The following is a 1,153,433-nucleotide window of genomic DNA, read 5'->3' as shown; positions in this document are numbered from 1 at the left end:
AAAATTTCTTAAATACCATACAGTGAATAGCACCGATATTTTACCAGTTGCCAGAATGGGCAGCATGGCGACACATTGGTTAGCAGTACTGTCTCACAGTACCAGGGACCTGGGTTCGATTCCCAGCTTGGGTGACTGTGCGTATTCTGCATGTTCTCCCCGTGTCTGAGTGGGTTTCCTCTGGGTGCTCCGATTTCCTCCCACAGTCCCAAAGACGAGCTGGTTAGTTGCATTGGCCATGCTAAATTCTTTCTCAGTGTACCCGAACAGTGTGGCAACTTGAGGATTTTCACAGTAACTTCATTGCAGCGTCAATGTAAGCCTACTTGTGACGAATGAATAAACTTTACCACAGACAGCAATTCAAAAAGGTGCCATCTACAGGGTATAAAGTGGCACCAACACAAAAACAGAAAATGCTGGAATATCTCAACAGATCTGACAGCATCTGAGGAGAGAGAATCGAACCAATGTTTTGAGTTGGGTGGCTGAAGACATGGAAAATAGGATGAGATTTATACTGCGGGGGGATGGAGGGTGGTAACTGACAAAGACGTCATAACAAAAAGACAAAGGGAGTGTAAATGGGGATGATCGTGGCTAAGAAGTGTGCTGATAGTGGGATTATTTTATATTTCTGTTTCAGATTCCAGAATCCACAGTAATTTGCTTTTATTAAGTGCACCAGCTGTTTTGGACAGTTCAGTGGTTTGCTCTCACCTCATTAATCAATTGCCTGTCATAAAAAAACCTCTGCTTTTTCAAGCAAGGCTTAGATATCAGGACAAGTGACTACAATAATTGTAGAAATCAGTGGTTAAGGAATGGTGCTTTATTGCACAAAATTAAGTAAAGCAAAAACTATAAGCCTATGGTGAGCACAATAGGTCCCAACTGGGACAATGGAATAATGGACCCACTCAGGGGCCTGCTTTATGCAGAGCTCGGTATACGAGCTCCACCTGATGATTTAATTACCAATTACCAGGGAGATCATATTCAATGAGTCCTACGGGGAGGTCAATCAGTGATTCCCCAAGCAGAAGCTGTGGGGTATCAAAGTGAACAAAAGCCTGATCAAATGTTACCCCAAAATGAGTCCCCGAAATGAGGAGGGAGAGAGATAGTGAAATGGCGAAGTGCAGAGATGGAATTCGGAGTTTTGGTTAGGGCCTCAGCTACTGAAGGTATGGTTGTCAAGGGTGAGATGATGAAAACCTGAGACTGGCAAAATTTGTTTATTAATGTAAGTAGGCTTATGTTAACACTGTGGAAATGACCTAGTTGCCACAATCCAGTGCCTGTTCGGGTACGCTGAGGGAGAATTTAGCATGGCCAATGCACCTAACCAGCATGTTTTTTGGACTGTGGGAGGAAACCAGAGCACCCGGAGGAAACCCACACAGACATGGGAAGGATGTGCAAACTCCACAGATGGTGATCCAAGCCAGGAATTGAACTCAGGTCCCTTGCCCTGTGAAGCATCAGGGCTAGCTTTTGTGCCACCATGCTGCCCAGGAACGGAATGGAATTGGGGGAGATCTGAGGGTGGAGAGGGTTTTATTGATGGGGAAGATTGGAGAGATGGGGAAATGGATCCTGACAACAGGAGTACGCCATTCAGCTCTGCAGGCATGTTTTGACATTCTGTTTAATAGGACTGGTCTGAATATTTATCTCTCCTATCAAACATGGCTCCATGACCCTTGTCAAACAAAAATCCATCAGTCTCAGTTATGAAAACTTTTATTTGCTCCCTTTTCCAGTTTTCTAGATGCCCACTGCCCTCTGTGTGAAGAAGTGGTTCCCTGTCTCACCCCTGAAGGGCTTAACCCTAACCTTAACTTAACCTTAAAAAAGACAGGGATTTATATAACACTTTTCATGCCCATTTGATGCCCCAAAACATGTTACAGACAATTGCATGCTTTTGAAGTTCAGTCACTGCTGTAATACTGGGGGAGATGATGACCTGGTGGTATTATCGCTAGACTGTTAATCCAGAAACTCAGCTAATGTTCAGGAACCTGGGTTCGAATCCTACCATGGCAGATGGTGGAATTTGAGTTCAATATAAAAAAAATCTGGAATTAAGAGTCCATTGATGACCATGAAACCATTGTCCATTGTTGGAAAAACCCATCTGATTTACTAATGTCCTTTGGGGAAGGAAACCTGCCATCCTTACCTGTCTTACCTACTAATGGAAACATCTTCCCCATGTCCACTCTATCATGGCCTGTCAGTATTCTGTAAGTTTCAATGAGGTACCCCCTTATCCTTCTAAACTCCATCGAGCACAGACCCAGAGTCCTCAGACATTCTTCATACGTCAAACTTTTCATTCTCTGCATTATTGAATGCCTTCTGGAGAAGTCCATTTGGATAACATCCACAGACATTCCCCCTTATCTATATTTTTGTTACCTTCTTAAGCAATTTAATTATGTTTGTTAGACATGATTTGGTCTTTACAATTCCATGTTGGCTCTCTCTGATTGGCTAATATCTGTCCAAATGCTCAATCACTCTGTCCCCAGCATCAGGATTCTGGTCATTTGTCCACAACAGACAGTCAACGAATAGGTCCATTACTTCCTAGTTTATTCCCCCAAAATTTCTTAAATACCATACAGTGAATAGCACCGATATTTTACCAGTTGCCAGTATGGGCAGCATGGCAACACGTTGGTTAGCAGTACTGCCCCACAGCACCAGGGACCCGGGTTTGATTCCCAGCTTGGGTGACAGTGCATATTCTGCATGTTCTCCCCGTGTCTGAGTGGGTTTCCTCTGGGGGCTCCGATTTCCTCCCACAGTCCCAAAGACGAGCTGGTTAGTTGCATTGGCCATGCTAAATTCTTTCTCAGTGTACCCGAACAGTGTGGCAACTAGAGGATTTTCACAGTAACTTCATTGCAGTGTCAATGTAAGCCTACTTGTGACGAATGAATAAACTTTACCGCAGACAGCAACTCAAAAAGGTGCCATCCACAGGGTATAAAGTGGCACCAACACAAAAACAGAAAATGCTGGAATATCTCGACAGATCTGACAGCATCTGAGGAGAGAGAATCGAACCAATGTTTTGAGTTGGGTGGCTGAAGACATAGAACATAAGAACATAAGAAATAGGAGCAGGAGTAGGGAAAATAGGATGAGATTTATACTGCGGGGGGATGGAGGGTGGTAACTGACAAAGATGTCATAACAAAAAGACAAAGGGAGTGTAAATGGGGATGATCGTGGCTAAGAAGTGTGCTGATAGTGGGATTATTTTATATTTCTGTTTCAGATTCCAGAATCCACAGTAATTTGCTTTTATTAAGTGCACCAGCTGTTATGGACAGTTCAGTGGTTTGCTCGCACCTCATTAATCAATTGCCTGTCATTAAAAAAAACCTCTGCTTTTTCAAGCAAGGCTGGGTCTTCAGGAAGCCCCAATCAGCTGCTCACAACTTACCAACGTTCGATTTCCTCACTGATTGGAACATGTCTGTGTGTACATGGTCATCAAAACGCTCATTTTCCTCCCTCGTCTCTGCCACACTTTTAGAAGGTGGTGAAAACTCTTTATTCAATTGAAAAGTTGCTGAATTAACAGCAGTGTTAGATTCCCGGCTTGGGTCACTGCCTGTGCGGAGTGTGCACATTCTCCCTGTGTCTGCGTGGGTTTCCTCTGGATGCTCCGGTTTCCTCTCACAGTCTGAAAGACGCGCTGGTTAGGGTGCATTGGCCGTGCTAAATTCTCCCTCGGTGTTACCCGAACAGGTGGCGGAGTGTGACGACCAGGGGATTTTCACAGTAACCTCATTTAATTGTTAATGTAAGTCTATGTGTGACGTTAATAAATAAACTTTAACTTTATAGATGTGTAGGTTAGGAGGATTAGCGGGGTAAGCGTAGGGGTTGCAGGGACGGGGTAGTGGTCACTGAGGACAAATGATGCCAATTCTGCCCATTGCCAAGGAGGGGGTGGGTGTCCTCATGGGTTAAAGAGTGCCAGCAAAGGAGACCCCACAAGCCTCCCACCCTCCAGAACTTATTGGAAGCTTCCAAGGCTTCCCTGGCAGCCTTCCAGGTTGGCAGAGGGCATCACAGCCACACTGCCAGTAAAATGCTAGCAGAGATGGGAAGAGACCCTTAATTAGCCATTTAAGTGAGCTCAGGGTGGAAGGTGTCAGCAGCCACCTCTCTGACTGCTGGCAAAATGGCACCTGCGCCATGCTGTTTTGCCAGCATGGACTTTAACCAGCTCTGGGGTCCATTGATTATGGCTCCATGGACACAGGAATAAAATCAGAATGGAAAGAAGACTTAGGCTTGAGTCTTGCGCTCATTGGGTGCCCAGAAGTGGACACGAGACACACTTCGGGCCGCGATTGGATGTTGACTATGACCTCAGGCCGGTTGGTCAATTAACCAGTGGCCAGCCTGAAATATGCTCTGGGAAAGACTCAGTGCTGCCTGGTGTGGGGACGTGGGAAAATGCTGCGTGCTGAGCAAAGTGAGGGTGGGCAGGTCCACTGAACTCCCTGAAAGCTGACAGCTGTTATGGATTTGTGTCCGGGAGCAGCAGAACAGTATAGATGACACTCAGCTCCAAAAAGTACCGCAAACTGTGTCACTTTATAAAATAGGAACAGGGAGAGTGGGACTAATGGGGGCAGATGCAGGTACAATGGGCCGAATGGCCTCTTTTAGTGCCATATGATTCTATGGTTTCAACATTAGTTTAAAAGGATAACTTACTGCTGTCTCAGCAGTTTCTGTGTGTGCAAAGAGAAGGGCAGGATTTTAGTTCCAATATGGAGGCAGGGGAGGCATGAGTGTGCCTATATCAACCATGATCCCACCCAAGCCCTATCCCCATAACCCCATGTATTTACCCTGCCAATTCCCCTGATGCCAAGGGACAATTTATCAGGGCCAATCCACCTAACCCACACATCTTTGGAGCGTGGGAGGAAACCAGAGCACCCGGGGGAAACCCACGCAGACACGGGGAGAACATGTAGACTCCACACAAACAGTCACCTGAGGCTGGAATCGAACCCACATCCCTGGGACAGTGAGACAGCTAGCCACTGTGCCACCCATGACCTTCAAGATCCCTACCCACCTGCTTGAATTGGATGGTGAATGCATCCAATGGCCCCTATTTAGCAACTCCTGCAAAAGGTCACCATTGGGTTACTGTTCCTGACATGGCACAGGATCGAGACCCGCTTTGATCTGGACCGAATGAAAAATCCTAGCCAAGGCCAATTTCACAGTGGGGATAGCAAGCTGGTAGTATCAAGTTACACTGGATACAAGCAAATTACTGCGGATGCTGGAATCTGAAACCAAAAATGAAAATGCTGGAAAACCTCAGCAGGTCAAAGCTTTGACAAAGGGTCGTCTGGACTCGAAACATCAGCTCTTTTCTTTCTTTATAGATGCTGCCAGACATGCTGAGATTTTTCAGCATTTTCTGTTTTAGTATCAAGTTAGCAGCCTGCTATAAACCCCAATCTAGTAAAATAGTATCCAACTGTCAGTTGTCTATGCTTCATCCTTATTGAAACAGCAAATTAGCTTCAGGATTTCCACATTGCCAGTTGTCCCACCAAATCTGCTGTGCCGTGCTAATGGCACGTAACTCTGCACCCCTAGGATGAATATCTATGAAGTGTACTGAGGCAAGAGTGCTGAGATTCTGAATAATAAATCAATGGCACTGTACTCTGGTAAATGTAAAATGTAACAAGCATTTGGATCCAAGCGTGTGGTGAAAATTTGAATATTCCCAAAGCACAGAGTAAGTCTAGAGCTGTTAGTGTCCTCTACTTCTGTCTGCCCTATCATTCTATTACTGAATGCCAGAATTATGCCTGGAGTAAAATATGTCTATGGTTAATCAGCTTTCCCTAAATCTGGAGATGTTGGACGGGGGTAGGCACAGTAAGAAGTCTCAAGACACCAAATTAAAGTCCACCAGATTTGCTTGGTATCACGAGCTTTCGGAGCACTGCTCCTTCATCAGGTGAGGGATGGGTCGAAAAGGCTGATCTAATCGGCAACACTCACATTCCATAAATCACATATACCCACCTGATGAAGGGGCAGTGCTCAGGAAGCTCATTATACCAAATAAACCTGTTGGACTTCAACCTGGTGTTGTGACATTTCTCACTGTGCTTTTCCAAAGTTAGAAGGCGATGGGTTGAAGTTGCTGACCCCTTCATCAGTAAAGTAATGGAAGGTGTTATCATCAGTGTTATCAAGCTGAACCTGCTCAGCAATAACTTACTCACTGATGCTCAGTTTGGGTTTCACCAGGGCCACTCACCCCTTGACATCATTACAGCCTTATTACATCGACAAAAGAGTTCAACTTCAGAGGTGAGGTGAAAGTGACTGTCCTTGACATCAAGGCTGCGTTCGATCGAGTATGGCATCAAGGAGCCCTAGCAAAACTGGAGCCAGTGGGAATCAGGGGGCAATTTCTCTGCCGATTGGAGTCATATCAGTACAAAGGAAGATGGTTGTTATTGTTGGAGATCAATCATCTCAGCTCCATCACTGTAGTTTCTCAGGGTTGTCGGCTCAATCATCTTCTTCCTTCCATCAAAAATCAGAAGTGGGGATGTTTGATGATAATTGCATCATGCTCAGCATTCACGACTCTTCAGATACTGAAGCAGTCCATGTTCAAATGCAGCAATACCTGGACAATATCCAGGCTTGAGCTGATAAGTAATAAGTCGTGCCGCACAACTGACAGGCAATGACCATCACCAATAAGAGACACTCTAACCATCAGCCTTTGACATTCATTGAAATTACATCACCAAATCTCCCACTATCACAAACCTGAGTGGGACTGGCTGTATAAATACTGTGGTTACTAAAGCAGGTCAGAGGCTAGGAATCATGCAATGAGTAACTCACCTCCTGACTCCCCAGGGCCTGTCCACCATCTCCAAAGCACAAGTCAGGAGTATGATGGAATTCTCCCCATTTGCCCGGATGAGTGCGGCTCCAACAACACACAAAAAGCTTTACACCGTCCAGGACAAAGCGGCCTACTTGATTGGCACCTCTTCCACGAACATTCACTCTCTCCACTACTGACAAACAGTGGCAGCTATGTGCACCATCTACAAGATGCAATCCAGGAACTCACCAAGGCTCTTTGGATGCTCCTTCCAAACCTATGATACCTACAACGGCAACAGATGCCTGAGAACACTATCACTTGGAAGCTTCCCTCCAAATCACTCCCCATCTTTACCTGGAAATACATCGCTGTTCCTTCACTGTCACTGGATCAAAATCATGGAATGCCCTCCCTTCCTAACAGCACTGTGGGTGTACCTACACCTCAGGGATTGTAGCGGTTCAAGAAGGCAGCTCACCACCACCTTCTAAAGGACAATAGAATCTTATTGTTCTCAACAAAAAATGCTGATCCAGTCACATTCCATTAATTAATAAATAAAAACTTTATTCCAAGGATTTGAGTCGATTCCAGTGCAGTACTGGAGGAGTGTTACACTGTCAATGGTTTCAAAAAGAGTTGTTTAATCAAAGTTGTAAAAGAGCCCTTGTTTTTCAAAGCTACTGAAACTCTCATTCATGTCTTTCTTAACTCGAGACTTCACAATTGCACTCCTGGCTGTTCCACTCCCTGTAAACCTGCAGCTCTCTAAAACTCTGGACCTCTGTCTGAACTTGCAGCTTGTCTCATTCAGTCCTGACCAACAGTCATTCTGAGGCAAGGAATCCTTAGGGCGGGATTTTCCAGCACTTTCCACCGAGGCAATTTCCCTGGCAGGAGGGCGGGTGAGTTGTGCAAAATACTATGGACATTTTAAAGTTTATTTATTAGTGTCACAAGTAAGGCTGACGTTACCACTGCAATGAAGTTATTGTGAAATTCCCCTAGTCGCCACGGTCCGGTACCTGTTCGGGTACACTAAGGGAGAATGCAGCATGGCCAATGCACCTAACCAACACATCTTTTGGATTGTGGGAGGAAACCAGAGGAAACCCACGCAGGCACGGGAAGAACATGCAGACTCTACACAGGCAGTGACCCCAAGCTGTGAAGTGAACCAGGATCCTGGTGGTGTGAGGCAGCAGTGCTAACCACTGTGCCAGCCGCCCAAAGTTTCCTCCCTAAATCCCTGTCTCTCTCTCCTTCTCTTCCTCCTGTAAGATGCAGCTTAAAAACTTTGCCCTTTTGTCCCTGCGTTGGACACCTGCCCGGAATCTTATTACAGGTTTTCATGTCATATTTGACTTGATAATCCTTCTGTGAAGGATATTGGTGCATTATATAATGTTAAAGGTGCAATATGAATACATCGCCTCTCTCTACAGCCAATTTAGCTGCCTTTGCCCTATGTCCCTTGACAGCCTGAAATCTATTGACCTCAGTCCAATTTTACCCCCATTGCATCCAGAATTGCCTCCTCAATGGCTTGGCACTAAAAGCCCCTCATTCACCAGAAGGAATAGCTACTTGTATCTATCCTACTTCCTACCTAATTCTTCTTACATTTTGAACACCACTCTCTCATGTGCTTATCCTGTGTCTCTTGGTTACAGAGATTCTGATTCTGTTGAATAATGCAGTACATCCAATGGCGTGCCCCTAAAGGAATCGATTCCTTAGTAGGCAGAGTGGAATGCCACTCCATTGGCAGTAGATGCCCGCTGGCAGTTTGCCCAGGTACCAATTAACCGTGTGCGAGTGAAGGCTGGACTTTGTGAGCAAGGCTGAGCTGATGAATGTCACGATTTATGATGTTATTCGAAATGTTAATCTGATCTCATTCCGCCTTCCTTTGCAGTTACTGGGAGCATGGACTGAAGACAGGAAAATTGAATTTTGTAAATCTACCTCTGAAACGGGACCCACATTCATTGGCGGGGGGGGGGCAAAAGATAAACTGCATTTACATAGCACCTTTTACAATCCCAGGACATCCCAGAGTGCTTTGACATCTGCAAATTTTTACTTTTTTAAATTTGCACATGATTACATTCTCAATTATGGCTGGAATTTTACCAGCCCACCAGCCACGGAAATCGGAGTAGGTGAGGGACGGAGCATAGGAAGGTCCATTGACCTCGGGTGGGATTTTACGGTTTCAGGATGAGTGAGGCTGAAAAATCCCACCCCATATCTTATTTTCAAAATGTTTTGAATTCTTGTATTTAAAGTAAAAGTTCATTTATTTAGTAGTCACAAGTAAGGTTTACATGAACACTGCAATGAAGTTACTGTGAAATTCCCCTAGTCACCACAGTCCTGGCGCCTGTTCAATGCATCTAACCAGCTGTCTTTCAGACTGTGGGAGAAAATTGGAGCATACTGAGGAAACCCACACAGACATGGGGAGCACATGCAAACTCCACACATACAATGACCCAAGCCAGGAATCAAATCCGGGTCCCTGGGGTTGTAAAGCAGCAGTGCTAACCACAGTGCTACGTACACTTAAACATTAATTTGGACTTTTTTACACGGGGGCAGCACAGTGGTTAGCACTGCTGCCTCACAGCAGCAGGGACATGGGTTCAATTCCTGGCTTGGGCTACTGTCTGTGCAGAGTCTGCACGTTCTCCCCATGTCTGCATGGGTTTCCTTCAGCTGCTCCGGTTTCCTCCCATAGTCCAAAAGACGTGCTGGTTAGGTACATTGGCCATGCTAAATTCTCTCTCAGTGTCCCTGTACAGGTGCTGGAGTGTGGCGACTTGGGGATTTTCACAGTAACTTCACTGCAGTTTTAACATGAACCTACTTGTGACACTAATTAATAAACTTATAACAATAGTGCATCAGACTGGACCTTTACTTACTGGGTTCGTAGAATGATACAACGCAGAAAGAGGCCATTCAGCCCATTGTGCTGGTGCTGGCTTTATGAAACACTTCCCACTTCCCCGCTCTTGGCCGTTGTTTCCCTTCAGGACTTGATGACTCCATGACATAGATATCCAAAAAAGGAGGCAGTCTTTTCTTAATTCACGGGCATCGCTGGCTGGTCAGCATTTATTGCCCATCTCTACTTGCCATTGAGAAGATAGTGGTGCACTGCATTCTTGAATTGTTGCTGTGGATGAATCCACAATGCCGTTAAGGAGGGAGTTCCAGGATTTCGACTCAGCGACCGTGAAGGAATGGTAACATAGTTCAGGTCAGGATGCTGAGTGGCTTGGAGGGGAACCTACAGGTGTTGGTCTTCCCATGTATCTGCTGCCTTTGTCCTTCTAGATGGAAGTGGTCACGGATTTAGAAGGAGCTGTTTAAGGAGTCTTGGTGAAGTCAAGGACCCTTTTATTGTGGGTGTTCTTTCTTGTTTAGGGACAGACTGAGGTGAAAACCACAGCTTTGATCACCACGGAGCTGTGGCGGTTACAATGATAGCAACAGCAAGTGCCAACCTAGTTTACTGGCATCTGTTGCAAAATTAATTTTATCATTACTCTTAATGCTATAGACTGGAAAGGAGAGAACGCTGTGTCCCCTCGCTCACAAGCTCACCAATGTGTGACATGGGACAGATGAATCGTTTAGGATTATATTAATTGAACAATTAAATCTTAACACCTGTCAAGATTCACTTATTTGGAATTAGGCTCACATACTCCGTTTCTTTCCTCTGATTTTATCTGTCTCAGTTTCAAAATGATGCAACGTTCCATGTATTTGAAGGAGCTGGCCATCTCATCCAGTCCCCTTGTTGGCACGGTGGCACAGTGGTTAGCACTGCTACCTCACAGTGCCAGAGACCCGGGTCTAATTCCATTTTTGGTCACTGTCTGTGTGGTGTTTGCACATTCTCCCCATGTCTGTGTGGGTTTCCTCTGGGTGCTCTGGTTTTCTCCCACAGTCCAAAGATGTGCAGGTTAGGTGGATTGGCCATGATAAGTTGCCCCTTAGTGTCCCAATATGTGTAGGTTAGGAGGATTTGTGGGGTAAATACTTGACGTTACGAGGAACAGTTCAGGGTATGATTGTCCCTTTGTGTTGGGGGATTACGTGGGGTTAAAAGGATAGGGCCTGGGTAAGATTGTGGTCGGTGCAGACTTGATGGGCTGAATGGCCTCCTTCTGCACTGTGGGGATTCTATAACTTATTCAAAGTCTGAACTGAGGGCTATATTTTTTCCTCTTTAACCAGATTGACAAGAAAGTAAATGTTTATAAGGTAGGAGGTGATACCAGAAGGCTGCACTAATGGGCTGTTTGCCTAGATTTCATGCAGGTCATGATCTCCCCAGTGGATTGAAAGCATTATTGAAAATTAAGCAAAAGAGTCAATATGGGTTCAGTGAAGTTTTGTTAAAATCACAGATGAAGGAGCGGACATGGAATTGCAAAGTGAGTGTTTCCTTTCTCTTCCGACCTGGTCTGTTAATGGAAAGGAAGACTTCAGTTCATTGAAAGATGCAGCAGAGGAATTACTTCCTTGAGGCATAGGTGCAGTGAGCCCTGACTGCTACATCCTGGTGAATGAAGGTTGGAAGAGAATGAAGAATGCACAGCTAGAGCAGGAATGCACCCAAAATAATGAATGTACAATGACAGAGTGTGCTATCGGAGGAGGAAGGGTACCTGAGGAGGTACAGCCTTTCTGCTGAGTTGTAGCTGAGGTGTGCCACTTGAGGGCATAAAGATTTCAAAGGTTATTGTCAACCATCGGCCGAGTGTTTCTATTGGCAGCGAAAGTCACTGTGGAACAGTTTCACTTGTATAGTGTGGACGTCTGACGTTATCCATCTAAGGGAGTTGCATAAATGCTTTAAGTGCTGATCACATGATTTTGATGGTGATGTCAGTAGGGTGTTTACATTGGCAGCTGTCTTACTTTTATAAGGAGGCGATGGCCTAGTGGTACTATCGCTCGTCTATTAATCCAGAAACTCAGTTAATGTTCTGGGGATCTGAGTTCGAATCCCACCACAGCAGATGATGGAATTTGAATTTCGTAAAAAAAAAATCTGGAATTAAGAATCTACTGATGTCTATGAAACCAGTGTCAATTGTTGGAAAAACTCATCTGGTTCACTAATGTCCTTTAGGAAAGGAAATCTGCCATCCTTACCTGGTTTGGCCTACATGTGACTCCAGAGCCACAGCAATGTGGTTGACTCACAGCTGCCCTCCAAGGCACCAGAGATGGGCCATAAATGCTGGCCAGCCAGAGATGCTGATATCTCACAAATGAATAAAAAAAAAAGAATTTCAGTTAACACTCCATACAGAGAACATATGCTAGAATCAATCTGTTGTTGTTATTTTGAATCAATGCATGAAAACCACATTATTTTTCTTTTTATTAAAACCTACAACCACAAACATTGTTAGGGCATTACACTTTTTATGAAGTCCCTTCTGATTTGCATGTTCTTCTTGCATTCCTTTCCAACTCAGTCACATCTGAGATCAACTTCCCTGAAGTACAATAGAGACTTCAATGTCTCTGCTGTGTTTGAGCAACTAGGGGCAGATAATTTTGCCAGTTCGAGTTCAGCACCATATACAGATAGCATCAGTACAAGACTGTCAGATTTGTATCTTGTTCCTTTGGCAATATAGTTATGACTGTTGTGCAAAGATTAAACATTAAGTCTACTGTCTTTCAGCCTCCACTATATTGTTATGTGGTAATACCAAGCAATTTGTCCTCATGTATTTATCTGTCATCAGTCATAGCTCTGCTCATGTACAAATTTTGTAGAACTCCTTGAAATCAACAACTTAAAAGGAGCACTGATCCCCTTGAGTGCTCAAAGATGATGGAGTAATGGGTAAATTATTTCCATTTTGCATCATAGAAACCATAGAATTCCCACTCAATACGGAAGGAGGCCATTTGGCTGATTGGTCACTCTGCACTGACAGCAATCCTACTCAGGCCCTATTCCCAAAACCCCGCTTATTTACTCTGCTAATCCCTCTGACACTGGGGGGCAACTTAGCATGGGCAATCCACCTAACTCGCACACCTTTAGACTGTGAGAGGAAACTGGAGCACCCAGAGGTAACCCATGCAGACATGGGGCTAACTTGCAGACTCCGCACAGACAATGATCCGAGGCCGAATTGAACCGGGTCCCTGGAGCTGTGAGGCAGCAGTGCTAACCATTGTGTCACATTGCCGTCCCATCACCCTCTCACTTTCCTTGAAGACAGCTTCTGATGTACTCTTCCCTAATGGACTCAGATATATAATGTCACTTTAAGGAGTGATCCTTATGTCTCTACTCTGTGCATTGCCCCTTTAATTTCTGGAACTGGCTCTTTAGGTGGTTGGGTATGTTGACCATGCTGAATTCTTCCTCGGTGTACTCGAGTGTAGCGACTAGGGGATTTTCACAGTAACTTCATTGCAGTGTTAACGGAAGCCTTCTTGTGACACTAATAAAGAAATTTAAACTTTAGGCTCAGCCCCTGCCTATCTCAGGTTCCAGCTGTCAAGAACGTCAGATTATCAAGCGCAGAGGCAAATCTTCCCATTCCGCCCACCCTGGGAATCGGTGCCGGTGAGAGGCGGATCATTGAAAAATCCTTTGACACGGGGCAGGATTTTCTGGTTTCGGGGTGAATGAGTCTGGAAAATCTTGCCCAAAGGAAAACCTCCAAAGGAAACACAACTGTTTATCACTCACACTCTGCAGTCAAGAGAGTTCATGCAGTGAGTCAGGCAAGACACATCTAAGTCACCAATTTTGAATGGCAGGTATGGAGAACATGGGAGACTCGCGTTTCATCTGATTGAGGAGACGGTAATCCTAATGGATTACATTTAATTGCAAGCAAGTGTTTGACTTCGAATATTCCTGAGGTATCCACCAATAGCAGCCAAATTTCTCGCAGGTCTGGCTTCTGGCTAACAGAGATGTTCTCCGATCAGCGGGGTACTGACACTTGGCCTCTCCATGTGCTTCTCCCAGCTGACAAACCCAATTGTCCACCCCCAGCAAGTTCAGCAAAATCCAGCACCTTCCCATTTCAAACTCCTCCTTATCTTCCATCTACCCTGCCCTCCACTGAAACCATAGAAATGATACAGCATCGAAGGGGACCAAAATAAAAGCAAATTAGGGCAGATTTAGTTTTCTTCCTTTTCTCTCCTTTTGCTTCCCTTTTGCCCCTTTTTCTCAATGTTACCTCTCTCCCACCCATCTCCCCTCTCCCCCCACATCTTCATCTCTCACAGCTTTCCCTCTGATTTCAGCTTCTCTGCTGTTTGGTCATTCACACCTTCTATCCTTACTGTGGACTGCCATTAGCATTCTTTCCCCTTGTTTTTGGGCCATGACTCACTTTTCATTCCCTCATTCTGCAGTATAAATATCTCCCACTTTCTATGTCTTTCAGCTTTGACAAAGGGTTCATCTGTACTTGAAACGTCGGCTCTTTTCTCTCCTTACAAGTGCTGCCAGGCTTGCTGAGATTTTCCAGCATTTTCTTTCATAGAAGGGGGGCAATTGACCCATCTTGCCTGTGCCAACCCGAAGACACCCAGGTGCCCTTTCTAATACCCTTTTCCCTGCACATATATCCACAGCTCTGCGACTTACAGTACTTAATAGAACTTCACTTCCTAAAATTCCCTTATTCCCTCCTCTGCCTTATGGAGGCAGTACGATAGTGGCTAGATTTTGAAAATAATTCACTGGCTATAAAGTGCTTTGTGACATCCTGAGTTCATGGAAGGTGCCACATAAATGCAAGGCCTACTTTCTTTTTATTTATTTTTAAAGTGTGTCACAAAAGGAGCCTATTCGGTGTCAATGTGTTGGAGGAACCCATGGGAAATATTCCTTTACATGAGATGCTCCATTTAAATGGAAATTGCTACAACTTGCTGCATCCTTGCCTGTGCTGTGTTACACTCAGCCACCTTTTACAACTCCTACTATCCTTCCTATATCTTCCAGTCATCATTTTAAAATAATATTTATGCCCTACTGTTTGTGTTCCCCTTAAATCAAGCCACTTCCTAGCGCGCTTCTGTCTGATTTTCCAAATCCTTGGCATCACATTACATCTCTCCACAACACGCTGGGTGCAATTTCAACTTAACTCAAAGGGGGCTATGGGAACCCTATGGGATTGATAAGGCACAGATTCAATGATCCACCCAATATTATTCCCTTTTGATTTCAATACAGAGTAAAATCAGGCAGAGTATAACGATAAAGTTATGCTTAATTTCATCATTTTGTCAATGGGCAGGTTTGGTTAAAATTGTTCTGTCACTCCGGTTCCCGTTGATAAATTCACCCATTATTCACCATCAGAACTCTGCGTGCGGTTCTGGTCTTGAACAGCAGGTTAGGTGTAAGGATTCGCATTTTAATCAGTAATCTCTAAACTGTCTGCGCTTTATATGCTCTGTCTGAGGCCAGAACTCTCCATTCACCTGACGAAGGGGGTAACCCCGAAAGCTAGTGAGTATATTATCAAATAAATAGGTTGGACTAAAACCTGGTGTTGTCAGACTTTTTGCGGTTCTTCTGTACAGCAGGCCTCGAGTGTCTTATTGGTCAAATATATTACAACTCTAGAGCATCGAACAGAGTAATCAGAGGGGTCAGCTCAGATTGGGGGAGGTGATGGCCTAGTGGTATCATTGCTTCAAAAACTCAGCTAATGCTCTGGGGACCTGGGTTCGAGTCCCACCACAGCAGATGGTGGAATTTGAATTCAACACAAAATATCTGGAATTAAGAATCCTCTGATTAGCGTGAAACCACTGTCGATTTTCAGAAAAATCCATCTGGTTCACTAATGTCCTTCAAGGAAGGAAATCTGCCATCCTTACCTGGTCTGGCCTACATGTGACTCCAGATCCACATAGACAGCTTTCACAAAGGGTCATTGGGACTCGAAGCGTCAGCTCTTTTCTCTCCTTACAGATGCTGCCAGGTCTGCTGACATTTTCCAGCATTTTCTCTTTTGGTCTACAGCAATGTGGTTAACTCTCAACTGTCCTTGGGCAACTAAGGACGGACAGTGCTGGCCAGCCACTGATGCCCATGTCTCACAAATGAATAAAAAAAAGTTAATTGGGCAGCTGGTTAGTGATACAGAATGATACCAACAGGGTGGGTTCAATTCCTGTACCGGCTGAAGTTATTCATGAAGGTCCCATCTTGTCAACCTTGTCCCTTGTCCAAGGTGTGGTGATCCTCAGGTTAAATCACTACCAGTCAGCTCCCCACTTTGAGAGGAGAGCCTGTGGTCATCTGGGATTATGGTGACTTTATTATTTATAGAATCAAAGAATCCCTACAGTGCAGGAGGAGGCCATTCGGCCTATCAAACCTGCACGAACGCCAATCCCACCCAGGCCCTATCCCCATAATTCCATATATTTACTTTGCTAATCCCTGACACTAAGGGACAATTTAACATGTCCAATCAACCTAACCTGCACATCTTTGGAGTGTGGGAGGAAAGAGAAGCAGGAAACCACCCCCCCCCCCTCTTTTCAGTGATCTGAAGCTTAGTTTATTTAATAATGCCACGAGTATGCTGGCATTAACACTGCAATGAAGTTACTGTGAAAATCCCCAAGTTGCCTGTTCGGACACACTGCAGGAGAATGTAGCACAGCCTAATTTAGCACCTAACCAAGCACGTCTTTCGAACTGTGGGAGGAAACCGGAGGAAACCCACGCAGACACGGGGAGAATGTGCAACTCCACACAGACAGTGACCCAAGGCTGGAAATGAATCCGGGTCTCTGGTGCTATGAAGCAGCAATGCTAACCACTGTGCCACCGTAGTTATTTACTAAAAATACAAACAATTATTTCTAAGAGTACGATAACAAGGTGCCTTAATTGATTTTTATGCCTCATTCATTACTTAACATTACAAATAAATCTACTGATCACCATTTTTCCCAGTGCATTTGTCCGTGAATGTTTCTCGCACTGGTGCACATAATTAAAACTCAAATATCAGATTAAGAAAGTCTTGTTGCACTCCTGTTAGGTTTTACTGCACCTGCAGTATTGTATGCGTTTTTTGGTCTGCTTACCTCCTCCTGCTTGTAGCTGTACCCAGCAGAAGATCTGCTGTCATGGCGTGCACCACCCTCACACATCCACAGCCATACTCTGATGTACCTACTCCCTCCCCTCAGGAAAGGTAGATACATTGACCTTCAAGTGGGTGCAGCAAAGGTTCACCAGATAGATTCTTGGGGTGAGAGACTTGTTCTATGAAATGAAATGGAGTACAATCTGCTTACTGTCTCTAGAGTCACTCCGGATTGAGTCACCTATGGAGGAGTAGCGTTCCAAAAACTCATGATTCCAGATAAAGCGATTGGACTTTAATCTGATGCTGTGAGACTTCTTACTGTAAAATAGAGCCTGATGAACTGTTACGATGGTTGGCAAGATGGTCACGTGACCTTGTATAAACTTAATGGACGTAAAATGTTCTGGAAAGTACCAAATTGAAAGATCATAGAATAAATCATAGAATCCTAATCGTGCAGAAGGAGGCCATTCAGCCCATTGAGCCTGCACCGACCACAATCCCACCCAGGCCCTATCTCCATAACCCTGCATATTTACCCTGACACTAAGGGACTACTTAGCATGGTGGATTTGCTTAATCTGCCTTTGGAGTGTGGGAAAACCTGGAGCACCTGGAGGAAACCCATGCAGATATGGGGAAAACCTCACCCAGTCAGTGATCTGAGGCTGGAATTGAAGCCAGGTCTCTGGCACTGTGAGGCAGCAGTGTAACCACTGTATCATCACACTGCCCAAATAATAATGAACATGGGGAGGCAATGCCCATGCGATATTATTGCTAGACTATTAATCCAGAAAGTCAGCTAATGTTGTGGAGACCCAGTTGCGAATCCTACCATGACTGACGGTGGGATTTGAATTCAATAAAAAAAAGGAATTAAGAATCTACTGATGACCATGAAACCATTGTCAATTGTTGGAAAAACCCATGTGATTCACTAATGTCCTTTAGGGAAGGAAATCTGCCGTCCTTACCTGGTCTGGCCTACATGTGTCTCCAGAGCCACAGCAATGTGGTTGGCTCTCAACTGCCCCCTAAGGGCAACTAGGGATGGACAATAAATGCTGACCAGCCAGCGATGCCCATGTCCCACAAATAAATTTTAAAAAAATACTCTTATATGGAATTTCAAATCTACTATTGAGGTTTACCTCAAAAAAAAGGGGAATAGGCAACTGGACTCTATGATTCCAGGTTTGCAATGGAGCAAAGGAAGGTTGTTAAGACTAGTTATCCACAAGTGAGGTGTGAAAGGTCACAATTTGCCTCCTATTGAATATCAATAACCTCTGACCATGTAACTAAAACAAATTCATTATGGCTGCCAGACCACTATTTGCCTTCCATCATGTGTCAATGCCTGTTAATCATGTGATTGAAACTGTTCCCTGATGCTGAAAATTTTTCATTCTAAAACAGAACAGACCTGGTCAGTCTGCAGAACAATATCAACAACATGATAAAAGCTGCAGCAAAAGAATGTGCCATCTTGGCTTTTAATAATTGTAGGACTTAAATTTAAAAAAGCCTCCTCAAACCTGTTTCCAGGAAGCTCCATGTTTATCTGTAAAAGAAATTTGACTTCTTGTTCCAGTCGGCACCAATGCCTGTCTACATCACCGGTTAGCACCCTCCGTTAAACAAAACATTGCAGTTTTAACCCCAGCCTTGTGAACTTACCTGAACTACAATTCCTGAGTTGGAAAAGTTCCCTCCCTCACTAGACTCTCAAGGACATGTGAACTATCCTGTTTGATTTTAATACTTGCAGGAGTGCACTACCTTCTTTAATTGTATCTTCCTTTGGTGTGTGATATGTGATTGACATAGTATCGGAATTTGCGACTGAGTGTGGGAATAAACAAACGTTCTGTGTTTAAACCCATGGAAGTCTGCCACTGTCAACTTTTAAATTGACTACCCATTAGAACAAGGAATAAACAACAAAGAAAAGAATAGTGCAGAAACAGGCCCTTCAGCCCTCTAAGTCATGATACCCCAACTAAACAAAAAAACCTTCTGCCCTTACTTGGTCCATACCCCTTGATTCCCCCCCCCCATTTATTAACCATCCAAATGCCTCTTAAATGTTGCTAATGTGCCTGCTTCCACACATCCCCCCCACACATCTCTTAAACTTTCCCCCTCCCAGCTTGAACCTGTGCCCTCTTGTAATTGAGACTCCCACCCTGGGAAAAAGCATCTGGCTCTCTACCCTGTCTATGCCTCTCAGGATCAAAAACAATGGGCAGCAATGGGGAAATCAAAAGGGCATTCTGAAATTTCAAATCTCCTCAACTGCTCGGCAGGGGCGGCGTGGTAGCACAGTGGTTAGCACTGCTGCGTCACAGCTCCAGGGACCTGGATTTGATTCCCGGCTCGGATCACTGTCTGTGTGGAGTTTGCACATTCTCCTCATGTCTGTGTGGGTTTCCTCCAGGTGCTCCGGTTTTCTCCCACAGTCCAAAGATGTGCGGGTTAGGTTGATTGGCCATGCCTAAGAATTGCCCTTAGTGTCCTGAGACATGTAGGTTAGAAGGATTAATGGGAAAATATGTTGGGATATGGGATAGGGCCTGGGTGGGATTATGGTCGGAGCAGACTCGATGGGCCAAATTGTCTCTTTCTGTGCTGTAGGGTTTCTATGATCCTATGCTCGTTTTAATCATATATTGGTGCAGCCATTGCATGAGAGTCTTAGCACCTTCATTGATGAGTTTGTAGATTGTGCTGATGGATTGTTGCCTTTCATTCAGCTGATAACATATGTATTTATTCAGGTATTGCTCTGGCAGCACCCACCACTCTCTGCATGAAACGTTTGCCCTGCACACCTCCCTTAATCTTTCCCCCTCTCACCTTGAGCCTGTGCTGCTCGTAATTGGCACTTCCACCCTGGGAAAAAGCCTTTGACTATCCACTCCCACAATTTTGTAGACTTCTATCGGGTCTCCCCTCGGCTTCCATCTTTCCAGTGAAGACAATTTTAGTTTATTCAACCTCTCCTCAGTGCCAATACCCTCGAGACCAGGCAACATCCTGGTGAACCTTGTTGGCACTCTCTCCAAAGCTTACACATCCTTCTGGTAGTGTGGTGACCAGAACTGCACGCAATACTTCAAATGCAGCCTAACGAAGGTCTTATATAGCTTCAACATGATTTCTCAACTGTTTTACCCAGTGCCCTGGCTGATGAAGGCAAACATGCCAAATGCCTTCTTAATCACCTTGGCCACCTGTGTTGGCACTTTTAGAGAACTGTGGACCTGCATGCCCAGACCTCTCTGGATGTTAATATTCCTAAGGGTTCTGCCATTCACAGTATAGTTCACAGCTAAATTTGATTCTCCAAAATACGTCATCTCACACTTGTCTGGATTAAACTCCATCTGCCATTTTTGTGCCCAAGTTTCCAATCCGTCTACATCCTATTGTACCCTCTGACAATCCCTGGCACTTTCAACAACTCCATCAATCTTCGTGTCATCTGCAAACTTATTAATCAGAGCTCCCATATTTTCTTCCAGATCATTTATATATACTACAGGCAACAGAAGACCTCGCACTGATCCCTGCGGAACACCACTAGCTACAGATCTCCAATCTGAAGAGCATCCTTCCACTGCTACTCTCTGTCTTCTATAACCAACGTTCAGTAAGAAGACTCACAATGCCAGGTTAAAGTCCAACAGGTTTATTTGGTAGCACAAGCTTTCAGAGTGTTATTCCTTCTTCAGGTGAGTCTTCTATAACCAAGCCAGTTCTGTATTCATCCAGCCAGTCCACTCCAAATGCCAAGTGATCTTAACTTTTGTATCAGTCTGCCATGTGGGACCTTGTCAAAAGCTATACTTGAGTCCATATAAACTACATCCACAGCCCTTCCCCCATGAATTTTCTATGTCATATCTTCAGAATTAACCCTTTCAAAAATAAACCACACTGATTACAGACCGAGGGAAGGAGAATTGGGGCCTTCAGTTTATCTCTCTCCCCTGTCCATAACACAGGGAGAGTGCCTTTGAATGGAGAGTTTAGATCTAGGGAACTTGGCCTGAATTCTCCAGTCCTGAATGTCCCCTCCCGCTGTCAGTGTGAATGGAGGGTTTTGGCGCTCAGCCAAATCGCCATTCACAACAGATAATCCCAGCTACGGGTGAGATCGGAGAATCCTGGCCATAGTCTCAGGGTAAGGAGACAGCCATTTAGGGCCGGATGAAGTTAAAATTCTTCATTCAGATGGCTGTGACTCTTTGGAAATTTCTTCAAGTTTATTTATTAATGTCACAAGTCGATTCACATTAACACTGCAATGGAGTTACTGTAGAAATCCCCTCGTCGCCACACTCTGGCAACTGCCCAGAATGCCTGTAAATTCTGACACCGAGGGAGAATTTAGCATGGCCAGTTTACCTAAACTGCACGTCTTTCAGATGTGGGAGGAAACCAGAGGGGATCTACACAGACATGGGGAGAACATGCAGACTCCGCACAGACAGTGACCCAAGCCGGGAATCGAACCCGAGTCCCTGGCACTGTGAGGCAGCAGTGCTAACCATTGTGTTACCTGGATACTTGGTCATTAAATATGTACAAGACTGGAAGTGATAGAATTTTGTTATCTGAGGGGGAATCGCAAAGATATGTGGATAGTATGGGGAGGTGGCGTTTAGGTAGAACGTCAGATTTAATCTTTCTGAATGGTAGAGTGAGCTGGAGGAGATGTGCAGCCTTCTCCTGCTCCTATCTCCTCTGTCCTTGTCTTCAATCTTAAGTGATTTCTTCATCTTTCTAGAATATTCTTCTTTGGTGATTCACCCTCCCACCACTTTCCTCCCTTTACTCTATTTTCTCAGAAGACTAAGGAAATTTAGCATGTCAGCTACGACTCTCACCAACTTTTACAGGTGCACCATAGAAAGCATTCTTTCTGGTTGTATCACAGCTTGGTATGGGCTCCTGTTCTTCCCAAGACCGCAAGGAACTACAAAAGGTCGTGAATGTAGCCCAATCCATCACACAAACCACCCTCCCATCCATTGACTCTGTCTACACTTCCCACTGTCTCAGCAAAGCAACCAGTATAATTAAGGACCCTACGCACCCTTGACGTTCTCTCTTCCAACCTTCTTCCTTCGGGAAAAAGATACAAAAGTCTGAAGTCAGGTACCAACCCACTCAAGAACAGCTTCTTCCCTGCTGTCATTTTGAATGGACTTACCTTGCACTAAGTTGATCTTTTTCTACACCCTAGCTATGACTGTAACACTACATTCTGCACTCTCTTGTTTCCTTCCCTAAGAACGGCATGCTTTGTCTGTATAGCGCGCAAGAAACAATACTTTTCACTGTATGTTAATACGTGTGACAATAACAAATCAAATCAAATTAAATCTTTGGCATTCTGCTTTTGGCTGTTATATCTAAAAACCAGTACAAATGCATATGTTAGAAGATTATTATTAGTTGGGTGGAAATTATGTATTTTTAAATCCAGGATAAATGAATGAGTACCTGGTTTGAGAGGCTGGCGACAGGCCAGACGTAATTCCACATCAAAGGCCCACGTTATGTGAGAAAAACCATGTCGGGAGAAGTTAAACTTAATAATGGAAGCCTCATTAACTGTTTCTCTGGAGATTGTCTGTCTCCAGGCATCTCAAGAGATGGGTTTGGCAACTGGTCGACAAGGAAAGGTTTTAAAGTATTCTTTTCAGATCAAAGGAAAAGTTTAAAGTTAAAGGTAATTGATTTGCAACTCTATCTGAAAACAGACCTGTGTGTGGTGTTGCCATGGCATTGGGCTGAGAGAGAAAGGCTCCTTTTTTCTCTAATACCTTCTTCACAGCCGGTGGCGCAGTCAGCCAGGGAGGTGATGGCCTCGTGGTATTATCACTAGACTATTAATCCAGAAACTCAGCTCATGTTCTGGGGATCTGGGTTCGAATCCCACCACAGCAAATGGTGGAATTTGAATTCAATTCTCAAAAAAATCTGGAATTAAGAATCTGCCAATGATCATTAAACCATTGTCAATTGTTGGGAAAAAAAAAATCTAGTTCACTAATGTCCATCAGGGAAGAAAATCTGCTGTCTTACTTAGTCTGCCCTGCCTTTGACTCCAGAGCCACAGCAATATGGTTGACTCTCAGTTAAAGGGCAACTAGGGATGGGCAATAAATGCTAGCCCAGACGGCGATGCCCATGTCCCATGAATGAATACAAAAAAGATCCGTGAGGGAGCAGTCTGTAGCCAGAGCAGCTAGCATTGGGCAGTGAGAGAATCTACCAGGACTTGTGTAAAAATGCACTTTCACAAGCTCTATCCATGAACACAGGAGTTGTTCATTAATAAGAATTGTACAGCAGCTAAGTGGGCTGTAGTGAGAATCAAAATGTTCCTGCCTAGGAGCCTTTCTCGCCCTAGGGAGATTCCACACTCAACTTATAACAAGGTGCAGACAATAATGAACTTCATGACACAGGGTAATGATACACTTTCACAGACTTAATTAATGAACACAAAATGTACATAACAAGAATTGTACATCAGCCTCATGGCTGTAGCTAGCTCCCAAAATGTGTCTGCCTCAGAGGCTCTCTTACCATAGGGTAATTCTATAGTAATTCTACATCTCCGAGTCCCAGTTGATCACACAGGCCAAGTGACACTTACTCCACTGTGTTGCCCTTAAAGAGACAATCGCCACATGCCTCTCCCTTTAAGTCCTTCATACATTTTTTGATAACTAATTCACTCAGTCTTAAGTATTAAGTAAACATTATGTACACAATGAGATGGACAATTATAAATTGAGTTGGTGATGGTTTTTTGAGAGCAGTTTAATACTGTCGTTTGAGATGCTTCCACAGGATCGATATTAAAAGGAACTGTAATAATAGGTACTTCTTCTGGTACAGGTGGTTCACACTATCCCACGGCGACATCCATCATATCTACAACAGGTCAAGCAGTACTTTGGTGCTTATGTGTTTGAAAACATTTCCTGATGGCAGTGCTGACTGCTGGAGCATCTCTCTACCCCTCAAGTGGTCCGCATATTTACAAACAATCTGTCCCTCCATGCTAACTTGGTGTGACAGTGGTCTGGTCTTAGAGATAATGGCCAGAAGTCTCCAAACTTGCCTGTAGCTGTGATTCTCCGGTCCTGTTGGTAGTGGTGGCAGGATTGGAAAATTCCACCCAATAATTCTGGGGACCCAAAACCATCCACTGCCAAAATTTCTCACATATACGGCTTCATTTGCCATAAATTATCATGCTATACTATGCAAATCATGGCTTGTTTTCCAATAACTTTGGCTGGCTTCTAACATCCCTGGCAAATTCAGAAATATGAGTCTCAGTCTTGTTCTGAGATGACATCTCATTAGCAGTTCTGCTGGTGGAACTCCAATTTTTACATGTAGAGTGGTATAAAAGCTAAGGGGAAATCATGAAACGTTGGTGTCCAAGTTTCTTCCTACACCTCTTTAGGCCAGACTTGAAAGTTTGGAGACCTCTCTTGGCTAGTCCAATAACTTCATTCACAATCTTAAGCCCTAAATGTGCCTGACTCCAAATCATTCAGTGAGCTTGTGGATTTAATGAAGGTTCAATTGCCTCCCCAATCATCAATCATTCGCCAGAGGTTCCAATTTAACTTCAGAGTGTGAGCCCCAGGTGGATCAATCGCAAATTACATTGCTAAACCGATGCGATTTTCAAAGCAATATAATTTTGGAGCCACCCTAAATGACATGTTGCGGGATAGGTCAGTCTGTTGCATTAACAGTGATACAATTCCATGCAGATTGCTTGCAGAAGTCAACATAAATGTTAAGTGAGCAATGGAGATAGCGCTGGCCATGGAAAACACTGAAAAAAGGGTGCACAAGGGCTGCAGGCTGCACAAAATGACACTGTTCACCATTTAAGACGGGAGCTCAGAGCCTACTCAGGTGCCAAAACGACTGAAGCAGCTGAGAAGCAGGAAACAATTTCAGCCATTGAAAAATGAGTACTGAATGGGTAATCTGTCAATAATGCTCAAAGTGGAATGTTACCAATTTGGAATTAACCACATTCCTGAATCATGTTGATTTAAGGAGGCTGAGTGTTTTTATTGGACAATTGATAAAGCAGTGCAGAGCTAAATCAAGATTGGCAAGTGATCAATCATCCAAGTATACAATGTAGATTTTGTTATTCGCTCTCTGTTTAATCTAAAAACAGGCAAGATAGATCCAATTACTATAATGCTCTGGGTAAATGGGGAGCCTCTTCAGATGGAAGTGGATGCAAGGGCACCAGCCATTGCAATGGATGAGCATACATTACAGTCCCTAATACAGGGAGTCTGACCATTGAACTTGAAGAGCATGTCTGCCAACTTGAAGACTTTTACATGAGAAATGATGACTCAAAGGCATCACAATGTTACCTGTAAGTTATGGACAATGGTCAACCCAGCTCCCAGTGATAATGCTGACAGGTGAAAGACCAAGCCCTCTCGGCCACAATTGGCTTAAAGAAAGCAACTTGAATTGAGCCGAGATTTTACAAGTGTGGAAAGAAAACTGTACAAATTGATAAGAAAATACAAGAGCATCTATTGAGGAGAGTTAGGCAAAATCAAAATTTATGTGGATCTAGAGACAACTCCCCAGTTCTTTAGGGCAAGACCGATACCATATGCCTAATGAGAGAAAATAGTACAGAATTAAATAAGTTAGAAGATCTAGCCATTATGCAGCTCGTTCAGTTTTCAGAATGGGCAGCACTGGTAGTTCCCGTATTGAAACCAGATAAGATCATCCACATTTGTGGCAATTATAAGTTAACAGTTAATCAGGTCACCAAACTGGATAAGTGTCCAATCCCAAGATCTGAATGCAATGCGAGTAGGAGGTCAATCTTAAACAAAATTGGATATGAGGCATGTGTACCAGCAACTCGAATTAGATGATGCTTCCCGGGAGTTTGTTACGATAAGCGCATTGGACATTGTGGTCAGTTTCAATTCAAAATGAGAAAACACTTATCACTCAATGCAAAGTATAATTTTACTCTTAACAACATTCACTTCAGTGGACAGAAACAACACATTTTTGCAGGTGAATCAGTTGATTCTAATTTAATGAAAGGTTTTGCCATTCTTAGACTTGGATGTGAAACCAGAAATCATACATCAAAAGAACACTGTCCATAGGGAGTTTGCACGTTCTCCTCATGTCTGTGTGGTTTTCCTCCGGGTGCTCCGGTTTCCTCCCACGGTCCAAAGATGTGTGGGTTAGGTTGATTGGGCATTGCCCCATAGTATCAGCTAGGGTAAATGCATGGGGTTATGGGGATAGGGCCTGGGTAGGATTGTGGTCAGTGCAGACTTGATAGGCCAAATGGCCCCTTTTTGCACTGTAGAAATTCTATAAATTCTATGATTCTCTGAATATGTCAGCATTAATTTAGGATGTTTCCTTTATCCACAGGATTGTTGTTTGTGGTGCTTGTGAGACTCCAGTCTCTTGGAGGTTGCTGTCCTGATATTGTGTAGGGTCAGGCTGAAAGAAATGGTGCTGGTGGCACTGCCAAGTTGTATGCAATTATCTGACAAACTGTGGTTGTAAAGTGCTGAAACCTGAACTTACGATAGACTTTGTAATTAGAAGCACCGAGTTCAAAAGACAAGAAGCTTTACTAAACCTGTACAAAAGAATCTAAGCCCATTGTGACTATGGTTCCCCCAATTCTGGGCACCCAGAGGATGTGATGGGGTGGGTTGTTAAAGGGTACAGAGACAGGAGAACCACCAGAATCCATGATTTTTCTGCCTGCCCCAGGTTTAAAGTATAAATGCATATGAAACAGAGGGTGGAATTTTCCCATCCCACCCACATGGGAATCGCAGCGGGCGGGGTGGGGGTTGGTGGGGGGTGCAGACTATGCAAAGGTCCATTGACTTTGGGCAGGAATTTTCGGTTTTGGGACGGGTGCAGCTGGAAAATCCCACCCGGAATGTTAAGCTTGTAGTACTTGCTTCGTTTGACGTTTGTCACAGTAAGATCATAGAATCCCTACAGTTCAGAAGGAGGCCATTCGACCCATCGAGTCTGCATCAACCACAACCCCACCCAGCCCCTATCTACGTAACCCTATATATTTATCCTGCTAACCCCCCCTGACACCAAGGGTCAATTTAACATGGCCAATTTACCTAACCTGCATATTTTTGGAATGTGGGAGGAAACTGTAGCACCTGGAGGAAACCCATGTAGACACGAGGAGAATGTGCAAGCTCCACGCAGACAGTGACCCAAGGCAGGAATCGAACCAGGGCCCCTGGCGCTGTGAGGCGGCAGTGCTAACTACTGTGCCACCTTGCTGAAAGCTTTCATTTAAAATGTGAACCTTTGTTAAATGGCCCTTTCAGTTAGCAATTGGAATCACAGATTTATTCTTTCGAAGTTAGTGGTCTCTGCTGAGATTGCTTTCAAAGTAATTGTGGAATGATATACACATCCTGTGCCTTTCTCCTGGTGTTGCCTGACTCCCTGTGTTGTCTGTGGGGGAAGTAATAGAGGCACGGTGAATCATTTCCATCTCATTATCCCCTAATTTATATGTCACCCAGGATTGACAGGTGTCACTATACTGGCACCACTTGCATCAGGAGATGAGAACCATGATTGCTGAAAAATCACTGCCAGTAATTGCCTATTAAAATCCGATGGGGAAGTTGCACTGACCCACTGTTAGATGATCCTCCTGTCAATTCGAACCATCAATAAAAGGAATCATTTGATCAAACGAACATTAATTCTCCTTAAATAATAATAAAGGAAGTATTAACTTACATAGAATGCATGAACTGAGTCCACTGCTAGACAGCTTGGATCACTGCCTCTCACTCAGCTGTCCTTTCTAGGCTGGATTGACAGTCTAGCCGCAGTGTTGGAACTTTTGTCTCTGAGTTGGACAGGGTTTGAGTTCAAATCCCTTTCCGGAGAGTTGGTGAGTAGAATCATAGGGTAGGATTTTACTGGCACGTCTGCATGAGATTCCCTCCCAAGACCAACAGAGACTGCTGTTTTCCGAGCCTCGCTTGCCCTCAGAATTGGGGCAAGCATGCCGGTAAAATTCCAGCCATCGAATCATAGAATCCCTGCAGTGCAGAAAGGAGTCCATTCAGCCCATTGAGCCTGCACTGACCACAATCCCATCCAGGTCCTATCCCCATAACCCCATGTATTTATCCTGCTTACCCCCCCACCCGACACTAAGGGGCAATTTAGCATGGCCAATCAACCTAACTCGCGAGGGGAAACTGGAGTACCCAGAAGAAACCCACATAGACACAAGGAGAATGTGCAGACTCCACACAGACAGTGACCCGAGCTGGGAATCAGACCCGGGTCCCTGGTGCTGTGAGGCAGCAGTGCTAACCGCTGTGCCACCATGCCATCCTTATTTCCCCTCTGAGGACAAAGAGGAATCAACATCAATGTAGTTTGAAATGGATAGACTGATCAGGAGCGATACCAGGAAACACCTTTCTAAGAAAGAGGGAGGGAATTGTGAAATTCTCTTCACCTATCAGAAAAGCCATATGTTAACTGGAACTTTCAATCAGGGTGATTGGGGGATTGTCCCTTATTTTAACTGCTTGCCCCAAATCCTTTAAAAGGACGTCTTTTGTCCCATTGTTTAAGGACAGCCTGCGGAGGAATGAACCTCGGAAACTCAATTCAACGATGCAAGTTTTTTTATTCATTCGCAGGATTCGCAGAGAGCTGGGATGAGAACCTATGGTTACATGAGGAGATTTGAGGCACTTGGGACTATCTTCACTGCAAGGATGAGAGACGATTTCGCAGAGGTTTTTAAAATTATGAAGATTTGATGGGTGAAGACTTTTTCCTCTGCTTGGGAACTCAGTGACAAGGAGTCATTGGGGAAATTAGTAACAGAGAGAGTACAGACAGTCGATTGAACATGGAATGCTTTGCTACAGAGACAAGCTGTGATTATAAGAGGACAATAGATAAACATCTGAAACAGCCGGGTTGGTTTGAGATTGCTGCTGTAAGGAGATGGATACAACAGACTGAAAGGGATGGATCGCTCTCTGCTGTCAACTTCTCTCATTCCTCATTTGCGAACAAACAATTCGCTGAGCTGCGTCTGCGAAAAAGAAAAGAATTTACATTTATATAGTGCCTTTCACCAGCTCAGGCTCTCCCAACGCATTTTACTGCCAACCAAGTACTTTTGATTTACACACAATTTACAGACAGAAAGTTCCCACAGACAGCACTGGAATGTTAAGGAGTTCATTTGCTTTTTGAAGTGATGTTTATTGAGCAGTAAAGGTATATCCTGAGAAGGTGGTGGTGAGCTGCCTTCTTGAACCGCTGAAGTCCATCTGCTCTGAAAGGTGTTTAGTGCACCTCATAGAATCTCTACAATGCAGAGTGAGGCCATTCAGCCCATTGGGACTGCGCTGAACCTCTGACAGAGCATTATATTCAGGGCCAGACCAGGGTGAGGCAGCAGTGTTGACCACTGTGTCACCGTGCCTGTTAGCACTCTGCACCTCACATCTCTGAGGGCACCAACTCATGGCCACCCTCCAGAACATCTAAATGCAAGTTGTTACTTACATTTGCACTGTATATTTTATATCTATCTGTCTGGCAAGGGATGGAGATATTGCCACATTCATTTTAGAAGTGTTATGTGGTCTGGGATCTGGGTGTCCTCACACATGAATCACAAAAGGCTGATACGCAGGTACAGCAAGTAATTAGGAAAGCTAATAGTATGTTATCATTTTGTGACACTACTTTGCCTTTAAGAAACTTATTTTAATCATGTTTCTCTGCAGTTTTTTTCAAACAGGCCTGGCATTTTTAGTTTTAGCACCGTGCTGTCTGTGCCGATATCTGTTACTGTTGCTGAAGCAGGATAATTGAAGCAATGTTTATTTTCATTTAGACTAACGCAGCGTCCTGGAGTTTCATGATCCTTTTGGAGTTTTTGGGTGGAGCCTGATTGACAGGTTACACGGTACCTTGAAACAGTTTTTTTTACACAGGAGAAATCCAAAAGGTTTGTAGTTTCAGTTTGGTTAGAAGTCGTTTGGATGGCAGACTAAAAGTCTGCCTCTCTCCGGGATGAAGATTCTGCTGTCTGTGAAGTGCAGCGGGAATCTGGAGCCAAGGAATATCTCTGGGTCTCTCAATCTGCGCTGGAAGTTCCAGGGTTGGGAAGTCTCAGTTGTGATCCAAAAGACCAATTCACAGCAGGTCTTGCAAAGCTGCAAAATCCAGCATCACCTGGGCATTACTGCTTTCTGTGCTGAACCTAGAATGAAATTTATGTTAGTGGGGGTTATTTGGGTTGAACAGGATAATTAGCTGATAAGGTTTATACAATATCATGGTTGTTTTCTTTTGTTATGGTAAAAGTTATTGCTAATTTTCTTATTTATCATATACCACCTGTAATCTTTTAAGTAAACTTTGTTTGATAAGAGCTCCCTTGTGGGTCACTTGAACCATACCTGGAGTGAATCATCTTATGTTCACCAATGCCAAATTCAAAGTGCGAAGCTTATGGCCTAGGTTGACTTCAGGAAATATCTTGGAGTTTCTAACCTGGATTATAACAGTTTATTGTGAGGTTTGATTACAAAGGTAGAGAGGTTGTGCTTCAGTTGGTGAGGCTACATCTTGAATATTGTGTATATTATTGGTCTTCTTATCTAAGGAAAGATGTAAATGCATTCAAAACATTCAGAGAAGGTTTTCTAAACTAATTTCAGGAATGGGCAGATTGCCTTTTGAGGATAGGATGGAGAGTTTAGATTCGGATCCACTGGTGTTTAGAAGAATGAGAAGCAACATGATTGGAACCTTTAAGATCCTGTAGGGTCATGAAGGGTGGATGTGGGTAGGGTGTTTCCTCTTGTTGGAGAATCTAGAAATAAGTGTCACTGTTTAAAATAAGGGGTCAGGGAAGGTGATGACGTAATGGTATTATCATTAGACTTTTAATCCGGACACTAATGCTCTGGGGACCTGGGTTCAAATCCCATTATGGCAGATGGTGGAATTTGAATTCAATAAACAATATCTGAAATTAAGAATCTAATGATGACCATGGAATCATTGTCCATTGTTGGAAAAATCCATTTGGTTCGCAAATGCCCTTTAGGGAAAGAAATCTGCCATCCTTACCTGGTCTGGCCTACATGCGACTCCAGACCCACAACAATGTGGTTGACTCTCAACTGCCCTCGGGCAACTAACAATGAGTAATAAAGGTCAGCCAAAATAGCAACATCCATGTTCCACAAATGAATTTTTTAGCAATCATTTAAGACTGAGATGTGGAGAAATGTTTTTTTCTCAGAGGGTCGTGAGTCTCTGGAACACTCTTCCTCAAAAGGCAGTGGGATTTTCCGCTTCTGTTTTTGGTGGGCAAAAAAGCCGGAGAGGGTGGACGTTCCAATGGGAACCCAAAAAGGTAGTTACACTGGTGAGACTTCTCATTGAGATAGTCTCCACTGCCACACCACTTCCACCATCACCAATGACAACATGGGGTCCCTAGCATGAAAGATTGAGAACCCCATTACCAAACAGTTAAGGCAGCACGGTGGCACAGTGGTTAGTATTGCTGCCTCACTGAACCAGGGAAGAGGGTTCGATTCCTAGCTTGGGTGACTGTCTGTGTGGAGTTTGCATGTTCTCCCCGTGCCTGGGTGGGTTTCCTCCCAAAGTCCAAAGATGTGCAGGTTAGGTGGGTTGGCCATGCCAAATTGTCCCTTAGCGTCACAGGAATTAGCAGGGTAGATACGGGGATAGGGCCTGTTTGAGAATGTTGGCAGCATGGGCTGAATGGCCTCCTTCTGCACTCCAGGGATTTTATGATTGTATAACTCTATGATTTAATTGTATTAGTGGGCTTCCCTGCTGTATCATCTCCCCAAATGAGGAATTTCTACCCCCCCAACCCCCAACCCCACCCTGCCAACGTGGTTTCACATCAGCAGGGTTTACAGCAGATCTGGGCGCACAAGGAATCCTGGATTTCCTTTGACTATCCATCAAAAAATCTGGCTGGGAAAGCTGTCGGAGCAGCTGGTGAGTTAGACATCTGCTTTTCCTGCCTGCGGTGACACATGGCCAAAAAAAGTGATGCTTCCATTCATTGTCATCTCCTTACTCACTGGCTCACCAACTTGCAGACCCACTCAGCTGGAGGCAATGGCCTAATGGTATTGCCACTGAATTATTGATCCAGAAACTCAGCTGATGTTCTAAAGACCCAGGTTTGAATCCTGCCACAGCAGTTGGTGGAATTTGAAGCCAATAAAAAAATCTGGAATTAAGAATCTATTGATGACCATAAAACCATTGCCAATTGTCGTAAAAACCCATCTAGTTCACCAATGTCTTTTAGGGAGGGCACTCTGCCATCCTTACTTGGTCTGGCCTACATGTGACTCCAGAGCCAAAGTGATGTAATTGACTCTTAAATGCACTCCAAGGGTAACTAGGGATGGGCAATAAATGTTGACCAACTAACAACACCCAACCTGTTATCATCCATTTGATCCAGGGTGGTACGGTGGCACAGTGGTTAGCACTGCTGCCTCACAGCACCAGGGATTCGAGTTCTATTCCAGCCATGGGTAACTGTCTGCATGGAGTTTGTCTGTCCTCCCCATGTCTGTGTGGATTTCTTCTGGTTGCTCCAGTTTTCCCTCCACAGTCCAAAGATGTGCCGGTTAGGTGGATAGGCTGTGCTAAATTGCGGATTAAGGTTTATCATTAGTCACGAGTAGTCTTACATTAACACTGCAATGAAGTTACTGTGAAAATCCCCTGGTCACCATACTCCAGCGCCTGTTCAGGTACACTGAGGGAGAATTTAGCATGGCCAATGCATCTAACCAGCATGGAAGAAACCCACAGAGATACAGGAGAACGTCAAGCTCCGCACAGACAGTGACCCAAGCCAGGAATCAAACCCAGAACTCTGGCGCTATACAGCAGCAGTGCTAACCACTGCACGACCTGAGACTAACTGACACTTATGGATGAGATCAGCGCCTTGTAAAAGAAGGAAGGAGACAGCTTGATAGGGTGAAAGGAAAGGGAAAGTTTCATTTACTGCTGGTGCTGTTTCCATCAAGACGCTTTCATTTGGAAAGTGCTGTAGTTGGAGCTGCACTTCTTCCTGATCTACATTAGAAAAAGGACTGCACATAGATGCTTGGGAGTAATGTAAAATATTTACATTTCTAAATGTCAGGACACACACTCTAATCCACAGAACAGGTGCTAGGGATGGGGCTGAAGGCACCATTATCGTGCCTTACGTGAATTGTAGTGATCATGCACTGCAGTGGCTTCTGAACCTTCCTGTCGTTTTAAAGTTATTGTACGCAAATACAGCCTTCCTCAGAATTGTATCTGGGGATCTGCTTTCTGTTGCCTGCTACCTAATTCTCTGCTAGAATAGTGCAGGTGAGGACAAATCCAACGGGAATGTGATACGCTGCAGGCTTGAGTTTTTCAGTAAATCCGCTTATGGAGCTTTTCTACGTCATTGATAAAGAATCCCATGGTGGATGATTACATGGAGCGCAGATAATAAGGTGTTCACTTGATAGTGGCTGTCTCTTTCAACCGGCAGAGCAGAGTAATATTCAGGGTCAACGTCTTTGATAATGACTGCTTGGGGCCTGGGCAAGGCCACCAGAGCATCCCAACATTGCCGAGTAAGGGAGACAATAACTTTGAGACAGAGGGTGTGGTTAAATGGGGGAGGCAAAGGAAAGGTTTTTTGAAACACACCAAATGTCTCCATATTCAATTCCACATCATGGGTTCCTAAGTTTATGACCTATTAAAGTCTGTTTAATGCATGAGCTGGGGGTTTCACCAGGCATCAGCTGGACTGGTGGAGAACCCATTATTGCTCAACTTTCCCCTGCCGCTCCAGTCTGAACTTTTCTAAGATTGGAAGATCTGTTCCAGTGAGCATTACACTTCATGGTGAAGGTTTTGCTAGGCCAATGTGGGTAAACATTGTCTAGGTTGGCGAGTTTTCTCCTGTGAGCAGTGGAGGCCTTACACTTTGCAGGGTTCTGCTTCCATCTTCATTTCTGGCACCCCCATTACATCACATTACATTCCATGCCCAATGATATCACACTCTGTTCCCAATGATGTCATACCCCACCCCAGTGATGTCACATCCTGCCCCCAATGATGTCACACACTGCCCCTAATTATGTAACATCCTGCACCAGCGATGTCACATCCTGCCCCCAATGATGTCACATCCTGTCCCCAATGACTTTTGCATTTCCAATGCTCAAACTTTTGTTCGCCCCTCAAGAATTAATGGAAGTTGTCTACTCAGATCAGTATTTTATACTTCCAATTACTATTGCTGAATGTCATGGTGTAAAGCTTTATAAATAGTTTGACAAGCTTCCTAAAATGTACCTTGAATTGGTAAATACGCACTCATGTGTGTCAGTTCAAACTGGGCTACGATATAAGGTGCAAAAAATCAGGTTTTTGGAAATATTTAAAATCCATTTTAAATTGTGTTACAAATTTGAAATCTCTAAAATCAAATTCTGGTGTTTCCCACTTTAAATAGAATTATTTAAATGCACGTTCTGAAAGCAAAACTAATTTGAACATTAATATATTGGACAATGTTTTTATAGTAGAGAATCCAGTGGGGTGGGGGATGGGGTGGGGATTCTCCCAGCCCACTGCACGGCCAAAGACATTAGTGGAAGCCATTTGGCAGGTTCCTCCCTGGGTGCCACGGCCTCCGCGCGTCTCCCAGCCAAAGATTTCAGCATCATCAGCTCCGTGCTGGAAATCGGCATTTACATCCGGAAATCAGTGCGGAGCTGATTACAATATGGAAATTTTCATTTCCATTTCAGTAGTGGGCCAGGATTGAAGGCTCTGGGCTGGCTAGCATCCTCCCCCTGCCAGGAATGGTTCACTCCATCAGGGTTTACAACTGCTCCCCACTAATGGAGAATAGGCAGCTGACACCGCTGGAAGGAACAGAGGCCATTGAGGCCCTCCCAGGAGTTTGGGGGTAAGGAGATTTCCCTGAGGCAGTGGTAGCTTGGCAGTGTCAGTCTGGCCACCTGGCACTGCCGAAGGGGCAAAGTGGAACAGCCCAAGGGCACTTTGGCATCAGGCAGTGTCGTGGGAGCTTGGCCAGAAAGGGGACAATTGGTGGGTGGGCTCTGCCACTCTGCACTGGCAGAGTAAAGGAGGATGGAGGAAGGTGGGGGCTGTCAGGAAGTCGTGGAATAGGGAGATCAGGGCTGGCCCAGAGTGTGGGGTGGTGGGGGACATCGGGGCTTGGCCAGGGAGGTTCTGGAGACCAGCGATCGGGGGCTTGGGGGTTTGGCAAGGTTAACGATGGGGGAGCGCTGAGTTGGCCCAGCAATTATGCTGGCCACTGAACTGGAGGTCCGCAATGAGACAGGGAGGGGGGCACTGTGCATGTGCCGATTTTCACTATGACAGATCAGTACGTGCACAATGGCTCACTCAGCACTATGCTGCCGGTTTCTCGGGCAGGACTAGGCCCCACCCACTGATTTTCAGAACGAATCACTCGAGGGCACTCTGCAGTGCACAGAGTGTTGAAGATTCAATTTGGAAAACACACTGAAAAAAACAGCGGGAATTAATCCCATTTTCCCTCAAATTGGGGACTTAGAATTTTTTTGGAAGTAGGTGAGCCTAGTTGTGTGAAGACATTTTGGTGGCAACTCTCCCATCCTGCTACACTGATTTTGTAGCGCAGTGAGCCTGGAGATTTAGTTGGTAGCGGATTAGAATGATCCAAGCCAGGCATCCGGTCCCGAGCACCTCTCCTAGTGCCGGATTTCCAGCACCGTCAGCTCTGCGCTGGAAATAGGGTATATTGGACAGTAAGTGATGCACTGCTTATCCCTGGTTAGGTAAGGAGATATTTTGCTTTGATGGCTTATGTCAGTTTTATAAAGTGGGTTTCCTCAGTCTGACCCAGCCTATTCTAATGAAAAGTGGTACCAAAATATTAATTCTGCTGAGCAATTTCAGCTTGGATGTTACAAGACTGTTTGGATGTTCTATAATAGATAGGGTGGATTCTCGGAGGTTATTTCCCAGGGATGAAATGGTCACTACAAGAGGACACAGGTTTAAGGTGCTGGGAAGCAAGTACAGAGGAGATGTTAGGGGAAAGTTTTTCACTCAAAGGGTGGTGAGTGAGTGGAATCGGCTGCCGTCGGTGGTGGTAGAAGCGAACTCTCTGGGGTCTTTTAAAAGACTTCTGGATGAGTACATGGGATTTAATGGGATTGGGAGTTACAGATAGTTCTATGGCCTGGTGGGTATGGATGTGATCGGCGCAACTTGTGGGCTGAAGGGCCTGTTTGTGCTGTAGTGTTCTATGTTCTAAGACCAGCTTTTAAAACTTCCTTTTAAAGTCTGTGAGCTTTAGAGATGTCTTCCCGCAGCCAAAACCCAATCATTATGGCAACAGCCAAGATAAAAAGAAATCATTTTATTGTTGAAAATGACAAGAATTCAGATTCTTGCAGAACCTCTTAAGTAAATCACAGAATTGATTAATAGTTTCCTTAAGGCAGATAATAATGGAGTGACGCCAGTTTAGAATTTAACGCTGTTGTATTAAGATGCTGGCAAAATAATCAAACTTAAAGTTTATTTATTAGTCACAAGTAAGGCTTAACATTAACACTGCAATAAAGTTACTGTGAAGTTCCCCTAGTTGCCACACTCTGGAACCTGTGCAGGTCGATGCACCTAACCAGCGTGTCTTTCAGAATGTGTGAGGAAACCCATGCAGACACGGGGAGGGCATGCAAGCTCCACACAGACAATGACCCAAACCAGGAATTGAACCCAGGTCCCTGGCGCTGTGAGGCAACAGTGCTAACCACTGTGCCACCGTTCCTCCGCTCTCTGTCCATTTCTCTCTCAGATCTATTTTATATATTGCCTGATCTTTGATTTGATTTGATTTATTATTGCCACATGTATTAGTATACAGTGAAAAGTATTGTTTCTTGCATGCTATACAGACAAAGCATACTGTTCATAGAGAAAAAAACAAGAAAGTGCAGAATGTAGTGTTATAGTCATAGATAGGGTGTAGAGAAAGGTCAACTTAATGCAAGATAGATCCATTCAAAAGTCTGATAGCGGCAGGGAAGAAGCTTTCTTGAGTCAATTGGTACGTGATCTCAGACTTTTGTATCTTTTTCCCAACAGAAGTAGGTGGAAGAGAGAATGTCCGGGGTCATTGATTATGTTGGCTGCTTTTCCGAGGCAGCGGGAAGTGTAGAGAGAGTCAATGGATCGGAGGCTAATTTGATGATGGACTGAGCTTCATTCATGACCCTGCTAACGTTAAATGGATAAGTTTGATTCCTCTACTTATTTAATTGTCAATGAAACATCTGAACCCAAAGGCAAAGAAGGAAGAATTGCTCAGAGATAGTCTAATGACAGCTATCTGGCCTTTGGGTTTTCATGGACAGGAGACGTTGCTTACTCCTTGCCTAAATGTCTCATCTTCAGAGAGAAATTGGCAAACGTTGCGATGGCACCAAGTTAATGACATTTGCAGACAAAACATCTTGTGATCAAAGACGTTCAGTACTTCAAGCAGTTTGAAGCAGACCCAGTGTCTGATGGAATGTGTTCGCACAGTGGAGAAAGATCAAGAGGCTAGTTTCAAGGTGACTGATCCTGTAGAAAAATCAAAGACGCCCCATACCATTGCTGAAACTTTCATTATGCCCGCAGTTAAAAAAATGGTGGTGTTATGAGCTGATGCTGCAAAAGAGATCAACAAGATTCCATTCTTTTGATAATGCAGTTCAGCGGTGAATTGACGCCGTGTCAGCTGATATCGCAAGGTTAGCGACTATTTGGAAGTTTGCTTTGCAGATTGATGAGTCCATCAATGTAAGCAGACACTGCCAGCTGCTGGCCAACATTCTGTACGTAGATGGGGACTTCACTCTGAAGAATTGTTTTATTTTGCAAGGAGCTACCGAGTCTTGCGGCTGGTGAGGAATTATTTTGAGTAACAGGTACTTACTTGAAGGAGAAAAGACTTACCTGGGCCATGTAATACCGTAACCATAGTCAATATAAATAAATGTGATGCTTAGGAGCAATCACTTCATCTGAAAAAAGTGGATGTGCCTTGGAATTCTTTGTCTCATTGATGTGTGCTGTGTTACTATAAAGGTTGGAACCACTGATGTAGGGGAATAGGTGCAGCCATGCTTGTTGCTGTACAATCTTGCTTATTAATAATCCTTTTGTGTTTCTAATGAAGTCTGATGAATTGCATCATTACATCTGGCGATGAGGATAAAAGTATCCGGGCACTGCCTCTGGCCCAATGCCTGTGAGTATCCTATCTTAATTGAAATCTGGGAAAAAAAACCTCACACAAACTGCCTCTCTTTGGGTGAATAGACACATCTGAAATATTGAGATATTGCCAGATCCTGAGGGACAAATGCAGAAGAAATCTGAATTGGCTGTTGGTGTCAAAAGTTTAAAAGTGTATAGAGGAATGAAATAAGTGAAAATAACCCTGCAAAGAATGAGCTGTGGCTTTAAGTTAAAAAATAAAACTTAAGTTAAAAGAACAGCGTAAAGAACAGCGTTGCCCAAGTACCAGAAACAGAGCTCTACAACTATTCCTCGCACATGACCAGCAAAGATTGCGAAAGGACTGTCAAGACATAAGACTTTGTTGTACTGTGATGATATGTATCTGCATGCATTATAAAAAACTGTATTAAATACATAATATGACATGGTGTCATAATATGAAACTTCAGTAATGGATCAATTGGATGAAATTATTGCCACTGTGACCAGATCTCTGTCATACCAAGTAGACGTGAAGGAACAGATTGTTTGTAAATATGTGGACCACTTAAGGGGTAGAGAGATGCTTTAGCAGTCAGTGTTGTTATTGAAAAATGTTTTTGAGCCCCTAAGCAGCAAAATATCTGATGAACCTGTGATAGACATAACTGATGTTCCCCAGGGAGCAAGCTGCAATGAACTGTCTGTACCAGAATAGATACCAGTTACTGCAGTTCCTGTTAATGTCAATCCTGTGGAAGCATCTCCATCTACAGAATTACTCTGCTCTACAAGAAACATCAAGGACTCAATTTATAATTGCCCAACTCACGTAAGTGATGTTTAGTTAGAAATTAGGACCGAGTAACTTAATTATCTAGCTGATTTTAAAATAAAATACTTCATTCCAGAAATGTTTGTCTCGAATTGTTAGTTTTATGGCTCCAAACCCTGTAAACAGCTTGACAAGTGAACATCTTATACTAGTGTGTTTAAAGGTGATGTGGAGAAGCCGGCATTAGACTGGGGTGGATACATTAAGAAGTCTCACAACACCAGGTTAAAGTATCGTGAGCCTTCAGAATGCTGCTCTTTCAACCTGGTGTTGTGAGACTTCTAACTAATGTATTTAAAGAGAGGGCATTTAAGATGATTCTGACATTCTTAGACTGCACAGTGTATGGGGAAACACTGCATACTGTTTTGTCGAAGGAATAGCGGATGTTGTTGTCAGCTGAGGGAGTGGTTCTGGCCATCTCCCTGGAGGTGAGTGGAGTTTGAAGACCAGTCTGCAGAAAGCCTTCTGTCAGTCCTGGGGGAGAAGTGGGGGGCTACATTTGCAGTCCCTCTTGAGCTGCAGAACAACAGGGAAATGGAGCATAGAACGCAGAGAGGGGAAAGCTGTTCATAGAGGAATTCTTATTTTCCTTTTGTGAATAGTACAAGAGGAAGGAATTTATGGTAGGTATTTAGACAGCACTACTTTGGCCTATCCAGTTCTGGGCGTCACACTTTAGAAAGGATGTCAAGACCTTTGGTGCAGGTGAGATTTATTAGAAAAGAGTGAGGAGGAAGGACTTTATTCATTTGATTTGATTTATTATTGTCACATGTATTAGTATACAGTGAAAAGTATTGTTTCCTGCATGCTATACAGACAAAACATAACCATTCATAGAAAAAGAAAGGAGAGAGTACAGGATGTAGTGTTACAGTCATAGCTAGGGTGTGGAGAAAGGTCATGTTAGTGCGAAATAGGTCCATTCAAAAGTCTGATGACAACAGGGAAGAAGCTGTTCTTGAGTTGGTTGGTACACGTCCTCAGTCTTTTGAATCTTTTTCCCAACAAAGAAGATGGAAGAGAGAATGTCCAGAGTAAGTGGGGTCCTTGATTGTGCTGGCTGCTTTTCCGAGGCAGTGGGGAGTATGGACAGAGTCAATAGGTGGGAAGCTGGTTTGTGTGATGGACCAGGCTTCATTCATATAAATTCTTGTTCCGCTGATAGCTCCTTACAAATAAAAAAAATTTCCTATTTTGGCATATTGACCCCATCAACATACTGAACATTGGCCACCAGCTGACAGAGTCCACTTATATTGGTGAGCTTTCAATCAGCAAAGCAAACTTCCCGCTAACCTCTCTGGCAGTATCTCCTCGATATCAGCTGATTCGGCATTCATTTACCGTTTAACTGTTATCAGAGAATGGAATTTTGACAATCTCTTTTGCAGCATCAGCTCCGAACATCACACCTATGTTTTATTTTATCTGCAGGCATAATTAAAGTTCCGGGAATGGGGTGGGGATTCTTTGATTTTGCGACAAGATCAGTCACCTTGTAACTATCTCTTGATCTTTCTCCAATGTCCAAACACATTCCATTAGACGTAGGGTTTGCACAAAACTTCATCACAAACTTAGTCAGTTCCCATGGTACACCAGCATGCTGCGGCACATTAGTTGAAAAACCATGTCTCCTGCATAAATGAGGACTCCGACCCCTGGGGTGATTACCCACTGTGAGTCCAACTTGGTCACATAAGCTCTAACCTTACTGTGCTGCCCATAAAGGAAAAATCACCACATATATATATTCCATTTGACTGTGTTCTGAACATACCCCTTCCTTGCCCATCAAGTCCTGGGATGAGATTCAAACCCATAACTCAAGGAAAGTGACTGGACCAGATGGGATACCCGGATGAGAACTCAGATACTGCGCGGATCAGCTGGCAGGGGTATTCGCAGAACCTCTCTTAACAAAGTCGTGTCTGACAAATTTACTGGAGTTCTATGAGGATGTGTCTAGGGCGGTGGATAGAGGAGAGCCGGTGGATGTGGTCTTTCTGGATTTTCAGAAGGCGTTTGATAAGGTACCTCACAAGAGGTTACTGCAGAAGGTCAGAGGACATGGAGTTGGGGGTAGGGTGTTAGCGTGGATAGAGGATTGGTTGTCAAATAGGAGGCAGAGAGTGGGGGTCAATGGGTGCTATTCGGATTGGCGGTTGGTGACTAGTGGGGTGCCCCAGGGGTCGGTGCTGGGGCCTCAGCTATTTACCATTTATATAGATGATCTGGAGGAGGGAACCGAGTGTAGGGTGTCGAAATTTGCTGATGACACCAAGATTGGGGGAAAGGCAAATTGTGCGGAGGGTGTGGAGAGTCTGCAGAAGGATCTAGATAGGCTGGGCGAATGGGCCAGGAAATGGCAAATGGAATTTAATGTTGGCAAGTGTGAGGTGGTCCACTTTGGTAGGAAGAATGGTAGGAAGGACTATTACTTACGTGGCGAAAAACTGCAGCAGGCGACGGTGCAGAGGGACCTCGGGGTCCTTGTGCATGAGTCGCAAAAACCCAGCCTGCAAGTGCAGCAGGTGGTCAGGAAGGCGAATGGGATGCTGGCCTTCATAGCGAGGGGGATTGAATATAAAAGTAGGGAGGTCTTGCTGCAGCTGTATAGGGCATTGGTGAGGCCGCAGCTGGAGTACTGTGTGCAGTTTTGGGCGCCGCACCTGCGCAAGGATATTTTGGCCCTGGAGGGAGTGCAGAGGAGGTTTACTAGGCTGATACCGGAGTTGAGGGGGTTGAGCTATGAGGAGAGGCTGAATAAACTAGGCTTGTACTCGTTAGAGTTTAGAAGAATGAGGGGAGATCTCATTGAGACGTATAAGATGATGAATGGGATGGATAGGATAGAGGTGGAAAGACTCTTCCCGCTCAAAAAAGACAGTAGGACTAGGGGGCACAGCCTCAAGATAAAGGGGGGGCGGTTCAGAACGGAGTTGAGGAGGAACTTCTTCACTCAAAGGGTGGTGAATCTCTGGAATTCTCTGCCCGTTGAAGTGGTGGAGGCTGCCTCGCTAAATATTTTTAAGAAGCGGGTTGATGGGTTTTTGATAAGAGAGGGGATTAAGGGTTATGGGGAGAGGGCGGGAAAGTGGAACTGAGCCACGACAGATCAGCCATGATCTTATTGAATGGCGGGGCAGGCTCAAAGGGCCAGATGGCCTACTCCTGCTCCTATTTCTTATGTTCTTATGTTCTAACAATCTGACGTCTCTATCTGCTTTAAGAAGACAACCACCATCCCGGTACCTAAGAAAAACCAAGCATCCTGTCTCAATGGCTATCGTCTGGTGGCTCATTATGAGGTGCTGCAAAGGTTAGTCATGGAACAAATCAATTCCAGCCTCCCAGACTTCCTGGATCCATTAGAGTTTGCCTACCACTGCAATAAGTCCATAACAGATGCCATTCCCTGGCCCTGCACTTAACTATGGAATACCTAGATAACAAGGACAGCTATGTCAGACTCCTATTTATTGACTACAGCTCAGCCTTCAACACCATTATTCCCACGAAACTCATCTCCAGACTTCCTGACCCGAGCCTCGGCTCCTCTCTCTGCAACTGGGTCCTGAACTTTCTAACTCGCAATCAGTAAGGATAGGCAAAAATACTTCCTCCGTGATCATCTTCAACATTGGTGCCCAAAAAGGCTGTGTTCTCAGCCCCTTACTATATTCCTGGTCCCTCCCCTGTGCCAACACTATAGTTAGGAAAGCCCAGCAATGCCTCTACTTTTTCAGAAGACTAAGGAAATTTGGAATGTTAACTATGACTCTCACCAACCTTTACAGATGCACCATAGAAAGCATTCTTTCTGGTTGTATCGCAGCTTGGTACGGTTCCTGCTCTGCCCAAAACCACAAGAAACTACAAAATGTCATGAACGTAGCCCAATCCATCATGCAAACCAACAGCCCACCCCCCACCCCCCGCCCCATCCATTGACTCTGTCCACACTTCCTGCTGCCTCAGCAAAGCAGCCAGTAGAATTAAGGACCCCACACACCCAGGACATTCTCGCTTCCACCATCTTCCGTCAGGAAAAAGATACAAAAGTCTGAGGTCATTTACTAACCAACTCAAGATCTGCTTCTTCCGTGCTGCTGTTAGACTTTTCAATGGACCTATCTCGCATTAAGTTGATCTTTCACTACACCCTAGCTATGACTGTAACACTGCATGTTGCACTCTCTCGTTTCCTTCTCTATGAACGGTGTGCTTTGTCTGTATAGCGCACAAGAAAAAATACTTTTCAATATATATTAATACGTGACAATAATAAATCAAATCAAATCAAATCACAAGGCCTACTTTTATCCTACAAAGGTTCCCCTTCATACAAAATTCCAATTGAAATATTGAGATCATTATCTAAACCATGAGGTATTATCCCACTTTAATTTTATCCATCTGTTATGAGCTTTTAGAGCCTTTACATGTACTTTCTTGATCAATCAATTTCCCAAGATCAGTTCCACAACTCCTTTGAAATGTCCTATCTCTGGCCTGAGAACTCACGTTCAGGAACTTCATCTGTGCTTGTCTGTTAGCTGTTGCTTAAGGTTAGAGCTTAGAATCCTTGCAGTGCAGGAGGAGGCCATTCAGCCCATTGAGTCTGCACCAATCACAATCCCATCCTGGCCCTACTTCCATAACCCCACACATTTACCCTGCCAACCCCCTGACACTAAGGGGCAATTTAGCATGGCCGATTCACCTAACTGCACATCTTTGGATTGTGGGAGGAGCACCCAGGGGAAACCCACGCAGACACGGGGAGAATGTACAAACTCTGCACAGACAGTGACCCAAGTCGGGAATTGAACCCATGTCCCTAGCGCTGCGATGCAGCAATGCTACCCACTGTACCACCATACTGCTGTTTGTTGGGCCTCTTAATAAGCTGTTCATAATGGCTATCCGGTCCGACCATCCTTCTTTCTCATGCATACCAACTTTTACATTCCTTCAGGAATTGGTTCTATTTTCTCTTATCAGCATGTCCGTCACGGTCCAATGGCTCGTTCCTGCCTGGCCTCTTTCTTATCTGTGAGAAACAGCTTGCAGCATTCGGCATTTTATTTTACTTTGAAAAAGTCTTGTGGCTGTGTGAAACAAGGTGCTTTATGAAATTGGGTCTGTATTTGAGTCCGATGGAGCAGCAGCAGTCTGTGTTTTTACACCAGCGAGCCCCGACGGAAACTGCAAGGTTCAAAATGGCAAATCTGATAACGCAACAATGTTAGAAGTTGTGTGAGCTCGCGACCCACTCGCTCACTCTGCACGATTTCAGCGTGCGGATGGTACACCCAGGAGATGCCCTGACAAGCATGTTGCAACACAAGAGATAGGAGGAGGAAATCACACAGCTTATCATGCTAACTCTGCCATTCAGTATGATTGTGGCTGATCTCAGGCTTCAACTCCACCTGCCTGTTCACCCCCGCAATCCGTCTGATTTCCTGAGAGACCAAAAAATTAGCTCAGCCTTAAATGTAATTCACAATGGAACATCCGCAACCCTCTGGAGTAGAGAATTCTAAAGATTCCCAATCCTCTGAATGAAGCACAGAATGGTTAACACTGCTGCCTTAGGGTGCCAAGGACTCGGGTTCAATTCCAATCTCTGGTCACTGTCTGCGTAGAGTTTGCACATTCTCCCCGTGTCTGCATGGGTTTCCTTCGGGTGCTCCGGTTTCCTCCCACAGTACAAAGATATGCAAGTTAGGTGGATTGGCCACGATAAATTGCCCCTGAGTGTTAGTCGGGTAAATGCACGGGGCTACAAGGAAATGGCCTGGGTGGGATTTTTGTTGGTGCAGCTCACTGTGCTGAATAACCTCTTTCTGCACTGTAGAGATTCTCTGAGTCTATGAAATAATCTCACCTCATCTCCTCCCACCAACCCACTCCTTATCCTAAGACTGTGGCTCCATGTTTCCCTGACCAGCAGAAACAATCTCTCTGTCTACCTTATCAAGCCACTTTAGACTCTTGTGTGTTTCAATAAGTTCATTTCGTCCTTCAACTCCAGAGGGAGAAACTCAGTTTACTCAGTTTCTCATCATAGGACAAACTTTTCATTCCAGGGACTAATGTAGTGAATCTTTGCTGTACCTTCTCCAATGCACGTACATCTCTCCTTAAATATGGAGGTTTTTTCCCTCATTCGCGGGATATGGGCTTCGCTAGCTGGCCATCATTTATTGCCCATCCCTAGCTGCCTTTGAACTAAATTGCTTGGTAGGCCATTTCAGAGGGCATTTGAGAGCCAAACACATTGCTGTAGCTCTGGAGACACATGTAGGCCAGACCAGGTAAGAACGGCAGATTTCCTTCTCTAAGTGAACCAAATGAGTTTTTCTGACCATCGACAATGGTTTCATCAGTAGGTTCTTAATTCCAGATTTTTTTTATTGAATTCAAATTCCACCAGCTGCCGTGGCGAGATTCGAACCCCTGCCCCCAGAACATTGGTTGAGTTTCTGGATTAAGAATCTTGCAATAGCACCATTAGACCCCCCGCACTGAAACCGCGCACGCTGTTCTAGATACGGTCTGTTGCAAATTGTTGTTGTGGACACTGAAGATTGAGTATCGCCTGGAAACCGGAACTCTCCAACTTGTCCACGTGTAACAGAACCTTCCAGCACCTGGGAGAGGCCATTCAGCCCATCGATTCTGTTCGGCTATTGAATTAGATCATGGCTATGATCGGTCTATCCTTTCCTTTGTCAACAATGTTGCAATGTTAGTTATCATAGGATTATGGGAATAGGGGCTGGGTGGGATTGTGGTTGGTGCAGACTCAATGGGCCGAATGGCATCCTTCTGTACTGCAGGGATTCTGTCAACTATTGCTCTTTCACCCCCTTGTACGTGTGGCTGGAGAAGATTGAAAATTGATGATCCTTGGCAGGCACACTAAAGCTATCCCTGTGATCAATATGAAATAAAAATCTGACTGGAAACCTGTGAAGTTGGCTTCTTGGCTTCGAGTCACAAAGACTTATCCTCCTTCCCTCTTGCCCATCCCACCAAGCTCTACCCCCATCTTTAGGTTGTGCAGGGATTTCTAGCTGGGCGGGTGGTGGTTCAAAGTTGGTTGTTGGTTACAAAAGACAAGCGTGGAAATGAGATTGGAACAGGCTTTCTCTGGCCTCATGTCTCAATTTTCTGAAGGTTCATTGGACACTCAGATACAATATGGGCGGCACAGTGGCACAATGGTTAGCACTGCTGCCTCACTGCGCCAGGGACCCTGGTTCAATTCCCGGCTTGGGTGACTGTCTGCACAGAATTTGCACATTCTCCCAGTGTCTGCATGGGTTTCCTCTGGGTGATCTGATTTCCTCCCACAGTCCAAAGATATGCAGGTTAGGTGGGTCAGCCAGGCTAAATTTCCCCTTTGTATCCCAAGATATATAGATTAGGGGGATTAGCAGGGTGGATATGTAGGGTTACGGGATAAGCCTGGATAAGAGTCAATGCAGATCCAATGGGCTGAATGGCCTCCCCCTACATTGTGGAGATTCTATGATTCTATGATACAATATTAGTTGAAGAAGCTATTGATGTCTAAAAGCAAATTACTGCGAATGCTGGAATCTGAAACCAAAAGAGGAAATGCTGGAAAACCTCAGCAGGTCTGGCAGCATCTGTAAGGAGAGAAAAGAGCTGATGTTTTGAGGCCAGATGAACATAGAACATAGAACACTACAGCACAACAGGCCCTTCGGCCCACAAGTTGCGCCGATCATATCCACACCTGCCAGGCCTATCTATAACTCCCAATCCCACAAAATCCCACGTACTCATCCAGAAGTCTCTTAAAAGACCCCAGCGAGTTCGCCCCTACCACCACCGATGGCAGCCGATTCCACTCCCTCACCACCCTCTGAGTGAAAAACTTGCCCCTGACATCTCCATGACCTTTTGTCTGATGGTGCTGAGTCTCACATCCCCTAAGATCAAAAGATTGTGTGGATATTTGGGTGCGAACTGGTCAAACATGGGTCCCCAGGTCAGATAGATTGCTGGCACATCCATTCAAAGTAGGGGGTACATAGATGACTTCTCAGATGCTTGCAGTTGAAGAGACAGTGCCCTCGCGATGGGAGCGAAGGAAAGCACAGAGAGGAGAGAAAAACAAACCTAGAAACCAGCATTTCCTGTGACTGAGTGGCATGAAATTTCAATTTGGTTTCAAGGCTTGTATAATTAACCTCATTTCAGCAGTCTTAGCCTTTTATTGGCTAATTTCATAGATGAAATAAATGCCAGTGTACCAGAGACTGAACACTGGGTATTTGACTTGCAAAACTGCTGTGACTTCGCAAAGAAACGGTAGATAGTTTCAGCATCAGGCAGGAAACTAGGTGTTTTACTATTAATGGCCTGTTTTACGTGAGCAGCGAAGAAAGTAATGAGGGTTCCACAAGAGTGTGGCACATCTGTGAACTAGCTGGTGTTTTAACAGTACCTCATTACCACCACTGTTTAATTAGAGAAACGTTAGGACTGTTTACGTAGCAGAAGATGGAATAGCTGCTTCATGCTGAATCTTGCCTTTTCAACACACTTAATGTCCCACATTTAAAACAGCCACAAGGGATTACTCGACCGAGTTAAGCTTCAGCATTTCCTGCCTCCCTCTTTATATTCTTGGTTGTTTCTGTCACTTTTGCCATGGATTACCATGTATTTCCAAGTATTTCCACCTCGGTAGCATCACCTCATTGCACCCCGGCCTCAGCTCATCCACTGCTGAAACCATTATCCATGCCTTTTCACCCTTGAGGCCCCAACGCACTGAGGCACCTCTGGCTGGCCTCCCACATTCCACCAGCCAAAAGTGTGCTGTCCATGTCCTCACTCACATCACGCCTCACCCACCCGTCACACGTTCCAGTATCTGCATCACCCGAGGCTCCTGAGGGGTGGCACAGTGGCACACTGAGTAGCACTGCTGCCTCACAGCACCAGGAACCCAGGTTCAATTCCAGCCTTGGGTGACTGTTGGCATTTGCACATTCTCCCCATGTCTGCATGGATTTCCTCCCACAATCTAAAGATGTGCGGATTAGGTAGATTGGTCGTGCTAAATTAATCCAAGTGTCAGAGGGATTGGGAGGTAAATATGTGAGGTTATGGGAATGGGGCTTGGGTGAGAGTGTGGTCGGTGCAGGCTTGATGGGCCAACTGGCCTTCTTCTGCACTATAAAGATTCTATGATTTTATGACTATGGAGTTCGCACGTTCTCCCTACATCTGCATGGGTTTCCTCCAGGTGCTCCAATTTCCTCCCACAGCCTGAAAGATGTGTGAGTTACGTTGCTTGGTTGTGCTAAATTGTCCCTTAGTATCCTAAGCTGCATAGGTTAGGGGGATTAGAAGGGGAAATATGTGGGGTTACGGGATAAACCTAGGTAAGAGTCACGCAGACCCAATGGGCTGAATAGTCTTCTTCTACCATGGTAAATTGCCCCTTAGTGTCAGGGGGAATCAACAGGGTAAATACATGGGGTTATGGAGATGGGGTCGGGGTGGGATCATGGTTAGTGCAGACCCAATGGGCCAAATGGCCTCCTTCTGCACTGTGGCAATTCTATGATTAGATGACAATACTCCCAATCGCGTTTGAACAAACGTCAGTGAGGATGCGGACAAACATGTCCCTGGTTTTATGGCTGAATTCTTCCATGTAAAGTTGTTGCCAAGGCAGAAGGACTGCCCCGCTTCGAAAATGTCCTTAAATATTCATCTTGGTGTTGGTGCCTGGCGCTAAATAGGAATTAATGAGTCAGCAGCAACAGTGCAGCAGTAATGGTCGCTGATCTGCCCACAAAACATGTACATAATGGAGTGGAGAAGTTTGGAATTATACAATGTGGTTTATAAGGATTAATTGTTTGCGTGCAGTTCTTCGTTTTCCTCATTACCTTACATCATGGAGACAATTTACAGGGAAATCATTATGGGCAGACGCATAATCATCATTTTAATGGTGAATGCACTATTATTTCTGGACAGCAATAACCAGGCAATATATGTAGCCACTAAATGCTTTAGAGAAAAAAATTCTTATGCAATGCCGTTTTTTGAAAGTGCACTACACTTAATTCCCAAGTACTTGCGGAGTGCCGACACCACTGTAATGTCGGTAAACTCAGCAGGAAAGTGCAGAGGGGAAACAGTGGGATAAAGGAGCAGCTATTTGTGACCAGCTGGTTGAAGGATGAATATTGACCAGGACAGCGGGAGAAATCCCCAGCTCTCCTTTCGTGTTACGGAATCTTCTATGCCTATCTTAACAGGGCATTCGGTACCCCAGTTTAACAGCTGACAGGAATGTATTCCTGAACCAGCGAGAATGCAGTTAAGGCCGGCAGATGGATGTGTGAATTGGGGGTGTGATATTCCAAAATGATGCTGGTGCATCAAAGATCGGGAAAGGGAAGACCCCCAAGGATTCACTGTAGGGCCTTGAGGACAATTCCTGCTCTTCGCAGATCCCAAGGAATCCTCCCAAGGTATAAAGACCACAAGATGTAGGACCAGAAATAGGCCATTTGGCCCATTGAAACTGCTCTGCAGTTCTTGAGATCATGGCTGATCTGATTTAATCCTTAACTGCGCCTTCCCAATTTATCCCCATAACCCCTCATTCCCATGTTGATTAAAAATCCATCTCTAACTTGAACAAACTTAATGACTCAGCCTCTATAATCCTCTGTGGTAAAGAATTCCACAAATTCACACGCCTCTGAGAGAAGAAATTCATCCTTATCTTTGTCTTTAATGGGCGACCCTTACAGTGAGATTATGCCCTCTGGTCCTAAACTCTTACACAAGTCTGGGTCACTGTCTATGTGGAGTTTGCTCATTCTCTCTGTGTCTGCATATGTTTTCTCCAGGTACTCCAGTTTCCTTCCACAGTCCAAAGATATGCAGGTTAGGTGGATTGGCCATGGGAAATTGTCCCTTAGTGTCAGGGAACTAGCTAGAGTAAATGCATTGGGGTTGTAGGGATAGGCCCTGGGTGGTATTGTGGTCAGTGGAGCCTTGATGGGCTGAATGGCCTCCTTCTGCACTGTAGGATTATATGATTCTATGAGAATCTATGATTCTATGAAGAGGAATTCTCTGTAAATTCCCCAGAGTCCTAAATGTCTCAACAAGCTCACCTCCCATTCTTCTAAATTCCAACGAGTACAGACCAAACATACTCAACCTCTCCGCAGGAGAACATTCCTTCATTCCTGGGATGAACCCAGTGAATCTTCTCTGGACTGCCTCCAATGCCAGTATATCCTTCCTTAGATGGTTTCTCCAGAGGTTTTGACACAGAGTAAGCCTCCCCTAAGAGTTTACAGAGCAGCACATGTTTTCGATATAAATTTGGGCTGTTATTTGCCTGGAGTAGGAACTTTGACGATCCACAGAATCAGCAAAGATAAAAAATACCTCATGTCGAAAAGTGGGATAGGTTGATTTTAATTTCTTTGTGAAGAAGGTGGAGACGAGGGGGCTGGTATAAAAATGGGCCTTTAACCCATACGCTGACCCGGCATGGGAGGAGTAAATACAGCCACTGTCCTTGCTCACTGCCTCTCTCCATGTTTCAGTGTGTACGTGTGGAAATGATGTGTAGATGGAGCTGGACTAAGATCAGTATGATTTTTTTACTCATTCAGGAACTGTCAACATTACTGATAAGGCCAGCAATTTATCACCCATCCCTAAATGCCCTTACAAAGAACCATTTCCTTGAACACAACTGAGTGTCATGGCCATTTCAGAGTCAAATCGCATTGCTGGGGAGTTTGGAGTTGCAGGTAGGCCAGACCACATGAGGATGGCAGATTTCCATCCCAATAGAGTACAACAGATGACCTTTGTTGTAGTGCCTACATACCATGTAAAGGTGCCTGGCAGAACAAGGGTTAATGTCTGGCCAGAGAATAACACTGCCCAAAGTAAGATGTATGTCACATGGTAATAGACTCTGGAAGAGTAATGTAGAGAGAACACTGCAGAAGCATCCTGCCTGCATGATAGCAACCCCAGGCAAGACAGCAACCTTGGATTTGTAGACTCCTCGAGACTACCAATAAAAGGTTCTTGGTAAAACAAATCGCAAGAGTTCTTCAATGAAACATCTAAACAACTTCCATTACATCAGTCAACAGACATGCTTTTTAGTTCAGTTGTGTTTAATTTCCCAGTTGTTATAGTAGGATTTCAACTCACATTAGGGTGCTTAGCACTGCTGCCCCACAGTGTCAGGGACTTGGATTCAATTCTGGCCTCAAGTCATTGTCTGTGCAGAGTTTACACTTTCTCCCCATGTCTGCGTGGGTTTCCTCTGAGTGCTCCGATTTTCTCCCACACTCCATAGACGTGCAGGTTTGGTGGATTGGCCATGCTAAATTGCCCCCTCATGTCCAGGAATCTGTAGGTTGTGTGGATTAGCCATGGTAAATGTGCCTGAGTGGGGCCTCAGCTATTTACCATTTATATAGATGATCTGGAGGAGGGAGCTGAGTGTAAGGTGTCGAAATTTACTGATGACATAAAGATAAGTGGAAAAGCAAATTGTGCGGAGGGTGTAGAAAGTCTGCAGAGGGATCTAGATAGGCTGAGCGAGTGGCCGAGGACCTGGCAGATGGAATACAATGTTGGCAAGTGTGAGGTTATCCACTTTGGCAGGAATAATAGTAGGAAGGACTACTACTTAAAGGGCGAAAAGCTGCAGCATGCTACGGTGCAGAGGGACCTGGGGGTCCTTGTGCATGAGTCGCAAAAACCCAGCCTACAGGTGTAGCAGGTGTCAGGAAGGCGAATGGGATGCTGGCCTTCATAGCGAGGGAGTTTTGAATATAAAAGTAGGGAGGTCTTGCTGCAACTGTACAGGGCACTGGTGAGGCCGCAGCTGGAGTACTGTGTGCAGTTTTGGTCGCCACACTTGCGCAAGGATATTTTGGCCTTGGAGGGAGTGCAGAGGAGGTTCACTAGGCTGATACCGGAGTTGAGGGGGTTGAGCTATGAAGAGAGGCTGAATAGACTGGGCTTGTTGGAGTTTAGAAGGATGAGGGGGGATCTTATTGAGACATATAAGATGATGAAGGGGATGGATAGGGTAGAGGTGGAGAGGTTCTTCCTGCTCAGAAGGGACAGCAGGACTACAGGGCACAGCCTCAAGATAAGGGGGGGTGCAGTTTAGAACAGAGTTGATGAGGAACTTCTTCACTCAAAGGGTGGTGAATCTCTGGAATTCTCTGCCCGTTGAAGTGGTGGAGGCTGCCTCGCTAAATATATTTAAGACGCGGGTAGATAGGTTTTTGGTAGGCAAGGGAATTAAGGGTTATGGGGAGAAAGCGGGAAAGTGGAACTGAGCCACTTCAGATCAGCCATGATCTTATTGAATGGCGGGGCAGGCTCGAGGGGCTTGATGGCCTACTCCTGCCCCTATTTCTTATGTTCTTATGTTCTTATGAGTGGGATTCAGAGAGTCAGTGCAAACCCGATGTGCTTCCTTCTCTGTTGTAGGTGTTCTATGATTGTCTCTGGATCGTTATTCCAAATCCCTGGATTACTTAGTCAACACAGACATGTTAATCATGCCTGAATAACATTGAGCAGCACAGTGACACAGCGGTTGACACCGCTGCCTCCCAGATGCCTGGGTTCGATTCCTGGCTTGGGTCAGTGTCTGTACAGAGTCTGCATGTTCTCCTTGTGTCTGCGTGGGTTTCCTCTGGGTGCTCCAGTTTCCTCCCACAATCTGAAAGGCATACTGATTAGATGGATTGGCCATGTTAAATTTTCCTTCAGTCTACCCAAACAGGCGTAGGAGTGTGCTGACTAGGGGAAGTTCACAGCAACTTAATTGCAGTGTTAATGTGAGAATACTTGTGACACTAATAAATAAATAACAAAAATAAAAACATTGCTTGCTGATCTTTACAGCCTAGGCTCAGATCTGAAGAATGGCCAGTTGAGGGAATCAAATATTACAAAATTGCAGGGAAGCAGAAAGAAATTGGATGGCGTGAATTTTACTGCTATCTATAAGCCGAGGGCTGAGGTTGCTTTGTAGCGGTTGTTGTATTTATTAAGGTAAAGCTGGTTAAATATATAGTGCAGAGCAAGATGATAGGAAACAGAGAAGTGAAATAAGATCATTTTGCAACAAAAAGTCCACCTTATCAAATCCCTTCCTAATCTTAAAGACCTCGATCGGGTTACCTCACGGCCTTTGCTTTTCTAGAGAAAGGGATCCCCGAGCCTGTTCAATCTTTCCTGATAGGTATAACATCTTAGTCCTGGTATCATCCCCGTAAATCCCTTTTACACTTCATCTCTAGCTTCTACATCCATGAGACCAGAACTGCGCACAGCACTTTAAGTGTAGTCCCATTTCGACTTGCTCAGAGTGGCTTGAGCAGTGAAAAGGCTCCCATGCCTCGATTAATTGACTTGGTTATGGTCTCGGGATCAACAGAGAAGTCATTACTGCTTCAGACTCTCCTGACAAACAGAAGTTATTGCTTAATTTTAAGTTCGGAGCTGTATTCCTCTGAGCCTTCCGGAGGAACCAAGCCAATTTTTCCAGCACAGAGGATAAAGGTTAGCGTTTAAAATGTTAACATATAAACCACCAACCATTTCAGTAGCTGTGGCACCAGTGGTAGGGATGAGTAGAATCCTTTCTTTGTGTTAAAAATAACTCCCAGGAATTCTCTTGATACGACCAACATTCCCTCACTCAGTGAACTTGCAATAACAGCAGGAGGCCATTCAGCCCCTTAAACCCCTTTTGTCATTGACAGCTTATCTACACGTCAACCCCATTCACCATTCTTTGATCCAAAAGGGGGATAGAAGGGAGAACATAGCACTGCTGCCTCACAGCGCCAGCGACCAGGATTCAATTTCTGGTTTGGGTCACTGTCAGTGTGGAGCCTGCACATTCTCCCCGTGTCTTCATGTGCTCCCCCCAGGTGCTTTGGTTTGCTCCCATAGTCCAAAAGACGAACTGGTTAGATGCACATGCTAAATTCTCCCTCAATGTACTCAAAAAGGCGCCAGAGTGTGGCGATTTGGGGATTTTGATTTGATTTATTATGGTCACATGTATTAACATGCAGTGAAAAGTATTGTTTCTTGCGCATTATACAGACAAAGCATACCGTTCATAGAAAAGGAAATGAGAGAGTACAGAATGTAGTGTTACAGTCATAGCTAGGGTGTAGAGAAACATCAGCTTAATGCAAAGTAAGTCCATTCAAAAGTCTGATGGCAGCAGGGAAGAAGCTCTTCTTGAGTCGGTTGGTACATGACCTCAAACTTTTGTATCTTTTTCCAGACGGAAGAAGGTGGAAGAGAGAATGTCCGGGATGCGTGGGGTCCTTAATTATGCTGGTTGCTTTGCCGAGCCAGCAGGAAGTGGATTTTCAAGGTAACTTCATTGCAGTGTTAATGTAAGCCTACTCGTGATACTAATAAATAAACTTTAGAAAGAAGAACTTAGCACTGCTGCCTCATTACACCAGCAACCCGGGTTCAATTCCTGGCTTGCTTCACTGTCTGTGTGGAGTCTGCATGTTCTTCCCATGTCTGCGTGGGTTTCCTCCAGGTGCTCCTGTTTCCTCCCACAGTTGAAAGAGCTGCTGATCAGGTACATTGGCCATGCTAAATTCTCCCTCAGTGCACCCGAACAGGCACTGGAGTGTGGCGACTAGGGGATTTTCACAGTAACTTCATTGCAGTGTTAATGTAAGCCTACTTGTGACACTAATAAATAAGCTTAAACTTAACGTGGTTGAGGACGCCTCTGCCAACGGCAAAATGCCTCCTTGAAGTGGACAGCCAATCTGCCTCATAGCCTTCCACTGGCTACAGAAATTACCTGGGTGATGGGACTACATCAGCTGCCTGTCCTGACCCAGCTTGCCACTATTTTAGTGGCTGTCCCAACCCTCAATCCACCCCCTCTGCAGCCAGCAAAGTCACTTAATGCCTCCATCAAATACTCAATCAAATGGGCATCAGTTTTAAACAGAAAATACTTTCGTTGGCCAGTTTACATTTTAAAAAATTTTGTGTGTGCAGTGTCTGGACTTTTGACCCAATACCTTACTCCGGAGTACATTTCAATCTAGCAGAGAATTCCACCTTGATTTTTAAGAGCTATTACTTAAGTACAAGAGAGCCAACTCTAACTATTTTGGTTGGGTTATATATACCAACATGGTATGGGCAACATGGTAGCATTGCTACCTCACAGCTCCAGAGATCTGGGTTCGATTCCTAGCTTGGGTGACTGTATGGAGTTTGCACATTCTCCCTGTGTTTGTGTGGGTTTCCTCCACAATTTTCTCTGGTTTCCTTCCACAGTACAAAGATATGCAGGTTAGGTGCATTGGCCGTGCTAAATTGCCCCTTAGTGTCCTGGGATGTGTAGATTAGAGGGATTAGCGTGGTAAATTTGTGGGGTTGCGAGAAGAGGGCTGAAGTGGAATTGTTGTTGGTGCAGACTCGATGGTTCAAATGGCCTCCTTCTGCACAGTAGGGATTCTATCATGATCTATGGTCTATTGGATTAGTGTCTCCCCATGATTTGGCTAGGGTCTCTGCTCTTGGATGCTTTCCTGGATGCTCCATAGTGTGACATTTTACCAACAAACAGCACATCCACTGAAATAGGCCATTCCCCCCATCTCAGGTAATTTTGTAACATGGCAATGCCTTGGCCAATCAGAGTTGACTGGCAAACCAATCAGCAGCCTTCTCTCCTCTAGTACAACTGACCCTGATTGTTTGAAATTTGGTATTCTTGCATTTGTCCCAAAAAGTGCAAGATGAAATGGCAACACGTCTCTGGTTTCATTGAAATAAGTCAGTGTTTAAAAAAGAAGAATGAAATGTGCAAGGTTTTGTTAGCGCCCTTAGGTCTGCTCGTAGCAATGTGCAGGAGATTGATGTTCATTTCCTGCAGACTCCAAAGTAATCCTGAAAGGTAAGCAACTCTTCAATCCACTGCTTATTGGGTACATGCCACATGTATCGATGGCATTGTTTGGTTCATTGTGAGCTTGGGTTCTATATGATCCCAGGAGGATTAGTTAAGACAGCCACGTCCTTTTAGTTCCCAGACATTTCCAGATTGCATGTGTTTGTTTTGAGTGAGCAAGAAGAAATGTATTTGTACTTATTGTTAACCTACAGTGTTATATCTCACCCTGTAGCAATAAGATTGGCCTCTGTGTTGGCAGGTTCCTGGGTTATGGGGATCTCAACACTCCAAGCACTCACAGAAGCAGATGTAATTGCTTCGCTCCAGTCCTGAGGTATATTTTTTGTTTACAACCCTGTCAGTTGTTACTCGGGAGTTTTCCTATTAAGAAATCCGTGCCCATGTACAGCAACTCTGCACCAACTGCGGAAAAATAACAAGACGCTTCCATTAATCAGAACACAGGACGCACCAATAAAAATGGATCAGTCGGAAATAGTAACTGCATAACGCACGATAATGCACAAAATAAGCAAGAGACAACAATTATTCATTTGACAAAATGCCAAAAGGGGTCCCTACATTATAAAAGAATTCTGGCAAAAGGTCATCGATTTGAAACATTAACTTTGTTTTTCTCTCTCTACAGATGCTGTCAGACCCATTGGACAGAGTTTTCCCACTCCACTCGCCATGAGCAGGATTCTCCAGTCTTGGGGCGAGCACAGCTAGAAAATCCCGTCCATCGAGCATTTCCAAAAATCCCCTGTTTTTGTCTTAGATTTCCAGCAACTTCACAGTTTATATCTGGATCACTGAGGAAGTGCATGCCCATATGCAGTAAGATTTGGATACCACTCATGTTTGGGGCTGAAAAGGGACAAGTAACATTTGCACCACTCAAGTGCCAAGCAACAACCGTCTCCAAGAGACGATGTGACCATTGCCCACTGACATTCAATGGCATTGTCTTTGCTGAATCCCCCACTGTCAACATCCTGGAGTTTGCCATTGACCAGAAACTGAGCTGGACTGGAATTAGCCATATAAATATTCTGGCTACAGGAGCAGGTCAACATTTAGGAATACAATGGCAAATAACTCACCTCCCGACTCCCCAAAACTGTCAGGACTGCAATGGAACATTTTCCACTTGCCTGGATGAGTGCAGCTCCAACAACACTGAAGAAGCTCATCGCCATCAGGATCAAAACAGTCCACTTGATTGGTGCCTCATCAATAAACACTCACTCCCTTCAGTACCGATGCACAGAGTCAACACAGGTGCACCATATACAAGATGCACTGAAGGAACTCAACAAGTCTCCTATGACAGCACCTTGAAAACCCACAACCTCTACAACCTAGAAAGTCAGGAGCAGCGGATGCCTTGGGACACCACTTGCAAGTTCCCTTCCAAGTCTCACACCATCCTGATTTGGAACTTCACTTTTGACTGGGTCAAAATCCTGGAACTCCCTCCCTAACAGCACTGCTGGCGTAGCTACACCACGTGGGCTGCAGTGATTCGAGAAGGCAGCTCACCACCACCTTCTCAGGACAATTATGGATGGGTAATATTTGCTGGCCTAACCAGCGATGCCCAAATTGTATGAATAGGTAAGCAAAATAAAAGTTCACTAACATTCGCAGCACATTGTGTTATTTTATTGAGCAGGATTTTCTGACCATTGCCACCTGTGGTATTTCCCTATCCTGCCAACAGTGACGCTCCGTCATGGGTTCCCAGGTCACAAAGGCGGTGAATGGCTGGTAGATCACACCAGTGGAAAATCCCACCCAGTGCCTTGTCATTATCCCACTGCTGCTTGTGGAATCTTACTGTGCACAAATTGAACTCCTACATTACAAACAGTGATGCCATCTCAAAAAGCATTTCATTAGCTTTAAAGTGCGCTGGCACATTCTCAAGCCATGATCAGCACTTAAAGAATGCAAGATTTTCCTTGCTGCCTATTTCTACTTCTCCTCTTCACTGTTCCTCTCAGTTATCTTTGAATTGACATTCGCTCACCTCTCCTAATCTTTCCAATGTCTTTCTGTACTGCTTCCTCAATGAAGTGTCTTCGGATCTTATATGATGCTCGATGCAAGTCCAGGTTTTCTGTGTTCAGATACATAAAGCAGGCAGCCACTGCATTACAATGGCATGTAAAGAGATTTAACATAAAGTGCCTAAATAATATTCGACCAAAGAAATGTAACTTCTGTATGACTTATGGTGGACAGAACTAACAGCAGTTTTGCTTGTTTGCAGTCAGCGGAATATTTGGCTGTTTGGGTTGGGAGCCATTCCAATTTAAAAGGACTCTATAAATTCATATTCAAATTTATATACTTTTTTATCCATTCATGGGACATGGGCATCATTGGCTGGCCAGAACTTATTGCCCACTCCTGGTTGCCCTTGACTTTGTCACGATTGACACAACTGAATGGTTTGCTAGGCCATTTCAGAGGGCAGTTGAGAGTTGACCACATTGCTGTGGCTCTAGAGTCACATGTGGGCCATACAGAGTAAGGGCAGCAAATTTCCTTCCCTAAAGGACATCAGTGAACCAAATGGGTTTATCTGACAGTGGTTTCACTCTCATGAGTAGATTCTTAATTCCAGATATTTTTTACTGAATTCAAATCCCACCAGCTGCTATGGCTGGATTCGAACCCGGGTTTCCAGAGCATTAGCTGAGTTTCTAGATTAATAGTAACAATACCATTAGTCCATTACCTCCCCATGGCTATATCTTATTGTAAATCGTCTTGGTAGCTTTAGCTAATTATTATGACAAGGATTCAACAGCTGTCCAACAGTAATGGGTGGTCGATTCATGTCATGCTAAGGACAGGAGGATTGAAAGGTTGTAAGCTGGAATAATAGCTTCTCCTGAGAACCTTACTCCCCAGCTGGTGAATTTTGTATTTGTTATAAGACAGATTGTGACAGAGAGGAATGAGGAAAGGAAATGTCATTGAAAGACTGAGTGAACTTTAAAGAGGTGTCAAGATTTGACTGAAAAAGATCTCAAATATTTATTATGGTCTTTAACAGGCACATTGTACTGGTTTTTGAGTTTTAACATGCGTGTGGCTGATGAAAGCTTATTTATTATTATCACACGTAGACTTACGTTAACACTGCAATGAAGTTACTTTGAAAATCTCCCAGTTGCCACACTCTGGTATCTATTCGGGTACACTGAGGGAGAATTTAGCATGGCCAATGCACCTAGCCAGCATGTCTTGTGGACTGTGGAAGGAAACCGGAGCACCCGGAGGAAACCCATGCAGACGTGGGGAGAACGTGGAAACTCCACACAGACAGTGACCCGAGGCTGGAATCGAACCCGGATCCTTGACACTGTGAGGCAGCAGTGTTAACCACTGTGCTGCTCTGCTGCCCTATCGGTTTGCAAAACAGTGATGGGGGAGAGAGACTTTCTTGCTAACTTTCGACAAGCAGGGAGTAGGGATTTAACGTGGGTCCAATTGTAATAAGCAAGGCCACACAAAGCTTGTAAATTATCTGTACTTCTTTCATCACACTTTAATCCAGAGGCTGTAGGCTGATCTTTTCTTGATTCTGCTGATTAACTCATAGCTTGAGCTTTCATTGTGCGATTTGAAAAATCAGATAAACTTTAAAAATATTAATAAATCTTCTTCAGAAATCCGACCTGATCTTTATTAATTAATCAATATTTCAGCTGAAGAGCATTGGCCACCTCTGATTCCTGCATTCTGTTTACCCAAACAGGCGCCAGAGTGTGCAGTAACTTCATTGCAGTGTTAATGTAAGTCTTACCCGTGACTAATAAATGAACTTAAAACTTTCCCCGCTAAGCACAATGTGGAGAAGCAACTGTGCAAGAAAAAATACAAGGGTCTTTACATAGCTCTCACATTAAATAAATAGTAACATTAGACTGACAAAGCTGACAGGTTTAACTTACAGTATGTTTTCATGTAAAGCATCAATCTTTCCATTGGGAAAACAATGACAGCAAGTTTTGTTTCTGATTGGTAAAACAAATTCCATCTGAGGTGAATTGTGAGGCTTCTGGACGAGAGTTTGTGTTTATAAAATTCAGAGAACATTTTCATATCGTTCAAAAATCATTTTGGAAAGGAGCTCTCTGAATGTTACACTTTGTTATTGCAATGCTGTCACTAATGATGACATCCATTCCACCTATCTTAATATGCTCATCGAGAAACCAAATAGTATTAAAAAAGGGATCCATTGAAGATAAAGCTTTTATTGTGTGGGCACCGACATCAGTTGGCAGCAATATGAGGATGTTTGGTTGATGATCTAACATTAAGAAGTAAAACCTTGTGGGTAGCACTACTGCGTGGCACTGCCCCGGGCACCGGCGCTGTCCAGATTCACATCCCCTTTTCCCACCCGAGTTGACATTTAGCCAAAAGACTAGAAAATTCCACCTGATCATCGAATCCCTACAATCAGAATTATGTCATTTGACGTCATCGAGCCTGCACTGACCAGAATCCCACTCAGATCCTATCCCCATAATCCCACATATTTAGCCTGTTAATCCCCCTGACACTAAGGGGCAATTTAGCTTAGTCAATCAAACTAACCCGCACATCTCTGGAGGGTGGGGGAAAAACCAGAGTACACAGAGGAAACCCACGCAGACATGGAGAGAATGTGCAAACTCCACACAGACAGTGATCTGAGGCTGGAATTGATCCAGGGTCCCTAGCGCTGTGAGGTAGCAGAGCTAACCACTGTGCCATTGTGCCACGCAACCCAATGGGTTATGGTCTCGGTCATTCCAAAACCATACAATCCTGCCCAAGGTCAGCCCCACACCCGCTCCAATTCCTGTATGGGTAGGGCCAGTAAAATCTGGTCAATCTGGACACCACACTTTAGAAAAGCGCAAAATTGATTAGAAGATGGTGCAGACGAGATTTACAAGAATGTTTTCAGGGAATTACAGTTGTGTGGACACACAAGAGAATCTGGGATTGTTCCTCTTAGAACTGAGAAAGCTAATTTGATTTGACAGAGCTGCTTAAAATCATGATGGGTTTAGATCAAGTTCATGATAAAAAAAAACTGTTTCCAGTGGCTGTGGGGTCAATAACCAGAGAGCAGAGAGTTAAGATAATTTATCGAGATGACACGAGGTAAACCATCATTACATAATGAATCATATAAAATCCTGATGGAATTGGACAAGCTAGATATGGGAACAATGTTCCCAATGTTGGGGAAGTGCAGAACTAAGGATCACAGTCTAAGAATAAGGGGTAAGCCATTCAGGACTGAGACATGGAAGAACTTCTTCACTTAGAGAGTGTGAACCTCTGGAGTTCTTTACCACAGGAAGCTGCTGGGGCCAGTTCCAGAGGGAGCTGGATGTGGCCCTTGAGGCTAAAGAGATAAAGGGGTATGAAGAGAAAGCGGGAGTGGAAAATTGGAAGTGCATGATCAGCCATGATCATATTGAATGGTGGTACAGGCTTGAAGGGCCAAATGGCCTACTCCTGCACCTATTCTCTATGTTTCTATGTCTGTGGAGTACACTGCTCTGTGGAGTATTAAATACAGATTCAGTCATCGTCTCCAAAAAGGAATGTGAGGAAAAAAGACACAGGAGAAAAGATCATAAGGATGTGAGGGAAAGAATGGGAGAGTGGGACTAACTGGATTGCTCTTTCAAAGAACTGGCATGGGCTCAATGGGCTGAATGGCCTCTTTCCGTGCTGTTTCATTCAAAGGTATTGTGATATGGGGAAATCTCTCAGCAAATCTTCCTGTTGAAGAACAAAGCTTTGATTAAAAAGGCTTTATATATAAATGCCAGTTAAATTAAGCTGCTTAAGTCTTACTCAGTCAAGGGTGGCCTTGCAAGCACTCAAGCATTCTTTTTATCTGAGTTTCTACAGGATGATTTTGGGAAGGTCACACACAATGTTGGTTAACTCAGGCACAGGAACAGAACAGATTGCTTCTACAGAGGCAAAGAATATTATTTATGAAAAGCCTTTTCAGTGGTGTGGTTAACGTAGAAAAGCTGGATATAAGCCTAATTCAAATTGTTAGAAGCCTCGCATCACCAAGTTAAAATCCAACAGGTTTATTTGGTATCACAAGCTCTTGGAGTGCTGTTCCTTCATTAGGTGAGTCACCTGATGAAGGAGCAGCGCTCCAAAAGCTTGTGATTCCAAATGAACCTGATGGACTTCAACCTGGTATTGTGAGACTGCTTTTCGTGCAACACCAGCATCTCCACAACATAGTTCAAATAGAATTACATTCATTAGAGGTAAGGTTTCTTTAGAGCCTAATGTTTTAGTCAGGTTGTGTGCCATTCAGTGCCTAACAAGAACAGCGATGTATCTTATGAAGACAGACTAGACCTGAACAATTTTTTCTATTTTGATATAAATGTAAGGAAAGGATGCTTCAAGTCAGGAGTGATTCCAGTGGCACAGTGGTTAGCACTGCTGTCTCACAGTGCCAGGGACCCAGGTTTGATTTCGAGCTTGGGTCACTGTCTGTGTGGAGTTTGCATGTTCTCACTGCGTTTGCTTGGGTTTCCTCTGGGTGCTCCAGTTTACTTCCACAGTCTGAAAGGTATACTGATTAGATGCATTGGCCCAAATTTGCACTGAAATGTAGTGATTAGGGGAATTTCAGAGTAACTTCATTGCAGTGTTAATGTAAGCTTTACTTGTGACGAATGAATGAACTTTAACTTTAAAAATTAGAGAATTTTTTATCAAAACAAACTATAATCTGCATACAATTTAAGTATAACTCTAGAAAAATGAAACACTTTAACTTTTAACTATTGAACAATCTTTAAACATGAATAAGAACAATTCTTAATTTCTAACTTATCACTATTTCAGTTCCAATTAAGCAAACAATTTTCTTATAGACTTAAACCCCACTTTAAACATGGTTATCAAATTCTTATCTTACTTCAGACACAATCAATGATCCAGATACCAAGAGCGGTCAAAAAAGAAGCAATTGTTTTACCCCCAAGTTTCCATTTAAAATTCAGGTGCATATAGTTGAACATGCAGGGACCCATAACTTCCGCTTTCTGGATGGTTATGCCCTAGAGATATTCCAGTGAATGTTCAAGGGGGACCCTCCCCACTGCCCCCATTTCAAGAAGTCCACACACAAAGACTGCACAGGAATGGTTTGGGACATTCAAACTTCCAATGGGCAATTATCCTGCACTGGAAACCATCCAAAACTCTGATTTAACTTGGAGACTTCAGATAGTCCTGACTCTCAATCTGGTGATTGTCCCTTTAAGGATCAATCTGCAGAGTAAGGGTCATATAACCCAGGAAACCGATTGGGGAGCGGGGTAGGGGATAAACACAGGCTTCTGTGCTCAGAGTCATCTCGGGAGCTGAGTGCAGCCATGGGGCTGCGAGCCTCTGTATAGTTTCAACCTATAAATAAATTAATTGCATTTTCCACAAATGGGTGAGCGATCATCTTTACACTTGATGGCGAAGATAAAAAAAAATCAACTCTCAGACTGTGACATTTTATATGGAGGTTGAGTGAAAGCACCAAGATGCTACTCGATAGATGGACAGGTCCAGTTGATTCTTCCACAGAAGACTGGACACAAATGTAGAGCTCCTTGGATATCAGTTTCAAATGAATGAAATAGGGGAGGAGGCATGAGAAACCCAAAGATTTAAACTGATTCACCTTCTCACAGCCATGAGTGCACCTGACTTCAAATCGTTCAGTGAGCTGATGCAATCGATGACTACCGATGGTCAAATTCTCCGACCTCGCCCGTGGCCTGCATCCTCTGGTCCCAGTTTTGGCTGAGCGCCAAATTCTCCACTCTCGCTCACAGCGGCGACAGGATGTGATCGGCTGGAGAATTCCCTGAGTAAGATGATGTCGAGACTGTACAAGGGATTTAATTGTCCAATTTTGTTGTTTGGGGATGTTAACTTTGGAGAAAGGATGTGTAATTTCTCGCCTTAACTATCAATCATACTCCAGAGATTCAAAATCAATTCAAGGGGTTTGGGGGGTGGGGGGTGGTTTGTTGGGGGGAGGAGGGTGAACCCCAGACAGAATGGTTGTGATTTGCATCACATCAAGAAATTGAAACAGTTATCAGAATTTTGCAATTTTGGAGCCACCTTGAATGATACGTTACAGGACAGGTTAGTCTGTGGGGTGAATAACGAGGTGATTTAACAGAGATTACTTGCAGAGGTTGATATAAGTTTTAAGTGAGCAATGGAGAAAGCACAGGCAGTAGGAAGCATTGGGAATGGTACATAAGAATTACAGCGCCCGCAAAATGGCACTGCCCACCAGTTAGGGCAGGAGTCTGTAGTGATGCCAAAACTGTTGGGGCAAACTGTGCTGATAAAAGCTGCAAAACATAGAAGAAACATTGACAGAAGTAACTTACAGATGGGCGCAGTGATGTTACGAAGCGTTTGTTGCAAATATGCATGCATGAATTAAAGCCACTTCATTGAAGTAAGCCTGTCCTTTGCTTCTTGTGTTTCAAAGGATGTCAGCATCTCCTTAATAAGTGGGTGCCTCTTTAAACTGGCCTTTTTCTGAGGGAGCAGTGCAATCCTCAACCTTTGGTTATCTCTATTGTCCTGTTGTGTTGTTCTGTGTGCAAGTCTCTCATTCCTTTGCTGGCTCCCGGCTTGTTTCTATCACAAGAGCATATCCACTCCACTGTAAGGGCTCCATCACTGAAGGAAGAATTGCTGGGAGGCACATTCCTTTCTTAATTGTACAGATAACAATAAGTTCAGTCAAAGCTGATCTTTCAAAGCAAGATTGTACACATTCAAAGCTTGTGAAGTCAACCACTTCCTGATTTGACAAGTCATGCGGACAACTCACCAATCTTTTCCACAAGCTTAACTTAAATCAGGTGAAATTCTGGTATAAACGGCAGATTTTCTCTGCTTGCGCACTCATTATCCTGGAGGCAGGGCTCACCTGCTGCCAGTCCAGTGTGAGCTAACGTGCATTTTGGGACTGATGGCAATTTGTAGCCTGCGTTTCGATTCCCTGCACCGGAACCACGCTGCTTATCCGACAAAATCAAATTGGGAAAGCGGGGCCAGTTCGAGCTGTATACACGGACCGGAACAACGGAGGTAAAATGAGTGGCCGAATTCTCTGACCTCGCCCATGGCTGGCGGTCTCCGGTCCCAGTTTTGGCTGAGCGCCAAATTCTCCAATCTCACTCAGGCAGGGTTTGACCGGCTGGAAAATTCTTCAAGCGAGATGACGCCGAGACTGTACGAGGGATTTAATTGTCCAATTTTGTTGCTTGGGAATGTCAGCTTTGGAGAAAGGTTTAGTGCTTGCTTGCTGCTAATTATTTATTCCTTATTGGTGCTTTTAGCTGTTTTTAATTCATTGTCATTTAATAATTTAATATTTGATGTTAATAAAACAGATATGTTGATCCAACCGTGATTTTCAATCTTGCTTTGCCCCAAAGAGGTGAGGCTCTTTGGAGAGGTGATACCATGAGGCTTGATGGTTCTGAGGGCATTGTTTGAGGCTTTGGAAAGGTGCCCTGCAATGGATTACTTCCAAAATGCCAACCTTATAATTATCCAATTAAATCAGTTTTCACTTCAAATCGCCCGAGCAGAGGACTCAACCAAATGAAGGGCCTTGGGAGTTTGCAACCTTCCTGTGCCTGATATGCAAAGACTTTGCCTCATTGGGTTAACACTTACTTTCACCTGCAGATCTCAGCTCCTTTTCTGTGCCATTTCCCTGTACCCCTCTATTACTCGATCCATCAAATATTCATCCACCTTCAATTTAAATACTTCCAATGATCCAACCTCCACTACCCTTTGGGGCAGAGAATTCCAGAGATTCACCACCCTCTGCGAGAAGAAATTTCCACACATCTCAGTTTTAAATAACTGGTTCTTAATCTTGTAGCGATATCCTCTTGTTCAAGTCTCTCCCACTAGTGAAAACACCTCACCCTCTACCCCGTCAAGCCCTCTCAGGATCTTATATGTTTGAATAAGGGTAGCCCCCACTCTTCTAAACTCCAAGGAATACATTCTCAGGCTCCCTTTAATCTCTCTTGATAGGACAACCCTCTCATCCCAGGAAGTAGCCTGATGAATCTCCTTTGGTCTGCCTCCAATGTTACTGTATCCTTTTTAAGGTAAGGGGACCAAAACTGTACACAGTATTCCAGGTGAGGTCTCACTGATACCCTATGCAATTGCAACAAAACGTCCCTATTTTTAAACTCCAACCCCTTTGCAATAAAGGCCAAAATGTTGTTTGCCTTCTTAATTGCTTGTTGGACCTGCTTGCTAGCTTTTTGTGATTCATGCACTAGAACGCCCAAATCCCTCTGTACATCACTCACCTGCAGTCTCTCTCCATTTAGATAATAATCTGCCTTTTGCTTTCTCTTCCCAAAGTGCATGACCTCACATTTCCCCACATTAAACTCTATTTCCCAGGTTTTCACCCACCCACCTAATCTACCAATATCCCATTGCAAAATCACAATATCCGCATCACAACATGCTTTTCCACCTGCCTTTGTTTCATTGACAAATTTATAAACCTTACATTGTGTTCCTTCCTCCGGGTCATTAAAGGCCACGAATGAAGCCCAATTCATCACACAAACCAGTCTCCCACCCATTCACACTGCCTACACTTCCCACTGCCTCAGAAAAACAGCCAACATAATTCAGGACGCCACACAACCCCACCATACTCTCGTCTACCTTCTATTGGGAAAAGAATCAAAAGTCTGAGGATAAGTATCAACAACTCAAGAACAGCTTCTTCCCTGCTGCCGTCAGACTTTTGAATGGATTTACCTCGCATTAAGTTGATCTTTCTCTAGTCCCTAGCTATGACTATAACATTACATTCTGTGTCTTCTCATTCCCTTCTCTATGTACACTGTGCTTTGTCTAGTGCAAGAAACAATACTTTTCACTGTATACAAATACATGTGATAATAATAAATCAACTCAAAATCAAAAATCAGGCACTTTCACACTGAAAACTCTAAGCTCTGGAACACCCCTCCAAACATTTTCACCTCTCTCTCTTTCTTCAAAGGCGATCCTTATAACTTACCTCATTGATTGCACTGTTGGTCAAGAATTCCATTATTGCCTAATGAGGTTTGTGATGTCAAATTGAATTTTCTAACCCTCCTGAGGAAGTTTTACACTGCTCAGGGTGATGTATAAGTGCAAGGTGTTCTTGCTGTTAAATGTAAATCTGAAATAGCAGAGGACCAGCAGTATAACCACAAATTTAGTCCATTAGCTTCTGCGACAGATACCCTCACTTTCCTAAGGCCATGGCAGATCCTTGGTTTGATTTGATTTATTATTGTCACATGTATTAGCATACAGTGAAAAGTATTGATTCTTGCGCGCTATACAGAACAGACAAAGCATACCGTTTATAGAGGAGGAAAGGAGAATGTAGTGTTACAGTCATAGCTAGGATGTAGCGAAAGACCAACTTAATGTGAGGTAGGTCCATTCAAAAGTCTGGCAGCAGCAAGGAAGAAGCTGTTCTTGAATCGGTTGTTACGTGTCCGCAGAATTTTGTATCTTTTTCCTGATGGAAGAAAGTGGAAGAGAGAGTGTCCAGTGTGGGTGGGATCCTTAATTATGCTGGCTGCTTTGCCGAGGCAGTGTGGAGCGTAGACAGTGTCAATGGATGGGAGGCTGGTTCGGTGTTGGATTGGATTTACGTTCATGACCCTTTGTAGTTTCTTGCAGTGAAATGATTTGCTTCAATTAAACATGCGTAGAATTATAAGAAAGTTTGGTGAAATTCTAACCCTAACGCAGGTTGTTTTTACTCTCCATCGGTCAGTCTTGGCCTTCTGTGGTGCAAACCTAGTGAATGAAAGTATGCAGCAAATTCAATTTCTCTATAAGACGATAAGCAGTGACTTTTATTTGCATGCAGATTCTAAATGTGCATTTCTGTTTGATGCCTCAAAAAGGGAACAATTTAGCTGATTATCCAGGAGTTTAATTAATTTGAATTGAAGACATTTATTTGATGCTGGCTGCTGTGCCCATTTAGTCATCTTTTTTGAATTCATCAAATGCCTTGCTTCTTGGATGCTTTCCCACTTCTGAGCCAACTTGAGACTAATTATTCTCAACATTTCTTTTAGTGCATCCCGACAGGTTACTATAGAAATGGAATTTCTTTTCTATTCTTCACCTGTTCCCTGCAAACTCCCACCCCTCCGCCCCAGAACAAAACCCACACTGCTAGTTTCATAGTTAGCACAGGTTGCCATGAATTTGTCATTCAATAATCATGAGTTGCTCACCCTGTATCCCTTGGCTGCGTCTCCTAAATAAATAATTCACTGGTAATTGTACTGATACAGTGGTCCGGGACACAGCCAGGTAATGCAGGATTGGATGCAGATTTAATTCTGGCTTTGTGCAGACTGGGAGGCACACAGCTCGAACTGTCATCAGCACCGTGGGCCGATAGGGTACAGAATGAGCTGCAACAAGCTCACAGCCGAAGTTCTCCAGCCCTTCACAGCAGCAGGGTTCTCCAGTCCTGCCGGCAGCGCACCCCCGTCCCTGGCTCTCCCTCTGACGTGGGGTGATGTCAGTGGGAATTCCTATTGATAGTGGCAGAATCAGAGAATCCCGCCACTAGCAAACGACGCGCTACGGAAAATCCACCCACATGGCTCTCAGTAGAGCACAGATTGAATGCCAGAAGAAAGACTTTGTGTTTGTCCAGAACCTTTCACAACACCAGAAGACCCTTCACAGCCAAGGCAGTACACAGCCACACAGTAAAATCCCCATGAGTTTCCTCAGCGTGCTCTGGTTTCCACCCACAGTCCAAAAATGTGCGGGTTAGGTGTATTGGCCATGCTAAATTGACCCCAGTGTCAGGAGATTAGCAGGGTAAATATGAAGGGTTATGAGAATAGGGCCTGGATAGGATCGTGATCGGTGCAGGATTGATGGGCCGAATGGCCTCCTTCTGATTGTAGGGATTCTATGAAATAGCAATGTGCTGTATTGCTACATGGCAATGATAACTGATCAGATAACATATTTCAGTAAATTTTCATACAATCATACAGTACAGAAGAGGCTCTTCTGCCCATCGAGTCTGCACAGACATGTGAGAAACTCCTGACCTCCCACCTAATCCCATTTACCAGCACTTGGCCCATAGCCTCGAATCTTGGTGAGGGATAAATATTGGCTGAGATCCTGGGATACTATGGTCAGATTACCTATTGGCAATTCCTGTCAAACCTCAAATAATCCCTCTTTTCTACTCCTTGTCTCATCCCCCCTTTCATTGATCTCTCTCTCTCTTTCTCTCTTTCTTGTCACCTTCTCTCTATCCTTCTTTTGGATAAAGAAGGACAAACCCTTTCCAGTGGCAGGTGGGTCAGAACCAGATGGTGATTAACATTAGAACCAGAAGCAATAATGAGAAGACACATTCTAATCAAGGATTTGCTGTGATCTGGGAAGATGGAAGCATCAAAGTTCACAGCATGGAAGCAGGCCCTTCAGCCCAAGTTGTCCATGCTATCCAATTTTTACCACCAAGTTAGCCCCATGGGCATTTGGCCCATATCCCTCAATACCCATCTTACCATGTAACTGTCCAAATGCTTTTTAAAAGACAAAATTGCACCTGCCTCTACTCTGGCAGCTTGTTCCAGGGACTCTCTACCCTCTGTGTGGAAAAAAATTGCTCCTCTCTACTGTTCTGCTTCCAAAGAGGGCCGTGGGAATTTTACACCGATATGTAAAGACAGGCTGGGCTTAGCTCTGCTGAAAGAATGAACCTGCTCCAACAGGGCAGAACCTCCTCCATTCTGCACTGGAATGTCAACCTGAAGGTTTGTGCTCAAGTCATTAGGACTTAGCGCTTAGTGCCTTCTCCCCGGTTCCCCTCAAAGGGACAGAGCAATGTGGGGGTGCTTGTTCACAGATCCCTGAAGGCGATAAGACTGGTTAATAGAGTAGTTAAGAAGGCATACGGGATACTTGTCTTTATCAGTTGCAGCATAGATTATCAGGTTATGTTTGAACTGCATAAAACTTTGCTCAGGCCACAGCTGGAGTACTGTGCACAGTTCTGATCACCTCACTACAGGAAGGATGTGATTGCACTGGAGATGGTGCAGAGGAGATTTACCAGGGTGTTAGACCATAAGACATAGGAGCAGAATTAGGCCACTCGGCCCATGGAGTCTGCTCCACCATTCAATCATGGCTGATATTTTTCTCAGCCCCATTCTCCTGCCTTTTCCCCGTAACCCCTGATCCCCTTATTAATCAAGAGCCTATCTATTTCTGTCTTAAAGACATTCAATGACCTGGCCTCCACAGCCTTCTGCAGCAGAGTTCCACACATTCACCACTCTCTGGCTGAAGGAATTCCTCCCCATCTCTGTTCTAAAGGATCATCCCTTTCGCCTGAGGTTGTGCCCTCTGGTTCTAGATTTTCCTACTAACAGAAACATCCTCTCCACGTCCACTATATCCAGGCCTCGTATCCTGTAAGTTTTAATAAGATCCCCCCTTCATCTTCTAACCTCCAAAGAGCACAGGCCCAGAGTCCTCAACCATTCCTCATACAACATGTTGCCTGGGCTGGAGCATTTGAACTATGAAAAGGTGGATAGTCTGGATTGTTTTCCTCAGAGCGGGGGGGACCTGATTGAGATGTATCAGATCATGAGGAGTATGGACAGGGTGGATAGGAAGCAGCTGTTCCCCTTAGTTGAAAGGTCAAAATCAAGGAGGCATAATTTAGAGAGAGGCAGGAGGTTTTGAGGCAATCTGAGGAAAATGTTTCCATGGTGTGGAGATGCCAGTGTTGGACTGGGCTGGGCACAGTAAGAAGTCTCACAACACCAGATTAAAGTCCAACAGGTTTACTTGGCAGCACGAGCTTTTGGTGTCTCAAGCTCCTTCATCAGGTGAGTGGGAGTTGTGTTCACAAACAGGACACATACAGACACAAACTCAATTTACAAGATAATGGTTGGAATATGAGTCTTTACAGGTAATCAAGTCTTAAAGGTACAGATGATGTGAGTGGAGAGAGAATTTAGCACAGGTTAAAAGATGTGTGTTGTTTCCAGCAGGCCTGTTAATGAGATTTTGCAAGCCCAGGCAAGTTGTGGGGGTACAGATAGTGTGACATGAACCCAAGATCCTGGTTGAGGCCGTACACACATTTTTAACTTGCTCTGTCCACTGACATAGTCTGTACCTTTAAGACTTGATTACCTTTAAAGACTCACATTCCAACATTATCTTGTCAATTGAGTTTGTGTCTACATGTGACCTATTTGTGAACACAAGTCCTCACTCACCTGATGAAGTGAGACTCTGAAAGCTTGTGCTGCCAAATAAAACCTGTTGGACTTTAACCTGGTGTTGTGAAAAAATGTTTTCACCCAGAAGGTGCTGGGATCTGGAATGCACCACCTGGGAGGGTTCTAGAGGCAGGAAATCTCACAAACTTTGAAAAGTACGTGGATGAACACTTGAAATGTCACGATATTCAAGGTTATGGGTTAAGTGCTGGCAAGTTAGATTAGTACAGATTTAGTTTGGTTTTGTCAGTACAGATTCAAATGGGCAGAAGCATCACTTCTGTACTATATGACTCTATGAGTGGGATTTTTTGGCCTCATTCATCTGGAAATCGTAAAATCCCGCTCAAGGTCAACGACCTTTCCCTCATCAGTCCCTCGCTCACTCCGATTCCCGTGGCAGGCTGATGGTAAAATTTCGGCCTTAACTCCATTTCCCTACCTGTTCACATAATGCATGACTCCCCTGCAGATCACAAATCTGTCTAAACAGGCCTTGAATATATTGAATGATTCAATCTCCTCTGCTGTCCCTGTAAGAGAATTCCCAAAGACCCTCTGAGGAAAGAAATCCCCCTTCATGTCTGTCTGTCACCTATTGCAAAGATCCAGGCACCGCAGTCTGCAGCCCTTGGTCCTCTCCATGATACTTTGAGTTAGAAATACACAGGGCAGGATTCTCCAGCTGTTCGTGCCAGAGAGATTCTCTGTTCACAGTCGGCTCTATGCAGGGATTTGGACATCTGAACATGGCTCACATCCTGGCGTTGGACAATAATGGAATCATGTTGATGTCAGTGGGTGGAGTGGGAGAATTGCATGACAATTTTTAACTCTCTTTCATTGGAAACAGCTGTTGTGGTGACTAAATACAACTGCTCATGAGTCAAGGCCATTTACAATGTCTACATTGAAATCTCACCAAAGAAATATTTTGTCACATTTTGTTACACTTGTCAGTGTTGGTTAATTTCATCATAGAATCTCTCCCTTTGCTCTGCTTCATAGAACCATAGAAATGATACAGCACTGAAGGGGGCCACTCGATCCATCTTGTCCATGCCAGCCCGTGGACACCCAGATGCCCTTTCTAATCCTTGTAGCTTACAGCACTTAAGGGGCAGATCCAGATACTTTTAAAAAGAGTTTAGGGTCTCTGCCTCCATCACCAACTCGGGCAGTGAATTCCAGATGTCCACCATCCTCTGCATAAAAAATTTTTTCCTCATGTCTGCTCTAATCCTTCTGCCACTATCTATGAACCCTAGTTTTTGAGCAATCTGCCAAGGGAAACAGGCTCCTCCTGTCTATTTTCTCCCTTTCCCTCATAATTTTGCATACCTCAATCATGCCACCTCTCAGCCTTCTCTGTTCAAAGGAAAACCACTCCAACCTCTCCAATCACTCCTCGTTGCCAAAATTCTTCAGCTCTGGCAAGATTCTAGTAAATCTCCTCTGCACTTTCTCCAGAGCAGTTACATCCTTCCTGTAATGTGGTGACCAGAATTGCACACAATACCCCAGTTGCCTCACTAGTGTCTTATACAAATCCGTCATTGTTTCCCTAATTTTATATTCCATTCCTATGCCAATGAAGGGGATCATTCCATATGGTTTCTTTACAACCTTACCCACCTGTACTGCTACTTCTAAGGTCCGACGCACCTGCATTTCATCTACCCCTCTCAGTATATTCCCTTTTACTGTGCATTCCCTTTTACTGTTTGACCTCCCTAAATGCGTTGCCTCACACTTATCAGAGCTGAGCTCCGTCTGCCACTTTCCTGCCCACGCTGCCAACCATCGCTATCATTTTGGAGTTTACAGCCATCCTTTACACTAACCACGACATGGTCAATTTTTGTGTGATCTGCAAATTTCCCAATCGTACCCCCCACATTCAAGTCCAATTTGTTAATATATACAACAAACAGCAGTGTTCCCAGCCCTGAGCCCTGCAGGATACCATGTGCAACAGCTTTCCGCTCGCATAGGGCAATGTTCGAGCATTATCGCTGTTGAAGGTGCTAAATCTACTGGATTTATTGAGATATAAATTCAGGCATGAGCCCTTCTCAACGACGTTTCATTGCTGGTGGTGAAATCTGCCCCATGCTCATGCTCCCCAGAGCAATAGAATCTCTACAGTGCAGAAGGGGGCCATTTGGCCCATTGAATCCACACTGACTCTCTGACAGAACATTCCACCCAGGTCCTAACCCCGTACCCCCACGTATTTACACCACAAAGCCTTCTGATCAACACATCCTAGGACACTAAGGGGCAATGTAGCAAGGTCAATTCACCTAACCTGCACACCTTTGGACCATGGGAGGAAGCTGGAGCACCTGGAGGAAACCCATGCAGGCACAGGGAGAACATGCAAACTCCACACAGACATCACCTAAAGGCTGGAATCGAACCCGGATCCCTGGCGCTGAGGCAGTAGTACTGACCTGGTCATTTTCACAGAGTGGAGCAGTTCCTGGAAACTGTGTTTCATTTAGTGTGAAAATCTCAGCTCATAGTTGATGTGGGCTATTCGTAGAATCCCAACAGTACAAAGGACACCATTCAACACATCGCGTCTGTACCGACCACAGTCATATTCAGGCTCTATCCCATCACCCCATGCACTTACTTTTCTCCCCATGCCCCCCACAGCACTAAGGGGCAATTTAATATGGCCAATCCACCTAAATCACACATCTTTGGATACTAAGGGGCAATTTAGGATGACCAATCCACCTAACCTGCACATCTTTGGAGTGTGGGAGGAAACTGGAGCACCCGGAAGAAACCCACGCAGACACAGGGACAACGTGCAAACTCTGCACCGACAGTGACCCGAGCTGCAATTGAACATGGGTCTCTAATGCTGTGAGGCAGCTGTGCTAACCACTGTGTGGCGCCTATTGCAGGCTAAGAACTTGTCTGGTAGTGTCTGTGTATATTTGCATATTCCAACTACTGAATAAGGCATTTTTGCTCGGCACTGTTGGGGGTGAAGTGCGGCCATTGTTTCTGGCCCTCCTTTACATTGGACTACCCCCTGCCTTACGAATGTCCTCATCACCAAATAGAGCTGCTTGGCCTCCAGAGGTAGATCCGAGGGGCCCATGCAAACAGCCAGCAGACTCTGGCCAGCTGAGTTAACAACACCCGAGTGAGTCGTTCACAAATAATCCAGCTTCTTCACAAATTACAGGCAGATGAAACGAGCAAGGTATTTGCCTGTTGAGGTGAGATAAGAGCAATAAGGTTTGTGTGCGAGCCAAGCTGGTCTCTGTTGGCTAATGTGTCTTATCCAATGGCAAGGACTGGCTGAGATGATGGGCAATTCATCAACTGCATTACAATCATAAAACCCCTACAGTGCAAAAGGAGGCCATTCAGCCCATCGAGTCTGTACTGACAATAATCTCAACCAGGCCCTAATCCCTTAACCCCATACATTTGCCCTGCTAATCCCCCTGACATTAAGTGGCAATTCAGTTATGCCAATTAACCTAACCCGCACATCTTCGGACTGTGGGAGGAAACCAGAGCACCGGGAGGAAACCCGCGCAGACACGGGGAGAATCTGAAGACTCCGCACAGACAGTAACCCAAGCCAGGAATCGAACCCGGATCCCTGGCAATGTGAGAGACCAGTGCTAACCACTGCGCCACCATGTAGGCCATATGCTGAAGAAGGTGCTATGTGTTCCACTGCAGATCATGAGGTTCTGGATTATAAGGGGAGCAATAAAGATATTCAATCCCTTATCCTTCTGTGGAGGGTGTGCCCCTCAAGGCTATGCCCATGATACTTTTTAGGGAGCATGGCGTCTGATCTTAGCCGGGGGTCAATTTTACAAAAAGCAGTGGCACCACAAGGAGCCAGGAATGTGAGTTGCAGAGAAAGTATTTCCAGTTGTGCTGTGGACATGACTTCGCTTATCAGTGAGTCCAAAGTGCGTTTTTTTTTATTATTGTCACATACATTAGTATACAGTGAAATGTATTGTTTCTTAAGCGCTATACAGGCAAAGCACACCATTCATAGGCAAAGAAAGGAGAGGGTGCAGAATCTAGTGTTACAGTCGTAGTTGAGGTGTACATAAAGAGCAACTTTAATGCGAGGTAGGTCCATTCAAAAGTCTGGCGGCAGCAGGGAAGCAGCTGTTTTTGAATCAATTACTACTTGTCGTCAGACTTTTGACTGGTGAAAGAAGGTGGAAGAGAATGCCTGGTGTGCGTGGGATCCTTAATTATGCTGGTTGCTTCTCCGAGGCAGCAGGAAGTGTAGATGGAGTCAATAGATGACATGTTGGTTTAAGTGATGGACTGGGCTTCATTCACGATCCTTGTTGCTTGCGGTCTTGGGCAGAGCAGGAGCCATACCAAGCTGTGATACAACCAGAAAGAATGCTTTCTATGGTGCATCTGTAAAAGTTGGTGAGAGTTGTAGCTGACATGCCAAATTTCCTTAGTCTTCTGAGAAAGTAGAGGCAGGCGTTGGTGGGCTTTCTTAACTATAGTGTCAGCATGGGGGGACCCGGGCAGGTTCTTGGTGATTTGGACATCTAAAAACTTGAAGCTCTCGACCATTTCTGCTTGCCTCCGTTGATTTAAACAGGGGGCAGAGGCAAACCTGTGGTGAAAATGAGGCCCAATATTCCACCAATGCTTCTGCACTGATCTCCTTCAATAACCAACATTAAATCCCCCTCAGTTAAACTCACCTTTTACTGAATTAAATTACTTGTGTTTAAAATACCCTCTGCAGGAAGACAATTTCCCACTGCCCTATTGGTTCTCAGGGTTCTCCTCACACTGAACTCACACCAGCCAACCTCCCTCCTCCTCGAAATCAGGCACCCCTTTGCCAACAACCAACTAAGAAATCAACCCCCCTCTGTAAAGGCAGCAAGCGACAACATTGCTTTCAGCAATCGATCCTCGGGGGGAGTGCTGCACTGTCAGAGGGTTCGTACTGAGGGAGTGCTGTGCTATCAGAGAGCCAGTACTGAGAGAGTGCTGCACTGTCAGAGGGTCAGTACTGAGAGAGTGCTGCACCGTCAGAGGGTCAGTACTGAGGGAGTGCCACACTGTCAGAAGGTCTGTACTGAGAGAGTGCTGCACTGTCAGAGGGTCAGTACTGAAAGAGTGTTGCATTGTTGGAGGAATGGTGCTCAATAAGTACTGTACTATCGGAAGGTCAGTACTGAGATAGTTCTCAGACATGTGGTTGATGTCACAAGGCAGTAAATAAACAAGGGTGAGAAATTTCCAACTATTCACACTGACAGGATTTTCCAGTCCCGCAGAGGGTGCGCTCGTCACCTCCTGCACCCAATGGGAAACCCTATTGACAATGGTGGGACCAGAAGATCCAGTTACTGATCAATGTCGGGACGACTCCCACCACCACGAAATGCACAGCAGGATGCACGGAAAATCCTGTCCAAGGTGTTTAGAATTTTTATTCACTTAAGGTCATAATAAAGCTGGAATGAGGCTACCTATGATCAAGACTTAGACATATCAGGATGCATGAGGCAGAGGAAGCACAAATTTATATCTGTTTTCATAGCTTTGTTCTCCTGGAAAAGGTCATTTCATGAAGACAGAGACTATCGCCTGAGGACATCACCCTCCATCACCACTGACTAGGGAGCCTTTCCTGATCTTACCACCTGCCATAGGCATGTTGGAGAGACGTGCAGGTTGACATTCCTTTACACTTTACACAAGCGGGCGACATGGTGGCACAGTGGTTAGCACTGCTGCTTCACAGCGCCAGGGACCTGGTTTCGATTCCCGGCTTGGGTGACACGTCAGTGTGGAGTTTGCATGCTCTTTCCATATCTGCATGAGTTTCCTCCAGTTTCCTCCCAGTCCAAAAATGTGTGGGTTAGGTTGATTGGCCATGATAAATTGCTCCTTAGTGTTAGGGGGATGTCAAGGAGTATTAATAGGGTAAATTTGTGGGGTTGTGAGGGTGGGGCCAGAGTGGGATTGTTGTCAGTGCAGGCTCGATGGGCTGAATGGCCTCCTTCTGCACTGTAGGGATTCTATGATTCGAATCAACCTGTTTATCCATTTTGCAAACTCACTAACCTTTGCCAATTACATCTCGGAGTGGGAGTAAAATGTAGAGCTTGTAACTCAGAGGCAAGAATGAGACCCAGTACACCACAGGATTTTTTTTATAGTAAAATTTATTTATTAGTCACAAATACGGCTTACATTAACACTGCAATGAAGTTCCTGTGAAATTCCTCTATTCATCACACTCTGGCTCCTGTTCAGGTCAAAGCACTTGACCAGCCCCAGAGCATCTAGAGGGAACCCATGCAGACACGAGGAGAACATGCAAACTCTACACAAAAGCTGGATTCGAACCTGGGCTGTCTGGTGCTATGAGGCAGCAGTGCTAACCATTGTGCCACTGCACCGCCCATTTGATTTCCTACTTGTGTAAGTCTTCATGACAAAAAAAAAGACTGATTTGTACCACTTAATCCCAGTTTAGGTAATCATTCAACTTTCACCAAAGTTAATTAAGGTACTTTATTGTTCAGGAAGCTACGTGTTGGAAAAAGTTAGAAGTTGCTGCTCCTTAGCTTGACATCTCTATTTATTGCGTTGAATAATACTTGATGTTTTGTTCTAGAGTTATGCATTGTAGTGAGGTAATTATCTCTGGAGCTCTAGGTAATGGAATGTTTGATCCCTGGGACTCTGTCCTTAGACTAGGAAATATGCAGTTACACGCATTTCACAGAGTGATGTTCTACTTCTAAATGTGCCCCAGGTTCCTTGTGAAGGAAAGGTTGAACATCAAAGAGCAGCTGCTATGTCTAACTCCAAATATCCTACAAAGTTAAATTAAAGACAGAAATTCTAATTTCTCTCACATCACAATCCTGTTCTGCAGTCTTATTTAAGATACAATTCCAAATGCTTTTCATTCAAAGAATGTACTCATGAGTAATTAATGAGCAAACACTTGGCAGGAATCTATCTCACAGAATGTCTTCATTTAATGTTGCTTTTGAGGCGTCGAGAGTGGGAAAAGAATGCAGAGCATGAATTTCATGCTGTTGGGCGCGTGTTTGACGGGCTTGTAGAGGATATGGAATCTGCTCCCAGCGACATTGCGTTACAGACACAAATTCACACTGAATCCTTGAGTCATAGAGGTTTACAGCATGGGAACAGGCCCTTCAGCCCAACTTTTTCATGCCACCCTGTTTTTAAAAATCACTAGACTGGTACCAATTGCATTTGGTTCATGCCCCTCTATACCCATCTTACCCATGTAACTCTCTAAACACTTTTAAAAAAGACAAAATTGTACCTGCCTCTACTACTACTTGTGGCAGCTTGATACAGACACTCACTACCCTCTGTCTGAAAAAAATACCCCTCTGGACACTTTTGTATCTCTCCCCTCTCACCTTAAAGCTATACCCTCTAGTTTTAGACTCCCCTAACTTTGGGAAAAGATGTTGACTATCTATCTAATCTATGCCCCTCATTATTTTATAGACCTCTATAAGATCACCCTTTAGCCTTCTACGTTACAGGGAAAATAGTCCCAGTCTATCCAACCTCTCTTTATAACTCAAACTACCAAGTCCCGGTAGCATCCTAGTAAATCTTTTCTGCACTCTTTCTAGTTAATAATATCCTTCTATAATAGGGTGACCAGAACTATACACAGTAAGTGTGGCCTTACCAATGTCTTGTACAACTTCAACAAGACATTTCAACTCCGGTATTCAATGTTCTGACCGATGAAACCAAGCATGCTGAATGCCTTCTTCACCACTCTGTCCACATGTGACTCCACTTTCAAGGAGTTATGAACATGTATCTTTTTGTTCTGTAACTCTTCCAACATGCTACCATTAACTAAGAAAATCATGCCCTGGTTCAATCTACCAAAATGCATCACCCCGCATTTATTTAAATTAAACTCCATTTGCCATTCATCAGTCCACTGACCCAACTGATCAAGAACTAGAGAGTGGTGTTTACTCCTAAATGCACCCCAGGTTCTTTGTGAAGGAAAGCATCCAGTGAGCAGGGGAGGCGGGAGGACAAGTCAGGCGGGCATTCAGCCCCACCATCACTTGCGCAAGTGATTAGGTATGTTGGTCAAGGAGGTCACTGCCAGGCGTGACATCCTGATTCCAAGGGATGGCAGGAGGAGGCCACCACTTCTAACAAAAAGGCTTTGGCAGAGGTGGCCACACAACAACATAATGTTCCGGACTTGGATACAGTACCAACTGAGGAGTGCCCAGTCACGGTGCTGGATGTGCCCTCCAGGCAAGGTCCACTCAGGCTCCACTAGCCAGAGAATAACCACGAAGATCACCAGAGCCAATAGGACAGCAGAGTCAACAATCTAGGTCCAGTGCCGATGCCAGTGAGTGGGTGTGGGCACCAAGATGCAGCACCCAGAGACGTAAGTTTAAGGCACCTTGCACACAACAGGGGCTTCATTTCCAATCATATTCCAACACTGTCTTGATGGTGTGACCATTAACACCAGATAATGTTCAGCTTGTTTCTTGTGTCTTTGAACATGACGTAAACATTGATTTTGTTGTAATGGCCTGAATATGTGTGATGGTTCTTGTAGGTGTGGGGGGCAGCAGGGATTTTGAATTTTACTGTATTGAATATGACTAGAATTTGGGGTGCTGGATTTGTGGAATCACAAATGTCTTGTACGAAGGCAGTGTCCTTGGCATAAGGATTCAGGGTAGACCATTTAGGACGGAGTGAGGAGACATTTCTTCACCCAAAGAGTGGTGAGCCTGTGGAATTCATTACCACAGGAAGTAGTTGATGCCAAAACATTGAATGTATTCAAGAGGCGTCTGGATATAGCACTTGTGGTGAACAGGATCAAAGGTTATGGGGAGAAAGCAGGATTAGGCTACTCAGTTGGATGAGCTGCCATGATCGTGATGAATGGTGGTGCAGGCTCGAAGGGCCAAATGGCCTCTTCCTGCTCCTACCTTCTATGGTTCTATGAGCTGCAATCAATATTAAGGCAACCTTGCTGAAGGTGTGCATTATCAAGGCTTCCCTGTGTCCCTGCCTTACTGGAGGTTCCTGACATTTGCCATCATGTCCTCACCCTGTGCCTACCCAACCTCTGTGGCATCTGGAGCTGCCTCACTATCCTCAACCTCGAGTGAGTCCCCCCTCGCATTCCTCAGCCTCCAGTGGGTGCCCCCTCACATTCCTCAGCCTCCAGTGAGTCCTCCCTCACGTTCCTCAGCCTCCAGTTGGTCCCCCCTCACATACCTCGGCCTCCAGTGGATCCCCCTCATGTTTCTCAGTGACCAGTGGGTCCCTCTTACATTCCTCAGCCTCCAATAGGTCTCAATCACATTCCTCAGCCTCCATGGGTCCCCTTCATGTTCCTCAGCCTCCACTGGTCCCTCATATGCTCCTCAGCCTCCACTGGGTCTCCTGGCCAGAGACAGATTGTGCTGAGCGCAATATCCGAGAGACACACCCTCTATTGGATATCAGCCTGTTGCTCCTGATTGATCCAGCCATCTGAATCACATCCTCAGCAACCCAATGGTCCTCTCTCCCACTGCCCTTGTGGAGGTATGACTCCAGGTCTCCTCCAGTTCTGTTCTGGAGCCCTGGTGACCATTGGCCATCTTTTCAAAGGATAGCCTTTGTTACCCAAGCACCATCTATCCAAACGAGTAGGAGTGATGAACAGCCTTGGCAACTGGGAAGTGTTGCAGGATGTAGGCATCATGTGAACTGCTGGGGTGAGAGGCTCAGACTCGCAAAAGCTGTGTCTTGTGGTCACAGATGATCGTCACATTCATTGAGTCGAAAGTTCCTGGTCCACAAGCAGGCACCTTGATGGCCACATTGGTGTGTTTGCTGGCTCTCTGGATACAGGGGAAAGTCTCTGGCTCTCTCAGCCTGGCTGACCCCACCCATCTGATAATGAGAGGTCATCCCTCACGTGTCTGAAGTTTCATGTTGGCTACCACACTTCCTATCTTACAAAAGTGACTATGTTTCAAAAATACTTCATGGGCTTTGATACGTCTGATGATGAGTCACAGAATAGAATGAATCATAGAATCCCTACGGCACAGAAAGAGGCCATTCGGCCCATTGAGTCTGTACCGACCACAATGCCACCCAGGCCCTACTCCCATAACTCCACACATTTACCCTGCTGGTCCCCCTGACACTAAGAGTCAATTTAGCATGGTCGATCAACCTAACCCGCACATCTTTGGACTGTGGGAGGAAACGGGAGCACCCAGAGGAAACCCACGCAGGCATGTGGAGAACGCGCAAATCCCACACAGATAGTGACCAGAGATTGGAATTAACCCAGGGTCCCTGGTGCTGTGGGGCAACGGTGCTAACAACTGTGCCACCCACATAAGTGAAAGATGCTACATAAATGTAAGTCTTTTCCGTCAACATGGACTAAAACTAAAAAGAACACCGGACAACATGGATGCGAGTAGGTTAAAAGCTGAAGGGCTCTTTAAGAACACACACTTGTGTTATGGTTGATCGAGGATTGAGGACAGCTCTCCAATTAAACTGACCACAAGAGACCCTGGTATTGTGCACTGAAATGTCATCCCAACACGCCAGAATAGACAGCAAACGGAATGAATAGGGAGCAGCTATAATGAGAAGATTGATCAGTCTGCCCAATACTTAATTATTTCCCACTACTTCCCAGGAATGTTGGCTTGTATCTTGTAAGATATTTATATGAGCTTTGCTAAATGTAAGCACAAAGCAATGGCTGCGAGGAAATGAGTAAATAACAGAATTCAAAGAAAAGTGCAGCACGAGAACAGGGGTGGCACGGTGGCACAGTGGTTAGCACTGCTGCCGCACAGCTCCAGACACCCAGGTTCGATTTCCAGCTTGGGTTGCTGTCTGTGCGGAGTTTGCATGTTTTCCCCATGTCTGTGTGGGTTTCCTCCTGGTGCTCTGGTTTTCTCCCACACTCCAAATGTGTGGGTGAGGTTGATTGGCCATGTCAAATTGTCCCTCAGTGTCAGGGAATGTGTAGGTTAGAGGGGTTAGCAGGATAAGTTTGGGCGAATTGGACCTGGGGCGGGATTGTCGTTAGTGCAGACTCGATAGACTGAATGGCCTCCTTCTGCACTATAGGGATTGTATGATTCTCACAGGCCTTTCAGCCCTCCAAGCCTGTGCTGACCATGACGCCTGCCTAAATTAAAACCGTATGCACTTATAGAACATAGAACATTACAGCACAGTACAGGCCCTTCGTCCCTCAATGTTGTGCCGAGTTATGTCTAATCCCAAGATCAAGCTATCCCCTCCCTATAATTCTGGAGTGTTATGGAGTCCATATCCTTCCATTCCCATCCTATTCATGTATTCATCTAAATGCCCCTTCAATGCCACTATTACACCTGCTCCCACCACCTCCTTGGGCAACGTGTTCCAGACATTCACCATCCTCTGTGTAAAAACTTGCCTCACGCATCTCCTCTAAACTTTTCCCCATGCACCTTAAACCTATGTCCCCAAGTACTTGACTTTTCTACCCTAGGAAAGAACATTTGACTATCCATTTTGTCCATGTCACTCATAAGCTTGTAAACTTCTATTAGGCCACTCCTCAAGCTCTGTCATTCCGGTGAAAGCAAATCGAGTTTCTCCAACCTCTCTTCATAGCTAATACCCTCCAGAGCTGGCAACATCCTGGTAAACTTCTCCTGTACCCTCTTCAAAGCATCCACATCCCTCTGGCAGTGTGGTGACCAGAATTGTACACAATATTCTAAATGAGGCCTAACTAAGGTTCTGCACAGCTGCAGTATGAACTCTGAACTTTTATACTCAACGTCCCGACCAATGAAGGCAAGAATACTGCAAGCTGTCTTGACTACCTTATCCACCTGCATTGCCACTTTCAGTGATCGGTGGACATGTACACATAGACCTCTCTGCCTATCAATACTCTTAAAGGCTCACCACTGAATTCAGTTGAAAGTTTTATTCCTGAGGTGTTGCAATTACTCACAATGTGGAGATGCCGGTCTCGGACTGGGGTGGACACAGTAAGAAGTCTCACAACACCGGGTTAAATTCCAACAGGTTTATTTACTAGCTTTCAGAGCACTGCTTCTTCATCAGGTGATAACTCAGTATGTTTACCTGAGACACTCAGGCTGAGAAAATGCCTTGTCCACGAAGCCTGAGACCACAAGTGTGCCAATCCATGTAGAGGTTGCCCAAGAGTGCGTCAATATTTGTAGAGGTTCCCAGTTCAGTACCAGCCATGACTCAGTTGGTAGTATTCACATGTCTGAGCCACATGGTCTTGGGTTCAAGTTCCATCCAGGACCTGAGCTCAGAAATCAAGCCGGACTGAGGGAGCGCTGTACTGTTAGTGTACTGCCTTTCAGATGATGCACTAAACTGAGGCCATACTTGCCTGCTCAGCTAGGTATAAAATATCTCATGGTGCTCTTTGGAAGAAGGTGTTCCCAACTCAAAGTTTTATCAGATTGTTACATTTTGGGATTTAGGGTAAATGGAGGAATAATTGGGTCTTGTGGACTCTGCTGACAAAAACTGGGCTGGTTTAATGATTAAAGGTGTGAGTGAGTGAGTGAGTGAGTGAGTGAGTGAGTGAGTGAGTGCCCCTTTCTCCCTCTCTGGTGAACAGGGCTTGGGACCTGTCTGTCTTTATCTCTGCTCCTTAAGCAGAAAGTCAGAAAAAAGGTTTGAATATTTAGTTCTGCTGCTGGGCACCATTTAATGGGCATTTTTATTAATTACTCTTTTTAAAATGATCAATTTGACATTGATTTTTTTGCTCAGCAAGTTGTTAATGTTTTCCTCATGCCTGAACATTTATTTTTAATTTGTGTTTAATGTGCCACACCAGATCTCAGACAAGTGCTGCTGGGTTCCTGGGAATACAAGGCTGTCAGAGGGTCTGATTGCTTTGTGGAGGAAGGGCTGGAAAAAGGGGTTATTTTTAATCCAATCTAAACAGAAAGTGTTGGAAATGCTCATCGCGCCTGGTGGCATCTGTTCAGAGAGAAACAGAGGTCAGTGATTCTTCCCCAGCTTGCGGACCTGACACATCGGCTGGGATTTTCCAGCCCTTCCCGTCTGCAGGATCTTCCAGTCCCCTCGAAGACCATGGCAGGTTCCCTAGTGGCATAGCCAGTGATCAATGCAAATGGACACTGACTTCAGCCAGACCGCAAAACTAGGCAGGGTGGGCCAGAAATACAAGCCATTGGCTCTGTTTCTCTTTCTACAGATGGTGCCCAGTCTGCTGAGTATTTCCGGAATTTTCTGCTTGTATTTCAGACTCCCAGCTCCAATGTGGGCAATATGGTTAGTTTCAATTTAAAATGTGAAAATATTTATCAATCAATGCAAGGTGTAACTTGTTTTGTTCACAACGTTCACTTGTGTGGACAGAATAGCATATTATTGGAGGTGAAGTGAATGGTGCTTATTTACTAAAATGTTTTGTCGTTTTTAAACTTGGAAGTAAAATTAAAAGTCATACGCCAATAGAATATGTCACCCTAAGTTCAAGATATTCTTATTTGTACATGGGATTGTTGGCTGTGGCCCTTTTGAGTTTGAAGTCAAGTGTTGCTGTGCTAATATTGCATAGGATCAGGTTCAAAGAAGTGGGGCGACACGGTGGCCCAGTGGTTAGCACTGCTGCCTCACTGCGCCAGGGAGCCAGGTTCGATTCCCGGCTTGGGTCACTCTTTGTGCAGAGTCTGCACGTTCTCCCCGTGTCTGCGTGGGTTTCCTCCAGGTGCTCCAGTTTCCTCCCACAGTCTGAAAGACATGCTGGTTAGGGTGCATTGGCTGTGCTAAATTCTCCCTCAGTGTACCGGAGTGTGGCAACTAGGGGATTTTCACAGTATCTTCATTGCAGTATTAATGTAACCTGACTTGTGACACTAAGAAGTAAACTTAAAACTTTGATATGAATGGTCAAGTTATGTGTAATTATGTGACAAGCTGTGGTTGTAAAATGCATCATACTGAAACCTGATCTTTATAAATAGAGGTATAGACCAATATGAAACACTTTGACTATTGTTCCCATGTAGGGAGCCAGCAGGACACGACAGGCAGAGTTAAGGTCAGGATGTGAGATGGAGGGCTCAGGTCAGATCAGGCCATGGGTTAAAGGTTTGGGGGATGGACAATAAGTGCAATAAGGGGATCTGGAAACAGCAGAAACACCAAGGTCCATGATTTCTCCCCTCAGCACTGGACTTCTCACAATAGATGCTATCACGGCACAGATACAAAGGAGAACAGGGAAGTCTTGGCCAATGGTTATCCCTTGATCACCAGATCAATATCATTTCACTTCACCGAGGTTTGCTACATTCTAGAGCTGGCTACAATTGTACTTTAGTGGCACGATGATTAGCATTGCTGCCTCACAGCTCCAGGGATCCCTGTTCAATTCCAGCCTTGACTGTGTGTACGTAGAGATTGCACGTTCTCCTCCAGTGTTCCGGTTTCCTCCCACATTCCAACGATGCGCAGGTTAGGTGGATTGGCCATGCTAAATTGTCCCTTAGCGTCAGAGGGATTAGCAGGATAAATACATGTCGTTACAGGGATAAGGACTATTGTCAATGTAGACTCAGTGGGCCAGATGGCTTCTTTCTGCACTGTAGGGATTTGATGATTCAATGATCAAAGTGGTTTGTGATACCTTAAGATCACAAAAGACACAATTTAAATGCAAGTCTTTCTTTGTTTTCTCTTTTTCTCAAGCATGCTGTTAGTTGCTAAATTTTGATAGATCCTGTTAAGTATGTTAGGGAATGCATCTTTAAGGGAACCCTGGGTGGGGCCTGCCTTGCCAGTCTTGTACTGACAGTGCCAGAGACATGCCATGTTAATTAACTGTTCTGGTTAGATCCATTTACCTTGTGGTCTTTTATGAATACATATTGGACCTCACACATAATAAATCCAGCCAGTCCAACCAGAACATCCAGGATGATGTTCCGATGCTGGGGGAGGCCCAGAACCAGGGGTCACAGTCTAAGGAAACAGGGTAAACCTTTTAGGACTGAGGTGAAGAGGGATCTTGTCAACCGGAGAGTGGTCAGCCTGTGGAATTCAGTATCACTGGAAGCAATTGAGGCCAAAACATTGTATGTTTTCAAGACATAGCTCTTAGGGCGAAGGTATGGGGAGAAGGCAGGATCAAGTTATTGAGTTGGATGAGCAGCCATGATCATAAGTATGGTGGAGCAGGCTGGAAGGGCTAAATGGTCAACCCTTGCTCCCATATTTCTATATTTCTACGTCCAGCAGTGCCAGGTAATTTTTAGAACATTGCCACTGGTCACAGGGTATCACAATTCTAGCAAGAAAGGATGGTCAAAGAAGGTGCACAGCATACGAGATCCTCCCTGGGGTCGCACCTGCTGGGTGGAATTAAAATTCAATATCGCAAATAAAAGATGATTAATAAAGCACTCAATCTACATCATTTAAAAAAAACAATTATCTCATCACTAGCTCATTATTCTTAATGAGAGGTTGATGTGCTTGCTAAATAACATTTCCATTTGATAATCCACTCTGCACCGATTTCCAGCGCCGATGACGCCAAAAACTTACCTTCAGAGACCTGCGGAGGCCGTGAGGCCCCGCGGGAATCCTGTGAAACGGCCACTGCTGATATGTCCCGGCCCACTGCCCAGGCTAAATTGCCCCTTAGTGTCCCAAGATGTGTAAGTTTGGGGGATTAGCGGGGTAAATACTTGGATTTGCGGGGAACAGGCCTGGGTGGGATTTCCCCTTAGTGTCAGGGGGATTATGTGGGGTTACAAGGGTAGAACCGGGATGGGATTGTTATCAATGCAGACTTGATGGGCTGAATGGCCACCTTCTGCACTGTAAGTGTTCTATGATTCTATTATTCTACTCGAGCCGTGCAGTGGGCTGAGAGAATCATCCCCTATATTTCTGTTCCTTCGCAGTCACTGGGTCAAAATCCTAGAATTCCCTCCCTAATTGTGGGTCAACCCACCGCACATGGACTCCAAAGGTTCAAAAAGGCATTTAACAATTCCTTCCTCATCAGGGTATCACAGAACCCCTACAGTGCAGAAAGAGGCCTGAGGGATCCTGTGTAGTCATGATGTGGAGATGTCAGTATTGGACCGGGGTAAACACAGTAAGTAGGTGTTGTGAGATTCCTTACTGTGGATCCTGTGCATGCATTGCCTTGTTTATTTCAGCCTATGCAAAGACTCCAATTTAAGATATTACTGCCTATGCACAACTGCATTTAAATGCTAGACTGTAGAGTTTAATTAACTCTGCTAAGCTGACCAATTGTGGCTAGCTTGGCTACATGTAGAATCAGAAGGCATGATGGGTTAGTTAAAAATTGACTACATTCTTGAAGGGTACATAATGAAGGCAAACAACAAGGATTGTTTTTTTTAGATGGAGACAGCCTGCAAAAAATACTTCCAATAACGAGATAAGGGTTGGGGATAGCATACAAAAAATACTTCCAATAACGAGATAAGGGTTGGGGATAGCATACAAAAAATACTTCCAATAACGAGATAAGGGTTGGGGATAGCATACAAAAAATACTTCCAATAACGAGATAAGGGTTGGGGATAGCATACAAAAAATACTTCCAATAATGAGATAAGGGTTGGGGATAGCATGCAAAAAATACTTCCAATAATGAGATAAGGTTTCGGGACAGCATGCAAAAAACATTTCCAATAAGGGGATAAGAGTTGAAATATATTTTTGATTTCAGAGTTTTGCTTTCAGTTTTGTGCTCAAGTGCACGTTCAGTCAGTTCACTTTAAGTTATTTTCGATAAAAGAAAACCATTTTAAAACTTGTACCCAGCGCTGCCCTCTCATCTCTTCAAACAAATGTCACTCGGCTTATCAAGCCTGCACCAACAACAAGCCCACCCAAACTCCATACCCTTACCCTAGAGTCTCTGCTGATGTTAAGGGGTAGTTTGGCATGGCCAGTCCACCTAACCTGCACATCTTTGGATTGTGGGAAACTGAAGGACCCAGAGGAAATTCATGCAGACACAGGGTGAACGTGTAAAGTCCACACAGAGAGTGACCCAAAGCCAGAATTGAACCCGGATTCCTGGTGCTGTGAGGCAACAGTGCTCACCATTGTGCCTCTGTGCTGCCCAAGATGAACTAGACAGGGTTGAATTCAGGATTGAATGGCTTGCGTAGAGTCTGCTGTAGAATCAAGCTTGAAGGGCCAAATGGCCATTTCCAGTTCCCTAATTCTTATTCTGCTCTCCTATGTTTGTTTCCTATCCGGCTCATTGGTGCTACTATTTTTAATTAACTCTTGAGCCGTTTATTATGCTTCACAGCCTCATACAGAATAACTCACAGTCTGTGGTGTGCTACTGCAGAGAGTTGGCATGGTGCTTAAGATTCCAGACAATTCTCACTCTCCCTCTATTCAATATTGTAAAACACTTGTGATTTCTTTATAGGTTACATTTTACACTATTGTGTAAATATATGACAGCGTTTCTTTCCCCTGACATCAACAACTTACATTCATAGCGCCTTAAATATAGTAACATGCCCGAAAGAACTCACGTAAGCTTCATGAGACACAAATGTGACATTGAGCCTCATAAGGAGAGAAAAGAACAGGTGACTAACATGGTCAAAGAGGTGGATTTTGAGGAGCATTTTGAAAGAGGGAATTTCAGAGATGTGGGCCTCTGCTACTGAGGCCATCATTGTTAATGGAGGGAGATTGCAAATTGAGGATATCAAGGCCAGAATAAAAGGAATGCTGAAATCTCAGAAGATAGTAAGCTGGAAAAAGTTATAGCACTGGAGGGGGATGTTTGAGGGGGGGGTGTGTGGGGTGACCATGGAGGGGTTTGAAAACGTGGGATAAACATTACCATAATAATAAATAACCCTTACAATGCAGAATGAGACCATTCAGCCCATCGAGTCTGCACCGACTCTCCAAGACAGCCCACTCATTTCACGCCCATACCCCATAAGCTCATGTATTTACCATGGCCAATCCACCTGACCTGCATGTCTAGGGGTGCTAAAGGGCAATTTAGCATGGCCAATCAATCTAACCAGAATTAGGTCTGTGGGAGGAAACCAGAGAACCTGGAGGAAACCCACGCAGACACAGGGAGAATGTGCAAATTCCACACAGACAGTCACCCAAGGCCAGAATTGAACTTGGACGCACCTGGCAACTGTGAGGCAGCAGTGCCAACTACTGTGCCATCGTGCCACGCTGCCAGAGCAGTAAATTATTAATGCGAACCTTAATGTTATCAACATTACATGTGTAACTGCTTAAGGACACAGTTCAGTGTATTACTTTATCTAATAAAGAAAAACCTTGAGAATATTTCTCAGTCACAGCCAACAGATGGTAGTTATAATGGAAACAGGTGCCGCATCGATCAGTGTTATTGTAAGGCATGATTTAGCAAACAGTATTTATTTTACTGAATGAATGTCACAGATTCTCTGCCTTAAAAGAAAATAATAATAATAAAAGGACTCAAGTCCTTCACTGTGACAAGAAGATCCAGTGTTATCTGCCAATTTTAGCTCAGTTTTATCCTCTTAAGGATCAGAGTGCATTTACTCCATAATACATGGTACAAGGAAGACCCACAGGACTAATCCTCACGAGCTTACTGCAGACCTCAGCTCCATTATTCAATCAGTCTGCATTGAAGTGACCACAGTTCACTGAACCAAGAATCAGAACGAAATAATTAAGCACTGCTGGCCCTACACCTGGGAAGCAAACAAGAAAAGTTCCAATTTATCACATTACAGAACCGCATCAGTGTTTAATGTGGGCCATTGGTGGGATTGCCACCACAAACTAGCTTCAAAACGAGGTTGGAGCAGGTCCGGTAAACAGGGTATCTTTGCGAATAGCCAATCCCCCTTTCAATCGTAAAAAGAAATCCTGGAATGACACCAGGATAAAGTACTGAAGGGGGTGGCTTCATGGTAACTTCATTGCAGTGTTAATGCATGCCTACTTGTGACACAAATAAATAAACTTAAACACTTTAAGCATTTCTCTGAAGTTCCTTTCTTGTCCTCAGTTGGCCATGAGGTGGCACGGTGGCACAGTGGTTAGCACTGCTGCCTCACAGCGCTGGGGACATGGGTTCGGTTCCAGCCTTGAGTGACGGTGTGAAATTTGCACGTTCTCCCCGTGTCTGCGTGGGTTTCCTCTGGGTGCTCCGGTTTCCTCCCACAGTCCAAAGATGTGCGGGTCATGCTAAATTGACCCTCGTATCAGGGGGATGAGCAGGGTAAATATGTGGGGTTATGGGAAAAGGGCCTGGGTGGATTTGTGGTTGGTGCAGACTCGATGGGCCGAATGGCCTCCTTCTGCACTGTAGGAATTTATGATGTGCCTCCAAATGGGTTACTGTCTCATCTTAAATGGGGTTAACTGAGTTGAACGTGTTGGGTGGAATTTTCCACCTCCGCTCGCGGTGTGTTTTGAGGTGGAGGGGAGATGGCTGGCAACAGAACCTTCCGGTCCTGCCAATGTCAACAGGGTTCTCCGTTCACACCCTTGTGCAAACTATGCTGACAGTGACCGAGACTGGACTTGAACCCGGTTCCCTGGCACTTTGAGGCAGCAGTGCTAACCACTGTGCCAGCGTGCTGCCCTATTGTGCCACCCTATTGAATTCTAGAGCAGGCTTCAGGAGCAGTCTGGGTCTCCGGCTTCTCCTGTATGTCTGTGAGCTGAGCCACACGTAATTCAGTTAATTATTTGTTTGCAAGTTTTAGCTGAAGCAAGGTTAACTACAGGCGCATGTTTAAATATGTGATCATGTCTGCCACATCACAATTGCCACATTCCTAACCTTGGGCACCTTATTTAATTTACCAGGATTTATTGAAATAACTAACTGGGGTATATCGAGTACAAGGCAACAAAATGAAAACATTCATTATGAATTTATATTCTAGACTCTTTCCTTAAATTAAAATAATGTACATTTGAGGTGAAAAAAGAAACACATTTCACATGTTAATTCTGTATTTCAATATTAACTCCATTCCAGAGAATCCTGCTTAATTACAGTGCTCAAATTGGTCCCCACTTCAATTTTCATCTGATGAGTCACTCAACACCACGCTTTATTATTTAAAGCTCTTAACTCTTGCTTCCACCACTCTCCCCGGCAATCAGGGTCCAGTCGGAACAGCGAGAAGCAGGACAGTTTCGTGCAGCGAGCAGTCTTATCACTGAAGAAAATTAAACGGCACGCAACTCAACTGGAAGATTTCTGCCCACCCAGCTGAGCTGCAGACAAGTAAGTTCAAGAAAAAGCAGCATGTATTGTATGGCTGTATGATGTATCTGAAGAAAGAGCAGGAGATCAGTGTAACATTTTTGGGCTTTATTACAACATATTGTGCCCTCACCCCAATAATGTCCAGGCTTGGGCTGACAAGTGGCAAATAACATTTATAGAACATAGAACATAGAACATAGAACATTACAGCGCAGAACAGGCCCTTCGGCCCACGATGTTGCGCCGACCAGTTACAAAACAATGACCCACTAACCTAAACCAATCCCTTCTCGTCCATAAACCTATCCACGGATCTCTTAAACGCCCCCAAACTAGGCGCATTTACAACTGCAGCAGGCAGGGCATTCCAATCCCTCACCACCCTCTGGGTAAAGAACCTACCCCTGACATCCGTCCTATAACTACCACCCCTTAATTTAAAGCCATGCCCCCTCGTGCTAGATTTCTCCATCAGAGGAAAAAGGCTATTACTATCCACCCTATCTAAACCTCTAATCATCTTATATGTTTCAATAAGATCCCCTCTTAGCCGCCTTCTTTCCAGCGAAAACAACCCCAAATCCCTCAGCCTCTCCTCATAGGTCCCCTCCATACCAGGCAACATCCTGGTAAACCTCCTTTGCACCCTCTCCAAAGCCTCCACATCCTTCCTGTAATGTGGGGACCAGAACTGCACACAGTACTCCAAGTGCGGCCGCACCAGAGTTGTGTACAGTTGCAACATGACGCTGCGACTCCTAAATTCAATCCCCCTACCAATAAACGCCAAGACACCGTATGCCTTCTTAACAACCTTATCTACTTGACTCCCAACTTTCAGGGATCTATGTACACATACACCTAGATCCCTCTGCTCATCCACACTATTCAAAGTCCTCCCGTTAGCCCTATACTCAACACATCTGTTATTCCTACCAAAGTGAATTACCTCACACTTCTCCGCATTAAACTCCATCCGCCACCTCTCGGCCCAGCTCTGCAACCTGTCTAAGTCTTCCTGCAAACTATGACACTATGTTACACAAATATCAGGCAATGACCATCACCAATAAGAGACAGTCTAAAATAAAGTATATTTGTTAGTCACAAGTAAGGCTTATATTAACGCTGCAATGAAGTTATTGTGAAATTCCTCTAGTCGTCACACTCTGGCACTTGTTCGTCAATGTACCTAACCGGCACATCTTTCAGAATGTGGGAGGAAACCGGGGCATCCGGAAGAAACCCACACAAACATGGGGAGAATGTGCAAACTCCACAAACAGATAGTGACTCAAGCCGGGAATCAAACCCAGGTCCCTGGCACGGTGAAGCAGCAGTGCTAACCTCTGTGCCACCGTGCCGCAATGCCTCTTTGGTGTTACCATCACTGAATGCCCCACTGTCAACATCCTTGGAGTTATCATTGACCAGAAACTGAACTGGACTCATCACATAAACATAGTGGCTACTAGAGCAGGTCAGAGGCTAGGAATACTGCAGCGGTTATCTCACCTCCTGACCCCCAAAGCTTGTCCACCATGTATGTGGTAACACGGTGGCACAGTGTTTAGCACTGTTGCCTCACAGGGACCCAGGTCCGATTTCTGGCCAGAGTCATTGTCTGTGTGGAGTTTGCACATTCTTCCCATGTCTGCATGGGTTTCCTCCGGGTGCTCCAGTTTCCTCTCACAGTCTGAAAGATGTGTTAATTAGATGCATTGACCAGAACAGATGTTGGAGTGTGGTCACTAGGGGAATTTCATAGTAGCTTTATTGCAGTATTAGTATAAGCCTTACTTTTGACTAATAAATAAACTTTAACTTACAAGGCACAAGTCAGGAGTGTGATGGAATACTCTCCACTTGCCTGGAGGGCTGCAACTCCAAAAACATTCAAGAAGCTTGACAACATCCAGGATGAAGCAGCCCATTTGATTGGCACCACATCCATAAACATCCATTCCCTCCACCACCGATGCTCAGTAGCAGCAGTGTGTACTATCTACAAGATACTCTGCAGCAATTCACCAAAGATTCTTAGACAGCACCTTCCAAACCCACGGTCAGGGCAGCAGATACATAGGAACACCACCGCCTGCAAGTTCTCCTCCAAAGCACTCACCATCCTGACTTGGAAATATATCGCTGTTCCTTCCCAGTCAGTGGGTCAAAATCCTGGAATTCCGTCCCTAACAGCATTGTGTGTCAACACAAGGCATGTGGACTGCTGCGGTTCAAGAAGGTAACTAACCTTCAAGAAGGGTAAAACTAGTGAGGGATTTGAAAATAAGAATGAGAATTTTAAAAGTGAGCCTTCACTAGACTTCTGATGAAGAGAAAGAGAAAAAAGAAGGCTTACTTTACTAATATTGATTGGAATTGCTATAGCTCTAGCTCGTTAGAGGGGTCAGTTTTTGTTCAAAGTGTGCAGGAAGGTTTTTTGACTCAATATGTAGATAGGCCAACTAGAGGTGAGGCTATATTGGACTTGGTGCTGGGAAATGAGCCAGACCAGGTGCTAGACTTGGAAGTTGGTGTGCATTTTGGTGATAGTGACCACAATTCGGTTACGTTCACCTTAGTGATGGAAAGGGATAGGCATGAACCTCGGGTCAGTAGTTTTAGCTGGGGGAAGGGTAATTATGAGGCCATTAGGAGAGAATTAGGAAGCATTGGTTGGACTAGGAGATTACAGGGACTAGGAACGTCTGAAATGTGGAGTTTTTTCAAGGAGCAGCTACTGCGGGTCTGTGATAGGTATGTCCCTGTCAGGCAAGGAGGAATTGGTAGGGCTAGGGAACCGTGGTGCACAAAAAAAGTTGATTTGTTGGTTAGGAAGAAGAAGGAGGCTTATGTTCGGATGAGGCTTGAGGGCTCGGGTAGTGCAGTAGAAAGCTTTAGATTGGCTAGGAGGGAGTTGAAGAGGGAGTTAAGAAGGGCTAGAAGAGGGCATGAGATGACTTTGGCTGATAGGATTAAGGAGAATCCTAAGGCGTTCTATAGGTATGTCAAGAACAGAAGGTTGGTTAGGGCAAGATTAGGGCCAGTTACAGACAGTAGGGGGAAGTTGTGTGTGGAACCGGAAGAGATTGGAGAGGCATTGAACCATTATTTCTCTTCGGTGTTCACGCAGGACGATATGAATGTAGCTGAGGAGGTCACTGGGGTGAAGGGGTGTAAAATAGAAAGTATTGCAGTTGATACAGAGGATGTGTTGGATATTCTAGAAGGGTTGAAAATAGATAAGTCCCCTGGTCCAGACGGGATTTACCCTAGGATTCTATGGGAGGCAAGAGAGGTGATTGCAGAGCCACTAGCTCTGATCGTCAGGTCGTCGTTGGTCTCTGGTATAGTACCGGAAGATTGGAGGACAGCGAATGTTGTCCCATTGTTTAAGAAGGGGAACAGAGACTTCCCTGGGAATTATAGACCAGTGAGTCTTACTTCTGTAGTGGGCAAGGTTTTAGAAAGAATTATTAGGGATAGGATTTATAGTTATTTGGAAAGTAATGAATTGATTAGAGATAGTCAGCATGGTTTTGTAGCGGGAAGGTCGTGCCTTACTAACCTTATTGAGTTCTTTGAGAAGGTGACCAAAGAGGTGGATAGGGGTAAGGCAGTAGTCGTGGTATATATGGATTTTAGTAAGGCGTTTGATAAGGTTCACCATGGTATGCTTCTGCAGAAAATGCAGATGTATGGGATTGGTGGTAATTTAGGTACTTGGATCAGGAATTGGTTAGCAGATAGGAGACAGAGGGTGGTGGTTGATGGTAATTATTCATCATGGAGTTCGGTTACGAGTGGTGTGCCTCAGGGATCTGTTTTGGGGCCACTGCTGTTTGTAATCTTTATTAATGATCTGGATGAGGGTATAGTTGGGTGGATTAGTAAGTTTGCTGATGACACCAAAGTCGGAGGCGTGGTAGATTGTGAGGAAGGGTGTCGAAGTTTGCAGGGTGACTTGGACAGGTTGCAGAGCTGGGCCGCAAGGTGGCGGATGGAGTTTAATGCGGAGAAGTGTGAGGTAATCCATTTCGGTAGGAATAACAGATGTGTTGAGTATAGGGCTAACGGGAGGACTTTGAATAGAGTGGAGGAGCAGAGGGATCTAGGTGTATGTGTACATAGATCCCTGAAAGTTGGGAATCAAGTAGATAAGGTTGTTAAGAAGGCGTACGGAGTCTTGGCGTTTATTGGTAGGGGGATTGAATTTAGGAGCCGCAGCGTCATGTTGCAACTGTACACAACTCTGGTGCGGCCGCACTTGGAGTACTGTGTGCAGTTCTGGTCCCCACATTACAGGAAGGATGTGGAGGCTTTGGAGAGGGTGCAGAGGAGGTTTACCAGGATGTTGCCTGGTATGCAGGGGAGGTCCTATGAGGAGAGACTGAGGGATTTGGGGTTGTTTTCACTGGAAAGAAGGCGGCTAAGAGGGGATCTTATAGAAACATATAAGATGATTAGAGGTTTAGATAGGGTGGATGGTGATAGCCTGTTTCCTCGGATGGAGAAAGCTAGCACGAGGGGGCATGGCTTTAAATTAAGGGGGGGTAGTTATAGGACGGATGTCAGGGGCAGGTTCTTTACCCAGAGGGTGGTGAGGGACTGGAATGCCCTGCCTGCTGCAGTTGTAAATGCGCCTAGTTTGGGGGCGTTTAAGAGATTGGTGGATAGGTTTATGGACGAAAAGGGATTGGTTTAGATTAGTGGGTCAATGTTTTTTTTTAAAATAAGACTGGTCGGCGCAACATTGTGGGCCGAAGGGCCTGTTCCGCGCTGTAATGTTCTATGTTCTATGTTCTATGTACATTTATAAGGCACTTTTCAATTAAGAACTGTTGAATTGTGATCTTTGCTGTAATGTACGGAACATGGAAACCAAATCACAGGCAACAAACTGACCAAGGGTAATGTGAGCATGACCAGATAGACAGCTGTGTCTAAGGGCACCATGGTGGCACAGTGGTTAGCACTGCTCCCTCGCAGTGCCAGAGTCCCGGGTTCAATCCCTGGCTTGGGTCACTGTCTGTGTGGAGTCTGCATGTTCTCCCCACGTCAGCTCCCCATGACAGCTGTGTCTAAGGGCAGCACGGTGGCACAGTGGTTAGCACCGCTCCCTCACAGTGCCAGAGTCCCGGGTTCAATCCCTGACTTGGGTCACTGTCTGTGTGGAGTCTGCATGCTCCTGCTGTGTCTGTGTAGATTTCCTCCAGGTGCTCCGGTTTCCTCCCACAGTCCAAAAGACGCGCTGGTTCAGTGCATTGGCCGTGTTAAATTCTCCCTTAGTGTACCCGAACAGGTGCAGGAGTGTGGCGACTCGAAACTTTTCACATTAACTTCATTGCAGTGTTAATGTAAGCGTACTTGTGACACTAATAAATAAACTTAATCTGTGTTTTGGTGATGTTAATTGAGGGATAAATATTGGCAAAGACACTGGGGTGGATTTCTCACCACTTTCTTGAAAATAGTGTCAGTGAATCTTTCACATCTACACAAGCCAGCAGATGGGACCTTGCTTTAATATCTCATCTGAAAGACGGCGCTTCCATCAGTGCAGAACTCCCTTAGGTTCAGCCTTGATTTGGTGTTTAATTCCTGGAGAGTCACTTGAACCCAAAGTCTGACACGAAGAGGTGAGAATGCTGCCAACTGAACCACATCAGATACACACTGATGTGTGAACGCTGCTCGCCACTTTATTGCTTGCACATCCATCTACTCGGATGACCTTTAGCGAGCTGTGAGATCAAACCCAAATCCTTTGTTTTCAGTAGTTTGGCTTGCTGGTTACGTGATTGTCCTCTATTTCAGAAGGTGATGGAGTAAACATTCCACTGAACTGTGGCCCAGGCTGCAAAGTGCAACTAGATTGTATAAACAGCAAGGAGGCACAGGCACTGACACACTGTCAATCTACAACAGGCACAAGCACGCACATCACTCACTGGAAAAAGAATAACTCTTCTAATAACTCTTAAGAATCACCTCTTATTTTCAAACTGCAGACCCTAAAAGCGCTCCATATTGAAGCAGATCTTGGTTCTGTTCGCTCGGGTGAAGTAAACCACCCACATCTCTCACTAATCCTTTCGTGGATCCCTCCAGCAATGGAAAATGTTTCGCTCATGGCAGTTGCTGCCTGACAAGCTGAGGGGCGGCACGGTGGTTAGCACTGCTGCTTCACAGCTCCAGGGACCCGTGTTCGATTCCTGTCTCGGGTCACTGTCTGTGTGGAGTCTGCACGTTCTCTCCGTGTCTGCGTGGGATTCTTCCGGGCGCTCCGGTTTCCTCCCACAGTCCGAAGGTGTGCTGGTTAGTCCCCCTCAGCGTCAGGGGGACTAGCATGTAAATGGGCATACGGCCTGGGTGGGATTGTGGTCAGTGCAGGCTCGATGGGCCAAGTGGCCTCCTTCTGCACTGTAGGGATGCTATGATTCTATGAAAAATCTTTAAAGAAACAATGAGAGCAGCCACTAAGCTGGCTGGGGAATCCCTCCGCACAATGATCTTTGGCTAAACTCTCATACCCGCTCGACAGGGAAAGCTGCTAGGCCTGTCCAGAGTGCTGTTATCGCAGCCTGTCTCTGGATGTCCAACCCTAGGGCAGTTGACCCGCTCCCCATTGAGTTGGGAAAGCAGAGGTTGACTGCAAAATCCCAGTTGGACTCCTGGACTGATGATTAAAAGCCTAATGGCCAGCTTGTTTCGTGGCATGCCTGTCGATGCCAACATTTTAGGAGCTCCCATCTGCCTCTCTTCCCTCTACTTCAGTGTTTGGGAGGGGTGGGTGGGGGGGTCGTGTGTGAGTAAAAGCAGGAAAGCGGGGTGGGGAGGAGGGGAGGTGGGGGCATGATTATTCAGCCCAAAAACCTCCAGAGAAAGAGACTGGAGTGCCGGATCCTCTGACTCATTGTATGCAATGCTATAAACTCTGCCCTAAAGAGTGTTGTTTTGATCTGGTTCGCTCATTGAATTGTGTCACTCTGTAGTTTTAATGCACGGCCCAGCACAGGGCTTGCTGCACTGCTGACCTGAACACCATGGTTACTGAGGCAAATCAATTATATTCCCATAATTCTTCACTCCACTGATCATATTAAGTGGAAACTATCCCATTATAGCACACGATCAAACCACAGAACAGTGTCCACATTTCACCTCAATCAATTTGCTTTCTCATGAGGAAGATATCGGAAAGATGAACTCAACGTTCAGGGCTCAATTACTTGTTTACCATAATTCACGTTGAGGTGCCAACCCACATTCTCAGGCACCACAGCTAATTCAATCTCAACTTAATATCCAGAATTTTCCCTGGATTGTACACGTGGAGGACCTTTGATCCCGACATTGAAGGAAAACTTTCAGTATAGTCTCATCCCTTTTCTACCCACTTCCCCACCCGCCCCCATCCCCGCCCACCCCATCTGGCTTGTATAAGTTCCACTCCAGATATTAACACAAATGCACTTGCTATTTGTAGAAAAAAATACAGACTATCTGGTCTTTATCACGTTGCTATTAGTGGGAGCTTGCTGTGCACAGACTGTCTGCCCTGTTTCCTAAATTGCAATACTGGCCAGGCCTCAAAGCAAAACGCTTCAGTTTAAAGTTAAAGTTTACTCATTAGTCGCAACTAAGGCTTACATTAACACTGCAATAAAGTTGTTGTGAAATTCCCCTAGTCCCACACTCCTGCTCGGGTCAATGCACCTAACCAGCACATCTTCCAGACTGTGGGAGGAAATCGGAGCACCGGGAGGAAACCCACGCAGACACGGGGAGAATATGCAAACTTCACACAGACAGTGGCTCAAGCCAGGAACTTGGCGCTGTGAGGCAGCAGAGTTAACAACTGTGTTGTCCCTGCAAATTTGGTTAGGGTGCCCTGAAGACATAAACAGTGCTGTATTATTTATTTATTATTGTCACACGTACGCTTACATTAACACTGCAATTAAGTTATTGTGAAAACCACCTAGTTGCCACACTCCACTGCCTGTTTGGGTACACTGAGGGAGAATTTAACATGGTCAATGCACCTAACCAGCCCGTATTTCGCACCCGGAGAAAGCCCATGCAGACACAGGGTGAATGTGCAGACTCCGCACAGACAGTGACCCAAGGCGGGAATCGAACTTGGGTACCTGGCACTATGAGGCAGCAATGCTAACCCCTGTACTGCTCCATATAGACATGTAGGGCATGATCTTATTGGCCATTTGCAGCCCACTGCCGCTGTGAGCAAGGACGGAGAATTTGGTACTCAGCCACATCTCTGTTCACGACTGCAGGACCAGGAAGTTTGAGACTGCCAGTGTGAATGGCCAGAAGATTCCACCTGTAGTTCTTTCCTTACTTACATGTCAGTGCAAAAGCAACTTCACTTCACTCTGACATATCCTCCTCCCATAAATACATCCAGAAATGTACTTGGAGTGATGCCAGAGTGAATGAATCTCCCGGGGATGGACTCTCACAGGAGCTAATAACTCGCTCCGCTTCTGTTAGTACCTGACGTACACTTACATAGGTTGGGATCCTCTGATCCTTGTATGTTCCATCACCATTGCCAGCGAGAATGGAAAATTCAGCCAAAACTCTATTCACTGCAGCGGGACTGGAGAATCCCAGCGGTGGGCAAGGTTGGAGAATTCCAATCATAATCCTTGTCAGGACAAATCTGCAATTTCCAAACACACTGTGTAACCTGCAGCGTGAGTGTGCCTGATGATTTGACACAGTCAAGAGCTCCAGATTGTGGTGGAAATAAGTCCTCAAAAGTTTGGTGTCCCTTCACCAGGTTACCTTTTATCTGCAAACTCATTTTCACTCCTAAGAGTGCTTCAGGTATAGAGTGAGAATCCCCAGAGTGTCAATAGCCCTGACACTCCTCAGTATATATACAGGTGAGGCTCCCTGATTGAACATAAGAACATAAGAAATAGGAGCTATCTAGCCCTTCGAGCCTGCCCCGCCATTCAATAAGATCATGGCTGATTTGAAGTGGATCAGTTCCACTTTTCTGCTTTCTCCCCATAACCCTTAATTCCTTTGTCTATCAAAAACCTATCTACCCGTGACTTAAATATATTTAGCGAGGCAGCCTCCACCACTTCAACAGGAGAGAATTCCAGAGATTCACCACCCTTTGAGTGAAGAAGTTCCTCCTCAACTCTGATCTAAACTGCCGCCCCCATTATCTTGAGGCTATGCCCTCTAGTCCTGTGAGGCTATGCCCACTAGTCCTGATTGGTCAGACAATTACTAGCAATCTTTTTGGCCAACCAAATAGATTAAATCAAATTGTAAAGGGGGGGGTGAATTAAAATAGGCAGCTCCTAAAAGGTTGAAACAAAGGACAAAAGAAACTTAAAACATCAAATCATAAATGTGATTAAAGGGGTCGATAATGCACCCCAGTCCATGCAGTGCCCAGAGGACATGGAAAGCATTAACAGTACACTGGACACTGCATACTCCCTCTCCAGGAACAGCCGGTTGTGAATATAGCTGTGGTAGAGGGGCATTCAGTCCCTTGGTCGCCCGCTGCCTGGACCTGTTTATGGCAAGCTTTCAGGCAATCACTACCCTAATCAGGAAGCTCGTACTCCAAAAGGCCCATCCCACGGACCTTGCTGAGGTCATTACAGCAGCTAATTGAATTTCTTTCAGCTGTGTATTGTCTCCTGAACTGGCAATACTTCAACATTAAAATTGTTGTTTCTAAATACCTCCATGGCCTCAGCCCTCCCTGCAACCTCCTCCATCCCTACAACACTCCAAAATCTCTGCACTCCTTGAATTCTCTCTGATTTTCATCACTCCACCATTAGAAACCATGCCACTAGGCCCCAAATTCTTGCATTCACTGCCTATCTTGCCACATCGCCCTCCTGCTTTAAGACATTCTTTAAAGCTAATCTCCTTGATTTGGTCCCACATTCAAATATTTCTTTGTTCTGCTCATTGTTAAATATTCTTGATTAGTGTCCCTGTGAAGTACAGTAAGAGATTTTACTGTGTTTAAGGTGCTATATAAATGCAAGTTGTTGTTTCTTGTGATTTAATCCAAATCTACAGCTAACAATGATCACAATTGTAATTAATCAGCGTGGCTAATTAATTATTAATGATAATTCATAAAGAAACATTGCATTGCTTTAACGAGCTCAATGATCATGCAGGTTCAGTCTCCCACTCATACCTCCAAATCTACAACTTATTTTTAAATTAAAATTGAAGACTAGACGGTGACTGAAGGGAGACCTGACAGAGGCATAGGCAGGATAGATAATCAGGGGCTTTTTCCCAAGGTGGAAGTGTCAATTACAAGGGGACACAGGTTCAAGGTGAGAAGGGGAAAGTCTAACGGAGATGTGTGGGGGAGGTTTTTCATGCAGAGAGCGGTAGATGTTTGGAACACACTGGTATTGGAGGTGGTGGAAGCAGGCACATTAGCAACATTTAAGAGATATCCAGATGGGTACATGATAATGGAGGGAGTAGAGGGATACGGACTCTGTAAGTGCATACAGTTTTAGTTTAGGCAGGCACCATGATCAGTGCAGGCTTGGAGGGCCGAAGGGCCTGTTCCTGAGCTGTGCTTTGCTTTGTTCTTTTTGTTCTTTGTTCAGGGCAGGCCAGTTTCTGAGCTTGCAGCCTTGCACACTTCCAATTTGCAGCCAAGTATTGCTAACAGCCAGGGTGTCACGTCACGATGCGCAAAGGTGGAAGATCACCTTTGAAATTTCTTCCAAAGACTTTAAGTCAAATAAGGCACAGTTACTGACATCCAGGCTAATCATTACGGTTATTCCCAAGATTAAAACGGGGTTGCCACATTAGGAGGGAGACTGTAACATAAAAGGGGGGAGGGCCTTGCACCACAAGGAACAGGAGACATACGCTGACCGCAGAGATGAACCTTGCCATTTGACACTCACTGTACCTCTGTAAGATGTCAGACAAATGAACGCTGTCTGCTCTGTCACCAGCACAGCCTGCTGTTTTCTCAAATATTGACCTGTCTGCTGTGGTGTAGTCTCATGCTTTACAGTCGATGGCACACACTTATCTCTCAATGTTTCCAATCTGTGGGCGCGCACAGGAAAAGTAGGAACATGAAAGCCCAGGATGAATGATAGAATTGTTTTACAGTATAAAAGCGGGTTGCTGTTAAAGGATACAGGAAAGGTACAATTATTTTTTTCTAATCATCTAACGCAGTGGTCCGCACAAAACTATCTCTCCCTGTCTCTCTCTCTCTCTGACTCTCTTTACGTGTGAGATCACAAGCTTAGGTTAAAGTCTGACAACCCCACACCTGGTGCCCAAGAGAGAAACTTGACGGGATAGAGCGGCTGACATCTAAACCACAGAGAAGATTAGGTTTGGAAGGGAAAGCATTGTGGAAAGATGTGAGAGTAACCCTCTGAGGATTCAGAACCAACTCTCCGTCAAGCGCAACCAGGAGAGTTCCCAATTTATTTGAAGAACGCTGTCAATTAAAAAAAATACACAACAAGAACTAGGGATGACAAGGCAGCATTACAGACAAGCACAAGTCAGACCGCGAGGGTAAATAAATCCAAGGCTGTTATTTGGGTCAACACTGATAGCGTGGCCTGATCGGAGATTTTTGGGATAGATCAGAGTTCCTGACCAGGAATAAAAAGAAAACAGAACAATGTATGGCCGGATTAAGTCAGGGTGTTCGTGAATCAGATGGGCTTTCTTAACAATTAACGATCGTAGAATCTCCACATTGCAGAAGGAGGCCATTCAGCCCATCGAGTCTGCACCGACCACAATCCCACCAATCGCTGTAAACCCACCTATTTGCCCTGTTAATCCCTCTGGTACTAAGGGCCCAATTTTGCCACTGCGTGGTGCCTGTTTTCAGGAGTGAAAACTTGGCAAAGTTGGGTGTGAGGCCATTAACGCATCCATGCATATGCCCACTTTACCAAAGCCCGAAAATGGCCTTGCAGGCATGCATTTAAATTGAATTAATGGGCTGCCCGCCCAACTTTACCAGCATGTCCCCCTTTACCATCACGTTCGTGAGTCCAGATTCAGCGCTAAACAAACCTGCTCGGCAAAGGTCTGTTTCGGGCACTCCAGCTTCTGAAGAGATAAGTTCAGAGCTTCCAACAGCTCTCTGACTCAGGTCAGTGGTGGGGGAGGGAGGCAGGCCAGATCATTCTCTAGTGGGGGGGGGGTGGTAGGAGGAGGTGGGTCAGGCACATCTCTGGTGTGGGGGGGAAGGGAGGAGGGAAACATGATCATTCTCTTGTGTACCCTAGTCCCCCATGATTAGGCCTATGGTTTACTGGTCTATTGACATTCCCACTAGGCTACCTTCTCCCACCTCACCTTTGATTATGGTTGGGAAGCAGTCTTTTTGGTACACATCAGGAATCAGCCCTTTCAGCTCTCTCCCCAGGGGTCATACGAACCTTAAAGTGCTTCCAAGATTTCAAGCCAAATCAAACCAAGTACATCAAATCTCCCCCTGTGCCTCTTGGGAAATGAGTAAACAGGTTACACTTGAACAGTCAAAGCATCCAAAACCAAAAAAAACTACTGAGAATCCACAGAAAAAGAGAAATCCCCCTTCTCAGGTGGTCAGGAATGGAGATCCGTCTGTGGCAGCATTGTTAGATGTGGTGGCACAGTGGTTAGCGCTGCTGCCTCACAGCGCTACAGGTTGATTCCTGGCTGCCTGTGCGGAGTCTGCATGTTCTCCTTGTGTTTGCGTGGGTTTCCTTCCACAGTCCGAAAGACGTGCTGGTTAGGTGCATTGGCCATGCTAAATTCTCCCTCAGTGTACCCAAACAGGCGCCACAGTGTGGCAACAAGAGGATTTTCACAGTAACTTCATTGCAGTGTTAATGTAAGCCTACTTGTGTCACTAATTAGTAAACTAAACTTTAAAAAAATGACTGGAATTGAACTTGCGTCCCTGGTGTGGTGAGGTAGCAGTGTGCCACACATTAATACGAATTGTCCAGGCCAGGAAATGTAATTCGGCCTGTTATGTATCCCACCCCTGTCCTAGTTCAGCCCTTCACAGTTTCAATATGGAGAAGGGGCAGCCATGTTGAATAATTACTTTTAAAGGAGGAAATGCTAGAAAATCTCAGCAGGTCTGGCACCATTTGTAAGGAGAGAAAAGAGCTGACGTTTCGAATCCAGATGACCCTGTAGCAAATCCTTTGTCAAACCCTTTTACCCAGTGAATAATTACTTTGCTTCTGTACTTACAGTAGAAAAGGAGGACAGCTTGCTGGAAGTCCCAAGGAAACTAGATCAACGTCGGGGTCTAAATAAAATTAACCTAAGTTAATTTTTGGGGTGATTAATGGATCTAGAGAATGACAAATCCCCAGGATCAGATGGTTTCCGTTCCAGGGTGTTAAGGAAGTGGGGGGGAAACACATTATAGATGTCCCAAGTATAATTTTACAGAGATCCCTAGATCCAGGAGTCATCCCTCTGAATTGGAAAATTGCTCTCTCCGCTTTTTAAGAAGGGTGAAAGAGGATATCGAGGGAATTACAGGCAAGTTAGCTTAACATCTGTGGTGGAGAGATTATTGGAGTCTATAATCAAGAATGAGGTAACTGAACACCTTGTGATCGGCAAGGTGGCACGGTGGTTAGCACTGCTGCATCACAGCGCCAGAGACTGTGGGTTTGATTCCTGGCTTGGGTCAGTGTCTGTGTGGAGTTTGCACGTTCTCTCTATGTCTGCATGGGTTTCCCCTGGGTGCTCCAGTTTCCTCCCACCGTCCAAAGATGTGCGGGTTAGTTGGATTGGCCATGTTAAATTGCCCCTTAGTGCCAGGGAGACCAGCTAGTGATATGGGGATAGAGGCTGGCTGGGATTGCGGTTGGTACAGACTCGATGGGCCGAATGATCTCCTTCTGAACTGTGGGATTCTATGAAAATTTTCAGTTAGTCAGAGAGATCTGGCATGGACTCATGAATTTGTCCAACAAAGCTCATTGAATTTCTTGAAGAGGTGATCAATATAGTGACAAGGGTATGTCTATGGATGTTGTTCATATAGACTTTCAGAAGGCATTTGATAAAGTCCCACTTAAGAGACTCTTAACTCAGGTCAAAGCTGAAGGAACTGAGGACAAGTTCCTGACATACTTGGGAAATCAGTTGAATGGCAGGAAGCAGGGAGAATGGGTAGTTGTTCAAAATGATGAGATATGACTAGTTATGTCCCACAAGGGCTCGCGTTAGTGCCTCAATTATTCACATTGTTTATTAACGACTTGGGTAACAGCAGCAAAAGTCACATATCCAAATTTGCTGATGACACAGAGTTGGACAACATTGCAAACAGTACAAAGGGATGTGGACACACTCGGTGACTGGGCAAAACTGCGGCAGATGGATTTCAATCTAAGGAAGTGTGAGGTTATCCATTTCGGACTGTAAAAGGATAGATCAGGGTACTTTCTGGCTGGCATGAAGTTAGGATGTCCAAAGAGACTTGGGGGTTTCAAGTGCATAGATCTTTAAAATGCCACAAAAAGCTATAGAAAATAATCAAGAAGGCTAATAGAATGCTGGCCTTTGTTTCTGGAGGACTGGAGTATAAGAACACAGGAATTATGCTGCAGCTATACAAAACCCTGGTTAGACCCCACATGGAGTCACTGTGAGCAGATCTGGGTACCACAACTTAAGAAGGATATATTGGTCATGGAAGGAGTGCAGCGTAGGTTTACAAGAATGATACCTGAACATCAGGGGTTTAATTATGAGGACAGGATATACAAATTAGACCTTTTTTCTCTAAAATTTAAAAAGTTAAGAGGTGACCTGACGAAAGTCTTCAAGACATTAACAGGAAAAGACAGGGTAGATGAGGATAATCTATTTCTACTGCTTGGAGGTTCTAGAATTAGGGGGCAATAAGTTAAAAATTAGGGCCAGACCCTTCAGGAGAGATGTCAGGAAGCACTCCCACACACAAAGGGTGGTAGAGGTTTGGAACTCTCTTCCTCAAATGGCAATTGATGTTCGATCAGTTCCTATCTTTAAATCTGAGATAGATTTTTTTGTTTAACCAAGGGATTAAGGGATATGGGCCAAAGGCAGGTATATGGAGTTAGGCCACAGATCAGCCATGATTTAATTGAATGGCAGAAGCAGGCTTGAGGGGCAGATTGGCCTGCTCCTGTTCCTATGTTCCTAACAAGAATTAAGATAATTTTACTGTACGTGAGAAAGACTCTTGACAATAAGCCCATAATTTAGAGCATCTCCAAGCTTGACATTCTCAATGAGCTGATTTGATGGGTGAATCTCCCATCCTAACAAGAGCCATTTCCCATCACATTTTGCACTGGGTTTGTTGAAGCCCAGTTCTGTTGCCCAATTATGCTAATAATCTTTCAATGCCACAGCAAGGCTTGGGGCCGAGTCAGTTTCTGCACTATTTGCGTTTCCACCTGAAGCTCAGTGAGAATCCTCAGAAAAGTTTCAGGGATGCCTTATCTCGATAATCTTTTTCGAGATATCTGTACCCCGTCAAATCAGAGTTTTAATCTCTCCACCTTCTTACTTTCAGCTGCCTTGAGCCTAAGGTCTGGAATTCCCTCCATAAACTTTTCTGCTTGTATACTGCTTTCCTTCTTCAAGAGACTCTTAAGACATCCTTCTTTGACTAAGTATTCAGACACTTGCCCTTCCAGCTGTGGCTCAGTGCAATATATTGTTTAATACCATTCTTATAAAACACCTTGGAGCATTTTATCATGGCTCCTGCTTGTCCAAGATTGCCAAAAACTACCAAGTGTCTTGAATGAACCCAGCCCATCACTCAAACCAGCCTCCGTTCCACTGACTCTGTCTATACTTCCTGCTGCTTCGGAAAAGCAGCCAGCATAACCAAAGGCCCCATGCACCCCGGACATTCTCTCTTCCATCTTCTTTCGTTGGGAAAAAGATGCAAAAGTCTGAGCTCATGTACCAACTAACTCAAGAACAGATTCCTCCCTGCTGCTGTCACACTTTTGAATGGAACTACCTTATTAAGTGGATGTTTCTCTACACCCTAACTATGACTGTAACACTACATTCTGCACTCTCTCCTTTTCTTCTCCCCTATGAAATCTATGAACAGGTGGCACAGTGTTGCCTCACAGTGCCAGGGACTTGGGTTTGATTCTTGGCTTGGGTCACTCTCTGTGCAGACACATTCTCCCCGTATCTGCATAGGTTTCGCCCTGGCGCTCCAATCTCCTCCCACAGTCCGAAAAATGTAGGGGTTAGGTGCATTGGCCACGCTGAATTCTCCCTCAGCGCACCCGAACAGGTACCGGGATGTGGACACTAGGGGATTTTTACATCACTTCATTGCAGTGTTAATGTAAGCTTACTTGTGGTACTAATAAATAAGCATGTCTGTATAGTGCACAAGAAACAATACTTTTCACTTTTCACTGGGGAGGTGGGGAAGCGTAGGTGACATCTATATAACTCTCACAGGCTGAATCTGAATAGAGCCTGGACTGAGTTCCCTGCAGTACACTTTTTTAGTGCTGTTGCGAGTGGCTTTAAACAAACTCGGCACGGGTGTGGGAATGAGGAAAGAATATCGGAGAATAATATCAAGCATGGAGAGACAAAAATCACTCGAATAGAGAGTAGTAAGTGAAAGAGTAAAGGAGAAAGTAGTGAAGTGTAAGGTAGTACAATGGTTAGCACTGTTGCATCACAGCACCAGTGACTCGGGTTCAATTACAGCCTTGGGTGATTGTCTGTTTGGAGTTTGCACATTCTCCCCGTGTCTGTGTGGCTTTCCTTCCGGTGCTCCGATTTTCGCCTACTCTTCAAAGAATTTTTTCTTTTCGTGTCCCAAGATGTATGGGGTAAATATGTGGGGTTACAGGGACCGGGCTCTGTTGGCAAGTCAGCACAGACTTGATGGGCCAAATGGTCTCCTGTCGGGTTTCTAGGAATAGTTTTGAATAATTGTTGTGCATGTGTGTGAATGCACAGCAGTTAGTAAATAAGATTGGTGAGTTACAGGCACAGATTGCCATGTGGAATTGTGATGTTGGGGCTATGACAGCGACCTGGCTCAAAGAAAAGCATAACAAATATTCCTGGGTACAAGGTGCTCGGAAAAGATAGGAAAGGAAGAAAAGGAGGAGGAGTGTTGGTGTTGATTAAGGAGAGCACTGCAGTGCTGGAGAAAGAGGATGTCTCAGAGGGTGCAATGATAGAATCAATTTGGCTGGGGCTAAGGAACAAAAAGGATGCAATTACACTGTTCAGTGTAGTCTACCGACTGCCAACTAGTGAGGACAATGTAGATGAACAAATCTGCAGGAAAATTACAGAGAGGTGCAAACGTAGTTACATTTAGATTTTAATTACTTGAATATAGACTGGGACTGCGATAGTATAAAGGGCAGACAGGGGCAAGAGTTCCCAGAGTGAAATCAGGAGAACTTTCTACATCAGAATGTGTCCAGTCCCACAAGAAAGAAGGCATTGCTGGATCTGGTTCTTGGAAATGAGGTGGACCAAATAAATCAAGTGTCAGTGCAGGAACACAATGCTGGTTAGGTGCGTTGGCCATGCTAAATTCTCCCTCAGTATACCCGAACAGCGTCAGAGTGTGGTGACTGGGGATTTTCACAGTAGCTTCATTACATTGGTAATGTAAGCCGATTTGTGACGCTGATAAATAAAAAAAAACTTTAAATCGTTCTGCATTGTGGATCACTGAGACTGAAGCACTCCAATAATTAGTTCCAGAAACTCCACACACTGGCTGGAACACTATCACTTCGCCTGCCACAGAATTGGAGCAGGCAAGACAACAGAAATCTCCGTTAACCTCACTGGGGCAAGACCAGAAAGTCCTGCCTATTGTATTGGGTCATGCGAGGCTAAATCTAACCTCAATGGCAGGAAAGCCCATGATGTTGATATATTTTTCCAGTGTTAATGTAAACCTAAATGTGACACTAATAAATACATAAATAAATAAATAAATTGTGGAGACAATGAGCATTGTATCATAAGGTTTAGGATGTGATAGAAAAGGACAATGGGAAATTTAGAGTATGAATCATTAACTCGGAGAGAGTTGCCTTCACTGGAGCAACAACAGAGCTGGACCAAATAGACTGGGGCCAAAGGTGTGGTGGGAAAAGCTGTAGCTGAACCATGGGTTACCTTCAAAGAGATGGTTCAGGCACAGACGAGCTCTATTCCATTAAAGAAAGAGAAAGGCAGGGCAATCAAATTCACAGCTCCCTGGATGAAAAAGGAGACACAAATTAAGGTAAAGAAGAAAAAGTATGCTTGCGACAGGCGTCAGGGAAAAATGCAATTCAGAACCAAGAGGAATACAGAAGGTTCAGAGGGGAGGTGAAGGAACAAGTAAGAGAAGCGAAGAGGGTTTATGAGAAAAGGCTGGCAGCCAATATAAAGAGGGATCCTTAAGTTTTCTATAGGTATATAGTAAAACGATGGCGAAAGGAGGAATGGAGCCAAATAGGGACCATAAAAAGGGATCTACCTATGATGACAGGGGACATGGCTGAGATATTAAATGAATAATTTGTATCAAAAAGGTAATTGTTACCCAGGCCATGGCAACAGAAGAGGAAACTACTCCACTAGAAGAGTTCAAAATTGCTAAGTAGACAATTTTGAATAGAATGTCAAAAGTTGACAAAACACCGGGATCAGATGAGATGCATCCAAAGATATTGAAGGAAGTGAGAGTAGAAATTGTAGGAGCGTTGGGTATAACCTTTCAGACTTTCTTTTACTCAGGGGAGGTACCAGATGATTGGAGGATTGAAAACATTAAGTCCTTGTTCACAAAATGTAAGAATAAGCTCAGCAATTACAGACCAGTCAGTTTACTGTCAGTGGCCGGGAAGCTCCTAGAAGCAATTATTCAGGATGGAATTGGTAGTCACGTGGGAAAATGTGGGTTGATTAGGAAGAGCCAGCATAAGAACATAAGAAATGGGAGCAGGAGTAGGCCATCTGGCCCTTCGAGCCTGCCCCGCCATTCAATAAGATCATGGCTGATCTGTCGTGGCTCAGTTCCACTTTCCGGCCCTCTCCCCATAACCCTTAATCCCCTCGCTTATCAAAAACCCATCAACCCGCTTCTTGAAAATATTTAGCGAGGCAGCCTCCACCACTTCAACGGGCAGAGAATTCCAGAGATTCACCACCCTTTGAGTGAAGAAGTTCCTCCTCAACTCCGTTCTAAAACGCCCCCCCTTTATCTTGAGGCTGTGTCCCCTAGTCCTACTGTCCTTTTTGAGCGGGAAGAGTCTCTCCACCTCTATCCTATCCATCCCATTCATCATCTTATAAGTCTCAATGAGATCTCCCCTCATTCTTCTAAACTCCAACGAGTACAAGCCTAGTTTATTCAGCCTCTCCTCATAACTCAACCCCCTCAACTCCGGTATCAGCCTAGTAAACCTCCTCTGCACTCCCTCCAAGGCCAAAATATCTTTGTGCAGGTGCGGCGTCCAAAACTGCACACAGTACTCCAGCTGCGGCCTCACCAATGCCCTATACAGCTGCAGCAAGACCTCCCTACTTTTATATTCAATCCCCTTCGCTATGAAGGCCAGCATCCCATTCGCCTTCCTGACCACCTGCTGCACCTGCAGGCTGGGTTTTTGCGACTCATGCACAAGGACCCCGAGGTCCCTCTGCACCGTCGCCTGCTGCCGTTTTTCGCCCTGTAAGTAATAGTCCTTCCTACCATTCTTCCTACCAAAGTGGACCACCTCACACTTGCCAACATTAAATTCCATTTGCCATTTCCTGGCCCATTCGCCCAGCCTATCTAGATCCTTCTGCAGACTCTCCACACCCTCCGCACAATTTGCCGTTCCCCCAATCTTGGTGTCATCCGCAAATTTCGACACTCTACACTCGGTTCCCTCCTCCAGATCATCTATATAAATGGTAAAAAGCTGAGGCCCCAGCACCGACCCCTGGGGCACTCCACCAGTCACCATCCGCCAATCCGAATAGCACCCATTGACCCCCACTCTCTGCCTCCTATTTGACAACCAGTCCTCTATCCACGCTAACACCCTACCCCCAACTCCAAGTCCCCTGACCTTCTGCAATAACCTCTTGTGAGGTACTTTGTCAAACGCCTTCTGAAAATCCAGAAAGACCACATCCACCGGCTCTCCTCTATCGACCGCCCTAGACACATCCTCATAGAACTCCAGTAAATTTGTCAGACACGACTTCCCTTTAATGAAACCGTGCTGCGTCTGCTCTATCAAGCAATTGCCTTCAAGATGCCTCGCAATTTCCTCCTTAATGACGGATTCTAACATTTTACCTACCACAGACGTTAAACTAACCGGCCTATAATTCCCTGCCTTTTGCCTGGCACCCTTCTTAAACAACAGCGTAACATTAGCCGTTTTCCAATCTTCTGGCACTTCCCCGGAATCCAGCGACGTCTGGAAAATAACCACCAATGCTTCCACTATAACCTCCGCCATTTCTTTCAGAACCCTCGGATGCATTCCATCCGGTCCTGGGGACTTGTCCACAATCAGCCCCTCCAGTCTGTCGAGCACCGCCTCTCTAGTAACAGTAATGTCATTAAGACCCTCCAGTCCTACCACCTTTCCATCGCTAACACCCGGCAAATTATTCACGTCCTCCTCCGTGAAGACAGAAACAAAAAAGTTATTCAATACCTTAGCCATATCCCCATCCCCTACCACTAGGTCCCCTTTCTCATCCTCTAAAGGACCAACGTTCACCCTAGCCAGCCTCTTCCTTTTTATATATTTATAAAAACTCTTGCTATCCTTTTTTATATTAAGCGCTAGCCCAGCTTCATAGTTTCTCCTACCCTCCTTTATCAACTTCTTTGTCAATCTTTGTTGACATTTAAACCTCTCCCAATCCTCTTCTTGCCCACTACTCTTAGCTACTCTAAATTCCTCCGCTTTTAATTTAACACTTCCCTTCACCTCCTTCGTTATCCACGGCTTATTACCTCTCCTCCTACAGTCCTTTTTGACCATCGGAATAAATTTCCGCTGAGCACCAAGAAAGATCTCCTTAAAGATCCTCCACTGCTCCTCAGCAGGCCCTCCCTCCAATGCACTCCCCCAGTCCACATTCGCCAATTCTTCTCTCATCCTACCGTACTCCCCTCTATTCAAACAAAGGACGCGTGTCCGGGAACCCACTTTCTCCTCCTCCATCTGCACCAGAAACTCCACCATACAATGATCACTCTCTCCAAGAGGATCCTTCACCGCAAGGTCCCTAATTCTACCCGCCTCATTACATAGCACCAGATCCAAGATAGCTCGCTCCCTCGTCGGCTCCAACACACACTGTTCAAGGAAATTATCCCGGCAGCATTCCAAGAACTCCTCCTCGAGCCCACCGTGTCCAACATGGGTCGACCAATCAATATGCAGATTGAAATCCCCCATAACTATGGCCGTCCCATTCCTGCACGCCGCACTTATTTGCGCGTTAACAGCCCGCCCCACCTCCAGATCATTATTCGGGGGCCTATAGACGACACCCACCAGCGTCTTCCTCCCTTTGCTGTTCCTAATCTCCACCCACAACGATTCCACGTTCTGCTCCTTGGCTCCAATATCATCCCTTGCTACCACCTTGATGCTATCCTTAATCAGCAGAGCTACGCCCCCCCCCCTTTCCTCCTGCCTATCCTTCCTAAACACTTGATACCTTTGGACATTCAGCTCCCAGTCCCTGTCACCTTGCAGCCACGTCTCTGTAATGGCCACCAGATCATATCCATTTGTGTTGATCTGCGCCACCAGCTCATCCACTTTATTCCGAATGCTTCGTGCATTCAGATACAGCACTTTCATCCCAGCCTTCACCTGGACCCTATTTGCCGTAACGCCACCAACCATACTCACGCCCCCTACTCCCTCTATTATTGGGACATCCTCGGCCTCTTCCCTTACCTGTACCCTCTCCTTAACTTTAGACCTCGTAAGGTCACCTACCCTCGCACCCTCCCCCCCCCACAATTAGTTTAAAGCCCTGTCTACAGTCCTCTTTACTCAATTCGCCAGCACTCTGGTCCCAGCACGGTTCAGACCCACCCCATCCCGCCCGAACAGGTCCCACCTACCCCAATACTGGTGCCAATGCCCCATAAATTCAAACCCATTCCTCCCACACCAATCTCTGAGCCACCCATTCACTTCCTTAATCCTGTCAACCCTACGCCCGTCTGCACACTGTTCAGGCAGTAGCCCAGAGATGACCACCTTGTCGGTTCTATTTTTTAATTCCATTCCCAGCTTCTCATACTCCCTCCCCAGATCCTCAGTCCGCACTTTGCCTACGTCGTTGGCACCCACATGTACCACAACGACCGGATTCTCACCCTCCCACTCCAGGTTCCTCTGCAGCCCAGCTGCGACATCCCGGACCCGAGCACCAGGCAGACAACACACCCTTCTGTGCACTTTGTCATTGTGACAAAGGACAGTGTCAATACCCTTCACCCCACTGTCCCCAATTACTACTGCGTTCCTTTTCCCCTTCTTTTTGCCTACGTCCTGCTGCATCACTGTACCGTGTGCAGCTTGCTCACCAACCTCACCTGCCTCGTCCTCTTCCAGACTGGCAGCAAGAACCTCAAACCTGTTTTGCAGATTAAGAGGCTGAGGCCTCCGCTCCTCACCCCCCTTCCTCTTCCCAGCAGCCCCCTCTTGTTCCTGACCCTTAGAGTTAGCCAGTCTAGGGGGGGTGGATGTCACTTGCACCCCATTGACAATGGCACCCTCTCTCCCCCTGATGAGCCTCAGTGTCTGTAGCTCAGAGGCCAGCTCATCCACCTTGAGCTGGAGCTCCTCCAGCAACCTGCACTTACTACAGACATGGTCACAGGATTTCTTAATAGAAAATCATGTTTAACTAACTTACTGAGTATATTTATGAGGTAACAGAGAGGGTTTGATGAGGTAATGCTATTGATGTGGGGTACATAGATTTCCAAAGGGGATTTGATACAGTGCCATACAACAGACTTGTGAGAAAAGTTATAGCTGATAGAATAAAAGGCACAGTAGCGATGTGGCTGTGTGATAGGAAAAAGAGAGTAATGGTTAACGGTTATTTTTTGGGCCGAAGAAAAGTTTGAAGTGGAGATTCCCAGGGGTCATTATAGGGACTCTCGCTTTTCCTGATATTTATTAATGATTTAGATCTTGGTGTGTAGGGGGTAATTTCAAAATCTGTGGATGATACAAAAGTTGAAAGTATTGTAAATTATGAGGAGGACATTGTGAGAAGGATATTATTAAACGAGAAATATTTACTAGGACGCTGCTAGGACTTGATGGATTGAGGAGAGGCTGAATAGACTGGGACTTTTTTCTCTGGAGTGTGGGAGGCTGAGGGGTGATCTTATAGAGGCCTATACAATAATGAGGAGCACAGATCAGCTAGATAGTCAATATCTTTTCCCAAAGGTAGGGGAGTCTAAAACTAGAGCACATAAGTTTAAGGTGAGAGGAGAGAGACATAAAAGTGCCCAGAGGGGCAATTTTTTTGCACAGAGGGTGGTGAATGTCTGGAACAAGCTGCCAGAGGTAGTAGTAGAGGCGGGCACAGTTTTGTCCTTTAAAAAGCATTTAGATAGTTACATAGGAATGATGAGTATAGAGGGATATCAGCCAAATGCAGGCAATTGGGATTAGCTTAGGGGCTTTGAAAAAGAAAAGGCGGTATGGACAAGTTGGATAGAAGGGCCTGTTTCCATGCTGTAAACCTTTATGACTCTATGACAGTGCAGAACTTCAAATGGACATCAACAAATTGGTGGAGTGGGCGGATAGGTGGCAAATGAAGTTCAATGAAGAAAAGTAAGAGGTGGTTTAGGAAGAACATGGAGAGACATTATAAAATAAGAGGTACAAACCCTAAACAGGGTGCAGGAGCAGAGAGAGACCTGTCTGGTTATGTATATAAGTCATTAAAGGTGATACATAAATGTAGGAAATAAGAGCAGAAGTAGGTCCTTCAAACCTATTTTGCCTTACAACATGATCATGGCTGATATCAGCACCATAGTTTCAAGCTCTCCCCATACCCCTTGACTTTTAGAAAGCCATCTATTTCTTTCTTAAATGTATTCAGTGATTGGGACTCTACAGCCTTCTGTATTTGAGAATTCCACAGGTTCACCACCCTCTGAAAGAAGATATTTCTCACCTCTGTCCTAAACTTCCCTCTGTACCCTGAGACCCTTCATTCTAGGACAGAGGGAGAGATGCTAGGCTTTATTACTAGGGGTACAGAGTACAAAAGCAAGGAGGTTATGCTGAACTTGTATAAGACTCTAGTTATATCTCAGTTAGAGTATTGTGTACAGTTCTGGGCACCACACTATAAGAAGAATAGAAATGCATTGGAGAGAGTGCAGGAGTGATTTATAAAATGAGTCCAGGGATGAGAAACTTCAGCTATGAGGGTAATTGGAGAGGTTGGGACTGTTCTCCCCGGAGACAAGAAGGCTAAGAGGAGGTTTGATGGAGGTGTTCAAAATTGTGAGGGGGCTGGACAGAGGGGACAGGGCAAAACTGTTCCCACTCATAAAAGGATTGTGAATGAGAGGGTACAAGTTTAAACTGATCTGCAAAAGAGGTAAATGTGACGTGAGAAGAAATCTTTATATATACAATTATATAAAATATAATGCTTATACGGAGAGCCAGTACAGACACGATGGGCCAAATGGCCTCCTTCTGCACTGTAACAGTTCTGTGATTGGAGGAATGGGACATTCCGACTCTGAATTTCAGAAAATCAGCGTGCATCATTGTAGAAAAACAGCAGGCACAAGGAATGGAATATGGTAGCTGACCTGGTGTCAAAAACAATCAAGGTCAGCAGCAGAAGTCCCTGGGCATAGCATTGCAGAGGAACAAGGCATATCAAAGATATTACCTCCTGGATACCAGCCAGGCCGGGCTAATTGTAATTCTTCTTCAGAAAGAACTATCACATCTGGCACAATATCTTCAGATAAGCCATGTTTGGAATGGTGGAATTGGGTTAATCGGCTTGGACAGAACACAAAACACCAGGACTAAGCAGGAAGAGCAGCACAAACACTGATCATACTTTATCTGCTCAACAAGATAAATAGGTGGTGATGGGCTAGTGGTGTTATTGCTAGAAGGCTAATCCAGAAATTCAGCTAATGTTCTAGGGACCCAGGTTCGAATCCCACCACCTGGTGGAATTTGAATTCAACAAAAAATATCTGGAATTAAGAATCTACAGATGATCAAGAAACCATTGCTGATTGTCAGAAAAACCCATCTGGTTTAATAATGTCCTTCAGGGAAGGAAATCTGCCATCCCTACCTGGTTTGGCTTACATGTGACTCCAGAGGCACAGCAATATGGTTGACTTTCAACTACCCTTGGGCAACTAGGGATGGGCAATAAATGCTGGCCAGTCAGCGATGCCTGTGACTAATGAATAGATAAAATAAAACTTGACCATCCATTAATGACTGGCATGGGAGCAGTGTGGACAAATTGCTGGAAGCAACTTTTCAAACTTTTCTCAAACTTTCAGCTTTTCTCAAACTAGTGGGGTGGCACGGGGATACATTGGTTCACACTGCTGCCTCACAGCACCAGGGAGCCAGGTTCGATTCCTGGATTGGGTCACTGTCTGTCTGCAGTTTGCACGCTCTCCCCTTGTCTGTGTGGGTTTCCTCCCATAATCTGAAAGACATGCTGCTTAGGTGCATTGGCTAAATTCTTCCTCCAAACAGGTGCTGGAGTGTGGTGGCTCGGGGATTTTCACAGTAACTTCATTGCAGTGTTAATGTAAGACTACTTGTGACACTAATAAATAAACTTTAGCTGCCCATGCAACTCATAGAATCATGGATTCCCTGCAATGCAGAACAGGCCATTCAATCCATCGAGTCTACACTGACTCTCTGACAGAGTATCTTACCCAGGCCCTCTCCCTCCACCACATCCCTGAAACCCTGGACACTTACCATGGCTAATCCATCGAACCTACACATCTTGGTTCACTAAGGGGCAATTTAGCATGGCCAATCCACCTGCTCATCTTTGGACTGCGGGAGGAAACTGGAGCACTCGGAAGAAATCCAATATGCAGACTCCGCACAGTCACCCAAGGCAGGAATTGAACCCGGGTCCCTGACGCTGTGAGGCAGCAGTGCGAAGGACTAATTGTTATGTTAATTAGATAAAGATGTTAATGATAATACAAGCATGACTTCAGTAACAGCTGACGAACAGACTCCAAGGGAGAAAAACACAGAGCCATCTGTGTTCAGGGAATAATGTGCTTACCATCAAGTCTTGGATGTAAATAATTCTAAACAAATAGTGTGAAGTAACTTCACTACAGCGTTAATGTAAGCATACTTGTGACTAATAAAATAAACTTTAAAGAAAAACAAAACACTGACTCTCTCCAAATCACACATCGAGTGAGAGAAACTTCATCAAGCCGGAAGACCAAACAGGAGACAGTGGTGTAGTGGTATTGTCGCTAGACTAGTAATCCAGAGACACAGGGTAATGTACTGGAGACTCAGGTTTGTATCCTGCCACGGCAAGTAGTGCATTCTGAATTAAATTTAAAAAACTATGGAATTAGGGTAGCACGGTGGCAGAGTAATTAGCACTGCTGCCTCAAACACTACGGACCTGGTTTTGATTCCCGGCTTGTGTCACTGTCTCTGTGGAGCTTACACATTCTCCCTGTGTCTGTGTGGGTTTCCTGCGGATGGTCTGGTTTCCTCCCACAGTCTGAAAGATGTGCTGGTGAGGTGCAGCGGCCGTGCTTAAATTCTCCCCCTGTGTACCTGAAAAGGGTGTCGGAGTGTGGCGACTAGGGAATTATTACAGTAACTTCATTGCAGTTTTAATGTAAGCCTAATTGTGACACTGATAAGCAAACTTTAAAAAAATGTCCATGAAACCATTGTCACAAAAACCCATCTGGGTCACTAGTGTTCTTTAGGGAAGGAAGTTTGCCGTCCTTACCTGCTCTGGCTTACATGTGACTCCAGAGCCACAGCAATGTAGTTGACTCTCGAATGTTCAACGATGCCCACATTCTATGGAAAAAAATGGACAGAAAATAAATGAGCCCAACCTTACCAACTGCAGTCTTACTGAATGACTGATTCATGCTCTGAATTCACGGTGGGGATTTTATGGCTTTGCCGTACCCATGACCCGAGGTCATTGGAGCTTTCCATTGTCTGCCCGGTGCCCGCTCTGATTCCCGTGACGGGCAGGCCTGCAGAATTCCACCACACACCTATGTTCATATGTAAACCAACAGGCGCGAACACACGTGAGGCTATTGATGTGAGGGGAAGAGAGTGGGGGTGGACGGGGCAAATACTGAAAGCACTGATCCAGCTGTCAGCATTCATTTATCATCAGCAGAATCACTGTGGTCTCAGGAATGATGTGGAGATGGGGTAGGCACAGTAAAGAAGTCTCACAACACCAGGTTAAAGCCCAACAGGTTTATTTGGTAGCACAAACTTTCGGAGTACTGCTACTGAAGAAAGAGCGACACTCTGAAAGCTTGTGTTACCAAATAAACCTGCTGGAATTTAACCCGGTGTTGTCAGGTTTCTCACTGTCTCAGGAATCCTCAGTGGTCAAAGTGTTAAAGCAAACAAGCCGAATGAATGAGCGGCTCGGCTAAAGTTAGTAAGAATGACATGTGACAGAGTTATTTCATGTCACTGTCATTTTGTTGTCTGCAGGTATGTTTCCAGGCAGCTGAAACAGCACGTCTGATATCCTGCTGTCCTCATCCTGATAACACCGCGTCCTGCCAGGAATGAGCGAGTCAAATCTTGCATCACAATTTAGCCCCCAGGAACAGATACATACAAAAACATATTCTTTCAGGTTACTAATCTGTGTTGAAATAATTCACCTCGGAACGCTGAGTAATTACCTCAAGCATTTTCTGCTTCAAGGAATTGGGCAGCACAGTGGTTAGCATGGGAGCCGTATGGATAAAAGGCTGAAAGCAGCTTGCTCACCCTCTTTCTCAAACTGGTGGGCTGGCATGGTGGCACAGTGGTTAGCACGGGTGCCTCACTGTGCCAGGGTCCCAGGTTCGATTCCAGGCAGAGGTGGCTGTGTGTAGTTTGCATGTTCTCCCTGTGTCTGCGTGTGTTTCCTCCAAACATGCGCAGGTTAGGTGCATTGGCTGTGTTAAATTGTCCCTTACTGCCAAGGGGATTAGTAGGGTAAATAGGTGGGTTTACAGGGAAAGGGTTGTTGTCTGTGCAGACTCCACGGGCTCTTCCTGCACTGTAGGAATTCCATGATTCAATGAATTACCTTAGGTTTTGGGTTCAATTACTAGGGGGCACAGTTTGTCAGGTAATTCCTCCACAGAGGAATCCAAGGATCCACTTTCAGTTTTGATTCAGAATCAGAAGCTGTCCTGGCTTTCGAATTGCAGGCAGATTTTCTCTCTCCCTCCCTCTCCCAGTTATTGTAGATTCTGCTGGCAGTCTTCTTGCCTTACTGAAGTGAGAATTCCAACCCTTGCAGTGGTTTGCTGGTGAAGAACTAGAGGCTAACAATGACATTATCTCTACCTCGAAGTCTGCTGCAAGTTACAAGGCTGGGAAGTCAAGAGTTTCAATTCTCCAACCAAAGGACTAGGTTCCAACATCACATGGACATTCGTATTTTCTGTGCTAAAACTGTGGCATGGGTAAAGGAGATGTATAGGGCAGATTTTTTACATAGGTGGTGCATGCCTGGAGTTCATTGCCAAGGGATGTAGCAGAGGCAGATACGGTAGTGACTTTTAAGTGGCATCCTGACAGTACATGAATAGGATAAGGATAGAGGGATACGATCCCCGGAAGAGCAGGGGATTTTACTTAAGTCAGCAACATGGTCGATACAGGCTTGGAGGGCAGAAAGACCTGCGCTGTAATTTTCTTTATTCTTTGTTCTTGTTCTTTGGATCGAGTGTTATACCGTGGTGGATAGACTGTGCGTCTGGGAGAACGATAAACTAATAGTTCAATGTTGGCAACAGAGCTGCTTACCAATTAGAAAACAATTGAGGCAGCTCTCTCTTCCTTCAGTCACTTGTACCTTTGGGCAAAAAATTTTTTTACATGAATTACTATCATTTTAGCTTTTAAAACTGAAGCATTTAAATTATCTCGGAACAAAATGCAGGCATTTCAATTATCAGTGGCCTAAATTGTTCACTTAGTTTCACCCCTTGAAAAATTGTTGCACTTCCCAATATCTTGACCAATACTTATCCCTCAACCATTAGTAATGAAACTGATTTTTTAAAGCTCATTCACGGGATGTGTGTGTCGCAGCCTAGGCCAGCACTCATTCTTCATCCCCAATTCATCTTCAGAAGGTGGTGCTGAGTAGCCTTCTTGAAACGCTGCAGTCTATGTGTAGGTGCAGCCACAGTGCTGTTAGGGAGGGAGTTCTGGGATTTTGACCCAGTGACATTGAAGGAAAGGCCGATATGTTTCCAAGTCAGGAGTGTGAAGCTTGGAAGGGACTTCAAGATGATGGTTTTCCCAAACACCTGCTGCCTTTGTGTAATAACTCCATGGAGACGAAAGTCCCATCACCAAGTTACTTTATTTACACCATACATCTGAACACAGCCAGCTCCCCAGTTGCTCCCTGCAGAATGCAGGCTGGGAGCCTGACACACCTGCTTTAAATAGGGAGCATGAGGCTCCCTGATTTAATGTCAAATAGGACTCATTGTATACTTCATACTCAAGCAAGCCAACCTCATTAGCCTGGTTGAAGTCATCACACTTCGTTCTTCTAGATAGTAGCAGTCATATGTTTGGGGACACTGTCTAAGAAGTGAAGGTGTGTTTCTTCAGTGCATCTTGTGGATGATGCACATGGCTGCTATTGTGTGTCAGAGGTGGAGTGAGTGATGAATGTTGCTTATTTGGAACTGAAATAGTAATAAGTTAAAAATTAGTGTTGTTTCTTTCATGTTTAGAGATTGTTCAACTGTTAAGAGTTGAAAAATGTTACGCCGTTGTTTAAGAAGGGTGCCAGGCAAAAGGCGGGGAATTATAGGCCGGTTAGTTTAACGTCTGTGGTAGGTAAAATGTTAGAATCCATCATTAAGGAGGAAATTGCGAGGCATCTTGAAGGGAATTGCTTGATAGGGCAGACGCAACACGGTTTCATTAAAGGGAAGTCGTGTCTGACAAATTTACTGGAGTTCTATGAGGATGTGTCTAGGGCAGTGGATAGAGGAGAGCCGGTGGATGTGGTCTTTCTGGATTTTCAGAAGGCGTTTGACAAGGTACCTCACAAGAGGTTATTGCAGAAGGTCAGGGGACATGGAGTTGGGGGTAGGGTGTTAGCGTGGATAGAGGATTGGTTGTCAAATAGGAGGCAGAGAGTGGGGGTCAATGGGTGTTATTCGGATTGGCGGTTGGTGATTAGTGGGGTGCCCCAGGGGTCGGTGCTGGGGCCTCAGCTATTTACCATTTATATAGATGATCTGGAGGAGGGAACCAAGTGTAGGGTGTCAAAATTTGCTGATGACACCAAGATTGGGGGAAAGGCAAATTGTGCGGAGGGTGTGGAGAGTCTGCAGAAGGATCTAGATAGGCTGGGCGAATGGGCCAGGAAATGGCAAATGGAATTTAATGTTGGCAAGTGTGAGGTGGTCCACTTTGGTAGGAAGAATGGTAGGAAGGACTATTACTTACGTGGCGAAAAACTGCAGCAGGCGACGGTGCAGAGGGACCTCGGGGTCCTTGTGCATGAGTCGCAAAAACCCAGCTTGCAGGTGCAGCAGGTGGTCAGGAAGGCGAATGGGATGCTGGCCTTCATAGCGAGGGGGATTGAATATAAAAGTAGGGAGGTCTTGCTGCAGCTGTATAGGGCATTGGTGAGGCCGCAGCTGGAGTACTGTGTGCAGTTTTGGGCGCCGCACCTGCGCAAGGATATTTTGGCCTTGGAGGGAGTGCAGAGGAGGTTTACTAGGCTGATACCGGAGTTGAGGGGGTTGAGCTATGAGGAGAGGCTGAATAAACTAGGCTTGTACTCGTTAGAGTTTAGAAGAATGAGGGGAGATCTCATTGAGACGTATAAGATGATGAATGGGATGGATAGGATAGAGGTGGAGAGACTCTTCCCGCTCAAAAAAGACAGTAGGACTAGGGGGCACAGCCTCAAGATAAAGGGGAGGCGGTTTAGAACGGAGTTGAGGAGGAACTTCTTCACTCAAAGGGTGGTGAATCTCTGGAATTCTCTGCCCGTTGAAGTGGTGGAGGCTGCCTCGCTAAATATTTTTAAGAAGCGGGTTGATGGGTTCTTGATAAGAGAGGGGATTAAGGGTTATGGGGAGAGGGCGGGAAAGTGGAACTGAGCCACGACAGATCAGCCATGATCTTATTGAATGGCGGGGCAGGCTCGAAGGGCCAGATGGCCTACTCCTGCTCCTATTTCTTATGTTCTTATGTAACTACTTCATTTTGTTAGAGTTATACTTAAACTGTATCATGGATATTTTTGTTGTAACAGGTCCCTAATTTGTCAGTGGAATTACCCCTGGAGCAAAGTATCCTTTCCTCACATTCTGCCAAAATAGAAAACATTGTTGGGGTCTAGTCTGGCTTCAGACTTTGGACCCTTCCCACTGAACCCCTTTCCCTTCTTCACCCCGTAGCCCATCATAGCTGCACATACCCCACCCTTCCCTACACATACTGTTCCATGGTCCTTCCCATCCTCCTGCTCCACACCAGCTCATCCACTCCACAACTGATGCAGCATCAGTCTGTCCCTTATTGCCCCATCACCCACCTCCAGCCTCCACATCCATCCCAGTTTCAATACTATGCTCCCCATCTCCACCCTCCCTCATTCCCCCCCCAACCCCCGGCCACCCCCACAAGCACATACCTTTACCACCCAACAGCATCTCAAGCAGCCATCGACCTGTAGCAGAAAGATCCACCTCCTGGAATCTTCTGCAGCTCAAGGATGCATGTGGTAGATGCTCCACCCATCCACTGCTGCATGTGATGTCCCAGGATCCACTCGCTGGAGGCATCCTCTTTCCCCAGGCTGCCCCAAGCCTTCTTGCTAGTGGGTCCAGACATGTCCACACCACATTGTTCTCGACATGCGGGTATCACATTGGTCTGGTCATGTCTACATCACATTGGACTGGGCACATGTGTGCCACATTAGTCTGGATATGTCTATGGCACATTAGTCTGGACATGTCTATGGCACATTAGTCTGGACATGTGGAGGTCGCATTAGTCTGGGCATATGGAAGTTACATTTGTCTGGACATGTCCATGCCACATTGGTCTGGACATACGGAGGTCACATTGGTTTGGACATGTACAGGTCACATTGGTCTGGATATTTCCAGACAAGTGTGAAATCCCCCTGGTGGCGTGCATTATTAGGGGTGTAGGGGAAGGGGTGTTGGAGGTGGGAGTTGGGTAGTATGGGGGTCCAGTTGGGCCTTCATCCATGTCCCAACGATAGGATGAAAAATGGGTTCACACCAACCTCTGGTGGGAATGGTGACTTGCCATGATGAGTGGACATTTCCGCCTCATTGCACAGTGGTAGGGATCAGAATTTCCAACTCCTGCCACATTGCCCCCTTCCCACATGCCAATAAACCAATGGCAGGAAGTTGGGAGTGGGGGGCTGAAAAATTCCACCCATGGTCTTTTAACTTGCGTACAATTCTTGAAGAAAAGGAATTTTTTGTTTGGAAACTAATATCGGTGAGGAATTTCATTGACAAGGAATCATAGTAATTTGACACATAAACATTGAAACTGGTTATTATTAGCAAGCCTACATGGAAGATGCTCATTAATATGCCTACTAAATTCTGAAATGTTATAAAGCATTTCAATTTCTCTTGTGAGGCAATGACAAGGAAATTACAGTCTGATCAGGCCAACCCCTCCATTATCATTTGGCACTAATTGGCACTGGCATTGGCTATAGCACTCAAAACGGGTTAGAGGAAGGTCTGGTTGAGAGGTGGAGATGTCACACTGGTGGAACAGAAGTGGACTGGGGGAAGTTTACTTCCCAAGTCTACCTTGGCGAGCTTTATGCTGATGCTGGCTACCTTGATCGAGAGGAGTTTGTGGAGTCGAGGAATAAGCGTAAGAATAAAATCCATTGCATTAAGTCAAAGACCTAACAACCCATAAACAAACTGTACTTATGATACCTAATCCTTGGGAGTTCTGGTGCACTCAACATTTAGGCCAATTCCAACCTTGCAGCTCGACTCCCCAGTTATAAAATATCAGAGGCCTGAATTTTAGGATGGCGAGTGCTCAGCGCTCCACCTTTGGAAGGAAGTCGCACCATGAAGAGTTATTAGCCAATCTGATTGCCCAACAGCTCTCCAACCCATCCGGGCACAGTGCCACAGTGGTCAGAAGAGGTACTGCAGTGCTCTGTGGATGACTTCAACGAGGCCTATGTGGTTTGCCTCTTGGGGTATGAACTCCTTGATTGAGATCGTCTAAGTTAAGTTGATTTTGTTTATTTGGCTGGACACAAAAAAGATCTCCTTGATTGAGGTCATAATTGCCTGCCCAAACAGTTGGGGGGGGGGGGGGTGCACTCATCTGTATATAAATATGGGAGCGGCTGGTCTTCTGGCACTCTGGATTTTGAACAGACCCCAGAAGCATGCTAGGAGAGGATTAGAGTGAGTAGGCTGGAATGCTTGAGGGGGGAAAAAAAAAAGAAGTTTGTGACATCACCTGAAAGAGGTCTTTAAGATGAAGTAACAGGTTTGATAATGTAGCTGTACAGAAAGTGATTCAGATAAGGTCAGAACTAGGGTTCATCAATATATGGTAGTCACTAATTAATCCAACAGGGAATTCATGAGCAGAAGCTTTACATGGAGATTGATGAAAATGTGGGACTTAATGTTACAGGGAGTAGTTGAGATGAATAGCAAAGGAAGCCAGACAACTACATGAGGGAGAAAGGAACATAAGACAACAAGATGTTGGAGTAGAATTAGGCCACTTGGCTCATTGAGTTTGTTCTGTCATATAATCATGAGCAGGAAGTTATATTGTTTAAAGTTTATTTATTAGTGTCATAAGTAGGCTTACATTAATACCACAATGAAGATACTGTGAAAATCCCCCAGTTGCCATAAACTGGTGCCTGTTTGGAGGGAGAATTTAACATAGCTAATGCACCTAACCACCATGTCTTTTGGATTGTGGGAGGAAACTGGAGCACTTGGAGGAAACCTATGTGGATATGGGGAGAACACAGTCTCACTATGTAACTGTGGGATTCTTCTGTGTGCTCCTGTTTCTTCCTACACTCCAAAGATGTGTGGGTTAGGTTGATTGGTCATAATAAATTGCCCCTTGGTGTCAGGATGACTAGGAGGGTAAATATGAGGTTATGGGGACAGGACCTGGGTGGGATTGTTGTTGGTGTGGGGTTGATGGGCCAAATGGCCTCCTTCTGCACAGTAGATTCTATAAACATGCAAGATCCACACAGTGATCCAAGCTAGGAATGGAACCCTGGTCTCTGGTGCTGTGAGGCAGCTGTGCTAACCACTGTGGCATTTGGTGATGAGAGGGTTCATGTGGGGAATGGACACCAGGTGGATGGAATGGACTGTTAATGCATTTGTAACATTAGTAACAGCTAGAGGATAGGCTGTGCTGTTGGGGAGTCAGTTTACTTTATTGACCAGCATCTTTGGACCCAAACAACTCCATGCATGCACTGACAAGGTTAAACTGTCACCCTTCACTGGAGTTGCCAGCTTGGCTGTGAAGCTTGGTTTCCCAACATGCTCATTCCCCTTTAGGCTGTGACTGCTCCCTGTCACTTCCAATTCTAATCAAACCCCTGGAAAAAAAGCAGCTTCTGCTTTGTAAAGGACAATCCTCAGCTCATTAACAAGCCATGGCTGGAGGCTGCACTCACACTGACATGTGTCTGTAAATTAAAATTGACATCTGTAGTTAACACAGGGAAAACAAGTTGTATTGTGGACAAAATTAATTTCTGGCTTTTTTTAGTGTTTACATGCATTTTCTGATCCTTTCACTGAACCCCTAAATAAAATTTTACATTTGATTCTTCCTCATTTCCCCAAATGTTTATTCCTTTCACCTCCCAAAGGGCTGGAAAAATTGAGGACAGGAGGAGGTTATTACTCAAGCTTGTTCTGCCAGTTAAACTGCATCATCAATATGAGGTTATTCACTTTGAAAGCAAAAGCAAGGCAGCAGATTACTCCCTGAATGGCTGTGAATTGGGATAGGGGATTGTGCAGTGGGACCTGGGTGTCCTTGTGCACCAGTCACTGAAGGTAAGCATGTAGGTGCAGCAGGCAATAAAGAAGGCAAAAATGTATGTTGGCTTTCATTGCGAGCGGTTTTGAGTACAGGAGAAGGGATGTGTTGTTGCAATTATACAGGGCCTTGGTGAGGCTACACCTAAAATATTGTGTGCAGTTTTAGTCTCCTTTTTCTGAGGAAGAATGTTCTTGCCCTCAAGGGAGAGCAGTGCAGGTTTACCAGGCTGATTCCGGGGATGGGGGACTGATGTATGAGGAGGGATTGACTAGATTAGGATTGTTTTTGCTGGAATTCAGACGAATGAAGGGGGGATCTCATTGAGACTAATTAAAGTCTAACAGGACTAGACAGGGTAGATCCAGGGAGGATGTTCCCAATGGTGGATGAGCTCAGAACCAGGGGTCAAATAAAAGTAAAAGAAATTATTTATTAGCCACAAGTAGGCTTACATTTACACTGCAATGAAGTTACTGTTAAAAACCCCGATTCACCACACTCCGGTGCCTATTCAGCTACACTGAAGGAGAATTTAGCACAGCCAATGCACCTAACCAGCACGTTTTTGGACTGTGGGAGGAAACCAGAGATCTGGAGGAAACCAACGCAGAGATGGGGAGAATGTGCAAACGCCACAAAAACAGTGACCAAAGCTGGGAATCGAACCCATATCCCAGGTGCTGTGAGGTAGCAGTGCTAACCATTGTGCCACTGTGCACATTCTGAGGATTCAGCGTGGACCATTTAGGATGGAGATGAGGAGACATTTCACCCAAAGAGTGGCGAGCCTGTGGAATTCATTACCACAGGAAGTAGTTGATGCCAAAGTATTGCATGTATTCAGGAGGTGGCTGGGTATCGCACTTGGGATAAATGGGATCAAAGGTTATGGGGAGAAAGCAGGATTAGGCTATTGAGTTGGATGATCACCCATGGTCATGAAGAATGATGGAGCAGGCTCGAAGGGCCAAATGACCTCCTCAATGTTGGGGTTGATCTGCCCCTTAATGTCTGCCTCTGCTTCACATTGCTTACTCATTTTACCTAACAATAATCTGCTGATCTCAGTCTTAAAGACTCCCATTGATCCAGAGCTAAAAGCCTTTTTGGTGAGGGAAGGGAATTCCAGATTTGTCCTATCCTATAAGGAAAAAGTCCTTCCTGATTTTCCCTCTTAGTTAGTTCTCACGAGTCCTCCAGCAGCTTTTTCCATGCATTTTATTCATATCTGATTTGGTCTGACGCTAGATGGTGATGGCTGAGTGCTCCAGAAATCCAGATGACATTCAGTCACAATGGACTTTCCCACAGTCTGACTCCTGGCCCATATTTCACCACCATTTTATTTTATGATTTCATCTGATTTATTATTGTCACATTTCATGTATACAATGAAAAATACTGTTTCTTGACATTTTACTGACAAAACATACTGTTCATAGAGAAGGAAAGGAGTACAAAGAACAAAGAACAAAGAACAACCCAGCACGGGAAACAGGCCCTTCGGCCCAACGAGCCCGCGCCGCCGCATCGCCCTACACCTATTCTACCCTGCATGTCTATGAATGGGACCCTACTCAGTCAGATTCAGGGAAGAAATAGTGTCAATTTGGTGGAAACCAATTAGCCTAAGAGCACATCTTTGGGGTGTGGGAGGAAACCGGAGCGCCCGGAGAATGTAGCATTACAGTTATAGCTAGGGTGGAGAGGAAGATCAACTTAGTGCAAGGTAGATTCATTCAGAAGGCTGAAGGGAAGAAGCTGTTCTTGGTGTGCTCGGTATGTGACCTCAGACTTTTGTATCTTTTTCCTGACAGGAGAAGGTGGGAGAGAGTATGTCTGGGGTGTGTGGGGTCCTTGATTACGCTGGCTGCTTTTCCGAGGCAGTGGGAAGTGTAGACAGAGTCGATGGATGGGAGGCTGGTTTGAATGATGGATTGGACTTCATTCACGACCCTTTGTTCCCAGTCTGCTTCCCAATTGCCTCTTCCCACTTTCTGTTGCCATAGCAACCTGAAGTTTAAATTGTCCTCACCAATGAGCTGCTTTTGGATGCCCAACTCAACTTTATGAACCTCCTCCTGGGCCTGGCCAAACTTGCCATTAATAGGACCGGGCAGCGGGCTTTTGAGAGGGTAGTCCAACCCGACTACCTACCTCTCTACCACAGCTACATTCGTGGCTGGGTGCCCCTAGAGTGGGAGCATGCTCTGTCCATGAGTACCAATGAGGCCTTTAGTGCTCGTTGGGCACCACAGGAACTGGGGTGGGTAGCACAGTGGTTAGCACTGCTGCTTCATAGCGCCAGGGATCCGGGGTTCAATTCCCGGATGGTGTCACTGTCTGTCCAGAGTCTACACATTCTCCCTGTATCTGTGTGGGTTTTCCCAGGGTGCTCCAATTTTCTCCCACACTCCAAATATGTGCAGGTTAGGTTGATTGGCCATGCTAAATTAACCCTAGTGGTCAGTGGGATTAGCAGGGTAAATATGTTGGGTGACGGGGATAGGGTGGGATTCTTGTCGATGCAGGCTGTATACTGTAGGGATTCTATGATTCCATGAGTGCCTCATTGACCCCTTAATCACATTTTGATTTAATCTTCTAAGTTTAACTTGTTTTTCTTTGGGGCAGGTCCCTTTTTAAGTTTCTGCCCTCCTTGTTTTATCCCTCATTTTATTTAATTTAGTTCACTTGGTTAACTCAAAAGAGTTGGGATGTCCAACTCCCCAGTCTCATGCCAATAGGGTCCAGAATCAACTGAATGTCAGCCTTATCCAACCTACCGTGGGAATTATCCATCTCGCAGGGTGGTAAGCAAACAATTCCTTGGACAATTGGTCTCCCACTGGGAATTTCCTCGTAGTGATGAACTTGATGAGTGGGAGAGGGGTACAGCGGGCACTTTGCCACTTCCACCCGTGAGTCACAATAAACAGCCAGAGAAGTTGAGTTTATGGTTACCCAGGAAACCCTCACTGAGTGAGGGCATGTGGACCGACAACCCAACTCTGTCACAAGCACCATCTTACCTGAGACAGTTCAGGCCTTAGCAGCCCATAGCTTCTACATTATGGGCATTCCAGGCTGACAGTGGGGACTCTACTAACATGTGCACAGTTGCATTAATAAAATCGCAGATGTATTGTATGCTAGAACAAGCAATTTCCATCTCATTCCACATGGATAGTCAGTGGCAGCTTGACGAGGCACTCTGACTGAACAGAGGGATAGAGTTCCTGATGGTCCAGGGAGTCCAGGATCGCTCGCACACAGGATCACTCGCACATTGGATCACCCCCACATAGACCTGCTCAATGCTGCCACCAGTGACAAAAGGATTTTTTTCTGTTATACATTAAGTGGGAGGGGATGGCTTTGTGGTATTATTGCTAGACTATTGATCCAGAAACTCAGCTAACATTCTGGGGACCGGGTTCAAATCCCAGTTGCTGGAATTTGAATTCAATAAAAAATATCTGGAATTAAGATTCCACTGATGACCATGAAACCGTTGCCGATTGTTTCAAAAACCCTTCTGGTTCACTAATGTCCTTTTGGGAAGGAAATCTGCCATCCTCACCTGGTCTGCCCTACATGTGACTCCAGAGCCAGCAATGTAGTTGACTTTCAACTGCCCTTAGGCAATTAGGAATGGACAATTAATGCTGGTCTGCCAGCTATGCCTATGTCCCAGGGTTGAGTAAAAATAAATATTGACACTATAGACACAAGCCATTTAGCTCACCTGTGCCAGTGTTCATGCTCACTCAAGCATCTTCCCATTCTACTTACTTCATCTCAATCCATCAACATCTCTTCATCACTCTTTCCCTGTCATACACTGATTCAGCGGCAGTTTTCTGTCTCATAAGGTGCTCAGCTCTGTTAAGCTTGGAGTGTTGCGGCTCAGGGGTCACACTATATGTGGCAGCGTCTGCCACATTTGCTGCAGAGAAAGACACTAAGCTGAGAAGGTTCGCGAGTCGCTGTCTCTGGTTTTTCTGGACTCTCAGCCCGCTGTACTTTCTGCTCGCCTCTTGTACTGCCCTTTCAGACAGCCAGCCTCCTGAGGGCACGGCATCTGCAACTGTCCCACGGTTACCATTGTCCGCCACCTTCAGATCTCATGTACGAGTGCCCCTGTGGAGGAGGAATGGGTGCCCAGGAGGTTATGACCTAGTGCCCAGTTCACCAGTCTTTGTATTGCTGGCTGCCGACTGTCTGATAAATGTGGCCCCCTCGCATCCCTGCCCAGGCTGCCAGTCCCTCTCTGCCTAACACCCCTGACTGACCTGAGTCCTGTGGCCACGTCCTCGTGATCTCGGGACCAAAAGAGAAAATGCTGGAAAATCTCGGCAGGTCTGGCAGCATCTGTAAGGGGAGAAAAGATGTCTTGAGCCCAGGTGACCCTTTGTCAAAGCTAAAAGTCATTTCTTTTCTCTCAGTAAAGGGCGGGATGGTGGAACAGTGGTTACCACTGCTGTTTCACAGGGACCCGGGTTCAATTCTGACCTCGGATCACTGTCTGTGTGGAGTTTGCACAATGTCCCCGTGTCTGCATGGGTTTCCCCCGGGTACTCCAGTTTCCTCCCACACTCCAAAGATAAAAGAACAAAGAAAATTACAACACAGGAACAGGCCCTTTGACTCTCCGACCATACTGCCCACCTAAAGATGCGTGGGTTAAGTTGATTGGCCATGCTAAATTCTCTTAGTGGCAGGGGGATTAGCAGGGTAAACATATGGGGTTACAGGGATAGGGCCTGGTTGGGATTGTAGTCGGTGCAGCCTTGATGGGCCAAATGGCCTCCTATACTGTAGGGATTCTATGAATTTAAAGGGTCACCTGGACTCGAAACATCAGCTCTTTTCTCCCCTTTACAGATGCCACCAGACCTGCTGAGATTTTCCAGCATTTTCTCTTTTGGTTTCAGATTCCAGCATCTGCAGTAATTTGCTTTTGTCTCATGGTCCCGGGGGTCTGGTTGCAGTTCCCGCAGTGACCATTACGCTGCTCTGGCGCTGTCGCGACTGCTGGAGCTGCCGGCCAATCGGACTGGCACCGAGGGTGGGACTTCCTTTCGCTGAGGGGCAGAAGTCTGACCACCCAGAGTGTGTTAGGGCTGGGGCTGGTCTTGTGTAAAATTGGCCAGTTCGGTGCTGATTTTTCTTTAAGGCGGTGGGGTGAGCAGTACGCCCAGACGTAAAATTCAACATACATGGCTTGCTTCGCAGAATCGCTGGGGAATCCCACTTTGATGTTGAGAGTGTGGCCAAACTGGCCATCTAAAATGGCGATTAGCAAAGCACTCTGGGACAATTGGGCAAGAACTAAAACGACAGGCTGCAGTTTAAAAGACAGAGGCAAACAAGCTGCAACGTGGACGTGTGAATCCACAGGATATGGGTCATCTCTAGGACTTCCTGGTCACACTGAGGTTGTTTACCAGACATAAGAGCACCGTGACCCCTTATTTAGGAGGGAGATATGTGACCTATGTGCCTCCAGCACCTACAGACATGGCCGCTGGGGACACACCCAGAGATTGGCGTGGCAGCACCCAGTTGGGCTTTATCGATCAGGGTGATCAAGCCCTGATCGATTGATTGGCAGTGGCCAAAAGGGGTATGAAACCCAACGGGGTATAAAGGGTTCTGCGCAACCAACAATCGCTCTCTGACCCCACAAACGGGCTACAATAACGGTGACCATCGCCAGCAATGGCCAGCATGAGGAGAGCCACCATACCCGAGAAAGAAGGACGACCAGAGACAGAATGCCAGACCAGACAAAAGGACCAGACAACACAGAGGACCACCGAGACCAACCTACAGATAAAGGCCAATATCTGCTTGGGTACCAGCCAGTCACCCAAAGTTAAGGTTTTATTTTGGACTTGAACTCTAGTATTCTCTGTAGGATAGCTTATTGTTGGTTGGGTGGGTGATTATTGATTGTGTGTCTTAAATAAATATTGGTTGTACTAACAAGGTGTCTACTCGCAGTTATTTGTCCACCGTATAAGGATTAAAACAGACTGTGTGGCAGGCACAAGAGTCATTTAAATAAAGTTCCTATAGGGTTCGATTGTTCTGACCCTGATTTTGTGGGTCAATTTACTACTGATATTGACTATGTTAGTTGGATTAAACCTTGGTTCTTAAAGTTTATTTATTAGTGTCACAAGTAGGCTGTAAAGATGTTACTGTGAAAATTCCCTAGTTGCCACACTCCGGTGCCTGTTCGGGTACACTGAAGGAGAATTTAGCATGGCCAATCCAGTGAACCAGCATGTCTTTCAGACTGTGGGAGGAAACCAGAGCACCCGGAGGAGACCCATGCAGACTTTGCACCAGCCAGGAATCGAACCGGGGTTCCTGGCGCTGTGAGGCAGCAGTGCTAACCACTGTGCCACCCTGCTACCTGAGACCAATCTTGAGTTTTAAAAGCCCGGAGATTACGAGAGTGTGACAGAAAGAAAGAATTTGCATTGGCCACGCTAAATTGATCTAAGTGCTAATCAACCTAACTTGCACATCTTTGGACTCTAAGAGGAAACCGGAGCACCCGGAGGAAACCCATGCAGACACGGGGAGAAAGCACAAACTCCACACAGACGGTGAACCGAGGCTGGAATTGAACCCGGATCCCTGGAACTGATGAGGCAGCAGTGCTAACCACTATATCACCTTTCACATCCTAATTATGTCGCAGAATACTCTGCAGCTAGTGAAACTACTCCTGAATTGTCATCACTGTTGCCCTGTGGAGAAATGTAACAGTCAATTTGCACACAGCAAGCTCCCACAAACAACAGTGAGATAGAAATCAGTTTACCCGCTTTAGTGACATTGGCTGGTTTGGTGAGGTGGGGAGCTGTGGGGTTGGGGGGTGGTGGTGTTGGTGGTGTGGAGTGTCGGGGAGGGGTGGGGTGGAGACAAATATTGACCCAGTATTCTGAGGACAATGTGTCTGCTCTGTTACATAATATCGCCACAGGTTCCTTAATATCCCACTGAGGCAACAGGCACCGGTTTAGCCTCTCGTCCAAAAGACAGCACACGCGGCAGTGCAGCACTCCCTCAGTCCTGCATCGGAGTGTCAGCCTAGATTTAAAGAGATGAAATGGCATAATGAGAAAGTTACATCCTTGAAGAGGGAGCTCTGCACATTCCATGTGCTGCATTCCAGAACAAAAGGATCAGACCATGGAATTCCTTCTGTTTAGGCTCATCAATTTAACCTCCAGTTTCCAGTCATTCTGACCTGACAGGTTTTTAACAAACACGAGTGCAGAATATCTTCTCAAGAGTACAAAACGTCCTCTTGGTTAATGGGAAGCATGTGTTTTTTTTTCTCTCTCTCTTACATATCTGGGATGATAAAAATGACTTAATGTTGCTGTGTTAATATTGATGGACTGCGCTACTTACAATAAATATGGCTTGCTCAGAGGCAAGCATTTTCTCTCTAAAGTAGACTTTCCAATTCATCACCCGCCACTCTGTGCACAGAGGAGGTGTTTGTACTGCATCGTGCCGTGTGGCAGGCTGTGAGTGAAATGCAGTAAATCTGCCACCCTCAGCCATTTTATAGCAGAACAGCTACAATTACCACGGTCAACAGGAAATTAGAATACATATTTTAAAACAAATTGCCTTTTTATTGAGTCTGGGAGTTAAATATGTGGACGTATGGATGGCTGGGAGAATGAGGGCTGTAATTTACTCCAGAGTTTAAAGCCACAGGAACAAGGTTCAAGAGTTTGGTGGGTGTTACCCGAGATCTAGTGTTAAGATATCACCGTGTCTTCACGTTACGTCAGTTTGTGATAGTGAATGTTTTAAAGAATGATTTAGTTTGATTTAATTTATTTTTTCCATGTGTATTAGTTTACAGTGAAAAATATTGTTTCTTGCGTGCTATACAGACAAAGCATACCATTCATAGAGAAGGGAAGGAGACAGTGCAGAATGTAGTGTTACAGTCATAGCTAGGGTGTAAAGAAAGATTAACTTAATGCGAGGTAGGTCCACTCAGAACATACCCTTCATAGAGTACATGGGGAGAAGGAAAGGAGAGTGCAGACTGTGGTGCTACAGTCATGGCTAGGTGCAGAGAAAGAAGCGTTTAATATAAGGTAGAAAAGTTTGAGGACAGCAGGGAAGAAGCAGTTTTTGAGTCGGTTGGTACGTGATCTCGGACTGTTGTATCTTTTCCTGACAGAAGAAGGCGGAAGAGAGAATATCTAGGGTGCATGGGGGTCCTTAATTATGCTGGCTGCTTTTCCGAGATAGCGGGAAGTGTAGACGGAGCTAATGGATGGGCAGTTGGTTTGAGTGATAGACTGGGCTACACTCATGATCCTTTGTGGTTTCTTGCAATCTTGGATAGAGCAAGAGCCATACCAAGCTGTGATACAACCAGAAAGAATGCTTTCTATGGTGCATCTGGAAAAACTGTGCAGCAAAGGTGGCCATTCAGCCCACTGGTTGTGTGCTGCCCTTTGTACTCTGCCTGAGCCTCTTCCTCTTCATCCAACAATTTCAATTAAACCTTTGATTTCATTCGCCTTGTGCATTTATCCAGCTTCCCCTCAGACCTGTCGATAGCATCTTCCTCAGCCTGGCAGCCGATCAAGCAGGCTGACTTGGCTTTGATGATGCTGATTGCTGGAGTGTGGGGGTAGCTACATATACCCTTACAGAGAGACTTCCCCTCACACTGAAGGTGCTGTGAAGCCCCGGGAAAGAAGCAAGTGAATGAAGTTCATACGCTTAGGATAAAATAACATGCACCCTGCTGGCAGATCCACAGTAAGTGTGCAGCCCAGAAGGAATGAACAGTAAAACGGGGAAATAAGAGTACCGGTCCAAATTGTTTTTTTTTTCCTTCTGGGAATGAAAGGTTCTTTATCAATAGTATTGGTTCCCAAACTGAGTGAGGCAACTTCTTGCAAACTGTGCTTTCTAATTCTATCCTTTACTCTTGTTCTATGCTCCTAAAGCTTTATTCTAACTCTTTTAAACTTTGCATTAAGTTGCTCTACATCCTAGTTATGACTGTAACACTGCATTACAGTGTTAACACCTGGAACATCCGGCTGCACAGACCCATCTACCAACACAGGATCTGCAAACAAGGCAACAAATCCTTCATTCACACACCCACTAGAGCCAAGAACTTCACTGGACCCAGTGATATACTTAACACTGCAAACCACTCTCACCGTCTGCCAGGCTCGAAAAGCAGCATACACTCCAGGAAGAGAGTGCAGACCTGCCGGTGAAACGTGGTCCCAAACCCCGCCCTCCACAGTTTACTCCTTGCAAATGTCCAGCCTCTGGAAAACAAACTGGACAAACTTAGAGCCAGACTCACTTTCCAAAGAGAACTGATGGACTGCTGTGTATTCTGTTTCACAGAGACATGGCTCACTCCTGCTTCACCAGACTGTGCCCTACAACCAGAGGGCTTCTCAATCCACCGAATGGACCATACAGTGACCTCAGGCAAGGCTAAGGGAGGTGGGATCTGCCTCCTAATCAACACTTCTTGGTGCCTAGACATAGCAACACTGGCAACTTTCTGCTCCCCAGACCTAGAATACCTGACACTAAAATGCCACCGCCTTCTGTAGGAGTTCATTTCCGTTATCCTGACATTGTATCCCATACAGGTGGAAGATCACGCTGGACAAAATATACACCACTACGAATAGCCTTGAAGCGAAATATCTCAAGGCTTGTTCATCGTGGTCAAGGGCTTCAATCAGGCCAAGATCAAGAGCGTACGACAAAGTTATCACCAACATATTACCTCTTCTACCAGAGGCCCAAACATCCTAGACCACTGCTACACAGAGATCAAACATGCCTACTGCTCTATCACCCACCCACACTTTGGCAATTCAGGCCACAAGGCTATGCCCCTGCTCCCGGCTTACAAGCAAAAACTGAAACGGGAGAATCCATCAAAGAGAGCCGTGCAATGTTGTTCTGAGGAATCAGATGATCTCCTATGGGATTGCATGGAGTCAGGTAATAGGGGTGGCATTTTAGTGTCATTAGACAAATGTAGGTCCTCTACAGACAGAAACAGGGAATGTCTAATAAGGGACAAAGAAATGGCCAAGCAACTGAATACATACTTTGGTTCTGTCTTCACAAAGGAGGACATAAATCAAATGCCAGAAATGTTGGAGAATGCAAGATTTAATGAGAGAAAAGAATGGAGGGAGATCAATAATAGTAGCAAAATGGTGCTGGGAAAATTAATGGGAATGAAGGCAGATAAATCCCCAGGGCCTGATAATCCTCATTCCAGAGTACTGAAGGAAGTGGCTGTAGAAATAATGGATGCATTTATGGTTATCTTCCAGGATTCTATAGACTCCAGGACAGTTCCTGCAGATTGGAGCGAGCTAATGACTCTCCAATATTTAAAAAGGGAGATAGAGAAAACAAGGACTTATAGACCAGTAAGCTTAACACCAGCATGGCCAATCCACACAACCTGCACATCTTTGGACTGTGGGAGGAAACTGGAGAACCCAGAGGAAACTCATGCAGACACGGGGAGAATGTGCAGACTCCACACAGACGGAGATCCAAGGCCGGAATTGAACCTGGGCCCTGGAGATGTGAGGCAGCAATGCTAACCAGTGTGCCACCTTGCCACCTACTTACATTTATACAACACTTTCACCACAGTAAAACATCTTCCAAGAAGATTCATCAAACAAAAATCTGACACCCAGCAACAATAGCGACCGCTGGCAGAGTCAAAGAGCTAGGCCTTAAGGAATACTTAAGGCCTCACCACCAGAGGATGCACTCTGCCACTATAACTATATTAAGCAAGCCTTACAACACCAGGTTAAAGTCCAACAGGTTTATTTGTAATCATGAGATCATGAGCTTTCAGAGCGCTGCTCCTTCATCAGGTGAAGAAGGAGCAGTACTCCGAAAGCTCGTGATTCCCGATAAACATATTGGACTTTAACCTGGTGTTGTGAAACTTCTTACTGTGCCCATCCCAGTCCAGCACTAACATCTCCACATCATTACAGTAAACAACTCAGTATTGGACACCTTACCAATTTTAAATTGCAGTGGCTAGATGCAGACAATTGAAGGTACAGCTACGGATGATGGAGTAACAAATACCAGGGAAGTACCTCATTGGCTGTAAAGTGCTTCGAGTGCGCCTTGTGTTTGGGAAAGACGCTGCATAACTACAGAGCCTTTCTTTCACAAAGGAGCTTGGTGTACAGAGCAGATAAAGGAAGAAGTAGGGGGGAGTAGTTATAAACTTCTGCCTGTTTGTAAACCTAACATGGTGACGGTAAAACCGATGGTTCTTGTATAACCCCGTCGCTTCATTAAATGGTGCTCTTGCAGACTTACAGTTCATTCGCAGGGACCGACTGAAAAATATCGATCGGCCTTGTGGGTTGCTCAGTCCAAGCGATTGGGATAGGGATCATCACTGCGAGTGTCCTGATAGAAGGGGAGCAAGTAAACAAGCACTAGCTACATTATAAATCACTTCCAATCAATATGCAGCCTTTCAGAATCTCCCGAAAGCCTGATTAATAAAAAGCCATGTGGTGGGTTTTAACAATATAGGTCAAAAAAAAACCTCTGTGTTTCATTCAGTGAAAAGAGGGTGAAAAGTTTCAGTTAATTGCAATCGATGTTTCAGCGATTTGATTTCCAGGAAACAGATTCTCTGAACACGGGGAGGTGATGTTGTCAATTTCTCGATGCTCTGAGTCCTGCATCGAAATGGTTTCAAGTTTTGGAGTCTCTGCGATTGAGTTGGTAAATGTGTTGCACGCTGTGGTGTCTGTGGGACATGAAGATCCGACATCTGTGTTCAATCGGCAGCATTTGACCCGCAAGCACATCAAGCTTACTCAGCTATTCAGAAGCATCATGGCTGATGGGGCAGCACAGTGGTTAGCACTGCTGCCTCCCAGTGACAGGGACTCAGGTTCGATTCCAGCCTTGGCTGACTGTCTGTGTGGGGGTTTACATGTTCTCCCCGTGTTTGTGTGGGTTTCCTCTGGGTGCTCCAGTTTCCTCTCACAGTCTAAAGATGTGCAGGTTAGGTGGATTGGCCATGCTAAATTGCCCCTCAGTATCCAAAGATGTGAAGGTTAGGTGGGCAGGCCATGTTAAATTGCCCCTCAGATGTGTAGGTTAGGTGGGTAGGTCATGTTAAATTGCCCCTTAGTGCCCAAAGATGTTTAAGTTATGTGGATTGACCATGCTAAATTGCCCCTTAGTGTCCAAAGATGTGCAGGTTAGGTGAATCAGCCATGCTAAATTGCCCCTTAATGTCCAAAGATGTGGAGGTTAGGTTGATTGGCCAAGGTAAATGCATAGAGTTACAGGGGTGGGGGTGAGCCTGGCTAAGATGTTCTTTTGGAGAGTCTGTGCAGACTCAATGGGCCAAATGCCCTCTTTCTGCACTGTAGGGATCTGATGAAATTTTGTCTCAAACCCACTTTCCCACCTATTGCTTATATTCCTTGATTCGCAGAGACACAAAACACATGTTTATCCCAGCCTCATATTTATTCAACAATGGAGCATCTATAACCCTCTGGGATAGACAATTCCAAAGATTCACAAACCCTCTGAATGCAGTATTTCCTCCGTGTCTTAGTCCTAAATGATCACCCCCCTCATTATGAGACTGTGTCTCTGTGTTCCTCTAACCAGCAGGAAAACCTCCCAGAGTCTATTCCACCAAGCTCTTTCAGAATCCTCAATGAGATCATCTTTCATTCTTCCAAATCCTGAAGAACATGGGCCCAATTCACTGGGTCTCCCGCAGGAATAATCAACCATCTCCTTTTTCCTGAAATCTCGCGACGTTGCTGCAGAGTCACTTTGCCAGAGGAAGTGGCCATCTGATGCATGGTGGCTTGGGTAAGGTGATGAGGGGGTGACCTCCAGAAACCACGCAAGCGATAAACTCAGCAGTTGTGGCAGCATCAACGGGATGGCACAGTGGTTAGCATTGCTGCCTCACAGCATCAGGGACCTTGGTTCAATTCCAGCCTTGGGTCACTGCCTGTGTAAAGTGTGCACATTCTCCCCGTGTCTGCGGGGTTTTCTCTGAGCGCTCCGGTTTCCTCCCACAGTCCGAAAGATAAGCGAATTAGGTTGATTGGCTGTGCTAAATTGACCCTTAATGTCAGGGGGATAGGGAGGGTAAATATGAAGGGCTATGGGGCTAGGACAGGACCTGGATAGGATTAATTTGGTGCAGGCTCAATACACCAAATGGCCTCCTTCTGAATTGTAGGTTCTACACGAGAGAAAATAGAGTTAATGTTTCATGTCTGCCTAATTCTACTTCAGATTTCCAGCATCCGCAGTATTTTGCTTTTATTTTGGTCTTCACTCCTCAAAGCAGTTGAAAAATTATGTCAGGCATTGGCCTAGTAATCTAGTAATCCAGCCCCACAGTGCGCTGGGGACCTCAATTCGAATCCCACCACTGCAGATGGTGGAATTTGAATTAAATGAATACCTGGAAAGTCTAATGATGACAGTGAAACCATTGTTATAAACTTATAAAAACCAATCTGGTTCACCATTGTCCTTTAGGAAAGGAAATCTGCCACCCTTACCCGGTCTGGCCTATATGTGACTCCAGAGCCACAGCAGTGTTGTTCACTGGGCAATAGATGCTGGCGACACCCAGATCCCATGAATGGATTTAGGAACATAAATATTACAAACACAGAAACTAGAAGCAGGAGGAGGCTATTTGGCCCTTCGGCCCTGCTCCGCCATTCATTTTCATCATGGCTGATCATCAAATTCAACATCCTGATGCCCCCCCTCCCCTCATATCCCTTGATCCCTTTAGCCTCAAAAGCTATATCTAATTTCTTCTTGAAATCATGCAACATTTTGGCCTCAATTACATTCTGTGGTAGTGAATTCCACACATTCACCACCCTCTGAGTGAAAAAAATTTCTCCTCACCTCAGTTCTAAAAGATTTACCCCTTATCCTCAAACCATGACCCTTAGTTCTGAGTTTGGAAGATGCTGTCTAAGGACTTTTGGTGAATTGCCATGCTAAACTCTTCCTCAGTGTACCCAAACAGGTGCCGGAGTGTGGCGGCTAAGGGAATTTTCACAGTAACTTCAATGCAGTGTTAATGTAAGCCTACTTGTGATACCAATAAACAAACTTATAAAGCCTGAGCTGTGGGCATGAGGGCAGGCATTTTATGACTGCATGCATAATCTATAACATTGTTTATGTAGTTATTTATAATAAAATGTAGAAAATCGTGTCAACACTGCATTGCTGTGAGGAAGATCAAATATTTAGATTGTACAATAGCGTAGGAAACTATTATTAGCTGATGTGTTGCCAGAGTATCTAAAGCTCGGCTAATTACCAAAGATCCATTTGATTGCTTCCAGTTGTTAAGCTGTTAACTTCAATCAGATCATTGAAGTTTTTAATCGGATGGGTTAACTCACCATTTTGTGGTAAATAAGTGGAAAATTCTATCCATGTCCTGTGGCAGCAAGTTTCTGGATTTCTCCTAAAACCCTCCCAGAATCAGTGAATATTTTGTTTCCCCTCCAAAATGCACACGAAAAATCTAAGTGAATGGATGTTTTGGTTAACAATCAATAGCGCTAAACAGCAGGAAGAACTTTCTTCCATGTCTCTTTTTCTACACATGATGTGGAGATGCCGGCATTGGACTGGGGTAAACACACTACGTAGTCTCACAACACCAGGTTAAAGTCCAACAGGTTTATTTGGTACTACCACCACTAGCTTTCGGGGTCTGCCCCTTCATCAGGTGAGTGGGAGTTCTGATCACAAACTCCCACTCAGAGCTCCCATTCACCTGACAAAGGGGTAAGCCCCGAAAGCTAGTGGCATTGGACTTTAACCTGGTGTTGTGAGACTTCTTACTGTATTTCTGAATAACCAAGTCAGTGAGCAACAACTTCCAAATTTTATGTAGTGCTGGTCAAGATATTTTAGGGCAAATGTTTTCTCCATTAGTACTTGGGGGAGAGGGGATAAAGGGTCTTCTGCCTGAGGAGCATTGGATGGGAGAAGATTTCAAAGACAGCACAGATTATATCCGAAGGGTCATCTAGACTCGAAACATTGTCTCTATTCTCTACGTAAGAAGCCTCACAACATCAGGTTAAAGTCCAACAGGTTTATTTGGTAGCACGAACTTTCAGAGTATCACATCTTCATCAGATGAGTGAAGAGCGAAGATTCTTCACTCATCTGAAGAAGGAGTGATACTCCGAAAGCTCGTGTCAGACCTGCTGAGATTTTCCAGTATTTTCTATTTTTGCATCTCTTTCCGGACCTTCTTTGAAAGGAATGTTCCAGAAGCAGATGCAGTACGGTGCCTTCCTCACCACAGTCATCTTGAGGATGACATCTGGAGGGAGGGACTCTCCAGACATGAAGGAAGGATCTGATGGGGAGGTCCTTTCTCAGCACCAGCCATGCTATGCCTTGGTGCTTATTTGAAAGTTCTGGTGATGCGATGTTCTTCCAGATGACTCTGAAAGCCTGCTCAGGGAACCACCAGACAGGATCCAGTATTTCCGGATGCTCTGCTTTCCTCTCATAGTCCGAAAGGTGTGCTGCTTATGTTGGTCATGCCAAATTCTCCTTCAGTGTACCCAAACAGGCGCTGGAGTGTGGCAACCAGGGAGTTTTCATAGTAACTTCATTGCAGTGTTAATGTAAGCCTACTTGTGACTCTATCATATAACAAAAAAAAGGCAAATCCAATGGATGATTTGCCCTGTGGATAAGAGGGCACAATTTGTGTTCCCTTTCATTCAATTATTATTTCCTCCTTTCTTTAAAAAGAATAAATATTTCTCAAATTTTCAATTGGCAAGTTGTAATATCCTTGATGGTTTTCTTTCATTAATCAAGATATAATTTACAGCCTTGATACAATTACCAGAAATCATTCCATTAAAATATTCTTGTCCTTAACATTCTGCTGATAAGCAAAGCTTACTGATGGAGATCACCTTGAAGTGAATGATTGAATGTTTTTTTTGCTTGCTATTCTTGTGCGGTTGCAGATAACCTGGAATATAGACTCATACAAGAAGAGACTTGCTGTTGTTAAATCTATTTATAACCAAATAACGTATGACTTTCGCTTTGCGTCTTAAAGTTCAGCAGAATTATTATCGACTTCTGAATGAGGCAGCTGCAAATGTTAATTAACTGCTGGTTGGATTAAAGGTGGCACGGAGGACTGGCACAGGATGAATGAGTCATGACCAACGCCAGCATAGCTGAATCAGAGCTGCATGATGCACTGACTAGGGTCACTCAAACCAGTTTTATGCTGAGGCAGAGCAACCCAATGTGATTGGTGAAAAACGATGATCTTTTTTATTAATTCGTGGGACATGGGCATCACTGGTTGGCCAGCATTTATTGCCCATCCCTAGTTGCCCTTATTCAGAGGGCAGTTGAGAGTCACATGTAGGCCAGACCAGGTAAGGACAGCAGATTTTGGGGGTGGCACGGTGGCTGCCTCACAGCACCAGGGATCCGAGTTCAATTCCGGCCTCGGGTCACTGTCTGTGTAGAGTTTGCACATTCTCCCCGTGTCTGCGTGGGTTTCCTCCAGGTGTTCCTGTTTCCTCCCACAGTCCAAAGCTGTGCAACTTAGATGGATTGGCCATGATAAATTGACCAGAGTAGTAGGGTGATTAGCAGGGTAAATATGTGAGTTACAGGAATAGTGCTTTTGTGGGATTGTGGTCAGTGCAAACCCAATGGGCCAAATGGTCTCCTTCTGCACTGTAGAGATTCTATGATTTCCTTCCCTAAAGGAAATTAGTGAACCAAATGGGTTTCTCTGACAATTGACAATGATTTCATGGTCATCAGTAGATTCTTAATTCCAGTTATTTTTTATTGAATGCAAATTCTAGCAGCTGCCGTAGTAGGATTTGAACTCAGATCCTCAGAGCATTAGCTGAATTTTTGGATTGATATTCTCATGATAATATCAAATTGTGGATTATTGGGAAAATCCATCTGGTTCACTAATGTCCTTGTGGGAAGGAAATCTGCCATCTTTACCTGGTCTGGCCTACATGTGACTCCAGGGCCACATCAATGTGGTTGACTCTCAACTGTCCTCAGACAACTAGGGATGGGCAATAAATGCTGGCCCAGCCAGTGACTCCCATGTCCCACGAATGAATGAAAAGAAAAAGTAGTGGGATCAAGTTCCATAGGTGGGGATAACCTTTTTGGTGTCAGGAAAGTATCTCCAATATCATTCTGCTTAGTGAAGTTCACATCGAAGATGTAAGAACATAAGAACATAAGAAATAGGAGCAGGAGTAGGCCACCTAGCCCTTCGAGCCTGCCCCGCCATTCAATAAGATCATGGCTGATCTGTCGTGGCTCAGTTCCACTTTCCCGCCCTCTCCCCATAACCCTTAATCCCCTTGCCTATCAAAAACCTATCTACCCGTGTCTTAAATATATTTAGCGAGGCAGCCTCCACCACTTCAACGGGCAGAGAATTCCAGAGATTCACCACCCTTTGAGTGAAGAAGTTCCTCCTCAACTCCATTCTAAACTGCCCCCCCCCCCCTTATCTTGAGGCTGTGCCCTCTAGTCCTGTCCTTTCTGAGCGGGAAGAGCCTCTCCACCTCTATCCTATCCATCCCATTCATCATCTTATATGTCTCAATGAGATCGCCCCTCATTCTTCTAAACTCTAACGAGTACAAGCCTAGTTTATTCAGCCTCTCCTCATAGTTCAACCCCCTCAACTCCAGAATCAGCCTAGTAAACCTCCTCTGCACTCCCTCCAAGGCCAAAATATCCTTGCGTAAGTGCGGCGACCAAAACTGCACACAGTACTCCAGCTGCGGCCTCACCAGTGCCCTGTACAGTTGCAGCAAGACCTCCCTACTTTTATATTCAATCCCCCTCGCTATGAAGGCCAGCATCCCATTCGCCTTCCTGACCACCTGCTGCACCTGCAGGCTGGGTATGTGCTCTGTTAATGAAATGTCCTGCTGCTCCCCTCTCTCCCACCCCATCACAGTGCACCCCTCTTTTCATGTCCTGCTGCTCCCCATCCATCCCCCACCACCACATCCCCTTGTCCCCCAGGCCTGAAGTCAGCCTTACTCAACCATCCATGACTGTTGCCAAAAGGAAGCTAGTAAAATGCACAAAGATCAGCAAATTTCCCAGCTCAGCACTGAAGCACAAGTGGCTGGAGTTAGAAAATCACCGGAAAACATCACAGTGATCTGCCTGAAATTCCAAAAAGAAAGAATAACGACATCCCCCTTTGAAGAGCAGAATGAGATGAATCTTTCTTCCCTGTCAGAGGTTTGGCAGAAGACATTCGCTGCGACATACTAAACTCAGAGAAGGGTCCACAAAGATGTCCATTGCTTTACATTGTGTTTGCTGTGGCCAGAAAACCCCTCCCTTAGTGTCAGAGGGGATTAGCAAAGTAAATACGAGAGGTTATGGGGTTAACCTGGGTGGATTATTATTGTAAAATGTCTGACAACACCAGGTTTTAGTCCAACCTATTTATTTGATAATATACTCACAAGCTTTCGGGGTTAGCCCCTTGTGAGTATATTATCAAATAAATAGGTTGGACTAAAACCTGGTGTTGTCAGACTTTTTACTGTGTTTACGCCAGTCCAACGCCGGCATACCCACATCATGGATTATTATTGTCAGTTTAGGCTCGATGGGCTGAATGGCCTCCTCTTGTTCAATGAATTGACATCGTTCACCATGTCAGCTCCCCTCAGAGGCAGTGTATTCCAGGTCATTGAGACATTAAGGCTTTGCCAATTTCCTATTACATAATGAACAATCCAGTAACAAGTTTTGTGGAAGCCTTTCGTTGCAGTTCCACCAAAGGATTACTCATGTACGAGAGAAAGAGGCATTTTGTTGCTTTTCATTCAGAGAAGAATTTGATGTATGTCTGTGTGTATGTGTGTGTGTGTATGTGTGTGTCCTTGTATGTGTGAGTGTGTGTGTGTCTTTGTATGTGTGTGTATCTGTGCGTTTGTGCTTGCGCGCATATGCGTGTGTATGTGTCATGCATGCGTGTGTGTGCGTGTGCATGTGCGTGCACATGTATGTGCGTGTGTGTGTCCGTGTGTGTGTGTCCGTGTGTGAGTATGTGTGCATATGAGTGTGTGTGTGCGCTTGTGTGCGTGTGTATGTGTGTGTGTGAGTGTATGTGTGTGTGTGTGTTTGTGTGTGCATGTGTGAGTGTGTTTGTGTGTGTGTATGTATATGTGTGTGTGTATGTGTGTGTGTGTGTGTGTTTGTGTGTGTGTGTGTGTGTGTACATGTGTGTGTCTGTGTGTGTGTGTGTGTTTGTGTGTGTGTGTGTGTGTGTGTGTGTGTGTGTGTGTGTGTACATGTGTGTGTCTGTGTGTGTGTGTGTGTGTGTGTTTGTGTGTGTGTGTGTGTGTGTGTGTTCAGGCTGAGAGGGAATGCGAGAGATTGAATAATGTTGGCCAGACATTTGGAAATTACCTTAATACAAATGCAGTGAGAACAGATTTCCCTTTTCTGTTTTCCACTTACAGCCTGCTTACCCCCTACACTCACTCCTTCAACTGGAACAGCAAAAGGCTGCTTACCATTACCTCAAGTGGATGACTGAACCAAACAGAATAAATTGGATGAGTAATTTATCCAAACGGAAAATGAGTTCCAGTGGAAATTCCCAGCATGCTTTGGGCTTGATGGTGGATTTTAAAATGACGTAGGGAATGGACCTGTTCTTTTCTCCCCTTCCCACTCCCTCTTTCTAGAATACCCGCTTGCTGAAGGACATATGCAGGGATAATTGTTCCATGTGTGCAGGCAGAATCACAGAATTGTTATGGAGCAGAAGGAGGCCATTCAGCCCATCCTTTCTGCACTGGCTCCCCAAATGAGCATCATGGCTTAATGCTATTCCCCCGCCTTATCCCCGTACATTGTTTCTATTCAAATAATCATCCAATGCTCTCTGCAATGCCGCGATTGAAGCTGCCTCCACCACACTTCCAAGCATTGCATTCCAGACCCAAACCACTCACTGTTTTATCTCACATCACATTTGCTTATTTACCAAATCACTTTAAAACTGTGCTCCTCTCGTTCTTGATCCGTTATGCCCTGCTCTGATAGCATGATTCTCCCTGTCTACTCTGTCCAGCCTCCTCATAATTTGGAACATCTCTCAAATCTTCTCTCAACTTTCTTCTCTCCAAAGAGAACAGTCCCAATCTCTCCAATCAATCCGTATAACTGAAGATTCTCATCCCTGGAACCATTCTTAAAACCTCTTCTGCATTCTCTCCAATGCGTTCGCACTCCTCTTACATCATGGTCCCCAGAGCTGTACACAATACAATTAGGGGCAGTAAGGTGGCACAGTGGTTAGCACTGATGCCTCACAGCGCCAGGGACCCAGGTTCAATTCTGGCCTCGGGTCACAGTCTGTGTGGAGTTTGCACATTCTCCCCGTGTCTGCGTGGGCTTTCTCCGGGTGCTCCGGTTCCCCCTCAACAGTGCAAAAATGTGCAGGCTAGGTTGATTGGCCGTGCTAAATTGTTATTTAGTGCCGGGGGATTTGGCAGGCTAAATGAAGTTTACAGGAATTGGGACTGTGGTTGGCACAGACTTGATGGGCCAAATGGCCACCTTCTGTACTGTAGGGATTCTAATGTTCCAGCTGAGGTTTAACTATTGTTTGGGAATGGGTAATTCTTTGAGATGTGACTTAATGAGCACTGCAACTGAGAGTGGGCAGCTAATTTGGCGAGTTATTACATCTGACCACGATCCTCTGCAAGTTTGATGCCCATGTCTATGAATGTGGCCCCTCTCCAACTTATAGGGTGGGGGGGGAGGGTGGGTCACTGGATAAGCCTCTGCTTTCTCCTCCTTCCCCCGCATTCCTTTCCTCCCCTTCCCTTTTCAGGAACCCTTTCCACACTCCAATGCCCTGCTCTGATAATATGTTTCAAACCTGGGACAACTCGCTCAGCGCAGGCCAGCAAGTAAATCTGCAATTGTTATTGTTCTGCACTGAGCCTCCTTGGTCTGAACTAATTCTCCATTTCACCAACCCCAACCACAGCTCCCCCTCCTCCACCCCACCCCCCACCCATCTCCTCAAGTGCCAAAATAACATTGGAACTCACCTAAGACTGGCAGGCACCCCTTAACCTGCAGCACAAACTACTGGGGTGGAAAGCAAGGGCCTCAGGGCTGGATCACAGCAAGTACATAGTTATTATGCAATAATTCTCAATTGAGGTGAGATGGGCGGCACGGTGGCACAATGGTTAACACTGCTGCCTCACAGCTTCAGGGACCCAGGTTCAATTCCCGGTTTGGGTCACTGTCTGTGCGGAGTTTGCATGTTGCCTGTGTGGGTTTCCTCTGGGTGCTCTGGTTTCGTCCCACAGTCCAAAGATGTGCTGATTAGGTGCATTGGCCATGCTAAATTCTCCCCCAGTGTTCCCGAAGAGGCGCTGGAGTGTGGCGACGCGGGGATTTTCACAGTAACTTCATTGCAGTGTTAATGTAAGCCTACTTGTGACCAATAAATAAAACTTAGAAAAAAAATGCAGCAACAGCAGCATCCAATTTTCATTCTATGAAAGAATTTGCATTTGAATAGCACCTATCCTGCATTGAGAAAGTTCTAAAACACAATTAATTACTTTTGAAGTTTAAATAGTGTCAGATAGAAGAACAGAAAAGGCAGCAAATCTTTGTCCAGAGTTGGTCCCACGAACAATACGTAAGAACGAGCCATTAAAATGGTTTTGTTGGTGGCGTTGAGAGAAGGAATATTGATAAGAGACACTAGGTGCTCATCAAGCTCGTTCCTGGAAAACCTTGGAGTCTGATTTGAATGTGGGCAGCAGAGTGGTTAGCACTGCTGCCTCACAGTGCCGGGGACCTGGGTTCAATTCCCAGCTTGGGTCACTGTCATTGAATCATCGAATTCTCTCCAGAAGGAGGTCATTCGCCTATTGAGTCTGCAACCAACACAATCCCAACTAGGCCATATCCCTGTAACCCTCATTCACCTGCTAATCCCCCTGAGTCTAGGGCCAATTTAGCACGGTCAATCAATGTAACCCGCATATCTTTGTGTCTGTGTAGGTTTCCTCCGCGTGCTCCGGTTTCCTCCCACAATCCGAAAGATGTGCTGGTTAGGTGCATTGGCCGTGCTAAATTCTCCCTCAGTGTACCCAAACAGGCATTGGAGTGTGGCGACCGGGGACTTTCACAGTAACTTCATTACACTGTTAACGTAAGCCTACTTGTGACACAAATAAATAAACTTTAGATTGCGTGGTCCGAAATCTGAGCCAAAAAATGGATATCTATGCCAGTGCACCCCAGGGAAACTTTCAAACTCCCGTCCACTTCATTCCTCTCTTTCCCAAATTACCTTCTGTTTCCAACATTCGAAAGCAATTTCCTGTCTGATTTTTGTAACACATGGAGGCTGGAACCACGATATTACTAATAACAGTGATCTTTACTAGAAACACACATGGAGGTATTTACAGGTTCATTGTCATGTTGCTGAGGCCACACAGCATTGCCCCACCGCACCCCCCCCCCAACCCACACAGCTGATTGGCAGGAAGGAGTGGCAACCACTCCCATTAATATGGCGTTACAATGGGGATTGATTGATGTCTCTGTGCCGTCGTCCAATAATTGCCAGCACTGGAAAGCCACTCGGTATGAAGACTGTAGGATTTTGACTCGCTGAGAAAGGATCACCATCTCAGGGGTGGCAAGGTGGCACAGTGGTTAGCACTTCTGCCTCATGATGCCAGGGACCCAGGTTCAATTCTCCCCATGTCTACATGGATTTCCTCCGGGTGCTCCGGTTTCCTCCAAAGATGTGTGGATTGGCCTTGCTAAATTGCCCCTTAGTGTCCCAAAATGTAGGTTAGGTGGATCAGCCATGGTAAGTGCACAGGATACAGGGGAAGGACGGAGGAGAGTGCCTGAGTGGAAAGCTCTTTTGGAGACTCAATGGGCTGATTGGCCTCTTTCTGCACTGTAGGGATTCTATGGCTCTATGGTTTTGTGTATGAGTTAAGAAACAGGCAGCAGAATTTTGGATGACCTCAAGTTAATGGAGGGTAGAACGTGGGAGGACAGCCAGGAGTGTGTTGGAATAGTCAGGTTTAGAGGTGATGAAGGTCTGGATGAGAGTTATAGCTGCAAATGAGTTGAGACAGATGAAGTCAAACAATGTTACTGCTGTACAAATAGATGGTCTTTGTGATGGCATGAAGATGAACCAGATTTCTCACTCTTGTCTGATTCTACATTCCAAACATCAGATATTGTTGTGTATATTGGCTGCATGGTTTATCTTATCCTGAATAACTAGTCTGACTCAGGTATTTACATCAAATTGGTTTATTGACACCCAAACACCAGATTGATGATGAGCTATTACAAAGAACAAAGAACAACACAGCGCATGAACAGGCCCTTCGGCCCACCAAGTCTGCACTGATGTGCAATTTCTATCCCTCTGTTTGTCTCCATTCATGTGTCTATCAAGATACACCTTGAATGTTCCTAATGTAGCTGCTTCCCCACCTTAACTCGCAGTGCGTTCCAGGCACCCTTCACCCTCAGTGTGAAAAACTTTCCCTGTACATCTCTCCTAAACTTACCCTCCTCTCACCTTAAACCCGTGTCCTCTTGCATCGACCCTTCCACCCTGGGAAAAAGCTGAATATCTCTCACGATTGCGGACTATTCCATTTGCTGAGCCCATAACACATGTCATTGTTAAATCCTGATCTATGTCACTCCTTATCATAATTATTCTATTATATTACACCTCTCCCCAAGTAAACTAAAATCAGTAAAGGTTCACATCCTAACCATTATCTTACAACTGTAAATTTATCTATATATGGCATGTGTGTGAACCCAACTCTCCGCTCACCTGATGAAGGTGAAGTGCTCCAAAAGCTCATGATTCCAAATAAACCTGTTGGACTTTAACCTGGAGTTGTGAGACTTGTTATTGTGCTTTACAGTTGCATGCACACATGTCTGCAGAAATGAGATGCTTTGATTGTGAAAGATATAGCGCATTTCCATGATCCATCACCCCTTGCGAGCGAGACTGGTAGTTATCTAACCTTTCACCCGACAGATTCACTTCAGCTGGAACTTGGCCTCTGCATAGGAAACCTCCGATCTCGCCCGCAGCTGGAATTCTCTAGTATCGCTGCGGTGAATGGAGTTTTGGCCGGGTGGCAGAATTTACATTGTCGTTGGCTGCAGAGGCGAGGCAAATAAGATAGGAGAATCGCGCCCTTGATGTTTGATGTTTAGTGGTCAGGCCATTTCACACATCGGTGTGGACTCGATGGGCAGGAGGGCCTCTTCTGCACTGTCGTATCCTGTGATTCTGTGAATTGTGTTGAGTGATGCCAGATGATCAGAATTGAAATGCCAGCTCTGGTATCGAGCTTAAAGTCATTTTTAAACCTTATGCTTCCAAAATGACTGACCAAAATTCTTGATCATGTTCCTTTATCTCCCCAAGGAAAACTGTGGCGGCAGTTGTTTGTTTATGTGTGCGTGGCTGGATGAGAGGCCAATTTTGCTTTCTAAGTTAGACCTGGCTGACTTAGTGAAGCACTTGATCAAGCATCAGTTAATCTAGTACTCACAATGACTAATAACCTGTACCATTAAGTAAGGAGCAATTGGGTGGATTCCCCTGGTCTAAGTGGGGACTTGTGACTGGTACAGATTCGATGGGCCAAATGGCCTCCTTCTGTAGTGTAGGAATTCTACAATCTCTCTGATTTCCTCCCACAATCCAAATTTGTGTGGGTTAGGTTGATTGGCCGTGGTAAATTACTCCTTAATGTCAGGAAGATCAGCAGGGTAAATATGTGCAGTTACAGGGAAAGGGCCTGGATAGGATTGTTGTTGGTGCAGACTTGACGGACTGAATGTCCTCCCTCTTCACTGTAGTGAATCTACGATTCTAATCGTAGGATCTCTGATTGAATTGTGTTCACTCAACAACAGGGGGTTTCGTTTCAGAGTAAAATATGCATCAGTCTTTTAAGTAAGATTTGAAATCTACAGAGGTCACTTCTACTCCCCTTCTCAGGAGAATCTCGTGTTAGACCCTGCATTATGTATGGGCAGTAGTGGCATAGTGGTTAGCACTGCTGCCTCACAGTGCCAGGGACCCAGGTTTGACTCCTGGCTTGGGTCACTGTCTGTGTGGAGTTTGCACACTCTCCCTGTGTTGGCGTGGGTTTCCTTTGGGTGCTGCAGTTTCCACCCATAGTCTGAAAGATGTACTGGCTAGGTGCATGAGCCATGCTAAATTCTCCTTCAATGTACCTGAACAAGTGCCAGAGTGTGGCGACTAGGGAGATTTTCACAGTAACTTCATTGCAATGTTAATGTAATCCTACTTGGGACACTAATAAACTATTTTTTAATTGCAGTGTTGAGGAGTGAACCAACTGGGTGCTTCTGCTTTTCGTAAAGAGACCTGAGGCTTCTCGACACCTTAGGAAGTTCTCTCAACAGGACTCCCGACGTGAGGGCCCTCGAGATTTTCAAATGGGTGGGCTGGGGCAGTAACTGTGCTAGCATTCCTGATTTCCTGTAAAGGAGGCCATTTATCCCATTGTTCTGCTGTTCTAAAGAGCTGTTCGATTAGCCCCCGTTCCCTGATCTTCTCCACTACCTCTTCAGGACTTTCCCCTACAAATGTTTATCCAATTTCTATTTGAAAGTCGTGACTGAATCAGTAACCACTATTGATCTGTCAATTTAGAAAATAGCAGGGTAGGTTTTAACTTGAAATAATGTAGGCAAAGAAAGACTTGCATTTATAGATCAGCATTCTTGACAGTGCCAACCTGTGCCAAGGGGATATTGTCAGGGACTTTGCCAGGCCACTGCCTGCCCATGTCCTTCTCCCCTGGGGTCTATAATCACCTTTGTGGCCCAAGGGGAACCCCCATGACAAGTTCACATCTGGGTGAACCTGTCGTGAACCACACTGACCTGAAAATAGGTGGGGGCTCAATATCTAAAATCATAGAATCTCTACAGTGCAAAAGAGGCTATTCATCCCATCGAGTCTTCACCAAAAACAATCCCACCCAGGCCCTATCCCCGTACCTCCACACATTTACCCTGTTAATCTCCCTGACACTGAGGACAATTCAGCATGGCCAATCCATCTAACTCACGCGTCTTTTGTGAGGAAACCGGAGCACCTGGAGGAAGCCCATACAGATACGGGGAGAATGTGCAAACTCCACACAGACAGTGACCCGAGGTCGGAATTGAACCCGGGTCCCTGGTGCTATGAGGCAGCAGTGCTAACCACTGTGCCACCTGGCGGGGTGGGGGCCTGAGAAGGAGTGAGAGAAAAGGCAGTGTCCTTTCCTTCCTAATTCTCATCTCCATTGTAATTGTTTTTTAATTCATTCATGAGACATGGATGTCATTGGCTGGCCAGCATTTATTGTCCATCCCTAGTTGCCCTTGTTCAAAGTACACTTGAGAGTCAACCACATTCCTGTTTTCAGAGGCAAAAGTCCCTTCACAAAAATTCCTTTATTTACAATTCTAACAGCGGTACACCGAGTGCGAGCAGTCAGCAATCTACATTCAGGAGTGCCAGAGGAACTGGCAGTCCTGGTTAATTATAAGGAAAAGACTCCTGGATTGCCCTATCTATTTGAATCCTTAATCAGGGAGTTCATATTCCAATAGGACAACCTCAGTGAGCTGACTGAAGTCATTACAGTCTCCTTCTTTGGTACGTTTGTAGATTGTTGCTTCAATCAGGGCTTGTTCCAGTTTCATGCTGTGGGTGTTCCATTAATGGCCCCAACACTTCATTTGATTGGTGTCAGCACCTCTGCCTCCATGTTACAGATACTGGATGTAGGATCCATCTTATCCAGAGTAACTGTAGTCTGACTCTGGTAATTAGTTCAAATTGGTTTATTAAACTCAATATGCAATAGGTTCCTCAGAAGGCACGTCCTACTTGAGTGCAAACTGTTCCACCTGCTGGCTCGATCTCATGGTCTACATTATTCATTGCTATAACAATCTTATTAACCCAAAATATGACAGATAATGTCCCAAATGTGATGAAACAGCAGGTCTGGCAATGCCTTGAATTTGATTTTCTCATCCTTGTGCTCAAATTCCTTCATTGCCTCACATTTCCATATCTCTGTAACCCCCTCCATCCCGACAACCCTGCGGGATTTCTGCATTCCGCCAATTCTGGCCCCATGTGCATTGAAAGCCTATTCAGCTGCCAAGGTCTTAAGCTCTGAAAATCCCTCCCTAAACTTCTCCACTTTATCAAATTCCTTCTCCTCCTCCAGGATGTTCCTTCCAACTTTGTCCCAATAATGGGTGGCACAGTGGTTAGCACTGATGCCTCACAGCGCCAGGGACCTGGGTTCAAATCTGGTCTTGGGAATCCACACTATCTGTGTGGAGTTTGTACATTCTCCTTGCATGGATTTCCTCTGGGTGCTCCAGTTTCCTCCCACAGTCCAAAATTGGCCCTAGTGTCAGGGGAGATTAGCAGGGTAAATGTATGGGCTTACAGGAATAGGGTCCAAGTGGGGACTGTGATCAGTACAGATTCGATGGGCCAAATGGCCTCCTTCTGTAGTGTAGGAATTCTATGATCTCTCTGATTTTCTCCCACAATCCAAATTTGTGTGGGTTAGGTTGATTAGCCATGGTAAATTACTCCTTAATATCAGGAGGATCAGCAGGGTAAATATGTGGAGTTACAGGGAAAGGGTTTGGATAGGATTATTGTTGGTGCAGACTTGATGGACTGAATGTCCTCCCTCTGCGCTTTAGAGAATCTACAATTCTGATCTGCCCAAATATCTCATGTGAGTTGGCACCATTTATTTTAAATAATGCACCTATGAAGTGATGCACTATATTAAGGACAATCCATAGGCTATTGTCACTGCTAACCACATCACTATGAGCAACGCCATTGGAGATCCTCCAGTTGTAGACTGGTCAACGTTGGTCCTAATCCAGCCAGGGGTAAAATCGGCACTTTTGATACTCATTGGATTCCCATCCTGCCCACCACAGGAATCATAATGGACAGGACATGGACCATGCAAAGGCCCATTGTCCTCGGTGGGGTGGGGGGAGGGGGGAGGGGGGAGCGCGGCTGAAAAATCCCAACCATCATCCTAGTTCTTCGGTGCTGATATGCAGAATGACCCTTGCATTGGGGAAGGGTGAGAGGGGAGCGCAGTGTGCGGGCGTTATTATAAAAAGCTGACCACGACAAAGCCTCGCAAAATAATGTTTGTGCATATACATTATTGAAACATCTTCACATTTTAATAAAAAAGACATCTGTGGGTTTTATTCTCTCAAAATGCTGAGTTGTTAAGGCAGTCTATAAAAATGCAAACTCAAATCTCATTATTCCTGTCAAGCCTCAACCTCCAAGTTGATAGCTGCAGTGAGATAAGTCATTTTTATGTCCCACAGCTTTACAAGAGCCTCAATGCCTTGAAGGAGATGGCTTAAATGCGAACCACAATCACCTCTGCCTTACTGCGTGGTAGGAGCGAGAGTCCAGTCCCTGTCCATAACCCAGAGCTACTGCATGTCCATCCACTCTCTCTGTTTAATTTGAGTAATTATATTGCTCACTCAGTCAGAGATAGCAGGTGCAAGTGCTTTAACCTTGCCTAGGTAAAGGCCTGGTACTTGTTCTGACAGGCAAAATTACACTTGGCTTTTATTGGGTTACACTCGATTGTTGTGGGATGGATGTCCTTGACAAATCAGTAAATGTTCCAGTTACGATGAGTCATTAAAATACAGCCCACCTCGCCTTCTGAGTGCCTCAGCCACAGCTGGCTCGGTCCACAGCAATGGGCTTGCAGCAAATCCTTTCCATGTGACACTTGACTCCAATTGGTGGCACGGTAATTAGCACTGCTGCCTCACAGCTCCAGAGACCCGTGTTCGATTCCCCGCTTGAGTCATCGTTTGTCTGGGGTCTGCACATTCTCCCCATGTCTGCGGGGGTTTCTTTCAGATGCTCCGGTTTCTTCCCAAGTCCGGAAGATGTGCTGGTTCGGTGCATTGGCCATGCTAAATTCTCCCTCAGCGTACCCGAACAGACACTGGAGTATGGCGACAAAGGGGTTTTCATAGTAACTTCATTGCAGTGTTAATGTGACACCAACAATTAAACTAAACTAACGAAACTAACCAATAATTGAGGCAGGAAACATGGTCCTCAGATTCACTGAACTCGCTCCAGTGGGTGAAATGTTATTGTCAGCCACTGGACTCAGTCTGTAACAGATAGAGGGGAGAGGGGATGTAGGTAGAGGGACAAAGAGAGAATGGGATCTGGAGTCACATTTTCATCCACGGGATCCGCAGCGGGTCTCAATATCCAGTGAAATCCGGAAGTCGTGAATCTCACCAGCGAGATCGCAACTCCTGATTCTTGCCACCTCTCACCAGCGACATTATCAGATTCACTGCATTTCAATGTATTTCCATATAATTAAAGACCCCAACCCCCCTCTCAGGCCCCCACCCTGCCAGGTGGCACAGTGGTTAGCACCGCTGCCTCATAACGCCAGGGACCCAGGTTCAATTCCGACCTCGGGTCACTGTCTGTGTGGAGTTTGCACATTCTCCCCGTATCTGTATGGGCTTTCTCCGGGTGCTCCGGTTTCCTCACAAAAGACGCGTGGGTTAGATGGATTGGCCATGCTGAATTGTCCTCAGTGTCAGGGAGATTAACAGGGTAAATGTGTGGAGGTACGGGGATAGGGCCTGGGTGAGATTGTTTTTGGTGAAAACTCAATGGGCTGAATGGCCTCCTTCAGCACTGTAGAGATTCTATGATTTTAGATATTGAGCCCCCACCTATTTTCAGCTCAGTGTGGTTCACGACAGGTTCACCCAGATGTGAACTTGTCATGGGGATTCCCCTTGGGCCACAAAAGTGATTACAGACCTCAGGGGAGAAGGACATGGGCAGGCAGTGGCCTGGCAAAGTCCCTGGCAATATCCCCTAGACACAGGTTGGCAGGGTCATGAAAGCTGATCTATAAATGCATGTCTTTCTTTGCCTACATTATTTCAAGTTAAAACCTACCCTGCTATTTTCTAAATTGACAGATCAATAGCGGTTACAGATCCAGTCACAACTTTCAAATGGAAATGGGATAAATATTTGTAGGGGAAAGTCCTGAAGAGGTAGTGGAGAAGATCAGGGAACGGGGGCTAATCGAATAGCTAGAACAGCAGAACAATGGGGCAAATGGCCTCTTTCTGTGCTGCGTGATTTTATAGATAGAATTTTCCAGCCCTTTCCGTCGATGGGATTTTCCTGTCCTGCCGAAACGACCCCCTCCCCTCCAGCCCCACGGCCCCGGCGGAGTCATGGAAAATGCTGTTGACATTGGCGGGACTGGAAAATCTCATTGGAGGCCAATGATGAGCCATACCCACTGCTGGAAAACCTGCAGCAGGTGAGTTGTGGAAAGTCTCACTCAATGACTCTATGATCTTCAAACGTCAGACAGAATGATCAGGCCATTGGGAAAAAAGTACAATTTAGCACAGGTTAATCTTTATACCTTTGGGGAGATGTGCCATTCTTTGTCTTTTTAAACCTTCCAAAATACAATTGCAAGATAAAATGTGATGAGTTCATTTGTGACACGGTGGCACAGCTGTTAGCACTGCTGCCTCACAGCGCCAGGAACTCAGGTTCAATTCTGGCCTCGGGTGACTGTCTGTGTGGAGTTTGCACATTTTCCCAGTGTTTGCATGGGGTTCCTCTGCGTGCTCCGGTTTTCTCCCACAGTCCAAAGATGTGCGAGTTAGGTTGATTGGCCATGCTAAATTGTCACTTAGCATCAATGAGATGACACTATAGTGGGCGCAGGCTTGAAAGGCCTGTTCCTGTGCTGTAATTTTCTTTGTTCTTTGAGATGAGCAGGGTAGTATGTAGGGGTACGGGATAGGGCCTGGGTGGGATTGTTGTCGAAGCAGGCTTGATAGGCCCAATGGCCTCTTTTTGCACTGTACAGATTCTATGATTCTATAGTACAGGAGGGTGTAAGAGATTGGAGAATCCCGCCCTAGGATTCATATGAGATCAGATTTCAAACTGGCGCCCAGTAATAAAACTGTTCTTGTCAATGGAACGGCCATTGCAGAGATGAACCATTTTTGCTCAAAGCACATTGAGTGGTTTCTATGGCAACCGGCCAATCAGAATGCCAACCTCACTCCCAGAAGTTGAATATCTGTCTCACACTATTTGAAATATTGCAAACTCATCTCCTACAAGACATTGCTTTTGTCCTTCACTATCTAATCAATAAATCCACAACCAGTGGTAGCCCTGAGGTGGTAATCTCTGCCTCTTGCTGTTTTGGTTTCCTATATTTTTTGCTGGAATTTTGTAAATTACTGTATACAGTGAAGTTCTGTCATAACATCTTCAACCTGAAGAAACAGAATAGCAGAGTGTCCCAATTCAGTGCAATAACATCTCAGCTCTGCCTTCATGCTGTGAAGTTAGTTTGCCTTGTTGCTGCTTTCGGCTCAACATCAGTTTTCCAAAGTGTCCCCACGCAACCTCACGGCATTTTTATAAATTAGCTGAGTTTGAGGTGCTTTACGGATTGCAGAGGGTGGCAGAGGAGGCTGCCCTGTCCCATTTCACTTCAAACTCATCAAAAAAGACCCTTCAACAGCACCACGACCACTTCCACCTAGAAGGACAAGGGCAGCAGGTACATGGGATCACCACTACCTGCAAATTCCTCTCCAAGCCACTCACCATTCTGACTTGGAAATATATCCTTCCCTGGGTCAAAATTCTGGAATTCCCTCCCCAGTGGCATTGTGAACCAACCCACAGCACATAGACTGCAGCGATTCAAGAAGGCGGCACACCTCCACCTTCTCAAGGGCAACTAGGGCTGGCCTCACCAGCGATGCCCATGGCCGACAAATGAATTTTTAAAAAAAATGAAATTGGTGGGTGGTGTGGAGGTGGAGGCATATGGTGGGGGCCAGATCCAACTTGGTGGAAGAGCGTAAAATAGGAGTGAGAGAAAAGGCAGTGTCCTTTCCTTCCTAATTCTCATCTCCATTGTAATTGTTTTTTTATTCATTCATGGGACATGGACGTCATTGGTTGGCCAGCATTTATTGTCCATCCCTAGTTGCCCTTGTTCAGAGTACAGCTGAGAGTCAACCACATTGCTGTGGCTCTGGAGTCACATGTAGGCCAGGCCAGGTAAGATTTGGCAGATTCCCTTCCCTCAGAGGACTTTTGTGAACCAGATGGGTTTTGGGAGAGGGGACTGTGTAGTGGGACCTGGGTGTTTTGTGCATCAGTCACTGAAGGTAAGAATGCAGGTGCAGCAGACGGTAAAGAAGGCAAATGGCATGTTGGCCTTCATTGTGAGAAGTTTCGAGTACAGGAACAGGGATGTGTTGTTGCAATTATACAGGGCCTTGGTGAGGGCACATCTAGAATACTGTGTACAGCTTTGGTCTCCTTTTCTGAGGAAGGACGTTCTTGCTCTCGAGGGAGCACAGCGAAGGTTTACCAGGCTGATTCCGGGGATGGCAGGAACTGATGTATGAGAAGAGATTGACTAGGTTAGGATTTTCAGTGGAGTTCAGATGAATGAAGGGGGAATCTCATACACACTTCTAAAATTCTAACAGGACTAGACAGGGTAGTTGAAGGGAGGATGTTTCTGATAATGGGGGAGTCCAGAACGAGGGGTCACAGTCTGAGGATTCAGAGTAGACCATTGAGGACAGGGATGAGGAGACATTTCTTCACCCAAAGAGTGGTGAGGCTGTGGAATTCATTACCACAGGAAGTAGTTGATACCAAAACATTGAAGGTATTCAAGAGGTGGTTGGGAAAAGCACTTGGGCAAATGGGATCAAAGGCTATGGGGAGAAAGCAGGCTTAGGCAATTGAGTTGGATGATCAGCCATGATCATGATGAATGCCAGGGCAGACTTGAAGGACTGAATGGCCTCCTCCTGCTCTTATCTTCTGTATTTCAATGTTAAACAATGGAGAGACATTTGTGAATTGTCAGCCTCAAAACGGCTCACATTCAGAATCAGAATATTTTGACTATCGCGCCTGCAGTTCTCCTCAGTAATTGGTTCCAACACTTTGAAGTGGAAACCATCTGACCCTGGAAACCTGTCTGTCTTGATTCCCGTTATTTCCCCCCCTTACCTTTTTTTCCAGGTTCCGGTAAATCCAATAATTCCAATCCCCCCTTCCCCGCCAACCCCCCCACTGACTTGCTTTTAGGCTCCCTTGTCACCCTCCCCTCACTCCCTCTACGGTAAAAGAAGCAAGTCTGACATGTCCTCATTTCCTAGTGAAGTCACTGAACAATGTTCGGTATCTATAATAGGAACATGTCTGATCATGAATCATGAACCTGAATAGACATCACAATAAAACTTAGCATTCTCTAATATTCTCGCTCCTGGCGGATTGTGCAACTGTGAGAATAAATGCATCTAGTTCTTCAAATTCCTCCTTCCTATTCAAGCCACTGCCACATTGTAAACTCCAGGGACACGTTTATTTTGTGGAAGCAATGCAATTAGATATAGCCTGCAGTCTGTTTCTTAAAGGATTATTACAGGGATATGGCCAGGCCATTAACTGACTACACAGTCAAAGTAGTTACATTAGTTTGCATATGCTATCTGGAAAAAGCGCATGCATAATGTTAAAAATACTAATGCCACTTCCCTGATAGTCTGAAGGTCCCGGTCTTTGAACAGCTAGCCTTGGCTTGAAAGGAATGAAGTAATCCCAGAAGCTTTAGAAGCCGAGATATAGCAGTTGCTGAGCTGACTTTGGACAACTTGTAAATTGCAAAGAGGGAAAAAAAGATACAAATTCCACACCTCTTCCAAAAATGTTGCAGTGAGGGAGAAAGGGTTTGCAGTTGTTAGTCAGCAAGAAAGGTTATAACAACCTAGGCTTTTGCCCTGTTTGTTCAGGATATCATAAAATCCCTACAGTACAGAAGGAGGGCCATTCAGCCCATCGGGACTGCACCGACTACAATCGCATCCAGGCCCAAACTCCTTAACTCCATGTATTTACCCTGCTAATCTCCCTGACACAAAGGGGCAATTTACTATGGCCAATCAACCCGCAAATTGTTGGTCTGTGGGAGGAAGCCGGAGCACCCGGAGGAAACCCACGCAGACACGGGGAGAGCGTGCTAACTCCACACAGACAGTGACCCAAGCTGGGAATCGAACCCGGGCCCCTGACGCTGTGAGACAGCAGTGCTAACCACCGTGCCTCCGTGTCACTCCTGGACACCTGGATAACGCAGGCATTAAGATTTCCAAGCCTAAAGTCTGTCGTCTTCATTTTTTTAAAAGAATGGAAACTGGGTAACAAGGTTTTGCTACAGAATCACAGAATTGTTACAGTGCAGATGGAGGTTGTTTGGCCCGTCTTGTCTGCACTGACTCTCTAAATGAGAATCATGGCTTGGTGCCATTTTCCTGCCTTTTCCCCTGTACCCCTGCACTTTGTTTCTTTTCCTATGACTGCCAGCCCTTTTGCGATTGAGTCAGGGAGCTGAACAGACACTTGAAGTGGTTCAGAGGGTCGCATTTTCACCTCCAGGGTCATGAGGTTTGGGGGGCTCAAGTCCCACTTCAGACATCAAAGTCAGATTAAAGTGCAGTGCTAATGGGGTTCTCCATTGACAGAGGCGCCATCTTTCAGATAAGATATTGTGCGACAATTTTCCCAATGGTGGGAGAGTCCTAAAATAGGGTCATAGTTTGAGGACAAGGGGAGGGGCGGGGGGGGGGGGGGGGGGGGTAACCTTTTTAGAACTGAGGTGAGGAGAAATTTCTTCATCCAGAGGGTGGTAAATATGTGGAATTCACTACAACAGAAAGCAGTTAAGGCCAAAATGTTGTCTGATTTCAAGAAGAGATTAGATACAGCTCTTGGGGTTAAAGGGATTAAGAGATATGGGAGGAAGGGGGGATCCTTAATACCTGCAATATTGAATTTGATGATCAGCCATGATCAAAATGAATGGCAGAACAGCCTTGAAGGGCCGAATGGCCTACTCCTGGTTCTAGTTTCTATGTTGTAAGGCCGTTTCCTCTATCAGATGGATATGGTCCCTTTTCCAAGAACAAATAAGTTGTCCCCAGTGTCCTGGCCAACATTTATCACTCAATCAACTCTGCAAAAATGAAATTATAAGCTCATAAATTCATAAGATACAGGGGCAGAATTAGACCATTCAGCCCATCGAATCTGCTCTACTATTTGATCATGACTAATATGCTCCTCATCCCTGTTTTGCTGCCTTTTCCTATAACCCTTCAACACATTACCAATTAAAAATCTGTCTAAATCCTCCTTCAATTTACTCACTGTCCTAGCGTCCACCTCACTTTGGGATAATGAATTCCACAGATTCACAATCTTTTGGAAAAAGTAGTTTCTCCTCAACTCTGTTTTAGATTTGCTACCCCTTATCCTAAGACTGTGCCCTCTTGTCCTAGAATGCCCAACCAGAAGAAGCATCCACTCCACATCTACTTTATCTATATCTTTTATCATCTTGTAGGCCTCAATTTAATCTCACCTCATTCTTCTAAATTCCAGAAAGTATCAGCCTAAACTGTTCAATCTCTCTTCATACGACAAACCCGTCATCTCTGGAATCAATCTCGTGAACCTCCTCTGAACTGCCTCCAATGCCACTACATCTTTCCTCAGATAAGGGGACCAAAACTGTGCACAATATTCCAGGTGCGGCCTCACCAATGCCTTGTACGGTTGCAACAATACTTCCTTACTTTTGTATTCTATTCCTTTAGCTATAAATGCCAACATTCCATTCGCTTTCTTTATTATCTGCTGTATCTGCATGCTAGTTTTCTGTGACTCATGAATGAGAACACCCAGATCCCTCTGCAACAGAGCACCTCAAAGCCTCTCCTCATTTAGATAATAAGTCACCTTCCCGTTTTCCCAACCAAAATACTCACGCTTATTCATATTAAACTCCATCTGCCATAATTTGGCCCACACTCCTAACCTGTCCTTATCCATTCGTAAGGTTCTTATTTCCTCATTGCAACTTACTATCCTGCCTTTTTTTTGTGTCATCTGCAAATTTGGGCTATAGAGCCTTCTATGCCTGGATCTAAGTCATTAATATAGATTGTAAATAGCTGGGGCCCCAGGACAAAATACTGTAGCACCCCACTAGTTACTTCTTGCCACCCAGAAAAAAATCCTATTTATCCTGACTCTCTGTCTTCTGTCCATCAGACAGTCACCTATCCGAGTTAATAAATTACCCCTAACCCCATGCGATCTAACCTTGTGAATTAACCTTTTGTGTGACACCTTATCAAACTTCTTCCAGAAGTCCACATATACTACATCTACGGGATCCCCATTATCTACTTTGCTTGTTACATCCTCAAAGAACTCTAGCAAATTAGTCAAACATAGTTTGCCTTTCACAAAACCATGCTGGCTCTGATGGATAGCGTTTTGACTTTCCAAATGTCCTGATATTGCTTCCTTGATAATTGATTCTAACACTTTCCCAACAACAGATGTTAAAATTATTTGCTTTTTATGGGAGCTTGCTGTGCACAAATCAGCTGCCCATGTGTGGCAGCAGCCGCACTTCCAAAGTACTTCATTTGACTGTGTGATGCTTTGAGACATCCCGTGGTAACAGATACTGCAGAAGTACGACTCTGTTTTTTACACTTATCTCCTTGACCATCTGTCCTGATACCTCCTCATGTGACTTGGCATCAGAGTTTGTTTGGAACTGCTCCTGTGGTGTGCCTTCAGGTCTTTTCCAAAGCTAAAGGTGCTGTAAGAAGGCATGTTGTTGTAAACATTGGAAAATTCATTCCGAAAGGTCGATTCTGCAAATCCATCTCTGCACCTGAAGATGTGTCGTCCCAAGGAACTGCCAGTTCCCTTCAAAGGTTATCACACTTAGTCAGTGATGCTACAAGGTAACTTTAAGGTGGACACCTTCTGGAAGAGGCCACTTTGTGTGTTGCAAGCTGAAAGTGAATGCAAAAAAAAATGAAAAGACAAACACCTCAACACTCACTGTCTACTACACAACACCCGCAGCCTGACATTCACTTCCCAATGTACAACGTTCCACAGCCACGGGTCAGCACCCCCGTTCCAGTACACACTGCCCACTACCCAGTACCTAAGACCCACCAGCCAACATGCAATGCAAACAGCCTAACACTCCCGGTCCAGTAACTAACACACAATGCCCAGCAGTCACTGCCCATTACCTAAAACCCACGCAGTGCCGGATCCAGAGTGCACCAGTCAGAACAAACTGCCCAGCACCTACTGCCAACACTGACAGCTTAACACCCAGTACTTGACATCAGGACCATTGTATTAATTATAATTGTTTGTTATCAAAGAATAATTCATTTAAATTGCGACAAAAAAGTCCATTCTCTCTCCCTTCTTCCCTCCCTCTATTCCTCCTTTGCTCACTCCTTATTTCCTCCTCCCTCATTCCCTCCCTTCCTCCCTCCCTCCGTCATTTCCTCCCTTGCCCGTTCCTTCATCCCTTCCCTTCTTCTCTACCTCATTCTCCCCCCCAAGGCAACATGGTGGTGCAGTGGTTAGCACTGCTGCTTCACACTCCGAGGACCCGGGTTTGATTCGCGACTTGGGTCCCTGCCTGCGTGGAGTTTGCATGTTCTCCCCGTCTCTGCGTGGTTTTCACTCCAGGTGCTTGGGTTTCCTCCCACAGTCTGAAAGATGTGCTAGTTAGGTTCATTGGCCATGCTAAATTCTCCCTCTGTGTACCCAAACAGGTGCTGGAATGTGATGAATAGGGGATTTCCACAGTAACTTCAGCGCAGTGTTAATGTAAGTCTCCTTGTGACAATACTCTCACTCTCTTGCCTGTTTTCAAACTCACAAAGAAGCTTGAAGTCATTCTCTTTACCAAGAAAAAGGAATTAATAATAAATGTGAGATTGAACTTGAAAAAGCTTCTCCATAACTCATTCCCACATTCTTTTTGGAGAGATTCAGACATTCTTTAATATTGTGAGAAGTTGCCTTCCATTTGCACTGAAGCATGCTGGGAAATCATACACTGCACATGCTCCATCACTTATGTTTTTGCATCAGTTGTCAGATTGACAACTCTGGGAGCTAATACCAACTCCACACTCCTTTAGAAAGAAGCTAATCTCCTCAGGTAAGGACATTAAACAATGACAGAAAAAAAACAATTTTGTGATTAAGCTTAATCATGTTATTACAAAATATGTAAATTTGGTGCACCTTTAATATACTACAAATCTCATTTTTACTTACTGTGGAAGAACTTTGGCTAAGGAGAGATGTGTCTGATGACTTTTTTCAAGATGTCTTTTGAGTGACTTGATTGTTGTTGCCTTATTTCCCCATCTTCTGGCAATGAAATTTGCATTTACTGAACTCCAATTTGCATATCACTGTAGCAGGCTCTAACTTAGCCCCCCGTCAGGTGGAGACATCTGAGTTGTGGTGGGCCAAACTCAGCAAGCGTGAAGCAGAAACTTGTGTTAGTCTGTTTGTGACTGACATCTGAACTGTAAAGGACAGAGAATGACACACTGGCTTTGGCTGTTGACTTTTTGACAATTGTTGCAGCTTAAGCAGATAGGAAAATTTAATATAGGGTATGATGGTAGATTCAATACACACTGGCTTACGATTACAAGATCATCACTGGACGTTATGTGATTCTGCTTAAGATGAAGCTGTGTGCAACCTCGTCGATCCTCTACTCCCATAAAGCATGATGGCACTGTGATTAGCACTGCTGCTTCACAGTGCCAGGGACCTGGGTTTGAGTCCCAGCTTGGGTCACACTCTATGCGGAGTCTGCACCTTCTCCCCGTGCCTGTTTGGGTTTCTTCTGGGGGTGGCCCGGTTTCCTCCCACAGTCTGAAACGCATGCTGGTTAGATAAATTGGCCATGCAAAATTCACCCTCAGTGTACATGAATAGGTGCTGGAATGTGATGGCTAGGGGATTTTCACAGCAACTTCATTGCAGTGTTAATGTAAGCCTAATAAAGTTTAACTGCTGTATATAACATTTGTCAAGTCAAGCGAGCAAGACAATCTTGCAAACTGTTAAAAAAACATACTTTCCTTTAATAATGGACATTGTCAGACTCTTAAAATGACTGCCAGAGATCACCTGGCTCTTTTGGAGTGGTAAGTTGGATATGCTTTTACAGGATTACAATGGTCAGAACTTTTTATCTTCCATTGTCAAAACTCACTCCAAAACTAGAAAAGGCAATATGGCCTCCTGGAGATGTCCTGTCTCCAGAGTTGGCTACGAACAAAGGGGAGTTTCCCAAAACTAATTGAACACAAGGAATTGCCAAGAACTCCTATCTGTCTCCGATAGGTTTTGGCAGTTCTGAGGACTGGGGGGGGCAGGGGTGGGGGGGGTGGTGGGAGGTACTTCTTTAATTTGAATGGACTATTGATTGCTTCCCATCAGGTATCAGTGGCCAGTCATCACCTGACCCAAACTCCTCCTTCCCTGAAAGCTGCAATTATCAATGCCATTTGCATGCAGAAGGAAGGAAACACCACAGGGTGTACTCGTAACATCACTGCAGAAAGTTGGCTACAGATATCCAGCCTTTTTACCAAGCCACAAGGATTAAAGTTTAAAGCCTCCTCAAAACCTGTCTCCAAAAGATCCTGGGAAAGCAAATTGGTCCTCTGACGAGTATTATCAGGACTTCCTTTCCTAACTTGCTGCGTGTCTCTTATTCTGAAGAAAATTCCTGTCTTCAGTTCCCTGGACTTACCTAGATTGTATTTCCTGAGTCAAAGAGTGCATCTCACTGGCCTATTAAATATTCATTTTGTTTTTACTATTCACAGAAATGAAACTTCCTTCTCTCACTGTATCTTTTGTGTGAGTCATAGTCATAGAGACTGACAACATGGAAACAGGCCCTTTGACCCAACTTGTCTATGCCACCCTTATTTTTAACCACTAAGCTAGTCTCAATTGCCCGCGTTTGACCCATATCCCTCTGTACCCATCTTATCCATGTAACTGTCTAAATGTTTTTTAAAAGACAAAATTGTACTTGCCTCTAATAGCACCTCTGGTAGCTTGTTCCAGACCCTCACCACCCTCTGTGTGAAAAAAATGCCCTGTGGATCCGTTTATATCGCTTTCCTCTCACCTCAGACCAATGTCGTCTAGTTTTAGACTCCTCTACAATTGAGAAAAACTGTTGACTGTCTAGGTGATCTAAACCCGCGTTATTTTACAGACCTCTATAAGATCACCCAGTGTGTGTGCATTTTGTGTGTGTGTGTGCCTATGTGTGTGCATACGTATGTGTATGTGTACCTGTGTGTGTGTGTGTATGTGTGTGTGTGTGTGCCTATGTGTGTGCATACATATGTGTATGTGTACCTGTGTGTGTGTGTACATGCATGTGTGTGCATGTATGTGTGCGCGCACGCATTTGTGTGCAGGTGTGTGTGAATCCGCATGCATGTGTGCACGTAATAGCCACAAAGATCTTTTTCTGAGATAGCTGTGTGAGAATAAATAATGCTTCAGCTTTAAAAATACATGCAAATCTGCCGCTAGTGACTTTGTAAAACCTGATCGCACAGAAACAGGGTTTATATAAACCTCAGCCTTGGCAAAATTAAACCACTCTGATCATGGACAAAAGGTTAGAAGAATTAAGGAGTTCATGCTGTCTCATTCTCTCCACTGTTCATAACAATCTTAAGATCACACAACACAAATTGTTGTTGCTCGTCTAAATCTGTAGATTTTGATTTGATTTGATTCGATTCATGTGTTAGCATACAGTGAAAAGCATCGTTTCTTGTGCATTATACAGACAAAGCATACTGTTCACAGAGAAGGAAAGGAGAAATACAGAATGTAGCTTTACAGTCATGGCTAGGGTATAGAGAAAGATCAACTTAATGCGGGGTATGTCCATTCAAAAGTCTGACAGCAGCAGGCAAGAAGCTGTTCTTGAGTTGGTTGGTACATGACCTCAGAATTTTATATCACTTTCCAGGAAGAAGGTGGAGAAGGGAATGTCTGGGGGTCCTTAATAATGCTGGCTGCTTTTCCAAGGCAGTGGGAAGTGCAGATGGTGTCAATGGATGGGAGGCTGGTTTGAGCTTCATTCACGACCCTTTGTAGTTCCTTGCGGTCTTGGGCAAGGAGGAGCCATACCAACCCCTGATACAACCAGAAAGAATGCTTTCTATGGTACATCCTTACAGGATTGGCAATGGCAGACTAGTAGGAAATGATTATCTTTCTTCACTTAACTTGTTTTCTATTTGTTTAGCTGTTCTTAATTATTGTTGTTATTTTTTTAGAAAACCTTACATGAAAATTGGGTGCCCCTGTCAAAGCGAGTATATTTATTATCCATCCTAAGACAACTGTGTGGCTTGCCAGATTGTTTTAGAAGAAAACGTAGGGTCACCTCATTGCTATCGGTCTAGAGTCAGTTATAGGCCAGGCTGGGTCAGAATGGCAGATTTCCTTCCCAAATGGGCATTAATGAACCAGATGGGTTTTCATAAGAAGCTAACAGTTCCTTGGCCATCGTTACTAAAGCTGGCAGTTCTTTTTATTGCAAAAAGTTATACAATTAATTGAAATTAAATCCCCCAGCTCCCATGGTGGGATTTGAACTTGTATCTTTCAATCATTAGTCCAGGCCTCTGGATTATTAATCTAGCAGCATAAGCATTATTCTAATTTACCTTTAATGAACTATTTGCGCATCAATGTGACACACACTTTGTGATATGTTAGGTGCAAAAATCTAGGTAGGTTTATTTACAAATAGGTCTCCTTTGACATTAGATAGAAGCTTTGACAAAGGGTCATTTGGACTCGAAATGTCAGCTCTTTTCTCTCCTTACAGATGCTGCCAGACACGCTGACATTTTAGCATTTTCTCTTTTGGCTCTTTTGACATTGCTTGTGTTAATTCAGATTTTGCACTATTTTTACAAGGGTGTGTCATTTTATACAACGTACAATGAATTATTTTAACTATGTGGAATATCCGCTAAGGAAGGAAATCTGCCATCCTTACCTGGTCTGGCTGACATGTGATTCCAGGCCCACAGCAATGTGACTGACTCGTTATTGCCCCTCTGTAATTACCTAGACATTCTAAAAGAAATAAAGGACAGCTGGAACACTCAGTGTCAACCTAAGCACTGGAAACATTGACAGCAAACACCTGTCAAGCCTGCATGACCCTCCTTATCACCAGAATTAGGAGAGTTGTCCCACACACTGTTCAAGCGATAGCCTAATACAGTCATATTCACCTAATCATGGAATCTCTACAGTGCAAAGGAAGGCCATTTGGTCCATTGGGTCTGCACTGACTCTCCGGTAGAGCATCCTATTCAGACCTGATCCCCATAACCCCATGTATTTGTCTCGCAAATTCCCCTCCACATCTTGGGACACTAAGGGGTAAATTAGCATGGGCAATCTACACCTTTGGACTGTGGGAGGAAACCGGAGCACTCGGAGGAAGTCCACGCAGATATAGGGAGAACATGCAAAGTCCAGAATTGAATCTGGGTCCCTGGCACTAAGAGGCAGCAGTAATAACCACTGTGCCAACATGTCAAGCTAGGAATACACAGAACTCATACTGGCATTGAAATGATTTCATTTAAAACTTTAATGAAGACAAAAACAAAGATCTTGGGATAGATTTTGCTCAGAGCACTTGCTGCTTGTTCGATTGGTCATTCTCAGTGTCTTTCTATACGCTACTGGATGGTAAGTTACTGTCATTCATCCAATGAAATGCAATGTTTTCTACAGGGTTTCAGGGACCTGCATGAAAGGGCAAGCAATTGTGCCACTCCTTAACCAATCCAGCTGCAGACTTGTTAATAACTAGCACAGCCTGGGTGAGTTAGTGTTGAATTAGAACAATGTCATATCAGGTGAGGAAGTGAAATAACAGCAGGAATGGATTGACAGAACTTCATAGAACAGAATCCCTGCGGTGCAGAAGGAGGCCACTTGGCCCATTTAACCTGCACCAACAACAATCTCACCCAGGCCCTATCCCTGTCACCCCACGTCTTTACCCTGCTAATCCCCCGACACTAAGGGGCAATTTAGCATGGGCAATCCACCTAACCCGTACATCTATGGACTGTGGGAGGAAACCGGAGCACCCAGAGGAAACCCACACAGACATGGGGAGAACATGCAAACTCCACGCAGTCACCCAAGTCCGGAACTGAACCCGGGTCTCTGGCGCTGTGAGGCAGCAATGCCAGCCTTAGTGCTATTGTGCCACTCCAAAAGAAGAGAGAGCGATAAAGAGAGAGATAAAAGATGCAAAAGACAAGAACAATATTTTTTGCATTTTAAATAAAAAATCTCCAACAATAATTAAAATCGAAAGGAATGAGATTACATGCTAGTAATAATTAATTTTCAGTGCCGTGAGATTATTTGGCTGTAATTAAGAATTAGCATGTTGTCAAGTGGATAGTTGGGCTTAAAATGGATGAGCCCCAACTTTTTATGATAGGTCTAATCTGAATGTATCAGCAGTTTCGCAGCGCTCTGTCTATTGGGATGGTGAGCCAGATGGTGAGATTCTGGTTCTGCGTTGCACAGCACCGGGGAAGTGGCAGATCTCGGACAGGAGTGACCTCTGAATCATGGTGGAATTTTCACATAAGTCATAAAGCGAAGCAGAGTCAGCCTCAGCAATATTCCGACTGCAGAATCCGGCCCCTTACCAGAAGGACCTGGAGACATATCATTATCAAGAAAAACAACGCCCTTAATATAAACATACCAAATATGTTTGTCCTGGGACCTTGCCATCATTGGGAATATACACCAGAATATCTGATGTATAACATCTGCTTTTCTTTCTATTAATTTGCTTTATTTTCTACCTCTCATTGCTTATTTGGCACTAGCACAGGACTGGCAGTTGTTGTTGCAGTTCAATTATTAGTTACAGAGCTATTCCATGCTGTTTACACAGTCCTATTATGATTATCTCTGTTTTCATTCATTTTAACCACTAATGTATAGACGCTGCACTTGCAACCCTCCCCTGAGCAAACTGTCATCCCAGTGAGGAAGCGTGTGCTAAATAAAGTAACAAATAAATTGGGCTGCTCAGCCTTTGCTCTTATTCTTCAATTATCCAGCCTACATTGCACTCACCAAGGCCTGTCCATTAGCGCTTAAATTAATTCCCCAGAGAAGACAGCTGCCGGCTACCTCTCTCAACATGCCTGCAATCCCAGTCGGAGCAGGAATTCTGTCAGAATTCACCTCTGTTCCCTTTTCATCTCTGCCTCCCTTCAAAAAATTGACTTCCTGAACTTTTGGCAGGGGTCTTCATCCCTCAAAGCTCTAATAGGTTACGACACAGGCTTGGCATGAGTAGGTCTAAAGCAAACACAACTTGGGAGGAGGGAAGCAGGTGTTTTTCTTTTAAAGAAAGCAAGAGAAACAAGCCAGTACGGCTCTGCCAAATTAAATTCCAGAGAAACATATAGGCCGGGTTCTGAGGCAGGCATGGTGGTGGGGCTACCAGCATTCACTGTTACTAATGGGACCATAACAAAGCCTGCCGCTGGGGTGTCTGCACATGCGCAGTTAAAAATTGCACTGCTCCTCCCGACAGCCACACCCTCAGGTTAAGAAGGGCATAGAGTTGCAGCACTTACCCACTAGATAGACACCAATCCTGCCCTCAGATGTAGTGCTGTAAGGAGGTGGTGTCCTAGTGGTCTTGTTGCTAGACTATTAATCCAAAAACTCAACTAATGTTCTGGGCACCTGGGTTCGAATCCCGCCACGGCAGATGGTGAAATATGAATTCAATAAAAATAATCTGGATTTAAGAATCTATTAATGACCATGAAACCATTGTCAAATTTTTGGAAAAACCTATTTGGTTCACTCATGTCCTTTAGGGAAGGAAATCTGCCGTCCTTACTTGGTCTGGCCTACATGTGACTCCACAATGTGATTGACTCTCAATTGCCCTCTGGTAACTAGGGATGGGCAATAAGTATCAGCAAGCCAGCAACACCATGAATGATGAAAAAGAATTCAAGTATAAATGATTTTCTAATAATATGGAAAGTAATTATTCACAACAAACCTTTCTAGCACTAAAAGTCTAGTTGTACAAATGTGGAGTCTCATTCCTTCAGATTCTATTATTGGAGATTTTTAAAAAATAGGTATTTAAAACATTTCCTTTCTGTCTCCTTGATCCTGCTCTCTTCATTCCATCTCTCCTTATTTCACTTTCTACACATCATTTTATCTTGAATTTACCATTCTGATGACACTTCCTCTTTTAGACTCTTGTGCCTCAGTAAGGATTGTCCGATCTGATTGGTTGAAGGTTGTATCAGACTCCCAGTGGTCATACAAGATCCACAAATGGTCTGCGGGCAGCTTTTCTTTCATTTGTGGGACATGGACGCTGTTGGCTGGCCAAAATTTATTGCCCATCCCGAGTTGCTCAAGGGCAATTGAGATTCAACCACATTGCTGTGGCTCTGGAGTCTATTGTAGGCCAGACCAGTAAGGACGGCAGATTATAGAGTCCTACAGAGCAGAAGGAGCCCATTCAGCCCATCGAGCCTGCACCATCCCAGGCCCTATCCCCATAATCCTATGCATTTACCTAACAAGTTCCCCTGATACTGAGGGGCAATTTAGCATGGCCAATCCACCTAACCTGCGTATCTTTGATTTGTGGGAGGAAACCGGAGCATCTGGAGGAAACCCACGCAGATATGAGGAAAATGTGCAAATTCTGCACAGGCAATAATCCAAGGCGGGAATTGAATCTGGGTGGCTAGTGCTGTGAGGTAGCAGTGCTAACCACTGTGCCACCCATAAGGGATTTCCTTCCCTAAAGGACATTAGTGAACCAGATGGGTTTCTTCAACAATTGACAACGGTTTCTTGGTCACCAGTAGATTCTTAATTCCAGATTACTTTTTATTGAATTCAAATTCCACCATCTGCCATGGTGGGATTTGAACCTGGGTCCCCAGAACATTAGCTGATTCCTGGATTAATAGTCTAGCAATAATACCACCAGGCCATCGCTTCCCCGTAATAAACAGTGAGCCACGTTTGCTCACTGCTGGCAACAAAGGTGCGGTCGGAGACTCCCACATTAAAGTCCCAAACAGTGAGGTGGGAGATTATATATGGAAGGCAATAGTAGGTTGAAGTGGTAAAATTCAGGAGACTTCCTGAAAGATTCTGGGAGATGAGAAAGAACAATTCTCACCTACCACAGCCCCCAGTCGCACCCCCTGACCCTTCCCAAATGTCCTTGGTGGTTGGAGTTGGCGAGCTATTGTGTTGCCTGCGGCATCATAGCCAACACCATTCCCACTGACAATCCAACCTCGGCACACACTGCCTGCCAAACCTTTTGGAATGGGAATCCTGGCTAAATGTCCTCAGTCCCACTGGGACACCAATACCATTGACTGGGCTGATTCAGGCAACACAATGCAACTCTTCCCGGGATTCTCCCCACTATCGCTGCCAGCGAGAACAGAGTATTTGGCACTCAGCCAAAGCTTCATTTACTGCAGCGGGGCTGGAGAATCCCAGTGCTGCAACCAAGGTCGAGGAATTCCAGCCTTTGATTGCAATATTCTGTGCTTGTGAGATTGTGTGGAAGTTGATTGTTCAGGCATTCAAGCAGCATTACTTCATAGAATCCTACAGTGCAGAAGGAGGCCATTTGGCGGATCGATTCTGCACTAACCATAATCCCACCCAGGCCCTATCTCCATAACCTCACACACTTATCCGAGCTAGTCCCCATGACCATAAAGAGCAATTTAGCATGGCCAATCCACTTAACCTGCACATCTTTGGAGACTGGGGAGAAATGGAGCACCTGGAGGAAACCCATGCAGACATGGGGAGAATGTGCAAACTCCTCACAGACAGTGACCCAAGCCGGGATTGGAGCCTGGGACCCTGGCACTGGGAGGCAGCAATGCTAACCGCTGTGCCGCCCGTCAGGCACCTCTTCCAGAATCATAGCCTGAAATGAATCTCCCGTTCTGCGATCGAGCATGTTCGCAGTGCACTCATTCCATTGTTGATGCATCAACAATGACAGGTCAGCATGAGGCTAAAAAATACAGGTGAGGACATTGTCATTTTTGTAGCCTTGTTAAACTCGGGCTCCTCTGTGGCAGCAGCATCCCTTTTCCATCCCAATGATGTACGTGCCAGGTTAAGGTCAACTCCATTAATCTGGAACTGCCAGCCAGTAAGCTCTGCACACATCAGCTCTTTTGAAAATAAAGCCATTGGCATCAGGTTGTTTTAATAAAATTAAGTGAAAGCATTTGAATGGAAAGTGAGTGCCAAATGAAATAATGATAGGAATTAAGTGGAACGGTGGAGGATTTTTTTCCCTCTCCACTTTTTAATCTGGACCTGCAGAAGCTTGAGAATGTGGGATCCCAGCTTTAATCTCTTTATGTTCTAAATGCAGTGACATTGATGACACCCTTGTTGCTAAATATTATTGATATCCTCTGCGTAAGTCTGATGCTAATAATATGGGGATGTCTGTGCTAATGAAATCTTACTGATGTTTTCAAATCTTCTGATGACTATTAATCTTCTGCCCTTAAATCAATACAGCAGCCATGGATGGCAGTTTAGAGTGTAGCTATTTAGAAATCCATAATCTGATTGGCTACGAGCCATTTCATTACAGAGGATCACCCTTCAAATCACAAGATGCAACAATAGAACAACAGTACTTGGGTTACTGGAGGGCCAGGCTTCACCGTAACAGGCTACAGAACAGCACTCACCGTTGGTTAGATTTCTCTCAACACCTGTCAGCTCAAATCATTCTTTCTCCTGACTACAGTGGATGGCACGGTGACACAGTGGTTACAACTGCTGCCCCACAGCGCCGGGGACCTGGGTTCACTTCCAGCCTTGGGCAACTGTGTGGAGTCTGCACGTCCTCCCCGTGTCTGCGTGGGTTTCCCCTAGGTGCTCCAGTTTCCTTCCACAGTCCAACAGACGTGCTGGTTAGGTGCATTGGTCATGCTAAATTCTTCCTCAGTATACCCGAACAGGTGCCGAACTGTGGCAACAAGGGGATTTTCAATGTAACTTCATTGCAGTGTTAACATAAGCCTACTTGTGACACTAATCAATAAACTTTAAAACTTGTTTATCCTGTGGCCTTATAGCAATTCAACTTGTGGAATCCTCCTAACTAAATCTTACTAAACAGGGCAGCACGGTGGCACAGTGGTTAGCATTGCTGCCTCACAGTGCCAGGGACTTGGTTCAGTTCCAGCCTTGGGTGATCGCGCAGAGTTTGCACATTCTCCCCATGTCCATGTGGGTTTCCTCCAGGTGCTCCGGTTTCCTCCCACACTCCAAAGATGTGCAGGTTAGGTGGATTGGCCATGCAAAAATTTCCCTTAGTGTCCCAAGATATATGGGTTATGGTGATTAGAACTTAAGAAGTAGGAGCAGGAGTAGGCCATCTGGCCCCTTGATCCTGCTCCACCATTTAATAAGATCATGGCTGATCTTTTTGTGGACTCAGCTCCACTTACCCGCCCACTCACCATAACCCTTAATTCCTTTACTGTTCAAAAATGTATTTATCCTTGCCTTAAAAACATTCAATGAGGTGGCCTCAACTACTTCATTGGGCAGGGAATCCCACAGATTCACAACCCTTTGGGTGAAGAAGTTCCTCCTCAACTCAGTCCTAAATCTTCTCCCCCTTATTTTGAGGCTATGCCCTCTAGTTCTAGTTTCACCTGCCATTGGAAACAACTTCCCTGCTTCTATCTTATCTATTCCCTTCATAATCTTATACGTTTCTATAAGATCTCCCCTCATTCTTCAGAATTCCAATGAGTATAGCCCCAGTCTACTCAGTGTCTCCTTACAAGCCAACCCTCTCAACTCCGGAATCAACCTAGTGAATCTCCTCTGCACCCCCTCCAGTGCCAGTATCTCCTTTCTCAAGAAAGGAGACCAAAACTGTACACAGTACTCCAGGTGTGGCCTCACCAACACCTTATACAGCTGAACATAATCTATATGTGTTTAAACTCCAACCCTCTAGTAATGAAGGACAAAATTCCATTTGCCTTCTTAAATACCTACTGCACCTGCAAACCAACTTATTATGATTAGTGGGGTAAATATGTGGGGTTACAGGGTTAGGGCCTGGGTAAGCTTCAATGCAGTCTCGATGGATTGAATGTTCTCCTCCTGCACTGTAGAGATGCTATTCTATAATTCTAAATTGCTGAAAGCTGACAGCAGAGATGTCAAGGCAAGTGGGACTGAATGGGTGTTCTCAATCAATCAATTGAGAAACTGGGAGAAAAACCGGAATGAGAAGGAAAGGGAGTGAACTCAAAGTCAAAGTGGATGCTGGAAGGGAAATAAAGTGAGTGAAAGAAAGATTGGATCAACAAATGCGGCAATGCCAGTGAAGCTCACATCCCAGGAACTGGAATCATTGAATCCCTAAATGCAGAAGGAGGTCATTTGGCCCATTGAGCCTGACAACAATCATCCAAGTCCTATCCCTGTAACCCCTTATATTTACTCTCCTAATCCCCCTGATGTAACAAAATGCTTCTTCCCACAATTTAGATATTGGGAACTGACTGAATATCACATTTTGGAAAGTACTTGAAAATGAGAAACTTGCAGGTGGATAGAAAGAAGTAGGGATGTGGGATTCAGAACGACTGTTATTTCAAAGATGCAGCACAGGCACTGAAGACTGAATGGCTCCCTCAATACTATAAGTTCCATAAAGCAGGATTACCCATGAAATGTAGTTGCTTTGGCCAGGTAATAGAGGGTGCCTGACATCTCTCTAATTGCACTCTGCGCCATAGACCATTAACTCAGTGGACAGTGCTGCACGGTGGCACAGTGGTGCCTCACAGCACCAGGGACCTGGGTTCGCTTCCCGGCTTCTACACTGTGTGGAGTTTGCACGTTCCCCCCATTCTACATGTGTCCCCTCCGGGTGCTCCAGTTTCCTCCCACAGTCCAAAAGACATGCTGATTAGGTGCATTGGCTGTGCTAAATTCTCCCTCAGTGTACCCAAACAGGCACCGGAGCGTGGCGGCAACTAGGAGATTTTCACAGTAACTTCATTGCAGTGTTAATGCAAGCCAACTTGTGACTAATAAATAAACTTCTATGACCTTCACCTTAAAGCATGGGTCTGGCATGAATTCTAAGTCCCTTCTCTCAATATCCTGTTCCATTTCTGTTCAGTCCAGCCATTGATTACTGAAGGTAAAGAAGGAAGACATGAGAATGACATTGGCCCCTTAAGCTGCTCGATGAGTTTCATCTTGTGTCAGGCGAGCGTTATCGATACTGGAGGACAAACCTCAGGACTTGCTTTCCCTGCAGTTTTTACCTATCATCACTTTGATTTGATTTATTATTGTCACATATACTAGCACACGGTGTAAGGTATTGCTTCTTGCTTGCTATACAAAGAATACCGTTCATAGAGAAGGAAAGGAGAGAGTGCAGAATGTAGTGTTACAGTCATAGCTAGGGTGTAGAGAAAGATCAACTTAATGCGAGGCAAGTCCATTCAAAACTCTGATGACAGCAGGGAAGGAGCTGTTGTTGAATCAGTTGGTACATGATCTAAGGCTTTTGTAAGTTTTTCCCGACAGAAGAAGGTAGAAGAGAGTATGTCTGGGGTGCGTGGGATCCTTAATTATGTTGGCTGCTTTCCCAAGGCAGCAGGAAGTGTAGATAGAGTCAATGGATGGGAGGCTGGTTTGAGTGATGGACTGGGCTTTGCTCACAACCCTTTGCAGTTTTTTGCGCTCTTGGGCAGAGCAGGAGCCACACCCAGCTGAACACAGAATGAGTGACAACAGCAACATGTGCTTCGTAGAGGTTGCATTAACTACTCATTAAATAGCATTGGCAGTTTTCCTGCAGATTCTGGAACCACTAATCATGGATGTAGTGAAGCCCATTTGATGGACAGGTTTTCGTTCATAATCCGATGTTTTTTTGCGATCTTCGTCAGAGAAGGAGCCAAGCCAGACTGCGATACATCCATCATTTATCTTGTTGAGCAGATGAAATATCCAAATCAATCCTGTTGCTGGAATGTGGGACCTGGCTGGGCACACACTGGCTGCCACACTTATCCCCCTTACCTCAGCGACAGCAATTCGAAAGCACTTCAGCGGATGTGCAATCCACGGGACAACCACACCAACATCAGGATTGCTATACAAATACAAGGCCTTTGTTGAGTAAGATGAGTGTCAGCAGGGCAGCCTTGCCCCGCTCACCTTTTAAGAGGAATATGTTGAGTAGATTTTCTGCACACCCTTTGATCTGAGAACTGCAGAGCATAAAGCAGATGTTTCAGTTCTGATAGCCTCCAACCTCTCCAACAGCACAGTGTGAGGCACAACATTACAATGCAAAACATGACAACCTCTTTACAAGTGAATTTTAAGTGAATCTCTTCTCTGCCTTATGATGTTTGCCAATCCGTTATGGAGGCGGAACCTCCCTAGCTTTTCTCAATGATTGTAGAACCCAGTCCCTTTCTTTCTAACCACTCTCACGGTCTCCAAACTACCACATTCCATAAGAACCAAAAATACTACCTTAACATAAAAACACAAAAAATAGAAATAAGAGTAGGCCATTTGGCCCATCGAACCTGTTCCGCCATTCATTTTAATCGTGGCTGATTATCAAATTCGATATCCTGATCTCTCCCTTCACCCCCCCATATCCCTTGATCCCTTTAGCTCCAAGAGCGATATCTAATTTCTTCTTGAAATCCCACATCAGACATAGAAACATTGAAACTAGAAGCAGGAATAGGCCAATCGGGCCTTCGAGCCTGCTCCCCCATTCATCTTGATCATGGCTGATCATCGAATTCAATATCCTGATCCCCCCACTTCCCTCTCATATTCCTTGATCCCTTTAGCCCCAAGTGCTACATCTAATTTATTCTTGAAATCCCACAATGTCTTGGCCTCAATCACTTCCTGTGGCAGTGAATTCCACACATTCACCACCCGCTGGGTGAAGACATTTCTCCTCACCTCAATCCGAAAAGGTTTATCCCTTATCCTCAAACTATGACCCTCTGGACACCCCCACCATCAGGAACATCGGGGGCGATTCTCTCAAAAGTGTTGAACTGGTGGGAAAACTGTTCTAGATCTTGACTGTTTTGTCTTCGTCCTTTGTAGAGCAGGGTAATAACATGGGGGAGGGATGCATTATGTTGCTCCATATCAGTTATGTGAGCCCCTACACTGTATTATACAACTCTATAAGGGTACTGTCACTCTCAATAACTGTTAACCCGCTAGCTGTGCTGTGATTCTCCACATTTGCATTATAAAACCCCACAATTACTTCCACGGCTGCATTGTAAAACTAACACCATTCAAAATAACTCTGTAACTGTACTGTAAAACCTCCCAGAGAATTCAGAATCAGAAGCAAATTATCCCTTTCCCTTATCGGTCAAAATTCCTCATGAAGATGGAAATCACTATTTAGCTACGCTGGCAAAGGGACAATCTAACTGCTGTCAATACAGTATCAAAATTTACAATGTTTAAAGCAGGATTTAGCTCTCACTGTTGCCACTGTGTGGTATTAAAAGTCTGGCATAGGAATGGTTAACATGGGACTGGGTATAGCACCACCCACAGTGTGATATAAAGGAACACGTGACCACAAGCCTAGAGGGCAGTCTCGTATTGGATAGAGACGTGTGTAGAGGCAAGCATGGAGGCAGCTCCGAGCTCAGACCTCTATAGATGTACATAATTACAAGTAATTAATAAACACATTGTTAAACTATACAGGACTCAGAACCTCTTTGTGAGGCCTATTGAACTACGCACGTCTTACAACACAAACCAGTAACCTAAAGGGCGCATCTACTTCAGAGCATGGAACACATATACTAGGCTGCTACTTCCGGTACAGTTCTGAAGGAGTGCTGCACTGCTGGTGGTGCCACCTTTTTGATGAGATATTGAGTTGATGTCTTCTCTCTTAGGCAGAGATTAAAGATTCTATGCACAATTCAAGGAAGAGCAAGAAGGTTCTCCTTAGTGTTCTGACCAATAGCTCTTTCTCAACTAACAACAGTAAATAGTTTATCCAGTGGTTATCACCTTGATGCTGGTGGAAGTTAGCTGTGTATCACTCTGTTGGGTCAATGGGACAGGGCATACACAGGGACAGTGGTGACTAAGACATTTTCTGTAAGCTATGATTTTGTGAGTATGACAATAGGTGAGATTCTCTGCCTTACCAGTAGCCCCCGGTGCCCCCTCCCCACCCAGTGCCCCCAACATGAAGGGGCAATTTAGTATGGCCAATCCACCTAACCTGCACTTCTTTGGATTGTGGGAGGAAACTGGAGCATCTGGAGGAAACCCATGCAGACATGGGGAGAATGTGCAGATTCTGTGACCCAAGCCGGCAATCGAACCCCAGTCTCTGGCGTTGTGAGGCAGCAATGCTGTGCTACTGTGTCACCATTTGGTCTGTACCAGCTCTCAGTAACAGCAATTCAGCTAATCCCACCATCACTCCTTTTCCCATGAGCCTGCCAATGATTTTATTTCTGTACAGATATTTATCCAATTGTCTTTTGAAGATTTTATTTGAATCTGCCTCCGCCACATGCACTGGCAATGCGTTTCTAAATCTAACCACTTGCTGCATAAATATAACTCCTCCTGTCACTCTTTTCCCTTTACTTGGTGCTGTCTGCTTCTCAATTCTTTTATCAATAGGAAGAGTTTCTCCCTATCTACTCTGACCCGTTCCCTCATGAATTTGAAATTCCCTTGTGTTTGTTCTCTCACCACCTGCTGCAGACCCAGTCTCACAACAATATCCTTCAGGACTCAGCTAACCTGGCCAGTAGTAGTGCTACAGAGCCACCCTTGGTGCTGGATATTGAAGTCCTCATCCAGGGTACATTCTATGACCTTGCTACCTTCAGTGTTTCCTCTAAGTGGTGTTCAGCATCGAGGAGTGCCGATTCCTGGGCTTGGGTGGGGGTGTGGCATGTGGTAACTAACAAGAAGCTTCCAAGCCTATTTCTGGCCCAATGCTATGTCTCTTGATAAGGCTGTTGCTGGGGACTCCCTCACGACTGTTCATCACAGGGACAATTTAGCCTGGCCAATCCACCTAACCTGCACATCTTTGGACTGTGGGAAGAAACTGGAGCACCTGGTGGAAACCCATGCAGACACAGAGCCCATCAACCCTGCACCAACCACAATCCCACCCAGGCATTATCCCCATAACCCCATGCATTTACCCTAGCTAGTTCCCCTGATACTAAGAAGCAATTTAGCATGGCCAATCCACTGCAAATCTTCGGCTTGCGGAAGGAAACCCACGCAGACCCGGGGAGAATGTACTAACGCCACACAGACAGTGACCCAAGCCAGGAATCGAACTAGGGGTCCCTGGCAATGTGAGGCAGCAGTGCTAACTACTGTGCCACCATGCCCACCTTCCCCCCCTCCCCAATTTAATTGTTGTTTTAACACTGATTCACATTTGCTATTCAATCCCATTCATTGCAAAATATGTTTATTCCCTTTCAGCACCTTCTTTCAACCAACACAAAACATATTCCAGCAATCCCTCTTCAGTTGGAATGCTTTGCAGTTGTTTCTGGAAGGGGTTTGCCTCAGCCTAGTAAGGAAAGACTGTCCTGTATGGAGTCATTTATGTCTTTCCTGCCAGTGTTGTAGTTTTGAAGTTTAGCTGCTGGAAAGCAATAGGCTGAAATACTGCAGCCATTCACACTGGCAGGATATTCTCGCCTCACTAGCATGCAGGCTCAGCCATGGGTTTTCCGGTTCAGTGGGGTGACCTCAATGAGAATTCCCATTGACAGTGGCGGGACCAGGAGATTCCATTGCCAGAAAAACGGCACACCGCCTCTTGTCACCAAACAAAACAGAGTGGCATAGGGGGCACAGTGGTTAGCACTGCTGCCTCACAGTGCCAGGGACTGGGGTTCGATTCCCAGCTTGGGTCACTATCTGTGCGGAGTCTGCACATTCCCCCCTGTGTCTGCATGGTTTTCCTCCCCACAGTCTGAAAGGCGCGCAGGTTAGATGCATTGACCGTGCTAATTTCTCCCGAACAGGAGCCGGAGTGTGGCGACTAGGGGATGCTCACTGTAACTTCATTGCAGTGTTAATGTAAACCTACACGTGACAATAAAATAAATAAAACTAAAATCAAAAATAAAGGGTTGAATCACCTCCTGTGTTCGACCCATTATGTGAGCCTGAAACTGTGGAGCAGGGACTTTATTACCTCATAAAATTCCCTCAATATGTTTCAGGAAGAAGCAGATTCAGTGATGAACTCTAAAACTCTACAATAACTATCCGTGAAATGGTGTCCACATGGGGTAGAGGATCTCGGGCCATGAATACACATTCAAAATAGCAACGGAGATTAACAGGGCATAAAAATGCAAACAAAACACCAGGGTACAACTCTAGGGGAACGTAATTGAAAAGAGACAAAATTATCATTGTAAATTTGTATAGAACATGGGCAGCATGGTGGCCCAGTGGCTCACACTGCTGCCTCCCAGCATCTCTGATCCAGTTTTGATTCTGGCTTTACGTGGAGTTTGTATCCTTTCCTCATGCCGGTGTGGGTTTCTCCAGATGCTCCGGTTTCCTTCCTCCCACAGTCCAAAGATGCACAGGTCAGGTTGATTGGCCATGCTAAATTGACCCTAATGTGTGAGGAATTAGTAGGACAACTGTGTGGGGTTACGGGAATAGGGCCTGTGTGGGATGCGGTCAACACAGACACGATGGACTGAATGGCCTCCTTCTGCATTGTAGGGATTCTATGACTCTATGAACATTGGGTCATACAAGTACTGTGAGCAGTTCCGGTCTTCATTTTTTAGAAAGAAGGTGCAACAAGATTTATTTGGCAAATCCCAGAACAAGAAGTTAGCTTCCAGTAAAGATTTAACAAACTGGAGGATGGCACAGTGGTTAGCACTGCTGCCTCACAGCTCCAAGGTACCTGGGTTCAATTCCAGCCTTGAGTGACTGTCTGTGTATGGAGTTTGCATACTCTCCTCGTGTCTGCATGGGTTTTCTCCGGGTGCTCCAGTTTCCTCCCACAGTCCAAAGATATACAGATTTGATGGATGAGGCCATGCTAAATTGACCCTTCATGTCCAAAGATGTGTCGGGTAGGTGAATTAGCCATGGGAGATGCATAGGGTTATAGGTAGAAGGGAGGGCCTCTTTTGGAGAGTCAGTGCAGACTCAATGGGCTGAATGGGGTTCTATGATTCTATGAACTTGCTATGCAGACTGAATGGAGATGTTCCACAGTGCAATCACTCAATCTGTGCTCCCTATTGTAGAAGAAACCAGATTTTGAGTAGTGAATGCACTGTACAGAAGTGAAATGAATGCTCTTCTGTGGAATGTTTTTTTACTTGTCTCATTACCACCTTCTCCTGTCTTGCACCACCATGACTTTTATCATTTAATCTCTCTGCTGTCCACCCTGTTACAGACTTTCCATTTTGTCCTTTTTCTCTTTCCCCTATTTCCCTGCCTTGATCCTCATTTCTTGTTACCCATCCAGCTTTCTCCAGTCTCCCAAACTAACCTGAAACCTTAATTCAGTTTCTCTCGCCACAGAATTGCTGAGTGTTTTCCAGCATATCGGACGGGGGTTTCCAGCCGCGCTTGACCCAAGGCTGGAAACTCCTTTGCACAGTCCGTCCCCCGCCCTCTACGATTCCCTTGGTGGGCTGGACGGGAGGATTCTCCCTGTTGTGTTTTTATTACACAGAGAAATTCCTCACAATGTGCTGCGTAGCCAGAGAGAATTATTCTGTGCTTTGTGTAGTGAACGGCCACCTTCCAAACATCTGCAGTTCAGGGAAGTTGAAAGCTATCCCAAAGACTGAAGCCAATTCCAAATTCCACGATAGAAAAATAAATCCTACACGCCCAAGAAACCTGTTACTCTCATTGTCCCCATTGGCAGATATTCTGATCAGCCAAGCTATTGTGTGTGATCGCTGTTTAAAGGCTATTTCATTAGTGTCACAAGTAGGGTTACATTAACACTGCAATGAAGTTACTGTGAAAATCCCCTAGTCACCATACTTTGGCACCTGTTCGGGTGCACTGAGAGAGAATTTAGCATGGCTAATGCATCTAACCAGCACATCTTTCTAACTGTGGGAAAAAACCGGAGCACCCAGAGGAAACCCATGCAGACATGGGGAGAATGTGCAAGCTCCGCACAGACAGTGACCCAAGCCAGGAATCGAACCTGGGTTCCTGGCTCCGTGAGGCAGCTGTGCTAACCACTGTGCCACCACGTCAGCCGCCGTCATAGTCCCAGATGACCGTAGGCTGCTCTCCTCTCTGAGGGGGAGAGCTAATTGGTGGTGATTTAACCTGAGGATCGCCACACCTCAGGGTTGAGAAGGCAGGGCCTTCGTGAGTAACCTTGACCAGCACTGGAATTGAACCCCCGCTGTTGGCGTCGCTCTGCGTCACAAACCGGCCTTCTAGCCAATCAAGCTAACCGACTCCGGCAAAGCTTGACACCCACGAGGTCCTTCTTTGAGAGGATGGGAAGCCTTTTGAGCACCTCTCCCAGGGGACGACTACAGAGTCAGCCATGTAACTGGCTGACTTGGCATCAAACTCTGCTGGGTTGTATTTTTTTTTGCAGCTCACAGCGAATTAAATTACACTCAAGCATCAGTACACATTCTTGCCTGGCAGCCATCTTCACGGAATCATGTCAAGCTTGTCAACTGACAACTGGAATCTAGCGACCTTTCAGCGCTCTGAGCAAATTAAACAAGAGGAATGAGTATGCACTGGCTATCGGAGGGAGATCCTTGTTTTAACTTCAAGGCACAATGCTGTGGCCATCAGCTCAGTGAGTTAGTCGTGGCTTTCTCTCCCCCTCCGGGTTTACTTCCAGCCATGTTCGCTGCGGGGGTGCTAGCGTTCACGCACCTGGTTCAAGAGCTGCGGCTTCATGCCCGAGAGAGTTAACCACAAACTTCCGCGCTGGCGCAGAATCGGCTGAGTGGTCGCTGCACCGAGGGAGGTCTCTTTGGACGAAACTTTAAACTAACAGTCCTGCCTGCCCAATCAGAAGAATATAAAAATTCCACAGTACAATTTTGAGGTGGCGGGGAGCTGTTCTCTCCAATGTCCCAGTACATTGACTCAGTTGGGATTTATAACAAAGAACAATATAGCACAGGAACAGGGCCCTTCGGCCTTCCAAGCCTGTGCAGACCATGATGCCTGCCTAAACTAAAACCGTGTGCACTTATCCGGGTCCTTCCATTCCCATCCTATTCATGTATTTGTCTAGTTGTCCCTTAAGTGCAGCTAGCGTACCTGCTCCCACCGTACCACCTCTCCGGGCTGTGATGAACAGGAAAGTGTGAGGTGATGCATTTTGACAGAAGGGAAAGGAAGAGGCAATGTAAGCATAATGGCACGGTTCCAAAGAGTTGTGCAGGAAGTGAGGGATTGTCAGGGGGTGGGATAGGAGCCTGTCATGACTTTAAAAGTGTTGCATGTTTGCTTTGAGAGCTGATCACATGATTTGTTGGTGATGTCATTAGGGTGTTGCCACAGGCTGCTGTTTTGTTTGTACTCTACACAGTGCAGAGATTCTCTCTTTCAATAAAACCTGACATGTGTTAATTTGAATCTCCGTGTGCAAGCCATTTCTTTCCTTTTTGTTTAAAACCCACAACCCTGAACTTAGTTAGGACATTGCACAAAAATGATGGTGGAGCAGGTGCAGGGGTTGGTGGAAGGGTACACATTGTGGGGGGGGGATAGTTGTATGGCGTAGATGCTCGAGGGTGGCAGGGAATATTGAGAGAGTGAATGGCAAAGCACATGGAATCATGGGCTTCATCAATAGAGGTAATGAGTACAAAAACAGCAAAGCTATATTACTCTGGGTAGGCTGCAGTGAGGCTCCTGTGTCCCGTTCCAGTCACCACATTTTAGGAAAGGTAAGAGGGTCCTCAAGAGGAGGTATGGCAGGGTGTTAGCTTCTGGGTTAGGCTGGAGAAGCTGGGCTTGTTCTCCTTGGAATAGAGGAGGTGGAGGGGAGATTTGATAAAGGCATAATGAGATTATAGTTGGTATAGAATCCAACAGTGCAGAAGGTGGCCATTCAGCCCATCGAGTCTACACTGACCATAATCCCAAACAGGCTCTGTTCCCATAGCCCAAAAAATTTCTTGCCAATCCCCCTGACATAGATAAATTGAGTCTGGCCAATCTACCTAACCCGCACATCTTTAGACTGTGGGAGGAAACTGGAGCACCCGGAGGAAACCCACTCAGATACGGGGAGAATGTGACCCAAGACCAGAATTGAACCCGGGTCCCTGGTGCTGTGAGGCAACAGTGCTAACCACTGTGCCACCAGGCTGCTTGTGCTGTGTAATAAATACCTACGGACTAAAGAACTAACAATAGCAATTTGATAAATCATTAACATCCTCTTCTTACCCTTCACCTTTAGCTTAATGAACCAGATTATCTTGAGGTAAAATAACATTAGAACATGTCCTATTGACAGTCTCTTGTAAACTGTACCTACGTGCAGCTAAATCATTCTTGTCCTTTTTTTCCAGTCTGCCTTGTGTTGATTGATAATTACACATCAATAGCCACAGATCTGATAATAAGCATCCACACTCAGGACCTGTCAATAATCGTAACAAAGCAGATTAGTCTCTTGGTGCAGCCATGCTCAGTGACAGCCATGTATCGTTGGCCACGATAATGAAATCCATTCGTCAATCATGTACTTTTATTGACAAGTGCCCGCAATACTCCAGTTAGTCGTGGCAGGGAAAATAAGTATGTTCCAGCCCAGAGGCTCTGGTAATGGGATATACAAACCCTGGTCAGCCATTGGAAAACCGCACACAGGGCAGGACAGAGCTGCTGAACACAGTAAGTGTCATCTGTGGCACCATTTTCTCCACTGATCATCTGTGGCTGGCATGAAGTAAATGTCATCTTTTGGAGCACTGGAATTGTGGCTCAGCAGTCAGTGAGTCCAATTCCTGCATCTGGGCAATTTTCCATATGTTAATTCTAATAGACTCAGGAAGATAATAGCTACATGCAAATACCCCTTGAGTGTACTGCCTCCTATAGAATCATAGAACCCCACAGTGAGGAAAGAGGTCATTCGGCCCATCGAGTCTGCACCGAGCACAATCCCACCCAGGCCCTATCCCCATATCCCTACATATTATACCCACTAATCCCTCTAACCTACACATCCCTGGACACTAAGGGGCAATTTCTTAGCATGGCCAATCAACCTAACCTGCACATCTTTGGACTGTGGGAGGAAACCGGAGTACCCGGAGGAAACCCACGCAGTCACAAGGAGATGTGCAAACTCCACACAGACAGTGACCCGAGCCGGGAATCGAACCCAGGACTCTGGAGCTGTGAAGCAGCAGTGCTAACCATTGTGCTACCGTGCTGCCCAATACTTAATACCCTCGACTCAAGGGTTTTCAGGTCTTGTGTCAGTCTTAGCTGGGTGGGTTTTCATAGAATCATAGAATCCGTACAGTGCAGAAGGAGACCATTCAGCCCATCAAGTCTGCACTGACCACAATCCCACCCAGGCCCTATCTGCATAACCCCGTTCACTTACGCTAGCTAGCCCCCCTGACGCTAAGGGACAATTTAGCATGGTCAATCCAACTAACCGCTCATTTTCAGACTGTGGGAAGAAACCGGAGCACCCGGAGGAAACCCACGCCGACACAGTGAGAATGTGCAAACTCCACACAGACAGTGACCCAAGCCAGAATTGAACTCGGGTCCCTGGCGCTGTGAGGCAGCAATGCTAACCACCGTGCCACTGTGCCCCCATCTTATCTGATGAAGTGCTGAGGTAGGCAAATTTTCCTTCACTTCCTTTGAACACATTTGTTATTAGTTATTATCAATAGGTTATTATAAATCTCTTCCTGTTTTAGGTGTGGTGTCGATTGCGGGCATTTTCGGGCTTTGGTAAAGTGGGAATCTGCGCGGACACGGATCACACCATTTGCCTCACGCCCAACTTTACAAAGTTTTTGCACCAGAAAATGGGCGTGACGCAATGGTAAAATTGGGCCCTTAGTGTTGGGAGGGCGGTTAGCAGGGTAAATATGTGGGGTTATGGGGATAGGCTGGGATTGTTGTTGCAGGGTTGGAGGACCAAATGGCCTCCTTCTGCACTGTAGGGATTCTATGATTCTATCTTAGTGTTAAAACATGCAGAAGAACATTGCATTGAAGGGAAGGGATTTATAATAACCTATTGATAATAACTAATAACAAATGTGTTCAAAGGAAGTAAAGGGAAATGTGATTTTTTTAACTATGTTCCTTATGTTGTATTTTAATTCCAGTAGGTGTTGATTGCAGCTATGTAGGAAAATTACCTTCAACTCTTGGAAACTCCAGACCAATTTCGAAGGGTTGGGACCATACATAACAGAGTTGAGTGCAATGAAAATAGAAGTGTTTGCCTTTATTTTGTAAGAGCTGAGTTAAATGGAGACTACTTTCAGTTTGTTTGCTGCACAATGGCAGACAGAAGACATGATAAACTGATAAAAGGATTGCCTTTGTTGGCAGCAGTAATAGTTTGACAAACAGAGATGTAATTTCTTTAGAGCCCCACTGACTTCACATTAGCTGCTGGATGCAGACAGCCCCTTGTACCACGACTGAAGTAATTGGAGATCCATTGTGCTGTGTGTTTTGGAACGCTGCTCTATGTTAGGCTTGCGAGAGATGAACACGGTGGCTATCCCACATTTCATAGACTCCCCATAGTGCAGAAAGAAGCCATTCAGCCCATCAAGCCTGCACTGACTATAATCCCAACCAGGCCCTATTCCTGTAACCCCACGCATTTACCCTGCTCATCTCCCTGACTCTAGTATCAATTTAGCACGGCCAGTCCACCTAACCAGCACGACTTTGGAGTGTGGGAGGAAACTGGAGCAGCCGGAGGAAACCCATGCAGACACGGGGAGAATGTGCAAACTCCACACAGACAGTGACCCAAAGCAGGAATTGAACTGAGGTCCCCGGTGCTGTGAGGCAGCGATGCTAACTATTGTGCCACCCATATATTCTCCAGCAAGTAATTTAACATAGGGGTGGCATGGTGGCACCGTGGTTAGCACTGCTGCCCCACGGAGCCAAGCACCCGGGTTCAATTCCAGTCTCGGGTGAGCGTGTCTGCCTGGGTTTCCTCCAGGTGCTGCGGTTTCCTCCCACACTCCAAAGATGTGTGGGTTAGGTGGATTGGCCATGATAAATTGCCCCTTAGTGTCAGGAGGAATTAGCAGGGTAAATATGTGATGTTACAGGGATAGGATGGGATTGTTATTAGTGCAGGCTTGACAGACCGAATGGCCTCCTTCTGCACTGTAGGGATCCTATGATAACCTGAGGTTTTGTTCTCTGAGCTGCTTTTCCTTCCCTAATGTCAACAATAAATAAAGACCAACACTTTAGTGCATAGCAGAACACAATGTATAGTGGGAGAGCTGTGATCAGGCTGTATTTGATGAGTAGAGCTCTTACCCGTAAGCGAGGGTATTGTGAGTTCGAATTTCCTTCAGTGCCTTGAGCACAAAATCCGGGCTGATGATTTGGTGTCTTTCAGTTAAAATTCCCCTTAACGAGGACGTGACTCAATGAATGGAAGGATATCAGGAAGCCCAGAGGAGCAGAGCAATCTGGGGGGGTGCTTGTCCACAGATCCCTGAAGGGGGCAGGACAGGGTAATAGAGTAGTTAAGAAGGCATATGGAACACTTGCCTTTATTAATTGTGACATAGATTAAAAGAGCAAGGAGATTTTATTTGGAGCTGTACAAAACTTTTGCTTAGGCCACACTGTACACAGTTCTGGTCACCTCACTATAGGAAGGATGTGATTGCACTGGAGGGGGTACAGAGGAGAGTCACCAGGATGCTGCCTGGGATGGAGTGTTTGAGCGATGAAGAGAGGCTGGATAGGCTGGGGTTGTTTCCCTTAGAGCAGAGAAGGCCTGTGAGTAGACCTGATTGAGGTGTATAAGATTATGAGGGGAACGGACAAGGGTGAGTAGGAAGCAGCTGTCCCCCTTAGTTGAAAGGTCAATAATGAGGGAACGCAATTTTAAGGTGAGGGGCAAGAGGTTTCGAGGTGATTTTTAGCCAGAGGGTGCTGGGAGTCTGGAATGCGTTGCCTGGAAGGGTGATAGAGGCAGGAAACCTCACAACCTTTAAAAAGTATGTGGATGAACACTTGGAATGTCAAAATATTCAAGGCTATGGGTCAATTGCTGGCAAGTGGGATTAGTGTAAATTCGATGTTGTTTTGTAAGTGCAGACTCGATGGGCCGAAAGGCCTCTTCTGTACTGTATAACTTTATGACTTTCTCTCTAAGAGATCCCATGAAACAATTACAAAGAGTATAAAAGTTTTTCCTGGTGTCCTAGCCAATATTCATCCCTCAACCAACAGAAGTAAAGGAAGTGATTTATCTCGTTGTTGTTTGTGGGATCTTGCAGCCTGTCGTCAACTGCGATGCTTCCTACGTTACAACAGTGACTACACTTCAAAAATATTGCTCTGGCTGGAAAATGCTTTGGATGTTAAAGGTGCTGGCAGGAAGTTTCCCCCCCCATTCTAGCCAGCAGGAATGTCTGGTACTGTTTTATGCACCACCTCCGCTCCCCCCAAGCCCCAACCAGCCACCCACCCCCACCTGAACACCAGTGGAAGGACCATTCAGTCCTGCTGGCAGGAAGCAGATAACTCTGTTTCACTCACAGAATCCCGACAGTGCAGATAGAGGCCATTCAGCCCATCGAGTCTGCACTGACCACAATCCCACCCAGGGCCTTTCCCCATAACCCCCATGCATTTACCCTAATTAATCCCCCTGACCCTAAAGGTCAATTTATCATGGCCAATCCACCTAACCCGCACATCTTTGGACTGTGGGAGGAAACCCACACAGACACAGGGAGAATGTGCAAACTCCACACAGACAGTGACCCAAGCCGGGAATCGGACCTGGTCCCTGGAGCTGTGAGACAGCAATGCTAACCACTGTGCCACTGTCCAACTCTCTTTACAGATGCTACCAGACCTGCTGAGTTTTTCGGTTTTTATTTCGGAATCCCAGCATTTTGCTTTTTGAATATTGTGACAGAGAAGTATAGCTGAGAATAAAGTTACCTTCTTGAAAGGAATGTGAATCTGAGTCATGTGGAACCTATGCCCACTTTTTGATTCCTACATTCTTTCCATTAATTAAAAAGAAATCTATCTTCTCCACTTGCCGAGGTACGCTCCACATGTGTTGGCAACATTCCAGTAGCTTACTCAAGTGGCTAGTCTTCAAGGGCAAGTCTAGCCGGTGTGTCCTGGCAGCTTATGATGAGTGGGAGGAGACGCAGTTCACATTACAGCTGTTTGTTACTGATCTGGAACCGAATCTTTGGCTGAGTTCTCTTTTCCATCCACCCCCCTGCCCCCTCAGCCCCTTCAATCCAACAAGCACCCGGCACACAAAAGAAATATACTGTGATTCTGATCATCTAATATAAAAACAGAAAATGCTGGAAATACTCATTAGATCTGGAAAAGGCTAGCGGAGAGGGAGACAAATAGAGTTAACATTTCAGTTTAGAACTTGGTGAGAGTTCCAAATGATGAAACTTTCCTCTCGAACCTGAAACTTTAACCAGCAACTTATAGATGTAAAGATGGCAGATTCTTATCATGGAATCACTACAGTGCAGAAGGAGGCCATTCAGCCCATTAAGTCTGCACCGACCACAATCCCACCCAGGCTCTTTTCCGTACAACACCAACGCATTTACCCTAGCTAATCCCCTTGACATTGCCCCATGCTAAGGGGCAATTTAGCATGGCTAATCAGCCTAACCTGCACATCTTTGGACTGTGGGACGAAACCAGAGTACCCGGAGGAAACCCACGCAGACATGGGGAAAACGTACAAACTCCACCCAGGCAGTGACCCAAGCCGGGAATCGAACCCAGATCCCTGGCATTGTGAGGCAGCAATGCTAATCACTGGGCCACCGTGCCACACTCTGAGCTACAGTTCATACCTTGCTCAATTCTGGAGATTTCCATCATTCAAATGTAAAATGGATGGAGCTTTCCAGCTGTTCACGCCAACGAGATTCTCCAGTCCCACCGGCAACACAGCCCCGCCTGTGGGTTTCTCGCCGGTGTGAGGTGACGTCAATGGAAAACACATGGCTGGGAGTCACCAAAAATTACTGAGATGGATACAGTTTCACATTCCAGGACTCGAGCACAAGTTCTAGGCTGGCATTTCAGCGCAACGCGGAGGAGTGCTGCATTGTTGCAAGTGCTGTCTTACGGATAAGACATTGAATCAAGGCCCTGTCTGCCCTCTCAGGTCTCACGGCTCTCAGACCCCATGGCACTATTTTGAACAAGAGCAGGGGAGTCACTCCTGGTGTCCTGATCAATATTATTCCCTCAACCAACATCACAAAATTAGCACAGATTATTTCACCATCGAGTGGGGTTGTCTTGCCGTTCCACCAGGGGGATGCTCTGGCCCTGCCGCAAGGAATGAACATTTGGCTGAGCGCCAAATTCTCTGTCCTCTCTGACAGTGACGGTGGGCCGTGAATGGCCAGAAAATTCCAGCTATTGTCGCATTGTTTTTTTGATAGAACTCGCTGTGAACTAATTCGTAGCTGTATTTTTAAAATCCATTCATGGGATGTAGATGTCGCTGGCTCGGCCAACATTTAATGCCCATCCCTATCTGGCCTTCAGGAGGTGGGGGTGAACTGCCTTCTTGAAATGCTGCAGTCCATAAGACCATAAAATGTAGGAGCAGAATTCGGCCACTCGGCCCATCGACTCTGTCTGCCATTCAATCACGGCTGATCTTTTTTCTCATCCCCATTCTCCTGCCTTTTCCCTATAACCCTTGAACCCCTTATTAATTAAGAATCTATCTATCTCTGTCTTAAAGATACTCAATAACATGGCTTCCACAGCCTTCTGCGGCAAAGAGTTCCACAGATTCACCACTCTCTGGCTCAAGAAATTCCTCATCGTCTCTGTTTCAAAGGATTGTCCCTTTAGCCTGAGGTTGTGCCCTCTAGTTTTTCCTACTAGTGAAAACATCCTCTCCATGTCCACTCTATCCAGGCCTCGCAATCTCCTGTAAGTTCCAATAATACCCCCCCTCATCCTTTTAAACTCCAATGAGTACAGACCCAGAGTCCTCAACCGTTCCACATACATCAAGCTCTTCATTCCAGGGATCATTCTTGTGAACCTCCACTAGACCCTTTCCAAGACAGCACATCCTTCCTTCGATAGGGGGCTCAAAAGTGCTTGCAATACTCCAAATGGGGTCTGACCAGCGTCTTATACAGCCTCTGAAGTACATCCCTGCTCTTGTACTCTAGCCCTCTCGACATTGCATTTGCCTTCCATGTGGTGTAGATACCCACCATGTGGTGTAGGTACACCCACAATTCTATTAGGGAGAGAGTTACAGGATTTTGACCCAGCGATGGTGAAGGAATGATGATATACTTCCAAGTCAGTGAGTGATCTGGAGGGGAACTTGCAGGTGGTGGGGTTCCAATGTGTCTGCTGCCCTTGTCCTTCCTGGCGATAGCAATTGTGGGGTTTGGAAAGTATGACCTAAGGAACCCTAGTGAGTTCATCTTGTAGATAGTACACACTGCTGCCATATTTTCCACGTTACAACAGCAATAATACTTCAAAAAGTACTTTATTGGCTGTAAAGTGCCTTGGGATGCCTTGCGGTCATGGGAGGCACTATTTAAACATAAGTTTTTGCATCTTTTCTTTTGAAATTTCTCTGCTCAGAGCTTTGCAGTTTTCACCCTGGAACCATTTATCAGTTCATACACTGAGGGCCAACAAAAGTTGATACTTTGTCAAAATAATGAGTCACAGTTTCAATTTTAAAATATACACATGTATTCCTGCAGTGTATTATCCAATATGTTCAAAAATGCTTGTTTACTAAAGTGTAATAATAAAGTATCTTATAAACATTAAAAATATCCTTACTTAGCCGATTGCTGCTGCTTTAATTATTCAGTAATTCCACAGCCAGGAAAGTAAAAATTTTTTTAAAAGTTTATTTATTAGTCACAAGTAAGGCTTACATTAACACTGCAATGAAGTTACTGTGAAATTCCCCGAGAATGAAACCTATGTATTTGTATTTTATGTTGCACTTCCTATTTCTGTTTCTTCTTTGGCTGCCTATTTGTTTCAATGTCTCACTCTCCAAAAAGGGTGGCACAGTGGGGCACAAGTGAGGCACTGCTGCCTCACGGTGCCAGGGATCCACGTTCGATTCTCACCTTGGATCACTGTCTGTGTGGAGTGTGCATGTTCTCCTCGTGTCTGAATGGGTTCCCTCCAGGTGCTCCAGTTTCCTCCCACAGTCTGAAACTCATGCTGGTTAGGTGCATTGGCCAAGCCAAGTTCTCCCTCAATGTACCCAAACAGGCAGAGTGTGGCGTCTAGAGGATTTTTGCAGTAACTTCATTGCAGTGTTAATGTAAGCTACTTGTGACACTAATAAATAAACTTTAAACTTAAACTGATTGTCTTCTACCTCTCTTTCCCTGCCTTTTTCCCTCTTTTTCCTTAGTTTTTATACTTTTTCTTTATTTGTTCATGGGACATCGTCATTGCTGGCTGGCCACCCCTGGTTGCCTGAGGGCAGTTGAGAGTCAACCACATTGCTTTGGATTTGGAGTCACATGTAGGCCAGGCGAATAGCAGAGACACATTTAAGAGGAAGCTCATGTGCTCTGATACCACACCCGGTATGGGTGACATATTTCTTTCTCTAAAGGACATTAGTGAATTTTCTGACTGATTTTCTGATAATTGACAATGGTTTCATGGTCATCGGCAGACTTCTTATTCCAAATTTTCATTGAATTCAAATTTCACCATCTACCATGGTGGGATTCAAACTCCCATCCCCAGACATTACACCGGGTCTCTGGCTAACTAGCCCAGTGACAACACCACTACGGAAACTCCCTTTAAATAATTTAGGGAAAATGTGATCAAAAATCACTGCTCCCCATTCTTTGCCCACATCAACTATTCTGGGGTCAAGACTTTTGCAATTTGTCTTTCTCCGTAGCTCTCTCACTTTTTCAACGTCACTCTGCTCAAATATGTTTCTGTGTCTAATTCTCAGTCATCTCTTATCCATCCATTGGAGCACAGTGGTTAGCACTGCTGCCTCACAGTGCTAGTGACCCAGGTTCGATTCCTGGCTTGGGTCATTTTCTGTGCAGTGTCTGCACGGTCTCCCCATGTCTGCGTGGGTTTCCTCCCACAATCCACAGATGTGCAGGTTAGGTGAATTGGTCAAGGTAAGTAGCCCCTTAGTATCAGGGGGACTAACTAGGGTAAATTCATGAGATTGTGGGGTTAGGGTCTGAGTGGGATTGTGGTCAGTGCAGACTCAATGGGCTGAATGGCCTCCTTCTGCATTGTAAGGCAACGATGATTCTATCTCCTTCTTACTATATATATGTCTCCTTTCTTTCTCTTCATGTTGAGTCTACGGGACACTTTTGAGGCAAACATTCTGTATATGTGGGATCACCAGCGCAGGCACTTAAACCTTGATACTTGAATAGGACCGGGGGCGAAGACCATGGCAGCTAATGGGGTGGGAGCATGGGGATTGACTGAGGCAGGGTAGCGGTCTGGGGAGTTGGCCATGTGATAGGAGTTGGCAACCCACAAATGGCTGAGATGAACTTGGAGGTGCCAGGGGTGTGTGAGGGGGTGAGGCAGGTGCCAGGAACCTGCAGATTTACCCTAGCCACAAAAAGGAAATCATGCATCTTCTTGCGGCACTGCTGTCCCGTCCTCTTCTGTAGTGAGCTGGCACTGGACTAAGGCTGCCACAGCCTCCAAGGCAGGGGTGGTCACCTTATTGGAAGGACGTCTGCGTGACTGTGAGTAGGGGACACCCCACCTCTGCTGCAAACCAGCCAGGAGTTTGGTCATGGCTCCCTAGGAGAATCCTAGTGCTGTCTTCCTGGCAGGTAGCCCTGGAATGGATCTGGAATGAGTGCCGGGGTGGTATTTATATGGAGCCCCCCCCACCCCCAAAAAGTGCAAAGATGAAGTTGTCACAAGGTGAACGAATGAGAGAGAGGCCATCATGAGCAGAGAGCGATTCATGTGGGGAAGAAACATTCGCAAAAATTCTGTGAAAAATCTTGTATTTTTCTCACCGGAACTTACGCTTTGTCAAATTCTAGTAAGATTCCTACACCAACCTCTTTTTTGTCCCTCTTGTTTTCTCTCTCTTTCCTTCCAATATTCTTTCCTAAACTTTTATATCTCTCCCACCCTTGCTCCTATCTACCCTTCCATTTCCCAAACTCACTTTCCAACTCTCCTTCTCCCACTCTCCCCTCCATGCCCGCATACCCCCTCCTATCATCTCTCTTTTGCTTCTTTGATTTGATTTGATTTATTGTTGTCACATGTATTAGTATGTGGCGAAAAGTATTGTTTCTTGCACACACTATAGACAAAGCATACTGTTCATAGAGAAGGAAGAGGAGAGGGTACAGAGTGCAGTGTTACAATCATAGCTAGGGTGTAGAGAAAGATCAGCTTAATGTGAGGTAGGTCTATTCAAAAGTCTGATGGCAGCAGGGAAGAAGTTGTTTTCAAGTCAGTAAGTGTCCTCAGATTTTTGTATTTTTTCCCAATGGAAGAAGTTAGAAGAGAGAATATCCGGGGTGTATGGGGTCCTTATGATTATGCTGGCTGTTTTCTGAGACAGCAGGAAATGTAGACAGTGTCAATGGATGGGAGGGTTGGTTTGCGTGATGGACTGGGCTTCGTTCATGACCCTTTGTAGTTTATTGCGGTCTTGGGCAGAGCAGGAGACAAACCAACCTGTGACACAACCAGAAAGAATTTGTTCCATGGCGCATCTGTAAAGGTTGCTGAGAGTTGTAGCAGAATATCTTTATCTCCTCAGAAAGTTGAGGTAGTGGTGGGCTTCCTTAACTATAACTTCGGCATGAGAGGGACTGGAACAGATTGTTGGCGGTCTGGACACCTAAAAACTTGAAGCTACCGACCATTTCTACTTCAGCCCCATTGATGTAGATGGGGGCATGTCCTCTACTACACTTCCTGAAGTGGATCCAGGCAATCTGGGAGGCCGGAATTGATTCGTGCCTTGACTAACCTTCAAAGCGCTTCATAATGATGGATGTCAGGGCCACCGTATGATAGTCACTAAGACACGTTGCCTGGTTTTCCTTTGGTACGGGAATGACAATCATCTTCTTGAAGCAGACAAGGACCTCAGATTGTTGTAAAGAGAGGCTGAAGGTATCTGCAGCTGCCCCTGCCAGCTGGTCTGCGCAGGATCTAAGTGTTCATCTGAGTCCCCCATCCGGGTCAGTCACTTTCCGTGAGTTGACTTTCTCCTTCTGTCTCTCTTCTGCCCTCCTTTACCCTTCTCTCCCTCCTTTATAAAGCATCCCTCCTACTACACCAACCACCACTACAGCTTTACATCAAATTATAGAGCATGGAAACAGGCCATTCAGCCCAACTGGTCTCCCTCATCCCGCCATCACTTAACTCTATCACAGCATATCAGCTTTCCCTTAAACCTGCCTCTGCTATTTGCCTTAACCACTCCCCATAGTAACAAAACCCACATCCCAATTATTCTCTGACCAAAAGTGTTTTCCTTGAATTCCCTACTGGATTTATTAGTGACTGTTTCATGTTCATCGAATCCTACAGTCCAGAAGGAGCTATCCCTCCCATCGAGTCTGCATCGACCACAATCCCACCCAAGCCCTATCCCTATAACCACAAGCACTTACCCTAGCTAGTCACCCTTGCACTAAGGGGCAATTTAGCATGGCCAATCCACCTAACCCGCACATCTTTTGGACTGTGGGAGGAAACTGCAGCACCCAGGGAGAACATGCAAACTCCACACAGACAGTGACCCAAGCCGGGAATCGAACCCGGGTCCTTGGCGCTGTGGTGCTAATCACTGTGCCACCGCACCGCCTATAAATTGGAGACAATAGCCGGAATTTTACCAACACGCCTGCCCCGTTTCTGGGAGTGGGGGAGGCTCGGAGAACGACATTGTCCATTGGCCTCCGACGGGATCGGATGAACCTTGGGCAGACATGCCGGGAAAATCCCACCCTATATTTACATTGAGGTACGTCATCCATCAGGAGTGAAAGCCTTTCTCTGTATTACTATTTCAGGTTGTGGATCGCAATCCACAATGGTTTAGGTTGATCCCACTCGACCGGTCTCCAATAAAGATCCTCACCAATTCCCAGAAGGAGAAACCATTCTATTGCTATCAGTTGAGGCTGGCTACAATCCAAGGGATCAAAGGTGAAAGAGTAATGTTTTACCCCACCGTGCCACCCAGATCTCTGTAAATCAAGTCTTAATGGATTATTATTAGTGAGAATAGCAAGCTACAACAAATTCTTAGCTTGCAATGAATAATAACTGTCTTGCTTAATGAGCTGATTATATATTGTGCAACAGTTTTATACGTGCTTCCAATCTCAATTCCAAATAATAGCATTATAATGAGAATAAAAATGTAGGGGATAAAATATATTTTTCCTTAGACTGTTTGGCTCCAAATCATTTCATTATCTGCCTTTCAGCCTCTGTTTTGCATTCCTTGTACATAATGCTCCGGAAATGCCATGCCCACAATGCGGGGTCTCCCGTGCACATTTTCTGTGCCATTGGTAAAGGCTGGAATGGAGGCATCCCAGACTTGCTGGTGTTGTACTATCTCATTCCAGACAAATAACCAGGGTCAATGGAGAGAAACTATCTCCACCGGTTGGGGTTCTTAGAATGGGGGGCGTGGACCACAAAGTTCCATGCCTCTGAGTGGTGGAGTTACAAAATACTTCTACACACAAGGTGGCACAGTGGGCGGCACAGTGGCACAGTGGTCAGTGCTGCTGCCTCACAGTGGCAGGGACCTGGGTTCGATTCTGGCCTTGGGTGACTGCCTGTGTGATGGTAATGAGTCTCACAACTCACAGGTTAAAGTCCAACAGGTTTATTTGGAATCATGAGCTTTCAGAGTGCTGCTCCTTCATCAGGACTTGCCTGACATACTTTAACCTGGTGTTGTAAGACTTCTTACTCTGCCCAGCCCAGTCCAACACTGACATCTCCACATCATGCCTATCTGGAGTTTGTACATTCTCCCCATGTCCGCGTGAGTTTCCTATGGGTGCTCCGGTTTCCTCCCACAGTCCAAAGATGTGTGGGTGAGATGGATGGACCATATTAAATTGTCCCTTAGTGTCAGAGGGACTAGCAGGGCGATTACGGGATAGAACCTGGATGGAATTGTTGTCGGTGCAGACTTGGAGGGCCGAATGGCACTGTCAGGATTCTATGATTCTACAAAGGATAAGTTCAGAACTCCCCACTGCAAATGGGAATTGATGCTTGATCAACTATTATCTTTAAAACCGAGATTGGCAATTCTTCCAGGTCGAAGCGACGCGACATGGCTCAGAGTAACAAAGGATTTATTGCCAATCGTAAGAATTATTTACAATAAAGGGTCAGACAGAAAGGACAATGCGATTGCACAACTCTCCTTCCCGACTCCAACTGAGGGTCCGCCCCGACCCAAGATACGCACCCTCACACCTGATAGGCTTAGTTTTCCACCTCGACTCCTCAGAGGATCCAGTCCGATCATGTGGCCCTCGGGGAACGCCCCTTAAAAGGACCATGCTGTCACGATAATATTTTTTACTCAAAGTTATTAAAGGATACGGGACAGAGTTGGGAACATGGAGTTATCATTATCAGCCATAATCACATTGAATGACAATTCAGGTTTGTGGGGCTGAATGGCATCCTCCTAACCCTCTGCACTTTTGTTGTGTCTTAAGGCAACACTGTGGAACAGTGGTCAGCGCTGCTGCCTCACAGCATGCATTTAAATTGACTTAATGGGCTGTAAGCCCAACCTTACTGGCACTTCCCCCTTTACCTAAATGTTCACAGAAGTCCGATTTGGGCGCTCCAGTTAGTGAGGAGTTAAGTGCTGAGCGTCCAACGGCTCGCTGCTTGAGATTGGTGTGTGTGTGTGTGTGTGTGTGTGTGTGTGTGTGTGTGTGTGTGTGTGTGTGTGTGTGTGTGTGTGTGTGTGTGTTGTGGGCGAAGGTGAGTCTGACAACTCTCTGCTTGAAATCGGTGGGGAGGGGAAGGTGGGCTCCGCTGCCACTCTGCCTGAGATCAGTGAGGGAGAAGGGGGGGGAGGGCCCGCAATCAGTTTGGGTGGCGGAGGGGGTGCTGGGAGGATAAGGGGTCAGTAATACTAGGGGGGGGTGTCTGTCTGTAATGTCTGTGGGAGCCAGAGGGAGGCATTATCCAGCCCGGATATGGCAGGTGAGCCGCATTCTATCTTTTTCTTTCTGCACATGCGCAGTTGGAGGCATTAATCGGAACTGTAGGGGTTCGGGCACGTTAAACCCTGCCCACGGGCTTGTACAGTGTGATTCGGAATCGCTGATATTTTTTCAGGCAGACTGCATATGGAGGCGCCTGAGAATGGGTCTAAAAGCCGGATCTAAAACACTCCCAGTTTCAAGTCCGGCCAGCACTTAGAATGAAAATGGTAAGTTCACACTTCCTGGTAGATGTGAAAGATCACACCACATTACTTTGAGGAAGAGCAGAGGAGTTCGTCCTCCTAAACCATTTAATATTCATCCCTCAAGCACTGCCACAGAAGCATATGCTCTGGCCATCATCACATGGTTGCTTAACAGTACATAAATTGTCTGTTGACATTACAACAGGACTTCACGATTAAATCATGGTCTGTGAGATGCATTGGGATATCTTGAGGCTGAGAAAGGTGCTATATAAAGGCAGGTCTTTCTTTCAGCCACACAGATGTGCCAATAATCACTGTCGGTATTTAAAATGGGTTTCTTGAACTCCGGGTGTGAGCTTTTATTTGATTTTGAGCTGATTACAAACAGGGTAAATCCTTTAAGCCAGTGTGCTGCAGATTAGAATTTGTACAAAATGGATATTAATATTGTTGAGTGGGGGAAAAAAATCAGCATTATCTACTTATTTTTTCATTGCATCTCTGATTCACAGCCATCTTCTGCTGTTTGCCAGCTAGGCTTAATTACTCAGCTCACCAGGCCTCTTGAACCTTTTAGCTTGAATTTTGTTTTAAATTCTGAAGAGTCAATTCCCCTCCTCCTGGCACCCCCCCTCCCCCCCACCAATGTTCACTCAGATCATTAACATTCACTCTCCTCAACGGCTGTTCCTCTCTTCTTTAAATCTGCCCTCATCACCTTTCTCCTCAGAAACCAAACGTTGCCCCTCACCTCCTCGTAGTCTTTGGAAACCACCATAGAAGCCATAGAAACATAGAAGGTAGGAACAGGAAGAGGCCATTTGGCCCTTCAAGCCTGCTCCACCATTCATCACGATCATGGCTGATTATCCAACTCAATAGCCTAATCCTGCTTTCTCCCCATAACCTATGATCCCATTTGCCCCAAGACTACACTAAGCCATCTCTTGAATACATTCAATGTTTTGGCATCAACTACTTCCTGTGATAATGAGAATTCACTACTCTTTAGGTAAAGAAATGTCTCCTCACCTCCGTGCCACCCTATTTTCAAGCTGCCTTTCCTCTCCAAAGCATTGGAACACGTTGTCATTGCCAAATCCATTGCTAACTTTCTCGGAACCTCAGAACCCCTCCAATCAGGTTTCTTTCTCTGGTTTCTTTCTTCAGGTTTCCACAACTCTGAAACAGTTCTTACCAAGGTCACAAATGACGCCCTGTGCAACTGTGACAAAAATGCATTTTCCCTTATTATTATTGCTAATCTAATTTCTTCCACTGTTTCATTTGTTCACTTCTAAATTTCACTTCCCATCAGACAGTTACCTGAGGCCAGAATTGAACCCGGGTCCCTGGCACTGTGCTAACCATTATGCCACAGTGCTCTCCTACCTCTTTGACCAAGCTCCCAGTCACCTGATCTTAATTTATATTATAATGTTCCTGTTATAATGTATTTTACACTGTTAAAGTAGCTATACTGTGGTACTAGATTGGTATCCACAGGAAACAGAGGAGGCTATTTAGCCCCTCAAGCTCTCACTGTTTAATGAGATTACAATTGAACAGCATCCCAGGTTGATCTATCTGCCTTGTTTTCCCCTTTACCTCACACAATCTGAGAACCTTTACTTTAAAATTTTCAATTGACTCCCAAACTGAACAGCCTTTTGGAATGGAGAATCCTAGATTTCCAATGAGCATTTCCTATTAGAGCCGTAGTTCTAAATCAAAGCTTATGTCGCAGAATCATAGAATTCTACAGTGCAGAAGGAGGCCATTTGGCCCATCAAGTCTGCACCAACCCCAATTCCACACAGGCTCTACCCCAATAAGCTCATGTATTTGCCCTAGCTAATCCCCCTAACATTAAGGGACAATTAAGCATGGCCAATCCACCTAACTCACACATCTTTGGACTGTGGGAGGAAATTGGAGCATCTGAAGGAAACCCACACAGACGTGGGGAGAATGTACAAACCTCACACACAGTGACCCAAGCTGGGAATCGAACCTGGGTCCCTGGCACTGTGAGACAACAGGGCTAACCGCTGTGCCACCATGATGCCCGGTGACACTCTTCTTGTTCTAGAGTGCCCCACCAGAATTTCTCTCTAGCTACCTTATCATCACCCCTTACTGAATCCTGCCATCATCATCAGTACCTCAGTTCGGTCACCTCTCCTCTCCAACCAACCCACAAGACCAAAGGCAGAGAATGGCGGTAGATCAGTATCAACGTCAACTTATCAATTCCTTTCTTGATTATTTTACCATGTCTTGAGTCAGTTAGTCCATGATCTCAAACTTTTGTATCTTTTACTTAATGGAAGAAGGTGGAAGAGAGAATGCCTGGGAGTCCATGAGAGTGTTTGATTATACTGATTGTTTTCCCGAGACAGCAGGAAGTGTAGTCAGAGTCAATGGATGGGAGGTTGGATTGCATGATGGACTGGTCTTCATTCATGACCCTTTGTATTTTTTGCGGTCTTGGGCAAAGCAGGAAGCATACCGAGCTCTGATACATCCAGAAAGGATGCCTTAACATAAGAACATAAGAACATAAGAAATAGGAGCAGGAGTAGGCCATCTGGCCCTTCGAGCCTGCCCCACCATTCAATAAGATCATGGCTGATCTGTCGTGGCTCAGTTCCACTTTCCCGCCCTCTCCCCATAACCCTTAATCCCCTCTCTTATCAAAAACCCATCAACCCGCTTCTTAAAAATATTTAGCGAGGCAGCCTCCACCACTTCAACGGGCAGAGAATTCCAGAGATTCACCACCCTTTGAGTGAAGAAGTTCCTCCTCAACTCCGTTCTGAACCGCCCCCCCTTTATCTTGAGGCTGTGCCCCCTAGTCCTACTGTCTTTTTTGAGCGGGAAGAGTCTTTCCACCTCTATCCTATCCATCCCATTCATCATCTTATACGTCTCAATGAGATCTCCCCTCATTCTTCTAAACTCTAACGAGTACAAGCCTAGTTTATTCAGCCTCTCCTCATAGCTCAACCCCCTCAACTCCGGTATCAGCCTAGTAAACCTCCTCTGCACTCCCTCCAGGGCCAAAATATCCTTGCGCAGGTGCGGCGCCCAAAACTGCACACAGTACTCCAGCTGCGGCCTCACCAATGCCCTATACAGCTGCAGCAAGACCTCCCTACTTTTATATTCAATCCCCCTCGCTATGAAGGCCAGCATCCCATTCGCCTTCCTGACTTCCATGGTGTTATGTTGAAAATGCTCCCACTTTGACAGGGACAATATTGAGCGTGTTGTTTTATTGCCTTTCATTCTATCTCCTCACTGTTTGCTTTTCCTCCCATCTCTTCCATCTCTCCTGGTGGCTGTAGTTCCTTGCTGAGTACTGGTTGTATCTGCAGCTGTCGACAGTTTGGTAAATTTCATCCTCTGAAGGACATTGGTGAGCCAGATGGGTTTTTATGACAATCAGGTAGTTATATGGTCACTATTATTGATACTAACCTTTCCACACTTCATTGAATTTATAGTCCCCAGCTGGTGTGGTGGATTTCGAACTGGATCTCTGCATCAATATTCCAGGCCCCAAAAATAAGTTAATAAGTTAAATAATTGAGTTATAAGGAGAGGCTGGATAGACTGAGACTTTTTTCCCTGGAGCGAAGGAGACTTAGGGGTGATCTTATAGAGATCTATAAAATAATGAGGGGCATAGATCAGCTAGAAAGTCAACATCTTTTCCCAAAGGTAAGGGAGTCTAAAACTAGAAGGCATAGGTTTAACGTGAGAGGGAAAAGATACAAAAATGTCCAGGGGGGGCAATTCTTTCAGACGGACAGGGGTGAGTGTCCAGAACGAGCTGCCAAAGGGAGTAGTAGAGATAAATTAGTACAATTTTGTCTTTTAGAAAGCCTTTAGACAGTTACATGGGTAGGTTAGGTATAGAGGGATATAGGCCAAACACAGGCAAATGGGACTAGCTTAGTCATTAAAAAAACGGACGGCATAGATAAGTTGGGCCGAAGGGCTTGTTTCCATGTTGTAAGCCTCTACGACTCTAAATGACCAGTTCACTAACAGTACAACTGAGCCCTCAATTCATCATCACCCGTCCCACCTAATTGAGCCTCCACCTATCCATGGGTGGAAGCTCAATGAACTCTGATTTTACCTTAACCTAATATCCACAAATTTTAGCAGGGACGACTGGGTGGCGATCAGGAGTGGAAAACTTGGAGATGGGAGTGGGAATGTTGGAGTTTTACAGGGCGTTGGTTAGGCCACAGCTGGAGGACTGTGTGCAGTTCTGGTCACCTCACCCATAGGAAGGATGTGGTTGCACTAGAGGTGCTGTAGAGGAATTTCACCAGGATGCTGTCTGGGATGGATCATTTGAGCTACAAGAAGAGGCCTGGGTTTGTTTTCTTTAGAGTAGAGAAGGCTAAAGGGAGATATGATTGAGGTGTTTAAGATTATGAGGGGTATGCGCAGGGTGAGGAGGGAGCAGCTGTTCCCCTCGGTTGAGGGGTCAATCACAAGGGGGCATAGTTCTAGGGTGAGGGGCAGGAGATTCAGAGGGGATTTGAGAAAACATATTTTTATTCAGAAGACAATGGAAATCTGGACTACACTACCTGGGAAGGTAGTGAAGAGCGGAAGCCTTAAAACCTTTAAAAAGTATTTGGGTGAGCATTTGAACCCTCATGGCATTCAAGGATATGGGACAAGTGCTGGAAAATGGGATTAGTGCACCTTTACTGGGCATTATTGTCGGTGCAGACTTGATGGGCCGAAGGGCCTTTTCTGCACTGTATGACTCCATGACCCTGATGACCTTCTTTGTGTGAGGGGACCCGAAGCTCCTTCTAGCCTCCCAATTGTCAACATGAGCCGAGATAAGCTAGTAGCATAGATTAAAGATGAACCAGCCTCTTTGGTCTGTTAAAAGTAAAAAAGTAAAAAGTGAAACAAAAAAAACAGAAAACTGCTGGAAAATCTCAGCAGGTCTGACAGCATCTGTGGAGAGAGAATAGAGCCAACGTTTTGAGTCTGGATGACCGTTTGTCAGAGCTGAGGTCTAGCGCATCTTTCGGACTGTGGGGGGAAATTGGAGCACCCAGAGCAAACCCATGCATATGGAGACTATGCAAACTCCACACAGACAGTCGCCTGAGACTGGAATTGAACCCAAGTCCCTGGCACCGTGAGGCAGCAGTGCTAACCACTGTGCCACTGTGCCAACAACAGATTTTAAGCAACGTCCCACAAAGGCTTGTAGATATGTAACAAAGAACAAAGAAAAGTACAGCATCCAGCCCTCGAGCCTGTGCCAATCATGACGTCTGCCTAAACTAAAAACATATGCACTTAGGAGACCGTATCCTTCCATTCCCATCATATTCATTATTTATCTGGGTTCCCCTTAAATGCCTCTATCGTATCTGCTCCCACCACCTCCCCAGGTAAGACATTCCGGACATTCTCCGCCCTCTGTGTAAAAAACTTGCCTCTAAACTTTTCCCCACACACCTTAAGCCTATGTCCCCTAGTACTTGACTTTTCTACCAACAGGGAAGAGCATCTGACCAACCACTCTGTCCATGCCACTCATAATCTTGTAAACCTCCATCAGGTCACCCCTCAACCTCTGTCGTTCCGGTGAGAACAAACCGAGTTTATCCAACCTCTCCTCGTAGCTAATACCCTCCAGACCAGGCAACATGCTGGTAAAACCTCTCCTGTAACCTCTCCAAAGCATCCACATCCTTCTGGTAGTGCGGCGACCAGAATTGTACACAATATTCTCAATTCTAACTAAGGTTCTGTACAGCTGCAGCATGACCCACCAATTTTTAAACTCAAATGCCCAAACCATATGCCGTATGCTTTCCTGACTACAGTAGGCATTTTTAAACTAAATTTTTCAGGAAGGGAGTGCCCCTTTAACAAATAAGGAAGAGTTCAGCATCACCTTTCTTTATGGAGTTTGAAGGTTCGCTTGCAAATTAAGCATTCGAATCACAGTCAGATAGGAGTTGATTTCCACTCAGTGTGTAACATCATCCAGTCAGGTTATCATATCCGTGCATACGTCGTCCTGTATTGTGTGGCAAATTCATCACAGATCGTAATTAATTGAGTGCGGGTTATTATTGTATTGAACCCAGCACATTTTGATTAAAATGTTGCCACAGTAGAATAAATTTAGGTTTTAAAAAAATGTTTAATGTGATTGCAAGAGAAAAGGACTTTGCAGCGACTGCATTTGTAATTCTTGGGCTGTCAATTAAGCAATTAAATGGACATTTGATGGCATTATGCAAGCAAATGCGTGAGAAGATTATTGAATTAACCTGAAATGACATTGTGTTCCTATCATCCATCAATGGATAGGGGCCATCTGGACGTGTCATTGAAATATACTGTTTGAATAGAGTGATTACAGCACTATACAAAGTTCTCCAAAGACTTTGTGAGCAAATGTCTGGCCCAATGCGATATTGAATCCTGGGGTGGGATTTTAAGTTAAAGTTTATTTATTAGTCACAAGTAAGGTTTACATTAACACTGCAATGAATTTACTGTGAAATTCTCCTAGTCACCACACTCTGGTGCCTGTTCGGGACAATGCACCTAACCAGTACGTTTTTCAGACTGCGGGAGGAAACAGGAGCACCCAGAGGAAACCTGCACAGACACGGGGCGGGCGTGCACACAGACCCAAGCCAGGAATCGAACCCAAGCCCCTCGTGTTGTGAAGCAGCAGTGCTATCCACTATGCCACCATGCTCTAATCCCATGGGAATGTTAGAGGGTTCAGGAGGGGGATTGTAAAGGCGTGTTGAGTAGTATGTGAGAAAGTGGAAGGTGGGACAATGAGGGGTGACCTAATTAAGGTGTATAAGATCATGAGGATCATAGGTAGGCTGAACACACATAGGGAGGAATTTTCCAGCCGTGCCCATCCCGAAACCATAAAATCCCACCTGAGGTCAACGACCCTTTGTGTGTTCCATTCCCTTGCACCCTATAATTCCAGTGGTGGCCAGGATGGGAAAATACCACCCCACCACCCCCCCATAGTCATCTCCCCAGGGAAGGGGAATTGGAAACTGGAGGGCATAAGTTTAAGGTGAGAGGAGAAAGGTTTACGATGGAATTGAGGGGCAACTTCTCGCAGAGGGTGGTGCGAAATGGAGTGAGCTGCAAGAGAAAGCGGGTGACGCAGGTTCAATATAAACATTTAAAAAGCATTTGGGTAAGGACATAGATGGGAAAGTGAGGAAGCGATGGCCTAGTGGTATTATCACTAGACTAATAATCCAGAAAGTCAACGAATCATAGAACCCCACAGTGCAGAAAGAGGCCCTTCGACCCATCGAGTCTGCACCGAACACAATCCTACCCAGGCCCTGCCCCCATATCCCTACATATTACACCCACTAATCCCTCTAATCCACACATCCTTGGAAATTTCTTAGCATGGCCAATCAACTTAACATCTTTGGACTGTGGGAGGAAACCGGAGTACCCGGAGGAAACCCACACAGACACGAGGAGAACGTGCAAACTCCACACAGACAGTGACCCGAGCTGGGAATCGAACACAGGACTCTGGAGCTGTGAAGCAGCAGTGCTAACCACTGTGCTACCGTGCCACCCTGTGCTCTCCCCGTGTCTGCGCAGGTTTCCTCCGGGTGCTCCTGTTTCCTCCCACAGTCTGAAAAATGTTCTGGTTAGGTGCATTGTCCCGAACAGGAACCAGCGTGTGGTGACTAGGAGAATTTCACAGTAACTTCATTGCAGTGTTAATGTAAACCTTACTAATGTTCTGGGGACCCAGGTTCAAATCCTGCCACGGCAGCTGGTGGAATTTGAATTCAATAAAAAATATCTGGAATTAAGGATCTACTGATGGCCATGAAACCATTGTCAATTGTTGGAAAAACCCATCTGGTTCACTAATGCCCTTTAGGGAAGGAAATCTACTGTCCTTACCCAGTCTTGCCTACACATGAGTCCAGATCCACAGAAATATGGTTGACTCTCAACTGGGGCAGCTAAGGATGGGCAATAAATGCTGGCCAGCCAGCTATGCCCATGTCCCATAAATGAATAAAAGAGAAAGGGTGCAGAGAAGATTCACTAGGTTGATTCCGGAGTTAAGAGGATTGCCTTATGAGGAAAGGCTGAGTAGATTGCGACTATACACATTGGAATTCAGAAGAATGTAGCGAGATCTCATAGAATCATATAAGATTATGAAGGGAATAGATAAGATAGAAGCAGGGAAGTTATTTCCACTGGCGGGTGAAACTAAAACTGGGGGCGTGGCCTCAAAATAAGGGGGAGCAGATTTAGGACTGAGTTGAGGAGGAACTTCTTCACACAAAGGGTTGTGAATCTGTGGAATTCCCTGACCTGTGAAGCAGTTGAGGCTACCTCATTAAATGTTTTTAAGGCAAGGATAAATTTTTGAACAGTAAAGGAATTAAGGGTTATGGTGAGCGGGCGGGTAAGTGGAGCTGAAAAGATCCATGAGAAGATCAGCCATGATCTTATAGAATGGCAGAGCAGACTCGAGAGGCCAGAAGGCCTGCTCCTGCTCCTAGTTCTTATGTAAGTAAGTCAAAACCTTTAAAGTATCCAATTCTAACTGAGAGTTGGAAATTTTTCCAGAGGGCCCATTGGAAGTTGAACCTTCCTGAAATTTTCCCATGGAGCTGCAGTAGGAGTTCATAAAGGCCCCGTGGCACTTCCGCAGGGATGCTTCCAGTCTCCAATCATCCAGATACAAGAAGGCCCGTGTGTGTAGGAGATGCGGATATCCGGTTCAGCTAATAGCAATACATAAGAAAGAACTTGTATTTATGTAACATCTTTCATGGCTTCAGGGGATGTTCTAAATAGCTTTGTATGCCAATGAATTATTTTTTGAGTGGCATGGCAGCACTGCAGCCTCACAGTGCCAGAGGCCTGGGTTCGATTCCTGGCTTGGGTCACTGTCGTTGTCGAGTTTGCACATTCTCCCTGTGTCTGCGTGGGTTTCCTCCGGGTGCTCCAGTTTCCTCCCACAGTCTGAAAGACGTACTGGTTAAGTGCATTGGCTATACCATGTTCCCCCTCAGTGTATATGAACAGGTGTGGCAACTAGGGGATTTTCACAGTAATTTCATTGCAGTGTTAATTTAAGCTTACTTGTGATATGAATAAATAAACTCGTAGTGCAATTATTGTTGTGTAAAGTAGAAACTATAGTAACCACTTTGCGCTGAGCAAGATCGTAGAGTCATAAAGGTTTACAGCATGGAAACAGGCCCTTCGGCCCAACTTGTCCATGCTGTCCAGTTCTTTTTCACAGAAACAAACATTTAACAATGACTGTTACATTATTCTTTGACATGAACGTACCAATCATACAAATGAATTGCTGGGACAATCATGTGGCTTCTTTATTTGCAGTTAAGAGTGTACACACATGGAGATCACTGGGAGATTGTGAGGCACATGTCTGACCTCAATCACTTCTTCTTGTGGACTACCTGCATGTCATGGGATTCAGCCATCACTTCCTGTCACTGTATGTAATGATTGGCAACAGTTTAAGATATGTATCTTTAAAGATACATCACATCACGTCACAACAATGACTAGGTATCCTGCTGTGGTTGAGGGAGAAGTATTGGCTTCTTTGAGATGGTGCCAGAGGATCTTTTATGACCACCTGTGAGGGCAGAAAGGGCCTTTGTTAATCATTTCAGCATCGCTGGCAGTGTAGCCCTCCCTCAGTGCTGCACTGGAGCATCAGCCTAGGTTTTTACTCAACAGAAAGCCAGGAGAGAAAAAGCTGCCAAAAAAAAATTAGCCAAACTAACGGAGAGAGAAAAAACAGAAAGGAACAGCTAAAGAAATGATTTGTGAATGTACTGTGAGAGCAGTGGAGAGTAGGAACTTCAAAAAGGCAGAGAGTGCAGGAATATAAATACAGAACTGCTAGAATGAGCAGCAGACAAATCAACATTTCAAAGGAAAGTTGGTGATTTGAGCTCTTAGTCCAATTTATCTTGTCCGGTTCCCGTGCAGCTATGCACCTGACCCTTTTGCCTCTGCCATTTTGGCAATGTCGTGTTTTATCACAGGTTTGCAATGAACCCCAGCATCATCAGCCCTTAGCGAAACAGGGAGCAGACCTTTGCCTGTCAGTTGGCCCCTCTACCAACTTCCTCGACTTAACTGAACTTGCACTCACCCACAAAGGGCGGCACAGTGGTTAGCACTGCTACCTCACAGCCCCAGGGACCTGAGTTCAACTCCCGGCTTGGGTCACTGTCTGTGCAGGGTCTGCACGTTCTCCCCATGCCTGCATGTGCTTTCTCTGGGTGCCTCCGGTTTCCTTCCACAGTGCTGGTTAGGTGCATTGGCCATGCTAAATTCTCCGTCAGTGTACCCGAACAGGCGCCAGAGTGTGGCGACTGGGGGATTTTCACAGTAACTTCACCGCAGTGTTAATGTAAGCCTTCTTGTGACGTGAATAAATAAACTAAAAAAAAAAATCCTCCTTCAACTCCAGACGTTAGCTGGCCCCCAGTAGCTTGTGATATCTGCCAACACGTGGCAGTGTTGAGATAGCTGTGCAATTTCAAGAAGAAATTAGAGGGCGAAAGGGATATGGGGGAAAGTGGGGGATCAGGATATTGATTTTAATGGTCAGTCACGGTCAAAGTGAATGGCGGAGCAGGCTCAAAGGGTCAAATGGCCTATGCCTGCTTCTAGTTCCCATGTTTCTATGCTCCGAAGTATGGTTTGTAACTTGATAAGAACTGTTCTTTAAATGCCAATGTGGGTTTTCACATTACTATCGTATTCCTTTAGTAGCCAAGTGCTTTTACACATTATGAAACGGCCTTTTAAAACTCCTTCGCATTGCCGAAATGGTGAGAAAAAAATGAAATATTGTTTTCTGTCCAGATCTCCAGAAATGGAAGTGAAGTATCTCAAAAAGAGAGCAGAACTGACCTCCCTATTGATTCCCAGGTAATAAAACAGAATGGATCCTCCCCCCCCCCCCCACCCCACCCCTGCCCCCCAGTTACATACAAGTAATCAGGAAAGGATGTGTCTCCATTCCAATGATGGTGTATTTAAAATGCGCACTGGCGCTCAACTTGTGTTGGGTGAATTTGTAACTGAAATCTGACATGATTGTGAAGCAGAGAGGAGTGAATTGAAACCATTTTTGCCTCATGCGATATGTTCGGGTCAATCAAAGCCTTTCACCTTAATCTCACTTGAAAGGGATTCACAGTGGGAGCGCTCTCGAGAATCTCAATTCGCTTTCTGATTAAAAAAGTGTTCCAGGCCAGCTTTTTTTTTATAGTGAGCGCGTGAAGCGAGCAGCTTGTCAGTCGCTGCGCTGAAAATGTAAGGCCAAATTGAAAAATACAAGTTTCCAAGTGCAGCTTGGTCCCGTATCAATAGAATAACTCAACCGGTTATCGATCCGGTAATCTAACACCTGCGTGACTGTGCTTCTAGTTTACTGCACCCTCCGGTGGACGTGTACCATACTGCAAAAAATAAGACAGGGCGGCAGTCCCCTTCTGTTCAGCAGCTGCTGTGTATTCTTTTTTTATTCATTCGTGGGATATGGGTATCATTGACTGGCCAGCATTTATTGCCCATCCTTAGTTGCCCTTGGAGGGCAGTTGAGAATCAACCATACTGCTGTGGCTCTGGAGTCACCTGTAGGTCAGACCGGGTAAGGACAGTAAATTTCCTTCTCTAAATGACATTAGTGAACCAAATGGGATTTTCAGACAATGGACAATGGTTTCATGGTCATCAGTACATTGAACAGTTCAGCACAGGGAAAGGCCCACAATGTTGTGTCCAACATGAGACCAAATTAAAATAATCCCTTCTGTCTGCCCTTGGTCCACATCCCTCTATTCTTTGCATATTCATGCGCTCATCTAAACACCCTTATCAAATTTGCGTAGATTCCTAATTCCAGATTTTTTAAAATTGTGTTCAATTGAATTCCTAATTCAAATCCCTGCCATGGTCAGCACTACTGCCTCGCAGCGCTAGTGATCCAAGTTCAATTCCTGGCTCGGGTCACTGCCTGCGAGGAGTCCTACACAAGGTCTGTGTGAGTTTCCTCTGGGTGCTCTGGTTTCCTCCCACAATCCGAAAGATGTGCTGGTTAGCTGCATCGGCCAGGCTACGTTCTCCCTCAATGTACCCAAACAGGTGCTGGAATGTGGCGAGCAGCGGATTTTCACAGTAACTTCATTGCAGTGTTAACGTAAGCCTGCCTGTGACACAAATAAATTTTTGAACTTAAGCTTGAATTAAATCCTCAGTTCAGACTGGTTGGCAGACGATTCAAAGTAAGGGGGGAGGGGGAGCGGTGGGGGGCGGTGAGATGTGAGAAGGAACAAAAATTTAATCAAAAATAAATCCTTCTTTTATTGTCTGCTGATTCTTGGCTGAAAATAATTATTTTTGTCTTTGTGCTTTTGTTTTCCTTTAAGTTCCGACTGCAGTGGTTCACTCCAGGAAGCATTTCAGATATTACAGCCAGAAGGAAGTTTAGGTCTGTTTCAAAGAAAAAAGAATCTTAATACCAATACTTCAGGGTGAAAGGGGACCCAGCAAGACAATGTTTTGTATGTGACAGTGAAATTAAACAGATTTCTCCTTCTTATTCCCCTCACAATATCTCCAGATTAAATTTAACCTTTAAAATGTAACAGCTCTGGGAAATAAACGCCAGATTGTCTTGTTTGGGAGCACACTTACCTTTGAGTAAGACATTTCTGGGTTGAAGTATCACCTCACGTCTTGTAATATAAGTGTCTGGCACGTACAGGGTTAATGTGGGACTGAGTGCAGTACCGCCCACACTGTGGTGTCAAAAGGCACATGATCCAAAGCCAGAGAGAGTCTAAAGTTGAGTAAATACCATAGACTGGGGTCTACCCCACACCTGTAACCCGCTACTGTAAATATGTACACTGTTATGAGTTGGTAATGAAGACCTAATGTTAATATACTCAATATATGAGTGGCATGATGGCACAGCTCTTAGTACTGCTGCCTCACAGCTCCCGGGACCAAGATTCAATTCCGGCTTTGGGTGACCATCTGTGTGAACGTCCTCCCCATGTCTGCACGGGCTTTCTCCGGGTGCCCCAGTTTCATCCCACAGATAAAGATGTGCAGGTCACCGGGACTGGCCATGATTAACTCCCCCGTAATGTCCGAAGAAGTGCAGATTAGGTGGATTGGCAACAATAAATTGCCCCCTTAGTGTCCCAAGGTGGATCAGCCATGGTAAATGTGTGGGCCTTCAGGGCTAGGGCCGGCAAGAGGGCCTAGGTTAGATTCACTGCAGACTCGATGGGCCGAATGGCTTCTTCTGCACTACAGGAATTCCATGAATTTCTTTGAACTATAAAACCTACTTCATGGCACCCAAAGCAGGAGTCTTCAGATCTGAAGCTTATAATCTAGGCTGGCATTTCTGAGGGATACTTCCATTATTGCAGGTGCATATTGTGGATGAGGTAACCAGGGCTCTGTTTGCTTACTCAGGTCAATAGAAAAAAATCCATGCTAATATTGGCTACTCAACTCCATACTGCACAAATTTGCTGCCAAGCTTGGTAACAACCAACAATGCATTCATTACTTCCTGTGGGGTATGTGTGGACATGGTAAGGGCCAACATAAATGGAAGTTCCTTTTTTTAATAAATACTTTCTTAACATATTTAAGCACAAATTTGCTAGTTTCTGGGACAGCATTCGGGGGAGACCTTCCATTGGACAAATCTTCCATTTGCGCGAAGGGTAATGTCAGATCTGGGTGCATTTACACGTGGAGAGTGGGCACTTGATGGACTGAGGCGAGAGGGCCGAAACTCACAAAAGCACCGTATCAGAACATAAGTAGGCAAGCAATCCTGTGGGAACTCAAAGGATAATGGAACATTTACCCAGCTTCTGCCATTGCAGGCATTCAATAATGCCTGTTTCTCAGGAGGCAAAGGCATGTCAGCTTTGACACTCACCAGCTTTTACAGATGCACCAGAGAAAGCACTTCTTCTGGTTGTATCACAGCTTGGTACGGCTCCTGCTCTGCCCAAGGCTGCAAGAAACTGTAAAGGGTCCTGAACAAAGCCCTGTCCATCACGCAAACCAGCCTCGCAGTGCAGAATGTAGTGTTACAGCCATAGCTAGGGTGTCGAGAAAGATCAACTTAATGCAAGGTACGTCCATTCAAAAGTCTGACGGCAGCAGGGAAGAAGCTATTCTTGAGTCAGTTTGTACGTGACCTCAGACAGTTGTATCTTTTTCCCAACAGAAGAAGGTGGAATAGAGAACGTCCAGGGTGCGAGGGGTCCTTAATTATGCTGGCTGCTTTGCCGAGGCAGCGGTAAGTGTAGACAGAGTCAATGGATGGGAGGCTGGTTTGTGTGATGTATTGGGCTACGTTCACGACCTTTTGTAATTCCTTGCAGTCTTGGGCAGAGCAGGAGTCATACCTAGCTGTGATACAACCAGAAAGAATGCTAGCAAATGGGGAATAGAGGGATATAACCGGTTGCTTAGATAGGACAGGCTTGAAGGGCCTGTTCCTGTGCTGTACTGTTCTTTGTTCTGGATTCTTTGTACCTTTTAAAACAATGCTGTTTTCATGTTCCACTGCTCAGGACATTGAGTACAATAGTGCCATAATATGTTTCACAATTGATGGTGGTCCATGTTTATTGCACCTACCGAGGAATAAAATACACTTGATTTGCTTCAGTGGAATTTCATTTGATTATTTGATTATATTTTAGACAAATGGAATGGTCTATAGTTCTGCAATCATGATGCATTGAGAAGAGCGGGGGTGGCAAAGGAACACTGCTGACACTTAGCGAATCGTTCAAAAGGATGGTGCAGTGGTTAGCACAGCTACCTCACAATGCCAGGGGCAATCCTGCCTTGTGTCACTGTCCGTGTGGAGTTTGCACGTTCTTCCCAAGTCTGTGTGAGTTTCCTTCGGGTGCTCTGGTTCCCTTCCACAGTCCAAAAATGCGCGCATTAGGTTGATTGGCCATGCTATATCACCCCCTTAGTGTCCAAAGATGTGTAGGTTAGAGAGATTAGTGGGGCAAGTATGTGGGGTTATAGAGACAGGGTCTGGGTAAGATGATCTAGCAGAGAGTCGGTGCAGGATCAATGGGCTGAATGGCCTCCATCTACACTGTCGGGATTCTTTCAATCTATGACTCTAAGGATTCTGCAGTTTGGAACTAAATAGTGAGGTTGTGGTCTGACAAGATTCCACACATGTGAAACCCTCTCTGCCAATTCTGTGTCCCTGTGAGAGGGAGCAAGATGATGGGGCAGTTTGTGACAAGCACACACACACCTCCAGTGGTTTGCTCAAGGGAGATGTCAGAGATCAGCACAGAGGCAGGGAGCGAGGAGAGGCTGTGACATAAGGCGGAGGAAAAGTTTACCTCCAAGATCACAACATGAGAGAAGGAACATTAACATTTGTCTGACAAACATACCATCAGCTTGTCCTGCAGAAAAGACCCCCTGGTGCATGAGTGTGGTATTTCTGACATCAGCCATTCCTGCAGTAGCCTTGGGCGCAATTGACGGATCAGCGACATTTTCACCACGAGCTATGGGTCCTTTTCATCACTTTGGATTCCTGTTCAATTGAAAACACGTTCCCAGTATCCTTACAACTGGGACGTTGACGGAGCTGATTTCCGCTGGTTTAAAGGCACTAAATCATCAAGTCATAGAATCCCTACAGTGCCAAAGGAGGCCATTCAGCCCATCAAGTCTACACCAACAACAATCCCACCTGGGCCCTATCCCCTTAACCCTACATATTTACCCTGCTAATTCCTCTAAACTAAGCATCCCGGGGCACTAAGAGACAATTTAGCATGGAGTGAGAGGGGGAGGCCAATGCACTTAACCTGCACGTCTTTGGACTGTGGGACGAAACTGGAGCACCCAAAGGAAACCCATGCAGACATGGAGAGAACGTGCAAACTCCACACAGACAGTGTGGAGCCTGGAGCTGTGAGCCAGCAGTGCTAACCACTGTGCCAGCGTGCCGTCTGTGTCCTGGCACTGAGGCAGCAGTGCTAACCACTGTGCCACCGTGCCGCCTGGGTCCCTGGCACTGAGCCAGCAGTGCTAACCACTGTGCCAGCGTGCCGCCACTGGGCGGGATTTTCCCACTGCGTTCACCCCAAAATCGGAAAATCCCACCCAGGGTCAACGGACCTTTGCATGTTTGGCCCTCCACTCCATCCTGCCTCCCTCTACGATTCCCATGGTGGGCGGGAAGGTAAACCTCCCCCAACTGTCGCGTTTCAGAATTTTTCAGACTGGATGAAACATTGGGCTCAATCTTACTGGCCGTTCTCTATGCTGCTGCCAGAGAATTTGGTGGCCAGCCAAACCTCCGTTCACTCTGGCAGTATGGGAAAATCACTGGAGTGAGAACGGTGATAAGATGCACAATAAGTCCAAAGAGGTGCGGGTTAGTTGGCTAGGCCAGGCTACATTGCCCCTTAGTATCAGGGGGATTAGCCGAATAAATATGTGGGGATACGGGAATAGGGCCTGGGTGGGATTGTGGTCGGTGCAGACTCGATGGGCCAAATGGCCTCCTTCTGCAGTGTAGGGATTCTATGGCATCCTTAGTGCTGTCATAGAATGGGTTACAGGGAATGAATATAATTTATTGCATTGAATCAGGCCACTCCTCCACACAATCTTCCTCCCACACTACTCTATCTCACCCAGTTGGCATGACTTCCTAACCCTCACTCCATTATCTACATGTCAAGCTCCCTTTTAAGTGCATCAGATTAGCTCTGCTCACAGATGGATTCTTTCGGAATTACTCTCTCACAGCCTGTCACCACAAATGCCAGCAGATAAGTATCTCCAAGGGGAGAGCAGGAAGCTCCTGGTCCAGTACCTGTGGCTCTTTACATCAGGTTGCTGAAATTCTGTCAATTAGCCACACAGTTGAAGGGTCGGGTGGTGATCTGTGGACAAAGATAGACTGGAGAACCGCTTTAATGTTGTCAGAATCCATTCTGCCAGCGCCTCCGTGTTATCACTAGAAATAAGGTGAAGGCACGACTCTCCGGACAGCACCTGGGCGGCACGGTGACATAGTGGTTAGCACTGCTGCCTCACAGCACCAAGGACCCCGGTTTGAATCCCGGTTTGAGTGACTGTGCAGAGTCTGCACGTTCTCGTCGTGTTTGCTGGAGTTTCTTCTGGGTGCTCCAGCTTTCTCCCACACTCCAAAAGATGTGCCAGTTAAGTGCAATCATTGGCTGTGCTAAATTCTCCCCCAGTGTACCCGAACAGGATTGTGGAGACTAGGAGGTTTTCACAGTAACTTCATTGCGGTGTAAATGACTTCAATCATTGAGGTTGGCCTATTGGAATATGAAGTCCCTGATTAAGGAGTCAATTGATGAGCCAATCAGGGAGTCTTTCCTTTGCTTTTAACTGGGAGTGTCAGTTCCTCTGGCACTCCCGAAGATAGACTGCTGACTGCGAGCACTCTGTCCTGCTGTCGGAATTGTAAATAAAGAAATTTTGATGAAGGGACTTCTGTCTTCGAAGACTTATTACACAGTGTTATCGTAAGCCTACTTGTGATGCCAATAAATAAAAAAAATCACTTATTGTCACACTTGTGAAAGAGGCGTGCTTCCGTTCCATGAAAGAAATCTGGCAAGGTTCTTTTGAAAATGTTTTTCTTCCTTTTGGTCCACATTATCCCTATATTAGTGGGGTGAAATAAAAACTCATGCAAATATGCATGACACAGTGGTACTGTGGTTAACCCTGCTGCCTCACAGCACCAGGGACCCAGGTTTAATTCCGGTCTTGGGTCATGGTCTATATGGAGTTTGTATGTTCTCCCCATGTCTGCATGGGTTTCCTCTGGGTGTTCCGTATTCCTCCCACAGTTCAAAGATGTGCGGGTTACATGGATTGGCCATGCTAGATTGACCCAAGGAGGATTAGCAGGGTAAATATGTGATGTTACAGGGTTAAGGTCTGGGTAGGACTGTAATCGGTGCAGACTAGATGGGCTGAATGGGCTCTTTCTGCACGGCAGCGATTCTAGTAGCTTTGCCTCCTGATTTCGGCAGAGTTTACTCCAGCTTGTGCTGCTGCTTCTGATGGGGAAAAGGAAATGATTACAATGGCTCGCGCTGTGAATTTTTTTGATTTGCAGGGCAGGAAAAGCATTGCCATTGTTATAAATACGGTGCTGATTTCTTTTTGCATTGAGGCACATAATTCCTGCCTGTTGTAAATTGTCGTTACAAGATCAGGGAGGTCAGTAACTTCAAAACTGGAGACAAATCAAGCCTGTCTCATCTCTCCAAGGAGAAGGAAATAGGATGGGCTACAGCATTGGAAAGTAATAAAATTTAAAGTAAGGTTTGGTGTTTCATTTTTATAACTTTCGTAGCCTGACGGCTGAACTGCTTAAAAAAACTTACAAAGAGGCATTGCATATAATATTTAAGACAAGGAATTCATTTATTACAATTAAAACAAAACCAGTAAAACAAAAAGCAGTGAAGTGTCCTGTCAAAAACTGAATTAATTGCAGCTCCATTCACAATTATATATTAAAAACAATACATATTCCTCTGCTGGCTCGATAAAGTAAAAGGAAAGTTCCAAGTAAAGTATTTATTTATTGGTGTCACAAGCAAGTTTACATTAATACTGCAATGATGTTACTGTGAAAATCCCTTAGTCGCCACTCTCCGGCACCTGTTCGGACACAGTGAGGGAGAATTTAGCACAGCCAATGCACCTACTAGCACATCTTTCGGACTGTGAGAGGAAACCGGAGCACACGGAGGAAACCCACGCAGACACACGGAGAATTTGCAGACTCCGCACAGACAGTGACCCAAACCGGGGAATCGAACCCAGGCGCTGAGAGGCAGCACTGCTAATCATTGTGCCACTGTGCCATCTCCCCGTCTCGTATTTTGGCTCGTATTTTGTCCCAGCTGTGTGGTTCTGAAGCTGGAGGAGAGGGTGGGCAGCATGGTGGCATAGTGGTTAGCACTGATGTCTCACAGAACCAGGGGCCCGGGTTCAATCCCTGGCTTGGGTCACTGTGTGGAGTTTGCACATTCTCCCCGTGTCTGCGCGGGTTTCCTCCGGATGCCTAGGTTTCCTCCCACAGTCCAAAGATGTGCAGGTTAGGTGGATTGGCCATGCTAAATTGCCTCTCATTGTCAGGGGGACTAGCTAGGGTGAAGTTATGGGGATATGATCTGGGTGGGATTGTGATGGGTGCAGAGTCCATGGGCTGAACTCAATGATTCTAAATGAGGGAGGGGGTAGTGGTGGTGGGCGGCCAAGGCGGGGGAGTATGGAGGCCAAGAATTGGGACTGCTTGCACCCGCCAACCCTGTATTTTATTCAAACAAAAATGAATCGCTTGTGGCTCTTCCTTTGTGCAACTGCTCTGGTTCAATGGTTAGTGATCATGGTTGGTTTGTAATCAGGGTCAGGGAAAGTCTAGTCGATGCCTGAAGCAGAATAATTTGGAAAGTATGGTGCTTTATATTCCTGAACTGTAGTGAGGTACAGTTACAGATCTGAGGTAGATAAAGGCCTCTAACTGAGGAATTAGGCGTAGCTCACCAATTAAATATACTGGCGCATATATTTTTAAAAATGGTTTTGTCCTGTTCTTTGTGTGCTAATCAAAGAGGTGAAGATGGTTGAGGAATGAAACAATAGCCTAGGCGTCGGAATGGGCATCTCGCAATGTGACCTGTTCGGTTTCTGCTCCTCACTCACCCCTTTTGCTTGAAAACTATCTTTACCCCATAACTTGCTGCAAGGGCAAACTGTAAATAGCACAGTGAATCACAGAATTACTACAGTGCAGAAGGAGGCCAGTCGGCCCATTGAGTCTGCACTGACTCTCTGATAGAGTATCTTACCCAGGCCTTCTTCCTCGCCTAGTCCCATAGCACCACATGTCTACCATGGTCAAATGGATTTGCCATCGATGGCTGTGGAGGCCAGGTCATTGAATGTCTTTAAGGCAGAGATAGATAGGTTCTTGATCAATAAGGGGATCAAGGGTTATGGGGAGAAGGCAGAAGGGTGGGGTTGAGAAATGTATCAGCCATGATTGAATGGTAGAGTGGACTCGATGGGCTGAATGGCCTAATTCTGCTCCAATGTCTTATGATCTTAACCATCTAATCTACACATCTTGGGACACAAAGGGGCAATCCACCCAATATCTTTGGAGTGTGGGAGGAAACCAAAGCACCTGGAAGAAACCCATGCAGACACAGCAAGTACACGCAAACTCCGTACAGTCAGCCAAAGTTGGAACTTAACCAGGGTCCCCAGTGCTGTGAGGAAGCAGTTCTAACCACTCTGCCATCATGAAGGCAACAGAGTATGGGGGACCTTTTGATTTGATTTGATTCATTATTGTCACATGTATTGGGGTATAGTGAAAAGTATTGTTTCTTGCACGCTGTACAGGGAAAGCACACTGTTTGTAGTGTGCATAGGGGTGAAAAAGAAGAGGGTGCAGAATGTAGTGTTACCACAGGGAATGAAAGGACTGATTGTCCATTTTCTTAACCAGTGAGATTGAGGAATTGCAAAGCAAACTGTCAACAGTACATTTTCACAAAACATTACCAGATAGAAAGGGAAAGAAAGATCATAAAATCTCAAAATTCTACAGTGCAGAAAAAGGCCATTCAGCCCATCAAGTCTGCACCGACCACAATTCCACCTGGCCCAATTCCCATAACTTCATGCATTTACCCTACCTAGACCCCCCTGACATTTAGAATGGCCAACCACCTAACCCGCGCATCTTTGTGACAGATTAATAGAAAGATGTAAAAGAGAAAGAAAGGAAAAGTAAGAAAAAACATTTCAAAAGTTACAAAGTTTTCTTAAGAATAATATACAAGAAGCAGGAATGAGACTTCATCTTGATCCCTTTCCGAGCGGGAGAGGTTGTGTCACAACGATCTCACAAGACCCACAGGGAGTTTGACAGACACTAATGTAAAGTGTCCAGGAACCTGAGGTGATCTGCACTCACAGACATTCCTTCCCTTATCACAAGTTGCTGCACCATTCATAACAGTGCAAGCTGTGCCTCACAACCATTGCGATAACCAATCTTTCAACTCTTTTGAGTTTTACATTAATATCTTCTATTCTCGGGTAAGGCGCAGCTGAAAGGATGGAAGTCTTTGAACTAGTCTCCACCAATACCAAATCAGTGAAAGATTTCTTTTGGCGCACCATCTTGTGCCCTTGAGAACAAAAATGATTGCAGTGGAGGCAAGAAAGTTACTCAATTATTTCTTGGAGGATTATGACCAGCTGCTTCTGGTTTAAACTTAATCTTGCGTCATTCTGTTTATAACCTGGTGGGAAATGGCTTGAAACCACAGAACATAGAAAATTGTAGCAGGAGAAGGCCATTCAGCCCTTTAACTCTGCTCTATCATTGATTATGATCATGGCTGATCATCTAATTCAATATCCTGATCCCACCTTCCCCCCATATCGGTGGCACGGTGGTCAGCACTGCTCCCTCACAGCGCCAGGGACCTGGGTTCAATTCTAGCCTTGGGAGATGATTTGTATGGAGTTTGCACATTCTCCCTGTATCTGCGTGGGTTTTCTCTGGGAGCTCCAGTTTCCTCGCACAGTCCAAAGATGTGCAGGTTAGGTTGATTGGCCATGCTAAATTGACCCTAGTGTCAGGAAGATCAGCATGTGGGGTTATGGGAGTGGGGCCCTGGTGGGGTTGTGGTTGGTGTAGATTCAATGGGCCGAATGGCCCCTTTTGTATCGTAGAGATTCTATGATTTGATTTCATATCCTTTGATCTCCTTTACCTCAAGTGCTATATCTGACTGTTTCTTGAAAACATACAATATTTTGGCCTCAGCTATTTCCTCTAGTGGCTGACAACTCTCTAGGAGAAGAACTTTCTTCCCATCTCTGGTCTAAACGGTCTACCCTGTCTCCTCAGATAATGACCCATAGTTCTGGACTCCCCCACCATCAGGAACATCCTTCTTGCATCTACCCTGTCTAATTCTGTTAGAATTTTATAGGTTTGTATGAGATTCCATCAAACACCTCCCTCATCATTCTGCTGAACTCCAATGAATACAATCCAATCTCAATTTGGGCATCATCAGAGAGCCACTGATCCCAATAAGTCGTACCAGATTCAAATCCAAATCAATCAGAGGCTCAAACTCTCCATGAGCTTTCTATTCATAGAATCATAGAATTGCTACAGTGCAGAAAGAGGCCATTTGGCCCATTGAGCCTGCACCAACAATCCCAGTGTGGAGATGCCGGCGTTGGACTGGGGTAAACACAGTAAGAAGTCTCACAACACCAGGTTAAAGTCCAACAAGTTTATTTGATAGTAAACGCACACGCTTTCTGGGTTTGCCCCTTTGTCAGGTGAATGGAGGTGCGTGCAGTATTCTGTAAACTGTGTGTGCTATTATATGCTCTGTCAGAGACCAGAACCCTCCGCTCACCTGACGAAGGGGCAAACCCCGAAAGCTTGTGGGATTACTGTCAAATAAACCTGTTGGACTTTAACCTGGTGTTGTGAGACTTCTTACCAACAATCCCACCCTGGCCTTAACCCAATAATCCCATATATTTACCCTGCTAATCCATTGTGCTCTACACACGTGGGTTTTAGCTGGCATGGTGGCACAGTGGCTGGATTTCCGACCTCAGGTCACTGCCTGTGTGGAGTTTGTATATCTCCCCCATGCCTGCATCTAAATTGACCCCAGTGTCAGGATAAATATGTAGGGTTAAGGGAATAGGGCCTGGGTGGGATTGTGGTCAGTGCAGATGCGCTGGGTCGAATGGCCTCCATCTGCACTGTATAGATTCTATGATTCTACATCCCTCTGAACCTAAGGGACAATTTAGCATAGCTGATCAACCTGACCCGCATATCTTTGGACTGTGGGAAGAAACCGGAGGACCCGGAGGAAACCCATGCAAACATGGGGAGAATGTGCAGACTCCTTACAGTCACCTGAGGCTGGAATTAAACCCGGGTCCCTGGCGCTGTGAGGCAGCAGTGCTAACCAATGTGACATTGTGCCGTCCTCTCCATCCATTTGATTCCAATACTTCCTCCATTTCAATCGAATGCACAGATTAGTGGCTGGGTGTTTACACTGTTTAATTTTTTGAATGCCTTACTATTTAATCAAGATTAATTCCTCAGAAGAGTTGGAAGCTCTATCGGCTTTTTCAATGTGGGAGATGAGGGTGATACGCCAATTTTCACTAAACAATTGACACTTGACGCATCGGATTCAACTCTTATGCATTTTTAATTATCAGCATCTGTTCCTTCATTCCTTTCATCGCTTGCTTTTCTTCTTTCCTCTCACCAACCCCCCCTCCCTCCCTTGTAAATTAACTGAACACATTTCATATATGAAAGGTACGATATTAAGTCAGAGGCTAGGAATATTGCAGCGAGTAACTCACCTCCTGACTCCCCAAAGCCTCTTCACCATGGACAAGGCACAAGTCAGGAGTGTGATGGAATACTCCCCACTTGTCTGGATGGATACATCTCCAACAACACTCAAGAAACTCAACTCTATTCTGCACAAAGCAGCCCGCTTGATTTGCCCCACATCCACAAACATCCATTCCCTCCACCACCGACGCTCAGTAGCAGCAGTGTGTACCATCTACAAGATGCACTGCAGCAATTTGCCAATGATCTTTAGACAGGACCTTCCAAACCCACGACCACTTCCATCTAGAAGCACAAGAGCAGCAGATACATGGGAACACTATCAACTGCAAGTTCCCCTCCAAGCCATTCAACACCCTAACTTGGAAATATATCACCGCTCCTTCACAGTCACTGGGTCAAAATGCTGGAATACCCTTCCTAATGTTATTGTGGGTCAATCCATAGCACATAGACTGCAAGCATTCAAGAAGGCAGCTCACCACTATCTTCTCAGGGGAGACTAGGGATGTCCCACGAATGAATAAAAAATAACAGAAGTAGTAGATGAGGAGGAACTGAACAATTCACAGTGTGAAAGGTTAAGGGGTGATTTGGTGGAGATGTTCAAAATCATTGAAGGATTTTAGTACGAGTAAATTATAGAATTGTAGAATTCCTACAGTGCAGAAGGAGGCGATTTAGCACGTTCAGCCTGCACTGACAACAATCCCACCCAGCCCCTATCCCCGTAATCCCACGTACTTACCCTGCGCATCCCCTCAACCTACACATCTTGGGTTACTAAGGGACAATTTAGCATGGGCAACCAACTTAACCCACACATCTTTGAACTGTGGGAGGAAACCAGAGCACCCGGAGGAAACCCATGCAAATACAGGGAGAATGTGCAGACTTCACAGAGACAGTCATCAGAGACTGAAATCGAACCTGGGTTCCTGGGGCTGTGAGGCAGCGGCGCTAACCGCTGTGCCACCGTCTCGCTCGAAGGGCAGTAAAACAAAGGGCAGAAGTTCAGCAAGTTCAGAGGTCACAGATTTAAGGTCATTGACAAAGGAGCCAGAGTTGACAGCAAAATTACACTACGAGTTGTTACGAGCGGGAATAAATGCACCTAAAAAGACGGTGGAATCAGGTTCAATGATATCTGTTAAAAGGGAATTGGATGCATTCTTGAAAAGGAAGAATTTGCAGGATTATGGAGAAAAGCACAGGCGAATGGGGAGTGATGGGGCAGTTCTTCTGAGGAGCAGACGCATGCATGATGAGCCGAATGGCCTCTTTCTGTCCTGAATCATTTTACGCTTCTGTGAGAAAGGCATAAACAAAGTTGTGAATCAAGTCTGCCTGATGCTATTATAATGATTTTAATTGCCCCGTCCCCACCAGTTTCGTCAATAAGTTTCTATTTCAACTCTGGTGATAGACAAAACGCAAGCCAAAAGAATGGAAACAGAGAGAGAAAAAAAAATATGAGTTTGCAAAGCTTATACGTCTCTAAAGTTTATCTCAGCTGCTGAAATTGAAATAGATTAATAAGGGGTTTAGCGAGAGAGAACATTTCATTGAGGGATGAGGGTTTGCGTTCCCTCTTGACAGATAAACTGTGTTTTGAATATCAGTGACAGTGGGACACTGGAATTTGAAAACTCATCCACTCTTTTGGGATTATCACTGAGATTTCTCCGCAGGAGCATATCTTACAGCAGAAACAGTGCAGAGAGCCAGAATGTAACTCAAATGACAAATTGTTTTCCTTCATCTAATATTCTGGCTCAGTAGAATATCGATGGAAAAATATACTCCGGGAATGTTTGATCCCAACTAATCAACTTCGCTGGTGTTCTGTCTCATTATTTTGAAAACTGTCGAGGGCAAGAACATGTGTTTTCTTATTTAGTATGTAATAAACCTCAAGTTATTGCAGGCCAGAAGTGAACCCTTTGTCTATTATGGGGAAATTGGGTAATTCTCACATGTATTACAAGGCTATAATTCATTTTGAGCAGTCAGATGACACGTACAAATGCTTGTCATATTTTCAACCCCTCGATGGTTTATGGCACACTTAGAAACAGAAGAAAGAACAAGACTTAAGAATGAGCCCGCAGTCTATCTTGCTGATCCTAATGGCCCCAGTTGCCCATTCCTTCAAATCTCTCTTCAATTCTCCCCTCAACATTACCACACAATCTCTTCTCACCAGGTAGCTCATTGTACACTTCCGTCTTTCACCATCTAAAGTAGTTACTATGTCCAATATGTTTGACACAGTGCCCCCAGTACTAGAGGTTGTGACAAATGATTAAGGCTCAGTGCATCTGGGTCTCTTAAGACAATGGTTCCCAACCTTTAATACCATAGAATGTATGGCATGGAAATAGGCCTTTCAGCCCAAACTGGTCCCTGCTGACCAAAAAGCCCATCTAAGCTAACCCTATTTGCCTACATTTGGCCCATATCCCTCTAAACCTTTCCTATCCATCTATCTGTCCAAATACCTTTTAAATGTTGTTGATGTCCCTGTCTCAACCACTTCCTCCAGCAGCTCGTTCCACAATCGTTCCACCCTCTGTATTAAAAAAAGTCACAGCACACCTCAATACTATCAAAAGAATGGAGGCACACACCTTTCATTTGTGGGTAGCACAGTAGCACAGTGGTTCGCACTGCTGCCTCACTGAGCCAGGGTTGTGGGTTCGATTCCTGATTTGGGTCACTGTGTGTGTGGAGTTTGCACATTCCCCCTGTGTCTGCGTGGGTTTCCTCCGTGAACTCTGGTTTTCCTCCCACAATCCAAAAGACATGCTGGTTAGGTGCTAAATTCTCCCTCAGTGTACTTGAACAGACCCCGGAGTGTGATGACTAGGGGATTTTCATAGTAACTTCATTGCAGTGTTAATGTAAGCCTACTTGTGACACCGATAAATAAACTTTAAACTTATATACTGGGATCAGTACCTTCGCAGTTCTTTTGCTTTTACCACAGACCTTTAAAGTTTAAAAGTTTATTTATTAGTTGCAAGTAGACTTACATTAACACTGCAATGAAGCTACTGTAAAAGTTCCCCAGTCACCCACACTCCGGTGCCTATTCAGGTACACTGAGGGGAAATTTAGCATGGCCAATGCACCTAACCAGCTTGTCTTTTGGACTGTGGGAGGAAACCAGAGCACCCCGAGGAAACCCACGCAGACACGGAGAGAACATGCACACTCCACACAGACATTGACCCAAGCCAGGAATCGAACCTGGATCCCTGGTACTGTGAGGCAGCAGTGCTAACTACTGATATATTTATGCTCAGCATTGGCATTTAGAATCCTACAGTGCAGAAGGAGGCCATTCAGCCCATCGAGTCTGCACTGATCACAATCCCACCCAGGGCCTATCCCCTTAACCTCATGCATTTACCCTAGCTAGTCCCCCTAACACCAAGGGGCAATTTAGCATGACCAATTCACCTGACTTGCACATCTTTGTACTGTGGGAGAAAACTGGGGGGAAACCCAGGCAGACACAGGGATAATGTGCAGATTCCACATAGACAATGACCCAATTGAACCCAGGTCACAGGCGCTGTGAGGCAGCAGTGCTAGCCACTGTGCCACCGTTGCACCCATTGTTCTGCCCGCCACGCTCCTGGCCGTTGGTAATTGGGTAAAACGTAGCAAACCCGAGCCACGTGTCAAGTTGAAATTTGACTTTGATTCATCTGTATTTGAAAGTGATGCTTGGCAGCTGTAAAAAAATAGAATTGTCTGGAGCACAACACTGGCAAAGCAAGCACTGTCAGGGAACTTGGGGAATGCAAATCAGATGACAAAATTGGGAGGATAAACCAGTAGCTGAGGCAGAATGAATCAGGCAAGCACTTAATCTCACATTAACCTCACACACTGAGAGTCATTGCTATCGTCAGGTGATGTGCTGTAGACCAATGGAGAGAAAGGTCACAAGATGAGACTCAATATAAATATAATGGTTGGATCGTGATTCCTCAAATATTGCATTTGATATGAGGGCGTAGGTCATCGAACTCTGAAGAAATGAGGGCATCACAGGCAATGAGGAGAAAAACAGGGCCTCAGATGTTCTTGATAAATGAAAGTTAAGGTGAGCGTGTGTTAAAGGAATGACAAAGACGAACATAATTCAACTGAACATCAAACATCCTTGACCAACTCAATGACAAAAATTGCTCCAGTGTCAGCCAACCTATGTCAATAAAAATATTTTCCAATTATAAGAGGGGATTCTTTATATATATATATAAATATAAGCTATGTTTTATGCCCTTCAAAGTGAAGAATGTCAGCGCTGGGAAATGAAAAATTTTTTTTTCTCCACTTTGTGTACAAGGTGGCTTCATCAGGCACTCCCAGGCATAACATTATCTCAATGTGTTGTGAAACTCCTTCAGGTCTGCTCCAACAATGCGCATCAGCCCAAATCTCACAAGATGAGATCCATTCCCTGCACCCAGTATTCAAGCCATATTTCTGACTCAAAATACCAATCATTGGCAAACAAGGGCAGTTTTGTGTGAATCGTTTGGCCAAGATGTTCGCAGAATCCCTGAAGTGCGGAGAGGAGGCTCCATCTCCTCTCTCAGGTTAACCGAGAAGGTCCCGGGGGACTATGTTGAGGAAGAGCTGGGGAGTTCTCCTGCTGTCTCGGTCTATATTTATCTCGTAATCAACACCTAAAACACATTACCTGGCAATTTATTTCCCCCGTCGCTTGTGAGACCTCGCAGTGGGAAAATTAGCCGACACAACAGAGATGACATTTCATTGGCTGTGAAGCGCATTAGGACAGCCTGAGGTAGATAAATTCAACTTTTCTCTCCTGGGGCCTGAGTTGGGGCTACTGAGTAAAGCTTCTTTGACCCTGTCTTAAAAAATGTACCCTTATCCAGACAACAGCTCACTGGATGTTTTGATAACGGGCAGGAATTTTCACCTCCTTCCTGCCCCTCGTCCCCAGTCTGTTTTGTGGCAGCAGTGATGGCTGCCATTAGCCAGCGGCAGTGCCACTGTCAATGGGGTTTCCCATTGTTCATACCCTCGGAGAGACCCCTCCTCCACTCCCTCCCCTCCGCCCCCCTCCCCTCCCCCCCCCAACCCCCCCACTGTAAGGTTGTCATCTCTAGGACTGGATGATTCCGTCGGTGGGAAGAGCCGGAAAATCCAACCCAACATTTCCAGTTCCAGAAATAAGCTTCCTGGTTGTTATCCTAGAAACAAAGGTCATTCAGCCTCTCGAGCCTATTCTGCAATTCAATGGAATCATGAATGACCTGCGTTCCATCGCCATCAATCTGCTCAAAGAAGGAGCAGGAGGAAGGGGAGAAGAGCTTTCAACAAGAGGTCAGATTCATTCAAAGAAGCCTCACAACACCAGGTTAAAATCCAACAGGTTTATTTGGAGCTGTTCCTTTATCAGACGAATGGAGGTTAGTTCATACGCATGGCATAAAAAGGCAAAGACACAACTGCAAGACAATTACAGATTAGAATGTGAAGAATGGTTGGAATGTGAGTCTTTACAGGTAAACATGCCTTTACATCAAGCCCACCCAGTCCAACACCAGCATCTCCACCTCATACCCATTCAAGTTCTTCGGGAAGCAATGCTCCAAAGTCAACCTCAGCAAGGTTTTATGGTAATGCTCAGTCTGTGAGGCTGCGGTGAAGCCATCGATAAGCAGCTTGTAGGGTTGGTGGTTCACTTGGTGGGATACAACATTTGAAGATGCATTTTCAGACCTGATCACCCATGAAAAGTCATTGAGCTTAAGATATTGGATCCAGGACCATGTGGTTAGACTGCTGACTGTCTGCAATGGCTTTCTGCACCCATTTCCTTCCCTGTATCTGTCTACAGCATCTCAAGATCTAAGGCCTCCAGTGGTGTGTTGGAGAATCTTGGACTACTTCTGTCCCCATTGACCCATAGTCACTCTTCTTGTGGGTCAGATGAACACCCCCAGCCCCTTCCTGAACCTGTTCCAATCCAAATGCACCTAAAGTAAAAGTAAAGCAAAGTTTATTTATTAATCACAAGTAGGCTTACATTAACACTGCAATGAAGTTACTGCGGAAATCACTGATTTTCCACACCCTGGTGCCTCACTGAGGGAGAACTTAGCATGGCAAGTTCACCTACCCCGCAAGTCTTTTGGACTGTGGGAGGAAACCCTTGCAGACACAGGGAGAACATGCAGACTCTGCACAGAGGTTATGAACCCCTACAAGGTTTGAACCCCTACAAGTGCAGATGGCTGATACTGGAGATGAGGGGGTTAGTTTATGAGGAGAGATTAAATAGACTGGGCCTGTACTCGTTGGAGTTTAGAAGGCTGAGGGGGAATCTTATAGAGACTTACAAGATAATGAAGGGGCTAGATAGGGTAGAGATAGAGAGATTCTTTCCACTTTGAAAGGAAACCAGGGCTAGAGGGCACAACCTCAAAATAAGGGCGGGGAGGGCAGTTTAGAACGGAGTTGAGGAGGAACTTCTTCTCTCAGAGGGTGGTGTATCTCTGGAATCCTCTGCCCATTGAAGAGGTGGAGGCTACCTTGTTGAATATGTTTAAGTCACAGATAGATAGATTTCTGATGGATAAGGGAATTAAGAGTTATGGGGAGCAGGCAGGAAAGTGGAACTGATCCACCTCAGATCAGCCACGATCTTATTGAATGGCGGGGCAGGCTCGAAGGGCTAGACAGCCTACTCCTGCTCCTACTTCTTATGTTCTTATGTTCTTATAAAGGCTCTCGAGAACAGGTCATCCCTGAGTCTATCAACTGCTGGCCTGAGCGGAACCAAATCCCCGCTACTCCTTCCCTAGAGCAGCACGGTGGCACAGTCATTAGCACTGCTGCCTCACAGCACCAGGGCCCGAGTGCGATTCCCAGCTTGGGTCACCGTCTGTGCGGAGTCTGCACATTCTCCCCATGTCTGCATGGGTTTCCTCCGGGTGCTCTGGCCTCCTCCCACAATCCGAAAAAGGTGCTTTTATTTAATTCATTTGTGGGACATGGGCATTGCTGACTGGTCAGCATTTATTGCCTTATCTCTGGTTGTCCTAGCTCAGAGTTAGCCACATTGCCATGGCTCTGGAGTCACATGTAGGCCAGACCAGGTAAGGATGGCAGATTTCCTTCCCTAAAGGACATCAGTGAACCAGATGGGCTTTTCCAACATTCGACAATGTCTTTATGGTCATTGGTAGATTGTTAATTCCAGGTTAGGCGTGTTGGCCACGCTAAATTCTCCCCCAGTGTACCCGCACAGACGCCGGAGCGTGGCGACTAGGGGATTTTCACAGTAACTTCACTGCAGTGTTAATGTAAGCCCACTTGCGACAATAATAAGTAAACTTAAACCCTTGGCTGAGCTCCAATCGCTTAGTAGGGGGAGTCATATTCAGTGCAGCCCACAGGAGATCTAGTGAAGATCCTCCATGGTCATCATAACACTCCTGCTTCTATTCCTCAGTATATTTGTACTCTTAAAGCACTACCTGTCAATACTGAATGTGGCACCATAAGGATTAGCCTTGAAATAACATTCAGCAATGCTGGACGGTGGGATCTATGAGCATTGGTAGTTAGGCCTGAATGATCTAACTCTAATTTTCGACATGGACCTGCTCTGAAGGTTACTTCCTGCAGCAAGAATCGGTAACCTCGCTGCACAACTCTGAAATGGACTAACATTAGGACTGCATCACGGAGCTGCTGGGGGCATTTTGTCACTGCGCTCTTTGTCACAATGTTACTAAGAGAGAGAGGGCTCAAGAGCCGCTCGAGCTCATCTGTAGCATTTGACAAAAAGATATTTACAGAATCGGCACTCTGGGGTGGGTGGGGACTGGCTGTGGTTCACTTTAGTTGAATATAAACTGTGAGTTTCCAAAGATCGATGACAGTAGCATTTCTGTATGGCTGGAGGGAACTGAGTTCTAGATTTTTGGGTGTGAAGGGGCTTAAATCGAAATTTATTGGCAGTGTTAGTGAGGGCAGTGAAAGGGCCTTGACTTTGAAACTTGAGCGACCGTCAACGCCCTGGTACAGGACAAGTAAACATCCAATACAACTCCTTGACAGTACTCTACACAGCAATGTTCCTTCCCCATTTGCACTTGCTTTGAGGAACTGCTGCTCATGACGAATGCAGAAGCCATCCGTGTTTGATGGAAGAATTTCATTATGATTCAATCGGGCTGTTTCACCACAGCGCAGAGTTCACACACCAAGGGCTGCGCAAGACAAGGGAAAAAATAGGGGCTGCCATTCTCCCATAGAAAAATAGCGCAGTGGGCCAGGAGATTGTCATCTCAGCTGATTTGCAGGGTTCGAGGGAGTGTTTGCGCCCTGCTTACATCTCCCAGCGCCGGATATCCAATGGCACCTGCTCTGTGCCGGAAATTAGTGGGGAAGCACGAAGACCATTAGCATAGTCACTTTAATATAATTTAAATAGCAGTAGTGGGCTCAGGATTGAAGTCTCCAGGCCCTGGCATCTCCCCCCTCAACTCCCCGCCTGACTGTTTCACTCCAGCAGGGATTACAGCAGGTCCCCACTTTCGGGGAGCCAGTGGCCTGACCCACTGGAGTGAAGTGGGGGGGGGAAAAAAAAATCGGTGCCCCGCAGGGGGTCAGGTAGTGGGGGGCTGCCCTTTTGGCATGGGAACCCTGGCAGTGCCAGCCTGTGACCGCCTGGCACTACCCACGGGGTACAGTGCCAATGCCCAGGGGGCACATTGGCACTGCCCGTCAGGCATGGGGCAAAACAAAGGGCGCGGGACACATGGGGTCAGGGCCTAGGCGGCAATGGGTGAGGGGGTGGCTATCCCGCTGCCATTCTGCGTGGAGATAGGCGGGGGAAGCAAGGAGGGGTGGGCTGGGGGAGCCGGGTGGTCAGTCTGCCGGGGGGGTTTCGGCACTATGGGGAGTGGGTCAGGACTGCAGGGAGGGGGCTTACAATTCAGGGGGGTGATCGGGGGAGGAGGGGTGAAGTGGATTGTGGCAGGCCGGCAGTGGCAGGAGTTGGGGGGGGTCAGGACTGGACTCAGGGATTGTTGAGGGCTGAGGGAGGGTGGAGAGCAGGCATTGCAGGCTCGTGGGGTTGGCCAGCGATCGGGGGGTGGGGGGGGGGGTTGCGGCAGTGCGGGGCCACTGTGCGTACATCGACCATGGCACTGATAAATTGGTACGTGCGCAGTGGTCCATCAAACACGCTGATTTCAGCCTCTCCAGTGGGAATGGCACCCCCATTCACCCAGTGGGGGAGATTCTCTTTTAAACTCCCACTGAAAAAAAAGCATGAATTATTTCAATTTTCACGCAAATTTGACACTTTAAATTGTTGGGGCAGAGTTCCAGCCAGCTTATTTGGATGAACCTAGTTTACCCAAAGGATAATAAAACTATGGAACAAACTAGCAGGAAGCCATTGTAATGGTCAGAATTGCTGGCTTCAGAGATTATTGGATGTATTTTTCAGAAATAACCTGGAAGTTAAGTTTTGAAGTTACATTTTTTTAATTGGTGTCCCATTAACACTGCAATGAAGTTACTGTGAAAATCCCCGAGTTGCCTGTTTGGGTACACTGAGGGAGAATTTGGCACGGCCAATGCACCTAACCAGCATGACTTTCCGACTGTGAGAGGGAGCTAAAGCACTCGGAGGAAACCCACACAGACATGGGGAGAACGTACAGACTCCACACAGACAGTGATCCAAGCCGGGAATCGAACTGGATCCCTTGTGCTGTGAGGCAACAGCATTAACCATAGGACAATGAGACATAGGAGCAGAATTAGACCACTCGGCCCATCAAGTCTACTCCACCATTCAATCGTGGCTGATTTTTTTCCTCATCCCCATTCACCTGCCTTTTCCCCATAATTCCTGATCCCCTTATTAATCAAGGATCTATCTATCTCTGTCTTAAAGACACTCAACGACTTGGTCTCCATAGCCCTCTGCAGCAAAGAGTTCCAAAGATTCACCACTCTCTAGCTAAAGAAATTCAGTGTCTTTAAGACAGAGATAGATAGGTTCTTGATCTGCAGCTTGAAGGAAAAGGAACTGGGAATGGGTCATTGGCTATAAATAAAGCAGTCAAGTTGTTAGTTGGTAACATGACACAGGATGAGAAAACCCAAGATTTACAATGGCAGGGGAACAGAAACATGGGGCTGAATCTTACCTCCCAAAAAAGAGTGGGATAGAGTTTTGTCATGGGTTAAAATGCAGAGCTGAGAGGAACAGGAAATGAACCCAATTCAAACCTACCCACCTCCTGTATTAACAGAAACAGGGTGAAGGACAGGTGACCGATCTGCTGGCGGGAAATGGGTTGATTATTTAAATGTTTAATGATATTGTTGTGCCTTCATTTTAACAGTTGTCCTATTTTTAACCATAGATGGGAGGTGAAATAAAGTGAGAAGGACTGAAACTATCAAGTATGACTCTGAAGCACTGCTTATGGGCCAAGACAAGCAAGAATGTTTCTTCCAGATCCAACAAGCTACCCACAAATCACCTTCTGATCTATTTCCACGAACACCGCACCACCACCCCGCCCCCCCGATCTCTGTAACATAACCCCATCCCATGCCATCCCCAATCACTATTAGGGCTTTGCAATAACCCAGACTGGCGGGTACACCCGCCAGTCAGGAACCGCCGTATCTGCATCACTCAGCCAATACAGCTCTATGCTTTCAGCTTTGTAAAGCAGGCTTTCAACCTAAAAGGTCCTCCAGGTTGTTCATTCAGCTGCCTGTGGGCAGGAACTTCCACGGAAAAAGATTTAAAGAAACACCGGAGTTAAATCCTACTGGACTTTTAGGAAACTTTCTGCTTTTCGCAACAACAGAACCTCTGCCCGTTCCTCTCCACCCCGCACCTCTGCCACTCCCACACTATGTTCGTTGACTCTCCAGGATTGGCCTGGAGTCTACAGGAGTTGAAAGTCAAATGACAGAAAACTGCTGAATACAACTCCGGGGGTGGGGAGGCGGGGGGAGAAAAATCAATGGAACATTAATAAAGATTGTCTTCTTTCTATCATTCTCTTTGAACATTTCTCTTTACCATGGTGGAACAGTGGATAACACTGCTGCTTCACAATGCCAGGAACATGGGTTCAATTCCCAGCTTGGGCCACTGTCTGTGTGGAGTCTGCACATTCTCCCCATGTCTGCATGGGTTTGCTCCGGTTTTGTCTCGCAGTCTGAAAGACGTGAAGGTTAGGTGCATTGGCCATGCTAAATCAACCCTAGAGTCAGCCTATTTGTGTCACTAATAAATAAACTTATTTAGTTTAAAAATACAGCTTATTAGTATTGGCCATGCTAAATTCTCCCTCAGCATACCCAAACAGGAACCAGAGTGTGACGACTCAGGGATTTTTACAGTGACTTCATTGCAGTGAAGGGTCAACTACAAGAAACACAAGTTAAAAGTGAGGGGTGGGAGATTATAGGGGGATTTGAGGAAAGACTTTTTCACCCAGAGGGTGGTGAGGGTCTGGAAAGCGTTGCCTGGAAGAGTGGTGGAGGTGGGATGCCTCACATCCTTTAAAAAGTACCTGGATGAGTACTTGGCACACGCCACAACATTCAAGGCTATGGGCCAAGTGCTGGCAAGTGGGATTAGGTAGACAGGTCAGGGCCTTTCATGTGCAGGTGCAGAGTCAATGGGCTGAAGGGCCTCTTCTGCATTGTAACATTCTGTGATTCCATCTCAGGATAGCACACCGTGCAGCAAGGAGTCAAAGACAAGTCACAGGGGAAATCTGATATCTCCTATCAAATAGTCTTAACCAAGGTGTCACAAATCGATGGAGGGCTTGACCGTTCTTTAGCTTCGCATTCTAGTTTGGGGCCACCTGGCTCGTGATGAAGACTGGAAGACTAAACAGGACAATGTCAGTACCTCCGACACATATGTTAACATCAGGGGAAAAATAGAGAGGCTGGAATATAAAGAAACCGTCGCAGTCAAGATCGATTCTGTGTCACAAGACAGTTTGTTTCCATCAACAGTGGCATATCAAATACTTTGCCAGTGAGTGTGGCAAGCACTAATAAATTAGGCTGAGATGATTGAGAAGCCTCATATAAAATATTATAAGGACAGTGGGTGACTCATCTGTTATGCTGGTGTCATCTCTCATCTTTTCTCAATTATTACCTCCTGATGCACAGTACACCGCCATATGGTGCATGTGCAACTGAGGGGAATTAGAGTCTAGACAGGGAACTGCTGCGTTTCCTATGATAGATTTCCGAGTTAAGGATAATTGTGTAAGATGGGGACGGTTTAATCTATCATACTCAATGGCTGCGGTACGCATGTCAGAAGTCAGTTCTGCAGGATAGTTTGATGACTTTGAGAGCAGCGCTGTGCTTGCGTGGGAGAGCAACAGAAACCTGCCAGTGCCTTGGGTGGGATGTTCCGGAAGGCACTTTCGGCATAAGAGTAAAGAATAATAAGAAGAAGTAAGAAGAATAATTTTGTGGAGTGTGCTGCAAAGTGTTCGAGTCAGGTGGAATAGTTTTGAACAAGCTTGGGTGGATGTAAAAGTGTGGCATCGTATTGAAGACATGATGTGGGTATGCCGGCGTTGGACTGGTGTAAACACAGTAAAAAGTCTGACAACACCAGGTTTTAGTCCAACCTATTTATTTGATAATATACTCGCAAGCTTTCGAGGGGTTACCCTCTTCGTCAGGTGAATGGAGAGTTCTGGCCTCAGACAGAGCATATAAAGCACAGACAGTTTAGAGATTACTGATTAAAATGCGAATCCTTACACCTAACCTGCTGTTCAAGACCTGAAGTGGCTGATAATGTGAGTGGTAGGAGCACTGATCACAGTTTAAAGAGATGTGTATTGTCTCCAGACAGTACAGTAAGTGAGGTTTTGCAAACCCAGGCAAGTCACGGGGGTTACAGATAGTGCGACATGAACCCAAGATCCCTGTTGAGACCGTCCTCATGTGTGCGGAACTTGGCTATCAGTCTCTGCTCAGCGACTCTGCGCTGTCGTGTGTTGTGAAGGCCGCCTTGGAGAATGCTTACCCGAAGGTCAGAGGCTGAATGCCCGTGACCACTGAAGTGTTCGCCAACAGGAAGGGAACAGTCTTGCCTGGTGACTGTCGAGCGATGTTCATTCATCCGTTGTCGTAGCGTCTGCATGGTCTCCCCAATGTACCATGCTTCGGGACATCCTTTCTTGCAACGTATCAGGTAGACAATGTTGGCCGAGTTGCAAGAGTATTTACCATGTACCTGGTGGATGGTATTCTCACGTGTGATGATGGTATCCATGTCGATGATCCGGCATGTCTTGCAGAGGTTGCTGTGACAGGGTTGTGTGGTATTGTGGTCACTGTTCTCCTGAAGGCTGGGTAGTTTGCTGCGAACAATGGTCTGTTTGAGGTTGTGTGGTTGTCTGAAAGCAAGAAGTGGGGGTGTGGGGATGGCCCTGGCGAGATGTTCGTCTTCATCAATGATATGTTGAAGACTCCGGAGAAGATGTCGTAGCTTCTCCGCTCCGGGGAAGTACTGGACGACGAAGGGAACTCTGTCCACTGTGTCCCGTGTTTGTCTTCTGAGGAGATCGGTGCGGTTTTTCGCTGTGGCGCATCGAAACTGTCGATCTATGAGTCGAGCACCATATCCTGTTCTTACGAGGGCATCTTTCAGGGTCTGGAGGTGTCTGTCACGATCCTCCTCATCTGAGCAAATCCTGTGTATACGGAGGGCTTGTCCATAGGGAATGGCTTCTTTAACATGTTTAGGGTGGAAACTGGAGAAGTGGAGCATTGTGAGATTGTCTGTGGGCTTGCGGTACAGTGAGGTGCTGAGGTGACCGTCCTTAATGGAGATGCGTGTGTCCAAGAATGCAACTGATTCTGGGGAATAGTCCATGGTGAGTCTGATGGTGGGGTGGAATTTGTTGATATCATCATATAGTTGTTTCAGTGATTGTTCACAGAGGAAGAAAATGTCATCGATGTATCTAGTGTACAGCATCGGTTGAAGATTCTGTGCAGTGAAGAAGTCTTGTTCGAACCTGTGCATGAAGATGTTGGCATATTGAGGAGCAAATTTGGTCCCCATGGCTGTTCCATGTGTCTGGATGAAAAACTGGTCGTTGAAGGTGAAGACATTGTGGTCCAGGATAAAGCGGATGAGTTGTAAAATTGCATCTGGAAACTGGCAGTTGTCAGCATTGAGTACTGATGCAGTCGCAGCAATGCCATCGTCGTGGGGGATGTTGGTGTAGAGCGCTGAGACATCCATTGTGACGAGGAGTGTCCCTGGTTCAACTGCTCCATGTGTGCTGAGTTTCAGTAGGAAGTCCGTAGTGTCGCGACAAAAGCTGGGGGTTCTTTGTACAATGGGTTTCAGGATGCCCTCGACGTAGCCGGAGAGGTTCTCACACAGAGTCCCATTGCCCGATACGATGGGACGGCCAGGTGTGTTTGCCTTGTGAATCTTTGGGAGGCAGTAGAGATCTCCAATGCGGGGAGTACGTGGAATGAGAGCACGGAGGGTGCTCTGAAGGTCCGGATCAAAGGTCTTGATCAGATTGTTGAGTTGACGAGCGTGTTCTTTGGTCGGATCTGTGGGTAATTGTCTGTAGTGTTCCTCATTGTTTAGTTGTCGGTACACTTCTTTACAGTAATCCGTTCTGTTCAGTATGACGATGGCCCCTCCTTTGTCTGCTGGTTTGATGAAGAACAGATATCCCCGATGTTCTGGACAATATTCATCCCTCAATCAGTGTCACACAAAAATAAAAACCAAATGATCTGGCCATTATCATATTGGTGTTGTGGGAATTTGTTGAGTGCGATTGGCTATGGGTTTTTCTTACATTTTAAGAGAGGTGACACCACAAAAAGTACCTCATTGGCTAGAAAGCACTTTGAGACATCCAGTGGTTGCAAGAACTGGTGCACAGATGTGTCCTCCCTTTTTTTCTCTTCTTTCATATTTTCTTTTCTTCCAATTCTTTGCCCCTCCCCACCTTGGAATGGTAGTTATCACCCTTGTGTTGTAATTGGGCTAAGCAGAATGGCTTAGCTTCGATTGCTAGCAATGGTGGAATTCAAACTTCGGATGCCTGGGTTGGGATTTAAATGCTTCTGTCGCCATACCTCCTGACATTACCACCTTTACAAGGCGGCAGGTCAACAATTTGTAAACTCTGATCGGTGGCACAGTGGTTGGCACTGCTGTCTCACAGCGCCAGGGACCCAGGTTCGATTCTGGCCTTGGGTCACTGTCAGTGTGCAGTCTGCACATTCTTCCCGTGTCTGCGTGGGTTTCCTCTGGGTGCTCCTGTTCCCTGCCACACTCCGAAGATGTGCGGGTTAGGCGGATTGGCCATGATAAATTGTCCCTTAGTATCAGGGGCATTAGTAGGGCGATATGTGGGGTTACAGGAATAGGGCTAGGGTGGGTTTGTTGTTGGTGCAGGCTTAATGGGCCAAATGGAGTCCTTCTGCACTGTAGGGATTCTCATGATTCTATCTAACAAACTAGAGACCAAGGGGGAGGAATTAAAATGGAGTGGTGGCCATATATCTGTTGCCACCCCAATTCAGGGAGTAAAGACAGCTGCTGGAAAACAGTGGGGTGCTTCTTTGAGTTGGCCTATTGGATTACACTGTGACATCATTGGAAAAATGACTGCTATATTTATCCATGGCAACACTGCCTTGCCAAAGTTGCATCCAGGGGATGGAAGAGATCCAACATGGTTAGTTTTTAGGAACATATTTTAATCTTGTTTTGTGGGCCAGAGGAGCGGGGACACTATCGTACATCCCAAGGGGACACCAAGTGGCTCTCCTGTCCAGTCTGCAGTTTGGGGAGGCAGGGTGACATGTGGTTATCACTGCGGCCTCACAGCGCCAAGGACCCGGGTTCAATTCCAGCTTTGGGTCACTGTCTGAGTAGAGTTTGCACATTCTCGCCGTGTCTGTGTGGGTTTCCTTTGGGTGCTCCAGTTTCCTCCCACACTCCAAAAATGTGCAGGTTAGGTGGATTGGCCATGCTAAGTTACCCGTTAGTGTCAGGGGGACTAGCTAGCTAAAGATGTGGGGTGGCAGGGATGGGGCCTGGGTGGAATTGTTATTGGTGCAGACTCGATGGGCTGAATGGCCTCCTGCAATCTGCAGTGCAGGGATTTTATAAGTTTGATGATTTCCCCTGCCTAGCCACTTGGGTGCATTTATGGGTCCAGATAAAAAAAGCAGCCTTATTTTCACAGCTGAATCCTAGTGTCTGCTGGTGTGAGCCACATTCCTGTCTGGGACTGAAAGCCCAGCATGCGAAAACTCACCAAAGTTACAGTGTAAGAAAGGGGTCGTGAGAGAAGCTACTCCAGCCTCCTCAAGCTTGCCCACCAGCCCAGTCCGAGCTCCCTCCATCATTCCCACCCCGTTTAGGGAACGAGCTTCGCCTCAGTCATCACCAGATGCACCGGTCTGGCCTGCCCCCGCTGAGTTTTCAGTAATTCTGAGGCAGACAGATGGTGGAAAGTTACACATGGAAACAATTTGTTCTTTCCTCGCCACTGAATTATTCTCTGAGAGGGGCCGTAGATTCAGTCCATATGCGAGATGGACTGATTAAACCTTCAATTTAAGATGCTCATTAGAAACGCATGGAAAGTAAATCAGTTGGTTCAGAGCCTTCTATTAAATCAATTCATCCTCAGGATGTGAATGCCACTGGCACATCATATTATAGAATCATTGAATCCCTACAGTGCAAAAGAAGGCCATTCGGCCCCTTGAGTCTGCATCGATAACCATCCCATCTGGACTCCATCGCCGCAACCCCACACATTTACCCCACTAATCCCTCTAATTTATGCATCCTGAGATACTCAGGGGCAAGTTAACATCGCCAATGCATCTAACGCGCACATTTTTGGACTGTCGGAGGAAACCGGAGCACCCAGAGGAAACCCACGCAGAAATGGGAAGGATGAGTAAAATTCACACAGAGAGTGACCCAAGCTGGGAATCAAACCCAGGTCTCTGGAGTTATGAGGTAGCAGTGCTAACCACTGTGCCGCTGTGCTGCACTCAAGGCTATGAGCCAAGTGCTTGTAGATGGGATGAGGTGGAAATTCATATGTTTTTCATGTGTCAGTGCAGACTCGATGGGCCGAAGGGCCTCTTCTGCATTGTATGATTGTATGATTCTAAGGCCAGTGTTTGTTGCCCATCTCGAATTGTCCTTGAGAAGGTGGTGGTGAGCCACCTCTGGAGATACTGCAGTCGATGTGGGTGTGGGTACACCCATGGTGCTGTGAGGTGAGGAGAGTTCCAGAATTTTGACCCAGTGGCAGTGAAGGTTAGCCAATATATTTCCAAATCAGAATGGTGTGTGATTTGGAGGGGGACTTGCAAGTGGCAGCGTTCCCAGGTACCTGCTGTCCTTGCAGGTCATGGATTTCAAAGGGGTTGTTGAAAGAACCTTGACAAGTCTGAACGGTACACACAAGCTGGTACTCTGCATCGATGGTGGAGGAAATGAAGGTTTAAGATGGCAAGTGGGGTGCTGTTCAAGCTGACTGCTTTGTTCTGGATGGTGTCAAGCTTCTTGAGTGTTGTTGGAGCTGCACCCATCCAGGCAAGTGGGGAGTATTCCATCACACTCCTGACTTGTGCCTTGTAAATGGTGGATAGACTTTGGAGGAGTCTGGAGGTTCGTTACCTGCAGCAGAATTCTCAGCCTCTGGCCTGTTGAACTTACAGAGCACAAGGACCCCAGGTAGGAGACGTGGTTTTTGCTGGGTCAGCTGATTTGAACCAGGGCAGCAGTGGGCAAGGCCACAGATAGCCTGGAGTGAAAAATGAATAAGATGGACCTCATTTACATCTATGTATGTGTGTGTGTGTGTAAGTGTGTGTGTGCGCACGTGTGTGTGTGTTTGTGTGTGTGTGTGTAGGGCGGCACAGTGGTTAGAATTGCTGTTTCAGAACACTAGAGCCCCGGGTTCCATTCTGGCCTTGGGTCGCTGTCTGTGTAGAGTTTACACATTCTCCCCATGTCTACCTGGGTTTCCCCTGGGTGCTCCAGTTTCCTCCCACAATCCAAAGATGTGCAGGTTAGGTTGATTGGCCATGCTAAGTTGACCCTAATGTCAGAGGGATTAGCAGGGAGAATATGTGGGGTTACGGGAATAGTGCCTGGGTGGAATTGTGGTTGGTGCAGACTCAATGTGCCAAATGGCCTCCTTCTGCACTGTTGGTATTCTATGTTGCTATGGCTGTGCATGTGTGTGTGTGTGTGTGTGTGTGTGTGTGTGTGTGTGTGTGTGTGTGTGTGTGTGTGTGTGTGTGTGTGTGTGTGTGTGTGTGTCTGTAGATGTGTAGTGTGTGTGTGTGGTGTGTGAGTGGTGTGTGTGTGTACGTATGTGTGTACGTATGGGTGGTGAGGGAGAGGGGTTGGGTGAGGAAATGGTAATGAAAGGGAGGAGGAAAGATTGCAGGGAGGGAAGATATTTCTTTTGGGAGTGAGAGGTGGGGTTAGATCCCACCCAGCCATGTTTACTATATGTGTCACAGGGACCAAACAGAATCAATCAAGGCACCAGCAGGCAAGAACACAACAAAATTCTCACTAGATCCCACTTAAATCAGTGAACCAGGGAATAATGCAACATTAAGTGAAGCCATTCAGTCCGTCTTGTCTGCTCTTTGAGAGAACTGATTTGATTTGATTGATTTTTGTCACATGTATTAACATACAGTTAAAAGTATTGTTTCTTGTGCACTATACAGACAAAGCATAATGTACATAGAGAAGGAGAGGAGACAGTGCAGAGTGTAGTGTTCCAGTCATAGCTAGGGTGTAGAGAAAGATCAACTTAATGCAAGGTAGGTCCATTCAAAAACCTGATGGCAGCAGGAAAGAAGCTGTTCTTGAATCGGTTGGTATGTGACCTCAGGCTTTTGTATCTTTTTCCCAACAGAAGCAGGTGGAAGAAAGTATGTCCAGGGTGCGATGGGATCTGAATTATGCTGGCTGCTTTTCTGAGGCAGCGGGAAGTGTAGATGGAATCAATGGGTGGGGGACTGGTTTGAGTTCATGACCCTTTGCACTTTCTTGCCATCTTGGACAGAATAGAAGCCATATCAAACTGTGATACAACCAAAAGAATACTTTCTATGGTGCATCTGTAACATTTGGTGAGAGTTGTAATGGACATGCCAAATGTCTTAGTCTTCTGAGAAAGTAGAGGCTTTGGCTGACTTTCTTAACTATAGTGTTGGCACAGAGGGACAAGACAGGTTGTTGTAGACCTGGACACCTAAAAATGTGAAGGTCTCAATCATTTCTACTTCATCCCCATTGATGTAGACAGGGGATATTCTCCACTATGCTTCCTGAAATCAATGACTATCTCCTTCGTTTTGTTGACATTGAGGGAGACATTATTGTTGTTCCGCCAATTCACCACATTCTCTATCTCATTCCTGTACTCCATCTCGTCATTGTTTGAGATCTGACCCACTACGGTGGTGTCATCAGCAAACTTGAAAATCGAATTGGAGGGGAATTTGGCTACACAGTCATATGTGCATAAGGAGTACAGGAGGGGGCGGAGGACACAGTCTTGTGGGACACCATTGTTGAGTATGATGGAGGAGGTGTTGTTGCCTATCCTCACTGATTGTGGTCTGTGTGTTAGGAAGTTCAAGATCCAGTCACAGAGGGAGGACATGAGTCACAGGTTATGGAGTTTGGAGATGAGTTTCATAGGAATAATGGTGTTGAAGTCTGAGTGTAGTCAATAAACAGGAGTCTGACATAGGTGTCCTTTTATCCAGGTGCTCAAGGGTTGAGTGCAGGACCTGGGATATTGTGTCTGCTGTGGACCTGTTGCAGCGGTAGGCAACCTGCAGGGGAACCAGGCAGTCTGGGAGGCTGGAACTGATTCGCGCCATGATTAACATTTCAAAACACTTTGTAATGATGGATGTCAGAGTCACTGAACAACTGTTATTGAGGCACACTGCTTGCTTTTTTTTTGGTACCAGAATAATGGTCGTCTTCTTGAAGCAGATAGGGACCTCAGATTGTTGCAAAGAGAGTTTGAAGATGTCTGCAATGTCTTGGTGGAGAGCAGTGGTATCATGGTACTGTCATTGGATTAGTAATCCAGAGATGCAGGGTAGAGCGCTAGGGATCTGGATTCGAATTCCATCACGGCAGATGGCGAAATCTGAATTCAATAAATATCTGGAATACAAAGAAGACAAAGAACAATACAACACAGGAACAGGCCCTTCGACCCTCACTGCTCATGAGCCCAACTAAACCATTCATTTGTATCCCTCTATCCCCAGTCTGTCCATGTGGCTATCTAGATATGATCCACTGATGACCATGAAACCATTGTCGATTGTCAGAAAAGCTCATCTGGTTCACTAACGTCCTTTAGGGAAGGAAATTTGCTGCCCTTACCTGGTCTGGCCTACATGTGACTCCAGGGCCACAACAATGTGGTTAGCACTTAAATGCCCCTCTGAAATGGCCTAGCAAACCATCTAGTTCAAGTGCAATTAGGGATGGGCAATGAATACTGGCCAAATCAGTGACACACACATCCCATGAATGAATAAAAAACCCATGAATTCCAACCTCTTGTCCATTCCCGTATCCCTGCAACCATTACTCCCTGGAATACTTACCAAATTCCCTCTTGAAAGTAATCATTGACACTCAGCACCTTCTTCTATACACACAATATCTGCGCATACGTATAAGATGCTTCGGAATAGGAACAGGCCATTCAGCTCCTCGAGGTTGTTTTTTCATGGGATGGTGGGGCATTGCTGGCTGGGCTAACATTTGTTGCCCATCCCTAATTGCCCTTGAACTGGGTGGCACACTCTATCATTTCAGATGGAGTGTAGGCCTAAGTAAGATGCTCTGTCAGAGAGGTGGTGCAGACTTGATGGGCTAAATGGCCTCCTGCTGTACTGTATGAATTCTATCATTCTACTTCAGATGGCATTTAAGAGTCAACTGTAGTTGCTGTGGGTCTGGAGTCACATGTAAGCCAGATCAGATAAGGATGGCAGATTTCCTTTCCTAAACCAGGTGAGGTTTTACAACAATTAATGATATAGATTGGTTTTCCAATCCTTATTTTATAATTCGTGGCATCGTGGACAGTGAATAAACTTATCTCCAATTGCAACAGGATCTTGATCAATTGGGCCAGTGGGCTGACGAATGGCAGATGGAGTTTAATTTAGACAAATGCAAGGTGATGCATTTCGGTAGATTGAACTAGGGCAGGACTTACTCAGTTAATGGTAGGGTGTTAGGGAGAGTTACAGAACAAAGAGATCAAGGGGCACATGTTCATAACTTCTTGAAAGTGGAGTCACAGGTGGACAGAATGGTGAAGAAGGCATTCGGCATGCTTGGTTTCATCGGTCAGAACATTAAATAAAGGAGTTGGGACATCTTGTTGAAGTTGTATGAGACATTGGTAAGGCCACACTTGGAATACTATGTGCGGTTCTGGTTACCCTATTGTAGAAAGGATATTATTAAAGTAGAAAGAGTGCAGAAAAGATTTACTAGGATGCTACTGAGACTTGACAGTTTGAGTTATAAGGAGAGGATGGATAGACTGGGACCTTTTTCTCTGGAGCGTAGGAGGCTGAGGGGTGATCTTATGGAGGTCTATAAAATAATGAGGGACACAGTTCAGCTAGATAGTCAATATCTTTTCCCAAAGGTAAAGGAGTCTAAAACGAGAGGGCATAGGTTTAAGGTGACAGGGGAGAGATACAAAAGTGTCCAGAGGGGCAATTTCTTCATACTGAGGGTGGTAAGTGTCTGGAACAAGCTGCCAGAGGTGGTAGTAGTAGAGATGGGTGCAATTTTGTCTTTTAAAAACCATTTAGATAGTTACATGGGTAAGATGGGTATAGAGAGCTATGGGCCAAACACAGGCAATTGGGATTAGCTTAGGGGTTTTAAAAAAAAAGGGTGGCATGGGCCGAAGAGCCTGTTTCCATGCTGTAAACCTCAATGACTCAATGACACTCATGGGATTTGAAGCCATATCCCCAAAGTATTAAGCCCGGACATCTGGGTTACTAGTCTGGTGACAATACCTCTTAAATCACCTTCCTCCCACCCACATACTTCATGGATGATCTATATTTTAACTCTAATCACTTTAGTTCCCTAGCCTTAATACTCTGGCCTGACAAAAAAAAATCTATCAATCTCACTATGGCATTTGCACTTAACCCTGCCAACCCTCTCCCCACTCCCGACTCCCATCACCATAACCCCTGCAGACCCTCAACTCCCACCACCCTGGCCTTGCAGCCTTAACATCTGGAGAGAATTTGAAATTTCCACTGGAATCATTGAATGGTCACAGTGTAATGGAGGCCATTTGGCCCACTGAGCTTGTACTAGCTCTCCACAAGACTAACTGAACTAGTCCCAATCCCCAGCCCCTTTTCACACAGTCCTGAATATATATCTTGCTATCTCTTTCTCTTTATTCTGCCCCATTGGACAGTCCAGATCTAAGCAAGATTATGGCCTATTTCGCCCCCCTCCCTAGATTGCCCTCACCAGAAGGATAGACAGAGAAAGAAAGAGAGATGGAGGGAGAGACAGATGCTGTGGGGGTGGGTGCAGAGAGACAGAAAGATGGTGGGGAGAAACAGGTGATGGAGGGAGATGGTGGGAAGAGAGAAAGAGATATGGAGGGAGAGAGAGATTGTGGGGGTGAGAGAAATGGTGGGGAGAGAGAGAGATGATGGAGAGATGGAGATGATGGGGTGAGAAAGAGAGATGTTGGAGGGAGAGAGAGATGGTGTGGGGGGGAAGAGAGAGAGGTAGAGAAAGAGCGAGCTGATGGGGTGAGAGAGATGGGGAGTCAGAGATGGTGGGTGAGAGAGAAAATGGGGTGAGAGAGAAAATGGGGTGAGAGAGAAGATGGGGTGAGAGAGATGGTGAGGGAGAGGGAGATGGTGAGGGAGAGGGAGATGGTGAGGGAGAGAGAGGGAGAGATGGTGCAGAGAGAGAGAAAGATGGCGTGGGGCGAAGAGAGAGAGATGGTGCAGAGAGAGAGAAAGATGGTGTGGGGCGAAGAGAGAGAGGTAGAGAAAGAGGGAGATGATGGGGTGAGAGAGATGGGGAGACAGAAATAGTGGGAAAGAGAGAGATGGGGTGAGAGAGATGGTGAGGGAGAGGGAGATGGTGAGAGAGGGAGAGATGATGCCGAGAGAGGTAGAGAAAGAGGGAGATGATGGGGTGAGAGAGATGGGGAGACAGAAATGGTGGGAGAGAGAGAGATGTGATGAGAGAGATGATGGGGAGAGAGATGGTGTGGGAGAGGGAGATGGTGAGAAAGAGAGGGAGTGATGGTGCAGAGAGAGAGAGAGAAAGATGGTGGGGGGAGAAGGAGGGAAAATTGGAGGAGTGAAGGGGTGGATGGGAGAGAGGATAAAAGTCAGGCAGTGCTTGCTTTAAGTGCTGTGACTGGGGTTTCACGTCCTGCGTGTGCAGAGCGCTGCTGCTGTCAGTGCTGTGTGGAGCTGCCGGTTTAAATCCTAACACACAGGCGGGGGGGTGGGGGGGGGTGCTGCTTTGCCCAGGACATAGAGGGAGAGAGATGGCACAGACAGAAAGGGTGGTGGTGGGGGAGAATTAGGGAGGGAAAGGAGAGGGAGTAAAAGGAGAAACTCCCGGAGCAGAGCTGCCTTGTCATCTCTCCAGTGTGACTGTCAGCCGAGCCACAGACATACAGAACTGAGGCTGGGTCTCTCTCCCTGCGTTACAATCGGAGCCTGATTCACTAAGTCCAGGAACTGCTGCGGTGTCGGAGTTGGGGGGAATTGAACAAACGGTGTGGAGTTGTGCAGATTTCTCTCTCTCTCTCTGGCCAGTGGGATTGGAGAGATTTATAAAGAAACCCCGGGGAGAGGAGCTGCTGTTTTATTGCCTGAACTCTGAGGCTGCAGTTGCTGCGGGATTTTCCAGGAGAGACTCCGTCAGAAGCAGGTGAGAGATACGCACTTATTTATCCTCTTAAAAGCCCGGGTCCGGTGTTGGTACAGTGTGAGGGGCTGGACAATGTATGTGATATTGAGCAAGCAATCTGTCTGTAGTTTGATATACAACTTCATATGTGATAGAGGATTGATACACACACACATACACTGACACTTTGCTACCTGAAACCCACATGTTAACTACCCTTCCACTTAATCTGCCCTCCCATCTATCTTTAATCAGGGAGAGATTTCCCGTCTGATCTTTCCACCCATGGAAGGGGTTGGGGGTTTGATTATATTGTCAGCAGCTCCTAACTTTGCCCCCTCACACACACACACCAGACTCAAAGTTCGCCTTGGTTGCAGAGGCGATGGGGGGTGGGTTATCTCTGAATGATACATCACAGTGTCCTGCCTGTGTATGGGGTGAGAATTGCTGCAATCGGATTGATGGGGTCAGTCTCTCTTTCTCCCTCTGTCTCTCCCCTGGCAAAGGGGTGCGTGCAGACAGAGGGGTAAGTGGTGTTGGACAGGGGGAGAAAAGGGTGAGATGTCTGAAGGAAAGAGGTGGGAGTGGGCAGGGAATGAGAGTTTTGTGTGTGAGAGAAGAAGTGCTGGGGGGAAAGAGAGACGGAGAAAGGGGGGAGTGTAAGGGGTAAGAGAGGAGTGTTTGTTGGGGATGCGTAGGTCGGAGGTGATTTCTTAATGTTTCTGCATAGACCCAGTCAACTCTCTGCCCTCAACATTGCGATCAAGTGAGAAAAACGTTTTTTTTATTTAAAAACTAGGGTTAATTTTAAATAAAAAGCTTTTAAACAGGCGTAAAACGGATTTTTGCAATTAAACAGAATGGAACAAAATGGGTTAGCTGTTGGATAAACTCATTTTAGAAAGAGAGAGAGGGGGGACTCAAGGGTTAAAGCAAGAAGTTGAAACATAATGGGGAAATCTCACATTTTTGCTTTCTCTCACACAGACTGGTACAGACACAGATTGACACAGATAGATTGAGATATACAGTCTGACACGGGTAGATTAACACATACACACACAACATGCACAATTGAGCACAGATATACACAGATAAACGTACACACGCTGGCACACACAACATACACAATTAAATACAGATATACAGAGATAAACAAACAACATATACAATTAAACATAGATGATCACAGATAAGCACAGATGCTGACACACAACATGCACAATTAAACATATATACAGATAAATACAATGTACAATTAAACTCATAAACACACAACATATAGAATTGAACAGACATACACAGATAAACACACACAACATACACAATTAAACAGATATTCACAGATACACACGCAATGTATAATTAAACACAGATAAACACACACAACAGACACAATTAAAAATGTATACACTGAGGTAAACATGCACATACATACTGACATATTTAAACACACGCACTCTGACCCGCAGTTTGACCAGGTCAGTGTTGTGCTGTGGAGATGTATTTCCCAGTAGTGTGTGTGTGTGTCAGATAAAGAGGGTGTGTGTGAGAGAGGGAGAGAATGTGTGTGTGTGTATGAGGGAGAGAGGGGGAGACTGTGTGATAGGGGACGTGTGTGTATGTGAGTGTCTGTGTGAGAGCGAGAGGGGGTGTGTATGAGGGAGAGAGTGTATGTGAGAGAGGGAGTGTGTGTGTGACAGAGATGGAGTGCGCGTGTGCCTGAGAGAGAGGGAGAGTGTGAGAGAGAGGGAGTGTGTGCGTATAGAGAGAGGGAGATTGTGTGTGAGAAAGAGAAGTGTGAGAGTGAGTGTGTGAGAGATAGTGTGTGTGTAAGAGAGAGGGACGGTGTGTGTGAGTGTGTGCGTGGGAGAGAGGGAGGGAGTATGTGTGTGAGTGTGTGTGTGTGTGTGTCAGAGAGAAAGCGAGTGTGTGTGGGAGAGAGAGCGAGTGTGTGTGTGGGAGAGAGGGGGAGTGTGTGTGAGAGAGTAAGAGAGCACGATTGCACCTTGCTATACTTAGGAGGAAGGAGCGTCCTATAAAAATGAATGGCGTTACTGTGCCTGCCGATAACGATCAGAGAGAGAGAGAGAGAGACATTATCCTCTCTCTCACACACACACATACCATCAAATGCAACATTTTCAACCCACTGCGTGTTGGGGAACCCGGTTGTTTGCTATTGTCCGGGAAATTGCGGGTCTAAATGTCTTCCCCAGCCAGTTTGCCTCGCACACACTGACCATTGGAAGGTTGCCATTTTCACTGCTGGCCTGTGTTAAAAGTTGTGTCGGGGGGAGGGTGTGTTAAAATGATTCACCGGGAGCTAGGGCGAAAGGGTTAAAAGTTACAGCCTGCCCGGGACAAGGACTCTTGACTCCTGCCCTCACAGCAGTGTTCAGTGCTTCTTTCCAAAGCTGTAAATAGGCTCTTTCACAAATACACCCTGCATCCCCACGTTGAGGAATCTTTTATTTCCCACAAACGTCGATCCCAATTAAAACATCAAGTTGAAGTGATTTTGTGCAACTTGTCTTGATTACTCCCTCCGATCACTCCCTCTCTACCACCTACCCACCCTCCCCAAACAGGCAGCCCTGTCCTGCTGCATTCAACCGTTTCCAAGTCACGGAAAACACTCCAAAACACTTTTGGGAATTAAAACAAAGACTGAGAGAAGGCCACTCGGCCCATTCCGTCAGTGCTAGCGCATCGAGTCATCCATCTCTTCTCCTCCCCCCACCCACCCCATAGCCCTGCAAATCTTTTCAAGCATTTATCGAATTTCCTTTTGAAAGCTTTCATTACATTTGCCCCCCCCACCACCACTTGCTCCCCCCATCACTTTTTTCTAGATCGTTGGCTCAGTTTCAAACTAAATTTCATCTCCTGTGCTTCCTAATCCAAGTCAGTTCTGTTTTGAGGTTGTATTTATTCCGGGTAATTAAGACCATAAGATATAAGAGCTTAGGCCATTTGGCCCATCGGCATGGTGGCACAGTGGTTAGCATTGCTGCTTCACAGCGCCAGGGACTTGGGTTCAATTCCTGGCTTGGTTCACTGTCTGTGTGGAGTTTGTACATTCTTCCCATGTCTGCATGGGTTTCCTCCGGGTGCTCTGGTTTCCTCCCACACTCCAAAGATGAGCAAGTTAGGTGAATTGGCCATGCTAAATTCTCCCTCAGTGTACCCGAACAGGTGCCAGAGTGTGGCAACTAGGAGATTTTCACAGTAACTTCATTGCAATGTGAATGTAAGCCTTCTTGTGACTAATAAATAAATAAAAGTCTGCTCCACCCATTCAATCATGGCTAATAAGTTTCTCAACCCCTTTTCCCCATAACTTTTGATCGCCTTACCAATCAAGAACCTATTTCCAGCAAAATGCTGGAAAATCTCAGCTGGTCTGGCAACATCTGTGCAGAGAGAATAGGATTAGCTCAGAGCTCTGACAAAGGGTCATCCAGACTCAAAATGTTGGCTCTGTTCTCACTCCACAGATGCTGTCAGATCTGCTGAGATTTTCCAGCATTTTCTGTTTTTGTTTCAGATTCCAGCATCTTCAGTACTTTCCTTTTATCTTAAGGACCTGTCCCTCTCTGTCTTAAATCGCTGGGCTCTTTGTATTTGATGTACTTAGGTTGGGTATCACCTTGATGCTAAATGCACCCAAAACCAAATGGTAAGATCTGAATCTGGACACAAAGGTATTTTTTTCTTGCTGGTTGGTTTATTTACAACAGTATATGCATCTGTCTCCTAACTGTGAACCCAGTGTTCAGCAATCTCCATTTATACTCTTGTAAAAAGAACAGAGATATCAATAAATGAAACAAAAATGGTGGGGAAGGGGAGTCAGGTGTTGACACCCCCTGGTGGGACGCTATGACTAATACAATACATCAAAGGGAAACTTATATAACTAAACCAAAATACCATTCCCGGGGTGATGATGGATCCTAGACTCCACTGTGCCCATTGGTACGGAAGGCCTGAAGTGTGCAAGTGGACACCACATTCTCCCTCTCCAAGGCTACCTTGCCATGAATGTAGCTGTGGTAGAGGGGCAAACAGTCGGACCAGATGACCCCCTTGACCACTCGCTGCCTGGACCTGTCAGTGACTACATTCGGTCTCTCTTTATACATACTCAAAGTTCTTGATTAAACAATGTGCTTTACTTGTGTAACTTAGTAATATAATGTACCATGAATACCTGGTAAGGCTGGCATTTATTGCCCTGAGCAAATGCTGTTCTAAATGAACATCTTGCAAGGCAATTAAAAGGAGTAATTAAGAGTAACATGGTCAGTGCGGACTCTGCACATTCTCCCCGCATCTGTGTGGGTTTCCTCTGGGTGCTTCGGTTTTGTGCCATACTCCAGAGATGTGCAGATTAGGTTGATTGGCCATGCTAAATTGACCCATAGTGTCCGGGATGCGTAGGTTAGCAGGGTAAATATGTGAGGGCCCGGGTAGGATTGTTGTCAGTGCAGGCTCGATGGGCCAAATGGCCTTTTTTTTGCACTGCAGGGTTTCTATGATTCTATGAAGACTGAGCCACATGGATCTGGAGTCACATATGGGCCAGAGTGGGACAGGAAGACAAGTTGCCTTTTCTAGAGTGTTGGGTGTTTATGGAACTTCATAGTTTTATGGCTGCTTTTGCTGAATCTTTGGCTTCGGATTTTCAAACTGATGGGATGCAAACTCCTGTTATCTGAATTCTTAATCCAAAGCCTCTAGATTAATTAGTCCAAAGGCATAACTACTATTCCGAATCAAAATCCCTGAAACTCCCTTCTTAACAGTACCATTCTTGAGCCACTGCAGGCACATCAAGGTGACACACTATCGCTTTCTCATGGGCAATTACAGATGGGCAGTAAATGCTGGTCTCGCCAGTGATGGCCACATCCCTGAAAGAATGAAATAAATAAACATTACCATCACACTATTCCCTTCCTGTACTTCCTGCATGACAACACTGACTTCACTTCCAAAGTACTTCATGGGCTGTAAAGTGCTTTGAAAATCATAGAATCCCTATAGTGCGAAAGAGGCCATTCAGCCCATGGTATTGGCACTGACTCTGACAGAGGGTCTTACCCAGGCTGTCTACCCCGCCCATCTCCATAGCCTCACACATTTATCATGGCTAATTCCCCCAACCTACGCATTTTTGGACAGTAAGGGGCAATTTACTGTGGCCAATCCCCCACCCAAACGGCATATGATTGGGCACTAAGGAGCAATTTAGCATGGCCAATCCATCCAACCCGCACATCTTGGGATACGAAGAGGCAATTTATCATGGCCAATCCACCTAACCTACACATCTTCAGATCAATGGTCCAAAACCTGAGGGCAGTGAAGAGTGCTATAAAAATGCACCTTTTCTTTTTAGTTGGACAGTGGGTTTATGTATGATTTAAAAAGGATGATATGTTTGAAAAGAAAGACATTATGAGATTGATTCCACGTTGCAGTTTTGTCAGTTTTGCATACTGTGCAAGACCTCCTGCGGGGATGGGGATGGAGGAGAGCAGGGCTGTGTGTGTGTGTGTGTGTGTGTGTGTGTGTGTGTGTGTGTGTGTGTGTGTGTGTGTGTGTGTGTGTGTGTGTGTGTGTGTGTGTGTGTGTGTGTGTGTGTGAGCAGATTCTGACAATGGCTTGTGGCCTTTCCGACTCAGAAAACAACAGTTGAGGAAAAGCCTTGGTTGGTTTGCTCGTTAGCTCTTAAGATTCTAATGTTAGAAAAGAGGCCAGTGCCTCATCATCTCTTTTTTATGTATAACATTACAAATTCTCACTGACAGCTGAAGGCCAGCGAGCACAGTGTAGGTACTTGCATTTCATCCTAGATACAGCAAGCTGTGCTTTCCCTGGTTAGTCAGCAGCACGGACAGTATTCCCGTGGCCAGCTCTGACTGTGTGAGGCTTTGGTCACACAAACTCCCCCAACCAATCACTCCACTATTGGACTCTGCCCCAGGGAGTGAGAGTGGGAGCATTTACTTAGGCAGGAAGTGTGCGGGGAGAATTCGCCTTCTCCCACTCCCCTACTTATGGCGTTGGTGTGGAAGGTTGCAATTGACCTTCCTGTCCCAAAGCCAATTGAGGCCCTTGCTTCATCTTGCCATCACTGCTATTTTCACAGCAGCATAGTGGTGGGGGACTGCCAGGTATGAATTAACAGGCTGGGAAGGTGGGCTGTCCTGTTCAGGCACGCTGCCCTTCAAACTGATATTATCCCACCCATCCCTGCAACTGAGTCCTGGTGAGGGTGCCCCGCTTTTTTGACTTGATTTATTATTGTCACACATGCATTGGGATACAGTGAAAAGTATTGTTTCTTGTGCACTATACAGACAAAGCATACCATTGATAGACTACACAGGAGAGAAGGGTGCAAAATGTAGTATAGAGGAAGATCAACTTAATATAATGTGGGTCCATTCAAAAGTCTGATGGCAGCAAGAAAGAAGCTGTTCTTGAGTCGGTTGGTATGTGACCTCAGGCTTTTGTATCTTTTTCCCAACAGAAGAAAGTGGAAGAGAGAATGCCCGGGGTGTGTGGGATCCTTTATTATGCTGGCTGCTTCCCGGGGCACTGGGAAGTGTAGGTAGAGTCAATGGATGGGAGGCTGGTTTGCATGATGGGCTGGGCTATGTTCACAACCCTTTGCAGTTTTTTTTGTAGTCTTGGTTAGAGCAGGAGCCATACCAAGCTGTGATACATCTAGATAGAATGCTTTCTATGGTGCATCTGTAAAAATTGGTGAGAGTCATAGTGGACATGCCAAATTTCATTTGCCTCCTGAGAAAGGAGAGTTACCTGCAACTCTAGTTCCCCGTGACTATTCCTCTTTCCCAGTCTCCCACAGTCCCAATGATGGGCACCACTCCCGGTGGCGCTGCCAGATCTGGGGAGCTGCCAGTGCTCTGATGGGCTCGGAGACTGCATCCTTGCTCTGAAGACCTTGGGAACCCTGACGGCAGGCGAGCGAGTGCCTGACTGAGATAAATTGCAATTGGGATTCCCAAAAATGGCCAGGATTCCACCCACTCTTCAGCCAATTAAGGTGCCCATTGCTGCGGCCATTAATTCCTGTCCATGCTCCACTTTCTCGTCCCCAAATGGAAAGTGAAAGTCTTTGCTCCCCGACTGAATCATCACATTAATCAAACAGCTTTTCTCCCTATCGCCCATGTCTCTAAACTAAAGTGCTCAAAGGAAATGAAAAAATACAGACACCCCTAAGATTATCCTTCTGGATTGTTGCTCCCTAAAGTGTCCTGGAGGTAACAGCATAAGAACAAGGATCAAGAATAGGGCATCTGGCCCCTCGAGCCTGCTCTGCCATTCAATAAGATCATGGCTGATCTTTTCGTGGACTCAGCTCCACTCACCAGCCCGCTCACCATAACCCTTAATTCCTTTACTGTTCAAAAATCTATCTATCCTTGCCTTAAAAAAACATTCAATGAGGTAGCCTCAACTGCTTAGCTCAGCAGGGAATTCCACAGATTCACAACCCTTTGGGTGAAGAAGTTCCTCGTCAACTCAGTCCTAAATCTACTCCCCCTTATTTTGAGGCCCTGCCTCCTAGTTCTAGTTTCATCTGGCAGTGGAAACAACCTCCCTGCTTCTATTTTATCTATAAAGCTTCAATTCCTGGATTTTGCAGTTCGGTGCTGTGTCCCAGTATATATAAGCAATATCTATATATACAGTTGTGTCACTCTAAAACCGGGATATAGTGTCAAATCCCATAGCCTCTGTTACAACAATGTGCAATCAACATATAAAGTAAGGATGCTTTTGTATCTCAACTTCTTTTCAAGGTTCCATAATCATGATATGCAGCCAACAAAAAGATACTTGATAACATTGATTTATTAAATACAAAGTGGACATTTACTTGACATTTAGTTGAATGTACACCGCTACACAAATTGACAATACTATTGAGAATACAGAGTGTACTCTTGCAAAATAAGACAGCGTATTGCGATCAGACTAATCGCCCCTTCCAGAATATCCTTTTCTTTCACAGTTCCCATTGGGTTGCTTTTGTGAAGTTGTTTTTGGAATAGAGCCCATTAGCCTTACAGATTTTTACTGTCTTATCCCATTGGGAAGCAGAAAGTTGTAGGCTCCATGGGTTTCTTTTTCCAAGTCTGGCTTCGAAACACGCAGCACTGCAGAGATTCAGGGGAAAAGTCTTTCAGTCTCACCTTTGAAACGCAAAGAGGAACTGGGATTGATACCCTTCCGTTCTAAAATCGATGTGGCATGCCTGAGTAGTCAGCACGGAATGTGGAGCGGTACGAGACCCTACAGGTTAACAATGTACGGTCAGAACCTACTCCCTAGTGCCACTGCAGTTGATTAGTTGGATGATAATTGCTTTCGGTCTCCTTAGGTTGGAGCAGTGGAAGAGTCGTCCATGGCCCCCTTTCTGATTGCAGTACCACAGCCTCTGACAGAAAATGAATGTCTGTATGAATGCCGGAGGAGAACAGGATCAGGCTCATTCTTTCCTCTTCCCTTCCAGCAGTCAGATAGCAGAGACAGGGTGGCTGATTAATTAACATTACATTTGGCCTGTGTGGCACACTACCTCCAAGCAGTGTGGATTTTGGGTGCCTACAGACTGGGGAGGGTACATTTTGTTTCCTTCCAAATAATTTCCAATGATTACCATAGAACGATCTTCTTATTATTCATTCATGGGTGGCACAATGGTTAGCACTGCTGCCTCACGGCTCCAGGGACCCGGGTTCGATTCCCAGCTTGGGTCACTCTCCGGGTGGAGTTTGCATGTTCTCCCTGTGTCTGCGTGGGTTTCCACCGGATGCTCTGGTTTCCTCCCACAATCCAAAGATGTGCGGGTTAGGTTGATTGGCCACGCTAAATTGTCCCTTGGTGTCCCAGGATGCATAGCTTAGAGGGATTAGCCAGTAAATATGTGGGATTACGGGGATAGGGCCTTGGTGGGATTGTTGTTGGTGTAGATTTGATGGGCCAAATGGCCTCCTTCTGCACTGTAGGGATTCTATGATTCATAGGACATGGGCATCGCTGGCTGGCCAGCATTTATTGCCCATCTCGACCGAGGTCAGCCCCTCACCTTCTCCGATTCCCGTAGCAGCAGGATGGTAAAATTCCGACTGATATACCTCAACGCGCACCAGAGTGTGATGACTGGGGGATTTTCACAGTAACTTCATTGCTGTGTTAAGGTGAGCCTACTTGTGACACTAATAAATAAATAAAGTTTTCAGAGGCAGGATTTTCTGTCCCTGTCTCCTTTGGCTGATTGAACGGCAACCCTCCCACTCCCCCTTTCACAGACATTCTGCCAGGGTGTTGGAGGGTTTGGGAGAGTAGGAATGGTGAGAACCATGGCACCTTGCATCATTCAGCCTGACCTCTCTGCTTCTCCTAAAATCACGTTATGTGGCTTTGTGTTAAACTTTGTCTGTTGCAAAGCATTGTGGGAGGTTTTGGTGACGGTAAAGGCGCTATACAAATGCAACTGGAATATATAGGTACATGGAAGCCTGTTTAACACAGGTAGGAATCAAAGCATTTAAAGTTTATAGCTATCTGTCTGGGGAGAGGATTGTCATGTTAGCACAATGTAATTTGACCTGAATGGTGTATTTTGAAGAGTTTATCAATACCTAAGCCTCCGTCTCTCTCACTCCCTCTCTCAGCAAGGACTTGCTGCAAATTATCTTTCCTTTAAGAAGTGCACTGACCTCACATTTCCACCAGATGCTTTTTGATAGTGTTCAGAACGTGGTTACAATATAGAACTTAATACCACGTGAAGAAGTTGAAGTGAATAGGGGAAAACGGCCCTCAGGGGAAGCCAGATAAACACGTGGGGGAAAGGGTCATCAGGAAAAAGGAACTTGTGCAGACTGGGTCAGAGAAACTGGGATGGGATGCGGAGCATCAACACTGACATCAGGAGTAGACTTGCATTTGTATAGCACCAGGCATGCCCTCAGGCTGTTCCAAAGTGTTTCACAGCCAATCCCTTTTTGCTTTGAAAATCCCTTTCAAAGTGTAGTCATAGCTGAGACGTAGGAATGGGTTGAGCCAAATGGTGTCTCTCCGTGCTCCACATTCTACCTCATTTATTCAGTTCAGTTTACGGGATGTGAGTGGCACTGGCTGGGCCCAGCTTTTAATGCCCATCTCTAGCTGCCCTCCATTTCAGAGATCAGTTGGGAGTCGGCCACATGGCTGTGGCTCTGGAGTCACATGTAGGCCAGACCGGGGTAAGGACGGCAGATTTCCTTCCCTAAAGGACATTAGTGAACCAAATGGGTTTCTCTGACAATCAGCAATGGTTTCATAGTCATCAGTAGATTCTTAATTCCAGATATTTTTTACTGAATTCAAATTCCACCAGCTGCAATGGCCGGATTTGAACCCGGGTCTTCAGGGTACCCCGGATTACTAGTCCAGTGACAATACCACTACAACACAGTCTCCCTGCCACCTCGTTTGGAGATGATTCTGTTGGATGTTCGATTTGCAATCTCAAAATTCCTCAGGACTGTAATGTCATGACCAAGCGGTGCTAACAATGCCAGTCATCCCTCTCGGTTGGTAGCCCCCTCATCTCTGGGTCTGGGTAAAACAGCCCATGCCCTCCCATCCAGAGAATTGAGCACAAAGCCTAGTATGGTGCTCCAGTGCAGTACCGAGGGAGTGCTGCACTGTCAGAAGATGCGATGCTAGACTGAGGTTCCATCTATCTGTTCAGGTGGGCATAAAAGATGCCATCCTATTGTCCAGAGCTAGAGGGCACAGCCTCAAAATAAGGGGTGGGGGGGGGGGGTTGCAGTTTAGAACAGAGTTGAGGAGGAACGCCTTCACTCAAAGGGTGGTGAATCTCTGGAGTTCTCTGCCCATTGAAGTGGTGGAGGCTACCTCGCTGAATATATTTAAGTCACGGGTAGATAGATTTCTGACAGACAAGGGAATTAAGGGTTATGGGGAGCAGGCGGGAAAGTGGAACTGATCCACTTCAGATCAGCCATGATCTTATTGAATGGCGGGGCAGGCTCGAAGGGCTAGATGGCCTACTCCTGCTCATATTTCTTATTTATGGTGGCACACTGGTTAGCACTGCTGCCTGGGATCTGGGCTCAATTTCGGCCTTGGGTGACTGTCTGTGTGGAGTTTGCATGTTCTCCCCGTGTCTGCATGGGTTTCCTCCCAGTGCTCCGGTTTCCTCCCACAGTCCACAGATGTGCAGCGTAGGTTGATTGGCCGTGCTAAATTTCCCCTTAGCATCATAAGATGTGTAGGTTAGGGGGATTAATCATGGTAAATGCACGGGGGTACAGAGATAGCAGAGATAGGTCAGGGTAAGGTACTCTTTCGGAGAATCGAAGCTGACCCCGATGGGCTGAATGGCCTCCTTCTGCACTGTCGGAATTCTACAGACAAGAAAGTTTCTATGGACAATCAACATCATTAAAAAAAAAAATCCTCTGAACCTTTTCTCATGTCTGTTTTTGGGATCTTGCTGTGCAGAGATTTTCTGCCATGTTCCCTACATCACAACAGTGACTGCGCTTCAAAAAAGTGCTTATCGGTGGCACGATGGCACAGTGCTTAGCACTGCTGCTTCACAGCGCCAGCGACCAGGGTTTAATTCCTGGCTTAGGTCACTGTCTGTGCAGAGTTTGCACATTCTCCCCGTGTCTGCATGGGTTTCCTCCAGGTGCTCTGGATTCCTCCCACATCCAAAGATATGCGGGTTAGGTAGATTGGCCTTGATCAATTGCCCCTTAATATCAGGGTTCCTCGTTAGGGTAAATGGAGACGATGGGGATAGGCCCTGGGTGGGATTGTGATCAGTGCAAAAGCGATGGGCTGAATGGCCTCCTTTGGCAGCGTAGGATTCTATGAATTGACTGTAAAGCAATTTGGATTGTCCTGTGGTTGTGAAAGGTGCTGTATAAATGCAGGCTTTTTCCTGTGCGTTTGGTTCAGAAGTGCTCATCACTGCGGTTCTCCTTTCAATGTGCTTGAATGATCACCCACCACCACCAAGCCCCCTAGCTCCTGTCCAGCCGTCCGGTGACACGTCCCTTTCTCCCTCGCAATGCACCGTCTAACCTCCAACAGAGGGATTGCTAAATCTGTACTAATTAATGCCAGGCTTGACGGGAGTGTCACGCTGTCTACTCTTGGGGCCCCCACTGGGGAATGGATTGAACTGTCCAGGTCCACTGTTTTTAAACAGGGCTGTGAGTAATCATTAGTGATTTCAGGCGGTAAGGCTGGATTGAGGCCTCAGTCAGCCCCTGTGTCATGTGCTGCAACGAACAAATAATAGAAACACTGGCTTAGGTAAGGAATGATGTGGAGATGCCGGCGTTGGACTGGGGTTAAACACAGTTAGAAATCTCATAACACCAGGTTAGAATCCAACAGGTTTATTTGGTAGCAAACGCCAGTGTTAATGTTAATGTGACGCTTACTCTCAGCAGCATGGGACAATAGATCTTTTATCCAATAGACCCGAAGCCTCGTCTCAAAGCAGAAGTACAATTAAGTGTAGTGCAGTTGACACCCGAGGGCGGATGAGATGTTAAACCAAGGCTCAGTTGTTTCCTCTTATCGATCCCATGATCAAAGGGGAAGGGTTCTCCCAATGCCCTTGTCAATATTTCCCCCTCAAACAACATCAATCGTTAAAGATTTGAAGTTTATTTGTTTTGTCACAACTGGCTTACATTAACGCTGCAATGAGGTTACTATGAAAATCCCCTAGTCGCCACACTCTGGTGCCTGTTCGGGTACACTGAGGGAGAATTTAGCATGGCCAGTGCTCCCTAACCAGCACATCTTTCAGACTGTGGGAGGAAATTGGAGCACCCAGAGGAAACCCATGCAGACCAGGGGAGAACATGCAAACTCTGCACAGTTAGTGACCCAAGCCAGGAATTGAACCTGGGTCCCTGGCACTGTGAGGCAGCAGTGCTAACAACTGTGCCGCCCAAATACCGATTACCTTGTCATCAAGATGCTGTTTGTGGGATCTTGCTTTGTAAAAATTGGCTGCTGCATTTCTCACATTACAACAGTGATTACACTTCAAAAATACTTCACTGGTTTTAAAGCACTTTTGGATACAGGTTGTTGAAGGGGCTATATAGATGTTTAGAAAGTACAGGATGTGTCCCATGGTACTAAAGACCTCGGGCTGAATTGAAAAACCTCAGATCATCAGCATTTGATGTGTGCGTGTGTGTGTGTGTGTGTGTGTGTGTGTGTGTGTGTGTGTGTGCGTGCGCGCGCGCACGTCTGTATATGTATGTATGTGTGTGCATCTGTGCGTGTGTGTGTGCGCATCTGTGTGCACACATCTGTGTATGTGTGTGTGTATGTCTATGTGTGTGTGTGCGTGTGAATAAAGTAAAATACAGCACAGGAACAGGCCTTTCAATCCTCCAAATGCGTATGTATGTTTGAATGCATGTGTGTGTATGAATATGTGTATGCATGTGTGTGCGCATGTATGAATCTGTGTATGCATGTGTGTGTGTATGTGTGCGTGTATGTGTATGCGTGTGTCTGAATGTGAGTATACGTGTGTGTGCACGCACATTTCTGTGTGTGCATGTGTGGAGGGATGGGTAAGCAGTGTTGGGGGAGCTGGGTAGAAGGGCAGTCGAAGGTTTTGCGAGTCAGATAATCCTACCACAAATCCTGTGCTGCTGTTTTTGCTCGGTTAGGGGATTCTAACACCGCCATTCGCTTGCCTGAGACATTCAGCAGTAATTCAGTTCACTATTAAATCTGCTCTCTTCTGCTATTCAGCTGTAGATTATCGCTTGATAATTCTACTGTGATTACATCCCTATTGTTCATCCCTCCACTGCAATGTTGTGCTTGGAAAAGTCTTAATATAAAGTGCCGTAAACAGCAGGAGTGAAAGTGCAATGGTTAAATCATTTCTGATTCAGGCAATAGCTCTATCACTGAGAGAAAAATAGGATGAGACTATTCTAAGGGAGATGATGAAGAGGTACTTGTGCATTGATATCCAAAGGAGCAGTTATGATAAGACTATAGGAGCAGGAGTAGACCCTTTAGCCCTTCCAGCCTGCTCTGCCTTCAATAAGGTCGGGTAGATCCTGATTGTGTCTTGACTCCGGGTTTGTGACTGACTCCCATAACCTTTAACTTCCTTGTCAATCAAAAACCTGTCAAAAGCAGCACTAAATCCACTAGATCCAGTTACTGGGGGAGAGATTTACCAAAAGTAACCACCCCCTGAGGAAAGAAATTCCTGCTCATCTTCACATTTATTTTAAACTGTGCCCCTTCAATCTGGATTCCTTCAGAAAAGGTTAAAGTTTATTCATCAGGGCAGAATTTTCCTGAATCCCTTCCACCGGAATCCCTTCCACCAAAATGTGAACGACCTGGTCAGAAAGTTGTGGGGTAGCTGGACCCACCCCTCCCCCCCTCCCCCCCACCCCCACCATCTCCTGTGTGCCACATTCTACCGACAAAAATTCTCAGTGAAAAGGTTTTGAATCGGAGCGGGTGGGACACAGACCATGCGAAGTTCGTTGAGCTCGGGTGGGATTTCCCAGTCTTGGGGGCGAGAGTGGCCAGATAATCCCACCCAACTGTTTCACAAGTAGGCTTATATTAACACTGCAATGAAGTTACTATGAAAATCTCTTAGTTGCCACACTCTGGCGTCTGTTCGGGTACACTGAGGGAGAATTTAGCACGGCCAGTGCACCCAACCAGTCGTTCGGACTGTTGGTGGAAACCCGAAGGGAATCCACGTGGATATGGGGAGAACGTACAGACTCCACACAGGCAGTGATCCAAGCTGGGAATTGAACCCGGGTCCCAGGTGCTGGGAGGCAGCAATGCTAACCGCTGTGCCACTGTGCTGAAAGGAAGCATCCTCTCTAACCTATTAAGCCCCTCCGAATCTTAGATTTTTCAATAAGGTCGCCTCTCATTCTTCTAAACTCCAATGAGTATGAGCCCAACCTGCTTATCCTTTCCTCAGAAGGCAACTCCTTCATTCCATGAGTCAGTCGAGTAAACTCTCTCTCTGAACTGTTTCCAATGTGCAAGTACATCCCTCCTCAGTAACAAGACCAAAGTTGTACACCACACTTCAGGTGGAGGGTATCCAATGCCCTCTTCAGCTGTAACAAGGATTTCTGTATGTTTATATGCAGATTTAGGATTTGGTGATCTTGTCTGGCTAAATTTGTGTGAGGAAGCTATAAATAGAGACTCCGCACTGTATGGATTCAGAGCTTGCTGTCAGAACGAAGAGAAATCCCCGCAATGATTTAACAAGCTTGATGACATGGAATTCCCCTTTCCTGCTGTCTCCCTTAAAGTCAAGACGATGAAAGCTAGAAGGAGCCTCTCAGTGCTTTGAACACTGGGTTTGTACGTGAGAGAAGGAAGAAGGTCTCCTGACAAATACGATCCCACCTTTGACGCTGATGACTTCACCTTGAGATGGACTTCAGCATGCTGCCATCATTACCACCGGTAAAAACGCCACAGAATCCCTACAGTGCAGAAAGAGGCCATTCGGCCCATCAAGCCTGCATCGACAACAGTCCCATCCCGGCCCTATTCCCATAACTCTACATATTTACGTTGCTAATCCACCTGACACTAAGGGACAATTTAGTGTGGCCAATCTACTGAACCCTCACATCTTTGGACTGTGGGAGGAAACCAGAGCATCTGGAGGAAACCCACGTAGACACGGGGTGAGCGTGCAAACTCCACACAGACAGTGACCCGAGGCCGGAGTGAACCCGGGTCCCTGGCACTGTGAGGCAGCAGTGCTAACCATTGTGCACTGTTGTTACCATTCCATTAGGAGTTCTGTGGTACACAAACACAAACCGAGCGATCTACAAGTGCATGTAACTATATTCAAGAAGTTCTCAAATGTGAACAGTGTAAGTACAGTGAACCCACTGGTGCTCAGTATCTCAGCACCATGTTTTGTGCATACACTCATGAAGTGCCCCACATGTATCCGAGGACAGGCTGCTCACATCTTGGTCTATACATCAATAAGGAGCGCGGTGGGATCTCCTTGGGACTGCAGCCTCTGTATGGATGAGCCAAGCTTCTCATCCTGCTGGAACTCAGCAGGCCATTGAACCCTTTCCTGACACTGTATCCATGAGCACTAACTGTCTCCAGCTGCTCTCACTGCAGCCATGATTTAAGCTCTTGGTTTTGCTGCTTGGAATATGCCAGCTGCCTGTGTAGAGGACTGCTCTGCTATCCTGAATATCTTCTACCAAAGTGTGGAAGCCCTGATCAGAAACTCATAGGGCAGCTGGACCCAAGCCTCCCCCACCCCCCTGTGTCTCCTGTGTGTGACATTCTATCAACTAAAATGTACGGAAGAAGCCATTCAGAGTACAAAGCTTGCGTGTGCTTACATGCATTAACCATTTCTCCACATTGTCAATGATTAACAGTTTGATTTATTATTGTCACATGTATTAGTATACAGTGAAAAGTATTGTTCTTTGCGCGCAATACAGACAAAGTATACTGTTCATAGAGAAGGAAAGGAGAGAGTGCAGAATGTAGTGTTACAGTCATAGCTAGGGTATAGAGAAAAATCAACTTAATGCAAGGTAAGTCTATTCAAAAGTCTGATGGCAGCAGGGAAGAAGATGTTCTTGAATCGGTTGATACGTGACCTCAGATATGTATCTTTTTCCCAAAGGAAGAAAGTGGAAGAGAGAATGTCCGAGGTATGTGGGGTCCTTGATTATGCCAGCTATTTTTCCGAGGCAGCGGAAAGTGTAGACAGAGTCGATGGATGGGAAGCTGGTTTGAATTTGGACTGGGATTCATTCACAACCTTTTGTAGTTTCTTCTGGTTTTGGTCCGAGCAGGAGCCATACCAAGCTGTGATACAACCAGAAAGACCAGAGATGGTAAAGTTTGGTAGAGAAAGTAGCTCTGCACAGATGTGTGGCACCATATATGTTGCAGCTGTGGTTCCAAGGAAGCATGTTGATTTTCACGATTACTGCCAGCCCTACTGCTTACTTCCCTTTTAGTCACACTTCAGGGGTGGCACAGTGGTTAGCATTGCAGCCTCACGGCGCCAGGGACCTGGGTTCGATTCCCGGTTTGGGTTACTGTGTGTGCGGAGTCTGCCCGTTCTCCCTGTAACTGCATGGGTTTCCTCTGGGTGCTCTGGTTTTCTCCCATAGTCCAAAAGAGGCCAGGTGCATTGGTCACGTTAAATTCTCCCTCAGTGTACCTGAACAGACACTGGAGTGTGGCAACTAGAGGATTTTGCAGTGTTAATGAAAGCCTACTTGTGACACTAATGCATTTTTTATGCCTATACAAGGAGAAAGAGCTAATGACAGGATAGGTCCACTCAAGGTCAGTGGAGGGAATTTGTGTGTGGAGCCAGATGAGGTGGGTGAGGTCTGGAAGGAGCACTTTGCATCAGTATTCACATAGGAGAAGGATGTGATGGGTGGTGAGTGTAGAAAGGAGGATGTTGACATTCCAGGACATGTTGAGAGAAAAAAGGACAAGGTATTGGAGATTTTGCAAACATTAAGGTGAACAAGTCCCCAGCGCCAAATAGGGTCTATTCCAGAACACTGAGAGGCAAGGGAAGAAATTGCTGAGGCCTTGGCCAAAATCTTTTTATCCTCTTTAGCCACGGGCAAGGTACCAGAGGATTGGAGAGCAGCTAACATTGCTCCTCTGTTTAAGAAAGGCAGAAGAGACAATCCAGGAAATTACTGGACTATGAGCCAAGGTGATCAAGAAGGCATATGGCATGCTGGTTTTCATCAGTTGGGGTGTTGAGTATAGGAATTGGAAAATCAGGTTGCAGCTGTATAAGACTTTGGTTAGGCCGCATTTGGAATATTGTGTACAATTCTGGTCACCACACTACAGGAAGGATGTTGATGCATTGGAAAGGGTGCAGAAGAGATTTACCAGGATGTTGCCTGGTTTGGAGGATATGGACTGTGAAGAAAGGTTGAACAACTTGGATTGTTTCCATTGGAGTGTCGGAACGTGGGGGGGGGCGGCTAGCCTGATCAAGGTTTACAAGATTAGGACAGGCTTGGATGGAGTGGATAGTCAGAGTCTTTCTCCCAGGGTCAAAGGGTCAATTACTCGGGGGCATAGCTTGAAAGTGAGAGGGGGAAACTTTAAAAGGGGGCAAGATTTTCACACACAGGGTGGTGAATGCCTGAAACGTGCTGCCGGAGGAGGTGCTGAAAGCAGATTCTAGAACAACATTTAAGAGGCATCTAGATAGATGAGTAGGCAGGGAATAGAGGGATATGGACCATGTCCTAATGTAGCCCGATCCCAGTTGACACCCACGCCCCCCCACCCCCCCACCCCCCCAACCTTTAGTGGCAGTTATTGTTGGTGCAAACTTGATGGGCCAAAGGGCCTTTTCTGAACTGTACAACTCTATGGACCGGAAATCTGACTCGTGGTCAGACATTTATACAAGTTGGAGCCAGGAATTCTTCCGACTCTGCGCACCCAATGTATGGACAGAAATGTAAGTGCTGCCATCGTTACTCCAGCAAAATTTGTATCATAAAATCATACACCGATCAAGGGGGCTAATTCTCCCCAGTGGGGCAAAGGTGACCCTTTGCCCAGTCCCACTCCCCTGTCCCCATAGCTCTGCAAATGGTTCTTTCTTTAAGATCAAATTCCCGCTTGAAAATAATTATTGAATCTGTTTCCATCATTCTTTCTGGTAGCGCCTTCCAGATCATAAGAACTCACCGAGTTTTTAGTAAAACATTCCCCTCATTACTCCCCCTGCCCCCCATTTTTTTTTGCCATTCTATTCTAACTCCATGTCCCATAGTTATTTACTCCCCCGCTTCAGAAAATTTTTGGCAGAGCTTTCTAAGTAAACTTAAACCTGGGGCAACTGGGGGTAGATCCTAAATCCAGATAGGAAGTTGCTTTTGAAAATATGACACATGGAGGTGCAACATGACTGGGAGGTGTCACTGTGCAGGGTTCTGTAGGTGCAGTGCTTAGGAGACTCATATTTCTAGCTAACATCAATATTTTGACTGTTAAAGTCCTCTGTCCAATTTCCAGGTAATGTTAAACAACAAGAACTTTCATTTATATATTGTTTTAAACAGTAAAAGATCCCAAGTTGCACCATAGGAACATTATCAAACAAAATTTGACACCGAGCAACTTAAGGAGATATTAGAATGAATAAGCAAAAGATTGATCAAAGATTTGGCCTGTTTTAAGATTTGATTCGATTTATTATTGTCACATGTATTAGTATACAGTGAAAAGTGTTGTTTCTTGCACATTATACAGACAAAGCATACCGTGCATAGAGAAGGAAAAGAGTGCACAAAGTAGTGTTACAGTCATAGCTTGGCTGCAGAGAAGGATCAACTTAATACGAGTTAGGTCCATTCAAAAGTCTGATGGCAGCAGGGAAGAAGCTGTTCTTGAGTTGGTTGTCAGTGATCTCAGACTTTTATATTTTTTTTCCCGATGGAGAAAGGTAGAAGAGAGTACGTCCGGGGCAGCCAGGTGGCACAGATGTTAGCACTGCTGCCTCACAGCGTCAGGGACTCAGGTTCAAATCTGGCCTCGAGTCACTGTCTGTGGAATTTGCACACTCTCCCAGTGCCTGCATATGTTTCTTCCGGGTGCTCTGGTTCCATCCTACACTGCAAAGATGTGCGAGTTAGGTTGATTCGCCATGCTAAATTGACCCTAGTGTCAGGGAGATTAGCGGGGTAAATATGTGGGATCATAGGATAGGGCCTGGGTGGGATTATTGTTAGTTCAGGCTCGGTGGGTCGAATCGTCCCTTTCTGCACTGTAGGGAATCTATGATTCTATGATTATGCTGGCTGCTTTTCTGAGGCAGTGGGAAGTGTGGGCAGTCAGTGGATGGGAGGTGTAATGGACTGGGCTACATTCACAACTCTTTATATGAATGTAAGAGTGTGAGAAATAGGAGCCAGTGTCAGTCAAGTGTCTGCTCAAGCCTGCTGTGTTGTTCACTGAGATCAAGGGTGATCTTATACTTCAACTCTATCTTCCCATACTATCCCCCAAATCCTTAATTCGATTCAGGCTCTGAAATCCCCGCTGGTTCAAGTATATATCCTCCCTTAGGTAAGGAGACCAAACCTTCACACATTATTTCAGCTGTCATCTTTCCAATGCCCCTTTATAATTACAGCAAGACTTCTTTATCCTTGCACTCAAATTCCCTTGTAATGAAAGCTAAGTTGCAACTTGCCTTCCTCATTACTTGCTGCAGTGGCACGGTGGTTGCATTGCTGCCTCACAGCGCCAGGGACCTGGGCTCGATTCCTGTCTTGGGTCACTGTGTGTGTGGAGTCTGCATGTTCTACTCATGCCTGCGTGGGTTTCCTCCAGGTGCTCTGGTTTCCTTCCACATTCCAAAGATGTGCAGGTTAGGTGGATGGACCATGTTAAATTCTCCCTCAATGTACCCGAACAGGCGCCAGAGTGTGGCGACAGGGGTAGTTTCACAGTTATTTCAATGAAGTGTTAATGTAAGCCTACTTTTGTGACACTAATGAATAAACTTTAAAACTTGCACCTGACCTTTCTGCAATCCATGTCTAAGGTCACCTAGCTTTCGATGACTATAAACATGTCCTAGACCTCGCCAGTTACAAAATATTCTGTTTGTTATATTTTGCCTGCCAACGTGGATAATCTCACTGCCTTGCACCCCATCTGCTGTGTTCTTGCCCACTCATGCACTCCATTTGCTCTACCACCTAACTTTGTAAATTGTCTGTGAATTTGGGATCCATTGCTCCTTCATTAATACTGAACGCAAGAGATTGAAAGCAATGTTCTCTGTAAACTGTGCAGCTGCAGGACTGCACAGCAATCTGGAATGTTCCATGCTGTTCGACAAATACACTGCGCACAAGAAACAAAATACAACGGAGACATCGACCGAGAGGCACGGAGGTTTAAGGAGAGAATTCCAGTGTCTATAGCCTTGGCTGTGAAATGGGATATTGACCAATGGTGGAGCTTTGATAATCGAGAACGCTTAAGACAGCAAAGTGTGGAGAGAGCAGAGATCGCGGAGGATCACAGCAGCTGAGGAGGTTGCGGAGCAACACAATTATAGGGGGGAGTTGGAAACAAGGGGCTGGATTCTCCGACCTCATCTGCGCCGAGATTCTCCAGTCCCACTGCAGGGAGTGAAGATTTGGCTGAGCGCCAAATTCTCTATTCTTGCTGGCAGTGGAAGCGGTGCCAAGAGAATCCAGACCGAGGATGAAAATTTTAAATGGAATGGACAGAGGGTGCAAAGATGCTTTCAGTTGGGGGGCTGGGTGGCACAGTGGCTAGCACTGCTGTCTTTATAGCACCAGGGACCCGAGTTCAGTTCCCAGCATGGGTCACTGTGTGGAGTTTGCATTCTCCCCGTGTCTGTGTGGGTTTCCTCCGGGTGCTTCAGTTTCCTCCCACAGCCCAAAAGATGTGCTGGTTCGGTGCATTGGCCATGCTAAATTCTCCCTCAGTGTACCCGAAGAGGCACTGGAGTGTGGCGGCTAGGGGATTTTCACAGTAATTCCATTGCAGTGTTAATGTAAGCCTACTTGTGACACTAATAAACAAACTTTAATTTGAATGGATCAAATAAGCAATTATGAGCTAAAAGGGGACTCCTGTCTTGTTAATAAGCAGGGAAGGTTTACAAATAGAATCATGAATCAGCAAGGAAGAAAGTGAGCGCAACCTGAATTCCATGGATAAGTGAAGAGACTGGTTTTAGGATTTTCCATCCCCTTTTAGCCTATTTTGCGATGGCCTGTCATTGGCCGCTGGAAAGATTTTCCAGACCTGTCGTTGTCAACAGGTTTTCCTGAGTGTGCGCTCTCCAGTAGACCAGAACCTGTGGCAGGGGGAGAGATGGGGCAGTGGGTGGGGGTGGGGGGGGTCACTGTCCGTGTGAATGGAAGACCCCATCGAGAACGGATGGAGCATTTCAACTGAGATCGAATTCCACTCAGGATCCGTCACTTTTCCTTCACTGTCACTGGATTAAAAACCAGGAACTCTCTTCCAACCAGTACTGTGGGCGTCTCCATGGCACACGGACCACAACGAAGGTGGTTCACCACCGCCTCTTCAAGGAATACTGAGCGATGGGCAGCAAATGTAGTCATGCTCACACCCCAAGAGTGAATTAGCAGTGTCATATGTTATGAAGCGGAGGTGGAACCCTCCCCCTCTGAGGGCTAACATCTAACCACTCAAAGAGGAGTACCTCACCTCTTAACCTGTTAAAGGTGGTTTTAGTGGTTAAATCAAAATAACCAGCAGTCACTCTCTCTGAAGACAACAAGTAACAATTTATTTATCTAACTAATAGTGAACAGGTTAGATAACAATTTTTGATAAATACAATTTCTGCTTATGGACCACAAAAATCAAATTTTAGTCACTCTCTAAGTTACAACCAGACTTTGTGTCTTCTGGAATATTCTGGGCTTTCCCTGTTGATCCTTCTGTCTGGAGTTTCTGTTTTCTTTGATACCATCCCCCTCAAGATTGAGTTTTCTCTAGATATTACTCTGGTAGGTGGCAATTGCTCACTCTGCTTATTGTTCCACTGCCTCCTTCCTTTATACCTGTGATGACAAAGCAATTTCCCCACAATTTGACAGGTCCCTGATTGCCAAAACCATCAAATTCAAATTCAATAGGTTGCTGGTATCCAAGTGCCTGATTTAGACTGGTTAAATTCAAAAGCCTGTTCTGTTTCAATTTGATTGGATAATTAAAAAAAATTCAAAAGCTTGCAAGTCTGTTACCAAGGCAACCCTGCTGCTTAGCCTACGATATAAACGTTTCAGTCTGGGACCCCATTTGTACCTGCATTTGTTAACTTTCTAAGCACAGAAAAGATAGACCTTTTTAACAGAACCAGGCAATGCTTTCTCCTCTTAGTATTTTACAAACATCAAATTCTAACATTCTACTTTTCAATCTACAATACTCTATTCAACTTCGCAATGCATAAAACTTAAATAATAAAACAAATGCTGTTTACAGGGCTAAAAGTAAATAAAAACCATGAAACAAATATAGAGGATATAGGAACATTACAAGGAGAGGAAATAGAAAGGCTCAGAGGCATATGAGAAAAAAAGTCCAAGGTATAAAGGACAATAAGAATACTTTCTGTAAATACAGAAAAACACAAAGAGTAGAAGCAGGAGTAGGCCACTCACCCCTTCGAGTCTGCTCTGCCATTCATTTTGATCATGACTGATTGTCAAATTCAATATCCTGATCCCCCCCCTTGATCCCTTTAGCATCAAAACCTAGATCTAATTTCTTCCTGAAATCGCACATTTTAGCCTCAAACATTTTCTGTTTTGGCAAGTTCTGCACATTCACCACTCTCTGGATGAAGAAACTTTTTTTTACCTTAGTCCTAAAAGGTTTGCCACTTATCCTCAAACTATGATCTCGAGTTCTGGGCTCCCCCACCATTGGGAACATTCTTTCTGAATCTACTCTGCCCAACCTTATTAGAATTGTATAAATTTCCATTAGATCCTCGCTCATTCTTCTAAACTTCACTGAATACAAACCTGACTGACTTGATTTCTCCTCATATGACAAATCGCCATCCTAGGAATCTGCCTGGTAAACCTTTGTTGTACTCCCTCTATAGCAAGGACATTCTCCCTCAGATAAGGACACCAAAACTGCACACAATAGTGTGGCATCACCAAAGCCCTGTTCAATTGCATACACAAACTTTCTCGCTATGAAGGTACATTAGAAGAAAGAGGATAGTCAAGGGTAGGATTGCGTTGAGATAGAAATGGACATTCTGGCAATGGGTGCAAAGGAATGGCTGATACTAATAAAGCTTTGTCTTCACTGAGGAGATGGGCATTGAGATTGTTGTATTGCCAGATATGGGTACAGATATTGAATTGCCAGAGGAGGGCAGCACGGTGGCACAGTGGTTAGCAGTGCTGCCTCACAGCACCAGGGTTCAATTCCCGGCTTGGGTCACTGTCTGCGCAAAGTCTGCATGTTCTCCCTGTGTCTGCGTGAATTTCCTCTGGGTGCTCCGGTTCCCTCCCACAATCTAAAAGATGTGCTGGTTATGTGCATTGACCATGTTAAATTCTCCCTTAGTGTACCCGAACAGGCACCAGAGTGTGATGACTAGAGGATTTTCACACTAACGTCATTGCCTTGTTAGTTTAAGTCTGCTTATGACAATGATAAATAAACTTTAAACTTCAGAAGGGCTACACAGGTTACTATTATTTTCACAGTAACTTCATTGCACTGTGAACCTAAGCTTACTTGTGACACTAATAAAAAATAATAATAAATAAATGAGAGGAACAATGTTAGAGTTGCACAGGATTTAAGCAGATTAAACACAGGCGTCCGTGAGTTTACAGGCAAGAATCACGACAGACGTTTGGAAAAAATAACAGATGTTCGGACGATAATGTTCCAAAACTTTGTAAAAAGGAAGAACGTGTTGTGGGATGGCAGGAAAGAGGATGGGGAGAAACCAGGAAATTCTAGGTCAGCCTATCTGTCTTCAGTTGTTTGTAGACAACCGTGACTACAATACGGAATGAAACTATGAAACCCTTGAGTTTGTAGAAGCCATTCACCACTGATTTCTAATGGGCATAACTCAGTCTTGAATTGAAGAAGTAATAGAAAGGATAGGTAAAGAAAAATGTGAATGCAGTTTTTGTGGATCTTCTAAATGAATTTGAGAAGCTATTATGAAGCAAAAACCTGAATTTATACAGCAAATTTATCATTAACAGGACACCCCATTGAGTGACATGGGTGGATACGTTGTGCGAACTTGTTTCCATTAGTAGAGGTGACTGGGACCCGTGGGCCCAAACTGAGATGAGGAGGAATTTCTTCAGCCAGAAGGTGGTGAATCTATGGAATTCATTGCCACAAAGGCTGTGGAGACCAGGTCATTAAGTGCATTTAAGACATTTAAGAGATAAATACATTCTTGATTGGTAAAAGGATCAAGGGTTACAAGGAAAATGTGGTTGGGAAACTTATCAGCCATGATTGAAGGCGGAACTGACTTGCTGGGCCGAATGGCCTAATTCTGATCCTATGTCTTATTATATCAAACAGGGATTGAATCAATCATACAGTGCAGAAAGAGGCCCTTCGGCCCATCAAGTCTGCACCAAACACAATCACACCCAGGCCCTACCCCCATATATTATACCCACTATTGCCTCTAACCTACGCATCCCTGGATACTAAGGGGCAATTTCTTAGCCAATCAACCTAATCCGTACATTTTTGGACTGTGGGAGGAAACCGGACTACCCGGAGGAAACCCACACAGACACGAGGAGAATGTGCAAACTCCACACAGACAGTGAACCGAGCCGGGAATCGAACCCAGGACCCTGGAGCTGTGAAGCAGCAGTGCTAACCACTGTGCTACCGTGCCGCCCAATCTGTTTGTTATGGATCCGCATAATGGAATAGCCATATTGAAGCATAGTGAAGAGGGAAATTGTAATGGGTGACTTGAAGTAGAAGGGAGAGATGGAAAGGATCCCTGTGGGAATTTGAAGCTGAAGGTGTGGCTGCCAATGCCGGCATGATTAAAATCAATTGCAACGCTAATGGCGTGTGGAGTCAAGGAAGAGGAAAGTGGCCACATGTATAGGGAGGTTACTGGAGGGCAGAAAACAACTGTGTGAAAGGAGGTTTCTTGGATTGGGAATTTCCTGTGAATCATAAATAGAATCCCTACAGTATAGAAGGAGATCATTTCGCCCATCGAGTCTGCACCGACCCTCCGACAGAGCAACCCATCCTCACAATCCAGCACAATCATCGTAGCTAATCCACCTAACCTACACGCTATAGTCAATTTAGCATGGCCAATCCACCTAACCAGCACATCTTTGGAGTGTGGGAGGAAACCACCTGGAGCACCCAGAGGAAACCCGCACAGACATGGGGAGAACGTGCAAACTCCACACAGACAGTTAACTGAGGATGGAATTGAATCCAGGTCCCTGGGGCCGTGAAGCAGCAATGCCACCGTATTTGGAAGAACAGCTGAAAATGAAATATAAATAGTTAGGTTTTAAACAAAGCAGAGGAACGGATAGGTCATTAGACATGGCATTGTTGGTGGGTACAGCCATGAAAAGACACATAGTTTTGTAGCCACAGGCCTTGGTTTCCTCATTTTTATTTTAATGTCAGAGTTAAAGTAACCCTGTAGAATTTAGGAAATATTGTACCAATACTGACCTTGTATGAGACTGCAATCTGATGGCAGTTAGATTATTGTGTATTATTTATGACAGCCTTCTAGAAGAGGAAGTGGAAACTGGTACTCTGGCAATGTACCAATCGTACAGGATGATGGTGAGGCCACACCTGGAGTATTGTGTACAGTTTTGATGTCCTTATCTGAGGAAGGATGTCCTTGTTATAGAGGGAGTGCAGCGAAGATTTACCAGGCTGATTCCTGGGATGGCAGGTCTGTCATATGAAGAGAGATTAAATCGGTTCGGATGATATTCTCAGCAGTTTAGAAGAGTGAGAGGGGATCTCATAGAAACTTATAAAATTCTAACAGGGTTAGACAGGGTGAATTCAGAAAGAATGTTCCCAATAGTGGGAGAGTCTAGGTGAGGAACTGAGGTCTAAGTCTGTATAGGTATATTCAAGGGCATATATCACAATACACAGAGTAGATACATTCCAGTGAGTAAGAAAAGTTACAAGGGATGGACCCATCATCTGTGGCCAAATAGAAAGGTTAACGATCGTATCAAACTGAAAGAAAAAGCATACAATTGTGCAAAGATAGGTGGAAGGTCAGAAGATTGGGCAGAATATAAGGATCAGCAAACAATAATTAAAAGATTAATAAGGAAGGAAAAATTAAAGTTTAAAGTTTATTTATTAGTGTTACAAGCAAGGTTTATATTAACTCTGCAATTAAGTTACTGTGAAAATCCACTAGTTGCCACACTCTAGCATTTGTTTGGGTACACGGGGGGAGAATTTAGCATGGCCAATGCACCGAACCAGCACGCCTTTGGACTGTAGGAGGAAACTGGAGCACCCGGAGGAGACCCGCACAGACACCGGGAAACACTGTGCCTCCCCAGGATTCAAGTCCCACACAGTCACCCGAGGCCAGAATCAGACCCAGGTCCTTGGTGCTCTGGGGCAGCAGTGCTAACCACTGTGCTACCATGCTCCCCACCCCGCTCACCCCGAGTTGATGCGTTCTTTTTAAAAGGGGAAGGTTCAGAGGGACAAATTGCCTTTTCTTGTCCTTGACCAACATCACCATCAGCAACTCCCGAAACAGATCCATAGGATTGATCGCAAGGCAGACGCCTAATCCTGTCATTGGAATGGGTATCGACTAATATGCGTGCACACGTATATGTGAACAAACTCACATTAGACAACCAAGCAGGCCTTATACACTGGATAATTTAGGGCCATTTGAAGTGTGAAGTGATTCTGTGATATACATGAGGCTGATGGAATCTAATACATTTAGTATGGACTGGGCGAGAGGGAAACATCCTCGGTGGCACCGCTGCACTGCAGTTAACACTGCTGCTTCATAGCACCAGTTATTAAAAAAGGTCTTATTATTAATGTCACAAATAGGCTTACATTAACCCTGCAATGAAGTTACAGTGAAAATCCCCTAGTTGCCACACTCCGGCACCTATTCGGGTACGCTGAGGGAGAATTTAGCATGGCCAATGCACCCTAACTAAAACATCTTTCGGACTGTGGGAGGAAAGCTGAGCACCCAGAGACTTGCCTGGACTTGCAGAATCTCACTAACAGTCCTGTCTGGAGATAATACACATCTCTTTAACCTGTGCTTAATGCTCTCTCCACTCACATTGTCTATACCTTTAAGACTTGGTCAGCTGCAAAGACTCGCATTCCAATCATTATTCTGTAAATTGAGTTTGTGTCTTTATAAGCCCTGTTTGTGAACAGATCTCCCATTCACCTGATGAAGGAACAGCGCTCCAAAAGCTAGTGGCGTTTGCTTCCACATAAACCTGTTGGACTTTAACCTGTTGTGAGACTTCTTACTGTGCTTACCCAGGGGAAACCCACTGTTATGGTTCAGGTCAGAAACTCCATTGTGTTTTATGAACCTTGCCTGGATCATAAGTTTTACACCTTGAATTTGGCTAGGATAAGCATGATAGGTTTCACTTCAGGTATGATTCAAATGACCTAGTAAGGAGCTTTTATCAAACAAAGTTTATTTAAGAATATGGTTAACATACATAGAACAAAAAACATTAGCAATAACTTTTACCAATTACAAACAAAAACAAACCAACCACAATAAAGTATAACCCTTAACAAATATATCTAAAATAGTCCAATCAAACCAAAATCTTCATTGAGAAAACCCTTTAAACAAGTTCAACACAGCAAAGTCTAATGCTTACACGATATTGGAATTAAGGCCTTTGCCTTTGGTTGGAGAATTGAAAACTCCCAGTCTTGTAAGTTCTAGTAGTTCTCTTGACACACCTGGAACACCTTCCCAAAACCCTAGATAGATTCTCATCAAGCCACCAACAGCTGATTCTCTACTCCAGGAAGGGAGGACCTTGTTTTCAGATAGCCAGCAGAATTTCCAAATAAAGCAGGGAGAGCGAGAAACACTTCTTTGCAGCTTGCTGTCCCTTCTAAATACCTGCATCTCAGAACTGAAAATGAAAGAGCTCTTGTTACCTGACCTACCAACCAGTTTCTCTCCTGTCAATGCAGAGTCATAAAAGATCCCACAGTAGAAATAAATAAACCCCACCTAAGTAGCAATAAAAGGACATCACCGGACAAGCCGGCAACCATGATATCAGGTGAGGCTGTGAACGTGATTTAAAAAAAGTCTCTTAAAGGTACGCTGACCCACACATAAAATGTGCAGACTACACACACAGTGACCCAAGCCGGGAATTGAACCTGGGTCCCTGGCACGGTGAGGCAGCAGTGCTAACCACTGTGCCACCCGGATTCAATCCCCTTCTCAGATCACTGTTTTTCTAGAGTTTCTCCTTGTGTCTGTGTGGATTTTCTCCGCGTGCTCCGGTTTCCTCCCACATCCTAAAGATGTGTGGATTAGGTAGATTGGCCGTGCTAAATTGACCCTAATGTCAGGGCAATGAGGAGGATAAATAAGTGCACTTATTGGGATAGGGCCTGAGTGGGATTGTTGTGGGTGCAAACTCGATGGGCCGAATGCCCACCTCCTGCACTGTAGTGATTCTATGATTCTGTGTCTTATTCCGGCTCACTAACCAGTGAAGCCTTCACATTGGCATCAGTGCTGCAGGTGAGGATATATTTGTTACGTGGATGTGTCATCCACTTTCCCGTTATCACACAGTCAACCTGTTGACTTTACTATTCAGGATTCTATATTAAACTAATGATTACAAATTGCATTAGTGCAGTGCTGCAGACATCACGATTCAGCATCTTTGGATAGCGTGGGGGGGTGGGGGAGAGAGAGACAAGAAGCGATCCGCACACCTCACCCCCACACAAAGCAACCAGAGCAGAAAGTGAGACATCAGTAAGTTTCCACGCGCACGGAATAATACACACACCACTCTTCTGAGCTTTTAGCCGCTTAGATGAGTCACAGCCTGGCAACAGACTTGTTCTTCTCAGTGCATCCTTCTGCTTGTCAGATGAGCTGGATTTTCTTTTGGGGTATTTTGGTAGCAGGAGCACAGTTGAGTTCTTACAGCAGATGGTGATCAAGCATTTTTAGCGCAAACAAGACCTCACTCCTCTGCACCAGATTTTCCGTTAATAGGAATTTGACTGCTATCCAAAAAGGAAGATTGTGCTGGCTTCGGAAGAGGGAGCGCAGGGAGTGGCATTACATGATATGCCTATTCGGAGAGCCAGTGCAGGCCCGATTGTCCAGCTGGCCTCCTGCTCCTCTGCTGTTTCCTCTGAATATAATTTTCAGCTCGTCCACATGTTAGGGTGGCATGGTGGTTCGCACTGCTGTCTCACAGCGCCAGGGACCTGGGTTCAATTCCAACCTCGGTGTGGAGTTTGCATGTTCTCCCCATGCCCGTGTGGGTTTCCTTTGGGTGCTCCGGTTTCTTCCCACGGTCCAAAGATGTGCAGGTTTTTGGGTTAACTACCCCTTTAATATCAGACAGATTAGCAGGGTAAATGAGTGTGGTTATGGGGATAGAGCCTGAGTGATTGTCGTAAGTGCAGGCTCGATGGGCCAAATGGCCTCCTTCTGCACTCTAGGGATTTTATGTGACGGTGAGGTTGATTGGCCATGCTAAATTGCCCCATAGTGTCAGGGGGATTAGCAGGGTAAACATGTGTTATGGGGATAGGGTCTGGGTGGGATGGTTATTGGTGCAGGCCTGATGCACCGAATGGCCTCTTTCTGCACTGTAGGATTCTACGATTGAGAACAGACGAGCTGGATAAAAGCAAATTACTGCGGATACTAGAATCTGAAACCTAAAGAGACAACGCTGGAAAATCTCAGCAGGTCTGGCAGCCTCTGTAAGGAATGCTTTGACAAAGGGTCATCTGGACTTGAAATATCAGCTTACCTCTCCCCTTACAGATGCTGCCAGACCAGCTGAGAATTTCCAGCATTTTCTCTTTTGGTGAGCTGTGCGATTATGCCAAGTCCAGGCCTCAGGAATTCTATATTATTTAATGTCAATTTCGAATAAAAGAAACATTCAGTTAGATTTGAACTCACTCTTTTGGGAGTGGGCTATAGCTGGCAACCCGAGGGTGAAGTCACGGAGACCAGTTGGCTTAGATACACCCAGTAAGCGTATCCCCCCCCCCCCCCCCCCCCCCCCCCCCCCACCGTGTTAACCCGTTCTTATGTTTGGAATGAACACACACTGACTGGAAATCCTCCACAGCTGCCTTCCTGACCAGGCCAAAGGAGCACCTTCTCTATCAGACCCCGTCACACAACTGGAAGGGAGTCCGCAATGTCGCAAGTTTGCTTTCTTCGCAACACTTAGCAGAGAATTTTGTTTATCAACCTGCTGAGTTCTGTTGCCAAGCAACCAGCCTCGTCCTATGCTTAAAAGTCTCTGTGTTATACTGGCTGTTCGTTCAGATGCGCTATTTTGTTCACGCATTCTTGGGATTCGAGTGTCGCTGGCAAAGCCAACAGCTATTGCCCGATCCCTGACTGCTCTTGTGAAGGTGGTGGTGAGTGACCTTCTTGAACTGGTACAGTCTGATGTGGCATGGGTACAGTGCTATCTTGGTGCAACTCAATATCTTGCTTGGCCATTCGTGAAGGCAGTTCAGATACAGGCATGTTGCTGTGTGTCTGGAGTCACACATAAGCCAGGCGAGGATGGCCAATTCCTTGTCCAGTCCCTCATGCAAACCAGCCTCCCATCTATTGACTCCATCCACATTTCCCTGTACCTTGGAAAAGCAGCCAGCGTAATCAAGGACTCCGTGTATCCAGACATACTGGGTGGGATTTTCTGATCGCATTCACCCCGAAACTGGAAAAAACCTTTCCATGGTCCGCCCCTCACCCACTATGATTCCCAGGGTGGGTGGAATGGGAAAATTCACCCCACTTTCTCCCACCTTAGACACAAAAGTCTGAGGTCACGTACCAACCGACTCAAGAACAGCTTCTTCCCTGCTGCCATCAGACTCTTGAATGGTTCTCTTACATATTAAGTTGATCTTTCTCTACACCCAGCTATGACTGTAACACTACATTCTGCACCCTCTCCTTTCCTTCTCCCCTATGTACTCTATGAACGACATGCTTTGTTTGTGTAGCGCGCAAAAAACAATACTTTTCACTGTATACAAATACATGTGACAATAATAAATCAAACCAACTGGATGGTGCTTTAAATAAATGAAAGATTTAATAATTAATTGAATTTAAGTTTACCTCAGCTGCCATGATGGGATTTGAACTCATTTCACATAGAAATATCGAAGATAGGAGCAGGACGAGGCCATTTGGCCCTTCGAGCCTGCTCCACCATTCATCACGATCATGGCTGATTGTCCAGCTCAATAACCTAATTCTGCTTTCTCCCCATAACCTTTGATCCCATTCACCCCAGTTGCAATATCCAGCCGCCTCTTGAACACGTTCAGTGTTTTGGCATCAACTACTTCCTGTGGTAATGAATTCCACAGGCTCACCACACTTTGGGTGGAGAAATGCCCCCTCACCTCCGTCCTAAGTTGTCTACCTTGAATCTTCAGACTGTGACCCCTGGTTCTGGACTCTCCCATCATTGGGAACATCCTCCCTGCATTTACTCTGTCTGGTCCTGTTAGAACTTTATAAGTCTCTGTGAGATCCCCTCCCCCCTGCCCCCACCCAATTTGTCTGAGCTCCAGCGAAAACAATCCTAACCCAGTCAATCTCATACATCAGTCCCCAGAACTTTAGACAAGGCCTCTGGTCGACTAGGCCATAAACTTTCCCGCTTTGCTATTATACCCCCTGTAAATATTACAAATAAGATGAAACCTTTGTGTTGGTTTTATTGAGCAGATTGTAAGCCATTGTATTATTTTATTGTTTTATATAACACTGTCTGCTTTGCTAGTTCACTGTGTTAATGTCTTTGCTCTGGTTGCCAATTTTGCCTTAGAATTGAAGATTAGTTTTCAGGATATTGCCTCGAGCAACATGGGAGGAAAAATATCACAGGGACATTTGAAAAAAACTTTCTTATCTTTTAGGCCTTTTGTTTGTTAGTTATAAAGTGTATTGACAAAGCTTTTACTGACTGCCAGCTAAATATCATCCAGTTGGATGACAGAGACTCTTTCAGCTTTCCAATTGGCTATGGGTGCGAGGATGAACGTGTCAGCCCACCAATGGTGGGGGTGGGTCCATAAGGTAAAGCCTCAAGGAATCCATCCCACCAGAGATGGCAACCCCTGGGTTGCAATTTACCGCAGAGTGAAGCTGACTGCTTAAGGACCTCCTTTGGCTTTCATTGACTCCGGTAACTGAGGGCAACCTGAATGTGACACTTCTTTATTCTGCTGAGCAAAAGTTTAAATCTAAAAAAAATGTACTTTTGGTCAAGATGGTGTCACTTGTGTGACCAACCAGCTGGATTAGTCTTCCCAGACCCATAAAACTGATTTGACACTTGCATTTGTTGGGCCCTTTCTGTCCTATCCCCCCCGATTGGAGTTTTGACCTAAAATAGTATCGCGTGTCCTAATTTAAAACACAGGACTCCCAGGGTGGGATTTTTCAGCCGCAATTGCCCCAAAACCGGAAAATCCCATCCGAGGTCAACGGAACTTTACATGATCTGTTGGCCTCGGGCGGAAATTTCCGGCTTTGAGGTGGAAGAAACTGCCCCACCATGAGAAACTACAAAAGGTCGTGAATGTACTCCAGTCCATCACGCCAACCAGCCTCTCATCCACTGACTCTGTCTACACTTCCGGCTGCCTCAGCAAAGCAGCCAGCATAATTAAGGACCCCATTCACCCCGGACATTCTCTCTTCCACCTTCTTCCGTCGGGAAAAGGATGCAGAAGTCTGCAGGCATGTACCAACCGACTCAACAACAGCTTCTTCCCCACAGTCAAAAGGCTTTTGAATGGACCTACCTCGCATTAAGTTGATCTTTCTCTACACCCTAGCTGTGACTGTAACACTACATTCTGCACTCTCTCCTTTCCTTCTCTGTGAACGGTATGCTTTGTCTGTATAGCATGCAAGAAATAATACTCTTCGCTGTATACTAATGCATGTGACAGTAATAAATCAAATCAAATCAAATGGCACCCCCCCCCCACCCCCAACTCCCCCCACCACTCTCCCCCCCGCCCCCCCACACCTACTACGATTCCCGTGGCAGGCGGTACAGGAAAATCCCACCCCCAGTTTCCATATTGAAAGGAGGAGACATTGCCTGAGACAGGAGGTCGCTTTGGAGACCCTGAGGTAGACGAGGGCCTTTTCAAAGTGGAGTCTGCTGCACCGCCTCTCCTAATGGATTGGCTACCTTGCTGACCTTCACATCTTGAGGCAGTACATCACTAACGCTGGGTGAATAGAGTCAAATTCAACCTGATATCTCTTTTGCACAATTCTGTAAATCTGAGTGAGATAACTGTATTTTTAATGAGCCGTTGTCATTAGTTCAGTACCAGAAAACCATCTGAAGCTGCACTGCAATGCTTCATTAAACCTAATACTGTCAAACCCAGCAGATATATCATCTCCCTTTTATCCCCTAATGGATTCTATTATTCAGCTTCATGACTCCTTAGCACGGCCGTGTCACAGCTAAAGGTATACTTCGCCCACCAGCTGCCTGGCATATGTGTGTGTGTTAATGCTGGTCTGTTGCCCACCACCAGAGTGAGCCCAGAGCAAGGTACCCCCTGCCATCTCAACTTGGCACACAGATCGGCTCGTGCAAGCAGGATTGGAGAATGAGGATCTTCCCTGAGAATGTACACACACTGTGCACACATACATTGCAATGTGCACACACACACCAGGCACACACAACATGCACACACACCACACGTGCACACACACTGTAATGTGCACACACCCTGTATACACACACGCCTGCACACACATCATGCACACACACACTGTAGTGTGCACACATACTATATCCACACACCATGCGCGCACAGACGCTGTAATATGCAAACATACTGTATACACACCATGCACACACATCATGCACTCACACTATGCATGCATACACACTGCAGTGTACACACACCATGCACACACATCATACTGTAGTGTGCATACATACTGTGTACACACACCATGCACATACATCAAGCACGGACATTACGTACACACACACGCTGCAGTGTGCACACACAGTGTATACACACACCATGCACACACATTACACTGTATACACACATCAGACACACACACACACACACACACACACACACAACTGATACACACAGTACACACATGCATCTGCATATGCGCACACTGCACGCCACAGATATACGCACTGCATACATACACACCGCAGCCATGCACACTGCACACACATTCCACATGCAAACACACACACGCACTCACGCACTCACACACTCTCATACACACACACACACTCACTCATGCACACTCTCATACACTCACTCACTCACTCACTCACTCACTCACTCACTCACTCACTCACACATACACACTCACACATATACACTGACACACACAAACTCTCACTCACCCACAAAGTCTAACCTTGCTGCTACCTACGACTGAGTGACAGAATAATTTCTATTGTGTTTGCAATTAGCAGAGGGTCTTTATGTTTTACAGAGAGGGGAGGGGTGGGTGTTTCAGTGGGGGATTGCTGGATTGCCCTCTATTTCAGCTGGTTTGTCTGGTGCCTGGGGGAAATCATGGGTTTGTGAAGAAGAGGTCAGGGGATACTGTGAGCTGGCTGGGAATGGCACTGTGAGTCAGGGAGCAGCATTTGTCTTGTGAATCCTTAACATGAATGGTGATGAATTAGTTCCTGACTTGAAGTTTTATTCTATTCGTTCACAGGAAGAAATAATTCCTCAGTAACTTCATTCCATTGAATCAGGGGGTGGAGAGTAGTCTAAGCTTTGTTGATCTGATGACAGTGCAGCAATGTTCCTGAACCAGTGAGTTGACAATGTGTGAAACTGCTATCCCACAGTCCCATGTATCTGCTAGAAATCTCCTTCTCCTGATGTGTGCTCCCATGTCAGTTGATACTCTCCCCTCATTTCCCATTAAATACTGTTGATAAACTTCAGCCATGGCTCCGTGGCTTCTTAATCAGAGAATACTACAAGGTTATGAGTGGAATGGACAGAGATGTTCTTTCCTAAGGTAGAAAAGTCAAGTACTAGGGGACATAAGTTTAAAGTGCGCAGGGAAAGTTTAGAGGAGATGTGCGAGGCAAGTTTTTTTACACAGAGGATGGTGAATGTCAGGAACATGCTGCCCAGGGAGGTGGCAGGAGCAGGTACTATAACGGCATTGAAGGGGCATTGAAATGAACACACGAATAGCAGGGGAATGAAAGGATACGGAGTCCATAAGTGCACATGGTTTTAATTTATGCAGGCATCATGATCGGCGCAGGCTTGGAGGGCTGAAGGGCCTGTTCCTGTGCTGTACTGTTCTTTGTTGTTTGGAGAGATGATGATATTTATACCCGGAGAGCAGTCACTGTCCAAATCCCTCCCGTTTGAACATCTCAAGGGCCCAAAGTGAGGCCAGAAGTGGGAGTTATGGCAGAAACACTTCGTCCGATATTGAGCACCGTCAGGCTGAAGAACAGCAGCGATTGGTCAGTTCACTTTTGTAAGCCCCAGGACTGGTACAAAAGAACAAAATCAGCCCGGGAAACAGGCCCTTCGGCCCAACGAGCCCGCGTCGCCATCTCAACACCACCAGTCCACCTCTCTACCCACAACCCCTGTCTAATGTTTTATGGCCATCCAGATTGAGGGAAACTGATTTAGGGACAATTTATTCCTGCGAATCAGCCTAACAGCACATCTTTGGGGTGTGGGAGGAAACCGGAGCACCCGGAGAAAACCCACGCAAGCATGGGGAGAATGCGCAAACTCCCACAGACACCGGCCCAAATCCATGTGTCTGCACAGCAATCAGCGATAGTCACTGAGCTGTCGTCTTGCCCAGTATCTGGTCCAGTTTAGGCACACACTAACGACATGAAGCACTAGGCCAATCTCAAACAACCAAGAGCAGCCCCAGTACGACCCATTGCGTGTATGCCCCTCGTTGGACACGAGGTGGACCGACTTAAAACCTATGAATGAAATGAGAAAAATCATTATTATCATACTACATCCATTTACATTACCAGGGATGCCCCAATGCTAATGACCCTTATTTAAAGCCAATCCTTCTTGAGTCAGGGGTTGGGAGAAACCTCAGCAAACTTTGACACCGTCCTGAAAGCCTTCAACAGGTATTTTAGCCTGAGAAGAAACCTCGTGATAGAGCATACATGCTTTAACTAGAGATTCCACAGACCGGGGGAAACAGCTGATTTATTTTTTACCGACCTGTACCACCCAGCAAGCTCTCACGGACTTGGAGAACTGAAAGATGAACTGACCTGCGACTGGGATCATTGCTGGAATCCATGTTGGCACAGTGGCACAGTGGTTAGCACTGCTGCCTCACAGTGCCAGGGACCCAGGTTCAATTCTGGCCTTGAGTGGATTTTGCACATCCTCCCTATGTCTGCGTAGGTTTCCTTCCACAGTCCAAAGTTGTGTGGGTTAGGTGGATTGGACATGGTAAATTGTCTCTTATTGTCCCAAGATGTGCAGGTTAGAAGGATTAGCAGGTAAGTACAAGGGGTTACAGAGATAGGGCCTGGATAAGATGCTCTGTTGAAGAATTGGTGCAGACTCAATGGGCCAAATGGCCTCTTTCTGCATTGTAGGAACTCTATGATTATAAGAAAAGTTCTTAGATTTTTTTATAGAGCAGCGATGTCCTCACTCTAAACCAAATGGCTCAATAGATGAGACAGGCTGAACTTGGAGAGATACACTGGGCTATAGCCCTTTGCGACACCGAGATGGTTCTGTTAACTGGAAAGACTCAAGTCAGAAGGTTTTCAGCAGGGGCAGAAGTGTGGTCGAGAATTGTTTTTCAGCCGTAGCAACAGGCGCGACCGACTCTCTGGCAGTGAGATGCCCCCTGGACTCTGGCATGGAATCAAGCCTGTTATTCTTCCTGGGTGAATTTACATCGATTAACAATGGTATACAAGGTACAGCATTGGTAGCTTTAGTGTTGTGAGCATATTGGCTGCTATATTTCCGACATTATAACAGACTTCAAAAGTGCTTCATTGGCTAAAGCGGTTTTAGGGGTATGTTGGTTGTGAAAAGTGCTACACAAATCGTAAAACATTTTTTTAAAAAATGAGTTTGAGTTGTTGAGTTGTATAAACCAGAGGGATGGAACTTATAGAACATAGAACACTACAGCACAAACAGGCCCTTCGGCCCACAAGTTGTGCTGATCATATCCATACCTACCAGGCCTATCTATAACTCTCAATCCCATTAAATCTCATGTAATCATCCAGAATTCTCTTAAAAGACCCCAGTGAGTTCGCCTCTACCACCACCGACGGCAGCCGATTCCACCCTCTGAGTGAAAAACTTACCCCTGACATCTCCTCTGTACCTGCTCCCCAGCACCTTAAACCTGTGTCCTCTCGTAGCGACTGTTTCAGTCCTGAGAAATGGCTTCTGAGAATCCGCCCTATCTATTCCTCTCAACATTTTATAAACCTCTATCAGGTTGCCTCTCAATCTTAGTCTCTCCAAGGAGAAGAGACCTAGCTCCCTCAACCTATCTTCATAAGGCATGCCTCCCAATCCAGGCAACATCCTTGTAAATCTCCTCTGCACCCTCTCAATAGCTTCCACATCCTTCTTGTAATGAGGTGACCAGAACTGCACACAGTTCTGTGGGGGCTGACAACTTGCATTTGTCTCTGTAATAATTCTTCAGAGGCAGAAGTCTCTTCACTGAAATCCCTATATTTACGATTCTAACAGCAGTACAGAGAGTGCTAGCAGTCAGCAGACTATCTCCAGGGGGTGTCAGAGGAAATTTTCTTTTATTCATTCATGGGACATGGGTGTCATTGGCTGGCCAGCATTTATTACCCATCCCTAGTTGCCCCTTGAGAAGGTGGTGTTGAGCTGCCTTATTGAATCGCTGCAGTCCACGCGCTGTGGGTTGACCCACAATGTCGTTCGGGAAGGAATTCCAGGATTTTGACTCAGTGACTGTGAAGGAACGGCGATATATTTCCAAGTCAGGAGGGTGAGAGGCTTTGAGAGAAACTTGCAGGTGGTGGTGTTCCCATGTATCTGCTGCCCTTGTCCTTCTAGATGGGAGTGGTTGTGGGTTTGGAAGGTGCTGTCTAAGGATTTTTGATGAATTGCTGCAGTGCATTTTATAGGTAGTACACACTGCTGCGGTGGTGAAGGGAGTAAGTGTTTGTGAATGTGTTTCCAATGCAGCGGGTTGCCTTGTCCTCGATGGTGTCAAGCTTCTTGAGTGTTGTAGGAGCTGCACCCATCCAGGCAAGTGGAGAGTATTCCATCACACTCCTGACTGTGCCTTATAGATGGTGGATAGGCTGACACCCCCAGTTAAGTACAAGGCAAAGACTCTCTGATTGGCCTATCAATGGGATCCTTGCTCAAGGAGTTCATACCCCAATAGGTCAACCTTGATGCCCTGATTGAAGTTATTACAGTTTGTACTAAGTTGGCTAGTCCCAACCTGGAAGAAATGATGTCCTCCTGGTTTAAAGAGTAAAGCATCAGCCAGAGCCCCTGTTTCTGATCATTGGCTCATGGTGGAAGGATGATCTGAGCTGAGGATATGATCCAGTTGTGCTGTGTTTTCCCCCCCTCATGGCCAATTATCCCTGCCTGGGTTCACACCATGCTGAACACCCACAGAGCAGAGGCACGATGAGGTGAAGGAGCACCAATGGAGTTGAATCTCAACATGGATTGACATCTTCATTTGAGGGGGCGGCATTTGATCGTGGTGGAGATGGAAATGTTGCATTGGCAGTGAGATGGAACGACCTTCAGGGACATCATCACCGCAATGCAAAGCTGCCCTGTGCCTCTGTACATCTCTCTCTGCCTGGCCTGGCCCTGACAATGCAATGCAGCAAAGAAAAATGTCTCATTGCCCACCTTTCTCATTCCTATTCTCAATAAGTAGAGAGCAGCGTATTATTCATCAATGGACCTTTTTTCTGCAGTCTGGAAGCCAGTATTAAGAGACAAGTCATAAAATGGAATTACAAACAGCAATGGAAACCCTTTTGGAAATTGGCGAGTTCTGACGTTCTCCTAGTCTTACGCCATTGACAGTGGCAAGATATTGAACTTGCTTTCTTAATCATTCCCATTTCAGATCACCCTTTTATACAGTTATGGCTTTTTGTTCAAAGTGTGTTGATATGGATTTTCAGTCCAAATGTGCAGAATATAAATGCATATTATTTTTGGGGCTCGGGGTTAGGCAGTGTTGACTTAATTCTACACTGGCAATTACTATGGAAATACAGGGTAGGAAAATGGCAGGAAGGAAGAGCAATGGGCATCGCTCCCAAGGACAGTTGGACCTGCCTAGAAAGAAGGCTCCAGTTGGCAGTAGGGCACAACTGTGAGAATTTTAGCCCAGTGGCAATGAGGGGTGACAGTCTCCACAGGAAGGGCAGAACCCTTGGCACCAAGAGGGCACAGGAGAAAAAAGAGAGGGCGATGGCCAATAGAGGCTGAACCCTCAGGACCTGCACCCTCCAGAGTGAGGACCCTCCCTCTTCCACCTCACAGCCTCCTAGTTAGATAGAGGTTGGCATTGATGAGGCAAGGGTCAGATCAGGCCTTCTCCAGGTTCCAGGCCTCCAACTCCCCTTGACATTGCATTTCCCACTGGCGCAATGGGGAACTCTGGAACAAACCACAACTCCTTCCCTCAAGATTCTCCTCAGCCTCAATGATGGCTGCATTGGGTGTCTGAATGAATCCTTTCCAAATCTACTTCCATTCCTGTCCCCACAGGCACTAACTAGACAGGAAATTTGTGTCCATTAAAGGCTTAGGCCACCCACCCCAGTGAATTGGCACAGTGGTTGGCACTGCTGCCTCACAGTGCCAGGAACCCCGGGTTTGATCCTTGGCTTGGGCCATTGTCTGTGTGGAGTCTGCATGTTCTCCCCATGTCTGCATGGGTTTCCTCTGGGTGCTCCGGTTTCCTCCCATAGTCCGAAAGACATGCTGGTTAGGTGGATTAGCCGTACTAAATTCTCCCTCAGTATACCCGAACAGGTACCAGAGTGTGGCGACAAGGGGATTTTCACAGTAATTTCATTGCAGTGTTAATGTAGGCCTACTTGTGACACTGGTAAATAAATTTGAAAACTTAACCTTTTATTCAATTTCCTACCGGAAATTCAAGTTCTGATCTGGAACAAACCCAGATGCTGTTTCCTCCCTCGAGGTGGAAATTCAGAGGCAGGTAGAATTTGAGCTCATGTTGCTCTCACTCAGAGATGAGTGAATTACTGTTTGTCTTTATATTCATTCATGGGGCATGGACATCACTGGCTGACCAGCATTTATTACCCATCCCCAGTTGCCTGAGCGCAGTTGAGAGCCAACCACATTGCTGTGGCTCTGGAGTCACATCTCGACCAGACCAGGTAAGGACGGCAGATTTCCTTCCCTAAAGGACATTAGTGAACCAGGTGGGATTTTTTTCCAACAATCGGCAATGGGTTCATGGCCATCAGTAGATTCTTAATTCCAGATTTTTTTTTGTTGAATTCAAATTCCACCATCTGCCGTGGCGGGATTCAAACCTGGGTCCCCAGAGCATTAGCTGAGTTTCTGGATTAATAGTCCAATGAAAATACCACTAGGACATTGCCTCCCTGTTGAGCCATGGTTGACACACATTAAGTCACACCTCCAGCTGCAAATAGCGAAGAAAATGCAACCGAGAGGATCGGAGACAGAAATCTACTCTTGACATTCCCAAACCTCTTTAAACCTTTGTCCTGAGTGGGAAACAAAAAGTTTTGAAAACATAGTGGACACGCAGTTCTCGAGGTAATCTTTCCAATCTTACTGCCGTGTCCATCCCTGTCAGGGGGCCACGTGCTAAGAGACAAAGATAATTGAACTAGAATGCAATGACAGCCAGGGAAAACACAAACAGCCCTAAAGCAAAACCAAATTAAAACACTAAAAGAGGTCTGAGGTTTACCACAATGTCGCTCAATCAAAGTTCATCTTAGTTACAGACACCTACTTTTAGTGTGTTCAGTGTGATGAAGGGCTGTTCTCCAGTTGTTTCTTGTGGGAAGGATGTGATAACCTGAGGGCTCCTTTACAGTTTGGTTTGTGGCTGGGTTGAATGTGGTCCCACCCACCGAGAACTCACTGCTGTGTTATAATTCAGGTCAGAAACTCCAAAGCGTTTCATGAAGTTCGCCTGCATCATAAGTTTTGCACTTTGAATTTGGCTAGGGTGAGCATGAGCTGCTTCAATTCAGGTATGATTCAAATGATGCACTAGGGAGCAAAGTTTATTCAAGAATATAGTTAACATGTATAGAAAGAAAATTAGCAATAACTTTGTATAACCCTTAACAAGTATACAAAACGTTCCAATCAGACAAACTTCCCTGTACAAAACCCTTGCCACAGGTTTAGCACAAAAAATACAAATGATTGCATGATGCTGGAACTTAGTTCTTTGGCTGGAGAATTGAAACTCTGACTTCCCAGTCTTGTAACTTCTTGTAATATAAACACAGAACAACTTGAAATCAAAATAGCTTCCCAAGATACCGGGGAGAGAGAGAAGCTCTAGGTACTAGCTAGCAACCCTCCACAGCAGCATTTTCACTCCAGGAAGGACAGGACTCCTGCTTCCAGTTAGCCAGCAGAATCCATAATATCTTTAGTGTCTCAAGATGTGTAGGCTAGGGGAACGGAAGGTAAATATTTGGAGTTACGGGGAGAGTGTCTGGGTAAGATGCTTTGTAGGAGACAGACTCGATGGGCTGAATGGCCTCCTTCTGCAGCGTAAGGATTCTATGATTCTATTCTAAGTCCTTCTATATCCTGATGTAAAGCCTGCCACCTCTCCCTCTGTTCTGTCCAGGTCTGGTATTCAGCAACCACAGCAACGAACACCACCATATATCAGCAAAAGTGAGATTTCAAACCAAGAGCTTTTTATTTCAAGGATGTAGTTAATCAAAGGCTGTAATTGAAGTTTGGTGCAGAGGAGACTTGTGCTGTCCAGAGCTGTCCACACTGGGGTGGGATTTATGACCAGAGGGAGACAGAACCACAAGCATTTGCCTCATTTCCCTGCTGTAATACACTGCTGTTCATCAGTTCCTTAGGTAGAAGTAGGCAGGGAATAAGAGTGCGGAGACCTCAGAATGCCAAGTTACTGTTTGTTGCAGGTGATGGGGCAGCATGGTGGCACAGTGGTGAGCACTGCTACCTCACAGCATCAGGAACTCGGGTTCGATTCCCAGCTTTGGCCACCGTCTGGGTGGAGTTTGCACGTTCTCCCCGTGTCTGCGTGGGTTTCCTCCGGATGCCCTGATTTCCTCTCACAGTCCGAAAGACATACAGGTTAGGTGCATTGGCCATGCTAAATTCTCCTTCAGTGTACCCGAACAGGCACCAGAGTCTGGCAACCAGGGGATTTTCACATTAACTTCACTGCAATGGAACCTACTTGTGACACTAATAAATAAACTTAAACTTAAAAACTGGCGTGAGCTTTTCATATTAAATACAAGCGACCCAGAAAAACGATGCTACAATCTCTTGCCTCTCACTTCCCAGGCTTTGAAATGTACCCCACTTCAGAATAGTACTGGCATTGATGGCTATCCGTGGTTGTGAGGCAATAATATTGCATAGGATGAAGTTTAAAGGGGCAGTGAAAACAAAACCGGTTTTGACCATTTTAACAAGCAGGCTCTGGCTGGAAAGATAATGGTATTGTGAGACTCTGCTGCTTTGCAAGCTGGTTAGCCAAGCCAGGGATTTTTTGAGATGCACAGTGAGTCGAAAATCTCCAGAATTTGTCAGTCAATTCTAACCTCGCACGTGTGGGATCTTGCCCTCGGCCGCCCAGTTATTTTTCAGAATGTGTTGAGAATTGTGTATTAACTGTTCTTGAGCCTCACTGCGGAAAACCAGTGCTGGAGATTAAGTGCATGTCATGGCATAAAAATATTTTTGAGTTTAAAGACTGTGGGAAGTCAAATTCACGGGCAATTCACTGGCAATATTTGGTCCAGTCTGACTTCTTATTGTTGTTGCCTTGGCATGTGATGGGCACTGATGGGAATCCATCCATTTGAGGTGGGAGGAGTGGGTACAACACTCCAGGGATGCCCAGGAAGACTGGCCAGCATCAGATTGGCTTTGTGCCCACCTGTGGCAGCATCTGGAGGTACAGGTGCACACTTTGCTGGCAGATTGGGCATCAAGTAGAGACTTTGAAAGCAGGCAGCGCCAGGACATCCATTGGCACACATGGCCTGGGGAGCCATTACGCTTGATGGGATGCTGCAGTCTTTTTGCAGCTCATTCATTCTTTACATGAGATTACTGAATGATGGCAGTATTAGATGAGAGAGACCATCAACTCACACATCATCGTTGGTTTACACTTGCCGAGTTAGAATCCATAAAAACATAGAATCCCCTACAGTGCAGAGGGTGGCCATTTGGCCCATCATGTCTACACTGACTCTCTGAAAGAGCATCTTACCCAGGCCTACAATACCCCACTATCGTTGTAACCCCTCACCATGGCTTATCCACATAACCTCACATCTTTGGAAACTAAGAGGCAATTTAACATGGCCAATCCGCCTAACCTGCACATCTTTAGAGTGTGGGAGGAAATTGGAGCACCTGTCTCCAGAGTTAATGATTGCCTGTGACTTAAGATTTACCAATTCTGGCATTTATTTTGCACAGATTAGCAAATTCTGCTGCCTCAGGTCCACATTGAGAGTCACTTGATGTAGAACTTGATACAGGCATAGGGGAAGCAGCTCCCACCTTTTTGCCAACTCACACATGGGATAGCATCAGGCTGACCCTTGGAGCTAAGCCAATGGCTTATAAAGCCTGTGTTCCCTGTATGGCTGCGAAACATGGACAACTTACGGCAACCAAGAAAAGAAACTCAATAATTTCCATCTTTGCAAACTGTGGCACATTGTGAGCCTGTTCTGGTCTGACAACATCATAAACACAACAGCCCCCTTATTGGAAGTTTGTTAGCATTTGTTGATCAGAGAGTGGCCTTATTAGCTCAGGCATGTGCGCAGGATGGAAGATGGTTGCATACCATTGCATCAAGCAGAAGCAATGGCCTAGTGGCACTATCGCTAGACTATTTATCCAGAAACTCAGCTATATTCTAGGGACCCGGGTTTGAATCCAGCCACAGCAGTTAGTAGAATTTGAATTCAATAAAAATTATCTGGAATTAAGAATCCACTGATGACCACAAACCATTGCCGATTCTCAGAAAAACCCATCTGGTTCACTAATGTCCTTTAGGGAAGGAAATCTGCCAAACTTACCTTGTCTGGTCTATGTGTGATTCCAGACACACAACAATGTGGTTGACTCTCAACTGTCCTTGGGCAACTAGGGATAAGTAATAGTCAGCTAGCCAACAATGCCCATGTCCCACGAATGACTAAAAAAAAACAAGGGCAATTTTGTACAGTGAGCTAGGGGGAGACAGATGACCAGAGGAACATCCAAAGATCCACTTCAATGATGCTTACAAGCGTAACCCTCTGCCTAAACATCGATTATCGCACCTGGGAGTGACTAACCGATAGTGGAAGGAAATGGTGACATCTCCTGGTGGGCTGAGTGCATCACCATGATGACCAGTGGCCACACAACTTGACAACAGACACCAACACCGGAACCAGCAACCCATTCGGTAATTTTGTGTGGGTCACTTGTAACAGAATCTGTTTCCCCCCCAGTTTGGCTACTTTGGTGCACCTTAGGAAGACCATTCCCCCACTCCTACCCCCATCTGAAATGAAGTTGTTTGCTGCCTGTCCATCATCTTTCATAGATAGAAGGATGTCAGGATAGAATTTGCATTGGCAAGATGGCCTAGTGGTATTATCACTAGACTGTCGACCCTGAAACTTTGCTAATGTTCTGGAGACCTGGGTTCAAATCCCACAATGGCAGATGGTGGAATTTGAATTCAGTAAAAAAAAAAATCTGGAATTAAGAATCCACTGATGACCATGAAACCATTGCCGATTGTCAGAAAAACCCATCTGGTTCGCTAATGTCCACCTGGTCTGGCCTATATGTGACTCCAGACCCACAGCAATGTGATTGATTCTCAACTGCTCTCGGGCAACTAGCGATGGGCAATAACCACTGGCCAGCCAGCGATGCCCAAGTCCCACGAATGAATAAAAGAAAAGAGAACGCCAGTGTATGAACTTACTGAGGGAAAACAGTGCAGTACTGGAGGTGTTATACTTCGAAAGAGACTTGATGACACAGGCTGAGGCCTGCTTAACTGTACATAAAAGATGTCAGGGTCGTATTTGAAGGGCAGTGTGGAGTCCTCCCCAGTCACTATTAATCCTTCAAGCAATGCTTATTTACTGTTTCTCAGACCTTGCTGGTTACAGAGCAGGTGCTGCATCCCCAACATGGCAGTGACTTCAAAAGTAATTTGCTGCTTATGAAGCACTTTGGGAGATCCCGAGGGCTTTGCAGACAATCAGAAGAAAGTTCTTTCTTCCTCTTCGCAAACGACCCGACGTGAAGTGGAATAAAATCATGGCCAGCACCGCTGTGTTAACAGGTTTATTTAAAGTCAATTGGTGACACTGAATGGAAGGTTGAGATGCGCTGCACCCGTGCTCTGTAATTACTGTTTACTGTACCACTGAGTTATGGCAAGAATTTCAGGAGCCCAGCATGAAATATGGATGCGCCTGAATTGCGGAATAAATTGCAGCACCAATTTCCTATCTCGTCCCCTTATAAAAGGCGCTGCAGAGAGGAAGCCAAGCATTAACCTCCATTTTCCCCATAACACTATTGAAATCCACAGCGTGAAGCTTTCAAAAGCACCGGCTTCCCCTTTGTCGCAGGTCAACATTGTCCACCTTTTAAGTATCTGTCAATCAAAGTGTTTGAGTTGGTTATAGGGGGGCAGGAGAAGTCTTTTGATTTGCACCGTAGAACGCAAACCATTTTCAGTCGCAACATTTTGGAGAAGAATTCTCTTGCGAGATTCTCCTGGACTGAACATGAGGGCGGCATGGCGGCACAGTGGTTAGCACTGCTACCTTGCAGTTCCTGGGACCCGGGTTCAATTCCAGCCTTGGGCGACTGTGTGCAGTTTGCACATTCTTCCAGCGTCTGCGTGGGTTTCCTTCAGATGCTCCGGTTTCCTCCCACAGTCCAAAAGATGTGCGGGATACGTGGATTGGCCATGTCAAATTGCCCCTTAGTATCCCAAAATGTGTAGGTTAGAGGGATGAGCAGGATAAATGCATGGGGTTACGGTGATAGGGCCTGCGTGGGTTGCTATTGTTGGAGAGTCGGTGCAGACCCGATGGGCCGAATGGCCTCCTTTTACACTGCAGGTATTCCAGTGCAGAGGTTCCAAAACCATGGGACAGACCTGCCGCAACTTGTCACAAATTGGCAGCTCAGATCAGGGAGGCTTTTGACTTAGATTAGACAGGAAATGAAACAAGAAAATGGTTGGGAATGTTTGTCTGGTTTGGATTGACCCTGTTCTTGGGGCACCAGGGGAAACGTCACTTCTAACCCATGCTACACTTGAACCAGAAAGTTTGACACCGATGCAGGTTGCAGGGAATTAGAACAAAATATTTTTTCCACACAGAATTGAACTTTCTTGCCTGGAGACGAACAAAAGTCTACAGTGCCGATAGATGTAATGGAATTCTAGATAAACCTTAGTTCAGTATTAAAGTGAAATGCAATGCAGTTTCCCAATAATAAAAACACCTACTCCTCAACATATTGGATCTTTGATGTAATCTCACTGGAATTTAATCAATTTCTCACAGCGCATCGAGACTGAGAATGGCAATTCACAGCCGACCTTTTAACCTTTGCTTCTCACCCCTGAGTTTTAACATCTTCGATTGCCTAGAACCCGGCATCAAAAGAGCACAGAGCAAAGGCACAGCTAAGTATTAATATCACTCAGCAACAACAATCCCTTAGCTCATCCATTATGCAAAACTCACTCCCAGCTAAAATGTACACTGAACCATGCAGCACCTTGTAGAAATGCAGCTCCGATGGAGTGAATTTACTCTGGCAATGAGCTGCTTAATCTGGTCATGTTCATAAGTTTTGGGGGCAGAATTAGGCCATTGGGCCCGCACTGCCATTCGATCATGGCTGATGTGCTCCTCATCCCCATTTCCCTGCCTTCGCCCCATAACCCTTCAAACTATCAAAAATCTAACTCTTTAAATTTACTCACTGTCCCAGCATCCACCACATTCTGAGGTAGCGAATTCCACAGATACACAACCCCTTGGGAGAAGTAGTTTCTCCCCAACTCTGTTTTAAATTTGCTGCCCCTTATCCTCAGTTGATGACCTCTCACCCTAGAATGCCCCACCAGCGGAAGCATCCGCTCCACGCCTACTTTACCCATACCTTTTATCATCTTGTATATCTCAATTTGATCTCCCCTCATTCTTCTAAATTTCAGAGACTATAGTCCTAAACTGTTCAATCGCTCGTCATACGATAAAACCTTCATCTCTGGAATCAATTTAGTGAACCTCCTCTGAATTGCCTCCAACGCTATCTCATCTTTCCTCAAATGAGGGGACCAAAACTGCGCACAACTTTAAAACCTTAACACCCTCATTGACACATCTATTGGAAACTTATGAACGACTAACAAAATAGTGCTGAGTAATTCTATACAAACCCACGTTAAATTTGAAGATTTAGCCAAAGAACCTTGTGTGACATTTCAATGAGGGAAATAAGTGAGATTGAATTTATTTACTTTAAGTGTTGGGAAGGGGGGATTTTCTGCTCCTGTTTTCGGCAAGCAGTACCAACAGTGGGAGAGGAAAATCCCACAGGAGCCTCAAAACACAGGTTACATTGGTGGGATATCCCATGACGATTGTCCTCGCTTCCTGCCAATCATGTAACACGAATCCTGACTTTGAATATCGGAATCCTCATTAGAATGAATTAAAATGTCATTAACAGGCCTTTTTTTTATTTATTCATTTATTGGTCATGAGTGTCGCTGGCTGGGCCAGCATTTATTGCCCATCCCTAGTTGCCGACGGCAGTTGAGAGTCAACCACATTGCCGTGGCTTTGGAGTCACATGTAGGCCTGACTGGGTAAGGACGGCAGATTTCCTTCCCTAAAGGACAATAGATGAACCAGATGGGTTTTTCCTGACATTGAGAATGTTTCATGGCCACCATTAAACTTCTAATTCCAGATTTTTATTGAATTCAAATTTTACCATCTGCCACGGTGGGATTCGAACCCCAGAACATTGGCTGAGTTTCTGGATTAATAGTGTAGTGATAATACCACTAGGCCATTGGCTGTTGAGAGGGGTGGTTGTTGAGGGGGGGGTGTTTGAAGTGGGGTGGGGTGGGGGGGGGGTTGGTGGGGAGAGCTGTATGTTTAACATTTTGTATCCAGGCCGTCAGAGCCCACCCTACCAGCGCGCCGCAATCTGACCCGCCCTTTCATTTTTTTTTTAGCCAGCTATCAGCCGAAGGAGCAGAGTGGCTTCCTTGCCATTGTTCTCTCCTGCTCTGCCACTCTGCCTGTTTGTGGCAAAATTCCATCCTTGATCTCCCAGGCTCCTGAAAGTGCGGCCTTCAGTCTGTTACAATCTCAGCCTGTCACAGCTCAAAATGTCACACGTACATCCATCGAGCAGAAATGAGTGACTGACGGAACAAGTAGCTCTCCGATACGTTACCAATCATTGATTTACTTAAAGGCTCTTCATGACATCACCCCTGAGTGGCCTCTCTTATCCAGACTCTTCTGCGAGAGGAACTAGTTTTCCACTACCTGCACTATCAAGTATGTTACCCATCCTTAACACTTTAATTGGATTATCCCTTTATCTTCTATACTCAACCTTGTCCATACAACCTGTCCTGATGGTTGAACCTCGTTAGCCATGTGTCGGGTGTTAAATAGTTAAGCAAAACTGGAGATACAGTTCATGCACAAAGGCAAATGTTACGAGGGATGATCGATGAAAGCTAAAGCTATAGACTCATAGAGATTTATAGCATGGAAACAGGCCCTTTGGCCCAACTTGTCCATGCTGCCCCTTTTTTTAAACCCCTAAACTAGTCCCAATTGCCTGCTTTTGGCTCATATCCTTCTTTACTCATTTTACCCATGTAAATATTGAAATACTTTTTAAAAGACAAAATTGTATCCATCTCTACTACTACCTCTGGCAGTTTGTTCCAGAAACTCACCACACTCTGTGTGAAAATATTGCCCCTCTGGACTTCTTTGTATCTCTCCCCTCTCACCTTAAACATATGCCCTCTAGTATTAGACTTCCCTATCTTTGGGAAAAGGCATTGACTATGTAGCTGATCTGCGCCCCTCATTATTTTATAGACCTCTCTAAGATCACCCCTCAGCCTCCTATGCTGCAGAGAAAAAAAGCCCCAGTCTATCCAGCCTCTCCTTATAGCTCAAGCTATCAAGTCCCGGTAGCATCCTGCTAAGTATTTTCTGCTCTCTTTCTAGTTTAATAATATCCTTTCTATAATAGGGTGACCAGAACTGTACACAGTATCCCAAGTGTGGCCTTACCAATGTCTTGTACAACTTCAACAAGACGTCCCAACTCCTGTATTCAATGTTCTGACCGATGAAACCAAGCATGCCGAATGCCTTCTTCACCACCCTGTCCACCTGTGACTCCACTTTCAAACAGCTATGAACCTATACTCTTAGATCTCTTTGTTCTATAACTCACCTTACCATTAATTGAGTAAGTCCTGCCTTGGTTCAATCTACTAAAATGCATCACCGCGCATTTATCTAAATTAAACTCCATCTGCCATTCATCAGCCCACTGGCCCAATTGATCAAAGATCCCATTGCAATCCTCGATGACCTTCTTCACTATCCACTATGCCAGTAATCTTGGTGAACTGCAAACTTACTAACCATGCCGCCTATATTGTCATCCAAATTATTAATATAAATGAGAAATAACAGTAGGCCCGGCACTGATCCCTGAGGCACACCGCTGGTCACAGGCTTCAAGTTTGGAGTTGCCTAAATAAATCTTGGCCTTTTAAAATGACCTGATTTTGATCTATTTTAACCAGCCAGTGCTGACATGATGGGCCAAGTGGCCTCCTTCCGCACAGTAACAATTCTGTGATTCTCTGAATTGACACAATCTGGGTCTGAGGCAGATACAGAATTGCACCATGGATAAAGTCAATATTTTGTGATATTAGTAATTGGAAATGAGTTCATTGAGAGGGACAAAGGTAATTTTGAAAATAATGATGTGTGAGCACTATTATCTCAAAAGTCTTTATCTTTCAGCAGTCAGATAACTAGTTAGTTAGTCAGTCGGTCAGATAACCTTCCAGCTTTCACCATTATACGATCAGGATGGAGGGAAAGAGATAAAATAGAATCATAGAATCCCTACAGTACAAAAGGAGGCCATTCAGCCCATCGAGCCTGCACCAACAACAATCCCACCCGGGCCCTATCCCCGTAACCCCACATGTTTATCCTGCTAGTGCCCCTGACACTAAGGGAGAATTTAGCATGGCCAATCCACCATCTTTGGAGTGTGGGAGGAAACCAGGGCACCTGGAGGAAGCCCACGCAGACATGGGGAGAATGTGCAAACTCCAAACTGACAGTGACCCAAGCCAGGAATTGAACCCGGGTCTCTGGCGCTGTGAGGCAGCAGTGCTAACCAGTGTGCTGCCGTGTATCATCACCGTGCTCCATCGCTCCTGGTATGGGGCAGGTTTGATGGACCATTTAGTCTTTCCCTGCCCATTAGGTTCATGAGGGGGCAGCATGGTGGCACAGTGGTTAGCGCTGCTGCCTCACAGCGCCAAGGACCCAGATTCAGTTCCTGGCATGGGTCACTGTCTGTGTGGAGTGTGCACGTTCTCTCTGTGTCTGCATGGGTTTCTTCCAGGTGATCTGGTTTCCTCCCAAAGATGTGCGGGTTAGGTGGATTGGCAATGCTCAATTCTCCCTCAATGTCATGGGGATTAGTAGGGTAAATATGTGGGGTTATGGGAATCGGGCCTGGATAGGATTGTGGTTGGTACAGATCCAATGGGCTAAATGGCCTCCTTCTACACTGTAGGGATTCTATGAATGGAGTTGGCATCAAAAGCTGCATGTGAGCTCCTATCCATGAGAAAAGTCACAGGAGATTGGCTAGTAATAATAGAAAGTGTTAGCGATAGGCAGCCTGCACAAAGGGCTCAGTGTTTCTCTTTCGGTTGGTCTCGCTTGGTCTCGGGCTGCAGGGCTGCTTTGTTCCTCTGCTGCAATCTGTGATCACAGTGGGGCTAGACGGTCAACGTATCTTCTCCACCAGTGAACTCCTGGCTGCCCAGAAAAGCACAGACGAAACATTAGCATTGGTGTGTACTTTAACCTGGCACAGATGCTGGAGAGCCAGTTAATTCTGGATCCTGTGTGGTGTTGTTGCAATAATCTGACCTTTGTGTACCAGTAAACAGCACTGCTTTGTCTATTGATAGAGTGATGACTGAATGTCTAGCATTTGGTGACAGTCAGTGTATTCAGAAACATTCTCCAGATATCATGGGCTGGTCGATATAAAGGGCGCTCTCCACAGGGTAGCTTTGAGGCTGGAATTGAAGCAAACCTCGCAAATGAAGGAGAATGCATTTTCTGGAGGTAATTAACAGGAACTCCTGACACAGTCCCAAGGTATCGCTGGTCAGAAGAGTTGTGTCAGTCTGCTTTGACAGAGTGGCTGTTTTGACTCTACCTCCGTCCTCAGAGATTGATGGGAAGGTTCTTGCGGAGGGTCCTTGCAATAGACATATTGAGACAAACATAGAACGTAGAACTGTACAGCACAGTATAGGCCCTTCGGCCCTCGATGTTGTGCCAAGCTATGTCCGAACCCAAGATCAAGCTATCCCACTCCCTATCATTCTGGTGTGCTCAATGTGCTTATCCAATAACTGCTTGAAAGTTCCGAAAATGTCCAACTCCACTATCACAGCAGGCAGTGCATTCCACACCCCAAACACTCTCTGAGTAAAGAACCTACGTCAGACATCCCTCCTACATCTCCCACCATGAACCTTATAGTTATGCTCCCAGTAACAGCTATGTCCACCCGAGGAAATAGTATCTGAACGTCCACTCTAACTAACCCCCTCATCATCTTATAAACTTCTATTAAGTCACCTCTCATCCTCCTCTGCTGTAAAGAGAAAAGTCCCAGCTCCCTCAATCTTTCCTCATAAGACCTACCCTCCAAACCAGGCAGCATCCTGGTAAATCTCCTCTGTACTCTCTCCAATGCTTCCACGTCCTTATAGTGAGGTGACCAGAACTGAACACAATATTCCAAATGTCGTCTTCCCAAGGTCCTGCATAGTTGCAGCATAACCCCACAGCTCTTAAACTCAAACCCCCGTTAATAAACGCTAACAGACTATAAACCTTCTTCACGGCTCTATCCACTTGAGTAGCAACCTTCAGAGATCTGTAGATATGAACCCCAAGATCTCTCTGTTCCTCCACATTCCTCAGAACCCCTCTATTGACTCTATAATCCACATTCAAGTTTGTCCTACCAAAATGAATCAAATGGCCTATTCCTGTGCCATAAAGATTTCATGGTAATTATAATACTTTGAAAAATGTTGGAAAAAATGAGTTGTGATTTAAGAAAAAAATGCTACTCCCGTCTCCGCCCTCCTTGATTGGAAAAAGCATGTCAACTTTCTAGAATTATTGCAAAGAAACACCTGACAAAGAAAGTAAGATTTTTGAAAGGAAAATCAGAATAATACTTCTCTTAGAGCTTGATAAGGTAGATAACGAGGGATTATTATTTAAATAGTAAAAAATTGCAGTATGCTGCTGTGCAGAGGGACCTGAGTGTTTTTGTACATGAATCATGAAATGTTGGTTTGCTGGCACAGCAGGTAATTAAGAAGGCAAATGGAATTTTGTCTTTCATTGCTAGAGCGATGGAATTTAAAAACAAGGAGATTATGTTGCAGCTGTATAAGGAGTACTTTGTACAGTTTTGGTCTCCTTACCTGACAAGGGATATACTAGCATTGGAAGGGGTGCAGAGGAGATTCACTAGGTTGATTCTGGAGTTGAGAAGGTTGGCTTATGAGGAGAGACTGAATAGACTGGGGCTATACTCATTGGAATTCAGAAGAATAAGGGGAGATCTTATAGACACATATAAAATTATGAAGGGAATGGATAAAATAGAAGCAGAGAGGTTGTTTCCACAGGCAGGTGAAACTAGAATTAGGGGGCATAGCCTCAAAATAAGGGGAAGCAGATTTAAGGCTGAATTGAGGAGGAACTTCTTCACACAAAGGGTTGTGAATCTGTGGGATTCCCTGCCCAGTGAAGCAGTTGAGGCTACCTCATTGAATGTTTTTAAGGCAAGGATGGATACATTTTTGAACAGTAAAGGGATTAAGGATTATGGTGAGCAGGCAGGTAAGTGGAGTTGAGTCCACGAAAAGATCAGCCGTGATCTTATTGAATGTTGGAGCAGGCTTGAAGAGCCAGGTCGCCTACTCCTGTTCCTAGTTCTTATGTTCTAATCTTTCCACTGATTGGGGATTTAGCAGACAAGGTCGCATCTTAGAATAAAGAATTGGCCATTTAGGAGTAAGATGACTTAAAGGGTTATGAGTCTCTGGAATCCTCTGCCCCAAAAGGTTGTGGGTATTTAGTCATTGGCTATGTTCAAGACAGGCGTCAGTAGGTTTTTGGATACTAAAGGAAGCAGGATTGTAGAGAGAGTGTAGAAAGATGGTGTTGAGATGAAAGACCAAGCACCATCTTATTGAATGGCTGAGAAATACATAGAATCCCTACAGTGCAGAAGGAAGCCATTCAGCCCATTGGGTCTGCACTGACTATCCCCGTAAACTCATGCAGAGTCTAGAAAGGCTGAATGGCCTACTCCAGTCCTTTTTTCTTATCTTCTATGGATGTTTTGCATGGAGTTTTATGACACGTTGATGAGACAACAACACTGAGAATACTGTGATTTGTTTGTCATATGAATGACATATTAATAACATGTTCTTAATAACATATTCAGTTTTGGGCGCCGCACCTGCGCAAGGATATTTTGGCCCTGGAGGGAGTGCAGAGGAGGTTTACTAGGCTGATACCGGAGTTGAGGGGGTTGAGCTATGAGGAGAGGCTGAATAAACTAGGCTTGTACTCGTTAGAGTTTAGAAGAATGAGGGGAGATCTCATTGAGACGTATAAGATGATGAATGGGATGGATAGGATAGAGGTGGAGAGACTCTTCCCGCTCAAAAAAGACAGTAGGACTAGGGGGCACAGCCTCAAGATAAAGGGGAGGCGGTTTAGAACGGAGTTGAGGAGGAACTTCTTCACTCAAAGGGTGGTGAATCTCTGGAATTCTCTGCCCGTTGAAGTGATGGAGGCTGCCTCGCTAAATATTTTTAAGAAGCGGGTTGATGGGTTCTTGATAAAAGAGGGGATTAAGGGTTATGGGGAGAGGGCGGGAAAGTGGAACTGAGCCACGACAGATCAGCCATGATCTTATTGAATGGCGGGGCAGGCTCGAAGGGCTAGATGGCCTACTCCTGCTCCTATTTCTTATGTTCTTATGTTCTTATCCCATCCCTTAGTGATTGCCCTCCCATGGAAAGATGTATGGTGATTGCAGGTGTTAAAGTGAGACAAGAAAGAAAAGAGAACTATTTTAGCTGGAGGAAAGAAAAGTGAGAGCAGACATGAGACAAGTCCTTCAGATCATAGAATCGAATCCCTGCAGTGCAAAAGGAGGCCATTTGGCCCAACAAGTCTGCATGAACTACAATCCCACACAGGCCCTATTCCCATAACCCCTCATATTTACCCTGCTGGCTCCCCTGACACTAAGGGGCAATTTATCATGCCCAATCCACCTAACCTGCACATCTTTGGACTGTGGGAGGAAACCGGAGCACCCAGACGAAATCCACGCAGACATAGGGAGAATGTGCAAACTCAACACAGACAGTCACCCGAAGCTGGAATTTAATCCGGCTCCCTGACTTGGTGAGGCAGCAGTGCTAATCACGGTGCCATCGTGCTACCCAAAATGGAAGGTAATGGAGGTTGTTCTTGAAATTGAAGTAACAAGCTATTTAACGTAGCTGATGTGTCTCGAGGACAAGAGGACACACACACACACACACACACACACACACAAACACACAAAATTCACAAGTGTAGAGATCAGGCAAATTTGCTTTTCCCTACAGGATGCGCCCCTACAGGGCAGCATGGTAGCACATGGTTAGCACTGCTGCTTCACAGCTCCAGGGTCCTGGGTTCGATTCCCGGCTCGGGTCACTGTCTGTGTGGAGTTTGCACATTCTCCTCGTGTCTGCGTGGGTTTCCTCCAGGTACTCCGGTTTCCTCCCACAGTCCAAAGTTGTGCGGGTTAGATTGGCCATGCTAAGAAATTAGCCCTTAGTGACCAGGGATGTGTAGGTTAGAGGGATTAGTGGGTATAATATGTAGGAATATGGGGGTAGGGCCTGGGTGGGATTGTGTTCGGTGCAGACTCGATGGCCTCTTTCTGCACTGTAGGGTTCTATGATCTATGATACTGAATGCACAGAGCAGGCCCCCAGACATGTCCATTGATTCATGGTCAATTGACTTCTTTCAAACGCGTTGGATCAATATCTGTTGAGAAGGCAGATTGAGAGTTATAAGAGGTATTTGCTGCTATTGCATGCTTTTTATCTCATGGTGAAGGTAAGCCAAGGAGTTACCAGGCCGAGGCAGATAAAAGATGACCCACAAAGAGAAGGCTCTGCAAACTGGCAATTCAAAAGCTGCGCTGAAGGGTCTGGTGGAAGAGAGAAGGAGGAAGGACTTGTTTTATGTAGCACTCGTAACAACTACCCAACACCTCCGAGCACTTTCCAAAGAGCGAAGTACTTTGGAATTATATTCACTGTTGTAACGTTGGAAATGCAGCAACCAATCCGGGGAGGCAGTGGCTTGGTGGTATTATCACTGGACGAGTAATCCAGAGATCCATGGTAATGCTCTGGGGACCCAGGTTCGAATCCCACCACTGCAGATGGTGAAATTTGAACTCAATATCTGGAATTGAAAGTCTAATGATGACTGTGAAGCCATTGTTGATTGTTGGAAAAACCCATCTGGTTCACTAATGTCCTTTAGGGAAGGAAATCTGCCATCCTTATCTGGTCTGGCCCACATTTGACCCCAGAACTGAGCCACGACAGATCAGCCATGATCTTATTGAATGGCGGGGCAGGCTCGAAGGGCTAGATGGCCTACTCCTGCTCCCATTTCTTATGTTCTTATGTTCAATGTGGTTGATTCTCAAATGGCCTCCGAAAAGGAGGGCAGTTTAGGGATGGACAATGAGAGCTGGGCCCAACCAACGAATAATTAAAAAAAAAATTGTACACAGAAAGCTCCCACACACAGCAATGAAATAATGATCAGTTTCTGTTATCGATTAAATAATCTATGAATTAAAAATTCTATAAAGGAAAGAAGGGTTATGGAGATAATGTTAGGAAGATGGTGTTGAGATTGAGAACAAATCATCATCCTATTGAATGGGCAAAAAGTACATAGAATCCCTACAGTGCAGAAGGAGGCCATTTGGCCCATTGGGTCTGACATTCGAGGCAATAACATTCAGAATACCATGACTTTGTTATGTTAATGGCACCCCATCATTAATGGTTACCCTACTATGTAAAGAAGTATTGCTGTCTATGGTGATTCCAGGCACCAGGAAACAATACCCTGCCTTTCTTCAGAATAGAGCCATTGAATCTGTGATATCCACCAGAGAGAGAAGACTGGTTCACTAATGTCCTTTCCTAATGTTCCTAATGTCCTAATGGTTCCTAATGTCCTTTCTGTTTCATATCTCATTCATAAGAATGCAGGCGAGATTTTCCAGCCTTTCCTGCTGGTGGGATCTTTAGGTCACATCAAAGTCAATCCCCTACCCCCCCAGCAGGGGGCTTCCTGGCAGTTGGGGGCTGGTGAGCCTTGCAAATTGCCATAGAATTCAGAGGGACTGGGAGATCCCGCCAGTGGCAACAGCTTGACGGGGCTGGAAAATTCCAGCCTGCATTTCTAACAGAGGCACGATACTTCATTGCTGCTGCACTGAGGTATCAGCCTTGATCTTTCTGCTCAAGCCCTGGAAAGGGACTTGAAACCCGGAGCTTTGAGACTTGGAGGCAAGAGTGCGACCAGCTGAGTCCAGCTGACATAGTAGGTTGACTGAAGGTGAATAGGATGTGGGTTTGCCACAATTTAAAGCTAAATTCTATAATTCTTTTATTGCACAGGGACTGGGTAGAAGAATGCAAATGCTTGTAGCTGTGGGGAGTTTAGAATATCAGAGAGATCGGCACGTTGAAAGCATGACATTTACTTGCTCAGAGTCTGGGAGAGTTGCCCTCCTCCCCACCCTGAAAATATAGAGTTATGACATTTTAATTGGAGCATTTTCCAGCATCCCGGAACCTGCTGCAATTGTCTCTCAAGCGAAAAGTCACTTCTCCTGGAAACATTGCATAAACTTTAAACATAATGAACAGAATAATTGGCCAGATTTTAACAAAGGAAGCTCAAATGTAGCATAAACACCAACATAGACCAATTGGAGTCCATGAGATTTCAGTACATTTTGACAGGGTCCAGTTCCTTTCATTTTCGAAATCTAACCCTGGATATGATACATTTATCTTTTTGCAACACTCAACTATAATAATCCCAACCAAAGGTCTACTTTGCACTCACAGGAGAAAACTAGCTCATTAGCCCCTGTCCTTGAGGCCGTAATGTTGAGGCGGCATGGTGGCACAGTGGTTAGCACTGCTGCCTCACAGCGCCAAGGACCTGGGTTCGATTCTTGTGTCATGGTCTGTGTGGAGTTTGCACATTTTCCCTGTGTCTTCGTGGGTTTCCTCCAGGTGCTCCAGTTTCCTCCCATAGTCCAAAGGTGTGCGGGTAAGGTGGATTGCTGAATGGTTAGTGAATGGTTAGGGTAAATGCGCAGTGTTGTGTGTCTGGGGCCTAGATGGGATTGTGGTCGGTGCAGACTTGATGGGCCGAATGGCCTCCTTCTGCACTGTATGATTCTATGATATCTATACCAGGCAGAACAGCACTTGGATGGGATATACCGACTTAACTATGTTTAAGCAAAGGGTTTTTTTGAACTTGTTTACGGAGGGATAATGGTGAGTCAATATCACAACAAAAAAAGTGCACTTGTCTGCGATAAGGCATTACGATGAAATATTAGCCCATTAGAAGGACAAAGGCAGCAGATACATAGGAACACCACCATCTGCAAGTTCCCCTCAAAGCCCGACTTGGAAATATATCATCGTTCCTTCGCAGTCACTGGGTCAAAATCCTGCAATTCCCTCCCTAATGGCATTGTGGGCCAACCCACAGCACGTGGACTGCAGCGATTCAAGAAAGCAGCTCACCACCACCTTCTCAAGAGCAACCAGAGATGGGCAATAAATGCTGGCCAGCTAGCGACGCCCATGCATGAAACAAAATCCTGCCTTCTCTTCGGTGTTGAGTAACTTGCTGCATGTTGGGTGGCACGGTGTTTAGCACTGCTGCCTCACAGCGCCAGGGACCCGGATTCAGTTCCGGCCTCGGGTCTGTGTGGAAGGCACATCTCTGAGCCTCGACATTTTCCCAAAGCATCATTGTGGGAGCTGGGATGCGGAGGGTTAACAAGTCGGAGCATGGATCTCCCACAAAGAAACAAAAGCACCAATTGCATGTGATGAGTGTTATCATTATCAGCATAAAGAGGATGGAGAATGGAATGAAGGGGCAGTTAACACAAAGGACTCAATCTGCCAAGAAAGGGTATTTGCAAAGCTGTAGCGCACATGAGCGAAATTAGTTGGGGAGCAATCAATAGAAAAGTGAAGAATAATTGTCAGTTTTTGAATGGAAAGATGTGTTTTGTCTTTTAAAAGCTTGATGGATTAGCGCTCTAAATTCTTTCACATCTTTATGGCATTCAATTTCCCTCGAGCCAGTCTTGGACATTTATTGTCACATTTATGCTGGTTCTTTCTCTGAGGGACCAACACATAATTACTGCTTCGAAGGGAGCCTCTTAAATAGGTCAATTCGATGACTGTTTTAAATCTCTCTCTCTCTCAATTATTCACTGGATGGCCTTCGATAGCATGCTGCTGAAGTCGAGAGGTTTTTGCCATCTCCACTAGTGACCCGCAACCAGCACAAGGCGCAGGTGCAGGGTGGGAGTGAGTTGCGGGCCTGTGGAATTTCTGAACCAGGTTAAAGTCCAACAGGTTTATTTGGTAGTAAATGCCACTAGTTTTCAGAATGCTGTTCCTTCGAGTGGGGAGTTGTGATCACAAACAGGGCATACAACATCTGATCACAAACAGGGCATATCACATTGTCTGCACCTTTAAGACCTGATTAGCTGTAAAGACTCACATTCTAATCAGTATTCTGTAAACTGTGTGTGCCTTTATGTGCCCTGTTTGTGATCAGAACTCACCTGACGAAGGAACAACGTTCCGAAAGCTAGTGGTGTTTACTACCAAATAAACCTGTTGGACTTTAATCTGGCGTTATGAGACTTCTTACTGTGTTTACCCCAGTCCAATGCTGGCATCCCCACATCAGAATTCCTGAACCCTCAGTCGCATCTCCAGAGAGTTTTAATTATTGGTCACAAGTAAGACTTACATCAACACTGCAATGAAGTTACTATGAAATTCCCCTTGTCGCCACACTCTGGGTCAATGCACCCAACCAGCACATCTTTGGACTGCGGGAGGAAACTGGAGCACCCAGAGGAAACCCACGCAGACACGGGGAGAGGGTGCAGACTCTGAACAGACAGTGACCCAAACCAGGAATTGAACCCCGATTCCAGGCTGTGAGTCCGCAGTGCTAACCACTTCGCCACCATGCTTGTGGGTCAGGGAAAGGCCCCGATGGAGATCATTGCTGATTGCAAAAACCTCTTCTATCAATACTTTTCTCTCTTGTTTTGGAATCAACGTGAGCAAAGCCCAGAAACATGAGTGTGGATTAGCCTCAGGAGAACTCAACAAGACTAATGAAGGCTGAAAAGCTGTAGCTGCCTTTACAAACAGTCCTTGTTAGTGAGGCCTGAGGCCTATTGGTAACTAACTATTAAATCAGTCAAAACTAATTAAGGTTAATTCACACTTCAGACAACATTGCCATATCTTTCTCCTGCTCTTAAGGGATAACACGTTACAAATACAGTTTTGGCAGCATCTAAATAAAACAAATTTTATATTTCATTTGTATCACAGAAACAGCTCCGCTCAACCCGTCTGGTCTGTACCAATGTTTATTTTCCACTTGAGCCTCCAACAACCATATTTCATCTCACCCTATCAGCAAAGCCATCCATTGTTGCCTCATTCATGCATGTAACTGGCATCAGATCTGGCGTGTATCTGGTGGCACAGTGGTTAGCACTGCTGCCTCACGGCGCCAGGGACCCGGGTTCAACTCCGGCCTTGGGTGACTGTCAGCGTGGAGCTTGCACGTCCTCCCCCCATGTCTGCGTGGGTTTCCCTCGGGTCCTTCTGTTTCCTCCCATAATTTAAAGAATTACAGGTGAGGTGGATCGGTCATGATAAAATGTGTAGGATTGCAGGGAGAGGGCGGAAGGAGAGGGAGTAGTTAAAATACTGGGTCAGAGAGTTGGTGCAGAATCAGTGGGGTCTCCCCTGCACTGTAGGGATTCTCTGAGTCAGCAGCTCATTCATAGTAAGCATAAGTGACAGTAAAATTTGGCAAGGTGCTTCACGGAAACACTACCGCCAGTAGCACAGTGGCGGCACGTTAGCACAGTGGTTAGCACTGCTGCTTCACAGCTCCAGGGACCTGGGTTCAATTCCCGGCTTGGGCCACTATCTGTGTGGAATTTACACATTCTCCTCGTGTCTGCGTGGGTTTCCTCCCACAGTCCAAAGATGTGCGGGTTAGGTTGATTGGCCACGCTAAAATTGTCCCTTAGTATCCTGGGATGCGTAAGTCAGAGGGATTAGTGGGTAAGTGTGTAGGGATATGGGGATAGGGCCTGGGTGGGATTGTGGTCAGTGCAGACTCGATGGGCCGAAGGGCCTGTTTCTGCACTGCAGGGTTCTCTGTTCTATGTTCTAACGTCACATGTCAAGCAATGCTTGAGGTCAAGATGACCCATAGTTTATCTGAAGAGGTAATGTAATAAGTCTTCAGAGGCAGAAGACCCTTCACCAAAATCCCTTTATCTACAATTCCAACAGCAGTACACAGAGTGCTCGCATTCAGCAGTCTACCTCCGGGGGTGCCAGAGGAACTGACACTCCCAGTTAAATACAAGGAAATGACCACCTATCAATTGGCTCCTTAATCAGGGAGTTCATATTCAGATAGACCAACCTCGAAGGCCCAACTGAAGTCCTTACAGGCAGGTTATAAAGAGGCCAAATGCGGTGGAGAGATGGCGAGGTTTAGGAAAGTAATTCCAGAGCTTTTATGGCCCAGGTGGCTGAAGATAGAGTTGCAAGTGGTAGAGTGATGGCAATCAGAGATGCTTAAAAGGCCCAGGGTTGGAGCAGCACAGGGACCTTGAAGGGTCGTGGGACCCTCTTTACATCAACCAAACAAAACAAAAGGTGGATTGAGGTCAGTCTTTGTAAATTGTAGAGGCTTTCAGGAAATAACTTACGTGCCCTGAGCATACCAACAAGTAACCTTAGCTGGTTCCCCCAGGTCACTGGGGAAAAAAACAACATTGCAGGGACTAGTGTTTGAAGTTCATGTTATCAATCCAGGTCAGGCTGTTAAAGATCTTTGATATTTTTACTGGGATATCCAATAACCTTGATTCAGATGCGATTGGAACAAAGCAGATGGGAATCAGTTTGTTCTACAGAGGGACTATCACAGACATTGCATCTTATTGTCACTCATACATGAAAAACAAAATGGCTTGTCACTCAAATTAAATCCTCATTGTCAAATTGAGTTTTTTAATTAGTGTCACAGGTGAGCTGACATTAACACTACAATGAAGTTACTGTGAAAATCCCCTAGTCACCCACACTCCAGCACCTGTTCAGGTACATGGAGAGAGAATTTAGCATGACTAATGCATCTTAGCAACACATCTTTTGGACCATGGGAGGAAACCGCAGCACCCAGAGGAAACCCACGCAGACATGGGGGTAACGTGCAGACTCCACACAGACAGTGACCCAAGCCGGGAATCGAACCTGTGTTCCTGGCGCTGTGAGGCAGCAGTGCTAATCGTTGTGTCACTGTGCCACCTTGAGGTGGCAGTAGCATGGTGGTATTGTCATTGTATTACCAGAGACCCGTTATAATGCTCATGAGACCCGGGTTCAAATCCCACCACAGCAGATGGTGAAATTTGAATTCCATTGAAAAACAAAATTTGGAATGAAAAGTCTAACGATGGCCATGAAACCATTGTCGATTGTTGGAAAAACCCATCTGGAGTTCACTAATCTCCTTGAGGGAAGAAAATCTGTGGTCGTTATCTGGCCTGGTCTATATGTGACTCCAGAGCCACAGCAATGGGGTTGACTCTTAACTGCTCCTCTGAAAGGGCCTGGAAAACCATGGATGGGCAATAAATGCTGGCCCAACCAACGATGAATAGAAAAAATGTGACTTTGAGCATCTTCCAGGATCCCAGCAGAGCGTTTGTGCGTTTGGATTTCTTACTCTGTCTGCAGTTAGGTGCTTGTGGGGAATTATAAGGGTGGAAAGATAACCATAATGCACAAAACAGGAGGTTTCACTCAACTGAGGTCACAGTCTTCTTGCAATTCCTTGGTTGATGACAGGGGTAATAATTAGGGGCAGCACAGTGGCCTAGTGGTTAGTACAGCTGTCTCACAGCACCATGAACCCAGCTTCAATTACCAGCTTGGGTCACTGTCTGTGTGGAGTTTGCACATTCTCTCTAGGTGGGTTTTCTCTTGGTGCTCTGGTCTCCTCCCGCACTCCAAAGATGTGTGGGTTAGGTGGATTAGTCATGATAAATTGCCCCTTAGTGTCAGGGGGATTAGCAGGGTAAATATTTGGGGTTACAGGGAGAGGGCCTGGGTGGGATTGTTGTCAGTGCAGGCTCAGTGGGCCAAATGGTTTCCTTCTGCACTGTCGGGATTCTACAACATTTAAAAAGAGAACATTGCCCCTGTGTTGGCATTTCCAATATCTATCGAAGTGCGGCGGGACAAAACAGCAGTTGTTCCTGGGGACAGCATGGAACAAGATGAGAAAAGCAAATGATTACAGATGCTGGAATCTGAAAATGCTGGAAAATCCCAGCATGTCTGACAGCACCTGTGGGGAGAGAATAGAGTCAATATTTCGAGTCTGGATGATTCTTTGTCAACTTCTCATTGGCTCATTCTTTTGTACCGTTAAATGCAGTTAGCCAAACATTATGAAGGATATTATTTATAACATTATTTTCAGTCATTCCTTTACCGAGACCCAAGTGTTATTGCACTTGGTGAATTTGAAGGTATTGAAATTATATATTTCACTGTTTAGTATTTTCCTTTGTGATATGTGTAATATTCACTGTGTACATTCAATGTGAGTCATTCAGCCCGAGAGGGTTCTGTACAATTCCCCCTCCCCTCAGTTCACTGTGGCTGAAAGGTCTTAGACAGCTACCTTCCCCCGATGTGCCTATGCGACAGCTGGCCCTACTTTAAAATAATATTTATTCATTTCTCAAAGGTACAAAGCCAATGCGCAAAATTAACAAGACAAGCCCTTAATCCACCTCTCCCTACTTGCTCCGAAACTCAATCCAAACTGAATCCAATTCATTGTCCCCACAAGAGAGGCACACTAGATCCAAGCTGACAAGAGCTGGCACCACACCTGGTCTTGGGCTCAATCCTGCGCTTGATCTTAGCTGCTGAGTGAGGACCTGCGGCGGTTATCCCTGTTACCCAACGGGCAGGAGTCTGAACTGTTGACGAAGGGGTTAAAGGCACACGGTGAATATCCCGTTTGCCCGTCGCTGTCGCATGTTATTGTCGGGAGAGCGCTGCATCATTCCCCGCATTCTGTGAAGAATAAAGGAAAAGCCTCGTGTTTTTATGGCCACCTACCCCTAATAGCCAATTAAGTCCAGTCGCAGGGGAGGAGAGCGTCGCCAGTTCCTGCTATCTCTGGCTAATGATGCTAATTACACGAGTTTCATTCCTTGCAAGGTTACCGCATTTGCATTGCGCCCGTGGCTAGCTTTTGACAGGGATTTTTTTTTTAGTTACACCAGGGCTGGAAACCAGACAAGAGAAAAAGAGAAGCCTTCAACATTTAAACTTTGGCACATCTGTCCACGCAGTGTTATAAATGTTGCTAATGATTATTGTTACCCAGCCAATAAGATTACCGTATGTCTGTGTAGTGGGGCTGCTGTGAGACCTGCGTGAAATCCAAAACTAGCTCCAATCAATAAAGGCTAGTGTGTTAACCCATTCACCGCCAGAATTAATTACAAGAATGGATCTACTTGAAAGCTGTTGCCATTAAATCGTACTGCCCAGGAACAACTCGCTTTCAAAAAAAAATCTCATCCTGGATTTCAGATCCCCCTATCATAGGATCTCTACAGTTCAGAAGGAGGCCATTCGGCCCATCAAGTCTGCACCAACCACAATCCCACGCAGGCCCGATCCCCATAACTCCATGCATTTCCCCTAACTAGTCCCTCTGACACGAAGGGGCAGTTTAGCATGGTCAGTCAACCTAATCCACACATCTTTGGATGCCGGGAAGAAAACGGAGCACCCGGATGAAACCCACGCAGACACGGTGACAGACACGCACAGACGGTGACCCAAGCCAGGAATTGAACCCAGATCCCTGGAGCTGTGAGGCAGCAGTGCTAACCACTGTGCCACAGTGCAGTCCCAACTCCTCCTCATCTCTGTAGCCTCCTCCAGCCCTACAACCCTCCCAGATCTTTCAGCAGAAAATTGGATAATTGCCTGAAGAAAAAATACTAGAAAGACAAAAATAAATGTTTCAGTGGGACTCGGTGTATTGCTCTGGCGGACAACTGGCTCTGCCACAATGGGCCGAATGGCCTCCCTCAGAATTGGAACCATTCTGTGGTTCTTTTTCCATGCTCCTCCACGTCCGCTCCATGTTCCTTTGTTTCACCACTGGCCCAGCTATGCCTTTAGCTGTGTTGGTCCCAAGTTTTGGAATTCCATCCCCTTACATTCTTTACTTCCCCTCTCCATCACTTGAGGGTTTAAGGTAACCCAGTCCGGGTTTCTCCCATCTTGCCCATCACTGGAATTGTAGTGGGTGGGGTGCAGACCACGTAAAGACCCATTGATGTTGAACGGGAATTTCTAGCTTTCGCGTGAGCCTGGGGGGAGAATCGCGCCACCTATTTCTTATTCCGATGTTTTTGGTCACAATTGAATAAATCATATTGAGTTTTGGTTGTGTTTTGGTTGGGTAATGCTCCTGTAAAGCATTGTGGGACATTGCTGTGGCACGGTGGCACAGTGGTTGGCACTGCTGCCTCATGGCACTAAGGACCCAAGTTCAATTCCAGCCTTGGGTGGCTATCTGTGTGGAGTTTGCACATTCTCCCTCTATCTATATGGGTTTCCTCCGGGTGCTCCGGTTTCCTCCCACAGTCGATAGATGTGCAGGTTAGGTGGATTGGCCATGCTAAATTGTCCCTTAATGTTTCAGGTTTTGAGTTGATTTGATTTATTATTGTCATATGTGTTAACATACAGTGAAAAGCACTGTTTCTGTCGCACTATACAGACAAAACATACCGTTCGCAGAAAAGGAAATGAGAGAGTGCAGAATGTAGTGTTCCAGATGTAGCTAGGGTGTAGAGAATGATCGACTTAATGCAAGATAAATTCAAAAGTCTGACAGCAGCAGGGAAGAAGCTGTTCTTGAGTCAGTTGATATGTGATCTCAGACTTTTGTATCGTTTTCCCGACAGAAGAAGAAGAGAGAACGTTCAGGGTGCGAGGTGTCCTTAATTATGCTCATTGCTTTTCTGAGGCTGTGGAAAGTGTAGACAGAGTCAATGGATGGGAGACTTGTACAGGTTAGATTGATTCGCAGGGTAATAGGAATAGAAGAACCCAGGTAAGATGCTCTTTCAGAAAGTCGGTGCAGAGTCGATGAGCTGAATGGCCTCCTTCTGCATTGTAAGGATCCATAATAAGAACATGAGAAATAGGAGCAGGAGTAGGCCGTCTAGCCCTTCGAGCCTGCCCCGCCATTCAATAAGATCATGGCTGATCTGAATTGGATCAGTTCCACTTTCCTGCTTTCTCCCCATAACCCTTAATTCCCCTGTCTATCAGAAGCCTATCTACCCGTGACTTGAATATATTTAGCGAGGTAGCCTCCACCACTTCAACGGGCAGAGAATTCCAGAGATTCACCACACATTGAGTGAAGAAGTTCCTCCTCAACTCTGAGCTAAACTGGCCCCCCCCACTTATCTTGAGGCTGTGCCCTCTCGTCCTGCTGTCCTTTCTAAGTGGGAAGAATCTCTCTACCTCTACCCTATCTATCCCCTTCATTATCTTATATGTATCTATAAATCCCCCCTCATCCTACTAAACTCCAATGAGTACAGACCCAATCTATTCAGTCTCTCTTCATAGGCTAACCCCCTCATCTCCGATATCAGCCTAGTGAACCTCCTCTGCACTCCCTCCAAGGCCAATATATCCTTCCACAAGTGCGGCGACCAAAACTGCACACAGTACTCCAGCTGCGGCCTCACCAGTACCCTGTACAGTTGCAGCAAGACCTCCCTGCTTTTATATTCTATCCCCCTCGCTATAAAGGCCAACATCCCATTCGCCTTCTTGATCACCTGCTGCACCTGCAGACTGGGTTTTTGTGATTTGTGCACAAGGACCCCCAGGTCCCTCTGCACCGTAGCATGCTGCAGCTTTTTGCCTTTTAAATAATAATCCCTCCTACTATTATTTCTACCAAAGTGGATAACCTCACACTTGCAAACATTATACTCCATCTATCAGGTCCTCGCCCACTCGCTCAGCCTATCTAGATCTCTCTGCAGACTTTCCACACCCTCCACGCAATTTGCTTTTCCACTCATCTTCGTATCATCAGCAAATTTCGTCACCCTACACTCAGCCCCCTCCTCCAGATCATCTATGTAAATGATAAACAGTTGAGGCCCCAGCACTGATCCCTGCGGCACTCCACTAGTCACCAACTGCCAACCAGAATAGCCCCATTGATTCCAACTCTCTGCTTCCTATTAGACAGCCAATCCTCTATCCGCGCTAATACCTTACGCCCAACTCCATGCACCCTAACCTTTTGCAGCAACCTTTGGTGAGGCACCTTATCAAATGCCTTTTGGAAATCTAAAAACACCACATCCACCAGTTCCCCTCTGTCTACTGCACTAGCCACATCCTCATAGAAATCCAATAAATTCATTAAACACAACTTCCCCTTAACGAATCTGTGCTGTGTCTGCGTCCCAGCACCCTGGGATGCATTCCATCCGGTCCTGGGGACTTGTCTACCTTCAGTCCCATTAGTCTATCAAGCACTACCTCTCTAGTGACAGCAATCGCATTCAGGCCCTCATCTCCTACCGTCCTTCTATCTTTAATATCCGGCAAACTATTTGTGTCCTCCTCCGTGAAGACCGAGGCAAAAAACTTGTTTAAAGCCTCAGCCATTTCCTCATCACCCACCGTTAAATCCCCACTCTCATCCTCCAAGGGTCCAACATTCACTCTAGCCAGCCTCTTCTTTATATATTTGTAAAAACTTTTACTGTCATTTTTTATAGTTAGAGCTAGTTTAGCTTCATACTCTATCTTTCCTTTCTTTATCACCTTCTTAGTCATTCTTTGTTGATTTTTACATTTCCTATGTTGATCCTACGTTTTCATGATTTAGAGGCACAAACTTTTGAAGATCAGGTAGGCTTGATGTGTCCAAGCTGCAACTTGTCCCCTTGAACACTTTACACGCTTTGTGTCATGTCAAACCCAAGGAAAAAATGGGACCACTTCTTTCATGGAGTCACAATCAAGTTGGCCACTTACTCTATATTTATGCTGTCAGCTTAAGTAACGGCTGTCAGGAAAACAGAAGTAATTTTAAGGGATCAATATTTATATTGTTAAATATTTGATGGACTTAAATGGATTTAATTTAGTGGTGCTCTGTAAGATTAATAAACCTCTATTTAAATTCATGCTTGCCAAAAGTTTTCATATGTGTGAGAATTTGATCAGTTCAAACTGTGCCTCCATTGTGCTGAGAATTACGGCATGAAAAGTAAACAAGTTAAAAGAAACAAAATGCTGTTTCTTGGAATCTTTAGAATAGGAAAGATTTTATGATTGCCTTTTTAATAAAATTTATAGCACTTGGTTATAGGAAGCTAGAGAGGAAATATATCTCAGTTTTGCTAGAAGAAAAGCCATACCATGGAGGAATGATGAAGAAAACCTAAAGAAGAGCTAGTTAGAACTTGAACAGAATGATGTTTAGACAGACTGAGCTGAGAAGAAGTTGGCTAGTGAGAAACCAAGAAGATACCTGAAATAGTTCTAAGGTTTGTGAGGTCTTACAACAGTGTGTAAAACATTATTTGAAATAATAGTGGAAATCTGTGACTGGATCTTGGAGTTTGTATAAAACCATTTAAGACAAAGGGAGATTGAAAGGAGAGGTGGAAAACCTGGAGCTGGATTCCTTATCAAAACAGTTCACTGGAAGCTTTGTTTGAAAGGATAGTTGGAAAACCTGGAATTGGACTGTGAGTGAAAACAGTTGACAGTAGGCACTATTTGAAAGACTATAAAGCATTACATTTTGAGAGTAGAGTTTGGAAATATTTCACGTGGCAATCATCTGTGGAAATCTGAGGAGAAAACCAAGGAAAATAAGTTGAGTGACATCCACCATTAGGTTTCAGACTGGGGTGTTATCTTTGAAAGCTGCATATGTTTACTCTAGCCAGTCTCTTCTTTATATATTTATAAAAACTTTTACTGTCATTTTTTATATGCTTATGCAGCTAGCAGGGTGGTAAAGGAGCATTGCATTGTAATTAATGTTGACATGTTTAGTTCATTGTCAAAAAAAAATGAACTATGAGTTTGTTCTTTCATGTTTTCTAAAAAAAAAGTAAAATTTACTATCATTTGAGCCAGGCCTCCATTCTGGGATCTTCCTGTCCAGAAGCAACACCAGCTGGGGTCATAAGAATGGTGCAAGGCAGCAATGATTCTCACTGATGCTAAACTCTCAATATACCCAATGAAGGCTTGTTAATTGCTGGAAATGTTTCCAAGCTTCGAAATTAGCGATGTTTTGGAACAGTTTGAGAAAGAGGCAGGGGGTGGGGGGGGGGGGGGGGGGGTGCTGCTGACAGGCACATTAATGGTACAAATAGATGACTCACAAATGTAAATCATTGCCAAGGGCACCCCCTCATGCTTTCAGCGCAAGGGATCAAGTATTTCAGATTACAAGCATTGATTCGTGAACGCAGCAGAAGAAACAGAAGGAAGAAATTGGAACTCGCTGTGTTGGAGTTGGCAAGGGGGAAGTGGTCATTATAATTTATGAGAATAACCTGCCACAGCGTCAGCCCGGCAATGTGTACAAATCTGCTCAGATGATTAGGCGGCTGAGCTGTAAATTTCGCACGAATTGCCCAAAAGAGAACGGCAAAGTTAAACAGACACGAGGGTGGGAATAAAAGAATCTAATTTACTCCCCAATGGAAACATCTAAATTAGAAACCATGGCGAGAGCAGACGCTTGAAACGGTGACAAGGAAAAATGTAATTACAGCGTGAGTCACTGCACCGGAGAGGGACAGCATGGTAGGAAAATAAGAAGAATTAATGAACAAGGGAGTCGGAGGAAGGGTGTGGGTAAATTTAATTATTTTTATTAACATTACGATCGTAAACAAGTATTCGAAGCTCGAAGGTGGATGCAAAATGAGGGCAATAGGCACATGGTAAACTTATTAGGACACAGAAAGAGGCCTTTCAGCCCATCGCTTTTGTGACTTTCAAAGTACAATCTAATTCGTCCCGCTTCGCTGCTCTTTTCCTCGAAGCCTGCAATTTTTACTCTCTTTTTCAAGTGTTTATCCAATCCCCCTTTTCGAAGGTACTACTGAATCCCTTCCCACTATTCTTTCAGGCAATGAATTCTAGATCGCAACCACGCACTTTATTCAGAAAGAAAATAGAATCATCAAATCACAGAATCTCTACGGTGCAGAAGGAGGCCATTCAGCCCATCGAGCCTGCACTAACAACAATCCTATTGCCGTAACCTCACATATTTACCCCCCCTCAATTCTCCCTGACACTAAGGAGCAATTTAGCATGACCGCACATCTTTGGATCTAGGGGGCACAGTGGTTAAAGGAGAGTTTAAAGTTTATTTATTAATCACAAGTTAGTTGTACATTAATACCTCAATGAAGTTACTGTGAAATTCTCCTAGTCACCACATTCCGACACCTGTCAATGTGCCTAACCAGCCCATCTTTCAGACTGTGGGAGGAAACCAGAGCACCCGGAGGAAACCCACACAGACATGGGGAGAATGTGCAAACTCCACACCCAAACCGGGAGTCAAACCCGGGTCCCTGGTACTGTGAGGCAGCAGTGCTAACCACTGTGTCACCATGCCGCCCCAGATAAACTGTGAGGTAAGCCTCACAGCGCCACGGACCTGGGTTCAATTCTCAGCTTGGGTCACTGTGTATGCAGTCTGCATGTTCTCCCTGTGGCTGCGTAGGTTTCCTTCGGTTTCCTCCCACAGTCTGGAAGAGGTGCTGGTCGGGTGCATTGTCCTTGCTAAATTCTCCCTCAGTGTACCCAAACAGGCACCAGAGTGTGGCAACCAGCTGAGTTTCACAGCAATTTCATTGCAGTGTTAATGTAAGCCTACTTATGACACTAATAAATAAATATGAGTTTGTTCCTCCGTAAACCTCCTCATCTTTTCCCCTTCTGAAGTCAAGGACCCTGCATGTTTCATTTAATGAGCAAAATCAAAAGAATAATCATACATGGAAGAAATAAAGTGTGGAAGTTGTTAAAGTTTGGTGACTATTCATCAGCAACAACTTGTACTTCTGGAATGTTTTAATGCGAATAAAAAATGTCCCAAAGCACTTTGCAGCAGCGTAAATGTGACATTGAACCACCTGTGGAGATATTCAGTCAGATGAATAAGTGATAAGGATGTGATCAAGAAGGCGAGTGGGATGCTGGCCTTTATAGCGAGGGGGATAGAATATAAAAGTAGGGAGGTCTTGCTGCAACTGTACAGGGCATTGGTGAGGCCGCAGCTGGAGTACTGTGTGCAGTTTTGGTCGCCACACTTGCGCAAGGATATTTTGGCCTTGGAGGGAGTGCAGAGGAGGTTCACTAGGCTGATACTGGAGATGAGGGGGTTAGACTATGAAGAGAGATTAAATAGACTGGGTCTGTACTCGTTGGAGTTTAGAAGGATGAGGGGGGATCTTATAGAGATGTATAAGATAGTGAAAGGGATGGATAGGGTTGAGGTAGAGAGATTCTTCCCACTCAGAAAGGACAGCAGGACTAGAGGGCACAGCCTCAAGATAAGGGGGGGACAGTTTAGAATGGAGTTGAGGAGGAACTTCTTCACTCAAAGGGTAGTGAATCTCTGGAATTCTCTGCCCGTTGAAGTGGTGGAGGCTACCTCACTACATATATTTAAGACACGGATAGATAGGTTTTTGGTAGACAAGGGAATTAAGGGTTATGGGGAGAGAGCGGGAAAGTGGAACTGGGCCACTTCAGATCAGCCATGATCTTACTGAATGGCGGGGCAGGCTTGAAGGGCTAGATGGCCTACTCCTGCTCCTATTTCTTATGTTCTTATGAGGTAATAGGAATAGGACCTGGGAGGGATTATGATTGGTGTAGACTTGATGCGCTAAATGGCCTCTTTCTGCATTGAAAGAATTCTATGACCACAAAGGAGTATCGAGTAGCAGTTCAAGAAGGCAGCTCACCACCACCTTCTCAAGGGGCAATTAAGGGTGGGCAATAAATGTTGACCTAGCCAGCGACACTTCCTGTAAAATTAATTTAAAAAGACAGCTTGTATCACGTGAGCAGTGTCATGTGATTGGATGTCAAATCTCCAGGAATATGTCAAACTGGTAACCCTAGTACTGATGCATTAACTAAGAGTGTCCGATTTCTTACCACATGCGAGAAATTGTGGGCACACTGAGTACTATTTTTTAACTCCTTACCTTGCAAACATTATTTGCTGAGACAGAGATCCTAACACCGTTGGATTGGAGCAGCTGGCTCCAGATGAAGGGCTATCACTGGTATGAGTATGATAGACCATGCTCTAATTTCTGCCTTGTGGCTGTCTTCTCAGCTTTTAGACTAATTTAACAGGTCGTTTGAAATGATTTAAAGCAATCAAGCTGGCCGTATTTCAGCTGTGTTATGATTGGCTGGTTTTATGCCCTCAACGCTCTTAGGTTTGGCAGTCAAACCTCGGCCAATTGCAGCTTCCGAAAGGAACAGCAGAACGGAGGGCAGGTTCAGCCCTTTAGCACAGTTAAGCACAAAACACTGACAAAAGCTGTACACCATTCGCAGAGTCCAAAGATGTGCAGGTTAGGTTGATTGTCCATGCTAAAATTGCCCTTAGTGTCCTGAGATGCGTAGGTCAGAGGAATTAGCGGGTAAAATATGTAGGGATATGGGGGTAGGGCCTGGGTGGGATTGTGGTCGGTGCAGACTCAATGGGCCGAATGGCCTCTTTCTGCACTGTAGGGTTTCTATGATTTCTATGATTTCTAACTGAATGTCTATCCACTGAGTGGATGAAGAAATAGACAGAGGTTGAATTCCGATCTCTGTCGAGACAGATAACTATAAAAATTAATTTTGGAACTTTCAGTTAACAGCTGAAAAAATGGCTCGAGTTGAAGTTTTAGAATCATAGATTCAATTTTAAAGCTTTTACTGTAAGAAATGATTTAAAGCACTATTAACTAAACACCTCTTTTTGGCAACAACTTGTCCTTTAAATTATAGAAAGTGACATTCCCCTTGAGTACTAATCACCCATCATTCTATCTGTGCAATTACAATCCATTCACAGTTCAAATTGCTGTGAGATTCCAATGGGTTTCCATATCTCAGTTTTACTGAGTAGTATTGTTGAGTGATGATCTCCAAGCGCTCTCCCCAGTTTTTAGAATGTTTCTTATATCTGCCACCAGCAGCAATGTTTGTTCTAATTCCTCCTTCTTCAGCCATGTCAAGAAATATATCCTCAAATCCATAGCACGCTGCAGGATGTGTTTCTTTGACCAGGGACCATCCCTCCCTCCTATCCCCCTCCCTCCCCTCTCCCTCCCAAACACATCTGGCTGTAGCAGCTCGCAAGGTTCAAGCAGATGTTTCCTTTTTGCTGGCCACCCAGAACCTTCTACTCTCTGTCTGTGACATTCACTGATTTCTAGGGTAGCCCGTAACCTGATCTCAAAAATGTTTTCTTCTGCCTTCTTGGCTAGGCCAGCATTTATTGTCCACCCTTATTTGTTCTTGAGAAGGTGGTGGTGAGCTGCCTTCTTGAACCGCTGCAGTCAATGTGCTGTAGGTACACCCACAGTGCTGAGCAGTTTGATACAACTAAGTGGCTCTCTAGGACATTTCAGAGAGCATTTAAGAGTCAATCACATTGGACTCACATACCACCTGTACCAAGTTATCAGTATATCCAGGTGGAAATGCTACTTCACGATATTTGACTTCAACTTCTTTCCATCTTAAAAGTAAAAGGATAGTTTGCAGCACATCTATTTACAACCTGATGCCAACTACAGCTCACATGCACTTTGGGAATCTCACACTGTGTACAGTTTTGGTCTCCTTACTTGAGAAAGGATATAGTGGCACTGGGGTGGGTGCAGAGAAGATTTACTAGGTTGATTCCAGAGTTGAGAGGGTTGGCTTATGAGGAGAGATTGAGTAGACTGAGACTTTACCCATGGGAATTCAGAAGAATGAAGGGGTATCTTATAGAAACATATAGGATTGTGAAGGGAATAGATAAGATAGAAGGAGGGAGGTTGTTGCCACTAATAGGTGAAACTAGAACTAAGGGGCATGACCTCAAAATAAGGGGGAGCAGATTTAGGACTGAGTTGAGGAGGAGCCTCTTTACCCAAAGTGTTGTGAACCTGGAATTCCTAGCCCAGTGAAGCAGTTGGGGCTACCTCATTGAGTGTTTTTAAGGCAAGGATAGATAATTTTTTGAACGGTTAAGGAATTAAGGGTTATGGTGAGTGGATGGATAAGTGGAGCTGAGTCCACGAAAAGATCAGCCATGGTCTTATTGAATGGCAGAACAGGCTCGAGGGGCCAGATGACCTACTCCTGCTCCTAGTTCTTATGTTCTCGTAGTCCTCAGTTTTCTCCTGGATCAGGAGTGCAAATTTGGGACATTTCCTGGCTCCACAAACCTGATCCGGGAGGAAGTGCCCAGGATTTGGGGTTTTTGGCTGAATTCTCTGGATGCAACCTGAATGTGGAGGCTGCTTAGTACTGAGGCAGGCTGGGAGAAAGGCCTATCCCTGTACTCTGGCACTGTGTTCAAAACTTAAGAACGAAAGGAAAAATCCATCCAGTAGATTTTGTTATGATTTATCTACTACTATCGAGCTGCAGCTGTTTGAAGATATTGCCACTATGGAAATAAAGAGATATTGGATTAATAGCAATGTACATGAATGGCGATGCCAGGATGTCCTTGTTTGGTTTATGGGCACATTTCTATTATAAACACAGTGCCAGTAATATACTTGACAGTTGAGTCCCTGGTTGAAACTTCTTTAGTTTAATTTATTATTGTCACATAAATTGGTCTACAGTGAAGAGTATTGTTTCTTGCGTGCTGTACAGACAAAGCATACCATATATAGAGATGGAAAGGAGAAGGTGCAGAATGTAATGTTACAGTCATAGCTAGGTTGTAGAGAAAGATCAATTTAATGCAAGCTGGGCCATTGAAAAGTCTGACGGCAGCAGGGAAAAAGTTGTTCTTGAGTTGGTTGGTATGTCCTCAGGCTTTTATATCTTTTTCCTGATGGAAGAAGGTGGAGATGAGTATGTCCGGAGTGTCTGAGATCCTTAATTGTGTTGACTACTTTTCTGAGGCAGCGGGAAAAGTAGAAAGAGTCAATAGATGGGAGGCTGGTTTGAGTGATGGATTGAGCTATGTTCATTACCCTTTGTAGTTTCTTGCAATCTTGGTCAGAGCAGGAACCATACCAAGCTTTGATACAAGCAGAAAGAATGCTTTCTATGGTACATCTGTAAAAGTTGGTGAGAGTCAGAGCGGACAAGCCAAATTTCCTTAGTCTACTGAGAAAGTAGAGGCATTGGTGGATGTCCTTAGCTATAGTGTTGGCATGGGGTGATTGTTGCTGATCTGAATACCTTAAAAACTTGAAGCTCTTTACCTTTCCCACTTTGTCTACGATGATAGGCCTGGAGTTTCTGCTTAATTGTGTCGATTCTTTTGGTACAATTTCCCCCAAAATCTGGGAATAATTGGCACTTAAGGTTGCGGACCTTTGCACGCGCATGTGAACGCTGTTTAGTGTGACTCAAATTTGCTTTGCATAATCTCTGCACTCAACTTAAAAGCCTTGGATTCTCCCATCTGGGGACCAAGTCCCATGAGTGCATTTGATGGAAACTCCCAATGGTGATGGATTAACTGGGGAGAGGGTAGATTGAAGTTGGAACGTGCAATGTTTCCCACTATGGGAAAACACGGAATATCTTCCGGCCCTGATCTAATTAATTAACCTGCACATCTTTGGACCCTAAGGGGCCAATTAGTATGGCCAATCTAGCAATGACTGTAACACTACATTCTGCACTCTCTCCTTTCTTTCTCTGTGAAAGGTTTGCTTTGTCTGTATAGCGCGCAAGAAACAATATTTTTCACTGTATACTAATACGTGTGATAATAATAAATCAAATCAATCCACCTAACTTGCACATCTTTGGACTGTGGGAGGAAACCAGAGTACCTGGACGAAACCTGCACAGACACGCAGGCTAGAATTCTACCACCTTGCCCAAACTGGAATCAGGGCGGGTGAGGTTCACAGACCAGAAATCTCCATCACCTCGGGCAGGATTTTACGGTCTCGCCCGAGCGAGGCTGTAAAATCCCACCTGGGGAGAATGTGCAAACTCCACACAGAAAGTGGCCTGAGTCCAATTGAACCCAGGTCCTTGGTGCTGTGAGGCAGCAGCGCTAACCCCCATTGTGTTACCGTGCTGCTGGTTCATACCAGCCTTTGCATTTGCAACATGCAGCATTACATGACTTGACGGCAGTACAAGTGATATGTGTCTGTCCTTTAAATGGAAATGAACCGCGAAATACTTTTCCACTAATGAGATGAGGAGGAATTTCTTCAGCCAGAGGGTGGTGATTCTCTGGAATTCATTGCTCCAGAAGGTTGTGGAGGGAAGGAGATTGAACACAAGCCTTGGTGGGGACTGCGGGAAGTACAGAAAAACTTCTTCCATGGAGCATAATTTATGCCAGAATTGGTGGTGACATGCAAGGCAGAATCTCTACACCAATGACACAGGAGAAAATGGCTTGCAAGAACTGATAAGGGAAGTAAATCAAAGGAGTGTCACATTTTTCGAATTCTTCCAGCAAATTCACTCATGACGCTCTTAGCACTTTAAAAAAATGTTCTTTTAAGTGTTTTATTGCCTAAAATAAAACTACTTCAAAGAGCTCCAACTGCACGGGTGGCACGGTGGTTGGCACTGTTGCCTTACAGCACCAGGGATCCGGGTTCAGCTCCGGAGAAAACCCACACAGACACGGGGAGAATGTACAAACTCCACACAGACAGTGACTCAAGCTGGGAATCAAACCCGGGTCCCTGGCGCTGTGAGGCAGCAATGTTAACCACTGTGCGACTGTGCTTTAAGAGAGAAGACTTGCCATCAGTTTTAATAGGGTGACAACAACTTGCTTACGTTATATCCGTAAGGTAGCAAATCATCCTAAGGTATCTCAGAGGAGCGTCTCCAAATTATAATTTAACCTTGAGTCACATGATGAGGAATTATGGCCAATAATATGATCAAGAAGCATCTTAGAATCATCATAAAACCATCCAGTTTTGGCAGTTTGGTGTTATCTTCAATAGTTTTGATGCCTCCAAATCTCTTAAAACTTGCAATCCTTTGCAAGGAAATTCATTTTTCCTCAGCTCCCCAGATTGCAATGCAGCGACACCAGTGACTTCAGGATGGTGATAAATCTGTGCACACAGAGGATGTTGCCTGACCCTCAAGACACTTGAAATTGATAATGTGAATCCAATCATTTTTGTTTGGAGATTACGTGGGATCTGAGAAGCCAAAACATTTGTTGAGGTTGAGAGGCTAGTGCATTTTAATCACCCAGGTCCTCTACATCGATGAAGACCTGTGTGATATCATGGGACCCAGAACTGAATCAGTTATAGCGTTTTACGCACTGACTCTCAGCAGCTAAGTGGCAGCCAACATAAACCGAGGACTCTTCACTTTGATGGGAAAATGATATTGAGGATGTCATCTTCATGAAACAAGTTTGTCGCAAATTTTAGACTTCTTATTGATAAATGGAGATAAATTGCGACAGGATGCATGGCTTGACAGACGTAGGGTGGCATGGTGGTACAGTGGTTGGCACTGCAGCCTCACAGCGCCAGGGATCCGCGTTCGATTCCCAGCTTGGGTCACTGTCTGTGTGCAATCTGCACATTCTCCCCGTGTCTACGTGGGTTTCCTCCGGGTGCTTCTGGTTTCCTCTCACAGTCCGAAAGACATGCTGGTTAGATGCATTGGCCATGCTAAATTCTTCCTCAGTGTACCCGAACAGGCACCAGCGTCTAGAGGATTTTTACAGTAACTTCATTGCAGTGTTAATATAATACTCAATAACCTAAATAAGTAAACTTTAAGTACAAGTGATACGTGCCTGTTCCTTAAAAGGAAGTTAAGTGCTGTACACTTTTTCACTAATGAGACGAGGAGGAATTTCTTCAGCCAGAGGGTGGTGAATCTATGGAATTCATTGCCACAGAAGGCTGTGGAGAGCAGGTCATTGAGTGTATTTAAGACAGAGATAGATAGATTCTTGATCGGTAGGGGATCAAAGGTTACAGGGAAAAGCCAGGAGAATGGTGTTAAAAAAACCTATCAGCCATGTTTATGGAATGCCTACAATGCAGAAGGAGGCTATTTGGCCCATCAAGCCTGCACCGACTCAGGCCCTATACCTGTCACCCCTCATATTTACCCTAGCTAGTCTTCTTGACACTAAGGGGCCTATTTAGCATGGCCAATCAATCTAACCCATACATCTTTGGAGTGTGGGAGGAAACCGGAGCAGCCAGACGAAACACACACAGACATGGGGGGGAAATGCAAACTCCACACAGATAGTAACCCGAGACCGGAATTGAACCCAGGTCCCTGGCACTGTAAGGCAGCAGTGCTAACCACTGTGCCACCCATGCAGTTGGAGCTCTTTGAAGTAGTTTTATTTTAGGGAATAAAACATTTAAAAGAAGAATTTTTAAAAGTGCTAAGAGCGTCATGATTGAATTTGTTGGAAGAATTCTAAAATTGTAACAGTCCTTTGATTTACTTACTTTCCTTGCCAGTTTTTGCAAGTCTCTCTGAAGGAGCTTCCCAGTTTCTCATGTGTCAGTTGTGGTATTACCTATAAATGTGGCACTGAAAGACCTGTAGAGTTTAAATCACACAATTAGATGACAGCATTATCTCGCTGCTTTGAATATCTGCCATGGCAGTGTGAAGGATCTGCACAGAGTCGAACAGAAGGAGTTGGAACCTGAAGACACAAGGATTAAGATGGTTAGCAAAGCAAAAGCAACATGAAAAACATCTTTTTTACCCAGAGGGTGATTATAATCTGGAACGGACTTCCACTGGTGATATCCGAGTGGATGATTTAGAAGTAGGCCTCTCGGCCCCTCGGGTCTGTTCCACCGTTTAGAGTTATAGAGTCATTGACGTTCATAGTATGGAAACAGGCCCTTCGGCCCAACTTGTCCACGCCATCCTTTTTTTTTAAAACTCCTAAGCTAATCCCAATTGGCCATCATGGTTAATCTGACTGTAACTTCAACCCCACATTCCTGCAGCCTACATTTCCCTGCACCCTCCCAGCACCACCACACCGCCCCCCCACCCCCCACCCTTGATAATCAAGATTCTATCTCGCTCTACCCAGAAAACTAGATGTAGTTACATTGTTGATCTACATTGGGCCTGGTCCCAAAAGTTTAAAAATCCTTGTGTCCATGCCCCTTCAGGAAGGTTTTTTTTTTCCCTTTCTAGCTCTATAATAAGCTCCAGTAACACAAGCCTGTGAGAATACAGCATCACTCCAAGTCCAGCCTCTTTCGCATGCCCTACTTCTTTAACCAACTGTTGGAAGCCAGACCTTCTGCTGCCAGAGTTCGATACTCTGGAATTTCTGATAAAAACCTCTCTGTCCCTTCACTGTGATCTCCTGTACTAAGATGCTCTTTGATCATTTTATTGGTTCCTGACCATAATTCCTCATTATGTGACTCATGGTCAAATACAATTTGGAGACGCTCCTATGAGGCACTTTAGGATGATTTGCTACCTTACAGGTATAATGTAATGCAAGTTGTTGCCACCCTGTTAAAACTGACAACAAGCCTTCTCACGTAGAGCACAGACAGTGGTCAACACTGCTGCCTCACAGTGCTAGGTACCTGAGTTTGATCCCCAGCTCGGATCACTGCCTGTGTGGAGTTTACACATTCTCCCCATGTCTGCACGCGTTGCCTCTGGGTGCTCCGGTTTCCTCCCGCAGTCTAAAGATGTGCAGGTTAGGTAAATTGGGCATGCTATAATGACTATGCTATAGTGTCTCAAGCTGTTTAGGTTAGGTGGAGCTGCTACCTAGTGTGATGGTGTGGAGTTACAGGATTGGGACATAGGGATGGATCTGGATGAGATGTCTTTCAGGGTGACTGTGCAGACTTGATGGGCCAAATGGCCTTTTTCTAAATTGTAGGAATTCTATGGATTCTCTGATTCTAATAAGGTTTGTTTATCATAGAATTATAGAATCTCTACAGTACAGAAGGAGGCCATTTGGGCCATTGAGTCTGCGCCAACCACAATTCCACCTAAGCCCTATTCCCATAACCTTCATTTCCCTCTAATCTCTCTGACACGAGAGAGAATTTAGTTTGACCAATCAACCTAACCCGCACACCTTTGGACTGTGGGAGGAAACCGGAGCACTCAGAGAAAACCCATGCAGACACAGGGAGAATGTGCAAGCTCCACACATACAGTTACCTGAGGCTGGAATTGAGTTGGGCCCCAGGTGCTGTGAAGCAGCAGTGCTAACCACTGCACCACTGTGGCTCGAAGTCAAATGCCAGAATTTTCCGCTGTTATACATCCTACCACCAGTGAGAACCTGGTGCTCTGCCAAATCTCCATTCACTGCAGCGGGACCGGAGAATCCCAACCCTGGATGAGTTTGGAGAATGTTTGTCTGACAGTACTGACGTGAAGCTTTACTAACTGACAGTGCAATGCAAAGGAAAGTTGGCATTGTTGCTTTCAGAATGACTTTTAGCAACCGAGCCTCAAAAAGAGTTGGAATTTTTAGTGTATGTTTTCCTGAAGCTAAGATCAGGAGCTGAATGAGGAAAATTTGTTCCACTCACGGAAGAAAACTGTTAATGAGAGAAATATATTTCCTGCAGGTGCTTAATAATTTCAGTCAGTGGAAAGATGTTTGCATTTAAAACTGCTGTTTCCTTGTGTTTTAATATGAGAGGTTCCTGTGTTCACAGAACCACAGAGTCATAGAATACTACAGCACAGAAGAGGCCCTTTGGCCCATCGAGTCTGCACCAATGCGTGCAAGGCCCTGACCTGCCCATCTAATCCCACTTGCCAGCACTTGGCCCATAGCCTTGAATGTTATGGCATGTGCCAACTACTCATCCAGGTACTTTTTAAAGGATGTGAGGCATCCCACCTCCATCACCCTCCCAGGCAGCGCATTCAGACCATCACCACCCTCTAGGTAAAAAAGTTTTGCTTCATATCCCCCCTAAACCTCCCATCCCTCACTTTTAACTTGTGCCCCATCGTAACCCCCTCGCAACCTGCTGGGCAAGCAGGTTCCTCCTGAATTCCCATGAGTTCCCCTTTAACTCAGGGGAACAGCTACTCCCTATCCACCCTGTTCATGTCCCTCATAATCTTGAACGTCTCAATCAGGTTGGCCCTCGATCTTCTCTGCTCCAACGAAAACAACCCATGCTTACCCAACCTCTCTTCATAACTTCAATGTTCCATCCCAGGCAGCATCCTGGTATATCTCCTCTGCAGTGACACTCACTCACCTGAAGAAGGAGCGACACTCTGAAAGCTTGTGCTACCAAATAAACCTGTTGGACTTCAACCTGGTGTTGTGAGACTTCTTACTGTGCTTACCCCAGTCCAACACTGGCATCTCCACATCATGGCTTTAATCAAAACCCCAGTGGAAATCTCCATCTATAAACAAAAATCCATCAGCCCTATCCTAAGTAAACAGTATGTGGTTAAAATGAGTAATTATCCTGCTCTCCCAGCATCTGAGCTAAATGTTTTCCAGACACACCAGCTCCCGACAGAAGAGAGCTGAACCTATCAACCGTTCCCTTAAACAGATAGAAACAATGTATGTATCGATAGTACAGTATCATCATACCATGCACACACCAGGGCTGAATTTTCCCATCCCGTCCTCCATGGGAATAATAGCGGGCAGGACAGGACCATACAAAGATCCATTGAGCTTCAGCAGGATTTTCCTGTCTTGGGGTGAGAACAGCTGGAAAATCCCACCCCGATTTTCTGCCCTGCCCATGCCAATAATACCAACCGTGAAATGTGGGAGACACTCTGTGCCTTTGGTGATTAACTTATGATGAGGGACTATCCAAATTTTAATTTTATGGGTTGAAGCTAAGCCTCAGGTGAAACTAGAGACCTTTTCACCTCCCAGAGGATTGATGTATCCCAAAGTGTTCAACATATAGAAAAAAGTCCATTCATCCCAGCTAGTCTATGCTGAAGTTGAAATAAACCTCCTCCCACCCCTGTTTTCATTAGCCTGGGCAACAGCACTCCAAATACTTTTCTCCCCCATCTGTTAACTAGCTTCTCACTTCAGCCACTCCTCATGGTAATGAGTTCCATCTTCTCACCATGCTGGGCAAGCAGGTTCCTCCTGAATTCCCTTTTGAATTTGTTTGCGACTGTCGTATATTTATAACCCATAGTTTCAATTTTGACTGCATGTAGATCCATCGTCTCTGCACTTGTCCGATTAAACTCTTTCATAATCTTAAAGACATCCGTGACGTCAACCCCCACAGCCTCATTTCCAGAGACAGGAGTCACAGCCTGTTCAATCTCTCCTGAGAGGTATAATCTCCCGGTTATGGTATGTGGATCTGAGTCACAGTAAAAGCTGACGCTAAGAATAGGGATTTATTTGAAAGGGAGTTGAATGAATAGAGGAACGCAGGGGGAAGAGGAGAAAGAAACAACAAAGGGTTGTGAATGATGCCCCATCCATCACTCAAACCAGCCTCCCATCCATTGACTCTGTCTACACTTCTCACTGCCTCAGAAAAACAGACAGCATAATTACGGAGCCCATGCACCCTGGATATTCTCTCTTCTATCTTCTTCTGTCAGGACAAACATACAACAATCTGAGATCACATACCAACCAACTCAAGAACAGCTTCTTCCCTGCTGCTGTCAGACTTTTGAATGAACCTACCTCATATTAAGTTGATCTTTCTCTACACCCTAATTATGATTGTAACACTACATTCTGCTCTCTCCTTCTCTATGTATGGTATGCTTTGTCTGTATAGCGCACAAGAAACAGTGCTTTTTTACTGTATACTAATATCTGTGACAATAATAAATCAAAGCAAATCAAATCAAAAGGCCATTCAGCCCCTTGAGCCTATTCCTCCATTCAATTGGATCCTTGACTGACTGCTGTGTAGCTTAACTCCATCCACTGTAACTCTTAATCCCCTCAATCAACACAAACCTCTCAAGTCTTGGTTTTGAAATTTTCACTTGAGCGCAGTCAGAATTCCAAATCTAATTGGAAACAAAGCTGGGAACAAGCATTGCCCGGGATGTGGTATGGGTCAGAATCATTGCTGGAGTGTGCTAGAGGGCTAGAGTGTGAGTTGCCCATCTGAACAACAGCAGGAAAGGGCAGACCTGGGCATGGAGAACTAGCACAACAATGACTCGATAAACTTTGATGTTTGGGAAGTTGTACAGCAGAATTTCCATCAAGAGATTGAGTTGATGGGGTAAAGTAAACAGAAAGGTCTCATGAGGAAAGCTTGGGGGAGTTGGGACTTTTCTCTTTAGAGTGGAGGAGGATGAGAGGCGACTTAACAGAGGTTTATAAGATGATGAGGGAGATAGATAGAGTGGATGTGCAGAAACTATTTCCTCAGGTGGATGTAGCTGTTACTAAGGGGCATAACTATAAGGTTCATGGTGGGAGATATAGGAGGGATGTCTGAGGTAGATTCTTCACTCAGGGAGTGGTTGGGGTGTGGAATGGACTGCCTGCTGTGATAGTGGAGCCAGACACTTTAGGAACTTTCAAGCGGTTATTGGATAGGCACATGGAGCACCCCAGAATGATAGGGAGTGGGACAGCTTGATTTTGGTTTTGGACTTAGCTCTGCACAACATTGAGGGCCAAAGGGCCTGTACTGTGTTGTACTGTTCTATGTTCTAATAAGGTTTAAAGCTTGTTGTCATTTCAGAAGTGTTTACATTCTTGTGGAAGGAATGCTTTGTGCACGGGGCACAGTGGGATAAATCTCGATTTTATTCACCACTGCAAAATACGTTACAGTGACTCCCATCCCCTCTTCCCCTCCTCCTGATATTCTTCTCATTTTCATTCTTTTTACAATCGCTACAGTGCAGAATGAAGCCATTGAGCCCATTGAGTCTGCACCAACCACATTCACACCCAGACTCTATCCTGGTAACCTCACATATTTACCCTCCTCACCCGGGTCCCTGGTGCTGTGAGGCAGCAGTGCTAACCACTGTGTCCCCCATGCTGTATACCATTGTGCCAATTCTGCATCTGCCAGAGTCAAAATCTAGCCCCAGAGAAGGAGGGGCTAACGGGATTTTTAATTCAGGATAAGCAGCGCAAGGAGTTTGGGTCCCAGCTGTAGATTGAGAGAAACAATTTGTTAAAATCTTCTCGGATGATGCCTAGGATGTTTGAACATCCTGAGATAAACAGGTCTTACAAACCTGGGAAGGGGAAATGAACAAATTCTAAATTCACAAGTCTAAAATGTTTATTTAAACCTCAATGAAGCTTCAAGTTGGAGCTTGAGAAAAGCGATTTGGGTAATGCAGTGTGCAAGAAAGAGATTAAATAAAACACATGATCGCCCCTGTTGATGTGTCATGTGCAGGAATTATAGAGTTTCTGCAGTAATATATAACACTTGGAAATCTAACTGGCAGTGGGGAAAATACTAAAATTGATTATGTAATCGTTATGTGGCTTGCCAAACGTTAGTGAGAATTTCCACGAGTCTGATTCTGGAGAGCTGCGGTCCTCGGGGATTCTTATGCACTCCACTCCCGGAGATTAACTTTAATCTTGGATTGGTGAGTTCCAGGAGGAGTTCGGTGGGAAATGACAGATCTCAGCTGGATGAGATCTCTCTTTCCACCACCTGAATGGGTATTGTGGATTGTTGGGAGCTCTGAAGGCAACTGAGATAGGAAAGCATCTCTGGAACCAACGAGATCATTTGACCTGTCAAATTTATCCATTCTTTACAGTCTCACTGTACGTTGGATTCTACCAAAAATCATTTAATTCCTTGAGGGAATGTTCCTAACAAAGGTTCCCTGATCCTCAAAGGATATCAAATAGTGTCAGAGAACATGAGAATAGTATGCCTATAGTGCAGATGCAGGCCATTTGGCCCATCATGTTGCCACCAACTCTTCCACAGTCGTTCGCACAGCTGCCTCACAGTGCCAGGGACCCAGGTTCGATTCCCGGCTTGGGTCACTGTCTGTGCAGATTTACACATTCTCCCTGTGTCTGCATGGGTTTCCTCTGGGTGCTCCGGTTTCTTCCCACAGTCCGAAAGACGTGCTGATTAGGTGCATTGGCCATACTAAATTCTTCCCCAGTGTACCCGAACAGACACCGGAATATGTCGATTAGAAGATTTTCACAGTAAATTCATTGCAGTGTTAATGTAAGCTTACTTGTGACAACAATAAATAAACTTTAAAATTTTATTCAGACCCTACCCTTGTCACCCCACATATTTGCCCCGCTAATCCCTGTAACCTTCACATCTTGTGATACTAAGGGGCAATTTAGCATGGCTAATCCACCTTACCTGTACATCTCTAGAGGACACCGGAGCACCAGAGGAAACCCACACAGGCACAGGGAGGACATGCAGACGTCGCACAGCCAGTGACCCAAGGCTGGAATTGAACCCGGGTCCCTAGCGCTGCGAGGCAGCAGCGCTAGCCTCTGTGTAACTGTGCTGCCCAATTTCTAATTTGGAGTGACCGACCTTCATGACCCTCTCTGAGACATCACAGTATGACCTGCATTATCAAGGGCACAGTGCTGAGGATGACTGCATCGCATCTTGCAGCCAAGCATTGCCAATTTCACTGAGGGCCTGGAGATCTAGCCTCATTAAGGCTTTGAACTTACTGGACTGAGCACATGATGTGTTGACAGCTCCTGAATATTGCTGCAGTTTTTCAGTGCTATATAAAGCTGGCAGGCCTGTTCAGTCCTGTTGGGGCCTCTCCCTTAAAAGGGAGGCTGCTTGATAAGTTCTTACCCTGATTATTTGCTGATTCCATTGTGTTTTACCATTGCATACATCTGAACCTCTTAAAGCTACACCTACCTCTCATCAGTCCGTTGTTTCCATGGGAACGCTAAATGCCAGAGCATTATTACCATCTGCAGTTGGACTCACTATATCCATCATTCCATGTACAGGTTCCAGAGAATGATAAGGGGAGGAATGCAAGCCATTATTGGCATCAGCTACATGTTCCTATATGAAGTTCTCAGTGTGCCTGACAGCAGGAACTGAATCCTTCCATTTTAATTGCTCTGCTGTTCCATTCACTGGGATATCAACCTAGCTTTGTGCAGGAGTGCTAGGCACGCTCACCCCCCCACCCCTCATCCCTCTGACTCCCCCTCACCCATACCTGGACTCCGTCCCAGCCCAACACACCACCATGCTTCTCCATCCCTGCTGCCTCTTCATAAAACTCATCCTCCTCCAGACCTAACGCTACCCAACCCCCACCCCCACCACCAATAAGTCCCAATACCCACTACTCCAGTATCCACTATGGAGAGGACTCATTAGCACTATCATGACATGAGGTTGTCTTTAAGATGCTAATAAAATGCCAACATATACAAATAAACATTCAAATCTCAATACTTTAGAATGCTAAAGAGCACTTATCTACTGGATAAAGTACTCCAATGCATCGGAATACTTTAAGAAAACTGGTCAATTTAGTGGCCAGTTACCCTTCAAAGACAAAACTCTATCATCAATTGCTGCATTAAAACATATTTAAATTAGCAACTACATCATCCAATTATGACAAATGTAGCTGGCAACACTGAGCCTACCTGTCGAAAGTTTCCTGACTCTGGAGCAAGCTATCCTCCCATCATTCCATTGACCTGGTCTGATCTCGGTAGTTACGATTCCTTTGAATGGGGCCTACCAGAAAGTAGAATGCATTCAGTGGACCATTCTTTGTAACAGAAAGACAAGATAGCCCGAAGTCTCCTTCAACAGAATGTGCCTGAGTTTTAGATATACAATGCATTGGTAGATGTATAAGGAATGATGAAGAAAAATAAAGAGAGAGCACTAGTTGTGAGCCTGGGCTTCATCTGCCCAAATCATTTTTTTTGACACCATGCCCAGAAGCAGAATTGCCACCAACCCCAATATAATACCATTCTGGTCCATACCCGCTGTTGTGGGCGGGAATCTCCTGTAGGCAGAGAGAAAAGTAAGATAAATATGGAGACGCGATGCTAGTATTTTACGTGGAGGGTTTCTCATATCTGAAGATGTGGCAAGTCTTGTGTTGGTGACATGTGTTGGAAATCAGAGCACCTGGAGGAAACCCACGCGGATGCAGGGAGAATGTGCAGACTCTGCACAGACAGTGACCCAAGCCGGGAATTGAACCTGATTCCCTGGTGCTGTGAGGCAGCAGTACTAATCACCGTGCCACCCATTTCCCTAGGCAGGAATCAACCTCAGACCACAGCTGTGCAAGTGCCAAGTTCCAAATGCCAGACCATCAGGGAAGCTGACAATCTCAAATTTCACCATCTGACATGGTGGGATTTGAACCCAGGTTCCCAAAGCACACCTGGGTGTTTGGATAACTAATGCCACCCTGCCAATACCATTCCCTCCTGTTCCATGAGCAATCACTTCCCAGTGTGCAGCCTCGTGAGTTTGGAGATTCAAAGCTGTTGCCTTGTGGTTCTGTGGTGGCCTTACTCCTCACAGAATCGCAGAATGCTACACTGCAGAAGACGCCATTCGGCCCATCGAGTCTGCACCAAAGCATAAAATGCCCTGACCTGTCTACCTAATCCCACTTGGCCTATAGCCTTAAATGTTAAGGCGTGCCAAGTACTCTGAATGTTATGGTGTGCCAGGTACTCCTCCCTGAGTAGCAGTGTAGCTTTGGAAGTGGGCAGTGTATTTTAAGAGCTGCTGGTGCCAGATGAACTTGCATTGACCCAGATGCCCTGCCAATGCAGTGGACTGCACTGTCGGGAGTGCAGTGATTTCATTGTCGCTCTGCGGGGTCAGCTAAGCGCACTCCAGATGCAGACACTGCAGCGACGCTGCACTGTGAACATGTTATCATTGTCAAATCAAATGGAATCAATCAACTCTCACCTCTGAATCAGGGAGCTGCGAGTGCAATCTCTTTCCAGAGGCTGGAGTACAGAATCTAGACTCAGACTCCAGCGCAATACGAAGCTTCCGACTTTCAGGTAAGACTTTAAGCTAAGGCCCTCTCTGGTGGCTGTGACGGATCCCATGGCATGATTTGAAGCAAAGCAGAGCAGTTAACCCCAGTCGCCTTGTCAATATCCATCCCTCAACCAGCATCAATGCAAATTGTCTGGCCATTACCATATTGCTGTGGCTATGCTTAAATGTGCGGGTTCAGTGTCTCAAATCTGAACACCGCGTGCCGTGGGCATGCTGAGTTTCAGGGGTTGGACAGTTTGGGTTGTCGGTGGGTTGTTCAGGTCAATCCAGGTCGGGGTGCCTCGCAGAGACTGGCGCACAAAGTGACAAAGCCTGGGATGGATGATAGGAGTAAGAAGAGGTTATTTGGCCCTTCGAGCCTGCACCACCATTCATCAGGATCATGACTGATCATCCAGTAGCCTAGTACTGCATTTTCCCCATAATCTTTGACCCTATTTGCCCCAAGTGCTATAGCTAGCCACCTCTTGAATACATTCAATCGTTAGCACTGCTGCCTCACAGCGCCAGGGAGCCAGGTCCAGTTCCTGGCTTGGGTCATTGTGCGGAGTCTGTATGCTCTCCCCATGTCTGCATGGGTTTCCTCCGGGCGCTCCAGTTTCCTCCCACAGTCTGAAAGACGTGCTGGTTAGGTGTATTGGCCGTGCTAAATTCTCCCTCGAACAGGTGCCGGAGTGTAGTGACTAGGGGATTTTCACAGTAACTTCATTGCAGTGTTAACGTCAGCCTAATTGTGACACTAATAAATAAACTTTTAAAATAACCAGGTCGCCACATCACCCCAGTGCAGTGCCAATCCAGATTGTCCAGATCAGTTATTATAATTTTTTTCCCCCATTGTAACTGAGACATGGTACGTAATAAAGTGTCCAGCTTTCAGACAACCCGGATTTATGGGAAAATCGGATTTGAGACCCGGCACAGTGCTTCATTATCCCTAAAGCTCTTTGGAATGTCCTGGCAGACTTCAGGTCTCTACAAGAATGCAAGTTCAACTTTAAGAAATTATTAAACTCAGTCCTGCTGTCAACAAATGTTGCAGCATCAGAATTAGGTAATATGGAACCTGACAGTGCTCAGTGTAGACAATGTGCAGCAGTTCAGCAGGATTCAGAATCAGACATGCCAGTAATGATGCAATCCAGCCCGGAGGCCCCGAACGATATTACCAGATGACTCCCAGGCCTTGTGTGTGTTTCCTTGTCTCACATCTGTTCTTTCTGGAATCCCTGTTTTCACATTCTTCACATATATCAAGGAGTTTGATTGAAAATGATGCTGCTTTCTGAAGCCAAGTACGTGGTCATGTATTTGGCTGAGTGATTCCACATTGCATTGCCAGTAATGAATCTGACTGAGCAAGAGCACCTATCCCCGCACTGGGCTCACTTCAATGTAAATCAACACCTGGGACCACTTGCCAATGAGCAGGGACGACCATCCCAGGATCTTAAGTGTGTGGCACAGTGGTTAGCGCTGCTGCCTCACAACGGCAGGGATCTGGGTTCGATTCCCACCTCGGGTCACTGTCTGTGTGGAGTCTGCACATTCTCCCCGTCTCTGTGTGGGTTTCCTCTGGGTGCTCCGGTTTCGTCCCACAGCCCAATAGATGTGCAGGTTAGGTGCATTGTCCATGCTAAATTCTCCCTCAGTGTACTTAAACAGGCATCAAAGTGTGGCGACTGGGGGATTTTCACATAACTTCACTGCAGTGTTAATGTAAGCCTACTTGTAACAATAATAAATAAACTTTAAAACCTTTTCAAATGACCCAGTTACCTTATAACTTACCTCTATTATATAATATTATTACACTAAAATCAGAAAAAAAACATAGTTTAAATGTTTTAACAGTTATTGGATTTGCAGGTGTAACACTAACAGAATCATAGAATCCCTGCAGTGCAGAAGGAGGCCATTCAGCCCATCGAGCCTGAACTAACAACATTCCCTAACCCCATAACTCCATATATTTACCCTGCTAATCTCCCTAACGCTAAGGGACAATTTAGCACGGCCAATTATCCTAACCTGCTTTGGACTGTGGGAGCAAACTGGAGCACCTGAGGAAACCCACACAGACACGAACAGGATGTGCAAACTCCACACAGACAGTCACCCGAGGCCAGAATTGAACCCCGGTCCCTGATATAGCAGTGCTAACCACTGTGCCACCGTATTGCTCATAGGTAGGTCAGTAAGTTGCGGAGAGGACATAAGAAGACTGTGAAGGGATATGGATAGGTTAAGTGATATGGCAGATAGAGGATAATGTGCGAAAATATGAACTTGTCCACTTTGACAGAAAGAATAAAAAAAATTATTTAAATGCAGAGAACTGCAGAACTTTGAGGTACAGAGGGATCTGGGTGTCCTGGTACATGAATCACAGAAAGCTGTACGCAGCAAGTGATTAGAAGGCATGTGGAATGTTATTGTTTATTGTAAGTGGAATGGAATATTTTGTTGCAGTTGTCCAGGGTGCTGACGAGACCTGGAATATAGTGTTTTGCTCTCCTTATTTAAGAAAAGATGTGAATGCATTAGAAACAGTTCAGGGAAGGCTCGCTTGACTCATCTCTGGGAGGAGGGGATTATCGGTAGGGAGACAGATTGGACAGATGAGGCCTGTATTCATTGGAGTTTGGAAGAATGTGAGGAGATCTTATGGAAATATATAATATCCTGAGAGGACTTGACAGGGTGGATGCGGAAAGGATGTTTCCCCCTGTGAGAGACCAGAACTAAAAAGCGCAGTTTAAAAACAAAGGCCGGAATTCTCTGGCCGTTCACACCGGCGGGATTCTCCGGTCCTGCCAGCGATGTCAATGGGAATTCCCATTGGCAGCAGCAGGAACAGAGAAACCCACCACTGACAAACAATGCACAAGGTGCCCAGACCTGTCCTGGTTCCCCCATGCCAGCACTATAGTTAAGAAAGCCCACCAATGCCTCTACTTCCTCAGAAGACTAGGGAAATTTAGCATGTCAGTTACGACTCTCACCAACTTTTACAGATGCACCATAGAAAGCATTCTTTCTGGTTTCATCACAGCTTGGTATGGCTCCTGCTCCATCCAAGACCACAAGAAACTATGAAGGGTCATGAATGAAGCCTGTTCCATCATGCAAACCAGCCTCCCATTCTTTAACTCTGTCTAGGCTTCCTGCTGTCTCGGGTAAAGCAGCCAGCATAACTAAGGGCCCCACGGAACCTGGACATACTCTCTTCCACCTTCTTCCGTCGGGAAAAGATACAGAAGTCTGAGGTCACGTACCAACTGACTCAAGAACAGCTTCTTCCTGCTTCTGTATGGAACTACTGCGAATTAAGTTGATCTTTCTTTACACCCTAGCTATGACTGTAACACTACATTCTGTACTCTCCTTTCCTTCTCTATGAATGGTGTGCTTTGTTAGAATCATAGAACCCTACAGAGCAGAAAGAGGCCCTTTGGCCCATCGAGCCTGCACCGAACACAACCCCACCCAGGCCCTACCCCCATATTATACCCACTAATCCCTCTAACCTACACATCCCTGGACACTAAGGGCCAATTTCTCAGCATGGCCAATCAACCAAACCCACATATCTTTGGACTATGGGAGGAAACCAGAGTACCTGGAGGAAACCCGCACAGACACGAGGAGAATGTGCAAACTCCACACAGACAGTGACCCAAGCCAGGAATCGAACCCAGGACCCTGGAGCTGTAAAGCAGCAGTGCTAACCACTGTGCTACCGTGCCACCCATACCATGCTTTGTCTGTATAGCACACAATAAACAATACTTTTCATTGTACATGTGACAACAATAAATCTAATCACAGCAAAACCTCCTGCTCGTGAGAAACACACAGCTGGGATGCCAGAAAATCTCACCCCAGAGTCTCCCATTTAAGGTGGAGAATTTTTTTCTCCAGAGGATGAATCTTTGGAACTCCCTTCCCTGGGGAGCAGTGGAGGCAGGGCCATTGAAAATTCTTATGGTAGAAGTAGATAGATTCTTGACTAACCAGGGAGTGAAAGGTTACCGGGGGTAGACAGAACATGGAGTTGATCGGAGCAGTAATGATCTTATTGAATGGCGAGCAGGCTTGAGGGGCTGAATGGCCTACTCCTACCCCGAATTTGTGAGCTTGAGTGTGTCAGGATTGAAGTCAGGAGAATTTGTCATTTCCATGGACAATTGTGGAACCATTTTAAACTCACGGCACTGGCGCACTACTTTGCCATGTTTATCCTAATGATAATGCTTGGATGATATTTGATCTATTTCCAAGGACTTGACAGGCACACATTGATAGCTGTAAAATGAAGACTAATTAGTTACTCAAAAAGTAACAGTAGACCTTGGTATTAATTGAACAGTGTGTCCGAATGAAAAGCAGTCCTCTGAGATTTCCCTCTTCATCTTTCCCTCTCAGCTTCCCTGATAATGGAAAAGTGTATTTTTTTTTGCACTGATTGTAGTTTAATTTGAAGCATTTGCTGCTTGGGTAGTGTGGCCTCACTGGCTAACTCGTGTGACCTCTTTGTCCAGATATTGACATAGATTTCTATTCTTCGGCCTTTTTAGGGATCATAGTTTGAAGACAAAGAGTAAATCTTTTAGGACGGAGGTGAGGAGAAATTTCTTCACCCAGAAAGTGGTGAATCTGTGGAATTCACAACCAATAGTTGAGGCCAAAATGGGCACGGTGGCACAGTGGATAGCACTGCTGCCTCACAGCGCCAAGGACCCAAGTTCAATTCCAGCCTCGGGTCACTGTCTGCGTGGAGTTTGCACATTTTCCCCGCGTCTGCGTGGGTTTCCTCCGATGGTCCAAAGATGTGTGGGTTAGGTTGATTGGCCATGCTAAATTGGCCCTTGTCTGGGGGATTGGCAGGGTAAATATGTGGGGTTAGGGCCTGGGTGGGATTGTGGTCAGTGTAAACTCGATGGGCTGAATGGCCTCCTTCAGCACTGTAGGGATTGTATGAAAATGTTGTGTGATTTCAAAAAGAAGCATTATATTTCAACATAAAGCTCTTGGGGCTAAAAGGGTCAAGGAATATGGAGAGTGGGGGCAGTAGAAAGGCAGCATCAGGAATTCAGTGATCAAAATGAATAGCAGAGCAGGCTCAAAGGGCCAAATGGTCTACTCCTGGTTCTATTTTCTACACTTCTATGTTTTTATGTTGAGGCCAGGGTTGGCAATTTTAAGTGGATCTATTTCCAGAACTTCGACCCATAATATGACCTCCTACCCTAAAGATTTAATGTTGATTTATTAGTTTTGCATGTAGGCTCATGTTAACACTGCACTGAAGTTACTGTGAAAATCCCTTGGTCGCCACACTTTGGTGTCTATTCAGGTTACGCTGAGGGAGAACTTAGCATGGCCAATGCACCTAACCAGCACGTCTTTTAGACTGTGGGAGAAAACTGGGGCACCCAAGCTGGCAGAAGCGTTTGGTCAGTTGAATAGGCTTTCTACCACCACACCATTTCCAATTTTTTTGATAACTAATAAACAAAAATTAAAAATACACTGGGGATTTGGACATTTTTTATAGCAAGGCAAGGTTTTTTAAATTCTCTTCTCGCGACGGTGTCCTGGGAAATAATCTTTCATTTCTGGAGAAATTAATTTCTGTAAACTTCGGGGTTACTTTGGAGGTTGGCAACACTAGTTTAGCTTCTTAGGTCCACTGTTACATAAGCTGTAGCAACAATCATGCTTGGAAGGCCACACTTGGAATGCTGTGTGCAGTTCTGGTCACCCTATTATGGAAAGGATATTATTAAATTAGAAAGAGTGCAGAAGAGATTTACTAGGATGCTACCGGAACTTGATGGATTGAGTTATAAGGAGAGGCTGAATAGACTGGGACTTTTTTTTCAGGAGTGTAGGAGGCTGAGGGGTGATCTTATAGACACGGTAGCACAGTGGTCAGCACTGCTGCTTCACAGCTCCAGGGTCCTGGGTTTGATTCCTGGCTTGGTCACTGTCTGTGTGGAGTTTGCACATTCTCCTTGTGTCTGTGTGGGTTTCCTCCAGGTACTCCGGTTTCCTCCCACAGTCCAAAGATGTGCAGGTTAGGTTGATTGGCCATGCTAAGAAATTGCCCCTTATTTCTAGGGATGCTTAGGTTAGAGAGATTAGTGGGTGTAATATGTAGGGATATGGGGGTAGGGACTGGGTGGGGTTGTGTTTGGTGCAGACTTGATGGGCCGAAGGGCCTCTTCCTGCACTGTAGGGTTCTATGTTCTAGGTTTTTAAAATAATGAGGGGCATAGATAAGGTAGATAGTCAATATCTTTTCCCAAAGGAAGAGGAGCCTAAAACTAGAGGACATAGGTTGAAGGTGAAAGGGGAGAGATACAAAAGTGTCCAGAGGGGCAATTTTTTCACACAGAGGGTGGTGAGAGCCTGGAATAAGCTGCTAGAGGTAGTCATAGAGCCGGGTACAATTTTGCCTTTTAAAAAGCATTTAGATAGTTACATGGATACGATGGGAAAGAGGAGTATGGGCCAAAAGCAGGAAATTGGGATTAGCTTAGGGTTTAAACAAAAGGGCAGCATGGACAAGTTGGGTCAAAGGGCCTGTTTCCATGCTGTAAACTTCTATGACTCTAACTCTGAAGTTCGGGGAAAGAATTAGCAAGGCAAGTATCTTCTGATGTGATTCATTGTTGACTCAAGGATGGAAAGCAAAGATATGACATTTGAAAATCTCAACTAAATGTAACCAGTGGATGCAAGAGATCCACTCTCATTCAGCCAATGAATTCATAGAATCATAAAATTCTTCCAGGAGAAGGAGGTCATTCGTCCCATTGAATCTACACTGACTCTTAACCAGACTTGCCTTATAACCCCATGTATTAACCCCGCTAATACCCTTAATCTATATGTCTTGGGACACTAGCATGGCCAATCCACCCAACCCGCTCATCTTTGGACTGTAGGAGGAAACCGGAGCACCCGGAGGAAACCCACGCAGACAGGGGGAGAACATGCAAACTCCACACAGTGTCCCAAACTGAGAATCGAACCCATGTCCCCGGCAGCAGTGCTAACAACTGTACCACCATGCTGCCACTTAGGACCTTTCAGCACTAACGGTTAAGCTGGCAATGTAATCATGGGTGATAAAGTGTTCATTCATTATCTGGCATGTGATGGCAATCACCTTATCGTGTATGTTAATGTCTGTGACCCAGAAACTGGCCATCAGTTTTAGCATGCTATTTGCTACACCAGTCTTCAAATCTCGGTATCATCATGGCGGCACGGTAGCACAGTGGTTAGCACTGTTGCTTCACAGCTCCAGGGTCCTGGGTTCGATTCCTGGCTCAGGTCACTGTCTGTGTGGAGTTTGCATGTTCTCCTCGTGTCTGCGTGGGTTTCCTCCGGGTGCTCCGGTTCCCTCCCACGGTCCAAAGATGTGCGGGTTAGGTTGATTGGCCATGCTAAGAAATTGCCCCTCAGTGTCCAGGGATGAGTAGGTTAGAGGGATTAGTGGGTATAATATGTAGGGATATGGGGGTAGGGCCTGGGTGGGATTGTGTTTGGTGCAGACTCGATGGGTCGAAGGGCCTCCTTCTGCACTGTAGGGTTCTATGATTCTGTGGGCACTGAGAGGTCAGGATAAACCCTCCAGCTATTTCTGAAAGCGTCAGTATGGCATCTACAGAAGGGTCAAAAGTATGTGTGATGACTTCAGCCAGGCTAATGAGGTTGGCTTACTATAGTATGAACTATCCGATGAGTCCTAATTGATGGCTAAATCAAGGAGCCTCATGCTCCCTGTTTAAATCAGGTCTGTCAGATTCCCAGTCTGCACTCAGCAGGGAGCAACTGGAGAGCTGGCTTTGTACAGATATATGGTGTAAATAAAGTAATTTGGTGACAGGACTTTCACCTCAGTGGAGTTATTACAGTGTGCAACGAGGCCCATAGGACCACAAGAGATTAAACAGGCTGGATCACAGGCTTTTCTCTATTCAGATGTGTGGACAACTTGGGTAAAATCCTGTAGCACAGCCTAGCATTTCCAGATTAAAGGTATATTGTTGGTTCAACATAATATCGGCGTGTAAATGTTGATCACATGGAGACGCTGAAGGGGACGCTTAGAACATAAGAAATAGGAGCAGGAGTAGGCCATCTAGCCCCTCGAGCCTGCCCCGCCATTCAATAAGATCATGGCTGATCTGAAGTGGATCAGTTCCACTTTCCCGCTTTCTCCCCACAACGCTTAATTCTCCTGTCTATCAGAAACCTATCTACCCGTGACTTAAATATATTCAGCGAGGTAGCCTCCACCACTTCAACGGGCAGAGAATTCCAGAGATTCACCACCTTTTGAGTGAAGAAGTTCCTCCTCAACTCTGATCTAAACTGCCCCCCCCCACTTATCTTAAGGCTGTGCCCTCTAGTCCTGCTATCCTTTCTAAGTGAGAAGAATCTCTCTACCTCTACCCTATCTATCCCTTTCATTATCTTATATGTCTCTATAAGATCCCCCCTCAGCCTTCTAAACTCCAACGAGTACAGACCCAGTCTATGCAGTCTCTCTTCATAGGCTAACCCCCTCATCTCCGGTATCAGCCTAGTGAACCTTCTCTGCACTCCCTCCAAGGCCAATATATCCTTCCACAAGTGCGGCGACCAAAACTGCACACAGTACTCCAGCTGTGGCCTCACCAGTACCCTGTACAGTTGCAGCAAGACCTCTCTGCTTTTATATTCTATCCCCCTCACTATAAAGACCAACATTCCATTCGCCTTCTTGATCACCTGCTGCACCTGCAGACTGGGTTTTTGCAATTTGTGCGCAAGGACCCCTAGGTCCCTCTGCACCGTAGCATGCTGCAGCTTTTCGCCTTTTAAATAATAATCCCTCCTACTGTTATTTCTACCAAAGTGGATAACCTCACACTTGCTAACATTATACTCCATCTGCTAGGTCCTCACCCACTCGCTCAGCCGATCCAAATCTCTCTGCAGACTTTCCACACCCTCCACGCAATTTGCTTTTCCACTCATCTTCATGTCATCAGCAAATTTCGTCACCCTACACTCAACTCCCTCCTCCAGATCATCGATGTAAATGGTAAATGGTTGAGATGCTGCTGATGAATAAGAGTCCTCTCTGCCCACATCAGCTGCACAGTCTACATCAGGAGATGAGTTAGAACAGGAGAACCATAACTGTAAATGATAAAAACCTACCAGGTTCACCGATGGCCTTTAGTAAAGGAAATCTGCCATCTTTACCTGGTCTGACTTAGATGTGACGCCAGACTGACAACAATGCAGTTGACTTTATCTATCCAGAGCTGCAAAGTGGCACAGTGGATAGCACTTCTGCTTCACAACGCCAGGGACCTGGGTTCAATTCCCACTTTGGCTGACTGTATGTGTGGAATTTGCACATTCTCACTGTGTCTGCGTGGGTTCCCTCTGGATGTTTCAGTTTCTTCCTACAGTCTAAAGATGTGCAGGATAGATGGATTGGCCAAGCTAAATTACCCATTAGTGTCCAAGGCTGGGCAGTTTAGGGGGATTAGTGGGATAAGTGTGTGAGGTTATGGGAATGGGGTGGGTGGGTCTAGGTAAAATGCTCTGTTGGAGAGTCAGTGCAGACTCGATGGGCCAAATGGCTTCCTTCTGCACTGCAGGGATTCTATGATTCTGTGACCTCTGAAATGGCCTACCAAGAGACAGTGCTGAACTGCTGCAAATGCCAGATGGACTGCAGTGGTCCAAGGAGGTGGATGGCCAGTACCTTCTCAAAGGCCGTTAGGAATATACAATACATGTGCACTTGGTAGCGATGCACAAATTCCTTGACAGAACTGAAACTAAAACCCTGCAGCCAGAGACAGGAAGCAACAAATAGAAGCACAATGCTTCTAATCAGTAAAAACTCACAAGACAAATAAAAGACATCCTCCCATCTGTCATTGCCCCTGTTTGGAGCTGCCTCATTTAAGATTTGTATCCTTGGAGGTTATCACCTTGATTCCCTCGCACTGAAGTCACTCTCATAAATCATTATTCCAGCCCAAGAGGTTATAGACACCCACAGGAAGGAAATTTATCTGGTCGGACAAGTACTATTTTCCAAAATAAGTTTCGACAAAGCAGTTCCAATAATTTCCTGCGCACCAAGTGCAACTGTCCCTCATCAACAACTCTCAGTGCCAACTCTCTCTCGCGTACATTACTATCTAACCCATTCTTTCAATCAGTTGTCCTCTGAGTGATACCACATTTGGATTTGTCGAACTTCCCCTGGAGGCCTGGATTCTTTCTGAGGTGAAACATGTTTATATAGTTTTTTGCTCTTTAAAAGCAGTGTAAACAGTCCTATTTTTTTCACTTCAGCAATAGAGATTAGACTATTTGATGGGACATTTTATTGTGAAAAATAGATAAGAAGGAAAACTTGTGTGTGTATAGCACGTTTCATAGCACCAAGACATTCTAAAGCACTTTACGAATCAGAAAAAACTTTAGACACAGACGAAGATAGAATCATAGAGTTGTAGAGTTTTATAGTAGGCCCTTTGGCCCAACTTGTCCATGCCGCTCTGATGAGGTAATGTTCCTTTGAAATCCACAGAGTCCAGAGTCCCTTCACCACATTCTCTTTATTTGCAAACTGCATTCCATGCTTCAGGTACAAACTCAGAGTCTAGAGTGTCAGTAGCCCTGACACTCCTCAATATATATTAAGGTGAGGCTCCCCGACTGGACAGGAACTCATTACCTCACTCAGGAAGCTCATGCTCCAAGTGGCCCATCTCGTAGGCCTTGTTGAGGCCATTACATCATTGAACCTCTGCTGAACTCCATCAATGTTTGCTTTAATGAAATGAAAGCCCAGTAGATACAACATTGAATTTTGGCTCCAGTAGGCTGCTGATAGATTGCCTTGTGGATAGTGCCTTTTGCTGGGGCAGTGTGGACAGGCAGTTCCAATATGTGATCTTGCTTCACCTGTGGGCAACAACAGGATTGCCGCAATTGCCCTCCGCACCAGGGAGGAGAAGATAAGGGCCTGAATATTTCATCTGCTGGACGCGCGCTCTGGGTGTACCAGGAAACATGCAGACGCGCTGTCAGGCATGGCCAACCCCAGAACGCAATGTCACTCTGACTGGCCAATTAGGGGAGGGTAATAAATGCTGGCCAAGATTTTTTTTTACTTTTAAATTTAAAAATCTTTTTAATTTTAAAATGTTAGCAGTTGATAATTCATTAGATAGGTTGCAGTATTGTCGCTGGACTAGTAATCCAGAAATCCAGGACAATGCTCTGGGGATGCAGGGGTCGAATCCTAACATAGGATTCTAAAAATCTGGAATTAAGTATCTACTGATGACCATGAAACCATTGTCAATTGTGGTGAAAACCCATTTGGTTCACCAATTCCTTTAGCGAAGGAAATCTGTCGTCCTTACCTGGTCTGGCCCACATCTGGTCAGCAATGTGGTTGACTCTTAAATACCCTCAAGGATGGGCAAACTAGCCTCCCACCCATAATGGGCAATAAATGCTGGCCCACACTCCATTGAATGAATTAAAACAAAGAAGTACAATCATAGAATCCTACAGTGCAGAAGGAGGCCATTCGGCCCATCAAGTGCACCAACCACAATCCCACCCAGGGTTTATCCCTATAACTCCACACATTTACCCTAGCTAGTCCCTGTAACGCTAAAGGGCAATTCAGCATGACCAATCCAATTAAACTGCACGTCTTTGGATGTGGGAGGAAACTGGAGCACCCAGAGGAAACCCACGTAGACATGGGGAGAATGCGCAAACTCCACACCCAAGTCGGGAATAGAACCCAGGTCCCTGGCATTCTGAGGCAGCTTTGCCGACTACTGTGCCACGGTGCTGCCAACATTGACCCTCTGAATGAGAAATGAAACCATGTTTTGGTTTCCTCTCCCTCGAGTGTCCTACAGATTGAGAATTCTTTATTAGCCAGAACTCTGGTGTTTTAGGAGTTAGGAATCTTGACTCTGCTGCTTCTGGCCGCTTTGATGGTCAGTGCAAGGAAGCCAATTTGTTTCCATACTGGTTGAGTCCTTTGATGTAAAGAATCAATCTTTAATTAAATGCAGTTCACTCTGGTTTTCATTTTTTAACTGTATTTCATGCCATCAATTGCTGATCAAAGACAGATGTGTGTTTCCCTCTGCTTACTCCTTTCTATAAGGCTCTTCACTCACTGTCACTGTGGACAGTGATGGGTCTTCGCATTCCTAACCCTGTCATTCTCCCATATGACTCCTGTTGAAGTTTTGTCTCTAATCCGTCTCAATTTTAAAATTTTCATCATTGTTATCAAGTTCCCCCATGGCGTCGCCCTCCCCAATCTCTGTAATCTCCTCCAGTCCTGCAACGCTCTGAGACATAGGCACTACTCTCATTTTGACTTGGGGATATCCCCACATTTTAATAGCTCCACCATTGGTGGCCAAGCCTTGGACACCTATATCCTAGAATTCCTTCCCTCAGCCTCTCCTACCCGTTTAAGATACTTGTTAAAACATGCCTCTTTGACTATGTTTTTGCTTCACCTGTCTTGATATCTCCTTATAGAATCCCTGCAGTGCAGAAGGAGGCCACCCTTCCTAGGTCCAATCCTCAAAACCCCATGCATTTTACCTAGCTAGTTGCCCTGAAATTAAGGGGCAATTTAACATGACTAATCCATTTAACCCACGCATCTTTGGACTGTGAGAGGAAACCGGAACACCCAAAGGAAACCCTCACAGACACAGGAAGAACATGCAGACTCCACACAGACAGTGACCCAAGCGGGGAATCGAACCCAGGTCCCTGGTGCTGTGAGGCAGCAGTGGTAACCGCTGTGCCACTGTGCTTCCCTTTATTTGGTGCCAAATTTTAACTAATGAACCCTTGAGACAACATAAAGAATGCTATTTAAATGCAATTTGCTCTCGTAAGTTGCTTGTCTATCAGTCCATAAGGACCAATAGTTTTCCAGTGTTTCGCTCAAATAGTCTGTTCTATACAGTAGTTCTGGAAAGTCAGTGTTAAGAAGTTATGGGGCCATGAAAGACATCACAGTTAATCCAGAGGAACTTCCCAACTCTCAGCTCTGAGTTTTTATTAATTATTCCATGGGATGTGAACGTTGCTGGCTGGACCAGTATTTATAACCATCCCAATTGGCCTTGAACTGAGGGGCTTACTAAGCCATTTCAGGAGGCAGTTAAAGTTAACCACATTGCTGTGGGTCTGGAGTCTCATAGAATCCCTACAATGCAGAAGGAGGCCATTCAGCCCATCGAGTCTGCACGACCATAATCCGGGAGCTATTCCTGTAACCCCACATATTTATCCTGCTAACCCCCCTGACACTAGGGTCAATTTAGCAATCAATCTAACCTGCACATCCTTGGGGCGTGGGAGGAAACTGGAGCACCCGGAGGAAACCCACGTAGACACGGGGAGAACATGCAAACATCACACAGACAGTGAACTGTGATTGGAATTGAACTTGACGCTGTGAGGCAGCAGTGCTAACCACTGTGCCACCCACATATATGCCAGACCAGGTAAAGATGGTAGATTTCCTTCTCTAATGGACATTAGTGAACCAGTTGCGTTTTTACGACAATCGGCAATGGTTTCACGGTCATCATTAGACTTTTAATTCCGGCTTTTTTTTTATTGAATTCAAATAAAAGTCAAAGTGCCCCAATCAGAGCTCTACCTTTGACATCCTAAAGTTGTGAAAGGAGTTTGTTCGGCTTATTGAGTAGTGCCCCCCCCCCCCGGAGTCAATAAGCTCAAGTCCCACTTGACGACTCAAGCGCAAAAATCAAGGTGGATACTCCAGCGCAACGCTGAGGGAGTGTTACACTGCCAGAGGTGCTGGCTTTCAGAGGAGATGTTAAATCAAATTCTAGTGCATCCTCTCAGCTGGATTTAAAAGGTCTCTTGGCATTCTTTCAAACAGGAGCCAGGGAATTAACCTTGTATCCCTTATTTATCCCTGAGCCTGCATCACAATAACAGATTACCTATTATTACATTGCTGTCTATGTAAGCCTGATGTGTGCAAGTCAGCCGCTGCCTTTTCCTTATAACAGAGTTCGACTACGGCTGCAAGGTGCTTTGGGGTATCTACTACATTGAGAAAGGTGCTGTATGAAATCATTTTCTTTCTTGCTTTCTTCCTTCTTATGATTCATGTATTTGTCTCAACTCACATTGTGGAACCGTAAGTTAAAATCCATGTATGTAACCCCAGCGAAGAACAAAGGCCATCAAAATGTGGGAATGCCCGAGAAGTCTGAACGAGAGAGGAGTGCCAATGTATCCGAGGGTTGCAGGACTGGAGGTGAATACAGAGATAGGGAGAGTGAGACTCAGGGGGGAACCTGAAAACAATGCTGCGAATTTAAAAATTGAGATGAGGGAGACGCAAAGGGCTCAACCGGTGTGGAAACCAATTGGCTTCCTTGCACTGGCTTACTTAGTGTACCAAGGTGTGCAGGTTAGATGGATTGGCCATGGTAAATTACCCCTTAATGTCCGAAGATGTATAGGTTAGGTGGATTGGGCATGGTAAATTGTCCCTTAGTATTGCCAGATGTGCAGGTTAGGTGGATTAGCCATGGTAAAATACCCCTTAATGTCCCACAATGTGTAGGTTAGCTGGATTGGCCATTATAAATAACCCCACAGTATCCCAAGATGTGGATTGGCCATGGTAATTTGCCCCTTAGTGTCTCAAGGTGTGCAGGTTAGGGGGATTAGTGGGGTGAATATGTGGGGTTACGAAGATCGGGCCTGGTTAAGATTCTCTGTCGGCGAGTCAGTGCAGACTTGATGGGCCAAGTGGCCTCCTTTTGCACAGTAGAGATTCTGTGATTCTGTGTCCAAGGAAATGGGCAAACATGGATCTGCTGATCCTGCAGTAGAGCTGAGCTTCCTGACTCTGGTCAATGGGGCCAATTTTTATTTTTTTTATTCATTCGTGGGACATGGGTGTCGCTGTTTGGCCAGCATTTATTGCCCATTCCTAGCTGCCTGAGGGCAGTTGAGGATCAACCACACTGCTGTGGCTCTGGAGTCACATGTCGGCCAGACCAGGTAAGGACGGCAGATTTCCTTCCCTAAAGGACATTAGCGAATCAGATGGGTTGTTCCAACAATTGACAACGGTTTCGTGGTCATCAGTAGGTTCTTAATTCCGGATACCTTTTACTGAATTCAAATTCCACCATCTGCTGTGACGGGATTCGATCCCGGGTCCCCAGAACATTAGCTGAGTTTCTGGATTAATAGTTTAGTGATAATACCACTAGACTATCACCTTCACCTGAAGCAGTCTCAAGCTCCAGGACGCTCGAGTGAGAAGGAAACCAAAACACAGTTTTGTTTGCCATGTGGGAGGGTAAAGAGTCAAGGCAGGTATGTTAGAAAGTCAAGATAATCAAGATTAAACTTATTTAGGTCAACGGATGCTTTCAAACCCTGCTTGCAATGCAGAGAAATGAAAGTGGTTTTCTGTTTCGTAGTGCCTTTGCCGCATGTCTAGCCTCAGTGGAAAGTTTAGATCAAGATGCCAAGAGTGCTTGTTATAGCTTGGCTGCTAAGTGTTAATTCTGCACCGCACTTTGATTTGGTTTGAAACAGCAGGTCAGACAAAGCAGCCAGGCCAGAGTCCCAGTCAACATGAAGTACTTTGCCAAAAGGCCGTTTCGCTTCAATCAGGATTACAGGGGGATCAGGAATCTCTGTGCGCTTCAGGTGACAAGGAACTGCCAATTTACAAACCTTTCTATCACAACTTGTTTGGCCCATTCATTTCAGGAATCCGACTGAAACAAAGAAGGGAATTAAAAGAAAATTTTTATTTCACGCAGAACAGGCTGGAGTTAAAGTGAGCTAACCCTCAGTGATTCTAATAGCGGCATGTTTACTTCATTTGGTGTTCATAACATGAAAAGCAGGGGAAATATCTGTTTGTCTTTGTATTGTGTGTGTGTGTGTATGTGTGCGTATGTGTGTGTGTGTGTGCGTATGTGTGTGCGTATGTGTGTGTGTATGTGTGTGCACGTGTGTGTGTGCATATGTGTGTGCATGTGTGTGTATGTGCTTGTATGTGTGCGTGTGAGTGTGTGTGTGTGTGAATGTGTGCGTGTGTGCATATGTGTGTGTGTGTGTGCATGAGTCTGTGTGTGCTTGTATGTGTATGTGTGAGTGTGTGTGTGCATGCTTGTGTGTGTGTGTGTGAATGTGTGCGTGCATGTGTGCTTGAGTGTGTGTGTGTGCATCTGTGTGCATGTGTGTATGTGCATGTTGTATAGATTACAGATAAAGATTTGAATTGATACAGCACCTTTCATAATGTCAGGATCCCACCACCGCCTCCCGCCTCCCCCCACCCCCACACCCCCATTCCCCCACCCCGGAGTGCCCTTCATTGCTATGTTGTAGGAAACACAGTAGCCAATCTCACAGAGCAAAGCTCTCTTACACAGCAATGTTCTTTTCTTTAAACTTATTTACTTATTAGTCACAAGTAGGCTTACATTAACACTGCAATGAAGTTACTGTGAAAATCCCCTAGTTGCCACACTCTGGCACCTGTTCGGGTACACTGAGGGAGAATTTAGCACGGCCAATGCAGCCTAACCAGCACGTCTTTCAGAGTGTGGGAGGAAACTGGAGCACCCGGAGGGAATCATGCTGACAAAGGGAGAACGTGCAGAGACAGTGACCCAAGCGGGGAACCGAACCCGGGTCCCTGATGCTGTGAAGCTGCAGTGTTAATCACTGTAACTCTGACGTTGATTGAAGGATAAACTTTGGTTAAGGCAGCAGGAATATCTACCACCCACCTTGCTCTTCTTTGACATAGTGCCTTAGAAACCATAGATCCCCTACAATGCAGAAGGAGGCCATTCAGCCCATTGAGCCTGCACTGATTCTCCAAAAGAGCATCCTACACAGCCCACCCCTCCTAACTGATCCCCATAGCCCCGTGCATCGACTATGTCTAATCCACAAGAGCTACACGTCTTTGGACAACAAGAGACAATTTAGCATGGCCAATCCACCCAACATGTTCATCTTTGCACTGTGGGAGGAAACCGGAGTACCCAGAGGAAACCCGTACAGACACAGGGAGAATGTGCAAACTCGCGCAGCCAGTCACCCAAGGCTGGAATTGAACCCGGTTTCCCGGTGCTAACCACTGTGCCACCATGCTGCCCGTCATCATTGCAGGCCTGCGTCTCATCAGAAAGCCGGCATGTGCGACAGTGCAGCTCTCCCACAGCACTGCACTGGAATGCCAGCCTGGATTACTGGCTCAGATTCCCGGACTAGGATTTGAACCCACAGCGTTGGTCAGAAACTTGGAGACAGCGGTGTTGCCGTGCACCCATGCCCTTTCAGGTGATAGAGGTCACGGATTTGTATCTGTGAGACTAAGCGGCTGAGTAAAGATTAGTTCTAATGAATTAATTCTGAAGTAATACAATGGCTGGCCCTTGTGAAGTCAGAAGCTGAGTTCGCGATGTGTACAGCACATATAATTAAAGTATCCAACAAATTATCCAGGGCGAATGTAAATTTGAGAGTTATACAGAGCGATACTGAGCTCAGGAACAAGCCTGTTACTCACAACATCCCTGAGGAGAAAAGTTGGTTTCTGGCAGGTAAGTTGCTTAAGATCATAACCTTTGAAAGTTTATTTATTAGTGTCACAAATAGGCTTACATTAACAATGCAATGAAGTTACTATGAAAATCCCCCAGTTGCCATTCTCCGGCGCCTGTTCGGGAGGGAGGGAGAATTTAGCATGGCCAATGCACCCTAACCAGTATGTCTTTTGGACTGGGACGAAACTGGAGCACCCAGAGGAAACCCACGCAGACACGGGCAGAACGTGCAGACTCTGCACAGGCAGCCAGGAATCGATCCCGGGTCCCTGGCGCTGGGAGGCGGCAGTGCTAGCCACTGTGGTGCCTGACAGAGGAATCCATGAAAAGGGAAAAAGGAAGGAAGTTGGAGCTTTACCGGAGGAGATGAACGTGAATAAAAATGAAGAATACCCGAGGGTCTGAACTTCTCAACAGATACATGGTTCTGAAACATGTGGAAAAGGAGAGAGGCTGAAGAGGGGGCAGTTAAGCACAAAACCACAATGCCATGGAGCATGTGGGGGCAGTGGGGGCGTGTGGGAGGCTGGATGTGATCTGGCCATGAAAACAGATAGATAGTAGCCAATGGATGGGAGGTTGGTTTGCGTGATGGACTGGGCCTCATTCACAACCCTTTATAGCTTCTTGTGGTCTTGGGCAGGGCAGGAGCTGTGGTACGTCCGGAAATAATGCTTTCTGTGGTGCATCTGTATAAAATTGGTGAGAGTTGTAGGGGGCATGCCGAATTTCCTGATCCCCTGAGAAAGTAGAGGCATTGGTGAGCTTTCTTAACTGCAGCATTGACGTGGAGGGATCAGGACAGGTTGTTGGTGCTCTGGGCGTCTAGAAACTTGAAACTCTTGATTCAAAATATCGAGTCATAGAGGTTGGAAACAGGCCCTTTGGCCCAACTTGTCCATGCCATCATGGAGGGCCTGAGAGTGATTGAGGATTAGTCCCATTGCTGCAAGGGAGGAACAGATTAAACATGCCAACATTTGGCTAGAAAGAAGGTGATTGAGGTCAAGGCAAAAATTGAGGAAGGTATGAGGAAGAATGGACAATTCAGCCCTTAGAACCTGTTCCGACATTCAGTTAGATCAATGGCAGATCTGTTTATTACCTCCACCAACGCACGTAGAGGGAGTGAAATTCTGCCTCATCTCTGAACCATGCCTCGTAAATAAAATTTCCCTCCCTTCCCTCCATCCCTCCTCCATTCCAGCAAGATGAAATCCATATTTAGTCTCAGTCGAACACTGGCAAAAGCTTCAGTAATGAGGTGCCATTATTTATTGTAAATCAGATGCATTATGTGAAGTTGAAAAGGAGGCATCTTAGCTGTACCTCACCCCCGGTTTTTGAGGTTACCAAGCATTGCGGTGACTTTCCATCATCCTTATCTTTTGCTTGATGTGACTTCAGACAGGTTTATGAAGTGTGGGCCTTAAGCTTGACTAATATTGATAGCCAAACGTCAAGCAAAGTTATAAGGTTGAATAGTTTTCTGGAAGTTCCACGTAGATTTCGTTGCAATTATTCAAATATAAAACGGGGCTTTTTTTTTATTTTAGACTAATCAGCATTTGTGACTTAAGAAGAAAAAAGCCATCCATCACATGTATTACGTTTAGTACTATCTCCGTACTGGGATGAGATGGGGGTTGTGTTAGTTACTCTCTCATCGTCTCCTGGGAGCACATTACACATTCTTGGCTGCACAATTGGAATCCTTTGTAACTAATCCATACTCGCTTGGGTGACTATTGTAGCTGAAAGCCAAAGGAAAAATATTCAAAGTGCCAATTTAGAAAAACAAATAAGGTTTTTTCTCCCCCCTCTATTTTAGCCAGTTCTGTAGAGTTGACAGTTAATGTGTTATGGAGTTACAAGCCCAGTAATAGTGTATATTAATTAGTCCACTGTAATCTTATTGGGAAGGATGTGAGGCTGGTAACTAGCAGGCAAATGTTCCGAATAATGCCTGTGAAGTCTCACTGCCCAGTACTTTAACAGTGACATTATAACCTGTGTCATTTAACATAACAATTCAGTAATGTTATCAGTGTTGATGTTTGTCAGTGAATCATAGAATCATGGGCCATTTGGCCCATCAAGTCTGCACCGACCACAATCCCACCCAAGCCCTATCCTCATAACCCCATGCATTTTACTCTAGCTCGTCCACCTGACACTAAGGGGCAATTTAGCATGGCCAATCCACCTAACTTGCACATCTTTGGACTGTGGGACGAAACCGGAGCACCCCGAGGAAATCCACACAGACATGGGGAGAAGGCGCAAACTCCACACTGTCAATGCCCCAAGCCAGGAATCGAACCCAGGTCTCTGGTGTTGTGAGGCAGCAGTGCTAACCACTGTGCCACCGTGCGACCCCTGGTCTAGATACTGGAGCACTGGTTAAGTTCCTGCGTTTGAAAAGAGGCATTCCTGATTTTTTGTTGCCAACAATATGTTTTATTGATTAAATTTATATATTGCAGTTGAAATTTGACAATACATATGGTGTAATAGGGATCAGTTTCTTTGAGCAGTCTGAAGTGCATCACTAACTGACAGTTCCAAGTCATTTACAACATACATTCAACATCAAACATAATATGGATGATTTTAACCAATTTTCACCGCCCTTGGGAATTATGGCACGTACTCAAAATCCGGGGAGCGCAACTTGCACTGGCGAGTTTTTGAGTTCTAATTTTACTGGCCCCCTCGCCAGTGGAGTGAAGCGAAACATGCCACAAGACATGCCCCTGACACCAATGGACAGCTTATCATGGCCAATCCATCTAATTCGCACATCTTTGGGCTGTGGGAGGAAACCAGAGAACCCGAAGGAAATCCACGCAGACACAGGAGAACATGCAAACCCCCGACAGACAGTGACCCAAGCTGGGAATCAAACCCAGGTCTCTGGTGCAATGAGGCAGCAGTGTTAACCACTGTGCCATTGTGCCACCCTTTGCCATGCCATTAGCGAGCACTTTCTCCTGGACTTCAACTCCTTACACCAGCAACATTTCCAACAGGTCTATATAAGTGTGAACCTGCGCCATCACCTCTCCGAGGCTCCTTATGGACTGTGCTTGTACTGACCCTGAGTGCCACTGCATCCCAGGCGGGAGTGGTGATCCTACTGGAAGGCCGTCTGCTAGAGCGGGGATAGAGTGTGTCCCGCCTCTGCTCCATTCCATCTGACATTCCCTCTTCAAAGCATGTAGCTTGTCTTGCCTCTTGCAGAGGCTATGGAATGAGTGCTGGGGCGCTATGTATGTGGAGCTCCCCAGTGCTTGGCAGCAGGTAAGTTAACATAGAACGCTACAGCACAAACAGGCCCTTCGGCCCACAAGTTGCACCGATCACTTCTATACCTACTAAGCCATAGACCTATCTATAACCCCCAATCCCATTAGATCCCGTATACTCATCCAGAAGTCTTTTAAAAGACCCCAGCGAGTTCGCCTCCACCACCACCGACGGCAGCCGATTCCATTCACTCACCACCCGCTGAGTGAAAAACTTACCCCTAACATCTCCTCTGTACTTGCTTCCCTGCACCTTAAATCTGTGTCCTCTCGTAGCGACCGTTTCAGCCCTGGGAAATAGCCTCCGAGAATCCACCCTATTTATTCCTCTCAACATCTTATAAACCTCTATCAGGTCGCCTCTCAACCTTCGTCTCTCCAGGGAGAAGAGACCTAGCTCCCTCAACCTATCTTCATAAGGCATGCCTCCCAATCCAGGCAACATCCTTGTCGATCTCCTCTGCACCCTCTCAATAGCTTCCACGTCCTTCCTACAGTGAGGCGACCAGAACTGCGCACAGTACTCCAAGTGGGGTCTGACAAGGGTCTTATAAAGTTGCAGCATTACCTCCCGATTCCTAAACTCAATCCCTCAATTGTTGCGGGGCAGATGAATCAGAGGGAAATGTCGTTGGAGTGATACATACCTGGGCATAAAATGGTTGCTAATGAGGCAAAAGATTTGACCCCAAAACACGTAGGCGTTGTCGACGGGAAACATTCCGTCTTTTGTGCTGGAACCAACGCTGCCATTGTTTGGTAACGTTTTGCCCATAACCTGAGGCACATCGCAAAGATTTCAACCCCTGAAGTACTATGGCAAGAGAATCTTAGACTATGACTTTTCTATGCTGACCCTTTGCAGAGGACAAGCCTTAGTTAATCCCTCAGTGTGTAGATATTGGAGCATGCGGGTCTGAAATACTCACTCGGCAACAACTGTTTACTGTCTAAAAGACCAGGACGATATTGAAGTTCACGAGAATGATCCCAAGAATGGAGGGTTTGTCATATGAGGAGCAGGTGCGGAGTCTGGGTCTGTATTTGATGGAGTCTAATTTAAACTTACAGAACACTGAGAGGCCTGGATAACGTGGGCGTGGAGAGGATGTTTCCATTATAAAAAGTTTACTTATTAGTCACAGGTAGGTTTACATACGCACTGCAGTGCTGTTACTGTGAAAATCCCCTAGCCACCACATACTGGCGCAGTGGGTACACTGAAGGAAAATTTAGCGTGGCCAATTTACCTAACACACACATCTTCGAAATGTGGGAGAAAACTGGAGCACCCGGAGGAAGCCCATGCAGACATGGAGAGAATGTACAAACTCCACACAGACAGTGGCCCAAGCTGGGAATTGAACCCCGGTCCCTAGCGCTGTGAGGCAACCATGCCGCCCTAGTGGGAGAGACTAGAACTCGAGGACACAGCCTTAGAGTGAAGGGACGCTTCTTTAAAACTAAAATGAGGAGGAATTTCTTCAACCAGAGACTGGTGAATCTGTGGAACTCATTGCCACAGAGGGCTGCAGAGGTCAGGTCATTGAGTGCCTTTTAGACAGAGATCGATAGATTCTTGATTAATAAGGGGATCAAGGATTATGGGGAGAAGGCAGGAGAATGGGGATGAGAATCATATCAACCATGATCGATGGGCCGAATGACCTAATTCTGCTCCTATGTCTTGTAGTCTTATTGTTGTGGTGTCAGGACAAGTATTGTTGTTTCTCTTAGCCCCAGATTCAGGTAGATGCATTTGACAACCGCACCTTATTAGCCGCAGTCTGTAGGAGAGCTTAGTGTTCCTGACGGCTGCCTTGGGCCATACCAAGGTTTGTTCAAATGAGCTCATTATGCATATACAAAGTGGCTGGCATCTGTCGCAGGCACGAATCTGTCGGCTGCTTTGATGACTTGTTTTGCCCTTTCCCTGTGTAGCAAGCGGTGTATACTTCGTAACAAGCATGTTGTTCCTGCCTACCACCTCGACAGTTTAGGAAGTTGTTACATGCTTTTGAAAATGCTTGCCGTTTTGGCGAATTCCTGAGCCATCGTCCATGTAACAACTCCGGGAATCAGCTGTAAAGGAGCAGTGCTTCATTGCACAAAATAAAGTACATTTAACCAGAAGCCCGTGGTGAGCACAAACAAGGTCCCAACTGGGACAATGGAATAATGGACCCACTCAGGGGCCTGCTTTATACAGGGCTTGGTATACCTGGTGAGTTAATTACTAATCCCCAGGGATCTCCGCACGAGTTCTACAGGGAGATCAGTGAGTGATTCCCCATGTAAGCTATAGAGGTTATCACAGTCCATCAACTATTATTTGTTAAAAAGTCCATTTTGAATTGCTCTTGTTGCAAATTATGTTAAAAAAGTTCAAGGCAAGTTTAGTGTGATTATCCAACTTACTGATTTCTCCACCCTGAAGAGCCATCCCCAATCATCCTGGTTGTGTACTGTGTATCCCTCTTGATATTTGCTCTGCTTTGACCTGTTGGGGGCAATCGGTGTTTGTTTGATCATTGGCCACCGCAATGACTTCAATCAGGAAAGACAGCAGGACTAGAGGGCACAGCCTCAAGATAAGGGGGGAGCAGTTTAGAACGGAGTTGAGGAGGAACTTCTTCACTCAAAGGGTGGAATTCTCTGCCCGTTGAAGTGGTGGAGGCTACCTCGCTAAATATATTTAAGACACGGGTAGATAGGTTTTTGGTAGGCAAGGGAATTAAGGGTTATGGGGAGACAGCGGGAAAGTGGAACTGAGCCACTTCAGATCAGCCATGATCTTACTGAATGGTGGGGCAGGCTCAAAGGGCTAGATGGCCTACTCCTGCTCCTATTTCTTATGTTCTAGGCCTATCAGAGTATGAAATCCCCAATTAAGGATCCAATTGATGGGCCAATCAGGGAGTCTTTACCTTGTATTTCACTGGGAGTGTCAGGTCCTCTGCTAGCCCTGGAGGTAGACTGCTGACTGTGAGTACTCTGTGTACTGCTGTTAGAGTTTGTAAATAAAGGGATTTTGGTGAAAGGACTTCTGCCTCAGAGGACTTATTACACCATGATGCTTTTCTTCTCTTCTGTTCCTTTGGACTTTCTTTCTTTTGTCCTCTTGCTGTACCTGGGTTTAAGAATATTTGGATTGTGTGTCAGAGTGAGCAGCCTCAGGGACATGGGGTCACTGCAGAAGCATGCAGTCCCTGTTGAAGGCACTGTGATTGATTGAGTGGCTTATTGTGCAGGGGGAGTGGGGACAGAGAGCTGATTAAAGGATGAAGCAGTATCCAAGTGGTTTAATCAACTAGAATCCTTCTGTTGCAGAGTAGAGGTCCACTAAATCATGCTATCAGTCAATGACTTGGGCTAAACCATTTTTTTTGTCTGTTTGGAGGTAGACTAATTCTGGTGAGCAGTTGTTGATTTTATTCCTGGAATATCCTGGTGATACTGCCTCTGGAATGGCTGCTTGTTGTAAATAAGCATGCTTATATGAAGATCAGGATTGGACTCTATTCATCATTTGGACTCAGCTCTCTTACTGGTCAAGCAGCCCTGTTCCCATCTCCAATAGATTTTAAATTAAGAAATGAATAAGGAAATGGCTACAAAACTGTTCTCGGATGCCCCATTGGGTTACCAGAGGAGCAGAGACTAACATCCATCAGTTGACAATCCTAGTTGGGAAACAAGTGCTGAGGCCCATTGGGCAGGACACAACTAGAAGGTCAGTTGGGAATAAAGTTGGCTGTTAAAGGGTTGGGAGAATGGTCTCTAAGAGGAAGTATATTGACACAGGATCTTCATGTGGGACTATAAGTTTGCAAGGTGAATTCAAACTGTTGGCCAACTGGCACCATTTGGCTTTGTGGCCTCTACCTCCATCTCTCCCTCTGTGCCACTATATCTCCTCTCCCTCTCCTCTCTGCCAGCCTCACCACCTCCTACTTGCCCTCTCTCTCTGCCATCCTACCTCCTCTTTTCCCTTGCTACCACACCCACCTCCTTTCCTGTCTGCCAGACCCATCTTGCCTTCTCCCTCTCCTCCTCCTTCTTGTCCTCTCTGCTATGTCCATCTACTCCTCTCTCTCTCTCTCACCCCCACCACCTCCTCTTCAGCAACATCAGGATTGGTGCAGGCTGCTGTGCCATGTGTGCAGTAGTTATGGTGGATCTAGGAAGCCCCAGTCTCAGCCACATTCCTCCCATATCCTTGTCTTTGTGTCTGGTTCAACACATGGAAATTCTTCATTTTGCCATCTTGCCTTTACCTTTTGTGTCATTGTGCACAACAAAAACTGAAACAATGAATGAACATTCATGTAAGCAATTGCCATTTTGGAAATGGGTATTTTTTCAGCTCGTTACCTACTGCATGTTAAACACTGTTCCCATTCCCATTAAGGTGAAGCTGAGAATTGTCTAGCTGTCCCAAATTTACATTTAAATCAGGTGCTGGTGCTCAGATGTGGCCTTAAGGAGCAAGGGGCATTCTGGACTTCAGCCTTTCCACAGTTCAAGCTTGTTGTAAATTGCAAGCAGAAGTAGCCTAATGTCAGCTCACAAACAGGGAAAAATGCTTTTGGGCAGGTTTCTGGTTGATGCTGGGTATGTACCAGTTACTCCAATCAGGACCTGAGGGTGGCATGGGTGGCACAGTGGTTAGCACTGCTGCTTCACAGTGCTGGGGACCTGGGTTCGATTCTAGCCTTGGGTGGTTGTCTATGTAGAGTTTACACATTCTCCCTGTGTGTGGGTTTCCTCTGGATGGCCCACACTCCAAAGATGTGCAGGTTAGGTGGATTGGCCATGCTAAATTACCCATTAGTGTCCCAAGTTAAGTGGATTCACTGGGTAAATATGTGGGGGTATGGGGTGGCCCTGGGTAAAGTGCTCTGTTGATAGTCTTTGCAGACTTGATGGACTGAATGGCCATGTAGGGATTCTAGGACCTGACTATTGCTGTTTTTTCCCTTGAGATAAGATCCCAGAGTTTCCTTATCATCCCATAGGCTTGATGGACTGAATGGCCTCCTGCACTGTCAGGATTCTAGGACCTGATAAGTTTTTTCCTTCCAGGATAAGATCCTGGAGTTTCCTTATCAATCCATATACTTGATGGACTGACTGGTGCCCTTCTGCACTGTAGGGATTGTAAGACCTGGCTATGGCTGCTTTTCCCTTCTGGGGTAAGATCACAGTTTCCTGATCAAAACATTCTCAATTGTTGCTGGGAGGCACAAGTGAAGTCTTGACTCGAACTAAAGGTGAGCACACCTTTAGCAGCAGCCTCTAGCAAGATGCTCTCTGTTGCGTGACCATTTCCTCTGGTGCAGTGTTGCTGATGCCAATCCATTTATCTTTCTGAAGTTCTATCAAAATTCAGAGTCTGCCTGTGAATTGTACCAAACATACCCACAACATGGAGCACAGGCCTGTGGGATCTAGAGACATTCCACTAGTGGGAAATGGATATTTCCCTTCCCTGATTATCAGCTGCTTTTCTTCCTGAAACATCGTACTGCTTCACCTCAGTATGACTGAACTTGTTGCCAACTGTCTAATTTCAGCTGAAGCATAATGAACAATTTTTTAAACAGATTTCTAATTTATTGACACCCCATGCTGTGTTTAACGATATGCAACCACATGTAGAAGGAGGCCATTTGGCCTATTGAGTCTGCACTGACTCTCCAAAAGAGCATGCAACCCAGGCCCAACCCTCTGCCCGATCACCATAACCCTGTGCTTTCCACCATGGCCAATCCACTTAATCTGCACATCTTTGGACAGTAAGGGGCAATATTCTGCATGGCCAATCCACCAAACCTGCACATCTTTCAGACTGTAAGAGGAAAGCAGACCACCCAGAGGAAACCCACACAGACACAGGGAGAACGTGCAAACTCTGCGCAGGCAGTCATCCAAGGTGAGAATCGAACCAGGGTCCCCAGCACTACAAGGCAGCAGTGATAACTAATCATTATTGACAGAGATCAGATCATTAATGAACCTTGATCATCACAGATATCAGAACTCAAGTTTTGGGATCCTGACCCAAGATTGTTGGAGGCACAGATTGAAGTTAATGGGCAAAAGATGCAACATGAGGACAGCCCTCTTAACACAGCAAGTGGTAAGGATGTGGAGTGTACTGCTTATGACAGTAATGTGGGCAAATTTAATCTTGGCACTCAAAAGGGAATTAAATCATAACTTGAAAAGAACGTTTGTAGGGTAACAGGGAAAAAAGATAGGAGGGACACAAATTGCTCTTGCTGAGAGATAGTACTGTCACTGTGGGCTGAGTGGCCACCATCTGTGCTATAACCATTCTATGATCCCAAGACCTCAAACTTCCCTCAAGCTAAAATGGGGCTTTGTTCCCTGTAGTTCTGATGTGTTGCACATTTTGAGGAAATATATCCTGAAATTCTAATATACTGAGTGTTTTATTTATGTGTGAACATTTTTCTGTGTGCCTGTTTGTATATTTGTCTCCTGATGTGTTATGAGTTCACACAATTGGATCTGCACCAGCTGTTCAGTGCTGTGAGCCATTCTTAAGGCACAGTTGCATAGGTCTGTTGTGATGTGGAAATGCTGTCGTTGGACTGGGGTGGGCACAGTAAGAAGTCGCACAACACTAGGTTAAAGTCCAACAGGTTTATTTGGAATCACAAGCTTTCAGAGCTCTGCTCCTTCATCAGGTGACTAGCTGTGGTAAATGTATGTGTTTACAGGGAAAGTGCAGGGGAAAGGTAAGATACACTCAGTCGGTGCAGGGGTCAAACAGTCTCCTGCACCTTAGGATTTTGTGATTCTAAGTTCCAATAATCTTGCAGGGTAATAGATTGAGAATTAAACTTTCACAGCGGATTGCAACTTCATTGTTTTTTTTAGCTGAAAAGATATTTTTCTTTTTCACATGAAACATTCTTAACTATTGGGGGAGCTAGTGGGAAGAGTGGTGGTGAGTGTTTTGATGGATCACCGTGTTTCTATCCCTGTAACGGCTGGATATGCTGTGTGAGATTGTTCTTCAAAGGCATGCTGACATAAAGCTGATCTTGCACACACGGTGAACTACTTTGTAAAAAGCTGGGTAAATCAGTGACTGCTGAGGCGAGCCATACTTATTGTTGAAAAAGAAATCTGCTTCAGATTGTGGTGTCATTTGCGTGGTATCACAGGCATGTCATTAACGGCTGCAACTTCTGATCTTTGGTGGGGTCATACCTGGGAGATACTCCAGAGGATGCACACCCCACCCAATGTCTCCACACAACAGCACAGGAACTGTCCAGGAAGTTCATATTTCTGAATGGCAACTATTCAGCACTGGGAACCATCCAATACTCTGATTCAAAATGGAGACTTTGGATATTTCCAACTTCCCAGCAGAACAGTTATTCAGCAAACATAGAACCATAGAATTCTACAGTGCAGAAGGAGATGCAGCCCATCAAGTCTGCACTGACCACAATCCCACCCAGCCCCTATCCCCATAATCTCATACATTTTATCCTAGCTAGTCCCCCTGACACTAATGGGCAGTTTAGCAGGGTCAATCCACCTAACCCCGCACATTTTTGGATTGTGGGAGGAAGTCAGAGGAATCCCATGCAGATATGGGGAGAGAGCACAGACTCCGACAAGCAGTCACCTGAGGCCAGAATCAAACTCGGGTCCCTGGCACTGAGGCAGCAGAGCAATCCACTATGAAACATCAGAATTGGAACACCTGGATCATTTTCAGACTGAACTCCCCACCGATCCTCTGCTGGACCACATCGACTCCAACCACCCTCACCGATTACTCCCACACCCCCAACAACACGCCCATCTCCGATCACCCTGTTAATTATACCCCAACCCCAAATACCCTCCATACCCCCTACACTGATCAAGCAACCCCCAAGATTTATCTGAGCAGTCCCAAGTCCACCCCCCATCCATCCTACCTGACAAAACAGTGTACCTGGCCCTTGGGGAACATACTTTTTAACCTCCTGCCACATTGCGTGCCCCTGCCCATCACGATTACCATTGCTGGCGAGACCTGGAGATTCCACCTGATAAAGGACCCAACTGAATTTCATTTTTCTAAGTAATGTTTATCCTTATCTGCATCTGTGATGCATCCAGTTAGTAATTTTATTGCCTTTACCTACATAACTCAAATCATTTTGAAAAAAGCAACTCCTTTCATCTTGTCCAAGATGAAAGCTTTGCCACTGACTAATTTGAGATGGAATCAATCACAGGTTAAAAGGTGGCTACATATACAGACACAAGTTGTCAGCTCACACACCACTTTCCCCAAATGGGGCGGCACAGTGGTTAGCATTGCTGCCTCAGCACCACGACCCTGGGTTTGATTCCGGCCTTGGGTCACTGCCTGTGTGGAGTTTGCATGTTCTCCCTGTGGATTTCCTCTGGTTTCCTCCCACAGTAGGAAAGACGTGCTGGTTGGGTGCATTGGCCATGCTAAATTCTCCATCAGTGTACTGGAGTGTGGTGACTGGAGGATTTTCAATAACTTCATTGCAGTGTTAATCTAAGCCTACTTGTGACACTAATAAATAAACTTTAACTTTGTTTGTGACAGTTGTCCAAAAAGTACCAATGATGCCAGATGGGACATACTAGTCCAGATTCTCTGACCCTGCCTGCAGCTGGGATTCTCCAGTCCCGCTACAGTGAATGAAGATTTGGCTGAGCATCAAATCCTCTACCCTCTTTGGTAGCTGCAGCGGGACATGAACAGTTGGAGAATCCTGGCCATTCCATGATTATCTTCCGAATCGGAGCAGGGATAAGCTCAAAGCAGCAAACTGTGAAACCAAGGTGGTCTTTCCATTGCGAAGTTGGCCCTGATTGTACTGGTATACGTGCCCCAAAATCAGGGCGGGCAAGGCCCACAGAATAACATTTTCCATTGGCCTTGGGTGTGATCTTATGAGCCTCAGGTGGGTGTGTGTCAGTAAAATTCTGGCTGTTGTATAAATGAGGAAAATTCAATTGACTAATCCCAGGGAATCTCTCTCAGCATTGCTCGGTTTAAGTTAGACAGAGCGTTATAAGGACAGGTTAAGCTTCTCACTTGAAGCACAGATGATTTTGCTAAATGTAGGTAGGTGTAGCTTTAAAGCGGAAAATGGAATTGTTTCGTTGTTGAGTCAAGTACTGACAGTACCCCCGATCTTAACTGTGTTGTTGGAACAAGACAACTGAACAAGAATTTCAGAAGTGCATGACTGAACAGAGATACAGAACAATAGGCAACAGTGAACAAGTTGCTTTTGATCCTGGCTCCTTGAAGCTGCCCGGACTTGAGTGATGCCACCTTCTGATACCTTCTCTTTGATGCCCCCTCCTGTCTGCCAAAGTCCTCGATGTCCTGACTTTTTTGCCCTTCCCTGGTCTGCTGACACCCTCACCACTGCAGCGTTGTGGTGGAGGTGATGAGGGCTTCCACAAGGTGCCCCGTGAAAAGTCCTGCACTGATTTAGACAGGAAGGGCCACTATTGACTTGCCTGGTGCCCTCGCTTGTCTGGTCTTTTGCCTGAAGGCTGCCTCCAGGCTGCTAACCTGGAGCTAGCCCCCCACACCGCCCATTCTAGCTCCATAAAAATGGACGACAATGGATGGAAGGGTGGCATGCCAGTAGGTGGTGCTATTTTTGGCTCTTGCTGGACTCCATTGCCAGCCACAGCTGTGGGGGAGGGGCTCAAAATCCTCCCCAATATTTCAGGCCTGCAACTTTTCATCTGGATAGTAGGAACCGTGAGACGGAACAATTTATTTTAGCAATTGAAGAGACAGGGGAGAGGAGGAATCCCCACCTTCTGAACTTGCTTAAAAAGCTCCTCCGTCTCAAACTTCTCCCAGTTCTCTTGAAAAGTCAGAGGTGTGAGATGTGCTTCTCTCCAGGGGAGCTCTCTGATCTGCTGAGTATTTCCAGCATTTGCTGTTTTTATTTCAGATTTTTTTTTTTGAAGGCACAATGCTAGTTCACAGAGCTGTCTGCTGTGAGATCTCATGACTCTAACACTCAGACTGGAACTGCACCCGCGAGTGTTTTGAATTTGCTGCTTTGTGATGTTGTGGCCCCTCTGTTGCTTCCTATTGTGCAGATGTTCAAAGGAGGTTTAACTACTGTTTACTGCCAAAAAATGTCATTTCACAAGAGCACCGACTTCCTTTTCTGGGCTTTTGGTTCTCTCCAATTGATCAATGAGGAATTTAGAAAAGTGATTAAGATTTTTATTTTGTTTTTATACAGTTCCTTTCACAACCTTAGGATGTCCTAAAGCACTTTACAGCCAATTAAAGACTTTTGAAATGGAATCATACAATCCTAATAGTACAAAGGGAGGCCATTTTGCCCATCAAGTCTGCACTGACTCTCTGACACTGCATCCTACCCAGACCCCATCCATAACTCCACCTATTTACTCGGCTAATCCCTCTACCCTGCACATCTTTGGACTCTAAGGGATAATTTAGCGTGGCCAATCCACCTAACCTGCACATCCTTGGACTGTGGGAGGAAGCCGGAGTGCCCGGAGGAAACCCACACAGACACTGGGAGAATGTGCAAACTCCACATGGACACCTGAGGCCGGAATTGAAGCTGGGTCCCTGGTGCCGTGATAACCAGTGTGCCACCGTGCCCGCCCTTTCATTACAATCACTGTCGTAACTTAAGGAATGCAGAAACTAGTTTGTGCACAGCAAGTAGCGATGTGACATCAACAAAATAATCTCGTTTGGTGAGGGCGCTTGAGGGATAGATGATGAAGACATTGTGGAGACATTCCCAGCCCTTTCTCGAGATAGCCAAAGATCCCATGGCACTATTTACAGTGCAGTTGAGACAATGTAAACTGAACAAACACCTCCAACAGCACAGCACCCCCTCAGGATGCACCATAGCGTATATCATAGATTCATAGAATTCCTACAGTGCAGAAAGAGGCCATTTGGCCCATCAGGCCTGCACTGATCACAACCCCACCTAGGAGCTGTTCCCATAACCCTACGTATTTACCTTGCTAATCTCCCTGACATTAGGTTTAATTTAGCATAGCCAATCAACCTAATCTGCATATCTTTGGAGCACGGGAGGAAACCGGAGAACCCAGAGGAAACCCACACAGACACGGGGAGAATGTGCAAACTTCACACAGACATCTGAGGCCGGAATTGAACCCAGGTCCCTGATGCTGTGAGGCAGCAGTGCTGACCACTGTGCCACCGTGCCACCCGGATTGTCTAATGTGACATGGCAGTTGTACAATGACATGGTTATGTGAGCATGTATGTCATGATCTAATCTGTTCCCATCTCAGAATCGATCCCTCAGGAACTGCCAACAGTCTAATTGCTCTGAAATGTCTCACCACTGAGATACATTTCCATTCAGGACTTTATTTTAACCATATTGTTTGGTTGTACAACAACGTTTAAATTTTGAAGTTTATTTATTCGTGTCACGAGTAGGCTTACATTAACACTGCAATGAAGTTACTGTGAAAATCCCCTATCATTATCTGTTGACTGCACTCACCATTCCATTGCCCCACATCCACTGAAGACTCACTTTGGCTCTTTCAAACCCTTTGCTGTTTGCTCAATGGGACATTAGGAACTGACTGATAATGAGTGAAAAGTCGACATTGGAGCAAAAACAAGTGGGGCAGTTTGCAATATTTCCCTTTCCATAATATCATAGAATCCTACAGTACAAAAAGAGGCCATCCAACCTCGAGTTTGGACCGACTCTGCGGAAGTGCATCCCACCCGAGCCCTTCCATGCTCTATCCCTGTAACCTTGTGTATTATCATGGCTAATCCACTTAATTTGAACATCTTGAGACACTAAGCGGCAATTTGGCATGGCCAATCCACTTAACCTACACATCTTTGCACACTAAAGGGCAATTTAACATGGTTAATCCACTTAACCTGCATATCTTTGGACATTAAGGAGCAATTTAACATGGCTAATCCACCTAACCTGCACACTTTGAGACAGTAAGGGGCAATTTAGCATGGCTAATCCACCTAACCTTCACATCTTTGGACATTAAGGAGCAATTTAGCATGGCTGGTCCACCTAACCAACACATCTTTGGACACTAAGGGACAATTTAGTATGGTCAATCCACCTAACCTCCACATCTTTGGAATCTAAGGAGTAATCTGGCATGACTAATCCACCTAACCTGTACATCTTTGTTCACTAAGAGACAATTTAGCACGGCCAATCCACCTAATTTTGGACACTGAGGAGCAATTTAACATGGTCAATCCATCTTGCTTCCACATCTTTGAACAATAAGGGGCAATTTAACATGGCTAATCCATCTAACCTACACATCTTTGGATACCAAGGGGCAATTTAGCATGGCCAACCCATCTAACCTGCACATCTTTGGGCAATAAGGAACAATTTAGCATAGCCAATCCATCTAGCCTGCCCATCTTTTCATCGAAAACATCAACTTGTAAGAGCACATCCTAAATTGATGTTGTTTGCAAGCAGATTGATCAACATCAGCCAATGGCGTGTCTTTTTCAGGGAGCCTATGCCTCAGCGCAATGCCTGTAATTCACACCAATCTGTATGCAATGTTTGAGTCCTGCGATAAAGACTGGGGAATTTGTTATGTGCAAATTGCCTGCTACATTACAACAAGGAACTATTTAGTTCATTGTAAAGCATGTTGAGATCTCCCACACTCTTAAAGCACTGTGGAAATGCAAGGAAAATCTATCAGAGATCTTATCAGGTGTATTTATCTTTGCACCCTTCCTGTTGAAAACTACTGTATAGTAATGAGTTGTGTTCGAGTGTGATGCCTAATTTCTCAGGAATATTCAGGCTGTACCTCAACGAAGCTGTTGAATATTTCATGTATTTTATCACGGTTTCCCTCTGGGCTGAAGAAAACAGGCTTTTTATGTTCATCTTTTATGTTTGGAATTATTTTTGATGCTCTTCTCTACACAACACGCTTAATTAGCGGTGAGGTAATCTGGGTGACAGGATGTGTCCACAGGAAGATGTCACCCGCTTTCATTTTTTTCCGTTGTGTGTCAATTTGCGTTCAACTAACAAAGTTACTAAGCTGTCCAAAAATGCTGTGTCATGGGAAAATTTCTGAATCAGGTGCTAACCACAAGTTGCCTCAGCACTTGATCAAAATGTACTGTCGTTGCAAGTGTCACATTTAATTTCCTTTTGTACCAATTAACACACAGCTAATTACATCATTGATTTCCCTGGTCAGGACAGGAAGTTATGTTAGATTCAGAATGCAAAATAATCAACCTTTAGCAAGTTAACTTGTGTGTACTTTCAACTTAACGTTAAGGAACTGTTGGTTACTGGAGATCAAATTGAGGGATTCGTTCTCGTAAGGTAGGATTATATTTAGAGCCTGTGGAATTAATTTCCACAGGAAGTAGTTGATGCCAAAACGTTGACTGTATTCGAGAATCGGCTGGATGTAGCACTTGGAGTGAGCGGGATCAAATGTTATATGTTAAAAGTAGGATTAGGCTCTTGAGTTGGGTGATTAGACATGTTCATAATGAGTGGTGGAGCAGACTCGAAGGGCCAAATGGCGGCTGCCTCCTCCTCCTCCTACATTCTGTGTTTTTATGTTTCTCAAGTCATAAAGGTTTACAGCATGGAAACAGGCTCTTTGGCCCAACTGGTCCATGTTGTCCCTTTGTCTTAACCACTAAGCTAGTCCCAACTGCCTGCGTTTGGCCCATATCCCTCTATACTCATCTTACCCATTTAACTGTCTAAACACTTTTTAAAAGACAAAATTGGACCTGCCTCTACTACTATGTCTGGCAACTGGTTCCAGACACTCACCACCCTCTGTGTGAAAACAATTGACCCTCTGGACACTTTTGTATCTTTCCCCTCTCACCTTAAACCTATGCCCTCTAGTTTTAGGCTCCCCTACCTTTGGGAGTCTCATTATTTATTGCCGCCTTACAGCTCAAGGATTATAGTGAGTAATTTTGAAGAATTGTAGGCAGAGTTTGATCAAAAGAAAGTGTAAAATAGATGAGAAAATGAGTGGTTTGGGGTGTCTTTTTTAGCAAGCGATGGTAATTTACAGCATTCTGTGCAATTCAGAGGACACGATGTGAATATTGCCAATGGGGGTGGAGGGGGATGGAGTCTCAGCTCCTCTGTGAGGCCGGCTGCTGATCTCTATGGGCGCCATTGCGCGGGTGCTCTGATCTCCCAGTACCCTGTGATCAGCAGAACGGGGCCAGCAAGATTGTGAGAGGTGGGAATTCGGATGCAAACCCGATTTTTCACTCTCAGCTTACCTTACTAGCTCACCACATCAATCGACCGGCATGGTGAGCTGGTAAGGTCCCGCCCTGTGACTCTTACGTCACCAAGTATTGTGACCATTTTATGCATTACAAGATTGCACAAACCTGGAGTCGAGGGTTATGGAGAACAGGCTGGAAAGGGAAGTTATGGCCGTAATCGGACCCTACTGAATGCTGGAGCAAGCTGAAGGGGCTGAATGGCCTACTGCTGCTCTGAATTCCTATGGTCTGATACTCAGAAGGTGAAACTGTTAACATGTTAAGCTGGGTGTGGGTAACTTAACCCCTGTACAACCGGTCAGTGATTGGAAATGGAAAAATTGCTTTAATCTTTGATTGCTGGCAGTTGGTACAGCTATTGGACTATTTTGCTTTCACGAACCACTGCAATTGTGTAGTGAAAGTACACCCACAAAGGGAGGGGATTTCCAGGATTTCTCATTCTACAGTCCGGAAGTGTAACTAGTATCAGAAATGATTGATTGTTCAGGTGTCAGACTCTCCCACTGCCAACTCTACATTTAAGTTTAAGTTTTAAAGTTAAGTTTATTTATTGGTTTTGCAAGTAGTTTATATTATTACTGTAATGAAATCACTATGGAAATTCCCTAGTCGCCACATTCCCGCACCTGCTCTGAGGGAATTTAGCATGGCCAGTGCACCTAACCAGCAAGTTTTTCAGACTGTGGGATGAAGCCGGAAAACCCAGAAGTGTTATCATTCCTTGATTTTAGTTTCAGCACATGCTTCATTTATTTCTCCACTCCGCTGAAAGCTTTTGATAGAATCACACACAATCCTACAGTGCAAGAGGAGGCCATTCATCCCATCGAGTTTGCACTGACTCTCCAACAGAGCATGCTATCCAGGCCCTACCCTCGTAACCCCACGTATTTAACCGGCTAACCCATTTTGGGACGCTAACGGGCAATTTAGCACGGCCAATCCACCTAACCCGCACATCTTTAGAGAATGGGAGGAAATCTGAGCCGGAGGAAAACCCATGCGGACACGGGGAGGGGAGGAACGTGTGGGGCAGGCTCCACACAGACAGTGACCCAAGCCATCATAGGTCCCTGGTGCTGTGAGGCAGTATTGCTAATCATTGTGCTGCCCATTAAACTCAGTGAGAAATATTTTCAGATGAGCTGAGATCTGCAAGTGTATTTGTTGAATGTTTGGCACTGGAAGAACATTGGAACACATGAGGCCGGGTGCTTATTTGAGACACAGAAATACAGCAGTTGGTTTTATTTGAGCACTATTGCCAGATTTGCTGGATCACCAGGGCTTGAGAATAAGTGGTGTTTGAAGCGGTGATGAGATTTAGTGTTGCACTAAGGTGCCTATATTTAGCTTTTTAATGTAGCCACAGTAGGGTGTGTGGTATTGAGAGTCGCTTGTGGAGAAAGTGTTATGCTCTGCAACCTTTGAAAGTGGTTTTTAGTTCACATCTACATGATGGAGGCTACTTTGCCCCCTGGAATAACTGGAGCGAGACCCTGCACTATCGGTACTCGATCATTCAACTTCCATTGATCCACAATGGAAACAAAACTGACGTGAAATAGTCTATCGCCCACATTGTACTGTTTGTGCGGAGTTAAAATATCCTGGAGCTTTCCCATGTCTACATCTATCCTGGAATGAAGAGCTTGTCGTATAAGGAATAGTTGAGGACTCTGGGTCTGTACTTGTCAGAGTTTAGCAGGATGAGGGGGGATCTTATTGAAACTTATAGGATACTGAGAGGCCTGGATAGACTGGATGTGGAGAGGATGTTTCCACTAGTAGGAAAAATCAGAACCAGAGGACACAACCTCAGGCTAAAGGGACGATCCTTTAAAACAGAGATGAGGAGGCATCTCTTCAGCCAGAGAGTGGTGAATCTGTGGAACTCTTTGCCACAGAAGGCTGTGGAGGCCAGGTTATTGAGTGTCTTTAAGACAGAGATAGGTTCTTGATTAATAAGGGGATTGGGGTTATGGGGAAAAGGTAGGAGAATGGAGATGAGAAGAAAATCAATCATGATTGAATGGCGGGGCAGAGTTGATGGGTCAAGTGGCCTAATCCTGCTCTGATGTCTTATGGTCTTATATGCGAGCTTTTTCATTTGCTACCTCACCATCTGCTGCCTTGAAGCATTCAATCTAATTTTTTTCCAATCCTAGGGTAAGGGGCGGGCACAGACTTATTCCTCACCAGGTAATTGCAAAATAACTGGACTTCTTGTTTTTGTTCTCAACTTCTCTTCCCCCTTTGACAACTTCGCAAAATTGAGTTGAAATGTTCTTTTTATTTCAAGCGCAGAGTTGGGAACACGGAGGTGAGATGAAACCAGCAAAGCTAACGTGAGCCTCAGGCTGTGAAACATTTTCCGAAGTGTGGATGAATGACAAGAGCAATTGGAAAGGAGACGGGGCCCTTGTTGGCTGTGACTGTGAGTAACACTGAGGGTGGCTTTAGCACTCCGATCTCGGCTATGTTCTGGTGGGTCAGCGACTTGCCGACACAACTCGACTTGATTTTGTTTTAAAGAATTGAAATGCCTCGCAGTGTTTTCCCATCGCTAATTACTTCTTGAGTAGGTGAAAGTGAACCACCTATGCAGTCTGTGTGGTGTGCGTGTAGTGCTATTTGGGAGGAAATGCCAGGATTTGATTTTGATTTGATTTATTATTGTCATATGTATTGCTATACAGTGTAAAGTATTGTTTCTTGTGTGCTGTACAGCCAAAGCATACTGTTCATAGAGTACATAGGAGAGAAGGAAGGGAGACAGTGCCGAATGTAGTGTTACAGTCATAGCTAGGATATAGAGAAAGATTAACTTATAAGGTAGGTCCATTCAAAAGTCTGCTGACAGCAGGGAAGAAGCTGTTCTTGAGTCGGTTGGTATGTGATCTCAGACTTCTGTATCCTTTTCCTGGCGGAAGCTGTTCTTGAGTCGGTTGGCGCATGATCTCAGACTTTTGTATCTTATTCCTGATGGAAGAAGGTGGAAGAACGTATGTCTGGAGTGTGTGGGGCCCTTGATTATGCTGGCTGCTTTGCTGTCCGTGAGAATTCTTCAGCGGGATTGGCCCATCGAGTCTCCCCTGCCATTTAATCATAGTTGTTTTTTTTTCCTCATTCCCATTCTCCTACCTTTTCCCCATAACCCCTGATCCCCTTATTAATGAAGAATCTATCTATCTCTGTCTTAAAAATATTCAATGACCTGACCTTCTGCGGCGATGTGGTGTGACTTAGAGGGAAACTTGCAGGCAATGCCCTTGAATTTTACTGGCACACAGAAAGGCATTCTCCTTTGGTCTCAGGTGGGATCTTATGAGCCTTGAGTGGGCGAGGTGGTAAAATTTTGCTCATGGTGTTCTCATTTCTTTGCTTCCTATAATTGGCCTTCTAGATGAGTGGATTCACCAGCTTTGAGACGACAGTTAAAGAATGTTTGTGTGTGTTGGATATAATAATTTTGCCATAACTTGTACCAGTGGTGGGAATGGATGTTGAGTGTGCCGGATGGAGTACCTGTCAAGTAGTTGCTTTATCCTGGGCGTGACTGAGGTTCTTGAGTGTCACCGCAACCATGAGTTGAAGTCCTTGCAGGGGGCAATCTTTAGAAATCATTGAACTCATGAGAACTTTCTCTTTTTAAGATGCACTATTGCTTGTTAACACACTCAAAAAAAATTAAGTCTTATTAAGGGGGTGAAACTCAATTTATAATGTGTGCTAAGTCTTAACGTAGAATATCGTTCTGCGTGTCGGTAAAATTCAAGGCCATTGCCTGCAACCCAGACATTCTCTCTTCCATCTTCACCCATTGGGAAAAAGATACAAAAGTCTGAGATCACGTACCAACCAAATCAAAAACAGCTTCTTCCTTGATGCCCTAGAAAACTGTGATTATATTTGTCTATTGTTATTTTTTTCCCATTGTGATACAAACTTCATGGTATTTTGGGGCAATAAAGGTATTTTGAAAGTTTGTGTTTATGATATTTCCAGTGAATCTGTCCCAATCTTTATCTTGCTCTCTGTTAAGTGAAAGATAATCAGCGCATTTTAATTCCTGCTTTGCTGTCTGAGAATTCTTCAGCAGGATTGGTAGTTTACCCTTCTTGTCGTCAATAGTGCTGTCAGATTTCTGGAAATCACTGGGTTTGGTGCCAAATTCCAATGAATGCTGGGAATGGGAAAAGCAATGCCAAATACATCATAGAATCCCTATATTGCAGAAGAGGCCTTTCAGCCCATCGGATCTGCACTAACTTTCTGATAATGTACCTTACTCAGGCCTTGTCCCCTATCCTATCTTCTATCAGGAGGAGGCAATGGCTTGGTGGACTATTAATCCAGAAACGCAGCTAATGTTCTAGGAACCCCGGTTTGAAATTTGAATTCAAACTTGAAAAAAGCATGGATGTTTAGGGAACTTGGGGAAATAAATAGTGATGTCTTGAGGAGTGTACATATTACAGAGAAGGAGGTGCTGGAAGTCGTAAAGCACATCAAGGTAGATAAATCCCCGGGACCTTATGAAGTGTATCCCAGGACATTGTGGGAGGCTAGGGGGGAAATTGCGAGTCCCCTAGCCGAGATATTTGAATCAGGGATAGTCATGGGTGAGGTACCTGAAAATTAGAGAGTTGCAAATGTTGTGCCTTTGTTTAAAAAGGGTTGCAGGGAAAAGCCTGGGAACTATAGGCCAGTGAGCCTCACACCTGTGGTGAGTAAATTGTTGGAAGGTATTTTGAGAGACAGGATCTACAGGCGTTTAGAGATGCAAGGACCAATTAGGGACAGTCAGCATGGCTTTGAGAGTGGAAAATCATGTCTCATAAATTTGATTGAGTTTTTTGAAGAGGTAACCAAGAAGGTAGATGAGGACAGTGCAGTTGATGTTGTCTACATAAGCTTTAGCACGGCCTTTGATAAGATATCGCATGGTAGGTTGTTGAATAAGGTTAAATCTCACAGGATCCAGGGTGAGGTATCTAAATGGATACAAAATTGGCTTGACAGAAGCCAGAGGGTGGTTGTAGAGGGTTGTTTTTTCAAATTGGAGGCCTGTGACCAGTGGTGTGCCTCAGGGATCAGTGTTGGGCCCACTGTTATTTCTTATTTATATTAATGATTTGGATGAAAATATAGGAGGCATGGCTAGTAAGTTTGCAGAGGACACTAAGATTGGTGGCATAGTGGACAGTGAAGAAAATTTATCGCCAATTGCAATGGGATCTTGATCAGTTGGGCCAGTGAGCTGACGAATGGCAGATGGAGTTTAATTTCGACAAATGTGAGGTGATGCATTTTGGTAGATTGAACCCAGGGCAGGACCTAGTCAGTTAATGGTAGGGCACTGGGGAGAGTTACAGAACAAGAGATCTAGGGATACATGTTCATAGCTCCTTGAAAGTGGAGTCACAGGTGCACAGAATGGTGAAGAAGGCATTTGGCATGCTTGGTCTCATTGGTCAGAACATTGAATACAAGAGTTGGAATGTCTTGTTTAAGTTGTACAAGACATTGGTAAGGCCACACTTGGAATACTATGCGCAATTCTGGTCACCCTATTATAGAAAAGATATTAAACTAGAAAGAGTGCAGAATAGATTTACTAGAATGCTACCAGGACTTGATGGATTGAGTTATAAGGAGAGGCTGGATAGGCTGGGACTTTTCTCTCTGGAGCATAGGAAGCTGAGGGGTGATCTTATAGAGGTCTATAAAATAATGAGGGGCACAGATCAACTCGATTGTCAATATCTTTTCCCAACGGTAGGGGAATCTAAAACTAGAGGGCATTGGTTTAAGGTGAGATACAAAAGTGTCCAGAGGGGCATTTTTTTTCAGAGGGTGGTGAGTGTCTGGAACAAGCTGCCAGAGGTAATAGTAGAAATAGGTACAATTTTGTCTTTTAAAAAACATTTAGATAGTTACATGCCCGAGTCTCATGAATGAATAAAAAATAACTCAACCCTGCCTTACGTACTCTTGGCTCCTTGCTGACCTCCTCGCTTGGAGGTGCATTCACTAACTGAGGCACTGGCAACATTTCAGAATGACAATCTATAATTCTCTAGCAACTTTAATGTAATAAAACAATCCGGGGCACTTTACAGGAGCCTTGTAAAGCAAAATAAAAGGGAGGTAGACATTTTTCTGAACTGCAAGGTCATACCAATGCATTGCTAAAAGGGAATTCACAAAGGCCTAAAGAAATTTTGGCATTTTGTGCTTGATATTTGACTATTTTTTTTGTTCCACAAGCAAGGAAGCTCAGCTCTTTAGAAACCAGGGAGGCAATCATCTTAACAACAGTCAAGGTGGGCAGTTGCCTTAGAAACCCGAAAGGCGAAGGAGTCTAGAACTATGGTCATAGTTTGAGGATAAGGGATAAACCTTTTAGAACTGAGGTGAGAAATTTCTTCACCCAGAGGGTGATGAATGTGTGGAATTCACTATCACAGAAAGTAATTGGGGCCAAAACACTGTGATTTCAAGAAGAAATTAGATATAGCTCTTGGGGCTAAAGGGATAGAGGGATATGGGGGGAAGGATATTTGATGATCAGTTATGATCAGAATGAATGGCAGATCAAGCTCGTTGGGCTGAATGGCCTACTCCTGCTTCTAGCATCTATGAGGCGAATTCTCCCTGTTCACCTGCCATGGGAATTGGAGTGGGCGAGGGGTAGACCATGGAAAAGCTCATTGTCCTTGGGCAGGATTTTCCGGTTTTGAGGGGAGTGAGGCCGGAAAATCCCACCTGTATTTCTCGGAGATTTTAGCCCGTAAAGGAATATATTTTTGACCCCTCCACGATCCTTAAATGATAAAATCAGGGGGAAAAGGAAACATAGAAAAGTTGTTCTTCCTCTTTCCATCGCTGAATTCACAGGGGTTTTGTTTTAAACTGTGTGAGAATGACCAATAATAAAGGCAAGGACCTAAAGGCCATTTCTTTGTGACAATCCCACAAATAGACTCCTATGATGTATGTGTAGAAATCACGGCTGCAGGGCTTGTGTACGGCAATGAGAAAGTGATAGCCTTTCACTGAGCTAGTATATTTATCTCCTCTGTCAGCCTAATGCACTTTATTATTCTTTGCTGTAGGAGAGGTGTAACACAATACTGATATGAAAACATTCAGCAAGTTCCCCCAGGGTGAACTCTGATTTGAAATGCAGCTTAAAGAGGCAACCGGTGACTTGAGTGGTAGAAAGCTGACCCCTGTTTCTACTTTCTTCCATTCTCAGGGAAAAAATGAGGGGATAAAGCCTATCAAATTGTACCTCCCCTCTTTTATACTTAACCACAGGAGTTGGGATGGTATGTTACAAGACGATGGTAAGGCCACATTTGGAGTGCTGTGTACAATTTTGGTCACCCTGCTACAGGAAGGATGTTATTAAACTGGAAAGGGTGCAAAAAAGATTTGCAAGAACGTTTATTTATTTATTAGTCACAAACAAGGCTTACATTAACACTGCAATGAAGTTACTGTAAAAGTTCCCTAGTCACCATACCCTGGCACACCCGGGTACACTGAGGGAGAATTTAGCGCAGCCAATGCATCTAACCAGCATGTCTTTCAGACTGTTGGGGAAACCGGAGCACCTGGAGGGAACCCATGCAGACACGGGGAGAACATGCAGGCTCCGCACAGACAGTGACCCAAGCCGGGAATCAAACTCGGATCCCTGGCGCTGTGAGGCAGTAGTGCTCACACTGTGCCACCGTGCCGCCCACAGATGTGACCAGGACTGAAGGTTTGAATTATAAGGAGGGGCAGGATGAGCTGGGACTTAAATCCTGCCAGAAGCAGTAGGCTTTAGAAAGGCCTGCTGCATTTTCCTGCTCTGTCCCTGTCAGGTTGGGGCTGTAAAGCTCTGTTCGATGTTTCCGCTATTATATAGAGTTTGAATTATGGCTGATCCTCTCTCTCAGCTTCACCTTCCCGCATTACCCACATATTCCTTAATTTCCTTCATTACAAAACTCTTTCAACTTCTGTCTTGAATATATTCAATAGAAAAGTTGTCTGAGAAGTCCATTGGATGGCACAGTGGTTAGCGCTGCTGCCTCACAGCGCCCAGGAACCGGGTTCAATTTCAGCCTCTAGTCACTGTTTGTGCAAAGTTTGCACATTCTCCCCGTGTCTGTGTGGGTTTCCTCCGGGCGCTCCGGTTTCCTTCCACACTCCAAAGATGTGCTGGTTGGGTGGATTGGCTAAATTGCCCCTTAGTGTCAGGGTAAATATGTGGGGTTATGGGGATAGGACCTGGGTGAGATTGTTGTAGGCTCGATGGGTTGAATGGCCTCTTTCTGCACTATAGGGATTCTACAAACGGAATTCTCCCATCTCTCCCACATGGGAGTCGTAGCGGGCAGGACCCGAACCATGGGTCCATTGACCTCAGGTGGGATTTTCTGGCCTTGGGATGGGCACAGCTGGAAAATCCCATTCCATGATTCTATGATAATTCAACTGAGTTTAAACAATTAGGCACATAGCCTGGAATTTTACCGGCACACCTGCTCTGCTTCTGGGTGTGGACGAGGCTCAGAGAATGGCACTCTGTCGGGCTGGATCGTACGAACCTTAGGCAGACTTGCCGGTAAAGTTGGAACTGAGACGTATGCTTAGAAGGTGGGATGCTGGATTAGAAAACAGACAAGTTGGCCAGGTTCCAGAAAGATCCTGTGCTCTGTGTTGTCAATTCATTCAACGTGAGGTTAAATGACCGTCTCTCCTTTCCAACAGCAGTTCATCTGGAGGGTATATTGATCAGACTGGAGAACCTGAGGCTGGCGTCCCCAGTTCCATGATAAAGCAGGCAGCGCCTGCAGAGTTCAACCTCACATGGGTCAACACCCTCAAGGAAGGAGAGACAGAGAAAATGAGGGCAAGGAATCCCGCTAAAGAGCGTTTAACACTTTCTCTCAAACATAGCCTGTAATATATATCAGTTGTGGCATGAAAAAAAAAGGACAATTCAGTTTATAGTCCTGCCTACACTTTTGACAGGTACTTGATAAAGTTCTGCACCTGAGGCTTTTAAAGAAGAATTGCAAAATTGGCTTGGCAACAGAAAGCAGAAGGTGATGATGGATGGAGGCAGCTCCACCAAGGGAGCACTGACTAGTGCTGTTCTGCAGTGATCTATTCTGGGCTTGTGCTGTTTGTTATTCATAAGCGCCGTGAAAGGACTCCCAGTAATATGTAATATGCAAATCCATGTAATATAATGCTCTAAAATTAGCTGATGATGCCAAGTAGTGGGGCTTGGTTCCGAAGGAGAGGAGATTGATCATAATGAAATTGAACAAGGAAATTAATCAAAGGAGTTCCAGTGAATAGTAATGTAGGTAATTATGAGATAATACAGCTTGGGGCAGTTAGCATTAAAATATACAATACATACAAACATATTATTTATATACATATCTATATCTATTGATCAGTCTAATTCACTATGAAGTGATCAGTTGATAGGTCAATAGATCAGTCGATCCATAGACAGACAGACAGACACATTGAAGGCGGGCAGCAAGACGAGAATGGCACAGGACAATACAGAACTGGACCGACCAGATTTCCATTCACGCACCAAATAGGACAAATCGACATGAAGATGTTAGCTGCCTGGTTAAACAAATTCCAGGGTGAATCATAAAAAAAATTTGATCAAAGTCAAACCTGATTTCAGTTTTATGTAACTTAGAAGCGAGATTATATTTTGGATGTGGTGTACATTTTTTTTATTCATTGGACAAGGGCATTGCTGGCTTGGCCAGCATTTATTGCCCATCCTTTGTTGCCCTTGAGAAGGTGGTGGTGAGCTGCCTTCTTGAACTGCTGCAGTCCATGTGCTGTGGGTTGATCACAATGGTTTGAGTTATAAGGAGAGGCTAGATAGACTGGGACATTTTCTCCCTGGACTGTAGGAGACTTAGGAGTGATCTTATTAAAGTCAATGAAATAATGGACATAGACCAACTAGACATCTTTTCCCAAAGATAGGGAAATCTAAATCTAGCGGGCATAGGTTTAAGGTGAGAGGGGAGATACAAGAGAGTCCAGAGGGGCAATTTTTTTCAGACAGACAGCAGTGAGTGTCTGGAACAAGCTGCCAGAGGTAAGTTTAAGGTTAAGTTTAGTAGTAGAAGCAGGTAAAATTTAGTCTTTAATCAGCATTTAGTTAGTTGCTTGGGTGAGATAGGGTATAGAGGGATATGGGCCAAACATGGGAATTGGGACTAACTTAATGGTTTTAAAAAAAAGGGCAGCATGGACAGCTTGGGCCAAAGGGCCTGCTTCCATGCTACCTCAATGACTATGACCCATAACGCCGTTAGTGAAGGAATTCCAGATTTTGACCAAGGAACGGCGATATATTTCCAAGTCAGGGAATGGCTTGGAGGGGAACTGGTAGGTGGTGGTCCTCTGTGTCTGCTGCCCTTGTCTTTCTAGATGGAAGTAGTCGTGAGTTTGGAAGGGGCTGTCTAAGGATCTTTGGTGAATTGCTGCAGTACATCTTGTAGATAGTACACGCTGCTGCTGCTGAGTATCGATTGTGGTGGGAATGGATGTTTATGGATGTGGTGCCAATCAAGTAGCTGTTTTGTCTTGGATGGTGTCAAGCTTCTTGGGGCACCCTTTGTTGAAAATAAAAAGAATTCAAAGGAACTTCATGGGTAATTTTGACATTTATAGCTAAGCTTTGAGGGTAGATTCTCAGAATTAACTTTGTTTATACTGGAGAGAAAAAGCAAGTTCAAGTAATAAATTCAGACCTTTGAAGCATTGTAGAGTTTAAGAAATTGGGATGCTGGTAGAGCACTTCACAAACTGGGAAAACCATAAAGAAATCAAAAGCCTTAGGAAAAACTGAAGGATTTATTTCCTTTTTTTTGCAGAATAGTGATACATTGAATAGAACTTATGCCAACAGCAGTTAGCACTGTGCCAGTTAACGCTTGAAATTTGAATTGAAAACTAAATGGATAAGAAAATGCTAGAGGTAATTCCAAATGCCTGAAGACTTCTGTGTGTATTGAGTTCCCTGTCTTACTGGTGATTGGGATCCAGTGTGGATCCGTGCTGGCTGGCTCAGAAGAGAAGCTGGTTACGTAATGTGAATGGCCAAGTTGTGTGTAATTTGCAAAGCGTATGATACCGAAACCTGGGCTGTGATTTTCCCGGAAGTGCTGAATTGGTGGGAGAACTGTTCTAAATCCTGACTCTTTCGTCAGTGCAGCTTCTCACCTGAATCTCCGCACCCTGTGCACTGCAGAGGTCCCAGTTGGGAATCTCATTATAAAACCCAAAGGGATGTGAGGTCTATTCGCCCCAGAGTCTGACAGTTCTGGAACTCTGCGCGTGCACAGTGGCCCCGATCGCTGGCCAGTCTGGGACTCTCTCAGTGCTGCCTTCCCAGCCCCCCACTCACGCCAATCACACCCTCCACAACACTTCCCAGGCCAATCTTGACCACCACCCCCCTGCGCTGGGGTGCCCTGATGAACAGCCCATACCACCCAGCAGCGGCAATTCTCCCACCGCCCCCCCCTCCTCCGCTGACCCCCACCAGGGTCAGACCCCCCCCCTGGATGTGGGCCACTCCCCTAACCTGGCAGACCAACACCCCCCCCCCCCCCCACCCCACTATCAGCTGTGAAGTCTGACATTCTCCCCCTTCTTTCTCCTTTTGTACCCCTTTGTTTTTTGCAGTGATTTGAATGAAAAGGGAACGAGAAGTTCAATCGAACTCCAGTTCAATGTCACTTTCCCACAGCAATTTAGCAGAAGTGGAAACATGATTCTTTCTCGTGCTACGATGTTTCTTCATCCAGGTGTTACAAATGGAGGAGGTGTCATGGGAAGCAATCGCGTTATGATAAATAACTTCTCAACTGTGGTTGCCTAGTTGCTCTGGGACGCTGATAAGCCAAGTGAACCATGGCAACTCTCAGATTGGAGTCATTTGTCACATCTCATCATTGCCCATGACACATCTTATCACGGCGTGCTTGAAAATATTATTTCAAAGGGATTTTATTCTTGCCATTTGAATAGTCACAGTTTCCAAGTTGCAATTTTATATAATTAACAATAAATCTCTGAGGATGTGAACATTACACGCCAAATCTCCAGGGTCATTGGCCAACTGGACACAGGATTGAAGGCAGCAGAATGAAATTTGCTAAGAGTAAGTTAATAGTGGAATAGTCGTAATGTTACTGAGCTGGTAATTCAGAAACGTACACCGGAATGTTCCCATCCTGCACGCCAGGCGGACGAGACAGGACCATGCAAAGGTCTCAAAATGCTGGAAAATCTCAGCAGGTCTGGCAGCATCTGTGAGGAGGAAAAAGAGCTGATGTTTCGAGTCTAGATAACCCTTTGCCAAAACAAAATCCATGGACCTTGGACACGGTTTTCCAGTTTCAGGGTGGGGTGAGCGTGACCAGAAATTCCCGTCCCTGGTATGGAATTTTCCAGCCTGTTTACCGGTGGTGGAGTGGGTCACTATTTTTGGCCAATGGAATCTCCTGTCTCTCTCAATGGCTATGGTGTTTGGCGTGACTCACCCATCCTGCCACTAGGGGGTTTGCTGTGGAGTAGAGGGGGGGCGGTGAGATGTTGCCTTCAGCAGGATTGGAGCATCTTGCCAATGAGAAGGGCTGTGAAACCTACATGCAGCCTACCCTAACCCCAACCCCAGGTTAACGTTCTGGTGGCCGTGAGTTCAAATCTCACCACTGCTGCTGCAAAATGTGACTGCAATGAGTTAACCAAATCTGGAAATAAAAAAGGCTAGTTTCAGTAATGGTGACCATGAAACCATTGGATTGTCACAATTTTAAAAAAAATCACCAGGTTCACTAATGCCCTTTAGGGAAAGAAATCTGGTGTCCTTACCTTGTCTGGCCTGCATAACAAACTCTGGGCAAAGTGGTTGACTCTGTAGTGGCCTAGCAAGCTGCTCAGTTTTACTTAAGAAGGCAGTCCACCACCACCTTCTCAGGAGTAAATAGGACGGGCAGTAAATGGTGGCCTTGCCAACGGCACACACACCAATCTTTAAGAACCATTTTCTCGAGAACCTGGATTGTTTATTCTTCCTTGGTGGAATGTGGGATTTGGTGCCTTGCCCTTGAACTGAGTGGCTTGCTGGGCAATTTGGTGGACAGTTGAAAATCAATCACATTGCTGTGGATCTGGAGCCACCAAAAGGACAAGGCAGATTTCCTTCCATAAAGGGCACCCTCGTGAACCAGAAAGGGTTTTACAACAATTAATAATGTGACGATACTGTGCCTTTAAGAAATATATTTGAGTCATTTTTCTGTGTAAGAGTTTTTTAATCGTCTGTTCTAACCGGTACTGCTTGGTCTGTATCCGGCAGCCTCTGTTGTTACTGCAGCAGCATAATTGGTCCTAATTGCTAGAATGTATGTTTTAATCTGGACTAATGCCGTTCTGTTATTTTAATGTTTTATTTTCCTTGAGGTTTTGCAGAGTCGGGCTTGATTAGGTTGATTGAAAGTAAAGTCATGTGACTGGGTGGAGCTAGGCTTACACAGAAATCGAGCCCAGTTTGCTGCTGGTCAGTTTGCACCAGGTCACATATCTTATGCACAATGTGCTATTTACACTATGTATGAGATATATAACGTTAAGTTGACACATCTCCCCTGAGTGCTGCCTGTCAGCTGTGCAGAGTCTCTCGGACATGAGTGCTGATGTCAAAGATATATCGGCTGAACCGTGTCGGCCTTTCCCATTGCTGAGATCTTCTGGTCCTGCCGATGGTGACCCGTACCGTTCTGCCTCCCCTGGCGGCTGAGGGTGTGGTGGAGGCAAAACCCCGTACACGTCAGTAGGTTCAAAAGATCCCATTGCCAGCCAGTGGTGGGCCACTGCCACTCTTGGAAGGAAGGCCGCAGGGGTGGGGGGATGGGGGGGGGTGGGGGAGTCTGCTGCAAAACCATCTCCACAGCACTCATTAGTATATCTATTCCATTGTCCCATTACACTGCACTAACTCTGGAATGGCTGCTGTCAAAGCCACCGCCTCTGCACCACTCTTTAATGCTCAGCTCTTCAGTTGAGTGTTTACTCATCTGAACTTGACATCTTGGGCCCAGTTTTTCCAACGCATGCACCCGTTTTTGAGCACGAAAACTTGATAACATCGGGCGTGAGGGTGAGTAGCACAATCTGCGCCTACCTCTGCACCAATTCCTCCTTTACCAAAGGCCCAGAAATGGCCGCGACCACGTCTGAAACTGGCGCGATGGTGATCTAAATGTATTTAAATTGACTTAATGGGCTGCATGCCCAACCTTACTGGCACCTCTCCTTTACCACTGCGTCCACCCTTCCAGAATCAACGTGAAGCAGATATGCTCCATATAAGTCTGATTCAGGTGCTTGGTCAATGAGGAGATATGTGCCGTCTGATGGGCTATTGGCTTGAGGTCAGTGGGGGAAGGGTGGGGGAGGGGAAGGGAGAGCGAAGGTGGGTCTGTTGCCACTCTGCTTGAGTTTGGTTGGCGGGGGGGGGGGAGATGGTGAAAGGAGATATGTTGCCATCCTGCCTGTGATCAGTGGAGGGGGGAAGGGGGGGGGGTCTGCTGCCACTCTGCCTGAGATAAGTGGAGGGGGGAAGGGAGGGTCTGAACCCTCCCTGCCTGTGATCAGTGGGGGGGTGGGGAGAAGGGGGGTCTGCTGCCATTCTGCCTGAGGTCGGCTGGGGAAAGAGGGGAGGGGGCTGCGATTGGTCTGTGTGGCGGGGGGAGTTGGGGGCATATGAGGTCAGTAATGTTGGGGGGGGGGGGAGGGGAATGAGGCAATGCCTGTAAGGGCCAGAGGAGAGGCAACATCTGGGCTGGGAGGGATGTGGCAGGGAAGCAGATTTCTATCATTTTTGTTCCGCGCATGTGCAGTTGGGATCTCTGATTGGAGCTGCAGGGTTTTGGGCGCGTTAAGCCCCCACCCACAGGCTTGTACAATTCAGAATCGCTGCTATTTTTTCAGGCAGAGGGCGCCTGAGAACGGGTCTAAGAATCAGATCTGAAACACTCCCAGTTTCAAGTCTGCCCAGAACTTAGAATCAAAATGGTAAAGTAGGACCCCTCATGTGATTTGGTGTTGAATCTTGTCTCCTCTCTTCCCTATGAGATACACTGGAATGACTAAGATGATGTATACATTGATACCGCAGCGTGGTCACTAGGAATGCTTATGCTTGGTGACAGCCATTCCAGTGGACACACTAAGCTCGTACACAAAGGATTTTATAGCCCGTAGCTGGCATATAAATGAGCTGGACCTGATTTTTAAATAGTGTATGCCTTGTAAAAGAGTCTGACACCATGTCTGACAGTTTCAATATTCATGTGTGGCACCACATGGTGCCAGTCCCTGGGTATGCCAAGCAACATGATACATTTGATTGATAGTTTTGACACGTGCTGGTGAAACATAAATTTGACCTGCCAATTCCTGGCAGACCCATAGATTGTCATAGTCATCCTGGGAACGAGCTGCTGTGCTGAAAGGGTTTTTAATCAGAATTGTCCAACCCATAGGGTCTTGGTATTACCAATGTAAGGTCAGAATGATATTTTTTAAAAAAATATATTAGTGTTGCTACTCCTAAGCAGTAAAATCAATATTGTGCCTTCCAGCTGTACCAATCAATAAACAGTACAGCCATTTAACCAGTTTGCTCCTGCATTTCTCTTTCTCAAAAGAGAGAGAAACATCAGCTCGAAGAGAAAGGTGGTCAGGCAAGCTGACAAGTATGGTCGATCTCTCCTGTATGTGGTCTGTTAGCTCATCTCAGCTAGAGTCATGACGGTCTGTGTCTTACAACTGGCCAGCCAACCTACCAGCACAGATGGTAACATCTTCACCACGTCTGCCCTTATCAAACTCTTCTATACATTTAAAGGTCTTATCACAATTCAGATTGAGGTTGGGATTGGACTTGGCGGTGATGCCCTCATGGTCAGCTTCATAGAATCTACAGCACGGAGAAAGGCCCTTTGGCCCAAACTGGTCCATGCCGAACAAAAAGCCCATCTAAGCTAACCCCATTTGCCTGATTTGGCCCATATCCTTCTAAACCTTTCCTATCCATGTATCTACCCAAATGCCTTTTAAATGTTGTCAATGTCCCTGCCTCAACCACTTCCTCCGGCAACTTATTCCATATACATACTGCCCTCTATGTAAAAAAGTTGTTCCTCAGGTTCCCATTAATTCTTTCCCTCTTAATTTAAATCTCTGCACTCCAACTCTCAATACCCTAACCCTGGGAAGAAGACTGAGTGCATTCACCCTATCCATGCCTCTGAGATCTTATACACCTCAGTCTCCTATAGACCAAAGAAAAAAGTCTTAGGCTGTCCAATCTCTCCCTATAACTCAATTCCTTGAGTCCTGGCAACATCCTTGTAAATCTCTTCTGCCCTCTCTCCAGTTTAATAACATTTTCCCTAAAAGCAAGGTGATCTTTTTGTGGACTCAGCTCCAATTACCTGCTAGTTCTCTATAACCCTTAATTCCTTCACTGTTCAAAGATGTATCTATCAAAACTGAACACAATACTTGCCTACAATTGCTTGTCAAGCCTCAGGGGATACACTGGGGATGTACGGGACATCTTCCACTGGTGGAACTCCATCGCCAGCACATAAAGAATAGAGAGATTAGAGATTTTATGTCCACTTGAGAGATCAAACAGGGCCTCAGTTTAACACCTACCAACAGTGCAGCACTCTCTCAGTATTGCATTGGCAGTGAGAGTCTGGGTTATGTGCTCATGTCTCTGGAGCGAGTCTTCAAACCACAACCCTCTAAAGCAGAGGTGGGAGTGTTGACCATGGAGCTGCAGCCGACATGAATGGACAGTATGTCCTGGAGGACTACAATTAAAAAAGAAAATTTCACCTTAAAAAGTGTTCTACCTGAGCGCACTGTTAAACCAACATGGCTACTACCTAACCCAGTGGTGGCTCAGATGAATGTAACCTGCTCCACAGCATCACTTGGTGGACAGAGCTTGTAATTACGCTTAGTGCATCAGGTGGCGGAGCATCATCAGTTAACTGTGCAAGAACGCTTGTTTTTTATCAGCTAATGTTTTTGTAACGCTTTGGGCAGGATTTTCCCATCCCGCCCACCGTGGAAAACATAGCAGTGAAGCTGTTGAGGCTAATTGAATGTTTTTTAAGGTGAGGATAGATACATCTTTGAACAGTAAAGGAATTAAGGGTTATGGTGAGCGAGCGGCTAAATGGAGCTGAGTCCACAAAAAGATCAGCCATGATCTAATTGGATGGCGGATCAGGGTCAAAGGGCAAGATGGCCTTCTCCTGCTTCTAATTCTTATGTGCTTATGTAGCGAGTTGGTGGAGTGGGGGAGTTAGGTGGGGTTGGGGGGGGGGGGGAGGCGGGGGGGACATGCAAAGGTCCATTGACCTTGGGTTGAATTTCCGGCCTTGGGCCAATGCAGCCGGGAGATGCCTTCCTTTGTGTTTCCCTTCCATGAAAGCACAGCTATAATCACATGATTCACTGGGTGATAGGATGTAATAATGGAAAATGTTTTATACCGCACCTTTCTTGAATGTCAACACATCCCAAAGTTTTTTTTCTATTCACTTGTGGGACATGGGCATCGCTGGCTGGGCCAGCATTCACTGCCCATCACTAGTTGCCTGAGGGCAGTTGAGAGTCAACCACATTGCTGTGGTTCTGGAGTCACATGTAGGCCAGACCAGGTAAGGATGGCAGATTTCCTTCCCTAAAGGACACTAGTGATCCAGATGTTTTTTTCTCCCTGACAATTGACAATCAGTTGACAGATGACAATGGTCATCAGTAGATTCTTAATTCCAGATATTTTTTAATTGAATTCAAATTCCACCATCTGCTGTGGTGGGATTCGAACCCAGATCCCCAGAACATTAGCTGAGTTTCTGGATTAATAGTCCAGCAATGATACCACTAGACCACTGTCTCCCCTTTACAGCCATGGAAATGTGTTTGAACTCTGGCCACTGTGGCAAAATAGGAGATGCCGCAGCCAATTTGCACCTAGCAAGCTCCCACAAACAGCAATCTGAACGTGACAGATCATTGGTTTTTCTGTGATGGAGAAGAATTGACTGAAGGAGATACAAAAAGGATGCAGGTGGAAAATGTTGATTAATATCAAAAAAGATCTGAGTTAAGTGGACACGGCAACCTTTTCCTATTTCATGTCCTCTTATCTTTTACATTGTTCCTTGTTTTTCCTGTCTATCTTCCACGACATTTTTGGTTTGCTAAATGACTCACCGTGTCTCTGTCTATAAAACTTACTAAATTTAGACAAGTTGCTTGTTTTCATTGTGTCGACAGTAGTCAGAGTCTGTAACTCTGCCTCGCTTTACTTTAATCCTTTTTGGATTACAGCAGTAATTCAACATCAAAATCAGAAACTCAATGAGATTACATCCTCTTTCCCAATGTTTTGCCGAGCATTTATGTGACAGAACGTACTGAGCCCATGTTGATTGCTGCATTTACCATTCTGTTTTTTAGAAAAAACAAATCAGCTTTACCTTTCATTCCAGACAAGGGGCTGTCTCTTCCTCCAGGCTCTGCCCTCTGAACTCTTGCAGCTCACAAATTGCACTCTTGACACATATAAAACATAAAACAATAGGAACAGGCCCTTAGGACAACAATGTTGTGCTGAACACAACACCAAATTAAAATAATCCATATTTTCAATTTTTATCTCAGGTTTCCAGCATCCACAGTATTTTGCTTTTAATTCAAAGCACAGGTGGTTAGATTTTTTTCAAATGCAGATTTTTTTCCCCTCAAATGTTAAAACCAACTTTTTGCAGCCAGATTCATTGTAAATCACAGTAGAAAAGATGACAGCACAGGCTAACATCACACTTTAACATTTTCACAGCATTATGCAGTCTCCATCTGCAAAACACTCTAACAAATGAGAACAAATACACAAGGCTAGTCAATGTAAAGTCAACATTTGTATTAAAAACATATAAACATTATAATACTGATACTGACCTCTGCAGGTGTGAAAACATCTTGCCCTTACATTTAGTGCTCCGGGATGTGTCGGTTAAAGGGATTTGATGGCGCACGGTGGCACAGTGGTTATCACTGCTACCTCTCAGCACCGGGGAGCCAGGTTCGATTCCCGGCTTGAGTCACTGTCTGTGTGGAGTTTGCACGTTCTCCCCATGCCTGCATGTGTTTCGTCTGGGTGCTCCAGTTTCCTCCCACAGTCGAAAGATGTGTGAGTTAGGTGGATTGACCATGCTAAATTGTCCCTTAGTGTCAGGGAGACTAGCTAGGGTAAATGCATGGGGTTATGGGGTAGGGCCTGGGTGGGATTATGGTTGGTGCAGACTCAATGGGCCAAATGGCCTCCTTCTGCACTGTAAGGATCGTATTACTCTATGATTTCTACATTTCAGAATGTTCCAGACACTTCAGCAGGCTTTCCATTTTCTTCACAAACTCTCAAACTTGCTGCACGGAATTCAAAAATCCCTCACGCCATATGAAAATCTGCAGCACTGGTTAGCACTGCTGCCTCACAGCGCCAGGGACCTAGGTTCGATTCCTGACTTGAGTCACTGTCTGTGCAGAGTCAGCATGTTCTCCCTGTGGATTTCCTCTGGATGCTCCGGTTTCCTCCCACAGTCCAAAAGACATACTGGTTAGGGTGCGTTGGCCACGCTAAATTCTCTGTGTACCTGAAGTGTGGTGACTCAGGGGTTTTCACAGTAACTTCATTGCAGCGTTAATGTAAGCCTACTTGTGACACTAGTGAAATAAACTTTTAAAAGGGAGGCAGTGCCTCTGACACTGCAGCATCCCATCTGTACTGGCTGCCAGCCTAACTTTGTACTCACTAGCTGAAGTCTGTTGGTGGAGTGACACGACAATCTTACTCAGTTGGAGGTGATGCTGCAGCGAGTCAGTGATGTGATTTGATTTATTATTGTCACATGTATTAACACACACTGAAAAGTATTGTTTCTTGCTCAATATACAGATAAAGCATACCGTTCATAGACAAGGAAACGAGAGTGCAGATTGTTGTTACAGTCATAGCTAGGGTGTAGAGAAAGATCACCTTAAACCAAGGAAGGCCCATTCAAAAGTCTGATGGCAGCAGGGAAGAAGCTGCTCTTGTGTCCCTGTCTATCCAGCCTCTCCTTATAACTCAAACCATCACGTCCCGGTAGCATCCTAGAATATCTTTTCCTGCACTCTTTCTAGCTTAATGCTATCCTTTCTATAATAGGGTGACCAGAACTATACACAGTATTCCAAGTGTGGCCTTGTCAATGTCTTGTACAATTTCAACAAGACATCCCAACTCCCGTGTTCAATGTTCAATGCCTTCTTCACCACTCTGCCCACCTGAGACTCCACTTTCAAGGAGCTATGAACCTGTACCCCTAGATCTCTTTCTTTTTTCCTACAACTCTCTCCCGAATGTCCTACCATTAACTGAGAAGGTCCTGCCCCGATTATTGCCCTTGAGAAGACGGTGGTACGTGTCCTCAAACTTTTGTATCTTTTTCCTGAAGGAAGAAGGTGGGAGAGAGAATGCCCGGGGTCCTTAATTATGCTGGCTGCTTTTCCAAGGCAGCGGGAAGTGCGGACAGAGTCGATGGAGGGGAGGTGGAAGGCCCTTTTCACGGTTAGGTCATTGTCAAATCCATTAACTGGGAACATGATCCTTTGTGCCGTGTTAGACTGAAACACGGTAAGCAAGGCTAATGGAAAGAGGGGGAGGGGGCGCAGGGTGGTTGACGTCACACATCAACAGAGCTCCATGTTTGCTCACTGAACGTGATAGATTTTAAAGTTACTGAGCTATGTTTTATTTCGAACAACATTTCTCCGTAACCTTTATTGTGGGAAATGCCAAACTAATCAAGAAGCTGTGGGATGCCTCATGATTTGTTCGACACGACTGGGATACAGAGCAGCAATGTACTTTATGAACACTGCTATAAACATGGAGGGTAGTGGTTGAAAATGCACGCTGGTTGGTTTTGATTTCCTGATGGTGCGTCATGTTCCATTTTCTAAAAAAAAAAGCCTGTTTATATTTATCCCAGCATTTCAATTAGTTCTGTAATAACAAAGTCAGAATGAAAGGTGCAGAACTGGGGTAGCGATAGGCTGACGCCAATCTGATTGGCATTCATACAGCAATACCATCTCCACGGAGAGAATTTTCAAATACTGATTGACCAGACAGAGGGAAGGGAAATATGTGCAGAATATAATTTGATGCAAAGTTTAACAGATGTGGTGTTTGTCAGAATTGTCACAGAAATTCACTGATCCAAGAGATTGAAAAGATACTGCAGCTGATGAAGGTATCACCCAAGTTCGTGGGAATTCAACATATTTTCCTTTGTTTGTTCTTGGGAAATGGGTATCGCTGGCCAGCTCACCATTTATTGCCCATCTCCTATTGGAGTCATAGAGGTTTACACATGGAAACAGGGCCTTTGGCCCAATTTATCCAAGCTGCACAGTTTTTACCACTAAGCTAGTTCCAATTGCCCACATTTGGCCCATGTCCCTCTATACCCATCTTACCCATGTAAATGCTTTTTAAAAGAGAAATTTGTACCCATCTCTACTGCTACCTCTGATAGCTTATTCCAAACACTTACCACCCTCTGTGTGAAATAATTGCCCTTCTGGACACTTTTGTATCCCTCCCCTCTCACCTTAAACCTATGCTCTCTAGTTTTAGACTCCCTGACCTTTGGGGAAAAAAAGATATTGACTATCTAGTTGATCTATGCCCCTCATTATTTTATAGATCGCTATAAAATCATCCCTCAGCCTCCTACGCTCCAGGGAAAAAAGTCCCAATCTATCCAGCCTCTCCTTATAACTCAATCCATCAAGTCCCGATAGCATCCTAGTAAATCTTTTCTGCACTCTTTCTAATTTAATACTATCCTTCCTATAATAGGGTAACCAGAACTGTATACGGTATTCCAAGTGTGGTCTTACTAATGTCTTGTACAAATTCAACAAGACGTCCCAACTCCTGCATTCAATGTTCTGACGGATGAAACCAAGCATGCCAAATACCTTCTTCACCACTCTGTCCACCTGAGACTCCACTTTCAAGGAGCTATGAACCTGTACCCCTAGATCTCTTTTTTTTTCTATAACTCTCCCCAATGCCCTACCATTAACTGACTAGGTCCTGCCTCGATCATTACCCTTCAGAAGGCGGTGGTAAGCTAGCTTCTTGAACTGCTGCAGTTCACTTGGTGTAGGAACAGTGCTGTTAGGGAGGTTTTTGACCCAGTGGTAATGAAGAAACAATGATATAGTTCTAAGGCAATTTGGTGCATGGGCTTGCAAACATATAAAATAGGAGTAGGCCATTTGGCCCCTTGAGCCTGCTCCACCATTCAGTAAGATCGTGACTGATCTGTTTGTGTTGAGTTCTACATTCAGAAGTAACCCACCTCCCTGCCAAACCCCAAACATTCTCTCTTCCATGTTCTTCCTTTGGGAAAAAGATACAAAAGCCTGAGGTAATGTACTAACTGACTCAAAAACAGTTTGTTCACTGCTGCCATCAGACTTTTGAATGGACTTACCCCACATTAAGTTCATCTTTCTCTACACCCTAGCTTTGTCTGTAATATTACGTTCTGCACTCTCTCCTTTCTTTCTCCCCTATTTACAGTATGCTTTGTCTGTATGGTGTGCAAGAAACAATACTTTTCACTGTATACTAATAAATGTGACAATAAATCAAATCAAAAATAATCTTTGATTCCCTTGCCTAACAAGAATCTATCTGCCTCTGCTTTAAACATGCTCAGTGAAATTGCTTCCCCTGCCTTCTGAGGCAGAGAAATCCAAAGTCGCAAAACCCTCAGAAAAAAACTCTCACTCTGTACTGTAAGGGTGACCCTTAATTTTGAACCAATGCAGCTTAGTTCTGGACTCACCCACAACAGGAAACATCCTTCCCATTGTCTTCCTTGCCAATAACATTCAAGATCTTATATACTTCAATCAAGTCACCCCTCACTCTTTTACACTCTAGTGGAAACATAAGCCCAGCCTTCCCAATTTATCCTCAGAAGACAACCCTCTCATTCCAGGTATCAATGTAGTAAATCTCTCTGAACCATACTCAATGAGGTTACGTCCTCCCTTAAATAAGGAAACCAAAACAGCACGCAGTATTTGAGATGTGGACTTACCAATAGCCTGTATAACTGAAGCATAATATCCTTATTTTTATAGAACAAAGAACAATACAGCACAGGAAACAGGCCCTTCAGCCCTCCAAAAATTTATGTTCAATTCCTCTCAGAATAAAGGATAGCATTCCATTAACCTTTGTGATTACATGTTGCATCTGCATGCTAACTTGTTGTGACTCGTGCACAAGAACACCTAAGTTTTTCTGCACCTCAGCAGTCTGTTATCATCCTACATTGAAGTAACACTCTTCTTTTTAATTCCTCCTGCCTAAGTAAACACCTCCATGTTTTCCCATGTAGACATCATCTGCCAGATTTTTGTCCCCTCACTCACCCCATCTATATCTACCTGCAATTCCGTATGTCTTCTTCACAACATGTTTTTCTGCCTAACTTTAAGCCCTCTGTAAATTTAGCTACCATACCTTCACTTCCCTTGTTTGAGTCATTGATGTAACTTGTAAAAAGTGTGGGACTCGACTCATCATGTCCTGCCAATCAAGACCCATTTGTACGTACTCTGTTTTCTGCCAATCAGCCAAACTTCAGTCCAGGCTAATATATTACCCTAGACACCATGAGATTCTATTTTCCGCAATAACCTTTGATGTGATACTTTAATCAAATGTTTTCTGGAAATCTAAGTACAGTACATCTACAGGCTACCCTCTATCCACAGCACATGTTGCTCCTTCAAAAATCCCTTGTAACTTGATTAAGCATGATTTCCCTTTCATAAAATCATGCTGACTCTGTCCATTTACCTTGAGCTTGTCTAAGTGCCCAGCTAAAATCCCTTTAATGATCGAGGGGAGCTTGTAGGTGGTGGTGTTCCCATGCATCTTTTGCCCTTGTCCTTCTAGGTGGTGGAGGTCATGGGTTTGGAAGATGCTGCTGAAGGAGGCTTGATGATTTGCTGCACTTTGTCTCCAGTACATGCTGCTGCTACTGTGCATTGGTGATGGAGGGAGTGAAATTTGAAAATGGTGATGGGATGCCAATCGAACATGGTTCTTTATCCTGGATAGTGTTGAGCTTCTTGGGTGTTATTGGAGCTGGACTGATCCGGGCAAGTGGAGAGTATTCCATTGCACTCCTGACTTGTGCCTTGTAAATGATTATCACCTATTGAAGGAGCAGTGCTCCGAAAGCTCATGATTCCAAATAAACCTGTTGGGCTTTAACCTGGTGCTGTGAGACTTCTTACTGTGCTCACCCCAGTCCAACCCCAGTATCTCCACATCTTGTACATGTTGGACTACCTTTGGAGAATTGGGTGCAGAGTGATTCACTGCGGAATTCCTGACCTCTGGCCTGCCCACAAAGCATATATGCCTAGTCCAATTAAGTTTCTGATCAATGGTAACCCCCCAGGATATTGATCGCTGGAGGTTCAGTGATGGAAATGCCACTGAGAGTTAAGGGGAGAGAATTAGATCTCCTCTTGCTGGAAACTGTCAGTGTCTGACACTTGTGTGAAATGAATATTACTGGTTATTGGTGGTGCTTTTTGGTTATTTGGGCAAATGTTCATGGTTGCTGCTCTGATGTTACATCTTTTGCGAAGTCCTGTCTTCTACAACCAAGTTCCACACCAGGATCAACGTGTAAGTTCTTTGACTGGGAGGGGGTAATACCTTGAAAGGTATTCACATCAGATGCTTCAGTCTTCTTTCCTTCACCCCCATAATGATGTCCTCTTGCCTCTGCATCAAAATGCTCATGTCTCTGGTGTGAGACTGGAGGTATTGTGTTCCAACCCTGTTCCAGTCCCATTCCAAAGACTTGAGAACACATACTGGTTGGTGCCCCAGTGCAGTACTGAATGAGTACTGCACTGTCGGAGGAGCTATATTTTGGAAACTGAGGTTCTTGGATGGACCTAAAAGATGCCTTGGCACTAGTTTGACATGAGCAGGGACATTCTTCATGCTGTTCTGGCCAGCATTCATTTAATTTGATTTGATTTATTCTTGTGACATGTATAGGATACAGTGAGAAGTATCATTTCTTGCACACTACACAGACAAAGCATTCCGTTCATACAGCACACAGGGGAGGAGGAAAGGAGAGGGTGCAGAATATAGCGTGACAGTCATAGACAAGATGTAGAGAAAGATCAGCTTAATATAAGGTTGGTCCATTCACAAATCTGTTGGCAGCAGGGAAGAAGCCGTTCTTGAGTCAGTTGGTAAGTGATCTCAGACTTTTGTATTTTTTCCCGATGGAAGAAGTTGGAAGAGGGAATGTCCAGGGTATGTGGTGTCCTTAATCATGCTGGCTACTTTGCTGAGGCAGTGGGAAATGTAGACAGAGTCAATGGATAGGAGGCTGGATTGCATGATGGACTACATTCTCGACCCTTTGTAGTTTCTTGCAGTCTTGGTCAGAGCAGCAGCGATAACAAGCTGTGATACATCTGGAAAGGATGCTATTTATCCCACAATCAACATCACAAAAACAGATTATCAGGCCATTATCTCATTGCAGAGCTCACTGTGCACAGATTGGCAAGTATGTTTCCTAAATTACAACAGTGATTACACTTCAAAAGTATTTAATTGGCTGTGAAGTGCTTTAGGCTGCCCCGAGCTTTTGAAAGGTTCCATTATAAATGTAACTTCCACCTTTTTCCCTTTGAATACTGGAATTTTCAACTGGAATCTTGCACACGGTCTTCCAGAACCCCTCACTGAAGGTGGGAATAAGGAAATACCAGGTGGTCTCTAGGGTTCCTCTCGGGTGGCATTCAGAGGGAAGTCTTACTCTGGGTGGGATTTTACAGCCTCACTCAAGGGAGACCAGAAATTGCTGCCTGAGGTCAGCGGACATTTCTGTGGTCCACCCCTCGCCCACTCTGATTCCCTGGCAGGTGGGGCAGTAAAATTCCAACGATTAACATCTCTAAAGATAATGGGGGAGAAGATTCCAATAATCCTTTCTTGGCTTGAATAACCAAGAGACAATTTTTCAGCATTAGTCAGGTTCAGAAGTTCGAGTTTGCTGCTGGTCTCAGCTTATCCTGAAAAAGAGATAAGAAATCCATTTTACCTGAAAGAATCAAACATTAGCTTTGTTTTATTACTTCTGTAAGTGAAACTTTTGAATTGATTATAGGAACGTAAGAAATAGGAGCAGGACCAGTCTATTCAATCTCTCCTCGTAGGCTAACCCCCTCATCTCCAGTATCAGCCTAGTGAACCTTCTCTGCACTGCCTCCAAGGCCAATATATCCTTCCGCAAATGCGGCGACCAAAACTGCACACAGTACTCCATTTGTGACTTCACCAGTGCCCTGTACAGTTGCAGCAAGACCTCCCTGCTTTTATATTCTATCCCCCTCGCTATAAAGACCAATGTTCCATTCGCCTTCTTGATCACCTGCTGCACCTGCAGACTGGGTTTTTGCGATTCGTGCACAAGGACCCCCAGGTCCCTCTGCACCGTAGCATGCTGCAGCTTGCAGCATGCAGCTGACAGAGCGGATCTGCTGAATAAGGTTGTATATATAAAATAGCCATGGGAAGTGCCAATCTTTTCATTAGTACTGCAAATATGCTGATCCATTTTTACCCAACAGCATAATCAAGGACTCCATGCACCCCAGACATTCCCTCTTCCACCTTTTCCCGTCGGGAAAAAGATACAAATGTCTGGTGGACATAGTGGAGCAGGCTTGAAGGGCTGAATGGCCTCCTCCTGCTCCTATCTCCTATGTTTATGCTTATTGCAGTCATGTACCAACTGACTTAAGAACAGCTTCTTCCCTGCTACCATCAGACTTGTGAATGACCTACCATATATTAAGCTGATCTTTCTCTACACTCTATCTATGACTGTAACACTATATTCTGCACAATCTCTTTTCCTTCTCTCTTATGTGCTCTATGAACAGTATGTTTTGTCTGTATAGCGTGCAAGAAATGATACTTCTCATTGTATCCAATACATGTGACAATAATAAATCAAATCAAATGAACGTTGGCCAGAACAGAGTAGCTAAGGTAGTTTGTAAATCAGATCGCGAGTTGAGAAGAAACTTCTTCACGCAGAAACTTGTTAGAATGTGCTCCTCACACTGTAGAGAATGGTTGAGGTGAATAGTTTAGATGCATTGAAGCAGAATTCAGATAATTATACGGTAGAGAATAGAATAAAAGGATCTGTTGACCACATTTTGATTTGAGTGGATCAAAATTTTGATTTGATTTATTATTGTCACATGTATTAGTATTCAGTGAAAAGTATTTTTTTTTTGCACACTGCACAGATAGCATACTGTTCATAGAGAAGGAAACGAGAGAATGTAGTGTTACAGTCATAGCTAGGGTGTAGACAAGGATCAACTTAATGCGAGGTAGATCCATTCAAAAGTCTGAGAGCAGAAGCTGTTCTTAAGTTACTTGGTACGTGACCTCAGACTTTTGTATCTTTTTCCTGATGGAAGAAGGTGGAAGAGAGAATGTCAGGAGTGCGTGGGGTCCTTGATTATTTGATGAAGAAGAATGAGAGGAGGCTTGAAAGGAGCATTCATGTCAGCATGGGTTATTTGGGCTGAAGTGTGTGTTCCTGTGCTGTATGTAATGTGTGCCTCTAAATAATTATGTCCTGTCAACATCTTGAAAAAATTCTTTACATGGGATGTTGGCATCACTGGTTGGACCACCATTTATTGTCCACCCCTAATTGCCCCTGAACTGAGCTTCAGAGGAGGCATGGTGGCACAGTGTTCGCACTGCTGCCTCACAGCACTGGGGATCCGGGTTTGATTCCTGGCTTGAGTCACTGTCTGTGCGGAGTCTGCACATTCTCCCGGTGTCTGCATGGGTTTCCTCTGGGTGCTCCAGTTTCTTCCCACAGTCTGAAAGACATGCTGGTTAGGTGCATTGGCCATGCTAAATTCTCCCTCTGTGTACCCAAACAGGAGCTGGAATGTGGCAAATAGGGGATCTTCACAGGAACCCATTAATGTATTCAAGAGACAGGTGGATATAGCACTTGGGGCGAATGGGATCAAAGGTTATGGGGAGAAAGCAAAATTAGGTCATTGAGTTGGATGACCAGCCATGATCATGATAATAGTGGAGTAGTCTTGAAGGGCTGAGTGGCCTCCTGCTCCTATCTCCTATGTTTATGCTTATTGCAATGTTAATGTCAGTGTACTTGTGACTAATAAACTTGAAAGTCTCAGGTCGGCCAGATTTCCTTCCCTAAAGGAGATTAGTGAATCAGATGGGTTTTTACGATAGTCAACAATGGTAACCATTTAATTCCAGTCTTTTTTTTAAGTTGAATTCAAATTTCACCTTCTGCTGTGGTGGGATTCGAACCTGGGTCTCCAGAGCGTGACCATAAGCCTCTGGATTACTAACGCAGCAGCAACACCATGACGCCACACAGTGAAGTCTTCCTGACGGTCATGTTAATGGCATTTAATGTACAGACTAGGACTGAAGGTCATGGTGAGAACTTTTAGCTGAGCTGATTAACAGGAGGATTATAATGTGAGATGGGAGAGGAGGAACACAGGAGGGCTGAACTCAGCAGATATACTCTCCTTCAGTGACGTCTTATTTCATCTCCATTTGGCCTTGAGTGTGTGTGTCTGTTTTTCTTTCAAATTAAAGCTGCAAGTGGCTGCTGGTGCGTTGAATTCATTCTTGGCAAACAGGACTGCAGTATTTGCCCATAAAGTTACAAACTCATCATCAACATCAATGGCAGGTCCAACTTATTTGCTATCTTTTGGAAATGTATTGCAGGGTGCAGGGTACAGCTACAGCATATTGGCATTGCAATGTTACCGGTCCTCTTTAATGAGCTGTTACTGGGCAGACAAAAGCAGAAAATGCTGGAAAATCTCAGCAGGTCCGACAGCATCTGTGGGGAGAGAATAGAGCCAGCGTTTCGAGTCAGGCTGACCCTTCGTCAGAGCTGAGAGCAAAGAGAATCAGCAATATTTATACAATGAGTGGGGGACTGTAATTGGACAATTGATGATGAAGGCTGAGTAAGATGCTAAAAGCGCCCATTACATGAGCAGAATGTGTGAATGGAGGCACAGACTGTAAAGGGACTGCCTGAGGCACATGGCAGTTGTCCTGGAGGAGGGAACTTTGGGGGGTTGGGGGGTGGGCGGGCAAGATGGAAAGAGGGAATAGAGAAGTGGAAAAATGGAAGTGAGAAAAAGGATGATAAAAATGGATGAATGAGATGACAAGAAGAAATAAAATGAATGGGAATGGGGTGAAGGTGGAGGAGAGAGTTTGTGCTTGAAGTTGTTGAACTCAACGTTCAGTCTGGGATGCTGTAAAGTGCCCATTGGGAGTATGAGGTGCCGTTCCTCCAGTTTGCGCCAGCGTTCGCTACAACATTGCAAAAGGCTAAGGACGGACATGCAGACAGGAGAGTGGGGGATGTGTTGAAGTGACAAGCGATCACTTTCAGACTCAAAACGATAGCTCTATTCTCTCCACAGATGCTGTCAGACTTGATGAAACTTTCCAGCATTTTTTGTCCTTGTTTCAGATTCCAGCATCCACATTTTGCCTTTATCTTGTTGGGGGGGATCTTGGCCGGCAGATTGGGCGGTTACCCAAACTGGGATTGGGATTATATTAATTTTGATGGAGAAAGTGAGGACCTCATCTCCGACTTGAAGTCTGATACAATGAGTTCCCCTGGCACGGTGGTTAGCACTGCTGCCTCACAGCGCCAGTACAGTACAGAAGGAGGCCATTTGGCCCTCCAAGTCTGCACTGACAACAATCCCACCCAGGCCCTATCCCATAACCCTATGTATTTAACCTCCTAATCCCCTTGACACCAAGGGACAACTTAGTATGGCTAATGCACCTAACCAGCACATCTTTGGACTCCCTCAGTATGCCGGAACAGGTGCCAGAGGGCAACACGGTGGCACAGAGGTTAGCACCGCTGCCTCACAGCACCAGAGACTCAGGTTCGAATCCCAGCTTGGGTCACTGTCTGTGAAAAGTTTGTATGTTCTCCCCATGTCTGTGTGGGTTTCCTCCGGGTGCTCTGGTTTCCTCCCGCAGTCAGAAAGATGGGCTGGTTCGGTGGATTGGCCATTGCCCCATGCGGACGGAAATTTCCATTGTCGGACCCTTGCCTGCGCTGATTCTGTGGCAAGTGAGATGTTAGAGTTCTGGCCTATATTTCCCTTTTGAAGGGAAGTCCAAAGCTAAGGCCCATAAATATAAGATAATCATCAATGAATCCAATGGGAAATTTGAAGGAAGCTTCTTCATATAAATAATGTGGAACTCACTTCCTCAAGGAATTGTGGTGATTAGCAGATGCCTTTTTAATTAGATAAACACATACAGGGCAGCACGGTGGCACAGTGGCTATCACTTCTGCCTCACAGCACCAGGGACCCGAGTTCGATTCTTGGCTTGGATGACTGTCTGTGCAGATTCTACACATTCTCCCTGTGTCTGCATGGGTTTCTTCTGGGTGCTCTGGTTTACATAAGAACATAAGAAATAGGAGCAGGAGTAGGCCATCTAGCCCCTCGAGCCTGCCCCGCCATTCAATAAGATCATGGCTGATCTGTCGTGGCTCAGTTCCACATTCCCGCCCTCTCCCCATAACCCTTAATCCCCGATTCAGTTTCCTCCCACAATCCAAAGATGTGTGGGTTAGATTGATTGACCATAGTAAATTGCCCCTTAGTGTCAGGGGGACTAGCTAGGGTAAATGCATGGGGTTATGGGGATAGGGTCGGGATGGGATTGTGATTGGTGCAGACTCGATGGACCAAATAGCCTTCACTGTAGGATTCAATGATTCTATGAGAAAGGAATAGAAATCTATCCCCATAGGGTGAGTTGAAGAAAGATTTGATTTGATTTGATTTATCATTGTCACGTGTATTGAGATACAGTGAAAAATATTGTTTCTTGCACAGACAAAACATACCATGCATAGTGTGCTTTGGGGAAAAGGAAAGGAGAGAGTGCGGTATGTAGTGTTACACTGGGGTGTAGAGAAGGACCAGCTTAATATAATTCAAAAGTTTGATGATAGCAGGGAATAAGCTTGTTCTTGAGTCAGTTGGTATGTGATCTCAAATTTTTGTATCTTTTTCCTGACAGAAGAAGGTGGAAGCGAGAATGTCTGGGGTGCGTGGGGTCCTTAATTAGGCTGGCTGCTTTTCCAAGGCAATGGGAAGTGTGGACGGAATCAATGGATGGGAGGCTGGTTTGCGCGATGGACTGGGCTACGTTCACATCCCTTTGTAGAATGGAGGATGTTCCCGTGGAGTGTAAACATTAGCTGGGCTGAGTGCTGTAAGTTCTGTTTAAAGTTCAGAGTAACCTAAGGGAGTATTAGATATAGATGTTTGAAGGAACGGAACTTGAGAAATATTAGTTTTATGAGACTGGTTCGTACTTTCCTGTGTACCTGAGACCATTTCAGGTAGTGCAGTTGGTCACATTAAAGGCACTTTGAAGGGACAGGAGATAACTGGCAACGTATAGAAGGTTTTGATAGACTGTCCTTCAGAGGTTCATGATAAGCTTTGTGTACTTCAGGAGATTATGTGCAAGGCCATTAGCCTTTTCTCGCATGCCTGCATTTGTATCTAAAAGCAATTTAGTGTAACAGTGACTCCAGCAGCTTTAACATGCGAGGAGATGCCCCTTCCATGTATTGGAGACCATTTGTCACAAAAATACATCTCAGCCTGAGCTTCGGGAAATAATGTTGATGTTTCTGCGGGTGCTGTGTTACAGAATGGCAAATCATTTCAGCCTCATTCAAGGAGAACAGAGCAGCACCCAGTGATCTCTCAGAGTTGATGATATCCTGGAGGTGTTTCAAGCAGAAAGACAAGCCTTTTTTTTTCAGAAATTGGACTTTGGGAAGCAAGTCCTTAAATTTACCGAGCGTTTTATCTCCAGTTTCAGAATTTATTTTTTTTCCCCTTCCGTTTAATAGACTGGTGGGGCGGCAAGGTAGCATTGCTGCCTCACAGCACCAGGGACCTGGATTCGATCCCCACTCTGAGTCACTGTCTGTGTGGAGTCTGCACATTCTCCCCATGTCTGCATGGGTTTCCTCCAGGTGCTCTGGTTTCCTCCCACACTCCAAAGATGTGCAGGTTAGGTGCATTGGCTGTGCTATGTTGCCCCATACTTTCCCAGAATGCATAGATCAGAGGGATTAGCGGGGTAAATTTGTGGGGGTGGGGCCTGAGTGGGATTGTTATTGCTGCAGACTCGATGGCCTGAATGGCCTCCTTCTGCACTGTAGGGTTTCTATGGGCTTTTATGAAAAACATGTTGGTTAGCTGCATTGGCCATACTAAGTGCACCCGGACAGGTGCCAGAGTGTGGCAACTAGGGGATCTTCACAGTCAGCTAGGAGAATTTCACATCCACTTCATTGCAATGTTAATGGAATGTAATAAGAAAACTTTTAAAAGAAGTTGGGGATGATTCTCCCATCCCAACCCACTAATTTTTTGGGGGGTCTGAGATTCACGCGTGCGCTGATTCATGGGATTTGCATACACATCCCCAATGCACGCAAATCTCAGTGACGGGTGTTTGGCATAGTTAGGACCACACTGGAAACCGGCAGGAACAGCAGGTAAGTGATTTTAATCTTATTTGAATCTATTTTAACTGGGACTATCAGGCCTGGACGGAATTCTCCGGGGACAATAACATCTCCCACCCCGCCAGTACAATTTCACTCTGGCGAGGCTTAGGGTAGCACCCCACGTTCGCTGGACCCTGTGCGTGAAGGGGGGAAAATCAGGGCCCCCATCTAGGGGGTGGGGTTTGGTGCCCCAGGATATGGGCACACTGGCAGTGCCAGCCCTGTGTTCATCACTGCTGGGGGGAGGGTGGAGGTGGGCTTGAAGATCGGTGTTCTATGGGACGGTGGCAAGGTGGGCTGGGGCTGACTCGGGAATGCTGGTGGGGGCTGTGGGGGAGGGGTGGGACTCGGGGGTAGCACTGTAGGGGTCCTGGGCTGGCCAGCGATCGAACTGGCCAGCAAACTGCAGGCTGGCGCACTTCGGGGCCACTGCACATGCGCAGAGTTCAGAATTGTCAGAATCTGGGGTGAATAGGCCCCTCCCCCACCCCGCGCTTTTAGTGATATTCACGACTGTGACCTCTGCACTGCACAGAGTGTGGGAGATCCGAGTCTGCTCTCCCACTGTAAAAATAATCATGATTTAATCACCAATTTTCCTGCAAATTCAGCACTTAGAACTTTTTTGGGAGAAGCGCCCCTAATATTTGGCAATGTGTATTTGATTCATGCTTGATAAATTGTCATAGAAGTGGAGACCAAGCTTCAAGTATGTCCTGAGCTGTAAAGGCACAATTTAAAATGGGTGGGGGAAGGGTTTAACCTTAAAGCTGCCAGTTAGCATGGGAGGGGTGGAAGGGATGATATTAAAACTGGCTGTAACGGCAGGGTTATTGGAATCAGCCTGTGAGGACAGACCACCACCGAATGAATTAGATAATCCTTGATAATGTCCTGGAGTTTTATCGTGTGGCCATGTTAGGGATCGCGGTGGAAGTTTATTTTTCTGTGTTGCAGTTATTTGTCGTCTTCGGGCAAATGAATTAAAGGGGCAGCACAGTGGCAAACACTGCTGCCTCTCAGCGCTAGGGATCTGGGTCTGATTCCTTGCTTGGGTCACTGTCCGTGTGGAGTCTGCACGTCTCATCCCTCTTTGCGTCCCAGGCTGTTTTATTGAAAGCAGCTGTGTTGCCACGCCACTGGTTCCTTGCTGACAATCCTGGGCAATTGGGAGCTCACGTTGTCCCCTATGGGTCAGTTTTTCCACTATTGCAAGGCGGCCTCTAGCTGATCATCATAAAATAATCCAATGTCTCTTTAGCAACACATAATAAAAACAGACTCTGACTCCACGGTGGCACAGTGGGTTAGCACTGCTGCCTCTCAGCAGTAGGGAACCCGGGTTCGATTCCCAACTTAGCTCTATATGAAGTTTGTATGTTCTGCATGTGCCAAACTTAGGACCAGTTTGAATGAATGGCTGAGGTGAGCCAAGCATGTTGACATGAGAAAGGTGATGGCCTAGTGGTATTATCATTAGACTATAAATCCAGAAACTCGGCTAATGTTCTGGAGACCCCGGTTCAAATCCCACCACGGCAGATAGTAGCATGGTGGTACAGCGGTTACCACTGCTGCCTCACAGCGCCAGAGACCCTGGCTCGAATCCTGGCTTGGGTCACTGTGGAGTTTGCACATTCTCCCCGTGTCTGCGTGGATTTCCTCCGGGTGCTCCAGTTTCCTCCCACAAGCCGAAAGACGTGCTGGTTAGACACATTGGCTGTGCTAAATTTTCCCTCAGTGTACCCAAACAGGGGTTGGAGTGTGGCAACGAGGGGATTTTCACAGTAACTTCATTACAATGTTAATGTAAGCCTACATGTGACACTATTAAATAAACTTTAAGCTTTTTAAAGAGAGTTTGAATGATCCATGTTGAGAACAGAGTATTGGGCCTGTTGGACTCAACAACCTTCTCCTGTTTTACACTTGGGCTCTTGCAAAAGTTGAGTGGATATTTGACAGATTCTCCAATAGTGCCTCCACGCATCAATATCAATCACCTTGCTGCATGACAGTGTTAGATTAATCCTGATTGCCATTTTTTTACCCTTGTCTCAGATTGAACATTCTGGTTCCATTCCATGCCCCTTCTATCAGGCTGAGTTCAAAACAGATGACACTCATCCATCTCAAGCAAAGGTGTTTGTCTGAAAGCCTAAGATTCAAAATAATTACTCATGTTCTGCTCAGCCATTGTGTTTTCAATTGCTTGATACACCATTAGGAGCTTTCCATTGGTTCAATTCTTGGGCAGTGATGAGTTTGAGAAGTAAAATGGGTGGTGGGGGGGGGGGGAGCGGTGCGAGGGGGTGGGGGAGAACAAGGTGAACATATCAAACACACACCAGTGTTATGTTCTTCTACCTGTTGCAAATATAATTTCCCATCTTTTGCCTCCCTCCCTTCTCAAACAGGGCTGCTACATTCGCAAATTTCCTCATGATGTTGAGAAACTCATTAGCCATGTTTGAATGATGGAGCAGACTCAATAGGCCAAATGGCCTGTTCTGCTCTTATATCTTATGGTCTTATGATTGGGAAGATAATTATGGGGATTCTTTGTTTGAAAATAAGACTTCAACAATAAGAGCAGCACGGTGGCACTAGAGACCTGGGTTCAATTCCATCCTTGGGTGAATGTCTGTGTGGAGATCCCATGTCTGCGTGGGTTTCCTCTGGGTGCTCCGGTTTCCTCCCACAGTCTAAAGATGTGTAGGTTAGATGGATTGACCATCCTAAGTTGCCCCTTAGTGTCCTAATATATATAGGCCAGGGGGATGAGAGGGGTAAATATGTGGGGTTATGGGTAAACCTGGGTAAGATTAGTGCAAACTCAATGGGCTGAATGGCCGCCTTCTGCACTAGGATATTTTATGATATGCGGGCAATGTTAACTTGGAGTCAATGTAGACACATAGAACCATAGAATGAGAGAGACAAAGTCGGTTAGGATTATATTTATTGGAATCTATTGAAGAATGAGAAGATCTCATAGAAACTTATAAAATTCTAACAGGATTAGACAGGGTAGCTTCAAAAAGAATGTTCCTGTTGTGGGGGGAGTCCAGAACAAGGGGTCGTAGTTTGACGATAACGGGTAAACCTTTAAGAACTGAGGTAAGGAGAAATTTCTTCACCCAGAGGGTGGTGAATGTGTGGAATTCACTACTGCAGAAAGACCAAAACATTGCCTGATTTCAAGAAGAAATTTGACATAACTCTTGGGGCTAAAGAGAGTGAGGAACATGGTGGGGGGGAAAGGAAGATCAGGATATTGAATTTGATGATCAGTCATGATCAAAATGAATGGTGGAGCAGGCTCGAAGGGCCGAATGGCCTACTCCTGCTTTCATTTTCTCTGTTTCGAAACCTGTTGTGCGGAAAGAGACCATTTGGCAAATTGAATCTGTACCAACTCTCCAAAAGAGCATCTTAAACAGCAACCCCTCCACTGCCCCCAACAAGTTGGTGAAGGGGACTCTCCCCTGCAGTTGACAAGATTGCCAAAGAGATAAGACCCATACAATCCCCCAAGAGTAAAGTATGTTTATTTATTAGTCACAAGTAAGGCTTACATGAACACTACAATGAAGTTACAGTGAAATTCCCCTAGTCACCACTCTCTGGCGCCTGTTGGTTAAATGCACCCAACCAGCACGTCTTTCAGGCTGTGGGAGGAAACTGGAGCACCCAGAGGAAACCCACACAGACACGGGGAGAATGTGCAGACTCTGCGCAGATAGTGACGCAAGCCGGGAATCAGATCCAGGTCCCTGGCACTGTGAGGCAGCAGTGTGAACCAATGTGCCATCGTGCTGCCCAAGAACGCAAGCCCATAGCTCCCACATAACTGCCTTAGGCCAGCAAAGAATGTAAATCGCAATAGCATTACCATGAATTATACCCTTCTCTAATGAGCGCAGGGCAAGATCCCGGTCAGTTCAAATTTGCAGTTGGTCACAGCCTCCTTTAACACAAGAAATTAGACTTGAAAGGGAATTGAGAGGCAGAGACAACACAAATTACTTGAAGGTATTCTTCTTCACAAGTAGTTTTTCAAAAGACCATCGCACTCGCTGCTTCCTTCAACAAGTCAAGAAGAATTACTATCGACTCGCAACAGCCTTTCTCCCTGAAACACTCTCTGATATTTCAAACATCTCGTTGAAAGAGCAGTGATGACATCAAAAGAAATGGCTGAGTGGGATTTTTTTCTGTTCTTTCATGAGATGTGTGCGCTGCTGGCTAGACCAACATTTATCGCCTATCCCTAATTGCCCTCGAGAAGGTGATGGTGAGCTGCCTTCTTTCATTCTGCAGTCCATGAGGCGTAAGTACATCCACATGGCAGTTAGGGAGGGAGCTCCAGGATTTTGACCCAGCAACAGCGAAGGAACGGGCGATATATTTGTTATACAAACTCGTGGTCAAAACGTTACCACCTCGCCCATCCTGGAATCAGGGCAAGCGAGATTCCCAGATCAGAAATCTCAGGGTGGGATTTTCTGACCTTGCTGAGCGAGGCCATAAAATCCCGCTTAGTGTTTAGACCTCTGCAGCAAGTAAATATACAAAGTCGACTTTAAATACTTACAACACAATTTTGCTTAGTCTGTAGCTATTTGAACAGCAGTAAATACTTGCAATGCACAAACCAAATACTCACTCTGTTACTTAGCTTGACTTAAGGTTGATTTCCACTGAATCCTGGCCAGGATTTTGCCACCTGGAATCAGCCTTTCACCTCTTCTTCTTTCCAGCTGTCCTTGTGAGCTTCAGTCTCCAGTTTCTTCGCACTGCCACAAATTCTTTGTGTTCGCATAGTTAAAGCTCAAATGTTCCCTTGGCAACCAGCCAATGAATTGATCAGAAACCCCAATTGCATCGTTCGATTAGGCCAATCAATTAGAGTCAGGGTAAGGAGTCAGGATCATCCAGACCCCATCATGTTTAGGTCCTGAAGTGTGTTTTTTTTAACAGTCCAATACCCTAAGGCGTTCTATAGGTATGTCAAGAACAGAAGGTTGGTCAGGGCAAGATTAGGGCCAGTTACAGACAGCAGGGGGAAGTTGTGTGTGGAACCGGAGGAGATTGGGGAAGTATTGAACCAATATTTCTCTTCGGTGTTCACGCAGGGGGACATGAATATAGCAGAGGAGGACATTGGGTTGCAGGGGTGTAAAATAGACAGTATTACGGTTGATAAAGGGGATGTGCTGGAAATTCTTGAGGGGCTGAAAATAGATAAGTCCCCTGGTCCGGATGGGATCTACCCTAGGATTCTCTGGGAGGCTAGAGAGGTGATTGCAGAGCCTCTGGCTCAGATCTTCAGGTCGTCATTGGTCTCTGGTGTAGTCCCGGAGGATTGGAGGATAGCGAATGTTGTCCCATTGTTTAAGAAGGGGAACAGAGACTTTGCCGGGAATTATAGACCGGTGAGTCTTACTTCTGTTGTGGGCAAGGTTTTAGAAAAAATTATTAGGGATAGGATTTATAGTTATTTGGAGTGTAATGAATTGATTAGAAATAGTCAGCATGGTTTTGTAGCGGGTAGGTCGTGCCTTACTAACCTTATTGAGTTTTTTGAGAAGGTGACCAAAGAGGTGGATGGGAGCAAGGCAGTTGACGTGGTATACATGGATTTTAGTAAGGCGTTCGATAAGGTTCACCATGGTAGGCTTCTGCAGAAAATGCAGATGTATGGGATTGTGGGTAATCTAGGAAGTTGGATCAGGAATTGGCTATCAGATAGGAGACAGAGGGTGGTGGTGGATGGTAAATATTCATCATGGAGTACAGTTACGAGTGGTGTGCCTCAGGGATCTGTTTTGGGGCCACTGTTGTTTGTAATTTTTATTAATGATCTGGATGAGGGTATAGTTGGGTGGATTAGTAAATTTGCTGATGACACCAAAGTTGGAGGTGTGGTAGATTGTGAGGAAGGGTGTCATAGTCTGCAGGGAGACTTAGATAGGTTGCAGAGCTGGGCCGAGAGGTGGCGGATGGAATTTAATGCGGAGAAGTGTGAGGTAATTCACTTTGGTAGGAGCAACAGATGTCGAGTATAGGGCTAACGGGAGGACTTTGAATAGTGTGGATGAACAGAGGGATCTAGGTGTGTGTGTACATAGATCCCTGAAAGTTGGGAATCAAGTAGATAAGGTTGTTAAGAAGGCGTACGGTGTCTTGGCGTTTATTGGTAGGGGGATTGAATTTAGGAGTCGCAGTGTAATGTTGCAACTGTACACTACTCTAGTGCGGCTGCACTTGGAGTACTGTGTGCAGTTCTGGTCCCCGCATTACAAGAAGGATGTGGAGGCGTTGGAGAGGGTGCAGAGGAGGTTTACTAGGATGTTGCCTGGTATGGTGGGGAGGTCCTATGAGGAGAGACTGAGGGATTTAGGGTTGTTTTCGTTGGAAAGAAGGCGGCTAAGAGGGGATCTTATTGAAACATATAAGATGATTAGAGGTTTAGATAGGGTGGATAGTGATAGCCTTTTTCCTCGGATGGAGAAAGCTGGCACGAGGGGGCATGGCTTTAAATTAAGGGGGGGTAGCTACAGGACGGATGTCAGGGGTAGGTTCTTTACCCAGCGGGTGGTGAGGGATTGGAATGCCCTGCCTGCTGCAGTTGTAAATGCGTCTAGTTTGGGGGCGTTTAAGAGATCTCTGGATAGGTTTATGGACGAAAAGGGATTGGTATAGGCTAGTGGGTCATTGTTTTTGTAACTGGTCGGCGCAACATCGTGGGCCGAAGGGCCTGTTCTGCGCTGTAATGTTCTATGTTCTATGTTCTATATGAAGAACCCTGACTCCAATAGTCTGTAAACAACTTTTTTCCGCTAAGGACAAGTTGTTACATCTAACACCATGAGTCCTTTGGTTCTGGGCCAGTCTGGCCACACCAAATCCTAACATAGTAAAAAACAACTTCAACCAAAAACTGAGTACTAACAGACTCAAAAACTGCTTCTTCCCTGCTGCCATCACACTTTTGAATTAAGTTGATCTTTCTCTACATCCTAGCTATGACTATAACACCACATTCTGTACTCTGTCCTTTTCTTCTCTATGTAGAGTGTGTTTTTTCTGTGTGGTGTGCAAGAAACAATACTTTTCACTGTATGCTAATACACATGACAATGGTAAATCAAATCAGATCAAATATCAGGTTTGCTACATTGAAGATCTTTCAGCATGTTAAAAGTTAACTGGCTGCCCCGTTCAGCCACAGTGTAGTATGTGACTTAAGGATGAACTTGTAGGTGTTGGTATGCATCTGCTGCCCTTGTCCCTCTATATGGTAGTGAAGGTAGTTGAGAAAGTGCTGTCGAAGGAAGCTTGGTGCATTGCCACAGTGCATCTTGTAGATGGTACACACTGCAGCCACTGTATGTGGGCAGTGAAGGGAATGATTGTTTTTAGATGCTGGGTGGGCTGCTGATCGAGTGGGCTGCTTTGTCCTGGATGGTTTTTGGTGTTTCTTGAGTGAAGTTGGGAGCTGTAATCATCCAGGCAAGCGGGGTGTATCCCATCACACTCTTGACTTGTGCCTTGTAGATGGTGGATGGGTTCTGGGGAATTTGAAAGTTGCCTCAATTCCCAAAGCTGAGAGAGAGTCACAAACGAAGCGTGTGATTGTTCAAGCACAGTAGGTTAATCACGATTAACAAAAGCTAGCTCAGCCGCCTCGCATTGCTGCGTATGAGATGAAGTAGATTTAATTTTAGATTTTTTTCATATAATAAGGGAAACTAAAGCCCAGAGTTAAAGCCATCCCTTACGTCACTCAATATTCTCTCTCTCTCTCTATTTAATTAATGTCTTGTCAGCCATTCCTTCTTGTCAGGGTTTGGAACAAACTTAATTAAACCAGCTGAGTTGCCATGACATTGCATTCCCTCTAAGAACTGTGGGGTAAATTTTAATCAGTGACTGACAGATTCTCTGTACTGCCTGCCTTTCTATAGGCAGTAAAGTGTTCTCTTTATACTGACAGTATTTTGGGGTTGTTGGAGAAACTGTTTCCAGAGAGGGCAGGTGGGATGTTCCGTCCGCATTCACCCCAAGATCGGAAAAATCCCTCCTGAGGTCAACGCATGTACCATGTCCCGCTTGTTACAATTCCCGTGGTGGGTGGGATGTGAAAATTCCTCCCGTAATCCTTTGTGCGTAACCCTGGCAGGGAAAAAAACGTGCCGTAACATTAGTCAGAATAGACGAACTTGCAGTTCTTTGTATTTCCCATGTGTTTCAATCGGGATGTAAAAGATTCCATGGCTTTTAGTAGAGCAGGAAATTCTCCCCCACCCAACTCCAACGTCACTTATCATATTGCTGTCTTGGGAGCATAAACTGGCTGCCGTGTTTCTTAAAAATTCTTCTGTGGGCATCGCTCGCTGGATTGGCAATTTATTGCCCATTCCTTATTGGGGAATTTAAGAGTCAACCACACTGCTGTGGATCTGGAGCCACATGTAGGCCAGACCAGGTAAGGATGGCGGATTTCCTTCTCTAAAGGACATTAGTGAACCAGACGGGTTTTAATAACAACTGGCAATGGTTTTGTGATCGAGTTCTAATTCCAGGTTCAAATTTCATCATCTGTCATGGTGGGATTTGAACCCAGGCCTCCTGTGAAAATCTCCTAATCGCTGTACTCCGGTCCCTGTTTGGGTACACTGAGGGAGTATTTAACATGGCGAATGCAACTAATGTGCAGGTTTTTCGGACTGTGGGAGGAAACCAGAGCACCCGGAGGAAACCCACACAGACACAGGGAGAATGTGCAAACTCCAGGCAAATAGTGACCCAAACCGGGGATCGAACCCAGGTCCCTCGTGCTGTGAGGCAGCAGTGCTAACCACTGTGCTGCCATGCTGCCCTTCAAGCAACACCACAACGATGGAGCATTTAGTTATTACAGCGTTGCTGTCTGTGGGAGTTTGCTGTGTGCTAATTGGATGTACTGGATCCACGCGACATGAGATTAAATCCAAAATGTCATTCTTCTGCCATATTTGAAAACAGTTTTACTGGGAGGAATCTTACCAAAACATGGCAGACTGTTGTTTCCAACAAGATAACTGATGCGTTTCTCTCCAGAGAAATTGCATTCTGCCAAAAAAATTTGATGGGACATATTGCACAGCATCGTGCGTGTGCGTGTGCGTGTGCGTGTGTTTTGGGGGGGAAGTGGTGGTGGGAATGCTGGGTGGGGGAAGGAGAGGCCTAAACACACTGGCAAAACCTGTCTGCACAGAAATCTGGACACCATCTTTAAAGGGTGCTCCAATTATAACCTGAGTAATCCTCCCCACCCAGCCCACCATAGGAGTCTCCGAATCCCCTCCCCACCCCCAATCACAGTCAGCACTTCCCAATGTCTCCACACCGCCCCCCTCCCCCAATCATCTGCCCTTCTCCAAGGCCACCCCAATCATTGGCCCCTGCTTCTCCCCCAATTCTTGGCCCTCCTCCTCCCCAATCCTCACCTCCACCATCCACCCCTCCAAACTTGAGTTGGCATCCACCCTCCCACCACCCTACCCCAGCCCTCAACAGCCATCGCAGCTTTCCCAGGCTCTTCCCTCCGCTCCTGTCCACCACCACATCTAAATGAACCTCCACACCTCCCCCCACCCTCCATGAGGCTCCAAATGGGGCCTGCCCTTTGGCACACATTGGTACTGAGTGGCACTGCCAGGCTGCTGCCATCTGGCAATGCCAACCTCTGCCAAGGGATGGTGTGGGGAACAATGTCAGGGCACTGCCTGGCTATGTCCCTCTCCCCCGAGGGGCTTTATTTACCTTTACAACCCTGGGGAGACCCTCACAGGTTCATGTATCTGTGTGAGTGAATGAGTGATTGTGAGTGAGTGTGTGACTGAGTCTGTGTGTGTGTGTGTGTGTGTGTGTGTGTGTGTGTGTATTGGATCACATAAGCCAAGGGATTGGGAAAACACACCACCCACAAACTTCAAAAACACTTCAAAACACCTTCTGTTTGTGGACAGTTGGTGAGAGGAAAGGAGTACAGTTTGCCTGAGTGTCTCTTCTGTCCATAGCAGATGCCATGTTTCCTACATTCCAACACTGAATTCATTTCAGACCTACTTCAATGGTTGCAAATTGCTTTGAGATATCTGATGGCTCGTGCTTTCTAAAGGCATGGCTTTCTTATTTCAAATTTCACCCTATCAGTGAGCGCATCCTCCCATTCCTGCCTCCCTCTCATCTGTGGAACTTCCCCTCAGATGTATTTCTGCTATTCATCTCAACCACTGTCCAAGTCAGGTTAATATTAAGCTGACTCGGATAGTTGCCTACAGCTCAGACAGCAGACACGATGGGCTGAATGGCCTCTTTCTGTACCTTTCTTTTTAAGTTCATTTATCAGTGTCACAAGTAGGTTTACATTAACACGGCACCTGTTGGGGTACACTGAGGGAGAATTTCTCATGGCCAATGCACCTAACCCGCACGTCTTTTAGACTGTGGGAGGAAACCGGAGAACGTGCAAACTCCACACAGACCCAAGCCGGGATTCAATCCCGTATCTTTGGCGCTGTGAGGCAGCAGTGCTAACCACTGTGCCACCATGCTGCTATCTGCCGTGGTGGGATTTGAACCTGGGCCCCCAGAATATTAGCTGGGTTTCTGGATTAATAGTCTAACAGTAATACCACTAGGCCATCACCTTTTTCATGTCAGGTGTTTGGCTCAACTCAACCATTTATTCAAACTGGTCCTAAGTTTGGTACATGCAGGACATGCAAACTTCATATGGACAGTGACCCAAGTTGGGAATCAAACCCGGTTCTGTGAAGCAACAGGGTTAACCACTGTCACCGTGGAGTCAGAGTCTGTTTTTGTTCTGTGTTGCTAAAGAGACTTTGGATTATTTTATGATGATCAGCTAGAGGCCGCCTTGCAATAGTGGAAAAACTGACCATTCTGACCTCTGACCCCTGCCCATAGGGGACAATGTGAGCTCCAAATTACTGACCAATTGCCCAGGATTGTCAGCAAGGAACCAGTGCCGTGGCAACACAGCTGCTTTCAATAGAACAGCCTGGGGCGCAAAGAGGGATGAGAAAAAGCAGAGACGTATTAATTAAGTGGAGATGATTATGGCAAGTGCTAGATTAGCTCCAGTGATAGACAACTCTTAAATCATATTCGACTCCTTCTACCTAATTTCAGATAGCTTTAAAGAATAAAAATTCACGTATCTGGGAATTCAGCATTTTTACACAGCAAGTGTAACTTTAACCCTTAATCTGCTTCAAAGAAACCTGTACTTCCTCAGTTGAACAATGTAAAGATGGATGTATCATGCACTGTCCACCATAAGCAAACTCTAACGTGGCAGCGATAACATAACTGACTTAGGAGCAACTGCAACATCAACAAACAATGTCATTCTATAATTATACTTAACCAAATTGAAGTTGCTTAGAAATGTTTCCATAATTTTAGCTTTAACACAGGCTTCGTTTCTTCCCCCCTCCACTGAAAGCTTTTCATAGAATCTTAAGTGCAGGAGGAGGCCATTTGTCCCATCAAGTTCTCAACAGCACAACCCATTCAGGCCCTATCCCCATGTAATTACCTCACTACTACACATTGCGGATATACTAAGGAGCAATTTAGCATGGCCAATCCACCTAATTCACCCATCTTTGGAGTGTGGGAGGAAACTGGAGTACCCGGAGGTAACCCACGCAGACACAGGGAGAACATGCAAAGTTCACACAGTCAGTGACTCAGGGCCGGAATTGAACCTGAGCCTCTGGCGCTGTGAGGCAGCAGTGCTAACCACTGGCATTGTGCCGCCCTAATGTTTTAGATTATTTTTCTTATTATAAAGTAAAATAAACATGTCTTGCTCCTGGTCCCTGCTAATTGTGCAACAAAGTTCAATCTGTGATGAGCAAACAAGTTCTTTAGCTAATCCCACAAGAACATTGGCCTATCGATGGCACTGACTTTTGGGAATGAGATACTAACCCTCAGTATCTATTGCCCTCTCAGCTGGATATAAATGGTCAAGGAGGAGCAATGGAATTCTGTCAATGTCTTGACCAACATTCTTCCCTTCATCACTAAAATAGATAAAGATGTCACTTATTTCATTACTGATTTGATTTGATTTATTATTGTCACATGGATTAACATACAGTGAAAAGTATTGTTTCTTGCACACTATATAGACAAAGCATGCCATTCATAGAGAAGGAAAGCAGAGAGTGCAGAATGTACAGTCATAGCTAGGGTGTAGAGAAAGATCAACTTAATATAAGGTAGGTCCAATCAAAAGTCTGACGGCAGCAGGGAAGAAGCTGTTCTTGAGTTGGTTGATACGTGACCTCAGACTTCTCTATTTTTTTTCCCGAAGGAAGAAGGTGGAAGAGAGAATGTCTGGGGCACATGGGTCCTTAATTATGCTGGCTGCTTTGCTGAGGCAGTGGGAAGTGTAGACAGAGTCAATGGATGGAAGGCTGGTTTGCGTGATGGATTGGACTACATTTACGACTTTTTGTGGTCTTGGGCAGAGCAGGAGCCGTACAAATCTGTGATACAACCGGAAAGGGTACTTTCTACAGATACTTTTTCATCTGTAAAAGTTGGTGAGAGTCGTAGCTGACATGCTAAATTTCCTTAGTCTTCTGAGAAAGTAGAGGCATTGGTGGGCTTTCTTAACTATAATGTCGGCATGGGGATTGGGGGGGGCACCAAGACAAGTTGTTGGTGATTTGGACACCTAAAAACCTGAAGTTTACTGGTAACCACAAATTCTTTGTCTAAAAAACTTTGATCTTTAGAAATCAAATGTACCTTGTTTGCTTTGACACGTCCATAGAACATTAAGCGTTATGCGTATACAAATCTGTGTTCCTTTAAGTTGTCTGACACATTGACATGGTCTTGGTGGAATGACCAGGTCAAGCTTTCAAATCGTTTCAAATCAAAATTCTGAAAATTTCACCATAGCCAGCAATTGGAGGTGGGCATGCTTGAATATATCTTCAGTGCCACAATCGGTGGGGCTTTATGACATTTTATTGGTTATTCTGTCCTTAAAGGAGTAAGTATGGCTGGAATTGAGAAGTACCTAGCCGATGGCCTGGTGGTATTATTACTAGATTATTAATCCAGAAACTCAGCTAATGTTCTGGGGACCCGGATTCGAATCCCACCACGGCAGACGTTGGAATTTGAATTCAATACAAAATATCTGGAATTAAGAATCTACTGATGACCAAATCCCTTCCCATGTCTTTGATTGCATAGTCACATGACCTTTCTGAGGGGTGCCAAACTTTGGTTGAGTTTGAATTATTGGCTGAGGTGAGCCAAACATTCTGACACGAGAAAGGCAATGGCGTAGTGGTATTATCGCTAGACTATTCATCCAGAAACTCAGCTAATGTTCTGGAGACCTGTGTTCAAATCTGGCCACAGCAGATGGTGAAATTTGAATTCAATAAAAATAAATATCTGGAATTAAAATCTACGGATGACCATAAAACCATTGTCGATTGTTGGAAAAACGCATCTGGTTCACTAATGTCTTTTAGAGGAAAAAAATCTGTCTTTATCTGGTCTGGCCTACACCTGACTCTGGAACCACAGCAATGTGGTTGACTCTCAACAGACTTCGGGCAACTAGGGATGGGTAATAAATGTTGGCCCAGCCAGCGATGCCCATGTCCCATGAATGAATAATTTTAAAAACTGCCTTCATCCCACATGTACCTCTCTCTGATTCTATATTTGCTTAAATTTGATCTCACTTGACTTTCAGTCCAACAATCTTAAATGTCCCTCTCTGCAAATGCTGTCTGACTTTCTAAGTGTTCTGCGTGTATTTATAGCCTTACTGCATGGTGGTTATAAACAAATAGAGGGGAAACTAAAGCTCCCCAGATATTATTACATCACAGTATGATATTTCTGCCAAGTGTAGACACAATAACCAGAACGGAAGATGTTTGAAATAGTCAGCAGGTCAGACAGCAAGTGTGGAGAGAGATACATTGGATGGTTGCAAGTCATGTTGACCCTTCATAGGAATGTAATAGGTTTTCAGCAAGTGGAAGAGGTGGAGGAAGAACAGAAGTGAAGGTTAGGGTGAAGAATGGGAGAGATTAACTGAGAAAAGGCTTCAGGGCACAAAAGGAAGTGGAAATGGGACAGGTAAAGTAACAATATAAGCTGCAAATGGCTGCATTGCAGCCAACCTAATGGTAAGTGGAGGAGCAGGGCAGCACGGTGGCACAGTGGTTAGCACTGCTGCCTCACAGCGCCAGAGACCTGGGTTTGATTCCTGGCTCGGTTCACTGCCTACGTGGAGTTTGCACATTCTCCCCATGTCTGCATGGATGCTCCGGTTTTCTCCCACATCCAAAGATGTGTAGGTTAGCATGTTTAGCCATGCTAAATTCCCCCTTAGTGTCAGAGGGATTAGCAGTGTAAAAGTGTGGTGTTACGGGGATAGGGCCTGGGTGGGATTGTTTTTGATGCAGGCTCAATGGACCAAATGGCCTCCCTCTGCACTGTAGAGATTCTATGATTAAAGGAAGAAACGAGGATGAAACTGAACTAACAAAATGGTGGCAGACGCTATGATGTAAGAAACATTTTGTCATACTGTCAAAACACCTGTTACATTTTGTAAGAACTGGTCCTCTTTCTAAAAAATTAGAACCATAGAATCCCTACAGTACAGAAGGATACCATTCATCCCATTGATTCTGCACTGACTCTCTGAAAGAGCATCTCACCCAGGCCCACCGGGCCCACCCCCCACACCCACCCCATCTCGGGTTAGCACAGCTGCCTCATAGCTCCAGGGACCGGGGTTCAATTTCCAGCTTGTGTCGCTGCCTGTGTGGAGTTTGCATGTGCTCACCATGTCCGAGTGGGTTTCCTCCAGGTGCTCTGGTTTCCTTCCACAGCCCCAAAGAGGTGCTGGTTAGGTGCACTGACCCGAACAGGCAGCGGAATGTGGCAACTGGGGGCATTTCACAGTAACTTCACTGTCGTGTTAATATAAGCCTCTCTTGTAATGAATAAAAAAATAAACTTTAAACTCTGCCCTGTACCTGTAACACCGCACATTTAACATAGCCAACCCATAAAACCATGAAACATAGGAGCAGGATTAGACCAATTGCCCATTAAATCTGCTCTGCCATTCAATCATGGCTGATCTTTTTCTCATCCCATTTCTCCTGCCTTTTGCCCATAACCCCTGATCCCTTTATTAATCAAGAACCTATCTAGCTCTCTCTTAAAGACACTCAATGACCCGGCCTCCACAGCCTTCTGCGGCAAAGAGTTTCACAGATTCGCCACTCTCTGGCTGAAGAAATCCCTCCTCATCTCTGTTTTAAAGGAGCGTCCCTTTAGCCTGAGGTTCTGCCCTCTGGTTTTGGTTTTCCCTACTGGTGAAAACATCCTCTCCACGTCCACTCTATCTGGGCCTCGCAGTAAGTTTCAATGAGATCCCCAAACCTACACATCTGAGTCTGGTTCACCTCTGATTCATCTGCTGCGGAAAATATTTCTTTGCAAATGACGGCACTTGTTACTTCCTCTGGTGTTATTTTCTCTTTACCTACTTCCCCATCCGTGGCCTCCCCACTGGAAGTATCTTTGTGATTTTTTTTTTTAAAAGTCAGCTGTGAGACACATTGCACGTGTCTGTGCCAAACTATGTGAGTTACGTCCTGCTTTTTTGAAATTTTAGATGATTGAAAGCCTTGCTGATCGCAATTTTGAGAAAGAAAATGAACAGGTCAGCCGCAACAAGTTTATTTTAATAATGAGATGTTCAGTTTATCAGTGTTAATTCTTTCTGACATTCTGACTGGCATGTAGTGATGTATTTGGCTGGAGGTAAGGGGGAGGGGTTGGTAAATTGAATTCTGACTTCATTTGTAAAGAGTCTGGAGAGGTTGGATCAAGGAGAACAGTAGCGCATCACCAATTGGATGTCCCCTTCGATGAGACTAATCATTTCGTCTTCAAGGTTCAGGTGACAGACAAAGGTTTGACAATTCACCCTCTATTAATTCAAACTTTCGCTAAAAATAATTCCAAATGGTATTTGGTTCTTTATGGAATCTTATAACACAGAAGGAGGCCCTTCAGCCCATTGTGCTTGTGCTAGTTCTGGTGCCAGTTCTGGTCACTGGCGCTGTGAGAACAACCATTGTTCTTCAACAGAGAGCGGGTGGTTTGGTGGCGCAGTGGTTAGCACTGCTGGCTCACGGCGCCAGGGACCCGGGTTCAAATCCAGCCTTGGATCACTGTCTGTGCAGAGTCTGCTCATCCTCCCCGTGTCTGCGTGGGTTTCCCCCGGGTGCTCCGGTTTCCTCCTACAGTCCAGAGGACATGCAGGTTAGGCTGATTGGCCGTGCTAAATTACCCCTAATAGGTGGGTTAGCAGGGCAAAAACATGGGGGTTTCAGGGACAGGACCTGGGTAGGATTGTTGTCGATGAGACTAATCATTGCCTGTTTAAGGTTCAGGTGATTAACAAAGGTTTGACAATTTACGCTCTATTAATTCAAACTCTCGCTAAAAATAATTCCAAATGGTATTTGGTTCTTCACGGAATCTCATAACACAGAAGGAGACCCTTTGTGCTTGTACTAATTCTGGCACTAGTTCTGGTTCCTGGTGCTTTGAGAAGAACCATTGTTCTTTAATAGAGAGTGGGTGGCTCGGTGTCTTCATGGGCCAAATGATCTCCTTCTGCACTGTGGGGATTCTCTGAATCTGGTCGGCCTAGATTTCTGGTTTCAAAAGCGTGTTTTCAAACACCCCTTTTTTCCGGCAAAAACAAATGCTGCTATTTGCAACCTGTGCTTTGAGTTTATCAGACAGTTCTTCATGAAGGTCATGACCCGGTCGAAGTGAGAGCCTGGGGCCAGTTTTTTTTTGTGCTTTTTAACTCCTTCCGATAACATCACACCAACAGGTGTCAACGCTGATGCCACACGATGATTGTGTTAATAATAGATTTCCACCGTCCTTGAGAATACTCTGACAATTTGTGGGTTGTTAATGAAGTTGAAATAGATTGTAATTGGAAAGTCAAGTTTAGTTAAGCCCCCTTGGCATTGTGTTTTCCCTGATGTCTTATCGCTGACGGGCAGTGCTGTAAACATTAGGGAAATTTTAGATGTAAGAATTATATGTAATAAAAGTGAGTGGGAAACATCACAAATGAGTTTAAACACTGGAGCCCAGCAATTATGGTTGACAGGATCGGTTGATGAATTCTTCGCGGCACTCCACTGTTTTAACCGACTAAAATCAAGCAGGTTAATCCCTTTGCCGATGAACACTATGCATTCATCACAGAGACTTCAAAACTTGGAAATCGTGTTTCAGATTGGAATCCTTCCACAGTGACTGAGTAACATTTCAAAAGAAATTTGAACTTCCAGCTGATGGCTAAAGGAACGACACATCCAGATCTCACACTTTTCAAAGCTGTTTTACTGCAACAAATGATGAGAAGCACTATCCACTAAACACTGTTTTCTTTTTGTAGGTAGCTTAAAATTTACACTGCAGAGAGGAACATTTCCTTTTTATGCTTATCACATATTGCACCCTCCACAGAATTACCCACCTCATAGCGAACAGTCCAATTCTCCCAGCTTCCAATAGGATCCTGTATCCCCATTTTGCAGAGTAGTAACTTCAAGAGAGCTTCAAGTATTTAGCTGTCCAGATCACCAACAACCTAGCCTGTCCACCCCCCACGCCCCCCTCCGTCCCATGCTGACACTGTAGTTAAGAAAGCCCCACCAACGCCTCCTCAGAAGACTAAAGAAATTTGGCATGTCAGCTATGACTCTCTCCAACTTTTACAGATGCGCCATAGAAAGCATTCTTTCTGGTTGTTTCACAGCTTGTTACGGCTCCTGCTCTGCCCAAGACAGCAAGAAACTACAAAGGGTCGTGGATGTAGCCCAGCCCATCACACAAACCAGCCTCCCATCTATTGACACTGTCTACACTTCCTGCTGCCTCGGCAAAGCAGCCAGCACAATCGAGGACCTCACACACCCAGGACATACTTTGTTCCACCTTCTTCCGCTGGGAAAAGATACAAAAGTCTGAGTCACGTGCCAACTGATTCAAGAATAGTTTCTCCCCTGTTGCTGTCAGACTTCTGAATGGGCCTACCTCACATTAAATTGATCTTTCTCTACACCCTAGCTATGACTGTAACACTACGTTCTGCATTCTCCCCCTTTCTTCTCTATGAATGGTATGCTTTGTCTTTGTATAGCGCGCAAGGAACCATACTTTTCACTATATACTAATGCACGTGATAATAATAAATCAAATTAAATCAAATCAAGTGATCATCTCCAGGCACTTCCCTCAATTTTCAACAGGTTTGGAGCTGTGGCCCCAAAACATTATAATCTTATCAGCCTTGCAATTGAAACAGAATGTATCGATGTAGATTATATTTTAGAATGTTGAGTCTGTCTGAATAAACATATCCCAGTAAGGATTGAGAAATCTTGTCGTTGGGACAAATGACTTTCAACTGTTTCATTTATTACCCACTCCCATTGAAGGAACGGTGGAATTGTCACTGGACTAGTAATCCAGAGACCCAGGGTAATGCTGTGGGAACCTGGATTCGAATCCCACCACGGCAGATGATGGAACTTGAATTCAACAAACATCAGGAGTTAGTGATTGTTGGAAAAACGCACAGATGTCCTTTCGGAAAGGTGCTGGAGAGTATCCAGAGGAGGTTCACAAGAATAGTCCCAGGGATGAGAATTTGTTATATGAGGAATGGCTGAGGAGTCTGTCTGTACTCAATGGTGTTTAGAAGGATGAGGGGAGGGGTCTAATTGAAACTTAGAGAACGCTGCGAGGCCTGGATAGAGTGGATATGGAGAGAATGTTTCTACTAGTGGGGGAGACTAGAACCAGAGGGCACAATCTGAGTGAAGGGACGTTCTTTTAAAACTGAGATAAGGAGGAATTTCTTCAGCCAGAGAGTGGTGAATCTGTGGAACCTTTTGCCACAGAAGGCCAGGTCATTGAGTGTCTTTAAGACAGAGATAGATAGTTTCTTGATCAACAAGATGATCAAGGGTTACTGGGAGAAGGTGGGAGAATGGGGATGAGAATCATTTTAGCCATGATTGAATGGCAGAGCAGACTTGATGGGCCGAATGGCATAATTCTGCTCCTATGTCTTATGGAAATCTGCCATCCAGGTCTGGCCTGCATGTGACCCTTAAGTGGTCTAGTCAGCCATTCAGTTCAAGGAAAGCAGGGTAAGACAATAAATGCCGATCTAACTAGCAATCCCATGAATGAATTAAAACATACTCAGAAGTATTCAGTGTTTTCGTTAGTGTTAATCAGCAACAGCCCAAGATTTCCAGTATCTGTGCAGACTAATCCACATCCTATGGTGAATTCTTCATACTTCTACTTATCTTTATGGTGCGTTGTGGCACAATGGTAGTATCGCTATCTCTGTGTTTGAGTTCCACTCCAGGACTTCATGGCCATGGAAGGTGCGCTCGTAACATGGTCAGACAAGTTGATAACCAGCCTGTAACTTTTTCTAATATGCCTCTGGTGGACGGTAAGAGTTGGAGAGTCTTTTGACCATCTACAACCTGCAGGGGGCATATCTTGCCAAGTGCAACCATGGGCCAATGAAATGGAAGTCCCGGGTCACCAATGCTCTCTTCGGGCATGGTACCTCAGAGAGAGAGAGAGTTATCTTTAGAATGGATGTCATAAGTGTGATGATACTGTGCCTTTTAGAAATGTTCCTTGTGTGGGGTATGTTTAAAATTCAGCACTGTCTCATATGGTGCTGATTTGTATTCACCAGGCAGCTCACATGCTGAGAATGCAAGCTAATTGAATTTAGCCAGGGATCTGTTTGTTTTAATCTAAGTTCATACATTTTTGTTTATTTGGCTTTTCCCCTGAAGTTTCAGAGTAGGGTTTTTGATTTAGTTGACTGATATATTTATGTGTTTAAAGGGAGGAGCTATGCTTACAGAGAAAAGCAGGCAACTTCTGCCTCATTTTGAAAGAAGCAATAGGTATCGCTCTCTCTCTCTCTGGAGGCTACTGTTTATGACCTGCTCAGAGAAATAGGCCTCTCTCTTTGTCTCTCTCTCTCTCTCTCCCCAGAGGTATTCTGGAGGCTTGAGGGATGGCAGCACATACATCAGCACATAAGGCTATGTGTTGCTAACTGAATTTGAAGAGGAGTTTAAGTCTATAGGATGAATATTGCTTGAATTTGATCTAATAGAGATAGGTTAGCAGTTAAGAATTGTATCTTGTCATATTTAAGTACTTCAATTGTAAAAGTTCAGCTAATGCTTTTGATCATGTATGTAAATAGTTCATTGTTATTTCTGGATGGGGATTGCTATTTAGAAGGGAGGAGTGTTATGTATGTGGGGCATAGTCCCTTTAAGAGGACAGGTCAGACGACCTGGGATGTGGGGTGACCTTCCTGGGAAACTGCCCCTACAGCCACTTGAGGGCTAGGATGTGAGGAGTTCAGTTATTCAATAAACCCTATTGTTTCTGTAGCTTGCCTTGCTGTGTGACTACTTTGGAGCTACCTCCCCGATAGTCTCAGAGTTAACAGCAGGCAAATGGGGCTAGTTCAGTTTAGGATGAGTTGGGCTAAAGGGCCTGTTTCTGTGCTAAGTATCACTGGGTAGCACAGTGGTTAGCACTGCTGCTGAACAGCACCAGGGACCCGGTTCGATTCCCGGACTGGGTCACTGTCTGTGTGGAATTGGCACATTCCCCCCGTGTTTATAAATTTGCACTGGTTTCCTCCCACAGTCCAAAGATGTGTGGATTAGGTGAATTGGCCAAATGTCGTTTGTGTATGCTTAAAACCGGACCAGCAGATGGGCACCACAACAGCTCAATGACTATCACTGCTAGCTGTGCAGATACATGGATTTGGGCCAGTGTCTGTGGGAGTTTGCGCATTCTCCTTGTGGTTGCGTGGGTTTCCTCCGGGTGCTCTGGTTTCCTCCCACACCCCAAAGATGTGCTCTTAGGCTGATTGGTGTAACAAATTGTCCCTAAATTATTCTCCCCTGAATCTGGTTTCCAATGGGGGTACCATAAGCATAAACAGGGGTCAAGGGAGGTGTAGGAAAAATACATTGTTAAGATGGCGGCGCTGGCTCGTTGGGCCGAAGAGCCTGTTACCCGTGCTGTGTTGTTCTTTGTTCTTAATTGGGGGGACTAGCTGGGGTAAATGTATGAGCGTTATGGGAATAAGGCCTAGGTGGGATGGTAGTCGGTGTGGACTCGATGGGCCGAATGGCCTCCTTCTGCACTGTAGGGATTCTACGGCTCTATTTAATTTGTTATAGTTAAGCTGTATTGTTAAATCAAGTTTGTTTTAATAAAAACTTCCTAGTGGGTCAATAGAATCACACCTGGAGTGAAACATCTTATCCTCGTAGTAGTATCAAAATAAACAACTATTGGGATCTAGTCGGGCTTCAGAACATACTTTGGGGTCTCTGCTCAGACACCGCAGCATAACTTTCACCAAATCTTTATTGATCTAGAGATGTATAATTCAAATCACAAATTTAGTTTGGTAACAGGGCAACGGCATTGTTAGTTATCAAAGGATTCACCACTCCATCTCGAGATCTCCAAGATATAGACAGCGTGGCTGGTTATTATGTAGCGAGACTTTCGAGCACTGATTGGGGATTTCTGCTACTAGCGTGCATTTCACAGACATCAATCCTGCGTTCCCCACTGTGGAGAAAAATGACCAACAAATGCACAGTAAATCTTCCTGTTTTAACTGGTATGGGAATATGGAACAATTTGAAGTATTCAGAAGAAAAATTACCCACCATCTTTTAACAGTCCCCAGCATCACAGCAACAGCAGCCCTGCTGCACTGAAGTTATTGATTTAAATTAAATTGAAAGCTTTATGTGTTCAAGGGGGTACGTTGCGTGGCTGATTCGTAGTTAATTGATAGTAAATGTAGCCGATTAAGATTTAATGCTGGCCAGCTTGGCCTTGCTATGCAAGGACTTGTCTATTCCCTCTATTTTTATTTTCGGAATTGTACTTTATTCCTTCCCCCCCCCACCCCAACTTTCCATTTTATTGAATTCCCCCCATTGCCACAATCCTTCACTGGTTGGCAGACTGTCCTGAGAAGTGTTGTCAGGTTTGCATCAATAACCCTGTGAAGCCACTGCCTTTCCCTGCAATTTATTTCTCCTTTCTATGTCTAGTTGGAGGCGGATCATCATTCAAGGATGGTGCATCGGAGATTGGAGTCTTGGGGATGGCGGGGGGGGCAGGGGATGGGGATGGGGATGGAATTGTAGGAACCACTTCAAGTTTTCACGGAATCATACAGCACAGAATCCTTGAGGGTGACACGGTGGTTAGCATTACTGCCTGCAGCGCCAGGGACCCGTGTTCAATTCCAGCCTCGGGTCACTGTCTGTGTGGAGTTTATACGTTCTCCCCATGTCTGTGTAGAGTCTGCATGTTCTCCCCATGTCTGTGTGGGTTTGCATCATACAGCACAGAATCCATGAGGGCATGCGGCAGTTAGCATTACTGCCTGCAGCGCCAGGGACCCCGGTTCAATTCCAGCCTGGCATCACCGTCTGTGTGAAGTTTGTAAGTTCTCTCCGTGTCTTCATGGGTTTCCTCTGGGTGCTCCCGTTTCCTCCAACACTCCAAAAATGTGCAGAATAGGTTGATTAGCCAGGCTCCCCTTACTGTCAGGGGGATTAGAAGAGTAAATGCATGAGGTTATGGGGATAGGAATTGTTGTCAATGCAGGCTCGATGGGCCAAAAGGTCTCTTTCTGCACTGTAGGGATTCTATTCTATCCTATTCAGTTCAATCTGTCTAAAGAAGCTTTCCCAATTAGCCATGGCCTTATTTTTCCTTTTTAAATATCTATCCAATTCCCATTTGAGCATTTCCATTGATCCTATCTCCATACCATCCACTCAAGTAGCGTCTTCCAGAATGTTACAACTCCCCGCTTAAAAATAATTTCTCCTCATTTTGCCCAGCCCAATTTTGAGGAAGGATTTGAGAACTGCGGGCCTCATCCTTTGGAACTGAAGAGCTGACTGGAGAATAAATGAAAATCGATATAAAAAACGTTATTATTGGAACACTGCTTCAGGTTAACAGAGAGACAGTGAGGACCAGGGCTCGAACTAGCAAAAGGCAGTATATGGACCAGTCAGGTCTTGCAATGTAACATCACCGTGTGATAGGTCAGTGGAGGCAGAACTTCCGACAAAACACTCAAGAATCTGCTGGATGCTGTTATGCATTTATTCCATAGAGTGAGCTAGGATGAGATGGACCAAATGGCCTATCTTATTTTGATTGACCCTATGATTGACATGTTGCTTAGTGTGCTGTTTTGTCATTGGTAAAGGTGAAGGGAAAAAGATTGGTAGAAAACATTCAAGGGTGGCTTTGAATAAGTAAGTTGGGGTGAATTGCTCGCACCATTCCCTACTCCCCTTAGTTTGTTTTATTAATGGCGCAACTAGGCTTACATTAACACTGCAATGAAGTTGCAGTGAAAATCCCTGAGTCTCCACACTCCGGTGTCTGTTCGGGTACACTGAGGGAGAATTTAGCATGGCCAATCCACCTAACCAGCACATCTTTTGGACTGTGGGAGGAAACTGGAAAACCCGGAGGAAACCCACACGGACATGGGGAGAACGTGCAAACTCCGCGCGCGCGCGCACACACACACACACACACACACACACACTAACCCAAGCCGGGAATCAAACCCGGGTCCCTGGTGCTGTGAGGCAGCAGTACTAACTAATGTGCCACCATGCCACCACAGAGGCATAGGAGAGAATGATTTGCATTTTTATAGCACCATTCTCAACCTCAGGCCAGCCAACAAAGTAGTTGTGATGGAGGAAATGCAGCAGCCAGTTGTACACAGCAAACTGCCACAGACAGTAAGACGATAATGGTCAGGTAAGCTATTTTAGTGACGTTGAGTAAAAGCTAAACATGGGACAAGATTTTCCACTCTCTCCTGTGGCATGTTTTGCATTCGTCCAGTCATTAACTGGCAGGGGGAATCTTCCAGCTCCCCCCCCCCCCCCCTGCTGTCAATGGAGTTTTCCATTGTTCATACACTCTGGTGCTCAGGAACCCACAGCGGGTAGGGGGGGTCGCCATTGGTGGGACCAGATAATCACAACAGTCACAGGGGGATAAATAAAGATTTGAATTTCCTTCATTTAGCGAGAAATCTTTGCTTTCAAAGCATTAGGATGTAATTCAGGAGCAGAAAGCATTGTTGCTATCTGTCATCAACCACTAATGGGCAATGCTGAGGCTGTTGACCTCATCCCAGAGGCTGCCAGCTGGCTTATTAATAGGCAAATAAGGGGAGCCAACAGACCTCAGGATAGGAACAAAATGTAGGAGAAATGCTCTTAGAAAGAGGAACAGTAACCTGAGCTCTTAGCCACTGGTTTTGGGGTTTTGCTTTAAGCTGACCTTTGACTCACCTTTCAGAAAACCCGTACTGACTGATGATTAGATTTGATTTGATTTATTATTTTCACATGTATTAACATACAGTGAAAAGTATTGTTTCTTGTGCGCTATACAGACGAAGCATATTGTTCATAGAGAAGGAAAAGAGAGAGTGCAGAATGTAATGTTACAGTCATAGTTAGGGGGTAGAGAAAGATCAACTTAATGCGAAATAGGTTCATTCAAAAGTCTGGCAGCAGCAGGGAAGAAGCTGTTCTTGAGTCGGTTGGTATGTAACCTCAGACTTTTATATCTTTTTCCCGAAGGACGAAGGTGGAAGAGAGAATGTCCGGGGTCCTTAATTGTGCTGGCTGCTTTGCCAAGGCAATGGGATGTCAAGGGGAGGATTGAACCATGCTGACCTGGATGGGTGAAAGTTCAATCATAGAGTCATAGAGGTTTACAGTATGAAATCAGGCCCTTCAGCCCAACCTGTCCATGCTGCCCTTTTTTTTTAACCAGTAAGCTGCTGCCCAGTTTTTACCATTAAGCTAGTAATGATTTCCTACATTTGGCACATATCCCTCAATACTCATCCTACCCATGTAACTGTCTAAATGCTTTTTAAAAGACAAAATTGTACCCACCTCTTCCAATACCTCTGGCAGCTCGTTCCAGACATTCAACATCCTGTGAGTGAAAAAACTGTCCCACTGAATCCTTTTGTATCTCTCCCCTCTCACCTTAAACCAATGCCCTCTAGTAAGATTGTCCTACCTTTGGGAAAAATGTTCACTATCTAGCAAATATATGCCCCTCACTGTTTTACAGACCTCTATAAGATCACTCGAGTGTTGACGAGTTCATAGAATCCTACAGTGCAGAAAGAGGCCATTTGGCCTATCAGGCCTGCACTGACAACATTCCCACCCAGGCCTATCCCCATAACCCCATCACTATCCCCATATCCCCATCACTAGCGTATTTACCCTCCCTACTGGGACACTAAGGGGCAATGTAGCCGAACCTACACATTGGAGTTAGTAAACCTCAGTCAGGGTAGGAGCTGGGCAGTGATAACTTGTCTTTTGGGACTTCATTAATAGTTAAGAGAGGGAAATTAAACATTTAAAGTTTATTTATTAGTGCCATGAGTTGACTTACATTAACACTGCAATGAAGTTACTGTGAAAATCCCCTAGTTGCCACACCCTGCCACCTGTTCGGGTGCACTGAGGGAGAATTTAGCACAGCCAATGCAATTCACCAGCAAGTCTTTCGGAGTGTGGGAGGAAACTGGAGCACCCGGAGGAAACCCACACAGATACGGGGAGTACATGCAGGTTCCACACAGACAGTGACGCAAGCCCGGAATTGGACCCGTGCCCCTTCTGCTCTGAGGCAGCAGTGCTAACCGCTGTGCCATCCGTGGGAGGCAGCACGCTGCTGACAACTACCCTGACAGCTTCCCTTACGGAATATGAATGTGTCGAGCGTGGTCAGGTCTGGTTGCAATCACTAGAAATGGGCCCTGAAGATCAAAGCCTGGAGGATCAAAGGTCCCTGATTCATAAAGGGCATCATCCTTGATAATTCTCTCATTTCAATCCAGAGTTTCAAATTCCAAAGCCACGACTCACCGCGAGGACAGTCTGTATGAACAGCAATGGAATAGCTTTAATACCTAGAGTGCTGCTTCAAAGCATCCCTTTAGTGGCTTCAGCAAAAGATTGAAAAAGAAACCATTTACTCCCAAACTGTTGTACTTTTAAAAGAAGAACATTTCCAATTGCATCCAGTGCACTTTTACTCTCTCCATCATAAACAATGTCTATTACTGCGGGTTTTCTCAATCACAATGAGCTTTGGGTTCCCAGTAGCTTGCCAAAGAAAACCTCGTGTCTCCAGAGACAATGTAATATCACAAGATCACTAGCGGACCATGTGGTTTCAGTCATGATTCTGGCTCGGAAGACTGAGGGAACAGGAATGCCGACAGCAAGCTGCACCACAAGCCTGCACTGGGCTCACTTCCCTCACGACACTTAATATAATGTCACTGTCTCATGCCTGCATTAGCATTTGGCATCTGGTGTTAGTGCAAATCTTGGGCGAGTGGGAGCTTCAGCCTGATACTGTTCCAATCACCTGCTAGAGAAGCTGAGGCTGTCGGAGGGAACTGTGTGTAGATCTGGCTTAAGAGGTCCTCCCACACCACAAGGTGTTACGGTGAGTGGGTTATCCTTTTTAAAGGACAGTGAAGGGGGAGTCCAGAACCAGGGGTCACAGTCTGAGGATTCGGGGTAGACCATTTACGAGGGAGGTGAGGAGACATTTCTTCACCCAAAGAGTGGTGAGCCTGGGGGATTCGTTACCACAGGAAATAGTTGATGCCAAACATTGAATGTGTTCAAGAAGCAGCTAGATATCACACTTGGGGCAAATGGGATCAAAGGTTATGGGGAGAAAACAGGATTAGGTTATTGGGCTGGACAATCAGCCATGATTGTGATGAATGGGGGAGTAGGTTTGAAGGGCCAAATGGCCTCCTCCTGCTCCTATCTTCTACGTTTCTATGCCAGGGAGATTTTTGGAACACATTCTCAATGTTTTATTGCTGATTTTGAATTCTCTGGTCAACATGAATAATCCCTAAACTTGCCTTTCTTTATTTTTATTCATTCATGGGATGTGGGTGTCACTGGCCAGACCAACATTATTGCCCATCCCTCGAGGGCATTTAAGAATCAACCACATTACTGTGGATCTGGAGTCACATGTAGGCCAGACTCGGTAAGGACAGCGGATTTCCTTCCTAAAGGACATTGATGGACCAGATGGGATTTTAGAATCATTTTATGGTCATCGTTAGACAGCAGCACAGTGGTTAGCACTGTTGCTTTATAATGCCAGGGACGCGGGTTTGATTCCTGGCTTGGGTCACTGTCTGTGAGGAGTCTGCACGTTCTCCCCATGTCTGCATGGGTTTCCTCCCACAGAACAGAAGGCTTGCTGGTTAGGTGCATTGACCATGCTAAATTGTCCCTTAGTGTACCCGAACAGGCGCTGGAATGTGACGACTAGGGGATTTTCACAGTAACTTCATTGCAATGTTAATGTCAGCCTGCTTATGACACTAATAAATAAACTTTTAATTCCAGATTTTTATCGAATTCAAATTTCACCATCTGGGGCTTGAACTCACATCCACAAAGCATTACCCTGGGTCTCTAGATTATGAGTCCAGCAACAATACCACTCCACTCACCATCATCACCTCCCCTCTTTTGTGTAACTGTGTCTTATCATGACAAATCCTTCTCCCAGCCCTGATGATCTGTAAGTGTTAATGGTACCTCATCCAAGTGTGATTGGCAGGAGGATAAACCAGCACTCTGAGAGCCATGGCTGATCCACACCCAAGATATGCCTATTCCATCAAGGATTGTGAGAAAGGGATCAGGAAGTGGAGACCTGCACTGTTTCCCTTTCCTCTCCCCTTCGTCCTTCTTTTCTCACAGATCAATTAGAATGTCACTCACTATCTTCCAGGCACGGTGACAACATATGCAATGATACACAATATAGGTTTAGTTCCTGTCTCTCTCTTGGCATACATTTATAAAGTGCGTCATGATATTGCCACTGGACTAGGAAAAGAAAGTTTATTTATTAGTCACATGTAGGTTTACTTTAGCACTGCAATGAAGTTCCAGTGAAAATTCCCCAGTCGCCACACTCCAGTGCCTGTTCAGGTACTCTGAGGGAGAATAAAGCATGGCCAATCAACATAACCAGCACGTCTTTCAGATTGTGGGAGGAAACTGGAGTACCAGGAGGAAACCCACGCAGACATGGGGAGAATGTACAAACTCCACACAGACAGTGACCCAAGCTGGGGATCCAACCACTGTGCCACCACGCCAGAGATCCAGGTTAATTCTCTGGGGATAAGGGCTCGAATCCCACCAAGCAAATGGTAAAAAAAATGCTATTCAATAAAAAGCTGGACTTAAAAGTCTTAACGACGGAACCATTGTCAGTTGTAAAATCCCATCTGGTTCACTCATGTCGTTTTGAGAAGGAAATCTGCTGCCTTTGTCTCTGCAAATGCTGGAACAGCCAACAATGTCATCACCCCAGTGAGGTTCCATCTCTCCAGGAACTGAACAGGGTAAGCCCAAATAATCAACAATTGCAGAATTTATACACTGGAGCTTCAAAAATATAAAAGCTGAAGTACGAGCCTGCTCTGCTATTCGACAAGATCGTGGGTGACCTTTCAACCCAACTCTACCTTCCAGCAATCTCGCCGAATCCCTACAGCCCAGAAGGAAGCCATTTGGCCCTCATATCAATGCAGACTCAATGGGCCAAATGGCCTCTTTCTGCACTGTAGGGATTCTATGTTCTGGACGTTGCCTTATCTGAAACACCGGCCTATAGTTTCCTGTTTTTTTCAGATGGTGATAGATGGACATTTTTGGACTTTTCTTCCTGTTCCTATGTCTTTTTTTTTTGTGTCAGTTGAAAACGTGAGGGTGGGATGTCTCCGGATGTGATCGGCGATGGGGAGGCTGAAACAGTGCGGTGGGAATTGCCCAGGGTGAAAAATCGCTGCCGGAGCGCTGCGGTGACGAGGGTGTTGAAAGCTGTGTCTGAGCAGAGGCAGGGGCAGGAAGGCAGATCTCACAGCGTGGGAGGGAGGGAGGGAGGGGAGGGAGCGAGCCGCCCTCACCTGCTGAGCTCAGCACTTGTTCTCTGAATGCGAGCCGTGAAGGGCAGCGGAACAGCAGCTGTCAGCTTTCCTCCAGCCAGCTTGTCTTGCTCCCATGTGCCTTGCGCGCTGAAAATGATTCTTGGCAATGAGCCAGAAATGGGAGACAAGCCCGGAAAGGCAAAGCAACAAACCACACTTACAGACAGGAAATAAAAAACTCCCAATAAAATAAAACCGTGTTTTGCATTAAATGCGAATGTCATTTTGTTCCTGGTCTTCTTTCTTTCATTAATACTTGGATCCAGCCACATGCCAGTGGTTCCCAATCTATTAAATGTCATGACTATTAAACAAGTTTGAGATACTCCTCCTATGTTTTTCTGTCATCTTTCCTGACTGGGAACTTCCCTCTGTCCTTCTGTCTGTTTTGTTTTTCACCTCTCCCTGTCTCTCTCTCTCTCTATCTCACTTCTCTTTTATGCCCTTCTTGAGTTTTCACTTTTTGGAACATAGGACACTACAACACAAACAGGCCCTTCAACCCACAAGTTGCGCCGATCATATCCATACCTACCAGGCCTATCTATAACTCTCAATTCCATTAAATCCCTACAAAATTTTTGTGTGGACGCATGGGGAACTTTGTCCTGAGCTCCAAGTCCCGTTGGGCCTGACCAATGTCAGAAATCTAAGCCATGCATGTGTGACCCTTCCCAGCTGGTGTACGTATAGGCCTTGGAGATACCAACCGCAGAGCCTTTAATGAGGTTTGTGGCCGGCGTAAGTCTCCCAAGTAGCTTTTTTTAGCACAATCAGCTCCACGCCGGAAATCTCCATTTCCATATGGCTAGTGGGACCAGGACAGTATTCTCCAAACCCTCTGCTGCCTCCCCCCATCTCGCCCTCCCCTGCCCCTGATGTGAGGACAGAGGCCACTGAGGCCTCACCCCCCTGCAAAAGATCAGAATTAAGGGAGTTGTGCCCCTTGGGCAGTGCTAGCCTGACACCCTGGTACTAGCCAAAGAGCAAACTGGCACTGCCCACTGGACACCACAGTTCCAAGGGGGTTGGGCCAGAGGAGTGGGGCCAGAGGAGGTGGGGCCTACTGGGGTAATCATGGTGAGACCCGCTGCCACATTGCAATCCAGATCGGTGTGGGAGGGAGGGAGGGAGGGAGGGAGGAGGCAATCGGGGCTTGCCATCGGGGGAGTGTGGGGGGGATTGGTATCAGGCCTGGTCATTGGGATGGGAGTTTGTCAGGGCTGGTCATCAGATGGGAGGGGTTGGGGCTGGCCGTGAGAGAGGTCAGGGCTGATTGGGGAAGGGAGGGACATGTGGGCTGGCCCAGGGAGGTCTGGTAGGCCAGCGATTGTAAGTGAGGGTGATCTGCTTGGCCAGTGATGGAGGGTTGTGGGCAGGTCAGCACTTGGAGGCTAGCGATCGGGAGGCTGGCAATGGGGAGGGCCACTGTGCATGCGCCGATCTTGACAGATTGGCGCATATGCATTGGCCTGCTCAGCTCTGTGTGGCTGGCCTCTTGGGTGAGAATGGATCTGCCCACCTCTTACCAGAGTGAATCATAATGTGGCACTCTGCAATGCTCAGAGTGTCGAAGATTCATTCTGGTAAGTACATCCAAAAAACAGGTGGGAAATACTTCTGCGTTCTCACCTGTTGGGCACTTAGTGTTTTAGGAGAATCCTGGCTGGCGTGTCACCATTGGCGAGGGCACTGTCTCAGAAATGTAAAGAGCCTTTATGCTTTTCCTTGGAGTTTGATTTCTGTAGCCACGGGGGACATTAGTCTCCTTCCGCACTGTAGGGATTCTATGATTAGCACCTTTCTACTGATAACAAGTTTATGGTGATTTTTTGAAGGCAAAGAAGTCTTTGTGTGAGATGTAGCTGTCAGTTTAGAGCCTTTGTTCATTATATTAATAAATAATATAAGGTTGCAGGATGATATAATTATCTATATTTTGTTCCGTGTCTTCTTGGCATGGCATCAGGCAATTACATTAAGTAACAGACCAGCTGTGGCTCCCTCATATTTGCTTAATGCTGGCTGGCATATTGGTGTTCATTGCGAGAGGTTTTGAGTACAGGAGCAGGGATGTGTTGATGCAATTATACAGGGCTTTGGTAAGGCCACACCTCGAGTATTGTGTGCAGTTTTGGTCTCCTTTTCTGAGGAAAGGTGTTCTTGCTCTTGAGGGAGTGCAGCGAAAGTTTACCGGGCTGATTCCAGGGACTGCGAGACTGATGTATGAGGATACATTGACTAGGTAAGGATTGCTTTCATTGGAGCTCAGACTAATGAGGGGAGATCTCATAGAGACTTATAAAATTCTAACAGGACTAGACAGGGTAGATGCAGAGAGGATGTTCCCAATGGTGGGGGAGTCCAGAACCAGGGGTCACAGTCCGAGGCTTTGGGGTAGACCATTTAGGATGGAGATGGGGAGACATTTCTTCACCCAAAGAGTGGTGAGCCTGTGGAATTCATTACCAAAGGAAGTAGTTGATGCCAAAACATTGAATGTATTCAAGAGGCAGTTGGATATACACTTGGGGCAAATGGGATCAAAGGTTATGGAGAGAAAGCAGATTAAGCAATTGAGTTGGATGATCAGCCATGATTGTAATGAATGGCAGAACAGGCCCGAAGGGCCAAATGGCCTCCTCTTGCTCCTATCGTCTATGTTTCTATGTTATGTTTCTGTGGTTCTAGATCCAGCTTTCCACTTCTTCAGTCTGCCTGCACAGCGTCACCAGATGATGTGAACTCCGTGCCTTTATCTGGTTTCAACCACTTTCAGTTTCTCTGAAAACCTACAGCTTCAGTTTTGGGTTCAGTTTGGGTCTGACTCAAAAAACTTCAAGCATAGAAATCAAGGTCAGCATGCTCAACAGAACATCTGACCAGTAATCTTAGAAAATAGACTGTACCCTCTCCCCGCTACTGCTCCCATCAACTATGGATTCCATCGCAATGGACTAAGTGTCAAGACTGTCCAATTCAAATCATAGAATCCCTACGGTGCAAAAGGAGAACATTTGGCCCATCAAGGTTGCACTGACACCCAGGCCCTACCCCCATAACCCCATTCATTTACCCTAGCTAGTCCCCCCTGACACTAAGAGGCAATTTAGCATGGCCAATCCACCTAACCCACCCATCTTTGGACTCTGGGAGGAAACTGGAGCACCCAGAGGAAACCCACGCAGACACGGGGAGAACGTGGAAATTCCACACAGGCAGTGACCCAAGCCGGGAATTGAACCCAGAGCCCTGGCACTGTGAGGCAGCAGTGCTAACCACTGTGCCGCCCTTAATTTAACTCAGCAGGTACAAAAGTATTGTAGCCAATTCACTTTTGCAGCAAATGGCCATGCCAGCTGAGTATAGAAGTTGGAATATATCCTTCCTACTGGTGACATGTGCAGTTGGGTTTCCTTTTTCACACCTGGTGCCAGTGAGACTGAACATTGCAAGATAGGGTGCCCACACCAGCACCTACTGACCCCAGGACGGGATTCTCCAATCCCAGCCACACCCGCTCTGCTGTGAGTGAGTACGGAAAACTTGGTGTTCCAGCCACAACTCCATCCACTTTCAGCAGCACCGAAGAAAGAACAAGGACAGAGATTATCGGCACCAGTATCCAACCAGACTTGTCCACTCGATCAATTAATGTTATTGTGATATACAAAGTGGAAGGATAATGTTATTATACATATATATTACAACAATTTAGATAGAGAAAGAACCACTTGCTCTGCTGGCTGAGGAGAATACTGAACCAGGAGGACAGAACCTTCAGCTGAGAGCGAGGCTAATCCAAGGTGAGATCAGGAATTATGTCTTCTCACAGTGGAAATCTAGAACTCCCAAAAAGCTGTGGGGGCTAGGAATTGAACATTTTAGATTGGTTTTGCATTAGGTTGTGGAACCAAAGCAGGCAAGTCATAGAATTCACCAAAGATCCTAAGACAGCACCTTCCAAACCCACGACCACTTCCATCTAGAAGGACAAGGGCAGCAGATACATGGGAACAACCACCACATGCAAGTTCCCCTCCAAGCCACTCATCTTCCTGACTGGGAAATATATCGCTGTTCCTTCGCAGTCGCTGGGTCAACATCCTGGAATTCCCTCCCTAACAGCATTGTGGGTCAACCCACAGCACGTGGACTGCAGTGATTCAAGAAGGCAGCTCACCACCACATTCTCAAGGACAACTAGGGATGGGCAATAAATGCTGGCCAGCCAGCGACACCCATGCCCCACGGATGAATAAAAAAATAGAATCCCTTCAGTGCAGAAGGAGGCCATTTGGCCCATCGAGCCTGCACTGACAACAATCCCACCCAGGCCTTATTTCCGTAACCCCATCTATTTACTCTGTTAACCCCCCACCACGACACTAAGGGGCAATTTAATCATGGCCTATCAGCCCGCACACCTTTGAACTGTGGGAGGAAACCAGAGCACCCAGAGGAAACCCAAGCAGACACGGGGAGAATGTGCAAACTCCGCACATACAGTGACCCAAGCCGGAATCAAACCCGGGTCCCTGGTGCTGTGAGACAGCTGTGCTAACCACAGTACCACGTGCCATTCAGATACAGATCAGCCACGGTTGAATGATAGAACAGGTTCGAGCACTGAATGGCCTTTGGCTTTGTTTCTATAGAATGTGTATTTATCAAATATCAATTCTTGTAATGGCAGAGCTCCAGAAATCTCTCAGCTCCCTCTTATTGTGAACTTTCATTTACAGCAGAAAAGAGACTTGATTTATAATAGTCCTCAGAATCCACGGGGGTGTACTCTATAAATATAAAGGATTCGCATTGGTCCTGAAGAAATTTACATTTTACTATTCAAAAGATTAAAGTTTTAAAATATGACTTCTCTCAAGAACTGAAAATTATGTGACCAAGTGCAGTCGAATCTTTTACACTACAAGTACATTATACTGTGAGGATATAGCATCGGTGTATATAACATTGTATGGACATCTTTTCCCAAAGGTAGAGGAGACTAAAACTAGAGGTTTAAGGTGAGAGGGGAGAGATACAAAAGGGTACAGAGGGCAATTTTTTCACTCAGTGTGTGTCTGGAACAAGCTGCCAGAGGGGCGGGTACAATATTACCTTTTAAAAAGCATTTAGACAGTTATGTGGGTAAGATGGCTATAGAGGGATATGAGCCAAATGCGGGCAATCGGGACTAGCTTAGTGCTTAAAAAAGGGGTAGCATGGACAAGTTGGGCCGAAGGGACCGTTTCCATGCTGTAAACCGCTATGACTCTGTGTTATCCTTTGTCAGAACACCAGGTAGTGAAGGACACAGTGAAGCCAATCTTGATCCACTTTTGTAAGCTTTTATTTGCAAAGATACATTTTACAATCATGCACCTTTTACTCCAACGACCATAATTTCTGTCTGTTCCTGTATATATAATGTCATTTGTGACCCACTCGATCGCAAATGCTTTTGCCTGCATGAATGTATTTGTACAAGTAATTGTGGTTTGCAGCCCCAAGACTCATTCACTCATGGTTTCGAATGCTGAACTCTCACCTTTCCCACGATGAAAGTGTGCAACGTGCGTGCGCACATTTGCCACTCGCGCTTTTGCACGTCATGTGAACTCACGGGAACTGAACCCCCACAAAGAGAGAGAGTTTACTACACTGGAACACAGGTGGATCCCCAGTTCATGCTCACCACCGGAATACAATTGAGCACAAATAATATATAAATAATATGTGATTGCAACCTCACAATAAAGAACAATTCAAGAATGGGGCGGCACGGTGGCACAGTGGTTAGCACTCCTGCCTCACAGCTCCAGGAGCCCGAGTTCAATCCTGGCCTCAGATCACTGTCTGCATGGAGTTTGCACGTTGTCTGCATGGAGTTTGCACGTTGTCTGCGTGGGTTTCCTCCGAGTGCCCTGGTTTTCTCCCACAATCCAAAAGACTTTGAGAGATCCTCTGTAGGCTTAGACCAGTTACTTCAGTCTACACAGAGACTTCATTTATGCAAAGGTTTCGGGCCCGATTTTACCACTGAACGGGCATGAAAAAGTGGTAATGTCGGGTGTGAGGCCATTAACACAATCCACGTCCGCGCAGATGGCCATTTTACTGAGACCTGGGAATGGCCGCATTTAAATTGAATTAATGAACTGCCCGTCCAACTTTATCAGGATTTGCCCCTTTACCATAGCGTTCGCCGATCTGGAATCACGTCGGAATGGACATAAAAGTCTGAATCGGGCACTCCAGCCGCTGAAGAGACGAGTTCAGAGCCTGCACCGACCACAATCCCACGTAGGCCCTATTCCAGAAACCCCACATATCTACCCTGCTAATCCCCTCAACACTAAGATCAATTTAGCGTGGCCAATCAACCTAACCCACACATCTGTGGGAAGAAACCAGAGCACCCGGAAGAATCCCATGCAGACACGTGGAGAATGTGCAAATTCCACCCCAACAGTGACCCAAAGCCGGAATTGAGCCTGGGTTCCTGGTGCTGCGAGTCAGCAGTGCTCACCACTGTGCCACCATACCCACTTCCCTCATGTCAATTTTAAGCTTTGTTCAATAAAAGGAAATCATCGCACCAAGTGCTGTCCCCTCATCAACGGACCCGACAGACATACTGTTTCGAGGCATTGGCCATGCTCGGTTCACCCTCAGTGTATCCGAGCAGGCGCCGGAGTGTGACAACTGGGGGAATTCTCACAGCAACCTCATTGCTGTGTTAATGTAAGCCTACGTGTAACACTAATAAATAAATGATAAAATCTTTTCCCTTGCACTTGAAGACTATCTTCCTTCAGAGTCAGAATGGGAATTATCTTCCGCAGCCTGATTTAAGAAGGTAGGATTTCTGCATTGCAAGAAATTCAAGCCAATGACTAAGGTGATCTTTTCTCCTTGATGTATGGGAGTGATTATGAGTTTGGGTTGCTCTGCTATACATTACCATATCACATCTCCCTGTAAATCTGATAGATTTCTTCATGTTTTCTTAAGAGAGTAAATTCAATGGGGGTGACATTGAATTACAAAGATGTACAGTAAGGAACTAACTATTTAACTTCATGCCATATTAATCTCTTTCCATCCCCTCTTCTGAATCCATCAGTATATTTCTAATCTTTTCACTTTCATGCATTTGTCTAGCTTTTCACTTAATCTTTTTTATTTATTACTGTCACAAGTAAGGCTTACATTAACGCTGCAATGAAGATACTGTGAAAATCCCCTAGTTGCCACGCTCCGGTGCCTTTTCTCGGGTACACGGGGAATTTAGCGTGGCCAATGCACCTCACCAGTACGTCTTTCAGAAGAAACTGGAGCATCCAGAAGAAACCTGCGCAGACACAGGGAGAACCTGCAAACTCCACACAGAAGGGCCGGGAATTGAACCCAGGTCCCTGGCGCTGTGAGGCAGCAGTGCTAACCGCTGTGAGGCAGCAGTGCTAACCACTGTGCCATTGCATTTATTCTACACCTTGTGGGAGCAATTTCCAAATTCTCACCATTCTCTGACTAAAGATGTTTCTCCTAAAGTGTCTACTGGATTTATTAATGATTATCTTATATTTATGGCATCTAGTTTTGATCTCCCCTCAAAGTGGGAAAATCTTTGCTATGACTACCCTAGGAATCTCTTTCATCGTTTTAAAGACTTCGTTCAGTTCAGCCCTTAGCCTTCTAATTTCCACAGAAAAGTGTCCCGGCTTGTTCAATCTTTCAGATTAGTCCTTGGGATAACATTGCACCTTCCTCAGTCTTTTTCCATTTTCTTACAGAATAAAAACGTTTAAATATTCGAGTCTGACGTCATCGTGACTCTAATTTACCTCATCTTCTTTTGCTTTTCTTAAATCTTTATGCTAACCTGCGCTACATTGGTTCATTCACAGAATTGTCATGGAGCAAAAGGAGGCCATTCGACCCATGGCGTCTGCACTGGCTCGTTGAATCAGCAACTGAATAGAGCAAATGATTTTCCTTCTGTCCCGTAACCTACACATTCTTTCTTTTGCAATAACAGTCTAATTCCCTTTGGAATTGCAACGACTTTAATCAGACAACTGAGTTTGGCTTGCTTGAATATGAACTCCCTAATTAAAGGCTAAATTGATGGTCCAATCATGGAGCTCCATGCTGCGTACTTAAACACGAGTGTCAGTTCCTCTGGCACTCTGGATGTAGAGTGCACACTGATCGCCCTCTGTATAGGGTTGTTGGATCTTGTCAATAAAGGAATTCTGGTGGAGGGACTTCCACCTCCAAGGACTTATGAAAGGAATGCTTTGATTGAATCTGCCTCCAGCATGTTCTCACATTGCAGACCTGAACCACTTGCTTAATTTTCTTTTACATTTTTAAATGTGATCGCGTTGCCAGGTTTCCAGGCACCAAGCCACATGAAGAGATTTTAGGCCAAGTCATCAGAAATGTGATCAAAAGAGGCGGGAGAGGCGGGAAAGGTTTAGGGATAGGATTCCACAGCTCACCCACATAAATAAAGGCACAGCTACAGATCCATGAGGCTGGAGTATGTTAGTAAAGGGTGAAGCTATGGAGGAATTTAAAAAGAATTTAAACTTATAAAATTCTAACAAGTTTAGAAAGGGTAGATTCAGAAAGACTGTTCCCGATAGTGGGGGAGTCCAGAATAGGGGTCAGAGTCTGAGGATAAGGGGTAAACCTTTTAGGACTGAGGTGAGGAGAAATGTCTTCACCCAGAGGCTGGTGAATGTGGAATTCATTACCACAGAAAGTAGTTGAGGCCAAAACATTGTCTGATTTCGGGAAGAAATTCGATTTAGCCCTTGGGGCTGAAGGGATCAAGAAATACGGGTGGAAGAGGGGATGAGGATATTGAATTTGATGATCAGCCGTGTTGATGGTCCGGTGGTATTACTGCTGGATTATTAATCCAGAAATTCAACTAATGTTCTGCGGACTAGCGTTCGAATCCCACTATGGCAGATAGTAGGATTCGATTATGAAATCATTGTCATTTCTCAGAAAAACGTAACTGGGTCATTAATATCCTTTAGGGAAGGAAATCTGCCATCCTTACCTGGTCTGGTCTACATATGACCCTAGAGCCATAACAATGTGATTGACTCTGAACTGCCCTCTGAACAAGGGCAATTAGGGATAGGGAATAAATGCTGGCCAGCCAGTGACATCTATGTCCCATCAATGAATCTGAAAGAAATGAATGGTGGAGCAGGTTTGAGGGGCCGAATGGCCTTCTTCTATTTTCCATGATTTGAAAACAAGAATGAGAATTTTAAAATTGATGTTGTTCAACTGAGGGCCAAAGTTACCTTTCCTGTTTCCTCTCACTCTGTTACTTATCAGCTGTTGCGATATTTTTTAGCTCTGGAAAATGTTCCCTGTAAAATTATGTTGTTGTACGCAGCCAGATTTTTTTCAGTGCAGGCGCTCAATGTATTTGTGGAGCTGCCTTTATTTAAATGGGGCTGTGCAGTATATTCCAGGCTGACCACATGCGAATTAAGTTTATTTATTAGTCACAAGTAAGGCTTACATTAATACTGCAATGAAGTTACTGTGACAATTCCCTAGTCGCCACGCTCCAGCACCTGTTCGGGTACACTGAGGGAGAATTCAGCATGGCCAATGCACCTAACCACGAGTGCAGCTTAGGAGAATGTTGGTTCTAGACAACAGGCAATGACTGAAAGACTAACTCGGCTTCCCTCCCACAGACGCTACGCCTGATTTGCCCAGCGCCTTCAGTATTTTCTCTTTTTATTTTAGATTCCTCACATCCGCAGTATGTCTTTTTTTTCCCAACTCTCTGCTGCAGTTTACTGTGCGCTTATAAATATATCATCTTTTAGAAGGCTGTTTTGTGCAGGCTGGATCAGACAAGTTGCTTTATCGATAAATTGTCAGGAGCTGATTGTTAAGGACATGTCTTCAAATGGCATGCGGCAAACGATAAGGAAAACAGGAATAAAGAGGCAGCCAGAAGTGTTCATGCGCTCTTGATAATTACGCTATTGACTCTGAGGATAACACACAACATCTGGAGCCGAGCGAGGGCTGTCGTCTCTGATATGTAGTTGGACTTTTGCAGCATGGCTAATACATCTCAGTGGATTCCCCCCTCCACTCAACACAGCACACTCCACACCAATCATTGAACCTTTATTAAAGCTCTCCAAGGGAACAAAACTTTCTAATAATAGTAGAGAGGTGCACACGCACACCAGCGCATGTTTTGTTCAGTGCAACTCACTCATCCCCACTTGTCTGGATGGGTGCAGCTGCAGCAACACTCAAGAAACTTGACACCATACCAACAAAGCAGCGCATTTGATTGGCACCACATCCACAAACGTCCATGCCCTCCACCACTCAGTAGCTGCAGTGTGTACTGTCTACAAGATGCACTGCAGCAATTCACCAAAGGTCCTTTAGACAGCACCTTCCAAACCCAAGACAACTTCCATCTGGAAGGACAAGGGCAGTAGATAAAAGGAGATACCATCACCTGCAAGTTCCCCTCCAAGCCACTCACCATGCTGATTTGGAAATGTATCGCCGTTCCTTCGCTGTCACTGGGTCAAAATTCCCTCCCTAACAGCATTGTGGGTCAGCCCACAGCACGTGGACTGCAGCGATTCAAGAAGGCGGCTCACCACCACCTTCTCAAGAGCAACTAGGGATGGGCAATAAATGTTGGCCTAGCCAGCGATGCAAATGTCCCACAGATGAATAAAGCAAAGCTCTGTTTCCTGAGACTGGAGAAGCTGCTCTGTTGGTGAGTTAGTTCAGACTCAATGGGCCGAAGGGCCTCCTTCTGCATTGTCGGGATTCTATGAGTTATGCTGTGAGTCACAAACGCACTGACCGTGCCACTGGTATTGGTGAACTCAACTGTGGGCTACACATATAATCCCAACAGTGCAGAAGGAGGCACCGACTCTCCAACAGAGTATCCTACTAAGTCCCTATCACTGTGACCCTACGTAGTTACCCCACAATTAATCCCACAATTTACACATCTTGGGACACTAAGGGGAAATTCATCATGGACAATCAACCTAACCAGCACATTTTTGGACTGTGCACCCTTTGCACCCGGAGGAAACCCACACAGACACAGGGAGAATGTGCAAACTCCGCACAGACAGTGACCCAAGGCCGGAATGGAACACGGGTGCCTGGCGCTGTGAGGCATCAGTGCTAACCACTGTGCCACGGTGTCGCCTACTTCCACTTTCCGTGGAAGTTACGAATGAACCTGCATCTATCCGTCTTTGAGGCAGTGAATTCCGGGTGGTAACCATTGCTGCACTTAAAGAAGAAGCCTCGCCAAATGCCTCTGGTTCCTGTATATTGGTGTTACATTATTATTATGTGGGCTGGAGCAGCGCAATGAAAGAAGGTTATGATGTGTCAGTTTGGAAGAGACCCTTCAGATGAACATGGAACTTGAAAGGTGAACAAGAGTATCCACTACACTTAGCCTGACACTGAAGATTTTAAGCGTCTGACTGATCTATTTTGATTACCCAGTCAAACTCATCGCACCTCATGCAAGTAATGTTGACATGCTTGAATTTAAAAAGTGAAACATTCTTAGCAAAAGTGGTGGCAGGCAACTATCCCACTGTCCCAGTCTGACATTTAATTATTATTGCTCTGTAAATTCTATCAGGATATCCAGTTAAAAGATAGTAATCCTGATGGATCTATAGAGAATATCCATTGCAGCGACAGGTCGTTTGACCCAAAGTGTACATATTGTTGTTAATGATTCACACTTGCCAACAACATTTAATCCCATCAGTGTATCCTTCTATTTCTTTCTCCCTCATGCATAGAACATAGGACATTACAGCACAGGAACAGGCTTTTCAACCCATGATGCTGTGCCGAATATGACGCCAAATTAAATCAATCCCTTCTGCCTATCCTTGGTCCATATCTTCTATTCCTTGCATATTAATGTGCTTATCTAAAAGCCCCTAAACACCCCTATCATATCTGTCTGCCCTAACCCCCTGGCAGTGCGTTCCAGACACCTATCACTCTCTGTGTAAAAAGCTTATGATGTGGAGATGCCAGCGTTGGACTGGGGTAAGCTCCGAAAGCTTGTGCTCCCAAATAAAGCTGTTGGACTTTAACCTGGTGTTGTGAGATTTCTTAATGTAAAAAGCTTACCCCTCACATCTCCTTTGAAGTTTCCCCCTCTCACTTTAAGTGTGTGCCCCCTATTATTAGACATTTCAACTCAGGGAAAAAGATTCTGACTGTCAACCCGATCTATGCCTCTCATAATTTTGTAGACTTCTATCATGTCTCCCCTCAGCCTCTGCCACTCCAACCCTAGTTTGTCCAACCTCTCTTTATAGCTCATACCCTCTAATCCAGGCAGCATCCTGGTAAACCTCTTTCGCACCCTCTTCAAAGCCTTCACATTCTTCCTGTAATGTGGCGACCAGAGTTGAACACAATACCCCAGTTGTGGTCTAACCAAAGTTTTATAAAGCTGCAACATTACGTCCTGACTCTTGTATTCAATCCCCAACCAATAAAGGCAAGCATAACATACACCTTCTTCACCACCCTATCTACTTGTGTGGTCACTTTTCAGGGAGTTATAGACTTGAACCTCAAGATCCCTCAATGCTGGTCAGAGTCCTGCCAGTAACTATAGACTTACCCTTAATATTTGACCTCCCAAAGTACAACACCTTATACTTGCCCAGATTTAAACTCCATCTGCCATTTCTCTGCCCATATCTGCAACTGATCCATGTCTTGCTGTATCTTTTGACAACCATTTGCATGCACTTAGATTGACTTAATGGGATGCACCCCCAACTTAACCAGCACCTCTCCCTTTACCACCACGTTTGCCCATCCAGAATCAGCGCAAAGCAAACATGCCCAATATAAGTCCCATTCTGGTGCTCCAGTTAGTGAGGAGGTAAGTGCTGAGCATCCAACAGTTCTCTGTTTGAGATCACTGGGGGGAAAGAGGGGTCCGCTGCCCCTCTGCCTGAGATCAGTGAGGGAGGTGGGGGGTCCACTGCCACTCTGCCTGAGATCAATGGGGGAGGGGGGGAGGGCCCACTGCCACTCTGCCTGAGATCAATGGGAGGGGGGGGGCACTGCCACTCTGCCTGAGATCAGTGGGGGAGGGGGGGTCCGCCGCCACCCTGCTTGAGATCAATGGGGGCGAATGGCAAGGAGGGGCCCACGATCAGTTTGGGTGGCAGAGGGGGTGGGGGGGATAAGGGGGTCAGTAATGTTGTGGGGGTGGGTCTATGTTTGTGGGGGCCAGGGAAAGACATTATCCAGCCCAGGAGGGGTGCGGCAGGGGAGCAGCCTAGTATAATTTTCTTTTCTGTGCATGCGCAATTGGAGGTGCCGATGGGAGCTGCAGGGTTTCGGGCTCATTAAGCCCCGCCCACAGGCTTGTGCGACGCGACTCGGAATCGCTGATACTTTTGTAGGCAAAGTGTGGGTGGAGGCGCCTCAGAGCGAGTCTAAAAGTCGGATCGGAAACAGTCCCAGTTTCAAGTCCGTCCAGCACTTAGAATCCATATGGTAAAATAGGGCCCTCAGTGCTCATTTTCCCCATGTGGCTGTGTGAATTAGTCTCTTTCAATGTTTTTTCCACATTGAAGGCATTATGTAAATTCTAGGTATTATCAATGTTATCCCTTCCCCAAACCACAGAGCTGCAGGAATTAGTGTGTCAAAGCACAGTGAAAGGGACGAGCAGACATCTCTCTCCATTTGCCCAACAAGATTCTTAATTTAGTTGTAACCTGACACAGCGAGTTTAATTTTATTATTAGTGCATTATTAACAATTGCAGCACAGTCTTTCAGAGTCTGTACAGTCCAGTTTTGGAAAGAGTGCCGCAGCAAGTATAACGTTATCCTTTGTTTTAACCTCGAGGACTTATTTGAGAAGCACTAATTCATAATTTAAAGGCGAACTCCAAGCTGCCATCTCAGATCTCATTAAAACCAGCTCGCTGCTGATTAGCAGCCTGCTAACCTATCCATATGTTGAAATCCGTGTACTTTGTGTGGTACATGACTGAAGATTGTATCCACAGCAGGTACTGCAATTAGCCTGGCCTTTCAGTGTGAGTGAATGAACATATATTCAAACCAAAATCACTAGTTCTTTGCAAATCCCTTCCCATGTCTCTGATTGTATGGTCTGAGGGGTGTCTGAGGGGTGCCAAACTTTAGGTGCGTTTGAATGAATGGCTGAGGTGAGCCAAACATTCTGACACGAGAAAGGTATTGGGGTGGTGGTATTATCGCTAGACTACCCATCTAGAAATTCAGCTAATATACTGGGACCCACGTTCAAATCCAACCAGGGCAGATAGCGGCGCAGTGGTTCGCATAGCTGCCTCACAGCGCCAGGGACCTGGGTTTGCTTTCTGGCTTGGGTCACTGTCTGTGCTGAGTCTACACATTCTCCCCGTGTCTGCGTGGGTTTCCTTTGGGTGCTCTGGTTTCCTCCCACAGTCCAAAAGGCAAGCTGGTTAGGTACATTGGCCATGCTAAGTTCTCCCTCAGTGTACATGAACAGGCGCCAGGGTGTGGCGGCGAGGGGATATTCACAGTAACTTCATTGTAGCGTTAATGTAAGCCTGCTTGTGACTAATAAATAAAAACTTTAGCTTTAATTTTTAAACTTTAAAGACTTGAATTCAATAAAAATAATCAGAAATTAAGAATCTACTGATGACTGTGAAACCATTATCGTTTGTCAGAAGAATCCATTTTGTTCACTAATTTCCTTTAGGGAAGAAAATCTTCCACCCTTATCTGGTCTGGCCTACAGTGGCTCCAGGGTCAAAGGAATGTGGTTGACATACAACTGCCCTTGGACAAGAAATGCTGGCCCACAAATGAATATAAAGAAAATTCTTTCCAAGTTGATTTTTTTTCACACCTTCTTTCCAAGAGTAATCTCCTGAGGGTCAATTAACGGGTAAAATTTAAGTGGGGCCTTTGCGATTCAAGGAATCCGAAGATGTGGTCTAGCTGAGTATTTAGTTATACTGCCCTCTCTGCTATGGAGGTGTAATGAAAATTAATTCAACAATGACTGCACTTTTTGTAGAATCTCTACAGTGTGGAAGGAGGCCATTCGTCCCATCAAGCCTGCACCAACCACAATCCCATTCAGGCCCTATTCTTGTAATCCCACATAATTACCCTGTTAATCCCCCAACACTAGGTCAATTTAGCATGGCCAATCAACCTAACATCTTTGGACTGTGGGAAGAAACTGGAGCAAACCCCATGCAGACACGTGGAGAATGTGCAAACTCCACACAGGCAGTGACCCGAGGCAGGAATTGAACCCGGGTCCCTGATGCTGTGAGGCAGCGGCGCTAACCACCGTGCTACCGTGCTTGCAGGGAGTCCATGTAGTGAGTCGGCACGATGAGTGCTGAATCCACGTGGAGAGTCGTGGTGGTGAGTCTACATGGTGAGCTTTACCTCAGTGCAGGACACAACAGGATAGAGGGAAATGAACTCTTTTCCTTTAGTAGAGTCAGACCAGTGGGATATAACCCTTAAATTTAGAACTCAGGCAAACAGAGCTGATTTCAGGAAGCATTTCTTCACACAGAAGGTAGTGGAAATCTGGAATATTGTCCCCGGTTAGAAGCAAAAAGCAGTTTGGACCACTATTCTTATTTCTCCATTTTATTCGTGTTCATTTTAAAGTGCAAAAGACCAGTTTAGACCAGTGTTCTTATTTCTCAGTTTTTACTAGGGGGGGAGTCAGTTGGAAATGTCAAGACTGAGATGGATTGGTTTTCATTCCAACGCTGTGAAGAGTTATGGAACCAAAGTGGCCAATTGAATGAAGCCAATTAGTCCATGGTCTAATTGTCTTTCTGAGTGATGAGACAGGCTGAATGGCTGACTGTTGTTCCTATGGGAACAAACAGCTGACTGGACATTCTTCCATGAGTGAGAGGGCGACCAGACTCACCTCACCTCCACCTTATCCAGCAGAGCTTGCTGTTTCACAGTTGCGTTTTCTTTCTCTTCTCTCCATTATGGAGCAGGTGGGTTTAAGGCCTGGCAGTGCTACACACCCCCATGAGATGGGCAGCCTTATTAAGAGCCTTGTGAGGAATTTATATCACACATGGGAGAATGCCCACTGGAGAAGGGGGTTCCAGAACAGCAGCCAGCTGTACAGCTATTTCAGCTGTCCTGTCACTGCAGGAGGCTAAGTGGGATTTTCCAGCTGTTCTGGAGGTAGGAATACAGGGACGTCACAGGCACCCCAAGAGACTATCAATCCCTGCCTGGGTTTGGGTGGAGGCAAAGGCTACCCTGTAGAAGGGTTCCCCCACCTTGCCCTCACTCTTTCCCTCCCTCACTCTCGCTCTCCTTCTCTCCCTCCCTCCTCCCTCCATTCGTGACCTGACCACTGTTTTTAAGTTTGAATTTAAAAAAAAAATTGGTTAGAGGGCATGTCCGTGTTGAAGCAATGGGTAACACGGTGGCACAGTGGTTAGCACTGCTGCTTCACAGCGCCAGGGGCCCGGGTTCAATTCCAGCCTAGGGTGACTGTCTGAGTGGAGTTTGCACATTCCCCCTGTGTCTGTATGCCTCCGGGTGCTCCGGTTTCCTCCCACAGTCCAAAAGACGTGCAGGTTATGCGGATTGGCCATGCTAAATTGCCCATTAGCGCCCTAAGATGTGTAGGCTAGATGGAGTAGGCATGGTAAATGTGTGGAGTTACTGGGTTAGGGTGGGGGAAAGGGCCTGGCTGAGGTACTCTGTCAGAGAGTCAGTACACACTCAATAAGCCAAATGGCCTCCTTCTGCACTGTAGAGATTCTACGATTCACCCTCTCAGTTCCATTTGTTACTGCAGCCTGCTGCTCCTCCCAAGTTGGAAGGTCTCTGATGAGTCCCTCAGCTTTGAAAAAAGGCATTCCAGCACGGGAAGCTATCTCTGTGCCAGTTAAGGGCGGGTGCCGCTGTCAAACTCCCAAGAGTTGGGGGTGGGATCAGGAATCCTGCTTCCCATCACAGAAGTGAAAACTAGCCCAAGAAGAATGTCCAGATAAAGGAGTGTGGACTAAATGGAGATGGGTAAAGTTACAGTGGAGATTCAGACAAAGTGTGTCGCAAGTTGGCTCAAGCACAAATTTTGCTTTGCCAGTTTGCTAAACCAGCCTAGCATCAACAATGTAATTAGAAATATTTTTTCTTCACTTTCCAATTGGTTTAAATATGCAAGTTGAAACCGTGCCAGTATCTGTGTTTTATTCTTTCATGGCTTGCTCCAATTTCCTCTCCTTTCAATTCCTGCACTGTTTTGTTCTGTTTTTATGGTGCACTTTGGGCTGGCTTTTATGTTTGCTCTCTGTGGGGGTGGTAATGCCTTGGTTTGAATGGAAAGTTGGCACTCCGTCCTCAGTGTTTGAATTACAGAAGAATTTAGTCACTGGCACCCTTCTGTACCAGGTTCAGTCCCTCAAATCTTTCTATGTTTCTTTTCTATGTGACAACCTCTGCGTAGTCTGGGGACCAAGGGCACCGTGGGTTTCACAATAAGTGCTGCTTTTACCGATGTAACCATACTCCAGCTGGGGACTAGACTTTCCCCGCGGGCTTCCAGAATATTTGAAGAATTGTATTCTTGCCACAGTTTCTGATGGGAACATTCCCTGACAGAACAATACTCCAATTCATATCGTATCATCGGATCGAATTTAGAATTGTAGTGCAGATGGAGGCCATTCAGCCCATCAAGCCTGCTCCGACAACAGTCCCACCCAGGCCTTGTCCCCATAACCACATGTATTTATCCTTCTAATCCTCCTGACACTAAGGGACAATTTAGCGTGGCCAATCCACCTAACCCGCGTATCTTTGGAGTGTGACAGGAAACCAGAGCCCCTGGAGGAAACCCATGCAGACACGGGGAGAATGTGCAGACTCTACATAGCCGGTCACCCGAGGATTGAATCTCATCCAGGATCCTGGTACTGTGAGGCAGCAGTGTGAACCACTGTACTACCATAACCGCCCCCCACCCCCACCCCCGATAATTTCAGGTCAGAAGACCACATTGCATGGGAAATGACCACTTGCTTGTACTTGTCCCCATATTGGCCATATGCCAACCAGAGGTCAGCTTGCTGTCCAATTATGGATGACAGGCCAATAGGAAGCCTCCAACCTGGAAGGCACAGATGGATGCCAGGGCTCATAAGCAACAGAGAGTGTGATACACATTGGAGGCACTATTTCTCCAAGGCACCGTGTGTATGTGTATATGTACATGTGTGCATGAGTCCGTATGTGTGTGTGTATGTGTGCGTGTGTGTCTGTGTGTGTGTGCACGTGTGTGTGTGAGAGTTGTGTATGTGAGTGTGTGTGTGTATGTGAGTGCGCGTGCGTGTACGTGTGTGCATGTGTGTGTCAGTATGTGTGTGTGAGTGTGCGCATGTGTGTGTACGTGCATGTGTGTCTGTGTGTACGCATATGTGTGTGTGTGTGCGCGTGTGTGTCTGTGTGTACATGTGTGTGTAGGTGTCGGGGTGTGTGTGTGTGTGTGTGTGTGTGTGTGTGTGTGTGTGTGTGTGTGTGTGTGTGTGTGTGTGTGTGTGTGTGTGTGTGTGTGTGTGTGTGCGTGCGCACGTGTTGCAGTGAGGACTTTGTGTAACTGTGTGAACTCACGCAATACCTGGTCATTTGCACATCATCAAGCTGTTGGGATCTTGCTGTGCTGAAATTAGCTGCTGCGTTCCCTACGTCAGCCACTGACACTTCCAAAAAAAAAGGTGATGTGATTTGAATGGTCTATTTAAGAAGGAAAGTACACAGTGAATGGCAGAGCCCTTAGAAATATTAGCGTACAGAGGAATCTCAGCGTGAAGACCCACAGTTCCCTGAAGGAGGCAACTCAGGTGGACAAGGTGGTCAAAAAAGCATTTGGCATGCTGGCCTTCATCAGTTAGGGTGTTAACTAAAGGAATTGGAAAACTATGTTGCAGCTGTATAAGACTTTGGTTTGGCCACATTTGTATACAATTCTGGTGACCATACTGCCAGAAGGATGTTGGTGCATTGGAAAGGGTGAAGAAGGGATTTACCAGGATGTTGCCTGGTTTGGAGGATATGGATTATGAAGAAAACTTGAACAAACTTGGATTGTTTTCATCGGAGGATGAGGGGGACCTGATAGATTATGACAGGCATGGATAGAGTGGGTAGCCAGTCTTTTTCCAGAGTTGAAGGGTCATTTACTCAGGTTGAAAGTGAGAGGGGGAATGTTTAAAAGGGATGTAAGGGGCACAGAGGGTGGTGAATGCCTGGAACGTGCTGCCAGAGGAGGTGGCGGAAGTAGATTCTATAACAACTTTCAAGAGGCATTTGGATAGATAGATGAATAGGCAGGGAATTGAGGGATATGGACCACGTGGAGGCAAGAAAAGTATTATATTAGAGAGGCATCAGTGCCAAAGGGCTTGTTCTTGTGTTGTACTGTTCTTTGTTCAAAGTCCCACTTTGGAGCCTCCTCAGGTGGGTGAAGGCGCCACACAAATGTAAAATCCTTCATTCATTCCCAGTGACGCCATTTAACCGGAATTGTCAGCAGGGAGCCAGTGTTGTGACAACTCAGGTAGCCGAGCTTCTTCACAAGTCCCAGTGCTCAATCCTGTTGGCATAGAAACCGTCCCATTTATATAGCAAAGTGGATTTAAAATAACTCCACGCGCACAATTGCTGTTTGTGATGATTTTTGATTGGAGCCTGTACCCTGCTTCGATGGCTGGGGAAGGTCTAAATCTGGCTGCAGCAGCAAATGCGATGCCAGGTTAGCAGGAGACACCCAGGGCCAGGGTGGGCACTGTTGGGAGTAGACCTTACCACTCAGCAAGCGGGCACTTGCCAGTCACGCTGGAGGTTCAGGTGCCCTGGGATGCTGCCAACACTGAGCTTCCCCATCGCCAATCGGAGCCTCCCGGGAATTTGGTTCTAGTGCAGCTGAAGTTGGTGAGTAGCAGAGGTTCTGGGTACTGAGTTCACTGAGATCCTTAAAGCTGAAATTGCCCCTTAGTGTCAGAGGGACGAGCTGGGGTAAATGCATTGGGTTATGGGGATAGGGCCTGGGTGGGAATTGTGGTCAGTGCAGACTTAATGGGCTGAATGGCCTCCTTCTGTACTGTAGGGTCCTATGATAGAATCTCTACAGTGCAGAAAGAGGCTGTTGAGACAACAATCCCACCCTATCCCCACTTAGATACCCTGCTAATCCCTCTAATCTATCACATCCCAGGACACTAAGAGTTAATTTAGCATGTCCAATCAACCTAACACGCGCATCCTTGGACTGTGGGAGGAAACTGGAGCACCCGGAGGAAACCCACACAGACACGGGGAGGATGTGCAAACTCCACACATGCATTGACCCAAACCGGGAATCGAACCTGGGTCCCTGGAGCTGTTTGGCAGCAGTGCTTACCACTGTGCCCCCATGCCGGATTCAGTAGGCTTTTTCTGGCAACAGCCTCAAGGTATACGGAGCAAAGGCAGGTAAATGGGGCTGTAATCGGTATTAAGGGCGCGATCTTACCTGCCCATTCACGCCATGCTCCCGCTTCAATGAAGCCGGAGAATTTGGCAACAATCCCAATTTCTGTTCACTGCAGCCGGGATGGGAAAATCCCATGAACGGCCAGAAAATTCCAGTCTTATTCATGGTGTAATAATATAATGGCAGAATAGACTTGGGGCTGAATGGTCTGTTCCTGGCTGGAAATGGACATCCTCAGCAATCAAGGGCAGCATTTATACTTCATCCCGTGGCTGGCCCCTAAGAAGTTTAAGTAATTTAAAGAAATGCTTGAGTGTTGGTTGTGGTTGTTCTTCCTTGCCTCTCGCTGTGCGTTGGAGATTTATTTTTAAATACTTGGGTCACTTGGGTCATAATCCATTCCCTTGGAACCTCGACACAAACAGGTCGCCTGCATTTATATAGCACCTTTAACATTCTAAATCACTCAGCATCATAGGGTGGGATTTTCCAACCACGCTCGCCTTAAAACTGGAAAATCCCACCTGGGGTCAATGGACCCTTGCATTGTCCGTGTCCCACCCACTATGATTCCCATGGCGGGGCACTAAGGAAAAATTCCACCCCTAGAGTCGTAGGGCAATACAGCACTTATCCATTCACCTGAGGAAGGAGCAGAGCTCTGAAAGCTCGTGATTCCAAATAAACCTGTTGGACTTTAATCTGGTGTTGTGAGACTTCTTACTGTGCCCACCCCAGTCCAACGCCGGCATCTCCACACCATCCCTAAGAAGTTGGTGGTGAGCCACCATTTTGAACCGGTGCTATCCATGGGGCCGGCAGTCGTACATTTATGACTTTACATCCATGGAGTGTTGGTGACATAGTGCCAAGTTGGGACAGTGATATTTGGAGGGGAACTTGCAGGCGTCGATGCTCCATTGCATCTGCTGCCCATGTCGTTCTAGGTGGTGGAAGTTGTGGGTTTGGAAGACGCTATCAAACAAATCTTGGTGAGTTGCTGCAGCGCACCTTGTAGTCAGTACACACTGCAACTACTGTGCGCCCATGCTGCAAGGGGTGAAATTTTAGGGTGATGAGTGGGTTGATGATCAAAGACCATTTCTCCTGGATGGTGTCAAATTTCTTGAGTGTTGTTGGAACTGCACCCATCCAGACAAGAGCAAAGTATTCCAAAGAATTCCTGACCTGTGCCTTGTAGGTGATAGACAGGTTTTGTCACAGAATTTCTCGTCTCTGACCCGCTGTTGTAACAATTGTATTTATAATGACTGGTTGGTTTTTGGGGTCGGTCAGAGAGAGGACATGTCCCCTTTTCTTCATGCTCTGTCTCTTTTCTTTCTACACACTTCCAACCCTCGTAGTTGGGTCAAGTTGTTGGTTAATGATTGATTCCCCCCAAGGACGTGGAAATCAATGATGCACTGAAATGCTTGACAGAGGGGGAGATGATTAGATTCCCTCAGGCTGGAGTTAGTTGCTGCATGGCGCTTGTTGGTCTGATGGTCCCTCAACTCACTGTGTGACATTTGTGCTGTTCATGCCGGCAGGACCTTCCACTCCCACCACTGGCCAATGGTGGGCTGTCTCCACCACCGCGAAACACGCAGCGGGTTATTTGGAAAGTGATTGTAAATGTAAATATGATGGGAATTCTGAAAGAACTTCATTGTGGAGATTTTTTATTTTTATTTTCACTGCATGGGCAATAATTTGGCAACGTTTATCCACTCATTATAGAACCTGCTAATTCTTAGCACTGCTGCCTCACAGCGCCAGGGTTCAACTCCAGCTTCGGGTCACTGTGTGGCATTTGTACATTCTCCCCGTGTCTGCATGGGTTTCCTCTGAGTGCTCCGGTTCCCTCCCACAGCCCAAAGATGTGTCAGTTAGGTTGATTGGTCATGCTAAATTGACCCTAGTGCCAGGAGTTTAGCAGGGTTTATGGGAATAGGGCTTGGGTGGGATTATGGTCGGTGCAGGCTTGATGGGCTGAATGGCCTCCTTCTGCACTGTAGGGATTCTATGATTCTATTTCAAGGTAAAAATTCCCCACTCATGTCTCTCCATTGGTTGAGTGGTGAGGATTAGCCCATTTTACACTTGGGGGTGATCTTGGCGATGGATAATCAATGCTTTCTGTGTCCAAACCCAACAAGGTCAATGAGCTCCGTCCCTAGTACATTCCAGTCTTTAACCACTGTCTGCATTTGGCACTTGGATTCGAACAGAATATTAAGATTGCCGTCCATTTGGGATCTGAGCCAGTTTTGAATGCATTGTCAAAACTTTCTCCAATAGGCATCAGGGTAGCGGATGCCACGATTTTAAAAGGAAGCGGTTACGAAAGATGTTGCAGATAAATATCTAGTCCAGGTTCAGTGTAGTCTGCTCTCCAGCCCATATGTCAGGAGATGGCTTTCATATCCAGAACACAGTCACATAGCTTTTGTCTGATTACATCCTCTGTAATTGAAAGCGAAATCGCAGTTAGGCAGGGTGGTGAAGAAGGCATATAACACACTGGCCTTCATCAGTCAGGGCATTGAGTACGGGATTCGGGACACCATGTTACAGTTGTATAAGTCATTGGTGAGACCACACTTGGAGTACTGTGTACAGTTTTGGTCACCCTGTTATAGGAAAGACATTGATAAACTGGAAAGAGTGCAGTGAAGATTTACGAGGATGTTGCCAGGACGAGTGGGCCTGAGGTATCGGGAGAGGTTGCCCAAGTTAGGACTTTATTCCTCGGAATGTAGGAGAATGAGGGATGACCTTATTGAGGTGTATAAAATCATGAGAGACGCTGATAGGTTGAACACACATAGGGCGGGATTTTATGGACTCGCTTGGGCTAGATCGTAAAATCCCGCCCGAGGCCAGCGGAGATTTCCATTCTGCGAGCCTCGCTCCCCCGGATTCCGGGAAGGGCGAGGCGGAAAAATTCCAACCATAGTCTTTTTCCCAGGGAAGGGGAGTTGAAAACTAGAGTTTAAGTGAGAGGGGGAAGATTTAAAAGAGACCAGAGGGACAATTCCTTCATGCAGAGGGTGGTGTGTGTATGGATTGAGCTGCCAGAGAAAGTGGTTGAGGCAGGTACAATAGCAACATTTAAAAAACATTTAGATAAGTACATGGGTGGGAAAGGATTAGAGGGATATGGGCCACTTCCAGGCGATTGGGCCAAACTGGAAGGGCACCATGGTTGGGCCAAAGGTCCTGGTTCCCGGCTGCTTTGGTCTATGAATCTGTGGTTGGATTTCTTCCTTCCTGCCCACCATGGAAATCGTAGCTGGTGGGACACACACCATGCGCAGGTCCACTAACCCCAGGCAGGATTTTCCAGTTTCGGGGCAAGCGCAGTTGGAAAATCCCACTCTGTGACTCATAGAAAACACAGCACAAAAGGAGGCCATTCAGCCCATTGAGTCTGCAAGACAACAATCCCACTCAGGCCCTCTCCTTGTTACCCCACGTATTTACCCTGCTAATTCCCCTGACATTAAGGGGCAATTTAGCATGGCCAATGCACCTAACCCACACATCTTTGGAGTGTGGGAGGAAACCCTAATGAAACCCACGCAGATATAGGGAGAATGTGCAAACTCCATATGGACAGTGACCCAAGCTGTGAATCAAACCCAGGTCCCTGGAGCTGTGAAGCAGCTGTGCTACCATGCTGCTTTTTAAGTGCTTTGGGTGTTTTACTCTGTTAAAGGTGCTACATAAATGCATGTGATCTATTTATGCAGAGGTTCCTAAAGGATTGGACTGTGACCTGAGTGAGCTTACTGCTTCCTCTTCGGAAATAAATCTCCAACAGCGAATGGCAAGGAAGAACAACCGTGACCAACACACACACATTACATTTGTTTAAATTACTTAAGCTCACTAATCATGAATTCACCTCAGCATTTCGCATTTCAATATAGGGAATAACCTTGAAAACAATCTCTAATTGATTATATCTGCCAACAATTTTCCATAGTTCTTAATAGACTTTGATGTCTCTTGCTTGAGTGACGATCCGATAGCAATTGATTTTTTTTTGCCCTTTTTGTGTTCAGATATCTGACTCTGCAAATTTCTGAAACCATTTGTGCAGAATACCGTGTGCATGCGGAGTGTTTTACTCGATGGTGATGCCTTCCGAATAATGACATTCCATCCATCACACAAGGTTTCAAACTCCTGTTTACCTCATAAGAAGTAATTTTGCTGTTCGCCTAATATTCCCTTTAAATTCTTTTTGGCTATTTTCTTAATTTCTGATATCCGGTTTAAGAAACAATTTCGATCATGGATAAGGACAGATGGAGCTGATTGAAGGATGTGTGGAATCTCACATCAGGCGGCTGGGATTCTCCAGTCCCGCTGCGGTGAATGGAGATTTGGCTGAGTGCCAAGTTCTCCATTCTCGCTGGCAGTGGCAGCGAGTTGTGAATGGTGGATGATTCCGGTCATAGAGTTAACCGGTCTTTATAGAAACATAGAAAATAGGAGCAGGAGGAGGCCATTCAGCCCGTCAATGCTCTGACATTCATTATGATCATGGTTGATCATCAAATGTGGCCTGATCCTGCCTTCCCCCATTTCCTATGAGTCCCTTCAACTCCATTGTTATATCCAATTGCTTCTTGAAAGCATACAATGTTTTGGCGTCAATTACTTTCTGTGGTAATGAATTCTGCAGGTTGACCACTCTCTGGGTGAAAATATTATTCCTCATCTCTGTCCTAAACAGTCTACCCCATATCCTCTTGACCGTGACCCCTGGTTTTGGACACTCCCACCATCAGGAACATCCTTCTTGCATCTATCCTGTCTAATCCTGTTGAATTTTATAGGTTTTTATGAGGCCCCCCCCTTAATTTTCTGAACTCCACAGAACATAATCCTAACCGACTCAGTCTCTCCTCGTACATCAGTCCCGCCTTCCTAGGAATCAGTCCAGTAAATGTTCTCTGCACTCCCTCTAGACCAAGGACATCCTTCCTCAGATAAGGAAACCAAAATTTCACACAATATTCGCTAGACTATTAACCCAAAAACTCAACTAATGTTCTGGGGACCCGGATTTCAATCCCACCACAGCAGTTGGTGGAATTTGAAATCAATAAAAAGAATTTGGAATTAAGAATCCACTGATGACTATGAAACCATTGTTGATTGTCAGAAAAACCCATCTGATGTCCTTTAGGGAAGGAAATCTGCCATCTTTACCTGGTCTGGCCTACTCCAGAGCCACAGCAATGTGGTTGAATCTCAACTAGGGATAGACAATAAATGCTGACCAGTCAGCCATCCCATGAATGAATAAAAAAAATTCAATAGTAAATGCTAATAACTTTACTTAGGCTGCCGGCCAAGGGAAGTGCTGACCTCAGCACTGATGGTGGGAGAATTTGAGTTAGCAAATAGGGAATAAACACAGAAAGTTCTAGAAACATTCAGCTGGTCTGTCAGCACCTATGGAGAGAGAAACAGAGGGGTAAATTTTCCAATCCCGCCCACCACAGGAATTATCGTAGGCGGGCGGACAATTTGATGGAGAGTTGAAAGGCCTGTTGACTCGGGTAGAATTTCCAGTCTCAGGGAGGGGTGGCAGCGGATAGGAGCAACTGGAAAATGCCACCCAGAGCTAATGGTTGGAATTCTCCAGTCTTGCACACCCCACCACTGTTGCCAACGAGAGCAGGAGAATTTGGTGCTTAGCCAAATCCCCACTCGCTGCAGCGGGAGTGGAGAATCCCAGCTGCAGATGAGGCTGAAGAATTCTGGCCAACGTTTCAGGTCTTTCGCCTTTCATCAGAACTGGAAAATGTTTGAGGTGTCCCAACAGAGAGAAGAGATTCTACAAGGTGTACGTTCCTGGGAAGAGAAGAGGCACTGAATATTACACTCTAATATAAAAGTTAAGTACCGTGGAAACTGATAGCCTGAAATAAAAAGAAATCAAAAGTTTTGGAAACACTCAACAGGATGGGCAGGAGGGAGACACAGAGCTAAGAACATAGGAACATAGGGATTAGGAGCAGAAGATGGCAAATTCAGCCCTTAGAGCCTGCTCCACCATTCAATGGCTGATCTCTCCCTGGTCTCAAATCCACCTTCCCACCTGTTCCCCATATCCCTCCTTCCCTTTTTTTATTGGAAATATGCCTATCTCTATCTTGAAACCATTCAATGATTCAGACTCCACCACGCTATGGGGCAGTGAGTTCCACAACTTCACCACCCTCTGCGAGAAGTAGTTCCTCCCCAGATCAGTTTTAAATCTACCGCCTCTCAACCAATACCCTGTGACCTCTTGTTCTAAACTGCTCCATAAGGTGAAACATTTTGTCTACATTTACTTTATCAATCCCTTTTAAAATTTTATATACCTCGATCAGATCCCCTCTCACCCTTCTAAACCCCTGTGCCACCGGGACTTGATGCTTGAGTTCTAAGGAGAGGCTGGATAGGCGGGGACTTTATTCCCTGGAGTGTAGGAGGGTGAGGAGTGATCTTATAGAGATCTCTTAAATAATAAGGGACATAGATAAGATAGATAGTCAACATCTTTTCCCAAAGGTAGGGGAGTCTAAAACTCAAGGATGTGGGTTTAAGGTGAGAGGGGAGACATACAGAAGGGTCCAGAGGGACAATTCTTTCACACAGAGGATAGTGAGTGTCTGGAACAGCTGCCAGAGGCAGTAGAAGAGGCGGGTACAATTTTGTCTTTTAAAAAACATTTAGACAATTACATGAGTGAAATGGGTATAGAGGGATATGGACCAAGTCCAGGAAATTGGGATGGCTTGGTAGTAAAAACTGGGTAGCATGGACAAGTTGGGCCACAGGGTCTGTTTTCATGCTGTAAACCTCTGTGACTCTATGACTCTATAGTACAAGCCCAAAAGACCACATCCTTCCTCGCATTCAGAAACCAAAACTGCACACAATACTCCTGATGTGGTCTCACCTACAGTTAACGATGATACACTTCATAAATGGGGGATGATGCTAAATCACGAGAATTATTCAGAGGGAGTTCTGTACATTGATTTTATTGAGATATTTTCATGTCTTTGGCCAGGCAGAACTTTCTATTTCATTTGATGTTATTGCTGCAAGAGGGGATTTAGCCCGGAGAGAGTTAACTCCCAAAGATACACAGCCACTTAGAAGATTGATGGGAATGTTCCCTGGTTAGATTCCATGTGGAAGAGCCAATACTGGAAAACACTCAGGCAGCATTTGTTGGGAGGGAAAATGAGTTAAAGGGTAAGGTTGATGAAGCCTCTGCCAGAACTGGAAGAAGTTTTTAGTAATTAGCTTTTAGGCACAAGTGAAAATGGGGAGGTGATGTCCTCGTGGCATAATGGCTAGATTATTAATCCAGAAACTCAGCTAATGTTCTGGGGACCCAGGTTCAAATCCTGCCAAAGCAGATGGTGGATGACCCTGAAACCATTGTCAATTGTCAGAAAAGCCCATCTGGTTCACTCATGTCCTTTAGGGAAGGAAATCTGCTGTCCTTACCTGGTCTGGCCTACATGTGACTCCAGTGCCACAGTAATGTGGTTAACTCTCAACTGCCCTCTGAAATGCCACTCAGTTCAAAGGCAGCTAGGGATGGGCAATAAATATTGGCCAGTCGGCGATGCCCATGTCCCACAAATGAATAAAAAGAGAGGTGACAGGGAAAGGACAAAAGGGAAGATTTGTGATATGTCTGTTATCCCCATTGTGGACCTCACATAAAGTTGTTGTTAGTTACGATTTACAGATATTACTGGATGTAAGGCTGCTGGTAAACTTTATCTTTTGTTGAACATTATACTAATGGTAAGCTTTATCTTTTGTTGAACATTATACTAATGGTAAGCTTTATCTTTTGTTGAACATTATACTAACTGTGTGCAGTACAAGGTTCAGCATGAGGCTGTACATCAGCAGTGGGCAACCTAGACGAGTGAGTAGGACACGTGAGTAGCTGTCCTTCATCTCAATGGACCACAAGATTGAAATTGGGCTTGTCCACTAACCGTAACCCCGCAAATAAGATTAAATACGTTTGATACGCACCCATTATTTCATAACGAGTTATACAAAATGCTTAATTATTTATATATTAATAGGACTGTCATCGACTTCAAGTAGTTAAAAAAACACAAGAACTATTTTGGACACAGAGGGAGGCCACATCTCTCACACAGTTAATGTTGGGAGCAATCAGCACACATCATTTCATCTGTCCTTGCTGTACGTGTGAATCACTTCAGACACACCAGGAAGAAAAAAATTACATGGATGGAAACCGGCAGAATGTAGCAACTCTAAGTGTGGGCAACAGTCAACAAAATGTCTTGTGGGCAGCACTCAGAACTGGGATGGTCCGCAAGTGGTTCCCTGGTTACAGGTTGCCCGCCGCTGCGCTACATTGAACCATTGCTTCCTGCACTCTGTCATCGTGTGATGTTGCATCACTCATGATGTAGCCCCCCCATGTACAAATTTAAAATTAATCTTTCACATCACACTATGGCGAGGACAGGAGAGATTGAATGACAAAAGGGATGATGGTACAGAGAGTGTAGGATCTCTGAGGAAAAGGAACAATGGCGCAGAGAGTGTAGGATCTCTGAGGAGATATAAATGTTTACAGCAGAGAAGGTGAGAAGCATGGAAAATCTAGCAAAGCAAGTGTTCCCACAGATCAAAAGACAGGCAAGGTGACCCCGCTGGTGCAGATTCCCAAGCAACAGCTTCCGTTCTGGGAAGCTGGTGATGGAAGATGAGACTATGGAGTGAGTTAGTTCCATCTTCAATTTGGAAAGTACTCTGCCCTGGCCACATTGCCGGAATACAGTTCCCACTGGGGAGTTTGAGTACTGAACCACGTCTGTGAGATATTGGCACAAAGTGTGGTGTACCTGGAAAATTAAAACAGATTACATTCAACCTGCAGGGTTTTGCTTGGAGCTGGCTGTTATGCAATGACCTTCCACTTCATTAAGCTCCCTTACGTGTGATTCATAACCAAATGTACATTAGTATTAATGGAATTTTTCAGTGGTTTTCCCATAAATTATTGAATGCTCTGAAAGAAGCAAGACTTACATAACAGGCACAGTTCTTGTTTACATCGCAGTTGAATGGGTTCTCCTTGTCAGTACACTTTGAACTTTCCTCACCAACGTACCCAAGGTGACCCCTTCCTTCCCCCCTCCCCCCCTCCAGTTATTCATAGAATAGAATCCCTACAGTGCAGAAAGAGATCATTTGGCCCATCGAATCTGCACCAAACACAATCCCACCCAGTCCCAATCCCCAGAGCCTCACATATCTACCCTAGCCAGTCCCCCTGACACTAAAGGGAAATTTAGCATGCCCAATCCACCTAAGCCCCATATCTTTGGACTGTGGGGGGAAACCGGAGCACCCAGAGGAAACCCACATAGACACGGGGAGAATGTGCAAACTCCATACACTCAGTGACCCATGCCGGGAATTGAACCCAGGTTCCTGATACTATGAGGCAACAGTGCTAACCATTATGCCACAGTGCCACCCTCCACTATTGGATGGTGTTCTTCCAACTATCAGCCTGCTCTGGACATGGTAGATAACTCTGAATGTCATTTGTAGAGGTGCTGTCTAACTGGATGCTATGAGAAACAATCTTTGGTTGTATTCTGTTCTAACTATCTAATTTCATTGTTGTGCCACATTTATAAGCATTTATATAGCATCTATAACAGAGTAAAGATCCCTCTGCAGGAGTAATATCAAAGAAAACTAGACCCTGAGCCACACAAGGTGATTTTAGGGTGGAAGGCCAAACGCTTGGTCGGAGAGGTAGATTTTAAGGATGCTTTTAAAAGCAGAAATGGGGAAGAGACCAGAAAGGGCTTAAGGAGGGAATTCCAAAGCTCAGGACCTGGCAGCTGAAGGCATGTCTCCCCACAAATATCAGGAATGTACATGAGGCCAGAATTGGAGGAGCAGAGACTTCCCAGGCAATAATATGACTGTAGGATTTTGATTTGATTTATTATTGTCACATGTATTAACATACAGTGAAAACTATTGTTTCTTGTGCGCTATGCAGACAAAACATACTATTCATAAAGAAGGAAAGGAGAGAGTTCAGAATGTAGTGTTACATTCATAGCTAGGGTGTAGAGAAAGATCAACTTAATGTAAGATAGGTCCATTCAAAAGTCTGATGGCAGCAGGAGAAAAGCTTTTCTTGAGTTGGTTCATACGTGATCTCAAACTTTTGTATCTTGTTCCCAACAGAAGAAGGTGGAAGAGAGAATGTCTGGGGTATGGGGTCCTTGATTATGCTGACTGCTTTCCTGAGGCAGTGAGAAGTATAGACAGGGTCAATGGGTGGGAGGCTGGTTTGCATGATGGACTGGACTTCGTTCATAACCTTTTGTAGTTTCTTATGGTTCCAGGGATATGGAGGGGCAGGGCCGTGGAGGGATTTGAAAATAAGAATGTCTTTTACACAATAGAAAGAAAAGATTCTAGAAATGCTCAACTGGTCTGGCAGCAGCTATGGAGAGAGACCAGGGTTATATTTCAGGTCAATTAGAACTTTTATTTCTGGGTAATTATTCTGGTGTGGACAGTTTGCTGAATAGTTAGCCAAAACTAAACGTGAAATTAAGTTACACACTAAGCCATGTAGACTGGAGCAAAAAAATTGCAAAGGGACATTGATTGCTTAAGTGAGGATGAAAGGAAACTCATGTTGTGTGTGTTATAAAGGCACCAATCATTTAAAGAGCTATGCAAGCATGCTGCGTGTTCATTTATGAATTGCATGGATATGCATGGATAGGCAGCAGTGCTGTGTGTGCTGTGTTCTGTTCCAGTCAAAAGTAAAACTGAGACTGGATCACATGACACACTTCCCTTCTAATGATGGAATGTTGCCATATTGCATCAACTCTGTGACGTGAGGATTCACCGCACAGTAGGTAGTGGAAATCTGCAAATCTGCCAGAAACCTTGTTGATGCTGGGCAAATGATCATTTCAACATAATCTGCTGGCTGGCATGAGCTTGAGGGATTGTTGTTAGATAAGTGAGGGGTGCACAGAGCAAAGGTGGGACTAATCGAAGAGCGGTAGTCTCATGACATTGTCACTAGACTAAGAATACAGAAACTCAGGGTAACGCTCCGGGGACCCAGGTTCCAATCCTATCTTGGCAAATAGTGAAATTTGAATTGAATAAAATCTGGAAACTGAAATGGATGACCATGAATCCATTGTCGATTGTTGTATAAACCCATCTGGTTCACTAGTGTGCTTTAGAGAAGGAAATCTACTGCCCTTAACTGGTCTGGCCAACAGAGCCACATCAATGTAGTTGACTCTGAGATGACTCTGGCAAGCTATTTGATTCAAGGGCACTTAGAGATAGGCTATAAATGCTGGCCCAGCCAGTGATGCCCGCGCCCAGTGTATGAATAAAAGAAAGATACAAATCGACCATGATCTAATTGAATTATATAAAAGACTCGAGGGACTGAATGGCCTTCTCCTGTTTCTATCCAATAGATCAATGCAAAACTACCAGGCTGCTAAGCCTTCTGACTATTGAACTGAAAGAAACTTAATATTTCAGGCAAGGACAGACAAAACAAACAAATAGACACTGGAACATAATGAAATTCATCTGTGGAAAACCGCCAAAGTGAAATATTCAATGTTGAAGGTTCCCTTTCAATCCCCACAAGGCCAGAGAGTGATATTTGATTTAATTTGATTTGACTTGACTTATTCTTGTCACATGTATTGATATACAGTGAAAAGTATTGATTCTTGCACGCTACACAGACAAAGCATACCATTCACAGAGAAGGAAAGAAGAGAGTGCAGAATATAGTGTTACAATCATAGCTAGGGTGTAGACAACGGCCAACTTAAATACAACATAGGTCCATTCAAAAGTCTGATGGCAGCAGGGAAGAAGCTGTTCTTGAGTTGGTTGGTACGTGACCTCAGACTTTTGCATCATTTTCCCAATGGAAAATGGTGGAAAAGAGTATATCTGGGGTGTGTGGGGTCCTCGATAATGTTGGCGGCTTTTCCGAGGCAGCGGGAAGTGTAGACAGTGTCAATGGATGGGAGTCTGGTTTGTGTGATGGACTGGGCTTTGTTCACAACTCTTTGTAGTTTTGTGTAGTACAGATTGCACCCTCCCTGTATGGGCATGGACATCACTGGCTGGACTAACCACTCTGTCCTTGCCTCTCATAATTTTGTAGACTTCTACCAGGTTGTCCCTCAACCTCCGTCATTCCAGTGAGAACAAGCCAAGTTTCTCCAACCTCTTCTCATAGCTAATGCCCTCTATACCAGGCAACATCCTGGTAAATCTTTTCTGTACCTTTTCCAGTGGCTCCACATCCTTCTGGTAGTGTGGCGACCAGAATTGAACACTATATTCTGTATTCTCTCATTTACTTCTCGGTGAATGGTATGCTTTGACTGTATAGCGCGCAAGAAACTATACTTTTCACTGTATACCAATACACGTGACAAGAATAAGTCAAATCAAATTAAATCAAATACCTTTGAGCCAGTTCATGGGATAGGTAACTCACTAACACAGCTCACATTGGAAATCCAGCCAATTTGATGTATAACTCATCACTCAACTGAGGGAATGTCTTTTTTTTTTGTCCCTTTTGATACATTTATTTCAACCAAAAAACCCAATTCAAATTGAATCCAATACATGGTCCCCAGGTGAGGGACAAACAAGATCCAAGCTGACAGGATGAGACATTGCATTGTCTCCCAAGCATGATCTAATGCTTCATAGAACAAAGAAAATCACAGCACAAAAACTGGCCCTTCAGCCCTCTAAGCCCGCACCAACCATTCTGCCTGTCTGAACTAAAACCCCCTACCCTTTGGAGACAACATCTCTCCATTCCCATCCTATTCCTATATTTGTCAAGACGCCCCTTGAAAGTCACTATTGTATCTGCTCCCCCTACTTCCCTCCACAGCGAGTTCCAGGCACCCTGTGTAAAAACTTGCCTCATACATCTCCTTTAAACCTTGCCCCATGCATCTTAAACCTACACCCCTGAGTAGTTAACTCTTCCATCCTGGGAGAAAGCTTCTGACTATCCGTTCTGTCCATGCTTCTTATAATCTTGTAGACTTCTATCAGGTTGCCCCCTCAATTTCCGTTGCTCCAGTGAGAGCAAACCAAGTTTCTCCTCATAGCTAATGCCCTCCATACCAGGCAACATCCTGGTAAATCTTTTCTATACCCTGTCCAAAGGCTCCACATCCTTCTGGTAGTGTGGTAACCAGAATTGAACACTATATTCCAAGTGCAGGCCTTACTAAGGTTCTATAAAGCTGCAACATGACTTGCCAATTTTTATACTCAATGCCCCTTAGCCAAAGGTGGAGGTGGCTTTGAAAAACTTACATCAGGTAAAGCCTGGGTTTATAATCCGACCAGTCAAACCAACTTGGAGTACTGATGAAAGGTCGTCGACCCGGAAACCTAATTCTGGTTCTCTCTCCACACATGCTGCAGACCCGCTGAGAATTTGCTGCTTTTATTAAAATCAATGGAGGTTTGGGCTGATTTTTAAAAGAAAAATAATTGGAACGGTTTCTGGAATGTCCCAGCTTCCAGCGCGAGGGGATAAGTCAAATCTCCGAGTGACTGACGGGATTTTTACTGGCACAGCTGACATTTTGCAAATTGGTTAACGACTGGAAAACTGCCTCTCGGATCCATAAAGTTAATTTCATCTTCAGGTTATAAATTGAATATTGCCGTAATTGCTGCCTCTCTCTCTCTCTCTCTCTCTATCTCTATCACTCTGCAAAGGTCACGGCTTGCCAGAGTTTTGATTTTGTGTGCCGTTCTGTCTTGGCAGGAGCTGAACCCGTGCAGATGGACAGATAGCCCAGGCACCTGACAGACAAAGAACGACTCGCTGGCATCCACGCGCTACAACCCTGGCTCCTCAGAAGGCCATTTTGAGCAAGTCCTGTTTGAAAGAAAGTGGGTGGGGAGCTTGTGGAAGGCTGGGGTGGGTGGGGCGGCGGCGGAAGTTGAGTTGGGGGGCGGGGGGGGCGAGAGGGGCAAAAGAGAAATCCCCCCCCGAAGGAGGATGCTGACGAGGAAGCTGCGGTCCGGAGTCGAAAAGGGATTGGGAGCTGCGTCAGCTGATCTGCGTCCAAAGGATCTCCACAAACACTGCGTTTACCTGATATCCGTCCCCTCGGTTCCCCGGGGCCTTCCTGCAGAATTTAAATAAGGGAGCAGGATATCAAAATACTCTGCTGCGAATGTAAGATTACACGCAGGCTGCTCGCAAAATCGCATCTCAGAAGGACAGCAATTTGGACAGAGGATTGTGGACGGAGTGGGATGGGGGGGAGGGTAAGGTGGATGCCCCTCTCCTCTTACTAGTAAGGAAGGTAAATAGCTCTTCTCATGCCACGAAAATTACGCTTTCCTTCTGAGCAACCACCTTGGGAATTCATGGCTCTTTTGATTACTTTTTGTATTGCGAGGAGACACACAAAAGCTGATGAAGCACAAGTTGGGAGGAAGTAGTGAATGATTGTGTGGTCGCTCCAGCCAGAGTGTGGATTACAAAAACTTCCTCCCTTTGTATTATTATTTTCTTTCTGGGGAAAAGCTGTTGATTGAGATAATGCTCTATTTTTTTGTACCTGCCGTCCTGAATTACGAACGCACTTAAAAAAAAAATACACAAGAAGGTTATGAGTTGGGAATGGCCAGATTAGCGATAAAGATCCAGCGGTATTTCCGACGGAAGCCAGTTCGATTCTTCACCTTCATCATCGTTTACCTCATGGCGGGCAGCCTGATGTTCCTGCACTCGGGGTTTGTGCGGGACACCACCTTGGCGGGCGGGGACTCGTACCCCGGAGACGGGACGGCCGGCGGACCCCTGGGCGGCTCGGCGGCTTCCGGGGGGCTCCAGAAGTTCGCCTTCCTGCCTTTCGCCAGGGGCTACCGGGAGGTGCCGGAGAAGGAGCCTCCGGCCTTGCCCCGGAGGTACGGACCCCCCTGGCTGAAACCGGTGTCACAAGAGTCTGCGGACAAACTGAGATCCGGGGAGCATGTCGGGCTTTGGAGTAGAGCGCTGAAGGGGAAAATGTCGAGGGATCAGGAGGAAAACAAAGGTAGGTTGATGACAATTGCTGATGTTTCTCATGTTTTTTTATTGCTTGCCTGCCAATGTGAGCACTGAAAATCTAACCCTCAGGCCTTACATCTGAAGAGATCTCGCGTTAGTTTAGTTTATTTATTAGCGTCACAAGTAAAGCTTACATTAACACTGCAACGAAGTTACTGCAAAATTCCCCTAAGTGGCCACATTCCGGTTGCTTGTTCGGGTCATCGCACCTTATCAGCCCGTCTTTCGGACTGTGGGAGGAAACCAGAGCACCCCGAGGAAACCCACACAGACACGGGGAGAATGTGCAAACTCTGCACGGACAGCTGGGAATCGAACCCGGGTCACTCAAGCAGGGAAGGTTGGAGATGGTTATTCATCACCACAGTCACAGTTAGTTTACAAATAGAAAAAAAAGTGAGAATACGCAATCTCAAGCGATAATATTCAAATTAATCATTTGTTGAAATGGGACTAACCATCCAAGTTCTCTGGGGACACTTTGAAATATTATCAATGCAAATCACTTACTAAAACTGGATTGACCTTACAATCAATTCCAGCTGACCGAGTCTTCTTATTAGTATTCTGTTCTGCTTCAGTTTGATTTAGGTCTTTCACCCTCCTCTTTTTGAACCATTCCTTGTGATGACAGTGCGACAGAAGCAGATCCAGATGTGCAGCGAATGGGAGCCTTGCAGCAGTGGACAGTTTTCCCAGGCACCCTCAGTGGGCAGGAGAATGTGAATCTAAAACAGGCGTCAGTTACTTAGCGGAGCGTCACGGGGGCATAGAGGTTCGAACTGTTGCCTCGCAGTGCCAGGGTTCGGTTCCAACTCGGGTCACTGTCTGTGTGGAGTTTGCACATTCTCCCCGTGTCTGTGTGGGTTTCCTCCGGGTGCTCAGGTTTCCTCCAACAGTCCAAAGATGTGCGGGTTAAGTGGATTGGCCATGCTAAATTGACCCTCAGTGTCAGGGGGATTAACAGGATAAATAAGTGGAATAAGGCCTTGATAAAATTGTTGGCTTCTTCTGTACTGTAAGGGTTCTATGATTTTATGTACAGCACTTGTATTTGGGCAAGTACTGTTTCAAGTCAAAACTGGTGTCTGTGCCACGTGTGCGTTGATCTGGGGTTGGCCACATTATAGAGTGCGTAAATTCAGTTTATTTCAATAACAGGAAGGGGTTCCATTCCCTCAATGTAAGTCCACAGTCAATGAATTGGACAACACCCAATATCCTGACAGCAATCATCAGTCTTTATTCCATGGCAGTCCACTGTACAGTCAGCATTCCAACTACCAGGAGAAACCAAAAAAAACCCCAGAAAATGCTACATAAACTCAGCAGGTCCAGCAACGTCTGTGGAGAGAGAAACATGGGTGTCGAGTTCGCCAGGCTGCAGTTTTGCAGAAAGGTTATCTGGACTCGAAACATTAACTCTTTCTTCTCTCTCTATAGATGCTGCCAGACTGGCTGAGATTTTCCAGCCTGTTCTGTTTTTTATCTCAAATTCCCAGTATCCGCGGTGTTTGTCTTTTAATTAACAAGAACCCGAAGGTTGTGAGCTGCACAGGCAGTGAGGGGTTATGTCAGCGGTGGGGAAATTGCAGCCCGGAGGCCACATGCGGCCCTCTTGGGTTCTGAGTGCGGTTCCCGTGAGACGTTTTGTTAACTGTTGCCCACGTGCAGGCTTGCCACATTCCGTCATTTCTGTCGGTGTAGCGTTTTTCCATTGGGTGTGACTGAAGCGACTCGCGTGTAAAGCGAGTGAAGTGAGGTGCCTGCTGAGTGCTCACAACATTGAGTGTGACAGCTGTGTCCAAAGTGTCAATATTTCTCTTGTTTTTGCCACGTGACGTCAATGACATTTCTATTAATATCTAAATGATGGAGCATTTTGTATAACTCGTTATGAAACATCCAGTGTGTATTAAATGTATTGAATCTTATTCGTGGGCTCACGGTTAGTGAACAAGCCCAATTTCAATCATTGAGCTGAAGGAGGACCACTCACGTGGCCCAATCACTAGCCTCAGTTGCCGATCTCTGGGCTATATCCAGGCACATCACTCCAATGTGCAGCTCACTTACAAGTGGCGTGTCTTTGCACAGTGAGAGTGTCACTGCCGGACATACATCCAGCAGATCACTGGGGAGCTAACAGTGTCTTTGCTGTCTGCAGCATTCTACAGGAGCCCTGCACAACTCGCCTCATGGTTTGTCAAGGCATCCAGCAACGTTTCATCATCAGGAGAACACAGTCCTTGCTGCCAGAAATATGGATAAATGCAGAGGACGGGGAGAGTGGGAGGATGAGGAGACTGGGAAGAGGATCAGGAGACTGGGAGGATGAGGAGACTGGGAGGAGGATGAGGAGATAGGAAGGAGGATGGGAAGACTAGGAGGAGGGTGAGGAGACTGGGAGGAGGGTGAGGAGACTGGGAAGAGGATGAGAAGACTGGGAGGAGAATGAAGAGATAGGAAGGAGGATGGGAAGACTGGGAGGAGGGTGAAGATACTGGGAGGAGGATGAGGGGACTGGGACGAGGGTGAGGAGACTGGGAGGAGGATGAGAGGAGACTAGGAGGAGGATGAAGAGACTGGGAGGAGGATGAGGAGACTGGGAGGAGGATGAGGAGACTGGGAGGAGGGTGAAGAGACTGGGAGGAGGATGAGGGGACTGGGAGGAGGATGAGGGGACTGGGAGGAGAATGGGAAGACTGGGAGGAGGATGAGGTGTCTGGGAGGAGGGTGAGGAGACTGGGAGGAGGGTGAGGAGACTTTATGTTATCAATGGGCCAAAGGCCCTCCTCTGTAGTGTCTGATTGAAAGACCTCTGTTAGGCACAGGGAAAGGAGAAAGGGAGTAACCCGTGGTGAGGGGCAGCGAGTGGGAAAGGAGAGTTCATGCTTAGGCCCTGTGCAGCCTGTAAACCAGACAGACTCCTTGGGCAGAATTTACCATCTTTCAAAGTGCTGGCTCGGATGGGAAAAGCGGAGTGCAGCACACTAGCTGCACAGTTAGCTTTCCTCACCAACCTTTCCAACGCTTTGATAAAAAAGAGCCCACCCCGCTTTCCAGGGGTCGGGCCACCATTCGAAAGAGTGGCTCAATAGCAAGCACTAAAGATTAAAGCAGAGAAACCCCCGCAGACACAGAGGATGTATTCCCCCCTCTCTCACCACACCCCCAACCATGGATCTCCCCAACTGGCATTACCTCTGGCATAGCCCCTGAACAGTACCACGGGGCAGCGCCAGGTGGGCACATCGCCTGTTGTAAACAGAACTCCAGAACTGCCGTAAGCGTTGCTAATGTAGGAAAATCCTGAGTAAGGAAGGGAGGGGGGAGCACGGGGCAATAAAGCTGAGGAAGCCCACTAATGGCATGGTAATATATTTAAATGAAGCCCCCGACATTCCTGGGGTGAACCTTGTTGTGCCACAGGCAGAGGAAGGGGGGAAAGGGAAGGAGGTGCGGAAACAATGGACTCACAAGATATCGCTGACAAGATTCTCATTTTTGACCTCTCGTGTGAGATTTTGCGATCCTCGGCCCTTTGTTTGAAAAAGTTAAAGATTATGTATTAGTCACAAGTAAGGCTTACATTAACACTGCAATGAAGTTACTGTGAAAATCCCCTAGTCGCCACACTCCAGCGCCTGTTCAGGTACACTCAGGGAAAATTTAGCCTGGCCAATGCGCCTAAACCACATATATTTTGGATTGCGGAAACCCGAACACCCAGAGGAAACCCATGCAGACACAGTGAGAATGTGCAAACTCCACACAGACAGTGACCCAAGGTGGGAATTGAACCCGTGCCCCTGACAATGTGAGGCTAACCACTGTGCCACCATGCCACCCACAAAGATATCGTTAGAAGCAACTCAGTAAAGGTTCATTTGATTCATTCCTGGGATAATGGGTTTATCTTATGGTTGAGCAGATTGGGCCCAGACTCATTCTGGTTTAGAAGAATGAGGGGATTTCACTATTAAGACCCTTCAGACCAGAAATGGTGCCTGAGGAAGGATAGTCATTGGAAAGTGGCTTCACGTCCCACCATAGAATATCCAGCCCACAGAAAGGCCATTTGACCCACCTAGTCCATGTTGATGTTTGTACTCCATGGAAAGATTTGCACCCCTCCCCATCTGCCCATGCTACATCTACCCCATCAGAGTAAAACTCCTTTTGTCCTATTAAACGCATTCTCAATGTTGGCCTCAACCACTCCATGTGGCAGTGAACTCCACATTGGGTCAACTCTCTTTCTCAGCAGTTACCTGAACGCCAAGGCTAGACTGATAGGGCAGGATTTTCCAGCTACCTCATGACTGGAAAACCCCACCCAATGTCAACGGACCTTCGCATGGTCCTATCCCGCCTGTTAGAATCCCTGTGGCCGGCGGGATTGGAAAATTCCACCCATGGTGTCACTCAGCCTCAAAGTTATCTGTTATTATTCGGTTTTTGGTAAGGTTAAATAGTCCTGACCTGTTTTGTGTTAACAGTGTATTACAAATTGTTGATCTTTTCTGATGCTATATTGAAATATTAATGATTGTAATAACACAAATGTAGCTTGTCATGTCACGTGAGCCCCTGGAGTCAGATTACTTCCTTGTAATGACTCTATTAGTCTTGCTGTATTTTGCTCAGTGTTTTTAGATAGTGCAGTATGAATTTATACTGCATAAAAGATGAGTCTATTATTAATAACCTATCAGAAACAGTGCAGATCACTGGAACACAAGCCTTTGGGTTAGATACACAGCAACATAGAAAATAGAAGCAGGAGTAGGCCATTCAGCCTTTCAAACCTGCTCCACCATTCAATTTGATCATGACTGATCGTCAAATTCAATATTCTGATCCTGCCTTCTCTCATATCCCTTGGTCCCTTTAGCCTCAAGAGCTACATCTAATTTTTTCTTGGCCTCAACTACGTTCTGTGGTTGCAAATTCCACACATTCACCACCCTCTGGGTGAAGAAAGTTCTCCTCACCTTAATCCGGTTTCCTCCAACAGTCCAAAAGTCGTGCTGGTTCGGTGCATTGACCATGCTAAATTCTCCCTCTGTGTATCAGAATGGGTGCCGGAGTGTGACAACTAGGGGATTTTCACAGTAACTTCATGGAAGTGTTAATGTAAGCCTACTTGTGACATGAACAAAATAACCTTTAAACATTACATCTTGAAATCACACAATGTTTTGGCCTCAATTATTTTCTGTCGTAGTGAATTCCACACATTCACCACTCACTGGGTGAAGAAATTTCCCCTCACCTCAGTCCTAAAATCCTTATCCTCAACCTAATTCCCCCATTATCGAGATCATTCTTCCTGAATCTATCCTGTTAGAATGTTATAAGTTTCTAGGAGATCTCTCCTCACTCTTCTAAACTCCAGTGAATGCGATCCGAATGAACTTAATCTCTTCTCATATCCCTGCAACCCTGGTAAATCTTTGCTGTATTCCCGCTATAGCAAGGATGTCCATCCTCTGATAAGGACACCAAAACTTCACATGTACGCCAAGTGTGGCCTCTTGATAGGTCATTTCCCACTGAGCCTTCTGCTCACTAAATCCCTCAGTCCTTTCTCTCCACAGAAATACATCTAATTGCCTTTTGAGAATGTCTGCTGAAGTATTGCTCCGTAGCTTACATGGTTAACTGGACTTTTACTTGCAATTGCGTTTCAAGTTTGGGAAACGTAGATGTGATTCAATTAAATTTCCAGCTTGAACTATTGAATTGCATCAATGATTCCTGTACCCTGTTTCACATTGTGAGTTCGGGGGATTTTACAAAGACAGGGAGGGATTTGCAGATGCAAATAAGTGGCAGGATTTTCCAGCCATTCCCACTGGCGGTATTTTCCGGTCCTGCCGACGGTGACCCCCCACCCACATGCTGTGGGATCGCCGATGGCACAGCATGCGATCAATAGGAAACCCATTTGATAGCGACGGGACTGGAAAATGCCAGCAACTGTTGGACCATCTCCGGTGCCACAATACATGCTGTGGTGGGGTGAAGGTATGGAAAACCCTGCCTAAGGTGTTCAAAATTAATCAGTTTACCAATCGCCCATTTGTCAAAAGCCCTGCTTATTTCCCATTGGTTGGACCTAGCTTTCAGTCTAAAGCGAAGGTGAGGATGTTCATTTCTATAATGCTCGACTTTCACCAAGAAAATACGGTCACTTCATGTGGGAAATAACAACCAACGTGGAAGCTTTAAGCCTCAAAAACAGCCTTTCTGTGCAAATCCTGTAAGAAACACAAAGTCTGATTAGGGATTAATTAATTGGTGAAAAGGTGAAAGCAGACAGTTCGAGCACCACCTCTACATTTACCACCTATAGCTTACACAACCATGTGCTGATTTGTTACCCTTGCGAGGATATGTTGAATCCATTATGTTACACACCTGCAGTGCATGTGATTAAACAGAGTGTTGCTGAGCCCTGAGCGCCATGAATCAAAATGGCAGGAGACGATGCTTTCAAAGTTTGGAATATAAATGTTTCCATCCACCTTTCCTCTCGTCTCCTCCTCTGTTGAATGCCGGGTGTCCTTACTGCCGGATGGGCTCCACAGGTAGCACTTGTCCTCCGGAGTCTTTCCCAGGTGGCTATTAGTCATGTGTCAGCCTTCGCTGTGGGTGGCACAGTATCCCATCATAGGCATATCACAGCTGAGCTCAATCCTATCTTCACTAGACACACACACACACTTCCAGTAATGTCCTTGGACAGTAATAAGGAGCGAGGGTGCCTGTGTTAATGTGAAGTTAGCTAGATTGTTAAGGTTAAGTATAAAAAGGTGGAGGGTTGTATTTGATTAGAGCACATATAGAGACAGAATCCCCACTGGAGACTGTGAGACCCCCATTCCCCTCTTGTTTATCTATTTATTTTGGAGTATTTGTTTTATTAAACAAATGTTTTATTCCAAGAGGAATCGATTCTCATGAACCTGTGCCCAGCCATGAACAGGTCCAGGCAGCGGGCACTCAAATGGGCCATCCGACCCAACTGTTTGCCCCTCTACATTCGCAGCCAGGTTTATTTATTTATCTATATATTTATTAGTCTCACAAGTAGGCTTCCATTAACACTGCAATGAAGTTACTGGGAAAATCCCCTAGTCGCCACACTCCGGCGCCTGTTCGGGCACAGTGAGGGAGAATTTAGCACGATCAATGCACCCTAACCAGCACGTCTTTCGGACTCTGGGAGGAAACCGGAGCACCTGGAGGGAACCCATGCAGGCACGGGGAGAATGTGCCCAAGCCAGGAATTGACCTAGGCCCCTGGCACTGTAAGACAACAGTGTAAGCCACTGTGCCAGTGTGCCACCCTGTCCCTGGAAAGGAAGCACACGATGTCCATCAGGACACTTTTAGGCCTTCCATAACCAGTGGGCCCCCCCAAGGGGCTGCAGTGCTTCATCAATCCTGGAAACAATGTTTTGGTTTAGTTAATTAAGTTTCCTTTTGATGTTCTATTTTAGCTACAGTGCCCCATCAGGGACTGTCGTCAGTTCTTGTTTATTGATATTGGATTATTTGTTTTATTAGAAGAGAATAAAGGGAGGCAGCATTCTTAATGGTCTGATCCTGGGCATGGCCAGGAAGTGGCTAGTTGAAGGGGGTCACCCAATCCAACTATTGACACCTCTTCTGTTGCTCCGTTTGTGTTTGGGTGTTCTTGGGAAGGGAGCACATGGTGTCTATTGGTATGTTTGAGCCTTGCACAAATACTGGCCACCATAGAGACCAGAGTTCTTCATCAGCCCCACAGTGGCACAGTGATTAGCCCTGCTGCCTCATAGTGCCAGCGACCCCGGTTCGATTCCTGGCTTTGGTCACTGTCTGTGTGGACTTTGTATGTTCTCCCCGTGTCTGCATGAATTTCCTCTGGTTTCCTCCCACAGTCTGAACAGATGTGCTGGTTAGGTGCATCGGCCATGCTAAATTCTCCCTGTATACCTGAACAAGCGCCTGATTGCGGCGACTAGGGGATTTTCACACTAACTTCAATGCAGTGTTAATGTAACCTACTTGCGACACTAATAAAGAGAAACGTTGGATGAGATTCGCCGGCCTCTCAGCTGCGTGTTTCCCACCGACGGGAGGTGGTGTGTTGTTTGCAGGATTCTCTGGTCAGTGCTCTCAGTGGAAATTCACATCGGTGGGAAACCTGTGGGCAGGGGCATGCTGCCGGCAGCCTCGGAGAATCCCGTTGGCATGAATGGCCAGAGAATTCCAGCCAACGTTTCAATTTAATTGTATAAATTCCCTTTAAAGTTTTGTCTTTATTACAGAACCTTTTAAGGGACTGTCCATTTGTTTAATTAAGTATTTTGTTTGATAATCAGTACACACAAGAGCATAAAGAGAGATTTTTGAAGTCCATCTTAATCCCGATGATGACATTTTAACTTTAAAAAACTTCCTTTGTTTTCACTTTTCTTTACAATAACCCGGAAGACCTTGTTCAATTGATTAGGGAGGTCCTGTTGAGGGAGTCTTGCAGTATGTTTTCTACTTGGTACACACACTGTGCATCAGCGGTGGAGGAAGTGAATGTTGAAGGTGGCAGAATGGGGTGCCCACCAAGTGGGTTCCTTTACCTTGGATGTTGTCAAGCTTCCTGAGTGTTGTCAGAGTTGCACTTGCCCGGGCAAGCTACACGCCATCCCGACTTGGAAATATATCACCGTTCCTTCACTATCCACAGGTGCTTTGGTCCGCCTTGTTGTCCAACGAGGGGCATACATGCGGTGGGTCATGCGAGGGCTGCTCTTGGATGTTTCGAGAGTAGCCTAGTGCTTCATGTCATTAGTGTACGCTTAAACTGGACCAGCTGATGGGCAACACGACAGCTCAGTGACTATCACTGCTAGCTGTACAGACACATGGATTTGGAGCTGTATCTGTGGGAGTTTGTGCATTCTCCCCGTGCTTGCGTGTGTTTTCTCCGGGTGCTCCGGTTTCCTCCCACACCCCAAAGGTGTGCTCTTGGGCTGATTGGTGTAACAAATTGTCCCTAAATTAGTCTCCCCTCATTCTGGTTTCCAATGTGGAGTGCCATAGGCGTAGACAAGGGTCATGGGTGGAAGAGGGAAATCACAATGTTAAAATGGCGGCGCGGGCTCGTTGGGCCGAAGGGCCTGTTTCCTGTGCTGTGTTGTTCTTTGTTTATCACCCAGTTGAAATCCTGGAATTCCCTCCCGGACAGCACTTTGAGTGTTCCTACAACACACTAACTGCAGCAGCTCATGAAAGCAACGCACCTCCACCTTCTCAAGGGCAATTAGGGGAGGCACTGGTGTGGTGGCATTATAACTGGACTAGTAATCAAGAGACCTGTTGGGTAATGCTCTCAGGACCGGGGTTCGAATCCCACCACAGCAGATGGTGACATTTGAATTCAATAAAATCTGGTGTTAAACGTGTAATGATGACCATAAAACACAGGGTGGATTGTCGCATCCGGTTCATTAATGTCCGCTAGGGAAGGAAATCTGCCCCAGCCAGGCCTACATGTGACTGCAGACAAATAGCAATGTGGTTGACTCTTGCCTCAGGGATGGGCAATAAATGCTGGCCCAGCCAGTGACACTCATGTCTCATGAATGAATATATTTTAAAAATTGGGTACGGGCAATAAACATTAGTCTAGCCAGCCACGCCCACATCTCATGAATGAATAAAAAAAGACCAAGTTGATTTACTAAAAGGGTATAAAGAAGCATTGCGAGTACACTGGGTTAGTAGGTAAGAGTCAGACATATGTAATTCTGCACTCTGTGCATGAACAACGAACAGGATTTGCGTCTAGTTTCACAGTTCACCCCTCCGGCTTGGGATCCATTTGTCAGCCTGGACAATATTCCCTCACTGCATCGCAAGGATGAATTGCGTTGTCGTGCACGAGGCCAGAGGTGTTCCCTTCAAAGCCATCTCCACAGCAACCATCTCCATGGCACCTCAAATCAGCACAGAAAACAAAGAGGCAAGTGGTCCAATGATTCTGATAATGGACTGGCGAAGTAGGTACTGGACGGGTAATGTGAAGGTTGTTAGTTCAAATCCCACCAGGGTTAATTGGAAAAGTGAAAGTGTTTAATTTGTGATCCGATGCTGGGGAGTAACTATGAAACTGGCTGCATTGCTGCAAAAACTCAGCTGGTTTACTAATTATTTTTTTCTAAAAAATATGCTTTGTTTATAAAATTTATAAAATAGGTTTTATAAGATAGGTTTCTGATAGACAAGGGAATTAAGGGTTATGGGGAGAAAGCGGGAAAGTGGAACTGATCCATGACAGATCAGCCATGATCTTATTGAATGGCGGGGCAGGCTCGAAGGGCTAGATGGCCTACTCCTGCTCCTATTTCTTATGTTCTTAAAAGAAATATATTATGTAACGTCAAATAAATATTGTCTTCTAAAGCGCAATACAAATCAATTTCTTTCAATATAATACATGAGGTGCCTCACTAGGCTTACAATTACAGGTCATATTTGCAATATACATTTAAGTTTCATGTCAAACATTGTCTAGTGTTGATGAAGAATCATCCAGACTCGAAACATTAGCTCTGTTTCTCTCTCCACAGACACTGTCAGACCTGCAAAGATTTTCCAGCATTTTTCTGTAACTGATTCTCTGATGCATGGAGTTTGGGGAATATTACATGGGTTCCAATAATAATCTGGACTTCAAAGTCTAATGATGACCATGAAATCATTGTTGATTTTTGTAAAAACCCACCTGGTTCACGAATGTTCTTTACTAAAGTTTAGTTATTAGTCACAAGTAAGGCTTACATTAACACTGCAATGAAGTTACTGTGAAATTCCCCTCGTCACCACACTCTGGCACCTGTTCAGATCAATGCACCTAACCAGCACATCTTTCAGAATGCGAGAGGAAACCGGAGCACCTGGAGGAAACCCATGCAGACACGGGGAGAATGTGCAAACTCTGCCCAGTGACCCAAGCTGGAAATCAAACCCAGGTCCTTGGCGCTGTGAAGCAGCAGCACTAACCACTGTGCTACCGTGCCACCCCAGGGAAGGAAATCTGCCATCCTTACCTGCTCTGGTCTACACGTGACTCCAGATCCATAGCAATGTGGTTGAGTCTTAAACTGTTCTCAGGGCTGGGTAATAAATGCTGGTCTAGCCAGCGATGCCCACATTACATGAATGAATAAAAAAAGTGACAGATTTTAATGCTGAGGAATTATATTGGATGTTGCCTGATACTTGAGGCACACAAATTAGAGTGGCCCCAGGTTTGACACGCCAGCTATGGCAGAGTGGGCAGCTGTCTTATTCCCTGAGACAGAAGGTTGTGGGTTCACGTTCCTCCATAGAGACTTGAGCACCTAAGCAAGGCTGACCCTTCAATGCGATCCTGAGGGAGTGCTGCACTGTAGGAGGAGCTTTTTAGCGTATGTGAAGCCTGTCTTCTTCGAAGAGTAAAATTCTCAGCTATTTTGAAGAACTGCAGGTTGTGGGGAGGGCAGTGGGGGACAGGGGGGGTGGGGATGAGGGTTCTCTCAGTGTCCAGGCCAAAATGAATCCTCAAGCGACCATTTATGTCATTCATTTTGTGGGGGTTTGCTGTGTGTAAATGGCCTTATCCTGTGATACAAAGTGATTATACTTCAACACTACTGCATTGACTATTGGGATGTGTTGTAAGCATGGAAAGCATTGTATAAATGCAAATCTTTCTTTAAGTTATCTAATTTCAGCCGAGACAGTGACACTTTAGGGGAAGGCGATGGCCTAGTGGTGTTATTGCTGGGCGGTTAATCCATAAACTTAGCTAATGTTCTGGGGATCCTGGTTCGAATCCTGCTATGGCAGATGGTGAGATTTGAATTCTATTAAAAAACACTGGAATTAGGAATCTACTGATGACCATGAAACCATTGTCGATTGTTGGAAAAACCCATCTGGTTCACTGATGTCCTTTAGGGAAGGAAATCTGCCGTCCTTACCCGGTCTGGCCTACATGTGACTCCAGAGCCACAGCGATGTGGTTGACTCCCAACTGCCCTCTGAAGTGGCTTCGCAAACCACTCAATGGCATCAGTCACTTAAGGGCAACTAGGCTTGAGCAATAAATGCTGGCCAGTGGCTGTCCCACAAATGAATAAAAATAAAGTCATTGAGTCACTGGACAAAGCCTCCCAGGAATTTGTCAAGTAAATGAGCCAGATCCATGTTCTGATTATTATCCAATGAACTTTTGCTGAAAATTGCAGATGTTCACATCGGCTGTTTCTCCACAATAGAGAATTTTGCTCGTTACCTGCCTTGTCCTTTCTGACCCACGTTGGCTCCCAGTTCCCCAAATGTCTTGCACTTCAAATCACCATCCTTGTGCTTCAATGACCCCCCACACCCCGGCCCCAGGCTCCACACCACCACTCGTCATCTCTGTAACCTCCTCCCCTCACTGCACGGGGGCACAGTGGTTAGCACTGTTGCCTCATTGCGGACCCAGGTTCAATTTCCAGCTTGGATCACCATCCGTATGGAGTCTGCGTGCTCTCCCCATGTCTGCGTGGGTTTCCTCTGGGTGCTCCAGTTTCCTCCCACAGTCCAAAAGACGTGCTGGTCGGGTGCATTGACCTCGCTAAATCCTTCCTCAGTGTAACCCAAACAGATGCCAGAGTGTGGCGACTAGGGGATTTTCACAGTAACTTCATTGCAGTGTTAATGTAAGCCTTACTTGTGACCCTAATAAATAAGCTTTAAACTTTATTTAAGTACAGCGCCCAAGCTAGGAGAATAAAAATTGCCTTTTATGTACAATCAAGAATCAGCAGCTGCAGGTGAGAATTTCTCCTCACCCCGGGAGACTTGTTTTGTAACTGAGGAACGTGAGCTGATTTTAATCATGTAACCTCCACCACACTACAACTCAGGACTCAGGAGCGCTGAGCAGAATTGGAACCTTCTCCCCAAACACTCCCTGGTCTCTTCCCCTTTTCTCCCACCCCTGTACCATCAGGAGCCCCTCAGCCCCGTCTCCGAGCATGAGGAAACATCTTCCAAATGATTTTCAGACCACTTTGATTGAAGCACATTCATAAAGGCACCTAATAATAGGAAGAAAGATTACAATGCAGGAGTGAGGCTATTTGGACATTCGTATGCATCCTTGCAAGAGTCACTCAGCCAGTGCCATCCACTCCACCAACAACCCCCCACCACAAACGACCCTGACTACTTTCCGCTGCCACCCATTCATCCTCACTGTGGCTCTGCACTTTTCAAAAAGGTAGACATGGTGGCACAGTGATTAGCACTGCTGCCTCGCAGCGCCAGGGACCCGGGTTCGATTCCCGGCTTAGGTCACTGTCTGTGTGTGTGTGGAGTCTGCATGTTCTCCCCGTGTCTGCATGGGTTTCCTCCAGTTGCTCCGGCTTCCTCCCACAGTCAGAAAAATGTGCTGGTTAGATGTATTGGCCATGCTAAATTCTTCCTCAGTGTACCCAAACAGGTGACGAATAGATTTTCACAATAACTTTATTGCAGTGTTAATGTAAGCCAACTTGTGACACTAATAAATAAACTTTAAACTTAAAAAATGTGTTCACTTAAAGTACGTGGACATACAATTACTGTTACTTTCAGCCGCTGTAACATTTGTATCCCCAGCACCAACTATTTCTGAATTACCTATGATATTCAGTAGCCACTTGACTTCAAACTGCTTTGCTCTCATCTTGACTTCCAAACACAGTCTAGATCATAGATCATAGATTATATCACTTTATATTTCAGTGGGAAACTTCTTTTCAGTCCCATCAGGAACATGCCCTATCACTCACCTGATGAAGAAGCAGTGCTCTGAAAGCTCGTAATTCCAAGGAAACCCATTGGACTTTAACCTGGTGTTGTGAGACTTCTTACTGTGCCCACCCCAGTCCAATGCTGGCAGCTTCACATCTTACCATATCTAAATCTGCACCTTAAATAATGCTGCAATAAATGAAAGCAAAAAATGCTGGATAAACTCAACAGGTCTGACAGCGTCTGTGGGAGAGAGAAACAGAGTTAATGGGCGAGATTTTCCTTTCTTATATGTATTCCCTCCCACAGCCAGGGAGAACGGAGAATTTGGCCAGAGAATCCCAGCCCCAGGCAAGGTCAGATGTTTTCAGCAAACATTTTTGAGTCCATATGGCCCTTCTATAGAACAGCTCTGCAGAACAGTCATACAGGCTCAAAATGTTAATTGTGTTTCTCTCTCCGTAGATGCTGAGTACTCCCAGTACTTGGCCTGCTTTTGTCTGAGATTTCCAGCATCTGCAGTATTTTGCTTCTTACTTAAGTCAGGCGAATGGGCCAACTGCACGAAACACATGAGCATTTACCACGGGCACAGGGTGGGCGCAAGGACAAAGATGCTGGGGACGCTGGTGTTGTTCTCTTTTGAGCGAAGAAGGCAAAAGGGACATTTGATAAAGGTAGCCAGAATCCTGAACTGTTTTGATTGAGTAAATGAAGGGTTAGTAAGCAGAGTGTACAGATAGGAAAGAGCCAGAGACAACATGGGGGAGTGTTTTTTGAAAGCACAGCGATCTGTGATGATCTGATACACATCACTTGGAAATGTAGCGGAAGCAGACTGGACTTTCCAAGGAGAATTGGATAAATTTCTATGATTCTAGATGAAGAATGGAGTGGGAAAAAGAGGAGACATGCTCACCTAAAAGGCACAGTGGTTAGCACTGCTGCATCATTGTGTTCAATTCCAGCCTTTAGTCACTGTCTGTGTGGAGTTTGCACGTTCTCCTTGTGTCTGCATGGGTTTCCTCCGGGTGCTCTGATTTCTTCCCACAGTCCAAAGATGGGCGGGTTAGATTGATTGCCCATACTAAATTGTCCCGTAGTGTCAGGGGATTAGAATTGTACATGCATTGCATTATGAGGACAGGGCCTGGTAGGATTGTTGTTGCTGTAGTCTTGATGGGCTGAATGGCCTCCTTCTGCACTGTAGGGATTCTTTGATTCTATGAAATATTTGAAGAGAAAATAGTTACAGGGGAAGGAACAAGGGGGTGGGATTAATCAGATAGCTCAACCAAAGGGCCAGTACAGGCATAATGGGCCGAATGGTATACTTCTGTGCTGTAAAAGTGCCAAAGTGCGGAAGCAGAAACCATTGTTGGCGATCAAAGGGGATACAGGTGGTATAGATACTCTCGTGAGGTTTGTGGGAATCCTTTCACATTGCACATTTCAGCAGTCTCCGCTTACATTAACAGTGGGTGGGGTGCAATGAGAGACAGATCAAGTTGAAGATGTTTATGATGTTTGACTTTCACCCATTACATCTGCGCGGTTCCAAAACTGCCTGACCAGGGAAATGTGACAGAGAGATTTTCCCATTCATTCTTCCAAGTACTCCCTGGACCCCAGTTGTCATTCCATTATCAGAAATGGCTGGATAACTTGAGTAAATTAACTCCTGCTTCTAGTTTCTATGTTTCTATGCCTTGACTGCTTTCAGTGATAGAGAGCTCCACAGTCTTACCACTGTCTGGGTAAAGACATTTCTACTCATCCCAATCCCAAAGTTTACCCCCTATCCTTAGACTATGCCCTGCTTCTCAAAATGCCCATCATAGTCCCACATGACCATACAATGCTCTCCTTTGAAGGGGAGATTGGTGGTGATTTAAACCACACCTCAGGCAAAGAGCAAGGTTGAGAAGACAGGGTCTTGATGAATAACCTCAGCCGGGACGGGAATTGAACCCACGCTGTTGGCCCGGCTCTGCAGCTGTCCAGCCAACTGAGCTAACCCAGATAAGGAAGGAAGGAATAGAAGGATATGTTGATATAGTTGGGTAAAAGTGAATGGGAAGAAGTTGGAATGGAGCATGAAACACTACATCATTGGTTGTAAAGAATAAAAAACAAAGCAAAGAACAAAGAAAATTACAGCACAGGAACAGGCCCTTTGGACTCCAGCCTTCACCGACCATGCTGCCCGTCTGAACATAAGAACATAACATAAGAACATAAGAAATAGGAGCAGGAGTAGGCCATCTAGCCCTTCGAGCCTGCCCCGCCATTCAATAAGATCATGGCTGATCTGTCGCTGCTCAGTTCCACTTTCCCGCTTTCTCCCCATAACCCTTAATCCCCTCTCTTATCAAAAACCCATCAACCCGCGTCTTAAAAATATTTAGCGAGGCAGCCTCCACCACTTCAACGGGCAGAGAATTCCAGAGATTCACCACCCTTTGAGTGAAGAAGTTCCTCCTCAACTCCGTTCTAAACCGCCCCCCTTTTATCTTGAGGCTGTGCCCCCTAGTCCTACTGTCTTTTTTGAGCGGGAAGAGTCTTTCCACCTCTATCCTATCCATCCCATTCATCATCTTATACGTCTCAATGAGATCTCCCCTCATTCTTCTAAACTCTAACGAGTACAAGCCCAGTTTATTCAGCCTCTCCTCATAGCTCAACCCCCTCAACTCCGGTATCAGCCTAGTAAACCTCCTCTGCACTCCTTCCAAGGCCAAAATATCTTTGCGCAGGTGCGGCGCCCAAAACTGCACACAGTACTCCGGCTGCGGCCTCACCAATGCCCTATACAGCTGTAGCAAGACCTCCCTACTTTTATATTCAATCCCCCTCGCTATGAAGGCCAGCATCCCATTCGCCTTCCTGACCACCTGCTGCACCTGCAAGCTGGATTTTTACGACTCATGCACAAGGACCCCGAGGTCCCTCTGCACCGTCGCCTGCTGCAGTTTTTCGCCCCGTAAGTAATAGTCCTTCCTACCATTCTTCCTACCAAAGTGGACCACCTCGCACTTGCCAACATTAAATTCCATTTGCCATTTCCTGGCCCATTCGGCCAGCCTATCTAGATCCTTCTGCAGACTCTCCACACCCTCCGCACATTTTGCCGTTCCCCCAATCTTGGTGTCATCAGCAAATTTCGACACCCTACACTCGGTTCCCTCCTCCAGATCATCTATATAAATGGTAAAAAGCTGAGGCCCCAGCACCGACCCCTGGGGCACTCCACTAGTCACCATCCGCCAATCCGAATAGCACCCGTTGACCCCCACTCTCTGCCTCCTATTTGACAACCAGTCCTCTATCCACGCTAACACCCTATCCCCAACTCCCTGTCCCTCGACCTTCTGCAATAACCTCTTGTGAGGCACTTTGTCAAACGCCTTCTGAAAATCTAGAAAGACCACATCCACCGGCTCTCCTCTATCCACCGCCCTAGACACATCCTCATAGAACTCCCCTTACCCTTCCGGGGACCATATCCCTCTATTCCCATCCTATTCATGTATTTGTCAAGACGCCCCTTTAAAGTCACTATCATATCTGCTTCCCCTGGCAGTGAGTTCCAGCACCCTCCACCCTCTGTGTAAAAAACTTGCCAGGTACATCTCCTTTAAACCTTGCCCCCTAGTAATTGACTCTTCCACCTTGGGGAAAAAGCTTCTGACTATCCACTCTGTCCATGACCCTTACAATTTGTAGGCTGCCGTCAGGTCACCCCTCAACCTCGTCGTGCCAGTGAGAAAAAAACAAGTTTCTCCAACCTCCCCTCTTGGCTAATACCCTCCATAACAGGCAACAAACATCCTGATAAATCTTTCATGTACCCTTTCCAAAGCCTCCATATCCTTCTGATAGTGTGGCGATCAGAATTGAACACTATATTCCAAGTGTGGCTTAACTAAAATTCTATAAAGCTGCAAAATGACTTGCCAGTTTTTAAACTCAATACCCCGGCCGATGAAGGCAAGCACGCTGTATGCCTTCTTGACTACCTTCTCCACCTGCATTGCCATTTCCAGTTGATCTGTGTTCCTGTACACCCAGATCCCTCTGCATTTCGGAAGCGTTTTGGAAGATACAGAAACAGATTTTCAAGCCACACACCAACTATCGCTGTTCCCCCACTGTCGCCAGTGAGGTTAAATATTGGAACTCCCCTCACATCACTGTGGGAGTGAGTACCTCAGGGACTAGAGTGACTCAAGAAGGCAGCTCAGCACCACCTTTCCAAGGACTGTTAGAGATGGGTAGTAAACGCTGCTCTGGCCAGTAGTCACACAAACCTTAGAAATTAAGAATTAAAAAAAAACCTCGGGCTGTTGTTGAGCGAGATCCCAGAGCGATTGTTCATTTGGAGTTCTGAGCAACAATAGATCCTTGACGGATGTTCCGAATTGTAACAAGTGATTCTTGCACTTAAAACAAATGGAAGATAATATCTCAACTGAGTTTTTAAACTGGCAAATCCCTTGGTAGATATACATGACAATAAAACAAGATTTATGATTATTTGTTGGAATTAGTGGGTTTGATGCAAATTTTTGATGCATGCAGATTATGAATATCAATAAAGCAATTATTCTATCTTAACATTCGGGTCATATCACATTTTGTCCATCAGAGTACATTGAGCTGTTGTCAGTTAAGTTTAAATCCCTGATCCTTTGGTTTGCATTATTGAAACTAGAAGCCATGAACTTGTACCTTGAATCATGGACAGGATCATAGAATCCCTGCAGTGCAGAAGGAGGCCTTTCAGCCCATCGAGTCCGCATTGGCCACAATCTCACCCAGGCCCTACCCTCACAACCCCATGTATTTACCCTAGCTAGACCCCCTGACACTAAGGGGCAATTTAGCATGGCCAATCTACCTAACTCGCACAGCTTTTGACTATGGAAGGAAACCAGAGCACCCGGAGGAAACCCATGCAGACATGGGGAGAATGTGCAAACTGCCCACTGACGGTGACCCAAGCGAGGAATTGAACCAGGGTCCCTGGCACAGTGAGGCAGCAGGACTAACCACCGCGCCACCCTAAATACCACAGTGACTGGCATCTCTTCCATTTTCTCATTCAACAGCTGGATTTATTTGGAAACTGACATTAACTCGTCCCTCTTATCACATTGCTTGGACACTTTACACCATCTTTCAACATGTTCTACTCTGATTCACTGCTTATGGGGTTTGTGGGGATGGGGGGGGTGGTGGGGGCAGGGGGTGGGTGGGATAGGATGTTGCAATTTTTATAAAACCCACCCTTTGGTACCTTCACTGGATCTAGTGGAATATCCACATTACTTTTTTAAAAAATTATACACGGAATGTGGGGTCACTGGCTAGGCCAGCATTTATTGCCCGTCCCAAATTGCCCTTCAGAAGGTAGTGGTAAGCTGCCTTCTTGAACTGCTTCAGTCCATCTTATGTAGGTACATCCACAATGCTGTTAAAAAGGCACTTCCAGGGTTTTGATCCGGTTACAGTGAAGGAACGGCTGATATATTTCCAAGTCAGGATAGTGAGTGGCTTGGAGGGGAACTTGCAAGTGGTGGTGTTCTCAAGTATCCACTGCCCTTGTCCTTCTAGATGGTAATGCTCATGAGTTTGGAAGGTGTTGTATAAGGAAACTTGGTGAGTTGCTACATCTGTGGATGGTCCACACTGCTGTCACTGTGCGCCTCTCGTGGAGGCAGTGAGTGCTTGTGGATGGAGTGCCAATCCAGTGGGTCGCTTTGTCTGAGATGGTGTTGAGCTTCTTGAGTCTTGTTGGAGCTGCACCCATCCAGGCAAATGGAGAGTATTCCATCACACTCCTGACTTGTGCCTTGGAGATGCTGGACAGGCTTTGGGGAGTCAGAGTGTGAGTAACCCATAACAGAATTCCCAGCTTCTGACTAGTTCTTGTTGCCACAATATTTATATGGCTGGCCCAGTTCAACTTCTGGTGAAAGGTGACCCTAGGATGTTGATAATGAGGGATTAAGTGATGATAATGCCATTGAATGTCCAGGGAGATAGTTAGATTCGTTCTTGTTGGAAATGGCCATTGCCTGGCACTTGTATCATGCAAATATTAATTTGAGGGGAACCTGCAGGTGGTGGTAAGCCCATGTGTCTTTGTCTTCGTTCCTCTAGGTGGTGGCAAGTTTGAAAAGTGCTGTTGAAGAGCCTTTGTAAGTTGCTCCGGCATATCTTTTAGACAGTAAACAGCCACCAGAGTGTGCTGGTAATGGAGGGAGTGAATGGTTAAGGTGGTGAATGGGGTGTCCGTTGCAATATGGAATTCAAGCACTCCAAAGCTTTTAAACAGGAATCCTTTATTCTTCCAGCATCAAAACTTCATTCACATTCAGGGAAAGGTTCGACTCGCTGAAACAAACTCATTACAAGTCGGGCAACACTCCAGGCAGGTTAGAAAATTGTCGCAAACTTAATTCTTGATTTGGAATCAGCTGGGTAGCTGAGATGGTTCAGAGCTGAGTGAGTAGGGATGCCTTATGTCGAGCAGAAGTGTCTTGCAGATGGTGTACTGAGGCCAATTTATGTCAACTGTGTGAACCAGTTTACCTTGCCATCCAGACCATGAGGTGTATATTTCTTACTTTGAGGTTTCTCACAGTCAGAGAATGTGATTCCATCTATGCCGTTTTCCCCCAGTTCCCCAGACATCGACATGGGCTTTGGGCTGCTCTATTTGTGGCTCTTTCCTCAACATGCTGCAGTTTGCCATTCGAGGGCTCCTGCTTCTTTTTAAGCCAATTCCTCATAGCATCCAGATCCACCCTACCCACTTCCCGTCTCCCATTTATCACAGAATGCCACACATATTACCCATTTAGATGCACTATAGAGAGCACTCTTTCTGGTTGTATCACAGTTTGGTATGGCTCCTGCCCAAAGGGTTGTGAGTGTAGCCCAGTCCATCACGCAAACCAACCATTGACTCTATCTACACTTGCTGCTATCTCGGCAAAGCAGCCAGCATAATTGGTGGTGTTGGCCGAGGATTGAATGCTGGCCCAGAATCTGGCACAGACCGCAGATGTCATTCCAAAAAAAGACAAGGGTGGCACAATGGTTAGCACTGCTGCCTCACAGTGCCAGGGACCCAGGTTCGGACATAATCTCTTCCACCTTCTCCCGCAAGGAAAAGGATACAAAAGCCTGAGGTCACGTACCAACCAACTCAAGAACAGCATGGCCGATCCACCTAAATCTTTGGACTGTGGGAGGAAACTGGAGCACCCAGAGGAAACCCATGCAGACACGGGGAGAACATGCAAACTCCACACAGACAGTGACCCAAGCCAGGAATCGAATCCCTGTCCCTGACGCTGTGAGGTAGCAGTGCTAACCACTATGCCGCCCTTGTGTTTTTTCAGAATGGCATCTGCGGTCTCTCCCAGCTTCCAGGCCAGCATTCAATCCTCGACAACCGAGGCACATAGAGTATCAGAACCATAGAGGTTTATACCGTGGAAACAGGTCTTTTGGCCCAACTTGTCCATGCCGTCCATTTTTTTTAACCTGTAAGCTAGTCCCAGTTGCCCTCATTTGGCCCATATCCCTCTATACCCATTGTATCCATGTAACTGTCTAAATGCTTTTTAAAAGACAACATTGTACCCACCTCTACTACTACCTCTGGCAGACACTCACCACCCCTTTGCGTGAAAAAATTGCCCCTCTGGATCCTTTTGTGCCTCTCTCCTCACTTTAAACCTATGCCCTCTAGTTTTAGATTCCCTTACCTTTGGGAAAAGATATTGAATGTCTAGCTGATCTGTGCCCCTCATTATTTTATAGACCTCTATGAGATCAACCCTCAGCCTTCTATGCTCCACAGAAAAAAGTCCCAGTCTATCAAGCCTCTCCTTATAACTCAATCCACCAAATCCTGGTAGCATCCTAGTAAATCTTTTCTGCACTCTTTCTAGTTTAATAATATCCTTTCTATAATACGATGACCAGATCTGTACACAGTATTCCAAATGTGGCCTTATCAATGTTTTGTACAACTTCAACAAGATGTCCGAACTCCTGTAATCAATGTTCTGACCAATGAAATCAAGCATGCTTTTTTCACCACTCTGTCCACCTGTGACTCCACCTTCAATGAGCTATGAACCTGTATCCCTAGATCTCTTTGTTCTGTAACTCTCCCTAGTGCCCTATCTTTAACTGAGTAAGTCCTGCCCTGGTTCAATCTACCAGATTGTATCACCTCACATTTAAATAAATTAAATTCCATCTGCCATTCATCAAATTGATTAAAACCCATTGCAATTGGAGATTACCTTCTTCACAGCCCACTATGCCACTAATCTTGGTGTCATCTGCAAACTTGCTAACCTTGCTTCCTATATTCTCATCCGAATCATTAATATAAATGATAAGTAACAGTGGACCCAACACTGATCCCTGAGGCACACCGCTGGTCACAGGCCTCCAGTTTGAAAAACAATCCTCCAGAAACATCTTCTGGCTTCTGTCATCAAGCCAATTTTGTATCCATTTAGTTACCTCACCCTGAATTTTGTGAGATTTATGCAACAACCTACCATGCATGTCAAAGGCCTTGCTAAAGTCCATGTAGACAACATCAACTGCACTGCCCTCATCTACCCTCATCTTGGTTATCCCTTTAAAAAAATTCATGGACGTGGATTGGTCTTTCATTTCTTTTGCTGTTTGATGGGAACTTCCTAAATGCAAATAACCTGGATAACAACTAACTATATTCCAAAATTAATTAAGTTCTTCGGGCCATCCCACAGACCTGAGAGATGTCACATAAACACGAGGCCTTCTTCTTCAATATCCTCGGATCTCAGAGGTAATTAAGGAAAAACATCCCTTGTTTATCTATTACCATATCCCATCGATAACACTCCATCACTCAGTGCCACAACAGCCCAGAAATCATTTCATCATCTCGATCTACATCCAGTTAAGTCATACCTTTATTCCATCATTCCACCTCTCCCAATAACCTTCAGATTCACTGCCAACTATAGTATTATCCAGTTTTTGACTGAATGAGTTATTTGATGCACTATCGAATGCTTTACACCGCACAGCAGAGTGTGATGGCAAGGAGCTCTCTCAATGCTGCAGGATTAATATACATTAGACAGGGAGACTAACGAGAGGGCAGGAAAGTAACTAGGACATATAAAATTCATGAGCGGTAAAAGCATATTTTTAGCTCAAATAACACAAAGCCTACTTTTCTGAAACTGGAAGGCCATAATGGGTGAGCAGATTAATGGGTTATGAATTTTAATTAGATTAATTAAAAGGATTTTTTTTCCCCCCCTGGAACTCCCAGGCTGCCTGCTCCATATTTATGAATACATATCTGTGATGGACAATGTATTTATGCGTTATAAACAGAGAGCAGCTCTGTCAGTATCTGTAAAGGGAGAAGCCAGTCTACTGCCTCAAGTGTCAACCTTTCATTCAGAAAGCCAGTGATCAGAAATCTAGTTCTCAACGAAGGTCAATATATCAAACTGTCAAATCCACCTCTCCGTGGCAACGGTTGCATATTCCCAGAATCCTCTTCACTTCTTTTCAGGTTGACAACTTTCATGTTTAGAATCAAGATCGCTACTGCTTATGTTTACATGGGGACGGGCTTTCCACCACCTAAACTTGCTCCACATCCCGCTGACTTCTTTTAAAAATTCGTTTGTGGGACATGGGCGCCGCTGGCTGGGCAGCATTTATTGCCCATCCCTAGTTGCCTGAGGGCAGTTGAGAGTCAACCACATTGCTGTGGCTCTGGAGTCACTCTAGACCAGACCCTCCATCCATTGACTCTGTCTACACTTCCCGCTGCCTCGGCAAAGCAGCCAGTATAATTAAGGACTCCACGCACCCCAGATATTCTCTCTTCCACCTTCTTCCACCGGGAAAAAGATACAGAAGTCTGAGGTCACTTAACAATCAACGCAAGAACAGATTCTCCCCTGCTGCCATCAGACTTTTGAATGGACCTACTTCATATTAAGTTGATCTTTCCCTACACCCTAGCTATGTAACTTTCTGCACTTTCTCCTCTCTTTCTCTATGAACGGTATGGCTTTTGTTTGTATAGTGTGCAAGAAACAATACTTTTCATTGTATGTTAATACATGTGACAATGATAAATCAAATCAGACCAGGTAAAGATGGCAGATTTCCTTCCCTAAAGGACATTAATGAACCAGATGGGTTTTTCCAACAATGGCTTCATGGTCATCAGTAAATTTTTAATTCCAGATTTTTGTTCTTGAATTCAAGTTCCACCATCTGCCATGGCAGGGTTCAAACACAGCACCCCAGAACGTTAGCAGAGTTTCTAGATTAATAGTCTCGTGATAATAGCACTAGGCCATCGCCTCCTCTTCACTGCCAAAGTGATTGCAGTGGTGGTTTCTGCGCCTCGCCCATCTTCAGCGGTTAGGGCCAAAAAATCCCACCCATTGGCTGGAATTTTACCAGCGCACCTGCCCTGGGAATTAGAGCGGGCAAGGGTTGGAGATGGAAAGGTCCACTGACCTCAGGTGGGATCTTACAATTTCGGGATTAGCAAGGCCATAAAATCCCGTCTATAAATTCTTCAATCCAAGAAAGAACCGTTGGTTATTTTACCAACAGAAGTAGACAAGGAAATGGAGATTGAGGTTTGGATGGAAAGGTTAGCAAGGACAATCCACGGAGGCATTTAAATACAAAACTGCGCCTTTCTAAAGACCCTTTTAGAACCTCTGCATGCCCAGATTGCTTTTACAACTGATGATGTACTGTCAAAGTGTAATCACTGTCAGAGAGTAATCACTGTCAAAGGGTAAACACTGTCAGAGAGTAATCACTGCCAAAGGGTAAACACTGTCAGAGAGTAATCACTGCCAAAGGTAAACACTGTCAAAGCGCAAATACTGTCAAGGTGTATTCACTATCAAAGTATAGACACTATCACATGTAATCACTGTCAAAGTACAATCACTGTCAGGGAGTAATCACTGCCAAAGTGTAAACACTGTCAAAATGCAATCACTGTCAAAGTATAGACACTGTCACAGTGTAATCACTGTGAACGTGTAATCACTGTCAAACTGTAATGACTGTCACGGTGTAATCATTGTGAACATGTAATCACTGTCAAACTGTAATCACTGTCAAAGTGTAATCACTGTTACATTGTAATCACTGGCAAAATGTAATTACTGTTGCAGTGTAATCATTGTCACAGTGTAATCATTGTCACAGTGTAATCACTGGCAAAATGTAATCACTGTCACAGTGTAATCACTGTCAATCACTATCAAATTGATGTCACTGTCGAACTATAGAACACGGGATCTTCCCAGCCCACGGACCACTGGAGATCATCTGGTCCTGTCGAAAATCAATGGACTTTTGGTTAGCCCGCTGCAAGTCCCACCAAGGCAGGGCTGGAATACCAGGACTGTCATCACCATTGTACTGTAGGAAATGCTGCAGCCACTTTGTGCACAGCAAGCTCCCACAAACAGCAATATGTCACCAGCCAGATAATATGCTAATTGATTTTGGTTGAGGGATAAGTATTGGCCAGAACCCCAACCATGCCCCAGTCTTCAAAGCAATGCATGAGGTCTTTAAGCTCCACTTGAGAGGGCAGATGGCACTTTGGTTTAACATCTCATCCGAAAGGCGGCACCTCTGACAGTGCAGCACTCCCTCCTTACTGCACTGGAGTTCAGCTTGGATGTTGTGCTTAAGACTTGAGCCCATAACTTTCTAAATCTGAGCAAGGGTACTACCACTGAGTTATAGCTGAGGCTAAAGTGTAACACGGTAAGAGGATAGAGTACCTTGCGGAGGGGTTACTTGGAGACTAAAGCAAAGAAGCTCAAAATGGTGTCTGGAGTAGTAAGGAGTTGCTGAGACAAAAAAAGGCCACTGTCCGGGAGCTCAAGAGCACAAGGGCAGAGGCTTGTGGCTGGGGGAAGGTAACAGAGATGGAATGGAGAGATTGGAAGGTGAAGAATGGACTTGTAACCTGTTGGGGGACAGTGATTTAGTTCAGGTGAAGGAGGGCAGTGCTCAAGAATAATTGGAACCTACTGTGGGACAGGAAGTGGCTTGCACAAGTTGGGGGATTGGATGGCAGGAAGGACACTTGTGTTCACTTTGTCAGTCTGTCTTGTAGATATTAAGATGAAGGGACATTGTGGCTTCTCCATGATTTGAAGTGAGGCAGACAGTGTGCAGGCACTGAGGTAGCTGAGAGGTCAGGTGAGGTGGGGAAGAGCTAGGCCAAGGTATTATTGGGGCAGCATGGTAACACAGTGGTTAGCACTGCTGCCCCACAGTGCTGGGACCTGGGTTCAATTCCTGGCTTGGGTTGCTGTCTGTGCAGACTCTGCATATTCTCCCCGTGTCTGCATGGGTTTCCTCCCACTGTCCAAAAGATGTACTGGTTAGGTGCAATGGCCATGCTGAATTCTCCCTTAGTGTACCCGAACAGGCACTGGAGTTTAGGGGATCTTCACAGTTACTTCATTGCAGTATTAATGTAAGACAAATTGTGACTAATAAATAAACTTTTATCAGCCTGCAGGTGATGGCCTAGTGATATTATCGCCAGACTATTAATCCAGAAACTCAGCTAATGTTCTGGGGACCCGGGTTCGAATCCCACCACGGCAGGTGGTGAAATTTGAATTCAATAAAAAATATCTGGAATTAAGAATATTTTGATGACCATGAACCATTGTCGATTATCGGAAAAACCCATCTGGGTCACTAATGTTCTTTCGGGAAGGAAATCTGCTGTCCTTACCTGATCTGGCCTACATGTGACTCCAGACCTCAGCCATATGGTTGACTCTCAACTGCCTTCGGGCAGCTAGGGATAGGCAATAAATGCTGGCCCAACCAGTGAGGCCCAGGTCCTACAAATGAATAAAAAAGAAAGTTGATGCCATGACTGTGGTTGATGTCACCAAGGGGAACACGTAGCTGAGGAAAAGGAGGGTTTGCCAAGGGTAGGAGAATAATGACGATGACAGTGTAGAGGCAAACAAAATCTGATGCTGGTTGTGTTTGGATGGGTTAGTATGGATGCACGTGGAGTGGACAATGAGGGAATATGATAGAACATAGAACATTACAGCACAGTACAGGCCCTTTGGCCCTCAATGTTGTGCCGACCAGTGAGACCAATCTAATGACCCTCTAACCTAAGCTATTCCAATATTATCCATATGTCTATCCAATGACCATTTGAATGCCCTTAAAGTTGGCAACTGCTGCAGGCAGGGCATTCACGCCCTTACTACTCTCTGAGTGAAGAACCTATCTCTGACATCTGACCTATATTTATCACCCCTCAATTTAAAGCTATGTCCCCTCGTGTTAGCCATCACCATCCGAGGAAAAAGGCTCTCACTGTCCATCCTATCTAACCCTCTGATCATCTTGTATGCCTCAATTAAGTCACCTCTTAACCTTCTTCTCTCTAACGAAAACAACCTCAAGTCCCTCAGCCTTTCCTCATAAGACCTTCCCACCACACCAGGCAACATCCTGGTAAACCTCCTCTGCACCCTTTCCAATGCCTCCACATCTTTCTTATAATGCGGCGACCAGAACTGTATGCAATACTCCAAGTGCGGCCGCACCAGAGTTGTGTACAGTTGCAACATGATCTCATGGCTCCGAATGATGGAGGAAGGTGGCATGGTTCACATAGCAAATACCCCCTCGAGGGTGATAATATCAGCCCATGGCAATGGGTATTTATGTATTCTGCTAAAACCATCTTGGAGCAAAACATCGGATAGATTTCAATTGGCTGAGCTGCCCGCAGTGAAACACTACCCCTTTGGCCTCAGCTGGTGAGGACCAGCTGTATTCGAGAACCTTGAAGAAAGACTTTGCCAGTTATGCCGAACTTAAATATGCAACGCAGATACATGCGATCAATAAACTAGCCCCCATTGTTAAACTTTGCTAAATTTAGACAGTATAATTGTTTTGCAGCCATCCATAGCATTAATTTTTACTATTAATCCTATTTATTTACAGAAATGAGATTAATTAAAAATTGATTTTCTGAGTAACTCAACAAATCCGCTCATTACGAAGCAGAGAGAAGACTTGATGTCACACTTTGAGGATTATAGATTAATGGATAGTCTGAAACAAATCAGATTTACCCGTGAAAATTGGTTATCTACAAAACAATATTTCTTCTGATTCCAGTATTCTCCCTGTCTCTCCTCAAGTGCCAACTCATATTGGACATGCTACCCGGGGGTGGCAAAAAATCCACTGGCATCTCACTCATATCTCACCCTTTATATGTGGCCTTTATTAGCGAGTGCTGGCTGGCTATGCTACCACAGTGGCATCACAACCAAGCCTGATCCCACCCATCCTCAACATTGGCAAGAGCACATCCTGCAGTGGGAGTTGCCTTGTAATGATCATCAGTAAGAGCGAGGCAGTGCTTCACATGCACCTCCTACAATCTGGTCTATCGTATTCACTGCTCCCATTGCGGTCTAAGAACATAAGAACATAAGAAATAGGAGCAGGAGTTGGCCATCTAGCCCTTCGAGCCTGCCCCGCCATTCAATAAGATCATGGCTGATCTGAAGTGGATCAGTTCCACTTTCCCGCTTTCTCCCCATAACCCTTAATTCCCCTGTCTGTCAAAAACCTATCTACCCGTGACTTAAATATATGTAGTGAGGTAGCCTCCACCACTTCAACGGGCAGAGAATTCCAGAGATTCACCACCCTTTGAGTGAAGAAGTTCCTCCTCAACTCTGTTCTAAACTGTCCCCCCTTATCTTAAGGCTGTGCCCTCTAGTCCTGATATCCTTTCTGAGTGGGTAGAATCTCTCTACCTCTACCCTATCCATCCCTTTCATTATCTTATACGTCTCTATAAGATCCCCCCTCATCCTTCTAAACTTCAACGAGTGCAGACCCAGTCTATTTAGTCTCTCTTCATAGTCCAACCCCCTCATCTCCGGTATCAGCCTAGTGAACCTCCTCTGCACTCCCTCCAAGGCCAATATATCCTTCCGCAAGTGCGGCGACCAAAACTGCACACAATACTCCAGCTGCGGCCTCACCAGTACCCTGTACAGTTGCAGCAAGACCTCCCTACTTTTATATTCTATCCCTCTCGCTATAAAGGCCAGCATCCCATTCGCCTTCTTGATCACCTGCTGCACCTGCAGACTGGGTTTTTGCGACTCATGCACAAGGACCCCCAGGTCCCTCTGCACTGTAGCATGCTGCAGCTTTTCTCCCTTTAAATAGTAATCCATCCTACTATTATTTCTGCCAAAGTGGATAACCTCACACTTGCTAACATTGTACAAATGTTACTTTGGTCTAGTCTGCATTGGAGCGACCAAGCACAGACTGGGTGACCACTTTGCTTTGGCCCCTCTGTCAGCAGGACCCAGACCTTCCTGTTGTTTGCCACTTCAACACACGTCCCTGCTCTCCTCTCCACATGTCCGTCCTTGGCCTTTTGCGATGTTCCAGTGAATGCCAACACAAACTGGAGGAACAGCGCCTCATCTTCCAACTGGGCACTTTACAGCCTTCCAGACTAAACATTGAGTTCAACAATTTCCGAGCACAAACTCTCCCCTCCACCCCCATTCCCATTTATTTTATTTCATTTCTCTTTTTCATCTCGTTCATCCATTTTATCGTCTTTCATTCTCACTTCCACTTTCCATTCCAGTTCTCCTTCTTCCCACACCGCCCATCCATCTCCCCTCAGGGCAATGGCATATTCCTCAGGCAGTCCTCTAACAAGCTGTAGCTCTGTTCTGCCATTCTGATCACTACACGGACGCTTTTCGCACCTACTCAACCTTCTGTATCCCCATTTACATCCCCTTTGCCCAGTTCCACATCTCGTCTCCTCCCCCGCTCCACCCCACCCCAATAGTATGTACCTTAGTACGAGAGGGGAAGTCAAATTAATCTGAGTACTCGTCAAAAGCGCTAGCAGAGGCATAATGGGCTGAATGGTCTGTTTCTGTACTTTATCATTCGACCATTTGGTGTTCACCCCTACGTCTTGTCTTGCAGTTGACTGCGACGTTCCGAAGTATGTCTCAATCCTGGGGTAAGATCTATACGGAAATGGTTCCCATTACACTGTCAATGTACCACCCGCCACCACCACCCCCACCCTCCCCCAGTCTGAGACTATAACCAGAAATTATTACCATTACTGTGATAGCTCAGCAATGGCCAGTGACAAAGTAGAGGCACAGTATGTTAGACCAGAAATACGCATCAGTTCCAGGGAGGTTGCCGTGGTGCTTAGCGTGCTGTACCATTATGCAGCACCTTCTAAGAGATAATGCTTCGACGAGTGAATGCATTTCCGAGACAGAGAGACCTGCAGTGTAGGCTCGGATGTGTTCTGATCCATTAAGTGCAGACTGAGTGTTTGACTGCCGCCCAGGATGCGATTATCGAGCCTTTGAAGTTTCCTTTCAAGTCACTGTTCCACACTCGGAGCTGATTGCTCAGGAACCCTCGAGAGGAGAGGATGTTTGCTGCTGTTTTCCCTCCTGTTTCCTGCAGCTGTCGGTCGTTTTGGGAAGTTTTGCTGCACGATTTCTATTGTGGGGAGCTGTCGGAGTTGCTCTGTTAGTTTGTGATACGTGTGAGTCACGCCCGACAGGGGGAAAAACACACTGCTGAAGGCCGAGGTGGTGACGTCACCGAGGTACCGAGGGTGGAAAAGACCTGAAGAATCGGACAGAATTGACAAAGGACATCCTGAAATAGCATAAATATTGCTTCAATCACAGCGCAATTCTTTTTTTAAATATCATTGGTCAACATCCAGCCACATTGTTATCCTGCTTTGACCATTGATGATGAGGGGTGTCCATGCTGGGAAGTGGAGCAAAATCAATTTCCACCATTCGCTCTTAAGGCTTGAGAAATTCCATCAAAAATTGACCCTCTCAACAGCTGTTCTCTCACTTGATTCGCATGACGCACATTCTGGGAAATGTGAGGCACAAACAAACATTTTGTAGTGTTTTTTCTCTTCCTCTCACAGCCTCTCTCACTCTTTCTCTCACCCTCAGTCTCTCTCTCTCATGCGTTTTCTCTCTCTCACTCCCTCTCTCTCTCTCACTCCCTCTCTCTCTCTCCCTCTCTCTCTCTTTCCCTTTCTCCCTCTCTCTCACAGTCTCTCTCTCCACTCTCTCTCTCTCATATAGACACCCTCTCTCATTCTCACTCTATTTCTTTCTCCCTCACTCTCTCTCTCTCACTCCCTCTCTCATTTTCACTCTCTTTCTGTCTGTCTCTCTCTCACTCACTTTCTCTCTCTCTCAGACACACTGTCTCTCATTCTCTCTCTCTTTCTCACACACACCCTCTCTCACACTCTCTCTCTCCCTCTCTCATTCTCTCCCTCTTGAATTTACAGTCTCTCTCTCTTTCCCTTTCTGCCTCTCTCTCTCACACTCTGTCTCACAATCTCTCTCTCTCACTCTCTCTCACACACACACACCCTCTCTCACTCTCTCTCTCTGTCTCACTCTCTCTGTCTTTCCCTTTCTCCCCTTCTCTCTCACTCTCTCACCCTCTTTCTCTCTCACACACAATCTCTGTCTCTCTCACCCCCTCGCTCTCTCTGTCTCATTCTGTCTCCTTCTCATTTCCTTTTCTTTCCCTCTCTTTCACAGCCCAACGCACCTTATGCAGAGGGTGACACACTATTCTTGACAGGAACCTTACAAAAGCCTTGTAAAAGAAACAGATTGCATTTGCATAGCAGCTTGTGACTTCAGGGTGTCCTAAGAGCTCTTTGCAGCCAATGAAGTGTTGTCATTACTGCACCATTGGAACATTTGTACAACACGATACAACTTACTTCCCTTCTGCTAACAAGATCTATTCTTGTTATATGAATCATAGAACCCTGCAGTGCAGAAAGAGGCCCTTCGGCCCATCGAGTCTGCACCGAACACAATCCCACCTAGGCCCTACCCCCATATTATACTCGTTAATCCCTCTAACCTATGCACCCCTGGACACGAAGGGAAAATTTCTTAGCATGGCCAATCAACCTAACCCGCACATCTTTGGACTGTGGGAGGAAACCGGAAGCACCCAGAGGAAACCCAAGCAGACATGAGGAGAATGTGCAAACTCCATACAGACAGTGACCCGAGCCGGGAATCGAACCCAGGACCCTGGAGCTGTGAAGCAGCAGTGCTAACCACTGTGCTACCGTGCCGCCCACAAAGAGAAAGTGCCAGGGACACTCAGGCAGCAGTTACAGAGGGAGGAACAGAATTAATGTTTCAGCTCAATGGTCTTCCATTAAGAACAGGAAAAGGGTGGAGGTTTAATAGGTTTTTGAAGCTGATTCAGGGAAACATATGGCTGGGGGGAAAGAACAATGCTTTATCGTTGGGGTGGGGGGGGGAATGAGAGAGATTAAAAGATATAAAAACAGAAAAACTCAGCGGTTTTGCCCAAAAAAACAGAAGTTCAGAAGAAGTCCTATTGGACTCGAAACAATAGACAAAGGTTTCCTCAAAAAACAGCAAAGTGCCAAGCTCTGACTGAAAACCAGCTTTTTCATCCAGTTCCTCCCACAGTTCAGCATTATCTTCAAGGGGGCATCTTTTGCGTCATCATTGTGAGGGGCGGAGCCTAAGAACATCTTTGAGAAGGGCACCTCAACCTCAAACTGAATTTTAAACCCCCACACCATCAATGTTTGCTGTCATCAGAGCCCTCCCAATAGGTCTCCCTCCCTTCAGGACCTAGACCCTTCCAGCCACTCCCTCTTGAAGTCCCACCCCTAACAGGCCCATGCGCACCCCCCCCCCCCGTATTCAGACCCAGCCCCCTCCAGTCCTTCCCCAGTTCAAGCCCAGCCCCTTCAGATCCAATGTACCCCCCACCTTTCAGACATTCTCCCCTCAGGACCCACTCTCTTCAAACCCTACCCCTAAGCTCTGCCCCCTTCAAGCCACTCCCCATCCAAGCCCCACCCACTTCAGGCCTACGCCCTCTTCAGGCCTTGTGTCCTTCACAAGGCCTGAGAATGTTTGAGTGCACTCCAAGAGTAAAGACTCGAGTCCGTAGAACCCAGGGAAGCATAGAATTCCTGTAGTGCAGAACAAGGCCATTTGGCCCATTGAGTTATCACTAACTCTTCGAAACAGCATCTTACCCTATCCCCGTAACTCAGCACATTTATCATGGCCAATCCACGTAGGCCAATCCACCTAACCTACACACCTTTGAGAACACCCTGGGCTAATTTACCCTGGCCAATCCATCTAAGCTACACATCGTTCTTTCCCCATATCTCTAGTTGTAAACAAGGTAAAGACTGAAGAGTTATTGTTGTTGTGGGAGAAAGAATATCCTTATTGTCTCATGTGTGTGCAATCTCACTCAAAATACTGGAACACAGGAAGTTTTCTCTCAGTGTCCCTTGTCAGTGTGAGTAATGTTATGGAGCCATTTACTGAAGTCTATCGATCAGTTGACTCCTGTACTTGTATCAAAAAAAAGTAAATTAATTGCACTCCTTTCTGACCAATGGTTCTGCAGTAGTTTACTCCTCAAGCTGCATGATGGGATTTTAATGGTCTTTCTTGGATGCATTGATCACCAGTCCAGATCAAGCCAGTTCCCTGACATTAGCCTCTTCTTCCTGACCACCAAGGTCGATAACCAACTCCTTCAGCTCCTCTAAGTGTTCCTGGAGAGATTTTTATTTTCTCTATGCTGCTTTCCTGTTGCTATCTGCTCCAGTACTGTGTGGCACGTTATTACGAGGTACAAAGATCCTAAGGATCAATTATTTAGTGGATTTGGAGAGATGCTGGTCTAGTGATAATGTCACTAGGCTATTAATCCAGAGTCCCAGGTTAGTACACTGAGGAGAGCGGAGAATGTTGGAAAGGCTCAGCGGGTCTGGCAGTATCTACCTGGAGAGAAATACAGTTCACATTTCGAGTCCTTAGATTCTTTGTCATAACTGAAGGGGGGGTGGGGGGAGAGGAGAATGTTTGAGCTGTCAGAGATTGCAAGAAAAAGTAGCAACTTAAGGATAAAAGACAGGCTGCCTGGGGTGGGGGGGTGTTGGGGTAGGGGGTTGCATTGAGTTGCACTATTTTGCTTGTAATACACAATCAAAATGGGGGAGGCACTGGCCTAGTGGTATTATCGCTAGATTACTAATCCAGAAACTCAGCTAATGTTCTGGGGGACCCGGGTTCGAATCCCGCCACGGCAGATGGTGGAATTTGAATTCAATAAAAAATATCTGGAATTAAGAATCTACTGATGACCATGAAACCATTGTCGGAAAACCCATTTGGTTCACTAATGTCCTTTAGGAAAGGAAATCTGCCTTCCTTACCTGGTCTGGCCTACATGTGACTCCAGACCCACAGCAATGTGGTTGACTCTCAACTGCTCTTGGGCAACAAGGGATGGGCACTAAATGCTGGCCAGCTGGCGACACACATTTGCTACGAATGAATAAAAAACACGATGGTAGTTGGTGGAATTTAAATGCAATTAATTATTAAAATCTGGAATTGAAAGATAAATCTCAGTAATTAAGGAACCCTAATCATCGTAAAAATTTACCTGATTCACAATGTCCATAAAATCTGCCACCCTTACCGGGTCTGGCCCACACGTAACTCTGGGGCCACTGCAATGTGGTTGACTCTTAACTGCCTCCTTGAAATGGTTAAGTGAGAAAGGCCAATTAAGGATAAGCCACAATCGTTGATCTTGTGAGTGACGCTCATGTCCGATGAAAGATTTTTAAATGATCTGTTGTGCACCAGCAGGATTCAGGGAAATAAAGGAAAATACTGCAGATGCTGGAATCTGAAACAAGGCTGGAAAATCTCAGCAAGTCCGACAGCATCTGTGGAGAGAGAACAGAGCCAATCTCTTAATGGATGCTCCTAGCGCCTTTCTCAGCCTTTATCATCACCATTTTCATTTCCTTTGTCAAATTACAGCCCCCCACAAATATCTCAAGCCCCCACCTTTCCATTCACTCTCATAGTATAAAACTTGTCTGATTTTCTTTGTCTTTAACTCTGACGAAGAGTCATCCAGTCTCGACACGTTGGCTCCGTTCTCTCTCTCCACAGATGCGGTCTGACCTGCTGAGATTTTCCAGCATTTTCTGTTTTCAGATTCAGGGAGACGTTTGCCTAATACTACCAGTAGCTGCCTCTCATGGATACTGGCCAAAACTCTACCACCTCGCATGCCATGGGATCGCAGTGTGCGAGGTTTGCAGAACGGAAATCCCTGCTAGCCTCGGGCAGGAACTTACGATCTCGCCCAAGCGAGGTTGTAAAATCCCACCCACCATCTTATTTATGTAGGATGTCCTGAAGGCCTGCTGAGCGTCTCAAGTAAATGCCAGCATTTTTTTTTGATAGAAGAGATCAAATTCCATTATTTGTCCATAGCATTTATTTGGGAATGAAGAGATGGCCAATAGAAATGTTGCCTCATTCTCCAGTTTCAGTCGTGATGCTCAGGTCAAGCACTGCAGCAATGTGTCAATAAAGAGATTTGGCTATCTGATGGTAAAGTGGAACCAGCTAGTAATATAAATTCTGATCGTAGAATCATAGAATGGCCTGCAGAAGTAGCCCACCCATCCCATCAAGTCTGAACCGACAGAGTGTCTTGTCCAAGCCCAGTCTCCTGCCCCATCCCCATAACCTCATGCATTTTCCATGGTTCATCCACCTAACCTTCACATCCCGTGACTAATTTAGCATGGCCAATCCATCTAAACACATCTTTAGAGTGTGGGAGGAAACCGGAGCACCCGTAGGAAACCCACGCAGACACGGGGAGAATGTACAAACACCACACTGACAGTCACCCAAGGCTGAAATTGAACCCAGTTCCCTGGCTGGTGCTTTTCTGGACAGGAATGGGCTGACCATTGTATCTGAACAAAGTGACTAACAATTCAGTTTCCCCTATTCAGAAGGGTTAAGTGCCACAGAATATTAGAGAACTATTTCCTTTTGAGGATGTATTGTAATGTAAAAGAAACATGACTATCAAGAGATTGGATGGGCCAACGTGCACCATGTGATGACAGAGGATGCGAGGCCTGGAGGGGGCAGTGGCCTTTCTTGTTTTCCTTTCACTTCCAATCACCGTGGGGCGGCGCGGTGGCATAATGGTCAGCACAGCTGCCTCACAGCATAAGGGACCCGGGTTCGATTCCCGACTTGGGTTCACTATCTGTGCGGAGTCTGTGTGTTTCCTCCAGGTGCTCTGGTTTCCTCCCAGGTGCTGGTTAGTTGCATTGGCCGTGCTAAATTCTCCCTCAGTGTACCGGAGTGTGGCGACTAGAGGATTTTCACAGTAACTTTATTGCAGTGTTAATGTAAGCTTACTTGTGACACTAATGAATGAAATTCAAACCAATCCCTGGTTCAAATCCACCCCGACTGTTTGGGATGAATACTGTTGTGCTTTTAGTCTGAGTACCTTCACAAGCTCAGGAGACGATCATTGCAATCGTGTTTCTGTTTCTGTCTCAGTTGACTCAGTGAGAAAGCACAGATGCCACAATGCCCTGGGTCACAGAGTACGGCAAGCTAGACAAAACATACAACACAAAATAATTATTCCTTCTTTATGTGACTGAAAGGACTGGAAATAGGTTTGAGCAATCTCAGCACATTTGCTGGTGGGACTAGTTTAGCAACACAAAACTGCCCCTCGTTTGGCATTATTGGCAAGAGCGGTTAAGGCGATGAACTAGAAATCTATTGAGATTTCCCCACATTTCCTGTTGACTGCATATTTCTCATTTCTCAATTCATTTCAAGTTTCGCCATATTCCTTTGGAACGGATCATGCCTTACGCAGAATGATACACTCCACATTTTAAAGCAGCAATTGTAATTTATAAGTGAGTGGCACAATGGTTAGCACTGCTGCCTCACAGCGCCTGGGACCAGGGTTCAATTCCGGCCTTGGGTCACTGTCTGCGTGAAGTTTGCACATTCTCCCCATGTCTGCATGGGTTTCCTCCAGGTGCTCCGAGTTTTCTCCCACAATCCAAAGGTATGCGGGTTGGGTTGCTTGGCCATGCTAAATTGACCCTTACTGCCAGAGGGAATATCATAGATTTCTACAGTGCAGAAGGAGGCCATTCGGCCCATCAAGTCTGCACCGACCACAATCCCACCCAATCCCCATCCCCATAACCCCATGTATTTACCCTATTTAGTCCCCCTGACACTAAGGAGCAATTTAGCCTAGCACATCCATCCAACCCGCACAGCTTTGACGTGTGGGAGGAAACTGGAGCACCTGGAGGAAACCCTCACAGACACAGGGAGAAGGTGCCAACTCCATACAGACAGTGACCCAAACCGGGAATTAAACCCGGATCACTGTGACTAGCAGGGTAAATATGTGGGGTTAGGAGGATAGGCCTAGATGGGATTATGCAGACTCGATGGGCCAAATGGCCTCCTTCTGCACTGTAGTGGTCCTGTGACTCTATCAAATCAGCAAGTATGCTCCGAGAGACTGGGTCACTCTAACCTTCTTCTGAATTTGGGCTAGCATACATTGTGTGAGAAGAAGGGGCTTTGTTCTATAGCTGGCTGTGCTATTGCTGGAATTAGTCAAAGCCGACGCTGGCACTGAGAACCGGAACGAGAAGCATTCTGTTCTACGTGGCTTACATCGCTCACCTTTATGAGATGGAAAAAAAAAGGACAGGCCTATCATGACATAATTTACTTTAACAGTCACCTAATGACGGATGGTAGCATTTGCTTAGCAATACAGATTGAGTGATTTGCAGTGCCATCATCAAATAAAAAACAGCAAATGGCTTATTATATCTTCATTGGCTGAGCAAGCAGTCGGAAGCAGCTACTTGATATCTTAATGCTGCGGTTTCTCAAGGATAGATAAATGTCTTGTTTTCCCCACTTAATTATTTAGTGCGCTATTTACATTTCTGAAGCAATACTGAATTTCACTTTGACTTCAGTCAACACTTAGGAATTCTTGCAGGGGGAGCGACTATTGCTCTTGGTCTCCGTGGATTTTAAGCTATTCCAGACAATTGCTGGAAGAAGCACCTATTTTCCAGCACAGGCTTTTCTAATGTGTTGGTGCGGACTTGATGGGCCGAAGGGCCTCTTCTGCGCACTATGATTCTAAAAGTCTGTCGTTGTGATGTTAACATTGTTTTATTTGGCAGCTCTGGAGATTGCATCGGTCAGTATGGGAGGGAAAACCAGAAGAAATCTCTCTTTCAGGGCAGCATGGTGGCACAGTGGTTAGTACTGCTGCCTCACAGCGCCAGGGACCCAGGTTCAACTCCCGGCTTGAGTCACTGCCTGTGTGGAGTCTGCACATTCTCCCCATGTCTGCGTGGGTTTCCTCCAGCTGCTCCAGTTTCCGCCCACACGCCAAAGATGTGCTGGTTAGGTGGATTGACTATGCTAAATTGCCCCTTAACGTCTGGGGGATTAGTAGGGTAAATATGTGGGGTTATGGGGATAAGGTTGTCGGTGCAGGCTTGATGGGCTGAATGGCCTCCTTCTGCAATGTAAGGATTCTATGATTCTGTTTATGATTCTAAATATGTCAGGTTATGGGGGATGAGACTGAGTAAGATACTCAGTCGGAGAGTTCATGCAGACTTGACGGGCCGAATGGCCTCCTTCTGCACCGTAGGGATTCTATAATTCATGCAGATGACTCTTAAGGTGCAGAGCAACAGAGGAAAAGTTTCAGGTGGGAGAAGATCTTTGGTCTGATAGCCCACCTAGCCACAATATTTCCAGTAGCCCTGAATTCTGAAACAAAAACCGAAAATGCTGGAAAATCTCAGCAGGTCTCTCAGCATCTGCGGAGGGTGAATAGAGCCAACGTTTCGAGTTTTGATGACTCTTCATCAGAGCTGAATTCTTAATTGTCGATGCGAGCCTGCCTACTTCCTTCTTGAGATCTATGATACTTTCTTGTTCCTGAGGCAGAAAGTCGTGGGTTCAAGCCCCAATATAGAGTGACTTTAAGACAAGAGATAGATAGGTTCTTGATTTATAAGGGGATCAGGGGTTACGGGGAAAAGGCAGGAGAATGGGGATGAGAAAAAAAATCAGCCATGATTGAATGGTGGAGCAGACTCGATGGGCCGAGTGGCCTAATTCTGCTCCTATGTCTTATGGTCTAACACCCAAGCTGGCACTGGGTGCTAACACCAGTGGAGCTACCATCTTCCAGTGATCACAAAACCGAGTCCTTGGCTGCTCTCCGAGGCAGACATAACAAATTCTAGACCCCCATTTCAAAGAAGAGCAGGTGAGATCTTCCTATTGACATAGCCAATACGTCCCAACAGCACAGGAACAGATTATCCAGCCATTGTCACCTTGCTGTTGATGGAGAGTTTCCTCTGTGATTAGAACAATTATGGCACTTCCAAAAGGATTGCATTGGTCGCAACGCACTTTGGCAGGTTCGGAGGTCGTGTAAGCCATTATATCAAAGCAGAGATCCAATCAACATAGAATCCCTACAGTGCAGAAGGAGACCGTTCAGCCCATCGAGCCTGCACCAATCGCAATCCCACCCAGACCCAATCCCTGTAACACCACATATTTACCTTAGCTAATCTCCCTGACACTAAGGGGCAATTTAGCACGGCCAATCCACCTAACCAGCACATCTTTGGACTGCGGGAGGAAACTGAAGCACTTGGAGGAAACCCACGCAGACACGGGGGGAACATGCAGTCTCCGCATAGACGGCGACCCAAGCCGGGAATCGAACCCAGGTCCCTGGCGCAGTGGGGCAGCAGTGCTGACCACTGTGTCACCGTGCAGGAAGAAAAGTTTTCATGGATTTGATGAAAAAGCATGGATGAATATACGTCAGATGTGGAACTGGCCTCATTTTGTTCTTAAGTTTTAATTTCTATGAATCCATCTGTTACAAGGTTACACACTCGCTCTCATCAGTTTCTCACCATCAGTGGGAACGCAGGTTCTGAGTAGGGCGATTGCTTTGGGAGCAATCGTCAAGCATACGAAGGACATGTCCCACCTTGCCGGGCTGGTTTGGAGTGCTGCTAGGCTTGGGAGAGAACACCCAAGGGACCAACCTGATTTTGGGCCCTTGCCAACACCAGAGAGATGAGACATATTAAACTCTTAAAGAATCTTAAAGTAACCATGCTTTGTAGTCTTGATACGGCCAGTGTGCAAACCCACCATGCCTATCTTCTATTCAGTTATCTACGTCATGTTACCCAATTAACATATAGGGTTACACAGAGCCACATGACACAGAAACAAGCATCCAACTGCTCTATAATGACATTTGTACAATTCTCTCCCTCTGACAATGGGTCATCTAGTCTCAAAATGTTGGCTCTATTCTCTCTCCCACAGATGCTGTCAGGCCTGCTGAGATTTTCCAGCATTTCCTGCCTCTGTTTCAGATTCCAGAACCTGCAGTGTTTCATTTTTATCTCCCCCTCTGTACTTTTCTCCCCCTCTGTACTTTGCCCATTTCAACTTTTTGCCTTGCCTATTTCACCTGATTTACTTCCACGGGTGGAATTTTCCCATCCTGTCCGGGAGAGCGGGGCGGGGGGTTGGGAGGGAGAGGGGGGGAATTTTCCCATCCTGTCCGGGAGAGCGGTTGGGGGGGTGCGGTGTTGAGGGAAGGGAGGTGGTGGGGTGGGTGGGCAGTGGAAGTGTGGGGGGCAGAGGGCCGTTGACCCAGGGTGGGAACTTCAAGTCTTGGGGTGAGTGCGGCTGGAAAATCTCGCCCAAATGTGTGCCCCTCGCTCTTAACTTGCACTGTTTTTCTAAGTGTTTCATTCCTCATTTCATTTCTTCCGATTCCTCTTACCATAACAGAGGAAAGCAACTTTTAAGATATTCGTTAGGAAGACCTTGAAGGTTTGCTTGTGACTTGCAACTTTGTCCCTGATGGGTTATGCAGCGTTCTGCATTCAAAGCAAAACGATAGTATTCCACCTGCTAACAGCATCACGTGTGCATGTAAAATTATCATTGAACTCCTGGCCTTTGGCTGGCCCTGGTAGCTCCCTTTGTTATATTGTGTTTAGTCACGCATTCCCACATGAATGTATCACTCAACACCTAATTAAAACTAGATCATCAAGTGGTGATTGATGACACTGCCATGGATTTCTAAACCTCTTATTTTTAAAAATGTCTTTCCTCCCCCCCTCCGACCCTCCACACTCCCCCCCTCTCAGCCTTCTTCTTATCTCCCGAGCAAATTAAACTGTGGCACAAAATGAGTACTCAAGCAGAAATGCAAAATTCTTCCACAAGCAAAGTCAAAAGGCTTTCCCAAGCTTTCAAAACAAATGAAAGAGAAGAAAATTATCACCCTTGTCTGCAAATAGTAACTCTACTTGTCATGATAATTTAAATTGACACTTGGAATATTCCTAGCAGATGGTTAGCAAGAATTTATCGTCAGCCAGGATGGAAGTACATGCCGCATTTCATGTTTCAGGGCATGTGTGACGTGTTTGCAGCAATTAACCTTGAGAGGAATGACCTGTTACTGAAATTGATGTAAATGCATGCTGATGGCTTGTGGATACTGCCTTGAGGAGATGATGGGTGTTGTGCAAGTTGACAGGTCTGCTGCTGTCACACTCTGGATGTCCTTGTCGTCCAATCGTAATCTGAGGGGAACGTCCCAGCTTTAAGACGCTACTTTTCTTTTAACTATCTGAAACACTTGGCGAACGATTGTAGTTCAGGAGGTCAAGCCAGGCCTAGATCGGAGAAGTGACGTACATGAAGAGGAAGCGACCTTTGAAAATCTCAAAGGCAGGCAGGAAAGATTCACTGACTCAGAGACTAGGGCGGCACGGTAGCACAGTGGTTAGCACTTCTGCTTCACAGCTCTAGGGTACTGGGTTCGATTCTCGGCTCGGGTCATTGTCTGTGTGGGGGTGCTCCGGTTTCCTCCCACAGTCCAAAGATGTGCAGGTTAGGTTGATTGGCCATATTAAGAAATTGCCCCTTTAGTGTCCAGGGATGTGTAGGTTAGAGGGATTAGTGGGTATAATATTTAGGGATTATGGGGGTAGGGCCTGGGTGGGATTGTGTTCGGTGCAGACTTGATGGGCCGAAGGACCTCTTTCTGCACTGTAGGGTTCTATGATCTATGACTACAGGAAAGAAAGACCATTCAGCCCATCAAGACAATGTTCATAGAATCATAGAACCCTACAGTGCAGAAAGAGGCCCTTCGGCCCATCGAGCCTACACCGACCACAGGTCCTACCCCCATATCCCTACATATTTTACCCATTAATCCCTCTAACCTACGCATCCTAGTACACTTAGGGGCAATTTTAGCATGGCCAATCAACCTAACCCGCACATCTTTGGACTGTGGGAGGAAACCAGAGCACCCAGGAGGAAACCCACGCAGACATGAGGAGAACACGCAAACTCCACACAGACAGTGACCTGAGCCAGGAATCGAACCCAGGTCCTTGGAGCTGTGAAGCAGCAGTGCTAACCACTGTGCTACCGTGCCGCCCAATGTTGACTCTCTGCAAGATCTTTTCCCTTCAAGTACTTATTCAATCCTCTTTTGGAGGACATTGAGTATTATGTTCAATTTTGGTTGCCACATTATAGGGTGGATGTGGAGGCTTTGGAATGGGTGCAAAAGACGTTTACCAGGATGCAGGAACCAAAAGAGAAATTGCTAGAAAATCTCAGCAGGTCTGGCAGCATCTGTAAGGAGAAAAAAGAGTTGACGTTTCGAGTTCAGATGTCAAAGCTCAAACTTACCAGGGTGCTACCTGGATTAGAGGGTATGAGCTATGATGAGAGGCTAGGGTAAACTAGGGTTGTTTTCTCTGGAGAGGCAGAGGCTGAGGGCAGACCTGAGGAAATATCAATAAAATAATTCGAGGCATAGATAGGGCTGACAGTCAGAATGTTTTTCCCAGAGTTGAAAGATGAGAGGGGGGAGATTCAGAGGAAATGTGAGGGGCAAGTTTTTTTTAACACAGAGAGTGGAATGTGTCTGGAACGCACAGCCAGGGGTGGTGGTGGAAGCAGATACAATAGGGGTGTTTAAGGGGCTTTTATAAAAATGCAAGGAATAGAGGGAAATGGACCAAAGTCAGGCAGAAGGGATTGGTTGAATTTGGTGTCATGTTTGTCATGCACAACCCTGTGGGCTGAAGGCCCCTCCCCTCCATCCCAAGAACGTCGGGAAACCCGTGGCAGCACTTCGCTGGCGGCGGGACTGGAAGATCCCCCTGGAGGGAATGTCTGGAAAGTCCCAGCCTCTCACATGTGGAAAAAAGCCAGCTTTCATCAATCTCTTTAAATCTATGTCCTCTGATTCTCAACACCACTGTCAATGGAAACAGTTCCTATATACTTAGTCTGTCCAGACACTTGATGGAAGCAAGAACTTAGACTTAAGTAGCGTCTTTCCAACTTCAGCGTGCAGTAAAACACTCTTCATTCAATAAAGCAAGGAAGGGGAAAGGAAGTCAGGGCAGTAAAATATTCATGATTCAGCACACACAGGTAGTGCCAGTTAATCAAAAATGCTAGCTAATGGAGAATGCCATTTAGCCAGTGGAAATCAGCACAAAACTTGCAGCATGAACATTAGTACTCAGGAAGTAATGAACAGTCTTCTGCTTATTTCTAATCTTCAACTGTACAGTCAAACTTAAATTACTGTATAAAATTATACAGTGCACAGATACTGGTTCCAGGTAACTTAATAATTCCTCCCTGTTGCTAAAGTGACGATTTGTATTAGGGAACATTAGAAATTCCAGTTAGTAGAGAAGTTTAACATTTATTTATTAGTGCCACAAGTAGGCTGATGTTAACACTGCAATGAAGTTACTGTGAAAATCCCTTAATCCCTGTTTGGATACTGTAGTAAGTCCTTGGAGGCAGATGTCCCTTCATCAAAATCCTTTTATTTACAAGTCTGACAACTGCATACAGAGTGCTTTCAGTCACCCACCCACACTAGGAGTCTCAGAGGACCTGACATTCCTGGTTAAATACAGAGCAAGAGGCTCCCTGATTAGCCCATCAATTTAGCCCTTAATCAGAGAGTTCAATTTCTAACAGGCCCACTTCAATTGCCTGAGTAAGGTCATTACAGGTCCATTGAGGGAGAATTTAGCATGGCCAATGCGCCTAACTAGCACAACTTTTAGACCTTGGGAGGAAACCGGGGCACCCAAAGGAAACCCACACAGACACAGGGAGAGTATGCTGACTCCACACAGACAATGACCTAAGCTGGGAATTGAACCCGGGTCCCCGGCGCTCTGAGGCAGCAGCACTAACCACTGTGCCACGAAGAGTGTCAGATAACAGAGTTTACCGTTGTTAATATCATAACCTAGTGCATTGTTTTTCAAACTATTTTTTCACTGACCCACTTTTACTAAATGGCTGTCCCTCATAATACGTGCCATGCTCACTTACTACTCATCCCTGGCTCTCTCTTTCACCTAAACAAAATAATTCACGTCAACAATCAGCTTACTAGAAAGGGAACGTGAATTGGCACCAAGTGCACTTACAGGCCGTGCAGACCTGATTATTCTGCCTCATGTGGTCATACATGGTACTGCGGCGAGAATTCACCCAGAGAGAAAATGTAGAAAAAAGTCAGGAGATTTTGGGGATCATTTTTGGCGACACAATTTTCAACATCCTGTGACCCACCCATGGGTCGTGAGTCCCACTTTGAAAAACACTGACTTTGAGGGTGACAAAAACAGGAATCGCTTTAAAAAATATTTTGAAAATGTTACCACACCAGGCAGTTATATCACTTTGGGATTTGCTGCTGAGGTAAAACAAACAACTGACTTCTCAAAACAGGCGTTCTGTCTGGATGAGTCAAGGAGCCAACCAGACTTGAAATGTTAGCTTTATTCTCCCACCACGGATGCTGTCAGATATGCTAAGGTTTTCTGGCATTTTTGGCTTTTGTTCATATTCCAGCATCCGTGGTAATTTGTTTTGATCTAAACGGTGATATGTTTTCTGAGACTGTGAACACACCAAGGGTAGAACTGCAATGCTTTAGAATGCTACTGTATTTCCTCCTTCACAGATAGGTCGCCTGCCTTTTTTACCTTTTACAAGCTCAGTCAAGTAGGAATGAACCACATCCATTAATCAGGCCTGTGAGAGTAAGGGGACTGAACTAATAACCTACTGGCTGGAATCCAAGCACTCAACTGCTGGAGGATCCCGAAGAGTTGTAATTTACAAGTGGTTGTCCATTTCCTGGGCTGTATTCTTTAAATTTCTCTTTATTGTGGATCAGAAGAAATCTATCTCCAAACTGACATTTTAAATTTGTTGGGAAAAGTAGTAATGACGTGAAAATATCAGGGAAATCCAATAAATTATGTTTTCTGCTGGTTATATATATTTTTAAAACTATTGGAAAATGTAAGCTGCTTAAGACAGGGACAGTTAGTTTTGCTAATGGAATGAGTGCTTTAGTTGTGTTGAATGAGCCTAGCAACACTGCAAAATGATGTTTACATAAGGCAAGTTGGTAACAATGGGGAAAAGAACATCAAGAATGTTGAATAAGGTGCTTATGGTTCAAAGCAGAAAGACAACATGTGAACTTTGCAGCTAAATTCTAAAACTAAAAGTGAAGTTAATGAAGTTTGAATTCTGATGTGGTTCGTTCAGATAAGGGAAGATCAAACAGGAAAAACTCTTTATCAGGAGATTATTGAACTTATGAAAGGATAGCTGTTTAAAACCTCAGTCATAGCAGGGGCTGTTCAACTTGCAACAAGCCGTGTCTATGAACAAAGCCTGTTTTGAGAAACTAGTTATTTGTTTTATCTCGGAACCAAATCCTAAAGAGATACAATTACCCGGTGTGGTAACAATTGCTGGATTTTTTTTTAAATAGTCTTTTTTTAATTGTAAGATGTTGTGGAATTTTTGGGAGGATTAGCTCTGAAGGTTGTGAATTGAAGGTGTTTGGAACTGAGTAACGCTAGTAATACTGTGAATAGCCATAGTTTTAGTTAATACTTCTAGTTTATTGTGTTGTTATTTATTTTATTGTTTGTGGGGATGGGGTCCCATCTCCATGGGGATAGTGGGGGCAGTTCCTCATTTTTGTATTGGCGATCAGGGCGCCCTCTATAAATGGGTGGCAATGGCTTAGTTGTATTGCCGCTAGACACTTAATCCAGAAATCCAGCTAATGTGCCGGGGACCTGGGTTCGAATCCTGCCACGGCAGATGGTGGAATTTAAATTCAATTAAAAATATCTGGAATTAAGAATCTGATGGCCATGAAACCATTTTGAATTGTTGGGAAAAACCCATCCGATTGACTAATGTCCATTATGGGAGGAGATTTGCTATTCTTACCCGGTCAGACCTACATGTGGCTTCAGAGCCACAGCAATGTGGTTGATTCTTAAACTGCCCTCCGAGAACAACCAGGGATGAGCAATAAATGCTGGCCAGCCAGCAATGCCCATGTCCCAGGAATGAATTAAAAGCAGATACTTGGCATTCCTGGCTTTTTCTGGCCAGGCCCATCGGCATGACAACATGGGCCACGTCTGTCCTCTTTTTTCTTTACAAGTACATAAGAACATAAGAAATAGGAGCAGGAGTCGGCCATCTAGCCCTTCGAGCCTGCCCCGCCATTCAATAAGATCATGGCTGATCTGTCGTGGCTCAGTTCCACTTTCCCGCTTTCTCCCCATAACCCTTAATCCCCTCTCTTATCAAAAACCCATCAACCCGCGTCTTAAATATATTTAGCGAGGCAGCCTCCACCACTTCAACGGGCAGAGAATTCCAGAGATTCACCACCCTTTGAGTGAAGAAGTTCCTCCTCAACTCTGTTCTAAACCGCCCCCCCTTTATCTTGAGGCTGTGCCCCCTAGTCCTACTGTCTTTTTTGAGCGGGAAGAGTCTCTCCACCTCTATCCTATCCATCCCATTCATCATCTTATACGTCTCAATGAGATCTCCCCTCATTCTTCTAAACTCTAACGAGTACAAGCCCAGTTTATTCAGCCTCTCCTCATAGCTCAACCCCCTCAACTCCGGTATCAGCCTAGTACTAAGTAACATGGTGAGAAAAGTGACTTGCAGCTGTCCAGCAGTGCTGACTGCTATTCTTGCCAGTACTGTTTAATTTAGACAAATGAGAGGTAATGCATTTTGGTAGTTTGAACCGGGGCAGGACTTACTCAGTTAATGGTAGGTCATTGGGGAGAGTTACAGAATAAAGAGATCTAGGGGTACATGTTCATAATTCCTTGAACGTGGAGTCATGGGTGGACAGAGCGATGAAGAAGGCATTCAGCATGCTTGGTTTCATCGGTCAGAACATTGAATACAGGAGTTGAGATGTCTTGTTGAAGTTGTACAAGACATTGGTGAGGCCACACTTGGAATACTGTGTGCAGTTCTGGTCACAGTATTACAAAAAAGATACTATTAAACTAGAAAGAGTGCAGAAAAGATTTACTAGGATGCTACCGGGACTTGATGGATTGAGTTATAAGGAGAGGCTGGGTAGACTTTTTGGGACTTTTTTCTCTGGAGCGTAGGAGGCTGAGGGGTGATCTTATAGAGGTCTATAAAATAATGAGGGGCTTAGACAAGGCAGGTAGTCAGTATCTTTTCCCAAAGGTAGGGGAGTCTAAAATTAGAGGGCATAGGTTTAAGGTGAGCGGGGAGAGATACAAGTCTGTCCAGAGGGGCAATTTTTTCACACAGAGTGTGGTGAGTGTCTGGAACAAGCTGCCAGAGGTAGTCGTAGAGGCAGGTACAATTTTATCTTTTAAAAAACATTTAGATAGTCACATGCGTACGATAGGTATAAAGGGATATGGGCCAAATGCGGGCAATTGGGATTAGTTTAGGGGTTTAAAAAAAAGGGCAGCATGGATAAGTTGGGCCGAAGGGCCTGTTTCCAAGCTGTAAATCTCTGTGACTGGAAAATTGGGAATGCTGGCAGCTGCTAACTGCAACTCACTTTTCTGCCCTGTGCCAGCACTCATAAGACAAGGAGGAAAATTCTGCCCTTTGTGGCTCATTGCCACTGAAAAGAACAACTTTTACCATTCTTCGTCATTCCAGCCTAATCATTAGTCTTTCTATTCACTACAGAAAATACTGCATAGCCTTTAGATTTTAATTATTGCTGCATTTAATTGGGTGGCACAGTGACACAGTGGTTAGCGCTGCTGCCTCACAGAGACCGGCTTGGGAGACTGTCTGTGTAGTGTCTGCATGTTCTCCCCGTGTCTGCATGGATTTCCTCTGGGTGCTTCTGTTTCCTCCCACACTCCATTCCACAGTGATAGTTAGGTGGATTGGCCGTGCTAAATTGCCCCTTAGTGTCAGGGGGATTTGGAGGATAAATATGTGTGGGGTCACGGGGATGGGACGTGTGTAGAATTGTCACTGCTGCAGGCTCGATGGGCTAGATGGTCTCCTTCTGCGCTGTAGGGATTCTACGATTCTGTGTTTTAGGGTATCAGTGTATTTAAGCAGGCTTTTTGAACTTTGATTTCATGAACATAGGGTTAAAAAATATCTGGTTCCAGGAATAGCAAAGGCATAAGGTTCACCATCAGCCGTTTCATTAGGTCGTGAGAACTATTATGGATGTGAGTCAATGAGACAAAACATTACTGTGATTTCTAATGGAAGGTTCTCACTCTGGGTGACAGCAGGACGCAGTCTCGCCAAGCTGTGGAAAAAGCAACTTTTGAGTAGAAAGCGATCTCCCAGCGAGGAGCCCATCATTCATAGCTTGGGGGAGGGTTTAGTGGTCACTGGAGGTTATGAGTGGGAACAGCATCACTTTTCCTGCACGGATAAAGCTTTTTGGCAGTTTCGGAGTTTAAGATTGTCCTTTGAATGGAGCAATAAATACAGGGAAAGAAACCATTAGGGAGGAACTTTACCTTCCCGCCCACCATGGGAATCGTAGCAGGCCAGACATGGACCGTGCTAAGGTCCATTGAGTGCAGCTGGAAAATCCCATCCTCAGGCCACGTTTTCCCCTAGTCCGGAAAAATCCCACCCAAGGCCAATGGATTTTTGCATGGTCTGTGTCCCATCCAACACAATTCCCATGGTGGGTGGGTTGGGAAAATTCCATTCTTCGTGTCAGCCTGTCCAGTGTACACCTTATTTCGCCATGGCGATCAACAGGAGAATTATTTGAGATTGCTGTTAAAAAAAAAGAAACATGCTGTCAAAGTTTTAGGTCTTGCACTTATCCTGACATATGAGGGATGAGACTGGATGGCAGAGCAGGTAGGGAGTGGAGTGAGGTAGGTAGCAGCCATAGTGGCTACAAAGCAACAGCGAGTGAGGTGAGAGTGTGTGTGTATGTGCAAGAGAGAGAGAGATGAGGTGAGCATGTGTGTGAGAGAGAGAGATTTGAGGTGAGAGAGTGTGTGTGTGTATGCGCGCGCGCGCACGAGAGAGAGATGAGGTGAGTGCAAGAATGCCAAATTTCCAAATTTCCAACTGTACTGCATGAGAAAAGGATGCTGATTCGTTGACAAGTCAGCTCAACTTGTCTGAACTATTGCCATGGTGAAGGTACCAGAAAACTATTGGTCAGAATTCTCTGGCTGTTCACACTGCCAGTGAGTACAGTGAATTTGGCGCTCAGCCAAACCTCCGCTCATAGCAGCAGAACTGAAGGATCCCAGCTGTGGGCAAGGTCGGAGAATTTTGACCATTGATTTGATTTGATTTATTATTGTCACATGTATTGGTACAGAGTGAAATTATTCCTTGCATGCTATACAGACAAAGCATACTGTGCATAGAGAAGAAAAGGAGAGAGTGCAAGAATGTAACGTTACTATTATAGCTTGGAGTAGATAAAGATCAACTTAATATGTGATAGGTCCATTCAAAATCCTAACTGCAGCAGGGAAGAAGCTGTTCTTGAATCGGTTGGTCGTGACTTCAGGCTTTTGTATCTTTTTCCCAACGAAAGAAAGTGGAAAGGAGAATGTCCGGGGTGCGTGGGGTCCTTAATTATGCTGAGGCGGCGGGAAGTGTAGACAGAGTCAATGGATGGGAGGCTGGTTTGAGCGATGGAAGGTGCAAAGTCTGAGAGGGCAGGTCCCTACATATGAATATCTGTTAGGGAGCCTGACAATCTTCAATTTGTTGTTAGTGCCAAAAATCCATTGAGACAAAGAGGATCAACCGAAGATTTCAGAATTGGGTTTGAGCATTTCTTTCTGTTGGCCAAGGATGTTAATGCTTAAGCAACCAAGGCAGCTAAGGTGCAGATGATCCAACTCACCATTTCCCAGACTGGGTACTGCACCACCCTCGATTTCCATTAGATTTGTCCAATGGTTCCGCTGCAGGACTGGCCATTATAAATTTGAAAAAAACTGTCCTTCCAGCTTGTCCAATCAAAGACAGTTTTCACACTGCCTTTCCTATTGATAGGTACACTAATTAGCCTATCAGCAGCCAATGCATTGAGAAGCTGGGCTCTGATTGGATGCACTGGAAATGGCGGCAAACTCATGATTGAAATTCTCAGGCAAGATAGAGAGGGATGAGCCTGGGTGGTAGAGCAGGTAGGGAGTGGAGTGAGGTAGGTAGCGGCCATAGTGGCTACAAAGCAACAGCGAGTAAGGTGAGAGTGTGTATGTATGTGCGAAAGAAAGAGAGAGAGATGAGGTCAGCATGTGTGTGCGAGAGAGAAATTTGAGGTGAGAGAGTGTGTGGGTGTCTATGTGTGTGTGTGAGAGAGAGAGAGATGAGAGTGTGAGGGTATATGTCAGAGATGAGTGTGTATATGTGAGAGAGGGAGAAGCAGGTGAGAGCGTATGTGTATGAAAGAGATAGTGAGAGTGTGTGTGCATATGTGTGTGAGAGAGAGAGAAAAAGGTGAGTGTATGTGAGAGAGAGAGATGAGGCGTGTGTTTGTGAGAGAGAGAGACGAGTGTGGGTGTGTGTGAGAGAGAGTGTGTGTGCGAGGGAGACAATGTGTGTGCAAAAGAGAGGTGAGAGTGTATGTGTGAGAGAGACAGTGAGAGTGACTGTGTGTTTGTGCATGCTTCCTAATATGACCAAATTTGTGAACCAAAGAAGCAGCGTCACTCTTCCTATCAAAAACAAACCTATTGTGCAAAACCATTCACTTTCTTGTGGTTTAACTCTTCAGCAGAATAATAATGTTTCTCATTCAGTAATCTTAGAATTCCTGGGTGGAATGATTGAGGAAAACCTGGTCTAATTGAATAGTGGGCCAGGCGAGAGGGACTGAATGGCCCACTTCTGTTCTAATGCCTCCTTGTGAAGTGACTGGAGGAACTCTATTTAAATACTTGTGATCCTCCTCGTAAAGCTCTCAGTCATCGCTTTACTGGTATCAGTTGACTGGATCTTGGCTCTTGACTTTTTCATGTTACATTTAATGATGAATTTAATGTATTAGCTCATCATAAAATCCAAAGTACTTTATCCTAAAGACCAGTGTTCTAATGAAGGCCTGAGTCGATTATAACCCATCATTTTATCGTGTTCAGAGGTCATTTATTTTTCAATGCAATAATCTACTTGGACTTTTTCAGAGCACATGACCGATGCCCAGGCTGTAAAGTCAGGCTTAACCAGACTCAGTAATCAAATAAATAATGGCCCAAATCTCCCAGTTTCCAGATTGTCAGAGGCTGGGTGGGTGTTTGATAAAGGTATACGTCAGGATCTTATAGCAGCCTGACACATGGACCCATTTGGCATGTCAGCTACGACTCTCATCAACTTTTACAGATGCATCATAGAAAGCATCCTTTCTGGTTGTATCACAGCTTGGCATGGTTCTGCTCTGCCCGAGGCCACAAGAAACTACAAAAGGTCTTGAATGTAGCCCAATCCATCATGCAAACCAAACTCCCATCCATTGACTCTATCCACACTTCCTGATGCCTCGGCAAAGCAGCCAGCAAATTTAAGGATCCCATGTACCCCGGACATTCTCTCTTCCTTCGGGAAAAAGATACAAAAGTCTGAGATCACATACCAACCAACTCAAGAATAGCTTCTTCCCTATTGCTGTAGACTTTTGAATGACCCTACCTCGCATTAAGTTGATCTTTCTCTACACCCTAGCTATGGCTGTAACACCACATTCTGCACTCTCTCATTTCCTTCTCTATGAACAGTATGCTTTGTCTGTATAGCGTGCAGGAAACAATACTTTTCACTGTATGTTAATATATGTGACAATAATAAATCAAGTCAAACCAAATTATGTAGGAATTGCCCAGGAAGTTCAATCTTCCCACTACTCCCTGGGACTCTCCAACTCTGAGTTAGAATCAGAGACTTGAACAGTTCATAGAATCCATTCATAGACTCCCAATGGTGCAGAAGGAGGCCATTTAGCCCATCAAGTTTGCACCAGCTCTCTGACAGAATATCTTACCCCGGCCCTCTCCCCCGCTCGATTGCTGTAACTCCTGGCCAATCTATTGAACCTGAAATCTTTGGAGGGTGGCAAGAAACCAGGGCATCCGGAGAAAACCCATCTGGACACGGGAAGAACATGCAAACTCCACACAGACAGTCACCCAGCCAGTATTGGATCCAGTTCCTGATGCTGTGAGCCCCAATGCTAACCATTGTGCCACCGTGGTGCCCAATACTTTTTTCAGTATTTACTTGTGTAGTTACCTAGGAAATGCCAGACACATTAAAACCTAGTGTAACACCTGGGTCATAATTGACCCATACAATCACCATCTGCCACATGCCACAATGTCTCCTGATACCCACCCAACCTGAACACCAAATGACTCATTTCAAGCACTACTTACCCATCTACACGCTCATCCATCTAAACATCTCACCTACATATCACCCACCTCTCTGTGTGCTCCATCTGCAAGATGCACTGCAGGAACTCACTGAGGCTCCTCAGGCAGCACCTTCCAAACCCACGACTGCTACCTCCTAGAGGGACAAGGCCAAGAAGATACCTGGGAACACCACCACCTGAGGTTCTCCTCACCATGCTGAACTTGGAAATATATCATCGTTTCTTCACTGTGGCTGGGACAAAATCCTGGAATTCCCTCCCTAACAGCACTGTGGGTGTACCTCCATAGAAACTCATTCACAAGCTCTTCAAGCCTACTTGATCATTACTATGATCATGGCTGATCATTAATCTCAGTGCATTTTCCCATTTTTTCCCAGTACCCCTTGATGCCATTAAAAATCTTTAAAAATCTGTATCAACCTGGTGAACCTCTGTATACATTCTGTGACCAGGCCTCCACAGCTGCAGTGGTAGAGAGTCCCACAGGGCTAACTCCCTTTCGAGAGTAGAAACTTTTCCTCAGTCCTAAATGGTCTACCCATATCTGTGCCCCCGGTTATAGATTCCGCAACATCCCCCCTGCATCTCGTCTGTCCAGCCCTGTGAGAATTTTATACCTTTCAATCATATCTCCTCTAAACTCAAGTGAATACAGGCCCAGCAGAACCAATCTCTCCTCATAGGACAGTCCCGCCAACCTCAGTATCAACCTGGTGAATCTCTGTTGATTTGATTTGATTTATTATTGTCACATGTGTTAACATACACTGAAAAGTATTGTTTCTTGCATTCTGTACAGACAGAGCATACCCTTCATAGAGAAGGAAAGGAGACAGTGCAGAATGTAGTGTTATAGTCACAGCTAGGGTGTAGAAAAAGATGAACCTAATGCAAGATAGGTCACTCAAAGATCTGATGGCAACAGGGAAGAAACTGTTCTTGTGTCACTTGGTATAAAATCTTTTGTGTCTTTTTGTTCCAACAGAAGAAGGTGGGAGAGAGAATGTCTGGGATGCGTCGGCTCCTTGATTATGCTGGCTGCTTTTCTGAGGCAGTGGGAATTGTAGACACAATCAATGGATGGGAGGCTGGTTTGCACGATGGACTGGGCTTCGTTCACAACCATTTGTAATTTCTTGCGGTCTGGGACAGAGCAGAAACCATACCAACCAGAAATCATGCTTTCAATAGTACATCTGTAAAAGTTGGTGAGAGTCCCTCTCTGGCAACCATTTCCTTTCTTAGGCAGGGAGACCAGGTGAATGCATAATTGGAAAATTTGTCGATGACGTTACAAGCGGCTGTGTTATTAGAATCTTTAGTTTCCTAACATTTCTAGTAGGTTACTTGTACCCTCTTTTGTAAAGACAGAACCAAAGTATGTGCACAATTTTTCTGCCATTTCTTTGTTCCCCGTTATAATTTCCCCGGCTTATGCCACTACAGTACCTCCATTTGTCTTTGCTAACCTTTCACTCTTCACATATTTGTAGAAGCCTTAACGGTCAGTTTTCTACATTCTCTGCAATTTTACTCTCATGCTCTGTTTCTCCCCCCAGTCAAATTTTTTGCCCTTTTTTGCTGAATTCTAAAATGTTCCCAATCCTCAGGCTTGCTGCTTTTTCTGGCAATCTTATAATTCTCCGCTATGGATTTAATATTAATCCTAATTTCTTTTGTAAAGCAGTGGTTCAACAACCTTTCATCTTTTATTTTTGTGCCAGACAGGAAGGAATAACTGTTCCAATTCATACAAATGTTCGTTAAATATGAACCATTTCCTTTCAGCCATCAACCCCTTCAGTAAGGTTTCCTGATCTATCCCTGCCAAATCATGTCTCACACTCTAATTGTTCCGTTCATCTAGATTCAGGACATTAGTTTCAGATTCAACCACTTCCCATTGGTGAAGAATTAAGGGCAGCATGGTGGCACAGTGGTTAGCACTGCTGCCTCGCAGCACCAGGGACCCTGGTTCGGTTCCAGCCTCGGGTCGACTCTCTGTGTGGAATTTGCACATTCTCTCCATGTCTGTGTGCGTTTCCTTCAGGTGCTCCAGTTTCCTCCCACAGTACGAACAGTGCGCAGGTTAGACAGATTGGTTGTGCTAAATTGCCCTTTAGTTTCCAAACATGCGCAGGTTGGGCGGATTGACCATGCCCCTTAGTATCCAAAGATGTGAAGACTGGTGGTCTGGCCATGCTAATTTGCCCCGAGTATCCCAAGATGTGCCGATTAGGTGGATTGGCCATGCTAAATTGCCCCTTAGTATCCAAAGATGTGCTGCTTTGTTGAATTGGCCATGCTAAATTGTCCCTAAATTCTCCCAAGATGTTAGGGAGGATTAGTGGGGTAAATTCATGGGGTTACAGGAATAGAGCCTGGGAAAGATGATGGTCTCAATGGCCTCTTTCTACAATGTAGGATTTCATTCTTTGATTCCGTGTTGCTGTAATTCAGGGTGACTTTGAGGGTATTCAGGGGGATTGAAGTTGATGATCGTCCCATGATGTTATTATGAATTAGCTCCAGTGGTCAAACAGAGGATCGATGTCGTGAATGTGGATGGATTTTGTTAACTGACCTCTGAGTGAACCTAACCATGATGCTTTGCACATTTGGTATGGCAACCACTCTAAGCCGGTCATTTCCAAGTCTGCGCACAAGTTGCAAAAGCCAATGTCTGCAAAATTTTTATCACCAGATTTTATTCTCAACTAAGTCTAATACACAGAAGCAGTGACAAGCTGCAAGAGTGACCAAGGACTCTGGGAATTGCTTGATGGTAGTTTTTAGCGAACAAAGGCTTGTGGCATTCTGGCAGTCTGGGTCGAATGCAGTGTTGTATCTGAATCCTTAGACTGCAGACTGCAGTGAGAGCTTCCAGCCTTTAATCAGTCCTGTTGTAGTCCTTTAGCCCCAAGCTGCCATTTATACTGAAGAGCTACATGACAGGCTTATTTTGCCAGGAGTTCCTGTTGCTAAGGGCAGGCCATCAATCACTCCCGTGAAGACTACTCAATCCCTTTCAGTAGTTTGTGCTTTTAAAGCAAACACTTGGAAGCTGCATTAGCTTTGTGGTGTTGCATCATGGGTAGCAAGTTAACAGCGCTAGTTAAGAAAGCCCACCAATGCCTCTACTTTCTCAGAAGGCAAAGAAAATTTGGCATGTCCACTACAACTCTCACCAACCTTTACAGATGCAGCATAGAAAGCATTCTTTCTGATTGTATCACGGCTTCTGCTCTGCCCAAGAAACTACAAAGGGTCATGAACAAAGCCCCATCCATTAAGTAAACCAACCTCCTATCCACTGACTCTGTCTACACTTCCCGCTGCCTCAGAAAAGCACCCAGCATAATTAAGGACCCCACGCACCCTGGACGTACTCACTTCCACCTTCTTCCATTGGGAAAAAAGATACAAAAGCCTGAGGGGTGGCGTGGTGGCACAATGGTTAGCGCTGCTGCCTCACAACGCCAGGGACCTGGGTTCAATTCCGGCCTCAGGCCACTGTCTCTGTGGAGTTTGCAGATCCTCCCCGTTCTGCGTGGGTTTCATTCGGGTGCTCCGGTTTCCTCCCACAGTCTAAAGATGTGCGGGTTAGGTTGATTGGCCATGCTACATTGACTGTCGTGTCAGGGGGATTAGCAGGGTAAATATGTGGGATTTCAGAAATAGGGCCTGGAGGGAATGTGGTTGGTGCAGACTCAATGGGCCAAATGACCTCCTCCTGCACTGCAGGGATTCTATGATTCTATCAGATATCAACAGACTTCTGAATGGACCTAACTTGCATTTAGTTAATCTTCCTCTGCATCCTAGCCATGACTGTAACACTACATTCTGCACTCTCTCCTTTCCTTCTGTATGTACGGTATGATTTGACTGTACAGTGTGCAAGAAACAATACTTTTCACTGTATGTTAATACATGTGACAATAATAAATCAAATCAAATCAAAAAAATCTGACAGCGCAACCAAAGTAAGGAAAGATTTGCCTCAAAAAAGCACCTTATCCTGAGTCAAAGCAAAACACTTTGTACGCCATCAGTGATGTGACCTCATCAACCTGTGTCCACTTAAGGAAATGCAACAATCATTTTACACACAGCAAGATTCCAGAATCAGGTGACCAGCTAGTTCAACAGTATTTTGGTGGGATTGGTTTTGGGAATGAACATTTGTCCAGCTACCTTCCTACTTGTCTTCAAACTTTTATTGTTTATGGGAAGAATGGAATGTTCCAAAACATCAGCATTCCTGCCGCAGTAGTTATGGGAGATTTCAATCTGCATATTGATTGGTCGACCCATGTTGGATGAGGTGGGCTCGAGGAGGAGTTCTTGGAATGCTGCCGGGATAATTTCCTTGAACAGTGTGTGTTGGAGCCGACGAGGGAGCGAGCTATCTTGGATCTGGTGCTATGTAATGAGGCGGGTAGAATTAGGGACCTTGCGGTGAAGGATCCTCTTGGAGAGAGTGATCATTGTATGGTGGAGTTTCTGGTGCAGATGGAGGAGGAGAAAGTGGGTTCCCGGACACGCGTCCTTTGTTTGAATAGAGGGGAGTATGGTAGGATGAGAGAAGAATTGGCGAATGTGGACTGGGGGAGTGCGTTGGAAGGTAGGTCTGCTGAGGAGCAGTGGAGGATCTTTAAGGAGATCTTTCTTGGTGCTCAGCAGAAATTTATTCCGATGGTTAAAAAGGACAGTAGGAAGAGAGGTAATAAGCCGTGGATAACGAAGGAGGTGAAGGAAAGTGTTAAATTAAAAGCGGAGGAATTTAGAGTAGCTAAGAGTAGTGGGCGAGAAGAGGATTGGGAAAGGTTTAAATGTCAACAAAGATTGACAAAGAAGTTGATAAAGGAGGGTAGGAGAAGCTATGAGGCTGGGCTAGCACTTAATATAAAAAAGGATAGCAAGAGTTTTTATAAATATATAAAAAGGAAGAGGCTGGCTAGGGTGAACGTTGGTCCTTTAGAGGATGAGAAAGGGGACCTAGTGGTAGGGGATGGGGATATGGCTAAGGTCTTGAATAACTTTTTTGTTTCTGTCTTCACGGAGGAGGACGTGAATAATTTGCCGGGTGTTAGCGATGGAAAGGTAGTAGGAATGGAGGGTCTTAATGACATTACTGTTACTAGAGAGGTGGTGCTCGACAGACTGGAGGGGCTGATTGTGGACAAGTCCCCAGGACCGGATGGAATGCATCCGAGGGTTCTGAAAGAAATGGCGGAGGTGATAGTGGATGCCTTGGTGGTTATTTTCCAGACGTCGCTGGATTCCGGGGAAGTGCCGGAAGATTGGAAAACGGCTAATGTTACGCCGTTGTTTAAGAAGGGTGCCAGGCAAAAGGCGGGGAATTATAGGCCGGTTAGTTTAACGTCTGTGGTAGGTAAAATGTTAGAATCCGTCATTAAGGAGGAAATTGCGAGGCATCTTGAAGGGAATTGCTTGATAGGGCGGACGCAACACGGTTTCATTAAAGGGAAGTCGTGTCTGACAAATTTACTGGAGTTCTATGAGGATGTGTCTAGGGCAGTGGATAGAGGAGAGCCGGTGGATGTGGTCTTTCTGGATTTTCAGAAGGCGTTTGATAAGGTACCTCACAAGAGGTTATTGCAGAAGGTCAGGGGACATGGAATTGGGGGTAGGGTGTTAGCGTGGATAGAGGATTGGTTGTCAAATAGGAGGCAGAGAGTGGGGGTCAATGGGTGCTATTCGGATTGGCGGTTGGTGACTAGTGGGGTGCCCCAGGGGTCGGTGCTGGGGCCTCAGCTATTTACCATTTATATAGATGATCTGGAGGAGGGAACCGAGTGCAGGGTGTCGAAATTTGCTGATGACACCAAGATTGGGGGAAAGGCAAATTGTGCGGAGGGTGTGGAGAGTCTGCAGAAGGATCTAGATAGGCTGGGCGAATGGGCCAGGAAATGGCAAATGGAATTTAATGTTGGCAAGTGTGAGGTGGTCCACTTTGGTAGGAAGAATGGTAGGAAGGACTATTACTTACGTGGCGAAAAACTGCAGCAGGCGACGGTGCAGAGGGACCTCGGGGTCCTTGTGCATGAGTCGCAAAAACCCAGCTTGCAGGTGCAGCAGGTGGTCAGGAAGGCAAATGGGATGCTGGCCTTCATAGCGAGGGGGATTGAATATAAAAGTAGGGAGGTCTTGCTGCAGCTGTATAGGGCATTGGTGAGGCCGCAGCTGGAGTACTGTGTGCAGTTTTGGGCGCCGCACCTGCGCAAGGATATTTTGGCCCTGGAGGGAGTGCAGAGGAGGTTTACTAGGCTGATACCGGAGTTGAGGGGATTGAGCTATGAGGAGAGGCTGAATAAACTAGGCTTGTACTCGTTAGAGTTTAGAAGAATGAGGGGAGATCTCATTGAGACGTATAAGATGATGAATGGGATGGATAGGATAGAGGTGGAGAGACTCTTCCCGCTCAAAAAAGACAGTAGGACTAGGGGGCACAGCCTCAAGATAAAGGGGAGGCGGTTTAGAACGGAGTTGAGGAGGAACTTCTTCACTCAAAGGGTGGTGAATCTCTGGAATTCTCTGCCCGTTGAAGTGGTGGAGGCTGCCTCGCTAAATATTTTTAAGAAGCGGGTTGATGGGTTCTTGATAAGAGAGGGGATTAAGGGTTATGGGGAGAGGGCGGGAAAGTGGAACTGAGCCACAACAGATCAGCCATGATCTTATTGAATGGCGGGGCAGGCTCGAAGGGCTAGATGGCCTACTCCTGCTCCTATTTCTTATGTTCTTATGTTCTTATATAGTGAGGCACCAGTTCATCTGCTGAAGAGTGGCCAGCAAGGCTGGAGCTATTTTCCTTAGAGCAGAAAAGTCTGAGGAAGGAGACATCAGTGTGGTGTACAAAATTATGAGGGATGTGGATAGGGTAGATAGAGCCTTAGTATAGGGGTCAATAACCAGGGGGCATAGCTTTAAGGTAAGGAGCAGGATATTTAGAGGGAATTTGAGGAAAATTCTTTACACCCAGAGGGCGAAGGGAATTTGGAACTCACTGCCTGAAAGGGTGGTAAAGACTGGAACCTTCTCAAGAAGGATTTAGATGGGCACTTGAAACACTGTAGCACATAACACCAAGTGCTGGAAGCTGGGATTTGAATAGATAGGTGCTTGACGACCAGCACAGACATGATGGATCGAAGGGCCTCTTTCTATGTGTTTGGGTGCACCGGCTTCCTCCGACATTACAAAGATGTACAGGATGGATGAATTTTCCATGTTAAATTGACTCTTAGGGCAGAATTCTATCATCTTGTCTACCCTGGCATGAGCACGGGTGAGGGTCTAACATCAGAAATCTCCATTGATCTCGGGCAGGAATTTCCGGTCTCACCCGCGCGAGGTCATAAAATACCGTCCTTAGTGTTAGGGGGATTAGCAGGTAAATAAGTGGGATTACAGGGATAGAGCCTGGGTGGGATTGTTGTTGACATGTGCTTGATGGGCTGAGTGGCCTCTTTCTGCACAGGAGGGATTCTGTGATTTCTGATTTCTGATGATTTCTGATTTCTGTGATTTCCAATTTCTGTGATTTCTGATTTCTGTGATTTCCGATTTCTGTGATTTCTGTGACTCAAAGTGAGGTTTCAGCTCAGAACCTTCTAGTCAGAGTCAGGGTCACACGGGGACAAAAATAAATTATACAGTTTGCTTTGAAATCTCTCCCCTCTTCCTTTGAATGCTATGAGTTATACTGGAGTCGCATTCCCTCAGTCATGCATCAAGTGTCACGTTCGTGCTTGGACAGTACAGGACAGCAGAGGAACTCATTGGGGAATATCTGTGCACATGTTCTTTGCAACATTGATCATTAGACTGAAAACTCTGATTATTTTTCATCTTTTCCAGAAGAAATTAAGGCTAATTGTAGCAACTGCTACCTTGACTGAGGTAAGCTGATTCAGCATGCAGTATGACCTTCCAGTCTGCTAAACTGAGTCCCACAATGTGACATGAACTTGCCCATCAAGCTATCAAGGGAGAACATGCAACAATGTCAAGTTGCACAGATCCGGCATCCTTTGACAGACTAAAGGTCCTCCACAAAAACATAAATCAGCCAAAAATTGACACCCTGAGCCAATGAAGGTGACACTGGGATAAGCACTCAAAAATGTGTTCAAAGTCATTGAATCATAGAATCCTACAGCGCAGAAAGAGACCATTTGGCCCATCAAGTCTGCACCAACTTCAATCCCACCCAGGCCCTTAACCCTTCATATTTACCCTGCTAATCTCCCTAATACTAAAGGTCAATATACTATGGCCAATCAACCTAACCCGCACATCTTTGGACTGTGGGAGAAAACCAGAGCACCCGGAAGAAACCCACGCAGACACGGGGAGAATGTGCAAACTCCACACGGACAGTGACCTGAGGCCGGCTTTGAACTCAGGTTCCTGGCGCAGTGAGGCAGCTGTGGTCACCACTGTGCCGTCGTGCCGTGGTGGATTTTAAGGAGCATCTTAAATTGGAGAGGTTTTGGGAGGGAATTCCAGAGCTTAGGGCTGAGACAACCATTGGTCGGAGAAAGTTAGAGATGCACAAGGTGAGACAGTGGTTGGCACTACTGCCTCACAGTGCCAGGGACCTGGGTTCGATTTCAAGCTTGGGTCACTAATAAATAAATAAGATGCCAGAGTTGAAGGATATGCAGAGTTCTTGGTGGGTAGTGGGGCTGGAGGAAATAACAGAGGTAGAGAGGGCTGAGCCCATGGAAGGTTCATGTTGGTTCATTTAATAGTATCACAAGTAGGCTTACATTAACATTGCAATGAAGTTGCTGTAAAAATCCCCTAGTGGCCACACTCCAGCGCCTGTTCAGGTTCACTGAGGGAGAATTTAGCATGGTCAATGCACGTAACCAGCATGTTTCTTCAACTGTTGGAGGAAACCAGAGCACCCGAAGGAGATCCATGCAGACGTGGGAGAACATACAAACTCCACACAGACAGTGACCCAAGCCTGGAATCGAACCCAGGTCCCTGGTGCTGTGAGGCAGCAGTGCTAACCACTGCGCCACCGTGCTGCCACATGTTCTGATGAATATCCCTTGCTGGGATCACAGCTGCACCGGTTAATCACACTTCTCTTCTCACGCCATTATGTGCTAACTTCACTAGCTATCATGTTGTTAGCAATGGGCCAAAGTGGGAGCGCTTGGCCTTCAGCTGAGCTTACAAGTAGCCATCTGCAGATAGAGGCACTCACCTCCCATCGATGAAGCAATTTATTCACGGTTTTTACCATTGCAGTTTTGTGTGAATAATCCTGCAAAAATGAAAGGACGATCGTATTAAATAGACATTTTCTTCAAAATGCATTATAGCACAACAGTGTCTTTACATGATGGCTATAAAGTTAAGTGAGCTGTTGCTGGTTCCCATTTATAGTGTCATGATGGGTTGAATTTATATTGCATCCTCTTCCCTTCCCAATTAAAGTAAATGATAGCTATTAAACTGGCTTCGCCTTCCATTTATTCCATCAGTACTAATCTTCCAGGTTTATTTAGTGCAGTTACTCTGCTAGCATTGGGGAAGCGCTAATCTATCAATTGTGAGCTGTTTGTCATTAAGCAACCACTGTAAAAGTGTCAGGATTTTCTACTGCTGGAGATAATTCCCCATTAGAGGAAAGGGCCCCCCGCATTGTGGACCGCAGAGCTACAAACCCGAGAGGCCCCAATATTCGACCATCAGTCCAAGCCAAGTTAATTCATCCTGATCACAGTCCAGTGGCTTCAGCGATGAAGTGTGGACCAGGACAGCTTCAGGTTTGACTGTAGTATCTCCCACCTACCATCAGTTTGTTGATCAATACTGTCTGTGTTCACACCTGGAAAAATAGTAGGTGGACAGGATTCGTGGATGTCAGGAAATGATTACAATCTTTGACATGAATCAGTTGTTAGCACTCACTTCTCTCAATGGGGAGGCAATGGCCTAGTGGTGTTATCACTAGACTACTAATCCAGAAAACGTTCTGGGGACCCGTGTTCGAATCCCGCCACAACAGATGCTGGAATTTGAATTCAACAAAAACATATCAGGAATTAAGAATCTACTGATGACCATGAAACAATTGTCGGAAAGACCTATCTGGTTCACTAATGTCCTATAGGGAAGGAAATCTGCTGTCCTCACCAGGTCTGGCCTACATGTTACTCCAGAGCCATAACATAGTGTGGTTGACTCCTAACTGCCCTCCGAGGGTAACTAACGATGGGCAATAAACGCCGGACAGCCAGCGATGCCCATGTCCCACAAATATGTTCTCCACTATATCTCTGCTTCCAACCCGTTTAATCCAGTCCGTCAGCCCCACCAACACTTGTATTGGTCACAACTCGGTGCCTATTGTGTAACTCTGTTCTTGGAAAGTGACCTTACACTAATTATCCTACATAGCAGCAATTGCGTTACCTTAAAGTACTTCACTGGTCGTATGAGAACATCAAAAGCAATAGGCCGTTCAGCCCCTTGAGCCTGCCCAGCATTCAGTAAGGCTGTCACTAGTCTTAAAGGCACTTTGGGACATCCTGTACAACGTAACTCTCAGTGGCACAGGTGCATGGTAGCACAGCCATTGGGAATGTGCCATACAGGGAGCAAACAGACCATGAGCAAGCAGTGGTCCCTTTAAGATACCTGTATGTATTGGCATGTGACAATCTTAAAGGGACCATGCAGTGGGAAGCCAATAGTAAAGGGTCCGGTCCTTTGGTCAAGAAAGGCGTTATAGAAATACAAATCTAGTCCTGTCGCTGTCAATGGAATCTCTCAGTGCATGGCTGGAGAATCCCGTTATTTCTGGAGCCATTTCCTTAAATCCTCTGGGAGGTAGATAATGAGGCCTTGGGGATTTATCAGCATTCAATCCCAGCAGATTCCCCGTCACCATGTCCCTGCTGATTCCCTTCAGTTCCTCCCTCTCACTAAACCCCGGGTTCCCCAACATTAGCATCGTGGTACAGCTTTAATCAAAAAAAATAATTACTACACAAATTCTGACAGGACTGTGTCCGTGTTCGTTCTTCTCAGATTATTTCTGCATCCGCTTCAGTTTGAAAATGTGATCATGAAATTGTATCCTTTAAGCCTACATTATTAAAAGTATTCATAAACTGTTTACTCTTTTCTTTGAAAGTAATTAGCAGTTGCTGATGCTTGCTGGTATATTGAATAATGGTTTGTTTGGCTGTGCATTCATCTAATGCTTTCAGTCGATTATCTGGCCATTCCTTTATGCATCTTTGGAGCATTATTTTGATCTGAACAGCGCAGATCCCTTCAGTGTAGAGCAACTTTACACAGTGTAGCTCAATAAATTGAGATCACTGCGTCTATGCACCTCTGAACTGTGTAGAATTGGTTTATAACAAGGTCCGAAACCAATCTAGATTCTAGATTTATACTCTTTCTCTTTATTAATGCAATTCCAAATTCTATTTGTCTATTGCTAAAATTAACCTTTTGAAAGATTTTGCGTGGGATTTTCCGGCCCATCCGGTGGCCAGATCTCCCAGCCCAACCGAAGGAGACCCCCCCCCCGCCTCTCTTCCAGACCCACAGTGGTGGGTTCCCCAAACGCTAGAAAACACGCCACGGACAGTGGGGGGGGAGGGGATTAGTAGATTCCGGCCTTCATTTGCAATGAGAGCAGTGGAATTCAAAGGGATAGATTTTCCAGCCGCATTCGCCCCAAGATCGGAAATTCCTGCCCGAGGTCAATGGATCTTTGCATGGTCCATGTCCCGTCCGCTACGATTCCAGTGACGAGCAGGACAGGAAAGTTCTGCCCAAGGCATGTCAAAGGATTTGCATTTATGTAGCACCTTTTCCAACGTCAGGACTTCGCTCCCAATGGAGTGTACCTAAAGCGTAGTCACGGTTGTAACATTGCAAATTGTGCACGGTAAGATCCCATTAAAAGTAGTGAAGTAAACGCCCAGCTCATTCTGTCAGGCTGGACGAATGTACACATTGCTCAGTAATAGGGTGTCAGCTCTTTTCAATAGCAATTATTGACCTCGACTTGAGCATAGGAGACAAAGAAGTTTTCAGATGACACAAAGCTTTGAACTGTCGTTAACAAGGCAGGTTATAACAGTTTCAAAAGCACGTAGTCAAACTGGTGAAACAGGCAGACCTGTGGCAGGTGAAATTCAATGATTTGATTTGATTTGATTTGATTTACTATTGTCACGTGTATTAGTATACAATGAAAAGTATTGCTTCTTGTGCGCTATACAGACAAAACATACTGTTCATAGGAAAGGGAAGGACAGAGTGCAGAATGTAGTGTTACAGTCATAGCTAGGGTGTAGAGAAAGATAAACTTAATGCGAAGTAGGTCCATTCAAAACTCTAATGGCAGCAGGGAAGAAACTGTTCTTGAGGCGGTTGGTAGGTGATCTCAGACTTTTTCCCGACGGAAGAAGGTGGGAGAGACAATGTCCGGGGTATGTTGGGTCCTTAATTATGCTGGCTGCTTTTCTGAGGCAGCAGGTAGTGTAGACAGCGTCAATAGATGGGAGGCTGGTTTGTGTAATGGATTGGGCTACATTCACAATCCTTTGTAGTTTCTTGCAGCCTTCGGTGACACAACAAGAAAGAATACTTTCTATGCTGCATCTGTAAAAGTTGGTGAGAGTCATAGCTGACATGCTAAATTTCCTTAGTCCTCTGAGGAAGTAAAGGCGTTGGTGGGGCTTTCTTAACTATCGCGTTGGCATGGGGGGAGCCAGGACAGGTTGTTGGTGATCTGGATACCTAAAAACGCGAAACTCTTGACCATTTCTACAGCGTTCCCATTGATGTAGACAGGGGCATGTCTCCACTACACTTTGTGAAGTCGATGACTTTGTTTTGTTGACATTGAGGAAATGATTATTGTCGTCGCACCAATACAGAGAAATTCAGCAATAAATCCTAGTCATGAATTCAAGAGAAACACCTTTGTGGTGGGTAAGTGCTGAGAATGTGGAACTCACTCCCACAAGGAGTGGTCGGGGAAAATCGCACAGATGCATTGAAAGCATTTTCTAGATAAATATATCAAGGACAAATGAGTAGATATATTGATCAGTTTCGGTGAAGAGAGATTTACAGAGGCTTGTGCAGACGTAAATATCATCATAGACTAGTTACATTGAATGTACAGCACAGAATCAGGCCATTCAGCCCAATAGGGATGGCATGGTGGCACAGTGGTTAGCACTGCTGCCTCAGAGTGTCAGGGGCCCGGATTCGATTCCAACCTTGGGTCATTATCTGTGAGGAGTCTGCATGTTCTCCCCGTGCTTGCTTGGGTTTCCTCTGGGCGCTCCAGTTTCCTCCCACAATCTGAAGATGTATGAGTTAAGTGATTTGGCCATGCTAAGTTGTTCCTTGGTGTCCAAAGATGTGTAGCTTAGATGGTTAGGTTAGATTAGCCATGGTAAAAGCGTAGGGGTTAGGGGGATAGGGTGGGGGAGGGAGCCTGGGTAGGATACTCTTTCAGAGAGTTTTTGCAGACTCCGCAAGATGAATGGCCTCCTCCTGCATTGTAGGGATTCTATGAACTGGTCTGTTCTGGTGTTTGGTAGCATTGACAAAGCAGGAGAGATTTCAGAAGGACTTCAGGATTAGAAGAGTGGACAAAGAAGTGGCAGATGGAATATAATGTGGAAAAGTGTGAGGTTATGTACTTTGGAAGGAGGAATGGAGGCATAGAATATTTTCTAAATGGGAAAATGCTTAGGAAATCAGAAACACAAAGGCATTTGGGAGTCATTGTTCAAGATTCTCTTAAGGTTAACATGCAGGTTCAGTCAGCAGTTACAAAGGCAAATGCATTCATGTCGAGAGGGCTAGAATACAAGAGCAGGGAAGTACTTCTGAGGCTGTATAAGGCTCTGGTCAGACTCCATTTGGAGTATTGTGACCAGTTTTGGTCCCAATATCTAAGGATGGATGTGCTGACCTTGGAAAGAGTCCAGAGGTTCACAAGAATGATCCCTAGAATGAAGAGCTTGTCGTATGAGGAATGGTTGAGGACTCTGAGTCTGTACTCAGTGGAGGTTAGAATGATGAGGGGGGATCTTGTTGAAACTCACAGGATACTGCGAGGCCTGGATAGAGTGGACGTGGAGGGGATATTTCCACTCGTAGGAAAAGCTAGAACCAGAGGCTAAAGAAATAATCTTTTAAAACAGAGATGAGGAGGAATTTCTTCAGCTAGAGAGTGGTGAATGTGTGGAACTCTTTGCTGCAGAAGGCTGTGGAGGCCAGATCATTGAGTGTCTTTAGATAGATAGGTTCTTGATTGATAAGGGGATCAGGCATTATGGGGAAAAGGCAGGAGTATGGGAATGAGAAAAAAATCAGCCATGATTGAATGGCGGAGCAGACTTGATGGGCCGAGTGGCCTAATTCTGCTCCTATGTCTTATGGCTTATACGCCACACAATTCTCCTCCTATCCCTACTACCTCATCTCAAACCTTCAGCATATCTCTCTATTGCCTTTTCTCTCATATTTTCATCTAGTTTCCCTTTAAAAGCATCTCAGCTATTTGCCTCAACCATTTCCCAGGATCCGCCTTCTAACCGCCTCTCTCTGTTGGGCTGAATGGCCAGTTGTTGAAGCTTCCTAGTCACTCTACGTATGGGTGAGGTGGTTCAGCTTCGGAAAGAGGAGCGAGGAGAAGCTGTGCAAACAAAGCGATCCCATTTTTGAACTTTTGCAAACTTTGGGGCAGCTCAATAGGTTCCAATTTAAACAAATCAGATCAATTGAGACTCGAACACAACTTGGAAAGGCAATGCCGAAGGCAGTGCAGTTCTGCTCTGATGGAAAAGTCACAGTTAAGGTTGCACGAATTAATCAGTTTCAATTGATTAATTGACTGGAAATTTTAATCAACAGACACTGACAGAATCAATTAATCATTTCTCGACTTGTCACGGGGCCAACTGCTAAGGGATTGGCGCAGTGCTTGTGTGTGCATATTGGATGGAGCTGGCTGTTTCATAGACGATTGTACAGAAGAATGGTTACATTAGTGTGATAAGGCTCATACGCAGTCTCAGGATTTTTCTGGTCAGTTTTGGGGATGCGGGAGGGGGCTCAGTTAATTGGCTCTGAAGGTAATGCAAAACAAGAGATGCGATCAAGTTCAACTCGCGCTTGTTAATCTTGCAACATTCATGAGTGAACCTTTGGCCGCTGTACCTACTGAATATTTCCCCCACAGTTTTCTTCATGTAGTTTGGAGTTTTAGAGGGGAGGTGATGGCCAGTTGGTGTTATCGCCAGACTGTTAATCCAGGAACACAGTTTATAGAATCATAGAAACCTTACAATGCAGAAGGAGGCCATTCAGCCCATTGAGTCTGCACTGCCAACAATCCCACCTAGGCCATATTCCACATATCTGTCCCATTAATCCCTCTAATCTGCACATCCCAGGATACTAAGGGGCAATTTAGCATGGCCAATGCACCTAACTCACACATCTTTGAACTGTGAGAGGAACCAGAACACCAGGAGGAAGCCCTCGCAGACATGGGGAAAATGTGCAGACTCTACACAGACAGTTGCCCAAGCCGGGAATCGAACTCAGGTTCCTGGCGCTGTGAGGCGGCAGTACTAACCACTGTGCCACTCTGTTCTGGGAGCCCCAGTTCAATTCCCGCCATGGTAGATGGTGGAATTTGAATTCCATAAAAAAAATCTAGAATTAAGAATTTATTGATGACTACGAAACTATTGTGGATTGTCGGAAAGACCCATCTGATTCACTAATGTCCGTTAGGAAAGGAAAATACAACCGCTTTGCCGCCAATAAGGATGGAGAATTTTGACACTCAGCCAAATCTCCGTTCACTGCAGCGAGACGGATAAATCCTGACTGCGAAGGTCGGAAAATTCGACCCATTGTCCCTCTCTGATGAAGAGCCAAATGGACTTGAAAAGTTCGGTCTTCTCACAGATATTGCACAACCTGCTGAGTTTTACCAGCATCCCTCTGTTTTCTCCCTAGCTACACCAGCTGAATTCAATGATTTCAGCACAGACTAAAGATGGGATTTTCGAGTCACGCTGGCCCCAAGCCTGGAAAATCCTGCCCGAGGTCAGTAGACCTTTGCGTGGTCCGTGTCCCACCCGCGACAATTCCCGTGGCAAGTGGGACAGGAAGATTCCGCCCTATTAGCCAGCCTCTCCCACAACTGGGATTCTCCAGTCCTGCTGCAGTGAATGAAATTTTGGCTGAGCGTCAAATTCTCCACTCTTCCTGGCACTGGTGGCGGGGCAAATGCGATCGGAGGATCCCAGCCTAAGGACCAAACCAGGATAATTCCTAATCTTTGTTGCTGAATAACTCAGCTCAACAAGTTGAGCATTTCCAAAGAATCTAATTAATTAACCCTTTCCTTCTCCCGAACTTTTTCTGTTCATTAAGCATCGAAGTTTATCTTTGCCCCTGAGCAGTGACTGTTTCTGACTTCCTCATGCTTTCCTGGGCTGGTTTCCCTCCCCAACTTCCCCCCTCCTCCATCTGATGCTAATGTCAACACTTTTAAATACTTTCTGATTTATTTTTCAAAAAAAAGTGGCTTCAGCTGGCAGGAAGCAAAAGATATTAAAGCTCCTCATAATTATTTAGCATTTATTTGTGACTTTTTCAGAATGAAAACCATTCCGTTGATTAATAGGCTAATTTCTGCTCAGGCCCTGTGACACTGAAGGAGACATTAATGTGGTGGGACCAGGATTGCTGCAAGTCGCAAACGGCTTAATTACATTAATATCAACGTAGCATAACTGAAATACTATAATTAAGGTGGTGCCTTTGTTCTGGAACTGAAAGTGGTTGAGAGAACATAGGTTTCAAACTCCTCCATGATGGTTTGACAACTTGAATTAAATTATTTTTTAAAAATGGAAAAGAGAACTGATAAACATGATGCTCTCAGATTGTCGAAACCAGCCAACTGGTTCATTAGTTCTCATTATAGAATTCCTACAGTGCAAGAGAAGACCATTCAGCTCATCAGATGTGCATCAACTCTCCGAAACATCATCTCACCCAGGCCTATCCCCATCTATTTACCTTCCTAATCCCTCAAATCTACACATCTTTGGATACTAAGGGGCAATTTAGCACGGCCAATATGCCTAACCAGCACATCTTTGGGCACCAAAGGGCAATTTAGCATGGCCAATACACCTAACCAGCACGTCTTTGGACACTAAAGGGCAATTTAGCATGGCAAATCCACCTAGCCTGCACATCTTTGGACACTAAGGGTCAAGTTAGCATGGCCAATCCATCTCACCTACACATCTTTGGACACAAGAGGCAAGTTAGCATAGCCAATTCACCTCACCTGCATTATCTTTGGACTGTGGGAGGAAACTGGACCACCCAGAGGAAACCCATGCAGACATGGGGAGAACATGCAAGCTCCATACAGACCGTTACCCGAGGCCTGGGTTCTTGGCACTGTGAGGCAGCAGTGCTAACCATTGTGCCACCGTGTTGCCCTTGGATGTAGCAACTTGGCTGACTCTTAACTGCCTACTCAGTTGTATCACCCTAGCTGCAAGGGGTGCAAGAAACAAGGGCGGCTCTTTAATTTGGTCAGATGCGACTGGCATACTCCTGAATGTAAGTCACCCAAGCTGTTTACTGTTGGAAGCAAGATTTCAAACTGGTACCAATCCCAAATATACACAGGACTTCCTTTGGCAATACAACTTGTGTTTGAATATGGGCTTGTGTAGGGTCCCTGCTGCACACACCTCAAACTAGGCTTATTCATTAACCGAGTCCCAGGCCAATGCAAGGTGCCAAATCAAACATCTTTTTAGTTGATTTTTTTTTGTGAATATTTACAGTTATTTCATCTTTCAGTTCATTGGGACACACAGAGGAACGCACCGGATCCCAAACAGTGCTTCAATCCAGCTGCTCAGTGCAACTTTAAATGAATAAGGTTATTGAAATTGAGCTTCTCGTGGGTCAAATTAAGTTGACTTTTACCCCAGAAGTCTGAACCCAGCTTGAGCTAAATGTACCAGAAAGGTAAATGACCAAGTATTTCATTCATTGCAATCTTCATGCCACTTGAGGCTAAAGCGTGGGTTCCCCTGGTTTGCAGACACAGGGATGATGATTTGAAACCTGCCCATGCCAGATTGGTTGGAAGCGGATAGAATATAAATTTGGTCTTCTGACCTACTACCATTACTGTAGAATGGACGTCTCACTGCACTTCCATTGCACTCAGCAGGAGGGCAAGTAATGTTGTGCTGAAAGCATGTGGTGCAGACAGCCTTCCCTTCTTAAAGGCAGCCTGTCCTTCCAAAAGGCAACCTGTCCTTCCAAAAGGCAACCTGTTCTTCCTATAGGCAACCTGTCCTTCCAAGAGGCAACCTGTCCTTCCTATAGGCAACCTGTCCTTCCAAGAGGCAACCTGTCCTTCCTATAGGCAACCTGTCCTTCCAAGAGGCAACCTGTCCTTCCTATAGGCAACCTGTCCTTCCAAGAGGCAACCTGTCCTTCCTATAGGCAACCTGCCCAGGTGAAACTAGAACTAGAGGACATGGCCTCAAAGTAAGGGGGAGCAGATTTAGGACTGAATTGAGGAGGAACTTCTTCACCCAAAGGGTTGTGAATCTGTGGAGTTCTCTACTGGTGAAGCAGTTGAGGCTACCTCATTGAATGTTTTTAAGGCAAGGACAGATAGATTTTTGATGAGTAGAGGAATTAAGGGTTATGGTGAGCGGGCTGGTAAGTTGAGCTGTGTCCATGAAAAGATCAGCCATGATCTTATTGAATGGCGGAGCAGGCTCGAGGGGCCAGATGACCTACTCCTGCTCCTAGTTCAACTGTTATGGCACACCTGGCTATTTTCATTCATCGCTGACTTGAATATCTGGACAGCACTTTCTGCTGGGTCTTAGGATGCCGCCAACACAGATTTTATTCTGTTATTTTTCATAAAGTGCTGAAACGCTGCCCCCTTCGAGGCATTGCTGTGAACAGAGACCAAAACCTCTGGCAGGCCACGTGAACATAGTAAGAAGTCTCACAACACCAGGTTAACGTCAGGTGAGTGGCTCACTCACCTGCGAAGGAGCAGCGTTCCGAAAGCTTGTGGCATTTACTATCAGATAAACCTGTTGGACTTTAACCTGGTGTTGTGAGACTTCTCACTGTGTTTACCCTAGTTCAACACCGGCATCTCCACATCAGGCCATGTGAAGTCAGGATAGTTCAAGATGACTGTAGGCTGCACTACCCTCTGAGGGGGAAGAGCTGCCTGATGATAATTTTAACCTGAGGATCACCACACCTCTGGTGAGGGGCCAAGGTTGAGAAGGCAGGAATTTTTACAAGCAGTCTACCCCTCTTAAAGGGAAGTTAGCACTGAATGACATTGCTGTAACTTAAAATGTAAAAAAAATGTAAAGACAAGGCAGAGAGAAGGTTCCAGGATCATGGTTGAATTCAGTTTCAAAACGTTGCTGAGGTGGTATTATGAACTGGAAGCAGAGGGTTGCTGTTCCAATACCATAACCACCATGCTACCAAACCCATGCCTTAATTTGTCCTATCTGCTGGTCTGTAATTTGTACAAGACAAACCCTATCTGCAAATACCTCTTGTCACATTTAGCCAGAATTGTATTAGCTAGAATTTATACAGGAGCGAAACAAACCATTCAGCCCAATGATCTGTGCTATTCTGACTCAAAAAAAACCTCCTCTCACCCTAATCTATCTCAGCCGACCAGCATTTCCGTTTTTCACCCTCTTGTGTTTTAGGTAGCTTCTCTTTAAATGTACCTGAGCTGTTCCCCTCAGTTACCCCATGTGGTATTCAGTGCCATGTTCTTCTGGGTTAAAAAAAACCTTCTCCTGAATTTTCGAACCGGATCTTAATTCCTGTGTTTGTAGAAACTATTGCAGCGCGATCGGATCCCAGAGTGGCAAAATTATCATGAACAAAACGGGTCGGTTAAAAAGCAAGGTTCACGCTGGCATTTATTTTTAATCCATCTGGTGAGGGAGGCAGATATTTCCTGCAGTTGCCACTGATTGCAGCTAAATCAGGTTTAATGCTGAGTTGAATGGTATCAGAACAAACCGTTTGTATTCCCACCGTGAAGTCTATTTGTTCAGGTTCAGCGGTAATGCTGTGTGGAAGGGATTATGGTGTCTTTTTGTAGAACTGGAGAAAAATAATTCTCTTGCTTCTGTTCTGGCCTTCAGCAGCTCAGTAAACAAGGTTACGAATGAAACCATGTGTTCTTGAGTTGCGAGCTGTACAAATTATCCCTTATTTAGCCACACTAGTATTGAATTATGTGGAGGATGACCTCTTTGTGCTGTCAGTATAGACAATGGGAGGAGTTTTGCCCTTGGGCATCGATGTGCATTGGACAGTATGAATTCAATTAAAATTATAATGTGCCCGTTTTATCTGAAGCCCAAGGTCAAAGATTATCCCCAGTGACTCCAGGGCATTTGATAGAGTCATGCTGTAATAATTGTGAGGCTTGGCAATTAATGGGCAGATGGAAGCAATGAAATTATTTATTCAAAGCAAACTATGTACAAGTGAGCACAGTGAGCACCTCCGTACTCTTCAGCTCCCCGGGGGCCCGCTGTCTGAGCTCAGCTGCCCATTTCTGACTACCACCCTTTGACCGTCGTAATGCGAGCTTGGATTGCACGCCACTGTCACAGAACACAAGTTTAGACTCACATTCAACTGCCACGTATCACACTCTGCTGAGCTATCACATCTCCCGTCCTCTTTAGGTGCTTTAAAAACCAATTTATGAGCAGGCAACCCATTTACAAGAGTAGACAATAGTATGATATTTTGAAAAATGGTTGGGTAACACAGTGCGGTCTCTCAAAATTTCAGTCAGTCAGGAGACCTCGCAATCCTCAGCTCTCTGGCTGGCCCTGCATCAGTTGAAGTAGCAATGTCTTGAGTAGTGGCCGTTACAGTTTCAGGAGTTGTGTTAGCGCAAACATTTTCACCAGTTCCCATGGGAACAACACGAGTGTGTTCCTCAGAAGTGAAAGGTCCCATTGATCTTGATATTATTGGAGGAATGTTGATAGGTGCTATTGAATTATCTTCCTCTGTTGTCTTGTGTTGGTTTTTCTTTTCCTGATTTGGTCTACGTGTTTCCTTACTTTTTTTCCCTTGGTGGTCAATCAAATAGGACACTGGGCTTGTTTTCGTTGTGCTGTTCCAGGGCAGCCAAGCTGTACTTGACATATACTAAGTCATTTGCCTTAATGACCTTCCGCCCTTAACAGAACCATGATATCCCTTTTGTATACTTTCATTTCCATCTTCCGCACCAAATTTAGAAATACCAGGTCAAGTCTAATCTTAAGGTGCCTCCCCATTAGTAGCTCTGCAAAGGATATTGCTGTAGTACCATGTCTTATACGTAGGGAGGAATCTAGCAAACTTGACTGTACTATATACAGTTTTGGTCTCCTTACTTGGGAAAGGATATACTGGCACAGGAGGGGACGCAGAGCAGATTCAATAGGTTGATTCCAGAGTTGGGAGGGTTGGCTTATGAGGAGAGACTGAGCAGTCTGGGGGTATACTCATTGGAATTCAGAAGAATGAGGGGCGATCTTAAAGAAACATATAAGATTATGAAGGGAATAGATAAGATAGAAGGTTGTTTCCACTGGCAGGTGAAACTAGAACGAAGGGACATGGCCTCAAAATAAGGGGGAGCAGATTTTGGAATGAGTTGAGGAGGAATTTCTTCACCTAAAGGGTTGTGAATCTGTGGAATTCCCTGACCAGTGAAGCAGTTGAGGCTGCCTCATTGAATGTTTTTAAGGCAAGGATAGATAAATTTTTGAACAGTAAAGGGATTAAGGGTTATGGTGAGCAGGCGGGTAAGTGGAGCTGAGTCCACGAAAAGATCAGTCATGATTTTATTGAATGGCGGAGCAGGCTCGAGGGGCCAGATGTCCTACTCCTGCTCCAAGTTCTTATGTTCAATCGTAATGGCGTGCCTGGCTGTTTCTCATCGCTGACTTGAATATCTGGACAGCTTTTTCTGCTGGGTGATGGGTGACGTGAGCATATGTTTTATACCGTTATTTTTCACAAAGTACTGAAGGCCTGCCCCTGTAGAGGCATTGCTGTGAGCAGAGACCAAAACCTCTGGCAGGCCATGTGAACTCAGGGTACTTCGAGATGACCATAGGCTGTTCTACCCTTTGAGGAGGGAGAGATGACTAGTGGTGATTTTAACCTGAGGATCACCGCATCTCCAGCGAGGGGCAAGGTTAAGAGAGCATGAATAACCTCAGCCGGTAGGGGAATTGAACCCACCTGCTGGCACCGCTCCGCATCACAAACCAGCCATCCAGCCAACTGAGCTAAACTCAGCAAAACTGGTAACATAGAAACGAGAAGCAGGAGGAGGCCGTTTGACCCCTCGAGCCCGCTCCACCATTCATTTTGATCGTGGCTGATCATCAAATTCAATATCCTGATTCCCACTTCCTCCCTTACCCCTTGATCTTTTTGGCTCCAAGAGCTGTATCTAATTTCTTCTTGAAATCAGACAATGTTTTGGCCTCAGCTACTTTCTGTGGCAGCGAGTTCCACGCATTCACCACCCTCTGGGTGAAGAAATTTCTCCTCAGTTCTAAAGCAGAACGCATTTCCATTCTACTTACGTGACCACTGAGCTTCTGTCCTCCCCCTGGTGATACTGTGACTAATTCATGTAAATTCATGCAGAGGGGGCTTCCTGTCTAGAAAGGCACATGAGGTGGGATGAGCAATCCATAATGTGCAGGCAGTCGAGGATTTGTGCTCACTTGAGGCAAGCTACTGATGCTGGAGGAGTCTCCTTAGCTTCAGCCCAAGTTCCAAAGGATTCTGTGCTTACCTCTTTAATTAAAAAGAGGATATAATTGCATTGGAAGCAGTTTAAAGAATGTTCATTTGATTGATTCCTGGGAAGAAGGGGTTATTTTATGAGGGAAGGTTGAGTGTGTACCCACTAGAGTTTAGAAGACTGAGAGGTGATCTTATTGAAAGATATAAGATCCTGAGGGAATTTGACAGGGTGGAAGAGGGTTTAAAAATCAGGGGTGTCCCCTGTTTAAGGGGGAGTTGAGAATATTGTTTCTCTGAGGGTCTTCTTCCTGTGGAATTCTTCTCCCTGGAAAGCACTGATTCCTGATTGACAAGGGGGTAAGCAGAAAGTAGAGATTAGTTCACAGCCACATCAGCCATGATCTTATTAAATGGCGGAGCAGGCTCGAGGGGCCGAACTCCTGTTCCTAATTCAAGTCTTCACATGTATGTACGACTGAGAAATACCAAAAGTGGGAAGAATACAAGAAACATTAAATTTGTTTCATGTTCGTATGTGTAAGACCACGGCACAGTGGCACAGTGGTTAGCACTGCTTGCTCATAGGGACCTGGGTTCAATTCCCAGCTTGGGTCAATGTCTATTTGGAGTTTCACATCCTCCCCACGTCTGTATGAGTTTGCTCTGGTTTCCTCCCACAGTCTGATTAGTGCTGGTTAGGGTGCATTGGCCGTGCTAAATTCTCCCTCCGTGTACCTGAGCAGGCGCCAGAGTGTGGCGACTAGGGGATTTTCACAGTAACTTCATTGCAGTGTTAATGTAAGCCTACTTGTGACACTAATAAATAAATGCAAACTTAACTCAGGAGGCTTCACATGTTGATTCTTTTTGTTTTGTATTAACAGCTGCCAAGAAATGAAACCTTTCATTTCAAAACTGAGCTGTCAGCGCACCCTTTCATCTCTCTCAGATATTATCTGAGTAGAGTAACAGATGCAGTGGCCTGTCTTGGGTATCAGGGCTACACACTATGTGGTAAATTGAAATTGAACTGGAAGCTGTGGTAACTCACAGTTCCCTCAACTTAGGTAATAAAGCAGATGATCGCATTAAAAGGCTGTATTTAATTCATTGCTTCAAACTAAATCGGAGTTGTTATTTAATACAGAGCTGGCATGAATTCACAAAAATTGATAATTCCACGACTGCCGTTCTCAAAATAAAGCATAACAGTCTTTTAACACGCAGAATGAGTGCTGAGGAGTTAGACTGGCGACGCTCAGTGTTAAACCCAGCCTGGAAGCTGTTATACTGCACCTTCACACCTTGCCTCTCCCAATGTCACTGGCACTCCAGTCCTGACCCCTGAGGGCAGCTGTCCCAGGGTGGCCTGCAGACTGGTTTCAAACTGGTATTTAATGAGGCCTGGGTTGCAGGTCTCCAGTCTGGCTTTGTCAGCTATTAGAATCATAGAAACCCTACAGCGCAGAAGGAGGCCGTTCAGCCCATCGAGTCTGCAATTCCTCCCAGGTCCTATCCCTGTAACCCCATGTATTTAGTCCACTAATCCCTCTAACCTACGCACCCTGGGCCGCCGAGGGGCAATTTAGCATGGCCAACCAACCTAACCTGCACATCTTTGGACTGTGGGAGGAAACTGGAGCACCCAAAGGAAACCCATGCAGACATGGGGAGAATGTGCAAACTCCACATAGACAGTGACCCAAGCCAGGAATGGAACTCAAGTCCCTGGCACTGTGAGGCAGCAGTGCTAACCCACTGGGTCCCCGTGCCACCCACGGTTAATGGTGCATGTTACAGGAAAGCAGAACCAGGGGTAGATCATTCAGCCACTTTGAGTCTATCCCGTCATCCATTCAGATCATGACTATTCTGTACTTTAAGGGGAGTGACTGTCCTTGGTTCTGTAACATTTAACACTCTGACTTAATAAAAATCTCTGTTTTGAAATGCTCAGATGTGAAGATATGCTTCGCACCTCACCTACACCTGTAGTTTTGAGGTGTTGCCAGGGAAATGCCAGGCTTGGGTATTAGCAGCTTTGTAAAGAAAAATAATGAGACTGATGATTCTGAAGAGACAAGTCTTTCGGCACGGCGGCACAGTGGTTAGCACGGCTGCCACACAGCGCCAAGGACTCAGGTTCGATTCCAGCCTTGGGTGATATCTGTGTGGAGTTTGCACGTTCTCCCCATGTCTACATGGGTTTCCTCTAGGTGCTCCGGTTTCCTCCCACACTCCAAAGATGTGTGAGTTAGGTGGATTGGCCATGCTAAATTGTCCCTTAGTGTCAGATGGACTATCAGGGTAAATACATGGAGTTATGTGGATAGGGCCTGGGTGGGACTGTAGTCAGTTCAGACTCAATGGACCGAATGGCCTCTTTCTGCACTGTAGTGATTCTATGGATTCTTAATATAAGCCTTCTTGAGATGCTAATAGATAAACTTCTTTCACCGCTGCTAATGAACATAACCTATAGGGAAATAGTTTAAGTTGCAATGAAGTTATGGTGAAAATCCCCTAGTGGCCACACTCCGGTGCCTGTTTGGGTACACTGAGGGAGAATTTAGCAGGGCCAATACACCCTAACCAGCATGTCTTTCAGACTGTGGGAGGAAACCAGAGCACCCGGAGGAAACCCACACAGACACGGGGACAACGTACAAGCTCCACACAGACAGACATTGACCCAAACTGGGAATCGAACCCAGGTTCCTGGCGTTGTGAGGCAGCAGTGCCAACCACTGTGCTGCCCATATCTGCCTGTATTGGCTGTTGCGAACCAAATTCAGGATATGAGGGGTTAAGTCAGTTTAATAGCCCAAATTTAAGGGCATTAATCCTGAATATCTAGTTGTAGCAGATACTCTGTGCTGAAACAGAGGCCCATGGGATTTTAAATCTCAAGTATTAACAGCCTTGCGCCTTGTGATAATCCATTTAGCAGAGATTTTCAGGGAATTGAACAATGAGTAAAAGATTAGGTCAGGACACTACACTGAATGTAGCATCAGTAATGAAGCTTCAGAATATGTTTAAAGGAGCTCTCACTTGTGTGAGACTGAATAGGATGATCTATGGCCAAGTTGATTGCTTGCGGAGGCTGAGATTTAGTACACAGCCCACCAATGGGCACTCTGACAAATTAACTCCTCTCACACTGATCTTCAGTAATACCAGACAACAGAGAATTACGGAGACTTTATATCATGGGCCTGCCAGCCCGTCAACTGATATGTAATTCATTTCCAATGCAACATTATTAATCTTATAATGGTGAGGCTGTATGTGAAGATGAAACTGACAACCATAGCACTCGAATGTTAGAACAAGAGAGGAGTTGTTTCTGATGGTGGAAGGGTTGATAACCAGAGGCACAAATTTGAGGTGATGGGCAAAAATAGCCAAGTTATAAGTTCATTTATTAGTGTCACAAATAGGCTTACATTAACACTGCAATGAAATTACTATGAAAATCCCCTGGCCGCCACACTTTGGTGTCTATTCAGGTACACTGAGGGAGAATTTAGCCAATGCACCTAACCAGTACGTCTTTCGGACTGAGAGGAAACCGGAGCACCCGGAGGAAACTCACGTAAGTACGGAGAGAACGTGCAAACTCCGCACAGGCAGTGACCCAAGCCGGGAATCGAACTCGGGCCTCTGGCGCTGTGAGGCAGCAGTGCTAACCACTGTGCCAGAGCGCTGCCCGACAGTGGGCGGGGGAGTGGGGGGAGCAACAACCTTTACATCCAGTGAATGGATCGGGATTGAAATGGGCTGTCCAGTTGGATGGTAGACAATTTTCCTCTTCCAAAAAGAGTTTGACGGATACTTAAAAGGGAAAAAAAGTGCAGGAATGTGAGGAACCGTTGGGTGTGAGACCTAAATGGGCTGCTCTCGGAAAGAGCAAGCACAGACTTTATTGGAATGAATGGCCTCCTGTGCTGTCCTGTTCTGTGAGTTTTGAGCTGGGTTAAAATTGGATAATCAATTCCCTTGGAAATGTAATCAGATTTGTTCTGAAGATTATTGGTAGATGAAGGAAGACATTGGAGCCTCTGCCCTTATTATCTGTAATTCCAGGCTCCAAGCACATGAAAAGTGTACGTTGTGACTCCATGGAGGAAAGGAGGGATTTACAGTTGTTAGGGCCTTGCAATCACCTTCATTTCTCCCCCCACCCAAGCCACCCCATTGTTTGAATCCCTGCGCCTAGGCATGCTGCTGTGTTTCATTGTAAATCAGCCTCTGCTTGGAGTTGGGCTCTGAGGATTGGATTGGTGCGGACAGTACGTGGTTCAATTCCTATCCCGGCTGGATTCAGGACCAGCCTCCTTCCCCTATCAGTGGTGGAAATCATGGTGTTGGGGGTCACACGTTTTTGGACAGAGACGCAAAGAAGGAGACTAGGTGAACGGGTCAATCCCATTTGGAGGCCAGCACCAAGGTCAAGCATAGAGTCAGGTATTCCCTACAGTGCAGCAGGAGGCTATTTGGCCGACAGTGACAGAGCATCCCACCCCTATCCTATCCCCCCAACCCCATGCATTTGCCCCGCTAATCCCCATAATCTACACAGTATGGGACACTAAGGGTCAATTTAGCAAGGCCAATCCACCTAACTTGCACGTCTTTGGAACGTGGGAGGGAACTGGAGCACCCGGGGGAAACTCATGCAGACATGGGGGAGAACGTGCAAACTCCACACAGTCACCCAGGGTATTGAACCTGAGTCCTCACCGCTGTGGGACAGCAGGGCTAACCACTGTGCCACCATGGGAAGAGTGAACATGAACCAGTTAGGTCACACCAAGCGTGTGTTTTGGAAGTGGTGTAAATGCTCAGAAGAGGGGAGACAAGACGTGGAGCAGAGTGCAAGATGAGGCTTTGTTTTACCACAGCTGAGATGCAGGGGTGAGGAACTGGCTTTATTCCAAAGTATTGAGAGGGAAGAAAGGGCTAGCATTTTTAGATCAGCTTTCATGACCTCTAAATATCTTGAATCACTTTACAGCCGATGAAACACTTCTTGAATTGTAATCATTATTGTAATGTAAGAACACAGCAGCCAATATATACGCAGCCAGCTGTCACACACAGCAATGTGATAACGATAGGATTAGTCGTTTTAGTGTTAGAGTGATAAACATTGACCAGGACAAATTAGACAAACTCAATCTTTATTTCCTTCTTTATTTCTCCTCTTGTATCTGATCAGACTTTCACCATTCTGCATTATTCACTCCGTTCCTTATCTATCCTGAAATCCCATTGGTTATGGAAATAGCCTGTCTGTCCTATCATTCATTAAGGTTGCAGATGTCTCCTTTTCCTCGCCGTGCCATTGTTCGCTCGCCTGTCTAGAAAGTTGCATGAAGAATAATTGAGATGAAAGTACAAACAAGCATTGCATTTGAAAGACGGTGCCTCTGGTAGAACAGCTCTCCTTCAGTACTACACTGGGCCTAACAGCCAGGAGCGGGAGTTCATAGAATCCCTACAAGTGTAGAAGGAGGCCATTTGGTCCGTTGAGCCTATACTGCCAACAATACCATCAGCCCCTATCTCCGTAACCTCACACATTTACCCTGCTAATCCCCCTAACCCACACACTTGGAGCACTGAGGGGCAATTGGGCATGGCCAATCCACCAAACCCGCACATCTTTGGAGTGTGGGAGGAAACCAGAGCACCTGGAGGAAACCCAAGCAAACACAGGGAGAATGTGCAGAGTCTGCACAGACAGTGACCCGAAGCCAGAATTGAACCCAGGTCCGGGTGCTGTGAGGCTGCAGTGTTAGCCACTGTGCTGCCCACAAGGTTGCTTATGGTAGGGAGTTGGCGACAGTTGTGGAACAGAGAGTTCTAGGGGTGCAGGATCATTGCTCCTTGAAAGTGGACATAATGTGGAGATGGGGCAGGCAGCACTCTGAAAGCTCATGCTGCCAAGTAAACTTGTTGAACTTTAACCTAGTGTTGTGAGACTACTTACAGTGCCTTGAAAGTGGAGTCGCAGCTGGACATGGTGATGAAGAATGCATTTGGCATGCTTGGTTTCATTGGTCAGAACATTGAATGCAGGAGTTGGGGCATCTTGTTGAAGTTGTACAAGACATTAGTGAGACAAGACTTAGAACACTGTGTACAGTTTTGGTCACCCTGTTATAGAAGGGATTTATTAAACCAGGAAGCGCGCAGAAAGGATTTACTAGGATCCTACCAGGACTTGATGGTTTGAGTTATAAGGAGAGGCTGGATAGACTGGGCCTTCTTTTCTGGAGCTTAGGAGGCTGAGAGATGATCTTATACAGGCCTATAAAATAATGATAAGGTAGATAAGGTAGATAATCAACATCTTATTCCAAAGGTAAGGGAGTCTAAAGCTAGAGGTTTAATGTGAGAGGGGAGAGGTGCTAAACGGGTCCAGAGGGGCGCTTCTTTCACTCAGAGGGTGGTGAGTGTCTGGAATGATCTGCCACAGTAGAGGCAGGTACAATTTTTTCTTTTGTAAAGCATTTAGACAGTTACATAGGTAAGATGGGTATAGAAGGATATGGGCCAAATGCGGGCAATTGGGACTAGCTTAGTGGCAAAAACTGGGTGGTGTGGACAAGTTGGGCCAAAGGGCCTGTTTCCATGCTGTAAACCTCTATGACTCTACGACTCAAGAGCGAGTGTGCTATACGCTGAGGCACAGCTGATACCGAAAGGGGGTGCACTGTCAGAAGCTCTGCTGCACCAAATCCTGGGCCCTTGACATTTTTATTGCTAAATGACGAATTACTCTCTGCGAACCTTATTGTCTGCCACAGAGGACCTAAGTAACTCAGGCCTTTTACAACTCGCCCACTGTCGCTAAGTGCTGCAGCTGAGCAAGGACACATTGGAGAACTGATTATTTCTTTTGTTTTTTTTTCACACCTCGGCCTATCTCAACGGGATTGTGTTCCTACGTGTGACACACCAACTGTGATGAATTAACTCCATCGATCACTCCTTCTGTGGGGGAAGTGGGGGCAGATAAGGGGGAAGAGAGAAGGAAAAAGATGTGTACATCTCTGCAGAGCAACTAAAATAAGCAAAGGACATCCAGGGGCATGAATGCAAAGTGCCTGGAACACACTTAGCTGGACTGCCTGGTGTGTAATTTATTCATGCCCTTATTAGCTGCCTGTGGTTTATGGTCCTTTTGGACTGCAGCTTGATACTTGGGTCTAGTTTAGAATGGTACAATTGATGACACTGGGTTTTACTGGCATCCTCATGATGGTACTCTCAAGCAGAGGCGAATGCACAATGTCAACCAGGCTATATCTGCATTTTTCCGATAAAGCTTGAGTAACGTTATGAGATTTCTGTTCAATCTCAAACAAAGCCTTTGCCGTCCGTGACCATATTATACATGATTGAGTTCGCATCTGGTTTTGCCAGAAATCTGGCTGCGGGTGACCCCTCTCTTGTCCGCTTGAGGTTCTGCTGGTGACATTGAATGTAGGGGGCTGGAGGAGGGGGTTGAATTTAGCATCCCCCTTGGCGTAATCATTCCTAGTTAACCGCCAGCCCACAGAATCTCTGTTTGGCTACAGCAGCGTTGGAAACCAGAGACAACTTTATCATTTCAGTGCAGAATAATAAGCCGGGTGATCGATGGACCCTTGCTGCATCCTTTTTCTGGTATCTAACAACTGGATATCTGAGCAGAGTCCTGGACAGTGTGACAGCAAACCAGTGCCGTCTAAACTAAACATTGCAATCACTTCACAGGAGCCAGGCAGTATTGCTGCAGCCTGTAGCTCTTAGTATAGATTAATGCCTCAAACTAACAGTCTGTAAAAAACAAACGGTATGTGGAGGTGTAATGGGAGTTGAAAGTTTGTGTCACGCACATTACAAATTACGGGGTAAATGTGGCACCGGCAATGTTACCACAGCAATACCAAATTCAGTCTCATTGTAATTCAGTTTCAAGTTTGCACTAGCTAACAAATTACTTTGGCATATCTGTTATGTGATATTGTTATTGGTAATGTGGTGTTGATATTGGTAACTGTAGTCCACCTGTTTTGTGTTATGTGATATTGCCTGATTTGAACTTAAAGAAGGTAATTAAATAGCACCATTGATGATCTCAGGCAGTGATGAAGAACTTTATACCAATGAGGCACTAAGTGTAATCTAATGAGGGGTAGGGTGAAATGGATGAAGAAAAGGCCTCCCAGCTCTATAGCATTCAGGTAGTCACATGAGTGACTGGAAGATCCAGCCCAGCGATGGGCACCCAAGGCTAGTGATTGAGCTGCATGAGTGGCCCTCCTTCATCTCAGTGGGTCACAAGATTGAAATCGGGCTTGTTCACTAACTGTGACCCCATGAATAAAATTCAAGACATTTAATACACGCTGAGTATTTCATAATAAGCCAAAGAAAGTGCTTAATGATTTATATATTAATAGAACTCTCATTAACTTCAAGTGATTAAGAACAAAAAGCGACATTGGCACTTTGGGCACAGAGGGAGTGCACGGCTCTCACACTCAATGTTGTCAGCACTCAGCGCGCACCTCACTTCGCTCGACCTTGCTTTATATGCAAGTTACTTCAGTCACATCGGTAGGGAAAAAAAACTCCACAAACAGAATGTGGCACCCTGTGTGCGGGCAAAGGTCAATGAAATGTCTCGCGGGCTGCACTCGGAACCCAAACAAGCCACAATGTGGCCCCAAGTTGTCCATCGCTGCTCCAGCTGGTGTGGTAGCTGTACGAAATGAGCACATTCCATTCTCTTGTCATGAGGCTGAGAAACCATTATTTCTAACCTCTGGAGAGACTGTGGAGAGAAAACAGAAGAGTGAGAAAAGAGTGACGAAAGCGAGGAGAGAGATATGGATGAAAGAGAAAAGATGACAATGTGCTAAGGAATTTTGGTCATTTTCTGTAGGCCATGCGACAGATCCAGCCTTTCCAGGGTTAACATGGTTTATCTTGTTGAAACTCATCAACATTTTAGATTCTGGACTGACAGCTGTAAATCTCAGGCTGGAATTTGTCCCATGTTGACAGCTCTGTTAAAGTCCTGACATTGATGGAGAAGTCTTTGGAGATTACCGCTAAGCATTGCCCTGATCTTCCGCCCTGCGACCGTTTGTCATTAAGTCAAGGGAATGATACATAAAAATGACTTAGAAACATAGAAACTGCAAGCAGAAATAGGCCATTTGGCCCTTCAAGCCTGCTTCACCATTCATCTTGATCGTGGCTGATCATCAAATTCTACCCAAGACCCTGAGAAAGAGAGTTGTCCCAAAAAAAACAGGCAGTGGTTGGCCTTTATTAGGAATAGACTACAGAGCTAAAATTGCAAGCCAGTGTGATGGATTGCCAGAGAGACGGGCATGAGTGCAAATAGATGGAAAGGTGCGTTCAGACACAGTGAATCACAGATGTAATCATGATATCGAACCAGACACATAAAAATCTTTGGAAGTCAAAACGATAATGGCATATTTACACGTTTAATATTTAAAGTCTAATGTTATGACAGCGGTCAGGACTGACTTGTTACAGGAATTGAGATTGGGACAGTGTTCAGAGGGTCCTGTGGAAGTGCTACTCCCCCAGAACTCTGACCTCAATGAGGACAATCCAACCTAGAAAGCTTCCCATATTTGTGACATTTTTGATTTGTGTGTTGTGGGCAGATCTCCACCTATATTAGTTGGGGATTGCCTGCTCTCCCGGTTGGTTGTAGCAGATCCTATGTCATTATTTCAGTGGACAGCAGAGGAGTTAATTTTTGTGTCCAGGACGATATCTATCCCTCACTCAGCATCAGAAAAACAGACAATCCCATGGATGTTAGTGGGAATTTGCTGCGTTCAAATTGGCTGCTTGACTTCCTACATGTTGCACCTGCAGTGACTGGTGTACACTCAGGTCTTGTTGCACATTCCCCTCTCTCAATCTATAGCCAATAATCTGCCTTCCTATTTTTGCTACCAAAGTGGATAACCTCACATTTATCCACATTATACAGCATCAGCCATGTATTTGCCCACTCACTCAACTTGTCCAAATTAGACTGAAGCAGCATCCTCCTCACAGCTCACCCTCTCACCTAGCTTTGTGTTATTGCAAATCTGGAGATAATACCCTCCAGTTAGTTCCCTCATCTAAATCATTAATATACATTGTGAATAGCTGGGATCCTAGCATTAGTCCGTATGGTACCCCACTAGTCACTGCCTGCCATTTGGAAAATAACCTGTTTATTCCTACTTTTTGTTTCCTTTGTGGCAATCAGTTTTCTATCCGCCTCAATACACTACCCCCAATCCCGTGTGCTTTAATTTTGCACTCTTAGTGGGATTTTGTCAAAACCACATCCACTTGCTCCCCTTCATCGACTCTATTAGTTGCATTCTGAAAGAATTCCAGTAGATTGATAAGTGAGGGGATTAAGGGTTATGGGGAGAGGGCAGGAATGTGGAACTGAGACACGACAGATCAGCCATGATCTTATTGAATGGCGGGGCAGGCTCGAAGGGCTGGACAGCCTACTCCTGCTCCTATTTCTTATGTTCTTATGTTCTTATTTCTCGCACATGATTCCTTTTTGTAAATCCATGCTGACTCTGATTCTACTGTTATTTACCAAGAGCTGTATGACAGGATCTTTGATAATGGACTCCAAGTATTTCCCCCATTACTGATGACAAATTGACTGGTCTATCTTTCCCTGTTTTCTCTCTACCTCCCTTTTTAAATAGTGGGATTACATTAGCTACTCTCCAATCTGCAGGAACTGTTCCAGAGTCTGTAGAAGCTTGGAAATTGATCATCAATGCAGCCATTATTTTGAGGGTCATTTCCTTACATAGTTAGTTGGCTAGAAAACTCTGGCATCCTAAGGCCATGGAAGATTCCAGTTTTACAGTTTATTTATTAGTGTCACAAGTAGGCTTACATTAATGCTGCAATGAAGTTATTGTGAAAATCCCCTGTTTGGTTACGCTGAGGGAGAATTTAGCACAGCCGATGCACCTAAGCAGCACATCTTTTGGACTGTGGGGGAGGGGGACAGCTGGAGGAAACCCACACAAACGTGGGGAGAATGTGCAGGCTCCGCACAGACAGTCACCCAAACCAGGAATCGAACCCGGATCCCTGCCACAATGAGGCAGCTGTGCTAACCACTATGCCACCATGCTGCCCCTGCTATATAAATGCTAGACTTTTTTCCTTACTTTTCTGAATTGGAATCAGTGAATTTTATTTATTACCACAATGAGTCAACATATTAAAAACGATCTGTTATGAGATTGGTAAAAGTGAATTGTGATGATAGTTAACACATGGGACATTTTGCGTTCAAATTTAGTGACAGACAGATCTAATTCGGAGCCATTTCTAAGGCGGGACCATATTGAACCTGAACCACAGCTGATGATCTTGGCTGGATTGTGTACACAATTGCGTTGTTCTCCAAGCAACGATTGAATGGAGGATAATCAAAGCAAAAAAGTGTCCATATTTCCATTTACCTCTTTGGTACCCTGGGGCACCAAGAAGAGTGAGAACTGTGCAAAGTAATCTTTGCAGCACCCCACAGAGCCAGAGAAGCCAAGAGCCAGAGTTGCGTATTTAATGAAAGTAGTTCAAATGGCAGATTACATCCTCACATCAATTGCTAAAAATAAGTCGCAAAGCAAACAAAGTGCAGCCAGGGAATCCAATTCTCGTTGGTGTGTGACTCCAGGCTGACATATGGCCTGGTTAATTTTTTGTGCGGCTTGTGTCAACAGGAGGCCAACATGCCAGACGGCGCCCAGATTGTACCGAGGCCAAGCTCCAAGCATCGCATCTCATTACAGTCAATTTACATTCTACCCTGCAGGAGGTAACAAGAGAAAAAGGCCATTTTGTTTTCTGCTGCTTTTTCAGACTGGGGAATTGGAAGGTGGGAACAGGATTAGGCCATTCAGCCCCTCAAGCCTGATTTGGTGTGATTTGATTTGATTTATTGTTGTCACATGTATTAGAATACAGTGAAAAGTATTGTTTCTTGCACGCTATGCAGAGCACCCCATTCACAGAGGAGGAAAGGAAAGAGTGCAGAATATGCTGTTACAGTCATGTCTAGGGTGTAGAGAAAGATCAACTTAATGCAAGGTAGGTCCATTCAAATGTCTGACGACAGCAGAGAAGAAGTTGTTCTTGAGAGGATTGGTACGTGATCTTTTGTATCTTTTTCCTGACAGAAGAATTTGGAAGAGAGAGTGTCCGGGGTGTGTGAGGTCCTTAATTATGCTGGCTGCTTTGCTGAGACAGCAGGAAGTATAGACAGAGTTAACAGAAGGGAACTTGGTTTGCGTGATGGATTAGGCTACATTCACAACCTTTGTAGATCCTTGTGGTCTTGGGCAGAGCAGGAGCCATACCAAGCTGTTGATACAGCCAGATAGAATGCTTTCTATGGTGCATCTCTAAAAGTTGGTGAGAGTCGTAGCTGACACACCAAATTTTCTTAGACTTCTGAGAAAATAGAGACATTGGTGGGCTTTCTTAACTATTGTGTCAGCATGCGGGGGTTGGGGGGGGAGCAAGGAAGGTTGTTGGTGATCTGGATACCTAAAAACTTGAAGCTCTTGACCATTTCTGTTTCATCCCCATTGATGTAGACAGGGGCATATCCTCCACTACGCTTCCTGAAGTCGATGACTATCTCCATTGTTTTGTTGGGGTGCTTAATTCGACCTGTATCTTGACTCCATCTGTTCACCTTGGTTCTGGAGTCCTGAACGCCCTTGTTGAATAAAAGCCGATCTATCTCAATTTTGAAATTCTCAACTGACTTCCGACTGCAATGACATTTTGGGCGAGAGATTTCCAAGTATCCATTATACATCGTGTGATGAAATATTTCCTCATGTCATCATTGACTGTTATAGGTCTACTCTTAAGGTTGTTGACCCCCCCCTCCAATTCTTGAATCTCCCACCTGAGGCAATAGTTTACCTCAATCCACCCTGTCAACTGCTTTAAGCTTAGACACTTCAATTATACCACTCTTTAATCTTTTATACCCTTCTGATTGGCTGGAAAGTTCCTGGCAAAAATGCTTCAATCCTAAAATTGAAAGAGAACTCCCCTTCCATTTCAAATGCAGTGTTTTCCTTTTAATTCACTCCCGCGATGTTAATCCAATCCCAAGCTAGTTAGTGAAGCATGAAACTAGACACTAATACTTTCCTTGTTAATAGGTTTAGTCACAGAATACAGCATTACAAATGTCTGCTTCCTATCCACCAACAAGAATGTCTCAGCGGTCTCACTTTGTAAGTGCTCTGAATACTTAATTAACCAGCGTCCTTGACATGTGTACCTTAACTATATAATTAATGTGCCATTAATAAGCTATTCCTGTTGGCTTCTGTAAGAGACATGACCCAGTCAGATGGAGTTGTAAGCACAGAAACAGGGCATGTAGCCCATCTAGTCTATGATGGGTTTTATTCTCCCCTCTATCTCATCTAGGCCAATCTGCACATCATTCTATTACTTTCTCACTTATGTACCAAAGTAGCTTTCCCTAAAAGGGGACCCATGCTATGCTTGTCAACCGCTGCTGAACTGTGAGCCCTTTTATGCTGTAGATTCTAGAAAACTGGGAATTAGGTTGATTTAGATGAAATTCATTTCATTTTTTGAACCTTAGTCATTACCACGGAAAGCAGAGACCACATCCACTGGTTCTGCTTGGTTAACTCTACTAGTTTCATCCTCAAAGAATTCCAATTGATTCGTCAAGCATGATTTCCCTTTTGTAAATCCATGCTGACTTTGTCTGATTATACCACTGCCTTCCAAATGCTCAGTCATAAAATCCTTGATAATAGACTCTAGCAACTTCCCCAGTACCAACGTTAGGCTCACTGATTAGATATAGTTAAATGTGTAGCCTGTCTGGGCTAGTTTCGAACCCAGGTACCTTTTGCAGAACAGGTGCATTCAGACTCCATGGTAAGACCAGTTTCTTGATCCTCCATACTAACCCACCACTAAAAAGTCGTTTCATGAAAGCTTGCCATCATAAAGCAGTAACACTTTCCAAAGTCAACCTAAATGATATGTTTCTATTTACTGGCAGTCTTCAAAAAATACATCTTGGAAAAAAAAAGCCTCGCCCTTCATAGAATAATTTCTTTCTCTTCTTGGCATCAAGCACTTTGTGTCCCATCTTGTTATTTGAGCTCTTCTGTATTTTCCTTGTATAAGTCATGAGGAAAAGCTTGGAGAGCGGAGCATTAATCTTCCATGCTTAGCACAGTGAAAGAACATTCTATTCCATGTATGATCCCCTGGCAGAAGCCATTCCTCATTGCAAGGCATGGCGTGATGTAGAACTGATGTCCCAGCCATAGAGCAATTAGCGGACTAGATTTCAGAGTTCAGTCTGAGCAGTGGATCGCAGTTAGGTTATGAACTAACCTCGTGCAAGCATTAACTACTGATTCAGTTAGCTGCGAGTGTCAAACATCTTGCAGAGTCGAGGGAGCTGATCCAAAGGCAAGTGGGAGAGGCTTTGCAACTGGAGGTTGCCTGAAGGGAATTAGCTAGAGCCTGTACCTTTGCATAATTCATCAGGTTTGTTAAGAGTGGAGAAATTATTTCCGTACTGTGCTCGCGCACACACACACATGCTGACTTTTATTGTGTTATGATTTAAACAGCTGGAATTTAAATAAATATGCAGGACAAAGAGGAAAAAAGACTGGCTATCAGGCAGAAGAAACAGGAGGAAAATGTTGGTAATGTCTCAAGTCAGACAGCTTAAACATTTCAAATCAGACAGTTCATTTTATGAAGAACACCTGCTAAAAGTTTAACCTTCTTTTGATTCGATTTATTCTTGTCACGTGTATTTCTCTACAGTGAAAAGTATTGTTTCCTGCATGCTGTGCAGACAAAACATAGAGAAGGAAAGGAGAGAGTACAGAATGTAGTGTTACAGTCATAGCTAGGGTGTAGAGAAAGATCAACTTAGTACGAGGTAGGTCCATTCAAAAGTCTGATGGCAGCAGGGAAGAAGCGGTTCTTGAGTCAGTTGGTACACGTCTTCAGACTTTTGTATCTTTTTCCCAACAGGAAAAGGTGGAAGAGAGTATGCCCGGGCTGTGTGGTGTCCTTAAATATGCTGGCTGCTTTTCCAAGGCAGCAGGAAGTGTAAATAGAGTCAGTGGATGGGAGGCTGGTTTGTGTGATGGATTGGGCTACATTCATGACTCTTTGTAGTTTCTTGCAGTCTTGGTCAGAGCAGGAGCCGTAACTAGCTATGATACAACTAGAAAGAAAGCTTTCTATGGTGCATCTGTAAAAAATTCTTCTAAGCAACAGTGTTTGTCTGAAGGGCAATCTTTGGATTTAAAAATAAGCAAGGAAGTATATTTATTAAGATAATTTTTAAATATGCTGCTTTGAATTTAGTTTCAAAGTTTCCCTGTATGAATATATAATCAATACTCCATTGGAAATATCTACATAAGATACATAAGCCCTCCACAGAAGGTTATATTTACTTGGGTCTATGTCTGTACATATATATAGATTTATATGTGTCTTGTGACTGACAGTTCCATTGTCCATCTTATCTCGGGTATTGCACTTGATGTAGAAGATGTGCCAGGCAACTGGAAGAAAATTGGTGAAGCATATTTTCAATAAAATCTACAAAGGATTCATGAAGCATTAAACTCATAATAAAGCCAACAATAAAACACACAAAAATGAACTTGTTGAAGTTTAACAAAAACCTTGGCAACCGTTTCTGCTTGAATGCTGTTGAAAACAATGTTAATGACATAATAAAGACAAGTGAAGTTATAATTTCACAAAAGATTTATTTTAAGCAAACATCGCCCTTTGTGTGTTAGAAACGAATCAATATTTCTCAGCATATCAGAGTTTACCATCATGTGAGTGGCTTCATCGTGAGGGTCATTTTTCACAGAATGAGGAAAAGACGGACATTCATTTATATAGCACCTTTTCCAACCTCAGGATGTTCCAAAGCACTTCATCGCTAATAAAATGTAGTCATTGTTGTAAAGCAGAGATTATGGCAGCTGCTTTGCCACTTCAAGTTCCCTCAAACATTTTTAAGTTTATTTATTAGTGTCAGGTAGGCTTAGTGCAATGAAGTTATTGTAAAAATCCCCTAGTCACCACACTCTGGCGCCTGTTCTGGTACACTGAGGAAGAATTTAGCATGGCCAATGCACCTAATCAGCACATCTTTTAGACTGTGGGAGGAAACCAGAGCACTCAGAGGAAACTCACACGAACACAGGGAGAATGTGCAAACTCCACCCAGAGCCAAACTGGGATTCGAGCCTGGGTCTCTGGCGTTGTGTGGCAGCAGTGCTAACCACTGCGCCACCACAGCAATGTGGTAAAGACCAGCTCACCTTGTTTTCAAACAGTGAAGGCCTTCAGTGCAGTTTCACTACTTAAGACTTGCTGTGCGACATTTGTTGTGTTGTAAGATATATTTAAGCGCTCCAAAGTAAAGGCTTCCGAATCAGATTTAAGCCTGAGTCCATCCTACTCACCTTCACAGGGAATGTGGCACCATTGCTATCAGAGTGAGGCAAACTTTTAAAAGGTTTCTGGGCATGCATATCCAACCACTTGCAGTTTTCATAAACCTACTTTTTCATCTTTTCAGGACTGACTTGTCAGCTAAACAAACAAAGCAGAACTGGTCAGCAGGATCCCAACTTCGGACTGTTGTGCAGAACTGGTAGCATGACTTCAGTCTCATGGCCCTACCTCGCTTGCATTCCTTCACAATTGGTGCACAACTGTGTCCAATCTGAAGCATGAATGGTGCATCTCAGTTAGCCTTCTTGCCTCCATGTCACAAGGTTCCAGGTTCAAATCCCACTCTAGTGCTTGAGCATGAACATAAGAACATAAGAAATAGGAGCAGGAGTAGGCCATCTAGCCCTTCGAGCCTGCCCCGCCATTCAGTAAGATCATGGCTGATCTGAAGTGAATCAGTTCCACGTTCCCGCTTTCTCCCCATAACCCTTAATGAAGCATAGGCTGACTCCCCATTGCAGTACTGAATGGGTGCTACATTGTTGGAGGTGCTATCTGTCAGAGGTGATGTTGAATTGTGGAACACATCCACCAGCTCAGCTGGATGTAAAGGATCCTGTGGCATTAATTTGAAGTGCAAGCCATTAACATCACAAAACTAGATTATCATTTATAGTTAGTGCTATGAATGGCAATTTTCTGTATGTGTACATAATTGGCTGTTTTGTTACCTGTATTACAGTAGGGACTTAATTGATTGCAAAGCACATTGAGATGGCCAGTGTTTGTGAAAAGCACTGTATAAATACAAATCCTTCTTTTATACTGTATTGTTACAAGAAGTGGGCAGAACGGTGGCACAATGGTTAACATTGCTGCCTCACAACGCCAGGGAGCTGGGTTTGATTCCTGGCTTGGGTCACTGACTGTGCAGAGTCTGCACGTTCTTCCCTGTTTGTGTGGGTTTCCTTCATGTGCTCCGGTTTCCTCCCACAATCTGAAAGACGTGCTGGTTAGATGTTTTGGCCACGCTAAATTCTCCGACAACAATCACACTTAGGTGCTATCCCCATAACCCCACACATTTACCCTGCTAATCCCCCTGACATGAAGGGACAATTTAGCATGGACAGTCAGTGTAACCCTTGATTGCTTTAGCTACAAGACCTATATGGGGGTGACACAATGGTTAGCATTGTTACCTCACAGCACTGGGGACAGAGGTTCAATTCCCGGTCACTGTCTATGCGGAGTTTGTAAGTTCTCCTGTGTTTGTGTGAGTTTCCTCTGGGTGCTCTGGTTTTCTCTGACCTACCGATTAGGTGCATTGGCCATGCTAAATTCTCCCTCAGTGTACCCGAACAGGTGCCGGAGTGCGGCGACTAGGGGATTTTCACAGTAACTTCACTGCAGTGTTAATGTCAGCTGACTTGTGACATTAATAATTAAACTTGAAACAGTGTATAAAGGAAAACGGGTGACTAGCTGGTTTGGCCGTGCAGAGAACCAGCAGGGAATCAGTGAGCCGAATGGCCTCTTGTGTTCCAACGTCACAGTTTATGAGAGATTTAGAAAAAAGGTTGTGTTAGGAGAATATCAACAAAGGACTGCTCATTATATAAGATACAGAAATCAGGCTGCTTTAAAGCCATTCATTGGTTAAATGCATTCTTGCTACAGAAAATATTTTGCATCTGGGAACTGCCTTGTCATATAATCTATTAAACCCTCTCATACTCTAATTTTCCTTCCCTTTGCATAATGAGGGACTGCAGTGTAAAGACCCATGAGATAATGAGATGAAATCATATCTCATAGATCTTCACAATGCACTCGGCTCATGCAGTATATTGGAAATCAAAGTAACTGAGGTAAAAAGGTAAGAATTTGAGTTCCATACAGCTCCATCCCTTTGTACTTTGTAAATAGATCAAGGCAGTGCACGTTCAATCATCTATTTTTATTGTGCTTTCATATATTTCCCTTTTGAACTTCTCCAAATTAAATTTTGAAGGAAAGAATCTTCTAGTAATTACAACTCACTTTTGTTTGAGTTGTGAAGGGTCCATGGTGCTTCCAAGCCTGAACCGAATGTGTAGTAAAATTATTGTTCTTAAACGATTAACCTCCCCTCTGTTCCTACAAGGAGATGCCCGGGCTGGAATTCTCCCCAAAAGTGTTGAATTTGCGTGAAAACCGGAGTAATTCATGTTGTTTTTTTCTTCAGTGGGAGTTCAGACTTGAATCTCCCGCACTCTGTGCGCTGCAGGGGCCACCAGCGGTGAACTTCATGATAAATCAGGGGCCGAGGCCTATTCCCACCCAGGAGGCTAAAACCAAGAACTGCGGTCATTCAAGAAGGTGGCTGGCCATCGCCTGCTTAAGGGCAAGTAGGGTTAGGAAACAAATGCTGCCTGCACCCACAATCCATGGGCAAGTTTTTATAAAAAAGCCCTTTTTAGACCATAAGACCATAACATATAGGAGCAGAATTGGGCCATTCATCCCATCGAGTCTGCTCCACCATTAAATCATGTCTGCTAAATACCTCAACCCCATTCTTTTGTCTTTTCCCCGTAACCTTGGGCCCCTTTACCAATCAAGAACCTATCAACCTCTGACTTAAGTACACTCGATGACCTGGCCTCCACAGCCTTCTGTGGCAATGAATTTCATTGACTCACCACCCACTGTTGAAGAAATTCCCCCTCATGTCAGTTCTGCCTTCATTCTGAAGCTGTGCCCTTGGATCCGTGTCTCTCCTACAAATGGAAACATCTTCCCCATATCCGCTCTATCAGGCCAATTTTCAAGAATTAATGGCTGGTTAATGAATGGGTTTTTTTTTAAACACCTGTAGGATTTGGTTTGGGAATTCTGGTCTTTTCAAATCATCTTTCTGCAGCCTGAAATATCAGAAACCTGAGGAAACCTCTCCAATGCAGCTCAGACGATAAACCTCATCAATAATGCAACCTCTCTGCTCACTGAATGTCACTTTCAATTATGTTTCCTTCAAATCCATTCAGACTGCGCAGACACCATATGGTGAGATTTCAGGACTGCTGTTCGAGTATTACTGGAGGAAATGGTCTAGTGATACATGATAAATGTCACTTCTCACTTCATGCAAGCTCACTTCTTTCAAAAGCCAGAATTGTAACATACCTGTTGCTCAAGATCCACTCAGGAATGACACAACTTGGATTTTGTTTGCATTCATTTATGAGACATGGCCGTCACTGGCTAGGCCAGCATTTATTGCCCATCCCTAATTGCCCTTGGGAAAGCAGAGGTGAGCTGTCTACTTGAAAGGCTGCAGTCCCTGAGGTGTAGGTACATCCACAATGCTGTCAGGGAGGGAATTCCAAGGTTTTGACCCAACGACAGTGAAGGAGCAGTCATAGAGAATCATGGATCATGGAATCCCAACAGTGCAGAAGGAGGCCATTCAGCCCATTGACCACAATCCCACCCAGGCCCTATCTTTGGAACCCCACATATCTACTCTGCTAGCCCCCTTGACACTAAGGGGAAATTTTTCTTGGCCAATCAACCCCAACCCGCACATCTTTAGAGTGTGGCGAGGCAAGCTCCAACCAGGGTGGAGCTTGAGCTCTGGCTCACCTGACCCATTCTCTTAAAGGGGCATGCCCCAACATACATATCAAATTAGGATGTTGAGTGACTTCCAGGTGGTGGTGTTCTCAGGTATCTGCGTCTGCTACTCTTGTCTTTCTAGATGGTAGTGATCATGGGTTTGGAAGGTGCTGCCTAAGGAGTCTTGGTGAGCTGTGCAATGCATCTTGTGGATGGTACACACAGCTGCCATTGTGCATTGGTGTGGGAGGGATTGATATTTTTGGAAGAGGTACCAATCAAGTCGGCTGGCTGGTGTCCTGGCTGGTGTCAGGTTTCTGAGTGTTGTTGGAGCTGCATCCCTTCAGGCAAGTGGGAGTGTGCCATCACACTCCTGATTTCTGCCTTGTAGATGCTGGACAGGCTCTGGGGAGTCAGGAGGTGAGTTACTCACTGCAGTATTTCCAGCCTCTGACCTGTTCTTGTTCAGTTTCTAACCACTGGTAAACTTCACCCCCCTCCCGATGTTGCTAGCAGGAGATTCAGTGATGCTAATGTCATTCAATGATGTGATGAGCATATAATCTCTCACGGGTTTGTTTCATTGTCTGCAATTGCCAGCGTTTGTTATTCATCTCCTCACAAGAGAAGAAACACAAATAAAACTTCCCGACCAGCATAAGTACTGCGGGCGCTGGAATCTGAAACAAAAACAGAATAATGTTGGAAAATCTCAGCTTGTCTGACAGCATCTGTGGAGAGAGAATAGAGCCACAATCGACAATTCTTTTGTCTAGTTCCATTTTAACAGGAATGCTGCTTGGAGGCTGGTGTAACTTTGATCCAGCAGAGGCAGCAGAGGAGGAGTCTGGGGGAAGTTGACTGCACTGTGGGTAGAGAAAGAAACCCGTCCCCTAGACGCCACATTCCGGGATCTGTTTGGGTACTCTGGGGGACAATTTAACACGGCCAATGCATCTAACCAGCATATGTTTTGGACTGTGCGAGGAAAACAGAGCACTGAGAGGAAACCCATGCAGACATGGGGAGAAGGTGCAGACTCCGCACAGACAGTGACCCGAGGCTGGGAATCGAACTAACTAAGCCAAAAATGGAAGAATGCCCTGTTTATATTGAATGAATACATCCCATGGAAAGGCTCCAATTTGTAATAATGCTTTTAATTTGCCCTGTTCATAGATTTACATCGATGTTTGTCGCAGTGACGTACATCACAGTTAAACAAAAGTAAAACTTGTCTTTGTATATCAATCATTCATATCTCTCAGACACGACTCAAAGTGCTTCCAGTACTCTGGGTTATTTGGGAGTGATTTGTGAATGCATTGACAGCTAATTTGTGCATAGCAAGACCCCGCAAGGAACAATGAGATGAATGGCCAGATATGAAATTTTCTTTAAAGCGTTGGTTGATGGATGAGTGTTGTCCAGGAAATTGGTCTTCTTGAAATAGTGCCATTGGATTTTAAATGTCTGCCTGAATTAGCGCCGCCGTCAGAGAGAGCCTCAGTTTAACTATTTATCTGGCAGCGCCTCTAACAGCGCAGCACTCCCTCAGCACTGCACTGGAGTGTTTTCAGCTTAGATTAACTGCTGAATATCTTACTTGATTTGATTTGATTTATTATTGTCACATGTATTGGGATACAGTGAAAAGTATTGTTTCTTGCACACTATACAGACAAAACATACCATTCATAGCGTACATGGGGGGAAGGAAAGGAGAGGGTACAGAATGTAGTGTTATAGTCATAGCTAGGGTGTAGAGAATGGTCAATTTAATATAAAGTAGGTCCATTCAGAAATCTGATGTCAGCAGGGAAGACGCTGTTTTAGAGTCGATTGGTACGTGACCTCAGATTTTTGTATCTTTCCTGGATGCAAGAGGGTAGAAGACAATATTTCCGGGGTGCATAAGGTCCTTAATTATGCTAGTTGCTTTTCCGAGGCAGCGGAAAATGTAGATGGAGTCGATGGGTGGGAGACTGGTTTGCGTGATGGACTAGGCTTCGTTCATGACCTGGCTGGAGACAATACTCATCTCTTTAACCTGTGCTTGGCCCTCTCTCCACTCACGTTGTCTGTACCTGTAAGACTTGATTACCTGTAAAGACTCGCATTCCAATCATTACCTTGTAAATTGAGTTTTGTCTGTATATGCTCTGTTGGTGAACACAACTCTTCCCTCACCTGATGAAGGAACCTGAAACTCCAAAAGCTCGTGATGCCAAATAAACCTGTTGGACTTTAACCTGGTGTTGAGAGACTCCTTACTGCTTTTGTAGCCCCTGTGTTTACGTAGTGAGTCCAGTTGAGCTTCCGGTCAATGGTAACCCCAAAGATGTTGAGCATAGGGGATTCAGTGATGTTTACGCCAAGAGGTGGAGGTTAGAGTGTCTCTTATTAGTGGTGGTCATTGCCTGGCATTTACGCGGCATGAATATTACTTACCATGTTGAAAACATGAGGAAGAAAGACAAAGGAAGCTGTACTGATAGGGTAAGAGGAAGACGAATAGACAGGGGTTTAATTGCAGCATAAACACCAGCATGGACCTCTTGGGCTGAGTGGCCTGTCTGTGCTATACATTCTATGGAGTTTTGTGTACCGTACTTCGACACACGCCAAAACTGCAGCTACTTTCCTGGTCTAGGTATTCCCGATCTTCAGTCACTCGGTTAAGATCAGGACCGGGCTGGAATCTCTGCTGCTGTTAAAATAAAATGGTGACTTTGCCCCCTCGCTGGAGGTCAGCTCTCTTTGCAAATTGAAATAAAGCGGTATATAGTGCCATTCACAGATCAAATGCCTTATTCCTCATGTGGGATCTTGCTGTTTTGCAAATTGGCTGCGCCGTTTCCTGCATTACATCAGCAACAGCACTTCAAAAGGAATTCATTGGCTGTAAAGTGCTTCGAGATGTCCTGAAGTCACAGAAGGTGCTATATAAATGCAAAGGTGAGATTTGTTTGGCCCTTCTCACTGGCGGAATCTGCCGCTCCCTTCAAAGATGGCCCTTCCTCCCCGGAGTGTGTGTACCCCTGTGGCAGGTTGAGCGAGTCACACCCATGTGGAGCAGCATGGTGGTTAGCACTGCTGCCTCACAATGCCAGGGATCCGGGTTCGATTCCCAGCTTGGGTCACCGTCTGTGTGGAGTTTGCACATTCTCCCCGCGTCTGCGTGGGTTTCCTCTGGGTACTCTGGTTCCCTCCCACACACCAAACATGTGTGGGTTAGGTGGGGTGGCCGCGCTAAATTGTCCCTCAGTGTCAGGGGGACTAGATGGGTAAATGCATGGTATTAAGGGGATGGGGCCCGGGTTGGGATTGTGGCTGGGGGAGACTCAATGGGCCAAATGCCTCCTCCTGCACCGTAGGGATTCCAAAATGCTGCAGACATCTGTGGGACTAGAAGATCCCACCAGTGGCCAATAGGGGATGGAAATCCAACCCCAAATTGTTCTTATTTTTATACGTGATTTTTTAAAAGTCAAATACAACAGCGCTGAAACTGGTTTCAGTGCTTTTAGTCATAGGATTACTGGCAAGGAATAAGGTATGAGTTAATGAAAGGCAACAGTATGTGTGTTCCAATGTGCAATGGTTAAAACAGATCTAATTCTTCAAAAGAGAAGATTCCAGTTTTAGCCATTGCTCTCCTGAAGGTACAAGACTATATCCAGTGTCATGTGAAAATCCTGCCCATGGCAATCCCCCCACCCCCGTGCCAGGATCGCTAAGGGATAAAGACCATTTCTGACTGTCCTTGTTTGAGGTCCAGTTTCATTCAGGGGAACAAGCCATTTCACATTGCTATTATTTACACTGGAATGTTCGCAATGCAGAGGGAGTGATACCTGAGAGCTCTAAGGCAATGCTTGTTCGTAGAGAGCTGGTAATTAAGCTGAAATTTAATTCCCCGCACTCCCCAGGTTCCTTTCTGTGCCCTCCTTCGCCCCCTGCTCTCACGTTCCTCTGACCTATTTTGACATTTGCTGCTTTAATCTCACCCCGGCATGTTCCACATATTTCTTGTTACGCTGAATGTAGTTTCAGCCACTTGGCCGATCACCGTCTCCATTCCTGGCACGTTCCACACTCCCTGTCCTGACAATGCCAGCCTTCGCTCTGCTGGTGCACACTGACCTCGCAATCAGAGGGTTGGACATTCAAGTCTGATGCTGGAGACTTGAGCATGTAATCCCCGGTGCCACTGCAATTCGGTACGTGTTGAATGACAGGAGCCTCTTTCTCTCATGCTCAGATACCATCTTGAGATCTTTTCTGTCTGTGTCAACAGACGGATGAGGCCTCAGTTTAATATCTCGCCCAGTGGTGTCCCTAACTCCCTTAGCACTGCATTCAAGTTATCAGATAATTTTGGGTTAAATTCTGGTGACAGCTTGGTCAAATCTCGGATGTCAAATAACACAAGAGGTTTGATGGAAAATAGAATTCCTTCAGTGCAGAAAGAGGCCATTTGGCCCATCCAGTCCGCACTGACAACAATCCCACTCAGGCCCTATACCTGTAACCCATGTATTTATCCTGCTAGTCCCCCTGACACTCAGCGGCAATTTAACACGGTCAATCCACCTAACCAGCACATCTTTGGACTGTGGGAGGAGACTGGAGCACCCAGAGGAAACCCACACAGACATGGGGAGAATGTGCAGACTCCATACAGACAGTGACTCAAGGCTGGAATTAAGCCCGGGTCCCTTGGCACTGTGAGGCAGCAGTGCCAACCATTGTGCCACCATGCCAACATATTGCATGGTTCCTGGCTGGAAAACTCAGTAGTAAACTACAATGGCCTTGCTGATGGAGTGCAGATGGTATCGATTGAAGGTGAGAGAGGAGAGATATAAAAGGGTCCAGAGGGTTTTTTTTGGTGAGCGTCTGGAACAAGCTGCCAGAGGCAGTAGTAGAGGTGGGTACAATTTTGTTTCTTAAAAAGCATTTAGATGGTTACATGGGTAAGATGGGTAGAGAGGGATATGGGCCAAATGTGGGCAGTTGGGATTAGCTTAGTGGTTAAAAAAAAAGGCAGCACGGACAAGTTGGGCCAAAGAGCCTGTTTCCGTGCTGTAAACTTCTATGACTTTATGACTCTATGAGATGAGGGAACCTCCAATTCCTAGTTAATTTTATTGGCCTAATAAGGCTCCGGCAACATTCCGTCAATACTACTGAAGGCCTGTGCTCCAAAACTAGTAGTACCCATGGCCAAGCCGTTCCAGTACACCTACAACACTGGTAGCCAATTACCACCACATCTATCTACTTTCGATCATCAACAAAGCGATAGAAGGGGCCATCGACAGTATTTTCAAGCAGTATTTACTTAGCAATAAACTGCTTGATAGGAACATAGAAACTTGAAGAGGAGTAGACCATTCGGCCCTTCGAGCCTGCTCCACCATTCATTTTGATCATGGCTGATCACCAAATTCAATATCCTGATCCCACCTTCCCCCCACATCCCTTGATCTTACCAGCCCCAAGAGTTATACCTAATTTCTCTTTGATAGAAATATAAACTAGAATTATGGAATCCTTACAGTGCACAAGGAGGCCATTTGGCACATGGAGCCTATACTGACTTTACAGCAGATTATCCTACGCAGGGTCTCTCTCCCCTGCCCTACCCCCATAATCTCTGCTAACTGATGCTCAGTTTACGTTCCGCCCAAAGTTTCTGACCTCATTGCAGATGCAAGTTCCCCTCCATGATTGGCCATGCTAAAATTGACCCTTAGTGTCAGGGGGATTAGCAGGGTAAATGTGTGGGATTATGGGAATATGGCCTGGGTGGGATTGTGGTTAGTACAGACTTGATGGGCTGAATGGCCTCCTTCTGTACTGTACGGATTCTATGAACCATCTTACTAATCTTAACTATGAATATATGCCTGCAAAAAGCACGCCTATCTATGCCTGAGATACTTTACTCATTCTAACGTTCTGGTGTGATGCCAGGGTAGTATTCCAGACACCCCAATGACTGGCAGATCGTATCAAACAGTACATACCTTCAACATTGCCTTTGATACGCGGGTTACTGACTGCGCTTGACCAATCTAGATTTCAAAACTTAGAATATCATTTTGTTTTAAATTCATTTGTGGGACCTGGGCATCGCTGGCTGGGGTCAGCATATATTGCCCAATTCCTAGTTGCTCTTGAGAAGTGCTGAGTTGCCTTCTTGAAACACTGATACAACCAAATGGCTTACTTGGCCATTTCAGAGATCAGTTGAGAGTCAACCACATTGCTGTGGCTCCGGAGTCACATGTAGGCCAGACCAGGTAAGGACGGCAGATTTCCTTCCCTAAAGGACATTAGTGAATCAGATAGCTTTTTCTGAGAATCGACAGTGGGTACTTGGTCATCAGTAGATTCTTAATTCCAGATATTTTTAATTGAATTCAAATCGCACCATCTGCTGTGGTGGGATTTGAATTCAGGTCCCCAGAACATTAGCTGACTTTCTGGATTAATAATCTAGCGAAAATACTACTAGGCCATCACCTCCACTTAATGTCTAAGTTAGATGGGCTTCGGTGATTAGACAATACTTGCTGAACAATCCCTAGTGTGTTAAGAGCTACATTAACAACCGGTTTAAGATTAACAGTCAGTTTTATCACAGACCTATCCTCTGCAAGCAAAAGAAACATGTCCAGGCATAGCACCTTCTCAAATTAAACCAATAGCATGGGGAATAATTGTTCCGTGGTATATTGTCCATGGCAACTCCTATACCAATCAGAGTCAACTTACCAGCCATTCCTTTTCTCATGTATCATGCATTGTTGCTTCCTTTGAAATTTGACATTCTTGCATTTGTTCTGATGAGTGCAAATTGAAAAACTTTGACAGCGTGTCTCTTTTTTCTCAGCAATACTTCTCAAATAAGATACTCAGAGAGTGGAGCTCACTGCCGCAGGAAGAAGTTGGGTTAGATGTTTTCAGAATGAAACTAGACAATCACATCTGAGGAAAGAATCTGAGTGTGCCAGATATTATCTTACTGTCTCGCTGACAAATGCACCTCCTTACAGGCACAAAGAGTTGTCTCAATCTGAATTGCAAACATGATTTTAGCCCTGGAAAATTAGTGAAAGCATCAAACAGTAGATGCAATCAGTGCAGTGATTATCTCAGAAGGCAAAGATAAAACAATGACCCTACTCTGGTATTTCATTACAATAGAGGCTTATACTTGTTGAATAGGTAGCCAACTGACCTGGAAAACAACTTCAGTCAGATCATAGCGTCTTACTGAAAATATTACAGATGGAACTTTCTCAGTGGCAATAATTACACAAGGATATACAGCGCAGGAACTAGTCGGTACTAGTTTTCAGGAATCCCACGAATCTCCTCCCATTCCTATTTACCCCATTTCAGCCTTTCAGCTTTTCTTTCTATTGGGGCAGTAATGTTAACCACCGTGCCACCTTTAGTAATTTCTGAATCAGGTTAAGGTGTGTGCTACCTATTTCCATTTTAATTACTTTCACTCCAAGCACTAACAGTCACTCAGAGAACACACAGCACGGTGGCACAGTGGTTAACACTACTGCCTCATAGCACAGGGACCCAGGTTCAACTCCCAGTTTGGGTCATTGCCTGTGTGGGTTTCCTCCCACAGTCCAAAGTTAGGTTGATTGGCCATGCTAAATTGCCCCTTAGTGTCCCAGGATGTGTAAGTTAGAGGGACCAGCGAGGTAAAAATGTGAGGGTGTGGGATAGGGCCTGGGTGAGATCATTGGCGGTGCAAACTTGATGGGCCAAATGGCCTTCTTCTGCAATGTAGGGATTCTATGAAGTCACTTTGTGCTGGAAATCCACATAATATATATATGTTTAATATATCTGTATCAGTGCATAAGGACAATGTGTGTAAAAGCTTTGGGAGCAAGGTATACTTACAAAATACGGCATAATATTAGTTTATAAGTCATAAAATAAATATAATTAACATAGAGATGAGGAGAAATTTATTCACTGAGGGTAATGAATCAATGGAATTCTTTACCACAAACGGCTGTAGAGGGTGGGTCACTAAGTATGTTCAAGGCTAAGATCAACATCATTATAATCAGTAAGGGAATCAAGAGTTATGAGCATAAGGTGGAAAAGAGGATTTGAGAATTTTAACAATGTAATTGTGATCACATTGAATAGTGGACTTCTTGGACTGAATGGCCTCCTTCTGCTCCTGCGTCTTATGGTCTTTATGTACCCCAGTGTAAAAGGTGTCCTCTGCCACACACATGGAAGCACTGAATTTATCTTTTCAAGGAAAGAAGGAAATTAAATTTGGAAAACAAACAAATTTCGATGACATTGAGAGAAATGATTAAAACGGTTGGAGGACTGAATTAACATTTGATTTGATTTATTATTGTTATATGTATTGGTATACAGTGAAAAGTATTATTTCTTGCGTGCTATGCAGACAAAGCATACCATTCATTGAGAAGGAAAGGAGAGAGTGCAGAATGTAATGTTACAGTCATAGCTAGGGTGTAGAGAAAGGTCAATTTAGTACAAGGTAGGTCCATTCAAAAGTCTGATGGCAGCAGGGAAGAAGCTGTTTTTGAGTCATTTGGTATGTGACCTCAGACTTTTATATGTTTTTCCTGACGGAGGAAGGTGGAAGAGAGTGTGTCTGGGATGCATGTGGTCCTTGATTTTCTGAGGCAGCGGGAAGTGTAGAGAGAATCAATGGATGGGAGGCTGGTTTGGGTGATGGATTGAGCTACATTCACAACCCTTTGTAGTTTTTCACGGCCTTGGGCAGAGCAGGAGCCATACCAAGCTGTGATACAACCATAAAGAATGCTTTCTATGGTGCATCTATAAAAGTTGGTGACAGTCATGGCTGATATGCCAAATTTCCTTCGTCTTCTGAGAAAGGAGAGGCATTGGTGGGCGTTCTTAACAATAGTGTTGGCATGAGGGAACCAGGACAGGTTGGTGATCTGGACACCAATAGGTTTTTACGATAAAATAAGTTTTTAATCAGCTTAAATCAAACAGAAGCGAGATTTCAATAACTGGAAGTGTGCTGTATAAACCTTTGTGATTTTCTGGGAATTGTTTCTGAAGTTCGGGAAGTGGTGATAGTTACAAATAAGTTTCAATGAGTCAACTTAAACAAACATGGCTGCCGCAGTTAGCAGAGAGACGCTGAGAGTTGATCTTTCCCTCTCACTACGCAATTGAAAATATCAGACAGCAGCCTCAATTCCCAGCCTGTCACCTTTTGGTAAATTGTTACTTCATTGCTCGAAACAGTTTGTGAAATCAGCGTGCTTCTGTATCCTGGGCAAATCGAGTGTGGTTCTGTTTTAATATTTCAGCGCTTGTTCATTCATTCTTGAGGACTGACCTGATCCATCCAGGAACTAAAAGGAAAGGACTTCTTATTTCACATTGTGCCTTAGGATGTGTCAATGCCAATAGAGCGTTCAGTCTCACCCTGAGTTCTTCCCTCATAACCCTTCCGCACCACTGCTTACATTGAACATAAGAGTTGGACAACTTGTTGATGACACGAAGATGAGTGGAAAAGCAAATTGTGCGGAGGGTGTGGAAAGTCTGCAGAGGGATCTGGATAGGCTGAGCGAGTGAGCGAGGACCTGGCAGATGGAGTATAATGTTAGCAAGTGTGAGGTTATCCACTTTGGTAGAAATCATAGTAGGAGGGATTACTATTTAAAGGGCGAAAAGCTGCAGCATGCTACGGTGCAGAGGGACCTGGGGGTCCTTGTGCACGAATTGCAAAAACCCAGTCTGCAGGTGCAGCAGGTGATCAAGAAGGCAAATGAAATGTTGGCCTTTATAGCGAGGGGGATAGAATAGAAAAGCAGGGAGGTCTTGCTGCAACTGTACAGGGCACTGGTGAGGCCACAGCTGAAGTACTGTTTGCAGTTTTGGTTGCCGCACTTGCAGAAGGATATATTGGCCTTGGAGGGAGTGCAGAGAAGGTTCACTAGGCTGATACCAGAGATGAGGGGGCTAGCCTATGAAGAGAGACTGAATAGACTGGGTCTGTACTCGTTGGAGTTTAGAAGGCTGAGGGAGGATCTTATAGAGACGTATAAAATAATGAAGGGGATGGATAGGGTAGAGGTAGAGAGATTCTTCCCGCTTAGAAAGGATAGCAGGACCAGAGGGCACAGCCTCAAGATAAGGGGGGGGGGGGGGTGGCTTAGATTGGAGTTGAGGAGGAACTTCTTCACTCAAAGGGTGGTGAATCTCTGGAATTCTTTACCCGTTGAAGTGGTGGAGGCTACCTCGCTAAATATATTTAAGGTTTCTGATAGACAAGGGAATTAAGGGTTATGGGGAGAAAGCAGGAAAGTGGAACAGATCCACTTCAGATCAGCCATGATCTTATTGAATGGCGGGGCAGGCTCAAAGGGCTAGATGGCCTACTCCTGCTCCTATTTCTTATGTTCTTATGTTGAAGTTGTACAAGACATTGGTAAGGCCACACTTGGAATACTGTGTACACTTCTGGTCACCCTATTATTAGACTAGAAAGCATGCAAAAAACATTTACTAGGATGCTACCAGGACTTGATGGTTTGAGTTATAAGGAGAGTATGAACAGGCTGGGACTTTTTTCTCTGGAGCGTAGGAGGCTTAGGGGTGATCTTATAGGGGTCTATAAAATAATGAGGGACATAGATAAGGTCAATATCTTTTCCCAGGTGGAGGAGATTCTAAAACTAGAGGGCAGAGGTTTAAGGTGAGAGGGGAGAGAAAGTGTCCGAAGGGGCAATTTTTTCACACAGACTGTGGTGAGTGTCTGGAACAAGCTGCCAGAGGTAGTAATAGAGGTGAGAATAATTTTGTCTTTTAAAAAGCATTTAGACAGTTACATGGGCAAGATGGGTATAGAGAGATATGGGCCAAACCCTGGCAATTAGGGCTAGCTTGTTGGTTAAAAAAGGGTGGCATGGACAAGTTGGGCTGAGGCACCTGTATCCATGCTGTAAATCTCTATGATAATTGACAAAAATTACCTCTGGGCTCATGGCTGCTTTGGGGTGTTAATCAGGGAACTCTTTTCCAGGGGCATAAGTCAGGAGGTTTTTACTCCAATAGGCCAATCTCAGTGGCCTGATTGAAGTAATCACACGTTGCTTAGTATGTCCAAGGGTGAGATAGGCAGATTATTAATCAGTAAGTGGATCAAGGGCTAGGGGGATAAGACAGGAAAGTGGAGTTGAGGACTGTCATACTCGAGCAGTGATGATCTCATTGAATGGCAGAATGGACCTGATGGGCCGAATGGCTTACTTCTGCTCTTGCGTGCAGTAGCATCAAAATGAGAAAGTTTTGCACAGCTACGCAGTGGTATGACACTGCAATGAAGTTGGTAAAATACCAGAAGCAATAGCTAATGGGAAATTTAGCTCTGATATGAGGAAAGTCTCAACCGGTATGATTCGAGGAAAATTTGAACCAATTCTGAACAGGTCAAGTTCATGGTGGTGATGTTGAATGCAGAGCAGAGGGAGGAGAAAATGAACAGGAAGCATTGGGGGTGCAGGGTGGGGAGAGTGGCTAACCAGATCCATTTTCGGAAAGGGGATATTTCAAGACGCAACAGCAAAAGTGTTTCTAAGGAATAGGAGAGACAATTTGCCACATTAAACCTGTTCTCTGCAGTCAACCCTGTACAGTTTACATTGTCACAGGCCCATTTCCTAAGGGAGGGAAGAATTTGCAAGCTGTGAAATATATTCCCGGCTCTCAAAGGTAACTGTGCAAAAAAAAAAGCCTGCAAGTAATCCATCTTACATTACAATCCACATTATTCAACCCCAAGTGAGATCCTATTCTACAAATTACAATCCCCACCATAAATCAGGCACGGAATCCCAGTGCCCTGGATGTGTTTGGAGTTTTGGCGCCTGGTCCATTGTCTGTTCTTTTTACCTGGTATTGGAAACCGAAGCTCAAAAGTATCTCGAAACATAAAAAAAAAATCTGCAAAAGGAGACCACTCAGCCCATCATCTCTGTCCAGGCTATCCAACCTTAAGCCCAGTTCCCTTCCCTTGGTCCCTAACCCTGTAGGATATTGCACTTCAAGGGTGCGACGTCCCAGCCATGCTTGTACTGAAACCGGAAAATCCCATCCGAGGTCAACGGATCTTTCCCGGGTCTATCTTTTGCCCGCTCTGATTCCTGTGACAAGCGGAATGGGAAAATTAATCTCCAAGTTATATCCCAGTATTTTGAAAAGAGATGAGTGTTTCTGCTTCTACAACCCTCTTAAGAAGTGAGTTCTGTGTTAAAAATTTCCCCTTAAACCTTCCCCCTCCCACAAGCTTTCCATTAGTTCCTTTTGTTCTATGCTCCCATGTTATCGATCTCTTTGCTCAGGGAAATAGGTCCTTTCTATGCATCTAGGTTCCTCATAATTCCATTCACCTCAATTAAATCTGCCTTCTGCCTCCTCTGTTCAAAAGAAAGCAGTCCAGCTTATCGAGTCATTAATCCTTCTCTTTCGCTTCACCTTTCCCACTTGGAGTCACCACATTGCTTTTCTAGATCCTCCTGTCACTCACCCATCCATCTCCCAGTCCCGCCAGGTTAGAGTCTCTCACTGGCGCATTTTTCCACCTGGTCAGAGGCTTTCCACTTCTCCTCCTTCCTCCCAGTCCCATCTCCATCACTCACCTCGCCACATTCCCCCTTTCTCTCTTTCCACTCCCTCCTCAGTGAAGAAGTTAACTGAATGGAATTGTGAACAACTAATATTCATGACCTGTCATTTTGGAATCTTCCACGAGGTGAGACCTTGTCCGCCCATTCATTATATTAGAGAGCTCTGCCTACTCACCGTTCTAAGATGGGTAGTTTGACCCCTTGCTGAGTGCTAAGTCAGCTGGCACTAGAAAGATAGAGAGTGGGGCATCATAGCTGGATGAGCTGGGTAAGAGGCAAAATAATCCAAAGCCAGGGACCCTGGCACTTTTGTGTTATATTTATTAATGGGACATGGGTGTCGCTGGCTGGCCAGTATTTATTGCTCATCCCTAATTGCCCTTAGAGGGCAGTTGAGAGTCAACCACATTGCTGTGGTTCTGGAATCATGTGTAGGCCAGACCAGGTAAGAACGACAGATTTCTTTCCCTGAAGGACATTACTGAACCAGATAGGTTTTGCTGACAATCGGCAATGGTTTCATGGTCATCGGTAGTTTCTTAATTCCAGATTTTTTTAATTGAATTCAAATCCCACCATCTGGCATGGCGGGATTTGCACCCGGGTCCCCTAGAACATTAGCTGAGTTTCTGCATGAAGAGTCTAGCGGTAATCCCACTAGGCCATCGCCTCCCCATGCAATCACTTGTACAGGAAAGGTTGGGTAAAATTGAAATGGGTCAAGCCAGTGATGCCCCCACAGCTGAATAGTCCAGTGATATTTCAGGCAAGGTATGCAGGTAGCTCATCGACATGGGTGAATTGTCAATCTGATTTCCAGCATGTAAAGAAAAATGAAGAAGAGAGAAGAAGAAACAAACAACAAAATAGATTGATTTCACCAGCTGAATAACACAAAAAAAGCCTAAAACTGAAAAAGATTATCTTTCCGAAGGGATTGTGTAATCATAGAATCCCTACAATACAGAAGGAGACCATTCAGCCCATCAAACCTACACTGACAATAATCCCACCAAGGCCCTTATCCCTGTAACCCCATGTATTTACCCTACTAATCCCACCGACACTAAGTGGCAATTTAGCATGGCCAATCCAACTAACGTTCCTAACTTCTTAAAGCCCCTCAGAATCCCTCCTCTTAAATATCACCTATTGGGGTGGCACAGTGGTTAGCACTGCTGTCTCACAGCGCTAGGGATCTGGGTTCGATTCCTAGCTTGGGTCATAGTCTGTGCGTTCTCCCTGTGTCTGCATGGGTTTCCTCCCACAGCCCAAAGATGTGCTGGCTAGGTGGATTGGCCACGCTAAGTTGCCCCTTAGAGTCAAGGGGACTGGGAGGGTAAATAACCAAAATGCTGGAAAATCTCAGCAGGTCTGGCAGTAAGGAGAGAAAGGAGCTGATGTTTCGGGTCCAGGCGACCCTTTGTCAAAGACCTGCTGAGATTTTCCAGCATTTTGGTTTCAGATTCCAGCATCCACAGTAATTTGCTTTTATGTAGGAGGGTGAATATATGGGGCAATGGGGATAGGGCCTGGGTGGGAGTGTGGTCAGTGCTGACTCAAGGGGCCGAATGGCCTCCTTCTGCACTGTAGGGATTCTATGTCAAAGAAGCATCAACTTCAGAAGTCAGGCGACAGCTTTCTGCAAGAGTTTTTTAAACAAATTTCAGATTACGCCATAGTTTTGTTTTAGGAAAAACAGAATGTCAAAGCCAATTTGAGAAAGGTATAATTTTTCCTCCATCGAAATTGCGTGACTCCATCTGGATATTTTACTTCTAAAATTTAATAGGAAGGCTTAGTCAAAAAAAAATGCTTCTCTATCACCTGGCCTTCTCAGCAGCTGCAGTTGTACCAATTGAAAGGCCTGAAGTTTTATTAAAGCTATATTTTTCTGTCGGTGTGACCTGGGACAGAAGGTAATGTTTTCCATCACGTTTGCTCCTTAATGCCTCTTTAAATCATCGTAATACATTGTGATATCTCATAGAGTTGCCTTCACATTCAGCCGAGTATCTGCGCTTGGTATTCTTTATCACTTTCCCAAGGCTAAAATGCGTTCACGATGCAATCAGAAAATGAGGGGAATTTAAATTCATGGCCCTTCCTCGTCCTTGCGTGGCCTGCCATTTACTGCCATGGTGTTTGCAGTCTGTCGCATCCTAATAGCCAGTGTCCTTAATTCAGCAGATTTATTCTGACTTTATCTCCTCTCTGCGGCTTTCATTGCTGATGAGACATTGTTCCAAATTAAATCTCTCCCATTAATTAATTTTCAGGGCATCTATCAGTACGATGATTGTTCTTTAGATAACGCTTGACACTTGGGTTTCTCAGGCTTTCATGATTTTTCCTTTAGCCGTGCATCCAATTGTCACAGCCTCAGGTAATACACATTACAATATTTTTAATAAATATAATGGACTCCATTTATACTGAAGAATGGGTCTCAGACCCATGCGCATGTTAAATGCAAATGCCCATTGAATGAGACACAGGGTGTAATGTATTTATTACAATGCTGTCCATAATGTAGTTTACAGCACTATTTAGCTGATAACACTGTAAGGGAGCAGATCAGAAACTCTAAGGTATGTTACTGAGTTGACCTAGACACCTACGTTTTTTGATTATTGGCATTGGGGAGAGTGTAAGGTGTTTCACTCCAGGTATGATTCAATCAATGGCAGAGTGGTTAGCACTGCTGCCTCACAGCACCAGGACCCAGGTTCAATTCCTAGCTTGGGCCACTGTCTGCGCGAAGTTAGCATGTTCTCCCCGTGTCTACTTGGGTCTCCTCCGGGTGCTCCTGTTTCTTCCCACAGTCCGAAACACACGTTGGTTAGGTGCATTGGCCATGCTAAATTCTCCCTCAGTGTACCCCAACAGGCGCCGGAGTGTGGCGATTAAGGAACTTTCTCAGTAACTTGATTGCAGTGTTAATGTAAACCTACTTGTGACGCTAATAAATATATTTTAATAAACAAAATTTATTGACCCACTAGGAAGTTCTTATTAACACAAACATTATTTTTAACAACACAATTAAAATATATTTTTAAAAATTAGCATAAATTATTTGGAAATAATTAAACATGACAAGAAATAATCCTTAACAGTTAGCTACTTCTAAAGTTCCAGTGTAAGCAATATCTTCATAGACGTAAATCCTGTCAAGAATCATTTATCACCAAAGATAATATGTGCATGAGGATGCTTGATTTCAAGCCTTTTAACACTTCTGGACGGAGACCCAGGCAGACATCTGTCTTCTAACCCTCATAAAGCAACCTCCAGAAAAAAGATCCACCCTCACACAGCAGAATCTTTGAGAAAGAGACTTATTTTCTACAGAACCCAATCTCCAAATCCAGAAAGAGAAAGAGACACAGAGGAAGTGACCTCTTTCTAAAGATCCCAAACAAAAATCTGAGCTTGATTTCACTGTGTAAATCTAGCTCCACCTAGTCACATGATTTGTTCCCCGTCGTTCACCCTAATCCAACCCTACTCTGAAAAATCCCAGGGGGAAACACAAACACAGCAGAACAGCATTAGCCCAGGTGAAAACAAACATTTGAGCCTTTAAATTCAATTATATTGCTGCAGTTACAACAGGGCTGTCGGATGTAGATAAAATGGCACCAATAATAAAACAAACTGCAAAAACAAATCCTGCACAAGAAACATGACCCAAATACATTTCTTAAAGGCACAGTACCATTACAGCACTAAGTTGGCAACATAAGAAATAGGAGGTGGAGTCAGCCATTTGGGTCTTTGAGCCTGCTCCACCATTCAACAAGATCAGGACGCATTTTCAACTCCAACTTCCTGTTCTATCCTCATATGCCTTAATTACTTCAATACTCAAGCATCTATTGACACATGCCATAATAACACTCATTAACTGAGGGTAATGTCCGGACTATGTTAGGGGATTATGGGTTTTAAACAAAAAAAATGTAGTTTGAACATATGTATTCAAAGTAACAACAACAGGTTTATTGTGAGATATTTTCTTTGCACAGGTGGCCTCCTTCTGCACTGTAGGGATGCTATGATTCTAACTTTGGAGTGTGGGAGAAAACTGGAGCAGTTGAAGAAAATCCATGCAGATATGGGGAGAATATACAAACTCCACATAGGCAGTCACCTTAGGTTGGAATTGAGCAAGGCTTGCCTTCTGCAGCTCTGTGGCATGCGTGTGTCAAATAACTCTGATTTAATCCTAATTGCAAAGAGAACTGACATCCACTGCGCTGAATAGATTCATGTAGCACCGATCACAACCTTGGGACATCCCAAAGCACTTTACGGCCAATGATATCCTTTTTGAAGAGTAGTTACTGTCAGGACCCGGGGAGACGCAGGTTCCGGACTAAAGGCTCAGCGAGGTTACACTGACCCTTCGGGGCGTCTCCCAGGAGCTGTTAACACTGCACCATCTCCAGAGCGAGCTGCCTCAAGCAGGCTATTAATAATGGGAGAGAGGAACTATCTCCTGGTAGCAACTAATCCCCGCAGTGCCATTTTTGGAACAGTGCGTCATGTAATTAGGAATAACACTGATAAACAACAAAAGAAGCTTTAACAAAGCACAGAACCATGGAGTAATAAATCACTGACTGGCAGGACCCAATGCTAGAGCAAGATAGCTCACAAAATACATCAGCAATATCAGAATAAGTAGGGGAATGCTGCTTAGAGCCAAGGAAATGTGCATATACAATCCTCTGGGGTAGACCCTTCTTGTCATGCAAGTTCACCACTCATTCATTAAGTAGACAATCACATTTTTTTGTTGCGGGAGGGAGGGCGAAAATGTTTAATTATGATTGCGTGAAAAACTCATTATGCTGCAGAGCAAGACTCTTTTAAACTGCCGCTGCGATTTTGAGTACGAGAGGGTCAAAAGCATTGACTGTTGCTGTCAGAGAATATGAAAATGCTCCACACAAATGATAATTTGTTGTTACAGGGATTGCTTTCATTTGTTAACACTGGTACTTAGCGCCGAGCTGTGATTTGGATACCTAGACATGAGAGCAATTATTATTTGCGCTTGTCAAAGGAGCAGAAAGAAGAGCAGGATTTTTGAATCGTGGTGAAGGTGTGAAGGAAGCTTTTAGAAAAATAAAACACGTTGAACGTACAATCGCCTGTCAACTGGCCCTGACAGACTAGTAGTTATATTACTGGACGCACCAGAGATCCAAACTGATGATGTTTCTATAGCATTTGAGGTGAATGGGATCAAAGGTTTTGGGGAGAAACCAAGTTTAGGTTATTGAGTTGGATGATTAGCCATGATCATGATGAAAGGTGGAGCAGACTTGAAGGGCCAAAATGGCTTCCTCTTGTTCCTATCTTCTAAGTTTCTATGCTTCTATGATCGAAAGATGCACATCATGGTGGCTGGGGAATTTAATTTCAGCTTTGAATACAATATGTAGTTAAAAAAGAATAGTAAAGTTATTTCATTAGTTGCAGTTAAGGCTTACATAAACACTGCAATGGATTTCCCCTAGCCTCCACAATCTGGCATCTATTCAGGGTCGATGCACCTAACTAGCACATCTTTCAGAATGTGGGAGGAAACCCACGCAGACATGGGGAGAATGTGCAGTCTCCACATAGACAGTGACCCAAGCTGGGAATTGAACCCGGATCCCTGGCACTGTGAGGCGGAAGTGCTAAGCACTGTGCCACCAGGACGCCCATATTAGTCATTGTGAACAAATTTCATCAAGTCCACGAATGTCCTTTTGAGAAGAAAATAAGCCAATCTTTCTCAGTCCAGTCTATATGACTTCAAAGTGACTGGAACTCCACTGCCTTCTGAAAGTGGCCCATTCAGTGGCAAACAGAATAAGATGACTTTGCCCCCAATTTCTCAAGGGCAATAAATACTGGGTTTATTGGTGAATTCCGTTAACGAATGAGAAAGGGTTCTTGAGCTTATGGATCACACAAGCCCCCATCCCAGCATTCATCATCTGACTTGTCACCACATTCGCCTATTCTCCTTTCCCTAATGTACATTCTTTCCTGCTGCTGTCAGACTTTTGAATGGACCTACCTTGCACTAAGTTGATCTTTCTCTGCACCTTAGCTACGACTGTAACGTTACATTGTGCACTCTCTCGCTTCCTTCTCTATGAACGGTATGCTTTGCCTGCATAGTGTTCAAGAAATAATACTTACAATAATAAACTCAACCAAATTTAAAAAAAAACATTCCTAGCTTCCTCTTAAATACATCAAAGTCACCCTGTGGTACTGAATTCCACATTCTCAGAACTCTCTGAGAACAAGTGTTCCCGACTGGATCGATTCATCACTTATTTATGTTCCCCTTGTTTTGAACTCCGCAATAAGTGGAGATGTTTTTTCCATTATAATGATGAGGGCAACAGGTTGTGAAGTGGATGTATGGGAACCTCACTATTTACAAATGTGTCCCCAAGCTACATACCATCCCTTAGTGTCCCAAGATGTATTGATTAGGGAGATTAATGGGGTAAATATGTGGAAAAGGGAAAACGACCTGGGTAAGACATTCTGTTGGAGATTTGGTGCAGACTTGATGGGCTGAATGGCCTCATTCTGCACTGTAGGGGTTCTGATTTTGTGATTCTGTGACAATTCAAGCAATTTGTGAACGACATTGTTGAGAAATGTTATTCTTCATTTCTCTGACTGAATTTTATCCCTTTTTTAAAATATACCACAGATATTACCTGGTCTCTGATGTAGTGAAGCAAGCTATTGTCATGTCATCTAACAAACAACCTCATTTTTCATTAGGTGAGATGAAGGAAGAGGATGAGAGGAGGAAAATAGCTTTTGAAATGTGGATAGAAAGGCAAGTGAATGGGTTAGATCAAGAGTAGAAGTTCAGGAATCAAAATGGTTACAGTATAGTTGGTGAGAGAAAGAGAGCCAATTATGGACTTTGGAAGTGAGAACGCGACAACCTTGTCCTGGTAACAACTGAGGGAGAAATGGCAGCCACAAACAGTGGAGGAAGATGAGAATTGGATAGCGAATGACATTGAGACGTGGATTAAGGGAGGCTTGAAGAAACCACAGAAGCTTAGAAAAGTGATAACACTTGGCCCATCTTGTCCATGCCAACTCAAGGACACCCAGGTGCCCTTTCTAATCTCATCTTCCTGTGCCCGGTCCATAGCCCTGTAGCTTACAGCACTTAAGGTGCTGATCCAGATACTTCTTAGGTCTCTGCCTCCGCCACCAACTCGGGCAGTGAATTCCAGTCCACTGGTAAACAAAACGATGCTGGAATTTATGGTGACAACAAACCGACTGAGCAGATTAGATGCTGAAGGGGTCTGCATAAAGATTTCACAGCGGACCATTCCTCAGTAGCTGGATGTAGAAGTATTCACACATCTCAAAGCACTCTCTATAAACGCTTGAGAAACCTTAAAGGATCAGTGTCACAAGTTTGATTTGATTTATTTGCTTTAAATTGACTTGATTGATTATTGTCACATGTATTAGTATGCAGTGAAAAGTATTGTTTCTTGCGCACTATGCAGGCAAAACATACCGTTCTTAGAGAAGAAAAGGAAAGGGTGCAGAATGTAGTGTTACAGTCACAGTTAGGGTGAAGAGAAAGACCAACTTAATGTGAGTTAGGTCCATTCAAAAGTCTGACAGCAGCAAGGGGAGAAGCTGTACTTGAGTCGGTTGGTACATGACCTCAGACTTTTGTTTCTTTTTCCTGATGGGAGAAGGTGGAAGAGAGAATGTCCGGGGTGCGTAGGGTCCTTAATTACACTGGCTGCTTTGCCGAGGCAGACCCAATGGATTGGGGGGGGAGGGAGGGCGCTGGATTGAGTGATAGACTGGGTGAGATAAGCCCATTCAAAATGACCTGCTTTCTGATACTCAAGCCAACTAAAACCACGTTCCAAAAAATTAACTGTCAAAAAGTTGGATGGAAGGTCGATTAAGCACATGGAGGAAGGATCTCGAACAATTTTTGGGGTAAAAGAGCAAAAATGTGGCGATAGAGCTTCAGGAAACAATTGCAACTGAAAATGTGTAAATCGATGGATAAGATAACTTACTTTCATGTGATGTTCATCCATTATTGTTGACAGTCACCATTTGGGACATAAAGCACATTAAGCTGAAAGGGACTTCAACAAAGTGTTCTCAATTCAGATATAACATTAAGCTGACGTGCATGGATTTCATTGACCTGCTCCCGCAGCAATGTTTAGCAAAAAATAAACCAAAAGCCTTGCATTAAAAGCAGCTTCACAAAAAACAATGCTCATGTCTTTCCCTGACAGAAATCCATGGCCTATTATTAATTATTGCGAGCTCTCTTTGAAGCTAATTGACTGGTGGTCTCAGTTATATTTGTGCCAATTATTCTGCACCATGCAGTGTGCACAATGCAAGGCAGGTGGAAATTGTAAGGATTAGTGTTAAAGATACAGAAAGAGATGAATAGGGACATGGACAACATCTATATAACAAGTCTCCTGGGGAGCTTAGGCTGTACCTTGGATTCATTGAATCTTGGAAATATTACAGTGCTGAAGGAGGCCTTTCCGTCCATCAGGCCTTTACTGGTTCACTGCTGGAGTATTTAGCTAGCTCTGCTTCTCTACACTTCCCTGATGGCCCTGTATATTTTCCCCTTCGAGACAAAAGAACAAAGAACAATACAACACAGGAACAGGCCATTCAGTCCACTAAGGCTGCACCAATACACGGTTTCTATCCCGCTGATCACTTCCCATTCGTGTGTCTATCAAGTTAAGCTTTGAATGTTGCTAATGTGCCTGCTTTCACCACTCCTCTGGCAGTGCATTCCAGGAACCCACCAACTCTATGTGAAAAACTTTCCCTGCATATCTCCCCTAGATTTACCTTAAACCTGTGCCCTCTTGTAATTCCTCCCTAGGAAAAAGACTCTGACTCTCCACCCTGACTCTGCCCCTCATAATTCTGTAGACCTCTATCAGCTCTCCCCTCAGCTTCTGTCTTTCCAGTGAAAACAATCTGAGTTTATCCAACCTCTCCTCATGCCTGAAACCCTCCAGACCAGGTTACATCCTGGTGAACCTTCTTTATACCCTCTCCAAAGCATCCACGTCCTTCTGGTTGTGTGGCAACCAGGACTGCACACGATAAATAAACTTCAAAACAAGAGGCAAAGAGATGCTCAATGTCCATGTGTAATAGTTTCTCATCAGTCAATTATCAAAGTAACTTGACACAGATTACCACATTTAACAAAGGAGGAACTGTTTCTGCTGACAGGCTATTCAGCATCCAGAGAACACAGATTTAAGGTATTGGCAAAAGAACCATGGGGAGATGAGGAGACTTATCTTTTAAGTATAGGGAATTGTAACGATTTGGAACAGAACCATGTTTCCAGATATTGATGACTGAAGGTCGGACTTCCATTAGAAAAGCTTTGGACTTTCATTTACATCCGGTGCTCATTAATGATAATGCTGACAAACAAAACATTTATTTTCTTTCTGACCCTCCTGGGTAACAAAATCAATTTTGGGCAGCATGGCAGCACAATGGTTAACACTGCTGCCTCGCAGAGCTAGAGACTTAAATTTGATTCCAGTCTTGGGTCACTGTCTGTGTGGAGTTTGCACATTCTCCCCATGTCTGTGTGGGTTTCCTTCTGGCGCTCCGGTTTCCTCTCACAATCCAAAGGTGTGCAGGTTAGGTGGATTGATTATGCTACATTGTTCCTTAGTGTTTCAAGATGCATAGATTAGGGGAATTAGCAGGGTGAATATGTGGGGTTACAGGGATAGGGCCTGGGGAAAATGCTCTGTCAGAGAGTTGGTACAGGCTCAATGGGCCGAATGGTCTCCTTTTGCATTGTACAGACTCTATGAAGTTCCCTTTGCTGAAATGCTCTTTACATATCGTCAGGAAGGAGTCCTACTGTTTTATTCTGAAATGGGGCTGGAATTCCTCATCCTACAGTGAATGCAGTTATCATATTCATATCAAAATGTTTATTTGAATCATTCCAACAAGGTCTTTCACACAAAATGATTGAAATATTTCAGACAGACATAGGACAGAATATTATGTTTCCTCATGGTGTAGAGGGGGAGAGGGTTACCGTAAAATTCCTTGGATAATCTTCTCCCCCATCCTGAACGCTCTCTGGAATTTTAAGCTTGGGTGGTTCAGTCCAAGACCAGGCAGCCCACCCCTGCTCCAATTATTGTCCTTTCCCCCAAACCCCAATTTTCAGGTTGGTGAGAGGTGTTCCAGGGGAAAGGGGTAAGTCCTGGCCACGGCCTCGGTGTCTACCTTCCACTACAGTCCCACATTGGATGTTAATAATTTAATAGGAGTCACTGGGATATATAAACAGATGGCACTGAGTGTTGGAGATGTATATGTGGAGTTGATTCAGGCAATAAAGTGGGTTTGTGGAGAAGCAGGACTTGTGTTTTCTTGACTGGACTGCAACTGAAAGGCTCGAACACTCAGCCAGAATGGGCGAGGGGACACGTCCATCAGCAGCCCCTTTTAACACTGGACCTCCTCTTAAATGAGGGGCAGAAGTCTCATCTCCAGCTCGTTGGAGCATTAAGTGGTTACAGGGCGGGCAAGATTGGCAGGGAAATGTTTTCCTCAGATAGCAGGAAAAGAGAAACCCCAAACCCCTGGCCATGCTCCATTTTCCAATGCTCCCAATCCCGTAGCTTGAATGTGCAATTTAGAAAATCACGGATGCACAGCCAATAATTTTCCATTTTTTCAATTTGAACATCACAGGCTATACTATTGGTAATTTCCCAAGGTGCACTCAGCTCTCATTCCAGAGAGCACTGACTCACTGAATTCCCCCTTTAATTGAGAACATATACAATAACAATGACACAGAGTGGAATTTTAACTCTTTGATGTTTTAACTCTTCCACTTTGGAGCGGCACGGTAGCACAGTTGTTAGCATTGCTGCCTCACAGCGTCAGGTTTGATTCCCGCCTCGGGTCACTGTCTGTGTGGAGCTTGCACATTCTCCCCATGTCTGCATGGGTTTCCTCTCACAGTTCCGAAAGATGTGCTGGTTAGGTGCATTGGCCATGCTAAATTCTCCCTCAGTGTACCTGAACAGGCGCCAGAGTGTGGCAACTAAGGGATTTTCACAGTAACTTCATTGCAGTGTTAATGTAAGTCCACTTGTGACACTAATAAAATAAACTTTAAAACCATCCAGGACAAAGCAGCCCTGTTTCATTTGTACCCCCTCTCTTGCCTTTAACGTTAAGTTCTTTTACCGCTGATGCTCAGTGACAGCAATGTGTACAAGATGCAGTGCAGAAACTCATGCAAGCTCCTTCCAAACGTGAGACCTCTACCAACTAGAAAGACAAGGACAGCAGATACATGGGAACATCAGCTCTTCCCGTCTATGAAGTCCCCATTTCCAGACACTTAGAGTCGATCCTTTGTTCCAATCATTGGGTGACATTGGAAATTCAGTTGGAACATAGCCAGTGGGAGTTTAGTTCCTCATTTCCATGTTTGGTACCAACTCCCTCTCCAAACACTCCCTCACCATGAGTTTCTTCCTGTTATAGAGCGAGGGAAGGGTGTCCAAATGAAGAAAATACTTGCGTTTATCTGGAGCCTTTCATCCCCTCAGTGTGTCCCCGAGATGCTTTACATCCAATGAAGTATTTTATTGGAATATTAGCTCTGTTACAACGTGAGCAAATTAGCAAGATCCCACGAACAGCAATGTGATAATGGCCAGACAATCTGCTTTGGCAGTGATGGATGAGGGATAAATATCGGTTAGATAACCCAGGAGAACTCTCCTACTTTCCATCAAGTTTAAATTTAAAGTTTATTTATTAGTGTCATGAGTAGGCTTACGTTAACATTGCAATGAAGTTACTGTGAAAATCCCCTGGTCACCACACACACACTGGTGCCTGTTCGGGTACACCGAGGGGGAATTTAGCATGGTCAATCCACCTAACCAGCACGTCTTTCAGGAATTAATATGGGAGCAAAGGAAATGACAGAGACACTGAAGAATATCTTGCATTTTTCTTCATATTGTCTCCAAGCCCCGCCTCCCCATAGACCCCTCCCAATAGACCCCGCATACTTGGCACTTCTCCGCTTGAGCAGTGCCAGGTTGCCCATGCCCAGGGAGTACCACTCCTGATCCCCTGGGGGGGGGGGTGCCAATTGTCCTCCCTTCACTCCATCACAGTTTTCCCAATAGTTCTCCAAAAGTGGGGAGCTAGTGTAATCCCCTCGAGACTGAAATACTCTGGCAGGATAGGAGAGACCAACAAATCCAGAGAATTCAGTCCCAGGCCCGCTAATTACATTAAAATGACATTAAAAATCGTTGTAAATTACCTACCTGGTCGTCCTGCCGGTTTCTTGCATGGATCTGATGGCTTTGGATATATGTGTGATGGGAAATGCATGTGTGGCGGCAATGCATGCATGAATGCCATGCATGTCCGGACATGAGATTCTCCCACCACACTGCACCAGAAAACTAGCGTGGCAGGATGGGAGAATCACTCCCATGGGAACCAGGTAGATGGAATTGAGATACAGATCAGCCATCATCTACTTGACTGGCAGAGTGGGTTGGGGGCTACATGGTCTCCTCCTGATCCTAACAAATTCTGCATTGAATATGATGGCTCGCTCACTGATACCACTGTTCAACCATTTAGAAACATGTACAGCAGCCTTTTGATAGCTTAATCTGTACGGTTATTAAGTATATCTTTAATTTTTGATGGGAAGGTTGGAATCATTTGACTTGTTCTTATATTTTTGTCTGCATTTTTCTAGTGCATTGTTTTTCATTACTGACTGCCTCTGGATTTTTTTATTCTTTTGCATTTCAAGACTTTTCCTTCCAATTCCTGCTTTGTGATAATGGTCTTTCTTCCAGCTGTTAATCCACTTGCAGTTACCAAGATAGACAGGGAGAGACTTATTTTGGGGATTTTTAATGACACTGCTAGCTGATGGATTGAGGAGCAGGTTCCCAGGGTGACAGGCAAGGCAAGCTTCAGAAAATTTCATAGAATCCCTACAATGCAGAAGGAGGCAATTTGGCCCATCGAGTCTGCACTGACTCTCTGACAGAGCGTCCTGTAACTCCACACAGTCACCATGGCCAATACCCCCAACCCACACATCTTGGGACTGTGGGAGGAAACCAGAACATCTGAAGGAAACCTGTGCAGATGCAGGGAGAATGTGCAAACTCCACACGGACAGTCACCCGAGGCTAGAATTGAACCTGGGTCCCTGGCACTGTAAGGCAGCACTGCTAACCATTGTGCCACTGTGCCACCCCAAGCAGGCATGATGATCCTGTGCATTATGCTCCCCTTATCCCAGTGACTCAGATGTCATGGCCCTATCTTTATGTGTTAGGGGACTCTGCTGCACAAAGGAAGCTACCACCAACACATGCCATCACCTGGAGTCAGAACTATCGACGCTTAAACCACTTACTAGATTAAACTTTTATGCATCCTGATCTTTTGGTTATGCATGTCCACACTTACAAATTTGTATAATGCTAGTATTCAAAGGCATTTATTGGCTTTCATAGGGATAACAATGATAACCATTATTATCTCTTCTCTGAGAACTAACACGCAACAACTCAAGGAGAAGTCCCTCCCTTCTGTGCTTCAGAAACCTTTAGTGATTAAATCAAAATAACTAACTGGGACTCACTTTGTGAAAAGCCACAACTAATATTTCATTTAACTAACTAAAGTGAACAGGTTAACTAAACTATTAATAAACGGAATAAAACACTTCTAACAGGAGGCTGTTTAGATAATTACAATTCCATCTTATTAACAAAAAAATTGAATTTCTAATTGCTCTCAAAATATAACCAGCTTTTATCTTCCGTAATCTTCTGTCTTCTTTGCCGACTTCTTCTGTCTTCCCTGTCTTCTACTGCAATTGAGATGAGGCTTTCTTTTAAGACATAAATTTGGCTGGTACCCTGTTAGAGACAGTTGTTGACTGTGTTGCTCTCTGGTGAGCTATGGGCTGACAGAGGCAGTTGCTGTCTGCCTGTCTGGATCTGGAAGGTGGTTCTTATACCCCTGATGACATACAAAATTCCCAACAATAGGATTGGTTTTTCAGGTCATCAAAACATCAAATTCAAATCTGATAGGCTCTTGCTACTCAAATGCCTAGATTGAATTGATTGGTTAAAATTCAAAAACAGTCTTGGCAGCACCACTGTCTAGTCTCACAATATAATGTTTCATTCTATGTTCTCTGTGTACTGCAGTTATACCTGCATTTGTTTTAACTCTCTAAACATAACAAACTACTTTTTATAACAGACCAAGCAATTTTACAACTCTGCATTTTGGAATAGTTTTGTTTAATAATTTTACAAACATTAACTGCACCATAAACTTCATTGCAGTTTTAATGTAAGCTTACTGAGGGCAGCATGGTGGCGCAGTGGTTAACACTGCTGCCTCACAGAACCAGGGACCTGAGTTCAATTCTGGCCTCGGGTCACTGTCTATGTAGAGTCTGCACAGGCTTCCTTTGGGTGCTCCTGTTTCCTCCCACAGTCCAAAGATGTACCGGTTAGGTGTATTGGCTGTGCTAAGTTCTCCTTCAGTGTACCCAAACAGTGCTGGAGTGTGGCAGTTTGTGGATTTTCACAGTAATTCAATTGCAGTGTTAATGTAAGCCTAATTGTTATGTAAGTGCAAGACTGCATGACTAACAACTAAACTTTATTTTACTCTTACTTATGACACTAATAAATAAATTTTAAAACCCTCCAACTGTCAGACAGCATAGCTTATCAATTGGGTGTCCGAGGTAGGCTCAATACTTGTCCTGCACCACTTGCAATTGACTCACGTTTCAAGTTGCTTACAATGCAAGAAAAATCTGTGTCCACTTCACACGAAGGTTGCAATGAACCTCGGAGGCAGAGCGCACAAGAGAACATGAAACTTGATAAATGGTTCATGATAGATGTTTTCTGCAGAGGATTGAGTCACATTCTGAGATTGCTTTCATGTTGTTAAATCAAGAATTAAATTCCATTTGCAGCAGACCACAGGGACATTAATTAATTAATTAATTAATTCTCCAACATCTTCCAATTACCCGCATCCCCAAACCAATATCACTTAGACATCTGTCCGGGCAGTCAACAATTTATTTTTTTTTAACATGGTTGGCGACTTTGCAACAGAGTTGAAAGCTGAGCTGATTGCAACAAGGAAAGATTTCTCACTAAATTGACCACTAATGATTGCGTGGAAATTGTTTCAGTGCTAATGGGCAGACGATAGATTTTCCATAACCTGATGCGTGTGACAGGCACCCTGGTTCAGTATTGATTGTAACATTTCTGCACTCAAGCCAAAGAGGTAATGACACAGTCCTGTTAATTGGATCCAAATTAAATGGTGAAGTATGAAATTAAACATAGATCCTCCTTCACTTGATGGTAGGTTTATTCACAGCATACAGCGTTGAGTATCCCTGCCTCCACACACCCAGTGGACTTTTTTTTATACTCTTTTGAATGAAACAATAATAAACTAATCAAAAATGACAGGGGGTGACAGCTCCTGGTGGGACCCGGTAACAGAACAACATCACAACATTAAAGGAAGCTTACAGACTCAAACCGTAGTTTCATTACCAAGGGTGATGATGCACCCCAGCCCCCTGTGGTGCCCACTAGGCATGGAAAGCCTGAAGGGTACTGGTGGACATGGTGCACACTCTCCAAGACCGCATGGCCATGAACATAACCGCAGCAGACAGTCGGGTCAGGCACTCCCTGCACCTATTAATGGTCACCTTGGCGAGGACCAGGAATAAAGAGGACAAAGAAAAGTACAGCACAGGAACAGGTCCTTCGGCCCTCCAAACCTGTGCCAATCATGATGCCTGAACTAAACTGAAAATATCCTTCTGCCCTTACTCGGTCCATATCCCTCGATTCGCTCTCTATTCATGTACCAAGCCGGATGCCTCTTAAATCCCGCTTAGAAAGGATAGCAGGACTAGAGGGCACAGCCTCAAGATAAGGGGGGGGGGCGCAGTTTAGATCGGAGTTGAGGAGGAACTTCTTCACTCAAAGGGTGGTGAATCTCTGGAATTCTCTGCCTGTTGAAGTGGTGGAGGCTACCTCGCTAAATATATTTAAGTCACGGATAGATAGGTTTTTGAGACAAGGGAATTAAGGGTTATGGGGAGAAAACAGAAAAGTGGAACTGAGCCACAACAGATCAGCCATGACCTTATTGAATGGTGGGGCAGGCTCGAAGGGCTAGATGGCCTACTCCTGCTCCTATTTCTTATGTTCTTATATTCTAAATGTTGCTAACGTGTCTGCTTCCACCACCTCCTCTAACAGCACATTCCAGGCACCCACCACTCTCTGCGTGAAAAACTTCCCCACACATCTCGCTTAAACTGTTCCCGTCTCACCTTAAACCTGTGCCCCCCCCCCCGCCCTTGTAATTGACAATTCCCACCCTGGGGAAAAAGGCTCTGACTGTCCACCTTGCCTCTGCTTCTCATCATTCTGTGGACCTCTATCAGGTCTCCCTTCATCCTCCGTCTTTCCAGTGAAAACAACACTAGTTTATTCCTGAAAATGACCCTAACAGGCTTGCAAAGAGATCCCCTTCCATCCTACAAACCAACCCCCCCCCCCCCCCCCCCCCCCCGCACCCCCTCCCCTCCACACCGGCTGACTGAAAATTAGGAGTATTGCGGGGGCGGGGTGGGGGGGGTGGTGTAGGGGCCGCGGGGTGGGGGTTAGCTGAAGGGCAACCAAACATTGAGGAGCTAAAAAAGGGGCTGCCATCCCAGGCAAACTACCTAAACGTGGAACATGGACCTCCCTTATTATGTCGTAGTGTTGCATCTTCTATTTTTATTATAGTTTAATTTTAGCTTGTTTCTTGAAACCTAGGGTACATGAAAAGAGTCATGCAGTATACACTGGTAACTGCCTGGCAGGAAACTTGGGTGGTTTAATTGTTTAAGATGAAAGGAAGACTCAATTTATTTTTACTGAGAGGGTGGTGCAGGGTATTTGAAAGTAAAGTAAAAGTTTGAAGTTTATTTATTAGTCACAACTAAGCCTTGCATTATTTCACTTGGGAAACAATGAGAGCAGTTTCTATGTTTACAGCAAGTATCCCATAAGTTTCCCAAAGTACCAGAAGGAATTGTAACAAGTTGTAAAAAATCGTGTTGTAAATTTTCCCTTTACTATCTGGATGAAAGGAAGTCAGGATCAAAGCTTAATCTGTTCCCCATTGCCATAGGAAAGGTTGAAGAAGCTATTTGAGATCAGATTACCAGCTTCCTTACAGGCCCAGAACTATCATTGATGAACAGTAAAATTGCTGTTTTCTCTTGAGTAGTCTACAGCCAACTGAGAAGTAAATAGCAAGAAGTGGAAAGAACCAGGCCTACACTAAAGCAAATGCAGTCTTAAATCCAATATTTACCATGGAGAAGGTGAGTGAGAGCTCACTCTCAGATTGAGGACCGAGTTTAAGAGGAGTTAATGGAATCTGGCAGACTTGCCTACCCTGGAGCTAGAGAAAGAAATCTACAGTGTAACTCTTACCGCGAGAGATAGTGCTGGGATTAGAAGTTACTCAGCTGGAAAGTGAAAAGGAAGCAATCCATTGCAAATTGGAACAGTGAACTCTTCGCTCTAGGAATTAACTTTTATGGAGAGCACGATGTGTGACAGGCAACAAAGTGCCAAATACTTCTTTAGTTTGAAGCATTAATTGCTCCAAGAGAAAATGTTTACTAGGATGCATTTGGGACTTGATGGTTTAAGTTGTAAGGAGAGGCTGGATAGATTGGGACTTTCTTCCCTGGGGAGTAGGAGATTGAGGGATGGTCTTATGAGGGGCATAGATCAGCTAGATAGTCCATATCTTTTCCCAAAGGTAGGAAAGTCTAAAACTAGAGAGTGTAAGTTTAAGGTGAGAGTGGAGAGATACAAAAGGGCCCAGGGAGGCAATTTTTTCACACAGTAGGTGATGAGTGTCTGGAACAAGCTGCGAGAGGTAGTAGTAGAGGCAGGTACAATTTTATCTTTTAAACTTTAGACAGTTACCTGGGTAAGATGGGTATAGAGGGATATGGGCCAAATGCGGGCAATTGCGATGAGCTTAGTGATTTAAAAAAAAGGGTGGCGTGGACAAGTTGGGCCAAAGGGCCTGTTTCATGCTGTAAACCTCTATGACTCTATGAATCTATGTTGTTTATAGTTTATTTCGTCATTTGTTACAGTAAAAAAAACAAATTCTTGACACATCATTTCAGCTAATACCTGGAAGTTTATTTTCCTCTTTACAAGATATCAGTCTCCACAGCAATCGAAGCAATTTTTAATCGCACACTTCAAAGGATTAACTTTGCCAGAGCAGTTTTAAATGTAGAGATGATCTAGAGAGTCACTAGTGCACTCACGCTGTGGTAGGGATGTATAACCAACATAGATTTATAGAGTCATAGAGGTTTATAGCATGGAAGCAGGTCCTTCAGCCCAACTTGTCCATGAGTGTGAGAAGGAATTCACTCAATCCATCAAGCAAACCAGCCTCCCATCCATTGACTCTCTCTACACTTCCTGCTGCCTCAGCAAAGCAGCCAGCATAATTATGGACCCCACACACGCTGGACATTCTCTTCCACTTTCTTCCTTCAGGAAAAAGATACAAAAATCTGAGGTCACGTACCAACTGACTCAGGAACAGCTTCTTCCCTGCTGCTGTCAGACTTTTGAATGGACTTACCTTGCATTAAATTGATCTTTCTCTACACCTTAGCTATGACTGTAACACCACATTCTGCACCCTCTCATTTCCTTCCCTATGGATGGTATGTTTTGTCTGTATAGTCTGCAATGAAACAATACTTTTCACTGTATGTTAATACATGTGACAATAATAAATCAAATCAAATTGAAATCAAATCATTCATTTAACCTATCAACACACCAGTGAGTTTGTAAGTGACGGCAGGAGTTGGCTTCTGCTCTTGTTGCCTCTCTTAGTCCCATCCAGGACTGAACCATGTTCGTGCTGGCTGTCGGACTTTATTTCAGCTGATATTATTGACTGCCAATACCTGGGCTGGAGTAGAATATTTTGGTCAATAAATCTGATTTTGTTTTGAATGGACAAAAATCTCCCACAAAAGTTTCACTTAAACCTGTGCCGAAAATAAGCAAGAGCAATCTTCCGGAATAACAAGTGCGACTGGAGAATAGTGGGAAGAACAGGGGTTTCATAGAGAATCAGGAGTAATCCTATGCAGCTGTATTGTACGATGCATCAGCTACCTGGATTATAGAGATCAGACGATGGCTGGAATCCTCCAGCTGTTCACGCCAGCGGGATTTTCCAGTCCCGCCAGTAGTGCACCCCCCACCGCCCCACAGGTTTCCTGCAGGCGTGGGACATCATCTACCCATACAGACATGGGGAGAAAGTGAAAACTCCACACAGACAGTCACCCAAGGCCGGAATCGAACCGTGGTCCCTGGCGCTGTGAAGCAGCGGTGCTAACCATTGTGCTACCGTGCCACCCTTTTTATGAAAAGAGTCACGTAGCTTCGAAAGGAACCAGGAAGATTTTTAACAATTATTTTATCTTTATTGCCCTTTTGCGGCAATTTTCTGTCTCCTTTTAGGGTTTGTTTTTTTTTGCCTAGTTGCTTCATGGCTGAGAAAGAGGATTGGAATTTTTCCGTGGGGGACCCTAAACATTCTCATAACGTTCTCGGAGAAAACAGCTGTAACGAGGAGAACCCCCTCCGAACCGAGAAATGACACAAGAGAATCTGAGAGACAAAGGGTGGTTTGAATACAAATCCTAACCCCAGCTGGGGGAGCGATGGAGCTCTGCGGAGCCTTGTGTTAATTTAAAGAACAGTTTAAAATTAACCGTGGGGATTTTCTTCGCCAGCTCCCCAGCCGCGCGGTTTCACGATTGATGTAGAACCTGATGAAAGAAGACACGCTCGGGATATCTGCTGGCACTTGCTTGCCTGCTTGTCACTGCTTTGAAACCAGTGGCACCGACAGACCTTGGCACACACGCAGAGGACACGTCTTGTCCGCAGACGGCCCAGGTTGACGAGCGATGTTTTGTGACACGCACACCTGTGCCGGGCAAATGAAAGTGGTTGGCAAGTCTCACCGTGGCATTGTTGCTGAGGTGTGACATCCTCCCTCACCTCTGTACTTTACGCAGCCCGGCTGATATCTATCACCGCAAATCTGTCCCTGAGAGTTAACAAGGACAATTCTCCAGCCACGAGCGTTTCTCAGCTCTCCACTGGATTCTCCAGTCCCGCTGCCGTCAACGGGATTTTCCGTTGATGTCATCCCGTGCCACTGTGAAATCCGTCGGAGAGACCGGAAAATCCCACCAGGCTGGAAAACTCCCCCCCAGTGTTTCAAGTCCATATTCATACGGACTCAAAACTTTCACTGAGTTTCTCTCTCCACGGACGCTGCTGAGTTTGTCCAGCATTTTCTGTTTTTATTTAAAACTACTTCATTGACGGTGAATTCTTTTGGGTTGTCCCAAGGTTCAGAAAGGCGCTATACAAATGCAAACCTATCGTTTTTCCCAACTCCTTATTTACAAATAAGGGGACTGTTGATTCACTCACTCCGGCCCTGTTCTCATCATTGTCAATGCTGTGCCCATATGTAGAAGACGTTCTACATTTAGATAGCACCACAATGCTTCTCTATAGGTATTTACTTGAGCAGGAAGGCGAAATATTGTAGACTATTTTCCATAGCGCTGACATTGTCTGGAGAACAGCAGCACTCGGTGGGCGTTGTTTGATTTTGTGTGGCAGTGAGTCAATGAGTTGGCTGTTCATTTTATATCTCCCCTGCTACATACATACAAGACTCTCATTTACTTAATCAAAGTAATGCAATGTAAGACCTTTACTGTGAGGTTGACCGCAACCTGTTAATGACTGTAACATTCATAATCTATTCAAATGCTTCATAATGGAGATACCCGTGATTTTCCCCAATTAAATGTCATAACGTGTGATTGAACTGGGGTTGTCCCTGCATGGTCCACACCGCAATCATCGCACACTCAGCCATTTTTTTACAAGGGTGAGTTGCTGGCTCTGGGAGACGCAGGGCCTGTGAACCTGGCTGCAAAGTGACTGGGCACCATTTTTGAAGGGCATGACCCCTGGCATGCCCTCCCATGACCCCTGACAAGACCCCTCATGCTCCACCTCTGCTCAAAACCCCCCATTACCCGTGCCCCAACATCATAGCTACAACTCGGTCCCAACCCCCTTGGCACTGTCTCTGACATGCTAGCAGTGTCCAACTGGCACCGCCAGGGTGCCAGGTGGGTTCTCCCAGGTGGGCACTGCCAAGTGGGCATTGCCTAGCCTTATGCCTAGGGACTTCCATGCTCAGGCCTCCCCCGCCGTTTGACCATCATGCCTGATCTCTGCTATTGGAGATGAATAGTGATACTCGCGGGTCTCTCACTGTGCCCTAGGGTCTGAAGGTCCCAGGAGTGGGGGAATCTGGCATTGAAGGAGCGATGCATATTTAAGTGCTACTTGAAATATGCTATTTTGTTTCATGCCCATTTGCACCAGCTGAAAGGGACTGGGACGATTGCAAACTGTTTGGCACTAGGTACAGAACCGGTATTTAGATGCACAAGTTATTTTCCAGGATGTGATTTGCAGTAGGTGTGGTGAGGTCAGAGGTTCACTCTCATTGATTGCTTCTCACTGTTGCCCATCGCATATTCTCCACATGTGCACCTACATGAAGGTGTGTGTGTGTGTGTGTGTGTGTGTGTGTGTGTGTGTGTGTGTGTGTGTGTGTGTGTGTGTGTGTGTAAAATGGCTTTTGTTATGCGAAGGAGTTCACCCATCAGTCAACTCCCCTGTAAATAAATTGGGAATTTGCGCATAGGGAGACATTATTTATTTATTGTTGTCACGAGTAGGCTTACGTTAACAGTGCACTGAATTTACCGTGAAAATTCCCTAGTTGCCACACTCTGGCACCTGTTCAGGTACACTGAGGGAAAATTTAGCACTAAGCAGCATGTCTTACGGACTGTGGGAGGAAACCGAAGCACCCAGAAGAAACCCACACAGACACAGGGAGAACATGCAAACTCCACACAGACGGTGACCCAAGCCGAGAATCGAATCCATGACCCCCACACCGTGAGGTAGCAGTGCTAACCACTGTACCAGCATGCTGCCCACAAGGCCAATGCCCTCTAAGGTATTGCCTATCTGTTAATGAGAAGAAGACTAGGAAGGGCAGGATTGTTGAACTATCCAAATTCCTGTAGTGCACTACTATCACATTGCTGTTTGTGGGAGCTTGTGGCTACAGTCAACTGCTTTATCTCTGATATTGCAACAGCGAGCAAGCTACACAAAGCAAGTATTCTATTGACTGTCAGGCACTTTGGAACTTGCTGTAGAAATGTCTTTCATTTTCCTTTACAATTGTAAGTAAATCTGTTTTTGGGAGCCTCTGTGGAGACCTGGAACATGAGTAGACAATTGAACACCTTGGAAGGAATTTTATCGTCCTGCCTGCCACAGGAATTGTAGCAGGTGGGACAGGGATATGCAAAGGTCTATTGACCTCAGGCAGGATTTTCCGGTCTTGGAGCAAGTATGGCTGGGAATTCTGACCTCTTAAGTCACTTTTTGGCATTCAATTAAATCTTGGTTGATTTGTCAATGTCTTAGACAAAATTCTATCCTACCTACTTTGGTTCATTACCCTTAATGCCATTGCTTAACAAAAATCTCACTTTACCATTGTTGATTGTCCCCCAACATCAACATTTAATTTGGGGAAAGATTTCCAGATTTTCACTAACTGTTGTGCAATTCACTAAAGTTCCTTAGCACCTTTCAAAACCATGAACACTACCATCTAGAAGGACAGCAGATACCTGGGAACACCACCACCCGGAGGTTCCCCTCCAAGCCACTCACCATCCTGACTTGCAAACATATTGGTTGTTCCTTCGCAGTCACTGGGTCAAAATCCCAGAAGTCCCTCCCTCATGGCATTGTGGGTCAGGTGGCCTGCAGCCATTCAAGAAGGCAGCTCATCACCACCCTCTCGAGGGCAACTAGGGATGGGCAATAAACGCTGGCCTAGCCAGCGACGCCCATGTCCCATGAATAAACAATTTAACAATATAGTTCCTGGCATCACCCCTAATGAGGGGTGTTACCACCCCATCCTCTCCTCTCCCCTATCTTTGACTCCTCCATCAGAGGAAATAGTCTCTCTCTATCTCATCAATTCTAATAAACAGCTTAGAAACCCGTTTTACAATAATGACTGTTGTGTTCCCAGGCAACAGAGCTGCTGAACTCTGAGAACCGAAAATTAGTTTCTGACGCAAACAGTTGGATAATTGGATTTGGGCGTCCTTTCCCTGATTTGTCAATGCCTTAGACAGAAAGTCAATTCCCTGTTTTGAAACTGGGACCATGAGAACATAAGGAGTAGGGGAAGGAGTGGGCTATATGCCCACTCATGGTCATGGGTGATCTTCCAGCACAATTCCACCTTTCTGTGCAATCCCTGAATCCCTTAATTCCCCTCGTGTCCAAAAATCTATCGATCTCAGTCTTTGAGAACACTCTATATTAGTGAACTGTAAAGATTCACAATGCTCAGAGTGAAGAATGGCTGACCTCTTATCTTGAGACTATGACCCTTGTTTCTAGTCTTTCTTGCCAAGGGAAACAACCTCCCAACATCAACCCTGTCAAAACCCTTGGCATGGTGGCACAGTGGTTAGCACTGCTGCCTCACAGGGCCAGGGACCTAGGTTCAATTCCCAGCTTGGGTCACTGTCTCTATGGAGTTTGCACAGAATCTGCGTGGGTGTCCTCTGCGTGGTCTGGTTTTCTCCCACGGTTCAAAGATGCGCGGGTTAGGTTAATTGGCCATGGTAAATTGCCCCATAGTGTCAGGGGGATTAGCAGGTTAAATATAAGGGGTTACAGGATAGGGCCTGGGTGGAAATGTTGTCGGTACAGGCTCGATGGGCCAAATGGCCTCTTTTGTGCACGGTAGGGATTCTATGAATTGCACATATTTCAATAAGATTATCTCACAGTGTTCTTAGCTCCTGACAATATAGGCCCATTCTTCTCAATTTCTCCTCGTAGGGTAGCCCTGTCACCTCAGTCATCAACCTGGTGAACTTCTGAGCCACCCTGTCTATGGCAGTTATATCCCCCTCGAAGTAAGGACACCAAAATTCTACAGGTGGCTCATTGCGTTGGTTCCACATCATTCTTTCTTAGTGTCTCAAAGCTGTAGAACTCTTCACCTTCTTTCCAGCTACAAGCTCTGGGCCTTTGAAACCTAAGTTGACTAACCCAGTCAGTAGAACAGCTTTCTACACTTCATCTCCTTTGAGCGGGGATTTTCTGGCCATTCTCGCTGGAGGGACTTCCCGGTGCTGCCGAAGATGACCCCCAACCCGTTCCCCCCCCACCCCACCCCACTTCGGGTCCTGCAGAGGCGGGAGAATTGAGCCAAGCAAAATGCCACAGGCCTCGGTGGGGCCGGAAGATTCCACCAGCAGCCAATGGATGGAATGCAGAGAATTGGAGATCAATGGTTGTCTTCCCAGGTAAAATGTTGCAATGGGGCCAGAAAACCCTTCCCTTCATCTTTTCTACATTGCTGATCATAGAATTATAGAATCCCTGCAGTGCTGAAGGAGGACATTTGGCCCATCGTAGTGGCCTCTTACCCAGGCCCTATCCCCAAAATCCCACATATTTACCCCAATAATCCTCCCAACCTATATACCTTTGGACACTACGGGGCAATTTAGCATGGCCAATCCACCTAACCTGTGCAGTTTTGGTCTCCTTTTTTGAGGAAGGATATTCTTGCTCTCGAGGGACTGCAGCAAAGATTTACCAGGCTGAATCCAAGGATGGCGGGACTGATGTATGAGGAGGGATTGACTAAATTGGGATTATTTTCACTAGAGTTCAGATGAATGGGGGGATGGGGTGGTCTCGTAGAGACTTCTAAAATTCTAACAGGACTAGACCAGATAGATACAGAAAGGGTGTTCTCGATGGTGGGAGAGTCCAGAACCAGGGGTCACAGTCTGAAGATATAGGGTAGACCATTTAGGACGGAGACGGGGAGACATTTCTTCACCAAAGAGTGGTGACCCTGTGGAATTCATTATCACAGGAAGTAGTTGATGCCAAAACATTGAATGTCTTCAAGAGGCAGCTAGATATAGCACTTGTGGCAAATGCGATCAAAGGTTATGGAAAAAGCAGGATTAGACTATTGAGTTGGATGATCAGCCATGATCATGATGAATGGCGGTGGATCAGGCTTGAAGGGACAAATGGACTCCTCCTACTCCTATCTTCGATGTTTCTATGTCTCTAACCTACACATCTTTCGGACTGTGGGAGGAAACCGGCGCACCCGGAGAAAACCCATGCAGACATGGGGAGAACATGTAGGCTCCACGGACACAGTGACCCAGGGCCATAATTGAACCCGGGTCCCTGGCGGTGTGAGGCAGCAGTGCTAACCACTGTGCCTTGAAATTTCATCCAAGCTTCCCAATAACTAAAAAAAAAATAAAATTGTAGGTAATCCTATCAACAAGTCTGAAGGGCAAATTTATCAGGTAATTTTCCTAATTTGCCTGAAAATCTCACACAAGTTTGATGTTTAATTAACGAATAAACTGCCCTCGTGCCTTGACCCATTCAATTTCTAAATAGCTTGTCTCTGCAGTGGTTTCACATAAATAGGTCAATATGTGTTGCTTGGATATTTACTGTAATCCCTGTGTGGTTCTGTTTTGGAAGAATTCCAATTTAGTATTCATTGAAGGAATCCCTGGGATATGCTGGGATTCAATGATCCTCAATTTTATCATCCATTAGGGCTTTGTTTGTGGGGTCCCTCCAGATCACTGGGACTAATTCAGTCTGAGAACAATTGCAGCTAACGGTGTAATCCTTACTAAGTCATTGATTTTCTGTCTCCTTCTACTTTTGTTGCCCTTTGAACGTTTCAGATTCAGTGGATTATCTCTAATCAAGCTGTGAGACATGCTGTGGGGAAAAGGTTAGCAAGACACAGCTTGAGGGATGCTTCTCCCGAGCGCATGCACGGAGAGGTGGTAGCTCTATTGGGATTTCCTGCAACACTGTCACCTCTGGTTGGTCGGTACTGCTAAACCCTATAAGGACATTGCGGAGACTGAGACAGTTGACAGACAGTTTTGTGTTCCCTATTTTCTTCCCCCATCATTGAGTCATCAGGCTGGTTTCCATGTAGGGAGAGGGAAGTGCGACCTGCAAAAATTCCTGATGTAACAGATCCACCCATCTCCTTTAAAAAGGAGATGTGTGGATCTGCCATTATGGGTGGATCCCCGCCATTATTATTATGCTGGGAAGGTGGTGATGGGCTACAGCCAAGAGGGGAAGGTTGGAGGTGATAATAAAAGACAGCAGCTACCAAGGAATGGCCGCATATGTTTCTGGGACATCAGCCCAATATTAATGATGAACGTCAGGCCCCCAAACCATCCGTCATCCTCTATCCTCCTTCAGCCGATGGCCTAGTGGTATTATTGCTAGACCTTTAATTCAGAAACTCGGTGTATGTTCTGGGGACCCGGGTTCTAATCCCGCCACGGCAGATGGTGGAATTTGAATTCAATAAAAGATACCTGGAATTAAGAATCTACAGATGACCACAAGACCATTGTCGATTGTCGGAAAAACCCATCACTAATGTCCTTTAGGGAAGGAAATCTGCTCTCCTTACTGGTCTGGTCTGTGTGTGAATCCAGAGCCACAGCAATGTGATCGACTCTCAGCTGCCCTTAGTTTGAAGGGCAAATAGGAATAGACAATACCAACTTACCAACCAGTGATGATGTGCCAACCAGTGATGCCCAGGCCCCAAGAATAAACAAAAATAACTCTAACCCCCCCTCCATTTTTAAAAAATTCATTTATGGGATGTGGGTATCCCTGGCTGGACCAGCATTCATTACCAATTCCTAATTCCCAACAAAAGGAATGCAGCTAAGTGTCAACCACATTGCTGTGGCTCTGGAATCACATGTAGTTATGAGCCACCTGATGAAGGGACAGGCTGTCCCGAAAGCTTGTGGCTTTTGCTACAAATAAACCTGTTTGGACTTTAAACTGGTGTTGTGGGATTTCTATGTGTAACATGTAGGCCAGACCAGGTAAGGACAACGGATTTCCTTCCCTAAAGGGCATTAGTGAACCAAATGGGTTTTTATGATGATGGTATCATGGTCATGTTTCACCATGTTGAAAGAAGTCAATATTTGAATACAAATAAAACTCAAATCTTAAAGGATTCATCTTTTTTGTTTAGGGCATTGCATTCTACAAAATGGTTTTACATTGTTTGGATAATCTTACCATTCAGGAACAACAAAGGGATTCAACAGGCTGAGAATTTGACAAATGATCAGATCAGATAATCAAAAAATTGGTCAGACTTTTTCCTGACATTCCCTCTGTAGTGAACAAGATGGTGTTTATGTGAGCTACAGGTTCTGTCCTCTTCACGGCCTAGCTGAAACAAGACTGGGAAAACCTCAGCAGGATTGGAGACCCCAGTATTCTGGTCAAATGAGGATTCAAAGGTTAATTCTGCAATCCCAAACTCAGAGAGATTTTTGGGGTGGGACAGAGAGAGGACTTGTCCCATTTTCTTCATGTTCTGCCACTTTTCTTTTGGCTCACGTCCAACCCTTGTTGCTCGCTTTGATGCCTTTATCTTGTGGCTTGTTGTCTTCTTGCCTCCTGGACCTTTCTCTTCTTATGTATTATATATTATTATCCAAATTAGTTTTTCCTTGTGTGGGTTGGAGAATAATTGCTGCTGCATTGCCCTAATTTTATCTCTCATCTTTGCTCCCTCTGGATCTGGCTCCAACAAGAGGTGCAGGTTTACTGAATTTACCCCTTTTGGGATGTATTATGGGAGAATATTGAGTACAAAACATGCCCCAGGTTGACATGACCGTATATCATTTACATTCCCAGCCTAGGCCTTCAACTAGATTGCTCAATGAAACAGCTGTCTGGTCACACTTAACCAACAACAACTTGTGTTTCAACATAAAAACATAGAAACATGAAAACGAGAAGCAGGAGTAAGCCATTTGGCCCTTCGAGTCTGCCCCGCCATTCATTTTGATCGTAGCTGATCATCGAATTCAACATCCCGATCCCCCATCCCCCCAATACTCATTGATCCCTTTAACTCCAAGAGCTATAACTAATTTCTTCCTGAAATTACACAACGTTTTGGCCTCAATTACTTTCTGTGATGGTGAATTTCACACATTCACCTCTCTTTGGGTGAAGACATTTCTCCTCACCGCAGTGTAAAGGGTTTACTCCTTATCCTCAAACTATGCTCCCTAGTTCTGGACTCCTCCATCAGGAACATTCTTTCTGAATCCATCCTAATCCTGTCTAATCCTGTTTGAATTTTATACATTTCTAAGAGATCCCCTCTCACTCTCCTAAACTCCAGTGAATATAATCCTAAACAACTTAATCTCTCCTCATATGACAGACCCGCCATGCCAGGAATCAGCCTGGTAAACCTTTTGGAAACATCTAGTGAAGTGCCTTTAATCTAGTGAAGTGCGTGTAAGGTGCATCATCGAATTTTATCACCACACCATATCAGAACAAGTGACAAGTTGATCAAAGAGCATTTTAAAAGAGGAAAGAGAGATAGAAGGGGTTAGGAAAGGAATTCGGAACTTAGGGCCTTGGCATGGCCATCAATGGTGGAGCGATTGACATTGCGTTCATTTCTTTATTTAATCCTGGCATGGCGGCACAATGGTTGGCACTGCTGCCCCACAGTGCCAGGCACCTGGGTTTGATTCTCAGTTTTGGGTCACTGCCTTTGCAGCATTTGCACATTCTCCCCGTATCTGCATGGGTTTCCTCCGGGTGCTCTGGTTTCCTCCCAGAGTCCAAAGGTGTGCGGGTTAGGTGGATTGACCTTGCTAAATTGCCCCTTCGCGTCAGTAGAATTAGCTAAGATAAATGCATGGGGTTATAGGGATAGGGCCGGGGTGGGATTGTGGTTGGTGCAGACTCGATGGGCTGAATGGCCTCCTGTAGGGATTCTGTGGTTCCATGATTTACGTGCAATAGATTCTCCATGCAAAAATTATTTCTGCAGCTGTGTGTGGAATTTGTGTTTGCAATGCTCCCCTACACGGTATCCCTCCCGCATTCCACGGAGACAATAGTGTCTCCAAGCCAGGCTCAATCCTGCGAGGGGATCTCAATAGTTTGGACCTCAGGCTCCAGCTTTGATTCCACAACTCTCATGCAGGCCACTTGTGTAAAGCTGTGACTTCCGGCAGTCATTCTCCTCAACTCTGTTTTGTTGTTATTTTTCAACACGTTCTGTCTCTGGCTCCACTGTGCTACTCGCATCGTAACTTCATTCCACTCGAGGGTCAGGGGAGAGAAAGCTGTAGCGCTGCTTGTTTTCACTTTCACACACAAAGAGGATCGACTCTCAGGGTCGCTGGGGAGGACGCGAGGGGAAAGGCGATTATTTTTCTGTAAACGTTCTGTTGAATTACTCTCACTTCTGTTTTCTTTGCCCTTTCTTTCCGCTCTTGGGAAAGCCCCAACCATCATGTGCCATCATATGCCTCAGCCAAGTGGCCGTGTAGAAGGGATGAGCCTGAGCAGTGAGTGTTGACAGCTTTGTTCACATTCTCGAATGTTTGCTTTCCAGCGAAGCTTTCCCTGCCTTTGCTCAGAGAGCACAGAGTGCGAACTATGAATTCCCTGATCCCCATCCAAACAGAAATTAGTTAGCTCACTACTCACCATGGATTTAAGGATGCCAACACTTGTTGGGTATTTTCCCGGAGATTTAATCATGTATTTTTTAACAGTTTATTTATTAGTCTGACAAGTAGGCTTACGTTAACACCGCAATGAAGTTACTGTGGAAAATCTCCTAGCCATCGCCCTCCAGCACCTGTTGGGGTACACTGAGAGAGTATTTAGCACGGCTAATGCACCTAACCAGCACGTCTTTCAGACTGTGGGAGGAAACCGGAGCATTGGGAGGAAACCTACATTGATATGGGGGGAACGTGCAGACTCTGCATAGACAGTGACCCAAGTCAAGAATTGAACCCGGCTCCCTGGCGCTGTGAGGCAACAATGCCAACCATTGTGCCACCGTGCTGCCCATAGAACCTCCCAACCGTCTTCCTCCACCAGTCTCTTGCCATTGGCCATGTGGCACGCCCATCCACATTGTACCACCCCACCCCAATTGGAAAACAAACGGGGTCTTGGCCACCTGATTGGTAGCGACCATTTTTTTCACTCACCCCCGATATTTTAATGAACGATCCATGAAAATGGTCAAAGGAACCGAAAGAAAAAGCATTGTTGCAACGCCCCACTTTCACTCTCAGCCGTGTCCTGGAGGTGAATCTTGTTGGAAATACCAGGAAAATCCAGAAGCATTCTTGGGCCCAGCAAGGGTTCAGCCTGGAAATGCCCTGCTCTTTAAAAGAAAATACTTCAATGATCGCTTTGAGATCCCTTCGCCTTCATCGGTCGGGGCACTGAGTATAAAAGTTGGCAGCTCATGCTGCAGCTGTATAGAGCCTTAGCTAGGCCTCATTGGGAACACTGTGTACAATTCTGGTCGCCACACCACCAGAAGGATGCTTTGGAGAGGATACAGAAAAGATTTACCAGGATATTGTCTGATATGGAGGACATTGTCTTTGAGGAGAGGTTGGAGAAACTTAGTTTTTCTCACTGGAGATTGAGGGGTGGACTGATAGAGGTTTACAAGATTATGAGTGGCATGGACAGAGTGGGTAGTCAGATGGTTTTTTTATAGGGTAGAAAAGTTAAGCATTAGGGGTCATAGGTTTAAGGTGCATGGGGAAAAGTTTGGAGGAGATGTGAAAGGCAAGTTTCTCACAGAGGGTAGTGAATATCTGGAATACGCTGTCCGGGGAGATGGTGGGAGCAGCTATGATAGCAGCATTTAAGACGCAACTCGACCAATACATGAATAGGGATGGGAATGGAAGGATATGCACTCTGTGATTACATATGGTTTTAGTTTAGGCAAGCATCATGATTGGTGCAGGCTTGGAGGGCCAAAGGGCCTGTTTCTGTGCTGTAATATCCTTTGTTCTTTGAACAGTTTGAAGCATTCTGAGTGAGAACACATGTCCTCACCTTTCCCCCTCCCAGTATTTCAGCAACGGAAAACCCTCACAATTTTCACATCCATCACCTCCGCTGTTAGATAATTAAAATGTTGGTGTGTACCGTGGCCTGTATCTGAAGCACTGCCAGCTTGTTGTACCTGACACATTGAAAAACAAGAAGCAGTTTTATTGGAAAGTGGCTGCAATAACTTTTCGCCCCAGGCCCTATCTTATGAATTTCTACGCCGTGGTATTTGATCTATTATTGTTTTAGCGTGTGCCTTTTCTTTCCTCTCTCCAGCAAAATATATTGGCTGTTATCTTGACAACACTAAGCGGAGAACCTTGCGGGGAATGGCATTCTTTGACTACAGAAAGATGACAGTATTCCGTTGCCAGGACAACTGTGCTGAAAGGTAGGGTTACCGAGATCAACCCTGTGATTTTACTTTATTTAATGATCTCCCCAATTAGAACTGGTAATAAGGATATCCTTCAGTTAACATTCCCAGAATTGTGACTGCAATTTGCACGTATTGCCAAGTCTTTAGGGTTGATTGAGAGAAGATGTTTTCTCTGTTGGGTGACTGGAGAACAGTGGAGTTGGGTGGGGTGGGCCGGGGGGTTGGGGGTGGGTGTGGGTGGGAGGGTACGTGCGTGTATGGTGTGGGAGAACCTTAAACTTAACGCCAAGCGATCCAAGGAGCAAACGTTCGGATTAACACTACCTCACATATAGGTAGTGGAAATCTAGAACTCTCTGCACGCAAGGCTAGGGATAGTGTGGACAAAGAGTAGCTGTTCCCCTCAGTTGAAGAGTCATTAACAAGGTGCCACAAGTTCAAGGTGAGGGTTGGAGGTTTAGGGGAGATTTGAGGAAAAACCTTTTTACCCAGAGGGTGGTGATGGTCCGGAGTGCGCTGCCGGCGAGGGTGATGGAGGTGGGATGCCTCCCATCTTTTAAAAAGTACCTGGATGAGCACTTGGCACATCATAATATTCAAGGCTAAGGGCTGATAACTGGAATTAAGTGAGAGGTCAGGTGGTTCACACGTGCTGGAGCAGGGCCAATGGACCGAAGGGCCTCTTCTGCACTGTATGGTGGCATGGTACCACAGTGGTTGGCACTCACAGCACCTGCGACCTGGGCTCACTTTCAGCCTTGGGTGACTGCCTGTGTGGAGTTTGCACACCTTCCCTGTATCTCCATGGGTTTCCTCCGCATGCTCCAGTTTCTTTCCACAGTCCAAAGATTTGCAGGTTAGGTTGACTGGCCATGCTAAATTGTCTCTTAGTGTTAGAGGGACTAGCTAGGGTAAATTCGTGGGGTTGTGGGGATAGGGCCTGGGTGAGATGTGGTTGGTTCAGGCTCGATGGGCCGAATGGCCTCCTTCTGCACTGGAAGTTTCTATGATTCTATTACTCAACGGAAAAGGAATTGAGAATGGGAATCAGTTGAAAATTTCAAAAACTGAGGGTCCCTGGATTTTTGAGAAGTGAGGCTATTAATGGTTGTGAAAATAAGATGGGTAAATGGAGCGGAGAGTACAGTTGTCCCCATTTAGTGCCATTGGATAAGCGAATGAAGGATTTGGGAGACAAGTTAGGCAAATGAGATTGGAACCATTTTCTCAACTTGAGAGTAACTGCTATCACAGACTGGTTGGGCCAAATGGCTGTACCCATATTGTAACTGTAATGTATTTCCATGTATTCTTATCTAAGTAATGCATAAACTCTCTCGAAGAGTTTGGTATTATGTCCATTGACCATCCTCATAGACCGCATACAGCCCAATGGCCCAAGTTTGAGTGCTGTTTAGGCAGGACTTGATGGGCTGAATGACTTTCCTTGTGCCCTAAGTAGCTCTTACACTGAGAAAATACTGATCCAACATGGCTTGAAGGGTGACATGGGGTGTACTCTCAGTGAATTTTAAATGGATTTTCAAGCACAACCTCCTCGGCATAGTTTCTCTTCAGAATATAGTGATTCAGGATTCTTTTATAGAATCCCTACAGAGCAGAATGAGGTCATTCGGCCCATCAAATCTGCACGAACCACAATCCCACCAAGGCCCTATTCCTGTAACCCCCACATATTTATCCTACTAATTCCCTGACACTAGGGTTAATTTAGCATGGCCAATAAACCTAATCCCCATATCTTTGGACTGTGGGAGGAAACTGGAGCACCCAGAGGAAACCCACATGGACACGGGGAGAACATGCAAACTCCACACAAACAGTGATCAAGGCCAGAATTGAACCAGATCCTTGGCGCTTGTGAAGCAGCAGTGCTAACCACTGTGCCACCATGCTACTCATCCCCATTGACCTCTTAGCAATAAGATGCATGGGCTGAGTTTCCATCCCAAATATTGGGCTTGTGAACGGCACAGTTATTCACGGATCCAGCTCGAAGATTTTGCTTCTGTATTTGGATGGATGGTGGTATTCCTCAACTGAGAACGCCTCCCAAATCATATTATGAATGTGCATGTTGACTAGCAGACCTGTATTAACTTTCTGTAGTTCCCCTACTCAGCAAGATGCAAAGTTGAGAGCATGGAACCGGTTGCTTCTTAATACTGTTGTGTAAATCCAGTGATGGGTTGGTGTTGCAGTCCATTAACTTTCTATCAGGCTGTGATAATTGTTGTATATATAGTATACAGAGCTAGATTGACAGCCCAGTACCACCATGCAGTGGTTGCCAGTAACAATGCGCACCAGATCTACTTCCAAGTTTTTAACGTCCCACAAATGGACAATTTCCAAGACTTTTCTTGGATGGCAAAGAAATGTCCAAAAATTGGGATCACCATGGATACTGTGATCTGCCAACTTGTGCTGGTGAGATGACTGCGGGCAGTTGACGGCTTTTGCCAGCAACCAATTTAATTTAGCAGTGACTGCCAGCTTTAACCAGAAGGCCCACTGTGGTGCAAGAAATATACATTTAGGATCTCACCCATCTCCAGTGACTCCACACACAGATGACCTCTTTAAGGAGCCCTATTCTCTCCCTAGTTATCCTTTTGCACTTATATACTTGTAGAATTTCTTTAGAATCTCCTTTTGCTCACCTGCCAAGTGAGGTGAACACAAAAGGACAGAATATCCATAGCATCCCTGTTCTCACCTATTCCTCTCCCTCCCGGAACCAGGATAGGATCCCTCTTGTCCTCAGTTTCCATCTCACCAGCCTTTGCATTCAAAGGAACCTCCTCCATTAAATTTACACAACTCTATTTCGCCCTTCACACCATGTTGGATCATAAAAAGAGTGATTTTGGGCACTAAGGATGCCTTTAGCCCATTAGATCCTGCCAGAACTGCTATCCAGAGCTTTATAAGGCTTGCTGTAACTTCCATGTATTTATGTAGCCCAAGATCCCATGTGCTTTGCTAATTAAAAATTGTGACTCTATTTACCCTGTGTCAACATGCAAGAGCAGCATTTGTACAATGTTGTTGGAAGTATTGACTTTCTAGAGTGACTGGATTATCATGAAAGGTGAAGTCACTGTCTTTTATTTCTCCTGTTACTAGACCAGCATAGCAGCTGTGGCTCGTGGGGACAAAGCGTGCGCCTTCCCATCGGCAAACTGTGAGCACAATTCCCAGTCCAGGATATCTTGTAGATATAACCATCTCTCTCATACTTGCCTCCCCAGAGGTTATCAGTATGCAGGCCTGGAGTTCGGAGCGGAGTGTTACTGTGGACACAAGATACAGGCTCGGAATACCAGCGACGCCGAGTGCAACATGGAGTGCAAGGGTGAGAAGAGCAACATGTGCGGAGGTCCCAACCGCCTGTCCGTCTACCACTTGGAACTGACCCGTGAATCCGCCAGACGCTGTAAGCACAATAATGACCAACTAGCAGGGGAGTGAGGACAGTGTGGTTAGAACCAGAATCCCTCGCTGCTTCTCTTTTCCTCGCTCGCCAATAATCATAGAATCCATAGACTCCCCACAATGCAGAAAGAGACCATCTGGCCCATCGAGCTTGCTTTAAGTATCTCTGACAAAGTATCAGAGGCTCTCTCCTCCACCCTATCCCAAAAACCTCGCGCATTTAACATGGCCAATTCCCCCTAACCTATACATTTTGGAACACTAAGGGGCAATCTGGCATGGCCAATCTACCTAACCAACACATCATTGGACAGTAAGAGACCATTTACCATGGCCAATCCACCTAACCAATACATCCTTGGACACAAAAGGGCAATTTAGCATGGCCAATCTATCTAACCTGCACATCATTGGACACCAAGGGCCAATTTAGCATGGCCAATCCACCTAACCTGCACAACTTTGGACACTAAGGTCCAATTTAGCATGGCCAATCCATCTAACCTGCACATCTTTGGACATTAAGGTCCAATTTACCATGGCCAATCCACCTAACCTGCACAACTTTGGAGCGTGGGAAGAAATTGGAGACTCCGGAGGAAATCCATGCAAATACGGGGAGAGTGACCACACTCTACACAGTCATCCAAGGCTGAAATCAAGTTGTGAGGGAGCAGTGCTAACCACTGTGCCACACTGCCGCCCACTGGGAAACTGGCGCTTACATCTTAATGTAAGGTTTTATATATAGAAACATGACAAATCTCAATTAAAATGAAGGTGATCGGGTCATTCTGCTCTCAGTGCAGTAAGTGACTGAGATTGTTTTTCTGATGTAATTTATGTAACTGTTCTCCATTTACTGTATTTTACTGGGAAAATAATCCTGCTTTTATCGGGAGACTTTGCTGTTGATTTGGTCTTGAGCTCTGTCTGCTGTGGCTCAAAGGTTGTGTTTGAATAAACCCAATTGACCCTCTTTTCTCTAGTTCCCACTATAAATCCCTCCACACTTCCAATTCATTAGCCGAAGCAGTGGTAGCAATATGGGAGATCAATATTAGTAGAGAATGGTGCTGGGAAAATTGATGGGAATGAAGGAAAATAAATCCCCAGGACCTGATAATCTACATCCCAGAGTACTGAAGGAAGTGGCTGTAGAAGTAATGGTGGTCATCTTCCAGGATTCCATAGACTCTGGAACAATTTCTACAGATTGGAGGGTAGCTAATGTCATTCAAAAAGGGAGGTAGAGAGAAAATGGGGAATTATAGATCAGTAGGCTTAGCATTGGTAGTGAAAAAAATTCTCGAATCCACTATCAAGGACCTTATAGTGGAGCATTTAGAAAACAGTGGCAGGATCAGACAGAGTAGCATGGATTCATGAAGGGGAAATCATGCTTGATCACTTTGTTGGAATTCTTTGAAGATGTAACTACTAGAGTTGACAAGGGGGAACCAGTGGATGTGATATATTTAGATTTTCAGGAAGTGCTTGACAAAGTCCCGCATGAGAGATTATCGTGCAAGATTAAAGCGCATAGGATTAGGGGAAGTGTATGGTGATGGAAAGGAAACTGGTTGGCAAAGAGGAAACAAAGAGTAGGATTTAATGGGTGCTTTTCAAATTGGCAGGCAGTAACTAGTAGGTTGCCACAGGGATCTGTGCTGGGACCCCAGTTATTCACAATATATAGCAATGAGGGAACTAAATGTAATATCCATAAGTTTGCAAATGATACCAAGTTGGGTGGGAGGGTGGACATTAATGAGGATGCAGAGATCCTTCAGCACAATCTGGACAGGCTGGGTGAGTGGGCAAATCAATGACAGATGCAGTATAATTTGGATAAATATGAGGTTATTTAGTTTGGGAGCAAAACCAAGAAGGCAGATTACTTCCTGAATGGCTGTATATTGGGAGAGGGGAGTGTGCAGTGAGTCCTGGGTGCCCTTGTGCACCAGTTGTTGCAGGTACAGCAGGTGGTAAAGAAGGCAAATGGCCTGTTGGCCTTCATTGTGAGAGGTTTCGAGTACAGGAACAGGGATGTGTTGTTACAATTGTGCAGGCCTTGTACACAATACCTAGAGTATTGTGAGCAGTTTGGTCTCCTTTTCTGAGGAAGGATGTTCTTGATCTCGAGGGGACGCAGGAGAGATTGGTTAGGATTGTTTTCGCTGGAGTTCCTACAAATGAGGGGGGTATCTCATTGAGACTGACAAAATTCTAACAGGCCTAGACAGGATAGATGCAGGAAGGATGTTCCCAATGGTGGGGGAGTCCAGGACCAAGGCGGGGCGAGGGGGTCACAGTCTGAGGATTTGGGGTAGACCATTTAGGACGGAGGTGAGGAGACATTTCTTCACCCAAAGAATGGTGAGCCTGTGGAATTCATTACCACAGGAAGTAGTTGATGCCAAAACATTGAATATATTCAAGAGGCAGTTGGATATAGCATTTGGAGTGAATGGGATCAAAGGTATGGGGAAAGCAGGATTAGGCTATTGATTTGGATGATCAGCCATGATCATAATGAATGACGGAGCAGGCTCAAAGGGCCAAATGGCCTCTCCCAGCTCCTATCTTCTTTGTTTCTATGTAATTGGATAGATTTTTCAAGAAGCCAGCACAGGCACAATGGTCTGAATGGTCCCTTTCTATGTTGTACCATTCAAGCAGAAGCACAACAGATTAAGCTTTAATGAAGAGTTTTGTACTTGAGCTGTATTTGATCCAGAACATACCTGATATCTGTTCTAACCCTGATATTATATATCAAACTCAACCCAAGCATCAGAGAATTAAGTTAAGAGCAACCAAATGCCAAAAGGACACTAGTTCTTAATTTCTCTCAAAACACTCGGAGAGTCGAGTATTCCTGTCAGTGTGAATTGTTTAACCCCTGGGAATCTCTGGTGCCAGCAGTGAGGATAAGTCAGTGGCAGGGATGGGAAGGTGGCACAGTGGTTAGCACTGCTGCCTCACAGCAACAGGGACCCGGGTTCGATTCCGGCCTTGGGTGACGGTGCGGAGTTTGCACATTCTCCCTGTGTCTGCATGGGTTTCCTCCGGGTGCTCCGGTTTCCTCCCACAGTCCAAAGATGTGCAGGTTAGGTGGACTGGCCATGCTAAATTGCCCCTTAGTATCCCAAGATATGCAGGTCAAGGGGAATTAGTGGAGTAAATGGGTTTATGGGAATAGGGCCCAGCTGGGTAAGATGTGCTGTCGGAGAGTTGGTGCCTCCTCCTGCACTGTAGGGGTTCTGTGATCAGACGGATTGATAAAAGAGCTTGCTGTTAGAAAGAAAGAAGGAGTGAGGGGTTAGGGAGTTACCCAGTCAGGCAATGGCAGAGTGCGTTTTGATGAACAGTTAAAATTTACATTTACTCAGTAAAGCATCCCAAACTGGAGTGTTTGGTTATCAAACAGAATTTAACCTTTGGAGACAGAAGCCAGTTTCAAAAGAGGAAGAGTATTTTCAAAATTGCAAGAGGTGTGGTGAGGGAGTTCCAGTGCTTCGGGTCTAGGCAGCTGAGGGCAGGGACCCGTTGGAGAAGGAATTAAAACCGAGGGTGTGTAAGAGACCCCAGTGGGAAGACCACGCAGACCTTTTGGAGCCGTCAAAGAGGGTTCTTAGAGTTGGACGAGGCTACAGTGAAAGTGAGGGTGAGGCCATCTGAACTATGGGATGAGAATTTTGAATTTGAGACACTGTCAGGGAGGGAGGCAGTGCCCTGATGGAGAGTCATCCGGACTTGAACACTGGTCGGAATTCTCCAGTCTCGTATACCCTGCTACGGCAGCCAGCGAGAATTTGACGCTCAATTTGGGGCTGCACTCATCCAGACAAGTGGAGAATATTCAATCACAATCCTGACTTAAACCTTGTATAGAGTGGACAGATGGTGGGCTTGGGGAACCAGTAAGTGAGTTACTCACTTACTGCAGAAATCCTAGCCTCAGATATGCTCTTGAAGCCACAGTACTTATATGGTTAGTACAGCTTATTTTCCAGTAGTAGTAAACCATCAGGGATGTTGACAGTGACAGATTCACGATGGTAATACTGAATGTCATTGAATGTCAAGGGGAGAGGGTTAGATTCTTTCTTATTTGAGATTGTAAGGAGTCTCACAACACCAGTCCAACAGGTTTATTTAGAATTACGAGCTTTCAGCGACCTCACCTGATGAAGGAGCAGCGCTCCGGAAGCTCGTAATTCCAAATAAACCTGTAGGACTTTAACCTGATGTTGTGAGACATTCGACAGTGAGACTTCTTACTATGCCCACCCCAGTCCAACGCCGGCATCTCCACACCTTGTTTGCGATTGTAATTGCCTGGTTTTTGTGTTGCGTAAATGTCACTTGCCATGTATCAGCCCAAGCCTGAATGTTGTCCAGGCTTTGTTGCATTTGGTCATGGATTGCTAAAGAATAGCAAATGGTGCAGAGCATTGTGCAATTATCAGTGAACATCCCCATTTCTGACTTTATGGTGGAGAGAAGGTCATTGATGAAGCAGGTAGAAGTGACACAAGGTTTGGGGTTTCACTTCAGCATCTCCCTCTAATGCCCAGCTTGATACATCAGTAACAGCAACTTGCATTTATATAATGTCTTTAGAATGATAAAGCATACAAAGCACTTCGCAAGAGCATTACCAACCAGGTCCTGATACTGTGGTCAGAATTTTACCACCCTATCCACCATGGGAATTGGAGCAGTGAGGGGTGTACGATGGAAAAGTCCATTAAATTAGATTTGATTTGATTTGATTTTGATTTATTATTGTCACATGTATTATCATACAGTGAAAAGTACTGTTTTTTTTTGCATACTATGCAGATAAAGCGCACCATTCATAGAGAAGGAAACGAGAGAGTGCGGAATGTAGTTACAGTCATAGCTAGGGTGTAGAGAAAGATCAACTTAATGCAAGGTAAGTCCATTCAAAAGTCTGACAGCAGCAGGGAAGAAGCTGTTCTTGAGTCAATTGGTACGTGACCTCAGACTTTTGTATCTTTTTCCCAAAGCAAGAAGGTGGAAGAGAGAATGTCGGGGGTGCGTAGGATCTTTAATTATGCTGGCTGCCTTCCCGAGGCAGTGGGAAGTGTAGACAGAGTCAATGGATGGGAGGCTAGTTTGTGTGATTGATTGGGTACATTCACGGCCTTTTTGTAAATCCTTGCGGTCTTGCAGGATTTTACAGTTTTGGGACGAGCGAGACTGTAAAATCCCACCCTGTGTCACATTAGGTGTTACTGTGATGATAGAAGTTATTGTTTTTATTATTTTTTGGAATAAGGTGGCTTTCTGAAAAGGCAACTGTGTATGAGCCCATGCTTCATTAAACTGGGGCAAGGTTAATAGAGACAGTTTGTCTGTGAGACCTGAGAGATAAATGGGTAATATGCTAGATACATGCATTGTAAGGGGAGGCTATGGTGAAGTTGGATTTATCAATAAATAGCTTGGGTTTAAAATTTGCATCAGGAGATAGGTAGGGATTTGGCTTTTCATCTGTTAAGTTTGAAAGTGAAGTTTAGAAGTGATAAGGGACTATTACAACTTACAAAATGTTTCATAAGTAAACAGGAAAAGTTATTGAATTTTACTGACCCGAGAGTGGAGGCAAAGGAAAATATTATTTTTATATTTTGTAACATTTGAGCTAAATGGAGTTAGATAATCTGAGATGAAAGGGGACAGGCTATTTAAGGAAAGGTGTTGAGTTGAGTTCAGATGGTTGTGTGGGGGAGGTGTCCTGAGACCAGCTCTATGCTGGGAAATGTTGCGAAACTTGAAGGAGCCATCCAGGTAAAGTTATTGGCTGGAATTTTCCCATCCCGCTGCAGCCATCAGAGATTTGACTTGGCGCCAAATTCTCCAACTTTGCGGCGGTGGGAGCGTGGTGTGGACAGCTGGTAAGATTGTGTCAATAGCTTCAGAAGGAAGCTTCTTTCTGAACCATCTTGTATTTCCACAGCGGAGTGGAAAGGTTTGAGAAGTCGTGTGGTATACTTCTGCTAAAGGTTTTTTTTGGGTAACATTTTTGGATTTCTATAGTTTAAAATCCCTAAGGGAGCAGTTGTCAAGAAGGCTGTACATGTGTGTTGTGTCCAAGTGTGTTCTTTGGGGGGATGTTTTGTAATGCTGTGTAACTTTAATTCTATGTGCTTTTTTCTTCTTCTTGTTAACAAATATCTTAATTTTAGAATCCATCGGTATCACTGAGCTCTATGCTTCTAGGTGCAGTAGCTTCCTCCTTGCTTTCAAAATACAAAATCATCATAATCAGTGAGGCAGGTTTGCCTCTGGGATCTGACTTGTTCAGGAAATAACAACTGCTGTGGCTGTAGCAATTATTGAGACAGGTAACCTAAGGTTTAGTGCACGGGGACACAGCGGTTAGCATTGTTGCCTCACAGAGCTGGGTTCGATTCCTAGCTTGGGTCACTGTCAGTGCATTCTCCTCGTGTCTGCATGGGTTTCCTCCGGGTGCTCCAGTTACTTCCCACAGATGTGTACTCGAACAGGCGCCAAAGTGTAGCGACTAGGGGGTTTTCATAGTAACTTCTTTGCAGTGTTAACGTAAGCTTACTCGTGACACTAATAAATAAACTTTAAGCAAGGAGGTTGGTTTTAGGGAGCATCTTATTGTGAGGAGATGGAGAAACTGGGAAGTTTAAGAGGGAGTTCCGGAGCTTCAAGCCTAGGCAGCTGAAGCACAGCTGCCATTGGTGACATGACTGAAATTGGGGGATGCTTAAGAGGCCAGAGTTAGAGGATGATGGAAAGCTTGGAGGGGGGCAGGAAGTTATGAGGATAGGGAGGGATAAGACCATAGGCAGGTTTTAATGGGATTGCACGTTTATTCTTTCAATTGCAAGCAGTTTTCCATCCTGGTCAGCCCATCACCTGATACCCTAACACCCTGACATATCCCTTTCGAGCTGAGATATTTGCTAAAAGTTCCAAGAGTTCTATTGCAAAATAGCTCACTCCCACTTTCCTAGCATTGGTATTGAAATGCCCTTGTGTAAAATCCCGACTGTCACTGTGTTGTTGGTAACAGTCTTCCATATCCAATTTCTATTTTGCATTTTTTGAAAGTCTGCAAAATGTGGTAAGGAACTTTGCCTGGAGGCAGGAGACAGTTATCAAAAAAAAATGCATGCATAATTAAGTAGCAATAATTACAGCTGCATTCCTAATGATAATCTTATGCTCCTCGGTAATTATTTTTAATTACTTTTACCTTCGTTAATGAATTATCATTTAGTTCAAAATCCCCCTCAGTGTTATCCGTCTGATATTATGGCTTGTTTTATTTGGTTTAATATAGGCAGATAGTCAGCCGTCTTATGGCTTTCCAGTCCGTTGTTTATTTTTCATGTGCGGAGTAATATTAGCAGGAGAGACGGAGACAGAAGGATGTTCCAGTTAATTGTAGACAAGGATTTAACAACTGGAATGAGTTCAGATGTAATATTCAGTTGGAGTCTCTGACTAATACTACACGCCATCCAGGAGAAGTGGGTCTCGCTAAATGTTTTGCCTTAACCCAATTCCGTTCCCTTCTCCAGTTTCTAAATTAAACCAGACAGTTTGCAATTTTAATGCTCTGTTGGATCCTGTGTTGCATGTGACCCCATCCATTCTCTTTGTCACATCTGGATGCAATGTATTCAATGTTCTCCCAGCTGGCCTCTGAAGCACTCCTCTACATAAACTCCAACTTGCCCGAAGCTGTTCCAAGTGGTGTCCGCCCCACACAACACAACTCGCCTTACTCGAAGGATGTGCAGGTTAGGTTGACTGGCCATGCTAAGTTGCTGCTTAATGTCAGGGGTTATGTGGGGTTACAGGGATAGGGCCTGGGTGGGATTGTTGTTGGTGCAGGCTCGATGGGCCAAATGGCCTCCTTCTGCACTGTAGGGATTCTCTGACAGTAATGTCCACTACTCGACACAATGGTTAACGCTGCTGCCTCACAGCACCAGGGACCTGGGTTCCATTCCGGCCTCAGGTGACTGTCTGTGTGGAGTTCTCTCTGTGTCTGCATGGGTTGCCTTCAGGTGCTCCAGTTTCCTCCCACAGTCCAAAGATGTGCAGGTTAGGTCGATTGGGCCATGCTAAATTTCCCCTTAGTGTCAGGGAGACTAGCAGCATAAATGCATGGATAGGGCCTGGATGCAGACTTGATGGGCCAAATGGCCTCCTTCTGCACTGTAGGGAATTCTATGATTCTATCCAAGTCAAAGTCAAAATAAGCAAAATACTGTGAACACTGGGCTCCTGATAAGATTTCTTCATGTTCCACGCCCTGCAAGGACTCCATCCTATTCTCCCAGTTTCTCCACCATTGTCACATCTATTCTGATGATACCATCTTCAAAAATGGTGCTTCTGACATGTCTGCCTTTTTCCTCAACTGAGGCTTCCCCCCACTCTGTGATTAAAGGGCACTCAACCTGGTTAGACCTCTCTCCCACTGCCCTCACTTCCCACCCCACCACCCTCTGCATTCAAAGGATCATCCTCTGAAGCCATTTCCGTCAAGTGCAGCATGATGCACCTTCCCCTCACCCCACCTGTCAGCATTCTTCTCTCAGAGGGTGGTGAATCTCTGGAATTCTCTGCCATTGAAGTGGTGGAGGCTACCCCGTTGAATATGTTTAAGTCACGGGTAGATAGATTTCTGATTGATAAAGGAATTAAGGGTTATGGGGAGCAGGCGGGTAAGTGGAACTGATCCATTTCAGATCAGCCATGATCTTATTGAATGGCGGGGCAGGCTCGAGGGGCTAGATGGCCTACTCCTGCTCCTATTTCTTATGTTCTTATGTTCATTCTACGGGGCCCACTCCCTCCCTGACACCCTGGTCCACTCCTCCATCACTTCCAATTACCCATCCCTTTCCATGGCACCTTCACTTGCAAAAGGCAGACAAATGCAACACTGGCCATTTGCCCCCCCACCTCGTCACCATTCAAATCCCCAAAACTTCCTTTCAGGTTAAGCTATGTTTGGCTTGCACTCTCTTCAATTTGGTCTATTGCATTCACCATTCCCAATGCAGCCTCCTCTACAATGGGGAGACTGAATGCTGACTGGGTGACTGCTTTGCCGAACACCTTTGCTCAGCCTGGAAGCATAACCCCAACCTTCGTGTTATGGTAGGAAGAATGGTAGGAAGGACTATTACTTACGTGGCGAAAAACTGCAGCAGGCGACGGTGCAGAGGGACCTCGGGGTCCTTGTGCATGAGTCGCAAAAACCCAGCTTGCAGGTGCAGCAGGTGGTCAGGAAGGCGAATGGGATGCTGGCCTTCATAGCGAAGGGGATTGAATATAAAAGTAGGGAGGTCTTGCTGCAGCTGTATAGGGCGTTGGTGAGGCCGCAGCTGGAGTACTGTGTGCAGTTTTGGGCGCCGCACCTGCGCAAGGATATTTTGGCCCTGGAGGGAGTGCAGAGGAGGTTTACTAGGCTGATACCGGAGTTGAGGGGGTTGAGCTATGAGGAGAGGCTGAATAAACTAGGCTTGTACTCGTTAGAGTTTAGAAGAATGAGGGGAGATCTCATTGAGACGTATAAGATGATGAATGGGATGGATAGGATAGAGGTAGAGAGACTCTTCCCGCTCAAAAAAGACAGTAGGACTAGGGGGCACAGCCTCAAGATAAAGGGGAGGCGGTTTAGAACGGAGTTGAGGAGGAACTTCTTCACTCAAAGGGTGGTGAATCTCTGGAATTCTCTGCCCGTTGAAGTGGTGGAGGCTGCCTCGCTAAATATTTTTAAGAAGCGGGTTGATGGGTTCTTGATAAGAGAGGGGATTAAGGGTTATGGGGAGAGGGCGGGAAAGTGGAACTGAGCCACAACAGATCAGCCATGATCTTATTGAATGGCGGGGCAGGCTCGAAGGGCTAGATGGCCTACTCCTGCTCCTATTTCTTATGTTCTTATGTTCTTATGTTGCCATTTTAACCCAGCAGCTCGCTCTCATGCCCACACATCCGGCCTTGGCCTGCTCCAGTGAAGCTTAGGGGAACAAGCTGGAAGAGCAGCACCTCATCTTCTGGCTGCAACCTTGTAACTCTTGGGATCAATGTTGAGTTCGGCAACTTTAGATTGGGACCTTTCTCCTCCACCTTAAACACCCATTTTTTTAAAAAAAACCCATATGTGTATTGCTTCAATGCAATACCATCCCACCCCCCCACCCCCATCTTCCATTCCCCTCCCACACTCGGCCTTTTGTCTTTGGTTCTCAAAGTTGCTACTTTTTGTTGCAATCTCTGAAATCACTAAAGTCATCCTCCCTCCCTTCAGTCCTGATGAAAAACCAAAGGGCTCGAAATGTTAACTCTATTGTTGGAATTTTACCACCTTGCCTGCCCAAGGCTCATAAGATCCAGCGTAAGGCCAATGAAGACTGCCATTCTGCAGCCTCACCCACTCCGATTCTATAAAATTCTGGCATATTTCTCTCCTAATGGATGCTTCCAGAGCTATTGGGTTTTTCTGGCATCTTCTGTTCCAATCAATGATTTTCCTTGTAAACCTCTCCCTGGCTTTGGTGTTCCTTAGTCTAATCTCCTGTAATCTCATGGCCCTATCCTTACTTTCTGATTCTAGCCTCCTGGACATCCCACTCACTCTCTCTCACAACTTGCCATGAGAAGGAAAGTCTACTTTCTATTCCCGATCTACTTGTCTAGGATGGCATCGATAAATAGGAAATGGTGATGGAGGCTGTACTTTTAATTCTGGGAGCATGAGTTCAAATCCCACCAAAAGACTAGCGAAATTTAAATTCAATTACATTAATCTGAGACTAAAAGCTACTCTTGGTAAAAGTCACCATAAAAGCATCATGGATTGTTGTTAAAAAAAAACTTGGTTCAATGATCCCGCCACAGCAGACGTTGGGATTTGAATTCAGTAAAAAATATCTGGAATTAAGAATTACGGATGACTGTGAAACCATTGTCAATTGTTGGAAAAACCCATCTGGTTCACTAATGTCCTTTATGGAAGGAAATCTGCTGTCATTACCCGGTCTGGCCTACATGTTACTCCAGAGCCACAGCAATGTGGTTGATTCTCAACTGCCCTCTGAAATGGCCAAGTGAGAAACTCAGTTCAAGGGCAATTAGGGATAGGTAATGAATGCTGGTGGGCAAGTGACTGATGGTGTGGAGATTGCATATTTTTCCTGTATCTCCAGGTGTTCCGGTTTCCTCCCACAGTCCAAAGATGTGCAGATTTGGTGGATTGGCCATGCTAAATTACCCGTTCATGTCCCAAGATGTGTAGATTAGGGGAATTAGTGGGGTAAATACGTGGGGTAACAGGGATAGGGCCTGGGTGTGATTCTCTGCTGGAGAGTTTGATGGGCCGAACGGCTTCCATCTGCACTGTAGGGATTCAGTGATTCAATGTCTCTCTCGGGAGATTGCATGGTTTTGGGTGGGATGGAGAGTGCCTATGTTGTGTTACACAAGCTAGCACAATTTTGTGATACAGGCTAGATGGACCAGGTGGTTCTTTGCCTGTCCATCATTGTTTGTGTGTTTGTAAGATACTGACAATACGGATTTAGATGTGCCGTCCCTAATTACATATTCCGCGATCCTTGTACTTAAATAAAAAGGCCATTAACAACTAATGATATCTCTCCTATTTTCCATTTCTGTGCAGTCGGTGATGAATAAAAATGTTAAAATGTGATGTATTATCCATTTTCTATCCATTATTAGGCCCAGTGCTTGATGAATGAAGCTAAAGGATTTTCAGAATCTGCTTGTGAAAGTAATTAAAACAATATGTGGTTAACATCCTCATACTTCATCATAGCGGCTTTGATGCATCTCCAGCTTAAACAACGTTCACAACACAGGAACCGCCGCCATTCAGTCTAACTGGTCTCTCCCCGTGTTTATGCTCCACACACACAAGCCTTCCCCCACCCCTCCTCAATTAACCCTCTCAGCATAAGCATTCCCTCCACCACTGACGCACAATAGTAGCAGTGTGTACCATCTACAAGATGCACCGCTACAACTCACCAAGGCCCCTTCGACAGCACCTTCCAAACCCTCAACCTGTAACACCTCGAAGACCGAAGACACATAGAAACACTTACAGGGAAACATGGAAGGTTTACGAGGATGTTGCCAGGATTAATGTGCCTGAGTTATAGGGACCAGGCTAGGGCTTTATTCCTTAGAGCGTAGGAGAATGAGGGATGACTTTCTAGCATGTATAAAACCACAAGGGACATGGATAGGATAGTCTTTTTACCCAGGGAAGAGGAATTGAAAACTAGAGGGCATGGATTTAAGGTGAGAGGGGAAAGATTTGCAAGAGACCTGAAGAGCAACTTCTTCACACAGAGGGTGGTTCATGTATGGAATAAGCTGCCAGCAAAAGTGGTTGAGGCAGGTACAATAGCAACATTTAAAAAGCATTTGGATAAGTATGCGGATGGGAAAAGATTCGAGGGATATGGGCCAAAAGTGGGCAATTGGGATTCGCTGGGAGGACACCATGGTTGGCATGGACCGGTTGGGCCGAAGGGCCTGTTTCTGTGTTATATTGTATTATGACACCATGACCACCCTGACTTGGAAATATATTGGCTGTTCCATCACTGTCGCTGGGTCACAGTACTGGAACGCCCTCCCTATCAGCACTGTGAGTGTACCTACACTTCAGGGACCGCAGCGGTTTAAAAATGCAGCTCACCACCGCCTTCTCCAGGGGAGTTAGGGATGGGAGATAAATATCCAGCCTCCCCTTAAATGCATCTAATCTACCAATTTCTCCTGGCAGTGAGTTGCACATCCTCATTACTTGCTGGGTAAAGGCTTCCTCCTGAAAGCCCTATTGGATTGATTTTATATTTATAGTCCCTGGTTCTGTTGAGCTCCAAGAATGGAAATACTTTCCCCTCATCTTCCTGACTAAATCACCTCATGATGTTTAAGACATCAATTGGGTGAATCCTAGAGTAGAAGTTTTCACCTCGTTGAGTGTAATTTGAGTGAATTTACCTGAGTTAATTAGCCATCATGTTCTATTTCCACACTATCTCCAAATGGTGATCAACATGGATATTTAAAGAATGGGCTACTTAGCCTATCCAATCTGCAGTGGTGTGTTTTTCTGTATGTATGCTACCTAATCTTATCCCAGTCTTTATCATTCTTTTTACCCTCTTTTTCCAAGCAACCGCCCCTTAGAAAAAACTATGGACCCTACTTCATAGAATTCCTACAGTGCAGAAGGAGGCCATTCAGCCCATCAAGTCTCTACCCACCACAATCCCACCCAGGCCCTATCCCCATAACCCCACACGTTTACTCTGCTAACCCCTTGAGACTAAGGGGCACTTAAACATAGTCAATCAACCTAACCCACACATCTTTAGACTCTGGGGGGAAACCGGAGCACCCGGAGGAAGTCCATACAGACATGGGGAGAATGTGCAAACTCCACACAGACAGTGGCCCAAGGCTGGAATTGAACCCAGGTCCCTGGCACTGTGAGGCAGCAGTGCTAACCAGTGTGCCACCACACCACCCAACTCTTCCTATCATTTATGGTGAAGATTTCCACACTCTGCCCACTCTTCGTGTAAAAGAATTTTCCTGATCTCCCCAGGGATTTTTCTTGTGATTATCTCAAGTCTTCTCCTGATCATTCTGCTGGAAATCACAATCTTTCTGTTTACCCTTTTATCACTCCTCATTATCATAAAGACTCCTGCGAATAAAAGCTTGAACTTACGCAGGTGTCCTTTTCTCTGTCTTCCATTTAGGTATGGATCACAGAATTGTTAGAACACAGAAGGAGGCCATTGGGTCCACTGTGTCCTGCTGGCTCTCTGAAGGAGCAATTCCACAGCTCAGCCTTCTCCCCATAACCCTGCACATTCCCCCTTTCCCTATAATTATCCAAGACCTTCTGGAATGTCTCAATTGACCCTGCCATCACCATACGCTCAGGCAGCGCATTCCAGACTCTACCCACTCACTGTGTTCCTCATGCCACCACTGCTTCTTTTGTCAATGCCCTTAAATCTGTGCCCTCCTCCCAACCCTGGGGGAACAAATTTTCCTGCTCTCCTCCATCCAGAGCCTTCATGACTTTGAATATCTTTCTCAAATTCACCATTCTCACGTTCAGTGGGGGCATGGGCGTGAACGGTTGGAAGATTCCAGCCAATGTCCGATCAACATGCAGCAGATGGTGCAAAGCATCGCCTAATATTTAAAGTTTATTTGTTAATGTCACAACTAGGCTTACGTTAACACTGCAATCCCCTCGTCGTCATACTCTGGCACCAGTTTGGGTACAGTGAGGGGGAATTAAGCATGGCCAATGCACCCTAACCAGCAAATCTTTTGGATTGTGAGAGGAAACTGGAGCACCCGGAGCAAACCCACGCCGTGCCACCCGTAATGCATCACATAGAGGGTAACCAAGTGGGCAGGGTCATGAATACGGAACAGAACCTTGCCAATATTCTGTGCTAGTGGAGGAAACAAAGGTCACATGTGCCCCATTATTAGGCTTGTGACTGCCTCCCTCTATAGACTGCAACTGAGTAATCCTGGAAGCTCTGGAATGGCTTTATATGTTCAAAGCCATTTTCAATGATCCCTGCTTAGGGGAGGCAATGGCTTAGTGGTATTATTGCGAGACTATTAATCCAGAAACTCAACTAATGTTCTGGGGATGCAGGTTCCAATCCCGCCACGGCAAATGGTGGAATTTGAATTCAATAAAAGATATCTGGAATTAAGAATCTAGCGATGACCATGAAACCATTGCTGATTGTCGAAAAAAAAACTCATCTGGTTCACTAATGCCCTTTAGGGAAGGAAATCTGCTGTCCTTACCTGGTTTGGCCTCCAGAGTGACTCCAGAATGTGGTTGATTTTCAGCTATCCTCGGGCACTAGGGATGGGCAATAAATGCTGACCAGCTGGCAACGTCTGTGTGCCATGAATTAATTAACAAAAACCTCTTGCAGGAAACCACTGAAGGTTTCTGGATCAGAAGCCAATAAGCTCATTGATTACTCGGGTTGTATTTCCTGCTCACTGATCTTAGCTTCCTTCAAGGGAAGTAAATCAGAGAGCATTAATGAGAGTTCTGTCCTGTCTGTGCTCTAAGTCTGTAAAGTCAAGTCTGATGAATTGGCATAATAGTGTAAGATGTTGAGGGACATTCCCTTTTCTGAACAAATCGGATTTACTATTCCAATATCTGGTTTCAGGTCCGAGTTCATTTACTCATTCCATCTGCAAAGTAAAGCTAGAGTTTTCATTCATTCGTGGGACATGGGTGTTGCTGGCTGGCCAGCATCTATTGCCCACGCCTTGATGCCCAAGGGTTGCTGGCACAGTGGCACAGTGGCTAGTATTGCTGCCTCACAGTGTCAGGGATCCGGGTTCGATTTCCAGCCTCGGGTCACTGTCTGTGTGGAGCCTGCACATTCTCCCCGTGTCTGCGTGGGTTTCCTCCGGGTGCTCCAGTTTCTGCCCACGCTCCAAAGATGTGCGGCTTAAGTACTAAATTGCCCCTTAGTGTTCAGGATGCGTAGGTTAGAGAGACCAGTGGGGTAAATATGCGGGGTTACGGGGATAGGGCCTCGGTTGATATTGTTTTGGACGCAGACTCGATGGACTGAATGGCCTCTTTCTGCACTGTAGGGATTCTATGATTCTATGAATTCTGAGTCAACCACATTGCTGTGGTTGTGACAATAAATCTTCCAGAGTGGCCCAGTTGTATTTTATCATATTGCTGCTTCTGTCGTGTGGCAGGTGCAAGGCAGGGAGTCAGATTGTCAGCATTGGTTCCAGCGCTCTTGTGAGGGTTTGCTATGCTGTTTGCAGTTAAACGTCAGCAAAATTTGAGTTCTTCCAAATCAAACTAATTTTTTTATTCATTCGTGGGAAACAGGCATCGCTGGCTGGCCAGAACTAAATGTCCACACCTTGCCTTTGAACTGAGTGGCTTGCCACACTATTTCAGAGAGCAGTTGAGAGTCAACCACATTGCTGTGGCTCTGGAGTCTCAGAGCTTCTGTAGTCTTCTCTCAAAGTGTAGTGAATCTCTAGGATTCTCTGCCCATTGAAGTGGTGGAGGCTACCTCATTGAATATGTTTAAGTCACAGGTAGATAGATTTCTGATCGATAAGGGAATTAAGGGTTATGGGGAGCAAGCGGGAAAGTGGAACTGATCCACTTCAGATCAGCCATGATCTTATTGAATGGCGGGGTAGTCTCGAGGGGCTAGATGGCCTACTCCTGCTCCTATTTCTTATGTTCAGATAGGCCAGACTAGGTAAGGTTTCCTTCCCTAAGGGATATTAGTGAACCAGATGGGTTTTTCCAACAATTGGGAATGGTTTCAGGGTCATCAGTAGATTCGGAATTGAAGATTTTTTTTTATTGAATTCAAATTCCACCATCTGTCATGGCGGGATTGTGACCCTGTGCTCCCAGGACATTAGCTGATTTCTAGATTAATAGGCTAGCGACAATACCACTCGGCCATTGCCTCCCCCTCTTCATCTGAAAGCCTTTGAGCAGCCTTCGAGCTAACCCAGAATTGCCCAATGATACAAAAATCAGTTGTTGGGGTCTCGTGTCTCCAGATACAAGGAAGGATGGAGTCGCCTATCTCTCGACTGGTGTTTCAAGGTGGAGAAGGAGTGAGTTGAAGGGAGCCAGTTAGGTTTAGGAAGAGAGTTTCAGGCACAAGGATTGAGGTGTCTGAAGATTCTTAACCAATGACGTTCTTTCTTCATCAGAGATGTCACTGCCCTCTGCCCTGCTGGAGAAAAGTCCATCCACCATCGACCAAATTGGATGTTTTTGTTAAAAGGCAGAAAATAATATGTTAGCGAATAATCACTTACATCGAGGCTTTTTGGGAGAAGGATTATTTATTCTTTCCTGCCTTGTTAAACATTGAGCTTATCTGGAGCTCCTCTGCCTATACGCTTTGTAGCAACATCAATTGATGTCATCAGCTATTATTATCTGTCCCTATTGTAACTCCACCAAGTCCTGTTCCCCCAACATCCACTTTGTCCACTGACCGACATTGGCTAACAGTCCAACAATGCCTCAATTTTAACATTCCCATCCTTGTTTTCAAATCCCTCCATGGTCCTCGCTCCTCCCGATCTCCTCCAGCCCCATCATTTCCTGAGATCTCTGTGGTCTCATCTTCCCACTATTGATGGCCGTGCCTTCAGCTCTCCCTCCATCTTCGCCTCCCCGCAACCTTTTCCCTCCTCCTGTAAGACATACCTTAAAGCCTGCGACTCATTCGCACACTTGTAAAGCACCACAAAACCTTTTCTTTATGTTGGCAGCACGATATAAGTTGTCGATTAGTGTCGCAAGCAGACTTACATGAAGTTACTGTGAAAAATCCCCTAGTCACCACACTCCGGTTCCTGTTTGGGTACACTGAGGGAGAAGTTGGCACGGCCAATGCACCCTAACCAGCACGTCTTTCGGACTGTGGGAGAAACCACACACAAACACAGGGAGAACGTGCAGACTCCACACAGACAGTGACCCAAGCCGGGAGTCGATTCCTGGCACTGTGAGGCAGCACTGCTAACCACCATGCCACAATCTGTTGGTCCACTGACTGCTAACGAATGGAAAGGCGAATGGAATGTTGGCCTTTATAGCGAGGGGGATAGAATATAAAAGCAGGGAGGTCTTGCTGCAACTGTACAGGGTACTGGTGAGGCCGCAGCTGGAGTACTGTGTGCAGTTTTGGTCGCCGCACTTGCGGAAGGATATATTGGCCTTGGAGGGAGTGCAGAGAAGGTTCACTAGGCTGATACTGGAGATGAGGGGTTTAGCCTATGAAGAGAGACTCAATAGACTGGGTTTGTACTCGTTGGAGTTTAGAAGGCTGAGGGGGGATCTTATAGAGACGTATAAGATAATGAAGGGGACAGATAGGGTAGAGGTAGAGAGATTCTTCCCACTTAGAAAGGATAGCAGGACTAGAGGACACAGCCTCAAGATAATGGGGGGCAGTAGAGATCAAAGTTGAGGAGGAACTTCTTCACTCAGAGGGTGGTGAATCTCTGGAATTCTCTGCCCATTGAAGTGGTGGAGGCTACCTTGCTGAATATATTTAAGACACAGGTAGATAGGTTTCTGATAGACAGGGGAATTAAGGGTTATGGGGAGAAAGCGGGAAAGTGGAACTGATCCACTTCAGATCAGCCATGATCTTATTGAATGGCGGGGCAGGCTCGAAGGGCTAGATGGCCTACTCCTGCTCCTATTTCTTATGTTCTTATGTTCTAACAATCCCCCCCAGAAGCTATGAACCTAACCAGATGGATAGAAAATAATCCCTGCTAATGGCTTGTTTATGCCATTCGAATTAGAGATGGGAGCTCTTTGAGAAATGGAGCATTGGATGACTTTTGTATTAAATTCTTCTTTGACACCAATTATCTTTGTTCATTGAAATGCCATTCTAATATGGGAACAACTCAATAAATATCTTGCTGTATTTCAACTTCATACCAGAATTATCCTACAGTCAGAAAGTGGTTCTAACAGTAATTTCTCTAGAGTTGTTTATAGGTCACATTAGTGACTTTCCTGTAATTAGAATTGTTGATAAATTAACAATGCATTATTGCACTGCGCACTTCTTGTCTTTGATGATTCTAACAGAAGACTAATTAAAGCTGGTTTAATTGCATCTTTCACATGGTGCAATTGACTCCAGACTAATTAACTTGCCATTTTCCTTAAGTATGAGCACCTTAATCCTGGAAACTATCAGAGTTGAAAGAACTGCATGCGCAATCTAAGCTTCGGCGAGAGCATTGAGGCCGTTCACTTTTAATTAATATTCATCACTCTGCTGTGTGCCAGCTGTGGTTGCGTTGGTCACACTCTTGCCCCTGAGGAGCTGGCTTCCAGCTCCACATCAGGGCTTGAGTATAAATATTAAGGCTGACAAATCCACTGCAGCATTGGGGGAGTGATCCGGTTTCCTCCCAAAGTCCAAGATAAGAACTTAAGATGGACTGGCTAGGTGGATTGACCATGCTAAATTTCCCCTTAGTGTCCAAAGATGGTGACACAGTGGCACCGTGGTTAGCACTGCTGTCTCACAGCGCCAGGGACCCAGGTTCAATTCCTGGCTTGGGTCACTGTCTGCATGGAATCTGCATGTTCTCCCCGTGTCTGCACGGGTTTCCTCCGGGTGCTTCGATTTCCTCCCACAGTCTGAAGATGCGCTGGCTGGGTGGATTGACCATGCTAAATTTCCCCTTCATGCCGAAAGATGACAGTATGGTGGCACCGGGGCTAGCACTGCTGCCTCACAGCGCCAGAGACCTGGATTCAGCTGGAGGAAACTCATGCGGATACGAAGTAAACATGCAACTCCACACAGACCCGAGGCCGGAATTAAACCTGGGACCTGGTGCTGTTAGATAGCAGTGCTGGCACGGTGGCACAGTGGTTAGCACTGCTGTCTCACAGCGCCAGGGACCTGTGTTCAATTCCCAGCTTGGGTCACCATCTGCGTGGAGTATGCACGTTCTCCCCGTGTCTGCGTGGGTTTCATCTTGGTGTTCTGGATACCTCCCACAGCCCAAAAGACATGTTGGTTAGATGCACTGGCCATGCTAAATTCTTCCTCAATTTGCCCAAACAAGTGCTGGACCGTGGCATCTCGGAGATTTTCACAGTAACTTCATTGCAGTGTTAATGTAAGCCTACTTGCGACGCCAGTAAATAAACTTTAAACTTTAAATGTGTGGGTTGTGGGGGGGGGGGAGGTGCTTAGTGGGGTAAATGCATGGGGTTACTGCTCTATCAGAGAGTCGGTGCAGGCTCGATGGGCTGAATGGTCTCCTTCTGAACTGTAGGGATTCTATGATTATATCCGGACGGGAGCGCCGCTAATAATGCAGCACTCCCCCGATACTGCACTAAGTATCAGTCAAAATTACAGGCTGTAGAGTGGGAAGCACAGCCTGCTGACCCACAGGCGGGAGGTTAAGGAGTAAAATGCAAGCAAATCCAACCGCATACCTCGGCGGCCGAGCCACCCCACATTTTCAAGAATTTAATCAACCAGTGCTGGCCCCGAATGAATCTTTGTGTAAAGTATTGCACATGTTAATTTGTTTGCATGACACTGTCTAACTGGAATGTAATTTAATTTTGAATACCTTAGTTAAAGTAGATTGTAATGATTGTTATTTAATGCATCATTTTCAGTAATTTGCTTCTCCTCTGAGGCACACATTAGCATTTATTCACTCAGTCACCAGAATGACATGATCAGCTTCTTCAATTAATTTACAGAATATTATTATAGAATGGCTCACAGGAATAGGGAAAACATTTCAATAATGTTCCGAAACAGCTGCTGAAGACTCAAGATAGTAAAAATACTTGATTTTTGATGGCAGTAATTCCGCACGTCAAATCAAGGGCAACGCTCCTCCAATGCGTTTTGCATTTTTTAAAATTTAGGCAGAAAAATGTGTTCCGGCGCATCTCTTATTGGTGAACGTTCTGTGCCGGGTCTTAGAGATGGAGCTCTTTATCATAGAATCCCGACAGCGCAGAAGGAGGCCATTCAGCCCATCGAGTCTGCACCCACCACAGTCCCACCCAGGCCCTATTCCCGCAACACTGCCCATTTACCCTGCCAATCCCCTGACACTAGAATCAATTTACCACCGGCAAGCCACCTAACCCGCACGTCTTTAAGGCTGTGGGAAAAAACCGGAGCACTGGGAGCAAATCCACGCAGACGCTGGGAGGATGTGCAAACTCCACACAGACAGTGACCCAAGGCCAGAATTGAACCGGGGTCCCTCGAGCTGTGAGGCTGCAGTGCTAACCACTGTGCCACCGTGCCAGCTACATTGTATCACTGTGCCGCCCACAAATCTCTCCTGATTTTCATTCCCACTGGCTAATTGGAATTGGGAGAGATGGTACATGGGATCGTGATTCACTGTGGCCCATTTAGCACAGTTGCCCTAGATAGGACAACATTGTTTCACTGCTGTCTCAGCGCCAGGGACCCAGATTCGATTCCCGGCTTGGGTCACTGTCTATGTGGAATCTGCACGTTCCCTCGTATCTGCATGAATTTTCTCCGGGTGCTTCGGTTTCCTCCCACAATCCAAAGATGTGCAGATTAGGTTCATTGGCCGTGCTAAATTGCCCCTTAGTGTTCCAGTTTTTTTTAAATTAGTTGAATTAGCCATGGTAAATGCATGGAGTAATGGGGATAAGGTGAGAGATAGGGTCTGGGTAAGATACTTTGTCAGAGAGTCAGTACAGAGTGGTCTCCTTCTGCACTACAGAGATTCTATGACTCTATCCAAATTACATTATTCTAAATTCCACCCGCACCGTCACCCCCACGCCCCCAACCCCCAACTCCTAGGGCAGGATTTTACAGCCTCACTCAAGCAAGACTGGAAATGCCCACCCAAGGTCAACGGGCATTTCCATTTTCTACCCCTCATCTGCTCCAATTCCATGGTGGGTGAGGTGGCAGAATTCTGGTGCTAACCTCCCAATGGCAGCATCAAACATGGCCAGGTGGGACACTGCAGCTTTAGATTTAGGGTGAAGTTCCTCCACACTTCCCAAACTCCTCCTATTGAGGAGACATGACATTTTTTTTTTCTATTTTCTGCACTAGTTATTCTCTCTGAATGGGGTAGCCTATTAACTATGCAACATGTTCAATGAGGGGCAGTGAAGTTCGCTGCATTGGCAACCTCATCCGCCTGAATTCATACAACTAACAGGTTTTCCCTCTTTCAATCTGGCAGAGAGGTGAGCTGATTAAATATGGACGTAGAAGTAATACCTGTTGGAGCCGCAACTGAAATATTGCGTCCAGTTCAGGTCACCATGTTGCAGGAAGGGTTTAATTGCTCTGGAGAGAGCGCAGAGGAGGTTTGCAAGAATGTTGCGAGGGCTGGAAAAGTGTAGCTATGAGGAAAGATTGGGTAGGTTGGAGTTAGCGTTTCCAAGAAATTCAGTGATGTAAGCCATTATAGAATAGAGTAGAATAGATTGCCTACATTGCATAAGGAGTTTGATTCAGCCCACCAAGTCCACACTGCCTCTCGGACAGAGAATCCTAGCTAGGCCCTATCCCACTAATCCCACACATTTACCTCATTAATCCCCCTAAACCAACACGCCTTGGGACACTAAGGGTCAATTTAGTATGGCCAATCACCCTAACCTGCCCATCTTTGGACTGTGGGGGAGTGCCGGGGCACCTGGAGGAAACCCATGCAGACACGGGAAGAACATGCAAACTCCACACTGACTGTGACCCAAGGCTGGAATTGACCGCAGATCCCCAGTATGGTGAGAGAACAGTGCCAACCACTGTGCCACCGTGACGTGCCTCATGTGAGATTTCTTGGGATTTTACACTATTCTATGAACACTTTTGCCCAAAAGAGCAGCACAATGGCACAGTGGTTAGCACTGCTGCCTCACAACCTGTTAGTTATATGAATGCACAGATTTCTACAAATAATTACCATAAGTTGCACCCCCTCATTAGAAGTGATAAACTTTATTGAACCACTGTCATTGTCATCACTATTTGGACCATTCCAGTGCAGCACTGGGGGGATGCACAGTGTCAGTATACAATCATCTTGCTACTTGCTGGAGGGTAGGATTTGTTGCGTGAAGTTCACTGAAATCTCGATATTTAATGAGGTGAGACTTGCATTTATACAGCATCTCCCCACCCTCAATGCATCCAAAGCTAATGAAAAGCTGAGATCTCCCATTGACAGTGATGGGGAGTCACTGTTGTAATTCAGGCAGCTGACTTGTGCACAGCAAGCTCCCACAAATTGCATCATGTCATGTCAATTGCAAAGGTGCAATGGCGGAAGGTCGCTGTCTAAGACTTTTCAGCCACTGTAAACTGAGGGGAGGGGAATTGTATAGAACCCCCTTGGGCTGAATGACTCACATTGAATATACACAGTGAATATTACACGTATCACAATTGTATTGAAACACCTGAGAGTTCAACATGATCCATATGGACAATATTGTTGCACCATTTAGAATGACCATTCTGAAATGTCTGCAATGTTTCTTTGATTTGATTTGATTTATTATTGTCACATGTATGGGTCACTGTCTGTGTGGAGCTTGCACATTCTCCCTGTGTCTGAGTGGGTTTCCTCTGGGTGCTCCAGTTTCCTCCCATGTTCTGAAAGACTGGTTAGGCGCATTGACCTGAACAGGCGCCGGATTGTGGCAACTCGGGGAATTTCACAATAACTTCATTGCAGTGTTAATGCCAGCCTTACTTGTGACTAATAATAAATAAATTTTAAACTTAGTATACGTTGAAAAGTATTGTTTCTTGCGCCCTATACAGAAAAATCAAAATGTTCATAGAGAAGCAAAGGAGAGGGTGCAGAATGCAATGTCACAGTCATAGCGAGGGTGTAGAGAAAGATCAACTTAATGCAAGATAGGTCCATTCAAAAGCCTGACAGCAGCAGGAAAGAAGCTATTCTTCAGTTGGTTGGTACATGATTTCAGACTTTTGTATCTTTTTCCCAATGGGAGACGGTGGAAGAGAGAATGTCTGGGATGCGTGGGGTACTTTATTATGCTGGCTGCTTTGCCGAGGCAGCGGGAAGTGTAGAGAGAGTCAGTGGATGGGAGGCTGGTTAGTATTGAAGCAGCTCCGAGTGCAACAGGTTTGCAGAGGACCTGAACATTTTTGTGTTCTGTGTGGTGGCCATTTTGCAATGTTTGTAATGTTCATTCCAATACTTTACAAATAAAGAATATTTTTGCAAAAAATTTATATATTTGGCTAAGATCAAAAATTGAATAAAATGTGAGATCAGATGTAAGGTCCAATCTTGTCAGCTTGAACCTTATTTGCCTCTCTTACGGGGCCTGGTGTCACAGCAGTTAGCACTGCTGCCTCACAGTGCCAAGGACCCGGGTTCGATTCCTGGCTTTGGTGACTGTGCAGAGTCTGCACATTCTCCCCCTGTCTGCTTGGGTTTCCTCTGGGTACCCCGGTTTCCTCCCACAGTCCAAAAGACGTGCTGGTTAGGTGTGTTGGCCATGCTAAATTCTCCCTCAGTGTACCTGAACAGGTGCTGGAGTGTAGCGACTAGGGGATTTTCACAATAACTTCATTGCAGTGTTAATGTAAGCCTATCTGTGACACTAATAAATAAGCTTAACTTAACAACAGGCTACATGAAATTTCGTTCAGCAGCAATATCATAGCTGGGTTATGGAACCTCTTGTCATTTATCTGGGTTAAGTGGCTCATTAACTGTGTGAGAAGTGTTAAAGAGTCATTAGTGCAGGAGTATTGCGGTTTGTTGTCTGTATTTGATGAAGTCCCATTCAGTGAGGGCGTATTCTGTTTTGTTGGTGGGCTGTGTATGATGATGAAAAGTGAGGAATTTAATCGCATTTTCTACAGAGGGGAAAGTGGCTGGGGGGAGTGAGTTTTAACCTGGGTGGGTAGGTGGGCTTGGGCACAGTGAGGTGAGGGTTAAGTGGGCAAACATTCCAAGCGTGTTGGGAATCTGAATCCAGCTCACTAACCTCCAGACTTCAGCACCAAAAGAGAAAACGCTGGAAAATCTCAGCAGGGGCTCGGCAGCATCTGTAAGGAGAGAAAAGCTTTGACAAAGGATCATGCGTTGGGATACAGCTTTGACAAAATGTTATCTGGACTCGAAATGTTAGCTCTTTTCTCTCCTTACAGATGCTGCCAGACCAGCTGAGATTTTCCAGCATTTTCTCTTTTGGTTTCAGATTCTAGCATCCGCAGTAATTTGCTTTTATCCGGACTGCACCGGGAACCTGGCACATTCGCAGGAGGTGGCCTGTCACTTTGAATATGTTAATGAGCCTGCAAGCCTGGGATTTAATCAGCTTTGTGATTTGAACCAGGGCTGGCTGTGGTGAACCGGGTCTGGCTGTGGTGAACCGGGGCTGGCTGTGGTGAACCGGGTCTGGCTGTGGTGAACCGGGGCTGGCTATGGTGAACCGGGGCTGGCTGTGGTGAACTGGGTCTGGAGATGGTGAACCGGGTCTGGCTGTGGTGAACCGGGGCTGGCTATGGTGAACCGGGGCTGGCTGTGGTGAACTGGGTCTGGCTGTGGTGAACTGGGTCTGGCTGTGGTGAACCGGGGCTGGCTGTGGTGAACCGGGGCTGGCTGTGGTGAACTGGGGCTGGCTATGGTGAACCGGGTCTGGCTGTGGTGAACCGGGGCTGGCTGTGGTGAACCGGGGCTGGCTGTGGTGAATTGGGTCTGGCTATGGTGAACCGGGACTGGCTGTGGTGAACTGGGTCTGGCTGTGGTGAACCGGGACTGGCTGTGGTGAACTGGGTCTGGCTGTGGTAAACCAGGTCTGGCTGTGGTGAACCGGGGCTGGCTGTGGTGAACTGGGTCTGGCTATGGTGAACTGAGTCTGGCTGTGGTGAACTGGGTCTGGCTATGGTGAACTGAGTCTGGCTGTGGTGAACTGGGTCTGGCTGTGGTGAACTGGGGCTGGCTGTGGTGAACCGGGGCTGGCTGTGGTGAACTGGGTCTGGCTGTGGTGAACTGGGGCTGGCTGTGGTGAACCGGGTCTGGCTGTGGTGAACCGGGGCTGGCTGTGGTGAACCGGGTCTGGCTGTGGTGAACCGGGTCTGGCTGTGGTGAACCGGGACTGGCTATGGTGAACTGGGTCTGGCTATGGTGAACCGGGGCTGGCTGTGGTGAACTGGGTCTGGCTATGGTGAACCGGGTCTGGCTGTGGTGAACCGGGTCTGGCTGTGGTGAACTGGGTCTGGCTGTGGTGAACTGGGTCTGGCTATGGTGAACCGGGTCTGGCTGTGGTGAACCGGGTCTGGCTATGGTGAACCGGGACTGGCTGTGGTGAACCGGGACTGGCTGTGGTGAACCGGGACTGGCTGTGGTGAACCGGGTCTGGCTGTGGTGAACTGGGTCTGGCTGTGGTGAACCAGGGCTGGCTGTGGTGAACCGGGGCTGGCTGTGGTGAACCGGGACTGGCTATGGTGAACCGGGACTGGCTGTGGTGAACCGGGTCTGGCTGTGGTGAACTGAGTCTGGCTATGGTGAACTGGGTCTGGCTGTGGTGAACTGGGTCTGGCTATGGTGAACCGGGGCTGGCTGTGGTGAACTGGGTCTGGCTATGGTGAACCGGGTCTGGCTGTGGTGAACCGGGACTGGCTGTGGTGAACCGGGTCTGGCTGTGGTGAACTGGGTCTGGCTATGGTGAACCGGGACTGGCTGTGGTGAACCAGGACTGGCTATGGTGAACCGGGACTGGCTATGGTGAACCGGGACTGGCTGTGGTGAACCGGGTCTGGCTGTGGTGAACTGAGTCTGGCTATGGTGAACCGGGTCTGGCTGTGGTGAACTGGGTCTGGCTGTGGTGAACCGGGACTGGCTGTGTTGAACCAAGGTTCGCTGTGGTTCCTCAGGCCTTGGGGAAACTTGCATTTACTGCATGTATTTCAATATCCTGAGGGAAGGGAAAGTAAGTGTCTTTACAGAGGTCTTGTGGGTCAGGTACAGGAGTACATCATCATGAATCACCGAGCCCTTACCCTCCCGCCCCAACCCCATCCTATCTCACTATCACCATCTCAGCATCAGCTCCTCCCCCACCCTCCCTACCTCCCATCACACAAACCTGTTTCCCATCCATTGACCCTGCCTATACTTCCCGCTGCCTTGGAAAAGCAGCCAGTATAATTAAGGACTCCACGCACCCCGGGCATTCTCTCTTCCACCTTCTTCTGTCGGGAAAAAGATCCAGCAGTCTGACGTCACATACCAACCGACTCAAGAACAGCTTCTTCTCTGCTGCCGTCAGACTTTTGAATGGGCCCACCTTATATTAAGCTGATCTTTCTCTACACCTTATCTGTAAGTGCAACACTATATTCTGCACCCTCACCTTTCCATCCCCCCTATGTACTCTGTGAATGGTATGCTTTGCCTGTATAGCGAGCAAGAAACACTATTTTCACTGTGTGTTAATCCATGTGACAATAATAAATCAGATCAAATCACCCACTCAAGATCAACCCTGCCCCTGCCCACTCTACTCCCCCATTGCCACCATAGCATCACCCCTTCCCCTCCCCACCACACCAAGCCCGTCAGTAAATAAAAATTCCCCGAGTACCTCTTGTAAAGTTCGAGCTGACTGATGGCATTGCTTGAATCTTAGAATCCCTACAGTGCAGAAAGAGGCCATTCGGACCATCGAGCCTGCACTGACCCCAATCCCACCCAGGTCCTATTTCCATAACCCCACACATTTACCCTGAAAATCCCCTGACACTAAGGTACAATTTAGCACGACCAATCAACCTAAACTGCACATCTTTGGACTGTGGGAGGAAACCGGAGCACCCGGGGGAAACCCACGCAGACACGGGGAGAATGTGCAAACTTCCCGTAGACAGTGACCGGAGGCTGGAATTGAACCCAGCTCCCTGGCGCTGTGAGGCAACTGTGCTAAAAACTGTGCCACCATGTCACCCCTGGCTGAATACATCATCTGCGAAAACGAACGATATTTTATTAAAAGTCCAAAGTGCAGCAGAAACCGTCACTCCATAATTCTTCGACTTGGCTATTTCCTCACTTGTATTGGCATGTGACCAGCGGGGGAATCGATAATGCTAATGAGGGGACACTCTGCAGTGTGCCCATGCTGTCAAATATAATTTCCAGTGTAATACAAATGACATAAAAGCACAAACGTGGATGTAAAAAAAACAGCTAACGTCAAGAATTTTTGGACAAATGCATCACCTTGGCATTAAGTAAAGCAACACTTTTAAAAAAAGAACTGTTGCATTTTAATGGTAATCACTTAGCTAAAATCTCAGGCTGAAGTGTGGAGGAGTCGCATGGACAGGACCCATTGGAAGACACCCAACTCTCTGACTTCTCCTGCAGAGATCCATCCTTCATGTGTGCCAAACCCGTTGGCAGCACTCTTTAATTTTGCAGATGACTTATGCTGTCGCTGTTATAAGTCCCATTCATCAAACCATACGACGCAAAAGGGATAATGTGTATTCAATACTGAGAGCGCAGCGCAGTGTGTCGGAGGGAGCTTCGTGTATGATTCACCATTTATTTCCCCCTTTGGTTTCTGATTACAGATGGGAGTGCTGTGTTCCGAGGATGCTTTAAAAGGCCTGATAATATCTCCCTCGCCTTGCCGGCAGGCAGCGTCTTGTTGAACATGTCCATAGATAAGTGTGTGGATTTCTGCACTGAGAAGGTAACTGGGATAACGTTAACTGGTTTGCATTTCTGCTTTTAAAATTAAAAAAAAACTTTAAGTAGCTATGATTTTTCAGCCACGATAGAAATGCCAGCATCCATTCTCATCAAAACTGACAGCAACTCCCGTGCCGAAATTCTACAGAATCAGAGCGGGCAAACAATGGAAATGTCTGTTGACCTCAGCAGGAATTTCCGGTCTCGCTCAAGCGGGACTGTAAAATCCCACCCCTGGAGTCTGCACATGCACAGTTAAACTTAAAGATCCAGTTATTTTTTTCTGTTAGTAATTCCTTGTTCATTCACAGGCTGCTCCCTTTGAAAGCCTACGGAAGATAATCAATTAGAAATCACTGAACTGATGAAAGCTTTACCTCTAACATGGCACAGTGGTTAGCACTGCTGCCTCACAGCGCCAGGGAACCCAGTTCAATTCCTGGCTTTGGTAACTGTGCGGAGTTTACATGTTCTCCCGATGACTGCATGAATTTTTTTTTGGGTGCTCCGGTTTCCTCCCACAGTCCACAACACGTACTGGTTAGTTGCATTGGCCATGCTAAATTCTTCCTCGCTGTACCCGAACAGGTGCCAGAGTGTGGCAAGTAGGGGATTTTCACAGTAACTTCACTGCAATGTTAATGTCAGCCTACCTGTGGCACTAACAAATAAATTTTAATATTTGTTAAAAGTGCCCAAAATATATCTTATTGAAATGAAGTTTAATTTAGTTTATAGCAGTGCGTTAAATTATAACTACTGCTGAACAACTTCTCTGGTCCTGAAAAACTAATTTTATATTTCCATTTCTTATTATGATAGAAATTCCATTGTCTTTCAAAAAGGTCATTTATGTTATTTCAGCTTTTGGTGTGTATGTCACAATCTTTAGTTTGTAAAAAAAATTACAAGAAGTGCAAGATAATCAGTGCACCGTACTTCTTGGCTTGCTGTCTCATTGCTTATCATAGCCTATGGCATCACTGCTGCAGAATGCCTGATGATCCCCTTGTCTTGCCTGTGAATTCCAATTTAATGTTGGGGAAAGAGGGATAACCGCACTAGCTGATTGCCAGCTCTTGGTGGGCAGTTTTCTTCAAGGACAGCAGGGGGCAATCTCATTTTGACATTGGCCATAAAATTCAGGCCACTGTCACTTGGCTTGGACTGAGAAGACGCCGTAATCCAGATACCATGGTGCTTACTTTCAATTCACTGGGGGTATATTTGACATTGTGTGATAGCTTAAACCGTCTAAAAATGACAGCTCATTTTATTGAAGCCAGTGAACATAAAATCCAAGGGGTAGAAGCCATCCCATTTCTCCCCACGTAGGAAATACTAAGATTGAGACTGCACTGTCTATCATGAATCATAGAATCCCTACAGTGCAGAAGGAGGCCATTCGGCCCATCAGGTCTGCACCAACTCTCCAACAGATCATCCCACCCAGGCCCTAACCCCATGCATTTACCCCACTAATGTCCCTAACCTACATATCTTGGGACACTAAGGGGCATTTGAACACGGCCAATCCATCTAACTTGCACATCTTGGAGTGTGCAAGGAAATCGGAGCACCCAGTGGAAATCCATGCAGACACGGGGAGAACGTGCAAGCACCACACAGACAGTCGCAAGATGCCGGAATTGAACCCGGGTCTCTGGTACTCTAAGGCAACGGTACCATCCACTGTGCCACCGTGCCATCCATGCAGGTTGGTCAGTTACGTTTGTGCAGAATGCTTTAGCAAGACGGCAGAGGGTGACGATAACCATGTATCACAGAGAGAGGCCTAACTTCAAAAAAGGCAGCTGTAAGGGCCATTCTGAAACTGTGCAACCATCCCTCGGTACGAAGCTGCAAGTGCCAGCCTAGGTTTCAAAACTCTGGAACGAGATTTGAACCAACAACCCTCTGACGCAGGGGACGGAAGTATCACCCACCGAGTCACGGCTGACTGCTCAGTATTAAGTCCTATCGGTGATTAATCAACAAGTCACATCCCGTCCCATCACTAAATTAAACCCCTAAGCCTGTAGATGAAAGAAGCAGGGACAGGTACATGCATGGGAAAGGTTTACAGGGATATGAACCAAACGCAGGCAAATGGGACCAGTTCAGTTTAGAAAACCTGGACGGGTTGGGCCGAGGGGCCTATTTCATAGAATCAGAAAAATCCGACAGTATAAAAAGAGGCCATTTGGCCCATCGAGTCCGTACTGACCAGAATTCCACCATGGCCCTGTTCCCAAATTCCCATAATAGTGGCATAACTGTAAGGTTCATGGTGGGAGATATAGGAGGGATGTCCGAGTTAGATTCTTTACTCACAGAGCAGTTGGGGTGTGGAATAGACTGCCTGCTGTGATAGTGGAGTCAGACACTTTAGGAACTTTCAAACAGTTATTGGATAGGCACATGGAGCGCTCCAGAATTATAGGGAGTGGGATCGCTTGATCTTGGGATTGGGCATAGCTTGGCACAACATTGAGGGCCAAAGGGCCTGTACTGTGCTGTAATGTTCTATGTTCTATGTTCTATCCTCATTTGCCCTAGTTAATCCCCCTGCCGTTAGGGTCAATTTAGCATGGCCAATCAATCTAACCCACACATCTTTGGACTGTGAGGGGAAACCAGAGCACCTGAAGGAAAGGTACGCAGGCACAGGGAGAACATGCGAGCTCCACTCTTTCAGTGGTGTATATCTCTAAGATTCTACGCCCCATAGACATTCTAGAAATCTGTGTGGCATGGATTGCAGTGGGTCAAAGAGTGAAATTAAAGTTCGAGAGAGACTTAATATGTGGTGAAGTCAGAGGGCTTTGCAAAAGAACACAAATTCCGGGATAGTTTGAGCCAATCACTCAAGTGGATGGTGATGAAGTGCTTTTTGATTGACTCAAGGAGCCAATCAATTTAAATGGACCCTAGAATAGTGTTTTTGATTCACTCTGCTCATCAGAGAAGCTGACAGATTATTGTAATGCTAAGCGATGACTGAAAGTGTGGCCCTTGTTCTGTAGCAGACTGAAGTGTATATTATGGGTCATCTAAACTCTTCGGTTCCTGCTCTGCCATAATTTTGAAACAAGTGTGTCAGTGATTCGTAAGTCAAGTCACATTTCTTGGTGAAGGGAAAGAAAGCATCTTGGTCCCTTTTACTCCACACATTGTCCATTGAATCTACAGAAAGAATGGATAGAGGGTTGTGCTGACAAGTCTGGTACATGGAGTTAGTTTGTCTAAAAGGCAGCAGCTGAGAGGCCTAGTGGCCTTATTCCATTTCTAAAAATACTTGTGGCCTTGTTTTAAATCCACTGGGGCATCCCGTTCTCATCTGGTCACATATTTCACGGCCCCGCTTCATTCACCTCCTCAAGCTATTAGATCCCTTGCTTCAGCTGGGCAAACATTGAGACCATGTGGAGACCCCGGTTTTAAAATTCTTATCTTTGTTTCTCAATTCCCTCTATGGCCTTGCCCCCCCCCAAGCCCCCCCTCCACCCACCCGCACCCGCACCCCCACCCCTCTCTTTATCCTCCCCCACCCTGCCAAGTATCTGCCCTTCTCCAATTGGAGCCTCTTGCATCTCCCCGCTTTCCCTCGCCTCGCACTTTTGTTTTTATTTTTCATCGAATCCCTACAGTAGAAAAGGAGGCTGTTCGGCCTCATCGAGTCTGTACTGGCCACAATCCCACCCAGGGCCTATTCCCGGCAACTCCACATATTTACCCTGCTAACCCCCTCGACCCTAATCGAACATGGCCAATCCACTTAAGTAAGAAGTCTCAGTGAGTAAGAAGTAGAAAGGCTGTTGTGAGACTTCTTTGAGTCCAACGCCAGCATCTCTACATCAATCCACCTAACCCGCACACCTTTGAACTGTGGGAGGAAACTGGAGCAAATGCTGACACGGGGAGAACGTGCAAACTCCGCACAAGGCAGTGATCCGAGGCTGGAATTGGACCCGGGTCCCTGGCACTGTGAGGCAGCAGTGCTAACCACTGTGCCACCGTGTCATAAATAGGTTTACGTTAACACTGTGAAAATCCCCTACAGAATAGTATAAACGATCCTCCATGTAACGGTAAATCAGGAGCGGTATAGAATGAATGGCCAGGCCAATGTTGCACCTTTAACACTGTTTGTCACCTAATGTTTAAAATCGATGCCCATGGATTCTAACCTGACTATAGAGCTTTCTGAGTATGACAATCTTACTGCCATGAATATTGCCCTCTGTTGGGCAGCAATGCAATAACGTGATATAATCCAATGATTTGACTGATGTTCAGTGCAGTGTACCTTCAGGATACCCCAGGGGCTGTAGCATAAATTCGGACACAGATCATGATATGATTGCGGTGCCAAGACTGGTTTAGTGCTATGAGGCTTTATACAAGCTAGGGTGCAAAATGGATCTATTTCCCCCCCTCTCGAAAATGAAACGTCTATTTTACTATTCTATATTGTATTGCCATGTACTCTACTTAACAAAGTGTTTAACTTACAAATCTGGCTTCAGTTGATTTCTGTCCTGCAAAAGAAGACAAGTTCAGGGCAGCACGGTAGTCAGCACCGCTGCCTCACAACGCCAGGGATTCTGGTTTAATTGTGGCCTTGGGTCACTCTCTGTGTGGAGTTTGCATGCTTTCCTTGTGCCTGCGTGGGATTCCTCCAGGTGCCCCAGTTTCCTCCCACATTCCAAAGGTGTGCCAATTAGGTGGACTGGCCATGCTAAATTGGCCTTAGTGTCCCAAGATGTGTAGGTTAGATGGATTGGCCAAGGTAAATTACCTCTTGGTGTCCAAAGATGTGCCGGTTAAGTGGATTGGCCGTGCTGAATTGACCTTAGTATCCCAAGATGTGTAGGTTAGGTTGATTGGCCATGCTAAATTGGTCCTTGGTGTCCCAGGATGCATAAGTTCATAGAACCCCTTCAGTGTAGAAGGAGGCCATTTGGCCCATCGAGCCTGCACTAACCACAATCCCACCCAGGCCCTATTCCCGTAACCCCACATATTTACTCTGTTAATCCCCCTGACACCAGGGTTAAATTAGTCTGGCCAATCACCTCACCAGGGTTAAATTAGCCTGGCCAATCAACCTAACCTGCGCATCTTTGGAGTGTGGGAGGAAACCGGGGCACCCGGAGGAAACCCACACAGACAAGGGGGGAGCGTGCAGACTCCGCACGGGCAGTCAGCTGAGGCCAGAATTGACATTAGGGGGATTAGTGGGGTAGATATATGGAGTCATGGGATAGAGTGGGGGTAGGCCTTGGTGGGATGCCCTGTTGGAGAGTCGGTGTGGACTCGATGGGCTGAATGGCCTCCTTCTGCACTGTAGGGATTCTTTGAAGATATAGATGAGTACCTGCACAATTGGATCAAAACGTGGAGTTTCTAAAAGTAATGGCTGCAAAGCCAGGACCATAGAATATTTGAGCACCAATTAAGAGTTGAAAAATGATGAAAGAAGGAAGAGGCCAGTCTGGGGATTAGCCTTCCTTCTCAGACACTCTCTGACCCATAGAGGGGCCCCCAGCCACAGATGCTGCTCCCACAGTGCCAGCCTCCAGCGACCACCAACTCTCTCTGCGACCTGGCTGACTGGATTTAGTATCCCTGACCTCATGTACCTGGTTGTGAGGGAGCACTTCCTTCAATGTAGCCCCAGCTGTGGCGCCACTCCCGGTAGTGTCATTGAGGCTGCCAAGTTCTGATCTACTCCTACAGTTTTGCCCAGACAGATAGATCCTGACAACTGGGCCATCCTATTCGAAAGGAAAGGATTACTGAAGTCTTTCACTCCACCAACCAGCCTCCTGCTTTCTCAACATTTACTCATTGCTCCCTGCACCTCTGACCTACCAGAGAAGATGAAACATACACATTTATGCTACCAGTGTAGATAGGAAAGGAAACAAATTCTATTTACCAAGGCACTGAAACATCTCAGACTACAGCATATTGGGAAACAAGACTGTGTTAACTATCAGTTAGTGATCTGCTCTGATGAAGGGTTATCTTGACTCAATGTTGGCACTATTCTCTGCCGCTGTCAGACCTGCTGAGATTTTCCAGCATTTTCTGTTTCTGGTTCAGACTCCAGCACCCGCAATATTTTGCTGTTATCAAGTAACAAGTCTCACAACGCCAGGTTAAAGTCCAACAGATTTATTTGGACTCATGAGTGGGCAGGAAGATTCACAAACAGCATATATAGACAATTGCCTATATATGCCATGTTTGTGAACCTACCTCTCCACTCACCTGAGGAAGGAGCAGCGCTCTGAAATCTATGATTCCAAATAAACCTGGTGGACTTTAACCTGTGAGACTTCTTACTGAGCCCACCCCAGTCCAACGCCAGCATCTCCGCCTCATTGCTTTTATCAGTTAATGACCAGTCACTTTTCTGCCTGGTGGGATTGTTTAAGGGAATACTGTTGGGGTACTTGGGGGAACTTTCCCTTGATTAGTGCCATGGGGCTCTTACTGCCTGCCAGGCATGTTGGTCTATCTTTCCCATCATGTCCACCAGACATCTCTCTATTTAACTCTGAATACTCCAACCCAACCTCTCCCCTACTCTTTCCTCCCTATCATTGTCTCTTTCTCCCACACTCTGCCCATTTCATTCTTCTCTATCCATTTACTGGTTAACATTTTGCCACTGTAGCTGTGACTGAGAAACACTCTGTAATATCTGACAACAGCCTCCATGCTGATCCAACACCAGTAACACCTTCAGATATTAAGATACCTTTACGATGCTCTGTCAGAGCCAGTGCAAACTCAGTGGGCCAAATGGCTTCCTTTTGCACTGTATGGATTCTACGGATCTCACATTTTAAATGTCAGTGACAGGGACATATTAGAGAATCCAAGGGTTTTCTCTTGAGAGCAAAAAAGGGTTAGCACAATAGTTAACATTGCTTTCCCTCAACGCCAAGGACCCAGGTTCGATTCCTAGCTCGGGTCACTGTCTGTGTGGAGTCTGCACGTTCTCCCCGTGTCTGCATGGGTTTCCTCCTGGTTCCCTGATTTCCTCCCACAGTCTGAAAGGCATTCTGGTTAGGTGAATTGGCCATGCTAAATTTTCCCTCACTGTACCTAAGCAGGTGCTGGAGTGTGGTGACTAGGGAGTTTTCACAGTAACTTCATTGCAGGGTTAATGTAAGCCGTCTTGTGACACTAATAAATATATTTTAAACATTAAGACCTCCCAGTTCATGAAGTGTAATGCCTGATGCTAAGTAGGAAACATGGCAGCCAATTTTGCCCACAGCAAAATCTCATGAACGGCAATGAGGTACACCACAGGTAGCCTGGATTTGGTGTTGGATGGCGATAACTATTGATCAGGACACCTCTCCCACTCTAATACTGTGCAGTCTTTAATATCTGTAAGGGTGTGGGGTGCCGAATGGAAGGATGGGGGGAGGGAAGGGAGTTACAGAAGAGGGGTGTCTCGGTCTAACATCACATCTGAATGACAGCACGTCAGAAGATGCAGCATAGGGAAGGCGATGGCCTAGTGGTATTATCACTAGATTACTAATCCAGAAGCTCAGCTAATGTTCCAGGGACCCAGGTTCAAATCCCGCCACGGCAGATGGTGGAATTTGAATTCAATAAAAAAATCTGGAATTAAGAATCTACTGACGACCACAAAACTATTGTTGATTATCAGAAAAACCCATCTGGTTCATAATGTCCTTTAGGGAAGGAAATCTGCTATCCTCACCTGGTCTGGCCAACATGTGACTCCAGACCCACAGCAATGTAGAATCATGTAACCCCTACAAGTACAGAAGGAGGCCATTTGGCCCATTGAGTCTGTACGGACCACAATCCCACCCAGGCCCTATTCATATAACCCCACACATTTACCCCGCCAATCCCCTGACACTAGAGTCAATTTAGCATGGCCAATTCATTTAACCCGCACTTCTTTGGTCTGTGGGAGGAAATGGAACAAGTGAGGGAAGTCCTTGCAGACACAGGGAGAATGTGCAAACTCCACATAGACAGTGACTGAGGCTGGAATTGAACCTGGGTCCCTGGCGCTGTGAAGCACCAATGCTAACCACTGTGCCACCTGTGTGTTTGACTCTTAAATGCCTTTCTAACTTGGGCAAGCGAGCTATTCAGTTCAAGGACAATGGGGGATGGACAATAAATGCTGGCCCAGCCGATGATGCCTGCATCCCCTGAATGAATAAAAATATCACTAACTCACATGGTGTCCTGTGCAATCAAGGGTTTTAAGTTTGCCTGAAAAAGGATACGTGCCTTTCTGATGACTCTGGGTTTGGTCTGTGCTGTCAGGTTCAGGTGATAGCTCTTTAGTAATGACTGTTTGATCTTGATGTAGATATGCAATGATTTGTTTCTTCTTACAGGAATATACTCTGGCTGTGCTGGCAGGAACTGCCTGCCACTGTGGTTTCCCCACCATGCACTTCACACTGCATGACCCAGAGGATGAGCAGCTGTGTGCACAGAAATGTGCCGGTGAGGAGTATGAAAACTGTGGCAATGGAGAATACTTTGTCGTTTATCAAACGCAGGTACAAGGTATGATTCACATTCTAATATTTGCTGCTTTTTAAAATGACCATGTAACAGATAAGCTGTTTGTTGGAGAGTATGAACAAACTCAGTCTTCCGAGACCATGTAGAGTTTCAACAAAAATGGCTTCATTCAGCATGCATGAGAGAGCAGAATTCGTGGCTATAATTCCAGCTTGTTTCCGAGCTGCTCTGCTAATCATCGGTTCTTACATATTCTTATTTTTTTTAACGTTACAAAGTGCTGCATTTCGATTAGGTCATCAGAATGTTACTTCGAATTGGTCACAGTTCTGTTTTTGATCACGTTGTCCTGATCCATTGTCCTGTGCGCTTTAGCTTTAATCATTTTCTGGATGTATCCTGTCCACCTGTTTACAATATCAAAGCATTGTGTTTGTCAAACTGATTTTGCTGGTATGTTAAGTGTCCCCATCTCCTGGAGACTTGGTTAGTTTTCCAGAGGCATAATGCCTCCTCTACATGTTGTGGAACCTTGGGAAAATATTGATTCTCTTATTGTTGCTGTAACCTCAGAAAGACCTCACTCAAGGTGTGACTGTGTTAGTACTGTCTGGGATGTGGTAATTTGTTATGTATCTGCCCACAGTGCATGTGAATACTTCAGTCAGGCTGTCTGTTTAACCCTTTTCCATTCATTCCTCTCCTACTGCAGCCCACATTCCCTAGGTTTGCCCAACTTCACTGTTGTAGTGATGTTGTTGAAGAGTAAATATTGACCACAACAACAAGCAGAACTCCCCTGTTGCTCTTTGAGTTGAGAGGTCAGACAGGGTTTTAATTTAACACTTTGACTAAAAGACAGCATGTGTAATTTTACTGGCCATTTCCACCATGCTCCCACTGCAGCAAGGTCAGAGAATTTGGCGCTCTCCGTTCACTGCAGCGGGATGGGAAAATCCCATCAGTGTGAATAGTGATAACATTCCAGTCAGCATAGCTGACATTGCAGCTCTCCCCGGGATGCAATGTTGGTCTGGGTTACATGTTCACATTCCTGGAGTGAGACTTGGGCTCATTGCCTCCTAACTCTGGGGCGAAAGTGTTATTGACCCTCAAGCATACATCTTCCCATGGCTGCTCTGTAACTCACCTGCCTTAGCTCCAGGCTCTTCAATGACCTTACCCAAGAAAAATACAGCAACCTTGGCCATCAAAGATTCCATGGACATCCTCCACCTTTTGTGGGAGGGAATTACCTTTAGAGATGTGGGCCGAAAATCTCCCATCTTGCCTGCTGCTGGAATGATAGTGGGTGAGACAGAAAACTCTGCGGACTATTTAAAGATCCATTGAGTTTGGATGGGAATCTCCAGTCTTGGGACGCAAGCAACCAGAAAATCCAACACACGGTATAAAGTGACATGGACTCCACTTTAACTGGGTTACGATGAATACCTTGGCAGATAAACTAACAAGAGCAGTTGATAAGGCTTATGAGGGTTCCAATAATGGTGTAAAATTATTTCCGCTGCTTGATTACATGAGAGTATAAAATTAAAATAATTGCGATAAGAATGTAAAGAGAAGTTAGAAAGAATTTCCTCAGATGGGTGTATTCCCCACCACAAGCCCTTATTGAAACAAAACGTGTAAATTATTCTAAATAGGATTAATTGCTAGAACAGGCAAGAGAAAGATTAAAGTTTATTTATTTATTAGTGTCCCATGTCGGCTTACACTAACACTGCAATGAAGTTAAGGGGAGGCAATGGCCTAGTGGTATTAACACTAGTCTATTAATCCAGAAACTCAGCTAATGTTCTGGGGGACCCGGGTTCGAGTCCCACCACAGCAGATGGTGGAATTTGAATTCAATAAAAAATATCTGGAATTAAGAATCAACACATGACCATGAAACCATTGTCGATTGTCGGAGAAACCCATCTGATTCACTAATGTCCTTCAGGGAAGGAAATCAACCGTCCTTACCCGGTCTGGCCTACATGTGACTCCAGAGCCACAGCAATGTGGTCAACTCTTAACTGCCCTCTGAGTAAGGGCAACTAGGGAAGGGTAATAAATGCTGTCCAACCAGTGACACCCATGCCCCATGAATGAATAAAAAAAAAAGTTAGAGAGAAAATCCCCCAGTCACTGCACTTTGGAGCCTTTTGGGTACAGTGAGGGAGAATTTAGCATGGCCAGCGCACCTAACCAGCATGTTTTTTGGACTGTTGGAGGAAACCGGAGCACCCAGAGAAAACCCACACGGAGACAGGGGGTATATGCAAACCCCACACAGTGACAGTCACCCGAGGCTCGAATTGAACCCGGGACCCTGACACTGTGAGGTAGCAGTGCTAACCACTGAGCCACCATGCTGCCCATGGTTGGAGATTGAGGTTTAGTCATGAACTTAGCCCAGGGTATTGACCCAGCGACAGTGAAGGAATGCAGACATAGGTGCACATCTGGATATCGCGTGACTGGGTCATGTTTCCATACCTCTGCTGCCCTTGTCCTTCTAGATGGCAGAGGCAGTGACAAGAGGCTTGTCAATGGAGCCTTGGTGTGTTGTTGCAGTGTGACCTGTAGCCAGTACACAACTAACACACAGTTATTCCTTCCAGATAACCGTTGCATGGACAGATATTTCCTGCCGGCTCGCTCAAAACGCCTTGTGGCCTTGGCCAGCTTTCCAGGAGCTGGGAACACCTGGGGACGCCACCTCTTGGAGCTCACCACTGGCTATTACACGGGCAGTTACTACTTTGATGGCTCACTCTACAACAAAGGTAGGATCCTTGGCAAAGGAAAATAATCTCAGGGACATCCTTTCTGGGATGCAAATTGAGGTTGTACTCCAAACATTTAAGAGTCTCTTTTTTTTTAATGTAAATTATTGCGGATGCTGGAATCTGAAACTGAAAAAGAAAATGCTGGAAAACCTCAGCAGGTCTGGCAGCAGCTGTAAGGAGAGAAAAGAGCTGACGTTTTGAGTACAGGTAACCCTTGTCCAAAACCTTGGACTTATTGCATTTGACACAGAATCCCCACAGTGCAGAAGGAGGACACCCAGCCCATCGAGACTGCACCGACGTCACCCTCTTCCACTGATGGGATAGATTTGGGGATTCCTGCCGCACTTTCAGAACTTCCAGCCACTTTCCAGGGCAGAGATCAGAAATGATTGGAGTTGGTTGGTAATTCCTGGCCAGGACTTTCCTGTCTTAACGCAGACAGTGGCAGGACGAACGGATTTGGAGAATTCCGTGCTATTGTTTTTCCAGTGAGCCATTTTAAATTGCTGAACAGGAAGCCTGTCCTTATCCTAAATCTGGGAAAATCCAAAATCAGGCATATTCTTGGTCCCAAAGGTGCTGGAATTTGGACTTTTGGATGGTGCACCGAACTAAAACGGGAAGGCAATGGTTTAGAGGTATTATCACTAGTCTGTTAATCCAGAAACTCAACTAACTCAAGGTTGGCGCAGTGGCACAGTGGTTAGCACCGCTGCCCCACAGTGCCAGGGACCTGGGTTCGGTCACTGTCTGTGTGGAGTTTGCCTATTCTCCCTATATCTGTGTGGATTTCCTCCGGGTGCTCTGGTTTTCCTCCCGTAGTCCAAAGATGTGCGGGTTAGATGGACAGCCATGCTAAATTGCCCCCTCGTGTCGGGGGAATTGGGACTGTGGTTGGTACAAACCCGATGGATCGAATTGCACTGTAGGATTCTATGATTCTAATGTTCTGAGGATCCGGGTACAAATCCCAGTACGGCAGCTGGTGGAATTTGAATTCAACAAAAAATATCTGGGATTAAGAATCTACTGATGATCGTGAAACCATTGCCGAGCGTCAGAAAAACCCATTTGATTCACTAGGGAAGGAAATCTGCCGTCCTTACCTGGTCCGGCCTACATGTGACTCCAGAGCCACAGCAACGTGGCTGACTCTCAACTACCCTCAGACAAGGGCAACTAGGGATGGGCAATAAATGCTGAAAGAAATCCCACAACACCAGTTTAAAGTCCAAACAGGTTTACTTGTGGTTAAAGCCACAAGCTTTCGGGACAGCCTGTCCCTTCGTCAGATGGCTGGGAGAACTTCACTTTAAACTGGGGTTGTGGGATTTCTTTCTGTTTTACCCCAGTCCGATGCTGGCATCTCCACATCAATAAATGCTGGCCAGCCAGCAACACCATGTCCCATGAATGAATAAATAAAAAGGTCTATTTTGTTCCTTCTCAGTTATTTGTCAATACATAAGAACATAAGAACTAGGAGCAGGAGTAGGCCATCTGGCCCCTCGAGCCTGCTCCGTCATTCAATAAGATCATGGCTGATCTTTTCGTAGACTCAACTCCATTGACTCGCCTGCTCACCATAACCCTTAATTCCTTTACCGTTCAAAAATCTATATATATCCTTGCCTTGAAAACATTCAATGAGGTAGCCTCAACTGCTTCACTGGGCGGGGAATTCCATAGATTCACAACCCTTTGTGTGAAGAAGTTCCTCCTCAACTCGGTCTGAACTCAACACAGGCATGAAGGGGAAAGGGCTTTTTGAGAGAAATGTTAAGTCACTGACAAGATTCCATATAGCAATGTAAAATAGAATCACAGTGCGTTCAGGCATTCTGAAGATGCCTTCGAGTGAATACAAAGGCAGCGTTCCAGTTCACCTGCTCTGTAGCTCAGTGAATGAAACAGCGCTACAGTGAAATGCCTGTGCAAGCTCCAGCAATACCTTTCCATTCCCTTCGCCCGTACAGAGAGGCAAAGTGTGCCTCAGAGACCCGTAGAAACTAACCTACAGCCATCAAGCTGTGAGATGTTTATTTCCTCTCTCCCCAACTTGGTTCAAGTGCTATTTGTTCAAGGGCGTTCTGACCCAAAACGAGCAGGGAACTGTGTTTGCAATCAATTTCGTATTTCCTCACCTTTGCTCCTTTATCATCAAACCTGTCACAATGGGGGGGAAAAGAAACACATTATTTGCAGGCGCCTGACACTTTATTTGAACGAAACATCATTTTCCTGACACATTACTAGAACTACGACAGTAAACTTCCATTCACACTTTGAAGTGTCGACATCTTTCAAACGTCCCTTATTATTTGTCACTCAGTGACTTTATTTCCATTCGTTTCTGCACAAACTTTTTGTGAATTTTAGCCCTGCCCCCCTCAGTCTTTGCCAGTGTGAAATTAGCTTGCGTTCGAAGATTAATGCTGGAGAGCTTTCTAAACCCACGGCTGCAAACAGCAGGGCCGGTGAGATGGGTAGGGGAAGAGCGGGGTTGATTTTACAGCACTCTCAAAGAGCTGGCCCAGCCAAGATGGGCTGAATGGCCTCTCCTCCTGTGCGATGTGAAGTCCAACAGGATGCCATCCTGTTTATTTTCTGAAAGTTGTTTCCTAGCGCTTGAGAATAACAATTTCCAAGGGCTTGAGAGTAGCAGCTTGCCTCAGGGGCCCCAGGAATCGAATCTTGCAACCCTCCTAGCCTGCCTGGTTCAACACCACACCGAGCAGAGCCTTTAGCGGATCAGCCATTGGTGGGAGCTCAGGAGCAAAGTTAGCCAAAGGCACATGTCAGTCGCGATGAAGGCACGGTGACTGCTCGATCATTACTATCATATCATTCAAACGGGAGCCCAAGCTAATACGTACGTTCCTGAAAATTATGAAAAGTAGTTTATTTATTAGTGTCACACATAAGCTTACATTAACACTGCAATGAAGTTGCTGTGAAAATCCCCTAGTCGCCACACTCCGGTGCCTGTTCGGGTCCATAAGAACATAAGAAATAGGAGCAGGAGTAGGCCATCTAGCCCTTCGAGCCTGCCCCGCCATTCAATAAGATCATGGCTGATCTGAAGTGGATCAGTTCCACTTTCCCGCTTTCTCCCCATAACCCTTAATTCCCCTGTCTATCAGAAATCTATCTACCTGTGACTTAAGTATATTCAACGAGGTAGCCTCCACCACTTCAACGGGCAGAGAATTCCAGAGATTCACCACCCTTTGAATGAAGAAGTTCCTCCTCAACTCCGTTCTAAACTGCCCCTCCCCCCCCTTATCTTGAGGCTGTGCCCTCTAGTTCTGCTATCCTTTCTAAGCGGGAAGAATCTCTCTACCTCTACCCTATCCATCCCCTTCATTATCTTGTAAGTCTCTTGTAAGGGTACATGGAGAGAGAATTCGGTGTGATCAATGCACGTAACCCGCACGTCTTTCAGACTGTGGGAGGAAACCAGAGCACCAGCGGAAGCCCATGCAGACACGGGGAGAATGTGCAGACTCTGCACAGACAGTGATCCAAGCCGGGAATTGAAGCCGGGTCCCTGGCGCTGTGAGGCCGCAGTGCTAACCACTGTGCCGTGTCAGAAGCCAAGTTTTCATCAGTTCAGTGATTTCTAATTGACTGTCTTCCCTGGGCCTTCAAAGGGAGCAGCCTGCGAATGAGCAGGGATTCACTGACAAAAAAAAAACTGGATCTCCAAGTTTAATTGCGCATGTGCAGACTCCAGAGGTGGGATTTTACGAGCTTTATGAGGTTTTATGAGGAAACCCACACAGACACAGGGAGAACAGATGAACTCCAAATAGACAGTGACTGAGTACAGCTGTCAAAACAGAGTGGTCATGTCGCAACTTATTAGACCAGCAATCAATGTTACAAACAACCTCAATGTTGTAAAAGTACGTTTAGATATCTGCTGTCATGACCTTTTTTTTTATTCATTCGTGGGACATGGGCATCGCCGGCTGGGCCACCATTTATTGCCGGTCCCTAATCCACCTTTGAACTGAGTGGGTTGCTGATCCATTCCAGAGGGCAGTTGAGAGTCAACCACATTATATATTTTTTCACTGCCATCATTTCCTGGCTCCTTCTTCCCTTGCTGGCATGTTGAATTCAGGAACAGAAAGACTCAATAGTTCCAAAACACAGGAGTTTCCTGCCCCCTCTCCCACTGCCAGCAGAGGCAGCCCACCATTGGCCAGCAGCAGGATCTTCCAGTCCCGCTGACTGCTATGGAGTTTTGCACACTCTGCGCATTTGCTGCCTGGGAGCCTGCTGCAGGTGATCATGATCGGTGGGACTGGAAAATCCCACCGGCAGGAAGAGTCAGGAAATTGTGGGTTTAGATTGTGCAGTGAAGGGAAGTTATTTCTATTGGCGGAAGGGTTGGTTAAAAGTTTATTTATTAGTCACAAGTAGGCTTACATTAACACTGCAATTAAGTTACTGTGAAAATCCCCTAGTCGCAACACTCTGGCACCTGTTCAGGTTACACTGAGGGAGAATTTAGCATGGACAATGCACCTAACCAGCATGTCTTTCAGAGTGTGGGAGGAATCTGGAGCACCCAGCAACAACCCACGCAGACACGGGGAGAATGTGCAGACTCTGCACACACAGTGACCCAAGCCAGCAATCGAACCCAGGCTCCTGGTGCTGTGAAGCAGCAATGCTAACCACCGTGCTATCGTGCTGCACTAGGAAACAGACTTAAGATAATTAAACAAAAAGCTGGGGGGGAGGGGGAGATTTGTCTTTAACATGATGATTTGTTATGGTCTGGAATGCACTGCCTGAAAGGGCTGGGAAGCTGATTCAGTAATAACCTGAGAAAGTGAATTGAATCTATAGCTGAAAGGGAGGCACTTTGCAGGGATATGGGAAAGAGCAGGAGAGCGTGCCTATTAGATAGCTGTCTCACTGAGCTGATACAGGCTGAAGAACACATTACCTGGCTCACTTTTAGCAATGGGGAACAGAGTTGAAGCGCTTGAGTCTGAATGGGCTAGGCTTTAACAGAAACAGCCGCACAGCTTTGGTCCTGTTCCAGCACATTAACTCATCTGAACTGCAAATAATGAATCCAGCTAACCAGCTGAATCCGATAACAGGGACCGGGGGCTCAGCAGCCCTGGTTTCAGAGTGAATACCTTCTGATGGGGAAAAGCGGTGATCAGGACTTGTCAACAAGAGAAGGTTCTGAAGGTCTCTTTGTGCACGGTCTAAGAACTGGAGGTGAAAGCTGCCAGCCAGAATTTCGGACAGCAGGGTAGCACAGTGGTTAGCACTGCTGCCTCACTGCGCCAGGAACCTGAGTTCAGTTCCTGGCTTGGGCCAGTGTCTGTGTGGAATCTGCACGTTCTCCCTGTGTCTACGTGGATTTCCTCCGGGTTCTCTGGCTTTCTTCCACAGGCCAAAAGACATGATGGTTGGGTGCATTAACCATGCTAAATTCTCCAACCAAACAGGTGCCAGAGTGTGGTGACTAGGGGATTTTCAATGTGACTTCACTGCAGTGTTAATGTAAGCCTGCCTGTGACTAATAACTAACCTTTTACTTTGTGACCACCCTTTCATTGTGTGGGCAGTGAACCATAGTGTGGAAGGTGCATAAATTGTTTTTATGCAGTTGGAAATATTTGTGAACACTCATTGAAAACATGGGCTTTGAGGATATTACGTGAGGGTGGATGTGTTTCAGAAAAAATATGTTCAGAAAATCATTGTTATCCTTCACACTTGGGGGAATGAGAGGCATCAGTGAGTCGAGATGCTTATTGCTGAGGAATTACATTACCTCCGGTCACAAGAGGTGAAAATTTCCACATGCCTTCGCAGCGGCGGAGAGGCCCTCCGGTCCCATTGCTCTGAACGGGGTTTGCCGTTCTTTGCACCCCTTGCCGCTGGGAAACTGGCAGTGGGGTGGGGTGGGGTGGGGTGGGGGGGGTGGGGTGGGGGGAAAGGGGGGGTGGTGTCACTGTCGGGACTGGAAGATCTTGCCAGCAGAAAGTTCTGACCATTGTGCGGTGTACATCAGGGAGGCAATGGCCGAGTGATATGATCACTGGATTATTCATCCAGAAACTCAGCTAATGTTCCGGGGACCTGGGTTCGAACCCCGTCCACGGCAGTTAGCAGAATTTGAATTCAATAATTTTTAAAAATCTGGAATTAAGACCATGAAATCATTGTTGGAAAAATCCATCTGGTTCACTAACGTCCTTTAGGGAAGGAAATCTGCCGTCCTGACCTGGTCTGGCCTACATGTGACTCCAGAGCCACAGCAATGTAGTTGACTCTCAACTGCCCTCAGGCAACTAGGGACGGGCAATAAATGCTGGCCAGCCAGCGATGCCCATGTCCCATTAATGAATAAAAAGAGCTGCCTTAGTTAAGGCACAAGAACTAAAATTAGCCCAATAATTTAACAAATCTAATGTAAAACTAAGAGCAATAGATTTACAATCTATTTTTATTCTTTTTTTTTAAGAATGCATATCTGAAGACAGAAAGTGATTGTTTTTTTTAATTGTGTATAAGATTTTGATGGGAATAGATAGAGTGAATGCAAGCAGGCTTTTTCCTCTGAGGCTAGGGGAGAAAAAAACCAGAGGGCATGGGTTAAGGGTGAAAGGAGAAAAGTTTAAAGGGAATACTGGGGGGGGCTTCTTCATGCAGAGAGTGGCGGGAGTGTGGAATGAGCTACTGGATAAAGTGGTAAATGCGGGGTCACTCTTAACGTTTAAGAAAAACTTGGACGGGTACATGGATGAGAGGGGTGTGGAGGGATATGGTCCAAGTGCAGGTCAGTGGGACTAGGCAAAAAATGGTTCGGCACAGACAAGAAGGGCCAAAAGGCCTGTTTCTGAGCAGTAATTTTCTATGGTTCTAATTGATTTGTGAGAAATCCTAGTTACCAGAGAATTCTGGCTGGTAGAGTGTTGGATGACAAGAGAGTTTCCTTTGTTTTTATTTGTGTGATATCGTCTTTAAGAAAAAGGCTGAAGAGGAGAGTTTTCAGAAAGAGCATTTATTTGGTTTCCTGTTAATGATATAATTATGTTCCAGGAAATGCCCATATGACCTAGAACGTAACATAAGAACATAAGAAATAGGAGCAGGAGTAGGCCACCCAGCCCTTCGAGCCTGCCCCGCCATTCAATAAGATCATGGCTGATCTGAAGTGGATCAGTTCCATTTTGCCGCTTTCTCCCCATAACCCTTAATTCCCCTGTCTACCAAAAACCTATCTACCCGTGTCTTAAATATATTTAATGAGGTAGGCTCCACCACTTCAACGGGCAGAGAATTCCAGAGATTCACCACCCTTTGAGTGAAGAAGTTCCTCCTCAACTCTGTTCTAAACTGTCCCCCCCTTATCTTGAGGCTGTGCCCCCTAGTCCTACTGTCCTTTCTGAGCGGGAAGAATCTCTCTACCTCTACCCTATCCATCCCCTTCATTATCTTGTACGTCTCTATAAGATCCCCCCTCATCCTTCTAAACTGCAACGAGTACAGACCCAGTCTATTTAGTCTCTATTTAGTCTTACAGATCTGTTTAGACCTGTGATAGCCATGGGGCTGAACAGCAATGAAGCAAAGGGTAAATCGAAAGCTAATTGCATTGGGGTTCAGCTGGTTTGTGGTTTTTTTGGTTTGGCAGTTCAAGACACGCTGAGAATTCATACGGAGAGGAAGCAAGCAAGGTTCTCTCACAATAGAACGGTTTGCTCTTTGAAAGTTTTAGAAAAGTTCATGATATTGAAGTGGGTCACTGAGAATAGAGCAGAGACCGTGGCTGAGATTGTTCGCTCTCATTCACATCAGGCAGGTTTGAGAGCGAAAGCGGAAAATATCATGAGAAGGCTAAGGTTGCGTTTCATGTTGACCTAGATGCTGGAAGCGATCGTCCCCATCCTCCATCAGTAACTGGCCACGTTTTCCATTGTTCAACACTGGAAACCTCATAGAAACGCATCAGTATTATTGGGCCTATTCAGCAGAATCAGATTCCCAATCAAAAATTGCCACAGCAGCATGAGGTCATAGAATCCCTACAGTAGAGAAGGAAGCCATTCGGCCCATTGAGTCTGTACCAACCACCATCCAACCCAGGCCCTATTCTCGTAACCCCATGCATTTACCCTGCTAATTCCTCTGACATTAGGGTTAATTTAGCATGGCCAATCAACCTAGCCCACACATCTTTGGGCTATGGGAGGACACTGGAGCACTCGGAGGAAACCCACGAAGGTGGGGGAATATGCAAACTCCACACAGGCAGTGACTCAAGCCAGGAATCAAACCCGGGTCCCTGGTGCCGTGAGGCAGCAGTGCTAACCACTGCGCCACCATGCCACCCATGTCAGAATGGCGTGATACATTACTGGCCTCAGAAGATGAGTACCTGGTGCGCAGTATTTCCAGGAGAGCTCGGAGGTGAGCGCAATGTTCGGGGCGGGGATGGGGAGGGGAAAAGGTCATGCCAAGGTGATGTCAGGGTAGTGTCAGTGGGCACCATGGGATTCACCTGGGTGAAGAATGTTTCCTGTCGTGGATTTGGGGCAGCTTTTTAACGTGGTGCCCAGAAAAGCGAAGCACCGAGCTGATGACAGGACGGGTAGATCTGAGACCACCGCCCACCATCTTGGAATTCCCGCCTGGCTTTTTTTTGCACTCAGTCTCACACTCCAAGGCGTCAAAGCCCGCCATTGCTGTCAGCTGCCTCACCGCCGCTTTACCAGCTCGACATTGGACATTGGTGGAAATCCCACCCACTGTTATCGTGTGTATTATAAAGCTGGAAAGAGCAGACGGCTAAAGATAGGGAGGACAAGGGGTTGCAGATTGGACAAGACCCATTGTCACACTTTGGGTGATGCCAGATCTCACGAAACAACAGTGACTTTTAAGGGGCAAATACATGAATATTATGGGAGTAGAGGGATTTGGTCCCCAGAAGGGTAGGGGGTTTTAGTTCAGTTGGGCAGCATGGTCAGTGCAGGAGGGCCAAAGGGCCTGTTCCTGTGCCGTAATTTTCTTTGTTCTTTGTTGAAACTGTTTCAGTCTTGATGCCCACCGCTACACAACTAGATTTTATCCGGGGGGGGGAGTGGAGGTTCCACACTGCTCACCCCCACCCCCAGCTAAACAGCCCGCCAAAACCCAGCTGATTAGAAAAAAACACTCGTCCCATAGTGACAACAGGTTGCCGTCAGCAACAGCGATCAGATTGGCCAGCAGCTCTGGCAGACCCAGCAGCCCAACAGTGGGTGCCGCTGAGACTGAAGGCCAGCCCAGAGTGATGGCCCGAATGGCTCCCAGACTCAGGTAAGTCAGAGCTACTGGGGGGGTAAGGAGTCAGACAACTTGAGGAGGAAGGATTGGGTTTTGCAGCACTGGTGGGGAAGATGGGGGGAGTTACTCCCATTGAGGCAGGTCTCAGATATGCAAGCCCTGAAAAATAGCACCCCACTTCCCTTCTCCCTCTTTCGAAAGCTTTATCCAAAAAGCATACTCATACCACCTTCCCCATGCCCACCATGTTGTGCGCAGTGGGCAGCAAAATTCAATTAATCCTTAATTATTTCAACAGTAGAAGAATCTAGAATCAGAGAATCCCGACAGTGCAAAAGGAGGCCATTTGGCCCATCGGGTCTGAGCTGACAACAATCCCACCCAGGTCTTAACCCCGTCACCCCACATGTTTTCCCCTCCCCAATCCTCTAACTTACACATCCTGGGACACTAAGGGACAATCTAGAATAGCCTAACCTGCACAGTTTTGGACCGCGGGAGGAAACCGGAGCACCTGGAGGAAACCCACGCAGACACGGGGAGAATGTGCAGACTCTGCACGGACAATAACCTAAGCTGGGAATCGAACCCAGGCTCCTGGAGCTGTGAGGCAGCAGTGCTAACCATTGTACCACCGTGCCGCCCATTATTTACATATGTGCTGCCAATATCAATGCCCACTCATGCCCTGTACTGCAGGGGACAGCTCGGAAGCAGTGGATTCACCGCCCCTCGTATTTTTACCTCCCCTCTCCCCCATACCCCCACAGTCCCAGCCAGGAATGGTGTGACATCCAGTCCAGAGTTACAGTTAAGCTTTGAGCATTTGAGCCTGGGTTAGTACTCACCCTCACACATTTTCTTGACAGATAAGAATGAGTATAGAATAAAAATGCATTGTCCCCATTCCAGCAAAACTTAGCACCTGATATAATTCTTGCAGCAATTTTAAAAGTTCTATGCTTTGCTTAAATGAAGTGAGGTGCAAAGCTCCCAGAGATTAAGTGGCATAACGTAGGCAGAATGATGAGTTTAATAAATCTGATTATAATTTTCTGCCATCGAAAATTATAATCAGTGGGTCAATGCATTCAATATTGTAATAAAAACCAGCATGGGTAAAATTTTTCTTTGAGAATTAGTTTGCAAGAAGCTTAATTTACTCATCTGAAGGAAAATTAATTAGCACACCAGAATACTGGTTTAAATAGGGTGGCATGGTGGCACTGCTGCTTCACAGTGCCAGGGACCCAGGTTCGATTCCTGGCTTGGGTCACTGTCTGTGCAGAGTCTGTACGTTCTCCCCATGTCTGCATGGGTTTCCTCCCGCAGTCCAAAAGATGTGCTGGTTCGGTCAATTGGCCATGCTAAATTCTCCCTCAGTGTACCCGAACAGGTGCCAGAGTGTGGATCTTCACGCTAACTTCATTGCAGTGTTAATGTAACCCTACTTGTGACTCATTAATAAATAACTCATAACTTAAATCTGTTTGCTGGAATTTTCTGGCCATTCACAGCGCCGGGATTCTCTGCCCCCATTGCAGTAAACGGAGATTTGTAGAAAGTAGAACATTACAGCACAGTACAGGCCCTTCGGCCCTCGATGTTGTGCCGACCAGTGGAACCAATCTAATGACCCTCTAACCTAAACTATTCCAATGTTATCCATATGCCTATCCACTGACCATTTGAATGCCCTTAAAGTTGGCGAGTCCACAACTGCTGCAGGCAGGGCATTCCACGACCTTACTACCCTCTGAGTAAAGAACCTCCTCTGACATCCGTCCTATAATTACCACCTCTTAGTTTAAAGCTATGTCCCCTTGTGTTAGCCATCACCATCTGAGGTAAAAGGCTCTCACTGTCCACCCTATCCAATCCTTTGATCATCTTGTATGCCTCAATCAGGTCACCTCGTAACCTTCTTCTCTCCAATGAAAATAACCTCAAGTCCCTGAGCCTTCCTTCATAAGACCTTCCCACCATACCAGGCAACATCCTGGTAAACCTCCTCTGCACCCTTTCCAATGCTTCCACATCTTTCTTATAATGCGGCGACCAGAACTGTACGCAATACTCCAAGTGCGGCCGCACCAGAGTTTTGTACAGTTGTAACAAGACCTCACGGCTCCGAAATTCAATCCCTCTACCAATAAAAGCTAACACACCGCATGCCTTCTTAACAACCTTACCAACCTGGGTGCCCATTTCTCCACCGCAGCTCGCAGCAGCGGTGGGCTGTGAATGGCCAGAAAACACTGAGAAGGAAAAATGTGCAGGGTTACGGGGAGAATGCCGGGAAATAGAAACATAGAAGATAGGAGCAAGAGGAGGCCACTTGGCCCTTCGGCCCCACTCCACCATTCATTACGATCATGGCTGATTGTCCAACTCAATAACCTAATCCTGCTTTCTCCCCATAACCTTTGATCCCCAAGTACCATATCTAGAATGGCACGAGGTGAGTTGCCCGTTTGGTCAGACACAATGAGCCAAAGGGGCCTCCTTCGGCACTTCAGCGATACTGTGATTCTCACCCGTGGCTGAGGCCAGTGAGCAGCTAGGTAGGCAAGAACCTCCAGAACAAGAGCCTGGCGCAGGGGACCCTGCTCGTAGTGGAATGGTTTGCCAATCGAGACATCCCATCCCTGGAATCCACAGACCCAAGCTGTTACAAGTTGAATGTGAAATACGAGCCTGTTTGTCAGTCGCACAACATGGGTAAATGTTTTCGGCATTGAGCGTTCCTGTTGAGACGCTAGGATTTGAGCCGCGTGTGCTGATCACAATGAGGTGCCACCGAGATATAGTCATCAGTATCACAGTTGGATATCCTCAGTTTGAAATGCTCCAATGTACTTTTTCACCATCAATCAAGGTGACAAAGCACCTTGACAACCAAAATTAAACTCACAGCCTTTTAAAATGTCAGATTTGATTATTTGGTTATTCAAGAATTGAAGTAAATTTTAAAAAAATGCTTTCATTTCCATCCTTTTCCACTTAATAATCAAACAGGAAAGTCATTTTCTTTTTAAAAAAATGCTGCTCTGTCTTGGGCCTGCTTATCTTTATTAAGCCTGGATTTTAGCATTTGTTTGGTCCATGCACAGAGCAATACAGAAGTGACAAATTCTACATATACAACAGGCAGCTTGTGAATCATTCATTGCCATCAGTAAAGGTATGGTGAATTTGCAAGTTAAGTAATGGTGTTTGATTTTCCATCCAGTGGCTCATAGTTACTGTGTGAGGCCTATGTGACAAACAAGTGCAATAGGGCCTTAATTCAGCTTGTGAACATTATTAACCCACGTTGTCCGGGACAATGGGGGCGGCACGGTAACACACTGGTTAGCACTGCTGCCTCATGGCGCTAAGGACTTGGGTTTGGTTCCTGGCTTGGGTCACTGTCTGTGTGGAGTTTGCACATTCTCCCCGTGCCTGCGTGGGTTTCCTCCAGACGCTCCGGTTTCCTCCCACATTCTGAAAGACGTGCTGGTTAGGTGGATTGACCCGAACAGGCGCCAGAGTGCAGCGACTAGGGGAGGTTCACAGTAACTTCATTGCAGCGTTAATGCAAGCCTTACTTGTGACTGATAAATAAACTTTAATTTGGTAAAAGTTACGACAAAAAGGGCCAAGAGATTGATCGATGAGTGTAAATTGCTCCCACAGCCTCCAAGGTGCATGGAGTAACCCTTTCCAGCATTTTGATAAAGTATTATCTCAGGGCAGCAGTTGTTTGGAAACATGTTTAATCAGGATGAAACTTACTGATACCATGTTGAATGCTTGATGTGTGATAAAGACTGGAGCGTCCTGACAAAACATCTGTTACTCCACCCTGACACCCCACCCCAAACTACCTGCCATGACCTCCTGTCATCAAGCTTTTTCCCAGCATGGAAGAGTCAATTACTCAGGGGCATAGGTTTAAGGTGTGAGGGGCAAGGTTTAAAGGAGATTTGTGGTGGGTGCCTAGAACTCGTTGCCGGGGAAGGTAGTGGAAGCAGATACTGTAGTGACGTTTAAGGGGTGTCTTGATAAATACATGAATAGGATGGGGATAGAGGGATATGGTCCCTAGAAGGGTAGGGGGCTTTAGTCCAGGCGGGCAGCATCGTCGGCACAGGCTTGAAGGGCCGAAGGGCCTGTTCCTGTGCTACAATTTTCTTTGTTCTTTGTTCTTTCTACGTGGGACCCCAGAGCCACAGCAATGTGGTTGACTCTCAACTGCCCTCTGAAATGGCCTGACAAGTTGCTCACTTGACTACAGTGTTTCAAGAAGGCAGCCCGCCACCACCTCCTCAAGGACAACTAGGAATGGGCAATAAATGGTTGGCCTAGCCAGCGACGCTCCTGTCCCACAAATGGAAGTGTTAAAATTATCCCCAGTTACCCCTGCTTCTGCTGTCTGCGCACAAAGTCTATATTGCCTCTCTCTATCCTCTCAGCCAAAATGCATCACTTCACACTTCTCTGTATTCAAAACATTAGATCCTCCTTCTGCCAGGCAAGAGTAATCCTGCCAACCTCTCGCCAGCCACCAGCTTTGACTTTAAATTGGCAAAGTCTTCCCAGTGAGATTATTTGCTTTGAATAACAGTTGCGTCAAATTACAGAGAATATGCAGTTCGGATCAGATACAGAACATTTGGCCCAAGTCATCAGTGCCTTTGCCTGTGCTGTCCAGAGATCTCCTCCCAGCCTGTTGAGGCTTGGGTCATTTCGTTTGGAATCAGAATTGCCCACATGAGGCTGAAGGTATCGCTCCCATCAATCCTTCTAAGGATGATAAAGCGTGATTCCCAACAAATTGCCACCGCAGTTTATTATGGAAAGTTCACCAGCTTATACACTCCCAGACGGGCCTCCTGTTTGAATGCTACACTGTTTACACTCCCAAAATTTATCCTCTCATTATCACTTTTGGCCGCTGAAATTTTTTCACTTCTCAGAAACAGTCTTGATTATTCATGCAAATAGCATACTGCCTGACAGCCAGTTATTTACAAACCTCAGCGTTATCCAAGTGGTTACCGTGCACAGCAGCCTCTTACCAGCACTGTCAAGAGATCTGAGAGCTACTTGGAGGCTGGCAAATCAACTAGAGTTTGCTCTCCAGCACGGTCCTCTATTAAGCATTCCCTCAGAATGACAAGATGTGCTTTAGAGTGAATGAGGTACTTTTGAAGAGTCGTCACTGTTGTAGCCTAGGAAAGGCATGAGTCAACTGGCCTTTTTTTAATATACTCGTTCATGGGATGTGGGCGGCACTGGCTATGCCAGCATTTATTGCCCATCCCTGAGGGCATTTAAGATTCAACCATATTGCTGGAGTCACCTGTAAGCCACACCAGGGAAGGATGGCAAATTTCCTTTCCTAAAAGGGATCAATGAACCAGATAGATTTTTCCAACAATCGACACGGTGGCACAGTGGTTAGCACTTCACAGCTGCTTCACAGCTCCAGGGTCCTGGGTTCGATTCCCGGCTCAGGTCACTGTCTGTGTGGAGTTTGCACATTCCCCTCGTTTCTGCGTGGGTTTCCTCCGGGTGCTTTGGTTTCCTCCCACAGTCCAAAGATGTGCAGGTTAGGTTGATTGGCCATGCTAAGAAATTGCCCCTTAGCCTGCAGGGATGCTTAGGTTAGAGGGATTAGTGGGTATAATATGTAGGGATATGGAGGTAGGGCCTGGGTGGGATTGTGTTCGGTGCAGACTCGATGGGCCGAAGGGCCTCTTTCTGCACTGTAGGGTTCTATGATTCTATGACAATGGTTTCATGGTCATCAGTAGATTCTTAATTCTAGATTTTTACTGAATTCAAATTTTACCATCTACCACGGTGGGATTCGAATCTGGCTCCCAAGAACATTTCCTTGAGCCTCTGGATTACTAGTTCAGCAACAATGCTACTATGCCACTGCCTCCTCTGTGCTGTAACTTCTGTGTAAGTTGCCAGTACAAAAAATGCAGCACTCAATACGTGCACAGCAAGCTCCCATAACCACCAATGTGTTCATGACCCAATGATCAATGACATTACTAAAATCAGACTATCAACCAGGACACTGGTTTGATTTGATTTATTATTGTCACATGTATTAGCATACAGTGAAAAGTATTGTTTCTTGCATGCTATTCAGACAAAGCATACTGTTCATAGAGAAGGAAACAAGAGAATGCAGAATGTAGTGTTACAGTCATAGCTAGAGTGTAGAGAAAGATCAACTTAGTGCAAGGGTAGGTCCATTCAAAAGTCTGACAGCAGCAGAGAAGAAGCTGTTCTTGAGTCAGTTGGTACATGACCTCAGACTTTTGTATCTTTTTCCCGCTGGAAGATGGTGGAAGAGAGATTGTGTGTGGGGCCCTTGATTATACTGGCTGTTTTTCCAAGGAAGTGTAGACAGTGTCAATCAACAGGAGGCTAATCTGAATGATGGACTGAGCTTCGTTTATGACCCTTTCTAAATTATTATGGTCTTGGACAGAACAGGAGCCATACCAAGCTATGATACAACCAGCAAGAATGTTTTCTATGGTGCATCTGTAGAAGTTGTGTGAGTTGTAGCGGACATGCCAAATTTCCTTAGTCTCCTGAGAAAGTGGAGGCGTTGGTGGGCTTTCTTGACTATAGCGTCTGCACGGAAGGACCAGGACAGGCTGTTTGTGTTCTGGAACCTAAAAACTTGAAGTTTTCGACCATTTCTACTTAATACCCGTTGATGTAGACAGGGGCATGCCCTCCACTACGCTTCCTGAAGTCAATGACTATCTCTTCGTTTTGTTATTATTGTTATCACATTAGATCTTTTATCTCTTTCCAGTACTCTGTCTTATCATTGTTTGACATCGGACCCACAACAGTGGTGTCATCAGCACACTTGAAAATTGAATTGAAGGGGAATTTGACCACACAGTCAGATTTAGAGTACCAGCCAAGAGTAGGAGCACAAGTCTTTAGAATGGGACTTGAATCCGTGATATTCTGACTCCAAGCCAAGAATACTTCCATACTGACATCTGCAATACTGTACCTGGCCAACACATATATTTCTTCTTCATCCTGTGTACCCGGGATAATTGCTCACCATCGCATCGCTGCTTGAAGTTTTGATTGATTCTTTCTGCAGGAAATTTGGCTGCTAACCTGGAAGGGATTGGATTTTGGGGTCAGATATCATCTGAGTTGGAAGCAACTGGGAAATATTGAGCTCAGTTACTTTCCATTAAAAGGATGAAAAATTATAGGCTTGTGTTCCCCAACCTGTGCTTGCAAGAGTTCTGGTCCTTGCTGAGACTGGCTAAATGTGGCTTAATATGGTACCAAAGTTAAGATGCTTTGAACCCAATGAATATACATTCTGATGAGTCAGACTTGTGTTTAGCTCATGACAAGATGGAAGATACCCAAAATGAGATTGGATTCTTTCCCAAAGACAGTTTACTACTCAGATCGGAAAACAATTAGCCAACGTTTAATAATGGATGTTTTAGCAAGAGACACTTCTGGTGTTTTCTTTCTGTACCCTTTCCCAAGGGTAGGGGAGTCTAAAATTAGAGGGGTGTAAATTGAACGTGAGAGGGAAGATCCAGAGGGGTAATTCTTTCATCCAGAGGATGGTAAGTGTCTAGAACAAGCTGCCAGAGGTAGTATTTGAGGCGGGTACAGTTTTGTCTTTTAAAAGGCATTTAGACAGTTACATGGGAATGATGGGTATGGAGGGATATGGGTCAAATGTGGATAACTAGCTCAGTGGTTTAAAAAAAGGGTAAAATGGAGAAGTTAGGCCGAAGGGCCTGTTTCCATGCTGCAAACTTCTATGACTCTATGACCTTTGAGGATCAAGGAAAAAAACTTTTCCATAACTGTTTCCCAGGCAATTTAGTCAGTGAATTACCACAAACCATAGTAAGAAGCTTCCTCCACTCTTTTAGCCCCCTCAGTGGTGTCAGAACTTGTACAACACCTTATCCTTGGAATAAATTACAAGCAATAGATTGCCTTCAAAGTGTTGTTGCTGTTATTATGGAGACAAGAGCTGTAGCCACTCAACACATGAGGGCCCATACATACAAAATTAACAAGTGGCTAGTTCATCTGCCTACACCTAATACCGATTAAAGGAAGAATGTTGGTCAGGACACTTTACTCTTCAGATAGTGTCATGGGGTAGTTTACACCAACCTTATAAGGCAGCCAGGGCTTTGAATGAACATCTCACCTGTAAGTTTAAGTTTATTTATTTGTGTCACAAGTAGGCTTACATTCACAGTACAATGAAGTTACTGTGAAAATCCCCTAGTCGCCACACTCCGCCCCCTGTTTGGATACACTGAGGGAGAATTTAGCACGGCCAATGCACCTAACCAGCACATCTTTTGGACTGTGAGAGGAAACTGAAGCAGCTGGAGGAAACCCACGCCGACATGGGGAGAACATGCAAACTCCACACAGACATTGACCCAAGTCGGGAATTGAACCTGATTCCCCGAAGCTGTGAGGCAACAATGCTAACCACTGATATACCGTTGGCATTTATAATCCAACAGTGCAGAAGGAGGCCATTCGGCCCATCGAGTCTGCATTGGCTACAATCCCACCCAGGCCCCATCCCCTTAACCTCATGCATTTACCCCAGCTTGTCCCCCTTACACTAAGGGACAATTTGGCATGGCCAATCCACCTAACCTGCACATCTTTGGGCTGTGGGAAGAAACCGGAGTTTCCGGAGGAAACCCACACAGACACGGGGAGAATGTGCAAACTCCACACAGACAGTGACCCAAGACTGGAATTGAATGTGAGTTCCTGGCGCTGTGCGGCAGCAGTGCTAACAACAGTACCACCTCCATTTTGCAAGGAAATTGTTCGTTGTGAGTGCAAAATACTTATCTTTTATATTGAGAAATTAAAGATGAATAAAATAGTGCAGGACGACTTCAAGTACAAATGTCATAAAACATCAGAGGAATTTATACTGTTCATAGGATAGTGAAATATGTCAGCTTGTATGACACCATAAAGTATTTTACAAGTCTAACTTGACTATTTCAAAGTCAGACGCCTACATATGGACTCTTAGTTTACTTACGTGCTTCATCATAATCCTCCTCTGGCTTCTCATCTAGAAAGTTACTAAAGTGAAATGAGCCCACATCTTTTTTTTACCCTTCCATGGAATGCCTATTCCTACCCTTGAGAGGGCATTTAAGAGTGGATCTGGAGTCATGTGTAAGCCAGACTGGGTAAGGATTTAGTGAACTCGATTGACAAAGATTTCGTGGTCATCATTATTAGATTGTTATTGAATTCATATTTCACCATTTGTCGTGATGGTTTTTGAACCCAGGTTCCCAGAGGATTTCACTGGGTCTCTGGATTGTTAGCCCGGAGACAACACCAATGCATCACTGCCCCCCCTTAACTGACAACTGACTATACCCCTGCATTATCTCTCTTGCGGGGTGGCATCGTGGCAAAGTGGTTGGCACTGTGATTAGTACTGCTGCCTCACATCAGCAGGGACCCAGGTTCGATTCCCAGCCTGGATCATTGTCTGCACATTCTCCCCATGTCTGCGTGGGTTTCCTCTGGGTATTCCGGTTTTCTCCCACAGTCCGAAAAACGTGTTGGTTAGGTGGAATTGGCAATGCTAAATTCTCCCTTGTGTACCCGAACAGGTGCCAGAGTGTGGCGACTCGGGGATTTTCACAGTAACTTCACTGCAGTGTTAATGTCAGCCTACTTATGACTAATAAATAAACTTTGCTTTAAAAGATACCAGAGAACTACCATCACTGATTCGCTATAACATTTGAGCAGTTGCTCATAGACCTTTCACATGTTGCATCTGAGTATGAACCAATTCTAGATTTTTATTAAAAAAAACAAGGAAACAAAGGGCTTAATTGCTATAACACATTGTCACATCTCTTAGATGGCCAGCAGATATGTTGGTGAGGTCTAAATATCACCCAAGACATTGCGAAATACTTGATAAAAGCAAATCACTGCGGTTGCTGGAATCTGAAACTAAAAGAGAAAATGCTGGAAAATCTCAGCAGGTCTGGCAGCATCTGTAAGGAGAGAAAAGAGCTGACGTTTCGAGTCCAGATGACCCTTTGTCAAAGCTAAAAGGCACAGAAAGTGGGAGATATTTACACTGCAGGGTGAGGGAATGAAAAATGAGTCATAGGCAGGGAGTGCAGAGGAGGTTTACTAGGCTGATACCGGAGTTGAAGGGGTTGAGCTATGAGGAGAGGCTGAATAAACTGGGCTTGTACTCGTTAGAGTTTAGAAGAATGAGGGGAGATCTCATTGAGACGTATAAGATGATGAATGGGATGGATAGGATAGAGGTGGAGAGACTCTTCCCGCTCAAAAAAGACAGTAGGACTAGGGGGCACAGCCTCAAGATAAAAGGGGGGCGGTTTAGAACAGAGTTGAGGAGGAACTTCTTCACTCAAAGGGTGGTGAATCTCTGGAATTCTCTGCCCGTTGAAGTGGTGGAGGCTGCCTCGCTAAATATTTTTAAGACGCGGGTTGATGGGTTTTTGGTAAGAGAGGGGATTAAGGGTTATGGGGAGAGGGCGGGAAAGTGGAACTGAGCCGCGACAGATCAGCCATGATCTTATTGAATGGCGGGGCAGGCTCGAAGGGCTAGATGGCCTACTCCTGCTCCTATTTCTTATGTTCTTATGTTCTTAAATGCTAAGGGGTGCTAACGGCAGTCCGTAGAGAGAATAAAAGGTGTGAATGGCCAAAAGGCAGAGAAGCTGAAATTAGAGGGTAAACTGTGACAGATAAAGATAGGAGAGGGGAGATGAGTGGGAGAGAGGTAAAATTGATTTGATTTCATTTATTATTGTCACGTGTATTAGTACACAGTGAAAAATATTGTTTCTTGGGTGCTGTATAGACAGAGCATACCATCCGTAGCGAAGGAAATGAGAAAGCACAGAATATAGTGTTCCAGTCATAGCTAGGGTGTAGAGAAAGATCAACTTAGTGCAAGGTAAGCCCATTCAAATTCAAAATGGCAGATGGAAAGAAGCTGTTCTTGAGTCGGTTGGTACGTGACTTCAGTACCTGTCAGCAGGTCAATCTCAGATCGGCCAGATCAGGTGTCTCCAGGGTTCTAAGGATTACCAAATCAATAAGGAATTGAATGAAAGCATTGTTGAAGAGCTTGAAATAGTTAGATCGAAGTTTTAGAAGCATAAAACAAGAGTAAAAGACAGCATTAGAAGGTATGCTGGGCACAGCTTGCAAGAAGTCGCCTCACTCCAGCGCCATCTTGGAGAAGGAGAAAAAGGGAGAAAGGGGAAGAAAGGTGAGAAAAGTGGGATAAAATAGGAATTATCCCCCCTTCCCTTACTTTTTCTCCCCCTTTCCCTTTTGGATATTGGGAAATTCTCCATGTCCTTCCATGAATAATATCATGCCATCTATTCTGTTCATCTACACATGCAGGCAAGAGATCAGTTTAACTTCTCATCTGAAAAGTGGCTCCTCCAATAATGCAGTTCTCTTTAGGCAAGGCACAGTATGGGACGAGAACCCACAGCCTCCTGACTGAGTGATGAGAGTGCTATGTCTGAGCAGGAATGGGTCAGATGGTCCCCTGTTTGTTCGGTGGAAATGGCAATAGCTATTGTACAACTGGGGCATACAGACCAAAAGAATGCTGGGGTTAGTGGCTGGTCCGTATTGATTTAGCTAATCTCAGCCAAAGTGGCAGCCATGGAGTAATGTGTTTGGTCCAACAGGGTGGTGTTGGGTTGAGAGAAGATACAGTTTCAGCAATTGCAGCTGCAAGGATAGGGACAAGATTCAGTGTGACGCCTCTACAATCGAACAGTCTCATTGTACTCGATAACTAGACTGACACATGAAGAACAGCCACTTGGGTGGGGTGAGTCAGAATCACAGAATACTACAGTGCAGAGGAAGCCCTTCGGCCCATCGAGTCTGCACTAATGCATGAAAAGCCCTGACCTGCCCGTCTAATCCCACTTTCCAGCACTGGGCCCATGGCCTTGAATGTTATGGCGTGTGCCAAGTACTCATCCAGGTGCCCTCTAAAGGATGTGAGGCTTCCCGCCTCCACCACCTTCCCAGGCAGCGCATTCCAGACCCTCACCACCCTCTAGGTAAAAAAAAGTTTTTCCTCAAATCCCCCCCCCCAAACCCCCCACCCCTCACTTTTAACTTGTGTCCCCTCGTGACTCATCTTTCAATGAAGGGGAACAGCTGCTCCCTATCCATTCTGTCCATGCCCCTCATAACTTTGAACACCTCAATCAGGTCGCCCCATTTAACAGTCAGTATAAAACGCAAGGAGAGAGCTGGCCAGTGATGAGTCCTGAATTTGCGGACTGGGAAAATTTTACCAATGACCTTTCGATGCTCCCACAGTCTTGCTGACCTTTGTTTGAAAGCGACTTCAGGTTAAGTGTGACGAATCCACCAGAATGCCTCACTGAGGAAATGTCCAGTGTCCACCATGTTTAGTTGAAAACTGCAACATTTATGTTCTGTTTTCTCTCCTCTCTCCCCCCTCAGGTTTCAAAGGAGAAAGAGACCATTGGAAAAGTGGCCGGTCGATTTGTATAAAGACTCACGAGAGTGGCAAGAAGGAAATTGAACTGTTTGATGCCGCCATCTTGCTCATTCGGAACCCATACAAAGCTCTGATGGCCGAATTCAACCGAAAATATGGAGGACATATTGGATTTGCTTCGGAATCTCACTGGCGGGGCAAAGGTATGATCAACATTGTTCATTTTTCCACATCTCCTCAGACTGAAAGCCATCAGTAGAGTGGATCGGAGTGCAAGATTCCACCTCAGGGTTGTGTATGTTGAGTAGATGCAGGTAAACATTGATGACTCATTGTATAGAACCATTGCCAAACAAAATAACAAGGAAGACTCATGTTTACATTGTGCTTTTCACAACTACTGGATAACTCAAATTGCTTTTGAGCCAATGACATACTTTTGAAGTGTACTCGCTGCTGCAGTGTGGGAAATGCGTCGGCCAGTTTGTGCACAGCAAGCTCCCACAAATAACAATGCAATAAGGGCTGATTGATCTTTTGTGATGCTCAGAAAAGGGATACAATGGCACAGTGGTTGCACAGCTGTCTAACAGCACCAGGGACCCACGTTCAATTCAGATCGTAGAACTATAGAACCTCTAGAGGGTAGAAGGAGGCCATTTGGTCCATTGAGCATACATGGCAACAATCCCACCCGAAATCCCACGTATTTGACCCTAAGAGTCAATTTAACATGGCCAATTCATCTAACCCACACATTTTTGGACTGTGGGAGGAAACCAGAGCACCCGGAGAAAACCCATGCAGACTCCGCACAGACCATGACCCGAGGTTGGAGTTGAACCCTGGTCCCTGGCGCTGTGAGACAGCAGCGCTAATCATTGTGCCACTGTGCCACACTGTCTGTGTGGAGCTTGCACGTTCTCCCCATGTCTGCATGGGTTTCCTCCGGGTGCTCAGGTTTCCTCCCACAATCCAAAGATGTGCGGGTTAAGTTGATTGGCCAGAGTAAATTGTCTTGAACTATCTGGGGAATTACTAGAGTAAATACTCAGGGTGACGATGATATGTCAGTGCAAGCTCGAGGGGGGAGATGATCGATTTGACTTGACGCCAGAGAGAGATTTAAAAACAAATTTGAGAAAGTTTACAATCGCAGTGTTGCCAGTCTGGGTAAGTCAGAAAGCCCCTCTGGACTAAGAGGCATAAAGAATCACAGGGTAGGCTTACATACTTCAGAACTGGGAGCTGTTTATTGAAGGTGTGCACTCATTCACAGTCAAAGAATAAAGAAAAGTACAGCACAGTAACAGGCCCTTCAGCCCTCCAAGCCTGCGCCAATCATGATGCCTGAATTAAACTAAAAAAATTTCTGCCCTTCCTTGGCCCGTAACCGTTTTATTCCTTCCCTATTCATGTACCCATACAGATGTCTCTTAAATGTTGCTAATGTGTCAGGTCTAAGATTGCCCAACAGGGTCCCACACTGGCCGGAGCTAATAGGCCAGGGGTCATCTGATCTTAAAGGGGCAGTCTGCACTATTTTATTATTTATTGTCATAAGTAGGCTTACATTAACACTGCAATGAAAATCCCTTAGTCACCATACTCTGGTGCCTGTTTGGGTACACTGAGGGAGAATTTAGCGTGGCCAATGCACTTAACCAGCACATCTTGGATTCTGGGAAAAAGCCAGAGCACCCGAAGGGAACCCACGCAAACACGGGGAGAATGTGCAGACTCCGCACAGGCAGTGACCCAAGCCGGGAATCGAACCCGGGTCCCTGATGCTGTGAGGCAATAGTGGTAACCACTGTTCCACCTTGATAGAGGGCAAGTGACAAGCTTTGGTTTTCCTCTCGTGAAACAGTGATGACTCTCAATATCCCCCAGAGTCAGTCAATATTTATTGACTTGATATTTCAGTTCATACTGCAATGGAGAATTACGCCAAAGGATAGGCTAGAAATCACGCTGATTAAAAGTAAGATTTCAATGCTCCCCATTGCTTCACTGAACTATCAAAAAAACTCCAACTGTTCAGCTTACAATATTTGAAGAGTGATCTCTCAGCCAGTATTCTGTACCTGAAGCTTTGAAATGATCTGTGTGTGGCCCCTAGACCAGTAGTATATAATCAGCATGTAATTGGTGTCACAGCAGTTTGTGTCCATGTTCAGAGTGTTGCGACTCTGCTGTGTATTTCTGTGTATGATTCACATAGCTTGAGTAAGCCTCTGTAAGTATAGACTTTAAAATCTTTTTAATTAGAGGTCAATATTATAATTTCTTATAATCCATTGAATCCCTGCAGTGCAGAAAGATGCCATTCGACCCATCGAGTCAAGGCTGGTACAAATTTATCTTTTAAAAAGCATTTAGATAGCTACATAGGTACAATGGGTATAGAGAGATATGAGTCAAATGCGGACAATTGGGATTAGCTTAGGGGTTTTAAAAAAAAGGGTGGCATGGGCAAGTTGGGCGAAAGGGCCTGTTTCCATGCTGTAAATCTCTACGATTCTATGAGTCTGCACCGCCAACAATCCCACCCAGGCCCTATCCCTTTAATCTTATTTATTTACCCTAGCTAGTCTCTCTATCACTATGGATCAATTTAGGATAGCCAATCCACCTAACCCATACACCGTGGGACTGTAGGAGGAAACAGGAGCACCCAGAGGAAACCCACACAGACATGGGGAGAAGGTGCAAACTCCGCACAGACAGTGACCCGAGCCAGGATTGAACCCAGGTCCCTTGCACTATGAGGCAGCAGTGCTAACCACTGTGCCACCGTGCCATTCTTCCCCACACCAAAGTTTGAAGCCTTGGTCCCAGAATCGATTCATTTTCTGCCCTGTTATCAGGATTTCAGATGACATGTATCTTCATCCATCGCCTACACAATGAATTCTGTCACCTCGTCAATTTCTGATCAATACTCAACCAACCCCCGCCCTTTTCAACCTCAGCTTCTGACCCTAAGGATGGGATTTCTTGGCACATCCCTCACCTCATCCCAGCACACACCCCCACCCCCCCCAACCTCCTCATGGCTTGTTTTCCATTGGCTGCCATGGGTTCTTCCAGTCCCGCTGAGATCTATGGTATTTTGTATGGCTCACCCCTCACAGATGCACCATAGAAAGCATCCTTCCTGATTGCATCACAGCTTGGCTATGGCTCCTGCTCTGCCCAAGAACGCAAGCAACTACAAAAGGTCATGAATGTAGCCCAATCCATCACGCAAACCAACCTTCCATCCATTGACTCTGTCTACACTTCCCGCTGCCTTGGCAAAGCAGCCAGCATAATTAAGGACCCCACGCACCCCGGACATTCTCTCCTCCACCTTCTTCCATCGGGAAAAAGATACAAAAGTCTGAGGTCACATACCAACCGACTCAAGAACAGCTTCTTCCCTGCTACTATCAGACTTTTGAATGGACCTATCTTGTATTAAGTTGATCTTTTTCTACACCCTAACTATGACTGTAACATTACATTCTGTATTCCCTCGTTTCTTTTCTATGAACGGTATGCTTTGTCTGTATAGCACACACAAAGCAATACATTTCACTGTATGTTAATACATGTGACAATAATAAGTCAAATCAAATTGAAATCCTGCTGCTGGAGAACCCCACTGTGGGGCAGTGGGGGGTGTGGGAGGGAGTCACCATCAGCAGGACTAGAAGACTCTGCAGATAGAAGTGCTGGAAAATCCCACCCTAGATCCTGTCAGTCATAAAGGCGATCTAGTTGCCAATCTTGTTATCTGCCTGTGCCTGTGACCCTCCTTCAGGTCATTTGCTGCTGAATCCCTCACCTCTCCCCCCCCCCAATCAAAGGGCTCCCTGGAATATTCTCCTGACCGTTGATACAATTTCCTTTTTCTCCCAATTGATCACTGAGCTTTTCATTGCTCTATTGGTTCACTTTGCAGAGTCTTAGAATTCCTACAATACAGAAGGAACCATTTGGCCCTTTGAGACTGCATTGACTCTGTGAAGTGCATCCCATCCAGGCTCACCACCCTAAAACCATAGAATCATAGAATCCTACAGTGCAGAGAAAGGCCATTCGGCCCACTGAGTCTTCACTGATGACAACCCCACCCAGGCCCTATCCCTATAACCCCATGCACTTAGCCTAGCTAGCCCCCCCGACACGAAGGGACAACTTAGCATGGCTAATCCATCTAACCCACACATCGTTGGACTGTGGGAGGAAACCGGAGCATCCGGAGGAAACTCATGCAGTCACGGGGGAGGCAATGGCTTAGTAGTATTGTCAGTAGACTATTAATCCAGAAACTCAGCTAATGTTTTGGGGACCCGGGTTCGAATCCCACCATGGCAAATGATGGAATTTCAATTCAGTAAAAATATCTGGAATTAAAAATCTACTGATGACCATGAAACCATTGTCGATTGTCGGAAAAACCCATCTGGTTCACTAATGCCCTTTAGGGAAGGAAACCTGCCATCCTTACCCGGTCTGGCCTACATGTGAGTCCAGACCCACAGCAATGTGGTTGACTCTCAACTGCCCTCCAAGGGCAATTAGGAATGGACAATAAATGCTGGCCAGCTAGTGATGCCCACGTCCCTAAAATGAATATAAAAAAATGCACAAACTCCACACAGACGGTGACCGAAGCCAAGAATTGAACCCAGGTTCCTGGCGCTGTGAGACAGTCGTGCTAGCCACTGTGCCATCTTGCCATGATCCCTTCATCCTGTACCCTGAATAGCCATTCTACCATCACCTTCCAATTGACTGTTTGGGCATTTACATGGACATGCTGGTGTGAAGGCTGTTCGAACGCACTTTGGTGTGTGCGTGGTGTAATGGAGTTCCTGTTTGGGAAAAGTGTTGCCCTTGACAAGCAACAGAGGGGAACTGTTTGTCAAAAAATTGTCTCGTTTACTTGGACAAAAGAAGAAATCACCTCCTGGCTACCCTTTATTCATGCACAAGCTCATTCAACATTCTGCACCTGTCCTAACTCATACCAAACCAGTCACCTTGCTGACCCACAATGGTTCTTAACCCCCATCTTAAACTTTCCAAATGCATTTTTGAACCCCTTTGAGGTTTCACCCGTCCCTATCTCTGTAACCAAATGGAAGGGAAGAGTGACTTGCATTTTTATAGCAATTTCCACATACTTCGGATGTTGCAATGTGCTTTACGAACACGTTTTGAGGTTCAGTTACCGTTACAATGTTGAAAGCACAGCGGCTGACTGGTGCACAGCAAGATCCCACAAATAGCAACGTGACGATGACCACATAATCTGTGGCCGAGTGAGGGATAAACATTGACTGATGCTGTGGGAGTTTTTACCTGAGAGGAAAGGTAGGGCTCGACTTTTGACCATTGCCCACCTTTAGAATGTAGAGGAGCGCCATTGTTTATTCTGTCCAGGGCATGGGCATCACTGGCAAGCCCAGAATTAGTTTCCTATCCCAAATTACCCTCGACCGAGAGGGTTGCATTTCAAACATCAACCACACTGCTGTGGCTCTGGAGTCACACATTGGCCAGACTGGGTAAGGACGGCAGATTTCCTTCCCTGAAGAACATTAGTGAAGCAAATAAGTTTTTTCCCCGATAATCAATAATAACTGCCAAACTGAGACAAGCTTTAGACTCCAGATTTATTAATCTGCCGTGGTGGGATTTGAACCCATGTCCCCAGAGCCTGTAGGTTCACAGTCCAGTGATGTTACCATTATACCATCACCCCTCCTTCCTTCACCTTCGCCACACACCTCCTCCATTTAATTTTCTCCCGGCTGACACCGGGATGCGGCACAGCGGCACAATGGTTAGCACTTCTGCTTCACAGCGCCAGGGACCCGGGTTCAATTCCAGCCGTGGGTCACTACCTGTGCGGAGTCTGCACGTTCTCCCCGTGTCTGCGTGGGTTTCCTCCAGGTGCTTTTGTTTCCTCCCAAAGTCCAAAGATGTGTAGTTACGTGGATTAGCCATGATAAATTGCCCCTGGTGTCAAGGGATTAGCAAAGTAATTGGCAGAGTTACATGAATAGGCCCAGGGTGAGATTGTGATCGGTGCAGACTCAATGGGCTGAATGGCCTCCTTCTACACTGTAGACATCCTATGGATCCTCTGATAGCTCTAGCTGAAGTCAGTTCAATCTGAGTTTGAGTAAATTAGGTATGATTGGTGCCAGATTATGGCCAGAATCTTCTGGCTGTTTATTCCAGTGGGATTCTCCAGTCCTGCTGCAGTGAGTGGAGATTTGGCCAAGTTCTCCATCCTCGCTGGAAGCAGAGGCGAGACGTGAATGGCCAGAGAATTCCGCCCTCTGTTTCTAGACCTCCTGGAGTTGAAATATATTGAGGCCAGCTCCCTCCACCCAACCCCCGCACATCCCCCTCACCCCCACGCAGACGAGCGTCACTCCCTGTGAACCAGCTGTCAGTATCCATTGTCCAACTAGTGCAAGCTTCAGACTTTCATGAACTGGAGGCCAGAGACCGCAGTTGACGTATTTAGTGGACAAGTGACTGTCGGGGGAGAGGCACAATTTCTGTAAACTGTCACTGGATCCTGAATGTTCTCCACTCAAGCCTTTGAGGCTTTTTTGTTTTTTATATATATATGTGTGTGTGTGTGTGTGTGTGTGTGTGTGTGTGTGTGTGTGTGTGTGTGTGTGTGTGTGTGTGTGTGACCTTGTGGGGTTGAAAAAGCAGCCTTTATTGGGGATTGGTGTTGGTCTAACGTTTAAGATCAATCAAACACAGTTCCTAGCTGTCAGCTTATCGCCCAGCATCTTAAAGCAAACACATTCCCGATTGCTGTGAGGATCACACACCATCGCAGTTTAAGAAAACTGGGTCACTGGGGAAACAAAGAATATTTATATTTCATTTTGTAATTGCAACTCAGGTCGTAAGCATTTGCTTAAGTTTAATTCTCATCTAAAAATCTTTCAGATTGTGACTCGAGTATTGGATGGAATATGCAAGTGAAGTCAGTTTTGAAATCATTACAAATCCTGTCCTGTTTTACCTTGAAGGAAATACTACTTCCTATGTCCATCCAGAAATGGCCTCAAGGCTCGTATTTCCACTACCAGCCAGTATTCCAGGCACATGATCCCACAGGAACCGGGAAGCTGCTGCTTAGGGACATTTAATAAAGCACTTTAAAACTCAAAGCCGAGCTGATCTCTCCGCCGCACAGCAAGGATGAGGAATGGACTGGGCTGGTTTTCGCGCCATTAATCCTGACATGGAATAAAAAAGGATCGGCACAAAGAGCAGGAGACCAATGCATCATGACTTGGGTGGGACAGTCAACAATGTTTGATGAGGATTGTAGTTTCCAGGGCAGGAGCTGGTTTTCAGTTCCTTCCAGATCTTGGGATGCTGGATGCAGGGTGTGGTACCTGTGTAGTTAAACTGACATGGCCCTCTGAATCTCTCCAGTTTAGGCGAATCAGAGATGTGCAATAATTGCTGGCTTTACCACTCACATCCTGTAAAGAAAATTTTAGAAAAGGCTGTTAAGCACAGAGTCTGCCTTTTTGTTCTTAATCTTAATTTACTAATGCTGCAAATGGCATTGCAGGAATCTAAATCAGTCAAACCCTTCAAGTTTTAACCTCTTCCCTTATTGTGTGGTCCATTCATTCCTTAGAATGGATGGAGACAGCACTGATATGATGGGTTTCTTTTATTGAGCAGATTTAAAATTAAAACATTATAGAAAGTGAAAACTAGAGAGAAGAGAGAGAGAAAGACTCTGGCCTGTCTGCCATGTACTGTTTAAAACTAGCTGAAAACATACTAAACAGGTCTCAAAAACAGACTTCCTGAACTGAAAACATACAGCTGAAACTATAAACCTGATTTACTTGGGCATGAAACTATTAACGCAATCCACACCAGTGTCAGATCTAAGTCAGATCTAAATTGCACTCAGATTCAGCACTGAGAATGAAAATGTTAAAATTAGGCCCTATATGTTAACGCTTATCTCATATTGAAATTGTTTGGTACATGCTGTCTCTAACTACCAAAACAATCTCTCAACTGTGGCCATGAAAGCGGCTGTTGTGAAAAACGTCATTTTGGCTTATCAAAAAGCCTTGCTGGCATTGAACTTTCAAAAACTGCAGTCAATCTTTTGAGCTAATCCCAGCATGCCTGCTGAGTTTTAAAATGTGGTCAAGTTAACTTTAAAAGCTTTGCATTTAAATGTAATTACATAGGCCGAAATATCTTAAAATGATGCCTTTGCATAAATGAAGCAGACCTTACACAGGTTCCACAACACTAACCCAGAGGAAATCAGTCCATTTTCTCTCAACCTTTGCCTCGTAATTTGAATTTCCAAAATCCAGATCCATCATTATTCGTCAGAGCGAAGGGATGCCTGAGAAAGCTCAGTAAGCTCACAGGGCTGTTTTATTTTTAGATAGACATAACATTTAGGGAAACATACTTGCCACCTCCCAGAGTATTTGCAGAATTGTAAGGAACTCAAGATGATTAACGTTGTTACCGCTGCCAAATGAAGGAGAAACATGCCCCGGGCTTCCTTCCCCTTGTTAGATTTGAACAAGGCCACAGCGATTCCGTTTTCTTTGTCCTGATTTATTTCTAAGGGATCTTGCAGAAATGAAGACTTAATAGCTACAATTCCCAGAATCCCAGCGCTGTTTTGAGAAATTGCCTCTGTGCAGCTGTGCCTTCTCCATCCCCAATAATAAGCCACAGCTTCAGAATAATTATTACAGTCCCAGATTCCAGGTAGGGGTGGCACAGTGGTTAGCACTGCTGCCTCGCAGCACCAGGGAGCCGGGTTCGATAACAGGGCTTGGGTCACCGTCTGTGCGGAGTCCGCATGCTCTCCCCGTGTCTGCGTGGGGTGCTCCGGTTTCCTCCCACAATCCAAAAGACGTGCTGGTCAGGTGCATTGGCCATGCTAAATTCTCCCTCAGTGTACCCGAACAGGCACCAGAGTGTGGTGACTAGGGGATCCTCACAGTAACTTCATTGCAATGTTGATGTAAGCCTACTTGTGACACTAATAAATAAGCTTAAGAAAAAAGACTCATTCAGACGGAGCCACTGGGGTGGGTGTCAAAGCTTTGACAAAGGGGTCATCTGGACTCGAAACGTAAGCTCTTTTCTCTCCTTACAGATGCCGCCAGACCTGCTGAGATTTTCCAGCATTTTCTCTTTTGATTTCAAATTCCAGCAACCGCAGTAATTTGCTTTTATACAGTGAACATTTGTTCACTAATGAAGCCTCTGAAAGTGGATCATTACAACATTTCAATGAGATTGTCTCTCATTCTACTAAACTCCAGAGAGTTCGACTCATTTTCACAGAGGACAGTCCACTTTTAATGGCACACTTCATTGCAGAACTAGCAATAATAGTTCCAACTTTGATTGCAAGTTAGGTTATAAAAGACTCAATAGAAGAAATGTTTCCCCTTGGCACCTCAGGAGCTGTCTGCATTTCCTTGGACCGCTCTTCCTGGCCAGACTGGAGGTGATTGGGAAATTCTTCACGGATCACGCTAGGAGATCGCAATGCGCTAATGACTGGGAACCACTTTATACACATCATTCGGAACGACCCTCCACTCACTGTGTTACGGAGGAGAAATAAACTCGCTTTTATGGGGCAGGTTGCATTACTTTCTGTCAAGGGATGTGATCTTACCATCCATTCACGCAACACTCCCACTGCAGCAAATTGGGAGAATTTGACACCCAGCTAAATCTTGGTTCACTGCAGTGGGATGGGAAAATCCCACCGGCATGAATGGCCATAACATTGCACCCTAGGGCTTTGTTTGCTGTAGTCTGTAGAGATTTCCTTCAGCAAGGCTCTTATCTGCTGAGTGAAGAGACTTTGCCTTCAAATGAACTGCTATCTCCTGTACCTTCTCCAACCCACAGTCCAACATGTTGGGTTGAACTTTCACCCTCCAAGTGGGTAGCAGAAGTTGAGAAAGTTCCCAACCTGGCCTGACTGCTCCCGGAGAAAGTAACTAATACCCACATTGTGTGTGTGTGTGTGTGTGTGTGTGCGTCTGTGTGTGTGTGTGTGTGTGTGTGTCTATGTGTGAGTGTGTAAGTGTGTGTGTATGTGAGTGTGTGTGTGTGTGCGTCTGTGTGTGTGTGTCTGTGTGTGTGTCTGTGTGTACATCTGTGTGTGTGCATTTGCGTGTGTGTGTGTGTGTGATTGTGTGTGTGTGTGTGAGTATGTGAGTGTGTGTGTGCATGTGTGTGTGTATGTGTGTGTGCATATGTGTGAGGGGGAGGAGGAGGAGAGGGGTGTGGGTGGATTAGGGACAGGGAAAGTGTGGGGGGGGTGTGGGTTGCTGCATTTGAGCCAGCCATATCAGATATTACGATCCCAGTTCCTGGACAGGAATATCCCAGAACGGAACTCTGAATCAAAAGACCACATGCTTATGGTTTTTTTTAGAAAATGTAGAGAACAGTCACAAGGCCAGTAATTGGCTTTGACAACAAGAAAAAAATCAATACACATGAAAAGTTGGGTTATGGTACAGTACTCCTTCAATCCCCTTTAACTTCACAAGTATACACAGACTTTAAGGATAACACGGGTTACACAGTATAGTTTGAGCTCCAATGGTCTCATTAACTCTGCATTCCTTCAAACACACAGACTGGCTGTGGTCAAATACACTTCTCTCTGAACCCAAGTGAGGGTCTGTGGATTTCTTCTCAAATCCTCCTCGATGATTGTCACATAAATTCCACTCCCAAAAAACATGCTTTAAAATCTTATTTCACAACAGTGCTTTCCATCAGCAATTTGCGTTCCAAAATCCAGTCCAGCTTTTACAAATTACTCTTTCAAAAAAAGCTTCCACTTCACTTTTAACAAAGAATCCAGCATGCAGGTTTTTCAACTCTCCCTTCAGGATTTCTTTGTCTCGATTGCTGTACAAACTGTTCACAATTGTTTTAACTGTACATTCTCAGGCGCTTTTGAAATGGCATCAAGCTTTTGATTTACCTCTGAAGTCTGCTTTTCCACTTTGAATCTGACTACAGTCGATCTCTCTTTAACTTGGAACACTTCATCTGCTTTTCACTTGAATTCCCCTGACAATTCTTTGGTCTCTGTTCTCGTAACCTCAGTCTTCTTAAGGCATTCCTTCTGCCCCAATTCCCTGGTGATCTGGACTGTGTTAGGTTTTTTGGGGAATCTGCTTCTTTGCAGCTCCCTTCTCCTGTCCAGCTTGTCTTCCCCTGGCAGTGTTGAGATACGTTCACTCCCCGGTGTCTTACCTTCAACTGCAAACAAATTTATCGAAACATAAATTCAAACAGTCTTTCTATCTTAGAAGAGAGCCCACAGTTGCTAAGCAACAATCACATGCCTCTGCTAGCGTATTCACTTTTCACACCATAATAAAGATAAAGGAGCAGAATTAGGCCATTCGGCCCATCAAGTCTGATCTGCCATTTGATCATGGCTGATAAGCTTCTCATCCCCACTTTCCTGCTTCTCCCCATAACCCTTCAACCCATTACCAATTAAAAATCTGTCTAACTCCTCCTTAAATTTACTCATTAACCCAGCATCCACCGCACTTGGGGTAGTGAATTCCACAGATTCACAATCCTTTGGGAGAAGTAGTTCCCCCTCAACTCTGTTTTAAATTTGCTGTCCCTTATCCTAAGACGATGACCTCTCATCCTAGAATGCCCCATAAGAGGAAGCTTCCGCTCCACATCTACTTTATCCATACTTTTTATCATCTTGTATACCTCAATTTGATCTCCCCTCATTCCTGTAAATTCCAGAGAGTATCAGCCTAAGCTGTTCAATCTTTCTTCATACGACAAACCCCTCATCTCTGGAATCAATCTAGTGAACCTCCTCTGAACTGCTTCGAATGCCATTACATCGTTCCCAAGTAAAGGGGCCAGAATTGTGCACAATACTCGAAGGGTAAGGCCGCACCAATACCTTGTATAGTTGCAACAATACTTCTTATCTTTATATCCTATTCCTTTAGCTATAAGTGCCAAAATTCCATTTGTTTTCCATATTTCCTTATTATGAAGATAATGAAGATCTGCACAACCCTCTCTAAGCACAATAGAAGCATAGTTTGAATTGAACCAACCCTCAGACATTTAAACATTTTTCTCCAGCGTGAATCTAACTATAGGTTTTTCCCTTCTGAAAACACAGAAACATTAAATTAAACCCAATTAAAATGATAACTTATTTCTAGTTTGTACCAATATAAATCCCTTAAAATATCTTTGTTTGCCTAGCACTGGGCACCCAGATCCCCGTATATGACAGCTCTCTGCAATCTCTCTTCATTTAATTTGTTACACTACTTTTCCATCCCTCCTGCCAAAGTGGCCTGGATTTTAACATCGCGTGGTATATATTTCCGGGCACAAAGCAGTCGTAAAATGGGGTGTAAGGCGATTAGCGCAATTGTCACTGGTTTTCGCAACAAATGCCATTTTACGCGTGCAGGAAAGGTTAATGTATTCAAATTTATTAAAGTAAGCATTTAAATATCATTAGTAAGCCTGGCACTCAATTGTCTGGCCTCGCCTGCCTTTATGACCTCACTGGGAAATGTTCTTGCTGGCAAGGAATAGACACTTTCCCCATGAATAGGGAGCAGTCAACTTGGCCTTACTGGTGGAACCTGAGGCCATTGAGGCCCAGGGCGGCCGAAGGCAAGGAGGGGTGCCCCTAGGGTAGTCCAGACTGGCACCTGGGCAATGCCCACTGGGCAGTGCCAGTGGGGGAAGTGGCTAGGGGGATGGTGGAACAGTGGTTAGCACTGCTGCCTCACAGTGCCAGGGACGTGGGTTCGGTTCCCAGCTTGGGTGGAGTTTACACATTCTCCTCGTGTCTGCGTGGGCTTCCTCCAGGTGCTCCGGTTTCCTCCCACAGTCCGAAAAATGTGTTGGTTAGGAGTATTGACCTGAACAGGTGCCAGAGTGTGGCGACTAGGGGAATTTCACAGTAACTGCATTGTAGTGTTAATGTAAGCCTTACTCGTGACTAATGAATAAACTTTACAACCTTAGTGGGGACGGGCCAGTGGGAATGAGTCTAATGGTGCGAGGGGTCCTGATGCCACTCTGTAGCAATCGGTGGGGGCAGGGCGCAGGACTGCGATCGGTGGAGAGGACCTGTTGCCACTCTGTAGCGATCGATGGGGTAGGGAGGAGGTCCGTGATTAATCTGGGTGCCGGGGGGGTGGTGGGGTCGGTGGAGACTGCACCTACTGTCGCAGGTCCCCGTGATTGCAAGGCGGGAGCTGCTTCAGGCTCTCTCTTTGGCTGTCAGACCTCTGCTACTGCACACGTGCAACACATGCACATGCGCACTACCTCTCTCTGCAGGGTTTCGAGCAGGTTAAGCCCCACCCACAGGCTTCTGCAGCAAGCAACAGGTTTGCTCAGAATTTTGCAGCTAAAAACCTGTTGGCAGAGAGCGTGATGCTCAGGCCCTGTTCACTACCTCAGTGTCAAATTTTGTTGACTAACATTCTTGTAAAGTGCCTTGGGGCATTTTGCAATGTCAGAGTGCCATTTGGATGCAAGGGGCTGCTGTTGATGATGTGAAATGTGCTTTGCAACATTAACTATTGGAAATGAAAACTCACCAGAAGCCAAGAGTTGCTTTTGCTTTAATTATCGGCCTAGCTCAGCTGGGAGCATTCTCACCACTGAGTTAAAATAAGGCAAAGTGGTATGATGGCCTTCGTTGCAAGAGGACTTGGGTACAGGAGCAAGAATCATAGATTCCTACATTGCAGAAGGAGGCCATTTGGCCCATTGAGGCTGCACCGACCATAATTCCACCTAGGCCCTATCCCCATAACCCCAAGCTTTTCCCCCAGCTAGCCCCCCCTGACACTAAGGGGCAATTTAACATAAGAACATAAGAAATAGGAGCAGGAGTAGGCCATCTAGCCCTTCGAGCCTGCCCTGCCATTCAATAAGATCATGGCCGATCTGAAGTGGATCAGTTCCACTTTCCCGCTTTCTCCCTTTAACCCTTAATTCCCCTGTCTATCAGAAACCTATCTACCCGTGACTTAAATATATTTAGCGAGCTAACCTCCACCACTTCAACGGGCAGAGAATTCCAGAGATTCACCACCCTTTGAGTGAAGCAGTTCCTCCTCAACTCCGATCTAAACCACCCACCCCCTTATCTTGAGGTTGTACCCTCTCGTCCTGCTATCCTTTCTAAGCGGGAAGAATCTCTCTACCTCTACCCCATCCATCCCCTTCATTATCTTATATGTCTCTATAAGATCCCCCCTCTCATCCTTCTAAACTCCAACGAGTACAGACCTAGTCTATTTAGTCTCTCTTCATAGGCCAACCCCCTCAACTCCGGTATCAGCCTAGTGAACTTCCTCTGCACTCCCTCCAAGGCCAAAATATCCTTCCGCAAGTGCGGCGACCAAAACTGCACACAGTACTCCAGCTGCAGCCTCACCAGTACCCTGTACAGTTGCAGCAAGACCTCCCTACTTTTATATTCTATCCCCCTCACTATAAAGACCAATGTTCCATTCACCTTCTTGATCACCTGCTGCACCTGCAGACTGGGTTTTTGCGATTCGTGCACAAGGACCACCAGATCCCTCTGCACTGTAGCATGCTGCAGCTTTTTGCCTTTTAAATAATATGGCCAATCCACCGAACCCACACAGCTTTGGACTATGGGAGGAAACCAGAGCACCCAGAGGAAACCCATGCAGACACAGGGAGAATGTACAAACTCCATGCAGACAGTGATCCAAGCCAGGAATTGAACCCGGATTCCTGGCGCTGTGAGACAGCAGTGCTAACCACTGTGCCACCATACTGCCCCAAATATCTTACTGTAGCTGTGCACAGCTTTGGTGGTATTGTGTACAGTTTTGGTCTCCTGACCTACGGAAGGATGTACTTATCTTAGAGAAAGTGCAGTGAAGATTCACCAGACTGATTCCTGGGATGGCAGGATTGTGATATGAGGAGAGATTGCCCCGTCTTGTGGCCTCATGGAATCAGGAATTATTTTAAATGTACATCTATGGGCTCATAAACAGTTTGCAAAATACCTAAAAAAATCCAACAGGAGCAATTTGCATTCAAATAGCATCTCTATCACAGAGAAGTATCTCAAGGGACTTTACAGGAATGTTATCAAATAAAACTTGACACTAAACCATGTAAGAAGTTATCAGGGCAGAGCTTAAAGTTTAGAGGAGATGCGCGAGGTACGTTTTTTAGACAGAGGGTGGTGAATGTCTGGAACGCGCTGCCCAGGAATGTGGTGGGAGCAGGTACCATAGTGGCATTTAAGGGGCAACTAGACAAATACATGAATAGGACGGGAATGAAAGGATTCGGATAAGTGCACACAGTGTTAGTTTAGGCGGGCATCATGATCGGTGCAGGTTTGGAGGGCCGAAGGGCCTGTTCCTGTGCTGTACTCTTCTTTGCTCTTTGCTCTTTAATTGGCCAGTAGGGTAAGACTAAGGAGCATCTTGAAGGAGGACACAGGACAAGGCAGGCAGGTTCAGGGAGGGAATTCCAGACCTGGCCAGGTGAAGGCATGGCCGTCAAGACCGGAGCAATAAATATCCGGGATGTGCCATTTTGTTCTATATTTTCAGGTGCCACAGCACAGCTCTCAGCGTCCAACTAGCATTCATTACTGAAGCTCAGTTGACTTCAGAGGGGGTTCCACTCTGCCCCCTGAGCAGCACAGTGGTTAGCACTGCTGCCTCACTGTGCCAGGGGCCCGGATTCGCTTCCCAGCTTGGGGGTCACTGTCTGTGCAGAGTTTGCACATTCTCCCCGTGTCTGCGTGGGTTTCCTCCGAGTGCTCCGGTTCCCTCCCACCATCTGACAAACGTGCTGGCCATGCTAAATTCTCCCTCAGTGTACCCAGGCAAGCATTGGAGTGTGGTGACTAGGGGATTTTCACAGTAACTACATTGCAGTGTTAATGTAAACCTACTTGTGGCACTAATAACTAAACTTCAAATTTTCAAAAGTAGCTGCCGAGCAATTATTTGCTTACTTGCGTAATTAATGCCGCTTATAATTGATGGCTTATTGGATAACAGCGGGTTTTAGATCCTTTGATTTCATTAGCGGGAACAGGCAGCTTTGCTGCGTGCTTTATCTGCAACACACAGTGAAAGGAGAATAAATAAAAGTGACTGTTGAGAAACATCAGCCTCGAGATTTACAGAGGCACAAATCAGCTGTGATCTGACTGCTGCTTATGGATATGTTATAAAATTTGAGGAGATTAAGCAGCGCTGGAAGACGTAAATCACAGCCCGTGCTTGAATTAAGAGCCCCTCGGTACACATTTGGAATGCTGCAGTGCGGACGATGCAGAGTCTCTGTGGAGGTGTGTCACAACGTGACAGCAGGGAGTGACACCGATTTTCCCCTTCAAGTGTCCGCAGCCTCCACGCTGCCTCGCACTGTGCCCGCAACCTGTTGCCAACTTCTCCTGAAAGGACATTTTTCTTTGAAGTTGAGAGGAGATGTGCGAGGCAAGTGTTTTTTCCCACTGAGGGGTGATAAGTGTCTGGAATGCACTGACCAGGGAGATAGTGGGAGCAGGAACAATAGTGGCATTTAAGAGGCATCAAGAATACATGAATAGGGATGGGAATGGAAGGGTACGGACTCCATAAGTGCATCCTTATGGTATGTTTAGGCAGGGATCATGATCGGTGCAGGCTTGGAGGGCCAAAAGGCCTGTTCCTGTGCTGTACTGTTCTTTGTTCTTGTTCTGCGACACTTCCAGCTCCCACTGCTAACGAGAGGCTAATGTCGGCCTATCTGCTTTCACCCTCAGCGTGATGGCTCACCCATTGCTCCACCTTTCAAATTAAGTTCATACATTTATTAGGTATAGGAGAATAAGGCCATTCGGCCCATCGAATCCATTCCACCATGGCTGATATGCTCCTCATCCCCATTTTCCTGCCCATAACCCTTCAACCCATTCCTAATTAAAAATCTGTCTAACTCCTCCTTAAATTTACCCACTGTCCCAGCATCCATCGCACTTTGGGGCAACGAATTCCACAGATTCAGCATCAAACTGATCACAGACAAAAGTCTTTTTTTAAAACAATGTGATTCTCTTCAGCTGTATCTTCTAGCTTGCTCCCAATCTTTTCAGTCTCCCTTGTTGTTCATCCCCTGTTCAATTTGATTCCAGCACACTACTCTAACACTTGAATTTTCCCCAACAGCTTCTCTATTTCCTCTCTCACCGACTCTATGTATGGCTTTCACACACATTGTTTGGTGATTTCATTAAAGGAAAATGCTAGAAAATCTCAACTGGTCTGACGGCATCTGTGGAGAGAGAATTGAGCCAACATTTCGATGGGTGGTGGGATGTGTAATTGACCGAGATGTCACAGACAAAAAGACAAAGCGAATGTAACTGGTGGTAGTAAAGGCTGAGAAGGGTGCTAATAGCATCTATTAAATTTGTCTTTTTGTCTATGGTATCTTGAACAATTACACAACACCACCCCACCCCCACCACCTCACCACAACTGTATAAATCTCGATAAAGCCAAATACTGTGGGTTCTGGAAACTGAAACAAAAACAGAAGATGCTGGAAGATCTCAGCGGGTCTGACAGCATGTGTGGGGATAGGATAGAGCCAGTGTTTCGAGTCTAGGTGAGCCTTCGTCAAAACAGTTGGAGTTGGAGTATAAATCTCGATCTTCTGTGTCTTCAGCTCTGACAAAGGGTCACCCAGACACGAAACGTTGGTTCGATTCTCTCTCCACAGATGCTGTCAGAGCTGCTGAGATTTTCCAGCATTTTCTGTTTTTGTAATGAGAGTGGATTGCAATGAAGGTGTAATGAGAATAGTTCTTCCATGCCATGAGCTGCTACTGACCACGTGTTTGAACACACAGTTAGTATGAGCCAAACAGCAGTGTGAGAGAATCATTACAATATTACAGGAACACATTTTAACTAAATGGGTTTATGAAGTGATGACTAGCTACGGTTGCTCCTGAAGCAAATATTTCCACACGATCCCAGACATGAGCTATGTAATTTATATTGGCACTTCAGAAGGTGCTATTTTTAGTGGCACGGTGGCACAGTGGTTAGCACTGCTGCCTCGCAGTACCAAGGACCCGGGTTTGATTCCCCGCTTGAGTCACTGCCTGTGCGGAGTCTGCACTAGTTCCCCATGTCAATGCGGGTTTCCTTCAGGTGTTCCAGTTTCCTCCCACAGTCTGAAGGACGTGCTGTTTAGATGCATTGGCCATGCTAAGTTCTCCCTCAGTGTATCTGAACAGGTGCCCGAGTGTGGCAACTAGGGAATTTTCACAGTAACTTCATTGCAGTGTTAATGTAAGCCTACTTGTGACACCATTAGTAAACATTAAACTTTCAGATGTGAAAACTGAGGTCCCATTTCTCGAGTCATGCCGTTTAGTTGGATGTAAATGATCCCATTGTATATTTCAAGGAAGAACAGGGAGTTCTTGTATCCTGATCCCTCTTCACCATAAGCCATCCCAAAATTGGAATACCTAGTCTAAATTGCAACAGTAACTGTACTTCAAAAGTGTTTCATTGCCTATAAAACATTTTTGGAACAGGCTGAGGTTATAAAAGGTGCTATGTAAATCCAACTTATTCATCTGTCAGGACCTTCCACTTCTTTGCTTGACACTGAACGCCTGAGATATAAAATCTGAATTTTTTTTGGTGTCAGAAGTAGGCTGACATTAACACCGCAATGAAGTTACTGTGAAAATCCCCCAGTCGCCACACTCCAGCACCTGTTCGGGTACACTGAAGGAGAATTTAACATGGCCAATGCACCTAACCCACACGTCTTTCAGACTGTGGGAACAAACCGGAGCACCCGGAGGAAACCCACGCAGACACAGGAAGGACGTGCAAATTCCACGCAGACAGTGACCCAAGTTGGATATTGAACCCCGGTCCCTGGCACTGTGAGGCAGCAGTGCTAGCCATTCTGCTACCAGCATGGTTCTGATGACCAATTGTTCATATTGGTTTTTCAGGCTCAGGATAACTATTAGTGAAAGGGGTCGTGGGGTGACTGAGCAGGGCCCTTGATGCCAATCCAAGTTGGCTGGCTTGAGTTGCTTTTCCGTAGCTTCTGGAGAAAGGAGTTTGGCATCTCGCTTTAGATTTCTTTCCTTCCTCTGAGATGTTGAGCGTGGGGTCTTATTGCCTGCCAACTCCACTCTTAATGATGCCAATTCAGGAGTTCATAAAATGCAATTAAGGCTTGTCATTATCTGTGTTAATTCCCTTAACCAGTGGTGTTTATCCTGGGGCTATTCCATATGCTACCGTCTCCTCTGGTGTCTCAGAAAGGCTCCTTCTATTTCACTACGCTCTCAACAAAGCAGCTAGTATTGCCCCAGCTAAAGCTTGGTGGACTCCAGTGGCTCTCGTTCAGTGTCAGATGTGCTCCTTGCCAACACACCTGCTACCTTCTACACAGCTACATTTGATAGGCAGGGTAGCATGTGGTTACAAGAATGTGGCCCCTCATAACTAAGCCATTCTTCAGTACTTGACCTAATTGGGAATAAGATAGTCTGGGGCACAATGGACCGAAAGGCCTTCCTTTCGTGGTGTAAAATTCTCTGCTTTCTTTATGCATTCTTTCTATCTGTTTATACATTCGCAGCAAATCATTACCAACGTTGCTCACCCTGCCACTGATCTCCTGCTGTGCTTGTTGGTCATTTCTTTACTTCCTTACGAGTGAGAATATCCTGCAGTGCCAAAAAGCGCAGCTTTCCTTTGCTTTATTTCACCTGGCATGTCTCCGAAACACAAACCACAGCTGTAGGAATATGGCAGCTCTGACCCCCTTCCATTGAAAAAAGTCTCACAACGCCAGGTTAAAGTCCAACCGGTTTGTTTGATAGTAATCCCACAAGCTTTCGGAAACGGTGTCCCTTCGTCAGGTGTGTGGAAAGTTCTGATCAGAGACGGGCATTATAAAGTCACACACAGTTTACAGAATGCTGATTAGAATGCAAGTCTTTACAGCTAACCTGCTATTCAAGTCTTAAAGATGCAGACAATGTGAATGGAGATAGTATTAGCGTAGGTTAAAGAGATGTGTATTGTCTCCAGACATCCCCTTCCATTGAGTGAGAATTCAAATTCCTGGCAGCTGTACATGAGTTCCCTTGGGAAGCTAACTGTACAAGGAAGAAACTTGCACAGATTCGATCAGTTCAATCCCATGTATTTGGCAAAAGCAGCTGAAGAAAAGCATTTATATAGCAACATTCACATCCTTCAGGATGTTCCAAAACAGCCAAAGATGTTTTGCGGCCAAACACAATGAAAGGGTTGGCACAGTGAAAAAGATGCTCTTTCGGTCTGGGCTTGATGTTCTTTCGGAGACTCGATGGGCCGAGTGGCCTACTTCTGCGCTTTAGCAATTCTAAATTTGAAATAGAACAGCCATTTTGTGTTCAAAAAGAGCCCAACAATATCTGATTAATCTGAATTGGCGATGGACAAACCAGGACACTTCTCTGGTAAAGAATGATACAGTAAGAAGTCTCACAACACCAGGTTAAAGTCTAATCAGTTTATTTGATAGTAATCCCACAAGCTTTTACTATCAAATAAAGTGGTTGGACTTTAACCTGGTGATGTGAGACTTCTTACTGTATCATTCTACCCCAGTCCAACAACAGCATTTCTACATCAAAGAATGATACACCATAGGAGTTGTTATCTCAATAACCGGTTAGGGTCTCATTGCAGTATCCTATCTGAGCTCCCTTCTTAACGGCACTGTGGTTGTAGCTGCACCAGATAGACTGCAGATGTTCAAGAAGGCAGCTCACCACCGCCTTCACAAAAGTAAGTAGCGATGGGCAATTTTGTTTTACTCATCATTCATGGGAGACAGGCACTTATCGCCAGCATTTATTGCCCATCCCTAGTCCCCCTTGAACTGAGTGGCTTTATCAGAGAGCAACTGAGAACCAACCACATTAATGTGGGTCTGGAGTCACATGTAGGCCAGAAGATTTCCTTCCCTAATGGACATCAGTGAACCAGATGGGTTTTTCATGGTCATCAGTAGATTTTTAACTCCAGGTTATTTTTATTGAATTCAAATTCCACCATCTGCTTTATTTTCTTTATTTATTAGTGTCACAAGTAGGCAAAACATTAACACTGCAATGAAGTTATGGTGAAAATCCCCCCAGTTGCCACATTCCGGGGTCTGTTTGGAACACTGAGGGAGAATTCAGCATGGCCAATGCACCCAAACCAGCACGTCTTTTGGACTGTAGGAGGAAACCGGAGCACCCAGAGGAAACCCATGAAGATACAAGGAGAACCCACACAGACAGTGACCCCAAGCCGGGAATCGAACCCAGGTCCCTGGCGCTGTGAGACAGCAGTGCTAATCACTGTGTGGACCGCCCATTGGGGATTAAGTTGGTGAAACTCAGTGAACGATCTGGTTTGGAGGTGGATCGTGAGGCTGATTCACCTCAGCATAAATGACAAGATTTCTCCTTCATGGAATCCAGAGCTTATTTATGCCGTGCATGGAGATTCCCTGAGGAGATGATGCCAGAGAAACTGGGAAAAGCTCCTGAGGTCATTTCCACATACGTTTCGCCCACAATCTTCTTTCCCTGACCTCCCCCTCCTCCCCCACAAGTGAAAGTAAAGTTTATTTATAAGTCACAAGTAGGCTTACATCAACACGGCAATGAAGTTACTGTGAAATTCAAGTCCTGTCTCTCTCAAAGGAAAGGTTTGGCATTTGTGTCCAGACATTCAATGAAAATAAACTCCAAATACTACTGGAAATCTGAATTAAAAACTGAAAGTACTGGGCTGGCAGGATCTGTGGAGAGAAGAAGCAACCTTATTGCTTCAATATAATTATTTCTCTCAACACTTCGGATTCACTTCTTCGAATTCAATGAAAGCAACTTTGTTTTAATTCATCACAGCTTTGAGGACACGGCATTTACATCTCTTTTCCCCCATTTTGACATGTTAGTTTAGTCTCAGACTGATGTACATCATATTAACAAACCATTCATCTTCCTTAAGTTATCATGAAGTGTTTGCTACAATACCCAGAAAGACAGATGGTGTCTTCATCTTCTGGTAGTATTTTTTTAAAGCTCTTCTGTCAAATAAAGAGTTTCAGAATGTCAATTAAGTGCTTGAAGTTGTCGCAGGGAGTTGAGTTATGTTCGGCCAAAGCTTTCTTAGACCATCAAAAAGAGATAATTATGGATTGAATGCCATATTCTGATGAAATCTAGTGTTTGAAACATAAAAACCTACAGCTGTACCACTCTGAGAATGTGCATTAGCCCTGCCAGTGTTGACTTGTGTGAGGTAGACTGATGAGATATTGGTTCACTGTTTCAGCTCAATTAGATTCATGCATGGTGTTAACCTTTTGAGCGCTGGGTATCTCTGAACGTGCAGACCTTCTTCAAGTTAGTTTCTCCCAGTTTTTAAAGGATGGATAAAATCACTTATGGGGAGGAGAAATTTCCTCATCCAGAGGGTGGTGAATGTGTGGAATTCACTATCACAGAAAGCAGTTGAGGCCAAAACGCTGTCTGATTCCAAGAAAAAATTAGATTTAGCTCTTGGGCTAAAGGGATCAAGGGATGTGGAGGGGGGGGGCAGAGGGGATCAGGATGTTGAATTTGATGATCAGCCATGAATGGCGGAGCAGGCTCGAAGGGCCAAATGGCCTACTCTTGCTTCTAGTTTCTATGTTGGCTTCAACAAAGAGGTCATCAAGGTTGCAAGAGATCTTGATCAGGGATCGTAGAATCCCTACAGTGCAGAAGAGGCCATTCAGCCCATTATGTCTGCACCGACTTTCTGACTGAGTATCTTACCTTGGCCTCTCCCTTGCCCTATCCTTGTAAATCTACACATTTATCACGATTAATCCCCCCTCCCCGAACCTACTCATCTTGGGACACTAAGGGGCAATTTATCGCAGCCAACCTACTTAATCCTCGCATCTTTTGATTGTGGGAGGAAACCAGAGCACCCGGAAGAAACCCACAGAGACATGGGGAGAAGGTGCAAACTCCGCACAGACAATCACCCAAGGCCTGAATCGAACCCAGGTTCCTGGCGCTGTGAGGCAGCAATGCTAACCACTATGCCACCATGCCGCCCACATTAATTTAGCTGAGTGATACTAATTTCGGCTGGGACCCACGCTTACACTAGATCCATAATAGCTCATAAGTTTGCAGTATTTCTAAGTGAATGACAGCAGAACAGGCTCAAGGGGCTGAATGGCCTCCTCCTGTGTTATCCCCCTGTCTCAGTCCCACTGTATCAGTCTGCAATAATGATCTCACCCTGCGGTGTCAGTTAAAACAAACTCCAGCGCAGAAAGTGTTTTAATCTTACCAAAACCACTCTGCATATTCTTGAATAGAAGAGCATTTAAATGTATGGGTTACTTCCCTTTACAAAGCAGGCTGATTGAATTATAACCTGGAACATAGCCAAACCATGCGAAACTCTCAAGGGTCTTTCCAATGATATGCACAATTGAGCTGTAAGCTTGTTTGAAATTAACTGTGATACATTGAATGATACTTTCAGAATCCTTTTAAATGAAGAAGCAGAATATTTTATTAGGCAGACATTAAAATAAGTATTAATGGAGGGGAAATGTGTTGTTATAGCAGTAATCAAATAAGTAAAGATTAGGGGATTGGGAGTTGCAGTGGTTGGGAACATTGTTCATTGCACCTGTGACATTACCGTGTGAATCCAGTTTACAACAATGGGATGAAAGTGTCTCTCTGGGATGGCCATGGAGTTCTACACAGTTCATATTGTTAGTTGTTTCCTTGCCTTTCAAGTTGTGCAGAAGACACATGACTCAGAAACATGCCATTTGGACCAACCAGTTCACACTCCAGCATTTGTACTCTTCTCCAGCTTCCTCCTGGGATCCTTCCTCATCTAACTCTCTATTTCCATTTCCTACATATCAAGCCATAGAAGTTTACAGCATGAAAACCGGCCTCCGGCCCAACTTGTCCTTTTTTTTAACCACTAAGCCAGCCACAATTGCCCTCATTTGGCCCATATCCCTCTATACCCATCCCACCCATGTAACTGCCTAAATGCTTTTTAAAAGACAAAATTCCACCCACCTCTACTACTACCTCTGGCAGTCTGTTCTAGACACTCACCACCCTCTGTGTGAAAAGAAAGATTGCCTCTCTAAACCCTTTTGTATCTCTGCTCTCTCACCTTAAACCTATGCCCTCTCGTTTTAGACTACCCAACTTTTGGGAAAAGATGTTAACTGTCTAACTGATGCACACTCAAATGCTTGTTGAACTTCTTCCTTGTTGTATATTTAAATGGTTGCATGATTGCTTTAAGAGCCAGTCACATGATTTGATGGTGATGTCATTGGACTGTTTCCCAGGCTCCTGTTTTGTTTATTTCCTGCTCTGTACAGGGAGCAGCCCCTCAATAAATCTGTTGTTGTTGGTTTGAATCTACCTGTGCTAACCACATCTTTTCCCTTCTGTTTAAAACCCACAATCCCTAACATAGTTAGGACATTGCAAAAAGAAAATTGGCGACGAGTCGGGATCTTCTTTCTCAAGAACGCTGAGGAACGATCCTAAGTAGAAAAAATAACATTGTGGGTCCTTGCACTTTGAGTATTAGAAGGCTATGGCAAATCAACAACAGGAGCCTATGAAGTGCCTCAGTGACATCACCATCAAGTCAGGCGACTGGCTCTTAAAGCAATCATGCAACCAATTAAATATATAACACCTCTAAATACACTCCTGGAACCATAGAATCTATAGTGCAGAAGGTGGCCTTTTGGCTCATTGAGCCTGCACCAACAGCAATCCCACCCAGGTCCGATCCCCACAACCCCACACATTTACCCTCATAATCCCCCTGACACTAAAGGGAATTTATCATGGCCAATCAACCTAACCCGCACATTTTTGGAGTGTGGGAGGAAACCGGAGCCCTCATAGGAAACCCAGGCAGAAACAGGGAGAATGTGTGAACGCCACGTAGACAGTCACCTGAGACTGGAATTGAAGCCAGGTCCCTGGTGCTGTGAGGCAGCAGTGCTAACTACTGTGCCATCGTGCTGTCCCATTCTCTTTTCTTATAGAGATACAGGAAGTAGTCTCACAAGAGCAGGTTAAAGTCTAGCAGGTTTATTTCGTAGCACGAGCTTTCACCTTATACAGGTGATTAATGACATTTGTTGGACTACAGTTCTCTCGGCAATGACAACCTTCATTTCAGTCAGGGTTGTGCTGTTGGGCCATTTATCACAGAGGGATTCGGAATCAAGCCTGACTCTGCCTACCCTCCTGTTTATACCTTCCAGGACACTGTTGACCAAAAATGATTGTTTGCAGGTCTCCGAAAACAAAGGGTTTTTCCCCCCAGCTGTGAAATCTGGGCGAAGGGCATGATTTATACTGGAGGATAGGAATGAGATTGAAAAGAGGAGATAGCGGTTGAGCCAACAAGCTTGCACCCCTAAGCCCACCCCCCTCCCACCCTCCCCCCACAACCAATATAAAGACAAGCTCAAGGGGAGTACAGGTCACAGAATCCAATGTTATTATGTTGTATCCTTATCTCTGGCACAGTACCTTGTGTGCCAGTTTCCCTATTGGGAATGTTATATCATCCCTAAAGAGAGAGTGAGTAGGTAATGTCAAGAACGGGTTTTAAAAATCAAAATGCAGGGAGTGGAGAAGATACAATGTAGATATCCTGTGTTAAAAATGGTATAGCCACTGTACCAGCAATCCAGAGACCTATATAATATGAGTTTGAATCCAATATTGAAATTCAAATTAAAAACAATCTAGAATTAAGAGTCTAATGCTGACCATGAAACCAATTAAAGGTGTGCAGGGCAGGGTGAGTAGACATGCTAAATTGCCCCTTAGTGTCCCAAGATATGTGGGTTAGCAGGGTAAATACATGGGTTAACATAGAACATAGAACATAGAACACTACAGCACAAACAGGCCCTTCACCCCACAAGTTGCGCCGATCACATCAATACCTACCAATCCATAGACCTATCTATAACCCCCAATCCCATTAAATCCCATATACTCATCCAGAAGTCTTTTAAAAGACCCCAGCGAGTTCACCTCCACCACCACTGACGGCAGCCGATTCCATTCACTCACCACCCTCTGAGTGAAAAACTTACCCCTAACATCACCTCTGTACTTGCTTCCCTGCACCTTAAATCTGTGTCCTCTCATAACCACCATTTCAACCTGGGGAAATAGCCTCTGAGAGTCCACCCTATCTATTCCTCTCAACATTTTATAAACCTCTATCAGGTCGCCTCTCAACCTTTGTCTCTCCAGGGAGAAGAGTCCCAGCTCCCTCAACCTATCTTCATAAGGCATGCCTCCCAATCCAGGCAACATCCTTGTAAATCTCCTCTGTACCCTTTCAATAGCTTCCACATCCTTCCTGTAGTGAGGCGTTAACCTATAGTGAGGGTTACGAGGTAAGGCTGGATAAAAGTCAGTGTAGACTCGATGGGCAAATGGCCTCCTTCTGCACTGTACAAGTTGGGCGTTCTATGATGCTATGATTGTCGATTGTTGTAAAAACCCATCTGTTTCACTCACATTCTTTAGGGAAGGAAATCTGCTGTCCTTACCCAATTTGGCCTACGTGTGACTCCAGACCCCTTTTGCAATGGCCTGACAAGCTTCTCAGAGCAAGGGAAATTCAGGGTGGCCTTGCCAGTGACACCCACATGCCATGAAAGGACTGGGAGATAGTTCAATGTTTGCAGCTTCCAGGAGCCAAGTGGACTCTGGTGGGATCAGGAATTGTTAACCTATCTTTATACACTACAGAGTAGCAGCCAGGCCAAGTTCCTCTTCAGCCCTTAACATATCTGAGATGACATAGAAGCCATTACCCCACACCAATTGGTACTGACCCCGTGTGGAGTGGGACTGTTGTATATTAAGCCAGAACACACACGTGCTGTGAAATGTCGGAACAAATGATACAATGCAGGTAGCAGCCCATTCAACTATTGTGTCAAGTTCCAGAAATTGATATGACATTCACAGTTCCACAAAAGGTAGATGATATCTGTTTAATAATCTATTTTTTTTTTGGTTATGTTTTTTAAACTCACGTTGATTTTATGGAACAAAATAAATGATGCTCAGGAGTCCATTAAATTGTAAACTCTCTTATGACAGTCACTGGTTGTAAAAATATGCTCATTAGACTCAACTTCACCCCAGGGGAGATCATTAATTTACAGATTCAAATCCAATGGGGGGTTGCCTGATAATGAAGAGATAACTAAATTGTTGCATCGTATTGCAATTACATACATTGACAACCGGCTGATCTACACAGCTGAATGTCACAGGTCGCTCAAGACTTGATTGCATTTTTGTCTCTAATGTTCTCACCATGTTACTTTGTGCGTCAGACAAAATTGACCCCAAAGAACTCCATTTGATGCACTTACCATTGAATTTCCAGGCTGTAACCACAGCAGTGACACTCATAACGCAAGCTGATGATCATCGAATCCCTATAGCGCGTAAGGAGGCCACTCGGCCCAATGAGTCTGCACCGAAACAATCCCATCCAGGCGCTATTCCCATAACTCCACATATTTACCCTGTGAACCCTTTGACACTAGGGTCAGTTTAGCATGGCCAATGCACTTAACCTGCACATCTTTGGTCTGTGGGAGGAAACCAGAAACCCGGAGGAAACCCACACGGACACGGGGAGAATGTGCAAACTCCATGCAGACAGTGACCTGAGGTCAAAATTGATCCCGGGACCCAGTGCTACCCATTGTGCCACCATGCCATCCATGGAGAATTGCTGATTGAACTTCCGGATAGTGGGTAAGAGAGTTAGACTCACTGAAAACTCAGCCTTAAATGGGGTACAAAGGGTTCTGAATTTGGGGAACATTTCATGTGTGTACAAAAAGCCACTGTGCATTTTTATAATCTCTGTATTTTAAAATTACATTAGAATGTTTCCCATAATGCTGATTTGTGATCTATCTGATTACCAAATCATTTTGTAGCGCTATGATTTCCTTTTTTGTGCTTTACCCCCCCTCAGTGCTTTAAAACAAAATGCTATCGGTGTTATTGAGGAGATGTATTACAGTGCCACTTTGTTCAAAGTTCAGCTAGCGAGCAATGTTTGATTTTAATATTTTATACACAGCTTGATAAGATTTAAGACTCAGAGGTTGGGTTAACGGTGTAAAATTATTGTAAAGCATGCAGTAGATTATTATGGAGTATTGTTGACTTTTATACAATATGTGACTGTTCAAATGAACAGTTCAAAACCTCTCCCCTACGGAACAGCGAGATAATAATGGATGAATTGGGCGGCACGGTGGCACAGTGGTGAGCGCTGCTGCCTCACAGCACTGGGGACTCAGGCTCGATTGCCGGCTTGGGTCGCTGTCTTGCAGAGTCTGCACGTTCTCCCCGTGTCTGCGTGGGTTTCCTCTGGGTGCTCTGGTTTCCTCCCACACTCCAAAGATGTGCTGGTTAGATGGATTGGCCATGGCCGTTAGTGATCAGAAGTGTGTAGATCAGGGGGATGTGTGGGGTTAAATGGAAAGGGCCTGGGTGGAATGCTCCATCAGAGAGTCAGTACAGGCTTGGTGGGCCGAAGAGCCTCTTTCTATACTGCAGGGATTCTGATTCAACGATGCATCCAGTGGCCTGTGGTGAATAAGCTGGCAGAGAACTAGACAGTCAGTGTTAGCGCATTGGTGACATCACCCTTGGCCCAATCACCTGACTATTTATTATGTTAGACTAAAACTTCCATTCCGCCCATGTGGCACATCAAACAACACACCTCTGTCATCAGTCATCGCACAATGATTGAAAGAAAATTGGGAGTCTTCCTGCATAAGATGCCAAGGGAAATACCATATGCTGTTTTATTCCTACAACCTATCTTCCACCCACTCTCCACATCCACAACATTAATGTTCAAACCTAGAGCTTGTCCTGACTCTGAGAGACCTAATAAGACACTATAAAAGCAGATATCAGGAAGTGAAGTTTAATTTAATCTCATGGGCCTGAAAGCCTTCAGCCTATGGTCGATGAATGTTCTTTGAACTCTTCAAACTGAATCCAAGTGATTTATACATTTCATTACACCAGTACCTGCAATGCCATATTTAAATTAAGCTGTGATTGAAAAGCAGCATTAGATTGACTGTCAGAAATGAAAGTGAGATTGTGGAGTTTATGGATGACTTTTGATCTCTTTGCTAATATTGAGTCTTCTTTCCTTCTCCCCAGCCAAGCACATCTTTTCAGGAGGATGGTGTAAAGTATGGGGAGGCAATCCCCATTTTGACACAAGGGTCACTGTTTGCTACACGCGTGGGCAATCATCAAATCGAGTATCAAAGAACAGTACTTGTAAAGGATTCCACTGCTGCACAATCTTCTTGGCGGCACGGTGGTGCAGTGGTTAGCCCTGCTGCCCCACAGCACCGGGGGACCTGAGTTCGATTCCCGATTTGGGTCACTGTCTGTGTGGAGTCTGCACACTCTCCCCATGTCTGCGTGGGTTTCCTCCGGGTGCTCTGGTTTCCTCCCACAGTCCAAAAGATGTGCTGGTTAGATGGATTGGCCATGCTAAATTGTCCCTCAGTGTACTTTAATAGGTGCCAGAGTGTGGCAACTAGGGGATTTTCACAGTAATTTCATTGCAGTGTTAATGCAAGCCTACTTGTGATGGACAAATAAACTTTAGACTTGTTGCACTTTGAACTGTTTTTGCTTCTGCACTGTTACCCCACAAGACCGAGTATGGAGGCCAGAATTCTCCGGCTACTCACGCCCCACCATTGCTGCCAGAGACTGTGGACAATTTGGCGCTCAATCAAATCTCCATTCACTGCAGCGGGACTGGAGAATCTGATGACATGAGTAGCCGGAAATCCCGCGCACATCTAGGCTGACTGTTTAGCGCATTACGGAGAGAATGTGACATTGTTCAGTGTTCTTGACATTATTTGATGGCTCTGAATACTTATCCCAATGGTTCAGTTACATTTGACAAAATAAAAGCAGTTTCATCAATGATGGATTATTTATTGCATTTTGACTTGCTGATTTCAGCATTCCTGGGATTCTAATCAATTGATGTTCACTGCATCTGCAGATAAATGTAGAATCATAGAAAATAGGAGCGGGGAAAGGTTATTCAGTCCTTTGAGGTGGTTCCACCATTCATTATCATCAAAGATTTGATTTGATTTGATTTGATTTATTATTGTCACATGTATTAACATACAGTGAAAAGTATTATTTCTTGCGCTCTATACAGCCAAAGCATATTGTACACAGAGAAGGAAACAAGAGAGTGCAGAATGTAGTGTTACAGTTATAGCTAGGGTGTAGAGAAAGATTAAGTTACTGCATAGTAGGTTCATTCAGAAGTCTAACAGCAGCAGGGAACAAATTGCTCATGAGTCGGTTGGTACATGACTTCAGACTTTTGTAACTCCTTCCCGAAGGAAGAAGGTGGAAGAGAGAATGCCCGGGGTCCTTAATTATGCTGGCTGCTTTGCTGAGACAGTGAGAAGTGTACACAGAGTCAATGGATGGGGTGCAGGTTAGGTTGATTGGCCATGTTAAATTTTTTACATCCACCTTGTTGGCCAACAAGGGGCGTACACGCGGTGGGTCGTGCGAGGGCTGTTCTTGGATGTTGCTTCGAGAGTTGCCTAGTGCTTCATGTCGTTAGTGTACGCTTAAACCGGACCAACTGTTGGGCAACACGACAGCTCAGTGACTATCACTGTTTGCTGTGCAGATACATGGACCTGGGTCGGATCTCCAACTGGGTCGGTGTCTGTGGGAGTTTGCACATTCTCCCCGTGCTTGCGTGGGTTTTCTCTGGGTCCTCTGGTTTCCTCCCATGCCTCAAAAACGTGCTTTTAGGCTGATTGGTGTTCACAAATTGTCCCTAAGTTAGACCTCCCTTAATCTGGCACACGTATAATTCTCTAAATTTGCACCCCTTTATTGTAGAGTCCAAGAGGCGTAGACAAAAGTCATAGGTAGAAGAAGGATTGGAATGAGGCGCTCATTGAATGTTCAAATGGGTGGCGCCCATTCTGGTCATAGGGCCAAAGGGCCTGTTTCCTGTGCTGTGTTGTTCTTTGTTCTTAAATTGACCCTTGGTGTTGGGTTACGGGGATAGGGCTTTGGTTGGATTGTTGTTGGTGCAAGGTCAACGGGCTGAATGGCCTCCTTGTGCACTGTAGCGATTCTATGATCCTATAGCTGATCATCTATCTCAACACCATGGGGGTGATTCTCCCAGTCCGCGGCTCTACTTGTGCAGTGCAGTGAGCCTGTGAGACATCAGCAGGGGCCATTTCGCGGCTTCCACATGTAATTATTTCAGCGTAATCAGCCCTGCGCCAGAAATCGGCGTGGAGCTGATTACGATACGGAAATCAGCATTTCCATCTGATTCGCAGGCCTGGGATTGAAGTCTCCGAGCTCACTAGCATCCCCCACCCCTGGCTGGGAGTGGTTCCGTCAAACGGGGTTTACTCCTGTTCCTGACCAATGCGGAACAGGTGGTTCACCCCCGCTGGTGGGAAGAGAGGCTGTTGAGGGCCCCCCCCCCGCCCCCCCCACCTCCAGGAAGTCAGGGATAAGGGTGGGTGTACCCCTCGGGCAATGCCAGGGGGTTAGGCATATGGGGGGAGGGTGGGGCCTATTGGGGGCATGATCGCTGAGGGGGAGGGGGGGGACGGCGAAATTCTTGCAGTCACTTTGCATTGGGATCACTGGGAGAGGGAGGGAAAAGAGGGATCAGGGTTGGCTATCCAGGGGGGAGGTGAAATACATATAATTAACAAATAATATTTAAATACATGAATAGGATGGGAACAGAGGGATATGGTCCCCGGAAGAGTAGGGGGTTTTAGTTCAGTTGGGCGGCATGATCAATGCAGGCCTGGAGAGTCGAAGGCCTGTTCCTGGTGAGGGAAATAGGGGCTGGCCGGAGGTTGGGGGAGTCAGGGCTGAACCAGGGAGGTCCAGTAGGCCAGCGACTAGGGGTGGTGGGGTCAGAAGGCTAGCGATGGCGGGGGGCTCGCGGGGCTGGCCAGTGGTTGGGATGCTGGCAACGGGGGTTCACTGTGCCCTCTCCGAACTCCGCTCTGACAGATCGGCACACGCGCATTGGCCTACTCAGCGCCATGCTGCCAACCTCCCAGGCGGGAACAGGCCCTGCTCAATGATCCACAGGTTTCCAGAGTGAATCCCCCTTGGGCTCTCTGTGTTAAAGTTAAAACTTATTTAATAGTCACAAGTAAGGCTTACATTAATACTGCAATGAAGTCACTGTGAAATTCCCCTAGTCGCTACGGTCCGGAACCTATTCGAGTCAATGCACCTAACAAACACGTCTTTCAAATTGTGGGAGAAAACCAGAGCACCTGGGGAAAACCCACGCAGACACAGAGAGAATGTGCAAACTCCACACAGATAGTGACCCAAGCCGAGAATCGAACCTGGGCCCCTGGTGTTGTGAGGCAGCAGTGCTAACCACTGTGCCGTCCACCGGTGATGCAGAGTGTTGAAGGTTCATTCTGGAAACCACTTTAAACAAAAACTGGCCGGATTTACTCCCATTTTCCTGCATGTTGGGAACTTTTTTGTGAAAATCCCAGCCCACATGTCATAACTTTGAAGGTGACACATTGTGGCTTCAAATTATGAAGGGTTTATTAACAACAATATTTATACATGTACAAGTGATGGTCTACAGAACTGTAATACACCTCTACTCTCTACTGCTCTGTGACCAACTGACACTCCTTCCTGACCCTGGATACCTTGGCATCCGATTGGCTCAGTTTCCCAAGCCGCTGCTCCATAGGGCCCAGCCCAGTCATGTGGCCCTCAGGGATCATCCCATTAAAGACACCAACCTCCAAACCATATTCCCGCACTCTCTTCTGGACACCTTTAGAGTCTAGAAACCTAGAGTAGTGGAAAAGGCCTAGCTCAGATTGGCTAATATACACATCACGTACTCAAACAGTAAATGCCACATGACCTTTGAGCTGTGGTGTGACTCGAATTGTTCAACACTGGAAGAATGAAATGAACACATCTGGTTGGATAGTGAGCCCACATCCCTGGCTTTTAATTAGCTCCCCGAGGTAGGTCACGGAACTAGGCCCCATGTTGGGTTCCCAATCCTTGAAAGAGAATTCGGCTCATTATGACACAGAAGGCGGCCATAGAACATAGAACACTATAGCACAAATAGGCCCTTTGGCCCACAAGTTGCGCCGATCATATCCATACCAACCAGGCCTATCTATAACTTTCAATCCCATTAAATCCCATGTACAAATCCCAATTTAGCCTATTGAATCCATGCCGGCTCTCTCTGTCCCCATGCCAGTAGTTTGCAGAGGGAATGCTGATGACTAAATCATTGACAGAGTTTGCTGGAAATGAGCACAAATATTTGGAGTGGCACTGTGGCACAGTGGTTAGCACTGCTGCCTCACAGCGCCAGGGGCCTGGGTTCGATTCTGCCCTCGGGTCACTGTCTGTGTGGAGTCTGCACGTTCTCCCCATGTCTGTGTGGGTTTCCTCTGGGTGCTCCAGTTTCCTCCCACACCCCAAAGATGTGTGAGTTACATTGATTGGCCATGCTAAATTGACCCTTAGTGTTACGGGGATTAGCAGGGTTAATACGTGGGAATAAGGTCTGGGTGTGATTGCTGTCTGTGCATGCTTGATGGGCTGAATGGCCTCGTACTGCAATGTAGGGATGCTATGAATAAATGTCATTTTATGTTGAGCATAAGTGCTGATGCTTCAACCTTTTTCCCTTTGGCTATGCAGAAGGTCAAAGTTCATAGCGTGGACAGCACCACGAATAAAATATTGGGGAAGAAAACCAGTCAAGTCAGGAATTGCGTTACTAGAAGAATCATCTTTGCAGGTGGCCCCAGGGAGTTTTCATAAGAATATAAGAAATGGAATAAAGAATAAGGTGGCTTGGCCCAGTCTTTCTTGAAAAACCAACAGAGATTTCCTAACGTTAGCTTGTCCAGAGGGTACAGGTTGAAGTCAATGTTAACGGACTTCTGGTAAGGCAGGTATCTGTATGTTTAACACACCTGCAGGAAATGTGCCTACTGCACAGAGTCAAACCACAAATGTTAGGGGTTTTTTTTAGAAAGAAGCAACACGTCGATGAACCTGTTAAATTTATTTGTTTTTTTGTGCGTGTTTTGCATTCATAGGGATGCTAGCAAATGGAATACCTTCCCATTCTGGACATCCACTGACAGTGTTCAGAATAAGGTGTAACAAAGGTTAAAAGTAAACTAAAACTCCCTCTTATTCACTTCAAAACCAGTGCTGGAGCACTCTGGTTTGTAAGAAGGAGGAGGTCCATTTGCTGAACCTCAGTATGGCACCCAGTACTGGGTACCCACTCCAACTTAATATAAGACAGGTCCATTCAAAAGTCTGATGGCAGCAAGGAAGAAGCTGTTCTTGCCAAAACGTTGTGTGATTTCAAGAAGAAATCATAAAGTGCTCTCGGGGCAAAAGGGATCAAGGGATATGGGGAGAAAGGCAGGATCAGGATATTGAATTCGATGATCAGCCATAATCAAAATAAATAGCAGAGCAGGCTCGAAGGGCCAAATGGCCTACTCCTGCTTCTAGTTTCTATGTTTCAATGCTCCAGTTTCCTCCCACGCTTCAAAGATGTGCAAGTTAGGTTAATTGGCCATGGCAAATTGTCAGGGGATTGGCAGGGATAATACATGGGGTTACAGGGATAGGGATTGCAGGCTTAATGGACCGATTGGCCTCCTTTTGCACCGTAGGGATCCAATAATTCTATGAATAAGATTAAGTACATTTAACACACACCAAATATTTCAGAACGAGTTGTAGAAAATGCTCCATAATTTATATGTTAATAGAATTATCATCAACTTCAAATCATAGAAAGAAAATAAATATTGACACTTTGGACAGGGAGGGAGCGTGCAGCTCTCACAGTCAATGTTGCGAGCACTCAGCACACACTTCACTCGCCCTTGCTTTGTGTCCATATCACCTCAGTCACACCAGTCGGAAAAAAAAAACCCGGGACTGAAATCAGCGGAATGTGGCAACCTGCAGGTGGGCAACAGTTGGCAAGAATGTTTTGTGGGGTCAGGCTCAGAACCTAGATGGGCCCCCAGGCCACAAGGTGCCCTCCACTACCCATGGGGTTGGAAGGGGTTGAGTTGACAAATGCTGAGTTGATGAAATAACGGCCAACTGACAATGTTTACTTGAAGATATTGTTGGTGATGCAGCTGAAAGATGCTCAGTTATCCGTGGAATCCGATGCAAACTATGGCAGGGGATATTACACACTGTAATAGCATTGCCACGCTCAGCCCCTCTCTTCATCCTTCAGCTCCAGACATGTTGCCCCAGCTGTTGCCTTTGCCAGAGACGGAAGTATCTGTTAAATTGTCACGCTGTTCCGTGGCATTAGTTTTATGATCTCCTCGGGGCCATTGTAAAGCAAAGTTTTATGTGCTGTGATTAGACAAGGTGAATTGCCCTATATCTGCTTAATGAAATAGCTTCTCTGTCTGATGATTCAGTGGGGACTTGGCTACAGTTAGCTGCTTAATCAGGCATCTGCTCTGCGCATCTGACTGGGAGAATAGAATAAAAAGTTCATACACTTGGGCATCTCTGGCTGCTACCCAGCTAACCAAGCCAGGAGGCTGTTGCATAAAGTTGAGAAATGTTTGCTGTCGGATAGGGTAACTTTTACAAGGAAAAGGAACGCAGAAACTTTTTAAAAGTCCTTCAAAGTTTTCTCTTCATTATTGTGTGTTGACAAAGACATTTTTTCAGGCAGGAGATGAGGGGATGAAATTATTTGATTTGATTTATTATTGTCACATGTATTGGTATACAGTGAAAAGTATTGTTTCTTGTGCGCTATACAGACAAAGCATACTGTTCATAGAGTACATGGGGAAAAGGATTTGATTTGATTTATTATTGTCACATGTATTGGGATACAGTGAAAAGTATTGTTTCTTGCATGCTATATAGACAAAACATACTGCATATAGAGAATGAAAGGAAAGACTGCAGAATGTAGTGTTACAGCCATAGCTAGGGTGTAGAGAAAGATCAACTTTAATATAAGGTAGGTCCATACAAAAGTCTGATGGCAAACTGTTCTTGAGCCGGTTGGTACGTAATCTCAGATTTTTGTATCTTATTCCTGACGGATGTAGGTGGGAGGGAGTATGTCCGGGATACACGGGGTCTCTGATTATGCTGGCTGCTTTTCTAAGGCAGTGGGAAGTGTTTACGGAGTCAATGGATGAGAGGCTGGTTTGTATGATGGACTGGACTACGTTCACAACCCTTTGTATTTTCTTGCGGCCTTGGGCAGAGCGGGAGCCATACCAAGCTGTGATACATGACATCAGCTCCTGACCACGGTTAGAACACTCAGCCATGAGACAGTAATGATCCGATGCTGATATCTTCATGGCTTCATCTTATCAGCCTATTTTTCCCCCAGTATTCAGCGATTGAATGTACCCAGTGGCCAAAATCTTATCACAAAAAGGCAGAGTATTGGTTCCCTCGAGAAACACAGAAACATAGAAAGCAGGAGAGGGCCATTTGACCCTTCGAGCCTGCTCTGCCATTCATTTTGATCATGGCTGATCATTGAATTCAATATCTTGATTGCCCCTTTCTCCCCATATCCCTGATCCCTTATGCCTCAAGAGCTATATCTAATTTCTTCTTGAAATCAGACAATGTTTTGGCCTCAAGTACTTTCTGTGGTAGCGAATTCTATACATTGAATACTCTCTGGGTGAAGAAATTTCTCCTCCCCTCAGTCAGACTCTGAGTTCTGGACTCCCCCACCATCTCCTGAGAATCAGGTTGGTTTTCTCTCAGATCTTAACACATTCTGCCACAAGAGATCAGCTGGGTTTGATTCACGCCATCGTGTGGGGGGAGTGCTAAACACACTGGCAAAGCTTGGTTGCTCTGAGATTGGGGAACCAAATCTAAGGGAACACCCCAATCACTCAAAAAAAACCTTCTCCCCACCCCACCATGGAGACCGCAGGGGCTCCCCAACCCTCTGCCTCTCCCCTGATCCTAACCAGCATTCAATGCCCTACTCGCCCTTGCCCAACAGTCAATGCCAGCTTCCCACCTGCCCCCCAAGCATCAGATTCCCCCCAGTCTTCACAGTCAATGCTACACCAACCTGTGCCAGGGGCAGTGGGAGGAGAAACGTTTGACCTGCTAAAAGAAAATGAGCATTTCTTTATCGCGTGTACCTGAGTTCAAGTGAAATCAGGGGTGTAAAAAAGGAAGCCTTTATGAAATGTTAACATTTTGTCTTTTGCCTTGACAGAGTGGCCTGAATTTGTGAAAAACTACGCACCATGGTGGGTTTCGCACACACTCGACTGGCTAAAGTACGGCAGGAAAGTGCTGGTGGTTCACTATGAGGATCTCAAGCGCGACCTCTTTAACCAACTGAAAAAAATGGTCTCCGTCCTGGGCCTCAACGTCTCCGACGACCGTCTTCTGTGCGTCGAGAGCCAAAAGGATGGCAACTTCAAACGCTCCGGCCTTCGGAAGCTGGAATATGATCCGTACACGCCGGAGATGAGGAAGATGATTGACAGTTTCATCAAGACCGTTGACACGGCCCTCAAACTCAGAAACCTTACCGGCGTCCCTGAGGATTACGCCCCCAGATGATTCTGCCGGTAAAATGCATTCGAAACATGGCTGTGTTTCCCTTCCCTTTCCCTGGCCAGGACTCCTTCCCACCCGATGGGTGGCTTCTTTTAGTAAGTCTGCAGCTATTAGCTTTCCAAGTGCATCAACTATCTAGAGTCAAGGTCACCAAACACAGCTGGAGTTAGTAACTGCATAGCATAGACACGCCGGAAGACCATCTTTAGGAAGAGGAAAATTCGCAAGACACGGTGACCGAAAATTCATGCTTCTTCTAAGGGAGGAATCTGTTTGCTTGAACAGGCTCTGTGACGAGAAAGAACGGAACTTTAGTAGTTACTTTTATTGTTTTGCTTGAACTGAACTGGGGGCTGAGATGCAGAGGGAAGGGGGTGGTTTATCCCTGCAAAAAATCCCAATGGGATCTGGTCATCTCTTATTTGAGGATGGGGTGGGGGAGAGAAGGACTTTATGCTAGACAAAGTCTCATTGTTAAGATTGAGAGAAGTGGGGGTAAGGGAGACAGGTTGAGCATTTACCCAACACCCACCTATTTCCATATTGTGATGGCCAATGGTTAACAGTGTAAGAAGCAGCTGATCGCTGTCAGCAGTCCATCGTGGGTTGAGAAAGCCTTTCCCTTCTTGCATCTCTCAGAACGTGCGCCGGTTTCCGACTGTTGTTGCCATCTGTCGTTCAGGGCTGTCTCGTCCAGTCACTTGACATGGGCTAGCACGTCTGATGTGAGGAGACAGCAAACCCAGTTTGCCATCCTCCGGGATGCGATTGACCATTCCCGACACCCACCCCCCACCGTCATCTGCCGGACTGTGACACAGCTCATTTTAAAATGATCCAAATGTGTCTTGCTAGTCTGAGACTAGCTGTAGCTCTCAGCTCACTGATAGAGCAGTGGACATCCGCCACTGTGATGGGTGCACCCTTCGCTGCACCGAACCATCAGGTCTGATAGTGCAATCCATTTAGTCTGGATTGATCAGTGGGAAAGGAGGATGCTACTCTCTTCCACCGGAAACTATAGCTCCTGAAGGAAGACGCATTGAGAGTGAGCAGATATGTGATTACTACCTGTATTTTCACCATGCAGATGAAGGGAGTAAAGTTCTGCTATAATGAAGGTCACTAAAGCGGTTAAGTCAATAAATTTCTTATCTTCCCAATTTTCTGTGAAAACTTCCATTAGCCAGAAGTTAATTAAAACTGTAGTCATTTCACTTCCACACTCTGAACAAACCAGATGTGTTATAACATTATTTAGTGTTTAGTTTGCAGATTGATTGACTTGACGGGTCTACTGATTGTCTAACACTCCCAGGCCACGTTTTGGAATCAACATTCTGATCACCATTAGGTTAGTGTAGTGTCTTTTACTAAACAGATCCTCTGTCTAATTGAGTTGCGCTGGTTATCTCTCCAATTCCCTCCACCACTGATAGAAGTCAGCAGCAGTGTGTACCATTCAAGGGCGCAACTGCACCAAGGCTCCTTCAACAGCATCTTCCAAACCCATGACCTCTGCCACTAGAAGGACAAGGGGCTGAGGATGTATAGGAACAACACCACCTGCAAGTCCCCTTCACCATCCTGACTTGGAACTGTATCGCCGCTCTTTCACTGCCGCTGGGTCAAAATCCCTCCCTAACAGCACAGTGGGTGTATCTACACCATGTGGACTGCAGCGGTTCGAGAAGGCAGCTCACCACCACCTTCTCAAGGGCAACAAGTGCTGGCCTAGCCAGCGACGTCCACATCCTGTGAAAGAATAAAACAATTCTCAGACGTCTCGTTCTTTTAAACATCAGTAGCAACTCTGTTGGGAACATAGAAATAAAGCCAATACCCTTAAATATCCACTCTCGGAAATTTCTATTCAATGAAACAGCCCGATGGAATGTTGTATTCAATCAAGTCAGAATACAAAGGGCAAAGTAGTTACGTTTCAGTTGTGTTTCCAGCGTCCTGTAATCGTTTTAGGCACTGTACGTCCAGAAAGATTAATTAGTCTTGGAGGGAGATCTGCCAGAATGATAACAGTGTTTCCAAGAGTTTCATAAGGAAAGTTTGCTTAAGCATGGCCTATATCCCCTTGGAAAGAGGTGAAAGTTGACTCAAGTGTTTGAGAAGGATTTAGTAGTTTAGACATATGGGGGGACTGTTACCCTGAGGGGATATCAAGAAAAAAGTGGGATCTGATCTTACAATTTGAACTAGGCTGTTCAAGGAGTCAAATCTGAAATCATTGAACAGTGAAATCTGAAATCATAGAGTCATAGAGCCATACAGCACGAAAACAGGCCCTTCAGCCCAACTGGTCCATGCTGACCATGGTGCCCTCCCAGCTAGTCCCAATTGTTCAAGTTTGGTTTTGATTTGATTTGATTTATTATTGTCACGTGTATACAGTGAAAAGCATTGTTTCTTGCATGCTATACTGACAAAGCATACTATTCATAGAGAAGGAACGGAGAGAGTGCAGAATGTAGTGTTTACAGTCATAGCTAGGGTGTAGAGAAAGGTCGATGTAGTGCAAGTTAAGTCCATTCCTGATGCCAGCAGGGAAGAAGCTGCGTTTGGTCCATGTCCCTCTAACCCTTTCCCATCCATGTACTTATCCATGTACTAATCCTCTACCCCAGAAGGGTTGCGCATCCTTGAGATCAATTGGAGCTTTCAAGACTTATGGTGGCTAGATTTGTGTTAAGTATCAAGCAATGTGCATGAAAATTGAATTAAGAATCAGAAAACCATAGTCTAATTGAACAGTAGACCATGTTCAATGGGCTGAATGGCCTCCACCTGTTCTTCATACTCATATATTTCTCTTTCTACTCGACATTTTTCCACAACAGCTGCCCATGCATAAAGGAGTGAAAATTGAGCAGTTTCTGCACCTTCTCCCTTTTACACTATGTCCTTAGGTGACACTCAGGAATATATATTTGGTTTAAATGTCTAGTCCTCAATAAGCAGCATTCTTTTTATTTTCGATTCCTGAGCTACTTTTCACCACCAACTCTTAGACTCTTTTGAATCATTTTTAGCAGAGGATTTGACTTGATTTGATTTATTATTGTCACATGTATTAGTATACAGTGAAAAGTATTGTTTCTTGCATGCTATATTGACAAAGCATACCATTCATAGAGAAGGAAAGGAGAGAGTGCAGAATGTAGTGTTACAGTCACAGCTAGGGTGTAGAGAAAGATCAAATTAGTGCAAGGTAGGTCTCTTCAAAAGTCTGATGGCAGCAGGGAAGAAGCTGTTCTTGAGTTAGTTGGTACGTGTCCTCAGACTTTTGTATCTTTTTCCCGACGGAAGAAGGTGGAAGAGAGAATGTCCAGGGTGTGTGGGGTCCTTAATTATGCTGGCTGTTTTGCTGAGGTAGCGGTAAGTGTAGACAGAGTCAATGGATGGGAGGCTGGTTTGTGTGGTGGATTGGGCTACATTCACGACCTTTTGTAGTTTTTTGCAGTCTTGGGCAGAGCAGGAGTCATACTAAGCTGTGATACAACCAAAAAGAATGCTTTCTATAGTGCATTTATAAAAGTTGGTGAGAGTCATAGCTGACGTGTCAAATTTCCTTAGTCTTCTGAGAAAGTAGAGGTATAATAGAGATGAAATAGATTTTAGGAGTTCAGTCCAAGATGGCATTTTTGCAAGGGGGATAATTATTCACACAGGGGTGAGTTATGGGGAATCATTGAGTTCACAGCTGCTCAGTCCATTCCTAACCATGGATAGAAAATCACAAACTGGGGAATCCACCATTCCAAAGGTTCAGCTCTTTCTATGAATTGCTGCCCAATAACATCAGACTATGGAACCAGTGTTCCCGTGGCAATGTTCTTCAAATAATCATGTTATTAATGTCTCCAATGTAAAATCATTATTATGCCCATTAAATGTAACAGTATTCCATAATTATCATAGAATCCCTACAGTACAGAAGGAGGCCATTTGGCCCTTTGAGCTTCACCAAGAACAATCCCACCCTAGCCCAGTAACCCTACATATTTACCCTGCTGATCCTCCTGAAACCAGGGTCAATTTAGCATGGCCAATCAACCTAACCACACATTATTGAAGCGTGGGAGGAAACCGCAACACATGGAGGAAACCCATGCTGACATGGGGAGAATGTGCAAACTCCACACAGACAGTGAGCCAAGCCAGGAATCAAACCTGGGTCCCTGGCACTGTGAGGCAGCAGTGTTAACCATTGCGCCACCGTGCCACCCGTCAAGCCAAGAATTAGCCCCCTCACTACGGCCAAGATACTGCAGTGTCAACAGAGGATCAGTGAATGAGTAGGACATTTTGTGGTACAATAGTAGCTCCCCTACCTCTGGACCAGAAGCTCTGGGTTTAAGTCTAACACCAGGACTAGCTGGCTATCCATAATGCATTTAATGGGCTGATAATCAATTGGGGAATCCTTCCGCCACTTCCCCACTATTTCCCAAAGGGAAATACAGTGTGGATGTGAAGATACAGAGGGAGGCAGTGATGTAGTGGTATTGTCATCACTGAACTAGTAATCCAGGGAGTTACTCTGGGGACCTGGGCCACAGCAGATGGTGGAATTTGGTTTCAATGAAAATCTGGAATTACAAGTCTAAAGGTGACCCCAATACTATTGTCGAATGTAGTAAAAATCCATCTGGTTCACTGCTGTCCTTTAGGGAAGGAAATCTGCCGTCCTTACCTGGTCTGGCCTACATGTGACCCCAGAGCCACAGCAATATGGTTGGAACTTAGTTGCCACTCAATTCAAGGGCAGTTAGAGATGATAACAAATGCTGGCCTTGCCAGCGATGCCCGCATCCCATGGAAGAATAAAGAAAACACATCTTAAAAAAGTGAATGGATTTAGAAGATATTAGGCAGCATTTAAATTTTTAAAGTTAATTTATTCATCACAGGTAAGGCTTATATTAACACTGCAATGAAGTTACTGTGAAATTCCCCTAGTCATCACAGTCCGGCACCTGTTTGGGTCAATGTGCCTAACCAGCACGTCTTTCAGACTGTGGGAGGAAACCGGAGCACCTGGAGGAAACCCATGCAGACACGGGGAGAATGTGCTCTGTCTGAGGCCAGAACTCTCCATTCACCTGACAAAGGGGCTAACCCGAAAGCTTGCGAGTATATTATCAAATAAATAGGTTGGACTAAAACCTGGTGTTGCCAGACTTTTTACTGTGTTAACTCCACACAGACAGTGACCCAAGACCCCTGGCACTGTGAAGCAGCAGTGCTAACCACTGTACCACCAAGTTGCCCCTGATTTCCCATCTGCAACATATAATCCCCAGCTCATCTGAAGATCTTGCCGGTTTTTGATGCTTTTTGCTCCTCTCCTCAGCTCACCTGGTGCAACCTGGAGCAAACCTATATTCAAACCCCAAATTCAAATGTGACATTGCAAAGGGTCGATGCAAGGAAGGCTCCACACTACATCAGGCCAGGCTAGATTTCCCATATGAGGTTGGACACTAGTGTTTCCACACCTTGGTCATTTTCAGATGTGTTTACACCAGGTTCCCACCAGAGTTGTGACAAGAATCCGGTGGGATGGGCGAGGTACTCCAATCCCCACAGTGTGGGGTGTGGACGTCGCTGGCAAGGTCAGCATTTGTTGCCCACCCCAATTGCCCTTTGAACTGAGTGGCGATTAAGAGTCAACCACATTGCTGTGGGAACAAAAACAGCAAGTGCTGTAAAATCTCAGCAGGTCTGACAGCATCTTGTGTGAAGAGGGATCAGAGCCAATGTTTCGATCCTGGATGACCCTCGCTGGAAAATCTCAGCAGGTCTGGCAGCATCTGTAGACAGAGGTTTGAGCCAACGTTTTGGATCTAGATGACCCTTCAAAGAACCATCTAGACTCAAAACACTGGCTCAATCCTGTGTCCATAGATGCTGTCAGACCTGCTGAGATTTTCCAACATTTTCTGTCTTGGTTTCAGATTCCAGCATCTACAATAGAACAAACAAAGAATAAAGAACAGTACAGCAAAGGCCTTTCTGCCCTCCTAGCCTGCGCTAATCATGATGCCTGCCTAAACTAAAACCATGTTCTTCCATTCCCATCCTATTCATGTATTTGTCTAGATGCCCCTTAAATGCCACTATTGTAGCTGCTCCCACCACCTCCCTGGGCAGCACATTCCACTCATTCACTATCTTCTGTGTAAAAAACTTGCCTTGCACATCTCCTCTAAACTTTTTCCCAAAATTTTGCCTTTATCACATTGGCTCTGGAATCACATGTAGGCCAGACCAGGTAAGGACAGCAGATTTCTTTCCCTAAAGGACATCAGGTGGGTTTTTAATGATAATTCCTATGTCAGCCTGTGAGCACTCGGGATACTAGGCACACACAAAAAGCACAACATTTACACTGATGTTTGACAAAACGACAGACCAGTGCAGACTACCACAACAAAACTAAAAGGACCGCATAAACAGACACACACATGTAAGACCAGCAATGTTAAGAGAGTGTACCAGTGAAAATTGCTTGCAGGTAGCAAGCTTTTAAATAAATCATTCACACCACCTACCACTGTGACACAGGCCATCCCCGTTGTCAAGGGCAACCACAAGGTTCTGCGAGGAAATAAAGCCAGCACCTGATGATTCGGAGTTCAAAGATTCACGCTGTGCCCCTAATAACTTCAGCTTCCACAGGTGGTCAGATAACCACAAGCAATTTTGACGAATAATTTTTTAATCTTTGTCAAGCCAACAAGCAGCAGACAGCCAACTTGGACCAAAGGGCCTGGAGATTAGCTGATGGCAGTCAATTAACAAAGAGAGAGGGCTATGAATGCCTCCCCTGGCTGTGAGTAATTATCCTGTAAATATGCCCATCAACGTTATACCTCTTGTCAGTATTTTCACTGAAACTCAGAACATGATGCCTCAGAGACCGTCTCCACCTAGCAATCTGGAGATTGGCAATCCCAACGCTCTTTGTTTTGTTTCTGGGATTGAAATCTTTCAATTAACGAATTAGTTGAATTTGATTTTCTTGTCCAATCGATCCGATTGGTGGCAATTGATTGGTCTAATCGATTGCGGTGTCAAATGCACAGTCAATCATCGGAGAAAAACCCGAAAAATGGCCAGGAAAATGGGCGGTGCCGTGAATCTGGCACGCCGACCTGAACACCGGATTCGTCAAGGTGACTTTGTGGGAGGCTTGTAAAATCCCACCAGAGAATTCCATTCTGCGAGGCGCGTCCGCCCCGATTCCAGGTCAGGCGAGGTGTTAAAATCTCGGCCCAGGAGTCTCAGGGTAGGATTCTCTGACCACGCTTGCCCCAAGATCAGAAGATCAGCCCGAACTCCACAGGCCTTTGCATGGCCCATGTCCCACCTACTACGAAGCCTGTGATGGACAGGATGGGAAAATTCTGCCCTCAGTGTTGCAAACTTTCCCCCTCTGTGGTTTTGGATTGTTGCTTCTGTATTTCACAGGAATAACATTTTGGGTTGACAGACCACCAGGGCTGTCCTCCATTCACCAAGAATTGAAGATTAATCCCCAGAATGCTGGGTGCAAAAGCCCAGAAGAAAATCTAGCATCAGGACAAGTGTTTGTTTATTCCTTCCCTCACTTTTTGTCAAAAATTGTGAAGTAAAGGGCTATTTGACTGATAGTCCTGAATGCCCCAACTTCCAAACTGACATGGGACATCACGTTACCTTAGGAATGAGTGGGTTGGGTGATTAATGGAGGGGGAGTGCTGGGGAGGGACACTTGGATGTGTTGCAACCTCTAGGAATGCCTCCAGCCCAATGTGACAACCTTTAATAACACAGGCACTCCAAAATGGCAGCCACATCAGGTGAAGACATTTTTGGAAAAATTTCCTTTGTCCCAGTGATTCTTTACAAATGGAAGTGCAAGAGATCAAACTCAAGGGTTGTACTTAATTAGTTTTGAGATAAAAATAACCATTTGCTGCTTTGAATGATTTTATAGGAGACCCCAAGGAGGGATTTACAATTCCTTTGCCACTTCTTACAACCTAAGCAATCTTGTCTTGTGTCATAAGGTTAACGAGCAATGTCAGGACATATTTTTACTTGACTTTACTGAGAGATTCAGTACAGGACAGATGATTAAAGCTCTAAGTTGGTTATTAAAGAACCGAGAATTTCCCAGGGCTGTGTAGGTTTTCTTTAAAATATTGAAGAAAGGAAGATAATAGGATGAACCAAAACTTTCTCCAAATTATCATTGACGAGACTGTAGCCATTCCATTCAGGCCCTGCCCAAAACTCCATGAAGAGCTGTCTTTGCCTTTTAGCACCATTTTCGTTGTTGCATATTGACATTGCCACTGGCAGGATTTGGCGTGGGACATCTCACCGCACCAAGTGGTTAGCTCTATTCATGGCATTGCCAGGGTGACACTGGCATGGAGGGTAATCCAGAAGCATCCAGCTGAGTGCAGCAAAAAAAAACTGAGACTGTGGCACTGCCTGCAAGGGTCACCCTCTGAATCGCCCCATATTTGAGGATGAACAATTGACCCCTTGGTCTCGAATTCAGTCTCTGCTGGTGTACAAGCCCATTTGAAATAGGCAAGGCTTCTATCAAAGTGGCAGAAAGCATGGTTTACTCTTATACGGAATTTACAACACAGAGGCAGGCCATTCAGCCCAACAAACTCATGCTAGTGTTCACGAGTCCCCTCCAGCCTCACTTTATCTCACCCCATCATCATATCCTTCAATTTCTTTTGTTCCTGTGTGTTTATCTAGACTCCCCTAAAAGGCACCTATGCTCTCCACTTCATCTATTCCTTATGATAGTACTACTTACAGTACTAAGTTTCACATTCTAACCATGATCTGGGTACAGAGGTTTCTCCCACAGTCTTTATTGAATTTATTATTTGTTATCTTATGTATGCGATTCTTAGTTTTGGTCTCACCCACAAGTTTCAGATGAATTTGTTAAGTGTCCAGGCACCTATCGCGCATGGTGTAGTTTCAAGATCAGCATATATATAAAAAGATTGACTTTATATGTGCGTGTGTGTGTGTGTGCCGGGAGGGGAGAAGTCGGGGGAGGCATAGGGTGGGAATCAAACTTGGATGTTTTGATTTCTTTCTCACACCCCCTCCCCCCACATTGGCAGTGTCCCTTTACCAACTGTGGGCACACTTCATGCACCAAATGGATCACGATGCTGACTTTGATCTGCTCCCCTTTACACGATGAACAGAAGAGGAAGTATTCGAAAGGTTTGCGATCAAAGCGGGTGATTGTATCGACTGGCCTTAACTATGCTTGTTTGTCAGACAAAGAGAATGGTTTGTGGCAACCTGTTGGCACTAAACTGGCTTTGTAACGATCAAAGCTCCACGCATATTTTGTACTCAATGTGACATGTTTTTACAAAATAAAATATGTAAAATTTTGTTACAAAGGGGAAGAAAACAAAAAAAGGTAACAATACGATGTGACATTTCTGATTTTTTTTTTCCGGATGTAAATTTTCTGAGCGGGAATGAGTGAAATTAATTCCTATTCAAATTCTTGAAGTCCAATTCTTGCGCTTGCCTGAATTGTCCTCAGGTTCGCAATTAAAATATTCCTCTTGTGACCCTCAACAAAGTCTCCTGAGTTTTGATTCCTCCCAACACCAGTTTTTTTAAAATTTATTTATTAGTCACAAGTAGGCTTACATTAACACTACAATGATGTTATTGTGAAAATCCCCTAGTCGTCACACTCCGGCGCCTGTTCGGGTACACTGAGGGAGCGTTTAGCACGGCCAATGCACCTAACCAGCACATCTTTTGGACTATGGGAGGAAACCGGAGCATCCGGAGGAAACCCACGCAGACACGGGGAGAATGTACAAGCTCCACACAGACAGTGACTCAAACGGGGAATCGAACCTGGGCCTCTGGTGCTCTGAGACACAGTAAGAAGTCTCACATCACCAGGTTAAAGCCCAACAGGTTTATTTGGTAGCAAAAGCCACTAGCTTTCAGAGTCCTGCTCCTTCGTCGGGTGAGTGGGGAGTTCTGATCGCAGACAGTGCATTTAAGGCTCGCACTCAGTTTACAGAATACTGATTAGAATGTGAGTTTTTACAGCTAATCAAGCCTTTAAAGGACAGACAATGTAAGTGGAGATAGCATTAAGAATAGGTTAAACGTACTAACCATATAAAGAATTTACAGAATACTGATTAGAATGTGAGTCTTTACAGCTAATCAAGTCTTAAAGGTGCAGACAATGTGAGTGGAGATAGTATTAAGCATAGGTTAAAGAGATGTGTATTACCTCCAGACAGTAAGTGAGATTTTGCAAGCCCCACCAAGTCATGGGGGTTACAGATAGTGTGACATGAACCCAAGATCCCGGTTGAGGCTGTACTCATGTGTGCGGGACTTGGCTATCAGTCTCTGCTCCGCAATTCTGCACTATCACGTGTCGTGAAGACCACCTTGGAGAATGCTTACCCGAAGACCAGAGGCCGAATGCCTGTGACCGCTGAAGTGTTCGCCAACGGGAAGAGAACAGTCTTGCCTGGTGATTGTCGAGTGGTGTTCATTCATCCGTTGTCGTAGCGTCTGCATGGTCTCCCCAGTGTACCATGTCTCAGGACATCCTTTCCTACAGCGCATCAGGTAGACAACGTTGGCCAACTTACAAGAGTATGTACCATGTACCTCATGGATGGTGTTCTCACGTGAGATGATGGCATCCGCGTCAACGATCCGGCATGTCTTGCAAAGGTTGCTGTGGCAGGGTTGTGTGGTGTTGAGGTCACTGTTCTCCTGAAGGCTGGGTAGTTTGCTGCGGACAATGGTCTGTTTGAGGTTGTGCAGTTATTTGAAGGCAAGAAGTGGGGCTGTGGGGATGGCCTTGAAGAGATGCTCACCTTCACTAATGACATGTTGGAGACTCCAGAGAAGATGTCGTAGCTTCTCCGCTCCAGGAAAGTACTGGACGACGAACGGTATCCTGTCGACAATGTGCCATGTTTGTCTTCTGAGGAGGTTGATGCAGTTTCTCGCTGTGGCGCGTCGGAACTATTGATCAATGAGTCAAGCGCCATATCCTGTTCTTATGAGGGCATCTTTCAGCGTCTGGAGGTGTCTGTTGCGATCCTCCTCATCTGAGCAGATCCTGTGTATATGGAGAGCTTGTCCATAGGGGATGGCTTCTTTAATATGTTTAGGGTGGAAGGTGGAGAAGTGGAGCATCTTGAGGTTATCAGTGCACTTGTGGTACAGTGAGGTACTGAGGTGCATGTGTCCAAGAATGCAACCCATTCCAGAGAGTAGTCCATGATTAGTCTGATGGTGGGATGGAACTTGTTGATGTCATCATATAGTTGTTTCAGTGATTGTTCATCATGAGTCCAAAGGAAGAAAATGTCATTGATGTATCTAGTGTATAACATCGGTTGAAGGTCCTGTGCGGTGAAGAAGTCTTGTTCAAACCTGTGCATTAAGATGTTGGCATATTGAGGTGCAAATTTAGTCTGAGGCAGTAGTGACAACCATTGTGCCCATTTATTTCACAGATTGAAAAAATTAAAAAGACTCAGTGAAGAATATCACCTGTAAAACGTTAAAGTAACGCTACTTTAAGTTTATTTATTAGTCACAAGTAGGCTTATATTAACACCGCAATGAAGTTACTGTGAAAATCCCCTGCCATGTGTTTTGTTCAGGAGATCATTCCAATCAAACGATGCATGTGAGCGAGATTGAAAAGTGTTTAAAGTTCAACTTTTATTTATTAGTGTCACACAAGTCGGCTTACATTAACACTGCAATGAAGTTACTGTGAAAATCCTCTCGTCGCCACACTCCAGCGCCTGTTCGGATATACTGAGGGAGAACTTAGCGTGGATAATGCACCTAACCAGCACATTGTTCAGAATGTGGGAGAAATCCGAAGCATCCAGAGGAAACCCATATAGACATAGGGGGAATGTGCAGATTCCGTACAGACAGTGACCCAAGCCAGGAATTGAACCCAGAACCCTGATGCTGTGAGGCAGCTGTGCTAAGGATTGTTTGAAACTATTGTGCCCCTTACAGATGTAGATGTACATTGGTTGTCCTCGTCAATAAGTCGCTGACAGCTAACTTGCAGAGCCAGGAAGTACTTAGGGAGGCTGATTGTATGTTAGCCTTTATATATGTATAAATGATCTGGAGGAAAAAGTCTGATTAGTAAGTTTGCGGATGACACAAAGATTGGGGGTGTTGCTGATAGTGCCGGGGATTGTCAGAGAATACAACCGGATGTAGCTACAATGGAGACTTGAGCACAGAAATGGCAGGTGGATTTAATCCGAAAAAAATGCGAGGTGCTACATTTTGGAGGATCAAATTTAGGTTTGAATTATACACCTAAGGGCAGAGCTCTTAGGGACATTAAAATCCAGAGGGATCTGGGCGTGCAAGTCTACAGTTCTCTAAAAGTGGCTACATAGATGGCCAAGATGATTAAGAAGGCATTTGGCTCGCTTGCCTTTATCAGCTGGGGCATTGACTACAGGAGGTGGGAAATCATGTTGCAGCTATATAAAACCTTAATTAGGTCGCATTTGGAGTACTGCGTGAAGTTCTGGTCACCATACTACCAGAAGGATATGGAAACTATGAAGAGAGTGCAAAGGAGGTTCACCAGGGTGTTGCCTGGTCGCGAGGGTGTTGGCTATGAGGAGAGGTTGAATAAACTAGGATTGTTTTCACTGGAAAGACAAAGGCTGAGGGGAGACCTGATGGAGGTCTACAAAATGATGAGAGGCATAGACAGAGTGGATAATCAGAGGCTTTTTCCCAGGGTGGAAGTGTCAATTACAAGAGGGCAGAGGTTCAAGGTGAGAGGGGGAAGGGTTAAGGGAGAGGTGCAGGGGAAGTTTTCAGCTTAGCTAGGGCATCATGCTCAGCACAGTTTGGACAGCTGAAGGGCCTGTCCTTGTGCTGTACTTTTCTTGGTTCTTTACTCTTTGTTTATCACAAGAGATTTTGAGTTCAGGAATAGCAAAGATTTGCTTCATTTTTCTAAAACCAAGATTAGACAGCATCTGGAGTACTGTGTGTGGTTTAGGACTCCTTACCTTGGGAAGATATTATTGTCATACAAGGAGTGAAATGAAGGTTCACTAGAATTATTCCTGGTGATAAGGCCCAGGGCAGAGACACTAAGGTGTTTTATGAAGTTAACCTAGACCTTAAGCTTTACATTTGACTTTAACATTAGGGTGAGCATAAGGTACTTCACTCCAGATATGACTTAAGTGACCCAACTGAAAGTTTTTATCAGATGAAGTTTATTGAAGAACATAGTTAGAATGTAACAACAATTATGAGCATTACTTTTACCAATTACAAGGCTTAACTATGACTTAGTACAACTCCAAAAACTAGCAATCTATGTTGTTCCAAGTCAAACAGAGACACACACACCCTTCTCCAGTCTTGGCACAGAAAGCAAGTATGCTCATGTGGCACTGGATTTTGCAGCTTTTTAACACCTGCTGTGAATAGGTTATTTGAAATGTTGGAACAAATCTCTATGGCTTCCAGTCCTGGAACTTTCAAAAAACCTGCTGGAACAAGAGAGAGAGACAGACAGTCAGAGAGACACTTACTTCTTCCACCAGCTTCTGGCAGCAATTGAAAAAGGAAACTAAAAACTGGACTTCTTTGTAAAACATTAGCACCACCCCACCCCTTGGCGTATCACCTGACCTGTCAATCATCCCCAAATCAAGCTCCACTCTGCAATCCTAAGGGACAATTAAAACTACAGGACACTGCATTAGGCCAGATTAAAATCAATATAATACCAATTAGTCTACCTCAGTAACAATAGAGGACACCAGTTACAGACAACACGGCACCAATAAAATGCTAGGGCCTACTTGAAACCTTCAACAAAGAAACATGATTTAAATATATTTCTTAAAGGCACCATACTGTCACATTGGGATGACAGGACTGCCTTTTGAAGAGAGATTGAGCAAAATGGGCCTGAGATCCGAAGAATGAGAGGTGAATTGATTGAAACCAATAAAATACCTAATGGGATAAACAGGGTAGATACAGGTATGGAATCATAGAGGATTAAAGCATGGAAACAGGCCCTTCAGCCCAATTTGTCCATGCTGCCCAGTTTTTACCACAAAGCTAGTCCCAATTGCCTACACTTGGCCCATATCCCTCTGTACCCATCTTACCCATATAATTGTCTAAATGCTTTTTAAAAGACAAAATTGTACCCACCTCTAACACTGCATCCAGCAGCTTGTTCCAGATACTCACCACCCTCTGAGTGAAAATGTTGCCGCTTTGGACCTTTTTGTATCTTTCCCCTCTCACTTTAAATCTGTGCCCTCTAGTTGTAGACCCCACTATCCTTGGGAAAAAATGTTCACTATCTATCTTATCTATGCCCCTCATTATTTTATAGAGCTCTATAAAAAACGTCTCAGATGTTTCTCCTAGTTGGGGAGCCTAGAAGCAGGGAGCACAATCTCAAAATAAGGGGCAAACCATTTAGGGCTGAGATGAGGAGAAATTCTGTAAGAATTCAACGTCTGATGGGATTGCCTCCTTTCCATAGGGAAAAAGTGAAAAAGCATTTCCCTAGAAAACAAGACTTCCATTATTAGGATTAGAGGAGGAGAGAATGGCTGATACAACAATGAGTTAACAGCAATAATGGCAATAGTGGCTTTAAAATGGCTTTTCTGGCTGAGAGCTAAGCATGCTGGGATTTTTGGTCAACTTATAATTAAAACCAGATGCAGGTTGTAAAGTTGTTCTGAATCAGTTGTCAGGTCCGGGGACTGTGATCTGAAGCTTCCTGTGTTGAGTAAATAAGGGAAGTTGTTTACATTTGAACAGACATCGTGGCCTTGAGTTTTATTGCTATTATGTGTAGTACATGTCATGTGAAATGAACATAATGGCATCTATTACAAGTAATTTCATTGGATGTTTGAGCCATGTGATCGATTTCTGGTGACACTGTTGATTGGATGACAGAGAATCTTCTGGAAGCAAGTGGAGGATTTGTAGATAAAAGACAGTGCAGTCTGTTTTTTGCCAACTCCATAGAGATCAACTATCGTAAGATGTGTACCTGAAGGATGCTTCAGAGAGAAGATAGATTTTACATTGGGGATAATTCTTGGCCAAGGCTTTTCCTAAACTTGATTGTATTTATTTTCAGTTAAATAATTAAAGTTGATGTTCAGTTAATGTTCAGTTAAGAGTTAAAGTTCAATAAAAGAGTTAATGAGTTGTAACTGTTTAAGTTTGAGTTAGTATCCAAAATGTTAAATAAAGAACAAAATTGTTGAATGAATTAAAGAGTCAATTACTGCCCTTGTTTGTCTCATTAAACAGGAATGTTTGGAAGGTGTTAAAGGGGAATTTCACAGTAACTTCATTGCAGTGTTAATGTAAGCCTTTCTTGTGACTAATAAATTAACTTTAACTTTAACTTTAAAAAGTTAAAAGCTGAATAACAAAGCAAAGGCTGGTTAATGCAAGAATATCACCTGTGATCCCTTCGAACATTCTGATTGCATACAAAAGCCATCCTGAAGGAAGATCACTGAGGGGAAAAGTTCTTCTCTCTCTGCCAGAACTGTTGTGTATCTGTTTTTATAATAAAGTCAAATAGCGTGATTATCTTGACAAGGATGGCCAGCTACTCTGTGCTGGCTCTCTTTTCTGACGGTAAGGTTCAAAGAGACACCACAAGGACAACACATCTGTGTTTCCTCAGGGTGTAGGGGTGGCACAATGGTTAGCACTGCTGCCTCGCAGCGCCATGGACCCAGGTTCAATTCCGGCCTGGGGTCACTGTCTGTGTGGAATTTGCACGTTCTCCCCGTGTCTGCGTGAGTTTCCTCTGGGTACTCCGGTTTCCTTCCACAATGCAAAGATGCATGGGTTAGGTGGATTGGCCACGCTAAATTGACCTTAGCGTCAGGGGGATTAGCAGGGTAAATAGGTGGGGTTACAGGAATAGGGCCTGAGTGGGATTGTGGTCGGTGCAGACTCCATTGGCTGAATGGCCTCCTTCTGCACTGTAGGGATTCTATGATAAGATGGAAATGAAAGGTCCCTTGGACATTCCATAATTTCTGTCCTTAACTTTGAAGGCTTGGATCTTGGGAAAGGTCCTCTTGATGTTAGAACCCACCCTGCCGTTGCTCTCTTTGAGTTTAGCTCCCCCCTTCCTACAGATCTAACCCAGCCATGAGAAGATATAACACAATCTCCCTGTCAAACAGGCTGGCTGCTGTATCTAGTAATGAAGCAAGTGCTATCAGCAACAGAGCTGCTGCCAGATCAATCTTTTTCCAAATGGGTTTTGCAGTGCATGCTTTAGGTAGGAGGCAATTCTCCACAAACTGAAGACAGCAAGCTGTCACTCACATATTTAAGGAGCCTGATTTGAAAGGCCAAGGCATTGGACCAGCATCAGTGAAGGAGTGAGCAGTTGATAGATATTGTCGACTTCATTGAGGGAGTGTGTATACATGATTGTGGATAATTAGGAACCCTTCCCCTTTCAGGCATGCTATGGTCCCCAAAATCTTCAAAATATATTCCCACCTCTGAATTAAACTCTTCAATCATTGGACTCACGATGACATAGTGGTTAGCACTGCTGCCTCACAGCGCCAGGGAACCAGGTTCGATTCTGGCCTCAGGTGACTGAGTGGAGTTAGCACAGTCTCCCCGTGACTGCATGGGTTTCCTTCGGGTGCTCCAGTTTCCTCCCACACTCCAAAGATATGCGAGTTAAGTGGATTGGCCATGCTAAATTTCCCCTTAGTGTCTGGATTGATTAGGGGGATTGGTGGGTTAAGTAGTGGACAGAGTGGTGAAGAAGGCATTCGGCATGCTTGGTTTCATTGGTCAGAACATTGAATACAGGATTGGGACGTCTTGTTGAAATTGTACAAGACATTGGTAAGGCCACACTTGGAATATTGTATACAGTTCTGGTCACCCTATTATAGAAAGGCTATTATTAAGCTAGAAAGAGTGCAGAAAAGATTTACTAGGTTGTTGCTAGGACTTGATGGTTTGAGTTATAATTAGAGACTAGATAGACTGGGACTTTTTTTTCCCTGAGGCATAGGAGGCTTAGGGATGATCATATGGAGGTCTATAAAATAATGAGTGGCACAGATCACTAGATAGTCAATATCTTTTCTCAAAGGTAGGGGAGTCTAAAACTAGAGGGTATATTTTTAAGGTGAGAGGGGAGAGATACAAAAGGGTTCAGGGGACAATTTTTTCACTCAGAGGGTGGTGAACAAAGAACAAAGAACAAAGAACAACACAGCACGGGAAACAGGCCCTTCGGCCCAACGAGCCCACGCCGCCGTCCCACTGTCTCAGTGTCCTATTCATGATTTTAGTCTACGCCTAATGTGCCAGGATCAGGGAGTTCCAATTTAGGGACAATTTAGTACCCAATCAATCAGCCTAAAAGCACATCTTTGGGGATGTGGGAGGAAACCGGAGCACCCGGAGGAAACCCACGCAACCACGGGGAGAACGTGCAAACTCCCACAGACACAGGCCCAAATCCATGTGTCTGCACAGCAACAGAGATAGTCTGAGCTGTCATGTTGCCCTCGAGATGGTCCAGTTTAAGCACACTAACGACATGAAGCAATAGGCAACTCCCGAAGCAACGTCCAAGAGCAGCCCACTACAACCTGCTGCATGCATGCCCCTTGCTGGACTTAAATGCCTGTGGAGACAAAAAATTCATTATTAAACAGACTGTAACATCCCTGAGGCAAAACGTATTCCCAAGCCTACAATGTTTAGTAAGGCCTACTATATCCCCCTATATGTAGCCCGCTCATGTGGCTGTCTAAGTGACTCTTAAACAACCCTAGCGTGCCTGCTTCCACCACCTTACTCGGCAGGTGAGTGTCTGGAACAAGCTGCCACAGGTAGTAGTAGAGGTGGGTACAATTTTGTCTTTTAAAAAGCATTTAGACAGTTACGTGGGTAAGATGGATATAGAGGGATATGGGCCAAATGTGGGCAATTGGAATAGCTTAGTGGTTCAAAAAAAAGGTGGCATGAACAATTTGAGTCAAAGAGCCTGTTTCCATGCTGTAATTCTCTATGACTCTATGAGTGCATAGGGATTCTGGGACAGGGCTGGGGTGTGGGGTGATCCTGGGTAAGATGCCCTGTTGAAGAGTGGGTGTAGATTCAATAGGCCAAATGGCCTCAGTCTGCACTGCAGGGATTCCATGATTCTAAACCTCCTTGTTCAATTCAGTGGGACATGTCTGGGGACTGCAAGGGCGTACTGTCTGATACACCAATGGGTAACGGTATATAACAGTCACAGAATACTCTCCAGCAAGTCATCACAGTGTCTTTAGCAGCACGTCCCGATCCTACAACCCCAATCACCCGCAGGACAAGGTAGCAGGTAATGGGAACACCATCACTTCCAAGGCTCCCCTCTCCCCAAATCACACAGTGTCATTAATTGGGATACATATTGTTATTTCTTCAATATGGCTGGGTCAAAATCCAGGAGCTGCCTCCCTGGTGGACAGTTAGCACTGCTGCCTCACAGTGCCAGGGACCTGGGTTCAGTTCCTGACTTGAGTCACTGTCTGTGTTTGCACATTCTCCCTGTGTCTGCGTAGGTTTCCTCCGGGTGCTCCAGTTTCTTCCCAAAATCTGAAAGACGTGCGGGTTAGGGTGCTTTGGCCGTGCTAAATTCTCCCTCAGTGTACCCAAAACAGGTGCCAGACTGTGGCGACTAAAGGATTTTCACAGTAACTTCATTGTTAATGTAAACCTAATCATGACGCTAATAAAAAATCTTTAAATTAACAGCAGCCATATGGGCCGTTTTGTTTCCAGAAGAAAGCACATCAACTTATCAAACACAACCGAGCACAGGTGATTACATTCTTAGTTTTTTTTTTGTTAGTTTATTTATTAGTGTCACAAGTAGGCTTACATTAACATTGCAATGAAGTTACTGTGAAAATCTACAAGTCGCCACACACTGGCGCCTGTTCGGGTACACTGAGGGAGAATTTAGTATGTCCAATGCATCTAACCAGCACATCTTTCGGACTGTGGGAGGAAACTGGAGCACCCAAAGGAAACCCACACAGAGAAAGTGCAGACTCCACACAGACAATGAACCAGGCCCGGAATCGAACCCGGCGCTGTGAGGCAGCAGTGCTAATGACTTCACCACCGTGGCTAGTGATCCCAACATGGAATGGAAAGGCTGGCCATTAAAGGCAATGCAAAAACCCTGACATTTTGTCTCTTTGGTTGGAAGTGAGGGATTGTTAACGACTTTCTACAGTGGTACAATTCACAATCAGACTCGGCTGAAAATAGATGCCATAATTCTGAATAAATGTTACTTAAATGAAGCACTAAACATTGTTGTACTGGTTTTACTTTGCACCTAAAGCTCCTTTCTGAGTGACTGTACGAGATGTAGCTGGGGCCACAATCCTTTGCCATAGAGTGGATGCACAATGCGTCACCCACAACCTGAATAAAAGCATTGCTTTTGACACAACTAGTGTTAACTGTGTTGCGGGCAAGAGTGCAGTGGCAGCAGTTGTAATATTGCATTAGTTCGGGCAATTAATTAACATACAGCTTGCCAAATTGCTTGCTTTAAAGAGTAGAAGGTGAGTTGAGACGGAATAATAATGAGGACATTATATTGTCACAGCTCGGTGTGGATCTCCTGAATAATTAGGGAGCTAGTGTTTAAGAGCTTGAATGATAATACAGCCCAGAATTTAATGGATTTTTCTTTTGTTCAGTGGACGGGGGAGTGGGGCTGTTTGGCAGAACTGATACTGACAGGAGTTTGAGGTCAACTGAAAGATTCACTAACTTCACAACTTTTGTACCACCAGGCGAGGAGAGGGTGAAAAACTCCCCTATTCTCCCAGTCCAGGACTGACTGTGACAGTGAATTTATAGAGGGCATGATCTAAGTTTAAGTTGCAAGTTTATTTATTCGTATCCCAAGTGGGCTCACATTAACACTGCAGTGAAATTACTGTGAAAATAGTTGCCACACTCCAGCACCTGTTCGGGTACACTGAAGGAGAATGCAGTATGGCCAACGCACCCAACCAGCACGTCTTTCAGACTGTGGGAGGAAACCGGGGCACACGGAAGAAACCCACGCAGGCACGGGGAGAACGTTCAAACACCAACAGACGGTGACCCAAGCCAGGAATCGAACCTGAGTCCCTGGCACTGTGAGGCATAGGAACATAGAAACGAGAAGCAGGAGTAGACCATTTGGCCCTTCACCACTGCTCCGCCATTCATTTTGGTCATGGCTGATCATCAAATTCAATATCCTGATCCTCCCCCTGCCTTCCCCCCCCGTATCCCTTGATCCCCTTAGCCCCAGGAGCTACATCTAATTTCTTCTTGAAATCACACATTTTGGTCTCAGCTACTTTCTGTGGGAGTTAATTCCACACGAGGTTCACTAGGCTGACACCGGAGATGAAGGGGTTGGACTATGAAGAGAGGCTGAATAGACTGGGTCTGTACTCATTGGAGTTTAGAAGGCTGAGGGGGGATCTTATAGAGACGTATAAGATAATGAAAGGGATAGAGGTAGACAGATTCTTCCCGCTCAGAAAGGACAGCAGGACTAGAGGGCACAGCCTCAAGATAAGGGGGGAGCAGTTTAGAACGGAGTTAAGGAGGAACTTCTTCACTCAAAGGGTGGTGAATCTCTGGAATTCTCTGCCCGTTGAAGTGGTGGAGGCTACCTCGCTAAATATATCTGAGACACGGGTAGATAGGTTTTTGGTAGGCAAGGGAATTAAGGGTTATGGAGAGAAAGCGGGAAAGTGGAACTGAGCCACTTCAGATCAGCCATGACCTTATTGAATGGCGGGGCAGGCTCGAAGGACTAGATGGCCTACTCCTGCTCCTATTTCTTATGTTCACACATTCACCCCCTTCAGGGTGAAGAAATTTCACCTCACCTCAGTCCTTAAAGGTTTCCCCCTTATCCTGAAACTATGACTCCTTGTTCCACCATTGGGAACATTCTTTCTGAATCTAAAACTCTAACCCTGTTAGAATTTTATAAGTTTCTATGAGATCTGCTCTCACTCTTCTAAACTCCAGTGAATATAATCCAAACTGACTTAGTCTGTCCGTATATAACAGGCCTGTCGTCCCAGGACTCGGCCTGGTAAAGGCAGCAGTGCTAAACACCATGATTTCCCAAATCCATGGGAGTATCTCTATTTCTACCTTCAGATAATTAGTTAGACATGTTTTCTCTGATCAAGGAAAGAGCTGGAGAATTTAGAGAAATAATTTTCTGAATTTATACGCATTCATCTAGGCACACGCATTCGTACAAATAGCAGAATAAAAGAATGTTAAGAACTTTTGTTAAAGTTCATGAGAAAACAAAGTAAGGGATGATACAGCTAACTCTTCCTTGGCTGGTCTCGATGTGCTAACTCCAAGTTGCAGCTATTTTGCTCACTTGTCTCCTTGGGTATGGTCATATGGAGCAGATTTCCACACCTTATTGATAAGAGATCTCAGTTTTCAGTAGATTTTTCTTCTCATGATGGTTACTTTGCAAATCTGGGCACAACATTTCCGAGAGAAAGAGAGCAGGGAGGGCACACAGCTTCAGCAGCTGATTGCAGTACAGCATTGTTTTTTGATCTCTCTCTCTTTTGCTTGGTAAGCAGTCATAGAATCATAGAATCCCTCCAGTGCAGAAGAGCCCATTCGGTCCATTGAGCCTGCACTGACCCTCTGACAGATTATTTTACCCATGTTCTCTCTCCCACCCTATCCCCATAACTCTACACATTTAACATGGCTAATCCCCCTAACCTACACATCTTGGGACACTAAGGAGCAATTTAGTATGGCCAATCCATCTAACCTGCACATCTTTGGACTGTAGGAGGAAATCGGAGCACCCAGAAGAAATCCTGAATGTATTCTGCTGGTTGTATATTCCAGAGATGTTCTATGGGTGGGATTTTTTGGTCGAGCCCCCACAAAACCGGAAAATCCCACCCAAGGTCAGAGGACCATTATATGTTCCGTGTCCCACCTGATACGATTCCCGTGGCAAGCGGGATGGGAAAATTTGGCCCTATTAGTCCATGCCTCCTGCAGTTATTGGGCGGAATTTTCCCAAAATATTCCAAGTGTCAAATTCATTTGAAAGCGGGAATAATTCACTTTTTTTTCCAGCGGGAGAGAAGAATATCCCACACACTGTGCACTGCAGAAACCACCAGCAAGAATATTATTAAATTTCAGGGGACGGGGCCAATTCCCACTGGAGAGGTTGAAATCAGCATGCTGAGGGGGCCATAGCGCATGTGCCTATCTGTCAGCACTGAGATCGGCGCATGCACAGTGGGTCCACACTGATGGCCTCCCAATTGCTGACCATTCCCAGGCCCAGCCCTGACCCCCTACCAACCCACCATAATCTCCAGCCCCTCCCCTGACAGTAACTTCCCCTCCACAATCTGAAACACTCCTGCAGTGCTGGCAACCCTCCCCATGCCCCCACTCGCAGTGCCAACCCCATGCAGCAGGCTAACCCAGTGACCCCCATCCCTCCCTCAAGACCACCCCAATCACTGGCATCCCCCCCTTTCCTCACCAATCACTAGGCTGATGACAGTGGGAACCCCCACCCCCACCAATTGCCCCCCCAGGCCCTGCCCCCTTAGGCCATACCCTCATGCCCTGCCATCATAGGGGTCCCACCAACTCAGCACTGTCCCATGCTTGTTGGGCAGTGCCAATGTGCTCCTTGAGCATTGGCACTTTGTCCATTGGGCAGTGCCGGGGGGGGGCCAGGCTGGCACTGCCAGAGTGCTCATGCCAGGGGGCCCCCAGCCTCCTGCTGCCCGATCCCATGGGCAGGGTCACAATTGCCCACCTTCACTCCAGCGGGGTCGGGCTGCTAGCCCCCCAAAAGTGGAGAGTGAGTGTCAATCCCGCTGGAGCGATGCGCCACTATGGTGGGGTAGAAGTCACAAGTGGGCCCAGGACTGAAGTCTCCAGCCCCACTAATAAAATTCAAATAATATTAAAATGACCATTTAAATGATCCGCGCATCTCCCCATCGATTTTCAGCACGGAGCAGATAGTGCTGGAAATCCGGCACTGGGAGACACTAGTGCGGTGCGAACGTTCGCGCGATCCTTGTGAATCTGCCGCGGCAGGATTCTCCCAGTCCATCCATTTCCGGATGGTTTACAAACTCACCGTAGCGGTGCTTAGAGCCAGCCACAACTTTTCCTTTTGCTACTACGACCTTGATTAATCCGCTACCGATCCCAGTCTACTGCGAAGATCGCTCCTACGGGTTTCTCACACCGAGTCTTCCCCTGCGGCACAGAATCCAGACTGTCGCTGCTTAAATATTAGATGATGGAGAAAATGAAGAAAGCTGCAACGGGAAAGTAGCAAAGGAAGGTGCGCCTGTGAGGCTGAGTGAATCACACAGTGCCTCATTAGATAGCACTACACCTGCCCACATCAAGCAGTTTCGTTACGCAGCCTGGTAATGGTTTCACTCCAGAGTGCTGCTTGATCTGAAGAATATCTGAATACTGTTGTGTTCCTCAGCCCTAGCTGAGTTCTTTTATCCTCACCACCAGGAATGTGCAAACTCTGGGCTGAAAAGATCCCCACAATATTCAACAATCATTTGCTGAATTAAAATGACTCCATACCAAAGGGTTTCGAATAGTAAGGGCAACACTGCAGTTAGCACTGCTGCCTCACGTCGCCAGAGACCATGATTCAATTCGGGCCCCGATAACTAATTATGTGGCGTTTGCACATTCTCCCTGTGTGGCTTTCCTCCGGGTGCTCCGGTTTCCTCCCACACTCTAAAGATGTGCAGACGAGGTGGATTGGCCATGCTAAATTGCCCCTTAGTGCCCAAAGATGTGCAGCCATGATATGGAGTTGCTGGTGTTAGACTGGGGTAGATACAGTAAGAAGTCTCACAACACCAGGTTAAAGGCCAACAGGTTTATTTGGAATCACCTGAGGAAGGAGCAGTGCTCTGAAAGCTCGTGAATCCAAATAAACCTGTTGGACTTTAACCTGGTGATGTGAAGCTTCTTACAAAGAATTGAGGGGATTGGTGGGGTAAATGTGTGAGTTCACGGGGATGGGGCAGGGTTGTGGTGGGATTGAGTTTTCCCCTCCTGTTTGACTATGTCAGTTTCAACTCCTTGAACTGCCAGTTTATAAGATTTGAACGTTGGACCAGGGAAAGTAGTTGAGGTCTTTACTCCTCGCATGCAGGACCTTCTGGAGGGTAAATGGTCTTCGCTCTTACCTTATCCAGCCTACAGATCTTGCGCAGGGGGAGTATCTTGCCCGTCAAGCACAAAGTTTTGTCCAGTTAAACCAACGCGTACACTCTGGCCAAAATTCCCCGGATGCTTCTGCTGACGGGATCGTCCAGAGGGTGCGAACGATGTGGAAACAATGGTGGGATCAGAAGATGCTGTGACTAGCCAACGATGGGCTCGAAACACATTGTGCAGGGGTATGTTGGCGGGGGGTGTTGGTGCAGAAAATCCCACCCTCTGTTTATCTGCTTCTTTGGACAGGCAATTTGTTTTACCACCTTCATCCACACAGGGTCATCGAAGACCCTATACAATTAAGAACAAAGAAAAAGAACAGCACAGGAACAGACATTTTGGTCCTCCAAGCCTGCACCGACCATGCTGCCCGACTGAAATATTACCCTCCCACCGCTATCCTTCCAGGGACCATATTTTTCTATTCCCATCCAGTTCATGTACTTGTCAAGACGCCCCTTAAAATCCACTATTGTGTCCGCTTCCGCTGGCAATGAGTTAAATTATGAGTATCCGATCGAAAGCAAATTTGTTTACAAGCATTGTTAGATTAAAAGACAACATGGGTTAAAAATTGGATTTTAAAAGAGATAAGGGGTTGATCTCAAGCCTTACAGTGTGCAGAATCCAACGTTTACAGTCAGGACTAATGATGGCAAATGCTGAGAGTTTTGCCATCATTAACACCATAATATTCAGAGACATTAAAGGTTATATTTCTGTTTGGCTGCAAGCACAGATAGCACGTTGTCAGACAATAAAGGTCAGACTTCAGGGAACCGGGAGTAAGATGTCAAGAGCAAAAATTGCTTTGCTAAATAATGGCTGAGTTGCACGGAAATATTATATAGTAAAGATGTCTCATGTCTACCGCTGTCAAAACATCGTCAGCCACTCAATGATCGATCCTCATTACTTCAGACAGTCCTTACCATTACCAGTGAGCTTCAGGTACAGCTGGGGAGAAACAAATGGTTGGAGGAAGAAGCCAGAGGCACTCAGGACCCGTGCCAATGAGGGTGGCACATTGTCAGTTAAAAGGGGCACATTGCAATGTGGGCAATGAAACTAAAATCAATGCCAATGGCATTGGCTCATAGAGTCATAGAGACACACAGCATGGAAACAGGCCCTTCGGCCCAACTCGTCCATGTCAGCCGGGTTTCCGAAACTAAACTTGTCCCATTTGCCTGCGTGTGCCCCGTATCCCTCTAAACGTGGCCGGCACGGTGGCACAGTAGTTAGCACTGCTACCTCACTGCTACCAGGGACCCAGGCTCAATTCTGGCCTCAGATTACTGTCTGTGTGGAGTCTGCACGTTCTCCCCCCCATGTCTGCGTGGGTTTCCTCCTGGTCCTCCTGTTTCTTCCCACAGTCTGAAAGACGTGTGGGTTAGGTTGATTGGCCATGCTAAATTGAACCTACTGTCAGGGGGATTAGTAGGGTAAATATAGGTGGTTACAGGAATAGGAACCGATGGGATTGTGGTCGGTACAGGCTCGATGGGCTGAATGGCCTCCTTCTGTACAGTGGGATTCTATGAAACCTTTCTTATTCATGTAGGGGGGAAGCAGAAGGTGGGTCCAACGGCTCTGTGCTTGAGATCGGTTGGGAGGAAGGAGTGTCCGCTGCCTCTCTGTCTGATAACAGTGGAGAGGGGAGAGGGAGAGGGGCCCATGATTACTGTGGGTGGTGGGGGACTGCGGGGGATAAAGGAGTCAGTATTGCTGCGGGATGGGGCAACGTGTGTGGGGGCCAAGGGGAGGTATTATCCTGCCCGGGAGGGGTGTGGCAGGGGAGCTGCATTCTCTCATTTATTTTCTGCGCGTGCGCAGTTGGAGGCTCCAATTGGAGCTGCAGGATTTTGGCTGCATTGAGCCCCACCCACAGGCTTGTGCAGTGCGATTCAGAATCGCTGATATCTTTTCAGACAGGGTGTATATGGGGGCGCCTGAGAACGAGTCTAAAAGTCAGATCTCAAACACTCCCAGTTTCAAGTCGCCTAACACTTCATATCAAAATGATAAAATAGGGCTCCGTATTTAAGCGACTGGGCCTCAGAAGTCACTCTGACATCGAGGAGTGTAGGAAGAGGAGTAGGCCATTCGGCCCTTCAAATCTGGTCTGCCACTCAGTTGGATGGTCGATCTAACAGTTATTCTTAAAAACCCATTAATGTGATGTTTTCGCTGGACCAAAGCAGATTTCACAGACCAGCAGGATGGGGTCTTGTTCCTGCTAATCTCACTAATCAGCTCTGACAAAGGGTCATCCAGATGTGAAGTATTGGCTCTATTCTCTCCCCGGAGATGCTGTCAGGCCTGCTGAGATTTTCCCGCATTTTTCAGTTTTTGTTTCAGATTCCGGTACCCGCAGTATTTTGCTTTGCTAATCTTGCTAAGTTCCCATTTTCTCTCGGTTGCCAGAGAGACAGTACAGTAGGAGAAGAGTTCTTTATCAAAGTGAAAGAGAAACGTATTAGAGGGAAGGTTGCACTGGGTGACAGAACCTTCTGCACTATAGGAATCCTATGACTCCATTAGCACCACAAGTGCAGGTTACCTGCCCATTACCCCATTGAAGGTTAAGACTACAGTAAATTAAGGTTTAAAATTTTGATTCAGGAAAGACAATTTCCTTCGATCAAGCAGTCAAAAAGTTATCAGTTTAAAATGTGCATAAAACGAGTTAGATCGGAGTTTAGCAGGAATTGCCTTGAGGTACAATAAAAAGAATTGCATCATGGAATAATTTGCCAGAGGGAGTATTAAGGTGGAGAAAATTTTGGTAAATATTAGAGGCAGGTGAAAGTATGAGATATTGCAGATTCAGAGCAAAATTTTTTTTTTAAATTCATTTGTGGGACATGGGCGTCGCTGGCTGGCCTGCATTTATTGCCCATCCCTAGTTGCCCGGGGGCAGTTGAGAGTCAACCACATTGCTGTGGCTCTGGAGTCACATGTAGGCCAGACCATGTAGGGATGGCAGATTTCCTTCCTAAAGGACATTAGTGAACCAGATGAGTTTTTCTGACAATCGACAACGGTTTCATGGTCATCAGTAGATATTTAATTCCAGATCATTTTTATTGAATTCAAATTCCACCATCTGCTATGGCGGGATTCGAACCCGCGTCCTCAGAACATTAGCTGAGTTTCTGGATTAACAATCTAGTGATAATACTACTTAGGCCATCGCCTCCTTCTAAATTGGTCTAGCAAGATTTACAAAGACAGAGGCCATTTGACTCAAACATGTAGGGTTCTAATGGAAAATCCCAAATAAATGCAATTAACTGTATAGGTCTAAAACATAACCTTTAATGTAAGAAATTTAAAACAGGAAAAATAGTTGTTTACTGAGGGTTAGGAGGTTTGGTTATGCAGTAATGGAGTTAAGGAACAATACAAAGATGATGTTGACAGTTAAGAATTTGTCAGATAGATGGCTAAGGAAAGTGAATGAAGAGACATAGGGCCAAGATGGGCCAGCTAGGATTAGGACTACGTGAGGAGAAACACCAATACAGAATAGTTGGAACAAACAGTTTGTTTCCTTCATAGAATCCCAACAGTGCAGAAGGAGGCCATTCTGCGCATTGAGTCTACACAGACTCTCCAACAGAGTATCTTAACCAGGCCTTCTCCCCTGCTCTACTCCCACACATTTCCCACAGCTAATCCACCTAATCTACAAATCTTGGGGCACTGAGGCCAATCTAGCATGGCCAATCTACCTAACCTACACATCTTTGGAGTGTGGGAGGAAATCGGCGCACCTGGAGGAGGCCCAGGCAGATGCGGGAGAACGTGCAAACTCTACACAGACAATGACCCAAGACTGGAATTGAACCCGAGTCCCTGGTGCTGTGAGGCGGCAATGGAAACCACTGTGCCACCATGCCTCCTTGTTGTCATTTGATCAGTGAACTTTATTGGTTCCCATCCAGGTAATATCTTGATTTTAAAATTCTCATCCTTGTTTTCGAATATCTCCATTTCCTCACCCCTCCGGATCTCTGTTATCTCCTCCAATCTACAACCTTCTTGAAGTATCTGACTCTGGCCTCCTATGGCATTTTCTATTGGAATAGCTCCACCTTCAAGAACTGTAGATCTCATTGCTTACAAGGTTTCCAATGATTGATAGATAAGCTAGATTCCAATGATAATAATAATCCCAAAGATGTTATTGGACCCAGAAATTGCAGAGTGCGGCTCCAATATACAACTGCAAAATCATGCCTTTTATTAACTAAGCCCCAAGCTTTGGAATTCCACCCCTGTATCTCTCTGCCTCTCTATCACAATTTCTTCCTTTAAGACATTCCTTAATCTTTGATCGAGCTTTCTGACCTACTATCCCCTTATGTGGGTTGGTGTCATAGTGTGATTAATAATGCTCCTGTGAAGCACCTTAGGTCATTTTATTACATTCTGTATATAAATAAGTTGCGATTGTGGTTCCACATTGTCGCAGAGCCGACACTGGTGCATGGATACTGGGCTGAATGCTAGTCTATTCTGCTGTAACATCCATGATGTTGTACTTACCCAAGGGGCTACCTTCCTGTAAGAGCTGACAACACCAAAATGAGTTCAATTTTTGCTCAATTGATACTAATTTGTTTCTCTCCTTGACAATGCCCATAGTAGCCACTTGGTAACAAGCAGAGCTATATTGATGCAGTAAGTGACATCCTGAAATGAAGGCTTATTGTTTAGCTAATGTAGAGGAAGCGATCTATCCATGGGGCTGCCCTCCGAATATTGGCTTTTGTTAATAGGCGGAACATGAAAGCTATGTTCATCCATAATATCGATAAAAAGAAGCGTGTGCACACACACACATGCACAGACATACGGACACACGCACACGCACACACACATGCATCCACATGCTCACACAAATGCACACACACAAATACACACTCATGCACACACAAATACACACACACATGCACACATACAGACATCCATGTGCTCACATACATGTACACACACAAATACACACACAGGTACACCGCATCCACAAGCACACAAATATCTACATGCACACGCACATGCACACACACACACATACACACACTCATTCACACACGCTCACACATACCTCCACATGCTCATACACATGCACACACACAAATACATACACATGCACACACGCTCACACATATCTCCACATGCTCATACACATGCACACACACAAATACATACACATGCTCACACACATGCACACACAAATACACACACAGGTACACCACATCCACATGCACACACGCATATCCACATGCACACACACAGGCACACACACACACAAAGACACGCATCCACATGCTCATACACATGTACACACAAATACACACACAGGTACACCTCATCCACATGCACACACGCATATCCACATGCACACACACACACACATCCACATTCTCACACATATGCAAACACACAAATATACACACAGATACATCACATCCACATGCACACACACACATATCCACATGTACACACACATACACAGACACACATACACACACACACATCCACATGCACATACACATGCATGGGCACACCCACATACACATACAAACATGTGCATGTGCGCATGCACATAAACACACACATTTTACTGAATTCTCGGTGAGTACATATCCCGCTAGGATAGATCAAATTGCAGAAACTTCCTTTCCTTTATCGAATCACAGATTTGTCACGGTGTAGAAGGAGGCCATTTGACCCATCATGTCTGCATCAACTCTCAAATTGAGCTGAATGGCTCAGTGACATTCCCCTGGTTTTTCCCCGTACCCCTGCACATTGTTTCCATTAATCACCTAATACCCTCCTCAATGCCTCCATTGAACCTGCCTCCACCGCACTTCCAGGCAGCGGAGATCCAGACCGGAGCCAGTCGCTGTGTAGGAAGGTTTCCCCTCCCCCAACCCCCAACACTTCTATTGCCCATTGACAGACACGAACTCTTAGACGCTCAATGATTGTCAGCTGACCAGTTTTCAGCCTTCTTAAAATAGAATCACAGAATTAGACACCGCCAAAAGATATCATTCAGCTCATAGAGTCTGCACTGGTCCGAATGAACAGTAATCCAATTCGCCCCACTCCCCACTCTTTCTCCACATCCTTGATTATTTCTTTCTCCTTGAAGTCTTTATCCACTTCCCTTTTCAAGGCTACAATTGAATGTTTCCACCACCCTATCAAACAGCACATTCCAAATTACGTCTAAGCCGAATTAAATTTTAAATATTAAACTTCCTCTTCAGCATCTCTGCTCTCCTGAGAATTTCCCCAAGTTTCTCCACTCTCTTCACGTCTTTGTTCCCCAAGATATCTTTGTCTCACAACTATTTTGAGAAGAGAACAACTTTGATTAAAACAGCAAAAAGGCGACAAGATCCGCAGATGAGTCAAATGAAAAATAAACCTTTATGGCTGTTATCCACTCATGTGAACATTTAACTTGTGTCTCTGAAACCTTGATGCAGGCTGTAGGTTGATTGAAATAAATAGCCAACGTTTTAGCCAAAGTAAAGGACAAAGGAACTGTTATCAATAGATTAAGCCATTGTATATTAGCACTTCACCATGCAATTTCAGGCACTGATGCTTTCTTTGGCTTTTTTTCACTAGTGCTAGCTAGCTTGACCAACACTCATCGAGAACCTTTTAGCAATGAAATCTACACTTGTTCAAGCTATCTATGAGAAATGATAAGCTGGATTTTACAATCATAGAATCCCTGCAGTGCAGAAGGATAAAATAATAAAAGAATTTGACCCATCAAACCTGCAGTGATGCAACAATCCCACCCAGGCCCTGTTCCCATAAACCCATTTACTTACCTTCCTAATCCTCGATAGTTAAGAAAGCCCACCAATGCCTCTACTTTCTCAGAAGACCAAGCAAATTTGGCATGTCAGTTACAACTCTCACCAACTTTTACATATGCACCATAAAAAGCATTCTTTCCAGTTGTATCACTCCCGCTCTGTCCAAGACCACAAGAAACTACATAAAGTCATGAATGTCGCCCAATCCATCATGCAAACCAGCCTCCCATCCATTGACGCTGTCTACACTTCCTGCTGCCTCAGAAAAGCAGCCAGCGCAATCAAGGACCCCACACAACCCGGACATTCTCTCTTCCACCTTCTTCTGTCAGGAAAAATGTACAAAAATCTGAGATCACGTACCAACCAATTCAAGAATTGCTTCTTTATTGCTGCCGTCAGACTTTTGAATGGATCTACCTCACATTAAGTTGATCTTTCTCTACACCCTCGCAATGACTGTAACACTACATTCTGCACTCTCTCTTTTCCTTTTCTATGTATAGTATGCTTTGTCTGCATAGCACAAGAAACAATACTTTTCACCGTATACTAATACATTTGACAAGAATAAATCGAATCAAATCAAATCTGACACCAAGAAACCAAAGCACCCGATGGAAACCCACAGAAACACGGGGAGAACATGCAAACTCCACACAGACACCCAAGGCTGGAATCAAACCTGAGTCCCTGACGCTGTGAGACAGCAGTGCTAACAACATCTGAGTTTTTTCACTTGTGGACTAATTGGTCAAGGTAAATTGCTACCACTAGTCAAAATCTCCTTTGTCATTATATCATACGGCTGCTGGGATGGAAAAAGGCGAACCAGATGGAATTAAATTTCTTCCACCTTGAAGTGGGTGGCACGGTGACACAGTGGTTAGCACTGCTGCCTCATGGTGCCAGGGACCTGGGTTCGATTCCGGCCTTGGGTCACTGTCTGTGTGGAGTTTGCATGTCCTCCCCATGTGTGCGTGTGTTTCCTCCGAATGCTCCGGTTTCCTCCTGCCGTCCAAAGATGTGCAGATTAGATTATTTGGCCACGATAATTTGCCCCTTGGAGTCAGGGAGATTAGCAGGGTGAATATGTGGGATAGGACCTAGGGTGGGATTGTGGACAGTGCAGGCTCGATGGGCCGAATGGCCTCCTTCTGCACTGTTGGGATTCCATGAGCAGTTCTGATCCTATAATTGGGCAATTACTCGTTAAGACCCAATCAGAAACAAATTAGTAAAGAAAAATGCAGCCAAATTTATATAAGCAATCAGAATTACAAATATCTTGTATGGAGCGAAAACAACCAGTGGAGTTGATGAAAGATTAATGGCTTGTGAAAATACAAGATGAATGATTTCATATAAAGCCATTTAATTCTTCTGAATAGCACAACTATATAGAATAGGAATATATTAACCCATTTTTATTTCCCAGTAGAATATGAAGTGTATCATGTCGTTTCTACAGGACTGCCTTCCAAACCATGATTGCCTGGTGAGTCGGGATGCCTTCAAGGATCAAAATGTTTGCCCCAATGGTTTTCTATCCATTTAAATGCCTGAAGCTCAGACTGTGTTTCACAGCCAACTCTTTCTGTGGCCAAAGGGTTTGACTGGAAGGTGGGGGATCAGTTCTCTCATTACCCACCTGGCAGGCAGCCATCCCTGATGCGACATGATCAGCTTGCATCTCCCAACTGAGGATCCATTTCATCTTCGAGTTTGCTCTGCACTTCTTGGCACAGTGGTTAGCACTGCTGCCTCACAACACCTGGGACCCAGGTTCAATTCCCGGCTTGGGTCACTGGGAGTTGGCACATTCTTCCCGCATCTGCATGGACTTCCTCTGAGTGCTCCGGTTTCCTCCCACAGTCCAAAGATGTGCAGGTTAGGTGGATTGGCCATGCTAAATTGTCAGGGGGACTAGCTAAGGGTAAATACATGGGGTTACAGGGATAAGTCCTGGAGTGGGATTATGGTCGATGCAAACTCGATGGGCCAAAAGGCCTCCTTCTGCACTGTAGGATTCTATGATACTATGAAAACTGGGAGGGACTTCCTAAACTCATTGTGCAAATCACTAAAGTTTAAAGTTTATTTATTAGTGTCACAAGCAGGCTTACATTAACAGTGCAATGAAGTTAGTGTGAACAATGTTGTATTCTCTCAGTAATAGAACAAAGAACAACACAGCATGGGAAATAGGCCCTTCGGCCCAAAGAGCCCGCGCCGCCATTGTAACATTGTGAGTTCCCTCTTCCACCCGTGACCCTTGTCTATGCCTATGGCACTCCACATTGGAAACCAGATTGAGGGGAGTAAAGGTCACCTGGCCCAGGGCCTGGAGTGCGGAATCACACTGGGGGAAGGAGTCCTCCGAGGCGGAGGTATTTTAGAACTAGTTGCAAACATACTGCTCCTGAAGATCACTAAATAAATCCCTCTTTGTTCAGTCTTGACACTTGCACTCAAGGCTCTGGAGAGAAATTCAACTCGGAGGCTGAGTGGAAGATACTTCCGGCAGCATTCCCGGAAAATGCTGGTGATCCAGTTTCTCATCACCCAAGAGGTGATGCCATTCATTTGGAGGAAGGCAAAATCTTCTTTAATTCCCCCAATTCCCTATGCGGCCAAGTGGAGTCTCATGAAATAATCCCAATAGAAGGCAGATGAGCTGGAAACTTCATATTCCTTACCAGTATCTAACAAGTGTGTGATATTGCCAGCAGAGTACCCTGAGGCTAATCTCTTTAACGCCATGTTGGGGTGGCATAGTGGCACAGTGGTTAGCACTGCTGCCTCACAGCGCCAGGGACCCCAGTTCAATTCTCGGCTTGAGTCACTATCTGGGCACAGTTTGCACATTCTCCCCATGTCTGTGTGGGTTTCGTCCCACGGTCCAAAGATGTGCAGGTTAGGTGGATTGGCCATGCTAAATGACCCATTAGTGTCAGGAGGATTAGCAGGGTAAATGGGTGGGGTGGTGGGGATAGGGCCTGGATAGGATTGTGATCGGTGCAGTCTCAATGGGCCTAATGGCCTCCTTCTGCACTGCAGGGATTTGATGATTCTAAAAGTTCCTATCGCACAAATAAAATTTGGGATTTGGCTTTGTCGTGTTGCCATTTCCCCCCTGCTCACTTTAGATATCCTGGAGAGAGCTTCCCTGAGCCGTGACATCTCAACTGTTTCAAACAAGGACAATAAATATTTCTTGGCGTGCTTACACACGAGGAGGGGGGAAACCATTATTTTTAGTGCAACTATAATGGTGTGCAAGCATCAACTATTTGAAAGTTAAGTCGCTGGGAGAAGCGTGACTGAAATATTCGTTGAAAAATGTGACTGGAGTCCTCGCTTGGGATCACACGGCCTTGTGTAAGGGCTGTGTTAATTTTTTTTTTTGTTGGGGGACCCTTGGGGGGGCTGGAAGCCTCAAGTAAAGGATGAAAGGCACTTAACTGTTTGTGTGATGGATTTAGAGGAGGGAAAATCTATACCGCAGAACTGTGTTACTAGCATTCATCAATCAACATGAAGGGTAGCTATGACCAGCAAACACAATGACTGCAGCAGAACACATCAGTGCAGTTTGCTTTCTGGAGTTCTTTTGACAGGCGTGGGCTACTGCCCAGGGAATAAATCGAAGGTTTCAAAGCTAATTTTCATTCAGCAGCCCAGCGATTGGAAACCAGAGAGTAGCAGGCGGCGCTGGGAGACTGTTCGGAGATCTTTATCAAACCACGCAGACATAAATCATCCACTGGCAGGTAATAGCTATTTAAAGAACACGGTTTGATTTGCATATTAATGTCAGCTGCCAGGAGCAGTGGGAGTGGAATGATTGGGACCGAGACCAGAGAGGCTAGTTCCAGAAATTTAGGTAATGCCCAACTGTGACAGCTGCGGGCCCCTCGTTCAAAAACATTCTGGCAAATAATCGCGATGGAAGTGCAGCCTATTGAAACCAAATGCAGCGAGGGCTCTACAGTCACATCAAATGCCTGGCTCCTATTAATGAGCCAGCTGATAGTGTGGCCAGTCTCATCGTGGCAGCAAATGCTGTGTTGAAAGTTCAATACCTGGCGCAGTCAGGGGTTCAATTTGCTGCTGATGCACTGATTCGCGAGATGGGAATTAATTTGTTTCGGACACAAACTTGGGAAGGCTTGTCTTTTTTTCTGGCCAGTTTCTTGGAGAGATCAGAATCTCCAATAATGGTGCAGAGTTGTTGATTGGCTCCCCTGATGGAACCACAAGCCCTATGAATGTGCCTCAGTCTATCCCACACTGCACCATTTGTCTGTTAGCTCACTGGGCTGGTTGGCTAGTACCTGAGATGGCGTGGTTCCATACAGCATGGGTTCAATTCCCATACCAGCTAAATTTATTCATAAGAATTCATATTCTTCTCAACCTCGCCTGAGGTGTGGTGATCCTCAACTCAAATCATCACCATTCATCTGGGACTACGTGGCGACTTTACCTTTTAAGTTTATTTATTAGTGTCACAAATAGACTTACACTAATACTGCAATGAAGTTACTGTGAAAATCCCCCTAGTTGTCACACTCCGGTACCTGTCCGGGTACACTGAGGGAGAATTGGGCAAGGCTGATGCACCCAACCAGCATGTCTTTTGGAAACCGGAGGAAACCCATGCAGACATGGGGAGAATGTGCAAACGCCACACAGACAGTGGCCTGTCTGAAAGTCAACTCACTGAAGCACAGGAAAGAGGAAGTCAACACTTCACGCTCAACCCCTACCTGAGCTGTTGAAAGGAGAGCATGTACAGAATCCAACCATGAAAGCCTGGAGCTCAGCAAAAGTTGCTGCTGAAGCCAAGAGGCCAATGTCATACATAATTGAGACACAGGTAAATGAGGAAAAACAGAGTCCATATTCAACCAGAGTTGGAAAGACACAGAAAACCAGCATCAACACCAGAAACGTCAATATCCAGGGACATAACATTAACAACATCGACAGAAAATGAGACGATGTGTGCAATGGTGAATGTAATTCCTGAAACACCAAGGATAACACGCACAGCATCAGGTATGCAGTCTGCCAACTCACCATGAAGAGAAATAAAAACAAAGAGTCACAAAATCTTACACCTAAGTACTGCCTCAATTCATATTTTACAGAAGAATACATGCTATCTAAGATGTTAAGAAGTGGTTTAGTTTATTGCCAAGAGCCAATAATCTTTAGTTTATCAAAGTTAGTGACTGGAAGAGTTATACTGATCGAGGCACTACATTTTCATGTAAAAGGAATACTAACTAGGTCCACAATGGGTTGTGACTCAATGTGGATCGAACTCAATGATATGAACATTGGGAACCAGTTCCCAGCATCAGGCTTCAAGAAGACCAACATAAGGTCTTGGAATACTTAGAATATAATACTCAATTCTGGTCGCCACACTACCAGGAGGATGTGGAGGTTTTGGAGAGGGTACAGAAAAGATTTACCAGGATGTTGCCTGATATGGAGGGCATTAGCTATGAGGAGAGGTTGGAGAAACTTGGTTTGTTCTCGCTGGAATGATGGAGGTTGAGAGGTGACCTGACAGATATCCGCAAGATTATGAGGGACACGGACAGAGTGGATAGTTAGAAGCTTTGTTCCAGGGTGGAAGAATCAATTTCTAGTGGGCACAGGTTTAAGGTGCAAGGGGCAAGGTTTAAAGGAGATGTTTGAGGCAAGTTTTTTACACAGAGGGTGGTGGGTGCCTGGAGCTCGCTGCCGGGAGTGGAAGCAGATACGGTAGTGACTTTTAAGGGGCGTCTTGACAAATACATGAATAGGATGGTAATAGAGGGATATGGTCCCCGGAAGGATAGGATGTTTTACTTCAGTCGGACAGCATAGTCAATGCAGGCTTAAAGGGCCAAAGGGCTGTTCCTGTGCTGTAATTTTCTTTGTTATATGTTCTTTGAAGTGGCTTACAAGGCAGTTATCTTACTGAGAGATTCAGGTGGCAGGATCAACCATGGCAAGTTTCTCTATGTAATGTTGTATTATCAGTAAAAAGCTGGGAACTACGTAGCTAGTTTTATTTATTAGTGTCACAAGTAGGCTTGCAATAACATTGCAATGAAATTATTGTGAAAATCCCTTGGTCGCCACACTCTGGCACCTGTTCGGGTACACTGAGGGAGAATTTAGTATGGCCAATGCATCTAACCAGCAATGTCTTTCGGACTGTGGGAGGAAACCCACGCGGACAAAGAGAGAATATGCAGACTCTGCACAGTGACCCCAAGCCGGGAATCGAACCTGGGTCCCCGGAGCATGCAGCAGGACTAACCACTGTGCCACCATGTCACCATAACCTGCTGTACCAATGTTTCAAGGGGCCATATTTCACTAGGGGTTGAAGTGATTTGTACAGAACTGGCTTGATCTAGTTCTTCTTTTGAGCCAGACAGTGATTTCTTCTCCCAGAGGGGAGTGAATCTGTAGAATTCTTTACCACAGACGGCTGTAGAGGTTGGGTCATTATTTATGTTCAAGGGACTGAGGTAGACAGATTTTTAATCAATAAAGGAGGTAAGAGTTATGGGGATAAGGCAGGAAAGTGGAGTTGAGGATTATCAGATCAGTCAGGATTAGTCACTGAATGGTGGAGCAGACTCGATGGCCCGAATGGCCTACTTCTGCTCCTATATTTTATAGAAAAATTAAACAAAAGATTTCTGATCTTTACAAACTTAAAGTGTGACTATTATCAACGTCCGGGAACCAAAAGACAACAAGGACACTTGGCAATGAGATTTGGTGTTAATTGTCTCATATCAATAGAAATTAGCATCCTCAGGAACTTCAATAGTTTTGTAGAGACATATTAATAATCTGAATGTGTTATTTAAATTATCAACGCTACAGGAACTGAACTGGCTGAAGGAGAAGAAAGCAAAATACTGCAGATGCTGGAATCTCAGAAAATGCTGGAGAATCTCAGCAGGTCTGACAGGGTCTGTGTAGAGAGAATAGAGCCAATATTTCGAGTCTGGATGACCTTTCATCAAAGCTCAGCTAGACTCAAAACATTGGCTCTATTCTCTTCCCATAGATGCTGTCAGATGTGTTGGTTAAAGGAGAAGATGAACAATCATCTTATTAAGGGCAATAAATCCCAAGAATGAATGAAGATAAATGTAGATGCTATCTATCTGGATGAGGAGCACAAAAATGAACAAGTTAGTATATTTCAGAGTTATTTCATCAGGTTAGAACCACAGAGCTTGACTATATTTTTTCTTAATTAATGAGTAAACTCTTATCCTTATTTTAAGATCCCACCATGACCATTTCTACCCAGATAGGGATTGCCTACTGAATTCTAGGTCTGAATCGTCCCTTACCTATTCAAGGAATCCAGATACGATCTACAAAGAACCATCAGAGATGCCAAGAGGCAGTACCAAACTAAGCTAGAGTTCCAGGCTAGCTGCATGGACTCCCACTGACTATCGTAAGGCCTACAAGACACAACAGGCCTCAAAGCGAAGACAGATAGAATTGCTGGCAACAATGCATTCCTTTCCTGATGAGCTCAAAGCATTCAATGCTCATTTTTGGCAGAAGGCCAGCAAGAGGCCATCATTTGCCCCAATAGCCATGATCGAACTGGTATCTGAGGTCACCGTCGCCAATGTCAGATCAGCCTTCTTGAAAGCTAACCCATGGAAAGCGACTGGCCCAAATGGGGTCTTTGACCAAGCACTTAAATCCTGCACGGACAGCTGGCAAAGTATTCGCAGACATCTTTAAACTCTCCTTAGTCCGATCTGAGGTTCCTACCTGCTTCAAGAAGACAATCATCATTCTGTACCAAAGAAAAGCCAGGCAGCATGCCTTAATACCTCCTGGGAGCTCTGACATCTATCATTATGAAGGGCTTTGAAAGATTAGTCATGGCACAAATCAATTCTGGCCTCCCAGATTGCCTGGATCCATTACACTTTACCTATCAGTGCAACAGGCCCATAGCAGACTCCATCTACCTGGCCCTACACTCTATCCTGAAACACCTGGATAACAAAGAGAACTATATCAGACTCCAACTTATTTACTATAACTCAGCTTTTAACATCATTATTCCCAACAAAACTCATATTCAAATTCCATTGCCTGGGGCTTGGCACCTCGCTCTGCGACTGGATCCTGAACTTCCTAACTCACTGATCACAGTCAGTATGGATAGGCAACAACATCTCCTCCACAACCATCCTCAACACCGGTGCCCTACAAGGCTGTGTTCTCAGCCCCCTACTATACTCCTTATACACCTACGACTGCGTGGCCAAGTTCCCCTCCAACTCAATTTTCAAGTTTGCTGATCTTAAACAATGATGAGAGAGAGGACAGGAATGAGATAGGGAATCTGGTGAACTGGTGCGACGACAATAATCTCTCCCTCAGTGACAGCAAAGCAAAGGAGATAGAGATCGACTTTGGGACATGCACCTGGCAACATCAATGGTGATGAATTGGAAATAGCAGAGAGCTTCAGATTTCTAGGTGTCCAGAAATCCTGGTTGTTCCATGCCGATACTATAGTTAAGAAAGCCCTACTTTCTCAGAAGGCTAAGGAAATTCAGAATGTCCACTATGACTCTTACCAACTTTTACAGATGCACCATAGAAAGCATTCTTTCTGGTTGTATCACAGCTTGGTACGGCTCCTGCTCTGTCCAAGACTGCAAGAAACTACAAAGGGTTGTGAACATAGCCTGGTTCATCACGCAAACCAGCCTCCCATCCAAAGACTCCGTCTGCACTTCCCACTGCCTTGGAAAGGCAGCCAGCATAATCAAGGACTCTAAAAACCCCAGACATTCTCTCTTCCATTTTCTTCCATTGGGAAAAACATGCAAAAATCTAAGGTTGTGTACCAACCGATTCAAGAACAGCTTCTTTCTTGCTGCTGTCTTTTGAATGGACTTACCTTGCATTAAGTTGATTTTTTTCTACACCCTAACTATGACTGTGACACTGCATTCTGCAGTCCCTAATTTCCTTCTCTATGAACAGGATGCTTTGTCTCTATAACACGCAAGAAACAATACTTTTCACTGTATGCTAATACATGTGACAATAATAAATCAAATCAAATCAAATTAAATCAAAATCCCACCAAATCCAAAAATGCATTCCTCCCACAGTCTGAAAAATATGCTAGTTAGGTGCATTGGCCATGCTAAATTCTCCCTCAGTGTACCCGAACAGGCACCGGAGTGTGGCAACTAGGGGAATTTTCACAGTAACTTCAATGCACTGTTAGTGTAAGCCTACTTGAGACACTGATAAATAAACATGGTGTTTGAATCCCACCTCAGCAGCTAGTGGAATTTAAACTCAACTCATAAATTTGGAAGATAAATCCAGTCTCAGTCACAAGGGATGGTTGGTGAGGTGGGAATTGTTTAATAATCAGTTGAATGCTGTGATGAGGATGTTGTGAAATTAGTGAGATGGAGGTGAATAACCTAATCCACTCATATTCACCTTGTAAACCGAAGCCAGTGCCCGCTGCTCACATACAATGCACTTTTGGATTGTGTCTGTCTGAAATGATTTGCTTCCTTTCACTAAGTACCAGTATCAGCTACAGTTCAGCGGGTAGCAATCTCAGCTCTGAGGCAGAAAAATGTGTGCTTATAGTCCTATTGCAGAGACTTAAACACCCAGGCCAACAGAATACCGAGAGTGCATTGCACTGTCAAAGGTGCCATCTTTCGGACAAGATATTGCACCGATGTTCATATCAAGTGGATATAAAAGATTGTGGGCACTATTCATGGAATAGAGCTCAGCCTTTAACACTATTATTCCTACGAGACTCATCTGTGGCCTGGGGCCACAGATTTTCCCTTTGAAACTGGATTCTAGACTTCTTAACCCATAGACTGCAGTCGGTAAGGACAGGCATCAACACCTTCTCCACAATCACCCTCAACACCATTGCTCCTGAAGTTTGTGTTCTCAGTCCCCTATTATTCTCCTTACTTAACTTTAATTGAGAGGCCAAATTCCTCCAATTCAATTTTCAAGTTTGCTGATGACATCACCGTAGTGGGTTGGATCTCAAACAATGATGAGACACAGTACAGGAATGAGACAGAGGATCTGGTGAACTGGAGCAGCAATAATAATCTCTCCCTCAATGTCAACAAAATAAAGGAGATAGTCATCAACTTCAGAAAGCATAGTAGGAGGCATCCCCTGTCTACATCAATGGGAATGAAGTAGAAATGGTCGAGAGCTTCAAGTTTTTAAGTGTCCTGGTCTCTCCATGTGGACACTATAAATAAGCAAGCCCACCAACGCCTCTACTTTCTCATGCGACTAAGGAAATTTGGCATGTCACTACGACTCTCACCAACTTCTTCAGATGCACCATAGAAATCTGATTGTTTAACAGTTTGGTATGGCTCCTGCTCTGTCCAAGGTCGCAAAAAACTACAAAGGATCGTGAATGAAGCCCAGTCCATCATTCAAGCCAACCTCCCATCTATTGACTCTGTCTACACTTCCCGCTGCCTCAGAAAAGTTGCCAGCATACTCAAGGACCCCACGCATCCTGGGTCTACTTTCTTCCGTCTTCTTCCATTGGGAAAAAGATACAAAAATCTGAGGTCACATACCAGCCAACTCAAGAACAGCTTCTTCCCTGCTGCTGCCAGGGGGCTTTTGAATGGACCTATCTCGCATTAAGTTGATCTTTCTCTACACCCTAGCTATGACTGTAACACTACATTCTGCACTGTCTCCTTTCCTTCTCTATGTCCGGTACGCTTTGTCTGTATAGCGCGCAAGAAACAATACTTTTCACTGTATGCTAATACTTGTGACAATAATAAATCAAATCAAATCAAATGTTTCTGAAGAATAAGGAAGTTCTTCGCATCTCAGAACTGGACCAGAGCAGGAGGCCAATCAGCCAATCATGTCTGTACTGACTTGCCGGATGAGCAATTCACCCAATGACCTCTCCTTGACCCTGACCATTCTTCCATTTTAGTCTAATTCCCTTCTGAACGTTTCTATTGAACCTGCCGCTAATAAACTCTTTCAAGCAGAAGAACTTACCAGACGTTAATCACTCGCTGTGTGAAAACAATTTTCCTCATCACCTTTTCTTCTTCTTTTGCCAATCACTTTAAATCTGTGCCACAAAGCAACAACAGTTTCTCCCTCTTTACTCTGTCCTGGCCCCTCATGGTTTTGGACGCCTTTATTAAATCTCCTCTCAGCCTTCTCTTCTCTAAGGAAAACAGTCCCATCATTCCAATCCATCTTTCCTGCACTCTCTAATACCTTCACATTCTTCCTAAGGTGTGATGCCCAGAACTGGATACAAGTGGATACTGTCGTGGTTCCCCAAGACGACAACTTATTTAACCCGATTGAAACAGAGAGTCTGAGTTGTAATCCTCCAAGCAGTAGACTTTATTTTCCAGTACAAGAGAAATAAAGCCGGGAGGTCCGGAACACTCCAACGAGCCATCGGCTTACAGTCTTTTTAAGCACATTTCAGCTCCATACCTCAAGATCCTTATCTCGCTTTTACGACCCACTGACCCTTTATCTGTCTTGCTTGAGATTGGTCACTCCCTGTTTCCTCTCTTTTCTTCTTGAAACCATGGTGGTTACATCCCTTGCTTTTATCTTTACGACTCTGCTTGTACACTAATAGTGGTTTAGCTGACTTAGGCCGAATGTGAAGAAAAACATGCTCACTTTATTACTTCCTTTTTATTACAGTCAATCTCAAGCTGGACAGCTGGGTTGTGTCCATTGTCCCCCCAAGGGACTATTGGTTGCATTTGCTAGTAAGTAACTGCTATACTGCTTCTCTGGGCCTCCTGCTTTGATCACATTTGCTACACTTGATTATATTAGGTTACAAATCAGCTATACTTGATTACCCATCCCAATTCTACTTCAAGGAAGACATTCTAATACTATCCGTGATTCCGTATTTCATATCCAGTTTAGGTACAATTATTCAGTACAAATTCTCTAAGTACTAACATGCTTACATATTGAGTACAAATTTCCTTACAATACCAAGCTGTGATACAACCAGAAAGAATGCTCTCTATGATGCATCTGTAAAAATGGGTAAGAGTCGTGGTGGACATGCTGAATTTCCTTAGCCTCCTGAGAAAGTAGGCCTTCCTTAACTATAGTATCAGCATGGAACAACCAGGATTTCTGGACACCTGGAAATCTGAAGCTCTCCACCGTATCCGATTCATCACCATTGGGTGTCTGATGTCGTTATTACCTGTGATTTCACGTCAATGTTTTTTTTTGTAGTGACATCAACTGAAATGAAAGACTTGTCGAAAAGTGGAATCCTCCGAGAAGTACTTATTACTGAAGGCACTGAACATTTTGTAATTTGGAACGATTACTGTTACTGTGATTTGTGTATGTTGACTCTGACATTAATCATAGAATCACAGAATCCCTGTAGGGCAAAAGAAGGCCATTCAGGCACTATCCATCCAAGCCCTATCCCCATAACCCCACATTTTTACCCTGCTAGCCCCCCCAGACACTAAGGGGCAATTTAACATGGCCAATCAACCTAACACATCTTTGGACTGAGGGAGGAAACTGGAGCACGGGGAGAATGTGCAAACGTCACAAAAACAGTTACCCGAGGTTGGAATTAAACCTGGGTTCCTGGCACTGTGAGGCAGCATTGCTAACCACTCTGCCATCGCGCTGCCCTTGTCACAAGACTTATTTACAAAGGTTCAAATCGAGGCAGGGTAACATTGGATGGGGTGCAAAATTTGGCGTTTGAATCAACAGACCCCCATGGCCGCAGCAATGCCTATTGAAGTGACTTCATCACTCGGTGTGAGGAGACAGAGAGACTGTGAGGGAAGAATTCCAGAGCTTAGGGAAGCTGGGGACTTGGCCACCAAAGGTGGAGTGATCAAAAAGCAGAGGAGGGTGGCACGGTGGCACAGTTGTTGGCACTGCTGCCTCACAGTGTCAGGGATTTGGGTTTGATTCCTGCTTGGGTGACTGTGTGCAATTTGCACATTCTCCCCATGTCTGCATGGGTTTCCTCCGGGTGTTCCAGTTTCCTCCCACAGTCCAAAGATGCGCAAGTTAGGTGGATTGGCCTTGCTGAATTGCTCCTTGGTGTCCCAAGACAAGGTTGGGTGGGTTTATCGGGTAAATGCATGGGTTATGAGGAGAGGATCGGTTGTGTTGGGCTTGAGTAGGGTGCTCTGTCGTTGAGTCGGTGCAGACTCGAGGGGCTGAGTGTCTTCCTCCTGTGCCATAGGGATTCTTTGATGCGCAAGAGGCCAGAGTCAAAGGTGCCACTATAGAAGCCGTATTCTGAAACTCAAGCCTCCTGCCAGAGGCAGAGGAACACAAGCTGCATTATGCACGTAATAATGTGAAACATAAAGGGAATTTGCAGCTCACATTGGAAAAATATGAAGGAATATTCTCTTAAATAATAGCAAGCAATGATTGCGATATGGAATAACGGATTACTTTTCATTAAAAAAAATCAATTATTCATATGTTATAGCCATTGCACCTCTAATATACTGTGAACCTGATATTAAATATGACAGGGTTTCACATGTTCAGATTAATCATAAATGGTGGCGTAGCCGTTATTATTTTTGCACCTTAATAGGGCGAACACATTTTCAATTCTTCCACTGCGTTATAACATGCTGCAATCCATATTCCGTAACATTTGTGATTACATTGCTAATAACCTACACCAGGATATATTCGTCCAAAAGTGATTTATACGCAATTTAATAATAATATAAATCACAATAAAAGAAAAGAAGGACTTAATGGGATTCCTCTGCTCTTGTGATCTCACCATTCATTGCAAATATTGATTACTGAATGCAATACAGCACCTAAAAGTCACATGAAGACACCAGATACTCATAGTAAAGGGAATTTGTGGATATCCGACTGGTTTGGTCTCTGGATAAATATGAAACTTCTCCTGGTCATAATGTTGTTTTTCCTTTCGCCACAACTCATATTTCATTGGGATTAGGATTAAGATTATATTCAGTGAAGTTTAGAAGGGCGAGAGGGGATCTTGTAAGAACATAAGAAATAGGAGCAGGAGTAGACCATCTAGCCCTTCGAGCCTGCCCCGCTATTCAATAATATCATGGCTGATCTGAAGTGGATCAGTTCCACTTTCCTGCTCTCTCCCCATAACCCTTAATTCCCTTGTCTATCAGAAATCTATCTACCCGTGACTTAAATGTATTCAATGAGGTAGCCTCCACCACTTCAATGGGCAGAGAATTCCAGAGATTCATCACTCTTTGAGTGAAGAAGTTCCTCCTCAACTCCGTTCTAAACTGCCCCCCGCCCCCCCCTTATTTTGAGGCTGTGCATAGAAACTTCTAAAATTTTAACAGAGAGGAAACCCTAACAGGCAGCACAATAGCACAGTGGTGAGCACTGCTGTTTCAGAGCTCCAGGAACCTGGGTTTGATTCCCGGCTTGGGTCACTGTCTGTGTGGAGTTTGCACATTCTCCTTGTGTCTGCGTGGGTTTCCTCTGTGTGATCCAGTTTTATCCCACAGTCTAAAGATGTACGGGTTAGGTTGATTAGCCGTGCTAAAATTGCCCATTAGTGTCCTGAGATGTCTAAATTAGAGGGGTTGGTGAGTAAATATGTAGAGGTACGGGAGCAGAGCCTGGCTGGGATTGTGGTCAGTGCAGACTCGATGCACCAAATGGCCTCTTTCTGCACTGTAGGGTTTCTATGATTCTATGAACAGGGAAAATTTCACAGGCCTGGCAGCATCTGTAAGGAGAGAAAAGAGCTGATGTTTCAAGTCCAGATGACTCTTTGTCAAAGCTTTGAGGAAACTGCAGCAACCAGAGGAAACCCACGAAGACACAGGGAGAACATGCAAACTCCACACAGACAGTGACCCAAGGCTGCGAATCGAACCCAGGTCCCTGGCGCTGTGATGCAGCAGTGCTAACCACTGTGCCACCATGCCACCCCTTAGTGTCAGGACTCTAGCTAGGCTAAATGCAGGGGTTATGGGGTGGGGCCTAGGTGGGATTCTGGTCGGTGAAGACCATGTGGGCTGAATGGCCTCATTCTCACTGTAGGATTCTATGATTCTGTAATTTGAGAATATGGGATAAACCTTTTAAAACTGGAGTGAGGAGAAATTTCTTCACCCAGAGGGTGGCGAATGTGTGGAACTCACTACCACAGAAAGTAGTTGAGGCCAAAACATTGTGTGATTTCAGGAAGAAATTAGATTTAGCTCCTGGGGCTAAAGAGATCAAGGGATATGAGGGAAGTGGGGATCAGGATATTGAATTGGAAGATCTGCCATGTTCAAAATGAATGGTGGAGCAGGCTCGAAAGGCCGAATGGCCTTCTCCTGCTTTTAGTTTCTATGTTAGTGAAAAAAAGCTGAAACGTGCAAAAAAAATTTGAGAGTCCTTTAAATTTTTATAACACACAGTGATGCGATTATAGAAAATCCCAACAAGAAGTAAAGATGTGTCAAAAGTTGCAAGAAGAAAGATATTGCACACAGCCACGATATCTCCAATTTTACATAAAACAAGAAAGACTTGCTCTTATTTATCGAGACACCCAACACAAGCTGAGGGTGCCGCAAAACACTTTGCAGCCAAATGAAGCACGTTTACAGTGTAATAAAGTGTAGGCTTTTTTAAATTTATAAGTGTGACAAGTAACATTGCAATGAAGTCACTGTGAAAATCCCCTAGTCACCATACTCCGGTGCCTGTTCGGGTACACTGAGGGAGAATTTAGCATGGCCAATGCACCTAACCAGCACGTCTTTGGAACGTGGGAGAAAACCCATGCAGAGGTGGGGAGAACATGCAAACTCCGCACAGTGACCCAAGGTGGGAATTGAACCTGGGTCCCTGGTGCAACGAGGCAGCAGTGCTAACCACTACGTCACCATGTTGTCTAGGAAACGCAAAGGGAAGTTTGCAGCCTGCAAGTTCCGTAAAACAGCAAAGTCATTTTTCCAAATTCTTTTATGGAATGTTGGTGTGTTTTAAAAGCCAGAGTTTTTTTTACTCATCCTTAATTTCCCTTGAACTGGGTGACTTGCTAGGCCATTTAGATAAGAGTCAACTGTGGCTCTGGAGTCACACATAGTCCAGACCAGGTAAGGATGGCTGATTTCTTTCTCTGAAGGGCATTAGTGGTACAGATGGGCTCTAACAACAATCAGTGATGGTTTGTGGTCAACATCACAGAGACTAGGGGGCAGATTTTCCGATCACACTCACCCTGAGACTGCAAAATCCCACCGAAGTCAACAGACCTTTACATGGTCCGTGTCCCGTCTGCTATAATTCCCATGGCGGGCAGGATGGTAAAACTCCGGCTTTTCAACTCCAGATTTTTATTCATTGGATTCAAATTTCACCAGCCCTCATGGTGGGATTTGAACCTGTGTTCCCAGAACATTAGGCTGGGCCTCTGGATTACTAGTCCAGTGATACCTACATCACTACACCTTCTATATGTGATCAAATATTCATTTTTCGGGATGCTAGGTGTGAGACAAAAATTGGCTGGATTCCCAGAGAGAACTCACCTGCTGCTCATCAAGAAGTGACACAGATCCACCGAATCTCGCTGAGAGTGCTGACAGGATTTTCAATTAACTGTCTCATACAAAACACAGCTGTAAGAGCGGCACTCCCTCAGTACTCATAGAATCATACTGTGCAGAAGAGTTCCCGATATTAACATTGAAAACATATTAAAAAATAAATTTGAATGACTTACCTGCCTTTCCGCCAGTTTGCAACTGTCTGACTGGCAACTGTTCTCCGGCTCTGAGAGACGTGCGTGCGTTCCCGACGCATACACAAATCCCGGAACAACATTGGCAACGCGCATCTCCCACCACGACCCACCAGAAAGGTTGCGGGTCGCAGTCGGAGAATCGCAGCCAATGTTCCCGATGAAGGGGGAGTCCAGAATTAGGTGTCATAGTTTGAGGATCGTGGATAAACCTTTGAGGGCTGAGGTGAGGAGACATTTTTTCACCCAGAGACTGGTGAATGTGTGGAACTCACTACCACAGAAAGTAGTTGAGAACAAAAGGTTGTGTGATTTCAAGATTAAATTAGCTCTTGGGGCGAAAGGGATCAAAGGATATAAGGGGAAGACAGGATCAGGATATTGAATTTGATGATCAGCCATGATCAAACTGAATGGTGGGGCAGGCTCGAAGGGCTGGATGGCCTACTCCTGCTTCACTGTTTCTATGTAATCCCATTTACCAACATTTGGTCCACAGCCTTGAATGTTATGATGTGCCAAGTGCTCTTAAAGTGCTCTTAAAGGTACCTTTAAAGGATGTAAGGCATCCCACTTCCACCACCCTCCCAGGCAGGACATTCCAGACCATCACCACCCTCTGGGTAAAAATGTTTTTCCTCATAGCCCGCCTAAACTTCCCACCCCTCACTTTCAACATATCTCAATCATGACTGATCCTTCAACTAAGGGGAACAGCTGCTCCTCACCCGCTCTGTCCATGTCTCTCATAATCTTGAATGCCTCAATCAGGTTGTCCTTAAATCTTCTCTGCTCCAATGAAAACAACCCAAGCCTATTCAACTTCCCTTCATAACTGTACACAGAGGGACCAGTACCGCAGGGAGCAGGCAGACTGAGTGTGTGTGTACATCTTTGGAATAGGGCTTTATGCAGACTTGTGGCTACAATCAGTTCCTGGGATGACTCTAAGTGCAGAAGCCCGCACTTACCAGGGTTAACACCAAACTGCTCCCTGATTGGTTCCCCGGTTCATGTGATCTACACATTGATCCTTAAAGGGACAATCACCACAGGCTTGAATCCAAACCTGGTTTGAGAGGTGAAAGAGTATTGCACATGAAGAGAGGGAGGGCTGACAGCAAAATCATTAATTCCTACATCAGAAATAGACAAAAGGCTATCAAAGCTTGTACAATACGACAGCAAGAGGACTAACGAAAGTTCTGGAAGTGAGCTACTGTTAGAATCATAGAATCCCTACAGTGCAGAAGGAGGCCACTCAGCCCATTGAGTCTGCACTGACAACAACCCCACCTCAGCCCTATCCCTGTAACTCGACATATTAACCTTGATAATCCCTCTAACCCGTGCATCTCAGAACACTAAGAGTGGTCAATGCACCTAACCTGCACTTCTTTGGACTGCGAGAGGAAACCGGAGCAGCCAGAGGAAACCCACTCAGACACGGGGAGAACATGCAAACTCCACGCCGATAGTGACCCAAGCCAGGAACCTGGAGTTGTGAGGCAGCAGTGCTAGCCGCTGTGCCACTGTGTCTCCCACAGGTCGACAGCCTCTTCATAACCTCACCCCACCCATGTAACTCCCAGTGGTTGGAGCCAGTTTATGATTCTGCTCATTGCTGTAGTTAACACCAATGAAAAGGATGGTTAGCAGAAGCAAACTTCTCTGTCTTTCTCCACACTAGGACATGGAATGATGCAGTGGCTCAAAGCTAGAATGAGATGGGTGATCAGAAAGGTTTATTCCAGATTAGTATCATTTTCATTTGTTAAGGAGATGAACCAGCTCATCAAAACCTGCACTCTATCAAATGATGAGGATTGATATGTCATCAAACTCACAGTCTAACCTAATTTCTTATTTAAATTTGGAATCGCTCCAGATGTTACTTCAGAGTTCTGACATGTTTATATAAGGCGAGGCAGTGGCAATGCCCATAATATCGGTGGACTCATAATCCAGAGTAACCCTGTCAGACCCCGGATTCAAGTCCCACCACAGGAGACGGTGGAATTTAAATTCAATAAAACACTTGGAATTAAAAATCTAGTGATGAAACTACCTTCCATTGTTGTCAAAACCCAACCAATCCACTCATGTCCTTTAGGAAAGGAAATCTGCAGTACTTAGCTGGTCTGGCCTACTATAATTAAGAAAGCCCACCAACACCATTACTTTCTCAGGAGACTAAGGAAACTTGGCATGTCTGCTACAACTCTCACCATTTGGCATGTCTGCTACAACTCTCACCAACTTCTACAGATGCATCATAGAAAGCATTCTGCTGCTGCCTCGGAAAAGTAGCCAGCATAATTAAGGACCCCACGCATCCCGGACATTCTCTCTTCCACCTTCTTCCATCAGCAAAAAGATACAAAACTTCGAGGTCACGTACCAACCAACTCTTCCATGCTGCTGTCAGACTTTTGAATGGACTTACCTCGTATTAAGTTGATCTTTCTCTACACCCTAGCTATGACAGTAACACTACATTCTGCACTCTCTTGTTTCCTTCTCTATGAATGGTATACTTTGAATAGCATGCAAGAAACAATACTTTTCACTGTATGTTAATACATTTGACAATAATAAATCAAATCAAATCAAATTAAAAATGTTTCTGGCTGTATCACAGCTTGGTATGGCTCCTGCTCCATCCAAGACCACAAGAAACTACAAAGAGTCATGAACAAAGCCCAGTCCATCACTCAAATCAACCTCCCAACCATTGACACCGTGTACACTTCCCACTGCCTCAGAGAAGCAGCCAGCATAATCAGGGACCGGATGCACTCTGGACATACTCTCTTCCACCTTCTTCTGGCAGGAAAGAATACAAAAGTCTGAGATTATGTACCAACTGAGTCAAAAACAGCTTCTTCCCTGTTGCCATCAGACTCTTGAATGGACCTACCTCACATTAAGTTGATCTTCCTCTACAGCCTAGCTATGACTGTAACATTACATTCTTCACTGTCTTCTTTCCTTCTCTATGTACGGTATGCTTTGTCTGTATAGTGCGCAAGAAACAATACTTTTCACTGCATACTAAAACTTGTGATAATAATAAATCAAATCAAATCAAACTTGACTCCAGACCGTAGCAATGTAGTTGACTCTGAAACAGGTCGGCAAGCCACTTAATTCAAAGGGTAACTTGGGATGGGCAATATTGCTGGCCCAGTCAGCAATGCCTACATTCCAAGAATCAATTTTAGAAACTGACAACCACACATTGAAAGTGCTTTATTGGGAGTGAAGCATTCTGAAAGATGTGTAGATGGAAATTGTGCTGTTTCACTGTGCTGTCTGGGGGGTCCTTAAACCTTAGGCCGACCAATCCACGACAGAACTCTCTGAACTCTCTCAGTGGGATATGCCCCTTTTATGGGGGCGGGGGGGGGATAAATCTCATTTCGGACCAGCAGAAACTCTTGTTGGGTGCACAATGGTGCAAACCTCTCACTGGGTCTGAAGGCACAACCTCAGGCAAAAGGGACGATCCTTCAAAACAGAGATGAGGAGGAATTTCTTCAGCCGGAGAGTGGTGAATCTGTGGAACTCTTTGTTGCAGAAGGCTGTGGGGTGTAGGTATTGAGTGACTTTAAGATGGAGATAGATAGGTTCTTGATTAATAAGGGGATCAGCGCTTAAGGGGAAAAAGCAGGAGAAGGAAGAAAGAGAAAAAAAATCAGCCATGATTGAATGACGGAGCAAACCCGATGGGCCGAGTGGCCTAATTCTGCTCCCATGTCTTATGATCTTATGGGTGGATTTCTCAGTAGCTTTGTCTGATGGCTCTTAGCACGATGATGGGATCAGGCACCGAGCTGGCAACAAAAGTGGTTCCTTTAAAAAGCTGACACGCCGACCTCCCTGCAACAATGCTAATGAATCCTGAAGGGAGTTTTCTTTTCCCTAAACATTACTGATGACTTTTAAAAAGCATTGATAACTTCCCATAAAATTGCGACGTTGTGGTTATGGAAATTTCTGCAGTCTGATGTGCAAATAGCTTACACGACACAATAGAACAAAACCTACTGTCCCAACCATTTATGTTCTTAGGTGTTAAATAGGCCTGCGATATTATAAATTCACTTTCTGACATGCTGCTGCTGATTCAGCCAAGCCTGTTTTTTTGCAACGATGCAATGCTTTCTCAGTGTTTGGTTTATGTCGCTATTTACTACGCTGTGCAAACAAAACAATGCATTATTCAGCAGCGTATGAAAGCATGTTGATGGTGTCCAATTCATTGATCAAGCGTTAAAGCTGCAGTCATTCAATAATCTCTGGAAATGGGCGAATGAGTTGAATGCTAAGACAGGGTTGTAATTTGTGCCCCGGACAAAACAAATTACTGCGGATGCTGGAATCTGAAACCAAAAGAGAAAATGCTGGCAAATCTCAGCAGGTCTGGCAACTTTTACAACTTTTACAGGTGCACCATAGAAAGCATTCTTTCTGGTTGTATCACAGCTTGGTATGGGCTCCTGCTCTGCCCAAGACACCAAGGAACTATGAAAAGTCGTGAATGTAGCCCAGACCATCACACAAACCAGCCTCCCAGCCACTGACACTGTCTGCACTTCCCGCTGCCTCGGCAAAGCAGCCAGCATAATTAAGGATCCCATGTGCCCAGGTCATTCTCTCTTCCACCTTCTTCCTTCTGGAAAAAGATACAAAAGTCTGAGGCCCCGTACCAACTGACTCAAGAACAGCTTCTACCCTGCTGCTGTCAGACTTTTGAATGGACCTACCTTGCACTAAATTGATCTTTCTCTACATCCTAGCTGTGACTACATTCTACACTCTCTCGTTTCCTTCTCTCTGAATGATATGCTATGTCTGTATAGCACGCAAGAAGCAATACTTTTCACTACATGTTAACACATGTGACAATAATAAATCAAATCAAATCAAATCAAAAGCATCTGCAAGGACAGAAACAAGCTGATATTTCAAGTCCAGATGACCCACTCAAGCCCTCCCTTCTGCCCTATCCTCATTACCCCATGTATTCACCATGGCCAATCCACCTAACCTACACATCCTGGAACACTAAGGCAGTTTACTAGGGTCCAGCTTTGACAAGGGGTCATCTGGACTCGAAACGTCAGAGTTTTTCTCCCTTTCCTTACAGATGCCACCAGATCTGCTGAAATTTTCCAGTATTTTCTCTTTTGATGTAATTTATGCATCCCGTTTTGCAAATAACTTTATAATTAAACATCATTAAGCATAATGCCTGGTGCTACTAACTTTTTTTTATACAGAACATTGTTTTTGACACTAATTCCCTCCCTCACATATTACATTCATAGATAGAGGCATAGGAAAGCACAGAAAAAGGCCCTTTGGCCCATTGTGTCTGTGCTGGTCAAAGACCAACCACCTGACTATTCTAATCCCATTTTCCAGCACCTGACCCATAACCTTGCATGCCTAGGCATCACAAATGCACATCTAAATACTTCTCAATTCATAGAGGTGAATTAATTGCACCTTCTCTTTTATAGAACCATAAAATTCCTGTATCTGACCCAACGCGTCCGCACCAACTCTCTGAAAGCACATCCCCTTCAATCCCTCCTCTCTGCCCTATCCCTGTTACCCCACACATTTATCATGGCTAATACATCTAACTGACATATCTTGGGACACTGAGGCAATTTACCACAGCCAACCCACCTAACTTACACATCTTTGCGCTGTGGAAGGAAATTGGAGCATCTGGAGAAACCCCATGTAGACATCCTAACAGAAAAGCTGGCATATGAATAATTTGAAGTTGCCATAGATTCATAGAATCTTACAGTGCAGAAGGAGGCCATTCGGTCCAACAAGTCTGCACCGACCACAATCCGAACAAGGCCCTACCCCTATAACCCTATGCATTTACCCTAGCTAGTTCCTCTGATACTAACGGGCAGTTTAACATGGCCAATCCACCTAACCCGCACATCTTTGGACTGTGGGAGGAAACCAGAGCACCCGGAGGAAACCCACGCAGACATGGGGAGAATGTGCAAACTCCACACAGACAGTCACCCAAGCCAGGAATCGAACATTGAGTTGAGTTGAGTTACTCCTAATCTCCGGTCTCTGGATTTACACCTGTACAACAAAGCTTGCATTTGGATTGCACCTTTAACATAGTGAAACATCCAAGATGCTTCACAGGCGTGTTAATCAGAAAAAAGTTAATAAAGAGCCAAATAAAGAAATAATAGGATAAATGCTGGTCTTGTTAGTGATGTCCACCTCCTGTAAAGACTTAAAGTCAGTTGAATACATGAATAAGGAGGATATAGAGGGATATGGACCACATAGAGGCAAGAAAATATTAGATGAGAAAGGCATCTGTGTCGGCACAGACTTTGTGGGCTGAAGGGGCTGTTCCTGTACTGTACTGTTCTTTAATCTTTGACTAAATGTTTGGCCATTGAAAGAGGTTTTAAGGAGTGTCCAAAAGGAGGAGAGAAAACTAAAAAGACTGAGAGGTTTAGAGAGGCATTGTTACTTGAACCAAATTTAAAAAGTCTATGCCATTTTATCATGTTGTCACCCTGAAAATAATTCCCTTTTCTCCTTTGAAACTTTTCTGACTTGGAGACAACATTGGTGTGATAAGTGCTTTGGCACCCAGTGCAGGAATTGCTAAGTTTCTCCAGCCACAGTGTGCAATTTTATTTTGTTGTCTAAGTAGCCACCGCTTTGTATAAGATGATCCACAAGGCAGTGAAGTCACTATTCTCTAAGTAGCGATTCCAGATCACTTGTTGTCATGATTTACTTGCTCAAAATACCTGTGTTACGATCCCATCTGAAGTGAATACTGGACAAGTATGGGGCAGCATGTTGGGACAGTGGTTAGCACTGCTGTCTCACATCGCCAGGGACCCAGGTGCGATTCCTGGCTTGGGTCACTGTTTGTGCGGACTTTGCACATTCTCCCCGTGTCTGCATGGGTTTCCTCCGGGGGCTTTGATTTCCTCCTACACTCCAAAGGTACGCAAATTAGATTGATTGGCCATGCTAAATTGCCAGGAGAATTAGCAAAGTAAATATATGGGAATGTTGGGATAGGGCCTGAATGGGACTGTGGTCAGTGTAGACTCAATGTGCCAAATGACCTCCTTCTGCACTGTAGGATTCTATGATTCTAAGTCGGATCACAGACTGGCTTGATGTATCCTAACTTCTTTAGAAACTAAAGTTACTGAACAAACCCACAGGAATTTACTGATGACCTTTTAACAAAAATAATAAAACTTCTATTAAACAAAAAGTGAACCATATTATACCAGGCAAAAAAGTTAATTTGGAAAGATCTCAATACAAATGCAAGAAAATTATTCATGCCATTCCTTTTATCTCAGCAATCGTCTTACAGACACAAAACCTCAGTGAAGATGTATCACTATCTAAACAGCAATGCTTTGTGTTGGGCTGGTCCTGTTGCAAGCAATTTTCTTCTGTTGGACTTCTGAGTATTCATCAGATGTGTTTTCCCAACTAGCTGGTACCACTCCCTGAGATAACTAAAATCACAGTCCAAACTCTCTGGGTACAATTTTCCTCACACTCCACAGCATGTTTTATAGTGGCGCGAGGCAGTATGCCGCTTGTTGGTGATGAGATCTTATGGTCCCATGCTTTTCAATGGAGTTAGCTCTGCTGCCTCACAGTGCCAGGGACCCAGGTTCAATTCCCGGCTTGGGTCACTGTCCGTGTGGAGTTTGCACATTCTCCCCATGTCTTCATGGGTTTCCTCCAGGTGCTCTGGTTTCCTCCCACACTCCAAAGATGAGCGGGTTAGATGGATTGGTCAGGCTAAACTGCCCCTTAGTGTCAGAGGGACCAGCAGAGTAAATACATGGGCCTGGGTGGGATTGTTGTCGGTGTAGGCTCGATGGGCTGAATGGCCTCTTTCTGCGCTGTGGTGATTGTGTGATTCCGTTTCCCATTGAACGCACCCCTCACCGCTGGGAAACCGGCAAGCGGGGTGCACCATTGGAGGGACAGTAAGATCCCGCTGATATAATCAGCAGCAAGATTTTGGCGACTATTACTACAACTGCAGAACGGTGCAAACCACTGTGCCACTGTGCCACCCCAAATGTGCTGGGGAAATTGAGGAGATTAAAGGCTGATAAGTCCCCAAGGACAGATAATCTACCTCCCAGAGTACTTCAGGAAGTGGATCCAGAAATATTGGATGCATTGGTGCTCAACTTCCAAGATTCTATGGATTCTGGGACTGCTCATACATATTGGAGGGTAGCTAATGTAAGCACACTATTTAAAAAGCGGGGTAGAGAGAAAATGGGCAATTACAGACCAGTCATCCTGACGTTGGTAATGGGGGAAATAATTAGAGTCTATTATCAAAGATCTTACAGCAGAGCACTTGGTAAACAGCGGTAGAATCAGACAGAGCCCAGCATGGATTTATGAAAGGAAAATCATGCTTTATAAATGTAGTAGAATTCTTTATGGATGTAACAAGTAGAATTGATGAAAGGGGCAGTGGAAGTGGTTTATTTGGACTTTTGGAAGTCCCAGATAAATGATTAGTGTATAAAATTAAAGGGCACGGGATTGAAGGTAGTGTATTGCAATGATAGAAAACCAGTTGGCAGACAAGAAAGATATAGTTGGACTAAATAGGTCTTTTTATTAATGACAGTGGAGAGTACCGCAAGGATCATGCCAATTATTCATAATGTATATTAATGATTTAGATGAGGGAACTAATGTAATATCTCCAAATTTGCAGCTGACACATAGCTGGGTAAGCGGCTGAGCAGTAAGGAGGATGTAGAGATGTTTCAGTATGTTTTGGACAGGCTGAGTGAGTGGACAAATGCATGACAGATGCAGTATAATGTGAAAAAACTGGTAGCAAAAACAGGAAAGCGAGTTATTATCCAAAAGGTCATAAATCGAGAGAGGGGATGTACAATGAGATCTGTGTGTCCTTGTACACCAGTCACTGACCGTAAGAATATAGGTGCAGCAGGTGGTGAGAAAGGTAAATGGTATGTTGGCCTTCATAGCAAGAGGATACAATTACAGGAGTAGACATGTCTTGCAGCAGTTATACTTTGTGCCTCGGTGAGGCCACATCTGGAATATTGCATGCAGTTTTAGTCTCCTTATCTGAGGAAGGATGTTCTTGCTCTAGAGGAATTGCAGAGAAGGTTTGCCAGGCTGATTCCTGGAATGGTGGAACTGACGTATAAGGAGAGATTGAGTCGGTTTGGATTATATTTGCTGGAGCTCAGGAGAATGAGGGACGATCTCGTAGAAACCTATAAAATTCTAACAGGACCAGACAGGGTAGATGCAAGAAGCATGTTCCTGATGATGGGGAGTCCAGAACTGGGGAGGTCACAGTCTAAGAATACGGGGTAAACCATTCAGGTCAGAGATGAGGAGAGATTTCTTCACTCAGAGAGTGGTCAGCCTGTGTAATTCATTACCACAGACATTAGTTGAGGCTGAGCCATTATATGTTTTCAAGAGGAAGTTAGATACAGCTACTGGGGTGAAGGGGGTCAAAGGATGTGGAGGAAAGGTGGGATCCGGCTGTTGAGTTGGATAATCAGCTATGATCATAATGAATGATGGAGCAGGCTTCTAGGGCTGAATGGCCCCTACTCCTGTTCCTATTTTTTATGTTTCTATGGCCACCCACCCCTGGGATTCCGGGGGCTTTTAAGAATGGTGCCGGCTCTTTGTTCCAGGCAGAGCCCTGCAGTGCCTCATCTGGTGTGGAGATGCCGGCATTGGACTGGGGTAAAAACAGAAAGAAGTCTCACAACACCAGCTTGAAGTCCAACAGGTTTATTTGTAGCAAACGCCACAAGCTTTCGGAACATGCTGTTCTTTCGTCGGGTGGGTGGGTCTGTGTGGAGTTTGCACATTCCCCCTGTGTCTGCATGGGTTTCCTCTGAGTGCTCCAGTTTCCTCATACAGTCCAAAGATGTGCGTTTTAGGTGGATTGACCATGCTAAATTGACCCTAATTTCAGGGAATTAGCAGGGTAAATATGTGGGGTTAAGGGTATAGGGCCTGGGTGGGATTGTGGTTGGTACAGGCTCGATGGGCCGAATGGCCTCCTTCTGCACTGTAGGGATTCAATGATTCTAAACCTCTATGACTCTATGAAAGGATGCTATGGAATGGGTAGAATGGATGTTGCTGTGTGGCTGGTAAGATTAGCTTGTAAGGCTAAGACTGGCTGGGCTCTTTCTGTGCTGCTGGATAACTTGATGTAATTCCATACGCAATGCTCAATGGCAGCACAAAGCTGACCAGTCACATTGCTTTCACAACGTTTTTTCCCTCTGTCAAGTATTTACACTGTGATTAAACTCGTTCAACCATTTCCCACGACCTTTTGTGAAGAAATGCAAATAAGGCTTCCCCCTGAGATCAAGTATAGACAAGTTGCCAATATATTCTCTGCTAATTTTCTGCTCTCCTGAAGACACGGGGCCAGATACTTAGCCATGCAGCTCTACTTTTATCGGCACTAACTGGTGTCCTAAACCTGCAGTACAGAGGGTAAGTGGAACACACTCATTGTAATGCAAGCGATGCGTTACAGCCTGGTTTCAAATTCAAATTGGAAATTGGGGGGGGGGAGACGGGGGGAGTGGTTTAACATTTGTTTGATTTCCCCTCACCCCCCTCACCACCCCCCACCAGCCCCACTACAATACTGGGTTGTCCTGAGTGCGGTTGGGACCAGGGTGATTGCACTGAGATAAAGCCCAACTGGCTGTCTTTAAGGCAATGAGACAATGCTGGTGAGTGGCAGCCACTGTTACAGCGTTGCATCCCCCCACTACCCCTCGTTTCCCCCCCCCCCCCAAACCCCCTCCGACCACCACCCCATCACCCGGGTGACGAGGTTCCAGTGTTGGGGATCCCGAGCTCGATCGCAGCCAGCACCCCCACACAATCTTCCAATATGGATCGACAGATAGTTATTAGGGACTGTCTGCAGGGGCAGGGGGGAGGTCGGGGGGGGTGGGGAGGGGACAGGGGGAATGGAGGGGGAAGTGATGGTAGGGGGGGGGAGCCAGTGGGTGGAGTTGCCCTAGAAAGCACCGAGGGACGCAGTCTCACAATAAAGGGCCATTTTGGACAGAGACGAGGAGGAATTTCTTCACTCAGTGTGTGTGAAATCATTGGAATTCTCTGTTCCAGGGGGCTTTGGAGGATCTGCATATTCAAGGTTGAGAATCCAAAACACCAAGGAATATAGGGAATTTTGGGGAGAACAGAGCAGCTGGGATTGTTCTCCTTAGTAAGTAGTCTCACAACACCAGGTTGAAGTCCAACAGGTTTATTTGGTAGCATGAGCTTTTGGAGCAGTGCTCCTTCATCAGGTGAGTGAAGAGTTGTGTTTGCAAACAGGACATATATAGACACAGACTCAATTTACAAGATAATGGTTGGAATTTGAGTCTCTACATGTAATCAGATCTTTACAGGTACAGATAATGCGAGTGGAGAGAGGGTTAAGCACAGGTGTGAGATATACATTGGATCCAGCCAGGACAGTTAGTGAGATTTTGCAAGCCCAAGCATGTCATTGGGGTGACAGATGGTGTGACATGAGCCCAAGATCCCGGTTGAGGCCATCCTCATGTGTGCGGAACTTGGCTATCAGTTTCTGCTCAGCGATTCTGCGCTGTCGTGCGTCGTGAAGGCCGCCTTGGAGAACGCTTACCCGAAGATCAGAGGCCGAATGCCCGTGACTGCTGAAGTGTTCGCCAACAGGAAGGGAACATTGTTGCCTGGTGATTGTCGAGTGGTGCCCATTCATCAGTTGTCATAGCATCTGCATGGTCTCGTCAATATATCATACCTCAGGACATCCTTTGCTGCAGCACATCAGATAAACAATGTTGGCCAAGTCGCAAGAGTTTGTACCGTGTATCTGGTGGATGGTGTTCTCATGTGCGATAATGGCATCCGTGTTGATAATCCAGCACATCTTGCAGAGGTTGCTGTGGCAGGGTTGTGTGGTGCTGTGGTGTGGGTAGTTGCTGCAGACATTGGTCTGTTTTGAGATTGCGTGGTTGTTCGAAGGCAAGTAGTGAGACTTCTTTCTCTGTCTACCCCAGCATTTCCACATCATGTTCTCCTTAGAATAGAGAAGGTTATAGAACCATAGAGCCATAGAAAAGTTACAGCACAGAAGAGGCCATTCAGCCCATCTTGTCAATTCCAACCTGTGAGAATCCAATTGCTCCTCCTAATCCCACCTTCCTGCTCTTGGCCCAAAGCCCTGTAGTTTACAGCACTTAAGATGCTGATCCAAGCACTTTTTAAAAGAGTTTAGAGTCTTTGCCTCCACCACCAACTCGGGCAGTGAATTCCAGACACTCACCACCCCCTGTGTAAAGAACCTCTTCCTCATGTCCCCTTTACACCTCCTGCCACTTATCTTGAATCTATGTCCCCTGATTCTAGAATTCTCCACCAAGGGAAACAATTTTATATTGCCCACTCTATCTCTTCCCCTCTTAATCAAGTCACCCCTCAGCCTTCTTTGTTCTAAGGAAAATAACCACAATTTATTTAATCTCTCCTCGTGGCTACACTTTTCTAGCCCTGGCAACATTCTTTTAAAGCTCCTCTACACTGTCTCCAGAGCAATTACATCCTTCCTGTTACATGGAGGTTGAATAAAGATGTTCAAAATGATGAAGTAAGTGATAAGGAAGTTTACACCGATAGGAGAGGACTGTTAATCAAAAATAAAGCAATTTTAAGTTCATTGGTAGAAGAAAGCAGGAGAGTGATGAAGAGAATTTTTGATCATCATGATCTGGACTGTGTTCCCTGAAGCTGCAATGGAAGAAGGTTATATAGTAACATTCAGAAGGGAATTAGATAAACACGTAAAAGGAAAATAATGCATAGCTATCTGAAAGAGTGGGAAGATTGGGATTAAATGGGTCACTCTTTTTCTGTGCTGTATAATCCTATGATTGGGAATATAGAACTGGAGAACACAATTTTACAATCAACAAGACTCTCACCGCACCACCCCGCCCCAATTACCATGGCTGTGGAAAGCTATCGCAGGCATGGGTTGGATCTCAAACAATGACGTCATGGAGTACAGGAAAGAGATAGAGAGTCTGGTGAACTGGTGCCACGACAATTATCTCTCCCTCAATGTCCGTAAAATGAAGGAGCTAGTCATCGACTTCAGGAAGCGTTGTGGAGGACATGCCCCTGTCTATGTCAGTGAGGATGAAATAGGAATGGTAGAGAGCTTCAAGTTTCTAGGTGTCCAGATCACTAACAACCTGTCCTGGTTCCCCTATCATAGAATCACAGAACCCTACAGTGCAGAAAGAGGCCCTTCAGCCCATCGAGTCTGCACCGAACACAATCCCACCCAGGCCCTATCCTCATATTCCTATATATTATACCCACTAATCCCTCTAACCTACACAGCCCTAGACATCAAGGGGCAATTTCTTAGCATGGCCAATCAACCCAACCCGCACATCTTTGGACTGTGGGAGGAAACTGGAGCACCCGGAGGAAACCCACACAGACACGAGGAGAATGTGCAATCTCCACACAGACAGTGACCCGAGCTGGTCACTGGACCCTGGAGCTGTATATGCTGACACTATAGTTAAGAAAGTCACCAACTCCTCTACTTTGTCAAGAGACTAAGGAAATTTGCATGTCAGCTTCGACTCTCACCACCGTTTACAGATGCACCATAGAAAGCATTCTTTCTGGTTGTATCACAGTTTGATATGGCTCCTGCTCTGCCCAAGACCGCAAAAAACCACAAAGGGTTGTGAATGTAGCCCAATCCATCACGCAAACCAGCCTCCCATCCACTGACTCTGTCTACACTTCCTGCTGCCTCAGAAAAGCAGCCAGCATATTTAAGGACTCCACGCACCCTGAATATTCTCTCTTCCACCTTCTTCCTTCGGGAAAAAGATACAAAAGTCTGAAGTCATGTACCAACTGACTCAAAAACAGTTTCTTCCCCTGCTGCCATCAGACTTTGGAATGGACCTACCTTGCATTAAGTTGATCTTTCTCTACACACTAGCTATGACTACATTCTGCACCTTCTCTTTTCCTTTGCTATGTAAGTATGCTTTGCATAGCACAAAACAAACAATACATTTTACTGTATACTAATACATGTGACAATAATAAATCAAACCAAACTCAAATCAAAAAAGATGCTACATTCTTTAAAAATTGACTCGATTCATATCTACTTAGAATATGTTTGGAGATTATAGGATTGACTTGGGATGTCACATGTTAACTTTTCTACAACTGGGATTCAGAGGAGGGAGGAGCAGTACAGATAACAACTGAATCATTGATCTAGGAGGATGGCTCCATAAATATCGTGGAGTTTAGCTTCATAGGTTTTTAGACACCATGGATTATTTATGTTAATATTGAGCAAGTCAAGTAGAATGGTCTACAAAAAGATAGATAATATATGCTCTGAAAATTAACAACACTATTTGGCTGAGTGGTTTGTAATGTTCCAATCATTGAATATATGACTCTCATTATTAGTTCACCAGAGTAGGGAGCCTCCAATAATAGCTCCAAATGCAATGTTGAAGAACAGCTTTCATAGCTGTGAGAGGCCATACCCTAAATCAGCAATTTGAAAGAATATTGCCACAATTCTACAACACCTTCAATCCAGCAATTGCAGCATTAGCCATAGCAATGGTATGCATACCATCGGCACGTTAACACACACATGACCTGGAAGAAGGAAGTTATAGAATCCCTACAGTGCAGAAGGAGGCCATTCAGCCAATCGAGTCTGCAGTCCCACCCAGGTCCTTATCCCCATAACTCTACACCTAGTCCCCCTGACACTATTGGGGCAATTTAGCATGGCTAATCCACCTAACCCTGCACATCTTTGGACTGTGGGAGAAAACCCACACAGACACAGAAAGAACTTGCAACACTTAACACTGAGAGTCATGCGAGGCCGGAATTGAACCCAGGTCCCTGGCACTGTGAAGTAACAGTGCTAGCCACTGTGCCACTGGTGCCACCTCTATACCATCAGGCAATTACTGCCACCCACAGCCTTGTGATTGGAACTTGGGCTGGCTTATAACATGCTTCCTTCACCCTTAGTACAAACGACAGCTTTGAAAGGAACGAAACCCTAGCCCCACGGGACATCACTTTACCTGGCCCATCTTCCCCAAAAGGATTGGGAATTTATGATGTTGCAGTCTTACCATCACATTCACTGCAGGCAAAGGGGGCAAACCAAGGGCGAAACTATCAGTGAGTCTACAATGAATGGGATGGAGCGCACTGTACTTTAATCTGGCTTTTTATCACTTGGCCAAACTGGATAGAACATTGGATGTAGAAATCCCCAGGGGAGACATTTATCAGTAACATTGAAGAAACCTACACAGGACACAGCCAATAGCTCTACCACACAAACAGATTTGTCCCTCCTTATCTCTCTAATAGATGGGAAAAATACCATGTTGGCAGATCACATCATTTACAGCGAGCTGCCAACTGATAATTACAGAAATAAGGTTATGGAGAAGCAAGGTTAGCAACAAGATTAGCAAAAAAAAGGCAATGCAAGCACTGAGCTTGCCCCAGTACATTTGAATCCAGCATTGTAACAACATATGAACATGATCCCAGATGTTGGGAATCACACTTTAAGTTTGTTAGGTTTAATAGTCATCATGCTGCCTTATACAATAGAATGCCTGCTCTGAAATCATTCTGATATACCTCACACGAGTCCCTGTGCAGCCATGAAAAATGGTCCCCTGGAACAGTTAGTTCCTAGCTCTTTACAGAGAATAAAACAACATGCGCCAAGAAATGACCCTATGGTGCCCGGAGCTCAAATTTTCCTTGGTCCAAAAGTCAGCAAAAATACCCTATAGAATCCCAATAGTACAGAAGGAGGCCATTTGGCCCATCAAATCTGCACTGACCACGATCCCACCCAGCCCCTCTCCTCAGAACCCATACATTTACCCCACTAATCCCTCTGACACTAAGGGTCAATTTAACATTGTCAATCCACCTAAACTGCACATCTTTGGACTGTGGGAGGAAACAGGACCACCAGAGGAAATCCACACAGACACAGGGGGAACTTGCAAACTCTACACAGACAGTGACCCAAGGCCAGAATTGAACCTGGATCTCTGGCACTGTGGGGCAGTGCTAATCACTATGTCACTGTCTCACTCCATTCTTTTGACTGGTCAGCCCATGTTACAGACAGATCTTCTGTATTGGCTGTTAACCACTGACTGATTAATTAAGATAAAAAGGAGAACAGAAAATGCGAGTAACAGAAGCCAGGTTTAATGTCTGATTAATATAATAAGCTCCTGGGCCAGATTGCCCCTTGGAATTTTCTTGAGGTCTGATCCTGCCACAACAATCGGTGAACATTCGGCAGAGAAGGAAAGATCCGAGGAAGATTGGCAGCTTAGCTGTGTATTTCATCAGAAAATGCTTGCACTGCTGACACACTCCAAAAACGGACGGAATGAGCTTCATCTGTGTGGCATGCGGGAGGTATTAGTTTGGTTTGATTCAGCTAAAATGCCACATAAAGAGATAACAGGTATATTTCACAAGTCAGCACTCTGGGCCCAGAACATTATGTGGAGATGCTGGCGTTGGACTGGGGTAAACACAATAAGAAGTCTCACAACACCAGGTTAAAGTCCAACAGGTTTATTTGGTAGCACAAGCCACTAGCTTTCGGAGCGCTGCTCCTTCGTCAAGTAAGTGAGAGTTCTGTTCACAAACTGGGCAGATAAAGACACAAACTCAATTTACAAAATAATGGTTGGAATTCGAGTCTTTACAGATAATCAAGTCGTAAAGGTACAGACAATGTGAGTGGAGAGAGTGTTAAGCACAGGTTAAAGAGATGTGTATTGTTTCCAGACAGGACAGTTAGTGAGATTTTGCAAGCCCAGGCAAGTTGCGGGGGTTACAGATAGAGTGACGTTGACTGAACTGAATGTCCCCACAATCACCTTCAACCACAGCCAAGAAACCAGGCCCTTCCCATTTCACTCCATGCCCCTGACCCCACATTCTGCCCTCCCTTGGATCCCTCCATGAACCCAAGATCCTGGTTGAGGCCGTCCTCATGTGTGCAGAACTCGGAAATCTCACTAACTGTTCTGTCTAGAGACAATTCCAACCATTATCTTGTAAATTGAGTTTGTGTCTTTATATGCCCTGTTTGTGAACAGAACTCCCACTTACCTGACAAAGGAGCAGTGCTCCAAAAGCTAGTGGCTTTTGCTACCAAGTAAACCTGTTGAACTTTAACTTGTTGTTGTGAGACTTCTTACCCAGAACATTACCCAGATCTGGAACTTGAGCACGAGGAGGTGAATTTCCAATCAATATGTTAACACAACTGAAAGCAAAATTTACATTTATATAGCACCTTAAAACTTTCCAAGACATTTTGTAGGAACGCTCTCAAAATAATATTTGGCCCTGAGCTACCTAAAGAGATCTTGAGTCAAATTCTTCCAGTTTTAAGTAGTTTTTTAAAGGAGGGGAGAACGCACTGGGTGGCATTTTCCGACCACACTCGCTCCAAAACCGGAAAATCCCACCTGAGGTCAACAGACCTTTGCATGGTCCACTTCCACCTCCCGCCCCCTCCCCCCCCAACTACGATTCCTGCAGCGAACGGAAGAGGAAAGTTCCTCCCCACTGTAGAGGTTTTAGGGAGGGAATCTTAAAGCTTGTGGGCTAAACAACTGTCTATGTCCACTAGGGATGTGTACAAGGCCAACGTTGGGTGAGCAGTATGTGGGAATGATAGAAGTTAACTAGTTTGGGAGGGAGGGAGCTGCGGTGAGGGGTTGGCAGCAGGTTATTTGAAAACCAGGATGAGAATTTTAAAAATGTGCCAGACTGCAAATCAGTCTAAGTTAATGGGCACAGGGGATTTGATCTGAGGTAGGATATGGGCAGCAGAATGTTGGATGAGTTCAAATTTAGGAAGGGTGAAAGATAGGAGATTGCTCAGTTTAAATAGCCAGGTCTAAAGGTATCAGTTATTATGGAATCGTAGAATCCTGACAGTGCAGAAAGAGGCCATTCAGCCCATCAAGACTTACACCAATAAAAATCCCTCCCAGCCCCTATCCCCGTAAGCTCATGTATTTACCCTGCAAGTCTTCCTGACACTAAGGGGCAATTTAGCATAGTCAATCAATCTAATTCGCACACCTTTGGACTGTGGGAGGAAACCGGAGCGCCCAGAAGAAACCCACCCAGACACAGGGCGAATGTGCAAACTCAACATAGACAATGACCAAATACGGGAATCGAATCTGGGTGCCTGGAGCTGTGAGGCAGCAGCGATAACCATTGTGCCACCATGTCACCCATTGCATAGATGAAGCTTTCATCAGCAAGTGAATTGAGATTGGAGCAGAATTCAATGTTGTTACTGAGATGGCCTTTGTGATGGCAGAGATTATGTAGGCAAAAGCTCACAAAGTCAAATATGATACCAAGTTTCTGTACTCTCTTAAGTCTTGCTTTACCTTTTCTCCATTATTCTGCAAGTGTTTTCATTACCGGTAAATATCTAATCCCTTGTGAAAGTTACTATTTAACCTGCTTCCACCAACCTTTCCGGCAGTGCATTCCAGATCATGATTCATTGCGTAACAAAGATTCTCCCCGCCTTTGAATCATCTTCAATCTGTGCATGTTGTTAACTGACCTTCCAGTGATAACAATTTCTTCTTAATTTATCCGTCAAAATCATTCAAACCCTTGCTTTATAAAAGGTTGTGTTTGCACTCAGTGTCTCTGCTTATCAATCCTACTTTCTATCTAAAATTAAAATGTAGTGGTGTAGTAACTGAGATGTTCAAATTGTTGATGAATATCTTGGGTCTCTGTTCTACGGCTTAAAATAATTTACTCAGATTCAGTTGCAAATTCAAACTTTCCTGAGTATGAGTAGATTTGGCAGATGCTATAATTTTGGATTTTGGGCAATATTATCCACCAACGCCTCTACTTTGTCAGAAGGCTAAGGAAATTTGGCATGTCAGCTACAACTCACACCAACTTTTACAGATGTACCATAGAAAGCATTCTTTCTGGTTGTATCATAGCTTGGTATGGCTCCTGCTCTGCCCAAGACTGCAAGAAACTACAAAGGGTCGGGTCGTGAACGAACCCCTGTCTATCACGCAAACCAGCCTCCCATCCATTGACTCCATCTCCATCTCCTGCTCCACCAGAAATGCAGCCAGCATAATTAAGGACCCCACGCACTCCGGATATTCTCTCTTCCACCTTCTTTCACCAGGAAAAAGGTGCAAAAGTCTAAGGTCACGTACCAATCAATTCAAGAACATTTTCTTCCCTGTGCCATCAGACTTTGGAATGGACCTACCATGTAGTCAGTTGATCTTTCTCTACACCCCTAGCTATGACTGTAACACTGCATTCTGCAGCCTCTCCTTTCCCTCTCTATGAGTGGTATGTTTTGTCTGTATAGTAAGAAACAATACTTTTCACTGTATCCCAATACATGTGACAAGAATAAATCAAAGCAAAACATTAGACATTCATTTTGGTCAGTAATCTGTCACTTACACAAGAAAGTAAAACTTGCATTTTTTACGGACCATTGATTTGAAATGCGTTTCAAAGAATTAAGTGCTTTTGAAATAGCAGGGGGAGGCAGTACCCAGCCCGGGAGTGGGGCAAAAGCAGAGCCGCATTCTATCATTTGCTTTTTGCCATGTGCAGTTGGAGGTCAGGGCTGCAGTGTTTCGAGCATATTAAGCCCCACCCACAGGCTTGTGCAGTACAATTCGGAATCACTGATGTTTTTGCAGGCAGAATGTGTATGAGGGCGCCTGAGAACAGGTCTCAACATCAGATCTGAAACAATCCCAGTTTCAATTTTGCTTTGGAGCTTAAGAGAGCTGTTTCAGAAATTAATGTTGAATCTATACAGTAACACGGATTGAATGAGCTCGAAATGGTAAATTGACAACCATTGGCTGAGAATGGAGGCAAGCTAAAATAAACAGTTAATTCTCTGGGCTGCATCATTTGAGATGTCCTCTGTTGTGAGCCAAACTGACATGAAACTTTTGTGGTAATGCCACTCAAGTGGGTAAATGATCTGAACTCAGAACATTGGTATGTCAGCTACAACTCTCACCAGCTTTTACAGGTGCACCATAGAAAGCATTCTTTCTGGTTGTATCACAGCTTGGTGTGGGCTCCTGCTCTGCCCAAGACTGCAAGGAACTACAAAAGATCGTGAATGTAGCCCAATTCATCACACAAACCAACCTCCCATCCATTGACTCCGTCTACACTTCCCACTGCCTTGGCAAAGCAGCCAGCACAATTAAGGACTCCACATACCCCAGACATTCTCTCTTCCACTTTCTTCCTTCAGGAAAAAGGTACAAAAGTTTGAGGTCACATACCAACTGACTCAAGAGCAGCTTCGTTCCTGCTGCTGTCAGACTTTTAAATGGATCTGTCTCACATTAAGCCGATCTTTCTCTACAGTCTAAGCTATGACTGTAACACTACATTCTGCACTCTCTCCTTTCCTTCTCTATGAACAGTGTGCTTTGTCTGTATAGCGCACAAGAAACAATACTTTTCACTGTATGTTAATACATGAGACAACAATAAATCAAACCAAAAAAAAAACTTTTCTGGCTCCATATATTGCAACATAAATACAATTTAGCCTTAGAGCAAAGACATCCCTACTTGTCCTACATTGGTGATTAATGTTCTGTAGAGGCACTGAATGTGTGTGTGAGTGTGTGTCTTTGTGTGGGAAGTAAGAAGTAGGAAAAGCCAATTTTCCCACAGCAATCTCCCACAGAGACCATGAGCAGATCATCTGTTTTTGTGATGTTGATCAAGGAATGATCATCAGGGAGAATTCCTTCCGTTTTCCTTTGAAATTGTGCTCCGGGATCTTTGACATTCTCCCAAGCAAGTTAACGGAATCTATCCGCCCGCAGAGGGTGCGGAGGAGATTCACCAGGATGTCGACTGGGCTGGAGTGTTTCAGCTACTGAGATGGGCTGGTTAGGCTGAGGCTGTTTTCCTTAGAGCAGAGAAGGCCGGGGGATAAAAATTATGAGGGACATAGATTGGGTCTATAGGAAAAAAACATTTGCCCTCAACAAAAGGGTCAATAACCAGGGGGCACAGATTTAAGGCAAAGAGCAGAGATTTAGAGGGGATTGAAGAAAGATGGTGGTGGAAATCTGGAATTCTACAATATTATGAGGGGCTTGGACGAGTGGATAGTCAGAAGCTTTTTCCCAGGGTGGAAGAGTCAATTACTAGGGGGGCATAGGTTTAAAGTACGAGGGGTAAGGTTTAAAGGAAACGTATGAGGCAAGTTGTCTACACAGAGGGTGGTGGGTGCCTGGAATTCACTGCTGGGGGGAATAGTGGAAGCGGATACAATGGTGACTTTTAAGTGGGCATCTTGACAATACAGGAATATGATGGGAATGAAGAGATATAGCCCCCGGAAGGGTAGGGTATTTTAGTTAAGTTGGGTGGCATTGTCGGTGCAGGCTCAGAGGGCCAAAGGGCCTCTTCCTGAGCTATAATTTTCTTTGTTCTTTGTTTAACTCACTGCCTGAAAGGGTAGTAGTAGCAGGAATCCTTACAACATTTAAGAAGCATTTAGATGAGTGTTTGAAACATCATAATATGCAAGGCAACAGGTCAAGCGCTGGGAAATTGAATTCCAATAGATGGGTGCTCAATGGCCAGGGGAAGAAACAATGGACCGAAATGCTTTGTTCCATACTTTAAAACTCTATTCTCAAATTAGCATCTCAGTTGAAGAGCAGCAATACTGCACTGGAGAGTCAGCCTCGAGTTTTGTGATAAACATAGAAACTAGAAGCAAGAGGAGGCCATTCAGCCCTTCAAGTCTGCCCAGCCATTCATTTTGATCATTGCTGATCATCGAAGTCAATATCCTGATTCCCCCCTTCCCCATTCCCTTCATCCCTTGAGCCTCAAGAGCGATATCTAATTTCATCCTGAAATCAGACAACGTTTTTGCCTCAACTACTTTCTGTGGGAGTGAATTCCACACATTCATCGCCCTCAGGTTGAAGAAATTTCTCCTCACCTCAGTTCTAAAAGGTTTACCCTATATCCTCAAGCTATGACCCCTAGTTCCGGACTCCCCCACTATTGGGAACATTCTTTCTGAATCTATCTTGTCGAACGCTGTTAGAATTTTATAAGTTTCTATGAGATCCCTTCTCACTCTTCTAAGCTCCAGTGAATATAATCCTAACTGATTTAGTCTCTCCTCATATGACAGACCTGCCATCCCGGGACCCATTCGGCCCATCGAGCCTGCACTGACAACAATCCCAGCCCAGGCTCTATCGCCGTAACCCCACACATTTACCCCACTAATCTCTCTAAGCTACACATCCTGGATACTAAAAGGCAATTTACCATGGCCAATCATTCTAACCAACGTATCTTTGGACTGTGGGAGGAAACAGGAGTACCCAGAGGAAACCAACACAAACACAAGGAGAATGTGCAAACTCCACACAGACAGTGACCCAAGCCAGGAATTGAACCCGTGTCCCTGGAGCTGTGAGGCAGCAGTGCTAACCACTGTGCTATTGTGCCACCCTATCTATTGAAGCATATAAAATTCTGAGGGGATGGTTGGTCCTGAGAGGAAGAATCTGGGGAATTCTCTTTCCGTAGAAGCAATGGAGGCTGGGTCATTGAATTTTTTAAAGTTTGAGTTCAATAGATATTTCATGCAATCATAAAATCATAGAATCCCTACAATGCAAAAGGAGGTCATTTAGCCCATCGAGCCTGCACTGCCAACAATCCTATCCAGGCTCTATTTCTGTAATCCCACATATTTACCCTGCTCATTCCCTCTGACACTAAAGAGCAATTTAGCACGGCGAATCAACCTACTCCACACATCTTTGGAGTGTGGGAAGAAACCAGAGCAATCAAAGAAAACCCACACAGACACGGGGAGAACATATAACATCACGCTGGAATTGAACCTGGGCCCCTGGCGCTGTGAGGGAGCAGTGCTAAACACTATGCCACCATGCCGGGATGGACTATGGAATCAAGGGTTATTGGCAGGGGGATGGGGCGGGTGGGGCGGTGTACCTGGTGGGAAATATGAAAATAGTGAAGTAGTGTTGAGATCACAACCCAATCACCCATGATCTTATCAAATGGCAGAGCAGGCTTGTAGGGCTGAATGGCCTACTCCTGCTCCAATGGCCTAGTTGTAGAAAGAGTTTTCATAGAAAATTAGAGAATGCTACAGCACAGAAGGAGGCCATTTGGCCCATCGAGTCTGCACCGACCACAATCCCATCCAGGACTTATCCACATAACACCATGCATTTACCCTAGCTAGTCCCCACAACACCAAGGGACAATTTAGCAAGGCCAATCCACCTAACCCGCACATCTTTGGATACTCTTGGGATACTGTTTTGTCAGTACTTAATTCACTTCCCACACATTAGCCTGTAAATTCAATAGACCTTGACAGATACAGTTGCCACAGTGATACTGGAACTGATGAAGCAGTACTAGGTTTTCCAAAGACTTGAAAGGATATCTAATTAATCATGTACTATGCTAATTAATTACATACTGTATAATCTTGATTTAATTTATATTGATACAACAAACTGAAGCATTTAAAGGACTTTATATAAATTTTAACCGTTGACTATGATTGATAATCTAACATCATTCCCATCACACCAACCTTATCAGTTTTCTGTTTGGCAAATTGCAAACTAGATTTACACTTTCTGCAGATTGGGAATAACATCTTGTATCACAATCACAAAGGATATTATTAAACTAGAAAGGGTGCAGAAAGGATTTGCTGGCCTGCCACCGGGACTTGATGGTTTGAGTTATAAGGAGAGGCTGGATAGACTGGGACTTTTTTCTCTGGAGCGTAGAAGGCTGAGGGGTGATCCTATAGAGGTCTGTAAAATAAATTGTTGGTAGTGCGTCCACACTGATGTGGCCAGGCAGGTTGTTTGCACCAGATCGCAGTCTTTTCCTATCTGCTGTTATGACCTACCCCTGGTTCTCTTTGGGTCTTGTAGCATCTGCAACAAGAGTTCTTGTGGAGCGACCGGTGAAATCCTTATCTCTGAGCCTAAAGTGCGGGGTTCAAGCCCTATTCCAGGATTACTTGACAGCCAAGGAAGGTGTGTTTGTAATGCAGCCAAATGGCTATCAACTCATAAACCCTTCCAAAATAAGCCAGTGACAGGCTTAGAGAGACGTAGATCAGTTCGATAGTCAATATGTTTTTCCAAAGATAGGGAAGTCTAAAATTAGAGGGCAAAGGTTTAAGGGGAGAGGGTCAAGAGGGGTAATTTTTCTTCACATAGAGGGTGGTGAGTGTCTGAAAGTTGCTGTTGTTGCCTTTGGCTGTTAACTGATTCAAATAGCAACATTCCTATGTGAGTCAGTAGACTAAAGGTTCAAATCCCTCTCCAGGCTTTGTCCGCACAGTCAGTTAGCAAACAAATTGTTGCTTTTTTGGACTGGAGGAAGATGGGTTTCCCCAGGAATTGGTATTATGGACTGCTGCTTCTCTGATTGTTTTTATTGACCTGGGCTAAGTCGTGCAGGGCACAATTTCAAAATGTGCAGGTGACACAAAATCTTGAGGTGTGAGAAAGATAGTGATAGACTCCAAGAGGACATTTTTTTTTATTCCAATCCAATCAAGTCCAATTCAGAGTCTCAACAAGTTGGGACATTCCCGATCCAAGCTGACAAGACGGGGCTGTCACCTACTGCCTTGGGCTTGATCGACATGATCCAAGCTGATTGGTGTAGGCATAGCTCCTCCTCCAAGGCTTGAACTCATTTGCATCAAACGGCCGAAATGCCGCTTTTAAAAATTGCTTCGAATGCCACTGCCTGAGACATAGCAGGGGGCAGATCCAATCATTGCATTCAAAAGGAAATTAGATCGATATCTGAGACGGGTCAATTTGCAGGGCTATGGGGAAAGGGTGGGAGGGTTGTGGGGCTAGGTGAGTTGGAAATGCAGAGAGGTAGCAGGGATGTGAGGGGCCGAATGGCCTCCTTCTCTGCTGTGTAAGCTCTGTGATTCTGTTCAATGGCTGGGGAAACGAGCAGACAGGTGACAGCCGAAATTTAACACAGAAAACTATGAAGTGATTCACGGTGGTCTGAAGCACAGAGAGAGGCGAATGCAATTCCAAAAGGGATGCGGGAGAAGAGGGAGCTGAAGGTTGGCGGTGTATAAACTGCTGAAGGCGACAGGGCAGGTTGAAAAAGAGGTTAATGAGGCATGAGGGACTCTGGGCTTTTAAATAGAAGCGCAAAGCATCAAAGCAAGCAATTTATAAAATACTGGTTTGGCCTCAACTGGAGCTATTAGTCGGGATTCGTCCAAAAAAATTCAAGGTCCCTAATTTGCAGAGTAACTCTTGCTAGTTTTTTCAGCATGATAGGTTAGAGGGATTAGCAGGTAAATACGTAGGGATACGGGGGTAGGGCCTGGGTGGGATTATGGCGGGTGCAGACTCGATGGGCCAAATGGCCTCTTATTGCACTGTAGGGTTTCTATGATTTCTATGATTTCCAGTTTGAATCGCCGACACTCTGTGTAGCACAAAGAGCTCGAGCGGGATTCACTCTGAAAATCAGGGAGTGGGGCCTATTCCCACTGGAAAGGCCAGCAGCAGAGCGCTGAGTGAGCCACTGCGCGTGTGCCAATCTGTCAGAGCAGAAGTCGGCGCATGCGTAGTGGACCCACATTTCCAGGGGGATGATCTACCGGTGGTAATGCCAGAGTGACCGGACTTTGAGCACTGAGTCCGTCCCTGTGCCTCAGAAGGGAAGGGAGGAGAGCAGGAGAGCAATAGTAATTGGGGACACAATGGTTAGAGGGACAGATAGGAGGTTCTGCGGCAACAGAAGAGACTCACAGATGGTATGTTGCCTCCTGGGTACAAGAGTCCGTGATGTCTCGAATTGTGTTTAAGATTCTTAAGGGGGAGGAGGATCAGTCACAGGTCATGGTGTACATTGGTGCCAACGATGTAGGTAGGAGGAGGGATGGGGATTTAAAACGGGAATTTAGGGAGCTAGGCTGGACACTGAAAGCTAGAACAAAGCATGTTGTCATCTCTGGTTTGTTGCCAGCGCCACGTGCTAGTGAGTTGAGGAACAGGGAGAGAGTGCAGATTAACATGTGGCTACAGGGATGGTGTAGGAGAGAGAGTTTCATTTACTGGATAATTGGAGCACATTCTGGGAAAGGTAGGACCTGTACAAACAGGACCGTTTGCACCTGAACCAGAGGGGCACTAATATCCTGGGAGGGAAATTTGCAACTGCTCTTTGGGGGTGGTGGGGGGGGGTGTGGTGGGGTTTAAACTAATTGTCAGGGAAATGGGAAAATGAGATGTAGTCCAAAAGCCAGTGTTGAGGGCCGTGAGGTCACAGGAGTGTATAGGCAGACAGGATGATGGGTTGAAGTCTATCTACTTCAATGCAAGAAGCATCAGAAATAAGTAGGTAAACTTGGAGCGTGAGTTGGTACTTGGGACTATGATGTTGTGGCCATTACGGAGACATGGTTAGAACAGGGACAGGAATGGTTGTTGGCAGTTCCGGGGTACAGATGTTTCAGTAAGACTAGGGAAGGTGGTAAAAGAGGTGGAGGAGTAGCGTTATTAATCAAGGATAGTTTAATGGCTGCTGAAAGGCATTTCGAGGGCAATCTGCCTACTGAGGTAATATGGGCTGAAGTTAGAAATAGGGAAGGATCTGTCACGTTGTTAGGAGTTTTCTATAGACCGCCAAATAGTAATAGAGATGTGGAGAGGGAAATGGCAAAGCAGATAATGGATAGGTGTGGAGGTCACAGGATAGTTATCATGGGTGACTTTAACTTTCCAAATATTGATTGGAACCTTTATAGGTCGAATAGTTTGGATGGGACACTTTTTGTAGAGTGTGTGCAGGACAGTTTCCTGACACAATATGTGGATAAGCCAACAAGAGGTGGGACCACATTGGACTTGGTACTGGGTAATGAACTGGGCCAAGTGTTATATTTGTTTGTGGGAGAGCACTTTGGAAAGCACTTTGGATATTATTGCAATGGAGAGGGATAGGGTCACACAACAGGGCAAGGTTTATAATTGGGGCAGGGGTAATTATGATGCAATTAGGCAAGAATTAGGGAGCGTAAGACGGGAGCAGAAATTGTCAGGTATGGGCACAAATAAAAACTGGAGCTTTTTCAAGGAACAAATACTGCATGTCCTTGAGAGGTATGTCCCTGGCAGGCAGGGAGGAAATGGCTGAGTGAGGGAACCATGGTTCACAAAGGAGGTTGAATGTCTTGTCAAGAGGAAAAAGGAAGCATATGTAAGGGTGAAAAAACAAGGTTCAGTTGAGTGTTACAAGGTAGCTAGGAACGAGTTAAAGAAAGGGCTTAGGAGAGCTAGGAAGGGGCATGAGAAGTCCTTGGCGGATCGAATAAAAGAAAACCCCAAGGCTTTTTACCCTTACGTGAGAAATAAAAGGATGACCAGGATGAGGTTAGGGCCAGTCAAGGATAGTAGTGGGAACTTGTGCATGGGGTCAGAAGAGATAGGTGAGGTGTTAAATGAATACTTTTCTTCAGTGTTCACCGAGAGGGGTCATGTTTTGGAGGATGCGTGTGTGATACAGGATGATAGGATGGAGGAGGTAGATGTTCTGAGGGAAGATGTATTAGCAATTTTGAAAAACCTGAAGGTGGATAAGTCCTCTGGGCCAGATGGGATACATCCTAGGATTATTTGGGAGGCAAGGAATGAAATTGCGGAGCCTTTAGCTTTGATTTTTGGGTCGTCACTGTCCATGGGGATTGTGCCAGAGGATTGGAGAGTGGCAAATGTTGTTCCTCTCTTCAAGAAACGAAATAGGAATGACCCTGGTAATTATAGGCCAGTTAGTCTTACTTTAGTGGTCGGTAAATTAATGGGAAGGGTCCTGAGAGATAGGATTTATGACCACTTGGAAAGATGCAGCTTAATCCGCGATAGTTAGCACGGTTTCGTGAGGGGTAAGTCCTGCCTCACAAATTTGAGGTAACAAAGTGTGTAGACGAAGGTTAATGTCATATACATGGATTTTAGTAAGGCGTTTGATAAGGGTTCCCATGGTAGGCTGATGAAGAAGATAAGGATGTGTGGGACAGAAGGAAATTTGGCCAATTGGATAAGTAAGTGGCTGTCTCATAGAAGACAGAGGGTGGTGGTGGAGGGAAAATTTTCAGACTGGAGGCCAGTTACCAGCAATGTACCACAGGGATCAGTGCTGGGTCCTCTGCTTTTTGTGATATTTATCAATGACTTGGAAGAGAAGGCTGAAGGATGGGTTAGTAAATTTGCTGTTGACACCAAGATTGGTGGAGTAGTGGGTGAGTGGAGGGCTCTTGCAGGCTGCAAAGAGACATTGATAGGATGCAGAGCTGGGCCAAAAAGTGGCAGATGGAGTTTAACCCTGATAAGTGTGAAGCGATTCATTTTGGTAGGACAAACTTGAATGCGGATTACAGGGTCAATGGCAGGATTCTAAGAATATGGATGAACAGATCTTGGGGTTCATATCCACAGATCTCTGAAGGTTGCCACTCAAGTGGATAGAGCCGTGAAGAAGGCTTATAATGTGTTAGCATTTATTAACAGGCGTGTTAAGAGCCGTGGGGTTATGCTGCAAATGTACCGGACATTGATAAGACCACGTTTGGAATATTGTGTTCAGTTCTGGTCACCTCACTATAAGAAGGATGTGGAAGCATTGGAGAGAGTACAGAGGAGATTTACTAGGATGCTGCCTGGTTTGGAGGGTAGGTCTTATGAGGAAAGGTTGAAGGAGCTGGGGCTTTTTTCTTTGGAGCAGAGGAGAATGAGAGGCAACTTAATAGACGTTTATAAGATGATGAGAGGGACGTGCAGAGACTATTTCCCCAGGTGGATGTAGCTGTTACTAGGAGGCACAGCTATAAGGTTCACGGTGGGAGATATACGAGGGAAGTCCGAGGTAGTTTCTTCACCCAGAGAGTGGTTGGAGTGTGGAATGGGCTGCCTGCTGTGATAGTGGAGTCGGACACTTTAGGAACTTTCAAGCTGTTATTGGATAGGCACATGGAGCACTCCAGAATTATAGGGAGGGGATAGCTTGATCTTGGGATTGGGCATAGCTTGGCACAACATTGAGAGCTGAAGGGCCTGTTCTGTGCTGTAATGTTCTATGTTCTAAGAGAAGGTATTGAGTAGGTGATCCCATGGCATCACTTAGTGCTGCTCGTTCATCACCTGATGAAGGGGCAGCGCTCCGAAAGCTCGTGATTCCAAATAAACCAATGGACTTTAACCTGGCATTGCGAGATCTCTTATTGGGTTAAAAGTGGGAGGGAAGGTGGAAGGGGGAGATAGCTGAGAGCGAGACCTCTGGCACGACAACATAAATTGCATTTAAAAGGCCAACATTGAATGGATGGCTGAACCCAAAGCAACTTGGAAACTTTATGGATCCATTAAATGCTCTTTAGTGAAATTTATTACCCTGCTTTCTGCTGAGTAGAGAAACTATATTTCAAAATGTTACAATTCTAATGCTCACTTTATGCCGCAAAAATTAAATTTGATCTACAAAGGTTATGGGGCCATCCAGACTGGCGGAGGTTTACACCGGCATTAATGTTTAATGAGGCAATGTTTTTTTCCCACAGGCCAGTCAGAGAATGCTGCCCTGAGATTGACTGACAACTCATGGGGCACAGTAAACTCTGACAATTTCATAACCACATTTAAAAAAAAATTATTCCAGCTACTGAAAAATGTTTGATGCGTTAATTATCTTCCCCTGTCATTGGGAACACCATTATAGAATCCTCACATGGTTACAGTACTGAAGGAGGCCATTCAGCCCGTGGCACTGATGATAGCCCAATGGTGAGGTAACTCACTCAGCGCCCCTCATTTGTTCTGTACCACAGCAAATCGTGGGTCACAGCACAGTGGTTAGTACTGCTGCCTCACAGTGCCAGGGACCCAGGTTCGATTCCCGGCTTGGGTCACTGTCTGTGTGGCGTCTGCACATTCTCCCCATGTCTGTGTGGGTTTCCTCTGATAATCTGAAAGACGTGCTGTATAGGTGCATTGACATGAACAGGTGCTGGAGTGTGGCGACTAGGGAATTGCTGTGGATCTGAAGTTACATTTTTATGGCAATGGTTATCCACGAATCCCAAATTTTTCGCTGAATTAAAATTTTGACACCTATTGGGGGGACTATGAATACAAGTTGCCACATCTTGCTCTGTCTTGCTAGTCAGCAACAATGCCACTGCCTCCCACCCCCTGTGGGTTTCCTGCTGAATCTTTAGTTGGTGAAACCCTACAATTTATCTCCTATTGTAATCCCATGGCTAAAGTGAGGTAAAGAGGTCTCCTCACTTTCAAACTGGCGCTTAGAGAGTAAGTGGAGAAATTAGGGTCAGAATTCTCCGGTCTCGTATGCCCCACCACCTCTGCCAGCGAGAATGAAGACTTTGGCACCCAGCCAAACCTCTGTTCACAGCAGCAAGACCGGATAATCCCAGCCACAGGCGAGGTCGGAGAATCCCGGCCTAGGTCTTCGTTCAGATACTTGTCGATGATTTGATTTGATTTTGATTTTGGTTTGATTTGATTTATTATTGTCACATGTATTAACATGAAGTGAAAAGTATTGTTCCTTGCGCGCTACACAGACAGAGCACACTGTTCATAGAGAAGGAATGGAGAGAGTGCAGAATTTCGTGTTTCAGTCATAGTTGGGCTATAGGGAAACTTAATGCAAAGTAGGTCTACTCAAAAGTCTGATGGCAGCAGGGAAGAAGCTGTTCTTGAGTCGATTAGTACGTGACCTCAGACTTTCGTAAATTTTCCCAATGGAAAAAGATGGGAGAGATAATGCCTGGGGTGCATGAGGTCCTTAATCTTGTTGGCTGTTTTGCCGAGGCAGTAGGAAGTGTAGAGCCAATGGATGGGTGGCTGGTTTGTGTGATGGATTGGGCTACGTTTACAACCTTTTGTAATTTCTTGCGGCCTTGGGCAGAGCAGGAGCCATACCTAGAAAGAGTGCTTTTTTCTGGTGCATCTGTAAAAGTTGGTGAGAATCATAGCTGACATGACATCCTCAGTCTTCTGAGAAAGTAGAGGCATTGGTGGGCTTTCTTAACTATAGCGTCAGCATGGAGGGACCACGATAGGTTGTTGATGATCTGGACATCTAAAAACTTGAGGGTCTCGACCCTTTGCCCCTGGGGATAATTGAGGAACACACATTTACATCCTTGAAGTGGACTACATATTCAGGCTGGAGGAAGATGTAGGAGTGGTCACAGTTGGAATAAGATTTGGGGTTGCCTTTGGCAAGTTGCCACATGCAGGCACAGTGGGCCAAAAAGCCACATGTTATGCTACAAACTTCAATAACTCAAAATCTCTTTGCTGTTCAGATCCCTGAAATAGTGATGATCCATTGTGGTTAAACAGAGGCCAATTCTAACTAAAAGCTGTTTCTACAATGTTAGTGATGGCTGTGACCTGCACAAAAGCAATGACAGAGGCCTCCAGGTGCAATGTTAACTGGATTACCCTTGACAGTTAGATACTGTTCAAAGCAATGACAGAGGCTATATATGTGTGAGCAAACAATAGAAATATATCACCTTTTAAATCTGGCACAAAGACTTTTCTTTTATGGGTCCAACCCTTTCTGATCCAAGGCCTTTCCTTTTTTTGAGGCCTTTGGGAGTGCTGCCTAGCAACCATCTGAAATTCCTGTCAAAGCCAGTGATTTTCTTACCAATCATTTGATGCCTGGGAAAGCCATGACCTTGCTGTCACATACTGCATACCAATAAATAGATTCAATGTCACTGGTCAAATGCTGCATCTATCAACACTTTAAAAACATTGACCTGTCCTGGGAAATTTCTGGTGGGAGGTTTTGTTTCTTCCCACGGACAAGAGCTCTAACATTACAGCGATTAAACAACTTACTGCCTTTTGGACACAATATTCAACTCAACCATTTGAGATCATAACCACTGCTGAACACTGGGCGGTACGGTGACACAGTGGGTGGGCACTGCTGCCTCACAGCGCCAGGGATCTAGGTTTGATTCCCGGCTTGGGTCACTGTGTGGAGTCTGCACGTTCTCTCTGTGTCTACATGGGTTTCTTCTGGGTGCTCCAGTTTCCTCCCACAGTCTGATTAGGTGCATTGGCTTTGCTAAGTTCTTTCTCAGTGTTCCTGAACAGGAGCTGGAAAGCAGTGACTGGGGGATTTTCACAGTAACTTCATTGCAGTGTTAATGTAAGCCTACCTGTGACACTAATAAATAAACCTTAAACAGACTAATTTCCATATTCCACCAACATATTTTTAATGAATATGAATAACAATGTAATAACGAACAAATAATCTGTTTACGTGATGCTGATTGAGAGGTAAACATTGGCCGGGATACTAGGAATAACTCCCCTGCTCTTCTTTAAAATCGTACCTTGAAATCTTTCACATCCATCTGAATTTGGGCCTGAGTTTAACATCTTATCCCAAAGACAGCACCTCCAACAGTGCTGTGCTCCATCAGTACTGCATTGGAATGTCAACCAAGTTCCAAATGGGCCAAATGGCCAGTTTCAGTGCTGTACATTCTATGTAATTCTCTTGTCGGTGTGGCATCCCTAGTTTGATGTTGCTTCCTCTTACATACCTCAGTCATCTTGCTCTCCATTAACTCTCCATTCCTGGAAAAGCTATCATTCTTTAGCCATTTCAGCCGTGCTCCCTGGAATTCTTCACCTAAATCCCCTTTGCCACCTTAGATATCCACTTTTTCCACAAAGCTTTTAGTCAACCTCCTGCAAATTATTCCGTCCATTGATCGCATGCCCTCCCACCCCACCGCATCTTCACCCTTTATCATAGAATCCCTACGGAGCAAAAGGAGGCCATTCAGCCCGCATGGACAACAATTCCACCCTATCCTCACATATTTGCCCTGCCAGTCTCTCTGACACCAAAGGAACAATTTACAATGGCCAATCCACCTAACATTACATCTTTGGACTATGGGCGGAAATCAGAGCACCCGGAGGAAGCCCATGCAGACATAGGGAGAATGTGCCAACTGCATGCAGTGACCTGAGACGGGAATCAAACCCCGGTCCGTGGCACCGTGAGGCAGCAGTGCTAACCACTGTGCTACTCTTGTGTGTATCTCTTTGGAAAATTGTCACATGGTGCATGTGAAACAATCAGAAAAGAGAAATGGGTTGTTATTGGCTCAAAACAAGCATAACCTTTCCATCTGATCCCATGCTGTGTTTACTTACCAAACACTTAGAATCAGAAGTCTTAAGAGGGAAGCAAAATATAGAATGTCATTTCATAATGAGATACTTATACATAATAAACTTCAAAAAACAGCTGATAGTCAATTTGGAGACTTTTTAAATAGTATTGTTAAAGGCATTTTATATTTCATTCTGATGATGTTCTGATTACAACATTATAGCAATTTTCCACCAAATGGATGGCAATGCTTTTACTTGTGCAGAGATTGTAACTCAGGAATAACCATGTTCCTGGGCAAACTAAAAGGTTCCTTATTAGACACCTTAATGAAAAGTGGTGAAGTGATTCACTTGCTGTATCAAAGAAAGATAAATTGGCATTTATAAAACACCTTTCACAGTCCCAGGATGTCCCAAAGCACTCTTACAGCCAATGGAATACTTTTGAGGTTTAGTCACTGTTAATAATGTAGGAAAAGCAAAGAGAGAATCTAATTAATCATCTCCCCTTGACATTCAGAGGCATCAACTTTGCTGAAACCACTGCCAACTTATCATTGACTAGAAACTTAACTAAATCAGCCATTTACTGGATTACGGAGATAGGGCTAGGATGGGATTGCTGTTCATGCAGGCTCAATGGGCTGAATGGCCTCTTTCTGCACTGTAGGGATTCTATGACTCTATGATTCCATGATTTAAATATTGTAGCTTCAAGAACAAGTCAGAAGTTGAGAATTCTGCAACAGGTACTCACCTCCAGATTTTCCCAGATCTTGTTCCCCATTTACAAGGTGCAGTTCAGGTTTGCAATGGAATAATCCTCCCTTGCCTGGATGGGTGCAGCTCCAATAACATTAAAGATGCTTGACACCATCCAGGACAAAGCAGTCTGCTTGACTGGCATTTCATCCACAAATAGGTGCCATTGTGTGGAGAAAAGGAAGGAGAAAGGCACTAACAGATAATGTATATTTGGAGAACTGGGGCAGATACAATGGGCTGAATGGCCTCCTTTGGCACAGTAACAATTCTCTGATTCTGTGATTCATTCCCTCCACCATCAATGCACAGTGGTACCACCTACAAGGTGCATTTCTCTAACCAAAGATCCTTTGACAGCATCTTCTAAACTCATGACCTCTACCACCCAGGAGGACAAGTGCAGCAGGCACATGGGTACATCATCAGCTGAACATCTCTGTCTAAGTCACATACCAGCCTAACTTGGAGCTTTCCTTCAGTGTCGCTGTACTAAAATCCAGGAACTGCCTTCCCAATAAAATTGTGGGTGCTCCTGCACCAGATGAACTGCAGCAGTTCAAGAAGGGGGCTCACCACCAAGGTGAGCATCGTGGCACAGTGATTAGCGCTGCTGCCTCACAGCACGGGGGCCCAGGTTCGATTTGCAACTTGGGTCACTGTCTGGGTGGAGTTTGCACGTTCTCCCTGTGTCTGTGTGGGTTTCCTTCGGACGGTCCAGTTTCCTCCCGCAGTCCAAAAATGTGCGGGTTAGATTGATTGGCCATGGCTCCTTAGGTGTCAGGGGGATGAGATAGGGTAAATATATGCATTAACAGGGACAGGGTGGGATTGTTGGTGCAGACTCAATGGACCGAATGGCCTGCTTGTAAGGATTCTGTGAGAGCGGCAATTCCTGCCCAATGTCAGTAGACCATTAAATAGTTGGCTCAATTTTCTGTCCCGTCCACTACAGTTCCAGCAACTGGAAAATTCACTCCCCATTTATTTGGTCGAATGGTGAAAATCGCGGAGGCCAGGATCGGAAGAGTGCAGGGTTAATCTGCAGCATTTCATTCCTGTATTTATGTGGAATTATCAAGAGGGCTGACTCAGAATAGTGGAAGAGATCTGTATTAAATCAGTGGAGCCCCAGGGAGGGACCTTCCCTATTGTGATAATGCTACCACCCACTGACCACTTACGATGGAATGGTTATTTTCAACTAATTACAGCAATCTTGCATTTTTCCAGAATTAATCACAGCATCAGTGCATTACCTCAAAGTGGCTAAAGCACCAATTAAGTTAATTATTTAGGACGAGACCTGTCTAATACAAGCCATTGTATGATTTTCCACAACCTTTTTCACACGCTGAACACGTGTCCCGCAAGTTTCATTTGCCTCGGGTTCCCTTTTCTCTGGTATAATGCCTGTAGTGTGGCCCTACTTGGTAGCCTAGGAATCCAAGCAGCGGTATTGAGGTTCTCTCAGTAATGGTGCACTGTAGGGTGCTACAGCTGTTCAGGAACAGGGTGGTGGGCTAGGGAGGGGTGGAGGGGGGAGGTCCATGGTCCTTAGATTTGTATGCCATACCTACCCTGGTACTGAGAGAGAGCAATTAGCAAAGCAAGTGAGAGCCAATGGTACTTTGCCCAATTAAGTGGTCAATGGAAATCACTCAGAGCAGGATTCACCCACCACAGCAATGGTCACAACACATACAATTTACAACTAATCATGGTTCACGGTGATACAGTGGTTAGCACTGCTGCCTCACAGCGCCAGGCACCCGGGTTCAATTCCGGCCTTGGATGCCTATATGGAGTTTGCATGTTCTCTCAATGTCTGTGTGGGTTCCCTCCAGGTCATGGATGGAGGGGGGACTCATAATGTTAAAATGGCGGCGCGGGCTCATTGGGCCGAAGGGCCTGCTTCCCGGGCTGTTTTGTTCTTTTGTTCTTTTGTTTGTTCTTATTTGCCCTGGTTTTTTCCCACAGCCCAAAGATGTGCAAGTTCGGTGAATTGGACATGTTGAATTGCCCCTTAGTGTCCAAAGATGTGTAGGTTAGGTGGATTGGCCACGCTAAATTGCCCCTTAGTGTCGAAAGTTATGCGGGTTAGGTGGATTGGCCGTGCTAAATTGCTCCTTATTGTCCAAAAGTATGCAAGTTAGGTGGATTGGCCATGCTAAATTGCTCCTTATTGTCCAAAAGTATGCAAGTTAGGTGGATTGGCCATGCTAAATTGCCCCTTAGTGTCAAAAGTTATGCAGGTTAGGTGGATTGGCCATGCTAAATTGCCCCTTAGTGTCAAAAGTTATGCAGGTTAGGTGGATTGGCCATGCTAAATTGCTCTTTAGTGCCCAAAAGTGTGTAAATTTGGTGGATTGGCCATGCTAAATTGCCTCTCAGTGTCCAACGATGTGTAGGCTAGGTGGATTGGCCATGGTAAATGCACAGGGTTACAGGGATTGGGGTGGTGGATGTGGCCACCCTCTTTCGGAGGGTAGGTGCAGACTTGATGGGCCGAATGGTCCTCTCCTTCACTGTAAGCATTTTATGGTCCTACAACTGCACCATTGAACAATTGTTGACACAATCATTGAGGAGGGACAAAGGAGAGCAAAAGGAGAGCTTTGTATGTATTCCTATCACAAAATGAACAGGGAAAGGAGAAAGTGAGAGAGGAGAGACTGACAGACGGAGACGGAGGGAGCTGATCCATTTATTTTGAGAAGCCATCAAAAGCTACCAAGTAACCAGTTTTTCTTATCGGAGTCTTTTATCCAGTTTTCAAGATACTGCCGCTATGAATTTTCCCTTCATAGGGGATCGTTCCTGGTGAGATATCTTAATAATGCTGAGGGTTTCACCATCACAGCATGACAGAATCTGTAACCCAGTGAATCCATGAGTGATCTATTTTAATATGTAAAAGTGAGCGGAGACAATATATTGGGAATTAGAAATGCAAGTCTGGTTTATTTTCTGAAAACAATTCTTTTGCCTTTCTGTTTGGGGGAAGTGGGTTAATACAATGCATGGAGGCGTCACAAGAAGATATATATTTTTGACACAGGAGGAGCTAGGTTAACAATCTACTGAGTCTGTCCCCCTACTGTGTAGCTGATAGGCTTTACTTACAAAATGATTGCATTATCTGCTTAGTCGAGTTCTTGAAATGTTAAGTATAGGCATTCTCACACGCTCTCATCAATCTCAAAATCATTGCCTCCTAGGACCGAATTATTCAATATGGAGGGCGGGAGTTTAAAGCAAACAGAAACTTATCAAAGTCAAAAGACTGAATTCAAACTCCACAAGAGAAAACACTGGAAAATCTCAGCAGGTCTGGCAGCATCTGTAAGGAGAGAAAAGAGCCAACGTTTCGAGTCCAGGCAGTCCTTTGTCAAACCTCCTGTAATTAGAACATCATCGAGACAAACCACAACCTTTGGATGCCTTGCCTGTCCCATTGTATGTTGGAAAGTAATACAGGCTGATGAGACTCCGAAAAGCAAGCGTGTATATTGTTATAAACATTTATGTGTGCTGATGGTTACCAATCTCTATGAGTCCACACCCAATTCCAACTGATTGAAGTCTAATTTGGTATATTTTAAACCTCCACCTTGTTTGGCATGGAGGTCTTCAATTGTCGGAATGAGATATCTGTCTATTTGAGTTCCTCTATTAACTGTAGTGTACCTGTAAGAGGATTTTTTTTTCAATCGTGGTCATAGCCTTGGGTGATGTAATTGCCGGAAAGACAAAAAAGAACAGTGGACAGGTCAGGTGATGGATGTTTATGAGCTTTCAGTTTCATTTTGGCTGCAATGTTAGAGGTCATCTTAGAAGCAAGCTAGAAAAGAAATATCTTTCTCTGCCTGTTCTGCTTTCAAAATTTTACCAATGAGCTGAAAGAAAGGCTTGTTGCCATGCTGAAATAAAGAATCTGTGCTTCGGTGTTTTGGGGAGCTGATCTGACTATAAACTGTGCTGACTTTTCAAGATCATTCAAAATCAACATCCAATCCAGGGATTTGGAATCCAGTATCATGTGAGCTTTAGCCTGTGCAGTGACAAATCTGTTTGAAGAGTTTTGTTTATTGGACATTATCTTTGTTTGGAATTGGTTAAGAGTTATACATTATTGTGGTTGTTTAGTTCTTGCTGGTAATTGATAAAAGTTATTGTTAATTTTGTTCCATATTTATCGACTATACTCTTAAATAATCTTTGTTTGATGAAAGCTTTTAAATCACACCTGAAGTGGAAGATAGCATGCTCATCCTAGCCAAATTCAAGATGCAAAACTTATGATTTAGATGGTCCTAAAGAATCATAGAATCATAGAACCCTACAGTGCAGAAGGAGGCCCTTCAGCTCATTGAGTCTGCACTAACCACAATCCCACCCAGGCCCTACCCCCATATCCTTACATATTTTACCCGCTAATCCCTCTTACCTAAGCATCTTAGGACACTAAGGGCCAATTTTAGCATGACCAATCAACCTAACCCGCACATTTTTGGACTGTGGGAGGAAACCGGAGAACCCAGAAGAAACCCACGCAGGCATGAGGAGAATGTGCAAATTCCACACAGAGTCGCTGCGGCCACAACGTAGAGTACTAACCACCATACGATCACGGCGAGCTGTTCGGGAGACAAAGGTCATAAAATACTTTGGATTTTCTAACTTGAACCACAACAACTGTAAATCTATAATTCCCACAAATTCTTACAGTCTGGCTTTAGGACAGGGACTATGGGTGTAGCCCATTCTGAAAATGGAACAGGCTTTATGATATCCGATCGTCCAGTCTCCTGAGTTTTGACTTCAACCTCATGATGAAGCACGTAAGGCACAGGACAAGCCCTGAAAGTTTGTGTGTTGCCGTCAGATTCAAACATATTTTAGCTTTAGTCTCCTTATCCATTCTAATTCATTCTGGAAAACCATAGGATATTTATATAACAGCTCCTGAAAACCTCCACATTTATCCTATTATCTCTTTGTATTTCTTAAGGGCCCTGTGAAGTATCTTGGGGAGGCTTTGCTATTTTAAAGGTGCTACATAAATGAAAGTTGTTGTTCTCATGTTGAAGGGATGCCTCTGAACTGCGTACATTTCACAGTGCAGATGGAGAATTCAATTTGTTCTGTCATTATGCCATAGATCACATTCTAGTGGCCTTTAGTATTTATATACTGCTGTTAGTAACTGGTTTCCACTTAAGGTTGACTCTTAGATTCCTGCTGAAGTGGTCTAGCAAACTACTCAGTTGAATCAAAATTGCTTTCAAGGATTATAGAATCCCTACAATACAGAAGGAGGCCATTTGATCCATTGAGCCTTCACCAAACGACAATAATCCCACCCAGACCTCATCCCTGCAACACCTGACACTAGGGGGCATTTTGGCATGGAATTCACTTAATCCGCACATCTTTGAACTCAGGGAGGAAAATAGGGCACCAGCGAAAATCCACGCAGATACGGGAAGAACATGCAGACTCCACGCAGGCAGTCACCCGAGGCCGGAATTGAACCAGGGTCCTCAGTGCTGTGAGGCAGCAGTACTAACCATTGTACCACCATGCTGCCCCAAAGATGTGGGCCCATTATATCTAGTTGCCCTCAGGAGGCAATAGACAATAATTGCTAGTCTTGCCAGCACCACCCCACCTTCCAAAGAATGAATAGTAACAAATGATTATATGCCATAGAGTTATGACATCAAACGCAATATCAATATGATTGAAAGTAAGTGTTACTAATCTTAGTGGGTAAAATTAAAACATGCCCTCTTTTAATCTTTATTTAGAAAACAGAGGAGAATGAGGCCAATTGTCCATCTGATAATAGGATAGGGTAACTTATACCCTTTAACTGTTAATGCAATTGGTAGAAACCATAATTCCATAAGAGCTGATAACTAATTAGGTGGATATATGTTAAAAATCATGGCCCTCTCTGCACGAATGGTATAAAAATCAAAAAGGGAGATGCAGGGAACTTGGTTTATGATTTGGAATTTGGTGCCTGGGGGAGTTCTGGAAACCATTGAATCATAGAATTTCTACAGTGCAAAAGGAGGCCATTCGGCCCATCGAGTTTGCATTGACTCTCCAATACAGCATCTTATCCAGACCCAACCCTTGACCTATCCCAGTAACCTCTGGCATTTAGCATAGCCAATTCACCTAACCTACACACCTTTTGGACAGTGGGAAGAAATTGAGCACCCAGCAGAAACCCATGTAGAGAGCAAAATGGAAAAATGCAAAATAGAAGTAGGAGGGGGCCATTTGGCCCTCCGAGCCTGCTCCACCATCCATTTTGATCATGGCTGATCATCAAATTCAATATCCTGATCCCTTTAGCCCCAAGAGCTGTATCTAACTTCTTCTTGGAATCAGACAACATTTTGACCTCAGCTGACTTTCTGGGGAGAATGTGCAAACTCCACACAGACAGTGACCCAAGGCCAGAATCAAACCCCGTTCCCTGGCGCTGTGGGGCAGCAATGCCAACCACTGTGCTGCCGTGCCACCCAAAACAGTTTCAATAACGCCTTTCAAAGGGGAATTGGACAAACACTCAAAAAGGAAAACTGTAGCAGGAATGTGGGAAAAGAGCAAGGGAATATGGAATTAATTGGATAAACTTTCTGAGAGCAAGCAGGGACATTATTAGTTAAATGGCAGCTACCCTTTGTGTTCTATGTTGCAATGTACAGTACTGACACACATAGGCCAAAGCTTTCGGAGATTCCTGGATTATTTTAGCTAAATTCCAGTTTAAATACTGCAAACAGGTTCATCATCACAAGGTTGGGGAGAAAACAAATATCCCAAGGTCACCTTCTTGCATTTTAACACTTAGGGTGAGATTTTCCAGTCGCAGTCACTGCAAGGCTGGAAAATCCCACCCTAGGGTAACGGACCTTTACATGGTCCCTGTCCTGCCCACTATGATGCCCAAGGCAGGCGGGACAGGAAAATTTTGGCCCTAAATCTAGAAAGTCTGTGAACATTGCAAGTCCTTATGAAGACAGGATGAATGTTGAACTGTGGTGTCATCCTCCCACTACCTAAAACTGATCTGCTTTTCTAGTTGGCTGGGTAAGAGTCTGGATGCAAGGGACAGTGCAGTGACCAAACATAATTGGAAAAGACATAACAGATTGTGACCCTAATACCAATTCCATTATTAGATTTTTTTTTTAATTCATTCGTGGGACATGGGCATCGCTGGCTTGGCCAGCATTTATTGCCCATCCTTAGTTGCCTGAGGACAGTTGAGAGTCAACCACATTGCTGTGGTTCTGGAGTCACATGTAGGCCAGACCAGGTGAGGACGGCAAATTTCCTTCCCTAAAGGATATTAGTGATGGGTTTTTTTCCGACAATGGTTCGTGATCAGTAGATACTGAACTCCAGATATCCTTTCTTGAATTCAAGTTCCACCATCTGCGGGATTCGAACCCGGGTTCCCAGAACATTAGCTGAGTTTCTGGATTAATAGTCCAGTGAGACTACCACTAGGGCCATCGCGTCCCATTCAATTATTAGATTTGCTGCATTATTAGTTCAGGAACTTACAATGAAGTTTAAAAATAAAGATCCTATGTAACCTTTTGTTTGTTAATTAATGTTCAGTCGCCACTTTGAGTATCTTGCTTTCCATCTGCAATGTGAAAGCTCCCCATTCCAAGACAGCTCATAACTCAAACCTCGCTTCCCTATTTGTGCCATATGCCTACTGTAGTGAGGCATTAAGGAAACATGTGACGCGCGACACTAAATACCATTGTAAATCAAATGCTCATTACATGGCTCAGTGGAATTGATGTCATGCTTAACTGCTTGATCAGCAGGGAATAAAGAGATGTGCATCTTAAGTTGGTGTTGGGCCATCAGAGCTCGGCTCTGACTGTGTGTACACTTGCTGCATGCCGAGAATTTCCAACGGTTACACCCTCCATCTCTGCTTTTGATTGCAGAGATGGCTGTTGTCTTTCAAAGGCCCCCCAAGCTCAGGAACACAACAAGTGCGGGCAGGTTACAAAGGTTTAAAAGCAGCATTATTGGTGAGATTTCCAGTTTCTTCATGCGTATCTCTTTTCAAGCCATTTGCCAAGTTCAACCTCAAACAGATGACAGGAGTGATGCCTAATATCATAGAAGCGTAGAATTCCTACGGTGTAGAATCGGCCCATCTATTCTGTGCTGACCCACAGACAGGGTACCTGGTCTAGACCCTCTCTCCTGCCGTATCCCCGTAACCCCACACATTTACCATGGGTAATTCAGCTGAGGGACAAATCAGCATGGCCAATCCGCCTACCTGCACACCTTTGGACTGTGGAAGCAATCCGGAGTATCAGGAGGGAACCCAAGCCGACACACAAGGTGAAAACTCCACACCCAAGACCAGAATGAAATCTGGCTCCCATTGTGTGTGTACCGACTCCCTGATAAAGGGTGAGTTTCTCCAGCCTCCCAGCCACCTGATTCCCACCAGCGGGACATGATACAATGTTTGCTGGCAGCGGAATTCTCTGGTCCCACTGCTGTCAATGAGAATTCCCATTGGGGTCACCCCACACCGGCAGGGGGGCGGGGTTGTGCTGCCGGTGGGACCGGAGAATCTTGCCAGCGTGAATGGTTGAAGAATTCCAGTCTGAGCATCTTACCGGGCCCCCTCCCCCGACATCTCCCACTTACCCCACAAATTTCCCATGGCTAATCCATCTAAACTACACATCTTTGGAGTGTGGGAGGAAACCGGCACACCCAGAGGAAACCCACACAGACACGGGGAGAATGTACAAACCCCACACCGACAGTGACCCAAGGTCAGAATTGACCCCGGTCCCTGGCACAGTGAGGCAGCAATGCCACCACTGTGCCACCCCAGAGTGAATCCCTCACTACTTTGACTGACTTCAGAAAAGCACTAACCTGTGCATTAATGGTGCTTAGTTTCCATTTCAGGTGTCAGCCATCCTGTGGCCTTATTAGTGAGTTTTTAGCACTCATCTCAGAATTGAAACATATAAGATTATGAAGAGAACAGATAAGGTAGAAGCAGGGAAGTTGTTTCTACTGGTGGGTGGAAGTAGAACTAGGGGGCATAGCCTCAAAATAAGGGGGAGCAGATTTAGGACTAAGTTGAGGAGGAACTTCTTCACCCAAAGGGTTATGAATCTGTGGAATTCCCTGCCCAGTGAAGCAGTTGAATGTTTTTAAGGCAAGGATGGATAAATTTTTGAACAGTAAAGGAATTAAGGGTTATGGTGAGTGGGCGGGTAAGTGGAGCTGAGTCAGCAAAAAGATCAGCCATGATCTATTGAATGGCGGAGCAGGCTCAAAGGGCCAGTTGGCCTACTCCTGCTCCTAGTTCTCATACTCTTATGAATGAAGGCTACTTTTACTGTATGAATCCCAACGGGCCGTGGAAGCTTCCACCTAACTGGTCTGGGCTGAATTTGAACTGAAACAGAAGAAAGAGGGTGTATTTATACCTTCACAACCTAGATTCATCACAAGGCACCTTACAGTCAACAAAATACTTTTGTAATGTATGCATTGTTCTAATAGAGGGTGTTAGGGACCAGGTCAGAAACTCCAAGATATATTATGAATTTAGCCTAGACCCCAACTCTATGTGATTTCGACATTAATGTGAGGATAAGGTGTTTCACTCCAAGTGTGATTCTATTGACTCTCTAGGAAGCTTTTATGAAAATAAATTTTATTTAACAACATGGTTTAACTGTAACAAAAATAATTATCGCAAATTTTTCCACTTAAAATTCTTAAACATGACAAAATATAATTCTTAGCTGCTAGCGTACCTCTTTTATTTCCAATTTAAGCAATATTCCTCATAGATGTAAATTCCTCTTCAAAATCAGTTGCACACAGCAGGCTTATGTGCTGGTATGTGAGATGCTAGTCCTCAAGCCTCCAGAACACCTCTGGAGAGAGATACCTATTTTCTAATAGGTCCCAAACTTCTAGTTCCAGAGAGAAAGAGAGATGGACTACTGCTGCACGCAAATCCAAATAGAAACCGCATGTTTTTTCCCCTCTGTAAGCCTAGCTCCTCCCATTACTACATGGCGTGCTCTTGTCAATCAACCTAATTAAACCCTACTCTGAAACCCCAGGGCAAAACCCAAATAATAAACAAAACTGCATTAATTTAGATTAAAACAAACACCTCAATAACCAGGAGCAATTATTCTTCTGGATTTTCAGCGTGTGGGCTGCCTTGAGCAGACAAATCAGCATCACAGTCAAAGCTGAAGTTGAAAACTTTCTCTTCACAAGAACCATGATACATTCCTTAAAGGCACCGGATCGTTACAAAAGAAACCAAAGTTTGCACCCATCTGTGTCCCAGAAACAACAACGAGATAAATGAGCAAGTAATCTTTATCAGTGATGTTTATTGAGGAATAAATATGAGTCGGAACTGAATGTTCCTAGTGGTTAGCGCTGCTGCCTCACACTGCCAGGAACCCAGGTTCGATTCTGGCCTCGGGTGACTGTCTGTGTAGAATTTGCATTTTCTCCCCATGTCTGCGTGAGTTTCCTCCAGGTGCGCCGGTTTCCTCCCGCACTCCAAAGATGTGCAGATTATGTTGATTGGCTATGCTAAAATTGACTCTTGTGTCAAGGGGATTGGCAGGGTAAATGTGTGGGGTTATGGAAGTGCGGCCTGTGTGGGGATTGTGGCCAGTGCAGACTCAATGGGCCGAATAGCCTCCTTCTGTACTGTAGGGATTCTATTCTAAGACAGAAGCCTACAAAAATCATGTTTAATGTGCAACAATTTCAGCTATTTTTCTAAGAACTGTCTCAGTCAAAGAAAATTGATGGCTAGGCTTATTTCTTTGTATCTGAACTCTTGTCAGATACTCAATTTTGACAGGATGTTAATAATTTTTTTTACGGTTTCAGGAATAAGCGTTTGGTTATTCTATCTCTAAAAGTTTTGTGATGCCGTTCAGGATGGAGAGACATAGATTAAAAGGTGAGGTAAGGGATTTTCCGGTCACGGTCACTCCAGGCTGGAAAATCCAGTCCGAGCTCAATGGGCCTTTCCGTGGTCCGGGACCCTCCCACTACGATTCACACGATGTGCGGGACGAGAAAATTGAAGTGACACGGAGGCACAGTGTTTAGCACTGCCACCTCACGGCACTAGGAACCCAGGTTCGATTCCTGGCTTGGGTCACTGTCTGTGCGGAGTTTGCACGTTCTCCCTGCGTCTGTGTAGATTTCCTCAGGGTGCCCCGGTTTCCTCCCACAGTCTGAAAGACGCGCTGGTTGAGTGCATTGACCATGCTAAATTCTCCCTCAGTGTTCCCGAACAGATGTCAGTGTGTGGCGGCTAAAGGACTTTCATGGTAACTTCACTGCAGTGTTAATGTAAGCCTACTTGTGACATTAATAAATGAACTTTGAAAACTTTAAACTTTAAAAATTCTGACCGAGATATTATATCGCTGTCCTTCATCAAGAAATGAAGGAATGTATGTTGAGAAAGCATCTTCATGAAAGCCAAGCCATCAAAATGTAACACCCATTTCTTTCAGAATGCCCAATCAAAGCCTTAGTGGTTTCAAATACGTTGACCTTCGCAAAAGGTGGCCATTCAGCCTATCATGTTTGTGTTAGCCCTTCAAGATTAGCCATCCCTCCCTCCACTCATTCCCCATACCCCAGGACTTTTTTTTCCCCCCTTTTCAAGTGCATATCTGATTCGCTTTTCAAAGAATCTGCTTCCTTTCAAACAGTGTCATCTCGCTGTGTGTGAAAGGATTTCTGCTCTGCTCCCCACTGGTCTGTTTGCCAAGTTGAGCAGAGTAGATTCTCAATCTCAGTGGAATACTCCAGAATGTGGAGTAAAATCAACTAGAATATGTAATTAGCCTTTGAAGCATACAACATCAAAACATATTACGCAACCTCATAGAGTTATTGCTGAAGAGGGCCGATTACTGAATTATTCATTAATCTATTTAATTAGCTCAGCAAGACAGTCGTGATCTGGTGAATACACTGAGCTATAAAAACCAGGACAATGTTGGGTAAATTGGGCCTGGTTTCAGATGGGACAGTGGGAGAAGTGGTGTCTGTAACATTGTGCAAGTATGAGGAAAATCAGCCTGATGTTGTGATGGCACGGGCTGACATGTGTGCAAACTTGGGCAGAGTTGGTAGCCAGAGCACCCATCCAGGCAAGTGGGGAGTATTCCATCACACTCCTGACTGGTGCCTTGTGGATGATGGATAGGCTTTGGGGAGTCAAGAGGTGAGTTACTCTCTACAATATTCCTGGCCTCTGACCTGCTCTTGTAGCCACTGTGTTTATGTGGTGAGTCCAGTTGAGTTTCTGGTCAATGGTAACACCAAGGATGTTGACAGTGGGGGATTCAGCGATGGTTACACCATTGAATGTCAAGGGGTGGTGGTTAGAGTGACTTTTATTAGTGATGGTCTTTGGCATTTGTCTGATGCAAATGCTACTTGTCACTTGTCAGCCCAAACCTGGCTATTGTCCAGATCTTTTTGCATTTGAACATGGATTGCTTCATTATCTGAGGTGTCACGAATGGTGCTGAACATTGTGGAATCTTCAGCGAACATCCCCAGTTCTGACCTTACGATGGAAGAAGATCATTGATGAAGCAGCTGAAGATTGTTGGGCCTAGGACACTCCCCTGAGGGACTCCTGCAGAGATGTCCTGGATCTGGGATGACTGACCCTCCGCAACCACAACCATCTTCCTATGTACCAGGTATGACTCTAACCAGTGGAGAGTTAGCTCCCCGATACCCATTGATTTCAGTTTCGCTAGAATTCCTTGATGCCACACTTGGTCAAATGTGGCCATGATGTCAAGGGCTGTCACTCTCACCTCATCTCTGGAGTTTAGGTTTTATCCATGTTTGAACCAAGGCTGTAATGAGGCTGAGTGACCCTGGCAAAACCCAAACTGGGCATCTCTGAGCAGGTTATTGCTGAGCAGCTGCTGCTTGATAGCACTGTTGATGATCCCTTCCATCACTTTACAGATGATCGAGAGTAGACTGATTAGGGGATAATTGGCGAGGTTGGATTTGCCCTGCTACACTGCTGTGAATAGTGGTTTGGCTGAGTGCCAAATTCTCCATTCTCGCTGGTAGCAATCGTGAGGTGTTCAAGACCAGAGAATTCTAGCCAATGTTTTGAGTCGTCTACAAAATTGAAGGAAGGTAGAAATGTAAAGAATTATAAAGTTGGAAAGGGGGTGGGAGAGGTGGGTGTGGTGATTGGAGTGATTGTCCCTTTAAGAGCAACACAGGAGAAAAGGGTCACCTGGTTTGGGGAAACAATTGGGACAGAGAGTGGGGAAGCACCGCGGGGGTAGTGTTCTGCCTTAGGCAGAAGACAGTGTGAAGACATGTAGGGTCTGAGGCTGTTGGTGGTGGGCTGCTCTAGGGCAACTGTAGGAGGGAGGGGACTGCCTCTGTGGAGTCTTTCCATACAATGATGTGGCGTACTGCCTCCTGAAGATACACAAGGCCAACACACCCTGCCATCCCATCGTATCAGGCAATGGGACCCTGTGTGAGAACCTCTCTGGCTACGTCAAGGGCATCCTGAAACCCATCGTACAAGGAACCCCCAGCTTCTGTTGCGACACTATGGACTTCTTACAGAAACTCAGCACCCATGGAGCAATTGAACCAAGAACACTCCTCGTCACAGTGGACGTCTCGGCACTCTACATCAGCATTCCCACAACGATAGCATTGCTGCAACTGCCTCAGTACTCAATGCTGAAAGCTGTCAATTTCCTGATGTAATTCTACAACTCATCCGCTTCACCCTGAACCACAACATCTTCACGTTCAACAATCAGTTCTTCACCCAGACACATGGAACAGCCATGGGGACCAAATTCGCACCTCAATATGCCAACACCTTCACGCACAAGTTCGAACAGAACCTCTTCACCCCACAGGACCTTCAACTGATGCTATACACTAGATACATCAATGACATTTTCTTCCTTTGGACTTGAAGAGAAAAGAATCATGAAAACAACTACATGATGACATCAATAAGTTCCATCCCACCATTAGACTCACCATGGACTACTCTCCAGAATCGGTTACATTCTTAGACACGCATCTCCATTAAGGACAGTCACCTCAGCACCTCACTGTACCGCAAGCCCACGGATAACCTCACAATGCTCCACTTCTCCAGCTTCCACTCTAAACATGTTAAAGAAGCCATCACCTATGGACAAGCCCTCCATAAACACAGGATCTGCTCAGATAAGGAGGAATGTAACAGACACCTTCAGATGCTGATAGATGCCCTCATAAGAGTAGGATTTGGTTTTCAACTCATCGATCGACAGTTCCGACGCGCCTCAGCAAAAAAATGCACTGACCTCCTCTGAAGACAAACATGTGACATAGCTGACAGAGTCCCTTCATCGTCCAGTACTTCCCCAGAACGGAGAAGCTACGACATCTTCTTCAGAGCCTTCAACATGTCATTGATGAAGATGAACATCTCGCCAAGGCCATCCTCATACTCCCACTACTTGCCTTCAAACAACTGCACAACCTCAAACAGACAATTGTACGCAACAAACTACCCAGCCTTCAGGAGAACAGTGACCACAACACCACATCCACCCTGCCACAGCAACCTCTGCAAGACGTGCCAGATCATCAATACAGATGCCATCATCTCACATGAGAACACCATCTACCAGGTACATGATACATATTCATGCGACTAGGCCAATGTTGTCTACCTGATATGCTGCAGGAAAGGATGTCCCAAGGCATGGTACGTTGGGGAGACCATGCCGAACGCTACGACAATGGACACCACTCGACAATCACTAGGCAGGAGGGCTCCCTTCCTGTCGGGGACCACCTCAGCAATCAAGGGCATTCAGCCTCCAACCTTCAGGTAAGTGTTCTCCAAGGCGGTCTTCAAGACACACGACAAGCAAAATCACTGAGCAGAAACTGGTAGACAAGTTCCATATACATGAGGACGGCCTCAACCAGGGTCACATGACATGTAAACCCCGCCATTTGGCCTGGGATTGTAAAATCCTACTAGCTTGGCTTGAGACAATTCACATCTCTTTAATCTGTGCTTAACCTCCTCTCCATTCGCATTGTCTATACCTGTAAAGACTTGATTACCTGTTAAGACTCGCTTTCCAAACATTATCTTGCAATTAAGTCTGTGTCTATATATGCTGTGTTTGTGGACCCAACTCTCCACTCGCCTGGTGAAGGGGTAGCACTCCGAAAGCTCGTGATATCAAATAAATCTGTTGGACTTTAACCTGGCATTGTGAGACTCCTCACTAATAAATATCCTTTGTGATCCTGAAAAAATCTGTGAGCGTGCGTCATTACAGTGGAAGCAGAATAGAAGAACAGCGATAGGTCGGGGCAAAGGAGATATTGACAAATTTGTCCTGGACATAAGGGAATGGTAATGGCAGCTGTTAATGAATGAATAGCGGCAAAAGGTGAGGTAGCAGAATGTGTTAACGGGAGCAACTGAACTTATTTTGGTAATCCTTCCAGTTTGAATGTGTGTGGGTGGTTCGCCTTCACAGGATCTTAGAGAAGATTAGGAGCCATTGCTCATCACTAGAATAAAAGAAATTGGAGTGTTGATTGATTTAGTGTTGAGTAGTTGTTTATAATGCCAGTCAACCAATAGTACACCTTGCAATTAACATGCCATATCAAATTTCTTATTACAGTTTAGCCTTCAGTTCTTCAGGAGGTGTCTGTAAATCTAATTGTGGGATATGTCACAGGAGGGGGGCTGCTATCTTACAAAACTTGCCCTCGTGGTTTCGGCAAATTGGAATTCCCAGAATAGATGTGGATATGTCCGTTAAAGAGCAATTTGACAGCTGAAGTGATTGTGATCTTGCCTTGCAATATGAGAAGCTTCAATCTGAATTCTCCGCACTGCCCATTATACTGTCTGGCTCCTCTCATTTTTGCCTGGTTCCCAGCCAGCCAACTGGAGGAAGCGCTGTGTGCTTTCCTTGGAGATGGGAATGCTCCGTACCTAAGGGAGGGTGCACTGGCTTTGAAGAGGGTCCAGAGAAGATTCACCGCAATGACCCCACGGATGAAGATTTGTCATATGAGGAGCGGTTAAGGAGTCTGGGTCGAAACCCGATGGAGTTTAGAAGGGTTTCCATGGATCGAATGGCCTAATTCTGCTCCTATAGTTTATGGCCTACTGCAGCGAGCGAGGAAATCGGGGATGGTGCCATTTGGAATGAGGAACGGAGTGGGGATTAGTCTGGTTTAGGGAGGGATTCCCAGAGCGTAAGGTCGAAGTAGCTGAAGGCATAGTTACCAATGTTAAAGCAATGAAAATATCAGGCTTGCTGAAGAGGCCGGAATTTGAGTCGAAATCTCTCAGATGGTTGTGAGGCTGGAAGGGATTACAGAGATAGGCAAAAGAAAGGCCATGGAGGGAATTCATAAACATGAATAAGAACATAAGAACATAAGAACATAAGAAATAGGAGCAGGAGTAGGCCATCCAGCCCTTCGAGCCTGCCCCGCCATTCAATAAGATCATTTTAAAATCAAAATGCTGTTTGACTTGGAGTCAATGCAAATCAGTGAATCTTTAACTAAGGGAAGCAGTTATTTCCTACTCATCGTGCCCATACCCCTCATAATCTTATGCACCTCAATCGGGTCCACCCTCAGCCTTCTCTGCTCGAAAGAAAACAACCCGAGGCTATCCAAACGCTCTACACAGATCAAATACTCCATCCCATGCAACACCCTCTCCAGTGGAATCATATCCTTCCTATAGTGAGATGACCAGAACAGTACACATGACCCCACCTGTGGCCTGACCAAAGTTTTGTACAGCTCCAACATAACCCTCCCTACTCCTATAGTCTATGCCATGATTGCTACGGGCAAGTGTTCCATATGCCTTCTTAAGTACCCTACTAACCTATCATGCTACCTTCAGGGATTTCCGGACAAGCACACCAAAATTTGTCTGTTCCTCTGAGCCATTCATTAAATACTCCCTTGTTATTCCTTCCAAAGTGCAAAACCTCACACTTTTCAGGGTTAAATTCCATCTTCCAATGACCTGCCAACCTGACTAATGCATCTATATTTTTCTGTAAACTGAGACCATCCTCCTCACTTTTAACCAATCTGCCAATCTTCATGTCATCCACAAACTTACTTATCATCCCCCCACATTCTCATCTATATTGTTTATATATATATCACAAACAATAAAGAATCTAGCACTGATTTATTTAGTATGTCACTGGACACTGGCCTCCAGTCTCACACACAGCCTTCTACCACCATCTTCTGTCTCCTACCACTGAACCAGTTTTGGGTCCAGCTTGTGAAGTCACCTTGGATCTCATATGCTTTTACCTTCTTTATAAGTCTTCCGTGTGGGACTTTGTCAAAGGCTTTGTTGAAATCCATATAAACCATATCGACTACACTACCCTCATCTACACACACCCATCACCTCCTTGAAAAATTTGAGTTAATTTGTTAGGTATGGCCTCCCTCTGACCAAGCCATGCTGACTACCCCTGATCAAACCTTATCTCTCCGAGTAGAGATTAATTCTCTCCTTCAGAAAATTTTCCCTACTCCTGATGTGAGACTCGCTGGTCTGTAATTCCCTGATTTATTTCTATCATTCTTCTTGAAAAGTGGAACCACATCAGCTGTCTTCCAATTCTCTGGCACCTCCCCTAAGGCCAGAGAGGAAGTAAAGACTTAGGTCAGAATCCCCGTAATTCCACCCCACCCCCCCAACTTTGCCTCCTATCGCAGCCTGGGATATAACTCATCTGGGCCTGAGGATATGTCCATTTTTAAGTCCACTAAATCCTCCAATACTTCCTATGTCAAACTGTTCAAGTATCTCACAGACCCTCTCCCCGAATTCTGCACCTACATCCTTCTTCTCCCAAGTGAAAATAGATGTGAAGTACTCATTTCACACCCTACTATTGTCTTCCCGCTCCATGCACAAATTGCCTCCCTGGTCCCTAACGGGCTTTATTCTTTTCCTGGTTTTCCTCATTGCTCCCAATGAAATACTTCTGACGCGTAGTTGTCATTCCTTTTCAATTTATCCATGGGATATGGGCATTGCTGACTGGGCCAGCATTTATTGCAAAATTGCCCCTGAACTGACTGGTTTGCTAGGTCAGTTCAGAGTCAACCACATTTCTAGAGTCACATGTGGGCCAAACCGGGTAAGGATGGCAGATTTCCTTCCCTAAAGGGCATCAGTGAACCAAATGGCCTTCAATGACAATTGACAATGGTTTCTTGATCATCAAGTAGACTTTTAATTCCAGATTTTTATTTTTCATTCAAATTTCACTATCTGCTGTGGTGGGATTTGAACCCAGAGTCCCCAAATCCTGTATTTCTAGATTACTAGTGCAGTAACAATACCAATACACCACTATCTCCCCAATCTTAACTAGAGGCCCTCTTATATAGATGGTCTCTAGTTATACTCTTCCCCCGCACCAAGAACCATTCTCCCTCTATCTACACGACCAAAATCTCATTAATAATACTCATATGAGGTGTTTATTAAATTTATTCATTCATAGGATGTGGGCACCACTGGCAAGTCCAACATTTGTTGCCCTTCCCTCACTGCCCTTGAACTGAGAGGCTTGCTAACACATTTCAGAAACTGGTTGAGTGTCAACCACAGTGCTATGGCTCTGGAGTCACATGTAGGCCAGACCGGGTAAAGATGGCAGATTTCCTTCGCTGGAGGGAATTGCCTGAGGATGTTTTGCTATGTGAACGGCACTTTATAAACATAAGTTGTTTTGATGTTGCCTGGTTACCTTTGGAAATAGGAGGGTTCAGCCAGTCTATAGCTATCAGTGATATTCTGCTTTCCAATTTAATAACTTGTCTTTTCTCCTGTGCAATGTGGTGAAGCTAAATAATAAAGAAGAGGAAGTGCCAGAAATATGGACAAAAATTAAAATTAAAATCAAAACACTGAACAGACCCAAAAAGACGTGCTGGTTAAGTACATTGGCCATGATATATTCTCCCTCAGTGTACCCAAACAGGGGCCAGATGTGGCGACTAGGGGATTTTCACAGTAACTTCAATGCAGTGTTAATGTAAGCCCATTTGTGACACTAAGAAAATAAACTTTAAACTTTTAGTGTCTGTGGGAAGAATTGACAAGTCCTGGACTGTGAGAACATCGAAGTTATTTCTGTGAATACCGCACATTGTCAATATAAAATGCTGCACATCAAATGCCAGGGGTACGTCACTGGATAAAAGCAAATTATGCTGGAATCTGGAACCAAGAGAGAAAATGCTGGAAGATCTCAGCAGGTCTGGCAGCATTTGTAAGGAGAGAAAAGAGCTGATGTTTCAAGTCCAGGTGACCATTTGTCAAAGACAAAGTGTCATCTGGACTCGAAACGTCAGCTCTTTTCTCTCCTTACAGATGCTGCCAGACCTGCTGAGATTTTCCAGCATTTTCTCTCTTGGTTTCAGGAATAAGTCATAGATTCTACAGTGCAGAAGGAACCCATTTGGCCCATTAAGTTTGCACCGACCACAATCCCACCCAGGCCCGTCCCCCTTCATCCCATGACTTTTTCCCCTAGCTAGTCCCCCTGACACTAAGGGGCAATTTAACATGGCCAATCCAACTGACCTGCACATTTTTGGAGTGTGGGAGGAAACCTGAGCACCCAGAGGAAACCCACGTAGACACAGGGAGAATGTGCAAACCACACAGACAGTGACCCGAGTTGGGAATCCAACCCGGGTCCCTGAGGCAGCAGTGCTACCCACTGTGCCACCCATTGCCCCTCACTTGAGAAGTCTTATTATTCACAATCTCATTGATCAGTTGGTGAATTCATCATTTAATGAGTATTCAACACTGATGTGATGCCAGTTCAGTGGTGAATTTATCGGAGAATCAATATAATTTTGTTTTGAATCAATGGAAAAATAGTTTTGATCCATTAACAGACACGCAAGCCAGTTCCAAAAGGCATTCAGTCCTCTCAAGGATCAACCTGTGCCATTTCACCTCAGCGATGTGCGCGGTGCCAAAAACACCTCCACTGGGAATGTTTTTCATCTTAATGCAGTTCACGGCTATTGCAAATACTCACTGAGTGTTTCTCCTTTTGTGAATCTGATTGCACTTTAGCAAATTCAGAAGTTGAGCCTGCAGGGCCTTCCCCTCTAACAAATACACGCAAGGGCCTCATAGAGTCAGGTTTACAGCATGGAACAGGCCCTTCAGCCCAACTTGTCCATGCTACCCTTTTTTTTGAAACCCCTAAGCTAACCCCAATTGCCCGCATTTGGCGCATATCCTTCTATACCCATCATACCCATGTAACTATCTAAATGTTATTTAAAAGATAAAATTGTACCTGCCTCTACTACTACCACTGGGAGTTTGTTCCAGACACTCTCCATCCTCTGGGTGAAAAAATTGCCCCTCTGAACACTTTTATATCTCTCTCCTCTCACCTTAAACCTATGCCCTCTAGTTTTAGACTCCCCTACCTTTGGGAGGGCACTCCCCTACCTCATGGTATTTTCACTGGGTTTGTAATCCAGAGACTCAGGGTAATGCACTGGGGACCTGGGATCTAATCCCACCATAGCAGATGGTGAAATTTGAGTTCAACATAAACCTGGAATTAAAAGTCTAATGGTGACCATGAAACCATTGTCAGTTGTTGTAAAAACCCATCTGGTTCACTAATGTCCTTTAGAGAAGGAAATCTGCCGTCCTTACCTGATCTGGCCTACATGTGACTCCAGAGCCACAGCAATCTGGCTGATCCACCACTATCCTGAGGGATGGGCAATAAATGCTGGCCCTGCCAATGACACCCACACCCTATAAATGAATAAAACAAAAGGTGCTGCTGGCCTGTCTAACAGGACAGACCCCGAGCTTTTTGGACGCGAGTGCATTCTGCAATGCTCAGAGTGTGGGAGACATTTTGAAGCTGAAAAAAACCAGTGTGATTTATTTCAGTTTTTATGCAAGTCAGGATCTGATTTTACATCAAGTTGCATCTGTTTTCGATCACGCAGGAACTTGGTAAAGTTGGGCGTGAGGTGAGTAGCGCGACCCACACCCACCTCTGTGCCTGTTCCCCCTTTACCAGGGGCTAAAAATGGCCACCGTTGGGACCATGCCTGAAACATCTGAATGCATTTAAATTGACTTGATGGGCTGCATGCCCAAATTTAATGGCACTTTCCCCTTTACCACCGCCTTTGCCCGTCCAGATTCAGCGCGAAACAGACCTGGTCCGCAAAGGTCCGATTTGGGTGCTCCAGCTTCTGAGGAGGTAAGTTCCAAGCTTCTGGCAGCTCTCTGACGGTGAGGGGGAGTGGAGGGGAAGGAAGGCGGGGCTGATGGCCCCCTGGTGTGTTGGGGGGGGGAGGTGGAGGGGAGGTGTGGCATGTGGTAGAGGAGTGGGGGGGAGTTGGGAGGGTCTGATGCCGCTCTCTGCCTGATCAGTGTGAGGGATGGAAGGTCCACTGCCAGTCTGTATATGATCGGTGAGGGGGGGCAGGGGGCTGCGAGGGGTCTGGATAGCAGGGGGGGGGTGCGGGGATAAGGGGTCAGTTATGTCGTGGAAGTGGGGAAATGCCTGTGGGGGTCAGGGGGACGCACTATCCAGCCCGGGAGTGATGTGGCGGGGGGGTTGTTTTTTTTATCGCACGTGTGCAGTTGAAGGTGCCGATCGGAGCTGCAGCATTTCGGGTGCGTTAAGCCCCGTCCACAGACTTTTGCAGCGCGATTCAAAATCACTGCTATTTTTTAGGCAGAGTGCGTACGGGGACGCCTGAGAACGGGTCTAAAAATCGGATCTGAAACACTCCCGGTTTCAAGTCTGCCCAGCACTTGGAATCAAAATGGTAAAATTAGGCCCTTAGGATTTCTTTGGGAAAATCGTCCCACCCTCCCTCCCCGCCCCCGGAGTACACAAGTAGCACTTTTTAATAAGGTCTTTGATTTAAGCCTTTGGTTCTCTTGGGCACTTAACACAAATCCAGCGTGGCGAATACTTATCTGTAACCCATTAGGCAAAGTGTGAAGAGGGGGCGGATTTCTCCGCAAATAATTTTAGATTGCGATACGGAAGGCTTGAGGAACAGCACATCAACCTGGCGTTCTGGCTCTTCTATTTTGGAACAGGTTCCCAAGCTGTGGGAAGAATGTCAAACTGAAGGGTGAGACTTGCTGCCAGAAATGTTATTGTTCACATTAACCCGTATTAAGCTTCGATCTCCTTTCTCATTTGTGGAGGCGTTAACCCAGATATGGATCGACACATTTGCTAAATGGTAGAGAAGGGAATTAGATAACGAGCTCATTAAGCCTTGTGTGATAGCATCAGCAAGGCTAATTTCTACCCGTTAAGTACTTGCCAAATTTATGCTCTTTATTCATTATTCTGATTTTCTTTATAAAATGCTACTTCAGAGTCAAGCATTTTGCACGTTACACTGGGAATATGTGCTACAGCGAGTAATCTATAAGCCTTGAAATTAATGCTGGCAACATTAACAGGTAACCTCGCAATGAAGTTACATCACATTCCTTTATTTAAGCGCAGGCATTAACCGAGTTAAAGTGATTAGCTTTATTAAAGTAACAGACAGAGGAATGCCATCCCAGTGTGGGAAATGATCATCTGCCATTATCACCAATACCAGTCGCGAAGCACAATAAAAGGTATAATGAAATTGTCAATAAGGTTCTCCTTATCAGAGAAAACTCTATCCGTTCCCAATTTCCTTAATGTTGTTGCTATAAAGAAGAAATATACAAGTATTGTTCATTCTGCAGCTAGACATACAATAAGAACGGCTAAAGTACATGATGTAGATAGTTGCTGGAATTTTACCACTTCGCCCACCCCAATTCCAGGATGGGTGCAGCTCACAGATCTGAATTCTCTGTCGGCCGCAAGCAGGATTTTATGAGCCTTGCCTGAGCGAGGTCGTAAAATAGCACCCAGTACGTGCAAAGGTTGGTGGGCAGGTAAATGCAACAATTATAGAATCCTACAGTGCAAAAGGAAGCCATTCGGCCCATCAGATCTGCACCGACCACAATCCCACCCAGATCCTCTCCCCATAACCTCACATGCATTTATCCTCACTAGTCCTCCCGATACTAAGGGGCAGCTTAGCATGGCCAATGCACCTAACCCACACATCTTTGGACTGTGGGAAGAAACCGGGGCACCTGGAGAAAACCCTTGCAGACATGGAGAGAATGTGCAAACAGACAGTTCCACATGGACAGTCACCCGGAATTGAACCCAGATCCCTGGCTAACCACCGTGCCTCCCTTGAATGGCTAAACCAGTTGTGCACCGTGTACATTCAAGTCTCACCTGATTTGATTCCCGCGATGGATGGGGCAGAAGATTTTGCACAGAGAGTGATGAGTGCCTGGAACAAGCTGCCAAAGATAGTGGTACAATTTTGTCTTTTAAAAAGCATTTAGACAGTTACATGGGTAAGATGGCCCATAAAGTGGGATATGGGCCAAACGCGGGCAATTGGGACTGGCTTAGTGGTTTAACATAAAGGATGGCATAGGCAAGTTGGGCTAAAAGGCCTGTTTCCATGCTGTAAACCTCTATGACTCTATAATATTTCAGTCAGACAATATTGGGAACATATTTTCCGTAAGATTTGTTCATGCTACATCTTTGCTTTCTCCTACCTCATTAATCCTTTATTAGCTTACGTAAGACATTCTCAATCCAAAACATTAAGTAATCATTAGTTCATTTGAAGATTATCCAAAACTATTTTCTCTCCAAAAATGTAAATTGATTCAGTTTTACAGTCTGTGGGCGAGATTTAAATCTGTTTCCTCAATCTTGCTTGCTAATTAGATGGAACAGATTCTGTCAAACCCAATTAAGTTATCCATTATAATTCCTAGCATAGCTTTCACTCGCTGATATTGTGAATCAACTCATGGGTGACTTCCTAAACCCTCCTCACCCTCCCCCAGCCCCTCGCTCCGATATGACTGGTTATTCTCTCTCAACTTACGAGATCTGAACATCCAACGCATGGCAGTGATCTTACAGAATGGTTTCAGCCACACTCTACAGAAAGACCTGCTTTGATATAGCGTCTTCCACCACCTCAGGATATCCCAAAGTGCTTTTGCAACTAATTTGGTGTTTTAGAAATATCATTTTCATAACACAGGTAACATGGAAACTTAAGTTGCACAGCGTCAGGTGCCGAAAATAGCAAGATGGTCATGGTTATTTAGAATCAAATTATCACAGAATCACACAGTGCAGAAGAGGCTCTTCGGCCCACCGAGTCTGCACTATCATAGGACAAATACCTGACCTCCCATCTAATCCCATTTGCCAGCATTTATCCCAGCCTTGAATGTTATGATATGCAAAGTACTCATCCAGATACTTTTTAAAGGATGTGAGGCAACCCACCTCTATCACCCTCCCAGGTAATGCACTCCAGACCGTCACCATCCCCTGAGTAAAAAGGTTTTTCCTCACATTCCCTCTAAACCTTCTGCCCTTCACCTTGAACTTATGGCCCCTCGTGACTGACCCTTCAGCTATGGGGAACAGCTGCTCATGATCTACTCTGTCTTTCATTTGATTTAATTTGATTATTGTCACATGAATTAGAATGCAGTGAAAAGTATTGTTTCTCACTCACTGCACAGGCAAAGCATACCGTTCACAAGGAAGGAAAGAAGAGAATGCAGAATGTAGTGTAACAGTCATAGCTAGGGTGTAGAGAAAGATCAACTTAGTGCAAAGTAATTCCATTCAAAAGTCTGATGGCAGCAGGGAAGAAGCTGTTCTTGAGTTGGTTGGTACGTGATCTCAGACTTTTGCATCTTTTTCCCAATGGAAGAAGGTGGAAGAGAGAATGTCCGGGGTGTGAGGAGTCCTTAATTATACTGACTAATTTTGCGAGTCAGCGGGAAGTGTAGACAGAGTCAATGGACGGGAGGTTGGTTTGAGTGATGGACTGGGCTTCATTCATGATCCTTTGTAATGTCTTGCGGTCTTGGACAGAGCAGGAGCCATACCAAGCTGTGATACAACCAGAAAGAATGCTTTCTATGGTGCATCTGTAAAAGGTGGTGAGAGTCGTAGCTGACATGCCTACTTTCCTTAGTCTTCTGAGTAAGTAGAGGTGTTGTCCCTCATAATCCCACACACCTCAATCAGGTCATTCGCTCAGTTTTCTCTGCTCCTACAAAAACAACCCAAGCCTATCCAACCTCTCTTCATAATCTAAATGTTCCATCCTAGGCAGCATCCTGGTGAATCTCCTCTGCACCCCCTCCAGTGCAATCACTTCCGACAATGTGACAACCAATTCATTTGTTAATGATTGAATGATAAATATTGGTCAAGGCCACAGGGGGAACTGCCCCGATTTTCTAAAACACTGTGTGATTCTCTTATCCAATGGTACAGTGGTTAGCACTGCTGCCTCACAGTGCCAGGGACCCTGGTTTGATTCCTGGCTTGGGTCGCTGGCTGTGTGGGGTTTGCACATTATCAACGTGTCCGTGTGGGTTTCCTCCGGGTGCTCCAGTTTTCTCCCACAATCCAAAGACATGCGGGTTAGGTGGATTGGCCATGCTAAATTCTCCCTCAGTGTACCCAAGCAGGGACCGGAGTGTGGCAACTAGGGGATTTTCACAGTAACTTCATTGCAGTGTTAATGTAAGCTTACCTGTGACACTAATAAATAAACTTTACGTTTTATCCGTAATGTGCTATCGGAGAGTCGATGCAGATTCTATGGGCTGCGTGGCCTCCTTTTGCGTTGCAGGGATTTGATGGTTATATTGTCCTTCTAGCAATATATTTACTTGTATCACATCAGTTTCTACCTCCATATAAATGTCCTAACAGCATCACAACATCTTCCTTCAGAACAATTTTGGGCACCGTATCTAAAGAAGGATGTGCTGGCCTTGGAAAGGGTTCAGGGAAGGTTCATAAGAATGGTCTCTGGAATGAAGAACATGTTGTATGAGGAACAGTTGAGGACTCTGGGTCTGTACTCATTGGAGATTAGAGAGATGAGGGGGGATCTTATTGAAACTTAGAAGATACTGCAAGGCCTGGGTAGAGTGGACATGGAGAGGATGTTTCCACTGGTAGGAAAAACTAGAACCACAGGGCACAACCTCAGGCGAAAGGAGCAATCCTTTAAAACAGTGATGAAGAGGTATTTCTTCAGCAAGAGAGTGGTGAATCTGTGAAGCTCTTCACCACAGAAGTCTGTGGAGGCCAGGTCATTGAGTATATTTATCACAGAGATAGATAGGTTCTTGATTAATAAGGGGATCAGGGGTTATGGGGAAAAGGCAGGAGAATGGAGATGAGAAAAATATCAGCCATGTTTGAATGGCAAGCAGACTCGATGGGCTGAATGGCCAGACCAGGTCTTATAATTCACTAATATTATACTTTCGAATAAAAGAGTTTGTTTTTATATGCTACACATGTGGTGCACACTCAGTAGGACAAAACTTCTCAATATTAGAATTTAATGACTCCGTATCAAATTATTCAGTAAACACATTCCTTTTAACTGACAAGTTTTGACAGGTATTTTGAAAAAAAAATCCTTTCATCTGCTGATATATATTACAGAACTGGTCCACGTGTGACTTCAGTTGCCAACACAAATATTCAGAGTTTTTATTCATAATTTCGGAGTATTTTGATCTCTGCGTCAACAATAATAGGCTCCATAGCTGCCTGCAGTTTATACAGCCACACCAAGAACCCACTCAACCCTTTGTGCTTAAAGTTTATTCGATGTTTATTTATTTAATTAGCGTCACAAGTAGGCTTACATTAACACTGCAATGAAATTACTGTGAAAATCCCCTAGCCGCCACACTCCGGTGCCTGTTCGGGTACACTGAGGGAGAATTTAGCACGGCCAATGTACCTAACCAGCACATCTTTCCGACTGTGGGAGGAAACCGGAGCACCCGGAGGAAACCCACGCTTGTTAATCAAAATGAACAGTTCGAAATAGGAGAAAATCGATGGTCTAGAACCTGCCAACTGGCATCAAGGCTTAAAATGTCTGCCCTTCCATTTGCTAGCCGAAGTTAGAAGAACTTTAAAAGCAAAAAACATAGCAAATTTTAAAAACAACTTTCATAATCACAGGATGTATGACGAGGGGTCTGGATAGAGTAGACAGAGAGAGGTCGCAGAACCAAGAAACCAACCAACTCAAGAACAGCTTCTTCCCTGCTTAAATTAGATCTTTAAATGCACCAACCTTGTATTAAGTTGGTCTATGTCGCCAATGAAGCATAACTGAATTGGGGTCAGTATTATAATGCAGCTATATGCTCATTGGTGGCACTGTGGCTAGCACTGCCACCTCACAGCACCAGGGACTCAGGTTCGATTCCCGGCTTGGGTGATTGTCTGTGTGGAGTTTCCATGTTCTCCCGTGTCTGCGTGAGATTCCTCCGGGTGCTCCGGTTTCCTCCCACAGTCTGAAAGATGTGCCAGTTAGGTGCATTGGCCACGTTAAATTCTCCCTCAGTGTACCCAAACAGGCGCCGGAGTGTGGTGACTAGGGGATTTTCACAGTAACTCCACTGCAGTGTTAATGTAAGCCTACTTAAAAAGTTTAAAGTTTATTTATTAGTGTCACAAGGGCTCAAGCTAGGAGCTGTCTCCATGCTTGCTTGTACGCACAGCTCTGCCCAAGACTAAACTGACTCCTAGGTCTAGGCCTAAGTGATGTGTTCTTTTATTGTGTGGGCGCTGCTGTACTTGGTCTCACATTAGCCCTGTATGTGATATGTTATGTTACATAAAACATCTCATGGGAAGCATTATTGGGGTTTGATAACATTATTAAACCTCTCCATGTGTGGACAAACGTGTGTCAAAATAATGGTAACTCTAATGGCTTTGACTATCAAGATGTGACTTGGAATATAATTCCAAATATATCATTTAGACCTCTCCAATTACCTCAGCCTGTAGGCTTAGATTTACTTGAAGTCTATTTCTCTGAGATTCTGCTGTTTGGGGTGGATCTTTCTCTGGAGGTTGCTGTACGAAGGTCAGAAGACAGGTGTCTGTCTGGATCTCTGTCCAGAGGTGTTAAAAGATTGGAAATCTAGCACCCACTGTTGATCATCATAAAAACCCTTCTGGTTCAGTAGTGTCCTTTAGAGAAGGAAATCTGCCGTCATTATCTGGGTTGGTTGACAAGTGACTTCAGACCCACTGCAATGTGGTTGGCTCCTAACTGCCCTCTGAAATGGTCCAGCAAGCCAATCAGTTCAAGGGGCAATTAGGGATGGGCAAGCCAGCAATGCCCTCAGCCCATGAAAGAGCTTTTAAAAATTACAACCATTTGTGATTAGAGAGATGTCCAGTAAAGTTTATTTATGAGTCACAAGTAGGCTTACATTAACACTGCAATGAAGTTACTGTGAAAATGCCCTCGTCGCCACACTCCGGCGCCTATTCGGGTACGCTGAGGGAGAATTTAGCATTGCCAATGCATGTAACCTGCACATCTTTGGACTGTGGGAGGAAACCGGAGCACCTGGAGGAAACCCACGCAGACACGGGGAGAAAATGTAAACTCCACACAGACAGTGACCCAAGACAGGAACCGAACCTGGGTCCCTGGCACCGTGAGGCAGCTGTGCTAACCACTGTGCCACTGTTCAGTATTGCTATCTTGCAGTATTGCCATTAAGTGCAGCATCAGAGAGATTTGGCAGCACCTTCACACAGCAGATAGACTTCCTCATTGTGCTGATGTTGGAATTGCCTCCCTGGCTCTGTATGACACGTAATTAGATTGGCTGCTGTGTGATGAGGGCATAGACAATGAACTGGGAATAGATCCACCATTCTCACTTAATTGACAAGTGAAAAGGATATTGATTCTGAGGCAAAATCAAAGTAGTGCTTATTACTTGTCAGCCTGTGGGTCATCCAATTCTCTGATAGTTCGGGTACAGAGAGTACCAGAGACTTTTCTGTCTTACAGCCGGTCCCATGAGGGAGCAACATTCTGGCAATTTGCCTTCCAGCTTGAATGCAGTCAGCACCTCTTCCATATACTGCTGTAAAGAAGAGTTTAAGAGTTGAATACAAGGGCAGGGATTGCGTATGTGTGCGCATATGCGTGCACATGTCTGTGCACACGTACATAAATGTGTTTGCGCATGTGTGTGCTCACGTGCATGTGTGTGTGCGTGCATATGTGTGCATGTTTGTGTATGTGCACGTGTGTGTGTGAGACTGCGTGTGCATGTGTGTGTGTACACATGTGTGAGTGTGTGTGTGTAAACACGTGTATGTACGTGCAAGTGCATGTGTGTGTGTGCATGTGCGTGTGTGAGTGCGTGTGCACATGTGAGTGTGTGTTTGGGGGTGACAGAGAGATTGTGTGAGTGAATGAACATAAGAACATAAGAAATAGGAGCAGGAGTAGGCCATCTAGCCCTTCGAGCCTGCCCCGCCATTCAATAAGATCATGGCTGATCTGTTGTGTCTCAGTTCCACATTCCCGCCCTCTCCCCATAACCTTTAATCCCCTTGCCTATCAAAAACCTATCAACCCGTGTCTTAAATATATTTAGCGAGGCAGCCTCCACCACTTCAACGGGCAGAGAATTCCAGAGATTCACCACCCTTTGAGTGAAGAAGTTCCTCCTCAACTCCGTTCTAAACCGCCCCCCCTTTATCTTGAGGCTGTGCCCTCTAGTCCTACTGTCCTTTCTGAGCGGGAAGAGCCTCTCCACCTCTATCCTATCCATCCCATTCATCATCTTATACGTCTCAATGAGATGTCCCCTCATTCTTCTAAACTCTAACGAGTACAAGTCTAGTTTATTCAGCCTCTCCTCATAGTTCAACCCCCTCAACTCCGGTATCAGCCTAGTAAACCTCCTCTGCACTCCCTCCAAGGCTAAAATATCCTTGCGTAAGTGCGGCGACCAAAACTGCACACAGTACTCCAGCTGCGGCCTCACCAATGCCCTGTACAGTTGCAGCAAGACCTCCCTACTTTTATATTCAATCCCCCTCGCTATGAAGGCCAGCATCCCATTTGCCTTCCTGACCACCTGCTGCACCTGCAGGCTGGGTTTTTGCGACTCATGCACAAGGACCCCGAGGTCCCTCTGCACCGTCGCATGCTGCAGTTTTTCACCATGTAAGTAATAGTCCTCCCTACCATTATTCCTACCAAAGTGGACCACCTCGCACTTGCCAACATTAAATTCCATTTGCCAGTTCCTGGCCCATTCGCCCAGCCTATCTAGATCCTTCTGCCGACTCTCCACACCCTCCGCACAATTTGCCATTCCACCAATCTTGGTGTCATCAGCAAATTTCGACACCATACACTCGGTTCCCTCCTCCAGATCATCTATATAAATGGTAAAAAGCTGAGGCCCCAGCACCGACCCCTGGGGCACCCCACTAGTCACCATCCGCCAATCCGAATAGCACCCATTGACCCCCACTCTCTGCCTCCTATTTGACAACCAATCCTCTATCCACGCTAACACCCTACCCCCAACTCCATGTCCCTCGACCTTCTGCAATAACCTCTTGTGAGGTACCTTATCAAACGCCTTCTGAAAATCAAGAAACAATGGGAGTGAGTGTAGAAATGAATATAGGAACACAAGAATAAGGAGCGAGATTGGCTATTCAGCCCTTTGAGCCCGCTCCGCCATTCTATATGATCATGGCTGATCTCCATCTGATCCTAATTCCACGTCCCTGCCTTTTCCCTACAGCCCTTTATCCCACTTTTGATCAAATATTTGTCTATCTCTTTCTTGAATCTATTGATTGATTCTGTATCCGCCTCACTCTGGGGCAGATTTCAATAGATTCGCAACCCTCAAGTAGCTTCTCCTTATCTCTATCTTCAACCTCCCCCTCTTATTCTACAAAGAAATAAGAACAAAGAAAATTACAGCAGGCCCTTTGGCCCTCCACACCTGCACCAACCAGGCTGCCTGACTGAACTAAAACACCCGACCCTTCCGGGAACCAAATCTCTCCATCCCCATCCTATTTATGTGCTTGTCCAGACGCTCCACTATCTTATCTGCTTCCACTACCTCCCTCATCAGCGAGTTCCAGGCACCCACCGCCCACTGTGTAAAAAACGTGCCTCGTAATCTCTTCCAAACCTTGCCCCTCGCACCTTGAACCTAACTTACAGTGGGATTTCCACCGCTCTGCGGACGGCAGGTCCAGCGTTCCCTGTGGTGCCAGAGCTCTGCACTGGTTGCTGCTGGGACTACAAGGAGGAGCAGGAAGGAGGGCGGTGACCATCGGAGGGTTTATGTCCCAGGGATTTGGGCTGTGGGGATTTAAGTTGGTGAGCTGGGCACCCTTTGTATTTTTTATATGCCCTCTGTTGAAGTGGATCTAGCGGGGGAGGGGTGGGGGATCTGCAAAATTCATTATAGCACAGAAGGAGGCCATTTGACCCATCGAGTTTATGTCAGCTCTCTATAGAGCATATCAAGTCTGTCTCAATCCTCACTCTATCCCTATAGCCCTGAAAGTTCATTTCCCTCAAGTGCCCATATCCGGTCTCCCTTTAGATTTTTATTAAGACCTGCTGAACTGGTATCCACTCAATATAACACTTTGTATGCAGAGCACAGACCCAGCTGGACTTGAACTGAGAGGCCTGGGAGTTGATTGCAATTTGTCCTCTGGCCTCATTAGCTGCTGGTGCTGGGCCAGTGAGGACTCAAAGTCTCTGTTGAACATATTAGCTAGCAGGTCTTTATTGGATCCATGAATTTACCCTGTAGGATAATGACAATGAAAGGTATACATTTATATAGAGCCTCGTTTAAAGTGTAATCAGTGTAGCTGTTTAGGATATGTGGCAGTCAATTTGTGCACAGCAAGCTCCCACAAACTGTTCCTCTAAAATTTGTGTATGTTAACCCTATCGCTTCTCGGCCTTTTGGCTAAGATCAAGTGTAGCATCTGTTCTTATCAGCTATTGCTTCTCAGCCTTTTGGCTAAGATCAAGTGTAGTGCTGACATGCTGTGCTTGGTTGAAGTCATTAGGTTATATTTCAGCTTCATTTGAAGCAATTTTTAAAAGCAGCATCTTGGCCTTTTGGCTAAGATGCAAGTTAGATCAAGCCTTTGAGGAGGAGCTATACCTACTCCAATCAGCTTGGATCCTGTAGATCAAGCCCAAGACAGGAGGTGAAAGACCTGTCTTGTCAGCTTAGATCGGGAATGTCCCAACTTGTTGAGACTTTGAATTGGACTTGACTGGATTAAATTGGAATAAAAAACAAAAAAGCCCTCCCAACAACATTGTGATATGACAGTCCCTTCATGTGTCTATCCAATTCTTGTTTGAAAGCCACAATTGAATCTAACTCTTAGACTGTGTGTTCCCAATCATAACAACTTGCTACATTAAAAATATTTTTCCTCATGTTGCCTTTGGTTCTTAAGCCAATCACTTTAAATTGGTGTCATTGTGTTCTTGATTTTGATTTGATTTATTACTGTCACATGTATTGCTATACAGTGAAAAATATTGTTTCTTGCGTGCTAGACAGACAAGCATACCATTCATCATTGTTACTGACATTCACAAAGCATGATCTTGTGATTAGGGGCAGTACGGTGGCACAGCGATTAGCACTGCTGCCTCACATCACCAGGGATTCCAGTTTAGTTCCAGCCTTGAGTAACTGTCTGTGTAGCATTTGCACATCTTCCCCGTGTCTGCGTGGGTTTCCGCCAGGTGCTCTGGCTTCCTCTCACAGTCGAAATCTGTGCAGGTTGGGTGGATTGGCCATGATAATTTGTCCCTTAATGTCCCAAGATATGTAGGTTAAGTGGATTGGTCATGCTAAATTGTCCCTTTGTGTCCAAAGATGTGCAGGTTAGGTGGATTGGCCATGTTAAATTGCCTCTCAGTGTTGAAAGATGTGCAAGTTAGATAGATTGGCCATTCTAAATTACCCCTTAATGTTTAAAAATGTATAGGTTAGGAAGATTGGCCATGCTAAATTGCCTCTCAGCGTTCAAAAATGTGCGGCTTGGATGGATTGGCCATGATAAATCATAGAATCCCTACACTGCAGAAGGAGGCCATTTGGCCCATCGAGTCTGCATTGACCACAATTCTAACCAGGCCCTATTCCCATAACCCCACTTATTTAGCCTGCTAACCCCCCCAACACTAAGGTCAATTTAGCGCGCCCAAATGGTCCAACACACTCGCCTTTGGACTGGGGATGTGTGGGGTTATGGGGATAAGATGGAGGGGTAGGCTTGGGTGGGATGCTCTTTTGGGGAATGGGTGCTGACTCGATGGGTTGAATGGCCTATTTCTGCATAGGGAGTCTACAGTTCTATCGTTCTATGCTAGGGATGAGACCAATACATGGCTTTGTTTGGGTAACAATCCTCCTTACAAGTTTCAAAACATTCTTGCGGGATTGTGCTGTAGCAGAAAGTTAGCAAACAATGGATGTAGGCAGCAGAGAATTCTGAATAAATTGCCTGTCAGCTCATATAACCATCGTCCATATATAATCATTACATAAATTAGAAACTAATAGGGAATAATTTTTCTATCTGAAATTGCTATTGGTTTCCATTGTGGCTATTAGCCCATCTTTAAAGTGGTTATAAAACTCTCAACTGAGGTCATAACTGGAATGTGATTATCCTGCAGGTAATCTCCTGTTGCATAAAAATAATATTACTGACTCTTATGGATTTATCTAATAAGGAAAGCATAAATCAGATCAAGTCCTTGTGACAGGAAGCGCAGCAATGAGCGACAATTCATTGCCGTGTTAGCCTGTCTTCAGCTTAATGATTTGGAGCAAAGGCGCTGCAGCCTAGAGTGAGGCTCAACATTCAGTATAACACAGCGCCTATGATGGGTTTGATTTTGGTTTCAATTCTGAGAAGAATTTTCACAGGAACTGTGGTGGAAAGCCTCCTTCATCAATGTCAACTGTACATATTACAGGTTCCCTAGCCCCTGAGAAAGAATATTGAACTGTGTGCTCCTGTGATTGTTGGTTTACTGATGCACTCTTGTGCGGGTAATGCAATAAATTGAATTGCTACAGTAAGTGCTTCAGAATTTTGGGGATCACAAGTCCATCCGGACAGCCAAAGCCTGGGCCTTTTTGATCGATTGGGCAGCGCTGTAGCACAGTGGTTAGCACTGCTGCTTCACAGCTCCGGGGGCCTGGGTTCGATTCCCGGCTCAGGTCACTGTCTGTATGGAGTTTGCACATTCCCCTCGTGTCTGTGTGGGTTTCCTCCAGGTGCTCCGGCTTCCTCCCACAGTCCAAAGATGTGCGGGTTAGGTTGATTGGCCAAGCTATAAATTGCCCCTTAGTGTAGGTTAGAGGGATTAGTGGGTTAAATATGTAGGGATACGGGGGGTAGGGACTGGGTGGGATTATGGTCGGTGCAGACTCAATGGGCTGAATGGCCTCCTTCTGCACTGTGGGGTTTCTATGATGGTCCAAGCATCTGCCCCCTAGGGCGGCACGGTGGCACAGTGGTTAGCACTGCTGCCTCACAGCACCAGGGGCACGGGTTCAATTCCAACCTCGGGTGACTGTCTGTGTGGAGTTTGCACGTTCTCCCCCATGTCAGAGTGAGTTTTCTCCAGTTTCCTCCCACACTACCAAGATGTGTGGGTCAAATTGATTGGCCATCCTAAATTGACCATTGTGTGAGGGGAAATTTGCAAGGAAAATGTGCAGGGCCATATGAATAGGGGCTGGGGGGGTGGGATTGTATTCGGTACTCAATCGAAGGATTGAATGGCCTCTTTCTGCACTGTAGGGGGTTCTATGATTCTATGTGCCGGTTAGGTTGATTGGCTGTACTAAAATTGCCCCTTAGTGTGTCAGGAGGATTAGTAGGGTAAATAAGTGGGCTTATGAGGATAGGGCCTGGGTGGGATTGTGGTTAATGCAGACTCATTGGGGCGAATAGCCTCCTTCTGCACTGTAGGGATTCTATAATTCTGTGTGCCTGTTAGGTTGATTGGCCGTGCTAGAATTGCCCCTTAGTGTTAGGGGGTTAGCAGTGTATGTGTGCAGGGTTATAGGAAAAGGGCCTGGATGGGATTATTGTTGGTGCAGACTTGATGGGCCAAGTGGCCTCCTTCTGTGCTGTAGGGATTCTATGATTTAATCACATCCCTGAATCCCCTTCTTTCACTTGAACTATGTCTCATTGTTGCTCAGACAATTTAACATGGGAAGGAAAATTTGGACCTTCAAGGTTAACCTGCACAAAATGCACTGACATGGGGTGAGATCCCTTAAATCTTTTCTAAGTCATCAAATACCCATGTTCCTATCTAGATGAAGAAGTGAGTAATGCTTAAACTTATCCAACAATACCGTTGGTTATTTTAGAGTGTAAAAGAGAGATTTGCATTTACATGGCGCCTTTAGCAGCCTCAATACTTTATAGCTAAACAGGTCCTTTCATGAAGTGCATTAAATTGTTGCAACGTAGGAAATACCACAGCTAATGTGCACACAGCATGATCACACAAACATCAATGTGATAATGGCCAAATAATTTGTTTTTCAGTAATGTTGCTTGGTTGGTTTAACACATCATTTGAAGGGCCCCAAGCAAAATAACAGCTCACCCTTCACTTTCAGATGTTTACCTTACTTCCATCACTCACTGTTTTTATTCCAGATTTTCTGCTTGTCTCTGCCATACGCAACTCTGCTTTATTCCCGCTGTATCAACTCAAGCTCTTTTCCAGATAGTGCAGTATTCTCTCAGGTCTATCCAGCCCAGATACCCTGCCCAACATTCCAGAGAGGACAGAATGTTTAGTATTATTCATAGAACCATAGGATAGCATACCTGGGCAGCACAGTGCCACAGTGGTTAGCACTGCTGCCTCATGACATCAGGGACCTGGGTTCGATTTCTGACTAGGGTCACTGTTTATGAGGAGTCTCTCCCGTGTCTGCGAGGGTTTCCATCCGGGTGCTCCGGTTTCCTCCCACAATCTGAAAGATGTGCTGCTTAGGTGCATTGGCCATGCTAAATTCTCCCTCAGTGCACCCAAACAGGCACCAGAGTGTAGCGACTAGTGGATTTTCATTCTAACTTCATTGCAGTCTAAATGTAAGCCTATTTGTGATGCCAATAAATAAACTTTACTGTACAGAAGGAGGCCATTCAGCCCATCAAGTTGGCCCAATTCTCCAACAGTGCATCCTAGCCTAGACCTATCCTCGTAACCCCACATATTTACCCTGCTAATCCCGCAACACACACATCTTTGGATACTAAGGGTCAATTTAACATGGCCAATCTACCTAACCTGCACATCTTTCATCGGTGGGAGGAAATTGGAGCATGCGGAGGAATCCCATGGATACATGGGGAGAATGCGGAGACTCTGCACAGAAACCCAAGGCCAGAATCGAACCCAGGACCATAGTGCTGTGAGGCATCAGTGCTAAGCACTGTGCCACTGTGCCACACATATTCATTAATGGAAAATGGACCCCGCTGGCAATGCCAACGTATAATGCCCTAATTGTCCCTTGAGAAGGTAGTTATGAGCTGCCTCCTTGAACTACTGCAGTCAATGTGGTGTAGGTACACCCACAGTGCTGCTAGTGAGGTGAAGTTCCAGGTTTGACCCAGGGACAATAAAGGAATGGTGATAAGTCAGGATAGTGAGATACTTGCTGACTTGAAAATATATCACTCTTGCTGCATTACATACACACATAACTGACAGGATCCTTTCTAGCAATTTCTATATTGAACGGAATTAAATAGGCAGAACAGTGCTTCGCACTGCTGCCTCAAGCAAGCGCCAGGCACCTGGGTTCAATTCCAGTCTTGGATGACTGACTGTCTGTGTGGAGCTTGCATGTTCTCCCCGTGTCTGCGTGGGTTTCCTCCGAGTGCTCCAATTTCCTCCCACACTCCAAAGATGTGCGGGTTAGGTTGATTGGCCGTGCTAAATTGCCTTTGAGTGTCAGGAGGATTAGCAAGGTAAATACGTAGGGTTATGGGAATAGGGCCTGGGTGGGATTGTTGTGGGTGCAGGTTAAATGGGCTGTATAGCTACCTTCTATGATTCAATGATGAGGTAAATAAAGATAAACTGGTGATAGAGTAACTAACCTAAGGACACAGATTTAAACTGAATGGCAAAAGATCCAGAAATGATATGTGGATTTTTGTTTTTTGCCCAGCAAGTTATGAGCTGGAATGCATTGCCTGAAAGGCTGGTGAAGAAGGTTAAATAATAATTTTCAATAAGGAATTGGATAAATCCTTGAAGGGAGGAAAATTGGAGAATCAGAGGGAACGAGTGAGCTAGTCAGACCAATTGGGAAGTTCCTTCCAGTGGTCCCCAACCTTGTACATGTCACAGCCACAACTCTGTAATATAACAAAATTTGAGACATGCCTCCTATTTTCTCCGAACTGCCCTCAAGCAAAAGATTTTTGGCGGGGGGGCGGAATTTCACCATCAGAGAGAACAGCAACACAGGCGGGAAATCCATAGCGAATCTGGAAATGTGAGTTTCCATGTTTTATAGAATAATATACTGGAATTTTACTGACTCGCTCATCTGAGGCTCGTAAGATCCCACACCCGGCCAATGGAGAATACTGCTCTGTGAGCCTCGCCTGCCCCGATTCTGGGCAGGGTAAGGCAGTAAAGGTCCAGCCATAGAACCTACACAGTAGAGAAGGAGGCCATTCGGTCCATTGAGACAGCACCAACAACAATCCCATCCTATCTCCCTAATCCCACATAGTTACCCTGCCAATCCCCCACAAAACTAGAGCCAATTTAGCATGGCCAGTCAACCTAACCTGCACATCTCTGGACTATGAGAGGAAACTGGAGCACCCAGAGGAAACCCACACAGAGAACACGCAGACTCTGCACAGACAGTGACCCAAGGTGGGAATTGAACCCGGGTCCATGGCGCTGTGAGGCAGCAGTGCTAACTACTGCGCCACCATGCCTCTCCTGTGCATCTGTGGATGCCAAAGATCTGGGGTGGAACTTTCTGCTGATGGGATTTTCCACTCCCACTGAAGAAAATGGACCTTTGAATTGCTTTCCAACCCCGCCAACTCTGTGACACAGCCAAAAAATTCAGCCCCTGATTTCCAGCACTGAGCACTGATGCTATCCCAAAACCTGAGCCAGCAACTTGGAAAAATGTAAACAATACAACATAAATCTCAGCTGTATAAAGGGAGTCTTGATTTCCTGAAAAGCACTGTTTAAGTATTAGTGTCACAAGCAGGCTTACATTAACACTTCAATGAAGTTACTGTGAAAATCCTCTAGTCGCAACACTCCGGCACCTGTTCGGGTACACTGAGGAGAATTTAGCATGGCCTGTCCACCTAACCAGCACGTCTCTTGGAATGTGAGAGGAAACCGGAGCACCCAGAGGAAACCCACGGAGGCACGGGGAGAATGTGCAAACTCCACACAAATAGTGACCCAAGCTGGGAATTAAACCCAGGTCCCTGGGGCTGTGAGGCAACAATGTTAACCATTGTGCCACCTCACAAATAATTTATCCAGTTCATTTACGGTGTAATATCTTGAAGCAGTCATCAATGTGAATGTTGGCTGTTTTTCTTCACAAATGCTGTCTGATTATCTGAGATTTTCCAGTTCTTCTTATGTCAGATTTACAACCTATGCCTCATTTTGCTTTGCTATTAATATTTTGAGTGTTGCTACCTCAGGTAGAAAAATGAAGTGCGAGAAAAAGGTGGTAAAATCATTAAAAAGGAAAGAGCAGCAATCGGGGCAGAAGTTTCAGCGTAATGCTAATCTCATATCTAGGCATTAGCTAACTATAGATACAAGTTATTGGCATTGTTTCAAGGTTGAGGTTTTCGGAACTTCGTATGCCATTTTGCACCTTTCTCTCTGTCTCTCTCGCTTCTCCCAGGGGTTTTGCGCCCTTTCTGACCTTTCTGTGGGGACTTTTGTCCTCAGCTCCAAGTCTCGTTGATCATCTGCATGAGGACCTGATCAACATTAAAAAAATCTAGACCCCACACGTGTGGCTCTCTCCCAGCCCGTACATGTGTGGGAGGTCTGAGGTATGCTGGGTCTTGGTGAACGCTGACCACAGCATTCAGAAAGCATTCTTCCTGGTTGTATCACAGCTTGGTATGGCTCCTGCTCTGTCCAAGACCGCAAGGAACTATAAAAGATCTTGAATGTAGCCCAATCCATCATGTGAACTTGCCTCTTATCCATTGACTCTGTCTACACTTCCCGCTGCCTCGGCAAAGCAGCCAGTATAATTAAGGACCCCACGCACCCCAGCCTTCTTCCTTCGGGAAAAAGATACAAAAATCTGAGGTCACGTACCAACCAACTCAAGAACAGCTTCTTCCCTGCTGCTGTCAGACTTTTGAATAGACCTACCTCGCACTAAGCTGATCTTTCTCTATGCCGTAGCTATGACTGCAACATACATTCTGCACTCTCTCGTTTCCTTCTGGTGAACAGTATATTTTGTCTGTATAGCATGCACGAAACAACACTTTTCACTGTATGTTAATACATGTGACAATAGTAAATCAAATCAAATCACAGGGATGAAGGTGAAGGTTATTTTAATTGCATTAATTTTAACTCATTTTGAACCTGTTTTTTTTAATGGTGTATTTGGAGATGATCTTCACGGCACACCGGTTGAGAACCACTGGTTTACGCAAGTACAGACGACGTGGTGGCACAGTAGTTAGCACTGCTGCCTCACAGCATCAGGAACCGAGGTTCAATTCTGCCCTCGGGTTACTGTCTGTGCAGAGTTTCCACGCTCTCCCCGTGCCTGCGTGGGTTTCTTCCGGGTGTTCTGGTTTCCTCCCAGGATTTCCACAGTAACTTCATTGTTAATGTAAGCCTACTTGTGACACTAATAAATAAATAAACTAAACTAGCCCCCAGCTGACTAATCATGGCTGTAACTGTAATATTTATCCAGGCTCCAACATACAGAGATGAACCTTGCTTGAATATAAAATACGAGAGAAGTAGTTTCAGTGGTACAACATCACTAAAATGCAACCAGGTTGAAGGCACCAGGGTTGGAAACTTGAGTACGAACGCAATGAGTACACAGCACTTCAGAAAACAGAATGCATTAGGAACCCAATTACAATAGTCCACAAGTATTGTGGTCACTTCAATACAAATAGGACAAGTGGCTTTCAAGTTATGAAATACAGTTAAGCATATTCTGAGAAAGCATTATTAATAGAGTTTGTTATGAAATTGTTTTGGGAGCAGGTGGGTAAAAGTTATTTCTTAAATTCAACAAGGAACAGCTGGGTTTAATCTGAATACTGACCTGCAGTATTTTTTTTATCATGCTTTTCTCCTCATGTCGTACCATTGGTGAGTTCTCCCATTTTTTTTCTGCTGAATTGAATTTTGTACACGCTCATCAAATAAGGCTTCATCCCCCCAGCGCTGACCATCGGGTGGGTGCACGCCAATAAGCTGCCCAGGGCTTACTGAAGGAAGGAACGTGTATTAATATAAACCTTAACATGTCCTTGAGATGTCTTGTACCCGTGGGCAGCACGGTGGCACAGAGGTTAGCACTGCTGCCTCATAACGCTAGCGACCCGGGTTCAATTCCCAGGTTGGGTCACTGTCTGTGAGGAATTTGCACATTGTCTACGTGGGTTTCCTCTGGGTGCTCCGGTTTCCTCCCACAGTCTGAATGATGTGCTGGTTAAGTGCATTGGCCATGTTAAATTCTCCCTCAGTGTACCCAAACAGGTGCCATGGTGTGGCAACTAGGGGATTTTTGAATCCATCTGACAGCTGGCAGATGGAGGCCTGGGTTTAACATCTCACCTGAGAGATGGCACCTTTGATAGTGCAGCACTCCCAATGCGTTCTACTAGAGTGGCTGCAAAGTGCTGTGCGATCCCTATGGCTGCAAAAGGCGCTATAGAAATGCGAGTCTTTCTCTTACAAAGTTATGGAGGGTATAGATAGGGTGAATAGTGGGAAGCTTCTTCCCAGGTCAGAGGTGACGATCACGAGGGGTCACAAGGTCAAGGTGAGAGGGGCGAGGTATAACTCAGATATCAGAGGGACGTTTTTTACGCAGAGGGTGCCTGGAATGCGCTGCCAGGTAGGGTGGTGGAGGCAGACACGCTGGCATCATTTAAGACTTACATGAGCAGTCTGGGAATGGAGGGATATAAATGAATGGTCTAGTTGGACCAATGCACAGCACAGGCTTGGAGGGCCGAAGGGCCTGTTTCCTGTGCTGTACTGTTCTTTGTTCTTTGTCCTTTATTCTCCTTCAGTAACTCCATTGCACGTAAACCTACTTGTGCCACTAATAAATAAACTTTAAACGAAACAAAACACTTTACAACCAATGAATCCTTTTCAAAACATGGTCACGTTTGCTTTGCAGATAAATGTGGCAGTCACGTTGTTTGTAGCAAAGCAGCAAATGAGGATGGGAACCACTTGAAGAAAGGCTTGCATTTATGTAGCACCTTTTGTGACCACTGGGCATCTCAAAGCACTTGACAACCAAGAAAATTCTTCTAAAGTGTATTCACTGTCATCGTGTGGGAAACGCAGCAGCCAATTTGTGCACAGCAAGCTCCCACAGTTAGCAATGAGATAATGACCACATAATCTGTTTTGCAATGTTGACTGAGGGACAGATATTGGCCCCCAAGGATAACACCCTGCTCTTCATCAAAGTAATCTCATGGGATTTTTGTATCCATCTGACAGCAGAAGGGAGGAAGCCTGGGTTTATGGAGTCATAGAACCGCTACGGTGTAGAGAGAGGCCATTCGGTCCCTGGGATTTGCCCTGACAACAATCCCACCCGGGCTCTATTCCCGTAACCCCACATATTTAATCTGCTAATCCCCCTGACACTAGGGTTAATTTAGCATGGCCAATCGACCTAACGCACACATCTTTGGTTTAACATCTCACCTACTTCCAAAGGCGGCACGGTGGCACAGTGGTTAGCACTGCTGCCTCACAGCACCGTGGACCCGGGTTCAATTCCGGCCTCAGGTCACCATCTGTGTGGAGTTTGCACGTTCTCTTCATAGCTGCACGGGTTTCCTCCGGGTGCTCCAGTTTCCTCCCACAGTCCAAAGCTGAGCAGGTTAGATTGATTGGCCATGCTAAATTGATCGTAGTACCAGAGGGTTAATATATGGGGCTACGGGAAAAGGGCCTGGGTGGGATTGTGGTCGGTGCGGATTCGATGGGCTAAGTGGTCTCCTTCTGTCCTTTAGACATTCTATTAATGTGAGACAGAAGGCACCTTTGACAGTGCAGCACTCCCGCTATACTCTACTGAAGAAGTTGCAAAAACGTTGTGGGATCTCCTCTGGGTATGGGGAGGTGATGGCCGAGTGCTATTATCACTAGGCTATTTATCTAGAAACTCAGCTAATGTTTTGGGGACCTTAGTTCGAATCCCATCACAGCAGAAGTTGGGATTTGAGTTCAATAAAAAAAAATTGAAATTAAGAATCTATTGATGGCCATGAAACCATTGTCAATTGCCAGAAAAACCATCTGGTTCACTAATATCCTTTAGGGAAGGAAATCTGCCATCCTTACCCGGTGTGCCCTACACGTGACTCTAGAGCCACAGCAATCTGGTTGACTTTTAGTTGAGAGAGGCAACAAATGCTGGCCAGCCAGCGACGTCTATGTCCCATGAATGAATAAACAAAAAGAACGGTGCTATAGAAATGCAAGTCTTTGTTTTATTTCTTCCAGTCAGATTCACAATTTTTGGGCAGTCAGTAATCGATGACAAAACTAAATGCTATCTGCCAACCTAATGGACATTTGGATTGTTAACCCTAAGTGAATGATCTTCCCCATTTAAGTACGAGACTTGACTGATTGAGTTGGGCTTAACGGAGGTTTAACCGGGATGGGGAGGGCGATGAGCAAGAATGCCAGCTTTATTGTATTTGGCCTTCAATGTATTATAATTTAAATGTTACAGAGATGGAATGAAATTCAAAATCTCTGAAAAATTGGCTTCTTCGATTCTCAAATTAAATAGCACACTCATGAATTCTGTGTCTCGGTATTACCAGCACGAAATAGATTGGATTCCTATTTCCAAGGTTACATTGATGAAAGATGAACAGAGTTGCAGCCTATATCGAAATTCAGAACAGTTGCTTAGATACCAAAGATTAAAATAACCCAAAGTGTGCCTCAGTCAGTATCGTATTCATACTGCAATCTTAAAAACACCATTCATGGAAATTATCTCTGTTGGGAGTAATTCGCAGATCTGGGCGGTTCACGCAAATAGGCTCTTTCCCCGCTGATAAGAATGTAGTGTCACAGCCGTTCATGATATTAAAAAATATAGACTATGCTCCGCAAGATCAAATTGTATTCCAGGTTTCGTGATGTCAGAATAAAGTCAATCCAGTTTTGTTTGCTATGTAAATGTGATTTATTTCCAGGTTTATGATGTAAAGAACAGATCTGTAATTATATAGCACCCCCAATAACCTCAGAACTTCTCAAAAAACACTTTATACAGCCAATGAAGTACTTTTGACAAGGGATTATAGTGAGCAACGAGCACGCTGTCAAGAGCCACAGACAGTAACAGGTGATAAATGAGCAGATTATCTACTTCCCAGTGACGTTGGTTAAGGGGGTAAATGTCGACTGGGCCACCGGGCAAACTCCTCAGCTCTTCCTCCATGTGGACCCTCTATATCTGCTCAGGAAGACAAGGGGCTTTGCAAAAGCGGGCACCCCCCCCCAATGGCGTGGCATACCCTCAGTACCCCACCCACCCCCCCCACACTGCAGTGACAAGCCAGATCATGTGCTCCAATCTCCAGATTGATTCTCGGACCCATAAGCCAGGATTTCACGATCGCACTCGGGTAAGGTTCGTAAAATCCCGTCCGAGGGCAATGGAGAATTCCGTTCTGTGAGCCTCGCCTGCCCCGATTCTGGGACAGGCGAGCGAGGCAGTAAGATTACACCCGTAATGTGTGCGTGAGAAGAAAATGTGTGGTCCCCCAGTTCCCCCACATTGAGCCAATATTACAGATAAAGGAAGTAGATTGCTTGAGTAATGGGACTCTTCCCAAGTGATGTGATCATGAAATAAAGAAAGGCCTGCAATAACGTCACATTTTTCATTACCGTCGGATGTCATAGAGTAATAGAGGTTTGCAGCATGGGAACAGCCCCTTTGGTCCAACTTGTCCATGCCGCCCAGTTTTTACAATTAAGCTAGACCCAATTGCCATGTTAGGACGGTATCCCTCTATATCAATCTTACCTATGTAACTTCCAAAGCAATTAGCTTTTTAAAAGCCAAAGCTGTATCTGCCTCTACTACTGTCTCTGGAAGCTTGCTCCAGATACAAATCATTCCCTGTGTGAAAAATTTGCCCCTCTGGACCCTTTTGTATCTCCCTCCTCTCACTTTAAACCTGTGCCCTCTGGTGTCTCAAAGCATTTTATGGGTGATGAAATACTTTTGAAGTTGTAATTTTGCACTTTCATGATTTCATTAGCAAACAACAGAAGATTTAATTACAAGTATCTACAAGCGCACCAACATGTCAGCAGCTAGTTCTGGAATGTCACTTGTTGATATTGATTGTAGCAGAGGACCAATGGTGGCACTGCTGCCTCACAGCGGCAGTGACCTGGGTTCGATTCCCAACTTGGGTCATTGTCAAAATGGAGTCTGCACATTCTCCCCGTGTCTGCGTGGGTTTCCTCCGGTGCTCCGGTTTCCTCTGCAATCTGAAAGATATGATGGTTAGGTGCATTGGCCATGCTAAATTCTCCCTCAGGTGCCAGAGTGTGACGACTAGGGGATCTTCACAGACACTTCATTGGAGAGTTAATGTAAGCCTACTTGTGACAGATAAATAAACCTCAAACTTACACAGACATCTGTAACACACATTTACAGACACACACATACACACACCTTTCTGCTGGAATACATTTATACTACACTGGCCCATATATGGGGTACATTTTATAATGTTAAACAAATGAGGGAAATGCATAAAACAATACATTTCCTCTGATTTATCCCCGGTAGCAATGAAGACCCATTTATATTGTGGCTAGGCCCCACAATAAGTTTCCTCTCCAACCTGAAACTGGTTCTCTGCAATCGACATTTCCAATTGGAAAATACAGCGAGCATTTTGCACACCAGGACCTGCCCATGGAAAGAAATGGTGCAAATCCAGTGCTGATTGTCATGGCCAGAGATTTGTTGCTGGGAGAGACCAGGATCTGAGGACACGGTCCCATGTAAAGGGATAATCCTTTAGAATCGAGATGAGGAATTTCTTCAGCCAGAGGGTGGTGAATCTATGGAATTCGTTGCCACAGGAGGCAGTGGAGGCCAGATCATTGAGTATATTTGAGACAGGGATAGACAGGTTCTTGTTTGGTAAGGGGACCAAAGGTTATGGGGAAAAGGCTTGAGAATGGGTTGAGAAACATATCAGCCATGATCGAATGGTTCATATTCAATCTTGGTCTCTCCATGTGGCATTGAGGGATCTGGGTGGGCAAGGGATCTACGCATCCTTGTTCTGGCCTTGTGTCAAATTCAAATCCCTTGGACCTAGTGTTTGTAATACAGAGGTATTTCCTTTGCTTATAGTTGTCTGCAGGGCCTGAGTGTGAACCCAGATACTTGGACTCCACATTATGTAAGTCTCAATGGTCCAAATGGATAATTCTGCTCCTATGTCTTATGGTCTTATGATCTGGAGATGCAGGTGTTGGACTGGGATTGGCACAGTAAAAAGTCTCACAACACCAGGTTAAAGTCCAACAGATTTATTTGGAATCATGAGCTTTCAGAACACTGCTCCTTCACCAGGAAGGTCTTATGAGGAAAGGCTGAGGGACTTGAGGTTATTTTTGTTAGAAAGAAGGTTAAGAGGTGACCTAATTGAGGCATACAAAATGATCAGAGGGTTAGATAGGGTGGATAGTGAGAGCCTTTTTCCTTGGATGGTGATGGCTAACATGAGGGGACATAGCTTTAAATTAAGGGGTGGTAATTATAGGATGGATTTCAGAGATAGGTTCTTTACTCAGAGGGTAGAAAGAGCATGGAATGCCCTGCCTGCAGCAGTTGTGGACTTGCCAACTTTAAGGGCGTTCAAATGGTCAGTGGATAGGCATATGGATAACATTGGAATAGTTTAGGTTTGAGGGTCATTAGATTGGTTCCACTGGCCGGTGCAACATCGAGGGCCGAAGGGCCTGTACTGTGCTGTAATGTTCTATGTTCATTGTTCACCAGGGGACTCACCTAATGAAGGAGCAGTGCTCCGAAAGCTTGTGATTCCAAATAAATCTGTTGGACTTTAACCTGGCATTGTGAGACTACTTACTTATGGTTGCTGGTTCGTCCTAATTTCCAAGCTTATCAGGGGCCAGGAGGGAGGGAACAAGTCAACAGAAAAAGTATAGTGTAATCCACCTCAACCCTTTGCTTATACCAGTGGCAATGGCCTCGTTCAGGAATTTATATTCTTGTCACCTGGCAATGAGAGGAACTGGACACACTTGAGCAGCCGAAGTTGATGGAAACATCACGTGTCTACAATATTAAACAGAGAAACGCTGCATGCTTAAGTGGAGGGCAATTGTTGTCAGGAGGCTTCTCAATGTATGTGTGGCCCCGTCGAGATCAGTAAGCAAGTCAAAATGATCAGGCATGCGGAATAGCGGCACTGTTGTTGAACAAAGATGAACACTTTTGATTGCCAGGACCATACTGGCAGAACCCCATTGCTGGTCAGGATAGTATACATCCTAATCACATTAAATCATATATGAATGACCGTTAACCATCAAATGAGAAAAATCAGCTTCCATCAAACATTGTGACTGTCACTGTTAACAATGAAATCTTCGGGAAATCCAGCTATCAGCTTTGATTAATTTTATGTAGTGTAGAGCAGTGTTTGGCAGTATTGTCATCCATTTCCTCCTCAGAAAAGATGTTTGCTCATTTCTATATCTTAAGAACACCCCTGCTTCAGGAGCGATGCTCAATCAAAGGTCTATTGGAGCCAATTACAGGTGGAAAACAATATTCCTAACTGTGGGTAACTGAAAAATTCTGGGATAATTCCCACAAATAGCATTTTCCAAATTCTTAGCTCTTTCCATTGTACAGTAGACTATGAGAAAGGTGTGATAGTCTTGTGATCATGATCCTGAATTGACGTTCTAGAGGATACAAACTCAGGTTCCTCCAAGTTGCAAAGCTAACAAAAATCATGAAAATTTTGGAAATCCACTCATCAATGTCATATCAACAGCCCTCCATGGTCTGGACCAATATACTGCTCCAATCCCACACTATATACTTGACTCCGAGTACCGTTAGGGCAAGGAGGGATGGGCAGCAGTTGTTATCCATCCAGTATTAACCCCACATCAATTAAAGAACAAATAAGGGAATGAACATTTTTTAAATTCATTCATGGGTCAAGGACGTTGCTGGCTGGCCAGCATTTATTGCCCATCCCTAGTTGCCTGAGGGCATTTGAGAGCCAACCACATTGCGGTGCCTCTGGAGTCATATGTAGGCCAGACCAGGTAAGGAAAGCAGATTTCCTTCCCTAAAGGATATTAGTGAATGAGATAGGTTTTTCCGAAAATCAACAATGGTTTCAAGGTCATCAGTAGATTCTCAATTCCAGATTTTTTTATTGAATTTGAATTTCTCCATCTAGCGGGATTTGAACCCGGGTCCCCAGAACACTAACTGACTTTCTGGATTAATAGTCTAGTGACAATATCATGAGGTCATTGCCTCCCCTTGAACGATAAGTCTACTCTTGGGGCAATTGGAAGCCAGCTCACCACATGAAGCACTACTTGGATGGCATAAACCAGATGAATGCTCATCAAACTGCCATGGGTTGTAGCATTCCTGAGTGGGAAATGGTCTGGGGGACACATTTTTGTCAAACTATTTCATGGGATGTGACATGGGATCTGGCAAGACCAGCATTTGTTGCCAATCCCTAAATTCTCTTGTGTAGGTGGTGTTGAGCTCCCTTCTTGAACTTCCGAAAGAACTCAGGAAAGGCAAATAGTCATGATTTTAAATGTTTTATAGACGCTCTTTCCCAGGTGCTCCTAGAATTGCTAAATTTAGTTGGGTATATCGGTGCACCCTTCATCACATGAACTCTTGCCTCTATCACACCCAAGTCAATTAAACAGCCTTTTTACACATCTCATATCTTTTCACACCTAATTAAGGAAGCGTAAGATTTTAGCACATGGGTACCCATGCTTGAGACAGGACTTTTGCCCCAGTAAGGCCGACACACTGGTTAGCACTACTGCCTCACAGCGCCGGGGACCCCGGTTCAATTCCATTCTTGGGTGATTGTGTGGAGTTTGCACGTTCTCCTTGTGTCTGCATGGGTTTCCTCTGGGAGCTCCGGTTTCCTCCCACAGTCCAAAGATGTGCAGGTTAGGTGCATTAGCCATGCTAAATTGCCCTCTTAGCATCAGGAAGATTGGTAGGGTAATTATATATGGTTATGGGGATAGGGCCTTGGTGAGATTATTGTTGGATGCAGACTCGATGGGCTGAATGGCCTCCTTCTGCGCTGTAGGGATTCTATGAGTGTGGACAAGTACTTAATTTCAATCCTGCCCTTAGAATTTAGCCTCCTACAAGTGCTGCTCAGGTCAGAAAGAAGGTTTGGTTTCCACATGCCAAATGACCGCCCAGGAAAGTCAGCGTATGTTCATCTTTTAAACAGCAACATTAGCACTGAATGAGGCTAGGTATCCAAGCCTTATATGTCAGGCACGTGTTTGGTCCACCCAATTCCATTTGGAGAATGCAGTAAGAACAGTATCAATCAAACAAAGAATAAATGATGATGTGGAGAATTTTCATCAGATCAGAAAGGCTAAATTTGCTTAGGAGCTTTGATGAACGATCCTTCATCCAGCCTTTGGGAATGATGTAGTGCCTATCAGTGATCATATTCCTTGGTTTCAATAACGAATTTAGTTTGCCAATGAGGTGAATCAACAAATTTCAGTGATTAAGGAGGAGATGGGCTGCTGTACCAGTGCAGCGTACAAGGCCAGTGTGATAGTTAACTTTCATTGCCAGCTACACTGACCATTAAGGAAAAGGTAGGCTGATGGGCTCTCTTAATGGGTTAGATGGACAGATCAGAAAGATCCCATAGCTGGTGCCCAGTTGATGTTGACTTCGCTGAATTGAACAAGTGTAGATCTGGAGTTGCCCCAGTTTGATTGATTGCCTCTGAGCTAGGGAGGGGGAAAGCAATATCAAACATTGGATTTATGTAGTGGAGGATCAGGTGAATAGATGGGGGCAGAATTGGGAATAGCCTAATGTAGCCCCAGGCATACATATTCCACTTCAACAGAATTGTCAATGAATTTAAGAACATAAGAACATAAGAAATAGGAGCAGGAGTAGGCCATCTAGCCCTTCGAGCCTGCCCCGCCATTCAATAAGATCATGGCTGATCTGTTGTGGCTCAGTTCCACTTTCCCGCCCTCTCCCCATAACCCTTAATCCCCTCTCTTATCAAAAACCCATCAACCCGCTTCTTAAAAATATTTAGCGAGGCAGCCTCCACCACTTCAACGGGCAGAGAATTCCAGAGATTCACCACCCTTTGAGTGAAGAAGTTCCTCCTCAACTCCGTTCTAAAACGCCTCCCCTTTATCTTGAGGCTGTGCCCCCTAGTCCTACTGTCTTTTTTGAGCGGGAAGAGTCTCTCCACCTCTATCCTATCCATCCCATTCATCATCTTATACGTCTCAATGAGATCTCCCCTCATTCTTCTAAACTCTAATGAGTACAAGCCTAGTTTATTCAGCCTCTCCTCATAGCTCAATCCCCTCAACTCCGGCATCAGCCTAGTAAACCTCCTCTGCACTCCCTCCAGGGCCAAAATATCCTTGCGCAGGTGCGGCGCCCAAAACTGCACACAGTACTCCAGCTGCGGCCTCACCAATGCCCTATACAGCATCAGTTTGCCAGCATCAGTTGGAATGCCAGCCTGGCATCTGGGCATGGGATACCTGCATGCAAGGGTGTGGGGTTCCTGGGTGTGAGGTATCTGATCTGCATCCAGGCTTCTGGATGGGGGGATCTGGATGCAGAGTATCGGGGTGAGGGGTATCCGGGTGTGAGGTATCTGGGTATAGGGTATCTGGCTGTGGGGATTCTGGGTGTAGCATTTCTGAGTGAAAGGTACCTGGGTGTAGGGTTTCTGGGTGAGAGGTAGCTGGGCGAGGAGTATCTGGGTGCAGGGTACCTGGGTGTAAGGTTTCTGGGTGGCCAGCCCAGGACACCCGCAGAGCTGCCCCTCCAGCCGCCCACCATGGCCCAACTGTGGCCCTGCAACAACTCGTGGGCCAGCCCTGATCCCTTCCAGTCCCGGAACGCCCTGACGCACAGCCACCGCCGCCCCCGCCCATGATCAGCCATGATCAAAATGAATGGCGGAGCAGACTTGAAGGGATATTTCTATGTTTGCCCTGACCTGGAAGGGCACTGACCTGAAAGCACAGTGAAAGCAGATCCAATTTGTTTCATCCTTTCATGGGACATGAGCTTGGCTGACAAGGCCAGTGACAGCTGCCCGTGTCTAATTGCCCTTCAGTAACTCTCAGGAGAAGGGGTTAGAAATATTCAAAAATGAAAAGAAGCGCAGGGCTTTGGAGAAAGAGCAGAGAGGAGTTTAGGCAAATTTGATAGCCATTTTTAAACGGCTAGCAGAGGAACAGCAGCACAATGGTCAGCACTGCTGCCTCACAGTGCCAGGGATTCGATTCCTGGCTTGGGTCACTGTCTGTGTGGAGTTTGTACATTCTCCCTGTGTCTGCTTGGGTTTCCTCCCACAGCCTGAAAGACGCGCTGGTTAGATGCATTGGCCATGCTAAATTCTCCCTCAGAGTAATCGAACAGATGCCGGAGTGTGGCGCCTATGGAATTTTCACAGTAACTTCATTGCAATGTTAATGTAAGCCCACGTGTGACTAATGAATTAAACTTTAATAGGCAGAATGTCTTCCTGTGGCAAGTGCGTACACTCTTCTGTGCTACAGTTAAAGGATTTTAATGTACTTCTTTTACACTGTGCTCTGGTCTATGTAAAATAGTCCCTTTGTGTTTCTATGAATCAAAGCCATTTTATATAAGTGAGTAGGACAGCCTTCAAGTGCCAAGAGACACAATAATGTTCAGGAGAGAACATGTGGAAAGTGTTTTCATATAATGGAACACTCATATTTCAATGTCTTTCCCCCCTGGCGGATGAACTTACATTCACTGATACTTTCCAATGAGCATGGTGAGTAGCAGAGCATGACTGCTGGAATACCTCAGCTTCTTCCCGAGACTATTTTAGGCTACGGGGCCCCTTCGAAGCAATTTCTAGCTATCTAAATTAGCACTCAAAACCAATTTGACTGGATATAATAGGCTGGTAGAAGCCTCAATAGGCAGTATTAGTGATTTTAACTCTTGAATAATGTGGGGGAGAAAGAAATGACATTAAGTGGAATGGTTACAGGTCATGGTTGAAATCACCGAAAAATTGCAGAAGATTGTGGGCAGATTGCAGGAGTTTTCACTTCACGTGGGTGAATAACAGGCTGTTGTGACCACGTCTCAGTCCTAAATCTGATTGTTAAATTATCTTACTGGATGCTATGTTGTTTGCCATTCAGCCTCTTCCGATTTCACACCGTCAGTCTCCATCTTCCTACCCTTGCTGTAGCTCGGATAGTCAAAATCTTGCCTCCTTATTGGAAAGTTGTGGTCCCTTGACCCACCCCAGTGCAACAACCAAGGCTGACAATCCAGTTCAGTGCTTCGGGGGTGTTGTAAAGAAGAATAAAGGCTTTATCAATGGGGGGGCTGGCCAATGTCTATCAACCTCGATGCAAAAACAGATTATCTGGTCATCGTCACATTGTTGTTTGTGGGAGATTGCTGTCTCGACTGGCTCTTGTGTTTCCTACATTGGAACAGTAACTATGCTTCAACTGTACATGCAAATTAGGAATAAGAGTAGGTCACTCAGCCCCTCAAACCTACTCCATCATTCAATAAGATCATGGCAGATCCAATTGTAACTGTAACCCCACATTCCTGCATGTTGCCAATAAATTTTGGGCGGCACAGTAGCACAGTGATTAGCATGGCTGCTTTACACTGCCAGGGACGTGGCCTTGAGTCACAGTCTGTGTGGAGTTTGCACATTGTCTCTGTGTCTGTGTGGGCTTCCTCCAGGTGCCCCGGTTTCCTCCCACCGACCAACGATGTGCGGATTTGGTGAATCGGCCATGTTAAATTTAGCCTAGCATCAGGGGGATTAGCAGGGTATATGTGTGGGGTTATGGGAATAGGGCCTGGTTGGGATTGTGGTCGATGCAGAGTCGATGGACCAAATGGCCTCATTCTGCACTGTAGGGATTCTATAACCTTTCACCCCCTCGTTAATCAAGAATATACCTCGCTCTGCCTTAAAAATACGCAAAGACTCTGTTTTCACTGCCTTTTGAGGAAGAAAGTTCCAGAGCTCCCCACCCTTTGAGAGAAAAGATTTCTCCTCATCTTAAATGAGTGACCTCTTATTTTTAAACAGTGAATCCTCCTCAGCTATTAACATTTTTGGGATTTCTTGACAACGCCAAGAGCTCTGTATAGATGTGAGATTTTCTTTCTCTTCCTACTGACTCTGCATTTTCCAAAGGGGAAAATTATCCCATCCCCTTCTCACTCTACTCTTCTCTTACCTCACTTATTTTTTATTCATCTGTGGGACGTGGGCATTACTGGCTGGCCAGCATTTATTGCCCATCCCTCATTGCCCAAGGGCAGCCAAGAGTCAACCACATCGCTGCGATTCTGGATTCGCATGTAGGCCAGACCAGGTAAGGACAGCAGATTTCCTTCCCTAACGGACATTAGTGAACCAGATGGTTTTTCTGACAATGGTTTCATGGTCATCAGTGGATTCTTAATTCCAGATATTTTTTATTAAATTCAAATGTCACCATCTGCTGAGGTGGGATTTGAAATCAGGTCCTCAGAACATGGACTGAGTTTCAGGATTAATAATCTAGTGATAATACCATTAGGCCATCACCTCCCCTTACTTCTTAATAACGATATAATACTGGACTAGCTGTCTTTGGATGCAATTGTTAGCTTGTCCCATTAATAGCATTGATGGACAAATTCTGACAGGCCTCAAGCCTCTACTTGTCATATCTGAGCCAATCTGAGTCCATCCTCTTTATTCTCACTCTGTGAATTCAACCAGGCAATCTACAGTCAACTGGTCAAAAGGCTACCACTGTTCCCCTTGCACTCACATTTTCCCAAGCAATGGTCTTTCCCGAGTGTTCCATAAATTAGACATGCAATTAAGTAGCTTATTTCATGGTCTTAGGATGTCCCAAAGAGTTGATGGAACAATCTTGAATCCAGTCATTGCTGCTATGCAGGAAACAAAGCGGCCAATTTGTGCACAGTAAGCTCTCACATAATGACGAAACAATCTGCCCCTTGTTCATTCATGGGACGTGGGCCTCACTGGCCAGCCAACATTTATTGCCCATCCCTGGTTGTCCTTGAGAAGGTGGTGGTGAGCTGCCTTCTTGAATCGCTACAGTCCACGCGCTGTGAGTTGACCCACAATGCCATTAGGGAGGAAATTCCAGGATTTTGACCCAGCGACTACGAAGGAACGGCGATATATTTCCCAGTCAGGATGGTGAGTGGCTTGGAGGGGAACTTGTAGGTGGTGGTGTTCCCATGTATCTGCTGCCCTTGTCCTTCTAGATGGAAGTGGTCGTGTGTTTGGAAGGTGCTGACTAAGGATCTTCAGTGAATTGCTGCAGTGCATCTTGTAGGTCGTACACACTGCTGCTACAGAGTGTCGGTGATGGAGAGGGTGAATGTTTGTAGATCTGTATGAAGTTGGTTGGGGATAAATATTCCTCAGGACACGAGAGAGAAAACCTCTGCACTTCCTTGAACAGTGCCAGGGGAATAGGTCCATTTGAGAGGGCAGCCTCAGTTTACCATCTCATTCGAAAGCTAATTCAATGCTGACCAGAGATATTGGTGCATTTATGCTGATGTTGTTTGATGCTCTTTTCCAAGGTGCAGCTGTTCCAAAGCCAATCTTAATTTCACATCAAACACGAGATGTTAAAAGATCAGGATTTTTCCTATTGGAAGCATGTATAAGCTCTGCTTCCTTGCTCTGCCATGCATTATGGGCAAGAATCCCAAACTGAGAATGGCACATTCAACAGGCCAGATTTCTGCGTGATTGTGTGAGTACATGCGTGTGTGTGTGTGCGTGCCCTTGTGTGACAAATTGCAGTTTATTATGCTGAATACACCTCCTCCACTAACACATCGAATGTGACTTTCTAGTCAGCCTCATTCCTACTTTGTCTGGAGCACTTTCTGCTCAATATTTTGACCAGACTGTTGACAGAGAATTGCATGCACTTTATCCAGAACTCAAGGGTCTTAAAATAATAAAAACAAAGAATTTGTGTGTGACACAGTGGCACAGTGGTTAGCACTGTTGCCTCAGAACGCCAGGGACCTGAGTTCAATTCCAGCCTCGGGTTGCTGTCTGTGTGGAGTTTCCACGTTCTCCCAGTGTCTGCATGGGTTTTACTCTGGTTTCCATTCTAAAAAACGTACTGGTTACGTGCATTGATCCAAACAGGCACCAGAACGCGATGACTAGGGGAATTGCACAGTAACTTCATTGCAGTGTTAATGTAAGCCTTACTTGTGAATAATAAATAAATGGTAAAGCAATTCCTTGCATGATAGGAGAACTGAGCTTTTGGTTTTAGTACTTATGCGGCTTAGTTATCGATTGTCTTAATTCAGCCCTGAAACAAAATTGTTTCAGGCAGAGAAAATTCCTGGAATTCCCGATAGATTCTGCGCTATGCTGGTAAACCAGGTAATAGCAAATGGGCAGTGGGTTGTAAACTGCCCCTGAATCTGGCCACTGTTTATAGAAATTTTAAAAACTCGCTATTGCCCATTTAAAGTTTATTTTATTAGTCATAAGTAAGGCTTACATTAACACTGCAATGAAGTTTCTGTTAAATTCCTCTAGTCGCCACACTCCAGCATCTGTGCAGGTCAATGCACCTAACCAGCACATCTTTCAGACTGTGGGAGAGAACCAGAGCTCCTGGAGGAAATCCACACAGGCACAGGGAGAGCATGCAGATAGTAACCCAAATCAGGGATCGAACCTGGGTCCCTGGCACTGTGAGGCAGCAGTGCTAACCACTGTGCTGCCGTGCTGTCCATTTTGCACCATTGCAGTTCAAAAGTAGTCCTGATGTGTTGGACGCCTTGTGCAATTTCTTCTAAAAACCACTGCAACACCCACCCTAAATTCTTCTTTATTCGCTATTTTAACCAGCAAGTGTATGGGTTAATGCCTCTATTAAAAAAGATGAACTTGATACAAACTTGCAGTGAGCCCTGACATAAAACCTGGATAGTTATTACTGTAGATAAGGAATGAGAACCTGGAATCTGCAGAATATGACAGAGGCAATGGGATAAACCACTGCAGTGGAACAGAACTAAAATTGGACATGTGCTATGGGAATGAAATTTTCTCCAAAATGCAAGCGATACGCTTGTCTGAACGGCATGAATTGCAAGGTAGGCGAAAGGACAGGGAAATTAAAATAGAAGAGGAGAAAAATGAAATGTGCACTGTTTCATTTGCCCATGTCTCACCTCAAAATTGTCCAGAATTAGCCACAAAGCAGTTGATAAAATCCCAGAAATGCTCAAAACCGTATATCTCACCAAGTATGACCGTGTGTGGCATTTTTTTTGCAGCTTTATAAAGATGTCCACTATAGTTTTGACTTGATTTGATTTATTATTGTCATATGTATTAGCATACAATGAAAAGTATTATTTCTTGCACACTATACAGACAAGACATAACCGTTCATAGAGAAGGAAAGGAGAGAGTGCAGAATGTAATGTTACAATCATAGCTAGGGGTGTAGATAAGGATCAACTTAGTGCAAGGTAGGTTCATTCAAAAGTCTGACAGCAGCAGGGAAGAAGCTGTTCTTGAGTCAGTTGGTACAAGACCTCAGACTTTTGTATCTTTCTCCTGAAGGAAGAAGGTGAAGAGAGCATCTCCACAGTGTGTGGAGTCCTTAATTATGCTGACTGCTTTACCGAGGCAGCGGGAAGTGCAGACAGAGTCAATGGGATGGCAGGCTGGTTTGCGTGATGGATTAAGCTACATTCACGACCTTTTGTAGTTTCTTGCCATCTTGGGCAGAGCAGGAGCCAGGCCAAGCTTTGATACAAACAGAGAGAATGCTTCCTATGCATCTGTAAAAATTGCTGAGAGTCATAGCGGACATGCTAAATTTTCTTAGTCTTCTGCAGAAGTGGAAGAGTTGATGGGCTTTCTTAACTATAGTGTCAGCATGGAGGGACCAGGACAGGTTGTTGGTGATCTGGACACCAAAAACTTGAAGCCCTCGATCATTTCTATTTTGTCCCCATTGATGTAGGCAGGGACATGTTCCCCACTGCACCCAAGTTAAAGTTAAAATTTATTTATTAGTCACAGATAAATCTTACATTAATACTGCAATGAAGTTACTGTGAAATTCCCCTGCTTCCTGACGTCGATGACAAACTCCTTCGCTTTGTTGACATTGAGGGAAAGATTATTGTCATTGCACACAGTTCACCAGATTCTCTATCTCATTCCTGTACTCTGTCTCATCACTGTTTGAGATCTGATCCACTACGGTGGGGTTATCAGCAAACTTGAAAATAGTTTGCAGTACTTTTTAATCAGCAAGATGAAAGCGAAATTGATGTGGGGATGCACATGATGTCTGCCTAAACTAAAACTGTATGCACTTACAGAGTCTGTATCCTTCCATTCCCACCCTATTCATGTACTTGTCTAGTTGTCCCTTAAATGCTGATATTGTATCTGCTCCCACCACCTCCCCAGGCAGTGCATTCAGATATTCACCACCCTCTGTGTAAAAAACTTGCCTCATACATCTCCTCTAAATGTTTCCCCACACACCTTAAACCTATGTCCCCTAGTACTTGACTTTTCTACCATAGAGAAAAGCATCTGACTATCCACTCTGTCCATGCCACTCATAATCTTGTAAACCTCAATCAGGTCACCCCTCAACCTCCGTCGCTCCGGTGAGAACAAACTGACTTTATCCAACCTTTCCTCATAGCTAATACCCTCCAGACCAGGCAACATGCTGGTAAACCTCTCCTGTAACCTCTCCAAAGCGTCCACATCCTTCTGGTCGTGTGGTGACCAGAATTGTACACAATATTCTCAATGAGGCCTACCTAAGGGTCTGTACAGCTGCGGCATGACCTGCCAATTTTTATACTCAATGCCCTGACCAATAAAGGCAAGAATGCCAAATGCTTTCTTGACTTCCTTATCCACCTGCGTTGCCACTTTCAGTGATCGGTTGACATGTATGTCAGATCTAGAGTTCTAACATTTACTAGATAATCCTATATGAATTGAACATCTGAAATGTTCCTGACATAGTTGGGTCTTCCGATGTGAGCTGTGTCAGTTGACCATTCCTGAACTTCCCTGTTGATGACAGTACCAAACCCTCAGGCCAATATCACCATGATGTAGCTAAAAATATTTTTATGATCCCCAAAAAGGATGTCCTTGCTCAGTTTTAGAAGTGGCCCAAATCATAATAACCAGCCTCAAATCTTCTTCCTCAGACCCTACGGTCTTGGCCTGTTTATTCCAAATTTCATCAGAAGTATCAAAACGCATTTCATAGAATAAGAACATAAGAAGTAGGAGCAGGAGTAGGCCATCTAGCCCTTCGAGCCTGCCCCGCCATTCAGTAAGATCATGGATGATCTGAAGTGGCTCAGTTCCACTTTCCCGCTTTCTCCCCATAACCCTTAATTCCCTTGCCTACCAAAAACCCATCTACCCGTGACTTAAATATATTTAGCGAGGTAGCCTCCACCACTTCAGCGGGCAGAGAATTCCAAAGATTCACCACCCTTTGAGTGAAGAAGTTCCTCCTCAACTCCGTTCTAAACTACCCCCCCCCCCTTGTCTTGAGGCTGTGCCCTCTAGTCCTGCTGTCCTTTCTGAGCGGGAAGAATCTCTCTACCTCTACCATATCCATCCCCTTCATCATCTTATACATCTCTATAAGATCCCCCTTCATCCTTCTAAACTCCAACGAGTACAGAGTCCCTACAATGCAGAAGGAGGCCATTCAGCCCACCAACACTCTGACCAACCCCCTGCCCTAGCCCCAATAGCCCACATATTTACTCCCCTAATCCACCTCACCTGCACTTCTTTGGAAGGAACCGGAGTACCTGGAGGAAAGCAACGCAGACACAGGGAGAATGTGCAAGCTCCACGTAGACCGCTACCCAAGGCTGGGATCGAACCCGGGTCCCTGGCACTGTGAGGCAGCAGTTCTAACTACTGTGCCATCGTGTCACCCCTTTCTTGAAGACATTCTGCTGAATGGTCAGGGCCAAGCAGCCTTTTAAACTCTGGGCTGTTTCCTGCCTTGGTTCAGAGAAACCTATTCAGTGCCGGATAAAAGCAAATTACTGTGGATACTGGAATCCAGAACCAAAAGAGAAAATGTTGGAAAATCTCAGCAGGTCTGGTAGCTTCGATAAGGAGAGAAAAGAGTTGACGTTTTGCGTGCAGATGATGCTTTGTCAAAGCTAAAAGGCACAGAAATTGGGAGATATTTATACTGCAGGAGAGAGAATGAAAGATAAGTCCTAGTCACAGAAACAAGAAGAAAGGCTGCTAATGGCAGCCCGTAGAGATAAACCGCGGAGAAGCTGAAATCAGAGGGAAAGCTGTGACAGATGAAGAGGTGGGGGGAGTGGGGTGATGGGTGGGAGAGAGGTAACATTGAGAAAAAGGGGGGCAAGGGAAGCAAAGGGGGAGAAAAGGTAAGAAAGGGGGGACTAAAAAAGATGGGCAAGAGTGGGAGGGAGAAAGAAAAGTAGAGACAATAAAGAAATAAAAGGTAGAGATCAGTTCAAAATTAACTGTGCTGATGTTGTTTCCATGTCAGGAATAATGGCCTCCATCCGGATGAGATGTCTCTGTCTTCCAAATTGACGTACATGTGTCAAAGTCCATTTGTCCTTAGCTGATATTGTTTGTACAGCGGCTGTTGTCTGAAGCCACCTGCTGCCATGGTCTGCCCAGTTTCTTTAACTGTTTCTTTGTGAAGTTAATGTCCTACGTTAACCCCTGACAATACTGCCTGCCGCTTTGTGTTGTGGTTTCTTTGCAACATGGATCCATGGATTTTGGGGTTTTATATTTAATAATATTACTATTTAATAGAAGTCCAGTGGAATGGAACCCAATCCTACAGTTTTTTAAGGAAACTTTTTTATTTCATTCATGGGATGTGGGTGACACTGTCTGGACCAGTATTTATTATCCATTGTTCACTGCCCTTGAACTGAGTGGTTTACCAGGCCATATCAGAGGGCAGTTGAGAGTCAACCACATTGATGTGGCTTTGGACTCACATGTAGGCCAGACCAAGTAAGGATGGCAGATTTCCTTCCCTAAAGGACATGACTGAGCCAGATGGGTTTTCCAACAATCGGCAATGGTTTCATGGTCATCAGTAGATCCTTAATTCCAGATATTTTTTATTGAATTCGAGTTCCACCATCTGCCGTAGCGGGATTCGAACTACGGGTCCCTGGAACATTAGTTGAGTTTCTGGATTAATAGTCTAATGATAATGCCACCAGGCCAGTGCCGCTGTGCAACCTTTCATCATGATTTAACCAGTTCAGCCCCATGCACAGTCCTCTCGTATACCCATGGGGCGGGATTTACTCACGCCAAGGCTGGAAAATCCCATCGGAGGTCAACGGGGCCTTTGCATGGTCCTGTCCCGCCAGCTACGATTCCGGTGGCGGACAGGATGGGAAAACTCTGTCCATGATCTTTGAGTGACAGCTGCATGGTTAACATACCTCATCACAACATGTCAGCACTGGTTCACAACTTTCTTCAAGTAAGTAATTTTGGGGAGCAAATTCCAATTAAAAAGTACATATTGTGGAGAATAATGCAGCATTACAGACTGCGTGGCCCCATTTCTGTTGTCGTGGGTTCCATCCTTATCTCTCCTTTTCAACGTGATTTTTGCAATATAGAAAGAAAATTACATTTCTGTATTCGAGTAGGCTGGAACGAGTTGATATGGATGTTGAATGAAGAGTGTCTGAAGGCCACCCAAGGAGAGAGGTTTCTCAGATGAGCCCACTTTTCTTGGCGAGGCTGGGAAAAATTGACAAGACAATGCCCCATCCATCCATCCATTGTTGATATTCAGATGAAATCTGAGAACTTGCATGTGACAGAAATTGCGACATTATTAAAATATCGCCCTGATACAAGACTGAAAATTACATTTCGTTAAAAATGTGATGGAAAATGCGAGTCAATGGACTGTTGGTAGCATCTACGTAGACAGAAATTGTACCTGGGCAATGCATAGGACATGTAGATGAATGTTCCTATCTCGTAGTGTTTAAAACTCTTGCATTATTCTCCAAGCTTCAAGGCTCATGTTCATCCAACAGTATTCCAGCTTCGGACTATTACTGAACTTTCATTGAATGTTGACAAGGTTGACAAAGCTGGACAATATTGAGAATGGAGAACGCAGAAAGAACTTCTTTATTATGTTTTTATTGTATTGAGAAACTTCAGGCCTTTACTGCAGGACGCAATCAAGATTAAACACAGCAAGGGAGAGCGTGGGGGTCATTTTAAAAGCCTGGAGATTGCAATCATGTGGGGAGGGGATGGAAGAGTAAGGAAACATGGATAGAATCATAGAAAAAAGAAGTAGGAGGAGGTCGTTCACCTGCTTCAAGTGCAGGAAGAAATTCAGGTCTTTATCTCAACATTCAAAACACCTCCCAGTGAACACTTGTGAAAGACTGGTTGCCTGTTCTGAGTGTGGGAAGAGATTCAGGTGTTCATCCAACCACATTGAACACCTATGTGTGCACATGTCCGTCCTTTGAGCATTCTCCACCATTCAGTATGATCATGGCTGATTATCCACCTCCGATCCTGCCTTCCCCCCATGTCCATTGATCTCTTTCACCCCAAGGGCCAAAATCCAATTCCTTGAAAACATACATTATTTTGATCTCAACTACTTTCTGTGGTAGTGAACTCCACAGTCCCACCACTCTCTGGGTGAAAAGATTTCTCCTCATCTCAGTCCTAAATGGTTTACCCCATAACCTCAGAGTATGACCTCTGGATCTGAACTCCCCCACCAATGGGATCACCTTTCCTGCATCTACTCCATGTAATTCTGTTAGAACTTTATAGGTTTCCACCATCTCCGACCCACCCCTCCTCCACTTCGTCCTTCTGCACTCCAGCAAATACAATCATAACTGACTCAATCTCTCCTCATATGTCAGTCCCACTATCCTAAGAATCTGTCTGGTAAACCTTTGCTACACTCCCTCTATAGCAAAATTATAGAAACCATAAGAATCATACAGTACAGGAGGAGGCCATTCGGCCCGTCAAACCTGCACCGACAACAATCCCACCCAGGCCCTATCCCCTGCTAATCCCTCTAACCAGCACATCCCGGGCTGCTGTGGGGCAATGTAGCATGGTCAATGCACCTAACCTGCATATCTTTGAGTGTGGGAGGAAACTGGAGAACACAGAGGAAACCTACGCAGACAAGAGGACAATGTGCAGACTCCACACAGATATCCTCAGATAAAGAGACCCCAATTCCATCCTCCCCTCACACACACACACTCCCACTCCCAATTCCCCGTCCTTCCACAGCCCCACCCCACAAACTCCCACCCGAACTCCTCACCATCCCCCCCCACCCACCCCTGCACGCACATGGTGCAGTGGAAAGATCAGCGTCCTGGGACAATGTGCTGAAGGGCAGGGATTCAACTCCCACCATGGCCATATCTATTCAATGAATAAAATCTGGACTTCGGAGAGCACTTGTGCCAGAACGTTTTTGGAACTGGGTGTGGATTTATTGTCACACATGGTACAGAAGGAGGCCATTCAGCCCATTGTTCAAGCACAGGTTTTCGAACGAGCCATGCAATTAGTGTCTCTACTCTGCCCTTTCCCCATAGGCCTGCAATTCTTTTTCCTTTCTAAGATATATTTCCAATTCCCTTTTTAGAGCTGTTACTGGGTCTTTGTGTTTTCAGATGGTTACACAATTCCCTTTGGAATCCCTTTCATCACTCTTCCAAGCCACAAATTCCAGGTCAAAGGAGCTCACTGTGGAAAAGCTCTCCTCCCCCTTTCGCAGGGTTGATCCTTATATTCAACCTGAATCCTTTGATTACTTCCACTTTCTCCTCAATGACTCGCAACATATCATTGAGCCCCTGATCCCCCTAGCTCCCCAGCACTCCTGTACGCACACCCCCACCACTCCATCCTTCACCCCGTTCCCCACATACCCCTACCCCATTCCCTAATCCCTCATACTCCCCGACACACACACATACACACACACACATGCACACACACTCACTACCACCCATACCCCACAAACACCGAATGGTCTACTCTTGCTTTGATCTTCTATGTTTCTATGACCCTTAACTACCCTCTGGAATGACAAGGCAAGCTTTGCAGATCAAGGGCAATTAGGTAGGGGCAACAAATGCTGAAAAAAGAGAAGAAAATAAACAGCAGCTAATTTTATGCCCAATAAACTCCCATATGGTGCATTGTGTGATGGATGTTGATTGATGGATAAATATTTCCAGGCTGCTGGGATGAACTCTCCTGCTCTTCAGAAACATTCTGTGGTTCTTTCTTCATCCCCCCGAGAGGGCAGGTGGGGCAATTTACCACCTCATCCTCAGGACAGCATCTCTGACAATGCTGCACTCCCTCAGCGTTGCACAGCCTGGATTTTGCATGCAGGTCTTTGGAATGAGGTTTGAACCCCCTGACCTGAACTTAGACAGGCACATGAGTGGGTTGGAGATGGGAGGATAAAGGAGATTGTTTTAAACAAGGTTCATTAGCATTGGGACGTCCCTGGTAATGTAAAAGGATGTGGTATGATACTAATGTTTTTCTCTTTTAATTCACAGGTTTAAGTCGGTCCGCCTTGTTGTCCAACGAGGGGTATACACGCGATGGGTCGTACTTGGGCTGCTCTTGAATGTTCGAGAGTAGCCTAGTGCTTCATGTCGTTAGTGTACGCTTAAACTGGACCAGATGCTGGGCAACACGACAGCTCAGTGACTGTTTGCTGTGCAGACACATGGATTTGGGCCGGTGTCTGTGGGAGTTTGCGCATTCTCCCCGTGCTTGCGTGGGTTTTCTCCGGGTGCTCCGGTTTCCTCCCACACCCCAAAGATGTGCTATTAGACTGATTGGAGGTAATAAATTGTCCCTAAATTAGTTCCCTTCAATGTGGAATGCCATAAGCATAGATAGGGGTCATGGGTGGAGGGGGAGACTGGTAATGTTAAAATGGCGGCGCGGGCTCGTTGGGCCGAAGGGCCTGCTTCCCGGGCTGTTTTTTTTTGTTCTTTGACCTTCACAGCTCAGGGGTGAGAGCGAGCAAGCATTAAAAGAAATAATCTCAGTAACAGAAGCAGAGCCTGCCAAGGACATGGTCACAAATGAGTGGGTTGTGGTGGGTGAAGTAGCATCGCAGGAAGCTGCTCTAGACATCAAAGAGTTACTGCAAGATGTATGGGCTGTAAAAATTAACATTCAGTACTGGAGAGTAGTGGTGCGTGTCCATGCAGTTCAGTAAAGAACAGTCAAAGTCTGCTAACCTCAACATCCATCAATGGCTGGAAAGAAAAGTGATGCTGTCAGCATCTCACTAGGGTGGAGAAAGTGATGCACTGCAGTTCACAGAGAGGAAGTTTGCACTGAGTTCTGAGTCTGAACCTCTCTGTTCTGGTTCAATGCTTGTGAATAAAACCATAGCAGCGAGGTTAGTTACTCAATGGACACATGGGACACAGAGGGACAGAGCAGCGTTCTGGCTGAGAATTTTCTGAAACCATTCAGTCAAAATACAATTGCCCTTGCTGCCAACCTCCGGAGGGGGGTGTACAATGCTGATTTCCTGGGCCTGCGCATGCCCATTTATATTGGCGCAATCATTGGATTAAAACCCACGGAATAAGTCAAGGAAAAACCTGGAAATTCTATACAATCTTTATAAAGGTATTCCCACCTGTACTCTTCGGGGAAAAGTGCGCACGAATATATGAAATATATGAGCAGAAGTAGGCCATTCAGCCCAATCAAATCGCCATTCAAGTTTGTGTTTCAAGTTCCATATTTCTATCTACCCAACACCACCCCCCCCTCCCCAGGCCAGACCAAGTAAGGATGGCAGATTTCCTTCCCTGGAGCACATTAGTGAACCTGATGGGTTTTTACAACAATCAACAATAGTTTCACGGGCATCGTTAAACTTTAATTCCAGATTTCTGTTGAATACAAATTTCACCATCGGCCATGGTGGGATTCCAGGTCCCAAGAGGATTACCCTGGGTCTCTGGATTACTTGTCCATTGATGATACCACTAAGATCATAAGACAAAGGAGCAGAATTAGGCCACTCAGCCCATCGAGCCTGTTCCGTCATTCAATCATGGTCAATATTTTTCTCAGCCCCATTCTCCTGCCTTTTCCCCACAACCCCTCACCCCCTTATTAATCAAAAACCTATCTATTTCTGTCTAAAAGACACTCAATGACAGCCTTCTGCAACTACAAGTTCCATAGATTCACCACTCTCTGGCTGACGAAATTCACCCTCATCTCTGTTTTAAAGGATCATCCCTTTAGCCTGAGGTTGTGCCCTCTGGTTCTAATTTTTTCTATTAGTGGAAACATCCTCTCCACACCCATTCTATCCAGGCCTCACAATATCATTTAAGTTTCAGAAAGATCTCCCCCATCCTTCTAAACTCCAACGTTCACAGGCACAGAGTCCTCGTGTCTGCGTGGGTTTCCTCTGGGTGCTCTGCTTTCCTCCCACAGTCCAAAGATGTGCGGGTTAGGCGAATTGGTCATACTAAATTGCCCCTTAGTGTCAGGGGGGCTGGCTAAGGTAAATTTATGGGGATAGGACCTAGTTGGGAGTGTGGTTGGTGCAGACTCAATGGGCCAAATGGCCACCTTCTGCTCTGTAGGATTCTAAGATTCAATGATTCTAACCACAACCATCTTCCTCTTTAGTCGGTCTTTGTTTACTTCAGCTCAGGTCATCACCTAGGCTTAAGCGATCAAGTACAGTGAGCATAGATCAGTTACCAGACTCCCTTAATGAAACTCAGAACAATGGAACGCTACAGAGACAAGGTCTTGGATGCTGCAGGATGGTGGAGCAAGGAGTGTGAGGAATTGTTGGTGATCCTACCATGCAGAAAGGAGACTGGAGCGAGAGTGTAGGTCTTTGAAGAGAAAAAGGGTTAGAATTAATGGGTGGAATTCTCCGGCCACGCTGATCTAAAAGCCGAGAATTCCCACCCGACTGTCAATGGGGCTCCACATTGTCTGCAACCCGCCCGCTAAAATTCCAGGGGCGGGCGGGATGGAAGAATTCCGGCCAATATTCCTGAGCTGAAGAAATTCCTGTGTTGATTCCCCAGCTCTTTCCAACTCCTCACCAAGGAGCTGTTGAAATTATTTCAGAAATTCTGCTTGTCAAACGCAATATTGGATGGAGCAGAGCTCGAATTAAACTCTCGGTCACCACCACCCCACCCCCCTCAACAGATAAACCATTTCGTCATAGAAAAACTGGGAAACGTTCCTCCATCAGACAGCTGGGAAATCAAAGGAGTCTGCTCAATCAACCCACACACCATACCAACACAGGAGATAAAAGACTTCAAACACACACAGAATCAATTACAGTTAAGCAAATACTCTGTGTCCAATGTAATTCATTTACCAGTTTCTTATGGTGAAACATTAGTGAATACCTTTCTGTGCTCACCCAGCTAAGGGATATTGATCTGAGTGAAATACTTTTCAACTTGTGGCTACATTTTCTACTCATTGGCAACACGAGAATTCACATCTGACACACTGCGATAAAGCACAATTCTATCACAGCAAGTTGCTTAAGTTTGTAACTTTGGAAGAACATTGCCACTATTCATAGAATCCCTACAGTGCAAAAAGATGCCATTCGGCCCACCAAGTCTGCGCAATCCCACCCACTCCCTTTTCCTTTTACCCAGCTAATCCCCTAACACTAGGGTCAATTTGACCATGGCTAATCAACCTAACCCACACATCTTTAGAGTGTGGGAGGAATTGGGAGCACCCAGAGGAAACCCATGCAGACACAGGGAAAATGTGCAAATTCCACACAGATCCAAGGCTGGAATTGAACCCAGGCCCCTGGTGCTGTGAGGCAGCAGTGCTAATCACTGTGCCACCCACATGAGGGGAATGAGCAAACTACACACAGACAATGACCCGTGCCGGGAATCGAACCCGGGCCCACTAGACCCGTGCGTCTTGATCTTTTCATAACAAATCTTCATTTTGCTTGTAAAAAAATAGGAGTTTTCTTATTAATACAGTTAAATTATGTCCATCACAGATAGAAAGTACGTAGAGCAATTAGGTAAGGGTCCAATTTGTGGTCAATTTTAGTGCAGCAAGAGGGGCTTGATTGACACAGTACAAGTTTATCTCATGAAGGGTCTCTGTCGCTAAAGAGTGAGTCGGTAACATCACTGCTCCAGGTTAGACTCAAACCCATGTTCCAAAGTGTGAAAGAATGCAATGCTAATCTACTGCACCATCTAATTCCCCAGGTTACTGTCCCTGCTAGGCGGTACAGATAGATTATCCATTGCCAATCCAATGGCCCAAAGCTTGTTTGGATTGCCAATCACACTTGGTACATTACACCACACTTTTTGACTTACACTGGATTTGAGCTGCACAATTGCCACCTAGGCATCCATGCCAGACCTGGCGAGAGATGCACAGTGTATGCAGTACCTCTGGAGACTTTCCATTGAGGGGCAGCAGTGTCAGAGCTTCAGTTGCTGCCTGATACAGAATAAACTGCCCATCAAAAGTTTAATAGGGGGAGCTATAGTCACCAGAACAGCAAACTACTCCTGTGGTCACCAGATACCCCTGAACCCCCAACGCTTATGATCACCAGCAGCAATCCCCTACCTCCCCCCCCCCACCCCGCCCCTGCCCCCTCCAGTCCCACAGTAAACACGTTCCGTATTTCACCAGGGGACAACTCTATAAGAACAAGTTTTAACCTAATGTGATATGGCAGGGAAATATAAATAGAAAGACAAGAGCTAATATGTGAAATACTTCTATCAAGAGGCAGCAAACCAATGGGGATAATGGCTTGCAATTTCCTTTTGAAATGTTTGAGCAAAAAAATGACTTAATATCTAGCAGCGAATTTCAATAAATGGATGAAATCGCACTCCAACTGCACACTTGCTGATGTGCAGTCGTTATAATTAAGGTCAGGCACTTTAATTGAAGGGTTCGTTTTAACCTCCTCATCTTTCCATCAAGCAGCCCATTTCCAATTACTTAACCATGCAATGGCCCATCCACCGTGGCCAGCATCATCTACTGGGGCTGCACTTTGCCCACAAGGTTGAGTGATAATCAAGTAACTGTCTCCAGGGCTTCGACACTGCTAAATTATTGATATTCTAATTGTAATGCTGTGACTGTGACACTGGGTTCCCATCCATTCCACTGAGGTGATGTGAGGGCTCTGATTGACTTTACTGCCTTGCTGCCGTGTTGAAACTGGAAAACAGAGTGGATATCTGTCAGGTCACATCACCGCGATGCATCCGAACTTGTGACGTGAAGCGAAATGGGTATTGCTCCTCACTGCGCCTAATGCAGAAAAGAAAGCTTTCCATTAAAACTATCATGGGTTTTGTCCACGTTAATCTGTGGGGTGTCACCGCTGAGGGAGTGGAGGACTTGCTGTTTATGGGATCTTGCTGTGCACAAATGGGCTGCTGCGTTCCTTATACAACACCACTTAGAATCATAGAATTCTATAGGGCAGAAGGAGGCTATTCAGCCCATTGAATCTGCACTGATCACAATCCCACCCAGGCCCCATCCCCATAATCCCAGGCATTTAACCTCATTAAGCCCCCCTGACACTAAGGGGCAATTTAGCATGGTCAGTCCACCTAACACACACATCTTTGGAGTGTGGGAGGAAACCGGAGCACCTGGAGTAAACCCACGCAGACACGGGGAGAATGTGCAAACTCCACGCAGTGAACCAAGCCGGGAATCGAACCTGAGTCCCTGGCACTGTGAGGCAGTACTGCCAACCACTGTGTCACCATGCCACCCCTGTGCTGCCACGTCACCCTGCTTCAACACTTCAGCACTTCAACATGGCACGCTGGCACAGTGGTTAGCACTGCTGCCTCACAGCGCCAGGAGGTTCAATTCCAGTCTTGGGTGAACTGTCTGAGTTGAAGTTGCACATTCTCCCCATGTCTGCGTGGGTTTCCTCCAGGTGCTCCGGTTTCCTCCCACAGTCCAAAGATGTGTGGGTTAGGTGGATTGGTATGTTAAATTGTCCCTTAGTATCCCAGGATATGTAGTTAGGCCGATTTAATGGAACAAATGTATGGATTGCAGGGATAGGGCAGGGAATGATCCTGTGTAGTATGCTCAGTCAGAGGGTCAGCGCAGACTTGATGGGCTGAATGGCCTCCTTCTGCACTGTAGGGGTTCTATGATATTCATTGCTTAGTATCCCTAAGATATGGGGGTTCCAGTGGAAAAGATGAGGACCAGAATTTTCCACGTATACACAAATGCACAAACACACCTTCCAAACCCATGGCCACTTCCATCTAGAAGGACAAGGGCAGCAGATACATGGGAACACCACCGCCTGCAAGTTCCCCTCCAAGTCACTCACCAGCCTGACTTGGAAATATATTGGCCATTCCTTCACTGTCGCTGGATCAAACTCCTGGAACTCCCTCCCTAACAGCACTGTGGGTGTACCTACACCACAGGGACTGCAGCAACTCAAGAAGGCAGCTCACCACCACCTTCTGAAAGGTAATTAGAGGTGGGTAATAAATGCTGGCCCAACCAGCAATGCCCGCATCCCGGAAAATGAAAAAAAACTCGCAAAATCAAAACTAGAGCAGAAAACACAGCTATGAAATATCAGAAATAAACTAGCAGCAAACTCTCACCTAAACTCCCAACTATTCACACTGCCAAGTTTCCAGCCCACTTCCACTGTGTCCTGGATTGAGAAATCAATCAAAATGCAATGGCTGCCTACATATATTGGCCGTACATCACTCACAAAATCACCCAGGCAGCATAATATCCGATACAATTGGGCTTAATTTCCTGTTTAAGTATTGGCGAGCATCCTTCCAGCTCCCATGCATACCCGCTAGCCGTAATATTGTGGGAAGGTTCAGTGAATCAGGATGCGCACACTGGTGCCCATTTCTGAAGTTGAGATCAACTCAATGGGTGAGATTTTACAGCTACGATTGAGCGAGACCGGAAATTCCTGCCTAAGTTGAACGGACCTTTCTGTTGTCCACTCCTCGCCTGCTCCAATTCCCCGGAGGGCGAGGCGGTAGAATTCCGGCCAATGTCTAATTTGACTCCTCTGATGGGTCAGAACTCACCGGAACAGATTATACGACAGTCCCCTCATTCACAGCTGTAAAACATTGGCTGGTGTTCCCCACAAGATGACACTTGGGAAGTATTTCATTGGACACAAAGCACTTGTGGAGGGCGCTACAGTAATGCAATTTTCTACCCCTTAAATTGAAGCAAAATAAAGCTACCTCTACCCTAATCCACAATGTCCTTCGCTGCCTGTCTTAGGACATAACCCTCATTACTGCAGCAATGGGAAGCTCCCACAAATGCAGTCAACATCACCGTCCTCTCAATATGCCCAGAATTGAGGCACTAATCACTCAAAAGCAACATCCTTGGACAGGAATGTCCTTCAAAAGCCTGGCACCAGCCTTCTCCCGTTGCCTCGGCAAAGCAGCCCACATAATCAAGGACCCCACGTAATCCGGACATTCCCTCTCTCACTATCTTCCATCAGGGAAAAGATACAAAGGTTTGAAGTCACGAATCAACCGACTCAAGAACTGCTTCTTCCCTGCTGCCATTAGACTTTTGAATGGACCTACCTCACATAAAATTGTTCTTTCTTTAGACCCAGCTAACTCTGTAACACTACATTCTGCACTCTCTCCTTTCTTTCTCCCCTATGTACTCTATGAATGGTATGCTCTGTCTGTATTGTGCGCAAGAAGCAATACTTTTTTTATTAGTGTCACAAGTAGGCTTACATTAACAATGCAATGAAGTTATTGTGAAAATCCCCTGGTCACCACATTCCTGTTCGGGTACACTGAGGGAGAATTTAGCATGGCCAACGCACCTAACCAGCACATTTGTCAGGTTATGGGAGGAAACTGGAGCACCCAGAGGAAACCCACGCAAACCCAGGGAGAACGTGCAAACTCTACACAGACAGTGACCTAAGCCAGAATTGAACCTGGGTTTCTGATGGTGTGAGGGAGTCTGTACCACAGTAACACCAGTTTCATTGTGTACCAATACATGTGACAATAATAAATCAAATCGAATCAAACCAAACTCTTGACACAACTGTTCTACTAAGAACTCAGTCATGGCAGGAAACTCGCAAGATAATAATGGAAGCGATGAAGAGCTGTCCTCAAAGCTTCCCTGAAGAGATCAAACATCGCCACCGACTCATGGGAGTCTCTGGCTTGCGACCGACTAGAAAGGGGAATGTTCATTCGGGAAAGTACCGAGCACACCAAGAGATTTAGCCAGAAAGGTGCAGTGGAGGCTTCGAAGGGGAGCAGGCCAACATCAAAACAACCTATCTAACCAGGCCTCAGAGCACCCCCTGCACCGTATATGGCAGAGTAGGCACATCAAGCACTGGACTTATCAACCAGCTCAGAACCCATCGAACCAGAATGTGAGTCACCCTCGATCCCAAGGAACTGCTTAAGAAGACTCATTATACCAGCCACAGCTGTGACTTCCGAATGAACTTGTCAGTCTGAGTTCTGGACTAGTGTTTGACTTTGTGCTTGGAATTCATGCCTGCAGGAAAGCGGCTGCCAAGTTCATTCCATATAGGAACAGCACTCACAACTGTAATCAATCAGCATGGGGTTGATTTGAATCCAGGTCCCAGACATAAAACACCAACATTATGGGGGATGGAGAATATCCATTTTAGGTGCAAGTTCCTACCAATGAGATATGATTTAAGTTCCCACCAAGTTTTATTTACATTGTTATAAATAAAATCTTCCACAGAACCACAGGAATCCAGTAGTACAGAAAGAGCCCATTGGACCTGAACAAGTCTACACTGACTCTCCAAAAGAGCATCTTCCCCACTCGCTTAACCCTACACATTTCGCGTGGCTAATTGATCTAACCTACACACCTTTAGAGTGTGGGAGTAAACTGGAGCACCTGTTGGAAACCCACACAGACATGGAGAGAATGTCCAAACTCTGCACAGTTACCCAAGGCCAGAATTGGACCAGGGTCACTGTAAGGCAGCAGTGCTAACCCCTGTACCACAATGCCTCCCTTCAGAGTGCCTTCAGTGTAGTGCAGGGATATGAATTACATGTCCTGCCTAGCAAGGTAAGCTCAGAGTGATTAGCACCCCAATGCCTGGTGAGGAAGCTCTGGCGTAGTGGTATGGTCACCAGACTCATAACCTAAAGCCCCATGACATACTTCTGGGGATCTAGGTTCAAATCCCACCATATCAGATGGTGACGTTTGAATTAAATTTTTTAAAAATCTGGAATTTATAAAAATGAAAACAGTGAAACCATTGTTAATTGTCATTAAAACATCTGGTTCACTAATGTCCTTTAGGGAAGGAAATCTGCCATCCTTACCTGGTCTGGCCTACATGAGACTCCAGAGCCACAGCAATATAGCTGCCTCTTAAATGTCCCCTCAAGAGCAATTAGGGATGGGTAATAAATGCTGTCACAGTCAGTGATGCACACATCTAATGAAATAATAAATTAAAGAGAAAACTTTGCCTGGGAAAGAACACTGTGACTGGATTGACTCTATTAAAGTCTAATATTGTTCTTTATCTTTTCTTTTGATAACATTCTTTCATGAATTTCAAGCTAAAGTTTATTTATTAGTGTCACAAGTAGGCTCACATTAACACTGCAATGAAGTTACTGTGAAAATCCACTAGTAGCCACATACCACCACCTGTTCGGGTACACTGAGAGAGAATTTAGCACTGCCAATGCACCTAACCAGCATGTCTTCCAGACTATGAAAGGAAATCAGAGCACCTGGAGGAAACCCATGTAGACATGGGGAGAACATGCAGACTCCACACAGCTAGTTACTCAAGCTAGAATTGAACCCAGATCCCTGGTGTTGTGAGGTAACAGGGCTAACTACTGTGCCACCGTGCCAATCCATTTGTGATGGAACCTGGTTTAATTAATATTTTTAATACAACTAAAATTGGTCCATCACCAGAAATAGGCATTTTATTACTTCTCTTAGCTGTGGAGAATCAGGGATCACCTAACATAGTATAGAAAAAAGTTAGTGCCGAGCCATTTAATAGTTTATTTCTTCTGATTCATGTCTTAGTAAGTTAAACACTATTGATGTGTAGAAAGTTTTAAAACATGCCAACTAACTAGTGCTTGTGCACCTCAGAATATGAGTGCAACTTAAAAAGCTTCCCTGGACCAGTGCAGTGGGCAGAATTGCAGAATTTCTGGGCTTGTGTTAATGTCACTGGACTGATAATTTCCAGAAGCCCAGGATAATGCTTTGTGGTTATGTTCTCAAATTCCACCAGGGCACCTCATAAGGGCAGCAGGGTGGCACAGTGGTTAGCATTGCTGCCTCACAGTGCCAAGGAACTGGGTTCAATCCCTGCCTTAAGTGACTGTGTGGAATTTGCACTTTCTCCCTGTATCTGTGTGGCATTTTTTCCCCAGGTGCTCCAGCTTCTTCCCACAGTCCAAACATGTGCAGGTTAGGTTGATTGGCCATGTTAAATTGTCCCTTGATGTCCCAACATAAGAACTAGGTGGAAGAGTAGGTCATCTGGAGTCTGCTCCATCATTCAGTAAGATCATGGCTGATCTTTTTGTGGACTCGTTTCCACGTACTCGCCCGCTCACCATTAAAAACATAAGATGTGTGGATTAAGCGGGTAAGTGCATGAAGTTATGGGGATAGGGCCTAGGTAGGATTGTGTCAGAGATGGGCCGAGTGGTCTCCTCCTGCACCGCCAGGATTCTAAAATCTAAATTCCATTGAAAAATGCATTTTAATTGAAGCTAGCCTCAGAAACTGTGATCGCTAATCTATCATTGATTGTTGCAAAACGCCCCTGGTCCACTAATCTCCCTGTAGGGAAGGGAATCTACCATCCTTCCCCAGTCTGGCCTACATGTGACTCTACACCCTCTAGCAAAGAGGTTGGCTCTTAAATGCCCCTCTGAAATGGCTGAGAGAGGTGCCCAGTTCAAGGGCAATTAGGTTTGGCCAGCAAATACCGGCACCAGCAACACCCACAACCCATAAAAGGGTAAAAAAAAGGGAAAAAAATAAGGAATTCCCCAAAGTGCTTAAAATAACTCCGTGCTAAATAAAATAACAACCTCATTTAGGAGGTATTTTGCTGCTGTAATTTGTGTTAAAAATCACAAAGAGCTGTGAAATATGTTCCTCTCCTTAGTGCAGTATTGTTAACGATGTTACAGTGGCTTAGATGTCAAGGTAATTACGAAGAAACCATCAGGGTTTAATTCAGTTTGCTGGCAGAATGCAAAGGATATTAATGCTAAACAAACCTTACATTACATCAGTATCGCACAGGTCATCGAACTTGAAACAAAGGTAATGATGTGACCTTAACATTCGGTATTCCTGTACCGTAATCTCCTGGTATGAATACAGAGAGAGATCTCTATGAAATAAATGGAAGCTATTTGCGAGTTTAACCTATTCAAATGAAAGGACAACATGGGTCAGCAGATTTCTACTTAAGTTGTGGCATTTCTGTATTTGGAGTACTAATGTTGTAAATTGGCATGTAATGGTATTTAATATTAATGGGGGTTACAGTTGCAGAGAATGCCTGGGAGGGCCAGTGAATAGCTAGCTGCCTTACACAGTCGGTTGGTATCAGAGTTCTACTGTACAAAGTACTTGACACACTGGGCGGAATTTTCCAGCCACGATCACCCCAAAACCGGAAAATCCCACCCAAGGTCAACGGACCTTGACATGATCTGCGCCCTGCCCGCTATGATTCCCGTGGCGGGCTCTACGAGAAAATTCCACCACCCGCTGTGTGTGAATGATCCCAAATGAAGGACAACGGAATGTACTTTACAGGCTCCCGGTGGCTAGGTGCCAGGCGGCAGGGAGGCATTGGCAATGTGGTATTGTCATTGGCTCGTAATCCAGAGACCAAGAGTAATGCTCTGGGGACCCAGGTTCAACTCTGAACATGGCAGATGGTGAAGCTTGAATGCAATAAAATAAATCTTGAATTAAAAGTCTAATAGAAGCAAGAGTAAGCCATCAAGATCCTTCAAGCTTGCCCTGCCATCCAATACAATCATGGCTGATCTCAGCTCCTTTTCTGTGCCAAATCCCCGTAACCCTCTATTCCTCGATTTATCAATTATTTATCCAGCCTTTGGGGCAGAGAATGCCAGAGATTCACCATCCTCTGCGAGAAGAAATTTCTACACACCTCTTTCTAAATGGCCAGCTCTTTATCTTGTAGCCATGTCCCCTTGTTCAAGACTCTCCCACGAGTGAGAACATCGCACCCTCTACTCTTCAGGATTTATATTTTTGAATAAGGCCACCCTTCACTCTTAAAAACTCCAAGGAATACAGAGCCAGGCTATTTATTCTCCCTTGATAGGACAACCCTCTCATCCCAGGAATTAGCCTGTTGAATCCCCTTTAGACTGTCTGCAATGTTACTACATCCTTTTTCAGACTATGGTGACCATGAAACCCAGCACAGGGAAGGTGAGGGCCTAGTGGTATTATTGCTAGATGACTAATCCAGGAACTCAGCTAATGTCCTGGAGACCCGGGTTCAAATCCTGCCAAGGCAGATGGTGGAATCTGAATTCAATTTTTAAAAAATCTGGAATTAAGAATCTACTGATGACTATGAGACCATTGCCAATTGTTGGGAAAACCTATCTGGTTCACTGTAATCCTTTAGGGAAGGAAATCTGGTCTGACCTGCATGTGAGTCCAAAGTCACAGCAATGTGTTTGATTCTTAACTGCCCTCAGGGATGGGCAATAAATGTTGGCCTGGCCCACATTCCATAAATAACTGTTTTTTGTTTAAATTGTCGGGGTATTACATCTGTTGCTCAACCCGGCCCTTCCATAGTGGGAGAGGTTTTGGGCTGCTTACCTGCCCATGAACAAATGGAGGCTCTTAAATGACTAACTAATTGGAACTCAAGGGTCTCCACCCACTGCCACTGCTGGGATTGTACCCATGATGGGGCAAATGCCAAGTGTCCACCCACCAGGTTTCACTTGGTGGTATTGTGACCTGTCTGGGATGGGGGTAGGGGCTGGGCTTGGTTGAAAGGTGGAGGAAAGTGTTTCCTGCTCAGTCTGCACCTCCTCTTCGGGACTGTCAGAAGTGGTCACCATTCCCGACCTGGGCCAGGTAGCCATAACATGATACGATGCCAAGCGCAGCTGGGTTTGTCATCAACTCTTACCCAATGGGCTTGGGTTCCTGCCACCCAGGTAAAATCCTGTCCGATGTGTGCAGAAAGAATCAACATAAGTGACTTTCATCTCAATTTTGTGTTTTAAAAAAGCTAACCCGATCCAATCTGATTTATTCAGTTAGTGGAGGACAGGACCTTAACCCAGCAGGCTATGTCATCCATCCATCCCCAGACTCCTGCCAAGGCCACAGCACTTCTGGCTCATAGAAGAAGAGTGGAGAAAAAATAATCAGTCAGGTTTCCCTCCTCCTGAATACCATGAGAGCATCCTCAAGGATGAATTAGACAAAAGAAAAGGCCTGCAAGCAAAGATCTATGTGAACCCAAAGACAACCCCTCGATTCTTTAGGGCAAGACCAGAACCATATGCTTTGCGAGAGAAAGTAGATACTGAACTAAAGGGATTAGAATAACTGGGTATTGTCCAGCCAGTTCAGTTCTTGGAATGGGCAACACTAATAGTTCCTGTATTGAAACCAGACAAGACCATTCGCACTTGTTGTGATTACAAGTTTACAATTAATTGAGCTGCCAAGTTGCGGTATACTTTGATGATGTTCTCTTAACCAGATCGACAGAAGCTGAGCGTCTAGCAAACTTAGAGGGGCTGATAAGATTCCAAGAGGCTGAAGTTTGCCTCAAGAAGGAGAAATGTACTTTTCAAGTTACTGATTTGACATACCTGGGGCAACATGTAGATGCATAAGGGTTACGCCCTATGGAAGACAAGGTCAAGGCCATAAAGGAGAAACTGGCCCACAAAAATGCATCTAAGTTCAGATCATTTTTTGAAACGATAAACTACAATGAGCATTTTTTTCCAATGTTATTGGCTGCCTTGCATGTTCTGCTAAATAAATACCAATGTTGGGCTTCAAAGACTCCCCAGATAGAAGCTTTCAACAGCGTAAAACAATTGCTGCATTCTTCCAACTTAATGTTTCATGCCAAAGATTTCACCTCCAACCTTGCAGTGGAGGATACTGAAAAATGTTTAAAGAGTTTCTGAGGTGGAGATGCCGGTGTTGGACTGGGGTGGGCAAAGTGAGAAGGCTCACAACACCAGGTTAAAGTCCAACAGGTTGAGTTGGAATCACGAACTTTGGGAGCATTGCTCCTTCATTAGGCGAGTGATAAAGGAGCAACGCTCCAAAAGTTTGTGATTCCAAATAAACTGTTCGACTTTAACCTGGTGTTGTGAGACTTCTTACTGAAGAATTTCTGGCATTAACCATTATATCCTCGAAGGCCTCTTTAGTTTCTTAAATCAATCCATTGGAAAAGATTAAAAGCAAGTGATTGCAGATGCTGGAATCTGAAAGAAAAACAGAAAATGCTGGAAAATGCCAACAGTCTGGCAGCACCTGTCAGGAGAGAATAGAGCCAACGTTTCAAGTCTGGATGACCCTTCATCAGAGCTGAAGACAATAGAGAATGAGATTTATACTGCAGTGGTGAGGAGGAGGAGGGTGGGGAGCTCTAAAGGCTGGATAGAGAGACAACGGCTGGTGGAGATCGGAGAGATTGATGAAAATGCTATTGTCAGAAGGACAAGGGGAATGGAAATGGTGATGATCACAGCTGAGAAGAATGCTGATAGCAATTCAGAGGTCAGAATGTGTAAAGGGCAAGACAAAAGTAAGCAGAGAGGCAAAGGACAACCTGAGGCATGTAGGAAATGGCCCTAGTGGGTGGGGGAGGGGAGGAGAGACAGTGATGAGGAATGAAAGATAGAAAGTGAGATTTTTTTAAAAATGGAGAAATGCAACAATGGAAGAAATGCAAATAAATTTTAAAATAAAATAAGGCGATGGAAATGGGTTGATGGAAACAGATGTAGGAAAGGATTGCCTTTTAAGCTTATTTATTAGTGTCTCAAGTAGGCTTACATTAACATTACAATGAAGTTACTGTGAAAATACAGTGCCTGTTTGGGTGCACTCAGAGGGAATTTTAGCATGATCAATGCACCTAACCAGCATGTCTTTTAGACTAAATTTGAAATAAGTTTAAGTTTATTTATCAGTGTCACAAGTAGGCTTGTATTAACAATGCAATGAGGTTACAATGAAAATCCCCTAGTTGCCACACTCCAGTGCCTGTTCAGGTACACTGAGGAAGAATTTAGCAAGGCCAATACACCTAACTAGCACGCCTTTCAGACTGTGGGAGGAAACGGGAGCACCTTGAGGCAGACACGGGGAGAATGTGCAGACTCCGCACAGTGACCCCTAAGCCAGGAATGGAACCCAGGTCCTTGGCGCTGTGAGACAGCAATGCTAACCACTGTGCCGCCCTGCTTTTATAAAATAGAAGCAGTAAACTCAGTGAAGTGCACCTCCAGTAAAGTCAGGCATCGCTGATCACCTCAGCAATGACAGAGGTTATTTTTTCTTAAAGTGCACAGACAGTAATGTTATGATGTAATTCAGAATCTGAATGTTTCTCATTTTTCAGAGGCACTGTGAAGAGTTCCCATTTTGATATATCTGTGCAATGTAGATAATGAAAGTTATTGCTTCAGAAGCTCAGTCTAAAGAGATTGCTTTTAGAATATTGCTTTCCATAAGGTCTTGCTCAGCTGGATTTGTGTCCTCTCTTACACGATCCAATACAAGCCGTAGGAAAGAAGAAGCAGAACTATTATTAACATTGACCTTTCATGTTCTGCTTGGAAAGGGAAAAAAACAATGACCAATCTCTTAAACAAAATGATATTATTTCTTGTGGAATAGCTGTACATAATTCACACTCGAGGCATTGAATTAAATAAGTGGGTGTACACAGCTCTCAAAATGGATTAGCGGGTAAATGATGTGCAGTTACTGACTGACGCACCTCGTGAGCGTTCCGTAATGAGGAATGTGGTTCAACAAAGCCCAAGGTGTAATCCGTGGCATGTAGTTTAAAAGAAATTATTTAAACATACAATCATAGAAAAACTACAATGCAGGAAGAGGCCCTTCGAATTTGCACTGACCACAATCCCACCCAGGCTCTACTTCCATATCTACCTGCTAATCCCTCTAACCAATGCATCTCAGGACTCGAAAGGGCAATTTTTAACATGGCCAATTTGGACATTTTTGGACTGTGGGAGGAAACCCACGCAGACACGAGGAGAATGTGCAAACTCCACACAGACAGCGACCCGAGCGGGGAATTGAACCCAGGTCCCTGGAGCTGTGAAGCAGCAGTGCTAACCACTGTGCTACTGGGTCCCCCTCCATATGGGGGCTGCTCTGAGAATCATAGAATCCCTACATTGCAGAAGGAGGCCATTCGGCCCATCGAGCCTGCACAAACCACAACCCCACACAGGCTCTATTCCCTGCAACCCCACATATTTACGCTGCTAATCTCCCGACATTAAAGGTATTAATTTACCATGGCCCATCAACCTAACCCACTGAACCAGAGCAGCCAGAGGAAACCCAGGCCATCACAGGGAGAATGTGCAAACTCCGCACAGACAGTTCCCGAGGCCGGAATTGAACCCGGGTCTCCGGCCCTGTGAGGCGGCAGTGCTAACCACTGTGCCACCATGCCAGTGGGCTACAGTCATGGTTATTTCAATGGGCAGTTAAGATTGCACAATGACAGGGTTCAGAAATAAAATGTAGTGCTGACCAGATGATAATGTTCCTCAAGGACGCCAATCGGTTTTTTTTAACAAGAACCCAACTTCCTCATAGTCGTAAGGATGGAATGAGTTTGCCCTTTCCAGGCATGTTGTGTAATGAGCATTTAATCAGCATCTCTTGGGAAGGACCATCATCAAAGCTGATTGGCAACCAATGTCAGAGGTGCCAATTTGCAGGCAAGAGTTTAAACCACAGGTCAGAGTGATGACCGCTTATTATCCCATGGTGCTATGAAAGAAGATTCATCCCCAGTGTCCTCACCAATATTTACTCATCAACCAACATCATTAAAGCACAGAACCTGCTCATGCTTGTATTATTGTCTGGCTAAATGCTTGAAAGCACATTCATAGGCGGAGGTGATCACAGGCGAGCTGTGCCTTCTTTGAAAAGACCCAAAAGTGGTTTGAGATTAGAAATGATGGTAAAGTGCCCACCATGTAAATACAGGTGGAATTTCTTGACACCAAAGACTATTCATCGTCCGTCTTTCTCAATTTGTGAGTAGCCTTTTGCAACCACTTAGCGGGTTCTTGACATATCCCTATCAGCATTTCAGAGCTATCATCCATCTCATGGGACAACACTGCGCCAACACCGTATGGAGAGGCATTGCAGGTCAATATCAGTTCTTTAGCTGTGTCAAAGTGCATTAACATGTCTAAGAAATGCAATAATTGCTTGGTTTGTTGAAAGCTTCCTCCTGGGGAGCCTTCCTTCTAAGTTTAAGTTTAATTAGTGTCACGAGTAGGCTTATATTAACACTGCAATGAAGTTACTGTGAACGTCCTCTAGTCTCCACACTCCGCATGTTCAAGTCAATGCACCTAACCAACACACCTTTCGGACTGTGGGAGGAAACAGGAGCTCCCAAGGGAAACCCACGCAGAAACAGGGAGGATGTTCAGACTCCACACAGACAGTGGCCAAAGCCGGGAATCGAACCCAAGTCCCTGGCACTGTGAGGCAGCAGTACTAGCCACTGTGCCACCGTGCCATCCAACATTCCAAGACCAACAATAGTACTTCTTTAGCAGAATATGCAAGGGGGCAAGTACCATCAATAAATTTGATTATAAAATATCCATATTAGTTTATAGCTTCAAAAATTATTTGAAATCAGTTGTGTTTGTGGGGAGGAAGCGGGGGGGGAATGCGCTGCTGCAGTGGTGGTGCAGGCAGGTACCACAGGGGTGTTTAAGGGGCATTTAGATAAGCACAAATATGTGCAGGGAATAGAGGGATATTGACTAAGGGCATTGGTTTAATTTGGTGTCATGTTCAGCACAACAATATGAGCCTATTCTACATCCAGCTTTCTGCAAGATTGACCTCCTGCCACTTCTGCATGCAGGTGTCCAGTTTTTGGGATTGGATATTTATCCAGCTGGGCAGCCTGATTAACTACTATCTTACGATTACCACAAATGCGATGGTCTTGTCCGGTTTCAATACGGGGACGATGAGTGTTGCCCATTTCAAAAACTGGCTAGATAATGCTTCGTTCTTCCAGTCTGTTTAACTCAGTTTTCACTTTCTCTTGTAAGGCATGTGATATCGGTTATGCTGTAAAGAATCAGGGAGTTGCATCTAGATCAATGTAAATTTTAGCTTCTGCCTAATTTCATAGATCATAGAACCCTACAGTGCAGAAAGAGGCCCTTCGGGCCATTGAGTCTGCACCAGACACAATCCCACCCAGGCCCTACCCCCATATCCCTACATATTATACCCACTAATCCCTCTAACCTCCGCATCCCTGGACACTAAGGGGCAATTTCTTAGCATGGCCAATCAACCTAATCCGCACGTCTTTGGACTGTGGGAGGAAACCGGAGTACCCGGTGAAAACCCACGCAGACACGAGGAGAATGTGCAAATTCCACACAGACAGTGACCCGAGCCAGGGAATTGAACCCAGGACCCTGGAGCTGTGAAGCAGCAGTGCTAACCACTGTGCTACCGTGCCGCCCATAAAAAGATTTTGTCATATTTTCTTATTTTGTGCAGTCCTCCTTCCTGCATTTGAAAAATCTCAGCCCAACTCAATGTGATTTCTTTAAGCCAATCACGGCCAAGAAGACTTGGTCTTTCACCCATCTCTGTTATCGCTGCGAGCTGGGTAGACAGTTGTCCAGGGCTTAAAGACACCATTGTGTTGATTGATGGATGAATATTGGCCAGGACACTGGGGTAAATCCACTGCTCTTCTTCGAAGTAGTAAGAAGTCTCACAACACCAGATTAAAGTCCAACAGGTTTATTTGGTATCACGAGCTTTCGGAGCGCTGCTCCTTCATCAGATGAACTGGAGTTAGATAGAGTGCCACTTCTTCAAAATATACTGCCCTGGGATCTGACAATCAGCTGGGAAGGCAGGTAAAGTTTATCTATTAGTCGGCTTACATTAACACTGCAATAAAGTTACTGTGAAAATCTCTGACTTGCCTGCTTGGTACACTGAGGGAGAATTTAGCATGGCCAATGCACCTAATTGGCATATCTTTCAGATTGTGGAAGAAAACCCATGCAGACACAGGGAGAACGTGTAAACTCCATACAGACAGTGACCCAAGCCAATAATCAAACCCAGGTCCCTAGCACTGTGAGGCAACAGTACTAACCAGCAGGTTAGCATCCCATCAGAAAGACAATTCCTCAGACAGTGCAGCACTCCTTCCAACTTATACCAGAGTATCAGCCTTGATTTTTGTGCCCTAGTGTTGGAATGGGATTGTGAACTCATAATCTTCTGGCTCAGGGGTGAGGGTGCAGATCTGAGTTCCAGGAAGCAGCTGGCTAACCCTAATGATGCAATCAAAAGGAATAGCATTTGTTAGACATTGTTTCATCATTTGTATCGTCTTCAGGACTCAGCTGTGATTACTTCAAAGAGATTTTGATTTACTTACGTTTTCTTTAGCTAGAGTGCTTCTTGAAATGTTGGGGAGGAGTTTTTTGTCATGTAATTGCATTCCTGCTAGAAGCTACAAATTGGTCCTTGGATTGATTGGTGGTAGTGTCTAACTGTGTTGTACACTGATAACTGTCCTTGTCACAGATTGCTTTGTTCATCTTCATGAGCGTGGCTGTAGATTTCTCACTGTCCCAGTTTTGTTCCCAATCTCTTGTCTCCGGGATGAAAGAAAGGATCCGTGTTTACGCGATGTCTTTCACAGCCTCATTGTGAAACACTTAAAGCCACTGAAATACTTGTTGAAACCTATCACTGTTGTAGTGTTCAAAAGCCAGTAGAACTTGTTAGTGAACAGCAAGATCCCACAAACAGCAATGCGATGGATGAATAAATACTCTTCTTATTAGTGGTGTTGATTGAGCAATTGAGCTTGGTTTAAAGAACAATATAACTTCATTGACTCATAGAATAGAGTCACACAATCACTACAGTGCAGAATTAGGCCATTCAGTCCATCAAGCCTCCATCAACGGCAATCCCACCCAGGCCCGATCCCCGTAATCCCACATATTGACTCTGTTAATCCCCCTGACACTAAGTGGCAATTTCCCATGGCCAATCCACCTAACTGTACATCTTTGGACCATGAGAGGAAACCCACTCAGACACAGGGAGAATGTGCAAACTCCACACAGACAGTCAGCTAAGGCCGGAGTTGAACCTGTGTCCCTGGCGCTGCGAGGCAGCAGTGCTAACCACCTTGCTGCATCCCGGAAGGGAGCCATTCAGCCCATCTTGTCTTTGTCTCCATTGTAGGGCTATTCAACTCATTTCAACACCCCCCTGCTCGCCCTCCCCCCCTCCTTTCCCTGTATAGCCCTGCAAATCATAGATCATAGAACCCTACAGTGCAGAAAGAGGCCCTTTGGCCCATTGAGTCTGCACTGACCACAACCCCACCTAGGCTCTATCCCCATATTGCTACACATTTACCCGCTAATCCCTCTAACCTATGCAGCCCAGGACACTAAAAAGCAATTTTAGCATGGCCAATCAACCTAACCCACACATCTTTGGACTTAAATTATTTTCCCTTTAAATTGTTTTCCCTTAAATTATTTATTCAATTTGCTTTTGAAAAATCACCGTTTGCTCTGTTCCCATTATCCCTTCAGGCAGTGCAATCTAGATCACATCAACTCCTGTAAAAAAAGATTTCCTCATCTTGCATCTGATTCTTTTGTCAGTCATCTCTCTGACGGAATTTTCTGTCATTGGAAACAAGCCTCTCCTTATTTCATCTTTCAGAATCCTTCATGATTTTGAGCACATTGATCAAATCTCCCCTTCAGCACCTCTATTTTCAGCAGAATGATTGGCTCCTCTACAGTGCATGTAATCTCTCAGGCATCGCATACTCATGACCTCTACCATCTAGCTCAAGGGCAGCAGATACCTGGGAACACCACCGCCACTTGCAAGATCCCCTCCAAGCCACTCACCATCCAGACTTGAAATCGCAGTTCCTTCACCGCCCCGGGTTAACTTCCTGGAAGGGCGGCACACTGCCTCCCTGCGCCAGGGACCCAGATTCGGTTCCTGGCTTGGGTCACTGACTATGTGGAGTTTGCATGTCCTCCCCATCTCTGGTTGGGTTTCCTCTGGATGCTCTAGCTGCCTCCCATACTCCAAAGATGTGTGCTGGTTATGTGGATTGGCCGTGCTAAATGGCCCCTGAGTGTTCAGACATATATGTACGAGATGGGTGGCACTATGGCACTGTGATACAATGGTTAACACTGCTGATTCACAGCTCCTGGGATTAGGGTTCAATTCCTGGCTTGGGTCATTGTCTGGAGTTTGCACATTCTCTCTGTATCTGCATGGGACTCCTCAGGTTCTCCAGTTTCCTCCCTCAGTCCAAAGATGTGCGGGTTAGATGCTATATTGCTCCTAAGTGTTAGGGGGACTGGCTAGGGTTAATGCATGGGGTTATGGGGATAGGGCCTGTGTGGGATTGTGGTCAGTACAGACTCGATGGACCAAATGGCCTCCTTCTGCACTGTACAGATTCTATGATTCTACGATTCTTCATGGGAAATGTATCAGGTTACGGTGATAAGGTGGGGGTGAGTGCCTTGGTAGGACACTCTGTCAGAGAGGCAATGCAAACTTAGTGGGCTTGAATGGCCTCTTCTGCAGTGTAGGGATTCTATGAACTCCCTCCTTAACAGCACTGTGGGTGAACCAACATCACATGGACTGCAGCAGTTCAAGGAGATCACTCACCACCACCTTTTCAAGGGCAATGAGGGATGGCCACTAAATGTTGGTCTGGCCAGTGATGTCCACATCCTATAAATGGATAAAACAAAACTGCAGTATCATATTCATAGAAATCCTACAGTGCAGAAGGAGGCCATTTGGCCCATTGAATCTACACCGACAACAATCCCGCCCAGGTCCTATCCCCATCACCCCACATATTTATCCCACTAATCTACGCATGCCAGGACACTAAGGAGAAATTAGCACAGCCAATCAACCTAACCCACACACCTTTGGAGTGTGGGAGGAAACCGGAGCACCCGGAGGAAACCCACTCAGACACGGGGAGAATGTGCAGACTCCACACAGACAGTGACCCAAGCCGGCTTCTGAACCCAGGGGCCTGGGGCTGCGAGGCAGCAGTGCTAACCTCTATGCCAATATCTGAGTGCAAGGGACGTAGCGATTTCTCTGTGTTGGAATGTAACTGTTCCACTCCCTCCAAACACACTTTAAGAGTCAAGGCACATCTGGCAACTGCCGTAGCCGGTGGTGCAAGAACCTGGAATCAATGAACCACTTCTTGCTTCCTACATTATGTCTTTAATAACACAGCAAATGTTCTTCTTTTACTCAGTGGCACAGCTTGTGGTGTAAAATCTGCAGCTTTCCGTTGCTCCGTCTCACAAGGAATTGAAGTTAGGCAGCTGTAATAAGTGGTATCAGATCAGCCTGGGAAGACGAGCTACTTCTGAGTGTCATTTCATGTGGGAATGACATATACTTAGCCAGGATTGACTGCAATGTGCCATAATCTATTCGCTTGACGGAATGTTATAAGGCTGCGACAATTGTACTCTATCATTCGCAGGGTTCACAATACTGTAACGGCCCCATTGCCTTAATGTGCCTCTCTTTTCTTTGCCTTCATTGTTTCACATTTCTCATTTAGGAAGACTTAGCAGGACTCAGCAATAAATCCGAGGATGCTCTATCATATAATGCATTTTGTGTGGCGGTGGGAATTGTAGCATTTAATGGAGTAAATTGAAGAATCAGCTCAAGTCTTAGAATGATTGTTTCTGATTATGTAATATCCAAGTCAACAATTCCTCTCAGGGAGAAAAAGAGATCGTCACTTTGAGGGAGTGAAGACCTTTGATTCTTTCTCTTTCTTGGGATGTGAGCATCATCCATAAGGCCAGCATTTTGCTGCCCTCCCTAAATTAGCCTTGAGCTGAGTGTCTTGCTTGGTCATTTCCAGCGTTACCTGAGAGTTAAGCACATTGCTTTGGCCCTTGTTATGGATTCTCTGTATGGTCTGCTTCGTTAATGTAAAGACTTCATTTTAAGATATTTCTGCCTGTGTAATTACATTACAACCAAAGTTAACTTGACCACATTTTAAACTCAGCAGGCATGCTGGGATTGGCTTGAAAAATTGACTGCGTTCTTTGAAAATACAAATTAGTGAAAGGCAACATGATTTTGTGAAAGTGAGGTCGCGTCTCACGAACTCGATCGAGCTTTTCGAGGAAGTGACAAAGGTGATTGATGAGGGTAGAGCAGTAGATGTTGTCTACATGAACTTCAGTCAGGCTTTTGACAAGGTCCCTCATGCCAGACTGGTGCAGAAGGTGAAGTTGCATGGGGTCAGAGGTGAGCTGGCAAGGTGGATACAGAACTGGCTGTGCCAAAGAAGACAGAGGGTAGGAATGGAAGGGTGCAATTTCCGAATGGAGGGCTGTGACAAGTGGTGTTCCTCAGGGATCAGTGCTGGGACCTTTGCTGTTTGTAATATATAGAAATGATTTGGAGGAAAATGTAACTGGTTTGATTAGTAAGTTTGTGGACGGCACAAATGTTGGTGGATTTGCGGATAGCAATGAGGACCATCAGAGGATACAGCAGGATATAAATCAGTTGGAAACTTGGACGGAGAGATGGCAGATGGCATTTAATCCGGACAAATATAAGGTAATGCATTTTGGAAGGTCTAATACAGATAGGAAATATACAATAAATGGCAGAACCCTTAAGAGTTTTGATAGGCAAAGGGATCTGGGTGTACAGGTACACAGGTCACTGAAAGTGGCAATGCAGGTGGAAAAGGTAGTCAAGAGGGCATATGACATGCTTGCCTTCATTGGGCGGGGTATCGAGTTTAAAAATTGGCAAGTCATGTTGCAGTTTATAGAACCTTAGTTAGGCCACACCTGGAATATAGTGTTCAATTCTGGTCGCCACACTACCAGAAGGATGTAGAGGCTTTGGAGAGGGTACAGAGAAGATTTACCAGGATGTTGCCAGGTATGGACGGCATTAACTATAAGGAGAGTTTGCAGAAACTTGATTTGTCCTCACTGGAGCAACGGAGGTGAGGGGAGACCTGATAGAAGTCTACAAGATTATGAGGGGCATGGACAGAGTGGATAGTCAGAAACTTTTCCCCAGGGTGGAAGAGTCAATTACTAGGGGGCATAGATTTAAGGTGCAAGGGGCAAGGTTTAAAGGAGATGTACGAGGCAGATTTTTTTACACAGCAGTTTGTGGGTGCCTGGAACCCATTGTCGAGGGAGGTAGTGGAAGCAGATATGGTAGTGTCTTTTGAGGGGCTTCTTGACAAGTACATGAATGAGATGGGAATAGAGGACATGGTTCCGTGGAAGGGTAGGGGGTTTTAGTTCAGTCGGGCAGCATGGTCAGTGAAGGCTTGGAGGGCCGAAGGGCCTGTTCCTGTGCTGTAATTTTCTTTATTCTTTGTATAACATGATGGAGGTTATTCTCAATGTGAAGGCAGGACTTTGTCTCCACAAGGACTGTTTGGTGGTCACTCTTACCGATACTGTCATGGACAGATGCATCTGCAGCCGGCAGATTGATAAGGATGAGGTCAGCTACGTTTTTCCCTCTTATTAGTTCCTTCTTCACCTGCTGCAGGGCCAGTCTAGCAGTTATGTCCTTTAGGTCCCTGACAGCTCGATCAGTAGTGCTGCTGCCGAGACACTCTTGGTGGTGGACATTGAAATCACACATCCAGAGTACAATTTGCTCCCTTGCCACCCTCAGTGTTTCATCCAAGTATTGTTCAATAAGGAGGAATACTGATTCATCGGTCAAAGGAGGATGGTAAATGGTAATAAGTAAGCAGTTTCCTTGTCCATGTTTAACTGAAGCCATGAGACTTCTCAGAGTCCGGAGTTGATGTTAAGAACTCCTAGGGCAACTCCCTTCTGACTGCATGCCACTATGCTGCCACCTCTGCTGTATCTGTCCTGCCGGTGGGACAGGACATGTCCACAGATGGTAATGGTGGTGTCTGGGGTGTTATTTGTAAGGTATGATTGTGTGAGAGTGACTATGTCAGACAGCTCTCCCAATTTTGGCACTAGCCCCCCAATGTTAGCGAGGAGGACTTTGCAGCATTGACAGGGCTGTTTGTCTTGCCATTGTCTTTTCCGGTGCCGAGGTCGATGCCAGGTGGTCCATTCAGTTTAATGTTTTTTTGTTGGGACCTTGTAGTGATTGTTAGAACTGAGTGGCTTGCTAGGCTATTTCAGAGTTGAGAGTCAACCACATTGCTGTGACTCTGGAGTCACACGTGGGCCAGGCCAGGTAAGGATGGCAGATTTCCTTCCCTAAAGGACATTAGCGAACCAGATGGGTTTTTACAACAATCAATAATGGTTTCATGGTCATCAGTAGATTCTTAATTCCAGATTTTTTTTATTGAATTCAAATTCCACCATCTGCCGTGTTGGGATTTGAACCCAGGTCCCCAGAACATTATGTGGGTTTCTAGATGAGTGATTATACCATTTGACCATTGCCTCCCCACTTATTCTTGAGCCAAAGCACTTTTTTATTAATCAATATTTTAAAAACCCCAATGCTTAACCCTATTATACCCTGTTTAAAACACACTAATGATCCAACCTTCCGACGCTACCAACATAAATTCCTCAGCATAAATCTAAACAAATAATATTGAGTGAAGTTGTGGAGACATCACCACCTAATCATACTGGCTGGGTACAAACTGGAATCAAACTCTTATCTTCAAAGCATGAGGTTCCATCCACGATACTTCTTTCAGAGAGGTTATCGCTGATATTGGCAAAGTCGATGACAACTTTATTTTGGCTAAGTCGATGACAACATTCATATCTTCCTTGGGACCAAGTGTCTCCTTGCATTCCTTTGTATCTTCAGATTACCACAGATATTCATGTTAATGGCCTCCCATCCATCACAATCACGGTCTCCTACTTCCCGCGTGACGGGTGATTGTTTGCAACCATTTGTTCCTTTTCCATCTCTGGCTCTTCAAAGTGATAATGATCACCTTGTCCAGGGGCCTGTGGCAGAATTGCCTCAGTGATTTCTTGAAGTGTCTCTGTAACTTAGCCATATTTCTCATCAGTCTTTAGTGTCATTTTCTTTCTCCTGAGCCAATTTCCCAGCAATATTTGGGCCAGGGCCATAGTAAGAATGACAGATTTCATTCCCTCAAAGGACACCAGTAAACCGGATGGGTTTTTACAACAAGTGAGGATAGTTTCATCTTCATGGAGACTGGCTTTCAATACTACATTTTATTGATTGAATTCAAACTCAATCAGCTGCGTAGTGGGATTTGGGTGGGCAGTTCCTGGAGGGAAGGGGTTAGGTAGCCCATGGGTGGGAGACTGGGTGATCAGTGGATGTCGGGGGGTGGGGGGGGTCATTGGGCATGGTTGAGTGAATGGGGTGTTGTCAGTGACAGGGGAGGTGGATGGAAGTCGGGGGAGTCCCTTAGGTGGGGGGGTGCTGGTTTTGCGGGAGTTCAGGGATGTGGGGAGGGTTAGTCAGGATGCCCCATGGGGGTTGGGCAGCAGTCGAGTAGGGAGAAGTGTGGATTAGTGGTGGAGGTGTGAGGCGTAAACATGGAGGGGTCCTGTGGGAGTTAGTGGGAGATGATTTCCATGTGGGGTCAGTACAATGGAAATGTTTTTAATTCTTCTAACATTTTCTATGTAACTATTATTGCAACTTTTACTACTACAGTCAGAACCATCCAAAGTTTATAGTTGTACTTTTAGATGACCCCCATTGGCAGGATAACTGCCCAGTGGAAGTTCCTGGGCAATTTTTTAAATTAATTCATGGATTGTGGGGATTGCTGGCTGGGCTAGCATTTATTGCCCATCTCTAATTATCCTTGAACAAAATGGCATGATGGGCCATTTCAGAGTCAACTACATCACTGTGGGTCTGGGTTCACCTTAGTAAGAACGACAGATTTCATAAAAACATAGAGGCTAGTAGCAGGAGTAGATCATTCTGTCCTTCGAGCCAGCTCTGTCATTCATTTTGATCATGGCTGATCTTCGAATTCAATATCCAGATCCTCCCTTCCGCCCGTATCCCTTGATAGAAATATAGAAACTAAAAACAGGAGTAGGCCTTTTGGTTTCCTTCCCTAAAGGACATTGGTGAACCAGATGTGTTTTTATGACAATCGACAATGGTTTCATAGTCATCATTAGACCTTTTAATCTCAAATTTTTATTGAATTCAAATTCCACCATATGCCATGGTGGGATTCGAATCCGGGTCCTCAGAGCATTACACTGACTCACTGGATCACTAGTTCAGTATCAATATTATTATCAATACTTTATTAGTATTGTCAATACTATTACACCACTGCCTCACCATTGTCCTGCAGTGGGAGTCATCTGAAAATGCGAGACATGTTGCAAATTTTGGATGGTTCTGACTTTCTTCTAATAATAGTTAAGGATAATTGCATTTCTGTAATTTGCTTTGTAACAATTATAAATTCTACCCAAATTACAACTGTTACTCTTCATCCCAAGCTACGGCACTGGGGGATTCAACCTCCCCAAGAACTCTCAGCTCTTAGGAAAGATGTTTGGAGATAAGAGGGCTTTCTTTGGCATCTGGTAGGACATCACCATCTCCATAATAGGACAGCACCTTAGCAGCATTGCTAGGAAATAGAACAGAGTCTGTAGTTTCTCCCAGGGTGGAAGAGTCAATCACTAGGGACATAAGTTTAAGGTGCGAGGGGCAAGGTTTGAAGGAGATGTACAAGGCAAGTCTTTTACACAGAGAGTGGTGGGTGCCTGGAATTCATTGCCAGGGAGAGGTAGTGGAAGCAGATACGATAATGACTTTTAAGGGGCGTCTTGACAAATACATTAATAGGATCGGAAAAAGGGATATGGTCCCCAGAAGCATAAAGGGTTTCAGTTCAGTCAGGCAGCAGAAGGCCGAAGGGCCTGTTCCTGTGCTGTAATTTTCTTTGTTCTTTGTTCTAAAACACAGCTGACTCCTCGAATAAGACATCAAAGATTTCATGTGTCCATCACTGGGATAGATGAATCTGGGATCACAACCTCCATTCAAACCTGCAAAAGATTCTTCTTCCTGGATCTCTAGGAAGAGCCAATTCAGGTCAAGGAGGTTTTTATGGGAATAAGCACCTTGTGCTTTCTGTATCTGTCACCTCTGACCCAACTTCATGAAGAACTGAGAGATTCATAATTGGAATCACCACATAGAATCGTAGAATCCTTATAGTGCAGACGGAGGCCATTTGGTCCATTAAGACTGTACCGACAACAATCCCACCTGTAATCAACATACTTCCCCTCCTAGTCCCCCTGACAATTTAGCACAGCCAATCCACTTGACATTTCTGACTGTGGGAGGAAACCAGAGCACCCGGAAGAAACCCACACAGACACGGGGAGAATGTGCAAACTCCTCACAGGCAGTGACCCAAAGCTGCAATCGAACCTGGGTTCCTGGCACTGTGAGGCAGCAGTGTTAACCACTGTTTCGCCCTTCTTTGTGGGTGGTTTCTCTGTGAAAGGAAGGAACTTACTGCTGATTGTATGAGCCTCCCTAGCTGCTGCAGGCTGAAATTCCTCTGCTTCTAAATAAAAAGCTGAAAGACGCTGGGCAGAATTTTCTCTTTTTTTCCTGAGTGGCGTGCCAAGTGGGAAAGGCAGCGTGGAAGCAGCCAGCTCCAACAATGGCTTCCTCCCGCCATATTGTTCAGCACTTTGTTTCAAAACAATGAAGGGGCAGGTCCCATAATTTCACACTGATGGGGTGGGCTCGTAGTTTTTAATGAGTGCCCTGACATAATAAATTAAACATATAATCTCCCACACCTTGAACATCTCCACCCCATGGGACACTCACTTACTCAACCCACCCTGTGGGACTCCCATCCACACAACATGCCACCACCCCCATGGAACACCCCACCCCTGGGACACCCCCCAACACAACATATCATCACCCCTATGGAACGCCGCACTCCTCGGAACACCCACCCACACAACATATGACCACCCCCATGGAACACTTCACCCCTTGGGACACCCACCCACACAACACCCCAACACCCCCATGGAAAACCCCACCCCTTGTGACACCCACCCATGTAACACTCCCACCAAACCCAAAGCCCCTCAGCACTGTCCTCTAGTGCCCCCCCACCAGGTCTTCAAGGTAGACAAATGGGTGGAGTAGGGGCACTTCTCACCATGGATGGCCATTATTACCTCTCTCCAGAGAGCCTTATCCTTCCTCCGTCAACTTGTAATGAATTACTGACAAAGGTTTTCATCAATGTGGTTCCTTTGATAATATGGACGTGTTTTTATATCAATATACCCCTGGGTGTCACAATGTTCCAAGATGATCCTTCTATCTGTGAACTCTAGACGTGGTACTTGGTTAGCAGACAGACTGTCGTCATATTCTGATATCCTCATAACCCTTGTTTATTATTACCACATCTAAACAGGTTACAGGGTAGCCATGTCGCTCCTAGGTGTGATTCCAACCTCTCTGTTGAGTCTAACACAGCGGTACATTATCGTGTACGTCATACATTAGCACACACCACGTTACCCCCTTTATAATACAGAACTTACACAAATAGAGGGGGTGAACAAAAAGGCAAAGATCGCAGGGTAAGATATTTGGGACATAAGGAAAAGGAATTGACCTGTAGGGAACAAGCCAGTACAGATTTGTCCATGTATAAAATATGTGGGGGAGGGGAATTTTCCTGTCCCACTCTACACGGAAATTATAGTGGGTTGGGGCGGGGTGGGAGGGCTGACCATGCAAAGGTCTGTTGACCTCAGGTGGGATTTGACAGTCTTGGATGAGCGTGGCAGGAAAGTTCTGCACATGATTGTGCGCTAATCTAAAGAATAATGATGTGAAGTCATTGGAGAGATTGGAGAAAAGATGGCCAGGGGTTGGGGGGGGTGGCGTGCATGAGGGTGGGGGGGAGGTAAAGTAGCTTCCAAATGTTAACCATCCTGGTGGTTGTTAATATTCAGGTATGTTTTTGCCTTTTTACCTGACCCCACTGATTCAGAAATGTTGACATTAGAAGAAGTTTTTGTTATGAAGCCATGCAGTAAAACGGAAGTACGCACATAGAACATAGAACACTACAGCACAAACAAGCCCTTCGGCCCACAAGTTGAGCCGATCACATCTATACCTGCCAGGCCATAGAACTATCTGTAACTCCCAATCCCATTAGATCCTATATAATCATCCAGAAGTCTTTTAAAAGACCCCAGCGAGTTCTCCTCTACCACCACCGATGGCAGCCAATTCCACTCACTCACCACCCTCTGAGTGAAAATCTTACCCCTAACATCTCCTCTGTACTTGCTCCCCAGCCCCTTAAACCTGTGTCCTCTCGTAGCGACCATTTCAGCTCCGGGAAATAGCCTCCGAGAATCCACCCTATCTATCCCTCTCAACATCTTATAAACCTCTATCAGGTTCGCCTCTCAACCTTCATCTCTCCAGGGAGAAGAGCCCTAGCTCCCTCAACCTATCCTCATAAGGCATGCCTCCCAATCCAGGCAACATCCTTGTAAATCTCCTCTGCGCCCTCTGAATAGCTTCCACATCCTTCCTGTAGCGAGGCGACCAGAACTGAGCACAGTACTCCAAGTAATCATATGGAACCTTACACAGGCAGGCGACCTATTGTCCTGACAGTACCAGAGTCACCAGAATAGCTCCAGGGATAAGGAACTTTGGTTACCAAGTTAGTCTGGACAAGTAAGGAATGTTTTGCTTGGAGGACAGAAATCTGAGAGGAGATATGATAGAGATATTCAAGATCATGAGAGGTTTGGATAGAGCAAAATGGAGAGAAACTATTCCCACTCGTGAAAGGATGGGGAATGCAAGGGAACAGATTCAAAGTAATTTGCAAAAGAAGCAAAAAGCGACATAAGGAAAACTTTATTCATGCAGCGAGTGGTTAGGATCTGTAACACGCTACCTAAGGGTGTGATAGAGGTAGGTTCATTCGAAGCTTTCAAAGTGGAATTAGAATGTTATCTGAAAAGGACAAATGCGCAGGATTATGGGATGAATTGCTCAGAGAGCTGATGCAGACAAGATGGGCCGAATGGCCTCCTTCTGCGCTGTAATGATTCTGAAATCACTTCAAGTTTTATCTGTTATAAAATAAATGGGTCCTTTGGATATTAAGTTTCATGGCCTCGTTTTCTTTCAACAGCGAAAAGTAGACCTATGCTGTAAGTTTGGTTCAGAAACTCGGAGCTGAGATGCTCTGAGCTGTTATGTTTCAGGGGGAAATTAAAGAAAGATTTGTTTTTATATACCACCTTGCATGACCACGGGAGTTCCTGGCACACTCTGCTCTCACAGGTGTCATCTTTTGATTGAGATTGAGAAAGTCAAAGGAGTTTCCATCAGTGCTCTGGCCAATAGTTATCCTTCAAGCAACATTACTCAAAGAAAATAGATTCTCTAGACAATTATTTCATTATTATTGGTGGGAGGTTGCGAGGTGAAAATCAGCCACTGAGTTTCCAACATTAGAACACATTAAAAGTACTGCTTTTATTGCAAAGTGGCTTGGGATGCCCTGAAGTCATAATAGGTGCTATATAAATGCAATTATGGTGGCACAGTGGTTAGCACTGCTGCTTCACAATGCCAGGGACCTGGGTTCAATTCCCGGCTTGGATCATTGTTTGTGTGGAGTTTGCGTGTTCTCCCTGTGTCTGCGTGGCTTTCCTCTGGGTGCTCTGATGTTCAAAGGTGTACAGGTTAGGTGGATTGGCCGTGCTAAATTGCCTTTAAGTGTCAGGGAGACTAGCGAGGGTAAATATATAGAGTTATGGGTCTGATTGTGGTTGGTGTAGACTCAATGGGCTGAATACCCTTCTTCTGCACTGTATGATACTATGTTCTCCAGTGACCTCCCTTCCCCACCCTCTTGGGTTCCTAATGTTTGTAGAAGGTGGCATGGTGGCACAATGGTTAGGACTGTTACCTCACAGTGCCAGGGACCCAGGTTCAATTTCCAGCTTGGGGCAATGTTTGTGTGGAGTCTACACCTTCTCCCCGTGTCTACGTGGGTGCTCCAGTTTCCTCTCACTGTCCGAAAGACGTGCTGGTTAGTTGCATTGGCCATGCCAAATTCTCTCTCAGTGTACCCAAACAGGCGCCGGAGTATGGCGACTAGGGGGCTTTCACAGTAACTTTATTGCAACAGTCTTTGCAAGCTTACTTGTGACAATAATAAATAAATAACTCCTTTAAATATCATGCTGTAAATTCACATATATAAAACACGTTACAGGGCAACGCAGAGGGAGCTTTGCACTGCTTCTAAAGGTGCTCTGGAAGTGTGGCACCCAAGACTAGCAAGACCATTCCTTCACCATGGGCTGGCACAATGGCATGGTGGTTAGCACTGCTGCCTCAGAGCTCCAGGGACCTGGGTTCAATCCCTGACTTGGGTCACTTCCTGTCTGGAATTTGCACATTCTCCCCGTGTCTGTGCGGGTTTCCTTTGTTCCTTCCACAGTCCAAAGATGTGGAGGTTTGGTTGATTAGCCATGCTTAATTGCCCCTTAGTGTCCTGGGGTACATGGGTTAGATATCAAAGAACCCTACGGTGCAGAAAGAGGCCCTTCGGCCCATCGAGTCTACACCGAACACAATCCCACCCAGGCCCTACCCCCATATCCCTACATATTATACCTACTAATCCCTCTAACCTCTGCTACCCTGGATACTAAGGGGCAATTTTCTTAGCATGGCCAATCAACCTAACCCACACAACTTTGGACTGTGGGAGGAAACTAGAGTACCCAGGGGAAACCCACGCAGACACGAGGAGAATGTGCAAACTCAACACAGACAGTGACCTGAGCCGAGAATTGAACCCAGGACCCTGGAGCTGTGAAGCAGCAGTGCTAACCACTGTGCTACCGTGCCGCCCACGGGATTAGCAGGATAAATATATGGGGCCTGGATGGGATTGTTGTCGGTGCAGTCTCCATGGGCAGAATGACCTCCTTCTACACTGTCGGAATTCTATAACACCTTTTACATTTGTTCTATAAAGGGTGTCACAATATCATTTTTTTTTAGGTTTTGCACGTATTGTTTTCAAGAGGCACAACCAAAAAGATTGAAGAAATTGGAGGCCGTGAACGCGACTCGATTTTGAGCAGCACTTGGCTTTAAACACTACAAACCATGTTCAAATGTCGGAGGATTTGATCCCCCTCCACCCCCCCCCCCACCCCGCCACCTCCTCCTCCTCCTCCCGCCACTACCCCCACCCCCAGCAGTTACAACTGTTATTACATTTGCAACCGTGGTGCGCATTTGTCTCCGTCAGATTTAATTTAATGTAGCTGTCTCCTCGTGTTGAGTTCTGACACGGCGGAAAATGAATGGTACAGGGTATCATCCTGTTAATAAAGACAGAAAATGGATATCCGTCTGCCTCGATGTCCCGGACGCAGCGTTTGATGGAAGACGCAGAAATGTTCCAACTTTCAAGAATTTGATCATGTCCAAATCCACCATGTCCGCCCCAGAGTTTGGGAGTCCGGCAGGCACCCTGAATCAATGGGAACAACTCACTGTTTTCAGATTAATTATAGATAGGCTTTATCACAGAGGAGCAGCTTTGTACCAGATAAGTGGAGTATTTATTACTTGCAATGTCTATTCACAACGCATTAAAACACAGTCATGGCTTTTCCACTGCGTAAACACCTTTTTAAAGTTCTGTTTCAACAAGTTACAGACTCGCATTCAGAAGGTTTGTTTCTAAGTGTTTGACACAGAGAAAACCATTCAACCCTTTTGCACGGAATTTTACCACCTTGCCCACCCTAGATCCCGCTCGATATGAACGGAGAATGCCATTCTGTGAGCCTTACGCTGCCCCAATTCGGGGGCGGGCATACTGGTAAAATTTGGCTTTATTTGGAAAGAATTATCCAATTAGTCTTTCAGAGAAGGAAATCTGCCAACCTTACTCAGCCTGGCCTTCATGTAACTCCAAAGCTATAGCAATGCGGTTGACTTGCAACTGCTTTCAGGCAACGAGGGTTGGGCAATAAATGATGGCCAGCCAGTGATTCCCATGTTCCTTGAATGAAAAAAAAACTCTTCCATTCTTTCTCCCATGGAGTGGGTATTTTCCCTTCTCCCGAATTCCTATTGAAAGTTACAATTGAATCTGCATCCACCGTCCTTTCAGACAGTGCGTACCAGGTTGAAGCAACTCACTGCATAAAAAAATCCTGAATCTTCCCTCTGGATTTATTGACAATTACCTTCTCCTTTGATTCCTGGCTTTCCTGCTGGTGAGAACAGTTTCTCCCTAGCTGCTTCATCAAGATCCTTCCTAATTTTGAATACCTCCATTAAATCTCCCCATAACCCAACGGGAACAATCCCAGCTTCTCTGTCATGTCCACGTAATAAAACTCCCTCATTTTTGTTACTATCCCAGTAAATCTCCACACAGAATGGACATAGGCAAAGGAAAGTATTCACTGTCAGGCATCTCATCTGTGGGAGCTTGCTGTGTACAAATTGGCTGCTGCATTTTGTACATTACAGCACTTCAGAAAAGCCCTTCACTAATTGTGAAGGACTTCGGGACGTCCTGAGGTGCTATAAATATATATATATATATTTAAGTGGTTGCATGATTGCTTTAAGAGCCAGTCACAACTTTTGATGGTGATGACATTGAGGTATTTCACAGGCTCCTGTTTTAGTTTCAGTTTCTGCTCAAGGGGTGGAGCGGAGGCACAGTAGCACAGTGGCTCGCACTGCTGCCTCGTATCACCAGGGATTTGGGTTCAATTTCAGGCTTGGGTGACTGTGTGGAGGTTGCACGTTCTTCCCCCGCCCTGTCTGCATGGGTTTCCTTCAGGTGCTCTGGTTCTCTCCCATAGTCCAAAGATGTGCAGGTTAGGTGGATTGGCCATGCTAAATTACCCCTTAGTGTCCAAAGGCATTAGCCGTGGGAAATGTGTAGGGTTACGGGGATAGGGTGGGGGAGGAGGCCTGGGTAAGATGCAGATTCAATGTGCCAAGTGGAGTCCTTCTGCATTGTAGGGATTCTACTCTATACAAGCAATAGCTCCTCAATAAATCAATTGTTCAGATTAAATCAGGTTACTTTGAATCTACGTGTGCAAATCATGTCTCCTTCTTTTTGTTTAAAACCCACACCCACACGTATAACATAGACCATTGAAAGAGCAAAGTGCAGCACAGAAACAGGTTCTTCAGCCTTCCAAGCCTGTGCTGATCATGATGTCTGCCTAATCTAAAACCGTATACACTTACGGAGTCCATATCCGTCCATTCCCATCTTATTCATGTATTCGACTAGTTGCCCCTTAAATGCCACCACCTCCCCAGGCAGCACATTCCAGACATTCACCACCCCACTGTGTAAAGAACTTGCCTCACACATCTCCTCTAAACTTTTCCCCACCGACCTTAAACCTATGGCCCCCAGTACCTGACTTTTCTACCCTAGGAAAGAACATCTGGCTATCCTCTCTGTCCGTGCCACTCATAATCTTGTAAACGTCTATCAGGTCACCCCTCAACCTCCATCATTCCGGTGAGAACAAATCGAGTTTCTCCAACCTCTCTTCATAGCTAACACCCTCCGGACCAGGCAACATCCTGGTAAAACTCTTCTGGACCCTCTCCAAAGCATCCACATCCTTCTGGCAGTGTGGTGACCAGAATTGTACACAATATTCCGAATGAGGCCTGACTGAGGTTCCATACAGCTGGACGTAATTAGGATATTAAGGCTGGAATTCTCCGATCCCGCCTGGAGCGCATACTGTCTGTGGGTTTCCCACTGGCAAGTGACGATGGCAATGGGACTTCCCACTGACAGCGCGGGACCAGAGAATCCCACCACTAGCAAACAACACACCACCTCCCACCAGCAAGAAACAAGCTGGGAGGCCGGAGGTTTCAGCCTGACATATATAAATGCAAGTTATTTCTTCCCCTCTTCTAAATGTTTGTATACTTTGGATTTGAATATTGTTCAATGTGCGGTTGTAGCCAATATAATCACAGCTCAATTTACCGTGCATTCTTTGTGTATCTATGCCTTCCTAAGCAACCCGAGTGCCACTTAATATCCACGGTGGTTTTTTGCCAATTTTGTGTCTGGCTGCGAGATGTTTTAGGTGACTAACCTCGCAGTGTGATTATTGTTGTAACGTCAAGCGCTTTTCAGCCTCTCTTCCCGAGGATGGGTCGATTCAGCATTCGCGTCCAATTTCACGCACAATTAACTTCCTGGCTCACTCATGTTCAGTGTCACAAATAATTCAGTGTTTTTTTAATCATTTTACCTCTCATTGCTGCTTCATAACAGTGGGGATGGAGAACCTCTGCAGTCATGAAAGGTAATCTTCTGGCTTTCAAGGATGTGTAGTGTATGACACGGCATGATCTGATATGTCTTTGGGAGCTTAGAATCATTAGTTCTTTATTATTGGCTGCATTGGGAATACAGCTGAGTAATATGCCACATTAAAAGATTAATTTATCATGCTCACTGTGAATAGGTGTGTGTAATTATTTGTTGTCGACAGTTCTCTAGCCAGACCCAGAAGGTGGAGCATTCAAGTACAACTTCAGGAACGTTCCGGACACATCAATGCAAAAATCTCCAGTGCGGTACAGAGGGAGTGCTGAGGTGCCATTTTGCAGACAAGAAAACAGAGGCCCCTCAGCTCTTTCAGGTTGATGTAAAAGATTCCCTCGTGATATTATCGCTTGTCTATTAACCCAAAAACTCAGCTAATGTTCTGGGGGGCCCAGGTTCGAATCCCACCACAGCAAATGGTGGAATTTGAATTCACTCAAAGATATCTGCAATTAAGAATCTTATGATGACCATGAAACCATTGTTGATTGTCGGAAAAACCCATCTGGTTCACTAATGTCTAGGGAAGGAAATCTGCCGTCCTTATCTGGTCTGGCCTACATGTAACTCCAGATCCACAGCAATGTGGTTGACTCTCAACTGCCCTCGGGCAACTAGGGATGGGCAGTAAATGCTGGCTCAGCCTGTGACACTCATGTCCCATGAATGAATAAAAAAAAATCCCTTGGCAATACTTCAATGAAAACCAGAGGAATTCACCCTGGGGCAACCCACAACTATCATTGCTTCAGTGTCTCAGTGCAGATCATTTATTTATTTAGTTATGAGATGTTGGCATCGCTGGCAAGTCCAGCATTTGTTGCCAATCCCTATTTGTCATTGCTCAACTATTACAGAGGGCCATTGCAGTGGGTCTGGAGTCACATGTAGGCCAGATCAGGTAAAGATGGCAGACTTCCTTCCCGAAAGGACATTAGTGAACCAGGTGGATTTGTAACAACAATAGTCATCTAGATTTCAGATTCATCAATTGAATTTAAATTGCAACAGCAACCATGGTGGGATTTGAACCCATGCCCCCAGAACATCTGCCTTCGCCTCCAGGTTACTAGTCTAGTGTTATTAACGTTAAAGTTAAAGGTAAAGAGGGGACTTTGAATTAAGGGGTGGTAATTAGAGGATGGATGTCAGAGGTAGGTTCTTTACTCAGAGGGTAGTAAGGGCATGGAATGCCCTGCCTGCAGCAGTTGTGGACTCACCAACTTTAAGGGCGTTCAAATGGTCAGTGGATAGGCATATGGATAACATTGGAATAGTTTAGGTTAGAGGGTCGTTAGATTGGTTCCACTGGTCGGCGCAACATCGAGGGCCAAAGGGCCTGTACTGCGCTGTAATGTTCTATGTTCTAAAAGTTAAGTTATTAGCCACAAGTAGCTTACATTAACACTGCAATGAAGTTACTGTGAAAATCCCCTAGTTGTCGCACTCTGGTGCCTGTTCGGGTACACTGAGGGAGAATTTAGCACAGCCAATGCACCTACCCTGCACATCTTTGGAGTGTGAGAGGAAACTGGAGCATCCAGAGGAAGCCCACACAGACAATGTTCAGATTCCACACAAACAGTGACTCAAGCCAGGGATCAAACCCAGGTCCCTGGCACTGTGAGGCAGCAGTGCTAACCACTGTGCTACCATGCCACCCCCATGACCATGACACCATTTTCATCTCTCTCTAGTTTTGCGGGACAGCCTGAGGTTCTGATAGGTGATATATAAATGCAGGTCTGTTTTGTTTTGTGTTCACACATGAAGTGAACTCAAATTCTTTATTTTTATAACATGAATTTGGAAATGACATTGCACTTTATTTAAAAACAGACAATATTCCATTTAAAATGTAGAGATTGGTGCCTTAATGGTGGACAAATACTACTCTTCCATCATCACTGGGTCAGAACCTTAGAAATCCCTGGCTATAGCATACCTGAAGGTATTTCACCCCATGAACTGGACAGTTCAAGAAGGGGGAATCACTGCCGCCTTTCCAAAGATAATTGAGGAGAAGAATTAAGAACAATACATAGAAATATGGAAAATAGGAGCAAGAGGAGGCCCTTTGAGCCTGCTCTGCCATTCAATATGATCATTACTGATCATCCAACTCAATAGTCTTTCCATCCTTTGATCCCCTTCATCTACAGAAGCTGTATCTAACTGCTTCTTGAAAAAATTCAATTTTTTGACCTCAACTACTTCCTGTGGTAGCGAATTAAGACTGAGACTACTGGGGAAGGGGGACAGGGGTGGCTCGAGAGATATTACATGGAAAGGCAAGCCACAGGAAGAATAGGGTCTATTGATGAACAGTACACCTTGTGCTCCAGCCCTCAATCGACAGGTCACCTCATGCCCTGGGTCACCTCTTTAAGGGGCCACGCCCCGCATACATTACACTGACCACTCTCTGGGTGAAGAACTTTCTCCTTATCTCTGTTCTAAATAGTCCACCCTGTATCCTCAGTCTGTGACCCCTGGTTCTGGACATTCCCACCATCAGGAACATCCTTCTTGCACCTACCCTGTCTAATTCTATTAGCCGCATCTGAAGGATTACAGAAAATATTTAAAATAGTGAACACAGATAAACCGTCGATGTGGGTGTACGTATCGACCTTCGAAGCCTCAAAAAATCCTTCCACAAACAGGGCTCGACTTATACACCTGGTATAAAAGTGAACTGATGGTAGTCATGGTGTGGAGATGCCGGCGTTGGACTGGGGTAAACACAGTAAGAAGTCTCACAACACCAAGTTAAAGTCCAACCAGTTTATTTGATAGTAAACCCACAAGCTTATAGGTTTACTATCAAATAAACTGGTTGGGCTTTAACCTGGCGTCGTGAGCCTTCATAGCGAGGGGGATTGAATATAAAAGTAGGGAGGTCTTGCTGCAGCTGTATAGGGCATTGGTGAGGCCGCAGCTGGAGTACTGTGTGCAGTTTTGGGCGCCGCACCTGCGCAAGGATATTTTGGCCCTGGAGGGAGTGCAGAGGAGGTTTACTAGGCTGATACCGGAGTTGAGGGGATTGAGCTATGAGGAGAGGCTGAATAAACTAGGCTTGTACTCGTTAGAGTTTAGAAGAATGAGGGGAGATCTCATTGAGACATATAAGATGATGAATGGGATGGATAGGATAGAGGTGGAGAGACTCTTCCCGCTCAAAAAAGACAGTAGGACTAGGGGGCACAGCCTCAAGATAAAGGGGAGGCGGTTTAGAACGGAGTTGAGGAGGAACTTCTTCACTCAAAGGGTGGTGAATCTCTGGAATTCTCTGCCCGTTGAAGTGGTGGAGGCTGCCTCGCTAAATATTTTTAAGACGCGGGTTGATGGGTTCTTGATAAGAGAGGGGATTAAGGGTTATGGGGAGAGGGCGGGAAAGTGGAACTGAGCCACAACAGATCAGCCATGATCTTATTGAATGGCGGGGCAGGCTCGAAGGGCTAGATGGCCTACTCCTGCTCCTATTTCTTATGTTCTTATGTTCTTATGTTCTTAAAAGCGAACCGCCAGCTGGCTCATGGGTGGTAGCCATTTTGAAATGTCATCAGTATCTGATGCAAAGAATTGGCATGTCTTTAAAGTCCTGCACATCTTCACAAAACCATCATGGTATTGCTGTCTTCACTAAAGGGTACTGATAAGTCACACTGGCATTTGTGAGGTGAAAAGCTAGGGCTGATGAAAAATGCACGTGCAGTGTGTCAAGACAGTGGCATGGACGAGTAAACCAGAGGCCTAGGCTAATGTTGTGGGACACTGGTTCAAATCCCACAAAGGCAACTGCCAGAATTCAATTAATAAAATCGAATTAAAAGATTCTGGATAATGATAACCAAGAAGTCACCATCTTAAAAACCCATCTGGTGCTTTAAAGGGGGAAATCTCCACCAAGGTGTAAAACAAACAAGAGCTTTTATTGGAGAAGATGTTGCACTTAGATTAGGCTGACTGCAATCCTAGTGCAACTACTGATGTTATCATCAGTACAACACGCAATCAAACTCTTTTTTAAAGTTTATTTATTATTATCACATTTGCACTGCAATGAAGTTACTGTGAAAATCCCCTAGCTGCCGTACTCTGGCACCTGTTCAGATACACTGAGAGAGAATTAGCACAGCTAATACGCCTAATCGGCATGTCTTTCCAGGAGGAAACCGGAGCACCAGAGGAAACTCACGCAGACACGTGTAGACTCCGCACAAATAGTGACTCAAGCCAGCAATTGAACCCAGGTCCCTGTGAGGCAACAAGGCTAATGACTGTGTCACCATGTCTTAATGGGACCTTGGCCTAACTAGGGACAAATATAAATACGCAACACTTCCCTCCCCTTTTACATCAGAAGTTCCTGCAATTTGGGACAAACCTCTCATAATAGTTTCATAAGCCCAAAAGCAAAGAAAATGGATTTACATTTTGAGATGCTGAAGCCTCAGTTATGGGTTTTCGATTTGAAGGCAATTTGTGCAGTCCTTTTACACTTATGACATGTCCCCAATATTCAATAGAAGATCTCACAATTTCATGTTTATCCTTCTGTACTCATAATCCATAATCTTCCAGTTTCAAGTGTAGCCTTACCAATGTCTTACACAACTTCAACAAGACATCCCAATTCCTGTATTCAATATTCTGACCGATGAAACCAAGCATGTCGAATACCTCCTTCACCACTCTGTCCACCTGTGACTCCACTTTCAAGGGGCTATGAACATGTACGCCCAGATCTCTTTGTTCTGTAACTCTCCCCAACACCCTACCATTAACTGAGTAAGTCCTGCCCTGGTTCAATCTACCAAAATGCATCACCTCGCATTTATCTAAATTAAACTCCATCTGCTATTCACTGGCCCAATTGATCAAAATCCCATTGCAATCGAAGATAAATTTCTTCACCGATAACTATGCCACCAATCTTGGTGCCATCTGCAAACTTACTAACCATGCTTCCTATATTCTCATTCAAATCATTAGTTACAAATAACAGTGGGCCCAGCACTGATCCCTGAGGCACACTACTGGTCACAAGCCTCCAGTTTGAAAAACAACCCTCTATAACCACCATCTGGCTTGAAGAATCCTCTCCAATAATTTCCCTCCCACTGATGTAAGGCTCACTGATCTGTAATTACCTGGATTATTCTTGCTCCCCTTCTTAAACAGAGGAACAACTACTGATGATGTCATCAGTACTTCCTGTGATCAAACTCTTAAAGGGACCTCATCCCAAATAGGGACCAATATGAATACTCAACAAACTATGCCGTGATGGTAGTAATAGCACTGGACTAGTAAACCAGAGGCCAAGGTGAATTTTCTGAGGTAACTGGTTCAAATCCCACCCTGGCAGATCTTGGAAATTGAATTCAATTAATAAAATCTAGAATTAAAAGAGTCTTGATAATGACTAATGCTCTTTAGGAAGGGAATTTCCTGGTCTGGCCTACATGTGGCTGACTCTTAACTGCCCTCTGAAATACCCGAGCATACCACTCAGTTCAAGGGCAAATAGGGATGGGCAGCAAATGCTGACACCCACATCCCATAAAAGAATATCTTAAATTCTGCACCAAATATATGCAAAAATAAGATTGTTGGTACCAGAAAAATGGGGTTATTTTATATGCCAGGTCAGCTTCTACATCATGATTTATCACAGATGATGCCAATGTTAACAATCATTTACAAATATCAATACAATTTTTCAGTTATAGTAAATAATTTTGGAAGTTGCTACTCAAAGTAAGTGGCATAAGGTTGTGTTCAAAAAGTTGAAGCACATCTTAACTTTCCTAATCCTGCGCACAGAAAGTCAACTTTATCATAGAAATATTAACTTTAATTACAATCCCCAAATTGTCAAAAATCAATCAATCCAATTTTTGAACGTCCCTCAATTTAGATCTGTCCCTTTTGAAGGAGGGTGGCAAAGTGGTTAGCACTGCTGTCTCACAACGCCAGGGATCCAGGTTTGATTCCAGCCTCGGGTGACTGTCTGTGTGGAGTCTACACATTCTCCCGTGTCTGTGTGGGTTTCGTCCGGGTGCTCTGGTTTCCTCCCAAAGTCCAAAGTTACGCAGGTTAGGTGGATTGGCCATGCTAAATTGCCCCTTAGTATCCCAAGATGTGTAGGGGGATTAGCTATGGGAAAATATGTGGGGTTACAGGGATAGGGCGGGTGTGAGGGCTTGGGTAAAATAATCTGTCAGGGAGTTGGTGCAGAATCGATGGGCCGAATGATCTCTACTGCACTACAGTGATTCTATGGACAGGCGAATGCTGATATCAAATTGATTTGTATTCAGCCTTCCTTTACTTTTAGCGTTGCAAAGACTTGCATGATTGTTACAATGAGAAAGGTATGTGGAGAGGGTTTTGAAATGTAAATGCTAAGACATATGTTTAAAATTTCACACACACACACACCATGAGGCAAACGAAGAGTGCTCCAAGTTGCAACGGCAGACAAAACTCTAAAGTGTGACGTCCAGAGAAGAAGATATCAGTATTTCAGCCATTTGATCAAAGATGAAAAGCTACAGAGATCTCTCCCAGAGAGGAAAGTGGAGGGCAGCGTAAAAACCCAGGCATTTTTGGATGACAGACGGTCACAGTGTGGATGCAGATGAGTTACCGTGGATGTGTGAGGAAGTTGTAAGATAGATGGACATGACGTACCATAACAGCGGATCACCTGGTGAGTGCTGCTAGTACGATTGCCAACCCTCCAGGTTTGGCCTGGAGTCTCCAGGACTCAATGGTCAATCTCCAGGACACTGCTGTGTGCGACCCTGAAGAATAATCATCGGGACATGACAAAAGATTGGGTGCAATCTTACTGGCTCATCATGCTAGTCAATTGGGGAATAGAGGAGCAATCGTTTGGGGCAGGTATTGGGGCAGCAATGAGCCAGGGGTGGGGACACGGGTATCGGTGCCATATTCAGGAGGGTGGAGGGGTGATCATCTGGGGAAGCCAGCGATCAGAGGGGTGAATAACACCCAGGGGAGGAGATGGTATGTGGGGGTATTGGGGGGGGAACGGGACTGAGAGATCTCTTTGTGTTTTGTTGCACAGAACGGGGAGATCAGTGCATGCTCAATAGTGCCCTCTAATGCGGGCAGCCAGCTTTCTGGTGTGAATAGACTCCATCCTTTCCCCCTCCTGGTGTGAATCACACTTTGCCTTTTTTTTGCACTAACCGGCATAAAATCATGTCTGAAAGCTCACTGGAACAGAGGGTATGATTCTCTCCCGTTTTCAAGCTCATTCAGAATTTAGAATCCTATTGGTAAGGTTGCCCATATTATTTTTTTTTTGGTAATTCCTTTAAAACAGATATAAAAATGGGGAAAATAAGGGGGAAGAGAAGGCTGAGAATTGGATAATGAGTATTTGTGCTTTCCAGTTGGCATAGGAAAGCAGTGGGTCACAAGGGTGGACATGTTGGCCAACTAATAGCTGGAGCATGGGGGCAAGTCATGGGGGCCAACCTCAAGGAATACATTTAATCATGGCTGGCAATATTATAACAAGGGCATTAATTGACGAGATATGGTAAATAAGTGGAAGCAGAAAGTTACAAAGGGATCTAGGCAGATTAAATGAATGGGAAAGGATACAGCTCTATCATAGTAAACTATAGGCTCATCTAAGGTAAAACACAATAAACTGAAAATTACGGTTGAGAATGCGCAAATTCATATTTCAAGTATGATTTTGCAGTGTATAAATGCAAGGGAGAAAGTGACACTGTTCAGCATAAGATACAAAAAAGGAAAGTAAAATATATCTTGGAGATTCATTGGTTGTTATTAATAACGTGGGCAACACCAGTGATTAAAGCTGCATCTGCTATATTCTTTCCAGTCTAATAAATCCAGGAAACCTGCCGTAACAAAGTGTTTATACTTTCACTCAGTAAGGAAAAATAACTTCATGTGGATTTAATCTGACATTCCGTGGATCAGCCTTGTGGATGATAGAATGGTGAAACACGCACCATGGTTTGAAGGTAATCCTTCAATGGAATTTAATAAGAGCAGACGGACTCCAAGATTGGGCAACTCCATGCAACTCGATGTACTGAAGGCACATCAAATAAAAGAATCCCTCATTTGGTGAAGGATTATCTTTCAGCCAATGTATCTGACTCGCATGGTCACAATCGCAGCGACACTTCAGCTTCCTTTGTCATCCAACAGGACTAGTGATACCGGGGTAAGCACAGTGGTTAGCACTGCTGCCTCACAGTGCCAAGGGACCAGGGTTCGAATCCAACTTTGGGCCATTGTCAATGGGAAGTATACACATTCTCCTCATATCTGCATGGGTTTCCTCTAGGTGCTCCGGTTTCTTCCCCACCATCCAAAGATGTGCAGGTGAAGTGGATTGGCCATGCTAAATTGCCGCCTAGTGTCCCTAGATGTGTACAGTAAGTCTCACAACACCAGGTTAAAGATTTCTTTGGAATCATGAGCTTTTGGATTGCTGTTCCTTCATCACTTGATTCTAAGTAAGCCTATTGGATGTTAATCTGGTGTTGTGAGACTCTTACTGTGCCCACACCAGTCCAATGCCAGCATCATGCCCAGATGTATAGACTGAGGGGACTGGCGGGGTAAACACATGGGCTAGGGCAGAGGGTGGGGGGACCTGGATGAGATGCTCTGTTGGAAAGTCAGTGCAGACTCAATGGGCCGAATGGTCTCCTTCTCTTTAGGGATTCTATGATCTTATAGAGGTCTATAAAATGATGAGGGGCATAGATCAGCTCAATAGTCAATATCTTTTCCCAAAGGTAGGGCAGTCTAAAACTAGAAGACGTGGGTTTAAGGTGAGATGGGAGAGATACAAAAGGGTCCAGAGGGGCAATTTTTCACGCAAAGTGTTGTCGGTGTCTGGAACAAGCTGCCAGATGCAGTAGTGGAGGCAGATACAATTTTGTCTCATAAAAAGCATTCAGACAGTTACATGGGTAAGATGGATATACAAAGAACAAAGAACAAAGAACAACACAGCACGGGAAACAGGCCCTTCGGCCCAACGAGCCCGCGCCGCCGTCCCACTGTCTCAGTGACCTATTCATGATTTTAGTCTACGCCTAATGTGCGAGGGTCAGGATATAGAGGAATATGGGCCAAATGTGGACAATTGGGTATAGTTTAAGGATTAAAAAAAGGGGCGACATGGACAAGTTGAGCCGAAGGGCCTGTTTCCATGCTGTAAACTATATAATTCTATGGGAGCATCTAATCATTTCCCCAGGACATTCAATAGCATTGCCATCGCTGAACCCTGTACCATCAACATCTTGGCGGGGTAACCATGGACAAGGTCTAATCTGGATTAACCATAAAAATACTATAGCTTCAAGAGCAGGTCTGAGCTCTGGATTTCTTCAGCAAATGAACACTTAAAAACTGAGACTGATAGAGATTTGTCCAGTAAGGTATTAGTGGTGACAAAAGTGGCGGAGGTAAATGAAGTTAGGAAGGATGGCAAAGCGGCACAGCGGTTAGCACTGCTGCCTCACAGCACCAGAGACCTGGGTTCAATTCCGGCCAAGGGTGACTGCCTGTGTGGAGTTTGCATGTTCTCCCCATGTCTGCGTGGGTTTCCTCCGGGTGCTCCAGTTTCCACCCACCGTCCAAAGATGTGCAGGTTCGATGGATTGACCATGCTAAATTGCCCCTTAGTTTCAGGGTGATTAACGGGATAAAGACATGGGGTTACAGGGATATGGGTGGGACTGTTGTCAGTGCAGATTTGATGGGCCAAATGCGCTGTAGAGAATTTTTAGAAAGTGTGTTTACTAGTGTCACAAGTAGACTTACATTAACAATGCAATGAAGTTACTGTGAAAATCCCCTAGCTGCCATACTTCAGCCCCTGTCCTGGTACATTGAGGGAGAATTTAGCATGACCAATGCACGTCTTTCAGATTGTGGGAGGGAACCCATGCAGACATGGGGAAAACATGCAAACTCCACACAGGCAGTGACCCAAGCCAGGAATCGAACCCGGGTCCCTGGCGCTGTGAGGCAGCAGTGATAACCACTGTGCTACTAAGTCAGCCCTCATTTCATTGAATGGTGCAACAGACCAGGTGGATTGAATGGTCTCCATCCCGTGTCAAAATTTCTTGGTTTTCTGCTACCATGTAACACTGCCTTCACATTCTGCGTCTTGAGTTTATTTTCACTCTACTCCCTGAAACTATATCAAGCAAGTCGGTTTTTGTAGAGCGCTTCTTGTGTTCAAACTGCTACTTTGGGTACCATTCAAAGAAAATATTGAAGAAAACAAATTAATCATCTGGGGCTTCAATTCATAAATTTGGTAATACAGCCAGCAATCATTTCACCCCCTGAACTTAATTTACAACAGTTACATTGAGGAAAGGTTTGCTTTATATCAGGCTGTATTTTAAAAATCTCCAAAATTAATTTTTTTGACGTTTTCATCTCTTAAGTGAAAAACCCTCAATGGCTTCCTTGAAAAGTATGCAGAATAAAGCCTGCTTTCGATCTGATTCCCTGAGATAATTAAATAGGGAGTAATGTTTTAGACAATCTAATATAAAAAAATGCGTACCTGATGTTTCTGTGATTTTCATTTCCTGGTAGATCTTCCTTCAATAAGTGACATCCATCTTCTTATTCAACTTACTGAGATGAAGTGAAAAAAGATTTATATTTATGGAGCCCTTTACATGACCTCAGGATGACCCAAAGAACTGCATAGCCAATGAAGCATTCTTTTTGTTTCATTGGAGGCAGCTCAGAGAAGGTTCGCTAAGATGATCCCCGGTACAAAGGGATTTTCTTATGAGGAAATGGGACTCTACTCATTGGAATTTAGAAGAATTCGAGGTGATCTCATGGGAACACATAAGATTCTTAAGGGGCTTGACAGGGTAAATGTTGAGAGGATGTTTCTTCTTGTGGGAGACTCTAGAACCAGAGGTCATAGAGTTAAGGTTGAGATGAGGAGGAATTTCTTCTCTCAGAGGGTTGTGAGTCTTTGAAACTCCTTGCCACAGAGAGCATGGGGACAGAGCCCTTGGGTGGAATTTTACAAGATTTTTCCAAGTCTCCAGCTAATCTGAAAATGGGGGAATTCCAGATCTATTGTTTGGGCAAGCTTCATCTTATTCATTCTGTCTCTGAAAGGATGGGCTAGTCAGTTTCTAGCCAGAGAGAGCAGGGCTCACCTCACCAGCTAGCCCACAGAGAGAGGTATTGCGCATGTGCAGACCCCTGTGTGCATTCACAGCAGCAGGGGTCTGACAGCCAGAGAAAGAGTGCTCAGGCCCCCACTTCTGCTGACAGCCTCAATAGCGATCCCCGCCCCCGCAATCATGGGGTCCTGCAGCCGGAGATACAGGATCCCCCCTCCCCGCCCAGACTGATTGCAGCCTCCATTCCCTCCCCCACCAATCGCAGGCAGAGTGGTAGCAGGCCCCGCCCCCCCAGTCCCCACCTCCCTCCCTCCCCCACCCATCACATGCAGAACCGATTGGCAGCGGGACCCCCCTCACCTATCACCGATCAAGGGCAGAAAGGCAGGAGTCTCTTCCTTCCGCACCTCCCCTCCCTCCTCCACCCATCACATGCAGAGTGGCAATGGGCCCCCGTCACCCCCCACGATCGCAGGCAGAGTGGCAGCACCCCCCCCTCCCCCTTTGACCATGCCTACACCTCTTCGTCCATTTCCAGCAAGAGGCTAACTGCACCAGGGTGTCGTAAAACCGCAACAGGCATGACAATGGGCATCGTTCGCATAAGCCATTTTATGCCCAACTTTACAGCATTTTCCCACCACAAAAGGAGGTCGTAAAATTCCACCCCTTATGTATATTTAAGACTGAGATAGATAGATTCTGGGTCAAAAAGGGAATCAAGGGTTATAGAGAAAGGGCAGGAAAGTGAACCTGAGGAACGTTGGATCAACCATGACCCTATTGGATGGCAGACTAGGCTCAATGGGCCGAACGGCCTGCTCCTGTTCCTATTTCTTACAGTCTTATGATCTAAGCGTATTCGCTGTAGTGGTAAGTGCAGCAGCCAATTTGTACACTGTTCCCATGAGTTCCCATGAACAACAATGTCATCATGACTAAACTTAGTAATGTTGGTTGGGATATATTTGGTTTTATATTTATTGGAAAACAGTACCGAGGTGCGAGCTCACTGCTTCAGCTGGCAAGGTGATTCTGAGGTTCCAGTGCAACCTATTAAAAATATCTGGGGTTTCCAGGTTTATAGGTAGTTGATGACTGTAATAGTACCAATAGCTTCTTTCTTAATGGGAACGTGTTATTAAAATCCGGCAGTAAAAGTGGGTGATGAGCACCAATGGCTAATAAAAATCCCAGTGATTGAATCGAAAAGGGTTATTACAGCATTAATCAGGGAATAGTCCTGCTAAAACTTTCTGCTTCTGAGCGCTTCATCTTTAAGGCTTTTTTTTATCTCTTCGAACTTTTACACGATTCAGTTTATTTGAAAGGAAATGAAATGTTAAAAGCTCAGGGTAATTTTCCAAGCGTGGGCAGGGAGGAAGGAGGGAGAGACTGACATTTACACATCGTATCATGCATCAAGAGAAGTTCCTCCCCTCCCCCTGCCCACAGTGTCAACTCTCCCCATGGCTTAGTTGATTCCGAGCCACACGGGTCTGGGATTTGTCCTGGTAGAGTTTGTTCTTCCAACCACTCAACTGGATAAAGGACGTTGTTCTGGGCAGGTGAGCGAGGATAGGGAGCACATTAAAAATCAATCATCCAACTGGTAGGCTGCTCTGCTTGGGCTCACTGTCCCAGGGAGAAGGAAGGCGATAGCCTACTAGTATTATAGCTAGACTATTAATCCAGAAACTCAGCTAATGTTCTGGGGACCCAGGTTCAAACCCTGCCACAGCAGATTTGAATTCAATTTTTAAAAATCTGGAATTAAGTATCTACGGATGACCATGAAACCATTGTCGATTGTCGGAAAAACCCATCTGGTTCACTAATGTCCTTTAGGGGAGGAAATTTGCCGTCCTTACCCCGTCTGGTCTACATGTGACTCCAGAGCCACAGCAATGTGGTTGACTCTCAACTGCCCTCCAAGGGCAACTAGGGATAAATGCTGGCCAGCCAGCAAAGCCCATGTCCCACAGGCGAATAAAAAAAACAAGAGTTCCTGTTCTTGATCAGCACTCAGAGGAGTGTCTGTATGTTTGATGAAGATAGGATCTGCCTTGGTCGACCATTCTGTTACATATCCACCAGTTTGTGTTCTTCATCATACCCCTGAATTGTTGCAGGCAATGCACAGAAGACACTAATTCTGAATCTCTAATAGATTTATTTATTCTGTGAATCTCAGAATTCACAGGATTCTGTACACCTACACAGTGGCACAATGTTTAGCGTTGCCTCATAGCACCAGGGACCCGAGTTCAATTTCAATTCCAGGTGACTGTCTGTGTGCCGTCTGCACATTCTCCCCGTGTCTGTGTGGGTTTTCTCTGGGTACTCCAGTTTCATCCCACACTCCAAAGGAGTGCAGGTCAGATGGATTAGCCATGCTAAATTGCATCTTAGCGTCAGAGCAATTAGAAAGGGAGTTATGTGGGCTTGCAGGGAGAGGGCCTGGCTGGGATTGTTGTCAGTGCAGGCTTGATGGGCCAAATGGCCTCCTTCTGCACCGTCAGCATTCTATGATTCTACATGGCCAGAATCTTCTAACCCCTTACCAGCCTTCATTCCACCCCTCCCCCCACTGCCCACAGGATTGGGATTTCCCAATTCCCATAGCAAAGGTGACTTGCCATTGGCTGCCAGCAGGATATTCCAGACCCGCCAGTGTCAGTGGCAATTTGTATGACATGGCGGTCATGACTTTGGCAGGCTCTTCCAGTCCCACCAGCAGGAATAGCAGGAAAATCCCGCCCATGGTGTCAGCCACAACCCATGTCCTTTTTCTAGAAGCTTCCCTGTCACATTGGCTCCCATGATCCCCCCAGAGAATTAAGCAATCAAGTAGAATGTACACAGATCAGTTATCAGTGTAACATGATCAAACATAGATCAATCAAACCATTGAATTATAGACTCCGAATTCTCATCATCGAAACTCGCAGGTAAAAATTTGGGAAGATCCCAAAGGATGGAGCAATACTCCAACTTATCAGTGGTGGAAGCGGCAAAGGAGAAGAAAGATGGGAATAGAGGTGAGGGGAATTCATTGATTGATTCCAGTTCAAGATTCATAGACTGATTACAATAATAAAGGGGGCATCCAGCCCATTGGATCTACAACGGCTCTTTGCAAGAGCATTTCAGCTAGTCCTACTTCCAGGTTCTCTACAAGCGCTTCCAGACTCCACACAGACTGTCCCCCGAGGCCAGAGTTGAAGCCAAGTCCCTGGCACTGTGAGGCAGCAGTGCTAACCACTGTGCCACCATGACACTAAGGGGCAATTTAGCATGGCCAATTCACCTGAGCTCCACATCTTTGTGAGTGGAAACTTGGAGAACCCAGAAGAAACCCACGTAAATAAGGGGAGAATGTGCAAACTCCACATAGGGTGTAATCCAAGGCCAGGATTGAGCTTGGATCCCTGGCGCTGTGAGGCAGCAGTACTAACCACTGTGCCACCTTGTCTCACTGTGCCCGTTGTAAGAGCTAACCAGTTAAATCTCCATTATCTGGAGACTGGTGTCTATACACATTGTTAAACACTCAGAATCTTCCAAAATAAAAATTGATGCATTAATCCTGAAGTGTTCTTTATAACTGCTTCCCTTAAGTTATGCTGTCATTGGTATTTTAGGTGGCCCTATTGTACCAGTCTGGATCCTTTCCATTCTTTCAAGTTGCCAGTGCAAAAAAGGGAGCTATTCACAGGCACCCTCTGGGCTTAGAATTAAAGACAATTACAGGCGAGCATTTTACAGGGAACATATTTAACAATGATTTTCCAAGCCATTAGATGTGAAGCGAAAGACATCTGGCATTATTTAGCACGGATCTAAATTGCTTTCGCATTTGAAAACTGAAAAATGATGGGAAATGCACAACAGTGTTTCAAATAAGTTTATTTATTGGTGTCACAAGTAGGCTGACATTAATAATGTAGTTGCTGTGAAAATCCCCTAGTCGCCACACTCTGGCGCTTGTTCGGGTACACTGAGAATTTAGCATGGCCAATGCATCTAACCAGCATGTCTTTTGGACTGTGGGAGGAAACCGTAGCACCCGGAGGAAACCCACACGGACACAGGGGGAACGTGCAGACACCGCACAGACTGTGACTCAAGCTGGGAATCGAACTTGTGTCCCTGGGGCTATGGAGCAGCAGTGCTAACCATTGTGCCACCATCTGAATGAGGAGGAGTTAATATTGTAGATAAAAATGTTTTTTTAATCTATCAGTTCTGATGAGGAGTCCCAGACAAATTCTATTCCCAAAATACGATTCTACTTTGCCTGACCCAGTTGTGTTCAGGCATGACACCTGCTCAAGTCCACAATGACCCCCAGCCCTGGTATCTAAACCAGTGGTCATTACTGTGAGAAACATCCAGTAATGATCTGGGTGGCATGGTAGCACAGTGGTTAACACTGCTGTTTCACAGCTCCAGGGTCCTGGGTTCGATTCCTGGCTCGGGTCACTGTCTGTGTGGAAATTGCACATTCTCCACATGTTTGCGTGGGTTTCCTCCAGGTACTCCGGTTTCCTCCCATAGTCCAAAGGTGTGTGGGTTAGGTTGATTGGCCATGCTAAGAAATTGCCCCTTAGTGTCCAGGGATGCGCAGGTAAGAGGGTTTAGTGGGTATAATATGTATGGATATGGGGTTAGGGCCTGGGTGGGATTGTGTTTGGTGCAGATTCGATGGGCCGAAGGGCCTCTTTCTGCACTGTGGGTTTCTATGATTCTACAATGGGCTACAGTTGGCCTCAGTACAGGATGAAGAATAATAACAGAGAGGCAGATAGTTTCAGGGCATTGGCTAGGGCCCAAAACCTGTCCACTATCTAGGCACAAGTCAGGTTTATGATGAAATAGTCTCCACTTACCTGGATGAGTGCAGCTCCGACAAGATTAGGATAGGTGGACTGGCCATGTTAAATTGTTTAGGATAGGGAGTATAGTGGGATAAATACGTGGGATCATGGAGATAGGGCCTGGGTTGGATGCTCTGTTGAAAAGGTGGTGCAGACTAGATGGGCCAAATGGCCTCCTTCTGCACTGTAGGATTCTATGATTCTAAGATTCAAGAAATTTAACACTATCTAAGACAAAGTAACCCTGCTTGAATGGACCACCAATACACCATCTTCAACAATCACTCCCTCCACAATCGACACAGTGACAGTAGGGTGTGCCTTCTATAAGAAGCAAGAGAAAAAATCCCCAGGGCTCCTTCAAGAACATCTTCCAAATCTGCAATCTTTACTATCTAGAACAGGTAGCAGATACATGGAAACACAACTAACTGCAAGTTCTCCTCCAAGCCACTCACCAGCTCGCCTTGGAAATAAACCACACTGTCACTTCAGGTCAAAATCCTGGAACTCCCTCCCTAACTGAACTGTGGGTGTCCCTACACCATCTGGGCTACAGATGTTCAAGAACGCAGCATCTTCTCAAGGATAACTAGGAACAGGCAACAAGTAATGTCTTTACCACTGATGTTCTCACCCCAGGAGCGAGTAGGTAAAAGGTCTGATGCCTGAACAGAGGAAGAGTTAGCCACAATAGAGCCCTCTTTCCCCACATGGAGATCCTGGAGACTTCTCCCACTGCCCCAGAGATTAGTGTGACCAGCGTGCAAATGCTGGAAAAGGTCCAGAAAAGATTCACAAGAATGACCCCTGGAATGAAGAGCTTGTCGTATGGGGAATGGTTGAGGACTCTGGGTCTGTACTCATTGGAGTTTAGAAGGATGAGGGGGGATCTTATTGAAACTTACAGGATATTGCGAGGCCCAGATAGAGTGAACGTGGAGAGGATGTTACCACTAGTAGGAAAAACTATAACCAGGGGGCACAACCTCAAGCCAAAGAGATGATCCTTTAAAACAGAGATGAGGAGGAATTTCTTCAGCCAGAGAGTGGCGAATCTGTGGAACTCTTTGCCACAGAAGGCTGTGGAGGCCAGGTCATTGAGTGTCTTTAAGACAGGTAGATAAGTTTTTGATTAATAAGAGGATCAGGGGTTATGGGGAAAAGGCAGGAGAATGGGGATGAGAAAAATAACAGCGATGATTAAATGGCGAAGCAGACTTGACGGGCCTAATTACATAAGAACATAAGAAATAGGAGCAGGAGTAGGCCATCTGGCCCTTCGAGCCTGCCCCGCCATTCAATAAGATCATGGCTGATCTGTCGTGGCTCAGTTCCACTTTCCCGCCCTCTCCCCATAACCCTTAATCCCCTCTCTTATCAAAAACCCATCAACCCGCTTCTTAAAAATATTTAGCGAGGCAGCCTCCACCACTTCAACGGGCAGAGAATTCCAGAGATTCACCACCCTTTGAGTGAAGAAGTTCCTCCTCAACTCCGTTCTGAACCGCCCCCCCTTTATCTTGAGGCTGTGCCCCCTAGTCCTACTGTCTTTTTTGAGCAGGAAGAGTCTTTCCACCTCTATCCTATCCATCCCATTCATCATCTTATACGTCTCAATGAGATCTCCCCTCATTCTTCTAAACTCTAACGAGTACAAGCCCAGTTTATTCAGCCTCTCCTCATAGCTCAACCCCCTCAACTCCGGTATCAGCCTAGTAAACCTCCTCTGCACTCCCTCCAAGGCCAAAATATCCTTGCGCAGGTGCGGCGCCCAAAACTGCACACAGTACTCCAGCTGCGGCCTCACCAATGCCCTATACAGCTGCAGCAAGACCTCCCTACTTTTATATTCAATCCCCCTCGCTATGAAGGCCAGCATCCCATTCGCCTTCCTGACCACCTGCTGCACCTGCAGGCTGGGTTTTTGCGACTCATGCACAAGGACCCCGAGGTCCCTCTGCACCGTCGCCTGCTGCAGTTTTTCGCCACGTAAGTAATAGTCCTTCCTACCATTCTTCCTACCAAAGTGGACCACCTCACACTTGCCAACATTAAATTCCATTTGCCATTTCCTGGCCCATTCGCCCAGCCTATCTAGATCCTTCTGCAGACTCTCCACACCCTCCACACAATTTGCCTTTCCCCCAATCTTGGTGTCATCAGCAAATTTCGACACCCTACACTCGGTTCCCTCCTCCAGATCATCTATATAAATGGTAAATAGCTGAGGCCCCAGCACCGACCCCTGGGGCACCCCACTAGTCACCAACCGCCAATCCGAATAGCACCCATTGACCCCCACTCTCTGCCTCCTATTTGACAACCAATCCTCTATCCACGCTAACACCCTACCCCCAACTCCATGTCCTCTGACCTTCTGCAGTAACCTCTTGTGAGGTACCTTATCAAACGCCTTCTGAAAATCCAGAAAGACCACATCCACCGGCTCTCCTCTATCCACCGCCCTAGACACATCCTCATAGAACTCCAGTAATGCATTGTGGTCCACTGTGCTGCCCTCCCATCTAAATGTTTCCAATGCGGGCCAGAAGGAGACCATTTGCAGTTATCCAGTTCTTTTGAAACAGCCTCAGTTGTTTCTTGCAATGAGGCCTCCCATTGGTTGTTTTATTCATTCATGGGACATGGGCAGCGCAAGCTGGCCAACATTTATTGCCCATCCCTAGTTGCACGAGGGCAGACCAGGTAAGGATGGCAGATTTCCTTCCCCAAAGGATGTTAGTGAACCAGGAGTGGTGTGGTAGCACAGTGGTTAGCGCTGCTGATTCACAGTGCCTGGGACCTGGGTTCGATTCCCTGCTCGGGTCACTGTCTGTGTGGAATTTGCTCATTCTCCCCATGTCTGCATGGGTTCCTCCAGGTGCTTGGGTTTCCTCCCACAGTCTGAAAGACTTGTTGCTTAGATGCATTGGCCATGCTGAATTCTCCTTCAGTGTACCCGAACAGGCACTAGAGTGTGGTGACGAGGGGGTTTTCACAGTAACTTCATTGCAGTGTTAATATAAGCCTACTTGTGACACTAAAAAATGAACTTTTAACTGATAGTTTTTTCCAACAACCATTTCATGGCCATCAGTAGGTTCTTAATTCCAGATACCAGTTGCCATGGCAGGATTTGAACCCAGGCCCCCAGAGCATTAGTTGAGTTTTGGGATTGATAGTTTAGCGATAATACCACGAGGCCATTGCCTCCTTGCATTTGGGCATTCAGTGCCTGAAGATGTTGTGATTATCAGTATTCTTTAGATGGAAGGACCCCTAAAATGGGACGTTAAACATGGGACGAGGTCAAATGTCTTCCTGTTGGCAAGGCATCTTAACAGGTCCACGCACCTCAGCAATGTGATTGCCCACTGAGTGGTTGATTGTGCTGCTTAAGTGCCCAAGTATGTGCAACCTCCCAGCCTGACCAATATTTTCCTAGATTTGCCCCCCACACGAGGTGACCACCAGGAAAATCCCAGCCACCTCCCAGAGGGATTCTGGGGAGACTCACAGTGAAAATCCCTAGTGCCCCACCGTCACCTCCAAAAGCCCCAGATTGTTGAAGACAGATGTACACTCCCCCACCCCTCAAATTAGGTCCCTTGGAAATCCCAATGCACTGATTCCATGGGCATTGCTCCCAAAGTTTGAACTTCCGATGGTAATTTTTCCTGGCTCCCTGGATGTCTCTGAAAAAGATCTCTGAGTTAGAGTCAGACTGTGGGAAGGTCTGACTAACCTGAATAGTTACCCAGGAGATGCTGGACAGAAAATCCTAGTCTAATTCCTGATTAACTCTACAACTGACCCCCTCAATCACTCACACAGACCCTCCTAACTCGATCAGGTTAGCTCGCATCACTTGACCCCCCCCCTCCGACCCCTGGCTACTCCCAACTACTGTAAGAAGTCTCACACATCACTCCAGTTGTCTCCACATCACTCCCAACTACCCACAGCCCGACCACACTATATTACCCATCTGCTATCCCACACAGATACCAGCCTATGAAGTGCCACCCTACCCACTTGCCACCTAACTTAGCTAATACCATCCAACCTAGCTGCCACCCTACTCATCTACAACTCTGCCAACTGCCAATTTATCTACCTACCACTTACCTACTGCCACTATAGAGAGCTACCACCAAACCCAGTTATCAGCACCTCACCTCGATACCCTCCTGTGAACCACCACCTACCTAATTGTCACCCAAACTAGTTACCACCATACCTACTGCCACTGCACCCAGCCATTACTTATCTCAGCCACCCAACACCCTCCAGTACCCACTTACCTTGTTTGATTTGATTTATTATTGTCACATGTATTAGCGTACATTGAAAAGTATTGTTTCTTGCATGCTATACAGACAAAGCATTCTGTTCAGACAGAGGAAAGGAGAGTGCAGAATGTAGCATTGCAATCGCAGCTATGGTGTAGAGAAAGATCAACTTAATGTGAGATAGGTCCGTCCAAAAGTCTGATGGCAGCAGGGAAGAAGCTTATTCTTGAGTCGGTCAGTACGTGTCCTCAGACTTTTTTGCCTTTTTCCCGATGGAAGAAGGTAGAAGAGAGAATATCCAGTGTCATGGGGTCTTTAATTATGCTGGCTGCTTTTCTGAAGCAGTGGGAAGTGTAGACAGAGTCAATGGATGGGAGCCTGGTTTGGGTGAAGGACTGGGCTTCATTCGTGACATTTTGTAGATCCTTGTGGTCTTGGGCAGAGTAGGAGCCAGACCAAGCTGTGATACAACCAGAAAGAATGTTTTCTATGGTGCATCTGTAAAAGTTGATGGGAGTCATAGCAGACATGTCAAATTTCCTTAGTCTCCTGAGTAAGTAGAGGTGTGGTGAGCTTTCTTAAGTATTGTATCTGCATGGAGCGACTAGGGCAGGTTTTTGGTGATCTGGACATATAAAATCTTGAAGCTCTCAACCATTTCTACTTCGTCCCGATCGATGTGAACAGGGGCATGTCCTCCATTACATTTCCTGAAGTCGATGACTATCTCTTGACATTTTTCTACCCTACCCCATCAGATATTTACCTGGGCCACCCCACAATGCACATTCACTGACACACTGAAAACCTGCTTAAATGTCACAAGCCTTCTCAGCGTGTTATCGGAATATGGCAGCAAGTATCGTAAAAAGGAAGCGTATCCTCTGCGGTTCCCCTTCCCTGAGACCTCCGAGGTTTCCCTGCAGTGACTGAGTTCCGCAAGATCCTCGACCAATGGATTAGCTGGGAAAATCCGAGGCAGGGAAGCTGGCGCGCTTTTGTCTGTTCAGGGCCAGGAATGGTGGTGCCAACCACGATTGGAAGATTTGGGCCCTTATTCTTGTGATGTTGCTAAACATGCCAGACATAAACTTAATTAAAATGTAACAGCTGCACACAGATGTGGAATGTCAAGCGTTGAGCCAACATCTGTTCTGTTCATTACCTGTGGAACTCCAAACGTAAACAGCTTTCTTCAAAAAATTAATATTTTTGTCTACGTCAAATCCAAAGTTGAATAATTATGAACATGTGGCCGGGAAATGTTTGGAATATTTTTCTATGCAAATTTTAATTTGATTTGCAAATTGGGGCCAGGATTACTCCTCTGGGTAAATGGTACAGTAACCTCAGGTGGGTATGTAGTGAAATGCCAATGTCCAAAGATTGTCTTCTTTTACTCATTCATGGGACATGAATGTCGCTGGCTGGACAGCATTTATTGCCCATCCCTAGTTGCCCTTGGAGGGCAGTTGAGATTTAACAACATTGCTGTGGAGTCACAAGTAGGCCAGGCCAGATAAGGATGGCAGATTTCCTTTCCTAAAGGATATTAGTGAACCAGATGGGTTTTTCCAACGATGGTTTCACGGTCATCAGTAGATTCTTAATCCTAGATGTTTTCTATTGAATTCAAATTCCACCATCTGCCGTGGCAGGATTTGAACCCGGGTCCCCAGGACATTCGCTGAGTTTCTGGATTAATAGTGTAGCAAGAATACCACTAGGCCATCGCCTCCCTGTGGTCGAAAATGCATTTCCCCGCCTTACTTCTACAAAAGTAGCATCGTGTCGTCTGCCTCACCATTGATAGAAATGGAAAGACATGAAGTTGGTACAGTCAATGAGAACTAAACCTGCTAGGGAGTCTCAGGCTGGTAGTCAGCAGTTTGCGCACCCTCTTAATGGAGTGATAATTGATCCCGTCTTTTGGATGGGATGTTAAACCAAGGCCCCATCTGCCGGCACAGATGGTTACAAAAGAACCTATGGCACTATTGGGAAAATATTTATCCCTCCATCAACTTCACAAAAGTTACTATCTGGTCAATTTCACATTGTGCATGTTAGCTGCCACGTTTCCTGCAACACTGACATTTCTGAAGTATTTATTAGCTGTAAAGCACTTGAATCACAGAATCCCCACACTATAGAAGGAGGCCATTTGGCCCATTGAGCCTGCACCGACAGCCACATTCCCACACGCATTAACCCTACTAATCTCCCCTGACAGTAAGGGTCAATTTAGCATGGCCAATCAACGCAACCTGCACATCTTTGAACTGTGGGAAAAAGCCAGAACACCCAGAAGAAACCCACGCAGACACAAGGAGAACGTGCAAACTCCACACAGACAGTGACCCGAAGCCAGAATTGAACCCAGATCTCTGGCACTGTGAGGCCTCAGTGCTAACCATTGTGCCACCGTGCTGCCCATATACCCAACTGTTATGAAGAGTGCTATATAAATGCAGGTCTTTCATTTTGGATGATTAGCACTAAAGGTTAACCATTCATTTAAGTTTTCAATACTGTCGTGACATTTAAAAATGTCAAATTTATAATTTTACTATCTTTTATCCTATCTTTCCTTCATGTCTCTTTTTCTACCTCTCTTAACCTTTTCTTTTCCTCTCTTTATTTCTCCTTCTGTACCCAATTTGACATTGAATTCATCCTCTTTATTTCACCTACTTCCTCAATCCTTGTGCTGTTTATTTCCCAATCTTTAATCCATACTGTAGTGTTATTCAGTCAGGTCCCAAATAATCGGATGCTTTCGTTTGGGTTATTATCAACTCATACTTCCAGCAATGTTTTGTGATTTGATTTATTATTGCCACAAGTATTGGGGTATAGTGAAAAGTATTGCTTCTTCCTTGCTCTCCAGACAAAGCATACCACTCATAGAGGAGAGGAGAAGGAAAGGAGATGGGAAAAATATAATGTTGCAGTCATAGATAGGATACAGAGAAAGATCAACTTAATATAAGGTGGGTCCATTCAAAGTCTGATGGCAACAGGGAAGAAGTTATTCTTGAGTTGGTTGGTACATGTCTTCAGACTTTTGCATTTTTTTCCAATGAAAGAAAGTGGAAGAGCTAATGCCCATGGTCTGTGGGCTCCTTGACTATGCTGGCTGCTTTTCAGTGGCAGCAGGAAGTGTAGACAGAGTCAATGGATGGGAGGCTGATTTGAATGATGGACTGTGTTTCGTTCATGGCCCTTTGTAGTTTTTTGCAGTCTTGGTCAGAGCAGGAAACAAACCACGCTGATACATCCAGAAAGGATGCTTTCTATCATGCATCTGTAGAAATTGGTGAGAGTCATAGTGTACATGCCAAATTTCTTAGCCTCCTGAGAAAATAGAGGCAGCGGTGAGATTTCTTAACTATAGTGTCAGCATGGGGGAACCAGCTGTTGGTGATCTGGACACCTAGAAACCTGAAGCTGTTGACAATTTCCACGTCATCCCCGTTGATGTAGACAAGGGCATGTCCTCCACTAAGCTTCCTGAAGTCAATGACTATGTGGGCAAAAGTCTTCCAAGATGGAGAGTGCAAGGACAAGCCTGACCATCTGGCCTTTAAACCAGGCCCATTAAAATATTTCTTGCAGCTCTTCAAACTGAAATGGTAGCTGATTTTTGACTGCTTCAAACATATGACATACATTCTCAAAGTAAATAGGATGAGTAATTCTCTCATGATCATAAATGTAACTTGAAGTTTTCCCATTCAGCCACAGGTCTGCAACTTGGCAGGAGTTAAATAGAGTCACATTTTCTTTATGACTCAGGGAAGCTTAATTTTAAAATGATCTGTCTCTATAATTAAAAAGCCTTCCAGCCCGTGAATATCCACAGCGTCGCACTGTTTGCAGGTATATCACAGAAAGCATATTCTTACAGGTGGAAGTCTCAATCTCCGCAGTGTCACATCTCCAGTGCTGTGCAGCCACCGAACAACAGTGTCTCACGGCTCAGAGAGACAAAGCAACAGCGGGAAAGGAAACAAAATGGGTAAGGAGCAAGTAGCCAGCGGAAAAGTGAGAGATCAGGCTCCTTGGAAGCTACCTACAATCACGTAGTCAGTGCCATAAAACTGACAAATAAAAAAGGGAGAATCATTGCCATTTTTCTTAGCCATTATATTGTTTCTTCAGGGTGGTGTGTAATGAAGACTGTAGCATAGTGGTAACGACACAGGGCTAGTAACCTCGAAAGCCCAGCTAGTGTTTTGGAGATGTGGCTTCAAATCCCACCATAGTGATTGGCGCAATTTCAATTAATTAAGAAGATATTTTTATTCATTCGCAGGACGTGGGCAGCATGGTGTCCCAGTGGTTAGCATTGCTGCCTCACAGTACCAGGGGCCCAGGTTCGATTCCCAGCTTGGATCACTGTCTGTGTGGAGTTTCCACGTTCTCCTCGTGCCTGCATGGGTTTGCTCTGAGTGCTACAGTTTCCTCCCACAAAAAGTGTCATTAAGACAGCGATAGATAGATCCTTGATTAATGAGGGGATCAGGGGTTATGGAGAAAAAGCTGGAGAATGTGGATGAGAACAAATATTAGCCATGATTGAATGGTGGAGTGGGCTCGATGGTCGGAGTGGCCTAATTCTGCTCCTATGTTTTATGGTCTTATGGTCACAGTCCAAAGATGTGAGGGCCAGGTGGACTGGCCATGCTAAATTGCCTCTTAGGGTCAGAGGGATTAGCTAAGGAGTTATGGGGATGGTGCCTGGCTGGGTTTGTTGCCAGTGCAGTCTCCATGGCCTGAATACTACCTTCTGCATCGTATGATTCTGTTCTACAGTGCCAGGGACCTCGTGTCTGTTTGGGGTTCTTCTGGGTACTCCAGTTTCCCAGTCAAATGATGTGTAGATGAGGTGAATTGACCATGCTAAATTGTCCCCTAGTGTCCCAGGTAGCTTAGGAGGATTAGAAGGATAAATACATGAGGTTACAGGGATAGGACCTGGGTATGATACTTTGTTGGAGAGTCAGTGTAGCCTCGATGGGCTAAATGGCCTCCTTCTGCACAGTAAGTATTCTATCGAATCTATGTGAGTGTCACTGGCTAGGCCATAATTTATTGCCCATCCCCAGTTTTGCTTGGGAAGGTGGTGGTGAGCTGCCTTCTTGAACCACTGAAATCCATGTAGTGTTGGTACACCCACGGTGCTGTTAGAGAGGTAGTTCCAGGATTTTAACCCAAGAATCAGAATTGAAGACTAATCTCTGTAGTGGTGACAATGAAACTGTCATCACTAATGTTATAATTCAGGTCAAGAACTCCAAAGTGTTTTATGAAGTCCGCCTGGTTCACAAGTTTTGCAATTTGAATTTGGATAGGGTGAGCATGAGATGTTTCACATGAGGTGTATGATTCAAGTGACCCACTAGGGAGCTTTAATTGAACAAAGTTTATTTCAGAACACAGTTAACATATAGCAACAACTTTTATCAATTACAAACAAGAAAAAAGCAACTATGATATTGTATAAACCTCAACAACGATATTAAAATTTCCAACCAAATAAACTTTCCTATATACCTGCCACAGGTTTAGAATAGAAAATACGAATGCCCAGGTGATGCTAGATCTTAGTCCTTTGGTTAGAGAATTAAAACTCTGACTTCCCAGCCTTGTAACTTGACTCGTGATAGAGATAATGCCACTGCTGGCCTCTAGGTTTTAGCCAGTGAACCCAGTGCAAGAGACAGAATTCTCACTCTAGGAAGGCAAGAAGACCTGCTTCCAGCTAGTCAGCAGAATATATAATATCAGGGAGGGAGAGAGAGAGAAAGCCTGCCTGCAACTTGAAAACCAGGACAGCTACTGACTAAAACACAACAGCCCAAATCTAAAAGTAAGAACTCTTGTCACCTGACCTGTCAATCATTCTTCCTCCAACAACTCAGAGTTATTAAAAATTCCCAGAAGGTGTGTGACGCCCAGAGAAAAAAAGAAACAAAACCCCACTTAAACCAATGAAGCAGCAAATAAAAGGACTGCTAATTAGGCAGCCGGTGCCTGGAAATAACTGCTTACAATCTGCAGAGAACATGATTTTTTTATTAATTCTTAAAGGCAGACTTGCATCACACTAGTCATTAAAAATCCATCTGGTTCATGAATGTCCTTTAGGGCAGGAAATCTGCCAACCCTACCCCTGTTTGCTCTCCATGTGCTTCCAGATTCACAGCAGTGTGATTGACTTGCTAACTGCTCTCTGAAACAGCCGGGCATTTAGCCATTCAGTTCACAGGGAATTAGGGATGGGCAATAGATGTCGCTCACTCCCATAAAAGAATTGAAAAAAGAAACAGAATCACACTTATAATACACAGTTTTCAAACATCTACCAGCCTTGACTCTAGGGCAGGATTGTTGGTCGTCTTCAACACTGACAATGTTCCAGGAATAAATCAGCCAGCCTGTGTTTAGAATCTCCAGTGTGAAGCAGATTGCATTGTGAGCAGCGAATAAAATGTTCTAAATTAAACAAGATGCAAGAAAATCACTCCCATTTCCCTGGATGGTGGGAAAGTGAGGATTGAAAAATGATATTCCAGCTCCTGCGTGTGTATGGGAAGATCCCTTGGGAAGGAAAGTAGGTGATGGAAAAATGGACCAGGGTGTCCCAGATGGAACAGTCCCTTTAGAATGCTGAAAGGGCGGGGAGAGTATGGTGGCAGCACAGTGATAGGAGCCTGGAGGAGGCTGCTGACCTGATGAACGCACAGTGGAAGGTAAGGACAACGGAAACCAGTATCAAAGTGCTGGGGTTGGGAGGGGTGACAGCTCCAAACATTGCCAGCACTTGTTCACTTGGTACGTGTTCTCAGACTTTTGTACCTTTGTCCCAACAGATGTGGTAACAAAAGCTTAATTTGCAGCTGGGAGTGACTTACTAGAAATAATTGTTGGAATAATGGATTAAACTGCTGTTAGTAGCAAGTATAAATGTGAACATCATTCAAACAGTTAAGTGGCAAGTGGATGATTTGATTTGATTTTTGATTTGATTTGCTTTATTATTGTCACATGTACTAACATACAGTGAAAAGTTTTGTTTCCTGCACGCTATACAGACAAAGCACACCGTTCATAGAGAAGGAGACGTGAGAGTGCAGAATATAGTGCTATAGTCATAGCTACAGTGTAGAAAAAGATCAAATTAATGCAAAGTAGGTCCATTCAAAAGTCTGACAGCAGCAGAGAAGAAGCTGTTCTTGAGTCTGTTGGTACGTGACCTCAGACTTTTGTATCTTTTTCCTGACGGAAGAAGGTGGAAGAGAGAATGTCGGGGGTGCATGGGGTCCTTAATTATGCTGGCTGCTTCTCTCCGAGGCAGCAGGTAGAGTAGACAGAGCCAATGGATGGGAGGCTGGTTTGCGTGATGGATTGGGCTACATTCACTACCTTTTGTAGCTGCTTGCATTCTTGAGCAGAGCAGGAAACATACTAAGCTGTGATACAACTAGAAAGAATGCTTTCTATGGTGTACCTGCAAAGGTTGGTGAGAGTTGTAGCTGACATGTCAAATTTCCTTAGTCTTCTGAGAAAGGAGAGATATTTACATTGTCCCTGAATCTTTAAGAGAAACAGGGAGGATAACTAAATGCAAAGTCCAATTGAAATCTTGAATCTTGAATTTGCACATTCTCCCCGTGTCTCCATGGGTTTCCTCCAATTTCCTCCTATAGTCCAAAAGACGTGCTGGTTAGGTGCATTGACCATGCTAAATTCTCCCTCAATGCACCCGAAAAAGCGCTGGAGTGTGGCGACTAGGGGGTTTTGACACTAACTTCATGGCAGTGTTAACGTAAGCCTACACTAACAAATAAACTTTAAACTTTTAAAACAAATCAAGCAGGAAATTGTTCAGTGAATTACATTTATTTCTTTGCTGGTTTCTGATGTCCAATTTCCACCCCTCCCCACCCACCGCCCCCACCCAAAGCCTGGCGCAGCCCAGCCCTGGATGATCGCTGAGTTTCTGAGGAATCAAGGTGACAGCTGAAAGGTCGAGAGGTTCTTCCGCTCCCGTCTCCGCTGCCAGCTGGGGGGAAATTGATAACTTTCATTAAGCCACTCGGAGCTCTCCACGCTCTCTGTAGGGTTGCCGCTGATTGCTGCGCTGATCCAGCCTGAAGCCTGTCACCTCGGAGCAGCACCAGGGCAATTTGCCATTCGAGGAACAGTCATAATCACATTTGTAATTTGGACGGAGCAGTTTGTCAGTGCTGAAATTTACTTCGCGCTTCTGTTGCTGCCAGGAGGAATCATCGACTGAGGCGGAATCAATCAAGCAAACAGGAGTTTGACGCCAGGATTAGAAAGTGAGAGAAAAGCATGGCGCATTCGCGAAAGATGCACGATGTCGGGGAGTGTCAGAAGCATCTTTGACCCATTTTTCATGTTTCTTTAAGCTTCGAACTGATTGCGACTTGATGATGTTTGCTACCTAACCTGCAGTGCCCAGCCCAGCATTTCCTGTGCTTCATCCATCATGATCAGTAAATGCAGGGACAGCTATTCAGCACACTCTTTTTAGATGTCTGAGTTGATTTAAAGGTGGGCGGCAGCGGGGTGATATGGGAACGTAGTTATCTATATAAAACCTACATCATACATACATGGTCTCCGTCACGTCAAAGGCCTAGCTCTGCTCCAGATTTGCTACAGTAATTGGCTGTTTGAGAGGCATCCTGTTGGCTCTATAACCAAACTTGCAGGAGACACAAAAATAGGGCCTGCTTCCATGCTGTAAACCTCTATGACTCTATGACTCTGGAACATGAACCCATTGCCATCCTCTCAAGGGTATCTGGGGATGGGTAATAGATGCTGATCTTGTCAACCATGTACACATCCTGAGAATAAATTGAAAGAAAAAGAAATGTGATTCCAAAATGCAACGACTGGAAACAGGATTTGACCTGAAACTAAAGGAGAAAATGCTGGGAATACACAACAGGATCTGGTAGCATCTGTAGAGAGAGAATCAGAGTTAACGTTTCATGTCAATAACCATTAATCAAAAATGGCCACTCACTCACAGTAAACCAATGTCCCAGATAAAAGGGATATAACAAGTCTTTTAGGAGCACATCACTCACTAACCTCCTGCACTTTGCAATCATGGAAATATGCAGGGAAAGGCCTTTCTGCTCCTTGGGCCTTGTCAGGTGCATTCATTCCTCAGAATAGACAAAGACAGCACTGATATCTTGAATTTCTTTTAGTGAGCAGAATTTAAAATTAACACGTTACATAAAATGATAAAGACCAGAGAGAGAGAGAGATACTGGCAAGTGCCAGTCCTGTGCTGGTCAAAGAACTCAAAACATACTCTGGACTGAACTAACATAGAGCTGAGACTACACTATAAGTTAATTCTTATCTGTGTTGTTGAATTTCTTTGGTACATGCTGTCTGACTACCAACACAACTTGTAGGTGTTGTTTATGAAAACTGTTTTGGCTTAGGAAAAGGTCTGTTTCTGCTTGTGTTGTAATTTCAAAAATTGCAGTCATTTTTCTAGCTAATCCCAGCATGCCTGCTGAGTTTAAAATGTGGTCAAGTTAGCTTTAAACACTTAGCATTTAAATGTAATGACATAGGCAGAAATGTCTTAAAATGAAGCCTTCGTGTAAATGAAGAAGACCATAGACAAGAACCACAACAGGCCTGTATTGTTCTTCAATTCTACCATTGCTGATCTATACCTTAACTCCATCTACTCTCTTTGGTTCCATAACCCCTCATATTCTTTCCTAATTAAAACCTAGCCTACTGGAGAGAGAGTTCTAGATTTCCTCTACCCTTTGATATAGAACAGGTAACCAAAAGTCTGGGCAAGATGGTAGGCTTTAAAGACAAGAGACTGAGAGAGAGACGCAGAGAGGTTTATGGAGGAAATCCTAGAGCTCAGGGCTTAGACCAGGGCCAAGGAGAGAAATTAAGGCCCCTGGTGCTTCTTGCCCTCCCCTCCCCCCCCTTAGCCCACCCCCTTAACCCTCAATCATGTATGATGATATCTGATGATGGTGATGATGAAACTGATGGAATGGGTTCCACCTGAACTAACCTGGGACCAGGATCCTAGTGGAAAGGCTAAATAAGGAAGTCACAAGGGCTTTATACTAGTTTGTGGCAAGGCTCAGTTGAAGTTAGTAAAGTTTCCAGAACGAGTCATGGAGTTGGACTGAGAGGCCTAGATAGAGTGGATGTGGAGAGGATGTTTCCACTAATGTGAGAGAGCAGAACTCGAGGGCACAACCTCAGAGTGAAGGAACGCTCCTTTAAAACTGAGATGAGGAGGAATTTCTTCAGTCAGAGGGCAGTGAATCTGTGGAACCCTTTGCCGCAGAGGGCTGCGGAGGCCAGGTCATTGAGTGTCTTTAAGACAGAGATGGATGGGTTCTTGATCAATAAGGTGATCAAGGGTTACGGGGAGAAGGCAGGAGAGTGAGGATGAGAATCATAACAGCCATGTTAAATAGCGGAGCAGACTCGATGGGCTAAATGGACTAATTCTGCTCCTATATCTTATGGTCTTTTATTTTATCCTAACCGATTCACCAAACAATCACAGAAAGGCTCTGATAAAGTGATAATGCCCACTCTTGACATTTGGTTACAATATCACTTGACATAGATGCGGCATAGAATATTAATATTAGAGCAGCAGCAGTAATGTGCAGTGTTAGTCTGTGTGTGGCCTAAAGGAGATCCCACTGTGGCTATCAACCGCGATGTGGAGATGCCGACATTGGGCTGGGGGTAAACACAGTCGGAAGTATCACAACACCGGGTTAAAGTCCAATAGGTTTATTTGTAGCAAACACCACTAGCTTTCGGAACTGGCTGTTCCTTCATCAGGTGGGTGGGAGTTCTGATTATCCAATTCAATAACCTAATCCTGCTTTCTTCCTGTAACTTTTGACTTCTTACTGTGCCCAATGCCAGCATCTCCACATGGTGGTAGTTGTAGAAAGCCTGGCAAAGATGCTTTTCCGAAGATTTCTTTATATCTCCAGTTGCTTGTAATAAAATCAAACGTGCTGACAAGATGTGAGGAGGCCGATATTGGACTGAAAGTGTATCTGACAGAAATGGAGATTAGCTTATGCTGTATAATGACCGGATGGAGGTGGAACAGATGCTTGGTGACTAGTGGTATTTGTCACAGGCCGGTGTATCCCTCTCGCCCGTTCTACACAGCATTGAGGAGCATCTGCTCCTGAGTTTCGTCCACACTGTATCCCTTGCTCTTTACAATAATGATTGTCTGTCACACAGAGAAGTACCTTTGAATTCTCCAGAGATAGTTACAGCACAGAAGTGAACGGGAGATTTTTTTCTCCCCCTCGACTGAAGTCTTTCTTTAAATGTCAGTCTCGGCAACGAGCAGGAGGTGCTGAAAGGTTAATGTATTTTATGGAAGTCTCTTTCACCATTATGTCTGACACATCCTGCCATTATCACATGTCCTTAAACACCCCCTCAGAGTTTAGCATTGCACAGAGGCTGCTTCTCACTGGGGCTAGTTAGGTGCTGATGCTCTTTGCAATTTTCTCCATCTTTCCTCGAGGCGTTGCCCACTGCTGGCAGCCCTCCAAGCACTCATCGAAGGCCGGCACACAGCACCAGAGACCGGGTTCAATTCTGGCCTCGGGTGACTGCCAGTGTGGAGTTTGCACATTCTCCTCGTGTCTGCGTGGATTTCCTCCAGGTGCTCCGCTTTACTCCCACAGTCCGAAAAATGTGCAGTTAGGTGGATTGGCCATGCAAAATTGCCCCTTGGTGTCCCAAGATGTATAAGTTAGATGGATTAGATATGGTAAATGTGTTACAGGGATTGCCGTGGTGTGGAGATGCCGGCATTGGACTGGGGTGGGGACAGTAAGAAGTCTCACAACACCAGGTTAAAGTCCAGCAGGTTTGTTTGGAATCACGAGCTTTCGGAGTGCTGCTCCTTCATCAAGTGATCATTTGAATGCTCCAAAAGCTTGTGATTCCAAATAAACATGTTGTACTTTAACCCAGTGTTGTGAGACTTCTTACAGGGATAGGGCAGGGGAGAGGGTCAGAGATTTGGTATGGATTTGATGGGCCGAATAGCCCCTTCTGCACTGTAGGGATTCTCTGAAGCATCATTCTTCATTTGTCAGGCTAGCTATTCGACTGCAGTGAGCATTGTACTCAAGGTCGTTCATCACCCCACTGTCCACACTTTCCAGATGCTGGTTGATAGGAATCAGGAGCCCTCGCTAAAGCAACTCTTTCCCTAGCCCCAGTCAAACACAAGCATCAATATAAGACTATAAGATGTAGGAGCAGAAGTAGGCCATTTGGCCCACTGAGTCTACATCGCCATTCAATGAGATCATGGCTGATCTAATGTGAAAATCCTCAATTCCACTTTCCCACCTTATCCCCTTGAAGGTAATTAATGACGCAGTCTCTACAGCCCTCAGCAATACAGAATTCCAGGGATTCACTCCCCTCTGAGAGAAGAAATTTGTCTTTATTTCTTTCTTAAATGGGTGACCTCTTACTCTGAGATGATGCCCTATGGTTCTAGGCTCTCCCATAAGGGGAAACAGCCTCTCAGCACCTACCCTGTCAAGCCCCCTGAGAATCATACGTCTCAGTAACATCACCTTCCATTCTTCTAAACTCCAGTCAGTACAGGCCCAACCTACTCAACCTCTCCTCATAAGAAAATCCTTCTATACCTGGCATCATGGTAGTGAACCTTCTCCACACTGCCTCCAATGCCAGTGCATCTTTCCTTTAGCAAGGGGACTTGTCAGTGTTCCAGGCGTGGTCTAACTAGCACCTTGTATAGTTTTAGCAAGACTTCCTTACTTTTCTACTCCATTCCCTTTGAAATAAAGGCCAACATTCCATTTCCCTTCCTGCTGAACTTGCATGCTAGCTTTTATGATTTATGCACAAAGACCTCCCTGCGTCCCCCCTACCCCGGCTCCAATCCCTCTGTGCTGCAGCTTTCTGCAGTCTTTCTCTACTTAAATAATATTCAGCTTCTTTATTCTTCCTACCAAAGTGCGTTACTTCACATTTTCCGATATTATATTCCACCAGCCAAGTTTTTGCCCCCTCACTTAATCGGTCCATATCCCTCTGGAGACTTTGTGTCATCCTCATCTCTTGCCTTCCCACCTAATTTTGTGTCAACTGCAAACTTGACAATAGTACATTCACTTCTCTCGCCCAAGGCATTGATATATATTGTACATAAATGTGGTCTCAGCACTGATCGTAGAATCATAGGATCCTATGCTGCAGAGGGAGGCCATTCAGCCCATTGAGTCTGTACCGACCACAATCCCACCCAGGCCCTATTCCCGTAACCCCATACCTTTATCCTAGCTAGTCCCACCGACACTAAGGAGCAATTAGCATGGCCAATCCACCTAATCCATACATCCTTGGAATGTGGGAGGAAACTGGAGCACCCAGAGGAAACCCACGCAGACATGGGGACAATGTGCAAACTCCACGCAGACAGCGACCCAAACCAGGAATCGAACCCAGGTCCCTGGCAGTGTGAGGCAGCAGTGCTAACCACTGTGCCATTCCCATCTCTGCAGCACTCCGCTAGTTAAAGGCTGCAGGCCTGAAAACGCCCCTCTTATTCAAACTCTCTGTCTTCTATCCATTAGTTAATCCTCAATATAATTTCAGAAACATCGATCATCAACACTTCACTCTCTTAGGTAGTGAGTTTCAAATCATTACCATTCGCTATGTTAACATGTTCTTCCTCATATGTTCTTCCTGCATTGCCTGTTCAAAGCCTTAAATTTGTGTCCCACAGCCAATGGGAGCAGTTTTTCTTTATTTACTATATCTAAACCTGCCATAATCTTGTATATCTCTATAAAATCTCTTCTCAATCCCTTTTGTTCCAGGAATAGCAACATTAGATTCCCCAATCTAACCCTTCCAGCTAAAATCCCTCTTCCCAGGACCCCTCCTGGTAAATCTGCTTCGCACCTTGTCAAGGATGGTGCCACGGTAGCACAGTGGTTAGCACTGCTGCCTCAAAAGAACATAAGAAATAGGAGCAGGAGTAGGCCATCTGGCCCTTCGAGCCTGCCCCGCCATTCAATAAGATCATGGCTGATCTGAAGTGGTTCAGTTCCACTTTCCCGCTTTTTCCCCATAACCCTTAATTCCCTTGTCTGTTTCCCTCACAGCTCCAGGGACCTGGGTCCAATTCCAGCCTCGGGTCACTGTCTGTGTGGAGTTTCCCTATGTCTGCGTAAGTTTCCTCCGGGTGCTCCGGTTTCCTCCCACAGTCCAAAAGTGTGCAGGGTAGGTGGACTGACCATGGTAAATTGCCCCTTAGTATCAGGGAGATTAAGAACATAGAACATAGAACATAGAACATTACAGCGCAGAACAGGCCCTTCGGCCCACGATGTTGCGCCGACCAGTTACAAAAACAATGACCCACTAGCCTATACCAATCCCTTTTCGTCCATAAACCTATCCAGAGATCTCTTAAACGCCCCCAAACTAGACGCATTTACAACTGCAGCAGGCAGGGCATTCCAATCCCTCACCACCCGCTGGGTAAAGAACCTACCCCTGACATCCGTCCTGTAGCTACCCCCCCTTAATTTAAAGCCATGCCCCCTCGTGCTAGCTTTCTCCATCCGAGGAAAAAGGCTATCACTATCCACCCTATCTAAACCTCTAATTATCTTATATGTTTCAAAAGATCCCCTCTTAGCCGCCTTCTTTCCAACGAAAACAACCCTAGATCCCTCAGTCTCTCCTCATAGGACCTCCCCACCATACCAGGCAACATCCTAGTAAACCTCCTCTGCACCCTCTCCAACGCCTCCACATCCTTCTTGTAATGCGGGGACCAGAACTGCACACAGTACTCCAAGTGCGGCCGCACTAGAGTAGTGTACAGTTGCAACATTACACTGCGACTCCTAAATTCAATCCCCCTACCAATAAACGCCAAGACACCGTACGCCTTCTTGACAACCTTATCTACTTGATTCCCAACTTTCAGGGATCTATGTACACACACACCTAGATCCCTCTGTTCATCCACACTATTCAAAGTCCTCCCATTAGCCCTATACTCGACACATCTGTTGCTCCTACCAAAGTGAATTACCTCACACTTCTCCGCATTAAATTCCATCCGCCACCTCTCGGCCCAGCTCTGCAACCTATCTAAGTCTCCCTGCAGACTATGACACCCTTCCTCACAATCTACCACACCTCCAACTTTGGTGTCATCAGCAAATTTACTAATCCACCCAACTATACCCTCATCCAGATCATTAATAAAAATTACAAACAAAATTAAGAGGGTGCATACGCGAGATTACAGGATTAGGGCCTGGGTGGATTGTTGTTGGTGCGGATCAATGGATTGAATGGCCTCCTTCTGCACTGCTCTGGGTGCTCCGGTTTCCCCCCACAATCCAAAGATATGCAGGTTAGATGGATTGGCCATGCTAAATTGCTCCTTAGTTTAGATAGAATAGCCATGGGAAAGTTGTGGGGATAAAGTGGGGGAGAGAGCATGGAAAGAGTCATAGAGGTTTACAGCATGGAAACATGCCCTTCAGCTCAACGTATCCATGCTGCCCAATTTTACCGCTAAGCTAGTCCCAATTGCTTGCGTTTGGCCCATGTCCAGTTATAATTGTACGAGGCAGGTTTTTTATGCAGAGGTGGTGGGTGCCTGGAATTCATTGCCAGGAGAGGTTGGGGAAGCAGGTATGATAGTGACTTTTAAGGGGTGTCTGGGCAAATACATGAATAGGATGGGAATAGAGGGATATGGTTCCCGGGATGGGTAGGGGGTTTTAGACCAGGCAGGCAGCATGGTTGGTGCAGGCTTAGAGGGCTGAAGGGCCTGTTCCTGTGCTGTAATTTTTTTTGTTCTTTGTTCTTTTTGTCCTGACCTTACCTATCTAACTATCTAAATATTTTTTGAAAGACAAAATTGCAGCCACCTCTACCACTACCTCCAGTAGCTCATTCCAGACACTCACCACCCTCTGTGTGAAAAGCATCACTACTGTGAGGCAGTAGTGATGCACTGTCAGAGGGTCAGTACTAAGGGAGTGCTGCGCTGTCCCTGGTGCTGTGAGGCAGCACTGCTAACCATGGCTAATTGTCCAACTCAATAGCCTAATCCTGCTTTCTCCCCATAACCTTTGATCCCATTCACCCCAAGTGCTGTTTCTTGAATACATTCAATGTTTTGGCATCAACTACTTCTTGAGGTGATGAATTCCACAGGCGCCCAGAGGAAGCCCACGCAGACGTGGGGGAGAACATGCAGACTCAAGGCCGGGAATCGAACCCAGGTCCCTGATGCTGTGAGGCAACAGTGCTAACCATGGCAGCAACTGTAACCACCAAGTGGGCCAGTCACCATCGAAACTGCCGGTCTTTCCACTTGCCTGCTTCCCTTAATAGTGGAGACGAGACACAATCAGAGCAGAGAATGGAAAGAAATCTAACCTTCGTAGCTTGGCGCTGTTAAAAGCAATGTTCCAACAAGCAGTCGTCTGAAGGGAAATGCTGTACAAAAACTTACCTTGTGTCAAGGCCAGGGAATGTACCTGAGGATTTTGTAAACAAACTGCAGCCAAACCAAATGAGACTCTCTTTTCACTAAAGGTAGTTTTCATTTTAATTCTCTGCATTGCAAGTTATGGAACCACAGCACTGAAGCTGAAAGAGAAAGCAAGTGCACTTAAAGATTTGATGAACAATACTAAATGTGTTCCTCTTAGGCTGATTATTTGCATATTCAGTGAGTGTGTTCCCTGCAGAGCTCATTATGAGAGGCACAATGTTATATTCACAGCGTAATCAATTATTCTGGGTTTATTACTGTTATACACGATTTCTGCTAATGTCAGAGGAATTATATATTTTCAGCAGATAGATAAAGCAACTGTAATTTCAAAGCTGCTAATTTTATAGCTTTTTTTTGCAAAATGCTGCATAACATCGGGTTAGGTGTCAGCCGAGTGGGTAGAATTCTCATCTGCTGTATCCGAAGGTTGTGGTTTCACAATTAACTCCAGGGACTTAAGCATCACAACTCGGTTGACAGTCGAGTACTGGGGGAGTGCCACACTGTCAGAGGGTCAGTGCTGAGGGAGTGCCACACTTTCAGAGGGTCAGTGCTGAGGGAGTGCTGCACTGTCAGAGGGTCAGTGCTGAGGGAGTGCCACACTGTCAGAGGGTCAGTGCTGAGGGAGTGCCACACTGTCAGAGGGTCAGTGCTGAGGGAGTGCCACACTTTCAGAGGGTCAGTGCTGAGGGAGTGCTGCACTGTCAGAGGGTCAGTACTGAGGGAGTGCTGCACTGTCAGAGGGTCAGTACTGAGGGAGTGCCGCACTGTCAGAGGGTCAGTGCTGAGGGAGTGCCGCACTGTCAGAGGGTCAGTGCTGAGGGAGTGCCGCACTGTCAGAGGGTCAGTACTGAGGGAGTGCCGCACTGTCAGAGGGTCAGTGCTGAGGGAGTGCCGCACTGTCAGAGGGTCAGTACTGAGGGAGTGCCGCACTGTCAGAGGGTCAGTGCTGAGGGAGTGCCGCACTGTCAGAGGGTCAGTACTGAGGGAGTGCCGCACTGTCAGAGGGTCAGTGCTGAGGGAGTGCCGCACTGTCAGAGGGTCAGTACTGAGGGAATGCTGCACTGTCAGAGGGTCAGTACTGAGGGAATGCTGCACTGTCAGAGGGTCTGGACTGAGGGAGTGCTGCACTGTCAGAGCTATCTTTTGGACAAGGTGGATATGTCACTCATGTGCAGGGGGAGTGAACATCACTAAATGGCAGCATGGTGGCACAGTGGTTAGCACTGCTGTCTCACAGCGCCAGGGACTTGGGCTCGATTCAGGCCTCAGGTCAGTGTCTGTGTGAAGTTTGCACGTTCTCTCCGTATCTGCGTGAGTTTCCTCCAGGTGCTCTGGTTTCCTCCCACACTCCAAAGACAGAAACATAGAAGGTGGGAGCAGGAGGAGGCCATGCGACCATTCTAGCCTGAACCGCCATTGATCACGACCATAGCTGATCATCCAATTTAATAACCTAATCCTGCTTTCTCCCCATAATATTTGATCCCATTTGCCCTATATCCAAACGCCTCTTGAATACATTTTGGCATCAACTACTTCCTGTCACAAAGAATTCCACAGGCTCACCAACCTTGAGGAGAGGAAATGTCTCCCCACCTCCGTTCTAAATGGTCTACCCTGAATCCTCAGTCTGTGGCCCCTGGTCCTGGACACCCCCATCATTGGGGACATCCTTCCTGCATCTACTCTGTCTAATCCTGTTAGAACTTGATGAGATTCCCCCTCATTCGTCTGAACAAAAACAATCCTAACCTAGTCAATCTCTCCTCATACATCGGTCCCACCATCCCTGGGATCCGCCTGATAAACCTTTGCTGCACTCCCTCGAGAGCAAGAACATCCTTCCCCAGAAAAGGAGACCAAAACTGCACACAATATTGCCCTCACCAAGGCAATGTACAACTGCAACAACACATCCCTGGTCCTGAACTCAAAACCTCTCGCAATGAAGGCCAACATGCCATTTGCCTTCTTTACCACCTGCTGTACCTACGTGCTTACCTTCAGTGACTGGTGCACAAGGACACAAGATGTGCAGGTTGGGTGGATTGGCCACGTTAAGTTGCCCTCTAGTGTCAAAAAGATGCGTAGGTTAGGGGAGTTTATGGGATAAATACATGGGGGTAAGACAAAAAAAAATGGGTCAGTGCAGATTTGATGGGTCGAATGGCCTCCTTCTGCACAGTAGGAATTCTACGATTCTCTGAAATGGGTTATCTGATCAGCCCTGGATCAGTTTGCAGTGTTCCTCCTCTCAGTGATGGGCTCCATTTGTACACCATGTCTTGGGCACAAAATTCTAGACTAATACTCCAGGGAGGCCTGAAGTGCTACCTTTTGGATGAAAGTCTAAATCAAAAAATTCTCTGCCCTGTACTAGATTTTTTAAAAATTCATTTATGGGACGTAGGCATCGCTAGCTAGGCCGGCGTATATTCCTATCCTCAGTTGCCATTCAGGAGGTGGTGGTGAGCTGCCTTCTTGAACCACTAGAGTCCATGTGGACCCCCCACCCCCAACCCACAGTGCTGTTAGAGAGGGAGTTTCAGTGAAGGAACGGTGATATATTTCCAAGTCAGGATGGTGAGTGTCTTGGAGGGGAACTTGCAGGTGGTGGTGTTCCCAGGTATCTGCTGCTTTGGTTCTTCTAGATGGTACTGAACGTGGGTTGGGAAGGTGCCTAAGGAACCTTGGTGAATTCCTGCAATCTTGTAGATGGTACACACGGCTGCCAGCGTGCATCAGTAGTGGAGGGATTGAATATTTGCAGAAGGGATAGCGGGCTGCTTTATCCTGGATGGTGTCAAGCTTTTTGAGTGTTGTTGGAGCTGCACCCCTCCAGGCAAGTGGGGAGTACTCCATCATACTCCTCAGTTGTGCCTTGTAGATGGTGGACAAGTCTCTGGGGAATCAGGAGGTGAGTTACTCACTGCAGAATTCCCAGCCTCTGATCTGGTCTTGTAGCCATTGCATTTATACGGCTGGTCTAGTTCCATTTCTGATCAATAGTAAGTTGATAATGGAAGATTGAACGAAGATAGTGTCATGAGGCGATAGTTAGATCCTCTCTTGTTGGAGATGATCGTTGCCTCGCACTTGTGTGGCACAAAAGGGGTGCAAAAGATTCCATGATGCAATGTTAAGGAACGGAAGAATTACCCTGGTGTAGTTGCCAAAACTCATTCCTCAATCGACATTGAAAAACAGATGGGATGGGATTTTCCCCCGTGTCCCCGCATCATGTCTTGTGGTAGTGGAGGTGGCCTGCCATTGGCCGATGGCAGGATCTTTTGATCTGCTGCTGTCATTGGTAGATCCCATTCTAGGCACCAACACCCTCCCCCACCTCCCCCCCATCACCACCACTCCCCCAACCCCCTTTCAATCCCGCCATTGCCAGGAAACACGCGTGCTATTCGCCGTCAGCAAGGCTGAAAGGTCACATTTCAGACAACACACATCAGAAGGGCACGGTGGTACAGTGGTCAGCACTGCTGCCTCACAGTGCCAGGGATCCAGGTTCAATTCCAGCCTCAGTCACTGTCTGTGTGCAGTTTACACATTCTCCCCATGTCAGCGTGGGTTTCCTCTGGGTGCTCTGGTTTTCTCTCCCAGAGTCCAAAGATGTGCGAGTTAGGTTGATTGGCTGTGCTAAATTGCTCCTTAGTGTCAGGGAGATTAGCAGGGTAAATGCATGGGGTTATGGGGATAGGGCCTGAGTGGGTGCAGACTTGATGGGCTGAATGGCCTCATTCTGCACTATAGAGATTCTATGATAAAGTCAGAGTCAACATACACAAATCATAGGATTCTATAATCTACCCCACCAGCGAGAACGGCCGGAACATTCAGGCCATTGTTTATTATTGTTGTTTGTGGGATCTTGCTGTGCACAGGATTGGCTGCCACACTTCCCATGTGACCATTGTGACCGCACTTCAAAAATGCTTCATTGACTGCAAAGCACTTCGAGGCGTTTGCTAGTGTTATCAGGTGTGACATAACTGCAAATTCTTCTCCTTGATCATAGAATCCCGACAGTACAGAAGGAGGCCATTCAGCCCATCGAGCCTGCACCGATAACAATCCCACCCTATTCCCCTGCTAATCCCCCCCTCAAAACCTAGGGTCAATTCAGCATGGCCGATCCACCTAACCCATACGTCTTTGGACTGTGGGAGGAAACCATCACATTGCAGTATGTGGGAGCTTGCTGTGCACAAATCGGCTGCTGCGATTCCTACATCACAAACAGGGCCGGCCCCATTTCACAAGTGTTTCATTGTCCGTAAAGTGCACCGGGGTGCCCTGAGGTCGGAGAAGGTGCTATAGCAACGCAGTTGTTTCCGTGGTGGTCAGGCCCCCTCCATCACTCGTGCCGGCGCACATCGGCTGCACCAAGTATCTCCGAAGGAGCTTCCCACGTTAAGCGCCGCAACGCTGGTGAGGAAGACCAGACAGCAGTGTCTGAGGCAGACAGGCCCCAGGCTGAGTGAGAAAGCAGAGAAATCCTCACGATCGGACAGGTGACATGAGGAGGAAGGTGAGAGACAACCACAACACCTGCAAAGGGGAAATCCATTCACCATGAAGGTAGAACAACGTTTGTTCAAAAAATTAGATCCCTTTTCTGAAAAATGAATTAAATTAAGGATCTTTGCAGCCACAAGTGTACCAAGCAGCAATAAAACCTTAAACAGCAAAGGGAATACAAAAAGAAAATGCAATTAAATATCATTCAGCATCCCTGAGGAAAGCGAGCAAGAACTCGCTGATGTTCCAACTTCCCCATTGCTATTCAGTGACCTCTGCTGGCAGACTCAGGTAAGGACACAAATAGTTTTGTTACTGGGGCACAGAGTAACAAAACAGGTTAACAAACAAGCAATCACATGGGTGAGGTGCTGAGTAATAATTTGTCGTGGAACCTTCACCTATCAACATTTAGCAATATCATTTACTGGGCCTCATTAGGCAGCACGGTGGCACAGTGGTTAGCACTGCTGCCTCGCAGTGCCAGGAACACGGATTCAATTCCGGCTTTGGGCCACTGTCTGTGTGGAGTTTGCACATTCTCCCCATGTCTGCGTGGGTTTGCTCTGGTTTCTTCCCACACTCCAAAGATGTGCAGGTTAGATAAAATAAAATAGAAGCAAAGTTTATTTATTAGTCACAAGTAGGCTTACATTAACACTGCAATGAACTTACTGTGAATCGCCCTTAGTCGCCACACTCCGGCGCCTGTTCAAGTACACTAAGGGGCAATTTAGCACGGCCAATGCACCTAACCAGCACATCTTTGGACTGTGATAGGAAACTGGAACACCCAGAGAAAACCCACGTAGACACAGGGAGAATGTGCAAACTCCACACAGTGACAAAGGCTGGAAATCAAACCCAGGTCCCTGGCGCTGTGAGGCAACAACACTAACCATTGTGCCACCGTGCTTGGTTATGCTAAAATTTCCCCTTCGTGTCGGGGGGATTAGCAGGGTAAATACATGGGATTACAGGGCTAGGGACTGGGTGGGATTGTTGTCAGTGTAGGCTCAATGGGCCAAATGGCCTGTCCTGCACTGTAGAGATTCTCTGATTAGGCAAGTCCCGGACAGGAATAAACAGAAACAATAAAAAAATCAAGAAGGCAGATTACGACATGAATGGCTGTAAATTGGGAGAGGAGAGTGTGCAGCGGGACCTGGGTGTCCTTGTGCACCAGTCACTGAAGGTAAGTGTGTAGGTGCAGCAGGCGGTAAAGAAGGCAAATGGCATGTTGGCCTTCATTGTGAGAGGTTTCCAGTACAAGAACAGGGATGTGTTGTTACAATTATACAGAGCCTTGGTGAGGCTATGCCTAGAGTATTGTGGGCAGTTTTGGTCTCCTTTTCTGAGGAAGGATGTATGTTCTTGCTCTTGAGGGAGGATTCAAGGTGAGGAGACATTTCATTACCTAAAAAGTGGTGAGCCTGTGGAATTCATTGCCACAGGAAGTAGTTGATGCCAAAACATTGAATGGATTTAAGACTCAGCTGGATATAGCACTTGGGGCGAATGGGATTAAAGGATATGGGAAGGAAGCAGGATTCTTCCATTGAGTTGGACAATCAGCCATGATCGTGGTGAATAGTGAAGCAGGCTCAAAGGGCTGAATAGCCTCCTCCTGCTTCTATCTCCTATGTTTCTATCTTTGGAGGGTGGGAGGAAACCGGAGCACCTGGAGGAAAGACACGGTTTCCTGTCCTCTGTGTTCGGACGGGGCAGAATGTCTTTGTCAGCGTGACATGCGACTGGGATGAATTCAGGACAAGTTCATTAATCGTGAAGGTTTAGCAGCAATTGATGGATTAACACAGATCTCACTTCCTCTTCCAATCAGGGTGATGGATACACAAGCTCAGTTCTATTTCCCCCTTGCTTCACAATGTAGTTTTCTTTGTTCTCTACCACGCTTTAGATACTTTCCACGCTCTTCGGTACAGTATTGGATGCCAAGAACTCATTGCACACTCTGTCCGGGGAATCGGCCTTTGAGTGGATGATCAGTTGGTTCAGATTAGTCCCAATCCAAGTTCATTACTGATTCAACTTTCCTCGCTTAGTACTCTGCACGCAACCTTTTATCTGCACAGTACCAGATGTATCCTCCTGCTAATTCTGTGGTGTCTTGTTCCCTCAGTCCCAGCTTAATGCATCCTGTTGTAATGATGTAAAACATCCTGTTTTCACACACCTCGTTCGTCATAAGCCATTTCATGTAGCATGCAAGGTTACTGCTTAAACAACTTGATACCATTCTGCATCATCCTTAGTTACATTAGCATCACATTATACAAGCAGTAATATAATTTAGGCACACATCAGCCATAATCTAGCTGATCGGTGGGACAGGTTAGAGAGACTGAATGGCTTTCTCCTCTTTCTTGTAGAAGCATTGGATTTAGGAGCAGGAGTAGGCCATTTGGCCCTTTGAGCTTGCTGCGTCATTCAGTGAATCATAGAATCGTGGGATCCTTACAGTGCTGAAGGCAGGCCATCAAGCTTACACTGACTGTTCAACAGGACAGCGCACCCAGGCCTTATTCCAGTAGCCCCATATACTTACCCAGCCAATCCAATGGGCGGCACGGTGGCACAGTGGTTAGTACCGCTGCCTCACATCGTCAGGGACCCAGGTTCAATTCCGGCCTTGGGTCACTGCCTGTGTGGAGTTTGCACATTCTCCCCGTGTCTGGGTGGATTTCCTCTGGCTGCTCCGGTTTCGTCCCACAGTCCAAAGATGTGCAGGTTAGGTTGATTGGCCATGCTAAATTGACCCTAGTGTCAGGGGGATTAGCAGTGTAAATATGTGGGGTTACGGGAATAGGGCCTAGGTGGGATTGTGGTCAGTGCAGACTCAATGGGCCAAATGGCCTCCTTCCACACTGTAGAGATTCTATGATTCAATTCCTCTAACATACACATCTCGGGGTATTAAAGGGCAGTTTGGCATGGCCAATCCATCTGACCAGTGAGATCATGGCTGATCTGGTTATAGTTTCAATTCCACTTTCCTGCCTGCCCCTGCCCCCACCATAACCCTTGACCCTTTTGTCAAACAAAACTCACCCTTGAATAAATTCAATAATCCAGCCTCCATTGCTTTCTAGGGAAGAGAATTCCACTAATAAACAACCCTGTCAGAGAAAAGCTCCTTCTTATCCTCTATCTTATTTTTAGAAGTGCCCCCTACTTCTAGTCTCTCCCACAAGAGAAACATCTGTCTGGTATCCATCCTGTCAAGCCCCTCAGGATCCCACATCACACTCGCGTAGTGTCCAATGGTTATTGGCCCAACCTGTTCAGCCTATCTTCTGAGGAGAATCTCTCAGAGCGGAATCAAGTTAACCTTTTCTTTACCGCTTTGAACACAATTATATATTTTTTCAAATAAGGGCACTAAAACTGGACATACTATTCCGGTTTCACCGACACCTTGGTCAGTTGCAATACAATTTCAATACTTGTATAGTCCATTGCAATAAACAACAACGTTCCATTTTCCCACCTCATCACTTGCTATATTAACTTTTAACCTGCATATTAACTTTTTGTCATTCAGGTACCAGGACACCCAGATCCCTTTGAGTCACATGGGTGAAGAAGGCATTCAGCATGCTTGGTTTCATTGGTCAGAACATTGAATCCAGGAGCTGGGATGCTTTGTTGAAGTTGTACAAGACATTGGTAAGGCCGCACTTGGAATACCGTGTACTGTTTTTGTCTGTTTATAGAAAGGATATTATTAAACTGGAAGGGTCCAGAAGAGATTTACTAAGATACTACCGGGACTTGATAATTTGACTAATAAGGAGAGGCTAGGTAGACTGGGACTTTTTTCTCTGGAGTGTAGAAGGCTGAGGGGTGATCTATATAGGGGCCTATAAAATAATGAGAGGCATAGATCAGCTAGATAGTCAATATCTTGTCCCAAAGGTAGCGGAGTCTAAAACTAGAGGATTTAGGTTAAAGATGAGAGGGGAGAGATATAAAAAGGTCCAGAGGGGCAATTTTTTCACACAGAGGGTAGTGAGTGTCTGAAACAAGCTGCCAGAAGTAGTAGCAGAGGCGGGTACAATTTTGTCTTTTAAAAAGCATTTAGACAGTTACATGCGTAAAGTGAGTATAGAAGGATATGGGCCAAATGCGGGACAATTGGGACTAGCTTTGAGTTTAGGAACAAAGGACGGCATGGACAAGTTGGGCTGAAGGGCCTGTTTCCATGCTGTAAACCTCTATGACTCTATGACTATGACTCTGTACCAGCGAGTTCTGCAATCTCTCTCCATTTAAGTAGTAAACTGCCTTTCTATTCTTCCTACCAAAATGGTTGAATTCATATTTTCCCACATTTTACTCCATCTGACAATTTTTTGTTTGTTTGTTTAACCTGTCTACGTCCCTCTGCAGATTCTCTGCTTTGTCCAGTCAACTTACTTTCCTACTTATCTAGCTGTGATAGGCAAATTTAGCTATTATACATACAGTCCCTTCATCCAAATCATTGATGTAAATTGTAAATAGGCAAGGCTCCAGCACTGATCCCTGCGGCACTCCACCACTTACAGTTTGCCAACCGGAAAATATCCATTTATCTTTAATCTATGTATCCTGTTAGTCAACCAATCCTTTATCCATGTTCGTTTATCTTATGTAGAAACCTATGATGTGGTGCTTTATCAAATGCCTTTTAAAAATCCAAATACATCTACAGGTCCCCCTTTAATCACCTTGCTTGTTACTTCCCCAGAAATCTCTAATAAATTAGTTAAACAGAAACTCCTTTTCACAAAGTCATGTTTTCTTGACCTGATCATCTTTTGATTTTCTAAGTATCCTGCTATTACTTCCTTAATATTACACTGTGACAGCCAGTTGGGCTAGCTGGCTTGTAATTTCTTGCTTTCTGTCTTCCTTGTTCCTTGAATAAAGGTGATAGATTTGCTTTGTCTGTATAGTGCGGAAGCAACAATTCTTTTCACTGTACACAAAAACATGTGACAATAATAAATCAAATCAAAAACATTATGGTTGAATTCCCCCGAAATTTAAAAGACTAAAGGGCAATTTGATTGAATCTTTCAAGATATTAGAGGGAGGAAAGAGGGTAGAGAGAAACTATTTCCACTGCTTCAGGCATTTAGGACTGGCTGACATCACTTAAAATCGAGAGCCGCAATTTAGACATTAAGTTAGGAAAAACTTAAATACACAAAGGGTGGCAGAAATTTGGAACTCTTGTCTGAATGTAGTTCATGTTCCATCAATGGTTAATTTTCGATCTGTTATTAATAGATTTTTGTGAACCAAAGGTATTAAGGAATATGGGGAAAAGGTGGGGGATGTGGAAGTAGGTCACAGCGCAGTTATGATTTCACTGAATGACGGAACAGGCCCGAGGGGTTAGATGGCCTTTTCCTGTTCCTACAATGTCTTCCTGTAACCAGCTGTCCTGATTCACCTCTTTAACACATACACTAGACTGGCCAAGACAGTTTGGCTAGCCAGTGTGCTCTAACAATGACGTCATAATGACTTGTTAAGGCGTCATCATGGAGACAATCAATGTTTGTGTGCATCATGATGCACGGCACGGTGGCGCAGTGGTTAGCACAGCTGTCTCACAGCGCCAGGGACCCGGGTTCGATTCTCAGCTTGGGTCACTGTGTGGAGTTTGTACATTATCCCCGTGTCTGTGTGGGTTTCCTCTAGATCTTCTGGTTTCCTCCCACAGTCCAAAGATGTGCGGTTAGGTGGATTGGCCATACTAAATTGCCCCTTAGTGTCAGGCACACTAGGGTTATGAAGATAGAGCCTGGGTGAGATTGTGGTCAGTGCAGACTCGATAGGTCGAATGGCCTCCTTCTGCACTATATGATTCTATGACGTCATGGCATTCCGTCATCCCTTAGCCATCAAAACAAGTCAATCACTGACCACAGACATCAGGAGCACCTTGTGAAAAGGTGAAATTAGCCATCAAGGCCAGCAATCTTGGAAACATCCAGATGGTTTATCATCCCCTCGATGTCGCCTCTTCAAGGGCATCATTCAGTCAATGGCTGAAGGCTGGGGCAGCTGGTTAGTGATGCAGAGCAAAGCCAACAGCGTGGGTTCAATTCCCGCACCGGCTGAGGTTATGCATGAAGGCCCCCCCTTCTCAACCTTGTCCCTTGTCTGAGGTGCAGTGATCCTCAGGTTCAAATCACCAGCAGTCAGCTCTCCCTCCTCAAAAGGGCAAACAGCCTATGGAGATCTGACACTATGGTGACTTTTTCTTTATCTATGGAACATATGAAGGCAGTTTAAGGAACATTAATTATGTTTCTCTCTCCTCTGATGCTGCCTGACCTGCTGAGTATCTCCAGCATTCTCAGATTTCCAGCAGTGGTGATATTCTGCTTTTGGATTAGTGTCTAATTTGCTGCCACATTTTCTCCTAAGGAGTGCCAACTTGAAGAAGTCCTGCTTTTCTTAGATCAGGCGTCAACCAAAACTCACTCCCCCGGTTTCGATGAAAGGATTCAACCGGACATCTTAAACCCTCGTCCACGAATGCCACCTGACCTGCTGATCCCTTCCAACAATTCTAGATCTCCAGCATTTTTCATATCCTGCTTTTCAAGACCACTTCATGCTCAGATGAAGGGTCTCACACTGAATTATGAACCCTCTGAATTCTCTTTCTGTTCTCACCAAACGGAACTGCACTTTTGTCAACTTCTCTCACTACATCACAGAGGGAACTGCCTCGTGAAAACCCGACAGTGATGTGTGAGCATTCAGAGTGGGTACGATCTAACACACGTTTCCCAGACACATCAGCCGCGGAATCCCTCGTGTTACACCATCGAAAGCATTCTTTCTGGTTCTATCACAGCTTGGTATGGGCTCCTGCTCTGCCCAATGCTGCAAGGAACTACAAAAGGTCGTGAATGTAGCCCAATCCATCATGCAAACCAGCCTCCCATCCTTTGACTCTGTCTATACTTCCCGCTGCCTTGGCAAAGCAGCCAGCATAATTAAGTACCCCACGCAGCCCGTATATTCTCTCTTCCACCTTCTCCCGTCAGGAAAAAGATACAAAAGCCTGAGGTCACGTACCAACCGACTCGAGAACAGCTTCTTTCCTGCTGCTGTCAGACTTTTGAATGGACCGACCTCACATTAAGTTGATCCATCTCTACACCCTAGTGATGAGTGTAACACTACATTCTGCATTCTCTCCTTTCCTTCTCTATGAACGGTATGCTTTGTCTGTATAATGTGCAAGAAACAATACTTTTCACCGTATACTAACACATGTGACAATAATAAATTAAATCAAATCAAAATCAAAGATCTCTTAAGAGCATCAGGGAACCCAAACATTCCCAAAATGTCAGCTCCCTTTTTTGCTGTGAAATAGGAGCGAAATCAAAAGCAAACAAGTCTTTTCCAGCTACATCAATGTGTACATTAGAAATCAGATAGATTTGCCAGTTGCCTGGCCCCCTCACATTAACCTCAGGCCAAGCCACCCTCCCATTGCCCCTCAACATTCTCCCCCGCAAGGAGTACCCAATCCTAACGTACTACTTAAATACTTTTTAAATTAGAAAACTTTTTAATTATTGATTGCCCACGGGTAATTGGATAATACTGGTAATAATTAAAAAGTTCTTTAATTTAAAATGTACTTAGTCCTACCTTTTGCTGTTTTTAATCAAAGGGATGATATTGGAAAGCTACTTTTTATATCAGATACAAACACCTTTCTCTCCCTCACACACCAACGTACACACTCACCTCACCTCCTCACAAACACATACACGCACTCACTCATTAACCTCTCTCACACACACACACTCACCCCTCTCTCTCACAGGCACACTCACCCCCCCCCCCCACACACACACACACACACACACACACACACACACACACACACACACACACACACACACACACACACACACACTCACTCATTCCCCTCACACACTCACTCACTCCCACCCACCAACCCCCAGGGACTCCCTGGAGACCCTACACGGACCCCAAGGGTCCGTGGATCCCAGTTTGGGGACCCCTGATCTAACTTGTGGTACAGTGCAAGATCTAAGCATTTTGTTATCTTGCATTCTCTACTGCCCCCTCCTTTGGAGAGGTGTAAATAAAGTTTGTGTTTCTCACATAATGCAACTGCTGAAATTTATTGAAGTAAATATTACTATTTGTTCACTGCAAATGCGTTGCTAATTCCAATCAAATTCCCTCATGTAGGCTGACAGGGTGGCACAGTGCTTGGCACTACTACTTCACAGTATCAGGGACCTGAGTTTGATTCCCGGCTTGGGTCACTGTCTGTGCGGAGACTGCATGTCCTCCCCATGTCTGCATGGGTTTCTTCCAGGTGCTCCGGTTTCCTCCCACAGTCTGAAAAACATGCTGGTTAGGTGCATTGGCCATGCTAAATTCTCCCTCAGTGTACCCAAACAGGTGTCGGAGTGTGGCAACAGAGGGATTTTCACAGTAACTTCATTGCAGTATTAATGTAGGTCTAATTGTGACACTAATATATAAACTTTAAACTCACTCTTAAAAGAAGATTATTTTGATTTATTAGACTAGAAGATCATAAGACATAGGAGCAGAATTAGGCCACTCGGCCCACTGAGTCTGCTCTGCCATTCAATCATGGCTGATATTTTTCTCATCCCCATTTTCCTGCCTTTTGCCCATAACTCCTGACCCCCTTATTAATCAAGAACCTTTCTATCTCTGTGTTAAAGACATTCAATAACCTGGCCTCCACCATCTTCTGCAGTAAACAGATCCACAGATTCACTATTCCCTGACTGAAGAAATTCCTCCTCATCTCTGTTTTGAAGGATCATCTCTAGCCTGAAGTTGTGCCCTCTGGTTCTAGTTTTCCCTAAGAGTGGAAACATTCTCTCCACGTCCACTCTATCCAGGCTTCACAATATCCTGTAAGTTTCAACAAGATCCCCCCCATCCTTCTAAACTCCAATGAGTACAGACCCAGAGTCCTCCACCGTTCCTCATATGACGAGATCTTCATTCCAGGAATCATTCTTGTGAACCTCCTCTAGACCTTTTCCAAGGCCAACGCATCCTTTTTTTAGATATGGGGTCCAAAACTGCTCACAATACTCCAAATGGGATCTGACCACAGCCTTATACAGCCTCAGAAGTACAACCCTGCTCTTGTATTCTAGCCCTCTCGACATGAATGATAACGTTACATTTACCTTCCTAACTGCCAGCTGAACCTGCACATTAACCTTAAGAGAATCTTGAACAATGACTCCCACGTCTCTCTGTGTTTCTGATTTCCTAAGCATTTTCCCATTTAGAGAATATTCTCTGTCTCCATTCCTCCTTCCAAAGTGCATAACCTCACACTTTTCCATACTGTATTCCATCTGTCATTTCTTTGCCCACTCTCCTAACCTGTCCAAGTCCCTCTGAAGCCCCCCGCTTCCTCAATGCCACCTGTTCCTCTACATATCTTTGTATCATTTGCAAACGTAGCAACAGTGCATTCAGTTCCTTCCTCCAAATCATTAATAGATTGTGAAAAGTTGTGGTCCCAGTACTGACCCCTGAGGCACACCACTAGTCACCAGTTGCCATCCTGAGAAAGACCCCTTTATCCTCACTCTCTGCCTTCTGCCAGTGAGCCAATCCTCTATCCATGCCAGGATCTTACTCTTAATACCATGGACACTTAACTTATTTAATAGTCTTCTATGCGACAGCTTGTCAAAGGCCTTCTGGAAATCTAAGTAAATCATGTCCACTGGTTCTCCTTTATCTAACTTTCTTGTTATCTCCTCAAAGAACTCAACAGATTGTCAGTCATGACCCCCCACCCCCCTCCCCTTGACAAAGCCGTGCTGACTCAATCCTACTTTATCATGCACTTCCAAGTACTCCACAATCTCATCTTTGACAATGGACTCTAAAATCTTGCCAATGACCGAACTCAGACTAACCGGCTTATAATTTCCCATCTGCTGCCTCCATCCCTTCTTAAACAGCAGTGTTACATTCGCTACTTTCCAGTGCTCTGGGACGCTCCCTGCCTCCAGTGATTCCGGTAAGATCATCACCAATGCCTCCACAATTTCCTCAGCTATCTCTTTTAGAACCCTGGGGCGCAGTCCATCCGGCCCAGGTGATCTATCCACCTTCAGACCTTTCAGTTTCCCCAGAACCTTCTGCTTAGTGATGGCCACTACATTCACCCATGTCCCTCGACTCTCCTGGAGCTCTGGTATCCCTCTGGTATCTTCCACCATGAAGACTGATGCAAAGTAACTGTTCAGTTCCTCTGCCATTGCTTTGCTTCCTATTATTACTTCTCCAGCCTCATTTTCTAGTGGTCCAATGGCTGTTATTGCCTCTCTCTTACCTTTTATATATTGAAAAAACTCTTCCTATCTTCTTGTATATTATTAGCTAGCTTATACTCATATTTCATCTTCTTCCCTCCCCCCTCCTTATTGTTTTTTTAGTTGTCCTCTGCTCACTTTTAAAGTCTTCCCAATCCTCTGGCTTCCCACTAATCCTTGCCACCTTGTATGCTTTCTCTTTTGCTTTTATGCTGTCCTTGACTTCCCTCATCAGCCTTGGATGCCTCATCCTCCCCTTAGCATGTTTCCTCCTCCTTGGGATGAATTTCTGTCGTGCTTCCCGAATAATTCTCAAAAACTCCTATCATTGCTTCCCTGCTAGGCTCCCTTTCCAAACAACTCTGGCCAGCTCCTCCCTCATGTCTTTGTAATTACCTTTATTTAATTGTAATACCGTGACATCTGACTCCAGCTTCTCCCTCTCAAACTGCAGGGTAAATTCTATCACATTGTGGTCACTGCTCCCTAAAGATTCAGTAAGTAGTCTCACAACGCCAGGTTAAAGTCCAACATGTTTATTTGGTATCACAAGCTTTCAGAGCGCTGCTCCTTCATCAGGTGAGTGCCATCCTAAGGGTTCCTTCACCTTAAGTTCCCTTACCAAGCCTGCCTCATTACACAACACCAAATGCAGAATCACCTGTTCCCTCGTAGGCTCTGTCACAAGCTGCTCCAAAACATTATCTCTTAGACATTCCACAAGTTCCTTTTCTTGGGATCCACTACCTACCTGATTTTACCAGTCCACCTGCATATTGAAATCCCCCGTAATTATTGTAATATTGCCTTTTTTATATGCCTTTTCTATCTCCTGATTTATTTTCTGCCCCACATCCTGACTACTGCTAGGGGCCTGTACATAACTCCCATTGGGGTCTTTTTACCTTTGCCATTGCTCAAATCTATCTTCAGAGATTCTATGCCTGCTAATCCTACATCACTTCTTGCTATCGATTTAACTTCATTCCTTACCAACAATGCAACCTCACCACCTTTGCCCATCTGCTTGCCCTTCTGACATATCCTTGGATATTTAGATCCCAGCTCTGATCCCCTTGCAGTCATGTCTCTGTGACGCCCACAAGATTGTACCAGACAATTTCAATGTGTGCAACAAGCTCATTGACCTTGTTCCATATATTGCACGCATTTAGGTACAACACCCTCAGTCCTGCATTGACCACCTCCCTTCTCATACTTGTCACCTTTTTTGCTCTGCCTGAGGTTAGATTCCTGCCACTTTCTATACTTTCTGTTCTATTACATGGTCTGGAAACTTTACTAATCTCTCCTGAACCCTCAACTCCATTAACCTACATTTCTACTCTCTCCTTTAACTTTGATTTTCTAATTCAGCATACAACTGAACCCTCCTCCTCCTCCCCCACCCCACCCCCCACCCATCCCCCCGCAATGCCCCCCCCCCCCAACACTATTTAGTTTAAAGCTCTGTCTACAGCCCTAGTTATACTGTGGTCCCAGCACGATTCAGATGAAAATCGTTCCATCGCGACAGGTCCCCTCTTCCCCAATACTGGTGCCAATGTCCCATGAAGTCAAACCCATTCCTCCTTATTAAACTGATGTAACCCTAGTTAATTCTACTATTGATGTAACCCTCATTAAATACCCTGGTTAATAGCTATATTGACGTAACCCTGGTCAGTTATACTAGTGATGTAACCCTAGTTACATACTGTACCAATGTAACTGTGGTTAATTGTTGTATTGATGTAATCCTAGTTAATTCTACTATTGATGTAACCCTAGTTAAATACTGCACCAATGTAACCCTGGTTAATAATTATATAGATATCACCCTGGTTAGTTATACTATTGACGTAACCCAGTTAAATACTGGACCAATGTAACCCTGGTTAATTGTTATATCAATGAAATCCTAGTTAATTGCTAAATCAGTCCTGGTTAATTACTATATTGATGTACCATACATTCCTGGTTAATATTGATGTAACCTTGATACTTTACTGTACCAAGTTAACCCTGGTTAATGAGTAAATGTAGGTAACTCTAGTTCATTAATACATCAATGTAACTTGGGTAATTACTGTACTAATGTGGTTGAATGGCCTATTCTTGTGTTCTATGTTCCCATGTATGTTCAGTGTGGCTCTGGTTAATCACTGTATCGATATAAGGCCAGGTAATTACTCTGTCAATGTAAACCTCGAGGAACATTTAACGCATTTGATTTGCTCTCAGTCTCCTTGCTATTTTAGCTGAAGCTCTAAGCGCATTCGAAATAAATGGGTTAATCATCACCCGCACCAAAATAGCAAACAAAGGAATGTCACAAACGCGGTGAACATTTATCTGCTAATTTCAGTAATTTCTGGGCTATGAAGATAGTAATATAAACACAACCTCTTTGTCAAATCCCTGCCTGGTGTTTATTCCGAGTCTGAGCACTTTAATCCAAGCTCAGTGTGCACCCTTGCGTGGGTGGATTGAAGGAGAACGCCCCATCTCGACTGCAGACTTCCAGCAAGTCTCATTTTGATTTGTTCTAAAGCTTTTATCTCAAAATGTCAAGCAATGACAGCAAGAGCCTGCATTAGATTCCAATAATGTTGTCCATCTGTAGCTGTCAAACTCCGTCCCCTTAAAAATACCAGGCCTGTCACCAGATGCCGGGAATACATCTGAAAAATAATTGCAGCACACATTTCCAGTTTTTTTTTTGCTGACAAATTCCTGCTTTTCCCTTTGTTCATCTTGCGTTGCTTCCTTTTCCAATGCTTGCCTGCCTCTGCACCTGATTTCATCCCTACTTTCCTGGTTTCCCATTCCCACGTTCCAACTGCAGATTTTCTTCCCCAAAAGGAAATCTGCCCGTGATACGTCTGTTGACGTGCAGATAATTCTCTTTTTTTTATTCATTCACAGCTAGCTATTACTGTCCGTACCTTGTTGCTCTTGAACAGGTGGTGATGGTGGGCCTTCCTCTACAACTGCTCTAGTCCGTGTGGCCCTGGTGCTCCCATAATACAGCTAGGTAGGACATTCCAGGGAACTTTACATAGAAACTTAGAAACTAGATGCAAAAGGATGCCATTTGGTCCTTCAAGCGTCCTCCATCATTCATTTTGATCATGGCTGATCATCGAATTCAATATCCTGATCCTCCCTTCCTCTCATATCCATTGATTCCTTTAGTCCCAAGAGCTTTGGGGAGGCAATGGCCTAGCAGCATAATCACTAGGCTACAAATTCAGCTAATGCTCTGGGGGCCCGGGTTCAAATCCCACCACGGCAGGTGTTAGAATCTGAATTCAATAAAATATATCTGGAATTAAGAATCTGATGATGACCATGGAACCACTGTCAATTTTCGGATAAACCCATCTGGTCCTCTAGAGAAGGAAATCTGCCATTCTTACCTGGTCTGGCCTACATGTAACTCCAGAACCACAGCAATGTGTTTGATTCTCAACTGCCCTCCGAGGCAACTAGGGATGGGCAATAAATGCTGGGCAGCCAATGATACCCATGTCCCATGAATGAATGAACAAAAAGATCACACAATAGTTTGGCCTCAGCTCCTTTTGACTACCCACTGACCATGAAGCAATAGCCATTGTATGCTCAACAGTGGATGGTGAGTGAATTGGAGGGGAACTTGGACGTGGCAGTGGTCCCATGCACCTGCTGCCATTATCCTTTGAAAAAAGTGCTGCCAAGAATTCTGGGTAAGTTGCTAATGCACTCTGTGGTGTTAGCAATATCCATATAAATATGTGTATATATATGTGTGTATATATATGTTTTTATGTTTAAAGGGAATATTTAAAATTCAGCTTTATTCTACAGCTAGTCGGTATGTCTGGAAAATATTTAGCTCAGATGTTGTTAAAATAGGATAATTATTTGCTTCAGCTAGGAATTTGGTAGACCTCATGGACTCTTGTTTACACAAAAGATTCTTTGGGAAGTTGATTGATAGGGTCATGTGGTGATATGGTTAATGAGTAGAGCTGGGTCTGTAGCAAAGAGAATAAGCTTTTGCAGTTTAGAGTTGAAGTTCTGGCTGGGAAATGTTTGAAGACAGAGGCTTCTGCAAGCTGCCCTGAAATTCATTTTCTCTGAAAGCTTCAACATTATCTATACTCATTATAGCAAGTATATTCATAGTTGCTACCTGTATTTAAAGTGACACTCATGCCTGTTAGAGGATTGCTGCTTACTTGGAACTGAAACAGTGATAAGCTAGAAAGTAAAGTTGCTTCTTTGCATTTTTAAATCTTCAATTATTAATAGTTAAGCTGTTTCCTTCATTAGAGCTATATTTAAACTCTGTTATTAAATAAAGTTGTTTTATAATAAAAGATCTGTAATTTGTCAACGGAATTACTCCTGAAGCACAGCACCCTATCTTCACATTAATGTCAAAATGAAAACATGTTTGTGGCCTAGTCTAATGCAACTTGGGGTTCTGGTCCAGTACCCTAATAGTACACACACGGCAGCCACCATACAACAGTGGTAGAAAGGGTGGATGTTTAAGCTATCAAATGTAATTCCAATTGAGGAAACTGGGACACACTGGAGCACAGGTAGCACAATGACGCAGTGGTTAGCATTGATGCCTCACAGCGCCAGAGACCCAGGTTCGATTCCAATCTCGGGTTACTGTCTGTGTGGAGTTTGGACATTCTCCCCTTGTCTGCTTGGGTTTCCTCCGGGTGCTCTGGTTTCCTGTCACGCTCCAAAGATGTGCAGGTTAGATTGATTGGCCGTGCTAAATTGCCCCTCAGTGTCAGGGGGATTAGCAGGATAAATGTGTGGGGTTACAAGGATAAGGTCTGGGTGGAATTGTTGTTGGTTCAGACTCGATGGGCTGAAGGACCTCCTTCTGCACTGTAGAGATTCTATGACATTAAGAATGCAAGACTGCAGCACCTTCTTTCAACTGTGGAAGTTGCAATTTTTATTGACTTTGTGGACTTTATTTCATTTCTCCTGATTTTTACAAGGTTTTTGAAAAATTCAAAATAAACCTCAAAAGCTGCCAAGAACTTGGTTCAATATAGTAAAAACTGAGATACCAGAGATCTAAACTCATAGAGCACAATCAATAATGTTTCATACATTGAATCAGCAGAGGGGAGCCATTCAGCCCACCGTGTCTGTGCTAGCTCTTTGAAAGAGCTATCCAATTAGTCCCATTCATTTGCCCTTTTCACATCTTCCTGCATTTCTTTTTTTCCCTTTCAAGTTCGCCTTTTGAATGTTACTGTTGAACCTGCTTTCAGGCAGCACTTTCCAGAGATCACAGAAATTCTCTGCATAATAGCAAAACCTCATCTGCACTCGAATTCTTTTGGCAGTTTGACCAATTGTGCGTCTTTTGTTTACTGATCTTCCTGCCAGTTGCAGTAGTTGGTTCTTATTCGCTCTAATTTGATTTTGTGTACCTCAGTTCTGCTCTGAGGAAATCTAGTGTCCCAGCTTCTCCTGTCTCTCCAAATATCTACAGTCTCTTGGCCCTGCTTCCATTCTAATACATGCCGTCTGCCCCAAGCATTTAACGTCCTCCATAATGTGATGGCAAGGATTGAAGCCAGCACTCCAGTTAGGGTCTAAACTAGTATTTTAGAATGGTTTATATACGTCCTTGCTTTTGGACTCTCTGGGTTGGATTTTCCAGCCCGGACTGCTGGTGGGATAGAACAAAGAACAAAGAACAACACAGCACGGGAAACAGGCCCTTCGGCCCAACGAGCCCGCGCCGCCGTCCTACTATCTCAGTGACCTATTCATGATTTTAGTCTACGTCTAACGTGCGAGGATCAGGGAGGTCCAATTTAGGGACAATTTTAGTACCCATCTTTCACCCATCGCAGCGGGTAGCACAGCAGTGTGGCTCATGAGTGACACAAATGGTCATTGGCTTTAACAGAACAGGAAGATCCCGCCAGTGATTGGGGTGAGCCACCTCCACTGCCAGAAAACCCACTGCGGTGGTGTTTTAAGTTTATTTATTTGTCACAAGTAGGCTTACCATTAACACTGCAATGAAGTTACATCAAAAATCACATAGTCGTCACTCTCCGGTATGTGGGTTATCTCCGGGTAGGTACTCCACTTTCCTTCCACACTCCAAAGGTATGTGCGTTAGGTGGATTAGTCATGCCAGATTGCCCCTTAGCATCAGGGGGGGAGTAGCAGGGTAAATATGTGGGGTTACGGAATACGTGACATTGTGGTCAGTGCAGACTCAATGGGCCGAATGGCCTCCTTCTGTACTGTAGGGATTCTATGATTCTGCTGAGGGAAAGTTTAGCATGGCCAATGCACCTAACCAGAACATCTTTCGGATCGTGGGAGGAAACCGGAGCACCCAAAGGAAACTCACGCAGACACAGGGAGAACGTGCGGACTCCGCACAGACAGCATCCCAAGCTGGGAATCGAACCCGGGTCGCTGGCACTGTGAGGCGGCAGTGCTAACCACCGTGCCACCGTGCCACATGGTGGTGATGTTGGCGGTGGGGGTAGAAAATCCTGGTCTATGAGTCCCTTCATGAAGGCTAGGATCCAGCATGCTTTATGTAACAATCTCAACAAATCCACCCGCCTTCAGGAATTTGTGTATTTGAAGAACAAAGAAAACTGGATATATGGTGAGTACCCTATTGTGTATGATATGTAGACACTATTACAGCAATTTGCCTGCTGGGCTTTTCATGTTACAAACAGTGATGAAATAAAGATCAGATAATGTTGAAGGCAAGAGAAGGGGTACAAATTAACCAGGCAGTTTTGCCCTGGATGGTTTTAAATTTTATTTTATCAGTGTCACAAATAAGGCTTACATTAACACCACAATGAAGTTACACTGTGAAAATCCTGTAGTCGCCACACTCCGGCGGCGCCTGTTCGGGTACACTGAGGGAGAATTTATCACAGCCAATGGAATTTACTTTACACTTACACTTTATTGATCTAGAATCTCAAAGATTCTGAAAATTGTCAACAAATCTATTGTTTGTGCAAACGTAAAAGCAACCTCACCTTCCCGTGAGTTGAGATACTGGCCAATACTGATGTATGAACCAAGTTAGTCATGGTGGGTTATTTGACAGGGAGGGTATCACACCTTAAGTCCATGCCTTATGCGTTTCATGCAACTAAACACTGGAAAGTATCTGCCTCTGATGCAGAGCTGTTGGTAAAATCAGATCTGTAGCTAATCAGACCAACAGAGCTGGCACATGAGTTACTGGATGATACATTGGTGGTCAGCTTGCCACTTGCATCAGGAGCTTGTGGGTTCAGGTGAGATAAGCTTTTTCAAGTTCTTTCACGTGGTTGCTGCTGGCTCGGCTATCATTTATTGTCCTTCCCTAATTGCCCTTGAGATGGTGAGGGGGGGGGGGGGGGGGGGGGGAGCTGACCTCTTGATGGCTGCTGGTTCCTGTGGTGTGGGAACACTGCCAGTGCTGTTGGGGAGGGAGTTCCAGGACTTTGATCAAGCAACAGCGAAGGAACGGCCGATATGTTTCCAAGTCAGGATGGTGAGTGACCTGGCGAGAAAATTGAAGATGGCGGTGTTGCCATGTATCTGCTGCCTTGTTCTTCTGGAGGTCTCGTGTTTGCAAGGTGTCGAAGGAGTTTCTGCATTGCATCTTGTACACATTGCTGGCAGCGTGCCTCAGCAGTGGAGGAACTTAATGTTGAAGGCAAGGGAAGGGGTACAAATGAAATGGGCTGCTTTGCCCTGGATGGTTTTAAAGCTTATTTTTATCAGTGTCACAAATAAGGCCTACATTAACACCGCAATGAAGTTATTGTGAAAATCCCCTAGTCGCCACACTCCAGTGCCTGTTCGGGTACACTGAGGGAGAATTTATCACAGCCAAAGTATAAACCAGCACTTGTTTCGGATCGTTGGAAGGAATCGGAGCCCCGGAGGAAACCCACACAGACACGGGGAGAACGTGCGGACTCCACACAGACTGCCTTGGACAGGCTCTGGGGAGTCTGGAGGTGGGTTACTCACTGCAGGAAGTCTCTGACCTCCTGACGTAGCCACGGTATTTATGTATTTTTAAATCTTTTACGGGTGTGGGCATGGCCAGCTGTTGTTGCCCATTCCGAATTGCCCTTGAACTCTGTGTCTGCTCGGCCAAATCACTTTGAGTGTCATGAAATGCTTGTCGAGGCTCCTGAACTGGATTCGTACAATACACTTATTGACTGAGAAGGAAGATGATACAAATATCAATACAGCTGATCCTGTTGCTGTAGACACAGGCCATCTGTGTTTTCAACTTTGCATTGATGTGTGTACAGTGCAGAGTGATTAAATAGTCCCAAATGCAAGAGAAATCCATAAACCTCATTAACATGTGTATGATACAACTGTTTATGTGAATGCGGGAACACTTTGGTAACAGTGAAATAAGCTGAATGGAGATATACATAATAGGCCTGCGGAATCAGAGGATGTGCGTTCTGGTTGTGTGGGGCTATGTCATGTGTATCTACAAATACATCAATACAATTCGGCTCCTTCTTGGGGTCCAACAGGAATTATTTTCACCCTTGAGCCAGAGGGCGTTGGTTCAAGACCCCCCTGGTCCAGAAGACTTGAGTCTGTAATCGTGGCTGACGCTCGCAGTGCTGTGCCGAGGTGAGGTCTTTATGGGTGAGATCGCAGCATTTAACGGGCATCTAGACGCATCTAGCGTAGACCAAGGTCATGGGTGTTAAAATGGCAGCGCAGGCTCGTTGGGCCAAAGGGCCTGTTTCCCGTGCTGTGTTGTTCTTTGTTCTTTATGCGTGAATCAGATGGGAGTGGAAGGATGTGGACTCTGTGAGTGCACACGGTTTTAGTTTAGGCAGGCAGCATGGTCAATGCAGGCTTGGAGGGCTGAAAGGCCTGTTCCTGTGCTGGACTGTTCTTTGAGATAAACCATGGCTCCATCTGCACGTTGCGTTGACCATTCAAGACCCCATGGTGTTCTCTGATGAAGGGCAAGAGAGTTTCTCCCCTGCATCCCCCCCTCCCACCCACAACACGCACACATCTCCTACCACCCCCCAGTCCCAACCCCAATTCTCCCCTCAACACCACACCACCCCCCCCCCACCCCACCGGGCTGTTTTTGTCTCTCAATCAACATTAAATATTCTGGTCATTATCGATTCCTGTTTGTGGGAGCTTGCTGTGCACATTAGTACAATAATAAATATACTTCAAGATTGCTTAACTGGCTGTCATTCGGTGTGGCACAGTGGGCAGCAATTCTGCCTCACAGTGCCAGGGACCCAGGTTCAATTCCAGCCTTGGGTCATTGCATGTGTGGAGTTTGCACGTTCTCCCCCATGTCTGTGTGGGTTTCCTCCCACAATCCAAAGATGTGCGGGTTAGGTTGATTGGCCATGCTAAATTAACCCTACTGTCAGGGGGATTAGCAGAGTAAATGGGTCGGGTTACAGGAATAGGGCTTGGGTGGGATTGTGGTCAGCACAGACAGACTCAACGGGCCAAATGGCCTCTTTCTGCAGTGTAGGGATTCTCTGATTCCATTCAGCGTGCGGTGACATTCTGAGATTGAGTGTAGCAGGAGAAAGAAGTGCAAGAACTTTCCTTGCATTCTGGCCACCATCAGTAAAGGGTTTTTATTGAGACATCATTGAAGGCACCACGTAAATTGAATTGGTTTTTGTTGTAAGTCAGCCACGGTGCTGTGCAGTCTGCCTCGTAATGCAAGTAATGTCATGGCACCATGAAGCGAACAACTAGACCACTTTGGTTTGAGAAAACTCTGTACGGTAAATATGTGCCAAGTAATTACAAATACTGTAGCATGAGGGAGAGAGGATTGTCTAAAGCTGCGAGCTAAGATTAGTGCACAATGTTGACAGAGATGAATGTTTAAGATGCTGCTTTGTAATTTTACAAATTGCTGGTGTTAATTGATGTGACGACTTCGAATTAACTGCACAATAAATACATTCAATGCAAGTCGATGACTAAGACTTTCAGAAGGATGCCACATGTTTTGTGTTTAATCATAGAAACCCAGTGCAGAATTAGGCCATTCAGCCCATCGGGCCTGCACCCAGAACAATCCCACCTCAGTCCTAGCCCCGCAACACCAGAAATTTACCCCGCTCTCCCCCTAGCCTACACATCCCGGGACACTAAGGGGCAATCTTACATAGCCAATGCACCTAATCCGCACATCTTTCGGATTGTGGGAGGAAACCGGGGCACTCGGAAGAAACCCACGCAGACACGAGGAGACTGTGCAAATTCCGAAGCTACTTTGACAAAGGACTATCTGGACTTAAAACATCAGCATTTCTTCTCTCCTTACAGATGCTGCCAAATGTGCTGAGATTTTCCAGCAATTTCTCTATGGCAGAGTGGGAAACTGAAAAGTTAATGAATCCCCATTTCAAATGGGAAGGATGGGGGGCATGGGGGGAGGCGGGGGGGTGGTTTGCGGGTGAGGGGAATGCCTTAGCCTGAAGGCCCCTTTAGATATAGGGAGCCCTCCTCCTCTCCAGGACCTGGGAGTCCAACGCCACCACCCACCCATCCCTGCAACCCCAGCCACCCACCTCCCCTTCCCTAGTCACCCCCTTCCCTTCCAACACTGATCTTACTCCACCCAGTTCCCACTCCTGACATCACTCCAGGGCATCCTTTACCCTCGTGCCCCCAGGATCCTTGGGGGTCAGCTCAGTTGCGGTTCCAGGACTTGAGGCTGAGGCAGAGGGCTGCAGTACCTCTTCTGGCCACTGCAGCGCTGTCCCTAATGGACTGGAGAGCCGTTGGCCAATCTAGAATGGGACTTCCTTCCAAGAGTGGACAAAGGTCCTGCCCGCTGCTCTAATTGAGCATAAAATGGCAGCGGCCCTGCCATAGACAGTGGGAACAGGTCATGTGCCAACTCTCAGGAAATATTCAGACTTTCGTTTTGTATTCTCTGGCCCTATTGATAAAAAGCAGGCTCTAGTAACTGCTCTCTCAACCTATGCTGCCACCTTTAATGATATGTGTATATATACCCAGGTTTCTCTCTTCCTACACTCCCATTAGAATTGTACCTTCTTTACATTGGATATGTTCTTCGTGCTACAATGAATTTTACTGGAAATTTACTGGAGTTCTATGAGGATGTGTCTAGGGCGGTGGATAGAGGAGAGCCGGTGGATGTGGTCTTTCTGGATTTTCAGAAGGCGTTTGACAAGGTACCTCACAGGAGGTTATTGCAGAAGGTCAGGGGACAGGGAGTTGGGGGTAGGGTGTTAGCGTGGATAGAGGATTGGTTGTCAAATAGGAGGCAGAGAGTGGGGGTCAATGGGTGCTATTCGGATTGGCGGATGGTGACTAGTGGAGTGCCTCAGGGGTCGGTGCAGGGGCCTCAGCTATTCACCATTTATATAGATGATCTGGAGGGGGGAACCGAGTGTATGGTGTCGAAATTTGCTGATGACACCAAGATTGGAGGAAAGGCAAATTGTGCGGAGGGTGTGGAGAGTCTGCAGAAGGATCTAGATAGGCTGGGCGAATGGGCCAGGAAATGGCAAATGGAATTTAACGTTGGCAAGTGTGAGGTGGTCCACTTTGGTAGGAATAATGGTAGGAAGGATTATCACTTACGTGGTGAAAAACTGCAGCAGGCGACGGTGCAGAGGGACCTTGGGGTCCTTGTGCATGAGTCGCAAAAACCCAGCTTGCAGGTGTAGCAGGTGGTCAGGAAGGCAAATGGGATTCTGGCCTTTATAGCGAGGGGGATTGAATATAAAAGTAGGGAGGTCTTGCTGCGGTTGTATAGGGCATTGGTGAGGCCGCAGCTGGAGTACTGTGTGCAGTTTTGGGCGCCGTACTTACGCAAGGATATTTTAGCCTTGGAGGGAGTGCAGAGGAGGTTTACTAGGCTGATGCCGGAGTTGAGGGAGTTGAGCTATGAGGAGAGGCTGAAGAAACTAGGCTTGTACTCGTTAGAGTTTAAAAGAATGAGGGGAGATCTCATTGAGACGTATAAGATGATGAATGGGATGGATAGGATAGAGGTGGAGAGACTCTTCCCGCTCAGAAAGGATAGTAGGACTAGGGGGCACAGCCTCAAGATAAAGGGGGGGCGGTTTAGAACAGAGTTGAGGAGGAACTTCTTCACTCAAAGGGTGGTGAATCTCTGGAATTCTCTGCCAGTTGAAGTGGTGGAGGCTGCCTCGCTAAATATTTTTAAGACGCGGGTTGATGGGTTCTTGATAAGAGAGGGGATTAAGGGTTATGGGGAGAGGGCGGGAAAGTGGAACTGAGCCACGACAGATCAGCCATGATCTTATTGAATGGCGGGGCAGGCTCGAAGGGCTAGATGGCCTACTCCTGCTCCTATTTCTTATGTTCTTATGTTCTTATGAATCACTTCACATTTCTCTGCCTGCCCAGCCTGTCAATGTCCTTTTCAATTTCTACTTTACCCACAAGCATCCAAATTTCATATCCCATGAAACCATGCCCAGTACACCAAGGTCTAGATCCAGAGTTTGCGATCTTTCACCTTGACACTATGGGCAGAAATTTCCCATCCTGCCTGCCACAGGGATTGTAGTGGGCGAGATATGGACCATGCAAAGGTCAGTTAACCTCGGGTGGGATTTTCCAGACTTGGGGTGAATGTGGCCGGAAAGTCCCACCCGATGGATCCCGTGGCTTTATTCAAAGAAAAGCAGGGACCAATGTATATCCCTCAATAAGTTAAGAAAGCCCATCGCTGCCTCTACTTTCTCAGACTAAGGAAATTTAGCATGTCAGCTACAACTCTCACCAACTTTTCCAGATGCACCATAGAAAGCATTCTTTCTGGTTGTATCACAGCTTGGTATGACTCCTGTCTGCCCAAGACAGCAAGAAACAGCAAAGGATCATGAATTATCATCGCGCAAACCAGCCTCCCGTCCATTGACTCTGTCTACACTTCCCGCTGCCTTGGAAAAGCAGCCAACATAATTAAGGATCCCACGCACCCCGGACATTCTCGATTCCACCTTCTTCTGTTGGGAAAAAGATGCAGAAGTCTGAGATCATGTACCAACCGAATCAAGAAATAGCTTCTTCCCTGCTGCTGTCAGACTGTTGAACAGACCTACCCTGCATCAAGTTGATCTTCCTCTACACCCTAGCTGTGACTGTAACACTACATTCTGCACTCTCTCCCTTCCTTCTCTATGAACAGATGGGAAAACTGGTGTGTGGAACCGGACAGCTTCATGCCAGTTTTCTGCCGGACAATTTGGGTGGGATTTTCCACCAAGGCTGGAAATCCATCTTTTTTGGATGAGACGTTAAATCCAAGGCCCTGTCTGCCCTCCTGGGTTGATATGAAAGACTCCATGACACTATTTCGACAAGAGCTGGGAAATTCCTCAACTCTCATACCGGACCCTTACATGGTCCGCTGCCACTCGCTACGATTCTCGCGGTGAAAATCCCACCCTTTGAGATGCCTTGGTAAGATTCCACCTCATATTTTTCACCCTTCTCCATTTCAGAAATCTCCAAATGAACAATGTATTAGTTGCTGGCGACACGGGGACACCACGATTAGCACTGCTGCCTCACAGGGCCAGGGATCCTGGCTCGATTCTTGGCCTGGGTCTTTGTCTGTGTGGAGCCTGCACATACTCCCCGTGTCTGTACAGCATGGGGTGAGGGTTGTCCGATTGGTCATTTTACAGAAGTATAAACTGGAGCATCCACAAAGCAGGAACGGCCTTTCCTATCAGTGCATCAGGTGTATGTTGATCAGGTTGAGGTCACACAGCAGAAAGAGTTTATTTCTATTCCAATTTCACCATTTTTTTCAAAGGAAAGCTTTCAGTTTTGTTGTTGGTTTCGGCATTAAAAACACTTGAGCTTCCCAGAGACTAGCAAAAACCACTTGCAATGCAACAATTATCTGAGCGTGTACAAAGTGTGCTGTAGGAATGTCACTCAGGCAAGTTAAGCAGCTGAAAACATGCTGATTACTCTCATCTTTCCATTTGTACCCTTCCTTCCCAACGTAAAGTTTATTTATTAGTGTCACAAGTAGGCTTACATTAACACTGCAATGAAGTTACTGTGAAAATCCCCCAGTCGCCACACTCCGGCGCGGGTTCGGGTACACTGAGGGAGAATTTAGCACGGCCAATGCACCAAACCAGCACGTCTTTGGAACTGCGGGAAGAAATCAGAGGAAACCCACGCAGACACGGGGAGTATGTGCAGGCTCCACACAGACAATGACCCAGGCCAGGAATCGAGCCGGGATCCCTGGCCCTGTGAGGCAGCAGTGCTCATCGTGGTGTCCCCGTGTCGCCAGCAACTAATACATTGTTCATTTGGAGATTTCTGAAATGGAGAAGGGTGAAAAATATGAGGTGGAATCTTACCAAGGCATCTCAAAGGGTGAGATTCTCACCGTGAGAATTGTAGCAAGTGGCAGTGGACCAGGTAAGGACCATGTAAGAGTTGAGCAATTTTCCAGCTCTTGTTGAAATAGTGTCATGGAGTCTTTCATATCAACCCAGGAGGGCAGACAGGGCCTTGGATTTAACGTCTCATCCAAAAAAGATGGATTTCCAGCCTTGGTGGAAAATCCCACCCAAATTGTCAGGCGGAAAACTGACATGAAGCTGCCCGGTTCCACACACCAGTTTTCCCTCCAGGTTTTGAGCTTCTTAGTCTAAATAAAATGAGTGGACATGGTTTACTCTGGCAGAGGGGGGGAGTTTTAGATCCAAGAAGACCAGTTCCACGGAGATCAGGGCAACATTTTTAATAACCGTCCCCCTCACTGCTCACACTCCCCCCCCTGCCCACAAATAAATGAAACCCTCCACTGGGGGGGTGCCATTGTTCCCTTCCTCCTTCCTATTGCTTAACCCCTGAAATTAAGACTCTGGGCCTGATCTTACCACTTTCATTCTAAGTGCTGAATCTGGGCCAATTCAGATCTGACTTGGAAATCTGCTCTCAGGCACCCCCATAAGCACTCGGCCTGAAAAAAAATCGCGGGTCTGAATCGCGCTCTGGGCAGGACTTACCGCAACTGAAATGATTGGAGCTCTGGACTGCGCACGCACAGTTAGAAAAGAGTTTGGAAAAGTCCGCCCGTTTCAGATCGTTCCCAAGCCACAGAAAGTGACTCCAGAGCGATGGCCAACACAGACATCACTGTCCCCCTTATCCACCCACCCCCCCGCTACCCACACACATCACTGTCCCCCTTATCCACCTACCCCCCCACTACCCACACACGTCACTGTCCCCCTTATCCACCCCCCACTACCCACACACATCACTGTCCCCCTTATCCACCCACCCCCCCACTACCCACAGACATCACTGTCCCCCTTATCCACCCACCACCCCCCCGCTACCCACACACATCACTGTCCCCCTTATCCACCCCCCCATTACCCACAGACATCACTGTCCCCCTTATCCACCCACCCACCCACTACCCACACACATCACTGTCCCCCTTATCCACCCCCCCACTACCCACACACATCACTGTCCCCCTTATCCACCCCCCCACTACCCACACACATCACTGTCCCCCTTATCCACCCCCCCACTACCCACACACATCACTGTCCCCCTTATCCACCCCCCCACTACCCACACACATCACTGTCCCCCTTATCCACCCCCCACTACCCACTGACATCACTGTCCCCCTTATCCACCCCCCCACTACCCACACACATCACTGTCCCCCTTATCCACCCCCCCCACTACCCACACACATCACTGTCCCCCTTATCCACCCCCCCCACTACCCACAGACATCACTGTTCCCCTTATCCACCCCCCCACTACCCACACACATCACTGTCCCCCTTATCCACCCACCCCCCACTACCCACAGACATCACTGTCCCCCTTATCCACCCCCCCACTACCCACAGACATCACTGTCCCCCTTATCCACCCCCCCCACTACCCACAGACATCACTGTCCCCCTTATCCACCCACCCCCCCACTACCCACAGACATCACTGTCCCCCTTATCCACCCCCCCCACTACCCACAGACATCACTGTCCCCCTTATCCACCCACCCCCCACTACCCACAGACATCACTGTCCCCCTTATCCACCTCCCCCCCACTACCCACACACATCACTGTCCCCCTTATCCACCCCCCCCACTACCCACAGACATCACTGTCCCCCTTATCCACCTCCCCCCCACTACCCACAGACATCACTGTCCCCCTTATCCACCCACCCCCCACTACCCACAGACATCACTGTCCCCCTTATCCACCCCCCCACTACCCACAGACATCACTGTCCCCCTTATCCACCCCCCCCACTACCCACAGACATCACTGTCCCCCTTATCCACCCACCCCCCCACTACCCACAGACATCACTGTCCCCCTTATCCACCCCCCCCACTACCCACAGACATCACTGTCCCCCTTATCCACCCACCCCCCACTACCCACAGACATCACTGTCCCCCTTATCCACCCCCCCCACTACCCACAGACATCACTGTCCCCCTTATCCACCCACCCCCCACTACCCACAGACATCACTGTCCCCCTTATCCACCTCCCCCCCACTACCCACACACATCACTGTCCCCCTTATCCACCCCCCCACTACCCACACACATCACTGTCCCCCTTATCCACCCCCCCCACTACCCACACACATCACTGTCCCCCTTATCCACCCCCCCCACTACCCACAGACATCACTGTTCCCCTTATCCACCCCCCCCACTACCCACACACATCACTGTCCCCCTTATCCACCCCCCCACTACCCACACACATCACTGTCCCCCTTATCCACCCCCCCCACTACCCACACACATCACTGTCCCCCTTATCCACCCCCCCCACTACCCACACACATCACTGTCCCCCTTATCCACCCCCCCCACTACCCACACACATCACTGTCCCCCTTATCCACCCCCCCCACTACCCACAGACATCACTGTCCCCCTTATCCACCCCCCCCACTACCCACAGACATCACTGTTCCCCTTATCCACCCCCCCACTACCCACACACATCACTGTCCCCCTTATCCACCTCCCCCCCACTACCCACACACATCACTGACCCCCTTATCCACCCCCCCACTACCCACACACATCACTGTCCCCCTTATCCACCTCCCCCCCACTACCCACACACATCACTGACCCCCTTATCCACCCCCCCACTACCCACACACATCACTGTCCCCCTTATCCACCTCCCCCCCACTACCCACACACATCACTGACCCCCTTATCCACCCTCCCCCCCATTACCCATACTGATCACGATCCCTTCCCCGCCCCCCCGCCACGGATCACCCACAGAGTGTCAGCAAAGCCCCCTGCCACCCGCGCCCCCCCCCCACTCCCCAACCCCCACCAGAGATCCATCTGCCTTCCCCCGCACTGGTGAGCGATCAGGCCTCCCCCCCCCCCACCCCCCAGAGAATGATTTAGCCACACTCCCCCCCTCTCCTCCCCCACCCACCCCCAGAGAATGATCTGGTCTCACTCCCCTACCCCCCCCCGCCCAGGGAACGATCTGGCCTCACTGCCCCCCCCACCCCCAATCAGAGAATGATCTGACCCACCTCCCTCCTCTCCCCCATCGCTGATCTGAGTCGGAGCGCTGTTGGAAGCTCTGAAACTCAACTCTTCAGCAGCTGGAGCGCCCGATTCAGACTTTTATTCAGCGTGTCCATTTCCGACGCGATTCCAGATCAGCGAAGGCGGTGGTAAAAGGGGGAAATCCTGCCCCAAGTTGGGCGGGCAGTTCATTAATTCCGTTTAAACGCGCGCAAATGCATTTAAGTCGCCATAGCGCCCGTTTCGGAGGTGAATCGGATCGTGGCCATTCCCGGGTCTCGGTGCAGGCACGGGCACGGATCGCGTTAATGGCCTCGCGCCCGACTTTACCACATTTTCGCGCCCGTTACACGATGGTAAAATAAGGCCCTCAGTCTCATTGGCCCGAACTGAGTTTATTCTTCTTTAGATCTTCAAAATGACAGACTGTATCCCCAAGCTGATGAAATATTTGGGCCTCAGGCAATCATGTTTTTTTTTTAGCCTTGCAACAACGTCAGGGATATGCAACCTCAGGTGGTGCTCGGAGCCAATCTGTCTCCCTCTGGAATACCTGGCGTCTGTTATCTTCTCTATAGCCAGGAGCGAGGATGCCAAGTTTGCAGTTTTACTTGTCATGCTGACTCAAGCCTTATTTGTCAGCTGCGCTCCCGCATTCTTGCCCCAGAGCTGAAAGTTCTGGATCTAAGTCCCAGCCCAGGTGCAAATGAGGACATAACTCTAGCCTGACACTCGAGGGGGGTGCAGAGGCAGCCTGCACTGCCAGGTCCGCTATCTGTTTTTTGGATGAGATATTAAATCCAGGGCCCTGTCTGCCTTCTTGGGTTGTCATGGAAGATTCCATGTCAACAAGGGCTGAGAAATTCCTCAACTTACACCGGAAAACAAATACACTGATGAACTATCTGGACTCTAAACTTTTGAGCACGACTTTCCGACTGCATTCCTCTCAAAACAGGAAAATCCCTCCCGAGTCAACAGACCTTTCCATGGGTCCCCTTCATTTAGGAATAATCCTTCAAGCGTCAAGCCTTCCGCATGAAAGCAAGTCAGACAACAGCTTATCACAAACAGCAATGGGATGAAATTGTGCTAATTTTTCCTGTCTGGTGACGGAGGTTGGGGGTTAAGAATCTTGGTCAATGCACCAGACAAATTCCCTCTAATTCTTTAAGTAGTGACATGGGAACTTTGACACCCATCTGGAAAGGCTAACAGATCCAAGGGGCACTGAGGACCAGAGATCTTACTTCAGTCACACGAGACAATGGCATGGTAGTTAGCACCATTCCCTCACAGCACCAGGGATCTGACTTTGATTCCTGCCTTGGGTCACTGTCTGTGTGGAGTTAGCACATTCTCCCCGTGTCTGCGTGGGTTTCCTCCAGTGCCCTGGTTTCCTCCCACATTCCAAAGATGTGCACATTAGATCAATTGGCCGTGTTAAATTGCCCCTTAGTGTGTGAAGATGTGTGGGTTAGGTGGATTAGCCATGCTAAGTTGCCCCTCAAAGTAGGGGGATTAGTTAGAGGAAATATATGGAGTTACGGGGATAGAGTCTGGGTGGGATTGTGGCTGGTACAGACTTGATGGGCTGAATGGTCTCCTTCTGCCCTGCAGGGATTCTATAATTCTAAAATCTGTCTGTCTTTGATGCGAAGGCTGATCATGAGGCTCATTCTCTTAGCACTCACCTCTGATGAACACACAGAGGAAATGCTGATCAGAAAGTTGGGCCTCATTGCCTCTTGGCTTTTTAAAATAAGAAGGACCGAAAGTTACTGTCGCCTTGTTTGCAATCAGGGCTTACTTCCTGCAACCATCAATCCTCAGGATTGATTGGGAAGTAATCCTCCTTAATGTTCTTCCTCTCAGCAAAGCCAAGGAGCAGAAACATCAGAATAGGAACAGGTCACTCATCACCATGCAGAGATTTCACTATTCAATTGATCCATGGTGGATCAGAACAGGCTTTGTTCGAGTGAGTGCGGAGAGAATGTCCCCTCTTGTGGGGAAGAACACAACTCGAGGTCACCAACAGAGGATTCAGAATTAACGTCTTTACCCATAACAAGATGGAAGGTTGAAGGTTGTTACACGTAGCACAGACACATTTAAGGGAAAGCTGGATAAACATACAAGGGAGAAGGGAATGGAGGGTGAAGATGGTGGTGGTTTTCTTCATTCATTCATGGAATTTGGGTATCACTGTTTTGGCCACACTTATTGACCATCCCTAATTGCTCCTCAACTGAATGGTCTTGAGAGTACCATTTCAGAGGGCATTTAAGTGTCAACCACATTGCTGTGGCTCTGGAATCACATGTAGGCCAGACCAAGCAGATTTCCTTCCCGAAAGGGCAATAGTGAACCAGGTGGGTTTTTTCCGACATCTCCTTTGACTCCCTTAGCTAAGAAAGAAGCTATCCAGCTTTGTTCTGAAAGCTCTGATTGATCTAACATTCACAGTCTTGTTGAGAGAGAGAGTTCCAAACTCCTACCACACTTAATTGGCAACCACAGGACTGTCCTTTGGGGAGAGTGAGTTGATTTTTTTAAATTTTGCTTTAATTTATTATTGTCACATGTATTAGTATACAGTAAAAAGTATTGTTTCTTACGTGCTATTCAAAGCGCACCTTTCACAGAGAAGGAAGCAAGAGAGTGCAGAATGTAGTGTTACAGTAGGGCGGAGAGAAAGATCAACTTAATGCGAGGTAGGTCCATTCAAAAGTCTGATGGCAGCAGGGAAGAAGCTGTTCTTGAGTCGGTTGGTACGTGACCTCAGACTTTTGTATCTTTTTCCCGATGGAAGAAGATGGAAGAGAGAATGTCCAGGGTGCGTGGAGTCCTTAATTATGCTTTGCCGAGGCAGCAGGAAGTGTAGACAGAGTCAATGGATGGGAGGTTGGTTTGCACGATGGATTGGGCTACATTTAGGACCTGAAATGGGTTGAGTAATAGAGTAATGGTAGTGGGGAGAAAGAAACGGGCTACAGGTCACAAAAAACTGCCGAGATATCTCCCCAACAGCAACAGTTCAGGTAAAATGTGCCGAGGCGGATAAAGAGTTAACATTCCTCACCTTTGTAAATCAGCAAAAAATGTTGGATTATTCATTTGTTCAAGAACTGCAGAGCAAAGAATGTTTCTTTAATGGCTTTTAGTCAAATCTGAATTTATGAGCGGCAGTAAAGCATTTCTAATAGTTTGGCTGGACGCTGGAGACCCAATTTAACACTTGGCTGAGCTAAACATAATCCATCTTACACATTTATTCTAAAATCTTTATTTACTATTGCTCTTTCTTGAACCCACAGAGATCAACTTTTCCTGGTGCACAGATAGATTTTGATTGCCCACCCCCGCTCCCTTTTGCAGACAGAAGGTGGACAGGATCAATTGTTCCTTACGGACATCAGTGGTTTGAGCAATGGTAACAAACTGTGCCATGAACTGAGCTTAACCGTACTCCAAACACACTCTGCAAACCTTGGAGTCGCCTCATACGGAGAAGAAAAACATCTAAAGAGAAGGAAAGAAATGGTGTCTTCCACCGCTGAGGATATCCAAAAGGTTCTTTCCAGCCAATGAAGTCACCGTTGTAGTTTAGTTTATTTATTAGTTACAAATAGGTTTACATTAACATTGCAGTGAAGTTTATGTTAGAGGGTCATTAGATTGGTTCCACTGGTCGGCGCAATATCGAGGGCCGAAGGGCCTGTACTGCGCTGTAATGTTCTATGTTCTAAGTTGCTGTGAAAATCCCCTAGTCACCACACTCCGATCCCTGTTCGGATACACTGAGGGAGAATTTAGCACGGCCATTGAGCCTAACCCAGCACGTCTTTCAGACTGTGGAAGGAAACCACAGCACCCGGAGGAAACCCACGGGGAGAATGTGCAGACTCCACACAGACGGTGACCCAAGCTGGGAATCGAACCCTGGCACTGTGAGGCAGCAGTGTTAATCACTGCACTGTCACACGACCCATGGAAGCACAGCAGCCATTTTGCACATAGCGAACTCCCATGGACAGCATTGAGATATATCACCAGATTATCTGTTCAAGGTGCTGGTAGACAGACAAAACATGGCAAAAGCACTGGGGTGCGCTGTTTTTTAAATAGCACTATCGTGTCTTTTTGCACCCACTTGAGGGAGCAGAGGTCAAATCTCCGGAACGGCACGTCCAATAGTGCTCTAATCGCACAGCCAATCAAAGTTTATATTTCCAATTCGATAATACAACAAAAATGTCCAAATCCATTTGCAGTGCACCCCTACATCTTGAAGCACCCAACATTTACCAAAACAGGAACGGTGTGAGGCCAAGTAAAATTCCTTCTTCTTTGGAGAAAATTTATGGCTCGAGACCTGCTCTTTAAACAAATGTATAGGCAAAGCTGCTTCACGATTCGAGTTGCTGTTTTAAGAAACTGATGGAAGAAATGCCAAAGCAACCATCACAGGTTAGAGAAGGCAAGATGTTGGGGAGACCCAACAATGAGTACACCTGCTGTTGGAGTGGGTAAACTTGGCAAGTCTACCTTGGCATTGCTGCAGCCACACCAAATCCATCATCAGGACGTGCTGGCATATTCGTGGAAAGGAATGCTCTGGAAAAAGGAAAAACTGCCAAGCTTTTTTATTGGTCGCTACTTTACCCCCACCCCACCATGGGTGGCACGGTGGCACAGTGGTTCGCATTGCTTCCTTACATCACCAGGGATCCGCGTTCGATTCCCGGCTCGGGTCATTCTCTGTGTGAAGTCTGCATGTTCTCTCTGTGTCTGCGTGGGTTTCCTCTGGATGCTCCAGTTTCCTCCCACAGTCCGAAAGACGTGCTGGTTAGGTGCACTGACCATGCTAAATTCTGCCTCAGCGTATCTGAACAAGTGCTGGAATGTGGCGACTAAGGACTTTTCACAGTAACTTCACTGCAGTGTTAATGTAAGCCTACTTGTGAGACGAATAAATAAACTTAAAACAGGCCATGTCAGTTATGGTCTGCTCTTTGCCAAGTGCTTCCCAGCTTGCTGTTTACCCCAATGTGCCCATTTGTTTGAATTCTAGGGCTTGCTGAATCATTATAAACACCATGTACATTTTGCATTGACCAATTGAAGAGCATTCAGAAGTTTTAACGCATTGCGCTGATTGTTGTAACTTTGGATTATAGTCATTCAAGACTTTGAGTGCTGATGACCTTGAATCAGAGACAAAAAGGGTATCATGCTCACGGTTCAGATTTACAACCATCCACTGTACTTTAATTATAGAATCAAAACACTGCTGATTGCACATATTCTGTTGGAGAGGAGACTGGAATATAACCTGGCGTACTTGTCGATGGAGCAAAGGTCTGCAAAACTGTTAAGTTGCAAAAAACTTCAAGAAGGGAAGTTGTACCATCTGGTAATAGCATACAAACTTATAGCACATTCAACAACAACAGAGGTTATATATACATAACACCATATAGTCACATATAGACAGAGATATCTGTCTATTTGATAGTGAGAGCCTTTTTCCTCGGATGGTGATGGCTAACACGAGGGGGCATAGCTTTAAATTAAGGGGTGGTAATTATAGGACGGATGTCAGAGGTAGGTTCTTTACTCAGAGGGTAGTAAGGGCGTGGAATGCCCTGCCTGCAGCAGTTGTGGACTCGCCAACTTTAAGGGCGTTCAAACGGTCAGTGGATTGGCATATGGATAACATTGGAATAGTTTAGGTTAGAGGGTCATTAGATTGGTTCCACTGGTCGGCGCAACATCGAGGGCCGAAGGGCCTGTACTGCGCTGTAATGTTCTATGGTCTATGCTCTATGAGATAGATGCCACCATATAGTTACATATAGACAGAGATAGATTGCAGCATATAGTTATATGTATACAGAGATAAATACCACCATATAGTCACATATAGACAGAGATAGATTGCAACATATAGTCAAGATTCTGTCCATAGAGCCCTCCGATCTCGCATTTGTGTTTTTTGAGCTCAAGCCTTTCCTTTCCAGCTTAACTTAGTTCTGTTTCCACGAGCATTAGAAACCCATCAAAATCTCACCCAATGGCCCATTCTAGATGCACAAGCCTAGCCGATGGGGAAAGACTATTTGACGGCAGAGGGTATTGTAACTAAGCACCATTTATCCGAAACTGAACACACATTCAAGCAGCTTTACTAGCCAGTGATTTCAGGAAGAAATCGGGGCTGATACTTCTGCCCTCTTACATAAGGCAGCTGTTATATCCGCCTGTCACCACACCAAATGTGTTCTGTTGGGGTGGGAGAGTGATTGGCACTGCTGCCTCACAGCACCAGGGACCCGGGTTCGATTCCGGGTTTGCCTGACTGTCTGTGTGGAGTTTGCACGTTCTCCTCGTGTCTGCATGGGTTTCCTCCAGATGCTCCAGTTTCCTTCCACAGTCTAAAGGTTAGGTGGATTGACCATGGTAAGTGCGTGGGGATAGGTTAGGCCTGGATAAGATGTTCTTTCAGGGAGTCAGTGCAGATTTGATAGGCTGAATGGCCTCCTTTTGCACTGTGGTGAATCTATGATCCCTGCGACCTGATAACTCAGTGCAGGTCAATGATTACTTGTGAACCTCTGTAGTTTCTGCAGCTCAGTAGCATACTGTACACTTCCACAGCGAGTTTTTGAGAAAGCCCCAATTTATTATTAATTGACAAAGAAGCTCCGTCATGTTTGAATACAAAGCTAGTCTCAACAATGGTGACCTTGGCAACTATTACCGATAGTACAATATTATGAGGGACGTAGATAAAATCATAGGATCCTACAATGCAGAAGGAGGCCATTCGGCCCATTGACCCTGCAGTTACCACCATCCCACCCAGGGCCTATCCCCATAACCCCATGCATTTAACCCAGCCATTCCCCCTGACACTAAGGAGAAATTTAGCATGGCCAAACCACTAATCCGCATATCTTTGGACTGTGGGAGGAAAGCTGAGCACCCGGAAGAAACCCACGCAGACACGGGGAGAATGTGCAAACTCCACACAGTCAGTGACTCAGGTCGGGGTTGGAACCTCGGTCCCTGGCGCAGTGAGGCAGCAGTGCTAACCACTGTGCCACCCAATAGGTAGGGTAGATAGGAAGAAACTTTTCCCCATAGCAGGAGGAATGGATTTAAGGTAAGTAACATTTAGAGGGGATTTGAACAAAGAACAACACAGCACGGGAAACAGGCCCTTCGGCCCAACAAGCCCACGCCGCCATTTTAACATTGTGAGTCCCCTCTCCACCCATGACCCTTGTCTATGCTAATGGTATTCCACGTTGAGGGAAGACTAATTTAGGGACAATTTATTACGCCAATTTGAGGGTGGTGGGAATCTGGAACTCACTGCCTGAAAGAGTGGGAGAGGTGCGAACCCTCACAACTTTTAAGAAGCATTTAGATAAGCAACTGAAATGCCAGTGCATGCAAGGCTATGGACCAAGTACTGGAAAATGGGATTCAAATAGACACGTGCTTGATGGCACAGCCGCAATGGGCCGAAGGGCCTCTTTCCGCACTGTAAAACTCAGTGGCAGAATTTTCCCCTCCCATCCGCCATGGGAACCGTAGCGGGCGGGACACGGTTCATGCAAAGGTCAGGTGACCTCAGGCAGGATTTCCCGGCTTTGGGACGAGCGCAGCCAGGAAATCCCGCCCATCGATTCTAATTGTTGTACAAACCCATCGAGCTCTCCTTTGAGGGAAGGAAATCTGCCATCCTGACTCTGTCTGGCCTACATGTGACCCCTGACCCACAGCAATGTGGTTGCCTCTTAACTGCCACTCAGGTTCAAGGGCAATTAGGGGTGGGCAACAAACACTGGCCTTGCCAGCGATGCCCACACCCCATAAAAGGATGAAAAATATCGTGAAGAGGGTTTCATTTTCAGGGCAATGAAGGACTCATCTTTAAGTTCATTCATAGGAACAGCAAGTGCAATTAAACAATAAGGTCACAGCTTGGCATTCTTTGGCAAATAGTCACACCACTTAATAACTGAACTCTCTTATCATCCCTGTGCTTGGCTGTGAACACAGAGGTGAGGTGATTGCTGTACTTGTTGTAGTATATAATATACGAAGTGGATCATTAGCAGCCAGGGAGTCCATCTGCCAAAAAGGGTGTGAAGTGTTGGAGATAAATGGAAGATTTAGAGGAAGAAGGTGGCTAGTTGGTGGGAGTCACAATCTCAGATAAAACAGGCAGCTGAGCCCAAGTTTTGGAACCCCCGGATTCTGAGTTGGGAAATTTCCCACTTCAACAAGCCCCACCTTTAAGGATAGCCACCCATGGGTGGGATTTTCAGTCGGGGTCAGCAAGGAGTCGGGGCGGGCGACCCCTGAGTGAATCCACAAGTTGCTGGATGCAAGGTCTGCCTCTGTGACCTGGCATTGTGTTTAAATAAATAAAAATATAATGATAAAACACAAACCTTCCTCAGCCACCCCCGCACACACCCCCTGTGCCTCATCCATACCAGTCTATGCCAAAACATGGCCCCAAACCGCAATGCCAACTTAAGTACCCTCTACACACCCCCATTTGCCCCTTAATCTTAGTGCCTACCATTCCAAACCATGCCCCGCCATCGTTTGCCCTTACTCTGCCATGCCAACTTATCTAGTATACTAGGGCAGTTCCTTGACAGCTTTGACAATTTGTAGGTAGCTTTGACATATTTGACACCTGGAAAGCATTGACGCATTTGATAGATTCCTTTAATTCCATTAAAGACCTGTCCATTGAGCTTCATTGGAACAATATCAGAGGGTGATGTCAAAGAGGGCTGAGCTGGAGTGGGATGGAGAGCTGATGTTGTGTAAACCATACCCATTTTTTGCTAATTTACCTGTAATGTTCCATCACTTTATTCTGAAGGGATACAAGGAGATCACACGCTGCCTACATTCATATTGACAAGTATGTTTTGCTGTTATTTGTTTTAATGGCATCTCCACACCCACACTGTTTATTACCCCTTTGGGGAATAATGGAGGAAGGATTCTCAAGGCCATTCAACTGTGTTATGAATACTCCTTCCATGGCCAACAGGTCCTGGTGTTGGGCTCTAACGTGGAGCTTCTGATGCAGAGGTAGGGATGTTATCTCCTTCCTTGCCTGTTTCCAATTTTTTTAAATTCATTTTATGGGATGTGGGCAGGGCAAGCATTTATTGCCCATTCCTAGTTGCCCTTCAGAAGGTGGTGGTGAGCTGCCTTCTTATGCAGTCCATGTGGTGCTGGCAGAGTGCTGTTTGAAAGAGAGCTTCAGTATTTTGACCCAGTAACAGTGAAGGAAGGGTGATATATATTTCCATGTCAGGACGATGAGTGACATGGATTAAAAGTGACCACAAGCCCAGGATTTCCAGGGCGCCACTTATCGATAGATAAATGGCACCCGCCATGGTGGCAGCGTGGCACAGTGACATAAGTCATTAACACTGCTGCCTCACAGCGCCAGGGACCTGGATTCAATTCTGGCCTTGGGTCACTGTCCGTGTGGAGTCTGCACATTCTCCCCGTGTCTGTGTGGGTTTTCCCCAGGTGCTCCGGCTTCCTCCCACACTCCAAAGATGTGCGGGTTAGGTGGATTGACCATGCTAAATTGCCCCTTAGTGTCAGGGGGATTAGCAGGGCAAATGCGTGGGGTTACGAGGATAGGGCTTGGGTGGGATTGTTGTTGGTGTAGGCTCGATGGGCCAAATGGCCTAATTCTGCACTGTAGGGATTCAATGATTCTATTCCACATTAAGAGGGGTGCAGATAAGTAATCTGCATCCGGTGTCACAGCGGAAACCTCATCACAAACAGAGAAAAGTCAGAAGGAGCACAAGTTCACGTCAAAGAGCTGGATTGTGATTCACAAGAGCCATATAAACCTGTAAGTAATGTCACATAAGATCTACAATTTTTTTCAATGGGTGCAGTTATGTTTATTGCAATAGAAAGTGGAAACTGAGAGGACAGCAGCACACTATGAAACAGATTTATCAGCAAGTGTTGACAGGCACTATTCCAAGCAACAACACAAAGAAATTAGGGTAACAAATAAGGTTTACGAATGTGTCAGGACACATAGGGGTTTATGATGAATCCGTACACATCAGTTGTTGTTACTGACAAAAAGAAAGATTCCTGTAGCATTTGTGGAGTGATATGTTTGTGGAAAAATTGAGAGTGCATCACGGAGAGATTTAACCCTGAGGTGGAGAATTGGTGTGTTATTGGCCCTGGGTTATTCAGTAAAGGCAGAAACATCAAGCAGAGAGAATCACATGGAATGTACTTGACTTTCCATCCGTTTCAAGTAATGGATGTGTGGGGCTCTCCAAACTTCCTCTATGGGAGGATATAATATAGTCTGATGTATGTAACTTTCAGAGACTTCATTAACGAACAACAAGATATTTTTTGTGGAAGCCTATCCATCATCTACAAGGGACAAGTCAGGAGTGTGGTGGAATACCCCCCCACTCGCCTGGGTGGGTGCAGCTCCAACAACCTTCACGAAGCTTGACACCATCCAGGACAAAGCAGCCCTGCTCGATTGGCACCACATCTACAAATATCCGTTCCCTCCAACACCGACGCTCAGTAGCAGCAGTGTGTACTATCTACAAGATGCACTGCAGCAATTCACCAAAGATCCTAAGACAGCACCTTCCAAACCCACGACCACTTCCATCTAGAAGGACAAGGGCAGCAGATACATGGGGACACCATCATCTGCAAGTTCCCCTCCAAGCCACTCACCGTCCTGACTTGGAAATACATCGCCGCTCCTTTGCAGTCGCTGGGTCAAAATCCTGGAATTCCCTCCCTAATGGCGTTGTTGGTCAACCCACACAGCACATGGACTGCAGCGATTCAAGAAGGCAGCTCACCACCACCTTCTCAAGGGCAACTAGGGATGGGCAATAAATGCTGGCCTAGCCAGCGGCGCCCATGTCCTACGGATGAATAAAAAAAACAAGATATTTATTAACAAATCATGTAGCACAGCAACATTATAGAATTCCTCTGCATAAGGGAAACTCCTAACAAGATTAGGGAGAATCCTAAGATATTCTATAAATATATCAAGGGGAGAGGTTAACCAGGGAAAGAATAGAGCCCATTAGTAACCAAAGGGGGCAATCTGTGTGATGCCACAGGGTATTAGAAGGACATTAAATGAATACTTCTCATTGGCCTTCACTCAGAAAAAGGAGAATGTAGGTACAGAACTCAAGAAAAGGGACCGTGAGGGGGACTTAGGAAATGAGAAGATATTGGAAGCTCTGAGGGACTTAAAAATGGGCAAGTGCCCATGTCTGGTGAATTCCAGACTGCTGTGGAAGGTGAGGTAGGAAATTACAGGGTCTTTGTCACAAAATTTTGAATTCCTCTCTGGCCACGGAGGAGGTGACAGAGGGCTGGAGCATGGTTCCTGAATATTCCAGGGCCAATAACATGCCAGTTCTCCACCTCAGGGTTAAATGAGGTTTGATTTGATTTGATTTGATTTATTATTATGGTATGTATTAATGTACAGTGAAAACTATTCTTTCTTGCGCACTATACAGATAAAGCATACCGTTCAAACTGTTCCCTCCAGCATGGCTTAGTTTGGACAGATCAAGTTTACAATTGGACAGCTTCAAAAGTTGATACGATGCGAATAATTCCACAGATTAGCATCAAGCTTTAGAGTAACGCTAAGTGACGGTACGGAGAGGGGGGCAAATAAACACTTCAAAGGGCAGTGGGAGGTAATCAAGGCAACTACAACAGATGGATTTATATGGCACCTTTAATAAAGTAAAATGGGCGAAGGTGCTTCCCAGGGTTGCTATCAAACAAAAATTGATACCAAACTTACTTCTTTTGTATGAGGTAATATCGCAGTAATGTGGCTCAATGCTGACTGCATTCTGACTGCACACCTTTAAAGTGCCTAGGAATGGTTCATAACATTATAGTCCTTCATACACACCAGTGGTTATCACTGCTGCCTCACAGCACCAGGGACCTGGGTCAATTCCAGCCTTGGGTCATTTGGGAGTTTGCATGTCCTCCCTGTGTCTGCGTGAGTTTCCTCCGGGTGCTCCAGTTTCCTCCCACGGTCCAAAGATGTGCAGGTTAAGTGGATTAGCCATGCTAAATCGCTCCTTGGTGTCCAAAGATGTATAGATGAGATGGATTAACCACGGTAAATATGCGGGGTTACGGAGATAAGATGGAGGGGATGTGGAATGCTGTTTCAGGAGTTTTCCCTCAGTGTACTCAAACAGGTGCTGGAGTGTGGCGACAGGGGGAATTTCACAGTAACATCATTGCAGTGTTAATGTGAGCCTACTTGTGACTAATAAATAAATTTAAAATGATCTTTCACCAGCTGAATGACATACTGTGAAGTTCTAGCACATTACGAGTCTAATTTTTTCCCAACTTAATAGAGGATCATCGATCTGCAAGGTTAACTAAGGAGCAGTGTTTGAAGTTCATGATACTATATAAACCTGTTGGACTTTAACCTGGTATCATGAGACTTCTTACTGCATCCCCGGTGAGTGCAGAATTTCTGGATTTTTATTTCTGCTCAGTATCCTTACAGTGTGATCCGAAAAAAATTGCCTTGTCTTTCACTGTTTCCTTGTGGGATCGGAGTGGAGATCAGTGTGCTGGATTAAACAGTTCGTCTTCAAGTGCACATATCTTCACCTGCTGTGTCTCCCTCAGTCCATCTCAGTTACCAAAGGTACTTCGATGAAACAGTTCCCTATTTTTACACTTCACTTCAGAGAGATGTGCTGCATATTTAGAGAGTTCATAACCAAACTTGAATGGTTTCTTCTTTGGATCATTTTCTTTAATCTAATTATCTCTCCACCACCTCTCAATGGGTTGGCAGTAGCGATGGCACATCATTGTATAGGCAAGTGCTTAGTGTGGACCTAAAGTCAAAGAGCTGATCTTATAGAATCGTAGAATCCCTACAGTGTAGAAGCAGGCCATTTGGCCCATTAAGCTTATACTAACAAGAATCTCACTCACACCCTTATCTCTGTAACCCCATGTATTTACCCTGCCAATAGCCCCCCCAACCCTAAGGGGCAATTTACCATGGCCAATCTACCTAAACTACACATCTTTGGAGTGTGGGAGGAAACTGGAGCACTTGGAGGAAACCCACAGACATGGGGAGAATGTGCAAACACTTACAGTCACCTGAGGCAGGAAGTAAACACGGGTCCCTGCCTCTGCGAGGCAGCAGTGCTAATCACTGTGCTATTGTGCCACCCAATCCTGCTGGCAATAACTCAGGAGATAAATGATGGAATCAATTTTTTTTAAAAAAATCAATGCTAAAAACAAAATTCTTTGAACAGCATTGTGTACTAGTTATCAAAATATTGAACCTGGAGGGACTGCAAGGATGGTTCGCTAGTCTGCAAGCTGCGATAATGAGATTGTCTGACAAGGAGGGATTGAGTAGTCAACTTTTTTGGCTAAACCAATTAAACTAAATCAAATTAATTAAGGGACAAATTAATAGGGGCAGCTCCCAGAAGGTGGAGAACCGCCCAAAACAAAAAGAAAAATGGAAAGGAAACTTATAACATCCAACTAAAATGTGATTAAAGGGGTTGATAATGCACCCCAGCCCCTGCGGTGCCCAGCGGGCACAGAAGGCAGTGACAGTGCCCTCGGACACCACATGGTCCCTCTTCAGGAATACCCGGCTGTGAGTGTAGCCGTGGGCAGAGGGGCAGACAGACGGGTCAGACGGCCCCTTAGTTGCCTCCTGCCCTGGACCAGTTGATGGCAAGTTTTGCCAGGCCCAGGAGCAGGTTCACGAGGAGGTCCTCTGCCTTCCCTGCCCCCCTCTGCGCCGGGTGCCCATTGATCAGGAGCGTGGCACTGAAGTGCAAACAAAACATCAATAAAAGGCCTTTGAGAAAACTTAAAAGGTTGTGGAGAGAGAGTAGTCTGGACCTTTATTCCCTGGAGTTGAAAAGAATGAGAGGTGGTCTTGTTAAAGCATATAAATTTCCTCATGGGCTGGACAGGTTTGATGCGGAGGAGTTGTATTCCCCGAGCTGGGAGATCTACAGCTCAGGGTCACAGCCTCAGGATGAGGGGTTGATCATTTCAGTTTGAGATGAGGAGTATTTCCTCATCCAAAGGCTTGTGAATCTTTGGAATTCTCTACCCCACAGGGCTATGGAAGCTCAGTCTTTGAATATGTTGAAAACAGTGGTTGGTAGAATTTAGGCAGTAGGGGAATTGGAAACAGTGTGAGCGGCTAAAATTGAGATATGTTCACTATTGTTAAATGATGGGGCAGGCTCGAAGGACCAAAATTGCCCCTTGGTGTCCGGAGATGTGTAAGCTTGATGGATCAGCTATTTGTGGGATTGCGAGGATGAGGGCTGGGGGAAGGCCTGGGTTGAATACTTTGTCAGGGAGCTGGCGCAGACTCGCCAGGCCGAATGGTCTCCTTCTGCACTGTGGGAATCTATGAAATGGCTGACTCCAGCTCTGGTTTCTTCTGCTCTCATCCAGCATTCTCCTGCACAGCGCTCCACAGATCAGCACACCTTCAGCTGTAGTCATTCGCCTGCCTCCAGACATCTCACCACCATGCTCACCCTCAGTCTATTGCTCTCTGCACTCATGCCTCGCAATCACCCTCCAATCCTGCACATGCCATTTTGACCACCTATAACTGCCAGCTTTCTCCTTGTAGAAGAGAGTGTTGACGTCTGGTCAATTGCATGATTAAGGTTTGTTCATGTCAATTACAGTAAATTTACAAGGTTAAGAGAAACAGGTGATGGGTGTAAATTGTCTTTGAACACACATTACTATGTGCATATTTGCCGGGGCACTGGGTTATGTGGGAGGAGAGCTTTGAGACTGAACAAGTCAATAAATTCTCTTGATAAATGAAAGTTCTGTGACTTGCTTTCCATTTCATGAACCGGCTTGGATCCTGTTAACTGAAAGGGAGAGAAATGGCTGACTCCTCTTTCCTCAGCTCTTATCCAGCATTTGTCTGCACAGCATTCCTTAGAACAGCACACTTTCAGCTCCACTCATTTGCCTGCCTTTAGACAGTTCACATCAGCATGATGGCACAGTGGTTAGCATTACAGTCTCATAATGCCAGGGATCCAGGTTCAATCCCTGGCTTGGGTCACTGTCTGTGTGGAGTTTGCATCATTCTCCCCATGTCTGCATGGGTTACCTCCGGGTGCTCCGGTTTCTAAAAGATGTGCTGGTTACGTACATTGACCATGTTTAAATTCTCCCTCAGTGTACCCGAACAGTTGCCAGAGCGTGGCGATGAGGGAATTTTCACAGAACTTCATTGCAGTGTTAAGATATGCCTATTTCTAATAAATACACTTTCAAAAAATGAAATAAAAATCTCCACTTGAACAGCCACCGCACCCATCCTTGCCCTATTGCCCTCTACATTCATGCCTCAATCCAATCCTTGGGGGTGGCAAAGTCCTTGGAGAGGGTGCAAATGAGGGTTGGTCCTCCAGGGATAGGCACATTGACAGTCACCGGCAATATGGCAGCACCTTGGCACAATGGTTAGCACTGCTGCCTCACAGCACCAGGGTCCCGGGTTCAATTCCAGCCTCGGGTCACTGTCTGTGTGGAGTTTCCCCATTCTCCCGTGTCTTTGTCGGTTTCCTCTGGGTGCTCCAGTTTCCTCCCACAGTCCAAAGGGTTAGGTTGATTGGCCATGATAAATTGACCCTAATATCAGGGGGTTAGCAGGGTAAATGTGTGGGGTTACGGGAATAGGGCCTGGGTGGGATTGTGGTCGGTACAGACTCGATGGGCTGAATGGCCTCTTTTTGTACTCTAGGGACTCTATGATTCTTCTATGAATATGTGCCCACATATCCCATTGGGAAAGAAGTCTTTTTCTAGGGGATGTCGACAATAACCCGCTGTGAAAATCTGAGCCCCCTGAAGTGCTGGCCCGCACCCAAGTCAAGAGAGTTGATCCTCTGTCTATAGACAATGAATTGCGAATCTCATCTCCTTTGAGCTTGGTCTCTGTCCATCTCCCTCTGACCTGTGGAGCAGCATATGATTGAGGAGAAGGCAACTGCTGCCGTTCCTGTTCCAGATGTTACTCCCTTTGTTTCTCAGAGGTGCAGATGTTGCTCCCGTGTGATGGTGAACCAGTAAAGTGCAATAGAAGGTGAGGAAAGTGCAAGGCGAGGTGAGGTGACTCTCAAGATATTTGCAATCACGCATAAAGAACCAAAATTACTCTCTGAGAAGGAATGCTTTGAGCAGTAACCTTTCACCTGACCATGGCTGCAGATAATCAGTCAAAGGTTGGTTTAGAAGAAGAATTATCCCCCGTTGCAAATGCATCTGAGTGACCACCCCCACGACCACTCCTCCCCAACCTCCCCACTCGGTATATTGCCAACAGTTGCCAAACCAGTCCGCTGGCTATTAAAGCCATAATTCAAGATTTAAGAGTCACTTAATTACCCACAGATCCAAGGACATTTGCCCATCAGCAGTAAATTTGGCAAGGCAGGGTGGGGGGATGAGGAGGTGGGGGGGGGCGTGGGGGAGCTAAAGGTGGGTAGGGTGATGTCAGGATCCTGACCTGACATCGTTCTTAAGGGTTTTGACTCCTTGCACCCAAACCTGCCTTCCGAGCTTGCAAAAGTTCCAGCACCACCACCCCCCGCACCAAACCAGCACCCCGCCCCGCCCCTTCAACAGCACATCCACTCTACGAGTTCCCGGAATTTTACCACCATCCCCGGAATCAAGAGCTGGCGAGTCTCTCAGAACAGAATTCTCCGTGGGCCTTGGGTGGGATTTTCCGAGCCTCGCTCGAGCGAGGCCGTTGAATCTTTAGGGATCTTGGTGTACCAGAATAAAACATGATGGATATATCAAACAGAACACCAGCAAAGAATACACAATGATACATAATAAAGGGGCAGGAATGGGGCGGCGCAGTTTTACAGTGGTCACCATTGCTGACTCACAGCTCCAGGAACCTGGGTTCGATTCCCAGCTTAGGTCACTGTCTGTATGGAGTTGTGCACGTTCTCCCCGTATCTTCGTGGGTTTCCTCCGGGTGCTCTGGTTTCCTCCCACTGTTCGAAGATGGGCAGGTTATGTGGCTTGGCCACACTAAATTGCCCCTAGAGTCAGGGGGACTAGCTAGAGTAAATACATTGGGTTATGGGGTGTGTGTGGGATTGTGGTCAGTGCAGACTCGATGGGCTGAATGGCCTTTTTCTGCACTGTTGGGATTCTATGGAGCTTCAACTCTATGGAATCCACCCTAGCAGATATGACTCAGACATTGCTATTCAAATCGGCGTTAAATTTATACCTCAAAAAACTTTTCTTTTAATTCATTTATGGGACATGGGCATTACTGGTTGGCCAACATTTATTGCCCATCCTCAGTTACCCGAGGGCAGTTGAGAGTCAATCACTTTTGCTGTGGCTCTGGAATCACATGTAGGCCAGACCAGGTAGGGACGGCAGATTTCCTTCCCTAAAGGGCATTAGTGAGCCAGATGGGTTTTTCTGACAATTGACAATGGCTTTGTGGTCGTCAATAGATTCTTAATTCCAGATTTTTTTAAACTGAATTCAGATTCCACCATCTGCCGTGGCGGGATTTGAACTCAGATCCCTAGAACCTTAGCTAAATTGCTGGCCTAGTGATAATACCATTGGCCGTCACCTCCTCTTGCCATCACATAAGCCCCAAAGTCATTGCGACATTGATACATGTGCAATAATTTCAAGGAGGGTTTGCGAGCACCTGCTGCCTGGCAATTTTTTTTTTTACAGTTTGTTCTACTTTCCTGACAGTTGTGAAGGTGGGATGTTTATATGGATTGCACTACTCAAACTGTCAAAGCTGATATTAGCTCCAAAATTCACCGAGAACAGCAGCTGTCCACAGCGATCTTTAGAATTACCAATCTGACTGCACTGTGAGCCTCAGTGTCACGACTTTGATGATTTTATTAACAGGTTTCTACAGCTATAGGCTTCTGTTGGCCCTGATTTGATTTCAATAATATAATGATCAGGATGTCAGATATTAAAGTCGGAATCTCTGAGGATTGCAGCATCAGTAATGGGTTTATGGCAGTTGGTGGAAAAGCTGTGTTTGCAGGTTTCCTGCAAGCTGTGGGAATGACAATAGTAAGCTCTTGAACTGTTGTGTTAATTCCTGGTGTTGTACATCTAATATCGCAGAGATATGTGGATTTTGATTTATTGTTGTCACATGTATTAACATACTGTGAAAAGTATTATTTCTTGCACGCTATACAAACATACCGTTCAAGGAGAAGGAAACGAGAGAGTGCAGAATGTAGTGTTACAGTCATAGCTAGAGTGTAGAGAAAGATCAACTTAATGCAAGGTAGGTGTCCATTCAAAAGTCTGACAGCAGCAGGAAAGAAGTTGTTCTTGAGTCGGTTGGTACGTAACCTCAGAGTTTTGTATCTTTTTCCTGATGGAAGAAGATGGAAGAGAGAATGTCCAGGGAGCGTGGGGTCATTAATTATGCTGGCTAGTTTGATGAGGCATCAGGAAGTGTAGACAGAGTCAATGGATGGCAGGCTGGTTTGCATGATGGATTAGGCTACATTCACTACCTTTTGTAGTTCCTTGCAGTTTTGGACAGAGCAGGAGCCAACAAAGAATGCTTTCTATTGTGCATCTGTAAAAGTTGGTGAGCATCGTAGCTGACATACCAAATTTCCTTAGTCTTCTGAGAAAGTAGAGGCATTGGTGGGCTTTCTTAACTATAGTGTGCTATGGGGGGACCAGGGCAGGTTGTTGGTGATGTGGACATCTAAAAACCTGAAACTCCCGATACTTTCTACTTTGTCCTTGTTGATATAGACAGGAGCATGTTCTCCTTTACACTTTCTGAAGTCGATGACAATCTCCTTCATTTTGTTAACATTGAGGGAGAGATTATTGTTACTGCACCAGTTCGCCAGATTCTCTATTTCATTCCTGTACTCTGTCTCATCATTGTTTGCGATCCAATTCACTACGATGGTGTCGTCAGCAAGCTTGAACATCAAATGAGATGACACAAATTTTTATGTGTGTTATAGGTTTTATACATGATGCTTTGACACGTCTGTCCCATGTTTGCAGCTCCAGCTTCCAGCTTTTCCTACACTTCGTTTACTTTTCTCCAAGTCCACACCCAGGCTTAACGAGTCAAGCACAGAGAGCATCAACAGGCAGCAGACTCACAAAATCAAACACAAAACAATTGAACACTGCGAGTCTTATTCCCAAGGGTTTCTGGACTTTACAAGGGGTTTATGTTTATGGGCATGTGGCCTGAATCCCAGAGATGGGAGGATCAGTGGTGGGGTGCGGGGTGGGAGAGGGGAATATTGGAGAATCCCAAACATTAATGGTAATGCTAGGAATTTGCACCTGAGCTTTCACAGTGAGATAACTCCTTGACGTTGTACTCCTAACAGGGTGTGTCTCTGCCAGCAGAACACATCAGAAGTTCAACACATGCTAAAAATCCTCACACCCAGTTCAATTGCCAGTGGGCGAGAGTTTGCACTAGGAAATCTACTTGGATTGGCCTTCAGCTGGGCCTGAAAAAATAGCTCCCATCCCAACAATTGATGACCACAGGGAGGAACCTGGCATTAAAGAGACCTGATGCAACACTGTGAAGCTTTAAAATAAAATGAAAATGGCAGTCAAAGGTGTTATCAATGTAGAAATAGATGAAATTAGAACATTTCAATATATGGTATTACCCCTAGTAGGTCCCCTTGAATAATAGACAGCAGGGGCAAAAAGGGTTCAGCAGATTGTCTATAGGGTAAATGCACACTCAGAATCATAGAATTGTTACAGCACAGAAGGAGGCTTTTCGGCCCATCATGTCTATACTAGCTGTCCAAATGAGTGTTCTGACTTATTGCCATTCCCCTGCCTTTTCCCTGTATCCGTGCACATTTCTTCTATTCAAATAAGCATGTAATGTCCTCTAGAGTGCCTCAATTGTACTTGTCTCCCCCACACCTACAGGCCTGAACCACTTGCTTTATGTTTATTTTTCTCATCATAGAACATAGAAGAACTACAGCACAAACAGGCCCTTTGGCCCACAAGTTGCACCAATCAAATCCCTACCTACTAGGCTTACCTATAACCCTCAATCCTATTAAGTCCCATAATCATATTTTCTTCTTTTGCAAATCACTTTAAATCAGAGCCCTCTCATTCCCGATCCTTTCACGAGCAAGAATAGTTTCCTCCTATTTACTCTGTCCCCTCACGATTTTAAATCTTCTCTTAGCCCTCATCTTCTCCAAGGAGAACAGCCCCAACCTCTCCAATCTATCCCCATACCTGACATTTTGTGAACTGTCATCCCTGGAACCATTCCTGCAAACCTCTTCTGCACTCTCTCCAATGCATTCACATCCTGCCTGTAGTGTGATGCTCAGAACTGTACATAATATTCCAGCTGAGGTCCAACTAGTGTCTTAAATAAATTCATCATGATCTCCTTGCTTTTGTACTCTATGCCCCTATTAATTAAGCCCAGGATACTAAGTGCTTTATTACCTGTTCTCTCCACATGAACATCTATCTTCAATGATCTCTGCACATATATGCCCAGGTCCCCCTGCTCTTGCACCCCTTTAAGAATTGTACCCCTGATTTTGAATTACCTCTCCATGTTCTTCCTACCAAAATGTATCACCTCACACCTCCACATTGAACTTCACCTATCTGCCCACTCCACCAACTTATCTATGGCCTTCGACACTGTCCTTCTCACAGTTTACAATGCTTCCATGCTTGTGTCACCTTCGACTTTGAAATTCTCCACTCCAAGATCCCAATCATTAACATATATCAAGAAAAGCAAGAGTCGCGTACTGAACCCTGGGAAACTCCACTGTAAGCCTTCATCCAGCCCCAAAAAATACCCATTGACCATTAGTTTCTCTTTCCTGTTACTCAGCTAACTTTACATCCACATTGCTCCCATGCCTTTTATTCCATGACCTCTCTCACAAGACTGTTGTATGGCACAGTATCGAATGCCTCTTAAAGTCTATGTACACCACATCAACAACATTACCCTCATCAATCTTCTTTGTTACCTCATTTAAATCTCAGCAAGTTAGTTAAATTTAATTATCCTTTAGAAATCCATGTTGGCTCCTCCTAGTCAACACATATTTTTCCATGAGACTACTAACTCTATCTCAAGTGATTGTTTCTAGAAACTTCTCCATCACTGCGCATTCTCTCCTCGTCTGCATGAGTTTCCTTCGGGTGCTTTGGTGTCTAGAATCCCTACAGTGCAGAAGGAGCCCATTCAACCCATCAAGTCTGCACCGACAATCATCCCACCTCGGCCCTATCCTCATAACCCCACATATTTACCCCGCTAATCCTTCTAATTTACGCATCCTGGGACACTAAGGGGCAATTTAACTTAGCCAATGCATCTAACTCGCACATCTTTGGATTGTAGGCGGAAATCGGAGCACCGGGAGGAAACTCACGTAGACATGGGGAGAATGTGCAAACTCCACGTGGACACTGACCCAAGTCGGAATCAAACCCAGGTCTCTAGGGTTGTGAGGCAATAATGCTAACCACTGTGCTATCATGCCGCCCATTTCCTCCCATAGTCCAAAGACGTGCAGGGTAGATGTATTGGCAATGGGAAATGTGTGGGGTTATGGGGATAGGACAGAGATAAGGGCCTAGTTAAGATGTTCGGTGCAGACATGATGAGCTGAATGGCCTCTTCTATACTATTATATTATGTTCTATAATAGGGGCATGGAGAACAAAAACAAGGGATTCTGTAATGAATCTATGATCTACTGAAGTTAAACTGACTGGCTTGCAACTGCTGAGCTCATTCTTGCAACCTTTTTGGAGATGAAATGTGCATTAGAGAGAGGAAAGAAATAATTGCATTTATGTAGCACCCACAACCTCAATATATCTCAACATGATTTACAGCCAATGTACCTTTGAAGTATAGTCACTGTTGAGATGTCGGAAATGAGGCAGTCAATTTACATGCAATAAGCTCCCAATAATGAGATCAGAAGCAAATATTCTGTCCTAGTGATGTTGAATGAGGGATAAATATTGGCCAGGGCTACAGAAAACTAGCCGGCTTGTCTTGCCATGGGATTTTGTGCAGCCAGTTGAAAGGAGTTTGCTTTACCATCTCATCCGAAAGTTAATGGCCAGGATTTCCTGACCTCGGCTAGGCTACTCCAATCCCGATGCTGCAAATGAAGATTTGGCTGAGCACCAAGTTCTCCATTCTCACTGGCAGTGGTGGCGGGGGGGGCGTACGTGATTGGAGACAGTACAGCAATCTCTCAGTGACATTCTGAGCATCAGCCTAGATTTCGTGCTCAATCTGAAGAGAGATAGAAACTAATACTCTCTGACTAAGAGACCAAAAGCATTACCAATTGAACCACCGGAGGCTAGTACCCATACTATTAATCATACTCAGTGAGAGGGTTAAACGATGCAGTTTAGCAGAAAAATCATGCACACAGTTTTAATTGCAAGGCAGTTTAACTGCAAAGGTGCAAAATTGTGGGCTGTTAATTCTCAGGCAGAATCATTGCAGATGGCGTTTCTCACAAATTGTAAAGCTCTTTAAAGGACCAACTGGTCTAAAGATACCATAGAAAAGCAACATAGTTTACAGCTTGAACGCAGGGGCAGAATTTTCCCATCTCGCCTACTATCCATGCAAAGGTCTGTTGCCCTCAGGTGGGAATTTCCAGCCTTGGGATGAGCGCAGCTGAAAAATCCCACCCAGAGCCTGTTTATCTATCAGACCTCCCTTGTCTAAGAGTGTTCATTAACTCAGAAAAGTTGGACATGGGAAGATAATTAATACCTACAAGCTGGACACCAGCCATTACGTTAAAGACAACTGATAGCCAGTGATCGATTAGATCAGTCAGCATATTCAAACTCTTACGCTGATTGGATCTTGTAATTAAATGGACGTTGTGATTGGTTAATAACACCCATATCTGATGCATGATGTAAACCTAATCAATAGTTGCAAGTGGATATTCCTATACAAATGTACAACTCTGATTGGTGTATGTTAATAATTTGTAATTGAATCTGGAATGTTAGGAATGGGTTAACAGGCTTTCCAATTAAGTCCTAATTTGCTGTTAATTATTCAATAGAAGTCACTGATATATATAAAGGGGCTACAGGTGGCACTGGGGATTGATGGAGAACTGTGTGTAGAATTGGATCAAAGAAATAAAGGTAGTTTCTGAAGAAGCAGAACTCGTGTCTCCTTTACCGAACTGCAACCTAGAGGCTCAAACTTGGAAGTATATCTGTTTACGTTACCCTACATTTGGGGCTCTGTCTCACCACTAGCTGATTCTTGCTAGTAAATAAAAACGGCTGTTTTAAAACTCCGAAACTTGGCCTGGATACTAGAAAGGAACAAAGACTGTGACAGGCTGAATGTCAACAGTCCCACAACACAGAGCTTGGGCACAATGGGAATGGGAGGAACTATACAAAGATCATTTCAATCAATCAAACCTGACTCGTTAAAGATAGTTTGAAAGAAGAATGGTGGCTGACACCACATACAATGAGAATACAGAACAATTTACTTTTGACAAACGACGGGACCACAGTAGTAATTGAAACACAGCCAGCAAAGACAGAACTAGAACGTAATTGTGAAAAATACAACAGAAAAAGAGACAGGACAGAATACAGAAGCTCAAACATTCCTGCGTGGTCCTTGGATAAATTAATCAATCATTCAGACGAGGTGAGAGACGGCTGAGTGCAAATAAGATTGAGTCTCTTAATGGCGCTTCACCCAGGGAAGTCTGTGTTGCCCACTCAAAGTCCAATCGAACCATGTCATTAATTGGACATTTTCCTTGCGAGCAATATTCAGGCCTCGCCCGAGAATTAAGTGGGTGCTCAAGTGACACCAAAGCACGGTGGCTAAAAACAATGACATTTATTCAATTGGAAGATAAACATGAAACAAATTTAACAAGCACTGTTGTTTTTCAAGTGGCTTCTTCAGTGAGTGGAGACAACAGGCAGTTCTTAAAGCAGTGTAGTTTGCTCACAAGAGGGTACTTTTATAGAATCGAAGAATAGTTACAGCATGAAAGGAGTCATTCAGTCTGCCCAGGATTGTGGTTGTTCTCTCTGAGAGCAATTTATTGAATCCCACAGCCCCTCATCCTTTCCCCATGGCCCTTACAACTAACCCTGTCCTCCACCTTTAAGCGTTAATTCGATTCTCTTTTGCAAGCCGCAATCAAATCTTTGTCCACCAACCTTTCAGGCAGTGCATTCTAGATTGTAACCACTCACCGCATAAAATATTTGTGCAACATGTCCATCGTTGATAGAAATCACTGAAAGCTAAGATGCAGCCACAACAGTGGCATGTCCACCACGATTCTCACCAACTTTGACAGATGCATCATAGAAAGTATTCATTCTGATTGTGTCACAGCTTGGTATGGCTCCTGCTCTGCCCAAGGCCACAAGGAACTACAAAAGGTCGTGAATGTAGCCCAGTCCATCACACAAACCAATATCCCATCCATTGACTCCGTCTACACTTTCCGCTGCCTCGGCAAAACAGCCAGCATAATTAAGGACCCCAAGCACCCCGGACATTCTGTCTTCCATCTTAACATAAGAAATAGGAGCAGGAGTAGGCCATCTAGCCCTTCAAGCCTGCCCCGCCATTCAATAAGATCATGGCTGATCTGAAGTGGATCAGTTCCACATTCCCGCCTGCTCCCCATAACCCTTAATTCCCTTATCTATCAGAAATCTATCTACCCGTGACTTAAACATATTCAACTAGGTAGCCTCCACCACTTCAATGGGCAGAGAATGCCAGAGTTTCACCACCCTCTGAGAGAAGAAGTTCCTCCTAAACTGCCCCCTCCCCCCTTATTTTGAGGCAATGCCCTCTAGTTCTGCTTTTCTTTCCCTTCTTTCTTCAGCAAAAAGATATGAAAGTCTGAGGTCATGTACCAACCGACTCAAGAACAGCTTCTTCCCTGCTGCCATCAGGACCTACCTCACACTAAGTTGATCTTTCTCCACACCCTGGCTATAACGCTACATTGTATACTCTCTCCTTTCCTTCTCTATGAACGGTATGCTTTGTCTGTATAGCGTGCAAGAGATAATATTTTTCACTGTATACTAATACATGTGACAATAATAAATCAAATCAAATCAAATCATAGAACATAGAACATAGAACATAGAACATTACAGCGCGGAACAGGCCCTTCGGCCCACAATGTTGCGCCGACCAGTCTTATTTTTAAAAAAAAACATTGACCCACTAATCTAAACCAATCCCTTTTCGTCCATAAACCTATCCACCAATCTCTTAAACGCCCCCAAACTAGGCGCATTTACAACTGCAGCAGGCAGGGCATTCCAGTCCCTCACCACCCTCTGGGTAAAGAACCTGCCCCTGACATCCATCCTATAACTACCCCCCCTTAATTTAAAGCCATGCCCCCTCGTGCTAGATTTCTCCATCCGAGGAAACAGGCTATCACCATCCACCCTATCTAAACCTCTAATCATCTTATATGTTTCTATAAGATCCCCTCTTAGCCGCCTTCTTTCCAGTGAAAACAACCCCAAATCCCTCAGTCTCTCCTCACAGGACCTCCCCTGCATACCAGGCAACATCCTGGTAAACCTCCTCTGCACCCTCTCCAAAGCCTCCACATCCTTCCTGTAATGTGGGGACCAGAACTGCACACAGTACTCCAAGTGCGGCCGCACCAGAGTTGTGTACAGTTGCAACATGACGCTGCGACTCCTAAATTCAATCCCCCTACCAATAAACACCAAGACACCGTATGCCTTCTTAACAACCTTATCTACTTGATTCCCAACTTTCAGGGATCTATGTACACATACACCTAGATCCCTCTGCTCCTCCACTCTATTCAAAGTCCTCCCGTTAGCCCTATACTCAACACATCTGTTATTCCTACCGAAATGGATTACCTCACACTTCTCCGCATTAAACTCCATCCGCCACCTCGCAGCCCAGCTCTGCAACCTGTCCAAGTCACCCTGCAAACTTCGACACCCTTCCTCACAATCTACCACACCTCCGACTTTGGTGTCATCAGCAAACTTACTAATCCACCCAACTATACCCTCATCCAGATCATTAATAAAGATTACAAACAGCAGTGGCCCCAAAACAGATCCCTGAGGCACACCACTCGTAACCGAACTCCATGATGAATAATTACCATCAACCACCACCCTCTGTCTCCTATCTGCTAACCAATTCCTGATCCAAGTACCTAAATTACCACCAATCCCATACATCTGCATTTTCTGCAGAAGCATACCATGGTGAACCTTATCAAACGCCTTACTAAAATCCATATATACCACATCTACTGCCTTACCCCTATCCACCTCTTTGGTCACCTTCTCAAAGAACTCAATAAGGTTAGTAAGGCACGACCTTCCCGCTACAAAACCATGCTGACTATCTCTAATCAATTCATTACTCTCCAAATAACTATAAATCCTATCCCTAATAATTCTTTCTAAAACCTTGCCCACTACAGAAGTAAGACTCACTGGTCTATAATTCCCAGGGAAGTCTCTGCTCCCCTTCTTAAACAATGGGACAACATTCGCTGTCCTCCAATCTTCCGGTACTATACCAGAGACCAACGACGACCTGAAGATCAGAGCCAGTGGCTCTGCAATCACCTCTCTTGCCTCCCATAGAATCCTAGGGTAAATCCCGTCTGGACCAGGGGACTTATCTATTTTCAACCCATCTAGAATATCCAACACATCCTCTGTATCAACTACAATACTTTCTATTTTACACCCCTTCACCCCAGTGACCTCCTCAGCTACATTCATATCGTCCTGCGTGAACACCGAAGAGAAATAATGGTTCAATGCCTCTCCAATCTCTTCCGGTTCCACACACAACTTCCCCCTACTGTCTGTAACTGGCCCTAATCTTGCCCTAACCAACCTTCTGTTCTTGACATACCTATAGAACGCCTTAGGATTCTCCTTAATCCTATCAGCCAAAGTCATCTCATGCCCTCTTCTAGCCCTTCTTAACTCCCTCTTCAACTCCCTCCTAGCCAATCTAAAGCTTTCTACTGCACTACCCGAGCCCTCAAGCCTCATCCGAACATAAACCTCCTTCTTCTTCCTAACCAACAAATCAACTTTTTTTGTGCACCACGGTTCCCTAGCCCTACCAATTCCTCCTTGCCTGACAGGGACATACCTATCACAGACCCGCAGTAGCTGCTCCTTGAAAAAACTCCACATTTCAGACGTTCCTAGTCCCTGTAATCTCCTAGTCCAACCAATGCTTCCTAATTCTCTCCTAATGGCCTCATAATTACCCTTCCCCCAGCTAAAACTACTGACCCGAGGTTCATGCCTATCCCTTTCCATCACTAAGGTGAACGTAACCGAATTGTGGTCACTATCACCAAAAAGCACACCAACTTCCAAGTCTAGCACCTGGTCTGGCTCATTTCCCAGCACCAAGTCCAATATAGCCTCACCTCTAGTTGGCCTATCTACATATTGAGTCAAAAAACCTTCCTGCACACTTTGAACAAAAACTGACCCCTCTAACGAGCTAGAGCTATAGCAATTCCAATCAATGTTAGTAAAGTTAAAATCCCCCATAACAATTACCCTATTACTTTCACTCCTAACCAGGATCGTCTCTGCAATCCTTTCCTCAACCTCTCTAGAACTTTTTGGAGGTCTATAAAAGACTCCCAACAGGGTGACCTCTCCTCTCCTATTTCTAATTTCTGCCCATACTACCTCAACAGACAAGTCCTCATTAAGTCCTCAAATCAAGTCCTCATTAAGTCCTCAAATCCTCACAAGTCCTCAAATCAAGCAATTAGGAAGGCAACTAAAAGGTTAACCTTTATTGCCAGGAGATTTGAGTACCGGCGAGATTTCAGTATTGTGTGCACTTTTGGTTTCCTTATCTAAGGAAGGATGTACTCGACATTGAGGGAGTACAACCTCAGAAGGTTTTCAGACGAATCCAGGGGATGGCTGGACAATCTTATGAGGAGGGATTGAGGAGATTGGGCCTTTATTCTCTAGAGTTTCGAAGAATGAAAAGCGATTTCACTGAAGCATACAAAATTGTCACAAGTCTTGAAATGGTAGATGAAGGAAGCACGTTTCCCCTGGTTGGGCGCTCTCAGACCAGGGGACACATGCTCAGGATCCAGTGTAGGTCATTTAGCATTGAGATGAGGACGAATTTCTTCACTCGGGGGGGGTGGTAAATCTTTGGAATTCTCCACCCCAGATGGCTGTGGAGGCGCAATCATTGAGTATGTTCGAAGCAGAGATGGATAGATTTCTAGATACCAGTGACATTAAGGGATACGGAGATAGTTCAGAACGTTGGTGTTGAAGGGGTCTGTCAGATTTCCACTATATGTTGAATGAGACAGTGCTTCCTGACATCACCTTCTGAATGACCTCAATCTTAATGCTTGTCCCCTCTTTTTCTGGACTCCTCCACCAGAGGAAGAATTTTCACTCCCCCTTACTACTCAATGTCTTTGCAACCTCTGCTGATAATTTTAACATCCTGGTCCAGGCGTCATTCTGGACAATCTGTATCCTCTCCAAAACCACTCTATTCTTGTCCAGACCTGAATGCAGAGCATTAACATTGGGTAGGCAATGGCCCGGTGATGTTATCGCTGGACTATTAATTTAGAAACTAAGCTAATGTTCTGAGGACCGGGGTTCGAATCCCGCCACAGCAGATGGTGGAATTTGAATTCAATAAAAAATTATCTGGAATTAAGAATCTATTAATTACCACAAAACCATTGTCAATCATCGTAAAAATCCATCAGGTTCACTAATGTCCTTTAGGGAAGGAAATCTGTCATTCTTACCTGATCTGGCCTACATGTGACTCCAGTGCCACATCAACGTGGTTGACTCACAACTGTCCTCCAAAGGCAACTAGGGATGAGCCTAAATGCTGGCCAGCCAGCGACGTTGATGTCTCATGAACAAATAAAAAAAATTAAACGTGGTCTAATCAGTGTTTTTTATAGCTGCGGCCTAACTCCTGTCCATTTGCCTCTCAGCCCCCTTTGAGATAAGGCCTTTTTCACTCAGAGGGTGGTGGTTGAGTGGAATCGGCTGCCATCGGTGGTGGTGGAGGCGAACTCGGGGTCTTTTAAGGGACTTCTGGACGAGTACATGGGATTTAATGGGATTGAGGGTTATAGGTAGGCCTGGTAGATAGGGATATGATCAGCGCAACTTGTGGGCCAAAGGGCCTGTTTGTGCTCTAGTTTTTCTATGTTCTACATTCTAATCATTACATGGTGTTCTGTTCCGGTGGATTGTCACTGTTTTCCTAGGATTGTGTGAGCTCTCTCATTTGGGATAAGTCACCCATGTTTGCCTTGCTGCTAAAAAATATGCCCCCATTCAACCCAGGTACTTTCCAATGATATGGTACACTTGCACTGGTTCAGAGAAGGTTTACTAAGTTGATTTCTGAGATGAAGGGAAGGTTGAGTAGGTTGGGCCTATGCTCATTGGAATTTGGCAGAATGAGAGGTGATTGTATGGACACTTATAATATTTAGGAGCTGCATAGGATGGATACTGAGAGGCTGTTTCCCCTAGTTGGGGAATTTAGAACCAGGAGTACAATTCTCGATTAAGGGGTTTCACATTGTCCGTACCTTTAAGATTTGATTACTCGCATTCCAATCATTATTTTGTAAATTGAGTTTGTATCTTTATATGCCCTGTTTGTGAACAGATCTCCCACTTACCTGATGAAGAAGCAGCGCTCCAAAAGCTAGTGGCTTTTGCTACCTAATAAACCTGTTGGACTTTAACCTAGTGTTGTGGGACTTCTTGCTGTGTTTTCCCATTTCTGAAGTCTGACAACACCAGGTTTAAGTCCAAGCAATTTATTTGATAGTAAACTCACAAGCTTTCGGGATTTGCCCCTTCGTCACCTGACTTAAACCTGGTGTTGTCAGACTTCTTACTGTGTTTACCCCAATCCAATGCCGGCATCTCCACATCATTTTCCCATTTAAGACAGAGATGAGGAGGATTTCTTTCCTCAGAATACTTTCAGTCTTTGGCGTTCTCTCCCCAGTGAGCAGTTGTGGCTGGGTCAAGCCTGAATTAGATAGCTGTTGATCAACAATGGAATCGAGAGATCTCGGGGGCAGCCAGGAAGATGGAGTTGAGACCACGATCAGGTGCTCTGACTGAATGGCAGAGCAAGCTTGACAGGCTGTATGGCCTTATCATAGAATCCTACAGTGCAGAAGGAGGCCATTCAGCCCATCAAGTCTGCACCGACCACAATCCCACCCAGGCCCTATCCCCATAACCCCATGCATTATCTTAGCTAGTCCCGTTGACACGAGGGGGCAATTTAGCCTGGTCAATCCTCCTAACCCACACGTCTTTGGACTGTGGGAGGAAACCGGAGCACCCAAAGGAAACCCGAGATGGGGAGAATGTGCAAACTCCACACAGACAGTGACCCAAGCCGGGAATCGAACGGGGGTCCCTGGCGCTGTGAGGCAACAGTGCTAACCAGTGTGTCACCGTGCCTTCTCCGGCTCCTATTTCTTATGTTCATGTGTCCTAATGCCGTTGCCATTGCCCACCAACATGTTCCCTCATGTGTTACAACAACTTGGAATCACACAATGCAGGAAAGGCCCTTCGGCCTATTGAGTCTGTTCCAACACGTGTGAAACACCTGACCTCCCCATAAGATCCCATCTGCCAGCTCTTAGCCCATAGCCTTGCATGGCTATGGGCTAAGTGCTATGTTCATCCAGGTACCTCTTAAAGGATGTGAGGCAGGCCACCTCTACTACCCTCCCCAGCAGTACATTCACCATCCTCAAGGCAAAACATTTTCCTCACATTCCCCCTAAACCTCCTGCCCCTCACCTTCAGCTTCATAGGATCATAGAATCCCTACAGTGCAGAAGGAGGCCATTCAGTCCATCGAGCCTTCACCAACAACAACCCCACCCAAGCCATATCCTTGTAACCGCATATATTTACCCTAACTAGTCCCCCTGACACTACGGGAAATTTAGCGTGGCCAATCCTCCTAACCAACATGTCTTTGGAGGGTGGGAGGAAACCAGAGCACCCAGAGGAAACCCACGCAGACACGGGGAGAACGCGCAGTCTCCGCACAGACAGTGGCCCAAGCCGGGAATCGAACATGAGTACCTGGAGCTGTGAGGCAGCAGTGCAGTCCATTTGCAGTGTGGGAGGAAACCGGAGCACCCAGAGGGAAACCCACGCAGACACGGAGAGAAATTGCAAACCTGACACGCAGTCACCCAAGGCTGGAGTCGCACCCGGGTCCACTGGCACTGTGAGGCAGCAGTGTTAACCACTGTGCCAGCGTACCACGCGCTGTGATTCCCGCAGCGGGTGAGACGGGAAGTTTCTGGCCATAGTCAGCTCCAACAGAAGCTGCAAGGAAAGATAAATGAGAATATATAAATGCAATTTTCACAATTTGTGTGATTGTTGTTGTGCCGATCCTGGAATTATACCCTCCTTTGTGTGAAATATCAGTACGGTATGAGGAAAATGACATTATATCCTGATATTGACGACACCTCTCCTCTTGTGTGATTACTCAATTAGTTATGTTGCTTCTCATTGTCCAAATATACAAAATATAATTAAGCCACTTCATAAAGCAGAATATAATTGGAATTATTTAGTGGTACTCCTTCAACATTCAATTAGATTCTATTTGTAGTGAATCATATACACTGTCATAACAGTTTGAATATATTAGGTTTCCTCAGAGCTGGAACATTTCAAAGCGATGAAATATTTCTTTGAAACTTACATGGATCTATTCTTATAATTGTGTTTAAGCCTCAGACACTTCCACAGGATGCCTGAATGTGAAAGATTTCACAAGATTGAAGAGCAGTGGAGTTGGGCACAGTGGTTAGCGCTGCTGCCTCAGGCAAATGTCAGTGTAGAGTTTGCACTTTCTCCCAGTGTCTGCATGGGTTTCCTCCTGATACTCCAGTCTCCTCCTATGCTCCAGAAATGTACAGGTTAGGTGGATTGGCCATGGTAAATTGCCCCTTATTGTCAGGGGGACTGGCCAGGGTAAATGTGTGGGGTTATGGGACTATGATCTGGCTGGGATTGTGGTTGGTACAGACTTGTTGGGCTGAAAGGCCTCCTTCTGCAACTGTAGGGATTCTATGATTCCTCGCTGTTTTGGCCCAGGATTCATCCCCCGATCAACGTCACTATAATTCATAATCTGATGACTCTCAGGTTCCTGTTTGACGGGTAAACTAGCTGTTAGATTTTGTGCATTGTCACAGTGACTGCACTTCAAATGTACCTGGTTGGCTGCGAGGTGCTTTATGATGTTCCACAGGAGGCTGTGGTACAGTGGTATTGTCGCTGGACTAATATTCCACAGACCCAGAGTGATGCTCTGGGAACCTGGGAATCCGACACATTGTTCTATGTTCTAATGGAGCCGCAACAAAAACAGGGAATGCACGAGAGGCCAGAATCTTGCTATAATAATGCTCCACAGATCCAGTATTTGCCTCAACTTTTCCAAGTGGTTCTGAAGAAGCAACCTCTGCAATTAGAACATAGAATATAGAACACTACAGCACAAACAGGCCCTTCGGCCCACAAGTTGCGCCAATCATATCCATACCTACCAGGCCTATCTATAACTCCCAATCTCATCAAATCCCATATACTCATCCAGAAGTCTTTTAAAAGACCCCAGCGAGTTCACCTCTACCACCACCGACGGCAGCCGATTCCACTCACTCACCATCCTCTGAATGAAAAACGTACCCCTAACACCTGCTCTGTAGCTGCTCCCCAGCACCTTAAACCTGTGTCCTCCCGTAGCGGCCATTTCAGCCCTGGGAAATAGCCTCCGAGAATCCATCCTATCTATAGGTCTCAACATTTTATAAACCTGTATCAGGTCGCCTCTCAACCTTTATCTCTCCAGGGAGAAGAGGCCTAGCTCCCTCAACCTACCTTCATAAGGCATGCCTCCCAATCCAGGCAACGTCCTTGTAAATCTCTTCTGCACCCTCTCAATAGCTTCCACATCCTTCCTGTAGTGAGGCAACCAGAACTGCGCACAGTACTCCAAGAGGGGTCTGACAAGGGTCTTATAAAGTTGCAGCATTACCTCCCGACTCCTAAACTCAATCCCTCGATTAATGAAAGCCAGTACACCATACGCCTTCTTGACCACATCCTCCACCTGCGAGGCCGATTTAAGAGTCCTATGGACCCGGACCCCAAGGTCCTTCTGCTCCTCAACACAGCTAAGACTCCTACCCATGATATTGTATTCCTTCATCCCATTGGACCTGCCAAAATGGACCACTACACATTTATCCACATTGAAGTCCATCTGCCACTTCTCCACCCAGTCTTGCACCCTTAAACTAAATTAAACTCAATCGCTGGAATTCATAGAAATCCTCCAGTACAGAAGGAGGCCATTCAGCCCATCGAGTTGTACTGACCACAATCCCACCGAGGCCCTATTCCTGTAATTCCACACATTTACCCTGTTAATCCCCCTGTCACAAAGGTGAATTTAGAACAGCCAATCAACCTAACCTGAACGAATTTGGAGTGTAGGAAGAAACCGGAGCACCCAGAGGAAACCCACAGAGACACGGGGAAAATGTGCAAATTCTACACAGGCAGTGACCCAAGGCGGGAATTGAACCTGGGTGCCTGGCGCTGTGAAGCAGCAGTGCTAACCATAGTGCCACCATGCAGCCCCACCCATTAGGGAATCGGAGCGGGCGAGGGGCGGGCAATGGAAATATCCATTGACCTCAGACGGGAGTTTCTGATCTCGCTCGAGCGAGGCTGCAGAATCCCGCCCAATATAATCACCTGGAACAGTAGTGTGTTGGAAAGGAATTTCCATGATTTCTTTAGGAGACATAGGGCACCATCCTGAGCAGCCATGAAGAAATTTGAACCTGGGATGCTCATCACGGTAATCTCTGCCTGTTGAAGAGACATTACAAAGCTTTTGCATACAAACTGCATGGCCCCAAGCTAAGTGAAAGAAGCTGCTTCTAATGCAAGACAATCAGATTTTTCTCTCCAAACATGGTGTCCATAAATCACAGATTAAAGAGGATAATGTGATTACAGGGAGATAATGACAATTACACAAATCAACAGTGTTCAGACATAATATTTGATGTAAGCTAAGTAGGAAATTCCGATCATAATTTTCAAAGACTTTGCTTCATCCTGTGAGCAGTCTGGAGGGTGTTGAACTGTCTTAGCCTGGGCAGCATTGTCACTGCCACTCAATCCTGAGTACCTAGCCAACAGCAACTTTTGGGTGGAGTACATCTGCTATTGGCAGGCAGATTTTCAAACTTGCAAGCTTCATATACAAAATGGAATATTTCCAACAAACTGTGCCCTTGCAGCCTGGCAACACCATAGCTTTGTGTTGAGTTAGCGAATCTCAGCCAAAGAAATTGTAAGGACGGTGGCAAACCAGCCTCCCATCCATTGACTCTCTCTACACTTCCCGCTGCCTCGGAAAAGCAGCCAGCATAACTAAGGACCCCACGCACCCCGGACATTCTCCCTTCCACCTTTTCTGTTAGGGAAAAGATACAAAAGTCTGAGGCCAGCCAACTCAAGCACAGCTTCTTCCCTGCTGCTGTTAGACTTTTGAATGGACCTATCTTGCATTAAGTTGATCTTTCTCCACACCCTAGCTATGACTGTAACATTACATTCTGCACTCTCTCCTTTCCTTCTCTATGAATGTTATGCTTTGTCCATATTGTGTGCAAATAACTATAGTTTTCACTGTATACTAATTCATCTGACAATAATAAATCAAATCAAAAATCAATGAATGGCCTGCAGAAATTTAACTTTTAATTCACCGAAATATCTTCAAACAAGCATACCTCGTTTTTGGCGAAAGTTGTTTCTAAGTACGTTGGGATTTCCTGCAGCCAAACTGCCCTGAAATTTATCAAAGGATGTGAGATGTTAAACGTCACAGCTGGTCCTCAGCAGAAGAAGCTATTTACAGACTTTTGCATAGCATGCATAGAATCTACAGTGCAGAAGGAGGCCATTTGGCCCATTGAGCCTGCACCAACAACAATCCCACCCTGGTCCCATCCCTGTAACCCAGTCCTAAACCCCCGTGACACTAAGGGGCAATTTAGCATGGCCAATCCACCTAACCTGCACATCTTTGGACTGTGGGAGGAAACCGGAGCACCCGGAGGAAACCCATGCAGACACAGGGAGAGTGCGCAAATTCCACACGAACAATCATCCAAGGCTGGAATTGAACCCAGGTTCCTGGCACTGTGAGGCAGCACTGCTAACCACTGTGTCACCGTGCTGCCCAGTACAAGTGTGTAATAAGTCCTCAGAGGCAGAAGTCCCTTCACCAAAGTACCTTTATTTACAAGTCTGACAACAGCATACAGAGTGTTTTCAGTTAACTGCCCACACTAGGAGTTCCAGAGGAACTGACACGCCTGCTTAAGTACAAAGCAAAAGCTCCCTGATTAGCCCATCAATTTGGCCCTTAATCAAGGAGTACCAGGCCCACCTCAATTGCCTGATTGAAGTCGTTACACATGTTCCTTATATGGGCATTGGAGTGTAAACTATACTCAATCAGGCCTAAACATGATTGGTCTGGACAGTTCTGTGCTGGCTCAATTTGATTGACCTGGTCAAATGATGCAATCGGGTTTCTGATCAATTCATTGGTCGGTTGACAAGGAACTTTTGGAGTATACGAGTGCGAACACAAAGAGCTTGTGTTCAGTAAAGGACCAAGAATCAATGTTCACAGGAAGAGGACAGCATCTGGAACAAGATAAAGGCTGATATCCATCTGGCAAGATCTTGGCCTCAGACAGAGCATATAACAGCACAAACAGTTTACAGATTACTGATTAGAATGCGAGTCTTTACAACTGACCTGCTATTCAAGTCTTAAGGAGGCCAACAAGGTGAGTGGAAAGAGCATTATGCACAGGTTACAGAGATGTGTATTGCCTCATAAATTGACCTGAGTGGGTTCGTGATCTGTAATCCTTTTGGTATCTTGTCTGCTTTCTTGCATCTCTGTAAAAACTTGGTGTCTGTGTCGATATGCGCAATCTTCTTGGAGATCCTCTCCACTTGTATCCAGCAGTTTGCAGTGTCGATGGTAGTCATGACGTGGAGATGCCAGCGTTGGACTGGGGTAAACACAGTAGGAAGTCTGACAACACCAGGTTTAAGTCCAACCAATTTATTTGATAGTAAACGCACAAGCTTTCGAGGTTCTGTAAACTGTCTGTGCTGTTATATGCTCTGTCTGAGGCCAGTACTCTCCAGTCACCTGACGAAGAGGCAAACCTCGAAAGCTTGTGAGTTTACTATCAAATAAATCGGTTGGACTTAAACCTGGCGTTGTCAGACTTCTTACTGTGTTTACCCCAGTCCAACGCCGGCATCTCCACATCATGGCAAAATCCTGGCCATGTTTCAAATGCAAGTGGAAATCAATCTTACGTTAAGTAAAGTAATGGATCGTGAGTATTTGGTTTATGCATTGCAAGTGTCGACTATTGTCTAAGCAGCTACAAAATAAAGGAAATTTTGTTTAACTGCATTTAAAGTTGACTGTTTCTCTATTTGCTAGTGGAGGCAAAACCACACAGCTTTGTACAACAGCATGCTGCAATTGACCTGTGTGTCTGGGGAGGAAAGGACAACCACACGTACTATTCGCCATCATTGCCAATTGCTTTGTTACAGTTGGGTACATGAGAATGGGATTGGCCTTGACTGTTATGAAGCCAGCAGAGGAGAGGTGGAGAGGCGAGGGCAGGGGAGATAAGGCACAAGAAAAGGAGAGGGAACGAACAAAGAAAAGGGAGAAGGAGGGGAGCCAAGGAGAGGATTAAGAACATAAGAGCATTAGAACTAGGAGCAGGAGGAGGCCATCTGGCCCCTCAAGCCTGCTCCGCCATTCAATAAGACCATGGCTGATCTTTTCATGGACTCAGCTCCACTTATCCACCTGCTCACCATAACCCTTAATTCCTTTACTGTCCAAAGATGTATCTATCCTTGCCTTAAAAACATTCAATGAGGTGGCCTCAACTGCTTCACTAGACAAGGAATTCCACAGATTCACAACCCTTTGTGTGAAGAAGTTCCTCCTCAACTCAGTCTTAAATCTGCTCCCCCTTATTTTGAGGCTATGCCCCCTAGTTCTAGTTTCACCTGCCAGTGGAAACCATGTCCCTGCTTCTATCTTACCTCTTCCCTTCATAATCTTATATATTTCTATAAGATCTCCCCTCATTCTTCTGAATGTCAATGAGTAAAGCACCAGTCCACTTAATCTCTCCTCATAAGCCAACCCTCTCAACTCCGCAAACAACCTAGTGAATCTCCCTTGCACCCAGTGCCACTATCTCCTTTCTCAAGTAAGGAGACCAAAACTGTATACAGTACTCCAGATGTGGCCTCACCATCACCTTACACAACTGCAACATAATCTCGCTGTTTTTAAACTCCATCCCTGTAGCAATGAAGGACAAAATTCCATTTGCCTTCTTAATTACCTGCTGCACCTACAAACCAACTCCTTGAGATTCCTGCACAAGGACACCCAGGTCCCTCTGCGCAGCAGCACATTGCAATTTTTTACCATTTAAATAATAGTCCATTTTGCTATTATTCCTACCAAAATAGATGACCTCACATTTGCCAACATTGTACTCCATCTGCCAGACCCTCGTCCACTCACTTAGACTGTCTATGTCTCTTTGCAGACTTTCAGCGTCCTCTGCACACTTCGTTCTGCCTGTGGGGGGAGAAAGTGAAAGAGGAGAGAGGATGGAAAGGAGGGGGATGGAGTTTAGAAGGATGAGGGGGGACCTAATTGAAACTTACGGTATACTGAGAAGCCAAGATGGAGTGGACATAGGATGTTTCCACTAGTGGGAGAGACTAGAACTCAGGGGCACAATCTCAGAGTGAAGGGATGCTCCTTTAAAACTGAGATGAGGAGGGATTTCTTCAACCAGGGTGGTGAATCTGTGGAACTCTTTGCTGCAGAAGGCTGTGGGGGCCAGGTCATTGAGTGTCTTTAAGACAGAGTTAGATAGCTTCTTGATCAGTAAGGAGATCAAGGGTTACGGGGAGAAGGTGGAAAAATGGAGATGAGAATCATATCGACCATGATTGAATGGTGGAGTAGGCCCAATAGACCGAACGGCCTAATTCTGCTCTAATATCTTATGGTCCTATGGAAAGGAATGAAAAAGAAAAGGGGGGATGAGAGCGTGGAGGGGGGTGGTGGGAGGTGGTGAGGAGAGGAGGAAAGAGGAAAAACAGGGGAAGGAGAGAGGAATGGGAGAAAAGGAGAGGAGGCGGAGAAGAGATTAGCAGAGAGGGAGAGATGAGAGGGAGGGAAAGAAGGGCAGGAGAGAGAAGAGGAGGAAGGCAGAAATTGAAAACGGCATTTAAAAAGTCGGCAATGTCAATCAATGGCCTAGGAATCCCTCAAAGTCACACACCAGCGAGAAAACCTGAGCATTCCCTGTTGGTGTCGGTTACATCTTTCACGTGGGATTCACCCGCCCGCAAGATGCTGTGCACTCGACCCCGATGTAGCTTTGATTTGACGTTGCTGGGGCTTCCCTCGCTGAAGACCTCCCCATTGCACCAGAAGCCTTTGATCTGTAACAAATTCAACGTTCAGTGCCTGGTAAAAGATCCAGCTGCCAGCTCAGTAACTGGGTGCTCAGACCACACGACACATACTCAATAAGGCTGCTCAGAAATTGACATTCCGAAAGGACATTACTGAACCAGATGGGTTTTGATGGCAATCTGGTGACTTTCACCATTATTATCGCCAGTTTTTTATTCCAGATTTACTTAATAGGCTGAATTTAAATACCCCAGCTGTGAAGCTAGAACTTGTACCAGATTATTGGACATTTTGTGGTGCTGAGCCTAAAATAAAATTGGACAATTGAAATAAAGGAATTTGGCAGTCTAAATTAAACTGCAATCAGCTCCAGCAAGTAGCCTGCAGAAAACCAGACTTGGCCAAATCTCCAACATACAGAACTCAACCAAGCTGCCAGGGTATGTCTGGATCCGCCCTATCAATAATCCATCAAGGGATCCTTGCTCCTGTTTGATACACAATGGCCTATTGTCTGCAGCCGAGATGGGGCCAGAATCCAAGGCACCCAGGACAGGCTCAGGTGTCCTGCCAACAAGTCATAAACTAGACCATTGGGTGCTGAGATGCACCCCCCCCTCCCAATGCCCCATTGGCAGAATGCCAAGGGCAGGTGGAAAAAGTACAAGGCTACAGCAGGATAAAATAAGCATTCCAGACACCTTGGGAGTGAAGACTCGGGATGGGAGACAACTGAGACTGGACCAGACCAGAGAAGGAAGGAAGCAAGCAAGGAAGAAACAGCCAGCCGGAATCACCTTCGCGAAGACAACCAAGAGGGACTCATGGACCAGATCTACAGCCTTCCATCTTTGCAGGTGATGTGGAGATGCCAGTTTGGACTGGGGTAAGCACAGTTAGTAATCTCATAACACCAGGTTAAAGTCCAACACGTTGATTGGTAGCACGAGCTTTCGGAGTGCGGCTCCTTCATCAGGTGAATGAAGAACTGGGTTTACAAGCAGGGCATTTATAGATACAAATTCAATTTTGAGATAATGGTTGGAATGCGAGTCTTAATCAAGTCTCTACAGGCGCAGGCAATGCGAGTGGAGAGAGGGTGAAGCACAAGTTAAAGAGGTGTAAATTTACGGGTAGTATCGCTGAACACCGTTTTATAGATAGGGGGTAATTTATGGGTTAACAATATTTAATAAAGTTTGTTGCATTATATCTGTGTCCACACTTTATTCTTCTCATAAATAAAGGCACCTGGGTAAAACTTTGATTCAGAAGCTGGTTTAAGTATTAGACAGATACAACTAAAGGCCTTTGGATTACTAATCCAGCAAACATAACCACCATTTGACCATGCGCAGTTCGGCCTCTGTACTCCACACCATCGAGTACTTACACATCAATTCTTAACATACTCAGCTGAGATTTCCCTAGGTGCTTGTTTAGCTGAGGGATGAATCCAGTTGCCTTAAGTACATTCACATTTCTGTTAAGGGAGTGGAGGGAGATGCATAGGTCCGTGATTACTGGGCTGAAATTAGTTCAGGAGAGTCCCTGCTGTGCTATCCAGGTTATCAGTGAAAGAGGACAACCCCAAAGTATCCCAATGCACTTTCCAACCAGTGAAGTACTTTTGAATTGCAGTCGCTACACTTCAGAGCAGAAATTAAGATCAGTGGTGTTGCTTGTTCCACAGTTAATGTGCACTGTGACATCCGTCTGCTGACTGTTTTAATGCAAGTATATAACTTAAGCAGCTAAGTGGCTCCATTAAAAGAGTGGACAGCAGAACGCCACAAGGATTAGTCCACCAATATTGCCGACAATAATTTCCAGTCCTCTGTCAGCTAAACCGTTAAGTATGGAAGATAGCTGTTGGAAGGAGATAGCAAAATGCCTGCCATTTGCCTCATTGTATGAGATAGCACTAAAGGTATGAGTGCCTCTGCTACACAAATAAAAGTCTCTATTAACGCGACATTTTCTCCCCTCAGCAGCTATTCCTATGGTTCAATATTGTCAAACCATTTAAGCACATTAATTAGTGTAAACGTTTGTCACCTAGCTGTTGCCTTGAATTAAGACACCAATCACATGCAGTTTAATAGTGTGGTTACAGAGGGAAGACCAAAGGTCATCAGCGATACATTCACCGGGCTACGATCAATATTATTGTGGCTGCAAGCTCAGCAAAAGACCAATTTGAGGAGGGGATATGTTCTCGAGTACAGCACCCAGTGACAGGTGCAGACTTTTATATTCTCTTCTGTGTCTCCCCTTCCTCTGGGGAATCTCCTGCTCCATGCCAAGGAGCGCTTTAGAACATAAGAACATAAGAAATAGGAGCAGGAGTAGGCCATCTAGCCCTTCGAGCCTGCCCCGCCATTCAATAAGATCATGGCTGATCTGCCGTGGCTCAGTTCCAAATTCCCGCCCTCCCCCCATAACCCTTAATCCCCTCTCTTATCAAAAACCCATCAACCCGCGTCTTAAAAATATTTAGCGAGGCAGCCTCCACCACTTCAACGGGCAGAGAATTCCAGAGATTCACCACCCTTTGAGTGAAGAAGTTCCTCCTCAACTCCGTTTTAAACTGCCCCCCCTTTATCTTGAGGCTGTGCCCCCTAGTCCTACTGTCCTTTCTGAGCGGGAAGAGTCTCTCCACCTCTATCCTATCCATCCCATTCATCATCTTATATGTCTCAATGAGATCTCCCCTCATTCTTCTAAACTCTAACGAGTACAAGCCTAGTTTATTCAGCCTCTCCTCATAGCTCAACCCCCTCAACTCCAGTATCAGCCTAGTAAACCTCCTCTGCACTCCCTCCAAGGCCAAAATATCCTTGCGTAAGTACGGCGACCAAAACTGCACACAGTACTCCAGCTGCGGCCTCACCAATGCCCTATACAGCTGCAGCAAGACCTCCCTACTTTTATATTCAATCCCCCTCGCTATGAAGGCCAGCATCCCATTCACCTTCCTGACCACCTGCTGCACCTGCAGGCTGGGTTTTTGCGACTCATGCACAAGGACCCCGAGGTCCCTCTGCACCGTTGCCTGTTGCAGTTTTTCGCCACGTAAGTAATAGTCCTTCCTACCATTATTCCTACCAAAGTGGACCACCTCGCACTTGCCAACATTAAATTCCATTTGCCAGTCCCTGGCCCATTTATTGATGCCAAACACAGTTGCTAACTCTAGTTGGGTATCTTCCTGGAGGTTTTGCTTTGTTCCTTTGTGGGAGATGGGAATTGCTGGCTGCCCTGCATTTACTGCCCAGGTTCGATTCCTGGCTTGAGTGCGGAGTTTGCACGCCCTCCCAGTGTCCGCGTGGGTTTCCTTCAGGTTCTCCAGTTTCCTCCCACAGTCCAAGGATGCGCAGGTTAGAAGGATTGGCCGTGCTAAATTGCCCTTTAGTGTACAGGGGGCTGGCTAGGGTAAATGCATGGGGTTACAAGGATAGGGTCCTGGGTGGATTGGGGTCGGTGCAGGCTCAATGGGCCGAGAGGTCTCCTTTTGCACTGTAGGATTCTATGATTCTGGGATACAGCTGGTTCAAATATAACCTTTCATTTAAAACATGGGCAGTACGGTGGTACAGTTATTAGTACTACTGCCTCACAGCTCCAGGGACCCTGTTCAATTCCGGCCTCAGGTCATTGGCTGTGTGGATTTGATTTGACTTGATTTATTATTGTCACATGTATTAACACACAGTGAAAAGTATTGTTTCTTGCGAGCTATACAGCCAAAGCATACCGTTCATAGCGAAGGAAATGAGAGAGTGCAGAATGTAGTGTTACAGTCAGAACTAGGGTATAGAGAAAGATCAACTTAGTTTGTACATTCTCACCATGTCTGCTTGGGTTTCCTACAGGTGCACTTATTTCCTCCCACAGTCCAAAGATGTGCGAGTTAGGTTGAATGGTCATGATAAATTGACCCTAGTGTCAGGGGATTAGCAAGGTAAATATGTGGGGTTACAGAAATGGGGCCTGGGAGGGATTGTGGTCAGTGCTAGCTCAATGGGCCGAATGACCTCCTTCTGCCCTGTAGGGATTCTATGATAATTTGCTGAACACATCCATGCATTACCATTTCTCCTTATTCATAATTCTGAAATCTGGAATGAGAAGTCGCCTTTTGAGTGAGACAATTTATAACACTGCTCTCAGACTATTTAAGTTTGCAATATGCAGTCCTCCATTCATTCATAATTCCTTTTTCTGTTTTGAGGGAATATTTTTTGTTTAATTACCCTCTCAATGCAATTGTCCTCCTCCTTCCCTGGATCTTATCCTGAGTTACAGTTGTCTAGCGCGAGATATTGGGCCGGATTCTCCAACCTCGCCTGCGGCTAGGATTCTCCTGCCCCGATGCAGTGAATGGAGATTTGTCTGAGCACCAAATTCTCCTTTCTTGCTGCCAACTGCGGTGAGGCGGGAACGTCTGGAGAATTCTCACCATTACCTGCTGTCTTTTCTTGTAAGCCAAAGCTGTGAGGTTAGATTGGCTGTTCCTCCAAGGTGAGCATCACAGCTGAGCCCGTGTATGTTCCTTCCTGGTGTCCACAAGAGGGCAGGAGTCCCAGGAAAGCAATCAGGGGTGGGGATGCTGGATGATTCTCCTCGTCTTTGGTTAAGCTTGCTTAATGAGCACACTCTTCCTATGGGTGGCATGGTAGCACAGCGGCTAGCCCTGCTGCCTCACAGTGCCAGGGTCCCAGGTTCGATTCCTGGCTTGGGTCACTGTCTGCACATTCTCCCCATAGCTGTGTGGGTTTCCTCTGGATGCTCCGGTTCTCTCTCACAATCCAAAAACGTGTGGGTTCGGTGGATTGGCTATACTAAATTGCCCCTTAGTGTTCGGGGGTCTAGCTAGGGTAAATACATGGGGTAGGGCATGGGTGGGATTGTGGTTGGTGCAGAATTGATGGGCCGAATGGCTTCTTTGCACTATAGGGATTCTATGCCAAATGATTTGTGACATTGGCTAGGTTAATGGTATTATAAAAAGTGTTGTTGCAATATACCCGCGGTTGGAATGTAAATTTAATGCTTTCACCCCTGTACCACTGATGACCATGACTGGGATTTCCCAGGTGGGAGTGCTGGCATTTAAGATGGTGATGAGGTGTGGCAGGCGTGCGCCTCGAGTGGGAAATGGAGCGTGGGGAGCATGGCAGCGAGTAGGGGGCAACATGGTGAATGGGGGAGGAGACCCTCCTTATGGGTGCTGCCAAAGGCCAAAGTGGCTGGGTGAGAGATGGAGGAGGAGGTGGGAGCGGTGTGCCAGGGGGTTCAGAAAAAGATGGCACTTACCCTGGCTGAGCGCAGAAGTTTGTCTAACGTCTCGCAGCACTGCTGCCCCGTTCTCTTTTACAGCGAGCTGGCATTCACCAGGACTGGCACTGCATCGCAGACAGTGTGGGTACTGACCTATGTGGGAGGAGGAGGGTAGGGCGCATCTCAACTTTATTGCACTCCATCCAACAGTTTGTTGAGGGTTCCCTCTGAGAAACGAGGTGCTGGCTGTCATCTCCCGCAGTCATTGCAGAACTAGCTGGGAAGCTGTTTATCTGCGGTTCACAGTAAAAAGTCTGACAACACCAGGTTTTAGTCCAACCTATTTATTTGATAATATACTCACAAGCTTTCGAGGGGACTGCCTCTTCGTCAGCTTGCGAGTATATTATCAAATAAATAGGTTGGACTAAAACCTGGTGTTGTCAGACTTTTTACTGTGTTTACGCCAGTCCAACGCCAGCATACCCACATCATATCTGCGGTTCCCCAGTGATTGGCGTGATCAGATTCAGCCGGGGCGATGGGGCGCGAATCAGAGGGAGGCTACCGTGAGCGCAGCTTGATTCTCGTATCCATAAAAACTTTGGTGAATGAAGCTGAAAATTCCGTCAGAAATTACATCGGTGAGATTCACTCCATTTTTCTCACTGGAACAGGCACTTTACCAAATTCTGTTCAGATCCACCCCCCCCCCCCCCCCTTGGTCTTACACACTCGTTTTTAACCCTTGTTTCTCTAGTCCTGCTTAACAGTGGTTCAGCAGTTAGTGCTACTGCCTCACAGTGGCAGGGACCTGGGTTCAATTCCCGGCTTGGGTCACTGTCTACAAAGGCTGCATGTTCTCCCTGTGTCTGCATGGGTTTCCTCCGGGTGCTCCGGTTTCCTCCCACACTCCGAAAGACGTGCTGCTTAGTTGCATTGGCCATGCTAACTTCTCACTCTGTGTACCCGAACAGGCACTGGAGTGGGGCGACTCGGGGATTTTCACAGTAACTTTATTGCAGTGTTAATGCGAGCCTACTTGTGACTAATAAATAAACTTTAATTCAATGTTCTGACGTGTCTGACACAATGCTCTGATTGATGCCTACATCATTTCCACCAACTTCAATGTCTCCTTTGCATTTTGATGACCAACCTAGCCCTGAAGAACAAGTTTTTTTATTTGTCACAAGTAGGCTTACATTAACACTGCAATGAAATTACTGTGAAAATCCCCTAATCGCTACACTCTGATTGAGGGAGAATTTAGCATGGCCAATGCACCTAACCAGCGCATCTTTCAGACTGTGGGAGGAAACTAAAGCACCCGGAGGAAACCCACGCAGATACGGGAAGAATGTGCAGACTCTGCACAGAGTCTTGGGTTCAATTCCCGGCTCGAGTCACTGTCTGTGTGGCGTTTGCACATTCTCCTCGTGTCTGCGTGGGTTTCCTCTGGGTGCTCCGGTTTCCTCCCACAGTCCAAAGATGTGCAGGTTAGGTTGATTGGCCATGCTAAGAAATTGCCAGGGATGTGTAGGTTAGAGGGGTAAGTGGGTAAAATATGTAGGGATATGGGGGTAGGGCCTGGTGGGATTGTGTTTGGTGCAGACTTGATGGGCCGAAGGGCCTTTTTCTGCACTGTAGGGTTCTACGACTGTATGATAGTGACCCAAGCCAGGAATCGAACTCAAGTCTCTGGCGCTGTGAGGTAGCAGTGCTAACCACTGTACCACTGTGCTGTCCATATATATATACATGTATATATATGGAATCTGCTTTTTCTCCATCTAGCCAGCTGCTTTGAAGAACCGCTCTGTTAAACGCCAGACTTTCAGAATGAACAACCTTTCTGCATGGCAGCTTCAAGGAATATCTAAGAATTCAGGAACCTTCAGTTAATAAAAAAGGTCATGAATAATGCAAAATCTACAGACATGCCTCAATAATTTTGCATCTGTTAAACCTGTTTTCTTTGGCCTAATGATCTTTTACCCACTTGTAATTTAAATCTTACATTTTTGACAATTATTACTATCGATTCTGAGGTGCCTGTGGCGGATCTGTAGTGTCTTGCCCGTGAGTATATGTGACACCCTTTGCAAAAATCATTTCCTAATATGCTTAATGAAATACTGCACTGCTGATAAACTTCAGCATTTTCTTATCATCGGTTATAATACCCTGAATTTGGTTTCATATAGCTATAGGTGATACTATTTCCTTCTATTAGGAAAACTCTCATGTAATTATTAGCCCATGTTTTATGCATACACAGTAATATGCTGACAGTTAAGTTAATTCACAAATAACTATGTTTTACTTTTGAATGAAAATTCATCAGCTTATGTGTAATCCCATCATTCCCTGTTTCCGTTACCAGGGCAATTACAAGCCAACCTGCCCTGGAAAGTATTAGGCTGCTTATTCAGAGACCAGGCAAGCACTTGTAAGCCAGCCCTTATAGAGGGTAATGCTCCCAAAGTGCATTTTAATTCAGTTGATGCCACACTCGCAGTTTTGGGAAAATGAGAAGCAAAGTTGGGGCAACTCAACGGGTAGATTACTTCTAAAATGTTTCAGAAGATCGTGGGATCCTGTCTCACTCCAGAGACCCGAGCACAAAGCTGAGGCTGTGCCACAGTGCGGGGATGAGGGAGAACCGCACGGTCAGAGACCAGAGGAGACAGTAAACCAAGGCCCAGAGTGGCACAGTGGTTAGCACTGCTGCCCCACTATGTCAGGGAGCTGGGTCCTGTCGGATGACTGTTTGTGTAGAGTCTGCATGCTCTCCCTGTGATCTGCGTGGGTTTCCTCTGGGTGCTCAGGTTTCCTTCAACACTCCAAAGGCGTACAGATTAGGTTGATTGGCCATACTAAATTTTAACTTTTAATTTAACATATTTATTAGTGTCACAAGTAGGCTAACACTAACACTGCGATGAAGTTATTGTGGAAATCGCCTAGTCACCACACTCCGGCACCTGTTTGCGTACATTGAGAGAGAATTTAGCAATTAGAATGCAATTAAGCAGCATGTCTAATTTTGGATTGTGGGAGGAAACTGGAGCATCCAGCAGAAATCTATTCAAATATAGATAAGGTTGTTAGGAAGGCATACGGTGTCTTGGCGTTTATTGGTAGGGGGATTGAATTTAGGAGCCGCAGCGTCATGTTGCAACTGTACAAGACTCTGGTGCGGCCACACTTGGAGTATTGTGCGCAGTTCTGGTCCCCACATTATAGGAAGGATGTGGAGGCTTTGGAGAGGGTGCAGAGGAGGTTTACCAGGATGTTGCTTGGAATGGAGGGGAGGTCCTATGAGGAGAGACTGAGGGATTTGAGGTTGTTTTCGTTAGAAAGAAGGCGGCTAAGAGGGGACCTTATTGAAACATATAAGATGATTAGAGGTTTAGATAGGGTGGACAGTGATAGCCTTTTTCCTCGGATGGAAAAAGCTAGCATGAGGGGGCATGGCTTTAAATTAAGGGGTGGTAGTTATCGGACGGATGTCAGGGGTTGGTTCTTTACCCAGAGGGTGGTGAGGGATTGGAATGCCCTGCCTGCTGCGGTTGTAAATGCGCCTAGTTTGGGGGCGTTTAAGAGATCCGTGGATAGGTTTATGGATGGAAAGGGTTTGGTTTAGGTTAGAGGGTCATTGCTTTTTAACTGGTCGGCGCAACATCGTGGGCCGAAGGGCCTGTTCTGCGCTGTAATGTTCTATGTTCTATATGGGGAGAACGTGGAAACTCCGCACAGACAGTGACCCAAGCCGGGAATCGAACCCAGTCCCTGGAGCTATGTAGGAGCTGTGCTAACCATTGTGCCACCCATCAAACTGCCCATCAATGTCTGGGGATTAGCAGGGTAAATACATGGGATTATCATCATGATAGATATCGTTTGTTAGAGACCAACTAACTAATTCCATTCAGTTAACAAAAATAATGGAACCCCTTAATGTAAACTAAACCTGAGTCACCATCTGTAACATAAACGTTGTCCCTAAGGTTTTGTCTAAAGAGCTACATAAATAGGATTGAATATTCAGGACAGGTATCAGTTACATGAAATAGGCAAAGAATCTTCAGCTTTGAAAAAAAAGGCTCCACTGTTGAACATGAAAAATATTTAAACATCTACATAACTTCATCGATTGACAATCTGCTTTGAAATCAAAAGGACCATCATCTGCAGCTTTATAAATAAGGCCATCTGGTGAGTTTCCCTTTCAATGGATCATATCACTGGCAATTCTCAGAGTCCTTTATCATACCTGGGGCTACTGTGAATGCATGGCTGAGTTCCAAAAAAGGTCCAGAGCTAATTATATTAGCGGGAAGGCTATGTACCTTTTGACTGCCAGTTTTAAGAGATTATTAAAGGACTATTAATCTTTGTCAGTAAATAAGTGTTTGTTTTTACAACAGATTGACCACTTGAGGAGAAGTACATCTTTTGATGGTTTTAAGAAGGGCTTTTTAAATTTTTGTTTTGATTTGATTTATTATTGTCACATGTATTAGTATACAGTGAAAAGTATTGCTTCTTGCACACTATACAGACAAAATATACCGTACATTGAAAAGAAAAGAGAGAGTGCAGAATATACTGTTACAGTCATAGCTAGGGTATAGAGAAAGATCAACTTAATGCGAGGTAAGTCCATTCAAAAGGTAGCAAGGAAGAAGCTGTTTTTGAGTCAGTTGATGCATAATTTCAGACTTTTGTATCTTTTTCTTGATAGAAGAAGGTAAGAATTATGAATGTGACAGTTCCATAAGTTTGACGGAAGATTATCATTAAATGCCCATTTCAGAAATATCCTAAGTCTACCCATGGTGAGGAGGGATATGGAAGGAATATGGTGGATATGAGGGGGCATACAGGGGGCATGGAATAGTACAAAGGATATGAGGAGTGAGGGTTAGGAGGGGCATAAGAATTTAAGCCAATATCCCAGTAAGCCAAGGCGAGCTGCCTAACCAGCACCCTTGACACCCATAATCCTCCAAGCAGCTTCTCGAAAGCCTAAATCCTTCCTGCTCACCCCTCTGGAATACAAAGGAATGATGGATAGAGGAGATAGAGGCTTGGGTTTCCAAACTCTGAAACTGACCCAACTCTCAATATCTAAACCCAGTGCAATTCCAACCCCAGGAGTTTATCAGTACGGTTGGAATTATTAGTTTAAAGAAAACTTAAATATGGTCATGTCCAACTAGCTTTAGAAAATTCTTTGGATAATTCAGCGGTTTTATAAAAATGTAATTTTATCACCAAAATGATTGACTGGGGAAGTTTTATTAAATATGCTGTGTGATTTTTATATGCTTGATACATTGTAAAATGTTTGTGTTTGTTTGAAGGAAATGAGTATTGTGCACTCATCTGGTACAAATGAAGGGGAGCATTGGTGAGGCTTAGTGATGAATATATGATAGAACTCCAAAAGATTTCAGAATCATTTTTTATGCAATGTGTAAACAACTGTAGAAACTCGCAAAAATCTTGATTTGCTTGGATAAAATCAAATTTAAGACATTGCTCAAGGAGTACAAGCTAAAGGATTTTATTTTAAGAGCTATGTGGACTTTTTGCAAAGATTATGGGCAGAATTTTCTGGTTCCGTTCACACCAGTGAGATTCTCCAGTACCGCTGCAATGAATGAAGATTTGGCTGAGCGCCAAATACTCCATCCTCGCTTGCAGCAGTGACAGGAAGTGAACGGCTGGAAAGTTCCCGCCTATTTTGCAAATTCAGATTATTTATAATAACAATGGCAACTTGCATTGATATAGCACCTCTGCGGGCAAAGTTTGACATCAATGACGAGACACAGTACAGGAAAGAGATAGAGAATCTGGTGAACTGGTGTGACAACAATAATCTCTCCCTCAATGTCAACAAAATGAAGGAGATAGTCATCGACTTCAGAAAGTGTAATGGAGAGCATGCCCCTGTCTACATCAATGGGGTGAAGTAGAAGTGGTCAAAAGCTTCAAGTTTCTATGTGCCCAGATCACCAATAACCTGTCCTGGTCCCTCCACGCAAGTGCTATAGTTATGAAAGCCCACCAATGCCCCTACTTTCTCAAGAGACCAAGGAAATTTGGCATGTCCACTACAACTCTCATCAACTTCTACAGATGCACCATAGAGAGCATTCTTTCTGATTGTGTCACAGCTTGGTAAGGCTCCTGCTCTGTCCAAGACCACAAGAAACTACAAAGGGTCGTGAATGAAGCCCAGTCCATCACTCAAACCAGCCATTGACTCTGTCTACACAAAAGCAGCCAGCATAACCAAAGACCTCATGCACCCCGGACATATTGTCTTCCGCCTTCTTCCGTCGTGAAGAAGATATAAAAGTTTGAGAGCACGTACCAACCAACTCGAAAACAACTTCTTCCCTGCCGCCTGCAGACTTTTAAATGGACCTTGCACTAAGTTGATCTTTCTCTACACCCTAGCTATGACTGCAACCTTGCATTCTGCACTCTCTCCTTTTCCCTCCCTATATACAGTTTGCTTTGTCTGTATGACATGCAAGAAACAATACTTTTCACAGTATACATGTGACAATAATAAATCAAATTAAATCAAAAACCTCATGGTTTTTGGTTGGTGACCAGAGGACAGATGACAGCATGAGGCAGAGAGGTTTAAGGAGGGAATTCCAGAGCTTGGGGCCAAGGCAGCTGAAGACACGGACATCGAAACATGGAGCAAAGAAAATTGGGGATGCTCAAGAGGGCAGAATTGGAGGAGAATAGAGGTCTCAGAGGATTTACGGGAAAATGAGAGCAGATGAAGTTGTGATTTCATTTTACTAAAAGAACCCAAATCCTGACTCAGTCTAAAATGTGAATTAGACCTGAATGATTTGTGAGGATTATATGGTTGTGAATATGTTTGTTGCATCTGAGCTGAATTAATGCTTCCTTTTATGCATCTTCCAATATTATTAAATGGGGGTTACGTAAAATGTATTGAATACCCATAGCCGTGTGCATGTTTGCAATAAGATCTGTGATTTTAATTAGCATTTAATTAGCACTCTAGCACACCAGTCAGACACTTTGCAAAGTGTTGGGCACACAATGAATCACATTGAAATTGTATAGAGCATTTTGCACATTACAATGAATCAAACGACCAGTTAATTCATTTATTCTTGGTAACGTTGGAGAAGAAAAGAATGTTGATTCAGAGAAGCTCCTTGCTGTTCCTCAAGTCATTGTCATGGGACCTTTATTTTTTGATTTGATTTATTATTGACGCATCTATTAATATTCAGTGAAAAGTATTGTTTCTTGCATGCTATACAGATAAATCATGCCGCTCATAGAGAAGGAAAGGAGAGAGTGCAGAATGTAGTGTTACAGTCATAGCTAGGGTGTAGAGAAAGATCAACTTAATGCGAGGTAGGTCCATTCAAAAGTCTGACAACAGCAGAGAAGAAGCTGTTCTTGAGTCAGTTGGTGCATGACCCAGACTTTTGTACCTTTTTCCTGACAGAGGAAGAGGGAATATCCAGGGTGCATGGGGTCCTTAATTATGCTGGCTGCTTTTCCAAGGCAGCGGGAAGTGTAGACAGAGCCAATGGATGGGAGGCTGGTTTGTGTGATGGATTGGGCTACATTCATGACCTTTTATAGTTTCTCACTATCCAACTCACCAATAGAAACAGACAGTCCAGGCCGGGATCCAGGTTCAGGAAGAGGGAGAGGGAGGAGGTAAAAGTAGCAATCAGGGAGAGAAAAAGTCAAAATAATACAATATTATTTTCAGGAAGGAAAAGGACATTCTCCATGGTGTCTTGGCCTAGATTTAGCCATTAACCTAAAAAAAACAGATCTATTATGATCACTTTTTTTGTTTGTGGTATTTTGCTGTGTGCAAACTAGTTGCTGCTTTTTCTATATTACAACAGTGACTACACTTCAGAAATAGTCAGTAAAACAAAACTTGGGTATCGCTGAAAAAAAAGACATGCTGTCAAAACTTTTCATCCTGCACTCATCAGGACAGATGCAAGAATGCCAAATTTCAAAGAGATCAACAAATTATACTGTATGATTGGTTGGTAAGTTGACTCTGATTAGTCGAGGCATTGCCATGGACAATGCACTAGGGAACTATTGTCCTGCACACTTTTGTTAAATCAAAAATTATGGCATTAAGGTACAGACTTTTTTGTCACACTGTAGTGTTGGCCAGTTGGTTACTTTCTTCTCGTCGTCATGTTGAAACCACAAAAACCTGTGAGGCATGCATTCAGGGGTTACTGAGGCACAGTAGTTAGCACTGCTAACTCACAGCGTCAGGGACCCAGGTTCGATTCCCAGCTTGTCTATGCAGAGTCTGCACATTCTTCCCGTGTCTGCGTAGGTTTCCTCCGGGTGATCTAGTTTCCTCCCGCAGTCCAAAAGCCATGCTGGTTACGTGCGTTGGCCATGCTAAATTCTCCCTTAGTGTACCCGAACATGATATGGAGTTGCTGATGTTGGGCTGGGGTGGGCACAGTAAGTAGTCTCACAACACCAAGTTAAAGTCCAACAGGCTTATTTGGTAGCACGAGCTTTCGGAGTGTTGCCCCTTCATCAGGTGAATGCCCTCACCTGACAATGCATTCACCTGATGAAGGAGCAGCACTCCGAAAGCTCGTGCTACCAAATAAACTTGTTGGACTTTAACCTGGTGTTGTGAGACTATTTACTGTGCCCGAACAGGCACCAGAGCATGGCGACGAGGTGATTGTCACAGTAACTTCATTGCAGTGTTAATGTAAGCCTACTTGGGACACTAATTAAACGGAACTAAGATTTGGTCAAAATCAAAGCCCAGCAAGATTGTTGCTTCTGTATTTGGACGCTGCAACAATTCATGACCGAGTCACAGAATGATGACAGCACAGAAGGAGGCCATTTGGCCCATCTTGTCTGCAATGAAACAAAAGAGGAAAACAATTGTTTTAGCTTCGAGGATGAAAAGTGTTCACTCTGACCAGAGCCAGAGTCGGACAGTTGGACCGTACTGCTTAGTCATGAGTGAGTCTGTCATAGTTTATATAAAGATCCTAATTATCCTTGAACTGGAGACAATGCACAACTATAATATGTCAAAAGACAGAGCTTAACTGACAGGAGAAATCATTAGACTGGCTGTTTGATTTTTTTTCTTGAACAAGTCAATTATGAGCCCGTCAGGCCTGATCTCTTCACAGACACTGAAGAGGGACCTGTTCTTGGAAAGGCAAAAGGAAGGTTGGCAGAGTTTTGTCCCGACAAATCTCTCGACTGTGACATTGCCTTCAATTACAGGGAGAGGAAAAATCCGTGGCCTTCTGCGGTGGCCCCCTCAAATATCGGCTTTGGTGATCCACGCACAAAAATACCAGCTTGGCAAGTGATTTTTTTGACCTCACGTTTAATTGGTATCGGATTCCACAGTTGGAGCAAAGTGACAACTGATGAGCCAGCTCCCCCTGTTGACACAGTGCTAGATAGCGTGTTGGTGAGCCAGTAGGATCAGTCAGTACTGAGACGCGGGCCATTACTTTTAGAATCAAACCTCCATGACCACCAGCCCCCATCCGCAGTCAGGATCCTTCACTGTTGGCCGTTGTCTAGTACATCCCGAAGGAAAGAGGGTGCACGTGGATGTCAGGTCAAATTTAGTCTTTAGTGGCTCCCCCTACCTTGCGAGGACAATCTTCTGAAGTTCTGAATTACAAATCTAACTATAGAATGAGTAAAAGGACAAAAGCAACTTACTACGAATGCTGGAATCTGAAACCAAAAGATAAAATGCTGGAAAATCTCAGCAGGTCTGGCAACATCTTTAAGGAGAGAATGAGCACTTAGACTCTCAACAGCCCTCGGACAACTGGGGACGGACAATAAATGCTGGCCAGCCAGCGACGCCCATGTCCCACAAATGAATAGAAAAATTGATAAGGAGTGAAAATAGAGGAAAGCCCTCCTATTCCTCCTCTGATCACAATAGTACAAAGGTTTAGGTGAGTTCAACTCACTGCTAACTCTATCAGCTGAAGGTCTAATCTGGAGAGGTTTTTTTTATTATTCAATCATGGGACATGGTCAGCATTTATTGCCCATCCCTAGTTGCCCAAGGGCAGTTGAGAGACAACCACACTGCTGCGGCTCTGGAATCAGCAGGTAAGGATGGCAGATTTCCTTCCCTAAAGAACATTAATGAACCAGATGGGTTTTTCTGATTATTAGCAACGGTTTCATGGTCATCAGTAGATTCTTAACTCCAGAATTTTTTTTAACTGAATTTGAATTCCACCATCTGCTGTGGCAGGATTCGAACCCAGGTCCCCAGAACATTAGCTGAGTTTCTGGATTAATAGCCTAGTGATAATACCACGAGGCCACCACCTCCCCTACGGGTAGCTATAGTTTATGGAGTATAAACTTCACCAGTGATGATACGTTTCCAAAGCCACAACACAAAGTTCGAGATTGATAACTATAATTGTATGACCAAAGAGCACTTTTTATTCAGAGCCGAGTTATAAAAAGATTCGCAATTACATAAACAAACTTGTCGAAATCCCGAAGGACATTTTTGATACAATCTTATTGATACACCAGTACAGTGCAATTGTTCTTTGACCTCTGCTTTGATTGTTTGGAAAGCAGATCTCATCAAATCTATTCTCAAAATCAATAATCTCCACAAATAACAATTACCTTTAATATGAGATTGATTTGTGAGTCATTTTCTGTGCAAAGAACTAATATCCTTTCCAACAGATCTCTGCACAATTTCAGGTGAATTTGTACATCCCCACTGACTAAAGCTATGGAAGGACTCAAATTAAGTTACCCAACATACAGTCAATTTCAACACATCTTCTCCTATTTAGTTAAGTGCATTGAACAGGAACCATTATTTCCCTTTACACTTGCTTGCATTTTTATAGAGCTTCTAACATTGAAGCACAAAGCAGCAGTGGATAGGCTAGGAGGAGACGTCACTGGAAGTATGGTCAGACAGGTAGGTTAGTGATAGCAACATAAAGAGGTTCAATGAGCGAGGCCCAGCGCTAAGGCTGATGACCATCCTACCATTCAAGGTGAAACAGAGGAAGATAGAATGTAGAGGGGTTAGAGGTGGAGAGCTAATTTAGGATATCAGGTATTTACAAAGGATTTGGTGAGAAAATTGATTTGATTTGATTTATTATTGTCACGTATTAGTTTACAGTGAAAAGAATTGTTTCTTGCACACTATACTGATAAAGCATACCTTTCATAGAGAAGGAAAAGGGAGGGTGCAGAATGCAATGTTACAGTCATAGCTAGGGTGTAGAGAAAGATCAACTTGGTGCGAGGTAGGTCCATTCCAAAGTCCAACAACAGCAGGGAAGAAGCTATTCTTGATTCAGTTGGTATGTGACCTCAGACTTCTATATCTTTTTCCCAATGGAAGAAGGTGGAAGAGAGGATGTCCGGAGTCCTTAATTATGCTGGCTGCTTTGCCAAGGCAGCAGTATGTGTAGACAACGTCAATGAATGGGAAGCTGGTTTGCATGATGGACTGGGCTACATTCATGACCCTTTGTAGTTTCTCACTGTCTTGGTCAGTGCAGGAGCCATACCAAGCTGTGACACAACTAGAAAGTTTAAACTTTAAACTTAAACAACCAGAAAATTTAAACAATCAGAAAGAATGCTTTCTATGGCGCATCTGTAAAAGTTGGTGAGAGTCGTAGTTGACATCTTAATCTTCTGAGAAATTAGAGGTGTTGGTGGGCTCTCTTTACTATAGTATCAGCATGGAGGGGATCAGGAGAGGTTGTTGGTGATCTGGACACAAAATGGGGCAATGTGTAAAAGAATAGGAGGATATTGACTTCAATAGGTTGGAGGGCAATGGGAGTTGATATGGAATGGTGGGCAAACAAGGTTCAGCTTTAGCTTCCGAAGTAACTGGTAGAGCTTTTTTTAACAGGTGGCGATCGTCACGGCCTAAGAGGGCAAGAGAACTCCCCTCCATTTTTCAAATAATGCCATACGCTCTTTAGCAAAGAGTTACGAGTGAGCCAACAGGACCTCCAATTAACACCTCATCAGTCCCTCCAATATAGCAGCCACCCTTTTCACTACGATGAAATATTAGGATTGTGTACTCAAATTGACATTCAATGGTGTTATCATCACTGAATCCTCCACTATCAACATCCTGGGTAGTTACCATTGACCCAAAACTGAATTGGGCCAGCCATATAAATGTTGTGGCTACAAGAGCAGGTCAGAGGCTGGGAATCTGGCAGTGAGTAACTCACCTCCTGACTCCCCAAAGCCTGCCCACCATCTACATGGCACAAGTCAGAAGTGTGATGGAATACTCTCCACTTGCCTGGATGGGTGCAGCTCCCAACAATACTCAAGAAGCTTGACACCATCCAGGGTAAAGCAGCCCATATTTTTGGCCCCCCCCATCCACAAACATTCAATCCCTCCACCACCAATGGACTGAGTGTACCATCTACAAGATGCACTGCAGAAACTCACCAAGGCTCCTTCATCAGCACCTTCCAAATCTATAACTGCCATCATCTAGAAGGACAAGGGCAGCAGTTACATGGGAACACCGCCGCCTGGAAGCTCCCCTCAGGTCACTCACCATCCTGACTTGGAAATATATCCCATTCCTTTGCTGTCACTGGGCCAAAATCCTGAAACTCCTTCCCTAACAGCACTGCAGGTATACCTACATAACATGGACTTGCAGTGGTTCAAGTAGGCAGCTCACCACCACCTTCTCAAGGGCAACTAGGGATGGGCAATGAAAGCTGGCCAGGCAGTGAGACCCATGTCCCATGAATGAATAAAAGTTCCTGAAATGGAACTTGAACACAACCTGCTCACTTATTGGTGAGAACGCTGCACTCAACCGAGGATTAGTCTCTGACAGAATGTAGTAGAACATTCAGTATCAACTTTGTGCGGAATATTAATAAATATGCACAAGATGAATCCTTGAGATGGGCGGCACAGTGGTTAGCACAGCTGCCTCACAGCGCCAGGCACCTGGGTACAATTCCAGCCTCGGGTCAGTGTCTGTGTGGAGTTTGCACATTCTCCCTGTGTCTGCATGGGTTTCCTCCAGGTGCTTCAGTTTCCTCCCACAGAATATGTGCAGGTTAGGTGGATTGGTCGTGTTAAATTGACCCTAGTGTCAGGGGATTAGTAGGGTAAATATGTGGGGTTATGGGAATAGAGCCTGGGTGGGATTGTGGTCAGTGCATTCTCGATGGGCCAAATGTCTTCCTTCTGTACTGTAGGGGCTCTATTATCAAGGAACTATCGCAATGTATTGGTCTTGCCTGTGGAAGTATTGGACGCCTAAATTTTGCTCGCTCACAGTGTTTTACATGAACTGCTCCAAATTATGTTGATGTTTACATTTATCAACCCTTTATTAGGGTACATGCTGAAGGAATTGTTTATCTGTCAAACACACCAATGGGTATATTGACCAAAAACCATGAACTGACATTTCTTTATTAATTCCTATGATAATACATTTAGCAGCACCTTAAAGCAAACCACAAGCATTGTGAAACTGAGAGAAACTGGGCAGCACAGTGGCATAGTGGTTAGCACTGCTGCCTCACAGCGCCAGGAGCCAAGATTCAATTCCGGCCTCGGGTCACTGTCTGTGTAGACTTTGCATGTTCTCTCTGTGTCTGCATGGGTTTCCTCTGGGTGCTCCAATTTCCTCACACAGTCCAAAGATGCACAGCTTTGGCAGATTGCTAAATTGGTCCTAATGTCAGGGGGATTAGCAGGGTAACTTCATGGGGCCTGGGTGGGATTGTGGGCAGTACAGAATCGATGGGCCGAATGGCCTCCTTCTGTACTGTAGAGATTCTATGAATTCTTCTATGAAAACTATGGCTAAGAGAAACTGGTATTGTTCTCCCATGAGTGTTGAGGGGAGACCCAGGTTCGGGTATTCCAAATTGTACGGGGTGTTTGATGCCACAAGAATGGAGGAAGTGTTCCCTCTGGTAAGTTGATTAATAATCAGAGAATATAATATAAAATAATTGACGCAAAAACTTAAGGAGAAATGAGAAGAAATTATTTCACAGTCGTGGCCTCAAATGGACAACCTGGTGGAATCATATCCCATAAAGTCCTTCAAAGGGCAATGGGCGTTGCTTGAAGTGAACCGATTTGTAATGTTATGGGGAGAAAGCTGGGGTGCAAGACGAAACTAATTTCCTGTTTCGAAGGACCATTATAGGCACAAATGGCCAGCACTGTTCTGTAAGATGGTGCGATCCCTTAGCAATCCCACTTTGTTCTCAGATAAGGTTTCCAACAGGAACTAACTCAAAAAACTCAGCCCCGACCAATCCCAATGCAGAGTGGCAGCGAGGCCCCCCCACTCCCACCTATCAACCCCTAGGCCCTACCTCCTTGGCACTGCCCAATGCCTGATGGGCAGTGCTAAGGTGCCCCCTTGGGCCTAGGCACTTTGCCGCTTGGGCAGTGCCAGGGGCACAGACTGGCACTGCCAGGGTGCCCATGCATAGGGGGCGTCAGCACCCTGCTGCCTGACTCCCGGGGGGCCCCGATTGCCCCTGCTTCACTCCAGCAGAGTCCACCGGTTCCCCGAATGGTGGGGAGCCACTCTAAACCCCACCGGAGTGAGGTGCTCCTGGCAGGATGGGAGATGCTATCAGGCCTGGCAACTTCTGTGCCCAGTAATCACGTTTAAAATAGATTTTTAAAAGATTGAAATCACTTACCTCTCTTCCTGCTGGTTTCCATTGTGGTCCTGACTGTGACTGCTCTCCAGCTCTGGGAGACACACATGCATCGGGAACGCATGCGCGGATCCCACGAAATGGCGGATACACGCATCTCCTGACCTGACCCAGCAGAAAATGTGTGGGTCATGATGGGAGAATCACCCCCCCCCTCCTCCCTCCCCAGGCTGGGAATGAACAACACTTCAATGCAATTGTTTGAACAGCCAATAGGGATGCCTCCTAAGATGCTGTACGTCTTCAGATTAATTTTACAACACAACTATTATGTAATTTTATTTTGTTTCGGCATTCCTTTATTCTCTTTCAAATTGTGCCTGAAATCCTAATCACACCAGTTTTAATACAAATGAACTCACTGGAGTCAAGCCCTGGGAAGAAATTGTGAAGTTAAATCAGAGGCTTTTCTTTCATTCTATTTTCAGTGCTGTTTTGTGCGGTTTGCTATTTTCACCTTGGACCGAACAAAATTGCTGTATCACAAGTTAGCTGCTATACAATAATAAAACTAGTGAAATTTTCCACGCAGAATGTGACCGTTCAGCCCTTCAGCCAGCCTATCCCACTTTCCAGATCTTGGGCTGTAGCCTGGTTAAAAATATATTCTCCTGAAATATCTTTAAATCTCCTAACTCCTATTTTAATTCTACGTCCTGTGGGTTTGGACTTCACAAACAAGTGAAATAGGTTCTGCCTCTCCGTTCTGCGTAGACCCCACATCATTTTATATGCTTCAATTCGGCTTCCCCTCAGCCTCCTCTGGTCCGTGGAAAACAATCTTTCTTCATAACCAAAATTCCACCAGTCCAGCTAACATCCTCGTAAATCTCCTCGCTGCCCTCTCTAGTACGGCAGCATGGTGCATCTTACAAGACAAAACACAGCAACTTGGATAGAAAGCTAAGTAAATAGGGCATAAGGTAAATGTGGTGAAGTTTAGATTGCAGATGGACTGGGAGTCAGTGCAGGGAGTGCCTTTGCTCTCATTCCACATTAGATAACGACGTTAAGTTTATTTACTTGTGTCAGAAGTAGGCTTACATTAACATAGAATCCCTACAATGCAGAAGGAGGCCATTTGGCCCATCGAGTCAGCACCGACCACAATCCCACCCCTATAACACCACACATTTACCTTAGCTAGCCCCCCTGATACTAAGGGGCAATTTAACATGGCCAATCCACCTGACCTGCACATCTTTGGACTGTGGGAGTACCCGGAGGAAACCCATACAGACGTGGGGAGAACATGCAAACTCCACACAGGCAGCGACCCAAGCCGGGAATCGAACCCAGGTCTCCGGCGCTCTGAGGCAGCCATGCTAACCAACGTGCCACCATGGGCTGCGCTCCCCTTTAAGGGGGCAAGCTGACTACTGGCGATTTGACCTGAGGAACGCCACACCTGATGCGAGGGGAAGGTTGAGAAGGCTGGACTTTCACGAATAATCTCAGTCAATACGGGAATTGAACCTGCACTGTTGGCCTTGCCCTGCATCACAAACCAACTGTCCATCTAACTGAGCTAACTGACCCCAGTAACTCTATGTGTAGTTAGTCTCCCATTCCTGTCATCAACTTGGTGAATCAGCACTAAAAGACGTCAAGGCTCGCAAAATTGGCTGCCAGCAGGGGTGATGGAGGCGGATTTGAAGAGACTTTTGGATAAGTACATGGGACTTAGTAAGTTAAAGGGTTATAAGATAAGCCTCGTAGGTAGGGATATGTTCGTCACAACTTGTGGGCCGAAGGGTCTGTTTGTGCTGTAGTTTTTCTATGTTCTAAGGCTCGTTTCTAAAATGGGACACCCAAAATTGCACACAGTATACCACCTGTGATCTAGCCAATGCTGTGAAAAATTTATCCTCACTCCCTGTGCACTCTCACCATAGGATGGTGGGTTCAATTCGCTCTCCACAGCCTGATTATAAAGTCATGGCTGAACCACCAGTGTAGCATTGTGGGATACCGCCTTATGGATAAGATGATAAGCCGAGGCCTCACCTGCCAGTTCAGGGTGGCACGGTGGCACAGTTTGTGATGGCAAGGTGGTTAGCACTGCTGCCTCACGGCGCTAAGGACTTGGGTTTGATTCCAGGCTCGGGTCACTCTCTGTGTGGAGTTTGCACGTTCTCCCCGTGTCTGCGTGGTTTCTTCCAGGTGCTCCAGTTCCCTCCCACAGTTCAAAGATGTGCAGGTCAGGTGGATTGGCCATGATAAATTGCCCCTTAGTGTCAGGGGGACTAGCTAGGGTAAATGCATGACGTTATGGGGATAGAGGCTGGGTGGGATTGTGGTTGGTGCAGACTCGATGGGCCAAATGGCCTCCTGCTGAATTGAAGGATTCTATGATTCTACTTCCGTGGCTGCCACATTTACTAAATTACAATGGTGTTACAATCCAAAAATATTTCATTGGCTATAAGGCATTTTGAGATGTCTGGGGAATTATGAAAAGTGCCAAATATCTTTCTTGCTTCCCATAAGAACATAAGAACATAATAAGAACATAAGAAATAGGAGCAGGAGTAGGCCAACTAGCCCCTCGAGCCTGCCCCGCTATTCAATAAGATCATGGTTGATCTGTCGTGGCTCAGTTCCACATTCCCGCCCTCTCCCCATAACCCTTAATCCCCTCTCTTATCAAAAACCCATCAACCCGCGTCTTAAAAATATTTAGCAAGGCAGCCTCCACCACTTCAACGGGCAGAGAATTCCAGAGATTCACCACCCTTTGAGTGAAGAAGTTCCCCCTCAACTCCTTTCTAAACCGCACCCCCCCCTTTATCTTGAGGCTGTGCCCTCTAGTCCTACTGTCCTTTCTGAGCGGGAAGAGCCTCTCCACCTCTATCCTGTCCATCCCATTCATCATCTTATATGTCTCAATGAGATCTCCCCTTTATTTTAGTGCTTGATGTCCCAATTTAGGAAACCATTCTGTCCTCACACACTCGGGAAGTTATTGAACTGCTATGTAATATAACATACGCACACTTTTCAACATCTTCCCATTGAATGCGGAATTTCCCAGTCGGGTGTTGTTACTATCTCACACCTATCCACATTAACTCCTGTTTGCCATATGTCCCCTGATTCCTCCAACCTGTCTGTATCTTTCTGGATTTTACAATCTTGTTTGATAAGCACCTTACTTTGATCTCATCAGCAAATTTAAATGTTGCCCTCTATGTGTCCAAGTGAAATTATCTAAAAGGAAGCAAGAGGAAAGTTTGTATTTATATAGCAACTTCCATACCCTCAGGGCATTCCAAATTGCTTTACAGCCAATGACGGACTTTTAAAGTGTGGTCAATGTTGTAATGTACATTGGGGGCAGCACAGTGGTTAGCACTGCTGCTTCACAGCACCAGGGACCCTGGTTCGATTCCCAACTTTGGTCACCGTCTGTGCGAAGTCTGCATGTTCACCCCGTGTCTGCATGGGTTTCATAAGAACATAAGAAATAGGAGCAGGAGTAGGCCATCCAGCCCTTCGAGCCTGCCCCGCCATTCAATAAGATCATGGCTGATCTGTCGTGGCTCAGTTCCACATTCCCGCCCTCTCCCCATAACCCTTAATCCCCTCTCTTATCAAAAACCCATCAACCCGTGTCTTAAAAATATTTAGCGAGGCAGCCTCCACCACTTCAACGGGCAGAGAATTCCAGAGATTCACCACCCTTTGAGTGAAGAAGTTCCTCCTCAACTCCGTTCTAAACCGCACCCCCCTTTATCTTGAGGCTGTGCCCCCTAGTCCTACTGTCCTTTCTGAGCAGGAAGAGTCTCTCCACTTCTATCCTATCCATCCCATTCATCATCTTATACATCTCAATGAGATCTCCCCTCATTCTTCTAAACTCTAACAAGTACAAGCCTAGTTTATTCAGCCTCTCCTCATAGCTCAACCCCCTCAACTCCAGTATCAGCCTAGTAAACCTCCTCTGCACTCCCTCCAAGGCCAAAATATCCTTGCGTAAGTGCGGCGGCCAAAACTGCACACAGTACTCCAGCTGCGGCCTCACCAATGCCCTATACAGCTGCAGCAAGACCTCCTTACTTTTATATTCAATCCCCCTCGCTATCTTCTGGTTTCCTCCCACAGTCCGAAAGACATGCTGGTTACGTGCATTGGCCATGCAAAATTCTCCCTCAGCGTACCCAAACGCTCGGGAGATACTCACAATAACTTCATTGCAGTTTTAATGTAAGCCTATTTGTGACAGTAATAAATAAATTTTAAAACGGTCATCTGGGATAAGAGCAATTTTAAGAACATAAGAACATAAGAAATAGGAGCAGGAGTAGGCCATCTGGCCCTTCGAGCCTGCCCCGCCATTCAATAAGATCATGGCTGATCTGTCGTGGCTCAGTTCCACTTTCCCGCCCTCTCCCCATAACCCTTAATCCCCTCTCTTATCAAAAACCCATCAACCCGCTTCTTAAAAATATTTAGCGAGGCAGCCTCCACCACTTCAACGGGCAGAGAATTCCAGAGATTCACCACCCTTTGAGTGAAGAAGTTCCTCCTCAACTCCGTTCTGAACCGCCCCCCCTTTATCTTGAGGCTGTGCCCCCTAGTCCTACTGTCTTTTTTGAGCGGGAAGAGTCTTTCCACCTCTATCCTATCCATCCCATTCATCATCTTATACGTCTCAATGAGATCTCCCCTCATTCTTCTAAACTCTAACGAGTACAAGCCTAGTTTATTCAGCCTCTCCTCATAGCTCAACCCCCTCAACTCCGGTATCAGCCTAGTAAACCTCCTCTGCACTCCCTCCAAGGCCAAAATATCCTTGCGCAGGTGCGGCGCCCAAAACTGCACACAGTACTCCAGCTGCGGCCTCACCAGTGCCCTATACAGCTGCAGCAAGACCTCCCTACTTTTATATTCAATCCCCCTCGCTATGAAGGCCAGCATCCCATTCGCCTTCCTGACCACCTGCTGCACCTGCAGGCTGGGTTTTTGCGACTCATGCACAAGGACCCCGAGGTCCCTCTGCACCGTCGCCTGCTGCAGTTTTTCGCCACGTAAGTAATAGTCCTTCCTACCATTCTTCCTACCAAAGTGGACCACCTCACACTTGCCAACATTAAATTCCATTTGCCATTTCCTGGCCCATTCGCCCAGCCTATCTAGATCCTTCTGCAGACTCTCCACACCCTCCGCACAATTTGCCTTTCCCCCAATCTTGGTGTCATCAGCAAATTTCGACACCCTACACTCGGTTCCCTCCTCCAGATCATCTATATAAATGGTAAATAGCTGAGGCCCCAGCACTTGATATGACGTGGCTACTGCTAACAGAGGGAACTTAATAGAGACTTTTTTTAAAGTTCTGCTAGAGTGAATGGGGAAAGATTATTAGATTATTGAAAAATCATTGGATAGTCAATGATATGCAATTGACTATTCAAAATTGCCAATGAATGATTGATGAGAGATAACAAAGAACGAAGAAATGTACAGCGCAGGAACAGGCCCTTCAGCCCTCCTAGCCTGCACTGATCATGATGCCTTAACTAGACTGAAAAAACCTTCTGCCCTAACTCAGAATGTATCCTTCTATTCCCTCCCAATTCATGTACCCATCCAGATGCCTCTTCAATGTTGCTAATGTGCCTGTTTCCTCCACCTCCTCTGGCAGCGCGTTCCAGGCACCCACCTCTCTCTGCGTGAAAAACTTCCCCTTAAAAATCTCTTTCCCCCCTCTCACCTTTAACCTGTGCTCCTGTGTTATTGACCCTTCCACCCTGGGGAAAAAGCCTCTGACTATCCCCCCTGTCCATGCCTCTCATAATTTTGTCGACCTCTATTGGGTCGCCCCCTCAGCCTCTGTCTTTCTGGTGAAAACAATTCTAGTTTATTCAAGTCCTTCTGGTGTAGTGTGGTGACCAGAACTGCATGTAATACTCCAAATGCGGCCTAACCAAGGTTTTATATAGTTACAGGTAAATGTTTGTATGCAAAGGATTGTTGCTTTGCCACAGGAAGTGTTTGCTACAGGATGCCATTGCAAATTTTGAGGGTAAACTTTAATAAATATTTGAAGCAGGAGAATTTACCAATCAAAGAACAACAAAGAACAAAGAACAACCCAGCACGGGAAACAGGCCCTTCGGCCCAACAAGCCCGCGCCGCCGCATCACCCTACACCTATTCTACCCTGCATATCTACAAATAGAACCCCTGACTTAGCCAGATTCAGTGGAGAATAGTGTTTGGTAAAACCCAATCAGCCTAAGAGCACATCTTTGGGGTGTGGGAGGAAACCGGAGCGCCCGGAGGAAACCCACGCAACCACAGGGAGAATGCACAAACTCCCACAGACACAGGCCCAAATCCATGTATCTGCACAGCCAGCAGTGCTAGTCACCGAGCTGTTGCGGCGCCCGTCTACCGGTCCAGGATCAAGCACACACACCGACATGAAGTACTAGGCCACTCCCGGAACCTCCAAGAGCAGCCCACGCACGACCCACCGTGTGCATGCCCCTCGTTTGACAACGAGGCGGACCTCCTCCTGCGGAATAAAAAGACAAAAACATTAATCACAAGCCTGCCTTTCCGGTGTCTCCCGAGGTTCTAACCGTTATTTAATAGCCCCTACCATAACCCTCCATCTTCGTTTCACTCACGTGCCTATCTAACTGAACCTTAAACGAGTCCAACGTTCCCGCCTCCACCACCCTACTCGGTAGCGCGTTCCATACCCCCACAACTCTCTGCGTAAAGAACCTTCCTCTCATATCCAAATTATACCTCTCCCCCCTCACCCTTAAATCATGTCCTCTTGTATTTGTAACCAATCTAGGGAGCAGTCTCTCACTATTGACTCTATCTATTCCCTTCAGTACCTTATATACCTCTATCATGTCCCCCCTCAATCTCCGTCTTTCCAAGGAGAACAGTCCCAGTTTCTCCAACCTTTCCTCGTAACCCAGCCCTTCCATGCCAGGCAACATCCTGGTAAACCTCCTCTGCACCCTTTCCAGAGCCTCCACATCCTTCCGGTAGTAAGGTGACCAGAACTGGACACAGTACTCCAAATGCGGTCTAACCAACGTTCTGTACAACTGAAGCATTAGACGGCAGCTTTTAAACTCTATACCCCTTCCTATAAAGGCTAGCATTCCATAAGCCTTCCTAACAACATTCTCCACTTGTGTCGCAACCTTCATGGATTTGTGAACCTGCACTCCCAGGTCCCTCTGTGTTTCTATACTCCTAATTTGTCTACCTTTAATCGCATAGCTCCTCTCTACATTATTCCTTCCAAAATGCATCACCTCGCATTTGTCGGGATTAAATTCCATCTGCCACCTATCTGCCCGATGCACCAACCTATCTATATCCTGTTGTATCACCTCACAATCCACTTCGGTACCCGCCAACCCTGCCATCTTGGTGTCATCAGCAAACTTGCTGATCACACCACCTACGCTCTCTTCCAAGTCATTTATGTAGACTACAAAGAGGAGGTCCCAGTACTGAGCCCTGCGGCACACCACTGGTCACTGGCCTCCAGCCGGACAAAGTCCCCTCCACAACTACCCTCTGTCTCCTATTACCCAGCCAGTTCTCAATCCACCTAGCTACCTGACCTCGTATCCCATGCGCCTTAACCTTTTCTACCAGCCTACCGTGAGGGACTTTGTCAAACGCCTTACTGAAATCCATATAGATGACATCAACGGCTCTCCCATCATCAACCATTTTTGTCACCTCCTCAAAGAATTCCACCAGATTCGTAAGGCAAGACCTCCCTCTAACAAAGCCATGTTGCGTATCCCCAATCAGACCGCAACGCTCCAAATGCTCATACATCCTACCCCTAAGTACTTTTTCCATTAATTTCCCTACCACCGATGTCAAACTCACCGGCCTATAATTTCCAGGGTTATCCCTACTACCTTTTTTGAACAGCGGTACCACATTTGCTACCCTCCAGTCTTCTGGGACTTCACCTGTGTCCAAAGAAGAGACAAAGATTTGCGCCAATCAATGGAAAAGAAGAGGGAAATGGGATCACATTTGATTGTACTAGTAGAGGGCTAGTACAGAATAATGCGCTGAGTACCTTCTTACTGAGCTGTAAATCTGTAGTGCTGTAGGTAATACAACAAACATAAGATACTAATAAACCCAATACCAGATTCAAAAAAAACCTTTTTACCCAAGGAATATTTCGGATTTTGAACATTTTAGCACCTGGTGTAGCTAAGGTGAACCATATAGATGTGTTTAAGGCTTTAAGGCTAAGGTATGCAGGTACTGAGGAAGATATGAATAAGAAGACATGCTAATTGAGTTGCGAGAGGCTTGTGTGGGGCGTGAAAGCCAGCATAAGACCATAAGATGGAGGAGCAGAAGTAGGCCATTCAGCCCAGTAAGTTTGCTCCACCATTCAATGAGATCGTGACTTATCTAAAATATTCCACAACTCCACTTTCTCAACATAACCCCATAACCCTCGATTTCCTTACTGATTAAAAATCTGTCTCTCTCAACCTTGATCATACTTTACGATCCAACTTCTGCAGCCCTCTGCAGTCAAGAATTCCACAGATTCACTATCCTATGAGAGGAGAAATTCCTCCTCATCTCTGTCTTGAATGGGTGACCCCTTTACTCTGAGATTATGCCCTCTGGTCCTATACTCCCAATATTTTGATTAGATCTGATTTGATTTATTATTGTCACATGTATTAGCAAACAGTGAAAAGTATTGTTTCTTGCACACTACACAGCCAAAGCATGCCATTCATAGAGAAGAAAACGAGAGACAGTGCAGGATGTGGTGATGCAGTCATTGTTAGGGTATAGAGAAAGATCAGTATGATGCAAGGTAGGTCCATACAAAAATCTGACAGCAATAGGGAAAAAGCTGTTCTTGAATCGATTTGTACGTGACCTCAGACTCAGACTCCCACAATGGGAAGCAACCTCTCTAAGCATCTACCCCGTGAGAATCCAATACACCTCAATAAGGTCAACTCTCATTCTTCCAAACTACAATGAGTCCAAATACGACCTACTCAACCTCTCCTCATAAGAAAAACCCTCCATATCCAGGAACCATTGAGTGAACCTTCTCTGGACTTCCCCCAGTATAACTTTCCGTTGATAAGGGGACCAAAAACACTGTTCAGGTTGGTCTACCTCGCACACTTTTAGCAAGGGTTCCTGACATTTCTACTCCATTCCTTTTGAAATAATGACCAACTTTCCATTTGCCTTCCTGCTGAACTTGCATGCTGGCATTTTTTGTGAATTATTCACGAGGGCCCCGAAACCCCCCATGCTGCAACTTTCTGCAGTCTTTCTCCATTTAAATTATACCCAGCTCCTTTGTTCTTCCTAACAAAGCACATAGCTTCTCATTTTCCTACATTATATTACTTCTGTCAAGTTTTTGCCCAGACACATAACAGAGTCTGCATCTTCACCCCATGCCTGTGGGCGCTTCCTCTGGATGCTCCGGGTTCCTCCCATAGTGCGAAAGACATGCTGGTTAGGGGCACTGGCCATGCTAAATTCTCCCTCTGTGTACCCAAACAGGCACCGGAGTGTGGCGACTAGGGGATTTTCACAGTGACTCCATTGTAGTGTTAACGTAGTAAGCCTATTTGTGACACGAATAAATAAACTTCGGATGTGGAAAGGTCATGAGAGATGACAAGCTCAAGGCTTGGGGCAGGATTTTCCAGCATCCCACCCGAGGTCAACAGATCTCTGCATGGCCCGCACCTCCCCCACCCACTCCCACCAACCCCCCCCCCCCCCACCCACCCCCACATCCCAACTCCCCGCCCATTACAATTCCCGTGGCAGGCGGGATGGGAAAATTCCCTCAGAGTGAAATGTGAGATGGAGTGTAATAGGAAGGGAAAGGGGTTAAAGGAGTGAGCACATGGAGGTCTTTCTGTCAGCTGAACTCCTTCATGCTGAAGAGTCGCTTGGTGCAGAGGCTGAGGGAGAAACGGTCAGCAAGGAAGTCGGGAAGTCAATCCCAATGAAGAGTTTAAGTTAGAGAGAAAGAGACCAGGGAGAAAAACCATAGAGATCGTTGAAGGAGCCAGAGGTGTAGGAAAGCAAGCCAAGTTGGAAGATGGTTGTAAGTGCAACACCATTCCAGAATATCAAGCCGAGTAATGATTCAGTAGCACTCTATGACAGTACAGAATCCCAACAGTGCAGAGGCGGCTGTTGTGGGCAAATTTGAAAGTGTTCACAGGTTGTGAAAGAGTCCATTCAGCTGAACAAGTTCACCACTTTGTGAGAGATCAACTTCACTCGCCTGCCTCCTCATCACATCTCATATTCTCCACATCTCATTATTGTATCTCATTATCTCTTGAATTAATTTATATTTTCCAGAGATCTAACAGCCAACTTTTCCACCTAACTTTTCTTGTTTCATACTTCCTCGCTAATTTGCATGTCCGTTTGAACTCCTCTCTTTAGGGATCAGCTTGCCTGGACCGGATTTGTAATTCATAAAAATAATCTTTTAAAACTTTAATTAGGTCATCTCAAAATGTGCTCTTTCAGTGAAATAAAAAAACCACCTGAAACTTTGTTTCCTGTTTGTGATCTTCCTTAATGATGCATCCTTAATGATGCACATCCTTGTCAAAACTAGTTTTCTGTAGCATGGTGGAATGCGAAGCCACACCCATTAAATAGATGCATTCTTCCAATTAACATAAGATAAGGTGTTGTTAGTCGCAAAGGACTTTATCAATGACTATCTGCAATTGCGACTACTTTGGTAGCCAAAATATCTCAATGGTTTCTATCCCTGTGCCAGCATAATTATTTCTAGATTCCCCCAAGTATTTGTCCTTGGCTGCTTCCTCTTGTTCATTTACATATTGCCCTTTTTAACATTATCAGCAAACATCAGGATAAGGTTCCATTTATACAAGCCAGCTCTACATTGCCACCATCTCTCTGGAATAAATTAGTCACAAGTAAGGCTTACATTAACATTGTAATAAAGTTGCTGTGAAATTCCCCTAGCTGCCGCTCTCCAGTGCCTTTTGGATCAATACACCTAACCAACATGTCTTTCAGACTCTGGGACGAAACCGGAGCTCCCAGGGGAAACCCTTGCAGACACAGGGAGAATGTGTCAACTCCACACAGACAGTGACCCTAGCCAGGAATCGAACTCAGGTCTCTGGCGGTGTGAGGCAGCAGTGCTAACCACTGTACCACCATGCCGCTGTTCCCTGTGAATGAATTATAAAACTGCTTCCCTGATATCCATTATTGGATGAGCTGCCATTTCTTCCAGTTAAATCCTTGCCTTCGGCCCATTTCATTGTTTCTATCCCTTTTCCCCCTATAATTAGCCATGGGAATTGGAGTGGGTGAGGCGCGGAGCACGGGAAGGTCCGTGGGTCTCGGGGTGGGATTTTACAGCTTTGAGACAAGTGAGGCCCTAAAATCCCACCCAGACTGTTCACTATGTCTTCCACAACAGTTGTCCTGACTTTGCTTCAGTCTCAGTCACCAAACCCACTGTCATAGAATCATAGAAAAACTACAGCGCAAACAGGCCCTTCAGCCCACAAGTTGCGCCGATCATATCTCTACCTACTAGGCTTACCTATAACCCTCAATCCTATTAAGTCCCATGTACCCATCCCGAAGTCTCTTAAAAGACCCTATCGAATTTGCCTCCACCACAGACGGCAGCCGATTCCACTCACCCACCACCCTCTGAGTGAAAAACTCAGCCCTGACATCTCCTCTCATGCTTTTGTTAATTTTACACGTGCCTTTCCCAGTGCTCACCTGGATGGCCTCAGAGATTTAACACCTACCCATAACCCCAGTTCTTTAACCAAGCTACTCTCCTAATAACTCTTTCTTCAATCAGGAATCCACTTCTGTCCCACACCTCTAAGAATTACGGTTTGTTTTCTATTAAATTAAAGGTACTTTATAGATGCAACCTATTGTTTCATGGCCTTAAGTTTGTTAGTGTCACAAGTAACACTGCAACAAAGTTACTGTGAAAATCTCTCAGTCACCACACTCCGGCGCCCGCTCAGATGCACTGAGGGAGGATTTGGCACAGCCGATGCACTTAACCAGCACATCTTAGGGACTGTGGGAGGAAACCACAGCACCCAGAAGAAAGCCATGCAAATACAGAGAGAATGTGAAAATTCACACAGTAACCCAAGCCGGGAATTGAACCCAGGCCTCTGGCACTGTCGAGCAGTAGTGCTAACTACTGTACCACCGTGCTGCCCGGAACAGGTGGATAGATTTTTTAACTGAAAGGTTATGAGGAGCAGGCAGAAAGGTGGAGTTGAGGCCAAGATGAGATCAGCCATGATCGCATTGAATGACAGAGGAGGCTCGAGGGCTGAATTGCCCACTCCTGCTCGGTGGCACAGTGGTTAGCACTGCTGCCTCACAGTGCCAGGGATCCGGGTTCGATTCCTGACTCAGATCACTGTGCGTGTGTGGAGTCTGCACGTTCTCCCTGTGTCTGCGTGTGTTTCCCCCGGGTGCTCCGGTTTCCTCCCACAGTCTGAAAGATGTGCTGGGTAGGGTGCATTGGCTGTGCTAAATTCTCCCTCAGTGTACCCGAACAGGTGCCGGAGTGTGGCGACTTGGGGATTTTCATTGCTGTGTTAATGTAAGCCTTCTTGTGACACTAATAAATGAACTTTAAAACTTAAATAAGTGCAAATTAATAGGGGGGAAACACACCCGATCAATGTTGTGAGTCTGAGTGTCCACTTCCTAAGATCAGTCGATTGGTTTGACTTTAGGCAAAGCTTTTCAATTAGAAACAGCATGGAGAATGTTACAACATATAGAGGTGCCTACAATCCAGTCAGGATGCTTTTTTATCGGTGACGTGAGCTTCTGTGACAAAGCCATCATTTATTGTTCATATTTAATTGGCCTTCAGCTGCAAAAACATTTCACATTCAATTAACTCAATCAAATTTATATTCATTGAACCAGGCTAGAAATTAATATTTTCAGCATCGAGAAAAAAAGCAAAAACTTTCCTTTTTTCCTTTCTAATTACATTCCCTCCTCGAGCCACTCAGGCAATGGTTCTACAGACAAGATATAATTATTAACTATTATTATTATATTATTACGGGCCGCACGGTGGCACAGTGGTTAGCACTGCTGCCTCACGGCACCAGGGACCTGGATTTGATTCCCAGCTTGTGTCACAGTCTTTGTGGAGTTTGCACATTCTCCCCGTGTCTGCGTGGGTTTCCTCCGGGTGCTCCGGTTTCCTTCCACAGTCCAAAGGTGTGTGGGGTTAGGTGGATTGGCCATGCTAAGTTGACTAGCTAGGGTAAATGCATGGAGTTATGGGGATAAGGTCTGGTTGGGATTGTGGTTTGTGCAGACTCGATAGGCCAAATGGCCTCCTTCTGTACTAAAGGATTCTATGATTCTTAAAATTGCTAGCTATCTCTATTAGTCCCAATGTAAGCAATGCCCCTCATACAGGTAAATTCCTCTTCAAAATCATTTAGCAAAAACACACAGGCTTATGAGAGTGCCAGTTCTCCAGACCGGACAGAGTTACAGAAAAAGACCTGTCTTCTGACTCTCTGATAGCAGCCTCCAGAGAAACACTTGTCTTCAAACAGCAGAACTCCAGGAAGAGAAAGAGAGAGAGAGAGAGAAAAGGGGAGAAAATACCTTCTGTATCTTTTCAATATCTTCCCCAAAGTGCCAATTCTAGATGTTTGCACCTAGACAATGTTGATGCATCACTTGCACAGCAAAGCCAGATCCTATCTGTATGGTATCTCGGCTGATGCAACCTGGCATAGACTGAGGGAGGAGTGCTGCACTGTCAGAAGTGCTGTCTTTCAAATAAAATGTCTGATATACTGTGCCTTTCAGAAATACATTTGTGCCATGTTTCTTGTCTACAACTAGCAGCACATGTGCTGCGCATGCAAAAGAATAATTGTTCCTAATTATTGGCATGCTTGTTCAAACCTGAGTTAATGCAGTTTTGTTAGTTTTTGGTGGTTTAGAGTAGGGTTTAATTAGGTTGATTGACGTGTGTGTATGAATATGTGGAGCTAGGCTTAGAGAGGCAAGCAGGTAGTTGCTGTTTGTAGTTGAAAAGGAACAGCAGTTTTCTCTCTCTCTCTCTGGAAATCGAAGTTTGGGCCCAAATAGAAAATAGTTATCTCTTTCCAGAGAACTGCAAAAGGTAGGAGGTGTTTTCCCCCTCTTTTTCTCTCTCTCTGGAGTTCTGGTGTTTTAAGACAAGTCTCTCTCTGGAGGCTGCTCTCTGAGAGTCAGTAGACAGTTTTCTTCTATATCCCTGTCCAGAGGGGTTTAAAGGCTGGAGAACTGACAACTCACATAAGCCTGTGTATTTTTGCTAAATGCTTTGAAAGGAGATCACCTCTATGAGGGGTATTGCTTAGATTGGAACTAATAGAGATAGCTAGCAGTTAATAATTATACCTTGTCATGTTAAAGTATTTCAATTGATAAAAGTTAAACTAATTATTTTTGTTATATTCTTAAATTAAGTTTGTTTTAATAAAAGCTTCTTAGTGAATCAATAGAATCACACTGAGAATGAAACACCTTGCACTTGCGCGAATATCAAAATCAAGTAAAGTTGGGGTCTAGTCTAACTTTATAGTATACCTTGGAGTTTCTGTTTGCTAATAGATATCAAACTGAGGTCCCACCAGTCTGCCCTGATAGGTGTAAAGGATCCCTTGGCACAATTTTTTGAAAAGAGGAGGGGAATTCGCCCCATTCTCAAACAGCAACACTGAAATTGCCAATATCGCACACCTTTTGTGGGATCTTACTGTGTGCAAAATGGCTGTCACGTTTTCTGCTGGGCCAGCTCTTATAAAGACCACTTCAGTAAATCATTACTGTAGCCTCGTCAATGTCTTCCTAAAACTTCCAAAAATGTGGTGCCAGAAGCGGACACAATTTCCCATCTCCCAGCAATGTTTTTCTCCTTCGCGTGCTTATACCGGTCGCATCTGGACAATGTGATTGGGGCAGGCTTGGTGGGCCGAAGGGCCTGTTCCTGTGCTGTACTGCTCTTTGTCTGTTGTTCTTAGTATGCACACCATCCTATCAGGTAGCACATTCCATATCCTAAGCAATGCTTGAATGAGGGAGCTTTTCCTCAAGTCGCTCCTGGTTCTTTTGCCAATCATTCTGTCCCTCCTGGGTCATCGACCCTTCAGCCTTTAGAAACACTTGAACTGGGATTCCCACCCCCGGCCCACCCCCTGCCATCCATACCAGCCCTGCTGAAGCCAATTGCCATTTGTGTGGCTCACTGGACCACACCACTCAGAAACCTGCCAAGGGAGCTCAGCTTCGGTGGGACAGGAAGATCCCACCAGCAGGAAGGGCTGGAAAATATCGCCCTTTCTCTTTAGGCACTATCTCCAAACCCTTCATAATTTTAATCATCCCTATTAAATCTTTTAGTCTAACCCGATTGAAGGAGATTTATAAGTGGCATCTCTCAAACCTGGAACCATTCTGATAAATTTCTTCCCTCTCCATGATTTCTACACCTCTCCTGAAGTGTGATGCTCACAACCCTACACAACACTCCAGTTCAGGCCAGGCATTTTAAATAGTTTAGCTTAACGTCCTCACTTTCATACTCCGATCACCTCGAATAAAGTCTGGGATCTTTCGAAGGGCACGGTGGCACAGTGGTTAGTGCTGCTACCTCACAGCGCCAGGGAGCTGAGTTCAATTCCGACCTCAGGCATCTGTCTATGTGGAGTTTGTATGTTCTCCCCATGTCTGCGTGCGTTTCCTCCGGGTGCTCTGGTTTCCTCCCACAGTCCAAAGTTGTGCAGGTTAGGTTGATTGGCCGTACTAAATTGTCCTTTAGTGTCCCAAGGTGTATAGGTGAGGGGGATCAGCAAGTTAAATATGTTGGGTTATAGGGATAGGGTCTGGGTAAGATTCAGCACAAGCTTGATGGGCTAAATGGCCTCTTTTGTCATTGCAGAGATTCTATGTATGTAAGAGTTGTTATGATCTAGAATTCATTGTCCAAAAGTGTGCTGGAAGGAAAAGAACAGTAACTTTTAGAAGGCTTTCCTCCAGGTTCTCCAGTTTCCTCCCTGGTTAGGTGCATTGACCCAAACAGGCGCTGGACTATGGCGACTAGGGGAATTTCACAGTAACTTCATTGCAGTGTTAATGTAAGCCTTACTTGTGACTAATAAATAAGCTTTTTACTTTTCAGTTGCCACATTCTGGCGCCTGTTCGGGTGCACTGAGGGAGAATTTAGCACGGCCAATGCACCCTAACCAGTACATCTTCCGGACTGGCTAATGCCGTGTTCAGTATTCAGCTCGAATATCTTGAACACCAGGGGACCTCTGATATTTATTCCATGAACATCATTATCCAATTCACACATGAACTTCATTCTTCTCATTGTGGTCTCAGCCAAGTTCCCGAATCACTGAGTGAGTCGCCGTTGTGAGAAAGTTAAATATCACAGGTGGCAAACAGGATTAGTTTGAATAATGATGATCTTTGCCGACTTATTATTTGTCTTGTGCTTTCCCCGCTCTCGCTCTGACAAAGCTGTTGCTGGTCCACTTCCATCCTTCATTGTGCTGAGGCTCACACGCAGACTAGAAACCCAGAGACCCAGGCTAAGATCCGGGGACCTGGGTTCAAATCCCACCCTGGCAATTTGGACTTAATAGTCTCGTGATGACTACAATAGGTCACAGTGACAGAGGAATTTCTTCAGCCAGAGGGTGGTGAATTTATAGAATTCATTGCCACAGAAGGCTGTGGAGGCCAAGTTATTGAGTATATTTAAGACTAGAACTACTTAAGAGATAAAGGGGATCAAAGTTTATGGGGAAAAGGCAAGAAAATGGGATTGAGAAACTTATAAGCCATAATTGAATGGCGGAGCAGACTCGATGGGCCAAATGGCCTGATTTATAAGTTTATTAGTTAGTCACAAGTACAGCTTACATTAACACTGCAATGAAGTTACTGTGAAATTCCCTCACTCTGGCACCTGTTTGGGTCAATGCATCTAATCAGCACATCTTTTAGAATGTGGGAGGAAATTGGAGAACCCAGAGGAAACCCACACAGACATGGGGAGAACATGCAGGCTCCGCACAGACAGCGACCCAAGCCAGGAATTGAACAGGGGTCCCTGGTGCTGTAAGGCAGCAGTGCTAACCACTGTGCCACCGTGCCACCCTGTTCGGCTTCCGTATCTTATGGTCTTATGGAAATCATTGCCAAATGTTGTTAAAATCCACCCAGTTCACTAATGCCCTTTAGAGAAGGAAATCTGCCAGCAGGTCTGGCTAACGTGATTCCAGATCTACAGCAACGACTCTCAAATGGAGGGCAATCCTGACCCAATCAGCAATGCTGCATTAATATTTTTAAAAATTTGGAGAGGGTGCAGAGGAGATTTACTCAAATAGTTACGAGGTTGAGGCGCAGGAATAGACCGGAGAGGCTGGTCTTCTTCTCCTCAGAGCAGACAAAGCCAAGAGATGGATTTGTAAGGTTTAGATAGAGAAAATAAAGACAAAGAGCAGGATATTCCCCCCATCACCACCTGCCCTCCCTCATCATGGCATGTTTTCCAGCAACGGAGACAGTTCATCTTTGGCCAGCGACAGAATTTTCCAGTCCCGCCGATGACAATGCCGTTTTGTGTGGCTCGCCCATCCTGCCATTGGGGAATCCGTCGGGGGAGTCTTGCCATCTGGGGGACCAGAAGTTCCCTCCAGCAGGAAGGAAGGGCTGGAAAATCCCGTCCAGTGTGTTTCCGATGGCTGACGGTTCGATAACGAAGGGACACAGACTTGTGGAGATGATCAGCAATGCAAGGAAAAGGCTTTTCAGAGAATGAGAGGTTCGGATTTCGAATACAATGCCAGTTAGATTGGTGGAAATGAACGAATGGCCTTCAAAAGGGAATTGGATAAACACTTGAAGGAGAAATACTGGAAGGTTACAGGGAAAGAGGAGGCGTTGTGAGATTAAATGGATTTCTCTTCGAAAGGGCTGGCACAGACTTGATGAATGGAATGGCCTCCCACTGTGTAGTATTACCCCATGATTCTATGGGCCTGATTTTACCATCAAGTTGTGTCCATTTTTGGGCGCAAAAACTTGGTAAAGTCAAGTGTGAGTGGCGCGAGATTGAGAACCCCCCCCGTTCCCCCTTTACCAAGGCCCGAAAATAGCCGCGATCAGGGCCACACCCAAAATGAGAGCAGCGTCAATTTAAATGCATTTACAGACGTTTAAATTGACTTAATGGGCTGCACACCCAAACTTATCAGCACTTCCCCCTTTACCACTGCGTTCACCCGTCCAGATCTGGTGCGAAACAGACACAGTCACAAAGGTATGATTTGGGCGCTCCAACTTCTGAGGACAAATGTTCCGAGCTCCTCTGACTCAGATCGGTGGTGGGAAGAGGGGAGGGAGGTGGATCAGATGATTCTCTGGTGGGTTCCGGGGGAGGGAGGCAGGTCTGATGGCTCTCTTGTGGGGGTAGAGGGAGGTGGATCAGATGGATCTCTGGTTGGGGGGGGACAGGGGCAAGGGGGTGGGGAATCTATTGCCACTCTGCATGTGATTGGTGGGGGGGGGGGGGGAAGGGAGGGTCCCCTGCCACTCTGCGTATGACCGGTGGGGAGAAGGGAGGCAGGGGGTGCAATCGGTCTGGGTAGTGAGGTGCTGGGGGGATAAAGGGGTCAGTTATGCTGTGGGAATGGGGCAATGTCTGTGGGGGCCAGGGGGGAGGCATTATCCGGTGTTATCCGGAAGCTATGTGGCAGAGGAGCATTTTTCTATTTCTTTATCTGTGCGTGCGCAGTTGGAGGCGCCAATCGGAGCTGCAGGATTTTGGGCGTGTTAAGTTCCACCTACAGGCATTTGCAGCATGATTCAGAATTGCTGTAATTTTTTCAGGCAGAGCGCGTATGGGGGCACCTGAGAACGGTTCGAAAAGTCGGATCTGAAACACTCCCAGTTTCAAGTCTGCCCAGCACCAAGAATCAAAATGGTAAAATAAGGTCTTACGTCTTTTTACATAATTGTGGAGAGTAAAAGTGCCCACCAAATGTAGAGAACACCTGCCCCCCAACCCACACCCCACCCACACCCCAAAGAGCTGCCTTGTCAACACTATAAGAAGTCTCACAACACCAGGTTAAATCCAACAGGTTTATTTGGAATCGCAAGCTTTCAGAGCACTGCTCCGTCATCAGGTGAGTGACTTTATCTGTTGGACTTTAACCTGGTGTTGTGAGACTTCTTCCTGTGTTTACCCCAGTCCAATGCCAGCATCTCCACATCATGTACAAACAGAGACAGGGAGAACGGCAGCTGAGCAGAATGGATGTTGGCCCCAATCCCCTATTAATTTGAATACAATTCCCAATATACTTAACATCAAAAGTCTGCTGCATAATTACGCATGCAAATGCACACCAGCTGCCATTACTTTAATAATCTTGAGATTAGCGACGTAACTTCAAAGATGAGATGGAAATTTGAAAGGCCTTCCAATAATAGTCTGCAATCACAGAAGTTTCACTTAGACACTTTTTTTTACAGTAATTTCTGGGCACAGATTGGACACAGCTGCTAATTGTCAATTTTGGCAGCGTCAACACATTGTTATATTTTGTACTACAATGATTCTATCCCCTAAAGAACTCGACAGAAATCTGTCACACTACATGGTTCCGTGGTAGACGCTACCTGAATGACAAAGTGTTGCATTGAAACCAAGCCGTGGAAAGTCCTTTGTCCGTGAGCGAGCAGTGCAACCTGCAGAGATATCTGCACCCCCTCCGAGTCCAGCCCCTGTAACATCCCCAGTGCTAATCCTCTGTGCCTGGGATCTAACATATGGAATTCCCACCCTAAACCTCGCCACTATCTACCTCTCTTCTTTAAGGCAATCCCTAAAATTTAAGATAAAAGCAAAATGCTTGCGATGCTGGAGTCTGAAACAAAAACAGAAAGTGCTGGAAAATCCCTGACAGCATCTGAGCAGAGAGAATAAATGTTCCGAGTCTGGCTGACCTCTCATCAGAGCTAAAAACCAGGAAAGTCAGACAAGATTCATGTTAGTGAGTGTGAGGGGGGTGGGGTGTAATTTATAGGGAAGGCATAGACAAAAGGACAAAGGGAATATAAATGGTGATGATAAAGGCCGAGAATGGTGCTAATGGTGTCCATTAAGAGATCAGTAAGTGGCAGAACAAAGGTCCAGAATGTAGGAATACAAGATGGAAAGCAAGATGTTAGAAGTGGAAAAATAAAAGTAAGTAGAGGAAATAAACTTAACACTTAAACTTTGACTTTTGGTCCTTGTCAGCACCAGGCACACTTACATAAGACCATAAGAAATAGGAGCCTGCCCCGCCATTCAATAAGATCATGGCTGATCTGAAATGGATCAGTTCCACTTTCCCGCCTGCTCCCCATAACCCTTAATTCCCTTATCGATCAGAAATCTATCTACCCATGACTTAAACATATTCAATGAGTTAGCCTCCACCACTTCAATGGGCAGAGAATTCCAGAGATTCACCACTTACAGTTTATTGTTCCTGTTGTGAACTATGAGCATTCCGTAATGGCACCAACTCATGGTTAGACTGGTGTCATTAAGGCTATTACCATGTTTCATACACAGAAGTAGTATGCTATACGTTGAGAGACAATAGCCTAACTCAGGTAGCTACTCCCAACTGGTTCATTTACAATATTAGTACACAAAGTGGCGCTATGGAGTCTGACTACCTCTAGTCTTTTAGAATATTAATCTACAGTAACAAGGTATGTCTTACCCAGTAATCAACCAGCTTAAGACCCAGTTTTTGCCGAGGTCGGTGTGGGAAGCGAGATGGCAGCAAGGGTTCCATTGGGTTTCTGGCTGCTCATTCTGCAGCTGTGACAGGGGAGAAGTTAGCGCTTCGGGACAATTGCCAGGTCAACATTCACTTGGGAACTTCTGGGAGGGATTCCCAGTGCATCTTTGGGGTACCTCACCCTCCACACCATTGGGGAGCCCAGGAGTTATGGGCCATGAACTCAATCTAGCAAGCTCAGAGGAACAGAGGGATCTGAGTTCGCTTATCCACAGATCCCTGAAAGAGGGACAGGTTAATAAGAAAGCATACAGGACACTTGCCTTTATCAGCCGTGACATAGATTATAAGAGTTATGTTGGAGCTACACAAAACTTTGGTTAGGGCACAGCTGGAATACAGTGCACAGTTCTGATTGCTTTATTATAGGAAGGATGTGATTACACGGGTGAGGGGGCCAGAGGAGGTTCACCGTTTAAGCTTTCTGTTTTCTTTAGAGCAGAGTAGGCCAAGGGGGGACCTGGCTGAAATGTATAAGATTATGAGGACTATGGACAGGATGGATGGGAAGCAACTGTTTCCCTTAGTTGAAGGATCAGTAACAGGGGACAGAGGTTCAAGGCGAGGGGCAGGAGATTTGGAGGGAACCTGAGGAAAATGTTTTGACCCAGAGGGCGCAGGGAGTCTGAAATGTGCTGCCTGGGAGGATGGTGGAGGTGGGAAACCTCATAACCTTTAAATAGCATGTGGATGAAACGTCATAGCATTCAAGTCTATGGACCAAATGCTGGATTAGTGTCAATTTGGTGTCATTTTATAGGTGCAGACTTGATGGGCCGAAGGGCCTTTTCTTCACAGTATGAATATGACTAATCTGCAGCCTTAGTGTCATTTTTCTAGCCTTTTACTCTACCTGCTTTCTATCCTCTAAAGACCAAACAACCCACCCTTACACAATGCCCAGCTCCCACCACCTCCCCCCCCCCCCCCACCACCATCCTCGGCCTACCGTCCGATATTCGGACACCCCACCCTCCTCGCCACCCCACCCCATGTCTGGATTCTCCGCCTGCCACCCACTCCCCACCAATGTCGAAACCTCCACCTCCACTTCCCATTCACTTCCTGCTCCCTTACAGTGGGACCTTTAAACTCACCTGCTTTACGGCAAACTTTACAGCAACTAGTGCTCCTTCCCTCCCGCTCCTTTTACACACTTCCTCCCTGGAGTCGGGGCCGCCTCACATGCCCTGAGCCAGGAAACCCGGGCAAGACAGGCGCTTTGGAGTGTAAGTTGGTGTAAAGTGGCAATCCAGAGCAGGTTGATACTCGGAGGAGATGCAGGCTCATTCTGTTCACATTTGGTTACCGTACCGTCATTCAGAGGCAAGTGCATGGTGGTGTATTGCAGTTCACTCAAGAAGATCAGGTTGCCATAGCAACATGCACATTGTAGTCCGGAGCTATGGATAACGATGGCAGCAGTTCCAAAGTCCTTTCCATCATGTGGAATCTGTCCCACCTTTACCGATCGCCATCGACATGTGGTTGGAAGGATTTTACAGGTTTGATACTTCGGCCTCATCCTGCGAACACCACCCTCGGCCACCAAACCCTGGGGTAGGCCTCAAAGCTTCTTAGCTCAGACATGGGTTGGGGGGGCAGAATTATCCCATCCCATGGGAATTGTAGCGGGTGGGACAGGAACGTGCAAAGGTCCACTGACATCAAGCGGGATTTTCCAGCCTTGGAGCAAGCGAGGCTGGAAAATCCCACCCAGGGACCCTACCCGCTTTGCCACTGGACCTTTGGCACGTGCATTACGGAAAGGGGAAAAGATCAATAAGGCATGGATAAAGTAAAATATGAAAAGAACTAAAACCAGAGGACATAAAATAATGGAAAGCAAATATGAAACAGTTAGCAGGAAAACCTTTATGAAGAATTTTGGAATAATGTGACAGGCAAGGCAAATTTTCTTATTTGCATCATTATATCATCAGGGAGAGGTTCGAGCCTGTACTTTCTCACTCTGTTCTCAGTAATAAGTGTGAAATAATTGTATTGTGACAGTAAACTGCTCAGTCTGCAAGCCAGGCACTGCTGCTCTGGGAATTGCATTTCATCCCAGTATCTTTGGCACTGCGGTTCACCTTGCTACAGAAGTTGTAAAGATTGCTGGGATTATTTGAATAAGGATGCCATTATTGGAGAGGGGGAGAGGAGGGCCAGGGAGGGGAGAAGGGGAGAACAGAGGAGTCCGATCCATCAAGACAGAAATTTTCCTCGGAGCCTGGGGGAAGACACCAAGATCACTCCGTGATTCTCATCACTGCCCATTTCCTAGCTTGCTGGCAGGAGGTACAATGCAAGCAGCATAAACCAGCCAACATGCTTCCCTCCTACAAACACCCGCCCAAGATGCACCATCTGTCAGGCCGAAAGGAAACTGGCAACTCTGAATGAGGAATGGCAACAGCAAGTTTCTCTTGTGTGCTATTCCAGTTATCAGGCTATCTCAGGTGACAACCCTCAGCGGCGTGGTGGCACAGTGGTTAGCACTGCTGCCTCTCAACGCCAGGGATCTGGGGTTGATTCCCTGCCTTTGGGTGACTGTCTGTGTGGAATTTGCACATTCTCCTTGTATCCGTGTGAGTGTCCTCCGGTTTTCTCTCACATTCTGAAAGACGCGCTGGTTAGGTCCATTGGCTGTGCTAAATTCTCCCTCAATGCACCCGAACAGGTGCCAGAGTGTGGCACAACTAGGGGATTTTCACAGTAACTTCAATATAGTGGTAACATAAGCCTAATTGTGACGCTAGTGAGTGAACTTTTTTTGTGCCTCTGGGTCAGCTGGGTGAGAAACTTCTGGGATTATATCCAGCTCTGAGACATTTGCACATAATACAGACCAGTCGCGCAGCACTGTGGGAGTGCAGCATTGCTAGATGGAGGTTGAAGACTCAGAGGCACAGTATAAAGAGCAGACAGGACAGAGTCTCCAGAAGTGACACAGTCAGGGAAGAGTGACCATGGGTGACCTCAATGTTGACTCCAGACCCTATGAAATCTCACAGCTTTGGGTAAAAGTGAGTCAAGTCAACCCCATGGTAACAACTCTTGGTGCCACCAATCCTTTATCAACGTTGACAGCTGGCACGCCCTGCGGGATCGCCACAGCATCTTCTCAGAGCTACTAAGGGATAGGCAACAACTGAAGGCGTGACAACATTGGACAGCACAGGGGCACAGCGGTTAGCACTGCTACCTCACAGTGCCAGGAATCTAGGTTCAATTCCTGGCTTGGGTCACTGTCTGTGTGCAGTTTGCACATTCTCCCCGTGTCTGCATGGGTTTCCTCCGGGTGCTGCAGTTTCCTCCCACACCCCAAAAATGAGCGGGTTAGGTTGATTGGCCATGCTAAATTGCCCCTAATGACAGAGGGTTTAGTAGGGTAAATGTGCAGGGTTATGGGAATAGGGTCTGGGTGGGACTGTGACCGGTGCAGACTCGATGGGCCGGGGGCTTCCTTCTGCACTGTAGAGATTCTATGATTCTAATATCATCCACACTCTGAGGATGAATTATAAAATCCAACACCAAAGTCCAAAGATGTGCAGGTTAGGTGGATTGGCCACACTAAATTGACAGTTAGCGTCAGGGAAATTGGCAAGGTAAATATGCGGGAGTTACGGGGGATAGGGCCTGGGTGGGATTGTGGTTGGCGCAGTCTCAATGGACCAAATGGCCTCCTTCTGCACTGTAGGAATTCTATAAACACCAGCAAAAACTGGCCATTCGTCCTATTGCTGTTTGTGGAACCTTGCTGCATTTCCACATCCATAATACTTTAAAATAATTCATTGGATATGAAGCACTTTGAGTTGTTAATGACAGATGTAGTGTGTTGGGTTCAGTAGTTATGTCACTACATAAATGTAGATTGGAATAAATCTAGCTTCTGAATAATTAAAACCTAAAGCAGGATTCATCTTGTGCCCGGAAGCCTTAAGATGTCTGACAGATGCCAGAAATTTGAAGACTGCTGTAAAAGTTCAATGTTTGTTGACCACCCCCCCACCACCCCGGCCCCCAGGCTGGTTTGATATATAGGAAAAGACAGGAAAATCCCACGTTGTGAAGGTGTGAGTGACATTCCCGGCACAATGCGCGTTGGAAGAAATACAGACAGTGATATATCAGCAAACAAGATACTGTGAAACAAATGCAAATTTTACACTCTCACTAGGTGCCCCTGTGAGCTTGTGTGAAATCTAAATGAAAATGGGCTGGTCTAGACACAGACTAGAGGACGGCTGAGAGGGAGGGATAAGACCACCTCCCTCTAGGGATCGTACTGAAGTTTGAGCCAGCTTTGTGGCTTAAAGTTGGTGCAGTATCAATGGCTCAATGGCTTTCTTCCACACTGTAGGAATTCTATAAACTCCAGCAAAAATTGGCCATTCATTCTATTGCTGTTTGCGGAATCTTGCTGTGGATAAAATGGCTCCTGTGTGCTTTTCTACATCCACAATACTTTAAAATAATTCATTGGATATGAAGTTCTTTGAGTCGTTAACGACAGATGTAGCCTCTATTTATAACTGAAAGGTTTGTTTCTGAATCCTTTTCACCCTTCCTTGTATCTGTAACCCCACCCAGCTCTGCAAACTTCTGAGATAGCTGCAGTTCTGGCCTCTTGCACCATCGTATCATCATTTTCATTTTGTTCCATAAATATACTTCATTCATTAAATTTATAAAAGTACATTATATATCCAAATTTGACATTGCATTAAGTGCCATGTGGTTTCACTTATTTATATATTGTTTTAAATTAACTTATGGAGTTTGGGCTAGGCCAGCATTTATTGCCCATCCCCAATTGCCTTTGAGAAGGTGGTGATGAGCTGTTTTCTTGAAGAACCGCAGTGCCTGAGGTGTAGGCACACCCACAATGCTGTTATGGAGCGAGTTCAGGATTTTGATAATGAAAGAACAGTGATATATTTCCAAGTCAGGATGGTGAAGTGACTTGGAGGGGAACATTCAGGTGAGAGTGTTCGCAGGTATCTGTTATCCTTTTCCTTCTAAGTGATAATGGCCGTGTGTCTGGAAAGTGCTGCCTAAGGAACCTTGTTGATTTCCTCCAGCATATCTTGTAGATGGTGGACACTGCAGCCACCATGTGTTGATCGTGGAGAGATTGAACGTTTGTGGACGGAGTACCAAGCAAACGGGTTGCTTCTTCCTGGACAGTGTCAAGCATCCTAAGTGTTGTTGGAGCTGCACCCATCCAGGCAGGAGGAGGGTATTCCATCACACTCCTGACTTGTGCCTTGTAGATGGTGAATAGGCTTTGGGGCATGAGTTGCTCATCACAGGATTCCAAGCCTTTGACCTGCTCTGGTAGCCAGGGTATTTAAATGGGTGGCACAGTGGTTAGCACTGCTGCCTCAGGGACCTGGGTTCAATTCCCGGCTTGGGTCACTGTGTGCAGAGGTTGCATGTTCTCCCCGTGTCTATGTGGGTTTCCTCTCGGTGCTCCGGTTTCCTCCCACAGTTCGAAAGACACACTAGTTAGATGCATTGGCCATGGTAAATTCTCCCTCAGTGTAACCGAACAGGTGCCAGAGTGTGGCGACTAGGGGATTTTCACAGTATTTTCATTGAAGTGTTAATGTAAGCCTACTTGCGACACTAATAAATATAACTTAAAAGGTAACTTTATATGGCTAGTCCAGTTATAGCACATGGCACTCTGAGGTGCCTCACCATTGTTATGTACATAATATATCTTCATATTTCATGTCAACCATTCATTGGTGCAGATGGCGTAAAGGAGTTTTAAACAGGTTGCAGCCCTTCTACAGTGAAGTTGTAAGGTGATAGAGCTGTGCCTCCAACTACTGGACACTAGGCTATTAAATTCCCTCTCTAAACCTCCTTAGACCCATTTCCCTCGCTAATCCTTTACAGCTTCCTACCACTTTGATCACGTATCCTGTCTACCCTTCACACTGCCTCAGAAAAGCAGCCAGCATAACCAAGGACCCCAGACATACTCTCTTCCACTTTCTTCCATCGGAGTAAAGATACAAAAGTCTGAGGACACATACCAACCAGCTCTTAAAACAGCTTCTTTCCTGCTCCCATCAGAATTTTGAGTGGACCTACCGCAGATTAATTTGATCTTCCTCTACATCCTAGATTTGACTGTAACACTACATTCTGCACTCTCTCCTTTCCTTCTCTATGAACGGTATGCCCTGTCTGTGTATAGCACAAGAAACAATCCTTTTCACTGTATAGTAATACATGTGACAATCTTAAATCAAATCAAATCAAAAGCATGGATTGGTTGGGCTGAATGGCCTGTTTCTGTGCCTGATATCCTACATAATCCTATATAAACTGGGAAATGGTTCTGGTTCTGGGAGCGTGTGGTCATGGAGCTCTTTTCCTGCTCAGCCCTGGATCGGACAGTGGGGAATATGGACATACACTCTCTACAACCTTGTGAGTCAACATATCTATTATCCCTCTTGCAGATCCTATTAGCTACTGTCCAGAGACGGATGTGCAAACACAGTGTTTGCTAAGCACTCAATTTTTTTCCCATTCATCTTATGTTCACCAGCGAGCTCAGTTGAGAGTTGCTCTCTGATGGTGGGAAGTTTGCTGGGGCGATGATTCAAGGGCGGGAGGAGGGGCTGTTTCTGGGCTGCAGCCGTCTTTTCTTTCAGGGAATATATTTTTATCTGAGGATGGGTTAAATAGTTTCCTTTCTCACTCTTTTTACTGTTCGTACGTCAGGGCCCAGAGCTCCCTGATTAGGGCATGACACAATAAATCCTTTCATTATGCGGATGCGATGATAAACTTTCAAAAGCAGAATGTTTGATGTCTTGATTTTAGTTGAAGCCTGAATCTAGAGCTGTTTCCTAAGATAAAAAACCTCTAGTGGTTTGTTAAATGAAGGGAAATTGGATCGCTACTCTTGAATTGTTCGCATTTCCCTTTGAAGTGCCAATATTTTGTTACTCGGTGCCAAATCCTTGTCAAGATTGAATGCTGTCAGGGTTGCCACTGAGGTCAGGAGCTTAGGCAGTGTATATAAATCGACTGTGAAGGAGTATATTCCCCTTCCTTTGTCAGCAGAATTAACAATGATTTAGTACTTTCCGGGTGCAGATACCTCTGTCAGAGCCTCAGGATCCATTCTTCCATTATTGGGGGTCCACAGATGAAGTTTGCTTCCAGCAGATACAGTGTAGGTCTGTCTTGCTCACTCCATGATTGTTTGAGGCCTCCTCATCCGTTGCTTGGCTCACTATGTATCAGGCTGAGTGGTTACTAATCGGAATCGCACAGATCATTAGGCAACACAGTCTAGTTGTTCTGGATATCCATTTTATACGCGTGAGAAAATGCTAACAAAATGTGGGAGGTGATGGCCTAGTGGTATTATCACTAGACTATTATTTCAGAAACTCAGCTAACGTTCTGGGGACCCGGGTTCGAATCTCACCGCGGCAGATGGTGGAATGTGAGTTCAGTAATAAAAAAAATCAGGAATTAAGAATCTACTGATGACCATGAAACCATTGTTGATTGTCAGAAAAACCCATCTGGTTTACTAATGTTCCTTAGGGGAGGAAATCTGCTGTCCTTACCTGGTGTGGTCTACATGTGACTCCAGAGCCAGAGCCCTAGCTGCCCCTGGAAGGTAGTTGAGAGTCAACCACATTGCTGTGGCTCTGGAGTTCCATATAGGTCAAACCAGGTAACGATGGCAGATTTCCTTCCCTGAAGGACATTAGTGAACCAACAATCACCAACAATCATAGAATCCCTTCAGTGCAGAAGGAGGCTATTCAGCCCATCGAGTCTGCACCAACCACAATCCCACCCAGGCCCTATCCCTGTAACCCCACATATTTACCTTGTTAACTCCCCGGACACTGAAGGGCAATCTAGCATGGCCAATCAACCTAATCTGCACATCTTTAGAGTGTGGGAGGAAACCGGAGCACCCAGAGGAAACCCACGCAGACACAAGGAGAACATGCAAACTTTACAGAGACAGTGACCCCAGCCGGGAACTGAACCCGGGTCCTTGGCATTGTGAGGCAGCAGTGCTAACCACTGTGCCACATCGCCACCCTATCAATAGTGGTTTCATGGCCATCAGTAGATTCTTAATTTCAGATTTGTTTTATTTAATTCAAATTCCACTAACTGCCGTGGCGAGATTCGAACACAGGTTCCCAGAACATTAGCTGAATTTAGGGATTAATATTCTGGTGATAATATCATTGCTGTAGGGTGGTTCCTTTGTCAGGCTACTCAGTAATATTTGGATAGGCAGTAATGGTGTTCAGCGGCCACTGTCAGTGCTCAGTGACAGCTCGTCACATATAATGAACCCGTCTTTGCAAAGTACTAGCAGGTGATTTCAACACACCAGGGAGAAGGTTTTGCCTTTTCACACAATTTCACAGCACTGAACGTTTACACTCTAACCTGACTCAGAGAAAATTACAGGCCGACCCACAGGACTGATTGGTAATAACTGACTCTCTTTCAGAATCGATAGGGTTTCCACGTGACAGTTATGTTCGATGGATCCAATTCCAGCTGCCTTTATCCTGCTCTGGTTAAAGCCTGGGACAGCCAGATAGTGCAGCGCTACATTCTCCTCTGTAAATTACTGAGAGGCAGAACTAGCAAGAGAGAGAAAGAGAGGAGGAGGTCAGCAACATTATTTCTGTAGAATTCCTACAGTGCAAAGTGGGGGGGGGGGGCCATTCAGCCCATCAAGTGTGTGGCGGCAATAATCCCACCCAGGCCCTATCCTTGTGACCCTACATAATCCCCTTGACACCAAGGGGCAATCCCACCCACCCTGTAGCCCCAAGTAACTACCCTACTAACCAGCCTAACCTATACATCTTGGGACACAAAAAGGGGCAATTTAGCATGGCCAGTCCAAATAACCTGCTGTCTTTGGAGTGATTATTACTTGTAGAATGACTTGAATCTGCACATAAAAGAATAACTATGTCACATTAAAGAACCTGTTTTTATGTATTGTGCCATAGGATTCCTCAAAGCACTTTACAATCACTCACTGTTGTTATGCAGGAAATGCGACAGTCAATTGGCTCGCAACCAAGTCCCACAAACAGCAACGTGATTGTGGATGAATAAGTTATCTTTAGCGAAACAAAAACAGAAAATGCTGGAAAATCTCAGCAGGTCGGACAGCATCTGTGGAGGGAGAATAGAGCCCCCCAACATTTCGAATCTGGATCGCCCGTCGTCAGAGGCGAAGGCAAGGAAATTAGCCGGTTGTGGAGAGCTGTAATTGACAGGGAAAGCTTGGACAAAACGACAAAGGGAATGTAAATGGTGATGATAAAGGCTAGGAAAGGTGCTAATAGTGTCTATTAAGAGATCGGAATATGTATATGGCAGAACCAAGGTGCAGACTGTAGGAAAGTGGTCTCAGTGGGAGGGAGGGGGGAGGGTGGTGAAACAAGATGGAAAGTGAGGTTTTAGAATAAAATTAAGAATACAAAATATTAAAAATCCATTCTCTCTTCGCAGATTCAACCAGACCTGCTGAGATTTTCCAGCATTTTCTGTTTTTGTTTCATGGTGGCACAGTGGTTAGCACTGCTGCCTCACAGCACAGCGTGGGTTCAATTCCCGGCTTGGGTCACTGCCTGTGTACAGTTTGCACGTTCTCCCTGCATCTGCATGGGTTTCCTCCCACAGTCCAAAGGTGTGCAGGTTAGGTTGATTGGCCATGCTAAATTGCCCCTTAGTATCCAGGGATGTGTAGGGTAAATAAGTAGGGTTATGGGGATGGGATCTGGGTGGGATCGTTGTTGGCGCATACTCGATGGGCCAAATCGATCTCTTCTGAGGTTCTCTTGTTATCTTGATGTTTCTTTGGGGAGATAAATATTGGCCAGTACACTGGGTTGGACATTCCTGCTTCTAGTCAGATTGCACCATGTGATCATTTAATTCCATCTGATAGGAAAAACAATGGGTTTAATGTTTCATCCAACACATGGCAACACCAACAGCTCAGCACTCCCTCGGAGGGTCTGCTTGGATTGTTTTTATTGCAACTTGCTGATTCAGGGGTAAGAATGCTACCACAATTGGCAGAGTTACCAGTGGAACAAACTAGAAGAGCAGCCCCAGTGTCTGAGTGGCTAACTGGTGCTGAATCATATAGACTGTGAAGGCTATCAGAGTCATAGGGTTGACCCAGGTGTGGGGGCTAAGGTCAAGAGAAGAATAGCAATCCTGTCTGGGTTCACCTTCCTGATCACAACCCTATCCAAGTTAATCTGCAGACCAGCAGAAACTGACTACACCTCTTGTTTTAGGGTGTCGGTTACAGTTCAGAAGGTCTGAGGAAGTCTTTGTGATCATATGTAGGTTAAACTGTACGTCTTTTTGACTCTTAGAACTACTTACAAATATGCAAGCTAGGAACTACTCTCAGTAGGGAGACACAGTGGTTAACATTGCTGCCTCACTGTGCCAGGGACTCGGGTTTGATTCCCAGTTTGGGTCACTGTCTGTACGGAGTCTGCACTTCTCCCATTGTCTCTGTGCATTTCCTCTGAGTGCTCCGGTTTCCTCCCACTGTCCGAAAGGCGTGCTAGTTAGGTGGATTGGCCATGCTAAATTACAGCTTAATATCCGGGTTTTAGCAGTGTAAATACATGGGGTTACGGGGATAGGGCCTGGGTGGGATTGTTGTTAGTGAAGATTCAATGGGCTGATTGGCCTCCTTCTGCAGTGTAGCGATTCTGTGATTATGCCAGGCTGTTAATTGACTAGTCTAAGAGACAGCTCTGCCAATCCCTGCACAAGCCCCCAGATGTTAGTAAGGTAGATTTTGCAAGGTTGGATTTCCTGTTGTCACTTCCCATGCTGAGATCAGCGCAGTTTGATCCTTGTTGTCTTCTTTGTAGTGGTTGGATACAACTGAGTGACTTGCTAGGCCATTTAAGAAGGGCATTTAAGAGTCAACCACATTGCTGCGAGTCTGGGATCACATGTAGGCCAGACTAGATAAGGACAGCAGATTTCCTTCTTTAAAGGGCATTAGTGAAGCAGTGGCAGTGGTTTTAGTGCAGGAAAGGTTGGGCTGTGGATGCACTGATTGACAAACTCATGTTTCTATTTGCTTTCATGTGTGGTTTGATCAATTTGGTAATTGTCCTTTCCTATCAAAACTGTTAACACTGTCAATAGGAGTAATTATGTTCCACAAAGATCGAAGCAATGATCACTCCAATCTTCAAATGTCAGGTTTATTTCCTCCTGGGAATTGTGTGAAATTGCTTCATTTTTTTCAACTGATACAGATTGGTGCAGAATGTCCTCCGGACGGGCTGCACTTAAAGCAACATGGTGTTTCTTAACACAATACATCAACACGCATTTCCAAAGCATTGCTCGTGTCAGAGTGTTTTACAGAGAAGGGGGGATGGTTAAATAACAAAGCAGAGAGAAGTGGAAAGCAGGAAAGTAGGAGTGGAAACAAAAAGGAGGGTTAAGAAAGAAAAAAAACATTTATATAACACTTTCCATGACAGCAGGATAGCATTGACAGCCAACAAGTATTTTTTGAAGTGTACTCACGGTTGTAAGAAACACAGCGCCCAGTTTGGAAGAATTTATAGGCTGGGAGGCCACTTGCTTGGCCATGTTACAAATAAACATGGCAAGGCCTCAACTGGGACTTGGACCCAGAGCTCCTGGCCCAGAGGTAGGGGTGTAACCATTGTGCTCCAAGATCCGCTATCCAAGTACAACATTGCAATGCAACATGGAAGGTGACACAAAGCTGCCAAGGACTGGGTTGAATATGGGACATGGGACTATATGGAACTGTGTAAGGTGTAACCTCCCCTATATTACAATAGTGACTACATTATGTGGTGAGGTGATGGCCTTATCGCAAGACTACTAAACCAAAAATTCAACTAATGTTCTGAGGACCCGGGTTCGAATCCCACCACGGCAGATGATGGAATTTGAATTCAATAAAATTAAGAATTAAGAATCTACTGATGGCCATGAAACCATTGTCTATTATCAAAAAAACTCATCTGCCTCACTAATAGCCTTTAGAGAAGGAAATCTACTGTCCTTATCTGGTCTGGGCTATATGTGACTCCAGAGCCACAGCAATGTGGTTGACTCTCATCTGGCCTCTGGCAACTTGATGCAATAAATGCTGGCCAGCCAGTGATGCCCATAGAATCATAGAATCACTACAGTGCAGAAGGTGGCTATTCGGCCCATTGAGCCTGCACCGACAGAAATCTTACCCAGGCCCCATACCCCTAACCCCACATATTTACTCCACTAATCCCTCTAACCTACACATCCCAGGACACTAAGGGTTAATTTGACATGGCCAATCCACCTAACTCACACATCTTTAGACTGTGGGAGGAAACCGGAGCACCCGGAGGGAAACCACGCAGGCATGGGGAGAACATGCAAACTCCACACAGACAGTGACCCAAGCTAGGAATCAAACTCAGGTTCCTGGAGCTGTGAGGCAGCAGTGCTAACCACTGTCCCACTATGCCACCCATGTCGTAGGAATGATTTTTTTAAAAACCTGATGTACTTCTTCGGCTATAACATGCTTTGGGACATTCAGAGATTGTGAAGGGTGCTGCTGCAGGTAAAAGACACCTATGAGACTGTTAGTGAGTCAAAGTACAGTAGTTTTATTTCAAAAACTTTGGGAGAGACCTGGTACCTAACAGTGGTTTACCAGGCTTTTCATTGAACACAAATAAGTGTGGGTATTTATACATCATGAGTCTCAGCATCAGTCACAACGCAAACTCTGGTATCAGTCAGGATCCGCAACGCTTCTGCTTCCAGCCAAGATGCAGCCCTTAACTTCAGCCGGGACCTGCAGCTTGTCTGGCAGCTTCAATCACGATGCAGTCATCGGTACAGTCACAATCTACAGCTTTTCCAGCAGCTTTGGCAGCTTCCCCATTGAAGTAACCTGTGTGGCCGCGGCTTCCCAGCAGGAGTCCTCCTGTCAAATAGCTGTTATCGCACTCTACCATCTGCAGCTGTTTAACTATGCTTAGCTAGTACAAACAGGTAAGGTTTACAATGTCTACAAAATAGCACTCACATCTAACTATCTGTCTTTATGGAAATGAAAGTTAAAGATTGAAAGACATGAACAAGTAAGGAAAACATGAATAAATAATTTATATCAATGCCAGGTGCAGTATAAGCTTGAGGAGATCAGCCATGAGGAAGGGTTATGTTTGTGATATGTGCTAGGTACAAAATGCATTAAATTCATTAAACCTTTCCCTTCTTCAGTCCCCCCTTTTGGTCAGGGCCAGCTCCAAGCATGGCCCCATGACCAATTCAGAGCCAAATGTCACCAGCATATGGGCCTACCTCCATTTAAAAAACAAAGGACAACTTGGGATTCTTTATGCCCACATAATCAATAATCAACCATCCAACCAACAATAAGTTATCTTCAGGAAAATACTACAGTTAAATTCCAATACGAGACCCTGACTTAACCCTGCTTGACGGGCAACCACCCAAGCAGACACTGGCCTTTATCTGTGCATCGGTTTCAGTCGTCCTCTGCGTAGCCTGGTCCTTTGGTCTGGCCTGGCATTCTGGCTTTGATCTTCCTTCCTTCTCAGGTGTGGTGGCTCTACTCGTGCTGGTCGTCGCTGGCGATGGTCACTGTTGTTGTAGCTCGATCATGGGGTCAGAGAGAGAGAGATTCCTGGTTGGGTTTCACGCCCCTTTTGACCATTGCCAATCAATCGATCAGGACTTGATCTCGCTGATCGATAAAAGTCCAATCAGGTGCTGCCACATCGATCTCTGGGTGTGTCCCCAGTGGCCATGTCTGTAAGTGCTGGAGGCACATAGGTCACACACCTCCCTTTGATCCTGAATGCGAAGCGTGATGGATCACAAACTCAGGAACAGTGTCTGTCAGGAATTCCTCAGTCACCCAACAGTCAAGCAAGGCCCAGGTATTGGCATGCACAGTAATACTTACATTCCTACAACATATTGACATTCCAGAAGCTACAGACAGCAACACTCTACAAATACAAATAATCACATATTCTAAGCACCATTATTGCAATTAGTTAATTACCCACAAATACGAATAATCACACATTCTAAACATCATTTTAGGTTCAGAGTTATGCACAGGACAATAATGAATCATTGATACAGAAACAAAGGAAAATAACAGTTAAATTTTGATTTTTGGAGGGTCATACTCCCAAAAGTGCTGAAGAGATAGGTTTAACTCGCCGAAGTATTTGTTATTTAAAAATGATCCAAATTTGCATAATAAACACCTTTTGTCACAGTTACCATTTTAGATTTAAATTTCCACAGTCACAGCTCAAAATCTATCACCTTCTGGCATACACATGCTATGTGCGTCTATGACCCAATTAACACAATGTAACCAAAGTACAAGTTAAAAGTAATTCAAATAACAAATTAAAGAGGAAACTCCTCCATAAGAACATAAGAAATAGGAGCAGGAGTAGGCCATCTGGCCCTTCGAGCCTGCCCCGCCATTCAATAAGATCATGGCTGATCTGTCGTGGCTCAGTTCCACATTCCCGCCCTCTCCCCATAACCCTTAATCCCCTCTCTTATCAAAAACCCATCAACCCGCTTCTTGAAAATATTTAGCGAGGCAGCCTCCACCACTTCAACGGGTAGAGAATTCCAGAGATTCACCACCCTTTGAGTGAAGAAGTTCCTCCTCAACTCCGTTCTAAAACGCCCCCCCTTTATCTTGAGGCTGTGCCCCCTAGTCCTACTGTCTTTTTTGAGCGGGAAGAGTCTCTCCACCTCTATCCTATCCATCCCATTCATCATCTTATACGTCTCAATGAGATCTCCCCTCATTCTTCTAAACTCCAACGAGTACAAGCCTAGTTCATTCAGCCTCTCCTCATAGCTCAACCCCCCCAACTCTGGTATCAGCCTAGTAAACCTCCTCTGCACTCCCTCCAAGGCCAAAATATCTTTGCTCAGGTGCGGCGCCATCATTCTGTCCACTTTATTAATTTATTTATGAATAACATGATTTGCACAAATGGTTGATTTATTCCCCTTTAAGCATTTTAACTCTTGTAACCCCAAATAACTAAGTACTAGGAAAAATCCTGTCATCTGTTGTAAAGTCATTGACATTCTCCAGAGCCCTCAGCTTTTCAGAAAAATTAACTCCCAACTTATTAGCATTTACATACATTGAACCGAACAAATTTTACATGTGAACATGAGGATTACCACAGACATTTACTCAGTATAGGGAAGTCACAAAACAAAGATATTACTTTGTAAAATTATTTCACATCCAAATGGTTATTGAGAATATGTTTCAATGCATCCCTCTATGAAACACAAAACCCATACAAACACTTTTTCCATTACTCTTTATTTGTCAAAATTAAACTTATTTACCTCTTTAGAATTCAGGCAACTTCCCACTTATAAGTTGGTTATTTTGTGCGTTCAATTTTTTCCATCAATTAAATGTCAGAAACTGTAACACTTAAGCGTAACCAATCACTTTAATTCGAAAGTTAACAATGAGAAAATCCTAATGAGCCAAACTCTTCAAGTCTCAATTATCATTAGGTTGTGTTAAACAATCTTGGCGTCTTGAAGCTATTAGACTTGTTATTCACGAGTCATCCATTTAAAACAAAGCACAAAAAATACTTCCGGCTTGGAGCCAAATGAATTAATTTAGTCTCAAAGTCTGTCAAATTAAAACAAAAACAAAATTAAAATTTACAACCTCCAATGTATATAATTTTTTAATTGCCAAATTAGGAACAGAAGATGGTGAAATTTCTGCCAGTAAAAAACACACAAGAAATAAAACACATTCCAATGTGATGATGTCATGATTTCTTCAAGACAAAGGAAAGAGCACATGGCTCCCTCCAAGGTTTAAATCCTTTCTTAACAAAATTTGAACCCAGGATTATTCAAAATTCAAACTGGTTATTTCAAATTTCAATTTATGTACTTTGGTTTTGAAATTTCAAATTACTTTCCAATTTTTATTCAAACTCTATATCAAACCCACTGTTGTAACATCACAATTAGGGGAAGAACATTAAAACATTAGAACCAACAACAACAAAAACGTCCATACAACCACTTTATTAAACACACACAGACACACACGGAAGCTTCCAACATACATTCCACGTTATCTTTTATTCAAATCCAACACTCTAAACTGGGATGAAAATAAAACATTGAAAGAAAACAAAAGAAATAAATTAAGACAGTCGTCTTCATTCATCTTTCTTCCAAACTATAATTCAACTGAAAAACAGAAGCAAATTCAAGAAATCTTATACTTAAATTTTAACAGGTTTAACACTTCCTCAGCCCCTGTGAAGTTAAACCAAAGAGTGAAGCATTGCATTTGTTGCCCGCAATAAATACTCCACAAGAACACACAGGCTTTAACAACTCCTGCTCTCAATCTAATGCAACAACAGTCACCGATATTCGACAAGCAACCAGACCACACAAATACACTGAAATAGAAAAACTACTCAAATTATTAGCTCAACCTTAGATTTTCTCTAATCAGTTTTCCATCTTGCCAATTAATTTATAATATTTCCCTAGTAAGTTGAGGGAACATAGTTCCTTCCTCTCAAAATTCTGTAACACACACTGCACACTCCCTCCTTCATTGCTACAATAGAGATGAAAATCTTTACTAGCGTCTGGTAACCCAAGTCCTGGGGCCATCATTAATCCTACCTTTAGGTTACTATATGCCTCGCCCTGTTCTGATCCCCAGTCCACAGCTTCCAAAGTGGCTTTCCCCCCTTTTAACAGCCTTTGGATTGGCTCAACTAATTTGGCATATTCTGGAATGAAGTTGTGGCTGTAATTAAAGAATCCCAAAATCTTCCTCACTCCTCAGACAGTTATTGGCCTTGGCATTTGTTGCATCGCCATTCTCCTGTCTACAGACATTTCCTTGGCCCCTTTGGAAATTAAAAGTCCCAAACATAATACCTGAAGGTTTCTTATTTGGGCCTTTCTTGGGTTTGCCTTTAGTCCTTGATCTTCCAAGTGCTTCAAGTCCACATATAGTGCTGTCTGATGTTCCATTTTAGTTTGAGGCTATCAGGATGTCATCTACGTACTGTAAACTTGTACTCCCCTCCGGGAGCTCCAGTCGTTCCAGTATCTTATTCATTACCCAGTGAAATATGGCTGGACTGTTATGGAATCCCTGAGTAAGCCTAGTCCTTAATCCCAGAAGCCCATTCCACTAATTCATCATAGTTCTGGGTACTAAGAACTCCCATTTTAAGGAGTTTTTGGTGAGCTGGTGACAGGCCATCTTTAAATGCTTGTAAAAAAAGACCCTATCTGTTTGGGCAGTTTCGGGCATCCCTGAACATCCTTGGTATACTGTAAAGAGTCGCTCCCGAAATTCGGAGGCGCCTTCCCCCCTTAGTCTCCACTTGTCCTACGGGCAAGTGGCCCGTACCAACTGGTGTATATCCCACAAGTGTAACTGGTATCCCACCCAAATGGTGTCCAGTTCTGCCCAAAATTTGCTATTGTTACTCCGAGGCTGGAGCCTTCCCAGGGATGCCAAAACTTGTTGTCTTTCTCCTGGGGTAAAGGGTTTGTAAGGGGCAGTGGGATTCTGTAATGTCCCACCCCGAGTTGTGGGAGCGAGATCAGAGGCTTTTTCCTCATTGGGGTCGAAGTGTCCTACGGATGCCATGGGTTTTATGGCTGACCCATAGTGGGGCAAGGAGCCCCAGCCGGGGTCCTCTAAAATTTGGTTTCTCTTTTCTAGCTCTCTATTGCGTGATTCCAACATTTTGATTTTTGCTTTGTCATCAGCCCATTTCTTACCCGAGACTGAAACTTCTTCAATTAATCCAGCAATTGGTGAATTAAGAGGACTCCAATCTTCTTAGTTCTGTCTTTTCTTTTTCCAACCATTTCCATTGTTGTCTAATGGGTGAGATGAGTCCCACTCCTCTTTTCTCGTGTTTAATGAATCTGTCCATCCCAGGGGTCCCCACTGTCCTTGTGATTCCATCATAATACAGATAAGTTTATACTCACCACCTGGAGTCTTCTATTCTTCCTTCTCACTCTCCCCTCCTAGGTCACTGTTATCAGGGTCCAGTGATATCTATCAAGGGTGATCAGTGCTCTCCGTATCACCACCTACACTTGTAAGCTTACACTATTAAGCCCGTTATTAAGCTGGCTTTTCCTCCTACTCCGGCGATCACTCAGACAGTCTCTTTCTTACTCACATCAGAACATCACACTCCAGGCATCTTTCTCCAGTCTCCATATCCACTTCAAAATCCTGACCTTTGCGTGGGGGGGCTACCCCTCTTAACAACCGATCTAAGGCTGGGTGTTTGAAGACAAATGCCTCCTTGTCAATGTATGTTCAGTTCAGACCTCTTCCACACTCTCACAGTATCTCATCACAGACTCTCATCACAGCTGATCATCCACTGTAGTTTGACTCACCCTATTAAGTTCAGTATCCTATTCCAGTGCCCTGATTGTGGCCATTCAACCAAGCCCACAAAGAGAATCCTGGATTTCGGCACCAAATTGTTGTAGGTAAAAGACACCTCTGAGACTGTTAGTGAGTCAAAGTACAGTAGTTTTATTTCAAAAGCTTTTGGGAGAGACCTGGTACCTAACAGCAGTTTACCAGGCTTCTCACGGAACACAAATAAGTGTGGGTGTTTATACATCATAATTCTCAGCACCAGTCACGACGCAAACTCTGGCATTAGTCAGAACCCGCAATGCTTCCGCTCCCAGCCAAGATGTAGCCCCTGGCTTCAGCCAGGACTCACAGCTTGTCTGGCAGCTTCAGTCATGATGCAGTCATCGGTACAGTCACGATCTACAGCTTTTCCAGCGGCTTCAGCAGCTTCTCCATCGAAGTAACCTGTGTGGTTGCAGCTTCCCAGCAGGAGTCCTCCTGTCAAATAGTTGTTATCGCACTCTACCATCTGCAGCTGTTTAACTATGCTTCGCTAGTACAAACAGGTAAGGTTTGCAATGTCTACAAAATAACATTCACATTTAACTATCTGTCTTTATGTAAAGAATGAAAGACATGAACAAGTAAAGAAAGCATGAATAAATAATTCATATCAATGCCAGGTGCAGTATAAGCTTGAGGAGATCAGCCATGAGGAAGGGTTATGTTTGTGACATATGCTCGGTACAAAATGCATTAAATTTATTAACCCTTTCCTTTCTTCAGTGCAATATAAATGCTTGTCTTTCATCCTTTTCCTTTCCTATAGGACAGAGAATGCTTTCAGTAATTGGACTATAAAACTTTTGCACCTATTTTCCAACCCAGCACAATGACCTGGGACTAATGGCTTCAGCCTGTTGACACATCCTGCAGCGTAAGCCATTAGACAATCATTTCTGTTCCCTTAATCTTTATGAAGTCCAGCCTCGATTAGAGTATTGTGTCCAATTTTGGGCATGATGCTGTGTTGTGAGGGCTTTGAGCAGAATGAAGGTGCTTCAGTTCCGTGGATACATGGAGAAGCTGGGGTGATTTTCTTTGGAGAAGAGACAGGGACGCACGGTGGCACAGTGGTTAACACTGCTGCCTCACAGCGCCAGGGCAGGGACCTGGGTTCAATTCCAGCCGCAGATCACTGGCTGTGTGGATTTTGCATGTTCTCCCCGTGTCTGCATGGGTTTCCTCCAGGTGCTCCGGTTTCCTCCCACAGTCCAAAGATGTGCAAGTTAGATTGAATGGCCATGCTAAACTGCCACTTAGTCTTAGGGAGATTAACAGGGTAAATATATGGAGTTACAGGGATAGGGCCTGGGTAGGATTGTTGTTGGTGCAGGCATGATGGGCCAAATGGCTGCTTTTTGCACTGTCAGGATTCTATTTTATAAATTGGAAGGAGATTTGACTGAGGTGTTCAAAAATCAGTGGCACAGTGGTTAACACTGCTGCCTTACATCACCAGGGACCAGGGTTTGATTCCCAGCTTGGGTCACTGTCCGTACAGAGTCTGCGCGCTCTCCCTGCGTCTGCGTGAGTTTCCTTTGGGTGCCCCAGTTTCCTTCCACAGTTCAAAAGATGCGCTGGTTAGATGGATTGGCCACGCTAAGTTCTCCCTCAGTGTACCCGAACAGGCGCTGGAGTGTGGCGACTAGGAGATTTTCACAGTAACTTCATTGCAGTGTTAATGTAAGCCTGCGTGTGACTAATAAATGAGTTTTAGTTTAAATCATCAGGGATCTTAACACAGTGGATAGAGCAAAATAGTTCCCATAAGCAGAAAGGTCAAAAACCAGAGGAGAGAGATTGGCAAAAGACCCAAAGGAACAATATTCCCACGGTATGAGCCCAGAATATAGTGTCATATTCAAAGCCCATTTATCCCATGTGTGAACATAAGAAACATAGCAACTGGAAGCAGAAGGAGGCCATTCAGTCCTTCAAGCCTGCTCCACCGTTCTCTTTGATCATGGCTGATCATCAAATTCAATATCCTGATTTCCCCCCTTCTCCTCATATCCCTGATCCCTTTAGCCCCAAGAGCTATATCTAATATCTTCTTGAAATCACACAATGTTTTGGCCTCAACTACCCTCCGAGGGAGTGAATTCCACACATTCACCATCCTCTGGGTGAAGAAATTTCTCCTCACCTCAGTCCTAAAATGTTTGCCCCTTATCCTCAAACTAAGACCTCCTAGTTCTGGACTCCCCCACCATCGGGAACATTCTGTCTGATCCGCCCTGTCTAATCTAGAATTTTATAAGTTTCTATGAGATCCCCTCTCACTCTTCTAAACTCCAGTGAAAATAATCCTAACTGACTTAGTCTCTCCTCATATGACAGATCTGCCATGTGAGGTACATAGAAAGGTATAAAAAAGGTCCACAACTGGGGAGGCAGCCCCAGTACGTCTGTCTAGCCTCAATTTTCCAAAAAGGAATCACATACCTACTTTATGCTTTACAATCAGTCACTTCAGTTCCCTCGTGAATTTCATAGGATCCCTACAGTGAATGAGGAGGCCATTTGGCCCATCAAGTCTGCACTGACTACAATTCCACCCAGGCCCGATTGCCATAACCCCATGCACTTAGTCTAGTTAGTCCCTCTGTCAGAAAGGGGAAATTTAGCATGGCTAATCCACCTAACGCACACATTTTTGGACTAGAGCACCCAGAGGAAACCCACGCAGGTACGGGGAGAATGTGCAAATTCCACATAAGCAGTGAGCCAAGCCGGGAATCGAACCCTGGTGCCGTGAGGCAGCAGTGTTAACCATTGTGCCACACTGCCAAGTAACCTGCTTATTTTGCACCACGCAAATGTGTTGTAAAAACACTCTCGATATCTACTGTTGACCTGGAGCAGCCCTGTGTTCATGAGGCCCTGTCTAAAGTAGTTACCTTTGAACTGATTATAAAGGGGTAACTTGAAATTATTTTCTATCTGCCCTGAGTCTCTCAATATTTTCCTTTTGAAGCGTTAGTATCGTCCTCTTGTTTCAACAGTTATTTATATCTATTATAATTTCCATTAACAGAAAGATCAAAAAGCCTTGATAGATTTCAATCTCTCGCACTAATGGAAATCACACTGAGTGCAAATAAAATTAGCCCTTTGATAAGAACATAATTCAGGTCGCAGCTAGTCTGTAATAACAAGGTTACAGTGCATTGCATTATTAATGTCAAATTTGAATGACATTTTCAAAGGCAAGCATTGTTGATTGCAATAGAATTAGAAAATTATTCTTTTGTCACCATCGATTGGCAAGAGTTTTCATGGCAGTAATTGTGGTAGAACTGAGAGTTGTGAGCAGGTGCGAGACTGGGGGATGGCGGGGGAATGGGGTGGGGGGGAAAGAGGGGAGTATGGGACAAGGCATGAGTCGCAAAAACCCAGCTTGCAGGTGCAGCAGGTGGTCAGGAAGGCGAATGGGATGCTGGCCTTCATAGCGAGGGGGATTGAATATAAAAGTAGGGAGGTCTTGCTGCAGCTGTATAGGGTATTGGTGAGGCCGCAGCTGGAGTACTGTGTGCAGTTTTGGGCGCCGCACCTGCACAAAGATATTTTGGCCCTGGAGGGAGTGCAGAGGAGGTTTACTAGGCTGATACCAGAGTTGAGGGGGTTGAGCTATGAGGAGAGGCTGAATAAACTAGGCTTGTACTCGTTAGAGTTTAGAAGAATGAGGGGAGATCTCATTGAGATGTATAAGATGATGAATGGGATGGATAGGATAGAGGTGGAGAGACTCTTCCCGCTCAAAAAAGACAGTAGGACTAGGGGGCACAGCCTCAAGATAAAGGGGGGGCGGTTTAGAACGGAGTTGAGGAGGAACTTCTTCATTCAAAGGGTGGTGAATCTCTGGAATTCTCTGCCCGTTGAAGTGGTGGAGGCTGCCTCGCTAAATATTTTTAAGACGCAGGTTGATGGGTTTTTGATAAGAGAGGGGATTAAGGGTTATGGGGAGAGGGCGGGAAGGTGGAACTGAGCCACGACAGATCAGCCATGATCTTATTGAATGGGGGGGCAGGCTCGAAGGGCTAGATGGCCTACTCCTGCTCCTATTTCTTATGTTCTTATGTTTTTATGAGGAGGTGGGTGTGGTGGTGGGGGAGCCAGGCAGAGATGGTCAAAAGTCTGAGGTAACAGAATCTGGGGTTTGGGTGGGGAGAGGATGTTTATAGACTAGAATCCCTACAGTTCAGAAGGAGGCCATTTGGCCCATCGAGTTTGCACCAACTCTCTGACAGAGCATGTTACCCAGGATAACCCACCCCCCACTCCCCTGCACCATCTCTGTAATCCAACATATCTTCCACTGACCTAATCATCTTAGGACACGAGGTGGGAACTTAGCACAGCCGATCCACCTAACTTACGCATTTTTGGAGTGTGGGAAAAAAACTGGAGCATCCAGAGTACACCCACGCAGACACGGGGAGAATGTGCAAACTCCACGCTGGCAGTCAGCCAAGGCCAGAATTGAACCTGGCTCCCTGATGCTGTGAGGCAGCATTGTTAACCACCAGGCTGTTTGAAGCCTTCTGACAGGGGATTAAAGGTTTTAGCAGTGGCAGGGGTGGTGGTGGTTGAAGGCATGGTGGGGGCAAGATGGTGGGTGGGGTGGGGGGAACGGGAGGGGGAGACCGATTGATCAGTGGGAGTGTCTGATCGCTCGAGTGTTGAATGTATTCAAGAGGTGGCTGGATATAGTACTGGGGGTGAATGAAAGCAAAGGTAACAGAGAGAAAGAAGGAGTAGGCTATTCAGTTGGACGATCAGCCATGATCGTAATGAATGTTGGAAAAGACTCAAACGTCCCAGGCTCTATAATGATATAGAAATGGCTGATTGCTGGCACAAGGCTTAAAAAGGGACCTGAGCAAGCCGTGATTGACTGGATGCCAGTCGTGACTCCCGCTACAGAGCACCCCCCGCCCTGTTGATATCTCCTGGCCCACTGCACTCCCTAGCAAGGCAGAGAACTCGCGCCCATGGAGTGGATATACGGTCAGAGGTTTATCTCAGGAGCAAGAAGATATCAAGATTGTAAATGGTCTCGTTCAGCCTCAAACAGTTGCCTGGGAGAGGAATGGAGTTGACAGCTAAGAAATTTCTGTTGAACATAAGAACATAAGAAATAGGAGCAGGAGTAGGCCATCTGGCCCTTCGAGCCTGCCCCGCCATTCAATAAGATCATGGCTGATCTGTCGTGGCTCAGTTCCACATTCCCGCCCTCTCCCCATAACCCTTAATCCCCTCTCTTATCAAAAACCCATCAACCCGCTTCTTGAAAATATCTAGCGAGGCAGCCTCCACCACTTCAACGGGCAGAGAATTCCAGAGATTCACCACCCTTTGAGTGAAGAAGTTCCTCCTCAACTCCGTTCTAAACCGCCGCCCCTTTATCTTGAGGCTGTGCCCCCTAGTCCTACTGTCTTTTTTGAGCGGGAAGAGTCTCTCCACCTCTATCCTATCCATCCCATTCATCATCTTATACGCCTCAATGAGATCTCCCCTCATTCTTCTAAACTCTAACGAGTACAAGCCTAGTTTATTCAGCCTCTCCTCATAGCTCAACCCCCTCAACTCCGGTATCAGCCTAGTAAACCGTTCTCACATGATGCTGTTCTCACATTGAGTTCATGGGCCAGAAAATCCACAGGGTCTCCAGTGTAACTCTAGCAGAGAACAACAGAACCCCATGGTAAATAGTGGAGGCCATTTTTAGAAGTTCCATCTTGTCCTATCATAGGCACAACCTCCATTTGCCCTTTATGAATCAGATTTTGGGGAGGGGGGTAGCTGGATTTGGGGAACCTGGAGAACTCGGTATGCGCGGAGGTTCCTCCAGCCTGGCTCAGGCAGGATCTAATGTTCATAAAGTCACAATGGCACAGAAAGAGGCAATTCATCCATTGAACCAATGCCAGTCCACGTTGAGTATTACAGGAATGGTATTTCTGGCCTCCTAGAACAAAGATAGAACATAGAACATAGAACATTACAGCACAGTACAGGCCCTTCAGCCCTCGATGTTGCACCGACCAGTGGAACCAATCTAATGACCCTCTAACCTAAACTATTCCAATGTTATCCATATGCCTATCCACTGACCATTTGAACGCCCTTAAAGTTGGCGAGTCCACAACTGCTGCAGGCAGGGCATTCCACGCCCTTACTACCCTCTGAGTAAAGAACCTACCTCTGACATCCGTCCTATAATTACCACCCCTTAATTTAAAGGTATGTCCCCTTGTGTTAGCCATCACCATCCAAGGAAAAAGGCTCTCACTGTCCACCCTATCTACCCCTCTGATCATCTTGTATGCCTCAATTAGGTCACCTCTTAACCTTCTTCTCTCTATCAAAAATAACCTCAAGTCCCTCAGCCTTTCCTCATAAGACCTTTCCACCACACCAGGCAACATCCTGGTAAACCTCCTCTGCAGCCTTTCCAATGCTTCCACGCCTTTCTTATAATGCGGCGACCAGAACTGTACGCAATACTCCAAGTGCGGCCGCACCAGGGTTTTGTACAGTTACAACATGATCTCACGGCTCCGAAATTCAATCCCTCTACCAATAAAAGCTAACACACCGTACACCTTCTTAACAGCCTTATCAACTTGGGTGCCAACTTTCAGGGATCTATGCACGTGTGCACCGAGATCTCTCTGCTCATCGACACTACCAGGAGTCCTTCCATTAGCCCTATAATCTGTACTCCTGTTACCCTTGCCAAAGTGAATCACCTCACACTTCTCCACATTAAACTCCAATGTAATGGATGTTAGGGAGCATAATGTTAGAGTTCGCTTCTATATTAAAATTCACCTTTTTCCTCAGCTATTCACCAAAGCTCCTTCAACTGTTCAATTAGTTGCACCCCCAACATCACCATCCCCTTAAACCTCTACAAGTCCATACAAGACTAGTCCGCCCAACCTGTCACGATACCATTTATCTCCTTTAACCCCAGTGCGGCCAATGTATCCAGCACTCCCTCCTTGCTAATTTAAAAATCACCTTCCTTTCTTATATTCCCGTGAAGCTTGTGACATGAGCTTTGATCCGATTCCCTGGATGTCAACAATACTTTGGTACCATTGCCAAGTGGCCAGTTGTCAGTCGCCCATCTGGGTAAGTGAGTGCTGGAAAGTGGGCATCACGAGGTGTGATAGGGAAGTCAGTCCATGTTGTCTATCCGTACAGCAATCCAATCAGTCCCATCCCTTGTCCTATCCTCATAGCTCGGCAATTCCATTGCCCTCAAGTGACCATCCAGTTTCAGTAAGTCCTTAGGCCAGTGAAGAAAATCAGTTAGAGATTCTGCTCCAGATTGTAACTCATCCTGTTGTGAACATACACAGCCATGGACACCAAGGATGAATAGGATTATTCTGATGAAGGGTCGTGTAGGCCGGAATTTTACAGCCCTGCCCACCCCAGTATCGGAACGGGCAAGGCTCGCGAAACAGCATTCTCCACTGGCCTCGGGTGGGATCTTACAAACCGTGGGCAGCCGAGGCAGTAAAATTCCAGAACTAGACTCAAAGCATTGGCCCTAAACTCCACAGGTGCTGTCAGACCTGCTGAAATTTTCCAGCATTTTCTATTTTTGTTATGATTGAATAGGGTAAAATTGGGTGCAGATGGGATCACATTGGGTGTGAATAGGATTACATTGGGTGCAGGTGAGATTATACTGAGTGTGGATAGGATTACATCGAGTGCAGGTGGGATCACACTGGGTGTAATAGATTACATTGGGTGCAGATGGGATCACATTGGGTGTGGATCGGATTACGTCGGATGCAGGTGGGATCACACTGGATGTAATAGGATTACACTGGACGTAATAGGATTACACTGGATGCAGTCATTGTTCACACCCAGGGAATCAAATCAAAGCTTGGATCACATGCTTCCTGAGGGAATAAGAATATAGGAAAATGAGTTAATTTTTAAATCAGCGAAGTGTTAACAATTGGAGAGAGTGCAGAGGCAGCACAGTGGTGCAGTGATTAACAATACCGCCTCAAATCACCAGGGACCTGGGTTCAATTTCAGCCTTGGGTCACTGTCTGGGTGGAATTTGTACACTCTCCCTGTGTCTGTGTGGGTTTCTTCTGGGTGCTCTGGTTTCCTCCCACAGTGCAAAGATGTGCAGGTTAGGTGGATTGGCCATATTAAATTACCCCTCAGTGTCAGGGGGATTAGCAGGGTAGATATGAGGGGTTACAGATGTAAGGCCTGGGTGGGATTGTGGTTGATGCAGGCTCAGTGGGCCAAATGGTGGTCCTTCTGCACTGTAGAGATTCTATGATTCTATGATGTTGACTTATGAGTGCAAATTGCACAGACTAGTCTTGTATGGCCTTGTAGAAGATTAAGGAGGTGGCAATGGTGGGGTTGGGGGGGGAGGGAGGGGCAATTAATTATGGAGCATTAAGTAGTTTAATGGGGGAGACAAAGAAAAACAACTTACTGCGGTGGGAAGGAGGAAATGGGTTCAGAAAAATTAGATCAGCTCAGCCAGGGGTCATACCAGGGGACGTTTCTGGAAGGGGAAAGCCTGTCGAGGCCTCGGGTCAACGCAAACTTTCAAAATTGAGATTGCTGAATTTTTGTCAGATAAAGGGATTGAGGAAGCGATGCAGACAAATGGGGTTGAGGTAATTATCAGTCAACATTTAATGAACTACAGGCTTGAGGGACTGAATGGCCTCCTTTCTCTGTGGCAGTAAAAATAGAAACCAATCTGTGATGGCAGGCAGATTCAAATACCCGGTGGTCCATGGACTGGGAGGTGTGGCCATCTGGTTTGGAAGTGAGTGTTGTACCATAAAAACATAGAAACACAGAAGATAGGAGCAGGAGGAGGCCATTCAGCCCTTGGATACTACTCCATCACTCATTACAATCATGGCTGATTGGCCAACTCAGTAGCCTAATCCTGCTTTCTCCCCATCACCTTTGATCCTATTTGCCCCCAGGTGTTATATCCAGCTGCCTCTTGAATACATTCAATATTTTGGCATCAACTACTTCCTGTGCTAATGCATTCTACAGGCTCACCACTCTTTGGGTGAAGAAATGTCTCCTCACCTCTGTCGTAAATGGTCTACCCTGTATCGTCAGACTGTGACCCCTGTTTCTGGACACTCCCACCATCGAGAACATCCTCCCTGCATCTACCCTGTCGAGTCCTTAATAGATATTTTGTAAGTCTCTACGAGATCCCCCCTCATTCGTCTGAACTCCAGCGAAAACAATTCGCGTCTAGTCCATCCCTCCTCATACATCAGTCACCCCCATCCCTGGAATCAGCCTGGTAAACCTTCGCTGCGTTCCCTCGAGGACAAGAACATCCTTCCTCAGAAAGGACGACCAAAACTGCACACAATATTCTAAGTGTAGCCTCACCAAGGCCCCTGTATAATTGCAATAACATATCCCTGTTCCTGTACTCAAAATCTCTCGCAAGGAAGGCCAACATGCCATTTTATCGCCTGCTGCACCTGCATGCTTACCTGTGAATTAATTACCAGTGAATCAGTGAGTCAAGATAGATTTTGAGTGATAATTTGAATTTGACTTTAATGACTGCAGAGTCTTGGTTCTTGGAGTTGTGTTCTAGCGTCACCTACTGTCAAAAGCAGACAGTGAGACCCAACTGCAATGTATCCAGATGTGTGCTGTTCAACAAAATAACTCGGACAATATTCATTTGCTGCTTTCCAGAAATGAGCTGGAAAAGAACAGCAGGAGGAATAGTGAACGTACCTCGTGCCTGTGAAGGTTTGGAGGATGAAATACTTCATCATTGGTACGTGCAGGGAAGGATTCTCATCTGTCTGGCTTCAACAATCTGCTTCCTCCCAAATCTCTGAAGAGAAACTCTCTGCTGGCCCAGATCCTGTGGTCTTTGGGAAAGGTTAGCTTTTTGTGTTAGTCTGGGGACAGCTTTGAGATGGAACTGAAACTAAATCCGACCTGATTTATTGCCAACAGAAAGAGACTTGTATCCCATGAGGGCATGGTCAAAAAAAAAGAAAAGACTTGCATTTATATAGCACCTTTCATAACTTCAGGACCTTTCAAAATGCCTCACAGCCAATGTGGCACTTTTGCAGTGCGGGGCCAGATTCTCCGAGCTTGCCCACAGCTGGGACACTCCAGTCCCGCTGCAGTGAACGGAGGTTTGGCTGAGTGCCAAATTCTCCCTTCTTGTTGGCAGCGACAGCGGGGCATGAACAGCGGATAATTTGGCCGCAGTCACTGCTGTAATGTACAAATCATAGATAGCCAATCTTCACACAGCAAGATCCCACAAGTGGCAATGCAATAAAGACCAATTCATTCTGTTTTTGCGATGTTGGGTGACCAGGACACCGGGAGGAACTCTCTTGCTGTTCTGAAATTTCTTGTGAGAAAGACAGAGTTTAAAAAACTTTGTGACTGAGTGTAATCAATAAAATTTGAGTAGGCAGCTGAGCCAATTCGTAAGATCTACCTTAGTTGTACCCACCATTCCTGTGCAACATGTATCTATATTTAAACACAATTTGGCCTGTTAGTTCATGTATAATTCATATTAATCTGGAAATTAAAGTATAGGATAGATAGTATTTGGTGTTTCCTTTGTTGACTCTTTGATAGTAAAACTTCTATTTTAAACTGTGAAATCCTTTGGCTTCATTCTTTTAGCAGAATAAAATTTATGGTGTCCAACACTGCATCCCATTCGGCATGTTCTGGACACCAAAATAGTTGTATCTGATCTTTTTTTTTGGCTGGTGATGTCTCTCAACATTCAAAAGCTGGCATGAGGCTTGGTGTTGAGTTCCACTTTCATACACCCACTAATAATTGTGAAGCATATGGGTATTAGTAATGGACAACCTGCCCTCGTTCCAATCTCAACCTCTCACTGTTCTAGAGCACCATGTCCTCCCAGCGCCACTCAATCGTTTTGAGTGCGCCTGCATCTCTGGCAAGTCCTTAAATGATGTGGAGATGCTGGCATTGAACTGGGGTAAACACACTAAGAAGTCTCACAACACCAGGTTAAAGTCTAACAGGTTTATTTGGCAGCTACCAAATAAACCTGGTGTTGAGAGACTTCTTAAAGTCCTTAAATCCCAAATCATCACAAGGTCACCCATCCATTCACTGATTGGATGATAAAGAATGAAGAAAATTACAGCACAGGAACAGGCCCTTCGGCCCTCCAAGCCTGTACCGACCATGCTGCCCAACTCAACTAAACCCTCACCCTTCTGGGTACCATATCCCTCTATTCCCATCCTTTTCGTGTAGACGGCCCTTAAAAGTCACTATCGTATCTACTTCCCCTACCTCCCCCAGCAGCGAGTTCCAGGCACCCACCGCCCTCTGTGCAAAAAGCTGCCTCGTACATCTCCTTTAAACCTTGCCCCTCACACCTTGAACCTGTGCCCCCTAGTAAGTGATTCTTCCACCCTGGGAAAAAGCTTCTGACTACCCACCCTGTCCACGCCCCTCATAATCTTGTAGACTTCTATCAGATCTCCCCTCAACCTCCATCATTTCAGTGAGAACAAATCAAGTTCCTCCAACCTCTCCTCAAAGCTAATGCCCTCCATATCTTTCCTGTACCCTCGCCAAAGCCTGCACATCCTTCTGGTTGTGTGGCGACCAGGGTTGAACACTATATTCCAAGTACGGCCTAAAAGCTGCAAGGTTTTTCTGGCATTTTCCATTTTTATTTCTGATTCACAGCGTTATGCTTGTGTGATGAAGATGGGAGTAGACCAGTGTGGACTGATCGGGCCTGCTTCTGCGCTGGAACAATCTGTGCAAGATTTGGTGCCTGCAGAAGTATTGAGATGTCATCAGTTGACACTTCCAGTGGCAGGTGTCAGGCTATTGAACGGGACCATTATCAATGTTGAGGAACTGGGGACTCAGGGAAATGCAAATACATTAATGAGAGATAAACGCCAGCATCTTATGAATACACATCCAGCCTGATTTACTTTCTGCGTCAATCCATATACCACCTATCATAACTGTCTAAATGAAACTCCGCACCTGCAAAGTGTCCATTTAATTCCAACCCTGCTTGGATTTTATTCTGGGGCTTCTGAATCACAATGCGTAAATGAATCTCAATTGAATATTCAATAACTGGAGTCGCGTTAAAAATTAGACACACTCAGGCAAGGTGTGACTTGCTAAGATAATTTAATTGTTCCATAAATTTAATAGGTGAATTTAAATGTGTCCACGTTTGAAGGTTTAATTAATAGCACATATGTTCAAAGTGATAAAAACGGCCTCAAAAGTGACCTGAGCTATGAAGAAAATGGAGAATATCTTGAATAATTAAAATGCTAATTAATTCATGAACCCCGTACATCACAAACTCCTGAAGGTTGCTTCCTTATCTTTTATTAGCGAGACAGCTTAAACAAAAATCATTACTTAGCTTTGTTTTCCTCATAAATATAATTCTACTGCACCTATTTCATTCAAGTTTAACACTGCATTAAACGACCTTATTAATCAATGTGTTAACTATTCCCATTTACACTCAGTCAAGATAAGTTGTCCTTTTAATGATTACTTGTAGCTCGCAGCCAGTAAAGCCAGGTTTTAATATCTTTACAGTTATATAAATTATAATTCATATATTAACATCAAATAAATTATCGTTATATTTATAGTTAGTTGCCTTGCAGGGACCTTCTTCGCCAGGCTGACCCCAGGTGTGGTGGTGTTGTCCAACAAGGAGATGTTGAGGAGATTGATTTTGTATTCTGGAGGGTTTAGAAGAATGAGAGGGTTTCTCACTGAAACGAATGCCATTCGAAAAGGATCGATGATTCCAGTGGCTGGGGAGACTCTAGAGACAGAAGAATTCTACCACCTGGGCTGCCGCGGAATCATGGAGTCATAGAGGTTTACAGCATGGAACCAGGCCCTTCAGCCCAACTCGTCAATGCTGCCCTTTTTTTTAAACCCCGAAGCTAGTCCAAATGCCTGTATTTGGCCCATAACCCTCTATACCCATCTTACCCACGTAACTGTCTAAATGCTTTCTAAAAGACAAGATTGTACCCACCTCTACTACTATCTCTGGCAGCTTGTTCCAGACATTCACACACAATACTCCAGGAATGGCATCACCAACATCCTATATAACTGCAGTAAAACACCCCTATTCCTATACTCAAATTCTCTTGCTATGAAGGCTAACATACCATTTGCTTACTTTACTGCCTGCTGTATCTGTGCACTTACTTTCAGCGACTGATGCACTAGGATACCAAGGTCTCACTTTAACCCATTCAAATAATAATCTGACTTCCTATTTTTTCTACCAAAGTGAATAAACTCACATTTATCCACATTATACTGCATCTGCCATGCAGATCCCTACACACTCAGCCTGTCCAAATCATACTGAAGTACCTTTGCATCCTCCTCACAGCTCAACCTCCCACCCAACTTTGTATCATCAACAAATTTTTCATTGAAATTCCCTTCATCATAAGATCAGAAGTGGGAATGTTCGCTGATGACTACACAATGTTTAGTATCATTCACGACTTTCAGATACTGAAGCAGTCCATGTCCAAATACAGCAAGACCTGGACAATATCCAAACCTGGGCTGACAAGTATCAAATAACATTCATGGCACACAAGTGCCAGGCAATGACCATCTCCAACAAGAGAGGATCTAACCATCATCCTTTGACATTCAATTGGTTTGCTATCGCTGAATCCCTGACTACCAATATCCTGGAAGTTACCATTAAACAGAAACTGAACTGGACCAACCCTATAAATACTGCAGCTACAGAATCAGGTTAAAGGCTAGGAATCCTGTGTGTAAGTAACTCACCTGTTGGCTCCTGTTCACCATCTACAAGGCACCAGTCAGGATTCCAATGGAATATTCTCCACTTGCCTGGATTGGTGCAGCTCCAACGACACCATCCAGGACAAAGCAGCCCACTTGATTATCTCTAAGCATCCAAACAGTAGTGATTAGGTAGGAGAATGGCGTGAAATTAAAGATGCATGTAACAAGGTTGTTACTATTATCATTGGTGACTTTAATCTACATATGTTGGGCAAATAAAATTAAGAGTAATACACTCATAAATGAATTCCTGGATTGCGTGAGATAACCTTTTAGACCAGAATGCCATGGAACACACTAACCCAGATTTCGTATTATGCTATGAGAAGCAGTTAGGTAATAACTTTGTTGTACAGCGTGCTTTAGGAAATAGTGACCATAACATGTTGAAATTCTTCATTAGGATAGGAAGCAAAGAGGGTCAATCTCAAACTAGGGTCCTAAATCTGTACAAAGGAAACTATGAAGGCATGAGGCATGATTGGGGAACTTCATTAATAGGCATGACAGGGGATAGGCAATGGCTAATATTTAAGGAATAAATGTAAGCATTGTAACAGCTATGCATTCCTTTCTGGTGCGAGAACACAATACAAAAGGAGGCCCAACCATGGCTGACAAATGAAATTAAGGACAGTATTGGATCTGGAGGGGATTTATATGAAGTTGCTGGAAAATGTAGCAAGCCTGAATATTGGGAGCAGTTCAGAGTTCAGCAAAGGAGAACCAAGAAATTGATTAAGGAGGAAAAAATAGAGTTTGAGAGTAAACTTATAAGTAACGTAAAAATGGATTGTAAAAACTTCTACAAGAACATAAAAAGACAAAGATTAGTGAAGACAAACGTAGGTCCCTTACAATTTGAAACAGGAGAATTTGTATTGGAGAACAGTAATTGACAGAGTAATTAAACAACTACCTTTGTTCTGTCTATATGGAGAAAGACACATAACTTCCTGGAAATGCCAGGGAATCAAGGGTCTACTAAGAAGGAGGAATTGAAGGAAATTAATATTATTTTTAAAATGGTGCTGGAGAAATTGATGGGAGTGGACGTTGATAAACCTTCAGGGCCTGTTAATCTACATCTAAAGGACATGGCCACAGAAATAGTGGATATGTTAGTTGCCATCTTCCAAAATTCTGGAACAATCCAGCAGATTCAAGAGTGGAAAATATAACCCCACCAGTTAAAAAAGGAGCAAAGAAGAGGGCAGGGAACAGCAGACCGGTTAGCCTAACATTAGATAGACTAGACTCTATCGTAAAGGATATGATAACAGGACACTGAGAAAATATCAATGGGATTAGACAAAGCCGATATGGATTTACAAATGGGAAATCATGCTTGACAAACCTACTTAGAGGATATAACTAAGGGGGAGGCGATGGCCTAGTGGTATTATCGCTAGATTATTAATCCAGAAACTCAGCTAATGTTTTGGGGATCTGGATTCGAATCCCACCAAGGCGGATGGTGAAATTTGAATTCAATTATAAAAAATCTGGAATTGAGAATCTACTGATGACCATGAAACCATTATTCATTGTTGGAAAAACCCATCTGGTTCACTAATGTCTTTTAGGGGGGGAAATCTGCTGTCCTTACCCAGTCTGGCCTACATGTGACTCCAGAGCCACAGCAATGTAATTAACTCTCAACTGCTCTCAGCAACTAGGGATGCCAATAAATGCTGGCCAGCCAGCGACACCCAGGTGACAGAGTCAGAGAGTCATAGAGGCTTACAGCATGGAAACAGGCCCTTCGGCCCAACTTGTCCATGCTGCTCCTTTTCTTTAAAACTCCTTAGCTAATCCCAATTGCCCGTATTTGGCCCATATCCCTGTATACCCATCTTACCCATGTAACTATCTAAATGCTTTTTAAAAGACAAAATCGTACCTGCTTCTACTACTATCTCTAGCTGCATGTTCTAGACACTCACCACCACCCTCTGTGTGAAAAGATTGCCCTTCTGGAACTTTTGTATCTCGCCCCTCTCACCTTAAACCTGTGCCCTCTAGCTTTAGACTCCACTACCTTTGGGAAAAGATATTGACTATCTAGCTGATCTGTGCCCCTCATTATTTTATAGACCTCTATAAGACCACCCTTCAGTTTCCTACACTCCAGAGAAATATCTCCCAGTCTATCCAGCTTCTCCTTATAACTCAATCCATCAAGTCCCGGTAGCATCCTAGTCCCACGAATGAATAAAAAAACTAGTAGAATAGATAAGGGTGAACCAGTTGATGTGATGTATTTGGATTTGCCGAAAGATTTTTATTAAGTCCCGTAGGTTAGCATGCAAAATTAAAACACATGGGATTGGTTGTAATATATAGGTAGGGATTGAAAATTGGTTAGCAGGAAACAGAGTAGGAATAAGTGGCCAACAATAACCTTGTGGGGTACCACAGTGATCAGTACTTGGATCCCAGCTATTCACAACGTACGTCAATGATTGGGTTGAGGGAGCTAAATGTAATATTTCCAAGTTTGCTGATGATATAAAACTTGGTGGGAATGTGAGCAGTGAGATGTTAAGAAGCTTCAAGTTGAGTGAGGGGGCAAATACATGGCAGGTGGATAATAACATGGATAAATGTGAAGTTATCCATTTTGGACTGAGAAACAGAATGGCAGAGTATTATTTAAATGGTAATAGATTGGAAAATGTCGACGTATAAAGGGACCTGGGTGTACACCAGTCACTGAAAGCAATCATACAGGCACAGCAAACAATTGGCAAGGCAAATGGTATGTTTGCCTTCATTACAAGTGGACTTGAGTTCATCAATTGTACAGGGCCTTGGTGACACCACATCTGGAGTATTGTGTGCAGTTTTGGTCTCTTTACCTAAGAAAGGATGTACGTGCCATAGGGGAAGTGCAGCAAAGGTTCATCAGATTGATTCCTGTGATGGCAGGATTATCATATGAGAAGAAATTGGGTCAGCTGGAATTTAGAAGAATGAGAGAGGATCTGATTGAAACGTATAAAATTCTGACAGGGCTGGACAGGCTGGGTGCAGGGATGTTGTTTCCCCTGGCTGTGACGTCTAGAACAAAGGACCACAGTCTCAGCGTACTGGATAGGCAATTTAGGATTAGATCAGAGAAATTTCATCACTCAGGGCTGGTGAACTTGTGGAATTCTCTCCCATGGAAGTCTGTGTAGGCCAAACCAATGAATATGTTTATGAAGGAAAGAGATAGATTTTGAGACTCTAAAGGTGTCAAGAGGAATGGGGAGAAAGTTAAAGTTTATTTACTAGTCACAAGTAGGCTTACATTAACACTGCAATGAAGTTACTGTGAAAATCCCCGAGTCACCACACTCCAGTGCCTGTTCAGGTACACTGAGGGATAATTTAGCATGGCCAGTGCACCCTAACCAGCACGTCTTTCAGACTGTGGGGGGAAACCGAAGCACTCTGAGAAAACCCACACAGACACAGGGAGAATGTGCAGACTCCTCACAGGCAGTATCCCAAGCCGGGAATTGAACTCATGTCCCTGACGCTGTGAGGCAGCAGTGCTAACCACTGTGCCACTGTGCCGCCCCAGTGTGGGAGCATGTTATTGAGGTACAGGATCTTCCATGATCATATTCAATGGAGGACGAGGTTCAACAGGCTGAATGGCCCAGTCCTGCTCCTATTTTCCATGTTTCTATTTAGTCTTTTTGTCATATAGAACTTGAGCATTGCTGAAAAAAGATAGATTCTGTCAAAGCTTTTCATCTAGTTCTCATCAGAACAATTCACAAGAGTACCAAATATAAAGAGAACTATATGAGAAGAGAGCGCTGATTGGTTGACTAAGTGGAATCTGATTGGCAGAGGAGTTGCCATGGAGAAAGCACCAGTTGATGGTAACTGCCAAGCATTGTTTAAAATTTAAACCAGGCACCTTAATTCTGATTGGTCAAAGCAATGCTTGAGGAATGAACCTGTGAATTGCTGTCACTTACTTTGTTTAGCTGAAACAAGCATAATGAGTTTCTATTTGCAAAGAATAGGGCCATGCGTATTAACATCAGTTACTTCCAGCACATATAACAGTGGTTAGCCCTGCTGCCTCACAGCGCCAGGGACCAGTGTTCCATTCTCAGCTTGGATCACTGTTTGTGCAGAATCTGCATGTTCTCCTCGTGACTGCGTGGGTTTCCTTCGGTTCTCTCCCACAGTCTGAAAGACGTGCTGGTAGGTGCATTGGCCATGCTAAATTCTCCTTCAGTGTACCCGAACAGGCGCCAGAGTGGAGTGACTAGGGGATTTTCACAGTAACTTCATTACAGTGTTAAATAAGAGATACACTTTCACTATGGTGGAGAAAAGAGACTTTTTTTGATGAAGCTTTCTGTCTTGCACTCATCAGGATAATTCGCAAGAGTCAGTCATTAAGATGAACTTAATGCAAGGTAGGTCCATTCAAAAGTCTGATGGCAGCAGGGAAGAAGCTGTTCTTGAGTCAGTTGGTATGTGACCTCAGATTTTTGTATCTTTTTCCCAACAGAAGAAGGTGGAAGAGAGAATGTCCGGGGTGCGTGGAGTCCTTAATTATGCTGGCTGCTTTGCCAAGGCAGAGGGAAGTGTAGACAGAGTCAGTGGATGGGAGGCTGGTTTGCGTGATGGATTGGGCTACATTCACGACCTTTTGCTGTTCCTTGCGGTCTTGGGCAGAGCAGGAGCCCATACCAAGCTGTGATACAACCAGAAAGAATGCTTTCTATGATGCATCTGTAAAAGTTAGTGAGAGGCATAGCTGACATGCCAAATTTCCTTAGCCTTCTGAGAAAGTAGCAGCGTAAGTGGGCTTTCTTAACTATGATATCGGCACGGAGGGAGCTGGACAGGTAATTGGTGATCTGGACACCTGAAAACTTGAAGTTCTCAACACACTCATTTCCACTCAGAGTAGAAAGTGAGGCAGTATTTCCCTGTAAGACGCTGCATCCTCGATAGAAACTTAATATTTTGGGGTAGAAATTGGTGAATTTGCTCCAAGAGTAAGGGTCCAAGTGTCTAGTAAAATCAAAAGTGTAGCTTTGCTGCCACCTAATGGACTACTGGGAATTTTCAATTGCTGGTGTTCAGACAACAGAGTTCACGGACATTACTTCATAACACAAATGGTGAGAATCTATGAACTATGTAAAAATAGTAGTAATGACTCATAAGGATTCTCCACCACTTGTTCAGTGTTAAAAGCACTCATCCATCTACAAATCAATCACAGCTAAAACTCAGGCCCAGTGATGTGTGGCACCAATACATGTTTGGGCTTTGTATAATGAACACAACACTGTTAAACTATTGTCAAAACCAAGTGGGTTCACCCCTTTAGGAAAGATTGCCTGTTGTCCCAACCTGCTCTGGCCTGTATGTGACTCCAGTCCCACTCCAGCCTCATTAGCTCATAATGGCCCTCTGAAGCTGAACTGAAAATGCTGGGAAATCTCTGCAGGACTGATAGCATCTGTTGGAGAGAGAATAGAGCCAACGTTTCGAGTCTGGATGACCCTTCAACAGAGCTCTTTGGAAAGTGGCATCATCACAACACCTGCAACGGAGCCAAAGGAACTGGGAGAGTGGGATGGAGTACTTACAGTAGGTGACGTGTGAAGAGCTGCAGTCGAGATGGCTGTGGGAGTTGCTGGACTTGGAATGGGTACTATCAGTGGACAGTCTATCACCAGAAATGGAGACAGAGAGGTCAAGAAAGGGAAGGGAAGTGTCAGAAATGCATCATGTGAAGGTGATAGAGGGGTGAAAATTGGAAACGAAATTGATAAAAGGATGAAATGAGACGGAAATAGTCATTGATCAAGGGGTTGTGGGAGTAGGCCAGAGCAGTATTGGAACAAGGAATGTTCCACACACCCCATAAGGAGACAGGCATAGCTGGAACTCATGCGGTGCTCAGAGCCACACTTTTTACTTGGAGGATGTGGGACAAGTTAAAGGAGAAAATGTTGAGTGAGAGAACCAATTCGGCCAGGCGGAGGAGAGTGCTGGTGGATTGGGGTTTGTTCAGACCTCTGTTTAAGGAAGAAGCAAAGAGCTCTCAGGCCATTCCGGTGGGGAATGGAGGTGTAGAAGGTGATGGTGAGCTGCTTTCTTGAATTGCTGCAGCACATGTGGAACGTAGGAATTAGGAGCAGAAGTTGGCAAATTCAGCCCTTCGAGCCTGCTCCGCCATTCAATCAGATCATGGCTGATCTCTCCCTGATCTCAAATCCACCTCCCTATCTGCTCCCCATATCCCTTCATCCTTTGTTAGAAATGTGTCTATCTCCCTTTTAACAATTCTGACTCCACCGCACTATGGGGCAGTGAGTTCCATAAATTCACCACCCTCTGTGAGAAGTAGTTCCCTCCCATTTCAGCTTTAAATCTACCGCCTCACAACCTGTAGCTGTGACCTCTTGTTCGAGATTGCCCCAAAACAGGTGCAGTTGGCGCTGTGATGCTTTCATTGCTGCCTCAGATCAGGTCAGCTAACTCTGCACAGACCAGCAATCGAACCTTAAAGTTTCTCGAATAATTAAGCACAGCCATTTCACAGTGCTCAGAATGGTGGCATTAACTTCAAACTCATCAGCGGATAAGTAGATTGGAATTGATGTCAGCTGTAACCATGCAGATTAGTTAATGCAAGTGGTACTTACTTCCGTTTTTTTTTAAACTGTGGCATTCGCTTTTCTGAGATTAATAACAACCTCTGTCCGTTGTTTGTCTGTTTTCCTTATTTTAAATGCAGCTTTGCAAACAGAAATCAACTCAGTGCTGATATTTGAAGTTCCATTTAAGCATTAAACTCATTAATATTTAAACATTTGTCACGTTAGTTATAACAACAAGGATTTGACTTGACAGGTAAACAAGCATACTGGTTCTGGCCTTATAATGTTTTATTGCAAAAGTAACTGCCATATGGAGGGGAAAAAAATAAGCTCAGAAGCCCATGTGAGTAAACACAGGGCAAATTAGATTTATGAGTTAAATATCTTGCGCTGCATAAATGAGTTTAGATAAAATTGGACAATGATGATCTAAGATGACTATGAAGAGGGAGTTATTGATGAATGGTAAAGCAACGTAACAGGAGTTCTACTTAAGGAGCCCACAGTGGCACAATGGTTAGGATCGTCACTTCAGAGTGCCAGGGACTCAGGTTCAATTCCTGCCTCAGGGTGATTGTCTGTGTTGACTTTTCCCATGTGTGTGTGGTTTTCCTCCATTTTCCTCCCACAGTCCAAACGTGCGCACTTACGATTCGATTCCTACCTCGGGTCACTGTGTGGAGTCTGTGTGGATTTTCTCCCACACTCCAAAGATGTGCAGATTTGGTGGATTGGCCATGCTAAATTGCCCCCTAGTGTCCCAAGATATGTAGACTGGGGGGGATTAGTGGGGTATATATGTGGGGTTATGGGGATCGGGTGTGGGTAAGCTACTCTGTCAGAGAGTCGGTGCAGACTCAATGGGCCAAATGGCCTCCTTCTGCACTGTAAGGATTCTGTGATTACATGCAGATAACCTGTTTAGTGTTGTCAATAGAGGGATAAGTATTGGCCAGCACACAAGGGAGAACTTCTCTAAGATGCCTTAAAATTGTGCCAAAGGATCCTTTATCTTTACATGAGGGCAGATGAGGGTCTCAGTTTTAATAGAAGGTTTAACCATGCAGTAACAAGCCATTCAGCCCATCCAGCCTATGCCACGGTTAGTGACCCATCCGATCATCTTTGCATCTTGTTCCTCTAATTCAATCATTGCATCCTGCTAATCTCTTCTCCCACATGAGCTTAATATCACATCCAAAAGACAGCACCTTGGACAGCCTTAGTATCGGTGGGGGTGGGGCGACCCTCGCAGGGTATATACATGGGGATATGGCCTGGGTGGGATTGTTGTTGGTGCAGGCTCAATGAGCCAAATGGTCTCCTTCTGCGCTGTAGGGATTGTACAATTTAGCTGCTAGCACCCAAGATAACGCCATCCCTAAGTCTACATTATGCCCATCTGGGATCCCAAGGATTCCAAATGTGCCAGATCAAGAGGATATAGCTCCTATTTTGTGATGGGCATCTTCAGTACAGATGCTGGGATATATTACTTGACAAATATTCATTTGAAAGCGGCAAGGGGTTGGCAGGGCACATGGGGGGCTTGCAAGCCTCCAGTTGAAGTAACAGCTGGTCATTGCAAAAAACTAGAGTTGGCATTTTGGAAAAATTAAACTGAAACAGGGAGTACAGCATTCAATACCCAAACTTGCCTTGTAATCACATAAATTTATTCAATAACCATGTTCCAACTTACTGATCAATATTCCTTTGCTTCTGAGATGAGGCTCTTGTACCTTGATTGTACAAGTGTTTATTAAATAGATTGCATAAGAAGAATCTGGAACATTCTTGCACAAAAACTGGAAGTTTGTTTTTAAATAACATCTCACACTCATTGGCCACTGTGTGTGAATATTATCAAGCAACACAGAAATGAAGGTTGTCAAAGATCCAGATCTGATTGTCACACACACAATGGCTGGAATTTTACCAGCCCGACTGCCACTGGAATTGGAGCGGGTGCGGAGCAGACCATGCAAAGGTCCATTGGTCTTGGACGGGATTTTAGTATTTCAGGACGAGTGAGACTGTAAAGTCCCAGCCAATATTGTATCATGGCTGAACAGAAACATAAGCTGAGCTATTTTTGCAGATATTTGGATGTGTTTAATCTGGATCATTTATCATAGAATTAAAGTGGTTACAGTGCAGAAGGAGGCCATTCAGTCCATTGTAGCTGTGCTAGCTCGGGGAGGGCAACTTTTGTTTGTATCTCCAGCCAGTTCCCCTTCACTGCTATCAGATTCGCTTCTCAAGTTTAATCAGCTAAAACTCAACTTTCACAGCCACCAACGGTCTTCAACCCTGACTCAGTGCTGATGACAGGTTATTTGACCTGGAACATTAACTGTTTCTCTCTCCACAAATGCTGCCCAACCTGCTGCGCACTTGTAGCATTTTCTGTTTTTATTTGAAGATTAGTTGTTCCAGGAGACAATGGTTATGTGACTGAGAATGGATAACTTGATGAAAATTGCAGACTTATTTTGGGCAGAGGGACACTACTAGATGTGTGTCATCCAGGACAGCATAAATCTGTCGATATATTTTTTAACTGATACCCCAGTTATTCACAAATGGTTTGACTTCCTTTCAAATGCCACATACAAAAGTGCCTGATATGCTTCAATCCATAAGGCTTATTTATTAGTGTCACATGTAAGAGTACACTAACACTACAATGAAGTTACTGTGAAAATCCCCCAGTCGTCACACTCCGGCGTCTGTTCAGGTACACTGAGAATTTAGCAGGGACACCTAGTCAGCACATCTTTCAAACTGTGGGAGGAAATTGAAGCTCCCAGAGGAAACCGACGCAGGCACAGGGAGAAGGTGCAGACTCTGCACAGAACGTGGGTACCTGGTGCCATGAGGTAGCAGTGAGAACCGCTGTGCCACTGAGGGAGGTCAGGATTGGTACTAATAACCTCAGAATACAGTACCATTTACACATCAGAACTGGATCATTAAAATTTGATATTTATATCAATTACTAGCTGGAGTCCTGTGGCAAGGGCACTTTCCAGATTAAGCAGGGAAAAACCAGACTGAAGTAAGACAATAGATGGTAAGGAACACAGATTTCTATCCTTTGTGGACACACAACCAGTTGTGTATTTTTTTTAATTCTTTCATGGGATGTGGGTGCCCTGGCAAGGTCAACATTTACTGCCCATTCCCAATTGCCCTTAAATGGAGTAGCTTACTACAGAAGCGGAGGGTAGCTCAGTGGTTAGCACTGCTGCCTCGCAGCACCTGGGTTCAATTCCCTGGCTTGGGTCACTGCCTGTGGGGAGTTTGCACATTCTCCCCGGGTCTGGGTGGGTTTCCTTCGGGTGCTCCGGTTTCCTCCCACAATCCGAAAAATGTGCTGGTTAGGAGCATTAGCCATGCTGACTTCTCCCTCAGTGTATCCGAATAGGTGCCGGAGTGTGGCGACTAGGGGATTTTCATAGCTTCGTTACAGTGTTAATGTAAGCCTACTTGTGACTAAATAAAGTTTACTTCTCTTACTTTAGTAAACCACAGTGCTGTTGGTCTGGAATCACATGTAGCTAGATCAGGTAAGGACTCATTTCCTTCCCCAAAAGGGATTTTTTAGCTCACCAATGTATGTCACAGAATGGTTTCTTTACTGAAACCATCTATCCTGGTGGGATTTGAGTCACGGACCCAAGCATTACTCTAGATTTGTGGCTTAGCAGTTCAGTGACCTATACCTCAGACCACAGGAGAAACCCAAGAGAAGATACCAAGATACAATGTATTAAACTTTCCAAAAGCCAGCGACAAAGATGAGATTCAAACCAAAGTGCGCAGAGCACAATGGATTTGCAGTTAATCACCTTTAACCTCGCGACCACCTCAATGCTCGCTCATAGTGAGCCAGATGTGTTTTTACACCAACCAATGATTGTTTCATGGTTGCCAGTACTGAGGTTAGCTTTGGATTAAAGACTATTCTTTTAAATTAATCAATTCAATATTATTAATAAATTCAAATTCCACCAGCAGCCATGGACATTAAGCTAAACCTCTGGTACATCAGGCCAGAGATAAAGTTTATTTGTTAGTATCAAAGGTAGACTTATATTGACACTAAAACGAAGTTACTTTGAAAATCCCCTAATGGCCACACGCCAGCACCTGTTTGGTTACAAGGAAAATTTATGGCCAATGCACCCAACCAGCACGTCTTTCCGACTGTGGGAGGAAACTGAAGAATCCGGAGGAAACCCACACTGACACGGGGAGAATGTGCAGACTCCACACAGTGACCCCAAGCCAAGGGAATCAAATCAGGGTCACTGGCGCTGTGAGGCAGCAGTGCTAACCACCGTGTCACCCCAATATTACCACTATATCACCATCTCCCCATTTTTTTTAAACAAGAACCTGACAGTTTCATGACTGGTGCTAAGATTATTTTCCGATTCCTTAAACTGCCACAACGGGATTTGAACTCTCATTCTCTCCGATGTTAATGCAGTTTCTGAATTACTAGCCCAGTAATGTAACCATTAACCACCATAATTTCTTGAGGAACAAAGGATGCAAGAGCTCAGGGAGGAAGAGCAACCCAGTCCTCAGCTATACATCTTAAAAAGCATCAATTAAATTTCTCTTGTAGATGTTTCTACAAATATCAATCGTAACAGGCATCTTTTTAATTTCTCGATTGATACACTACACTCCAACCATTCCTAAACCACCTCTTTTCCCATATCAGTCATGGCATTAGAATTTCCACCAAAATTACCCAGATTTTGAACCTTCAACACAAATGCCGGGATTTTACTGGCATGCCCGCCCAGAATCGGGGCAAGTAAGGCTCACAGAACAGCATGCTCTGCAGACCTCAGGGTTGGGGGGGGGAGCCTCAGGTGGGCGAGGCAACAAAATTCCAGCAAAAATGTTCCAAAGCCAATAGTGCAGTTTTTAGGGACTATAAGATTGTCAGTTATTCAAAGCAGGATGTCAGTGAGTCTGTCTAGAAGAGAATTTTCCTCCCAGAAATATTTTAACCATGTCGTAGTAAGCTCAGATTTTTATTCTTTCACCTCTTACATTTCCACTTGACCCACACACCAATGCCAAGGAACCTAAAGTGCATCATCAGTTTCACTCTCAAACTCCCAAATAAGGAATTTCAAAATGGAAGAAAATTATTTGAAGATTTCAAACTCAGAATACCAAAGGCATTGCTGAATATTTAGAAGCTGGATTTCAGGTCAGTGTTCATTTAAATAAAAATCAAAGGAAACTAAATTGCAAACAAAAACAACTTATTTATGCGCAATTCAATTGCAATCACTGCATTCATTATGTGAGGTGGAGATGTTGGCACTGGACTGGGGTGGACACGTTGGCACTGGATTGGGGTGGACACAGAAAGAAGTCTCACAACATCAGGTTAAAGTCCAACAGGTTCATTTGGAATTACATGTGTTCATTACTTGAAGCACCATCACTAGCACTGCTGCATCACAGCGCCAGGAACCCACGTTCAATTCCCAGCTTCGGTGACTGTGCAGAGTTTGCACGTTCTCCCTGTGTCTGCTCCGGTTCCCTCCCACAGTCCGCAAGATGTGGTTAGGTGCACTGGCTATGCTAAATTCTCCCTCAGTGTACTTGTACAGGCGCCAGAGTGCGGCGACTAGAGGGATTTTCACAATAACTTCATTTACACTGCAATGTAAACCTACTTATGACATTAATAATCCCTATGGGTGGCACAGTGGCAAGCACTGCTGCCTCACAGCACCAGTGAATACAGAAAGGAATATTAAGTTATGTTGATGGATTTGAAGGATGGGAGATGACTCATTTGGAGTATAAACACTGGCATAGACCTTCTGTGCTGTTTCTGTGCTCTGAATAGTTCATGCATGGTTTGAACTAGCAGTCTCCAGCACCATCATTAGAAATGGAGGGCTGAAAATGGAAGCACAAATGCTTTCATCAGAACTGCTACTAATGAGAAAGGATACTTCTCTTGGTCTTGGTGCACTTACACTGGTGAGCACACTAAGTCTGTGGGAAGAGGCATTATATGGAGAATTTAGTATGTCACATGAAGTTCCTCAGGTCGATGTAGCTGTTACTCGGGGGCATAACTATAAGGTTCACGGTAGGAGATATAGGAGGGATGTCCCAGGTAGATCCTTTACTCAGAGAGTGGTTGGGGTGTGGAAAGCACTGCCTGCTGTGATAGTGGAGACGGACACTTTAGGAACTTTCAAGCGGTTATTGGGTAGGCACATGGAACACACCAGAATGATAGGGAGTGGGATAGCTTGATCTTGGTTTCGGACAAAGCTCGGCACAACATCGAGGGCCAAAGAGCCTGTACTGTGCTGTACTGTCCTATGTTCCATGGACCCAGCTTCGATTCCCGGCTTGGGTCACTATCTGTGGAGCTTGCATGTTCTCGCCATGTCTGCGTAGGTTTCCCCGGGTGCTCCAGTTTCCTCCCACATTCCAAAAGACATGCTGCTTAGGTGCATAGATCCCAACAGACGCCGGACTGTGATGACTAGGGGAATTTCACAATAACTTCATTACAGTGTAAGCCTTACTTGTGACTAATAAAGTTTTTTAAAAAAAACTTAAAATTAATTTTCTTTTTCTTTGTGTCTTTTCTCTCTCTTAATCCACTCTTTCTTTCCCTTAGATTTAAAACAAATTTATGCTTCCCCATTTATATTCTTATGGCTCAGTGAACATTCTTTGATCAGATTGGATGGAGAGCCATATTTTTGCTTCTCCTGATTACATGTCACCGATCCACCTTAGAGGCTGCCACAGTGGATCAAAAATCTCAATTTCCATGGGAGCTATCCCCCCTTCTTCAACCTAATTGGAGCTCGAACAGCAGGACATGTTTTGGTATCTACATTCATAAGTCTCAAGCTGGGAAGTCAGCTTTTCTTAAAGCATAACAAAAAAATGTTACTTTTCTTTCTGAAAGGTCAGCTTACTCAGGTTGGCAGAAGTCCTCTAGTATCTCAGTCAAATGGCCAATCTCCACATGGTCCTGAATTGAAGTGGTGGCAGGATATTTGACTGTGGAAGGCATCAAAGCTGATATCCATCACAATGGATCACAAAATACTACAGTGTAGAAGAGGCCCTTCAGCCCATCGAGTCTACACTTGCCCACCTAATTCCATATGGGAGCACTTGGACCATGGCCTTGAATGTTATGATGTGCCAAGTGCTCATCCAGGTATTTTTTAAAAGGATGTGAGGCATCCCATCTCCACCACCTGCCCAGGCAGCACATTCCAGACCGTCACCACCCTTTAAGTAAAAAGGTTTTTCCTCAGATCCCTTCTAAACCTCCCACCCCTCACTTTTAACTTGCGTCCCCCTCATAACTGACCCTTCAACTCAGGGGAACAATGCACAGACCTTTCCAGACCAAGAGCACTGATGCTAATTGCTTTATCACAACTACTGTCCCAACAAGGCGCACAGAGCAGACATCAAATCCTCCTGGTTTGTAAGCACTATGAAACATCAGGGGATGTAATTACTAAATCAACTCGCCAAGTAGATTTTTTTTAAATGGAACATAAGAACATAAGAAATAGGAGCAGGAGTAGGCCATCTAGCCCTTCGAGCCTGCCTCACCATTCAATAAGATCATGGCTGATCTGAAGTGGCTCAGTTCCACTTTCCCGCCTTCTCCTCATAACCCTTAATCCCCTTGCCTATCAAAAACCTATCTACCTGCGTCTTAAATATATTTAGCGAGGTAGCCTCCACCACTTCAACAGGCAGAGAATTCCAGAGATTCACCACCCTTTGAGTGAAGAAGTTCCTCCTCAACTCCGTTCTAAACTGCACCCCCCTTATCTTGAGGCTGCGCCCTCTAGTCCTGCTGTCCTTTCTGAGCGGGAAGAACCTCTCCACCTCTACCCTATCCATCCCTACCCTATCCATCCCTTTCATCATCTTGTACGTCTCAATGAGGTCTCCCCTCATCCTTCTAAACTCTAACGAGTACAAGCCTAGATTATTCAGCCTCTCCTCATAGCTCAACCCCCTCAACTCCGGTATCAGCCTAGTGAACCTCCTCTGCACTCCCTCCAAGGCCAAAATATCCTTGCGCAAGTGCAGCGACCAAAACTGCACACAGTACTCCAGCTGCAGCCTCACCAGTGCCCTGTACAGCTGCAGCAAGACCTCCCTACTTTTATATTCAATCCCCCTCGCTATGAAGGCCAGCATCCCATTCACCTTCCTGACCACCTGCTGCACCTGCAAGCTGGGTTTTTGCGACTCATGCACAAGGACCCCCAGGTCCCTCTGCACCGTAGCATGCTGCAGCTTTTCGCCCTGTAAGTAGTAGTCCTTCCTACCATTATTCCTACCAAAGTGGACAACCTCACCCTTGCCAACATTATATTCCATCTGCCAGTTCCTCGCCCATTCGCTCAGCCTATCTAGATCCCTCTGCAGACTTTCCACACCCTCCGCACAATTTGCTGTTCCACCAATCTTTGTGTCATCAGCAAATTTCGACACCTTACACTCGGTTCCCTCCTCCAGATCATCTATATAAATGGTAAATAGCTGAGGCCCCAGCACCAATCCCTGGGGCACTCCACTAGTCACCAACCGTCAATCCGAATAGCACCCACTGACACCCACTCTCTGCCTCCTATTCGACAGCCTATCCCCTATCCATGCTAACACCCTACCCCCAACTCCATGCCCCCTAACCTTCTGTAACAACCTTTTGTGCGGCACCTTATCAAACGCCTTCTGAAAAATCGAGAAACACCACATCCACCAGTTCCCCTCTATCCACCGCACTAGACACATCCTCATAGAATTCCAATAAATTCGTCAGACACGACTTCCCCTCAACGAAACCGTGCTGCGTCTGCTCTATCAAACAATTCTCCTCAAGGTGCCTCGCTATTTTCTCCTTAATTACGGATTCAAGCATTTTTCCTACAACAGACGTTAAACTAACTGGCCTATAATTCCCTGCCTTTTGCCTGCTATCCTTTTCAAACAACGGCGTAACATTAGCCGTTTTTCAATCGGGCATGCACTTTCCAGCCAAATGGTTAATAATAAGCACATTTTACTGCAATATTTTTAGTCAGCTGAAGAAAATGCATATGGAAATAAAGCAGCTTTGCTCAAACTCAAATCTCTGGGGAACATAAGAATTTATTTTTTTAAGCGTTTCTTAGTGAATCTCAACAAAAAAATGGATCAATTCAATTTGAATCTGCTGGTCAAATCACAAATGGTTTGTGCAATACAGATTATTGCAGCAATACATTTATCATTTTGTTTGCATAAAGACTTCTTGGGCTTAAATTACAAACTCCAACAACAAGTATAAAGTAGTCACTAATAAATCCAATAGGGGATTCAAAATACGCTACCAGCAGAAGAAAGAGACCAATAGCATAGATATATTTAGTAGCAAAATGCATAGACACACATGGGAGGAAGGAATATAAAGCTACGTTGATGGACTTGGATGAAGGATGGGAGATGGCTCATTTGAAGTATAAACACTGGCATAGACCTTTTGTGCTGTTTCTGTGCTGTGAATACTTCATGCATGGTTTGAACTAGCAGCATCATTAGAAATGGGGGGCTGAAAATGGAAGAACAACTGCTTTCATCAGGACTGCTACTAATGAGAAAGGTTACTTCTCTTGGTCTTGGTGCACTTACACTGGTGAGCACACCAAGTCTGTGGGGAGAGGCACTAGAATTTAGTATGTGACATGAAGTTCTGGCAGCAACAAGAATGGAAAGTGCTGCGGGTAGCCTGTCTTCTATAGGTGAATTCCATTCTGCTCAGGAAGTCACTGCACCAAGGTAGAAATAAAAGAGCAAATAGGTAAAAAGTAAATTACCATTGCAACTCTTGGCATTACTGAAGTATTGAGATACGGATGACTTTAAAACTTTATTTCCGATACCTGATTTTTCCAAGTCAATGACTACTTACGACCAAAAATTAAAGCAAAGAAATTCAGTTGAATATGTGCATCTTGACATTTACACACGACTTTGTTTTAAATATATTCCCATTTCATTAGAAATTTAAACAAGTATAGAAAAAAGTACAATCTTGTTTTTACTTTACAAACTAGGACTTAAGACAAGATGAAGTAACTGGTCAAATACACACACAATGTCACAATATTTCTTACTGGCCTCCTTATTTCCTTGCATATAGTCTTATTAAAATAAAGCTATAACTCATCATGTTTCAATGGTTCGGCACTGGGTTTGATAAAGACACCCTCCATTACTGTCCAGTAGTTGTTGGCACTGGGGCTGAACGTTCCATGAACCTCAAGCTGGCCTCGGATCGGGTGACCATACTGCTCTCCAGTTATTGTTAGAAAGACCTGGGTGCCTACATGCTTGAAGCGTACATCGTCATCTCGCTCCCAACTCATTCCGCTGCATTGCACTACCCAAACATCCAAGTCATCTCCTTCTCCATTCTCACCAAAAGCACTTACTTCCTAGATAGCAAAATAATAAAAGGTTAGCACAGTCAATTATACCCTAGAAAAGCAGGTGGTGAAATTTGCATTCAATGAAAAAAAATCTGGAATTGAAAGTCTAATGACAACCATGAAACTATTATTGATCGTCATAAAAACCATCTGGTTCATTAATGTCTTTTAGGGAAGGAAACCTGTTGCCTTTACCTGGTCTGGCCTACATGCAACTCCAAACCCACAGCAATGTGGTTGACTCTTAAATACCCATCCGAAATGCAGGGCAATTAGAAACCAGCAATAAATGCCAGCCAGCAACACCCACATCCATAGAACCTACAGTGCAGAAAGAGGCCCTTCGGCCCATTGAGTCTGCACTGAACACAATCCCATCCAGGCCCTACCCCTAAATCCCTACATATTATACCCACTAATCCCTCAAACCTACGCACCCCTGGTCACTAAGGGGCAATTTCTTAGCATGGCCAATCAACCTAACCCGCACATCTTTGGACTGTGGGAGGAAACAGGAGCACACGGAGAATGTGCAAACTCCACACAGACAGTGACCCGAGCCAGGAATCAAACCCAAGACCCTGGAGCTTTGAAGCAGCAGTGCTAACCACTGTGCTACCGTCCCATGAGTGAATTGTAAAAAGTTAAACCTCCACTCAAGATAAACCTATGGTAAAAACTTGTATGTTTTTGTAATTCTTTTGCGAAATGTGGGCATTGCTGGTACATAATTTGATGCCCATCCCCAACTGTTCTCGAAAAGGTGGTAGTCTTCTTGAACTGAGTATGGCCATGGAATGGCTGGTAGGAAATGCATACTAGTTGTAAGTGATATCTTTGCTGAGGCATTAAAACCAAGGCCATATCTTTTCCTCTCAAATGAGTGCAAGAAATCCCACATAACTTCCAAAAGATAATGGTAGCTTTCCACTGTAGCTTGGCTAATATTTGTTATTCAATATCACTTCAACAGATTATCTGGTCATTATCACTTCTACGTCTGCAGCCTTGCCACATTTCCTACATTCCGACAATACCTAAACAACAGCAGTACTTCAGTGGCTGTAAAGTACAGGAGACACTGAAATTGAGAACAGCACAACATAAATGGAAGTTTTTTTCAAATGTAGTCAGTGTTGTTCCTTTTGTTCATTCATTAGTTATGTAATGCAGAGCAATCAACAATGACCATCATGTGAAGAATGCAGATTCACATGGGAGAATAGCAAGACAAGTATAAGATTACCATACATGATGTATGGGCTAACAAGTTTCAGGAATGGAAGAAATAAAATCTGTGCCTGTACTGGACCGAACAAAAGACGTTTGTCTAATAATGAAGGCAAGTTGCCACTCTTCAACACAATAATTTTCATAAGGAAATTGGGAACAGAGAGCAAGTTATAGCAAAAGTCTTTTTAACTGAACAAAGGCAACATTATTTATAGCCAATGCAATGGTTTCGGCTATCATGACCTGCATGCTAACCACTGAACTGCAGCTGTGCTGCATTTTGCAAATCGATATACCTGGTTTCCAGAGAGGGGTGACACAAAGTGATGGCTGTGTAGGTTTCTTCCAGTGTTGACATGTGTCAGCCGTATTGACTGGCCACATTTGATGGGTATTCCTCGCTGGCAAACCTGGCCTGGCTTTCCTCTCACTGTCCAGTAGCTGTTACTGTCGTCAGACGCATCCACCCCAGTCACAGACTGCTGGCCACTTCCTTTTGAGAAGGAAAGAATGATTGTAACATGTACATTATTTCAGTGCAACTTTCAAAAACTAGGAAACAATTACTACAGTAAGTACGTAAAATAAAGTAGGAACTTTAAAAATAATTTTTAAAAAAAATTCCCCAATTTCCTCTTCCCTAATTGTCATTATTTAGTATGTGAGTCACTCCCTGAAACTCAAAATCTGAAAATCACAAAATGGTTAAAGCACTAAAAAGGAGGCCATTCAGCCTGACATGTTCATACTGGCTCTGTGAAAGAACATTTGCTAGCTCCATTCCCCAACCTACTTTGCGCAAAATTAAACCTGTGACAATACTGGAAACAGCTGAAATGGAAAATCCTCCCATGGTCAGTATTTCACAGACAGGAGAAGAGGACTGGACAGAGTGAACATGTGGTGGATGGTATGTGAAAGCTCTGGCAATATAAAGTGAGCACAGTAAGAATCCCACAACAACAGTTAAAGTCCAACAGGTTTATTTGGTAGCAAAAGTTTTCAGAATGTCGTTCCTTCTTCAGGTCAGTGACACTCCAAAAGCTTGTGCTACCAAATAAACCTGTTGGACTTTAACCTGGTGCTGTGAGACTTCTTACTGTGCTTAACCCAGTCCAACGCCGGCTTCTCCACATCATAATATAAAGTGAGAACAGAGAGGACTATTCAGGTGGTTGATAAATTGGAGTCAGGGATAAAATAAAACCTACAGGTAATCACAAGGAGTGCTTAAGAGGGATCCTGGGATGACAGAAGATTAAAGAACCAGAAAGAAACAGGACGAGGAGTTTCTGAAGTCTTAGCTTCCAAGGGGTGGTATCTCATGCCACAGGCCATTAAGGTTATTGGAACATGATACTTTCCCTCTAGTCTTTGAAAATACTGAACAATTCAGAACATTCAGCTAGGAGATGAAGCTGCATTGCAATGTGTTGCACATTCAAGGAAACAGGTCTAAGTCCCAGCATTGGCAAAAGGTAGTCAGATCTGAGCATGAAGCATCAGAGAGATACTAGAAATATTTTTTAAATACAATGTTCAGTAATATGATAAATTCATCAGTATTAAGAGCTACTGACGTTTTAATAGCGTTTCATGCAAAATAAACCAAAAAAAGTAGGAATTTCTCCCGTTAGCTAAAAAAAGCCTCTCTCCAAACACAGGTTTGAAATTTAAAGGCACATCACACCCCATTTCTGAAGTATGAAACCTGGAATCAAATCTTCCAAAGCTTACAACTGTTTCATTAAACAATGAATATGCATGGATTTTTAGTTAAAGATTATAAAATCTGAAAACAAGACTTTGATTCGATCTTACCACTCAGCAAATTGGATGCTTTGCTTTACTAACGCTACAAGGAAACTCTTATTCAAATAACTACACGTCCATCCGAAACATAAGAGGGGAAGAAAAGTGACCAAAAAAGCACTGCCAAAAATAGCACAAGTGAGAGAGAAAAAAGACATTTGCAGCAACATTTACAAAATATAACTCTGTACACTTCTTAATATAACATCTGGAGTGAAAAGACTCAACAAGCAAACGCCACTCCCAGTTATTTTGCCATGGACTTCGCATCTGTTAACAGTACCACTGGATTCCTGCTTTCATATCCTTTCTCCCCCTCTCTCCCCCAGCAAAAAAAAACAGCAGTTATTATTCATAGAATACCTCAAAAACTTCCTGGCCAGCTTGGTTCTCCTTTTAAAAGATGTAAATTGACTACTCATTTACCAGCTGCTACTGGAGTCTGTTCAGCATCTCCATTTAACCTACAAGAAGCTATTGTTCGAGGTGCAGGTTCCACATTCTTAACACTTTGTGGGCAAATACATTTCTCCTCAACCCCTTAATTAATTTACAAATTAACTTATACTTATGGATACAATTTGTCTCCCTCACACAAGTGGAAACATCTATGTCTACCTTATTCATCATTATAAGGATGTCTCTCAGACTCCTGACCCTTCTGTTACCTAGGGAAAAGAGCACAAGATTGTTCAATCTTTACTGATACAACTACCTCTTGTAACTCATTCCAGCCAGAATCTAAACCCAATTTCACAGAATTCCTACTGTGCAGAAGAGGCCATTTGGCTCATTTAATCTGCATCAACGCTCTTGACAGAATATCCCACCTAGGCCCTATCCCCGTATCCCCACACATTTTCCATTGCTAATCCATCTAATCTACACATTGTGGAACACTAGGGGGCAATTTGCAATGGCCAATCCATCTAACCTGCACATCTTTGAACTGTGGGAAGAAATTGGAGCATCTGGAGGAAACCCATGCAGACACAGGGAGAATATACTAACTATACTCAGTCACCCAAGGATGGATTGAACCCAGGACCCTGGAGCTGTGAGGCAGCAGTGCTGACCACTGTGCCACCCTTCTATGCACAGTATTCCACATGTTGACACAAGTTTAACACAACTTTGCTGCTTTTCGATTTTAATCCTCCCAAAAAGGAACGATCTCATGCCTACCCAGATTGAAGTTTAGTTGCCAATTACATACTCAAGCTGCAAGTTTAATATTTTCTCGCATTTTATCAGCCAGTTTGGATACTGTAAATGAGCTAACTTCAGAACAAGGTCACAGCTGACAATCTCCCACCCAAAAACCAGCTTTGCAAACTTTGACTCTATGCTATCAAATTCTTATGGTCAGGCACAGAGAGCACCAGTCAGAAAAATTCTATCCAAGTGGCAGATCTCATCTGCTTCGACCACGACTTTGACATTTTTATTTGAATCAGTACACAGAATTCTGGAATAAATTCAGTTAACCTGCAGTAAGAGAACAGATTGTTCCAGCAAGGACCAAGTGTTCCTTCTCTCACATATTAGAGCTCCCCTGCCACCTGTACCATTCCAGATTTTAAAGCAAGAAATCAAATGAACAGATGATTCTGTAATAGCTGGATTACAAGTAAAACTCTTGCTCAGAGAGTTTTACTTTTAATTAAGCTCAGAGCTTCATTAACCATATACCTTTATAATAAACACATGGCTTACTTACATCTCATATACTGCAATAGCTCAACATCCCCTTGAAGGGCAATAAATGCTGGTCTGCCCAGGATTGTTCATCGCATGAACACATTTCCAAACAAATGTTTTGAAATAATGAGCTGGAAAGCATACCAGGTTCCACCTGCACACTGACAACTCTACCTCATAACCACTTCCCTCAATCTCTCCATTGATTTGTCAAACTGTTCATGTGAAGGTCCTTCTTTCTACTCACGGATGTAGGGATTCTATATTCGTCTGTGAAACTTCTCTCCAATTCCACATTAGGGAGGACATCAATCCTTGCCACCACCATACCAGCTATTTCAGGAACATCACAAAGGGTAACACTGAATCCTGAGCTCAGCTTTTGACCCCATTGTCTTGCTCTCTCTCACAACTTCTAGAATGGGCACCATTTCCCCAGGGAGGGAGGGGGGTACTAGAATGGGCACCATTTCCCCAGGGAGGGAGGGGGGGTACTAGAATGGGCACCATTTCCCCAGGGAGGGAGGGGGGGGTACTAGAATGGGCACCATTTCCCCAGGGAGGGAGGGGGGGGTACTAGAATGGGCACCATTTCCCCAGGGAGGGAGGGGGGGGTACTAGAATGGGCACCATTTCCCCAGGGAGGGAGGGGGGGTACTAGAATGGGCACCATTTCCCCAGGGAGGGAGGGGGGGGTACTAGAATGGGCACCATTTCCCCAGGGAGGGAGGGGGGGGTACTAGAATGGGCACCATTTCCCCAGGGAGGGAGGGGGGGTACTAGAATGGGCACCATTTCCCCAGGGAGGGAGGGGGGGTACTAGAATGGGCACCATTTCCCCAGGGAGGGAGCGGGGGTACTAGAATGGGCACCATTTCCCCAGGGAGGGAGGGGGGGGGTACTAGAATGGGCACCATTTCCCCAGGGACGGAGGGGGGGTACTAGAATGGGCACCATTTCCCCAGGGAGGGAGGGGGGGTACTAGAATGGGCACCATTTCCCCAGGGAGGGAGGGGGGGTACTAGAATGGGCACCATTTCCCCAGGGAGGGAGGGGGGGTACTAGAATGGGCACCATTTCCCCAGGGAGGGAGGGGGGGTACTAGAATGGGCACCATTTCCCCAGGGAGGGAGAGGGGGTACTAGAATGGGCACCATTTCCCCATGGAGGGAGGGGGGGGTACTAGAATGGGCACCATTTCCCCAGGGAGGGAGGGAGGGGGGGTACTAGAATGGGCACCATTTCCCCAGGGAGGGAGGGAGGGGGGGTACTAGAATGGGCACCATTTCCCCAGGGAGGGAGGGAGGGGGGGTACTAGAATGGGCACCATTTCCCCAGGGAGGGAGGGAGGGGGGGTACTAGAATGGGCACCATTTCCCCAGGGAGGGAGGGAGAGGGGGTACTAGAATGGGCACCATTTCCCCAGGGAGGGAGGGAGGGGGGGTACTAGAATGGGCACCATTTCCCCAGGGAGGGAGGGGGGGTACTAGAATGGGCACCATTTCCCCAGGGAGGGAGGGAGGGGGGGTACTAGAATGGGCACCATTTCCCCAGGGAGGGAGGGGGGGTACTAGAATGGGCACCATTTCCCCAGGGAGGGGGGGTACTAGAATGGGCACCATTTCCCCAGGGAGGGAGGGAGGGGGGGTACTAGAATGGGCACCATTTCCCCAGGGAGGGAGGGAGGGGGGGTACTAGAATGGGCACCATTTCCCCAGGGAGGGAGGGAGGGGGGGTACTAGAATGGGCACCATTTCCCCAGGGAGGGAGGGGGGGGTACTAGAATGGGCACCATTTCCCCAGGGAGGGAGGGAGGGGGGGTACTAGAATGGGCACCATTTCCCCAGGGAGGGAGGGGGGGTACTAGAATGGGCACCATTTCCCCAGGAAGGGGGGGGGCGTACTAGAATGGGCACCATTTTTACCCGGGGTGCTAGAATTGGGGGGTGCTAGAACTGTTGCGGGGTGGGGGCGGGTGCTGGAACTGGCACCCGCTCAGTCAGGGCTCCTGATCGCTCTCCAGTGAACAAACCGGCGACAGGTGGACAGCTGTGATGCCTCCCCCGGTCAATCAGCCCCCGGAACGGCACTGTTGGGCAGTGTGGGGGCTTCGCCGCGGAGGTGAGCGAGTGGGAGCATCCGCCTGCCACTTACCCGAGCCGTACTTCACATCGTGGGAGTGCAGGCGGACGTTGTGCCGGTTGTTGAGCAGTTTGATCACGGAGCCGCAGGTGACATACTGTAGGTCGGTGGCGGCCGGGGCCAGCAGCAGCGCGCAGAGAAGGGCTAGGATCAGCGCGGAGCTCCAAGCTGAGACCACAACCGTTACCATCGCGCGCCCAGGGCCGGCCGGCTGTCCACCTGGCCCGCCGACCCCCTCCCCAGGCCCCGCCCCCCGAACCCTGCGGCCAATCACAGACTGCCAGCAGCGGGCCGGGGACGGGGCCAGGAGAGCGGGGTCCCCCTCTCTGATTGGACAGTCTGTCAGGGCCCCGCCCCCAAGTGAGTAACCCCTCTCTGATTGGACAGTCCTCCCGGCCCCCGGGTCTAGCTCCTTTCTGATTGGACAGTCCGCCCAGCCCGCCCCCTGGGTCTAGTTCCTGTCTGATTGGACAGTCTGCCCGGCAGCACTGACGACTCGTGTTGTTATTGGTCCTACCTGTCACTCAACCCTCATCGTGCCAATCAGAGGTGAAAGGGCGGGTGCCGGGGGGCGGGGGGAGCAGTTCTCTTTGTTCATTGGACCGGCGTTCGGGTGGGCGGTGCCTCGGGCCGCTACCGGGCAGCGCTTGCTGATGCACGTCGCCGCTTTCTATTGGACCTTCAATTTTGGAGCGGTCGGTGATAGGCCAAGGAGAGGACCAATGGCTTGAATGCTTGGGTAAGGTACAGGTTCACAAGGTTGTCCCACCTGAGGCAGTGCCGCCCTGTCAGAGGAGCCACCTCCCATATATACATTAAATACTATTACCCGCTCAGCCCAATGTTAAATATATTATTATTTAATGCTACTAGTGTCACAAGGAGGCTTAGATTAACACTGCAATGAAGGTACTGAAAAAATGAGTTAAAAGTTTAAACATTGGGGTGGCACGGTGGCCAGGGGTTAGCACTGCTGCCTCACAAGTGCCCAGGACCTGGGTTCAATTCCCAGCTCGGTCACTGTCTACGTGAAGTTTGCACGTTCTCCCTGTGTCTGCATAGGTCCCCTCCGGGTGCTTCAGTTTCTTCCCACAGGTCCAAAGATGTGCAGGTTAGCTTGATTGGTCATGCTACATTGCCCCTGAGTGTCAGGGGAATTGATGTGGAGATGCCGGCGTTGGACTGGGGTAAACACAGTAAGAAGTCTGACAACACCAGGTTTAAGTCCAACCGATTTATTTGATAGTAAACTCACAAGCTTTCGAGGTTTCCATCTTTGTCAGATGGATGGAGAGTTCTGGCCTCAGACAGAGCATACAAAGCACAGACAGTTTACAGATTACTGTCTGTGCTGTTATATGCTCTGAGGCCAGAACTCTCCATCCACCTGGCGAAGAGGGAAACCTCGAAAGCTTGAGAGTTTACTATCAAATAAATCGGTTGGACTTAAACCTGGTGTTGTCAGACTTCTTACTGTGTCAGGGGAATTAGCAGGGTAAATATGTGGGGTTACAGGAATAGCATCTGGGTGGAATTGTGGTTGCTGCAGACTCGATGGGCCAAATGGCCTCCTGCACCATAGGGATTCTATGATTCTATGAAGAACAGCTTCTTTCCAGCTGCCATCAGACTTTTCACTGGTCCTATCGTATATTAAGCTTCACCCTGTCCGTAACTGCAACAAGTGCTTCTGTGAGGCAGGAGCGTTAACCACTGTGCCACCCATGTTCACTTCCTTTAGTATTGTCTTTCCAACCAGATATCTGCCCACTGGAATTATTGTGGAAGCAATGTGTGTGTGAAGCAGTGTGTGTGGGTGTGTGTGTGTGTGAACACATACACACACACCCACTCATAATAGGTGAGTGAGCGAGCATCCCAAAACAGGGAATGAATCTGACAGACACAGAGACCCACATGCAGACACATGCACATACACACACAGACATACACAAACACACATATGCACACACACACATACTCTGGGCCATATTTTATCATTTTCATCCTAAGTGCTGGGCGGACATGAAATTGGGAGTGTTTCAGATCCAACTTTTAGACCCGTTCTCAGACACCCCATTCACACTCTGCCTGAAAAAATAGCAGCAATTCTGATCGGTCTGTGTGGAGTCTGCACATTCTCCCTGTGACTGCGTGGACTTCCTCCGGTGCTCTGGTTTCTTCCCACATTCTGAAAGACGTGCTGGTGACTTGAACAGGCGCCAAAGTGTGGCAACTAATAACTGCATTGCATTATTAATGTAAGCCTGGGGCAGTGCTGAGGCGGTGCTGCTCTTTCAGAGCACCCACCTCCCATAGATACAACATTAAACACCTCAATCCTCTCAGCTCAATGAAAAATATGTGAATTTTTTATTACGATTTATTGGTGTCACAAAGAGGCTTACATTAACACTGCAATGAAATTACTGTGAAAATGAGTTTAAAGTTTAGACATAAGGGCAGCACGGTGGCACAGTGGTTGGCACTGCTTCCTCACAGCGCCAGGGACCCGAGTTCGATTCCCAGATTAGGCTTCCTCCCACAGTCCAAAGATGTTTGGGTCAGATGGATTGGCAATGCTAAATTGACCCTAATGTTAGGTGGTTAGTAGGGTAAATAAGTGTGGATTGTGGTCGGTGCAAACTCGATGGGTCAAATGGTCTCCTTCTGCATTTAGGGATTCTATGGATAAAAACAAATTACTGCAGTTGCTGGAATCTGAAACCAAAAGAGAAAATGTTGGAACGTCTCAGCAGGTCTGGCAGCAGCTGTAAGGAGAGAAAAGAGCTAATGTTTTGAGTCCAGATGACCCTTTAGAATCCCACAGTGTGGAAGGAGGCCATTTGGCCCATTGAGCCTGCACCTACAACAATCCTACCCAGGACCTATTCCCGGTACCCCACATATTTACCTTGCTAACCCACCTCGAGTCAATTTAGCATGGCCAATCAACCTAACCCGCATATCTTTGGAGTGTGGAAGGAAACCCCACACAGACACGGGGAGAATGTGTAAACTCCACACAGACAGTGACCCGAGGCCAGAATTGAACCTGAGTCCCTGGCATTGTGAGGCAGTAGTGCTAACCATTGTGCCACCATGCTGCCCAAAGCTTTGACAAAAGATCATCTGGATTTGAAACATTAGCTCTTTTCTCTCCTTACAGATGCTGCCAGACCTACTGAGGTTTTCTAGCATTTTGTCTTTTGGTTAAGAGTTCAAAGTTTATTTTATTCTTGTCACAAGATTTGTCACAAATAGGCCTACATTAATACTGCAAAGTCCTGTCCTGATCTCCCTATGCCGACACTATAATTAAGAAAGCCCACCAATGCGTCTACTTTCACAGAAGAGTAAGGAAGTTTGGCATATCAGCTACAACTCTCAGTAACGTTTACAGATGCCCTATAGAAAGCATTCTTTTTGGTTGTATCACAGCTTGGTATGGGCTCCTGCTCTGCCCAAGACTGCAAGGAACTACAAAAGGTCGTGAATGTAGCCCAATCAATCACCCAAACCAGCCTCCCCTCCGTTGACTCTGTCTACACTTGCCGCTGCCTCAGCAAAGCAGCCGGCATAATTAAGGACCCCACGGATCCCGGACATTCTGTCTTCCATCTTCTTCCATCGGGAAAAAGATACAGAAGTCTGAGGTCACTTACCAACCAACTCAAGAACAGCTTCTTCCCGGCTGCCATCAGACTTTTGAATGGACCTACCTCGCATTAAGTTGATCTTTCTCTACATTATAGCTATGACTGTAACACTACATTCTGCATTTCCTCCTTTCCTTCTCTATGAACAGTATGCTTTGTATAGCGTACAAGAAACAATACTTTTCACTGTATACTAATACATATGACAATAATAAATCAAATCAAAATCAATGAAGTTACTGCAAAAATTAGTTTAAAAGTTTATTTATAAGTGGACTTACATTAACACTGCAATGAAGTTACTGTGAAAATCTCCTAATCGCCACATTCCTTCGCGTGTTCGGGTACACTAAGGGAGAATTTAGCATGACCAGCACGCCTTTCAGGCTTGCGAGAGGAAACCGGAGCACCCAGAGGAAAACGGGGAGAACGTGCAAACCCCACACAGACACTGACCAAAGCCGGGAATCAAACCTGGATCCCAGTGACGCTGTGAAGCAGCAGTGCTAACCACTGTACCACTCCTTTTTTTTTAAGAGAAGCTGGCTGAGCTGGGGTTGTCTTATCTTAGAGCAGAGAAGGTTGAGTGGGATCTCATGGGCGTGCACAAAATTATGAGGGACAAAGATAGGTTAAACAGGAAGAAAATTTTCCCCTCAGTAGGAAGGTCAATAACAGGAGCAGGGGGTGGGGGTGTGGAGCATAGATTTAATGTGGGGCAGGAGATTTAGAATGGAATTGTAAAGGTTTACCAGATTGTCCCTCCTAGGGCAGCTCTGAGGGAGTGCACCCTGTCGGAGTAGCCACCTTTCATATGTACAACATTAATCACCACTGCCCTCTCAATTTAATGTAAAATAGCTATGAAAAGAAGCTGAAAATGCTGGAAAAGCTCAGCAGGTCTTGTAATTGACACTTCCATCCTGTCTACGCCTCTCATAATTTTGTAGACATCTATCAGATCTCCCCTCAGCCTCCATTCCCAGTGAAAACAATCCTGGTTTATTCAACCTCTCCTCATAGCCACCATCCTTGAGCCCAGACAACTTTCTGATGAACCTTCTTTACACTCTCTCCAAAGCTTCCACCTCCTTTTGGTAGTGTGGTGACCAGAACTGCACACAATACTCCATTTACGGGCTAACCAAGGTTTTAGAACATAAGAAATAAGAACATAAGAAATAGGAGCAGGAGTAGGCCATCTAGCCCCTTGAACCTGCCCCGCCATTCAATAAGATCATGGCTGACCTGAAGTGGATCAGTTCCACTTTCCCACTTTCTCCCCATAACCCTTAATTCCCTTGTCTGTCAAAAACCTATCTACCCGTGTCTTAAATATATTTAGCGAGGCAGCCGCCACCACTTCAACGGGCAGAGAATTCCAGAGATTCACCACCCTTTGAGTGAAGAAGTTCCTCCTCAACTCCGATCTAAACTGCCCCCCCCACCTTATCTTGAGGCTGTGCCCTCTAGTCCTGCTGTCCTTTCTATGCGGGAAGAATCTCTCTACCTCTACCCTATCCATTCCTTTCATTATCTTATACGTCTCTATAAGATCCCCCCTCATCCTTCTAAACTCCAACGAGTACAGACCCAGTCTATTTAATCTCTCTTCATAGTCCATATATATAGCTTTATATAGCTGCAACATGATTTGCCAACTGTTGCACTCTTGTTTTTGTTTCAGATTCCAGAATTCACAGTAATTTGTCTTTATGAAGAGAGACTTGTTAGGCTGGGGTTGTTTTCCTTGAAGGAGAGATGGCTGAGGGGGGACCTGATTGAGGTGTGCAAAATTATGAGGGACATGGAGATGGTAGATAGGAAGAAACTTGCCCCATAGTAGAGGCATCAACGACCAGGGGTCTTAGATTTAAGGCAAGGGACTTAGATTTAAGGCAAGATTTGAGGGAAACAATTTTTCACTCAGGTGGGTGGTGAAAATTTGGAACTCACAACATTTCAGAAGCATTTAGATGAGCACTTGAAACGCCATAGCATACAAGGATACGGACCAAGTGCTGGAAAATGGGATTAGAATAGATAGATGTTTATTGCCTAGTGCAGTCAAAGGGGCTCTATGCTGTGAATCTCACTGACTATCCCATGGCCCTTTTTTGAACAAAAAAACTACCAAACTACCCTGACCAATACCTATCCATCAAACAACATCAGTCAAAAAACTTCAGTCATTATGCATTGCCATTGAATCCCAACAAGGAGGCCATTCTGCCCATCGATTCCTCCCCCCATAACCCTGCACATTTACTATGGCTAATGCACCTAACCTACACATCTCTGGACACAAAGATGTAACTTAGCATGGCCAATTCACCTAACCTGCACATCTTTGGGAGGAAACTGGAGCACCTGAAGGAAATCTATGCAGACATGGGGGAGAACATGCAAACTCCACGCAGACAGTCACCCAAGGCTGGGATCGAACCTGGGTCCCCAGCACTATGAGGCAACAATGCTAACCATTGCGCCACCGTGCCACCCACACCTTGCCGAATGTGGCACCATGCCGTACTAAGATTAGGTGTAGGTTTTTCTGCTTCTCTTCAGAAATAAAAGAAAAATCATACTTTATAGATGATCTGAATTGGGAGGAAGTTGGCACCAATACGGAATATGAATTAGTTATTTCAAAAGGTGCACATTGACCACACTGCGATGTCCTGAGATCATGAAAGGTATTTTATAAATGCAGACCTCTCATTTGTAAAGTTTAAAGTCCTGGGGAAACATTTGCTTTTGCGTAGAGTTGACAGCCTACATATTACAATGCAGAAGGTATCATAATTGTGGGGGATAGGCAGGGTTGACTCAAGTTGAGTATGTTTGCCTGTCTATCATTGAGTCATAGAGTCATAGGCCCAACTTGTCCATGCCGACCCCTTTTGAACCCCTAAGCTTGTCCCAATTACCAGCGTTTGGCCCATATCCTTCTATAGCCATCTTACCCATGTAACTGTCTACATGCTTTTTAAAAGACAAAATTTAAAAGACATAATGAATGAGAAATGGACAAAGGATTACTCATCAACTGCAAAAGATATGGTGGGATTTGAAAAGACATTAGGGACAAAATCTTACCAAAATAGCAGTGTTAAGAATATAAGAACTAGGAGCAGGAGTAGGCCATCTGGCCCCTCGAGCCTGCTCCGCCATTCAATAAGATCATGGCTGATCTTTTCCTGGACTCAGCTCCACTTACCCCCCTGCTCAGCATAACCCTTAATTCCTTTATTGTTCAAAAATCTATCTATTTTTGCCTTAAAAACATTCAACGAGGTAGCCTCAACTGCTTCACTGGGCAGGGAATTCCACAGATTCACCTTTGTGTAAAGAAGTTCCTCCTCAACTCAGTCCTAAATCTGCTCCTCCTTATTTTGAGGCCTGCCCCCAAGTTCTAGTTTCATCCGCCAGTGGAAACAACCTCCCTACTTCCATCTTATCTATTCCCTTCATAATCTTATATGTTTCTATAAGATCTCCCCTCATTCTTCTGAATTCCAATGAGTATAGCCCCAGTCTAATCAGTCTCTCCTCAAAAGCCAACCTTCTCAACTGAGGGAACTCCCCTGCATCCCCTCCAGTGGAAGTGTATCCTTTCTCAAGTAGTGAGACCAAAACTGTACACCGTTTGTTTCCTGCAAGAGGAAGCACAAGAGAAACTGGTCAGTTTTCTCCACAGATTCTACCATACTTTGTCAAAAGAAAACACAAAGAGGCATGATTCTGGGTCTGTACTTGTTGAAGTTTAAAAGGATGAGGGGGGAATCTTACTGAAACTTACAGGATACAGCGAGACCTGGATAGAGTGGATGTGGAGGGGATGTTTCCACTAATAGGAAAATCTAGATCCAGACAGCACAATCTCGGGCCAAAGGGATGACCCTTTAAAACAGAGATGAGGAGGAATTTCTTCATCCAGACTGTGATGAATCTGTGGAACTCTTTGCCACAGAAGGCTGTGGAGGCCAGGTCATTGAGTGTCTTTAAGACAGAGATAGATAGGTTCTTGATTAATAAGGGGATCAGTGGTTATGGGGAAAAGGCAGGAGAATGGAGTTGAGAACAATGTCAGCCATGATTGAATGGCAGAGCAGACTCAATGGGCCGAGTGGCCTAATTTTGCTCCTATGTCTGGTGGTCCTATGGTCTTACAGTCTTATGATTCACAAGACATAGAGGATGGCAGGGGCTAAACATGCCGGCAAAACAGCCCAGCGGCACAGTAGTTCCACAGTAGCACTGCTGCCTCACAGCACCAGGGATCCGGGCTCATTTCCCTGCTTGGGTTACTGTTTATGTGGAGCCTGCACATTCTCCCCATGTCTGTGTGGGTTTCCTCCAGGTGCTACGGTTTCCTCCCACAATCCAAAAGATGTGTGGGTTAAGTGGATTGGCCATGCTAAATTGTCCCTTAGTGTCAGGGGGACTAGCTAGGGTAAATGCCTGGGGTTGTGGGGATAGAGCCTGGGTGGGATTGTGATCAGTGCAGACATGATGGGCTGAATGGCCTCCTTCTGCACTGTACGATTCTAAACTGTCTGCTCAGAGATTGGGGTACCATCTTTAAAGGACACCCTGCTCAGAACTGCAATAAAAGTTCCCCCCCCTCACCCCACTAAATATTTAAGATCCATAAAATTCCACTAACTCTTCACCTGCATTTGAAATGAACTTTTCTATTTGAATATGAAACTGTTTGAAAATTTCTGAGGGAATTAATTTATAAATCTCTGAGCAGGAAGGGACTACTCAATTTGAAACTTGTATGGAGTTTAAAAGCCTGCACTAACTGTGTGGGCTGAATGGCCTGTCTCTGTGCGGTATATATTCTCTGTAACTCTGGAGGCATGAAAAAAAATCAGTTTGGCACTTCTAAGAACGATTTGTAAAGTAGTTAGAAACTGAAGGAAAGAAACATAGAACATTATGTCATGTCAAGCTCATAAAAGTCTAGATCAGTACTTATTATGCTGCCCTAACTCATTTGGCAACTCTCTTGCTTCTGTGGCAATAGTTAACATCTCAAAGGTACATTACTGATTTGAGAGCATAATTAAGACTAATACTTGGATGCAGTATTAAGAGAGTGCTGTATTATTACAGGCAACACGTTTTGCATGTCACCTCCACCAGTGTAAGTAGGTGTAAAAGATTGAACAGAATGATTTGGAGAAGCGCAGTAAATATGCTGAAATTGTACTGTCACACCCAGCATGGGAATCAGAGCGGGCAAACAATGGGAAGGTCAGTTGACCTTGGGTGTAATTTTCCAGTCTTGGGTTGAGCGAGGCCGTAAAATCCCCACCTATAACCTCTGTGCCCTGGCCGACATTCTTTCTCATCCAACATTACCAAAAACACAGAACAATTAATCGTTTGCATTTGCGGAACATTGCTACGCACCTTTTGGCTGCTTTGCATGCTTAACAACAGGAACTGAATCTCAGATGGAATATAGTGATTGAAAAGCACTTTGGGATGTTATGAGGATATGACTATGTGGATTGGCCACGCTAAATTGCCCCTTAGTGCCCCAAGATGTGTAGGTTAGATGGATTAGCCATGATAAATGTGTGAGGTTACGGGGATAGAGTGGAGGAAAGGACCTTGGTGAGGTAGTCTGTCAGAGAGTTGGCTCAGGCTCAATGGGCCAAATTACCTCCTTCTGCACTGTAAGGATTCTACGATGAAGGGCCATATAAATTTGAGTTCTTTCCTACCTCTATAATCGTAATTTTTTTCCACTTGGAGTTAAGTAGAAGCATTTCTGCTCTAAATATTTAACAGGTGTACTTTTGTTTTTTATTCGCTTGCTCACTTTTTGTGAAATAAGTTTGCATCATACTTTTTAAGTTAAAAAGGAATCATCAACTTGATGAAAGACATTCTTTGATCCAACCAAAACTTTTGATCTTCCAGTACAGAGTGGCCCCGACTGAGTGTTGCAAACTGGCGCATTGCAAGGTCCAGGACTATGTGCTGAGGGACGCACTCAAGCCTGGGGCAGCCTCTGGCAAGGTGCAGTGGGGAAAGGCTGCTGCGTAAGGACTTTCAGCCAGTGTACACAGAGGAGCTAGTAATCGAGTAAAACCCCCCAGGCTGTGCTTAATCCCAGCTATATTGACTTTATTGAGGCATCACAGAGAGTTAAAAGTTAAAGTTTATTTATTAGTCACAAGTAGGCTCACATTAACACTGCAATGAAGTTACTTTGGCATGTGTTGGGTACACTGAGGGAGGATTTAGTATGGCCAATGAACCTTAGCAGCACGTCTTTGGACTGTGGGAGGAAACAGTAGCACCTGGAGAAGAACGTGCAGATTCCACACAAACAGTGATCCAAGCAAGGATTCGAACCCGGGTCCCTGGCACTTTTCAATTCTTAGTTTTGGTCACTGTCTGTGTGGAGTCTGCACGTTCTCCGTGTCTACATGGGTTTCTTCTGGGTGCTCTGGTTTGCTCCCCATGATGTGGAGATGCCGGCGTTGGACTGGGGTAAACACAGTAAGAAGTCTGACAACACCAGGTTTAAGTCCAACCAATTTATTTGATAGTAAACTCGCAAGCTTTCGGGGTTTGCCCCTTCATCAGACGAATGGAGAGTTCTGGCCTCAGACAGAGCATATAGTTGCTCCCCACAGTCCAAAGATGTGCAGGTTAGGTGCATTGGCCATACTAAATTCTCCCTTAGTGAACTCGAACGGCACCGGAGTGTGGCGACTGGGGATTCTCACAGTAACTTCATTGCAGTGTTAATGTAAGCCTACTTGTGACTAATAAGTAAACTTCAACTTTAACTTTTAACTCTCAATAGTGCCTCAATAAAGTTACATACAGTTAGGATTACGCACACAGTCTGAGAGATTTTCCCAGTTACTATCCCCGCTGTGTACACTGGCTAATAGGTCTTTCCCCATTGCACCTGGCTGGCGGTTGCTCCAAGCTTGAGTGTGCAACGTGTATATAGTATGAAACATGTGCGTATATAGTACTATATACATACATGATATATGGTTTGAAAAGAATTGTACTGCCCCTAATGAGAGTATTGAAATGTTTGCAATATTTTCATTGCTGAACTGAAGCACTTCTGGATGCATCTCAATCTCTGGAGAAAACGTGAATATCATTGCACTTTACTGGTATAACAATTTGAAATGTTTTATAATGTGTCTTTCAGATTTTACATGAATGAAGTATACTTTTGCAGAAAAAAATACTTTTAACGTTAAAAGAAGGTACGATGCTTAAGAGTGGGAGAGTTCCTGCAAAAACAAAAGATGAGACTGATAACTGAAAATAATTAAGGGATGGGTTTTACAATGTGGTTATAGGAGAGGTGCAAGGCAGTAGGAGATGTACAAGGCAAGTTTTTTACACAGAGGGTGGTGGGTGCCTGGAACTCGCTGCCGGGGGAGGTAGTGGAAGCAGATACGTTAGTGACTTTTAAGGGGCCTCTTGACAAATACACGAATAGGATGGGAATAGAGGGATATGGGCTCCAGAAGGATTTGGAGTTTTAGTTCAGTCGGGCAGCATGATCGGTGCAGGCTTGGAGGGTTGAAGGGCCTGTTCCTGTGCTGTAATTTACTTTATTCTTTGTTGTTTACTCTCATTGCAGGGGGCTTTCTAATCGCATTTAGGGTAAGTACATTTAAAGACATAGGGAATTCCGTTTGCTAAAACAATCAGAAAAATGAGAGCTAAGATAATTTAGTGTGATACAAAAGACACAGTGGATCCATGTACTTTTTGCAGGATCTTAAATGTACTATATTTTTATGTCACCTGAAAATCTAATTAGTTTACAAATTGGTTTTGGAAACTTTGGTTCATTTTACATAGAAACAAGGTAACAAAAGCGCAAGCACTGACCACTTCAATACTCTAATCCATATCTTCTTCCGTGACTTATATCGTCTCTTTTTTTTGGAATCAGTTTCTTATCCTCATCACATTCTTCCTGGATTCTCCCCTTCTGACAAATTTATCTATATTGCAGGTAAAATCTTGTCAACACCTACTGAAATTTCAAATGAACTGCATAGGCATCTAATGAAACTTGATGTCAGCCTTAATAGTAAAACAGGAATTCTCCTTTTATTGGGGTTAGAATTGCAGCACGAGGAGTGAGTCAGGAAGATAGAAGAGCTAGGAACTACATTACCAAGCCCAGAGATGAACCGAATGACAGAAATTACGTGAGATATCTTTGCCAGGGGATAAAAAAAATTGGCTGCAGAGGGGGGTGTTGCGGGAGAAGGGGAAGAAACAAGAAGGCCACAGCTGAAGCTTTCTTTTCAATAAAGTTTTCATTTAATCATTCTAATGGTAGATATACTGAAACTATTGTTAAAAGATAAAATCCGACTTGGACACTCCGGCCTGTCCAGAATAGGAATTGAACCGGACCTGACAGAAGGGAAGGGAAAGGATGAGAAGTGCTATTTTTAGAAGCCAGTTGGAATAATATGAGTTACTTGCTCTAGACGTGCTGAACTGATGTGCTCCCAAAAGCTGCTAGTCAACCTGCTTAGCCAAAAGGGGTAGCAGTCCCATTTCGCAGAGGTGTCAGGCCAGATACTTTCCGTGCAATGAATCGAGTTTCACCATCCCAAAGCCGGCTTTACAAAGACCAGTTGGGAATTTGTTTGTCTTTGGATGCATTCTCTCACAGTGGGTGCTACCAACACTGGAACAACACCTGGCAAAATTGACACACCTGGCCACTTTTCCTTCCAACGTGTTGCACTCTTTAAAGGGTATTTTCAAGGTGCTTGTACTGTGACAGCGACAGGTCAAAAAAGTTAAATAACAGTTATCAAAATAAAAGCAAGGAGCATTATTATTATTCACCAAAATAATAAAATACATGAACTGTTTTCCTTCCTTCCTCCCTCTCTCTGTCTCTGTGTTTTCCTATCCCTCTCTCGAAACTCAAAGAAACAATTTCACATTACACTATGTCACAATTTGTCTATTTTTTAGTAAGGGAGCGAGAGAGAGAGGAATTCAGTCTTAGGCGTTTTAACATGTAGCCAAGATCATAATTTTGGAAGAACAGTGATTTTCGACCGGACATTTGTACTGGCATCAACACAATGCTTAAAACAGACTGAAGACTGGTGGCTTCCACTGCTCCATTTTGAACTATGACCGGAACTCAGTTTGGGGAAAACCGACCCAGATCTAGAGGTACTCCTCGAATGGACTCTGTCGGGGCTTTCTAAACGAACAATTTCCATCCTGTCCTGGGAACTGCACTCTTCAAAACACTGCCTTGGGCCACAAAGAGCGATTCCTATTTTGCTGGCCAGCGTGTCCTGCTTTTTGAGTTTTCTCATGAAGAGTGAGAAGGCGGCAGAGAAAAGTGAGTTCGCAATTTTCAAGTTTTGCTCCTTCGCATCGTCCGGATGGGGGCGCATGTAAGATCGGCAGATAATTTTACAGGCCTCGTCTCCATGATAGGATCCCTTGTCTCTCTTTGAACTCTGTGCACAGAGAAAGGCATCGTCAATGGCAGCAATGACAGTAGCAATGTTTAAATTGGAGCAAACGTTTGGAGTAGAAGGTTTGGGCGGCACGGTGGTTAGCACTGCTGCCTCACAGCGACAAGGACCCGGGTTCTCAAGCCCGACCTCGGGCCACTGTTTGTGTGGAGTTTGTACATTCTCCCTGTGTCTGAGTGGGTTTCCTTTGGGTGCTCCAGTTTCCTCCCACACTCCAAAAGATGTGTGGGTTAGGTTGATTAGCCATGTTAAATTGACCCTACTGTCAGGGGATTAGCAGGGTAAATATGTGGGATTGTGGGAATAGAGCTTAGGTGGGATTGTGTTCGGTGCAGGCTCAAAGGGCTGATTGGCCTCCTTCTGCACTGTAGGGATTCTATGACTCTAAATGCCTCCTCAAAAGTTGGTACCAGCTGTTTCTATGTGGCCAGTAGAAGTGCTGGCTTACGTGACTCTTAAATTCCTGGCCTTTGGGAAGTGTTAATATTTGGGCCGTATGAGCGAGCCCGGAATTTGGGGCTGCTCCCTTTGTTCCCAGGATTCTGTCTCTTTTGTGTTCATCCTCTTTTGGGAACAGATGCATAAACTCATCATTGATTCCTCACCTTAGCAATTCCTGGATGGCAGGGATGCCTGTGCATCCCAAACGTCCAGCATCAGCGGGACTGTGTAAGGGTTTTGGCTGCGCAATAACGGAAAAATGGGAAGAGGAGTAGACGATGCAGACCCCCCCAAACTGTCCTGCCAATCAACTTGACCTATATGTTAACTCCATATACCTGCCATTGTTACCGTAGACCCATAAAATCCCAACAGTGCAGAAACAGGCCATTTGGCCCATCGAGTCTGCATCGACTCTCTGAAAGAACATCCCATCCAGGTCCTCCTCTCCGCCCTACCCCCGTGCATTTCCCACGGCCGATCCATCTAACCTGCACACCTTAGGACCATGGGAGGAAACCGGAGCACCCGGAGGAAACCCATATAGACACGGGGAGAACATGCACTTAAGTTTTTAAATTTAGGCTTACATTAACACTGCAATGAAGTTACTGTGAAAATCCCCTGGTCACCACACTCTGGTGCCTGTTCAGGTACGTTGAGGGAGAATTTAGCATGGCCAATGCACCTCACAAGACATCTTTCGGACTGGGGGAGGGAACTGGAGCACCTAGAGGAAACCCACGCAGACATGGAGAGAACATGCAGACTCTGCACAGACAGCAACCCAAGCCAGGAATCAAACACTGGTCCCTGGCGCTGTGAGGCAGCAGTGCTAACCATTGTGTCACCATGTCATGTTCTGCAAACTTTTAATACCCCTGCCTAACAAAACTTATGAATCTTAGTTTGAATTTTTGAATTGATCTCAGCTTCAGTCTTTTTGAGGGAGAGAGTTCCAGATTACCACTTTGAATGAAGTGTTGCCTGATGCCGCCCCGCACTTGAATTGGCTAGGTCTAATTTTAAGATTATGGGCCCTTGTTCTGGATTTCACCCAGCAATGGAACATTGATTTGCAGACACTACATGCCAGCTCTGACGCATCGCACCATGAGGGATTCATTTCCTCAATGCCCAGGTGGCATGTGACATAAAGAGTGAATGATTCAGGTGAACGCTCAGTCTCCTGGCAGCAGTCATTATGCCTTCATTCTGCCATTGCCCACTGTGCGGCATGGTGGCACAGTGGTTAGCACTGCAGCCTCACAATGCCAGGGACCCAGGTTCAATTCCGGCCTCGGGTCACTTCTGTGTGGAGTTTGCACATTCTCCCTGTGTCCAAAGATCATAGAATCCCTATAGTGCAGAAGGAGGCCATTTGGCTCATTGAGCCTACACCAACAATAACCCCACATGTTTACCCTGCTAATCCCTCTAACCTATGCATCCAGGACACTAAGGAGCAATTTAGTATGGTCAATGCCTAACCTTCTGGACTGTGGGAGGAAACTGGAGCAGCCAGAGGAAACCCATGCAGACATGGGAAGTACGTGCAGACTCCACACAGACAGTGACCCAAGCCAGGGATCGAACTTGGGTCCTTGGTACTGTGAGGCAGCAGTCCTGAGCACTATGCCACCGTGCTGCCACAGTGTGGGTTAGGTTGACCCTGGTGTCAGGGGGATTAGTATGGTAAATGTGTGGCATTACAGGAATAGGGATTGTGGTCTGTATAGACTTGATGGGCCAAATGGCCTCCTTCTGTACTGCAGAGATTCTATGATAAGTACGTGTGCATCAGCAAAGCATGATTACTGGGCAACAAAAGCTGACCATATGGCTGGTGGCTCCACTGCACCTTCCCTACACGTAGCCACGGTGTCCATACATGTTGCCGCACATAATTTGATTGAGCAGTCCATTTGTGCTCTGGAGTGACTGCTCCACTCCTCGGACCCCTACACTGCTCAGCAGAGCAGGTGTGAAGATTTGAGGTGGTCTGCCGCACACTGCACCCCATCACTGTCATGAGGGAACCACCTTGCCAATAGCTACACAGCCAAAGAGGAAGGCAGTAGGGGGAGGCAGCCTATGCAGCCTCTCTCTGCCCAGGCTGTCTGTGGAAACAGTAACAGGAGCCAAATTTCCCGTTCACCAACGCTTGCACAGCTTTCTCTCGTCCGTCACTGACCACTGCAGCAAACACGGTCACAACACAAAAATAAAAGCTACCACAAAATAAGCAATTCCAAACCAAATGTATAAATTACTTCATGCTATATTGCACGAACATGTCAGGTGGGGTAGCTCAGTGATTATATAACTGGAGTAGAAAACCAAAATCTTGGTCTACTGATCCAGCTGGAGAAGTAAGTTCAAATTTGGGAGACATAAATGCAATCACTTAGAATCATAAAACGCCTACAGTGCAGAGGAGACCATTCGGCCCATTGAGCCTGCACTGACAACAATCCCACCCAGGCCCTATCCCCATAACGCCACAAACTTACCCCGCTAATCCCTCTAACCTATGCATCCCGGGTCACTAAGAGGCAATTTATGATGGCTAATGCGCCTAACCCACACTTCTTTGAAGTTTGGGAGGAAACCGGAACACCTGGAAGAAACACACGCAGACATGGGGAGAACGTGCAAACTCCACACGCACAGTCACCCAAGCAGGGAATTGAACCCAGGCCCCTGGTGCTGTGAGTTGCAGTGCTAACCACTGTGCCACCATGCTGCCCTCATTCCTCCTCATTTCTGTCTTAAATGGGTGACCCCTTCACTCTGAGATGATGCCATCTGGTCTGAGATTCCCCCACGGTGGAGGGGTAGGGGAACATACTCTCAGAATCTAGTGTTATGCAGTCAGTTAGGGTGATGCGATTGTCATTGTTGAATAACTGATAATGTGAGCAGGTAGCGAGATGTGATAAGATCATAAGAAGCAGGTGGGTGTGAGAATTGCAGCAATGCTGTGTGTGTGAAGGTGCAGTGTAGCATATGGATGGAAGGTGATTGAGAGAGGTTATTGGTAGGTCAGTGATGGAGGTCTGATGCATTTAGCAGCTTCTGAGGCTGGTAGTGCGGTTAGTAGGAAATGAAATTTGGGTCACATTCACTGACCATAACCTTGATCATTACATTTCGGGCTTCGGAGCAGTCAATAGAGTCCAGCTCAGTGTGTCAGAGTTAGGAAGAGGGGGATATTGCCATGGTCAGCACTGCTGCCTCACAGAGTCAGGGACATGGGTTCAATTTCTGGTTCTGGTCACTGTCCATGTGGAGGCTGCACAGTCTCCCCGTGTCTGCATGGGTTTGCTCCGGGTACTCCGGTTTCCTCCCACAGTCCAAAGATCTGTGGGTTCACTGGATTGGCTGTGCTAATTCGCCTCCTGTTGCCTCAGCAAAGCAGCCAGCATAATTAAGGACTCCGCACACCCTGGACATTCTCTCTTCTACCTTCTTCCATTGGGAAAAAGTTACAGAGGTCTGAGGTCACACACCAACCAACTCAAGAACAGCCTCTTCCCTGCTACCATCAAACGTTTGAATGGACCTACCTCTCGTTAAATTGACCTTTCTCTACACCCTAGCTGTGACAGTACACTACATTCTGCACTCTCTCATTTCCTTCTCTATGAATGCAATGCTTTGTCTGTATAGCGTGCAAAAAACAATACTTTTCACTGTATGTTAATACACATGACAATAATAAATCAAAACGAAAATCAAAAAAAATTAAGTTAGTGGGGTTACGAGGTAAGCCTGGGTAATATTCGGTGCAGACTCAATGGGCTGAATGGCCACTTTCTGTACTGCGGGAATTTTATGATTTTATGAAACGAGCAGCCTAGATTTTAGGTAAGATTATCTATTAGTGTCACAAGTTAGGCTTACATTAACACTGCAATGAAATTACTGTGAAAAGGCTAGTTCTCGAATTATCTAGCGATCGCTACTGGAAGGTGCTAGACTGGGTTATAATATTCGCCATGGTTAGAGAGATTCCCTGTAAAGGCCCACTGGTGAATGATGACCATGCGTGTGAGGTGTCCTGCCTCAGTGAGGAGGAGTCAATGCTTCAGGAAGTGCGGGAAGGGATAAAATTAGTGAGGGAGAAAAAATCTCACATGGCTGAAATTTTAATGCTCACCTCGTTATTGCATTGGATTACTGAGATACATCAGTGTAAAATGCATTTGTCTTCAGGGCTGTCAAACAGCCATTTAATATAATTAAAATCATCTGCTGACAATCCTCAGCTTCTAACTCCCTCCACAGCCAGTTGAGTCACAGCTGTCGGGATAAATAATCTCAATACATTTTCTATGGTTGTATCTAATTAATTAAATGAAATTAGAACTTGATCTTTTTATATGCTACTTGGCAGAATTACAATTAATTGCGGGCACCACAATTTGCATCCGAAATGATAATTCAGGAACATAGAATCGCTACAGTGCAAAAGGAGGCCATTCGGCCCATCGAGCCCACACCAGCAACAATGCCACCCAGGCCCCGCCCTTGCAACCCCACACGTTCGCCATACCACCCTCCCTGCCCGACGCTCTGGGGCAATTTAGCATCCACCTAACCTGCAGGTGTTTGGACTGTGGGAAGAAATCAGAGCACCCGGAGGAAACCCACGCAGACATGGGGAGAACATGCAAACTCCACACAGACAGTCATCTGAGGCTGGAGTTGAACCCGGGTCCTTGTCGCTGTGAGGCAGCAGTGCTAACCACTGTGCCACTGTGCGACCCCACCAGGATCAATTGAATTATAGTGAAGTAAGTGTTTCCTTTCCTTGAATTACTTTTATAATCATAGAATCATAAAATCCTACAGTGCAAAAGGAGGCCATTCGACCCATCGAGTCTGCACCGACCACAATACCACCCATAACCCCGTGCATTTACCCCAGCTAGTTCCCCCAGACACTAAGGGGCAATTTAGCATGGCCAATCCACCTAACCTGCGTATCTTTAGACTGTGGGAGGAAACCCAGAGCACCCGGAGGAAACCCACGCAGACACAGGGAGAACATGCAAGCTCCACACAGATAGTGAACCCAAGCCAGTAATCGAACCCAGGTCCTTGGTATTGTGAGGCAGCGCTGTGCTAACCCACTGTGCCACCGTGTGTGACGACGAGTTTGGGAGCAGCTTCAAAATAATGCACATTGACACTGAATCTTACAACTGGCTGCGCGCTGCTCTGTAAAATCACCAGAGGCCACTCAGCTGAACAGTTCCTCAGTGAATGGACTCAGCTGGGTTCAGTCCATGGCAGGATAAAGCATACCATTCAGGGGGGGAGCAGGGGGAGATGTGGAGGAGGCACGGGGGGTGAGAACAGGATTGTTCATTCCCATTTCCCATATCCCTCTGTGCGCCAACCAATGGAGTAACCTCACAGCTAAGCACAACCTTTGCAGCAGATGCTAGCTCAGTTAATAATTTTAAATCTGAGATACATAGATCTGTGCTAGCAAATGGACCTTGGAGCCAAGGCATGGAGTTAGCATACAAACCAGCCATGATCAAATTCAATGATGGAACAGGGTCCAGGCATCGAACGGCCCATCCCAATTTCGATCTTCTTGCCTGATGACACCTGAACTGTCTAGCAGAACTCATTAAATATGTTTTATGTATTACCGTCACAAGTAGGCTTACATTAACACTGCAATAAAATTACAGTGAAAGTCCCCTGATTGCCACACTCCAGCACCTGTTCGGGTATCATAGACTCCGTACAGTGTAGAAGGAGGCCATTTGGCCCATTGAATCTGCATTGACCACAATCCCACCCCAGCCCTATTCCCATAACCCCTCATATTTACCCTACTAATCCCCCTGACACCAGGATTAACTTAGCACAGCCAATCAACCTAACCTGCACATCTTTGGACTGTGGGAGGAAACTGGAGCCCCCGGAGGAAAGCTACACAGCCACGGGGAGAACTTGCAGACTCCACACAGACATCGACCCGAGCCAGGAATCGAACCCGGGTCCCCACCGCTGCGAGGCAACAGTGCTGACCACTGTGCCAAATGAGCATTGCGAGTGGAAACGTGAATGGATTTTACCTTTCTGTGGGCCAGAATTACCTACTCCAGTTGTATCCCCTGTCAGTGCTAGCCACAATAAGCCGCAACGTAACCTCAGTCTGATCTGTTGAGTAATGGCCTGTCAGGACTTTAGCGTAATACCATAAGGTCAATTTGTTTCAAGTACAAATGACTAAAAATGGACTTACCTTCCTTGCTGCGGATTTCCTTTTGAAGTAGCACACTCGATCGATGATTTGTTTGGGCCCTTGTGGAGCATTGGGTTCAGCCCCACCTTTTCTGGAGGGTGCCGATTTTGCTTTGCTGCCTGTGGGGGTGCTTCTTTGGTTCGGTGCACTTAGTTTGGGGTTGGGAGCATTGTTTAGTTTCGGCTTTGCTTGCGCTGCTTTCCCCGGCGCTGGCTCGGACGGCGTCTTTGATCTTCTGGGCTGGCTTGATTGCGACGTTACATTTTCATCATCAAGGTCGCGCGGCGTACGCTTTGGCTGGTCCGACTCGAAGCCCACCTGCCGCCCTTCGGTGAAATCTTTGACCCGCTTCTCAAAAGTTCTTTTAATTTCTGCCGCGTTGCTCCCTTTGGCCCGATTCGCTGAGAGATGGTGGGGGGATCTGGCGGAACCTCTGTCTGATATCTTCTCAGTCACCAACTTTTCGACCAGCTCCTTCACAACGTCCTCCAGAACTTTCAGGAATTTGCTCTCTTCCAGGACGATCACCAGGTCTTCGCACGACACTCCGGATGACTCTGTGTCGGCTTTGGAGGCACTTGCTGGCTGTTGGTTTGTAGGTTTGCCCGCGGTGTCCTGCTTCTGGGAGTGGTGGTCAGCTTGATCGCTGAGTATGGCGCTGGCAAAAGACGCATCATCTTCGTTTGTGCGAAAGGAGGAAAATGCTGAAGTGTCGTTGGAGTCATCCTGGTTTTCAGATGTCTTTGTCTCTTCGTTTCCAGCAGTGTTCTCAGATCCAAAATGTGAAATCTGAAAGACACAAGTTTATTCCCAGCAGGATAGACCGCAGTGTCAAATTCAGCAAGAGTAACTATAAATATCATTTTATATTATTACATTCTTAACTAAAATGAATGCAGTTGTGCTGTGAAATCCAGCCATGTCATTAGCAGCTAAAAAACATGAATTATAATAATGCCACCCAATTTAACGTCTTTCTCATTTCACTGGTGGCTCAGAACTAAACCCGTATCGCCGTGGTGGGGCAGGGTCGCCTGATCCTTGTAGACAGGGGGGTCCTCCATCACGCCAACCAGCCTCCCCTCCATTGACTGGTTGCATCACAGCTTGTTACAGCTCCTGCTCTGTCCAAGACTGCAAGAAACTACAAAGGGTCGTGAATGTAACCCAATCCATCACGCAAACCGGCCTCCCATCCATTGACTCTGTCTACACTTCCCACTGTCTCAGCAAAGCAGCCAGCGTAATTAAGGACTCCACGCGCCCTGACATTCTCCCTTCCACCTTCTTTCAGCAGGAAAAAAGTACAAAAGTCTGAGACCAACTCAAGAACAGCTTCTTCCCTGCTACCATCAGACTTTTGAATGGACCTACCTTGCGTTAAGTTGATCTTTCTCTACACCCTAACTGTGACTGTAACATTACATTCTGCACTATCTCCTTTCCTTCTCTATGAACAGTATGCTTTGTCTATATAGCACACAAGAAACAATAATAAGTCAAATCAAATCAAATCCTGGTCTATGAGGGCAGGGGGAGTTCATTTGCAACACAGGTCAGGGTATCCTTTAAAGATGGCATCATGATCTCTGTAGAATCAGCACTGGGCTCTGCCCACCAGAGAGATGGCACAAACTATGCCCTCAGATTCACTGTGTATGTGGAGAGATATGTGCCAGTGTTCAGTCAGTGAAATTTAAAATTTATTTATTTATTAGTGTCACAAATGAGCTTGCATTAACACTGCAATGAAGTTACTGTGAGAATCCCCTCATCACCACACTCCGGCGTCTGTTCAGGTACACTGAGGGAGAATTTAGCATGGCCAGTGCACCTAACCAGCACGTCTTTCAGACTGCGGGAGGAAACCCATGCAGAGTCTGCACCGGCCACAATCATAACCAGACCCTATTCCCATAACCCCTCATATTTACCCTGCCAATCCCCCTGACACTTGGGTTAATTTAGCACGGCCAATCAACCTAACCCGCACATATTTGTACTTTGGAAGGAAACCAGAGCAGCCGGAGGAAATGCACACAGACACGGGAAGAATGTGCAAACTCCACGCAGAACAGTGGCCCAAGCTGCGAATCGAGTCTGTGAGGCAGCTGACCACTGTATTCCTGACAATCTGACAAATTTTGGTAACATCCCGCCCCTGGTCACTCCTCCTGGCCTCACAAGTAATGTTGAACTTACTGTTTTCATCCTTCCTGACTGTATCAGGCAAAAACGGACAGAGTGCGCATGCTGCCCAGTTATTTCCCAGTGTGACAGCCTGGGTGCTAGGTCGGCTGGATGGGGAGCAGGACTGGGGGAAGTAAGTTAACGCACTCGATTTTCGAGAATGGGCTGCCCCACCCCTGTTATTGCCCAACAGAGCCAGTGAGAGATCAGCTCCCTCCATACTTCTAACTGTGCTTACTTTAGATTCCGATGATTCTTCGTCATCAGCAAAGTAGGGGCCATATCCTGACATCCTTTCCCGTATGAGACTGTTGTTGCCAACACTTGGCTAGCAGTTTACCTGGAACATGAATGAGAACAATGATCAGGGGTTTTAGTGGGTGCACTGTGACAACTCAGTTCTGAGATAAACAGATTTGCTCTCTATTTTATTCTGTTTGCCCCTAGAATGTGGGTTGGCAATAACGACACCCAAACTTTACTGTCCATCAGAAACCAAAGCAGAGGAGTGGCAGAACATTCCACAGAATCATAGCATCCTACAGTGCAAAAGGAGGCCATTCGACCCATCGAGTCTACACCGACCACAATCCCACCCAGGCCCTTTCCCCATGACCTCACGCATTTACCATAGCTAATCCCACTGACACTAAGGGCAACTTAGCATGGCCAATCCACCTAACCCACAATCTTTGGGCTGTAGGAGGAAACCCATGCAGACACAAAGGGAATGTGCAAACTCTGCACAGTAAGAAATCTCACAACACCAAGTTTTTTTATATTTTTCTATCTGGCTCATTACGATTCCCAAAGCGTGTGGGATGGAAAAGCATTAACTCTGCTTCTCTCTCCACAAGCACTGTCAGGGCTGCTGAGTTTTTCCAGCATTCCCTGCTTTCTGTTTCCGATTTCCAGCATCTCCAATATTTTGCTCTTATTTATTGTCCATCTGCAGTTGCCTTGAGAAGATGGTAAAGGTGAATTTTCTCCCTGGTCTTCTGTGGACATCATGAGAATGGTGCTCCCACAATAGTTTTAGGCATAGAATTTACAGGCAATTTAGCATGGCCAATCAACCTGACCCACACATCTTTGGATTATGAGAGGAAGCTGGAGCACCCAGAGGAAACCCATTCAGACATGGGGAGAACATGAAGACTCCACACAGACAATGAGCCAAGCCGGGAATCGAACCCAGGCCCCCAGTGCTGGGAGGCAGCCGTGCTAATCATTGTGCCACCATGCATACCGCTTAGCACTCCTATGGTCCATGTTGCTGCAATGTATCCAGTACGTTGCACATTCTAGAGCCCCTGTGTGCCAGCGCTAGAATATAGAATCCCTACAGTGGAGAAGGAGGCCATTCAGCCCATCGAGCCCACATGATATCAACCCTACCTAGGCCCTAACCCCGTAACCCCATACATTTACCTTGCTAATTCCCCTGACATTAAGGGGCAAAATTTGCTATCTAATTTATTGATAAGAAATACACTCAACTGCAGAACAACATCCTCTATGGTTATGACAAAGAAATGGTGGCATGGCGGCACAGTGGTTAGCGCTGCTGCCTCACAGCTCCAGGGACCCAGATTCAGGTAACCCTTTGTATGGAGTTTGCATGTTCTCCTCATGTCTGCGTGAGTTTCTTCTGGATGCTCCAGTTTCCTCCCACAGCCCAAAGATGTGCATGTTAAGTTGATTGGCCATGATAAGTTGCCCTTTAGTTTTGGGGGGGGAGGCGGGGGATTAGCAGGGTAAATACATGGGGCGACAGGGATAGTGCCTGGGTGGGATTGTTGTCAGTATAGGCTCGATGGGCTAAATGATCTCCTTCTGCACAGTAGAGATTCTATGATTCTATGAATTAAGCCTGACCAATGAATCTAACCTGTACGTCTTTGGAGAAGATGGCTATTCATTTCAGTGGCAGATGTGGCAATCAGTGAATTGCTTTGTCCTGGGTAGTGTCAAGCTTCTTGGGTGTTATTGCAACTGTGCCTGCCTGGGCATGCCATCACACTCCTGACCTGAGCCTTGCAGCTTGGAGGGGGGTCAGGAAGGTGAGCTACGCAGCAAGAAGATGGGGACTAATTTTTCTAGTTAATACAGTGAGTCCAGATTTGCGCCTGGTTCAGAAACTCTGTATAGTGCAAAATACTAACACACAAGTGTCAATATTTGGCCATGTTATCAGTAAGATAGGGAACAGAAGTTTTGAATAATGCATGAGGTCTGAGTGACTGCCTGTCCATATGTTTGCCAAATCTAGGACTATTTACTGATCCTGAGATAATGCTCTTTAAAGTTAATTTAACACTAATTTAAACTATACATGTGTCAACAATCATTTCTCCCAACATAATATTAATTCCACCACCACCCTAACAGTCCTGAGCTCCTGATCCCCCCACCCCACTACCCGGCAGCCCCAACCCTCCCTCAGCAGTCCTTACTGCCCCCGTCACCCAGCAGTCCTGACCCCAGCTCCCCCCTCCCCGCCCAAGGCAGGAAGATTCCACCCCGCCACCCCATCCCAACTTCCAGCCCCAATCGCTGGCCTCCCTCCTTGTCACCAAACCTCAGTACAGAATGGCAGTGGGACCCACCACCCCCACCGATCTCCACTGCCCCCTACTCCAGAAGCCCGCTCCCCAGTTTGGCCCTGCCCCCTTCTCTGGCCCCATCCCCTTAGCACTGCCCGATGCCTGGTGAGCAGTGCCAAGGTACCCCCCCCCCAGGCATTGACACTTTGCCCCTTGGGCAGTGCCAGGGGGCCAGACTGGCACTGAGAAGCTGGCAATATGCAGGGGGCACCCCTCCTAACCTCCTGGGGGCCATCCAGACACGCAGAAGCCATGGCGCCCAGTTGGAAGCCTGCTACACATCCTTCGCTTGAGTCTCCTGGCCCGCTGTGATGCCAGAGCAACGCAGCGGGCTGAGAGAGTGGCCCGTCCCCAGATCAATCACCTCAACTGTCTTGGGAAAACAATATTGTCAACAGCTGTGCTGAAATTCGCAAAGGGATTGAACAAGCCAAAGGCATTTTTACAAGGTTAACCATTATCCGAGGAAGTGTCAGCTTGAGTCTTGAAACGAGAATGTGCGTGCTGAAATGTTATGTTTTGTCACTAATGAATTATTGATGTGAAGATTGGAGAACTGGCAAAGAGGGAAAAAAGAACTTCAACAGCTTTAAAATATGGTGAGTAAGAAAGATCCTAAAGGTAGCGGGGTGGAGAAAGTAGCTAACAAAGAAGTATTCAAGCCAGAAGATCAAGAGAACTCTTAAATAATGTTAGAAGAAGACAAATTGAGTCCTCCAGACATGTTATTCTGCAGAGGGATTGGTCTAATTATCTCTGGAAGGATTAGCGGAAGGAGCACAAGAAGCTGACAGTGAACAAAGGAGCTAGACAACACTGAAGACTACTTTAACAAGAACTTCAAGGTTATCCATTGGGGTGGCACAGTGGCACAGTGGCTAGCATTGTTGCCTCTCATTCCAGGGGCCCGGGTTCAATTCCTGGCTTGGATCACTATCTGTGTGGTGTTTGCACGTTCCCCCCGTGTCCTCCAGGTGCTCCGGTTTCCTCCCATAGTCCAAAGATGTGCGGGCCAGGTGGATTGGCCAGGCCCCTTAGCATCAGGGGGAATAGCTAGGGTAAACGCATGGGGTTATGGGGATAGGGCCTGGGTGGGATTGTGATTGGCGCAGATGCGATAGGCTGAATGGCCTCCTTCTGCAGTGTAGGGATTCTGGGGATTCTATTGTATGAATCCACTGTTGCTATGATCAGAAAGTTTAGAAAACCATGGTTGCCTACTTCACTTGTCACTTAGACGACAACAATAATTCATTGGTAAATCCAAAGGATATATTCTAACAAATCACATGAGGGGTGACCTGAAGTCTACAAGATTATAAGAGGTATGGACAGAGTGGATAGTCAGAACCAGGGATATGTTCCCTGGTTGACAATTTATTTTGTTGTCAGCTTTGAAAATTGAAAGAGAAAGGGTCTGAAAGTTAGTAAGGTCCAGAAGAGTGCAAAAGAACACAAACAATAACTGATTTAAAAAACTGAAATATAAAAATATTTTAGCTCCTAGCTTGTGGTGGTAAATATCACGGCTCAAAATTTCTTCCAAGACATCAACTTGCATTCTCCGCTTTCAACAAAGAACAAAGAAAATTACAGCACAGGAACAGGCCCTTTGGCCCTACGAGCCTGCACCGACCATGCTGCCTGACTGAACTAAAACCCCCTACCCTTCCGGCACCATATCCCTCTATTCCCATCCTACTCATGTATATGCCAAGATGCCCCTTAAAAGTCACTACTGTATCTACTTCCACTACCTCCCCTGGCAGTGAGTTCCAGGCACCCCCCACCCTTTGCAAAAAAAAACTTCCATTGTACATCTCCTCTAAACCTTGCCCCTTGCTCCTTGCACCTAAAACCTGTGCCCCCTAATAATTGACTCTTCCACCCTGGGAAAAAGCTTCTGACTATCCACTCTGTCCATACCCCTTATAATCTTGTGGACTTCAGGTCACCCCTCAACCTCCGTCGTTCCAGTGAGAACAAACCAAGTTTTGCCAACCTCTCCTCATAGCTAACGCCCCTGGACCAGGCAACATCCTGGTAAATTTTTTCTGTACCCTTTCCCAAAGGCTCCACATTCTTTTGGTACTGTGACAACCAGAACTGAATACTATATTCCAAGTGCGGCCTAATTAAGGTTGTATAAAGTTGCAACTTGACTTTCCTTTGCCACGTGCTGGCCATAAATGTTTCTCCTTTCCTTTTTCCATAAAGGAAATTAGGAAATAGTGACCATAATATGATAGTGTTTGACAATAACTTTGAAAGTGATATGGTTCATTCAGAATAATTGGCGGTCTAGGCTCATGTTGCACAACCTCACCATCACATGGGGATAGGCCTCCTCACTAGGTTAAGGGTGAGCAGCTGAGGAGCTACAGCTAGAGAGGAAGAGGAGGAAGACAAATGAAGGAGGTAACTTGGACAGCCCCTTTCTGCCCAAGATGAACTAATTCAAGTGTTCAAGTAATTCAAGTAACCAAGTGCAAAATTGGAAACTCCAAACCAAATTTATAATTGGGTCATGCCATATTACATTCAAACATTCACTAATCACCCATGTGCGCTCCCATTATGTCTGTCTTCTGTATGCCTTTGCCTGTTCTAGTATTCTTCCACAGTGCTGCCTCAGTTGCTGCAGCCTGGCTAATGAAAGGCTCCGGGCTTGATTCCTAACATGACCTCCATGGCTAAATGTTCCCACTACCTCTTGAGTGCCCTCCCTCCCAATCCCTTCACCCCATGAATATAGGTCATCTCTCCTCTTTTCCATCCCCTTCACTGCTTTAGCAAAGACCTGCATTGCAGCGTCTGAAAGCCTCAGAGCCCGCTGTCTCTGCTACTGTTCACTGTGTTCCTTCCTGCGTGACACCCGACATCTGCTCCAGCCACAATACACCTTCCTGTTAAGCAATGCGGTCTAGCTTTAAACAGTGTCAGGTAGCTTTAAGTGCGGCTGGAAGGTATGATTTGGTCCCTTGCTGCTGCAGCTAGCCAGTGAACGGCACAAGCTACCACTGGGCACATGTGGAAATCACTATGATGAGCAGGTGCCACCATGTTCCTCCACGGGACTGGCTTAGTTGTATATCACGATCCCCGCAACTGTTTTGCCCCTTGAGAAAGTGGTGGTGAGCTACCTTCTTGAAATGCTGCTGCCTGTGTGGTGAAAGTGTTCTGTGAGGGGTGTCAGGGAGGGAGTTCCCTGGGTGCCCCTGGGAACAAAAATGAGAAGTGGTAATTAGGTAACACCAGTGGAGCAGAGGAATAAAGAAAAGTACAGAAAGGTGAACACAGAGAGCGGGGGTGGGGTGGGGGGAGAGGGGTGGGCAACAGCCCACAGCGATGCTCTAGTAGTGCAACAGACTGGGAGACGTCAGCGGAGGCCGTCTAACAGGCTCCCTGCTGGACGCCACAGTCTCCACGCGTCTCCGGGGACACAGATTTCTGTCATCATCAGCTCAGCGCTGGAAATCAGCACGGAGCTGTTTAAGATATTGAAATTGTCATGTAAATCTTATTAGCGGGCCCAGGATTGAATTGTCCAGGCCTGCTAACCTCTTCCCCCTCTCCCCCACCTCGCCAGGAGTATTTCACTCCAGCGAGGTTTACAACAGCTCCCCACTGACAGGAAGCTGGTGGCCCAACCCCGCTGGAGTGAAGAAGGGGGGGTGGGGGGGGGGGGGCAGCCATGGAGGCCCCCAGGATGTCGGTCATTGGGGGGGGGGGGTGGGGGAGGCGGTGGTGAGGGGGGGCTGTGCCCTGGGCATTGTCAGCCTGGCGTTGACAACCTGGCACCCTGGCCCCACCCAAGGGGAAAAGTGGCAATGCCCAGGGGGCATCTTGGCACTGCCCACCAGGCATTGGACAATTCCAAGAGGGCGAGACCAAAGGGGCAGGGCCAAATTGTGGGACATATAGGAGGGAGATCAGTTGGGGATTTGGAAGGGAAGGACTGATTGGGGCTGTCCATGGGGGTGGGGGGGGGGGGGGGGGCAGTGGGGGGGGGGTGATGGGACTGCTGGGGAGGTGTGATGTCGGGGCTGCTGGGGAGGGGGAGGTCGGGGAGATCAGGACTGTAGGGGAGGGAAAGGCTGGGGAGATCGAGGCAGGGGTCAGGGCTGACCCAGAGATGTCCAAGAGACCAGCGATCGGAGGGGGGGGTGGGAGGTGCAGGGATCAGAGCAAGTGAAGGGGACGGGTGAGGTCGTGGGGTTGGCTAGCGATCAAACGGGCCAGCGATTGGGAAGCTGGCAGTGAGGGACTACTGTGCATGCGCCGACCTCAATGCTGACAAATCGGCACGTGCGCAATGGTCCACTCAGCACTATGCTGCCGGCCTCTCCAGCGGGAATAGGACGCACCCTCAGATTTTCAGCGTGTGTCTCTCTGAGGCACTCTGCAGCGCACAGAGTGTGGGAGATTCATTCTGATAATCCCATTTTAAAAAAACAGCGGGAGTTACTCCAATTCTTTTGCTAATTCGACACTTGGAATGTTTTTGGAAGAATCCCGGCAACAATGGCTAAAGAAATAGGCAGAAATTTCCTTTCACACACACACACACACACACACACACACACACGTTACCTTGAAAGTGTTGGTGAGGTGGAGACAGAGAAACCAACAACAGCATCACGCAGGAAGAAGCCTACTACACAGGACTGCCTCATTCAGCTGGTTATTTCTTTAAAAAATGTAATAAAACAGATCAATAAGCATGCATCATTAATTATTAGGGGTGAAGAGTTTGCACATCATTTGTTTTTTGTTTGAGGTCTGATTTGGAACGTAATCGTTTTGATACAAGCGAAAGCTTCCTTTTTCCCAAGAGCGTGTGGAATGATTAACACAGCAAGGAAGAGCACTGAAACACTGGCATCATAGAATCCCTACAGTGCAGAAGGAGGCCATTTGGCCCATCGAGCCTGCACCAACCACAATCCCACCCAGGCCCTTTTCCCGCAACCCCAAATATTTACTCTGCTAATCCCCCCGATATCAAGGGGCAATTTAGCATGGCCAATCCATCTAACCCACACACCCTTGGACCGTGGGAGTAAGCTGGAAACCCATGCAGACAACGGGGAAAATGTGCAGACTCCACACAGGCCGTAACGCAAGCCCGGAATCGAATGAAAGTCCCTGGCGCTGTGAGGCAACTGTGCTAACCTCTGTGCCAGCGTGCCACCTGGGCATCAGGCAACCGGGCTAATGGGTGTTGTTTTCTTTGCCAATTTCCTATTCCTGCAGCGGGACAGCGGTTTAAGTCATTAAGTTTTGGGAACATATTTTTGAACATCTAAAATCAAAGCAAAATACTGCAGATGCCGGAATCTGAAACAATAACAGAAAATGCTGGAAAATCTCAGCAGCGACTGTGGAGAGAGAATAGAGCTGTTGGGGGAGGGGAGGGTGTGTTATCTTGAGCCCACTCCCACCATCTGTGAGAATGCCAGCGGGGGCTCAAGAGCTGGAAATTGTATATCTCAGCAGCAAGATCTCGATTTCAGTTCTTCTCCAACCCTGGCTGGTTGTGAACCTGCTTTACGTTGCATTTCAAAAAGTTTTAATATCATTAATCCGCCCCCTCACCAGACATTGAGCACCCACCCACCCACCCCCCCCCCCCCCACCCCCGCTGTGTAGTGACATGGCGCTGATGTAATATCACTTTGGCTAGGTTTACAACAGGTTCACACAGACATGAACCCATCATGGGAATCTCCCCAGGGTATAAATGTGAGAGAGGGACATGGCTAGGCGGTGGGAAAATAAACATTTCAGATTTAATCAATCGTCATTTATGGATGAAAGTTCCAAACTTCCACTCTCTTTGTGAGTTGCAATAGTTCCTAATTTCACTCCTGTACAATCCAACTCTAACTTGTAGACAATACCTCCTCATACTCGACTCACCCGACTATTGGGATAGTTTTTCCTCTATCTACTCTATTTATTTCCCCAAATATCCTGAGGTCAAATCTCCCCTTAGCCTTTTAAATTCCGATGTATAAGCCTTTACGATTGCTCCTTGTAGTTTACCTTTCAGAGTTCCGTTATCATTGTGGCAAAGCTCCCACGAAGGCTAATATGTCCATCCCAAGGTGTGACGCCCAAAATGTATGTCTGAAATAAACTACAAGGCTCTTTGCATATCCAAACAAATAGCAATTTCATCCCTCCCTTCAACAATTGCATTGCATCCGTGTGTGGCTAGAGACTGCTATCTCCAATCCTTTTACTTACTTTGTTGTAGAACCTAAAAAAAAGTTATATGTCTGACTAGAAAGTTAGCCAAATCAAACAATAAAGTTGGAGTAAGCCAGAGATAACATAAGCCACAATGTTTATGGAGATTCACCGTCCATATGTTTCTATTATGCAGAGGGTTATAGGTAAGCCGAGTAATCTTTAAGGTAGGGACATGTTCGGCACAACTTTGTGGGCCAAAAGGCCTGTATTGTGCTGTAGTTTTTTCTATGTTTCTATGTTCTATCTCAATCGATTGGGATGATAACTACAACCACAACTACAATGGCTCAGATAACACCTTTAGCGCCCAGAACGTTCCAAGGTACTTCCCAGGTAAGAGTAGGGATAATGGATGCCTGCTCACACAAAGGAGAAATCAGGAGGAAAAGTCGACTCTCAGCAACTTTTACAGATGCACCACAGAATGCATTCTTTCTGATTGGATCACAGCTTGGTATGTTTCCTGCTCTGCCCAAGACTGCACGGAACTACAAAAGGTCCTGAATGTAGCCCAATCCATCACGCAAACCAGCCTCCCATCCATTGACTCTGTCTACACTTCCCACTATCTTGGCAAAGCAGCCAGCATAATTAAGGACCCCACGCACCCCAGACATTATCTCTTCCACCTTCATCTGTCGGGAAAAAGATACAAAAGTCTGACTATGACTGTAGCACTACATTCTGCACTCTCTCGTTTCCTTCTCAATGAACAGTATGCTCTATCTGTATTGCATGCGAGCAACAATACTTTTCACTGTATAGAGTCCCTTCAGTACAGAAGGAGGCCATTCGGCCCATCAAGTCTGTACCAATCACAGTCCCATGCATTTACCCTGCTAATCCTCTGACACTAAGGATCAATTTATCACGGCCAATCAACCTAACCCACACATATTTGGACTGTGGGAGGAAACCGGAGCGCCTGGAGGAAACCCATGCAGACATGGGGAGAATATGCAAACTCCACACAGACAGTGGCCTGAGGTTGGAATCGAACCCAGGACCCTGGCCCCGTGAGGCAGCAGTGCTAACCATTGTGCCACCATGCCCTATGCTAATACATGTGACAATAATAAATCAAATCAAATCAAATCAAAAAGCTTGGAGGGAGAAACAGATTTTGAGAAGTTCTTGAGAGAGGTGTAAAGATTTGAAGGGCAGACAAGGGAGTGTGTGGAATACAGTAGAATAGGGCACAATAAGTGGAAGAATGCTCAGGACACTGACTGCACTTGTGTCCTTTGAACTTTCTCAGCACATTAACCTGAATTGCATTCCAAAGGCTCAAGCATTGTTTGTGCTGAATGGCCCTCTGACTCTTTGTAAAAGGATAAAACAAAATACTTGTGCAGACTTACTTTGCCATTGTCCTCGCTGCCATGATGTATTGCTGGCAAAAGGCAGCTTGGGGACGGACGACTTTGTGCAGAAGTGCTTGTGACATCATGAATGGACACTGCAGGCCACAGACTATCATTCTCAATTCATGATGTAACATCAGCGGGGATTCTATACCAAATCTCTGCTCCAACGTACCCTGTGCCCACTGGTACTAAACTACAATTGGCAGTAGCAAAGGGAAACCGGTGCAGCAGTAAGTATGAGTGCTCCCTATCAGGAAATGCTTTCCTTCTACTCTTTCAAACAGGGTTGGATATACAAGGTGGAGAGGATGAGGTGAGCCAGATGGAAAGTGGTTATGCTAGCGCTGCACAAAATCCAGTATTTTAGGCTGATCGGTTTATGGATAAATGTATGACAATCTAACAAAATGCCTCACGCCATAAAGATAGGGTTATGGATAGTATTGAGACTTTCCCCACACTCATATTGGTGAATGGCATACAGTTGTGATGACAATCTATTCTAACTATGCACACTTGCAGGAAAAAACACTCCAGTGTGACAATGTTGTTGGGGGGAGAAATAATAATTTGTGTATAAAAGCAAATTACTGAGGATGCTGGAATCTGAAACCAAAAGAGAAAATGCTGGAAAATCTCAGCAGGTCTGGTAGTATCTGTAAGGAGAGAAAAGAGCACCTGGAGGAAACTGATGCAGGTATGGGGAAAAAGTGCAGACTCCACACAGGTAGTGATGGTGACATAGTATTTATCACTGCTCCCACACAGCACCAGGGACCCGGGTTTGATTCTCGCCCTGGGTTTGTGTGGAGTTTGCATGTTCTCCCCATGTCTGCATGGGTTTCTTCCGGGTGCTCCGGTTTCTTCCTACTGTCCAAAGGTGTGCAGTTAGGTGCATTGGCCATGCTTAATTCCCCCTCACTGTACCCAAACAGGCACCAGAATGTGGCAACTAGGGCATTTTCATTGCAGTGTGAATGTAAGCGTACTTGTGTCTAATAAATGAACTTCGAAAAAAACCCAAGCCAGGAATTGGACCCAGCTCCCTGGCGCTGTGAGGCAGCAATGCTAACCACTGTGCTGCCCACAATGCCCTCATTCATGGGCATTTTATGAGAATGTCCTGGACAAAGAAATAGCTGCTGGTATTTTTCAGTATTTTTCACATCCATTTCGCTCTGCTCTCTTCGGTGTCATTCACCTCAGGACCATGTTTAGTGCAGCCACAGTAAGAGCTGTTGGCCATTCTGTCAATGGATCCCACTGAATCGCTGTCCTACTTCTTCAACCCCGTCCCCTGTCCCTGACTGGATGATTGGGAGGCCTTGTCTCGAGGCGATAGCGCCCCCTACTGCTGGACCAGTAGCTCCAGATTCAAATCCAAATCCAGGACTTGTTGGCCACGGAAGGAGCTTTCAACACAGTTCAACAGGCGGATAATCAGCTGGGAAATCTTTACAACCCCTTCTCCGATTATTCCAAAAAAAATACAGCGTGGGTGCGAAGGTACATAGAACAACAACAGCATTCATAAAAATCTCCTCCTCTTAGTCAATTTAGATGAGTTGGCTGGAAGGCTGGTTTGTGACGCAGAGCGACGCCAGTGGCACAGGTTCGATTCCCGTACCCGCTGAGGTTATTCACAAAAAGCCCCAGCCTTGCCCCTCGGCTGAGGTGTGGTGAAGTCTACAAGATTGTGAGGGGCACGGACAGAGTGGATAGTCTTTTTCCCAGGGTGGAAGAGTCAAGTATTAGGGGCACAGGTTTAAGGTGCGAGGGGCAATGTTTTAAGGAGATGTACGAGGCAGGTTTTTTACGCAGAGGGTGATGGGTGCCTGGAAGGCACTGTTGGGGGAAGTCGTGGAAGAAGGTACGATAGTGACTTTTGAGGGGCAAATACATGAATAAGTTGGGCATAGAGAGATATGGGAAGGCGATGGCCTAGTGCTGATATTGCCAGACACTTAATCCAGAAATTTAGCTAATGTTCTGGGGACCCGGGTTCAAATCCTGCCATGGCAGATAGTGGAATTTAAATTCAACAAAAAATATCTGGAATTGAGAATGTATTGATGACCATGAAATCGTTGTTGATTGTTGGAAAACTGATTTGGTTCACTCATGTCCTTTAGGGAAGGAAATCTGCTGTCCTTACCTGGTCTGGCCTACATGTGACTCCAGAACCACAGCAATGCGGTTGACTCTCAACTGCCCTCGAGCAACTAGGGATGGGCAATAAATGCTGGCCCAGCCAGTGACGCCCCTGTCCCACAAATGAATTTTTAAAAATGGTCCCCGGAAGGGTGGAGAGGTTTTAGATCACACGGGTAGCATGGTCAGTACAGGCTTGGAGGGCCAAAGGGCCTGTTCCTTTGTTCTTTGACCTTCAGGTTAAATCAGCACCCGTCAGCTCTCACCCCCACTAAAGGGAGAGCAGGCTCTGGTCAACCTGGGACTATGGCGACAATACCTTTACTTTAATGGAATGATGATACTGGAGTTGGGTTCTTAATTGGGTGCCTTCCTGAAGATCAAACACTCTCCCCTCTGAGTTACAGACCCAGAAGCAAAGGTGCCTCTAACTTAAAAAGTAAGTTGGGGAAAAAATTAAGTCCTTTTGTGCAGGGAGTGCTGCACTGTTGGAGATGCCATCTTCATTTGGCATGTCAGCTACGATTCTCACCAACTTTTACAGATGCATCATAGAAAGCATTCTTTCTGGTTCTATCACAGCTTGGTACGGCTCCTGCTCTGTCCAAGACTGCAAGAAACTACAAAATGTCATGAATGTAGCCCTGTCCATCATGCAAACCAGCCTCCCATCCATTGATTCGGTCTACACTTCCTGCTGTATGCAGCAGGATATAGACCAGTTGGAGGCTTGGGCTGAGCAATAACAGACAGAGTTTAATCTGGACAAATGTGAGGTAATACATTTTGGAAGGTGTAATAGAGATAGGAAAAAATCAGTAAATGGCAGAACCCTTAAGAGTATTGATAGGCAGAGGGATCTGGGTGTACAGGTACACAGGTCATTGAAAGTGGCAATGCAGGTGGAGAAGGTAGCCAAGACGGCATACGGCATACTCGCCTTCATCAGCCGGGGCATGAATTTAAAAATTGTTGAGACATGTTGCAGCTTTATAGAACCTTAGTTAGGCCGCACTTGGAATATAATGTTCAAATTCTGGTCGCCACACTATCAGAAGGATGTGGAGGCTTTGGAGAAGGTACAGAAAAGATTTACCAGGATGGTGCCAGGTATAGAGGGCATTAGCTATGAGGAGATGTTGGAGACATTTGGTTTGTTCTCACCAGAACGACAGAGGTTGAGGGGCCATCTGATAGATATCTACAAGATTATGAGGGGCATTGACAAAGTGGATAGTCAGAGGCTTTTGCCCAGGGTGGAAGAGTCAATTACAAGTGGGCATAGATTTAAGGAACGAGGGGCAAGGTTTAAAGGAGATGTATGAGGCACGTATTTTATCCATAGGATGGTGGGTGCCTGGAACTCACTGCCGGGGGAGGTAGTGGAAGCAGATACAATAGTGACCTTTAAGGGGCGTCTTGACAAATACATGAATAGGATGGAAGTAGAGGGATATGGTCCCCAGAAGGGTAGGGGGTTTTAGTTCAGTCGGGCGGTGTGGTCGGTACAGGCTTGTAGGACTGAAGGGCCTCTTCCTGTGCTGTAATTTTCTTTGTTCTTTGTCCTTTAAGATTCCATAAAGTTTATCGGGGAAAGATAAGAGAGTTCTTCTCCCAAACATTTACCTCAATCAATGCCACCAGAACAGATGAACTGGTTAGCCATCTCATTTTCCATTTGTGGGACCTTGCTGTGCATAACTTGGCTGTTGCGTTTTCTTAGATAACAACATTGGCCGCACCTTTAAAGTCGCCCATCAGTCATGGAATGCTTTGGAACATGGAGGATGTGAAAGGTTCTATGTCAATGCAAGTTCTTCCTCTTCCTACCTTTTTTGGTTCTTATGATGTCATAGTCAACCAACCACGAGACAGAAAGAGGATCAGGTGATAGGCGTAAACCAGATACAAGTCATTCATTTCACATTGGAGATTCTTCAACACAAAACATGTCCAACAAATCACCCAATCAAAATCCAAAAGTCACATCAGCTGATGTCATAGCATTATGACCCAGCCTGTAAAATCACCAGTGTTAAATGACGTCACAATTAGAACTCAAATCAACAGGGATATTTTACACGTTGTGACCCCTTCAACCTCTAACGTAATCAAGTGTTTCAATGCACATGGCTCCCCTGAGTCCATGCCATTAAAGCCTTCTTCTTTATGCCCCTGTTCCTTGGCCGTAACCTGGCTTGTTGACCCAACGGTCTAACACTGAACTGCACCCTGCAGGCAAAGAAGATTGCACTGATCTTAACTAAATTGATGATCGGGGAATTAGAATTAACCTCAGCGCTGAGGGTTCGGAGGAGGAAGGAAAAAAATGAACCATGTCTACTCCTGGAAGGTCCAAGTCTGGTGTTAAATAAATGAAGGAATTGAAGGAATACACTCCATAAAATACAGGATTGCCACAAGTACTTCTGCCACCACCCAAGTTGGACAGCACAAAAGCAGCTTATGCTCCCCAAACCATGTATCCCTGGTGTATATTCTATGTATTCAGTCTGGCTTGTCAGCAAACACGAGCTATCTCAAATCTGAATTAGCATTTGTTTGATTTTTCCCTTATCAGCACAGAACGAATGTGAGGCTCTGAAATAATGGGACAAATAAATAGGACGGATGGAGATGGGGGTGGGGATGGAGGAGAGCGGTGTGCAAAACTATCTTTCATAACACAGTTACAATGAAGCATTCACATGTTTGGAGTGGGGCGGCGTGGTGACATCGTGGTTAGCACTGCTGCCTCACAGTGCCAGGGACCTGGGTTTGATTCCCGGCTTGGGTTACTGTCTGTACGGCGTCTGTACAGTCTCCCCGTGTCTGCATGGGTTTCCTCTGGGTGCTCCTATTTTCTCCCACAGTCAAAAAGACGCACAGGTTAGGTGCATTGGCCATGCTAAGTTCTCCCTCAGTGTACCCAAACAGGCACCGGAGTGTGGCGACTAAGTGATTTTCACATTACTTCATTGCAATGTTAATGTAAGCCTACTTGTGACTAATAAATTAACTTTAACTTTTAAAGGTTACAAGAATAAATTAGTCTGTTTAGACTCTGATTGGAATTCCAAACAAATATATTGGGAAGAATTTTCCCATCCTGCCCGCCATGGGAATCGTAGCAGGTGGGGAAGGGGGAGAGATGGGTGGCAATGGGGGGGCGGTTGGGGGAGCATGGTGGTTTTGGATCATAAGAACATAAGAACATAAGAAATAGGAGCAGGAGTAGGCCATCTAGCCCTTCGAGCCTGCCCCGCCATTCAATAAGATCATGGCTGATCTGTCGTGGCTCAGTTCCACATTCCCGCCCTCTCCCCATAACCCTTAATCCCCTCTCTTATCAAAAACCCATCAACCCGCGTCTTAAAAATATTTAGCGAGGCAGCCTCCACCACCTCAACGGGCAGAGAATTCCAGAGATTCACCACCCTCTGAGTGAAGAAGTTCCTCCTCAACTCCATTCTAAACCACCCCCCCTAAAGGTCTCTTGACCTCGAACATGATGTTCCAATTTTGGGGTTAGCGCAGCCAGAAAATTCTGCCAATTGCCTCCCTGTAGAAAGCGTACAGTGCCAAAAGAGGCCATTTGGCCCATCACGTCTGCACCTACTCTCTGGAAGAGCATCTGCATCCCCCACTCCAATTCCCATTCCCCAGTGCATTTACCATGGCTAATCCAACTCACCTGCATATCTTTGGACTGTGGGAGGAAACAGAGCACCCGGAGGAAACCCACGCAGACATGGGGAGAATGTGCAAACTCCACACAGACAGTCACCCAAGCCGGGAATCGAACCCTGGTGCCTGGTGCTGTGAGGCAGCGGTGCTAATCACTGTACCACTGTGCCACCCCATGGTGCTCTGCCAGAGAGCTGGTGCAGATTCGATGGGACGATTGGCCTCCTTTTGTGCTGTAAGTGTTCTATAATTGTATGTGATATCATTTCTTCATATCAGCCACTTTTTCTGAGAGCGACACTGATTTTGTGCAAAATTAAAGGTTATCTTTCTGCCCTGGATCAAATCCACAAGGAACAAGATTCCGACTACCTAAAACTATGTCACGTAGCGTCTTTGTCAGCGATCAAACAGATGCACCTTTTGTTTAGCTGCGTCCAGGGGTCAATGGTCTGATTCACTGTTTGGGGAAATGAGGATTCAATGACATTAGGATAAAGAACACCTGGAGTAACACGACAGATTTATTACGTCTTCAAATTTTCCAAAGCATCAGAAGACAAATGTTGCTGTGCGCATCGTTGGCTTTGTAAAGATATTATCAGCCTGGTGAAAAAGGAGGAGTTAGGGGCATGTCATGCCTTTTCAGGCCTCGGGGGAAACAGAACAAGTGACACCAAGTGGGTCAGTGAAGTCCTAAGGCAGCAATCATTTGGTGCAGGAACTTTAATTCTCTGCCTCACTGGGGGAATTACAACAAGAGCATTTACAACACCTGGAGCTCTCCTTTTGGGTGACCTGCCAAGTTTTGTAAGGATCAGTTCACAAGCAGTCTTGGTAAGTGGCAGCGTAGGACACTTCCAACACAGACTGTATCCTTTAGAAAGAAAATACTGGCCTATGGTATCTATTGCCAGCTAGAACAAAGGACAAAGAAAATTACAGCAGAGGAACAGGCCCTTCGGCCCTCCAAGCCTGCGCCGAATGTGCTGCCTGACTGAACTAAAACCCCCTATCCTTCTGGGGACCATATCCCTCTATTTCCATCCTACTCATATATTTGTCAAGACGTCCCTTAAAAGTCACTATCGTATCTGCTCCCACTACCTCCCCTGGCAGCGAGTTCCAGGCACCCACCACCCTTTGTGTAAAAAATGTGCCTCGTACATCTCCTTTAAACTTTGTCCCTCGCACCTTAAATCTACGCCCCCCTAGTAATTGGCTCTTCCACCCTGGGAAAAAGCTTCTGACTATCCACTCTGCCTAATAACTCTTTCCTTTGTGCGTATGATTTGTTTACTTATTTATTAGTCACAAGTAAGGCTTACATTAACGCTGCAATGAAGTTACTGTGTAATTCCCCAAATCGCCACACTCCGATGCCAGTTCGGGTCAATGCACATCTGTCAAACCGTGGGAGGAAACCGGAGCCTGAGGAAACCCATGCAGACACAGGGAGAACATGCAAACTCCACACAGCCAGTGACTCAAGCCGGGAATCGAACCCTGGTCCCTGGCGCTGTGAGACAGCAGTGCTAACGACTGTGCCACCATGCCACCTATAAGCATTGTCGTTTTGAAATAGAGCTGGTTTCAAGATGACACATTTTTATCGAAACCAAGTTGACACTGTCATGGAAGACCTTTTTCAGGCAGGTTTTCTATATCCCAGTACACAGCTGATTAAAACCAGCAGATTGGGTTCCAGGGCAAGTGATTTCTATTCTGAGACTGAGGTTCTTTGTTGTTGTTTATTGCAAGGGGAGTGAAATGTCAAAATAGGGATTGCGGAATGGGGAATGAGGTCTCCTGTACACTGGGAAGACTAAACTAAGGCTGGGTGACCGCTTTGCGAAACACGTTCACTCAGCCCTCAACTTGGCCCCCAGCTTCCTGTTCTGTGCCATTTCAGCTCAACACCAAATTAAAGTCCAACAGGTTTATTTGGAATCACGAGCTTTTAGAGCACTGCTCCTTCCTCAGGTGATTGTGATTCCAAATGAACCTGTTGGACTTCTGAAAGAAAACTAACAGGAGTAATAAAAATATAAAAAAAGGAAAAGGACTGAGAGATACAAAAACAATATTAGGGTAAGGCATCACAGGGGGCAACAGGGGTTGGATGTGGGCCGAAAGAGGCAGAGCATGTCTGACCTCAGAAACCTAGCAAAGAGCCTATCAATGTTCCAAGCACACATTACATTGAAATCTTGCATTCTTGTGATGTCCAATAAATTGGAGATTATCCAGTCTTTAGTCAAGCTATATGGACCAAGGAGGACCGGGCTTCCCTGATCTGTGCTCTTAGTCAACTTTAGTTGGTGTAGCAGTGGTAACAGCTTCACCATCCCAACTGAGAAAGGGGAACATTAGCCAAGCTCCTGATCATTACCTCATTACCTAGCTGGACCCGAGCACAATTGGACGAGTGTACCGGACTTGGCTTCCTCTCCTCCAGCCAACCCTCCTGGCATACATTGCACAACTCATTCACGAGGCAGCAGAGGGCATCAGGCAACCACTAAGCCTTCATCAGCAGTTTCAATGGAAGACGAGGTCGAGGGAGGAAAATGACAAATAACCGGGAAACCTTTTTGAGGTATTTATTGAACAAATAAATGCCTGTAGTGTCCACAGGGTTACAGCACCATAATTGTTCAGATGATAAATGCTTACATTTTATAACAAAACAGCAGGAATACACACAAAACGAAGCAATAAATAGAGACGGCACACTGAAACAGATTGATATGAGCTGATGAGTCAGTATTGGACAGATTGTGGAGGAATTATGTAACTGGTGTGTTAATATGTTAACACGTTGTGGGAGCCGTGGGAAGGTGGAATTTAAAGCCCTCTGCCCTCCCTTAACCCAGCAGGAATCAAGGAGCCCATGGGAAGTGGAGGGGGCTGCGTCCATTCCCATTGGCTTCTTGCCTCAGCGTCCTTCTTTAAACATATAAACCAGGCCTCAATCACATCACCAGGGGCCAACTGCTATGTTATTTATTTGTTCATTAGTGGGAGTTGGGCATCGCTGGCTGGTCAGCATTTATTGCCCATCCCTAGTTCTTGTTAAGAGGGCAGTTGAGAGTCAACTACATTGCCATGGCTCTGAAGTCACATGTAGGCCAGACCAGGTAATGACAGCAGATTTCCTTTCCTAAAGGACATTAGTGAACCAGATGGGTTTTTCCGACAATCGACAATGGTTTCATGGTCATCAGTAGATTCTTAATTCCAGATATATTTTATTGAATTCAAATTCCACCATCTGCCGTGGCAGGATTCGAACCCAGGTCCCCAGAACATTAGCTGAGTTTCTTGGATTAATGGTGTAGTGATAATACTTCTAAGCCACCACCATCCCTGTTAATCTGACTAGGTTCGCAAACCATCCAGTCTTTGGGGCGGCTCAGTGGCACAGTGGTTAGCACTGCTGCCTCACTGTGCCAAGGACCCAGATACAGTTCTGGCCTCGAGCGACTGTCTATGTTCTCTCTGTGTCTGCGTGGGTTTCCTCCCACACTCCAAAGATGTGCAGGTTAGGTTGATTGTAAGGGACAGTAATTGTCCCTTGCTGTCAAGGGGATTAGCATGGTAAATACGTGGGATTATGGGGATGGAACCTAGATGGGATTGTGGTCAGTGCAGGTGTGATGGACTGAATGGCCTCCTTCCGCATTGAAGGGTTCTATGATTTGCCTTGGAGCCTCCAGGAATTAACAATTCATTATCTGGCCGTTACTGCCATCATATCTGGCTCACTTAAGTTTTTCTTTTCATTTCTTTTTGGACACTTTCATTTTGAGTTATAAAACTATTGGCAACGAGAATAAAAGGTCCTCAGAACATTAGCTGAGTTTCTAGACTAGTAGTCCAGCGATAATACCTCTAGGCCATCGTCTCCCTGATGTTTACATATGGTCTCAGCTAAAGTCAGTTTAATTTTTTTTATAAATCAGAAAATTAAATACAGCAACTACATTTTTGTAAAAGTTACTCTTTGTTGTGCTGGTATAAAATATTTGGGTTTAACTACATAAATGTTACTGACAGCATGAGCTGCGTTACACACAATTCCCCCCAAACAGCATTCCAATGTTACTAATGGTTTACATTTTCATCTGACTTTTGATTGGATCCAGGTGAAATTCTTGTCAGTGGTTCAAGAAAAAGAATCAAAATTTAGACATCGTTGGAACAAACAGCACTGTTTCTAACACAATGATGTATGTATCTGTGATATTGTATCTGTATATCAATGATCAGAAAGTGTAGCCCTGTTGGCATATGTTAATTATACTTCTATCTTCTGTTTATTGTGTACATGAATACTGTGTACTGTGGGTGGCACTGTGGTTAGCACGGCTGCCTCACAGCACCAGGGACCCGGGTTCAATTCCCAGCTTGGGTCACTGTCTGTGCAGAGTCTGTACATTCTCCCCATGTCTGCATGGGTTTCCTTCCACAGTCCAAAAGACATTGCTGGTTAGGCGCATTGGCCATGCTAAATTCTCCCTCAGTGTACCCAAACAGGCGCCGGAGTGTGGCGACTAAGGATTTTCACAGTAACTTCATTGCAGTGTTAACGTAAGCCTACTTGTGACACTAATAAATAAACTTTGAATGTCTCCTTACTAATAACATAATTTACAGATCACTATATAAGAATGAGACATCGTTCATAAGATATAGCAGCAGAATTAGGCCATTCAGCCCATCTAATTCGATCATGGCTGATATGCTCCTCAGCCCCATTTTCCTGCCTTCTCCCCATAATCCTTCAACCCATTACCAATTAAAAATCTGTCTAACTTTTCCTTAAGTGTATTCACTAACCCAGCATCTACCGCACTTTAGGGCAGCAAATTCCACAGATTCACAACCCTCGGGGAGAAGTAGTTTCTTCTCAACTCTGTTTTAAATTTGCTACTCCTTATCCTAAGGCTACGACCTCTCATTCCAGAATTGGCTGAGGACGGGGCTCACTTGTGAAGCTGCTGTTGAATGGCTTGCTGCTGACATTAACAATTTAGCCTGACTCATGGGCCCGAGGTATTTACTGCTATATACTATAACCTGCACTTTGCTGAGTTCAATAGGTTCCTGTGCAGGACACCTCAACAGTGCACAGGTTTGCAGCACAGTGTACACATTGTTCCTACAATCTACAGCTGCCCTGGATGTGCAGGACTAATGACAGCAGCATTGACTCGGGGCACAGTGTTCACTCTCCACTGCCTTCAAAGATCACAGGAAATGAAGAAGGGGAACCAAGAGAGAAGGGAGGTGTCAGCAAAAGTTGAGGCCACCTGATGGGGCTTGATATGGATATCACTTTCAGCAAACAGTATATCTTCCTGAAACTGGTTAAGTGTGCTTTGATACTGAGAGTTGTCATAATCATAGAATCCCTACAGTGCAGAGGGAGGCCATTCGGCCCATCAAGTCTGCACCAACAATGATCCCACCCAGGCCCTATCTGCATAATTCTACAAATTTTCCCTGCTAATCCCTCTAATCCACGCATCCAGGGACACTAAGGGGCAATTTTAACATGGCCAATCAACCTAACCCGCACATCTTTGGACTGTGGGAGGAAACCAGAGCACCCAGAAGAAACTCACAGAAACATAGGGGGAACACGCAAATTCCCCCAGACAGTGACCCAAGCCAGGAACTGAACCCAGTTCCCTGCGGCATAATATCGTAATATTCAAATAAGACTAGCTGACACCAGCCCAGAGATCTCAGGCAAGATTCTCCAGCCTCTCAGTCGCGTGCATTACAAAGCATGTAAACAGTTACATGGGCAAGATGGATATAGAGGGATATGGGCCAAACAAGGGCAACTGGGACTAAGTCAGTGGCAAAAAAAGAGCGAGATGGACCAAAGGGCCTGTTTCCATGCTGTAAATCTCTATGACTCTGTTTCAGTGCTAATGTAAGCCTACTTGTGACACTAATAAATAAACTTGAAACTTAAAATTGGTTCTCCAATTAAATCAGCACCATGCAAGAATGGAACTAAGGCCTTCATCACCAGCATTGACTCTGTCAACAAGGGCAGGAAGGAAGCTTGCTAACAGTTTTTGTTTCACTGCCAGCAAATGCTGCCACTCTGACCACTGAACTATATGGTTAGGCTCGTGTAAGTGGAAGTGTTTAAGTTGAAGGTGAAATGAGTTGTCATTTCTCTAGAAATAAGGGCAAAGGCATGGCTTGAATGCATCTATTTAGGGAGCTTGAAAAAAATGAATTTGATACATATTAATATATATAAAATATGTATATATGTATGCAGTTATATTTCACAAAACAACCTTTGCTTGTTTGATGATGTTGCTTGTGTTTATAAAGCTCCCTGGACAGAATCTTACAACCACACAAAGGTGGGTTTGGAATTGGGTGGGGGAGAGGGATTTTGGGAAGATATGCAACTGGTAGACTGCTGATGCCTTCCCACCTCCAGTTACTTTTGCGGAAGGTAGGTTTATAGAGACATGGGCAGCTCCATGGTTCAGTGGTTAGCACTGCTGCCTCACAGCGCCAGGGGACCTGGGTTCAGTTCCCAACTTGCATCACTGTCTGTGTGGAGTTTGCACCTTCTCCCCCTGTGTCTGCACGGGCTTTCTCCGGGTACTCCCCCACAGTCCAAAGATGTGTGGGTTAGGTTGATTTAGCCACGCTAAATTGCCCCTTAGTGTCTGGGGATGGGTAGGTGAGAGGGATTAGCAGGGTAAATATGTGGAGTTTCGGGGATAGGGCCTGAGAGGGATTGTTGTTGACGCAGATCCAATAGGCCAAATGGCCGCCTTCTGCACTGTAGGGATTCTATGATTTTATGACATAGGGCTACCCACTCAGGAGTAGCAAGTAGCTCGTTGGGCCATATTTAACTCCACTTAGAGGGCAGGGTTCAAATATCAATGGTATTTTATTGATGTCCATCCAACCAGCTGATCCTGAAGGCCGACAGCTACTCAAGGTTGGTTCTCTCGCCACAATGATGGTCCTAAAAGCTATGTTTAATGTTTAAATAGGTGCCCCAAGAGTGAGTCTAAATGAAATGCCTTCACAACCCCCTACCTGCCATAGCAGAATCCACCTTCCCACTAGGGCTCCTGTCCATTTAGTGCTGTGTGCCCTTTAATGGGCCTCTCTCCTTTACAACCTGCCTGCCTTCCTTTATCAGATGGCAAACACCTATTAATTGGTTGCCTCCCATTAGAGTCCCATTGTTGCCTGGAAACTCGGATCTGGAAATCACAGAATCCTTCAGGGCAGGAGGCCATTCGGCCCATCAAATCTGGATGAGCCACAATCCCACCCACACCCTAACTCCATAACCCCATGTACTTACCCTAACTTGTCCCTGTGCAATGTTAGCATGGCTAATCCACCTAACCTGCATATTTTTGGACAATGGGAGAAAATTGGAGGACCCAGAGGAAACCCACGCAGACAAGGGGAGAACAGTAGCACAGTGGGTTAGCACTGCTGCCTCACAGTGCCAGGGATCCAGGTTCAATTCCCAGCTTGGGTCACTGTCTGTGTCAAGTTTGTACATTCTCCCCATGTCTGCATGGGTTTCCTGCAGATGCTCTGGTTTCCTCCCACAGTCCAAAGATGTGTGTGTTTAGGTGGATTGGCCATGCTAAATTGCCCCTTAGTATCAGGGGGACTTGCTAGGGTAAATGCATGGGGTTATGGGGATAGGACCTGGGTGGGATTGTTGTCAGAGCAGTCTCAATGGGCTGAGTGGTCTCCTTCTACATTGTAGGGTTCTATGGTTCTAACATGCAACTGCCACACAGACAGTGACCCAAGCTGGGAATTGAATCCGGCTCCCTGGCATTTTGAGGCAGCAGTGCTAACGCTGATCCCACCTCACAATAATAAACCATGTTGGTAAAGTGCTGCCTCCCACTTCCACTAACTAACAAATCATTGTTGTATAACAATGCTAAAATTATTACTATTGTGACATTAGTGTATTTTTAAGAAGGTTTTTTTTAAATGTGATTTCTGCAGCTCACACCTTCAGTGATGTCATTGTTGCCAACTTGACTGCAAATGTCCTTTTATTACTACTTAAGTGGCTTAAATGGTGTTGTCTGTGTTTACTCTGAGATTAGTTTTGTGGTCCTGTATTGCTAGGACGACAGTCATGTGTTTTTGAACAGTTTTTTTTCATTTTCAAGTTGAAGTTGCAGGTTTGAGTTTTAGTTTTAGAAGGGACAGCAAACTTAAAAAAAACTATTTCCCCTCTCTCCCTGTTGTTTTGAAAATTCTGCTGATTAGCTGAAAAAACAAGATCTTGTTTTCCTAAAAGGTGAAAATCTGCTGTTGTTGGGGCTGGACCAGAGCCTCTCTGGTGTTTGGGAAGGTTGCCTTGTCTTCAAACTGTTCAGAGTGAATCCAGAGAACTGCAGACATCAACCAAAAGACTCAATTTCCATTATCACGAGAGCAGTAGACTTTGCCGTATTGAACCTGTTTAAAGGGTTTTGTCCATGGCAAAGGTTTTGGTTTGATTGGAACACATTAGATATCTTTGTTAAGGGTTATACATTATAGTGGTTGTTTTGTTTCTTGTTTTTAATTGATAAAAGTGCTTGCTAATTTTCTTACTATACATGTTAACTATATTCTCAAGTAACTTTGTTTGATAAAAGCTCCCTAGTGGGTCTTTTGACTCACACCCAAAGTGGAACATCTGATGCTTATCCTAGCCAAAGTTAAGATGCAAAACTTATAATTCATAAACACGTTGGAGTTTCTAACCCAAACCAGAACACTGAAAACACAATGGATTGCTTGGTAACTTAATTAAACCATTTTGCTTTATGTAATATGTGCATGAGGTTCTCACGCCTGAATTAATAATGAACTTCCTTTATCATTGTACAGAGTACCAATTAACATCTGATCATGTCTGCAGCAAGTATACTAGATTAGCAGATGAGAAGAGAGAAAAATATGTATTGCATATACCTGTGGTAAAATGAAGTATTCTCCAGATAATCATGCAATCTCTCTACCTCATCGCACAGAAAAAACACATGTAAATAACCAACAGACTTATAGGGCAGTTGGTTCATTGTGTCAGTCTCATGTCATCATAGTACAACCGTGCCTCAGAATTCTCCCATCGGCACCCCACTTACCAGGGGCTGCACGATTGCTTGGAAAATCCTTACAAACACAGTAAAAATCTTGAGTCAATTAAGGGAAAAAAAAGATAAAAGCAAAATACTGTGGATGCTGGAATCTGAAAAAAAAGCAGAAAATGCTGGAGAAACTTAGCAGGTCTGACAGCATCTGTAGAGAGAGAATAGAGCCAATGTTTCGAGTCTGGGTGTCCCCTTATCAGAACTGTGATAAATAGGGCACTATAGTTTCATCAGGGCTCTGACAAAGGATCATCCAGACTCAAAACATTGGCTGTATTCTCCCTCCACAGATGCTGTCAGATCTAGAACCATAGAACCCGACAGTGCAGAAAGAGGCCACTTGGCTCATCGAGTCCACATGGATCACAGCCCCTATCCCCACTTCTTTACCCTGCTAACCCCTTGACACTAAGAGGCAAATTAGCATGGCCAACCTGTACATTTTTGGACTGTGGTAAGAAATCGGAGCACCCGGAGGAAACTCACGCAGACGTAGGGAGAAAGTCGTCTGGTCCCCATAATTCAAGATACTCTAACCCCTTTGTCATTTTAATGGCTTCTATCAATTCTCCTCCCAGTGTGCACTTTTCTAAGGTAGATACCCAACTCTCTAAGCCTAATGTTGTAACCAAAGACTTTAAGCAAGTTGTCAGTCTAGCTGTATCTGTTCTAGGACCATTGCATATCCCATTAAATGAGGGGACTAAGGTTTTGATGTAACCTAACCAAGATCTTGTGTAAGAAAAGGATAATGTTTTTAACTATGTATTGGATTATACTAGCAATACACCCTAATATCCAATGTGCTTTTGCTTTAAGTTTACAGCACTGACCATATGTACTATAATGCTTAGGTTACGTCTGATTTGCTCTATTTTAGGCTCAGAACACTGCATTGTATACATCTGAATGGAAGTGATGATCTCCAGATACCAGATGAGCACGGCTCACCAGTCAGGGCTTGCCAAGTTCCATCCATCTCTGACATCAAGCCCATCCGCAGATGGGTCCTGGAAGGGTAGGAGATGAAGCCGAGAGGGGTGGGCCTGGGAAACCAATGGCTTGCCATATCTTTGTAGAGCTGGGAAGAAATGGGTTGAATTTTTGCCCACTGAAAGGATCTTCACCCTCAAACCCCAGGCTGGATTGAATTATTTAGATGTCAGCTAGATTACTGAATGGGGGAGAGA

General features: G+C 45.3%; 2 protein-coding genes, 1 long non-coding RNA gene and 1 pseudogene across 5 annotated transcripts; 3 read left to right on the top strand and 1 right to left on the bottom strand.

Moving 5' to 3' along the window:
* The first annotated feature begins 249,289 nt into the window (after positions 1-249,289).
* Positions 249,290-471,569, top strand: LOC145355745 (uncharacterized). Of its 3 annotated transcripts, none has more exons than XR_013889038.1 (3): positions 249,290-249,662; positions 376,883-377,012; positions 471,399-471,568. It is a non-coding gene; the product is annotated as an uncharacterized LOC145355745 (long non-coding RNA). The 3 variants fall into 3 exon arrangements; XR_013889037.1 differs by lacking the exon at positions 249,290-249,662 and adding an exon at positions 353,256-353,347; XR_013889039.1 differs by lacking the exon at positions 249,290-249,662 and adding an exon at positions 356,714-356,878 and having other exon boundaries at positions 376,878-377,012; positions 471,399-471,569.
* Positions 471,570-471,581: 12 nt separating this feature from the next.
* wscd2 (WSC domain containing 2) lies at positions 471,582-725,883 on the top strand. The gene is made up of 8 exons (XM_080208075.1): positions 471,582-472,680; positions 613,060-613,174; positions 616,438-616,622; positions 644,899-645,020; positions 653,434-653,608; positions 656,197-656,361; positions 678,250-678,450; positions 715,894-725,883. The coding sequence occupies exons 1-8, from the start codon at positions 472,266-472,268 to the stop codon at positions 716,244-716,246; spliced, it is 1,731 nt and encodes a 576-aa protein (XP_080064201.1). The 5' UTR covers positions 471,582-472,265; the 3' UTR covers positions 716,247-725,883.
* Positions 725,884-830,853: 104,970 nt separating this feature from the next.
* LOC145356203 (U2 spliceosomal RNA) lies at positions 830,854-831,058 on the top strand (annotated as a pseudogene).
* A 265,619-nt stretch (positions 831,059-1,096,677) lies between these two features.
* Positions 1,096,678-1,105,144, bottom strand: sdf2l1 (stromal cell-derived factor 2-like 1). The gene is made up of 3 exons (XM_080208657.1): positions 1,104,917-1,105,144; positions 1,099,546-1,099,742; positions 1,096,678-1,098,022 (listed from the first exon to the last, which is right to left on the bottom strand). The coding sequence occupies exons 1-3, from the start codon at positions 1,105,092-1,105,094 to the stop codon at positions 1,097,744-1,097,746; spliced, it is 654 nt and encodes a 217-aa protein (XP_080064783.1). The 5' UTR covers positions 1,105,095-1,105,144; the 3' UTR covers positions 1,096,678-1,097,743.
* Positions 1,105,145-1,153,433: the final 48,289 nt, after the last annotated feature.

This window comes from Carcharhinus amblyrhynchos, chromosome 20 (genome assembly GCF_965287045.1).
Source record: "Carcharhinus amblyrhynchos chromosome 20, sCarAmb.v2.hapA, whole genome shotgun sequence".
NCBI lineage: Eukaryota > Metazoa > Chordata > Chondrichthyes > Carcharhiniformes > Carcharhinidae > Carcharhinus > Carcharhinus amblyrhynchos.
This window is presented reverse-complemented; position numbering and strand designations above follow the sequence as displayed.

Bases quoted from the DNA above. Each gene is read 5' to 3' on its own strand.
- wscd2 (XM_080208075.1), top strand. From the start codon at position 472,266: ATGGCCAGATTAGCGATAAAGATCCAGCGGTATTTCCGACGGAAGCCA. The intron at 472,681-613,059 runs GTAGGTTGATGA...TCCTCTCTCCAG, and splicing joins GGATCAGGAGGAAAACAAAG to CAAAATATATTGGCTGTTAT. The intron at 613,175-616,437 runs GTAGGGTTACCG...TTGCCTCCCCAG, and splicing joins CAGGACAACTGTGCTGAAAG to AGGTTATCAGTATGCAGGCC.
- sdf2l1 (XM_080208657.1), bottom strand. From the start codon at position 1,105,094: ATGGTAACGGTTGTGGTCTCAGCTTGGAGCTCCGCGCTGATCCTAGCC. The intron at 1,099,743-1,104,916 runs GTAAGTGGCAGG...CCTTCTCAAAAG, and splicing joins CGATGTGAAGTACGGCTCGG to GAAGTGGCCAGCAGTCTGTG. The intron at 1,098,023-1,099,545 runs GTATATCGATTT...TTTGCTATCTAG, and splicing joins CACCCCTCTCTGGAAACCAG to GAAGTAAGTGCTTTTGGTGA.